This window comes from Ostrinia nubilalis, chromosome 26, assembly GCF_963855985.1.
Source record: "Ostrinia nubilalis chromosome 26, ilOstNubi1.1, whole genome shotgun sequence".
Classification (NCBI taxonomy): domain Eukaryota; kingdom Metazoa; phylum Arthropoda; class Insecta; order Lepidoptera; family Crambidae; genus Ostrinia; species Ostrinia nubilalis.
Genome location: NC_087113.1, coordinates 8,892,221 through 10,017,688, shown reverse-complemented (window position 1 = coordinate 10,017,688; position 1,125,468 = coordinate 8,892,221). Strand labels below are relative to the sequence as shown.

The 1,125,468-nt window shown below is 37.1% G+C and overlaps 25 protein-coding genes, 3 long non-coding RNA genes and 2 other non-coding genes across 41 annotated transcripts in view; 17 read left to right on the top strand and 13 right to left on the bottom strand.

Moving 5' to 3' along the window:
* LOC135084645 (SR-related and CTD-associated factor 4-like) overlaps nucleotides 1-15,637 on the bottom strand; it is a 42,637-nt gene extending 27,000 nt beyond the window's left edge. The window contains exons 1-2 of one of the 2 annotated variants that reach the window (XM_063979421.1): nucleotides 15,575-15,637; nucleotides 6,408-6,447 (exon numbers count right to left, since the gene is read on the bottom strand). In XM_063979421.1, the coding sequence (XP_063835491.1) occupies nucleotides 6,408-6,425 (18 nt within the window). In that variant the 5' untranslated portion in view covers nucleotides 6,426-6,447; nucleotides 15,575-15,637. Of the gene's footprint in view, nucleotides 1-6,407; nucleotides 6,448-15,558 lie in introns of both variants that reach the window. The other variant, XM_063979422.1, reaches the window with a different exon arrangement.
* A 46,949-nt stretch (nucleotides 15,638-62,586) lies between these two features.
* LOC135084625 (uncharacterized) lies at nucleotides 62,587-63,502 on the top strand. Its single transcript, XR_010259908.1, has 2 exons — nucleotides 62,587-63,086; nucleotides 63,350-63,502. It is a non-coding gene; the product is annotated as an uncharacterized LOC135084625 (long non-coding RNA).
* Nucleotides 63,503-85,137: 21,635 nt separating this feature from the next.
* Nucleotides 85,138-85,767, top strand: LOC135084648 (uncharacterized). The gene is made up of 2 exons (XR_010259916.1): nucleotides 85,138-85,473; nucleotides 85,628-85,767. It is a non-coding gene; the product is annotated as an uncharacterized LOC135084648 (long non-coding RNA).
* Nucleotides 85,768-113,735: 27,968 nt separating this feature from the next.
* On the bottom strand, nucleotides 113,736-121,913 carry LOC135084667 (neural/ectodermal development factor IMP-L2-like). Its single transcript, XM_063979441.1, has 7 exons — nucleotides 121,856-121,913; nucleotides 119,743-119,902; nucleotides 117,744-117,913; nucleotides 116,963-117,125; nucleotides 116,232-116,431; nucleotides 115,431-115,559; nucleotides 113,736-114,884 (listed from the first exon to the last, which is right to left on the bottom strand). Exons 2-7 carry the CDS (start codon nucleotides 119,858-119,860, stop codon nucleotides 114,882-114,884), a joined length of 783 nt encoding a protein of 260 aa, XP_063835511.1. The 5' UTR covers nucleotides 119,861-119,902; nucleotides 121,856-121,913; the 3' UTR covers nucleotides 113,736-114,881.
* Nucleotides 121,914-154,994: 33,081 nt separating this feature from the next.
* LOC135084644 (neural/ectodermal development factor IMP-L2-like) lies at nucleotides 154,995-253,153 on the top strand. Of its 7 annotated transcripts, none has more exons than XM_063979414.1 (7): nucleotides 154,995-155,207; nucleotides 245,151-245,310; nucleotides 248,017-248,183; nucleotides 249,503-249,668; nucleotides 250,442-250,638; nucleotides 251,747-251,873; nucleotides 252,433-253,153. In XM_063979414.1, exons 2-7 carry the CDS (start codon nucleotides 245,193-245,195, stop codon nucleotides 252,480-252,482), a joined length of 825 nt encoding a protein of 274 aa, XP_063835484.1. In that variant the 5' UTR covers nucleotides 154,995-155,207; nucleotides 245,151-245,192; the 3' UTR covers nucleotides 252,483-253,153. The 7 variants fall into 7 exon arrangements, with proteins under 7 accessions (XP_063835484.1, XP_063835486.1, XP_063835488.1 ...); XM_063979416.1 differs by lacking the exon at nucleotides 154,995-155,207 and adding an exon at nucleotides 192,040-192,109; XM_063979418.1 differs by lacking the exon at nucleotides 154,995-155,207 and adding an exon at nucleotides 192,146-192,168.
* LOC135084688 (uncharacterized) lies at nucleotides 221,871-226,155 on the top strand. Its single transcript, XM_063979460.1, has 4 exons — nucleotides 221,871-222,477; nucleotides 222,589-222,725; nucleotides 222,810-222,908; nucleotides 225,969-226,155. Exons 1-4 carry the CDS (start codon nucleotides 222,439-222,441, stop codon nucleotides 226,153-226,155), a joined length of 462 nt encoding a protein of 153 aa, XP_063835530.1. The 5' UTR covers nucleotides 221,871-222,438.
* A 30,549-nt stretch (nucleotides 253,154-283,702) lies between the features above and the next one.
* Nucleotides 283,703-292,680, top strand: LOC135084445 (pro-resilin-like). Its single transcript, XM_063979228.1, has 7 exons — nucleotides 283,703-283,819; nucleotides 284,366-284,424; nucleotides 284,901-285,017; nucleotides 285,833-286,407; nucleotides 290,408-290,532; nucleotides 291,023-291,157; nucleotides 291,670-292,680. Exons 1-7 carry the CDS (start codon nucleotides 283,814-283,816, stop codon nucleotides 291,802-291,804), a joined length of 1,152 nt encoding a protein of 383 aa, XP_063835298.1. The 5' UTR covers nucleotides 283,703-283,813; the 3' UTR covers nucleotides 291,805-292,680.
* Nucleotides 292,681-292,817: 137 nt separating this feature from the next.
* LOC135084444 (uncharacterized) lies at nucleotides 292,818-331,621 on the bottom strand. Its single transcript, XM_063979226.1, has 17 exons — nucleotides 331,409-331,621; nucleotides 329,280-329,419; nucleotides 322,060-322,131; nucleotides 316,454-316,468; nucleotides 315,403-315,556; nucleotides 314,129-314,322; nucleotides 312,238-312,435; nucleotides 309,169-309,324; nucleotides 307,572-307,761; nucleotides 306,640-306,815; nucleotides 305,576-305,828; nucleotides 304,663-304,854; nucleotides 302,218-302,369; nucleotides 301,210-301,294; nucleotides 300,342-300,416; nucleotides 299,048-299,151; nucleotides 292,818-297,780 (listed from the first exon to the last, which is right to left on the bottom strand). The coding sequence occupies exons 2-17, from the start codon at nucleotides 329,417-329,419 to the stop codon at nucleotides 297,693-297,695; spliced, it is 2,244 nt and encodes a 747-aa protein (XP_063835296.1). The 5' UTR covers nucleotides 331,409-331,621; the 3' UTR covers nucleotides 292,818-297,692.
* Nucleotides 331,622-341,823: 10,202 nt separating this feature from the next.
* On the top strand, nucleotides 341,824-343,338 carry LOC135084670 (ommochrome-binding protein-like). The gene is made up of 2 exons (XM_063979444.1): nucleotides 341,824-341,932; nucleotides 342,396-343,338. The coding sequence occupies exon 2, from the start codon at nucleotides 342,401-342,403 to the stop codon at nucleotides 343,217-343,219; it is 819 nt and encodes a 272-aa protein (XP_063835514.1). The 5' UTR covers nucleotides 341,824-341,932; nucleotides 342,396-342,400; the 3' UTR covers nucleotides 343,220-343,338.
* A 172-nt stretch (nucleotides 343,339-343,510) lies between these two features.
* On the bottom strand, nucleotides 343,511-369,279 carry LOC135084501 (pro-resilin-like). The gene is made up of 6 exons (XM_063979280.1): nucleotides 369,230-369,279; nucleotides 355,810-355,942; nucleotides 353,956-354,128; nucleotides 345,533-345,668; nucleotides 344,813-344,911; nucleotides 343,511-344,506 (listed from the first exon to the last, which is right to left on the bottom strand). The coding sequence occupies exons 1-6, from the start codon at nucleotides 369,242-369,244 to the stop codon at nucleotides 344,385-344,387; spliced, it is 678 nt and encodes a 225-aa protein (XP_063835350.1). The 5' UTR covers nucleotides 369,245-369,279; the 3' UTR covers nucleotides 343,511-344,384.
* On the top strand, nucleotides 347,145-348,695 carry LOC135084695 (ommochrome-binding protein-like). Its single transcript, XM_063979465.1, has 2 exons — nucleotides 347,145-347,213; nucleotides 347,721-348,695. Exon 2 carries the CDS (start codon nucleotides 347,727-347,729, stop codon nucleotides 348,567-348,569), a length of 843 nt encoding a protein of 280 aa, XP_063835535.1. The 5' UTR covers nucleotides 347,145-347,213; nucleotides 347,721-347,726; the 3' UTR covers nucleotides 348,570-348,695.
* A 30,371-nt stretch (nucleotides 369,280-399,650) lies between the features above and the next one.
* On the top strand, nucleotides 399,651-401,625 carry LOC135084556 (uncharacterized). The gene is made up of 3 exons (XM_063979318.1): nucleotides 399,651-399,816; nucleotides 400,059-400,851; nucleotides 401,227-401,625. The coding sequence occupies exons 1-3, from the start codon at nucleotides 399,744-399,746 to the stop codon at nucleotides 401,333-401,335; spliced, it is 975 nt and encodes a 324-aa protein (XP_063835388.1). The 5' UTR covers nucleotides 399,651-399,743; the 3' UTR covers nucleotides 401,336-401,625.
* Nucleotides 401,626-409,280: 7,655 nt separating this feature from the next.
* LOC135084641 (damage-control phosphatase ARMT1-like) lies at nucleotides 409,281-427,625 on the top strand. 3 transcript variants are annotated; one of them, XM_063979411.1, is made up of 15 exons: nucleotides 409,281-409,459; nucleotides 411,361-411,466; nucleotides 412,066-412,283; nucleotides 414,993-415,149; nucleotides 417,099-417,266; nucleotides 418,026-418,103; nucleotides 418,618-418,692; nucleotides 420,159-420,285; nucleotides 422,527-422,612; nucleotides 424,093-424,154; nucleotides 424,239-424,303; nucleotides 425,316-425,437; nucleotides 426,531-426,708; nucleotides 427,130-427,256; nucleotides 427,514-427,625. In XM_063979411.1, the coding sequence occupies exons 1-15, from the start codon at nucleotides 409,365-409,367 to the stop codon at nucleotides 427,623-427,625; spliced, it is 1,776 nt and encodes a 591-aa protein (XP_063835481.1). In that variant the 5' UTR covers nucleotides 409,281-409,364. The 3 variants fall into 3 exon arrangements, with proteins under 3 accessions (XP_063835481.1, XP_063835479.1, XP_063835480.1); XM_063979409.1 differs by lacking the exon at nucleotides 409,281-409,459 and adding an exon at nucleotides 409,830-410,120; XM_063979410.1 differs by lacking the exons at nucleotides 409,281-409,459; nucleotides 418,618-418,692 and adding an exon at nucleotides 409,830-410,120.
* Trnak-uuu (transfer RNA lysine (anticodon UUU)) lies at nucleotides 411,198-411,270 on the top strand. The gene has a single exon. It is a non-coding gene; the product is annotated as a tRNA-Lys (tRNA).
* Nucleotides 427,626-429,876: 2,251 nt separating the features above from the next.
* LOC135084611 (adrenodoxin-like protein 1, mitochondrial) lies at nucleotides 429,877-431,731 on the top strand. Of its 2 annotated transcripts, none has more exons than XM_063979380.1 (5): nucleotides 429,877-430,073; nucleotides 430,143-430,194; nucleotides 430,268-430,374; nucleotides 430,470-430,610; nucleotides 431,098-431,731. In XM_063979380.1, the coding sequence occupies exons 1-5, from the start codon at nucleotides 429,974-429,976 to the stop codon at nucleotides 431,199-431,201; spliced, it is 504 nt and encodes a 167-aa protein (XP_063835450.1). In that variant the 5' UTR covers nucleotides 429,877-429,973; the 3' UTR covers nucleotides 431,202-431,731. The 2 variants fall into 2 exon arrangements, with proteins under 2 accessions (XP_063835450.1, XP_063835451.1); XM_063979381.1 differs by having other exon boundaries at nucleotides 430,132-430,194.
* Nucleotides 431,732-431,743: 12 nt separating this feature from the next.
* Nucleotides 431,744-433,382, bottom strand: LOC135084610 (zinc finger protein 431-like). The gene is made up of 4 exons (XM_063979379.1): nucleotides 433,192-433,382; nucleotides 432,710-432,850; nucleotides 432,562-432,624; nucleotides 431,744-432,485 (listed from the first exon to the last, which is right to left on the bottom strand). Exons 1-4 carry the CDS (start codon nucleotides 433,279-433,281, stop codon nucleotides 431,751-431,753), a joined length of 1,029 nt encoding a protein of 342 aa, XP_063835449.1. The 5' UTR covers nucleotides 433,282-433,382; the 3' UTR covers nucleotides 431,744-431,750.
* A 300-nt stretch (nucleotides 433,383-433,682) lies between these two features.
* LOC135084642 (heterogeneous nuclear ribonucleoprotein L) lies at nucleotides 433,683-950,864 on the top strand. The gene is made up of 16 exons (XM_063979412.1): nucleotides 433,683-433,867; nucleotides 591,196-591,309; nucleotides 838,593-838,678; nucleotides 850,902-850,998; nucleotides 874,833-874,884; nucleotides 907,993-908,079; nucleotides 929,899-929,991; nucleotides 931,660-931,739; nucleotides 935,076-935,171; nucleotides 938,775-938,885; nucleotides 941,114-941,235; nucleotides 942,132-942,282; nucleotides 944,475-944,593; nucleotides 946,713-946,801; nucleotides 947,330-947,453; nucleotides 949,989-950,864. The coding sequence occupies exons 1-16, from the start codon at nucleotides 433,799-433,801 to the stop codon at nucleotides 949,990-949,992; spliced, it is 1,494 nt and encodes a 497-aa protein (XP_063835482.1). The 5' UTR covers nucleotides 433,683-433,798; the 3' UTR covers nucleotides 949,993-950,864.
* On the top strand, nucleotides 560,032-561,808 carry LOC135084526 (uncharacterized). Its single transcript, XR_010259875.1, has 4 exons — nucleotides 560,032-560,260; nucleotides 560,343-560,528; nucleotides 560,612-560,710; nucleotides 561,548-561,808. It is a non-coding gene; the product is annotated as an uncharacterized LOC135084526 (long non-coding RNA).
* LOC135084378 (uncharacterized) lies at nucleotides 587,383-588,919 on the bottom strand. The gene is made up of 4 exons (XM_063979152.1): nucleotides 588,458-588,919; nucleotides 588,273-588,359; nucleotides 587,984-588,103; nucleotides 587,383-587,687 (listed from the first exon to the last, which is right to left on the bottom strand). Exons 1-4 carry the CDS (start codon nucleotides 588,852-588,854, stop codon nucleotides 587,383-587,385), a joined length of 909 nt encoding a protein of 302 aa, XP_063835222.1. The 5' UTR covers nucleotides 588,855-588,919.
* On the bottom strand, nucleotides 728,706-730,221 carry LOC135084353 (3-oxoacyl-[acyl-carrier-protein] reductase FabG-like). Its single transcript, XM_063979131.1, has one exon. It carries the CDS (start codon nucleotides 730,189-730,191, stop codon nucleotides 729,433-729,435), a length of 759 nt encoding a protein of 252 aa, XP_063835201.1. The 5' UTR covers nucleotides 730,192-730,221; the 3' UTR covers nucleotides 728,706-729,432.
* A 4,118-nt stretch (nucleotides 950,865-954,982) lies between the features above and the next one.
* On the top strand, nucleotides 954,983-991,641 carry LOC135084628 (zinc finger protein 543-like). 2 transcript variants are annotated; one of them, XM_063979396.1, is made up of 24 exons: nucleotides 954,983-955,111; nucleotides 955,841-955,925; nucleotides 956,092-956,234; nucleotides 956,600-956,843; nucleotides 958,342-958,708; nucleotides 960,362-960,426; nucleotides 961,677-961,821; nucleotides 962,742-962,873; nucleotides 963,337-963,423; nucleotides 964,265-964,350; nucleotides 965,213-965,285; nucleotides 966,046-966,171; nucleotides 967,055-967,257; nucleotides 968,164-968,281; nucleotides 970,122-970,259; nucleotides 978,974-979,112; nucleotides 982,589-982,730; nucleotides 984,261-984,401; nucleotides 985,418-985,477; nucleotides 985,836-985,901; nucleotides 988,311-988,371; nucleotides 989,063-989,116; nucleotides 989,910-989,956; nucleotides 990,762-991,641. In XM_063979396.1, exons 2-24 carry the CDS (start codon nucleotides 955,842-955,844, stop codon nucleotides 990,852-990,854), a joined length of 2,814 nt encoding a protein of 937 aa, XP_063835466.1. In that variant the 5' UTR covers nucleotides 954,983-955,111; nucleotide 955,841; the 3' UTR covers nucleotides 990,855-991,641. The 2 variants fall into 2 exon arrangements, with proteins under 2 accessions (XP_063835466.1, XP_063835467.1); XM_063979397.1 differs by lacking the exon at nucleotides 985,836-985,901.
* Nucleotides 991,642-992,438: 797 nt separating this feature from the next.
* LOC135084562 (zinc finger protein 569-like) lies at nucleotides 992,439-996,734 on the top strand. The gene is made up of 3 exons (XM_063979325.1): nucleotides 992,439-992,634; nucleotides 993,199-993,517; nucleotides 994,636-996,734. Exons 2-3 carry the CDS (start codon nucleotides 993,212-993,214, stop codon nucleotides 996,661-996,663), a joined length of 2,334 nt encoding a protein of 777 aa, XP_063835395.1. The 5' UTR covers nucleotides 992,439-992,634; nucleotides 993,199-993,211; the 3' UTR covers nucleotides 996,664-996,734.
* A 507-nt stretch (nucleotides 996,735-997,241) lies between these two features.
* Nucleotides 997,242-1,010,417, top strand: LOC135084567 (F-box only protein 28). The gene is made up of 9 exons (XM_063979331.1): nucleotides 997,242-997,571; nucleotides 998,925-999,052; nucleotides 1,000,729-1,000,849; nucleotides 1,001,769-1,001,961; nucleotides 1,003,196-1,003,314; nucleotides 1,005,027-1,005,114; nucleotides 1,006,000-1,006,089; nucleotides 1,006,886-1,007,002; nucleotides 1,008,545-1,010,417. Exons 1-9 carry the CDS (start codon nucleotides 997,464-997,466, stop codon nucleotides 1,008,823-1,008,825), a joined length of 1,245 nt encoding a protein of 414 aa, XP_063835401.1. The 5' UTR covers nucleotides 997,242-997,463; the 3' UTR covers nucleotides 1,008,826-1,010,417.
* Nucleotides 1,010,418-1,019,738: 9,321 nt separating this feature from the next.
* On the bottom strand, nucleotides 1,019,739-1,043,605 carry LOC135084443 (uncharacterized). Its single transcript, XM_063979225.1, has 3 exons — nucleotides 1,043,440-1,043,605; nucleotides 1,024,220-1,026,427; nucleotides 1,019,739-1,019,963 (listed from the first exon to the last, which is right to left on the bottom strand). Exons 1-3 carry the CDS (start codon nucleotides 1,043,441-1,043,443, stop codon nucleotides 1,019,752-1,019,754), a joined length of 2,424 nt encoding a protein of 807 aa, XP_063835295.1. The 5' UTR covers nucleotides 1,043,444-1,043,605; the 3' UTR covers nucleotides 1,019,739-1,019,751.
* Nucleotides 1,043,606-1,048,199: 4,594 nt separating this feature from the next.
* Trnap-agg (transfer RNA proline (anticodon AGG)) lies at nucleotides 1,048,200-1,048,271 on the top strand. Its single transcript has one exon. It is a non-coding gene; the product is annotated as a tRNA-Pro (tRNA).
* Nucleotides 1,048,272-1,048,712: 441 nt separating this feature from the next.
* Nucleotides 1,048,713-1,050,473, bottom strand: LOC135084525 (uncharacterized). Its single transcript, XM_063979294.1, has 2 exons — nucleotides 1,050,168-1,050,473; nucleotides 1,048,713-1,049,698 (listed from the first exon to the last, which is right to left on the bottom strand). The coding sequence occupies exon 2, from the start codon at nucleotides 1,049,670-1,049,672 to the stop codon at nucleotides 1,048,776-1,048,778; it is 897 nt and encodes a 298-aa protein (XP_063835364.1). The 5' UTR covers nucleotides 1,049,673-1,049,698; nucleotides 1,050,168-1,050,473; the 3' UTR covers nucleotides 1,048,713-1,048,775.
* Nucleotides 1,050,474-1,055,245: 4,772 nt separating this feature from the next.
* Nucleotides 1,055,246-1,058,940, bottom strand: LOC135084675 (uncharacterized). The gene is made up of 2 exons (XM_063979448.1): nucleotides 1,058,729-1,058,940; nucleotides 1,055,246-1,056,110 (listed from the first exon to the last, which is right to left on the bottom strand). Exon 2 carries the CDS (start codon nucleotides 1,056,099-1,056,101, stop codon nucleotides 1,055,274-1,055,276), a length of 828 nt encoding a protein of 275 aa, XP_063835518.1. The 5' UTR covers nucleotides 1,056,102-1,056,110; nucleotides 1,058,729-1,058,940; the 3' UTR covers nucleotides 1,055,246-1,055,273.
* Nucleotides 1,058,941-1,063,387: 4,447 nt separating this feature from the next.
* On the bottom strand, nucleotides 1,063,388-1,066,882 carry LOC135084573 (uncharacterized). Its single transcript, XM_063979344.1, has 2 exons — nucleotides 1,066,773-1,066,882; nucleotides 1,063,388-1,064,435 (listed from the first exon to the last, which is right to left on the bottom strand). The coding sequence occupies exon 2, from the start codon at nucleotides 1,064,428-1,064,430 to the stop codon at nucleotides 1,063,429-1,063,431; it is 1,002 nt and encodes a 333-aa protein (XP_063835414.1). The 5' UTR covers nucleotides 1,064,431-1,064,435; nucleotides 1,066,773-1,066,882; the 3' UTR covers nucleotides 1,063,388-1,063,428.
* Nucleotides 1,066,883-1,088,419: 21,537 nt separating this feature from the next.
* Nucleotides 1,088,420-1,090,791, bottom strand: LOC135084574 (uncharacterized). Its single transcript, XM_063979345.1, has 2 exons — nucleotides 1,090,695-1,090,791; nucleotides 1,088,420-1,089,486 (listed from the first exon to the last, which is right to left on the bottom strand). The coding sequence occupies exon 2, from the start codon at nucleotides 1,089,479-1,089,481 to the stop codon at nucleotides 1,088,480-1,088,482; it is 1,002 nt and encodes a 333-aa protein (XP_063835415.1). The 5' UTR covers nucleotides 1,089,482-1,089,486; nucleotides 1,090,695-1,090,791; the 3' UTR covers nucleotides 1,088,420-1,088,479.
* Nucleotides 1,090,792-1,091,887: 1,096 nt separating this feature from the next.
* Nucleotides 1,091,888-1,094,173, bottom strand: LOC135084497 (uncharacterized). Its single transcript, XM_063979277.1, has 2 exons — nucleotides 1,094,109-1,094,173; nucleotides 1,091,888-1,092,970 (listed from the first exon to the last, which is right to left on the bottom strand). The coding sequence occupies exon 2, from the start codon at nucleotides 1,092,963-1,092,965 to the stop codon at nucleotides 1,092,381-1,092,383; it is 585 nt and encodes a 194-aa protein (XP_063835347.1). The 5' UTR covers nucleotides 1,092,966-1,092,970; nucleotides 1,094,109-1,094,173; the 3' UTR covers nucleotides 1,091,888-1,092,380.
* Between the last annotated feature and the right edge of the window lie 31,295 nt (nucleotides 1,094,174-1,125,468).

Genomic DNA, 1,125,468 nt, shown 5'->3' with positions numbered 1-1,125,468 from the left:
ATTACCGCTCCGAACCGGTTCCCGATTGGTCCGTAATTATCGTGTCACCTGTCACTATCTGGCCGATTTATGGAATGGTAATCTTTAGGAAGTGTTTGTAATTAAGTCCATTGAATCAGTTTATAAGGCTATCTCTTTAACCTTAATTGAGACGGGTTTTTAGGTAGGAGTAAAGATTTTTGCGTGGAAGTTCTGGATTAGCTAGTGAAAGGTTCTCAGGTTATAAGGTTTTTGTATAGTTAAGTGATAGCTTCAGTTATTTGGTGGGTTAGCTGTCTGTCTAATCAAGGCATGTCCTGATGTCTTTAGTGGCTTTAGTTTGACACCGCGCATAAAATCGTTTATTTGTTTTTAGGGCTGACTTTTAAATTTATAGAAAATCTTAAAGATTTTCAGAAAGCGGCCCAAAAATATTTTGAAGGATGAAGTCTAAACCTATATTATTTGTCGTTTACATTACCCATATCAATCTGCATCCGACTTAAGTCACGTGCAAAGAGTAATAACTTCAAAAACTTCAATGTTAAGTCCAAAACCCCCAAAGACACATCTTCTAATATCTTAATTGTACAATTTTTATTTGTCAACTTACCTTGACCGTTTTTTCTCGCGTACACTACGCGCACACGCATTAGTAGTTTTTTGCTTTAAATTGAGTTTTTGTTAACAAAATTACTTATTGTAAGATGTGGGAACGAATAATAGAATCGATATGTGGTTACCAAATGGGCATTCGAGTTGTGACACGTGAGATATGGGAATAATGACTTTGACATTAGTGCTGGAAACAAACGTTACTATGCAGCTATGTGATGAAAGAATTAGGAAATTCGGATTTGAAGCAATCTTCTTCAATGCAAAAGTTTTGCAAATAACAAGAAAGATTTGGAAGACCTTTATTTAGAATCTGCGAATTTTATTGTAGAGTTTGGTTGAGTAAATTGACATCTCCGATCAATTGATGATTTTTTAATAACTTATCAGAATTATTTCATTTCAGCGATTCTTTCGTAGACTTTATAACAATAGGAAACTGTTTGGACACATTAGGCGAAACCGAATTGACTGATTTCAAAACTTAGATTTATTTATAATATTATTCGATTCCTATGGCTGAAATGAAGTATTTTTTTGTATGATTTGTGTCTGATACTATGATAATACTTACCACAGATTTAGAATAGTTTATTAAATGGCAGTTGAAGATGCCAACTAGGTCTGTCTTGGACGCTGGGAGTATAAAACTCAGTGCTTAACAGTTGAAATGTTTGTACAACTTTAAATGTAGGTTTATAAACTTCAATAAAGAAATAATTAACCAATAAGTACATAAAAAATCTCATTATTCCGAATCTTTTATAATGTATCCTTATTTGTTTCAAAATAATCAGTGAAACAAGTCTTACAAATGATTGCCTTATGAAATAATTAGTGCAGCAAAAAAATAAACCCAAATCAAAAAAAGATAAGCTTTAAATTTTATTGTTTTACATTCAATTAAGTTGGATAACACCCACTAAGACGTTCGTTTACAACTGGTCCATTCCCTTTATAATTCAGAGCGTTTTTACACAAAAATACCTAATTTCGACCTTAAGTCAAGGGAGTAAAGTCTATAATACAAGACTTGCGCAGGCGCAGCTATGTGATAAAGTTGCGTTTTTATTAACACACGCGTAATCCGGTGGTTCGTGTAAATGAGTAAATTAACATTGACGCTATAATCGTAAAACATTAAACCTTTAATTGGTTTAAATTAATTGTATTTGTGAAAAGTAAAAGTCTTGTATTGTGGTGCAATTGATGGAATTTACGATTTTAGGTTTAAGTATTGTGTTTGTAATAAAGTGTTATGTGATTCGTTAATTAAATATCTAAATAAGCTTTATCTACCTACATTATGTAACGGGTACCAATTTTTAGATTATGAGTATTTTGTAGTGATGTTACAATTATCGATATTTTTATCGGTAAATGAATAATGTTTTTTTAATTTGCGGATATTATAAGAATAGAATCTTCAAACTGAAATTAAATAAAAGGTTCGTGTTATTTTATAAACGGCTTAAATTTTCAAACCATTGAATTACCTTTACAATTTTTTTTAGTCAAACTGTAACTTTATTCCGTATTTTTATAAGTGAAAAAAGGACATTATATTCGCTTGACGCTCATTACTTAGGCTCAATAAAAATAATTAACAATACTTTCATTGATATCCACGCAAGCCCTAATTCTGTATTCGACTTTCGATTAATGTATGGATCCAGTTTATCGTTCGCGCAATCGATTATTTATCGAGTTTATCGATTATTGAGACGTTCACTGATCTTATCTCGGTACTTATGTGATTACTTAATATTGATTAAGCCTTTAATGGACTTTGTAAAGATTAAATTTGACATTATTTTTGGCCTTAAGACAAGGTAATAAGGCCCAAAATGTGTTGCAACTATCTACCTAGTAAAGGGACTACCTATAAACTTTCAAATGTTTATGTCAAATCGATTTGACTTTTTGACATTATTTTAATGAAGCACGTGATTTCTTAAGATGCGTACATTGTATAAATGTTAAATGTAACAGCTTACAATAGAATTTTGATGAAAATAAGTTTTTACGATCGTCATATTCGCTCGCGAGCCGAACATTGCGGGCGTGCGTTCGCTGCTCTCGTAATTTCATTCGTACGCGCGTCATTTATCCGTCGTGCGAGTTAAATATCCGTCATTATTTAATCAAAAAATGCATTGACCTTTAAAATTGTTTTGATCAATAAATCATATTTACATTGAAAACTATTTTTATGTGTTTTTAAAAGGTGCAATTTTGAAACTTTGATGTGCCTGTTATTATACGAACACAAGTTGTAGGTAATTTTTTCTCAACTTTAAATCATGAATAACTATAGTTTACTAAATGTTTAGTGTTTTATAGGTACGTAAAGGTCAATACGAATTATAGGTCTCTACTATTATAAAGATCTTTGCCAATATTTTCAATTTACACTTGATGCGTTTTTGAATATCAAAATCATTATATTTCGTTCAGATACATTGTACGGACGACTGCACATCAAGTTTAACACAGTTGCGTCTTTATATCATTGTAATACTGGTGGTTTTGCAACAAAAATGGCAAGTATGATGTGCCTGTCTCAATTTCAATACTCTCGCAAACATAACACCGGCAATGTTCACTATGACTCTGAGGTCACAGCTTCCATTCCTTATGATGCCATTATAACACCACTATAGAACAAGCGTCAATAAATCGACTGTTATAGGACTTTGAACCGTATAGATAGGAAATTAAGGATATCTATTGAGATGAAAGTGCACAAAATATTGATGTTCAGTTGGTTGCGAATGGAGTTTAGTTGATACAGAGATGAAAGTTTTGTTTTTATCTTTCTCATTCTTCAATGGTCTTGCCCTATAAACTTTGTAGATGTACTATACAGCCGCCAGCAGATCATACTCTTCGAGTACCTACGTCATATTTTTTGCAAAATCGTACATAATACGAGTAAATAAGATGCCACAAACAGTGTTTAGCTCAACCTGTCATCGTCCATACTCTGCATCTACGATATTATTTGTTTCCAGGAGATTAGTTGGTACCTAATCTTTGCATCCACTAGACCAATTTTACAAATTCTTTCAGCTGTAGAAAGTAAGAGCCTACTTATTGAACTTCTACAGAACTTCAAAGAAATTTGACGAACCGAAATCCACACTAATAGCGGCTGAAGCTATTAAATTAATAAAATGCAAAATCGTACCAAAAATAAATCTATCACTGCACTAACGCGTTACAGAATCAAAATCGCATCCATATTGTCTAGCGAGTGAGAAAATCACGACGTTACTACACAGACAGACAAAATTACTGTTACGGCCATAACGTAATAGTAATCATCCGTCTTGCCGCCAGTGATGGGAGAGGTCTCTACTTTCTTTATCGATAAAAGTAGATGTATTTTATCGTATTTCAAAAAACATTCTAATCGAAATAAAAATTTATGTTGATATTGATCTTTTGGCAAAAAATAAAATACGATGGGAGATTTAAGTAAAATAAAAAATGATTTAAACTAATAACAATGTAGGTTACGTGATTGAATGCTCATCATAAGCCTTTTTAATTAATTATTTTGTATTTTGATCCATAATTCATTCTGCAGCAAGAAAATAGAAAATAAATGTTACACATGGTCTCGCTCGCGGAAATCAGATCTCATTGCATATTTTACATTTAAGACAAAAAACATCGATATAACAAACAACGATCTGGTTACATCACTAGTAATGTCAAGACAAATGTTATTGTGATGTACGACCGGTCATTATTTCGTTATTTCTCTGTGATTCATTGTTTTGCCAAATGTTCTGCTACTTGCCACCCAATTTGATATTGTAACACCATAACTTTAGTGTTGTGACGAAAGAAACTTATCTAAGTAAATCTTCTTCTATGAGAGGATCAAAAGTCGAAAATGATATAAATACTTGCTATTTTGTCTACACTGTTATATGAGACAGTATAAAAAAGATATTATAATTTCACACTTTGGAATCAATACTTTTTAGTATAGGTGTTTAGAGTTGATTTTTTTGTTAAAATTAATTATCTCAATTTTCTTTTCACTAAATCCAGTATCTAAAGCAAGTGATGCTTCGAAAAAACGTGGAAATAAGCTTAATTTAGTAGTTCCTGGAAATTTCAACACTTCCAAACAATTATCTATGCGTCGCTAATGTGAGATTTTACTACCAGATCAAAAACTGTTCCTAATTGAAATGGAAATTTGCTTTTTGTGCCAAAAAATCGCTGTTTTCTCTACAATCATTCGCTACTCTACACAATTGACATTGCCTCCGAATTCTTCACACGTATTTAAGTTTTTTGTTTTATTCAATGGTTAATTGATGAATTGTTAGGCACGAATAGACAATTAAGTTATTGGTTGTATTGTTACTTTGTATGTTTTGTCTTTGACGCCTCTTGTCAGCTTGATGGGCTAATCGTAGGGAATTTGGTTTTAGCCATTGAGATATGCGAGCTATTCAACCTTCAATTTTACATTTAGAAAATTTAGTCGATTATGATGCGGATAGTGATTGCTTCGAAAATATAGGGTCTGTGCTACACGAAGCACAGTCAACGTTATTCGCTTCAACGAGAAAAGGCAATAAAAACTGATAGGACAATACCTACGTGAAAACGATATTAAATTCTAACTAGTTTTCTTTTTACAAAAATAACTAGCTCTATCACATCTGACTTAAAAAAATTGCCTGTCGTACAAAGATATTGTTGGCACTTGGTCCAATGGAAAAAAAACCTTTAAAAGAATGAAAGACATTTTCAAATATTCCTTTTAGAGGTTAGCCCTTTATCAATCTTTCTTTAAAACAGTGTTTTAAAGTGACGTTTAGTATGGAAACGTCATTTTAAAACAGTGTTCAACAAGTGTGTAACTTTTTATTAGTGAGGGGGATAGATAATATCATAAAAAATGTACAAAATAATGCATGTTTTTTTCGTCATCATAAAATTTCAACACAGCTCAATTGACATGGCAAAGTTATGCAATTTAATACAATTAGACTGCACACAGGTTTTACAGGTTTAGATGAATCTTGATACTTGCATGTATAAAATTAACAAAGTAGAAAGCCGACTTGAGTCGTGTTATCAAATATGCAGTTAATTGTTTGAGCTTTCGCTTTTGCAGTGGTTTTTATGAAATAACTAAATTGCAATTTTAAAAGATTAGGATTTCGGTTTTTTGTGTTGCCACGTAACCAAGAGTTAAGCCATGTATTCATTAGGCAACATTTGTTGATAAACTGTTTATGACTAGTGTGAAACAAGTTTACCATAAACACAGGTTTCTGAAACTTGGCCGTCCACACTTGCTCTCCACTCATAACGGGGAACACGGCAACATGTATCATAAACAATGTTTAATCACATATTTTTATGGACTAATTATAAACTGTTTACAGAGATGATGAAACATTGTTTATGAACAGTTTATCAACAAATGTTTCCTAATTAATACATGGCTTTACTGATAAGGTGCAGTTAAGGCTTTGTTGTAACAACTACTTACTTAGAAAAGTGTAACAAATTAATTTCATATGGATTGATGTTGTCTGTTTATTAATTAACTATTTACAAAATAAATTACTCAGTACCTAAATTAAACTAATTGTGTTAATTAATTGCGATTGGAGGACTTCTAATAAAAAATATTTCCAAAATGCAGTGAAAATGTTTTGGTTCTTAGTTTTTATCTTTGTTAGTCTCGAGATATTTTAAGCAATATCAGTTATTTTAAATATTATTTAGATTTCGCTAAACACTAAAAAGCGCTGGTAAACTTAAAAAAACCTTACCTTTCTGCTTGAAGTCATGTTGATTATCCTAATTCTGTACCTGTAAATTAAGAATTTACATTTTAACTTTTGATTTAAATTTTATTTAAATATCATTCTCTCTGTCAGTATCTCATCTATAATCACAGTTCATAACACTTAGGAATAATTATTTTTCAAAATATTCAAAATCATTTGATCATTCATAATAATCATTCGTTTATAAATTATTCGATACCAAATAAAACATATTATTTAACTTATTTATGTGTGTGTATGAATATACATTATTTATTATTTTGTGTATGTAATTTTTTGGTACTCAATCGTTATTATTTTCTTTAAAGCGATTATAATTTCCAATCAGTGAATAATACTCATATTTGAGGAAATAAATCGTTTTGTTCCGGTCTTTAAAATATAATGACAAGGAATTAATTATTATTTTTGCAATTTTCCGGCACACGTTAAAAACAGGCCATTAATCTTCTTCATTTACTGTAGAAAGTGCATTTTACAAATAAGCAGAAAACATTATGTCAGATTTTATTAAGGCCTAGTTTTTCCTGAGGCTTTGTTCACGAGAATTTGGGTTTGTTGCAATGTTAATAATTACTACACGAGTTTTAAATTTAAAACACTGTCTACTAATTAACATTGCAAACATGTGAAATAATCAATTTTTCATACAAAACTAGCTTTCCGCCCGCGGCTTCGCCCGCGTGCAATTTTGTCTGTCACAGAAAAGCTTTATCGCGCGGCTATAAACCTCACGGAGCCCGAGTCCTTTCCAACGAATCCAAAACCGTGGAAATCGGTTCGTGCGTTCTGGAGTTATAGCGTCAGGAAGGAAAACTTATTTTTATAGAGTAGATTTCACCCTCAATTTTAATTTCTTTCAAGTTTTATAATCGTGACAAAAACAAGTATCCTTCATTCACTAAGGTCAACGTACATAACTATACGATAGTAAGAGCAAACTGATAGCACTTCAACGAAAAAAATAACTTTAAGTACCTACATACTAATATTAAAAAAATGTTTCTGTAGCTTAGGCATGAAAAGGTAACAAACACACATACCATAGATACTGTCGCATTTATTTATAGACTAGTTTTCCGCCCGCGGCTTCGCCCGCGTGGAATTTTGTCTGTCACAGAAAAACGTTATCGCGCGCGTTCTTGTTTCAAAAACCGGGATAAAAACTATCCTATGTCCTTTCTCGGGACTCAAACTATATCTATGCCAAATTTCATCAAAATTGGTTCAGTGGTTTAGGCGTGAAAGCGAGACAGACAGACAGACAGAGTTACTTTCGCATTTATAATATTAGTAAGTATAGATAAGTTTAATTTCTTGAAATAAATAATTTATTATATTATTGCTATTTATTTATTTCAAAGTAGGTATGTACTTTTAGTTTTAGTTGCACGAAGTTTTATTTTAACTGACGTGTATTTTACTACCAATCTATTTCATCTAAACTGACATTAAACCTTCACTTTCTGACGTTTGGCAGTCCTACAAAGGCAAATGCCAGACGAATTAATGTTTTGACACATAACATATTGAATTATTGCCTGTAATGTCAATATACACACAGCAATGCGTTTGTAATGTACTATAGGACTAGCATTTAACTCAGTGTGTGAGGTATGGAAGCGGCACGGGAGGGGTGATATCAGGGATGTTATGGACATGAAGTTTCGGCTATGGATACGGTTACGGATATTAAAATAATATTATATGAAATAATTTCGGATTATCCGAAACTTTCGGATAATTTCCGGTTACGGATATTAGAAGTTTAAAAATGTAAAATTAAAACAGCAAGATGCTGCGCGACCAACATAGTCGCTTTATGTACTATGACGACACCTATGATAAAGGTAAAACAGGCGGGATATTATGGCTATTAGATGGTGCCAGGTACTGCCAGACATGTAACAAATATTAAAAAATATAAGATTTAGACTCCGCCTTTATCCGACACTATCCGAAACTTTTGAATCGGTTACGGTCACGGATATTTTTTTATTTCTGATATCCGATAGTTTCGGTTACGGTTACGGATAGCCATAACATCCCTAGGTGATATTGACATAAATGACGTGACAGAGCATACAAATCTGAAGTATAGATGACCCACGCTGAACTGTCCCACCAAACTCAATGACAGGGGGGCGCTACCATCGTTCAACTATATGGTTTCCAACATGGCAAACATCGGAACCAGCGATCCGGTATTGACGGTGGCGCCCCGCTGTCAATGTCATCGACAGGACAGTCCAGTATTCTGGAACTATATATTTGAAGTCTCGCTGACGTTTTTGACGTCCTAAAACACCCTCCCGTGCCGCTCCCATACATCACTCACTGACGAGTTAAGTGCTAGATCTATAAATAGCTCATCAAGGTACTGTGGCGTCTTATGTAGATGTAATAGGGTCGATTTTGCAATAAAAACGTGTAGTCTGATGTGCTGTCATTTGTATCTAAATCACAAGAACTGTAACTTTTTAATATAACCACACTAAGTTATACCTACTGTGTGGAATATCATGTACTTGTAATGAGAGATTTTTCGCAACGAATATGTGTTATCTGATTAGGTATATCATTTAATCTTTTATCTCCAAATTTTTATATGACTGAGTGTGTTGCGACGCTTCTTTTCAGCACTTGCCAAAAGTTGGTCTCAAAGCGCTGTAGGGCAAAAAGATTATGAGACATGTGAAGGCTCCGTAAAAGCAAAACTTTAACTTTTTTTTATTAGTCTAATTATTTTTGAAAATTTAATATTTTACGATTTGTAAGCACTATTTTTAATAGTCCATGCAAATAAAGGAATTTTGACTTTGACTTTGACATGCATAAAAGTTTTCAAATAAAGACATTCTGAGAATATACATCATTATCTACTCGTATGTACAGCGGACAGCACATACCTACATAAATATTTATTGCAAAATCGACCCTATTACGGGTACATTAGATATCTTACTACACAAGAGGTCAGTTAATCAATATTTAATATTAATTAATCGATACGACATCGTAAAATGGTACAGTCGGGCTTGTGATTATGTGGACATATTTAAAGTTAACGTACCTAGCGGAATATAGCAACAAAGAAATGAGTGAGCGAGATGTCACTAACAGCAACACTGTGTGATAAAAAGATGCGTGATGCCGTCGCCGTCGCGTCAAACAGAAGCGTTTTTTGCAACTATTTGACAGTTTGGAGGCACTTATTGGCACGCTGAAAATTTTTGGGGTATTTTCAGATTTTCGTGAGTGAAATCGTAGATGTTTATGAGAAATAGTGCTTCAGAAACGTGGTGACTGGTTCAGTGATTGATTTTTTGTACAAAACAGTGAAATAATGCTGACACTGACACACAAATGATATCCAGTGTCATCTAAAATCAGTTTCGTTAAAAAACTCGTGGTTGTTCTATTCCGAATGCAATAAAGTAGAGCCTAATATTTTTTTGAATCAAACATGTTTTCGGCGTCGACTGTACTAGTAAAATTAAATTTACGGAACTATAAATGGTGATTTATGTTAAATTTACCATGTTCAGAGGGGTATATGGAAAAGTATTGCCAGAGACAAGATAGATGTTTTGAAATAGCCACTGCCTACTGGGAAATGCAGTTATTGGATATTTATTACTACATGTATCTGTAATCTATGTTTTTATTTAAAGGTAATGCATTGAGATATCTTGGTGGTTAAAATCAGGACGTTAATTCAATTCAGACTTAGGCCCAGAACAGACGGTGAAATGCAACTGCAACGAAACTGCAACTGCTAGTTACTTTTGAGTTGCATCTAAGTTTCTGCCATAGCGTCCTTTGAGAGACCACAAATGACGCGACCAGATTGAAACTTTCAGCTTCAGTTTCATTCATCAGAATCATCGGAAAGTTGCAGTTTCGTTGCAGTTGCGTTTCACCGTCTGTTCTGGGCCATAGAGTTATAAAGGATAGAGAAGCTAACGCAAGCCAAATTCTTGCTCCAATTTGGAAAGAATTAATACTAAAGTTCGCTGCAGCTGCTGCATATAAGTTTAAAGTAAAAATAGTAGAGTCAATTCAGAAAATTAAGAAAAGATGCAATTCTACAAGATACTCATTCACATACCTAAATTCAATTTAAGGAAAGTTAAATTACAACTAGTCCTATTTATAGCAATAAATAAACCTTAATCTCTACTATCTATACTAATATTATAAATGCGAAAGTAACTCGATCTGTCTGTCGGTTTGTGTCGCTTTCACGCCTAAACCACTGAACCGATTTTGATGAAATTTGGCATAGAGATAGTTTAAGTCCCGGGAAAGGACATAGGATAGTTTTATTCCGGTTTTTGAAACAGGGACGCGCGCTATAATGTTTTTCGGCTGTCACAGATAAAATTCCACGCGAAACCGCGGGCGGTAAGCTAGTACTACATATGATAAAATTGATAATATATCAAATTTCGTGCTCATTATATTAACTCTACGACATCAAAAAACTACTCAGTGATAACGTAGTCAGTATCAATAGTTCTTGACACCCAAATTGGCCAAAAAGTTGACAACACTTATTTCAATTATCGTCGTCGTTTCAGCCAAATGACGTCCACTGCTGGACAAAGGCCTCCCCCAAGGTTTTCCACAATGAACGGTCCTGCGCTGCCCGCATCCAGGCTCTTCCCGCGACCTTTACCAGATCGTCGGTCCACCTAGTAGTTGGCCTGCCCACGTTACGTCTTCCAGCCCGTGGTCGCCACTCGAGAACTTTCTTGCCCCAACGGCCATCGTCTCTACGAGCTATGTGCCCCGCCCACTGCCACTTGATTTTAGCAATTCTGCGAGCTATGTCGGTTACTTTGGTTCTCCTGCGGATCTCCTCATTTCTGATTCGATCACGCAGGGAGACTCCGAGCATAGCCCGCTCCACCGCCCTTTGGGTGACCTTGAGCCTTCTTATGAGGCCCATAGTAAGCGACCACGTCTCAGATCCGTATACCATCACTGGCAACACGCATTGGTCAAATACTTTCGACTTGAGACACTGCGGTATTTATTTCAATTATAACAAACACGAATTGCGGACTTATTAGCTACTTTGGGTGTCACGAACTATTTGACGTTGACTGTACCACTCTTGAAGAACTCTATATTGAGTAGGTACAAAAATTCCAACTTTTCAAACAAATCTCGAAAATTGTCACAACTCACTCACTCACTCTTGCCTAAAATCAGAATTTTCTTTGCAAGCTGAATGCAAGGAGTGTCGATACTTCCAGCATCGGACCATAACTTACTCTTATGTATTTAAATGTACATAATGAGTCAAGACCTAACCTTCCCACTGTAAGAGCTAGATTTACGTTTCGCCTACAATTCTATCCAGCCATTGAAGGCATCCCACGCTACATTGTATTTGGATTCGTCTAATCACTTTATTGTGGTTTCAAGAATGCAGGGTTTCTGCAAAATTGTTAGAGTTTTAATAATATCTTTTTTCAAAATCGTACTGTAATTTTCAAAAAGTGTAAAGTATTTACACGTTTGACAATAAGCGGGTCAAATAGTGTGGGCCAGTGCTGAAAAGTAGGCAACCTTATTATTTTCAGCTTCTTTCATAATTGTACAATATTATGTAATATATTTTCTACTTTTCGTTCAACAATATTATTTGCAATAAATATGTCACCATACTTACGCTTTTTTAGAAATGATCTAATTTAAGCCCTGAAGCAGTGAAGATGGGCAAAAGCAGAAACAGTGAAAAGCGCTTTTACGCTTTTTAAAAGCCTGATTGAAATGACTTTATGTGATTTATGTAACGTAATATCCATTGGATCGTAAAAGAACAAAAAATAACTTAATTTTAGGGCCTAAAATAGCTAACCATGACTTTTGCAGTAAGTCCTATTGCACAGAGAGCACATTACCCTGATTTTTTCAATCTCTACTATAGTTTTAGAAATAAATTTTACAAGTAGTTTATTTGCTACTTAGCAAAACAATCATTAATGTTGTTATTTGTGACAAAGGACATTGTCAGAAACCGCCTTAGATTCCTGGGCACAGCAGTAAAGTATCAAAATTAATCTCTTACTTTTTGAATACTTAAATATTAATTAGATTGTAACGGACACTTGAGGATTAAAAAATGAAATAATAAAAGTATTTTATATGTATTCCATAATACTATGACGATATCCGGACATTTTAGGGCGTGGCCTGCTCCATATCCTATGAAGTTCCATAATTTGTGTCGATAAAATCTATGTAAAATCGGCACAAGGCAATGCCGTACTTCATTGTTAGGAATCCATGTAATAGTGATGTTGACTGCGGTCATCATAGACAATAAGATACCGATCTTGTAAATAAAATAAATCGTCCAAATTGCTACAGTATGACTAGATTTTAATTAAAAGTTAAAAATATATTGCACGATACTACAAGAAGCTATCTAATGTGTCCAACTGGTCGAAGGTCATGAATAAAATAAAAAGAATTGTGATCATAACACTGATATAGACAATGACAACAATATGGGATCATCTTTAATATATCTGTTACAGTTTCAAAATTCGATGAAAAATCCAATGCCGCTTAAAGTGAGAGAAATGTCTAAAGTTCTAATAGAATTGAAAGTTTTATTCGCTCAAAATGCTTATAACAATAATTGGTAATACATTTCAAATATTAAGTACCTTTATAATGTATCGATAGAACCAAAATGATATCCTCTCAGCTTGGAAAGGGAAAACCCAGGATTGGGGGAGCGCTCCAGGCAATTTTTAGAACATTTCATTTATTTTATTATTAAAATTGAATATTTTGATATTGATAAAATTGAATATATCTTTCGATTCAAATACCGAATATTTTTCAATCGATAATAATTATCGAGAATTGTTAATAATATTCAATTAAAAGTTGTTCAATCCCTAGTCATGCATAGACTAAGACGGTAACCATGGAGATAGTTAGTTTGGTAAGTCACGTGTTAAATGTCAAGAGTGGAAAGTAAACATAGGATTCATGTTATTTATTTACGTGCAAAATGTAAGTAAGTAAATCATAAAAGTGGAACGCCGAGCTATTTCCAAAACCCGTCCAATATTATAATACAATTTGGCTGCGACAACTACAATACAGAACATCTCCCAAATCGATGTGCATAAAATAATATAATACAATACTAGTAAGTAAGAGGTTATGATAACAATATTGCTATCAATAAGTTTATAGAATTGGTCCGCCAGGAATAATTGTTCTTACATAAAGATTTGTGTCATTTAGAACGTAGAAAGTATTATTTCGGCACTGTTGATCTAACGGCGAACAATGTATGGAGAACGAACATTGTCCTTTGATTAGCTTCTATAACGAATGTAACACTGTCTACAAGCACTAGCATAGACATGATTTCAGAGTAAACCTAACCTTAACTTTTCAAATCTCATCAGACCACATTCTGTAGCAAAATATCACCTATTTCCACTGCATAGGCACTATTTTTCGCTTGATCAGCCGTCATAGTTATCATAATTAATAGTGACATTCGTTCAAAACGCATTTATTGTGCGTGAATGCAAATTCTGTTTATTACTGCCTCCAGTCATTGTAGACACGTCTGTGGATCCATTTGTTTAGATTTATCGATACGTTTGACACCATTAAAATAATAATAATATAATATATAATAACAAATATTGCAGCTAATTAAGCTTTTTTTGCCATCGATTTCAATTTAATTTATAAGCCGTATGATATTTTAATGGCGTTACAGGATAGGTATTGGATTCTCATTTATGTCTGGTCTTCCTGCTTTCATAAAGCAGTAGTCTTTAAAACACTGAATGATGAATAATTAGCTTTTGCCCCCGGCTTTGCCCGCGTTAAATTCAGTTTGTCAGAGATCGTTATAAATTATAACTAAAGCTCATTTTATTTTTGCAAATAGGCTTTTAAGAAGCACTTTATACGTCTCAGTGTTAACCCTATCACTGCTTCGGGACAAAAAATTGTCCTATATGCAATTCTCTGAAGTGTCAAAGAAAAAAAATGCACTGAAAGTTAAAAAAAAAAAGTCATACATCCTCTTCAGATTTATAATATTGGTAGGATTATCAGGTCATTTAGTCTCCACTGCAGGAGCACTACCCACTATAATTTACCAGAGGCAAATGGAGGATTTGGCATACACTCCACTCGCTAGCCAAGCGAGACTTTGTGACCGAGTTTCTTGATTTACTTATTTATGATAAGGAGGATAAATATACTAATAAAAATAAGGAGACATGTAAAGTGCCCTTAAGGGCTACATTTTTTTTACTGTATTTTGACTTTCATAAGTGCCACTAGTGGTCAAAATTAAATAAAATATTTTTGATTTTGTTTTTAATTCTAAAACGATGCTTCTTTTCAACACTGCCCTTTTATTGTCCCGAAGCAGTGGTAGGGTTAAAGTAATACTGAAACTAATAGCGCTTTTTAAAAGCCTATTTGCGGAAAATTACTTGATGTTCACATATTTTTTCTTAGTCGCCTTTTACGATATTAGGGTGACTTATTTAGCGATGTAGTCGTGAACTTAGCTACGCCAGAGGTCGCGGGTTCGGTCTCCGCACAGTCAAATGTTTGTAAATGATAATGTTTATCATTTGAAAATTATTTAAAATAACTTATAAAATGGAACTGCTTAAGTTTATCATTAAAATAAGTTATTTTTCTGCGTGTAATAAGCTAATAAGTGTAATAATTTATGGTTTTGATTATTATAACTTCAACTATTAACTTTAACTATTTGTTAACTGGCAGAAATTGGCTTATGGCATTAAGTTCGCCTCATATGCTAATTTAATATAGCATTAAATATTGCTTATTTTAAATGTAATAAAATATAATAAATTAGTTACTTTGAGAATACTTAAATTCTAATTCATTTATAATTTTTTTTATTAAATAAGTTTTAATTAATTTATAGCAAAGCTTTTCAGTTAATTCAAAATTGCACACAAACTCAGTTTTTAATTTTTTTGACAAATTAACCCTCAAAAATCCAAAACACAAAAACAAATTCAACCCAAAAAAATTCATCCCGCAATCCGTAACATCCCAAACGTTTTCCCATCACAGATAATAAAACACAAACCGCTGGTCCTACGTACTTTTGTTTTCAATGCACTGCACTTCACACACACACCGACGTTCACTTTACTTGTAGGTCAACTGAGACTGCGGCCGAGCGAAGATGGGAACTCTTATATAGTTGAACTTGGCAACTCGAGGGGGGGTTTCCGGGTTGAAGGAATTCGGAATTGGAGTGACGGGATGAAATGGGATGAACTGGTTTAGGGTTGGACCTTGACTGTCAGATGACGCATTTATGAGAGCAATTTAATATTTTCGGAATACGTGATAGATAATTTATATAAGGCATTATTGTAATACTTGATTGGATTATTTTACTTATTAGTATTTAGTGACTGAGTTTCTTGCGCTGCTTCTTCTCAGCACTGGCCCATTTATTGTCCCAAAGCTGTGGTAGGGTTAATACTGGGACGTGTAAGTTTTTAAAATCCACTTGCAAAAATAGAGTTTTGAGTTTTATTTTTTGAAACATTTTTCTTCTTAAATTAGGGTAGTTTTTTGTGGTTTTTCGTTGTGAAAATATCTCGACAGTGAGACGTTCATAAAACGTCTTTAAATAAGCTTATAAGTTCTTGGAAATTGGATCATCGTGGAGGAAAAATTGTAGAGTGGTTTGTCCTCGTGAAAATACCTCGACAGTGAGACTTTCATAGAACGTCTTTAATAAGCTTGTAGGTTTTTGGAAATTGGATCATCGTCAAGGAAAAAGAGTAGTAGGTGTGAGATGATTGTATGAAAATCTGTTGTGAAAATTATACCAAACGAATTGAGAACATCTATCTTCTGTTGAAGTCGGTTAAAATGGATTAAGGTTCTAAAAATGCTCTGAGTATTTTAAATACATTTTAATCTTTAAGTACATTTTAATCATAGATAGAACCAACAAATGAATGTAAAATTTTAATGTTTCTTGAGAATGTTATGTAATGTGTTAAATTGTTTAACATTTGGTTTTAGTCTTTCGCAGGCCTTAATTTAATTGTACCTATAGAACTACACGACTAACAACTTTTTAGATGTATTTGAGAGTATCCGGTTTTTATTATTGCATCAATTTTCATAGATTATTAGTGTAGTACCTACTTATTTATTGGTTCTCAGACCTTGAGGTCCTAGATTCGATGCCAGTTTTATTTCTTCAAATATCATAGCAATTAGGTAAGATTCAAACTAAACAGTAAACAGTGCTCTATGCTATAACGGTTGGTATAAGAGTGATTTTGTGGTAATATGAGTGTGATACAAAAATGTATAATATTGTGTTTGATAATATATTATTTTAAACTTACATGGTAATGATCCGTGATCATGGCGCTTGCAACAGTGCCGAAATATCGGAAACTCGAAATTAAGGTATATGGTAGCATTCCCGTCAATAATATAAATAATTATTCAATGTGTTGATTAAGTTGATTTGTCGTCATCTCTGAGTACTATTTTGATGTTACTTCCATTGTAATTGTTAACTTAACGTTACTTACTTTTAGTTAAATACTGAGTTTTAACCATAGGATAGCCGTTAAGGTGCTCTAGTTCGAGCCAAAGGTCACGGGTTCGTTGCTCGCGGAGGGCAAAAGGTGAAAATGTTCTAGTCGGGAACTGAGTGAACTATATGCAACTACATTTAGGCTTGATAGGTGACTGGTAGATAATGCGTTCAGTGTTACGTGTTATAAATATAGATTTTTATAGTTTAGTGCGGTGTAGAGTTTACGCTGTATATTTTAAATTTTATAATTGTAGTGTTTTAACATAAAAGGTTTAATTTCTCTTAAAATTAGCGTTGATAACTTAAATTCGAAAAAAAATATTTCTACAATTACCCCATACTTAATTATAAACGAAAGTTTAAAAGTTATTTTGCAAAAAGCTCAATAGAAGTCTCTATTTACAGAAATAAATGAGTTTCAATGAGTTTTGAGAGTTTTTAATGAGCTATAATCTACAATTTAAATCAATCGCAAATTACGAATTATTAAAAGTTCATAATACATTCTTAGTTAATAAAACTTACATCTCATTTAATTACAATAGAAATCAAAAACAATCACCCATTGCTACTCGTTTATTTGCACAAGCCATCAAGATTTGCAAACCACTCAGCCCGTCACACTGACGTTTGACAGTGACAAATGACGTTTCAGATGTCAATCGGTGTTGACGTGCGACTCGCGCGCAATGTATCGTTTGGTCGGCTGGTTTTTAAGCGCCTGTTTAAGATTAGTGTCCATCAAGTAAGTACTCAGGCAGAAGAAGAATTCGCTGCCTGCTGCTGTCTTTCCCGAATAGTATAATACGGGCCTTTTCAATGCGAGAGTGAATAGGCACTTACAAGGCAGATAATGTACCTACCATCCTTAACTGCATCTCACTTAACATCAGGTGCGATTGCAGTCCAAGAACTGCCTTGTTCTGCATAAAAAAAGTTCTTGAGTAGCGACCACGGGACAAACTTGACCTTCACTGGTTGGGTTTTTATTGGCGGTCAAGCTGTAGATCCTGGCTACACAGGAGTTGCAGCGGTGGGAACGAGGTGGGAATAGTCCCGGAGCGACCACGAGTGGATGACGTAGTGTAGGTAAGTCAGCCGTACTCGGTGGACCGATGACCTGGTGAAGGTCGCGGGTAGCATCTGGATTCGGATAGTGCAGGACCGGTCCTTTGTGGAAGCTTTTTGAAGCTCTTATTGCAGGCTGTGGATGGCTTAGTTTTACTAAAATTTTATCATCGTTTAAGAAGAGTCCACTGCTGACATAATGAAACTCAAAACACCTGCCATTTTACCCTGTCTTCAGCTTGTCTCATAATTTAATATACATAAACGGTAACTCTATGCTTTTTAGAACTAAACCTTTGGCAGTAATCAGATATCTACTTTAAAATAGTAAAATATGCAATTACGCCAAATTAATTTAATGTAAATTTTATTTCCAATACGCATTTTATTACGTTTTTCACACTTAATAGAACATACCGACGCCATTTGGAAGTTAATAGATAATAAATATCTGTTTAATTTTATAGTGATGTGGGCAGTGTTTTAAGGTGATTAAATGTTTAATGGTTAATATAAATGCACCAGAAGGTTAATTGTTGTGATTTGGCGCCAGAATATTGGAATTATTTTATTTGTATATGAATTTGTTCAGGTATAGCGCATAACTGTACCTATAGGGGGCGTCCATTAATAACGTGATACAATTTTGTAAATTTTCAAGCCCCCCCTTGGTGAGATTTTTCCAGACCCCCCTCCCTCCCTCACATTTTACATTTCTTAAAATGCGTATTTACAATGTAAATGTAAATGTATGCTTGGATTACGATTTAATACAAAAAAAACTTCTAATTTTTTAATGTTTAGACGGTTTAGAATAAAAATTAGAATAATATCATTAGGCATATTTTTTATTTAAAATAACCCACTTTTCTCGCAATTGTACCTACCTTGTGTCTTGCTGAAAAAAATACGTGATATTTGTCGAGACTCCTCCTCTCCCCTACGTGAGATTCAGTGAGATTTTTCTTGACCCCCTCCCCCATAACATCTCACGTAATTAATGGACACCCCCATAGGCTCCTGCGATAGTGGAATAGCTTGGGAAGGGTGACATGTGACGTACTTAACAGATTGTGACAGAGCTGTAACATACATGACGCCGGTATATCTGAAGTTTCGCTGACGTGTTGACGTAATTATGTGCTAATTGACAAAAGCGTAGCATTATTGACATGCTACTTACTTTCCCACCTCTCGTTCCCACCGCTGCAACTCCTGTGTAGCCAGGATCTACAGCTTGCCCGGCAATAACCCAACCAGTGAAGGTCAAGTTTGTCCCGGGGGAAAGTTAATCTGTCATTGGACTGATTATTTTAACAACTAGTAGACAGTGAGCCTTACATTACGTTATCAATATTGGCTCTAAGCTGTCGATCGATATTGCAGGTTGACAGTTGTTGACAGTTTTATCTATATCGATACAGCTTCACGCGCCGCGATGCTATCGGGGGTTTTGCGCCATCGTCTGACTAATTGGGGTCTAGATAAATAGATGTAAATAACAAAATCGTGTTGGCTTATGTTTGTTAACATCGCTAAGAACATAATCTGTCGTTTGTTTTTGCAGTTATGCCATAACTTAAAAGTGTGCCTCTTTTTAAGAGTAATTTACCAACTAATTCTCGCATAAAAGATAGTCTCGGTGCCAAGTAACTGTGGGTCACATGACTTTTAGTCTGAGCTGCACCATTTTACTTTAACCTGTTACCTTTTTGTGAGTTTGACAAATTTTTGACGTTATAGAGGGTGCTACGCAGCCTTAAATTAAACCAAGATAGCCGAACGGTGAAGGGCTCGGACTGGCCGACTCGTGATCCGGGGAACGCGGGTTCGCTCCCCGCCGCCGCTCGACTATTGTGGTGAGCTCACTCGTGACACAAGCATATTTAGCTTACTACGAGGGGCTACCGGGAGTATTATTACCTAGTTTATGCGATAACAAATTACTATTAATATTTAAAAAAAAAAAGTGCAAATGGAGTTGTGAAAATCACAGATTGATATTTTTAGAGCTTGTCTATTTGCGTGCGTGTTTTTGTGCCCCATATATTATATTGGACATGGGTGTGTACTTTCGGTTATCTTATCCGGTAGTAGAATAAAAACTATGAGAAAATATTTGTAATGGTGAAATTTGTCGCCACCACAAAAACCCCCGTGGGAATCCGGTTGGTACATTCTACTATTTGTTGGTGTAATTGCCGTTTAAATAATTGCCGGCGACAGTAGTGGAGAAGTTAAGCAATTTATATGGTCGTTTGCTGGAGATCGAGCAATCTGTCGCCTAAGTCTGTCGCCATAACAACAATGTTAACAGCATTGTTGTGTTCCGGCAGTTAGAGGTAAGATAGCCAGTTCCTCCGTGGTTGAGGATTCCGGGTTAAGCTCGCTTCCACCTTCGGCCTGATCGTCACTTACCATCAGGTGAGATACAGGCCAAGAGCTTCCTCGTTGTGGATAAAAAAAATCTATAGTAATCTTTTATTGTATTACATGTGAAGACAAAAGTGGCGTTTTTTTGGCAGTAATCTGTAGATGAATTCCAGAATGTGCATGAATCAGCGATTTGAAGTATTCTGAAATTATGAAAAGATACGCAACTTTTCAAAACATGTCTAAAATATGCAAAAATGAACTCGAAAAGTAAAGATAAATTAAAATAAACTTTTTTCTCCATCCAAATTGTAACAGCTGATTTTCGACCGGAAGGCGTCTAGTGTTTGCAGTGTTTGATTGTTTTTGAAAGTTCACCATACAAAAGTTCTTGTAAAGCACTAACTTGTAATGCACTCCCTTGTGTAGGTATCATTAATTTGTTCGTGTGTAAGGAGATTAAAATATGTAGGTCATTGTAGGTACAAAAAAAATTAAAGATACAATCTGGGCAAGAGCTTTTTTTGACGTAGGATTTTTATGTATGGATTGAACTAATGACGATACTTCTTGGTAACTCAATAAACACACATCATCGCTAATGATTATGAAATGAAGGAGAACACAAAACAAAGCTTGATTGCAAATTAACATAAAAACGATTAGGTATAGCATAAAAACGCCAAAAACGGCATCCACTATCTATACCATAATCTTTTCGGTACAATTAAACGTAATAATAATAGAATCTATAGTTAAGAAAACCATCAAAATTAAGGAACCTTGACACAGAGTTGAGCCATCACAGTATGATGGTGTATTATGGTATTTGGCTGTATACAGGGCGTAAAGCACCGTGGAAAATTGTAATTATAATCGCCCACTATGTACACCTATACGAGCACCGTTAGCAGACAAGCCTAAGCCTACGGCTTTGCCTGTTGTTTTTCCCTGGTGATAGTAAAACAATAATCATTTTTAAAATCTTATTAGAGACCGCGACCTGGTAAGCGTAGTGTAAGAAGACCTCCAACTAGGCGACTAAAAACTTGCGAAAGTTTACTACTGGCAGAAGCTGGATGCGACAAGTCGAAGACGGTAACATGGCGCATATAGAAGGCTTAATATGTCCAGCTGGAGACTGCTATTAGCTGATGATGATAAATACCATCTCTCATTCTCACCCTGATAAGGAATTACCAACTGTCGTTTCCACTACTGCAACTCTTGTATCTTCTTCTAAATACACTCGACATCAAATAAATCGCACCTCCTGCGACAAGCATTTTCAAACGTATGCATCCCCACTTCCGACCAATATTGGCACCATTTAAAAGCCTAGTTCTAACCTTCATTTCATTAAAGGAAAGGTTTTTACTCCAAAAATGTGTCTTTATAAGGATCCAGAGTCACTTCTTCAAAAAATAGGTAGTTACGCTAAAGCCAACCTTTATGGCTATAAAACTGTTAAGTTGGGATTGATCGCTATCCATCTGTTAAAGAGGACACGTGAGATCATTATTTGGTTTTATAACCATAAAAATTGGTCTAATTGATCCCATAGGTGGGCCCAAAGTGAGGTATTTTTTCAAGTCACATTTATGGTATATGTTAATCATTTATTAAGAAATTAAATGTGTTTTTCTTTAAGGATATTTATTGGGCTTTCAAATAACACCAATATTGTTGGGGCACCATGATTGTGTCAGAAGAAAATAGTTAAAGTTCGCGTCGCGGAAGGTGCGGTTTATTTGATGTTGAGTATATATAAAAGGAGAAACTGACTGACTTAGTGACATATCAACGCACAGCCTAAACGGCTAAACGTAGGCACTTGAAATTTGGAAGGGACGTAGCTTAGGTACCGTAGAGGTGTACTAAGAAAGGAATTCCCGAAATTCCCACGGGAACGGGAGTTAGCGGGAAAAAACATTTGTATGAAAAATTCTAAACCGCGTAAGATAGATGAAGGGGGTAAAACAGGATCCACGCGTACGAAGTCGCGGGCGGCCGCTAGTAGTCAAATATAAGGCTTAGCTGTCAATTAAGGTCGAGTAGTCCTGATCAATAGGGTTTCTCGTTTGATTTTGATCATGAAGATAGAAAAATTCTCAGTAGGTAAGTTTAATATCGACTTCCATTTGCTGGAAAGAGGGTAAAATCATTCAAGCTAACAGCGTTTTATGGGACGTCAGACCCATAAAAATTATATCTATTGACTGATGTTGTCCGTTTCGTTGTAACAAACATTATTATTTATTAGTAGATAACATAACCCACTACTGACACCTATACCGACATCGCTTATGTCTACACCCATAATGGTGGTGTGATCACGATCTCCATCGATACTTCTATGTTATACGATCGCCATGCTGATGGTAGTTCGAAATGTTATGTTATACGTTACTTTTATGTTATTAGGTGTTACGCATAAAATCGTAAGTCAAAATCTGTCTTTGCATAACTTTTTTGGCATAATAATCGTTTCGCGCAACTTTATTGGATGTGTCATATAATTTGAGTACCTACAACAGCTGTCTAGGCTTTATTTCATTGTATGTGCAAACGTCAAGAAAAAAAAATCTTGAGATTGTAAGCTTTTCTCTTCAGGATTGTATTTAGGAAAATCCGTTCCAGAAAATACTGTAGATACAGATACAGATATTACCTATGGATAATTATAATCTATCATTGACGATACAATCCATATAAAGTTTAACTAACACTACTTACCCTCTTTATTTCATAACAATACTTACCCTCGTTTATATTGCAATAGATGGTCTAGAATCTATACTCTAGACGGTCGGTCAATATTTTTATGCCTTCCTTGATAAATGGGCTATATAAGTGGGCAACACTAAAAGAAATTCAAAATAGACCAGTTACTTCCTGAAATGACTATAAAATTAGTAGAGATAAGCTACAAGATGCCAATGTATTTAGCTTCAAGTGCTGTACTCCGTGTCTACTTGAAAAATTATACCAATATCTCGATAGCTCAATGGACGAGTAGACAGCAAAAGGTCGTGGGTTCGAATGCAATCATCTCTGATTTAATAGCATTGTGAGTTGTGAGTGCAAAAAATTCCAAGCAAATATTCCTTCTCGGTTTGATCATGTACTATTTTGGTTTACCGATAAAAGCATAACCGATTATACAGGCTGTCCCTGAAATTAGTTGCTTGAATCTTTGAAATTAGATGCTTATATGCATTTTTGGATGATCTCAAAATCATGGAAACTGCTACGATCGCTTGCCTATCTGATTGTCATAATCAAGGTACTTGTTCTTAGCAAAGTGTACGCAATTCGAGTTGAAATAAGTATCTATTACAGACTCTAAAGTGCAATCCTTGAATTCTGTTCTAAAAAATCAGACTTCTAAGTGGACGTAAACCGTATTTTTGATACTCGCAAGGGAACCTATCCTATTGGGACAGATGATGACAATTTCTTGTGAAGAACTGCTATCTCGATAAACACTGTGGCATCTCATGCATTTGTAACAGGCGCTACTTTTGCAACAAATGGACTGTCACTTATAACTACACCCTGTATAAAAGGCGAACGTGCGCGGGCGCAGCATGGCCGTGCGAAATTCGTAATGCGCGGATAATTGTAGAAATTGTTATTATCTGGTGTGGAGGCTGAAGATTTGTTATGTTTGAATTGATAGGTAATATTCTAGAATCAATAATAATTTAAATTCAAGTAGGCTTATAAAAAGCTCTTTTACACGTCCCAGTATTAACCCTACCACTGCTTCGGGGCAACAAATGGGCCAGTGCTGAGAAGAAGCGGCGCAAGAAACTCAGTCACTCTATTTTAAAATGTCTTTTTGGTTCAATCGTTACAACCAAAAACTACAGTAAAACTACTGGAAAAAGGCCTCTCCCAAAGATTTCCACGAAGATGGAACCACTATTTTTCCATTCGATAACTTTTCTGCCCCAGTTTTGTTCGGTTTTGATGCCAAAAAGAATTTTCGTGTTAAAAATGGGTAACACAAAGTTCGATACAAAGGAGTATAAAATAAATAAAGCTAAAGACCAATGTTGTCTATAACGAAAGTAGATTAGGTTTTAAGGCTACAAGAAGTTGCAGTGAAAAATATGTATAACTTCACTCAAAACTTATAAAACTCATTTCAAGCACTTTTACACGTCCCAGTATTAACCCTACCACTGCTTCAGGACAATAAATGGGCCAGTGCTGAGAAGAAGCAGCGCAAGAAACTCAGTCAATATTGTCAGCCTCTTTTTCAAGGGTTTACAGACTTTAAACTATACATAGTTATAAATCTTTATGCGAGCTAGGCATTTAAGCATCTCAAACATTTTTATCTTTTAAATAAAACTTTAGAAACCTAGGTGCTTAGAAAGCTCAGTTAGCTTTAGAGGTCTTTGACCGTCAAATGATTGGTTCGATATGATATGCGATATTTTTATTCACCTTTTCATGATTGAGCTACTCGTATCGAATAGAAAGAAAGTTCTTGCTGGTTTTGTGGTTTTCGAATCATTTAAAAGTGAAATACAAGAAATGGAATCAGTAGAGGGTGGTGGTTTCACTTAGCTTTTAGTGGTACAAATCCTGTACAGAGGAAGACCACGGTTAATATTATTTTACCTATTCATATTTTGACACAGTGATTTTGTAACATCTTTGAAACCTTACTTATTTTAGAATTGAACGTAGGACGTTCAAGTCGAGAGAAATAAAATTTCACTACTAAGCATCTTCCTTCTTCTTTCCATATGTAGAAAAAGAAAGAAGAGAAGTCTTAAAACGGTAGCGGGAAATTGATACTGATAAAATGATTTAAGAGAAAAGAGGTAAAAGACACTAAATGATTCTAAATATAGAATTTGAAAGATATCACGTAAGTCAATGAAGATGATCAGCGTATTGATGATGTATAGACTACAGATGATACCAGACACATGACTCCTACACACTAACCTCATTGCGTCTGGGCAAAAACACATAAACCTCCTTCTGGCGCAGTCGGGCAAAAACTCGCGAAACGCACCGTGCGTTTTTGCGGCAGGTCGGGGCCTTGCGGTCATCGGTGGATGGGTTTATGACAAAGAGCGCAATTCTCGCAAAATAAACTTAGCTATCGAATCCAACTCGGCTGGGCAGCGTTCGGGAAACTACGCAACATCTTTTCGTCCAAAATACCCCAGTGCCTGAAGACGAAAGTCTACAACCAATGTGTGTTACCTGTGATGACTTATGGCTCGGAAACGTGGCCCCTCACTATAGGCCTTATACAGAAGCTCAAAGTTGCACAGCGTGCTATGGAGAGGGCTATGCTCGGTGTTTCTTTACGAGATCGAATCAGAAATGAGGAGATCCGTAAACGAACTAAAGTCGCTGACATAGCCCGACGGATCAGCAAGCTGAAGTGGCAGTGGGCAGGGCACATAGTACGCAGAACTGACGGCCGATGGGGCAGCAAGGTTCTGGAATGGAGGCCACGTACCGGAAAACGCAGCGTGGGACGTCCACCCACAAGGTGGACCGACGACCTGATAAAGGTAGCGGGAAGGCGCTGGATGCAGGCCGCTACCAACCGTGCGATGTGGAAGTCATTGGGGGAGGCCACAAATGTAACAAATAAATGACATAGAGTCATATTTTTTGCTGTAGCGACTGACTTGGTATGACGGTGGCAGTTACGGGACTATTTCCACCTCTCGTTCCCACCTCTGCAACTCCTGTGTAGCCAGGATCTTAAAACTTAGCCACCAATAAGAACCCACCTAGTGAAATACAAGTTTGTCCCTGGGGAAAGTTAAACTGTCTTTGGATCCGATACGTAATTAATCAGAGGAGGCAATTAATAGTCAGGCGGACTTAGATCAAGTACTACAACCAATTAATCAAAATATACTTTTGCTTCACTCTCGCACACGCCCGTCCGATTGCCCGCACCGTCCGTGTCATAATATTAAATTAAATAACAATTTGTCATAGTTCCACTATTACATTATGTCATACCATCATTAGAGGCAAGGTTTCGTGTACGTAGTTGTAACGTCCTGTGCTTGGGAAAGGTTATGGCTTTTTGTAGATATGCCTAATGTAGACAAATGGGGTTTATTTCAATCTTAATTTCCGATTAGCCCATAGAGTACTTGTGAAAAGTTGAAGTTTAAGCTTAGTACTAATTAGTCGAAAGGATTATGCGCAAATTGTCATGCGTTTGCAATCTTCCAAATTCGCAAATTGCCAAATTCGCAAAATGTCATATGCGCAAATTGTCAAATTCGCAACGTGCCATGTTTTTGTCTGACATAAATTTCTTCCTAGTGATTAGACTGCCAAAATTGTGCCCAATTTATCTCTATTATATTTCGTATAATTGTTAATTTTGTGTTGTGAGTAACTTTTTCGCTCCGCACATAGAAATGGAACCTAAAACTTTCAGCTAAAAGCCTTACCACGAGTTCACATAAATCCATGGAGATTTTAGTTCTTGAAATTAACCACTGGCTATACATTTTATTTTTATTTTTTATAAATAAATAAATATCCTTGGACATTTACACTGCGCTTCTAGTCCCAAACTAAGCAAAGCTTGTACTATAGGTACTAGACAACGGATATAAACATACTTAAATACTTTTTTTTTGTAAATCATCATCGTCATCATCATTTCAGCCATAGGACGTCCACTGCTGAACATAGGCCTCATTTTTAGGGTTCCGTTCCTCATAAGGAAAAAACGGAACCCTTATAGGATCACTTTGTTGTCCGTCCGTCCGTCTGTCAAGACCCTTTATCTCAAGAACGCGTGAACGTATCAAGCTGAAATTCACATGAAATACTCAGGTCTATTGTCCCTTTAAGCTGTGAAAATATCAAACTTCTAAGCCAAGCCAATCAAAAGATACAGCCGTGTGGTATGTTAAGCGAAAGACATGCGTAGGGTTTGAATGTCCAATCTTTAATAATTCGAAAAGTACAAATTTACTTAAAACTAAAATATAGCTAACTCAACACATTGAATGTGACACCATGTTGCAGTCACTAATTAAAATATAAATGTTACAGTACAACTAATAAATCAATATACTTCACCTCCCCGAAAAGTACATATTACACCCCCGCTATTAAAAGAAAAAAAAAGTAATGCAATGGAATTAATTACTTTTTTTTGTCTAAGCAACAAGGTATACCAAAATACTAACCAAAACACTTAACGATACACAAATGACAGATGTAACACTTAGCACTAACAATATAGAGCTAAACATACAACACCTCACAACTGCTCTAACGAAAAGCTACGTAGAGTCATGCCCAGAAGTTACTCCCAAAGTTGCGAACAAAGGTTCCTGGTGGGGGCCGGAACTTGAACGCCTTCGGAAAAAACTCAGGACACTTTTCAACCGAGCGAAAAACACCAGAACCAATGAAGACTGGAACAAATACAAAGAAGCACAGAAGCACTACAAGAAGCGGATCAGATTCCGTAGTAGAGAACACTGGCGCAATTTCTGTAGTAGCATAAACTCAACAAGCCAGGCTGCTAGGATTAAGAAAATCCTATCAAAAGGTGATCTCAATCTACTGGGCTTCCTAAAGAAGGAAGACGGCACCTACACGAACACGGAAGATGAAACAAGCACAATGCTGCTAAAAACACACTTTCCGGGTTGTAAGCTCACATCGATCGCAAGGTGGCAGGATGAACAACAAAGCACACCGACAAACGAAGAGTGGAAAATCGCCAATAGTATAGCAACAGCGGATAAAGTAAAATGGGCGCTAAATAGCTTTCAACCCTTTAAATCCGCAGGACTGGACGGAATCTTCCCAGCGCTATTACAATGGCAAACAGCCCAAATACTCAAGTACCTAGTACAGATATACCGGGCATGCATAGCTTTCAAATACATACCCAAGCCATGGAGGGAAGCAAAAGTAATCTTCTTACCGAAACCGGGAAAAGAAGACTACACACAGGCAAAATCCTTCAGACCAATTAGTCTAACATCGTTCCTACTAAAAGGACTAGAAAGATTGGTAGACCGACATCTCAGGGATGGCGTGCTGAAAAGCAAACCACTACACCCCCAACAACACGCCTACAGGAAAGGCAGATCAACAGAGTCGGCTCTACACATGGTAGTACATAAAATAGAGTCGGCCATCACAAACAAAGCGTCAACTCTTGCTGTCTTCATAGACATAGAAGGAGCGTTTGATAAAACTATGCACAACAGCATAAACCACGCCCTGGAACAATTCAACGTAGAACCAGCCGTAAGAAGCTGGGTCACTGAACTAGTTAGTAAAAGGGCAGTTCAGGTGGTGGCGAACACGACTACCAGAGCAGAGGTTGTCAGAGGATGCCCTCAAGGAGGCGTCCTATCGCCACTACTATGGAACATGGTAGTGGACAGTCTGTTAAGGAAACTAAATGACAGAGGGTACACGGCCATTGGATATGCAGATGACATCACCATACTGTTAAACGGAGGGGCTGAAAACGTGCTATGTGAAATAATGCGTTCAGCCCTGAACATTGTTGAAAACTGGTGCAGCGACCACCAGTTGTCAGTAAACCCAAACAAAACTGAACTAATCCTTTTCACTAACAAAAGGAAACTACCAGAGCTCCAGCTACCAGAACTCTTTAAAACAAAACTCTCCCTCTCAACACAAGTGAAGTATCTGGGCATCACCTTTGACCACAAATTGAACTGGGCGAGTCACATTGAAAACAAGACAAAGAAAGCCTGTATAGCATTTTATCAGTGTAAAAGACTCATTGGTAGCAGATGGGGTCTTAACCCAAAGATAACACTTTGGCTCTACACATCAGTTATCAGGCCCTCTGTCACTTACGGATCAGTTGTCTGGTGGCCCAGAACAAAACTATCCACAGTAAGATCAAAACTCCAAAGCCTGCAACGTCTAGCAAGCATAGCGGCCACCGGTTGCATGAGAACCACACCATCGGCATCACTTGAGTACCTTCTGAATCTTAGACCCTTAGATCTCATCATTCAGGAGGAAGCGCAAGCAGCCGCTCTAAGACTTAAAGGAAACGGCCTATGGAAGCAAAACAAGGAGACAGGACACTCTGCGATCCTGCAGAAAACCATAAAAGAAATACCTCTCACTGAGGCACCAATCGATAGGATACCCTGTGAACACATTTTCGACCGAAGATATGATATCCAACTTACAGCGGAGACGCGAGATTACTCTGGAATCAATGAAGTTAGGATATACACGGACGGCTCCAAAACTCAAACGGGTACAGGAGCTGGTGTCTTCTCGAATGATCTTAATATAAGAATATCAACAACTTTAGATAAACACAATACAATTTTCCAAGCAGAATGCATTGGAATCACCAAAGCAGCACAGGCGGTAACAGCCAGAGACATCCGAGGTCTAAATATAAGAATTATCTCGGATAGTGCATCCGTACTGCAAGCGCTACAAAGCAACACAATAACAACGGCCCTTATATTGGAATGCCATGAAGCGCTCCAAGACATTGCAGCTGTAAATGGAGTTACCCTACAATGGATCAAAGGGCACAGTAACTCTTTAGGCAACGACGCAGCGGATGAACTGGCAAAAAGAGGTTCGGACACAACAGTATTTGGCCCGGAACCAATACTGCCGATACCACAAGCACAGATCAGGAACTGGCTGCGTTCCAAAACAGAAGAAAAACACCACACAGAATGGAAAAATAGCGAAGGATGCAGGCAAACAAAAGATGCGGTTCCGGACGTATCGAAAAAGTTCTCCCGCAGCCTCATCAGACTAAACAGGGACAGCATCCGCAAGGTTTTAAGTGTCATAACAGGACACTGTATGCTAAACAAGCACCTATACAACATAGGTGTCACAGACAGCCCACTGTGCAGGGGGTGCATGGAGGCAGAGGAAACACCGCAGCATGTGCTCATGGAGTGCAGTAGCGTGGAAGAACAACGGGCTCAATTTCTTCGATCACCGTCGTCGCTACAGGAAGCTTGCAGCAGCCTGGACGGGCTGCTCGCCTTCTGGGGGGATCTGGGGTGGTTGGAGTAGGAAGATAAACCACAAATCGCGCACAATGGCCCTATCATGAGGCTAAGTGCGGTATTCGATTGCCCTGCAAAACTAACTAACTAACTAACTTGTCTAAGCAATATGAAATTAAAATACATTACAGTTTTTTATGTATAAAACATTTTTGTATTATTTTTATGTGTTATAAATTCTTTATTATTTTTTAATATTATGACATTAGGTGAAATGTCCTTGATTACAACATATGGACCACTGTAAACATTATCAAGTTTATTTCCCACTTGATTTTTTAACAATATCAAATCTCCTTTCTTATAACTAATGGAATTACAATTCTTATCATAATACATTTTTCTTGTTTCCTTACTAACTAAAAGATTTTGCTTAGCTTCCATTTGTGCTCTCTGTAAACGGTACTTCATTTGTAAAGGGTAATCATCATAGTTATACAAGGGTTCAATAGGTAAATTGAAATTACTAGGTAATGAACATAATTTTCCAAATACTAGTTCGTATGGTGTGTACTTCGTTTCAGTGTGTACGGTGGTATTGAATGCAAAGCACCAGTAGGGTAACCATGCACTCCAGTCTTGTTTATTGGACTCGCACTGAATTCTGAGAAAAGCTCCTAAATTTTTATGTGTGTTCTCTAATGCACCTATTGTTTCGTGATGGTATGCAGTTGACTGTAGTTTATTTATTTTTAGAATTCTGCAAATATTGGTCATTATTGATGAAGTAAATTCTGTTCCTTGGTCTGTAATAATTGAATGTGGTAAGCCAAATCTTAAGATAAAATTATCTACAAAACTCTTAGCAACACTTTCAGCATCCTTTCTCTGCAATGGATAAGCTTCAACAAATTTTGTTAAATTACATTGAAGCGTCAATGCATACTTATGGTTAAAATTATCTACATCTAAAGGTCCTATTAAATCTAAACTTACAACTTCAAAAGCGGTGTTAGCCGTTGTCGTAATGACCATGGGCTCCTTAATTTGTTTATTAGTAAACTTATTAATTTGACATTGTTTACATTTTTTTACATAGTCAATGACGTCATTTGTTAATCCTGTCCAAAAATAATACTTTTTAATATTATTTATCATTCTGTTAACGCCTGCGTGGCCACTCGTAGGTAACAGATGAAAGTCGTTCAAAATTAATATTTTATCTTCTCTATTAGTAACACGTAATACATCTTTAATTACGACGATACGTGGCATCTCCACAGTATCCATTTCTTTCAATAAAAATTGAATATATTTTTCATTGTCTTTACTTTTCACAATAACGAGCTCGTGAATATTAAATTGTTTACATAATAACACTAATTCTCTCGTCAGCACTTTGAAAGTAGATGACGATCGAGAAAATAGGTAAATACAACATTTAGAGGTCACATAAATACAATTGCCTGATTGGCTTTTAATTATACTATCATCATTTTTAAAATTCATCAAATCTAACTCATTTTTTGTTGAACAAATAATAAGTTCTATTCCATTAGAAGGTTTTTTCAGAATTTCTACAATTTTAGGTTGATCAGGCCTTGAAATCGTAGAGTTCTGGTTTGTCAGATCCGTGATATTTTTATTTTTATTAATTTGTCGCTGTTGTGCTCTAGTAATGACCGATACGATATTACAATTTAATTGCTTTAATTCTGTACAAGTCATCGGTAAACGGCTTAATGCGTCTGCAGCAGCATTATCCTTTCCCGGAACATGTTCAATGACAAAATCGTACTCTTCCAAATATAAACGAAATTTTGTTAATCTACTTGACGGGTCGGTCATGCTAAAAAGATAAATAAGAGGTTTATGGTCGGTCAAAATTTTAAACTTTTTACCATATAAATAAGGTCTAAAATGTCTTATAGCCCATACTATTGCAAGCAATTCCAATTCAATTACGGGATATCTTGTTTCAGCAGGGTTCAAGTTGCGGCTAGCGTATGAAACAACTGTTCCATTTTTATTTGATAAGATAGCGCCTAAGCCAGTTTTTGAAGCATCTGTTTGTAATACAAATGTATTACTCTCAGAGAAATCGGGATATTGTAGTACAGGTGGGTTACAAAGCGCCTGTTTTAAAGTGTGAAAGGCTGTTTCGCACTCGGGTGACCAAATAAATGGTACATTTTTCTTACAAAGTTTATTTAATGGATATGCTATACTAGCGAAACGTGGGATAAATCTTCTATAATAATTTGCAAAGGCGACAAATCGCTTTACGTCGTCGGTGTTTAAGGGCATGGGATAATTGTGTAAAACCTCAATTTTTGATGGATCGGGAAAAATGCCTTTAGAAGTTATTTTATGGCCTAAATACATAATTTCATTACGTAAGAATTCACACTTGAGTGGATTAAGTTTCAAGTTGACTTTGCGAAATCGTTCTAGGACGCTAATTAGGTTTTTGTTGTGACATTCTAATGAATTTCCAATTATTATGCAGTCATCTAAGTAAACAAATGCCTGCTTATAATTTAACCCTGACATGGCTATTGTCATAAGTCTGGAAAATACGCTAGGACTGGTTTTCAATCCCATAGGACATCTTTTCATCTGATAAGTCTTATCTGTTGTAAAAGCTGTCATTTTCCTTGATTCTTTATCTAGTGAAAGTTGGTACATTTTATCGACTGTGAAAGCTGTGTATTTTCTGCTATTTTCATCTAAGGATAATTGATAGTAAGATTGTGATAAGTCTAATTTTGAAAAGTAAACACTACCTGAAAGAGAATCTAGGATTTCAGTAATATTTGGTAATGGAAATTTGTCGTCTTGAATAACATTATTTAACTGTCGATAATCAATCACTAGTCGCCATTTTTTCTCACCGGTTTTATCAGATTTTTTGGGAACAAGTAGAACGGGGCTAGACCATTCAGATGTCGATTCCTCAATAATGTCGTTATCTAACATGTCTTGTATTTGTCTTTGTAGTTCTGACTTAAGAGCGTGTGGTATTCTGTATGGCTTTTTATAAATGGGAGTGGTATTATCCTTTAATTTAATAGAATGTTCCATCAAATTGGTAACTGATAGTTTATCGCCTGGTAATTGAAACACATCGGCGTACTTCGCACAAATGTTTTCAATACTGATTTGCTCCTCTTTATTTAAATATGAACTCAAATCAAGTAATTCAAACAATGTTTTAACTCGTTTAACAGATAAGTTGTTTTCACTAAAGTTACACATCTCAAAAGAATTCAAACTGTGCACTTCTAAATATGAAAAGTCAATAAGTTGTTCTTTATCGGTCGTATTTAAGATACGTATTGCAATTTTACCATTTTTTGGTTTTGCAATAATTCCCGCTATGAATATTCCGGGATGCGAAGGGATTTCGCTTGCTAACACTACACAATCACTACAGTAGTTAGTAGGAATGTATTTAATAATCTCGCAACGCGGCGGTATAGTGTGAACATAACCATTATTACCAATAATCTCGGTTGTGATTGAACACCCTTTATATGATAAAGTTAAGGTGCAATCTTTATAGTTCACTACTGCGTCATATTTTAAGAAAAAATCTTGGCCTAATATTCCGTCGGCCGAACATGACATATTTTCAAAAATATAGAATTTTTGAGTAAATACTTTCCCATCAAAATATAAATCTAGAAAAATGTATCCTATTGAAACTAAATTACCACTTATGCCTTTAATGGTTATTCTATCTCTAATTATTTTATCTACTATATTCGGATAGTGTTTAATCCATTCATACTTAATTACACAAAGACTGGCGCCAGTATCTACTAGTAACTTAACTTGTATATCCTTATCTATTAAGGTTGAGATTACGCTATTATTATTGTAACTCAAAATGAAATTACTTTTTTCATTGGCCTCGAAAAAACTCTATGTTATTGGAAACGGTTTCGGGTTCATTTCCATCCGAAGACTGCTGAGCGAGGAGCACGCGCGGCGCGCCTTGCGATCGTGCGTCATCATAGCCACGACCGCGGCCGGCGTTCATGCTTTGATTCGAATTACCTAAAGTGTTCCGCCAATTGTTATTCACATATTGACGATTATAGTTATTTGATCGGTTGAAATTATTACGAAAGTTTGAGTTGTTGTTGTAATTGTAATTCTGCGAATTAAAATTATTTGTGCGTACATTCGAATTTTGCCTATTATAATTATTTTGATAAGAATTTCGGCTATTACCTCTATTGAAATTACCACGATTTCCACGATATCCGCGATTTGAATTTTGAAAATGTCTAACTTTCATGACCTCGTGTTCGGTTGACATTGAATTTTCGTCAATAGCTGTAGTTATTGCTTCTGACAGTGACGAAAATTGTCGGGATGCTATAATTGTACTAAGTCGAGAGTCTGACAGACCGTCCGAAAATCTTTTTATGGCAATTTTTTCGTTAATTGGACGTAATATTTTGAACTTACTGTCATCGCCTTCGGCTTGTGCTAACGTCAATTTCACAAATAAATTCTCTAACTCCCTACCAAATGATTCGATAGACCTTTGGCCTTGTTTCGAATGCAGCAATTGGCTTTGGATAGCAACAGATGAGAGTTTCGGCAGTAATTTTAACTTCATATCTTTCACTAAATCAGATACATTGTCATAACTAGAGTCCATGCGTAATTTAGCGCTTTGGGACAGTCTAGTTTTTTGTACAAATGTAATTAATTGCAATTTTGACTGTTCACTTATCATAGTACTGTAAAGTTCAATGCCATCTATTAGTTGTTTAGTTACTGACTCCTGTCCCGTCATCACAGGTAACAAGGATATGGCTGTTTTAATGTCAAAATTAGGTAATTGTTCATTCGCCATTTTTGAAAGATTTGTATCTTGTACACTGACTAATGAAACAATTTTATTATAATATTCATTAATTTCCTCTACTAATTGGTTAATAAAAACAGTGCCTTTAGAACTAATCTCTGAACTTTCTATTTGCTGACACACTTGAGACAAAATACACCCCAATTTATTATACTCAACTTTTACTTCATATAACTTTTTCAAGGCTAGGTCTGATTTCCTTCTTTCAGGACCTAGTTTGATCAAATACTCTTTATAATACTTCAACGTATCTCGCAATCTAATTAAATCATCACTCATAATAATTAAGTAATTATTTCCGTACAAAGAGCACTTACAATGAGTGTATTTTTATACATTTATGTCACGAAAATAAAATAAAGAAACAATATTTAAAAATAGCACTTACTTAATAACATCTTAAACGCAAGGAATACGATAGCTGGCCGTTGTGGTCATCGTAGCTGGCGGGCTGGCTGACTTGGCTGGCTCGCTGCAGGACGGGTAGGCTGGCGCTCGAAGACCTTGGCAGCAGTGATGGGTGGGCCGGGCTATACCCTGGACTCCGTGGGCCGGGATTTCCCTGGACTCCGCTCGAACATGGGCCGGGCTATACCCTGGACTCCGTGGGCCGGGATATCCCTGGACTCCGCTCCTTCAATTCTTCTTTAAGGTGTGGCCGTTAGATCAAGAGTTGACGTGGCATTGTTGGCCAAATTAAGACGTGTCAACTCACGGCGCAATGCTTTCATAGCTTGGTGACGGCATTTTTTGAAGAGGTAGTATGCGAGTGAAACCACCAAAATGATGAGTACTGCGATCACCAGAATTTCAGCAAGTTGTAGACCCGAAGTTTTTTGCGTGTGTGCGTCGCCGCTGGCAGTTTGGGCGATGATAACTTCTTCTTTGCTTTGCTTGTGTCCCATTTTGAAATGCAGCTAATAATGTTCTTCAATAGTTTGTTCAATTTTCTTGTAGTTTCTAGAGTCTTGCCGGTTGATTTTCGCCAGTTGTTCTTGAATCTTCAGTTTCTTTAGGCAGGGTCGCCATGTGGTATGTTAAGCGAAAGACATGCGTAGGGTTTGAATGTCCAATCTTTAATAATTCGAAAAGTACAAATTTACTTAAAACTAAAATATAGCTAACTCAACACATTGGGAGTCACTAATTAAAATATAAATGTTACAGTACAACTAATAAATCAATATACTTCAGCCGATTATGTCGATATTTTCAACAAATTTTCGACACTCGCAAAGGAATCAAAACCTACAGGATACTTCCCGTAAACTCAGAATCTTGAAATTTGGCATAAAGCATTGTCATATAATGCAAATATAGGAAAAATTGCGAAAATTACATTATTTCTCACGAACGAATAAAGGTATCAAATTGAAATTTATACCAAATACCTAGATCTATTGTCCCTTTAAGAAGTAAAAAAATCAAACTTCTAAGTTAACGCGATCAAAAGATACAGCAGTTTATACCGACACCTTAGACGAATTTCCGTCACACGCTAGGGAATCAAAACCTACAAGGTACTTCCTGTGAACTCAGAATCTTGAAATTCGGCACGAAGCAACGTTATATAGTACAGATAAAGGAAAAATTGCGAAAATGATAAATTTGAAGTTATATAAAATTTAAAATATTATTTTTGCTTACATGACATAAAATATTTTTTTAATAATTATAAACTTACTACCTACCCTTTTTCACATGAACGCGTAGAGATATTAAAGTTGAAATTCATATCAAACACTTCTTAAATCTAATTGCCTCTAAACTGTGAGAAATTCTAAATCAACGCAAAAATTCAAAACGCTGAGGTAGGTACCTACCTATAATGCAAATATAGGAAAAATAAATAAATAAGGAATAATCATACCGCATATTTTGAAATTCGCCACTACTCGCAACGGAATCAAGTAAGTAATTTGATTTAATACGTCATAAATTGTAAACCCGCTACGTTTGTACGGCGGAACCCTCGGTGTGCGAGCCCGACTCGCACTTGGCCGGTTTTTTTTTGTAAATACATACTTATTATACATATGTAATGAAACACTCTTGTAGGTTGTTCTAACTTGTATTTCAGCACCACTGATTTACACAATTCCGACATTATGACGTCATCTTAATAGTACCTCTTGCTTTGAACGCTCAAATCGAACTGACTGTCCAGCGGCATGCCAGCGATAAGGTAACTTCCCCTTCCATCAGTGAAAGTCAACCGGTTCAAAACGACTTATCGACGGCATGCTCCGGAACTAGTCAAATGCAATACTTATTTCATAATTAGCTGTTTTCTTAATTTTTAAAATACTAAAATGTATTCAATAAAAATCTAAAATAATTAAATTAAATAATAAATATGAAATAATTGGATTTAATACAAAATAAATTCTAAAATCATTCTAATGTCTGCAAAATGCCTAGGAAGTAATCAAATAAAGTATTTTAATTTAATAATGGGTTTTTGGGTTCTTCTAAAATACAATACAAATACTAAAATTGTTGCAATAACTATTTAAAAGTAACCAATAATCGTATAAAATACAATATGAATTCTAAAATCATTACATTCGGCCATCCGACACCGTGATGCCTCCCGGCATTCACGTCTAATAAGGATTTATTCTAAAATCATTAATATTACTTTTCAAACAATATTACAATATGAAGCATATATAGTAGAATGATAAACAATTCTATGACAACTTGTTAACAAGTGTTTTAACATTAATAATGCATTTTAGAAACTATATTCTTCATATTAAACCAGTAACAAATGTTAAGAAAGGGAGAAAAATCTTGTAGGCACTTATACACACTATACATTTTCACCTAATCTATATTATTCGTAATGACTTATTTTATAACCAATAACGGATATTTGCATGAAATTCAGATATTAATCGTTTTACTTTATAATTTTCTCAAAACTACCATATCGAATATATTGGAAACTACTCTTTTTAAATCCAAATTTTTATTTCACATAAATACACGTCCATTAGATGTTAGTACATAATCAATTTAATTACAGTGTATCTTGCCATGACTGCCATGTGAAAGTTTAAGAACATGTCAAAACGTTAATATTATATCCAATTATATCCATTTGTAACCGTAATCTGGCAAATAATGAATTATGGTCACGATTTATGATTAACACTAAAGGTACTTTCGTCAGAATTATGTATTTCTAAGGCCTTAACATAATTTTCTTCTTTACAAATTTTCCAAGTGTTTGAAACCAATAGGTACAATTACAGTGTCCTTATATTATGTGTTTCTGAATGTCTGTGATGCTCGATTTCATCACGATAAGCGCAACATATTTGCCATCTAGCTGTACGTGGGACCACTAAAAATAATTCGATATCAACCTTACTGTATCTGCTATTTGAAGAGATTACGATGTTTGGATGGGTTGTCGTCAGATTCTATGACTAAATTTTGGTATTTGGACTATTCGCGGAACTAAATTTCTTCTTTTTTTAACGTGGTTCTTAAGGCAGCATAACCAGTAGAAACTTTTAAGTCTTAAAAGATATACCTTTTTTTTTAGCACACACACCACAGCTAGTGTCTCTAACTCATAGAAGTTGTCTTTCATTGAAGATGTCTTTCCTCAGGGGTCGCCTGTCTGTGGGTCGACTAAAGTAATTGACTGCTACAGAACTTTGAAGACTTTTCTCTTTATCATCAAGATCTGACTTAAATATGATTTAGAGTCCTGAATAATATTGATAATCATAGCATTGGATCAAGTTAGTCATCTATGGTTTTCTGAACCCTTTTCCCTTTTGTAATGAGATAAGTGGTAATGGTGGTATTTGCACATTATTTTTCATCCTGACATCAAAGACTGCACGTGTACGTCCTATCTCAGTCAGATTTATAGCAATACAATCGCGATAATTTCACAAAAGAGTATAAAGCTTATCTAACTAACCAGAACATGTCGGAACTAAGTCCGGGCTTAGTCATAATATCAGCTCTATCGAGAGTATCCATAGCTGAGGGGTCTTTTACAATTCGATTTACATGACATATTGGACATGCTCCAAAAAGCATTGAAGTAGCTATTAAAATATTTGCTTTAAGTGTTATTGGACTAGGCGACAAATTACCAAAAACGATTTCACCTTTGCCGTTGTGAATTAAAAAGGCTCTTAAACATCCGGTACTTGGCCCCTGTTTAATTTACATACATAACATACAAAACAAACAACTGTGACAAAAAAAAATCCACGCGGAAGAACCCTCGGCGGAAAGCTATTCGCATTATAAAATATCACTTGAAAATATAGAACCGCCTAAGGCGGGAATCGAACCCACGGCCTTAAGCTCGCCAGGTGTCAAGTTATTTTAAAATTTTAAATCGAAAGGCAACTGTAAATGCCAGAAACTATCCTCTGTAAAACTAGAAATTTATGTTAACTGGTATTTACTTGTGTCCGTCATTTTCGTGGCTCTCGAAAATATTCTGACCAGGAATTTTATAGAATGTCAGTATTCAAAACCGTGAGAAATTGCAGTTGCGTGAAGTTTTGACCAATAGACGTGTTGACACCGCCAGTCAATTGACGTACTTTTAAAAACTGTTAAATCAAACTCCCATAGATTTCGTATGGCACGACAAGCAAGTGACGTCGCTATTTTGTGAATTTAATCAAACTACTTTTCTTAATTACAATCCGACCAAAAATGGTAATTTACAGGTCATTTCAGATTAATTAAGCTTTCAAGATTAGAATGTCTTTAATAAATTGTAATATCGAATCAATATCGGTGTCAAATCGTCCATTGTCAGTGAAGTCTGCTATACATCATCAATCACTAACACTTCTATAACGGCGTCAATCTCATCAACATTTTTGTTTATATTAGCTCTATAGAGGTATGACTGATGATTGACCACAACTTTTACAATTGGAATTGATATTGAAATGATCCGCCAAACTATACTTAGTTTCAGCATCGGTTTTGCGTCAACAAGTGCACTCACTACCAACACTTAAAAGGATTTTTCATTTACCAAAACAGTCTCATAGATTTTTTTTGTCATAAAAATAATTACGTAAACTGTTCATCCTTTCAAGTAGCAGGATTCAAAATTTCCTCTAACAGACGTCCGTAGTTCCTTTAGCTAAGCCAATTAACTTTTGCAATGTCTAAGTCAAAGACAAAATTCTCTTACTTGCATTAGCTATTATAATAGCGCTCACAAAATTGTCAAAAATAAAAGACTACTAAAAGAAAAACTTTAAACTTCTGCTCATTATGGAACCTTGACGTTTCATATTCGAAATATATTTTTACAGTGGAATTATAGATCTATAGACAAGATATTGTACTTGGCAAAAGAACCTACCGAAAGTCCGAACCGAGGACAATTTTAAAATAAACGAATCATTAATTAATTCACTTTACTTGTGTAAAAATATTTTAAAAAAATATTTTTTTTTTTCACATTTACTTTAACGTTAATTTAAACGTTATAATCGAATACTTTATTATTACCTTTAATTATTACTATTAAAGATTTACTACATAAGCTAATATTCCCATTTTACTGTAGGTATGCGTAATATTTCATAATGTGTGCGCAATAAATAAAACTACCAATAAAAAAATAGGCACTTTTCTTCACTAGAGTCTACCAGAAATTTTACGAACCTCATGTGGCACTGCTCTTTCAGTAGAGCTGGAAGAAGATGAGCTCCTTCGCGTATTTTTCTTCAACCTTGGCCCCATAGAAGACGATCGTGGTGGCGCCTTCTTACTGGACGACGACGACAACTTCGTTCGCTTAGCACGCTTATTTCATCGTCAGCTGACGGGTGTCCCTGGCGGTATACGAGCTCCATTTTCAGTAGTCGTTGTACTCAACTGTGAAATAAAGTACTCGACGAAATAAACTGTGTCTGACCAGCATCAACTCAACATCATATGGAAGCTATGTTCATGTTATATTAAGCAAAAGTTTGATTTATGTCTTTTCCAAAAATCTAAATCTCAAAAAATAAATCTAAAAATCTTTTGTTTGACAAATAATATTATGCTCCCTGAGCAAAGTGTAGTAAAATACCATTGTGACATGTTTCTATTATACTTATGCATCACAAATAAAGATTTTGTATTTATATTTGTATTTTATTCAGTACGACCTACACACACAACTCATGTGACAATTGGACGGCTTCCTTGTTATGTCAGCAATAGAAGGCTTTTTATTCTAGAGACATCCTAACCAATGGGGCCCTTAAGGCGCATCTAGCTTGATAAACTGGAGGCACGTCTAGCCTCGTCATACTAAGTCATAGTCATAGTCCAAGGCACATCTAGCCTATTAAACTGGAGGCGCGTCTAGCCTCGTTATATTTAGTCATATTCAAAAGCGCATCTATCCTGATAAACTGGAGGAGTGTCTAGCCTCATACTAAGTCATAGTCATAGTCACAGTCATAGTTATAGTCAAAGCCAAAAGTCAAAATATCTTTATTCGTTTAGACTAATTAATAGTACTTACAAATGGTCGAATATTTTGTTCTTAAGGAGCCTCTACATCTCATACTTAGTCATAGTCTAAGGCGCATCTAGCCTAATAAACTGGAGGAGCATCTAGCCTCGATATACTAAGTCAGTCATAGTCATAGTCATGGTCATGGTCATGGTCATAGTCATAGTCTAAGGCGCATCTAGCCTTGTTATACTTAGTCGTAGTCAAAGGCGCATCTAGCCTTGTTATACTTAGTCATAGTCAAAGGCGCATCTAGCCTTATAAACTGGAGGCGCGTCTAGCCTCTATATACTAAGTCAGTCACAGTCATAGTCATGGTCATAGTGATAGTCATAGTCAAAGGCGCATCTAGCCTTGTTATACTTAGTCATAGTCAAGGCGCATCTAGCCTTATACTTAAGTCATAGTCACAGGCGCATCTAGCCTCGTTATACTTAGTCGTAGTCAAAGGCGCATCTAGCCTTGTAATACTTAGTCATAGTCAAAGGCGCATCTAGCCTTGTTATACTTAGTCATAGTCAAAGGCGCATCTAGCCTTATAAACTGGAGGCGCGTCTAGCCTCGATATACTAAGTCAGTCACAGTCATAGTCATAGTCAAAGGCGCATCTAGCCTTGTTTTACTTAGTCATAGTCAAAGGCGCATCTAGCCTTGTTATACTTAAGTCATAGTCACAGGCGCATCTAGCCTTGTTATACTTAGTCGTAGTCAAAGGCGCATCTAGCCTTGTTATACTTAGTCATAGTCAAAGGCGCATCTAGCCTTGTTATACTTAGTCATAGTCAAAGTCATAGTCATAGTCTAAGGCGCATCTAGCCTATTATACTGGAGGCGCGTCTAGCCTCGTTATACTAAGTCTTAGTCATGGTCAAAGTCATAGTCATAGTCTAAGGCGCATCTAGCCTATCAAACTGGAGGCGCGTCTAGCCTCGTACTGAGTCATAGTCAAAGGCGCATCTAGCCTTGTAATACTTAGTCATAGTCAAAGGCGCATCTAGCCTTGTTATACTTAGTATAGTCAAAGGCGCATCTAGCCTTGTTATACTAAGTCTTAGTCATGGTCAAAGTCATAGTCATAGTCATAGTCTAAGGCGCATCTAGCCTATCAAACTGGAGGCGCGTCTAGCCTCGTTGTACTGAGTCATAGTCAAAGGCGCATCTAGCCTTGTTATACTTAGTCATAGTCAAAGGCGCATCTAGCCTTGATATACTTAGTCATAGTCAAAAGCGCATCCAGCCTGATAAACCAGAGGTGCGTCTAACATCGTTATACTAAGTCTTAGTCATGGTCATAGTCATGGTCATAGTCATAGTCTTAGTCATAGTCTAAGGCGCATCTAGCCTGATAAACTGGAGGCGCGTCTAGCCTCGTTTTAAAAATAACTATTTCATGCATTAAACGAAATATTCATACGTTTTTCTACTTGAACTTTTAAAATCAATTACTTTTTAACCAAATAAATAAAAACGTACCTTATGAGCTGTAGATCACATCCCACTTCTGAGTTGTAATGAAACACTCTTGTAGGTTGTTCTAACTTGTATTTCAGCACCACTGATTTACACAATTCCGACATTATGACGTCATCTTAATAGTACCTCTTGCTTTGAACGCTCAAATCGAACTGACTGTCCAGCGGCATGCCAGCGATAAGGTAACTTCCCCTTCCATCAGTGAAAGTCAACCGGTTCAAAACGACTTATCGACGGCATGCTCCGGAACTAGTCAAATGCAATACTTATTTCATAATTAGCTGTTTTCTTAATTTTTAAAATACTAAAATGTATTCAATAAAAATCTAAAATAATTAAATTAAATAATAAATATGAAATAATTGGATTTAATACAAAATAAATTCTAAAATCATTCTAATGTCTGCAAAATGCCTAGGAAGTAATCAAATAAAGTATTTTAATTTAATAATGGGTTTTTGGGTTCTTCTAAAATACAATACAAATACTAAAATTGTTGCAATAACTATTTAAAAGTAACCAATAATCGTATAAAATACAATATGAATTCTAAAATCATTACACATAGAAAACACCCAGTCCAATACAAACAAATATGTTCAAGCACACAAATGTTTGTACTGTGCGGGAATCGAACCTGCTACCTCCGGAATAGTAGTCCATTTCGAACCACTACACCAAACGGCCGACTGGCCGACTTTACCAATATGTCCTACATGATTTTTTTTTTACGCAGTCAGTAGCGAGCACTCTAGCAAGCACTAACACTCGAGCACTCATGGTAAGCAGACTCGCTAACCTCTAGGTCAGGGGTTCCCTAACTTATTTGAGACGCGCCCCCTTTCGACCATACAAAAAATTACGCGCCTCCCTCCTCCAGTCAAGATTATTTATTGGTCGTATCGAGCAGTCTGGAATGCATTCTCTCAGCGGTCGCAGGTTTTTTGTACTTAAGTACACAGATGGCCCGCGCCCCCCTTTAAAGGTCTTTGCCCCTCCCCAGGGTACGCGCCCCCCACTTTGAGAACCAATGCTCTACTAGGTAATCTATGAACGCACATCATGATGTGCGTTGCCAACCTTTGAGTTAAAATTCTTCGACATAAAAAAATAATTTTGAAAAATATTCTAACACTTCCATTCTCACATAAATCATCATTAAGTCTAGATTCGGCCTTTTAGAGCTGCGCAGTCTGGGAACCGAACCCGCGACCTCACATCACGCGCTTGTAATGACTGTTCTGTTATGGTTATTCATCAAAATCATCATTAGCCTTTGTTATTAAAAGTTTATAGGTTAATGCGTACATAATGTAAGTAAATACAGTGAGGTCTAATGTTAACACCCACCATGTGGAATAAGATTTGGACTTGCTCAATCCAGAGCCCTTGGATTTGAATCCCAGATGGGACACACAAATTGGGAATCACTCTTTGTAATTCTTTAAAGTGTGTAGTGACGTCGTCACTATCACTAATCACTTAATATTATAAAACAGTCGCTTTTCTGTCTGTCCCTATGTATGCTTAGATCTTTAAAACTACGCAACGGATTTTGATGCGGTTTTTTTTAATAGATAGATTGATTCAAGAGGAATGTTTTTAACTATAATACCTTTGCGAAGCAGGGGCGGGTCGCTTTTTATTTATAAGGCAATCAGTATTTGAAGTAGGTACGAATATAGTTCTATGGTATGGTAATAATTTTAATACCTGTATGAAAAACAAAACAGCGCTGCAGCGCCACTACATTTCTGTAATGAATACGATTACCTACTACGCGAATATAAGTCATTTGTGCTTAGGGCACTGGTTAACAATGTCCTAAACATCGCAACATAATTTTCACCACTTTTCGTGCTTCACCTAGAAATACCACCACATGTATTCCAATCACAGACTGAAACTACTGTATCCTACTCTGTAATTTAACTACTCTAGGCAGTTTCTATCTTTGCTTGATACGAACGTAATTCTAATTTCAATTAGTAGAATTTACCAACATTTTTTTATGTTTTACGTTACACATAGATAGCTACATAGGCATTATTGCAATGTGACTTACAAAAATGGGCCTTTATTGCAAGCGAAAATGGTTAATGTTGATTAGAAGTGTAGCGAATGGATGAAAAAAATGGGAGATGGTGCATTGCGTTCTTTGGGAGGCTTAGGCCCAACAGTGGACTACCATAAGTAGTTCAAACGATGAAGTGTGTAGATAAACAGGCCTGAAAACGTTTTGTTCAAATATTACCATATTGTACCTAGCTTGGGAATTATGCGGTGTACATAAGTATGTAACAGCAGGATGCCATAGAAATGTCAAATTCATAAAATATAAAATAAAGTGAGGCGCCTTTTAACCCATTCAATGACGTTGGCGCGTAATCTCAGAAACTACTGGTACGTAGTACTTATTATTATTCGGTGCTACTGGTACGATTTAAAAAATTATTTATGTGTTGGATAGTCCATTTATCGAGGAAGGCTTTAGGCTATTTAAAACATCACTCTACTGCCAATAGGGGCGGAGCAATAAGAAAAGTGTTGCAAAAACGGAAAATATTATTCAAACTATTTTCACGCGTACGAATTCGCGGGATCAGCTAGTTTTGTCATAAAGAATAACCATTGTAGGTATGTAATCCACATGACTTTATATCTATAAGTTATAACATAATTACGTGTTTTAGAAGCTCATATGCAATAAAACAATAGGTCAGTTGCCAAAATGATCAGATCAAAAGTGAAAGTGATAAGTCCACGGTTCGTAAAGCACGCGAGGTGTGCGTTTAACCGTAATTATAACTAGGAGATGTTTGATGAACATTACACAGTTCAGGGGTCGACAACTTTTGTTATTCTGACAGATCTTGAACTACAAAACTTTTATTTAAAGTGATAGAAATGGTGACTGATTTCCTCGATTTTGACAAAGACATCAGGGGGCGTAGTATGAGCTTACGTCAAACGCATTCGATGTCGATTGCGTAAAAAAGTGACATTAAATGTATGACAGATTGTACAGCGCCCCTAGCGGAAACTTTGAAGCACTAAATTCTTCATATATATTTTTAACGCGCTCGCTACTGACGATGTTTGATGTAATAGAGACATACAAAGCCGTGAACCTCTGATATACTATTCACGTACCTATACAGGGTGTCCCAAAGTTAACACAGAAGGTAGATGGGGCTAAGACGCATCAAACAAAACTCAAATCTCATCTAATTTTCTATGGACATATTAGGCCTATACCCAAGAATTTTCACAAAGACCGGTCCTGCGCCGCCCGCATCCAGGCGCCTCCCGTTTTATCAGTACAAATTCATGATAATAAATAATAAATAAATATCATTGGACATTTAACACTGCTCCGCTAGTCCCAAACTAAGCAAAGCTTGTACTATGGGTACTAGACAACGGATATAAACATACTCAAAAACTTTTTTTTTTATAAATACATACTTAATATGGAAAACACCCAGCCCCATCACTGAAATTAAAATTCATCATTTCTGCCCGGCCGGGAATCGAACCCGGGACCTCTCGGTATAGTAGTCCGTTCTGAACCACTACAAGTAATCATAGTAGGTACGATTATAAGTACAAATTCATAAACATAGATTCGACGCAAAGGTTTTTAATCCCTGCACGAACTCATTTTATGTTAAGTAAGACAAGTTTAATTCAGAGCAATCATTGTATAATGATGTGATGTACATGCCTGTTAAGAGATTGATGTACTTGAGCCTTGTACTTATCTAATGTAAATATCTTTACAATATTTTAGTTAAAATTGTATAACACAAGTTGTCTCTACATTTTTGTATAAAAAAAGATTATTAGTAATTTGTTATTAGGACTGATTACTAAAAGTCCCTTTAGCCCCTCGTACTTTGTAATGGGACTAGTTGATATTACAACCTATGTCGCTAATAACCTGAGTTTCTTCCGCCACTTCTTCTCAGCACCAGCCCATATGTTGCCCCGAAGTGGTGGTAGGGCAAGCTATATTTGGGACGTGTACAAGCGCTCTAGAAAGGGCACATGTACTTAATAATTGATTTGATTTGACTCAACTAACTTTTGAAAATATTGAAGCAGATTTATTAATCTAATTTTCCAGTTAATTGAAGAGTAATTAATTAAATTGAAGAAGTTCAGAGCTTCTCTATATTTCATTAATTTACGTAGTGCTTTGGTGTCAAATAAATATGATTAAATATATAAAATAAATTGCAAATTAATATGATTATGATATTAGTAAATCTGTACCAACAAACATCAAAAAACTATGACAGTGTAAAAAGTGAACTAAATTACGATTAGTCTATAAGTAATGTTGGTAATGTGGGGTCGATATGATTCTGTAACTTTATATTGAATCATTAGGTTTAATGAAGTAAAGGAGAAAGGCATAGAGGCGGCTGGTTCGCAATCATACTAAAGACTTGATTTTTAGACTTATGCCCGTTTTCACCATCAATCCCCAATTTTTAGATGACCCCTATGGTAACACATAACATGAATTTTGTTGTCAAAGGGGTCACTCAAACATTAGGGATTGATGGTGAAAACGGGCATAAATTGGTTATATCATGACTCTATGATTGTGACTAATAAGGTATGTAGCTAATAGGACTATTTCCACCTTTTGTTCCCACCGTTACAACTCTTGTGTAGCCAGGATCTACAGCTTGAGCGCCAATAAAAACCCAACCAGTGAAGGTCAAGTTTGTCCCGGGGAAAGTGTAGCTAGGTGACATTTATATTTTCCTTTGATTCATAGGATTCATAGTCCTGAGCTGGGCCCTTAGGTAAAGAATTTGGAAAGCGGTAGGTAGAACTAACTTTGAACTCTGGCGTTATAGTATATCTGTGACATTCCATCTTGCTTTACCGGAAGATGTTATTTTCAGAAAAATAATGCATAAACTCTCACCTGTGGCAGATATTTTTTATGCACCGGATGCCAGTGTTACGTAAGATATTTTTTAAATTACGAGTCACTGTTGGTCAAGTTTGGTCGCTGTTAAAAACGATCAAGTGGACTGTAATTATTAGATTGGTAATAGGCCTGCTGGTAATTATGCAGAAGCTAGTGAGGAAAAACTCCAGTTTTGGGCCAAACAGTGTATTTGCAAGATAGACAGTATAAAAATAACTTCAAAAACAAATAAATAAAGTAAAAAAAAACAAAAAGTATTGCTGGCAAAACAACGCAAGCAACAGTCGCTTCTATGTTAAGTTCTTTCACCGTACAAAATCGAATCATTAGGTTCAGGGGTTCTTTTCATTGACGCTCTAATGAGCGGTATTCGTATCGGTATAAAGTAAAGGTGAGTTTCGCCATAATTTTTGTGAGCAATGTGCTTTGACTCGAATAGCTATGGTTCAGCGAGTGTGATGTTGTGATGGGGAATTCGGTCATTAGAGCGTGGTTTTAGGGATCAGTTTTGCTTGATTCTAATTGTTGAGCCAGATTTTTGATGTAAACATAAAACGAACGAAGCAAACGCCCCTGGGTCTGTGGGTGTATATGGACGACGGTAATCACTTACCATCAGGTGGTCCGTTTGCTCGTTTGTCTCCTGTCACATAAAAAAAAAAACAGCTAAACAGTGCTTTTAATTAAAGTAAAACTTTCATCGTCATCATCATTTCAGCCACAGGACGTCCACAGCTGAATATAGGCCTCCCCCAATGATTTTCAGATTAACTGGTTGGTAGCGGCCTGCATCCAGCGCTTTCCTGCTACCTTAATACCGGTTGCAGACCAAGAGCTAAGTTAAGTTAGTTTCGTTTAGCTCGCATAGCTGACGCAGTTTCCAATAGTCGTGTGTAGACTGAAAACTATGCCAATTCTATGGGAAACTGCGTCAGCTATGCGAGCTAAACGAAACTAACTTAGCTTAGCTCTTGGTCTGCAACCGGCATTATGAGGTCGTCATATTCTCACACGGAACCAAATACCATAAAAGTAAAATAGCAGTCATGATGCTGATAAGTCGTGATATACAGACGAATCTCGGTCCAATAACTAAATGAGTTTATTAACACGTATCACGATACAATTATTTTATTTTACGCCTATGATTATATTAGATAATATAATCTAATGCTTTCAATATTGAAAAGTATTAATGCATCTGACAACTGAAGGAATGGATGCTAATTGATATGTGTGGGGTCTCATTAGGCTTTTAGCTTGATCAGTTTCAAATTTAAATTAATTCATATTTTGGGTTTTTGTCCGCTGCAAACCATTTCTTTTTTATATATTTTATTTATTTATTTAGTACAGCACAGCAGCGGACTTAATGCCAGGTGGCATTCTCTGCTAGTAAACCACAGGTCAAGTAGAGAAACTAAGGCGGTGCGAAAAATATGACGGTTTAAAATTTCTTTGTTGTAATTTATAATAGAGCACCGGAATCTTTCCCTGACGTATTGGAAATCATTTTTACAATGCTGCTTAAACTAAAATTTTATTAATAAAATAAATAGTATAAAGTGATTCCTGGACTTTTTCTTTTCTCACACAAAAGCTTCCATATGTTATGTTATCGTCTTTCTAGCCAAATGACGTCCACTGCTGGACAAAGGCCTCCCCCAAAGATTTTCATAACGATCGGCCCTGCGCCGCTTGCATCCAGGTACTTCTCGCGATATGTAGGCCTAGTATGCGTGCCGTGATAAGCTTTTATCGCGCCATTTTATCGATTTTACGCGATAGCGCGATATAAAATCGTCGATAAGATTTTATCACGGCGTGATCAGATGATGAGGCGGCAGATCGTGATTCACCTAGTAATTCTTGGACTTTATTTCCCTTTCGGTAGAAACCTCTCACAAAAGCTTCCAACATCTGATATTACATGCTTTTATTTTCCAAAGCTCTACCTAAATCCTACAATCGTGAGCTTTTCGCATACCTCCAGCTGTGCACGTGAAAATTGCGACGTTCCAATGATTTACGTTTCACTGTGGAAATACCCTTACAAAGGTCACACATTGAATAGCGTCGTGTAAGGCGCTGCCCACACTGGTGCACTTGATGTTGTGATAACAAAGTTCAGTCGTGTGAAATTGTGTTAAGTAACAGTTATTATTAAAGGTCCATAAATCGTGATTTCGGCACTTGCTAAATGTTTGTCTCTAATCAACATCATCAGGTCATTTAGTCTCCACTGCAGGAGCACGACCCTCTAATTTACCAGGATAGGGGGATTTGGCCTACACTCCCCATGCTGGCCAGACGGGTTGGGTTGTCTCTAATAATGGAACTGGACTATTCCTACCTCTCTTTCCCACCACTGCAACTCCTGTGTAGCCAGGATCTACAGCTTGACCGCCAATAAAAACCCAACCAGTGAAGATCAAGTTTGTCCCGAGGGAAAGTTAAACTGCCATTGGACCCGCAACGAAATTAATCAGAAGAATATAGGAGGAGTTCAAAGTTAAGGTTCGACTTCCCTCCGTTGCAAAGCGGATGGCAGGTGACAAACAAAGGTTTAGTAACCTTTATGTAAAAGATATGCACCACGGACAATAAACATTAATTAAGGGGGCCTATCTTATGAGCTATTAGCTACCTGCCAATAATAATTTACCATATTTATTATACCTGCTAATAATGGAAGGAAAAAAGTATTATAGTAAGTATAGTAGACATGTAAAGTTCTTAAGTGGCGATCACGGACCGAAAAATGAATTTAGGCAAGTCTCCCATTCGGTGGACCGACGATCTAGTGTAGTTCGCGGGAGGCACCTGGATGCGGGAAAGGCAGAGGAAATCTTTGTCCAGCAGTGAACGGCATTAGGTTGAAATGACAAAACTCCTGGAACTTTTAATTTTATTTGAAAAATTAATTTATTACAACTTAATTATTTTTAAGCTCTTACGTAATAGTTTGCATAACAAGATATTAACAGCAGCTTATTTATTGAAACACGAAACATGAATTTTATATTCGAAAAAGGATTTGCATAAAGATAATTATTATGATCTAGAGAGGACAATAAACGAATTAGTTGCAATCATCACCGTCTGTTTCTGAAAAGTATCAATCAAATTATTTGATTTTAAAATTTTATGTTCGACTTATTCTATAGAAAGACACAAATATAGAAACATTGGTTTCGAAATTAATTGGCTAATAGCGTTCACCTTCTTTATACTCTTAATGTATCAATATTTATTGATTTGACACAAGAGTTCGCTACTGTCCCCACTTCTCTTCTCTACCGTTGAAAAAAAATGGAGAATTTGAATCAATTTAAAGATTTTTCATTCATTTTTGTTATAGAATGTTCCCGCCAGATTATGAAATTCACTTTTGGTGATAGTCGGTCATAGTCGTTAAGAAGTAATTTGCAAGAATATCAAGGTAAGTTCTTAATTTATTGTTAAACAAATACCTTTTTAACAGGTAACTAATTCCTGGGAAAAAGTTCGGCATAATTTTATAAACGGTATACTAACAATTACCCACATACATGAGTCTGTCTGTCTCAATCAATATCATCAGAAAATTATTGATGGATTGGCTTGAAATTTGGCACTAGAATGTATTTGACCTTTGAATTAATGGTGAGGGGTCAATTATTGGCAATTTGATTTTTTTACTCTAAAATTATCCTCTGATTTAGGCATCAAATAACTTATAATGGAGATTCAAAATGTTGTTTTGTTTGTATCCTGAAGGGACCAAATTTTCAGAAGTGATTCTGAGGTGGAATTGTGTATAGATGACCCACGCTGAACTCTCCCACCAAACTCAATGACAGGGGGGCGCTACCATCGTTCAACTATATGGTTTCCAACATGGCAAAAATCGGAACCAGCGATCCGGTATTGACGGTGGCGCCCCGCTGTCAATGTCATGGATAGGACAGTTCATAGTCCAGTCATTATAGTAAGTTCACCTCGGAATTCGAGATACCCAGCTGTAAGTCTGTAAATACGTGTATATTGACACCCTAAAAGTTGTCTCAAAACCTACATATGGTAGGGTGTAAGCAACTATTAAATTTCAAGGTCAACGGTCACAAAAATCGGCTTTTTGCGCTTTTTTTAGAAATATCTCATTTCCTATGGATTTTTTGCTATTTGTATTTATTATAAATATTGTAGAATACTAAATTCTCTACAAATTTTGTTTAAAAAATTTTTTTATACGGTGAACCGTTTTCGAGATAGAGAGCGGAGAGCGCGCGGTCACTGCATCACTTCAGGTCAACTTAAGCGGTTTAGATTTTTCATACAAAAGGATTTTCCCGCTAATTCCCGTGGGAATTTCGGGAATTCCTTGTTGTTTACTTTTACTAAGGTACCTACATGACAAATTTCAAGCGTCTAACTTCCGTTAAGCGTTTAGATTTTTCATACAAAAGGATTTTCCCGCTAATTTCTGTTCCCGTGGGAATTCCTAAGTATACTATAACCTGCCCAGGAGTATGAAGAATAATTGTACCAAGTTTCGTTAAAATCCGTCGAGTAGTTTTTGTTTCTATAAGGAACATACAGACGGACAGACAGACAGACAAAAATTTTACTGATTGCATTTTTGGCATCAATATCGATCACTAATCACCCCCTGATAGTTATTTTGAAAATATATTTCATGTACAGAATTGACCTCTACAGATTTATTATAAGTACTAGCGGCCGCCCTCTACCGCGAAAACGGTTCACCGTATAAAAAAAAATTTTGAACAAAATTTGTAGAGAATTTTGTATTCTACAATATTGATAATAAACACAAATAGCAAAAAACCCATAGGAAATGAGATATTTCCAAAAAAAGCGATTTTTGTGACCTTTGACCTTAAAATTTAATAGTTGCTTACACCCTACCATATGTAGGTTTTGAGACAACTTTTAGGGTGTCAATATACAAGTATTTACAGACATACAGCTGGGTATCTTGAATTCCGAGATTCTTACCTAATTTAAGCTTAAATGACTGGACTATCAGTATTTTGGAACTATAAAGCAATCGTTATCATTTGACAGTTCATAACGTACGATTATTCTGTCAAACGCTTTGTATAACTGACTTTATCGTACGTTATGAACTGTCAAATGATTACGATTACTTTACACAATTCCACCTCAGAATCCATTCAGTACAGAAAAAAGCCCCAAATTATTTTAGAAAAAAGTACTTTCTTCAAAAAAGCTTTGCCTCTACTGGCGGAAATTCACTTCCAGCAGTAAACGGAAATCCTGATAATAATGACGAAGCGTTTTGCTACAAATAAGTATACTAAAAAGCCTTAGGCAAAAGCTCGTTATTGCCTTAACAACACTTATATTAAACTTGATTACACTCATGATCAATGAGAATGCTATTCCACCAGTAATTAGTAAACAATACACACAATCATTCAATAAATACTCATTGCACAATGACCTCATACTATTCACTAATTATACACTTGATATAGCCTGCGGGTTCGTCTGTGTACTTTAATTTGGCTTGATCGTCTTCACGGTTATGATCTCAAGGTCTTTTTGGTTGTTTTGTCTTCGATGTATTATTATAAGGCGTGAAATGTCAGTTTATTAAATATAGTATTTTTCTAGGTATACATAAAACGATGTATTCGACAGAGGCGATTAAAAACATATAAGATATCAATCATGAACTTCTGTAGTCAGTACATGCAAAAAAAATCTTAGAAAAGTCGGTTCAAATACTTACAAAGTGTATTTTTAATAACTTGTAAAAATCTCATTGCTTTAAGTGGAAATTGAACCTTAGGAAATTAGAATTTTAAAATTATTAAAAATTTTAAACAAATTGCACCTCAAGCAAATTTTTGAACGGAAAAATATTTTAATGAAAAAGTGTAATGTTTTCATATTTTTTATCTTAAAAAATTACATATTATTATTTGTTACTTTGAGGACCAGAAAATACCTGCAACATAATAATATTATTTTCCCTATACCGATATGTTTTATACATAACTACATGATGATACATAATACATTATGATTATGGAATCTTGACATTTACAACGTGATAATTTTCATTTATTGTTATTAAACAGTTAAACATTAGAAATATTCTAGATAATTTTATTACGATGGTATTTATTGATTAGTTGTTTTATAAAATAAACAATCTATACCGCTGTGCACTCCTCAAGATACATAGCTATGTGTAATTAAATAAATTATGTGAAGAATACCATACCATGCCATTTTAGTGCGCTGGAGTTAATATAGGAACAGAAAAAATGTAGAGTGTAGTTATGTTTAGACGCTGCGCGAATGAAAAATACATAAATACTTCCATTAAAAACATAAAATTTAAAAGGTTTTATGCATTTAGGCAGACGCTGTCTAGCAAACGATGGATTCCATGAAAATCAGTAGTTTAATATTTAATAATTACGTACTTAGGACCTAATGCCCGTTTTCACCATCAATCCCTAATTTTTAAGTGACTCCTATAAAAACAAAATTCATACAATTTGTTACCATAGGGGTCACTTAAAAATTAGGGATTGATGGTGAAAAAGGGCATAATTATACCTAACGCCACAAACTTTTTATTTCAAAACATATTAAAAAAAAATGCATTGTTTTTTGTCTTTCTTTGAAAAAAATACATACTTATCGAAATGTAATGAAAAAAAAAACTACTGCCTTCATTTTAACGAATCGTTCGTCTAAACACCCATGCGTTTTCGGCGACCATCACCAAATTTCCATAAATATTGTGGTTTGCGGTTTTGTTCGTGAAATTCGATCCTGTCTATCCTTACAAAGGTCTATGGACTATCAATAGATAGGTTTAGGTATAGGTGTTCCGTCGGCCATCTTGGAAATGGCGTGAAGATAATAGCAGGAATGCGCGTGCACTTCTCAGCTTATTATGAGTGTTGGCCTTAGGCTGGGTGCACATTAAAGGGCTTAGGAGCTTGTCATAAAAAATTGGAATTTAATTAAAATTAAATTAACGCCTAAAACTTACTGACGGAATATGTACACGTTATTGACTGGGAGAGAATGCCGTCTGGCCTTAAGTTCGCAATTGCAACTTCCATTTTTAATGTGCAATTTTTTGTAATGTTATTTACCGACGTAAAAGTATTAGAAATACTGCCTCAGATGGCACTTAATCTCATCTTAATCAATATTTATCTTGGTGGCACAAAGGCAGGATTATTTGTAGATAAATCTGGTTTTATTTTATACCGGACATCCGTATTAGTGTACACCTGCCCTAACATACTTAGTATAAAAAGTAAAGCGCGAAGGCATGTCTCCGTCTCAATCCCTCGACAGTTAAGGATCATTTCAGATGACTGGCTCTAGATCTATATCATACTTAATAATTAGTTCCGTCTCACTGAAGGTGTAGAATGTGTTACACAATCTATTATTTAATGATTAAGTGGGTAGATTATGAACTTGTGGACTGAATCTGAATGCTTGAATTTCATCATGATGTTGTAAGGTATTACTAGTGTAGTACTACGGGACTATTCCCACCTCTCGTTCCCACCACTGCATCTCCTGTGTAGCCAGGATCTACAGCTTGACCGCCATAAAAACCCAACCAGTGAAGGTCACTTTGTCCCGGGGGAAAGTTAAACTGTCATTGTACCCGCAACGAAATTAATCAGAAGAACATAGGAGGAGTTGTGGACTGATTTCTGAAAGCTTGAATTTCATCATGATGTAAGGTATTACTAGTGTAGTACTACGGGACTATTCCCACCTCTCGTTCCCACCGCTGCAACTCCTGTGTAGCCAGGATCTACAGCTTGACCGCCATAAAAACCCAACCAGTGAAGGTCAGTTTGTCCCAGGGAAAGTTAAACTATCATTGGACCCGCAACGAAATTAATCAGAAGAACATAGGAGGAGTTCTAAATTAAGTTAGTGTAGTAGTGTATAGTAGTTCTAACCCCCATTTTATGGGTGGAGTCTCGTAAAATCTGTTTTTAGCGGATGTCTACACTCTATAAGGAAGGCCAAATTTCAAGTTTGTAGGTGTTAAAGTTTTTGAGATTTCTTTCTTGATTAATCATCATCATCATCATCTCAGCCATAGGACTTCCACTGCTGAACATAGGCCTCCCCCAATGCTTTCCCGGTTATCCGGTTGTCTTGATTAATCAGTGAATGGTATTTCGCTTTTACTTATATTTTCTAATTTTCTGTAAAATCGTCACATTTTAGAACAACTATTTTTGAATATTTTCTAATCATCTAACAGAATGCTCTATGGTTTTGTAATTCTGCTTCCTTCTACACGTGTTACATTTATGTGTAAGTATAATGTACCTACATTAAAATGTTTACTTGCATAAATAAATGTGCACTATTGTTGATAATAAACATACAAATTACTCTTTATAACATGTAGGTATTACTCGTTATTCTCACTGTTATAAAATATTTCCAATTTAAGTAAATATGTAATTGAGATTATTCTATACTTAATATTATAAATGCGAGAGTAACTCTGTCTGTATGTCTCGCTTTTACGCCTAAACCACTGAACCGATTTTGATGAAATTTAGCATAGAGATAGTTTGAGTCCCGGGGAAGGACATAGGATAGTTTTTATCCCGGTTTTTAAACAGGGACGCTCGCGATAGGTTTTTCTGTGACAGACAAAATTTCACGCGGGCGAAGCCGCGGGCGGAAAGCTAGTCTAATAAAAACAATGTTATTTTGTATCATATTGCACTTACACTATGTTATTATGATTGTGAAACACTACATTAGCCGTCTAACGAGATGACAGAAGTATCTCAGTAGCTCGGACCCGTATTACTAAACCAGGCTTATTTTAGTCACAGTACAGACATTGATGTTAGATTTTAAACTTTCGCGTTCCATTTCAACTAAAATAGTAAGACACGAGTCACGGAAGCAGTCTGCTTGTGACCACGGCTGCAGCATCGCAGCCGAAACGTCAAGCCGTGAGTCCATTATTTAACTCATTAATAAACGTCGCGTTAAGACCCGTGTCTTACTATTTTAGGCATTCATGTTGCCCACACGATTGGAGAAAAATCATTTTGTATTGTCATATTAAATTGTTAGCACCTAGTCTTTACCCTGATTGCAGTGCAATTGGTACACAATTTTCCGTGTGCGATCCTGCAAACGCTCGGCTGATATACTGATTAAAACTAATTTGAAAGAGCCCTTACACTTGATACTAAATCTCTTAATTTTCAAGATTCAATCTGAAGGTCTAGGCACTGGGGGAGGCCTATGTTCAACAGTGGACGTCCTATGGCTGAAATGATGATGATGATGATGAATCTGAAGGTCCGAAAATAAAAGGGCTCGCGAGTGAAGCTTTGATTGGATAGGTAAGTAGAGCCTACTTGGGTGATAGTAAAAAGATAGTTAATGGACTTGGTTAACCATAATTTTGAGGTAGGGACTCTCCTTATGTTAGGAGAAGTCTGGTCTTACAAATTATAAATTTTCGACTTCGAGCCCCATCAGTCATCACTCGTGTTAAATCAAAGTAATTTCAATAAAATTGTTACCTTAATTTCGCGTCAAGTTGCAGCTCATCACCAAATCAGAGTTCTGTTCATAAATACGGGTGTTGCCTGAGATAGAATCTGCGGGTAGTAAATGAGAAATAAATGGGACGCGAATTACTTGCTGATGACTTTCGTTGATTAACGTTGCTACAGAGTCGTGACTAGGTGTTAAGTTTCAATTAATTTCGACTCGGGCGGTTTGAGTAACGTAAAAAATGTAAGGGTTCTTCAAAATTAGACATTTTGACCCGGATGTCAGTCGTGCATTTGCAAGATCGAACACTAGCTGTTGGTATTGACCACAAATCACAGAAACTAAAGGGAGATGTGACAAGGGGGCGGGGCCGGTGTCGCAGCAATATGCCCAAAAACAGAACACATTGCTCATTCTCATGACAGCAATGATGACAGCTGCGACGTCATAATGTGGGAACAGTTTACATTGCTTGCGTAGTACTAGAGATAATTCGAACGTTGAGTACTGATACCGCAGTGGATAATGAACACATAGGTATTTTGATTACTTTGTGTGTGTGAATTTCTAATGCGACACTGAGTCTTAAATATGAAAGAACCCTAGTTGACGCATAGGCTGTTTTCACACGGTGACTACGACACACTATTTAGGTACATGATCCTTATTGGACCATCATAATTTTAGCCATAGGACATTCACTGCTGAACATAGGCCTCCCCCAATGTCTTCCATGATGACCGGTTGGCAACGGCCTGCATCCAGCGCCTTCCTGCTACCTTATCGGATGGATACCTATAGCTTTTTATATTTATATTTAACTACTAGCTGACCCGGCGAACTTCGTACCGCCTTAGCGTAGAGATTTTCTTAATATTTTTTTCCGTAAGAACCATCCTTGGAGTTCCACAAACATTTAAAAAAAAGAATTATCGAAATCGGTTCAGCCGTTCACACGTGATGCCGTGACAACGCGAAACGGGTTTCATTTTTATATATATAGATGTATTTTGACACCTTTTGGTTTTCCAATTTGACTTAGTTTTTTTAAGCTATCAGCTCCATTTTTAACAGACCTATAGTTTTTTATCGCGTTTATAGTACCTATATTTAAACAAAACTATACTTACGAGCACAAGTATGGAATCACCCCTTTGTGTTTCGAGCGGTCTTAAGAATTGAATGACTATGTATTGTATGTATCTTTGGTATCAATTTAAAGTTTATAATAATACCTTTAAAATGGTGCCATTTTTATTGATCTTCTATTAGTCATTTAGTTCTTATGATCGCTCGGAATAAATAGGGTGATTCCATATTTTTGCTCGCGAGTGTAGTACAGTGTGTATGTTAAACTCAATTGACACGACTAGGAATTAAATTTGACCGCCTGTACATTCAAGGCATCACACCACTGCGCTTTCAAAATATGTATCATAATATAATACATCCGGTATCATCACTAATATAGAGCAGTTATTAATATTGATTCTTGCAATACTTAGCTACCTTCCATCACCCACATCATCTAAATGATTACAACCATCAGTCTTCTTCATAACAACAGTACAGACCTGGTGGAGTCGATGACGCTTCTACAATCAGATGTAATTTGTACGGACGCCTTTTGTGTGGGGACGGGTTTATGCCACAGAGAGGCAGCCGTATGTATCTATACTGTATAACTACCAGTTATACACAAAAGTGTATATTGAACCTCAGGGGTTGATTGCGATCTCCAAGAAATGTAAACAAAGTGAAAATTTAATATTGGTTTTTAAGAATAAAATTTTACCTACACCATGGAAGATACTGTTTTTTTTTTGGAATAGAAAAGGCATTTTACCTGTTGTCGCTTAAAAAACTCAAACGGGGGACATGAAAAGGTTTAGTTAATCAGTTTTAATGTCATCATGATTTCAGCTTAAGGTTAATTTTTTTTAGGTAAAATTAGAAACAAAATGTTTTGATTGCTGATTTTGCCCTATTGCCATAATATCACCTGCATAATAATTATGTATAATGTAAATAATACTTGTTTTATAGAGTCAATTTTATTGTAAACCACTAGGTTTATGCATAGCAATAAAAATATAATGCATTTTATATGATGATTCCAATCAGCATCTTTATTGACGTTATCATGTATATTTACCGTCAAACGGAATGCATATCGAATCAAATATGATTGATTTGAATCAACAAATATAATTAAACAGCAATTAAAACGTATCTTAATATAGATCTTGAATTATAACATACTTTAATCAACTATAAGGTTGTAAGATGTGCGCGGTCATTACTTTGTCACGATCGAAATAAACCATTAGTTAATCATGCGTATGAGCAAATAGTTATAATACAGAATAGTTAATAATACGGTAGGTAATTAACTATTAGGTCTTTAACAATGAAATGAATTTAACGAATATTCATTTAAACATTTCTGCAATTTTAAGGAGCCACGCTCTCTTCCACTTCTGTAGAGGAACACTATAATCTGTGGTCGCGATCGTCATCAGTGAGGGTCCGAAGAAGAAGAAGGAGCCACAAATCAAAATTTAATGAGATTTCGCCAAATTGAAGGACTATAGGAAAAATAATATACTTACATAGATTTAAACAAATATTGATAAGTATCTGTAAAAAAACGTTATTGGACGCTACATAGGACCTGCTGTTTTTTTTTAGATCTGAAGGCACTTGTAAATTAAATATTTAAATTTGAAAAATAATTAACTTTAAATATGGTGGAGGTTTATTTAATATGATACTACTCAGTATATTTTTACTGTGGCTCTGATAGACAATACTGCGCTTCCGTGATGATACAAATGATAATCATTTTATGAAGCTGCCAGCTATGCGGCTGTGACCATAAACTCATGTGGTTTTGACAAAAAATATTAAGGTAATTGGTTTTTGATGCGTACTGTGTGTACTACTACTACGACAAGCTATTATAAAAGTGCTTTACTTTATAATTAAGTACATGCCATTAATATTGACTAAAAATATCTTAAGCCTTTGTCCAGAACTGAAGACTTTCCTAGGCTAAAATGATGATTAACGATGATTAAAAAATTATTTCCCAAATATTATGTCTATGAAATTGATAAGAATTTTCTTATGCATTCATGACTTAAAAAGGTTTAAATCTACATTATTTTCAAGGTCTTAAATCTTAATATCTCAGTTTTGAAATACCCCTACGCGGTGTGTACTAACTATCCCATGTGGAGTCTTCCGTCGATATGAGCTAAGTTAAAAGTGATTCCAGCTGACGAAAGACTCTCAAGTGAAATGCAAATAAAAAAATCAACTTTTGATTTTAAAAACCAATCTACGATTGAAAACATGAATGAATATCATTACTTGTTCCCTCTCGCATAAAACATCACTCATTCATTATACCGCTGATTGGTACTTACAATACCTATGATACGCAGACGTATGATAGATGCTTCTATTGTTGGCCAGCATTATTAAAACACATACGTTTGTTCGAGCTTTTTTAGGGATCGTTGTGAAATCTTCGGGTTTCGTAACTGGCACACATGTTGTTGCTATTGTTTGTACTTAAATTAGTAGTGAAGTCTGAAAAATATGAATTCTGATAATGATACAGTACTCAACTTACTATAAGTTAAGAAAGTCTTGAAAAAATTAAGTAAGCAGGTTAAAAAGATACGGTACAAATTCTATAGGTAGTAAAAAAGATACGATTATTTAGATGACACCACCGGTCAGTTGTCACAATTTTCGGATTCTTATGAACTGTCAATACCCGAATCTCTAACAAATGTGTATTGATCCTATGACACTACTTGTACCATTAATTGACTATTTATTGACCACAGTTATTTCAATATGTGTAGTAACGAAAAAGCTCTGAAACCCGATCTGATAATCATCATCATCATTTCAGCCACAGGACGTCCACTGCTGAACATAGGCCTCCCCCAATGACTTCCACATCGCACGGTTGGTAGCGGCCTGCATCCAGCGCCTTCCTGCTACCTTTATCAGGTCGTCGGTCCACCTTGTGGGTGGACGTCCCACGCTGCGTTTTCCGGTACGTGGCCTCCATTCCAGAACCTTGCTGCCCCATCGGCCGTCAGTTCTGCGTACTATGTGCCCTGCCCACTGCCACTTCAGCTTGCTGATCCGTCGGGCTATGTCAGCGACTTTAGTTCGTTTACGGATCTCCTCATTTCTGATTCGATCTCGTAAAGAAACACCGAGCATAGCCCTCTTCATAACACGCTGTGCAACTTTGAGCTTCTGTATAAGGCCTATAGTGAGGGGCCACGTTTCCACGTTCTGATAATATTATCTACTAATAGTAAATCCTTGGGGGAGACCGGAGGCCTTCCAGCAGTGGACATCATTTGACTGAAACGAACGAAACATTGTACAGTACAAGAGTTGTAATTGATTGCTAAAAACATGAATATGAATAAATTAAAGCTTTTTAAAATTCATTTTGATCTTAAACACCAGCCATAATAATTATGGAACCAATACTTAATCTTAAACTGAACTTCCCGATACAAATTGGCAAGTTAAAACTTTTTATCGTATTTACAGGTCGTTGTACTTCATTAATTGATACTTTGTAGTCTTATCCGGGCATTTCTCCACTAAATGGAAAATCGCTGTCCCAAGCTAAATTTATGTAGTAAACCTTAAAATTTCTCAGGTTATTGTATCAATACCGACATAGAATTAGGTATTCTTAGCATGACATAGCATATTTAGTAATTTAATCATGGAATATTCGAATAAATAACCTCAAACGTCTCAAATCACAGTCCCCTGGTACGTCCCTTTTCCAGAATTACACATATTGTTACAAATGTTTATTATATTGCTGTTGATATTTGAATAAAAAATATCCAAATACATTAACAATAACAGTTAGCATCTTAATACATCACAAACAATGTTTACAATATGATTTTAATCAAAATATCCTTCTGAGAATGCTGTCCTCAAATTATTAAAACATTCCCCTGTTAAAATTTTAAAACCGGTTTAAAGTCATATTTAGTTTTGGCACAAAGCACTTAGATCGCAAAACGGAACGCAATAGGTGTTAAGGTTGTTCAGTTGTGTAGCTAGTGGGCAGCCGCTATTTTGTTTAATACTACTACTGCGTCATCTGGTGAACCACGCGTCTCGGCCGTCAGTGAAAACATTCCCCTGGTGAGCCTTTTTTTTACTATTTTAAGAGTTTCAATAACGACAATTTGTTTAAATTAATTAATCTTCTAGTATGTAGCCACATAAGTTGCGTTTATTTTAATGTTTTTAAATGATATTGTTTTATGAAGTATTCACGTAAAAATAACATTCCCCTGGCGAACATTCCCCTGTCATTTCATAGCACAGGGTACTGTTCATACCACAGGGGACTGTTCATACTACTGTTTTCCTAGGTTTTGACCACTAAAATAACGTCTTTTTAGTAGGTATTATCTCAAAATTTCACCGAAAAAGAAGCTACGCGAAACATGAGAAGAATTTCTAGAAAAAAAACGTATAGCTGTGCAATTATGATATCATCGACTTGAAACATTACCCTAAAAGAAAAATTGAAAAAAAGAAGAAAAAAGAAAAACTTTAAATAAAAACAGTTAAAGATATGAGTTGTCGTGAGCATAAGGCTGTAAAAAAGGTTTGGAGGGAGAACTGTGCTAAGTTTCGTGCAAAAAAGAAAGTCATGAAGACATAACAAATAATTTGTGTTTCTTTACGAGATCGAATCAGAAATGAGGAGATCCGTAAACGAACTAAAGTCGGTGACATAGCCCGATGGATTAGCAAGCTGAAGTGGCAATAGGAAGGCACATAGTACGCAGAACTGATGGCCCATCGGCAGCAAGGTTCTGTAGTGGAGGCCGCGTGGACGTCCCACGCTGCGTTTTACGGTACACAAGGTGGACCGATGACATTATAAAGGTAGAAGGAAGGCGCTGGACGCAGGCCGCTACGAATCGATCAACATGGAAGTCTTTGAGGGAGGCCTATGTTCAGCAGTGGACGTCCTATGGCTGAAATGATGACGATGATAATGAACAAATAATTTCGGAAGGGAAAATACCTACATCTGATTCAGAAGATTTCGCAGAAGAACATCAGGCGCCTTTAAGATCATCTGAACCAACACGAAATAACAAGAATAGCGTTTCAATATTACATTCACCAGAAACGGGGTCAAAAAACTAAAATTAGCAGTAATAATGTTTTTTGTTTATTACTTTTTGTATTTTTTTGATTCTGTTTTAAAAGGCAGGATACTACATTTTTGATTATTATAAAGACTGACTTTAGTGTCATACAATTTAAGTCTTAAAACTTAATTGTTCGTTAAGTTTAATGCTACTGTTATTAGGCTTAAGAAAAGTCATTATAAACTAGTAATATTTGTTTTAATAATAATATTTTTTGTTTCAAAAACTTACATATTTTTATAATAGCAAAGAAAAATAAAGAGTTTGTTTATTCAAAGAAAAATACTAATTGTTTTTGTCCATAATACATTCCCCTGGGTGGTTGCAACATTCCCCTGTCGCAATTTTGCGAAAAATCGCCAATAACTCAAAAACTAAGGGGAAAATGTGTGGGCTTTTTTTAGATATGTATTTAAATTACTATTGCCCTGAATTTCGTTAACAAAATTTCTCAACATTTAATAAAATTACTTCAGGACAGTCTTGTATGGACGATTTTCCAAATAGCAGAGAAACACCCATCCATCAAAAAAGGTTTAATAAATGGTCAGGTAAGTAATAAAAATGCTTATCAGGCTTTACTTTTTTTTTGCAAAATAGTACCTATTTTAACTACATAAGATGCCACAGTGCTTACCTTGTTTTGCTTTCGTTTGTACAGTCAGCGTCAAATAGTTCGTGACACCCAAAGTAGCCAAAAAGTCCGCAACACGTCGCAACAATAACGACATTTATGCAAATGGTGTAATTTTTCTGGGGAAGCATTTGAACATTTAACAGCCTTTTTTTTACGGGGAAAAAATCAACATCCTATTGGAACGTACAGTTCTCCACGACTAAACAAATAAAATGATAATAAATTATTAACTAAAACTTTGAACTGCATTTTAAAGTAAAACCATTACAAATTACTATAAAAAAAATTCCTGATACTTACTCAATTCAATTTTGACAAAAATGCATAAGTGACGATATTGTACCGTATGTGCGACGTCTTTATCTCAATTGGACTAAGGGTGTTTTTAATGTTATGCGGATTTCGCCACGCGCGCACGTGGGATTGTCCTAAATCCATGACACCCGCAAGTGTCCTTTTCATACAAATAATTATTATTTTAATGCGTGGAATACACATACCTTCACATGCCCCCGGTATGTGAAATCCGCACAATGTTAAAACCTCCATTGGCGTATCTAGGGTTCTTTTTGCCATATCATTATATTGATTAGTATCATAGCACATGAGTTAGATCTCTATAGAGTCAGAATCATCTTCAAATCGGCAGCCCAACATCCTGGGAGGGTCATCAGACCATTTTATGGCGTGCCACGGCCCCCCGCTATACATATTATACACGCATGTCCTCAGGTTATGTAGTCTTTGTTCCTTTTTGGCCACTTTGGGTATCACCACAGAATAATAATAAGTACTACGTACAGAAGTTTTACTTCGCGAAGGTATTTAAAAAAATTTATGCTCAATGTCATTAACAATATTATGCCTGTCTCAAGAGTCAAGCACCATTTTGTTGACAAACGTCAGTGATCGGCACTGCGCCGAAGCTATAGGACTGACTTCGGTAAAATGATGTGACGTGAGGTGCCAAACTGCGGAAAATGGCGGAGGAAATACATGATTTAGCATGAATTATCATGATTAATATTAACTACTTATTTACCTCTCAGTGTCTTGAGGTAACTTAAAAAAGTACATTCTGTGTTTTTATTATTATTTAGGCAGTTAAATACTGCACAGTATTTAGTACACCATTTTCTTTATTTTCTTCCATCATACTTATGAATACGCGTGCGTGAGTCAATGTTCGCTCGTATGTGAGGCCTTGTCGAATAGTATCCTGTAGGTGGGCAATCGTGCGTGTTTTGTTTTCGATGTAAACTCGCGGAGATGAACAGGCCTGGTATCACGAACTATGTATTTGACTCTGACTGTACCAACTACCAATATTATCTTCCTGAATGACAAGGTTGTAGTTTAATAAGAATTTAAGGCATCGCTTAATGATCCATTTAAACACGCATCTTAATTTAGTTGTAATTGGTGCTATGATTGCGAGTAATTACTTGTGTATATTTTATGTCGTAATGGAAGAGTACATAGTTGGTTCATTTGTAACTAAAAAAAACTTGAATTGCAGTTTTCGTCGTCATCATTTCAGTCACAGGACGTCCACTGCTGAACAAAAGCCTCCCCCAATGACTTCCATATCGCCCGGTTGGTAGCGGCCTGCATCCAGCGCCTTCTTGCTACCTTTATGAGGTCGTCGGTCCATCTTCGGTTTCACCTCGAGGTGCAGTCCTATTGAATAGTAAAGTCGATCTTAATGTAGGTTTAATAAAGTTTTTACATAAAGAACAATATAGTTTTTATAGAAAGACAATAGGGTCAGATGCTAAGTTCGTTCGTTCGTTTCAGCCAAATGACGTCCACTGCTGGACAAAGGCCTCCTCCAAGGTTTTCCACAATGCAGATGCTAAGTAGAGTTAACAAAATGAAAGCTCAATTGTTTTGACTATGAACATCATCATCATCGAAAAGAAGACTTTTTGTTAATATTTGTACCTATTAGCACAGAATAATAATAAGTAGGTACTACGTACAGAAGTTTTACTTCGCGAAGGTATTTAAAAAATGTATGCTCAATGTCATTAACAATATGGTGTAATTTAGCCTGTCTCAAGAGTCAAGCACCATTTTGTTGACAAACGTCAGTGATCGGCACTGCGCCGAAGCTATAGGGCTGACTTCGGTAAAATGATGTGACGTGAGGTGCCAAACTGCGGAAAATGGCGGAGGAAATACTTGATTTAGCATGAATTATTATGAATAATATTAACTACTTATTTACCTCTCAGTATCTTGAGGCAACTTCTGTGTTTTTATTATTATTTAGGCAGTTAAATATTGCACAGTATTTAGTACACCATTTTCTTTATTTCCTTCCATCATACACAAGAATACGCGTGCGTGAGTCAATGTTCGCTCGTATGTGAGGCCTTGTCGAATAGTATCCTGTAGGTCGTGTGTGCGTGTTTTGTTTTCGATGTAAACTCGCGGAGATGAACAGGCCTGCTATTAGTACTACTGGTATATTTGTACTTTTTAGTTTCTAAAAAATATTCCTCCTAACTCCATTATGCATCACTGAGTAAACATTCCCTGAAGGTTAAAAATTCCATCTAAAGTGTAATTATTTTAATCATAATTAAGTACTAATACACATTATAATTTGATGTTATAAAAACAGGATATTACAACGAAATGACGAGTTTCTATAAATTAATGTAATTTTGTGATTATACCTTTGGTAAAAGGTTAAAATGAAATAAGGAAAGGTAGATTTTATGTGTACATTAAAAACACGCATAATTAATCACAGGTTTTCCTAAATACCTTAGACTTATACCAGACTAGCTTTCCGCCCGCGGCTTCGCCCGCGTGGAATTTTTCGGTTTTTTATATAACCTATGACACTCAGCAATAATGTGGCTTTATATTGGTGAAAGAAATTTTAAAATCGATTTAGTTAGGGTAATCTTGGGATCTACGAGATTACCCCTTACAATTTAACAAATATACAAACACACAAACTTTACCTCTTAATAAATTAGTATAGAGTATAGATTAGAACTGGCCTTGCCCATATATCACATAATTAGGTGAGTCACGGAATTAGATCTATTCAAAAAAGAGGAAAATCCGTTTCAGATCCTCAGGTTATATGCCCTATGATTCTTGTCTTAAGATCAAAAATTCTTATTTCTCCTTTTGCCATTTTTGGAAATGTTCTGTTAAAAAGTGCTAAATGCTATTGGTAGATAAAGGTTGTGTAGAGATTATTTCGATTTCATGACTACATGATTAGGGACTATTCCCACCTCTTGTTCCCACCGCTGCAACTCCTGTGTAGCCAGGATCTACAGCTTGACCGCCAATGAAAACCCAACCAGTGAAGGTCAAGTTTGTCCCGGGGGAAAGTTAAGTGTCATTGTTCCCGCAACGATAAATTAATCAGAAGAATATAGATGGAATTCGACTTCCCTCCATTGCAAAGCGGATAACAGGTGAAAAGTTTTAGTAACTTTTAAGAAAAGATATGCACCACGGGCAATAAATATCAATGAAGGGGACCTATCAAATGAGCTATTAGTATTACATGACTAGTGAAGGACTAGCCCTTTTTGAACAAGACTAGAATCTGCAACTTCTGGCTTTCTATTCCGAAACTCATTTCTACTAGTGGTAGCCAAACCAGGCGGATGTCGTTGGTACAATATTTTGATTAGATTCCCATTTGCGCACCTTGCCCTATTGCATCACAGCAATTACTGGTAATTGAGTCCATCCATAAACAATTTTACTGCTCCTAAACTACATGGACGATATAAATCGAGTTATACGTCCTGAACTCAGATAAATTAGTTAGATAGATGTCACGTTTAAATAGTAAGTTATCTGAATAGTGGACAGCATATCTAAGTACAATTTTGTAAAATGGCACCTATTATGACTGAATAAATAGCCTCGGTATTTTTAAGAACCTTGGACCTTCATTGATCTTCACTGTAGGAGCATGACCCTCTAATTTACCAGAGACACGTGGTGAATTATGATTACACTCCCCACAGTCTCCACGTTGGTGAGACATGTTCCCCAGAGGTTTGATGTTCACTCACATATTTGTCCCTAAGGCGACATTCACGACATCCAGGGAAAGAGTGAGTGTGGTCCTATGGTTGGGCTATTGTCACAGAAGAAGTTTAGCTCTTAATTAGGCAAAGACGATATGGTTCCCATTATACTATGAATCTTAATTGCGTTAGGTTCCAAAAATCTAAGAACAATTTGAAATTTTGAACTTACTATCCCTGTTAAGGTGTGGTTGCATAAGTGGTTGATCCACGTTCAGCTCTGGATGACGCAGTCTAGTTGCAGCCAAATAACATCCGCTGCTGGACAAAGGCCTCCCCCAAGGGTTTCCACAACGACCGGTCCTGCGCTGCCCGCATCCAGGTACTTCCCGCGACCTTCACGAGATCGTCGGTCCACCTAGTGGGAGGTCTGCCCACACTACGTCTTCCGTCTTTCTGCCCCAGCAGTTATCAGCTCTGCAAACTATGTGCCACGCCGACTGCCACTAAAAAGTTTGGCAATTTTGCACGCTATTGACGACGCAGTCTATTTAGGTGATTTGTCTGTGCCATACAAGCTAGTATTTGACACATCAATTGGCAATTGATAATGCAAATTGGGCTGGCCGCGTACAAATCAGATGCAAGACATCATTTGAATAACGATGTTGCAGTCGGTTTACATATTCAATAATAGACACTGCCGGCTTTGCTTGCAAGTAAAAGAAAAAATGCTTACATACGACCAATAAATCACCATCATCATTATTATTAAGTTATCAATTAGTCTAAGCTAGACCCTCTCTAATTAACCAGAGGATGGTTTCGAATCAACTCCCCATACTTACTGGCCACATGGGAGAGGCCGGATTTTCACGAATTTGTCCCTTAGTGTGCAAATAAACAATTTGAATTTGAATTAGTGTCCCTTATGATATCAACGGGAAAAGGGGGCCTGGTCCTATTCTACTTTGCAGCAATCACACATCTATTAATTTACAAATTCGGTTTTAAGAATCTTTATTCTCATAAGAACATGTAGTTCACTTACATGAGATTATAACAATTTACAAAAAAATTTGTCTTGTGACGAAGTATGCGGAAAGCTTAAGTACAAATAAAAATAATGTTGCTACATAAATAACTGTTAACAATTTCGAGTAGTTTTGGGCTGACACTGTGTAGGTTTGTTGTCGACACGAAAAGAAGAAGATTTCGAGTAGGTAATGTAAACATCTGTAATTCGTTGACACAGAAATATGGCTCTCAAACTATTTATCATTTACTCCGAACTAGGAATGACAAATTCATACAGGTAAAGCTGCGGTCAGAAGCTAGTAATAAATACATAAGCTCAATGTTCAAACATGTAAGCCTACATCAAGTTACGTCGCATCGTTTTTGTAAGACCCAATTAGGTCTAAAGCGTTGCCTTTCTAGGGTCCTCCACTTTTATGGACAAAATGAGCTCCAAATCTAAAATTGACCAATAAAAAACTAAATGGACGCAAGATGCGTACGTTTAAAATGCCATCGGGTGTGTTTGAATGTGTTTGGAGATATTTTAATGCTTATAGATGAAGCGCAAATTGCTGTAGTTTTTATTGAAGACTACCTGTGCCCGCGCCGCTACTTCGTACGCGTGGAAATCAAATCTTAATGTTTCCCGTGTTTTCTCACCTTTTATACTGTCCCTGGATTACAACAATAATTTCAAAATCAAAAACAGCAAAATCGGTCCAGCCATCCTCGAGTTTTATTTAGCGAAACTAACGAACAGGAATTCGTTATTATTATTTTAAGGAAAGAAATTCCATATTATGTACAGTTGACAGTATAGAAAAATATACATTTTTGTTACATTTTGCGCCTATTACAGCTAAATAAGATGCCACTGTGTATATGTACCTATTGCTTGACGTGCTATTGTTTGTACTACTTGCCAAATACATAATGTAAAAAACTCGGTCTGTATGCTACGTTTTAAACGCTGTAAAAAAACTAAACTATTTGCGCGAAGAATCCAAACACTCCACTCTACTCGTCTAAACGCAAACAAAGCCACGGGCAACCTCAAGCTGTCGATATTTTGTCACAGACCTATGAACTATCTCACAGAGTGAGATCTCCATCGCTGAAATTGAGTTATCACCACACAATGATGAATGATGGGAACTGTCATAACGACCGTTGCCCAATGTGTAACTAGGAATTTACCCACAAAAATCTGTTATGTAGACTTGAAGAATAAAGTTAGTTGTGTGTTAACACATTTTATCAAATAGGATATCTGTAATGAGATGTTTCCTTAATATTTTTATGTGGCAATAATATTTTATTAATATTTTTATCAGTGTCGGATTGCCGATTAAATGCAGGTCGGTGATAAATGTGTCGTCCGCTGGAGTAATCCTAACACAAGCATGTAGTTATTTAGGTTAGCTAGCTGTGAAGGGGTAAATGAAAAATAAAATGTATAAAAAATATGTATTTGTAGTAAATGCACAAAAAAGTAAATAAAAAAAAAATATGGCCAATGCTGAGAAGAAACGCCCATTACACTACGATATTTCAACTAAAGTACGGCCAACTAGCAACGATACAAAAGGTCGATACAATTGTCGAGTTGACAATATATGCTGTCTCTTCCCATCTTGTGTATTTGTCGTAATGTCTCGTTCTCCCGCCAAAATATGTCAAAGTCAGACGGGTTCACCCATGACATTGGGTTTGTTTACATTTGGTATCGCTTCTCGCTGGCCGTACTTTACGTACATTTATTGACAAAGGTGACTCGAGTTTCTTCCGCCACTTCTTTTCAGCACCAGCCCAGAAAATATGTTGTCCCGACGTGGTGGTAGCGCAAGCTATATTTGAGATATTTGTGTATAAGTGCCTATGTACAGTCGCGGAATGAAAAGGTTCGTCACCTTAGTGTCGGTTTTCGCTTGCACTAGGTACTGTAAGAGTCAAACCTGCCAACATACCAGTGCAAGAAACAGTGCTGCTAACATTTAAATAAATGTGACATTTGCTAACGAAGAAGGTTTTGCTTATTTTTCTGTCCCATCAGTGCAATGTTACAAAATGTATTTTTTTTATTTAATAGAAATAATAATGGCAGGTTGAACCAACAAGAAGGTTTTAGTTTATCAATCATAAAAATTTTCTTGACAAGATAAATGTCAAACAACTTTAATCTGAATAATTTTGAACTTTACTGACTAACAGTTAAAGATTATTTTGTCTATCTCGAGATTATTCTGTAACATAGTTTCAAAAGGTAATATGTGCTCGCGATTCGTTGAAGGAATCAATTTGAAAACTGACGAACCTTTTCATTCCGCGACTGTACTGAATAAACTATTTGAATTTGACTGTTAGGAGGCCATATACAGAACCCCAACCTCAATCCGCCTCACTCTACCCATTTTCGCCCATCGGAAGTGCACAAAGGTTAACCGAAGTGTTTAAAGCTTTATATTGTTAACCAAATTACTATGAACTCAGTAATTATTGTTAAGGCCACAATACCTCGATTAACTGCATTGATGAAGCCTAGTGATGATTCGCTACCGCATATTTTAAGTATAACAGCCCGTTGAAAATACTTGTTTGTAAAGTTAGCTTTTGTCTGCAACTTCGTTTGCAAAAAGTATCCAATTATTGAGTTGATGATCTTTATAAACTATTGTTATCAGAAATAACATACCATTCTAATGGTGAAAGAATTCTCAAATAGGCTCTAGGTATGCCATTTTGGTGAAGGTATAAACAATTATACTGCAAAGTTTCAACGAAATCCGTTCAGTAGTATTTGCGTGAAAAAGTATTAAAAGTCTTCCTTCTTTCTCCATCCATACTTACGTCCATTCAAGCTCATGAACTCTCTTTAATATTAAAGTAGGATTATACATATACAGTGTGTATAGTAATCCAGACTTTAGACATTTTTACTACATACTCGTAGATAAGTCTTTTAGCTTGGTCCACGAGCCAAGTCGCTGGATTGAATTTTTAAATATTCTTTACTCTAGTAACTGGGCCCACTCTAAGATTCTAGAGTAGATTTTCGTTGATTTTGTCTTTAATTTATTAATAAAACACATTTAAGGTAGGCTCAGTTACTGGAAGACTCCATAGATTACTACACGTTGTTTAACTTGACGAGCAATTCTTTGTACATTTACGCACTTTTCTTTGTATGTAATGTTTTGTATTTATGATTAAACCCATAGAACTTCATTTCTGCTCTTTTATGTAATATTGCTGTTTACTCACCATAAATCGACCGTTATAATATAAACATATATTCTGAGTTATGTACAGTATCGCTGTCGTGTCAGCGAGCAATAAATATGTACGTTTGTTCATATAAATTAACATACAACTTTGTACTATAACATTTTGTCATCATGTTTGAGTAATTTATATACATACTATATTATTATAGACCCGTTCACAGCTGGTATGTAATAAAAAGAGCATAACATAGTATAAAGAGGCAACCATTAACAAAACCAATTTCAAATAGAGCTGAAGGGCTGCTATAATGAACTACACGAATAACTATTAATTATCCCAATAAGGCAGCAATATATTCATCATCCGCACAATTAGATTGACTTTAAGTTAAATTAAACCGAAATCCTTGATGCTTTGGAAATTTTCTAATCGCTATTTTGAACCATAACACTATTATAATAAGGGTTAGATGTCAGGAGATCATTGGTCGTAGAGTTACGATGGTGTTTGGCCTACATTACATAAACGTTGACGGTGGATTCTGAAAATTCACTTTATATTGTCTAAGATAGAACGTGCCTTTTGTCTCTAGAATTCTGTTAAAATTTACCACTCGCCATTGCCGCCAAAAGAAATTAATTTTATGAACAAGTTACGTATCTAAACAAAATGGAAATAATTACCTAGATTACAAAGAATTATTATGTACTATCTGTGTCTCATCAGGAAATCGAACCCAGAACCTTCGAGTAAAGACATACTAACTGTTTTACCACTGAACGACACAGGCCATGGAGAAGGAAACTAAACAATTTCCCTTCATTTCGTTCAATAGTCGTCACATTTCCGAACCAAATACCTGAGTATTACAGCTGTAGTTCCTCAATAACCCATAAATCGAGGCGGAGGAATCCGCAGACGTATTCCATATTCATGCGTAGACCCTGCGCCTGCGACGGATGCGAGCGTTCATTAATATTGCAACGAATGCGTCTAGTGCTGCCGTCGTGGATTGGCGGTTTCAAAGGTTTTTACCATCAGGCTTTTAAAATGCACTTCTCAGTTATGATTCTTCGGGGGACAATAAGCCAGTGATAAAAAGAAGCAACTCAGTCACTATTGTCAAAGATTAAGAGCGATGAGCATTTATGATGTTACCTCTTTATCAGGTTTGGATTCCGGATCTGATCTACACTCCAAGCGCTGCAGCTGGTGAGACGGATGGGGAGGCCTGATGTTCGTAATTCATACATTTTATCCCTTGGTGGCCCCATTAAGTATATTCTACCGTAATCACATGGCCTAGAACAAAATGTATCTTAAACTGCTTCACATTGGACTTGAAAATAAGGTTAAAAGGGAGCGAGGCTACAAGTTCGATTCAATTTCAACCATATATTGAGAAAAGCTTTACCAATGTAAACGCATTGGTTAAGAATCATCTTTTTTTTAAATTCTAAAGTCACTATAGGACATAATCTATGACTAAGGTTAAATGATTAATTATGACTTTTAATAATTGAAAAATAGTTCGTACTCAACGCCAAATGCTTGTTTTATAACACAGACTTTAGACTTTTAATATTTTCAATTTAATTCGCCTGAGACACACAAAAATTTTCCTAGTTCAGGCACATGTAAAATTTTACCTTTTATAGCATAAGATTAGCCTAGAGTTTAAACAGGCTGTCAAATAAGTTATTTAATAAAGATTTTATTTATTTATTATTTATAATACTTGAAAAATAGTTCCTACTCAAAGTCCAATGCTCTACCCACTATAGAGCGCGACCTCGTCTCTTCACTAGAGCGCAAGTCAATAAGGTGCGCTTGCGCAGAAAATCGTTATTACATTTTAAACGCGCGGCAAAAAACGAAACCACTTTGATGTTCACAAAACTGAAGTTAGACGACTCTTTGAATTGCTTTTTATTGAAATTAAAATTACATTTGCTGGAATTTAATGCTAGGAAAATGTGACTGGTGTATAATCATGTTTAGGCTATTACTGAAATCATAGAACTGTTTAGTTACGTCAAGATTAATTTCAAAATAAACATTGCAATGGCTTTCTAATGCTCCGTAGATATTTTCGATGATATTTTTTATTTATTTATTTTTGGGAAACATACAGTTACAATATAATTTAACTTAGGTGCAGTAAGAAAACACATAAACCAATTAAGTAATTTATGGTGATTTGTGTTAGATTATCTTGGTTTAACAGATTGGTTTTGTAAATTAGGCGTAGCTTTCAGTCAGTCGTATAGTTTAGCAACTGTAGTCGTAGGATTCGTAATCGTTCATGACAATTTGAAAAAAAAATTGCATTCATTTAGGATGCAGTTGGCCTTGTAAAAATGCTCTACAACTGGAATAAATAACTAATTCTATAAAAAAATACTGTTTTACGACTAGAACTGTGTACTGTCTGTACATCATCTTCAGGCCATTTAGTCTCCACTGCAGAAGAATGACTCTCTAAGTAATTTACCAGAAGCAAAAGAAAGCACTGCTTCCGTGGATGTTGTAAGAAGCGACTAATGAGAGAAATATGCGTGTTACTTTTTTTGAAGGATCCAATTACAATAATGCAGAACACCTTTTTTTACACTAGTCTTCTTTAGTCTCGTCATTCACTCTTGTAAATAGATATACGGTTTCTGTCTCCGATTGTATGTCCGTGCGCAGTGGATCTCACATTCAGCAAACTGGGTTGGTGGCGAACGGCGTGGGACCACTTCTATTAGGAATCCATTTGTTTTACAGCTCCGACCGACGGTAAATTATAAGGGACATGTTAGGGCTTGAGCAAGAACGCAGGTAGTAGACTTTTAGTGCGGCTCTCGTTATTTATGTTTACTTCTTAGAATATAATGTTAGGGGTATTTGATGATTTTACCGATACACTTCAGTTTAAAGCTCACGTGTGTTGGATCTTCAAGAAAAAACATAAGCTTCAAACCACTAAAATAGCTGGCTGTCAAATAGGAAAAATTGGAAAAATCATTCGGAATAGTTTTCCTACTTAAATCTCTTGCTATACAAAACCAGGTGGACCGACGACATCATAAAGGTAGCAGGAAGGCGCTGGACGCAGGCCGCTACCAACCGGATTGGATTGGAGCATGGAAAGCATTGGGGTAGGCCTATACTCAGCATTATGGACGTCCTATGGCTGAGATGATGATGATGACAAAACCAGGGCTTTCTAAACCATCTGGCCAGAGCGTGGGGAGTACAGACCAAACCTCCTTTTAACTTTTAAAGACATAACTACTGCTAATCGACAGAGGAATCGTTTTGACAGCTTTCAAAAGTATCTTGTCTTTTTTTGTGGTGTGTTGAAAAATGTCAACTCCCCACCATGCAGTGCTTTAACTTCAGGAATTGCAACTCTACAATAGAACAAGCTACAGTATGTGTCATCATCATCATCATCATCATTTCAGCCATAGGACGTCCACTGCTGAACATAGGCCTCCCCCAATGCTTTCCATGTTGATCGATTGGCAGCGGTCTGCGTCCGTATGTGTACTTTGGTTTATTTATACGGAACATTGCAAATTCCAAATTACAGTTTTACAACATTTTCGGGCCATCTATATTTCGCACGAAACTAATTAACGCACCGTCCGTCCGTGTGTCAAGGTCATCCGAAATGTATTGTCTCGTTTTCGAAACTGCCGAAAGACAATACACACGTTTGCTTCTTTGTTTTGTAACGGTCCAGATGTGGTTAATTGTTACTCTCTTTGTGAATTGGATAAGGAGCTTTTTATTTCGGTGTGGCAACACTGGTCATTGATTGAGGAGTGGCCTTAACCTGGTAAAGGAACATAACTACCTAGAAGTTCAAGTCACAGATCCAGAGGTCCTAGGTTCGATACCCAGTAGGGCCATTTTCTGATCGGCTTGGCTGGTAGTAGAGCTTGCTCTAAATCCACCACTATGTCACCTAAGTTTTTCATCATAACAACAATGTTAACAGCATTGTAGTAGGTTTTGATAGGTGAAGATTTCGAGTGAAGCTCTGATGATCATCACCTTCTATCAGAAGAGATGCAGGCCAAGAGCTTAAGTAGCTATCTACTGGCGAAAATTATTTATTTTCATTTGTCACTTCTCTCTTTACATGAGCATATTCCCAGCAGGGTTCGAATCGGCAACTACAGCATGCGTGTACCCTTGTTAGCAGCCACATACTTGACTTATTATTTGACTTAGGTTAAGGTCCTATGCCCCCTAGATGGGGCAGAGGGCGTCCACAACAGTTCTCCATCGCGTTTGGTCTTGAGCTTCGCGTTTGATCTCGCTCCAAGTCTTGCCGATTTTCTTCGCCTCGTCTGCTACAGTGTGCCATCAAGTTTGTTTGGGGCGACCACGAGCCACATGAAATGCCTAGTATTCTATTCAACACTCATACAGATCATCGTAAAATTTAGCACAACTCATTCATGTATTACGAAAATGCATTAAAACAAAATCGTGACTTGTATATGAATGCATTGAGCATTCCGGTGCAATCCACCAAACGAGTGACCCTAATTGCGGGGGATTATGGTTCATTTTATAACGAGGTGGCGCAGTTCGGTAGTAAATTCATCAGACGAATCGCAATGTGGACGTAGCTTAAATTGAAAAGCCAGGATTTAAGAAAATGGTCTCTGTCGCACTGCCGATTCGAACTGCTATAGTTCGCTCCCCGTTGACCGCTAGACTATACTGGTGAACAAACTAATAACATAAGCATGCCTTTATTTTGCCTAGTTGGAAGGAACAAGTACCTTTTTATGTAGAAAAAGGCAAGTTGACCACAATATTATTAGTGCACCACTAATTACGAGTATTTCGTTAATTTTTATGGTTCAAATATTGACCTAATTACAAGCCCCTTGATACATATCCCATAAATTAATTATTTAAGTTCAAATCATTATCATTCAGCAATTACCCATAGGACGTCCACTTCTGAACATAGGCCTCCCTCAATAATTTCCAAATTAGGCATTTGGTAGCGACCTGCATCTGGATTAACCTTCGTGACGTTATCTGTCCACCTCTATTCCAGAGCCTTGTTGCCCCATCGGCCAGTTAATCACATTAACCTGGCGGTTCTCTTCTTGACTGTCTTAACCGACTTGTGAAAAGAGGTGCGATGAGATAGGTTCGTGATATGTAAACGCGAATGGCCGTTTGATGGCACTCGTGATCCATTACTAATGGTGTTTGCAACCATTGTTTATGGTTTGCTTAATGTTCCGATAACTGCAGTATATGGGTTTTGGTTTTTGGGTGAAGTGAAGGTGAATTATGAAATCATCGACACACAAGTTTTTATTTTATAGATAGGGTGCGATTCTACAACTTAAACGTATTAGTATACGTACTCGTAGATAAGAGTCGTTTAATACTAGTATGATTTCGAGTAATTTTTGCCTGCATCTCACCTGATGGAAAATGATTGATGATCAGGCCAAAGCAGTTCCGGCAGTTAGAAATAAATTTTAAATAAACAACTTGAAAAAATCGAATTGCCTAAGGCGGGAATCGAACCCACGACCTTTCGTTTGCCGGGCGACTGCTCGTAAACGCGGCTGCAACAGCGTATTACACTTGAAAACTATGGGTTCATCCAGTGTCTAAATAGCTCAGGTGGAATAGCAGTCGCCATAATAAAGTTAGAAGTAAGATAGCCAGTTCCTCTTTGGTTGAGGATTCCGGGTGAAGCTCGTTTCTACCTTCGGCCTGATCATCATTTTCCATCAGGTGAGATACAGGGCACGAGCTTCTTCGTTGTAGATTTAAACAAATCTCTACATAGCTGTCATTGGTATGGTTGTTAAAGCAATAATTTTAAATTGGGTCGTTTTAAAGTAAATTCCAACAACGGACCTCGTAAGATAGTATCTACATAAAAAATTAAGAGCATGTAAATGTTTCTCACTATAACATTAATTATTGTGAGAGAATGTAACTTAAGATCTACATGAGATACTTCTGTACGTTTCAACATTTTTGATTGGACCTAGTTTTTGTAAGAATACTTAATTAAATCAACATCTTCAACTTCATAATGAGATTACAAAAAGCTGGTTTAATTCTACTTATGTACAGTATTATGATGTGTTACTACAACACAAGGAAGTTCGCAATGAGATGTGGTCACAAGCTGTGTTTTAGTTGTGACATAGGTTCGTAATGCCTCATAGCCTACAAACAAAATTTTCCTCGACACGTTTTGCTCCTGCAGCAAGGAATACTTTCGTTCCCACTGCTGCAACTCCTATAAAAATCTAAATAGAGAAGGCCAATAATATACATGTTGTTAATGTCGTACGACATTTCCCGACGTATCATAAAATACCTTATAATAAAGGCATATTGATATGTAGTCCTGCTGATGTCGTTGAAACTATCTTTGTCGTTGTAGTAAAAAAGAGTAAAATACGTGCAATTTGTGACTCACTGCGCAGTATTCAATTTCGCAGTATAAATATACGTAAGTAGGATATAAAAGTGACTCTCATTATTATCATACTAGTAAAGTCCGATTATAATATTCAGTCCAATCACAAGCCTGAATCCATTAGATTGATTCGTACTTGAGTATCCTTTCATAACACAGACCATCCAGTACCAATTACCTAGATGTCATTCGATATTCCGAAGGTGAAACGTAAAGGAGCATCCAATCTAATTATATTGACTTAGTGTCCTTTAGTAATATGCTCCAAAGCGAAGAGACGGGCAACTCTTGTTCGGTGTAATGACAGCAATTTGGAAGCCATAAATCGGTGCCTGAACATTCGAACCGTGTAATAGCGATGGTGATATCATAGTGATAGAGCAGTAGGGTCGCTACCAACACAACTAAAACTTATAAAGCACTAAAATACATCGAGGTAAGTTAATGAAATAATGTCGATAAGTTTAGACGACAAATGTATGAGCTTATCACGCAAAATCGATAAAATGACGCTGTAAAAGCTTATCGCGGCGCGCATTCTGAGCCTCTATCTAGGCTTCACCGCAGAAGCATTGTTTCTGAGAGTGCATGCTTACGTTCGTTTCAGCCAAATGACGTCCACTGCTGGATAAAGGCCTTCCCTAAGGATTTCCATAACGACTGGTTCTGCGCTGCCTTCATCCAGATATTTCCCGCGACCTTCACCAGATCGTTGATCCATCTAGTAAGTCTCTCCAATTTACCAGAGGTAAATGGAGGATTAGTCCTACATTGAACCAAATAAATATTTTTCGTTTCTTTTCGTATATTGGTCCTGTACTGCTCCTGTCAACCACAGTGGCCAAGGAAAAAGTTTGCGAATCTCAGACCTCGCCCCATCCCATCTGGCCAGGGTGGGGAGTGTAGACCAAATCTTGCATTTCCCTCTGCTAAATTAGAGAGAATCGCTAAAATCAAGTGGCAGTGAGCGGGGCACATAGCTCGTAGAGCTGATGGCCGCTGGGGCAGGAAAGTTCTTGAGTGGCGACCACGAGCCGGAAGACGTAGCGTGGGCAGAAGGGTGGAGCGAAAATTTTTTTTTCACATTTGCGTTTGTGAATACCTCTTAAAAGTTGCATCTTGTTGCAACGGTTACGAGAAAAATAAATAAAAAAATATTGCGACCATTTTTTAGCCATCTACTGGCTTTTGAATATTTCATAAAAATGAAAAAATAGGACTTTATTGCAAAAATCATTAATTACCTTAGAATAGGTTTTATTTGATAAATAATATATTTTTGTAACTTTAAATATAATATACATCGTAAAAAATATTTGTAAATCATTATAAGCTTGTCATAAACTTAAAACAATACATTATTAAAAGCGCCGATTATAAGCAAAACTCACAGTCAGCGCGTAACTTTGTAACTTGAACTGTTGACATCAGAATTAGTCCAGTTACCTATTTTATTCTTTCTATCTTTGTCTTATGTCTTTATCTTTAGTTGACTGATATGAATCAAGTAGATAGTTCGTAATTGCGTTGTCTAATTTTATTCTTCCAAAGTCAAAATACAATCGAAATTAATCACTCGTAGGGACCTATTTTAGGATTTCCTTATTTGTTTTGTACCTTAATCAGTGTTACCACTCACACCTGTTTTTTTTTTAAATTAGATAGTGATTCAAGAGGAAGATTTTTAAGTATAATACATTACGTTGTACCTACCTATGCGAAGCAGGGGCGAGTTGCTAAACGGAAATAATAAAAAAAGGTAAACATCCCGTTGTATTTCTCAAATTTTAGTCGAAACTAATAGGAAAACTTCTTAGCCTGTTGTTATGTTACGATACAACGAATAAAACAATTGTTAAAGTGTTGTTCTAATAAGTATTCACATTTCATTCGCTTTCCATAACCAAAACAATCAGATAACTTCAACGCTAAACTACAGCAATGTAAAAAATGCACACAAGAACTATTAGATAGTTTTCTTATAAATCTAGTAATTTGAGCACTTGTAATTGTCCAAAAGATGAGAAATAACATTATTAGAAAGAGCATTTTCACTAGATCAGAAAAATTTAGAAAAATAGCAACAGGAAGTTTAAATCAGATCAAGCAAAGCAAGACTGAAATTGATTACATTATTAAAGTCTTTGTAATCAAATGTTAAGAAAATTACTTTAATTAATTAAACGAGCTATTCAAAGAGTCACGTTTTTTGCACACCCTAAGCATCTTTTGTTAGCTTTGATGTACTATAAAAAACAATTATGTATATCAGAGAGCTTGAGACAAATAATGGCAGCAAGAAAAGACAACAAAGTACCAGGAGTATCAGAGCATTCAAAAATCGGAAGTTAACCTTTCATTGATATGAATTAATTTTAAAATAGTGAATGTTTCTAAAGCAAAAGATGGATTTGGAAACAACTGAACTAGCAATATAATGGCATTTTTCAATACCAATTGAATTGCAATGTTCTAAATAAAAATTACGAAAAATCTAAATTATGTGATTTTTCCATATATTTTTTAATTACACACACACTCTGAACTTATACGAAGAGCTAATTGGGAGTCCTGGTGGACGTGCAGTGCTACCAGACTTAAATGTATCTTGCGACACTAAATCATTTGAGAACGTTAGTCGGCCATTGACTTTTTCTAGTAGAAATAAATTAAAAAAGTATGTTAAAATTAATAGGTTTATTTCTAAAACAAAAAAATTAATAAAAGGGCAAGAACAGTTTCACAAAAGTATTCTGTTAAGGAAAAAGAATCTAGATTTGGTTGACAGTCTAGAAATTTACCACAGTAAACTAGTAGAGAGTAGGTCCACTCATAACTTGGACGTTGAAAGGTTGCAGGCTGAAATCACAAACTTGCATGACTCGCTTGCATCCATAACAGCTAAATATAATTCAGCCAGGGAACAAATTAACGAACATATCCTGGCAGCAAACAATCTCTTAGATCTAGGCAATCCTACTACGGATTTTAAATCTCTGCCAAACATAACAATGCAAAGTCAGCAACAAACTGATGGCGACTTGCGGCCTTCAATGTCTTCAAAAACGGGACTGTTGAATGAACATAAATCAAGCAATGTAGTGTTGTTCTCAGATAGGCTAGGAGTTGGTTATGGCCCCATATTAAATAAAAAATTAGATTGTAAAATAATAAATAACTGTATGCCAGACGCATCTTATTGTCAATTAATGAATGGCATAAAAAATTGTAAACAATTACACAGTAATTCTATTTTAATTATAATGTTAGGAAACAGTCAGAATATAAATAGGAAAAATATTCTACATAATTTTTCCATGCTGGCCAGCCTTAATATTCATAAAATAATTATGTGTACCCTGCCATACTGTAAAAATGGCTCCTCTGAAACTAATGAAAGTATTCACTTACTGAATACTTTATTATTTAATTTGACTGTTCGTCATAGCGACAAATTTGTCTATTTTGACACTAATAAATTTATTAATAATAAGTTCATAATGACAGGCAGCTCTTTACACCTGCCTCAAAGCATAAAATTAAAACTTGCTACATTGTTAGCTTATAATATTAACTGTGTTATTAACACAAAACAAGTAAATTCCACTTTTGATATTATTAGTAGAAATACTAATACTAATATTTCTGTGACGACCTCTGATTTAAACTGAGAGGGACGACAACAGACAGGTCTATTAAAGGATTTAATATTGTTCATCAAAATTTACAAGGCCTGGCTGGCAAAGAATTAGAACTAGAATTGTTTTTAAAAAAATACGATGTTCATGTATTATGTTTAACCGAACATTGGCTTAAAAATTATGAATTGATGTTTCATATAGGAAATTATAAAGTTTGTAGTTCGTTCACCAGGGAGTCTGCTATTAGAGGGGGGTCACTCATATTATTAAATAATCAATTTTGTTGATGAGCACCTTCATGCTGTATAACGTAGAGCTGGCTAGCTGGAACCGCTATGATAGAACTGTCATTTATATTCAAATGTGATGTTGTCTTTAGCTGTGTAATGGCTGTGCCGAACTCTCTATTGTAAATATTCTACGTGTGCTTTGATACCAATATATTTATTATGTTACTACCAACCACTGTGTTTATTGCTCTGTAGCGGACTTAATATATCCCTAACAAGGGTTATGGGCCCAGAGCCCCAGAGCAAAGTAACATTTTAAAATAGTTTGTCGTGAAAATAATTTCGTATAAAGTGACGTGAACAGAATGTCGAATGTACGTATTGAGTTATTGAGAAAAGACAACTATGATAGTTGGAAAGTGCAAGTAGAAGCCCTATTGATCAGAAATGATTTTTGGGAATATGTAAGTGGAGAAAAATCAAAACCCACGGATGAGACATTATCAACAGCATGGGATTTTGCTGACAGAAAGGCAAGATCGGAGTTGATTTTGTCATTGGATCCGAGTGTTGTTCATCATGTGAAAAGATTGAAGACTGCACGAGAGGTTTGGCTGAAATTAGAGAGTCTGTTCGTATCACGTGGACCTGCGAAAAAAGCGACCCTGATGAAAAGGCTCATGCTACACAAGATGAGTGAGGATCAGAACGTATGCGAACATCTTGATTTATTTTTTGAAGCTGTCGATAAGTTAGAAGAAATGGACATCGTGATCCATGATGATCTTTTAGCGATTATGTTGCTGTATAGTTTACCAGCAAGCTATGAGAACTTCAGATGCGCCATTGAAAGTAGAGACGAGCTGCCAAAGCCTGAACAACTTAGGGTGAAAATTATCGAAGAATACAGTTCGAGAGGCAATACCCAAGTTGAGAGGATAGAAGGAGCTATGTATATAAATAAACATCAGAAGAAGAATGGGACTGGACCTGAAACAAAATTTAAGTATAAATGTTTCAAATGTCATAACTTTGGACATAAGGCATCCGATTGCAAGAAAAAGAAGTCTTCTCAGGCTTCAGAACAGAAACCTTCAGAATCTAGTTGCGTTGAGTCGTGTTCGACTGTAGAACATGAAGCTTTAACTGTGTATCATGTTTCAGATAACTGTTTAGCTATTGATTCCAAGCGTCTTCATCAGGAATGGTTGTTTGATAGCGGTTGCAGCTCGCACATGTGTAACAACGCAAGCAGGTTTGATAAAATATTGCCAAGTAACCAACAATTGAAATTAGCCACTGATTCTTTGACAACCGTGCAAGGTAAGGGTACTGTCAAGATATTAGCATGTAACGATGGTATTACGCGAAAAATCCAATTTGAAGATACGTTGTTAGTTCCTGATCTACGTAGTAACTTAATTTCGATTTCTAAACTTACTGATCGAGGTTGTATAGTCACTTTTAAACGTGATGTAGCATATGCAACTAAGGATGGTGAAGTTAAGTTGACTGCTGATCGTAGAGGTAATTTGTATTACCTGAGAGAGCAGGATGCTTCGGCATCTGTAGTATCAGATAAGGATGTGGATTTGTGTAGATGGCATGAGCGTATGGGACATTTGAATGCTAGGGATCTTATGAAAGTACTGAAGAAATCGGGTATAGACGCCACCAAGTCTGATACTGAATTGCGCGATTGTGATGTGTGTGCTAAGGGAAAGATGGTTGCGTTGCCTTTTGTGAAGTCCAGTCAGCCATGTGACGAAAAGTTAAAAATTATTTATTCTGATGTGGTAGGCCCAATGAGAGTTCAATCAAATGCGGGAAACAAATATTTTGTTACATTTATTGATGATTGTACTCGTTGGTGTGAAGTTTTTATGTTGAAAAATAAAAGTGACGTCTTGTCAAAGTTTAAAATATTTAAATGTCAGATCGAAAATTTGACAGGTAAACAAATAAAATATTTCCATTCCGATAATGGCAAGGAATTTGTGAATAGTGATTTTTCGAAATTTTTACAAGAAAATGGAATAAAAAGGAGGTTGACTACGCCGTATTCACCGCAGAGTAATGGAATTGCAGAACGGATGAATCGCACCTTACTGGAGAAGGCAAGATGTATGTTATTATCCTCTGGTCTATCAGCAAGTTTTTGGGCGGAAGCTATTGCAACCGCGTGTTATTTGCGTAACAGATGTCCGACTAGCAGCTTGAATGGAGAAATTCCATATGAAAAATTGTTTAATAAACCTGTAAATATTGGTTATTTCAGAACATTCGGTGCGAAAGTTCATGTTTTGGAAAAGGAGCCAGGAAAGGATAAGTTCGCAGCACGAAGTTCTCCCGGCATTTTTGTGGGCTACCCGGCTGAATCTGGTGGCTATAGGGTGTGGATATCCGAGAAAAGAAAAATAGTGGTGTCAAGAGACGTCAAGTTTCAGGAAGATAAGAAAACTGAAAGTGAAGTTTTGAAAGAACCATCTATTGAGCTGCAATGTGAACAAGATAGTGTTGATAAAAGGAAGACTATCGAGTTTGAATTGTCCAACAGACAATGTAGTTCACACTTTAGTGATCAACCTTCGAATATTCAGGTTCCAATAGATCGATCTCAAGATGTACCGTTCAGAAACGAACTAAACACAGAAGATACGGAAGTTACTAGTACTACTGATAGAAATGAGACATTTGACTGGAATATCACTTTGAAAAGAGGCCCTGGAAGACCTAGGATTGAGAGAGGACACGTTGGGCGCCCCCGAAAAATCTTTAATATGGTTGAAGTTAGAGAAACAGAGAATAGTGACAGTGAGTCACAGGAAGAAGAATATGGTGACTGTGATGATTTTGCTGGAGCTATTGAGACAACTTTGAAGGAAGCTTTGGGAAGTGATGAAAAAGTCAAATGGGAAGAAGCAATTTTATCAGAGTTAAGAAGTTTAGTGAAGAATGATACATGGAAAATAGTAAAGAAACCACCTGATCGAAATGTCATTAGATGTCGATATGTGTTAACAACGAAGGTAAATGTTGATTTAACAGAAAAGAAGAAGGCCAGGCTTGTCGCGAAAGGATATAGTCAACAACATGGTCTGGATTACTTCAAGACATTCGCCCCAGTTGCTAGGATAGCAACGGTTCGTCTATTGATTGCTTTAGCAGCTGAAATGGGCATGGACATAGATCAGATAGATATAAATACTGCTTATTTAAATGGAGATCTTAATGAGAATATTTATATGAGAATTCCAGAACTGCTGAAAGAAAGTTTAGAAAAGCTGATAAGCTTGGATGGCAGAAAAAGCGAAATAGGCAAAAGAGCTGTGAAAATGCTTGAGAATATGAAAGCAGGGGGTGACACCTGTCTTTTGAAGAAGTCGTTATATGGTCTCAAGCAAGCTGGAAGACAGTGGAATATGAAGCTGGACATGAAACTTAGAGAAATGGGTTTGAGACCAACAGTGAGTGAACCTTGTATGTATCATAAATGTGACAATAATGGAGCAGACCTATTTGTCGTTATCTATGTTGATGATATATTAATTGCTTCACGCAAGAGAGAAACCATAAATAAATTCAAGCAGGAACTGGCAAAGAGGTTTGAACTAAAGGACTTTGGCCAAGCAACCTTTTGTCTAGGGATCGACATAAAGAAAAATGGTAATGAATATCACATGTCACAGGAGAGATATGTAAAGACCATTTTGAAGAGATTTAACATGGAGGACTGTAATCCTGTACAAACTCCAATGGAGATGGGAAAGATAGCTATGAGTGGCAAAGAGAAGGATAAAGGAGGAAAGTCTTTTCCGTTCCGAGAACTCATAGGGGCACTTATGTTCTTGAGCGTAGCGACTAGACCAGATATCGCGAACGCGACGGCAAAACTCGCACAATTTTCAGAGAATCCTCAGGAAACTCATTGGAGAGCTGCAAAGCGGATCCTTAGGTACCTAAAAGGTACGATTACTCAGGGTTTAACATTTAAACCGATGGGCAAGTGCATTCAAGGTTATGCGGATGCAGATTGGGGTAACTGTGAAACAGATAGACGATCTTTTACCGGCTATGTTTTCATTTTAGGCGGAGCAGGTATCTCATGGGCATCACAAAAGCAACGCATCGTTGCGACGTCGACTTGTGAGGCTGAATTTGTAAGTTTAGCGGAAGCTATGAAAGAAGCAGTGTATTTGAATGGCTTACTGAAGGAACTTGGTCTTCACCATTGGTCTAAGGTAAGCATGCATGCTGATAACTTGGCTGCTATCTGTCTAGCTGAAGATCACGGTGTTTATCACGCGAAAAGTAAGCACATCGACATTAGGCATTTCTTTATAAGGGATGTGCTGCGTGACAATAAGTCGATAACTTTAGAACATTTGGCAACTGAAAATATGCTGGCAGATATTTTCACCAAACCTTTGCCTCGTATAAGGCATCACTTGCTGAGTAAAGGGTTAGGGTTGCGCGTACTCTAGTGCCTTGTATAAAGCATGAGTTGAGGGGGTGTGTTGATGAGCACCTTCATGCTGTATAACGTAGAGCTGGCTAGCTGGAACCGCTATGATAGAACTGTCATTTATATTCAAATGTGATGTTGTCTTTAGCTGTGTAATGGCTGTGCCGAACTCTCTATTATAAATATTCTACGTGTGCTTTGATACCAATATATTTATTATGTTACTACCAACCACTGTGTTTATTGCTCTGTAGCGGACTTAATATATCCCTAACAAATTTAAATACAAGGAAAGAAAAGACATTGTCTCACTCTCAGTCGAACGAACTATAGAACTTGCGTGTGCAGAGCTAGAGCAGTATATAATTGTAAGTGTGTACAAGCCCCCATCTGCAAATTACCAATTATTCGAATCCACTATGGAGGAGGTCTTAAAAAAGGTATTTAAATCAAATAAGAGAGTAGTTGTATGTGGAGATTTTAATATAGATTTATTAGATAATACTCAATATAAAATAAGATTCTTAAACCTTTTTAAATCTTTTAATTTATCACATCTTTTCAATGAGCCTACTAGAATCACTCCAACATCAGCTACTTGCTTAGATAACATTTTTTGTAACTGTGATATTCAAAGTAAATCAATAATTAATTGCCTTAGTTCAGATCATAGTGGACAATTGGCCACATTTGAACACCATCATGTCCCTAGTACAGTGGATGTTGTTTGTAGGCCAATAACAACTAACCGAATTGACAAATTTAAGAAAAATATTTGTGATGGTATTGATAAACTTATATTAGATGACAATAATGTCGATCAAATTTATGAGGATCTATTCAGTGTTGTGAGTGAGGAATTCAAAACCACATTCCCACAGAAAAAGATCCGAATAAATGCTGTTAAATGTAAATTTGATGACTGGGCTACAACTGGCATTCACAAGAGTAGAAATAAAATGTATGAATTATATAGCCTTAAAGCCGATACGCAAGATCTGAGTCTTATAGAATATGTTAAAAATTACTCAAAAATATTTAAAAAGGTTTGTTTGGCTGCTAAATCAAATCATCTTCGAAATCTGATTTTAAATTCTAATAATAAAGCTAAGGCTACGTGGAACATAATAAATAAACAAACATGTAAAAATAAATCGAAGGATAACACTTTTTCACTGAAAATCGGAAACAAAATTATAAATTCCGATACAGAAGTTGCAACCACATTTGAGACATTCTTCTCCAATATTGCGTCTGAAACAACTAAAGAACTGAATTCATCACCAGTTCTTGCAGAGTCTCTTTTAAAATCTAATGTCACCGAGTGCCAGTGTCTGCTCCAGTTCAGGCATATAGATTGTAATACAATAATTAAAACCTTTAGAGAATTAAATATGAAAAAAACTGAGGACCTTTGGGGAATCTCCGTCAGTATAATTGTAACAATTATTGACACCATAGCTCCTCACCTTGCATTCATTTTTAATACATGTATTGATCAAGGTTGCTTTCCTAGCTTAATGAAGTTAAGTAAAATAATTCCATTGTTCAAGGCTGGTGACAAATGTGACCCCTCTAATTTTCGACCGATTTCTATTCTACCAGTACTTAGCAAAATTTTCGAGAAAATTATTTTCCACCAACTTCTATCTCACTTCATTTTTAACAAATTATTACACAATAAGCAATTTGGTTTTACCAAAGGTAGAAGTACTACTGACGCTGGGGTAGCACTATTGAAACACGTCTTTGATGCTTGGGAGAGTAAAAAGGACGCTGTTGGTATTTTCTGTGATCTTTCAAAAGCGTTTGATTGTGTAGACCACCAAACCTTACTAAACAAATTGCGACATTATGTTGTTTCGAATAAGTCACTTGATCTGCTGAACTCGTATCTCACAGGCAGAAAACAAAAAGTTTGTATTAACGGAACTGAGTCTTCTGGAGCACCTCTTACTATGGGTGTGCCGCAGGGATCAATATTGGGACCTTTGCTATTTCTTATTTACATTAATGACCTTCCTTACTTTGTAAAAGATCTGTGTGATATTGTGTTATTTGCTGATGACACATCTCTCATTTTCAAAGTTGATAGAGGTAAAGTAAATTTTGACGATATTAATAACACACTCTCACAGGTGCTACATTGGTTCACTGTTAACAACTTATTGTTAAATGCAAACAAAACTAAGTGCATTAAATTTACCTTACCTAATGTGAGGCAGGTTTCCACGCAATTAATGGTGAAGAATGAACCATTAAATAGCATAAATTCCACAACATTCCTGGGAATCACTTTAGATGCTAAACTTCAATGGGGTTCCTCATATTGAAACTTTGTCAAAAAGGCTCAGTTCGGCTGCTTTTGCAGTGAGAAAGATAAGGCAATTAACTGACATTGAAACGGCAAGGCTAGTATATTTTAGCTATTTTCATAGTATAATGTCATACGGCATATTGTTGTGGGGCTCAGCCGCGGACATTGAAACTGTGTTTGTTCTGCAGAAGAGAGCAGTGCGGGCCATTTATAACCTTGGACCCCGATTTTCCTTGAAAGATTTTTTTAAGGAAATAAACATACTGACAGTAGCTTCACAGTTCATTTATGAAAACCTTTTATATGTCCGCAAAAATATAGAGCAATTCACGAAAAAGAGCGATTTGCATAACTTTGTAATACAATACAAGAAACAAAAATAAACTTGCCGTTCCAAATTTCAGATTGCATAAGATTGGTAATTCATTTATGGGAAAATGTATTAAATTCTTTAATAAATTACCACAAACTGTTGTAGAACTACCCATTCATAAATTCAAAGCACATATTAAAAGTACCTTAATGAAAAAGGGCTACTATAAAGTCGATGATTATTTAAAAGATAAAAATGTTTGGGATACGTTACTGCCTAGCTCGCATAAATATTTATAACATTGTACATTTTAAAGCATGTAAACCTTTGAAAAAGAGGCTGACAATAGTGACTGAGTTTCTTGCGCTGCTTCTTCTCAGCACTGGCCCATTTATTGTCCTGAAGCAGTGGTAGGGTTAATACTGGGACGTGTAAAAGTGCTTTTTTTTAAGCCTATTTACAGAAATAAATGAGTTTTAATGAGTTTTTTTTTAGTTTTTAGTTTTATTTCTAATAGTGTTTTTTCGAATAAAACTTTTTAATTCACAAAATTTATTTTTTATTTACAAAACACATTTAAATTAATTCTATTTTCATTATTCTGTTTAATAATAGGCAGATTTTAGAAAATTGCCATACAATAAAAAATAATTATAAAAATATCCTTGTTATTATCTTGCTCTCATGCAACTTTTAGCAGGTATTCAAGTTCGTTTACGTAACTTTTTTTTTTAACCATACAATGACGCTCCACCCTAGTGGGCAGGCCTCCCACTAGGTGGACCGACGATCTGGTGAGGGTCGCGGGAGGTGCCTGGATGCAAGCGGCGCAGGACCGGTCTTTGTGGAAATCCTTGGGGGAGGCCTTTGTCCAGCAGTGGACGTCTTTCGGCTGAAAAACGAAATAAGAGAGAGTCGCGCCTGCAGTGGAGACTAAATGATCTGATGATGATTTTTTTTCCAATTTACATAGTAAATGCATATTCTTCTCATATTTAAATCTTCATAGCTATTACTGAGTATATTTCTATTGTAATGCTCACCCGACCCCACATTAAGGACGATAACTTGTAGTACATACTTTAATGTGCCTTCATTCGCCGATAATACACTAAAGTGGTAATGATTAGCCTAAAACTAAAGGCTAAATCACATCTTGGACCTAAGTACCTACTTACTGTTGAATGTAATACCTTTTCAGTATCTCTTAACTTTGTAACGAAAAGAATACGATATTTTACTACGAACTCCTCTTATAATCAACGCACAGCCCAAACCACTGGACGGATCGGGCTGAAATATTGCATGCAGGTAGATGTTACGACGTAGGCATCCGCTAAGAAAGGATTTAACGAAACTCCACCCCAAAGGGGGTAAAACGGGATCCACGCGTACGAAGTCGCGGGCGGCCGCTAGTCTTATAATAAATTCGTTGTGTGTTCCAAAATAATCAGCAGTACCCTGGGACTAAGTACTCAAACTTTAAAAGCCTAAATTTTTATGGCTTCACTGGTAGAGTTTCATTGGCATACAAACTGTAGAGCTTGAATAAATAAATAGAAGTTGCAGTGGTCGGAACGAGAGGTATTAGTCCCATACTCTCTAATGCTCGATGACAATGAAATGTATAGTTTTATAACAACATCGTATTTCATCTTTGAACAAAATCCAAAAGCTTTTTTTACTTGGGTAGCCCTTGGCTTCTTTCGCTGAATGTACATTTATTTTAATAAAGTACAACTTGAAAAAATAATTCTTCCAAACGAATTGGGCTTAATTTATTATTTTGTTCTTGTAGAACTGGCATAACTAATTAATTACATACAATCAAACAAACCTAACACATTTAAAAGGTAAATTATTAATCGCCCATTATTTATTGCGTATTGGCCAAAAATTAGAAGCGAATCCGTTAATTAATTAACTAATTAATAACACACCTACATGCATCCTAACATAAACATAATAAATCATACTTCAAGATCAGTTCTCAATGTAGCAAATGTAAAATGGTTATTAATTTAAATCGTAAATGTGTAGGTATGAGTAATAGAGGAAACGCCTCTGGGTCTGCTTGTTTTGGTAAAGATTAGTAATTTAGCACCTCTGGTAATATTAATATAATTATGTTCGCTGCATAGGCGGTGTATCAAGCTAAATATGTGGCATTTTATGTAGGGTGTTAGGTAAATGGGGTTTTAAGCCGACACTAGCCCATGTTAACACATGCATGTAAATGGTATGGTTAAGTCAGAAATTTGATAACATCATTTTTTTTATATTCATAAGAAATAAAATTTATAAAATCAGATTTGTATGAAAATTAAAAGAATTAAAATAATGATATCCATTTTCTGACTTCACCATACCATTTATTGACTGAAATGAATTGATTTATTACTGAGTAGATACTCAGTCACCATTTTCAGCCTCTTTTTCAGTCAATTTGTGTTGTCTGAAACATATATTATGTTCTTTGGTAATTAACAAACATACAGACCAATACACCTTAAAGTTCAAATCATTATAATTATCAACATTAATTAAAGCATTTTGTAACCATAATGCGTGTTCAGTATTACCATTAGCAAGTTATCTAAAATGACATTATCCGACTCTTTAGCATTATTTATGGACGCACAGAAAGTGATTTAATGGTGTAGATGATTACACGCATGTTTACTTGGGTAATTTGTTGCCCGACTGCAGAAAAGAGGACATTATGTACCTTAACTTAGTAAGTCCTCCTATGTGCTTCTGATTAATTTCGTTGCAGGTCCAATGACAGTTTAACTTTCCCCGGGACAAACTTTACCTTCACTGGTTGGGTTTTTATTGGTGGTCTAGCTGTAGATCCTGGCTACACAGGAGTTGCAGCGGTGGGAACGAGAGGTGGGAATAGTCCCGTGCTATGTGCCGTGCCATGTTCATTCACATGGAATTTTTTAGTATTTTAATTGAAGGTGCGTGTGGTACTAATTAATGCGAAAAGATATTTGCCTATGTAATCTGTTAGCTTTTCATGCCTAATCTATTAATACTAATTTTAGCTATTTGTCACGAAAATAAAACTTTAAGGAGGTGAAAACGGACATTAAAGTTTGCATGAGAAGTTTGTCAATTTCCCAAGTACCTAGGTAAGTAGGTTATACAGTGTGAGTCACGTTAAAGTGTACATATGAAAATAAATAAAACTAGACCTATTTTTATCGACAAAAAAGAGGTCAAAAATTTTTTGAGATTTTTTTTTAATTTTTTATAGATTATTTTTTCTTCCAATTACTTATTGTAAAGAAAACGTAATAACTTTTAAACTAAGCGGTGTATCCTGATAAAATAAAAACAGTAATAATGCTAAATAACAGGCGATACTAATAAAATACATAAAATACAAAACAAAGGCCAAAAAATAAAAAAAAATTATACTTTTTGAAAAAAAACTGCTTTTAAATTCGTGTTTATTTGGTTATTTGATAAATTTCTCCAAAAAATGCCCCTATAACAGGTGGTTTTTATTACTTTGTATTATTCTCTATCGTATTATCTTTGTAAAACCAAAAATCGCATGTCTCTATCCCTATCACAACATTTGCTATGATCGTTTGAACAAAGGCCTGCCACAACATTATTCTCCGCTACAGGTAGAGACGATTTTAATTTTTACTAAAATGCTTATTTTACTTCGAAATCTGTCGTTTTTATTTGAAATCTAAATTGTCTTAATCAAAATTACAAATCTAGAGCCATTTTCAGTTTCGTTGTTAACGAAGCGTTGAATGGCGCCCCGGGAGAGGCTTACTTCAAACGATCATTGCAAACGTTGTGATAGGGATAGAGACATGCGATTTTTGGTTTTACGAAGGTAATACGATAGAGAATAATACAAAGTAATAAAAACCACCGGTTATAGGGGCATTTTTTGGAGAAATTTATCAAATAACCAAAAAAATACGAATTTAAAAGAAGATTTTTTTCAAAAAGTATCATTTTTTATTATTTGTTGGCCTTTTTTGTGTATTTTATTAGTATCGCCTGTTATTTAACATTATTACTGTTTTTATTTTATCAGAATATACCGCTTAGTTTAAAAGTTATTACGTTTTCTTTACAATAAGTAATTGGAAGAAAAAATAATCTATAAAAAATTAAAAAAAAATCTCAAAAAATTTTTGACCTCTTTTTTGTCGATAAAAATAGGTCTAGTTTCATCTATTTTCATATGTACACTTTAACGTGACTCACACTGTATTTTTATTTGATAAAAAATACTTAAACCAGAATGGAACATCAGAGGTCAGTACCTAATAAAAAGTCTGACCAATTTCGCTGTTATTGTACTTATTAGGAGTTCATTATAACTGTAATTTAGTTATTTACTTTGAATCAAATAACGCATTTATCTCCGACATTGAAACACCAACCTATAGTTTAAACAGAATTAAATTTCCCACAAGTAAATATAAGTAAATAAGTACTAAATGGAAAACCGTGACCTATCAGAAAAAATGTAATTTGAACAGCGACCTTATAGCAAATTATATGGTAGCGTGCCAATCGGGGTTCAAGGTTCGGAGCCCGAACTGAGCGTTGAGGCGGCTAAATTATGTGCTACATATGGTTTTGTTAGTGTTAGATAGATAGCAGGTAGAAATCTGTGTGAATTTGGGGAATTAGCAACTTCAGTTTTATATGGAGACAGCCTATCTTAAACTGTCGATAGCACATCAAGTTAAATACTATAGCAACTTAGGTAGTGATAGTTGCCATTTAGAACACAAAAATGTAATAGTCCTACATGCGGTTGCTGTATTTACAAAAATGAAGAGCGTCGGAGAATTAATATTTCTTACAAAAACTTAATGGGTTGATAGGGGAGGAAAATATGTGTTGAGAAATCATAACTTCACGTTAAGAATGGTTATTTACAGCAATGCTCAACTTAAAAAATATGAAGACAACTATACAAAATTATAAATAATAAACAACTTGAAAAAGTCGAACTGCCTATGGCGGGAATAGAACCCACGACCTTTCACTTGCTGGGCGACTGCTCTTCCATCTGAGCTACTTAGACACAATTTATTTATTTATTTAAACTTTAATGCCAAAATAAATTTGTACATAAGGCGAACTTAATGCACTAAAGCATTCTCGACAGTGAGAAGCTACTATCGCTAAGAAATTTTAATAATTATACAAAAATAAAGCAATTCTTTGAGACTTTTTAGAGACTATAAGTCTTAATAAACCTATTTTAACTATTGCACTGTTTTGTCAGTTTCTATCAAATGATGACAGCGCCAAGTAGGAACGATATAAAAACAGTGCAATTAAGCTAACTAAAAAGTTATAAAGCTGTTTGCATTATTATGAATAAGGGTATTAAGTTAGTGTTCACAATAATTTGTAACTTATTCCATGAGATGCATCCTCAAAAGAGGCTTTATCTAAAATCCGGGTTTGCTCGTGCCCCGCCGAGGGAAAACCCGGCTGTCGTGACCCCGGACCCGGGCGAAGGTTGGCTAAATTGTCCTTACCTTCATGTAAAATTATCAAATTGCTTAAAAACTTAGTGTGGATATGTTTACGCTTGTGTGAATCAAAATTTCCAGCAGTAGGTATTTGTTTCTTGAAAATAAATTGTTGTAGTGTTTTTTTTACATTATTATCTACTTCGAATAATTTTCGGGTAATATGAAATCAAATCAAATCAAAAACATTTATTTCGTAGAAAGTGGTAACAAGATATTAAATAAGAACGGGTTCAGCACCTTCTGCCACTTATGTATATGTAAACGAACCAAAGTTGCTGACATAGCCCGACAGATTAGCAAGCTGAAGTGGCAATGGGCAGGGCACATAGTACGCAGAACTGACGGCCGATGGGGCAGAAAGGTTCTGGACTGGAGGCCACGTACCGGAAATCGCAGCGTGGGACGTCCACCTATAAGGAGGACCGACGACATCGTAAAGGAAGCAGGGAAGCGCTGGACGCAAGCCGCTACCAATCGATCACCATGGAAAGCATTGGGGGAGGCCTATGTACAGCAGTGGACGTCCTATGGCTGAGATGATGATGATGATGAATAGGTATAGACTCACAAGCATTGAGTATACCCAAAGCAACAGAAGTTAAAAGTATATTAAGGTTACATACCTATGTATTTAAATCCTTTAGCAGTTACCTAGTTACTGAAAAGTTTAGTTTAGGTCTAGCTAGAGCTTCAGTAATTGCTTATAGTAAACATAATATTAAAATTACCAGATAATCAAACCCATGTTTCCTTTTGCACTAATCAATTAAATAGTTCAAATCACCGTCTGAGCCTTCAATTAAGTTTTTTTGTTTATCGAATTAACAAATGCATAACGCATAAAATCAAGTCGTGACCTAAGAGCCTTGCAATAGCGCTAGTGTATTCGAAACAGTCATTTGTTTGATGAACACTAAATAAAACAATAGAATAGTTTGATTAACATTAGGGTACCGTAGTAAAATTGATTTTTGATTAGTTCATTCTATCGGTGATTTATATGAAATGAAATGAAATTATTTATTTGCAGAATGTGGTTTGCAGAATGCAAACATTAGATGTTACATAATGAAATGAAGCAGAACACATTCGCCAGATAAGAACCAGCATGCAAATGTTTTATACAAGTAAATTTATTATTAATTAAAATTTAAATAACATCTTATATCTTGGTTGAAACGTCAAAGTAATGGCGATAGCCAAAATTAGAAATTTTAAAACCGATGAAAAGTGGAGTAGGGTGTCTTGAGTGGAAACAAACGTAGTATAGAGGAGGCTACGTTTGTTCACGTCTCTACTTCAGGTTGCTTAGAAAAACAACATTTGTGATAGTTTTCTTTTTCACGGAGAAGAATAACCACGTACGAAAAAACGTCGAAGAGAAGCAGTTTCGCATTTTTTTGAGGGGGGCAAAGAACATAAGTTTCTTGCACGTGTTCTTCACGCGCTCATGGAGTGCAACAGCGTAGCAGAACAACGGGCTCAATTTCTCCGATCACCATCGTCGCTGCAGGAGGCCTGTAGCAGCCTAGACGGGCTGCTTGCCTTCTGGGGGATCTGGGGTGGTTGGAGTAGGAAGATAAACCACAAATCGCGCACAATGGCCCAATCATGAGGCTAAGTGCGGTTTCGATTGCCCTGCAAAACAAAACCAAGCTTCTTGTACTGACCACGATAAATAATATCTACATTGACACCACCCGTCAACACTGCCCAAATCATCCAATATCTCTCATCAGTGAACTATTAACATCATAATGTATAATTAATTCACCGATGCGCCGCGTTACGACGCGATGACTCGACGGTCGTGATAGGCCAGGCCTTGCCGCACTTGTCAAATTTGGATCGCTACGTGTGGGTAGGAGGATATGCGGACGATTGTGGTGCGAGCTTTTGAGCTTTCGAAGCTTTTACATGGTGATGGCAATTGTGATAACATAAGGTTCGAAAACAATGGAAAAAAAAATTTTTTATACCCGTTAAAGGGTTAGGTTCAGAGGCATTTCTTAAAAAAACTTAAAATAAATCTAGACAAATATTTTTTGTACGAAATGTTTCATTTGTTCTGAATCCATCCATACTAAGTATCTTTTACCATTTTACGTTCAAACCATTGCCATTGAAGTGAGGTCCAGGAATCAGATAGAAATCCACGCGGGCGATGCCGCGGTTAAAAGCTAGTTTAAAATATTTCAAAAGTGTAATTACCAACAAAAGACATCAACGAGCTAGAATTTTTACATTTGCATGATATTCAATTAATAATGATACTACTTTTTAATATTAAAAACATAATCGTATTTTTTGTAATATTTGCACATCTTATGTACGATAGAATGTGTTGGAAACTTCTCTTTTTATAACCATTTGTAACCGTATTCTGGCAAATAAATGATTTATTATTTATTATTATTATTACTTTTCAATTTTTTTTTAAATTTATAGATTTTTTGGTTACAAAATGCAATGAAAAACTATATTAGATGACACAGTCATTTACTTTAATGTATTGTACTGTATATTTTGTATGTAGAAGAAGAAACGTTACTGAAAACTAATTTATTTTGATAGTACATGCTTCACATTTTTGTTAGTTGTTGGAATATAAAGACCGCACCTCAATTTAGCGCGCGTGCAACGTTCATCTTTTTCTATCAGTTGATTCATTTTTAACATCGTTCGGAGCATTATAGTTCAAGTACAATGTTAAGTGTAACACGTAACAAATCCTTGGCAACACAATGGATTAGGGTTGTTATGGATATGTAGTTTCGGTTATGGATACGGTTACGGATATAGGAATAATGTTATACCGGTTTCGGTTACGGTTATTTTTTTATTTCGGATATCCGAAAGTTTCGGTTACGGTTACGGATATCTGTGCATTAGAATGCAATTTGCAACAGTTGTTCAACACGGTTATTTCATGGACGCACACTTTACATCAAATAAAAAGTAATAAAAAAGTAAAAATTGATACTAGATGGCATTATAAAGGTAAATGAGGCTGTTATGCCTTTACATATAATGCTATACAAAAAACAATTAACTGCCTATATCCGAAACTATCCGAAACTTTTGAATCGGTCACGATTACGGTTTCGGATATTTTTATTTAGGATATCCGAAAGTTTCGGTTACGGTTACGGATATCCAAAACATCCCTGCAATGGATGGTTGTACCATTTCCCGAAGAATTCGAATGATGAAACCGTTACATTCTTATTTGGGTCTTGATGAGAATTACTTCGCGAATTCTTCGCTTGAAATTCAGTAAATATCAAGGCAAAATATGAAATGGGATTTTATCAATTCGTTTTAGATGTACATGTACCTAATGTTTTACAAATAACTTGTGTATGAATTGATGAAGTGTAACGCCCGTATTCACAAACATTACTATGAGGTCTCACAGTGAGCGTGGACGCACAGGGTCACACACGAACCAATCACAGAGCTCTATTCAACGCTTTTGATTTGCTGCTTCACTTAAGCAAGCATCGTTTGTGAATACGCACAGAGTGCTGTGTGTGCACGCGCACTGTGAGTCCTCATAGTAATGTTTGTGAATACGTTAGTATCAATATTGCGATTGCGGACGCGATTTTTAAGAATCTTTTGACGTCATTTATTTTGGCTCCCACCATGTCTTAGTAGGTATTTACAACGATTCAGGATGTTCGAACAAGATCTATTTCGTGATAAGGCTGTGCCAACACCGGAGGTTAGGCACATCACGCGGGCCACGCCCAAGGCTGGGAAACATGTGGTTCTGGTGTTATTTTGATGGTAGAGCCTCCTTTGACCTTATTATGAATACGTCATTTAACATACCTGTAAAAATAGTGCACGTTAAAAATTTTTTGTATGGATGACAAGGCATGTAGGGTAAACCAGAGAGTGATTGCCCACTGGTAGTGATTTCCCGCTTTAAGAATAATATTGTCAGGTGCTGACTTTGAATCACTCTAGTTAGATTTGAATTTGCTAAGTAGATGGCTCCGAGATCAATGTACAGTAGATTTAAAATTTACAATAGGAAACACTAAAAAAAAACAGTTATGGCGGATTTTGTCAAGACGGGTGAAAATGTTACTCAAATAGGTAAAGACTTTAACAATTTTACTAAGGAATTACTTGCTTAGAGGTTAAATTTTTTTTGCAAGTTATTTAATATTCAACTAAAGGTGTAAAGTAATGATGAAATTATAAGTGTTTTCTCCATTATCAATGAAAATAACTGATAAAATTTGATTTCTAACGGTCATTTTAACGGTGGGTAATCACTGCACGTAAATCTGTATATTTTTAGTTATTGCCCACCGTCATTTCAGTTATTGCCATATGTTAATGTATAGTTATTGCCCAGGGAAATTATTATTAGAGTGTTGCCACCATGCAGAAGCAGTGTTTAAGTTGCTCATTGCTAGACTTGTTTTGCAATTTACAGGTATAAATATTGAAATGGCTTTTAATGTTTCATTTTCAGTATGCCAAAGACTCCAAAAGTTCAATATAGCATAGAAAATTTGCAAAAAGCTGTACAAGATGTATCCAACAATTTATCTACAAGATAAATTGCTGAAAAAATGGTTTGGCTTGAAAAAATTGATAAAAATTCAAACGAAAATACAAAAAATGAAAATCCTACGTTAAATCTACTAGTGAAAATGTTAATTGTAAGGAAATAAATACAACTTTAGGGAAGAATAACCAACAGCTAATTGAACATTCTGAGCAACCACTTAAACTGATATCAAAGAAGATAAAAAAATAAATACTTATAAAATTCAAATTTTTGCGTCATCTATGTTTTGAAGTAAATGATTCTGTCTCTACCGATTCTGACTCATCAACACCAGTTCAAGAAATATTTGATAATATGTTAATAAGGCCAAACGCAATTTATTTTGAAATTTTGAAGACTGTACTACTAGAATTTAAGTTTAATGTTTTGTTTTATTTCTTTACAGCCTATTTTGTCATTTTAAAATTGATTATTTTGTTTTAAGATACTGGGCAATTACTGTGCTTTGATGTGGGCAATTAGTGTAAGTAATGGGCAATGACTGTACTTTTTGGAGGATTTTAAATTTATTGCAATATTTTCTAAGTTACGTAAGTTTTAACTAAAAACTGTTAATATTATGTTTAACAGTTTATTGAGTTATAAGAAAAAAGTCATAAATGGTCGATAATTAAAATACTTTCTTTAATTTTTCATCTCAATGAGTTTGAAATCTTTAAGTGGGCAATAGCTATACGGTTTATTTGACCGCAATCGCACCTGGTGTTAAGTGAGATGCAGTCTAATATGGTCGGACTCAAAAGGAGAAATGTGGTTATGGTGTTATTTTGATGGTAGCTAAGCCTCCTTTGACCTTATTATGGGTTATGAATACGTCATGTCAGATGACATACCCATAATTATTGTGGAAGTTAAACAAAAACAACAAGGAGAAATCAAAGACATGGCTCGTGGTAACAAATTCCCCACATAATTTATGTTTACAGATGTATGTTCTGAGTTCTACCCTGGAGCATAACACATGCAGAATTAAAAAATGCCATTTCGGTAAAAAAATCATAACATTATCTGTATGCCTATCTGTGTGTTGAAAATTTTGAAGTAATAAACTGTTTCTTTCTTTCTTTTCTACATTATAAATTACATAACATCTATGAAATGTGACGAAAATTTTAAATTTGTACGATGCAAAAAGTCACAGTATTTTAGGTCAAGCCTCCCTTTTTTTTAGGGGAAAAAATGCATTGAATTGCATACCTACCCTGTGGGGTATGTGGGCTCACCAAGTCAGAAGGACAAAGGTATACCCACTAAAATACCCCGGTGCTCCGTCATTCGCCTTAAGTGGGAAGGAACTGTGGGATTCCGGACAAAGCCTTCACTACCACAGTCCCTCCCGACGATTGCCCGCCTACACGGCGGGCCCTACAGGCCCCCCAGGACGGGGGGCGACGGGAGCAGCTAGGAGCACACAGCTGTTCCCGTCCGACGGTAGTGGTGGCCTGTGCAATGCTGGCGAGGGCGCCCCCACGGTCCCGGCAAGCCTCCCCTAACCAGCGCGTGAGGAATGTAGATCAAATCCTCAATTTGCCTCTGGTAAATTACAGGGTTGAGCTGTAGCTCAACTTTGTGATGTGAACTTTGTCTGGGGGAAAGGTCGTCCGTCTATCCCGTTTTAGCTCAAATCGCGGTGCTTCAAAGCTCGAATTGCCCAATGAAAGATTCGTGGGAGGCGACATCCATAGTTTATTATGAAAGGTTACGTTTAGACAATACCGTGTCTAAGTCACAGTCGCAATCGTAATTCTATCCCTTATAAGAAATGTTTTAGATGATGAAATAATAATAGGGGGCTGGTGGGTTGCTATTATTGTGAACAATACTAATAATACGGTTTTAAAAGATTGCGTTTTGTTTTACAAAATAGCGCATCGTCAACACTTTGTCTGCTGATTTTGTTCCGAAGTGGTGATGGGTCAACTTATCTTTGGTTTTTAGTGTTCAACAAGGGTTATAGACTAGGTATCTCTTCATAGTGAAATATACGCTTGACAAAAATGATAAAATTAATAGAGCGTTTTAGACCTTGCTGTCTTATTTAGGTTTAGAAACCTTCGTCATCATCATTATCATTTCAGGCATAGGACGTCCACTACTGAACACAGGCCTCCCCCAATGATTTTCATGTTGATCTATTGGTAGCGGCCTGCATCCAGAGCCTTATTTAAAGTTAGAAGCCTAATGCCTGTTTTCACCATCAAATCCCTAATTTAAGTGACCCCTATGGTAACACATAACAGGAATTTTGTTTTCACAGGGGTCACTTAAAAATTAGGGATTGATGGTGAAAACGGACATTAGTTTTGATCAACTGCACAAGGATTCATTGTAATTAATTAGTTACCTACAGGATGTTTTCAGTCGAGATTCTTGTGTAATAATACCTCTTTACGACATATTATATTCTTTTGATTTACAATTGTTAAACTCCCTAGCCCTGAATTTTTTGCTGTCAGCTCATCGCATACCAAAAGTATTTCATAACAAGACGCGCTATTGTTAAAATTGACCTACTATAATGCTGCCCTATGCTATAGTAATACGCAGTGATCCATGCCGACAGTCTGTCTGTCTGTCACTCAGTAGCCGTACAGGTTGCAATCAACCTTTTGTAATTGTAGGTATACATAATAGCATATTAGGCATATCGACCTTGTGGCGTTACTATAACTTTAACTGGTGTTTTTGTATGGATTTTGACAGACTTTTGACGTTTGTTACGGTTAAAGTTAAGGTGGTGCAACTTAGCCTAAGATCAAGGTATGCACTATGCAGGTATCAAACTTATGTTTACTCAAATTATTACTTTATCGATAAATGAATTGAAATAAGGATTTTGCCATATGTTTGTCTCGAAGCGCTGGTAGGGCCCAAAAGATAAGGAGACATGTAAAGTGCCCCATAAGAGCTACCTTTTCTTTTTTTATTATTTACTATATTTTGACGTTCATAAGTGCCACTTGTGGTCTAAACTGAATAAATATTTTTGTTTTTGGATAGCTGCTGGCATTGGCAAATATGCTCACACAACCAGTGTCTCAAAAAGAACGTATTTCTTGGTTAACTGCCGACTAGGGCCTTAATTAGGCCTTAATCTTTTGCAAAAATACCACAGTCTAAACAGATATTAGCAATATTGCCGATTGTGCCATTTCACCATAGCACGGACATACATTCTTTAGCCAAGGCGCAGACCACCGACTATTACGGGACTATTCACACCTCTCGTTCCCACCGCTGCAACTCCTGTGTAGCCAGGATCTACAGCTTGACCGCCACAAAAACCCACTACCACCGACTTTTACTTGGCCGTTAGTTGGCTTGGACCTGATTCTAATTTGTATGAAGAATCTTCTTCTTTTTATTCGTTACGCTCTTGGCAGAGCGGTCGTGGTCACGTTGAGGCGTTGTTCACATCGGTTGTAGAGGCGGATACAACTCTCCGCACGATCTCCCTCCATCTCTCTCTATTGGCAGACTGTCTGGTGCAGTCAAATAAGCCGTCTCCCACTGCTGCTTTCACTTGGTCGGTCTAGCGCCATGAAGAATCGGCCGATACCAAATCGGTGTAATGTGCGCACTTTCATACATCCCCATACTGATCAACAGCCCAACCCAACTATCGGCCAACTAAAATAGGTGGTCTGCGCCTAGGTTTAGAATTAATTTTGTAAACACTTTCACGTGTAATATAATTTTACCTCGAAACAACATTATTTACGAGTTTATGTAAACTGTAACCTTTGTAAACGAAGCCGCGCGCAAATACTATAGATCTAGCGCTAAACTCAGTCCGTGCCTGAGGTATGGGAGTGGCACGGGAGTGGTGATATTGACATAAAATATGATGTGACAGACCATACAAATCTGAAGTATACAGGTGCAGGGTAGAAACGATATGTGATCTCACTTGATTAGTCAAAGTCAAAGTCAAAGTCAAAATTTCTTTATTTGTTTAGACTAATAAATAGTTCTTACAAATCGTCATATGCTCTTAAGGAGCCTCTACATGTCTCATAATCTTTTTACCCTACCAGCGCTTCGAGACCAACATTTGGCAAGTGCTGAGAAGAAGCGCCGCAACAAACTCAGTCACCACTGTCTGCCGGTTAATATAAATAAAGAGAAATAGTAGTAGTAGGTACATTCGATTCAGGAGCAGTTCACTGAATTTACCATGCATTCTTGTATGGTGTATCATAAGAATGGGTACCTACACAAGATTGTGTGGTATATTAAACAAAGTAGTGACGTGCTAATATCTAGACTTACATATTAAGGTACTAGTAGAAATGACTCGCATACATAAATTTGAATAACTTGGATTGACCTTGGATTATTTCTAAACCATACAACATATCCAAAACTTGGTTACTGATCCTGGAAGTGCTTCACAAGCTCTATCCAACAGTACCAATAGTAGGATACAAAATAAACTGGACCTATCCGAAAATGCAATGTTTCCAGCTTTCATACATTTGGTAAAACCACATAATATTAAAAACTATACAAGTTATTAAAAAACTGGTTACTGATCATGAAAGTGCCGCACGAGCTCTATCTAATGGTACCAATAGTAGGTTACAACATAATTGGATCCATTCAATTTTTCATACATTCAGTACAGCCACAGTCATGGCACTCATGTTTTGATAATATTATAGCAAGTGAAGCCTAAAAGTGAAGTTTTCCATAAATAATTTTAAATAAGAATACAATTTACGAGTTCATTTTAAGAGTTTATTATTTTACTAAGCGGCCGCCCGCGACTTCGTGCGCGTGGATCTCGTTTTACCCCCCCTTCATCTATCTTACGCGGTTCAGATTTTTTCATACAAATGTTTTTTCCCGCTAACTCCCGTTCCCGTGAGAATTTTGCAATATCCTGTTGCAAATAAGCTTTAAGTTTACTATGGTACCTGTATGCCAAATTTCAAGAGTCTATCTTACGCGGTTTAGATTTTTTCATACACATGTTTTTTCCCGCTAACTCCCGTTCCCGTGGGAATTTTGCAATATCCTATTGCAAATAAGCTTTAAGTTTACTAAGGTACCTGCATGCCAAATTTCAAGAGTCTATCTTACGCGGTTTAGATTTTTTCATACACATGTTTTTTCCCGCTAACTCCCGTTCCCGTGGGAATTTTGCAATATCCTGTTGCAAATAAGCTTTAAGTTTACTAAGGTACCTGCATGCCAAATTTCAAGCGTCTAACTTAAGCGGTTTAGATTTTTCGTACAAAAGGATTTTCCCGCTAATTCCCGTTCCCGTGGGGATTCCTAAGTATCCTATAACCTGCCCAGGAGTATGAAGAATAATTGTACCAAGTTTCGTTAAAATCCGTCAAGTGGTTTTTGTTTCTATAAGGAACATACAGACAGACAGACAGACTGACAGACAGACAGACAGACAAAAATTTTACTGATTGCATTTTTGGCATCAGTATCGATCACTAATCACCCCCTGATAGTTATTTTGAAAATATATTTCATGTACAGAATTGACCTCTCTACAGATTTATTATAAGTATAGATAAAAAAAAACTTCTAATATTGTGTGGCTGGCATACATTTAGTATGGAGGCTGAAAACACTGAATTTTTGGATAGATCCAGTTAATATTGGATCCTATTACTGATACCATTTGAAAGAGCTCGTGAAGCACTTTCAGGTTCAGTAATCAGTTTTTCGATATCTTTTATAGTTAAGAAATAATCGAGTGAGATCACTTATGGTTTCCATCCTGTATATCTGAAGTCTTGCTAATGTTTGACGTCTCAGGAACACCCTTCCATACCTTGGGCACTAAGTTAAGTACTAGACCTGTAGTTGCCAACGACATACGGCAATGTTCGCACATCCACCAGGTATTTAGTCCTAAATAACGGTCGTAAATAATATCCTCAGTGCTAATCGCGGTTGCCATCTTGTGTCGTGATCGTTGTGCGAACGACTCATGCAAGACGAAATTATTGAGATTGTCCGCTTATACAGGGTGTTGAAATAAAATGAGACATCTTCTTGCTGTCTTATTCTTTCATTGGTAAAATATTTGAGCTACCCAAAGGAGAAAAGATTCTGGGGCAGAAAAGTTACAGAGTGGCGTTCCCCCACTAGATGTCCTTCAGGGCAACTAAGGGACACTTATGGAACCATCAGGTCTTACCAGGTTTTACGACTAACATGTTGACATCAAAACAGCTTCTATAGTGTTGGTGTTCAGAATCCTGTACCATCTTACTACGAGTATTTACCAACTGTCAAACCACACAAGAAATACAAATAAATGATTTGAATTAAATTACATAATACAGTTACACTGAAAAATACGAATTCTTTGAAGCTTTTTTATTGTTTTTAGATATCATCATCATCACCCTGTATATGAAAATGTAATTGTAGATTAAAACAAAAATAAATCTGATAATAATTTTATTGGTGATTAGAGTAGGCGCACACCGTTGATTTTTAGTTGGCCGATAGTTGTGCCCGATTTTAAATTGTATGAAGAACTACCAAATCGAATCGGCGTAGTGTGCGCACTCCCATACATGCCCATACTGATCAACAGCCCGACTAAACTATCGGCCGACGAAAAATCAACGGTGTGCGCCTACTCTTAGTCGTCAAACTCGGACTGAAAGCGCAAGCCCATGAGATAGGAATCAAATTATAGCACTGATTCATTAGCAATTAAGTTTTATGTAATATCTAAATGTTTAGGCTTATGTAAGATCTAGATGACCATTTAGATGTCTCTGGGAACGGAGTGATTCCCACCGTCTAACTTTCATATGGCCAGAATATACGGTTTTTATCGATTCTATCTGTGAGGGTCGGAAGAACATTGGACTTTTTATAATTGAAGCAAAATAGCACCAACTACAACGACAAAAGATGCCTTTTTGTTTGCTTCCCTGTGACCACCCATCACCAACTAAGGTGCCCTAAACCTCCACCATAAACTTCTGTTAAGGCTCTTCATGCAAGATCAAACTTACAGCTTCTCGTGACTTCCTTTCTTTTCCAAAAATCTGGTTGTTTGAAGCCTGTGGCATTCTACTACCGAAAGTCTCACAAGACATAATCTCTCGCTCTTTACATCGAGCAACTGCAAGCTATCTTCTTAAGGTTTCCAGTCCATCTAGTAGGGCAGTACATAGTACAATTAAATTTGGAAACACGTCACGTAGCGAAAAAACGTCCTAAACTATGCTCTTCAATTGAGAACCCCTTTTTTCCGATTTCGATTGATTCTGCCACAGATATGGTTCACCATTGCAAAATTGCTACATTGGAAGAGACATACGTGAAGGTATCACCCATTTGCTCTAATTGTAAATAGTCATATGGCACCCCGCTGACAAACGAGAGGATGACATTCAGGAGTAAAGGAACTACAGATGCGTGTAATTTAACCTGATTAGTGATTACATTCCTGGAGATGGAAGTACGGTCGGAACTTAGGAAGAAAGGCGCGCCCAGCGACACATCTCGCTCCAAGGCGACGCTCACATTCTGCGCTTGCTACGGATCGAGAACAGAGAGGCGAGTGGAGTCGCCAGTGCACTGTTTTTTCAAAGTATTTTTTTTTTACTTGTGAATATTTTTATAAATAGTACCACACATAGTAGTCACATTCTGCGCTTGCTACGGATCGAGAACAGAGAAATGAGTGGAGTCGCAAGTGCACTGTTTGTTCAAAGTATTTTTTTTATTTGTGACTATTTAAATAGTTCGTTCGTCCGTTTCAGCCAAATGACGTCCACTGCTGGACATTTAAATAGTACCTAGTTACAAATCTTCAAATATACCTACATGTGGCGAACGATCCTCCTTTATACTCTTTCGACCTATAGATTTGTAAAATCCAAATTTTCTGTGTCATTGTCATTTTTTGTAAATTTTGACTGGTTGTTTAAAAATTAAGCTCGTGATTATATTTCTGTTCGATCTCGCATCTTCGTCCACAACATAAGGAAAAATAAAATAAAAGACTAATAACAAAAAAAATAAAGTTTTGTTCGTTCGTTTGTTTCAGCCAAATGGTGTCCACTGCTGGACAAATGCTTCCCACTAGCGACCGGTCCCGCGCTGCCCGCATCCAGGTATTTACTGTGACCTATTTGTATAATTAAATAATAACAACAGCTTGGACTTGGAATTTGAGCAAATAGGCATTTACAGGGCAGGTATACTGTACCATCTTAAACTGCATGTCACCCAAAATCAAGTGAGATTGCGGTAAAAATGTAATAACTGCCTTAGTACTTTTAAGTGCATTTTTTTTCTATTTATTTGGCACAAAAACAGTCATTACAAATATCACTTCTAAACAAAGACATTTTTGATTTATTAACCCTCCTCTGCATTATAATATTATTATGTCACTTATTTTTAAAGCAATACCCATTCTGACCCCTTCATAACTTATCTGAGCTTTAACTGAGCTTTATAAACTTTAGGCATGACGACTCCACAGCTTTTTCTATGCTCAAAGCTCGTGGCCCGCGCCTGACCGGGTAACATTTGCCAAAGGTTAAGTTTAACTACGGTTAGCGAACACGAATACGTCGCGTTTGTTTCATTTATTGATAACTAGTTGGCCCGGCGAACTTCGTACCGCCCTGGCTGTCATTGAGATGACACATACTACATCGGGGACTACCCGCTTATTCGATACACTAAAATAATTACCCTCCTTTATTGGGTAGTCGAAGGGATACAATCTACCGTCAATCATAATTTTATCAAAAACTGTCTAGCCATTTTTGAGTTTTAAATGGTGTTAGGTACTAACCCAACTTTTTTCTCTTTTTATAGAAAACTAGCTGTATCCACGACTTTGTACGCATAATAAACGTTTGAATATTTTTTCTCATTTTCGCAACATTTTTATTGATACTCTGCTCCCATTGGTCATATCGTGATGCTATATTAAAGCCTTCGTTGATTAATGGACTATACAACACAAAAACAAATTTCAAATAGGACCAGTTGTTGCTAAGAATAGCGCGTCAACTAAATAAACTCTTTAGCTTTAAAATATTAGTATAACATAAATATTTTACCAATAGAGTTAGTTTCGGTGACAGGTGAGTAGGACGGATGGAATCCAAGATATTCGCGCTTTCGAGATTTATATCTGAGAGGATTTAAGTTTACTGATTCGGCCTCGGCTGCTTAAATGCACACGACTAAAACGGCAGGCGAAGCTTCTGTTAGTAATTGATGGCCGATCGGCGCATCAAGGTTCGTTCAGTTAGTTTAAATGAGCGTTAAATTCACTCCTTTTACCTGTAAAGGACTCTGATACAGATAATTTTGCTTTCGATTTCTGTGCGCTTACCATGAGTTTACGTTATGTGTGCTCGCTAAACTACGTAAAATATACATTAAATGTATGACAGATTGAAGAAATACCGAAGACTATAATCCGGGCCTTTTCAAGGCGAGAGTGAATAGGCACTTACAGGGCAGATATGTACCATCCTAGTCTGCATCCCACTTAACATCAGGTGCGATTGTGGTCAAATACCTGCCTTGTTATGCATAAGAAAAATCTTCATAGATTTTTTTGACGCAATCGTTAGCGAGCACACCTAACGTAAACTCATGGTAAGCACACTATTGTCAACTCTTTTTTTCATTAAGGAAATATGAGATTGATTAGTATCTGTAGTTAAGTGGGTTTACTCACTAAAATAACCCTGTATTTCTGTCAGTTATCGTAAATGGGAGAAGCCTTGGGGATGAATCGAAAGACTCTTCTCTATTGCAGATTCACCGAATTCACTGAAAATAGGATCTAAAGACCCCCAAAACGGGAACACTTCTTAAACTTCACACATTTCTTTTGTATATTTCCTTATGTTCGTTAAATTTGATAATTTATTGATGTATTTTACGATAATATTAGAATTATATTAAGCTTGGCTAAACTCTAGATTCGCTACAAAATGCTCTGAAGTGTTTTTAATTAGCACAAAATTAAATAAGTGACGTTAAACATTTAATCAGTATTTTGGAGCTTTTCTCACGAAATGCAAATGGGGTCTTAGAGACTTATCAGGAGCCATAGAGTTCCCACGTCTGTTAGGACAGCTTGCCGTTCATAAGCGGAGGCGACTAGCGATTTTATACATGAAGCAATAACAATAATGACATTGAATTTATTTTTTAATTAATTTATTACTTTATTGTTATTATTAACAGATTCTAATTTTGTTAAATTTGCATGCCTATCCCAGACAAAACATGTTGAACTTAACATTTTCTATCGACCATTTTGTTACCATGTTTCTGAGAAATTATATGATTTATTTATTTATTTAATATTTCCGTAACTTAGTTGTCAGAGAGTATGCCAATATTCTCTTCTCAATATTTTTGTTTTGACGTTTCATAAATTTTTCATACGTATTTGATATATTCATACAAACTGTCACTGTCATTATCGCTGGCATCTCGTTCGCATGAGAGATATAGAGACATTCGGAAATTCCAGATTATATTGATAGGAGTAGCCTTGCTGATCTAGGCTCTTTCGAATTAGATCTTGCGAACGAACAGTGATTTTGCAAACTGACGTCTAACGTTGGTCCCATTCACAAAATGGTCACACTCATATAAAAGCGAAAGCCTACATTTTTGAAATATTAGTTCAACTTGTAGTTGAAAATGTTAAACATCTTTTATCTGAGCATTTTGCGAATGAAACAAAACGAATGGCCATTTTTGAATCCGTGACGAAATAGGACGGTCTGCGTCAAACCCCTTAAGGTTCAGCCAAACCAACGCGATCACACGCGATCAGCCGGCTTGCAGCGATGGCGATCAATGCATTTAAGTCTGGTCGCCATCGCTACACGCCGGCTGATCGCGTGTGATCGCGTTGGTTTGGCCGAACCTTTAAAACGTCTTTAAAAGATTAATTTTCGCTATTTTCGCTACCGCCTATGTAAGGCTGAGCCGCGCATTCGCCGCTACGATTCGGTGTCGACGCGACATTTACTACGCCGAGTGGCCCTTTACTTATGTTATTCATTAAATCAACATAATAACCTTTGCTAAGCTCTCACTTCTAGAGTTATTTCGCGATGAGTGGCTGAATTAGATTAAGATACGAAGAATAATGTGTGTTCAAGTTAACTAAAATATTTCAATTTATAACTGAAATCTGATTTATACACTAATTTTAAACTTTCATGGTCACTAACATGGTAGCAATCCCGTCTGTAATAATAATTAAACTGATTTAGTTTTCAATAAATTGTAAAATTGGATGATGTCGTTACTTTGCTGAAAATACTAATAAATTATTTGGTGGAGCTGGTGTCAGCACTGTCAGTTACTCCATTAATATAATGTATGTCTTTATGTTGAGTTTCTGACTTTTCAAATAGTAATGAAAAAAAAATGGTACAACTTTAACTAAGTAGTTGCCGGTAACTTCATAACTACCAAAACCTGTAAAACATAATAAAATATCTGCCAGAAAAGTACACTTACAAGGCAGAATACCATCCTAGACTGGATCCCACTTAACACCAGGTGCGATTGCGGTCAAATACCTGCCTTGCCATGCATAAAAAAGTTTTTAATAGACTATCAGGGAATTTATCAGCAATGTAATGCAGGCCCTTAAACCTATTACCACACAAGACACAACCAAGTTGAAAATTTGACCTAACAGATTAGGATTTATACTTATTCACATTTTATGGCATATAAAAATGACAACATTATTATTAAATGTGTGAAATAACCAAGGATTTTCCCTCGATTATGGGATTTATATTTTATATAGACAATTAAAATAAGTCTGGGAGCAAATTGTCCTTTACTTAGTACCTTTTAAAGGCAATGTTTGTACTTGACCTCATTTTAGTTTGACCTAGAAATATACAGGGTGGAAACGATAAGTGATCTCACTCGATTATTTCTAAACTATACAAGATATCAATAAACTAGTTACTGATCCTGGAAGTGCTTCATGAGTTCTATCAAACGGTATTAATAATAGGTTACAGAATAAACTGGATCTATCCGAAAATTCAATGTTTCCAGCTTCCATACATTTGGTAAAGTAACATTATTTTAAAAACTACACATGATAACGTAAAACTGATTACTGAATCTAAAAGTGCTTCACAAGCTCTATCCAATGGTATCAATAATAGGTTACAGAATAAACTGGATCTATCCAAAAATGCAATGTTTCCTTCTTCCATACATTTTGTACTACCACATTCAAGACACTCATCTCTTGACAATATTATTATAGCAAGTAAAGCCTAATACCAATGTTTTCCATGAATAATTTAAAATAAGAATACAATTTACGAGTTTATTTTAAGAGATTATTATTAAATAAAAAAAAATACACTTCAAATATTGTGTGTCTGGCATACATTTAGTATGGAAGCTGGAAACATAGAATTTTCAGATAGATCCAGTTTATTTTGTAACATATTATTAGTACCGTTTGAAAGAGCTCTTGAAGCACTTTCAGGGTCAGTAACCAGTTTTTCAATATCTTGTTCGTTGAACTGCGACAGGTAGCTCACAGCATGAGCTATGTCGGGCCTAGAACACACAGCAATGTACTATAGTTTAGAAATAATCGAGAGAGATCACTTAACGTTTCCACCCTGTATAGTATATCTCATTCAGAGTGAAATAAAAACCTATAGTTGTCCACAATTGGCATAAATTGATAATGACAACGCTACTGTAGTAGCGGAGTTTTGGACTGGCACTGTATAGCATTGGTTCCCAAAGTGGGGGGCGCAAAGACCTTTAAAGGGGGGCGCGGGCCATCTGTGTACTTAAGTATAAAAAACCTGCGACCGCTGAGAGAATGCATTCCAGACTGCTCGATACTGGAAGAGAGAGGCGCGGAATTTTTTGTATGGTCGAAAGGGGCCGCGTCTCAAAAAACTTTAGGAACCAATGCCTTGGAAATGACTTATGTGCTATTCATTAGTCAGCCAAAGTTTCATTAAAATCCATGGAGTAATTTCAAGGTTTGATAGTTAATTGTAACTCTTTATTTAGATTTATTTCTAGATGGAAATTTATTGAGAATATGTTTCTTGTATAATGTGTTTTATTTTGAAATTAAAATGCGTATATATCAAGACTTCTATAATAAAACATTTATTATTTCAAATCACAGTAGACCATGTAATATGGATACAACATTCACACACATATAATTTTCATTTAATAAAAAATATAACTTAATAATTCAATGCGTAATAAATTAAAATAAATTCTTAAATCATTATTTAAGTACAACAGTATACGAAATTAACTTACAATAAATTAAAATTAAATGCATTGTGATAGTAATTTTCATCTATTATTAAATTATTATATAAAGCCAAAAGAAAAAATATACACAACTCTCATAGGCTTTTTTTGTCTAAGGAATATGCCAATATTATGTTTGCAACAAACTTATAACTAAGTATCTGTAAAAAGCAAGATTTAATAATACAAATAATAATGAAACAGTTTGAAATTCATAATCACTAGAGATCATAACGTCATGATATATTGATGTATGAGTCCAACCAATATTGATATTATTATAATAATTAAATGAATTATGATGATTTAAAAAAACTAGCTGTGCCCGCGACTTCGTATGCGTGAAAATGATTTGAAAAATATGAAACATTTTTCTTTACTGCTCCGCCCCTGTTCGCTGTAAGGTGATGTTTGATTTGTGACAAACTAAATTTCACGCGGGTAAAGCCGCGGGCAAAAGCTAGTATTAGTATAACTATTGGCACAGTGTCGGCGGTTTCTTAAAATAAAATGTACAACTTAAGTACTATAATATAAATAAATAAAATACAGTGGTTTCCAGTCGGATAGGTAAGTACATTGAATTATATTGTAAACGTGCGAGAACTTTTCTACGACAGATGGCGCTAGCGGTAGTAGCTGCTAGAGTCACATTGAAGCAACTTAAATATTATGATTTTTCGTTTTTGTGGTCTCAAATATTAAGACTTTTCACTTTCGTGGTTGATACAACATTGTTTCTAAAATAAATTATTGACAAACTGTACAATTCAGCTGTTACTTTAATATTCTGTGTTTAGGAAAACTGATTTTTCTTTATAATATAACAAACGTATAGTACTTCTTGGTACTTTGTGCAGCTACAATATAATTCAACGGTGAATAACTTAAGCCTAACAATAATTTAAGTTGTGGTTAAGTTAAGGTACTCTTAAGTATAGGAACATCAATTGTCACATCGGCGGGTAACTTCGTAGTAGACGTTATTTAGGCGCTTACTGAAAAATAAGAAAAAACATGTTTTAATCTAAAAAATCTGTTAAGTAGCTATTGAGTCGTATATTGGACACTAAACTGTTGTTTGAAAAAGCTAACCCTAAATTGTATATCTGTAACAGTTGATAAAATGTAATATCATCCTCATCAATCATTCGAAGTCCATTGCTGGATATAATATCTCCACAGCAAGCAAAGGTATTCATAAGACTTAGCGTCCACATTAATTGTCAATATAAAACGGGACTATTCCCACCTCTCGTTCCCACCGCTGCGATTCCTGTGTAGCCAGGATCTACAGCTTGACCACCAGTAAAAACCCAACCAGTGAAGGTCAGTTTCTCCCGGTGGAAAGTTAAACTGTCATTAGACCCGCAACTAAATTGTCAGAAGAACATGAAGATTTCGAAATTAAGGTTCGACTTCTCTCCAGTGCAAAGCGGATGACATGTGGCAAAACAAAGGATAAGTAACCTAAGAAAGGGACCTATCTTGTGAGCTATTAGCTACCTGCCAATAATATTTTGTCAATATCAAAGCAAACTTACTTGTTTCTTAGCAGGATAAAGGAAGGTCGCCACCGTGTCTTTCCCGTGCTTGTTTTTGACGGTACAAGTGTAGTTGCCCATGTCCTCCCACCTGATGTTAGTGACCAGAAGATCGCCGGTTGGGAGCACCTGCAATAGAAGAAAACATGTTTAAAATACGCAGTATAACAGATGCCCTGCGTGCCCAAACAACTGCATGCGAAGATTTAATTAATGCTACTGACAACCCACTCTTGTAGCGGAGTTTTGGGCTGACACTGTATTGGTTTGTTGTCGAGTAACGGATGATCCTATTAAGATAGGAGTCAAGTTTTTTGATCCATCTTCGAAGTAATTGAGTTTCTTGCGCCGCTTCTTCTCAGCACTGGCCTATTTATTGTCCGGAAGCAGTGGTAGGGTTTAAATAATACTAAGAGCTTTTTAAAAACCTACTTGCAAAATAAATGAATATGTCAAAGAAGGATCTTAGGCAGTTTGGCAGAAATGCTGATAATAAGCTCAACTTTTACCTAATTACTGTTTGCAAGAAATCTAGAGTTGTTTGATGCATTTGAAGGGGTTATGGAATTATTTTGCATAATTAAAGAAAATTGCGAGAAGTATCTGAATGCGGGCAGCTCAGGACCGGCCCTTGTGGAAATCCTTGGCGAAGCCTTTGTCCAGCAGTGGACGTCATTTGGTTGAAACGAATGAACAAACCTGGATGCGGGCTGTACAGGACTGGTCGTAGTGAAAATCCTTGGGGGAAGCCTTTGTCCAGCAGTGGACGTCATTTCGCTGAAAGTAATGAACGAATCATACCCGGATCCTCGAGTTGCCATAGATCAGCTCGTCCCTGCTGTCCAACCAGTAGACCTGAGCCTTGCTGCCGCTGTAGTACCGGCAGGGTAATACAGCACTGCTGCCGATATCCTGGAAGATCTCGTTGTAATACTCCGTGATGACCGGTTTGGTGGGTTTGCGGAAGAGCGCTTCTAAGGTAAAGATGTTGGCTTCATCATCTGAGAATAGAATTTAACTTGGTTATTGTGGATTTTTTAGAAGATGGTGAGAACTATCTTAGATGCTATAAAGTGACAAATCTATGCAGATTAAAAAGTTGTTTCTTGGTAGGATAAAGCAAATGTAGGCAAAAGGTGAGTAAATATTAATAGTTTAGATGATTTCTTGGTGTAGGATTCGTTTCTATCTTTTTTCTGGTGTTTATATTAAAGGTATTGTTGTTACTATGGCTACAGTTTAGCGTCCAATATTGAGCTATTCTTATGACACTACAAGAATATTGTTTTATTTTGTTCCATTTAAATTGCATTGAGATTTGAGATACATGCGGTACCAGGAGAACATTTTTGTTAAAAACGCCTACAAAAATATTTGCGGCATTATCACTCTGCTGAAAATTGGTGAAAATTTTTCAGCTAGGCTTTACAAGATTAATCCCATCTCTAGTTACCACCTCTAATGCTTGCAATAAGTGTGATTTTGCGACAGAAATGTATATTCTATCGGCTGTAAAATAAGTTTCAAATTACCATCAACAGTATACACAGTAGAGGTAGCCATCTGCTGCTTGAGACCGGCAGTGGCGACGCAGGTATACTCGTCTCCATTGGCTGCTGAGGACACCACCACTTTGGTGGTCATCCTGGCCAGGCTCGAAGGGTGGATGCTGAAGATCTCGTTCACTTCATCGTACTGGAAAAGTAAAAATATTATCAGTTATTGGTCGTAATTTCATTTTAAAAATAGTTTAATTCTGGATTGACAACTTCTGGCTTTAAAACTTTCTTAGTCTTGATGGAGTACTTTTTCTGAGTTGAGGGTGGTTTTCAAACACGTCATTATAGCATGTTCCTATAATATTTTCACACAGCGACCTCTCTTGGTGAGTAGTGTAAAAAAGGCTAGACTTTTTTGTTTTACAAAGACAGCCTGCAATGTGTGCTGCCCCCATCCAGTTGCTTCCCGCGACTTTCACTGGATTAATGGTCTACTGAGGCAGAAGCTGTGTGCCCAGCTCACTGCCACTTAAGTTTGACAATGCTGCCGTCGACTGGGATTGAACTAACTGTACTGTGTGTAATGAAGACTAACTCTGCTCATATAGCCTAGTGATTGTCCGTTTTTCAGCCACTGAGACCACGGGACTATTCCCACCTCTTGTCCATACCGCTGCAAGTCCTGTGTAACCAGGATCTACAGTTCAAAAACCCAACTGTGAAGGCCAAGTTTGTCCTCCGGAACATCGCAGACCAGCTGCGTATTATCCAGAAAATATTGTAAGGAATTATAATGAAGAGTAACTCTACTCACATCTCCCAAAGGCTGCCCATTCTTCAGCCACTGCGCATGAGGCGCCGGTTTCCCTATCACCTCGCAGACCAGCTCCGTCCGAGTGCCAGGCGCCACCCTCACCGACTTCGGAGGCGGGTCCGATATGTTCACGAAGGGACGGAGGATGCGGCGTTTTGGTGGTGGTGCTACTGGAACAGAGGATGTCTCAAGTTATTTCAAAGATCTCAAGAAATTAATGAAGTTATTTCAAATCAAAAAATCTATCTAATCCTGGAGTTCTAACCCTAGACAAAGTTCCAAAAGTAATCCGTTTATCATTTCAAAATCTCTTCACTGAGCTGAAAAAAAGTAAATGTTACAAAAAAAAATTGCCAGGACGAACAATTTCAGAATTACTACTGACACGTTTGTAACTTTTTCTAGGTCCCTTGTTGACTCATTCGTGATGACATTGATTTGATTTGATTTTCTTATTAGTAGATGGGTTTATGATGCCTTTAGCCGGCGATATGATCAACCATCACAGCATATTGGCTAGCCAATTTCGTTTAATGTATCCTATATCCATTTCTATTTATTCAAACTCTACATAAATAAGTGTAAGTTATACATTTTTATACAGGAAGTCGGAATGATATAATGCCACATTACCCTTTACAATGTCGAGCATATAAAAAGAAGTTTTTGTCGCGGAATAAATTGAATAATTCGATACACGAGTTAGGAGCCAGGAATGATCGATTTGACTTTATAATCGATGTCCCCTCGATTGACGATTTGTAAGTCAATCGGTACAGACATCTGGTCTATAATACAACTTATATGTGGAAATTTGAATGGATAATCTGTATTGTAAATGGAAATATTTTCTTGCGAACGTTATCAATTCTTTACGACTATTTTTTTACTAAGAACGGGCAGCATCGCCCTCTGAAAAACATCAATATTTTAAACTGCGATCTCCAACCCGCTTGCCAAGCGTGGAGATTATGGCAAAACCCTCCACTATAGTGGAGGAGGCTCACAGTCCAGCAGTGGACTGTAAAGGGCTGTTGATGATGATGATGATGATGATGTTTTTTTTTTACTTGAATGAAGGGTTTGGACTCAGTTTTTCAATGGGTTTATTAAATTAACAATTTTTATAATAAATCCAAATACTTTTTTGCAAATACTAATCTTAGTCAAGTCTTTGTGACTATTTTTACCATTGCGTAAGTAAATGAATGGAGGGTTTTCAATTGGTTAATTATGTAGGTAAATACTTTTTTTGCGAAAACTAATATAGGTACACACGGCCACACTGTTAACTATCCATTTCCGTTTTTGCTCTCGCTCTAATCAAATGGCGATTCTTTGCGATAGAACGAGATGACATGACTGGCAATGGGCAGTTAACACTGTTGCCGATAGTACATAAGTTGAGGACTTGGTGAATAATTTTAACTGGGATGAATGACAGAAGGGATTTGGTTTTCAATGGTTTTAGTAAATTAACAATTTAGATCGTAAATGGAAATATTGTTTTTGCGAAATCTAATATAAATTGTTAAATCTTTGTGAGCATTCTTAACTTGGATGAATGAATGAAAGGTTTTGCTTTTCAATGAGTAATTATAAGTTATTTGATGACTTTTACAATTTATATAACTATTCAATGATACACTGTTAACACATGGTTAACACAATTAAGTTAAACATCATCATTATCATCATCATCGTAAAATAGGCCAGATTGCAACCGGTCAATCAGCGGTTTTAATTTAGTAATCTATACTAATATTATAAATGCGAAAGTAATTCTGTCTGTCTGTCTCTCTTTCACGCCTAAACCACTGAACGGATTTTGATGAAATTTAGCATAGAGATAGTTTGAGTCCCGGGAAAGGACATAGGATAGTTTTTATCCCGGTTTTTGAAATAGGGACACGCGCGATAAAGTTTTTCTGTGACAGACAAAATTCCACGCGGGCGAAGCCGCGGGCGGAAAGCTAGTGATAATATATAATTAACTCACCATTGGGCTGTAAGTTGTTATCTAAGTCATTCTTCCCCTCTATCTGTGCGTGGGCTTCGAACCCGCATTGCAGCGACACCAGCGCCGCGGCGACGAGTAGCGACACTAAGTTGATCATGCTGTCTGCCGATAGATGTCGTTGGTTGCACGAAATAGTATTCTGTAAATGAGAGAGATATTTTTTGTAGTTGTTTATTTATTTATTTATACTTCAATGCCAAAAATATTAACAATTTGTTAAATAAATTTTGCAGTTAATTTGTTAGTTGTTGTATAAATTAAATAGTTTGAAGAATTTGAAAACAGAGTTTTATTAATAGGGTGTTGTTTTTAAAAATATAATAAAGTAAAATTAATTAATATGTGATTAAAAGTAGGCACATGAGTTTTGTCTTTAAAAAGTTGGTTGGTTTCAGTTGGACAAAATAATATCTAGGGTAAAAAGTTATTTCTTTAATGAAATGGGTATTTTTTAAAATCAATATTATTATTGTCTATTAATAACATGTTTCTATTTTATAATGTTCGATATAAATACTACAAGACACTATTTAAATTAAAAGGTATTGATGTAATTTTGAATCCAAGCCTAGTAATTAATGCATGACCTAATTTTCCAAAATCAACAAATATAATAAATATTTTAGCGAATGTGATATTTTACCTGTCTAAGTCAACAATTAAAAATAATTATGAGAGTTGATAAAGTTTTTCCAATTTCTAATTGACTCGAATCACGACGTATGATTATGATTATGTATGACATTTCCTTGTCAAATTTGTCAAATTCAAATTCAAATTATATTATTCCTTGTCGATCAATCTATAAATATCATCATGAAAAAAGAACTTTGTAAAACACACTTCCGCTTTCCCGGAAGCTTCCAAAGCTCAAAACTTACTAAGCTAGTTCAAAGCTTCTGATCGCGGAGCTTATCATGCTACCGGAAAGCCACCTGTTAAAGTTTATCAGTCACGTGGTATGGATTTCGAAGCTTTTGCTTGAGCTTTTGAGGATGAAAGTACTTATTTAGTAAGAAACTTTTATGGAAGCACTGTTTTTGTCGGTCGCATCAATGAGTACTTTTGCTAATGTTCTTTTTAATAGAGACATATTATCATAGAATATACTTAGTATCTACTTTATTTTATTTTATGTTGAATTTTCGTAAACTTAGATTTATACTGATCTGTTATCAAACTTCCAAATACAAGAATGACAAGTTACTGTATATTTTACTAAATTGTCACGTATTTCCAGAATTATGTAAATAGTTACTATAAAATAGCGACACATTAAACACCGTGAGGTCTTATGCAGTCGCAATAGATACTACTTTTGAACAAAAATTCATAGCACAAACTAGTTTAAAATTTTCTTTCTCAAACGCTAATTTCCACGTTAGATAATCTAACTTTTGTTTAAGTTATACAAAGTGTTTATATTAGAAGTAACGTTTAGTAAAATAATGAAACTACCAAAATGTTCCGTAATGAAAAGAAAAGTTGGAAAAGCTGAATTTTAGCAATTGTATTTGAAATAATGTGTCAGTATTTTAACGTAAGTGCAATGAAAAATAAAATCGAAAATATAAACACTGAAAATTAATCAGTAGATAAAATTTAATGGAATATTGATTTGTTTCGCTTATACAATCGATAAAATTGTTGCATCAGATAATATTAGCAGTTTATCGAACCAATTAACTCGTGGAGAAAAGTAATTGACAATAAAAAAGAATGTGCATACTAAACCACTTACTAATGTTCGTTTATTATCGGCCAAGGCCAAAAAGTTATAAAAAGTTTAACTAAAATATCGGCACAAAACAAAACGGAAAAAACCATGCACTTAATTCAAATATCTGTCTCTTTTTTACACAAAAACCAACAAAAAAATTGTCGAAAAATATTTCATAACTGAACCACTTGCTAAAATGTTAAACTATCAATCAAGACCAAATAAAGTTTAATTGAAAAACTGGATAAAACCAAATGAACATCTTGCACTTATTTCAAAAAATGTGTGACATTTCACACAAAAAATTCACCACCAAAAAAAACTCTCGCTTTCCTATCACACTCACAAAAAACGACCACTTAAAAAACTCACCTTGTCAAAGTAAGATCGAGCTATCACTTCACACACTGGCACGTCTATCCCGGTTCGCGTCTCAGACCTGAGTGCTCTCGTTAGGGTGGACCGGCCTTTTATAGTCGGCCATTAATTCCCAGTTGCCTCTGTGTGCGTGGATCCTTTAGATTAGTTATTAGTTTAGGGATGATAGGCTAGTATAATAATCTTTAAGTGTTCTGAGGGCGAAAATTAGGACTTTAAAGTTCGGGATACGTATCGTCGATTGAGAGTCTCTGTGTTATCTATTAACGTCTTATGGTAACACTAGCTTTCCGCCCGCGGCTTCGCCCGCGTGGAATTTTGTCTGTCACAGAAAAACTTTATCGCGCGCGTCCCTGTTTCAAAACCGGGATAAAAACTATCCTATGTTCTTTCCCGGGACTCAAACTATCTCTATGCCAAATTTCATCAAAATCGGTTGCGAGGTTTAAGCGGGAAAGCGTAACAGACAGACAGACAGACAGACAGACAGACAGACAGAGTTACTTTCGCATTTATAATATTAGTTGGGATTGTTTAAGAATTTAAACATTATATTGTATGTTTAACTGTTCTATTATGTTACATTTTTCTTTTGGGTCTTGCAACTTTATGTAATTGGTAAATTGTTTAAACTGGGTTCCTGATGTCCATTGTAAAATGCTTTCTTATTTACATTAGAAATATTGTTTCGCCTTGCGTTTTTGAATGAAAATTGTTTTATTTTCAACTAAGTGTGGCATATTATTTAAGTGACGCAAACTGTATTGTAATAATTGTATCAGTACTTTGAAAAGGCATATTTATTTCATTTAAAACACCTTAATTTTTACTTATTTAATCGTTGAAAATACTTCGATAGACTTAAGCCTGTTTTCACCATCAATCCCCAAGTTTTAAGTAACCCCTATGGTAACACATAACAGGAATTTTGTTTTCCTAGGTGTCACTAAAAAATTAGGGATTGATGGTGAAAACGGGCATTACTTTATTTTATTCAGGGCAGAAGGGCATTCTTTTCTTCAAACTTTCATACAAGACATATGTAAATAGAGGAATTTTGGTATTAAAAAAATCATTCTTCAAATCAATTCAATTCAAATCATCATCTCTATAGCTATCATTTCTCTATCAACACTTAAGCCGTCCTACGCGATGTTAGCCACGGGGTCCGACCAATTAAGTTATTCGTATTAATTGCCGATGGGTCTCTAATGGTTAATGGTCAATGACGTAGGTTAAAATGTAGCTGCTAATTGTTTAGAGTAAATGAGTCATTGGGTACAGTTATGTAGAATTTGAATTGAACTTTCTCTAAACTTGAATTATAAGGATTATATTATAACGACCGTTTGGCTTATGCTAGTTTTCTAATTCAATCTTAATCGAAATCTGTCCGCCAACTGTCAAATTCCAATATGTTTTGGTCAAAATATCTACGATTTTCGATGTTTTTACATTTACATATTATTTTAAACAATATTAAAGCGTAATCGCATCAAAAATTCGAAAACAGATTCAAATTTTACAATTGATATCCGAATTTGGACAAGGATTGGACATGAGAATATGATGGTTGCGGGTTTGATTCAAATGTACCTAGTCATGTATTTTACCAATCTGGTAAAACCAGCGAATCATTAGGAGAGGCATATTTTCAGTTTCAGTTAATGTCTTGTAGCTGAAATAATGATGATGTTTAGGTATTATTAATTTTCATTTATTCATAATGTGCTACTGAAGTATTTTACGCGTTGCTTAGTCTGGGTCAAATTGTTTGTGTGAGTATTGGAAAAAAATATTTGATTTGAGAAAATTAACGACACTGCAAAAATAGGCTATTAGTCCAGTCAATAAAGCATTATAGATGGAAAACTGTAGAACACAATTTCTGACTTCAGGACTTTATTTAGACTAGTTAGGAGGTGAACATAGCAAAAGTCCCCGCCCTTAGCCCTTGAGCCGGCGGGGAGAGGGGGGTTTAAAGGTGCCACTTTTCGGTTTTTCGCTTAATCCTCGGAAACTATGCGTCCTAGTGACATGACTACTTTGAACCAAAAAAACCATATTCAATTTGCTACAGGTGAGATAGACAAGTTTTTCTATAAATTGTATAGTTTTCGCGGCATCTGCTCTAGAAGGTCTGTAATATTGGAAATTTTATTTTTGTCTTACATGTTCTCATCAGGAGAAAATTGACTAAATCAACATTGAGCAATCATTCTAGACATGCGGGAGCATGTTAAGCCTAGTTCCTGCGAGGGGACTACACCGTGCGTATATTTAGACGAATCACTTTGAGCCACTTTTGACTCCTCATCACTCAAAAAGTACTGTGCATTAACACTTCAAATTTGGCTCATGTGTTGAGACTTGCAAGATATACATCAGTTTCAAATTTCATAAATATGCCTCAAACGGTTCTTTAGATATTGACGTCCAAAAATCTACATGTCTGACCTATAGACCAAATTCTAACCACTTCCAGATGACCTCGAAGGTTCAAATTTGGCATCCAGAAAGGTCGTTATGTAAATACAAAGGAACAAATAAAAAACCAGTAAATTTTAACATTTCACATGTGATAGATAGATTTTAGTGCTCTAAATATCGATTTTTGAACGTCAATACCTAAATATCCGTTTGAGGTATATTTACGAAATTTGAAGCTGATGTATATCTTGCAAGTCTCAATACATGAACCAAATTTGAAGTGTTAATGCACAGTAGTTTTTGAATGATGAGGAGTCAAAAGTGGCTCTAATTGTTTCGTCTAAATATACGCACGGTGCAGTCCCCTCCATGGAACTAGGCTTAACATGCTCCCGCATGTCTATAGTGTTTGCTCAATGTTGATTTAGTCGATTTTCTCCTGAAAGGAACATGTAAGACAACAATAAAATTTCCAATTTTACAGACCTTCTAATAAGCTTTTTTTGGTTCATAGTAGTCATGTCACTAGGACGCATAGTTTCCGAGGATTAAGCGAAAAACCGAAAAGTGGTACAGTAGAACGCCGACTATCCGAATTAATTGGGACCGGGGCCGATTCGGATAATCGAAAATTCGGATAATCGAACATAGACAGGTAATAGAGAAAAACGAACTGTCACACATAGAATAAACTTTAATAAGTTTAAAAAACAAATATATTTCGACTGAGCGTTAATGTAGAACTGCTACAATAACGTTCAGTTGAAATATATCAGAGTTCCATCAAAACAAATCAAAAATTACCTGGTTTTAATTTTTATTTTACGCTTAGGACCGATTCGGATAATTGGCGATTCGGTTAATCGGCGTTCGGATAATCGGCGTTCTACTGTACCTTTAAACCCCCCTCTCCCCGCCGGCTCAAGGGCTAAGGGCGGGGACTTTTGCTATGTTTACCACCTAACTAGGCTAAATAAAGTCCCGAGGTCAGAAATTGTGTTCCACGGATTTCTCTCTACACCGTCGTTAAGGCATTCATTGACTGGACTATATCCACAGTTTAAGTGTTATGAAAACGACGCTCAAAGTTGATTTAATTTTAAGCATAGATCGGATCTTTCAATTAAATATCAATATTTAATCACACATAATCTTTTGAGATGGGATCTAATTTTAAAAGTTTTGTAATATAAAGACGGCGAGACTTCAACTCAAACAAAAAGAGAGATTAAGGCCTGTAAATCAAATCAAATAAAATAAAATAAAATAAACTAGTTCAGTTTCAGTAGGTAAATGAATTTAACACAGATTTCACTCTAATCTTGAGTAGATTCATACGAGTGTCATTCAACAATGTAGTCCTTAGTAACTGATAAGGAAGCAGATTCATTGACTAATATATCAACATGCGTTCACACATACTAGCTTATGCCCGTGACTTCGCCCGCGTAAATTTCGGTTTTTCAAAAAAAGGCTTTAATCGCTCTCTCCTTTCATCCCCTTTTCAAAAACCGGGATAAAAACTGTCCTATTTTCACTGGTTGGGTTTTTATTGGCAGTCAAGCTGTAGATCCTGGCTACACAGGAGTTGCAGCGGTGGGAACGAGAGGTGGGAATAGTCCCTTATCCGACGTTTATCCCTAGATCTAAAAACTATATCTAAACCTTTCATCAAAATCGGTCAAGTGGTTTAAAGGAAGGTAACAGACAGACAGAGCTACTTTCGCTATATTAGGAAGAATATTCACGGTCAATTCCGAGAACACAATATCTAATCTAAAAATAGTGGCGCCAGTGACACACTGGTGTTGTAACATAAAATATTCGTTTTATTCATTCATAATCTACACAGGTGAATAACGAGTCGTTCTTTTTATCTGAACAGATTTTGATAATGTTTTTTCACTTGAAAGAACCGAGTGCGTCAGGGATAGATATTCAGAATCTTTTCATAGAAATGGGGGATAAAGACTATTTATAGATATTGATATTCTATTAAAATCATACGCTATTGTAGCAAGAAACGTATATCGTCATACTTTTGAGGTCCATGAAAGTCATAGAATTTCCTCATCTGTCTCTATGTTCCACCTGGAAATTGAAACCAGAACCTTAGAATCGAGATATCAAAGCCCTATTTCTTAATTAATCTGTTTAGTCTCACTTAGAAATTAACATTTGTTCAGGTGGGGATTCTTGGATGGCTCAAACTTGGAGTGCAGTGCTTTGTTCCCCAGTCGACGAAGCACATGATGTCGTGCCCTGCGTGCCCAAACAACTGCACGCAGCAAGATTTAATGAAGGCTACTGACAACGCCACTCTTGTGGCGGAGTTTGGGCTGACACTGTGTAGGTTTCTTGTCGACACGACAAGAAGAAGACCTAGGAATTGAATCCAGGAGAGTCCATAGAAACATATTAGCGAATCGTTAACGCTAAAAGTATAGTCTATCCAATATAGCTTGATTAGAATGACAGCTGCCATCAAAAGTAACGACATAACTTTGTAGTAGCGATCAATGAGAGCTAAATATTGGCGGACAAGAAATAATTAACGTCTGACCTACAAACAATATTTTCGACGACAGTGCTTCCAATAAAAATGTTAATTTCGTGTAAATGCAGCGTTAAATTACACCAATAAATAGTAATTCGAAATTATAAAAATCAAGCTAGAGTATTAACGACGTCTCTACAAGGTTATCTCGAGTTACAAAAATGTTAGTGTTGGGACATATCGACAAATGTCATATTAAATTAAAACTAATTTTTTAACATATTTAACCTATTTTTTTTCTAACTAATTTTTTAACATATTTAAGTCAAGTTATACGTTTTGCTAAATGTTCACTATTAAAAACCAAAAAACATTTCATTCTTAAATAATCAAACATCGGAAATCAATCACTGGTAATATTTTGGGTATTCATAGCACTGTTGCTCTAGAAGAGATGCCCACCGCCCTCTAGCGAGAGGAAAAAACCACTGAAGAACACTGATGATAATGACTACGAATTAGGTTGTACACCCTTGACATGAATTTTAAATTTTACTGTCTTTCAATTTAAATCATAATTGTCATTTTTATGAATAAAGATATGAAGAAAAATTGGGTGCATTTTTTTATATCATTTTTTCCAAAACTTATCGATACATCTATGTGAACCGTACGAAACATACCCAGCACTAGTCACATTCGTTTGACAGCCGTCATTCTAATCAAGCTATATTGGATAGACTATAGTTCAGTTTACTCTTCTGGATAAATCGCTAATAAGTTTTGCATATTACGACAAATAAGTATGCATAATATAATTGAGTTACATTAATCACATTGCATAATGCTTATTAATATCTACTTAGTACACATTAAAGTGACTCATCCAATCGGTATTTTCGTAGTAAGTAGGTAACGATTTGTATTTCATTCAACACTCCTTACGTTGTAGAAATGTGATAAAAATCGATTGAATGAAAAAACTTGTTTTGAGAAATCGCGTGTCTATATCTACTGAATTTATGTACGAATATATCTACTTTACTATGGTACGGGTGTGGTTGCTATGTCAATATACCTTTTATGATGCTCAATAAAATTATTATGTAACAGATTTTTTCGAAGAGTCATCATCATCAGATCATGTAGTCTCCACTGTAGAAGCTCAATTCATCTATATTTTTAATTTTTTTTTTATCTACAACGAGGAAGCTCTTGGCCTGTATCTCACCTGATGGTAAGTGATGATCTGGCCGAAGGTGGAAGCGAGCTACCAGAGTGGGATACCAGAGGCAAATGGAGGATTAAACACTCGATTAGGCTTACACTCCCCACGCTAATTCGAAAGTATTATTAAATTCGTATTGTATCTTAATCATCATCATCATCATCATTTCAGCCATAGGACGTCTGAACATAGGCCTCTCCCAATGATTTCCACAATGGTCGGTTGGGGGCGGCCTGCATCCAGCGCCTTCCTGCTACCTTTATGTGGTCGTCGGTCCACCTTGTGGGTGCTTAACCTAATACCTACTCATATACATAGACATTATACAAGGCATACAAACATTTATTACATGCGGGAATCAAACATACGACCGCAGGTGCTTGACATTTGAATCACCGGTCATGGCTTTCGCTCCTACAACAAATTGTTTAAAACCCATTCCCATTCACAGCGATTAACATGGTCAAATCTTATCAATGTGAAGCGCCCGCGAACCGCCATGCCATAGACGTTCATTACCAAGACATTTGTTGGTGCACGTGTGTGTATACTATAGAACGGTACAGTGGGTTTTCTTTGCGCAAATGCATCGTAACTAATGAATTCCGTCAGATTAGCTATATATTTTTGGTGCTTATACCTATGTGATAATATGATATTTGATTTGTACGTTCCGAATAGTTTGATACTCATATTGCTTAAATTTTTGTTTTTTAGAACATTATATTTTTATAAGAGCCGTCATCAACATTTTAGCCTAGGACATCCACTACGGAACTTAGGTAGGTACTCCAGAATGGAATGCTATTTGTTTTGTACATCATGAGTGTTATGCAATTTTTATTAATGAACTTTTAGAATTTATCACATCACACAATCAGCCATGTTTTATAAAATATTTCATCTCTCATTTATGAGTTTGGTGAGAAATGTTTTTTAAAGAGTACTAAAATTAGTGATTCGAACAATTAACAATAATTTAGTCTAGGGGATTGAAATATTGACACTATCGATTAGCCATCCGCTGCAGACACCGTTGATTCAAGCAAAGGAACTGGCTAGCCAGCGCCGAGTGTAATATTACACGAACCATTTGGTGCCATAATTCTTTCTGCACCTTTCTGCACTATGCCCCTAATGCTAACTGGTTATCACCCGGAGGCGTGGCCGCGCGTCATCCGACATCGCCGCTTCTAAACGATAACGATGTCGAAACAGTGACGAAAGCAGTCGAAGTTCAACCAGGAATTGGGCGGTTGACAAATAAATTGCATGGCGTGATGTTTATTAAAAGTATCTCTATAATTTTCGGGTTGAAGTTTGTTGGTGTGTAAAATTTTCAAGACGGTTAGTCTTGGAGAAGAACTTACGCTGCTGCATTTTTCATACTGATTTCGTACAAAATAAACTGCATCTAATACTTAAAACATCGAGTAAGGTTTAAGTAAAAGTAATACAAACATCTTTGAACAGTTAAAATTTATTAAGATCGCGGGACGCGCGTTAATAACTTTTTAGGATACTCGTATCTACAAAAAATTGGCAGGCGAAGCTGAGCTATAAATATACACCCGTACGGTATAAACTAGAGATGAAACGGATAGTTGTTTGGCCGGATACCGGATACCGGATATCCGGCCAGCTGATAGGCCGGATAGCCGGATATCCGGCGGCCGGATAGTTGGCCAATTGTCTCGTTGCATGTCGTGACGAGTTTAGCGCCGTACAGGTGCTTTGAACGCGAGCAGTGGATCACTACTAATAGTAGTCACACTTTTCAAAAATCGAATCCGTCCGAATAGAATGACAGATTTTGCCACTTGTCTAGGGGGTAGATCAATTCGGGCGATTTCGGTTGCCATCGTGAGTGTGTGATTGAATAGCGAAAATTAAATTAGTTTACTTGCTGCGTAATCTGACTGAATTCAATGTCATCAGATCATCAGTGAAAAAAACATAACCCTCCTTCTGGCGCAGTCGGGTAAAAAGATCGCCTATTTTATTTGGCAATATTTCGACATTAACAGATATTTACTATTTATGTATTCGTCATTAGAGTGAATAGCCCAGAAAAAGAAATTAGTTTTTTGAAAGGCTTTAATATGGCTTTTTTGTAACTTTTTGGACTTTATATAAAAGCTGTCATTATTATAAGCCATTTTATTGACATTTACCTCAAGGATTAATGCATTTCATTTTATTAATAGGAAATTGTCGTAGTTTTTTAATATCCGGTATCCGGCCGGATAGTGAGTTACTATCCGGTATCCGGCCGGATAGTAAATCTAGGCCGGATATCCGGCCTACCGGATAGTTACCGGATATCCGTTTCATCTCTAGTATAAACCCGTTTTCGCAACATTTTTTATTTTTGCTCTGCACCTATTACTCGTAGCGTGATGGTATACGAGTATAGCCTATAGCCTTCCTCAATAAATAGGCTATCTAACACTTCAAGAATTTTTCAAATCGGACCGGTAGTTCCTGAGATTAGCGCGTTCAAGTAAACAAACAAACAAACTCTTCAGCTTTATAATATTACTTAGTATAAAAGTATAAAAAGCTGTGAGAAGCCACTTTTCTTTTGGGGGTCCTTTAAAAGATTTGGAAACTGTAAGCTCTACATAAAAAATAATATTCTAAAAAAAAATCTATATTCTATAAGTTTTATAGTGAAATAGATCATATCAATCAATTTAAGTGTTATTTCTTTTATTATTTAAGATTAAAAAACATTGCATATTATTTAAGTATTTCGTATCTAATTTAAGGGCGATATAGATACTTTAGTGTTCAAAACTTAAAAAATAAGAAGCTCTATTAAACCTTAGTTTATTTTTGGTTTCAAGGGAAACCTCCAGTACTCTTACAAAGCCTTTAGCTTCAATGTAGCTGAACTGACCTCTCGCGGACCGTGCTATGTGTCAGGTAGCACCAACTTCACGACTTGAAAGGAAGTGGCGTACGTGCCTAGATAAGCATAGGCCGTTTTTAAAACTTTAAAAACTCTCATTTTACATCTATACTAGCGGCCGCGCGCGACTTCGTACGCGTGGATCCCGTTTTACCCCCTTAGGGTTGAGTTTTGTTAAATCTGGGAATAAATGATTAAAATTCAACTCATAAGGGGATGAAAAGGCGGTGCAAAATTTAAACAGAAACGAAGCTGCGAACAAAAGCTAGTACTTAGTTTATAATTAATATATGTAAAAATGTTCTCTGAAAGCAAACTACCTGATAATTTAAATAATTTTACGATGGTAAACAAATAACCAGGTTAACTCATTCATAAAATGTAACTTTCATTTTGTTTTCATTTTAACCAAATTGGATTGCCAAAGATCTTTGCAGTAAAAATAACACTTCCATACTCATTACAAGGTCTTGAAATCTTCAGTTTAGGATCGTATGTTGCTATCTAACGAATGGTAGATTAACCGATGTTACTTTTTACGAAATTCACCGAGGGAATATCTAAATAAAATAACTCAAAGGTGACTGACTGACATAGTGATCTATTAACACACAGCCCAAACCACTGGACGGATCGGGCTGAAAGGCATGCAGGTAGATGTTATGACGTAGGCATCCGCTAAGAAGGGATTTTACGAAGCTCCACCCCTAAGGGGGTAAAACGGGATCCACGCGTACGTAGTCGCGGGCGGCCGCTAGTCAGATTATAAAGCTGAAGAGTTTGTTTGTTTGAACACGCTAATCTCAGGAACTACTGGTCCGATTTTATTTTTGTGTTGGATAGCCCATTTATCGAGGAAGGCTGTATTAACAACACTCATCAGCCAATTGGAGCAGAATGTAAAAACGGAAATATTATTCAAACTACTAATGCATGTTGTTTTCACCTTTAATTAAGTTTGAATTTAACATGTCATTGTGTCGTTTTTGTAAGTTTTTCTTGTGAATGCAATGTAACCTTGTTGGTATCAAATAATTAAATAAACTATTTTCAAACGTACGAAGTCGCAGGCGGCCGTTATACAATAAATATATCCGTTATCTGGTAGCCATAATACAACCTTTGCTCTACATTACGAATAATGACCAAGGATATTTATTTATTCATAGATTATTCTCAGACATGTCAATTCCTAGAATCGAATATTGCCCAACGCGAAACAAATTCAAGTTTTTTATTGTTACTAGTACCTACTAGTTTTTTTCCTCTAACAAGAATATTCCCAGTGATATTTTAGTTCACAGTTATTTATTGATAAATTGCCTGTACCTATCATTTAAGTAATTAAAGAGGCCCATTAAATCGAATGAGTAATATTCTTTGAACCTCCGTACAGATACAGGAAAATGAGAATATTTTACCGCCTGGATTGTTAGTTGTATCGAAATACAAAGTTGCGGATTCGAGTCTCGTTGGGGACAAAATTAGTTTTATAGGAGAGCATAAGCGTTTTTAAGATTAGCTTTTTACCCATGACATTCATTGTTGTGGAATATTTAAAAGAATAAAATTCTCAGTACATAAAATATCATTTTTCAAGTTTTGTAATAAAATAATATCTATTATAGATTTATCATTATGCGACAGTTGGACTAAATATTTTTTTATTTCAAAATGAGAAAGTATTTGATTAAACATACGGGTGATGTCATATCAAACTGAAAACTATGTAACAGCGATGTCAAGCCTAAACACAATGTTAATGAATGAAATTGACTCTAACCTCTGCAAATGTCATGTAATTTTCAGTATTACCCATTCAACTAGAAAGCATAATAAATAAGATCTGAAATTCGATGGAAATGCAAAACCTAAAAAAGCTCCAAGCGTTTTAAAATCCCAGACGTTTCAATTCAAATTAGTTTTACTGAATTTAAAATGATCCCTTTTAATATTTAGATTCTATCGCCATCTGAGGTTGACACGGTTTGGGCAAGATTTGGACATGTATATCTATATCTTTACTAGCTGACCCGGCGAACTTTGTTCCGCCTTAATGGCAATAAATAAGCAGACTTTTTTTATTTCGAACGGGATAAAAAGTATCCTATGTCCTTCTCCTGGCTCTAAACTACCTCCCTGACAATTTTCAGCTAAATCGGTTCAGCCGTTCTTGAGTTATAAGTGGTGTAACTAACACGACTTTCTTTTATATATATAGATGTTATTATATATATTATCAAGTAATTATGATGACCTAGGACAAGGTGGATAGACGACCTCATAAAAGAGGCACGGGACTATCCCCAACTCTAGGTCCCACCGCTGCAACTCATGTGTAGCCAGGATCTACAGCTTGACCGCCAATAAAAACCCAACCAGTGAAGGTCAAATTGGTCTCATTGGACCCGCAACGAAATTCATGAAAGAGGCAGAAAGGTGCTGGATGCAAGCAGCTAACAAGCGGCCAATCTGGAAACCATTGGGCCTATATTCAGCAGTGGACGCCCTGTGGCTGAAATGATGATGATGTTGATGTTAATGACATTTACAGTGTGTTTGGGATAGGGCTAGCGATAATTTAAGGCGATGTTGTGATGTCAATTTTATCGACAAAAATGCCTCCATACGTGGGCTCACCCCCTCCTCTTGGAATGGGGGGGCTTAATTTTTAAAATTTATTTTTATGTGACTCTACATAAAAAAATGTTTGTATTTCTACCCAGGGTAGGCCTACATATGGGGGCATTTTTGTCGATAAAATTGACATAATAACATCTCCTTAAATTATCTCTAGCCCTATTCCAAACACACTGTACCTATAAATGTTACAGCTTGGCAGCATAGAGGTCTCAGGTTCAACCCTCGATTGGGTCTTGGTGTGCTGATAGTCAAAAAAGCTGCTGTAAGATATTTAAAGTTTTTTTTATGCATAACAAGGCAGGTATTTGACCGCAATCGCACCTGGTGTTAAGTGGGATGCAGTCTAGGATGGTACATAATATCTGCCCTGTAAGTGCCTATTCACTCTTGAAAAGGCGAACTAAAAAATGTTTCCTTTACATTCAGTGTTTATTTATTTACTCAGTAAGATACATAAATTCAATGTCATTTTTAAAAAGCAATACCTGTCAATCACATACGTACTTAGTTACCTACTTTTGCTTTTTAAAAGAAGTTTTCCTTAAAAATCTTCAATGTATGGATAATACTGCAAGATTTTTCAAGGCATATTCCTGGACACACAAAGTTTTTTAAGATACAGGAAAATGCAAAAAGTTTAACAGGAAAAGAAGTTTGCATACATTTTTTTGTGCATTAGCGGCCGCCCGCGACTTCGTACGCGTGGATCCCGTTTTACCCCCTTCATCTATCTTACGCGGTTTAGATTTTTTCATACAAATGTTTTTTCCCGCTAACTCCCGTTCTCGTGGGAATTTTGCAATATCCTGTTGTAACTAAGCTTTAAGTTTACTAAGGTACCTGCATGCCAAATTTCAAGCGGTTTAGATTTTTCATACAAAAGGATTTTCCCGCTAATTCCCGTTCCCGTGGGAATTCCTAAGTATACTATAACCTGCCCAGAAGTATGAAGAATAATTTTACCAAGTTTCGTTAAAATCCGTCGAGTAGTTTTTGTTTCTATAAGGAACATACAGACAGACAGACAGACAAAAATGTTACTGATTGCATTTTTGGCATCAGTGTCGATCACTAATCACCCCCTGATAGTTATTTTGAAAATATATTTCATGTACAGAATTGACCTCTCTACAGATTTATTATAAGTATAGATGTACGTTTTGGTGTACCTATTACGTTTTTTCCATATGAAATGTATGAAATGGTTTACATTAAGATTTAAATAGATAGGTACCTAAGGAATATTAATACCTCTATTTTTTGCCAAGCATGGTAACAAATTGATTTTATTATTATTATTGTTGTACACTGTTGATTTATAAATTATGTAAATGTAACCTATTTTGAGACAAATATGTAAATTTACATATTTGTTACATTAACCTATTTTGAGACAAATATGTAAATTTACATATTTGTCTCAAAATAGGTTACATTTACATAATTTATAAATCAACAGTGTACAACAATAATAATAATAAAATCAATTTGTTACCATGCTTGGCAAAAATACTTTCTATTTTGCTATTTTCTGAAATACAATAGTATTTCATATCTGAAACAGGTAAGGCTTTTAAAAGCACTTTAGACTTTTTTTTACGTTATACGTACTCTAATGTCAACCATTTTGGATATCTTAGCGCCTGTTGTATCACAAATGATATAATATACAGCGTCTTCAACGCATTTATCCCATGTTTTATTCAGTATCTTTATGTCATTAGATACAATACAAAGGTTTGTTTTGTCACATCACTATCTTTTAGCAACTGATTTTATTATTACCAGTGTGTGACATTATATTTTTAGACTGAAAATAGGTAGAACACAGTATTGGTATAGTAGATGGACCGACGATCTGGTGAAGGACGCGAGAGGTGCCTGGATGCGGGCGCAGGAGCGGTCGTTATGGAAATCCTTGAGGAAGGCCTTTGTCCAGCAGTGGACGTCAATTGGCTGAAACGAATGGTATTGGTATACCATGTAGCTTCGTGACATGACAACTTAATCTTTTTACTACAGACTACAGGAAGACAAGGTCTCTAATTTCATCATCATCATTTCAGCCATAGGACGTTCACTGCTGAACATAGGCCTCCCCCAATGATTTCCATAGTGGCCGGTTGGTGGCGGCCTGCATCCAGCGCCTTCCCGCTACCTTTATGAGGTCGTCGGTCCACCTTGTGGGAGGACGTCCTACGCTGCACTTTCCGGTACCACTCCAGAACCTTGCTGCCCCATCGGCCGTCAGTTCTGCGTACTATGAGCTGGATTTTCAGTATTTTTGACATTCCTTTTTTTCTGATTCGTTTCTGAGGCAGTATCTGATATATGGAAGAGGCATGGGGAGGTATTTTTAGGCGTCAAACGTCAGCGAGACTTCAGATATGCTTAATTGTATGCTTAATCACGTCAACTGTTGTAGAACTACCTTAATGAAAAAGGGCTACTATAAAGTCGATGATTATTAAAAGATAAAAATGTTTGGGATGCGTAACTGCCTAGCTCGCATAAATATTTATAACTATGTATTTTGAAAACCTGTAAACCTTTGAAAAAGAGGCTGACAATAGTGTCTAAGTTTCTTGCGCTGCTTCTTCTCAGCACTGGCCCATTTATTGTCCTGAAGCAGTGGTAGGGTTAATACTGGGACGTGTAAAAGTGCTTTTTTAAAGCCTACTTACAGAAATAAATGAGTTTTACTGAGTTTTTACATTATGTCAATGTCACCCCTCCCGTGCCGCTTCCATGCCTCAGGCACTAACTGAGCTAAGCGCTAGAACTATGTATAGTTATTACCTACAAGTACTATAGTAATCTAGATCACATTGCATAGTTTCGGTGTCTATTGCATCATTTTAACTATGGCATACCTCTTATGATTCATACCAAATGACATTCTTTAAAACGTGCGTACGGGAGTTCCAAGAAAATGTATCTATAAATAAAATTGGCTTGTCTGTCCGTCTGATGAACTTTGTAATGTGTTAAACGTTTTCCGCTTGACTCTATAGATAGTTTATGAAGTTATTGAAAGGGCTTGTAAAGCTTAACTGGCTTTTATTTAGTTGTTATAAGTTTTATTTCGCAATATAAATGCGTTTGATGTGCTATCGATTTTTCACAGCTTATACAAAAAAATAGAGTTTTCTTAACTTTTAATAAGCTACGTAATAATATCTCTACGTAACCAATACCTACTTCTTTAAATATTTCACGAGGCAATTTTGGTAAGTGCTCTTACAAACTACATACTATACTTTCTTACCTATTACTACAAAAAATGTACTGATTCTTCGTCTATAAGTAGGTACTCACTTTATTTTTATTTTCAGGCTTCTTAATTTTGACATCTTCAAATATGTTTTTTTAATAAAGGTTCTGCCCTTCTCTCTCTCTTCTTCTACTGGCGTCATAGAGGCTTTACACTATCAATCCCTAATTTTTAAGTGTCCCCTATATTTAACACTTAACAGGAATTTTATTGTCATAGAGGTCACTTAAAAATTGGGGATTGATGGTGAAAACGGGCATAAAATACTTAAGTATTTTTTTAACCTGGCACTCTTCATAAGCACGCAAAAGTTAAAACGCAAACAGAGTCGCGGGCGGAGGTAGTCTAAACAAAATGAGAATATCCCTTGGTTGCTTGGTTGTTTTTACATACGTTTCATTCATAAAATAAACACATGGTAATTTTCGATATCTATTTTTAACCATTCGCAATTTTTTAAATTCGTTTCGCCATTCAGCAGTTAGTTCTAAAAATTTAATTAATTTTATAAAGTGTTTTAGTATTTGACCGTATGTGTATTTTGAAGCATATTTACATATCTTTGAAGTATTTTAGTCTTATTTTAGAGATATTTGTTTATTTAGAGAATTAAAAGCATACTTATTTAATTTTGTAAGAGTATTTTTGGAATGTAGCTAAACTATTTGAAGCAGATTCATTTTCTGGATTTTTATTTGCTGTCCCAAAGCAGTGGTGTAGTTAAGTAATACTGGAACGTGTCAAAGAGCTTTTTAAAGCCTACTTATTTGCAAAATAAATGGATTTTAATTGTTACAGTGATTATAAGGATAACTTTTAAGATCGCTATTCTACTATCGCGAACTGTACCTACGACTTATCCTAGGCGCAGACCACCGATTTTTAGTTGGCCGATAGTTGGGCCCGATTCTAATTTGTATGAAGAATCGGCCGATACCAAATCGGTGTAATGTGCGCACTTTCATACATCTCCATACTGATCAACAGCTGCCACGACCCAACTATCGGACAACTAAAATCGGTCTGTACCTAGGCTTAGTGCCGCTATTCTATACATCTTTCTGTCACAGTTAAACGACAAATCATATTTAAACTGGTTTGTTTAAACCGAATCAAACTTATCATTGCCTGGCCCGTTGAGGGCTGCCTTAATCTGGACCATTTCCAGATCTGTTTGATAATTTCCTATTCGAACATAATTCGTATGATTATTTACGATTGCTTCAGATACTTAAGCATAAAGTAGCATCAATATATGAACCAATCTTTCGAAGTTTTTATTACTCTGAAAAAGTTATTGAACTTTTACAATGATTAGGTTTTTTAGATATCTTTCAAAAATAAAGATTAGCAAGCTGAAGTGGCAATGAGCAGGGCATATAGTACGCAGTACTGACGGCCGATGGGGCAGCAAGGTTCTGGAATGGAGGCCACGTACTGGAAAGCGCAGCTTAGGACGGCGTCCCACAAGGTAGACCGACGACCTCATAAAGGTAGCGGGATGGCGCTGGATGCAGACCGCCACCAACCGGCCATTGTGGAAATCATTGGGGGAGGCTTATGTTCAGCAGTGGACGTATTATGGCTGAAATGATGATGATGATGATGTAGTCATCATCACAATTGTTTTCTTCTTACCAAAAGAATTGTTACAAAATTCTTCGCGTGTCGCCTTTTAATGTGTATAACAATCGCGGCATACTGATTTCGATCTACATCAATGCATGACGTCACTAACGTGCTACTGTCAAGGACAATAATCGGGGTCACATCTGGTGACGACTGACGTTGTGGTCATACCAATTAACCGTTGACGTAAGTAGACGGCTCATTTCCGCCCTGTCATCATACGTCAGCAACGCGACGGCACGATACACCACGCTACGCGACGCGACAGCACGCTACAAAAACGACTGCTTATGCGAATGCGAAACTAGCTATAGGTCTAGTACTTTTTATTTTTTTAAAATCTTACGTGGTTGATAAGAACAATCGATTGCGACTACAGTATAGATCGTTTCATCCACGATGACGCGCCCCACCATTCTTCCGCTAATGTTTGAGTGTTATCAGTACACGCTGAATCCATGAGTGCACACGCACACTTACAATAATGATGCTCGGAGCAAACTCCCCGCACCCTCGACCAAAAACTGGTGGGGCGTCTTCGTGAATGAAACGGTCTATAGCTCGATTTGCTATGTGCTTAAGAAAAATCGATTCATTTGACCTCTTCATGCATTAATTAAATTATAATCTGTATATTAATCAGTTGTCAGTTAGATTTCGAAGATAATACTTAGCTTGGTAATTCTCAAATTGTACCAACATTTTTAGCGAAATAATATGTAATTAAATGCCTCAATAAAATTCTAAATAGCAAAAGTAGGAAAATTCTATCGAATCTAATACATATTACCTCCCTACCTCACTCTAGTTGGCACGACACATTGTCTAGTTCAAACTGACGTTCATAGTGCGTTAGTTGCATCATCTACTTGGGATATGGCGTGATGTATAATATAATGCAGTAGGGCGATATGGCGTGATATCTCACAAATGGTAGGGCATGGTGTGGACTTGACAATAGCATGGGTACGGAATTGTGGACAGCTGTGGGCATAGGTATGCAGATGAGGGTCGATTTTATGAATTACTAGCTTTCCGCCCGCGGCTTCGCCCGCGTGGAATTTTGTCTGTCACAGAAAAACTTTATCGCGCGCGTCCCTGTTTCAAAAACCGGGATAAAAACTATCCTATGTTCTTTCCCGGGACTCAAACTATCTCTATGCCAAATTTCATCAAAATCGGTTGCGAGGTTTAAGCGGGAAAGCGTAACAGACAGACAGACAGACAGACAGAGTTACTTTCGCATTTATAATATTAGTTGGGATTACCTGCATAGACAGACTTTGTCTTTTTTGAAAATTATAAATAACTTGAAAAAATCGAACTGCCTAAGGCGGGAATTGAACTCACGATCTTCCGTCTGCCGGGCGACTGCTCTTCCAACTGAGCTACTTAGACACTGAATGAACCCGTCGTAATTTTCAAGTGTAATTTCAAGTTATTATTTATAATTTTCAAATTAGTTTGAGATGCGAGTGATGCGACTCTTAACGCTTAAAAATTAAATAACTAGACTTTGTCTTGTCCAAATTAATTTCAGAACATAGGAAGGAGTTTATAATAGTTATCTAGACGGTAACAATACCGCAAATAACTATTCTAATGATAGTGTAATGTGTGCGTACACACTACATTAGCGACCACGAAAATATAAAACAATAAAGTTCAGTTGTTTTTTAATTTCAAATTTTTGCGTGAAACTTTTGTCCAGTTTTCTATGTTAACCTTTTTTTTGGCAATCACGAACGCAAAAAACGTAACCTCCTTCTGACGCAGTCGGGTAAAAAAAGAATGACTTTATTCGATCAAGCTGTTCTCGAATCTTAGCAAGACTAACGATTAAATTAGCAATTCATTCAAAAAAATATAATATGATTCAGTCTAAACTGTGACGTTTAGTTTAATATTTTTTGCGACGCCCACCATCTGGCCAAAAAGTACTTACTATCAGCTTTAGTTCTGACAACAATTCCAGTCAAATATGGACAGACAATTTATTCGGAGAATTCTCGTGTGATTATAAACCAAAATTCAGGAAAAAAAATCCACGTTTCAGGAAATTTAAATATGAAGATTTTCAACAAACATCTACTCCTAGTGACGCAGTTTAGTTTCTTGTTTATTGTAAACATCTGGACAAACATCATTATGCATTTCACGTCAAATTCATGTAACGACAGCAATTTGTAAGGTTTTCCTTATTAATGGTGTTGATCCAAGACTCGCCTAACGTATGGGACCCCATGACGTATAATGGCACCTATTTATTTGCTGCACATCTGCTTTGAGGATGAATGGATGATGTATTCAATAAATATTTGTGCTCATTTTGTTTTTTAAACCGTTTAAAAGTGGTTGGTTCCGTGCTAGAACAAGATGCCAGCGAGAAGGTTAAGTGGCAGAGACAGTTTGGTGGCAACAAAAGTGACAAAAGAAATTAACACAAAATTTAAAGCATTAATGAGGGTTTTCGCGAATGAAAAATCCGCCAGATGGCAATACGTAGACGCGAGGTCCAAATGCTGCATGATTGGTTATTTTTGACATGACATTGACAGATATGTCAAAATCCACCAATCACGCAGCAGTCAGACCCCACATCCACGTCCCGCCATCTAAAGGATCTTTCATTCGCGAAAATCCTCATTAAATTGAACGTTTATTTATTTTTTCAATCATCAGAGTGAAACTTAAATCATTGGCATTAATATAAGACTACTCATGATACATAGTACTCTCCCTAAACATGAGAGAAATGCAGTGAGTTTAAATTGCAATAATTAGAATCTGGCCAATGTGGGGAGTGTAATTCCCTCTTTTTGTGCCTGGTAAATTAGAGATGGTCTTCCTCCTACAGTGGAGGCTAAATGACTCGATAATGAACATAATTATCTACTTTCCAGTTTAGTATTAGAATTAGTAAATTCCAGTACACGGATCTCTGAAGATGACACTCGAATACATAGTCATCGCTTTTTTACCGGAATCTGGACTTATGTCTAGACACTGAATACACTAAAGGAAATTACAATTTAAAATGAAACCGATCGGATTTTCAAGCAGAATGGAAATGGCGTCGTTTTTTCAAGAACGTTTAAAACTGGCCTCATGGCGCAGTTACACTATGATGGAAATTAACGCGAATACGCACACCGAAGTATTGGAACCTACGGCGAAACTAACCGAAGTGCGTGTTTACACTATAAGGCTGAGTTGCACCACCTAACTTTGACCGTAACTATGACGATAACCGGTGCTTTTTGTATGGAGTTTGACAGATTTTTGACGTTTGTCAAAGTTAAAGTAAGATGGTGCAACCCAGCCTAAGTCTCGATCAATTTTCCGTATAGTGTAACTGCGCCATAAGATTGTTCGTGAAGCATATTATGTATGTTGCAAAAATTAAAATTGATATTCAGATTTGTATTGCTAAAAGGTGTTTTAGGATACTGGGAATCGAGCTAAGACCATTTGCTTAGCTGGCGACTGCTTAGTATTTAACTACTAGTATCATAGTATAGAGATGGGTTTCTTTATCGAAAACCTGGGCTTTTCTAATTTTAATGTTAAGTAGTAGAGTACCACATTACAAAACAAATTTAATGGTCACCCAGGTAACCTTAATAATCAAAATATTTAAATTGAAGATTGAAAAATTGAAAATTACACTGACACCTAAAGTAGTCAAGAAGTTCGTGACACGTCTTTGTTATAATTAGATTAAGGTTGTGTGTCTGCTATTTGTCGCTAAAGCCTGATTTCCACCAAAGTGGAGTATCAGATTTCATTATTTCTACATTATCTTCTCCGCTCCGCACAGCTCCGCTAAGTGTCAAATTCTATAGAAAAAATTGATAGCCCGAAACTCTCCGCTCCGCCTTAGTGGTACAATATTTTTAGACGAAAAATTTCCAAACTACACAACAGAACAAATATCATTTTTCCCAATGCGTGGGTAGATGGAGGTTTTCCACTTTATATTAAAGACTTATTGATAGAATTGCTTCAAACGATCCCCACAGTTTGTCCAATGATAAGTAATTAAGGCTATCATCCCTTGTAGGGGGTAATATAAGTAATTGATGCGCCATTGATAGAGTTAAGTGGTGTTTGGACTAAAGATATATTTATTAGTACTTGATCTCATAACTGTGCACTAATATTACTATTTATGTATGTTTATCTAGACAATTTTATGCAGCTTACTATTTTATTTATTTTACCAATGGTCCGTGACCCTCACTCGGCATGGGGCACACTGAAAACCAGCGCCGTGGCCTTCGTTACCGTGGGCCACGGCATATGCAGAGTGGGGTCCCGTTGCAATGGGCATCTTGTTGGTGAATGGGTGGCACTGCTCAGTTTAGTCTTGTTTTTATTTTTTCTTCTTCCATTATTATGTGCCACTGTCATGTCTATGTAATTGCCTGTATTTGTGTGATGTCCATTGTAATAAATGTATCTTTCTTTCTTTCATAACTAAATGTGCGAATACGGGTAAGGAAAGACGTGGAAACTGGCAAATATTGATATCGTTAGGTAGGTCAATAAATTGTTCCAGTGACTTGGCCCACTTAGAGCTTGGCCCACTTTAAGCTTGGTCCACTTTTGAATTTTCAACATTTTTTTCTTCCGGCAACTGGGCCCACTCTTAAGATTCTAGAGTAGATTTTTGTTGATTTGGTGTTTAATTTATTAATATGCACATGAGCAAAAGTGGGCAAGTTGCTGGAAGACTCAGTCAATCTTCCATCCTTCCGTCCATTCTAAACGTTTTGTTTTTTCACTTTTCACATTGCTTTCGTGTATAGCTTCTTTCAGTGCTTAGTTTTGTATGGCACAAGAATTAATTTAGGTATCTACTAGCTGACTCAGTGAACTTCGTACCGTTTGAACTTCCCCTGAACTAACGCCCGTATTCACAAACGATGCTTGCCTAAGTGAAGCAGCAAATCGAACGCACAGCGTTGAATAGAGCTCTGTGATTGGTTCGTGTGTCACCCTGTGCGTCCACGCGCACTGTGAGACCTCATAATAATATTTATGAATACGGGCGTAAGACAATTATATCAAAAAAGCACTCGAATTGAGAAAGAAAGAAAGAAAGAAAAATATTTATTCGACGCAAGTAGGTACACAGCAAGATAATAACTAAAACTAGACAACAGAACGTCTACAAACACCAAAATGGCATCAGCTCAGTATACGCCGTGACGCGATGACGGCAGAGAGCGCATCACGACCACTGGTATTCTGCGGATGCCAGTTGAGGTAAAGGGCGCAGCTCGCCCAGGAACAATCGGTTAACGTAACAAGTAATTTTAAACATATATAGCCTAGACAGATTATTTAATTACATTACTTACGTATAGCTAAGATTCTAATAATAATTAATATAAATTAATAACTACAACCATGAACAAACAACTCATGCACAGAAATTAGTTCTTACGATTTTCTTTTTATGATATGAATGGTATTTCTATAATGCTATTATGTGTGCTTTTGAAGGTTTAAAAGATACTTTTTGTAATTTAATTTAAAAGAATTTAACGTGTGACAATTTTTAAAAGAACCTCCTCCTTTTTTTTAAGTTGGTTAAAAACTAGAATAGTTTCATATTACAGGCCTCCTTTTATACTAAAATTTAAATTGTTTACTTTAAAAGTCATGTTAATCGAACTAACGCAAATTAGTTCTTTACGAACTAAAATAAGAATAAAGCTTGGGATACACTGGGGTCTAATAGAGAAACATTCTGTGGCCCAGTTACTCACGTAAAAACAATATTTTACTGACTAGTGGATTACTAGCATAAGGTCTATCCAACCTCTAAAAAATTCCCCGACATTCCACCAGCTCGCACTAAGCGTTTCGTTAACTCTTAAAATGCGAACAATTAGGGACTGGAATTCGCTACCTGCTGCTGTCTTTCCTGAACACTATAATCAGGGCTTTTTTAAGGCAAGAGTGAATAGGCACTTACAGGGCAGATTATATACCATCCTAGACAGCATCTCACTTAACACCAGGTGCGATTGCGGTCAGATACCTTCTTGGCTTGTCATATATAAAAAAACTTAACACCAGGTGCGATTGCGGTCAAATACATACTTGTCTTGTCATACATAAAAAAAAATCGAACATGGATAAGAGTTGAAGGCTTGAAGACTTTGATTTATGCATATTAATACGTAAAAATCATAAAATTGATTATCTACTAGTCAACTAGTCCCAGGATAAGTTTGGAGCGGCATCAGCTGACTAAAGAGCCCAAAGACGTCCACTGCTGGACAAAGGCCTTTTGGCCCAAGTCTTCTTCTTGTCGTATCGACAACAAACCTACACAGTGTCAGCCCAAAACTCCGCCACAAGAGTGGCGTTGTCAGTAGCCTTCATTAAATCTTCCTGCATGTAGTTGTTTGGGCACGCAGGGTACGACATCATGTGCTTCGTAGACTGGGGAACAATACCAATCGGGCCCAAAACGGCCCCAAGTGTACCCGAGGCTTAATATTCAAACACTTCGACTAATTTGAATAATAAAACTGTGAAATTGTTTTCAGGGGCACGATGTAAAAGTTACTTTTAATCTGAAGCCCGCCCTTCGGCTAATTTTGGCTAATTCATGAATATTCAATACAATGTCCATTCATAAAGTTGACTCGTAATAATGAATGAAAAAGTGTTTTTAATAAGTACGCGAGATAAAAACATTTGTGATTGTTCATCACTTGCGGAATCCCGTGCCTCTTGTATGGAGAAACACGAGTCTTACCGCGATATTTTTATATGAGTTACATATTATTATGTACTCACGGCTTGACGTTTCGGCTGCAATAATATGATACTCATATAAAAATGTCGCGATGAGACCCGTGTTTCTTTATTAGGTAACTAAAGAAATATTTGGTTCACTTTACAGGTTAAGAATAAATCCCCTATTCCAGCACTTTATACGAGAGAAAGAGAGATAGTTTTTGTGAAAGCAGTAGTAGTCCATGAGCTTTTCCTAAAATAGCACCTAAATCTATCTAATAGGTACTATAAAATACATCAAAATTGGTTAATTTCTCATTAATAATTTTAATATGGATAACATTATATCTAAAGTATAGACCGTTTCATCCACGAAGACGCGCCCCACCATTCTCCCGCTAATGTTTGAGTGTTATCGGTACACGCTAAATTATCCATGAGTGCACACGCATACTACAATAATGACGCTCGTATTGCTCGGATCAAACTCCCCGCACCCCGCGTTTCCCTTGATCAAAAATTTGTGGGGCGCGTCTTCGTAGATGAAACGATCTATACTACGCACAATTTTCCTATAGGTTACGAGTTTTCCCCGATTATGGATTTATGACGTTAACAAAATAAGTTAAAATTAACCAATAACTGAAACATCAAACAGTTGATCCGTAGTGCCAAAATTAGCGAATACCATAGCAATGCTAAAATCCTAAACGTTGAATTAGCACTTATCTTTGACATCTTTTCAGTACCGGATCTTGGGTAGTGTTAGTTAAGTTAAATTATTTAGTTTGTAACTAAATAAGTTTTATGTTTTTTTGTACAGGAAACTATCCTACTAATATTATAAATGCGAAAGTTTGGATGCCTGGATGTCAAATAGAAAATTGCATTGTATGGCAGTGGTACCTACTCCTGAAATATTTTTTCAGTTTATTATTTTATTTTCTTTAGTTTAATCATATTTTACTTTAAACACATTTTGGACCAATAGACATACATTATTTGTATTTCGTTCACCCACAAGGTGGACCGACGACATCGTAAAGGTAGGAGGAAGGCGCTGGACGCAGGCCGTTACCAACCATACCAACCGGGCAACATGGAAAGCATTGGGGGAGGCCTATGTTCAGCAGTGGACGTCCTATGGCTGAGATGATGATGATTTATGTTTCGGGGATCGAAACCTCAAACTCTGCTTTAGTACCTATACAGTCATAATGCAAAATTTTGCAAACGACCAGGCCAGACAGCCTTGAGCTGGCCGTTCTATTCGGTCTGTGGCGATACCACGTGGCGGTAACGTACCCGTACGTTACTCATCGGTAATTGATGATTGACAGCCGGAACCGCGCGTTACCAAGCGCGTGTAGTCGATGATAAAAAAGATAAAGATAATCTATAGACTGATTTTATACAAAAAAGTCTGCCATATTTGAGACTGGATTTATTGTTCGTTCGTTCGTTTCAGCCAGATGACGTCCACTGCTGGACCAAGGATTTCCACAACGAACGATCCTGCGGTGTTTCCCGCGATATTGATTTTTACATTTAACAATTTGCCATTAGTCCAGTCAATAAAGCATTATAGATGGAAAACTGTAGAACACAATTTCTGACTTCAGGACTTTATTTAGACTAGTTAGGAGGTGAACATAGCAAAAGTCCCCGCCCTTAGCCCTTGAGCCGGCGGGGAGAGGGGGGTTTAAAGGTGCCACTTTTCGGTTTTTCGCTTAATCCTCGGAAACTATGCGTCCTAGTAACATGACTACTTTGAAATTATCACTTCACGGGATTTATTGCAACAATATCTATTTTAACGGGTCATGGTCGCGGGCAGACTGAAGAGATGCGGCGTCGTCTGCTCCGGCGCATCGCATCTCTTCAGTCTGCCCGCGACCATGACTCGTGCAACCGAGCCGAAACGTCGGGAGGGTAAATATTATTTACCGTTAAAATAGATATTGTTGCAATAAATCCCGTGAAGTGATAATTTTATAGTAAAAAATGCAACATAATAGTTTAAAATATTATATGACTACTTTGAACCAAAAAAAGCATATTCAATTTGCTACAGGTGAGATAGACAAGTTTTTCTATAAATTGTATAGTTTTCGCGGCATCTGCTCTAGAAGGTCTGTAATATTGGAAATTTTATTTTTGTCTTACATGTTCCCATCAGGAGAAAATCGACTAAATCAACATTGAGCAATCATTCTAGACATGCGGGAGCATGTTAAGCCTAGTTCCAGCGAGGGGACTACACCGTGCGTATATTTAGACGAATCACTTTGAGCCACTTTTGACTCCTCATCACTCAAAAACTACTGTGCATTAACACTTCAAATTTGGCTTATGTGTTGAGACTTGCAAGATATACATCAGTTTCAAATTTCATAAATATGCCTCAAACGGTTCTTTAGATATTGACGTCCAAAAATCTACATATCTGACCTATAGACCAAATTCTAACCACTTCCAGATGACCTCGAAGGTTCAAATTTGGCATCCAGAAAGGTAGTTATGTAAATACAAAGGAACAAATAAAAAACCAGTAAATTTTAACATTTCACATGTGATAGATAGATTTTAGTGCTCTAAATATCGATTTTTGAACGTTAATACCTAAATAACCGTTTGAGGTATATTTATGAAATTTGAAGCTGATGTATATCTTGCAAGTCTTAATACATGAGCCAAATTTGAAGTGTTAATGCACAGTAGTTTTTGAATGATGAGGAGTCAAAAGTGGCTCTAATTGGTTCGTCTAAATATACGCATGGTGCAGTCCCCTCCATGGAACTAGGCTTAACATGCTCCCACATGTCTATAGTGTTTGCTCAATGTTGATTTAGTCGATTTTCTCCTGAAAAGAACATGTAAGACAACAATAAAATTTCCAATTTTACAGACCTTCTAGAGCAGATGCCGCAAAAACTATACAAGATATAGAAAAACTTGACGGTCTCACCTATAGCAAATTGAATAAGCTTTTTTTGGTTCATAGTAGTCATGTCACTAGGACGCATAGTTTCCGAGGATTAAGCGAAAAACCGAAAAGTGGTACCTTTAAACCCCCCTCTCCCCGCCGGCTCAAGGGCTAAGGGCGGGGACTTTTGCTATGTTCACCACCTAACTAGGCTAAATAAAGTCCCGAGGTCAGAAATTGTGTTCCACGGATTTCTCTCTACACCGTCGTTAAGGCATTCATTGACTGGACTACATACCTAATTAGTAGTAAGTGATTTACGCTCGTATTCACAAACATTACTATGAGGTGTCACAGTTCGCATGGACGCACAGAGTAACACACTAACCAATCACAGAGCTCTATTCAACGCTGTGCGTGCGATTTGCTGCTTCACTTAAGCAAGCATCGTTTGTGAATACGGGCGTTAATACTCGTATTTGTATTGTAGTTACATATTTATTTTATTAAACTAGTTTATTCAAAAAAGAAAAACTCAAGATCACTTTATTAATACCTCTTATTCTTATTATTTATTTATCGTTATACTTACTAACTCTTTGAAAGGAAATAAAATTATAAAAAATATTCTAGGAAAATGCATATTGTTTTTCCCATCTTCTCCCGAAGTCACAATCGTGGGAATATTGCACGGAATTTGTAGGGGGAACATGGGAATACCCCGATAAAAAAAATTAACCGTATTAAAAATTTTAATCACTTTGGACTTGGGAAAATATTTCGATCTAAGTGAGAGTGTGATAATAATGTTAATAATCCTACTAATATTATAAATGCGAAAGTTTGTATAGATGTCTGGATGTTTGTTACTCTTTCACACAAAAACTACTGAACGGATTTTGATGAAACTTTACAGTATTATTTTTTATAACCCAGAATAACATATAGGCTATAATTTATGACGATCTGTGACAAACGAAATTTCACGCGGGTGAAGCCGCGGGCAAAAGCATGCGATAATTTTGTAATTGTGTAATTGGTATTTACGCACATTTGTATATGTAGGTAATTTTACAGATTGATGTTAAATAAAAACCCCAAGTTTAGCGTATGCCTACGTATGGCGTAAAAATGTCGTTTATTTAATAGTATTATTTCAATACCTAGTTTGTTCATCATCACATCTTTCGGTATTTAACTTTTATTCGAACTGTGTTTATAGAGCTTGAATCACTTTTTAAAGCATCAACTATCTGCCAAGATCAAGATCGATTAAGCTTAGTAAAAAAATTGCTAAAATCAGTAAAAATAATTGTCATATGTTTTAACATTTGTTTGCCGAATTGCCGACAAGGCTGATCACGGCTTGAACACAACTTTTGCTTGTACACCATATGACCATACTCCTTACCTATGAATCACAAATAAATAATTTGTAGGTATTTGTATCAGGCATGATTTTTATTCGAGTTATGAGCATTTGATCAGATTTTTAACCAACTATTAAAATACGGCTGATTTGTCATAATTTCTAACATTCATTGTTACAGCCCACGAGTACGATTTAATTCGCCAGATCAAGATTGAAGACCACATTGGATGTCTCAGCGTTATTGCAGAATGTGCAGACTGTTCAATTTTAGCTGCGCCACGTGTCAGGTACGTTAGTGATGACTAACAAAGTCACCGGCAGTTGCTGATCGTTTGTGGACGTGGGAAGTCACCATCATCATTGAGGTATACTTCCAAGTGGAGATCTCTTATCGTGTATGTAGTTCGAAAGTAAGGTTCTAATGAGCCTTTCTTAAAGGGAGAACCGCCTCTGTGGTCTAGTGGTAAGACCACCTGCTTCAGACGAGGTCCTGGGTTCGATTCCCAATGGGGGCAGATTTTTCTGTTCGGTTTGGTTGGTGGTAGGGCTTGTTCTAAGTCCGCCTGGCCAGCTACCACTATCTTACCTAAGTCTGTCGCCATAACAATAATGTTCACAGCATTGTTGTGTTCCGGCAGTTAGAGGTAAGATAGCCAGTTCCTCCGTGGTTGAGGATTCCGGGTGAAGCTCGCTTCCACCTTCGGCCTGATCATCACTTACCATCAGGTGAGATACAGGCCAAGAGCTTTCTCGTTGTGTATAAAAAAACCTTTTTTAACCCAAGAAAATTACCAGTCTTTACCTAGCACCACTAAGAACCTGGAGTGTTCCCTCTGCCGGCTAGTTATCAGTAGCCTTATACTAAAGTACGGCCAACGAGAAGCGATACCAAATGTAAACAAACCCAATGTCATAGTCATTTGGAATAGTAGGGGTGGGTTGCATCACTATCTTTAACGGTAACTATGACGATAACCGGTGCTTTTTGTATGGAAATTGACAGATTATTGACGTTTGTCAAAGTTAAAGTAAGATGCAACCCAGCCTAAGGGTTTGACTTTGACATATTTTGGCGGGAGAACGAGACATTACGACAAATACACAAGATGGGAAGAGACAGAATAGATTGTCAGTTCGACAGTCGAATCGACCTTTTGTATCGCTGCTAGTTGGCCGTACTTTAAAGTACTGTACTTATTCTGTTGTACTAGACACGACTGAAATACCGTGGTATTTTTAATAACCCTGGTGGGTTCACGACTTCGAGGATATTCATTAGTTTCGACTAAAAGACGTCCACCGCTGGACAAACGTTTCCCCCAAGTATTTCCACAACGTGCCCGTGCACAAGCCGTGTGGTGACGGCAGAGTAGAATACATTTGTCACCAACCCCTACTCTTCCCGCGGGTGTCGTAAGAGGCGACTTAGGGACTACACATCAAACAGAGAATGGGCAGCAGCGCTCTCTGAAAATCATCAACCTTTTAAACTGCGATCTCCAACCCGCCTGCCTAGCGTGGAGATTATGGCAAAACCCTCCACTATAGTGGAGGAGGCTCATAGTCCAGCAGTGGACTGTAAAGGGCTGTTGATGATGATGATGATGATGATTTCCACAACAACCGGTACTGCGCTGCCCGCATCTAAGCGCTTCCCGCGACCTTCACCAGATCGTCGGTCCACACTACGTCTTCCGGTCAATATTTATGATATTGATTATTGGCAATTTCTGATATTCTGTTCCAACGAACCAGGATAGTTCTACAACTTTGCGCTCCGCCCACTTCCGTTTACTTTTGGCAATAAGTAAAGTAGTAGATACTTTTTATCAGCTTCTAAACGGTTTCCCCATAATTTTTATGGATCCACATTTGACGTCACTTGTTCAATGAAACAGTGCAAAGCTTAGAATCTGACCATCAGCTTCAAAAATCCAAAGTCCATACGAATATTAATATAAGTATAAATACCTAATTGTAATTTATTGTCATCTAAAGATAACATTTGGTGTGTAGACACGCCTTCACATGCACGTCACTATAGTGATGTGCATTTTAAAACGTTATGGTCAAAATCAAAATAAGAGGTAGGTCAAAAATAATTTGTGTAGAGCAATGAGGGTTTTCGCGTATGAAAGATCCGCTAGATGGCGGGACGTGGATGTGGGGTCTGACTGCTGCGTGATTGGTGGATTTTGACATATCTGTCAATGTCATGTCAAAAATAACCAATCATGCAGCATTTGGACCTCGCGTCTACGTATTGCCATCTGGCGGATTTTTCATACGCGAAAACCCTCATTGAAAGAAAAACGAAATGTCAGGATACACAGAGGGATGAAGGTTCTGACAGAGTTCAGGGATGAGTGGAAGTGGCTGGGCCGACATTTTTTAAATGCATGAAAATGAACTTCAAAACATTTTATTGACTTCTTCTTGTCAAAATATTGACTACTTTCCAAAATCCAAATCATCGTCATCATTATCACATTAAGTAATTTTATCTCCCCAAAAACCTCTCCAGTTTACCAAAGAATAATGGAGGATCTGGCCTACACTCCCTAAGCTGGCAAGACGAGTTGGAGTGTCTTGTCTTGATGTTCATAATTATAATATTTCTTACTTAATCGTCTGTCCTCAGTTGCTGTAACATTTTCTAGCTTAAACCACAGCTTAAACGCTAACCCAATTTTGATGAACGTTCGAAGTCGAATTCTAAGAAAGTCTCTTTTAATCTCAAAACTCCTTGTATTTAATTTCCCATTTTTCCGTTTATAATTAAAACTAGTTGTGCCCTGTGTTCATCGTAGCGTGATGGTGTATGTATAGCCTATAGCCTTCCTCGATAAATGTGCTATCTAACACTGAAATAATTTTTCAAATCGGACCAGTAGTTCCGGAGATTACCGCGTTCAAGTAAACAAACAAACTCATCAGCTTTATAATATTAGTACAGATTATTATTTAGTTATCGTACATTGCATAACTTCTAGTATTGATTTGAAAATTCATTCATGATAGTTTATTTATACAGTTCAGTTTTCATTAAATAGGAAATGTCAAAGATTATCGTCTTGACAGTGACACTGAACTGAGTGGGTAATAACCGGTAATAATCATTTACCTTATGACTGATCATCATAATTAGAACAATAGTTTATGTGGGAAATATCTTCCGCGTCAGATGTCATTCATTAAATATACTGTTCGCGGACACTTAATGGAAATTGTAGATAACAAATAAATATCCTTGGACCTAACCGCCTCTGTGTTCTAGTGGTAAGACCACCTGCTTCAGACGCAGAGGTCCCGGGTTCGATTCCCAGTGGGGGCAGATTTTTCTGTTCGGTTTGGTTGGTGGTAGGGCTTGTTCTAAGTCCGCCTGGCTAGCTACCACCATCTTACCTAAGTCAGTCGCTATAACAACAATGTTAATAGCATTATTGTGTTCCGGCAGTTAGAGGTAAGATGGCCAGTTCCTCCGTGGTTGAGGATTCCGGGTGAAGCTCGCTTCCACCTTCGGCCTGATCGTCACTTACCATCAGGTGAGATACAGGCCAAGAGCTTCCTCGTTATGGATAAAAAAACATTTTACACTGCGCCTCTAGTCCCAAACTGAACAAAGCTTGTGCTATGGGTACTAGACAAGCGCTAAAAACGTATAAATACTTGTTTTTTTTTTTGTAAATACGTACCTAAATATTTTGTACATAGAAAACACCCAGTCCAATACAAACATATAATGTTTATGCACACAAATGTTTGTACTGAGCGGCAATCGAACCCGAGACCTCTGGCATAGGAGTCCGTTACGAACCACTACACCAAATGACACTTACGCCCTTATTCACAAACGATGCTTGCTTAAGTGAAGCAGCAAATCGAACGCACAGCGTTGAATAGAGCTCTGTGATTGATTCGTATGTCACCTTGTGCGTCCATGCGCACTGTGAGACCTCATAGTAATTTTTGTGAATACGCGCGTAAACGCCTTTGCAGTCTTGAAGTTAGTTGGGTTTCCTTGAGTTCGTTCGTTTTAACCCAAATGACGTCCACTGCTGGACAAAGGCCTTCCCTAAGTATTTCCACAACGCCCGGTCCTGCGCTGCCCTCAACCAAGTACTTCCCAATCGTCGGTCCACCTAGTGGGAGGCTTTACCTGCAGTTTTCTTGAGAAAGGAATAGAAATCGAATTTTAGGTTTGAATTGAATAGAAACATCTTGCTTTATGCATTTGTTAGATTAGTAAGGATATTAGGATGATTTATCTCAACCCAACACACCTAATTTGTAACTTGAAGATTATAGCGAATAAATGTTAATTATTTATTTATCTTGACTCTTCGTCGTCATCATCATTTCAGCCATAGGACGTCCACTGCTGAACATAGGCCTCCCCCAATTATTTCCATGTTGATTGGTCTTGACTCTTACTATGCGAAATTGGGAAGATTAAAATTTCCGATTTATTTTGAATACCATTACATATTTTTTTACTTAATAAAGACTAGCTTTCCGCCCGCGGCTTCGCCCGCGTCGATTTTTGCCTGTCACAGAAAAACTTTATCGCGCGCGTCCCTGTTTTAAAAACCGGGATAAAAACTATCTTATGTCCTTTCCCGGGACTCAAACTATCTCTATGCCAAATTTCATCAAAATCGGGTCAGTGGTTTAGGCGTGAAAGCAAGACAGACAGACAGACAGAGCTACTTTCGCATTTATAATATTAGTATAAATAATATGATTTACCTATTTGTGGAAAATTTCTTGGAATCAGATATTTTATTTCGTTCTTTTTATAAGCTTATTTGGGATCGTATTTATACTCCTAGTTACAAATAAATTTTCCTCTACTAATAAATTTATTTATCGTTCACGATCAAAGGTAATTTGAAATCTTATTTAGGGTTTTAGCAAATAAATTCGATTGAAAAGAAATATTCCTGTGTAATATTTTATTTTTATGGACCAAAATACAGCTATAAATAAGTAGGTATTACCTTCTTCACTGAGTGGTTCAAATTGAATATTGGCATTATTTTCTCGAAAAACAAGACAGAAGAAAATTATTTACAAATGTTGAAGATTGCCTAAAATACCTAATTGTCTATACCACATTTTACCTAAATAATTAATTAAACACATCTTAACTTATCACGACTTAATTGGTTTTTCTAAATTATTGCGTTATCTCCTAATAAAATAATTTAAAATTGATTGTAATCATCAATTAAAACTAGATTCGTTTTAAAATACTTACACTACTTACAATTTTTTATACACAATTTGACATTACATTTGCGCAGTCATCTAGAAACAGTTCAATGACCGGCACATCACGCGATTTCTACGAGAAACGCTCGATCATTAAAATCGATACCTAGCACATCACTACGTTGTGGACACAACAGTCTTGCGACCACTGATAAAGTTACCTAGAAATCGCCATTCCACACCGTGCCCCCGCGAAAAATAGACGTACGATCCAACGTTTATCGATAAGAAAAACGGACGCTACAAACATCCCTATTACACTGTGTTCTTTTCTAATGCGACGAGTGTGAGTGAGACAAAACCGGTTTTTGATTTTGCAAAATGTTAAATGTGTTTCATAGCATACAATATTATATGTATTTTGCTATAAAGTAACAGTGAACGATTTCGAGTGATTACGGTAAGTGATTTTATTTATTGCACTAGAATTAAGCACGGTTATGGCAAATTGCTTCCGTTGGGATTGTGAACCTTACGCGTATGGTCATAAGGTCTGTCGGTGAATTATGTTACCACGTGTTTGAAATGAGATTCATTGAATTATTATAAGACGTAATTAGTTATCAATGGAATATATTGACTTGGTTATGGTATAATTAGTAAGAATATAAGTACAACATAATTTTACAACTAGACTCGTGCGTTTGCGCATTTGAAAAGTGTTTTATCCGAATTACTAGAATATCAGAAAAACTAACAGTACTAACTACTAAATACTACACATTTCATTATAGCGAAATATTTGCTAGAAAATGTCTAAGAAAACGTAAGTAATACACCATTTTTTTATGAAAGCAGGAGGATTCTTTAGATAGAACAGTATATTCATTCATCTCTCACGGAAAATTAATGTACCAGAAAATAGGGGTAAACTTTAGTTTGTAATGTCTCACGTAACAACGCGACGTATTGGGTAATGCGTAATTCGATCAAGTTGACAAACATCGCCTGTAAAGAGTTATCTTCAAAGCTACTGGACCCCAATTTCTGGAAATATTATCACATTTCTACAAAAAATATATGGGAATAATCATGGTGATCTCACTTAATCTCACTTAACACCAGGTGCGATTGCGGTCAAATACACCTGCCTTGTCATGAATAAAAAAATATTTCAAAATCTACTTGATGTTTACTATTCAGGGGATTCCCCTTAATGTCAATTTTTTTCTTGATCAATAAAGACAAAACTGTGGTGACGAGGTTGACTCCCTTGGCCATCACGGACTATAATGCAGCAGAAGTGCCGGGATATACCCGTCACGCCAGCCTCATTGACATCATACGCAGGGCTCTTACTAGCGCTTCCATACCGGCTATTCTTGAACCAAATGGCCTGGTTCGAAGTGATGGAAAGAGACTTGGTGGTTTGAATTTGGTTCCATGGAAGATGGGACGGCCACTTGTGTGGGATGCAACCTGCGTAGACACATGAAAGAACGGAAGATTTATCGTCTCTACTCGGCTATATTGGTATCCAGTGAAACATGGTCCAGTATCTATTCTAAGAATAGGTACTTATCTATTTGAAACTGCGCCTTAAAACTGCCGGAAGACCATGTATTTCATTATGAGGGAAGTGATCATCAATCAAGTCAAGGCCTTAGGTACCATAGACATTTATAGAGGGATTGTTACTTCTTCTTTCATCAGCCAAACTAGCTCTTCTGTTAACCTACTTTATCATTTGGACCAAAAGATCTTTAGTACCTCTAACAGGCACTCTTCTTCTTTCTTCAGACAAACTAGGCCTTCTGTTATCTTCTATAACATAATGGACAGGAAAACTTTAATGTCACCCTTCTTGAGTCCAATCATTTGATATCACTCAATCGAACTGACGTGCCTTACCTGTCCTCCAAAGCACGGAGATTTTTCTTATCAGCTTCCCAATTGTGTAGCTCAGCATCTATCGTTATCTCTTTTAGTTTAATGTACTTTATGTACCTATAGCTCTTCAGACCAGATGATCTGATGACTTCAGAGATGTGTCGTATCATTAAAAGTATAGTATAGATCACGGATATGGATCATTGGCGTTTAAACCCATCCCTAGGGGTGAGGCTGGAGGAATTCTAGTCCATAAAGATTAAAGGTACAGTAGAACGCCGATTATCCGAATTAATTGGGACCGGGGTCGATTCGGATAATCGAAAATTCGGAATAGAATTTTTTTATTGCTTTTTCTGTGTACAGTTTGCAGTTGTTTGGGCATAAAATTCGTTACAACAGATTGCTCATACTGAGCATGCAATATTAAATTGTACAGACGATGCCACATCGAGACAAAACTTATTTCGACGTAGTACTGGCGACTTTGCAACAAACACGTACCTATAGTCTGATGTGCTACCGACCGCACTTATAATAATTTTCTTAGTACCTATGTAACTTAGAATATAAATTATACAATAACTTTTTATAAATTATACATGCTTTATACTAAAATATTCACTTAGGTTATAGAACACATTTTTCATCAGCCAAGACTTCAACTTTGATTTAAATTTAGGCATTTCCATAGCTTTGATTTCTGTAGGCAGATTATTGTAAATTGTTATGCCCGTAGCTAGCGTTGCGGATAATCGGACATAGACTGGTAATAGAGAAAAATGAACTGTGTCTGTCACACATAGAATAAACTTTAATAAGTTTAACAAACAGATCTATTTCTACTGAAGTTGAAATATGTCTGAGTTCCAACAAAACAAATCAAAAATTACTTGGTTTTAATTTTTTATATGTATTACGGTGAGGACCGATTCGGATAATTGGCGATTCTGATAATCGGCGTTCGGATAATCGGCGTTCTACTGTATGTCCAGTGGTGTGCGTGACATACAGGCTTGAAATTATTATTTAAATCGACATCACATAAAACTAATCGTTGCCTAGTAACTGACCATTTCTAGGAAATGAGTCAAAAACTATGACAAATCTAATTCCACGCCGCAAAAATAGCTGAACCAATTTCTGAGTATTCTGACACAGATTAACGAAGACGCTGTCAGTAGGAAATAAATAAAAATAAAGTTACATAATGAAAACAAAAAATATTAGAAATAATTTTAAGAAATATAATGGTAACATTGAAACCAGTTGTCCTTACAGCACATCTTATTTTAGTAAATTAGGTGCCATTTTTTCGCATTAAATGGACTGTTTGACTTCTTTTATTTTCTCGGTCACAGGTTTTTAAGGTGTGTCTTCAATGTTACCTTCAAATGACATAACCAATTTGACTTGTTGATTTACGGCAGAGCACTGAACCCGTACCCACTGCACTATTAAGCAATTCATCTCTAGGCCAAACGTATCTATGCAAGGTTGCTGCATCGAGTTCGTTGGACGCGAGTTCACGGTGAAAACCTTGAGGTCAATTTGATAGATCATTTGAGTGACTGCAAAAAGTAAGGTGTTCGTTTTGCTAAATTTTCACTGTATTTTAAAACTTGATTATCACTAGTGTAATTATTATCATTATTTTTTTGGATAACATTGTCTAAGTTTTTAATTTTCGTTTTATATTTTGATACTTCAATCGTTTTAGGCTTATTGTCTTGTTATTTGATTTAGTCAGGAATTTTTACGATTATTTTTACAGGTGTTCAAATTCGTCTGTGCACATAGCTGGCACATTCCTCCCACCTACGTCATACTTCTCACAAAACATTAATTATCATTCCAGTAGACATAGGTCTCCCTAACAGGCCCTATTTTACTCTGTTTTCGGCTTATCACAAAAACTTAAACCAAAATATCATATCGGAAAACCCATAACTTAAATATCATTATAAAATATCTGTGATAGATAATGAAATACAATTTTAACTGATTGAGATATTTCTACTTATCGTTCAATAGACTTTTAATTATATTATAAGCAGACAATGATTTAGTCTTGTCTTATCGCTGAAAACAAAATGATCCTTCTAAAACCGTTTGTAAAATCATTTATCTAGCCTATTCTTGAACTACTATACTAGACCGACAATTTTTAACAACTTTGAATTTAATATTTAGCCTTAATGTCTGACATTTAAACTGCCTTTGATGGGTATTCCGGAATCGGGCTATTGACACCTTAAAATATTGACGAAAAAATTGCGCCTTTTTTCTTTACGAGTAGCATATGTTAATAAACTACCTTGTTGAACATGAGTGCTTCATGTTTAGTATGAATTAAGTTTTTTTTTGTATGTACCTCTTAAAGGCGTGACATGGGTATATCGAAGTGACTGATATTAAACAGGTGTTCCCAAGGGCACATTATTGGGTCTCACTTTATTCCTTATAAATAAACTAAGTTTCCAAGAAGACTTGCTAATGATTACACATTCAAAAACTTGCACAATTATCATACCGAGAAAGAAAACAAATCATTCTGTCTTTATAATCGCTGTAGCAGCAATATTGTGTTCGAGTCGTACGACTATTGCTCTCATTAAATATATCTAAATCGACACATTGACACGTGATTGTATTACGATAGCCTTTCGTAGGAATTCCAGTTACAATGCAGATTGGACGAGTTATTACAAACGTAGTAAGAAGTGCGCAGACACATGTTTTATGAATGGGGCTTCCTATTGTCAACTCATTGATATTTAATAACTAGGTCGGTGTAGTTAGTTACGCGCATTAAATTTTCCAACTAATATTATAAATGTGAAAGTTTGTGAGGGTGCATGAATGTTTGTTACCTACTTTCACGCAAAAAGTAAAGGTCGGATTTTGATGAAACTTTAGAATCAGAATAACTAGGCTATAATGTATAAGGATAGTCAGTGAATTTGCCAAATAAGTAGGTCTTTGTGTGACAATCTTTCACATAGGCAAAGACTCGGGAAAAAGCTGGTCATTTATTATTTTTAAACTATAACTTTTTTGCAATTTTGCTTAGTTCGCGTATCTGAAAGACGTTCGGGGATGTGTTATGCAATTTTAAATGGGTCTTGAGTAATACCTATTTATTTAAATCCTATTAGCAAGATGAAGTGGCAGTGGGCAGGGCACATAGTACGCAGAACTGACGGCCGATGGGGCAGCAAGGTTCTGGAATGGAGGCCGCGTACCGGAAAACGCAGCGTGGGACGTCCACCCACAAGGTGGACCGACGACCTGATAAAGGTAGCAGGAAGGCGCTGGATGCAGGCCGCTACCAACCGTGCAATGTGGAAGTCATTGGGGGAGGCCTATGTTCAGCAGTGGACGTCCTATGGCTGAGATGATGATGATGATTATTTAAATCGTATGTAAGATACATAGGCCAATAATCTTATCGTTGAACTTTAGAATCACGGATATAAAGGCGTGATCATATCGTGGTAATATATTTTAGATGTATGAAAAAGGTAAATAGTTTGTTCTAATTCGTTCTATCCGTCATTATCTAGTTCTTAAGCAGAGCTTATCCAGTTGACAGCTTATCAAACTATATATTATTGAAGCAAAATAAGTACCTTATTATAAAATACTTAACATTTAACTTAATTAGATAACGTATCTTTAAGTTATTGTCATGGCACTAATATTTATTTCCAGTGGTATTGGAATCTGTTAGTCAAAAATATTTCAACATTCCTTTTATATGTGTACCTAGTCCATATAACCAGCCAACTGTGTAGCTGAGAGAAACTTATTATTCTACAGAAATATTTTTACAGTTTTCATAATGTGTATTCTTATGTAGGTAGTTATTAAATTTTTAGCGTTAAGAGTCGCATCTCAAACTGACAGTTAAATATTTGCAACAATACTTCTGTTAGATGTAGGGTAGGTATACTTAACATTGATGAAACAAACGCTGGCTGTAACAGCGTATTACACTTGAAAATTTCTACAGGTTCATCCAGTGTCTAAGTAGCTCAGTTGAAAGAGCAGTCGCCCGGCAAGCGGAAGGTCGTGGGTTCAATTCCCGCCTTAGGCAGTTCGGTTTTTTCAAGTTATTTATAATTTTCAAATTGTAATTTTCAAAATGTTATTATATACAAGCAGTTGCCTGTTCACTAATTTATCTGGGGGCACGGCAGTGCCCCCACCAAGTCGAGCAAAAAAGCGGCACGGCCGTACCATCCTTTTCTCGAAGCAATTCAGGCCATTTTCGACTGCCTGTAACTTCGTTGTGGATAAAACTAGAAGGCTGAATTTTCATTAGCTATGCAGGCATTGTAAAGACACGGTATATTTAAAATTTCATTCAATTTGAACCAGTAGTTTAAGAATTATAACGGGTCAAAGTTACTTAATTTTGTCACTCACTGACTCACTGACTGACTCACCGATCATCAAAACTCTAAGGCACTTCTAGCAGATCTAGAAGCTTCAAATTTGGAATATAAGTAGTGTTTGGTGTATGAATCAAGGAAAAACTAAAATATTTGGGGGCACGGTAGTGCAACCGCCAAGTCGAGTAAAATTTTTCAATTTCGGTCCAGTTTTCTAGATACATAACTGCTGTCTACAAAATACAAAAAGAAATGAGATTTGGGGGCACGGTAGTGCAACCGCCAAGTCGAGTAAAATTTTTCAATTTCGGTCCAGTTTTCTAGATACATAACTGCTGTCTACAAAATACAAAAAGAAATGAGATCCCATCAAAAACAATACTTGTCAAAAAAACCAAGTCTCGCAACTCAGTTGTTCTACGGTAAAAAGTTGTGAGATCCATGTAATACCAAGTCCAGGCCAGGAAATCTTTAACGTTTTACATAAATATATTGACTTGGCCATCGCATGAAAACACGTGTAAATTAAATTATTTAGTGCGATGGCCAAGTCAATAATTTATGTAAAACGTTAAAGATTTCCTGGCCTGGACTTGGTATTACATGGATCTCACAACTTTTTACCGTAGAACAACTGAGTTGCGAGACTTGGTTTTTTTGACAAGTATTGTTTTTGATGGGATTTATCTTACTTTGCTCTCACTAATTATTTGTTTTGCTTACTTGTATACCTTTATGTCAAATAAAAGAATTCTATTTTATAATTTTTATATCTTAACGTTTAAAACATTGGCCGCGAAGGTGTATTTATTATTCTCGTATTATCAAGCTAATCGCCGTGGTTTATTCGTTAAAAATAGGTATTATTTTCCAAAAAATGTCTGTTACAATGTTACATCCGGTATTAACTACAGTACAAAATTGACTGAAGAAATAATGACAGACGTTTTAATGTATTTTAAAACATAATGATGAGTCTTAACAATGTAGCCATAAATGCTAGATAGCCACATTCACAAATTGCCAATGTCTTTCTATTTTGTTACGCTGTTATTTTGATCACGCGAAGTGAAGTTAAGGAGAGTTATATTTAGTTATTTTATTTATTTATTAATACATAAATTTACCCGTTACATTTTTCATTAAATAGTTTTGTATTATACAACTAGCGGGTGCCCGCGACTTCGTGCGCATTGATCTTGTTTTACCTCCCTATGGAGGTAAAATTCAGCCCCTATGGGTTGAAAAATCCCGTCTTAGTGAGCACCTACGTTTTAAAAGGAACCCCTTTACAAAATTTGAGAGTGAGTGAGTCAGTCAGTGACCTTTCGCTTTTATAGGTATAGATTTACACGGCGCCTCTAGTCCCAATCTAAGCAAATATTAAGCTTGTACTATGGGTACTAGACAACTGATATAAACATACTTAAATACTTTTATTGTTCTTATTGTGTTGATTACATTAGAAAGTCACCTACGCTGCTTAGATTATAATAGCGTATTATAATTTAGCCAGCGGCTAACTTGGGCCAAATTGGTAAATTCATGGAATTCAATCTTTAGCAACCTAACAATAAAATTAATACATTATGGAAACCAAGCATAAATATCTCCATACTACATGGAAATTCCCAATTATAGCGTCTCAAGAATATTACTTAGATGATAAACATCTGTTAAAATCGTGACTTTTATTTGGTTTGTACTCAACAACAACTATTGTGACAAATGTCCTATGGTCTAACGAATCAGCGAGAAATAATATGAAACATTGTTTTTATTTAGACGCATCCAGACGCAGGTTAGCATACCATCCCTATGTTGTTGTCATTTTTTATATTGTTGACAGTTTTCTTACTGCACCTAAGTTAAATTATATTGTAACTGTATGTTTCCCAAAAATAAATAAATAAATAAATTCCACCAGCTCGCACTAAGCTTTTCGATGACTCTTATAATGCGAACAGCTAGGGACTGGAATTCGCTGCCTGCTGCTGTCTTTCCTGAAGACTATAATCCTGGTCTTTTCAAGGCGAGTGTGAATAGGCACTTACAGGGCAGATATGTACCATCCTAGACTGCATCCCACTTAACATCAGGTGCGATTGTGGTCAAATACCTGCCTTGTTATGCATAAAAAAAATTGGGTAGTACAATTTCATAACGATAAGTCCGCCTAAATCGAATTTCAAAATCAATAGAATCGGACTCATTCACTCTTAAGCTAAATTTTAAATACTAACTTGAAAATTTTCAATACGTCGATTTCAAGTGTAATACCGTAATACGCTGACACTCACCCTCTCTTAAAACCTTTTTAGGAAAAAATTTTTCTTATTTCTCTTCCTCTTTTCATGTTCGTTTCTATTTCATAATCGGCTTCCTTCCACACAACGTCATAAGCTTGGCCTTAACGCAACAATGTATGCGCCGACGGCGGAAGCGGTGGCGTGATCCTGCACGTGGTCGTCGGACCGCCTAGTCGAGTCCCGGCAGGAACGGAATGTACTACACTCAACATTAAATAAACCGCACATTCCGCGACGCGAACTTTAAAGATTTTCTTCTGACACAATCATGGTGCCCCAACAATATTGGTGTTATTTGAAAGCCCAATAAATATCCTTACAGTAAAACACATTTAATTTCTAAATAAATTATTAACATATACCATAAATGTGACTTGAAAACAGACCTCACTTTGGGCTCACCTCTGGGATCAATTAGACCAATTTTTATGGTTTATAAAACCAAATAATGATCTCACGTGTCCTTTTTTACAGATGGATAACGATTAATCCCAACTTAACAGTTTTATAGCCATAAAAGTTGGCTCAAGCGTAACTACCTATTTTTTGAAGAAGTGACTCTGGATCCTTCTACAGACACATTTTTGGGGTAAAAACCTTTCCTTTTATGAAATGAAGTTTAGAACTAGGCTTTTAAATGGTGCCAATATTGTTGGGAAGTGGGGATGCATACGTTTGAGAAGTGCTTGTTGCGGGAGGTGCGATCTATTTGATGCCGAGTGTATATCCTATGTACTACGCCTGGGAATATTTCGTGTTCGCTAAATGTTTTGGGACACGTGGGGGTAGGGATGTTGGGAGGTTTTACGTCATATATCGATAGGGTGCCGATAGTATTCATCGGTAAATATAGCGGTGTTATCGATTTTTTATTCATGACAGTTTATTCTTTACTATTTGGTTTGACCTGCCTATTTCATTTCCACTTTTCTTTTCTTCTTCTTTCAGATTCTTCTTTTCAAAGAAAGCTGTCCAAATCATTATTATTGATTCCCAAGTCCCAAGTAAAAAATTGTGTGGAATTGCTCATTATTTATTATTTTTGTATATCTTTTCCGTTCCTTGTTTTAGTAGGCTATTTGAAACAATCAATCAATCGACGACAACATCCTCTTTTATGTAGAATTTGAATTATTGAGAAATCCTGTCATATACCCAACTAGTGCTTTTTAAAGTTCTATCTTTTATACTGTATCCTTTATCGATAAGAGTATCAAGCCGCAGCACTTGTATATGTGTGAAAAAAGTGCCTCTTAGTCGTCCCACCGTGCCAGGTTCGATCAATCAAAGGCCGGATGCCTTGCTAGGAACCAGGGTAAGCAGGTCAGCTCATTGCCGTGAGATCTTAAGGGAGACGAGATCCGTCCGAGTCGGATATGATACGTTCAATAAAAATCCTGGCTTGACTACTAGAGATATGACGCTTTGGCTGTCATACTGTAGTTTTTAATTTAGGATCGCTTGACTCAAGAAACTAAAAAAAAACTTGCATATTCAAATTGTAACTGCTGGTCGATTAATCAGATTTCTTTTAGATTTCGATGTTGGTCCGATACCTAAAACAATGTACCTATTTGATGACCAGAATCATCACCTTTTCGGACAGATTCTTTTTTAACCGCATTAGGCCCTGACAGTCCTTATTCAATACTCAAGAGTGCATTTGTATTTGTGTGTACCCCATAATGGAGTTAAAATACAAATTATTAAGATCATTATGGCGTCTGGAGGGAATTTGCCATGTCTTATTACAACTTATTAGGCTAGTTTTCTAAAAAATAAGTTTTGGTCCGTCAATTATATCATTAAAAAACATTGAACACAAATATTTCTTTTTGTCAATCAAATAAGTTACGAAGTTATGGTGCGTTGAAGTTCCGTGTGACATAAGAAAGTTCTACATTTCTAAGCACTTCTTGACGTCACGGGCCCTTCTTTTGAATTTTGACGCGCTTTATCTCTTTCAAGTTTTATTAATTTGAAAAAGTGAAAAATACGTGTCCAGTATTTTTTGATAAGTTAACTGACGGACTAATTCACTCTTGCTTTTTGCCCAGAAAACATCCCTATTCTGTTTTCTGAGAGAATTCAGGAAGAAGAGGAGGCAATCAAAAGATCTCTATGACGTTCAAGTTTGATCCATTTCGTCTAGGCCGTCACGTGACGTCAAAACTATAGTATACTACGCATCAAACGGACCCAAACAGGATCTAGTTATTGACATATTTACGACTGTGATTCATTGTGTATCTATTTGGATGTTTTGGTTTCATCTAGTCGTCTGACGAGAGAATTCCTTACATTTCTAGCTTGTATTGTAGTTTCGCACTACGTAGTTAAATCCGCAGTACTCAGAACTATTTGTGTGGTAGTTTACGCACTAGATCCGATTTTATCAAAGCCACGATGACCCAAACTTCATGATGCACCCACGTTCTTACCTATGTTGGGAGTATGTGCTGACAAACTTTCAACTTTTATAAAACAACTAGCGGTCGCCCGCGACTTCGTACGCGTGGATCCCGTTTTACCCCCTAAGGGGTGGAGTTTCTTAAAATCCTTTCTTAGGGGATGCCTACGTCATAACATCTACCTGCATGCCAAATTTCAGCCCGATCCGTCCAGTGGTTCGGGCTGTGCGTTGATAGATCACTATGTCAGTCAATCAGTTAATCAGTCAGTGAGTCAGTCAGTTAGTCAGTCAGTCAGTCGCCTTTGAGTTATATTTAGATACGTAAGTCCAGCGTTCACTAGCTCTTAGTCTTATAATGATTACTTCTAAAATCCTACTAGTGTTGCAAAAAATGTCTTCCTGAACCCTTAAGGCCTTGTCATTTTAGTGTGGCTATGAAACCAGCGTACGAACTTAAAATCGCTTAAACGATCATAGATTAGTCAAATGAAGTTTAACTTAAAAATACCTAAACTATTTTGATTAATCACAAAGAGATTGACACGTTAAAAACGATTTAGGAAAAAAATTTTTGATTCCATGGATTTTGCGAGCAGTTACTTAACTTCAAATTATTAACACTAATAGGTACCTTTTCAGGGTATTTAGCTACACGTTCCAAATATAATTCGCTCTACCGTCCACTTCAATTATATCTTTCGGTCGGAGATTTACTATGAGATCTAGACATCAGTGTGCTTACCCATTAGTTCACGTTAGGTATGCTCGCTAGCGAGCGACAGTCGAGCGACTGACCTTCGAAATAGGTATCAAATAAAGTACTGTGTGCCTACCATGAGTTTACGTTAGGTGTGCTCGCTAGCGACTGCGTAAAAAAATTACATTTAAATGTATGACATATTGTGCTGCGCCCCTAGTGGCTACTTTCAAGAAATAAAATCTTCATAGAATTTCTTGACGTATTCGCTAGCGAGCTCACCTAACGTAAACTCATGGTAGGCACACAGTACGGCTAGCACGAAAAACTTTCGAGTTCGAATCGTTTGTATTCGAATCGCCATCAAAAGATTTATAGTACGAAAACTGCAACAGCGCCCTTGCGAACGTATCGTAAAGTGAACTTAGTATGAGAAATGGTTGCACAAAACTTATTTTGATAATCAAAATTGTCACGTTATCGTTAAATTCGAAGGTTGAGTATCGAATTCTGTCGAATACACAAACGATTCTAAGACGAAAGTTGTTCATGCTAGAGGTACTTACCTACTGGCTCCAATAAAAAGGTATTTATCTTTATTTCATCATCATCATCATCATCATCATCATGTCAGCCATAGGACGTCCACTGCTGAACATAGGCCTCCCCTAATGCTTTCCACATTGATCGATTGGTAGCGGCCTGCATCCAGCGCTTCCCTGCTACCTTCACGATGTCGTCGTCGTCTTTATTTCAATCACGAATATTTATGATTAACAGTAACCGCTCGTTTTATGGCTCTACACTAGTAACGGAAGTCGCTATACTTTATTGCGCTTTAGTAGGTATAATTTGTTTCTATTTCCTATACAAGGAATGCGCCCCGTCGTGTCATACAAGTTACAATGCAAATGAAGTCATAATACATTATAATTATCATTATATTACGCGATAATTTTATTTAAAATTCATAGCCTTTATGTGCCTGGAAACACTGTAGGTATTGTAATTAATCTAAACTCTACCATTGTTCTTAAAATTTATGTATTAAACAACTTTGTCTTATTTCCTAGTTAATAGATACTCATTTTAGTTATAGAGGTTTCTAATAGGAACAGGGGGTCCAAAATAATTTAAAGTACTTCCCAGGACTCCTATAGCGGTTCCGTAAATTTAACATCAAACTTGAAACCTTAACCCTTAATATGGCTATGGGAATATAGTTCCCACTTTAAATTCAACCTTACACTCTTGTCTTATCTTAAAAAATATCAATTTTATAACCCCCACGCTAGAAGAAAAATAGTCAGCCTAACATTTCTAACGACCAAGTATGATCCTTTACATTCCTTGTTCGTTAACAGAAACAATACATTTAATCAGAAAATTTATGCTCTTCAAAGCTATCATTATTTGCAAAATATCTCCCTTTCCCTACAAACAACTATGTGTGGGCGAACCTAATTTGCTATCAATATGCTATGTAACATAATGACAATGATAATAATATGTATTTGTATTAGAAATCCATTATTCCTGATGACTGTGTCTAATCCTCAAGCAAAGAGATTATCTTTACTAACCTTATTATGTGAGCCTTCAGTTCCATATTTGCTTTTATTATTCGTGTATCATGTTCCTCCAGATTAGAATTCTGGAAATCGCTGCCTGCTGCTGTCTTTCCTGAACACTATAATCCGGGCCTTTTCAAGGCGAGAGTGAATAGGCACTTACAGATGATATGTACCACCCTAGACTGCATCTCACTTAACACCAGGTGCGATTGCGGTCAAATACCTTCCTTGTTATGCATAAAAAACAGAATAAGAACTCCACTCTTAGATGTTGTAAGAGGCGTCCAAGGTCCTGGCTAGCTACCACCATCCTAAGTCTGCCATAACAACAATGTTAACAGTTTTGTTGTGTTCCGACAGTTAGATGTAAGATAGCCAGTTCTTCTCCAAAACATTATGATGACGATGAATCGGTGTAGGCCCTGTTCTTCAACTATTTCAGTTCGCTTTATATCATGGTCAGAGCTCCAATTTTTACATCCAACAGTCACAGAAATCGAGTTATTACAAGATTAAATTAACTAACAGTTAAGAGTTGACTGCCAATTGTCAGATCGTTGTAGAAATTGCTTGGAGCGGAATCTTTCGGTTATATCTAGACTCGTAACCTGATTTTATGTCACAAGGTTTAGTTTAGTTCATTGTTAGTACCGTTGACAGCACATCAAACTTGAAAAGCTATTGGATTCAGATAGTTTCGCTCTCAATCAGTTATCTTTGCGTTTCATCTTCGCGAGAAAGATAAGTAGAACCAATTTGTCTGGGAGAAAAATGCGTAGGTCTAGCGCTTAAAACTGAGTCAATCTCTGAAGTATGGGAGCGGCACGGGAGGGGTGACATTGACATATTATGATGTGACAGAGCATACAAATCTGAAGTTTCGCTTCTTCTTGAAAAGAGCCTATTATTCAACACTGACCTAGTACACTGTACCTAATGTATTGTCCTCACTTTTACAAAAATCCAATGATTCTTTAAAATTACATACTTATTTGACACTAGCGGCCGCCCGCGACTTCGTACGCGTGGATCCCGTTTTACCCCCTTAGGGGTGGAGTTTCGTAAAATCCTTTCTTAGCGGATACCTACGTCATAACATCTACCTGCATGCCAAATTTCAGCCAGATCCATCCAGTGGTTTTGGCTGTGCGTTGATAGATCACTATGTCAGTCAGTCAGTCAGTCAGTCAACTTTAAGTTATATACAATTTAGATTTAGATGTCATTAGTGTTCCTTTTACAATAAATACTAACCGAATTGAGAACCTCCTCCTTTTGTTGTAGTCGGTTAAAAATAGGTCGTCTTTCATATCCAATACTTGTCGTGTCCATTGGTGAATTTGACACCAAATTTACTACGCAGTTAAATACAATGAAATTAACAATAAATTATTTGAATCAACGATTTCTTCGATACGTATTAAGAATAGGGTCATCTTACCCGTTTGCGTCCACCTGTTTATTTTTGTTCACTCGAAGAATTACTTTTAAAACAGAGAAAAAGTAAATTGTACCAGGACACTAAGAAAACCGAAAAAAATAATAATACCTGGATATATGACAGGTGATACTGCTAAGTATTTTCCACTTCTATTAAAAGTGATTCGTCGTTTGGACGTGAACTGGAGACATGACCCTACATACCTACTACGCATATAGATATAGTTGTTATCTAAATGTATTCACTGCACTTAAGTGGGACTATCAGTTATCAAGTTAGAGTATCTGTTTAAGGAAATACATTTTTTTTTGCGTAACAATAAAATCTTAAATATATTTTAATCACAATTTTTTTTTGTTTGAAATAAATGAACTAATAGCCTATTCCAAAGAAAACTATACATTGTCTTATGTCCGGGAGAATACCTTCTATGGGTTTCTTTCAGTTTTATGTACTATTGCAAGAGTAGTAGGTAAATGAAATTGGAAAAATTCTACAAGAATCCAAAACTTTTTGCCAAATCATGTTATTTGAAATCTTGAATCTAAAACTTCTCTTACTTTGTTGGGCTCGCAACATTGTAAGGTTATAGAACTAAAACACTAATACAAACTTGTAATATTTTTTTACGGGAAGAAAAAGTCTCTTACTCTACCAAACTAGATTTACTAGATTTATTAGAAACTAGATTTTGCCGATTGCAAAGGGACAAATATACGGACATTAGGCTTCGCCGCCTAACCTAAGCCAAATGACGTCCACTGCTGGACAAAGGCCTCACTACGACAGTTCCTGCGCTACCCGCATCCAAATACTTCTTGCCACCTTCACCAGATCGTCGGTCTACCTAGTGGGCGGCCTGCCCACACTACGTGGTCGCCACTTGACTACCCTAACGTATTCTATTATTCTAAATTAGAAAGAGTTTCCAGCTCGTGGTCGTCACTCGAGGACTTTTGCCTCAACGCCATCATTTGTCTCTGGTAGCGGGAAAATTAAAGAGGGCCGTGCTCCTGCAGCAGAGACCAGGGATTTTATGGATATCCGTAACCGTGACCGAAAGTTTCGGTTATCCGAAATAAAAAAATCGTAACCGATTCAAAAGTTTCGGATAGTTTCGGATGTAGGCAGTTTAAATAGTTTATTGTATAGCATTATTATGTAAAGGCATAACAGCCTGATTTACCGTTTAATGCCATCTACTATCAATTTTTATTTTTTTATTACTTTTTATTCGATGTTAAGTGTGCGGCCATGAATGAACCGTGTTGGACAACTATTGCAAATTGCATTCTAAAGCACAAATATCCGTAACCGTAACCGAAAGTTTCGGATATCCGAAATAAAAAAATATCAGAAACCGTAACCGAAACCGGTATATTATTCCTATATCAGTAACCGTATCCATAACCGAAACTCCATATCCATAACATCGCTAGGAGACTAAATGACCTGTTGATGATGATGATTCACTCCTTTGTCAAAACTACAATTAGGTTAACCAAACTGCGTTTTTACCGGAATTTAAAATCGTAACGTTTGCTAATATTGAACTTACGTAGCAATGACGTGAATTGACGTGCCATATGACCTCGACACACATAGTATATTATATGATTGAATATACAACGAGACGGCGATAAATTATTAATTATTTCGTATGTAACAATAATAAAATCAGTATCAAGATATTATCGGGAGTGTCAACTTGAGACGTAATTAAATTGTCAGTAAGTACCTACTCAATTTATTAATGTACTTTTTAACTGACTTTATAAAAGGAAGAAGTTATGTTTTTTTTTACCTATCTCAATATCTGTATCTGTATTTTTTCTCTATGTATGTTTATTCGCTAACTCTATTATTTATCAATTTCTACGTAAATTACAACTCTAAGCCTAAGTTGCACCTTACCTTAACCATAACTATAACCATAACCGGTGATTTTTTGTGTGAAGTTTGAAAGACTTCTGTTATAGTCAATGTAAGATGCTGCTGCCCAGCTTACAGTGATTATTCAACCTATACAGTAGGTAGAAGAAAGGTTTTTTGAAAATAGCATAAGATAAATAAATAAGTACAAAATAAATAACCATTTATGTAATCGTTCACCCGGCATATAGCTCGTAGAGACGATGGCCGTTGGGGCAGAAAAGTTCTCGAGTGGCGACCACGGGCTGGAAGACGTAGCGTGGGCAGGCCTCCCACTAGGTGGACCGACGATCTGGTGAAGGTCGCGGGAAGAGACTAGATGCGGGCAGCGCAGGGCCGGTCGTTATAGAAATCCTTAGGGAATACCTTTGTCCAGCAGTGGACATCATTTGGCTGAAACGAACGAATCGTTTTCGATTTCTTCAAACTGGTGAGCAATTCCAAGACCTATATTTCTGTTCCTAACCAGTTCACTGGTACAATTGTTAAGCAAAAATACGGGAAATGTCCATCGGGCAGCGGATTGATTGCAAACCCGTCTTCCCCTACTTTGTGTCCACCTTCAGTCTCCTTGAGGGACGTATTCATAAGAAAAGCTTTTGTTTTTTTGCAATTCACAATTTACGTCATCTTACTTTCACAAACGTCAAAAGTCTGTCAAGCTCCATACAAAAAATACCGGTTATCTTTATAGTTACCGTTAAAGTCAACTTACTTTAACCTTACTTTGTACAATCCTAGACAGAATCTCACTTTATATTGTTTTAAACTTTCATAGTCACTAACATAAATGGTTTCTTTAGTTACTCCTTGACCATGGCGCTTGCAACAGTGCCCAAATATCGGAAACTCAAAATTAAGGTACATGGTAGCAATCCCGTCAGTAAGAATAAAATTAAATAATAATCATCTCACTTAACATGAAATGCAATAAAGTTACTTATTCAGTAACATCAGCTGCGATTGCGCTCAAATACCTGGTTCTGCATAAAAAAAGTTAAAAACATCTAACTTCAGATAACATATAAATCATCGTGCTTTTTTCAACGGAAATCTAATCTTTTTTTTATTTTTTCCCTGTTACTATTTTACAATATCCATTATACTTACACGGCAAACCTGAGGATATCCTGTGACAAATTGAACACACAGCGGACGATGCCGCGGGCGAAACCTTGTATGCTAAAAGAGCAAATCAAAACCGAGACTGGTTTATAATTAAGGACCGTAGTTCCACCACTGTTTCTACCCAACTGCTAAGGCTGACCGCACGCTATATTTTAAATTTAGATTACCTACTTAATTTTGCACAAAACCCTGTAAGTAGGGATATAGCGTTTTATAAATCGTTCGTTCGTTTCAGCCAAATGACGTCCACTGCTGTACAAAAGCCTCCCCCAAGAATTTCCATAACGACCGGTCAAGCGCTGCCCGCATCCAGGTTCTTCCAGCGACCTTCACCAGATCGTCGGTCCACCTAGTAGACGCCTGCCCGTGGTCGCCACTCGAGAACTTTTCCGCCCCAACGGCCATCAGCTCTACGAGCTATGTGCGCCGCCCCAGTGGCAGTCCACTTTATTTTAGCAATTCTGCGGGCTAAGTCGGTCACTTTGGTTTTCCTGCGGATCTCCTCATTTCTGATAATATTCCTCCAAAAAGTTAATAGAAAAAGAAACAATATTTATTATTACACAAGCCCCAGAAGATTATAATATTCTTAGAACCGGGTAATAAGCAAATAGGCTTTTAATATTATCCTTTGGCTTATACACAAACGATATTGATTAGAATTCAAAGAAAACCGCAAAATCCTATCAGTTAGACATCAAAGGCATTACAGAAATTGTTGACATTGTTACTTCAGCCACAAAATAGAAAGAAGCAGTAGACTTGGAGATCCATTTCTTTCAGTTTCATGAGCCACAATTTTGCCTACACAATAATTTTGCAGGTATTTACCAATCCCTTTAGAATGTAGAGTTTATAACAGAAATAATGGCTGATGGCCTAATGGTTACAATTTTTCCTTTGTAGTTTTCATTTCTATACCAAAACTAGCGGCCACCCGCGATTTCGTACGCGTGGATCCTGTTTTACCCCCTTAGGGATGAAGTTTCGTAGAATCCTTTCTTAGCGGATGCCTACGTCATAAAATCTACCTGCATGCCAAATTTCGGCCCGATACGTCAAGGGGTTTGAGCTGTGCGTTGATAGATCACTATGTCAGTCAGTTAGTCGTCAGTCACCTTTGAGTTATATAAGTATATTTAAATTTAAAATTAAAATTGATTCAGCAGTTTTAAGGCGTTATACGCTACAGTTAGGCAGATAGAGTTGTTTTTTTAAACACACAGCAGTCATAAATTTTATCTTGATCTCTAGATTTGCAGTCCACAGCACATCAGCCTGTACATTTATGTTGCAAAACAGCCCCTTTTACAATGACAAAAGATATCATAGTGTTTATGTTATTCTTGTATACCAGGACCCAGGTGTTTCCAGTCTCCGGTCTCTACCATCTAGTGAACCGCCTTTTTACACTAAAAGTAGGTCTTCTCCACACATTTATATTGTAACAGCCCTTGACTACTTCAAGATCCTAAAATTAGCTTCGCCTTTAAATAGAATACATTTTGATCAAACGGTTATCGGGTTATCTCTTCATAAATTGCCGGTTTTACAGCTAATCCGCAGACTGAGACCATTTCAGAATCCATTTTAGTGTTATAATTAACGATAAAGTAAGCACGATAAAACTACAGCTTAAGTGAGTTGTCACATTGGGGAATAACAAGCGTTTTCAAAGCGGAGCGGCCACGCAGCGATCACGACGTGTTCGCTGCGTGGCCGCGATATACTCGAGTGTATCGTACACCGCTCACTCGAGGCGGAAACGTTGCGTATCCGCGGCGTGTTCGCTGCGTGACCGCTCCGCTTTGAAAACGCTTGTAGTCCGCCAGTGTGACAGCTCACTAACAGTCAGTAGCAGTGTGACTCGTTGGGACAAAACATTTTAAAGAGATGTCCCATCGAGTAACGGTGTAACTGGATGGGATTTTATTTTTATCCACAACGAGGAAGCTCTTGGCCTGTATCTCACCTGATGGTAAGTGACGATCAGGCCGAAGGTGGAAGCGAGCTTCACCCGGAATCCTCAACCACGGAGGAACTGGCTATCTTACCTCTAACTGCCGGAACACAGCAATGCTGTTAACATTGTTGTTATGGCGACAGACAGTAAGATGGTGGTAGCTAGCCAGGCGGACTTAGAACAAGCCCTACCACCAACCAAACCGAACAGTAAAATCTGCCCCCGTTGGGAATCGAACCCGGGACCTCTGCGTCTGAAGCAGGTGGTCTTACCACTAGACCACGGAGGCAGTTTTGTTAATTTTATTTCCCAACGAGTAACAGGGTTAATGAGGATTTTTCAACAAAACAGTATATTGAACAATCGAATTAACTATGTGTAAGTTTTTTCTGTCTAGGAACACAAAGATAAAAATTGTAGCATCTTTCATAGTCATCATAGATGCTATTGCAACAAAACCGTTCAGTCTATTACAATGTCGACTCTACATCCCCACTAATGAGCAAACCACTCATTAATAACCTCGTTAATTGGCACAGTCGCACAGTCGCACGTGTTCAGCCGGCCTGCTGTCAAAGTCCATCAGCTGATTGCTGCAGTCGCCGTGCAGTCTAACTTGCATCCAGGGCTGGCAAAACAAAAAATAAAGCCAAGGTTTGAAATAAAAAGATGAAACGCGTTTTGAGAAAGATGAGTCATTGTGTAATTTGGTAACTTAGACGCGTATCAGGCAGTAAGACTCGAAACTGGATTCAATATCAAGTATGTACCTTTTGAAGCTTTTTATAAAATGACTACAATGTACATTAAAAAAATGAAAATTATTTGCAGAATGTGGTACATTAGAACCGTTGATTCGTTTTGTGAGAAAGTTTCAAATAGTTTGGTATTTAACGTTCATTTATTATGTAAATAAGATGGTTACTAAATGACTCTATTGGTTAATAAGGTGACTGACTGACTGGCATCACTATGCCAGTCACTCTAGATCACTATCTATCAACGCACAGCCCAAACCACTGGACGGATCGAGCTGATATTTGGCATGCAGGTAGATGTTATGACGTAGGCATCCGCTAAGAAAGGATTTTACGAAACTCCACCCCTAATGGGGTAAAACAGGATCCACGCGTACGAAGTCGCGGGCGGCCGCTAGTGTAATATAAATTTCGTAATTATTGCAACTATTAACGCGAAAGTTTAAAATTTATTTATTTATTTAGGACAACCAACAAGACAGACACAAGTACAAGCAGAGGGGTTAACATATTTTTTCTTAGGACTAGGTGCTATCTTAATTAAATTGTACTAAATTAACTATTAACCAGTAAAAAGTTGGTGCTTTTAGATAGATAAACCGAGCAAATAGTTTTGTTATGTGATACCCGTTAAACTTAAAGTTAGAGAAGATAACATTAGAATATGCACAGTAACAAAAACAATTCGAAAAGTTCGCAATGCACGTGCTTCCCACAAAAAAAAAACGGAAAACATGTGCCCTTCATTCGAGAAATATCGAACAATCAATAAATTAAGGTTATTTCGCCTCGATTTGATCACTCTTATTTAATTGCTATAAATAGAAAATACCTTGTCGCCCTTGACTGGACTTTTTGCGGCGCAGTTTTGGTAAGTTTAGGTTTTTGTTTTGGTCTGACTTATAAATAAAGTAAGACGCACTGTCTCGCCCTTATAACCTACCGATCGGGTTACGTCAGGATTAAAAAAATAAAAAGAAAGAAAGAAAGAGAATCAATGTTAAAAGTATTTTTTATTCTTTGGAAGTCCGGGCCTTTTTAAGGCGAGAGGGAATAGGCACTTACAGTGTAGATATTGTGCCATCCTAGACTGCATCTCACTTAACACCAGGTGCGATTGCTGTCAAATATCTGTCTTGTCTTATATAAAAAAAAAAGATCTGCTGTATGGTTCCAGTCTAGCAGTATAATAGGACTCTGCGTGGATGTCGTAAGAGGTGACTAAGTAAGAAATATGCGAACATCAAGTATTATTCCTCTCGCGGGCACATAGCTCGTAGAGCTGATGGCCGCTGGGGCAGGAAAGTTCTTGAGTGGCGACCACGAGCCGGAAGACGTAGCGTGGGCAGGTGGATCGACGATCTGGTGAAGGTCACGGGAGGTGCCTGGATGCGAGCGGCGCAGGACCGGTCTTTGTGGAAATCCTTGGGGGAGGCCTTTGTCCAGCAGTGGACGTCTTTCGGCTGAAACGAACGAAGTATTCCTAACCTGTCTGGCCAGCATGAGGAGTGTAGACCAAATCCTTTATTTGCCTCTGGCAAATTAGAAAGGGTCTTGCTCCTGTGGTGGTAACTTAATGACCTGATTATGATGATTTGACCAAGTTATTGTTTACACTCATCGAACTATCTGGAGCGTCTTTCTGCATTTCTCACTTTTCTTCAATGTTCTTCTATACTATTGTCAATAACTACTCCATCACACAGTCACAATTATTATTGTAGAACTTACTCAAAAAACTGAAAAACAACCGTGGGCCACGCGCTGGTCTGAAAAAACTGTTGAAAATATTAACTTTGACAAAGGTTTCATTTTAGATCTTCTGTACACCTCAAAGACAAATTAATATTTCAATTTCGAATTGTTAACCTCCTCATCGTTTTTTTGAAGTCTGGAAAAAACTCCTTGTTTTACCCTTTTTTTGTTTTTTTGCCACGTTGGCGGCCCTGGCGGTGTCCAATTGATCTCACGCCTGACACCAGCGATTGCCCGCGCGCATCTCGTGGCTGTTGCCAACCGAACGATTGATTTGTCTCCGCAAGTGCATTGATGCTATGTATGCTTCTATATCTGGTAGAAGGTCAGTTAATGCGCTAAGCGGTGAGCTCAGCTATGCATTGGAGATTTTACGTGTTTTTTCAAAGGCTTTAAAATGTTTTGCCATTATTTTTTTATTTGTTTTATATGTGGTGTGCAATAAACATTAAATTTTATCTATATATGGAAAATTAATTCAATAGTTTCCTTAGAATCTCAGATCCTTTATGATTTCTTGGAATTTATTTTAAGATTCTTTACGATTTGATCGGTTTTTCTTAAAAAAGTTACGTTAAACTTCAGTATTATCTTTAAAAAAAAGACAGACACATCTATGGAGATTAAATTCAATTTATCGTTTCCTTAGAATCAGCTCCTTTAATATGATTTCTTCGAATTTATTTCAAGACTCTTTAGCATTGGATCGGTTTTTCCATAAAAAGATACATTAACGTTCAGTATTATCTTTAAAAAACAAACACATCTTATAATATTAACTTCTAAGTATTACGGGTCGCAGAATAAAATATTTTATGTCGCCACGTGTATTACTTTAGTTTTGCATCTCACCTTTTAATATTCTTTATTTTTTTATGTTTTACTTTGGCCTTCCTAGTAATTCGTTTCTTTTTTTTTTACACAATTTTGGCATTAATTTTCCTTTTTTTTTTCATTTTTGCTTCAATAAATTTACATTTTCCTTTTTTATTGTTATTCCTTTTTTTATTTAATGGCGAATTGATAAAGGCTGGGTGGCCAGTAACAGCTCGTTATATTCTGCACATTGTCGCTAACTAAAATGCAATTGCAGCCCGTTGCATCTCATTGATCCCTGACATCGGCGATTGGTTCTGCGCACGCACCGCGGGAGGTCCACGCTTATTGGTTATTGACTTGTGCCCGCGTGATGATGAATGATGATGTCACAATTGGAAAAGATTTCCATGGAGTTCTGGAGTAAAAGAGTCGGTTTTGGCGGCGATATTTTGATATGTTGTATCGAGATTGATCGATTCGATCTTGCATTAGCAAGTACGGTTTGAATCGACATCAGAATGACTGAGAAGTTACTATAAATTCTAATTTCTGTTTACTTTTTTGACTTGCTGGGCACTTACCGCTGCACTTCACAGACACTGGTTAACCTATCAAAAAATTATTAGTTTTTTTTTTTTTTTTCAAATATAAAACCATATTAATTGCCATGGGCCTCATAAGAAGGCTCAAGGTCATCCAAAGGGCGATGAAGCGGGCTATGCTCGGAGTTTCCCTGCGTGATCGAATCAGGAGAACCAAAGTAACCGAAATAGCTCCCAGAATTGCTAAAATCAAGTGGCAGTGGGCGGGGTACATAGCTCGTAGAGACGATAGCCGTTGCGGCAGAAAATTTCTCGAGTTGCAACCACGGGACGGAAGACGTAGCGTGGGCAGGCTTCCTACTAGATGGACTGATGATCTGGTAAAAGTCGCAGGAAAAGCCTGGATGCGGGCGGCGCAGGACCGGTCGTTATGGAAAACTTCGGGGGAGGCCTTTGTCCAGCAGTGGACGTCATTTGGCTGAAACAAACGATTAATTATTTAGATAACATAATCTTGTAACATGATGCAGTTCATGTTTAAGTAAAATAGTGCGTAATTTAAAGATTTTACATCCTTGAATAAATCAATAAGTACTTTAAAGGTCAAAGGATATTTTAAGGACAAAAATAAGTAGCTACAAAAACATGTCTGTCATCTAAATCATTACTTATTTGACACAACCTTATTCGAAAATAAGTTAATTAATTATGAGTACTTAAAAAAAGAATAAGCCACACCTTCCGCCATTGATAAAAAAGTCGACAGCAACTTTTTTTTATGAAAAAAGATGCCATATTAGCTTGATGTATTCACAATGACAGTGTGACCTTATTTCTGTTTACGTATTTTAGTTACGTAACTTGTAGGTAAAGTGACCCTTGAAAAAAGCTTTTTTCTTGTGAACTGTTACTGTGTCTCTAAAAAATACGTTATACTTACGCTGGCTTGCACCATCTTACTTTGACTTTAACAAACGTCAAAAATCTGTCAAATTCCATACAAAATACACCGGTTATCGTTAAAGTTACGGTCAAAGTTAGGTGGTACAACTCAGCCTTAAACTATTTTGTTTCCAAGCTTTTATTTAAAAAATACAAGGCTTTTTTGTACTTTGTTGCTAATGTAACTATTTTATTATTATCTCTATACATTAAAATAATAACATCGGGCTAACTTAAACTCATAACATAAAATTTTATTAAAACCAACTCAATAAAACCGTATCTACAACAGGCCTCCATAATGCCTAATACCCACGAAATAATCTGAAGGGCTATATTCCAAATTTATGTTAACTCAAAGGCTAAAATCTATGTTAATAGTTAATTAAAACCTGAAAACGGATCGTTAAATTCCAAAATGCTAACTAACTAGATTTTACTGCGTAGTAATTTTTTTCGTGTGGCTTAAGATAGAAGATAGAGCGTTTTTTATCTATTTGTATTTATACAATAGTTTTAAATTTTTAGAGATTTAGAATTACACTCAAACTCCTTTTTAAATTTCATTTTTTCTTCTGGTATTTATTTTGGTATAAAATCTCTTCCAAAAAGTCATCTCCTATTTAAAAGAAACTGAAATAATCTGCTGCTAACTTTATTAAGCTTAACAGCAATATTATCTAAAGTAATCAATAAAATTTATATGTATCAACCGGCATATACGTTAAAAGTTACAAAGGAACAGTGATAGGTGTATATCATCTACACTAATATTATATAGAGGAAAACTTTGTTTGTTTGGTTGTAATGAATAGGCTCAAAAACTAATGAACCGTTTTTAAAAATTCTTTCACCATTCGAAAGCTACATTATCCACGAGTAACATAGGCTAAATTTTATTTTGGAAAAAAATAGGGTTCAGGGGTCCACGCGCGCGAAGCCGCGGGCGGAAAGCTAGTTCATTATAAATAAATAAATAAATAAATAAATAAATAAAAATCATTTATTGTTTCCCACAACCATTATAAGTTTCTTCTTTTCGTATTGCAATTTGCAAACCTACCTAACCTAAAACTATGCGACCATTATTCAATACCAAGAAACCTATAATGACCCTATTCCCATCAATCGACCAACCTATACAAAGTACATCAATATAATTTGCCCACTCATCAAATCCATTTCCCACAATGTCTCGCAACTTGACCCACGCCGCCCCAGGTGTTAAGTATCTGATAAACGGATACATTTGACGGCTTCGTTTTGTATGTTTACCGGCGGGTCAACGACCTGTGTGCAGCGTAAACAGAAAAGCCAGTTCAAAATGAATCAATAGGTAGTTGTTGTTGAACGGACGTTGAAAAAAAAATGTTTTTTTTTTGTTGTCAGATTTAAATAATAACAAATAACATAGTAGTGTCAGGGGAGGCCGAAGTGAGTTGTAACAGAGGAGAGTTGTGACGTTGTCGATTTTTTGTAACTTATTAACTATGTAGGTACGTCTTGTACGTATTTTAGTCCAATTTTCGAGCTAACAAATGCGCTGTTGCGAGCTCATCATCATCATCATCATTTCAGCCATAGGACGTCCACTGCTGAACATAGGCCTCCCCCAATGCTTTCCATGTTAATCGATTGGTAAGCGGCTTGCGAGCTCGCTGATAGTTAATAGGTTTCCAAAAATCGACAATGTCACTCACAACTCTCCCTGTTACAACTCACCTCGGTCTCCCCTACTACAAGTGCTCTTTTTATTTTTTATTTGGAAACTCGAGCTTGTATTTCAAGCTTTGTATTTGTTGTGTGAATGTTTGTAATCTGTAAGGTCCTTAATGGTGTGAGGTATTATATAACCATGATATCAGACGTCGGCATCCGCATAAGTATTCGTGCGATCATCGTCTAAAGTTGTGTCCGAAAAGTTCGGAGTTTAGAACCGGTTTCCATTTCAAAAGATTTCTGTAAGTACTTAGTCTTATTATTTTCATTTTTATGTTTTTTGTTTGTTTATAAATTGATGCTGCAGTCTTACTTTATCGCAATCATCATAAATAGGTATTTTAAAACAATATTTTTTTGTTAATATTCAATATTTTTTAAATAATTAATTTTAAACTGACGTTGCATAATTTATTTATTTTTAATATTTTTTAAAATTACCTAATTAAAAAAACGCACTTGTAAAATAATGAAGCTTTCATTATAAGTTAATGTTTTGAGAATCATCAACAGAATAAAACCTAACGATCCCGAGTTAAACAACTATTTAAAAAAATATAAAAGACAATAATTAGAAAAAAGTTTTTCTTTAGTTTTTTAATTAAATCAAAGGATAATACTTTTCTTTCTGGGTTTACTTACATAGATCGCTGAAGCCGTTAACATTTTTGTACTTCTTGTAATTATAGATTTTTATTTTTATGAGTGAGGTGTGCTCTATAGATTATAAATATCTATCTACTGCCTATCGAAATAAATCTATCGCCCGCCGATGCGACTGCATCTATGATACAAGAGCGAAGTGAACTGGCTTTTCTATTCTGTCTGTGATTGTAATCTATTCGAATTCTAGGCATCTTTTTTGACTTAATATAAATAACTAGTCTTATGAAAAGGCAAAAATCTAAGCTTTGAAATGAACGGAAAATTACCTGTATTCGTAGACTTGCTTTATATGGAAACAATTTCTTTGAAATTTCGTCAAAACTAAATAAGGAATATCGCGAAATGATTTTCTTTGAGAGATAAAATATATTATGTAAAGGAAAAGTAATATAAGTTATATTTAGTTTCCTTTCACGTTTTGAGTGAATAGATAAATAGGTTTAGACACGTTTTTATGAAAGGACTCAAAATGAGATTATATTCGAATAAGATTTAAGCCTGTCTGTATTATGACCCATCACAGTCTTAGGCCAGGTTTCCACCAAAACCGAGAGGAGAAAATATGTTTTTGAATAATCAAAAAGATTTCGAACCGAAGTTAAACGGAGAATACATAGTGAAAATATCGAAATCTAAGGCCCGTTTTTCACCAACAAAGACGAGGACTATTTATAATATTATATATTTATAATATTCCAATATAATTTTGATTTTTTCACGAATCCTCTCCGCTCCTCTTCAGTGGAAAATATTGAGCAGAGCGAATAAAATGCAAATGTATACAAAGTGCAATTTATTTATTCCTTGGTACTAAATAATAGGATCAAATAATCAGAGAGGCTTTTGTCCAGCAGTGGACGTCATTCGGCTGAAACGAACGAACGAACTAAATAATATTTTTTTCTTTCTTTCTTGCAATACTGAGTGGACGAGAAGAAAGAAAAAATCTCCTCATATCTCCGCTCCGCTCTGCTTTGATGGAACAAGACCCTAAAAAGAATCTATTTTTGGCTGTTTATTAACACTTAAGCATTTCCATAACGGACCAGAGTTATTAGATTTGCTTTTCTTCAAACGTTCTATCTTCTATCTTATCTGTAGTTATTCAGTAGTGTCTGAAAACTAGACAAATTTTATTGCCTCCTTTATACGGTTTTGATTGTATGTCAGACTAGCGGCCGCCCGCGACTTCGTACGCGTGGATCAGGTTTTACTTGAATTGAAATTTGCAAAATCCCGTCTTAGTGAGCATCTACGTTCTAAAAGGACCCATGCAAAAGTTGAGACAGAAATTGAACCATGTGATTATGAAACATATTGTGTAACACCAATCAATAATGTAGCTTTGAAGTTATTTTTTATGCATAACAAGGCAGCTGTTTGACCGCAATCGCACCTGGTGTTAAGTGAGATGCAGTCTAGGATGGCACATAAAATATCTGCCCTGTAAGTGCTTAATCACTCTCGCTTTGAAAAGGCCCGGATTAAAGTATTCGGGAAACAGCAGCAGGCAGCGAATTCCAGTCCCTAGCTGTTCGCATTGTAAAAGAGTGCGAAACGCTTAGTGCGAGCTGGTGGAATGTTGATAATGTAGGGATGGTACGCTAACCTGCATCTGGTTCCCCGGTGATATATGACTAGACAATAGTGACTGAGTTTCTTGCGCTGCTTCTTCTCAGCACTGGCCCATTTATTGTCCCGAAGCAGTGGTAGGGTTAATATTGGGACGTGTAAAAGTGCTTTTTAAAAGCCTATTTGCAATAAAAATAAAAAATACTCGCACATGGTTACTAGAAGAAAAAATAAGTTTTCTAAATTAACCTGAGGAATCGAACCGGGAACGATTTGCATTCATCACACAACTGCCGTCACGATTGCATCACCTCCAGGAATATGGTATGAAGGAATAAAATCTTAATAACTCGGTCAGTATTGTCTAACGTCACAAGTAAATGTTAATTCAATGAAGTGCGCACGCGCATTGATCAACCTGCCTCAACAGAAATAGCATAACGGACCCTTTACGTATTAATGCATTATAATGCCAGTTAGAATGGGTAAACTTTAAAGTAATCGACATAATACAATTTATCTGACTATTCTGAGTAGTAAAGAGTATTTTTCTGGCAGATTTCTCTATGCTCGTTTGCCTACTGTCCCGTAGTATCATTTAGTACCAAATAAACATTTTTTCTTTCTTTCTTAATAAATATGCTTGGATCTGTGCAAGCAAAAGTTGTTGTTCGCCTGACAGATACATAGGTTACTAGGCTTCCAGGGTCTTATTATCAGCAAATAAGTAGTAAAACAGATACTAGATATGAAACATTCCATAATAGCCCTCAAGTATAAATTCAGTCCGTTGTATGGCGATTGAAACAGAATTAACTGTATCAGTCATCTTTCCAACTACAAAAACTCATCATGAATTTTCAGTACCGCTACCTACTTACTTATTGTAAGCGTACCACAAGCGACACAAACCTTAATTTTTGAAAAAATACCATTCATAATCAAACTGGAAACAAACTCAAAAGTGATTTTTATTTGTGAATATCAACTGAGAATCCATCCAGATTGAGGGAATCCTTACTCTCTAAACCTCTATCTCTAATATCAATAACTCTCAAGTCACTTCAGAACGAAATTTTACCCCACTTCGACCCAACTCCACAATCTAGTGGCTGCACCAAACAGACAGTGGAACAAAAATTTCACCAAGTGATATCCATTCAAATTGAGAGTTCCCCTAATCTTGGTCTGTAATAGTCTCTCAATAACCTCAAGTCACTTCAGAACGAAGTTTTATCCCACTTCGACCCAACTCCACAATCTAGTGGCTGCACCTTTATGCTTAAGAGGTTTCACCACGTGAGGGCGATGACGTAAATGCAAAGAGCCTCTTGAAGTGCAGTCGCTAGCCGACCCAGTTAGTTCCCGAGGGAATGAACAAGTTGCAACAAGAAACCTTAAGCAATCAAATTAAAAGGCTGTTCTGGGAATAACTTTCAATTATGGAAGCTATGATTGGGTTTGCTGTAAAAGGTGATGTGACTGTAAAAGGTGACTTAGATGTGTTACAGAACGAAGCTCAAAAGTGTAATTCGTTGTATTTTCTAGTGAATTTGTTCAAATTATTTATTTAGGAATAGGGATGTTTTCTGGATAAAAAAACAAGGTTGAATTAGTCCGTCGCGTCGGTTAACTTATCAAAAAATATTCGACACATATTTTTCAATTTTTCAAACTAATGAAAATTGAAAGATATGAAATGCGTCAAAGTTCAAAATAAGAGACCCGTGACGTCCAGACGTGCTTAAAAGTGTAGCACTTTGTGACGTCACACTTCAACTTCAATGCATCATAACTTCGTAATTACTTGTTTGATTGACATATAAAAATATACGTGTCCAATATTTTTTGATAATGTAATTGACTGACTAAAAGTTATTTTTTAGGAAACTAGCCTATTGATGTCAATTTTTATGAATTTTGAATGAGATTGAAGTTGATTTTTTGGAAGATTTGAACTCCCTTTTCTTGGAAAAGTGGTTGCTTTTGAGCCATTCGATTACTAGTCATTCGATTTGAATTTTTTGCTTGTCGTGTCGACAACAAACCAACATAGTGTCAGCCTAAAAGCATAGCCAAAACTCCGCTACAAGAGTATTATTTACTAAGATGACTAAATTGTTTGTCTTTCTTCGGTCATTCTTTCACAATCTTATTAGTTTCAGTAGAAACTACTGTCTCTATCATCTTAAACCTAAAATCCATGCCAATATCTTACAGCTGCAGTCTACAGTCATCTGTGTAAATCTTTCTTCAAGATGACATCACCACAATGCAAATGCTGTCCTGGATTTCAGACACTGCATTCGCATTTGCTTTTTTTAGTGTGCATAATAAAGCTATTATCGTATTTCCATACATCAGTAAGGATTTATTGCTTTGATCTAAGATAATATTTAGCCGTCTATGTATTGTATTCTGATTCTTGAGAATAATTCAGGCGTACTTAACTAGTTTAAGTTAGAAGTATGTTTTAAGGGACACCTTTCAATTTAAGACCTAATAAGTAGAGTCTACTTACTAAGCAAGCTCTTTCTTAGGTAAATACAAAATTAGCATTAAATAGGTATTAACTTTTCTTTTTATTATAAGCATGACAAAATGATATTTGAATACTACACACTGGTCTTTGTCAAAACTTTACTAACTTTACTGCAATAAATAATTTTAATTTGAATTTTTTCGCTTCAAAGAATTTGATTTTTTTTATTTCCAAAAAAGTATGTTAGTATTTTTTTATATTTTCTGTTACCAATATTTTCAATAACGCACGTTTTAATAATAATTGTAGTTATAAAGTAATTTTAACCCTGCCACTGCAATGGGGCAATAATTACCAGACCTGTTTATTTCCTACATTTATTTAAAACGAGTCCTTCACTAATTCAATAAGAGTTTTCAACAACGTCAAAAGCCCAGCATTTACTCAATCAAAAGATAATCCTACAATTACTTATACCTATACTGTCAAATCAGTTTTTTGCGATGTCACAAAAGTAACTTTTTGCCCGAGTCATGTTACGGCAAAAAGTGAAAGAGGTCATTGCCAAGGTTGTAATACTAAGCTGTGCTCCAGGGTTTGTTTGCGTTATGCAATATTTATTTGTTTACTCTTTGTGTAATAAAAAAAATAAGTTACTAAAAAGGCCAATGCCTGAGTGTCATGTTAAAAAGGACATGCGTCCGTTTTGATTGATAAGTTTAAGTTTTTCTATTTTTAACGAATTAATTGAAATTTGCTCATTTCGGCTTGCGTTTATTTGTAACCGACTTTCACAAAAGGAGAAGGTTCCCAATTCGGTTGTATTTTTTTAATCTATAATAAATCTGTAGAGAGGTCAATTCTGTACATGAAATATATTTTCAAAATAACTATCAGGGGGTGATTAGTGATCGATACTGATCCCAAAAATGCAATCAGTAAAATTTTTGTCTGTCTGTCTGTCTGTATGTTCCTTATAGAAACAAAAACTACTCGACGGATTTTAACGAAACTTGGTACAAATATTCTTCATACTCCTGGGCAGGTATACTTAGGAATTCCCACGGGAACGGGAATTAGCGGAAAAATCCTTTTGTATGAAAAATCTAAACCACTTAAGTAAGACGCTTTAAATTTGGCATGCAGGTACTTTAGTAAACTTAAAGCTTAGTTACAACAGGATATTGCAAAATTCCCACGGGAACGGGAGTTAGCGGGAAAAAACATTTGTATGAAAAATCTTAACTGCGTAAGATAGATGAAGGGGGTAAAACGGGATCCACGCGTACGAAGTCGCGGGCGGCCGCTAGTTATCAAATAAGTTTATTCATTTTTATTTCAATCAATATTTTGCTTTATCCGGCTTATCTGGATAACTCATCCAGATAAAACTAGTTCTGGTTTCTGGCGGTAAAACCCATAATTTGTAAGATATAGTAAATGGAAATAAAATGTATACTCAAATACTTACACGTGTATTGATAAAACTCTTATTTTTTTAGATTGCAGTAGGCTTTTTGAGATTAAATACCCATTTCAAATAATCCAAGGCTGATTAATGCAATAAAATGCTCAATAACATGAAGAAACTTGAAAATTTTGTTTTTTAAATCTTTAATATTTTTTATTAGGTTTGAAAAACTTTTGTAGGCCCTTTTCAGTGCACATAAATACACGTCAAACAATAAGGGTAATGAAATCTAAATTCTATTTAGTCCGTCAGACAGATAATGAATATGAAAAAAACCGAGGACCTTTGGGGAATCTCTGTCAGTATTATTGGGACAATTATTGACACCATAGCTCCTCACCTTGCATTCATTTTTAACACATGCATTGATCAAGGTTGCTTTCCTAGTTTAATGAAATTAAGTAAAATAATCCCATTGTTTAAGGCTGGTGATAAATGTGACCCCTCTAATTTTCGGCCGATTTCTATTTTACCAGTACTTAGCAAAATTTTTGAAAAAATTATATTTAATCAACTTCTTTCTCATTTTATTTTCAACAAATTACTTCACAATAAACAATTTGGTTTTACCAAAGGTAGAAGTACTACTGACGCTGGAGTAGCACTACTGAAACACGTCTTTGATGCTTGAGAGAGTAAAAAAGACGCTGTTGGTATTTTTTGTGACCTTTCAAAAGCGTTTGATTGTGTAGACCACCAAACCTTACTAAAAAAATTGCGACATTATGGTGTTTCGGATGAGGCACTTGATCTGTTGAACTCGTATCTCACAGGCAGAAAGCAAAAAGTTTGTATTAATGGAACTGAGTCTTCTGGAGCACCTCTTACCATGGGTGTGCCGCAGGGATCGATATTGGGACCTTTGCTATTTCTTATTTATATTAATGACCTTCCCTACTTTGTAAAAGATCTATGTGATATTGTGTTATTTGCTGATGACACATCTCTCATTTTCAAAGTTGATAGAGGTAAAGTAAACCTTGATGATATAAATGACACACTCTCACAGGTTTTGCATTGGTTTACTGTTAACAACTTATTGTTAAATGCAAACAAAACTAAGTGCATTAAATTTACCTTACCTAATGTGAGGCAGGTTCCCACACAATTGATGGTGAAGAATGAACCATTAAATAGCATAAGTTCCACAACATTCTTGGGAATCACTTTAGACTCTAAACTTCAGTGGGGTCCTCATATTGAAACCTTGTCAGCAAGGCTCAGTTCAGCTGCTTTTGCAGTGAGAAAGATAAGGCAATTAACTGACATTGAAACGGCAAGGCTAGTTTATTTTAGCTATTTTCATAGTATAATGTCATACGGCATATTGTTGTGGGGCTCAGCTGCGGACATTGAAACTGTGTTCGTTCTGCAGAAGAGAGCAGTGCGGGCCATTTATAACCTTGGACCCCGATTTTCCTTGAGAGAATTCTTTAAGGAGATTAATATACTGACAGTAGCTTCACAGTTCATTTATGAAAACCTTTTATATGTTCGCAAAAATATAGAGCAATTTACTAGAAAGAGTGATTTACACAAGTTCAATACAAGAAACAAAAATAAACTTGCCGTTCCAAATTTCAGACTGCACAAGATTGGTAATTCATTTATGGGGAAATGTATTAAACTTTTCAATAAATTACCACAAACTGTTGTAGAATTGCCCATTCATAAATTTAAAGCACATATCAAAAGCACCTTAATGAAAAAGGGCTACTATAAAGTTGATGATTATATAAAGGATAAAAATGTTTGGAATGTTTAACTACCTAGCTCGCATTAATACTTATGACTATAATTTGTATATTTTAAAGACTGTAAAACCTTGAAAAGGAGGCTGACAATAGTGACTGAGTTTCTTGCGCTGCTTCTTCTCAGCACTGGCCCATTTATTGTCCCGAAGCAGTGGTAGGGTTAATATTGGGACGTGTAAAAGCGCTTTTTTAAAGCCTATTTGCAAATAAATGAATTTTATTTTTATTTTAATTAAAAAATATTGGACACTTATTTTCATTTTTTTTCTTAATCGAATAATTGCAGATTAATATTTAGTTGAAATGTCGCATGACGTTATTTCTAAGTAAAAATTCTACATAGGCGTGACGTGACGCGCCATTTCAACTCGATGTAGCACTGTTATTATTTAATTATGAAAGAAAATAAAAAATACGAGTGTAATGTATCTGTCTGACGGATAAATACTTAAAATTTTGTCATTTAGCCTACTGTCGGTATCTGAGCTGATTTTAATTTAATTTATAGACTGAATATACCTAATATAAATGGATTTTTTTAATCTTTTTGAGACAAACGCACTAACTGACAAACTTTTCAAAACCGCGCTGCAACCGGTTAAGGAGATGCTTTCGTCATTTTTAGTTTTTGCTGTCTGCTAGTGCGCAGTTGTAAAGAAATTCCGTACCATTTGTTTTTATTGCACTTTTTGCCAGATACTTACTAGTTGCCTTTGGTTCCTTATGTTACAGTTAAGGAAATCTTGTAAAGATTAACTTCGCTTCACTTTTCACGCTCTTCATAAGACTTGACAACACACATGATTCTCGGCTGTTGATATTTGTAGCCAACTTTGAACCTTAAACATAATCTAATCTTTTAAACCATTGACAAAGGGCATAAATATGTAAGTATGCGGAATTTGAAATAATTATGTACAAATGTTTAAAAAAATCTTCTCTAGCTCTTTTATTTAATGTTTATCAATCAGACTTTACTGTGTTGTTGTGATAACTTGGTTGTCAGACTTTAAGAGATGTCTGGAGTCTGACGTTGCTCTGTCTCATCTCGAAATGAACCCAGAACCCTTGAGAGTCAATATTACTCAATATAGTTCAAAGATTTCTACTCTATAGGAACCTATAACAAATTATGCCAAGCTAAGTGTAAAGTTTCGAATACAAACGAGGGATTTACAGTTTTGAGCAGAATTTAAACAACATTACACAAATTACTCTTTACCTGAGATTTGCTTAAGTTACAACTAATATCATTTTAATAGCTTCTGGAAACTGTACAGTAATGCCTTTAGTAAGTATAGTCTGAAGATCTTTTAGGTATTATTTGATACCTAAATCATGTACTACTTAGTTAAAATATAACTACTATGTATAAGATCATAACTATTTATGTAAATGTTAGTTTAGAAATAATTGGGTATTATGTAAATGCCTACAATATTGTAGTAAGTGCAAAATGCCAAAACAGGTGACTGACTACTGCTGAAATTGTGTGATGACATCAAGAATATCATAGAAATTATATTTGAGGTCATTCAGAGATAAATAAGAATGAAATAATTGATTCTCGTTAACTAGCTTTTCTTAATTAATAAAGTAGATTGGAACCTCCATTTAAGCAATCGCTTTTCTGAGATCGGGACGGAAATCGCTTTTCTCTCCCAAATTCCCTATGCCATGAATTTCTTGGAAATCTTCTCATAATCTTCTCACATTTTTTCAACCCATTTGGGGATGTAATTCAAAAATATCTCCCTAAAAAACTCTACAAGATTTTATCTAAAAACATCCCTTGCATCACCAGCACTGTCTTGGCTTTATCTAAGGATCACTCATAAAAAAACTCATAAAAAAAACTCATTTATTTATGCAAGTAGGCTTTTAAAAAGCACTTTTACACGTCCCAGTATTAACCCTACCACTGCTTCAGGACAATAAATGGGCCAGTGCTAAGAAGTAGCAGCGCAAGAAAGTTAGCCCAGTTAGTATGCCACTCCTTTAAAATCTAGATTTAAATATTTTTAGCTAGCAACAAAGATGGAAATTTTCAGACATATCAAATGTTCTATTTTCAGCTAAGTTCGAATTTCACTCAGAAAATAGAATAAGAAATGAGATTGTGTTACCAATAACTAAATCTCTAGCAGAAAATAATAAAGTAAATTGGAATGGCTGTGCTCATAGATTGGATACTTATTATTTTATACAGGGTGTTAGGTAAATGGGTATATGAGCCGACACTAGCCCATGTCAACATGGGCATATAAATGGTACGGTGAAGTCAGAAATTTGATATCATCATTTTATTTTTGTAATTTTCATTCAAAATAAATTTAATAAAATCCGATTTGTATGAAAATTAAAATAATTAAAATGAAGATATCAATTTTCTGACTTCACCATACCATTTATATGCCCATGTTAACATGGGCTAGTGTCGGCTCATATACCCATTTACCTAACACCCTGTATTATGGAAACTTATTGTAATAATAAGCGATGAGCTACATAAAAAGGGAATTTTAAAAAATATACTAAGTAGTTTTTGTCGACGGATTTACCGGCGTGGGTTTAAATTAACGTTATAAACAGGCATATATATATTTTATATGCACATGCACAGTTTCATCAAAATCCGTTCAGTAGATTTCACATGAGAGTTCACTTAGAGAATAAGAAAGAACCATCCATCCATCCGTTAAAATTCAATTATAGTCATTTACTTTCTACAAATAGGCTTTTTAAAATCGCTTTTATTAATTTTATTGCGTTATTATAACCTCTTTCCTTTTGGTGTGGTGTGGACAGTGGGCATGTACCTAATGCACATACAAACAAATAAACTAAAGGTTTTTAATTTGTAAGTATAATATTGATATGAAATTAATTCTAATATCCACGGATCTCTAACATCTCGAAAACCACAAGTAGGTACTTTCATCGCTGTCCTTCAACACACCTGCTGTTTCGCGCGCTTTTTCGTCGGCCATCTTTTTTTTCTTTTTTTTCACGTCTCCGCTCTGAGTCATTTTATCCGGGGCTTTCTTGTGGATATTACGTAACCAAACCAGTTCGGTGGCTTAATATTAGTTCGAAGAAATTGTTAAATAATACTTTTCCTTGTTTGGTGTTTTCAAGGTTGGTGTATTTTTAGCCGTGCATTTTGTTTTTGTGAGGTGCCTTTGTGATTTATTTTGGTGAGTCATTGAATGCAATTCTGAAGGTTATTATTGATGATATTAGTTTCGTCATTCATGAAAGTTGACAATGCCACGATATGTGACTGTTTTTTTGTTACAAAATAACACCTATAGCAAGTTAAGATGCTACAGTATTAACTTTGATGTACCGTTGATGTAAGAGGTACAATAACATACTTCTAAGAACATTGTTACTACCCTACTAATATAGTCTCTAAGATCAAATTGTTACCAACCAAAATATGGACTGCTTTGTCTGAAAATAAATGGTTCTTTTTTATAATAACTTGATATCTACCTAAACCGTAAAACGATGACAAGATTACATGGGCTTTACCTGCCTAGCTAACACTTAGGAAATCAGAGACTGACAATGTCAAAATAAAAAGGTTATAGGAAATATACTTAAATATTCTCCAGTTAAAAATATCTGACGATTGAAAAATCAGCCCTAAGAATTTTAATTTAACTTACACATGGTATTTTGTGACTGATCGTAAGCCAAACTTTTTGCGCGTGTCATTTCTTCGCGCGTTTTTTGTTTGACAGATGACGGGTTGTCATTTCTTCATTTTTTGTCTGTGCGATGAATCATGTGGGTATTACAGGCTTTCTATTACGCAATCCCATTGAATATTAGTGAGGTAATATTACTTGTGTTGAATTCGAAGGTTGCTGGCATTGGCAAAAAGTGTTCAACACAAAAAACTTACGATGTAGACACTATGACGCCTTCTCGGACCCGTATTCAGAAATGATTTTTTTTTCATTGAGTCTGTGCTTAAGTTTTAATGTAGTATTCATAAGAAGGAAGCTCAATTAATCTCAATTCAATTTATAACACTGACTAGCTTTTGCCCGCGGCTTCGCCCGCGTGTAATTTTGTCTGTCACAGAAAAACTATCGCGGGCGTCCCTATTTCAAAAATCGGGATACAAACTATCCTATGTTATTTCCCTGGACTTAAAACTATCACTATGCCTATGCCTATGGTTTAGACGTGACATACAGAGTTACTTTCGCATTTATAATATTAGTAGGGATCTAGTAAATCGAGACCAATCAATTAGTATAGTAACCATGACTTGAGATTGAATTGAACTTTGAGTCTTGTATAGTAATACGGGCTATTTTTTTTACTGGTTTTGGACCTCAAGACAAGTTCGAAATAAGGATACATGAAGTGATTCGATATCTTTTGACTACAAACGATTCGAAAACATCTTTTTTTATTTGATAAATAATGTGAAGTAACTTTACAACACAAAATGTAAGTATAGGACCTAGGTACTTAAATTAATTTGAAAATATCAAGTTTAATATACAGGATGTCCCGTAAATCAAGGACAACCTTACTACCACACACTTCACACATAACCGTGAAAAATGTTGTTCTATGATTTTAGCAAATTCACATAAAAATAACTCGTCTTCCCATACAAAGTTATCAAACAGAATAATATGAAAAGGCATACTATTTTAACATACAATTTATACGTACTATTATTAATAAAAATAGACTAGTTTCTTAAAAAAAATTTTTTATTCCGTCAATTTTAGTATAAAAAACTATTGCACATGTATATCAAACAAATAATTACAAAGTTATAGTGCGTTGAAGTTCCGCGCGACGTCACAGCAATTTTACGCACTCACTGACGTCACGGGCCTTTTCTTTAGAATTTTGGTACGCTTTATCCCTTTACATTTTCATTAGTTTTAAAAAGTGAAAAATATGTGTTAAGTAGTTTTTTTATAAGTTAACTGACGGACTAATTAAAAATCTTGCTTCTTTACCCAGGAAACATCCCTATTTAAAAGTACAATAATGTAAAAAAATGCACGGAACCCTCTGCATTAGTGTAACTCACACTCGCCCAGATTCTTAACGATACTATAGTGGTATAGTGCTTCTGCAATCTCACTTATCGTACAATTTCAATCTGATAGCCTGGCTACCAGTTTGCTTCCGAATTACAACGGCAACTGTGGTCGCGGGTTTGAGTCCCGATGATAGCAAATGTAAGTGTAATGGGCATATTTCTAATCTTTATAAAAGCGATTAATCACGAAATCTCAGAAACTATAACACCTACAAACTTGAAACTTGGCCTGTAGGTTTCATACAGGGTGTAAATATCTGCTAAGAACGGATTTTACGAAACTCCACCCCTAAGAGGGTAAAACGGAGTCCACGCATCGAAGTCGCAGGCGGCCGCTAGTCTTTTATATTGACTAATTTTTGTCCATCGAAGCCTTTCTGAGTATGAAACTAGGTAATATAATTTAACATGTCTATGATGTCCAGAAAAATATTTCATTTTTATTAATACTAACTATGTAACCAAATGACTCTATAACATTTTTTAAATAGGGAGACAGGTGAAGAAAAAACGCTTTAAAAAAAACACAACTCATCATCTTTTATCATCACAAAAAATTATACTTATGTCAGAAACGCGGATACAAAACCTCAGCAGCATATCAGGCATACCTACTCATACATTTTTTGCTCGCCTTTGCTTCCGCTACACGCTACTCGTGAGTCCTCATGCTCATTTTTAACCTTGAACTAATAACGGTTTTCGTTGCCATGGCAACGGCTGACGCATTCAATTACAAGGATTACACATTATTCTACAAGATTTATTGCTTAATGACCATGAATTATCACAGTTTCATTTGCCAGTGCATAATTATTTGATTTACGACCAAAAAACTGATAGGTGTATTAGAAAAATAATTTCAGTAATTGCTAAGCAACGATACCGATTATAGTGATGTGGTTGTGTCGGATTTCGGTTTATAATTTTTGAATTGAAAAATCGATGAAATTAAATTAGTTTTGCTAAATTTTATAAAGTTTATAAAGTATTTCATCAAAATATAAGCTTTGTGTCGCTGAATAAAACGTTTATAATTTTAATACCGATGGAAGTAGTTATTTTAGTTAGAAAAACTTAAATGCATTTTAAGAAGTAGTCAGTAAAACATCACTAAGTTTAAATTGAAAATTCGCACGTAATCGCCAACTAAATTACGTTTTAAGTTACAATGTCTGATTCCGTTCGGTATTACCAAAAATTGAGATATAAATCTTAATAACCAAAAAAAATATATGCCAAAAATCGACTCTATCTCCCGGACTATAAACTTCAAAATGGGTTATCGGATGTACGTCGTAAATAACATTAGGATAGTTTTTATTATTATAATGACAGCAGCGAAGTTTGGAGTGATTTAAGATGTCCGTTTTTTGCTGGGTGCGATCGTAGGCAACTATTGAACACCTGTATATTAATTTTAGGACGACGAATGTCAAACTTTTGGTAGTTTGTAATTTATTATATTTTGATTTAAAAAATACCTTATTAATCGACCCTAAATGTGGACTTACGGTACTAAAAATATTTTTAAATAAACAAAAAGTTTTTGACTTATCCGTCAAACAAAAGTAACGAAATTTCTTGCTCTGCTTTTTCTCAGCACTACTAGCCTACATTTGTCCTATAGAAGTGGTAGGGTTTAAATCTGAGATTAAGCAAAACTTGGAAAGTATTTTTTTAATTATTCTTTTGTTTAATATTTGATTGATGATTGGTAAGCACTATTTTTAATAGTCCATGCAAATAAAGAAATTTTGTCTTTGACTTTGATAGCACTTTTTAAGCCAAATGTATGTTTAATGATTTTTTTTTTCTCTTTTATTTGTTCATTAATTAATTTCTTTTATATGTCAAATAAAAGTTTTTCTATTTCAAAAAATAAATGACAATTTTTCATTAAAGCATGCTAAAAATCTAAATTCAGAAACGGGGTGCTTGACTCCAGTAAATGTCAATTTTGACGTACGATCCGCATCCGAATTACCGCTCATCTTGCCCTCATTATCTACTTAGGCCCGACCCTTCGAGTTCACGGTGAAGGCTGACGATCTAAGGCACGTTAATTCATCCGGCTATTTGTCAAATTATACCATTAATGTTTGTACTTTTTTAACTTCTTTTTACTGGTTTAAAGTTTACACTTTTTTATTTATCTCGTGTAATAAAGAAATTTTTTAAATTTAATTTTTAGTGGATTTTTTTTTAATTTTTAGTCAAAAATAAAAATGGTCAGGTCAGTCTACTTCTAGTTATTATAAATGCGAAAGTAATTCTATCTGTCTGTCTGTCTCTCTTTCACGCCTAAACCACTGAACCGATTTTGATGAAATTTGGCATAATAGAGATAGTTTGAGTCCCGGAAAAGGACATAGGATAGTTTTTATCCCGGTTTTTGAAACAGGGACGTGACAGACAAAATTCCACGCGGGCGAAGCCGCGGGCGGAAAGCTAGTTTATTATATTTTTTAATTTAAAATATGATTATTTTTGAAATTTTATTGTAGAGCTAAGGATTATCCACGTTTTTAGTTTATATAGCAGATCTATGCAAAAAGGGTCCTCAAGTATCAACAAGAAACTGGTTAAAAATAAAGGAAAATATGCAATAGAACACACAGTGTTCAATCTTGTACGGAACCCACTATTATTTGTCGCTCTCGCACTTAACCGCTTTTTATTTATTTAATCAAAAAACTGCATCGGCCATCAAACAGCATTACGACTGACATAAAATCGCGGGAATGCAACCGTATGTCAATAATCGTCAGTTTCTCCAGCTGCGTGTTTTGAACAAATCCGTTTATTTGCTGTGTGTGGTGTAAGCTACAAGCAGTAGACTTTATTGGCAGGTAGTTGCTAATTGCTCATAAGATTTTTAATCGATATTTATTGTCCGTGGTGCATAATCTTTTCTTAAAGTTTTTAAACCTTTGTTTGTCACCTGTCATCAACTTTGCAATGGAGGGAAGTCGAACCTTCATTTCGGACTCCTGCTATGTTCTTCTGATTAATTTCGTTGCGGGTCCAATGACCGTTTAACTTTCCCCCGGGACAAACTTGACCTTCATTGGTTGGGTTTTTATGGCGGTCAAGCTGTAGATCCTGGCTACACAGGAGTTGCAGTGGTGGGAACGAGAGGTGGGAATAGTCCCGTTTACAAGCAGGGACTGCTGTCTGATGGCTTAGTGTGAGTTTACATCAATCGTCGTCACTGGCGAGCGCGTAAAAAATGACATTATATGTACGGATTGTACAGCGCCCCTTACGGAAACTATCAAGAACTAAATTTTTTATTTATTTTGATGTAAACTCATAGATGTGCTATAATCGTCATGTTCCAACTAAAGCTTCCTCGTTGTGGGTTAAAAAATCTGCTTGCATCCAACTCCTTCGTCATATTTTATATCCACCTTGTGGACTTATCATTCACCATTTAGGTGTTTAAATAATTACAAAAATTAAACTAAATAATGGTACCTATTATCATATCGGAAAAGTATTTTTTTTAAATCTTACATTTTTTTTATCCGCATATTTTTACTTCTTTAGGTACGAGTACCTATTTATTCCGTTGACTGGAATTATTTTTGAAAAAAAAAAACCTTAAAAGAATTCTTACAAAACACTGGCTACGCTTGCAAGCCTTATACGAAAAAAACAAACAAATGACAATCTTATGCCCGTTTTCACCATAAATCCCTAATTTTAAGTGACCCCTATGGTAACACATAACAGGAATTTTGTTTTCAAAGGGGTCACTTAAAAATTAGGGATTGATGGTGAAAACGGGCATAAGCGTCCGAAAATCTTGCACCGCTTTCGCTCATGACTCGCGTCAAAAATCCAAACCCGTTATAAAAGTTTGAGCAGCGGAGACATGAGTCACTCTGAGCGAAGTATAAAAGAAAAAGGTATAACTTAACATCATGTTGAAGTACGTGCTAGTGATTGACTTGTGAGTGAATGTTAGGTGTAGTGTAGTGTGGATCGCTGTGGCACGGACTCTGTAAGTACTACGGAATAAGTACTAGTACTTAATACTCAGTGGCGTTGAATGAAGTTTATGTATTTAAAATAAAGAAAAATGGGAAGAAAGAAAAGATATTTATTGAGCACCTTAGTATTTGCTAGTTTTAGCAATTGTAAGTGCCCTGAAAAGGGCCCAACATTTTGATTTGATTTGAATACTCAGTAGTGGCAGTTGAATGAAGTTTACGTTAGTATTAGACTGGTCGAGTTAAAAAAATAAGAAAGAATAAAGGTACTCTAATAAGTATTTACTCAACAGTTAGTGACATGAAGTTCATATTATTAGTTCTGAATCTAAAATTATAAAAAATACATTAAAAAGAAAAAAATTAAAAAAATAATAAAGTCATGGTGATAAACCGTAGAGCTCAATGGTTGCAACAACATATAAATTGTAATGTGACATGCAATAAACGTTTGAATTTGATAAACGTTTGAATTTTAATTTGAATTTGTCTTCTTTACAAATATGAAATATTACATGTATTTAACATGTAATATTTCATATTATCCGACTACAATTATATAAAAACAAATAGGACATTAAGAGATAAAACCTAAATTATATAATTCTTACGTGATAATCGCACACTTATTGGAAAATCCTTTCTAATTGACGCACCTTATCAGTGACAGATTGAAACGCATAATTAAAATTATTATTAATTAGTCCAGAAAATTATAAAATATTTGATAAAGATCTTAATTTGAAGCTAATGATTTCTGACATAAGTTTTACAGGGTTGATGAAATTAATGGTGTTTTAGATTCTTAATTGGCAAATAAGCATTGCATACATGGTAAATGACGTAAATGACACATTTTATTTAATCGTTTAGTACTATTCTATAAGGTATCTATAACACCAGGTGCGATTGCAATACCTGCCTTGTCATGCATAAAAAAACAGGGAATCTGGATTAATTAATTTAATTTCTATTTTGCAAAGGCGACTTTCTTCATATTTTATGATGTTCAAAATTCAATGGTGCTCAAATCACTTTTACACGTCCATATTGACGTACTTACCGCATTTACGGGTTACCTTAACCCTAGAGGGCATCTTTGGCTCAAAAGAAAATTCATTGCAATGTTGATAAACGAAATAATTCGACAGGGTAATGTTAGATTTTTAGTTGCTTACAAGATGCTCAGTTGAGCCAAAGTTGTCTTTTTTGTTGAGCCAAAGTTGCCCTTAAAATTAAAGTAACCCGCGAATGTGGTAGTATAATTTTTCGCCGCACTCTTGCTTGCGCGAATGCAATAGGGGAGACCTAGGAGAGTTGTGACAATTTTTACTTTAGGCGCCATATCTCGGTCAAAAAACATTCCACAGCTATGAATCATACAAATTAATGAAGCGCCGTTCCTTCTGTTTTCAAAACAATCACCAAAGTTAACTAAAGTATAAGGGTTTCTAAGAAAATCACCAAAATCTTAGACCACTCCCTCTGTCACAACTCTCCTAGCACCGAGGTAAGTTGTGACAGGTACCGAGGTGAGTTGTGACAATATTGTATTTCATCTATTAGATATAAAAATACCATAATACTTAATCAAATATGATTTTTAGCAAAAAAGTACTATAATCATCCTTCAGTACCTTAAAACAAATAGTTATAGGATGTCGTTACACAGATTAAGCCACATTTCTCCAGCTTTCATTTTTCTCCCACGACACTGGATTTTTTTATTATATTTTTTAGCTAATTATAGTCACTTAATATATTTTCTTCCTTTTCTGTAAAAATAAAATAGTCGCGGTGGTATTGATATTGGTGAATGGTATCGGTGGTCCATAGACGGAGATTTGCCTTCTGGGTTTACTTGATAAGCCTCTTTCTTCTTAATATATCTTGACAAGTTTAGATTGTAAGAGGTTGCAGCATATCTTAAACTTTAACCCTTTAATCTAATCACTTCATAAGCCAGGTCCTAATAGATTTCAACACTAGCAAGCAGTTCCTCTATATGGTTTTCAAGTATAGTTATTAGGCATTCTGGATCAAAAAAAGGAGCAGCATGCAATTATACAAATTATGAACCTACTAACACACAAAAAAAACATCTGAAAACATCGTGGAAATGGCCCATCAGAAAAATTAAGTAAGCTAGGAGAGTTGTGACAGGCTGTAACAACTCTCCTAGGTGTTTAAAATGACGACTTGGTTCGAATAATATTTTTTATTTTCTAAACACGATGCGCACACAAAAGATCAGTGCTACATTTTGAGACCTGAATAACCATGCAACTTGAGAAAAAATAACACAACAGTGCACATTTACTAAAACATGATATAAATTGAAATACAATTTTGAAGAAAAACTTACTTTTCGCATTTTTTTGTACACAGACGTCATATTTACGTAACCGTGACTCGTGCCCCGCCCGCAGGTACTTAGTCAAGAAGAGCGTCTTAAAAGCGACAATCAAGCATTTTTACCAGCTTCCTAACTATATAAAGTAAGGAGAAATCGTCCTTGTCACAACTCACCTCTGTCACAACTCTCCTAGGTCTCCCCTAGTTTAATCAGACTGTTCTCCAGCTGCGCTTAGACCAACTAAGTATGTACTACCTAGACCGTGTCACAACGAAGGTTTTTTCTAACCACCCAGTCTATATTCTAGATTATTCGTTCAGACCTAACATTGCGTCAGAACAAGAGAAAGGCGCCTGGAAGGTTATCGTTTATTGAAATTAATTTAATTGGTCCATGTGGGGCGTGTATTGAGTGTTACAAATTGCTTACATTTTGACGTAAAGGGAAAAGTGTTTAAGGAAATTAAGGCTCTGTGAGACAGCGGGCGCAGGGACGTAGCGTTTGTGTGATGTAAAACCCATAAAAATATTTATAGGGCGCGTGTATTGAGTTCGTGATTGAGTGTTACAAATTGCTTACATTTTGACGTAAAGGGAAAAGTGTTTAAGGAAATTAAGGCTCTGTGAGACAGCGAGCGCAGGGATGTAGGGTTCGTGTGATGTAAAACCCAAAAAAATATTTATGTGGCGCGTGTATTGAGTTCGTGATTGAGTGTTACAAACTGCTTATATTTTGACGTAAAGGGAAAAGTGTTTAAGGAAATTAAGGTTCTGTGAGACAGCGAGCGCAGGGACGTAGCGTTTGTGTGAGTATGTCAGTGTGGTGTAAAACCCAAAAAAATATTTATGTGGCGCGTGTATTGAAACCGTGACGTAAAAGTGTAAGGCACTACTAAACTTTAGTTCCTTCCCTTTAGTTGTAAAGGCACTGTGAAACTGCAAGCTTAAAATTCTTTCACCATTGGAATCCAATTTTTTTTCTGATGAATAGGCTTTTTTTTTATTAGTTGGTTTAATACCCGCTAGTTTATTTTATATAAGCGTTATATTATTATGTCAGTTATTATAACAAGTGGAACCGGCCCTTGTATCTCAAGTGTAACATACATAGTATCTCGCGTACTGATAAGCAGGTCATTAAACTATCGCTCCATTCATGGCGGCTCCTCAGATCTGATACGCGGTTCAAGGTTTGATCTTATTAAATGTGTTAACTATAGTCTTTTTCACCTAAGATGATCCGTATGACGTTTCGAGTTTGAAAGATTTAGAGATGTCACATAACTAAACCATAGCGATTCATCTATCGATTTTTTTCGAAGAGTTAGTAAAACCTACTTTTAGATAAATAATTTGTGTAGGTGTTATTTAACAAAAAACATGTTTTTTTTAATTACAAATATTATTGTAACAATTTTTTATTGATAATATTCAAATTTCATGGTTCGTGTTCAAAAAAACGATTCCTAAAAAGTACTGGTTCTGTTTCTTTAAATTAAAAACTATTAATTTATTTTCAATGTGTTTATTAAAGTCAATAATCGAAAAATACAGTTGATTTTTGTGATGTTTTTAATGACTAAGTATTCACTGCAATCGATTAATGAACCGCGGAAATAATCGATTTTATTGTACAAGAAATACCCCAGCACTAAATCTATTCCGTTTCACACATTGCGTACATTAAATAAAAAATATTTTTACATCGTATTTAATTAAAATATAATAAATAGACTCAGATTTTACTATATATTTCAAGACAAGTAGTTAATTTATTTTTATTATATTGCTAATAAAATACAAATATTTTTTCAAAAATATTCTGCATATGTAGTATGCGTAATATGGATAACCTTGAAGTGTCATACGGATCATCTTACGTGAAAAAGACTATAGCTGGTTAATTATAAATCTTTGTTGTTAAAATTGAAATTTTATAACTCCGTTTGCGTGGTAAACTATAGATCGTTTCATCCACGAAGACGCGCCCCACCATTCTTCCGCTAATGTTTGAGTGTTATCGGTACACGCTAAAATATCCATGAGTGCACACGCACACTACAATAATGACGCTCGGATTGCTCGGATCAAACTCCCCGCACCCCGCGCTTCCCTCGACCAAAAATTGGTGGGGCGCGTCTTCGTGGATGAAACGATCTATAAACATTAATTGTCTAAATTATTAATACAGGGTGTCCCGTAAATTGGAGATAACCTTCCTGTTACATATTCGATACATCGCACTATGAACCAAAAGCCCAATCTAGCTGGACAAAAAGGGTCATCGCATATCGTTCATTCGTTTAGCAAAAACGATAGCTTAATAACCAGAGGTAACGATTCAGTCATTATTTTTAGCAACTATCCTCTGATAATTTAGTAATTGTAAGACAAACTTGAACAAGTGAGTATTTTTCGATCAAATTATTCACTTTCTTGAGGTTGATATATCAGTGTCTCCTGATTAATTCTAATACAATTGTGAAATGTTTTGTTATGGATCGTGAAGTAGAAGGTACGTATTATATATTAACCAAAAAAATATTCCTAAAGCCTATTAATTAATTAAGATACATGTAGAAATAAAATGAAAATTCGTATTTTTTCACGTTTTTCTGTATTTGCGAGACCAGGAACTACATGTCCCCTCATGTCCCCGGGCTGGATTATTGAAAAACAAAAGTCATACAACAAACGTTTTTCATCGTGATGTATGTAGTAGTAAGGTTGTCCAGTTGTCCTTGATTTACGGGACACCCTGTATACTGGGAGATTTACGCCCGTATTCACAAACGACACTTGCTAAAGTGAACTGATTGGTTCGTGTGTCACCCTGTGCGACCACGTGCACTGTGAGACCTCATAGAAATGTTTGTGAATACGGGTGATACCTATTGTTTCACATTGTGATTTCACATTTAATTTTGTGGCACGTATCATCTATTCCAAATTTGTTACGAATATTCCCGTTTTTTTATTCTTTTTATTTAACCCCTCTAAGTCTTAACCCTTTCAGTACCAGCGGATCGAGACACAGTAGAAATTAATTGTAACCGCGGTCTCATGCGACCACTATGGTTCCACCAGTTAGATAATCGTGTAGCTTTCTATCTAACAAAAAATACTAAATCTTAGAGAGATTACTAAATTACATTTAAACACTTTAACCTCTTGTTTTGATGAGGCCAGAGTTCAACGACTGACAGTTAATTTGACTGTTAAAAATTGTAATAGAATGTTAATTATTTCTTTTTCTAGCCTTGGTCACTATTTTTGAACAAAAATACGGTTCAAACTCTCAATTGGTTAATGAATTATATTTAATTAAAAGACTTAAAAACTTGTAATTTTTAAATTTTAATACGGAGTTCAAATGTAGGTGTCGTGTGTTTTGCTTGTGTACCTTTAATCTTATAAAAATATTTTATTCTAATCCATTCTAAATGTAGCAGCACTACAACGGAATCCTTAAAAAATCTAAAGCCGTAGTTCGGGTGTTAATTTGGGTCAAATCAGGAACACGAGTCACAAATGACCCAAATGGTACATGCCCACTTCAAACTGGTGACAAATTGACTCATACGTCACCAATAAAACTATTTGTCATAAAAACTAGATCCCACAGGAAGGACGGAAGAATTACATTATCTTATCTATCAGTCGCGCCACTTTAAATACCTAACGACATAAACACCGCATTTGGAACCCTATTCCGTCTGCTTAAGGTCCCCCAAGGCTGTCCAGCTCTGATACTCGATTTCAAACCTTACAGTGATGAGAATAAGAATCAATAGATCGAAAGATGCGCGTGCGTTTCTCGGAAGGTGAGTGGACGCCATTCTTACACACGCTCATGAATGGTCTGGCAGTGACCATGGGTTTGAAGAAATTAGGATAATTCGGGACTTGAAAATATTTTTGTGCAAATCCAAACTTTTGGTTGGAATTTAATTGATTGATAACGCTTTATTTCATTTATGATTTTTTTTAATGATTGACATTTTTAAATTTTGTATTTTTTTTGGAAATGTGATTTTTTTATGCATGACAATGACAAGGCAGGTATTTGACAATCGCACCTGGTGTTAATTTTTTTACATTAGCTACAAACAAAACCACTCTTTTATAGGCAAGTAATATGGCTAGTTATGCTAACACCACTTATTATAAGTATTCTTGTAATTGTTATTATTTGCGAAAAAAAATTATACTCTTAGGTATAATAATGTACTGTCGAGGTACATTGACCCAAAGTTCATTATTGCGCCGCAGCTCTTCTATATTCACAATTACATCAGCTCTGACATTCTAATTCCATTCTTATGATAAGACTTATTCTAATTAAAGTTATCTTAAACAAACCGACGTTATCTTGCACAAATCATAGCGTTTCAACATGATTTAACTGTTAAAACGGAGTGGGGAAGGCGTGATCATGATAAGGTGGCACACCCACTATTATAATATCATAAATAAATAATAAAAGTCAGATAGTTAAGTTATTGTACACGGTTACACTTTGAATGATTGTGTGATTAAATATTTGACATACTTTATGCATCGTGGGTTTAATTTAACTAGGTACGTGAACGTGATACTGCAATGTTGTAGATTTAGGTTTTTAATTTAATATAAGATATGTTTTGTAAGCCTGTTAATACAGTCGACAATACGTATACATTTTTTTGCAAAGTAGTAGTTACTTAAATAGAAAGACACGGGTCAAAACGCGACATTTATGACTGAGTTACATTATGTACTCACGGCTTGACGATTCTTTTGATTTTAGTTGAAATGGAACGCGAAAATTAAAATCTTATTACAAATACATAATGATGCTACAGTTTTCACCTACCTACCTAGATTTCAGCCATTGGTACTCAATCATGTATTCTGAAATATTATTAAAAATCTGTTAAAATTCAAGTAGAGTTTCTTTGGTTGGTAAAATGTCTATTGAATTATACCAATTTTATTTTCTCTTATTTTATTATAGAGTTTTATTCAAATGTGTCTTTTTTTCATTTTACTTAGATGTGCCGCCTATTTGATATCGATCACTCTTAACACACTTCATTATCAGACAAAAATTTGCACTCAAAATATTTTTTACAGTCTTTCAAGCCGATAGCGATCGTACGATAAAATAAGAAATTATCATATAATTTTCATAAATAATCAGGTTAAGTTGCATCCATAATTATAATTACTTGGCGATAGTCACCAGCAGCGCTGATTTATTGCATTGACGCAGTTAAGTTATCATTAATGATTTTGAATTGAAGGTTGGTATCTTGAATCGATGGGAGTATTGACTTATAGGCTGTGATAATTGTTACAGTTTAGTAATTAATGGAAGTTTCTGCTCAATGATTACACATTTGTGATATTAACTGTTACTTCATTGACCTCATGAGTGATAGATAGGAAAAATTGGTTTGAGGCAAATTATGAAAAAAAAAAACTTTATTCTGTATTCGGGCACATTTCTAATCAGTTTAGTGTAAGTGTAAATGTTATTCTCAAAATAAATCGTCAGTTTTGACATTATTATTTCCCATACTGAAACTGTCAATATGTCAGTTATACCAGGAGTTATTCTCGGATAAAAGTTTGGTCGAAGCGGGCCTTAAAGTGGTATTATCTCAGGAATAGGTTCGAATTTAAAAAATATTTTTGTGTTGGATAGGCATTTATAAAACCACGCTGCAACCAGTAAGAGCGGAGCATCAATGAAACACGTTGCAAAAATAGTCTGAATTAGTAAAAAATTATATCTGAATTTGAATGTAAATACAATTTACTATTAGTATCAGCCAAAACTAAAACGAATCCGTTATTTTCACTTGAGTAAAATAAAAGCGTATTACAAATTAATTTGTTATCGTGCACGTGCCAAGTCAAGACCTGACCTGAGGCGTATCTTGCATTTATTTTGTAGGGTAACTCGATTACTACACTCATAACTCAACGCACTTGAGGACAGAAAAGTCATTTTCGTTATCATTATTGTAGCCGATAGTGTTATTGCCTTGAGTGGAAAGAGACCTGATTTTAATAATATATTGCAAAGATTATTGTAATGCGGCCATTTTTGCTACCAGGGTGGCGCCACTGTGACGCGGGATAATCATATCATATCATATCATAATAAAGTGCTATCTTGACAAATCACTTGTATTAATTTTAAGTACCTACCTACTTGATGATAAGGGGGTATTGTAAGGTGGGAGATTATTTAACAGACAGATATGTGGGGATTGATAATACCCGTTTATCTTTTATTTATGGTGCATAGGCTTGGTCTTGATACCAATATTGAAGTAAAAAAAAATGAGTAAGTTCTTTTTGCGCTGATACTCTCTTCATAGTCCCAATCCCAAAGCAGGGGCAGAATTTAAACTTAATACATTTTCCATGTTAAAAAATAGTAAAAAGGCTTAAAATAAATATTTTTATTAATATTTGTCTTCGCACAGATAGACAAACAATATCATTAGCTTCTTAAAAAAAAGTTTTATAAAATTGGAAGAAGAATACAAGTATTATTATTCTTTGTCCATTTGTATTTTCGTGTCAAATAAAGATTTTCTATTTCTATTAGCGAGCATTATAATGATCCTATTGTTAAAGATATCGTGAATCTAAGATTTGTATGCTTGAGGTTTAACAAAAACAAAAGATAGGTTTTGGACTTTTTGTGCGGAAAAACCTTTCTCACTAGACGAAGATGATACTTAAGAGTAATTCAAACGAAATGAACATTTAATATTCGTGATAAGTGAAAGTATTGTACATGTGCTTCACACGAGGCCTTTATCACCGCGATATCCCCTATCAGGCCATAATTCAGGTTCGTTATCATGACAGTTGGCTTGTCAAGTCAATGACAGACGGAATCATAGGCGGCTGTCCGGATATTGATTTATACACTGACGTATTAAGTAGTAGCACAACTTTATCACGACTCCATCAATATTTTAAGTACAATCAGTTTATAATTTACTTAAAAAACATAAGTTTTACAGGTGTAACACACACGTAATCCCGAGAAAAAAAATATGTGTAAAGGGCACGAAAATATTCATGTTTGTTCTTTTTGCCAAATCTAACTAACAGCTTTACATTATTTGATATGATTTTCCAAATCATATTTTTTCGCCTCTTTTAATTAAGTATTATTATATCATGAAAAAATAACAAAGGGTAATTTTTCATTCAGAGCAAGTGAACTCTGATTGTAATACTTGCAATAGTATTGTAAAAGAAGGCCCTTGAATAAGGTCAATCAAATGCAATGTCCATTAAACTACATCACTTTAGATCCATTGAAAAAAGGATAAAAAATATTACATTTCTTCGCGACCTTTTATCAAAAGAAAATAAAATTGAAATATTGTATTGTAGTAGCGAACCAATGAATGAACTGATAAGAATGAACGAAGATTATACATGTTCTAGGTATTTTACTCGTAAGTTACAACAATGTTAGATTGAAGTAAAAAACATTATGACAAGACCAAAAAGTGACATGTTAATATGAATGAATTTTAAAGCAATGGATATACAGGGTGGAAACGATAAGTGATCTCACGCGATTAATTCTAAACTATACAAGATATCGAAAAACTGATTACTGATCCTGAAAGTGCTTCACGAGCTCTTTCAAACGATATCAGTAATAGGTTACATAATTAACTAGATCTATCCGAAAATTCAATGTTTCCAGCTTCCATTTCCATACTAAATGTATGCCACTATGCCAGCCACACAATATTAGAAGTGTTAATTTTTTTTATTTTAAATAATAAACACTTAAAATTAACTCGTAAATTGTATTCTAATTTGAAATTATTCATGGAAGACATTGGTTTTAGGCTTTACTTGCTATAATAATATCAAGACATGCGTGCCATGACTGTGGCAGTACTAAATGCATGGAAGCTGGGAACATTGAATTTTCGGATAGATCCAGTTTTTTTTTAACTTATTATTGGTACCGTTGGATAGAGCTCGTGGAGCACTTTCAGGATCAGTTACCAGTTTTTGGATATCTTGTATAGTTTTTAATATTATGTGGTTTTACTAAATGTATGGAAGCTGGAAACATTGAATTTTCGGATTGATCCAGTATATTCTGTAACCTATTATTGGTACCGTTTGAAAGAGCTTGTGAAGCACTTTCAGAATCAGTAATGAGTTTTTCGATATCTTGTATAGTTTAGAAATAATCGAGTGAGATCACTTAACGTTTCCACCCTGTAGACTGCAACACACATATAATTTTACAGCATGTTTCAACTAAAAATAAACAATTTCAGTTCTAAATGAGAGGCACCCGCTGAAAACCAGCGTCGGGGCACGCGTGCCTTGATTAATGCTGAGCGGGCCAGGCGCCTTTTTGGCACAAAAATAGTATATTGTTTTATTTTCCTTTGAAAAAGAGGCTGACAATAGTGTCTGAGTTTCTTGCGCTGCTTCTTCTCAGCACTGGCCCATTTATTGTCCTGAAGCAGTGGTAGGGTTAATACTGGGACGTGTAAAAGTGCTTTTTTAAAGCCTACTTACAGAAATAAATGAGTTTTACTGAGAGAGTTTCTTTTTACTCTTTTTGTTCGTAACATTGTTATTTTTTGTGCCAAATAAAGATTTTTCTATTTCTATTCTATTCTAAAATCTCAAAAACATCCTCAAAAAGTTAAAAACAATGCAAACCATGGTCACCCTACTGGAAACCACGTGGTGGACGTAACGCATAATCCACATGACGCAATACTACTGCGTACTGTCGCAGGTAGGAGTTTTCGGTTACAACCAGAACTGTGCGATTGTCGACCTTATGTCCACTGGTTAAGGAGAGATGCATCGAGTTTGTGCTGTGAAAAATTCCATTCGACATGATGGAGTCATCTCTGGGGGTGTGTCTAAAGTGTGACGTGTACAGTTTATTTGGATGGATGGATTGTTTTTGTGTTGAATTAAAGGTGACTTGTTTGCAAATGAGAATTGGGTATTTGCCACTCGTTCGTTCGTTCGTTCGTTTCAGCCAAATGACGTCCACTGCTGGACAAAGGCCTCCTCCAAGGTTTTACACAATGCACGGTCCTGCGCTGCCCGCATCCAGGCTCTTCCTTTACCAAATCGTCGGTCCACCTAGTAGGAGGCCTGGCCACGCTACGTCTTCCAGCCCGTGGTCGCCACTCGAGAACTTTTCTGCCCCAACGACCATCGTCTCTACGAGCTATGTGCCCCGCCCACTGCCACTTGATTTTAGAAATTCTGCGAGCTATGTCGGTCACTTTGGTTCTCCTGCGGATCTCCTCATTTCTGATTCGATCACGCATTTGCCACTACTCCCCTATAATTGTAAAGCACAACTTTTTCAAAAGACACTTCATTCTGGTCTTAAAAACGTAATTAATTTTAAATTACCTGTGAAGTAAGATTTTTGGTTGCATTGTAATTGAAAAAAGTAGTTTAATTGAGTTGACACAATAGTGACGTCACTGGCTAGTATTGCCATACAAAATCTATGGGGGAGTCTCGTTTTGACAGTTTTAAAAAGTACGTCAATTGACTGGTGGTGGCAAATACCCTATTTATCCATAGCTAAGTTGTGACTAAGGGGTTGGTGAAAGATCTTTTGTTCAGTTCCCGAGAATGAAATTTAGTTAAGAAAGAGGACGTAAGGTGATAATTATGGTTTATTTAGAACTTTCTATTGAGTTCTCTATAAAAGTAGTTGTGTGTTAAAATAGCTGGTTATTGGTATTGATACCAACTATCTAATACAAGTTTTCCAGTTATCAAGTAAACAACAGTATTGTATTGGAGTTGGAATTGGACATTTTACACTGCGCCATCTAGGTGTACTATACAAAACAATTTTTTTTAATAAGTTCTATTAAATTAAATATTTTTTTAACAAAAATAAATAGAAAACACCTAGCTAAGTCAATACAAATTTAGATTTATGACAAATTTTTGTATCGTGCAGGATTCGAATCCACAGCCTCTGACTCTAGCATGTGAACCACTAAGCCAATGGGTTAAGAATTACATTACTTCATATTTTTGGTAGAAAATCTTATAATAAGGATAATCCCCTACTATGTGACTTGTTCCCAGAAGTAATAATCATTTAACTGACTATGACATAATTTCCCACCAGTGGGGTTAAGCCTTCTCTACATTATAAAACAAAGTCGCTCCCGCTTTCAGTAAGTTTATAATGCAACGGATTTTAATGCAGTTTATCAGCAATTGATAGGGTGATTCAAGAGGAAAGTTTCTATACATTTATAAAAGCGAAAGGTCACTGATGGACTGACTGACTCACTCACTCATCACGAAATCTCAGAAACTACAAGTGCTTGGAGTCTCAAATTTTGCCTGGGGGTTCCTTTTAGAACGTAGGTGCTCACTAAGACGGGATTTTGCAAAATTCATCCCCTAAGAGGGTAAAAGGGATCCTTGCGTACGAAGTCGCGGGCGGCCACTAGTGTTCGTATAATAGGCTAGTTTCCTAAAAAAATGTTTTTAGTCCGTCATGTTTAATATCAAAACATATTGGACACATATATTTTTATATCTCAATCTAACAAATAATTACATAGTTATGGTGCGTTGAAGTTCCGCGCGACGTCACAAAGTGCGGCACTTTTATGCACTCATTGACGTCATGGGCCTCTTCTTATGAACTTTGGCGCGCTTTATCTCTTTAAATTTTCATTAGTTTGAAAAAGTGAAAAATACGTGTAGAATATTTTTTGATAAATTAACTGACGGACTAATTAATACTCTTGCTTTTTGACCCAGGAAACATCCCTATTAACGTACGAAGCCGGGGTGGGTCGCTAGTTTCGTATATAATTACTACAAAATGACTCAGTCCTCCGGTCACCTTTGCGCTTGCAGCAATTGTAAGGGAAATTCCTTGCCCGAGCAATTGGTTTGATGGACATTGAGAAAGCAACCTTAAGTGTTGGGTGTAGAGTCGGGTATTGCACGTGGGGGAGATATTATATGGTAATTGGACCGACGTCGGTCCGTCTGAGCGTGAGCCAGGTCACGTCGTATCTAGAGAGTGAGTGTTTCCATTTGACGGACGGGAATTTAACGAATGAGAACAATTTGCCGTGTGTTTCTGGCAAAGTAGAATTGGACCACTCCCACTCTACTCGTGGATATCTTTTATGGCAAATAAAGGTTATGCGAACACCTGGCTTTTCCATCCCGTCTGGTCGGTGTGAGGAATGTAGGCCACATCTTCCATTTTCCTTTAATAACAATTAGTCTTCAATTAGTCTACGCTACTAAAAGCTTTTTCTTGGAACACTTTTATTTAAACGTAAAGATAAAAGTTTCTTAACCAAGTGTACAGAAGCACACGTTGCTATAAAACATTAGGTACACTTTAAAAACAAAAGTGAGTCATTAAAAAATATTTACGTAAATTCATAAAAATGTTCATGGCATAATCATGCAAAAGTCTGCTATGTTAGGCGATCTGCACGCGTTGGTGTAGTTGAAGCATTACACATAAACCAGTGAATTTGTTATACCTAGAGATAGGTAGTTTGAGCCTGGAAAAGGTTAAAGGATACTTTAATCCCGGTTTTTGAAACTGGGACGTACTCGATTAAGTTTTTTCTATGACAGACAAAATGTCACGCGGGCAAAGTCATGGGCTAAAAAAACTAGAAATATTATACGAGAACTTCTTGTACCATTTAAAATCAAAAACTCAGTCGACTTTGTAATCTAAAGCGTGAAACTGCGTACTTACCGCATTTGATGATGATGAATGATAAATTAATTTAATGTCGTTGTTAAATATTAAATTCACACAAATATCATAAAAATCAAACTGTTTTTTTTATCCACAACGAGGTAGCTCTTGGCCTGTATCTCACCTGATGATAAGAGACGATCAGGCCGAAGGTGGAAGCGAGCTTCACCCGGAATCCTCAACCACGGAGGAACTGGCTATCTTACCTCTAACTGTCGGAAGACAACAATGCTGTTAACATTGTTGTTATGGCGACAGACGTAAGATGGTAGTAGCTAGCCAGGCGGACTTAGAACAAGCTCTACCACCAACCAAACCGAACTGAAAAATCTTCCCCCACTGGGAATCGAACCCGGGACCTCTGCGTCTGAAGCAGGTGGTCTTACCACTAGACCACAGAGGCGGTTCTAATACAGTATGGTCCTAAAACTCGTCCGTTATTTTCCCGTCCGTTCCCTGTTTCTATGGCACAGTGGACCCACGCCTGTTCCTATGTGGTCCCTCACTTTTTCCTCTACTGCTCCAGGAAGGCCACCTTCCAGATAAGAGATAAGCTGTTGCTAAGCCGGTTAAATTGAAAGGACAAGGGAAGAGGACTCAGAAGGGTCAATTAACAATTTTTTGTCCTTGGGATGAATGATGTTCTAAAGCAGTGGTTCTTAACCTTTAAGTCACGAGGGACCATTTTACCAAATTTCTTTTTTTTTCTTCAGGGGCGTAACGCACTTAGTACCGCCATTAGTAGATAATAATATAATCTTTGACACTCACAAATAATGTGGCTTTCTATTGGTAAAAGTTTCAAAGTCGGTTCAGTAGATCCAGATATTATCCCCTACAACTTCACAGATTTTACCTTTTTTAATATTAATTTAAATAAAGTTCGTTATGAGACTGCTTACGTCACTTCTATTAGACGTAAAGTCACGTAGGAACCATGTTTGTGTCAAATTATGAGACACTCCTCCGTGACCATATTTAAAGGCTCCTCGAGAATGCATTGTATATTATACGACCCGCCCCGATAACTACATACAAGTAGATATAAGATAGATACAAGTAAAACTTTCCTCTTGATCTATTAATTAAAAAAACAGCATCAAAATCTGTTGCGTAGTATAAATTAAAGATTTAGCATACATAGGGACAGACAGAAAAGCCATTTTTTTGTAGTGATATTATCAAGGTATATCAAGAATTGTTTATTACAGTAGGCCTAAGATGCGCGCCGTGATAACTTTTATCGAAGTCAAAATGTATGGGGAAAATCGATAAAATGGCGTGATAACCGCTTATCGCGGCGCGCATCTTAAGCCTATTGGAAATAGTTATAAATATCACGAGAAGTCAACTATAAACAAAAAACTTAACGTCATCAATTTTTCGGCTGAAATAATGATCATGACAGACAGTTTCTAGCTGTTTTACCAAAAATATTTATAACTAGCTGTGCCCCAACGTAGCCTATGTGTTAATCCAGGGTGTCAGCTAACTCCATACCAAAAGACAATGCCGGAAATTGGCGTCTTTTTTTTTTCGCGCGGCCATCGACCAAACCTTGTTTTTTTATTACAAAATAGTGTAATAAACCAAACTTACTATGACATGTATACCTCTAAACTCAGTCTGAACTGAGTTACGAGCATCAGAAGTTTGATGATTTTCATAGTAGATTTGCTGTTTGCGCGCAAGCAAAAGTTTGGTCGATGGCCGCGCGAAAAAAAAAAGACGCCACCTTCCATACAAAATCTGGCATTGCCATTTCATTAAAATCGCTCCAGCCGTTTAGACGTGAAGAAGTACCTAACAAACATACGTCATACACACACACTCACAAACTTAGTATTATATTAGTGTGATTTACTGAAATTAAATGTTACTACATACATTAAGCATATAAAATCTTACTAATATTTTAAATGCGAAAGTTTGTATGGATGTCTGGATGTTAACATGTTTGTTACTCTTTCACGCAAAAACTACTGAACGGATTTTGATGAAACTTTACAGTATTATTCTTTATAACCCAGAATAACAAATAGACTATTTTTATGACGATCTGTGACAAACTAAATTTCACGCGGGTGAAGCCGCGGGAAAAAGCTAGTTCATCAATAAAAAGTTTGAAAATTGGCACCTGTAAAATATTATATTTTTGCATGGAAACGGATTCAAACACCTTGAGCTCTTTTTCTACGAATTACATTATTTCTTTATAATTGTTATTATATTCTATTAAATAATGACGTCATCAACTTTCTCACTGTCAAATCGACCTCTAGAGATTTCTCTACATATGTACAGTCATCAAGCTAACATTGTAGGATCTTATTCAGTCGTAATAAAAGCTAGTTTACAATAAATGTGTACGGTACAGTTTTAATTCTTGAAGATTACAGTGATTATTTGTAATAACGATTGCCTAAATTGCGAGTAATTTAAAGTTCTTCCATTCGGTATTGGAAAGCTACATATATTCACTAAACGTCTTAATTGTTGTATGTGATGCTTTGTTATTAAGAATTGATTAGATAGAGGGTTCAAATCCATAGTTATACCTATGTATAGACATAGCGCTTAAATGAGTCACGTCATACAAATATGAAGAAAGTTTACAAATGTTTCAATAAGCCTGAAAGAATTTTTCCATCGCTAAATGTGTGCAAATCCTAAAAATAGCCTCAAACAAACCTAACGCTTAGAATGTTGGAATTCCGAATATTTCCAAAACAATCGAATATAGATCGAATTCGACCGATTTAGATCGATTTATCGATTTCCAGTGAAATGAGGCAACAGTGTTGAGTGTGGAATCGTTCGTAGTAACTTAATTCATTGCTTAATAATAGAATTTTACGCATACTTACGTCCATCAGCCCGAAAGTTCTGGGTTTGTTTCCTATATGGAGCACACAAACTGAAAAACCACTGTCTAATTTGTTCTTGAGTTTTTCTGCACGTTGGATAATAAAACCAACCTGATTTTTTGAAAAGAAATATCATTATTTACGTGCTACGGAGAGCGATTGATTAAAAAAAAGTTTTTTTCAATAATTTCGTCATCCAACTATCATATGCTTTCTTTTTAACGTCATCAGTAATTTGAAAAGCTCCACTATTCACTAATTTCTATACCTGTCAAATAATACCAAAACTAATTTTTGTATAGATCAACACCAAAAACTAAGAAAATTCTACTTATTGACACTAATTGACAATTTCTATGGAGAAGAGTCAGCTGATTACCAATATTTGTTAAAGTCAAGGTTTATAAGCGTTATGAAAAGAGAAAATTGCTTTAAGATTCAGAGAAAAAACCAAATTGACCATCCTTTTTTATTGGACCTGGGTTTCTAATCAAATATTTAATTATAGGATGATAAATTGTATTTTTCATCAAACAAAACATTGAAGATCCGCTTGAAAGTTCAAACTCCTTTCTCTGTACAAATTTTCAGGTAATAGACAACAAAATAAACAGTAAGATACATCGCAGAGCTGTTAACGCCGCACACCTATTTTGCGCGAGAAAATAAACAACTCTCTCGACTGGGCGAAAATACGCAAACCCCGTTGAAAGATGTGTAAATATTTTATGTAATTAATGAGGTATATAGATTTTTAAATTAACTGCACCCACACTGTTGGGAATTTGCTGTTAGGTGGGTTCCACTTGCGTCCTGTTGTTCGTTCATTTCAGCCGAATGACGTCCACTGCTGGACAAAGGCCTTCCCTAAGGATTTCCACTATGACCGGTCCTGCGCCGCCCGCATCCAGGCACCTCCCGCGACCTTCACCAGATCGTCGGTCGGCTCGTGGTCGCCACTCGAGGACTATTCTGCTCTAGCGGCCATCAGCTCTGCGAGCTATATGCCCCGCCTATGTCACTTGATTCTCTTTGTTCTATTCGTTAACCTTTTTTTATTTACGTTATTTAATAATTACCAAATCAATGTGGTCGTGTGCTTTGCGTCTTGTGTTAAGAACGTTTGACAGATTTTACCCGAAGGTCTCAATTTCTGTTTATAGTTCATTCAACTTATGATGGTGATTTAAACAGATAAAACGTTTCGTTTTATGATTCTAACTTTCTACGAATAAAAATATTGAGTTGTAAAAATCAATTACTTTTGTGTGTTTTCATCCTTCCAAAATATCAATCACTAATCTTTCTCAATTAAACTAAACAAGAATTTCTATTTATTTATTAGTTTATTATTTAGAAAAAATTGTGAAAAAATATTAAATGAATTGCTTCTGCGTTAGTCGGATCTTTTGCTCATAGGGATGGGACATAAACAATCGCAATAAATCAGTAATCGGCATGGTGGTCATCTTACCATCGAATCACGATTATTATCTCAGGCAGGTCAAAGCTAAGTCAGTACGTGTGCGTTTGCCTTTGATGACGGTTTTGTTTTATGCGATTTCTCCACGTATGGTTCGTTATTGTTATTTTGATGTTTTATTGAATAAAATGCATATATTTAATTCTTTGTGATTTATTTTGTACCACTAAGAATATTCACGTTTATTCCATTTCCAGATAGTTCAAATTCATAGATATAATTTTGATCAAGATTAAAAATCAAACAAATAAAAGGCGATTAGATTTCTATAGAAAATATTCTCGATTCTAAAAAATATCGATTAGGTTTATAAGGAACGCCTCACTAAATAGAACTGTCATAATCACCATCTTACGCTGAATGGACTATAAATTAAGGTCTTAAAAGGCGGCTAAATCAATTACATATTTGTTTCATGATTGATTACCAGTTTCTTCTTTTCAGCACTAACAAAGTTTTTTTTTTTTTGAAGCTCTGGCTTGTTATTACGACCGTTTTAACAAGTGTTGGTGCCGTTAATGTTTTGTAATAAAAACTTTTTTTTACTTAAAATTTAATCGATTTGCGAGTGCTTCAATTAAAATATTTTAAAGTATAGAAAAGCATTTTGACTTTAAATAGAACATTCTTTTTATAATTGGGTCACTCGTGTTTTAATTAAGTATTTGTAAAGTAAAGAATGTAAAGTATATATTTATTATTTTTTATTATTTATTATTTTATTTATTGAGCAATTACATATTTGTGTCATATTAAGTCATAACTGTAAAAAGTTCTATTTTGGGATTCGACCCCAAATCTTTAAATTCACGAAAGAGAGTTGATTTATCCCAGTTTATAGAGCTAAGTAGAACAAACCTCTGGCACGTGTAGAGCATTCTCTTTACATTTTTATTAGAAGTATACTTCGCTATTAATACCGTAACTGGCTGAAAAACGAACATGTCAAGTCCAGTCCAGACTGGCATTAAATAAACTCTCCGAATGTTTATCTAAAGCACGTATTCACAAACATTACTATGAGGCCTCACAGTGCGCGTGGACGTACAGGGTCACACACGAACTAATCATAGAGCTCTATTCAACGCTGTGCGTTCGATTTGCTGCTTCACGTATGCAAGCATCGTTTGTGAATACGGGCATAAGGATATTTTTACACATCTTTTGATAGCTGTTAGTTTTTTTAATAGATATAGTGATTCGACGGGAAGGTTTTATATGTATACTTAGCATCCGTGTGAAGCCAGGGCGGGTCGCTAGTTTAAAAATATAATAACTACTAAACGAAGGAATATTCCATTACCAACTAATTAAACATTAAAATAGCACAGAACTTACCTACAAAATTAATTCTAAAACGTCCATTACCCTTCCTTTTTAACGTAGCAACTATTTTAATTTTATAATAATTAGTTTCAAACTTTGCTAGCGATAACAGTATTCTGGGAACAATCCTTAAAGTAATTATGCTGAGGCAACGAACGAAACAATCATAGAAGCAGCTTATTTTACATTTTAGTCGGTTGTCAACCTTTTTTTTATTTCCAAAACGTATTGACATATTTTGACAGTCCTTATTTGACATGATTCTATCGCCCATATTCACAAACGATGCTTGCTTAAGTAATGTTTGTGAATACGGGCGTATAAATACTGCAACAGATTATTACAATTATGAACTCGCATCACGACTTTAGGACTTCGTTTTGTCTCTTCCACTTTCACACCCTCATCATGATCTCCTGCTCCTGATAGATATAAGCCTTCCAAAGAGCGTAAGTGTGCAAAACTTTAGGTAGGTAGCTTAATTCTTCACTAGAAACTGGTAAAAAAATCATTCAAGAATTGCATTCACCTGAACACAATCAGTCGGAAAGTCCTTGTTTTCTGTGGCCAACGCGGGTGCGTTTATTAATACAACCCTGAATTTGCAGTGGCAGCCAAAAAAATTGGGGTTTAAAATGCTTAGAAACCCATCATATTCTCTAGGTCTGACTCTCAGCTACATTAATAGCTCTTTTTCCTATTTAAAAAGTAGGATAGGGACCTGAGTCGAGGCAGTGTCCTATTAGGTCTTTTTGGAGAGTCAAGAAAACATCTGACTGGTCGTGTTCAGGTGAGGAGTGTAATTCTTAAATGCAATGGTGAATGATTTTTTTTTACCAGTTAATCTAATGAAGAATTAAGCTACCTACCCATTTTTTTTAGATTTTTGTGTCTTATTCTCATTACTTTTGAACACCCCTCGTATTTAAAATATTTTTACTCTACTTTCTACGCTTTCCTCTTTCACTCAACAAAGTCAAACTTTTCTAGTTCAATTTAATTTTCTTAGAAAAACGTTGGAATAGTCAAATTGTATTCCTTTGGCAAGTTTAAAGAGGTTAACTACGTTTAAAGTGTTCTTTGAAATTTGAGTTTTGATATCCTTAGAAGGGCGCTGATATTGCCTACATAACCTGTTGGAATATTGGCTTTAGAATATTCTATTCGTCGCTAAGCAATGTTAAAGTTTGTAATTACTTCAGATTTCAATATTTCTTAAATTAATCTGTATAGTACAAATTTCTTGGAAATTTACTCAGCAATTGAAACAGACATACAAAATTTACTTTCTTTTATTATTAGAGAGGTGGTCTTAATATTAAAAAGATAAGAAATAATACTTTTAATATATTTGTACTTTACGAATACTGAATCTTCCGATTGTTTTTTGAAGTTGCAAAAATAACATGAAAAGAAAAGTTTATGCTGAAGCGAAAAATAGTATAAAAATCAAAAACCATAATATTTCATTACCGACATTTTTATATTTTCAAACAATTGCGCAGTTACTTGAATCCACGTGTAAAAAAATTATGTAATATTGCAGACAAATAAAAAAATGCTATTTGCTCATTGTAAGTCAATTGCGCAATAAATTTCTTTTAGAATTTCAAATCGCAGCGGTTTCAAGAGTACGGTACATACAAACACTACAACCTTGACATATGTGTATGTAAAACGCTTCAAAATCATGCTAAGTTATGAAAAAATCAAGGTTTTGGACAATTGAATTTGAAAGTTTTACGGTTTTTGTAAGACAAAAAAATAAGTGGAAATACTGAAAATATAGACCTTTTCATCCACGAAGACGCGCTCCACCATTCTTCCACTAATGTTTGAGTGTTATCATAATTATCATAAGCCATAGGGCTGACTTCGGTAAAATGATGTGTGACGTGAGGTGCCAAACTGCGGAAAATGGCGGAGGAAATACATGAATAAGCATGAATTATATTTTGTGTTTCTATTATTATTCAGGCAGTTAAAATACTGCACAGTATTAATTACACCACCGTTTTTACATATACATAGTTTATTGTCTTTACAATGCAAAAGGGTGAAGAATACACGTGCGTTCGTCAATACTCGCTCGTGATTGTCCTGTCGATTAGATTTCTAGGGAGGAAAGAATCGCCTTGTCTGTATGAAATGAAATGACTCAATATTTTATCTCGTGTCTCGTTACAATAAAGTTATAGTAGGAGTCATTTCCTTGATGAAATTGCTAGAGTTTACTACCATGGCCATATATTATTATGGACGTGCACTGAGACAAAAATAAAGTACAAAAATGTATCCCTCCCTTGATACAGTAGGAATAGTTGAATGTTCATCATCATCATTTCAGCCGTAGGTGATAGGACGTCCACTGCTGAACATAGGCCTCCCCAATTTCCATGCTGATCGATTGGTTGCGGCCTGCATCCAGCACCTTTCTGCTACCTTTATGATGTTAAATGTTTACCTATGATAAACAAATATAAATATGTGAACTGTTTGTTTTCCTACAAGAAAATAAGCATTCTAAACCATGAAAATCTCATTTCAAAAATTTACATGGATCCAATCACAACAAGTAACACAGATGTTTTGTACAAAAACTAATTTTCCAAATACTTGTACAAAAAAGTACTTTAATTTTGACCTCATGACTTTTTTCCTTCAATAAATAATTTATTAGCCGTAAGAAAGTTTAAAAACCAGTACTTACAATGCCAATGCTGAAAGTAAAAATAATGGTAATACAGTATTAAATTTTAAAAGGCTCACGTGTCTTCTCTGAAGAAAACCTAAGTTTTAGACCGGGACACTGGAGATAAAATATGCTAGTTAAAAACAAGATAATTAAATGTCACATGTTGTCACACATTGCATGATGCTATAGGAGTGTGGATTTCCTGGCACAACTGTTCTCTTCGGGAATAATCAACACCTGCTATTGTCCAACACTTTTGATACATTACTCATCAACACGGATTTTAATTTTCATTGAAAAATCTCCCTTATCGAGTGAATTTGTTCTATAAAAATGCAATGCAATACTTTGTCATAAAGCTCAAAATAGCATCATGCATTGTTTAGTTGTTACAGAGCTCTCCAAATCAAAAAAATAATATGGTGACTTTTATACCTTGTTGATTAATACATACTCCACCAAGGGCCTACCTACTTAGACTACTTTTTCTGGTCCATGGTCGCCACTCGACAACTTTTCAGCCTTATCGGCATTGATCAACTGATGATTTGGTAAAGGTCGCGGAAAGCATCTTGGTGCGGGTAGTACGAGACCAGTCGTTGTAGAATTCCTTCGAGGAGGCATTTGTGCAGTAGAAGTCATTTGACTGAAACAAATGAATACACTTTGTTTTTTTTGTGAGTGTAAGTTCTGCGTGGAAATTGATAAAGTAACATTTTGAGACTTGCCACCTGGACTACATTTGTCACGCATTCTTTGTGTCACGTTTTAGGTGAAATGACCACATCGGCCAGTATCTACTTATGAATAAGTCCATTTTTTTATTTTTGTCCTAAATCGCCGTTCGGGACACGTGATCCTTAGAAAATGTTTGCAAAATTTTATTCATATATGCGCGTTGAAATTAAACGCACTTTTTTGGTCGGTTTAGATTTTCCATCTTAAAAACTAACTTAGAGTCCAAAGTATAAATTAATTAAGGTAAATATGCCACCAGAGGGTGCTAAAGAGCCTCATGGAGTTTAACGAATATTTCAGTCGGCTAATATAAAAATGCATAGACAACCACCCTTTACCGTACCAATAAAATAGTGATTATCACGGTAATTACAATAATAATAATAATAATAATAAAATGTTTTATTTGACAAAAAGGGCGACATCACATTAAAATTTACACAAATTACAAAAAGAAAAACATGCCCTGCTGTCAAATAGGGGCCCGCTCAGCATTAATCGGGGCACGCCGTGGGAATGCCTCGACACTGATTTTCAGCGGGTCCCTTGACGTTGATGCGCCCAACCGCCGAAGGAGAAGCACTCCGTAAAGTGCCTGTCCGTCGGCGGGAACACGCAAATAGGAGGGCAGCAAAGGGGGCATACAGGCAGTCAATATTAATGAACATAATAATATAAAACAACACAAAATTAAAAAAAAATAATAACAATTAATCTTACCAGCACTAAAGCTGAGATAAAAAATATACGATAATAACAATAAAAACAACAATAATTTTGCAATCCACGATATATAAGTGTGGCCATGACCATAAGTACCGTGAACGGATCCGATCACGACACGACACCACCCTTGCGTTGCAAAGTCCATTGCCGTCAAAGAAAAAGAAAGGAAAGGAAAAAAAAAAAAAAGTCATAAGATGGTGATTTTTAGAGCACCGTCATTTTAAATAAATAAATTGCAATATTTCTTTGACCGTCGTCAGCCATAACTTCCCTCATACACGTTTTTGTTTTGTGCCACGTAATCACTGTAAATACCAACAAGCAACAATCAAACAGAGGAGGGACGTACTTGTCATGAGGATACTATGGGTGTGGGTTTTGTGGTTGTGATTTCGCTGCGACAAGATGCCGCTTTGGCAGTTCGAAAGATCAGCGACTTTGATGGTAAGCCACGCTCATTTCTCTTTCTCTCTCCACTCCACATTTCACATTTAGCCTCCCTCTAGTCCGTGCGTAAATGGCATGTGTAAGATGAAATGATGCATTGTGCTTTAGTCCTCCAGGTGCAATGATGATTATTATGAGGAAGCAACCACTGTAGCACCAACACACCAAAGCAAGATGGGTCGCCAGGCACCTATGCCGGGACGAGATCAGCCAACCCGCGTACGTGTTACGTGCATACACTGTTGGTAGGTAAACTTCCAGATTTAGATTCTCTGAAGATCCAAAAAATGTTTTTTGACGTGTGTTTTAAATGTGGTTTTCACTTTCAGGGCGCGAATCGGCGGGGGGAGATCGTTCCAGCAACGCGTCGCAGCGAACCTGAAGGAGCCACGGAATGCGACTGTTCGATGCCTAGGTGTGGAGAAAATGTGGGTGCATGCTCGTTTCGAATATTTTCTATGATCATCAGCCCACTCCAACTTATTGTACAGATACTTAGGCTTTGCTGTCAATATAATGCCGAACAACATAGTGGCCAGATGTAACTTCCTGCGCGCCTCCATTTTCATAAGGCCAGCAGCGTTTAAAAAGGGGGTAATATGTGTGCGAGGTGGCACAGTAAAACAGAAACGCGCACATGCATTCTGAACTCTTTGAAGAAGTTTTGCTGACCTGGCCAGTAGACATGGGCCATACACTGTATCACAGTAGTTCAATTTGGACAGTACAAGAGATTCACACAGTAATATTCTGAGTTTCTCACTAATATATGGTCTAAGCCTGTACAGCACTTTCAGCCGATAAAAGCAGCTCCTAACACACTCACTGATATGGCTCTCGAAACGAAGGTGGCTGTCAAAAACTATGCCCAGGTTCCTTGCTTCCACCACTCTCTCAATGGGTTCTCCATTTATAACAACATCGAGGGCTATGTTACTTAGTTTTTTTATATTTTTAGCAGTTCCAAAAAGCATAAGTTTTGATTTTTTGGGATTTATCACCAGGCAGTTGTTCCTGCACCACTCTGAGATGCTCCGCAAGTCGTTGTTCACCCTGGTCACTGCATCGGCATGGTCCGACGGTGGAAATGGCAAGTACAACTGCAAGTCATCTGCATATAAGTGATGATGGCAGTGTCTTATGAACCCCGTTATATCTGCACTGTATAAAATGTATAAGATAGGGCCCAATATCGATCCTTGAGGGACTCCGCGAGTTACCGGCTTCAGTGCTGATTCTAACGTAGTACCATCCCTCTGCTTAAGCTGAACATACTGATGCCTTTGTGTGAGGTAACTGTGGAACCATTTTACTGCAGTGATATGAAGACCATAATAACTCATCTTCGAGAGAAGAAGAGGTATGCTGATCGTGTCAAAGGCGCGCGAGAAGTCGAGCAACAACATCAAGGATGCTTGGCCCCTGTCCTGGGCAGCCAAGAGATTGTCAACCACATCAGCTAGTGCGGTTGCAGTTCCATGCCCTCTCCGGAAGCCAGACTGATAGTGTGGGAGAATGTCTTGTTCCTCAAGGTATTTGGTAAGTTGACCACACACGATTCTTTCCAACACCTTCGAAAGGCACGGGAGCAAGCTGATAGGTCGAAGTTCCTGCACTGTGGCTGGTTGGTTGGTTTTTGGCAGTGGTTTGACAAGCGCTATCTTCCAGCTCTCAGGAAATATACACTCCTCGATTGACTTGTTGATCATCAAAGTAATAGCCTCCAGTGAGTGAGGCAAGGTCAACAGCAGCATATCCAATGATATGCCATCATCTCCCTGAGCATTGGATTTAAGTGATCTGATGGTTTTCAAAATTACGTCTTCGCTGACCTTTTGGATAACAAATGGGGCACCACGGTTGTGTCTATGTAGCTCAAAGTATGTTAGTTGTGATATTGATATTCTATTCTCACCGGGTACATTTAGCAAGTGCGTGTTTATTAAGTTTGGATCACTTAAAGATGGTGGCAAATCAGCAGACTCCTTTTTGTTAGTTAATACAGAGTTCTTGAGATTTTTCCATAGCTTTCTTGGGTTACTGAGGTTGCCACTTATATGAGTGCTAAAGAAAGTCTCTTTCTCCCGCTCGATTGCTTCTAGCACTATTCGCCTCATTGCAATGTAGCTGTCCTTGGATACAGACGTTTTGTGTAATTTGTATTTTTTGTGGTAGGAATCTCTCAGCTGAATCATTTGTTTAATAGTGTCAGTTATCCAAGGGTGGGGAGGGTGCTTGAATTTACGCTTTTTGACGGGGGCATGGAGATCCATTAGTCCTACCACACAATCAGTGAAGGCAGCAACCAGATTGTTCACCCCATCAATTCTTCTAAAATTACACCAATTGATTGCTTTCAAGTCAGCATTAATTTGTTCGTGGAGTATGTCTTTAAGCGGTCTGTATGTCACCCAGCATGGTTTTGGTTTATCCTTCCTTACCTTGAGCTCTGCCAACAACATAGCATGGGCACCTAGGTCAGGAGAATGCCTCGTTGTCACCTGAAGAGCCCGAATGTCAGTGCATATTAGGTCTATCAGTGTACTGCTGTGGTCGGTGTGATGTGTAGGTTCCAACACTATTTGCTCAAGACCTAGGGTATGAATGAAGCGTGTAAACTCCCTGAATTTGCAATTGTTTCCGTCCAGGAGATTTATATTAAAGTCACCCACTAACACCAGCCCATCGCATTTAGGAAAAGATGTAATGGATTCGGAAATTGCATCAAAAAATGTGCTTACATCCTGCCATGGTGGTCTGTAGGCGGTGCCGACTATCACGACCTGGTTGCGAAGGCGTAAGGATATCCACATCTGCTCAACAGACACATCAGTGCCAGGGTGAGGGCACGGCCTTACATTAAGACCTCTCCGTATATAAAATCCTATACCACCTCCGCGTCCCCCTCGAATGTGAGTTGGTCTGGGGGTGTGTTTCAGCCGATAGCCACTCAGTTTCGGAGCCACATCATCCTCCCCCGCTCTAAGCCACGTTTCGTTTATGGCCATAATGTCAGGAGCAAGTTCTTCAATCGCAATCATAAATTCCTCATGTCGAGTATTCAATGACCCCGCATTAAATAGACCCACAAGTAAATTTTTCTTTAACCCAAGGCCTGTTGATTAAGTAGGTTATGTAAAAGCTGGCCAATAGTCAAGCGATAAAGCAAACAATCATATTTGTAGTAATAAATAGTAGCAATGGTGTCTGCAACATCAATGTAAATACATTTATGTTCTTTGTACTCACTAAATACTGGCATTAAACAATAATCACAATGTATTTGATTCTTATTTCTGTCATATAACAGTCTGTTGATGCAATTTAAAACCAAATTTGGAGCAAGCTGATAAAAAACTAATATCGTTAAAGAAATAGGGAACATTGACAATACAGAGGTAAGCAATCCATTCAGCAGAATAACATTGAGATGTTTAATTATTACACATAGGGCAGACCTTATAACAGTATTAAATTTGCATTTACAGGGACCCGCGACTGTTAGTCATATGTTTGGCAGACCGAAAACCCTGCCAAGGTCGACCAGAGTGCGAATTTGGTACACCTGCGCACCATCACCCTTACGAGCAAATATGCGACCCCGTCTCGTCCAAGAATATCTCCACTGAAGCCGATGACACTCCTCGCGCACCCGGTAGAACAGCTGGCGATTGAAGCGAGTCAGGCGCTCGTTGATGTACACCCGGCCGCCGCCCTCGCCCGTAGAGCCGCGACGCACGCGCGCGGCCCGCAGCAGGTCGTCGCGCAGCTGGCGGCGCGCCAGGCGCACCACCACGCGGCGCGGGCGGGCCCCGCCGGTCTCGGCCGGGGGCGCACCTACGCGCTCCGCGAACACGACGTCCCGCTCCTCCAGGGTCACCCCGAGGCGGCCGGCGAGCACGGCGACGTCGTGAAAGACGTTCCCGCCCTTCTCGTCCGGGAGGCCGCCGATCTCCAGGTCCGCGAGGAGCGCGTCCTGGTCGCGGTCGTTGAGCTCCAGCTTCAGCTCGGCGACGGTCCGCTCCAGCGCCGCGACGACTCCCGACCCGGCGCCGGTGCCGGCCTCCGTCTGCACGCGCCCCACCGCCTCCAGCCTCTTCTCGACCTCGTCCAGGCGCTCCGCGTTCGCGTGCCCGACGCCCGTGAGGCAGACCTCGATGGTGTCCATCCGCTTGTCCAGTGCGCTCGTGCGGCTCTCGCAGCGGTCCAATCTGCCGGACAGCGCCGACACCTCATCTTTGAGCGCGCCCATCTGCTCCCTCAACGCCTGGAGCTCGGAAGTGAAGACCTCTCTGAAGTGCCTGATCTCCAGAGTGAGCGCCTGGATGTCCGACACCTCGACGGTCATGTTAAGCGCGGTGTCATTTTGGTCACCGTGCCCCTGCTCCGGCAAGGTGGTGTCCAGCTGCATGGGGCTGAGCTCAGAGGCGCCGCGTCGCTGCGTGATGTACTCGGGCGAAGCTCGGACCGGCGTGTTTGTATTGTCCGTCTTGGGCTGACGACTCTTACATGAGACGCACTTCCAACTGGCCCGGTGGTCCCCGGTCAGCGTGTTGTAGAAGCGCTGCTCGGAAACTCCAGCGCATTCTAAATCGTAGGAGTCCCGGCACAAACTGCATACCAGGAACCTACGGTCCTCAATCTTCTTAAAGCAGCCACTGCAGTTCTTATTGCTTTTCTTTCCCTTTGGCGACATTTTGTTGTATTAAATAATGGGATTTAAAAACAAAACAAAAAATAAAAACAAAAAAAGAAACAAAAAAATATTTAAGTTGTGAGGTTTGAACCCACAGTCCCTGCGTCTATTAGTGTTCGCTAGTCCCACGGCTACCCAACCGCGCTACCGTGTCACTTATGTAGCGGGCGAAATTTGACACCTATGTAGACAGTGGCACGGACGGTCGTTGAACCGATCAGCTGTGAGTTCAATGTACCCGCCACAACACATATGATAATTGTTTGCACCGATCACTGTCAATCCATTTAATGTCTCACAGTCGCAATTTCCCTGCACTTCAAGTGTTGCTTCTATGCGTGACGCGACCACAACACCCCGGGGAATGCACTGACACACAGTTTGGGCGATAACTTGCGTTTTTTATTTTTAAAAGGCAAAATACAGCGGAGCTAACGTAAACGCGGCCGTCACGGATACCGCCCCCCGCGCACCTCCCTACAAAAAGCTTAGTTGAAATATTTTGCAAAATAATGTCGAATATTTCGTAACGGATACCTTACATTAGTCCAGTCAATAAAGCATTATAAATGGAAATCCTTGGAACACAATTTCTGACTTCGGGACTTTATTTAGACTAGTTAGGAGGTGAACATAGCAAAAGTCCCCGCCCTTAGCACGAAAAAAAAATCATCATCATCAATTCAGCAATAGGACGTCCACTGCTGAACATAGGCCTCCCTCAATTATTTCCATACTGGCCGGTTGATAGTGGCCTGCATCCAGCGCCTTCCTGATACCTTTATGAGGTCGTCTGTCCATCTTGATAGACATCCCAAGCTGCATGTTCCAGCACGTGAGTTCCACTCCAGGAGGTGACTGACTGACTGACTGACTGACATAGTGATCTATCAACGCACAGCCCCAACCACTGGACGGATCGGACTGAAATTTGGCATGCAGGTAGATGTTACGACGTAGGCATCCTCTAAGAAGGCATATTACGAAACTCCACCCCTAAGGGGGTAAAACGGGATCCACGCGTACGAAGTCGCGGGCGGCCGCTAGTTGAATAATATAATATACCGCAATATTGCATTCAGACATATATAACCGTAACAAAGTTGCTCTACCCTCACAATCAATCAGGTTCCGACCGGCGCAATCCGATGTCATTCCAAAATCAATTAGCACCACCAATCAGCTGCGCCTGCGTTCATTGATCGCCATTCATGACAACTTTATCAATAACGCTGCGCTCGCGCATGGAAATTGGCAATAAAGTGATGAATGACTGCTTAAAGGCTCTGTTACTGAGAGATATAAAGCTCTAACTCACAATGTGTGGTCTTTACCCTTTTTTTTTTTGAGTGAAATTGGTTCCATACTTTATGATCATTTTTAAAAATCAACAACGAGGAAGCTCTTGACCTGCATCTCACCTGATGGAAAGTGATGATCATGCCGAAGGTGCAAGCGAGCTTCACAAGGAATCCTCAACCACAGATGGACTGACTAACAAACATCTGACACCTAATAATTTAAAGTATCTATTAAAACATAAGCTAGTTTCAGGGGACCGATACACGTCCCAAATATAACCCTATTTCCCACTTCAGGAGCATTTGGGCTGGTGCTGAGAAGTGGTAAAAAAAAGTCGGTAACCTTTTCCAATCTCATAATTATAAAATAAAATAATATAAAAAAAAATGTTTATTTGGCACAACACATTAAAATTACAAATTAAACCTTAAAACTAAAAATAAAATTGTACCAAACAGGTCCTCGCTCAGCATATGCCAAGGCACGAAGTACCTCGACGCTGATATTCTGCGAGCACCGTTTAAAGAGAGGGCGTCCAGCCAGCCTTACAAAATACAATGAAAAGACAAACTTTATAAAATTAAAAAATAAACACAGAACAGAATACGTAAAAAACACACTCATATCGGTTTGCTCCAACATGCCATTGTTTCTTTTTATTTAAGGCGATTAGTGTCCTCAATCCGCGTGAAATGGTCATTTTGTAAAGCCTACTCCTCTTTTACTGCTGGACAGAAATAGTTAAAAAAAATATATGTTATACAACAGTTCAAGGACTACATTTGACACGTTTGAATTTTTTCTACGTCTCTTTGTTGTGGATTAAAAAAATAAATACGGGACATCGATTTTTTACTTCAATTCCCTACTCCTCCCAAACGGCTATGTTAATTTTAAAGATTTTTGCACGAATAGATTAAGAATTCTTTAATCTTTAAATGACACGTTGCGTTTTTCAATCGAACATTACTTTCATTCATAAATTTTACTTTTGATAAATTCCGAACGTTTTGCTGTTGAGGGGGCCTTCGCGGGGTGCGGGCGGCAGTCGGCCGCTGGCCTTCAGACGGGGAGGTTGTGTTACTCGCTGCAAACTGACATTAGCGATCAAAATGAATTTCTTCTTTGGCTGAGTTGCACCACCTGACGTGACCTAACTTTGACCGTAGCTTTGGCGATAACCGGTGTTTTTTTGTATGGAGTTTGACAGATATTTGACTTTTGTCAAATTTAAAATAAGATGGTGCAACCCAGCCTTTGTTTGACAATATATTTTATGTCAGAGTTGTTCATAGAGTACGTTCAGTCAGACGATACGATTGAATTAAGGCATGCTTGGACGCTATTATCTACCTAAATAGAATCTATTAGTGTAAAAAAATCGACTCCAAAACAAACTGCACTAGATAAGTAAAAGTAGAAAATATATTCCGTTATTTATTTACTAGGTCAAATTTATACCATGATTTATATTTCGGCGGCAGCACTGGCAGCCTACGGTTTGGTAATTTATGTTTTGGAGTTGGTTTTAATTATTAGTGAACATTAATTTATTTCATGCTTTTGTTGTTGTTGACCCTGTTATTGCTACTGAAAGTCGACATTGAGACCATATTTTTTATGTTAAGTGCTGTTATCTATACATATGAAAAAAAGGGTCTTGACAGACAGACGGACGAATAACAGAGTAATCCTATAAGGGTTAAATAATTAGTTGTTTCCTTTTGAGGTTCGAAACCCAAAAATATATGCGCGTTGACTTAGGAACCTAATCTGTTTTTTCGTTGGTTACTATGAACCTTATTTTTATAGTTATTTTATGATTTTTGAATGCATCGAAACTTTTAAATGGAGAATAAAATTGGCCTATTGACAGTCTCCGTATGGGAAATATTTTGTCAAAATGACAATTTTATTCTTGAGATAAAAGCTCAGATAAAAGATTATAAGTATGCAATAATACGTAATTCAAAGTCTTTATTTCGCGCATATACCGACATAAATAACGACATCTGATTGAGTTTATGAAAATGCCTCGAAAAAATGGTTCGATGAAATATGCGGCCATGAGAGCTTTGAAAATGAATGCAGTGATAAGTATCTATCTAACATTCCTTCACTAATTTGGAACGTGTCTTTTTCAATTATATACCTAGATTCTGTCCTTACGCAATTTATCTGACTAAAAGCTTGTTACGAGATTTAGGTAAGTTCTTGTAGATGTACCTATTATTTACCTATCCGTGTTTTTTTTGAGATTTACTTTAAAATTAAGTTACGGTATGAATGTATTTTTGTTTACACAAGTAAATCTCGCGACGAGCTTTTAGTCATATAAATTGAGTAATGATAGAATCTTTATTTTTTATTCTATTCTTTTTAGAGCATACAAAACCTTGTTTTTTAAAGAATGTTTTTCTTTTAATTTTAATTTAAGCATTTTAGTATTTATGATGCGGAATTTACTACGGCGTAGTAGCATCGTTTTTCTCTAATGTAGCTCGTAATAATTCGAAGAATTCTTATGGCCACATTCCAGCTCCATCATCAGACCCTGTTTACATATAGAATTGAAGTAGGTACTCGTGATTTGTAAAGTAGTTTACCGTAACTTTACATAGTTAGTACCCTAATGTAAATAAATAAATACAAATCAAACGAGTCTCAACTCGATGGAGTCGTTTTATTCCGGAGTTCCTATGGGGTCACTGACTTTCCAGCTCTATCATCAGATCAGCTCCATGTCATCATAATATTGTAGGTATTGTCATCCGAATTGCATGTGTATCCGAAATTTTAACTCAATCGGTTGTCGTCAGGAAATCGGTCTAACTAATTCATAGTTTACACACAACATACATTGTAAGCTAAATAAAATAAAATAAAAAATATTATCCCATACAAAATGTTCATGGATTTGTAATTTTTGTTAAATATAAATACCTTACTATACGGTGCGCTAGTTTAGAACATTTCGGGCCATCACTTGCGCCTGTGTAGAATGACATCGACATCAAGGTTCATCAATTCAAGTTTAAAAGAATAGGCAGTAATGTATGAAGAAAGAGACTTCTATTCTGTACCTACCTAATGCCCGTGTAATTTTGATCGGTGTCAAATCGGAGTTTTCGTGCGGGGTGCGCGGGTGTTGTGCGAAGCGTGAAGGTCAAACGCTCAAGGTCATTGAGGACTCTAATCGCCTTAATAATATATTCAACAAATAATATAACTACTATATTAAATAACCTTATAATTTATACTATATTAAAGGAACATATTTTCTAATTATTTATTATCAGTCCCTGTGCTATGACATATTATCACATAATTATAATTGCACAATATTATATACCAAATAAATACATAAATACCTAATTATTTTATTCGGATTTGCATCGATGATGCTTGCACGTATTCAAGTTTCAGCTAGTTGAAGAGTTTTGTCTTTGTGTGATGTCCATAGCAATAAATGTTTTTCACACATTTGTATGTTACTAGCACACTTCGTAGGCGTGGATCCCGTTTTACCTTAGGGGTTGAATTTTGCAAAATACCGTCTTAGTGAGCACCTACGTTCTAAAAGGAACCCCCATGCATAATTTGAGACTGAGATTTCGTGATGAGAGAGTGAGTCAGTCAATCAGTCAGTGACCTTTCGCTTTTATAGATATAGATTTCCGACTTCTCCTGTGAAGATCTAGAACTTGTCTAAAACCTTCAAAAGGAGACAAGTCATTGGTTCATTTCATCCAAATGACGTCCACTGCTGGACAAAGGCCTCCCCCAAGGTTTTCCGCAATGAACGTCCTGCGCTGCCCACATCCAGGCTCTTCCCGCGACCTTTACCAGATCGTCGGTCCACCTAGTAGGAGGCCTGCCCACGCTACGTCTTCCAGCCCGTGGTCGCCACTCGAGAAGTCATTGGTATACTAAGATTAATGGATCTCTGAAACGGCTTCAGTCAATTCTGCTGAATTTGCATACATTATACAACGCGGCATCTGCCTCGGTTTTATTCGGACCGAGGCCTCCTGGGTGATTTTAGGCTAAAATCAATTCATTAGAATGTTAGAGATCGTTGTGAGAAATCAATCATGAGTTGCAGTTTTATTGGTTCGGCTGACAATAGTGACTGAGTTTCTTGCGCTGCTTCTTCTCAGCACTGGCCTATTTATTGTCCTGTAGCAGTGGTAGGATTTATACTGGGACGTGTAAAGGTGCTTTTTAAAAGCCTACTTGCATAAATAAATGAGTTTTAAGAGTTTTTTATGAGCTTTATTGAAAATCATTCTTTCCTGTTTGTTGACGTAACCACAGAATAATAATCTCACTTCATTCGATCGTTCGTTTCAGCCAAATGACGTCCACTGTTGGACAAAGGCGCCCAAGGCTTTCAATAACGACCTTCATCAGATCGTCGGTCCACCTAGTAAGAGGCCTGCCCACGCTACGTCTTCCGGTCCGTGGTTGCCACTCGTACATTTACTCACATACAGTAGTAAATTTTTTCATGCTCACTAAAATGTCTCTGGGGTAGTGGCGTGTGAGGCGGGTCGTTACATTCCCTATAATATGGTTGAGTGAAGCGATGGCTGGTTCACACGTCATGTCTGTGAACAGGCGCTGCCTTCGGGGACTGGTCAAGGAAAGATATACCTGACATACAATATATATGTATCAAAACGCAACAATTAACCTAGAAATTAGCACGGCACTAAATAAATAATTATATTCAAAACTGCCACGCGGTCTCGTGCTAGATGGGCGTCTTAAAGGCCACCTTCTATCAACGGGAGCGCGTGGTAAGTAACTTGCTTCTGAATGTATTGTAACTTCCTACCTTTTTATATTTTTAAACCGGCAGACAGTGGTGACTGAGTTTGTTGCGGCGCTTCTTCTCAGCACTTGCCAAATGTTTGTCTCGAAGCGCTGGTAGGGCAAAAAAAGAATGAGACATGTATAGGCTCCTTAAGAGCATTTGACGATTTGCAAGAACTAATTTAATTAGTTTAAACAAATAAAGAAAATTTTGATTTTGATTTGATTTTGACTCGTATTATTACCTAAGTTCATAAACTGAAGAAAACCCAACGCTTTACCGAATTACAGATCGAAATTCATAAACAGTGCTCTTAGCACGAAAATATATCGTTCAAACTATGAAAACAGTGCTGCTACGGTTTTGTGTATAAAAAATACGATTACGAGAGTTATTCGTGCTTAGGATACAGTTTCGTGGGTGACATCATTTTATTATACCTACAAAAACTGAGCTTCACACCTGGGCTTCCTTATCGCCCAAAAATGAACTCTAACAGTAAAGGAAAGTCTAATGAGGCCACAAACCAGGTCAGTCTTATGGTTGTGTTCTACTATTGTGAGAGTATCCTTTAGTTCGGTAGCTGCTAGAACTGAATAAAAACGAAAATTGTTCAAAATAATATTTACTCACACCCGTATTCACAAACATTACTATGAAGTCTCACAGTGCGCACACGAACTAATCACAGAGCTCTATTCAACGCTATGCGTTCGATTTGCTGCTTCACTTAAGTAAGCATTGTTTGTGAATGTCTTTAGGGATGAATTCTATAAGATTTAATAGAGAGAAAAGTTTTTTTTTGGGAATTTTATGGCTTTGGAAAGAATACGGTTTTTAAAAAATACTGAACAGTTTCAGTAGTTTTTGCGTGAAAGAGTAACAAGTCTTTCACATTTGTAATACTTAGAATTAGCAGAATCTTATTTATTTTATTTAATCCTTTCATAAATTGTGTTGGTGCCCGTTTTCTTCATTTTTCGTATTTAAGAAAGTCAAGAAATTAAAACTGTCACAAATGTTAGGCACTTGGTTTATACAGTTTTTAAAATACTGTAAAGTTTCATTATTTTTGCTAACAAATATCCATCTATCCCCACAATCTTTCATGTTTATAAATAGGTAGATATTAGTAGAATTTTATTTATTAAATTTTTTCATAGTGTGTATGGTGCCCATTTCCTTCATTTTTCGTATCTATTTATCACGAAATTAACGCTGTCATCGTAATGTAATGACATCGTAAAGGTAGCAGGGAAGCGCTTGACGCAGGCCGCTACCAATCGATTAACATGGAAAGCATTAGCCTATGTTAAGCAGTGGACGTCCTATGGCTGAAATGATGAACGCTGTCACTAATGTTACTTTTTCTAAGTCCTTAAAAAAACTTATTTCAAGTCTACATATCGCTTTCTCTTTCCAGCAGCAATACGACTGAAAGAGATCGACAGATGAATAATGAAACGTCTTCAGGGATACAAACCACATGCAGATTTTATAATCTTACATTAAAATCACCGAAGATTTTTCTCGAACTCCGGGACATTTTTCGATACAGCTACTTAAAATTTAAGGTCGCCCATCCCTTTCGACTGATGTGTTATTCAGATTTCAGACGTGTTTTACATATGGGTCAGTCACTTCACACAGTCAAAAATACCTATTAATAGGTATTATTTGTATTCTTATTTTAGGATATTGACTGACGCCCGTATTCACAAACACAAACGATGCTTGCTTAAGTGCAAATCGAACGCACAGCGTTGAATAGAGCTCTGTGATTGGTTCGTGTGTCACCCTGTGCGACCACGCGCACTGTGAGACCTCATAGTAATCTTGGTGAATACGGGCGTAACAGTCGGTTTCTGAAATTGAGATTTTACGCTTGAAAATGATTATTTACCACTTAATTATAAACTTATGCCTATAAATTCAGAAGTACTTTTGCATACCATAGTCTCGTTATTATTCTTACTACGAGTATAATATTATCCAATTTGATTGGTTAAGACCTATGCGTATCATCTTTTGACACGGGGTTCCTATGTATTTCTCGACCTTTTTATGTCACCTAAAATTTTCGACACTGCTAATTTTGCATTGCGTGTCTACATAAGCTAACTCAAAATTCCCATTGCAACTCTTTAAGTACGTATTTATTTCAAAACTTCACTCGTCGTTCGTTTTCAGGATTTCTCACGAAAATCTTTCTATTCAGGACAATGCACCGTCCAGTGTTCTCGGTATAGCATCAGTTCTGAGAACAAAGGGCCTGCATCAGACCCTCTTGAAACAGTATAGACTCAACTCTAGTGCGTGCGGTTTTTAATCTATTTGAATTTCATGAAAGTTCGTACGAAGTGGCGCAGGCAGGGACTCAGGGATATTGAGATTTTGCGATGGGCCCCTCATGATGTGTATGTGTTACTTTAAAAGCCTATAAACCAGTAATTCTTAAGGTTTATCAGTAAATCTTAGATTTACCAACATGAGTTGATAAATATAAGAAATGAGACGGTTTTTATGCATGGGTTTGTGATATATCTCTTGCCGATAAAAAGCATCATAGCACACAATATAAGGACCAATTAATGACAATTGTTTTACCAGGGAGCCATATGTTAATTAGAAATTGAGGGCTGTAACTTTATAGTTAACACCTTTAGATTGAATCTGTTACTAAATATACAAAATCTCTCGAAGTGGGTAATGTAAACTAGGTATAGTATAAAACAATAGTTTATTTCTGCAGATCTCCATTGCGTTTTTACTGTCATGTACAGAGCATTTTCAGCAAAATCTTTACTTCAATAAGCCAATGTCTCTGGATAGTTATATGTATGTAGTAAACTGTTGTAATATGTACAAGTAGGAATGGGCAACAACACATTCCCCCTTATTAATAAAAAGTTACACCTAGGAAGAACTCTTGATTAAAATGTCATTTTCATACTAAATTAAGGGGGATAAAGTTTAACACCATCTTTTGTAGTTAAAATGAGTGTAATTTTGCAATGATAGTATTTGAATACAGTCTGGTATATTGTCGTCTGTGTAGTATACTGTAGATCTAGACTAGGCTATGTTTATAAGAATTGCGTGTTATTCAAATGCATTTATTGCATCGTATAACATTCTTATCTATACCTTCTGTCTGTACGATTTGAGTTCCGACTTTCTACGCATCAAACAGAAAAAACAATATACAACAGTATCAGCATAGTCTTAGAGATGCATTTAAAGAAAAACTTGGTCACTGGTTTATTTTGTAAGATGACTTCATCCAAAAGTGCAATAAAATTGTTTTCAGATAGCAATATTCAAGGTCTAACAGAAAGCGTGTGTCTTATCTCAAAACGGGCACTTGGTCTCGCGTTTTAAATGAAAAAAAAATCAGGGGCCCCGACCACCGTGCCCTAGGTAGGGCCCTGGCTACCCGTCAATATAAAACAGTCGTTTTTACATTGGCCTGACCATTTCGTTCTGGACTTTGTACGTGCCCGTAGGAACTCTCAAACACAAAATTCATTCTGTGATCTTCATTCTCCAGTGACAGTTTTGATTTTAATTTATCTTCTTTGTGTTGAACAAAATCAAAGTGACTTGAGACAGGGGCGTAATTAAAGGTATAGATTTTTATTATTATTTATTTTTAATTATTAATCTTCTCTTATTTTACGGTAATTTATTTTTAAAATAATTACGTATTTTTTGGATTATTAAAAAATGTTCAAGGAAAAAGTCTAACTTTAAAATGTATTTCTTGGGCCCGTAATGACTATTTATTTTCAATCGTTTTTTTTTGTTTTTGTAGATTCCGATTTTTTAATACTTACCTACAATTTATTTCATTTAAAAAATAACAATTTCGGTTTGACGAAATTCCAATAAAGCGTCTTTCTCATACATCAACTTTTCTGTTGATAAAAGTTATCAAGCAGATCTGGCTCTATAATAATTGAAAACAATAATAGTAAAATGATTAAAAATTATATTTATTCGTGTTTTACAAAGAATGTACCAAGATTGCGGTTATGTGAATGTTGCACGTATTATTGATTGATAACGGCACATAAGTTATGTAATTGATAAATAATTTAAGTTCAACATACCGTAATAATAGATGTTAGTGTAGGGTTGTGCTTTTGAGAATATGTATTTTTTATTACCGTTATTTGTTTTATTTTATTTTCAATGGTAATCCTATGTACCTAATAGTCTAGATTTTAAAAGTAGAGTCGCCATATGTCTTTGGCATTTTATAATAAAATAAAGTGGTAAAAAAAAGTAAAAATAATAAAAAAATATTTAGTTAAAACTTTACACATAATATCAAAGCACGGAAGGCGAACTTAAAGCTTCCGTCAGTCCATAAGGCATTCTCTTTCAGTCAACTTTTGGACCAAACAGAAAATGCGTAAATGGTTATGCTCATCAATCTAGAATTATTGCCTTCGGCAGGATATTTTTATTTTTCTTTTATGTTGCAAAAATAAAAACATACTTTAAATCCCTATTCATTCAATATTCCTTGCATTTTTTAAATTATTCATTAATGCCAAAAAATCGGTAATAAACGCCGAAATTTGAAACGCCTAAAAATAGTCAAACTATTATTAGTTTTTAAAATTAAATATTGATATTTTTGGTGCCAACCTTAATCCGTAGGTATGTTGTAGGTACATTTCCACAAATATCTAGAATTCTTTGGACATTGCGTAAGCCTAGAATAAGTGAAATAATTTATTTAATATTATTGCAAGTTGAAGTTCATGATTGTAAATGTACTGTTGTGTTATTTGTGTTAGTAAAATCAATAAAAAAACTCCTTTATTTAAAATGGAAAAAGTAAGTTGATCTCAAAATGTGCTTGGTTATCATAAATAGAATGCAAAGAAATTTAATAAATAACTAGCGGCCGCCCGCGACTTCGTACGCGTGGATCCCGTTTTACCCTCATAAGGGTGGAGTTTCGTAAAATCCGTTCTTAGTGAGCACCTACGTTCTAAAAGGAACCCCCACGAAAAATTTGAGACTCCTAGCACTTGTAGTTTCTGAGATTTCGTGATGAGCGAGTGAGTCAGTCAGTCAGTCAATCATTGACCTTTCGCTTTTATAAATAGATAGATAATAAAACCAACTAAAAGTATTGCTATAATGTTGCAATGTTGTTTTAAAGATAACAACTATTATTATTTATTGTAGTCCTCAAATAAAATAATATATTTTATGTTTGTAACACAATATTCCAGCGCTCGGCGGGGATCGAACTAGCAACCCCCAAATCTCTGATCGGCAATTCCTACACCATTGGGCTATTACCGCCTCTAATATTTTTTTAGTTTAAAAAAAGCCTCCTCCTTTCTTTTAAATCAGTTAAAATATGTCAGCCTTTTTTGTATAACTGCACAGAAACTTTTTTATAGCAATAATTATGATCAAATAAATTATTGACTTGCTTTTCTTTGAATTTGATCAAATTCAAATTCATTTTCATCAATAATAACTACTCTATTTTTTTTTTTAATTTAGCCAACGACTGTGAAACATTATAAAATTTTTGTGCCAAGTTGGACTCTTTATTGGGCACTTAATTTTTATTGCAACCCCATAAAGATAAAGTAAGGAGCTAAGGGATGGTTTTTACACCCTTAAAAATTCTTCCAGAGTGTAGAGGTTTTACCTTCCAATAAAACCGCCATTGTGCTCCGAGCCTTGTCCGGGGGAATGGGTGAGAGAGCTATTGCTGATTTCATCGTTTTAACAGGTTTTTTCGTCTGGCAACACTGGTTTCCCGCCCTTTTTCCTGCAACATAGACTACAAACCGCGCGAATCATCCCCTCCACCAAGTGTGGGCGCCCATCATGGCGGCCGTCCATCGCTCATTGCTCTCACCAGGGGCAATAAAATGCCCGGACAAGGCTCGGAGCACAATGGCGGTTTTATTGGAAGGTAAAACCTCTACATTGTGCTTCCTCGCCTTGTCCGGGGGAATGGGTGAGAAATGTCTGTTAACACCTGGTGAGGGATAGGTGATTAGCGCCTTGACCATAACGGTACACATATATGTAAATTAATTTAGTTTAAGGTACAAAATTATAACACATTAAATAAAGAAAACTAAACTTTATTTCAACTCTTCATAAAAAAGCAAATATTCATATATTATGGTTATTAGTTAATAACATTATCTAATCATCTAAAGGTAAAAATAAATTTGACATGTTGATAAATTGATTACTCCTAGTATTTCTAATTTCCCTACAATAATGTTTAAGAAAGGTCGAAGCCTGATTCCAATTACCTTTTTTAAGAATTTTGTCAATTGGAACATTGCAAAGCCAATTGAGCGATGCAACAGCTGATCTACTGCTTCCTGGGCTAGCATCAATACCTGCGGCCTTAAAAATAGTTCTTACCCAATTAGCAATTACTGTCCTGGAAGCAGGCTTCGCCTTACCTTGGGTTGTAATAAAAAGTTGCTGAAGTGAGCCTCTTCTCGTAGCTGATAATTCGATGACCTTATGTATCCAATACACTGGGTCCAACATTTGATTTTCGTGGGGGATCAGCTTCCACCCCGATTGCTGATGCCGGGTGGTGTCAGTCTTCGAGCCAAAAGTTGGCCATAGTATAATATTGGAGCCGTCATGCTCCAAATGATCAGAAGACACGTTTAAAAGTGTCAAATCATGAATACGTCTACCTGACACAAGCAATAAAATCGTTGCACAGCGTCGGTTTGCCTCGAATAAAGAGACAACTTCTGGATTATTGTCTTTAAGCCACTGGACTACAAGCTGCGGATCCCAAATTGGCACTTTTTTAACTCTTGGTCGTGTAAGTGTAATAGATTTTAGTACCTGTCTTACGAAGATGTCCTCGCTTAATTTTTTGCCTACATGAGGTTCGCATATAGTCGATATTACCGACTTGTGCAAATGAATTGTAGCAGGCGCCAATTTCTCTGTCAAATGAAGATGTGCTAGAAACTTTGCCAGGTCTTTAGCCAAGGGAGTTGACACTGTGACATTATTCTCCGCGCACCATTTCACCCAGCGGTTCCACGCCGGTTTATATGATAACGTCGTAGACTTACGCCAACCATTAAGCAGCAGAGCCTTTTCTTCTACAGTCCAACTCTGGAGGAGAGAGTCCCAGCTCCAATCAACCATGCTTCCAGAATAAGGTCCTCTACCCTTGGAAGTGAGTAACCTGTGGTCATGTCCACTAACGTCTCGCTCAGGTTCTGAATTTGAACTGGCCCGCTGAGGGCTCTGTTCTGGAGGTCTGGTCTCCAAAACGATTTCGGCCATTTTGGTGCTATCACTATGTATAGGCCGCTGCAACTGTTCAGATGAATTAATACTCGTGGTATGAGAGACGGGGGTGGAAACACCCACCCTAGATTGTAATTCCACTGCCGGCTGAAGGCATTGTGAAACTCCGCTCTCTTGTCCCACGGGTCCATCGACACGTAGCGCTGAACTACGTGCGCTCGAACAGATGCGAAAAGGTCTATCTGTGGAACACCAAATGTCCGAAATAGTTCCGAAGTTACCTCTGACAGGAGATGCCATTCCGGGATTGGTTTTCCTCGAGACATGCGGTCCGCGATGCCGTTGAAGCATCCCGGTAGGTGTTGACATATGACTACCATCTGTAAGTCCTGGATGAGTTGACATACCTCTCGAGTCTGTGCCATTAGCATTGGAGATCTCGTCCCACCCTGGTTGCGTAAGTAGGCCATCGCCGTCGTATTGTCCGATTGGATCAAAAGACAGGCACCGTGAAGGTCGTGTGCACAGGCTGCTATTGCCTTCTGGATGGCAACCAATTCCTTGATGTTGCTGTGCCAGCGCTGTTGATGAGGAGCCCACTGACCCGACAGGTGAGTGTCGTTCAGTAGGGCACCCCAGCCCTGATCTGATGCATCGGTTACAAGGTGATGTGTGACCTGAGGTAAGTGAATTAATGAGTGTTCGCTCACCGATCGACGCCACCATTGCAGCTCCTCTATTACTTCCTTGGGTAGGCTGTGTCGTTGCTTTGGATGTCCCTGGCGTAGGATTCGTAGGTGACTCTGAAACAAGCGGCAGTGTAAACGACCTTGAGGGACTACATAATTTGCGAAGTTCAACCTTCCTAGTATCGATTGGGCTTCCCTCAATGAGCATGTTTTCCTCGTTAAGAGTCGCTGAAACTCCACACGAAGTTTTAGTACCTTCTGCTGAGGAAGGTATTTTCGATTTGAGGCTGTGTCCCATCGAATCCCTAAGAACTCTAGGTCCTGCGTGGGGCACAATATAGATTTTTCGAAATTTAGGATCCAACCTAGTACTTGAAGTAAGTGTACTGCAGCCGAGGTCTGCTGCTGAAGTAGACTTCGGCTCTGGTTCACAATAAAAAAATCGTCCAAATATACTACTACCCTCATTCCCACTTCTCTTAGCTTTTGGGCTAAAAAATTTGTTATCATTGCGAAACATCTTGGTGCGCATGCTATACCGAATGGAAGACATGTCATCTGGTATAGTTTTTGCCTGAAAATCAATCTTAGGAAGCGTCGATGACTTTGAGCTACATTCACGTGAAAGTAAGCTTGTGACATGTCGATTTTTGTCAACCAATCGCCTGGTTGAAGGAATTTGGGTATCTCGAAGTGCGACACAAGATAAAATTTCTTTACCGAAATATAATGGTTTAGGCATTTTAAATTGAAAATTGGTCGATATGATTGATCCGTCTTCTCTATTAGGAACAACGGTGAAACAAAACTGGGACTCACCTGAGCTGGTTCGATTATGTTCGAATCGATCATTTTTTGCACTTCTATACACATTTGTGGGGTATCCGGAGTCTGATAATAATTTAGATTTGGAATAATCAGCGGGGGCTTTTTTACGAATGGTATTCGAAAATTTGAAATCATATTCAAAATCACCTTTGGAGTTTTTAGAGCTACCCACCTCTCGAGAAAATGTTTCAAGCGCCCTGCTTGAAACACTCTCGAGTCAATCATAACGACGTCTTTTGGAATCTCCGCCGTGACGTCGTCCACTAGATTTTTTATTTGAGTCATAAGAGTACTTTCGTTTTCCTCGTGATGACAAGTCTTGTTTTGAACTCTGAACTGATGGTCCGTTAGTATTTCCTCGAAAGGAGGTTAAATATTGATTCTTTGGAGCAAATTTTGGAGGTTGTCCTTTAAAGGAAACATTAGTAGTTTTTGCAAGTTGGGGTTTTTGAAAAACTTTTGTAGGACCACCCTCTTTTTCTAGCAAAGAATTAAATTGATCCGGCTGAAATAAAAATTCCGGAGATGGTGGGATCTTTTTGAATTTATCAGCCGTGAAGTTATTTGAAACCGATTTCAAAAGTTCAGTTCGTCGATTGTTAATGATTGAAGCTCGTTTTCCGCAAATAATTTGCATAATATTGTTAGAAATTTCATTGTAATCCTTATCCTCACAAAATAATTCCTTGATTTTAGCACTAAATTCATCATAGGAGACGGACTGCAAGTCCTTCACCCAAGTCAACAATTGAGTAACATTATTTTGCAACATTCCTCTTTGTAAAAGTATGGCATTTGATAAAGCCGCGAACGTGCGTTCACATGAGGGTAGAAATTTATTTTTATCGTATGGTTTCAAATCGTCGTTCGTTTCCAACTCGACAAAACCAGGTTTAGATAAATAAGATTTTTGTGTATCAATGAAATTAATGTTCAACCAATCAGGTGACCCAAATAGTTGCAATGAGTTAATGATGTCAAATCGATCCTGGTCAGTTTTACCAAAACCAGATTCTTTTAATGTTGTTTGCAAGGATTTTAAACAAAACTCTTTACTACCCTCATTTTGCAATTCTGTTTCTAAGGTGGCCGTGGGTGTACTATCTGTAGCACCCGGCAAAATTGATTGACTTGGGATTTCGTTGTTTTGAACAATATTATGCATAAAATTCGTTAATACTTCAACTTGGTTACACAAATTTTCTAATAAAGTATCGGAATTGTGGTACTTAGCTCTTTTTGCAGAATGCCGCCAATTAGCCCGTTCTATCGAGCTACTTGAAGAAGAGGAACTTGTTGATGGTGCCCTCCGTCTTCTTCGCCTCTTCCGGCTCCTTTCAGCATCACCAGACGATGAGGCGTCCATGTTGAATATTTTTTCTGAATAAACTGACAGGACTTCCTCTTAACCTTGTTAATCCTGCGAAGTTCAGCAACGCAATGAGCGATGGACGGCCGCCATGATGGGCGCCCACACTTGGTGGAGGGGATGATTCGCGCGGTTTGTAGTCTATGTTGCAGGAAAAAGGGCGGGAAACCAGTGTTGCCAGACGAAAAAACCTGTTAAAACGATGAAATCAGCAATAGCTCTCTCACCCATTCCCCCGGACAAGGCGAGGAAGCACAATGAATCACCATCACTTTAATAAAAAAACGGTGTCGTAGGTAGCACATTCCTTGTTCGTTAAAAGTTTTTTTAACTTTCTCCTAAGAAGTGTCGATAAAAATCTTTGACGGTGTTTTGTAACTTGAAAAATAAATGTCTCAGTTGGGAATAGAACCCGCGAGCTTTCGGTGACAGCAGTGACTTAATAAAAATGTTTTCAATCAGATACTTGGTAATTAATTATCATCTTACAGCTAAAAATGCCCACGAATATTACTTATTGAATATTGTTATTAAAATATTGCTAAGTAATAAAACATAACAAGTACTTACCTACATGGTTTCAAAATCAAAAATTAAAATTATTTATTCAGTTTAGACCACAAGTGGCACTTATGAACGTCAAATATAAAAAAGAAAAGGTAGCCCTTATGGGGCACTTTACATGTCTCCTTATCTTTTGGGCCCTACCAGCATCATTTTTGAATCATTTGAAAAATCGAATTGTCTAAGGCTACTCACCACCTTACTTTAACCGTAACTATAACGATAACCGGTGTTTTTGTATAAAGTTTGACAGATTTTTGAAGTTTGTTATAGTAAAGTAAGATCACAATGGTGCAACCCAGCCTTAGATAGAAATACCCTTCACTTGCCTTCAGAGCATCTAAACTACATAGACATTGGGTTATAGATCGTTTCATCCACAAAGACGCGCCCCACCAATTTTTGGTCTCGGTCGCGCGGGGTGCGGGGAGTTTGATCCGAGCAATCCGAGCGTCATTATTGTAGTGTGCGTGTGCACTCATGGCTAATTTAGCGTGTACCGATAACACTCAAACATTTGCAGAAGAATGGTGGGGCGCGTCTTCGTGGATGAAACGATCTATAAAGCTGGTTAAAGTTATTTTATTTTAGTTTAGTTTAGTTATTACTAGCGGCCGCCCGCGACTTCGTACGCGTGGATCCCGTTTTACCCCCTTCATCTATCTTATGCGGTTAAGATTTTTTCATACAAATGATTTTTCCCGCTAACTCCCGTTCCCGTGGGAATTTTGCAATATCCTGTTGTAACTAAGCTTTAAGTTTACTAAGGTACCTGCATGCCAAATTTCAAGCGTTTAACTTAAGCGGTTTAGATTTTTCATACAAAAAGATTTTCCCGCTAATTCCCGTTCCTGTGGGAATTCCTAAGTATACTATAACCTGCCCAGGAGTATGAAGAATAATTGTACCAAGTTTCGTTAAAATCCGTCGAGTAATTTTTGTTTCTATAAGGAACATACAGACAGACAAAAATTTTACTGATTGCATTTTTGGCATCAGTATCGATCACTAATCACCCCCTGATAGTTATTTTGAAAACATGTTTCATGTACAGAATTGACCTCTCTACAGATTTATTATAAGTATAGATAGATTATTAACAGTTCCCTTTGTTTGTTCCAGAGCCCCATCTTGACGAATCTCAACAGTATTATTAGCACCAGAATGTATCACATAGTCCTTTGTTTCGCCGCGGCGCTAGTGTGCTCGAGTTGTCGCGCCGCCAGCGTCAACAAACACCTGAAATTATTACCTGAACTGGAGAATAGTATAGAAGGCAATGGTAAGTTTCATTTATCATCTACATTATTTTAGCCATAGGATAAGTGGACTTACTTATCTCATGCTAAACATAGGCCTCGCCCAAAAAATTTCTCAAAAAACGGTTCTGCGCTGCCCGCATCCAAGTGCTTCGCGGCCTTCACTAGATCGTCGATCCACCGAGTGAGGGGCCTGCCTTTAATATAACTTCCAGTCCGTAGTTGCTCTTGCTACTCGGAAACTTTTCTTGGCAAACGGACAGATTTATGATATAATATACATGCGGATGATGCAGCGAGCAAAAGCTAGTTCCTTGATAAATGTATGTATTTATGAAATTCACATCCCTTGATGAAATCGACAGCAATCCAATCCAAAAATTTATCAATTTTCGAATATACCTTCCACCCTTTATTATTAATTCTTCAGGTCTAGCCAAAGCACCTGAACAATAGTGGTCAAACATAGTGGAAAGACCTCAGGTTTTTAGTGGGTTTGAGCCCCACTTAACCTGGAGATATGGGCGGTCTATTTTCCTGAGTACATCATAAAGGTAGCAGGGAAGCGCTGGACGCAGGCCGCTACCAATCGATCAATAAGGAAAACATTGGGGGAGGCCTATTAGTCCAGTCAAATTAGACATGAACCCTGCAATAATTCGCATACAGCTGAAAATTGGTACGAATGTTCGGAGCACCATTATGAATTAACTGTGAAAAGTCCCCATCGATCCGACGTGTGCTAAAAAAAAAATTCAAGGTCAAACTTAAAAAATACGGGTTTTTGAGATTTTCAGCCAAACGGTAAGTTTTATCACAAAAATATGTATGACAAGGTTTAAGACCATACAAATATCTATCAAAATTGTCTATACACTTTCTCCTAAGAGTCAGCGTTTCTGAGATTCGATGATCCGAAGAGTCAAAAAAGTGTTTTCTTCATAACGGTCTTACACATAAATCCAATGTGATATCGCCTCGTGCCACGACTCAGCATTGTATCGTGATGTGTTGTCGACGTCGAATATAAAATAATCAACCTCAATGTCGTCTGTCATCTATAATTATCGAAAAATGGGTGCAACTTTGACGAAGGACTGCACCGTAAGTTTCTAAGATACGAAGTTTTCGTGTCTATTATGTTTAAGAGCTCTTATATGCACACGTCACTACTCTACTTGTAACTCTATGGTCACTCTTTTAGCCCGACCAAGTTAGACAGTCCAGGTTATAATAATTCACATAGAGCTGAAAATTTGTGTGAATGTTAAGAACACCATCCTGAATGAAATGTCAAAAGTCCCCGACGATCTGTCATTTTAAAAAAAAGTTTTCGAAGACCCAAGTTTTTTGCATTTTTTGGCCAAGTAGTAAATTTACCATAAAAATAGATAAGAAAAAATAGTAGATCATAAAATTATCTATTAAAATTGTCTTTACCCCTTTTTCCTAAGAGTCACCGATTATGAGGTAGAACGATTCAAAAAGTTAGTTTTGATGTTCTCGTTATATGCACATGTTTCCACAACACCTATGAGGGTTATTTGGCGTATTTTTTTTACCAGGTTTCCCCAGTAGGCCTTTTTTAAGATGCATTTGTTATCCTGTTCAATTCAAAACTATTTTAATAGAGTTGAAGTTGTGGACTTTTGGAGTAGTTAACAGAATGCGAATTCTCCAACTTTTTGCATCGTTACCACATAAACGGTGACTCTTAGGAAAAAGGGGCAAAGACAATTTTAATAGATAATTTTATGATCTACTACTATTTCTTGTCATTTCTTATGATAAGTTTACTGTTTGGCGGAAAAATGCAAAAAACTTGGACTTCATAAATTTTTTTTTCAAATGACGGATCGCTGGGGACTTTTGACATTTCATTAAGGATGGTGTTCTCAACAATCACACAAATTTTCAGCTCTATGTGAATTATTATAACCTGGACTGTCTAACTTGGTCGGGCTAAAAGAGTGACCATAGAGTTACAAGTAGAGTAGTGACGTGTGCATATAAGAGCTCTTAAACATAATAGACACGAAAACTTCGTATCTTAGAAACTTACGGTGCAGTCCTTCGTCAAAGTTGCACCCATTTTTCGATAATTATAGATGACAGACGACATTGAGGTTGATTATTTTATATTCGACGTCGACAACACATCACGATACAATGCTGAGTCGTGGCACGAGGCGATATCACATTGGATTTATGTGTAAGACCGTTATGAAGAAAACACTTTTTTGACTCTTCGGATCATCGAATCTCAGAAACGCTGACTCTTAGGAGAAAGTGTATAGACAATTTTGATAGATAATTGTATGGTCTTAAACCTTGTCATACATGTTTTTGTGATAAAACTAACCGTTTGGCTGAAAATCTCAAAAACCCGTATTTTTTAAGTTTGACCTTGAATTTTTTTTTTAGCACACGTCGGATCGATGGGGACTTTTCACAGTTAATTCATAATGGTGCTCCGAACATTCGTACAAATTTTCAGCTGTATGCGAATTATTGCAGGGTTCATGACTAATTTGACTGGACTATATGTTCAGCAGTGGACGTCCTATGGCTGATATGATAATGATGATGATGATGATTTTTCTGGGTCAAAAATGTTTTCCAACCTTGTCACGTTGTCTGGTACTCATAGTACAAGCTTTGCTTAGTTTGGAAGTAGATAACGCAGTGTAAAATATCCAAGGATATTTATTTATTTTTCTGATCCCCAGGTCTCCCGACCAAGCACTCTCCCGCGCGCCGCTTCTTGTCGCTCACTAAGCGGCCGCACGCGACTCATGCGCACGCGCCGGGCGCGCTACTCACGCTGACGTGCGAGGCTCTGGGCGCGCCCGCGCCTTCTGTGCGCTGGTTCAAGAACGACGCGCCCGTCTATGAGGTACGTCGAGCTATATAATTGAACAGGTTTGAGTCTATAATAAGATGAGGGAGGCTTGTTTAGCAGTGGACGTCCTATGAGGTACGTTGTGATCATTTCAGCCAGTCACTACGAGGAAGATCTTGGCCTGCATCTCACCTGATGGAAGGTGATGATCAGGCCGAAACCTGGAATGAGCTTCATCCGGGATGCTCAAAAACAGAGGAACTAACTATCTTGCCTTCAACTGCTGGGACACAACAATGCTGCTTCATTGCATATGAGGTACATCATCGACTCCAACTCGGCTGGGCAGCATTCGGGAAGCTTCGCGACATACTCACGTCCAGAATACTGCAGTGTCTCAAGAGTATTTGATCAGTGTGTGTCGAAAAACACAGGAAAACCAAACCAATAGAGCCCGCGGAATTGCCAAACTTAAACTTAAATAGCAGTGGGCGGAGCACTCAGCTCACAGAGCTGATGGCCGCTAGAGCAGGAAAGATCTCGAATAGTCTCCTGTCTCTCACTAAGCGGCCGCACGCGACTCACGCGCACGCGCCGGGCGCGCTTCTCTCGCTCACGTGCGAGGCTTTGGGCGCGCCCGCGCCTGCTGTGCGCTGGTTCAAGAACGACGCGCCTGTCTATGAGGTATGTTATTAATTTCAGCTAAAACGGAACTATTCCCACCTCTCGTTCCCACCGCTGCAACTCCTGTGTAGCCAGGATCTACAGCTTGACCGCCAATAATAACCCAACCAGTGACGGTGAATGATCAGGCGAAGGTGGAAGCAAGCTTCACCCGGAATCCTAAACCATGGAGAAACTGCTGGGACACAACAAAGCTGGTTCAAGAATGACGCACTGGTTTATGAGGTACGTTAGTTTCAGCCAAATGACGTCCACTGCTGGACAAAGGCCTCCTCCAAGACCCAAAGGCCTCTGTGCTGCCCGCATCCAGGTTCTTCCCGCGACCTTCACCAGATCATCGATACATCTAAGTCCTCCGGCTCGTGGTCGCCACTCGAGAACTTTTCTGCCCCAATGACCATCAGCTCTACGTGCTATGAGCCCCGTATGAGGTACGTCGAGTTAAATCATCATCATATCTGCTGGTATATGAGGTAAGTTAAGTTATATGATCATCATTTCAGCCGATATAATATGTTTACTTGCTTGAATGATAAAATCATCATTTGAGCCAATGGCAGTTCAATGCTGGACTTAATATCCCCTAAGAAAAGCCACAAAGCAGGATCTCCCTATATTTTCATCCAAAATCTATACCATTAACCTTTACTTAAGAAGTCAAGCTAAAAGCATCTCTATTTCCATTCCAGCACGACACAGAGTCAATAGAGCAGATCGACATCAACCCCACGTCTCTTGCGCGTGTCTCTTCCACGCTGCTAGTGACAAGGACGGAAGACACCGACGAGTATACCTGTCTCGCCTCATCAGGGAAGAAGGTGGTCCGAGCTAGCACGATCGTTTACAGCACTGCAGGTGAGCATTACCCACATTTTTGTTTTTGTTTATTACTTATTATTTAACCACAGCAACGAGGATATGTCGTGCCCACAGATCACAGAAACTAAAGCGAGATGTGACAAGGGGGCGTGGTCGGTGTCGCAGCAATATGCCCAAAAACAGAACACATTGCTCGCGATAGCAATGATGACAGCAGCTACGTCATAATGTAAACAGTTTACATTGATTGCGTACTAAAGATTATTCGAACGTTGAGTACTGATACCGCAGTGGATAATGAGCACATATTTTGATTACTTTGTCAAAGTCAAAGTCAAAGTCAAAATTTCTTTATTTGTTTAGACTAATAAATAGTTCTTACAAATCGTCATATGCTCTTAAGGAGCCTCTACATGTCTCATAATCTTTTTACCCTACCAGCGCTTCGAGACCAACATTTGGCAAGTGCTGAGAAGAAGCGCCGCAACAAACTCAGTCACCACTGTCTGCCGGTTAATATAAATAAATAGAAATAGTAGTAGTAGGTACATTCGATTCAGGAGCAGTTCACTGAATTTACCATGCATTCTTGTATGGTGTATCATAAGAATGGGTATACAAGATTGCGTGGTATATTAAACAAGGTAGTGACGTGCTAATATCTTTGTGTGTGTGTATTTCTTATGTGACACTGAGTTTCGAACTCAGAGCATTAGCTGGCATCTCTCTATATCTCTATGGTCGTGACCCACGATTGACGAAATCACGACCCACGGTGACCCAGTTTAACAATCCACCTCAAATTCCAGGAGTAACCCCAGACAAGACCGAGCGCTCCAAGCTCCAGCCTTTCGCCCCTCGGATCCTGGTCACGTACAAAGCCTTCGTGGACACCATAGGCAACTCCATAGTCCTGCCCTGCAAGGCTAAGGGTCACCCGCGACCCCGGGTCACTTGGAAGGACAACAATGGGACCTTTGTGACCAGGGATACTAAGAGGATGAAGGTAATTCTATATTTTCATCATCATCATCATTTCAGCCAAAGGACTTCATTCTATATTTTACGGTTTTGAAATGTTGCTGCTTCTCAGTAAAACAAGCTGTGTGACTATTTTAAGAGCTTTCGAAAAGTCCATGCTATGTTGAAACCACGAATCTTTCTAATTCTTTTTACTTCGAATAGTTTGAATACTCACTAAATTCATACAAAATAATTAATGGTTCCAATTATGTTTTCTATTAGCACTAAAAAAAGCGCAGACACTATTTTCCGCTACGTTTTCAGTTACATATATAAAACCATGTAAAATGATTGTTTCCTTCAAAAATGAGTTCAGCAACATTTCTCTTCGAAATGATTTTGCTCAGTAAAATTTATGAGGATCATTCAGAACTTAGAGATAAGAAGATATTCTTATTCGACAAAAAAAGGGTCACAAAATATGTAAAGTAGACAACACACGTTTTGCAAAATATAACCTACTAGCTTTCCGCCCGCGGCTTCGCACGCGTGAAATTTCGTTTGTCACAGATCGTCATAAATTATAGCCTATATGTTATTCTGGATTATGCACAATAATACTGTAAAGTTTCATCAAAATCCGTTCAGTGGTTTTTGAGCCTATTCATTACAAACATACAAAAATAGGTACAAATCTTTCCTCTTTATAATATTAGTATACAGGGTGTTAGGTAAATGGGTATATGAGCCGACACTAGCCCATGTTAACATGGGCATATAAATGGTATGGTGAACTCAGAAAATTGATATCTCCATTTTAATTATTTTAATTTTCATACAAATCAGATTTTATAAAATTTATTTAGAATGAAAATCAAAAAAATTTTAATGATGATATCAAATTTTTGACTTCACCATACCATTTATATGCCCATGTTAACATGGGCTAGTGTCGGCTCATATACCCATTTACCTAACACCCTGTAGATTTAAACTCCGTAAAATGTATCAAACTATAAAAAAAATTGTAGCAAAATAGCGGCTAATTCAACTACTAACATGCCACAGTATTCAACTTAAAGTCTCATATCACTCAGTATTCACTGGCCCAAAAAAACGCCGCGTTTTTTTAACCGCGCGAAATCTTTCAGGTGCTAAGATCGGGCGAGCTGGTGATATCGTCGCTTCTGTGGAGCGATATGGGCGAATGGACGTGCCAAGCAGCAAATATCTTCGGCACAAAAACCGCCTCTACGTTCTTGTATCCTGCTTTAGTGAGTATGTTTTGTGAATTTACTTTCTATTGTTATTTATTTACTTATTCTGTAATGACATAAAGATTGGTAAATAAGGCGAACTTAGCAAAATGAAAATCAAAAATATTTTATTCAATTTTGACCACTGGTAGCACTTATGAACGACAAATACAGTATAAAAGGTAGCCCTTAAGGGGCACTTTACATGTCTCCTTATCTTTTGGACGTAACATTATTAAGCGTCTATTGCCAGTTAACCTCCCGGTTAAATAATGCGAAATGGATTGGATTAAAATAACTGATTTAAATAAGTAAATTTTGTACAAATTTTAAAATATTAGTACAAATTTTGTTATGATTGATGAGGACATTTTAGGCTCGGATTTATTAAACTTTCTTAAGAAGTAAAACCTACTTTGGACTAGCCATTGGTCTAATAAGCGATGGAACACGCCTATTGGCTTATTTAAATTCAAATAGTAATAATTCTAGCTGTGATAGAAAATCTAGTCTAATCTACTTTCCACGCATGAAAGCTATTTCACTGCATTATTTATTCATTTACTTATTTTTGTTTTCAGGCCGGATGAAACAGCCCGCCACAGAAATTCAATCAAGCGTAAATACTTAACCTGTATGTTCCTGTTAATATAAGTTTCTATTGTTATAAGTTGTTCACACTGACTCGATAAAACGCTGTAGTTTTAATCGCTTTTTTACTTTATTTTCTCAAGAACACGAAACTTTTCTTAAGCTTTGTTGTTTGGTTGTGTTTAATTGTTTATGATTTATTTTTTATTTTACCACTTTTTCTTAAATAAGTGCTAAATATTAACCAGTTTAAATAAGCAATTATTTTTAAATTAACTACCTACATAATAACTTAAAAAATATTCATTTAAGTACAGAGAAGTACAAAATGTTGTAATTCATGATTTATATTATTATTTTATTTGATTTGTATTATTTTATGTTGCATTTTTATATTCTAACTTTGATTATTATAGAGCACACTATCAAAACGAACGTTGTATCTTGCCGTTAAAAAAACGCAGCGTTTTCAAACACAAGTGTGGAAGCCCTATATCGAGTCTGCCTATTTTATTTTATTTGTTATAATATTAAATTATATAGAAACACTATTATGGGTTTTAAAGCCGAATAACACTGTATTATTACGATTACAAATTGAAATAATTATTGTGATCATAATGAATGAAATAAATAATTCTTATTAATAATTATTTTGTAGACTGTGATTGAATAGATGGATACGAGAAATAAATTGAAACGACAATACAATGTATATTTTATTTTAGTATTAATAATGTTTGGGTTTCTAGCAGTTGACTGTACCTACTTATTACTGTTTCTTACAAATTCAGAAAAAAATATACCCTCTTATCTGCAGTCGGCTACTTCAACATTCACATAAAAGGAGTGTCTGTAATTATAAGTTAAGTCATCTGTAAGGACACTCAATTAAATTGATCATACATAAAAATAAAAAGCCCTAGCGGACAGACTGAAGCATAAAATAATTATAATAATGTACCTATTTGATTCTAAAGCACATGTCATTTTCTTTACATTTGACGTTTCACCTTCCCGCTAAATAGTCTGCCATATTGTACACAGATTTAAAAAAAAAATACATGTAAAAGAGGAATTTGCACCACACGCTAAAGCAACACATTTGCATTTTGAAACCTTAAAAAAAATATTTAGCAAATAAAAAAAGCACCACATTTTCTTTACTTTATGACGTTTCACTTTCCCGCCAAGAAGTCTGTCATATTGTACTCAGATTAAAAAACATGCTGGCTATTGAAAAAGAGGAGTTGACACCACTATGACTCTCGTAATATTCCTTAAAGAACCGTACATTAAAAATACCGTAAAAATAAAACTATTAATACCATACTATAACAATAACGTTAACGATATTTATTTTTTTCAAGCTTCCAGTATTGAGCTGTCAAAACGTGATTTCCTCTATTTATTTTGTGTGGCAACACTTCACTGAATAAAAATTTGTGGAGGGTAGCAGTTAAAAAAATTCAAAGTCGAACTGCTACAGCCGCTTCAATTTCTTATTTAGTTTACTTTTATACAATGGGCGATATTTTTCATTTAAACTGGATAATATTTTGTGTTCTAAAGTGCAGTGAAGTGATAAAGATACAAAAATATGGAAACTCTTTGAATGACAAAGTGCGTTGAGTGGTTGACTTGTCGTCAGAACGCTTGCTTGACCATGGCTTGACCCAACCCAATGGCGTCTTGAAACCTGCTTTAAGAAGACTTTATTTCTTACTACGCGACCCATGAAAAGGTAGGTAAGAGAGAATTTTTATGGATTTAACTTGTAATCAATATCAATGTATCACTCGACGTTGAACTCAATTTAGTCCCTTTTGTCTACCGTAAATCATTGGTAGGAGAATTAAATACATTTACAGCGAACTGATAAGACCATTCACAACTTAGACGAGTATAATAATATGAAGGTATGATTATTTACTTATTATTTTGTCATTGTTTCAGCCAATGGCAGTCTACTGGTCACAATTACAAAGACGGACATCCGGCTGTAAGAGAAAAAGTAAGTACCTACCACATACCTACCTACCTTGCAAATCAGTTTACCTACAGTATTTCGATAACAGAGGGCGTTGTACGCTTTTAGGTCGCGATATGCAATTTTATGTGACTTCGCAGACACGATGGTGTATAGTTCCAAAATATTGAACTGTCCTATCCATGACATTGACAGTGGGGCGCCACCGTCAATACCAGATCGCTGGTTCCGATTTTTGCCATGTTGGAAACCATACAGTTGAACGATGGTAGCGCCCCCCTGTCATTGAGTTTGGTGGGACAGTTCAGCGTGGGTCATCTATAAATAAAATACTGATAGTGTAGGAGAAAATTATTAAACAAATCCTTTAGATAGATAGATAGAACACACTTTATTATACACCACATAAGACAAGAAAAGAAAAAGAAAATATACAAAAGATACGGCACAATGTAGGCGGTCTTATCGCTGTATAGAGATCTCTTCCAGTCAACCTAGAGGACAGTTGATATTTAAAAAGGTTTCTACTACTTTTTGCAAACCAATTTTTCAATTCCCAAACTAACGCCCGTATTCACAAACGATGCTTGCTTAAGTCAAGCAGCAAATCGAACGCACAGCGTTGAATAGAGCTCTGTGATTGGTTTATGTGTCACCCTGTGCGTCCTTGCGCACTGAGTCCTCATAGTAATGGTCCTGAATACGGGCGTTAGTCAAGTATTCACCGTTCGACAGCTGACACTGTGTAGGTTTGTTGTCGACACGAAAAGAAGAAGAAGCACATCAACCTATACATTTTTGTTCAAAAATCGCATTTATTACAAAGTTAAAAGATACCAGTGTTGAGCTCTACTTGGTAACCGATTTACGCTGATGATTTATCACACTGTTACCTCCGTAACCTATTGACCTGTATAAATATAATTTATATAATGTCCGTCGCATCACGAATCTAGAGTTGTAATGATCGAAATGGTGTAAAGGATTGATGGAAATATTGATTCCAATACAAAATAGTATTGCGATAATCATTTATGGGTAATTTTGGAAAAATCAAACATTTTTATGAAAGCTACATTAGAAACAAAACATCAAACTTATTATAGTATTTTACTGATTTATCCAGCTAAGTTACATTTAAAAAAAAACTTCGCAAATGTTGTTCTTAATTGATTAGTCTTGGATTCTAGTGCTTAAAGCATTATAATTTAACTGTAGGGAATATCAGTTTTTCACTGATTGTTATAAATTATTATCTCAAAATATGTTATTTTGACGTATAAACAGTAATACTCACTGTAAAGTTTCATCAAAATCCTATATTTTTGCGTGTAACAAACATAATAGGTACATTCATGCCCTCACATACATAACACAGTATATATATATGAGCTAATATCCTAATGAACTTTCGCATTTATAATATTAATAAAATCTGGGATCTAGGTACGCATGTATAAATAAGCCTTCTGGCCCAATCGACCATGCCTATCGTTAGGTATTTTTTGCTGCCAAACTAAAGTTTAATTAATTTCGCAAGCTAGTTAACAAATTAAAACAAGAGATATGAGCTGTATGTCAATCGTCTTGACAGCCTAACGATATTATACCTACCAAATTGCTTGCTCACATAACCTCCCAATTAGTATGTTGAAATGGTGATTAAATATATTATCTTATTATTCCTATGATACCTCCGCATCGTGGGGTTTAACTACCAAGTTAAGAGAAATTTCATGGGTCCTGGGTTTCATTTTCAGATTTAACGTTGGTAATTTATGCAAACCGCGATGATTTTTAGCACATCTACTTCTTCTGATCATCATCATCATCAGTTCATTTGGTTTCCAATACATCAGCAAGACATTGTCCAATTTACCAGAGGCAAATGGAGAATTTTAAGAAATCAAATTTTTCAGAAGGTAACAAACATTTTTGCATTTACGAACGAACGAACGAACCCATCATCAGATGATTTAGTTTCCACTGTTATGTAGGAGCACGACCCTCTCCAATTTACCAGAGGTGGTGATGGTGGATTTGGACTACACTCCCCATACTTTTTTTTTTTTTTTTTTTAGTCTGGTAGTTTATTACCAGATAATTAGAGATAAGTGTAGATGTTGACTTTCTTAAATAGGTTTTTTTTTTTTTTTTTTTTTTTGAGAGAGTGGAATAGTTTCTCGCTATTTTGTACGAGCAAACTGTAAAAGTACGCGAGTCAATAATATTTACAAAAATGATGATGATGATGATAGTTATATACAATGTTTTTTTTTTTTTTATACATTTTTGTTTTTATATTTTTTTTTGTTTTTAATGTTATATATGTATTTTTTTTTTTTTGTTATTTTTCTTTATTTTTTTTTTTTTTTTTTTTTTATTATTTTTTTTTTTCGTTTTAATTTTTTTTTTTTTTTTTTTTTTTTTCCTTTTTTCCCCTTCAATATTAACTTATTATTAACTAAGTACCATTATATTCCTTCAGACTATTTACAATGTATTTACAATATTCCACGAAAGACTTAATAGCTAATTCCCTGGTTGTCATTTCAGGTATGTCAAATGGAGACACATCTAAATGGTTACACAAGGCTGGCCTGCTGCCCAGTAGGGTTGTGGTAACGACTTTAAAATTTATAAATTTCAGGAGAGCTGAGGTATTTAAACGACCTTAAATAAAATGTTTGTGTTCTTTCTATTAAGCATGTATTTTATCGCTCGTATTCACAAACATTACTATGAGATCTCATAGTACGTCTATTCAACGCTGTGAGTTCGATTTGCTTTTGTGAATAGCGGCGTATGTCACTATTAAAAATGTCTACAAAATACATCAACCATTTTAATACGATTAATTTTACCAGTGACGTTTGACAGTCTCACGACTCGTGCGTTAACTCTAAGTTAACTTGCGCCACAGTTATATCGCTCGTGTTACTATTTATTATTATTAACATACTTCAGAGCAGTTTAGCTACATTGTAAGGATCGTGATTTGGACAACACCATGATGGGTGGGTGTCATGCGAATTTGCGAAATTGTCTGCTCTCCAATTACCTACTAAAATATGAAACGGACGTCAATATCTTTATGTCTGTTACATACAGAGGTAAAATACTCATATTTTTACACATAATTTTTGAGGGAGGCCCTTTACCGGCAATGGGCGACATTTGACTGAAACGAAAGAACAGAAACTGTAATCGGTGACTATTCTCATAATACGAATTAGTAGAACTAGTTAATTAATTACTCACCAAGCCTCCCCAACCCGTCTGGCCAGCATCGAAAAGTAAAAGAATAGTGATTTGTAAAAGCCTGCTAGCAAATGCGAAAAGTGCTTTTCCTACTTCCTATCCTATCCTATCCTACTAATATACTAATACTAATATACTTACTAATACTAATATACTAATTACTAATAATATTATAAATGCGAAAGTTTGGATGTCATGATGTCTGGATGTTTGGATGTCTGGATGTCTGGATGTTTGTTACTCTTTCACGCAAAACTACTGAACGGATTTTGTTGAAACTTTACAGTATTACTGTTTATAACCCAGATTAACATATAGGCTATAATTTATGACGATCTGTGACATACTAAATTTCACGCGGGTGAAACCGCGGGCAAAAGCTAGTTAAAAATAAAAGAGTGTTCTATGAGTACCTACATGGAGTGTGGGCCAAATCCTTCATCTACCTATTGTAAATTAGAGAAGGCCTTCCTCCTGAAGTGGAGACGAAATGACCTGATGATGAAGATTTGTACTGGAAGGCAATTTTATTCGTTTTACGAATTAGATTTTAAACCCACAACCGCAGTAAGCTTCGTACAATCCGCTAGGCCACAAGGTCCTTAAAACATTATAATTTAGATATCAACTCTTTAATTAAATTCATCAAGATTTCAATTGCTGTGTCCGCAGGCTTCAAATTGCTTGTTCAGCCTTAGATTTGCACGTGAACAAAACCGCGGGCGATGTTAGTGGTAGCCATAAAACAAACATTATTTTCGGATGATTTCAAAGCAATCATTACCATAGACAGTGGTTCTCAACTAAGAGTCCAATGAGCCTTAAATTAATTGTGGCAAAAATCATATTATGTCATCAATTTACATACGTTTTCACTAGTGTTTGATTTTTTCAGCTGTCCGAAAATGTAAGCCAGTGGTCTAGTTTCAAGTGCCTTGCTTTTTTCGCATACTCGATTTCTAGGTTTTATGAGAAATTATGATTTTTTTAAGGGAATAAAAAGAGATTCTCTATCATCCTACCAATAGCGTACACCTAGAGGCTTAAGTGGTGTAGTTGGCGCATGGGGCTGATTCCCACTCATCAAGGTATCCCAAAGAAACTTAGAATGAAATACAAAAAATAGAGTTAGTTAGAAAGGCACGAGTAAGAGTATTTTCGCTAGGAAGTTGCGGCGCTTCTTCTCAGCACTTGCCAAATGTTTGTCTCGAAGCGCTGGTAGGGCAAAAAAAGAATGAGACATGTATAGGCTCCTTAAGAGCATTTGACGATTTGCAAGAACTAATTTAATTAGTCTAAACAAATAAAGATAATTTTGATTTTGATTTTGATTTTGAAGTATCTTGCAGACAACCATTGGTTAGGACAACTTATTAAAAAAAACATAGAAAACTTTATCATATTAAGTTGACCCGAAGTGATAGCTATAGCTACAATAAGGTATATAACAGTATTTAAATACTTACCTGGAATAGGGCTTAATAAAGAATTTGAATGTATAGTGGCTTACAGGAATGGAATTGGTACAGAAACTCTGCCCACTGTTATAAAGTTTGATAACCACTGCATAGAGTAATTTGCGGGTGTCGAAATAAAAACACTTTGCTTTCCGTTCGTGATCCGAGCTAAATGAGCTACATTTCGCCTCGGGGTGAGCATGTGTGAGCTATTTGCAAAATATATAGTTCTGTTTGAGTCCTATGGTTAAAATGTAACTCAGATCAGGGGCAGGGGAATAAGATATGGTAAAAATCTGCTGTAACAGAAACTGATTACTGACAAAAGTGACTGACGCCCGTATTCACAAACAAGTGAAGCAGCAAATCGAACGCCAACGTGTCACCCTGTGCATCCACGCGCACTGTGAGACCTCATAGTAATGTTTGTGAATACGGGGGTTAGTTTCTTCCGCCACTTCTTCTCAGCACCAGCCCATATGTTGTCCCGAAGTGGTGGTAGGGCAAGCTATAATATAATAAATATATTTATTTCTCTCCACAAACAGATTCTTAAAAATAGTCTTAAATTTAGTTTGGTACATTTGTCTTTGGGAGACTGGTGTCTAAACTAGGCAGTAACCTGCCTGTATCTTAGAGCACCAGGCCTCCAACCCAAGATACATAATTTCTAGGTTAGTAGGTACATCTTACAATTTGTAATTATTAATTTAAAGGTGTTGTGGAGATTTACTATAAATATGTTTTATGACGTGTGACTATGTATGCATGTGTGGTGTGTATATGTGGTGTGTATGTGTTTGTTATTATTTATTTAATAATTTTTTCCGTTTCTTCATAGTTCTGGCTCAAAAGCCATTTAGTAATTAACTTTTTAACTTCCGATTTAGATTTAGAATAAATGTTCAAAATTTTATTTGCTTGGTTGTATAACTTTTTGCCCAGATAACAAAAAAATCTCTTAGCAAAGACTGTTCGAAATGATTCTAATGTAACTATGTTCAAACGTCTTCGAGTATTCACTACTTGGCTATTATAATAAGTGAGGGAATGCTGTCTCATTAAGCTCAAAAGAATAAGTAATTGCCTTACAGTCAAAACTTCTGCTTCATGATACAGAGCAGTGGTAGGGTAAAGTCTAGGTTTAAATAAACTTACTTTCAAAATAAGTCTTTGTGCTCTCTCTAGTTCAATTAGCTTCGTCTTGGCTGCTCCACCCCATGAGGCTATGCAATAAGACAGCACAGATTGAACCAAAGACTCATAAACACATTTCATAACACTTCTATCTGCAATGGTTACCTACGCCATATCGAATGACAAATGATCGAAAATCAAAATATCGAATACGTTTCATCGAACGATCAAAATATCGAACGTTCAGAATATCGAACGATCAAAATATCGAACGGTCAAAATATCGAACGATCAAAATATCGAAAGTCGATAGACGTTTTTATTAAATTTCATCATGCATCATTTCTTCGAGTTTATAAATTTTGAGAATAATGTCCGTGGGGACCTATTATAAGCCTAGCCTGTCCCAAAAAGGAAAGTTCAGAAATGATGCGTGATGAAATTTAATAAAAACGTCTATATCGACTTTCGATATTTTGATCGTTCGATATTTTGATCGTTCGATATTCTGAACGTTCGATATTTTAAGCATTCGATATTTTGATCGTTCGATGAAACGTATTCGATATTTTGATTTTCGATCATTTGTCATTCGATATGGCGTAGGTAACCCATCTGCAATATGCCTAAGCTGCTTAAATACAAATACCAGTTTTCTAACCCTTTGCGATATTTTATGGATATGCTCTGCAAATGTAAGATTTTGGTCTATAATCACCCCTAAGTATCTAATACTATTTGTATTATAAATTTGTGGACAGTTACATGAATTTTGTGGTGTCGCGGAGCATTTGTGAGCATATAATTTAAAATTTTGATAATTTTTCAGGGCAGAATTGTTTATAGAAAAACATACATATTTCGTCTTTTCTGCATTTAATGTAAGACTATTTTCCGCTAGCCAACATGATACTCTATCAAAACCTTCTTGTGCTAACGCAAACAACTTATCCCAGCTTTCAGCAACAAACGTCAAGGCTGTATCATCCGCGTATGAGGTGATATTACAGTTTTTAATATCTAATTGCACAGTTCATTAATGTAGCATAAAAACAACGTAGGTCCAGTTATACTGCCCTGTGGAATACCAAAGGTAATGGTTGTTCATCACTGATCATATTGCCAATTTTGACCTGTTGGAAGCGATTATCCAAATAATCCTCAAAAAGGCTAAGCTGCGCTCCACGTATACCGAATTTTTGGAGTTTATTTATGAGGATGGAATGCGAAACCGTGTCGAACGCCTTTTTAAGATCTAGAAATATAGTAAGGCATTTCATGTTACTATCCAAGTTCCTTACCGCAAAATCCACGAATTTATTAACAGCATCGTCAGTAGACTTGCCTTTGCGGAACCCAAATTGTGAATCCGATAACAGCTTGTTTGATTCGAGATAGTCCGTTAGTCTATTGTTCATAGCGCGTTCGAAAACCTTTGATAGTGATGTTAGAATGGATATGGGACGGTAATTATTTACGCAGTCTTTCTTGCCGGATTTGTGGATAGGGTGTAGAATTGATTTTTTTAGTGCTGAGGGAAAAACTCCTGCATTGAAGCATCGGTTTATTAGATCTGTCAATGGGGGAACAATAATTTTCGTATTGTTTCTCAAAACTTTTAGCTATATTTGGGACGTGTATAAGTGCCCTGGAAAGGGCCTATGTACTGAATGAATCGGTTGTGGAAATCCTTGGGGGAGGCCTTTGTCCAGCAGTGGACGTGTTTCGGCTGAAACGAACGAACGAACTGAATAAAAGCTTTGACTTTGATTTTGATCAGTCTGACTGACCGATCTCTACATTATGTGATTTTATTATAAATAAATTGGTTTGCAATATGGCCACTTTCTATTGGAATAACTTTTATTAGATTTTCGTTTTAAACAAGCATACGGTATAGGATCAGGTAAGAGGTAAGGATATTGAGGATATTTTATCTCAATGAGGCTTTCGTCCAATATATCCTTTGATTGGTATTGCTATGCAACAGGATTTTTTTAATTTACTTCTTACATAATTTAGAATTTCCGAAAATAAAAAATTCAGCTAGATTTAAAGGCGGGTCTACAAAAAAAAACCTACTTAATTATTAATTTTGCAAACCAATCAGGTGTGTGCACGAGAACTCATGTATTAAAATTGCAAAAATGTTAATTTCGTAACGATCGCACTATCATTAGGATGAAATGAGATAGTTCACGACAACAGACTCGTGCGCAGCGAGATTATCCGGCGACTGGCGCGGGAGTGTGGTCCAAGCCATAAAATCATCACCACTTCGGCCTGATCATCACTTACCATCAGTTGAGATACAGGCCAAGAGCTTCCTCGTTGTGGATAAAAAAAATATCAGAGACAAAGAATTTTCAAGAAACATCGCCATAACAACAATGTTAACAGCATTGTTGTGTTCCGGCAGTTAGAGGTAAGATAGCCAGTTCCTCCGTGGTTGAGGATTCCGGGTGAAGCTCGCTTCCTTTCGCCTGATCGTCACTTACAATCAAGTGAGATACAGGCTAAGAGCTTCCTCGTTGTGGATAAAAAAGTAAAGAGTTTAGGTTTAGATTAACAAAGTCTAGGGGGCCGTCCATAAATTACGTCATCGATTTTTTCAGATTTTAGACCCCCCCCCCCCCTACAATCATCCTAGCGTCATTTCTTAATGACCCCCCCCCCCCTTCTCCCAAAATTGACGTCATTACCAGTTTGACAAAATTAAAACACTTGTAGAATCACCTTTTTTTTTTTTTTTTTAATAGATAGAGTGATTCTTAAGGAAGGTTTATATGTATAATACACGTAAGTACCACGGGCGAAGCCGGGGCGGGCAGCTAGTATTATATGTAATCAGTAGCGGCGGAAGGGGGGGGGGGGGGCGGTCCGCCCCGGGTGCCAAGCATCAGGGGGTGACACAAGTCGCGCAGATTAGTACTCCCTGGCACATCTGCATGGCAAATCTGCGGTCTATGTCATGATACGGGGGGGTGGGGGGTGCGATTGTCTTTCAATCGGTAGGAAACCCCAAAAATCCTGGGGGGGTACCAGGGGGTGCCATAGGACTTGTGACGGGGGGGGGGGGGGGAGGGATCGCCCCGGGTGCCAACCCATGCTACGCCGCCACTGTATGTAATATTATTGTTAGAGTATTTTATCTGTAGTTATTATCTATGTTGCATTATGTATGTTTATTATGAGTTTTTTTTAGTATTGTACGCGCCTCAGCCGCCTCTCACATTTGCAGTCTCACTTACTAGGTGTGCTGGAAGAAATTTCTTTTTAGAAATAATCATTTTGTAGGTGAACAATAAACTATAAATAAATAAATAAGAATGACGTCAATTTCGAAACACCCCCCCCCCCCCCCATCTATCATTTACCGTCATCCGCAGACCAACCCCCCCCCCCCCCCTAATTTAGAATGACGTAATATATGGACGGCCCCTAGGGTGGAAAGTTCGTATGGCTGTGCTACATTCCTAATTAGATACTTACTCACAAAACAGTACTGTAAGTGTAAGAAATAGATGTAAGATTTCGTCAAGAGACCCAGGCTACAAGTTACGGGACTATTCCCACCTCTCGTTCCCACCGCTGCAACTCCTGTGTAGCCAGGATCTACAGCTTGACCGCCAATAAAAACCCAACCAGTGAAGGTCAAGTTTGTCCCGGGGGAAAGTTTAATTGTCATTTAAATGACCCGCAACGAAATTAATCAGAAGAACGAGGAATTTGAAATTAGGCTTCAACTTCCCTCCAGGCTACAAAGACATTATTATCCCTATAAAGGATTTTTTCTAGGTAACAAAGCAATTGTTTGAATTACTTATCATAAAATACCCGACAAGAATTTTGCGTTTTACCAAATCAATAAAAATCGACATAGTTAAAACGCCCAAAGCTCAAAAGTAAGGACGTGACGTCACTAGGTTGCAGCAAGTTTAGCACGGAGTGACGTCATGCGGAACTTCAACGCACCATAACTTAGTAATTACTAGTTTGATTGACAAATACTTGTGTCCAATACTTTTTGTAATATAATTAACGGATTACGATTTTTTTTAAAGTAGCCTAGTTTGTCCTTAAGTAGTTACAAAGTCGCTACAGCTCTCAACTAAGCCCACCAAATAAACTAATCGATGCGTTGTCTAAACACCGCCCGTGCACGAAAATCCTCAGGTTTCGACACACACTGACAGAGAAATGATTGGAGAAGGAGGAAGCGAACAAGTGTGCACTAACTCTACTAACCCACATATTTATCGCCGTGATAGACAAGTCATTACTGAGAAATTATAGTTCAGAAGTCAGACGATTTTGGAAGCTCGTGAGCAAGCAGACATGCTTGTTTGAAAGCAAGGAAATCACTTAGACTTTTGAGTTTGCGAGAAGGTACAAGTAGATCGTGAAAATTGCTAAATTAGCTGCGGTTCTGTCAAAATATAATAGAAGGGTTTCATGTCATGGATTGTCGATTAAGGGTTGATGATAATGCGAACATAAAGCCTTCTTCAACTTGTCTGACCATTCGTGGTGATCCTAGTTACATCCCCATTTGCCTCACGAAAATTGGTGAGGGTCGTCACGTCATGCTCCTACAGTGGAAACTATATGATGACCATGATGGTGGTGATCATCGGAATATAGTACGATTTAAGTCATTCTCATATACCTTATATTTTATGCAAATATAACCTTCATGAGTGGTCCCAATATACACCCTTGTATTATTCCAAGTGTAACTTTTAATTAGTAAGGTGGTTAATGATATTTAATTATTGGGTTCAGTTCCCGGATGAATTACTGCAGACTAGACCTAATTATCTAAAGATTCTTGCAGAAATTCATAAAGTCTGAACTGTTACTTCAGTCATTACAAACCACACAATATTATAGGTTAATAAATATGCAATAACATCACTAAGAAACCTACATTTAAACAAAGACAAATAAACAAAATAAGACCAAACTTAAGGTCGTTCATCAATAAACAACAATAATATTATTGCTTCACTCAAAACACTACTTTAAATCAGACCGTAATAAAAGTACCAAAGATCCATTAGTTAAAGATCTAATGATACGAATCAAGATAACAACGATCGACGAATGATAAGCGTTGCAAAACTCACGTTACTTCAATTGGGCTATAGGAATCTTGTGTTGCCTTCAATATTAGAAATTAGGTTAAGTTAGTTTTGTAGTTCTTACAATTTCTAATAAAAAAAAAATATTAAACGTGTTTTTCTTTCTTTCAATGTATTTGCATTCTTCTTACACTTACATTCTTCTTAAACTGAAATTCCTATTATTTTGTTAAAAATATTTAGAGCTGTTAAGAAAGAAAGAATAGATAAGAATTCAATCTCATTCAATGTAGGCTATCTTTATTGTTTTCTTTCTTGCTTTCGTGTTGGTGAAAAGCAATTAATTTTTCATCTAGATTTTTATTACCTACACTATTTTTTCAAAACTATGTTCGCATGTGATTCTAATTTGATCTATTTTTTTATAAATCCTCTACTATCTTATTGTACTTCTCATCTTTTCAACCGACTTCAAAAAAAGGAGGAGGTTCTCAATTCGCCCCGTATGTTTTTTTTTCTATGTTTGTTACGCGATAACTCCGCCAATTATGAACCGATTTGAACAAATCTTTTTTCGGCGTAAAGGTAATACCTCAAGGGTGGTCCCATTTAAATTTAATAATAAAAAAAACAACCCCCAAGGGTGGAAAATTGGGGATGAACTTTTTTATACGCAATATCTCCGCCGATTATAAACCAATTTGAACGATTATTTTTTTGTTGAATAGGTATTATCAAAAGGGTGGTTTCATGCGAATTTAAAGAAAATATTTCACCCACAAGGGTGGAAAATTGGGGATGAACTTTTTTATACGCAATATCTCCGCCGATTATGAACCAATTTGAACGATTATTTTTTTGTTGAATAGGTATTATTTGTGTTCACGCATTTGAAGTCGGTTTTTTTTTTTTTAAAGTTATTGGCAATTTTGTTCAATGAACTAATTTCGTTTTACCGGCAACATGGATCATAAGCTAATATTCAGAATCCTTTTGTAAGACATTACATCAAGGCTATTCTTATGTGTATCAATTGAGATGTACGAGTGAAAGGGCAAGTATTGGTTTCTAATGATGATCATTGATCAAGATAATTCGACTTGTAATAATTGGTAATAAATAATCATGACTCTGTAACACGGATATTATCCTAATTGATTGGCTATGCAAGAAGCTTTTCTTGAAATGTGAGAATCAAACCCTAATTTAGCACGAGTTTTATGAGCTTTTTCTCCATCTATAAACTTGATATGGTTGACCTATAGTGGCCATGATTGACGTCACCTTGTACGAGTAGGTTTTGTTTTTCAAAGATCCTGCTAAAATTGAGAGTCAACGCAGACTGCACTTTTTATCGGCTGATAGTTTAATAAATAAAAAAGGGCTGTTAATCAGTATGGACATGGGTGGAAGTACTCACATTAGACCGATTTGGTATCGGCCGATTCATCATACGAATTAGAGCCGAGCAAACTATCGGCCGACAAAAATTTGTAGTCCTTTTGTGATATTTTTTTACCCTTTATGTGAATTGGTTCAAGAATTTATTTAAGAATAGTGTCTAATCCTCATTATTCAAAGCATCCAGGAATGCAACGTGTCCTTGCTCTGCTTCGATCGGCCATCATATCGTGCGCGGGAGTGTCGAAACGCTTGATTTATTACGGAGATTGTTGATGCGCGTAGGGATTGAATAAGTGTTGGGATGGTTTTGCAAATTGTTTGTGTTCGCTATACTGTTTATGTTCAATTATGTAGGACATATGTAAGTGTCAAAAAAGGCTTTAAAAAAACTTTTACACGTCCCAGCATTAACTCTACCACTGCTTCAGGACAATACATGGGCCAGTGTGCTAAGTTCTTCGCAGGGCAAGTAACTCAAGTCACTATTGTCAGCCACTTTCTCTGTTTTTCAAGATGTTTCGGGACTATTTCCACCTTTCATTTGTATCGATTCAACTCCTTTGTAGTCCTGTGTATCGGATCACAGCTTGACCGCCAATAAAAACCCAACCAGTGAACATACAGGGTGGCCCAGAAGAAAGTTCACTTTTGAAAATTCAAGGAAACGAAAACTGTACATTTTTGTAGAACTTTAACTATTGCAATTTAAAGGAAATTTAGTGCAATTTATTTTGAAATTTACTTTCTTTTATAAATTTTATCGTACATGTGATTCCCTTGACGTTTACAACATTCGGTCAACACAACATACATCAAAATTTTGGAAAACTTTTGTTAGAATTACCTCGAAATGGATTCAGGGTGGATGAATGCTGCAGAGTTTTTGGATTATTAGAGTATACACTGCTCATAAGGTAACCCCACAAAAAGAAGTCTTCTGGAATGAGATTAGCGCTTCTTAGAGGCAGTGAGATTTCACCCCTGCTTAATTGGTTTGTTGCATTGAAAGGATGATTAATTTTTGAGAGCGCTATACTGGTAGGCTGAAAAGCTTTTTGTTTTCAAAGCTGCACGATTCGCAAGGCTATGACCGGAGCACTTGGTTTCATCAAGATGGGGCTACGTGTCACACTTCAAATGAGAGCATTTAGATGGTAAGAGAGTTAAGAGACATGTTCTCACAAAAAAATAATTTCAGGCAGGGGTGACATCTCCTGGCCACCAGGAAGCCCTGATCTCACTCTAGAAAATTCTTTTTTGTGGTGTTACATTAAGAATAGAGTATACTTTTATAATTCAACAACCGTGCAGCAACTGAAGCCGAGCATTCGGCAAAAAATTGAAAATAGGTTTCGAGGTAATTTTAACGAACGCATTTCAAGATTTTGATACATGTTGATCGAATGTTGTAAGCGTCAAGGGAATCTCCTGGGCGATGTAAATTAATAAAGGTAAATTTAAAAATAAATTGCATTAAATTTCCTTTAAATTGCAATAGTTACAGTTCTATAAAAATGTACAGTTTTCGTTTCCTTGAATTTTCAAAAGTGAACTTTCTTCTGGGCCACCCTGTATAACCAAATCAAATGTTTTGAAAAGTTTTTTGTACAATTTTTGCAAAGATAGTGCGCATTTGAAGAACAATTAGGTGACCTTCTCACTAAAAAGCAAGCGACCACTTTCAGATAACCCTGAATGAGGAGGACAGTCGTTTAAAGTTATAAAAGTCATTTACGTGACCACCTGCTTCAGACACAGAGGTCCCGGGTTCGATTCCCAGTGCGGGCAGATTTTTCTGTTCGGTTTGGTTGGTGGTAGGGCTTGTTCTAAGTCCGCCTGGCTAGCTACCACCATCTTACCTAAGTCTGTCGCCATAACAACAATGTTAACAGCATTGTTATGTTCCGGCAGTTAGAGGTAGATAGCCAGTTCCTCCGTGGTTGAGGATTCCGGGTGAAGCTCGTTTCCACCTTCGGCCTGATCATCACTTACCATCAGGTGAGATACAGGCCAAGAGCTTCCTCGTTGTGGATAAAAAAAATGTTCTGCAATAGGCTTTTAAAAAGCGCTTTTACACGTCCCAGTATTACTGTAACCCTATCACTGTTTCGGGACAATAAATGGGCCAGCTGGTTGAAAGAGTTGCCAATTTAGTACCAAATTAGTCTGTTTTTTTCATCATATCATAAAGCCCTAGTTATAGGTAGTTAACATACCGACGCCTATTTCACGCGTTTTAACAAAATATCGTGAGAACGTCAATAATCCGAATTAATGGCGGACGATCGAAGATTCCGCAATTCGTACATTAATTCAATAAGTGCAGCTTCATTCACCGTGCACTGGATTGGAATGGACAATTTGTATGCAATGCCAGTGTTCCACCAAAAATATACTATGTTATTTGACAAATATCCCCCCCCCCCCCCATCACGAGTCCTAAGGCACCCCCTGCTACCCCCCAGGATTTTGGGGTTACCTTACCGATTCCAAGACCCCCCCCCCCCCCCCCCCCGTATCATGACAGACCGCAGATTTGCCATGCAAATGTACCAGTGAGTACTAAACTGCGCGACTTGTGTCACCCCTTGATGCTTGGCACCCGGGGCGGACCGCCCCCACCGCTCCCCCCTTACGCCGCTACTGTTGACACCACAACCTTATTCTAATTGTGACAAAGACGTTTTGCGAACTTTTTAACTACTTTTGGGTGTCACGAACTACTTGACGCTGACCGTAGGTACAAAAAAATGTATCTACCTAGGAACACAAAACAAAAAATAAGAATAAATATGAGGTCATTATTTTAGTCTCCATTGCAGGAGCACGAGTCTCTCTAATTAACCAAAAGCAAATGAAGGATTTGTCCTACACTCCCCACGCTGGCCAGACGGGTTGGGGAGGCCTAACGTTAGCATATTTGGCCCTTAGTTGCCTTTTCTACGGAAAAGTGAGGGTGGTTCTATTCTACTCTACTGAAATCATGGGCTTACTTAAAACACAGACAAGTCATTTTAGAAGATTGATCCACTAATATGCTTTAAGCAAAATAATGGAAAACTTTGGGGGAGGCCTATGTCCAGCAATGGACATACTGTGGCTGAAATAAAGATGATGATGAAAATAAAGGAAATTTCTTACTGAAGTTTATATTTTGTGTGTCACAGGACTAACTAAATAATGAATATGCACCGTCCAATATTTTGTGCAAGTAAATAATTAAACACTTTATGGGTTTTAAGGAATCCGGTGTGGACGTCTGCTTCACGACTCGATGCACTGCTAAATTAGTTTGGGGTGACCATCATTTAAGTCCTTCGTTCGTTTCAGCCGAAAGACGTCCACTGCTGGACAAAGGCCTCCCCCAAGGATTTCCACAAAGACCGGTCCTGCGCCGCTCGCATCCAGGCACCTCCCGCGACCTTCACCAGATCGTCGGTCCACCTAGTGGGAGGCCTGCCCACGCTACGTCTTCCGGCTCGTGGTCGCCACTCAAGAACTTTCCTGCCCCGGCGACCATCAGCTCTTCGAGCTATGTGCCCCGCCCACTGCCACTTGATTTTAGCGATTCTGCGGGCTATGTCAGTCACTCTGGTTCTCCTACGGATCTCCTCATTTCTGATTCGATCACTAATAAGTCCTAAATTATCGCAAATTAAATTAAATGTTATACTCGTGAAGATATGACAGCAAAAATACGACTCTCCAATTTACCAGATGTAAACGGAGGATTTTCCACGATGACTAGCATATTTCTCCCTTTATCGCCTCTTTTTAACATTCACGAGAAGAGTGGGGATGATCATTTTATACCTACTCTGATGAAACCACACTGAAACAAATATAATATTTTCAGTAAAAATTAACTTACTAAATTAAAGTTCTTGAGTGGCGACCACGAGCCGGAAGACGTAGCGTGGGCAGGCCTCCCACTAGGTGGACCGACGATCTGGGCGCAGGACCGGTCTTTGTGGAAATCCTTGGGGGAGACCTTTGTCCAGCAGTGGACGTCTTTCGGCTGAAACGAACGAACGAACGATCGAAAAAATTAACTATTACAACTAACAAAAGAATTTTTAAGCTTTACGTGAACTCAATCACGCCAAAAATGATCTGTGGTCTGAATCCTTCTTCTTTCTGCTTCTCTTTTGTTTGAATGATATCCAGTATTGTCAAAAATCTTGGTCGTCCTACCTACAGGTGCATGTCACACATCAGTGTCAGCTTGAGATCGGATTCTGAACCGTCTATTAACTGGATCCCAACCAATTTGGCATTAATTAATATGTGGTAACCTGGTAACTGACTTAGATTCGGTTCAAAACGTGACTTGAGAAAAATTTGGGCGCTTGAACTGTTGTAGATATTGTGGTATCTGTCTTGTAATAGGTGATACTTTACCACAAAATGTCTGTGAAATAGGCTGATGTACCTACTGTACCTAAATGTTTATTGAAAAGACGTAAAGTACTTGTCTTAAATAGGGATGATGACTGGGTAATTAAATCGAAATTCTATTTAGTCCGTCAGACAGATAATTAGAAAATATTAGACTCATTTTTTTTAATTTTTTCCATAATCCAATATTACAGTATTATATTGAGTTGAAATGTCGCGTGACGTCACTTTTGAGTAAAAATTCTACTTAAGCGTAACGTATCGCGCCATTTCAACTCGATGTAGCACTGTTATTATTTATTTATGAAATAAAATAAAAAATATGAGTCTAATATTTTCTAATTATCTGACTGACGGACAAATAATTGAAATTTTGTCATCTAACAGTACCTACGTCCCATATAATTATCTACCTGTACCTAGAAAACGTAGCAATCTATTTCAATTCACTTCACATATCCTAAAGTTACGTATCTACCTACAAAATAGAAAATTTATGAGATTTTAGTGAACTGAAATCTACTTAAATGTTGAAGCTTTAGAAATATAAGTTCTGCGCGTGTAGGTACTATTCCTCCTCTTCCTCATGTTTCATCCTCTATTTCAACCCATCAATTTTGTCTTGGAAAAAAATTATCATTATTGAATTCTCCGAAAAACTTTGCGACTATCATCTAGACTAATACAAACTTTCAACTATAACAAAAAAGTTTGTATGTCAAGCTTTTGACGAGCTTTAGATCGAAAGCTTCAACCAACAAGCAATATACCACGAGTCGTGACTGCCACCCATGCTGCTACTGAATAACTTGCAGGTCAACCTATTTACTATGCCTTTACATAACAAGAAATAGTTTGAAAACGTGACCCGACTGATTAAACTTGAAAATACATGTTATAGAACATGTAGGTTTTTGAAAGACTAAATTGAACTTCTATTAATATTTCATCATATGTAGATCGTTTCATCCACGAAGACGCGCCCCACCATTCTTCCGCTAATGTTTGAGTGTTATCGGTAAACGCTAAATCATTCATGAGTGCACACGCATACTACAATAATGACGCTCGAATTGCTCGGATCAAACTCCCTGCACCCCGCGCTTCCCTCGATTAAAAAATTGGTGGGGCGCGTCTTCGTGGATGAAACGATCTACTTATATCATCATCATTATTTCAGCCATATAACGTCCAATGCTGAACACATGCCTCCTCCGATGATTTCCAGACTGTAAGCAATGTTGCATCGAAGAAATTCTTTTTCTTTCTTTCTTTTCGTATAATTTTGCTCGACCGAATCATTGGCATCATAGAGTCATGATGCCTGTCTACTAGACAAAAAACGGCAGTCTACATTTTTTGATTAGAGAAATGGGCTACATGTAAAAAACCTGAAGGAAGAGGGAGATGATATAGAAAGGACATCATCCATTTTGGTCCAAAATCAAAAGTGCCGGCCAAAAAATAAAAGTGCTGTATTCTGATAGAATACGTCCGCCTTAGCATTTATTACTATGGCACCAAAGCTGTAGCACCACTGTGCATCGTAGTATTTGAGTTCTAAAAATATATGAAACGATTGACTTTGATCTCAAATACTACGACGCACAGTGGTGCTACAGCTTTAGTGTCATAGTAACAAATGCTAAGGCGGACGTATTCTGTCAGAATACAGCACTTTTTTTTTATTGGCCGACATTTTTGATTTTGAACAAAAAATGTATGAATCGTCGATGAATTTTAGATCTCAAATACTCGACGCACAGTGGTGCTACAGCTTTGGTGCCATAGTAACAAATGCTAAGGCGGATGTATTCTGTCAGAAGACAGCACTTTTTTTTATTGGCCGACACTTTTGATTTTGAACAAAAAATGTATGAATCGTCGATGAATTTTAGATCTCAAATACTCGACGCATAGTGGTGCTACAGCTTTGGTGCCATAGTAACAAATGCTAAGGCGGACGTATTCTGTCAGAAGACAGCACTTTTTTATTTATTGGCCGACACTTTTGATTTTGAACAAAAAATGTATGAATAGTCGATGACTTTTAGATCTCAAATACTCGACGCACAGTGGAGCTACGGCTTTGGTGCCATAGTAACAAATGCTAAGGCAGACGTATTCTGTCAGAATACAGCACTTTTTTTTGTTGGCCGGCACTTTTGATTTTGGACCAAAAATATATGAAACGTGGATGATGTCCTTTAACCCAGATACTCCTGAAACTTTTTATACTTGTCAATTTTTATAAAATTTTAGTATGTTTCTTAATAGAGGTCAAGTGTCCACAGAAAAATTTTAGAAAAATTATTGGTCAACTGGAAAAGCCGGAAAATGGGTGGTGTTTTAACACCTGGTCGGAGAATGGACTACTACTATGAGCAAAAACCATACTATGATTTTGTTAGGTTTAAGAGTTAAAAACGAGTTGTAAGTTACTCATTTATTAAAAAAATACCAAAATCTTGTTCAGAGGTATGGTAGGTATATGCTAAGACATAAATCATAGCCTAGGAAGCTCTAGTACGTGGCGCATATTTTACACCAAATTGATCTTTTCTTGCGAATTTTACATGTCAGTTGCGTGTAGTACTCGTAAGTAAAGTAGGAAGTACATAGGCATGTAAGCTCCGTGGACCCTGGTTGTGGCGCCATTCATCATAAATATGGTTTCGGAGTATGACTTTGGCACAGAACTTTCACAGAAGGTAGGTACCTACCTGCACTATATTGAATTGCATTGTTGTAATTGTGATTGTGGTAGGTACTTTCATGGCAGAAGAACTAACTGCATTGGAGGCATCATTAGATTCATTTCGTCTCACTTTAAAAAAATCAGAGATCGGGATGTTATCATCTTTATCTGAAGAAGACTTGTCGTACTGTACTTCTGCCTCGGCTCTAAGTTGAGAACCTGGAGTTCAAGAAAAATAGAAATAGAAAACTTACACGCTATAAGTAGTAATGCAGAACCAACGGATGAATATTCTGGTGAAGAAGACCACGTTACCTTACAAAATCTTCCAGGTTATTATAGTTGATAAACGGAACCAGGCTAACCTGGAAGATTTTGTAAGGTAACGTGGTCTTCTTCACCAGAATATTCATCCGTTGGTTCTGTATTAGCATTTTCTGGTGGTAAAATTGCTATGTAATTCGATATCTGAGCATCGTCGTCAATGTTTTCTAATACGTCCATAATTTCGTGAAGTCTCAGCGGTCTTTTATATCGTGGCCTAAACTTTTAATAAATATACAGGTTAGACGTCGATTATGCGACCAGGTGTTAAAACACCGATGGTAATTTTGTCATAAAAAGTCTCAAAAATGTAAAGCTTTTCAAAAACATATGTTTATAGTTTTGTAGCTAACAGTAGTACATAAAATAATAACTAGTATAATCTGAGGTATTACTAGCAAGTTTATGAAATATCTTACCTTTTATTAGACGTTTTTGCACAAAACTAAATTCCAGAATTCAAAATAATAAAAAACTAACAAAATAAAGCAAATATGCGATATCGAACATACTCAATTACAGCTTGATTCGTAATGAAGAGAAAATACAAGGAACAGTAAACAAATTCTCGATATTTTTATAATTTATCTGAGGATATTCCGAACTACTTTGTAGCGGTGTTATAACGCCTGGTAGGAGTAAGTGGGTTAAATCGTTGGCAGCCTTTTCATTCTCCAAATATGAGACAAATCCAATCAGTAATCAATACCAATACCAGCTCGCACTAAGCGTTTCGATGACTCTTTTATTATTCGAACAGCTAGGGACTGGAATTCGCTGCTTGCTGCTGTCTTTCCCGAAGACTATAATCCGGGCCTTTTCAAAGCCAGAGTGAAAAGGCACTAACAGGGCAGACATACCATCCTAGACTGCATCCCATTTAACACTAGGTGCGATTGTGGTCAAATACCTGTCTTTTGTGCATAAAAAAGATTAAAACCTTGTACAAACGACAGTACATCGAGCAACACTATGCGTCCATTTTCGATCCACATAGGCTTGCTATGGCACCAAATATGTAGCAAACATACTATAATCGTGACCCGCGGCCAGAACCGCCAATTCATAGCGCCCATGGATTAAAGAGTAAAATTGCATGACCTCGTGATCATAACCTTGATTACTTAATTATTTGGATTACATACGGCTTTATCAATAACATAATTGGATGCTTTCAACTGCGCATCGTAAAGGTGCTGTTTAACTTGAGCATTTGGAGCGAACGTATCTAATACGTGGATGCCGTAAAAAACATGGCGCGGGTGAAAATCGCGCCGTAAGTTCTTAGCCTAAGGGAGAAATATGCGAACATCAGGCCTCCCCAACCCGTCTAGATAGCGTGGGAAGTGTAGGAGACTTAATGATGACCAGATAATACTAGTCAATTATTTTTAAATAAAATGTGAATGCAGATTTGACAGATGGATGACATTAGTCAGACTTATGAAGTTTTCAATAAAATTAATGCAGATTGTGGCTACGTAGTTCATTTTTGAATAAAATGACATGACAACCATCATACATCATACTAATATATCATAAAATACAATACTGCCGCACAATTTATAAACGCAGTAAGTACCACTTACTGCATTTATGATTGTTTTGAATATTCTGAATCCTGACATCGCGATCTATAAGAATCAAAGACCCGTTTTTTTCTATCTATCTTAGAGCGGAAGATACATAGTATCATAAACGCAGTAAAGAGCATATTTTAGGTTTCTTCACATACTATGTTAGCAGTAAGAGCACATAATAACTTAATATTACGTGAATACTCGCGCTTACTTAATTTGCTACACAGTAATAGTGCAGTATGTGCCAATTACATCATTCTTATTATGTTTCTACAATTGTTAAGTTCACCTTGCACATAGTATATGTGCAGTAATTCCACTTAAACACACACTGATTCCGCGCAGGACCGTTCATTGTGGAAAACCTTGGGGGAGGCCTTTGTCCAGAATAAGTTATAGGAAACATTATTCTTACTTTTTGACCTCTTTCAATAAGGTAGCATACCTCAGAGATATGCCACACTCTATAACCCAGTGAATGGTCAGGTTTATTTCTATCATAAAGATTCTCCAAAGATCCTCAGGTCATAATTAGTAGGTAGTTAAACATTCTGCAATCGCAAACGAAATTATAACATTTAAATTATTGGATCATCTCATGGACGCTATGGATTAGTAGTAATAATTTACAATAAAGTAGTTCGATAGGTACCTTGTTAGGGTAATGAATTGATGAATTTGTAGTACAAAATGAAATGTGTAAATAAATTGCTAATAAGTAATTTACCTAAAACCTATCAATGTAGAGTTGTGTTAATTTTTAAGCATATCTTTCTCTATCAACCTGAAAATTATTAGGGGAGGCCTATGTTCAGCAGTGGACGTCCTATGGCTAAAATACATAGACCTATCCTGCTAAAATTATAAAAGTTTGTGATGATGCAAGAGATAGATGGTGACTTGTATGCCACTCTTTCACGCTTAAACCACTGAACAGATTCAAATGAAATTTAGAATAGAAATAGTTTAAGATCCAGGGAAAAACATGGGATTTTTATCCCGGTTTTTAGAGGAGAACACGCGATTATATCGTGTTTTCGTAACGTATGTTCAAGCGGGTGAAACCGCGGGTAAAAACTAGTAGGTATATAAAGATTTAGTTTAGCCAGTGTTTTTCAACCTGTGGGTCGCGACCCCCCAGGGCCTCTTTAGGGGTGTCGCGAGAGCTCGTAAAAACTACCTCAGTAAAAAATCAGATAAGTTTTCAAGCTAGATTTATTCGAAATCTAATTATGCAAATGCATAAATGTTGTATAGATTGAAGAATTCGGTCCCTACATCATCTTTGTAAAAGACATGAAAAAAAAGCGAACGGTCGGGGGGTCGCAAAAAATTTTTTTAGGGGGGTCGCGTCATGAAAAAGGTTGAAAAACACTGGTCTAACTCAATCAAACTATGTAATTCAAACTAAACCAGACCTTGGCCTTGCCTTTCAACACTTTTGTTAAAGCATAATAGCCGACTGGAGGCTGCGTGGAGTCCTCAAGACAGACAACTCATTTATTTATTGTTACGAGTACATTGAAGAAAGTCGTGCTCTAGCAATATTTGTTTACTAAGATGGCTGTAGAGTCAATGGTTGATCAAATTTTGGCGGCCGCCGGACTTTTGTCATAGTGAAAGAACTGTATTTACCAATAGAGGTCCTGAGATTTCCAAATTGTCCATTTCTCCATCTTATTCCTAACCAATGTATAAGAATTTGGTCGCTTATTACGGGCCTCATAAGAAGGCTCAAAGTCACTCAAAGGGCGATGGAGCGGGCTTAGCTCGGAGTTTCCATGTGTGATTCTCTCATTTCTGAGGACATCTGCATAAAAATCAGAGTGACTGAATAGCCCGCAGTTCCTAAAATAAAGTGGCAGTGGGCGGGGCACATAACTCGTAGAGCTGTTGGCCATTGGGGCTGAAAAGTTCTCGAGTGGCGACCACGGGTATAGCGTGGGCAGGGTGGACCTACACTAGGTGAACCGACGATCTGGTGAAGATCGCTAGAAGAACCTGGATACGGGCAGCGCAGGGCCGGACGTTATAGAAATCCTTGGGGAAGGCCTTTGTCCAGCAGTGGACGTCATTTGGCTGAAACAAACGAACGTATAGAATTTGACTATTGATTAATTTTAGCATCAAGTCTTGTCCTTTCTACGTTGATTCATGTGACAATTAGTGCGTTGTCTGCTTCCAATTTGTTAGTACATCACATCATACTCGTACTATTCTTATACATTGTTGATGCAATTTCGCTTCTATTCCGACCACATAAGGTGCTTGTTTAACTTGATATAAATTATCCTGTAGTTGGATTTATAGTAAGGCCTGGTTTCCACCAAAGCGGAGCTGGGAAGTGTTTTGAATAACCAATGAAATTTCATTATTTTCACATCTCCACTCCGCCCGCTCCGTGCTGCCAACGCTGTCAAATTCTATAGAAAAAATTGATGGCCCGACACTTCTCTGCTCCGGATTCCACTTAAAGGCTCAGGTGTGGTGACGAGAAGGTTTACGGGTATTTCTTCGGAGGCAAAATTTTAGATGTCTTTGGGTACCTATAGTTCTGTAACCAACTAACAAAATGGCATGCAATATTTTTTTTCGTATAGCTTAACTATAGCCCTATCTGGCGCAAATTAAATTTTTGACATAATTGCTGTCTTTATACAAAATAAAAATATTTGAAGTGTGATTCTCTGATTCATATGGTGTGTCCGTTAGCCATTTTCCGGAACAAAATGGTTGATGTAGCATTTTCCTTTTGATATATCAATATAATTTAAAATTATTTCGAAAGCCAATGAGTTGTCCTTCTCCAAAAAAAATGCGTCATAATTTTAATTAAGTTAGTTTGTTTGCAAAAAAATAAATGAGCAGTGTCCGGCATAAAATACTGATTCATATGGCGTGAGCTGTTCTTGACCATAACTGGTCAGGTTTTAATCATGAGAGTCTGGTTTCTGGCGTGGAGGCAAGCCCATCTTGCAACGGATGAGCTAGAAGGCAGACGTGGAGCTAGTTGACTTAGAACCCGGTGTAACGAAGGCAAATACTTGATTCATCTGTGCTTGGTTCAGGTGGCATGCTGATTACAATGCCTACTTTATAAAATTATATTATTGCATTAAAAATCTAATCTGTCTTTCATGTGATGCTTTTGTGTTATAGATTCATGTAGAAAAATGACAACACTGTAGTCTGTATGTATGACGAGTTTTGATCGATTTTAGGCAAAAAACTGATTCATCTGTGCGTGATTCATATGGTCAGGGCCCAATATGAATCATAAAATAAATTAGTTTTTGATCTATCAAGCACCAAAAAAGTGTTTATTAGCTAAAAATGATATCCCAGATTGCATCTCACTTAAGACTAGGTGCGATTGCGGTCTTGTTATGAATAAAAAAAATTATCATCATTTTTATACTATGAATAATGTATGTGTTTAAACAGTAAATAAGTAGTATATCCGTTAAGCTAGCAACCATAACACAAGCATATTTGTTGCTTATTTTGTGGCTAAATGGCGCTGTATGAAATTGCCCAACGATTATTTATTTTTATTATATTTCAGCTACACTTATGGCGTCCATAGCACATAATAATATACTGCTGAGCATAGGCCTCCAATGATTTCGAGATTAACTGATTGCCATTGCCACAACCTCTATAAGCTCATCTCACCTTCTTCACCTTGTGGGTGGACATCTTAACAACGATGGCTTGGATAAGTGATACAGCTGAGTAGAGTCATCTAAAATACCTTAGTGCCATAAGATGAAAGTCTACATCCAGTGTGTGTTATTAGTGATGACATATTGTACTGAAAAGCGGCTTCTCACTACTATGCAGTGGACTATGCTTGGTTTTTTTATGCAATCGAATCTGAAATGAGGAGATCCATAAACTATCTAAAGTCGCATGGTGGCATAGTCCGATGTTTTAGCAAGCTGAAGTGTTAATGGGCAGGACACAGTATGCAGAACTGATGGCCGATGGGATAGCAAGTGTCTGGAGTGGAAGCCACGTGCCGGAAAGCTCAGTGCAGAACGTTCATTCACAGGAAGGCGCTGGATGCAGGCCGCTACCAACCGGTCATTATGGAAATTATTGCGGGAGGCTTATGTTCAGTAGTGGATCCTATGGTTGAAATGATTATGATGATGACAAAATATTATGGATGTATACTAAAGTTTCAAAAAATGTTTTTCATGAATTTTGTGGAATTCGTTGCATTTTTTCTCGTAATATTTTGATGACTGATATTTTTTTCATAACAACAGATCATTGTTTTTGTTATAATGTGATTATTTTCTTAATATAGAGCCAATTGTACATAAAGATTTTAAATTTTATTTCTATTTTTGATTAATATGTAACAAATTCTGATTCATATGGGCACAAAATATTTGAACGTCGATATCTTGAAAACTACTTTACAAAAACGAGTCCCTCATCCAAATATATGTTATTGGGTGTACCTATTTTCATACGAGTCTATGTTACAGACCCAAAATTGAATTTGAAATTTGTCCATATGAATCAGCCGAAGAATGCAATTTCGAAGAAGTGCCCTTACCCACGGCGGCTTTTTTTACGGCGTTTCGTAAACGCACGACAGCTACTACTTAACGCGCATAATCGCATTTACAACGCACTACAGTACCTCTGGCATGCATGAACAACTTTCGTCTTCGAATCGTGTGCGTATTTCACAAAATTCAATACTCAACCTTCGAATTAAACGATAACGTGACAATTTTGATCCTCAAAATAAGTTTGGTGCATCCATTTCTCATACGAAGTTCACTTTACGACACGTTCACAAGGGCGCTGTTGTAGTTTTCGTACTAAACCTTTTAATGTCGATTCGAATTCGCAAACGATTCGAACTCGCAAGTTTTTCGTGCTAGTTGTACTGAAGTGATGCCAACTCGCTACTAACACACTACAGCAGCGCGACTGCATCGCTACGAAAAGTCGCCGTGGGCAAAGGCCCTAATACGCGCGTGCGCAGGCTGCGTGTAGATTGTGATGGTGGATGCTCTACTTTGGATCCTTTCTAGTATCACGGATTAAATACTACATTATGTATACAAGATAGGTGACAGGTTGATGGACGTTTGATTTTGCGTGTACCTTTAAATATGGTGGAAGATGCTAATCTTGAGAAAATTGTTTTGTATTACTTAACACTGTAAATATTACTCTGTTATGTTCGTTCGTTCGTTTCAGCCAAATGACGTCAAAGGCCTCCTCCAAGGTTTTCCACAATGCACGGTCCTGCGCTGCCCGCATCCAGGCTCTTCCCGCGACCTTCGCCAGATCGATGTACCTACCTATGTATAGAGTTCGACAGTTTCCAAAAATAAATTACTTTTCACAACATTTATTTAGAACTTCTTCGTACGTATGGATCCCGTTTTACCACCTTAAGAGTAGAGTTTCGTAAAATCAGTTCTTAGTGCACATACGTTCTAAAAGGAACCCCCATACAAAATTTGAGACTCCTAGCACTTGTAGTTTCTGAGTTTCGTGATAAGTGAGTGAGTCAGTTAGTGACATAGTTTAAAGAGTAAATACCTTGAGTTCTATGGAGTTAATTTTTATAACTTGCGTCTTTTTTTTATTATCCTCCATTTGCCTTCGGGTCATGCTCTTGTAGTAAAGAAAGAAAGAAAGAAAGAAAGAAAAATATTTATTCGATGCAAGTAGGTACACAGCAAGATAATAACTAAAACTAGACAACAGAACGTCTACAAGCACCAAAATGGCATCAGCTCAGTATACGCCGTGACGGCAGAGACTAAATGATGATGATGATGAAATTCAAATTTATAAAATTGCGAAAAACTTTCAGAATACATATATTTGACAATGTACTATTTATTTACCTATATCTGTTCATATTAATAGAAGGGTGACTCAACAGTAGCATTTGTGGTTTTAGCAAACCCAATTTATTTTACTGTCATTTTAATTGCTTTTGATTTGTGTATTAATTTGTTTATTTATTTAATGGCGCCGCCTTTCATTTGCCTACAATAGATTAGCGCCATCAATTAACTTATACGAGTATTAGTCATCAACTCTAATTATATTGTAAAGATTTACGGAGTAGTAAACAGTTACAAAATGCGTCTTTACTGAATCCTATCCTCTTCTATTATTACTACTACTACAGAAATAATATGATTGTGAGAATGGATACGGGACTATTCCCACCGCTGCAACTCCTGTGTAGCCAGGATCTACAGCTTGCCCGCCAATAACCCAACCAGTGAAATTGTAACACTTTTACCGAAAATCTTTGCATCTAAGTAGCCGAATTTAATCGTGACTCAGTCGCCCATTACTCACATATTTTAATACGGATTATCGAAACCACCAATTACTAATAAATTAGTGTTATCAATGAAAGGAAAGAGGGCAAAAACTGCAACGGACTACGATTAGTCTAAAGATTTTTTACTATCCCAAACATTACAGCCAGTTCTGGGCAATAAAATAGGTTGAGCATAAATACGTAACTATAGCAACTACGTGTAACGAATTATAATACTAGCTTTCCGCCCGCTGCTTCGCCCGCGTGGAATTTTGTCTGTCACAGAAAAACATTATCGCGCGCGTCCCTGTTTCAAAAACCGGGATAAAAACTATCCTATGTCCTTTCTCGGGACTCAAACTATCTCTATGCCAAATTTTATCAAAATCGGTTCAGTGGTTTAAGCGTGAAAGAGAGACAGACAGACAGACAGAGTTACTTTCGCATTTATAATCTACTATATAAAAATAAGTCGGGTTTTCCTCCCTGACGCTATAACTCCAGAACGCACAAACCGATTTCCACGGTTTTGCATTCGTTGGAAAGGTCTCGGGCTCCGTGAGGTTTATAGCAAAGAAAATTTAACAAACTAAATTCCACGCGGGCGAAGCCGCGGGCGGAAAGCTAGTATTAGTATAGATTCGGATATTAATTTTCGAATTCAGTTTATTCTGTAATCTATTCAAATCATACAAATCGCATTTTATAAAATTTATTTGGTATGTAAATTAAAAAAATTAAAATGATGATATCAAATTTCTGACTTCACCATACCATTTGTATGCCCATGTTAACATGGGCTAGTGTCGGCTCATATACCCATTTACCTAACACCTGTATAGGTTCATAAAGACGAGCCAGAAGATTTATAGGTATAAAACATGCATATTATAGAAGAGAAAAGCCGCTAGTTTATAAAAAAAAAACAAATACATAAGTAGATTTCTTGTTAGATTCTAAAAAGGTTTATTCATATCTTTTTAGCCCTCAGCAGGGCAGAAGCCCTATTTAGTAAACACGGGTATTAGTTTTGACTTAGCAAATTCAACAAACTTGATATTGTATATCTTATTATAATATCATATAAATCGTGTTTCATCCCATAAATCGATTTGTCACAAACCAAACACCTCACGAGCGATTCGCCCCATGCTCCTTTCCCAAGGTAGTAACTCTACGAGGATGAGCCAATACTGCACTACATACACACACAGACAGACCGTTAATCGTTCAGCTATATAAAGTAAGGGCAATGGGAACTCATCACAGTCGAAACATCTTCTTTGGAGATAGGTCTTGTAAATAAGGTACACGTGCGAATTTTAGCGCTACAATTTAAATATTTATTTTAAGACGAAAGTAAATTAAAAATATGACATTTAGTGATAGACATATTCTAAAAATAAGATGTAAACATTGTTTCAGAATTTCATAGTTTTCAAAAGTTTTTATTAACTGTCCTCTCCCTAAGTTTCTGGATAAATCGCTTCCTGGCGATAAAACCGCCTAAATTGTGCCGTTTTGTTAATAAATGTTTGTTTTGTGTGGTTTACAATAAAGTATCTACGAGTACTTATCCAAGTTAAATCTCTAAATTTTTTAAATCTCAAAATTGTGTCAAAATCTTAAGTGACTTAATTTAAATTAGAACATTTCGATAAAGTTAATAAGTGAGTGGTTATTTACAGGTATAAAATAATTTAACAAGAAAAACACATCACAATGAAGGTAAGAATTTAATTGTATAATTTAAGTAAAAAAGTCAACTTGCAAATTCTCAAGAATTTTGAATCTATAGTAAAAATCCGAACCCTGGGACCACGAACTTTACATACATAGCGTAAATGATTTTATTAAAAGAGCTATTAACTACACGAATTATAACTTCAATAACCACAAAAGATAGACTTAGTGCCCTGTGGCAGTCTCTACCAGGCAACATCGTCCAACTAAAGACAATACAGTTCTTTTACATCAGTCGTTCCCAAACTTATTTAGTCTACTGCCCACTTTGAGAATAAATTATTTTTTAGCGCCCCCCATTTTTGTAGTCAAGAGTCGAGCTCAGTCGGTGTCTAAGAGTCCTCCTAGTAGATGACGCCTCCCAAGCCTCTACACAACGTCCCAATTTTTTTTCTGGGTCTCTTACCACCCCCCTTTAAGCCTGCAGCGCCCACAAGGGGGCGTTATCGCCCACTTTGGGAAAGACTGTTTTACATCATTCTTTAAATTGAAAACGTAGTTTTTCTCAAGTTTTTCATATTGTATTTTCAGATCCTCATACTATGCACGGCGGTGATCGCAGCGCTAGCAGAGCCTCCCGTAAATAACAGGTAGGTACATAAAAACACACTGGCTTCTTATACATATAGTTTTTTACCCGACTTCAAAAAAGGGAGGAGGTTCTCTTCGAGTGTATGTTTGTTTAAATATTACGTAGTTCTGTCAGCTGTAGTACTTACTTAAATGCGATGATTTTGCAAAAAAATGTGTAGTCTGCTATATTATGTGTGTATTAATGTTTCTGTCATTCTGTGTGTAGTACTTACAAGAGTATGGTTCAGTTTTTTAAGAGGTCTAACATATTTCACACAAACTGTTTACTCTCTACTTCTTTTGGATAGATTTTAGCTATAAAACCCGTGTCTATAATTCTAGAATGGCTTTTTAACCTCTCAGGCCGACATGGTAATGACCAAATCCTCCATTTTCATCTGGTACATAAATTGGAGAGTCATGTTCCAGCAGGTTCCAGCACAAACAAAATAACCTTGATGACTGATTAAATCTATTAATTTGTCCTTTTCAGATACCTACCTCCGCAGCAAGGGTTTGGAGGGAACGGGTTTGGGGCACCCTCCAATACGTATGGACCCCCAGGGGGCTCAGGGTTTGGACCTCAGAGGCAGACTGATGCGGTCTTTACGTGAGTTGGAAACCACTTTCAGTACTTAAGAAAAATTAAAATAAATAGATGTTAGTTACACCAATTTTATTAAAACCAAAAATTTTTCCGATCTACGGCATACTAAATTACATTAAAGATCTGAAATAACGAATTTTCTGAAACCACAGGATTAAACGTCAAAAAATGTCTAAGGCTGAGTTGTTTGCACTACCACCTAACTTTAACCGTAACCGTAAGCCTAGGCGCAAACCGCCGATTTTTAATCGGCCGATAGTTGGGCCGATTCTAATTTGTACGAAGAATCAATCGGTGTAATGTGCGCACTTCCATACGTGCCCATACTGATTAACCGCCCGACTAAACTATCGGCCGATAAAAAATCGGTGGTTTGCGCCTAGGCTAAATATAACAGTTGGTAACCGATGCTTTTGTTCGGAGTTTGACAGATTTTTGACGTTTGTTAGAGTAGGCGCACACCGTTGATTTTTAGTTGGCCGATAGTTGTGCCCGATTTTAAATTGTCAAATCGAATCGGCGTAGTGTGCGCACTCCCATACATGCCCATACTGATTAACTGCCCGACTTAACTATCGGCCGATAAAAAATCGGTGGTTTGCGCCTAGGCTAAATAATAACAGTAGGTAACCGATGCTTTTGTTCGGAGTTTGACAGATTTTTGACGTTTGTCAAAGTTAAAGTAAGATGCAAGTCAGCCTTAGGTTTACCAAAACAGAATAGCTGTCGGCACAACCGCCACGGTTCTCTGAAAGTATAATTTTGTTGCAAGCCCATTGTTTTTAATATCAAGGTCTAATATTCAAACGTCTTTTCAGAAGCCGTCCATCCTCCTCCTACGGGGCCCCCTCATTCTCTGGAAGCAGCCGCCCCTCGTCCCAATACGGGGCTCCCAACGCCTTCAGAGCCCAAACTCCCTCTTCCCAATACCTCCCCGCTAACCAAGGCCAGGGCAGGCTTGGTGCCCCTTCCTCTCAGTATGGCGCCCCAGCACAGACCCGAATTAACGCCCCATCAACCCAATATGGCGCCCCTGGTGCTCAAGGTCTTAACGCTCCATCGTCCCAGTACGGCGCCCCTGGTGCCCAAAACCTTAATGCTCCATCATCTCAATACGGCGCGCCTAATTCTCAATCTGGATTCGGTGCCCCGTCTTCTCAGTACGGCGCTCCAAATGCTCAAGGTCTTAACGCCCCATCATCTCGTTACGGCGCGCCCGGTGCCCAGAACGCCCCATCGACCCAATATGGCGCCCCTGGAGCCCAAGGTGGGTTTGGCGCCCCTGGAGCCCAGGGTGGTTTTGGCGCCCCGTCGACGCAGTACGGCGCCCCTAATGGATTCGCTCGTCAGCCTTCTCAGCAGTATGGAGCTCCAGGATTTGGTGGTCTTGGAGGTGAGTGAATGAGTTTTATAAAAGTTGAAAATTAACGCCCGTATTCACAAACGATGCTTGCTTAAGTGAAGCAGCAAATCGAAGGCACAGCGTTGAATAGAACTCTGTGATTGGTTCGTGTGTCACCCTGTGCGTCCACCTCATAGTAATGTTAGGGCATTCAATTAAAGAATGCCCAAAGCAACAAGAACCTGCCAATTGCGCTACGTGTCGGCGATACAACAAACCGAGCCAACATAAAACAGGAGATGAACAATGTCCCGCTCGGAAAACTGCTGAGGCTCGATATCTGAATTCCATAGACTATGGAGGCGCCTAGAGCGCCACACTACCAGTTCTACAAGCACAGGGATGGGTAATGTATCACCTGATTTTATTAAGGACATAGACTCTTCTTACGAATTTGAATCAATAGTATGTGACCCACATTCATGCTCGTCCTATTTATCTAATAATAATATTAAAAGTAGTCTTAACATTTTCATGCAGAATATTCGTAGCATCAATTGTAACTTTAATGGAATGTTAGCGATACTTAGCCAAATTAATGTGGAAATAGACATGTTAGTCTTAACTGAATGCTGGCTCACCTCTTCCCCTCCAATTCCTCAGCTACTAGGGTATGATTCGTACGTAACTAACAAAACTAATATTTTACAAAACGACGGCGTAACTCTGTACATTAAAAGTAATTTGAGCAAGGTCACTGTGGAGGAACCCGACATAGTGGATGCAAATTGTCTCATAGCAAAGATAGGGACAGATACGGCAATTGTAGCTATATATCGTTCACCATCATATCATAATATTACCAATTTCCTACAGTCATTGAATCAAATTTTACAACAAGTATCAAACTTTAAAAATGTATTCATTATGGGCGATATAAATATCGACATCAAACTCGGCAATATCGAAAGTAGGTCACAGGAATACCTGACCTTTGCAGCTTATCTAGGTTTCCTACCTACTCATCTCCATCCCACTAGGTCGGGTAACTGCTTAGACCATATATTAGCAAAAAGTATCATCCCACTACAAACTTTAGTACTAACTTCTTCATTGACCGACCACAATTCCTTGCTGTTGTGCTTAGAAAAGCGCTACCAAAAATCTTACAGTATGCCGAAACGATCAACTATGTGTGCTCAATCAGCGCTCCATGACCTTGAAAACTTAGATTTAACGCCTTTCTACAGTTCAGATGACGTCAATAGATCGGCCAATTATCTTATAAATTCACTAAAAAAGATAATTGTACAAAATACACGGACTGTATATTCAACCAGTAGTTCCAAAATTAAGAAACCATGGATAACTCCAGGTCTTCTGCGCTGCATAAGACATCGAGACAAACTTCATAAAAAATACACAAGAACACCAGACAGTGAAACTCATAAAATAATTTATTTTAGGTATAGAAATTTCTGTAATAATCTTTTAAAAAAATTAAAGCGTCAGTATGAACGTGACGAAATTCATAAAGCAGGTCATGACAAAAAGAAATTGTGGAAAGTCATCAAAAATATCACCTACACTACTAACACCAAATCTTCCGCTCGGCAACTAATCACGAATTCCGCCTCGGCTGCACAATCCGTAAATTGTGTAAACAAGTTCTTTACTAATATAGGCAAAAATCTCGCTGAAAAAGCTAAACTAAATTGCACGCAACTTTTTCCCTCTATGCAAAACCCTTCCAAATCACAAACATTACACTCGTTTGCCCTATTTAACACTGACGAGGCCGAAGTTGAACAAATTATCATGACGCTGAAGAATGACTGTGCGTCAGGAATTGACAAAATCCCCTGCTCTTTTATTAAACAATTCAAAAAACAACTTACTCCTCCGCTCACACATCTTTTCAATCAATGCATGTCGAAAGGAATTTTTCCCAACGTACTAAAGAAAGCAATAATACGACCCATACATAAAAGTGGAGATAAAACCTGTATGAATAACTACCGCCCAATAGCTTTACTGCCATCCATTTCCAAGATCCTTGAAAGGCTTATTTATAACAGACTCTTAAATTATTTAGAAAAAAATAAACTTTTGGCAGACACTCAATTCGGTTTCAGACCGAATAGGTCTACTGATGACGCAGTACATGAGCTCACCAATTACATTGCGAGACAACTAGACTTAGGTAATAAATGCTTAGTCATCTTCCTTGATCTTGCAAAAGCTTTCGATACAATTTCGATACCAATGCTTCTAAAGAAATTATACGACCTCGGTATTAGAGGAATTCCTCATACTCTAATCAAGGATTATCTTTCGGAAAGAACTCAACGTGTAATTATAGATGATGAAGTGAGTGAAGAGTTAACTGTCGAATATGGGGTTCCACAGGGTAGCATACTGGGGCCGCTGTTATTTCTCACGTATATCAATGACCTATGCCTACTTCCACTTCCCGACAACAAAGGGAAAATAATATCGTACGCCGATGATACAGCTCTAATGTTTAGCGCAAACACCTGGAGTGACGCGTTCGCACAAGCTCAACTCGGTTTCGACTCTGTCAATCAGTGGCTTAAAAACAACTTACTAACCCTTAATGTAGATAAAACTAAGTTCATAACATTCTCCTACAATGCTTTCTCGCAGCCTACCTCAAACTTATACTCCATTAAAGCCCACTCCTGCACTAATTCTCAACAAGCATGTGCATGCCCTTATTTAAATAGTACTGATAATATGAAATACTTAGGTCTAATCATTGACAAACACCTGAACTTTAAAGCTCACGTCGAAGCTCTCACATCTAGAGTCAGAAAATTGATATTTGCCTTCAAAAATCTGAGACACGTGGCTAAGGGTCCTCTTCTCAAAACTGTCTACCTCACGCTATGTCAGTCATTAATTACTTACTGTATTACATCCTGGGGAGGCACGCATAAAACTACACTAATACGCTTAGAAATAGCTCAAAGAGCTGTTCTGAAAGTAAGCACTTTCCGACCAACACGCTTCCCTACAGTAGAGCTTCTTACGAAATGCGACGTTCTATCAGTACGTCAACTTTTCGTATTACTAACAATCCTCAAAAAACACTCACTAACTCCCTTTAATCCCGACCTCAAAGCCAACAAAAGGCGCGCCGACATCGTATGTCCCTCTGAGCGATTTAACAGACAGCATACCCACAAATTCTTTTGTTTTCTAGGAAGCTTTTTGTACAACAGTATAAACAAGTATCTCTGTATATACCCAATGAACAGCAAAGAATGTAAATATGCACTGCAGAAATGGCTCAAGGGTAAAACATATGATGACACAGAAAACCTGTTAATAGTTATTAGTTAAATTACTTACTTTAGGTATGTTAGCTATAAATAAACATTCTGTCAGCAAAATTTTATTTATGTAACAAAATTGTCAACCTTTACCTTTATCAACATTGTTTTGGTGTAATTATTTATAATATCTGTTTAATAAGCACTAACTTACATAATAAGTATGGATACCTAAAACACAGGCAAACATTTTTGCTTAGTTTAGGTATACTACCTTAATTAACATATTGTTACTAACCAAATAATTTCATAGTCCCATTTAAGTTTCTTGTATTTAGGCTAAGTTTTTATTCAATAAATTTATCTTATCTATCTTATCTAAATGTTTGTGAATACGGACGTAAATAAAGCCGTTTTCTGTAGCCCTTCTGAATGCAGTTCTTTTGGTTCCGAAAAGACTTTTTGTCAAGAATTTTCCTTATGTTTAGTTAATGTTTGACTGCCTGCCAATATTAGGAAGATCAAGCTTTCAACGAATAGCATCAAGTAGGTAAATGAACAATCAAACCACTTACAAGTTCCCTACAAAAATAATTAACTTGAAGTTAGGTACTGTAATGTAGGAAAAGTCCAGCTTCTACTGCGTAGACTGGAACGTGACTATTTTTATTCGCGATCCACCTAAAGATCCTGACTGCACAAGAGTTACAGCTGCGACGTAGTATTTGACGGATCAACAATTCCCATTTTTTCAGGTGGTCAGCAATACTCCCAGAACGGTTTCAACTCCAACGGCTTCAGGGGTGTGCAGAGCAGGCAGTACCTTCCCCCAGGCGGCAGAGGCGCTGGAGGATACAATGGAGATGATGGTAGCAATGGAGTGAGTACTGTTCCTACTTCTCATTTCAGAAATCTACTTACCTTATGGTAGTTTTCCAAGATCTTGTGTAGCATACCAGGACAAACATGGCTTTCACTTGTTGAGTTTTTATTGGCGGTTAAGCTGTAGATCATGGCTACACAGGAGTTGCAGCGGTGGGAACAAGAGACCGGTTTAGCTTACCGTATATCAAAGCTTAGTGTAAATTGGTAGACTAAAAATAGGATGAAGAGGTCATTGCTTCAGTAATATTCTTCTCTGACCCACACACTGATAAGCACGACCGTCTCTAAGTAACCAGATGTGAATGGAGCTGGCCAGACTGGCCTGTTAGCCTAGGATGCGGGTCATTTCAACGTTTAACTGAGGCATTTTATCTATTTTAGACGATAAACATAGTCGTTTAAAATCATCGATAAAATTATATCGTGGCGTGTATCCTAGGCCAGCTAATGATGCCGAAGCTATATGTATTCTAATTTTTTTACAGGAGCCAGCGAACTACAGCTTCGAATACATGGTGAAGGATGAGCCTTCTGGCAACGACTTCGGGCACCGCGAGTCGAGGCAAGGCGACCGCGCTGAAGGCCAGTACTACGTGCTGTTGCCTGATGGTAGGAAACAGGTGAGAATACCTACTGGTAGTAGGTAGTACATGACAATGTACTACTGCTAACCCACTCCCATATCTTCGGGAACTTCTGGAAAATCTAAGAAAACACCAACTGGCAGTTTCCCCGTTTTCACTTGCTCCTACTCTGTTCTCCTACTGGTAGGAGTACGAGGACCAATATGTCTTTATGCTCCTATCGGAACCTTATATGCAATAGTACACTTAATAAAAAATGTTGTACAATCAAAATTTTATATACCTAATTAATAATTACCTTAGTATTTCCAAACAATTACCTACAGTGATTTCACCGTGTATAAGCGACATTTGGGTATTCGTTATTAAAGTATCAGTTACGAGGTCCTCTCGACGCCGTTTTATCGGAATACCTTTGTTGGCTGTAGCATTTCGAAGAACGTTCAGCACACGAAGCAAAGTAACATTTCTTTGGACTTTTTTGTTCAGGGCTGAGCTCCAGCTTTCGGAAACGTTGTTGGTTATTTAAATATTAATATCCCTTTCAGACCGTGGAATACGAAGCCGACCAAGACGGCTACAAGCCCAGGATATCCTACGAAGACACCGGCCTCGGCCTCGGAGGCTACGACAGAAACGGCCAAGGCCAAGGCCAAGGCTACAACCAGAGCGGGCCTTACTAGACGACTGACAAACTGACAAAAGCCTGGTGTGTTCAAGTCAACGGATTGGTTCAGCAATTGCTTGTAATTCATTGTTTAGAGACTTTTCAGTAAGTTAATCAAAGGCTGAGTTTCTTCCGCCACTTCTACATTTGCCCAAGTACTCGAAGGCAATTAAGTTCACAACTTTTCAAGCCAGCTAAGGAAGACTCAGGAGTGCCGGGACAGTAGGTCGAAGATCCGATGAGTCCTCTTTACTAGTTTGCTATCGCGTTTTTCGCATCCCGCATTCCCATTTTATGGTCCTTCGAGCCGGATGTTCTGTCGAACTGGTGGTAGATCAAGCTATATTGGGACGTGTCTAAGTGCCCTGAAAAGGGTCTACTAAATAAATAATTGTAATGAATTTTGATCTGTATTTGAGAACTGAACACGGCAGATAGAGGCTATTTTTCTATGTCACTACAAGCGTTTGTTGAATTGATATGTTTTATGTAATTTTGTATTGTAAATTATTTTAAGGTGTTTCAAACGACGACATACAGCAGTATCAAGGATTTTGGCCATATATTATGTATTTAGCAACTGTAACGCTTATTTAGTTAAATATTTCCATATTTAAGGTCTATCTGTCAAGTTTATACTTAAATAATTACTACTATAATATCTTAGAAATGATGATGATGACCTATATCTATTTTTTATCTAATTATTCTTATGTACCATATTTATTATATTACTCGTATATTTCATGTCACACAACCCACCTATTAATAGTGTAAGGTGTGATGCTATATTATTATTAATTATTATTTTATTGCATTATTTTTGTATTACAACTCTCATTTATTTTTAGTTAGGTCAAAAATTGTAAATAAAGGACTTTTTTATGAAATAGGTAATTCTTATTTTACTAAAGACAAAGACTAAAATATTTCAGATTTATAAGTTTCATGGGTTCTCAAATAATCGTATTATACAAAAAATAATACTCTAAAGATAATAATTATGATTTAAAGAAATGAAAAACAGAATTATTCTTTACAATATTATTTATTTTAATATCACGCACCAAACTTATCATATACGGACAAATAACTCTGCTTCATTCAAACGTATCTTATAACAAAAACAAAAGTATACTCGCTAGCTTATCAACCTACCACAAATAGGGAACTTCAACTTTAAACCTTAAACCAAACACATAACGTTAAAAGTCCATGGAACTATTTGTGGCTAGTTAAATGTGCTAGGTACAGTCAGGGTTAAATAAGTTCGTGACACCCAAAGTAACCAAAAAGGTCGCAACACGTCTTTGTTACAATTGGAATAAGGTTGTGTTACAATTTTTTGGCCACTTTGGGTGTCACGAATTATTTGACGCCGACTGTACTGACCATATTAAAAATAAAGTCCTTAAATTAATAAATAAACATAAAATGTCGAGCACACAAGAGATTCGTCAATATAAAAATAAAAAATCAACACCTACAATTTAAGCCAATAATTGACAAATAAAAAATTGTAAGGATATTTTTAAGGAATGCAATTCTTTTACTTTTTTAATTTAACAGTACAAGAAACATAACTATAGCAAATAAGTATTAAGTAATTTAAAAATAACTTTTTAGTCGCAAGTGGACCCAAATCAGTTTTCAATATTTATTAGAAAGCATATTATTATTATTACCATCTCTTTCTATCTTAACTCGACAGAAAGAGAAAAGTATGTCATTTAACGAAATATAACATCTATTACATATTTATTTATTTTAACTAGAATTTGGAGTAACTTATTTACACATTTGTTGTACCTTTAAAATAGCTAATGACTGTTTAAATATATGAAATAAACATAAAACCTCAACTGATACCGAAATACTACACATCAACTTTTAAATGACTTGTCTGTTTACACAATAACTAATCCTTCGATGGAAAAGTTAGATTTTCTATAATATCTGGACCTTAAGACGATGGAATGAGGTAAAAAAATATGGTGGCAAAAATATTACCTCTACCTTATAAAAGGTTTAAATTAAAATTGACTGATAGACGGCCCACATTTTCTCTTTAAGTACCAAAATTTGGCAAACAGTTTAGTAAATATTACAAAGAGGTATTCTATCTTATTAATTTGTATAGGCTACTAAAGCCTGGTCCGTGAGCACGTCGAATTTTGTCCAATGACCCCAAGCTACCCATCCTTATCGCTCGCGCGTAATTATATTGCTGTCGCGACTGTGCGACGGGCGCCCGCAGTGAGTGTGCGAGCGCGACAGCAACATAATTACGGGCGAGCGATAAGGATGGGTAGCTTGGGGTCAAAATTCTACGTGCTCACGGACCAGGCTTTACAAGAATTTAGAAAAGAATATTTCTGTAATATAAATCAAGGCAAACTTAAAAAAAGTACAAAATTAAATTTATTTTATGCAGTCACTAAAAGTCGATTTTATTTTTCTTTAGCGATTTTAAAATATAAATAATACATATTTTATATTTATCTACTAAGTATCATAGAAGACTTCTTTGTGCGTCATATTAAGTACAGTATATTTATTAAAATGTATTTGTATGTAAGTATACGAGTATAATATTAACAGAACCGGATTCTATGCACCATCAACTATTCTTTTTATTAGTTTTACTTACATTATCAAACGTAAGAGATCATAAATTCCCTACATCAACAAAAATACTTAATACACATTATAATTACAAAGTAATTAGCATGGAATATGAAAATATATATTATTATCTCCACAACATACAATTGTACCTAACCTATTTGAATTATAAATAAAATATTTACATATTTAGTTATAGTATTTAATTAATATTAAATAATATAACCTTTAGTTATGTAATAACTTATAACAATAAAAATGCTATGGTTTAAGGTATTTCTATAGGGTATTTCTAAATTTGATCATTTGAATACAGCAAAGATAGCTCAACGTATTTTTTAAAGTACGTTTATTTTTTATCGTCTATAGATAAAAACTGCTTGTATTAAAAACTTTACTAGGATAAGTAATTTTCATATTATGTATTCACTGGAATTCCATAAATGCTTTAACTTTATTATAATAACGCAAAACCTAAAATACTTTTACAGAATCATGAGTATAATCGATTACAATATTAGTAGCTACTACTTTAATACTAAATAATATAGCTTTTTGCCGAAAATATATTATTATATCATGCCAAGTTATATGAAGCGCTCAGCGCAAAGCAGAAAATACACATTCGCTTACATAAAATGAATGAACTACTAATCTATGACAATAGACACGAAAATAAATAAGATATTATATCTTTAACGATCATATGGCTCTTTCAAATAAGACGTTTTGAGCCGTAAGTTAGTCGTCCGTTTGGACCGCACGCTGAATACTGTGACAACTGCGTTTTAATAAAAAAAAATCAATTACTAATTAATAGTAATTGCAAACACAAAACCTCTAATTTCAAAGAGCACGTAATCTAATCTAATATAATACAAATTATTTAGGGGATCGAGTTTTTGAATGCAAAAAATATCAATTAAAATTTGTAACGTTAACATTATTTTAGATCTATTGGAATAAATAAACTTACCATACATTGTGAGTGTATCTAATATGAGGTTTTGGAATTGACTATCACCGAATGTTAGTTGCTAGACTTTAAAGCCCTTTACACTTTTAAAACTAGAGAAGAAATGTCTTATCCACCATAAATTAAAAATATAAAATGCCCTTTTTACCAAGAAGCCACGAAATAAACGGGATCGTAACCACGATCGTTGTAAGCCGGTCGTAACTGCTATTAAAAGTCAACATATCTATTAAGCACTGTCGTGCAATTTGTTGTCTGCAAAACCATATTAGACTTTATTATCTATAATGCAAATAAAACATCAGTTTCAACCAACATTTTCTTTGGTCATTCTCTTCCCTTCCTTTCCAATATTTTTCAGTCAATCAAATCTTACTCCCTTTTCTTATCACCTCTTAATCCCATTGTAAGATAATTAGGATTTTAGTTACCACTTTTTGAGTATTTTTATAATTTTGAGTTGTTGCATTATTACATTAAAAGTGTAACTTTTACCAGCACAAACACAATATGGCAGATAAAAATAAATTTTGTGATGAGTGAGTATTGAACTTTAGTGTTTACATCATTCATTTTGACGATGTAATTTTAATAAAGTAATAATATGGCTATTAACCATTTTGCTGACCACAGTAAAATTAGCGTCACGAATCACATGTGACTCATTTTTTTTCTCCATAAAATCCTTTCATTCACAATATACAAGACTTTGGAAACATTTAAATGCTATACGTAAGACTGGGATGAACGTGTATTCAAAAATACAATTTAGCACTAAGTGGAAACCACTTACCATAACGTCTCAAAATCTTTATAAATTGTTTTTCTTACGTCATTTTAATCGTTTGACAAATAGTTTTGGTAAATTTTATGATGTAGGAAACCATTTATGTAATAATATTTAATGCTGGTGCCTGGTTCAAACTTGACCTTCTGTAGATCCTGGCTACACAGGAGTTGCAGCGGTGGGAACGAGAGGTGGGAATAGTCCCGTTTTAGTGCCTGGTTGGATGACACAAACCACTAAAATCTACTTTTACAAGTCACCTTTAAAAAGGTCAATTCAATTCTAGATCTCTTCAAAAAAGAGATCTTTCGAGATTAAATCCCCGCTATTTGAGAAATCCTCAAAAATTTCACGTCGAAAATAATAAAGGACAGTGCCAATCCATGTATGGAAGTTGGACCAAGTGCTGCCCAGAATGAAACTATAGTGCATTTTGTTCCTCAGGCAAATACTAATTTGTAAACCGAAGCGCACTGAAATATATCCCTGGAGTTAAGAGAAAAAAAGAGTTTTGTTTTGAATTATTTACATACAAAATATCATCGATGTATACGTACTACGCATAAGATTTCGCGATTGTGACATTAAATAACACTCGCTATGTTGAACTTAACCATACTGCATCCGTACACCTTACTTTAGTACGACTTCGACATTCTTTTTATGCGATCAAGCGCTGTTGCAGTAGTTTGGTTACTTGACAGAAATTAATTATTTCCAAAATGGAGCAAGAAGTTTAAGCTTACAATAACTTCAATAATCGATTGTAATACACCAATAAATTGTTTTTTTGCAAGGATAGAGAACTAAAACTTCTTTCTTCATTTTGGAAATAATTAATTTCTGTCAACTTACCAAACAATTAAAACAGCGCTAGATCGTTTATAAAGAATATCTAAATCGCACTAAAGTAACGTGTACGGATGCAGTATGGTTAAGTTCAACATAGCGAGTGTTATTTAATTCCACAATCGCGAAATCTTATGCGTAGTACGTATACATCGATGATATTTTGTATGTAAATAATTCAAAACAAAACTCTTTTTTTCTCTTAACTCCAGGGATAGATTTCAGTGAGATTCGGTTTACACATTAGTATAGGCCTAAGGAACAAAATGCACTATGGGTTGATTATGGGCAACACTTGGTCCAGACCCTGGCACTATCCTTTTGGAGGCAACAATATTGTTATCTAAAGCCCGGTCTGTGAGCACGTAGACTTTTGTCCAATGACCCCAAGCTACCCATCCTTATCGCTCGCGCGTAATTATGTTGCTGTCGCGCTTGCACACTCACTGCGGGAGCGCGTCGCACAGTCGCGACAGCAATATAATTACGCGCGAGCGATAAGGATGGGTAGCTTGGGGTCATTGGACCAAATACTACGTGCTTACAGACCAGACTTTACTTACAACAAATATCTTCGCTTGGAGACTGCTATAAATTGCTCCAACATTGTATCCACTTAAAACACATATTATCTTCATTTTGCTTTGAATTAATTGCACGATGAAAGTTAATGGCTTTTCACTTGATTCTTGCAATAACAGAACATATTGAGATGTGGATGTGTGAGGTGTATGCAGTCGGGCTCGTGGTGATACCTGAAAGTAACAGTGAAATATGTTGTTAGTAACTAAGGATGTTATGGATATGTAGTTTCGGTTATGGATACGGTTACGGATATAGGAATAATATTATACCGGTTACGGTTACGGATATTTTTTTATTTCGGATATCCGAAAGTTTCGGTTACGGTTACGGATATCTGTGCTTTAGAATGCAATTTGCAATAGTTGTCCAACACGGTTCATTCATGGCCGAACACTTTACATCGAATAAAAAGTAATGAAAAAATAATTTATACTAGATTGCGTTACAAAGGTAAATCTGAGGTGGAATTGTGTAAAGCAATTGTAATCATTTGACAGTTCATAACGTACGATAAAGTCAGTTAAACAAAGCGTTTGACATACGTTATGAACTGTCAAATGATAACGATTGCTTTACACAATTTTCGGTTTAGTTGATGGTAGGGCTTGTTCCAAGTCCGCCTGGCTAGCTACCACCATCTTACCTTACTGTCGCCATAACAACAATGTTAACAGCATTGCTGTTCCGGCAGTTAGAGGTAAGATAGCCAGTTCCGCCGTGGTTGAGGATTCCGGGTGAAGCTCGCTTCCACCTTCGGCCTGATCGTCACTTACCATCAGGTGAGATACAGGCCAAGAGCTACCTCGTTGTGGATATAAAAAAAGATTTGTATGCTCTGTCACGTCATAAATATGTCAAAATCACCCCTCCCGTGCCGCTTCCATACCTCCAGCACTGATTGAGTTAAGCACTAGACTACCTATAAGTACTCAATTGCATTCCTGAATTATACAGGGTAGAATTTTGTAATGTCACCTGAAGGGAAAGTACTCTTAATACTGTAGATAGAAAATTTTACTCAAAGAAAACATTCCTTTATTTTTGAAAAGAAATAGAACTGCATTCAAAGATTTCCAAAAATTTGCTTGCTAAACCCGGGAATCGAACCCACTAAAATGTGGTAAAAAAAATACACCCTGTATTTTTATAGCATCGATCGTTAGGGTTAAGTATAAGGATGAAATCTCTCAAACAAATTTGATAAATCAAATGAAAGGAAAACCATGAAATCTTAAATTATTGTAATTATTATTATTTACAGAAAATTGTATGGAATGGTGGTAAATTTTCGAAAATTGGAAAATCTTTGAATGCAGTTCTCTTTCTTTTAAAAAATAAAGGAATGTTTTCTTTAAGTAAAATTTTCTACCTACAGTATTATGGGTACTTTCTCTCCAGGTGGCATTACAAAATTCCACCCTGTATTTTTGTACTTACATATTAGTTCTGGATATATCCCGAACGTCAACAGTAAACTTTTCCTCAGCCGTTCTATGTGTCAGCGTGGCTTCATATACACCTGTTCCAGGGCCCACTGTTATCTGTAATCGAGGAAACAATCATCAATATAAGAGGTGGAATTGTGTAAAGCGATCGTAATCATTTGACAGTTCATAACGTACGATATACGTCAGTTAAACAAAGCATTTGACAGAATAATCGTACGTTATGAACTGTCAAATGATAACGATTGCTTTACACAATTCCACCTCAGGTCATTTTCTACATAACATAGTGTTACAGCCCAAGGCTCGGAACCGGTTTGAAAAATACCGTTATTATTATGTTCTTTAACGGTTTTTGCATAAAGGACAATGACCAAAAGTGGTCCAAATGTCCACCACCAATGAGACCTATATTGGCTTATAGTCCATTAAATAGAAATTAACTTTCAGTATGGGACGAAAAAAAAATAAGCTGTCAGTAAAAAGTTATGACTGTTTGAAAAAATGTAGTAGTTTACGCGCTAATCTCAGGAACTACTGGTTCGATTTGAAAAATTCTTTTTGTTATGGATAGCCCATTTATCAAGGATGGTTTTAAGATAAATAACATCACCCAACAACCAATAGGGGCTGAGCAGTAAAGACAAATGTTGTAAAAATGGGAAACATTATTCTAACAATTCTCACGCGTACAAAGTCGTAGGCACAGCTAGTATAATATTTAATAAAGTTCGTCTATAACCCCGCGCCACATGCGACATGACATAACATGTGTAGATTAGTCCAAAATGTGCAATGGATAGAATGATATCAAGAACATTTTTCGGATGAAAAGGTAAAAAACATACTTTTCATTCAGTCATAACTTTTTACTGACAGCATATTTTTGATTGCGGCTTAGTTATAATGAATCAGTATTTAGTAGACTATTTTACTACATAGGTCTCGTTAGTGGTGGACATTTGGACCACACTCCATACATTTTTGGTCATTGTCCTTTATTTCCGGGCAAAAACGATATTCATTTCATTCTTTAACCGAAAAAAAAGTTAATTGTGGTAAAGAACAAAAACGTAAGGGAAAACTTGGTTCTGAAAAATAACGTTATGAATACCGGTTTCGAGTCACCGGGAGATGTTTTTGATTTTTTTTAAATGCCTATTATTTTGAAAATATGTCACATAGATTTTTTTTTTTTTGTGATAACCAACACAACTTGCCTCAACACCCAGTTTCGGCTTGACGTTGATTTACGGGACACCCTGTATAAACCTCTTCACACTCACCTTGACTTGGTAATTCTCCGTTATTGGTTTTATCGAAGGCCCAAATGCACCTACGTAGCCATCGGCATCTTTCGACTGGAACGAAATAAAAAAAATATTGACTTTAGTTATTAACTAGCAAATCCTTACTTTTTTATTGAATATGATTCTTTTTGCTTTTTTTTTAGTAAAATAATCCACCGTATTTGATTTTTTAGCAAAATGACCATGGTTTTTAGTAAAATATTGTTTGAGTCATAATATTATACATATATGATTCATGGCGCCGTAAAAAAACATCAATAATAAATAAAATAAATATATAAATCATTTATTTGCTCAGAAACATGGTAACAAAATGGTCGATAGAAAATGTCAAGTCAATACTCAATATGTTTATTGCTTCCTTAATAGTACAAGAGTACTTATTATTATTCTGTGGTACAAGTCCAACATGTTTTGTCCGGGATAGGCATGCCACAAACAATGACACAAAATTTGAATCTATTAATAACAATAATAAATTAATTAAGAAATAAAATCAATGTCATTATAGGTACATAAATCAATCAGTCAGAAATTCTTTGACAGTATAAAAACATTTGTCAACTAGCCATTCATAAAAACATTTTTTAAATTGGTTTACATGCAAGTCAGTGATAGAGTCTGGAATTTTATTAAATACTTTAATGGCCATTATAAAACAGTTCTTACTGTAAAAAGTAGACTTTATAGCCGGCAATTTAAGCCTGTTAGGATGTCTTCTACTATACTAGTTATTATGTCTATATGTCGTGAAAAATAGGAATATTTTTACACAAATAATCTCAATTCATAAATGTATAGGCATGGCAAAGTTAAAAGTTTCAGCTTTCTGATTTCAATTTACCTCTTTAAACTCCATGACGCCCTTGTTAGGTTGTTGCTTCATAACCCACGATATGCTCGTCAAAGTTCGAGGAACGCATTGATCTCTGAAATTAATCAATCATTTAAATTAAATAAATATAAATAAAAGAGATAAATCAATCAACAAACTAAATTAGTGGTGAAACAAAGCTAAAGCCCGGTTTCTGAGCACGTAGGATTTTGTTCAATGACCCCAAGCTACCCATCCTTATCGCTCGCGCGTAATTATATTGCTGTCGCGACTGTGCGACGCGCGCCCGCAGTGAGTGTGCGAGCGGACGAAGGATGGGTAGCTTGGGGTCATTGGACAAAATTCTACGTGCTCCGCGACCAGACTATAGTACAGGTAGGTATCCAAGTACACCAATAATAATTCAACTTTCCCCTAGTATAAGCTTGGCCTTCACTGGTTGGGTTTTTATTGGCGGTCAAGCTGTAGATCCTGGCTACACAGGAGTTACAGCGGTGGGAATTTTTTTCGTAAAGCAGGACAAAAAGAAGAGGAATTTAAGAAAAGGAAAAGCAAAAGAAAGAGAAAAAGAAAAAGAAAAAGAAAAAGAAAAAGAAAAAGAAAAAGAAAAAGAAAAAGAAAAAGAAAAAGAAAAAGAAAAAGAAAAAGAAAAAGAAAAAGAAAAAGAAAAAGAAAAAGAAAAAGAAAAAGAAAAAGAAAAAGAAAAAGAAAAAGAAAAAGAAAATAATCTTTAAATAATCTTTGGACAATTTCACACAGCGCCAGCTAGCCCCAAAGTAAGCAACTTAATGCTTGTGTTATGGGTGCTAGCTTAACGGATATACTACTTATATACTTTTTTTTTTAAATACATAAATATTATACATAGTCACACCCAGACCCGTCACAGAAATTAAAATTCATCATTTCAAGAGGCCGGGCAGAAATGCCCGGCCGGGAATCGAACCCGGGACCTCTCGGCATAGTAGTCCGTTCTGAACCACTACACCAAACGGCCGACAAAAAGATTTATAATACCTGACTGGCTGAGTGAGTTCATTGATAAAGTCGACCAACGCGTTGGCCACTCGGTCGTGCATGGGGTCGCCGACGGTCACGTTTTTCCACGAGACGCACGCGCACCAGTGCGGTTCAATACCTGCCTCGCTGCAGGAACGGTTCTTGGGTATCTGGAACAGAGAGATAGTTCAATAAATATTTATAGGTCTAGTCCAGTCTTTCCCAAAGTGGGCGATAACGCCCCCTTGTGGGCGCTGCAGGATTAAAGGGGGGCGGTAAGAGACCCAGAAAATAACATCGGGACGTTGTGTAGAGGCTTGGGAGGCGTCTTACTAGGAGGACTCTTAGGCACCGACTGAGCACTCGACACTCGACTACAAATGGGGGCGCTAAAAAGAATTTATTCTCAAAGTAGGCAGTAGACAAAATAAGTTTGGGAACCGCTGGTCTAGCACATAGAGATAAAGAGGAACTATGGGGCACAGCCTCACATTCCAACATCGAAATTGTACAGAGATTTCAGAACAAAATGATAGCTGAGAATGATAACCAATGTCAACCCCTTGGCGAGACCTCTGATGGACGAAACCCAGACACATCGTAGACTGAAACGAAAAACTCCACACAACACACTTAAAACCCAATAAAGTGAAGTAGGATGTGGCACAGGCCACATACCGAGCAAGACATGAAATATCTCAACAAACACACTACTCAATGTTCCAGCACGGCAACAGATTGTAGTGAAAAAGAGAATAATAAAAAAATATTTATAGGTCTAGATAAAGAGAAATGCCAACTAATGCGCTGAGTTCGAAACTCAGTGTCGCATTAGAAATTCACACACACAAAGTAATCAAAATCCACTGTACTTAACGTTCGAATAATCTTTGGTACTACGCAAGCAATGTAAGCTGTTTACATTATGACGTCGCTGCTGTCATCATTGCTGTCGCGAGCAATGTGTTCTGTTTTTGGGCATATTGCTGCGACACCGGCCCCGCCCCCTTGTCACATCTCCCTTTAGTTTCTGTGATCTGTGGTTTAGCCCTAAACTCAGTCAATGCCTGAGGTATGAGAGCAGCACGGGAGGGGTGACATTGACATACGATGTGACAGATACGATAATAGTTTATAAAGAGTTATTTTCATTTTTGGGCCTGTTCATCTCCGCGAGTTTACATCGAAAACAAAACACGTACGATGGCCCACCTACAGGATACTATTCGACAAGGCCTCACATACGAGCGAACATTGACTGACGCACGCGTATTCTTGTGTATGAAGGAAGAAAATAAAGAAAATTGTGTATTAAATACTGTGCAGTATTTAACTGCCTAAATAATAATAAAAACACAGAATGTACTTTTTTAAGTTGCCTCAAGACACTGAGAGGTAAATAAGTAGTTAATATTATTTATGATAATTCATGTATTTCCTCCGCCATTTTCCGCAGTTTGGCACCTCACGTCACATCATTTTACCGAAGTCAGCCCTATAGCTTCGGCGCAGTGCCGATCACTGACGTTTGTCAACAAAATGGTGCTTGACTCTTGAGACAGGCTAAATTACACCATATTGTTAATGACATTTAATTTTGAGGATACATTTTTTTAAATACCTTCGCGAAGTAAAACTTCTGTACGTAGTACTTATTATTATTATTCTGTGGCACTACTAACTCTTTAATTTATCAATATTATTCGATCGCCCAGACGGGCGCTCACTATAGATAGCTCACTGAAAATAGACATTTTCAGGTCGACAATCCACCTAACAGGGGGTCTTGATTGTAACTAATCAGTTAATTTAAGTGCTACTTAAACCGCTACTTTATCAGTCAATCGAGTAAGCATCATTATGAGTGAGTGGCCACTCGCAGTTCAATGATACATTAACAATAATCTAGATAAGATTCTACTTCCTTCCTGCTAATATTCTACTAATGATATAAATGTAAACGTTGTAGGAATGGATGGATATTTGTTACTCTTTCACGCAAAAACTACTAAACGGATTTTGGTGAAACTAATCCCGAAGTAGTGGCAGGGTAAGCCATATTTGGGACTGAAATGGGCCTACATAATAAATGAGTGCGTGATGAGTGAGTGATTGATGAGTGAGTGAGTGAATGATGACTGTGCAAGTGAGTGAAAAAGTGATGAATGGGTGAGTGATTGAGTGATGAATAAGTGAGTGATGAGTGCATGAGTGGATGAGTGAGTGAAGTGATGAGTGACTGAGTGTTAATGAGTGAGTGAGTGAGGAGTGATTGATGAATGAGTGAGGAGTGATTGAGTGATGAATGAGTGAGTGAATGATGAGTGAGTGAAGAGTAAGTGATGAGTGAGTGAATGAGTAAGTGAGTGATGTTTTCGTGCGTGTATGGGACGGTGTTTTTGTGACAGTCAAACTTCACTGAAACTTCAGATACCTATAATGAAACAAATCCTATCTTCTCACCGGCTCCAGCAGCGACATGGCCCGCGGCAAGTCCGCGCCCGCCACTCTATAGTCGCGCGTCTGCTCGCTCAGCCCCAAAGCGTCCAGGATCATGGCGTGCACGTCGTGCGGGGTCGTCAGTACACCAGCGTTGTGTTCCAAGGCTTTCGAAGCTGACGGCCGCTTCTTAACTACGTTCTCAGCGCAGAAAGCCTTGTAGTGAGGTGAGTGAGTGGCAAGTGAGTGAATGATGAAAGAGTGAATGACGAATAGGGAGTGATAAGTGAGTGACGAGTGAGTGAGTGAGTGAGTGAAGAGTGAGTGAGTGAGTGAAGAGTGAGTGAATGAGAGAAGAGAGAGTGAGTGAAGAGTGAGTGAGTGAAGAGTGAGTGAATGAGAGAAGAGAGAGTAAGTGAGTGAAGAGTGAGTGAGTGAGTGAAGAGTGAGTGAATGAGAGAAGAGAGAGTGAGTGAGTGAAGAGTGAGTGAGTGAAGAGTGAGTGAATGAGAGAAGAGAGAGTAAGTGAGTGAAGAGTGAGTGAGTGAGTGAAGAGTGAGTGAATGAGAGAAGAGAGAGTGAGTGAGTGAAGAGTGAGTGAGTGAAGAGTGAGTGAATGAGAGAAGAGAGAGTAAGTGAGTGAAGAGTGAGTGAGTGAGTGAAGAGTGAGTGAATGAGAGAAGAGAGAGTGAGTGAGTGAAGAGTGAGTGAGTGAAGAGTGAGTGAATGAGAGAAGAGAGAGTGAGTGAGTGAGTGAAGAGTGAGTGAGTAAAGAGTGAGTGAGTGTGTAAAGTAAAGTGAGTGAATGAATGATGAGGGAGTGATTAGTGAGTGAGTCAGTGAATGAGTGATGACTGAATGAGTGACGAGTGAGTGAATGAGTGATGAGTCAGTGAAGCTTCAGATCCCTATAATGAAACAAATCCTATCTTCTCACCGGCTCCAGCAGCGACATGGCCCGCGGCAAGTCCGCGCCCGCCACTCTATAGTCGCGCGTCTGCTCGCTCAGCCCCAAAGCGTCCAGGATCATGGCGTGCACGTCGTGCGGGGTCGTCAGTACACCAGCGTTGTGTTCCAAGGCTTTCGAAGCTGACGGCCGCTTCTTAACTAAGTTCTCTGGGAGTAGGATGGCCATGACTGGTAACCGTTCTTCTAGACGACCTTGGAGCGTCTTTCTGACGTTGGCGTATCTGCGAAAGAATTATCAGTAAGTTTTGGGTAACCAGGCGTTTTTAGATGAGACCAGTTAGATTTGAACGCTTTAAAAATTTTGGTATTAACAAAGAATCTTAGCTGACATCAATTGCAAAGATGACGGTATACACTGGCAACGATTAAGTGATCTTGCACCATTATTTCTGAACTACAAAAAATATCGAAAAACTGGTTGTTGATCCTGAAAGTGCTTCACGAGTTCTATCAAACGCTTCGATAAATAGGTACTAATCAATGTTTCCAGATCATACATGAAGGAAGCCCACATCGAACGATATTAAAGCCAGGTCCAGACGGGTTTTATGTGTAATGCAACCTAACGTGTACTGTAACAAAAATTCTACGTGTGGACACTACGAGGCTAATGAGTTAGTGAGTTATTGAATGAGTGAGTGATGAGTGAGTGTTTAGTGTGTTATTGAATCAGTGAGTGAGTGTTATCTCACCTAGTCCCGTAGTTACCTATGACAAATAACGTGATGATGGTTGCGTGAGTAAGAGAGTGTTATCTCACCTGAACTATAACATGAACAATAACATTCTTTTGAAGTTGGTTAAAAAATCATATGACGGCCCATTCTTCGGAAGTTAGTTAAGAAGTCCACAGCTCAGGATATGTTGATGTTTTGATGCGTGATGTGTGTACAGTGAGTTAGTGAGAGTGAGTTAGTGAGTGATGAGTGAGTAAGTTAGTGAGTGAGTGAGTGGATGAGTGATCAGTGCGCGAGTGAATTATGAGTGAGTGGTCAGTGACTTGACTGACAGTGAGTGAGTGAGTTTTCTCACCTAGTCCCGTGGTCTCCCATGAACAATAACAGCGTGTCCTTATGACGGCCCATTCTTTTGAAGTTGGTTAAGAAGTCCACAGTCGCGTCATCGGCCCAGGATATCATATTGATGTTGTCATGCGTGACGTCAGCAATGAACGTGAATATGAACTTCGGATCCGGTTGGTGAAGAAACTGGAAGAAAACGGGTTAATTTATTTATTTCTTGAGCAGATACAGTACGGGAGACCGAGGTAAATTGTAACAGAGGAGAGTTGTGACATTGACGATTTCTGGAGACTTATTAAAAACTATTTAGCTCGCAACAGCGCGTATTTGTTAGCTCGAGACTTTTAACTAAAAAACGCGCTCTGTTACGAACTCGCTAGTCGTCGTCGTCGTCGTTTCAGCCGAAAGACGTCCACTGCTGGACAAAGGCCTCCCCCATGGATTTCCACAAAGACCGGTCCTGCGCCGCTTGCATCCAGGTACTTCCCGCGACCTTCACCAGATCGTCGGTCCACCTAGTGGGAGGCCTGCCCACGCTACGTCTTCCAGCTCGTGGTCGCCACTCAAGAACTTTCCTTCCCCAGCGGCCATCAGCTCTTCGAGCTAAGTGAACTCGCTAGTAGTTCAAAAAAATCGACAATGTCACAACTCTCCTCTGTTACAATTCACCTCGTTCTCCCAATAAACACACCATAAAAATCTAACTATCCTGTTCTTATACAATCGTTTATCCACAATTTCAAACCCTTTTATTAGATAGATAGACTAAATAACCCGGCGAACTTCGCACCACCTATGTTCATCAGAAAGAAATAATGTAAGATTCTAATGGAGAATGAGTTTTTCAAATCGATCCTAGTTTCAGAGCCCTTGGTGTAGAACAAAAAGAAAATGAAATAATGAAAGAAAAGACAACAAAGTTAATTTTAAGACCATAAATACCTGTTCAGTAATGTTCATCATTATTCTGTGCCTCGGCGTGTCCCCCACACAGTACGTCTGAAATGACGTCTTAGCGTCCTCCTGGAAGAACGCGCGGAGATAATGATCCGCCGGCTGCCCGTTGAAGCCGTTGAAACGGTACTGAAACGTGCCGATCCAGGGACTGTCCTCGTAGTAGGCTGTGCGGTAACTGTAATGAAATGGTTTATATACAGGGTGTAAGATAGTATAATACTAGCTAATTCGAGTTACTTGTTGAATGATTATTATACAGCGTGATTTGTAATAAGTAAACATTCAACAACAACAAAGTGACCGACATAACTCGCAGAATTGATAAAATCTAGTGGCAGTGGACGGGGCACGACAGACAAAATTCCACGCGGGCGAAGCCGCGGGCGGAAAAGTATCTATTAGGAGCATACGCTGACAAAATTTCAACTTTTATAAAATGACGTAGGTCTGGCGTTTACTAGCTCTTAGTCTATGACCTTCTGTCACGTCATACACACATATCTGAAGCACACTGAAATCTCGCTGACGTCACAAAAACACTCCCGTGCCGCCCAGGCTCTGGCTTAGTTAAGCGCTAGACATATCGTCTGTTCATTTCAGCTAAATGACGTCCACTGCTGGACAAAGGCTTCCCCCAAGGATTTCCACAACGACTGGTTCTGCGCCGCTCGCATCCAGGCACCTCCCGCGACCTTTACCAGATCGTTGATCCACCTAGTGGGGAGGCCCCCCACACTACGTCTTCCGGTCCGTGGTCGCCAATCGAGAACTTTTCTGCCCCATTGGCCATCATCTCTGCGAGCTATGTGCCCCTATGTGAGTATCGTTCGTTCGTTTCAGCCGAAAGACGTCCACTGCTGGACAAAGGCCTCCCCCAAGGATTTCCACAAAGACCGGTCCTGCGCCGCTTGCATCCAGGTACCTCCCGCGACCTTCACCAGATCGTCGGTCCACCTAGTGGGAGGCCTGCCCACGCTACGTCTTCCAGCTCGTGGTCGCCACTCAAGAACTTTCCTGCCCCAGCGGCCATCAGCTCTTCGAGCTATGTGCCCCGCCCACTGCCACTTGATTTTAGCGATTCTGCGGGCTATGTCAGTCACTCTGGTTCTCCTACGGATCTCCTCATTTCTGATTCGATCACGCAGGGAAACTCCGAGCATAGCACGCTCCATCGCTCTTTGGGTGACCTTGAGCCTTCTTATGAGGCCCATAGTAAGCGACCACGTCTCAGATCCGTACACCATCACTGGCAACACACACTGGTCAAATACTTTTGACTTGAGACACTGCGGTATTTCGGACGTGAGAATTTCGCGAAGCTTCCCGAACGCTGCCCAGCCGAGTTGGATTCGACAATTAACCTCTTTCTCGAAGTTGGACCTACCTAACTGGACTGTTTGTCCCAGGTATACATAATTGTCAACAACTTCGAGTGTAGTGTCTCCAACCTTCAGAGGAGTGGGTACAACACGGGCATTTGACATAATTTTTGTCTTGTCCATGTTCATTTTAAGACCCACTTGTTGAGAGGCTCTACTGTGCTATGTGAGTATAAATAATTTGAATAAAAAGAACTTCTCACCCATGCTGCTTCACTCTCTGGAAAATAAACTTTTTGATGTCCAAGGTATGGTTGTTGTTCTTCACCTTCTTCCTTACATCTGGCATTTCCAGCTCCGTATAACCACTGAGAATTGGGAAGAGTGCTGCCGGGGTACCGTCTCCTACGATGTTATAGCTGATGAAGGAAAACACTTGTTAGTGTGATATTTTTAAGCATTGTAACCACAGATCACAGATACTAAAGGCTTCCACAGACCAAACGCGGGGCAGTAGCAGCGCAGTTTGAATGCGGGCCCGCGCAAGTTGTAATACAAGAAACTCTTTGAAGTGTGTCACACCAAATTTGAACGCGGGCCCGCGCTCCAACCGCGCCGCACTGCAACTGCCGAACGACAAACGAGGCGGCGCGGGAGCGGGACAGAAGCGGCGCGAGCGCGGGCCCGCGCTGTTGTATTACTATGGCGGCCATATTAGCATGACACACTGGACGCAGGGCGGTAGCAGCGCGTTGAAAGCGGTTTTCGAATATTTACATTTTTGACAACCGCCCGCGTGTGCCCAGTGTGCCTCAGCCGCGCTGCAACTGACCCGCACTGCTTCTGACCCGCGTTTGGTCTGTGGAAGCCTTAAAGGGAGATGTGACAAGAGGGCGGGACCAGTGTCGCAGCAATATGCTCAAAAAAAGAACACATTGCTCGTAACAGCAATGATGACAGCAGCGACGTCATACAGGGTGATAGGTAAATGGGTATATGAGCCGACACTAGCCCATGTTAACTTATGCATATAAATGGTATGGTGAAGTCAGAAAACTGATATCATCATTTTATTATTTTATTTTTCATACATATCTGATTTTATAAATTTTATTTTTCTCTAGATCTGTATATTGACGGATTCGTTAATTGCCCTAAAATTTAAAGTTATCCATTTTGACCGAAGGTAAATCCCATAACAAAGTTTTTACCAACTTGTAACCTACATTATCCTCTCATGTTTAATACATTTGTATACAAATACTCGAATATTTGCGTATAGAATTACGATTATTATGATTCACCAAATAATAATTTCCTGTGGTAATACTTCTGATAACAGTAAATTAACGGATTTGGTACTTGATTGATATTAAAGAATAGATACTAGTCATATCAGTTTGACAAGATTAACTGGTTAAATTGAATTGTGTCGTAATCTTTGTGATAAGGAATTGGTGTATCTATTCTACTAATATTATTTAAGGCAAAAGTTTGGCTGTCTGGATGTTTGTTGTTACTCTTTCACGCAAAAACCACTGAACGGATTTTATTAAAACTTTACAGTATTATTGTTTATAACCCAGATTAACATATAGGCTATAATTTATGACGATATGTGACAAATAAACTTCAATAAATAAAAAAGAAGTGTCTAAAAAGCGCCATCTATCGTCATTGGTTAAAAATTACAGCGCTGGACAAACTACTGTTTTTGACGTTCGTAAATGTTCATGTGGGGGAAGCCGTGAAACGCCATCTATCAACATGATATCTAACGGGGGTAAAACGAGGTCCACGCGTACGAAGTCGCGGGCAACCGCTAGTACCTACTAATATAGTAGGTACCTTTTTCCTGTAACTGATATTTTTGTTTTTATTTATTTGTTTCCGAAATTTGATCTAAAAACTGCTTAATTTTTTTTCTTGCATGTTTTCAACAGTTTTTTTTTTTATTTGGCATTAATAGATAGATAATGATTAGATAGCTAGTTACGAGCCGCGAAAGTTTAACAAATCACAATAAAAATTCAACTTAGAATTCGATTTTAAAAAAATAGTGGTGATAGTGGATTGCCAGTGATCTTAAAAACATCTATAGCTACTCATTTTCCCAATGATATATCACGTATAGTCTGACCAGGAACATAAAAACCCTGGCATAGAGGCGCGTCAATTGCATTTGATAGTGCAACACTGAGTACAGTCGTACCTGTGTTAAATTAATAGGCTAACTTTATGTATCAGGATTCAGGATTACGGGCTGATTTGATATTTTCATAAATTAACGAAAAAATATTATTATAGGTAACCTGATTTAAATAAATTAAATGAAACCATCAATCGAGCTAGTAGAATTTATTTTATTATTCATCAATAATCAAATTCAGAACTTGAATATTCAACTGCAATGTCTGCTCATGAACGCTTCAAATGTTAGGATATAGAATTTTAACATGAGATGATTTGTTGGTATAATGTTGCTGGCAGTTTTTATTTAAAAGTAAACAGCAATAGAATCAATTTTGAAAATATGACAGGTGAAGAAAAGCTAGAAAATGTGACATTGTATTATTGGATTTCGATAGACTTAGTTGAAAAATGTTTTAATATTTAATATTATGTAATAGATTTTGATAATGTTTTAAACAATAATAAAGTGTGAGTATTGAAGTGTTGTTATGATTGAAGAATAACCTCCTAGGGTTGGGGCAAGAGTTCCCAGGAGTTATGTAAAGAGAGGCACACTCTCGAACATCAAACTCGGTACTTCTTTCCCAATCCCATAAAATTCAACACTTAGAAAGTGACAAAAAATTTTAAAATAGGTAGTTGAAACAAACCACAGCTAATTTTCATAGTGGACTGTACTATACGATAAACATGTCAGTCAAGTTGACAACCTTTGTCGGAAACATTATTCAATGAAAATATTGTCCGAACCCTTAGTATTTCTCTTCGACAAATACTTTAACACATTGTGAACCACTTTTCTTTCACGACTAAAAAATATTTTAGCAATTTAATTCATAAAACCAATTGCGCACATTTAAAATAAAGTTTGTTTACACTTTGACAGCAATAGACTGACATGCAAGGTGACATGTCAATGAAGTTTTCAGTTACTGTTGCCATTAAAAGAAATTAGTACCCTTAGTTTTCCGCAACATGGCGAGGGTTTTTATGTTCCTGGTCAGGCTATAGTAATGAGATATTGAAATTCGTCAAAAATTCAAAGTTTAGAGAACAAAAGGGAATAATAATACAAAAATTATCTTTTCTAGATTAATGGTCCTTCGAGCCGGATAACATTGAAGAAAATGATGACTTACCCGTGCAATATCGTAGCCTCCATCTGCTCCACGATATACTTGTGTGTCTTCGGCATTCGACGAATGAACCCGTTCTTCGACAACGAATCGTAGCCGAAGATCAGCACACTTATGGGATCTGGATTCTTTGGAGGCGGGATGGGAGGGAGGTCTTTCCTGTAACCCACTGCGACTCCGTTCCATTTTGAGGGTAGTATTCTGAGAAAAAAAAATCAACTACACTCGGCATCAAATAAATCGCACCTCCCGCGACAAGCACTTATCAAACGTATGCATCCCCACTTCCCACCAACATTGGTACCATTTGAAAGCCTAGTTCTAAACTTCATTTCATTAAAGGAACGGTTTTTACCCCAAAAATGTGTCTTTACAAGTATCCAGAGTCACTTCTTCAAAAAATAGGTAGTTACGCTATAGCCATTTTTTATGACTATAAAACTGTTAAGTTGGGGTTAATCGCTATCCATCTGTTAAAGAGGACACGTGAGATCTTTATTTGGTTTTATAACCATTAAAATTGGTCTAATTGATCCCAGAGGTGAGCCTAAAGTGGGGTCTATTTTCAAGTTACATTTATGGTAAATGTTAATCATTTATTTAGAAATGAATTGTATTTTTCTTTGAGGAGATTTATTGGGCTTTCAAATAACACCAATATTGTTGGGGTACCATGATTGTGTCAGAAGAAAATCTTTAAAGTTCGCGTCGCGGCAGGTGCGGTTTATTTGATGTTGAGTGTATACTTCTAACAGGACTTTCTGGTAGAAAAAAGTATTGTGAGTAGGTACATTGAGAAAGTTTGTGAGGATGGATATTTATTTATCCATTTATTTATATGGACCACCATACATTTGTATGGTGCTCTTTCAGGGAATATGCATTGGACGGATTTCGATGAGACTTGACAATGTTGTAGCTCATACATCGAAATTATACAGGGTGGAATTTTGTAATGCCACCTGGAGGGAAAGTACTCTTAATACTGTTACTGTTAAGTATAAGAATGAAATCTCTCTAACAAACTGGATAAATCAAACGAAAGGAAAACCATGAAATCTTAAATTATTGTAATTATTTTCAAAAAAATATATGGTATGATGGTAGACATTTCGAAAAAAAATCTAAAATCTTTGAATGCAGTTTTCTTTCTTTTAAAAAATAAAGAAATGTTTTCTTTGACAAAATTTTTTGTCAAAGAATTGCGAATTGGACCAATCGCGCCTAAACGGCAAAAAAGGTGTAAAAACGGTATATGTAGTGTGAATACTTTCATGCGACTGTCAGTTTATCGAACTTACGGAGACCGATGAGCTACTGTGTCCTTTTTATCAGTAGATAAGATAAATATGATAGTAATTCACGGAATCCACGATTCTTTTATCGTTATCAATGTTCCAATGTTTCTTTCGTCTTTTTCAATCTTTATTGTAGGTAGGCCTCACACTCGGTGGACCGACGACCTGATTGAAGGTCGCGGGAAGCGCCTGGATGGGGAAGCGTAGAATCGGCTTGTGGAAATCCTTAGAGAAAGTTTTTGTCCCAATTTAACCAACTCGGGTTTTCCTCTCAAAGGGGGTAAAAATAAGTGGGTTGGGATTTTTCTCCCAATCAAGGGGTAAATAAGTAGGATGAGATTTTTTTTGGAAAAATCTTTCAGCAAGGGACATCTTTTAGGCTGGTTTTAGTGTCACGCGAACTGTCAGTGCGGATCGCTCCGCACAGCCGATCTGTATGAACTGCTAGGGAGCGAGCGGTTCCTCCGGACCGCATTACTCTAAAACGCTCCCTAGAAGTTCATATAGATCGGCCGTGCGGAGCGGGTCCGCACCGGACGGTCCGCGTGACACTAAAACCAGCCTTAGTTGGAAAGGATAATATAAAATACACTTACGAGTTCAAATGTGTGCCCACACACTTGATCTTGACATGGTCACTCTTGGTCAGGGTGTATGGATCGGTCATATACACGTCGACTGGAGAACCCAAGTAGTACTTCTGATCGCTCTCATATATTATGTCCCTGTACGTGCACACTATATCTCGCGTCGTGTCCAAGATTTCTTGCACTACCCTGCATTCTGAGAACTGAAAAAAAAATACGAATTTTTAATTTGATGTGCTCTGGTTGCAAGCCCTTTTAACGCCCGTTTCCCATATTCAATCCTTGTCTAAATCCGGATTTCAACTACATACCTACTGCCCTGGATTATAAATAGCATGCCACCCGACTTCGTGAAAGAAATCACTGAGAATCCCAATGTAAACGTCTCTTTTTTAGTTGTTAAAATAAATTAAAAAAACTGTCAATTTTAATTCAGTTTTAGATGGAATATCCACAATTTTCGATGCGTTTCATGCAATATTGTTTGAATAGTCTTAATATAAACATTATGAAAATGTATAAACATCGTAAACCGCAGATATTTTGACCAACAATATTTAACCAGATATTTGTCACAGATAAAGAATTAATTATTTAGGGAAAGTACCTACTATCAGTTGCGTTTTCACGATGAAACCGCAAAAAATGTAGATAATCTTTGGACTCAGAAGATTAATATTTTCCTATTAAATAATTTAATCTTGACATGTAGATAATTGATTATGAATTGACTAGATAATTGATGATTACTCATACCCTTAGATAAGTCATTGGAATCTTTTTTTAGAACTAGCTTTCCGCCCGCGGCTTCGACCGCGTGGAATTTTGTCTGTCACAGTAAAACTTTATCGCGCGCGTCCCTGTTTCAAAAACCGGGATAAAAACTATCCTATATCCTTTCCCGGGACTCAAACTATCTCTGTGAAGCACCAAATCGAACGCACAGCGTTGAATAGAGCTCTGTGATTGGTTCGTGTGTCACCCTGTGCGTCCGCGCGCACTGGGAGACCTCATAGTAATGTTAGACAGTGACGCTACTGTGGCACACCAGTAGTGCCAACTGTTAGTATAAAAATGATAATCATTTTTTGGGCTGGAAGACGTAGCGTGGGCAGACCTCCTACTAGGTGGACCGACGATCTGGTGAAGGTCGCGGGAAGAGCCTGGATGCGGGCAGCGCAGGACCGTTCATTGTGGAAAACCTTGGAGGAGGCCTTTGTCCAGCAGTGGACGTCATTTGGCTGAAACGAACGAACGAACGAATCATTTTTTATCAGACTTACATAGCATTTCACCCAATCTTGGCCTTTGCATGTCACCTTCTTTGGTTCCTTAAGGAACTGGGTCACCTCCTTGTTGAAAGGGTCTAGAACTGGTATCTCACACCCCGTGCCTTTATCGTACTTTAATGCCTCTTGTAGTTTCTTTTCTATGAACCTGTCACCAAAAAAATAATAATTTAGGTATACCTTATTTTAATAATAAAAAAAGTTTATATAAAAAGTAGTGTTTTTAACATGCGTTTCAAAATTATAGCTAGGTAAATATATAAGCGATTAACAATCAAAATGGTCGATTCACACATATCAGAGAAGCCACAGTTCCGTCCAACATGTTCGATCAGTTCAAATGGGACCATTCCCACCTCTCGTTCCCACCGCTGGAACTCCTGTGTAGCCAGGATCTACAGCTTGACCGCTAATAATTTTTGCATGTCTTGTAGACGAAACATGTTGAACCTGATTGTTTTTATCTGACATCTGTATTGTACCATGTTCCTGTGCAAATAAATGAATTTGAATTTAAAGAAAAATACATTTATTTTTTTTATAAGCACTTAACAGGTACCATAAATGTGACTTGAAAAATGGCCTCACTTGGGGCTCACCTCTGGGAACAATTAGACCAATTTTTGTGGTTATAAAACCAAATAATAATATTACGTGTCCTTTTTAACAGATGGATAGCGTTATTAACAGTTTTACACCGCTGGAACTCCTGTGAAGCCAGGATCTACAGCTTGACCGCTAATAACCCAACCAGTGAAGGTCGTTTCTTCCGGAGTTTTAGTGCTTTTAGTTTTACCTTTAGTGTTGCATCAGTGATTCGCATTTGCGTACTACTGACACACAGTTCACGGAGCTTCAGTGATACGTCCGTGATTGCCGATGCCTGAAGTGACACTCAGAGCATTGTGTCGTCACTGACACTGTTGTGAATGGAATGTATGAAAGAATTAAAAAAATATTTCGCATTGTGCCAGATACCAGAACTGAGACTTTACGGAATATGTGAATCGACCCTAAAAACTAATAAAGTATCAAGACTACTTACTCAACAATAGAACTTCTGCAATAAAAAAAGCAAAAAATACTTTAATTTCATTCAACATGCTTAAATCAATCAACACAAAAAAACAATCAGAAAAAAATATGCAAGAAAAATTAAAAATTAATTGCCAAAAATATAGAATACCCTAAATACAGATTTTTAACTGGGTAGCCAGCTAAATAATTTTATGCGTACATACATACTATAGATTTAGATAGATAATAATGGTACTTAATTAACATAAGACAATAATTATTAATAATAAAACTATCTAACTACTACCACCGCCACTACTACTTCTAATTACACTACTACTACTAATGTAAATTAAATTTTAATGGCAAAAAAATAATTTTATTTTACGATCTGAAAAATATATAGTTGCCAAGCAAGCGAAAGGATTCAAAGCCTTGAAAAAAACCTTGCTAGGCATACAATACCATAGAATAGATAGACAATCGAACTAGAAGGGCTATAAATGGGTTAATTATTTTTCATGTACAGAAACCCTAAAAATGGAATCTTAAAACTTTTAAGTGTAATTTTTTCTCGGCAATAAAATTAGCAATAAAGTATTTAATTAAGAAGAATCATTAAATGTTTATGGGCTCTTAGTTAATTAAATCTCACTACTGTAAACTTTATCAACCGTTAAATGAACTATAGGGTTTAAAAAAAATGCATTAAAACCGAAGGATAGGCTGTAAAATCAAATACGTTGTGAAGTTGAATCATTTTTTTATTCGGTCATCTATATTAAATGACTATAATTATAACATAACTCCATGCTTATTTTAGAAACATTAAAACTTATTTTTATGCAAAATTATTTAAAAAAATGTAGTTCGAAAAAGGTTGCAAAAAAAAGGAGAAGAAAATTTTCTATCACAGATTTCTAGAAGCTTTAGGCTTTCAGAGCACTTATAAACGCTATACATATACAGGGTGTTAGGTAAATGGGTATATGAGCCGACAAAAGCCCATGTTAACATGGTCATATAAATGGTATGGTGAAGTCAGAAATTTGATATCATCATTTTTTTTTTATTTCCATACAAAATAAATTTTATAAAATCCAATTCGTATGAAAATTAAAATAATTAAAATGAAGATATCAATTTTCTGACTTCACCATACCATTTATATGACCATGTTAACATGGGCTAGTGTCGGCTCATATACCCATTTACCTAACACCCTGTATAACGCGCAAAATACAGTTCACTCTACGCAATTTTTATAAAACATTCGCTACTGTTTAAATGGTTATAAAATAATTGCTAGCAATATGCAATCAGTGGGTACTATAACCGTATTCCTGTTCAGTTTACGATATGATAACGCGTTACAACTGCTAAAAGGCTATAAATACTCTTATCAGAGCAAAATACAACGTTATAGGGCTTTCCTCATTTGTAATGCAGAATCTCTAGCATGATTTTTAAGTTCTGAATCATATTTTAAAAAACATCTTTCCCTGCAGCCACTCTTTTTTCTTCTTCAGTCATTCTGAGAATAAATAGTGTATGAATTTATTAAAAAAATGCGCTCGTAAAAATAAACTGTATTCGACGTTTTCTAACGTGTATTTCCGCACTTGCGTCTAGTGGTGGGCGTTAATCAACATAGATAGTTATAAAACCTACATACTAGTTATCTAGAGTCAAAATATTTAACCATTTTCTAAGCTTTATACGACTAGCGATGGATAACTTAACAACAATGAGCAACCAAAAACATAAAGCAACATTCGCAATCAGAATTTCTTATGAAAGAATATGACAAATGTATGTACTGTTGATAATTATCCGATAATTATCATGAAGCGTAATTATCTTGATAATTTCAAACCCTGCTTTCTATTCATCTTGACCTATGTTACTGCCTCCTGAAGTACGAGACCTGTAAGATTGCTTTTTCAGAATAAATTGGAATATTTTTTTATGATCTATATTCCCATTAATACAACCCCTATACAGGCAGTCTACTATTTTCCGAATAATAATATCTAGCTAAGACTAAATAATACTTTAGAATTAATACGAGTTACAATACTCTTGACGAAGACTGAAGTTAATTATCTAACTTCATTTGTTGATACATTAGAAATGTTTAATAAACTAACGCGCTATATGAAATCATAAAGTATCAACAACAATAAACTTCTGCATTTACAGCTGCGTATGACAATACTAATGCAGCAAAAGACCTCGAAACTCCATTAAACTAACACAATAATTAATTAAATCTTTTGGTATACAGAATGTAGTGTTATATTGACCATTACATCAAGGTTAAAAGCCTACAAGGATTTAGCGACAGATATAGCAAAGGAGTGCTACAAGGATCAATACTGGGTCCACTACTATTTAATATGGTAGAATTTAATAATAAGCTTGATATTATTATGAAACTTGGAAAAAAAGTATGACGGCATATAAAGTAAAAGCCCCACAGAGTAAAGAAAGAGGATGAATGTTATATAGCCTACAAGTCAGGTGGTGGCGAACACGACTACCAGAGCAGAGGTTGTCAGAGGATGCCCTCAAGGAGGCGTCCTATCGCCACTACTATGGAACATGGTAGTGGACAGTCTGTTAAGGAAACTAAATGACAGAGGGTACACGGCCATTGGATATGCAGATGACATCACCATACTGTTAAACGGAGGGGCTGAAAACGTGCTATGTGAAATAATGCGTTCAGCCCTACACATTGTTGAAAACTGGTGCAACGACCACCAGCTGTCAGTAAACCCAAACAAAACTGAACTAATCCTTTTCACTAACAAAAGGAAACTACCAGAGCTCCAGCTACCAGAACTCTTTAAAACAAAACTCTCCCTCTCAACACAAGTGAAGTATCTGGGCATCACCTTTGACCACAAATTGAACTGGGCGAGTCATATTGAAAACAAGACAAAGAAGGCCTGTATAGCATTTTATCAGTGTAAAAGACTCATTGGTAGCAGATGGGGTCTTAACCCTAAGATAACACTTTGGCTCTACACATCAGTTATCAGGCCCTCTATCACTTATGGATCAGTTGTCTGGTGGCCCAGAACAAAACTATCCACAGTAAGATCAAAACTCCAAAGCCTGCAACGTCTAGCAAGCATAGCGGCCACTGGTTGCATGAGAACCACACCATCGGCATCACTCGAGTACCTTCTGAATCTTAGACCCTTAGATCTCATCATTCAGGAGGAAGCGCAAGCAGCCGCTCTAAGACTTAAAGGAAACGGCCTATGGAGGCAAAACAAGGAGACAGGACACTCTGCGATCCTGCAGAAAACCATAAAAGAAATACCTCTCACTGAGGCACCCATCGACAGGATACCCTGTGAACACATTTTCGACCGAAGATATAATATCCAACTTACAGCGGAGACGCGAGATTACTCTGGAATCAATGAAGTTAGGATATACACGGACGGCTCCAAAACTCAAACGGGTACAGGAGCTGGTGTCTTCTCGAATGATCTTAATATAAGAATATCAACAACATTAGATAAACACAATACAATTTTCCAAGCAGAATGCATTGGAATTACCAAAGCAGCACAGGCGGTAACAGCCAGAGACATCCGAGGTCTAAACATAAGAATTATCTCGGATAGTGCATCCGTACTGCAAGCGCTAAAAAGCAACACAATAACAACGGCCCTTATATTGGAATGCCATGAAGCGCTCCAAGACATTGCAGCTGTAAATGGAGTTACCCTGCAATGGATCAAAGGGCACAGTAACTCTTTAGGCAACGACGCAGCGGATGAACTGGCAAAAAGAGGTTCGGACACAACAGTATTTGGCCCGGAACCAATACTGCCGATACCACAAGCACAGATCAGGAACTGGCTGCGATCCAAAACAGAAGAAAAACACCACACAGAATGGAAAAATAGCGAAGGATGCAGGCAAACAAAAGATGCGGTTCCGGACGTATCGAAAAAGTTCTCCCGCAGCCTCATCAGACTAAACAGGGACAGCATCCGCAAGGTCTTAAGTGTCATAACCGGACACTGTATGCTAAACAAGCACCTATACAATATAGGTGTCACAGACAGCCCACTATGCAGGGGGTGCATGGAGGCGGAGGAAACACCGCAGCATGTGCTCATGGAGTGCAGTAGCGTGGAAGAACAACGGGCTCAATTTCTTCGATCACCGTCGTCGCTACAGGAAGCCTGCAGCAGCCTGGACGGGCTGCTCGCCTTCTGGGGGGATCTGGGGTGGTTGGAGTAGGAAGATAAACCACAAATCGCGCACAATGGCCCTATCATGAGGCTAAGTGCGGTATTCGATTGCCCTGCTAAACTAACATATAGCCTACAATTCATTAATATTATCAACTTCCAACCAAAAAAGTAAACACGTTAAGTGTTAGTAGGTTAGTCTCAAGGTGATAGTGATTCTGAAACACTCCGACTCTGTGACTAATTTAATTTGCGTGTAGAGTGTGACGCTTTGTTCAACAAAACGTACTAGTCGGAGTTCATAGCTTGCTTTTTTCAACCGATGAACTAAAATGGCTTATGGACGAATAGTCGCCTACAATATTTTTATAGTGGGGTATTTGACGAACTTTGGATGAACTGTCAAAACGAAACTCCCATAGATTTTTACGAAGCCGATGACGTCACTATTTTACTAACTCAATTGACTAACTTTTAACAATTAAAAAGCAACCATCTTCATTTACAGTTAATTTAAAATTAATTAAGGCCAGAATTAAGTATTTAAAAAAAGTTGTGCTTTAGAATTACTGTTGAATGGTGTTAAATAAATACCAAATTGAAATGTCTAACTCAAATCCATCTTAAGTTAGTATTAAAACTTGATAAAAAGTAAAAAAATGAAAAAATACCGATATAACAAAATATAAATAACCACGCGATCGCCTGACGGTAAACAATGAACAAATATCGATCGTGGGCATAGTCTGCATTTTAATTAATTAATTTGCTTGTTACTAGCTAGAATCATCTATGGTATATAAATAAATGGCTTTTGTTCCATATACATTTTGGGACAAATAAATCGAACCACTGTGTTCTCTACTTTTTTAAATCCATTCAATAATTTTTGATCTTATCGCGTATAAAAAACAGACAGACGCTACAAAGGACTTTTTTATTTAATAACGGGACTATTTCCACCTCTCGTTCCCACCACTGCAACTCCTGTGTAGCCAGGATCTACAGCTTGACCGCCAATAAAAACCCAACCAGTGAAGGTCAAGTTTGTCCCGGGGGAAAGTTAAACTGTCATTGGACCCACAACAAATTTAATCAGAAGACCATAGGAGGAGTTGGAAGTTAAGGTTCGACTTATTTAATAATGTTTTGTAAAATAATAGTTGCGTTAGACTAAATGTATCTTAGGCTCGAACAGACGGTGAAACGCAACTGCAACGAAACTGCAACTTCTAGTTACTTTTGAGTTGCATCTAAGTTTGAAAGTTTCAAACTGGTCGCGTCATGTGTGGTCTCTCAACGGACGTTATGGCAGAAACTTAGATGCAACTCAAAAGTAACTAGAAGTTGCAGTTTCGTTGCAGTTGCGTTTCACCGTCTGTTCCGGGCCTTAAAGTTATTAATAATCCATTACCTTTTTAAGCCAGCCAAAACCACAGTGCCATTGTAGTCGGCAACTATTCTACCATGAAACTTCTCTACGGTACTAAAAACAAAAGGTGCGAGTGAAGGAGACAGCACAAGTCCTTGTTATTGAAGAGTTCTTGGCATATCCATGCATGAAAGCCAGGCGTTCATGCAAAATCAAATATTGCATGATCATGCAAACATAAATACATTCGCAAACAAAATACATCTTCTGCAAATAGGTTTCAAAAAGCGCGTACGAGTGTACGCAAAGGTGCCAACACATTATAGCATTTACTTGTAACAGAACATCGAATCGCGTTTTAAAGGTAGACGTAAAAAGTCCTGTGTTAAAGATTCATTGGTATTAATTTGAGTTCTCAAGCTGTTTGTGTGGGACCAGCACTGAAATCTCAAAAAATTCCGTCTGATCGGACTAAGAAGTACTTTTTTTTTGGCCCTATACAAAAGTTATTGAGCTTTAGGAACAGACCTTTATACAGCTTATAAAAGTTTTAAAATAACATCAGTTTGTACAGAGAACCTGTTTATTTTGATGTTGATAACACTAATCCTGTAATTAATTATTACATTTGTCATAAAGTACCGAATTTTTTGCAAAATTGATAAGCAGATAAGTATAACCCCCGGATAATAACGGTGCTTCGGTGCATTATTATCGTTATGTTTGATTATTTAAAGTGTGACACTTTTGGGACTTTAACAGAAAAAAGTATGCGGATAACATATTATAAACATCTATCTATATATACAGTGTGAGTCACGTTAAAGTGTACATATGAAAATAAATGAAACTAGACCTATTTTTATCGACAAAAAAGAGGTCAAAAAATTTTTGAGATTTTTTTTTAATTTTTTATAGAATTTTTTTTGTTCCAATTACTTATTGTAAAGAAAACGTAGTAACTTTTAAACTAAGCGGTATATCCTGATAAAATAAAAACAGTAATAATGCTAAATAACAGGCAATACTACAAAAATACATAAAATACACAAAAAATGCCAACAAATAATAAAAAATGATACTTTTTGAAAAAAATCTGCTTTTAAATTCGTGTTTTTTTGGTTATTTGATAAATTTCTCCAAAAAATGCCCCTATAACAGGTGGTTTTTATTATTTTGTATTATTTTCTATCGTATTATCTTTGTATAACCAAAAATCGCATGTCTCTATCCCTAACACAACATTTGCTATGATCGTTTGAACAAAGGCCTGCCACAACATTATCCTCCGATACAGGTAGAGACAATTTTAATTTTAACTAAAATGCTTATTTTACATCGTAATCTTTTGTTTTTATTTGAAATCTAACTTGTCTTTATCAAAATTACAAATCTAGAGCCATTTTCAGTTTCGTTGTTAACGAAGCGTTGAATGGCGCACCCGGAGAGGCTTAGTTCAAACGATCATTGCAAACGTTGTGATAGGGATAGAGACATGCGATTTTTGGTTTTACGAAGGTAATACGATAGAGAATAATACAAAGTAATAAAAACCACCTGTTATAGGGGCATTTTTTGGAGAAATTTATCAAATAACCAAAAAAACACGAATTTAAAAGCAGATTTTTTTCAAAAAGTATCATTTTTGTTTGTTTGTTGGCCTTTTTTGTGTATTTTATGTATTTTTTTAGTATCGCCTGTTATTTAGCATTATTACTGTTTTTATTTTATCAGGATATACCGCTTAGTTTAAAAGTTATTACGTTTTCTTTACAATACGTAATTGGAAGAAAAAAAATTCTATAATTTTTTTTAAAAAAAACTCCAAAAATTTTTGACCTCTTTTTTGTCGATAAAAATAGGTCTAGTTTCATCTATTTTCATATGTACACTTTAACGTGACTCACACTGTATAAAAGAAAGTCGTGTTAGTTACACCACTTATAACTCAAGAACGGCTAAACAGATTTAGCTGAAAATTGTCAGGGAGGTAGTTTAGAGCCAGGAGAAGGACATAGGATACTTTTTATCCCGTTAGAAATAAAAAAAAAGTCTGCTTATTTATTGCCATTAAGGCGGAACAAAGTTCGCCGGGTCAGCTAGTAATAGATAAAGACCTACATTTTATCTGAGAGTGAACGTTGTATCCGTTAACTGATTTTAACGGAATTTGATTTTGATATTAAATAATCAATTTACCCAAGCTTGTACAGATAACAGACAGCTAAAGTACGGCCAACGAGAAGCGATACCAAATGTAAACAAACCCAATATCATGGTCATTTGAAATAGCAGGGGTGCATAACTTTTTAATAGTTAGATTACATATTTTTGTAGACAATATGGTTTTAAAAAATATCTATCAAACCATAAAAATAGATGTTTTATCGAATTTTCATTTTGTCATAATTTGAATTATTGTATAATGTAGATTTAAATTAAATAACAAGAATAATAATAACATTTCTGCCTCACAATGTGGCCGGTGTATGGCAACAGGCCTACCCCTTTTTCATAGAGACTTAAATATATCGGAATAATAAAATAAGAACCGACAAGTAACAGTTTCGCCCTCGTGAATTGCAACAACTATGTATACTAAAATGGAAGTCCGAATGTTGACGAACCCGTCTAACTTTGACATATTTTGGCGGGAGAACGAGACATTACGACAAATACACAAGATTGGAAGAGACAGAATAGATTGTCAATTCGAAAGTCGAATCGACCTTTTGTATCGCTTCTCGTTGGCCGTACTTTAGGAGTCGAACTGTTCGCCAGTAATCGGCCGTAATCGGTCGGATTTTTCATTATCATTATCATCACAGACGATAGCAATAACATTATATACAGTGTGAGTCACGTTAAAGTGTACATATGAAAATAGACGAAACTAGACCTATTTTTATCGACAAAAAAGAGGTCAAAATTTTTTTGAGATTTTTTTTTAATTTTTTATAGAATTTTTTTTCTTCCAATTACTTATTGTAAAGAAAACCTAATAACTTTTAAACTAAGCGGTATATCCTGATAAAATAAAAACAGTAATAATGCTAAATAACAGGCAATAATAAATAAAAATATACATAAAATACATAAAAAAGGCCAACAAATAATAAAAAATGATACTTTTTGAAAAAAAACTGCTTTTAAATTCGTGTTTTTTTGGTTATTTGATAAATTTCTCCAAAAAATGCCCCTATAACCGGTGGTTTTTATTACTTTGTATTATTCTCTATCGTATTACCTTCGTAAAACCAAAAATCGCATGTCTCTATCCCTATCACAACGTTTGCAATGATCGTTTGAACTAAGCCTCTCCGGGCGCGCCATTCAACGCTTCGTTAACAACGAAACTGAAAATGGCTCTAGATTTGTTATTTTGATAAAGACAAGTTAGATTTCAAATAAAAACAAAAGATTTCGAAGTAAAATAAGCATTTTAGTTAAAATTAAAATTGTCTCTAACTGTAGCGGAGAATAATGTTGTGGCAGGCCTTTGTTCAAACGATCATAGCAAATGTTGTGATAGGGATAGAGACATGCGATTTTTGGTTTTACAAAGTTAATACGATAGAGAATAATACAAAGTAATAAAAACCACCTGTTATAGGGGCATTTTTTGGAGAAATTTATCAAATAACCAAAAAAACACGAATTTTAAAGCAGATTTTTTTCAAAAAGTATCATTTTTTATTATTTGTTGGCCTTTTTTGTGTATTTTATGTATTTTTTTAGTATTTCCTGTTATTAAGCATTATTACTGTTTTTATTTTATCAGGATATACCGCTTAGTTTAAAAGTTATTACGTTTTCTTTACAATAAGTAATTGGAAGAAAAAAAATTCTATAAATTTTTTTAAAAAAATCTCAAAAAATTTTTGACCTCTTTTTTGTCGATAAAAATAGGTCTAGTTTCATCTATTTTCATATGTACACTTTAACGTGACTCACACTGTATTTTTGTTCCAAAATCGGCCTTATCAGAAGAACATAAGATAGTACGGTGATAAACGGATAAACAAACTTAACGTTTAAACTAATTGATCTCTTAAGCTAGTCATCATTACGCTAATATTTGTCTCTGGAGAGATTCGAATGCGCTTTAGACGTAGTAATCGTGGTCTGTATTAAATTATTAACGGGGCGTGCGACATTCCCATACAAAAATGACACGCCCCGTGCACGCCCCGTAGTTGTGTGAATGCACCTTTAAATGTTGAAAAGGGTACTGTTTTAATGTTGCTAGAATTCATTATGATTATAATGCTGTCCAAAAACGTGTTGTTTGGTACAGCAAACAAGGATTCCCATTGTTATTATACGAACCTTGAAATGTATGCAAACACGTTGATATTATGATTATGAAAGAATTTCGTCAGTGTGAAGTTTGACGAAGTTGTTCGTAAAGTTACGTATTTTTAAAACACTATGGGCCTATTACAAAAAGTTGAACGCGCGTTGAACTAAAAAAACTCAGTAAAACTCATTTATTTCTGTAAATAGGCTTAAAAAAAGCACTTTTACACGTCCCAGTATTAACCCTACCACTGCTTCAGGACAATAAATAAATGGGCCAGTGCTGAGAAGAAGCAGCGCAAGAAACTCAGTCACTATTGTCAGCCTCTTTTTCAAAGGTTTACAGGCTTTCAAAGTTATAAATATTTATGCGAGCTAGGCAGTAACGCATCCCAAACATTTTTATCTTTTAAATAATCATCGACTTTATAGTAGCCCTATTTCATTAAGGTACTTTTAATTGTCCAGCAGTGGACGTCTTTCGGCTGAAACGAACGAACGAACGAACTTTTAATATGTGCTTTGAATTTATGAATGGGTAGTTCTACACTTGTTTAAATTGAGCTTTAGTATGAAAGTGTCATTTCACTGTCACTAAGACAGTGGCGCCGACTGTGACCGCTGAACCATATTTGCAATCAGCAGTTTGGCGCCATTTTATGAGGGCTGTCGACAAGGGAGGATATTGTAATACTGTAATAATAGAGTGGGCCAACTGTTTACTGGCAATTAGTGGTGACTGAGTTTGTTCCGGCGTTTCTTCTCAGCACTTGCCATATGTTTGTCTCGAAGCGCTGGTAGGGCCCAAAAGATAAGGAGACATGTAAAGTGCCCCATAAGGGCTATCTTTTCTTTTTTATTGTTAACTATATTTTGACGTTCATAAGTGCCACTTGTGGTCTAAACTAAATAAATATTTTTGATTTTGATTTTTAAAACTAGATAGATGCGAGCCATCGAAGGAGCGCCAAAGAGCCTCCTACCGCCACGTACGTTGTAACGTTTGTACGTCAGAAATGATATGAACACACTTTATCATAATTAAAATAGCCATGAAGTTAACGGCGTTATGGCAGCAAGGCCAGTTATTAAATGGATGCCTACACCAATTCAATTGACTTTAAATTGAATTAATTTCGTTGCGAATTAGGTACCGACCAAATGAACATAATAATATATGTGAAAGCAAAATAGTGTTGTTTTGATCGCCATTAATTAACGAATAGTGTATAAAAACGATAAAATAAAATTATGAAAGCAAACTTAAAGGCTTTGTACTATACTGTACTATTCGCTCTCATGCGGCATTTTCATAGACATGCGAGCATTCACAAACGCTTTAAAATCCATTAAAAAATAAACATGCTGGCTGTACAGTCACAGATTTTGATACAGCAGGAATAAAGCTCAAGTCAACATCCTCCTTTACACTAAAGCCTTGTATTCACTAGGACAAATGTCCCGCAGTGTCACGAAAGATACGCAAGAAAGAAGAAAGGACGTCCATTAATTACGTGAGACAATTTTGACAATTTATCAACCCCCCAGCCCCCCTTGGTGAGATTTTTCCAATTTTTCTCGTAATTTTACCCAGTTTTTTGCTGAAAAAAATTACGTGATATTTGTCGAGATTTAGTTAGGTTTTTCTTGACCCCCTCTCCCCCCTACGTCTCGCGTAGTAATTAATGGACGCCCCCAAAATGACTAGCGGCGAATCGCCCGTCTTTGCTTGACATTCTGAACGACACATGTGCAGGATGTTTGTCTCTTATTGAATATCTTAACTTCTTTTTTATAACAGTCAGCATTTTAAACTTGATTCCCTAACCATTTGCATACAATTTTTAGCCATAATATCTTGGCATAATTTAATTACGCATAATAATAGTTACGCATAATATTTTGTATTTAAAAAAATAATATACCACCGCTTAGGGATGGCCCTAGACACCTTAGCCTATTTGTCACTATATCAACAGAGTTACCTATATCAGTTAATTTAATATTATGCGAAAAAAAATGCCAGTCTTTATGCCACAGTATAGTTGTAAAAACATGCGAATGGAAGGGATCCCTTAAAGCTTGACTTGTAGGCTTTACCAGGGGTTCCCAAAGGGAAGGCTCCCAGAGGGGGCCGCGGGCCATCTGTGTAGAATACATTCTAGACTGCTCGATACGACCAATAAATAATCTGGACTGGATGATGGGGGCGCGGATAGGGTTGCCAGGTGTCCAGCTATAGCCGGACATGTTTGGCTTTTTACGGTTTTGTCCGGCAAAATATTGGCTTGTCCGGCTTTTGTTAGGCTTTTATGTGGCTGCCGCGCCAGGCGAAAATCGAGCTACAGAATAATATCAAGCTCACGCATCAGGATGTTAGGCAACCAATGATAGTAGATATGATATAGTTGATAACCGATGATAGTAGGTAGATAGTACTCACTAATTGCACAGGGGGCCCCCGTGACATGTCCGGCTTTTTGGGTAAATAAATCTTTGGACAATCTTTGGACAATTTCACACAGCGCCAGCTAGCCCCAAAGTAAGCAACTTAATGCTTGTGTTATGGGTGCTAGCTTAACGGATATACTACTTATATACTTTTTTAATTTTTTAAAATACATAAATATTATACATAGTCACACCCAGACCCGTCACAGAAATTAAAATTCATCATTTCAATTTCTGCCCGGCCGGGAATCGAACCCGGGACCTCTCGGCATAGTAGTCCGTTCTGAATCACTACACCAAATGTCCGGTCAAATGATGCACAGAGTTTTTGGACCTGGCAACCCTAGGCGCAGATTGCTTTGTATGTTCGAAAGGGGGTGCGTATCAAATACGTTTGGGAACCCCTGCTTTAAACAAACGCTTTTGGAATTTAGCCAAAGAAGTTTTTAAAATATAGAGAGTAAAAACAACATAAAAGGCACAAAAACATAATCAAAATCTGCTTAACTTACCTTCTTGTGAGATCAAGGTTTGGTTCCTGGGGCAGACTGTTGCTGATCATTACGTAGTAAATCAAACAACCCATGAGTATGATGAACATCACGACTTGGTTTCTCCGTGAACGATACCATCGTTTAATCATCACTGTCATCTACAAATATTAAAAAGGATTAGAATAGAATGGGTTTATGACACAATAAAAGAGACACAATACAGAAAAAAACAACAAAAAACACATATATATGTATGTAGGCTATTAAAACAAAGAGGTAAAGGTGAGAAAAAACTGTGCCAATAGGCACCCACTCAGCATTTATCGTGACATGCTCAAAATTAAAGGGCAAGTCACGAAGCTGGTCTTCCGCGGACGCCCTTGATTACTGCTAAATTCAAAACTATATGTAACCTATTTTAGGAAATTGTTGGAGAGACAACTGTAGTGGAGTGTGTAATAAGTTTTTCTTAAATGATAGGTATTATTTTAGAATCAGAACTGTAGTGTTTTTTCTTTGAAAAATCTTTCTTTTGAGGAGTGTAGAGTGCCAAATTGTAATCTTGACTAAAAATATTTCATGCATTATTCTTTACAATAATATTTTTATATCCATTATCAATTACAAAATAGATAATACTGCAAGAAACCTGGGCTATCAAATTATGCAAATATACCTACTGCATGTTAAAAAAAACATATTATCTGCTGATTCTTCATTAGGTACATGTGCTTAATTAATGAAAGTTTTATTTGCTGATACTATGTCGATACAAATTTTTATGATATTCATAATGAACATAATAATATCTGGACTCAAACAGGAACTGGGCTGATAGTATTCGCCATAGAAAATTATACTCTATTGCAAATACTTTTAAATAAAGGGTCATTGATAAATAATGAACGATAAAGCTAGAACTAGTGGATTGTTAAACTCTTATTTCAAATAGTAACTACAATAAATACATTCAAATTGGGACAGGCAGTATTAACATAACATAACACAGTTAAATATTAAGTTATTGGTGCATTAAGATACCGTTTATTGAGTTACAGTTAGTCGTAGCTGAGCTGTTCGATTTCAACAGAGGTTCACATTTACAAAATGTTCTCGTTGTATTCGGAAAAACTGGTCACTGTTTACGAGCCTACAGCTACTTGAGTAAATGTTGTAATCTTATCAAGTACGTCTACATCTCTCTCGTGCATATCTTATGCTCACAAACCTTAGTTTGTTTACGCAATGATTCTGTTAGCTATATTGAACGTACATAGCTACTGCTAAAAGTAGGTCTATATGAGCAATAAATTTTGTAGGAGGAAAACTACTATTTCTTTACTAATGAGAGTTTTCGCGAATAAAAGATCCGCTAGATGGCGGGACGTGGATGTGGGGTCTGACTGCTGCGTGATTAGTGGATTTTGACATATCTGTCAATGTCATGTCAAAAATAACCAATCATGCAGCATTTGGACCTCGTGTCTACGTATTGCCATCTGGCGGACTTTTCATTCGCGAAAACCCTCATTAAAATACTGTTATGTCTAAAAACCCAAGATTACGTTCATTTTGCCTACTTCTCTCTGTTATAATACATGTTTAATTTCAAATTATAAGTCCTAAAGGAATACAATGATTGTAATGTAATGTTAATAATATGTAATGTGACTGTGAGAAAATAATTAATTTTATTCTAGGCTTAGATTTCTTAGTGAGCAAAATAATGACTGTTGACTGTTGCTATATCTGAATACATGAATGCAATTAAAATTAATATTATTTAATTTTCTGACTGTATAAACTCCGATCCACTTACAATTTTATAAAAATAAAAAGGCAGCAACTTTAAAATTGCGAGTAGCTCCATATTTAAGGAAAAATAACACCAATCACAAATAAATATTAGTATTTTTTCACAAGTAGACTGCTGCATTATTCTGTAAACCATGTTATAATAATAATATTACGAAACGATCAAATCTCGCACCAGTTATTGCATAAAGATTACGCCTAAACAATTTATGAAAACTAGTTTTACACCACGGTTTTTATGCAAATTATTTATATATTTTTTTTCCTTTTATAGTAGAATCTGTAATTATATTTATTAGGCTAAATATGGACAATTATAAGATAAAACTTACCGGTAAATTAGCTAAACAGGAAAATCACTGGACAAATCTGCACCAGTGATATTTTTGCAAAAAGTATCGATTTTTTACGAACCAGTGCGCTACGAAAAGTTCACGAGCTTCACACAAAACACACGAGCACTCCTACGCCCACTAACGCCTAATAATACACTCAAAATGATAATAATGCGATAAAAACTGATAAAAACACGAAAATCATCTGCTCACTTGCAGGCTGACAGACAGTTTGACACATAGAGAAAAGTAATACATAGGAAATAGAGAACCCTCTCTGTCAAATTTTTGAGCCTACTAATTGACAGCCTGGTGTTAAATTCCCTGTACTTAACCTACGTACGTAACGCTCACATACATACATAGTACACGCACACATACATACATAAAGTCCACGCACACATACACACAGTTCACGCACACATAGGCCCTCATAACCTTCAAAGAATTATTGTTTTTATGATGTACAATGTAGAATTTTTTCAAATCCATTATTTTGAAAATATTTATCTTTATGGTGTACGTATTGTATTATTTTCAAAACAATGGATTTGGAAAAATTCTACATTGCACATGGAAATGCAAATAAGTAAACAAAAACTTTTGAATTTAATAATTTTACTTTATTTATGAACACACATAATATTATACACCAAAAGCGTCTTTTCGCAAAGTTTTCAACAACACTAAAAAAGCATTTGCACATTGAGAAAACTCAGATCACTTGTGAACATAACAGAAAGTTTCTTCGCGATTCACGAAGGAACGAACAAAACTCCGATGAACCAGAACAGCAGCAGGTACGAAGGAATGAACTTGAATTTGACTCGACGACTCTTCAATACTTTAATAGGGCCACAGAAAACTTAAATGATGGCTAAGAAAACAAGAATGCATTTAACATAACAAAAACAACACCGGCCATTTTGGAGGAAAAACAATGTTGCCATATGTTAAATAGTAATTTCTACTACTCTTTTATGTAAATTATAACAAAAATGTCAATGTTCAGTTTTAAATTAAAACAAATTAATTTCATTTAAAAAAAGTTTTCACATTGTAATTAACAATATTCTCAAATATATTTTAATTAAGAAAAAAATGAAAATATGAAGGAAACAGGAGCAGCGACATCTAGAGCGTTTTAGGGTAGTTAAAAAGTATTTGAATTTATTCACCGATGTCGCTGTTTGGAAGCAAGTTTCACTTCGATGACCGTTGTATGGAAGTTTCCACACCCTGGTTTGACAAATGACATTAATGACAAATGAAATGAACAGTGCATAGTTCACGGGTAAATCCGCGAAACAGTAAAAAACATATGTTCCGATCGATAAAAAAAAAACTGTTGTAGTTCTGGTAAATTAAACTTCTGAATAACGATTCATACAAGTTTCCACATAAGGCGCCATGATCCATATTGATTAAATACTTCAAGTTATTTCGATAATCAAGAAAACACGCACTAAACGTCATTACCATCACAGTAAAAATACTGACCTTTGCCGTTGTCTTTTAATTTTTTTTACTTTACCTATACACAGACCAGATTTTGATTATAAATTTAAAATGTACATATTTACCGTGACAAAATAACAAAATTATATTGAAATCGTATTAGCCAATAAAATGGAATCATGAATTGAAATATTGTCACGAGAAATCGTCATAGCCATCGCGGCAGCATCAAAGGTTCTTTAATGTGGCCGCGACGCGACTTATCCCCGCTTGTGTCCGCGCGTCCCACTCTTCAATTCGTTGCTCGTAACAGAACAGAATGCACGTAAAATTTACGCAGCTCCGAGACTTTTTAAACTCCGAAAACGAGAGACACTCGCAGTTTGTCATCGGCTCGCGTCATTCCCATTTTGTGCGATTTGGTAAGTTTTATATATCGATATTTTTCTAATAATTAGCACTTTGTAGCATGTGATTACAATAAAAAAATGGCGATATTGAGGTGTCCCAATAGTGGTGACAATTATTTTTATATAATTTTAAAATCGTTTTCGTCATTACCATTAACATCATTACCATATCATTTAGGCTTATGGTGATGACACTTTGTATATGGTAATGATGACTATGAATGGTTTCCTAAAAGAACAATGGGACAAAACGTCCCCAGAACTGTAGCACTTTAATACCTACCTTATAATATGATAGTAGGGTCAGGGAGGCAACAGTGACTCACTTTTTTTTCGAAGCTTAATAAAAATAGATATCGCTTTAATATTGGCCTAAAATTTGCTCACATTTTAGATACACTATTGAACTGTAACTGAGCACTCATGATTCTACATTATTTACTACTTATGTCAAAGTAGGAACCTAAAACAAAAAAATGATAATTGAGCCACTGTGGACTACTAGGTGTACACACTGACTCACTACCGTGGTACACAGTATTAACGTGGTACGGCAGTATTTATATGAAAAGAAAATGCCCATTCCGCGTAGTTTTTTATTAGATAATAACAAAACTGCACAAGCTATTCTTATTATAATCAACAATTCAACACGACTCTTAGTACTTTTATTGCTACCTATAAGATCTTAAGTCATCTCAATCTCTTCGTTATTTATTTCTTCCCTATTTTTCTGTCGGTTTTTTTCCGTGGCATTCTGTAAATAAAAAACAAAATTCGATTTAAAGTTATAAAAATATTGAATTCGTATAAAGTATTAAAATTGAGTCACTGTGTACTTCTACGCCATTTTGTAAATATTTGATCAAAAAAACCAAGATGTAAAACAAATTAGTCAAAATTCGGATTAAAGACAATTGATACAAGACCTACTATCCGATAAATATAACGGCTATTACCTATAGCAACAAACAAAGATATGAAAACAATCGAAACTCACCTTAGAATGTAATTTAGTGGGCGCGAAAACAAAAAACATTCCCTCACCCTTCCGCACGGCACTTGACCGGCGAGCAAACTGGTTTAAACGTGTTCGGGTACCAAGACCTTTGAATCGGTAAAAGAGACAAATATATATTCCTATGCCTTCAGGTCGAAACATGACTGAGCCACTGTAGCCGACCGAGTCACTGTTGCCTCCTTGACCCTACATGATAATACTATAATTTTATGATAATATGACAGCTCAAGTGTGACATGCATGTCTCAGAAAAAAGTTATATCTAAAATAAGAATCCATAAGCAACCCTGAAAAAATACATACAAAATCACTTTTGACCGACTTCAATGGGTATCACGACAGCTTGACCCCGGGACAATTCGACTCCTGTGACAACTCGACCCCTGCGACAACTCAAACCCTGCGACAACTTGATTTTTTTCAACACTCAACACTTTTGACTTACTTTAAATGGTTTCACGACTGCTGGACCATACGACAGCTGAACCCTACGACCACTCGAACCCTCCGACAACTTGACCCCTGCGACAACTCGATTAAATTACTTTTGACCTACTTCAAACGGTATCACGACTGCTTGAGCGTTAAGAAAACTCGACCTGGACACCTCGATCCTTGCGACAAGTCGATCTCTATTACAACTCGACCCCTGTGACAAGTCGAACACTGCGACACGTCAACCCCTGCGACTACTCTGAGCATTTATTCTAGATTCTGTTCAGGCATTGATTGATGGAGCTAAATGGTTTACAATAAGTATCATAGTTGTCATCGGGGTCGAACTGTCGTAGGTTCCCTACGACAGTTCGACAACTGGACCCCTGTGACAACTCGACCCCTGCGATAACAAGATTAAATTAATTTTAACCTACTTTAAACGAAGCTCGACCCTACAAAAACTTGACCCGGACAACTCGACCCCTACGACAAGTCCAAAATATTCAACTATGATACTTATTGGAAACCATTTAGCTCCATCAATCAATGCCTGAACTGTATCTACAATAAATGCTCAGAGTAGTCGCAGGGGTTGACGTGTCACAGTGTTCGACTTGTCACAGGGTCACAAGTACAAGTTGTCGGAGGGTTCGAGTGGTCGTAGGGTTAAGCAGTCGTAGGGTCCAGCCACTAGCGGCGTAAGGGGGGGGCGGTCCGCCCCGGGTGCCACTCATCAGGGGGTGACAAAAGTCACGCAGATTAGTACTCACTGGCGCTAGTATAACGAGGATATGCCATGATTGGGGGGGGGGGGGGGGGGTGTTGCGATTAGTATCATATAGCTCATTCGAACTAACACCTTTCATTCATTCAATCGGTAACCCAAAAGAGGGGGTGCACCAGACCATTTTGGGGTGTCTTACCTCCCCACTATATGTATACCCAACTTACTTACATTAAGGACTTATGACGGGGGATGCTGTGCTGTGCTATGCCCCGGGTGCCAACCCATGCTACGCCGCCACTGTCCAGCAGTCGTGAAACCATTATTTTGAAGTAAGTTAAAAGTGTTGAGTGTTGAAAAAAATCAAGTTGTCGCAGGGTTTGAGTTGTAGCAGGGGTCGAGTTGTCACAGTTGTCAAGCTGTCGTGCCCTTTGAAGTTGGTCAAAAGTGATTTTGTATGTATTTTTTCAGGGTTGCTTATGAATTTTTATTTTTGATATAACTTTTCTGAGACATGTCACACTTGAGCTGTCATATAATAAAATTATAGTATTCAATTCAATTTATTCATTTAAAGATAACAATGATCCACATGGTTAGTAAATGGGTGCCTTATACAACTATGTTAGTAATTTACTTATTATAACATACCACTAATTATCCAACCCGTTCGGTAAGAAGTAGCCGAAGGAAATGACGGATAATAGGAGAGTCGTACCTCTCCGCCACGGTCTTCAGGATACTGTTGGGGCTCGCCCGTATCCTACTGAGCAACGAGGCAGTCTTCTTGCATAGGACAGCAAAGAAGCCGTCAGTATGCGACTGAGCAAACATTTCCGAAGCACTGCAGAAGCGAGGCAAGCCCAACAGCACCCTGAAACCGTTGTTATATTGGACCCGAAGGACGCCAAGCGATTTCTGCGAGTACGTGGTCCATAGGTTTCCCGTGTGACTCTGACAGTATGCTTTAAACAGAGTGATCTTGACATGGTCATTACATCGGGCAAACCTGCGAGCCAACATATTACACCTTACTGCCAGCGCCCTTCGTTCCCTCTCGATATCAACATGATCTTTAAGGTCATCAGTAACGTAGTGTCCGAGATATTTAAATTTAGTGACTCTGTTTAACTTTACCCCATTCAGCAAGAGGTCGGGTACCACGTTTGGACATTTACTGGCGGCCTTAAATACCATGTATTCGCTCTTCTTCACATTATACAAATAAGCCATGGCATTTAGCATACGCTTCACACACACCCACCATCTTTCTGAGAGCCCCCATTGTTGGCGCCAGCAGTACCATATCATCAGCGTAGCTTATGTTGTTGATACAAACACCATCTACCCAGCATCCGATACGCATACTGCTAAGGGCAACAATGAGGTCATTTACGTATAGGTTGAAAAGCCTGGGAGACGTCAGCCCACCCTGTCTCACCCCGCACTGCAACCCATACTCCTCAGAAAAAACGTTAGCCCATCTTACGCTGTTAATCTGGTTAGCATACTAATAATGGAATATTTGTGATACTTCTGACGGGACGCCCTGCCTCCTCATCTTATCCCAAAGGATGTCATAAGACACAAGATCGAACGCCTTGGAGAGGTCGAGGAAGCATGCGTAAATGGAAGTCCCCTGATCCGTGTAGTACCTGACAGTGTGCTTAAGACTAAGGATGGCGCTCTCGGTCGACAGTCCAGGCTTAAACCCGAATTGAGCATTATGTGATTTTAAATATTTATCTAGTAGAGAGTCAAGCACACTGTCAAGGACCTTTGCCGTGATTGTAGCTAGAGAGATCGGTCGGGTATTAGCATGGTCTATCATACAAGGTAGGTATTAAAGTGCTACAGTTCTGGGGACGTTTTGTCCCATTGTTCTTTAAGCTTTGTTTTTAAATGAGAAGGTTTTTTATTAGTTTACGAAAAGACGTTTTTTTATTCATTTCTTGTATGTTGACTATTGTGTAAGTCTAAGTAAGAGTACCTAGGCATATTTTTCAATCAAAATCCTCATTGGTGTAAATATATATTTTTTCTGATTCTGAATAATATTAGGAACGTAAAAAAAATTTTACTAATGTCCGTATAGTTCCAAATTTAATAAATTCATTAAAATATTGAATACATTTATTTTTATTTCCAACCCATTATTTAATAGGTACGTGCTTAGCTAGGAAAATAACATAGATAAAATTGGTGTTTAGCTAAACAATTATATTTAAATTTTAGTTTTTAAGTAATTTTAATTTAATGTATTACTATAAAATTATATTTCGTCATCACCATTAACATAAGATCATTACCATTTTAATAAAATCATTACCATTAGGAAAACGTCATTACCATTTTGTGAAAAAATATTTGGACGCTTGTTACTTCTAAAATCACGATTGAATCTAAGGGCCTCACACTGATCTAAAAAGCTTATTGCTTAACCTTTCAGTTTAAGCTAGTTTGCACGCATCCCTGTTAAGTTTTTCAAAAAACGTAAAATAAATCCCGCGGAATAAAATCGGCGGATCTACCCTCACTCATTCAGTCGTTCTTTTCGTGTGCTTACCTAAAAAAAAACTGAATAACGTTAGTTATTATTAATAACATTTCGTCCCTTAGCTAACAACACCGCTTAAGTCGATTTTTGGCGGTTTTGACATTTTAATGCCATTGGATAGATCTGCTCATCGCGCATCTAACCATTGGTCACATGTTATAGATTTCAGCCAATAAGAAACCGTAATTTGAATTTTAGTGACACCGCGCAAGTCGGTTTGCCTCGCAACACCGCTCAAGTCGTTAGTCTGCCATACATTTCTCGTAAAGTTCCTTCGCGCTCCATAATTTTTATATTTTTAAGTGAGTTTTATCGCGAAAAGGTCTATGAAAGAAGTTTTAATAGACGATTAAGAGGTAAGCTATATAATAATGTATTTTTTAATGATTTACGCGTATTAATATAAAAGGAAATGATAATAGAAAATATCTTCATTTACTTAAGCGGTGTTTACAATTTTTTTTTTCAAACTTAGGCGGTGTTTCAAACTGTATTTTAATTATTTTAGGAAGCTATACAAGTGAAATACACTATTGATGGAGAAGGAATTGATTCTTGAAGTATTCCATGTTCAGGTGATGAATTTTTATGTGCACAATCACAAGAAGCAGGACATAACCGGTGTAAACAACTGCCCAGGTTTCAATCGAATCGAAGGCTTTCTCATAATCCACAAACGCCAGACAAAGTGGCTGATTATACTCCTCGGTCTTCTGTATAATCTGCCGCAGCGTATGTATTTGTGATCTAAGACACTAAAGCCTGCCAGCCAGCCTGGAAACCAGCTTGATCAGGAGACTGGAAGGCGTCGAGTCGGCGAGCTAGACCATTCATAATTACTCGAAAACAGCTTGTAGACATGGTTCAGAAGTTAGATGGGTCTATAATTCTTCAACAAGGTTTTATCGCTGTTTTTTTAAGAAGAGTATCTATCACCACACTTCTGTGCCGTGCCGTAGGAGTTTTTCCCTCGAGGATGACGGAATAGAACAGCTTCCAAAGAGCCTTTAGCATCGACATTTCACCTGCTTTCAAAAGCTGAGCCGTAATTCTATCATCACCCAGGGCCTTGTTGTTTATCAGCTGTTCCAGAGCTATTCCAAGCTCGTGTAGACTGGCGTTCGAGATATCTTAAGTATTGTGTCGGGTCAATCTAGCTGTTGGGTCTTCGGCTAGATTTGTAACAGGTGTGAACACAGTCCGTAGAACTTCTCAAGCTCTTTCAATATCTCAGGCCCCGACGCTATTCTCGGTCTTCAGCTTGGTCAGTTGGCTTTGGCCAACAGACAGACTGATCTCTTACGAACACCTTAGAGCCCTTGTTATGCTCAATCGTCTGTATTATATGCGTAGGTCGCGAGTCAAAAGACTTATAGATCTATCTGTTAAGACGCCGATACTGAGTAGCATCTTCAGATGACTGCAGATCCATGTTTCGTCTCTCTTCTATAAGGTTATTGATGAGATCAGAGATCTTTTTTGTTTATCTTAAACAACGGGTTTTAAAAACCTTAGACCCAGTCATTTGGACAATTCCCAAGAACCTGCTATTGTACTCTTCCACATTTTTGCAATGTCCTGGCATTGGAAACGATTTTGCAACTCGAGTTGAGCTTTCGGGGTTGGATGGACGCTGGGCGGAGTGTAGACTTTATCAGTCGACATCTATCGAGATTCAGACTTATATTTAATGTGCCTCTTACCATTTGGTGATTGCTTCCTGTTTTGACCAAATTGACCATACAGACAACATGCTTCTACGTCGACAAGATGAAGCTGATCTCATATTTTATAGCGTCATTGGGATGCAGCGAAATCTACTTTCGCTGTTTTGGCTTTCTGAAGAAGGAGTTCATCATCCCTCTCCATAAAGCCAGCCAGCAGTTAGCCACGTGCGTTCCTCCCTCCTTACCCAAATTGCCCCACTTCCAGCTCATTGTCGTTTCGTTTGCCCAGCTTCGCGTTGAAGGCCCCCCATCACAATATTTGATTTACACACTGTGATTCTTAAGGTTTAGGTTAAAAATACATAGGTTATAATGATTGTTTAATTATTTTTTAAATTATTCTTAATACAATTTTCTTTGTAAATCATCTATTAATACCTTATTCCTTTACATTTCGGCAAACAACACCACCTAACTCTACAAAAATATCAGTCAATACCGCTCAAGTCATAAAATATAGGTTAAAATAAAGTAAATCGTCAAATTAAGTATAAATAATTATTTCTTAACCGCTAAATAAAGTATTAATTTAATAATTAACAATAGGAAAAATCCACCGATTTTTAAAAATAAACAGTTTTTTTCGTCTCCTGTAAAGTTGATAAAAATGACTTACGCGGTGTTGTTAGCTAAGGGACGATTTGAAAATATTGATTAATTTTTTATCATTATGCTAAAGATAACGACGCAACGGGTGTCTGTTTATATGCCATGTGTTTCAATCATGCGTCCTGCTATCAAACTTTTTTTCTCTAACTTATTTATTTACGCCACATAAAGCTTGGTCGAAAAGAATAAAATAACATAATCTACTGTGTAATCGTTACAAAGTAGGTAATGCAGGGGAAACCCCCTTTTTAAACTAATAAAGGTCAAAAATTGAGAACAAAGTAGTTTATTTATGATAACTGTAAATATTCTTAAAGCTTACCAAGCGATCTCTTTGTTTGTCGACGATGGATTTGTAACAGCTGCGAGTAGCGGGTGGAGTCCCAGGTTCTGGGTCAGATCAATTTAATAATATTATTATATTAATTATACTTACCTACTTTACTGATGAGAGGCTGGGAACTTTATTGTAACATCAGAATGTATTTTTATTTCAAGATTATGCATGGCAATTGACGTGCATTTAGTCTCAGTAAACCCATACCTTGTTCCTTGTACCTAGAGCAAACTATTTTAGATATCTATCTACAACTAAAAGTAAGTCTCGAAAAGTAGATTCGTTGCAAAGTTTCATCAATACTGCCATGACGACGGTAACGCGAAACAGCTGTCTCTAAATTTAGTTCAATTTGATTCATTTTTTAATCGATCTCGGTCACAACTGGATTTGATTTTAAGGTATGTACTAGTTTGTTTTATTTATGCACTTAAGCCCATCGTACGCTCATTTTTTTGTATTAAATATTATTTTACGGTTGGAAATGCTTGGTTCTGTTTGCTTTAACCATATTAAGCACCTAGGTGAGTTTAGCGACATAGTTATCTCCATAAGTAAGTATTTACAGTGTCCGCGTTTGTGTTTGGAATGATGGTCATCATCATTATCAGTCTTAGTCTTAGAACGTCCATTGCCTAATCATAGACTTCCAGTTTGACTGGTTCCTAGTGAACAGTCTATTAAAGTAATTAACGTCTCGTTTGATACAAAGAACTTAATGTAGACAGTCCAGAGTAAAATAAAATGGGAAGACTATGTCCAGCAGTGAACTTCTAGAGTTCTCCCGATGATACCGAACTTTAGGGCTACATTTTTGCTTAAAATAGAACAAGCCCAGCCAATGAAAATGCTTCACTTTCACTCATGTGTGCTCTAACTCCGTCTGTAGTTAGAAGGGGGGCATGACCGCAAATTAAGCTTCTTCGGCTAACTAACGCGTTAAACTTTATCAAAATACAAATATGGGCCAAATCAGACACATCTTTGAAGACCAGGATTGTGGTCCAGAAACAAATGACGACAAAAACACTATGACCGAATAACCGCCATTCCTCAAATGTTTCGCAACTCGAAAGTCACGTCACTACCTCCATACTAATCACTATGAGATAACTATTGTATAATAAACCAGTACCCTTCACTGACTCACCGGTGAACGATGTGTTGTGGCTGTGTATTATTGATTCACAAAATAAACACGCAGTTGTTTGTGAAAACATTGCCAAAGTGGTAGACTATGGTGAGTCTTTTATTTAGTTTTAAGAAAAGTAATTCATCATTAAATGTCTGTTAATTATCCATTCAATCATTAAGTAGGTGCTTTTTGTGAATCGGGAATGTTTACCAAAGTAATCATTATACTGGGTACCTAACCTTGAATTGAACTATGAGTACACTGCTTCCTGCTCAACAAAAAATATGTTTACTTCTCGAATGAAAACTTCTAAAAATAAACGCTGTGCTTTATAAGTATAAATCCTTGAGATTATCTATTTAAAGTAGTTATTCTGGGATACTAGGGACTTTACACCTACTAAATTCATAGCATGACTGTAGCTCTTAGATAATTAATATCGTTTAAATAAAGTATATAAAGCATTGTAACTATTTTGAGAAACTATTCAAATCCCTAATCCTTATGTCCTTAGTTTCCTTCAGTATTGCCAGTGCCAATAACATAATATTTCTTTTTTTAATTCCAGAAAAAATGAAGCTGCTATACCCTTTTCTGCTCTCCATCATACTCACCCTATCAACTGCCGATAGAAGATGTCGAGGAGTGAACTTCAATGGCAAATACTATGATATAGAGATGATAAAAGAAGGAATCAACAAAATCCACCAAATGGCTCTGAACCGAAACGATAATACTGTCTACTTCACTTACGATCAACTCACAGACGTTCCTATGAGAAGCCTAGGGTATGTCAAGTTGGATACGCGAGAGGCTGGTCTCATCGGTGGTATAAGAAATGCTTCAGGTGTAGCCATAGACCATGTGAGGAATAAAGTCTACGTCGGCGGAATGGATGGTCTATACGTCCTCAACAAGGAAGGTATGCCTGAGAAGTATCCAGTATATGACAGCATAGAGAAGCTGTTCTTTAAAGATGTACTGTTCTTTGTCAACTCCAAAAAGGAGGCCCACGTTTTCGATAACGGTATTTTGAAACCGATGATTGAGTTGCAGCATGAGGATGTCGATGATCTGATCATTGATGATGATGACAACGTGTTCTTCTTACAAAATGGTACACTATTCCGAGTTCGCCTAGGTACCAGAGCTATCAATATACATGAAAGGTATAAAGTTAATGTGCTCTCTGTAGACCCATATTATAGGGCATTTATAGGCACAAGTGAAGGTGTATTTGTGTATAATAAGTATAAGTTTGCTTTGGACAAAGTGTCAAATATAAGAGACTTGAGATCACTCACGTTCAACAAAAATCTCGAACCAGTGTACGCAGTTGTAGACGTATTAATAAAACTTAATGTAAATCCATTGAAATGTGTAGAGTTTTAATCGTTTCTAATTAATGTGATGTAAAGTAGTAATTTATTTTTTATTGTTAGTAATTCTCTGGCTGTTTATTATTGTGTTTAAAACAAGTGGAAGATAACAAGTAAATTGTGTTTTATTGACACCTTATTTACTTTATTTATCTGACCTTCTAGCAATTAAGAACTGGCCAGTGCATACAAAACTGATTTAATTAAAAATACACTTTCGATTATTTAATTAAGTAGGTGGATTTTTCAGAGTCAAAGTTAATTAAGATTACATTATTAACATTGCTATAAAAAAACAACATCGTCATTCAATGATACTTTTATTTAGTAAAAAATAATAATACTGGTAAAAAACTTACAACTAAACAGTTAACTTAGCATTAAGTTTTTACATTTCGGTAACTTCTTAACAAAAAATAATCTCTATTTATCATGACCTGCTTTCCTTTGATCAATATCAACAATGGTAACCTTTCCTTTTTTATATGTATACTAAGTCATAGGTTATTAAATACAAAAAAGTCGTGTGAAATCACGAAACTTCTTAAATTAAAACGTTGTACATAAAAAGTAAAAAATCTTTTCGTTCTGACGGTTACATACAGTTAATGAATTTATTTTTGTCAATTAATATTTCAAATTCAAAAAACATTGGATCTCAAAAAATAGAGATCAACCAAAACTATTTGCACATCAACCTTTAGAAGCACCCCTATTTTATAGTGCATTAGCGCCATCTAGAATCAAGTTTCTGTACTAAAAATATCGTAGAATTAACAACGCCATCTATATTTTAGAATTTGAAAAAGGTTTATAATAGTTTAGGAGCGAAATTCAATTATTTACAGAGATGGATGTTAAATATTAAGCTAATATTGTTGCAACTTATAAATTATATGATCATAAAATAATGTTAGACCGTGTATTTACTTTGTTAATACAAAAAATGTACATAATAACCGTAATAATTTGCTATAGGTAGGTGTAGTAGTAGGTGGAAGGTAACAAATGCGCACGTAAGATAGAGTAGCGAGTAAAAATATTAATACAAATTGTAATTAGTAAATAAAGCATTCGGCAATACCTATTTTAAAATATTACAGCGTTGGCTACAATCATCAGGGTATTTCTTTCTAAAGGTTGATGTAGGTATCTTTAACTACCATCAATGGAATGCTTCAGTGGTATCCAGGGGGTCCGTAGGCAGTCGAGGGTTTGTATCCTGAATTCCTGTTGCCATGGAAACCAGTAAGGGACCCTTGGAAGTCGTTGGAAGATGGAGCATTGTAGTTGTAACCGCCTGGAAGAATGGTATTATGATTTATGAGGTTGTGAGAATTTGCTATTATTTTCTTGCAGGGGCAAATTAAAAGACAAAAACACCCTTTCTTGACTTGCACGGCCAGACATAGAACTCCACCCTACTCTTCCCATGGTTATCATTAGAGATGACATAGGGAGAAATATGCGAACATCAGGCATCATTAACCCGTTTGGCCAGCTTGGGGAGTAGGTCAAATCCTCCAATTTTCTCTGGTAAATTAGAGTGGGTTGTGCTCCTGCAGTGGAGACTAAATGACCTGATAATGAAATTAAAGAACGTTACCTTGCTGGTGCACATTCTGGGTAGGCTCAGGGTATCTCGCTTCGCCTTCGTACCTCACGTCAGCATGGAAACCGGTCTTCCAGTCAGCGTGGTAAGTCACTGAAAGAAAATAAGTAGGTAAGTGCATCTTCATCTATATGACATAGCCATAGCTTACACAACTAACACTGTATTATTGTTATAATATGTAAAGTTATATGTCGTTGGTGTATCTTTTTCAATAAATAAATAAATAGCTTGAGAGGAAGAGGTGTGCTGTACCCCAGTTCCTAATGATGAAGGTATTGTCTTTTTTATATTAACAGTTGGCACCACTGGATTGATATCCCCATACTATACAATGTCACCATACTGCTAAGTGTAGTGCAAATGGGATAGTCCTCCTACTGCTTCAGCGCTCACCAACTGACGCTACTGTCTCCGCCACTAGTTAGGTGACAGTGATCTTACTCTATATGAGCGCTAAAACGATAACCTTCATAATAACAGAAAATACCATAATTGCAAATGACACATTTTACCATTGTTTCTTTAGTTTTTACTAAGATTTCATATCTGTAGATAAATGACATCACAAAACAACACCAAGAGCTAATGAATGATGAAGCGAGGGACAGATCGTACTTCATGACTTTTCTATAAAGCAGTGGACCCATAGGCTTAAATGAGACGATGATAATGATTTCCAACAATAAAATTATCAATAAGATAGATTCTTACCGATCTGTGTGCGTCCATCGGGAAGCTGTACCCTGTATTCTCCCCTCACCACGTTGCCATCCGAAGTCTCTCGCCTGTCGTAGTCGTTGCCAGATTCAGCATCCTTCACTGCGTATCCGAACTCGTACGACTTGGGCTGTTGGAAGAGAATACACACATAAATATTACTTTAGATACATCACAGTAGATTACCAAAATGAAGTAGCAGAAAACCTGTACCCAGTGTTGGAACAGAAACCTTATTTAAATAAAAGAAATCTAAAAATTATAACTCAAAGGTGACTGACTGACTGACATAGTAATCTATCAACGCACAGCCCAAACCACTGGACGGATCGGGCTGAAATTTGGCATGCATGCAGGTAGATGTTATGACGTAGGCATCAGCTAAGAAAGGATTTTACGAAACTCCACCCCTAAGGGGTGCACCCCGCGTACGAAGTCGCGGGCGGCCGCTAGTTACACAGTATATATGAGCTAACGATTTATCTACTGTGCTAGTTACTTTTAATATTAGCCATGCTAGGTACAGAATCATTTGAGTTTAGATATAAAAGTACCTACAAGATTTGAATGTCAACACTGAAATTGCACTTCGAAGAGAAATTGCGTTTCACTTTCAGTCCGGCGCTAACAACACTATGAATCGAAAATGTTTGAATATTCCAGTTCATTTGAGAAGAACTAGCAAAAAAGACTTTATATTTAAATATATTTTAACTACATTTAGTGTCTTTTTTGATAAAATGAAGAGTTCAGGACAAGTTCGCTTTATAAAATCTTGAAAATTTAAAACCCGGAATCTAACACACAAGGATAAATCCACACATATTTTTTTACTTAATATCAAATCTGTTACTATAATTAACATTGAATTATTGTTTTAATAAAACATCTTCTCGTGATACGAGATAACCCGCGACCTGACATTGCATAATCAGTGGAACAGGGACTGCTAGGAGTCGACTTTGAAGGTCTCCTTCAAGGCAATTTAAAATGGATTAGATGGTGAAATTCATCATCATCATCTTCATCATCATTTCAGCCATAGGACGTCTGCTGCTGAACCGACCGAGGCCTCCCCCAATGATTTCCATGTTGATCGATTGGTAGCGGCCTGCATCCAGCGCCTTCCTGCCACCTTTATAATGTCGTCGGTACACCTTGTGGGTGGACGTCCTACGTCCATTCCAGACCTTGCTGCCCCATGGGCCGTCAGTTCTGCGTACTATGTGCCCTGCCCATTGCCACTTCAGCGTGCTAATCCTTCGGGCTATGTCAGCGACTTGATCGTTTACGGATCTCCTCATTTCTGATTCGATCTCGTAAAGAAACACCTAGCATAGCCCTCTCCATAGCACGCGGTGCAATTTAAGCTTATTTAGGTATAAGGCCTATATTGAGAGGCCATGTTTCCGAGCCGTATATCATCCCTGAAAACACACACTGATGGACAAATTGTAATAGAAGAATCACCCATTTCCAGAAAATTATGATTATAGTACATGTAAGTACGTTTTCTTAAGACATATAAAGGAGATTCAATTAAACATCTTTTCGGGATTATAAATAAAATTTATTGTTTTGCGACTCTACAGTTTTTTAGTCTGAAAAATATTATAAACATCTCGCCTAAGGTTTGTTCGTTTCGCCAGTTATCTGTGGGCTATCAGTAGACTCGGTGAGCGAATTATTTATTTAATTACACTAATTTAATTCTAGAAAACAAGTAAAAACTCTGCTAAGTTACCTATCCCTGTTTAAAAATAAAATATTTATAGTGCAATTTAACTGGTGAAGTGTCTTCAATTAGGTACCTACTCTGCTGTCAGAATGTTAACTAAACTTATATAAAAAAAAACCCGTTATTCAGAGTAGGTACCTAATTAATGTGACGTTAACATTTCGCGCTTTAAATCGAATTTTGATAAGAGAGGTTAACTAATATGACATTTTTTACACGTGTATTAGGCTGAGTGATCTATCTAAGTTTAACCGTAACTATAACGATAACCGGTGTGTTTTGTATGAAGTTTGAGTTATGACGTTTGTTATAGTTAAGATAAGATGGTGCAACCCAGCCTTATTCTAAACACTACTCATAATGATTATAATTTACTAAGCCAGTAGCTTTATATCGCAAAATCATGGTTCCTGCCATGCTAAAGTCGTACCTTTTATTTTCCAGATCAGCATGAAACTGGCACTAGTTCTAGCCATACTAACCATCGCAAAAGCCGGAGTCATCAAAGAAGAAACCACAGAAAAACCATGCGATGGTGTTCTGGTCAACGGTGTTTACCATGAAAAAGACGTCATCAAGGAAGACCTGGATAGACCCTACATGCTGGCTATAGACAACAAAACCGGTACTCTGTACTTCAGTTACAGTGTAAAAGAAAACGACGATGTTTTCAGATCCGCAAGAATCAACCTTGAAACCAAAGAATTTAACGATATAGACATTGTCAACGGGTTTGCCCAGACCATAGATGCAGCGAATCACATTGTTTACATTGGCTCTAACAATGGCATATACCAGTACAATCCCAACACAGACACAGCTGAGTATTTTGGACAGAGAGGAGCTGATATTTGGGCAATATATTTCAAAGACGCTTTATACTTCTCGGAGTTCCCATCGCAGTTTTTGTACACTTTCATCAACGGAACTGCTGTAAGATTTAGAGATTTAGAAGACACTAAAGTGGACCACTTCATTATAGATAAAGATGATGATATGTTCTACACGAATGCTACAGGATTGTATGCTCAGAAAAAAGGGACCAAAGATGCTGTGTTATATGAAGAATTTCCTCACGTTGGGCCTAGAGGCGTAGCAACAGATGTGAATGGAAATGTCTATGTTTGTTTACGTGACGGCATTTTTGCTGTAGATAAGACAGAACACAGTTTGAAGAAAGCTGTTGATGTGCACGAATGTTTTGGAATCGCTTTCGATGTTGACAATAACATAGTTTACGCCGATTATAGAAGCATTGTCAGACTGAAACCTAATAAAGATAAATCTTGTTGATGTGGTCTTGTAATGGTTGCTAGTCAATTCTTTGCGTTTTTTTGTAAACTGCATGAAACTTATTAGAAAGGCGCGAGCTGAGGTTTGGTGGTTTGACCTGATTATTATAGTGTTTAAATTTTAAAACTGTCTTTTTTATCCCTCTTTATTTTTATTCTGATTCGTAATAGCTGCTCTAATGTCTAATGCTTCCAGTTGTTTATATTTTATACGTTTATCTTCAAAGTAATTTATACAAGGTTATTTTTAGTATACAGGGTGTTAGGTAAATGGGTATATGAGCCGACACTAGCCCATGTTAACATGGGCATATAAATGGTATGGTGAAGTCAGAAATTTGATATCATTTTTTTTTTTTTTTTCATACAAAATAAATTTGATTAAATCAGATTTGTATGAAAAATAAAATAATTAAAATGAAGATATCCATTTTCTGACTTCACCATACCATTTATATGACCATGTTAACATGGGCTAGTGTCGGCTCATATAGGGGAGAGTTCGGTATATTGTACCGCCGGGTAAATTGTACCACCCTCATATTTCGTAAAGTATTTATTGAATGTCTGTAATTGCAACACTCGGCGATACACAAATAAATTCAATTAATATCGGCCATGTGGTTTTTGCCGTGACAATTAACACGTGTGTTTTATTTTGAAAAGTATTTTTTCATTGTTTTCAAGTAACTTTTGACAATGCATGTTTAGTTTGTAATTTTGTTAAATTTAATCACAGGGTGTTTCTAATATATTATTTAGAAGCGTAAATTAGTGTGGATTACAATTATTTGAAAGATTTTTCGGTATTTATAAGCTATATTTTTTACCGATTTTTTAATAGCATTATCACCTAGTCGGCTAAATTGTACCACATCAAGTTGTATGGAACTTTACCAAAGGATTTTGAAATTTTTTTTTAGTAAATCATATTTTGAAGTTTTATTTGCGTAGTTATGTTTACTCAAACGAAGAATTTTTAAGATTCCAGTCCCAACGGTTCGAACTGCTTTTGCTAAACGCCACTCCTGCTTCCTTCTGCCTCATCTTTATAATAAAGTCTGTCGTAATATAAACATAAAAACGCTTACAACACCAGGTGCAAAACGCGAACTCGAGTCATGGCTGCTAGGCCTTGATTATCTGGACACTGAAGCTTTACTTCCGCGCTGAGCCTCCATATAAATAGCCTTAAACACACTACATAACATCACAGTACATCACGCACACATTACCACGCACAACACACACACACACACACACACACACACACACACACACACACACACACATTACACCCACTACCTTAGTTACTTTTTGTTTAGTTTTGTTTAGTCTAAGTAAAAAAAAAAAATATTATTCTAGTTATCTTAAAGAGTTTAATAACTGCTAGTTGCCATGTACCGTGTGTCCTCACTATATTTTATCAACATTGTTAACCTGTGTTACTTAAGGCTGCCGCGACACAAGCACAGCTTAGTGCAGCAGCCGCTAGATAAACAAACTGTAATTCTTTTGTTGGCAAATAAAATACTTTTTACTTTACTTACTTTTTTTAACAATAAATGAAAGCAAAAAACTGGCAAAGTAGGTTAGGTACAAGTGTGCGTTACGATAATTGGAATTACAAAACTTTTACTCAAAATCGTGAAAACGTGTAAAACAATATCGATTGTGTATGTTATTAACTACTGTTCTTTTTCGTTACCTAATTTGTTAAGAATGTATCATATAATATTTTGCCATAGATTTTTATAGGCTTGAAATTTATTGAAATCCAATTTAGTAACCCTGTGGTACAAATTATCGAACCGGTCGGCTAAATTGGACCGAAGCTCTGAACTCGTATTTTGTTGATTTGTGCTAAATATACAACAATTATGTTGATTAATACCTATGAAATAGTAAGTTGAATAATTTCTCTATAATTATACACCATGAACATTAGAAAAAACAAAAGAAAACTATGTGTAAAATGGGATTGAAAAAAACTGGTCCAAATTAGCGGACTCTCCCTTACCCATTTACCTAACACCCTGTATACGAAACCTTAAACTATTTGTTCAGAATCAGTAATAGAATCCATCGCAATATTTTTTATATCATGTTATATTTTGACTTAATAATAATATTTACAAATCCATAATTTACGGACACCTTACTAAAATGTTCTGCGCGTATGGAAAATGTTGTCAAAGCATAACAAACATTGCGTTGTCAACAACGAAAGTGCCGCGCGCTGTACGATGTCTACACTCGCGTGCGGATAATGTGACAACAAATAAAGCTTGGAACTTCGTTAGTTTTTAAGGTATCATTTTTTTTATACTGATTCTAAAGATTAAAATACGTGACACGTGTTTCGGCTTTCGTATATACAAAAAATAACCTTGTAGATTTGGTAAAGTACCTTTTAAATTAAAAAGGGTTATAAGGTTACATCAACACAAAACATTTGTGTAGATTAAACGGAGCTTATCAACAAATAGCAGTTTATGGAAACCCTTGTTTCGTATAACGACGCGCACTAAACGACCTTTGAAGCTATTTATTACAATTTCTCGTTAGTCAGTCTCATTCCCAGCGTTTTAGTGAATCAACGCGAGTTGCATCCTATTACGAGCAGAGTTTAACCTCTAATCCCAGATAATACGGTGCAAAGTGCAACAATAACACCAAATGTGCCTGAAAAAAACAAAATTGTAGAGATAAACGATCAAAACATTGACAATAATAAAAAAGCCAACAGTTTAAAGAGTGCAACAGTGCGAAACGGACGCTTCTTAGGAAATATGACGAATTACATAAAATACATTGTATTTCTGTTGATCAGTGTCAAAGCGGAGTTACGGATATACATTTCTGATTCTCCGATACAACGGATAGGCGCCAGGATTTATAAGAAAGAACTGCTAACCGATAAATATTCGAGCACCAAAGAATTGGCGTACGATTCGTCCAGCAGAAATCTCTTCTTCATGTACATGGATGATCTCTTACAAGACTCTGGAAGAGCTTATGTGAATGTAGTAACAAAACAGACAGGAAAAATCAAACGCATTACTAAGAATAAAGCGACAGCAGTCGACCCAGATTCTGGTGATGTGTACTTCGGATCTGAAGATGGCCTTTACAAGTATGATGCAATTAATAAAGAAGCTAACAGCATTGGGCTATATAACTTAAATATAATGAAACTTGTTGTGAAAAACAACGAAATGTATCTCCTAGATGGGAATGACCATATGATTTACAAAGTCTTCAATCAAGGGACGACCGCAGTTAAGATTGGAGGTGTGACAACAGTGATGGAGTTCGATGTAGATTATCAAAGAAATGTTCATTTTGTGACCATGTGTGGACTGTTTTGTGCGGTAAAGGGACAAGAAGTTGTTAAGAACACTGTTTTATCATTGGTTTATAATTTCATTATAGATGAGGGGAAGACTTTTGGCTTGAACGATGAGGGGCTACATGAAATTAATTGTGTGAATGGAACAGCTAGAAAGGTAGCTGAATTGGATTTTGTGCCTCGAAGCATTGTTTTTGGTGATTATGGAGACATATTTTACGCAGTTGACGATAGTATCTATAGGTTAAGGCCAGTACACTCTTATCAAGTGTACAAGTTACATCGAAAAACAACGTAACTGTGATTTTAGTGCTATTTAAATTCAAAACAAAAGCTAAGCGGTGTTGCCCTTGTGGAATGTGTAGTGTGATTATTGTATCAGGGTTGTCAAGCGTCCGGATCAACTAAACCTGGAATTATATCTCCAAATGGTTTTAAATAATAAACAGAAATTTTTAAAACTAACGCAAACTTAACTCTAAAAATAAATAGTTTATTATTTCAATCTGTTACCTCTGTTTTCATCGTTGTTTCGATTAGATTTTTCCAATTAATAGAAATCCTTTTGATATAACTTCTTTCCAAAATACAATTAGTTTCATCTAAATTCCCAAAGATAGGGATTTGGCTATTGGAAAAGTTACCAGGTTTACTCCAAAGACGTTGTCGATCCAGTAAAAAAGAAGATGTGGAACTGGGTTCGTGGGTTCAATTCCCGCCTTAGGCAGTTCGATTTTTTCAAGTTATTTATAATTTTCAAAAAAAGATGTGGAACTATTTTTAATAAATTTACGCATTTTATCTAGCTGTCAGACTCTACAGATTCTGATAATGCCTTCGATTACCGAGGTGTATAACTAAAGAGCGATATTTTTTATGTGAATTAGATTGGCCAGAATACTAGAGGAATGATTTTAATAAACGTTTTTCCATTATTATATTGTTTTCAAGTATTTAATTCCATATAAACATCAGCTTCTTACAATCCTGTTGCTCATTAAGCTATCGCAAATATCTAGATTCGTAATTCAGCTCTAACCACAGACCACACGGAGACATTTATGAAGATTATAATCTCATAATCTCAGCGTCCGGACCGGACATAGCGTGTCCGGGAACGTCGACAACCCTAATTACAATTGAGACCAATTTCGTTCTAATGAAGTATAATGAGAAGTTATGAGACCCTGTTGCTGTCTTACTGACGCATGCGCGTGGATTTTCCTTACTTTTTGAACCATTCACAGTCAACATGAAAGAGAGCGCGGTTTTATTAAATGAAAACTTAACTTTATTTAGTTCCAGGATTTAAAATAATATTTTCACTATACATACCGGATAACTATCTCAGAGACTCAGACTATAAATCAAGTAGTAAAGAGAGTAGAGATTTAATATAGCTCTATTTAAATACAGAAAGATAATAAAAAAGTCTTATTATTAGTAGAGGTTCGTTAGCTTAGCCTCACGATATACATAGATTTTTGACCACTACATAATCCCGAAGGTGAACCTGCACCTGGCTATCAAACATAATGTCCCTCTGGATTTTCTGGAAGCGGTCGCCTAAGTTTCATGTGTTTAGTTCAATAAAGAGTTGATTAATTTTATCTTAATATTAGCGGCAGCCCGCGACTTCGTACGCGTGGATCCCATTTTACCCCCTTCATCTATCTTACGCGGTTTAGATTTTTTCATACAAATGTTTTTTTCCGCTAACTCCCGTTCCCGTTGGAATTTCGCAATATCCTGTTGTAACTAAGCTTTAAGTTTACTAAGGTACCTGCATGCCAAATTTCAAGCGTCTAACTTAAGCGGTTTCGATTTTTCATACAAAAGGAATTTTCCGCTAATTCCCGTTCCCGTGGGAATTTTGGAAATTCCTTTCTTAGTGCACCTCAACGGTACCTAAGCTACGTCCCTTCCAAATTTCAAGTGCCTACGTTTAGCTGTTTAGGCTGTGCGTTGATATGTCACTAAGTCAGTCAGTTTCTTCTTTTATATATTTAGATTATGCAAATTATTCGAGACTCACCACTTCATGCTCATCCCCATGGCCATGGCCATGACCATGACCATCGTCATGACCATGATCATGACCTCCAGAGTACCCAGAGCCGGAGTAGCCAGTTCCAGCGTAGTTCGACCCTGAAGAGTAGGAGCCGAAGTTCGAGGGAGGCAGGTAGTTGTTGCTGGGTGCTGTGTAGCCTGGAATTAGGTTTAAAACAATGTTTTAGGGTGAGTGTTACACCTTGTAATATTTGACTTGACCCAGACTCATGCTAGACTACATAGTACATACATATACCCCACATTCTGATTGTCATAATGTCAAATCTACGACCAACCATCCGAAGTTTCACAAGTCACAACAACGCCCTAAGAGTAAAAGTAAACAATAATAGCAAACAAGTCATTTTGAAAGAAACTAAACATCTACATATTTAATTCAAATTCGATTAAACGTGCGGGACAGTTTTAATTTCGAAAATCACTTTACACATAGAAAACTTCTATGTGTTAAGCGATTTCAAATTATTTCAAATTTAACTTACGTAAAATAACGCCAACGGTACTTTGTCTAGGCACAAAATATAACAGAAGGTAAACTCATGTATGTACCTCGCTTTGCATACCTCTCTCGCTCGCACGCTCGGCCGTCGTGCTAGGCTTGTCTTGTCAGGTGTTGCGTTTATTTCGTTATGATAGAAAAATGTTACTCTTAATACTATGCAAGAAAGACAATAACAGATATCCACGTATACTTATTTATATTTAGTACGTTATTTTATTTTTCTTTGTATGTACTATTATCAAAACGAATAAGGGAGGATTCGATCAAACAAGAATAAAATTAATCCCAGAATTAGGAGATTAAGAATAATACAAATAATTAACCGTACGTTATTATAGTAATAGTTTGCAAACAAATACACTAGAAGGAAGTAGTATTTAGTTGAGTGGTTGACACTATTATCCAACTAATATTATAAATGCGAAAGTTTGGATGTCTGGATGTTTGTTGCTCTTTCACGCAAAAACTACTGAACGGATTTTGATGTAACTTTACAGTATTATTGTTTATAACCCAGAATAACATATAGGCTATAATTTATGACGATCTGTGACAAAGTGAATTTCACGCGGGCAAAAGCTAGTTATCCAATAATTCATAAAACCTCTCTAAAACAATTCGATATTCCTAATAATTGAGTTGGCATTCAATTTCAATTGAAATTCAAATAAATAACTTACTTACCTCCCCGAATCAACTGGTAATTTAAAAAATGAAAATTCGGTATTTAATGATGAGTTTAAGCAACCAAATACCGAACAATTATAATACGACTTTTTCTGTTCACTCATTTTCGTCAATTTCGCAAAACAAAATAATATCACAGGCGGTTGACCGGCGCGTGACTCAAGCGAACCACAGCGAACGTGTGGCGAACGTCTGTCGCGCTCGCGCCACGTCGCGCTCGCATTCGTCCAAGACAGTCTTGCTAGAGCGGTGTCTATGTGTGCGTGGCTCGAGCGCGTTTAGTATGGAGTTTGGCTTCTGTTATATTTTGTGGTCTAGGGGAGCTGATGAAGTCAATGTAGGTACTTTCTCTCAGAATAGTTCCAAATCGAAAGTCTATTAATGTTAATAAAATCCCTCCCCCTGTTTCTTCACAATAATTCTATGTAGGAACGCGAAGATACTGAAAAACTAGTGGACCCCACCACAACACATCAATTTTTGAGAGCTCCACACCCAATACATGTCTTTTTTCTGTATACGTTCTGTCCTTAACTAAGTGATTTTCATCGTAATAAATGTTTCTTTCTTTGTTTGTTTCTTTCTTTCCTTTTTTTTATTTCTTTCTAAATAAACTTAAATATTCACCTGTGCTAGGAGGTAGGTAGCTATTGCTAGCAGCGTTGTAGTTGTTGTAGTTATTCCTAGGGGCCTGGTAGTTGTAGCCGGGCGCTGGCGGCTCGCAGCTGGCGAAGGCAGCTAGCAGCGTGATGGAGAGGACCTGGAATGAAGACAGTGGTTTATATTTATAAACTAGCGGTCGCCCGCGACTTCGTACGCGTGGATCCCGTTTTACCCCCTTCATCTATCTTACGCGGCTTAGGTTTTTCATACAAATCAAATCAAATTAATTTATTTGCACAGGAACATGTTACTAATGTTTTTTCCCGCTAACTCCCGTTCCCGTGGGAATTTTGCAATATCCTGTTGTGACTAAGCTTTAAGTTAACTAAGGTACCTACCTACCTGCATACCAAATTTCAAGCGTCTAACTTAACCGGTTTAGATTTTTCATACAAAAAAAGGATTTTCCCGCTAATTCCCGTTCCCGTAGAAATTACGAGAATTCCTTGTTTTAACTAAGCTTTAAGTTTACTAAGGTACCTACATGCCAAATTTCAAGCGTCGAACTTAAGCGGTTTAGATTTTTCATACAAAAGGATTTTCCCGCTAATTCCTGTTCCCGTGGGAATTCCTAAGTATACTATAACCTGCCCAGGAGTCTGAAGAATAATTGTACCAAGTTTCGTTAAAATCCGTCGAGTAGTTTTTGTTTCTATAAGGAACATACAGACGGACAGACAGACAGACAGACAGACAGACAGACAGACAGACAGACAAAAATTTTACTGATTGCATTTTTGGCATCAGTATCGATCACTAATCACCCCCTGATAGTTATTTTGAAAATATATTTCATCTACAGAATTGACCTCTCTACAGATTTATTATAAGTATAGATAAAGATTAAACAACATGTTAGGGGATGACCGTTTCTAAGAGTAGAATTTTACCAGAGTAGAGTCTCAAGGGAGGCTAGACCTAGACTCCCCATATTGGCCAGACGGGTTAAGGTGGCCTCCTACGACATCCATGGAGAAAGTGGGAATGGTCGTACATGTAAGTACTATAATATACAGTGTGAGTCACGATAAAGCGCACATATGAAATTGGGTGAAACTATTATTTGGGTTAACCTATTTTTATCGACAAAAAAGAGGTCAAAATTTTTTTGAGATTCTTTTTTAATTTTTTATAGAATTTGTTTTCCTCCAATTACTTATTGTAAAGAAAATGTAATAACTTTTAAACTAAGAGGTATATCCTGATAAAATAAAAACAGTGAAAATGCTAAATAACAGACGATACTAAAAATATACATAAAATACTCAAAAAATTCCACTAAATGATACAAAATGATACTTTTTGAAAAAAATCTGCTTTTAAATTCGTGTTTTTTTTTGTTATTTGATAAATTTCTCCAAAAAATGCCCCTATAACAGGTGGTTTTTATTGCTTTGTATTATTCTCTATCGTATTACCTTATCAACAGGAAAACAAATTAACAGGAAATTAGACAAAGTGAAGTAAATCAAAATTAGTTTTTTTAATTGCTGTCAAATTAGATCCTTCAGGAGTTTAATGGTATTAATGGTAGAAAGTACCTACTGCTGTAATTTACTCAAAAGAGACTCATACGACATACGTCCACACTCTAACCCATTATTTCCTTATCTACGACAATCTAGACCTCATTGCGACAGTCCAGCCTATATGGCCTACCGTGTGAACGGCTATACACGTACCGACTTCAGAACAAGAGTTTTAAAACTGTTCTTTAAATCTATCAGCTTAGAGACTAAAAAAGGCTAGTTTATTGCTGATGACGTGCGTACAGTCAGCAGAAAAAGTTGTGCAAAGGTAAATCTCTATGTAAATTATTATAGAGACTAAAATTGCATCTTATTCTGAGTCCGAGATTGCATCAAAATAAATCTATTAACGTAGATGGTAATGGATGTTAGTAATTTAGATCTATTGTGCGATTAAAATATCGTTTTCACATAGAAAAATCTATGGGTTTTTATTGCCTTTGAATTATTATTCCCACACACAAATCCACCAATGCCTCTGGCATTATGATTACATAGAAAATCTGAGTATGAAGAATCTCACATAGCATTGGTCCGTTGGTCCATTACACTACCGTCACATGGGCGTATGGTAAAAACTTGTTCCATGTTCCTTACAAAATAGTTCTTGTACTCGTAGTAATGAAACGCTCCAGAACCTTGCTGCCCCATCGGCCGTAGGAAAGACTGGATGCAGACCGCTACCACAGAATACATAATAGTAGCAACAGAAATTGCACTCCTTTGTGTAGGATCAGATGCCGACATTTTAACGGTAATAATAATAATGCAAAATATCCAACGCACATGGTGCATTCGAAATCGCACCTTACTACTACGCTCACAAGAGCGCATTTTTTTTGTGTTTAGAATTGATCTACGTCACCGCTCAAGCGTCAGGGTTGTATGAGCAAAGTAAAATAAATAAAAACTTAATTTTAAGAAGCATTTATTGTATTTACGATTAGAAAACTTTAATCTAGTGGAGTTTGTATAATCGTACCATCTCTAAAGTACCTATTAATAAACTTCAGTGTTGCGATAATTCGAAATTAAACAAACAGTTTTAAAAGGTGTAGTGTCGGAAAATAGACACGGTGAAGTAAAGTTAATGTTTTATTAGCTAAAATAATTTTTTTGCTATAGTTTTTTGTCATAAGTATTTCAAAATAATTTATTATTTAAAAAGTGTAGTTTTTTTTTATTATTTAAATCACTACAGTTAATTATTATTCCTAAATATTACAATTTTTCATTAAAGAAGAATAACAATGCTGTTGGAACAATAAACCTTAATTGCAACGATGATCGACCGAGCGTGTATAGAAATACGCGTAAGCAAACAGGCGCGTGGCGGCCCGGACTGATTTGCAACTTGAAGTTGTCGCGCGCTGTATAGGTAATTATCTCGGCCGGCATAGGCGAGTGACGGAGGCCTGCCGCTACTAACCGGGCAACTTGGAAAGCATTGGGGGAGGCCTATGTTCAGCAGTGGACGTCCTATGGCTGAGATGATGATGATGATGTATAGAGTTTGTGAGGTTAGGCCTTCAAGAGTTAGAGCGAGTAGCTCAGATCATAGAAGGGAATAGATGTGAAACGGGGGCGTGGCGCGTGTCTCCGCGATATGCCCAGAAACGAACATCGCCCGCGACGCCAGGTTAGTCGCGATTCAGTCGTACTGAGGAAATGTTCTCCGATATTGTTGGATAATGCGTCGTAACGTGCAATAACATAAGTGAAACGAAGAACTACAGGAACAATGAAGTCATTTACCACATGTAAGTATTGCAAATCCATTGGTATTTTGCTTATAAATAAAAAAAACTAAACATTTTTACGAACGAATTCAGTGCCGTGACATTTACTGCGATATCGAAATTAGTGGTGATAAAAATTCAAACACGTTGTACATTGACGATTTAGTTAGCAACCACTTTATGTCATGCGTAACTACTGCGCAATGTATTTTATTTCTTCCGATATCCACTGACGCGTGAAAATACACAGTACGGCCGCATGTGCCGGTCGTAACATAGTGCAGGGCTCGTGTTCTAATACGGTTTCCTATTATCGATAAATAGAAGTAAATTATTATTTTCTATTTTCGAATTTTGAATGAAAAAATCATGAGTTGCTTGCGATTTTTAAGTTTTTACAAAAACAATAACAATAGTAGAAGGGATTAGTAACTGTCAACTATGTAATTACTATAAGAGCTAGTTGAAAGCCTAATATAGGCATTATTTTTGATAAACATAGGCGGTACGAATTTCGCCATAATTAAAAAGTTAATGCGCGATAGTAGTTAATAATAATTACAGTGATCCTGTTACTATTATTAAAGTAAATAATAATATATTACCAATATTGTAAATACTGGTAAAAATCGCAAGTACCTACTTAACCCATGACTTTTCATACAAACTTTGTCAGTCTATAACTTCTATACTCCATCGATAACGACATTGAGCTTTGGTTGGGGTAAATTAATATAAGGTAACTTCATTTAGTCCCAATAATTGATTCTGAGTTTTTCGTCCATACAAAATGGAACTGACTCCTTTATGCAAAAATCGTTAAAGAACATAATAATAACGTATAATAATAAAAAGGTTTTCATACAAGTATTTTTTTAACCAATTTCGAGCCTTGCCCCCAGGATTTAAAGTATCGATATCTTATCGACTCCATTTTATCTTTCTTCTCTCTAATTGCTTTTTTCAAAGTGTGCGTCACGTCACGCGGCCATTGATTGGCCATAAGGCACGCCTTCTGGCCAATCACAGCACTTTTAAGCCGGTTGCACATGTTGTCGTAGACTCTCAGTCGCTTTGTTTTTACACAGTTGAATGTGTGTGTGGGAGCTGTGGTGGGGGAAATGTGGGGACACTGGTTCTCGTTGTAGTTACGCGCGACTTCATATCTATTCTCTTTCTATGATCTGAGGCGAGTAGAGACCTGAGAATAACTTTTTAACATTTCTAGCCAAATGATCTCATTTTTTGGCAACATTTTTCATGAGAAAACCTTTTTCGTGAGAGTCACAATAAATTCGAACTGTCTTCGAAATTTGAATTTGAATTTGAATCGTTTGCGTATTCGATAAAAATCGATATTCAGCCTTTGAATTCAACGATAACGTAACAATTTTGACTGTCAAAATTAGTTTCATGCTACCATTTCTCGTACTGAGTTCACTTTACGTCATTTTCTGATGGGCTCTGTTTTAGTATTCATAGTTAATCTTTTGATGGCGATTCGAATACGCAAACGATTCGAAGTCAAAAGTTTTTCGTCCTAGAGGCACTGAACTAAACTACGGCCAACGAGAAGCGATACCAAATGTAAACAAACCCAATGTCATGGGTGAACCCGTCTGACTTTGACATATTTTGGTGGGAGAACGAGACATTACGACAAATACACAAGATGGGAAGAGACAGAATATATTGTCAACTCGACAGTCATGTCGACCTTTTGTATCGCTGCTAGTTGGCCGTACTTTAGGTAGGAACGAGGAAGGAAGAACTTTTTCTTCCGACTGTACTCAATTAAAATTCAGCCAATTTATTTTAAAGCATTATCTAAAACAAATAAAATTAACTTTCACTTATTTTAATTGTTACCCGCAGCTTTGTTCATGCTCACGCACAGTGATCATAGTTTAATTCAATTAATGTATCTTTTGTATTCCCATTTGGTAATGCCTTTTATTATGGTAATTTGTGTAATAGATTTAGGCATCCGTTTCCGTGGTTATTATGAAATCATAAAGGTATTTCACATAACTCTATGGTACAGTAAAATTTTAGCAATAATGTTATCATGACAGTTTAAGTTTCCCCCGGGACAAATTTGACCTTCATCGGTTGGGTTTTTATTGGCGGTCAAGCTGTAGATCAGATACACAGGAGTTGCAGCGCTGGGAACAAGAGGTGGGAATAGTCCCGTTTAATAATGTTATTATCACAGTCGCTTTCCGCTGTGTGTCCCTATCCCAATGTATGCTTATATCTTTAAAACTACGTAACGGATTTTGATGCGGTTTTTTAATTAGATAAAGTGATTGAAGAGGAAGGTTTTTAAGTACATTGGTTACATTATAATGCTATTCTTTCATAATACAGCGTTGAATTCTGAGTTGTACCTTAGAGAAGAAAACACACGCTAGCAAATGGTTGACATTTTAGTTCTAACGCTAGTGATATTTTTTCCTAAATATTTTACAAAACTGTGCGATTATGTACCAAATAAACAAATTTTCTTTATTTCTATATTTTTGATACAAGCACGAACTTAATTTAATCGTTCGTTACAGCCAAATGATAATTCATCTAATTTAATATTTAATTGAATCACAAATAAGTAATTTACTATTTAACGTAACGTGTTCTAACGTTTTATTGTACAAAAAGTACTAACTTTAGAACTTCCCAAATTTTTAAGTGACCTAAGAAATGCCTGTTAAGTGTTACCACTTCAAAATTAAGGATTAATGGTGAAAACGGGCGTTAAAGCGTTGTAATGAAGTAAGTAAATATTTCCCATTTAAGGGTAGTCCCTTATCTATAAGGGCCCTTATCTTTTGCAATATTAAATTAAAAGACATTTATAGTAAAGCCGACCTTGACTACAATGAGATGCTGTGGTTGATGGTTGACAAACAATTACTCTTGGTTGTGGTTTAGGGACTTTTACCTTGACTTGACCATAGTTTGAAAGGGTTACAGAACTAGTAGTATAGAAAAATTTCGTTGCAATAAATCCCGTGAAGTGATAATTTTATAGTAGTATGAGATTACTAGTTAGTAGTATGAGTTTTCGAAGGAGTCGATTCGCACGCGATTTAAATAAATCCGGGCAAAACGCCTACTAAAAAAATATTATTATTGAGAGGGGGGGACGTTTCACACATTCGTGCGAACGAATTTCGTGCGAAACGACTACGTTTGAAAAAGTCTTTCGACTCTACATTGACACAATGATTTTTTAAATGTTATTTTTTATTAATAGTAACAAATTACACCCTGTATAAACTAGCTCGTCTAGAACGCGGAATCATTATGTATTCTGTGAAATTACGATATTATAGTAATTAAGGCTAACTCGTTATACGATAGAGATGGATCAAGCCGGTCTGGTTGATAGAGGCATTAGAAATCTAAAATGTTTTCAATAGAGTAAGAAGTTTTAATCATACGGAAGATGGCCACTTTCTTCTCATCTCATTACTAAATGCAGGTAGAGCATGGTGATACCTTATTTTTGTTAGGAATGCTAGGATAAGCATATACAATACATTTCATCATCAGCTCATTTACACCCGTATTCTCGCTTAAGTGAAGCAGTAAATCGAACGCACAGTGTTGAAAAGAGCTCTGTGATTGGTTCGTGTGTGACCCAGTGCGTCCACGCGTACTGTGAGACATCCGAGTGAATACGGGCGTTAATATCCCCTGTAGGAGCCCAATCCTCTATAATTTACCAGAGGTAGGTAACTAAATGGAAAATTTGGCCTACACTCCCCACGCTGACGAGACCTGATTTTCTCCTACTTATTTGCCCCCTAGTCGCCTCGGGAAGAGTGGGATCCTATTCTACTCTTTCGGAACCAGAGGCTTTTAACCTTAAGAGGCTCTATTACGTTATACAAACAATAAGAATTAAGGAAAACATTAATAAATATGTAATTGATTTTATTATGTGATGAATTATTTTTGACAGTTCGCATTTTATTGAAAGGCCTTTGATGGGTTTCCATCTGACCAACGTGGAGTGTAGATAAACCCTCTATTTGGCTCGGGTTTATCTGTCAAACTCCATACAAAATAAAATAAAATAACTATTATTATTACAACTTTAACATTAAATTACATTGCATTGTACATAATAATCGATTGGTAGCGGCCTGCGTCCAGCGCTTCCCCGCTACCTTTACGATGTCGTCGGTCCACCTTGTAGGTGGACGTCCCACACTGCGTTTTCCGGTACGCGGCCTCCATTCCAGAACCTTTCTGCCCCATCGGCCGTCAGTTCTGCGCAGGCTACCAATCGATCAACATGGAAAGCATTGGGGGAGGCCTATGTTCAGCAGTGGACGTCCTATGGCTGAAATGATGATGATGATGTACATAATAATATATTTCTTTACTTAAAAAAGTATTGGTTATCGTTATAGTTACCGTTAAAGTTAGGTGGTACAACCTGATTATTTTATTTTATTTTACATTGACATTTTCTTAATTATTTGACATTTATATTATTGAATCCTGTAATTTTTGCACGTCTGCGAGCAGACTAAACACATGATCCTATTTTAATATTGTCACACTGTATTACTATGTTTTTGGCAAATAAACGTTTTGAATTTGAATTTGAAGATGATAATTTAAAGTGACACCCTATTGGTATGCAAGTAGGGATTGCAATCCAGCGCCGTTTTCAATCCAGCTGGATTCTTGCTGGATTGACCTGAATCCAGCTGGATCCAGCGCGGATCCAGCAAAAAGTGGAACGAAAATAAAAAGACGACATTTTTAAGTCTTTTTTTAAATTAAGTAACTAGCTCTCCGCCCACGACTTCACCTGCGTGAAATAGGGCTGTGTTTAGGGTTTTCTTGGAAATTATTCGAATTTTTCTCGCCGTAAAAACGATCCTTGGACTTCAACGAACATTTAAAAAAAATGGTCCAGGCGTTGTTGTTGAGTTATGCGCTTACCAACACATTTTGCGATTCATTTTTATATTATAATTTGTACTTCTTACGATAATCTATGAAATACGGCTCAGTAACTAATAATCAGTAGGAAACAGTCTTACAAATTCTTTTAAAATTAATTACGAAAAGGCCCGTAATTTAATCTGCAATCTATTTTATGTATCAATAGAAGTTACGAATCCGAAAAAAATAATCTTCTGCGAAAATTAGGCAGTTTATAATCTGACGACAGGAGATTGACCATTTCTTTTTTCAATCCTCTGGAAGTAGGACAAATTTTATCTATAGTCTAACCTCCCAACCGCACAGAACTGCATATTATGTAGCCGGCTGCTGAGAATGCCCTTTCGGCCTCTACACTAGTCGGTTTAGTAGGGTCAGTAAATAGTCATATACCATAGATAAATGTTCACCTAGCACTCCTTTGGTCTCATGTTTATAAGTTTATAGCGCTCATTTCTTTTTTCAGGTCCTTTTCGTAATCTAATTGACCACTTGGCTTTGGCTTTTGTTTATTATAGTTATCCTTCTCACTTTTAAGTTCCATCTCAAGCTCTTGCTCTAAAGTCATTTTCACAGGTTCTGCGTCATCATTTAGTAAGACTATTCTCTTCTAACTCCATGTTATCTTCATTTTCTTGCACCGGCTCTACAATATTTTGTTTATTTAGGGCTGATTTTACGATCGTCGGATAACTTTTAACTGAAGAATAAATTTGGCACATTGTTTCAGTATGGGAAATATGACAAAATGACAAGTTTATTCTTCAGTTAGAAGTTATCTGACGATGGTAAAATCAGCCCTTACTCGTTTTAACAAAGTTTTCATCTCCGACCGCACCGCATTCTTTTTTTGGCAAAGTAAATTATAGACAGATTTTTTTATTGATTCTTCATACTTTTTTGGATTTATCAAGCACACAAACGTACCAGTAACTTCAGAGAGGCGCCGTTCAACGCACACAACAACAGAACGGCAACGTCACCGTGCCGTTTTGGAAATGGCGGCAATTAGAAACTAAGCAACAGAAATTTATACGTTTGCGGATCCGCATCGCTGGATCCAGCACTGTATGCTGGATCCAGCATGTTTAAAAAGGCGCTGGATCCAGCTGGATTGCTGGATGCTGGATCCAGCAATTGCAATCCCTATATGCAAGTACGCAAACCCTATCCATTTGTTACACACGTGAGAAGTCTGACACCAAGGTAGTAATTAGGCACCCTAGCGCCCTAGTTATGAAGCAACAAATTTACATACACACGGACAATTGTATTTTAATGTAACCATACATAACCACAGCATAGAGTTGTTCTCAGTAGGTTTGCAAAGCACACTGTGAAACTATGATTTGTATAGTAGCAAATAGAAGACGTAGCGTGGGCTTGCCTCTCACTAGGTGGACCGACGACCTGGTGAAGGTCGCGGGAAGAGCCTAAATGAGGGGAGGCCTTTGTCCAGCAGTGGATGTCATTTGATTGAAACGAACGAACGAAATTGTTTATAGAGCCAATGCCTTTATTAAGAACCGGCCAGTATACGACTTGTTGTACTTGGGAACCTTCTGATTAATTTATATTTGCGGATCCGATGACGGTTTATATCTTCTTCTTATAAAGGCAAACTTTGATTTCAAGAAAGTTCAATTTAAAAGAAAGAAAGAAAAATATTGATTTGGTACTAAATGATACACATTGACACTTTCACTGCTGGATTTTATATTTGCGGTCAAGCTGTAGATCCTGGCTACATAAGAGTGAAACTAGCGGGCGTATAGTCCATTCAGCATTTATCCAATCCAACACACAAAAGTGTTACCTTTCAACACTTCTTACTTCATAGCACCTTTCAACACTTCTTGTTGATTTGGAACGTATTAGTCCACTTATAGCACCCGCCTTAGTCCCAGCCCCAGGGCTGTTCGTAGACTCGACCAGGTGCTATTCGTGCAGGTGCTCTAGGTGGTCTACATCTTTTGTTTGGAATCGATCTACCATTTGTGTGTGCTCATTTGCATACCTCCTTCCAACACTTATATGAGACCTAGTCCACTTATAGTACCCGCCCTAGTCCAGTCACAGGTGCTATTCATGGACTAGTCTAGGCCAGGTGCGTTTCGTGCAGGTGCTATTCGGGTGCTAGGTGGTCTACATCTTTTGTTTGGAGTTGATCTACCGCTAGTGTGTACACTGTGCCATTCATAAACGTACATCAAGGGGCATTGTGTGTTGTCACAGATGAGCAGGCAAGGGGTTATGCTTCTATGACCACTGTGGATATGTGGGCCATCTACCATCGGAGGTCATGTGGATTAATTAGAGAAATCATTAATGGTGGCAATAAGAAGTCATAGTCGGGAGACGATCTTAAAGGTGGTTAAGATTTAAAGTGAGTTTTCTGCTTATATTTTTCTACAACTCATTCGTCGTTAGATTAAGTCCTCCATTTTATTTTCGGTGTCATTTTTAAAAGACCTTAGATTTTTTTCTCGTATTTTATACTTCAACTCAACAATTAACTGCCTCTGTGGTCTAGTGGTAAGACCACCTGCTTCAGACGCAGAGGTCCCGGGTTCGATTCCCAGAGGGGGTAGATTTTTCTGTTCGGTTTGGTTGGTCGTAGGGCTTGTTTTAAGTCCGCCTGCCTAGCTACCACCATCTTACCTAAGTCTGTCGCCATAACAACAATGTTAACAGCATTATTGTGTTCCGGTAGTTAAGAGGTAAGATAGCCAGTTCCTCCGTGGTTGAGGATTCCGGGTGAAGCTCGCTTCCACCTTCGGCCTGATCGTCACTTACCATCAGGTGAGATACAGGCCAAGAGCTTCCTCGTTGTGGATAAAAAAAAAATAAAAAAAAAACAATGGTAGAATCGAGAGGTAGTGAATAGTCGATCATCTATCGTCGTCAAATCATTCATTATTTGTAGACAACAGATAGCTGACTAATATTATAGTTATTGGACAGATTTGAAAAATTCTTTCACCATTACAATCCTACATTATTTCTAATGAACATAGGCGGTACGAAGTTCGCCGGGTCAGCTAGTATTTAGAAAAAATATAACAATATTTGACACTGGCTATGCACGTATTATGAAAATCACACAAAGCCACAGTAAAAATGTGGTACTTGGCTCCAAAATAAAAAAAAAACGCATTCCTTTCGAATATTGCATGGTGTATCAAAGTTCCTATGTGTCACATGACATTGATAGTATTACCCAACTATTACAAGCCATCATTATTATGTTGGTACACATATAATTGGATGTTGGTAGAAATGGGAGCAGTTGGGTAATAAAATACCACCGATTTTGGATTTGATACGGTAATCAGCTCTTTATTTATGGTATTATGTAGCAAAATAGCCACATAAAAAAGATTAACTTTAGCAGCAAAGTTTCAAGTCCTAGATTTAAAAGTAAATACGAATTTTCTTCATAAATTCAAGCTTTTTAACACGCTTTTATTAGGTCGTCGTGTATGTAACTAACTATGTAATGGAACTAAGAATCTGAATTACACGCACTTTTTTTTATCATCATGAAACTTGGCAATTTTAATTATGTAGATTAGATGACAATACAATATTATGGTACGATAGAGCTGGTCTGATGATAGAGTCGGGTGGTGGCAACAGGAGGAACTCCTAAACGAAACGACGGAAACTCATCGAGTTTGGGTTCGTGCGTTCGAGCCTTTTAGTGCAGTAATTAAAAGCGTGTTTTTAAGTTTTTAAACTATACATTTTTTCATCTCTTTTCTCTCTTACATGTTTTTCTTTCTAATTTTTCTCCATCAACAACATAAAGCGACGACACACGACAAATAAGGAGACCGTTATTGTCGAAAAGAATTAGGTATTTTACGAAGTGGATATTAAGAACTGCATTAGAACAGATGTTCTAGATAAGTTAGAAGATGCCCTTTACTTCCAACTTGGTTATGTTCAAGTTATATACAAAGCATATTCGTAAAATATGCCCATTAAGGCAAGTAACAAATTAGGAGTGTTTTAGGTTCAAGTTACCTTCAAAGTAAATTAAAGTATCCCTTGGTTATTTAATGACTAAAATGACCAAATAATTTTCAAATTAGACCCTCTGCACATAAATTACAGTGTATGTTACTATTTGCTCTAATGTTTCTCTGTAGGTATCAATTATTTACCTTGTTGTTACCATTACGAGTAAATATACAGGGTGACTTTATAATCAGTATCTAAACTTTTAGGAATGACTCAGAATCAGTAACTTCATCGATTTACGTATAGAAAACATATTTTGTTTTCATATTAAATTATTTTTATCCGCTACGCGCGGTTCTAAAATTGGCACACTTGGATAATTAGCTTTGTTCATAGAAAAATACGTACACAGTTAGCTACAAAGCTTAATAGACATAATGGTACGCGAAAATAAGCCTTAACCGTTAAAAATTAAAATATGGAAATTCGATTTTAAACATTTTTTCGTGAAAAATACATCGACTAAAAACAATTTAGATAAAGTTGTATTGTTAAATTGTTCTATAGAGCTCATTAAAAAAACTTGGAATAAAATCACCCTGTATAGTAACTAACTGTTGTTAACAGACAATTTGTCAGTATTTTATGTAATTCTATTATTTCTTAACATGTCTCAATTTGTACCACATTAACTGTCATCAAATACGAATCTTTTTCAAATAAGACTCTTTACTGGACCGAGACCAATGATTTTGTAGTCATCAATTTTGTTGCAAGATAGCTCATATTAAAACTGAATACATAATAGTGTTTAGCTAGATGTGCAGTCGTCATTAGAATTTATGTGAACTTTTTGAATATTACGTTAAAAGCAGTAACAACGTTTTTATAAATATTTATTAGTGGCGACTCTTAACGCTAGATTGTTTAAAATAACTAACGTTCTTAATATTAAGGAATTTTCTATTTCACTACGAAGAAAATTGAAAACTAAGTGATAAGTAAAAAAAAGTAACTACTAATTTTAGTAAGCATTGGGGTCCTTTAGAAATAAGTATAATTCAATTGTTTCTTGCAATTCAACCCTGTATATTTTAATGAAGGACGAAGGAACGAAATCAGTAAATCTCTAATAGGCCTAAATCTATTAAATATATATAAACTTTAGGCATGCATTTTATTTACCTTATAGTGCGACATTATTTTGTGTTGATAGACAGCTAACTAGATAACCTGTAACAAAAAGAAAAAGTGTTTTAGTAAGATGAGTAAAGTCATCAAGTCGATTTATGACATAATGTATATGTATTTTATTGTTTTTACCCGCTTTTGCCCGCGGCTTCACCCGCGTGAAATTTAGTTTGTGAAAGAGTAACAAACATCCAGACATCCAGACATCCAAACTTTCGTATTTATAATATTAGTAGGATTTTTGGTTGAAGAGAGCTTTATTCTTGCTATAAACACCAAAAATTTTTCTTTGAAAATTAGCAATAAAAGTAATTTATTTTCTCCAAAATAAGCTTTTTAAAAGCGCTTTTACACGTGTATTACTTTAAATAACTCTACCACTGCTTCGGGCAATAACTGAGCCAGTGCCTAGAAGAAGTAGTAAAATGTAGATTCTAGAGATTTAAAACATCTAAAACTAGATTACGAACAATCCTAAACACGGAAAAGCCGTTATCTATGTCCACATCTTTGGTCTACAATGACCATAGAGCTTCCCACGAGAGGAAAGTAAGATAGCATCTGTGTTGCAAGATAGGAAAATTATGCGATACATTTAATTAATTTGTTGAATTTTCATGGGTAATTTACTAACGTTTTATGGATTACGTGTAGGTGAATAAAACTGGCAAATGACTTTGTGTAATTGAATGAGATGTTATAAAATTGAAATAAGGACATAAAACTAGTTGTTAGATTTTCCTCCAGGTTTGATTTCAAAAGCCTGTAACGTATTTATTTTCAAGGAGTATCTCTATACGTTTATTTTGAGCGCAATCATGTATTTAATTATTCTAAATTAGGTGTTTTCGATTTTCTAGTGACTTTATTTATGAACACTTACATATGTATAATTAGATATTTTCTTTATTATTCAGCTTCAGAAAGCTGTTTTTAATAGGAACTAGAAACATTACTAAAAATATGCGAACTCAGTAACTGTAAACTTAAAAAAAAAATTAAATATTTCAAAATGTTAATTAAATACAATTATAGTTCAATGCAAAAAAAATAATATTTTTAAATCTTAATAAAACGAAAAACTTTTTAGTCTAAACTAATTTAAAAACAAATCCACATATACCAACCTCCTTCTTGAAAAATCACTCAAAACAGAAAAAAAAACAAAAAAACGCACTGTCAAAACTGACGTAAGTTTTGGCGCGCAAACTCCGTTCAGAAACGTACGCACTGCTCTAGTTTTCGTGACGCACTGTGTTACAATTTAGAGAAATGATGTTTTTATACCGCAATCATGTGGGGCTTCTTCTATCGGCTTTGTTGATTTTTAAGCCGATAGTGACCTTAGCTTACAAAATGTTTTTAGCTTTTTATGCTTAATGACCTGTAGGATCATAGCTTAATAATACGTTTTTTACGGATTACAAATTGGAGGTCTAATTTAAACTAATCACGCAATCTTTGACCGCGTATGAAAGAAAAAGAAAATGGATCGTTGAAATGAGATTTTTTCGCATTCTTACTTACTTAGGTATATTTTGGTTTAATTTTTCAAAATCAAAATCAAAATTCTCTTTATTTGTTTAGACTAATTAAATTAGTACTTGCAAATCGTCAAATGCTCTTAAGGAGCCTATACATGTCTCATTCTTTTTTTGCCCTACCAGCGCTTCGAGACCAACATTTGGCAAGTGCTGAGAAGAAGCGCCGCAACAAACTCAGTCACCACTGTCTGCCGGTCACATAACAATATGGTTATTGATTATATTATTATTATTATAAAATAAAACAAAGTCGCTTTCCTGTCTGTCTGTCCCTGTATGCTTAGATCTTTAAAACTACGTAACGGATTTTGATGCGGTTTTTTTAATAGATAGAGTGTGCCTGTGCGAAGCAGGGTCGCTTTATCAAATAAATCAGATTATAAAATACATAATTATCATTATAAAATACATAATTGTACCTTGTGTGTTCCTTTTCTTCTGTTATGTTATTTGTTTGGTGTGCAATAAAGTGTATTTATTATTATTATTATTAATTATCACTAGAAAGAAAATGACTATGTACCTATCTCGAAAATTGACTGAAACTACTAAACAAGACTGAAGATACAGTGGTGGAGTTGAACGCAGCCAGTCTTGGGTTTGTTTCTCGGTAGAGTCAATACTGATTTTTTATGAGTTTTCATAATTTTCTTGTGAATGAATTTTTTTGGGGGAAGCCTTTATCCAGCATGGACGTCATATTTTGGCTGAAACGAATGAGTTTTCTATATGTTATTGCATTTATTGGTTTTGCTTAAAAATAACTAGTAACTTTGTGTACTAATATTAATGCTTTCCATAGTAACTAGAAATTTTAAAATTGAATTGACTGTGTTCGGTTCATAATAATAATGTAGGCACGCAAGTTAGAATACCAATTTTTTTAATGTGCACATTAGCCGTAGCATTTTTTCTTTAATCTAATAAAATCTTAAAGTAATCTAATGTTAAAATAAATAAAAAAATATCGAAATTTTATATTGCCCTTAAAAAGATTTCAACGCGCTTGAAACAGGAGCATTCGAAAATTTTCGTACGAAGTCGCGGGCCCAGCTAGAACTATTCCCACCTCTCGTTCCCACCGCTGCAACTCCTGTGTAGCCAGGATCTACAGCTTGACCGCCACAAAAACCCAACCAATGAAGGTCAAGTTTGTCCCGGGGGAAAGTTAAACTGTCATTGGACCCGCAACGAAAATAATCAGAAGAACATAGGAGGAGTTCGAAATTAAGGTTCGACTTCCCTCCATTGCAAATCTCGCGGGCTAGCTAGTATTCAAGTTGTAAGATATTTATAACGAGAGCTTCCCTCTATTTTAAGAAATTCAGCTTTTAGAAGATAGTAAGTTAGTATAGGCTGAGTTGCACCACCTATCTTTAACCGTAGCTATAACGATAACCGGTGTGTTTTGTAAGTTTGACAGATTTCCGACGTTTGTTAAAGTTAAAGTAAGATGGTGCAACCCAGCCTAAGTTTCAACCTAATCAACCTCATAAAGGAAAAACACTCTTTTTCCTTTAAAAAACCTACACTTGTTACAGCTAACAAACAGTGTCATATCATCAGTACAATGACCTTAAACTTCTCAAAAGCAATTACATAAGCATTGTCACGTTATGTTCACTGTCATGAGGTTATTGTCTCCGGGTCATAACATGATGGATCCAGTTTGCATCCGTATTTTGAAGACTTCCTTTGAAGACAGGTATTCAGATATAATGAGTTCACTATACCGCAATCTAGGGATCCGTAGGCATCACTGGTAAAAGTGTTGTTTCGACAGTTGGAGGTAAGATAGCCAGTTTGAAGTTTCTCTGTGGTTGAGGATTCCGGATGAAGATTTCTATCGAAAGTGATGATCAGGCCGAAGACGGAACAAATTCTGCTGATGAGCAGGCCAAGAATTTCGCTGTTGTTGCCTATTTATCAGTGGTAGAAGAATATTCTAATAATGTGAGTAGAATACAAAAAAAATGTGACTTTCTGACATTGAGATATTATAAATTTACTCTTATACATATTATTACTTCAATGCTTTCTGACTGTGTTTTTGATGAACGAACAATAAAGATATGTCAATAATTAATTTATTTTTAAAGAATATTAGTAATTAATCCGTAAATACGTTTACCAAAATAGTCTAGCGGGCCTAGCGGCCGACGGGGTTCTAATTCTAACCCGACTTCCTCGGAACTCAATTCGGTCATTCCGATACCGATACCTTTGTTGTTTCACAAGAGCAAATCCGTGGGCAAAGCTAGTACCTATACCAATATACAACTTTACATTGGCTCAATCAAATCATTCTCATGCTTCATACTCCAATTAAACTGTATTAAACTGTGAGATATTGAAAAGACTGATTGCTATAACCTTCGAATACACACAAGGACGTAAAGACCTATTGTACAGGTGATAAATTGATATAAATGCTCGTTTTTACCATCATTAGCAAGATAAAATTAAATATATTATTAGTGAATTACTTTTGTGTATAGCCTGACCAGGAACATAAAAACCCTGGCATAGAGGCGCGTCAATTGCATTTGATAGTGCAACACTGAGTACAGTCGTACCTGTGTTAAATTAATAGGCTAACTTTATGTATCAGGATTCAGGATTACGGGCTAATTTGATATATTCATGAATTAACGAAAAAATATTATTATAGGTAACCTGGTTTATATAAATTAAATGAAAACATCAATCGATCTAGTAGGATTTATTTTATTATTCATCAATAATCAAATTCAGAACTTGAATATTCAACTGCAATGTCTGCTCATGAACGCTTCAAACTCGGTACTTCTTTCCGAATTCCATAAAATTCAACACTTAGAAAGTGACAAAAAACTTTAAAATAGGTAGTTGAAACAAACCACAGCTAATTTTCATAGTGGACTGTACTATACGATAAACATATCAGTCAATTTGACACCCTTGTCGGAAAAATTATTTATTGAAAATATTGTCCGAACCCTTAGTATTTCTCTTCGACAAATACTTTAACACATGGTGAACCACTTTTCTTTCACGACTATGAAAAGATTTTAGCAATTTAATTCACAAAATCAATTGCGCACATTTAAAATAAAGTTTGTTTACACTTTGACAGCAATAGACTGACATGCAAGGTGACATGACAATGAAGTTTTCAGTTACTGTTGCCATTAAAAGAAATTAGTACCATTAGTTTTCCGCAACTGGCGAGGGTTTTTATGTTCCTGGTCAGGCTATAGTTAACCTATGTTTAGAAATAATCGTATTATTTACAATTTAGTTCAGTAGAGTTTCATTCGTTTCAGTCAAATGACGTCCACTGCTGGACAAAGGCCTCCCCCGAGGATTTCCTCAACGACCGATCCTGCGCTGCCCGCATCCAGGTACTTCTCGCGACCTTCACCAGATCGTCGGTCCACCTAGTGGGGTCCCAATTTTCATGACCAAAACACCTAAAAGCCTCAACTTAGGTGCCAACTAACTAACGCGACCTTTTGCAATGATTTTCTCAATAAAAATCAGTACTTTTAGATTTGACCCGATCAGGAATCGAGCTTGAAACCCTACGTTGATTGCATTACTTTGCATCAAAGCACGATAAACTGAAAGAAGTGTATTGTTTATTAGAACGTGCTAGATAAGCTTTTTGTAAATCTAAACTAACCGAAATATCGTTGTTTATCAGTATATTCATGTGACTATACATTTTTATGCATTACAAGGCCGATATTTGACCACAATCGCACCTGATGTTAAGTGGGATGCAGTCTGGATGGTACATATCTGCCCTTTAAGTTGGGCCACAGTTCCAGCTACCCATTTCCGATTTTTCTCTCGCTCTCTCTCTTTGAGATAGAACGAGACGACATGACCAGAAATGGGTTGGTAGTTACATTTTATTTCAAAATTATCGCGTAACCCTAATCTTGATTTCAAGTTCAAAAACAATTACAAATAGAGCTAATGCTTTTTGTGCTTTTTTGTGTTATCTTCACGGTAAGATGGGACGTTGGTAAATTGGTTTCATCCATTAATTCTGCAAAGATAAATGGATCCGATGTTAATCACGTTGTGAAAAATGATAGAGATGTAAAAAAGGTTTATGTAGTTTGTAATCAATAGTGGGATTGCTCTAATTAAGGAATTACAAGTCTTTATAAAAAAGCATAGTTACACCTCAAAAAGGCAGTTAAAAGAACAGTTCTTCTGGTGCACGATTACTATCAGACGGCCTCATCATTTCGGCCATTAAATGTCCACTGGTGAACATAGGCCTCCCCCAATGATTTCCACAATGGCCGATTGGTGGCGGCCTGCATCCAGCGCCTTCCTGCTACCTTTATGGGGTCGTCGGTCCACCTTGTGGGTGAACGTCCTACGCTGCGTTTACTATTTAACTAATTTGGGTTTCAATGTGTCACATAAAGTCCTCCATAAAGTAGCATTTGTTAAGAAGTAAGTATATTTTTTACTGAAAAAAAAAACATTGTTCGCTCTTCATTTTGAGCTGAGCTGAAGAGAACTCAAGTGAGCATATTATACGAGTAATTATGATAATTCATTCCAATCTCAAGCAAAATCGTGATTAGTATACTAAACGCATTCTCACTAACATCAGACTTTTATAATAATAAACTTGATAATGAACGAATAATTGTAATTTTATAATTTGCATACTACGGAAGGAACAACGATAGACTTCCACTGAGCGTGTTCATACTTTTGGTATGGTAACCTAAAAAAGCGCTGGACCGTATTCGATGTAACTCATCTCGTTCTTATGTCACATAAATGATATTGTATGAAAAGGCCTCATTGTTTAGCTGATGTAAAACCATTTAACGAATTTAAGTTAGGCGATATAAATATTTTTCTAAATAAAGATAGCAAGAAGGCGCTGGATGCAGGCCGCTACCAACCGGTCATTATGGAAATCATTGGGGGAGGCCTATGTTCAGCAGAGGACGTCCTATGGCTTTCCTGCCCCATACAACCAAACTGTGGAATGGACTGTCGTCTGTGATGTTTCCGGACCCATACGACCTGCAAGCTTTCAAGAAGAGAGCGTATCTTCACCTTAAATGCCTCCTGCCACCTAAAAAAAAGATAATGATGATGACACATTTAGTGCTTTCGATGGTACGTGAATCTATATCAGAACAACCGTAGAGTGACAACATAAAACCTAAACTGTAGAGAATAGATTACCTATGAGGGCGAGTTAACCTTAAATCTACCACGACCTTAATCAAAATCTGAAACTTTTACCAGCCCGGTTCTTAACAATCAATTAGGCAACAATAAAAACAGTTAGCGAGAATTTATGCGCTAGTTAAAGTTAAACTACGGTTAGTTTAACGGCGTTTAGGGCGTATTGCACGTGAGAGCGGCCTTCATGCTTTCGTTTTCTATACAATTTGCATACACCATGGTGTGTATAGTGAAAATTGGAGCAGTATGTTATATTGGTAGAATACAGTCATGTCTTATGCTAAAGATTTTTCATAAAATTTATAAAAAATACAAGTCTATATCGGGTTAGAGGCAAAACCGAATATTTTGTCAAAAAAGTTGTATTACTACATTACATGGTAAAAGTGAAAAACAAAAAAAATATAGATCCTAGTCGGTTTTTCCGCTAACCAAATCAAAGTTATTAAATAAATAATGTTTTCATTTTTAAACGGCTTACATTGCTTGATGTTTAAATGTATTTAAGACTTGCTCATCCCTTTTTTTCAGGAGTTTTCAAATAGATTTAGATTCAGAAGAAGACCAAGTTTTTATTTAAGTTTTCAATTTGTAACTTATGGCGGTTATCACACTGCGCCGCGCTCCGCCGCGGAGCGCGTGATTTTCATATAAAAAATCACGCGCGCGGACGCGTTGTCAGTGTGAAGTGCCGCGCGTGTTTTCTATACAAACTGAGGTACTTGTATACAATGATTAAATCTGTCAGTGCTGTTGCTGTCTGCGCAGTGTGATAACCGCCTAAACATGTACTGTTTTCATCCTGCACTGTGTCAAATTTTGTAATTTTTAAATGCAACTTGGCCTATTGTGGGAACCCGAATAATACTTGTGTTAACAGCTTGATGAAGCTTTTAATTGCTTTATTATTGTGCTTATTAAGTTCAGATGACTTTATTACCTGTCTAGGAAGAAAAATGAGGGTCATAGACAATGGAAGTTTTGTTTCTTAATTATTTTAACAAGTGCATTGTTTTGTACTGTTAAAGCACATCAAAGTTGTATATTTTTGTCGCAAAATCAACACTATTACAACTGCATAAGATACAATAACGTTTATCTTGATGTGCCTTCGTCCGTTAAATATTGTAAGTATTGATAATAAAATCAATGTCATTTGTTCAAAATATAAATAATGAAATTCAATAAATATGAAAACTTTGATTGACGAAATGGCGTTAAATTTTTGTGAATTTTGTGAGTTAAATAAAGTATTTTGACAATCATTAACCACAAAACAACCAAACTATACGTTTCTTAAATAATGAGAATAAGGATTTTGGAGTCTGGCCGCTTGTTATTTTAAAAAGAAAATTCGGCAAAAAGGTCGTAAACTCGACAAATAATGTTGCCATAGTTTTCAAAGTTCCCAAATCAATCAATACCATAGCCAAAACGCAACAAAAAAAGCAAATCATCCATCATTACTCGAATTTCGAAATTTCGAACGCATTCGCCAGCCATTGTTCGAAATTCAAACTCGTGTCTCACTAGTCCTTGGCGGCAAACGGCCAGTACTTCGCTTTGTTCTCGATTGCCGTGTAAGGAAATGTGATGATAATAAAAAAACCTTTTCGAACCAGTATAGATTGAACTCCTTCGCCTCATCTTTTTTAATCTGTTACTTTATTTTACCAGCTGTTTCATGCGCGGGAAAAAAGTTTGTGTAACATTTTTCTTTACTGCTCCGCTCCATAACTGCCTAAAGCAGTGTTTTTCAACAATTTAAACCTTTTTCATGACACCTCAAGTATGAAAAAATATTTAGCGACCCCCCGCCCGGCGCGGTTCGCTTTTTTTCATGCATTTTATAATGTTAGAAAGATGTTGTTATTATTAGCCGTGTGGTGACGGCAGAGTAGAATACATTTGTCACCAACCCCTACTCTTCCCGCGGGTGTCGTAAGAGGCGACTTAGGGACTACACATCAAACAGAGAATGGGCAGCAGCGCTCTCTGAAAAACATCAATCTTTTAAACTGCGATCTCCAACCCGCCTGCCAAGCGTGGAGATTATGGCAAAACCCTCCACTATAGTGGAGGAGGCTCATAGTCCAGCAGTGGACTGTAAAGGGCTGTTGATGATGATGATGTTATTATTAGTAGTATTAACTGAGGTATTTTGAAAATTGGACCAACAGTTCCTGAGATTAGCGCGTTAAAACAAACTCTTCAGCTTTTTATTATTAGTAAAGATTTGTTTGGGGTCCAACTATATTGGCCATGCGGTCAAAATAAAAAAGATGCATAGTTTTCATTGCTCTAATTGGGGCAAATTAATGAGAGATTTGAACTACAGTGGTTTGGATGGTTAAATTGTTATAGTTTAAATTTTAATAGTAGAAGATTACACGTTGCGGCTTCCTTGCGTAATTGAAATTACACAATGAGATGAGCATTAACGAGCTAGTTTGAGATTCTAGGTCATCATTGAAGGGCTTTTCGATTTTTATTACAATTACGTTTTCACCATCAATCCCTAATTTTAAGTGACCCCTATGAAAACTAAATTCCTGTTATGTGTTACTATAAGGGTCACTTAAACATTAGGGATTGATGGTGAAAACGGGCATTAAACAACCTAATTTGATGGAGTGTAGTTGAATAAAGATCAAATAATTATTTTGAACAATAAATTAAGTTTTAGGTATAATGAAGAATGTTCACTAATTTTGTTTTTTAGCTTTCTGTATTCTCTGTTAAAAATAAAAAATACACGTGAAAGAATTATTTCGATACGTCAATTAGTTTCCAAGATATTGAATTTTAAAAGTGCGGGCGGCGGCCGGCCCGCCATTTTATGCGCGTGACGTCATATTACAACGACTGGCTCATATTTGTATGGGTGGAATCTTGCAAACTGAATTAAGACACACTTCCAGGCAACCGATTAAGCTGAAATTTCGCAAACACATGTGATTTGGATGACCATGCAATATTATGATGACATGGAGCTGATCTGATGATGGAGCTGGAAGGTGGCCATAGGAACTCTATAATAAAACGACTTAAATGCATCGAGTTTGGGCTCGTTCGTTTTGTATTGATGAGTATTTTAATTCTATATAGTAATCAGGGTCTAATGATGGAGCTGGAAGGTAATTCGCAATAAAACGACACAATCGCGTCAAGTTTGGGTTTGGTTCAATTTTAATTTATGTGATGGGTCTGGGTGTTAATATGTATAACAAGTTTGTATTTACAAAAAAAAAAATATTTAAGTATGTTTATATCCGTTTTCTAGTGAGCGGACGCTGTGAATGTACGTCACACGGGGTCACGTGACCGTCGGCGGGACTCAATATTTAAGCGAACTTTGAATGCCTATATAATCATAACTACTGGGTATTTTTGAATGAAATAAAAACTAATGTATTTGTAAATGTAAAAGCTTAACTGTAACATAGGTTTCAAGTGATTTTGCATACCTAGTAACATTCTCAATTAGAGTCAAGGACAGGAATTAAAAAGAAATTAAAAAACAAAATAAATATGTCAGACAGAGTTTCGAACAAACGCAAAACGGCTTTTTATTTATGCTCTCTTCGTAACTATGAATCAATTAGGTACTCTACTCGTAGACGCTGATTGACCCAGTAAGGACAAACATAAAATAGTTACATACAAAGGTGAAAAATGAAACTGTATACGTTAAGTCGTCAAGGGTAGATTCCTCATAAAGGCTCTCTCGGGTCAGAGATTCTAAGTTCAATTCCTATCTGGGACACAAAAACAATTTAACTAAAATACGTGTTACCACCGTGCGATGTGGAAGTCATTGGGGGAGGCCTATCAATCTTGCGCAATCTTGTATACCCATTCTTATGATACACCATACAAGAATGCATGGTAAATTCAGTGAACTGCTCCTGAATCGAATGTACCTACTACTACTATTTCTATTTAGGTATTTATATTAACCGGCAGACAGTGGTGACTGAGTTTGTTGCGGCGCTTCTTCTCAGCACTTGCCAAATGTTGGTCTCGAAGCGCTGGTAGGGTAAAAAGATTATGAGACATGTAGAGGCTCCTTAAGAGCAAAATGACGATTTGTAAGAACTATTTATTAGTCTAAACAAATAAAGAAATTTTGACTTTGACTTATGTTCAGCAGTGGACGTCCTGTGGCTGAAATGATGATGATGATGATGAACGTGTTACCAATTTGATTACGCGATTGAATCTAATGGGGAAGCTCTTGGCCTGCATCTCACTCCTCACCTGAAAATGATGATCAGGCCGAAAGGTGGCAATTAGAGCTGCTACACCCGGATTCTTCAACCACAAAGAAACTGGCCAACAAAGGTAAGATTTCAGCTTTTTCGGCAATCAAAGGTCCAATACCGTACGAACTTATCGGAAAACACAGCGACGTACAAGGTGGACAAACGACCTCATAAAGGTAGCAGGAAGGCGCTGGATGAAGACCGCTATCAACCGAGCTATGTGGAAATCATTGGTGGAGGCCTATATTCAGCAGCGGACGTCCTGTGGCTGAAATTATGATGATGAAAGATCCAATGTACGAGTATGATCTCAGATGCTACAACCTACACGATTGATAATAAAGCAATATTGGATCATAAAGCCAACTGTCAAAAGTATAACCCACACAGATTATTAAGGTCATCTGTGTTATAATAACCTAGATTTCTTACTCAAAATAGTATCAAAAAAGAACGTCGCGGTCAAATCTTTTTTATCCATAGACTAGCTGTGCCTGCGACTTCGTACGAGTGAAAATAGTTTGAATAATATTTCCCGTCGATGCAACATTTTTCTTTACTGCTCCGCCCCTATTGACTGTAGGATTCGTTCGTTCGTTCGTTTCAGCCAAATGACGTCCACTGCTGGACAAAGGCCTCCTCCAAGGTTTTCCACAATGCACTGTAGGGTGATGTTATAATATAGCCTAAAGCCTTCCTCGATAAATTAGGCTATCCAACACAAAATCGGACCAGTACTAGTTCCTGAGAATGATTAGCGCGTCCAAGCAAACAAACAAACATACTCTTCAGCTTTTTATTATTAGTATTAGTATAGATGATGATGATGACGTAACGAAAAAGGTTCTAACACGATCATGTTACGTAGAGCGGTTTAATTAATTTATTAGTAGGTAATAAACACTGGTCTTAATACCGCAGTTAATGTACTGGATCTTATTAAATTAGGTGATTATTTTACGGTGAATATGTTAATTATTGTGATACTTAGTGAATAGGTCTCATAGCTTTGTTCCTGAAAATGCAGCGTGGGACCGACGACATCATAAAGGTAGCAGGAAAGCGTTGGACGCAGGCCGCTACCAATCGATCAACATGGAAAGCATTGGGGTAGGTCTATGTTCAGCAGTGGACGTCCTATAGCTAAAATGATGATGATGATGAGCTTTGTTCCTGAAAGTTTCAGATAGAAATATCATTAACGTCTAACAAATAGACGTTGCTATTTTCGGTGCCTGATTTATTTATTAAGCCTTATCTACAATAATATCTCTATCAATCGCTAAAAAGGAGAGTAACCGCGGAAGCCAAGAAACAAAAAAGTTGAGTTGAGGCAGTAAAGTGCTTTTTAAAAGTCTACTTGAAAAAATTAATGTTTTTTTTTTAATTTCATGTCAATTTTTTATCAGGAACTTTGCCAAAAGTGGTGAAATATCAGTTTTCGTTTGGCTGTAAAACTTAATCGGTGTAGTTTTAATCAATAAAGAAATAGACAAGTTTATTAAGTTCGTGAACAAGTGATAAAGGTAATTTTTATTTACGTTATCTAACACATATCGCTTTGAATTTCTATTAATTCCCACGACTTTATTATTTCCTCCCAATAGAAGTACTCGTAAGTACATAGTTAAACTATTATACAATAAGTACTTAACATAACAGTTAAACCAATTTCGCCACTGAGGAGTTAATGGCGTTGCAATAGCAATAATTTGTATTAATCGTGAGTTTTATTAGTGCGTCGATTGAACATCGTCTTGCGCGTGAGTGCGTTTGGGTGTTGCGTAGTTTTTGGGTTTCATCTATGGTTTCATTACCATTGATTGACAGATATTTGACCGCAATCGCACCTGATGTTTAAGAGAGATGCAGTCTAGGATGGTACATACCTGCCCAGTAAATGCCTATTCACTCTCGCCTTTAAGAGGCCTGGATTATAGAGTTCGGGGAGGCAACAGAAGGCAGCGAATTCTGTTCCTTGGCTTGGTTCTCAAAAAAGATTATTCTGTTTCATGGTGTGGGGAAAAATGACAGGTCAACGGCATAGTAGACGTGTGACATGGCCTAATCGGCGGCTAAGCCATCAAATTCCTTTCAAATTCAAATTCCTAATTAGTATACGTGGTATAAGTACATGTATTTTTCAGGGCACTTATACATATACAATTTATATATTCCATCATTACTACTATCATCAGGTCATTTATTTCGCCTCTTTAGTATAGTGCCAACAAAGAATTTGACCTACCCTCAGCATCCCCACGCTGCATGACCATTGCATTGGCTCAGCAGGCCTGATTTTTGGATATTTATCCCACAACCGCCTCTTACGACATCCGCTGGAAGAGTATCTTAGAGTGTCTCTATCAACACCACTCTGATTGGACCACAAAGCTGAAAAACGGATCAAAAGCTTCAACCGAACAAGTCGCAGCCATTCACCAATTTCTTTGATTACATCCTTACAATGCAACGACATGGTTCAGACAAATACAGCTATCTACTACGCAATAGTCCTTGGGTTTAAAAGGAAGCGTGCTTTATTTCTGACCACAGCAAGACGATTAAGGCTTAATGGATACTTGCAGATGGAGATAGCACATTAAAGATGGCCGATGAGATGAGATAGCGAGCGAGATTGCAGTAATGTTTAACTCTGACTACGTAAAAAGCGAGATAGGATGCTAAATACAACATTGAGGGCGGCAGATCCAAAAAAAGGTGCATAAATCTTTCGTTCTAAAAAAAAATACATACAGTCGAACCTCCACCTTTTTTTAGTGGGTTTTAAACGCGACCACTGCTTGACAAAGGCCTCTCCCAACAAGGATTTTCTCAATGACCGGTCCTGCGCTGCCACTTCCAGGGTGCTTCCCATGCCTTTCAGCAGATCGTTGGTGCACCTAGTGGGAGACCTGCTACTATAGTTTTATAAATAAGTCGTCTGCTGGACAAACGCCTCCCCAAGGATTTCTTCAAAGACCGGTCCTGCGCTACCCGTATCCAGGTGCTTCCCGTGCCTTTCAGCAGACCGTTGATGCACCGAGTGAGAACTGCCTAGAATACGTCTTTCGTGGTCGCCACTCGAGAACTTTTTCGCCCCAACGGCCATCAGTTATTTGAGCTATGTGCCACTAAACTTTGGCAATTCGCTAGACTATCACTTTGGATCATGTGCATCAGTCAATCTAATTAATAAATTAACAATGCGTTTCCTCTAACCTTAGACCTGTCCCTTTGTAACCGTCTTAAGGCTTGGTATTTCTGCTAAAGTAGGTATTTCGCGCTGTCAAAATCTGCGCGCGCAATACTTCGCCGAAGACAGCGCGCCAAAGAGCTCTCGCGGCTACACAGTATAGAAATACGCAGTTTAGAAATACGCAGTTGGTTAGGTTAGGTTGACTTCCTTCCATTCAAGCGTCACACTCACAGCACTTTCTAATACAAATCATATCCAAGTGATACAATTTAGAACAACTTTCAAAATTTTTGGGAATATATTTTAGAATCGAATAAATTTAGAATATAACTGCCAAAGTAAACACGGTTCAAAGAGGCGTGGCGTCACCCGACCTTCCGGAAGTTCCGCGCCGGCTAAAAGAATTTCAAGATTACGTCACCTGACCTATCGGTAGATCCTCGGGAGCTTGAGCGATTGGAAATACATTTTATGATCAGTTACTCGTAGTAGCGATTATTTAGAGCTTGGATAATAAATTATAGTTGTTTCAATTCACGAAACTTTGCATGAGGTTAATTACATTAATCAGTACACGCATCAATTTTGTTCAGTCTTTTTGTTTATTAATTAAATAAAAATATCATACTAAAATTGCATACATATTTGTTTGTATTGGTCTGGGTGTTTTCTTTCCATAATTTATGTATAACGTATGTACGGGGCTCTGTATCGAAAATCACTATGAGCAATGAGCATCACACACGGTTACCTGGAGTGCATTACTGCAGCAAAACTTTTATAAATGTTGTGCTTTAGAGAGTCGAGAGTATAACAGATAATTAGTCCATCGTGAGCAGAAATTTGTCCACTAATAGCAAAATTCGTTCAAATTATAGTTTTAAAGTTATTAGGAACAGATTTTGCTGGGGTAACGTTTCAAACATTACCATGGCAAATTTTTTTTTTTGAAAGTCGTTCTATCCCGGAACCAAATACATGGATAGATAGCTCTTGTTGCGTAGTAATTTGTCCACGAATAGCAAAATTTGTTCGTGTTCCGGTTCTCAAGTTATTTAGAATTTTGCTGGGGTAATGTTTTGTGATGTCCCAGATCTCGTAAATGGCTCAACGCAGAAGTTTGAAAAAAATACCAATGATAGACCTTGATATTATGTCCAAATTAGTTCAAACATTAGTCATTGATTTGAATGATAAACACCAGTGTAATTATAGATTTCAAAAATCAGATAACTAAAACGGATTTGTGAGTAAACCAGTACTCTTACAATCGAATAAAAAGGTGTAGCATGTACCCTTGGTACACCTTTATAACCACAGTAAATATAAATGATGTGGCTTTGCGCAAAAGAGAGATTTCAAGAAATCTAATTTATTTTAACAGTCTTACTTTCGTGGCCGAATACGCGATTCCGTTATAACAAGGGAACATGGCATACAATGGACAAATTAAAATGTTCCTTGAATAAGCTATCCTGTTAATTTCAGCTTTATATTACGACTTATAAGTTATCGAACTGCAAAAAAATATCAGGAATTCTTCTATAAGCCGACCAAATTATAAAGGTTACAAAAAAGCGACCGTTCCATACATCAACTCCAGTTTTAAATCCGTTGACATCTGCTGCATCTGCCATCTTTTTGGTTAGAAGATTCTTCCATCTTGCAGCGTAGACCTTTAGCTACAGACCTTAGACAGTATTTTTGTGAAAATTCTTACGCATGGTGGAGGAAGGGACGCTCTAGACACTCAAGTCTACATGGAGTCACATGAACTCCGTTTTTAAATCCGTTGACATCTGCTGCATCTGCCATCTTTTTGGCTAGAAGATTCTTCTATCTTGCAGCTTAGACCTTTAGCTACAGACCTTAGACAGTATTTTTGAAACATTCTTACGCATGGTGGAGGAAGGGACGCTCTAGAGACTCAAGTCTACAAGGAGTCATATGAACTCCAGTTTTAAATCCGTTGACATCTGCTGCATCTGCCATCTTTTTGGCTAGAAGATTCTTCTATCTTACAGCTTAGACTTTTAGCTACAGACCTTAGACAGTATTTTTTTTTATTTATTTGTGTCAGTGTGCTCTTCTAAAGAGTGTAAGACGATTGTATGTAGGTACTATTAAAATGTAATTTTAACTCATTGGTTTTGTCTCATATTTGAGGAATGTACTATGTATCATGAGTAGAGTCTTCGTTTAAAAGGATGCGAACGATTTAAATTTCAATAGGTAGACAAAATTGATAATTCTTAATTATCAAAAATTTAAGCTTTCTCCAGTAACACTGATATTATTATACTGTGACTCATCAAAGTCATCATTGTCAAAAATATTGACAAATCGCGAACTGTCACGGCCAAAAAACTGACACGCGTCCGTCCTCCGTAAGCGCCACCGCGCGACTGATTGAGATTGTCCAAGCCGTCATGGACGATTTTTTCCACATTTTTTAACATAGTAACTAAATAAGACGCAATATAAAAATTTCATCCGTTAAAAGCCCTCAAGTTATTTCTGAACTTTAGTTTAGTAAAAGATTTAGAATCTTAAATCGCTTATTTTAAAAATAAAACCATAAATAGAAAACGAATAGAGGTAACTTTGGGAATTTATTCTATCGAGTCAACTTCATCAAATCGTGTTTCCATCCGTTAATAGCCCTAGAAAATATCCTCAACTATGCCCAATAAAAATCTTAGACTTTAATTTTACTGTTTAGTACCTCAAAAATGAAAAATGAAAACCTCATTTTCGCCATTTTCTCTGCTACCCGGCCTTAAGTCTTGCTGCAGCCTTGGTGTAAGAATAACCCACATGTTGGTTCATCAAACGGACGATAAAAACAATAAACAAAACCTTTTTGTATGTTTTTTAATATCGGCGTGGGATAAGATAGAAACTTAGAGCGGTTTTCAATTTAATTAATTTATTCTCGTGCATAACTTGTGAAATTATAAACACATACATGTGTAAATATTAATAATTTACAAAGTAATTTATTAAATCTAAATCATATTAAACTGACATAAATATGGCCTTATCATCTACAAAACATAGCCTAACTAGCTGTAGCAGAGAAAATTCAACTTCAAAATTTCTAAGGCAAAAAAGGCAAACTTAATGGCCGGTATGAATAAAACCTAAACAATTAGGTTCCTTCAGGTTCAGAATGTCCAATTCCCAAAATGTCCAACGGTTTCAAAATGTCCAATTCCCAGAATGTCCAATTCCCAAAATGTCCAATTCCCGAAATGTCCGATTCCCGAAATGTCCAATTCCTGAAATGTCCAGTTCCCGAAACGTCCAATTCCCAATATGTCCAATCTAGTATTATGATGGGTTTTTAAAATAAGTCCTCATAGGCTTTCTTAATTTTTTTTATTAAATAACCATACTTAAATTTAAATAATCATTTATTTATTTACAAATTATTCTTTCCTTTTTAGGTCAATAGAAAAAAATATAAATGACTATACCTTGATTTTTTAGAATCCAGCAGAGATGTAAACAAACACTTTCATACACAATTACACCATAATCACTTACGTGTTCATAATATCATACACATTATTTAACAAGCCCATGAAACCAACTTTATTTTCACGTTTACCTATACAAGTTTGAAATCAATCTTTGAAACAAATTATTTTAGCAAAATACGTGGACGATGAGAATTTGTGAGACTTGTCAAATTGACTTGACGTTTAAAATCATGTGTTATCTCCATATTGTCTATGACTTGTCTCTGACACATCAGTGCCGTAACCTGTGAGTCATAGACAATAATCTGTAAATTTAATCGATATTATTTTAAGTATTCACTTATTCCGATTACTGATTAATTTTAAATAAAAAATATACGATACTTTGTTTAGTTTTCCAGCGATAACTTCGACAATATTGGAGATAACGTAAATTTATTTTTCTACTTTTAGTGTTTACTTTTTCGGAGTCAGTTTAATTTTTAGTCGGTTTTATTTAAACGAAATTATTTTACTTTTTTATGCAATTAATGCTTACGTATTGTTTTTGTTCCATTGTTTATTTTTAAGAAAATAAAAAACTTCTTTCAATGAGGGTTTTCGCGATTGAAAAATATACGTAGACGCGAGGTCCAAATGCTGCATGATTGGTTATTTTTGACATGACATTGACAGATATGTCAAAATCCACCAATCACGCAGCAAGCAACAGCAAGCAACAGAAGTTTAATAACTTTACGGATATCATTGATTGTTTTACTGTCCAGTGTGTTTTTTGATTACATCTGTGCAAACAGTTTGTTTCCTGTTCTCGAAAATTTCATAATCAGTTCACATTCAATGTTGCGACTTTGTTGCATATTTTTAGTATTTTGACGATCACCCGGCGATGATACGCAAGTACTACAACATTTCACTTCGCGATTAACGAGAGGTTTTGTCGCATCACTAGTTCACAGACTAAAAATATTTTTATGTCAGTTGGCCATATTTGATGACATTTCTGCTGATTTCTAAAAAATTAGATTTTATACATACTTGTACGAGTATAAAGTGCAGTAGCTTCAAATATTTTCTACGTACTTTTTGCAAATAATACAAATTTTCTATGTTTATAAGCCGATTTTGCAAAAACTAAAGGCATTCGTACAGAAATATATTAATTACTAATTTTTAAGAAAGGCTATGAGGACTTATTTAACAAACCCATCATAATACTAGATTGGACATTTTGGGAATTGGACGTTTCGGGAACTGGACATTTCAGGAATTGGACATTTCGGGAATTGGACATTTTGGGAATTGGACATTCTGGGAATTGGACATTCTGGGAATTGGACATTTTGAAACCGTTGGTAATTTTGGGAATTGGACATTCTGAACCTGAATCTTATAATCTATCGCCATAACAACAATGTTAATAAATCCAACTGCCGATTGTGTTCCGGTAAGATAGCCAGTCCCTCTGTGATTGAGGATTCTGTGTGAGGCTCGCTTCCCTTCGGCCTGATCATCCCTTTCAATCAGGTGAGCTCTTGGCCGCAGCCAGCTTTCTCGTTGTAAGGCTGGTTTTAGTGTCACGCGGACCGTCCGGTGCGGACCCGCTCCGCACGGCCAATCTGTATGAACTTCTACGGAGCGTTTTAGAGTAATGCGGTCCGGAGGAACCGCTCCGCTCCCTAGCAGTCCATACAGATCGACTGTGCGGAGCGGTCCGCACTGACAGGCTGCGTGACACTAAAACCAGCCTAAATAAAAAATGCTGTATTTCTTACAACTTGCGCCATCGCGCCAGTCCGGATGATCTCCGGCACAATCGGCTTATAATTGCAGCGACCTTGCTCTACATCTGGACCGATGGCATATGGGTGCCATAGACTACATTGTTGTAGACAGGTCGCTTTGTTTATTGAACTGAACGACTTAGGCCCAGAACAGACGGTGAAACGCAACTGCAACGAAACTGCAACTGCTAGTTACTTTTGAGTAGAGTTTTGAGAAGTTTCAAACTGGTCGCGTCATGTGTGGTCTCTCAACGGACGCTATGGCAGAAACTTATATGCAACTCAAAAGTAACTAGCAGTTGCAGTTTCGTTGCAGTTGCGTTTCACCGTCTGTTCTGGGCCTTACTGGTACAGAATACAACACACGGTAATAAGTTCGCCTTTTTTACCTCAATTTGTGTTTTAAAAGATTTTAAATACTTTTAAAATGTAGTTTTTAGTAGAGCCTTTATTAAATTAAGAGCTAAACTGTATAACACTTACACATTATTGCCAACTCTGTTCTTCTATTCAATAAATAAAAACAAAACTCAATATTTACTCTACAAAACTTTAAACGGTATGGGTGAATATCAACAAACTCGTTTTTTGCCTAATTCCGGTGGCGAATTTTAATTTCCACTTTCCAAAACATTTTTGTGGCAGAAATAATAGTAAATAACTTGTATTATTCAATGATATGGTAGAGATCAAAATATTATTAATACTTCTCGAGATATGTCAATTTGAAATTATCAAGAGCCACCGAAATTGTATTTGAGCCACCGGAATTAAGAACCAATCCACCGAAATTTATTTATACAGCGGACTTCGGAATGTTACGGATGATTGTCTCAAATTACTTATTTATTTGTAATCAATTAAGTATTATTATCCAGTAAAGATGTTTATAATTAAAAACAATATTCAGGCCTGTGTTGTGACCCTAAAAAAGCATCAAATCTTCCCACGTGAGTCGTAATAGCCGACTAAGGAATCAAAATACTGGAGGGTGGGCTGCAGCATCTTTCCGGGTATTATACTACCATACTGGAACTACCAACCAGCCTGCTAAGCATGGTGATAACGGCAAAATCCCTCCATAGAGAACAAATCCAAAACTTTCTGGCTCTAGCCGCCAACAGCCCCGTTATTCTAGAGTCATCACAAAGACATCATACATGACCCTCAAACCCAGAAACCAACTCTAGTCCCGGGAGGGCGACCAACTGCCCCAGGTTGGTGTTAGGTTTATCTTCCATAAGTAAAAATATTGGTCCAGGCTAGCCAAGTTTTCATGATGGTATCATACCTATCCTATACTCAGAATTACGCAACTAATTATTCGCTAAAGACCATGCGAACTGGAGATTAAGTATGAAGATATTTCTAGATCTATACCAGCTACTGAACTAACACATTACATATTTGTGACAGGGTAATTTAACGGAAAACTATGCAAACCTAGCGACAGTGAGCTAGATGAAAGTAGTACAATTAAGAAACGGAGGACTAAATCCAGCCAGCCTCATAGAGAAGGCCTAGCAAAAGATGCCAGAACTGTAAAAGCGTACTGAGCTGCACCCTAATAGTACTGCAAAAATCAAAATGTAGTAATCATTTTTAGACGAACAGGCAATTTAATCACATTTGCATTCTCCGATCACCACACAGCTTATGACCGAAGTCTATGAAGGAACACTATCTGCGGTTGCGATCCTCATCAGTGAGGGACCGAGGAAGAAGAAGAAGTCATCACCGAAATAGAAGAATGCCGAATAAAAGATGCTCAAAAGCTGTCGACTGATGAAGCCTAAGCCACGACCAGTGCCAATCCAGCTCCAAAGCCCCACGAATTTTCATCTCGAGTGGCAGAATAGATTGCAACCTACGAGACTAGGGAAATTTTAGCTGTTTCAGGACTATTCTCATCTGTTTTTAAGATTCTGCTTAGTATCGATGTATAAATAGCTATCCAAGTCCTCACGCTGATACAAAGTGTATTATAGAGACGATTTTTTTGTAATAAATCGAAAGTATGTATTTGCGAGGACCAAATTGAATATACCAACATGAATAACGAGGATAGTAGAACCATTTTGGTAAATGCCTAAGCTGCTAGGAGAGATTAAGAAGCACTACTAGTAATTAGGCTGAAGATCGAGATTATTCCGACACTTTAGCGGAGATATCCTAGACTTTAGCTTGAGTGAGATTAGAATGCCCTATTAAAAACAACAAGGTATGTACCAGGAGATAATGAAATCACAACTGAGCTTATGAAATCAGATAGAATGCTAGTACTAAAGTTCTCTTAAATACCACCATGTTTATTGGTCGATAAACCAAAAAATAAGACATGGTGGTGGTGCTAGAGACTGGAATGGAATGGACGTTGGCGATGGTCCAGAGTCAGGTGAGGCAGCTTTTTCCTGAAACATCCAGTCTCCCAGACAACCTCATTTTCGAAAAGACGTTTGTAATACTACGTACATATTTAATGCTGCGTCAAATTATGCAGAAGACTGAGGACTATAATCAGTCATTATTATTGGCCTTTTTGTACCTTCTTCGATTCGGTCAAGACCTGGGCTGTGCTACAGTCTCTTTAATGGCGTCAAATTGACTGTCGATACATGCAACTTCTGAAGTATTTGTATGAAAACTTCATCATATCAGCCCTCCCCCAAGATCAGAACTCGAAACTTATCTGATTGCTGTGAGGGTTCAGAGTTGGAGACACCATAATCTCTTAAAGTCTTCACTACCTCCCACTTAGAGGTTTTCAAGCTTCTGAGCTAGACCGAGCTCAGTATCAAGATACGGCGAGTACATCACACAACTTCGATTCACTGACGATATTGTAGTTATGACTGAGACCTTAGTAGACCTAGGTACAATGCTCCAGAGCCAAAAAGACCAATTCCGGCAATAGATTCGCCACCGGAGCCACCGAAATTGCGCCACCGGAATTGAAAAACTGTTACAAAATTCAAATTATAAAGAAAAATATAATTCTGATCAATAATTTCTGTATGCAGATACAACAAAACACCAAACTTTAATCATGTTAAAGAATCGTTTAGCATCTAAGTAAGTAGCTTTCACTCATACACTTGCCAGCGAAATTGAAAAATTTTGTATTCCTGTGCCGCTGAAACTAATATTTACGGGTCTGCTGGAAAAACAATACCACAAGTCGCAAGTCTTTATAGCCCGATCAGGAGGACACAGTTGAGTGATGCAGGGAAGAAGAACTCTACGTCTCTCAAAGCTTCTTTGGAGAAGTAAGAGAGTGTCGAAATTGAGCCACTGTAATTGCTTTTTTTCGTGGGACAGTTTTGAAAGGCTATTTAAAACACTTAAAATATGAAATATCACATTTCTTTCATATCATTTGGAAGTCTTATTTAATGTATTTTATGGCTATACTATTTTTAAATTACTAGAATCCCCGAGAAAGAAGGAATAACACAATTTATGAGTAGAAATAGAGTTAGGACGCGCCACCGCTATTAGATTTTGGGTCTTTGAAAATTTTTTTAGTATATAAAATAACTACCTATTGTCCTGAAGACTTTGCTATCGTGTAAAACGCTGTATAAACTATATACAGAAAAAAAATCATCGCTCTAGTTACATTTCTCCCATCGATTCTCAGCTCCGCCGCGTAAAAAACGTGTTTGGGATATTCACCCGTATATAATATTTTAAACTATTATGTTGCATTTTTTTACTATAAAATTATCACTTCACGGGATTTATTGCAACAATATCTATTTTAACGGTAAATAAACGTCGGGAGGGTAAATATTTTATTTACCGTTAAAATAGATATTGTTGCAATAAATCCCGTGAAGTGATAATTTTAAACGGTATAGCCTCGCAAAACACACTGACGTGAACGTTTCTTTTCACACAAAAATCGAAAGTTTGTAAAATCATAAGGAACTTGTAAGCTCATATTGAGGCAAGTTCCTCTGCTTTCCATTTCCTTGGCTTTTGCATATAAATAACGCAAAATCTATAAGCAACATATCCAGTAATAATTAGAATTAAACTTGTCTATCCAGAAGGTCTGATCGTTGAACCTAGAAAAGGAATGGACGGAAACGTGGCTGGTTTCTCTTTTATTGAATCAAAACTTGTATTTGTGATGTATCAACGAACTCTATGGGGTTTTTACTCTAACGCAGTTTTCTTATTTCTGTTCTCTTTTGCTCAAAGTGTGTGGCGATTCGGATGAGAGAGACAGACGCGAAAAATAGAGTGATGGGTGGTAGAGTTGCTTCCCCTAGTATTTCCATCATTTTATTCAACCAACGTCAAACCAATTTTGATGAATTTTTACATAAACATAGATGGACCTTCATTGCAGAAGGCAGAATATCTACCAAAGCCAATTGACAAATTTCTGGAATTGGATGAAAAACTTAGTAGCTCTTAAGTTAGGTTCTAGAAGTTATTTGAAAATAAAAAGCTTTTTAGAATAGTTAACTACTTGGAAAATTATACTATGGTATATGCAATAGCATAGTCGACATTTTCTACAACCATATACGAGTACTTACTAAGAAGATTACTATGATAACAAAAACAAAGAACAACAAATATGTAGGTAGGTATATGTCGGTCTACATTTTTATCAGATGCCATTATAAAACTTGCTCTCAATAAGCGACAACATTTGATCGATGTTATAATGTTATAGCTTATAGCAATAAAGATGTAGTTAATTTTTTAAATAAATGTTAGGGTTCCGTAGAACGTGTTTAACTGAAATAATAATCAAGTTACCTAGGAGGTAGTACCTATGTAGAACTTCATCAGATTCGCGAATCGCGAAGGTCGCGCCTCGCGGGAAGAGTCTGGATGCGGGCAGCGCAGGCGCAGGACCGATCGTTACGGAAATCCTTGGGGGAGGCCTTTGTCCAGCAGTGGACGTCATTTGGCTGAAACCAACGAAGTAGAAACTAGTGTATTTAAATGTCTGGAATATCTGAAAACGATTGATACCAAGTAGGTATCAAAAATTTTACAGAGTTACCCTTTTATCAATGTTTTGTTAAAGTGAATGGTAAGTACCAATTGAAAATTGACAACTTGAGGAACCCTAAAAATTGACCCCACTACTTCATAACACCATAAACCTCAAGTTCAATTAAGATGATGAAATAGAATACGATGAGCACATAAAACACTTAAGTAAGTATTGTTACTCGAGTAAAAGGCTAATAACTTAATTTGAGAGTTTGAAAACAAAATCACTGTTATTTCGGACCTAATAACATTAATTTCAAATCAAAAACGTAACAACATTTGAACCAGTCGTTAGATGTGTCAACATGTTGTGTTTGTTACAATATTATCAACTAGGTTTTGCCTCTAGCTCTACTTTATTTAGCAAGAAATATTATTACATGGTTCTGGCAAAGTAAAGGGACTACGAGTATTCCCATCTCTCGTTCCCACCGCTGCAACTCATGTTAGCCAGGATCTACAGCTTGACCGCCAATAAAAACCCTTCCACCAGTCTTCTTCTGCAGTTCTTCTTAGTTTGCAGCCCGACTACAAAATTAAAGGCTGATTTACACGTATTAAATAGTTAAGTAGGTAGCTTGTCACTTGACACGATTTGACAAGCAGTTTCATAGTAAAGAAGAGCTTGACTACTTAAATACGTTTGGACATAGACTTGAAATTAAGTTGAAATCTAGTTACCTACTTAAATACTTAATATGTATATGTAAATTATAAAGCTGGAGAGTTTGTTTGTTTGTTTGTTTACTTGAACGCGCTAATCTCAGGAACTACCGGTCCGATTTGAAAAATTCTTTCAGTGTTAGATAGCCCATTTATCGAGGAAGGCTATAGGCTGTATACCATCACGCTACGAGTAATAGGTGCAGAGCAAAAATGATTTTCACACGTACGAAGTCGCGGGCACTACTAGTACTTAATATGTGTAAATCAGCCTTAAGATACTGACAGCTTAAGCAATTTGGTGCACAAGAAAACCAGAGGAAATTGCGAAAGCCATGATAGATATCGCGTCCCATGGGAATAAAGAGTTAAACGTTAGCAAATCCTCATCTCTTCCGTGTTAGCTAGTTCTTAACGTAATTAAAAGATTGTGTTTTCATTGTTGAATGTAGAGCTAAGTAGGTTAATTTCTAGTAAGTAAGTACCTACCTAAATCTAATACATTTCAACTTAATATGAAGTCCACAGCTGGTCCACAAAGGCTTCCCCCAAGGATTTTCACAACGTCCGGTCCTATACTGCCCGCACCAAGGTACTTACTTGCCGCACTCTTCACCAGATCGTCCGTTCACCTAGTGGGAGTAGACCCACTCCTTTTTTTGTCGCGGAGGAAATGCTTTGCGCACCGTCACCACTGCCGGGGGACAGGGCGGTGTGTGGGCCTCCCGGCGCCCTGAAAAGGGCGCTGCTCCGTCCTGAAAAGGACGGGGTATAAGTACCCACTAAAACCTCCGCGGCGTTCCGTCATCGCCCGAGTGGCATCGCCGGGCCCTAGTATTATATTATTTGTGGCCGGGCCGTAGCCTGAGACTTCCTTTTGCTTTTGCCACAAGTCGACCCACTCCTAAGCAAGCCTATTTAGGAACTTAATATACCTAAGTGTTTATATCATCAATGGTACCATTCAAAGTCAAAGTCAAAATTTCTTTATTTGTTTAGACTAATAAATAGTTCTTACAAATCGTCATTTTGCTCTTAAGGAGCCTCTACATGTCTCATAATCTTTTTACCCTACCAGCGCTTCGAGACCAACATTTGGCAAGTGCTGAGAAGAAGCGCCGCAACAAACTCAGTCACCACTGTCTGCCGGTTAATATAAATAAATAGAAATAGCAGTAGTATTCGATTCAGGAGCAGTTCACTGAATTTACCATGCATTCTTGTATAGTGTATTATGGGTATACAAAATTGCGTGGTATATTAAACAAGGTAGTGACGTGCTAATATCTAGACTTACAGATTACATACTTAAATAAATAGTAGAAATGACTCGCATACATAAATTGGAATAACTTGGATTGACCAGTCCCCGAAAGCAGCGCCTGTTCACAGACATGACGAGTGAACCAGCCATCGCTTCACTCGACCATATTAGAGGGAATGTAACGACGTGCATTTGCCCTCTCATCCAGAAAATCAAATCCATTTGTGCCATCTTCACCGTAACTGGCGTAATACCAAGCAATCGAGGCTACAACTTAACATATTATTTAACCCAACAATGGACACTGAGATCTTATCACACTTGCATAAACCGCATTGTGGTGGGATCTGTAACATGTGTTCTGTTATCTTATGGTGATGGCTTTGTAAGATGTCTGAATATGCATAATGTTAGGTGCTTCGAGGTACCTAGGTACCATGTAAGAAACACACATAAGAGGCACCTTCAAAGTGAGACCTCCACCTAGGGTTGCCAGTGGTCCGGCTTAGTCGGACATGTTTGGCTTTTTACGGCCTTGTCCGGCCAAATATTGTCTTGTCCGGCTTTTGTTAGGCTTTTTATTTGGCTGCCGCATCAGGCGAAAGTCGGAAGTAGAGCCACAGAATAATATGAAGCGCACGCATTAGGATGATGGGCGATGATAGTACCTACTCATCTATGACACGTCACACGGACATGTATGGCTTTTAGGGTAAAATGTCCGGTCAAATGAAGCACATAGTCCGGCTTTTGTGTTTTTGGATGGAAACCCTACCTTCAGCTAAACTGCAGGAGAGCCGTCTGCAGTGGTAAGGACACGTTAGGAGGCGACCACCCGTCCATATGACCAGAAAAGTGCTAGATATCCAAAGTAAACCCCGACTCACATGGATGTCCGTTGTAAAACGGACCTTAAAGAGGCCCAAGTCAACAGTGAGGCGACTCAGGCAGGACCGAGCCGCCTGGAGACGCAAGTTGGAGGGCCGACCCCAAATAAAATGGGAACGGGCCAGGCAAAGTAGAGGTGCTTCTAGGAACACCATCCTGCATCATCATAATAGTAAGTTGCTTAGATTAATAAAGCCGTAAGTAGCATCAAATTACTGAAAAATTAGTTTATCAACTTCAATTATTTACATGGGAACCACCGCACCGTAAAAAATATTATAATATTTATAAATATTAAATATTTATTTTTATAATATTTAATCATAATATATCTCAATCTGTAAGGCCCTGACCTAGGGCATAGCTCATGCTGAGTGGCTGCTATTTTAGTTCAAATTTAACTACATAATAAGTAAGTAATTATGTTGAAGTCTAAGGATGTGTGGACTAAATAAAAATATTTTTCTTTCTTTCTTTCTTTCTTCAATCAAATGCAATTAATATTTATTTACAAACATTCTAAGATCAAAACTTGTTTTTAGCGAAAAGATTTTAAACTTGTCCATTCTTTAAAAACGCTTAGCGCCATCTACGGACCTAAGTTTCCTTTTTACTCCTGTAATTTTTTCTTACCCCTAGTGACATCTGTTTTTTCTTTAACACCTTTGCTGCGGCAGTAACTTTCTAATACTTTCCATTCCTTCGGTACAAGGTCAGTAAACCTGGTATTAAAACTTACATTGTGGCGGCACAAGGCTTAAAGACCTTGTAATATTTAAGATATATTAATTTTATTTTTGGCTTCATGTTAATAGATATTGTGTTTTTTTTCTTTGAATATTAATAATAATGCATTTATTGACATACACCTGAAGGCGTTCGTGAATAACTTGTTTAGTATAAAAATTATAGCTATATTCAAAATACAAGGCTTATGCACCCTGTGCCGCACTGAAGTAGGGAAGTCTGGTGGGTATTCTAGGGATGTGAAATACAAATATCGATAGTTTAAATTAAGTTTTAATTTTTTTTTTTAAAAGTAACAAACAAAGATGTTTTAATAATTTAGTCTAAATATTTTACAAATAAGACATACGTGCATAAATACTTAAATAAGCTATATTTAAAGAAAACATATTATTTAATAACATTTAGTTACAACTTCAAATGTTTGTCACGAAAAACATTATTTAAATTAGCAATAAATCTTGTAGCAAATTAAATTATAATCAATTTGCAGTTTTGATTTTGTTTGTTTCTCTTGACGCCATGTCGACATGTGCGTTTCTTACGAATGCGAGGCAACACTGGCTGCACGAAGCTAGCGTGGGGTGCGGTACCAGGTGCGCAGGGTACAAGGTGCTTCGACCTGGTTTCGCATTGTGAAGACATTTTATTACTTCCGTGCGGTACCAGGTCTAAAAACCTGGTATTAAGGTAGGTACATCATTGGATTCTATTTTAAGAATACATCATAGATATATATTCATCACTTTCCTACACCGGACCCAATTGAAGTTATGCCTTTCGCACGACAAGGAAGACTATAATTTTCTTAGCCGCACGGTAAGCGAGACGTACACAAGGTCTATAGACCTGGTTTCGCACTCAACGTGTTAAGAACAACGCGTACAATCATATTATTGAAAATTCTACAAAATTAAAGCTTTTTGAAACAACTTCATTTAATAAAGATTCAATTCACTTTTTGAGATTTTTAACATAGTATTATTACAAATTTCATTAAAACTGATTATTTCGTTTTGTGTTTTAATATAACGCCATCTAGTGTAGAATAGAAACATCAGAAGCACGTCATCAAGCCACAATAAAACACCTACTTTAGACTAGCAACGCCATCTATCGGCGAGTAGCGGACTCATTCTGACACGTGCCGCGGCTTCCTTTGACAAAGTGCGAAAGGAGCGGCTTTCTCTTTCACTTATTTAGTAGCTTCACTTATTTATTTTTTCATAAATATTATTATTTTGATGTTAGTTTCTATTAATTAACTATTTTTATTCCCTTAATCATACAAAGAAAGTTTTAATAAACGATCATTTATTAATTTGCAAGTTATGTTTCTAGATCTAGAAAGTTAAATTAACACTACTTTACCTACTTGAATTATTCATTAAACTAAATTTCAAAATCTAAAAAATTTGAATTAATGGTACTTTATGAAGATTGAACTGTCCCATAAAATGAAAAGATTATAAAATATTATATTCTTTTCATCACAATACTTATAAACGGGTCTCTAAAAATTTAAACTGGGTAATAAAAGTAGTGCTTCCCTTTTCTAATAAGCCGTTATAATAATAAATAAGTCAACAAAAAATAATCTCCACAATCTTATCGGTTAAAATTGAAACAAAATAAAAAAAAAACGCAATACTTACTTCACCGATGACACAGCCGATGATCTGTATAAAAACCCTGGTCCGAAATCGAACTTGGTTCCCCTTAATGACCAACCACTCATCTATTTGGTAGCGCGGCGCGGCATCACAAGACAAGGCGGCACCCTTTGATCCTGCCGAAAGCAAAAAACCAAAACAAATTTTTGTTTTAGTTCGCCGCGAGTTATTGGAGGGAGAGGTTGTGCTAGTGCTACGTCCGCGTACGAAATTTGCCGTTGTTATTGGTAAGCTATTGTAATTTTAATTGTAAATAATTTAAAAAGGGACGTAACGCACATAATTATAAAGGTGTTTCTTAAAAAACAGTTGTAACTTTTCAATTGTGGTACAAATCTTAGCCAATTGGGATTTCAAATCTAAAATGATGACGTGTTTCCAACAATATCAATGTGTAAGTTGTTGAAAAGCATTATTGAAGGGATCATGAACTTCAAAATTACCGCTGTACATGGCTGTTTAGGTACTTCTTCTGTTTTCTTTTGTTTGTATTATTTATTAATTGTAAACCAGCTATTGTGATTTTTTAAAATACTTTATTTAATTTAACATAAACAAAATAATTGAAACAATTGAAAACTACCTACTAAGCTGTGGTAAATTAGATTTTCAAAAGTCACTCAAATGAAACTTACTGAATTTTCATTTCCGGCAAAACTTTGACCATAATGACGTCGTAAACTCGTGAAAAATATTCCAATGAAATTGTAAATAGATCCGATTTTATGTTTTATCAATGAAATTACACTGATATTTCAGGTTGAAAATGTTCCCGTCCAGAAACATGCTTGATTACATGACAGAATTGAATAGACTGTTCCCCAGATCCACGGAAAATGGTAAGTTGTAATGATTCTTCTCTCAATCTCCATTTTACATTAGTTTTAAAACAAAATCTAACTTATTTTCAATGATAATGATCATGACATTCTTCTGTTTTCTTAACAGTAGCTAAGTAGAAAACAAAATGTTTGTTGTCAAACTAAACTAGTAATGACATTCAGATAGATCTTGCGATTTCCACAACCAAATTTTTGCCCCAAGTTCAATGAAACTCATATTTATTTCGTACATCTTCCAGATCTACAGTTGCCAAGCATGTACACTCCAAACTTCATGCAGTCTCCATTCAACGTATCGGCGGCTAACAGGTCATCCAGTTCCGCCGATTCCACGTCACCGGAATCGTTTCCTGACATTCCACCACAGTTCAGGCCTAGATGCAGACCTGTCCTTGAACATCCAATCGTAGATACCCCTCCGATTAGACGACAGCGCCCAATAATGGGAAGAAAACTCATGGACACCCCAGAACACACAGTTCCAAATTACTTCCCACCCCCGCAAATCTCACCTCTTAAAAGTTTCGAGTCCGACATAGAACTGAAAGCGCTCTGGCAAGACCATTCCTACCCTCACACTCCACCGAAGCCAACCAGATTCTCTATGGAACAGAGTTATTCGCCAAACACCTACGAGCTCTTCCCTGCTGAAAGCAGAGGCTACGAGTTCCGAACCCCAGTCAAGAATATGTCCCTATCTCAAACGTCTGGGTTCAATTCGAATGTGTCTCCAAGATCGACTGTGAGTGTGTCGCCAATTTCGCCTATGCGTCAGCGATTCACCACTCCACCACCTCCGTTCCGAAGAAGCTTCCATGCAAATATGCCTTCACCATCACAGTCAAGCGAGGACAGTCGTATTCAAGCTGGAAAAGTATGTTCCTTCTGCCGTAAGAATGGGGAAACACCAATGGTGTATATGACACATACAGTGAGGGAGATGAGAAACAACAAGCAAGTGGTGACGTGCCCGATATTGAGGTCCCATGTGTGCTCCACATGTGGCTCTACAGGAGATAATGCTCATACAATGTGAGTAACTAAAAACACCTTTTTATAAATGTAGTTTTTTTGCTAATTTCATTATTTATACTGAGCCACAAAAATTAGTACACACGGCGAACTTAATGCCATTGGGCATTCTCTACCAGTTAATGCTGTTATTCTAATGTAACTATTTTTTACATGTCTGCCTAGATTTCTATAAAAAGTAGCCTCAACTTTTTTTAAATAATATCCTCAGAAACTAATAGAAATTATGTAATTTCTGAGGAATAGTAAATGTTTTGAAACTTTAGTGTTTCATGTTAATGCTTATTCATTTTTCTTTTGTAAGAAATAATTAAATATCTTGTTGATCTAATGTGGAGATGACAAGTTGTAAATAGTATTTTTTATCATTTTCAGAACCTACTGCCCGATCCTGCGAATCAATAACAATGGTAGACCACTTCAATCTACGACCATCACACTAAAAAACACCAGGGTCAAGAGCAACGGTAGAAAGAGATATTAATTTTTACAATTACGGTATATTTTTTATATTTTTACTTAGTTTTAAGGACTGACCAAATTATGAAGGAATGCTTTTTGACTGAAATTATTTTTATAACTTGACCATTGAAAATATTGTGTGACTTTTATATTGTACATTTTTTACTTGATTTTGAACCTGAAAGCTACTCTACAATTATTTTTCATAATATTTTTATCAGTCAAAAAATTATTCATAGAGTCAATTTATAGAGTAGCCATTCAGTTCACTGATTCCTATTACTCTGTGAACTCTAGAACTTGAAATGAATGCATGCATGTTATAATAATAAGTATTTTTTAGAACCTACAGTTTGAAAATAGAAACTCACTGTTTGAGTAAACATTCATTTTTGTGTTCAGTTAGTTTAAAATTGCGCTTAGAACACAATACATAAATGTATGTAGATCTTTATTTAAATGTAATTGTATAATTGATCTCTACTGCCAAAGGCATAATAATTTATGAAAGAAATACGTAAGGTAGGCTCAAGTAGGTATTCATTTTTAATGTTTTTACATGATGTTTGACATCTTTTATTTGCAATTATGGTTTTAAAGTAACAAATTGAATGTCAAAAAGAACAAATTCAATTGATTTGACGAAGTATTAAGTATCATGACTGATTTATAAAAACTAATGTTTTTGTTTTCATAAAAATTCATGATTTAAAATTTTGACCACCAGCAATTTATTTAAAAAATTTCTTTGTCCAGTATTTCAAAAATGTTTTGGTTTAGATAATATTAAATACAAAAGTATTAAAAATATTGATGATGTATGGTTACCATAATAATATTATGATCTCTTTGAACAAAGCTCAAATGTAGTCTTTTGAAGACATAGAATAGAATAATGTTTATTCTATTCTATTGACTGACATGTGACTCATCTAGATTTAAGATTTTTAATATGACAATGTGTTGGTCTTCATTTTAATTCTAGTGTTTTTAAAACTCAATAGATAATATACTCAAAAGAATTGTGACTAATAATGTTAAATGACATAAAGATTGATCTCATTTAATTTATAAGTACACACAGCAGCAAATCGTCATGTTGATTTTGTTATCACCTTTATTCTTGGAGAAATAAGAGCTACTATTAGTATGCTGTTGAGTACGATATTTTGACATGTATGTTTTTATCATTATTCATTCTTAGTTTTACAATACTACCTACATATCTGTTAGTTTCTAGACTAAAGTAAGATATTATTCTAGACACTAGAAAATGTAAGTATCATTGCAATAATGACTCAAAATGTTTGTAAATTTTTCATTATTATAATCATGTTTTTAATTCTGTGCTTCTGTTTCCAATTTTTACTGAAACTACTTTTCTATATTTTTGACTGCCAAGTGCATTTTTACACATTTTTATCTGTATTTGACGGAACGAAAAGTATGCATAATAATTACATTTTGTAGTAATATTTCAATAATTTTATATATTTTTACATTATTTACTGTTTTGACCTGTGGTTTTGACAATAATTTCCTTGACTTGTAGCAATCGTGTACTTAGTGATCTCTATATTTAGTTGTTTTCTCATTTCTTGACTAAAAATTATCTGTGTTCCTGACTAAAATTCTAAAAAAAACACTAAGTTCGTGTTTTTCTTATAATAATTGTGTGTACTGTACTTATTTTGATGATTTTTGCTGTAAATAATATTTTTACATGGCATGTATGTACAAATTTCAAATTAATTATGTTAGCTTTCTTGCATGAGATGCATGATGATATTTTTAAATTACGACATTGTCAACAAAATTAACTGAAAATACAACAGTTGAAAAGTTCTTTGAATTTGTAATTTTATGTTTTTTAATAAAAAAATGTATGAGTTCGGAAAATAGTGCTGTAACCCATGCCATGTATAAAGTTTGTATGAATGAAATGATTATTATGAATGCTTTTTATGAAATGTGCCATAGATAGTAATTAATATAACGTACTGTGGGTACTTATATTCTTAGACTAAGGTTGATTTTGTTGAATGACTAATTAAATTTGAGAATTTATGTTTTGTTTGCAGCAATGTGTTAATTTTATAGAGTTCGTATTTATACGACCCAAATGTACACTGAGTACTTGTTTATAATGTTTTAATTCGTGTAACGAATTTTAGAATTTTTAATATACGTAAGGTATGATTTTCTTAAAACTTTCTTTTATTATTTACTCTTCTCCCTCATTGTACAGGCAACAGCACATTCTTTCAATTTTGCTTGATTTGAGTTTGAATTATTTAGCTTGATTATGCTTATGTCAGTACATATTGATAGCTTATTACACTAGTCAACAAAAAAACAACTTTTGCATGTAACATGAAAACTTTTGTCTGGTTATGATTAGGACAAGGATAAGGATACCAGAAATACAATTGAAATGTTTTAAATACGAATAGATTTTTTGTTATACTATTTTATAACATTTTAGAAATTTTGAATTTTTATCAACAAAAAGAAGTTATTTCGATTTATTGCAACATTAATATGAATTTCCTTTTATGATTTTCGTCTGTATGTTGCTTCAGGAATGTCTTGTTTTAATGTCCAACAGTAATTCGCTAACATTCGTGGGCTCCACTTGCTTTGATATCGTTTTTCTATGATAGAAGTCTTGATAGAATCGTTCACCATGTTCATCGCTGATGGCGCCCAAATTTTCAGCGAAGAAGTCTAAATGTGAATGAAGAAAATATATTTTCAATGACATAGTACAGGCCAAAGCCTTATAAGTAGATAATAGCTCCGCAATAATACATTTATGGTCACTTGGTCGGTGATTTCCTAGAAAATTGGAAGTTACTTTTATGAAAGATTCCCAAGCTGATTTTTCTAAATTACTAAGCTTTTCTTTAATAAATATTCATCTTTCATCAATTGCCAGATTTGAGGCCAACAAATATGCCCTCAAAGTCAGGATCCAATGTGTCTTTTCGATTTTTGGCGTAACGGCCGGATCGCTAGTTTGAGGTGGTTCTGGTAGCGGACTACCGGTAGATCTTCACTATGAGGGATGGTCTTTTAGCTGAAGGCAGGTCAGGATACTTAATTTTACTTTTTGTTTTAATTGTAATACCTTTTTTTGTATCAGTAAGAAAAAAATAACAATCAGATGAGTGGTTCGTTGGTTCCGCCCAAATCATAGGGATTGCAAAAGGCATAGTAGTAGGGAATTTAGTGCAAGAACCCCTCCACTTTGGTATAGAAGGCTCATTTTTGCAACAGTGGTTCTTTGGGTGCTCCTGAGTGGATTTCCGTCGGTAGACATCGGGAGCCCCCCCTGTATTAGCAGGGGGAGGGGGGGCAAGTTTCCTTCCGCCGCGCTTCACTTTAAGGCCCATATCTTCAAAACTATGGGTATTAGGGCAAGTGTGGTATCATTTTCGGATAATTAAAGGATGGCGAATTCATTTCTAGAACAAACTTTTTGCCTTTTCGTACAAAAAATTAGAAATATTGAGTAAAATTCACAAAAACCAAAAAGTATTTTTTTAAATAAACGTCGTTTACTTTTAAACCACTGGAGATAATCTAATAAAAAAAATATGACCTGAAAGCTACATTTATCAGGATTATAAAAATATAACATTGTATGGTACTTTTTTCGCAAAAAGTAGGTGAAAAAAATTTTTTCTTCAGGACACAGCGGGCGAATTTTATTGCGCATCGGAAAAAAAATATTTATTTTATCCATGAATTCATACTATTTGGTTCATAAGCAAGCAAGGATTATTATTTTAGAATTTATTTAGAGTTGCTGGCACATCAATCTACCATAATTTGTATTTTTTCGTCAATTGATTTTGAACTCTATGTGTGAGACATAAGGTTGAAAATAGTTTAAATACATTTTAATATTGAAAATATCATAAGAAGAAAGCACTAAATAAAGAACTTTAATTTGTCTAAACGTCTTAATGATTATTATTATTTTAATTAACACTTATTTCAACATACTATTGTACCAGTGATTTAACGGAAAGGTAAGTGTGAGGAAAATGAGGTTTCACAATCATAGTGCGGGAGATATTTTTAGCACAAAGGTTACGGCTGTGACCTTTTTAGTTGTTTTTTTCAGACAGCACCAGCTTCTGCACTACTTCTTGCACTTACATCTCACCATTTCCAGGCAAGCCTCGGGAACTACGGGCAAACCGGTCTATGTAGGCTCCATCTTGCTATCGGCTCTGGTCCACCTCCAACCAGTCGGGTAAAGGGAAGACTAAGTCGGTTGCTTGTAACTAATCCTATACGCGAACCCCTTGGATTGATCTAATAAGTAAGTGGATAGATCTTGAACAAGGGACGACTAGAAAAGAGGACCAAAATCCCAATAGAACAGCCTAATCTGGTTTACTGACAGCTCAAAGATGCAGTAGCGGCGTAGGGGGCCGGGGGCGGGCCGCCCCGGGTGCCAAGCATCAGAGGGTGACACATGTCGCACAGATTAGTACTCACTGGCGCATCTGCATAGCAAGTCTGCGGTCTATGTCAATGTCTTCAATCTTGGAATCGGTAGGTAACCCCAAAATCGTGGGGGTTACCAGGGGGTGCCTTAGGACTTACGCCGCCACTGCAAAGATGGCCTTGGGAACGGGAACAGGCGTCTACTGTAAACACTTCGAACATAGTGAACGCTTAAGGAGGTTTGCTACAGTGTTTCAAGCAGAATTCTACGCTATAATATGTGTGCACTAAAGTACAGGGGTGTAAAAAACGCAATATTTACATCCTGATCCACAGCCAGGCAGCACTCAAACAAAAAGCCATCGCCTCAGTGAAGGTTGAGTCTAGAATTATTCTAGATGCAATCGTAAAGATGAACAAACTCGGAAGGCATGAAAGTGTCCCTGATGTGGGATATCTGGACATACACGGATCAAATGCAATGGGAGAGCCGACAGTCTAGCGAAACTAGGGTCAGAGGCGATACCTATTGGGTCAGAACTGATACTTACCTTTATTTAACGGCATACCTCATGGCCATAATATGGTCATATCCAAGAAGCACAGTGCTGAATGGGAAAGCTCCAACGATATAAGATAAGCATCTCCAAATCATTCCTAAAGGGAAACACAGGGTCATGGAGAAAACTCATTAAGCGGAAATAAAAGGTACCTAAGCCCAAGCAATTACTGGTACGTAAACTGGGCATTATGGAACGAACCACATGTCCCACAAAATGGGCCTAACAACAGAAGACAGCTCTCGAGCATGTGGAATACATGTGGGGTCCATGAATCAATACTGTAAGGATGGGTCTGCTTGGGTCAGCATATCCGGCATCAGAAGACTTAGAAGGCTTTTACTCAGACGCTTGATTCACCTAATGAATAGGATTTTTTTGGATGATAGGGAATAAAAAAATGGAGCATAAAGATCCTAATGGGTCGCTGTGGACTACGCTTAGACCTAGCTTAGCTTAGCTTAGCTTAGGCCCTACATAAGATAACCCAGACAGCAGCAGCAGCTTTGTATCAGCCTTGGCTACTGGCAGTATATCAAGGGATTCGCGTATAGGATCAGGTGCAAGCAACCGACTCGAGTCTTTCCTTTACCCGACTGGTTGGGGGTGGACCAGAGTCGATAGCAAGATGGAGCCTACATGGACCGGTTTGCCCGTAGCTGCCGCGGCTTGCCTGGAAATAGTGAGATGTAAGTGCAAGAAGTAGTGCAGAAGCTGGTGCTGTCTGAAAAAAACAACTAAAAAGGTCACAGCCGTAACCTTTGTGCTAAAAATATCTCCCGCACTATGATTGTGAAACCTCATTTTCCTCACACTTACCTTTCCGTTAAATCACTGGTACAATAGTATGTTGAAATAAGTGTTAATTAAAATAATAATAATCATTAAGACGTTTAGACAAATTGAAGTTCTTTATTTAGTGCTTTCTTCTTATGATATTTTCAATATTAAAATGTATTTAAACTATTTTCAACCTTATGTCTCACACATAGAGTTCAAAATCAATTGACGAAAAAATACAAATTATGGTAGATTGATGTGCCAGCAACTCTAAATAAATTCTAAAATAATAATCCTTGCTTGCTTATGAACCAAATAGTATGAATTCATGGATAAAATAAATATTTTTTTCCGATGCGCAATAAAATTCGCCCGCTGTGTCCTGAAGAAAAAATTTTTTTCACCTACTTTTTGCGAAAAAAGTACCATACAATGTTATATTTTTATAATCCTGATAAATGTAGCTTTCAGGTCATATTTTTTTTATTAGATTATCTCCAGTGGTTTAAAAGTAAACGACGTTTATTTAAAAAAATACTTTTTGGTTTTTGTGAATTTTACTCAATATTTCTAATTTTTTGTATGAAAAGTCAAAAAGTTTGTTCTAGAAATGAATTCGCCATCCTTTAATTATCCGAAAATGATACCACACTTGCCCTAATACCCATAGTTTTGAAGATATGGGCCTTAAAGTGAAGCGCGGCGGAAGGAAACTTGCCCCCCCTCCCCCTGCTACCATAGGGGGGGCTCCCGATGTCTACCGACGGAAATCCACTCAGGAGCACCCAAAGAACCACTGTTGCAAAAATGAGCCTTCTATACCAAAGTGGAGGGGTCTCCATACAAATCATTGCACTAAATTCCCTACTATAGATCAAGATCTTTTCGTCCATCCAGTGAAAAGACCCACACATGTAACACAACAGATGTGTGGAACCCTCACTATGTCTTGTTGTCCGATGGAAAAGCCAAAATGCTGTTCATATAACTGATATAACTTAGTTACTGACGGTGTCAAATTCTTTCACTGAGTTTTGAAAGTAATGTCACCACAAATGTAAAAAAACTTGTCAGGATCATTTTTGCACTTTCTTGACATTATTTAAGAATCACTTTACTCTAAAAACAGAACAAAACACTACGCTCTTCAAATAAACAAATTCTTTGAATGCGAAAGTGAAACAAAATCGGTTAATTTTTAATTTTGTGGGTAGTAGCTGTAACACGAAAACTAGACCTGATGGAATCAAAATAAATATGGGAATAAATTGAGGGTAGGTAGGTAATTTAAAATTAGCAAGCACCTTTCTTGTTACGAAATTTTGTTGACCAGTGTTATCAGAACTAGCTCAATACAACGATTTAAGCCACAGAGTTTAGCTAGCTAGCTTTAGTGCTATCGTCTGTATAGATCGTTCTATCCACAAAGACGCGCTCCACCAATTTATGGTCGAGAGGGAAGCGCGTTCGGGTTTGGGGAGTTTGATCCGAGCAATCCGAGCGTCATTGTCGTGTGCGTGTGCACTCATGGATTTATTTAGCGTGTACCGATAACACTCAAACATAGAGGAAAATAGTAGGGCGCGTCTTCGTGGACGATACGATTTTTACGTTATGTTCCTGTCGTTTTCTACTAGTCGAAATAGGCTTCCACTAAAGTGGAGACGAGAGTAGTGCATTTTGAATAACCAATCAGTTTTCGTTATTTCCACATTCTATCTCGAAATTGAAGATTTCCGAGCCGTAGCTGAGCGAAGAGTTGTGTGAAGATTTCTCTCTCTTATTATCTCCTTCGTTATTCATCAGCTCAGCTTTGGTGGAAACCAGGCCTAATTCAGAAAGAGAATTTCTCTTTACCTACTCGTACAGCAGTGCCATGCATTGCCTGCATGGAAAGATTTATGTATTATTATGGCCCACATCAATGATTGGAATAATCTTCGCATGCAGCAGGCAGAGTCACAGGCTTTGATTAGTCTAGCTAGACACCTGACTAATAGCACTGCTCATTGTTAATTGACATGTGTGTTATTAATCAGAAAGGTGTTATATACAATTTACTATTTCGGAAGCTAACAGAAATTGGGTCGTGTCTTTTTCTATAATTAGACCTAACTCATGGTCATCGCAACAGACGCAGATTCAGTTTGTGAAAATCATTCGTCTAACTACGCCGTTCTTTGTTCAGTGCTGGAATAAATATTTTGGACAGTCAGTACAGCAGGAGGCACAGAGGCTTGAAAAGTCAAAATGGCGGCCTACGATTGGCCTGTGGATACCGAAAATCTGCCTGTAATGCGAATAGTGACACCAAGAAATGTAATAATGTGTGGGATATATGGCATGTGAGTACCTTTATTAACCTAACTTTTGTTAACATTAATTATTGCGTGGTTAGTTCGGCAGGTATTCCTTTGTTTTAATTTTAATTTATTTCAAGTAAACCATGAAATTCCATGAACGATTTGAAATTTTGAATTTTCCCGGTACAATAGATTTACAGGGGTAGTTAAAATAAAACTAATTTCATTTTTGTTATTTTTTTGATACTAGTTTTTCTACAACATATTTTTCACGTTTAAAAACAATAAAACACTGATTGAAAGTGTCGAATGAAACTCGAATCTCATATTTCTCAAATAAAACACTAATCTAGCAATCAAGCTACAAAAATGGAACTTGCTTCGTAAATGTATCGAAATGTCAATAAATGCTTCAATGTCAATTTAATGTCATGTCAATTCAAAAAAACTAAAAAAACACCAAAAATGTTTTGAATTCCGGCAAAATTTCTATGTACATACTGTAAATAAATAAATAATTCAAACAAAAAATGAGTAAGATATCAGTCAAGGGCGGTAGTGAAACAGAGGTGAAAAGTTTCGAAGACGACTCTACGACACCGGATTTTATTTATGGGGGGCCTTTTGTGAAGTTGGAGAAGGCATGCCCACTGCTGGACACGGCTACTCCCATAAATTTGCAGTTACAAGGCACCTTTAAAAAGTACGTATCATATTTATTTAATTTAAAAACTTAGGTTACCTACTGCTACAAGAATCTTGCTAGATTCCAATAAGATTTTAATAAATAATGTTTTTAATTTAATTCCTCTGACCACAGAGGGTAGTTTTAGTGTTTTATCTTTTAGTCTATACACTGTTAATTCCTTAGAAAATTACTAAAAAGGCACCCAAATATTCTGTAAAAGTTATAGGGTCGCAGACATTAATGTTATAAACCTTTATAAGTTATGTAACTTCTGGCCTCTGCATGCTTATTTAAACTAACTATTATAGGTACTTAATGCCTTTTATAGCTACCAGAAGTAAACATATTTAGGGATAAATTTACTTGTTGTATAAAAATAACACCTGTTTATAAACCCAGAACCTGAATCACCACTTGGTGGTGAATCACCACCAGGAATACAAATATTTTGGCCAGGAGGCAGGAAGATATCCATATGCAACTTTGTATTAACCCATCAAACCCCAATCGGATGTATATTATGTCCACATAACAATTGATTTCTATTGTCTTGATTTGAAGGGTTAAACTAGCTTCCTCATGATTCATGAATATACGTATTGGTGAAAACCTTATGAAAAGATAAATAAGACAACTTAAGCACAAAATGACGAACAAGTGAAAAATTATAAATCACAAAAAGTACAAAACTCGACTGCATCTCACTCAACTGTGATTGCAGTGAAATAAAATAACTTTGTTCTGCTTTAAAAACAATAATTTAATAACTCATTTTTTTTTCAGTTGTAAGATTTCTTTTTTAATATTATTTATGACATTCCTTCTACATTATTTTTTTCATAATGATTGAATTATTTTAATTTACAACAAACCAAAAAAAATAGATCTAACAAAAACCAACTTTATCTCCTAAGTAATACAGCCTATTCTTTTTCAATTTCATCCAATTTGATTAAAATTTCTTATTACTATGTTGTTAAAGTTCATTTTGGGCTAACCAAAATCGGGCGTGAGTTTAGCAGTCGCCGTGATTACGTCACCGAAAAATGACTGCTAAAGTAAATGTACGATAATTTCGGCCGACCTTTCGAAGCCCGGATAGCTCAGTCGGTAGAGCATTGGACTTTTAATCCAAGGGTCCAGGGTTCAAGTCCCTGTTCGGGCGGCCATCTTTTTTATTTTATTTTTTGTTTTTCTAAATCATTTCTTCGTTTTTTTTTCAAATTACTTAATTTTTCTTGTTTTTTTTTTACAGGAGTTTCGCGTATTATTCTCTGAAGGAAAGATTGCCGATTATCTTGACGAAAGTCATAGATTATTGCTCGAGGGAAGGACAGAAAATCCGCTCTGCGAATAGTGCCGTAAGTAAAAGATGTTTTATTTCATTAAATTGCGTAAATAATTTTGAAGTCTTTAGGTAAATAGAAGATTTTTTTTTGTAAATACTGAAAACGCGGTGAATGACGCGTAGTCCACACAAATAATTTAGTATTGTTAATGTAGTATTCTGTAAAATTAGACATTTTTATTTGATTCTAGCTATTCTAGCTTTGGCCCGCGGTTTCGCCCGCATAAATCAGCGCAAGAAAAATATATCGCGCGCTTCCCTCTTTCAAAAATCGTAATAATACCATCAACCTCTTGAATCAAATTGCAAAAAAAAAGCACTGTGAGACCTCATAGTAATGTTTGTGAATACGAAATCCTTTCTGTGGTTTTTGAGTTCATCGTATCGTGAACCGTCGTGAACTGACAGACAGATGTAGAAGAATCTGTTTCATATTATACTAGCATAGGCGCGCTATAAATGGGCTATCTAACACAGAAAGAATTTTTAAAATCGGACCGGTATAGTTCCTGAGATTAGCGCGTTCAAGTAAACAAACAAACTCTTCAGCTTAATAATATTAGTATAGATTATTGTGCGTATATTATTATGACATGATACTGCCAATTTCAGTCAGACGAAGACGTCCGAAACTTTATCCAGTACGTAACCAAGCTGAAAAACGACCTAATGACCAACAAGAAGTATGACCTCCTCACAGTTGACACGCCTGAAGCTAAGCGCTGGAACGAATGGATACTAAACGCTGATAATTCGTACTACTTCACTAATACTTGGGTGTTCACTGAATGCTATGTGTACCGGAGGCTAAGGGAAGGATGTGAGCTACAGTAAGTACATTTTTTATGCATAACAAGCAAGGTGGAAAAAAATCATGACTTTTTTATTTTAATCAAATTTTTTTTGATTTTTTTTAGGTTTTGCGATCATTTCTTTAATTTTTCTTACGGAAAACATTTTTATTTACGTAGAATTGATGTATAGAGCTGGCAACACCGCCAAAAAGAAATAAATTATGTCTAAGAAATCGCAAATATGTTTGGAAAAAATAAATATTTCAGATTTTCCATACAAAACTACAATTTAATACATTAAAATTAACACATAATATTAACATTGTTTTCGAACATTATAGTTGATTAATATAAACTCCCAGCCTTTCATTAATTCCATTTTCGGTCATTGATTTAAATAAGTGATTTTTATTTAAAAAAATGATGCTATAAGTATAATTCGTGATTTAAATCATAACAAGGCAGGTATTTGACCGCAATCGCACCGTGCTAAGTATGCAATCTAGAATGGTACCTATCTGCTCTGTAAGTGCCTATTCACTCTCGCTCTCGCCACCGCTGCAACTCCTGTGTAGCCAGGATCTACAGCTTGACCGCCAATAACCCAACCAGTGAAGGTCAAGTTTGTCCAGGGGAAAGTTAAACTGTCAATTGACCTGCAACGAAATTACGTAATTAATCAGAAGAATTTATATAGGAGGAGTCACATCATCATTTCAGCCACAGGACGTCCACTGCTGAACATAGGCCTCCCCAATGATTTCCAGATTGGCAGCCTGCATCCAGCGCCTTCCTGGCACCTTTATGAGAGTGACACAAGGTTCATTCCATCGTTTCGGGTGTTACGTTCGTACACACATATTCAACAATTTCATGTATTTTGAAATAGTATTTTAATAATGTTAGTGCCTTAATCTGTCCGTTTTTAGTTGTTTTATTTAAATAATAAAGTTTGTACAGCTTAGAATGTAGGATAACGAAAATATGAGTCGAAAAGTGTGCGTTTCGGGCGTTACGAGATTTTGCCTCTATGTTCTGACTGTTGCTGCATTTACTCGAGATTTAGCGAATTTTCTTAAGGAATCATACCTAAAACTTACAGGACTTCTAAAGTATGAAATTTACAAACCATGTAACATACAATCACTGTTAAATAAAACGTTTTACTATTTTTTTATAAATTTTTTCTTTGTTTCGGGTGTTACAATGGTTTTGTTTCGGGTGTTACGAGTACGAAAATTCAACGCGTTTTATCGATAAAATCGGTGTTTGATTAGTATCTAGGTACTACAAAATAAAAAGTACAACAAATAAACACAATTAGAGCGAATTCTGGTTTGAAATTACGAAGCAGCTTTTTTTAAAAAATATACAAAGTTCAAGTTTAATTTTTCCTCAGAATATAGCTTTTTCCATTGTTTTTGGCTTAAAATAGCATTACTTTAATTTCTAATTACGATATTTATTGGAAATGCCAAACATCGACACTTTTTAGCAATACTTTAATTTTAGTGTTATGTCGACATTTCAAAAAAGTCTTAAATTGAGAAATATGACTCCTTTTCCGATTCCAGCGCTAGTGGGAGGTCAAAGGACCCTCACAGTAATACTTTTTCACTTCTCCAAGCAATATACACACAATATCGACACATAAATAAAAATGTACTACCCGAAACGTTTCGGGTGTTACAGTTTTTAATCATGAAAGAAACATACTAAATTAGTATCATGCTCAGATATTAGTTAGTATTTGAAATCATTACTACCATGACCTTACTTTTACCAAATATTGTTTACCTTATCCATGTGTAAGGTACAATAATAAAACAAATACCTGTTTTTCTGTTTCGGGTGTTACATCGCCGAAGTAACAAGAAAACTCACTTAAAACTTGATGATTATCAATTTTTTTGGGACTATGACGTTATCTACCAATACTATGATAAATACCCTCGAATCATATAGTGGCAAAACGTTTCACAGATTGATAGTTTTTTTTTAATCGTATTACTAATAATTAGAGAGAAAATGATCATTCAGACAGTTGACTTAAGTATAGACTTTGAAGACTAATAACTTAAAAATCACTTGTTTCTTTCAGGTTTTTTTTGTTGCACATTATAATTTGGAATGTATACTTTCAAAATTCATCAGATTTAATGCGAAAAGAACATATTTAGTTTTTCACCCTCGGTAACATTTGTCATGGAATGACCCACAATTCATGGGCGAAATCTTCCCCTAGGAGAAAGTTTTTCCTGAATTCTTTTACCATCATACTTTCGACGACCTCATAAAGGTAGCAGGAAGGCGCTGGATGCAGGCCGCTACCAACCGTGCGATGTGGAAGTCATTGGGGGAGGCCTATGCTCAGCGGTGGACGTCCTATGGCTGAAATGATGATGATGATGATACTTATTTATACAGGCTGGAATTTTGAAATGCCACCTGGAGGAAAAGTACTCTTAATACTGTAGATAGAAAACTTTACTCAAAGAAAACATTCCTTTATTTAAAAAAAAAATAGAACTGCATTCAAAGATTTCCAAATATATAATTGCCACACCCGGGATTCGAACCAACTAAAATCCTGTGACTGTGACTGTGTGTAAAAACTTAAACCTGTGGTTGACTGGCAGATAATGCCACCTGGCCATAAGTCCGCCACTGTACAGTTGTATGTGCAAAAGTGTAAATAAATAAATAAAATCTGTTAAAAATTCCACCCTGTATTTCTTCTTACAGGAAGGGTCTCCAGAACTTCGATCCCTTCGACGAGCAGAAGGAAAAGGCTTTCGCTGGAGGAATGGAACCCATGTGCATAGTGGCCGAGAAACTGGTCACCATGCTGCCTGAGAGCGACAAGGACAAAAGGAAGGCTGACTTCATCACGCTGCTCAAGGTATGCTGTATAGGAGACACAAACTATAAAGGTCATAGCACACTTATCAACCCGGAAACGGGTCAATCTCCTTTCGCCGTTACGGTTACGGTGGGGATAAATGTGCGGAGTTTCATATTATAAAGAATATTGACCGCCTCGAGTTGATACGGATACGATCCCTTTCCAGGTTGATAAGTGCGCTTCGTCCTTTAGAGTCCGTCCCCACGGCAATCCAGTTTCAGGGTTCCAGTAAAGAAGGATCACGCAAAACTGTCTGTCGTATGAACATACAAGTGTGCCTGACATCCGGATATAAAAGGCCCACCTTCCACCTTCAGCCTGATCACTTACCATCAGGTGAGACACAGGCCAAGTTTCCTCGTCGCGGTGGATAATAAAAAAAAAATTCAAACTCGGACTCTGTAAACGGGATGTTCGTGTGAATGCTAACATAAAAACACGTATGCTATTAAATGGGTTCCCGAAAAAAACAGTACCTGCAAAAAATGGGATGTCACCGTGGGAACATGCCCTAATATTTTATGTATGTTCTTGCATTTTTGTTGGGCCCTATGAGTCCGTGCAAAATAAGTAAACAAGGTGCGTGGAGGCCGCGTACCGGAAAACGCAGTGAGGGACGTCCACCCACAAGGTGGACCGACGACATCATAAAGGTAGCCAGGGAAGCGCTGGACGCAGGCCGCTACCAACCGGGCAACATGGAAAGCATTGGGGGAGGCCTATGTTCAGCAGTGGACGTCCTATGGCTGAGATGATGATGATGAAACAAGGTGTGCAAAGTGCGGGAACCCATGTGCATAGTGGCTGAGAAACTGGTCACCATGCTGCCTGAGAGCGACAAGGATAAGAGGAAGGCTGACTTCATCACGCTGCTCAAGGTATGCTGTATAGGAGACTGACTGACTGACATAGTGATCTATCAACGCACAGCCCAAACCACTGGACGATTCGGGCTGTAATTTGGCATGCAGGTAGATGTTATGACGTAGGCATCCGCTAAGAAAGGATTTTACGATACTCCACCCCTAAGGGGGTAAAACGGGGTCCACGCGTACGAAGTCGCGGGCAGCCGCTATAGTAATGGATAAAGTTATAGATATAGAGAGATGCCAACTAATGCGCTGAGTTCGAAACTCAGTGTCGCATTAGAAATTCACACACACAAAGTAATCAATATGTGCCCATTATCCACTGCGGTATCAGTACTCAACGTTCGAATAATCTTTAGTACTACACGAGCAATGTAAACGGTTTACATTATGACACTGACACACACATCATTGCTGTCACAAGCAATGTGTTCTGTTTTTGGGCATATTGATGCGACACCGGCCCCGCCCCCTTTTCACATCTCCCTTTAGTTTTTGTGATCTGTGAGTACAAACGACAGCACGTTTTTAAAGCTATCTAAATGTAATTGTCTCAATGTAACTGTCTTTAAGTTGTTAAATAAATTAAAAAAAAAAAAAACGTAATCATCATCATCATCTCAGTCACAGGACGTCCACTGCTGAACATAGGTCTCCCCACAGATAAGTAATTCTAGTGCTCCCCCAATGATTTCCATATTGACTGGTTGGTAACAGCATACCAAACTACACATTTTGTTGCAAAATAGCTGTGTTACAAAGAGATAAGACGCCACTGTGTTTAGTTTGATGTGCTGTTGTTTTTACATCACACCACAAGGCCAGTGGCCTAATTCACGTATTTTGACAGTCAAGATCTCGCTGACGTTCAGAAGTCGTCCCATTGAAAAACAGTTCTAAATCCGTATTCAGAAGTGCCATTTCTATAGAACGATTACACGATAGAATCGCAACTCGGCGATTTGTTGTCGTTGAAGTTTTGTTACGTGAATAAGGCTACAGATGTACTTCTTCTCTTTCTTCAAAACACTGATATCCTTGTTTTTGAAAAATTCTCAAAATTTGTTTTGTCTCCAGATTTGTCTATGGGCGAACAAGTGCGACCTCTCGTTGTCTATGGGCGAGCAAGTCAACCTGAAAGGCGAGGCCAAGACCGAAGCCGGTAGCCCTGACAAGTCTAAAACGTCTGTGGTCGATACCGCTGTGATGGATCCGTTCCAGATGATCATAGACTATAAGGATAAGGTGAGAGAAGTTTTTTATAAGTCCTGTATGCCTAAGATGCGCGCCGTGATAACTTTTATCGACGTCAAAATGTATGGGCAAAATCGATATAATGGCGTGATAACCGCTTATCGCGGCGCGCATCTTAGGCCTACTGGTGGTAAATTATGCAGACGCTATTTATAAAGAAACTCAAAGCCAAAAACAGAGTATAATGGCACAAGACAGTACTTCAAAAGTAAAAAAAAAACACTCAATAAAAAAGTTAAAAAAAAACATAAAATAGATATCAAAAAGGATTGTGCTGGCAAAACTGCCAGCTACACATGATTTATTTTATTTTTTGTCTTTTATTGATTGACAGTCCTTCGAAATATCCTATTCATATGTTATCTATCAAGGTTTTATTCCGTTAAAAATATTTCTGACTCTTGCACAGTCAGCGTCAAATAGTTCGTGACCCCCAAAGTGGCCAAAAAGTTGACAACGCAACCTTATTCCAAGTAACAAAGACGTGTTGCGAACTTTTTGGCTACTTTGGGTGTCACGAACTATTTGACGCTGACTGTACCAAATCCACTACTTATGAACTTATTTATTACATTAGGATTGTGCCTTAGTAATGACAGACATTTTATTTAGTCCGTCAGGCAGATAATTAAAATATTATGTACCAGTTATCATTACCACATTTACCACAATTTTAAGCTGTTCTGTTCTATTCTAAAATATTGAAGACGTATTTTTTGTATTTTAAACGTTATTCTTGAATAATTTCAGATATTGGTGGATGATTCTGGCAAAGCAGTCGACCAAGTGATAGCAAAGGCAGAGGCTATCGCAAAAGCAATTGAAGGGGTAAGAGAACATATAATCAATTTCAAAATAACTTGCTTTAATAATATTTTGCAGAAATTACTGAGACTGGACCTTTTTTTTTAACCACAACTGGATAGCTCTTGGTCTGCATCTCATCTGATAGAAAGTTATGATCAGGCCGCATCTTCAACATGCAACAATGAGGCCTATCGTTTTTATACTTAACAGTTGGCACCCCTGGGCGATTGACAGGACCTTACTCTACAGTGGCGCCATCTTGATGAGTGCAAATGCGATATTCCTCCTACCACTTTAGCGCTCACAAGTTGGTGCCACTGTCTTCGCTACAAGCAAGTGACAGGACCTCACTCTACAGTGGCGCCAACTGGTGAGCGCTAAAACGATAGCCCTCATTAAGATGCAACAATTAAAATGTAATGCAACAATTAAAATGTAGGGGGTTACAATCCCATCTTTTCCCCGTAAAAGGGAAAAATGCATTTGGCAAAGTATTTTATAAATTCAACAATCATATAATTTAAAATTATTGCAGAACACAACATTCAAATTCCAATGCAGTTGTCACAGGCTGGCCACTTTGTACGGCATGCCGCTGTGCAAAGAAGAGGTTAATGTTTTTGCAATAAAGTAGAATTATTTAGCCAAAAGAAGTAGAAATTTTGACAGTATTGATAAATGCAGTATGTATACAAGTTTTCATACTAAGTAGTATAGTCATAGACAAGTATAGTAATTAGTGAATAGTATTGTTAAAAAAATCATAGTATAAAAGAAGTAGCTAGCGGAAAGTTAGAGTTCATAATTCAAATACTAAAAATATTTTGGAGTATTGAAATAAATTGAGAAATATAACTGTATTTCTGTGTTTGTTTCCAAGTAGTATCGGGATTCGAACTACCGACTAATAAATTGGCAGTTCGACACACGATATTTTTCAAAATGTATAAACTTTACTGTACTTACAATCTTACAAGCAATTGAAGTTTATTTTTGACGGTAAACCCTAAAGTAGAGAAGTGACACATGCGACATCTAGTGTGTTTTATGTGAATTTTGAATACTGTCTTTTAGCCATTTAAAAATATTTATAAAATAGACCTGTGGGTCTAGACAAAGTGTAAATTATAATTGCAAACCAGTCGAAAAGTGGTCGTAAAGCCCCTTTTTTGTATGGAGTTTTGACGGATTCGATTTTCGATTCGATCAAAAAGTGCGTTTAGTCTAGGGGGGATGTTTTACTTAAAAATCTACTTTTGTCAACGTGACTGCTGTGTGTCAAAGAGACAGATATAGTTCCAAAATACTGAACTGTCCTATGCATGACATTGACAGTGGGGCGCCACCGTCAATACCGGATCGCTGGTTCCGATTTTTGCCATGTTGGAAACCATATAGTTGAACGATGGTAGCGCCCCCCTGTCATTGAGTTTGGTGGGACAGTTCAGCGTGGGTCATCTATAATGTACTGTCGCGGTAACGAAAAGTCAGCCGGGCATGCCTAGCCTAAGTATAATACAATATATACTCAACATCAAATAAACCGCACCTTCCGCGACGCGAACTTTAACGATTTTCTTCTGACACAATCATGGTGCCCCAACAATATTGGTGTTATTTGAAAGCCCAATAAATACCCTTAAAGAAAAACACATTTAATTTCTTAATAAATGATTAACATATACCATAAATGTGACTTGAAAAAATACCTCCCTTTGGGTCCACCTATGGGATCAATTAGACCAATTTTTATGGTTATAAAACCAAATAATGATCTCACGTGTCCTCTTTAACAGATGAATAGCGATTAATCCCAACTTAACAGTTTTATAGCCATAAAAGTTGGCTCTAGCGTAACTACCTATTTTTTGAAGAAGTGTCTCTGGATCCTTCTAAAGACACATTTTTGGGGTAAAAACTTTTCCTTTAATGAAATGAAGGTTAGAACTAGGCTTTCAAATGGTGCCAATATTGGTGGGAAGTGGGGAAACATACGTTTGAAAATGCTTGTCGCGGGAGGTGCGATTTATTTGATGTCGAGTGTACTTACTTATAATTTTCCTATCCATTCTTCAGCCCAAGCCAGCTGAAGCGTCCCCGTCCAAAGCGGCCGTGGCGCCGCCGCCGGGGCCCGAGGGCGAAGACGAAGCCCCGAAGATACCCTGCCCCGCCAAGATGGTCATACCGCAGTCGGTTATGTTTGGTGAGTAAGAGCGCTTTCACTTTTAGGCGACTTTTAGGCGCGCAACAGACGCGCTGCCGATAATTTCATACTATTTTTCTGTACTCAAGTGATTATTATATTTTTATTCGCGGGTAGTGTGGTTGGGTATTTGTGCTGGCATCACTAAGCGGCAAATGATAGCGGATAATATGCCTGCCTTCACATGATAAAAACGCTGCTGTCGCGCTTCTCACGCTCTAATGTGAAATCAATCTTACGCCCGCATTCACAAATATTACTATGAGGTCTCACAGTGCGTGTGGACGCACAGGGTGACATATGAACCAATCACAGAGCTCTATTCAACTTTGTGCGTTCAATTTGCTGCTTCACTTAAGCAAGCATCGTTTGTGAATACGGGCGTTAGACTGACGGCACTGTGACGTCATTTCAGCCTAATGCCCACAGCTGGATAAAGGACACCACCTTTGGATGTCTTAGCGGCCATGAACTATGCTATGGTGCCCCGCCCACTACCACTTGAGTTTTATAAATCAAAATCAAAAATCAATAATTATTTCGACAGCTAGACAAAGGCTACTTCCAAGGATCTAAAGCATCCTGGTGCATCCCGCCTTCAACAGATCATCAGTCCACCGAGTGGGAGTTCCCCTATGGATTTCCTCATTTCACTCACGTCCACGGATGGACAAAGGCTTAAGGATTCCCACAATGCCCATTCTTGCGCCGACTTTTAGTAAATCATCGGTCCAAGTAGTGGAAGGCTAGGAGGAAGTGTCCATTGCTACTACAGCGATTCTGCGGGCTATGTGGTACTTTGATTTTCCTTGGAAGCCTCGAAGGTGCCTTGTCCTGCCAAGATGGTCATACCGCAGTCGGTTATGTTCGGTGAGCTTGACTGACACACAACACTATGACGTCTACTGCTGGACATAGGTTTCCCCCAAAGACTTCTACAACCAGCCCTGAGCTGCCAAAGTCCGGTCGCCGAGCAGATAAAATTTCGTCCAATGACCCCAGGCTACCCATCCTTATCGCTCGCGCGTAATTATATTGCTGTCGCGACTGTATGACGGGCGCCCGCAGTGAGTGTGTACCGCGAAAGGCCAGTCCGAAGACTTAGAGCATGCATCCAGGTCGTCACCTTCACCGGATCGTCGGTCCACCGAATGGGAAGCGGGTTCTCCTATTGTATCTATGGCACGGTATCTTCTCATCTCACGCACGGCCACTGCTGGACAAAGGGATAAAAGTGCCTGGTCGCTGACCGGTCGTCGGTCCACCTAGTGGAAGGTCTGTCCATTTCTACTGAAGTTTGGCAGGCTATGTCGGTTACTTTGATTTTCCTTGGAAGCCTGGAAGGTGCCTTGTCCTGCCAAGCTGGTCGTGTCGCAGTCTGCTATGTTCGGTGAGCTTGACTGATACTGTGACGTCATTTCAGCATAGTTCCCAAAGCTAGACAAAAGCCAGCCCGAAGACCTAGAGCATGCATCCAGGTCGTCACCTTCACCAGATCGTCGGTCCACCGAATGGGAAGCGGGTTCTCCTATTGTATCTATGGTATCTTCTCATCTCACGCACGGCCACTGCTGGACAAAGGCCTAAAAGTGCCTGCTCCTGCGCTGATCGGTCGTCGGTCCACCTAGTGGAAGGTCTGTCCATTTCTACTGAAGTTTGGCGGGCTATGTCGGTTACTTTGATTTTCCTTGGAAGCCTCGAAGGTGCCTTGTCTTGCCAAGATGGGCATACCGCAGTCGGTTATGTTCGGTGAGCTTGACTGATACTGTGACGTCATTTCAGCCTAGTGCCCACTGCTGGACAAAGGCCACCAAGTTACCCAAGGATTTGGGGCGTCTAGGTTCTTCCCGCCACCTTCACCAGATCGTCGGTCCATCTAGTGGGAGTTCTCCTACGGATCTCCTCATTTCACGCACGTCTACTGATGGACAAAGGTTCAAGGATTTTCCATAATGCCCAGTCCTGCACTGACTTTCAGTAGATCATCGGTCCACGTAGTCCACACTACGTCTTCCGGCCCATGGTCGCCATTCGATAACTAGAACAGTTCTCGAATGGCGACCATGCATGCCCATTTAATAGCCCATAATCATAGGCATGCGAAAATAAGCCTTACCCTTTACAACGTAAAGTATAGGCACCCTCACATTACTTTTTAAAGTAAATAATTAATAAAGACATATTGTTACATTTTTCTTATATGGCAACACCTTGCAATATCACCCGTTATTTTTCTTTCAGATATCGTCTGTGACAACGCTGGGTACGAGTTATTTGCAGATCTATGCCTGGCGCACTTTTTGGTGTCGCAGAAAATAGTTCAGAAGGTAATGTCCTTTACATTTTTTTTTTCAAGTTCCTGAAAGTCGTATGATTTTTTTTTACCATACAATATTAAATCTTCTATACAGTGTGAGTCACATTAAAGTGTACATATGAAAATAGATGAAACTAGAACTATTTTTATCGACAAAAAAGAGGTCAAAAAATTTTTGAGATTTTTTTTAAATTTTTTATAGATTTTTTTTTCTTCCAATTACTTATTGTAAAGAAAATGTAATAACTTCTAAACTAAGCGGTATATCCTGATAAAATAAAAACAGTAATAATGCAAAATAATAGGCGATACTAAAAAAATACATAAAATACACAAAAAATGCCAACAAATAATAAAAAATGATACTTTTTGAAAAAAATCTGCTTTTAAATTCGTGTTTTTTTGGTTATTTGATAAATTTTTCCAAAAAATGTCCCTATAACAGGTGGTTTTTATTGCTTTGTATTATTCTCTATCGTATTATCTTTGTAAAACCAAAAATTGTATGTCTCTATCCCTATCACAACATTTGCTATGATCGTTTGAACAAAGGCCTGCCACAACATTATTCTCCGGTACAGGTAGAGACAATTTTAATTTTTAACTAAAATGCTTATTTTTCTTCGAAATCTTTTGTTTTTATTTGAAATCTAACTTGTCTTTATCAAAATTACAAATCTAGAGCCATTTTCAGTTTCGTTGTTAACGAAGCGTTGAATGACGCGCCCGGAGAGGTTTAGTTCAAACGATCATTGCAAACGTTGTGATAGGGATAGAGACATGCGATTTTTGGTTTTACGAAGGTAATACGATAGAGAATAATATAAAGTAATAAAGACCACCGGTTATAGGAGCATTTTTTGGAGAAATTTATCAAATAACCAAAAAACCACGAATTTAAAAGCAATTTTTTTTTCAAAAAGTATAATTTTTTATTATTTGTTGGCCTTTTTTGTGTATTTTATGTATTTTTTTAGTATTGCCTGTTATTTAGCATTATTACTGTTTTTATTTTATCAGGATATACCGCTTAGTTTAAAAGTTATTACGTTTTCTTTACAATAAGTAATTCGAAGAAAAAAAATTCTATAAAAAATTAAAAAAAAGTCTCAAAAAATTTTTGACCTCTTTTTTGTCGATAAAAATAGGTCCAGTTTCATCTATTTTCATATGTACACTTTAACGTGACTCACACTGTTATAAAAGAAAGTCGTGTTAGTTACACCACTTATAACTCAAGAACGGCTGAACCGATTTAGCTGAAAATTGTCAGGGAGGTAGTTTAGAGCCAGGAGAAGGACATATGATACTTTTTATCCCGTTCGAAATTAAAAAAAAAAGTCTGCTTATTTATTGCCATTAAGGCGGAACAAAGTTCGCCGGGTCAGCTAGTTGTTTATAAAGATTACATACAAATAGAAGTAGAAAACTACTGGTAAGGTTTAGTAAAACTGATAATTTTCATATATTTTTGATATTTCTTTTTTCAGGTCCGATTCCACGTCAAAAAAATACCTTGGTTCGTCTCTGACGTCACTCCAAGAGATTTCAAGTAAGTGTTTGTATTTGTTATGGTTTTAACATCATTCATGATAAAAGTTTCTGTTCCCGATATTCAAATGTTTTTTTATTACAGGAACACCATAGAGAAATGTAGATCGGCTAGTTATAAAAGAGAAGTGCAACAGGAAACAAAAGCAGGTTAGTTATTTATAATTCCTACACAATGAGGGTTTTCGCGATTGAAAAATCCGCCAGATGGCGGGACGTGGATGTGGGGTCTGACTGCTGCATGATTGGTGGATTTTGACATATCTGTCAATGTCATGTCAAAAATAGCCAATCATGCAGCATTTGGACCTCGCATCTACGTATTGCCATCTGGCGGATTTTTCAATCGCGAAAACCCTCATTATTTGATATTTTTTTTAATTATTTTTCAGAAATTCAAAGAAAGTTGTAGTAATGTCCCGAAAGACAACTTAACCTTAATTTTAAAAGTTAATCTTTCATAAGTAAGTCATGCTGACGCTGGTTTTATTTTAAACTAGTTTTTGTCCACTTGATGTTCACTTTATCAATTAGATTATTCGGTAAACCGGAGTTGAATCTATCCTTTGCTTTTATTATCTGGCTTTCAAAGTATCTCATAACAAATTTTGTATAAATCGCTTCAGTATTTTAGCTGTGCGTTATGAAAAGGTAACAGTACTACACTCCGGTCTGCGAGCACGTAGAATTTTGTCCAATGACCCCAAGCTACCCATCCTTATCGCTCGCGCGTAATTATACAGGGTGTTAGGTAAATGGGTATATGAGCCGACACTAGCCCATGTTAACATGGTCATATAAATGGTATGGCGAAGTCAGAAAATTGATATCTTCATTTTAATTATTTTATTTTTCATACAAATCGGATTTTATAAAATTTATTTTTTATGAAAATTTAAAAAATTAAAATGATGATATCAAATTTCTGACTTCACCATACCATTTATATGCCCATGTTAACATGGGCTAGTGTCGGCTCATATACCCATTTACCTAACACCCTGTATTGCTGTCGCGACTGAGCGACGGGCGCCCGCAGTGAGTGTGCGAGCGCGACAGCAACATAATTACGTGCAAGCGATAAGGATGGGTATTTGGACAAAATTCTACGTGCTCAGAGACCGGTCTTTAGTACGGATTTGATCATTTCATTTGTACGCAGAACCAACGGCAGAGGGCGAAGCCCCGCCGCCGGAGCCTCCGCGGGTCATAGCGGCCGACAGCCTTCACACCATAGCTGACCAGTGGGCGGCGTACGTCGACGACGGGACTTTTGTCGTCTTGGTGAGTGACTTATTGCTTCTACAGATCGCTTCATCCACGAAGACGCGCCCCACCATTCTTCCGCTAATGTTTGAATGTTATCGGTACACGCTAAATCATCCATGAGTGCACACGCACACTACGATAATGCCTTACGGATTGCTCGGATCAAATCTCCGCACCCCGCGCGACCGAGACCAAAAATTGGTGGGGCGCGTCTTCGTGGATGAAACGATCAACAGTCATTAGATATTAATTTAATAGTTACAAATTTAATACTTGGCTGTTTGATACAATGACTTAGCCTTTTCCTACTAAAAAAAAAATTAACCAAAAAGAAAGATACAATACCGTTAATAGTTATTTTTTTCATTTAATATTTAATTATTTATTACCTATGCTTGCGTCCTCGTACGCGTGAAAACCGTTTTAGATATGTTTTTCATTTATGTCTGCTAAATTTACATTCATCAGACGTACGAAGTTCAAAATAGCCGTTAAGTTTCCTGAAATGATTTAATTTTCTGTGATTTTTTTTTATATCCTTAAGAACTTTCTCCACTCCTTCTTTTCCCATGGAGGTCGTACCCTAAGGGAGAGACAAATAAATAAATATCCTTGGACATTTTACACTGCGCTTCTAGTCCCAAACTAAGCAAAGCTTGCTATGGGTACAGACAACGGATATAAACATACTTAAATACTTTTTTTTTTCTGTAAATACATACATACTTATTATACATAGAAAACACCCAGTCCAGTACAAACAAATATGTTCATGCACACAAATGTTTGTACTGTGCGGGAATCGAACCCGCTACCTCCAGAATAGTAGTCCGTTTCGAACCACTACACCAAACGGCCGACACCGCGAACATCAGGCCTCCTCAATCCGTCTGGCCTATGTGATGAGTGAAAGCCAAATGACCTGAATCTGATGTTGATGATGATGTATGAGGGCTATCGCATTTGCACTCACCAAGATAGCGCCACTGTAGAGTAAGATATTGGCCCTCGCCAGTACGTGCCAACTGTCAAGTACAAAAACGATAGCCCTAATTAAATAGGAATATACTATCTTCATTTTTTAAAATACTACATTATTTCTCTCTAGAGTGACGACTTCTGGACATCTCCTCACACGTACAAAGACATGAAAAAGTACGACTACAACTTGTACCGGAAGCTGCAGTATGCGGCGGCCATTTTGTTCAAAGGCGACCTCAACTACCGGAAGTTACTGGGCGAGAGGAACTGCAACCCAGTGCTGGGATTCGAACCTTCGTTGCAAGGTAATTTTCTTATTAATTTTGGATCGTATACTCTATTGAATGAAGTTCAAAATCCATTGGAAAAGTTTTACATTTAGCTGTGCAACACTTCAGTGTCCCAGATATGACATTGACAGGATGGCTCTACTATCATACTGGGTTATCAGTTCCGATTTTTGCCACGTTGGACAACACTGAAGTGTCACATATACGGGAGGGCGCTACTAACAATATTAGTTCCGATTTTTGCCACTTGACGTTTCAATATCTTTGGTATTTATGATGTTTTTTTTTTAATTTTTGATCTAATCTGATAAATAAAAGTTTATTTTATGTTATGTTATTATATGTTATAATATGCTGTATGTATTTTTTAATAAAAAAATAAATTATTTTTTTAAAACGTTCTAACCTAAATGAATACAACAAATATTTCTTGCAGGCTTCATCCCAGCGCCAATCATAGCTGTGCGCACAGTGAAAGCGGACCTCATCTGTGGCCTGCCCAAAGGCAGGTGGGAGCAGCTCAACAAGATCGACGAGCAGTGGATGCAGAAAGGCGATTACGGGTCAGTGTTGCTAGACGTAAAAACTTACGGTTCATTAAAAAACATTTTCATGGTTCAGTGCTGCTAGATGTAAAAACTAATGATTATGACGTGTAGGTAGAAAGAAAATCTATTATGATTTATGTTATACAAACGACAGCACATAAAGTTACCTATACACTGTGAGATCTTACATAGGTGTTTCGTAATTGTTATAAGAGCGATTTTGCAATAAAAAAGTCATTTCTTATTTTATATCCCCTGCTTTTTTCTTTCAGTGTGATCCAATTCTGCGCGAAGGCTGAACCTCTAAAGGTGGCCGACAGACCGTGTCTCGACTACGGAGAAGTTTGCTTCGGCGCCGGCTGCCCGGTCCACACTGATCTATGATCATAGACAAAGTACCCAGCCATAGACAAGAATTATAAACACGGATTTATAATCATAGATAATGTTACAAGGACTGAAAGCCATAGACTAGATTTATTCATCGCGGACAGCCGAGCCAAAAGTGTTTCGCAACCTGCTATCATAGACAACCAGCTGCCTGCTTCTCATTCATCTATGATTGCCTACTAACAACGTACAAACGACCAAAGAACAATGTAAGTCTTCGTCACCCCCATAACAGCCATAGACTACAGTCATATGCCGCCGGTTGCCCAGACAACGCGGATCTATGATAATAGATAATACAAAACGTTCGTAGAACACTATTCATTATAAGTACGACGCCATTCTTGTCATAGTCAATTTAGATAGAATAATGTTTTTTAAAGATTTCACACTATTGCCTTGTGATTTGAAATTCACATTAAAACTGCATTTTCTATTTGTAATTTATGCTAATATTGGTGTATACGGCGGTTTTCTTACAATTTAGGGTTTGTGCAATCCTTAAAGGTATTCAACTTTACTTCCCATAGGTCCTAAGTATACCTTTATTCCGTTGATTGAAGTCATAAAGTTGGAAATAAGTCAAATTACTGAATTTAAACCATAGTTGTGATAAGATATAGTTACCCTAATTATAGCCTGACCAGGAACATAAAAACCCTGGCATAGAGGCGCGTCAATTGCATTTGATAGTGCAACACTGGGTACTGTCGTATCTGTATTGAATTAATAGGCTAACTTTATGTATCAGGATTCAGGATTATAGGCTAATTCAATGTTTTCATAAATTAACAAAAAAATATTACATTAAAGGTAAACTGGTTTAAATAAATTAAATGAAACCATCAATCGAGCAAGTAGGATTTTATTATTATTCATCAATACATAATAACATTCTGAACTTGAATATTCAACTACAATGTCTGCTCATGAACGCTTCAAACTCGGTACTTCTTTCCAACACTTACAAAGTGACAAAAAACTTTAAAATAGGTAGTTGAAACAAACAACAGCTAATTTTCATAGTTGACTGTACTATACGATAAACATGTCAGTCAATTTGACAACCTTTGTCGGAAACATTATTTAATGAAAATATTGTCTGAACCCTTAGTATTTCTCTTCGACAAATACTTTAACACATGGTGAACCACTTTTCTTTCACGACTATAAAAAGTTTTTAGCAATTTAATTCAGAAAATCAATTGCACACATTTAAAATAAAGTTTGTTTACACTTTGACAGCAATATACTGACATGCAAGGTGACATATCAATGAAGTTTTCAGTTACTGTTGCCATTAAAAGAAATTAGTACCATTAATTTTCCGCAACATGGCGAGGGTTTTTATGTTCCTGGTCAGGCTATACTTACTCATTTTTTGTTATGAATTTTTAAACGAACGTTAACTATTTCTTGATAAAAAATGAAAGCAACTGCGTTTGCACAATCAATCCATAGTTTATACAAATCTAACCCATACCATTTTTTTTACTGTTACGCAATAAAGTTTTCAAAATAAGTCGTCTTTCTCTTTGCCTATTTTCGTTATTATTTGTAAAAAAAACAAGTTGACCAAAACTCATGCACTAAAATAAATATTTTTTCTTTCTTTCTTTCAAAGAAAACTGTCTTGAAGCAAATCTCAAACTAAAGTACAGTAGAATCCCGATTATCCGGATCAATTAAAACCAGGGATGTTCCGGATAATCGATTTCAAAGTAAAATCAAACAATAATTAGCTTTTTACGATAGAAAGGGTTTTCAATACATCATTTAGAGTCTAAAAATCTAAATTTTAGACCATTGGATGAATCCATTTCTTTTAACAATGAACTAAGACGAAGTTCATACCGTGTTACGGTGGCGGCGCCTTCGATTTTTATGGGTCCTAGACTCTAAATCGGTAATTAGAAACTGTGAAGAATGAGTCCGGATAATCGGATATCCGGATAATCGAAGTCCGGATAATCGAGATTCTACTGTAAAAGTACTAAACTAGACTTCCTTGATTCATATTGAGATTTTGGAAAGGTCATTATGGTGAGTGGAAATACAATAGGATAGTCTTCCTACCACTTCAGCTGACTTCAGCGCTCACCAGTTAGCGCCACTGTCTTCGCCGCTAGCAAGTAACGTTATTTTTATAGACGAGTATTGCCAGGAACAAAAAAAGACGATAACGTTATTTTTATAATAGTAATCTGTGGAATCATGTGTCACAATGACAGAATTGACTTTGACATTGACAACCAGAGGTTCGGTATTTTGTTGCTCGTAATTTCCTAACCAAACAATTGGTTTTTCATGTTATTTCATGGACAAATACATATAGTTACACAATGTTTCCCTCCGCCTTGCGATGTGTTTCCACATTACACAATTTGAGGCGTATCAAATCGTTAATTCCAACAAAAATACGGACTATCCACACAACTGCAGGTTAGAAACTTTTGCCGATATTTATTTGTGTTTGTACTTCAATTTAAGGCTAATTTAGTATAATTTTAGGCTTACGGCATGGAGAATACGAGTGGCAGGATCCCAAGTCAGAAGATGAGGTGTAAGTTATAATATTAACCTAAAACTTTGATCCAAAAAACTTCGCTACATTTCGTCATACATTTTATTTACAGTGTAAATATTATATACGTGGATAAAGAAGGGAACAAAACTAAAGTAAGAGGCAAAGTTGGAGACAATGTCTTGTATTTGGCTCATAGATATGGAGTTACTATGGAAGGTCAGTATTATAATTCTAATTTTGACCTTTACTTTTTATAGTTTGTTGTTGTCAATTTAGATGATAAAATAATATGGCTATTTTCTTAATAACAGGAGCGTGTGAAGCTTCATTAGCATGTACAACATGTCATGTATATGTGGATCATAGTTATTTTGATAAGTTACCTCCGTCAGAAGAAAAGGAAGACGATTTGTTGGACATGGCACCTTTTTTAAAAGAAAACTCTAGATTAGGTGAGTGAAAAATACACTGAGTGATGTTATTTGATTGAAAAGATGATATAAAATATATGAATGAAGTCAATATTAAAAATGTAAAGTCTATTTATGTTATATTCTAAAATTAGACCACATTTTATGTCATACCATTTTATAAAACACAAATTCAGGAATTTTAACCTAAGGTGATGCAATGCAACCAAGACTTATATTATCATAACTGAATCAGTTTATTTATGTTGTAAATATTATCAGATAAAAATATGAAACTATTCCAAGATTGTAACATTGTCTTATGCCAGTTGCAAACCAAGATCTAAGCTAAGTTAGTTTAACTTGCATAGCTGATACAGTTTTCCATAGTTGTAGACAGCAAACTATACAATCACCATGGGAAACATCAGCTATATGAGCAAAGCTAAACTAACTTAGCTTAGTTCTTGGTCTGCAACCCACATTAACCCTTAAGGGTTAAGTTATAGTTGTAACGTTTTACTTTCAGGTTGCCAAATAGTGCTAACCAAAGAACTCGAAGGGATGGAGCTAAGACTACCCAAGGCTACTAGGAATTTCTATGTTGACGGACACACACCTACACCACATTAATAGTGTTAAGAGTTAATTAGATAACAGGAGGTAGCGATTTCTCACTTCGTTGTAACTTCAAGCAAAAATATACTTTGGTATATTGCACTAGATGTGACTTTGTAAATTCTTCATTGAAGCAGCCACCCTAGACACGTTGCACTTTTTGATAGAATCGAAAAGCAGATCTGTCAAAACTCCATACAAAGAAAAGCCTTTCGACCATTTTTCGACTGGTTTGCGATTATAATGTGCACTTTGTCCAGACCCACAGGTCACTTTGAAGTCTAGCTATCTTATTTTCATCACAAATAAAAAATCTTTTATCCAGTGAATAAGTAAAATAAATTTTATTTTATAAATCTTATCAAAATTTTGAGTAGTGCTTAGATATAAATTATTACTGAAGAGAATATAAATAGATTAAGGTAAATCAAAGAAGTTAAAGCAGTTGTAAATATTGTATATTAATTGATATTGTTAATACAATAGGTGCTGTAGAGTTGTATAGATTGATTACAATAAATGGCAGTTTTTCTGTAAGAAGAAAATCATAATTGTTTGATTTTTCTATATTTCATCCGGATTTCTTATAAATGTAGTTTTTATGGTATCCCTAGCATGAGAATCTAAGTGTTTCGTCATTGATTGCTTATAGACAGTCTTATAGGTACATTTATCACAGTATATAAAATTATCCTCCTTATTATGTATTAATTTATGTGTATATAATGCTGATAGAGATGCCGTAGAATATCTGCAGGACTCGTGTTCGCATTTGTACGGTTTATTAGATTTTTCATGAATCCGTTTATGTATTTTGAAGTTGGACGCGTTGTTAGTAGCATAACTACACAATTCACATTTATGCATTTTGATTTCCGAATGATTCTTTTGGTGTTGATTATAATGAGATAGTTTATGAGTCTTGTAACCACACATCAAACAAGAGTAGAGTTTGGAACCGACCAATTTGTGTACAATCTTCAAATGCTGCACTAAACTTTCGTTGTCAACAAACACTACTCGACATTTGTGGCAGAATGTATTCTCCTCAATGAGATGATTAGTTTTCATGTGACGGTGTAATTCTTCTAATGTTCCGAATGCATTTTGGCAGATGTAACATTTTTGGAAAGAGTGATTCGTTTTTGCTAATTTCTCTTTCAATTCTTTACCTTCAGCGGGGTGTTTGTTTTGAACATGGTATCTGAGAGTTGTAACAGTTGAATATGACTGGTTACAGAATTTACACACATATTTCCCTGAACTGTCAATTGATTTGTACCAGTATTCTTTTTCTACCTGAAATAGAATAATTGACATTAAATTATATCAATACATCTAAAGTATTATAACTGTCATTTTAGTATTTACTAACCACTTTGGTATTATTAGTTATATCAACACTGGAGCTTATGATATGGAATTCATTTAGTTCAATCTGTAAGTAAATAAGAAACCTTTTATTAGTCATCATTCAAAATACAAAATAGACTCAAACAAAAATGCATTTTAAGCGAACTTACTAAAGTTCGATTTCCATGCTTATTAGGAACACTTTCTACATTATCTGTAATTTCCGCACTCTCATTGGCAATGTAATTATCACCACTGACTATGTAATTATCCCCACTGATTGCGATTAAACTTGGTTCTTTACGAGTGACCTGTAAGGAAATATTATAATCTTAGTTATTAACATTTAGAACTAGTTTTTTTTATTGTTTAATCCAGTGACTCCTAACCAGGTGGGTAATCTGGATGTTTATGAGACACTCATTTCATATGTTTCTGCTTAGAAATGTTAGAGAAAACGTATTCAAAAACTAATCTGAAAAATCTCAACTGAGTTCGCAATGTAGTTTGGACGACTCCAATGGATGGACTGGATGGTTATTGGGTGTGAATTAAGAAGTTATTGGAGAATCTAAATCTGTTAAGTAGATGTATCACTTTTGATTTATTTATTTACTAAACAACTCGTATAATGTAAACAAACCACTCTTACCTTATTGATTACAATTTGTGAATTGGCTTCCTGAGATAATGGGTCCTGTTCCTCAATTTCATAGTATTCTATTTTTATTTCTTCTTCCATTCTGTACAAAAACTAATAAAATACATACTTAATTATTCAGTATTTTTAAGATTTTTCTGTTAAATTATTCTCCGAAATCCGAAGATCTCAACAAAATTCAATAACTAACACTGACAGTGACACATTTAATGGGTAGTTTTTCGTTACGTATTTTTTTCGGTATAATGGGTATAATGGTTGATTAATTTTGAAAGAAACAATAACTACACGGTTAACAGTTTTAAATTGATTTCGCAAAATCAACATCGAAAATCTAACTTATAAAATAGAGAACCAAGAAATAAAGCACATTTTATTTGTTCCAAATATATTCAGTAAAGCTACTAAACAACATTTTTTTTATAATGGTAACACTAAATAACCGCGCATCATTCCGTTCATTCGTTCAGTGCCCAAATCACAATCAATCGGTTTCATTCAGTCAGTCTGATCGTGGCCGTTGAGGGAGGTGGTACATCATTTCTGTTCCCCTACAAACGCGTTTCGGAGTGATTTGTGTTTTGTTTTGTGGTGCACCATGGCTTACAACGGTAATAGTGGCAAGAGACTGTGTACAGGGACTGACCTCGACGTAAAACTCGATAGGGTGAGTGTAATAATCCTAAGTGCGGCTGTGTGACATCTACCTATCTAGACTACATGAAAATGGCCGTGTTTTGGACCTTTCCTCGCTCATGTTTTGTGTTATTCGCTGGGAACGGTCATGCTATCAGCCATGTAAAGTGTGCCTGCCCGTAGATTGCTATCTGGCAATCATTGTTGTGATAATCCATTGTTTTGATGAACACGGTAAAGTGTTGATTACGCCAATTTTGAGGTTACTTTTTGTTGACACAGCCGATAAATATTGCAATTTTTATTGCTAAATTGGTTGTGGCGAGTGTCGTTTGCCGTTGAGTGAGACGGCGAGGGAGTTTTTTTGAGACGGCTAAAATAGGGGAACGTCCGACTGTCAATTATTCTGATTGACAGCATTCGGTCATTAGGATGGGTCGTCGAGACGGCCCCGGCGGGAAATTATGCCGCTTGGCCACACGCTCAGTCCTGTTACCTAGTTTTTTACCATGTGTAATATATCGGGTTGCCTACATGGGGTAGACGATGAAATAAGCAATTTTTCAATTACAAAAACACCTGTGTAAATAATGTCCAAAATTCTTTACTATCGTACTTATTCTTATCAGAAAAAGTTGAAATGTTTACATTATTACATTGGCGAAAAGTAAACATTGATTTGCATTATTTTGAGAACTGCATTTTATTAATAATACCTACTAAAGTAATACATTTTCTAATAAAAAACCTCTTCATTTGATTAGCAGATAGAAAAGAAATCAAGAAATCAAATCAAAAGAATAGAAGAGCTAAAACATGCACCTGCAGAGTCCTCCAAAACTAATTCAGAAGCTGCCAAGGTCATAACAAGCAAATTACAATAAAACACATTTTTTATTAGAAACATCCACCATGCCATCAATTTCCCCAAACATACTTTTACAGTACTGCCCTAAAATACAAATGATCATCTTTAAATTATGTAATTATTCAACATCTGCTGTAATAAATTACATTCATTGCCATTTAAAAAAATGTACTTGCAGATTGTTCCCTAAATTATTTTGTGTCATTTCTTTCTTCTTCTTTTATTGTAAACTATTAAAAAGTGGTTTATGACTCATAAAATTTATGTGGTTATATTCCAATGAATATAAAATGAAAAAAATGTTCTATCATATAGGAAAAATGTATAAAATAACAGCTTATTAAATAAACAAAACAATGAAATGTGAACAGTAAGCTCTATGCATTAATTTATTGACTGAATTCTCATTAAAATTATCACAAAATAACTAACTTTTTTTAAATTCATAGACAAAGCCAATAGTTTTATTTTTTAATCCTCTAATTCATCATAGACAATGACAATAGCATTGTTAATCCTCTTTGGAGCTGTGACATGATTTATTGAAACATGTGATTGCTCTTTCAGAGTTTATTACAGAGTTTTAATTTGGTTTATGTCTAGCAAGTGTGCGCTTAATGATATGTTTTAATATTAATGTAACATCAAAGCGCTCAATTATACTTTGAAGATCCGAAATTAGTTTTTGATGTGTTACCGATCAATTAGTAAAATTTGTTGTGCTGAGAAATAGGATATTCTAAGAAATCTAATGTTAACTGCTCAGGAATTTCTGGTTTGATATCAAACCAAAAGATAAAATCAAAAGATTTTCTTGGTAATATACTATTTTGATTTTAGTAACTTAATGCAGTCCTAGTTTGGCAAAATTGTGTAAAAATGCAGCAATAACTTTTCTAAATAAATTTTTGCTTTAATAGCTTTCAATTTATTTTATTTGCTAATTGAATGCCTGTCACCAGCTGAGATAGGAAATTAACTCAGGTAACTCATTAATTGTATATTTTATTCATTTTAAAACAGATTTTTTATCCTATTTACTTGTTACAATAAAAATAAACCTTAATACTCTATTGTCTAAGTCTAATTTAAATTGATTGTCTGCCAATCAAAGTCAAAGAGTAAAAAAAGTGCAGACAGTGCAAAACTTTGAACGAGGTTTACGTAAGATTTAATGCCTTTCGCCATGGAAGTCGGAATCGGAAGCAAGAAATGCAAGCCGCGTCGGAGGAGTTTGAATCGTATTCATTACGTGTACCATCTGTGCGGCTGTAGGGTTACCATGGGTTTTGAGAGTCCAGGAATTAGTTTAATCCATTATAAAATTAAAAATAATATTTCTTACATAATAGAGTAGGTAGTTTTTATCTTGCATACCTGAGTCATTTGTAATCGTTGCAAAAAAATCTAAAAAACATGCAACAAAAGTGTTTCCTGATATTGTGCTGACTGCAAATGAACGGCGTAATCTACGTGGATGAATTCGCTTGGGTGATCGTAGGATTTTAATTGATTAAAACATGACTAGATTGACTAGATAGACAGGTTTGAAATACTATTGTACACCACACTAAATAAGGAAACAACGCACAAAAGTGACGGCAAAATTACTACAACCTTATTTTAATTACAAAGACTTAAGCCAAGCCTGTGAAACTTCAATATTTGGTCCAATTACAGGCGTCAATCGATGCTTGAGGTGAATCTAATTTTGAGCACCATTCGTCAAAGTTAATTAGTGTGCCTCGATATTATTACTTCAGAAATGGATGACAACTTTGCCCTTTCCCTTATTACTGCTTTTTCCTGCGATACTATTGAAAATCCAAAATCCAATTTGATACGCATCAAATTGGATTTGTGATTGTGATAGGTAATTAAGAGTGTTCTTTAAAAAAAATCACATCTAATGGTTAAAACGTCACATAAATGCCAACTGTTTTGTCTATTTCAATTAGTTTTCGTAGTAATTGATTCACAATTATACTCGTGCTTCGTCCTCGAGATTAGTATAACATAGATTATATAACACAATGTAGTTTCGCATAGTCACTCCACTTTTGCACTGTTGTTTAAAGAAAAAAATAAAAAATAAAACATTTTGAGGGTAAGCCTGAAAATGTTTTTCTCTCCTCTACCGCCGATATTTCCTATGGCGGGCTCACTCCACTGGCGTCATTCGCAGTTTAGTGCTCGACCACTTCGCACGTAAACCAAAATGCCGAAACGACGTAGTGAAAGTACCGTCGAATTTTTATCAAAAAAATTGAAGAAATTGGAAAGTGAAATTAAACGTTGTCGTCGGCCGCGTCGCCGCCGGCTACCATCCAGTGCATCCTCGTCGACCAGCTCGTCGCGCTCAAGCTCATCGAGTTCATCGCGCTCCCGGAGCGGGCCCCGCGCGCGCTCGACGTCACGGGACTCAACGCCTTCGGAAAAACATTACGGTTAGTGTTCACTGTTAATTATTACGCGACTTCAGGACGTATGCAATCAGAATAGTCTGCGGGACTACTTCGCTGCATTTTCCCTGTTGTAAAATGTCGCAAAATATATGCAATCAGAATAGTCTGCGGGACTACTTCGCTGCATATTTTCATTATATGGTTGTGGCTCTGTAAATAAATGCACTCAGAGCAATCTGTGGGATTGTCTCGACGCATAAAAGTTCGTTATTACTCAGAATTGTCTGTGGGACTTTTTCGCCAATAACGAACCGATTTTGGTCGGATTTCAGACCGACATGCAACAGAGCCCACGTCGCCTGCGACGCCACGAGAAACTGCCGCCGCCCAAGAACCGCCCTGCGCCGCCTCGCCGCCCGCCCAAGCTGCTCCTGTTGCACCAGCGACGCCACACATCGCCACTGCCGACGTCGTGCCGCCACCTGTGCTGGCTACGGAGCAAGCAGATCCGCCGTTAGATCCTGAGATTCTGGATATCTTGGGCGATGACCCGACCGCTGTGCAAAAGTTTGGTGCTAACATTAACAAAGACCGGTTTAATCATATAACCACTGCGGGTTTGGACAAGGAAGGTCGGAAATTACTGATCGAAAAATATCTTATCCCGGCGAATTGTTCAAAGATAGCCGCTCCTCGGCTCAACCCGGAGATAAAAGCGGCGGTCCCAGACAGCGTTGTGAGACGCGATAAAGCGATTGAAGCTCGACAGACGGAGATCGCTGCCGCTATTTCGTGTCTAAGTCAAGCGATATCGAATCAACTCGCCGAAAAACATACAAATCATGAATTGTTAAAACGACTCATGGATTCGGCGCGCCTCATGTGTGACATCCAGTACAGTGAATCTATATCAAGAAGAAACTTCACTTTGTACTCTCTGAAAAGAGATATTAAGGAACAATTGACGAACGCCAAAATTGATACGTTATTGTTCGGCGAAGATCTACCCGAGACTATAAAAACGGCGAAGGCCGTCACAAAATCCAGCTCCGACCTCAAAATGGACGTTCCTAAGAAAACGAACACTCAAAAATATCCTTCGAGGACTTTAAACTGGAAGACGGGGTCCGGCAACCGCAAGGCGGCGGCGGCGGGCCCCAGTCGCCGCCAGCCGCCGGCAGCAGCGAGCAGCCGGCCGCCCGCCAGCTCGTCGCGCAGCTCGTCGCAGCCACAGCGGAGCCGGCCGCCGCGCCGCCACTAGCAGCGCCGCACGCATCACAACAACCGGTACGCCTTGCTGGCAGACTTAGCCTTTTTTACGACCAATGGTCGCTCATCACCCGTGACCAAACGTTATTATCGTGGATAAAGGGATACGTTATAAAATTTAATAGTCCTGTACACCAGTCTGCTTCTCCTGTCACAAAAATATACACGGAATCTGAAAGAGCCCATTATGATGATGCTATTAGTCAGTTATTGTCTATAGGCGCAATTTCTGAGTGTGAACCTGTCCCTGGACAGTTTGTGTCACGTGTATTTTTGATCCCAAAACCGACTGGCGATATGCGATTTATATTAAATCTAAAAGCCTTAAACAAGTTTATAGACACGCAACACTTTAAATTAGAGGATCTTCGTACTGCTCTTAAGCTTATAAGTAAAGATTGCTTCACTGCCACTATAGATTTGAAAGATGCGTATTTTTTGGTTAACATACACCCGGATTGTAGAAAATACCTGAGGTTTATTTTAATGTATAATGATGACCCAAATACCAGTAAAATGTTTGAATTCAACGTTCTTCCATTTGGACTGTGTACAGCTCCCTTTATTTTCACAAAAATAATGAAACCTGTCATTAAACTGTTACGCTCATGTGGCTTCTTATCGTCTATTTATTTAGACGATCTATATTTAGTAGGTACATCCTACTATGAATGTCAAGAAAATATTGAAGTTACTCAGGCATTATTAAGAGCTCTCGGTTTTATTATTAATGAACAAAAAAGTAGCATGATTCCTTCTCAATGTTGCAAGTACCTCGGCTATATGATAGATACCCATGAGTGGCATGTACGGTTACCTTCAGTAAAACGAGACCGAATAAAAAAGGAACTTCAGTCTTTTCAACTTTTGAAACGTTGCACTATTAGGAAATTTGCGCAGCTGGTAGGACTTCTTGTATCGGCCTGTCCCGCTGTAGAGTACGGGTGGTTGTACGTAAAGGAATTAGAGAGGTGCAAGTACCTTAACCTGCTAGGTAACGATGACTATGACCGAATCATGACCATCCCAGATAATCTATTAGGGGACTTAGCTTGGTGGGTTAACGCCATTGATGATTCTGTACACAGAATCAGAAACGATGAATTTGTCCTGGAAATTTTTTCTGACGCTTCAACTACGGGATGGGGGGCTGTGTGTGAAGGGCAGACAGCTAACGGCCAGTGGTCTCCTGCCGAAATGACTTTGCATATAAATCATCTCGAACTCTTAGCAGCTTATTTTGCTATTAAAATTTTTGCAAAAGATTACCGTAACTGCTGTATACTTGTAAGAGTAGATAACACCACCGCAGTAAGCTACATAAACCGCATGGGCGGGATTCAATTTCCTCACCTTAATAAGGTTACTAAGCAAATTTGGCAGTGGTGTGAGTCTCGTAGAATACTCGTCTCAGCATCTTATATTAAGTCATCTGAAAATATAATCGCGGACAAAGAATCGAGACGTTCTCATCCAGACGTGGAATGGGAATTGTCTGAGACCGGCTTTAGACACGTGACAAAGGTGTTTGGTTACCCACAAATCGACCTTTTTGCTAGCCGTATAAATAACAAATGTGCTAAGTATGCTTCATGGCACCGAGACCCTAACGCATTCGTGATAGATGCGTTTACGATAAACTGGTCGAATTTTTATTTCTACGCCTTTCCCCCTGTAGCAGTCATTTTAAAGGCGCTAAGAAAAATTATTTCAGAACAAGCAGAAGGCATCATGATTGTGCCAGCCTGGCCATCTCAGCCATGGTACCCTCTGTTTAGCCGCCTAGTCTCATCTACTGTGATTACATTCAGCCCAAGTGATGTCATGTTTCCCCATTCCAGCAACCGGAACCTCAACATTACCCTGGTGGGCGCAGTATTGTCCGGACGGCGTTATTGCGAAGAGACACACCCGCATCAGCCATCGACATAACGTTGGCCTCCTTGTCCGACAACACTATGAAACAATACGATGGTTGTTTCAAGAAATGGTTCACATACTGCACCAATAACAAAATTGACATGTTTCAACCGTCTATTCCTGTCATAATAGAGTTCCTTGCCGAGGTGTTTAATAGCGGTAGCCAGTACGGCACAGTAAACTGCTACAGATCCGCTATATCGTTGCTAGTAGGCCCGATAGCTCAGGATGAACGACTCACGCGATTCTTTAAGGGCGTGTTTAGGTTACGACCACCCCTACCTCGCTATAATATAACATGGGACACCAGCTTACTCCTAGACTATTTAGCAACGCTGTATCCCAATGAAACGTTGACTTTTGAGCAACTGTCAAAAAAGTGCAGTACCTTACTCGCTATTGTAACAGCTCATCGGGTACAGACCCTCTCTAAGATCAGTATCCTTAACATAAATGTTTCTGCTGATCAAATCGTAATAAAAATTCCCGAATTAATAAAAACGTCAAAATTAGGCCGTCCCCAACCAGTTTTATACTTACCATATTTCACCGATAGACCAGAAATATGTCCCGCTAACACCTTGAATTCTTATATGGAGAAATCTAAAGAATTTCGCAAGAGTGAGCAACTGTTTATTGGAGTTAGAAAACCCTATAATCGTGTAACATCCCAAACGATAAGTCGATGGATAAAATCAACGCTCAAAGATAGTGGAATTGACGTTTCAGTATTTTCTGCCCATAGCACCCGGCACGCCGCTACATCCAAGGCGTTCAAGCAGGGTGTCAGCTTAGACCTGATATTTAAAACCGCAGGCTGGAGCGGCAATTCCTCTACCTTTGCCCGTTTTTATAATAGACCCATCGCTAATAGCAATGATGACTTGTCTGTCCTGGCTAGAACTATATGTTCATCTGCAAATTAATGTCAAAGCTTGTGTAATTTCACAATTAATTTAGAATTTAATTTTGTTTAAATTATAATAAGAATACAAAAAGTGATTGATTATTTATTTCTTTTGTAATTGATTAATAAAACATTGATACACAATAGTTGAAATTTAATTGTTCAAACAATTGTTCTATGATATTTCCTAATCTCTCAACATCTACATTGTGTTATATAATCTATGTTATACTAATCTCGAGGACGAAGCACGAGTATAATTAATGATTAAACGAACTTACCTGTACGTGAAGTTCAATCATAATTATACGAAGTGCTTCGTCCGAAGAGATTAGTATGTATCACCCTCCCACCCATGATCTATTTCTTTGGTAGAAATAATCCCTAAAGACTACGGAAATATCATACACCTACTCATCTAGCTCTAAACTAAATGACGCCAGTGGAGTGAGCCCGCCATAGGAAATATCGGCGGTAGAGGAGAGAAAAACATTTTCAGGCTTACCCTCAAAATGTTTTATTTTTTATTTTTTTCTTTAAACAACAGTGCAAAAGTGGAGTGACTATGCGAAACTACATTGTGTTATATAATCTATGTTATACTAATCTCTTCGGACGAAGCACTTCGTATAATTATGATTGAACTTCACGTACAGGTAAGTTCGTTTAATCATTAATTTTGTCCGGTTCAGGAATGTAATATTGGTCAACCTACAAAGAACTCGCATCTGTGCCTATTCGACGCAAATTAGTCTTAGATTGCTCCGTTAATTACTGATTCGATTAATTTCAAAGAGAAAAGGGATCTTTAGGGATCCCGCGTTAGGCACCGTGTGGACATAACTTTGAACAAGCATAATTCATAGATTATTTGACACCATTCCCCAATAATTCGAAATCACAACTTTTTTAAAAAGCCACTTCTTTCTGGTCTTAAAAACTTTGTTAATATTTAATTTAGATTTTGGTTGCATTGTAATTGAAAAAAGTGCGTCTAGTTTGAGTTCACAAAATAGTGACGTCACTTGCTTGTATTGCCATATATAAATCTATGGGAGAGTCTCGTTTTGACAGTTTTAAAAAGTACGTCAATTGATCGGTGGTATCGGACGGAATCTGTATCGGATCGGACCCGTTCGCCCCGTAAGTTTTGCTATTAGTGCTAATGAAGCTATTCGCAGTATATTTTTAGGCAAAAGGGCGAAAGATACGAACGGGTGTGAGACCCAAAAATTTAGCAAGCAAAAACCAAGCGCAGCGTAAGATTTCCACAAGGTGGATAGATAACCTCATAAAGGTAACAAGAAGTCGCTGGATGCAGGCAATGATATAGTAGATAATTATTGACAAAGTAAATACTTGAAGTATCATTATCAATTAATCAAAACTTTCTATCTAATAATGATAAGATATCGTTGTTAAAATTGATTACACAAATGAGGTGTGCCATTCTATTCCAAGTGCTGTATCAATACCTAAAATCACAATAATAGATCAAGACCTCTACTCCTCTAATGGTTTCAGGATTGGCCAGTCGGAAGCACACAACACAAAAACAAACAAAAAAATATTAGGCAATATATTGCAAGACTAGGCAGGTATTTGACCGCAATCCCACTTGGTGTTAAGTGAGATGTAGTCTAGGGTGGTACATATCTGCCCTCCAAGTGCCGATTCACTCTCGCCTTGAAAATGCCCGGATTATAGTGTTCAGGAAATATAAATAAATAGTCGCATTTTTCGAAAATTTACCAATTGATAGTAATGTTACTATTTTTATTTAACTGTTTTTGCATGACTCTTACACATCTGTTCCTCAAATCATAGTAAGCCCGAGTAATAAACGTAAAAATGTCTGGCTCGCTATTTTTGAATCCTAGACCTAAAGACGAATGTTAGGTAAATTGCGAACTCACACGTGTTCGGCGCACGCGCCGGCCGGCGTTGACAATTGCTAGGGTTACCAGCTAAAGAAATTTAGTAATACTGGCATAACAATTGATTATTACACGCTATTTAGTGACTGGACTAAGCTACCTAACGTCTATTATCATCAGGAATCTATCTCAGAATAGAATATCACATAGGTTTATGTAAACATAACGCGTGTCAATAACCTATCTATAAGTTTAATTGTAAAACACCAGCAACCTCGTAGGTATAATTATTGTTTTAGCCAAATGACGTCCGCTGCTGGACAAAGGCCTCCCCCAAGGATTTCCACAAAGACCGGTCCAGCCTGCGCTGCCCGCATCTCTCGACCATCATCATCTTCACCATTTCAGCCACAGGACGTCCACTGCTGAACATAGTCCTCCCCCAATCGCTAGATAGCTGACATTATAAATAAGCAACAACATATTTTATCGTGTAGCTTTGAAACTTACATACAATAAAAGTACACAAGTTCAAAAGTTGTATTTGCTGTAACGCAAGACATAGGAGAGTCGTGTTTTGACAGCTCGGGCTTAAATGCAATCGTTACAAGAAAGAGGAAGTCACCCTAAATAAAGCGTGTCAATTGTCAACCCTACGCCGGTGACTCACGCGCACGGTCGCACGCCAAGGGGCGTGTCCACGGCGCACGCACACGATCCTGCTATTGGCAGATAGACCCATCTGTCAGAAACGCCCTTATGCCTTGTCCAGTTCATACGTCATGGGTTGACGTATGAAATTCTGGGAAATGCCATGACTGTCATACAGTTTTTGAAAAGGTGCGCTACTGAGCTTTTGACCTGGGAGCGATGTTTTGTTTTTATTTTTGCGGTTACAGATTTAGATTGGTCTGGGGAATAAGCGAAACGGCATATTTTTGGAAGACGCGTTTAACTCGAAGTTAATTTAGTCAACATGTTTGTTTTTAACTTTTTCTTGTCACTGCTGTACTTATCGGCCCCTTTTCGTTCGTTTCATCCAAATGACGTCCACTGTTGGACAAAGGCGTCCCCCAAGGATTATGGGACTTTTTCCCACAGCTGCAACTGCAACTCCTGTGTAGCCAGGATCTGCAGCTTCGACTCGGATCTAAACCCAACCAGTGAAGGTCAAGTTTGTCCCAGGGAAAAGTTTCCCAAGGATTATTTAAAGTTTTTTCCTGCATTATATGTCCTAGTTTCTAATACTATCGCGTGAATGAGTCAGAATAAAATACCTACCACAATAGGCTGCCAAACGTTTTATTTTTGTTGTTTCTCCAAAAAAATCTTTCCGCCATCACACGTCTTTCATTTCTGTCACAATAAACGAATCCCGACACAGTGGCAAAGGCCAAATCTGAATTAGTCACGGGTTTGACAAAAAATGACGCATTTTTGTGTAATTGCCAGCGCGGGCTGTCGCAGCTTGGCTTTAAACAAAGGTCAGTGTCGCACTGGGACGCTATAGTCTATTAACTAGTGGTCTGACTTGGCCTATATCGATATGTATTACAACTTTACAACTTACATCTCTATCATCAAATAGTTTTTTTTTAAACAAATTTTTTAAACAGATTTCCATTGTTCTTTGATTAATTACAGCCCCCAGGAACTCCCTGCGACCCATTAGTACGTCACAAAAAAAACTTTTCCTATTGTCTCGTTTTACAGCTACTTGACAGGTCTATAATTCAACTATTTGATGATGTTTTTGTCACACTATCAATAAATGGTCGAATATTCCCATCCCTATGTATTCAATATTATATCAGGTAAACGGCACCAAAAATTCGATACTGTCTCGTAATTCTGTCCGGTTTTGGTCTAAATCTTGAAATTCAACCTGAAACCTTGAAATTCTGGCTAGCGTGGGAAGTGCAGGTCAAAATTAAATCCTCCATTTGCCGTTGGTAAATTAGCGAACATCGTGCTCCTGCAGTGGAGAATAAATGATGATGATGATAGAAGAAAGAAAGAAACATCCTATCAAAAACCCAAACATTTGCTTAAAATTGTCGTTCTGCAATACGCACCTGAGTGAGACAGCGCCATATTGCGAAATGAGCACTCAACACTACGTAATTAATGATCCTTATAATTGTTTTGATGAGAGCTGTGAATGTTCAATTCAAATAATAATATTAGTAAATATTCTCTATGATATTATGGTATGCGGAATGCGGATCCAGTTGATTTTTATGATCTGGGGTAGTAAAGGCCCACTTTAATATGCGTATTTTAAGTCCCAGTATAGTCATATGCCTTTGATTTATTTTTTTTATTTTTTGATAGATTCTATTTTCGATTCGTTTTAAAAAGTGCATTTTGTCTAGGAGGGCTGGCGTCATGAGTCGCCTCCAGTGTTGTACACTATTGTAACTTCATAACATAATTTAATTTCTTTTTTTTCTCCTTGTTGTAATTATTGTGCGGTGAGATAGTGGCGCCCTCTTTGTCAATGTTCTTTTTTTTTTTTAATTTAAAATGTTGGTTGGAGAGGCGCCCGCGCCCGCTGAAAACCAGCGTCGTGGCACGCGTGCATGCACGCGTGGCTCGATTAATGCTGAGCGGGCGCCTTTTTGGCACAAAATATGCGTGTATAGTTTTAAGTCCCTTTGTTCTGTTTTTTCTTTTTTTCTTTTTGTGTCAAATAAAGGTTTTCTTATTCTTATTTGTCAGGTCATTCATCAGATTGTGTTATGAAAGCTTTCATGTATTTATATCATCATGGAGTCATTTAGTCTCCACTGCAGGAGCACGACCCCTACTTGAAGTAGCAAATGGAGGATTCATAAAGGTCCATAACCGGCCATTGTGGAAATCATTGGGGGAGGTCTTTGTCCAGCAGTGGACGTCATTTGGATGAAACGATGAAAATAACCTTTATAATTCCATCCATAGTTCATAATTAAAGTCATAGTTAGAACAAAGCTTAGACAATATTAATCTGTCATACCAAAGCGCTGTATGGAATTTAATATGGTCTAATATCAAATTAATTACCGACGACAATCGAAAATTCTCCTGCTACCTAATACCGGTTTGAACCCACTTTGGGTATTTCCCCCGATACCTCAGTGTTGGATGCTAATTGATCAGTGCCTGGAATTCGAGGCCGAATGCGGTTCATCTCGAACTGCAGATCACGGATGAACGTTCGGGAACAAATATATCCCGAATTCGGTACAACTAGGGTTGATAGTAGTAGCGTGCGTTAGTATAATTCTCAGGTAGGCTGGTAATTGGTACTTTTTTAATTTTAAAAATCCAGCGAAAGTGAGAAAGTCTGATATGTGCTGTCTAAAATAGATGTTCAAGGCTAAAAAATGCCATATGAAACAACCTCTTCGGTAAATCTTCAGGTACTATGTATTCGATTGACTATAAAATATGATCCGTGCTCTTCTGTGAAACAAAGAATTGGTGAATATTTTCTTCTCACTTCAAAAGCATGAATTTCTCCGCCTCGGCCAATTTTGTAATACCTACATTTAATTGTTGTATTCTTTTCATATAATCACCATAGTGTCAGAAACGACTCCACAAAAAAGATTGGAATTTCAATTTGTAACAGTTATTTAGGCCCGGTTTTTTGATTCGTAGTTAAAATAACCAATGGTCAAATTTGACAGATGTCAAATGACAAGTGGTTAAATATCAGAAAAAAATGTTTTTCGAACAATGGTTAGCTTGACTTTTAGTACATTTTTTAACTATTAGATAACATTTTGTTAATATTTAACCATTAGTAGCAAAATTTAACAATTTGTTATTTTAACTATGAATAAAAAAACTGGGCCTTAGTGATTCAAAGAAAATGACACATTCCTTCTATGTAAAATTTTGCAATTCCCCATTCGTTATGAGATTTTCTGGGAATTTAAAAGTAGTCGAGAAGTTGGGAGTATTCAAAACTTACCTGGCAACCCTGCAATGAGTCCCGTGATCGCTCAATAACTCATTGCGTCATGCTTTAATCTCTGATATTTGATGCAATCCAGAATCGGTTAGGGCTGCACGGGAATAGATCTTAGGCATTCGGGAGTACGTTACTGATAAGTCATAATGTATCTTCAGAAGATTACGGTTACTATCGGAGAGGCCAGTGGCCGAAACGTGGTAGCTGCGGCACGACCTCATACGAGCGGAGGCCATTTTTGTGCTGTCTTAATATTTTTACAAGCTTTATATTGACTTCACTTGTTAGTATGTGTGGGACAAATCTTGCAACTGAATTTAAGACCACTTCTCCTCAACCGATTGAGCTGAAATTTGGTATACTTATGTAAGTACGATGACAATGCAATGTTATGATACCATTGAGCTGATCTGATGATGGAGTCAGGAGATGGCCATAGGAACTCCTGAACGAAACGCAGGGCCGCGCCAACCGCCGGCAGCGCCTGTGTGCGGAACCTATGAAGCGCCTCTTTTCTAATGAATCGTCATAAAAAAACGAATTTAAATTATTTTTAACGAATATTTAAATTGTTAATTTTGACTAAAATAAATGTTCTTCAGTTTTACAGTAGGTACTTAGATAATATTATCATAAGTGTATTAAAACTGAAAACCACTTAGGAATTAGGATACTAAATAGGTAAATCCCGTTCGTTCTGCTTGCCAATTACTACGAAAAAGAAAACTCGAACTAAATTTTTACATGCTTAATACAAAGAATTGTATATTTAAATATTAATAACAATGAAGCTTACTTGTTTCTAATCATAATAATACTAATATGACTAGGACCTATGCTATGTAAAAACAGCAAGAGTCTTAATATTTTTTTTTTATATTAGTGCTACTGAAATGCACTTGCAACTGGTGCTAACAAGAATATTTTAATCATACTTAAATTATAATACAGGGTGTTTGGCGGAAGATTAGACATACTTCGTGGGTGTATAGGTAAGGTCATTTTAAGAATACAAGTTCGCCCATTTTACCCTAAGTGGGCTATTTTTTTAAATTTATATTTTTGTTTTAATTTATTTTTTTCCGAAATTTGACCTAAAAACTGCTTTTTTTTTCTCGCGTGTTTTCAATCGCTTTTATTATTTCAAATTAATATCGAATATGTCTTTAGTCAAGTAAAATAAATTTCAGATCCAGATAATGATTGGATAGCTAGTTACGAGCCGCCAAAGTTTAACAAAAGTACGAACCATGATAAAAAAAACTACTTGGAATTCTATTAAAAAAAAATTAAAGATGATAGTGAATTGCCAATGATCTTAAAAACATCTCTAGCTTCTCTTCTTTCCAATGATATTGTCACATGTAGCCTAATTAGATGTTGAAATTCGTCAAAAATTCAAAGTTTAGGAAGAAAATGGAACAGTAATACAAAAGTTATCCATGCAAAGTAAATTTAGAATTTTTTTACTGTTTTTTCTTCATAATGTGGTTATTATTTTTAAATTGATTTTGAAATAAAACACAAAAAAAGTAATGAAAATGAGTATAGCCGAAAATATAACGATGTTGGAAGAAGCTTTGTATGGATAACTTTTGTATTATTGTTCCATAGTAACGGCAAGTTTATTTTTGTTTAAAATAAATTTGCCGTTCCAAAGTAAAGTTATGCAAATCGCTCTTTTTCGTTAATTTATTATTGCGAACATAACTATTTACTTACTTCAGTAGTTACTTACTTACTTAGTAGCTCACTGGGTAAAATGGGCGAACTTGTATTCTTATAATGACCTTACCTATATGTATACCCACGAAGTTTGTCTTACCTTCCGCCAAACACCCTGTATACTGTGGTTTTGGCTTGGCTATCTCGTTCGTTAAAATCCCCGTGTCGGGGAATCCCCGGGACCCCATCCCGTTTGTGTCGCAACTCGCACGCATCGCATCGGGTTGCGTTCATAAACTCATAGTCATAAAAAAATTGTATTACAAACTCGGCGCCTCTACGGTTCAAAATATGTAACTACTAGTACTTTATGGTTCAAAAGAACTGCCGCCATTTTAACGTTGAGCTCGTAAGTACCTAATCTATACTTATAATAAATCTGTAGAGAGGTCAATTCTGTACATGAAATATATTTTCAAAATAACTACCAGGGGGTGATTAGTGATCGATACTGATGCCAAAAATGCAATCAGTAAAATTTTTGTCTGTCTGTCTGTATGTTCCTTATAGAAACAAAAACTACTCGACGGATTTTAACGAACTTTGGTACAATTATTCTTCATACTCCTGGGCAGGTTATAGTATACTTAGGAATTCCCACGGAAACGGGAATTAGCGGGAAAATCCTTTTGTATAAAAAATCAAAAGGGAAAATCCTTTTGTATAAAAAATCAAAACCGCTTAAGTTACACGCTTTTTGGCATGCAGGTACCTTAGTAAACTTAAAGCTTAGTTACAACAGGATATTGCAAAATTCCCACGGGAACGGGAGTTAGCGGGGAAAAACATATGTATGAAAAAATCTAAACTGCGTAAGATAGATGAAGGGGGTAAAACGGGATCCACGCGTACGAAGTCGCGGGCGGCCGCTAGTGTAAACTAAACTAAAACCCTAAGCGTAAAATGAAACCATAAACGTGAATCATAATAAACATATAAATATTGAGAGACTTGTTTAATAAGCGTAATATTTGTTTTGTTGTGTACAAGGCCTATGTTGCGCTTGCGCATACTATACCTACTTACTTATCGATATGTACTCCATTTAAAAAAAAAATAGGTGGCAGTAGCGGCGCGGCGCCCCTATTGTCTTGGCGCCTGTGTGCGCCGCACACATCGCACACAGGGGCGGCGCGGCCCTGACGAAACGGCGGAATCGCATCGAGTGTCGGTTCGTTGGATTTGTCTTTTTGAGCAGTTTAGTGCTAGATGATGTCTAGGGTCCTGATGATGGATTAGGGAGGTGGCCATAGGAACTCCTAAACGAAACGGCAGAAACTCATCGAGTTTGGGTTCGTTGGATTTTTCTTTTCGAGCAATTTAGTGCTAGATGATGTCCAGGGTCTTGATGATGGAGTCAGGAGGTGGCCATAGGAACTCCTAAACGAAACGGCAGAAACTCATCGAGTTTGGGTTCGTTGGATTTGTCTTTTCGAGCAGTTTAGTGCTAGATGATTTCCAGGGTCCTGATGATGGATTTGGAAGGTGGCCATAGGAAATCCTAAACGAAAAGGCAGAAACTCATCGAGTTTGGGTTCGTTGGATTTGTCTTTTCAAGCAGTTTAGTGCTAGATGATTTGAAGGGACGCGCGCTCGTCGCAGACCGACGTTCGCGATCGGGCAGTATCGAGCGCATAAAGCGCCCGATCAGTGGCGAACCCAACTAGAGGGTTGCCCACCGCGGTGTTGGACCAAAGTCCAGCCTACGGTGGGCTCACTCTAGTGGGCCCGATCGAGGGGGACTACGGACGCGGCCTGAGAGCGCCACGGTAGGCTCGGACCTCGGCTCAGGCCGTGTCCGGGGGACGGATTGGGGAGAACCGGCCCGGTACATGTCTGTACCGTCTGAAATGGAAGGCAGGGCCTCGTACTCGCCGGCGAGTACGGTGTAACGAGCTACTGTGTTGTGGATGTCTGTGTTCAGAAATTCGGTAATAGGATCGTCCGGGTCGTCTAGGACATGCCTAGGTTGTCGGTATTGGGCAGCGACATCTTTCTGGGGTGTGTACGTGGCGGCGCTAACGATAAGAGGGTTCTTGTGGTTGATCGCTTTATCAAAGTAGCGGCGAGAGGATTCTTTCATAAAGTGATCAATCGATGGGATCTCGAAATCTCTATGGAGATTCGTGTTACGTACGAACCACGGGGCATCCGCGGCTTGGCGTAAGAATTTGTTTTGGAGGGTCTGGAATTTCTTAAGGACTGTGCAGGACGTGTGAGCAAACACCGGACTGGGCGTAAGTCAACACTGGACGGATGCAGGTTTTGTAAATTGTCAACTTATTCCTAAGTGACAATTTACTTTTCCTTCCAACTAGGTGGTAGAGTCGGTGGGTGTAGTGGTTCGCATGGCTCAAGACACGTCTGAGGTGCGGAGCGAACGATAATCTCTGGTCGAGGGTGACACCTAAGTACTTGGCCTCACTCTTCCAAATAATAATTTGTTCAAATAAGGTGAGATGGGTGGGGACATTAGGACGAGTGCGAACCGGAGGACGTTTCGCAGACAAAGCCCTAGAAAACTACACTGCTGCACTTTTTTCGGGATTTACCTCGATACGCCACTTCCTGAACCATTCGCCTAATTGTGTGACTGCGCGTTGGAGCGCCAAGATGACGTAATTCCGATTACGTCCGGACTTGTAGAGTGCGGTGTCGTCCGCAAAGAGGGCTAAATCCGTATTCGGATATTTGGGGATGTCATTGACGTACAATGAAAAAAGAATGGGTGCTAGATGATGTCCAGGGTCCTGATGATGGAGTCAGGAGGTGGCCATAGGAACTCCTAAACGAAACGGCGGAATCTTATCGAGTTTGGGTTCGTTGGATTCGACTTCTCGAGCACTTTGGTGCTAAATAATGACCCAGAGATTGAGATACAACTAAAAAGTGTAAAATAAAATTATAATAAAAAAAACTTTTTTAAAAACAAGCTTTATCCTGAAATGCAGTTGTACTAAAACGAAAAAAATAATTGTATGCTTGGTTCAAAGAATTTCGAAAGCTTGTAGCGCAAACAGAAAAAAAGAGGAATAAATTCCATGCGCGATACAAGCTTTCGAAATTCTTTGAACCAAGCATACAATTATTTTTTTCGTTTTAGTACAACTGCATTTCAGGATAAAGCTTGTTTTTAAAAAAGTTTTTTTTATTATAATTTTATTTTAAAGAGTCGCTCGACATTGTGGTGGACCCGAAGTTTGAATCCGCGTTACTCGGATCTCATTTCGGCCTGTCCGACAGCGACATCATTATTCTCTCTCATTATTTTATAAAGTTTGGTTTTTAACATTCAATGTACTGTCATTATCAGGTTATTTATGCCCGTTTTCACCATAAATCCCTAATTTTTAAGTGACCCCTATCTAAACAAAATTCCTGTTAATTGATACCATAGGGGTCACTTAAAACTTAGGGATTGATGGTGAAAACGGGCATTAGTCTGTTCCGCTTCAAAAAAACAACTCCATTTACCAGAGGCTACTGGATTTGGCTTACACCACAAAACAGGTGTTCTTTGCCTACAATCCCCCTTTGGCTAGAGGGGTAATAATAAAATCAATTTTCATTACACGTCATTTCAACATACCTATAGCACTAAATATGGAAAGGAAAATTGATTTAATTATTCGTTAAAGAGTTTAGGCGGGTTTTACAATCGCGCTGACCGCTCGCTGATCGTCGGCGCTGACAGTTCAATATGTATGTAATTGAACGGAACGTTCCTGTGTGGCGCTGATCGCTCGGCGCCGACGCTTCGGCTCATACATTTCGGCTGTCAGCGCTGATGGTCAGTCAGCGTGCGTCAGCGTGACTCTAAAACCAGCCATAATAAAGAATCGTTCTATATTGTTGAAACAGCTGAAACGTATCGTGTCATTATAAGATTGCGCACAAGTGGCAATGACAGCAATTACATGAAAGAAATCATACGAAAATACACATTACGCACGCATCTTAAGTAGTTGTTTGATCAAGTGTAAGATTTTTCTTTATGAATTTTTAAATTATTGGTTAATTTCTTAATAGTAAACCAAAGTAAACTGTAATAATAACCCTCTGGCGCAATCGGTTAAAAAGAGAATTTTTATCACAATTGAAGTAGATCGAACGAACATAATAATGACTTTTATTTATTATGTGTTGCCAGATGTATTAATGTATTTTCTCCCATAATCATCTATGCATTTTGCATCTTTTACCTGATTGCACAAGGAGGGTTATTTAAAAACAAATTAAAATATTTGCTTCTTATAAAGTTTTAGTTCGATAATTTTAAAAAACATACCAACCGCATTGAAAATCTCCTCCTTTTTGAAGTCGGTCAAAAATACTTAATTACAAAAAAAACATTACTAAATGAACAATGTATGAGCTCACCACAAATAAATTTTCTTAAAAAATTATTATCATCTATAAACCTACACATAAATTTTTGAAATAGCAAAACAATAAAACATTTTGATATAATTTATACTGTTATGTGATATCACTGACTGGTTTCACTTTACTACTAGTATTCAGTTACATTTGACTGAAAATCAAAAAAGAATAAATTCAATACTGAAATAAATTTAGTTCAGCCATTTTCTCTTATAAGAAGCTGATATTTATATTCAAGAGGTGTCAAGTGAAAGTGAAATTCAACTCAAGTGTGAAGATATTTTCAATAATTCGTTCGTTCTTATTTTCTAAATCAGATAACGCCTTTTTGCTTCAAACAAATGTCTACTTGGCGATTTTTAAATGAGATTGTATTCTAGCGATAAGTCCGGCTGATTTTTTTTTTTTATGCATAACAAGGCAGGTATTTGACCACAATCGCACCTGATGTTAAGTGAGATGCAGTCCAGGATGGTACATATCTGCCCTGTAAGTGCCTATTCACTCTCGCCTTGAAGAGGCCCGGATTATAGTTTTCGGGAAAGACAGCAGCAGGCAACGAATTCCAGTCCCTAGCAGTTCGCATTATAAAAGAGTCATCGAAACGCTTAGTGAATTGAACCTTACTGACTTGTTAGATTTTAGAATTGAATTTTGTGTGGTGTGTCTTGGGTGTTCCCTATTAAGTGTTTACATTATGTGTAAATTAGTTTCAGTCATCCAGTAAGTAGCTTTGCTGAGTTTGGGACTAGATGGCGCACAAAAAAAAATCTTATTTTATTTTATTAATTTTTCTGTGAGTAGCTATAACATGTTGGGTGTTTGTGTTTGTATGATGCCGCTGTGTTCTTCCTTATATCGAAAAAGAAGTCATTATACAGGGTGTCCCGTAATGTAACGTCAAGCCGGAACTGGGTGTTGAGGCAGGTTGTGCTGGTTATCAGAAAAATATAAAAAAAAATCTATGTGGCATATTTTAAAAATATTAGGCATTTAAAAAAAAATCATAAAATTCTACTCCAGGTGACGGTCCTTTTGCTCGTGTTGCCACAAATCTTCACTTTTTCCAAATTTTTTTTTTGTTATGTAACCCTGAATAATGCTTCTCTAAATTGTTATCAAAATTACAAAACCAGCTGCTCCAGCTTGGATGAAAAAAATACATTATTCTCAAAAAAAATTTCAAAATAAAAATTTTGCCTAGTTTAAACTGACTGTACTGAAAAAAAAATGTACTACGCGAGTGTGGCAAGTGACGTGATAATTTGGCGCATTTAGTAAGGATTCCAAAATGGTATAACACTTGGTAAATTTTTGCTGTAATTGTCGACAATTTTTGGTTTTTTGGAAATAGTCCCGTTTTTAACTTTAACTACCTTGGTTAAAAATTATTATTCTAATGTGCCCAAAATTCAAGTTTCTGTGAGTCACAGAAACTTTTGTCACCATGACAGTAATTAGTAGTTGACATACTGTTACAAAAGTCACCCGTGCGCGCGCGCCTTTACTACCTGCTCTGCCTGCACTTGTACTTGGTAACAGGGATAATAAGGATATGAAGTTTCGGTTATGGATACGGTTACGGATATTAGAATAATATTATACCGGTTTCGGTTACGGTCACGGATATGAAATCATTTCAGATTATCCGAAAGTCTCGGATAATTTCGGTTACGGAATTATTAGAATTTCAAAAATGTAGATATAATACAAATAGCAAGATGCTGCGTGAGCGTGACCCACATAGCTACTTTATGTACAAACTAAGACGACACCTATGTATGATAAAGGTAAAACAGGCTGGCATATTAGATGGTGCCAGCGAATGCCAGACAAGTTGGTAACAAATATTAAGATTTAAGGTACAATTCCAAGACGGGCCGCAGACCGCAAACTGCAACCGCAAACTGCAAAACTATGAAATCGGCAGCGCGGCATTGCAGCTGCGGCGTGTATACTGCAAATTTCATAGAGTTTTGCAGTTTGGCCTTTATCCGAAACTATCCGTAACTTTTGAATCAGTTTCGGTTACGGTTACGGATATCCATAACATCCCTGCTTGGTAAGATGGCCCTCTCCGTCCCGCTCATACCTTTTAAAATTGCTTCTCCACCTCACTTAAGCCAGAAACTTAAATTTTGGGCACATTAGAATAATATTTTTAACCAAGGTAGATAAAGTTAAAAACGGGATTATTTCCAATAAACAAATATTGTCGACAATGACAGCAAGATTTTACAAAGTGTTATACCATTTTGGAATCCTTACTAAATGCGCCAAATTATGACGTCACTTGCCACACTCGCGTAGTACAATTTTTTTTCAGTACAGTCAGTTTAAACTAGGCAAAATTTTTATTTTGATATTTTTTTTGGGAATAATGTATTTTTTTCATCCAAGTTGGAGCAGCTGGTTTTGTAATTTTGATAACAATTTAGAGAAGCATTATTCAGGGTTACATAACAAAAAAAAAAATTTGGAAAAAGTGAAGATTTGTGGCAACACGAGTAAAAGGACCGTCACCTGGAGTATAATTTTTTTATTTTTTTTAAATGCCTATTATTTTTAAAATATGCCACATAGATTTTTTTTTATATTTTTCTGATAACCAGCACAACTTGCCTCAACACCCAGTTCCGGCTTGACGTTACATTACGGGACACCCTGTATACACAACAGTAGGTACAGGACAAAGACATTAGTAAGTAATGCTGTCAACAGGCCAGCATTTATCATGACATGTTAGAAAGGGCATGTCAAGAAGCTGGTCTTCCGCGGATGCCTTTGTTGGTATTGCGCATCGTTGAAGAAATCGAAATTAGTATGAAAATTCCAAAGCACTTACAATACCCGGCGATAAATATTGCACATCGACCTTAAGAAAGAGAAATCTGCTAATTTCGGTTTCGTAGAGCGTTATCACTGTCGCACTTGAACAACGACTGACATAATGACGTTTTGTCAAAGTGTAAACAAACTTTATTTTAAATTTGTGCAATTGATTTTGTGAATTAAATTGCTAAAAACTTTTATAGTCGTGAAAGAAAAGTGGTTCACAATATGTTAAAGTATTTGTCGAAGAGAAATACTAAGGGTTCGGACAATATTTTCATTGAATAATGTTTTGTCAATCGTATAGGTAGTGTGCGACAGAGATAACGCTCTACAAGCCGAAATTAACCGATTGTCTCTTTCCAAAGGTCGATGTGCAATATTTATTGCCGGTTATTGTATGTGGACTACGTTCAAAACCCGACTGTCCACTACTCGTATTTTCACACCATACTTGCTTGCCTTAATGCATGTCAAGTGTCAACCCTATACTCTCCACCCGGGCCATTGTAAAGCGTCCCTTATTAGTTAACGTGCGCTTTGTCCCGGATCGGCCCGGTTTGACGCCACGGCCGGATCTGAACCTATTGTTACTTTGACATGAAGTTGTAATCATCGGTTTGATGCCACTTAATTTTGAAGGATATTGCTAATATGAGTTTCATTTCAATAAAACTGTCTTTTTTTTATCCTCATCGAGGAAGCTCTTGGCCTGTATCTCACCTGATGGTAAGTGATGATCTGGCCGAAGGTGGAAGCGAGCTTCACCCGGAATCCTCAACCACGGAGGAACTGGCTATCTTACCTCTAACTGCTGGAACACAACGATGCTGTTAACATAGTTGTTATGGCGACAGACTTAGGTCTTGAGACTTGAACCTAGGACCTTTTGATTGCCAGACGACTGCTCTGACTACTGAGCTATTGAGAGAAGCATAGCTCAAACTAAGGTCTGAAACGATAATTTTCTACAAAGAAGCTGTGAACAGAAGGTCAGGCACTGTCAGACTGTGAGCCGCCATAGTTTTCTAATAAATGTTAACTCGTAAGAATAAAGAAGCCTCTACGTGACCACGACCGCTCTGCCAAGAGCGTAACGAATCAGAAGAAGAAGAATAGAGCCGATTTAATTCACAAAGTCCCTGTGTTAGCCTATTAGAAACATACATCTCTCAGATTAACTACAATTTTGTTTACAGGTCTCGGATAGGGATATCTGACAGATAATGTCACTGGTGAGATAATACCTACACATAATGTTAAGCAATGTTCATATGTTAAAAGCGTTATATGGCAGATAAAAATCCAACAACAAAGTCGAAAACTGAAAATGCAGAAACAAAATCTACTTATATGCAGTCTTTACATTCAATGCATCCGACGCTGCTCAGTTTTATTAAAATAAACTCGCGATACAATACAAAGAGCAAATAAAATGCTATGAAACCCGACTCGGTACAGACTGACAGTTTGACAGTGCTTATGTAAAACGCGGACATATTATACAGGTTGTTCTCGATTCGGTAGACTGCAAATTTAAAAATATTTTAGGTGGCATAATACCTATAATATTACTTATATTTTATGTGAATTCGTTTTGTGTAGGTAGTTAATTAAGCAATGTTTTAGCTTTTGAGTCGCCATTTTCTGTGAAAAGTTTATATTTTTTTTACTGAAAAGAGAAATTAATAGTTTTATACGACTGTGTTAGTTTTTAATTTACTTTCAAGACATCTGTCTTCTACAATTGTACCCTAAAAATATCCTTTCTGAATTTCTGAAGTGAGTAATTTAGGTAATTTAGATTAGATATTCAAGCTCTTTACGAAAATGTAACTTTCCTAATTAACCAAAGTGGTAAATTAAGTTATTTCTATACGTGTACTCTAACTGGCAATCAAACCCAGTAAGTCCCATTTCAAATTATCCAGTACAGTTGCTTTTCGCTTAGAAGCAGATAACATTTAAATTCCATTTTACTAATCTGATATTATTTATGTCACCTTGAAGCAACACAACACCCTGTATGAAAATAAAACGCATACTATATTAGATTATGCTAAACCAGCCAAGATATCCGATTCAACAAGAAAGAAACTCGATTTCGTTGTTTCTCCACAGATGTCTTTGGAAAGGGCTGTTTGTTACTGAGATAATCGAGTAATACTGCTGTTTATTCGAATACAATCGAATAATATTGTTCTGTTTATTCGAATAACAATCGTTATTTCGTTCCCGCGATATCGAATGTCGATTGGTTAATTCTTTGCGTCGGTGATACGATGGTATCGATTTTTTATGATTTTTACTGCTGTTTTTTCTCCACGATGACATTATGTATTGTAATTGTAACATTTTATCAAAATGTTATGAATCATAATAACTGGGCAGGCCTCCCACTCGATGGACCGACGTTCAAGGAAAGGTCTCGGGAAGCACCTGGATGTGAGAAGTGAAAGATTGTTGTGGAAGGCCTTTGACCAGCAGTGGACGTCATTAATTAATGGCGTCCACTGCTGGTAAAACACACGAATGAATTTAAGTACAAGATTTATTTGGGGAGCGAAAGATTGCTTTGGCCAGCAGTAGACGTCATTTGGCTTCAGGAACTTGTAATTACAAGATTTATTATAATGCACGGCCCTGACCTTGCAACTTTAGCAGTATTTGAATTGCAATCGATTTGTTTTTTTATTCATAGGAATAAATCTACGATCGATAGTTCTTCGGGCACTTCGCTTCACTATCACCTTCACCTGCTAGCGATATTCAGTTTCATGCAATGTGTAGATTCTTTTACGTCACTTTATGATCTCCTATTACTTTTTTCATGATGAATTATTAACTAGCTTTTGTCTGCGGCTTTGCCTGCATGTATTTCGGTGTTTCACATATACCTAACCTAACCTAATCGCACTGATAGGGGGACCTTTCAAAAACCGGGATAAAAACTATCCCATATTTATCTCAGGGTGAAAAGGTAACGTACTTTATTTGAGCCTTAATGTCATTGGTACGTAAGGCAAACTGAATACCACTGGGCATTCTTTGCCAGTTAACATTTGAGATAAACAGAAAAATTTGTTTGACAGTGAATTATATCAACACTTTCGCATTTATAAATATTACGGATCTCAACTAAAATATAAATCTATACTAATATTATAAATGCGAAAGTAACTCTGTCTGTTTGTCTTGCTTTCACGCCTAAACCACTGAACCGATTTTGATGAATTTGGCACAGGGATAGTTTGAGTCCCGGGAAAGGACATAGGATAGTTTTTATCCCGGTTTTTGAAACAGGGACGCGCGCGATAACGTTTTTCTATGACAGACAAAATTCCACGCGGGCGAAGCCGCGGGCGGAAAGCTAGTAAAGAAATAAGTCCTACTATCTTACTAATATTATAAATGCGAAAGTTTGTAATGGATGTCTGGATGTTAACATGTTTGTTACTCTTTCACGCAAAAACTACTGAACGGATTTTGATGAAACTTTACAGTATTGTTGTTTATGATCCAGAATAACATATAAGCTATAATTTATGATGATCTGCGACAAATTAATTTTACGCAAGTAAAGCTGCCGACAGAATCTAGTAATAAATAAAATGGAACGCGAAAGTTTAAAATCTTTTACGGATTTTCTCTGAAAGACAAAAGACATACGTCTGTCGTAAATTTTAAGCCAAAACTTGTTATCAACCATCGTCCAATTATCTCAGAACTCAAACGAGTGAATTGACAAGAGCTTTTGAAGTTTTTATCGGATCAAACATCGGGCTTGTAGATTGAGAATTATGAAGAAACTTGGGGTATTCCCTGTAAAATGATATCGACAAGTTTTGACTCTGGGGTCTTAGTTTTGGAGTCATAAATTCTAGTGCAGGTTTCGCGGAAAATCAACCTAAAACGAATTGATGTACGTACGACACCCTAAAAAGAATTAAAATATCTCCTAAAAATTATCATCAGGTCATTTAGTCTCCACTGCAGGAGCACGACCCTCTAATTTACCAGAGGCAAACGGACGATCTTGCCTACACTTCACACCCTGGCATTTCCTAATGATCGTTCGTTCGTCCACTGCTGGACAAAAGCCTCCCCCAACGCCATACATAAGACCCCCAAGGCTAAGGAGGTGCACATAGCTCGTAGAGCTGATGGCCGCTCGGGCAGAAAAGTTCTCGAGTGGCGACCACGGGCCAGCAGATGTAGTGTATTCCTATCCTAATATTAATTGTATTAAATGCCTATCTTTACTCATAAAGCGAACTAAGGCCCAGAACAGATAACCCATGGTGAAACGCAACTGCAACGAAACTGCAAATGCTAGTTACTTTGGAGTTGCATCTAAGTTTCTGCCATAGGTAGCGTCGCGTCTTTCCATTCTATACATAGCCAGAACGCAAGGGTGTGAAACTAATCGAGTATAGTTTGGATGTGACTTTTTTTACTAAGCTCCTCCAAACTATACACGACCAGTACGCATACGCTGCGTACTGCTCGCGTATACTTTGTAGTGACTTAGGTCAATTATCTTACTCCAAAATATACATCGTCAGTACGCATACGGACTAATCATGTATGTATTGTAATAAGTTCGCGATTACAATGTATACGCGAGTACTTAGTTGCATGCTCGTCATTTTGACTTATTTACCTCTCTTTCTATTGCATATTAATTCATAACTGCGTGTCTACTTTAAACATTGAATCAATTTCGACACGTGCCATTGTTTTGATAAAGAGCTTTTTGGTGTTTCATATTCTGCCATAGAAAAGATATTTGTTTTGGGGCTGAATAACTCTGAAATTAAGAATTATGTATGTGAAAATGATTTTTGTTCTTGAGATAAAAGCTTATAAATAAAAATGAATATCCCTGGACATTTTACACTGCGCTTCTAGTCCCAAACTAAGCAAAGCTTGTACTATGGGTACTAGATAACGGATATAAACATACTTAAATACTTTTTTTGTAAATACATACTTATTATACATAGAAGACACCCAGTCCAATACAAACAAATATCAAAATATGTTCATGCACACAAATTAATGTTTGTACTGTGCGGGAATCGAACCCGCTACCTCCGGAACAGTTATCCGTTTCGAACCACTACACCGAACGGTCGACAATTTTAGTTAATAATGCACGTTTAACTTTATTCATTCACTCTCACTAATAAATAATTGTTATTTAATTTGAAATCTACCTAATCAATTTAATTTCAGAAACCACTTACATTAGTGTTATAAATCTAGATTTATTATAATAATATGTAGATTCAGTAAAATAATAATATTTTATGTAAAAATTAATGAATTTAAAAATGGCATCACCGTACGTGATCTACATAGGTAGTTCTTATTTCTAATCTCGAGGACAAAGCACGAGCATAATATCTAATAAATGTAATAATTTTAAATATAATTCCATACTTTATTAAATCAAATACTTAATTATTAAATAAAAAACTAAACACACTCTAGTCAACAGCTGTAAGTGGTGTAGTATAGTTTGGAGCGAAGACGGAATCCATCCACGACACATACACGATCAGTACGCAAAATTCGTGTATAGTTTGTAGTGACCGACTTACAAAGAGACACTCCAAAATATACACGAGCAGTTTCCTATGGGTGCGTTCTGGCCATGTATAGAACGGAAAGACGCGGTAGCGTCCGTTGAGAGACCACATATGACGCGACCAGTTTGAAAGTTTCAGTTTCAGTTTCATTCATAAGAATCATCAGAAAGTTGCAGTTTCGTTGCAGTTGCGTTTCACCGTCTGTTCTGGGCCTAACATAACTTAAAGTCTATTTTCCAAAACGGAACTTAAAAGCATTAGCGTTCGTTAATCTTGTAAATGTACCAATATTATTATTCCTCAGATACGTTAACATAGTGCCCATTTGTAAATGGTTTATTAATACCCCGTTTGAAGTTTTGATTACATTTGCTTTGAACTAAATATGTTATTCTATCTTAATGCAATCAGACTGTTTTGCTTGGTTATTTGGGTACTGATAAGTTTAAATCCTTTATTTGTATAGGCCTATTTCAGGGCACGTATAAAAGCCCCAAATAAAGCTTGCCCTGCTTAAAGTTTTGTACTAAAATATCAACTGGTGATGAGGAGTAGGCCACAGGCGCTACTGTTACTTGTAATTACAGGAAATGTTATTTCATCATCATCATCATTTCAGCCATAGGACGTCCACTGCTGAACATAGGCCTCCCCCAATGCTTTCCATGTTAATCGATTAGTAGCGGCCTGACTTTCGTTAATTTGCTCAAACCAATGAGCTACAAAGACAATATTAAGTAACCCACGTCAAACAGAGACAATTAAATAATTTTTGAGTCTATCAAATGATTTGATGACCAAGAGCTATATATTTTGACTAGGTCTCTTTCGCGTGGATTTTGATAGCATAATTGCTATTCCAAAGTATATTGCAGTAACATCTTAGTTTCATAAAAATCCGTCGAGTAGTTTTTGCATGTAGCAGTAACAAAACATCAATTTATCTTCACCAACATTTGCTTTTAATTAGTAGAAGTTATCAGTAATTTCCTAGATGTACTAGGTTATAAATCCCTACAGCCTAGTATCTACAATACTTTAAGCAACATTACGCCTAAACACCATAGACATAAACCGCATTTTACCATGCCTATCCGTCTACCCTCAATATTCTAATTAATAATGCGGTCTAAACGTTACCTGCCCCGCAATCGGATCGGACCAATCGATACACGTATCTGGGCTGTATCGTGAACGAGAATCGTAAACTGAAAGATACCGATTATTTACGACATCCCGCGAGTTTTGCGAGCGATTGACACAGTCAAAATTGGGGTAGTAAGACTGCTGAAAACGTAGGGTAGTAGTAAAATTTATGCCGAAGAAACGTAGGTAACTTTTAAAAATATTCATCTAATTTTTGTTGCAATTCGTTGCAACCCTAGACAGAAATTGTAGCGGTGGGAATATTCCCGTAATACTAATTGATAACTAGCTTTCCGCCCGCGGCTTCGCCCGCTTGGAATTTTGTGTCACAGAAAAACTTTATCTCGCGCGTCCCTGTTTCAAAAACCGAGATAAAAACTATCCTATGTCCTTTCCCGGGACTCAAACTATCTCTATGCCAAATTTCATCAAAATCGGTTCAGTGGTTTAGGCGTGAAAGCAAGACAGACAGAGTTACTTTCGCATTTATAATATTAGTATAATAGATGTTTAATATTGTGACGTTTATTATTGTTTTGTGTAGTTTCACCCTCTGCATCTCGCTGCGTTGTGGTCTCACGCTTACCTTTCGAATATCTATTGCGCCAAGAATATTTTATTTATTGCGATTCGTTGATGTTCAAATTAATGTTAGGTATGCGATGTAAACCAGGATTAACTTGTGTACCGTTAAACCTGGCTTATTTTGTGCTTAGCTTTTTGGTGAAAGGTAAAAGATAAATAATTTTAGATGGTGCCCGAGGACGACCCAAAATGACGAAAACTTACTCTGAAAGTAATTTCAAATCCAAGGTAGAATGAGACAGATCGATCGTTGATCAAGAACACACAACTAACGTATAATATTTAGCTTCCTTGAGAGGGTAAATAATGGTACTTTTCATCACAAAATTAAACTTTAAAAGAAAATAATAATACAACCAAGTAATAAATCAGTTTAAAGTTAGAATCGATCGAGTTGTGAGTGTAATTTTAGCAGAATTAGCTTTCAATAGCTCATACAGACGACGGCACATCAACCCAAACACCTTAATTATTTAAAATGTCTGTTGCAAAATTAAATAGTACAGCAACAAGAATCTATAGTCTTTACTAATATACTTTTGTACGTAGACCGCTAGTAAACTCTGTCAGTGTATGTGTGTGTGAGACCCGCTTAGCGACGAAGTGCACCGCAAAATTAACGAGATCATTAAATCTGAATCCAGGTTGAGATTAGTTGCTATAGTTCAAGGTTCTACAAACGAGTTGCGAGTCTTATTAGAACGAGGAACAGAAGGTTCGGTGAGGCAACTAACTTTTACTTTTTTAAACCTTCAATTTTCGTCGGAGGAGGTTCGATCAAGTCTTCATTATCAGTCATTTTTTGGTCACCACTGCAGGAGCACGACCCTCTCTAATTTACCAAAGGCAAATGGATTATTTGGCCTAGACTACTCAATCAAGTGTTAGTGAGGTCAGCATTGCCTACAAAATGCCAAGAAGCCCTCTGCTGTGTTAAGTAGTGGAACACCGATGTAGCAGAACCCCGGCCAGTCCGCGTCATCCACGTCCTGGGGGGGAAGCCGGGGCATGGTCTTGGTGGTAATCGCTGACGTAGTGAGGTCAGCATTGCCTACAAAATGCCAAGAAGCCCTCTGCTGTGTTAAGTAGTGGAACACCGATGTAGCAGAACCCCGGCCAGTCCGCGTCATCCACGTCCTGGGGGGGAAGCCGGGGCATGGTCTTGGTGGTAATCGCTGACGTAGTGAGGTCAGCATTGCCTACAAAATGCCAAGAAGCCCTCTGCTGTGTTAAGTAGTGGAACACCGATGTAGCAGAACCCCGGCCAGTCCGCGTCATCCACGTCCTCGTCGTCCACCCTGGGACCTGCTGCAGCCACGCTCTGCATGCCCACTACCTAGACTTGCAGCTGAGCTGAGGATGCAGGGCGAAAGGCGAGTATTCTGCGCCTGAAAACAGAATCTCATCACTAGGGAGGATACCCGAAAAAAACCGAGCTAGTCCAGAAGCTCTGAGGTGGCAGCCCCACCACCGGACTAGGGTACAGCGGGTTAATCACCCACTTGCCCGAAAATACTCGATTACCGAAACGTACTCAATCAAGTAATTAATTGCTTCTGTTTTTAATCTTCTCATCATTGTTAGCCCGCGATATTCCACTGCTGACAAACTGTTTCAGTTAACAATAATTTCATAAATGCATCCGATATGCCTGTTGTAAACAAATCTTATAATTTGGCGTTAAAATGATTCAACTAAACTTTGACCCACTTTCCAACTTCTTTGTAAACTAGAGGCTCTGAAAAATTTCCAGCTATCCACAATCTATTACTAAAAGTAGGTCGTTATTCTACAAGGTTCTTCTGGACTGACGAAGCTGGAAGAAGGCTAACGTGATTCTTGTTGTCGAAGTTCGCAGAGAAGACGACAAAGACGAGATAATATGTCGGTCTGTGACAGAAGAATACTGATCGCATCGAGTTGATACGGTTACAATCAGTTTCCGGGTTGATAAGCCTGCCCACACTACGTCTTCCGGCCCGTGGTGATCGTGATCGCCACTCGAGAACTTTTCTGCCCCAACGGCCCTACGAGATTATGTGCCCCGCCCACTACCACTTAATTAAGCAGTTCGGTCACTTTGGTTTTCCTGTGGATCTCCTCATTCACCTGTGGAACTGTATTACTGTGTCCAATTACACTGTAGACCACTCTTGCACATAACTCGAGCTAATGCATCGGTATGCGACTATAAATATCGAATGCATCTGTTTTGTTTCCAAACCTCAGTACGCGGCCTCCATTGAAGTAACCCTTGTGTTTGGCAATGGGTTATAATGGACAATCAGGTCTTGGTCGAAAGCAATCTGGGGTATTATTACGACCAACAAGTAAAGCACGTATTGCACGTAACTAAAGTAAACAGATAATAAAGCTTAAAAGTATACTCAGAATTTAATGTGGGGTTTTGCGGTCAAGCTGTAGATCCTGGCTTCCCAGAAATTGCAGTGGTGGCAACGAGAGAGGCAAGAACAATTGCCTCTGTCGTTGTCATATCGATGGCTCCTACGTATAAAGGCGAAACTGCCGCTTACGCCTTTTTCCAATTATTTAAGCAATGATTTCATTTTGCTCTAATCTATAACGTCAGTAAGAAAAAAAAAATTTTTTTTCCATTAGATACAAAATAAAATTTTAGGCAAATAGGCGTATGTGCAAAACTACGCCACGTATAAAGCCCAATCATACGATTCGTCAATCTATACGAGTAGTTGCTTACATAAATATATATTTTTTATAATCCAAATCTTAAATAAAGCCATGTAAATATTTAGCAAATTGTTTTATTTATAAATTATGACACATTATATAGTTATTTAATTTTTAGCGTTAAGAGTCGCATCTCAAACTAATTTGAAAATTATAAATAACTTGAAAAAATTGAACTGCCTAAGGCATCGTGGGTTCAATTCCCGCCTTAGGCAGTTCGATTTTTTCAAGTTATTTATAATTTTAAAAAATATGACACATTATGTTAAAAGACCTAACTAAATCTCGAGCACAGTATATGGGCGTATTTGCGTTAAAACGTAATAACGATACATTAAACAACTTTTTCTAACTGATTTATTATTGATATAGCACATGATAACAATTAAAATAATTACATGCATAAATAAAGAGAGTAATCGCTTAAAATATTTTATTTACGTTGTCATTTAAGTCCCTTTACGTTGAACAATATACATGAAATTATAGAAATGTGACGACGTAAAAGGGCAATGCGTAAAATCTCAAAATATATAAGAAAAATATAAAAATTGATAACAGCAGTAGCAAAAGCATTACATGTTAAGGCTAAATGTGAAATTTCATTAAATTCGTTTTAGTAGGTCAGAAGATATGACCCAAACATATGGTTCTGACCACTAAAATGGCTCTCCTGTAAAATTTCCTTTTTTCACTTACGCCAGTATACGTAGGAGCCATCGATATATTGTCTGTCAAATTCAATGCTCCATATCTTTTGTCTGTATTAACAGCCAGTGTCTAGATTTGCAGCTAACCTACCCAGCTCTCTTTGAGGTAAAGTTTAGGAGGTAAGTTGAAGGTAATTTAATTGCATAGCACATTACTTCCTGGAGCAAATATTTTCTGTGCAATAATATACAGCTCTACAACTCAAATATTGACAAAGCAGCAATGTTGAAAGGAACAGTGTGATTTCAAATCAAATATCGTGACATAATTCACCAAAGTACTTTGATAGAACAATTGGAAGTTACAATGCTTTTGCAACGAGCCCTACCGAAGAACACTTTATTGTTCCCTATGTAAATTCCAAAGTGAATCCTGCTCTACAAACAAGTCGAGTTCATCCGGTCAACAAGCAACGTTCTGTTGATCCGAATCGACTCTAAGTCAGTCTAATGGGATGCTCAATTATGCAGCCGCTTGCATCTTTCATTGCAACAACGGTAGCGACTGCCGATGCATCTAGCTGGAGAGTCAAGAACGGCCAGCCCACTTGACTTGCTAATATTTTTAACGCCAAAACAATGTCCGGACTTTTATGCTGGAAAAGTAACTTATTTGGTCGCCTACTTTCAACTCTACTTCCACCTCACGTTCTCACCGCTGCAACTCCTGTGTAATAATGCTGCAATAATACCCCCAGTGAAATTCAAGTTTGTCCCGGGGGAAAGTTAAAACTATCATTGGATCCGTAACGAAATTAATCAGAAGAACACAGGAGAAGTTAAACTCCGACTTCCCTCCAGTGCTAAGTGGATGACAGGAGAAAAAACAAAGGTTTAAGTATAAGGCATTAAGCTCGTCTGTTGTATGATTGTATCACTGTTTTTTATGTGTGCAATAAATTTTAAATAAATAAATATATGCAAAGTGGAAGACAGTAAGCGTCAAATCAAATCGCGCTCTCTGCCGTCACGGCGCATACTGAGCTGATGCCATTTTGGTGCTTGTACCCGTTCTGTTGTTTAGTTTTATTTATTATCTTGCTGTGTACTTGCATCAAATAAATTTCTTTCTTTCTTTCAAATAATTCTCTAATGGATGTCGTCGATATACGAGTAGATTTCTTTGCCATGTATGTAATCCATTGATTTTATCCTACCCTTTAAGTTCCTTAACCCTCTTTCTTCCAAACCACCTACCTATCAAACATATTACCTATCGCTTTTCGTTTCCATGGTAATCCAACTTTAGCTTTGTGATCTGGCTGTTCTATATTCGATGTGGCTTCCGAAGAAGCGACTGAAATAGGGTTAGACTGAAAGGGACTGCTGAAGTGTTTTCTTCAGGATTACACCGGGCCCCGGATTTGTTTGGTACGGCAGCGATGTTGTTTTAAAGTTTTATGGGCGCCTTTAAGTGATGGAAATGTCCCTGTAGCATGGAACATTGGATTATGGCCCTTAAACATTGGATTAAAATTAGCCCGGTATAGAGGTGGGCGCCGATATAGAAATAGCCGGCGGCGGCGCGCCGACTTTTTGGCTTCGGCGGCGGCGGCGTCGGCGGCGTGACCTTGACCTTTGACCTTGACTCATTATTTCTTTAAAAAAATCTGTTTACAGTCATCTAGACTATAATCAGGTAATCGCATCTTGTTCAGGGCCGCGCATGAGCGCAGGCACGTCGACCCTTTGGGATCTTTTGTGCGCCCCCATACCTTTATTCCCCTCTCATCCGTAAAAGCCTATCCATAAAGCGAATCAAGTGCTTGGGTGAGAGCGACTATTTCTGGTGCCGGATATGCCGACCCCAAGAGACCAATTCTAGTTCTCGCTGGCGCATCGCATTCGCACAGTAGTTATTTCATGGACTCTGCATGTTCTCCACATGCTCGACAGCTGTCGTTATGCCCATCTTGTGGAGCATGTGGTTCGTAGTGTAGTGTCCTGTTAACGCACCCGTGATCACACGGGCTTGCCTTATATTTCCATTGAATATGAGTTTTTCCCATGATCTTGAGTTTCCCTTTAGGAATAATTTGGAGTGACTCATACCGTTGGAGCTTACTCATTCAGCTCTATGCCTCCTAGTTATTATGCCTCATGGCCATGAGTGCGGTGCTTATAGATAAGGGCACTATCGGCTCTGGACCAATAGGTGTCGCCTCTGACCCTTGTCTCGCCAGACTGTCGGCCTTCGATTCCCGTATGTCCAGGTATCCACATTAGGGTCACCCTGTTATGCCTTCCAAGTTTCTTTAGTACCAATATTGCCCTCAGAACGAGTCTAGATCCAACCCTCACTGAGGCAATGGCTTTGAGTGCTGCCTGACTGTCACGTAAGATGTAAATGTCGCGCTTTTTATGCACCTGTTCTATATTCCTTAGTGCACACATGATTATAGCATAGGTTACAGCTTGAAATACTGTTGCAAACCTCCCTAAGCTTTTACTGTGCTCGGATCGTTTGGAGTAGACGCCCGCTCCCGATCCTGAGTCCATATTGGAGCCGTCAGTATACCTGATCAGGTTGTCCTGTTGATCTCAACAGTCTTTTCCAGACTTCCCTTGTTGTATAGACACTTTAAAATATTTGCTAAACATGTACCTAGGCTGCATTGTATCACATCCTTGTGTGTTTGGTGCAAGTTTTGTATGTACTCCAGAGTCCCGCATCCTTCAGTCAGTGCAGCGCCTTTCTTGCGTCCACTTCTAGCGCCAAGTACAGTGGAAGCAGTCCCAGAATAATTTCCAATGCTTAGTTGGCGTAGCCCTAAACGCACTCGTTATTTCTAGGCATGCAGTTCTTTGCAATTTTCCGAATACCGTTCTGCATGTCTGTAGCCTAGTTCTAGGCCACCAGACAATGCTGTCATAAAGACGTATATCTTGATCATACTTTGATATTTGGATAGCAGGTTTGAGTAAACTTTTTACTACGCCTATTTCCAGGTTCTCGTGGATTTCTCAAATGTAATTGTACCAATGCGCCGATGAAAGTACCCTTAGCAGATATTTTGGAGTTCTTGGGAGGCAAATAGTTAATGTTGGATTAGCTGGTTTTCGACCACATTTAGGTAGATGCCATAATATTATGTCCAGATCGGTTTATAGTTTTTAGGGTTCCGTAGTCCTGACAAGGAACCCTTATAGTTTCGATATGTCTGGCTGTCTGTCTGTCCGAGGTTTTGCTTGGAAACTACTAGCACTAGAGAGCTGTAATTTTGTTGAGGTATGTATATTGATCACGCTGACAAAACGGTTTGGCCGGAGTATAACTTTCATGTCCTAAATGTGTTATGGTGAGACTTCGGAGTTTGCTTTTATGCGCTAGTGGGTCAGCTAAGCATTAGTCACATCTAGCTGAGTTTGCAACAGTCTATTATAGTGGCTTTAAGATCACTGTTCACATCTGAGGAAGGCCACAGTTGTTTCTGGTGACTGAGCTACTTTACTAGTAAATATTATTGATATTATGTTGTAGAGGACCGGACCAATTACGGAGTACTGGGATACTCAAAATCTGCAGCTAAAAAAAATCTTGTCACAGAGTTTGACTTGAAACTATGTTATAAATTGATGGTCGATTACTACATGGGCCATACTTAAGCAAGGGGATAAACGTCCAAGGACGGTCTTTTCCCACAATTTTGACAATACAAAAGTCAGGTTAATAGAGCGATAGGATGAAACTTTGTTAGGCGGCTTTCCAGCCTTATGGATAATTTACCAAAGCAAAGGAACTTGCGTTGTGAGGCTCTCACTCAGTATGTTGGCCGTTTGGTGTAGTGGTACGTTCGTAATCTATGCTGGAGGTCGCGGATTCGATTCCCGCACAATAGAAACATTTGTAAAAAAAAACAAATAGTCAGTGCAGGCAGTATAGGAGTCGGCGCGCCGACAGCCGATCGTCGGCGGCGGCGGCGTGAAAAATTTCGCGGCGGCGCGGCGGCGCGCCGGCGTGGCGCCCACCTCTAGCCCGGTATATGATTTTTTTTTATCCACAACGAGGAAGCTCTTTGCCTGTATCTCACCTGATGGTAAGTGATGATCAGGCCGAAGGTAGAAGCGAACTTCACCCAGAATCCTCAACCACAGAGGAACTGGCTATCTTACTAGATGTGTATGAATTTATCGAGTTCAGTGATAATCAACAATGGTATTTATTTTTCTTCCTTCATTGGGATTGGTAAAACTGAGAATCTCAGTCTAACGTCTGTCTGATCAATCAATTGAACCGATTAATGTGTCTTCTGATTCATCATCAACATATTTTCGGACTGGGAACAAATTGCAATGAATTGATGGAGTTATTGTTTAGATAGATGACCATAATGTGCCACGAGGTCACTGGTGCTTTTGTAATAATAAAAAAATGAAATCCTTTTTCAAAATGACCTGGAACGTTTTCGTCATCATCAGCAGCATCGTAATAATGTGCTATTTTCTTAAGGTCGTCTGTCCATCGAGTCAGGTGAATGCACTACACAGATAAGTACACTAGCAAATGATCCATGAGAAAATCTCACCTTTATTGCTTTCTAGTGGGTGGAGCTATAAATTCTACCAAACACAAAGGTCTGTTAGTAAAATGTCCAAATACCTTTGCTTGGCTATCCACGACAATTTGAATCGTATGCCTTCATAAATAAGCGGTACATTTACCTGCAATAAACGTCAAAATAAGTGGGTGAAGTACTATAAATATTGAACACACCTAAATGTGTCTGGACACTTGGTTTAATAATTTGTTACGAACGCACGTTGCATGTTTACTTTGGGCGAGCATCGCGAGCTATTTGACGGTATTTGTATAATGGATAAATGATTCAGTAGGTCTTTGAGTGACGCCTAATTCGTTCGTTCGTTCGTTCTATCGTGTCAGCCAAATGACGTCCACTGCTGGACAAAGGACTTCCCCAAGGTTTTCCACAATGAACGGTCTTGCGCTGCCCGCATCCAGGCTCTTCCCGCGACTTTCACCAGATCGTCGGTCCACTTAGTAGGAGGCCTGCCCACGCTAATTACAAACTCCTAATTACAAAGATGTTATTTTGCAGTCTCCTGCAGGAGTACAACCTTCTTTAGCAGAAGCAAATAAAGGGTTTGGCCAAACGGTTTGGAAAGGCATGATTTTTGCATAATACAGGGAAAGACTGGTAGTATCTACTTCATTAGGGTTACGGATAAACGTAAGTATAGTTATTTCAATTTACGAAGGCGATTAAGCTTTACTTGTGTGTGTACGTGTACATGCACATAACGATAGTGTAATGTCTATCAAAACTTTTAAAAACGAACATTAGCTAGCCACTACACATGTAAAACTCACTCGGCTTCGTAAATTGCAACAACTAACTATACCTACTTAATAGACTCATACTAATATAATCATAATAGTTACTTCTAATGTCAATGATTGTATAAGTCACTTATAAGTGTTCGTGATAAACGCACTAACTTTTACCCCTGGCGGGATTAGATCCCGCAAACGGAGCAGTCTAGTATGCGAATATGTGAATCAACTATGCTAGACGGGCCGTCCAAATAATCTCTTTATTTGAAATTATTTGCTCTTACTGCTTACTACTTGCACTGTTGTAACACCCCAACAAAAACAGATGTGAGCCCTCAAAATCAACTGTCAAGATGACACTTCCGTCACTAATTTGATGTATGCAGTATTAAATCGTGAAATTTTGTGATTTCACACTGAATTTGAGTTAATAATAATGTTTAGAAGTTATTTACGATACTGTGATTCAGTACTTATGCCCGAGCCCGACGCGTTTTAAGTTCACATTCGTATACCGGTCTCGGTTTTATTGTTTTATGCGCTCTATTTTTAACTTTTAGTTGTTAGTCATTTTATTGACATTATTTTTGTAGCTCACTTTGCGCATTGTTTTTTATTTTGATACGTGAATGGTTGCGGTTTGGCACAAAGACGGTTACTTTTGATTTCTCTGTGGAAAATTACACAAGAGGCACAATATTAGATTTCTTTCTCATAACTATATTTGTGTTTACATATATGATTTTATACAATAATAATTAATAGGCACAATCAAAACTGCGTTATTTGACAGGTTATGTCATAATAAATTAATTAAAATGGCACTAATTTTACAAACAAGTAGGTAGCTGTATCGTCCATGTTAGGAGTGAATACAGTTTTGAGAATTACTTCAGTGTTAGTTTCTAATAGAATCAAGTTCTTCAATACATATTGTACGTACTATAGTTGTCTTCTTTGTGGATTTTCTATATCTAAGATCGGTATATAACTACGAGCGCAAGATGATTTGCCGTCCAACCGGCACGCGGAGCCAAAATATCTCGGGGATTTCGTGACTAATTGAAAGGCAAATACACTAACGTGGATCTTGTGTCGACTTGGACAGTGACAATGCACTCGTCTGTCTACTACAGTCAGCGTCAAATAATTCGTGAAACCCAAATTGGCCAAAAAGTTTCACGAACTATTGTGACCCTGCCCACTCTACGTCCTCCGGCCCGTGGTCGAGATATTTTCTGCCCCAGCGGCCATCAGCTCCTCGAGATATGTGCCCCGCCCACTGCCACTTGATTTTAGCAATAGACGTGTTGACACCACCAATCAATTGACATACTTAAACTGTCAAAACGAAACTCTCCCATAGATTTTGTATGGCACTACATGGTGCTATAGATGACCCACGCTGAACTGTCCCACCAAACTCAATGACAGGGGGGCGCTACCATCGTTCAACTATATGGTTTCCAACATGGCAAAAATCGGAACCAGCGATCCGGTATAGACGGTGGCGCCCCACTGTCAATGTCATCGATAGGACAGTCCAGTATTTTGGAACTATACAAGCAAGTGACGTCACTATTTTGTCAACTCAAATAAACTACTTTTTTCAATTACAATGCGACCAAAAATCGTAATTTACAGGTAATTTAAAATTATTAAGTTTTTAAGACCAGAATGAAGTGTCTTTTTAGAAAAGTTTTGATTTGGAATTATTGGGGAATGGTGTCATATTGTCTATTAAAATGTAACTCTCATTGCTGTAAAAAAACTGTTCCAGTTAACACAGCAAGCAAAAGGTTCCGTAGTTTTTAAACTGCAGAGTTTTCATTCCGCTTTCGTTAAACAATTGAAAAGCGTTTTACAACGGCGCGTGTGTGCAGGTCGAGCTTGCGCCAGAATCGGTTTTAAATCGCTTAACAATACCTCTAATCGAAGTACAGTCAGCAGCATATCAGGCTATACATTTTTGTCGCAATAAAACTGCATTACAATGAGATGATGTGGATTTTGACATATTATCTGTCAATGTCATGTCAAAAATAACCAATCATGCAGCATTTGGACACCGCGTCTACGTATTGCCATCTGGCGGATTTTTCAATCGCGAAAACCCTCATTATATCGAACTCCTATGTTCTTCTGATGAAATTCGTTGCGGGTCCAATGACAGCTTAACTTTCCCCCGGGACAAACTTGACCTGTGTGAACCTGTGGCTTCTTTACAAGCCGAAGCCGACTGTACAAGCCAAGTGGCAAGCGATTGGGTAGCAATCGTACATTTACTACCTACAGAAACGAATAATATCTTTGTTCGATTCACAAGAGGCCATAAATATTTATCGCACGTGCCATTCGGATGGAGGAGTAATTGAAAATTCAGATTTTTCTCTTTTGTCATTAGGGGAAATTAAAATTTATCGACGCATGTGGAATACGTATTGTATGCCTTATTTTAACACTAGCGGCCGCCCGCGACTTCGTACGCGTAGATCCCGTTATACCCCATTAGAGGTGGAGTTTCGTAAAATCCTTTCTTTGCGGATGCCTACGTCATAACATCTACCTGCATGCCAAAAGACAATGCCGGAAATTGGCGTCTTTTTTTTTTCGCGCGGCCATCGACCAAACTTTGTTTTTTGATTACAAAATAGTGTAATAAATCAAACTTACTATGGCATGTATACCTCTAAACTCAGTCTGAACTGAGTTACGAGCATTAGAAGTTTGATGATTTTCATACTAGATTTGCTTTTTGCGCGCAAAGTTTTGTAAGAAATTGCAACAAAATAGTGAGATTGTATGTGTAAACAAACAATACCATCCATTAAAAGCTCCAGACATCAGTATGGAGCAGAATCAGCGCAATAAAAAAATAGCGCAATATTTTGTTGCAATTTCTTACAAAACTTGCGCACAAAAAGCAAATCTTGTATGAAAATCATCAAACTTCTAATGCTCGTAACTCAGTTCAGACTGAGTTTAGAGGTATACATGCCATAGTAAGTTTGGTTTATTACTCTATTTTGTAATAAAAAAACAAAGTTTGGTCGATGGCCGCGCGAAAAAAAAAAGACGCCACTTTCCATACAAAATCTGGCATTGCCATTTCAGCCCGATCCGTCCAGTGGTTTGGGCTGTGCGTTGATAGATTACTATGTCAGTCAGTCAGTCACCTTTGAGTTTTTAGATTACGTAAGTATACATACTCAAAGATTTATTGCAAGTCTAGCCCTAAACTCAGTCATTGCCTGAGGTATAGGAGCGGAACGGGAGGGGAGAGGTGACATTGACATTTCTGACGTGACAGAGCATACAAATCAGTAGGCCTAAGATGCGCTCCGTGATAACTTTTATCGACGTCAAAATGTATGGGCAAAATCGATAAAAATGGCGTGATAACCGCTTATCGCGGCGCGCATCTTAGGCCTACTGAAGCATATCTGAAGTCTCGCGACGTTTGACCTATGGTTTGTTGACTTTTCAAAAACACCTTCCCGTGCCGCTCCCATACCTCAGGGACTGATTGAATTATGCCCGTTTTCACCATCAATCCCTAATTTTTAAGTGACCCCCTATGGTAACACATAACAGGCATTTTGTTTTCATAGGGGTCACTTAAAAATTAGGAATTGATGGTGAAAACGGGCATTAAGCTATACACATATACACGCGTACCTATGTGGAACCTGAAGAGTATATGTAGGTATATAGGTGTCAACGTGAAATTGTGAACTCTGTCAGTTTATAATATAACGCGTTAGATTGTAAACTAACAGTGGGTTAGGTTAGGTTCGATTGTAATTTAACTACGTCAGATTATAATCTGACGGAATTCACAATTTTACGGTGACATAGGTAACCTAACTATGCACTGGATGAGCCTAACGTAGAGCAATGAAACACACGTCTTTCTTACTATTGCGGCTTGTATTCGAGAATGAACGACCATACAAAAGTAGTTACACGGCACAGTTGTAAAACTAAACTTAGGACTACCTCCCACTAGAACAATAAATTTAATATGTAAATCTACCCATACATTACAGAACCTTTGAGTACATCTGAGTTTAGAATCTAACCTTTAGACTAGATAGTCTACTTTCATACTTATATCGAACGTTGAGAAGAAATCAGAAGCTGTGCCAAGTTCAAATTAAAAGCCCACAAAAGTATTTCTTTTGAGAGCAGTCTAATGAAAGATGGAAAAAGTCAGAGTGAAATTCTTTAACGGGAAATAACGGGACAAAAAAGCCTAAGGCTGGGTTTTACCATCTTACTTTAACTTTAACAAACGTCAAAATCCTGTCAAAGTGCCTAGGCTTACTCGTAGTACATAAATCTAAATATATAACACTCAAAAGTGACTGACTGACATAGTGATCTATCAACGCACAGCCCAAACCACTGGACGGATCGGGCTGAAATTTGGCATGCAGGTAGATGTTGACGTAGGCATCCGCTAAGAAAGGATTTTACGAAACTCTACCCCTAAGGGGGTAAGACGGGATCCACGCGTACGAAGTCGCGGGCGGCCGTAAGCTTATTATCATACACAGTTATAGTGGCTTTTAAAGCCTTTTCCCTGAATACTAATAAGTTTGCTGTAATTGAGAATATCACCCGTCCTATATTTGTTTAATTAATCCACGTAACGGAGGTTTATCTTATTATAAACCGGCTAAGCAAATGTAGGCGCGTTTGTCGCGGGAAATAGGCCATTAGTGGCGAAGCCCTGTTCACACTAGTCGAGTTATTTGTATAGTCACTCGCCTTTACAACCCAGTCGAGTTATCTGCGCACATGGCAGCCGTGACGTCACATCGACGCTGTGGTACGGACGAGGCGCGCAGCTTAATCGGGTTGTAGTTACTTAACTACTTGCTACTGACTTCTTCTTCTTCTTTTCGTGTCGACAACAAACCTACACAGTGTCAGCCCAAAACTCCGCCACAAGAGTGGCGTTGTCAGTAGCACTAATCAAATCCTCCTGAGTGCAGTTGCTTGGGCACTCAGGGCACGACATCAGGTGCTTCGTCGACTGGGGAACAAAACCGCACCTGCACTCCATGTTTGCTACTGACTAAAAACCGTTCACACTTTGGTCGAGTACAAACAGGACTTATCCAACCACACTTTCCCACCGCTGCAACTCTTGTGTAGCCAGGATCAACAGCTTGACCGCCAATAACCCAATCAGTGAAGGTCAAGTTTGTCGATGTCAACGATATTAATCAGAAGAATATAGGAGACAACAAAGGTCTAAGTAACCTTTAAGAAAAGATATACGCCATGGACAGTAAAGATCAATTATGGGGACCTATATTGTGAACTATTAGCTAAAGCCTGGTCCGTGAGCACGTAGAATCCCGTCCAATGAACCCAAGCTGCCCATCCTTGTCGCTCGCACGTAATTATGTTGCTGTCGCGCTTGCACACTCACTGCCGGCGCGCGTCGCACAGTCGCGACAGCAATATAATTACGCGCGAGCGATAAGGATGGGTAGCTTGGGGTCATTGGACGGGATTCTACGTGCTCACGGACCAGGCTTTACCTGCCAATAGTATTTTTAAATAATTATGAGTAATTCAGTAAAGAAAGGCCCTGTTTCCACCAAAGCGATGGAGGAGATGTGCGGAAAAGCTGGCAGGTTATTTTTTGATGTTCGGACACGTTTAGCTACTAAATTACGCCACTCGACTAATAACTCGACTAGTGCGAACAAGGCTTAAGATCCAGTCACGCCACAGAAATGGGCTGGGTTGAATACGATGGGAATGAAACGGATATAATCATTTAGGTATGACCTACTTGGATGCTAAGAGTTATGTTATTAGGTTATAAAAAACACCGTAAAAATCACAGTGACATATAAGCTACTTGTCCTTGTGGCTTTATTTAAAAAAGCTAGCAAGTACATGATTGATGCACTGACTTACAACTCCTCCTATGTTCTTCTGATTAAATTCGTCGCGGGTCCAATGCAGTTTAACTTTCCTCCGGGACAAACTTGATCTTCACTGGTTGGGTTTTTACTGGCGGTCAAGCTGTAGATCCTGGCTACACAGGAGTTGCAGCGGTAAGTACCTCACAAGATGCACTGACACTTAAAAATGCGAAAGTAATGCCCGTTCACTATCAATCCTAATTTTTAAGTGACCCCTATGGTAACTTAAAACAGGCATTTTGTTTTCATAGGGGTCACTTAAAAATTAGGAATTGAAGGTGAAAACGGGCATTACTCTTGTCTGTCTGTTACCTTTTCGCTTGAATCACTGAAATCTTAATATCCAGAGGAAAATATGTCATAGTTTCTATCCTATTTTATGAAAAGGTTACACGTGCATATTATTATTATTCTTATGATTTCTGTGTTTGACAAATGAATATTTTCGATTTCTGGTTTTAATTTTAACAAATGCATTTTTTTTCGGTGCCTTAGCAGCCAGCCAGTGACAAAATATGGAATGGAACTAACATATTTTTAAAGTGTAAAATCAGCAGATTCACCAAAGGTTTACGACCCCTCATATTATAAACTGTCTCAATTGTTACTCTCTTCTGTCCCCGGGGAAATCTGAGCCATCTAAGAAACCTGTTAAAGGAAGAGGTGGCCAGTTATAAGAATGTAATAGCAATGTATGGCCGCCATTTTGTTTTATGTACTCTTCTGACTGTTAGAAAATAAGTGCATCCTTTTGGGATGTGAGGTGTAAACAAATTTGACCCTAGTGTCATTATTGACCGCTATATTATGAAGAGGAAAGATTTGATTGTTTGTATTGAATAGGCTCCGGAACTACTGGACCGATTTTGAAAAAATCTTTCACTATCCAATCCTATTATTATTTCTGCTAGGTAGGGGTACGAAGTTCGCCGGGTCAGATAGTGTCTGATATCAATCGGATCAAAATGGCTTAGGATCGGTTTCCACGGAGAAATGTTTTGAATAACCAAACAGATTTCATTCTGTCAATTTCATTCAATTTGAATGAAATCTGAATGGATATTCAAAACATTTCTCCGGAGCGCCTTGGTGAAAACCGGACCTCAACGTTACATCCAAAATAGGAAAATCATCTAGAAGTAGAAACAAAAAAGATTAGCCTGTTTTCAAAATCAAAATCAAAATCAAAAAAATCTAAATCAAAAATATTTATTCAGTTTAGACCACAAGTGGCACTTATGAACGTCAAGTATAAAAAAAAGAAAAGGTAGCCCTTATGGGGCACTTTACATGTCTCCTTATCTTTTGGGCCCTACCAGCGCTTCGAGACAAACATATGGCAAGTGCTGAGAAGAAAACCATTTTCACCATCAATCCCTAATAAGTGAGAAACAAAATTCCTGTTACCTGTTACTATAGGGGTCACTTAAAAATTAGGGATTGATGGTGAAAACGGATATAAGACAACTAATGGCTGATAGGGGTCACTTAAAAATAAGGGATTGATGGTGAAAACGGACATAAGACAACTAATGGCTGACATCAGGAATGTGACCATTATGAGAATGTGTGTTAAATACACAGACTTGGGAATCGAATCTGGGATGACTCCGAGATTGTAAAATTTCGGCTTAAACCATTACACTTAATTCTGGTTATAGCTATAATTCTACTATAAATTCAGCAAATAAAGTAATTCCACTTAATGAATATGAATCGCCTGCGTTTGGCACAAATATGGCATTTCCGAACTAGAACTAAGAGGTATTCTTTAATTCAGGCAATAAATTAGCTAAAGGATGCCTTGCCAATATTGCGAATGGTTTTTTATATGAGCTTGTTCACTGAGTTGAAATGTCTCAATAAATCTACATTTTTTATTTAACGTTTTGATAGATTTTCATTATCTTGTTTTAAACTTTCATGGTCACTAACATAATTATTTTTGCTTTTCATTATCATCATCTCAGCCATAGGACGTCCACTGTTGAACATAGCCCTCCCCCAATGCTTTGATAGCTTTTGCTCTGGTCTATTTCTAAAGACTTAAGTATTCCTACCTATCAATGATATTACAACATTTTACAACTCCTGGGTTCATTGCGTTCGTCCGTTCTTTCGTTTCAGCCGAAAGACGTCCACTGCTGGACAAAGGCCTCCCCAAGGATTTCCACAAATACCGGTCCTGCGCCGCTTGCATCCAGGCATCTCCCGCGACCATCACCAGATCGTCGGTCCACCTAGTGGGAGGCCTGCCCACGCTACGTCTTCTAGCTCGTGGTCCTGGGTTGCCAGGGTCTATCTATTGCTTGACCACCAATAAGAACCCAACTGGTGAAGGCTATCATCATCAACAGCCCTTTACAGTCCACTGCTGGACTATGAGCCTCCTCCACTATAGTGGAGGGTTTTGCCATAATCTCCACGCTAGGCAGGCGGGTTGGAGATCGCAGTTTAAAAGATTGATGTTTTTCAGAGAGCGCTGCTGCCCATTCTCTGTTTGATGTGTAGTCCCTAAGTCGCCTCTTACGACACCCGCGGGAAGAGTAGGGGTTGGTGACAAATGTATTCTACTCTGCCGTCACGAAGGCTATAGTCCAAGGGAAAAGTTAAAACTCTCATTCATTCTCCTTGGATCCGCTACAAAATCTATGTATGGTTGTGTTGTGCGTTTTCGTATTACATTTGCAGATGCAGAATTAATTAGCGACTATCAATTCAAACGAAAACGACTATCAAAACAGATGAGAATATTTATAGTGAGACCTGTGTAGGCAATCGTGTGGTTTGCGTTTTTATACAAAAACGATTACGACGACTTTCATACGATACGTTTGCGATGCTGACTTACTTCGTTACAATCAAATCAAACGAAAAACATCTCAAGCAATGTTTGACAGAAACTTCACCGTGTAGTTTGCGATGCAGACTTACTCTCGCGACTATCAAATTAAGTGAATTTTTCAACTGGAGTTTCAGTAAATAACTCGTTTTGTGATGATGTAACGCGAATTTTATCAATTTATCAAATGGTCCGTCGCTGTCGTCAACAGATGTTTTCTACTTAGAGTTTAGAGCGCTCACAGACGAGCGACATTGTGTCGGCGACTGCTTGCGATAGAGGTAGGCGACGGTCAGCGATTGTCGGCGACAGTCTCCGACTCGTGCCTTTCGCTGTCATGAAATGTTGACACTGATTATACGTTAGTGACACTGCCCGTCCTCGAGACGCGATGCATCGGCGACTGTCGGCGGCCATCGGCGGTATTCGCGATGCGTCGGTGACAGTCGTTTTATTTTCAACCGACTTCAAAAAAGGAGGAGGTTCTCAATTCGACCCGTATGTTTTTGAATATAACTGTCGCCAACTTAGTCGCAAGCAGTCGCCGATATACTGTCGCTCGTCTGTGAGCTCCTTAACCATTTTTACGCCGTTGCTCATCTTGGACGTTATTAAGGATGGATTATGTAGATTATGGCTAAGATTACGGATTTGCGATAATCCTTCTTACTAAAAAACTTGCCTAATACTTGACGTCTTTCAATAGCCAGATATTATTGGATTAATATTTTCTTAATTTTTGTTTATCCAAAATTGTTCAATGTTTTTTTACAGCAAAACCATCTAGTTTTTGAGACCATCTAGAATTTACTTTAATTGCCTGTCATTTGTCATATACATACATACCTCCATATTGCAGAAAGAGATGTAACAAAAATAAAAACTTATACCAATATTGGAATAACTAATTTTGTCGTGAAAATGACCTCCAATCAAAATAGTTATTTCCCGAAACAAAAATATCATCAGATTTTTTTTCTGGAAAAGTTTTAGAATTTTGGTTGCAGTCTTGGGTATGAGAAAATTGTACTTCCAAAATGCGTTCAGTATGTGTAATTATTTTATGAAATGAAAGAGAGGTACCTACCTATATAGGAAAGGGCGATGAAATTTCACACGAAAAGCCGGACTATTTTGTAATTTAAAAGCAACAATCGTGCAACAACAGCTACTCGAAGCACAAGCCAATGTTGTGAATAATAAAATACAAGATGGCCGCCGCTTTCCTTCAATCGCTGCCGATTTGAAGTAATTGGCTGCAAATTGCAGACTACTGCAGCGGAGTTTATGAAATATTGAATATCTGGACACTAGCGGTCGGTCATTACTGGAAATGTAAAAATAGTAACCGATTGAGTATTGATTTTTGTCGACACAAAAGGGTGGAATGGAAGTACTTGGTATGACAAAGGTGACTGAGTTTCTTCCGCCACTTCTTCTCAGCACCAGCCCATATGTTGTCCCGAAGTGGTGGTAGGGCAAGCTATATTTGGGACGTGTATAAGTGCCCTGGAAAAGGCCTATGTACTGAATAGAATATTTGAATTTGAATATGTACTACTGCAACTGTCAAGATGATACTGAGTGGGTGACCTCTTTGACAATATTTTTTTCTTTTCTGTCCATTGTTTTGATGTGTTTTGTATTAGTTGTTTTACTTTCTTTATTTCTTACTAGACTGAATAACGCCCAGTTTCTTGTTCCGTAGTTAAAATTCTGTCCAAGTTTACTACAACAGATTGGTCTTATTGTCCCATACCTCATCCCTAGACATCATATGTCTAGCATATTCAACATGCCCCATTCTAGAACCAACCTGGGTAGTTGTGCTCCGCTGTACCGGTGTATACGCACTTACAATAATATTAATACTGCTGACATCGATATCTTTGATGAATCGGAGCGCCGCTTCAAGAGGAAGTGTGTGGAATTAATGTTATGTACCTAATATTTATTGTTTCTTTTCTTAATTTTGTCTTTAATTAATGTCCTACTTTAAACTCGAGTCAACGTTCGAAAATAGGAAATGATGTATCCACCTGTAAAGGCATATATTTTAATATTGTACCTACTCAACACTGTATTATTGTTATATGTAAAGTTATATGTCGTTGGTGTATCTTTTTCAATAAATAAATAAATAAATAAAATTACCAATTGTCAATTAAGTATGTTAAATGACATACAAAATGCGTATTTCGAACGATGGCTAACTTGATCGTTGGACCCTGTATACCTCCTGTCAGATAAAAAAAAAATCTTTTATGTGCAGAATAGTTGGGCAAAATTTCTGTATGGGTAGTGTGTCAAAATATCAATTTTATTCTTTAGTAGTAATTTATATGCTTTAACGAATTGATTTATATCAGTTAAATTGAATTGTCCAATTAATTTCAATGATCATAAACCAATCAATAAACCACCTAAACGATCTCACAATAAAGTAGAATTTTCAACGAATAATTAAAAGAACTAAATCCCGCGCAGTCTAGCATTTTTTCACGCCATTTCCTAGTAATAAATTTAATATGGAATGTGAAAGAATCGTTAAAATATACTATTTATAGTTCTGTTATTCATAATTCCAAATATGACGGTAATAATTATTTATTTCAAAGAATTACGTTTTTCCTTTAGATTGTTAACGTTGGTAGAACTATCGACATAGTGGACATTTTATGAGGTTTGTAGTCCTTAATTTTACGACGAAAAGAATTATGGCGAATGTTGATTATTGTTAACTTAACCAACGTTACTTGCACTCGCGTACAAACTATGTAATAGACATAGAAAAACCTTTATTTACAAGAAAATACAAATGTGTAAGATTTCGGTGGCATACAAACATCGCACGAAACAACGCTAAAAATCTGTCGTACATAGATTCTGTCTTGTGATAGTTTTCAATATTTAAATTCAACATAATCCCTCAATTTATGCTTGAAATCAAATCGAGTTTTGAACGTTCTGTTACTTACACCAAAGTTTCATTTATTTTTACTTTTATTTGCGTATATTGACATTAACTATGAAGTAATCAGTTGAGTTTTGATGCAACCAAATCACACACAAAAAAATAGAAGTTCTCTCGAAGACTTTCGCCAGAAAACTATTACTTCTAAGAACATTTCGCGCCAAAGTTGGTAACACCAATGCTTTACCGTCTAGAGCAGGGATGGCGAACCTTAACGTATCAACGCCCCACTTTTCTAAAAAAAATGTCTGATGCAATCATAGACGTGCTATCAAATAATGATATCAATGAGGTGTACAAGTGGCGCCACTGGCGATTGATAGAACCTCACTCTACGTTGGCACTAACTTATTTTAGCTAACTAGATTATTTGTCTTTAGTTCGCCATCCCTGGTCTAGAGCTGGACTTCCCCGAAGCCATATCGTCTGGTAAATACGAAACTTACTGCAAAAGCCAAGTTAATTTCGGAACTCCACAAATGGATATGTTTAGGTTTCTTCTGAAAGAATCGAAAATTCGATTGAGAACTCTATTCGTTTTGTTTACAGCTTGGACAGATTCCTTTATACGGACTCTTGAAGTTACAATCAAGTTAAAGTTGCCGAATTCTGTTTCTGAAACTAGCCTTTCTAAGCTCTGCAATGGTATACAATCAGCATAAATCGCAGTGTCTGTCAATTTGACATGTCTGTCCATAGCTTAGCTTCTGACCACGGTTTCGTCCACGTGGATTTAGACTAGTCATGTTTTTCTCAGCTTAATGTTTTTTTGACAGAATCCAAATTAAAAAACCTTATAAATCGTTAATCTGCCATTTTGTATAGCCAGGCCTTCTCTTTCATATTTAATTTGAATTTAATGAAAAGAAATAAACATACCTACATTAAATGCAAAATACGAGTCATACCTACATACCGGTCAAAATCATAACCCTTCTTTTGCTTCACCGTAATCCGGTTCTGTCAGTTTAACAACTCAAAGTGACAGTTCGGTTACTATGTATATTAAACTGTAACTGAAACGTACACCAAGAATGTCACCACAAATTCCAATATGTAACTAACATTTCTCTCTCATTTCTCATGCGATATGCTCGGACGTCACCTGCAGTCAAATGCAGCGCCAAAAATAAACTACGCCTACGCGATTTATAAATACCAAGTTATTTGCAACAAAATGTCATATTTGAAGTTTTAATACGAAGAGATGACAGAGATCTCCTTTGATGCTGATAAATCATATTTTAGTGGAGTTTTATTGGCGATTTCTTTTTATAATTGAGGAAAGGGTTGTTTTTTTGTTTTTGTCTTGACTGCTGCCAAATTTTTGTCTCGTGCTTTTGAGCCAGAAAATTATGGGAAAGTAAGATTATTTTAAGCAGTCTTTTGTTTTTATTTATAAGTTTTATATATTCGTAATTTTTATATTCGTACCCACTGGACAAACTTTGCTTAGCTTGGGACTAAGGGGGTGTGTCCAAGGTACCTTTATTTGTTTTTTTTTGTTGTGTTTATTTTGTTCCTATATTAAATACAGGAGACGTATTTAAAATTACATCGTATGTGGTTGTGATTGAATTGAAAATTGTATTTCTGATGTCTTATCACTGTACTATGATCTCGTCTGAATTATTCTCTTTAATTTTTTAATCATAATTGGGGCTTGCTCTTGATAATAAAATTTACATCTTGAGCTGAACATGCTTACTTCTTCAAGAAGTCTAATGTATCATCGGAAGTAAATAATCATCACCATGATGATTCATCATACCTACAACGTCTAGGAGAAAATTCAGATTCTCGCGATTCTCTTACGCAAGGAAACCCTCAAATAAACTAGAAAAGAATGCCGAATTTTAATGACAAAAAAACTGGCGAGTGACAATTTCAACAGTAATAAATCAACCGTTGACAGCTCAAAACGTCAGAATGACTGATGTTACTTTTTGGAATAGAAATAAAACGCTCCTATGGCACATATAATTAGGCTAAAAATAACACTCATTGTCTGCTTACTTATTAATAAATGGGTATATTTGTCTCAATGGTACTGGTCTTTCATCTTATCTCTCTCTCACTCTGAAGAAAGACCAGCTGTCTTTCTTGAGAGTGAGAGAGAGAGAAGAAAGAAAAGCATTATGGCAAGCCTTTGAGGGCTTTGGTTTGACAGATGCTATCATTTTATAAGTGGAAAATCGCAAAATTCCTATCTATGTTCATCCTTCATAAGTGCCACCAGTCAAAATTGAATAAAATGTTTTTGATTTGATTTCTCTGTCAGCGAATGAATTCTCAGAAAGCAGCTGTATGTTTTCGAATGGAGACAGCACACCCAGTGTGACGCCCACCTGCTAGATGGACATACGACCTCAATAGCTAGTCCGTCCTTTTTTATTTCTTGGTCTTGAGGTCCTCCAACAGTTGTTCGTGCGTTGCAAGTGGTATTTCCGTATTTACTACCACTTACTTAATTTTGTCGCTTAAATGAACGGTTTTTTCTAAATTATTCGGTTTTTCTCAGCACAATTTCAAGATGGTAACCCTAATTACCTGTGTGTCTAGTCGCTAATACAAACCCCAAATAACAATGCCAAAAATGTGTCACATGACAGACAAAGCACATATTTTATTATTTTCCCGTCACACTGTATTATATTCGTCTTTGTAACTGACCTAGAACAAGAAATAGTCGGCCAGGTAACTAGGTAACCGTGGGTTACATGATATTTCCTATGACGTGTTTCTAAATGTAACCAACAATTATTTTGTTTCCGTTGTCTTATAATTAGAGCAGATGAAATTTTATCTTAGATATATGATAGAAACCTATTGTTTTTTGTGTGGGATTCAAGGATTTTCAGTGTATATTTAGGATCAAACTAGCTAGGTTTAATAGAGATGACTTCGTCCCACGCTGCGCTTTCCGGTACGTGGCTTCTACTCCAGAACCTTGCTGCCCCATCGGCCAAAAGTTCAGCTTCTAAGGTTCTATAAAACGAATTTAGAATTTATCATAAAAACTTCTTACACCTAAGAAAATCCTGCAAAAATTTATATTAAAAACTTCAGATTCCAGACGATTTACATGACTGACTTGACTGGCATTTTCTGAAATATTTCAAGTTCAAAATAGAAAAATAATGCTACAATATCTTGTTTCTGGAACTAGAATCCGCCATTTTGATGCGCACAACATTTTGTTGTTACTTATTGCATCTGCATTATTCAGAGTGCGATCTTTTTAGGAAATAAATCCTCGTTTCAGAACAAGAAACACCACTCGTGGCTGGAATCCACAATCGCATTAGAGCTAGAAATTTATAACACACTTAGAATTGCCTGTGATACTGTGTCTGTTTTATGTTAATGGTTGGTTTTGTAAGTGGATGCTTAAATTCTGACGACGTACCTAGTTAGGTATGTGTAGGTGTTCTGTTGTATAGCATGTTTTCTGAGTTTCTTCTGTCACTTCTTCTCAGCATCAGCCCATATGGCGTGGGCGGGGCACATAGCTCGAAGGGCTGAAGGCCGCTGGGGCACGAAAGTTCTTGAGTGGCGACCACGAGCCGGAAGGCGTAGCGTGGGCAGGCCTCTCACTTGGTGGCCCGACGATCTGGTGAAGGTCGCGGAAGGCGCCTGGATGCGAGCGGCGCAGGACCGGTCTTTGTGGAAATCCTTGGGGGAGGCCTTTGTCCAGCAGTGGACGTCTTTTGGCTGAAACGAACGAACGAACGAACAGCCCATATGTTGACCCGAAGTGATGGTAGGGCAAGCTATATTTGGGACACGTATAAGCGTCCTGAAAAAGGCCTAAATACTGAATAAATGATTTGATTTGATGTAAATATTTATGACGTCAAATCCTTCAGGCCTATTTTAGTTAAGCAATAAACATCTTACAGCTGAAAAGATGATGATGATGGGGAAACATTTCCAAGATTTGCGTGAAAAGGCATCTTGGCCAAAAATTTAAGATTTCAAGCAATCAAGTGAAAAAAAGGCTGACAATAGTGTCGGAGTTTCTTGCACTACTTCTTGGCCCTTTATTGTCCTGAAGCAGTGGTAAGGATTAGGGTTAACAGTATAAATAGGACCTTTATGTAGTAAATAAATCAAATTACTTGTACTGAAGTAATCTTTACATCACGTGAGATTACTTCTAATCTGCTTAGAGAATACGTCTTAGTCATTGTGAAAATCTTATCAAAACCCAGAGCTTTAAAGCTTTAAAACTCAGTCAGACCACAATCCGAAGTTTAATTTACAAACGTGACGTTATACACTCGAGCCTGATACTAAGTTAGATCACAAAATAGAAGGGAGCAGAAGACAAACTACATAGAAAGTGTGTTCGGGCAACGCACACATAGACCAAAGTCAATAATCGCAAACCAGTCTAAATCAGATTCTTTACGAGGTCGAATCAGAAATGAGGAGATCCGTAAACGAACTAAAGTCACTGACATACCCCGACAGATTCGCAAGCTGAAATGGCAATGGACAGGGCACATAGTACGCAGAACTGACGGCCGATGGGGCAGCAAGGTAGCAGGAAGGAGCTGGATGCAGGTTGCTACCAACCGTGCGATGTGGAAGTCATTGGGGGACGCCTATGTTCAGCAGAGGACGCCCTGTGGCTGAAATGATGACGAGTCTAAACCAGTGCGAGCGCGAATTCCGGCCGCTTGAGACGCGTCAGTTGTATGCAAAATGTAGTATAGACGAACTACACTGAACTGTCCTTTATTTGACACTGTCAGGGGGCCACCGTCAATAGCGGATCGCTGGTTCCGACTTTTGCCACGGTGGAAACCATGTAGTTGAACGAGAAGATGGTGGCGCCCTTCTGTCAATGTCGTCGCTGGGACATTTCAGTGTAGTTCATTTATTGTCTTCTGTTTCTATCTACTTTGTGGTTAGACTTAAAGATGTATCCCAGATCTAATATAATGTCTTATCTTAACAAGATAAGCTGGGCTATCCACAGGCGAGGTTCGGGCCGCAGACGGAGTTATTCATTGCTTTTGTCAGCGCTCTATTAACGCAGACAATGTGCCAGTGTAGAGACCGATTCAGGCTCTTACAAGAACATCTGACTAAGAATTTCGAACTCCTACTATGTTCTTCTGATTAATTTCGTTGCGGGTCCAATGACAGTTTAACTTTCCCACGGGACAAACTTGACCTTCATTGGTTGGGTTTTTATGGCGGTCAAGCTGTAGATCCTGGCTACACAGGAGTTGCAGTGGTGGGAACGAGAGGTGGGATTAGTCCCGTAAGAACATCTGACTAATTTTCAGTTTGTTTAATTGGTGGTTTTCTGGCTTGAATTTGTTTATTTATTAGTTATTATTACGACTGTTTTAATGGTTAGGTACTTGTGGCGCTTGCGTTCGACATTTTTCATTTGATACTTATTAATAACGCCTGGTTTGGGCCGTAGACAGACTTATTCATTGTTTTGTCAGCGCTCTCTTAACGCAGACGATGTGACAGTGTAGCGACCGCTGTATTTGGATTACGTTTGAGTGACGTCAAATTTAGTGCTAAATTCAGGCTTTTAGAAGAACATCTGGTTCATTTTCAGTGTGTGATTAGTGGTTTTCTGGTTTTAATTTGTTTTGTTTATTAAGAGTTTAATAATGTCTATTTTACTGTTTAGTTGTTTTGCTTCTTCTTGGCTTTGTTAAAGTCTAACTTACACACATAACGCCTAATAGGAACTTATCTGTCAGATAACTATCTGAAACTTTTTCTGAAAATTAAGCTGATCTATAAGGTCTAATTCTAATAAGAGTTATAATTAATGTTATTTTTTATTCTTTTTCAGGTATGTATCTGAGATTCGCAAAGCAACGGCCAGAACATCTTGAGGTTTGAAATAAACTTAGCACAACCTAGTGATAGTAGATTATCTTAAAAACATTAGAGCGGCATTTGATTCAGGTCAAATAAAGGAGCTTAATTGGCCTGCCTTTTATACCTTCTCAGACTTCGATAGGTAATTAAATAAAGATTCATTGGCTCCCCAAACTTTTTCTATGACGTGACAAAATTACTGCGTGCAATGCCAATGCAGAAGCTACTTTAAGCTTTATAAAGCAGAAGTTCTATTAAACCAACTTGTCTATGTCCCAGTATAATTATAACGACGCGTTCGACTGAGATTTGGAAAATCGTCTCGAGTAATTTAAACGTTAGTACAGAGAACACATTAAGCTTTACACTGTGGAATCTTAACTAGTTGTAACAGAAGCTATTTTCCAACAAAACTGTATAGTCTCATGTGCTTACTGTATGTACCATGCTATACAAATTAATATTAGTTGTAAGATTGGGAGAGATTTCTCACTTGCTTTTGTGCTAAAGCAAATTGTGTTTGAAGATTAATTAATACGGTTTGGTGTACCATTTGATTTGAATTACATTTTTGCTTAATTACTTATTGATCTAAGTATATTTATAGTATTTATTTCTTGTACTTGTCCCTTTAAAAAACTGGAATAAATATGTTTGTTTGGATTTCTGATGTTTTTACCAAGGTCACCGTATCATATTTCATCTAAATTATTGATTGTTCATACCCATTCACTTTTTATCCTCTTAAATGATGATTTCTCGGATAAAAACTATTCTATGTCCTTTCCCGGGACTTTAAACCAAATTCCACCTAAATCGGTTCAGCAATTTAAGCGTGAAGGAAGAAGTAACCGACAGACACTTATTCACATTTATAACATTAGTATGAATTTATTAAACTTAAAATTATCTCACTAAAGATAATTAAATAATAATAATAAATAATAAAAACCTTTATTCAACCAAGTTAACAACTTAGACAACATTGCCAGTGGTCCCCAAACTAGGTAACACCTGTCTCTTGGGGACTGGAGTACGAGGCTTGAAGTTAAATGGCGTTAAAATTAAATAATTACCCCCAGCGGGAGTCGAATCCACAACCGCAATTACTTGCATACACGAACCACAGTCAACAAAATCCTCACAGTCTGTATAAAAAACTATGAAAACTTCCCTCTTTTAAAACAATACGTATAAATTAAAAACGAACCAAATTAATATTGTCTCATTAATTTCAGCCGCTAATTGACTTTGCTGCATCCAAGCTGCGGTAATTCCCCGAATGTTTCGCATATCTGTCGAAAAGTTTTTACTACCCTCGAAAAGAGCGCAGAGTCGCCTTTACACCGTTTTGGGAATGCTGCTGAAAATCGGGCTGTGTAAATCCACCGTTAAGTTTAAGTCACAGAATGGTGGTTTCATCATCATCATCATTTCAGCCATAGGCCGTCCACTGCTGAACATAGGCCTCCCCCAATAATTTCCACAATGGCCGGTTGGTAGCGGCCTGCATCCAGCGCCTTCCTGGCTACCTTTATGAGGTCGTCGGTCCAATTTTAATTTTAAATCACTTCTATTGACATTATTCTCTTCGCTGTCCGTCACTCATTAAATACCTGGTATTCGATACACGCGACGGACAGGCACGCGATTTCCAACAATCGTCGGACGTCGACATATACTGTGCTTCTTATGTACGTTGCAATAGGAGCGATTTTTGAACAAAAATCTATAGTCTGATGTGTTGTCGACTGTAATATATCTGATAATAATAATAAAACATGATCATTTTTGTACAGTGTCAGCGTTCATTAGCATTGTCGATTTGTCTGTGATTTCACTTGTAGTTTATTCGTTTCAGTAAAATATCTACATTTTCAATAAGATGGAATCGCCTAACGCCGCGCTGTTAGGAAATTCGACTTTTTCAAGTTAATTAAAATTTAGTTTTAGATCTGACTAACGCTAGAAGATTTTAATAACTATTTAAAACTCCTATGACTTTTAAATGACTATTATAAATGTTTTCAACTAAATTAAATAAGCCTTTTAAACCCTCTAAAGCTTAGCTAAATAATATGCTTGTTTTAGTAGGTTCACCATAATGACACTCATTCATCACATCTTGTTGCCCCACGTTTAGTTTAGCAAGCAACTCGCATAATTAAAATCTGGACGCAGTCCGGACGTGGCCGAAAAATTCCGGACAGTGTCCGTAGCTGCATACCACTGTATTATGTGGCACGTTTGGTTTTGTAAATCAAAATCCGGACACACACCGGACGTGTCCGAAAATTCCGGACAGTGTCCGTAGCTGCATACCAGAGCGTGCACTATATTATGTGGCACGTGGTTTTGTACAACAGGGGTTTTCGCAACAGCGATCCTGTTTAGACTGTCCGGATTTAAAGTTATGTCGCGTCCGTCATATAATGACGCCCCTACAACTAGTGTTGTTGAACTATCGATTAGATTTAATTGTTTTCAAAGTTGTTTCAGTTAATTGTAGAACTCTGGTTTTCATTAAATAAATAATTGAGAGTGTTACGCCCGTATTCACAAATATTACTATGAGGTCTCAGTGCGCGTAGACGCACAGGGTGACACACGAACCAATCACAGAGCTCTATTCAACGCTGTGCGTTTGATTTGCTGCTTCACTTAAGCAAGCATCGTTTGTGAATATGGGCGTTAATCTTCCACTTTTCAATTGTTGGACAAAGTTTAATCTTCATTTATCCCTAGTTTAGGTAAGTTAATAAGCCGTCAATCCGGCGCGCAAACTTAGATTCAATTTTAGACAGGACCTGTGGATTGTTAGGTGTTTAAATTCCAAATTAAGAACAATAACAATCACAGTTCATAATTGAGTTACTTTTACGAGAAAAATACTTTAGTGCCAGTAAAAAGTACAAAAATGTTTTCGTTATAAGTCTATTTATCGATAATACTAAATCTGCAACACTACCAGCTACGCACTCATTTGCAATGTTCACGTAAAATCACGTCGCGATTGTTTGACCAGGGTCGGTTTACAGGGCACGGGGTCGCGACGGGCGATCATTAATCTCCCGTCTGACAGTGTAAACGGACTTAATTTGGTTTGAGTGAGGCTTTGCTTGTTTTTGAATTAACTAAGTGAGTACCTATTATGTTATTAGTTTGAAAGCCATACAATTATTTTTGTCCTTACTTTAATAAAATACAAAAGTCTGTTTGTTTCGTTTTCATTGCAGTTGAATAGAATCAATTCTCTTTATTTGATCCACTTATAAGGTGGACCGACGACCTCATAAAGGTAGCAGAAAGGCGCTGGATGCAGGCCGCTACCAACCGGGCGATGTGGAAATCATTGGGGGAGGCTCATGTTCAGCAGTGGACGTCCTGTGGCTGAAATGATGATGATGATGAGACACCCTGTATAGTCTGTACATTGTGGTATATCCGTAAGTCAGCCATATTGTAATAGCGTTGTCTGTCAGACATCAAAGGCCCAAATCAAAGCGACCGAAGCCGTGTAGTCTAATGACTGGGCTATTAATACGGGACCCTCGATAATAGGTATTGATGGGCAGGGACGCACTTAGGGACAGTAATGGGGCCCATCAGGTTAGAACGGCAGGGGCCCATTAAGTTTGCATGATGGCAACTAATCAAATAAATAACAAATATTAAGAGTTACGTTATTAGGTTATAAAAAAAACACCGTAAAAAGTACATAATCAAAGTGATATAAAGCTACTTTATTAAAAAAGCTAGTAAGTACATGATGCACTGACTTAGTACTCCTCCTATGTTCTTCTGATTAATTTCGTTGCGAGTCAAATGACAGTTTAACTTTCCCCGGGGCAAACTTGACCTTCACTGGTTGGGTTTTTATTGGCGATCAAGCTGTAGATCCTGGCTACACTTGAGTTGCAGCGGTGGGAACGAGAGGTGGGAATAGTCCCGTCAGGTAGAAGAAAGACGAGCAGTGGTTTTACTTTTTTTTCTTTTTTACATTTACAGTTTTCATCAAGAAAAGTATCCTAGCTAGGAAAATTATAACGAGAAGACGCAGTGCATCTTTTCACAAACCTTCACTTCGATAACAGACAGATAATATCTATAATAATAAAATATACATCTAAACAGTCCATTTTAGTGCTCTAACGGTGCTTGCTCCGTCTAGAAAAGGTGAAACCAATAAATATTCTAAAATACTAGTTTGGCATACAGATGTAGATAACAGTACATTTAAATTATTGCTCGTCCGCCATCTGTATGGCGATCAATTGATAATGGAATGTTTGTTCGTATATTTTAACTGTGAATGTATTTTCAATTCGTGCAAGCATATTCTTATTCAAAAATAGTCTTTCATTATTGAAAAGTTATCAGACCATATCATTCTAAGTACATATTTCTAAGGCCCACGGTCTTCCGTTGTATTAAATTGTACGTAAAATCGCAAACAATTAGTCAGGAATTGACTGAGGTGAGAGAGATAACAAACAAATAAAATTAGGTGATAAATTCTTAATTGGTATTGATTGGGTGAATAGACTAACATTTAAACAATTATTTAATGTTGTTGATAAAGAGACTAACACAAGGCTAAAACTATAAAACCATTCATAATAGCCTTCCTACTTCTTTGACAAAAAAATGCAATAAAAACCAGCAAAAAGTGTTACATTTTTATTTCTTTACAGTTAGCACGTCCTATAGTTGCAAAATCAGTCTTATTGCAACTGCATAGATACCACAGTGTTTTACTTGATATGCTGTCGTCTGTGTCCAAAACAGTTGTAGATAATTCACATGCATAGTAATGGATGCGCATAATTCGCTCGTTAGCTTTCAATTATTAATTGAATTTATTACTCAATCATGTGATAACCAATTTGCAATAACAATAGCACATTCTGTTTCAATTTAACGGTAATATGGGTACACTTTTCTAATAAATACAACGTGAATCTGAATAATGCACTATACAGGGTGTTAGGTAAGTGGGTATATGAGCCGACACTAGCCCATGTTAACATGGGCATATAAAATATATGGTGAAGTCAGAAAATTGATATCTTCATTTTAATTATTTTAATTTTCATACAAATCGGATTTTATAAAATTTATTTTGTATGAAAATTTAAAAAATTAAAATGATAATATCAAAGGACATCATCCACGTTTCATATATTTTTGGTCCAAAATCAAAAGTGCCGGCCAACAAAAAAAAGTGCTGTATTCTGACAGAATACGTCTGCCTTAGCATTTGTTACTATGGCACCAAAGCCGTAGCTCCACTGTGCGTCGAGTATTTGAGATCTAAAAGTCATCGACTATTCATACATTTTTTGTTCAAAATCAAAAGTGTCGGTCAATAAAATAAAAAGAGCTGTATTCTGACAGAATACGTCCGCCTTAGCATTTGTTACTATGGCACCAAAGCTGTAGCACCACTGTGCGTCGAGTATTTGAGATCTAAAATTCATCGACGATTCATACATTTTTTGTTCAAAATCAAAAATGTCGGCCAATAAAAAAAAAAGTGCTGTATTCTGATAGAATACGTCCGCCTTAGCATTTGTTACTATGACACCAAAGCTGTAGCACCACTGTGCGTCGTAGTATTTGAGATCAAAGTCAGTCGTTTCATATATTTTTAGAACTCAAATACTACGATGCACAGTGGTGCTACAGCTTTGGTGCCATAGTAATAAATGCTAAGGCGGACGTATTCTATCAGAATACAGCACTTTTATTTTTTGGCCGGCACTTTTGATTTTGGACCAAAATGGATGATGTCCTTTCTGACTTCACCATACCATTTATATGCCCATGTTAACATGGGCTAGTATCGGCTCATATACCCATTTACCTAACACCCTGTAGAGAATCGTTTTGAATTTTAATTTTTACTTTTAGCTGTTGTATTAAAAAAAAGAAGGGTTACCCCTCGTGGTAAGCTAAGTTTGCTTGTATTAATTAAGGTTTCGGTGTCGGTTAAAATTTTAGACTTAAATTCCAAGTGCCAAGGTTAAACATCGATCCTTCTGTCCTAGACCCTAATTCAAGAATACGCTATCTTTTACTTGGTCATCCCTTGCGTCCATTTTGAATTAGCCATTAGGTTTTAGATTAGGGTACATTCTACAAACGTGGATGGCCCATTTCCAGCTTAGCTCTACCGCCTTCACACCTTAACTTACGACAGTTTAACATTCTCTTGGGACTGTGGCCCAGTATTATTTACCAAAATTTGACCATAAGACGAACTTAATTCCATAAGGCATTCTCGACCAGTTTACCTTCGGGTTATGCAGAAAAATTAGTATGCTACTTGAAAACTCTTTACTGTATTTTTTCTTGTTAATTATTGATATAAAATTTATTTATGAGCCCCACAAGTAAACTTTGAGTTCCTCGAGTATTTTGGGGGCCCTCAAAGTGCCCTTAGTCTAGCCCTGGGAAGGTTTATAGGTAACAAAAGCCCTGAGGTGTTTAATGAATTGCGACTCATGAAACTTTGTCCATTCGGCGTTCTGATTAAGCCCTTGATGGATGCTATGTTACTTATAACTTGAATGGTAAATATGTGTGTGAATGTGTGTTTAGTTTGGTAAATTGGTGAAGTTACGTGTTATTTAGGAGGTTATTAAGACTTTAAGTCCGCGTGGAACTAGATTTTGTGATTATGTGTTGTTGATGTCACAATTACGGTTTCCTTCTCCAACAAAAGAGATTTACAGTGACAGCTTTTAGCTTGATCCACGGGCCAAGTCGGTGGATTTAATTTTTAAATATTTTTTTCTTCCTTTTACTGGGTCCGTCTTCAATGTTTTTATTAATAAATTAAACACTAAACCAACAAAAATCTACTCTAGAATCATAGAGTGGGCCCAGTCGCCGAAAGTATTTCAATATTTTTTCTCGCGGTCGTCGCAGAAAAAATATTTGAAAATTCTATTCAGCGACTTGGCCCGTGGACCAAGCTAAAAGCCAAGTCACTGGAAGACTCCAACAAAGTAGAGCGGAGATGCGATGTGGCAATAACGAACTCTTCTTCTCCCCGCTTCGGTGGAAACCTTAAACAGAGTGACCTAGTAGGAAATATTTTCTACGCAGATTCCGTTCACAATGGGTTCATTGTTTAAATAAATTTGAATGATAGTAGCTACTCTTCTTAGGCCCAGACCCTCAGTTCACCCCTGTACAGCTAACAATGAAGATTATCTCAAATCTATATCTGATCTTAACTATTACAACTACATTGATTTACTTCCTAGAGCACGACACATGCTGAGGCTGAGCAGTTGACATTTTTGGTTCTGTCCTATCTCCTTCTAATCAAACTGTGTAATTTTGGTTTTCCGTTCGAACTAAATAAATAGTTTCCTTTCTTCTTCTTCTTGTCTTGTCGACAGCAAACTTACAGTGTCAGCCCAAAACTCCGCTACAAGAGTGGCGTTGTCAGTAGCATTCATTAAAACTTCCTGCGTGCAGTTGTTTGGGCACTCAGGGCACGACATCATGTGCTTCGTCGACTGGGGAACACAACCACACTTGCACTCCAAGTTTGAGCCACCCAAGAAACCCCCCACCTGAACAGATTTTCCTTACTACGGCCGACCTGCGTCCAAAGTCTATTTAAAGACTTCCAGGTAAGCCAGGGGAGCTCATGTCCAGGCGGAGGACTCTCAGACATAGGGACAAAAGGGCATGGAAGATCAGCTCTCTCAAGCCATAACCTGCACCTCCCTTTTGACCGATCGTCACCAGAGGGGACACACTTACTACAAAATTTCTTCGGCTTTTCAGCCTTTGCAGCAGACCCTGTCGTGAATAAAAAGTCTTTCATTCTTACTAGGGACTTGTCAATATGTAGTACTAGCTTTCCGCCCGCCGCGGTTTCGCCCCAGTGGAATTTTGTCTGTCACAGAAAAACTTTATCGCGCGCGTCCCTGTTTCAAAAACCGGGATAAAAACTATCCTATGTCCTTTCCCGGGACTCAAACTATCTCTATGCCAAATGTCATCAAAATCGGTTCCATGGTTTAGGCGTGAAAGCAAGACAGACAGATAGAGTTACTTTCGTATTTATAATGTTAGTATAGATATAGATAAGTAAACGTGTTTCGATAATTTGGTATGACCTTGCCGTTGTGAACCACTTTCTATCAATGAAAAATGTTTCCGAACCATTTTTTGGCTTTTCCATTTCACATACAAAAAGTTTTATCCTTACATCGTAACTGACGGGTATTTATGAAAAGCTTCATTTTTATCTACTATCTACGTGTCACGTGCGATGGTGACAGGTAGAGATGCCGGAGTATCGATAGTTTTATTATCGATAAAAAAACAGTATCGATTCAATTCATAGTGTAACCATAATAATAGAGAGACTATTTATTTATTGACAAAGATCTTACAACAACACATCATTACAAACAAGTAATGCATGTTGCAAGACTAGTCGAGAGATAGAACTAGTCAAGTGGAGACTTTGTTGTACACCACATATTGTATAACTTTTATTAGAAGAAGAAGAAGAAGATCATCCATCATCATCATCAGGTCATTTAGTCTACTGCAGCAGGACGACTCACTTTAAATTACCGGGGGCAAATGGAAGATTTGGTCTATTCTCCTCGCTGCCCGCTGGCTAGATGTGGGATGATCAATAAGTCTATCGATAATATAATATTATATCGAGTAGCATCTCTATTGACGATAGAGGCAAAAATACATACAGACATAATGTAAACACTGTGCGATCTTCTGTGGTTGTAATAAATGCTATTTTAGAACAAACGTGTATAATCTGATGTACTTATAGTACGCCACTGTCCCTATGACGGTCAATCAATAACGCTTTGATACGGTTTTTGTCGGCGTTTGTTTTCAGCTGGATATAAAAAAACTGGGCAAGTTTGAGCTGTGCTCGTGTGTAGAGGATTCCGTATTTTTTCATCGTATCGGCATTTGACATAAAAAAAATCATCCCTATTATAGATTGTTTCATCCACGAAGACGCGCCCCATCAATTTTTGCTCGAGGGAAGCGCGGGGTGCGAGGAGTTTGATCCAAGCAATCCGAGCGTCATTATTGTAGTGTGCGTGTGCACTCTTGGATAATTTAGCGTGTACCGATAACACTCAAACATTAGCGGAAGATTGGTGGGGCGCGTCTTCGTGGATGGCACGATCTATATCAGATGTTCTGTACGAAAATACCTATTACTATAATATACTGAAGGACTCCAAAGTAGATACACGTGTACAATAGATTTCAGTCGAAAATTCTGAACGATCTGACCGCGAATAACTTAATGCCAAAACACCATGACACTTCCAAATCCTCCAATATACTGTTCAAAGGCGATCATCACAAGCCAATGTCATCCCTATTTCAAACGTCATAAGGGTTCCAATTGCCGTCCACGGATTCTGTATTCATTTCCGCAAACAAATTAATATGAATCCTATGCGTATGGGTATAAGGACGAGATTAAATGGAGTGCGTACACGCACATTTGTGATCATTTGTCTCGTGTAATAGCCGGTCTCTTGATATCTGTCAGTCTCGCGTCGGAGAAAATTGTGTGGCCATAAAAGTGGCGGTTTTTGAAGTCTGAAAAGAATTAATTATTTAATAGAAATCTGTTTCAAATCTAAGTCTTGCGGAAGGTAATCTTAGGCTAGTACGACACTCAAGTACGTATCTTCACACAATTTCTTTCCACGTTATCAAAGATACGATTTTAATGAAATTCTTTCTTTCACACTTTTCAGTCGTTACAGGCGAAAATAAAGCAATATTTATTAATGTAAGTATATTTATGTTTAATATTTTGTCACAAACTATATTACAATTGCCTATAAAAGTTGAAAAAGAAACCAATAAACGTAATAGACATTATTGAGTTGCTAGTATTCTGTAAGTCAATTTCAAGTTTTGAGGAGGATTGATTTATTGAAGAAATACTACCTCTCATATCGTCACTATTTCGCCAACTTGATGGACCTATAATTTCCATAGCAGCTAAAAATCTAAAAATACAGTTATGTAATTGAAAACGTTTTAGTTTTTAAGGCTAGAAAAAGCTTGTGTAAATCTCTTCCTTAGAATTCATCACAGAATAAATGCTAAAAATTAGGGCAGGCCCCCCATTAGGTAGACCGACGATTTAGTGAAGGTCGCTGGAAGAACCTGGGTGGGGGCAGCGCAGGACCGGCCGTTATGGAAATCCTTGGAGGATGCCTTTCCAGCAGTGGACGTCATTTGGCTGAAACGAACGAACGAACGAACTATGCTAAAAAATAATGAGATAAGAAATAGCGGGGTTGCCCCCTTGTTTCGTAGCCCCACGTGTCCGCTCAGCTGTTTCCAACTATATTAGCGCGCAGTATTCTCGGTTCCTCCTCGGTGACACGTGGGCTTAGATCACGCGTGGGGTGTGGGCTTACCGAATCACTGACCGTGAAGCGAGTCTAGTTTATTAGGGGATAGATGGGGGTCAGGGAGAAATGTTGGCGAGTTAGCGTTTTATCTGCATGGAGTTGTTGATAGATGTAGTGTGGTGGTTTAGGAGTTGGATTATGGATTTGGAGGTCCTGGGGTTGGGTTTCCCGTAGGGGCAGATTTTTTTAATAAAAACAATCCTCATGATGAAGAGTCTTTATTTTGGCTGTCATGTAGTTCTTAACCATTATCAGACTTGAAGAGCCGCTAGGATCTGGTAGTTGATGGTCACTGGTATAATACACATAGGTCTATGTAGCTCAGTTGAAAGAGCAGTCGCCCGGCAAGCGAAATGTCGTGGGTTCGGTTCCCGCCTTAGGCAGTTCGATTATTTCAAGTTGTTTATATAAACATGCACGTATAGGTGTTTGTTTAATACTAGTAGTTGTGGTGGTGATTTGTTGGACCCACTAGATGGACCGACGAATGACGATCTGGTGAAGGTCGCGGGAAGAACCTGGATGCGGACAGCGCAGGACTCGTCATTATGGAAATCTTTGGGGGAGGCCTTTGTCCAGCAGTGGACGTCATTTGGCTGAAACGAACGAACGTTAGTGATTTGGTTGTATCCAATAAGGAACTGTGTAATAAAATGTCAATTTAAATAGTTATGCTATTTTTTGTTGAAAAGAAAAAAGGTCTTATGTTACTTTTATTGTCCGACGACAAGGTCAAAGTTGCAATAAAAACTAGTTGGTATTAAAAATACTTCATAGTAAATCAACCGCAGTCTTATTTCTTGTATAATAAACTATGTATTTTATTAAAATAGATTACAGAGCAGTGTTTTGTTTGCGAAATCGATTCATCATTCGTCTTCAAACGGACGGATTTAATCGATTGCTGCTGTTAAATCGAGTTTGTTTTCAGTGTGATAAGGAAGGTTGATGACCTTTCATGATCAGAAATAAATTGGATTACGGATTAACTTTTTTATTTGTTAGTTCTTGTCAGACTTCTTGGACTAAAGGCTTTTGTACACTACACATTATGGGTCTATCGAGTCAAGTCTGTCTCCATAACAACAATGTTAACAGCATTGTTGTGTTCCGGCAGTTACAGGTAAGATAGCCAGTTCCTCTGTGGTTGAGGATTCGGGGTGAAGCTCGCTTCCACCATCGGCCTGATCATCACTTACCATCTGGTGAGATAGAAGCCAAGAGCTTCGTCGTTGTGGATATTTTTTTTAACTCATCAAGGCATCATATTTTATGTAGTTTTAACAAGTGTGTTATTACCTCTATTAATGTGAATATCTCGTTAACTCCTGTGTAACTAGAATCTACAGCTTGACCGCCAATAAAACCCAACCAGTGAAAATCAAGTTTGCCCCGGGGGAAAGTTAAACTGTCAATCCGCAACGAAATTAATCAGAAGAACAAAGACCATTCTGACAATAATTCAGGGGAATTAAAATTTCAAACCACGGTTAAAATAACTCTGAAACTAACCTTAAAATGGACTGTGACCTCTTTAAAGTTAGGTCCATCGTCTAGACTAGGTGTGGTACGAGAATGAATTTCCAAAAACAGTCGGTTTAAAAATACATAACTTGTTACATCTAGTCCCATTTAAATAAGGCAAATCTGTTTAGGATGCATTAGTTTTAGAACGGTGTTAGGTACCTACTACATTGCGTCGTTGTCATTATACTAATACACACTAAAGTTTGTGATGGATGGATGTTTGTTACTTCTTCACGCAAGAATTACGGGATTGATTTTAATATAAGCTTTCAATGTTCTAGATCTAGATTGTACATTAGAATATTGTCTAAATAATCAAAAAAGTTAGGTAATGAAGTGGAAATAAAACGCTACAATGATAATTACAAAAAATTCTCGTTTCATCCAAAAGACGTCTAACGCTGGCCAAAGGCGGGAAGGGAAAATAATATTTCCACAACTACCAAAAAGGATATTGTATGTTTAAATACAATTCATAGCATTTAAAGACCTTCCTCCTTTTTTGAAGTCGGTTAAAAAGTAAATGAATAGAAAGTTCAGGGGTTATTCTAGGGTTAAGTGTGAAGTTCTATCCAGAACATTTTGTCACAACTCCAGACACATCCCAAAATGGACTGTGCCCTAGTCCAGTCTCTTTATAGAGCACGTCTGGACAAATGCAGGTCTGTCTAATACGTCCAAGTCTGTAGTTCCGGCTGGCAGTAGTGTTGTCCAACTAGATGTCGATATATCAAAAAATAAGTTAGGCGAGGCAATCAATGTCGAATTTATATCGATAGTGCGAATAAAGGAAGATGAAGACTAATGTCTATTACGAAAAAACGCTCAAAACTCAATTAAATCTCAGAGATTTTATTCTGTCATTGGTCTAAATAAGTATTTAATTTCTTCAACTATAAATCAAACAAAACAACTATAAGACACTACAGTGTAAAGGTTATGATGTGCCGTTGCCCATACAGAAATTGAAGCAATAATTGCCACAGTATCAGATTCCCTATTGAAAATGGTTCTATCGCTGTGTTATTAAATTATTCAAAATCTACTTGATCTATCGATACTTTAGCTTGTCAAAACCATTGGTTTTCCCTTCACTATCGATATCGACTGACCGGCAACACTGGCTTACAGTTCAGTTCGTGAATAATAGATTCGGACGGATATAGACTTGAACCAAGGTATCTGGTGCAGTGGACTACGTTTTTGTAGTAAAATAGCTTCTATTTACAGCTACATAAGAGTTTAGTGTTTAGCTGGATATGCTCTTGTCTGTTCTTTAAAGCTTCTTAAAGAAACATGAGACTTCAAAGAGATCTAATATAAGGTGGCAAAGGCTGATGAAAAAAGGGAGATGGTGTTTTTAAGGAGACTTACACTTTGCTCTGGATATTAAAATACAGGGTGAAAATAATAACATTCTTAAAATTTTTAGGAGTTTTTCAGAATCAATAAAGAAGAATAAGTAATGTTAAAAAATTAAAAGTTCCGTTTATTTTAATTTAAAAAAAAAAACTGACTTACATGATTAGACTACGTATACTATACTATATTTTTGGAGTTTTACAAGCTTATTTTTTTTACAAAGGTGAAAAATGGCATTAATAATGCGTTTATGTATATTTATTGTTTTGTGTCTTTTGTTTCAGGTATGTACAAATATGATAATAGCTTCAACTACGTCGGTTCATCAAGAACCGCGAGCCGCAAGTCTATTTGTAACAACACAGCCTAAAAAGCGTCAAGCTGTAAGTACCTAGTTCTCATTATCATCATCATCATCATTTCAGCCATAGGACGTCCATTGCTGAACATAGGCCTCCCCCAATGCTTTCCATGTTGATCGATTGTCGAGCGGCCTGCGTCCAGCGCTTCCCTGCTACCTTTACGATGTCGTCGGTCCTCCAGGACCTACCGAAAATAAAACAGATTTTATTAATTTTCTTTCCATGACAGATATTTAGGTACTAGCGGCCGCCCGCGACTTTGTACCCGCTTTGCCCTCGTGGATCCCGTTTTGCCCCCTTAGGGGTTGAATTTTGCGAAATCTCGTCTTAGTGAGCACCTCGTTCTAAAAGGAACCCCCATGGTAAATTTGAGACTCCTAGCTCTTGTAGAGTCTGAGATTTCGTGATGAGTTAGTCAGTGACTTTTCGCTCGTATACATACATATGTATAGATTTCGTGTTTTAGTAAGGTTTTATTGACAGATAAGTCCACATAGGCAAAGCCACGAAAAAAGGCTAGTCTTCCATACAAAGTCTGCCAAATCGTTAGAATGGGGCATGAATCATCCGAATCCTTTAATGCCAGCTGTTCACCTTCACGCGTGACATTTCGCCCATCCTTTTGCACCATTTAAGTTATTTATCGTCAGTCCAGTTGCTGTTGCGGTTTGTTTTGCAGTTTAATTTTATGACCATAACTGATGGGTATTTATTTGTGGGTGGACTTGGTTTTGATCGTGTTGTACACATTTTTTATTGTCAAAGGATTTTTATTGGGCGTCCCGCGACGTGACATCTAAACTATTATTTTTCTTTTGCATGAATTATCATTTCATTTCAAGTCAGTTTGTTCCGGCGTTTCTTCTCAGCACTTGCCATATGTTTGTCTCGAAGCGCTGGTAGGGCCCAAAAGATAAGGAGACATGTAAAGTGCCCCATAAGGGCTACCTTTTTTTTGCCACTAGTGGTCTAAATTGAATAAAAATATTTTTGATTTGATTTTAGACGTCATACGCTGCGCTTTCCGGTATATAATTATATAATACTTTAGAAACGACAGACAGGTTTCCTAATAATTCAACGTCTCGCTTCGCACCTTCCAACAAGCGCAGGTCCAATCTAATTAATTGATTCTAATTTAAAAGCTTTGTGCGAAATGTAACAGACAGATAATGTTAATATTAGCATGACTTTGACTTTGACCCATTTCGACCCATTAGATTCGAGTAAACACAAATAGTAACACCCTATATATCTTACGCCAAGTGCAATTCAATTACTCTAACCACCTCATTCAGTGTTTGAGTAAACTCGTAAAAACCGTAATAAATAACGTAAAAGTCAGCCATTGAGTGCTCGGGCGGGCGGTATGATTCAACACTTGCGTATTTACATAGTGCGCCACAGTGCATAGGGGAGCAGTAGGTCGTTAGCGTTTTGACATTCTGTTATTGCCAACAAATCATTTAATTTGATATTCGTGTTCCTACTGATTTGTATAAGCGAAGTCTGTAATTGGCTAATGTTATAAATATGTTATTAAAATTTTCATAGCGATTAGAGTCGCTTCTCAAACTAAATTTTAAATAAGCAACTTCAAAAAATCTAACTGCCTAAGGCGGCGCCTGTTTATTTAAAGAATGAATTAATTATACCTGCATCCTTGCCTGTAACATTTGAATTGGTAACAAAGCTGTTTAAACAAATAATGCTAATTACCACCTTTCTCCTCCACCTTCCTTTAAAATTATTTCCGTTGCCGTCCGTCCGTTTGCCTCAAAGTTATTAAACATTTCTGTTTGGCACAATAGTTTACTAGAAAAGAATACCGTGTGCAAGATGCCAGATCGCCTTTTGTGGAAAAAAGGTACTTTTGTATAAAGAAAATCTTAAAAGCTCTTATAAGACCAGTTAAATATGATTCTCCTGAAATATTATTCATGATCCGAATGAATTTACTGCCAAATAGTTTCCCGATTAAAGCGAGTGAGCAGTTGAACGCACACCGTTTAAAATTCCCCCGGAATCCTGAGTATCCGTATAAATTACCACCAAACGCATACCACACTTCATGCACTCGTATCCATAAAGCGGTAGCATGTTGCCAAAATGATTGTTTTATGTCTATGAAAACGTAGATCTTGAAGGCAGTTTATTACATGAGTTACTGCATCTTCATTGCGGTATGCGCGAGTTTGATGGAGAATGCTGGCTGGTGGCCAAGAACGATTTTTCTATGCGAATCCAAAACAAACAGGTATTTTGACAACGGGCTTGTTGGTACAATTGTTGCACGTGCAGCTTGTAACGTCTATTATAGAGATGTGCACGCACAACTAATAAATGAAATCCATTGTTGAGTTTATATGTATTGTACATTATACAAGAAAATACATTTGAATTGAGTTGACGTGCCGGCCAGCACGTTCGGTGGTTGATAGGCGTGAGACTGAAAGGGATACCTACAGTGAATGGAAGAGTGAACGCGCGCGGACCGAATGATCGAATGGTAGTGATGTGTGGACTACCTGTCATAGACAAGAGATATAGATTCAAATACAAATTCTTTATTACTAAGTGCTTCAGCAGATCGTCGGTCCACCGAATGGAAGGTTTGCCCATATTTCGCATTACCAATTGTTGTGGAAATCCTTGGGGAAAGCTTTGTACAGCTGAGGACTTCCTTTGGCTGAAATTGTATACAGGCGCTTTTACATGCTTGTCATTTTTCAATGAAATTTGCCGTACCATCACTGATTTTTTTATTAAATCAGTGTAACCAAGCTATGGCGTATAAAGCTTCGTCGATTTAAAGGTCAAGTACCTAGCCCTTTTTAAATAAACATTTAATATTAATAAATGATGTTTTTGAATTAAAAAGGATTTTTCTTCAATTATTTCACCTAAAAAAATTTACATGTGACTGTAATTTTTTTTAATTCAGTTATCATTTACGAGTGGTCCCAGTTGCCGGAAGAATATTATTTAATTTTTAAGGATCCGGCGACTGGGACCGCGGTCCCAGTTAATTGCGGTCCCAGTCGCCGGAAGCCTCCAATTTTCGAGACAACATATCGGCTGGTGCTGAGAAGCGGCAGAAAAAACTCAGTCACCTTTTTCAGTATTTTGATTTTTACAGGAAAGCTACTCGGCCTAAACTATATCCTGAAAATAGTTATTGCTTACGGCTTCGTCACAAACAAAATATCGCCAACGCAACGCAACTCATTAAGGGCTGAATTACCTTACCAAATGATTTAATCAAGATCAGCGTTAAAAGCGTGTAAACAGACAGACGTAGAAAACTTTCACGGATTCTCTCACGACGCAATATTCCAAAAAACTAAATTTTACGCAGCAACGGAATCTGAAAAAAATCTACGATCAAATCGTAGAAGGTACGTCTTTAATAATAATGAACTCAAAGCTGTAGCTTTGTCTAAAAGCCAATGAACATTTAGTTTTTTGTATGCGATCCCGCACGCGAGACGAGATGTTATTTATTGCTGTTTTTTAAGACTAACAACAAAAATAGGTGCAGTAAGACCACTAATAAAAATATGGACTATTTACACTTCTTATTCCCACCGCTGCAACTCCTGTGTAGCCAGAATCTACAGCTTGACCGCCAATAAAAAGTCGACCAGTGAAGGTCAAGTTTGTCCCGGGGGAAAGTTCAGCTATTATAACCTCCTCCTTTTTTGAAGTCGGTTAAAAAGTAATATATTTTCTGCAAAAAGGTTTTAAAGTGATTTTACACCTGGTATTACTTTAACCCTACCATTGTTCGGGACAAAAAATGGGCCAGTGCTGAGAAGAAGCAACGCAAGTGCTTCTTTATTTTATTTAATCACTGAGTCCACCAGGACAACTGTCCATTTTCAAGTCTTTTCAAATGATCTACTAAGTTCAAAATTGTTTGTTAAGGTAAGGAAGGATAGAATTCATATTAGGAAGTCGTTATCGCTTTACCTTGAAAAAATATAGTTAATTAAATGTACTTATTTATGTGAGAGTTCTCAACCAATCTACACTGTGACTGAGTCATGGCCACTGTTTCAAAGATTCGTGAAAAAATAATTCTTAATTCAACGTCACAAGGTCTGTAATCCAATTAGCAATTCTCCGAGACTAGGTGCATCAGTGCAGCACTGAGTCACGCGGTCAAGAAAAATAGAATTCAGCGTTTGAATATTTTTGCATCCAACCGTCGTTTTAGTGACGCTAAGAATAGCGCGGCTAATTTGTGAGGAGGTATGCTTTGTGATGATTTTATTTGCGAGTGCTAAAGGATTCGCCACACTGGATGCGTACCGGAAAACGCAGCGTGGGACGTCCACCAACAAGGTTGGCCGACGACATCATAAAGGTAGCAGGAAGGCGCTGGACGCAGGCTGCTACCAATCGATCAACAGGGAAATCATTGGGGGAGGCATATTTCAGCCATAGGACGTCCACATAGCACGACGCTGAACATAGCAGTGGACGTCCTATGGCTGAAATTATGATGATGATGATGATGCGTTCTGCGGGCAGCGATCACGTCAAAGTGAACGCAGCCCGCATTATGTATGAACAACATTATCGGTTTTACGGTCAGCTGTCTGGGAAAGACAATCTGTCTATAGTCTGCTGTCGCCCGTTGCACAGTCGCGACAGCAATATAATTACGCGCGAGCGATAAGGATGGGTACGGGTAGCTTGGGTCATTGGACAAAATTCTACGTGCTCACAGACCGGGCTTTACCCCAGAGCATGACTTAAGTTGTGCGGTTGCCATTGTTGGTTCTAACCGTCGTATCTACTGAAAGACTGAGTTTCTTGCGCTGCTTCTTCTCAGCACTGGCCCATTTATTGTCCCGAAGCAGTGGTAGGGTTAATACTGGGACGTGTAAAAGTGCTTTTAAAAGCCTACTTGCATAAATAAATGAGTTTTATGGGTTTTTTACTTTTAATCTGTGTCGTTTTATGCACGTACTAGCTTTCCGCCCGCGGCTTCGCCCGCGTGGAATTTTGTCTGTCACAGAAAAACTTTATCGCGCGCGTCCCTGTTTCAAAAACCGGGATAAAAACTATCCTATGTTCTTTCCCGGGACTCAAACTATCTCTATGCCAAATTTCATCAAAATCGGTTGCGAGGTTTAAGCGGGAAAGCGTAACAGACAGACAGACAGACAGAGTTACTTTCGCATTTATAATAATTAGTTGGGATGGGATTTTAGCCAAATAAATGTTTTTCTTTCTTTCTTTCAACGATCGCTACTGTAAAGACCTGTACTGTACTGTAATGTTGTTCATTCATAATGCGGGCTGCGTTCACTTTAAACTGAACGCAGCCCGCAGAACGGATCCAGTGTGGCAAATCTTTAAAAGTGAGTCAGTCAACCTCTTTGTAGAGCTTTAGTGTACAAATCATGCTGATTTTTATTGCGTGCGACATTTTCTTGGATTTGAACGGGTAAAATTAGTGTTTTGCTTACACCCACCGATATTTGGCCTCCGTATACAGGGCGATGAACGTTTTTCTTACTAAATTTAAATGCAACTGACATTCTTTTTGCTTCTGAATGGAGTGAAACGTGGGTGGAAACTTGTATCTCGCATTTCTCAAATTGACTAAGGCTGAGTTGCAACAACTAACTTTAACGGTAACTATAACGATAACCGGTGATTTTTGTATGGAGTTTGACAGATTTTTTTGACGTTTGTCAAAGTCAAATTAAGATGGTGCAACCTAGCCTAAGACTCAATATCGAAGTTATTATTTACTTGTGCTTGTACTAAAGTATAAGCTAGTCTTTCTGTGACAGACCAAATTTCCCTGTAGTTAAAAGAAAGAAAAATATTCCATTGAAATGTGACAAAATGCTGAAATTAGTTAAATGAATAAATAAAATTATTTATTTCTTTTTCTTTTACAAGGTTTGTTAAGTTAAAGTAGATTGGAACCTCCATTTAAGCAAAAAATGCCTGTGTTTGGAGGGTCCACTCTTCCATGTTGTTGAAGTTGTATGAACCATTGCATGTGCATGCATATGGTGGAATCCAGGACAATACCGGTAAAATAACCGGTTTTACATTAACAATTTTGTCCTCAACCGGTAATAACACACAATAGTGTAAGCCGCATGTGACTGACGTCCCATTAAATTATGGGGTGGCCAGTGCCATAATTACAGAATCGATATGTCGTATTGACAGCTATATTAGTCGGTTTGAAGTATCGATTGTGGGAACGTATAATTTGAGCAACATTGTAATAGACGAGCTTATTGTTTTTAAGTTAAGCTTTTAGTTATTAGAAAAATTTCAGGAACAATAAAATAAAAATGTTGAGGAAAATTTGTACCAAGACCCAGTTCTTTGATCCTTAGTTAAAATATACAAACTGTAAAATTGTATGACTCATTGGTTAAATATGAATGAACGATGATTAGCTTGTAGTGCAATTGGAGATCAGTTCCCGTAAAAAATACGACTTTTTGAACCTTATAAGGATTACAATAATAATGTTTGATTAACAAACTAAGCATTTTTGAATGAAGCACAATAGTAGTAGATAGGTAGTTCAAGGAAGATACAATAGGATAAACATTACAAAAATAAAAATCACTTATTTCAAAGGAGTACCTACGTATCTCACCCTATATTATTTCAAAAGTGGCTGTATCGAGTTCATGATATTGTTTTGAATCTGTAAAAGACAGACTGAAAGCTTGCAAGCCCTAAGTTAAATTCGTAATCCTTCGTAAATTCGGGTGTATATTTTGAGTTTCAAATCTTTTAAACCCTAGTAGAATACGTGAAGGAATAGTTACTATAACTGTTGCAAATAAATCAAACTAAGTAAACTCTCTATTGATAGTTACGCGGATTTACAACGATCCCATCGGAATATCGAAGGAAGATATTCGCGAGCGATTCTATAATTGTATCATCCACAGAACTGCGTGTTTTGGCGGACCAATAAACGTCTAGAAATCTGACATTTAGTGCCACAGACAAAATAAATTGTCCGATGCGTGTGAGCACTCAAAATCAGCTCTAATTCCTCGAATCAAAGTCTATTTTCGGATAATCCTGATGCAGTACTGTGCACATTTTAGATAGGTACATTACATTGCGAATAAAACAATTTGGTATCCGATTAGATCAAAGAAGAAAGGAGCGTGTTTAACAAAATTGAATCTTGATGCTTACAGTTAAAGTAGGTTTTGTTTAAGGTGAGTTTTTGATAAATCAGAAACGCAAGCGCAAACATGTGTTTTAGTGCTTTTTGATTGTGCTGAAATTAATTTTGATGTGTATTTAAACAATTGTATTCTCGTACCAGATAAATGGGGTGTTTTGATATTATTATAACCGATTTTTATGAAATGACAATTAGTTCACATTTATTTACTAAACAGACGTATTCACCAACGATGCTTGCTTAAGTGAAGCAGCAAATTGAACGCACAGCGTGAATAGAGCTCTGTGATTGGTTCGTGTGTCACCCTGTGCGTCCACGCGCACTGTGAGACCTCACCTCATAGTGATATTTATGAATATGGGCGTCAATTTAAACTCAATATTAACTTCAATTATTGTCACTTACTGTGAACAATATTAACCAATAGTTATTTAGTGGTTTCGCTTTCCCGAAATGAGAAGTAATTTTCGAATAGCTATGAAATGAATTTTCTCGGAACAATCGAGTCTGCAGCGAGTAGCGAGAATTCGCTTCGATTGTCGATTCTGGGAACACAAAACTTGTAAGGTATAGGTATTTGATTGCATTATTGATGATTGAAAAATCAGGGTACTTAATAAGGGCAATTTTACTAAAGTGATTTTCCTTCACTGGTTGAGTTTTAATTGGCGGTCAAGCTGATACTGGCTACACAGGAGTTGCAGCGGTGGGAACGAGAAGTGAGAATAGTCCCGTGAAAGAAAATCGAAGACAACCTAAATAAGGTCCAAATCTGTATAGTTTTATTTTTGTAGAGTTCAGTGACATTTGAAAACCTAGTTGACACCATCTACAACTTGACATGTTTTTGTGAGCTGTCAAAAAACGCAGCTTTCCCTGTCATGTTAATTAGCAAGAGAAATCTGTGATTTGTTTTTTTTAAACGACATGGGCGACGGCAATTGCTTACCATCAGGTGATCCGTCTGCTCGTTTGCCTCCTATCACATAAAAAAAAAAAAAAAAAAAACTTATTGTGTTAATTTTTCAGAGAACTTGTGCTTTGGAAATATTTTTAGTGACCTATTACTAGTTAATCCGAAATATTGCTTAATCTTTGAATATGACTGTCATCTTTACTATCAATTTAATTTGGTAATTTAGACGTGCGCGCCGCCGCGGCGCGCCGCCGCCATAAGGAGTCAGCGCGCCGCCGCCGCCGCCGGTTGTTTAAAATTCGCGCCGAGACAAAACCCGCAAGAGAGTACAAGTTTAAAATCAATCTAATGTGAAGCGGGCAACGGAGCTGGCAGATATTGACAACCATCTTTCGTTTTACTCAAGGGAATAACGCCAGAGGCATGGAACAGAAGCGTGGTGGTGCTTTTCTTCAAGAAAGGAGATAACACCTTACTGAAGAACTCGCTTCTGAGCCATGTTTACAAGCTGTTTTCGAGAGTCATCACGAATCGTCTCGCACGTAGGTTCGATGACTTCCAGCCTCCCGAACAAGCCGGTTTCCGGAAAGGTTATAGTACCATAGACCACATCCATACGCTGCGGCAGGTTATACAGAAGACTGAGGAGTATAATTTGCCACTATGCTTGGCGTTCGTGGACTATGAGAAGACCTTTGATTCGATTGAGACGTGGGCAATGCTGCAGTCTCTCCAGCGGTGCCGTGTCGACTATCGGTACATCGAGGTACTAAAGTGCTTGTACAAAAACGCCACCATGTCGGTCCGAGTACAGGAGCAAAGCACGAGGGCGATTCCTCTACAGCGAGGCGTAAGACAGGGAGATGTTATATCTCCGAAACTCTTCACCGCGGCATTGGAAGACGCTTTCAAACTCCTGGAATGGAAAGGATACGGCATAAACGTTAACGGCGAGTACATCACTCACCTTCGGTTTGCCGACGATATCGTGGTCATGGCAGAATCGCTGGAGGACCTCGGCACCATGCTCGAAGACCTTAATCGAGTTTCCCAACAGGTAGGCCTTCGGATGAACATGGACAAAACGAAGCTTATGTCGAACGTCCATGTTGCGCCCTCGGCCCTACCCGGTGTCGGTTGGGAGCTCGATTCTTGAGATTGTTGACAAGTATGTCTACCTCGGACAAACGATTCAGCTAGGTAGGTCCAACTTCGAGAAGGAGGTTAATCGTCGAATCCAACTCGGCTGGGCAGCTTTCGGGAAACTACGCAACATCTTTTCGTCCAAAATACCCCAGTGCCTGAAGACGAAAGTCTACAACCAATGTGTGTTACCTGTGATGACTTATGGCTCGGAAACGTGGCCCCTCACTATAGGCCTTATACAGAAGCTCAAAGTTGCATAGCGTGCTATGGAGAGGGCTATGCTCGGTGTCTCTTTACGAGATCGAATCAGAAATGAGGAGATCCGTAAACGAACTAAAGTCGCTGACATAGCCCGACGGATCAGCAAGCTGAAGTGGCAGTGGGCAGGGCAAATAGTACGCAGAACTGACGGCCGATGGGGCAGCAAGGTTCTGGAATGGAGGCCACGTACCGGAAAACGCAGCGTGGGACGTCCACCCACAAGGTGGACCGACGACCTGATAAAGGTAGCAGGAAGGCGCTGGATGCAGGCCGCTACCAACCGTGCGATGTGGAAGTCAATGGGGGAGGCCTATGTTCAGCAGTGGACGTCCTGTGGCTGAAATGATGATGATGATGATCTTTGCCTAGGGCACGCTCTCCATAACTTAGTTACGGTTGATAGAATAAAAAAACACCCGAAGTTTTAAGTCTGGTGACGAAATGCAAGAAAATAGGAAAAACAGTCAGGTATCGTTTGCCAGAATTGGAGAAAGAGGCAGAAAATGAACAAAAGTTTTTAAGGTCTTTGGAGACTGTTTCTCAAGTGATAGAGGAAGATAAAGACGATCATGGATGCATTATTAGACTGTAGATTTATGAAGCTTGGAGAAGTTGACCTCTATCTGTCTGCTAACGAATGAACTCATGCTGGTTTCTTAGCAGAATATACCAAAGAATTAATCCCTTACTACGAACATAATCAACCATTATTACACCAGGAGGGTCACCAGGAAGAAGCGAGTACAAGTTCGTTCGTTCGTTCGTTTCAGCCGAAAGACGTCCACAGCTGGACAAAGGCCTCCCCAGTCCTGCGCCACTCGCATCCAGGCACTTCCCGCGACCTTCACCAGACCGTCGGTCCACCTAGTGGGAGGCCTGCCCACGTCACGTCTTCCGGCTCGTGGTCGCCACTCAAGAACTTTCCTGCCCCAGCGGCCATCAGCTCTTCGAGCTATGTGCCCCGCCCACTGCCACTTGATTTTAGCGATTCTGCGGGCTATGTCAGTCACTCTGGTTCTCCTGCGGATCTCCTCATTTCTGATTCGATCACGCAGGGAAACTCCGAGCATAGTACGCTCCATCGTTCTTTGGGTGACCTTGAGCCTTCTTATGAGGCCCATAGTAAGCGACCACGTCTCAGATCCGTATACTATCACTGGCAACACACACTGGTCAGACGTTTGACTTGAGACACTGCGGTATTTCGGACGTCAGAATATTGCGAAGCTTCCCGAACGCTGCCCAGCCGAGCCAGAAAACAAGTAAAGTTTTAATACTTTCCCAACTCTTGCGCAAATACAGCATGCAACACAGTTCTCATGGTTCCGGCTTCGATGATGCTGTTGACCAGCTTGAAAATACCTAGCTACTGCTAATCCTGCGAAACTTGAAGACGGGGATATCTTGTCCTACTGGCAAACCAGACAATCTGCCTACCCGCGTTTATCGTCATTAGCACAAGAGCGAAAGAGTGTTTTCGGTTGCTGGATTGCTTTTAACAGCCAAAAGGTCCCGGCCCGAGTCCATTTAGGGTGAATAAAATAATTTTTGTGCACGACAACTATAAAATTTGCTAAAAAAAATTTTCCTGTGAAGAAAAGTGATTAGTCATCTTATTAGTTTACTTAATAAAGTTCTTTCGTTTAAGGGTGGTTTTTCATTATACGTCTTAATATGCAAATTTGAAAAATCCCACGCCGCCGGCGTTACGCCGCCGCCGTGGATTTTTTCATGGCGCGCCGCCGCCCGATTTTTTTTGACCGGCGCGCACGTCTATTTGGTATAAAGTCGACCGGCTTTTCCAAAATAACAGCCCAATCACTTTGGACAGTGTAAACACTAAAGAAAATTAATATTTTGCCCTACTACGAGTACGAGGTGGAAATTAATTTGTTTCCACTTTTAGTTGATTTCAATCTAAGTCAAAATATTTGATGTCCCTAAGGCTGACATCACACGGACTGCACCACAACAACTGCACGCAGTCGCTATATTCAACTGCATGCAGTTGTCTGCTGACATTCTCAAAGAGACAAGGTTCAAAATACAAAATCTATCATGAACTTCTTGATATCATGACTGCACGAAGTCGAACGTACAACTGCATGCAGTTAAATATATCGACCACGCGCGGTAGCTGCGATGCAGTCCGTGTGATGTCAGCCTTAATAGTCAAGTGAAAGTTCACTGTACTGTAGTTCTATGAAATGTTTGTGTTGCTGTATATTTTATATTACGTAATTTATGTAGTTTTATGCAGGTTTAACTGGTTAATTTCGGGAAGACAGACGTTAGGCACCAAAATTGCCCCTACTATAAATAGATTGAATCAATCTGACTTTCTAATGATAAATAGGTACTTATGATTCAATGAGGGGGCTATCGTTTTAGCGCTCACCAGTTAGCGCCACTGTAGAGTAAGGTCCTGTCACTTGCTAGTAGCGAAGACAGTGGCACCAACTGGTGAGCGCTAAAGCGGTAGGAGGACTATCGCATTTGCACTCATCAAGATGGCGCCACTGTAGAGTAAGGTCCTGTCAATCGCCAGGGGTGCCAACTGTTAAGTATAAAAACGATAGCCCTCATTGTAGAGACCACATCAAGTTTTAACATATTATGTATTACAAAGAGTAAGCTAAAAGAGTATTTTTCTCAAAATTACTTCACAAAACATGACAAAATAACAATAGTCCATAACTTCTCCATAAGTACTACAATTTTAATTCTCTCGCACGGACATCGAATTTATGACCTCGCCGGGACTCGAACGTAAACAAGACCTATATAGTAATACCACTGCACTCTAGAGGGCACTGATTTCAGATTTAGTGGCAGCTGGTTTTACACCCCCTTTTATATGGCCCCGTTAAATTGGGGGTAGTATTGAAAAGGGTAGAGCTTTTTACAGTTCATAATTATGAATTTTGAAATTGTTTATGAAACAGCATTTTTTGCTATAAAATGTTTAATATACTTCACACAGAAATGTGGTGGCCACCAGGCCTAGTGGTTGGCGCGCCGGTTTACAATCGCGTCAGTTCGCGGGTTCGATCCCCGGTAAATACAAACATTGAACATGATTCTTCTTGTTTGGATTAGTCTGGGTGTTTTCTATGTGAGTGTAAAATAAATGTCTAAGTTGACTGTCAGATATTTATTTTTTTAGGAATAATTCTAAAAAACAACATTTTTTATGCATAACAAGGCAAGTATTTGACCGCAATCGCACCTGTGTGCTTACCATGAGTTTACGTTAGGTGCAGGGTTGCCAACTCTACGTATTTTTACGTAGATCTACGTATTTTAAGCCTTCCTTGCAAACCTACGAACTTCAGTCCTAGAATCTACGTATTTTCTATCAAATTTGCAAAATAGGCTGAATGGGCATCATTTCCTTTACTTTCGCGAAAAAGTTAATAAACTAGTGATGGTCAACTCGAGTAAGTAACTCGAGTTAACTCGAGTTGGGCGTAACTCGAACCCACTCGAGTTAAATTCTCTCTAACTCGAGTCGAGTTCGTGAACCGAATGGAACCGACATAGAGCGAATTTTGCCGATCATTTGAGTGAGACTATGTTCGTTTATTCAATAATTCATAACAAACATTCATCGCAGTCACTGGTATCGACAACCACATTGGATGTTGAGCCTCCTTAAAAAAGGTTAAGGTCTTTTGTAAAAAAAATATCGCAAAATTCTGGTGATAACGCTTTAATTAATCTGATAGTCAAAGATTTGCAGCCATTTCAGATAGTGGAAAATGCAGATCCAATTTTTTGAACTATTAATGCGAAGCTGAGGGAATAAACTAGTAAAAATTAAAAAAAAAATATTTGTCCATCCAGTTAACTCGAGTTACGTAACTCGAGTTCAACCCGAGTTATGTGGATTTTACTCGGGTTAAATCGAGTTTTGTTTTTTCCGAGTTGGCCCATCACTATAATAAACGTTCCGTTTCATACTAACGCACACCACTCACCTCGCCACTCAACACATCGCGCCAAAGCAGATGACTCATATCACATGGGTTATTAGTCCGCTCACGGATAATTGAGAATGTTACTAGGTATGCAAAATCACTTGAAACCTATGTTACAGTTAAGCTTTTACATTTACAAATACATTAGTTTTTATTTCATTCAAAAATACCCAGTAGTTATGATTTTATAGGCATTCAAAGTTCGCTTAAATATTGAGTCCCGCCGACGGTCACGTGACCCCGTGTGACGTACATTCACAGCGTCCGCTCACTAGAAAACGGATATAAACATACTTAAATATTTTTTTTGTAAATACAAACTTATTATACATATTAACACCCAGACCCATCACAGAAATTAAAATTGAACCAAACCCAAACTTGATGCGATTGTGTCGTTTTATTGCGAATTACCTTCCAGCTCCATCATTAGACCCCGATTACTATATAGAATTAAAATACTCATCAATACAAAACGAACGAGCCCAAACTCGATGCATTTAAGTCGTTTTATTATAGAGTTCCTATGGCCACCTTCCAGCTCCATCATCAGATCAGCTCCATGTCATCATAATATTGCATGGTCATCCAAATCACATGTGTTTGCGAAATTTCAGCTTAATCGGTTGCCTGGAAGTGGGTCTTAATTCAGTTTGCAAGATTCCACCCATACAAATATGAGCCAGTCGTTGTAATATGACGTCACGCGCATAAAATGGCGGGCCGGCCGCCGCCCGCACTTTTAAAATTCAATATCTTGGAAACTAATTAACGTATCGAAATAATTCTTTCACGTGTATTTTTTATTTTTAACAGAGAATACAGAAAGCTAAAAAACAAAATTAGTGAACATTCTTCATTGGCATGTGGCAAAAGTCGAAACTAATGTTATTTTAACATTTCCCCATTGAAAAAATGCTGTGAGCGCCTGTCTGAAAACATTTCTGATAATGATACACAATAAAAGTGTACTTTACTACTTTTAGGGTAATATAAATTGTCGTTTTACTACTTTTACCTACCCCTATATTCTCTTCATTTCATTCAGAAAAAAAAGTACGTAGATCTACGTATTTTCTATATGGAAATTGTACCATTTCTACGTAATTTTCTAATCTGTCCTACGACTTTTTCAAAATCCGAGTTGGCAACACTGGTTAGGTGTGCTCGCTAGCGACTGCGTAAAAAAATGACATTAAATGTAATGACATATTGTGCAACGCCCCTAGCGGCTACTTTCAAGAAGTAAAATCTCCATAGATTTTTTTGACGTACTCGCTAGCGAGCACACCTAACGTAAACTCATGGTAAGCACACTGGCGTTAAGTGAGATGCAGTCTAGGATGGTACATATTATAACAACTGTTACTATAACTGTAACAATAGTAAATGTGTGTGTATGTAAATAAATAAATAAATAAATAAATAAATAAATATTATTATCTGCCCTGTAAGTGCCTATTCACTCTCGCCTTGAAAAAGCCCGGATACTAACATTAACATTGATTTTTATGGAAAATCAATCAAATACTAGTTTATTTGTATTAGCCTCTAAAACTCCACGCTAAGTCCGCTAATATTTTACTATGCACTAAGTCTTCACTTTATTACTTCTCAAAGAGAGTCGTAAAGAAACCTCGACCAAATACAAGTATCTGAATCATAAAGTATTCTATACAAGTATCTGAAACATAAAATTTAAGGATCTGCCCCCGACGTATTGGCCGAATAATTTATACAGGGTGATATAATCCGACACGTTACGAATAAAAAGCTTAATGATAGCTTTAAGTTTGCTGCGTGTTTAAAGCTGTATAAAATCGAAGCGGTGTTCTGGAAATTTATATTCTCTGTTTATGTCAATTTTAACTATTTTTATTTTATACTCTGTTCTGAAACAAAATTTCTATTTGAAAACACATTGAAATAAACTATGGGACTATTCCCAACTCTCGTTCCCACCGCTGCAACTCCTGTGTAGCCAGTGAAGGTCAAGTTCGCCTCGGAAGAAAGTTAAACTGTCAATGGACCTGCAACGAAAGTAAGCCTGGTCTCCAACTCAACTCGATGGACCGACGATCGGGAACAGGTTGCGAAACCGGTCGTTGAGGAAATCCTTGGGGGAAGCCTATGTCCAGCAGTGGATGTCTTTTCCTCTGAAAGAACTCAATGGACTTGTATTAGCAGAAGCGTGTTTTGGTTTTCTTTAGTTTCGAGATTCATCATTATCATCCTCATCATTTCCATCTGAATAACCCATCTTAACCCATTAGTCCATTGAGGCGTTACATAATCTATGTAAGTCATAAATAAACATTATAATGCACGATGCTTCCCACCCAACCCATTAATAATTTCATACACATCCTGTATATCTCTAGCATTTCTACGTACAGCACATCAGACTTTACATTTCTGTTGCAAACTCAACTCTATTATAAGTACATAAGACCCCATAATCTTAAGCTCGATGTTGCATCGGTACACAGCACACACGACTAGTCACATACAAAGACATCAAGAAAAAATACGACGTCATAAATTTTTGCGAAGGAAATCCTCCGCAAACAATGCATATGAATATTTTTGTATGAAATAAGAATATAATATTGTGATATAAGGCTCCGTTAAGCTAATTCGTTCTGTATTCAAGTTAGTTTATTACTTGACCTCTATCTAAGAGGTAGCATAAAACAATATTTAAAATAAAATAAAATAAAATAATAAAATTCAGTCACTTTCAGTTAGGTGGCTTTTAGCCTAGGCGCAGATCACCGACTTTTAGTCGGCCGATAGTTGGGCCCGATTCTAATTTGTATGAAGAATCGCCCGATACCAAATCGGTGTAATGTGCGCACTTTCATACATCTCCATACTGATCAACAGCACGACCCAACTTTCGGCCAACTAAAAGTAGGTGGTATGCGCCTTGGCTTAAAGAGCATCTCTCAATGGATAGAGATAGTAGGAAAGTTATTTATCTTACCATAACATTCTGAAACTAATCTGAAAACTGGTAAAAAGGTAGGAAGGCGCTGGATGCAGGCCGCTACCAACCGGCCTATGTGGAAATCATTGGGGGCTATGTTCAGCAGTGGACGTCCTGTGGCTGAAATGATGATGATAGCAAGGACTTTCAAAGCCTCCGTAGACAAATGGTTTAAGATCCTTTATACGAAGGTCTTGTGATCAAGGAAAACGCAAACGTGGTCGCCCCAAGCAAACTTGGCGGCGCACTGTGGTACACGAGGCGAAGAAGATCGGCAAGACTTGGAGCGAGATCAAACGCGAAGCTCAAGACCGAACGCGATGGAGGACTGTTGTGGACGCCCTCTGCCCCATCTAGGGGACATAGGAGTCAAGTCAAGTCTTTCGGAGGTCTTAGGTTCAATGTCCAGGAATGTAAAAAATGATAATTTTATACGTAATTCTAATTTTATTCCCTTTTTTAAAAGCGTCAGTATTTTATAAATAGCGACTCTACTGGCGTCAAGTTAAACACTGGCTTTTAGGTAGTCGTAATAGATGCTTTTTTACAACTGAAATGTATTTCTGATGTACACAAATGTACGCTGTACCAAAGGGCTTTTGTAGATAAGAAGTTGCGACGTGAATAAAACATGTATGTAAACTGTAAACATATATTCAACGAACACCAAGTTGGGAGCAAAGCGTGAATCTAAAGTGCTGACGACATCGGGGTATACATTTTTGTAGCAGAAAATATATTTTTTATCCACAACGAGGAAGCTCTTGGCCTGTATCTCACCTGATGGTAAGTGATGATCAGGCCAAAGGTGGAAGCGAGCTTCACCCGGAGTCCTCAACCACGGAGGAACTGGCTATCTTACCTCTAACTGCCGGAACACGACAATGCTGTTAACATTATTGTTATGGCGACAGACTTAGGTAAGATGGTGGTAGCTACTAGTAGGTTAGTGGTAGGTGGTAGATAGTTATTACAAATGTACCTGTGGCCTAATTCACGTATTTTGACAGTCAAGATCTCGCTGACGTTCAGAAGTCGTCCCATTGAAAAACAGTTCTAAATCCGTATCCACAAGGGTCATTTTGATAAAACGATTACTCGATAGGATCGCAACTCAGTGTTTTGTTGTCGTTGAAGTTTTGTTACGTGAATAAGGCTACCGTTATAAAACATCCTTTCAAACCAGCCAGAAGATTTTAAAATCATTTAATGTGAGTATGACATTCACATCCAAAACTTCACATTTTGTACTAAATTTTTTGTCTGCACTAATATTATAAAGAGGAAATACTTATTACATTGTTTGTTTGTATTGAATTCTTTCACCATTAGAATCCTACATTGTTTCTGATGATCAAAGGCGGTACGAAGTTCGCCGGGTCAGCTAGTATGCAATGAAACTATAAATAAATCTCTCGTCGATTAATCCTTTCCTATTATTCTCAGCTGTTTAAAGATTTAAAACATTAACTTTATGAGATAATGCGAGCAACGCAACGGGCAAAAGTTATACCATATTATCGCTGATAAACGCGCGATTAGTACTGCGTTAAAGCGTCCGCTTTAACGCTCATGAACGCGAGATTGAGACTGCGCTTCGAGTTTTACAACCTCGTAAAACTTTCTTGGACAAGTTGAGAGCGTTTATGTATTCTATCTAGTTGAGTAATATAAAATGTTGTATTAAATTTGAGTATCAATTTGTATAAGTATTCATAAAGTTTTGATTAACGGGTACACTCTAATAGCAATTATGTCAAGCTTTGTTTATATTATGAAAAGAAAATATGAGGATTGATGGATGAATGTTTGTACTTCTTTACGTAAATGGATGGTGGCTCAGATCGGAATAGAATTTAGGCTATAAGTTATTGACATGTTATAGGTACGCAAACGAAGACACGGCTAAATGAAATGATTTTTTTTATTCAGCGACACAAAACAACATCAAGAAAATTAAACAAAACTAAATAAAATAATGTAGGCAATGTTATAAATAAAAAATAAAAATGTGCGTGTCACCGAAAAGCATAAATGTTAGTGAGACATTTATTATTGATTCTTCAGGTTTATTACGAACGAATTTTTTACGTTTTTTTTACGAATGACAGAACCCCCCCCCCATTTAGCAAAAGCATTGGGGAGGCCTATGGCTGAGATGGTGATGAAACGCGATGCAACACTTTAACCACTAGATTTCAGAGACAATGATTCTGTGACGTCATTTAAATAAGGTAATAAAAAAAAGACTTAAAAAAATCAGACTTAACTTTTTCTAGGACGTCTATTTTTCATAGACACCCTGTATTTTTCACTAGTTAGTTACCAAAACAAACTGATTGAAAACACATTTCACTTAGCGTTCTTTACGAGCGCTCCATTACATCGAAAATTATTAGCGGACTGTATTAAGCTTTTAAATAGTGCAAAAAATAAACGAAAACTCTGGAAAAGTAATCACCAATAATGTCGATTTAACTGGCGTTAACTTAAACGGATGAGTTTGGAGCTTCGTGTGTAGGGTGTGCATGAGTTGGGTGGGAAATGAGACAACAGGACTGTCCTTCATACAACCCATGATTAGCCAGGACCATTTTTGGCACAACTTAGTTTTCTTTGGTTACTTGTCATTTATTATCTCTTGTGTGCCAAATAAAAATATATTTTTTTTAATTAAAAATATCCCTGAAAGATTTTCTATCCCAAAAAATTGTTGTCTCGAGTGAGACTTGTACCCTCGACCTTTCACTTGCCAGTCGACTACACCAAGCTACAAGGACAATGGTTTACTTACATGTCAAAAATCTCTGGAGGCAGTCGATTTTTTCAGGTTAAAAATAATTAATGCGCAGTTTGAGAGGTATTAAGATAAAAATACCAGGTAAATTCTTTTGGTGCTGTTTCTTGGGTTTCTATATTTGTATATTGCTATATTTATTTATGTCCCACTTAACATTTTGTTATTTACTCAACAGAATATAAACATTTTCATCTCAGTAATTGCATTCAAAGTCTCCAGTCTGCTGTTTTCATTGTTTTAGCAAAACTTTAGCTGGGCGATGTAATTCGAAAGTTTGCAGCACTTATAATTTGATTAGTCCCGACAAAGTTGGCACAAAGCGTGGTCGCCCTACAACTTTGCAATTGAGTATTTTAGTATTTGTGTTATCTAACTTTGAAGGCCCCAGCAGACCGTTTGAAAGATTATTAAGATGAAATTTTCACTCAATACGGGTGTGAGTGCCCCTTAACAAGATTCAAGGCTCGTTTTATGGGTTTATTTACGATGAGTTTTATATGTGTTAATACTAGCTTTTGCCCGCGGCTTCGGCCGCGTGGAATTTTGTCTGTCACAGGAAAATGTTATCGCGCGCGTTCCTGTTTCAAAAACCGGGATAAAAACTATCCTATGTCCTTTCCCGGGACTCAAACTATCTCTATGCCTAATTTCATCAAAATCGGTTTAGTGGTTTAGGCGTGAAAGCAAGACAGACAGACAGTTACTTTCGCATTTATAATATTAGTATAGAAGTATATGTAGATATAGATGTCTATTATTTGGACAGTAAAGTGAACGGTCTTGTTTCAGTCTACCCAAAGTTTTTTTACTCTTAACAGCTAGGGACTGGAATTCGCTGCCTGCTGCTGTCTTTCCTGAACCTTATGATCCAAGCTTTTAAAGTGGAGAGTGAATAGGCACTTACAGGGCAGATATGTACCATCCTAGACTCTCACTTAACATCAGGTGCGATTGCGGTTGTTTTGTAAAAAATAATAACGTCTCATTTTTAAGCAGTACCAAAAAATGAATATACGGTCAAAGACTTACGATAGCATTTTGTAGAATACACAGAAAATACCCAGTTTAATAGTAAGCTATGTATGCGGGAATCAAACCTTGCAACCTCTAGTGTAGTAGCTCAGTGTACACACTAGCACATTGGTTCCCAAACTTATTTGAGACGCGCCCCCTTTCGTACATACAAAAAATTCGTATCGAGCAGTATGGAATGCATTCTCTCAGCGGTTGCAGGTTTTTTATACTTAAGTACACAGATGGTCCGCGCCCCCCTTTAAAGGTCTTTGCGCCTCCCCTGGGGGGAGCGCCCCCCACTTTGGGAACCAATGCACTAGCAGGACCTGCGTTATTAGATAGGCATTCATATTGCAAACGTCTTTCCTCAAATATTCGGTTAAACAAAACTATTATGTTTCCGTGTACACCAAGCTGAACACTGGCATCTTATCCACTTGTGATACGGGTCATTTTGAATCAAAAATGTGTATGTACACTCGGCCACATACACCCCGCAATTTTAAGCCGCCGCCGCCTATATTTCACCGGCGGAATTTAATATCGACCGCCATGTTTTCGTGTTTACGACCTTTATCTATTGCAGCGTTGAAATAGTGGTCTTCAGAGATTTTTTGTGGGACTTGCCCTGTGTATCGGCGATAGCGGCAAAGTTTATGCTTTGTGGACACAGGACTATAATTTAGATGTGAAATATCGCCGAGGTAACGCGAACTGAGGCGGTGTTTTTTATCATCCTCGGTGCTTTATCAGCTTTTCATTCGTGCTTGGAAGTGAGAGCGGGGAAATTGTTGCATGCAAATGCAAATAGCATTTTTTAAGCTTTTTCAATGGTTCTTTTTGATGGTTTTTTTTAGGTTTATTAGACAAATAATATAGTAGACTTGAATTGAGGTCCGTGCTTATATTCAATTCACTGTTGCGAGCGTGTTATCAAATGATTATTCAAATTCAAATTCAAATTGTATTTATTGTGATTACATTTAGTTATTTTTGCACACCTCGGGGGGCAAGTAACTCATACAAGAAAACGCATTCACTTGACAAATTAGCATAAATAAGCGCCTTAAACATCACGTTCAAGTAATTGAACACCTGCAAATAAAAAAAAACATGAAAAGTTTTTTTTTAAATCTTGTCCAGTTTTTAACAGAACGAATGGTTACCCTAACACTGCCCGCCGAATTTTAGCCGAGAATTTAGGAAGGTTCGCGATGCATTTAAAATGTTCCACTCCAGGCTCTCGTCACATTTTTATCGGCTGAACTGTACATTTTTAAGTTCACCCGTTTGAATATTTTAAAAGCGTTTTATTTTTTGGTTTGAGCTTCTGTTGGTTTGTGAAGGTTAGAAACGCAAAAATTTGTACATTTATACGTAAAGAAACTACTTACTGAATGTTTGTAACTCTTTCAAGCAAAAACTACTGAACAGATTTTGATAAAACTATACAGTATTATTGTTTATAACCCAGAATAAATTATAGGCTATAATTTATGACGATCAGTCAACAACAAACTAAATTTCACGCGGGTGAAGCCGCGGGCAAAAACTAGTGCTGAATAATAATCGTTGGGTACTTTACTGGTTCTTCGAAAAGAACAGACGCTGCGTTTTGTCGAAGCAATTTCACCCATCAAATAAGGCTTATGAAAATGTATCCCTTTTGTAACAAATAAGAATGGTAGTGTCAGCATTTTTCAAAACTCGCGATTGCGGTCAAATATCTGCCTTGTCTAGCATAAAAAAAAAACTTATTCCTAAAGACTGTACAATAGGGTATGATTTCAATTATGACTAGCTGGCCCGGCGAACTTTGTTTCGCCTATTTTCATCGGAAATAATGTTGGATTCTAATGGTGAAAGAATTTTTCAAATCGGTCCAGTAGTTTCAGAGCCTAATCAATACAAACAAACAAAATATATATCCTCTATAATATGTATTCATCATCATCATCTCAGGTATAGGACGTCCACTGCTGAACATAGGCCTCCCCAAATTCTTTCCAAGTTGCCCGGTTGGTAGCGGCCTGTGTCCAGCGCCTTCTTGCTACCTTGCTACCGTGCTATGGAGAGGACTATGCTCGGTGTATCTTTACGAGACCGAATCAGAAATGAGGAGATCCGTAAACGAACTAAAGTCGCTGACATAGCCCGACGGATTAGCAAGCTGAAGTGGCAATGGGCAGGGCACATAGTACGCAGAACTGACGGCCGATGGGGCAGCAAGGTTCTGGAGTGGAGGCCACGTACCGGAAAATGCAGCGTGGGAGTTGGGACGTCCACCCACAAAGTGGACCGATGACATAATATGTATTAGATAAATTACTTACATCTACGTCAGTGTAGAGCAAACATAATAATTAATTCCATGTTTTCTTAAACCAAAGTCAACATTATTTACCATATTTTGGGCAATTTCCTAATTTCATTTGGCAACACGGAAACGTCGACAAATACGTAGGAAATGGGGATCTGATTGACTTGACGGAGCAACCTGGTAATTTAAATGAATTTCTGAAATTTTGTTATATTCGTTGGAGTCATAATTTTTGGGGTGGTAAATTAGGGAAATGATAAGGGAAATTGACGTCTTTCAGTCTTACGGGACTATTCCCACCTCTCGTTCCCACCGCTGCAACTCCTGTGTAGCCAGGATCTACAGCTTGACCGCCAATAAAAACCCAACCAGCGAAGGCCAAGTTTGTTCCGCGGGTCTTTGTCATTTAGTCTGTCTATTTATCAAAAAAAAATACATGTAGAGCTAAATGTGCGGAACTAATTCAGCATTTTTTATTTATTTTTTCGTTAAGTAAAGTCCAAGAAACCAAAAATGTATTACGTTTTTCCGTGAAAATTGTTTACTGGTCTCTACTAATTGTCTATCTACCTACAGTATTAAGAGTACTTTCCCTTCAGATGGCATCACAAAATTCCACCCTCTATATTATCATTGTGTTGTGCAGTCGGCTGTACCAACATAACAATAATAAACTGTGCAGAATTTTAAATTCCACTGGAATATCTCGATGCCGTAAATAAACTTACAGAATAAAATCTCTGCATCTCTATAAAGTATTAAAATTAAAACAAAAACAACACAACAAAACTCCACACACGCTTAATATCGCGAAGCTTTCAATTTTCGCGAAACAAAAATATTATTCCGTTGAACTTATTAATTAATTCGTTGCGAGCAATGACATATCATATAAATAGACACGTTATGCGCCTACATTATTGTATTTTAAAATGGCGCAAGTAGTCCTATTTTATGACAGCTATTCATTTTGACATTTTGCACAGAAAAGGAGAATGGGGTAGAGTGAACCTCACAAATATAGATAACCTAAATTGTATTTTCGAATGAACTATCAAACTAATATTTAAACAAAAGCAAGACAAAACGTAACTTATTATTTTCCCTTAAATCAACTTGAGTCTTATGCCTTTTTTGTCTTTTATAATGAGTTTTCAAATCCGGATTATTTTTATGTGCAAAATTTATGAGGTTGTACCCTGAGATTAAAAGTGGAATATTCTCTAGCTAGCTACAGACAGACAGACAAACATGACGAACCTATAAGGGTTCCGTTTTTGCAATTTGGCTACGGAACCCTAAAAAGACATTAAAATTCGATTATTTATACAAATTGCAATCTTTTTGGGATCGGGAAGTAGCATTTCTGACTGTAGGCTTTGAAATATAATCCTCGATAGGAAAACATAGTCCGCCCATATTTTTCAGATTAACCACAGTTTTGATTTAGCAGACTGTAAATTTATACAGGTACATCAATTTGTTTGGGACTAGAAGCGTATTGTAAAAATGTCCAAGGATAAATAATAATAATAAATAATTATTATTATTCGTTTCTGCTATAATTTTTGTTCCTCGAGTAAGTCTTTTTCGTTTGATCATATATCATTATAATCATACAGTAATAATAGCCATAGCATTGATTTTATCGATTTCGGATGAATACGTGTCAACACAGGAATACATAATTATAATAATATTCTTTTCTAGAGAAAAACAATTCCGTGAGTTAAATGCAGAGTTCTTAAGTGATAGATATTCGCCCCAACTTCCCCTGGCAGTGGTCTCTAGATTTTAGCTCACATGTCAAATTCAACCGTCAACCCTTGTCAAATTGAATAAAAATAAAAATTTAATTTTTTACTAATTTAACTGTATTTACGAATGAAATGACACATTTTTCTGGTTCATAATAGTGGCAGTGTAATTTGTACATCAACTAAAAACACACGAAGGCATATTATCAATCAATCAGGAAGGCAATCGGGAAGTGCATTCGTGGCTGTTCGCGGCAACCGATCATGACCGACTGAATGCAAGAGGTCCAATTGTATCTCTTTTGCATTGCCATTCTTGAGCGGGTATAACGTATCTATACTATAAAAACATCTTAGGTTGCGAGTGGTTCCCTAGAGTTCCATTGTTGACGTTTCACACATCGGGCTGTTTTTTGTTGCAAAATCAACCCTATTACAACTGTACAAGATTGATTCTGTATGGCTTGTTGTGCCGTGAAAATGTTGGCATTTATGAAGTATAGGCCCCGTGAGGTTTAAAGATGATACTTTTTGAATCTGTGAATTTTTATTGAAATCGACGACATCGTAATGGTAGCAGGAAAGCGCTGGACGCAAGCCGCTACCAACCGGGTAACATGGAAAGCATTGTGTTGGGGGAGGCCTATGTTCAGCAGTGGACGTCCTATGGCTGAGATGATGATGATGATGAATTTTTATCGAGTGCTTTGCCCGAGGTGAAATGGGACATCGTGAAAATCACTCGAAATTTTCGACAGAGGGGTAATCAATGTCGATGACGAAAGTAGAGATGTCGAAATATCGATAAATAATGATATCGAAAGGACTATCGGTAGTATCAATATTGATTGACGATGGTAAATAAAATGGTCACTATTGACTACTTGTCGCTAGGATTGTGGCGTGAGCTATTGATGCTATCTTCTTTCCTAAACAGTTTAAGAGTTAACAATTTTTTTGTTGTTGCAAATGCTGTTGACATTGTTGTTATGGCGACAGGTTTAGGTAAGTTGGTGATAGCTAGCCAGGCGGACTTAAAACAAGCCCGACCAGTTACCGCCAACCAAACCGAGCAGAACATGTTGTCCTCACTGGGAATGGAACCTGGGACTCTGGGCCTGAAGCAGGTGTTCTTGCACTAGACCACAGAGGCGGTTAAATATAGTTGGGAGGTTCTTTGCTCTTTGGGTCAACGAACCTCAGATCTAACAGTAACTGAATGAAAGAAAAAGCCTTTTTTTGCCTGTTTTTGTCATTTTCACAGTAAATAGTACAATTTAATCAGCACTTTATTCCATGTGCGAAAGCACATAAAATTAAACAATTCGCCCATTTATTTGCGGAGTCGCTTTAGCGCGATGAGTACATTATCAGTTTGTGGTAGGGTGACCAGGTGGAAACACCTAGCGAGACTTTCCTGTGGGCAATTCACGTATTTTGAATGTCAAGATCTCGCTGACGATGACGTTCAGAAGTCGTCCCATTGAAAAACAGTTCTAAATCTGTATTCACTAGGGTCATTTTCGATAGAACGATTACTCGATAGGATCGCAACTCAGTGTTTTGTTGTCGTTGAAGTTTTGTTACGTGAGTAAGGCCACTGGTCCGTTTTCAACCGGTTCCATCCACTTTTGGACAAGGGTCTCCCCTATGGATTGGACAACGACCGGTCCTAGATTGCCCGCATCCAGGTGCTTCCCGGAACCATCAACAGGTCGCCAGCCCAGTTTACCTAATTTCCCCGGACCGTGGTCGTCACTCCAGAACTTTTCTGGTACTCTGTGAAACTATGCAGACTTCCTTCCTTGTTTCGATTAGTTTTCACGACGCACTCTAGAAAATCGGCAAGACCTGGAGCGAGATCAAACGCGAAGCTCAAGACTGAACGCGATGGAGGACTGTTGTGGACGCCCTCTGCCCTATCTAGGGCACATAGGACGTTAAGTCAAGTCTAGAGTACTCTGTGAATTCTTTAGTTCGTTTGGTGTCACACTTTGTAAGGGTTTTGGCGCAGAATATGCACTTTACAAAAAGGACATTCGACTCAAAATATGAATTTTTTTCACAAGCGACATTTCTCATGACCATATTGCAAAATTCTTGGTGTAGCTTGCTTCAGTCTTTGGCCTCATCTCATTATGACTTTCTTTCAGGCGATGCAGATAAACAAGAGCTTCTCCGTTATGAAAAAAAGTAGGTATGATAATTTAGTGATATCCTGAAAAAAATGTAAACGTATAGTATCCCTAGCTGAATTTGGTGTGCATGGTAAATAAGCAATTACGAACGAATTGTCAACAATAAAACGTAATTAGCGCCGGTTAACGGAGTTGTAACGATTTTAAATACAAAACCGGTTTTGTCGGTTAAATTGACGGTGAATGCGCTTTTAGTGACAGTTGTCAATACCTGCTTTACTCTAGGTCATTTGGGGTCAGCGCGGTGTAAATTTGCGTTTTAGATGCGCGAATCTAATTCTGAACCTCTTTAATTCTGCTAGTGCACACACAAATAGATTGTTTTAGATCGTTTTATCCACGAAGACGCGCCCATAATTCTTCCGCGAATGTTTGGGTACACGCTAAATTATCAATGAATGCTCACGCACTCTACAATAATGACGCTCGGATTGCTCGGATCAAACTCCCAGCACCCCGCGCTATCCTCGACCAAACATTGGTGGAGCGCGTCTTCGTGGATGACACGATCTATAATTATTATTACATAGCAATGTATATCCCGTCTAATAAAAAGACTAACAAAAAAAAGTATTTAATTTAAAAAAAAAATTGAGACAAAATGCTTTCATGTTCTACGAAAAAAAAAAAAACTATAGTTACAAGTATATCAGCATCTGTCCACGCACTGTCAAGGAACATTCCGTCTTACCGTCCACCCTATATTTATACATCTACAATACAGTTGTAAAAGATCTTACGAGCGATATTTCTGTGTCCATGTCCACTATGGTCCCGCCCGCCCCAACCGTGTAGAAGCGCTTTATGGGTCGAAGCCGCCGAAGAAAATAAATTGGATTCATGCCATCACAAAGATGTATGGCTACTGGACACGGGAAGACTATTCCCACCTTCCCACCCTTGCAAATTCTTACGTGTGGAATTTACAGATTAACGGCCAATTTCGAATGCAATTTATACATAGATGGTTGAAGAAGCTGAATTTATAATACAACAACGACTTAAAAAACTCATAAAACTCATTTATTTTTGCAAATAGGCTTATAAAAAGCACTTTTATACGTTCCAATATTAACCCTACCACTGCTTCGGGACAATAAATGGGCCAGTGCTGAGAAGAAGCAGCGCAAGAAACTCAGTCGGCCTCCTTTAATGATTTGAATTAATTGAAATGAATGAATTAAATCTTTTCATTCATTCATTTCAATAAAATACACTGCCTAAAAATAAGATTTGCTGGCCACGCCACGGCCTGAAAAATAAGCTGGGTACGCCGATTTTCATCATCATCAACAGTCTGCAGCAGTCCACTGCTGAACCACATACCGTGGCTGAACCCTGTCTTCGGCTTTTGGATCCATGATTCTGTCAGCGACTTTCACAAGTCGTCAATATACTTAGATTTTTGAAATGAAAACGCAATTCTGAAAACTGAAAAATATTGCCACTGCTACCTATTTTCGTCAAAAAAATCTTCTTCTGTCTTTGTCTATCGCAAGAGTAGATTAAAATTGCAGAACGTAGATATGATAATAAGCTTAATTAAAGATTCGTCTTTAAAGTAAAAGCTGTGGTATTTCCGGATCGAAAAATAAAGTGTCTTTTCCAGCATTTCTGACGTCCGTATACAAACACGCTCGAAGCAAAACGCATTACATAAAAACTGTGAGTTGTGGGGTTTTTGACGTCGGTCGCGGAAGCGCGTAAACTGATTTCACGTGTCTAGTGTACGTCAGCCCACTGCTGGGATGAAAGTGGGTCAAAAAGCTTTTTTGTCTTTTGTAAGAAGAAAATTAGTGATTGCTGCAATTTTGTTAACCCCTCGAGCTATGTTAAATAAATGCTTGTTTTTAAGAGTCGGTTTTCTATTGTTAAGTTGAAATAATTTATTTTGCGTATGCAGTCGCTATAGCACGTATGGAGATTGAAGGTGCATCAAGGTATAAACTCTTACCATAAGTATGCAATAAGTGCACCTTATTTACTTCTGATATGCCCTATTTTGTGTGAGGCTATGTGGTTGATATGACAGTTGCATCTAAACCTTAATAACTAGATACATAATTATCTGAAACGTATTTCTTTGCCTAAAACGCATTTCTTTAAGGAAACTAAATATTCAGTAAACCTGACTCCGACGCTGTCTTTGTTCAGTTGACAGCACATTCAAACTATACATTTTATTGCAAAATAGCCCATAATACAACTAAATACAGATGACATATTCGATTTATGTCTGTACAAATAAAATGGCCGATGTCACGCGCCATTTCACGGGAAATTTATTTGACATAAAGTTTTTCACCGTTATGTCGGTGAACAGAGAATTATTTATATTTGATTCCTTACATTAATTTTGAAGAATTTTTATTGTTATAAACGCTTTGAAAGTGAAATGAAGTTTAAGATTTTATTATTACTTTAGGTTTTTGAAGGTATTTGCGCCTAGAGATTGTTTTCAGAGTGCCTTATTATTTGATTTGTATTCATAAAATTAATTGGACTTGGCTTTGCAAGAGATCCTATAAGTTACGTCAATGTGGACATTTCTATTCTAACTGTGGAAAAAAGTGTTTTGATGGCATTATTAAGCGACAATAGCTGGCCGATGAAGGCGTCGGACTGATGGACTCAAAATCCGAGGAGCGATAGTTCGAAACCCGCCGCTGGACTATTGTTGTGAACCCACTCGTAAACACAAGCATATTAGCTTAGCACGAGGAGTTAACGGGACTATTATCAATTTTGTAGTCCATTTGTTTCCTATTCTAACTTCATCATCATCATTTCAGCTACAAGACGTCCACTGCTGAACATAGGCCTCCCCCAATGATTTCCACAAAGGCTGGTTGGTACCGGCTTGCATCCAGCGCCTTCCTGCTACCTTTATGAGGTCGTCAGTCCACCTTGTGGGTGGTATTCTAACTTATTTTACCAAAATTCTATTACGAGGTAACATCAGCCTCGTACATCAGTGGTCGAAATCATGCTAATGTATATTGTGCAACACAAACGGTGATTGCCTACATAATGCGTTGTACATGAATGTGTAATTGAGGCCGAGTGTACAGCGATACACTAAGTGCCTCGCGTGCCGACGTTACTCGTAGGGTGACTATGATATAAGGTATATAGTGGACAGTATAGTATTTATTCTAGTTAACTAGCTGGTCCCAAGTTAAACTAACTTAGATCTTTGTCTGGAACCCGCATTAAACTACCTGTGGAATTTTATATTTCCAGAAAATTGCGTAATGAACTAAATTATAAATAACTTGAAAAAGTCGAACTGCCTAAAGCGGGAATCAAACCCACGTCCTTTCGCTTGCCGGGAGACTGTTCCATCTGAGCTACTTAGACACTGGATGAACCCGTCAAAATTTTCAAGTGTAATACTTTGTTAAGGTAAGAATTTTTTGTTTCATCAATGTCATAAACTCCAGAAGTTTAGAAGAAGAAGAAAAAGTTATTTACTCAAAATAAATTTCTAAATATTTGTCCCGGTATTTTCCTAAACCAAGGCCACCCCGCCGCCACGGCGTCTGGTTGCCGCACTAGGCTTGCCAAACGTTCGCGTTAATTGGGGACAGCCTGATAATTGAATGCCATTCGTTAATTTGGCTAATGGATGTCGCGCATTAGCGTATCGGGTTTCGGAGAATGCATATGTTTGAAATCATAGCTCAGACCATAGACAAAGATTACCAAGAAGACCATAGAAGCTGGCCGATGCATTATTACAAAATAATTGGAGCCAAAAAGAGATGGGTTGATGCAAGTTTCCACACAAGTGAAAGAGGAAGAGCTGCTAAACTGTCTGCTTTTCTTCTTATCCTTTATTTTTGTATTTTTGTTTTGTGGTTTCCAGTGTGACCTCAATTATTTATTTAATTAAAAAAATTAAGTAAAGTAACCTAAGTTGAACGCGACTATACCATATGTATGGGAAAAAGAATTTACTGAAAATTGTAAACTATCACGGTTTTAGGGCTAAAATCAAGTATTTTTTAAAGAATTTGTCTTTGAATTATTAGTTACTAGCTTGCCACCCGCAGCTTCGCCCGCTTGAAATTTTGTCTGTCACAGAAAAACTTCATCGCGCGCTCCCTGTTTCAAAAAACCGGGATAAAAACTATTCTATGTCCTTTCTCGGGACTCAAACTATCTTTATGCCAAATTTCATTAAAATCGGTTCAGAAGTTTAGGCGTGAAAGCAAGACAGAGATACAGAGTTACTTTCGCATAATATTAGTATAGATTGGTGTTAACTATCCAATTATAATTTAATATTTATTTTAACGATAGAAACAATGTTAAAAATGTGGCTTCCAGCTTACGAATTTTCATTAACCATTAAAATAGGCCGATTTATAGCTGTTTTTATGTCCCCTGACATTATGGCTGCCTGGTCTTGGCCGTTTGATGGGGATTGTTAATTTTATTGATAATTCTATCGCTAACTGTGGGTTAAGGAGCAGGGGATCTATTGGAGTGACGTTGGGAATCTATTAGTGATATTGAAGAGTGCTTAAGATCATAATAGAGCCATAAGCTGATACCTTGTACTTGTTACAGATATAGAGCTTAACTTTGAACTCGTATGTTCTTCTGATCAATTTCGTTGCGGGTCCAATGACAGTTTAACTTTCCCCCGGGACAAACTTGTCCTTCACTGGTTGGGTTATTGGCGGTCAAGCTGTAGATCCTGGCTACACAGGAGTTGCTGCGGTGGGAACGAGAGGTGGGAATAGTCCCTTAGTGTTATGATTACGTCAGATATCTGATAACAGAAGTCAAAGTCAATGTCAAAATTTCTTTATTTGTTTTGACTAATAAATAGTTCTTACAAATCGTCATTTTGCTCTTAAGGAGCCTCTACATGTCTCATAATCTTTTTACCCTACCAGTGCTTCGAGACCAACATTTGGCAAGTGCTGAGAAGAAGCGCCGCAATAAACTCAGTCACCACTGTGTGCCGGTTAATATAAATAAATAAATACCAGAACCAGGTTTTAATTTTCCAAGCCATATTTTAAGCTTTATTTTATGGTTTCAGTTTCTGGGACAGAAGCTTTAATAGCACTTAAATCGTTATTAACAAGTTAGGAAGTTGTTCTCTAGGCCAGATGGTCGTAAAAATGACTCGCGTAGTACCTATACTCGTACTAGGGTTGTATACCTACTATAGTATCGTATGAGAAGCTTCGGTTTTCACATAGGGGGATATTTTCACTTAGGATAATTTCGGTTTTTTTCGAATCCGTTTCAAATTCTCATATCCCATCAATGTCATATGTCCAAAGTTGGTCAAAGTTGCTTGTTTCACCATACATACATACACACACTCGAAAGACATAACCCTCCTTCTGGCGCAGTCGGGTAAAAAGCCAAATGTTATTGGTTGATGTACATTGTGTAGAGGTTTTTTTGATTTACTGAAAGTTTGTTTAATATGAAAATAGCCCTTGAACAGACACAGCAGAACAGTTTCTGCTGTATTATGTCAGTTTATGTCATATTATGACACTTATGACACCCCTCAACTGACATTGACCATCTCATCCGAGATTTACAGGAAAAATAACTACTAAATAATAATATTATGTGTCCATCGATGTGATAAAAGAAAGACATCCCTAAACTGACATCTGTTTTCGTGTCACGCGCGCGAGCGCTTATTTACAGGTGTTATTGAATCTGCGCGCGTGAACAGCTGCCCTCCAGGTGTTTAGTATTTCACGAGTATTTCACATGCTTTCTAGTATTTCCAGCACATTCTGGAAATAGGGTAGGGACGAGCGTGTATTGTTGTTACTTTAATATTTATACAGCGAGATACGAGGTTATTGTGAAGGTCTTATAAAGTGCTGCAGTTTGAGTGCATAGCCATAATAGTATTTTGTGTCGGTGCTAATAGAGTCTGAGAATTTGCCGAATAAAATTGACATCTATGTTTCTAGCGCCGCTTTTTCTTAGCACTGGGGTACTTATTTTCTCGAAGCAGTAGAAGGGCTTAAATAACGCTGAGAAACTAAAGTATCTTAATACATTATATCAGTTGAATGACATCTATGGCACCCCTAAACTTATTTACAGGTGTTATTGAATCTGCGCGCGTAAACAGCTGCCCTCCAGGTGTATAGTATTTCACATGCTTTCTAGAATTTCCAGCACATTCTTGAATAAGGGAAATGTTGTATAGGTCTTATAAAATGCTGCAGTTATAGTAAAAAAGTCCTGATTAGCCATATCCGTGCCAAAACTGAAAATTCGTCCAGTAACATTGACACCTGGGTTTCTTGTGCTTATTCTTCTTAGCTAGGCCAGTGCTCGCCAGGTGTTTTGTATTTCACTTGAATTTTGGACTTGGGAAGGGAGGATGTATTGTTGGGATATTTACACACCAGTAGTAGTTCTTAGATGGTAATATCTCGGGACATATAAAACTCATATCACTCATTTATTTTATGAGTTTTATATGTCCCGAGATATTACTATCTAAGAACACAACTGGTGTGTAAAAAATATATTATTGTGCTTGAGATAAAAGTGCTTTCACTTAACATTAGGTACTCTTAACATAAAACTCGTCCCATTTATAAAAGCCAAAATGGAAGTCCTCGGTCCCCAATAATTAGGGTTTCTGCTCGAGCTTTCTCGAACTCGAGAAAACTCGAGAAATTTGGCTTCATTCGAGACGAGAAAAAAATTACCGGAGCTCGAGAATTCTCGAGTTTCGATTTTGAAGCTTTAATATTCTTGAAAGCCTATTTTCTTAGACAAAAGTAAGTTTTTAATTATTTAATAGGTTAACGTTGCGTTTAGACTGGCCTAGTCTTTCCTTTTTTTAACTAATTTGATTTGCAAGTAATGATCTTAACCGAAACTAATAATGTTCACCTACGATGCTATATTTTATTATGTTTGTATAACTGACTGATTTAAAGACTGAAACTTTTTTGTTAACTATCTGTTAGTTTAGGTACTCGTAAATACGTTTATTCAAGTCGTTATCTTTAAGTTTAAAAATTTATTTAAAAGTTTTTTTTGTTTGTAAATGTAGGTTTATTATCGTAATTTTTCAATTAATTTGGACTTGTGTTCTTTGGAAAACAAGTGATTCAATTGGAGCTCCAGATATTTATGGTTATTAATCCTTAAAGTACACGCGACTTTATGACTTTTGTTCCTTTAGTTAATTACTAAGTTATAATTATTCTACTAATATTATAAATGCGAAAGTTTGTGTGGATGTCTGGATGTTTGTTACTCTTTCACGCAAAAACTACTGAACGGATTTTGTTGAAACTTTACAGTATTATTGATTATAACTAGAGTTGCCGCGAATAGTGGTTATAGCGAATAGTCGAATACCGATTAATCGCCATTCACTTTGGCGAATAGTCGAATAACTCGACATTACTATTCGGCATAAAACATTAAAATTATTTTTAATTTCTTCTAAGGTTGTGAGAAAAGAAAACAATAAAGTTAAAGAAATCTGTTTCATGTTATACATACCTACATATACATATGTAGGTAGGTATGTAGTAAATTTTGGGCATGTTTTGAAGAATCATCTACAGAGCAACCTACTGAAGAGCACCCCAAGAATGCCACTGCTGAAGAAATCGCCCACTACATCGCATTAGCAAAGGCTGACAGAAAAATAAACCCATATGAATGGTGGACTTTGAGTACCAATAAGAATAGATTTCCTATATTAAGTAAGCTTGCTAAACGATACTTAATCACACCAGCAAGCTCTGTTTATTCAGAAAGACTATTTTCCGAGGCAGGTTTAATTTACGAGGAAAAACGAAACCTACTTGCCCCCGAACGTGCAGAAAAAAATGTTTTTTTGCACCACAATCTGCCTCTGTTGGATTTTAAATATTAATTAAAAAGCCTAACTAATTTAATTTCATGAATATGATAGGCACAGATACATATTACAAATAACAATTGATATTGTGTATTGTTTTATTAGGGAAAATAATAAAAATATGATTATTTTTCACTCATTAGTTTTTTTGTTCACTAAAAGTTTATTTTAGACGACTATTCGCCGAATGCCGAATAATACTAGCTATTATTCGGTATTCGACGAATATCAAAAAAATGTCGAGTAATGCCGAATACCGAATAATAGCGAGTATTCGCGGCAACTGTAATTATAACCCAGACACATTATAACATAAATAAAAACCCGTGTTTTTATTAAATTTCAACCAATGTCAACAGTTTTAATTAAAAGACTCGAGACCCGAGAAAACTCGAGACTTTGGCCTCGAGAATTCCCGAAACTCGAGAAAAAAAATAAGTCGAGAAATCAGAAACCCTACCAATAATTCTATTACAAAACTTCTTAACCCGTAATTCGCCCGCTAAAAGGGACAGTACTGTTCCGTCCCAGAAAAACAAAACGAAAATGGCGGCCTAAGATAATATGGCCGACTATTACGGGTACAAATATACACATTTGGTTTTATTAGTGTTGTGAGGTTGGTATTACGAAGATTTATTAAGGCAAGAATTCTTGTAGATGTAGGTATTGTATAAATATTTTTTCGTACACGTGCCTCGGTTTGCCTTTATGTAGTGTTAATTTATAAAAATCTAAAACGTTAAATAACGGTATCTTTGTGGCCAATGCGCTGTTGTCATAGTGTGACATTGACAATACGTCAATGTCATACTAGGATCAAACGTCAGAAGAGAGGGACGCGCGGCCGCGGGGACGACTCCGCGCGCTTTGTGTGCTAAGTAATTAAAATAAGGCAATATAATGGCCATAATTTGACAGGTCCACTGGAAATTATTTAAGTTAAACAAATGAATGTTAAGCGACGAAGCGGCAATAACCCAACGGTGAAGGTGTCGGACTGGCCGACTCGAGATCCGAGGAACGCCGGTTCGAACCTCGCCGCCGATGGACGATTGTGGTGAACCCACTCGTAACACAAGCATATTTAGCTTACCACGAGCACGAGGGGTTAACGGGACTATAGTTATTTGTATTACACAAATTACTTTTGTCAAGGACAGAATTTAAAAGTAAATTAGAAAAAAGAATAAAGACGTCACTTTCAAATAAACGCAGAAAAATATGGTTTTTCATTTTGCTCTCTTCTTAAAATTACAAAATATTATGTAGAGAATCAACTTTGATAATACAATTGCATTGGGAACTGTTTATTCATTTATTATTACTTGATAGTCACTAAGACCAAGAAACCCATTTAATAATTTATTTATAAATTATTGTTTGTTTCAGGTATGTTTCGAGAAATAACCACGTTTACGAGCGAATAGGTTTGAAAAACAATCTATTTACTGTAAGATTTGAAACTAACAAGATTTATTTCGGTTAACTTATCTAACAGTGTGTGAAACAACACGTGTTTGTATTCGTTGGTTAAGTAATTATTATTCTGCTGGGCAAAGGTTGAAATCATATTATTATTACAGTAGTACAAACAACCCAGTAAAAAACTGCTGAATTTGCCATCTATATTCTTTCATTTAAGGTACAAAATCAATTGAGAATATTGCTGAATTTGATCATGATCATCATTTCAGACACAGGACGTCCACTGCTGAACATAGGCCTCCCCCAATGATTTCCACATCGCCCGGTTGGTAGCGGCCTGCATCCAGCGCTTCCTGCTACCTTTATGGTTGACTGTACCTACCCAGTTACTCATAAAGGTAGCAGGAAGGCGCTGGATGCGGGCCACTACCAACTGGCCATTAAGGAAATCATTGGGGGAGGCCTATGTTCAGCAGTGGACGTCCTATGCCTGAAATTATAATGATGATAGGTACCTACCCAGAAATAAAACTAAAGCTCGCCATTGATAGACTTTTAACTTATTGCTTCAAACAAGCAGATCGATCAATATCAATCATTTTATCTTATTCAATATTGAAACTAGATTAAAATACCAAAGAGTAAATAATGTTCAGAAGATCCCATTGATGCTATTTATGCCAGATATTGGCTGTTCAATATTAATCCTCAGATTTGTTTATCAATCGGTCTGTTGTATGATTACAGTTAGGTGTGATTTACACCGAACGATTTTAGTCGGAAGATTTTTATTGGGCACTTTGAAGTGTAACGAACGAATGCCTAAAAATATCAATGCGTTATTTTCCAATGTACTGTGCATTAATATACACGTAATATAAAAGGTTTTGCAAGAAAATGCGCATTACTGCACTTTTATATTGTGAGTGTAAGTTAATTTTCTTTTTACTCTTTAGGTAATTCATTGAAAACAGAATAATTATTGACGGGATTGCTACCATGTACCTTAATTTCGAATTTCCGATTCGGCACTGTTGCAAGCATCATGACCAGTATCAAAGAAAACAATCAACAGATCCGATCTATTACATGGCAAATATGTATTTTTTTCTTCCTCATTTTTTTTTCGTCCAAAATATTGAAGAGTTTCGTAGATCGAACTTGTATGATTCTATTTACTTATTTCCATAAATGTTTATGTCATGATTCAGCATCAAATATTTACTTGGCATCAGCTCAGAAAAACTTTCTCGTACGAGTAATTCCTCGTACGGTGTAAATCGCGTTTAATAGATGTTTTGACAGACGGTACACTACGCCTGAGTAATATCGGATGGACAGACAAACCTACGCACTTTAGATAGTAAGCTAATTCTGTATCTTGAGTGCTCTTTGAGAATTTTAAGTGGCAAATAAGATTGACGTCTTCATTTAAATGATTGTACATTGTGCAGAATGGTTTGCTTTTAATAGCATGCGTGTTGTTTGATAAAAAGTTTCTGTTTTTGGAAACTAGATGGCGCTGTCTTGAAGTTAGATCGCGGTAATTAAGTATATTAATAAATTTAGTCGAGTTTAGTTCTTGGAGAGTTGAGAAAGCTTTTTAGCTGTCTGTCTAGTGCTTTTAATGGTACCTTTCAATATTATCTTGTGAAATATTTCAATATTATGCTTTAAACTTTAGATTACTTAGTTTTACAATCTATCGCTTGAAGAAAAGAGCACTTAACAGTCCATTCATTAGGTTGAGTTTCGAACAAACAATGACACAATGGAGGCACGTTGAGGTCTCTTAAATGTACTTAAGTCTAGGTGGCTTACAGAAGTACAACTAGTTAGGTGTTTTTACTATGTACTTAATTGTATTGTCAGTTTTGGAAGGAAGAAGAAGAATAAAAGCTTTTATGTCACGGAAGTTCACTTTAACGTGATTTTAGGGGTTTTTCCTTGTTTATCTTGTTTTTGATACAACCACAATATTTTTTTTGTCAGATTTAAAAAATCTTGAGGCTGCGTATTAGATGCTCCAATTGTCCCAATAGAGAGCTTATTTTACTGAAAACTTATAACATTAGACTTAATTTAAACAGTTGAATTCATCATCATCTGGTAATTTAGTTTTCAATGCAGGAACACTATTTTCTTCCATTTACCATATGATAGGCAATGAAAGATTTGTCCTACACTCCCCACTCTGGCATGACGAGTTAGGGAGCCCTGTAGGCGTAGGATGCGCGCCGCGATCAGCTTTTATCGCGCCATTTTATCGATTTTACGCGATAAGCTCATACATTTATCGTCTAAAATTATTGATAAGATTTTGTCACCGTGCGCGTCCCTAGCTCGGGAGATGTAATAAGATAAAGCGATGATGAAGACAATACAACTACTTATCTATACTAATATTATAAATGGGAAAGTAACTGTCTGTCTGTCTTGCTTTCACGCCTAAATCATTGAACCGATTTTGATGAAATTTGGCATAGAGATAGTTTGAGTCGCGGGAAAGGACACAGGCTAGTTTTTATCCCGGTTTTTGAAACAGGGACGCGCGCGATAAAGTTTTTCTGTGACAGACAAAATCCCACGCGGGCGAAGCCGCGGGCGGAAAGCTAGTCAAAAATAAGATTCCACAATCCAAAACTTTGACAAACTATGCCGTCTCCGATCATTCGCCCCTCTGAATCCTCGCCAAGTACTATTAATTTGTTTGGCCAATAATGTCGTCCCGTTGAATAAAGCTCTCAAAAGCTCTCGGAATATTCGAACAGCTTCCAATAAACTTCCTCGATGAATTTATTCAAGAAACAAGCCATTTATTGGCGATTACGCTCTAGATGTTGCTCGCATTTCTGTTATGTTAAATAGAGGGTAATTTAGAAAATACATGAGTACACCCATTTGACCCATTATGTTTTCATACATGGTTCTGTTTTAATCATCAAGCTAATACGAGTATACCTAGCGGAATAGAGCAACAAATAACTGAGAGAAATAGTGCTTGGGAAACTTGGTGCCTGGTTTAGTGATTGATTATTTACTGGTACAAAACAGTGAAATCATCCTGGCTGACACTGACACAAATGACTTCCAGTGTCCTCCAAAATCAGTTTCGTTTGACAGCTCGTGGTTGTTGCTCTATTCCGAAGGAATTTTAACTTTATGGTTTTGATCTAATGACGAGCAATTTTTAAAGAATATTAGTCATTTTTACTGTAAATACAAATTAGTCCCGGGTTCACCACAATAATCCAGCGGCGGAGCTCGAACCCGCGTTCCTCGGATCAGCCGGCCAGTCCGACACCTTCACCGTTCGGCTAACTATATATGTATTTTTAAGTTATCATTCATTTAGGGGACTTAAGTCACATCAAATTATCATTATCAATAAGCCAAGTGCAGGCCGCTACCAATCGATCAACGTGGAAAGAATTGGGGGAGGCCTATGTTCAGCAGTGGACGTCCTATGGCTGAAATGATGATGATGATGAATAAGCCCTTTAGTTACCACTAAAGGAGCAAGACTTTCTTTGAGAATGGAGCATTTAGCTTATACTCAGGCTGAGGTGCACTACCTAACTTTAACGATAACCGGTGTTTTTGTATGGAGTTTGACAGACTTTTGTTTGTCATAGTAAGATGGTGCAACCGAGCCTTAAATTCTTTGTCACAAACGGGAAACTGTAGTTTTATCATTTCATTCTTCTTTATGGGATATGACTTTACTATTCCATTTTATATTTTAAAGAGCTTACCTGTTTCAAATATAAAGTAAAATACTAAAATCATAAATCCCTTCCGTGTCTATTGTCATGGTCTTGAAGCTATCCTCTTTATACAATAGTAGTTGTATACTTGTATACAAAGACCTTTGAACCTCCATTTTCTTGACCTTTCTAAGAATACAATCTTACTGAAGCTCCTAATATTTATAGACATTTCTGAGAACTGAAGTTTTCTCGGTAATTAAGGTTATTGGAAATATGAAACGTTAGGAAAATGGCACGGTTGACCTATTATATGTGTATTAGGATTATTTCGTTGAATCCGAAGGATATTTTGATAATATTGATGTAATAAGAAAAGCGAGATATAACAGGTATTTCGTGTTAGACTTACTAAGAAACATAAATACATATTTGTAATTTGGACCAACGTGACATGTATTTTATTTTAAACTAGCGACCCGCCCCTGCTTCGCCCAGGTACTTAAAAACCTTCTTGAATCACTCTATCTAAAACCATATGTATCGAAAAATAACGGACTTAAACAATTTTATTTAAACAACACACACTTCGTATTTTGGGTATTTTTCGTTCCAACTTTAAAAATAAAACAATGAACTTTTAAGACATGACAACATCACTGAATTAATCCGCCACTGTACATTATTTCTATGTGCAAAAGTTTAAATAATAAACACTACCCTTTCGAGCATGCATAGCTTAAACATAGATTAAGATATACAGGGTGTTAGGTAAATGGGTATATGAGCCGACACTAGCCCATGTTAACATGGTCATATAAATGGTATGGTGAAGTCAGAAAATTGATATCTTAATTTTAATTATTTTAATTTTCATACAAATCGGATTTTATAAAATTTATTTTGTATGAAAATTAAAAAAATTAAAATGATGATATCAAATTTTTTACTTCACCATAACATTTATATGACCATGTTAACATGGGCTAGTGTCGGCTCATATACTCATTTACCTAACACCCTGTATATGGCTTATTTCCCTATCGCAAAAAGTACACCAAACTTGCTTGCTTTCTTTTAACGTTTTATTCGCAAGTTCTTATCATAGTGAACGTAAGATTTGTGAAAGAACAAAAGTATTTCTCGAGAATCCCGTGACATTCTTGGGGGTAATATAACGAATATTTGAGAACCGACACAATATTACTTACGTATATCCGCATATTAGGCTTTACATTTTTATTGAAAACTAGCCTTTATTATAATAGGTATAAGACCCCCAGTGTAAAGCTTGACGTGCAGTATGTAACCCTTTGTCATATGTGTTACAGCCCGCGCGTACTTACTGTGGGAATTTAATATAACACGAGAGTTATACAGGGTGTAAGAATAGTTACTGCTTTTTTAACTTCAGAATCATCATCAGTTTAGCATCATGATAAGCGCTACATTATTACAGTTGATTTGACATTGTGATGTTATTTTGAACAACTGTTAAATTGTATACTTTCGGCGCCTCTTAATTAATTGATACACTAGCTCTGGTCCTGGGTAACCAGCCGGGGCAGGATGCGCGCCGTGGCGTCTTTCCATTCTATACATAGCCAGAACGCAAGGGTGTGAAACTAATCGAGTATAGTTTGGATATGACTTTTTTTACTAAGCTCCTCCAAACTATACACGACCAGTACGCATACGCTGCGTACTGCTCGCGTATACTTTGTAGTGACTTAGGTCAATTAACTTCCTCCAAAATATACATCGTCAGTACGCATACGCACTAATCATGTATGTATTGTAATAAGTTTGCGATTACAATATATATATACGCGAGTACTTAGTTGCATGCTCGTCATTTTGACTTATTTACCTCTCTTTCTATTACATATTAATTCATAACTGAGTTTTTTGGTGTTTGTATTCTGCCATAGAAAATATATTTGTTTTGGGGCTGATATTTTATCAATTCTCCAATAACTCTAAAATTAAGAATTATGTATGTCAAAATGATTTTGTTCTTGAGATAAAAGCTTATAAATAAAAATAAATATCCCTGGACATTTTACACTGCGCTTCTAGTCCCAAACTAAGCAAAGCTTGTACTATGGGTACTAGATAACGGATATAAACATACTTAAATACTTTTTTTGTAAATACATAACTACTTATTATACATAGAAGACACCCAGTCCAATACAAACAAATATGTTCATGCACACAAATTAATGTTTGTACTGTGCGGGAATCGAACCCGCTACCTCCGGAACAGTAATCCGTTTCGAACCACTACACCAAACGGTCGACAATTTTAGTTAATAATGCACGTTTAACTTTCTTCATTCACTCTCTCTCATTTTAAATGAATTTATGATGACACTAATAAATAATTGTTATTTAATTTGAAATCTACCTAATCAATTTAATTTCAGAAACCACTTGTTTACATTAGTGTTATAAATCTAAATTTATTATATGTAGATTCAGTAAAATAATAATATTTTATGTAATAATTAATTAATTTAAAAATGGCATCACCGTACGTGATACTACATACTACATAGGTAGTTCTTATTTCTAATCTCGAGGACAAAGCACGAGCATAATATCTAATAAAAGTAATAATTCCATATTTTACTAAATCAAATCAACAGAACTAAACACACTCTAGTCAACTGTAAGTGGTGTAGTATAGTTTGGAGCGAAGACGGAATCCATCCACGATACAAACTATACGATCAGTACGCAAAATTCGTGTATAGTTTGTTGTGACCGATTTACAAAGGGACATTCCAAAATATACACGAGCAGTTTCCTATGGGTGCGTTCTGGCCATGTATAGAACGGAAAGACGCCGCGCCGTGATAAAATCTTATCGACGATTTCAAATGACAAATATATGGACTTATCGCGCAAAATCGATAAAATGGCGCGATAAACGATTATCGTGGGCGCGCAACCTAGGGCTACTGGGTTGCACCATTTTACTTTCACTATAACAAACATCAAAATTCTATCAAACTCCGTACAAAAACACAGTTACGGTTAAGGTAATATAACTCGGCCTAAGCCTAGGTTTGAATAGTGACTAGTTTCGGTGTTTTGCGATGTTCTCTTCAAACATCTGGAAACTCTTTAAAACTACCAAACAATTTGAAACCAACTTACTCTTTAAAACTAGAAAATTTTTGAACCTTAACCCTGAAATATCAAGATTAAGTGCGTTCATTGAATAGTGAACAAAGTAATAAATTACTCGTATATTGTCATCTGACTCAGGATCTTGGAGCCTAATGTATACGTACACAATAACACCCTGTATACTACTTGAAAATGTCTATGTATCTCTCTCGCTTACTCTTAGCAACAACTCTTTAAGTGCGACAGAGATGAAGCTATGTAATGAAATCGAATAAGCCACAAGATTAGCTTTGTTGGAGCGTGCTTTCGTAGATTAATGCCTGTGATATGAAAATGGTGAAGGGTGAAGCTACAAGATATTATTATGTAATTAGATCATATTATTTTTTTATTGTGTTCTGTAACATGTGTAGTGTAATTAATTCTAGATAAGGGTCTTTTTCAGTATTTACAATTTACATGCCTCATAATCTTTTTCCTACAATTACTCACTGGACCTATTCGCATTAACGTTTAAACAGAGCGTTTTCAAAACTCGATAAATTAATCGATTATGACGTATTGATTAATTAATAATGACCCCCTTCCCTTCTTGAATACAGTATCTATTAAAATTTTATAGATCATGTCATTGTAGGGTAGACTGGTTCATACAGCCTTACTTGTCTAGTGGACTCCAGTTAAATTATTATTTTAGTGTCCTTTGATCACCTATAAATAAATTATACCTCTGAATAGTCACATACATGTCCAATTTGTTTGTTGCGGTTTTTAGAAAATATCAAAAATGTTATAAAACAAAATATGTAAGTATAACAATTAGACATTTGACTATTCAGAGGAGGTGTGATTTGTATGTAGGTGATCAAAGGACACTAAAATAATAATTTAACTGGAGTTCACTTTGATCACCCAGGGCATAGTATCCGTGGGTGATCAAAGGACACTAAATTGTCGCTGGAAGTGGACTTTGATCACCTGGGTCATCAAAGTGGAATAGACCACCTAGTCTACCCTACTATCGAATGAATCGTTACCTAAATCATTCACGTCACTTTTCATTCACCTTCTATGTTCTACGCTTTATTTTACAGTCGGCAACATTAATAATTTTATTAGCAAAATCAATCTTATTACAACTTCACAAGATGCCACAGATGCTTTATGTGCCCTTTATGTTCTACGATTTTCAGTTTCCCATACAAGTCCCGCTTGAACCCCTTACGACTTCTTACCGTCCTTGCGACCGCTATAAAGGAAGACCGTCTTTGTTTCGCTTCTACCAGAGATTATGCTGCTTTGATGTAATACAGCTTATATGAAAGGCTTATGTCGACAGGTTTTGTTTGCTATGTGGAGGTAGATATAGTCTTTATTGTACAGTTGATAGCATGTGAGATTATAGATTTTTTAGGGTTCCGTAGTCCTGACAAGGAACCCTTATGGTTCCGATATGTCTGTCAGTGTGTCCGAGGTTTTGCTTGGAACCTATTGGCACTAGAGAGCTGTAATTTTGTGGAGGTATGTAATTATGTATACAGTGTGAGTCACGTTAAAGTGTACATTTGAAAATAAATGAAACTAGACCTGTTTTTATTTTATCAGGATATACCGCTTAGTTTAAAAGTTATTAAGTTTTCTTTACAATAAGTAATTGGAAGAAAAAAAATTATATAATTTTTTTTTTTAAATCTTAAAAATTTTTGACCTCATTTTTGTCGATAAAAATAGGTCTAGTTTCATCTATTTTCATATGTACACTTTAACGTGACTCACACTGTATTAATCACGCCGAAAAAACGGTAAAAAAAATTGAAAAAAAAAAAAAATTAGGGTAGCTCCTCTACGATTGACTATGATTATGATTTGTTTACGAATATAATCTTTTTTAATCTTCTACCCCATCGTGTGGGGTATCGTTGGATAGGTCTTTTAAGACTATTTTTCGATTTAGGGATCCGTTTTGTTTGAGTAGAGCGTCCCCCATCTAAAAACTAAACTGTTTGCTTGAAAAATCTGGAAAATTGATAATAATACTGCTTTTCATGAACCTAAAACAACCTGAGTTGTCTGAACTCTTCACCTACTATTTTCATCACCAAATTGTTTACACAGGCAGTGCAGTGTAATGTTCACTGCAACGTTAAACCCAACACTAATTGTTCATACATAAACGACGCTGTATATAGCTTCGCACGCAACATACAAAGAGATATTACACCGCAAATTAAATGGACCATAATACTCTCATTTTATCACCAGTATCAAAACGGTAGGGTTGCCATTGTCAGAAAACTCCTAGGAATATACATTTTAAACAAATTGACACTAATTTTCCGGTACGCGGCCTCCACTCCGGAACCTTGCTACCCTATCGGCCGTCAGTTCTGCGTACTATGTGCCCTGCCCATTGCCACTTCAGCTTGCTAATCCGTCGGGCTATGTCAGCGACTTAATGATGCTCGTGCTCATTACATCATCAATCAATTCGAATTTAGTTCGTTTACGGATCTCCTCATTTCTGATTCGATCTCGTAAAGAAACACCAAGCATAGCTCTCTGTGCAACTTTGACTCCACCCACAAGGTGGACCGACGACAACATAAAGGTAGAAGAAGGCACTGGACGCAGGCCGCTACCAACCGGGCAACATGGAAAGCATTAGGGGAGGCCTATGTTCAGCAGTGGACGTTCTATGGCTGAGATGATGATGATGATGATGATGATGAAGTATACTGGGACTTATAAAAGCGCTTTCAGCAGTGGTAACGTCAAGATTATACTAGGACCTTTAAAAGCGGTTTAAGTAATGGTAAGGTTAAAACATAACTAGACGCGTAAAAGCGCTTTTTAAAACCCTGGGTTGTAGAAGATTATAATGACTATTTTCTTTTACTGAATTGCACACAACCCTAAATGTTACTGCCGTGCCGCGGCCGCGTCGTGACGTCACGCCGGTGACGTCACAGCCGTCGATCCTGTAGGAATGTGGGTAGGTGGAGCTATTTATGGCGCGATGTTTTGGTCGTTAATTTTCACGTTCTGCTGTGAGTGATGTGGATTGTGATTAGTATACGAAGTTGCGATTTAATTAAAATGTGTGACGTCTATGATGTACAGGCAAGCAATGGTGTTTTATTTACTTAACTAGCTTTCCGCCCGCGGCTTCGCCGCGTGAAATTTTGTCTGTCACAGAAAACGTTTATCGCACGCGTCCCTGTTTCAAAAACCTGGATAAAAACTATCCTATGTCCTTTCCCGGGACTCAAACTATCTCTATGCCAAATTTGATCAAAATCGATTCAGTGGTTTAGGCGTGAAAGCAAGACAGACAGACAGAGTTACTTTCGCATTTATAATATGTATAAGTAAGATTTTATTTCTAAAACCTACAGTGAAAAAACAACAGACAAAATAACAACTGCTTAAGAAACTATTGCAAAATTATGACCAGAAAAGGCTAGACATAAAAACTAATCCCAGAGGTCGAGGAAGACCCCGAATCACATGGATGTCCGTAGTAAATAATGACCTTAAAGAGGCGCAAGTCAACAAGGAGACGACCCAGGACCGAGCCGCCTGGCGACGCGTGATACGGAGGGGCCGACCCCAAATAAAATGGGAATGGGCCAGGCAAAGAATAAAGAAGAAGAGTTATCGCAAGATTAATGCTTCAACCACACCAATCACGGCGCGATCATAGGCCAATGACAGGTCGCGCGACCTATGACAGTCCGCGCGACCCGTCATTAGCCTATGATCGCGCCGGCGATGGCGATCTGCACGTGTTGAGGTTTTACACTGCATTTTTTTGGCGATTAACGCATTTAAGTCTGGTCGCCATCGCTGCACGCCGGCTGATCGCGTGTGATCGCGGTGTTTTGGCCGAACCTTTAGTGTGGTTGAAGCTTAAATCTTCAGCGTTATACGCTTAACTATGAAGTCGCATTGCACATTTCTGTCACACACTTCCCAACTTCCAGTTCTCGGCAAACTTGCCGCGATAAGATTGCGGCACGCCTCGGCCGGAGGTGCAAATCTTCTTAACTAGTAATTTTACCAACTTACCGGGGCTTATTACCGAAATTTGCGGGCAGAATTTTAGAAGCGAATGCTGGAAATTTTAAATTTTACAGTTGTAAAGCTGTGAGTGCAATATTTTTATCTTTTAGAGATAAAACAGTAATAACACAGTAAAACAGTATAGCAAGCAATTTTAATTACTATATTAAAATATGGACTAATTAATCTACTCTATCGCATTGGGGTAACCTGTAATGTTAGAGCTAAGATTGTTAATAAATAAAAAATAAAAAAAAATGTACCGAAAATCGTTTTTAAATTGAAGATTGATGAATGGCCGCTGGAGCAGAAAAGTTCTCGACCACAGGTCAGAAGACATAGTATCACAGAATAATAATAAGTACTACGTACAGAAGTTTTTCTTCGCGAAGGTATTCAAAAAAATGTATGCTCAATGTCATCAACAATATGGTGTAATTTAGCTTGTCTTAAGAAAAAAAGTACATTGTGTGTTTTTATTATTATTTAGGCAGTAAAATACTGCACAGTATTTTTTACACAGTATTTTTTTATTTTTTTCCATAATACAAGAGTACGCGTGCGTGTGTCAATGCTCGCTCGTATCTCGTATGTGACGCCTTGTCGAATCGCCTCCTGTAGGTGGGCTATCGTGCGTGTTTTGTTTTCGATGTGAACTCGCGGAGATGAACAGGCCTGATAGTATGGGCACTGGGCAGGCCTTCCACTAGGTGGACCGACGATCTGGTGAAGGTCGCGCTAAGCACCTGGATGCGGGCAGTGAAGGACCGGTTGTAGCGGAAATCCTTGGAAAGACATTTTTCCAGCAATGGACATAATTTAACTGAAAAGTACTAACTAAGCCAATCTTTACCAACTCGATACAGCGAAAGCACAGCGTTTTCCGGTCGGAACTCCGAACTTCCCTGCCCTAACGGCCATCAGTTCTACGAGCTATTAAACCTGCATCATTTAAATAAAACCGAAAATAATTTTCAACAGAATATCCAGTTCCTATTAATAAAGTTATTAATTAAACTATAACAACGAGCTCGCTTTCGATTTAATTACGGAACCGCGATTCTTACGAAGTTGGAAACTTCTGGATAAGATTGCAACTTGCAACTTGCGAGTGCAGGTGTTGGGGACTTTAACTGATTGCGTTTAAAATTAGTATCATGTTTGAAAGTTTAGGTTTTTATACTGATTCTCCTCTTGTATTCTTCTGATAAAGGATTCCGAGATAGTTGAGTCTCCACTGGGACCCCTATAACTTATCATAACTTGTTGGGTTTCTTTGGTTATGTTCTATGTTCACTGTTAAATATAGATAGATCTCTTCTATTTATTGACTTCTTATTAGCATTATCATTATCATTATCATCAGGTCATATGGTCTCCACTGCATGAGCATGACCATCTAATTTAACGGAGGCAAATGGACATTTTGCCTACACTCTCCACGCTGCACGCTGGCCAGACGGGCTGGGTAGGCTTGATGTTCTCATAATTGTCCCTTAATGACATCGACGGGTAAGCCGTGTGGTGACGGCAGAGTAGAATACATTTGTCACCAACCCCTACTCTTCCCGCGGGTGTCGTAAGAGGACTACACATCAAACAGAGAACGGGCAGCAGCGCTCTCTGAAAAACATCAATCTTTTAAACTGCGATCTCCAACCCGCCTGCCAAGCGTGGGGATTATGGAAAAACCCTCCACTATAGTGGAGGAGGCTCATAGTCCAGCAGTGGACTGTAAAGGGCTGTTGATGATGATGATGATGATGATATCGACGGGAAGACTGCAAGCGGGCTTCTTCACTATTCTGCGCTGCCGGAATACCACACGGCTAACTCTACGTACCTATCCTATCATAACGATATTCATTATCATCATCAAGAGACTCAGAGAGTTGGAGGATAACAATTAATATAAATGTAAGGAAAACTAATCTTACATCATTTTGAACTTTTGAAGACAATTTTCTTTCAAAATCTCACATTTTAGTGTCACAATACATCATCAGCGTACAATAACTCTTAGTAAATAATAATACCTATGGCATGGTTTCACCTTCAAGAATCCATTAAGATTGGAAACATGCTATTGTTTTAAGCATTAAGTAATTGCTTTTCCTTATAATTATGCCAATTTTATGGTTGAATTTCTAATTGATTATCTTTTGTTGAAGAAAATTTAAAGTGTATTGTAATCAAGCTAACCCGGCGAACTTCGTACCGCCTATGTTCATCGGAAATAATGTAGGATTCTAATAGTGAAAGAATTTTTCAAATCGGTCCACAAATCTTTTAGTGCAGACTGTGTCATCATCATCATCATCTCAGCCATAGGACGTCCACTGCTGAACATAGGCCTCCGCTTTCCATGTTGCCCGGTAGCGGCCTGCGTCCACCCACAAGGTGGACTGACGACGTCATAAAGGTAACAGGAAGGCGATGGACGCAGACTATGTATTTGGTACAAATTATTGGTTTAGATGATGGCACATCTCTAGTTGTAATTATAATAATGTATTTTATTTACTGTATAAATAACCCTGAAAAGTTAATTAATAAGCAATAATTTCACTACAAAGTAGTTTTGATATGTTATCTTACCTTGGTAAAGATTTAAAATCCTCATTATAACAAGTTTATTTCCTTGTAAGAAGCAATTTAGTCATAGTAAACATACAAATAATAATAATTTACTGTTTATTGGTACAATAAATGTAATTAACATCTCTATACAAAGTAATAGTTTAAACGCTGCCAAATTGGCAGAGTTCGCCAAACATTGTATGAATTTGTATGGGTGTAGGTGGGTTTTGTAAACATAGGGATTATGTGGATTAATGCAAAATGCATGAAACGGGGTAATCGACTTACAAAGGGCGGACGTTGAGGGCAATGTACTGGTGACAGCTCGTCAAGGTACAACAAAATTGAGTTCTATCATCATCATCATCATTAATTTCAGCCACTGCTGAATATAGTCGAACCCTAACTTCGAACTCCTCCTATGTTCTTCTGATTAATTTCGTTGCGTGCCCAATGACAGTTTAACTTTCCCCGGGACAAACTTGACTTTCACTGGTTGGGTTTTTATTGGCGGTCAAGCTGTAGATCCTGGCTACACAGGAGTTGCAGCGGTGGGAACGAGAGGTGGGAATAGTCCCGTGATGAATATAATTTCCATATTGACCGGTTGGTAGTGGTCTACATTCAGCGCCTTTCTGCTACCTTTATGAGGTCTTCGGTCTACCTTATGGGTGGATGTCCCACGCTGCGCTTTCCAGTACGTTGCCTCCACTCCACTTTAAGTTCTGTCCTGAAGGAATAAAATTCAAAATCCATTAAGAAACAAAAAAGTGAGTTCACATTCAAATATAACTATTGCCTTTGTTTTTTGTTTCACCCTTAAATTAAACAAAAGTTGTCTTCTTTCCCTATACCTACTGCGAGATATAATAACTTTCTGGTATTAGTCTATAAGACTCATTTTCCCTTGACACACATTTTTTAACACTTTAAAGATGGACGTCCATTAATCATTAACAAATGGTCGCTCCTCTTTTCTTGGCCAAGCAAATAAAATTAGAGCGCCAGTAATTATATTGAGCGCCCTTACTGTACGTGTCCTAGTTGTTAAGTCTCAGAACCTCTGGAAGGATCGATGACAATTTACTACAGAATTGAATATATTGTTTATAGACAGACTTCCCACTAGATGGACGGACGATCTGGCGAAGGTCGCGGGAAGCGCCTGGATACGGGCAGCGCAGGACCGGTCGTGGTGGAAATCCTTGGGGGAGGCCTTTGTCCAGCAGTGGACGTTATTTGGCTGAAACAAACAACGAACGAACGATGTTTAAAAATAGAACTACTCCCATTCTTTCCGTGGATGTCATATAAAAAGGCGACTAATGCCCGTTTTCACCATAAATCCCTAATTTTTAAGTGACCCCTATGAAAACAAAATTTAGGGATACACCACATAACACTTGAAAATTAGGGATTTATGGTGAAAACGGGAATAAAAGAGCTTTTGTGATCTGCAGTGGGAAAATAGTAATATAATCTTGAACATTTTATACCATGCCATCTAGTCACAAACTATGCAAAACTATAGTCTGGTCCGTGAGCACGTAGAATTTTGTCCAATGACCCCTAGCTACCCATCCTTATCGCTCGCGCGTAATTATGTTGCTATCGCGCTCGCACACTCACTGCGGGTGCCAGAGTCGCACAGTCGCGACAGCAATATAATTACGCGCGAGCGATAAGGATGGGTAGCTAGGGGTCATTGGACAAAATTCTACGTGCTCACGGACCAGGCTTTAGTCCTATTGGTACTAGACAACACTTAAATACTTTTTATAGACTTATACGCCCGTATTCACAAACGATGCTTGCTTAAGTGAAGCAGTAAATCGAAAGCACAGCGTTGAATAGAGCTCTGTGATTGGTTCGTTTGTGACCTTGTGCGTCCACGCGCACTGTGAGATCTCATAGTAATGTTTGTGAATAGGGGCGATATTTGCTTTGATACGATAAGTCAGTGGCAGTAACTTTACACTTCGTAATATGATGAAAATACCAGTGTTGTTTTTAGAATTATTGAATTAATAACAAAACTTTTCCGACTTTACTGCTGTTTGGGATTTTGCTAGTAATTTACTGGAACTAATTTGAAAGAATATTCAACAGTGTCCATAAAACGAAACGACCTATTCTACTCGTAGATTATTCGATGTTATTGGCTGTATGTGTTGTAATAATCCGTCTTTGTAATATTATAAAGAGCTGTGGTTTCTGAATAAATACAGGGTGTCCCAAAAGCCTAAAACGTATCTAACAAGTCTATCAAGTCAGTCATATTTCAAGTCATCAAACTTTTCTATGGACATTAATAACTAAAATTGGTCATGTCTCAAAACTTCCAGTGTCAGTGTGACGTGCAAATTTTGGGACATCCTATACAGTGTGGAAACGATTAGTGAGTATTTGTAAACTATACAAGATATCGACACACTGGTTTCTGATCCTAAAAGTACCAATAAAAGCGCTATCAAACGGTATCAATAAATGGTTGCAGAATAAAACTTTTTGCTTTAAAAGTGGGTTCAGCAGACATTCAAAAATATTTCAATACTTAATTTCCATTTGTCTTTCAAACCTGTGCATCTAGAATTTGAACAAAGGATTAGAGGGTAGCTCCACATACCTAGATTCTGTGTCCAACTCAGTGTGACACAGAGCGTCTAATTAAGCCTCAAAGCTGATTGGAAGCAGGCCTGGCTCACTCCGCGCGGTACATCCGATAATTACCTACAGCGAAGCGCCCCGCCGGCGGGTATTATATCAGTCGAGTGTCACGCGCGCGCCCGTCAGGACGCTGGCGTGCGTTGTAGTAGGTACCTAATTCTATGATAGAAGTATTATTTAAAAATGGACATAAAAAGAAAGAAATATTGTGCGGCGTTCGGGTGTTTAAATTCGAAAAGAAATCTACCGGATTTATCTTTTTTTTCGCTTCCCAAAGATGCTGAAAGGTATGTTTGCCATGTAGGTAATCAATAATTATTAGGATAGTATAGGAACCTAACCTACCATGACTACTGCTCAGAATGCGTTCGTTCGTTTCAGCCAAATGACGTCCACTGCTGGACAAAGGCCTTTCCCAAGGTTTTCCATAATGAATGCGTACTTACCTACATATATACCTCATTCTCAGATCATAGAAGGGAATAGATGTGAAACGGGGGCGTGGCGCGTGTCTCCGCGATATGCCCAGAAACGAACATCGGCCGCGTAGCTAGGTTAGTCGCGATTCAGTCGTACTGAGGAAATGTTCTCCGATATTGTTGGATAATGCGTCGTAACGTGCAATAACATAAGTGAAACGAAGAACTACAGGAACAATGAAGTCATTTACCACATGTAAGTATTGCAAATCCATTGGTATTTTGCTTATAAATAAAAAAAACTAAACATTTTTACGAACGAATTCAGTGCCGTGACATTTACTGCGATATCGAAATTAGTGGTGATAAAAACTCAAACACGTTGTACATTGACGATTTAGTTAGCAACCACTTTATGTCATGCGTAACTACTGCGCAATGTATTTTATTTCTTCCGATATCCACTGACGCGTGAAAATACACAGTACGGCCGCATGTGCCGGTCGTAACATAGTGCAGGGCTCGTGTTCTAATACGGTTTCCTATTATCGATAAATAGAAGTAAATTATTATTTTCTATTTTCTAATTTTGAATGAAAAAATCATGAGTTGCTTGCGATTTTTAAGTTTTTACAAAAACAATAACAATAGTAGAAGGGATAAGTAACTGTCAACTATGTAATTACTATAAGAGCTAGTTGAAAGCCTAATATAGGCATTATTTTTGATAAACATAGGCGGTACGAATTTCGCCATAATTAAAAAGTTAATGCGCGATAGTAGTTAATAATAATTACAGTGATACTGTTATTATTATTAAAGTAAATAATAATATTATTATATTACCAATATTGTAAATACTGGTAAAAATCGCAAGTACCTACTTAACTCATGACTTTTCATACAAACTTTGTCAGTCTATAACTTCTATACTCCATCGATAACGACATTGAGCTTTGGTTGGGGTAAATTAATATAAGGTAACTTCATTTAGTCCCAATAATTGATTCTGAGTTTTTCGTCCATACAAAATGGAACTGACTCCTTTATGCAAAAATCGTTAAAGAACATAATAATAACGTATAATAATAAAAAGGTTTTCATACAAGCATTTTTTAAACCAATTTCGAGCCTTGCCCCCAGGATTTAAAGTATCGATATCTTATCGACTCCATTTTATCTTTCTTCTCTCTAATTGCTTTTTTCAAAGTGTGCGTCACGTCACGCGGCCATTGATTGGCCATAAGGCACGCCTTCTGGCCAATCACAGCACTTTTAAGCCGGTTGCACATGTTGTCGTAGACTCTCAGTCGCTTTGTTTTTACACAGTTGAATGTGTGTGTGGGAGCTGTGGTGGGGGAAATGTGGGGACACTGGTTCTCGTTGTAGTTACGCGCGACTTCATATCTATTCTCTTTCTATGATCTGAGACCTCATTACATATAAGTAGATTAATTATTTTTTCACTAGACAGCAACCCTAACAGCGTAAGAAGAGTTCAGAGGCACGCGATAGAAAGAGACAAAACTTGTAGGTGAATAAAATTGTAGGTACGTAGTGCTGTGCGAGCTGAATTCCACTGTATCGCGTCGTAGCAAGACTCGCATTTATTTAAATCGTCTTGCGGAGTAATCCTTCTGTACCTGTACTATTACTTATTCTGTGTTGGAAGGCTCTCGGTGCTTGTTAATGCTGTCTTAAGGACACGTCACACTGGATGCGGTCTGCGGTCAGTGGCCTAATCCACGTATTTTGAAACAGTCAAAATGTAGTTGACGTAGAAGTCGTCCTATTGAAAGTCCTAAATCCGTATTCGCGTGTCATTTCGATTGAACGATTACTCGATAGGATCGCAACTTAGCGATTTGTCTTTATTTTTTATGCATAACAAAGCAGGCAAATATTTGACCAAAACACCTGATGTTAAGTGGGATGCAGTCTAGGATGGTACATATCTGCCCTGTAAGTGCTTATTCACTCTCGCCTTGAAAACGCCCGGATTATAGTCTTCGGGAAAGACAGCAGCAGGCAACGAATTCCAGTCCCTAGCTGTTCGCATTATAAAAGAGTCATCGAAACGCTTAGTGCGAGCTGGTGGAATGTCAATAATATAGGGATGGTACGCTAACCTGCGTCTGGTTCCTCGATGATGGAAGGGGGCTGGTGGAATTTGACGTTTGACCACTGTCATCCGATTAAACCAGGCATTATATTACTGAACGGACTGGAATCTGGTGAAGGTCGCGGGAGGTGCCTGGATGCGGGCGGCGCAGGACCGGTCGTTGTGGAAATCCTTGGGGGAGGCCTTTGTCCAGCAGTGGACGTCATTGGGCAGAAACGAACTGCTAAACAGGATCCTGCAAAAAACGGGATATCTCCATGGCAAAGAGCTCTAAATGCCCTCGCCCACGGCGCGGCGTATCGTAAACGAACGACAGCATCGCTACTAACGCGCGTTAGTCGCATTTGCAACGCACTACAAAAGTGATGCCAACGCGCTATTAACGCGCTACAGCAGCAGCGCGACTGCATCAAAAAGTCGCCGTGTGCGAGGGCCCTAAATCTACGCGATTCTCAGAATGTATTAAGTCGAATAAAATATTAACTAGTGACCCGTGTTACTGTTATCAAAGATATTTCTAGAACCTTACTCGTAAATTACTGTGAAAATCTGAATCCGTACTTTCTCAGATAAGGCTTGAGACGGATAAGACGATGCGGGTGATTCTTGTAATTTATACAGGGTGGAATTTTGTAATGTCACCTGGAGGGAAAGTACTCTTAATATTGTAGATAGAATTTTTTTCTCAAAGAAAACATTCCTTTATTTTTGAAAAGAAATAGAACTGCATTCAAAGATTTCCAAAAATAAGCTTGCCACACCCGGGAATCGAACCAACAAAAATCTGTCAAAAATTACACCTTGTATTTTTATTACATCGATCGTTAGGGTTAAGGATGTATAAGGATGAAATCTCTCTAACAAACTTGATAAATCAAATGAAAGGAAAACCATGAAGTCTTAAATTATGCACAGAAAATTGTATGGCATGGTAGGCAATTTTCGAAAAATTTTCGAAATGCGGGTCCAATGACAGTTTAACTTTCCCCCGGGACAAACTTGACCTTCATTGGTTGGGTTTTATGGCGGTCAAGCTGTAGATCCTGGCTACACAGGAGTTGCAGTGGTGGGAACGAGAGGTGGGAATAGTTCCGTGTCAATGGTATTTCTATTCACAATCTCTATAAACCATAGATCGTTTAATCCACGAAGACGCGCCCCACCATTCTTCCGCGAATGTTTGAGTGTCATCGGTACTTTAAATAAATGGCAATGCCAGATTTTGTATGGAAAGTGGCGTCTTTTTTTTTTCGCGCGGCCATCGACCAAACTTTGTTTTTTGATTACAAAATAGTGTAATAAACCAAACTTACTATCACATGTATACCTCTAAACTCAGTCTGAACTGAGATACGAGCATTAGAAGTTTGATTATTTTCATACTAGATTTAAGAATAGAATAAGAATAAGAATAAGAAAAACTTTATTTGACACAAAAAAGGAAAAAAATAAAAAACAGAACAAAGGGACTTAAAACTATACACGCATATTTTTGTGCCAAAAAGGCGCCCGCTCAGCATTAATCGAGCCACGCGTGCATGCACGCGTGCCCCGACGCTGGTTTTCAGCGGGCGCCTCTCCAACCAACATTATAAATAAAAAAAAAAAAAATAACATTAAAAACAAAACAAAACAAAAACAGAACATTGACAAAGACTAAACATTGACAAAGAGGGCGCCACTAGTACTATTTAGCACAATGGAATAAATAACGATCATTACTTTGATAAATGCACAATAAAAATATTATTTGCAAATTAATAAGAAAATCAAGAATGACGTTTACCGCTACAAAATTATTTCGATCCACATTCCGACTAGCTATAAATTTATCAAAATATCAGTTTTATCGGAATTAATTAATTATCGAATCGAGTCACACGACATCACTCGATTACTTTGCGATTGCAGTACGATGATACGATTATTTACGTTTCGACAATCACTAAAATTCGCTAAAATGACACTAATGACGTTTAAACTTCATACAAATTTTTTCACATGCTGCATCTATCAATATCTGTGACAATAAGCTATTTTTAAAAATAAAATAAAAAAAAAATAAGAACAAAACTCTAATCTGTGCATTGAAGCACACATTGAAGACCGCGTGCTGCCACGCAATAAAAACGTGATTTCATCTTTGGAGTTGGATTTCACCATTTTGATTCCTGATTTTGATTGAAAAAAGTGATTTAGTATAGCCACACATCACAAAGGTCAAGCCAGAGAACAATAAAGTAAAGCAGGCCCAAGACGACGCTAAACGGAGTGCTTGGCGTTTTGATTCCCACCCATTGCCTTGGTTTTTTGGCATGAAGTGCAAGTAACTTGGTGAGAAAGTTATCCATTTACTGTTTAGTTCGATACATTATACAATTTAATAAAGATAAATACTACTTTACTTTCCCTATAGGATGCACTCATGCGCAGGGAGGGCCCCGAGAATGAAAATGGGGAATTGGAATGGGAATGGGAACGGTGGCAACTTTGTATGAACCCAGCGCTTCATGATCATGGCCTCCGTCCATCATTTTACTGCGGCATACCGGTGCCAGGAAGCCCCGATAGGTCTCCTACGCTTGCCGCGCATGACCCGCTGGTAAGTAACCCATCATTGTCAGTCTTTTGCAATTCTATTAAATATTTTCTTAGGTGATGTTTAAAAGTAAATTTTGTTTTCAGGGCGCGCAGAGGGGGAGGCAGGTCGTTCCAGCACCGGGACGCCGCAAATCTGAATGACCCGCGAAAAGCTGCTGTGCGATGTTTGGGTGTAGCAAATATGTGAGTGCATAGCCTCTTTGGATATCTACTCTGAGCTTGGGCCCATTCCAGTTTGCTGAACAGATACTTAGGCCTCGCACTATCCAGTATGCCAAACAACATGGTGGCCAGGTGCAATCTTCGCCGAGCAGCCATCTTTAACATGTTTGATGAGTTCAGGAATGGCGTGATGTGTGATCTCGGAGGCACAGTAAAACAAAAACGGGCGCATGCGTTTTGTACCCTTTGAATGAGACGTGACGATTTACCCAGCAAGCACGGGCCATACACTGTATCACAGTAGTTAAGTTTGCTTAATACAAGTGATTCACATAAAGATATTCTAAGGCTTTCGCTTAAATAGGGCCTCAAGTTGTATAGAATCTTTAAGCGGTAAAAACAGTTCTTAGTGCACTCGAGTATATGGCTTTCGAACTTGAGGTTTCCATCAATGACCATTCCCAGGTTTCTCGCCTCAGCCACTCTTTCTAAAGGTTCTCCATTTATTTCAACGTTGAGTTGTATGCTTTTAAGAGTTTCCAAGCCTCTACGTGTTCCGGTTAGCATGAACTTTGATTTTCTTGGGTTGAGAACAAGGCAATTGGCAGTACACCAGTCAAAAATTCTGCCTAGTTGGTTGTTGATCTTCATTATTGCATTTTCATGATCAGATGGAGGAAATGATGTATATAATTGTAGATCATCGGCATATAGGTGGTATTGACAGTCCTTGATACAGTTGATTATGTCAGCACTGTACAAAATGTACAGTATTGGACCCAATATGGATCCCTGAGGAACTCCGCGAGTTACTGGTTTTTGTTCTGACAATAATGCCGACCCATCCACCCCTTTCAGCTCCACGTACTGCTGTCTCAGAGAGAGATAGCTATGAAACCATCGTATGGAGGAATCATCAAGACCATAATAACGCAACTTGGAGAGAAGCAGAGGAATATTAATGGAGTCGAAGGCGCGCGAGAAGTCCAGCAGCACCAGCGTCGAAACCAAGCCCCCATCCTGAGCAGCCAGAAGGTCATCAATCACATCCGAAAGAGCAGTAGCCGTCCCAAAACCCTTGCGGAATCCCGATTGACGGCGCGGAAGCAGTCCCTGCTCCTCAAGGTATTTAGTTAATTGATCACAAACTATACGCTCGAGGATTTTGGACAAACATGGTAGGATGCTGATAGGCCTCAAGTCCTGAACTGAAGCAGGATGACCAGTTTTTGGTAGTGGCCTTACGACTGCCACCTTCCAACAGTCTGGAAAGATCCCTTGCAGTATAGAACCGTTCACTATGTCGGTGAGTGCTTTGAGTGAGTAAGGCAATGTGAGCATCAGCATATCCAGTGTGATGCCGTCACTTCCCTGAGCATTCGATTTGAGCGCTGTGATGGTTCTTAAGACAACGTCTGAGCTAACAGTATGGAGTGAGAATGATATAAGGTTCCTATGTCTGTGATATTCGTAATAGGTTAATTGAGAGATCGTCACATTGTTTCCCCCAGGCACGTTGAGAAAATGATGATTAATTGAATTAGGGTTGTTAAACATTGGAGGAAGCTCACAAGCGCCTTTCTTGTTCGGTAACACTGTACTTTTCAGGTTTTTCCAAAGCTGCTTAGGATTTTTTGAGTTACTATTGATGTGGTTTTTGAAGAAGCAGGTTTTTTCCCTCTCAATTGCGTCAACCACCATCTTCTTCATCATTTTGTAACTATCTCTAAGAGCAGTGGTTGCATTCTTCTTATACTGCTTGTGATAGTCGTCCCTGACGTGTATCATTTCCCTGATGGTATCTGTTATCCAGGGGTGAGGAGGATGTTTAAATCTACGTGTCTTGATCGGGGCATGCAGGGCTATTTTTTTATTGCGCTGATTCTGCTCCATACTGATGTCTGGTGCCTTTAATGGATGATATTGTTTGTTTACACATACAATCTCACTATTTTGTTGCAATTTCTTACAAAACTTTGCGCGCAAAAAGCAAATCTAGTATGAAAATCATCAAACTTCTAATGCTCGTAACTCAGTTCAGACTGAGTTAAGAGGTATACATGCCATAGTAAGTTTGGTTTATTACACTATTTTGTAATCAAAAAACAAAGATTGGTCGATGGCCGCGCGAAAAAAAAAAGACGCCAATTTCCGGCATTGTCTTTTATCCATGAGTGCTCACGCACACTACAATAATGACGCTCGGATTGCTCGGATCAAACTCCCCGCACCCCGCGCTTCCCTCGACCAAAAAGTGGTGGGGCGCGTCTTCGTGGATGAAACGATCTATAGCTCTCCGCAGTTAGACCTTATTTGATCGTATAAAATTGTATTTGTTATCATAAAGTCTTTATTATTTATTTATTTATTTATTTATACTTCAGCACACAAAGTAACAAATGCACTGTGGCGGACTTAATGCCGGATGGCATTCTCTGCCAGTCAACCACGGGTCATGCAGAAAGAGTAAGGCGGTGCAAAAAATTAACATTTTTGATAATAAACCTACTTACATAAGATTACATAAAATAAATAACATAATACAAATAAATATAATAGACATACACATAAATACATAAACATAATAATATTATAGATGTACACATCACTCATGTCTGAGATAGCGAGAAAATTGAGAAAAAAAGGTCATTCCTTGAAATGTTTGCGCAGTGCCTTTTTGAAAGTAAATTTGGAAGAAGGTTTGCGTAATTTGGCCGGAAGGCCGTTCCAGAGCCGTACAGCGGAGACTAAGAAAGAGTTGGACATGAAGCCAGTGCTATGATGAGGGGTGGCAAGCTGAAGAGACTGACTAGAGCGAAGATTTCTATTGTGAGTGGAGTGGAGGTACTGAAATTTATCTTTTAAATAAGATGGAGAGTCAGGATTGAAAAGAATTGAATGAAGCATACAAAGTGAACGAAGATATCTACGCTGTCTGATGGGAAGCCAACCAAGCTGCGAGCGAAAAGGTGAGATGTGATCAAACTTGCGGAGACCGAAGATAAATCTGATGCAGTTGTTCAAGAGGCGGTCCAGCTTGTTTAAAAGTTCCTGTGAGATGTCCGTACAGCATACATCACCATAGTCGAGGATAGGCAGGATCAGAGACTGAGCAAGTAAGGTCTTAGTGCTGGAAGGGAGGAAATTTTTAAAGCGGTAGAGTGCCCGCATTGAGCCGATCACCTTCCTACTGACTTCCCTGACATGCTGGGACCAACTCAGAGTGCTGTCAATGAAGAGTCCGAGATTTTTTACGTATGGAGAGAAGTTAACGACAACTCCGTCAAAGACAACACTAGGGACCGATCCCAGATCCAGTTTAGCCAGTTGCCTGGAGCTCCCCAGCACTATCGCCTGACACTTGCCAGGATTGACCTTCACACCGAACTTCCCGGACCAATCGGCGATATTGTGTAGATCAGCATTTAACCGCGAAACCGCATCAGATATCTCAGAAGGGTCAGCCTGCACGTAGAGTTGGAGGTCGTCAGCGTAGAGATGAAAGGATGAAGAAAGGTGAGAAGTAAGAATGTTGATGAAGACGGAAAAAAGGATAGGTGAGAGTATGCCCCCTTGAGGTACGCCGGTAGCAAGGTCCTTCCACTCCGAGTATGCTCGACCGAATCGCACCGCCTGTCTCCGACCGCGTAGATAGGATGAGAACCATTCCGCGGCCGGTGATGAGACTCCGAGGTGGAGTAGAATGGCAAGAAGGATGTCATGGTCGACCGTGTTGAAGGCGTTAGAGAAATCGATCAATACAAGAACGGTAACGCGTGACTCCTCCATGCCGGCTCTGACGTCATCAACAATTTTCAAGAGTGCAGTGGTAGTGCTGTGTCCCGGGCGGAAGCCAGACTGGAATTGGCTGAGGAGATGGTTTTCTAGAACAAATTTAGAGAATTGCTTGTGAGCAGCAGCTTCGAGGACTTTAGAGAGAAAGGGTAAAATGGAGATAGGACGAAATTGGTTTAATGCGGTAGGGTTGGAGAGTTTGGGTAAAGGGATGACATGGGCGAGTCGCCAAGTGGAAGGGAAACACCCGCGATCAAATGAGGAGTTGATGATATGGGTGATAACAGGAAGTAAGTCGTCCAGGATAATGAGTATCATCGCTCTACTAACCTCATCCGGGCCAACAGCTGTTGATTTTATAGAGAGGATGAACTTTTTGGTCTCATCGACGGTGACAGGGGAGAATGAAAAGGAGCTTGGAGAAGAAATAGGAAGAGAATTTAAGTAAGAGATCGTAGAGAGTTTGGTAGTGTCATCCAAGAGAGTGGCCGAAGAGAAGTGTAAGTTGAGTTCGTTGGGAGTGAAGGATGAGGAAGGGGCATTACTACAAGAAGCCTTACCAAGACCCAGTGATTTTAAGAATTTCCAGACGTCGGAGCTAGAAGAAGATAGCACACTATCATGAAAGTGACGGCGCTTCGCAGCTCTGGTCAAGTTGTTACAACGGTTCCTGGCGTGTTTGTACGCGTTCCACTTGTCAATAGAACGGTCACCCTTGAAGTTGCGGAATGCCCGGTCGCGCTTTGCCATAGCCGCACGAACCGTACTGGTAATCCAGGGGGCCGGCGGGCGTTTAACGCGAACGGATCGAAGCGGGGCATGCTCGTCAAAAAGCTGCAGTATAAGACTATTGAGCAAGCTGACCTGTGTGTCGACACAATCCGCGTGAGCGATCGCACCCCAATCGAGTGAAGATACGTCAGAGCGGAGTCTCTCGTGATTTATCCTGGCAAAGTTCCTAAGGAGTACTGTTTCAGGTTTATGTTTGGGCGTACGGAGCTTATAACAGAGGAAGATCAGGTCGTGGCGAGAAAAACCCGGAGCGAGCAACTGCCCATGCTTGGATGCGAGCTCCGGACAAGAGACAAGAATTAGGTCTAACCAGGTGTCATCAGTGTCGATGTTGTGATGAGTGGGATCCAGTGGTAGGTTAGACAGATTGACAGAATCCAGGATGGACAGAAGCCTGGCAGCCTGGGAAGACTGCTTGAGCAAATCAGTGTTGAAATCCCCCATGACTATGAGATGCGCGTATTCTGAACATATTGATTCCAATACGGATTCCAGCTTGGAGAAGTAGTTGACAGAAGGCGGACAGTATACGACTCCGAGAACAGCCTTAGTGCCCCTTACGAGCACCTCGAGAAACATATATTCGATGGAATTAGAATAATCCCCCGGTGTAGAATATATGATTTTGAAAGGTATATCGCTTCGAAGATAGATGGCGACACCGCCACCTCTTTTACCAAGCCTGTCGTTCCGGATCAGTATTGGTGAATTGATGTGTGAATTACTCTTATAAGTATTGGTGAATCTATTTCAATAAATAAAATAAAATAAAATCTTATTTGCTCTTCCTTGAAATGGTATAGTTTTTAGAGATGGGTTATAACTAGGTAAATTTGATACTAGGTGCACCTGTTCCTAGTATTTATTAATACTCGATCCAAATACCTATTCCACCTAGTACGTAGTAATTTAGCATACTTGACGCGACTAGTGCGGACTAATCCACGTAATATGACTTTAAAATACAATTTTCTTTGAAAAGATACAACCGTAGTATGAATAGTGCAATTTGAAATTGAATAATAATTCCTCCCTTTATACTTCAACAGGCTTAGGACTGTCAACTTAAAAGTTGGCGTATTTAAAAGATATCAATTTCATAAAAATATTTACATTTTTTTTTCTTTTTTACATGAATATGGTTTGACTACGTTTGTGTGCGTTTGCTTCGTCGCGCTCAAAGAAGAACGGTCATTTGTGACCCAGGCCCGACAGAAACGAGACATATCTCAGTTTTTTTGTCATGTCTTAATTAGTTAAATTATATATTTTTTATATACGAAATCTATGTATAACACCAAAATATTACCCTTTGTTTTTGTTCAGGCGTTATACAAAAACTAATACAAAATGCCTATTTATCACCAAAATTGGTAAATGTATATGTACCTTAATGTCTATTACAGGTGCTATGGAATGTATCTAGGTGACCTGGAGATATACAGCCATAAGCACATAAGCTTAGCGAGAAATACTAGGTGCGCGTAATACACGACTACGGATTACGCAATAATAACCTCTATTACTTTGACCGTAGGGTCGTAAATCGTTTAATTTATAAAATACTAGGTGGATCAAGTATTTGAAAAATTGGAATAGGTGCCGCCTAGTATTGTAAAATACCTAGTGTGTGGATCTGTTCTAGTAAATACGTCTCATCTCTAATAGTTTTCTACAAATTGGAATAATTTCAGCGTTATCTAGTCCAAAACGAAGCAGTACTGGACAACGGAAATTAACATACATTAAAAAATGGTTGTTGTCGACTGGCCTCCATATCTTCTCAGTAAAAAAAGATTAATGTATATTCGACACTTCATATTTTTTGTTTTTATATTTTTCTTTATATTTTTATATTTTCGGATAAAAAAAATTAACACGATCTTATTCTATCGTTTATGACGAGTTTTCTATGTGCTTGCCATGACTTCATATTATCCCTGTAAGGCCCGATTAGACCAAACTTTTATCCGAGAACAACTCCTGGTATAACTGGCACATTGACAGTTTCAGTATGGGAAATATGTCAAAATGTCGAATAACTGACGATTTATTCTGAGATTAATATTTACTCTTGTTTGGTCCAATCCACCCTTAGCCTGATTTTAACCATTTCATTGTACGTGAGTGTAACTAACAATACTGTACAGTGTCACGTGCGAACAACGACGTCCATTACAAAGGGCACAGATGTGATCTAATTGAGTGCAGGTTCGGTTCCCGTCCTGGCCCTGCCCGTATTGTCTTACAGAATAAACTCATTAGTGGCCCAATAAGTCCACGCTGGCCCGATTAAGGGTCGTTCGCTTTTTGTGAAAATTATCCTTTGTTTTGACCGACTTAGAAAAAGGAGGACTTTGTTACGAAAAAAAAATGTTAGTGAAATATTATTTCATCATCATCATCATTATTCGCCTCAAGAGGTCCCTCTCTAGATAAAAGATAGTTTATGCATTAACAATAAATTTACCACTAATAATAATCTCTTTGAAATCTTCCATTTTGTGAAAAATCTGTTATTGAAAACGTTATGTATAGTTTTTTTTGTCTTTTTTGGTTCCATGTTATCTTCACGTGTGACAAGTTTTACAAATTGTTTTTCTATTTTGTTTTCTCTTTTTTACGCATTTTTCCATTTTATTTGTTACTAATCCATGTTTTCTACTTCTTTTCAGGTATGTTTCCAACGTGGTTCGTGATTACGTAAGCATTATAAAGTTAGCAGAAGTAGTAGATAAAGGTTTGACGTTTGAAAGGTTTTGTTGATTAAACTGTTTTTCTTCCTGAGTCTTAGTGATTGAGTTTCTTCCGCCACTTCTTCTCAGCACCAGCCAATATGTTGTCCCGAAGTGGTGATAGAATAAGCCTTGGGACGTATATAAGTGCCCTGAAAACCTACATACCTATTAATAAAGAATTTTAATAAAACATACTTACTTTTTACCCGACTGCGCCAGAAGGAGGGTTATGTTTTTCGAGTGTATGTATGTATATTTCTTTGGCACGGCCTACAGCCTAAACGGCTTGACTGATTTTAGCGTGAGAGGTGTCGTTAGATTCGTCTTAATCTTGAGAGTGACACTGGCTATATTAAAATTGGAAAAAAAAAACAAAATGGCGGATTTTAGGCGACATGTCTGCAAAAAAAAATTTTTTTCTCAAAACCTATCTAGTGGGGTATCAAAATAAAGGGGTTTTAAGTAGCTTACAACAATGTATGTTATTGAAGTTATTCGTTTAAAAGTTCTAGTTTCTCTCCCTTAATATTCCGCACATGCTTACATCCGAAAAAAAGTCCGTATTTTCCTTACAAAAATCCCGCTAGCCTTGATTTGTATAATGTCAATACCACATATCCGACATACGCTAAGCACACAATCTGTTCATACTTCCTTGTCTCGCGAATGCTTGTACAGGCGGCACATCAAGTGAAAAACTGGTAACTTGTGTAGTTGTATTAAGAGCTATTTTGCTGCAAAATTGTGCTGTCGATTGTACAATGGAAATATTTCTCATAACGGTAAGTGCCTTTTTCTTGTGAATCGGATGAAGTTGTGATGCGGATTTCAGCACGCGCGCGGATTTATTCCGCATGCGGGCTACCCACGTTTCATTATTACCCGACTGCGCCAGAAGGAGGGTTATGTTTTTCGAGTGTATGTATGTATGTATGTGTATTTCTTTGGCACGGCCTATAGCCTAAACGGCTTGGCCGATTTTAGCGTGAGAGGCGTCGCCGCGTCGTTAGATTCGTCTTAATCGTGAGAAAGACACTGGCTATATTAAAATTGGAAAAAATCAAAATGGACGCCACAATGTGTTAAACAAAAAAATAGAGAGGGTCAAGTCAAAGAAAGGGTCGTGAACTCGTGATCGCTGGATGCTGGCCGCTACCAACCGGCAATCATTGGGGGAGGCCTATGTTCAGCAGTGGACGTCCTGTGACTGCAATGATGATGAATGATGAAGTGTCTAAACTAAAGTGTGAAAATAAATAAACCACTTTATACAAACAGTGTCGCTTCTGCACATCTTATCAACTCTTTGCCAAAGGACAGTGGTAACGCGACCCCCAATAAATTGGCGGATAACATCGCCGTAACGTATTAAATTCCTTGTCTAAAATGTTTATAAGACAATAACGCCGCGTTAAGCCCGCCTTTTGGGGTTTAGGAGTGGGGGTAAGCTCGGGCTGAAATATGACGCGGGATTTGGATATTGAGGGAATTTGGAGCTGTTGTTTAAATACTGTTTTACTCGTAATATGCTGTATACTGTGTGATTTTTACATCGATGTCAGACTTTGTAAGCCGTCATAGGTGATTGACATGGAATTTTTGTTACTGACACTGAATATCATGGATATCTTTAAAAAATAAATTTGATTTAAGTCTTAATTTTTTGCTCATTTTAAATTTTTGTTAATAAGTTTTTTTTTGTAACTAAAAATTATGTTAACGAACTAACGAAAAAAATATTATTATTAAAAGTTACATATTGCATCCCAATTTGAAAATTATTTGGAAGATTTCAAACCTCCAATTAAAATGTGTGTGAATAAGTGAAGTGTACAATAATTTCGCAAAAATATTAACAAGCATAAATCTGAAATATAAATTTTTTGTTTTATTAAATAAAACTAGGATTTTAAATCAAACGTGTCGATTCTTTTGTAAAAGGAAATTGATCAATCCGAGTAATAGGGTTGGCACTAATATTTAAGCGCAACTAACCAGTTCATTACAAAGACATAAATCTCTACGTACATTATGAAGATGACCACTAAAGTCTGATACCAGATTGCAACTGGCTACAAAGAAGAAAAAGAGACACGTTTTAATGTTTCGTACGGATTATTGCGCATGAATAACTGTGCATATTTAGGGAAAACTAATTGGGTTACCTCGAGTGAAAATGTGGTGGTGTATTTGGTATTAATGGTGTCATCTATAGAGATATAGAGAGATGCCAACTAATGCGCTAAGTTCGAAACTCAGTGTCGCATTAGAAATTTATAGACTAAGTAGAAATCAAATGTATGTGCTCATTGTCCACTGCGGTATCAGTACTCAACGTTCGAATAATCTATAGTACTACGCAATCAATGTAAGACATGGGATATCCCTGGACACCTCTGGAACTGGGCCGGGCTATACCCTGGACTCCATCCTTGCTCCCGTACGCTTCTGTCTTCTTTTATAATAACTTCGTCTTTTGTTGTGTGATTTGGTCTTGCTTTTCTTTCAATGGTGCTATTTATGGTGGTTTTCTTCTTTGCTTGGTTTTCTGTATTTATTTGTGGTGGTTTCAGACGTCCAAAGGCTCCAAACTGGTATGGGTCGCCATGTAGTAACGGGATCGAATAGGTGAATGAAAGATGTTGTCTCAATGATAGTCGTGTAATAAATTGGATTCAAAAGTGCATTACAAAATATTATATTCTAACTTAAACTACGTCACACGCTGAGGTCGCGTATGTCATCGACCTAGATACGCTCATGCGGTGTACACTAAACTATGATATTAAAATATTCTTATAATTACTTACATACTATACTACAGCTGTTTACATTATGACGTTGCTGCTGTCATTATTGCTGTCGCGAGCAATGTGTTCTGTATTTGGGCATATTGCTGCGACACCGGCCCCGCCCCCTTGTCACATCTCCCTTTAGTTTCTGTGATCTGTGGTGTCATCTATTTAATACGCCTAAGGAGTATTCCCTCAGTTGACAACCCTACAGCCCAAACCGCTATTTCACCACAAAAATCAGTCCACTATATGCTGACCGGATGATTCTGATGCCGACACGCGCACGCCCCGATCGTCCAACGATAAATCTAGTTCTTTTTGGTTTTGCCCAGTTCAATCTGGTTTTACCCGGTTTTTGCACGCTCTGCGTTAGTCTGTGCGAGATGAAAAGGGCGGTTTTAGTGGACAGTGGGACCTGTTCTGGCAGAGGGGACCGAAAGTAGTAATGTAGGGTAGTTTATTATAGGGTACTGTAGGGTAGGTAGAGAGGAAATCAGTTTTGCTCCAATAAAAATTGAGAATCTTAGAAACAAAGTCGAAAATCTCTACACGATTTACCGACAATTTTAAAAGTGGATGAAATGGAATTGATGAATAGATTCTACTCTATGAGATCGTATTGGTTACTTTCATTGCATCTGAGATTGGTAAGAAAGTCTGATTTGGGGACTTTTTTCTCATTTTTCTTTTGAATTTTTTATATCCTACTATTTTAGTTATGCGAGCGGCGCAGTACTTACCGACCGTTATGAAAATTCTTGAAGGAAGCCTTTGTCCAGAAGTGGACATCATTTGGCTGAAACAAACTGTTTTAGATGTCAAATTGTCATGTAAAAATATTTGTATCTAAGTAGTCAAGTGACTAGAAGAAGTCTGAGTTATCGATGATATTTTGAGGCGTTTCTTCTGCATTATCTTTTTGCTTATAAAACTTAGTTTTTACATTTATCACTACATCCAAATCAAGCATTCTGGGAATGGGTAGTCAATGCGAATAATCGCTCAACGGTTGGAATGTGCAGGTGTCAAAATGTCCATACGGACCGGCTGTTAGTGTGGCAAAAAGTATAAACGTCGAAATGAGCAATGGTTAAAATGATCTGAAGTTAAAATGTCTTCGGGTTTATTCAAACAAGCGTCTTATTGTATAATAGCTAACGTGAACACGTGTTTAAATGCATCAAGGTAAAAATATCCAAAAAACTCTTTATTGACTGGACTACAAGAACATTGAACATTTTGACATTTAATTTTATTAATTTAATCATGAGCACAATATATCAGTTGATCATTTTATCTATCACACCTTTTGTTGGTCTTGTATTTTGTGATTTGTACCATTTGTCACTAAACCATTGTAACCATGGTGATAATGTACATTTTGACACTGGGACTTTTTGACGTTCATACTTTTTGCCACATTAACAGCCGGTCCCTATGGACATTTTGACACCTGCACATTCCAACCGTTGAGCGATTATTCGCATTGACTACCCACTCCCAGAATGAAATCAAGGCCTTGACTCTCAACCAACTAAGTTTAATTTGCCATAACAATCCAGATAATCAAACGTCGGCAAAGTGCCAAAGTGAGTTGTATCAAAATGTAAGGCAATCTGCTGTGACTGATTGACATGGCAAATTAAAGAGCCCGACCCGAGAGGAAAAATGCTCCCCCATTTAGTAAATCCAACTTTCGTTAATAAAGACAGATTCACACAGATTTGGTTAATGACGATGTAATTTATACTCATGCTGTAGGGAGAGTGTGAGATAGTTTATACGGCACCATCTTGTGCTAAACTAAGCAGTTTGTACAAAGAAATGCTTATTATAAATTATATGCATAAGAAATACCCAGAAAACACTTATTAAATGTGTAAGGAATTCATGTCAAATTCATTCAGAGTATTAATTCCATAAAATTATTATTATGTAATCTTAATTATATTATTTATGGACAAGACTTGGGAGTGATTTCGAATAATCAAAGCCGTGTGTTTCTCACCGTTTTCAATAACTACACCATTTGCTCTGTAATTTCAGTCAAACTGTCGCTAACACGTTGACTTTTTCGTGTTTGAGAGCCCTCTGGCGCTCATTGCCCGAATACCATTTATCAGAAAGTCCAAGAAAAGTTAAATTCTGGTTGCTTAGTGTGAATTCACCCTAACGCTTATTTTTAACGCGTTTTCTGGCGTCTTCAGAACTTGGCCATTTAATTCAAACACTTCAAGCTCTGCTCTTAACAGCTGCAATACAGTTCTTTCTGGTTCTGATTGTTGTATTCTTGCAGCTTAGTGTTGCGATTACTGAGTAAATGTATTGTATGTATTTTATTGTTTTCTAACGAGCTGCTTGCTTGATGCTTTTATGCAAAACTTAATATGCGATGAGTTAATGTGCTCGTATTTAGTTTAAATCGTGCCGTTTTACAACTAAAATCTGTAACTTTGTATTTTTCTAGTATTTATTTATTTGTATTTTTGTAGTTGTCTAGTACCCATAGTACAAGCTTTGCTTAGTTTGGGACTAGAAGCGCAGTGTAAAATGTCCAAGGATATTTATTATTATTTATTATTATTCTATACTAATACAATAATCGCGAAAGTTGCTGAGTGTGGAAAGATGTTGTGTGGATGTTGGTTACGCCTTCGCGCAAAAACTACTCAGTTAACGATTTTGATGAAATATAACATGTCTTAACTTAGGGTACATGAGATCATTTAATTTTAGACTACTTTTGTACAAAATCTACATAGAAAAGTCTCAATTTCATCATTATAGTTGCTTATTTTTGCTGTAAAAGATACGACTCAAAATACATACTAGTACATTAAATCGAATTACATCATTAAGTTTTGCGTTATAGTTGCTTTTACCAGGTCTTTTGACACGACCTAGTAACTTAACCCTACCACTGTTTCTGGACTATAAGTACGCCAGTCCTGAGAAGAAGCAGTTTTCTGTCAGTTATTTCTATTCTTTGAAACTTCTGTTACCAAGGTTGTAGTTTATATGACAGATGATAAGTTACCTATAACTGGGCTTTATGAAGAAAGAAAAAAGTAGCTTACTTTTCGCCGTTGTTGTTTGATTAAACAACAAATAAACAATAATCTGAGCACTCTTAAATGTATTATATCCCCATGCACCCCTCGTTTCAAATAATGACCTATTTTTTGGCTCGGAAACTTTTCATTTTGCCAAATCAACCCCCGATTGTTTGGAGGGCCTTTGTTAAATCTCATTTTCATTGAACTTTATGAGGCTAAAAAGTTAACCGTTGTAAAAGATTCGATCCGTAATATAATTGGGAGGTCTTTTGTCTGAAATTATGATGCTTACCACTTTCTCAAATAAGGTAAGTTAATTCATTTGGTTGATGTATTTTATAATGACTTTGCTTGAACTTTATTATTGGTCTAGTTCTAACTTACTATTTACTGAACCTATCCCTAACCACGATTGTCAGCCGTCTAAATAAATAAATTATCTAACATAAGTGGTGGTGGGCGGAACAAATAGCTAAACTACGGCCAACAAGAAGTGAAAACCAATGTCATGGGTCAACCCGTCTGACTTTGACATATTTTGACGGGAGAACGAGACATTACGACAAATACACAACATGGGAAGAGACAGAATATATTGTCAACTCGACAGTGGACGTCATTTGGCTGAAACGAATTAGCGAGATACTGTAGTCTGTACACTTGTATTGTAACTGATGATTTTACATAAATGTTAAAAAGATAAAATCTTAAAAAATGAAACTCGCTGAAAACTTTTCACCCTTATCTCGTACAATTTCCTGAAACTTATCATAGCGTTGAATAACGTTCATTACGTGTTGCTCGGAGCTTGAAAGGATGGGAAATTGGGTCTTCCTACATGCTACTTTAAAAGAGTGTTTACTGACTAAAGAAACTGACATTAGATAGCTGTTTAGATTAAGGTAAAAATGTATTGCACTTTGCGTAATAGCACAGAATAATAATAAGTACTACGTACAGAAGTTTTACTTCGCGAAGGTATTTAAAAAAATGTATGCTTATGTCAATAACAATATGGTGTAATTTAGCCTGTCTCAAGAGTCAAGCACCATTTTGTTGACAAACGTCAGTGATCGGCACTGCGCCGAAGCTATAGGGCTGACTTCGGTAAAATGATGGGCAGATATGTACCATCCTAGACTGCATCCCACTTAACATCAGGTGCGATTGTGGTCAAATACCTGCCTTGTTATGCATAAAAAAAAAATGATGTGACATGAGGTGCCAAAGTGCGGAAAATGGCGAAGGAAATATACATGATTTAGCAAGAATCATCATGAATGATATTAACTACTTATTTACCTCTCAGTGTCTTGAGGCAACTTAAAAAAGTGCATTCTGCGTTTTTATTATTATTTAGGCAGTTAAATTCTGTACAGTATTTAGTACACCATTTTCTTTATTTTCTTCCATCATACACAAGAATACGCGTGCGTGAGTCAATGTTCGTTCGTATGTGAGGCCTTGTCGAATAGTATCCTGTAGGTGGGCCATCGTGCATGTTTTGTTTTCGATGTAAACTCGCGGAGATTAATAGGCCTGGTAATAGTGCCACGCCTTGGGAACTAACAGTTCCAATTTTCATTCATAGATGGCGTTGACCGTAATTGACTCGCGCTAACATAATTTGATTTTTTCGGGCTTTATAATTATGTAGTTATAGGGTGTTTTGCGTGGTTAATAAAGTTCATCAGCCTACAGAAATTGTCTTATTTACGAGTATGATTTGAATGTGTTGTGAACAATAGCTGTGAATTTAAAGAAAGAAAGAAAGAAAGAAAGAAAAAATATTTATTTGCTGAAAGTTTGTATTCTACTTATCACATCGTTTAACGACTTACGGAGATGAAATTAATATTTATGACTTTGAGTCAGAAGTCACGTTTTTAAAAGAAATTGTTATGAGCGTTTTTATCTTTCGTTTCTCGCAGTTTCTTGTAAACTATTTGATGATTTCTGTCATCTTACAACCAATAAGGTATTTTTGGGAACTGAGTGAACACTAAACTTGCAATGATCGATTGACAAATGTAGTGCAGTGCATAGCTGGTGATGTCATTTAGTAATTCATCTAGCACCTACCTTGAAACACACATTGAAATCAAAGTCAATGTCAAAGTCAAAATTTCTTTATTTGTTTGGACTAATAAATAGTTCTTACAAATCGTCATTTTGCTCTTAAGGAGCCTCTACATGTCTCATAATCTTTTTACCCTACCAGCGCTTCGAGACCAACATTTGGCAAGTGCTGAGAAGAAGCGCCGCAACAAACTCAGTCACCACTGTCTGCCGGTTAATATAAATAAATAGAAATAGTAGTAGTAGGTACATTCGATTCAGGAGCAGTTCACTGAATTTACCATGCATTCTTGTATGGTGTATCTTATAATAATGGGTATACAAGATTGCGTGGTATATTAAACAAGGTAGTGACGTGCTAATATCTAGACTTACATATTAAGATACTAGTAGAAATGACTCGCATACATAAATTTGAATAACTTGGATTGACCAGTCCCCGAAAGCAGCGCCTGTTCACAGACATGACGAGTGAACCAGCCATCGCTTCACTCGACCATATTAGAGAGAATGTAACGACCCGCCTCACTACGCCACCACCCCAGAGACATTTTAGTGAGAATGACAATTCCAAGTTATCTCTTTAAAAAAAAAACTAATAATAAAGCTAAGTAACAGTCCAGATTGAGAAGCATGACACTATAACATTTGAGAAATTATTATGAGTTTATACATTACTTTTCATTTTAATTCTTTTTAGTGCGAGCATGAGAGGACCATAATCACTCCCAGGATGACTTATCATTCATCAATCAATCAATCATCATCATATCAGCCACAAGTCGTCCACTGCTGATCATAGGCCAATGATTTCCATATTGGCCAGTCGGTTGCGTCCTGCATCCAGCGCCTTGCTACCTCTATAATAATATGAGGTTGTCAGTCCGCCTTGTGAAATGAATGCTGAAAATAAATCAAAGCTTGTAAAATACTGATCAGCCATTAAATACTTTACCTTGTTACCAAAAAACAACCACTCAGCCCGTTCCCTCTAATGTACTTATCATCCCGAAAGTACAAATCAGTGCACGTAAAAGGGAAGCAAATTACTCCCGACAGTGGTATAGTTAAAAAGATAAAAGCGACCTGACTCCCGGTCCCGGGTTCAAACGCCGGGGAGCCAAATGAAGTCCACTCTAGTGTAGGGGCACCAAATATTTGAAGGTTTTGGGACAAAAACTAAAAAATTTTCGTTAAGATGCCTTTGGTACTGACATTTTTTGATGTGCAAGACAGTTCTAAATAAAATATTTTTTATTTCCTTTAGAATATGACTAAATATAAGTTGTAGAAATATGCGAACATCGCGAATGTTGCGGGATGTGCCTGGATGCGAGCAGAGCAGGACCGGTTGTTTTGGAGATTCTTGGGGGAGGCCTTTGTCCAGCAGTGGACGTCATTTGGCTGAAACGAACGAGCGATGCGAAAATCGGGCTTCCCCAACTCGTCTGGCCAGCTAGGGAGTGTAGGCAAAGTCCTCCATTTGCCTCTGTCAAATTGGAGAGTTTCTGCTTGACTTGACTTGACTTATGGTCCTATGTCCCCTAGATGGGGCAGTGGGCGTCCACAACAGTCCTCCATCGCGTTCGGTCTTGAGCTATGTGTTTGATCTCGCTCCAAGTCTTGCCGATCTTCTTCGCCTCGTCTGCCACAGTGCGCCGCCAAGTTTGCTTGGGGCGACCACGTTTGCGTTTTCCTTGGGGGTTCCAATCCAGAGCCTGCTTGGGGATGTGATCGGGATCCCTTCGGAGAGTTTCTGCAGTGGGTACTAAAAGACCTGATGATTATGTTTTTTTAAAAAGCACGTAGTTAAGAGTTGAGAAGTGATGATGTTATAGGTATTAATAAATAACCAATGTTAGTAACTCAATTTAGCATGTAAACAAGTGTTGAACATGTGCTGGTTTTAAAACAACAAATCAGCGAGGATGGAATGTTTAAACATGACCGAAACACACTTAAAACAATATCATGTTACTAAAACATCACTGATGTGAAATAATAATAAATTGGTTGTGCCAAATGCCACACAAATTGTAGGGCTACCAAAAGCTTGAACTAGGTCGATCAGGAAATATTATGAATATTAACAAATAGGCAAAATAAAGCTTAATATTCTGAGCTTAAATAATTTCTGTTGTAGAAGTTTGTGATCTCGCACTCATATTTGATCCCAGTGGTAAGGTCTAACCTTATAATTCACTAGCATTGTAGATAAGTTCCTTTCAACCTAATATTGTCCACTGCTGGTCAAAGGCTCCCAAGAATTTCCTCAACAACCGGTCTAGTGCTGCCCGCATCCAGGTGCTTCTCCCGACCTTCACCAACTTATGTACTTACTTAAAGTTTTCATCATCATCATCATCATCATCATCATCATCATTTCAGCCACAGGACGTCCACTGCTGAACATAGGCCTCCCCCAATAATTTCCATATAACCCGATTGGTAGCGGCATGTATCCAGCGCCTTCCTGCTACCTATGTATCGCTATATTTGTCATGTTAACAACCGCACGGATTTTTCATAGTTTTAAAGTAAAATAAACTAATGCATTTAAAACAAAACATTGGCTCATTCAGTCCGTTAAACGTCCTTTACATTTGATTTAACACTCATTAATAAAAGCTAAAAAGCGGCGAGAGAGCAAAATATGAACCCTTCTTCGGTCCAAAGGATACGTCTGAAGAGCGACGCAATAAAAATAATGAAGTGGCGCAGATATTAGCATAGTATAGCTGAAGAAGTAGTAGTCCCGCTCCAAGTAAAAGGGACTATTCCCACCTCTCGTTCCCACGCTGCAACTCCTGTGTAGCCAGGATCTATAGATTCACCGCCAATAAAAACCGAACCAGTGAAGGCCAAGTTTGTCTCGAACCAAGTAAAGTGTAATGCGTTTCTGAACACAAACTACCAACAATGAAATGTTATTAATAACCTGTAAGCCGCTGGATGCAGGCCGCTACCAACCGGTTAATCTGCAAATCATTAGCGGAGGCCATTGTTCATCTGATCTGGACGTCCTGTGGTAGAAATCATGATGATGAACATGTAAATTAACCGCCTCTATGGTCTAGTGGTAAGACACTGTTCCCTGTTCTGATTCCCAGAAGAGGCAAAATTTTCTGATCGGTTTTGTCCGCCTGGCTAGCAACCTGCTTACTTCTTCTCTAGTCTATCGCGATGACCATAATGTTAACAGCATTTTTGTGTTTCGGCAGTTGAAGGTAGCCTGTTCCTCTGTCGTTGAGGATTTCGGGTAAAGCTCACTTCTACGCACGCCCTGATCTCTTTCCATCAAGAAAGAAAGAAAGATACATTTATTACAATGGACATCACACAAATACAGGCAATGACATAGACATGACAGTGGCACATAATAATAAAAGAAGAAAAAATAAAAACAAGAGTAAACTGAGCAGTGCCACCCATTCACCAACAAGATGCCCACTGCAACGGGACCCCACTCAGCATATGCCGTGGCCCACGGTGACGAAGGCCACGGCGCTGGTCATCAGATGAGATTCTAGCCAAGAGCTTCTCCGTTGTGGAAAAAATGTGCTACTAAAGAGTATTGCGTTTGTTATGTCACATTGTGAGGAACTAGGCCACTGTCCTTGCCTGCATTGTGGCTTTATCCTATCTTGGCAAGTTGTATACTTTATAATGACATATTTTTGTCGCCAGCATATTTTTTTGTTGGGGTTGTGTTGCCAGAGGCTTGTCAAGGAAATGGGGTATCCTTTGTTTTACATAAAATGTTTAATTGTTCTAAGATTCATAAGTCGAATTTGTGTTAGGGAGTTGTTTTAATTTTTTAGAGCAGAATTCTACACAAATACCTACATCAGTGCAGAGTGGTTTGGTGGAGGATTTATTTGGTTTCCGAACAACAATGTTGATTGGAGCCTGGAAGATCCTGTACAAACTGGGAACCATTTCTAAGCAATTTCTTCACTTATTTTGTGTGCTCTCCTGGGAATAGAACCCGGAACCTCTGACCAGAGAGCCCAATTTACTAAAAACTACAGCAATAAAGATCAATCAACGGTCAGTTCGCTGAACGTTTATTAGGTTACGCAAAGTTTCGTCCCAACTTTTGGTGTCCCTATCCGGCATCGATCCCGGGCGGGTCCGGACCCCGTAATCCGTCTTCGGGCCCTACATTCTGACGGGATTACTGACGCCTAACTCGATTTAGTGTTGCGATACTTGTACGTTTTCGCTGACCCTCCATTTTGCACTTACGTTTTTGGTCCTTCGAGCCGGATTTTCGGAGTAAAGTGTTTTATGTTCATTGTCATATTCTTTACATAATTAAAATGTTAACATTCAAAAATAAGAACCATAAATTTCACGATGTCCTCGTGTGGTACTTATAAGAAGTAGACTGCAGTCTCCAATGCTTGTAATTAAACTAGGCACAAATCCAGGTCCAGATTTAGCCAAGCAGATAGACTAACCGCGTGTTGCCGGTCAGTTTACGGCGCCATGGACATAGTTATGCGCTCGTTTGTATCAGTAATGTGCTGTAATGCGCACTTTGTAATGTTTATGAGTTTGTTAGTACTCTTGCGCAGACCTTGCGATATTTAGGTAATTAAGAAGTGTCGGTCTGGTCAAACGATGATTCGTTGAAGAAAGTCAATGTATTCAAATTATTGAAACCTACATCATAAAAGGCTACGTGGTGAATTGGTGATATGATAGAGTAAGTTTTTATACCGGCAAATGTCGGAAAATAAATTAATAACCAACTGGCTTCTAGTGAATCAGCTGGATCTATTTGTCCTATAATAGTGTCAGCCATAACAGAATTTGATCGCTGCAAGTTGCAACTTAAAGAAAAGTAACTATAGTGAGAGCGCATTCGTTATGTATTTGATTCCCACTACAAATATCGGTGTGTATTCTTCTTGCTAAAAAAAAAAAAACAAATTCACAGAATTAATAAGTTTTTTTTTATCCACAACGAGGAAGCTCTTGGCCTGTATCTCTCCTGATGGTAAGTGACGATCAGGCCGAAGGTGGAAGCGAGCTTCACCCGGAATCCTCAACCACGGAGGAACTGGCTATCTTACCTCTAACTGCCGGATCACAACAATGCTGTTAAGATTGTTGTTATGGCGACAGACTTAGGTAAGATTGTGGTAGCGGACTTAGAACAAGCCCTACCACGAACCAAACCGAACAGAAAAATCTGCCCCCACTGGGAATCGAACCCGGGACCTCTGCGTCTGAAGCAGGTGGTCTTACCACTAGACCACAGAGGCGGTTTCAAATGTTATTTAAACCAGGTAGGTTCAGTTCAGTTCCTTGAAAGCATTACCATGAAGAAATAAACCAGGAAAGGCTTCTAAAGCTTTTATTCTTGTAAAATTATTTTCCAGAAGCTGTCGGCAACAAAGAGACTGTAAGCTATCGGACGTCTGAAGTGACTGATTAGCATTCAGCGAGAAGTGAATTCACTTAACTTCATTTTAAAATACAATGCAGCTGTGTTTATTGTGGAAGAGAAACATTTGATGATTAAATTATTAGATTTTCTTAGTATAACGCCCGTATTGACAAACATTACTATGAGGTTTCACAGTGCACGTAGACGCACAGGGTGACACGAAGCAATCACAGAGCTCTATTCAACGCTGTGCGTTCGATTTGCTGCTTCACTTAAGCAATCATCGTTTGTGAATACGGGCGTAAGTGAAATTGAGCTGGTTTGAACCCTGCCACCACTGGACTTTTGGGTTATCCACTCGTAGCCCAAGCATATTTTAGCTTAGTAGGAGTTAAAGGGGCACAAATTACTAATATTCTTTTAAAAATATTTTTTACCTTATGGGTGGAACTTGGAAGTCCCACCCTGCATTACGCTACGTTTACTTACCTAATAGATAATAATAAGTCATTATTGATCACTTCCCGTAGAGAGTTTATGGCGTAAAACACGTGAAACCTGACCCGATATCCCATTAAATTCCTGAGGGAAGCCTCGCCATCCCTTCGCTGTGTTACCGAATCATAACAAACATTTTAATCCCATCCCCAAAACGGTGGCGCCGAAATACAAAAAGGGTTTAAGAGATATAAAAATTAGGCGTGAGTTGTAAATTTTTTCGCTAACGACCTACCGCTCTTGTGAGGTAATTGTGTAGGGCGACTCGTTGGTTTCCATCGCTTAGTTACTTCTATTAAGATGGGTGAAATGTACCTGAAGTTTGTATTAATTTATTCACTAAAATCTAGACTAAAATTAGACAAAAGCCTTTAAATGCTGTCTATTCTATTAATCATGTTTGAGACAAATAAATAACTCATAGGCTTGTGTAAGACTTATTATTTTTATTCTACATGTATCATAATTTAAGCTGTATGTTTTCCTAATAAAGAAAATAAATAAATAAATACTTTCTATCTGTCTTCGGTAATTCACAGAATAACGTGTGAACCAGCCAGATATTACTTCAAGCTACTGTGTTTCAATTTCACCTGTTTTATAAATATTTTAATCACATTAACATGTCCTATCAACATAAGTAACAAACTGATAATAGAGCCAACAACATTGTTTTTAATTCATAATTCGTCACACATCTGATCAGACCTATTACTATCTTGTGAGTCAGTGTGACAAATCGACATTTTGGCGAATTTGACAATTTTTTAATGACTTGAAAAATATTCTCTCGCACACACGACGCGATATGATTCAAGTAGTCCATTAACAACCAAATTAATGTCGGAATATATCGCCCGGATCACACGGTGCGTGGTGCGACATTGTTTTGTATGTTGTCATTTTTCACGTTTTTTTTCATGTTTTTTTCTTTTTCTCTTTGTTTCATTAACATCCTCCGGCGTTCCGTAGTCAAGTGGGATGTTAATCTATTGCTTTTTAGGGTCATATTTCAAAATGTCGGTGTGTTTTTTTTTGTGTTTATAAAATATGTTTTGTTTTCATAAAATGGAGGTTTAATTTTTGTACATCGGTTGTTTGGCTGGCTTCTAGGCTCCGTATTAATAACGATTGTTTTCGTATTATAAGTGCCCTGAAAAGGCTTTTTTACACATTTGATTTTGAATTATTTGACAATTAAGACTGATGGCATTCTTTACCTTCTTATTTGGCATATTTTTTATTAATTAGGCAATTGAAAATTACACATGAAAATATGATTCTAATAGTCGTAATGTGGGATGTGGGTAAAAGTGATCTTATCGCTTTAAGGTAATTTCTTCCAGACAACGCAAGGAGAGGTCAGTTCTAAGTAGAACACGAGAGCTATCACTAAAAGCCACAAATGTCAAGTCCCGTCAAAATAATGACGTCTTCTGTCATAAACGTCACACACTTGTTAACTAGCAGGAATCGCGTAAAACGATCAACATTGTTTACAGTTTGTTTACGATAGTATCAAGAATGATAAATATCTGCAAGTGGAGTGTAGATTTTGATTTGATTTTGAACCTTAAGTTAAGTCACTAAAGTTCTAAATATCGTGGCATCAATTCTAACTACACGCTTGAACGTAAACGGTCTGCGAGCAGACGAACTAAATTATTCTATATTTGAATTCTAATTAAACTCATAATAACATTCAATTTTGAACTCTATTTCTAAATTCAAATTCAAATTCAAATTATTTATTTGCTCAAAAAATAGGGTAAATACATAAGTGGTGTTGGAATTTTATTAAAAGTGCATTCCTATTTGGCTAATGTCAGTTAGCATGCAAATTACAATTGATCATAAAATAATGTCGATTGATTACATAATATTATATTTATATTGATTCAAATAAAATTCATTAGCATATTTTTTCAGTCAAAAACTCAGTTATCGAATAATAGCATTTGTCAATTAAATATTCCTTAAGCTTTAATTTAAATATGTTAAAGTCATTTATGTCTCGTATGGATTAAAATGTTTTCAGTCGAGTTTGGCATGGGTGAGTGAGTTAATTTTATAATTGAGGGGAGGTTCCAAAACCCGAATCTTGTAATAGGCAAAACATTTTATACGAATACGGCCAGAAATTAAAAAAATATACTTAATACAATATTATAAATGCGAAAGTAACTGACTAACGAAAGTCTGTCTGTCTTGCTTTCACGCCTAAACCACTGATCCGATTTTGATGAAATTTGGCATAGAGATAGTTTGAGTCCCGGGAAAGGACATAGAATAGTTTTTATCCCGGTTTTTGAAACGGGGACGCGCGTGACAAAGTTTTTCTGTGACAGACAAAATTCCACGGAAACGGGCGGAAAGCTAGTAGCTAATATGGTAAGTATTACTAATTAATAATCATAATTGTAAATGATTCTAAACACAGAGGTTGAATTTTCACTTTGATTGCAATCCCACAACTGAGATGCTTTTACTCTAACATGCTGTATACAGGGTGTTTAACTGTTTACTTGTCTTATAAAGTACTTGTTAGTGAACGCTTGTGTTTATTAAGTCTCGCAGACGCTATACTAATCCTCCGATTAACTTATTCGAGAACTCGCGCACTGAAACCTCCCCTCTTCATAATATTAATAATCCCACCTAATAACGTCGATTCTGAACTTTATTGCATTCGTTATAAAGTTGATATTATTATATCAAAATTACCATTGTAAAACATGTCGTAACCCAATTGATGTAGAGTCGATATTGCAATGACAAGCGTACAAGATTGGCGCGAGACGCCATCCGCGCGCGAAATTCAAATAAGGAACAGTTTAAGACTGTTAAGGGGGAGTTTTAAGGGATTACTGTAGAATTAAAAGTATGTAAATACAGGGTGTACATTTTATTGTAAAAACGGCACTTAGTACAACTAGATAAGATGCCACAGCGTTTATTTACCTTGATATGCTGTTGTCTGTACAATAAAGGGGGACTTGAAATTACGCAATTTGATTCTATAAAATGTCCCAAAGTCTTGTAAAACAGGATACAAATAAAGGGTACGCGTGCGTTTGGGCTGTTCGTTCATTCGTTTCAGCCAAATGACGTCCACTGCTGGACAAAGGCTCCCCAAGGCTGCCTGCCTGCATCCAGGTAATTCCCGCGACCTTTACCAAGTCGTCGTTCCACCTAGTGGGGGGCCTGCCCAAGTGCCCACACTACATCATCCGGCCCGTTGTTACCACTGGCCATACCGACCTCTCTTGCGCTGCCTGCATCCAGGTACTTCCCGCGACCTTCACCAAATCGTCGGTCCACCTAGTGGGGGGCCTGCCCACACTACGTCTTCCGGCCCGTTGTTGCCACTCGAGAACTTCTGCGGCTCGGCTCGGCTTTACGAGCTATGTCCTCTGCCTAAATTTTAGAAATTCGGCGGGCTATGTTACTTTGGTTTTCCTACGGATCTCCTCATTTCTGATTCAGTCACGCAGGGAAACTCCGATCATAGCATCATTGTGTTCCAGAAATTATAAAAGTTGATTATAAGTGATTCCCCTTAAGAAGAAGAGCATTATTTGCTCTTAATAATAATCCAATTTACATAATTCATTTGGCAACAATTTCTGTTTAATAAATTGACCTCGTTTTGCCTCCTTCAAGCGATTATTAGACCTATTTTTGGAGTATTTAGAGTTCACAATCGTATACTTTGAACATGATTTTGATTATTTATATTTTTAAAATGCTATTTTTGTTAATTAAAGAAAAATACCAATAATAATATCATAATCAATCCCCCACAGGACGTCCACTGCTGAACATAGGCCTCCCCCAATGATTTCCATATCGCCCGGTTGGTAGCGGCCTGCATCCAGCGCCTTCCTGCTACCTTTATGTGAGGACGTCGGTCCACTTTTAGGGTGGACGTCCTACGCTACTATAATAATTTATTTTTTTAAGGGCCGATTTTTCAATCTTCAGATAAACAGTCAGATAGTGTTTATTTGACAGATAACAAAATATTGCATTTTTCAATCGTCAAATAGGCTCTATTTGACGAATAACGACCGTATCTGAGGAATAAATGTATTTGCCTCTTTGATGGCCAGATAAACGTTTATTCATTAGATAAGTCAAGGTTTCATTGACGTTTAAGGTTATTTTTTGTTATTAAACTGTTATCAATATAATGGATATTTTCGACACTATTGACGACCTGGCAATTGAAGAAGAGGCTATTTATTATGAATATTTAAACCCTCCTGAAAGAAAAACACGAGTTGTCAGACCAAGGCCCGATCACTTTACTATGTGGGATTCCAAAGAATTTCATCGTCGATTCAGGCTTTTAAAAGAAACCGTAATTTATTTGCTTTCCCTGGTAAACGATAAAATCAAACACGAAACAGAAAGGTAAGTTGTAGATAGTTTTTACAATAAATACTTATAAATTATGTACCTACCTACCTAGGTCCCAATGTAATATCATACATACTAATGACTTAATTTATTTTTCAGGAATCAGTGTATATCACCCATGATGCAACTACTTATTTCGCTACGATTTTATGCCACTGGGAGTTTCTATATCACTGTTGGAGATTTTGGTGGCATTCATAGCTCCACTATGTGCCATATAATAAAAAAAGTTACACAAGCTATAGCAACTTTGAGGCCAACATTCATTCAATTGCCAAGAGGCAGTGAAGCAATAAGAAAAACCCAGGAAGAATTTTATAAAATAGCTAGATTCCCTAGAGTGATTTCAGCCATAGATGGCACCCACATTAGGATTCAATCGCCTGGTGGAAACACAGCAGAGGTATTTAGAAATAGGAAAGGCTTTTTCTCATTTAATGTCCAAGCAATGTGTTCGTCAGATTTGATATTTCAAGACATAGTAGCTCGTTGGCCTGGCTCGAGCCATGACAGTATGATATTTGCAAATTCATCGGCAAAATTCCATTTTGAGAATGGTGAATTTGGCAATGGCATTGTACTTGGTGATAGTGGTTATGAACAAACCAATTACCTATTGATTCCTTTTCAAAACCCAAATACGCCAGCTCAGAGTTTGTATAATGAATCACAAATAAGAACAAGGAATATAATAGAGAGATGTTTTGGTGTATGGAAGCGACGCTTCCCAGTGTTAAGCATTGGATTAAGATGTAAGTTGCCACTTGCTCAAGATGTAATTGTAGCCTGTGCAATATTGCACAACTTAGCAAGAATGAAAAATGAAGAGGAACCACCAAACGATCCAGAAGTACACATTCCACCACCACCAATATTTGACCCCATCATTGCCAATCCCACTGGACAAGAAAGGTACTTAACTAGAAATATAGTGTTAGAATATTTTAGTTCCTTGAATAATAGTAATAATTAAATAAAAACATTTTTACTTTAAACAATTTTTTATTTCTTCTTTAATAATGAATATTTTTATTTTAATAATAATTATAATTAGGTAGGAACCTAAACCGTACAGAAATATGCAATATTATAATGACTGTCTAGGTAAGCATGGGTATCCCTATACCATGTCATTTAAAACGGGTCCGCTACTGTTATTTTTTAATTGTAGTACAAGCAATTCATGAATTTTTTGCTTTCTTGCCTCATCATTAGCAAGATGCAACATTTTCAGTCTATGTTCATCTTCTGTGAACTGATGTTGCTGCCTTGTTGTTTCGATTTGCAGCTGTACGAGTTCCAATCGGGCTGCACTTAACTTATCCAGTCTGCCAGTTACACTCGCTTTGGAGACTTTGTCTATTTTTATAACATTTGACATCTTTGTTTTGAGATCCTTTGGATGCCAATTTACCCATTTGTTTTCTGAAAGCAAAAGTTTTAAAACATCAAACTACACATTAAATAATATTATGTTATTTATTTATTTATCAATATCACATTAATGACCTTTGGGTCTTGCGGCTTTGGACTCTGTCTGCTCTATAAGGGATTAAGACATGATAATGTATGTATGTAATAGTATGTATGTACAAGTCTATTATTTACTTCCTACAGAGACTATTGTCTGTTAGGCTGTTATTAGCAAAATTATGAACTAGTGTCCATAATTTTGCTAAAAACAGCTTAATGTTTATTTAAAAAAATTAAACAGTAATTACCTTTTTGAGATTCATTGTCTTCTTCTTTATTTATTTCTAGGATAACTGAGTGGTCCATTATATCGTTTATAAATTCATTGCCCTCTACATTTCTTTTCGGGGTCAATGACTGGTCCATATCTAAAATGATAAAAAGTATAATATGAATTAGTTACTTGCAATCATTAATGTGTACCTGTTATTGACAGCTTTATTGTAGATTTTATGTATATTATAAAAACACTGTCCATCCGACTGTCACTAAGCACAACCAGCTCAACTGGAATACTGGATGGTATACCGTACATACCTGGTATTTTGTTAACATTCTCTACATCATTTTGATTTTCACAGTTCATCTCCGTTGCGTCCACACTTTCATCATAGGTTATAGGTACTGAAAAATGTAAGAGACGATAACAGGCATTAATACATTAGGAATTATTCTTATATTTTTTCAAGTCTCGGTCAGAGATTATCTCAACTAATACCTACTCATAATAGTATCACTGTCGTGACGTGCTTCCAACCCTGTGATATTGGTGCAAATACTAAGCACCTTTTCCTCAACGTCGTTGAAATCGGGAGCATTTGATGGTCCTCCTCCAGTTCGGTACATTTCCTGCCGTTGCAGTGAAGACTTTTTCTTGGTAACTTTTTTTATACCTTCATATTTTAATTTTAATGTTTTCCATGTGCGGATACTCGTTGATATACCACACGAATTGAAGGAAGTTTCAATTTTTTTCCATACCGCATCTTTGTCTTTGTTAGTCACTGCATCAGTCTTCTTGTTCTCAATAACTTGTTTGTGTTTGTCTACTAAACTTACAAGCAACTGCACTTCAGCATTATTAAAATTTGCTGCACGTTCTCTCTTTTTTGATTCCATTGCGAATATTGCAATAAAGAGTCAATAATAAAATTTGAAAACCCAACAACAAACAAAATCACGAAAGAAAATACCACGAATGACGAACGTCAATCAAATCACAGATCGTCAAATAAACAAATGTCAAGTCATTTCTGTCTTCTTCTAACACACGTAACAACGTATAAGTGCTTCTCGCTTCGCAGAGGATTGAAGTGAACTTAGCAACTTAAATCCCAGATACCTGCCGGACCGTTACCTGACCATTGAAAAATACAACTAATGTTATTCGTCCGATAAACAGTCAGATATTTTTATTCGCTAGTTAGTTATTTGTCAAGTTATTCAATGATTGAAAAATCGGCCCTAATTAAAACACTTAAATCAGGCTGATTTATCTGAATATCCCAATATTGTTTCCTAGACCTTACAATGCAAATAAATTCCAACATCGCCGTTCGGAAAATGTATTCAGTATTAAAATTCCATAAGCGAGTGGAACTAATTCCGAATCTAACTGAATTAGACTTGCGACTGAATAACGTTCGGCATTTCCTGGCCGTGTTATCAGTTTCAGGAGTGATCCAAGTGATGAACTAACTATACTATTTCGTAGACTAAGGGCCCCTTCCCACGGCAGTCCAGTTTGGCGGGAACAAATGATGCAGGATGCAGCAAAAACGGACTGTCGTGTGAACACACAAGTGTATTTGAAATTGGATTTCCAAATTAGGACGGATCTGTTTTTTGCCGGACACTGGCCCATGGGATGTTCGTTTTCAAATGTCCCGTTCACAGAATCTAAGAAAATAATGATAAAAATAGCCTCTTTTATGCCCGTTTTCACCATCAATCCCTAATTTTTAAGTGACCCCTATGGTAAAAAATAACAGGAGTTTTGTTTTCATAGGGTTTACTTAAAATTAGGGATTAGTGGTGAACATGGGCATTAGCCTCTTAGCCAACCCCGCATAGTTAATGCTATTTTACCACAAAAAATTTACTTGTCTGATGATGTGTTAGTATATGTTTATCTTAAAAAAAAATAGAGTTAAAACCTCCACACTAAAAACTTACAAACTCCGCTCTTTTTTCTCCTACTTTATATTTAATTGATTTAATGAGGGCTATCGTTTTAGCGCTCACCAGTTAGCGCCACTGTAGAGTAAGGTCCTGTCAATCGCCAGGGGTGCCAACTGTTAAGTATAAAAACGATAGCCCTCATTGAATCGCTTCATTTCCCATTTTAAACCACCTTCCACTCCGTGTCTTCCGTTCGGTCGTAGTGATGAATATTCATACAAACGTCTTATTAGATTTGTTTTGTATTACACGAACTTGTTTGCTTGTCAACTCCGCGCGTTCGCCCTTGGAGGGTGATGTGTTGAAGGCTTTACATTCGGCACGGATCAGATATGTCGGTCAATAGAGCGGGTGGATTCTGAAATAGTTTGCATTTTTGTTTGAGGATAAGAGAAAAATCAATGAGCGATAAAAAAACCTGTTATAAAATAATTTTGTAAACGATAACCGGTGATTTTGTATGGAGTTTGTCAGATTTTTGACTTTGGTTAAAGTTACAGTAAAATGGTGCAACTGAGTCTTCAAGTTAAAATAAATCAGTATAGCGTATTCTACTACCAAAAGCGTACTTTCGAAATCAAAATAAATTTTAACCAGGGTTGCAACATCTTACCTACTTTCGGTTATTGTTAAATTCACGGTTAAAAGCAGATGGTGCAACTCAACGTTAGTATGCCTATTATTATCTTTAAATCATGAATACGGAATGACCACAGGACACCCTGTATTTGCGTCCAGTTAGCCGCTGTCACGGCGTTGGCTTACACGTCATCCGATCGCCATAAATCACGGACGTGACGCTAAATGCAATTACACGTCATGTGTCACGGCGCATAAATCACATTAGCGCACTCCGGAGGTGAGGGTAGGCTGGCATTGGCCTATATGTACTAGGAATAGGTGTCGTCTGTCTCAAATCTAGTTCTAGAGGCATGTTATGGATATGTAGTTTCGGTTATGGATACGGTTACGGATACAGAAAAGTTCTTAGTGGCGACCACGGGCCGGAAGACGCTGTGTGGGCGAAGTACCTGGATACGGCTAACCCAGGACCGGTCGTTGCGAAAATCCTTGGAGAAAGCCATTGTCCAATAGTGGACGTCATTTGGCTGAAACGAACGAAGGAACATAGAAATTATTCTTCTCTTCTTCTTTATCGCGATAAGACCGCCGAAATTGTGCCGTCTCCTTTGTGTATTTTTTTCTTGTGGGTTACAGGTACAATAAAATCTGTTTTATCTAAATACATATTCTAATCTCCTTTTTCTCTTGTTTCCAGAGCAATGGCAATAACTACATGTCGAGCGAGCCGCGGCGCAAGCGCGAGTTACCAGCGCGACCCAACCACATCCTGCTGTACACCATCATCAACCCGGCATATCCCATCACTGTGGTGAGTACACATTATCATGACCACGAATACTTGTTACGGGACTATTCCCACCGCTGCAACTCCTGTGTAGCCAGGATCTACAGCTTGACCGCCAGTAAAAACCCAACCAGTAAAGGTCAAGTTTGTCCCGGCTATATGTGGAAAAGCATATGAAGGCAACCCTTTTTAATGGGATATACGTTTTATGATCCTTGTCCACGCAGACCAAGTCGATTTTAAAATTGATTAATCCGACCCATTTCGGCCACGTGGCGACCACTTCGACTCCTGTCTGGGTGCGCCTCTATCTGGTGAAATTTTAAAATAATCAAATTAATACGTGGCTATGGAATCCATCCTTATGCGATCCATCCATATAAACTACTCAACTGTCGTATTTCTATAGATCATTTTTGGTAAAGTACAAAAATGAGATCAAATAGTGAGCTCGAAGATTTTTCTTTCATGCTAAAGAAGTAATTCTCTCACCAATGTTTCTTCTAATTATTGATTGCATTTGGCAAAAAAATTATATGCCCTTCCTAGGTTCGAAATCTTGTCATGTTTAAGGTGTTGTCAGCTGAATAGCTCAACTCATGCTATAAGCAGAATTGAATGACACTTCCATAACTCGGAGAAGCACTAGTGGACAACTCGGCGTTTTAAGTCGAAATATCTCCAAATAAACAAGTAAAGTCCAACTTGTTGCGTCCAATCTCCCCTGCGCATCACGCGTCATTGCGTCTGGAGATTGGTTCCACCAGGACTCTGACTTTTAAGGGACTTTCGTCCTTATTGTATTGAAGTAGTATTGAATGATATTCGTTGAGAACTTTCCAAGATGTTTGATGGCGAAAGTTTGAGGGTAGAATGGTGTGTATTGGACGTGTGATAATATGATTGATGGTGCTTACTTATGGATCAATTCGGTCGCGCCCACTATATTTGGTGTGTCATCTTTTGGGGCCAACACACATAGTTTGGGTCAAATATTTGGCTCACAGCGTCTACTTGAAAGTTTTCATAGGTAAGCCGATGTATGGGATCATTGGCTAACCAAGAGAATCTTTGAAGTATGCTCAATGGTAAAGTTAGCATGGCAACTTCTGGTGAAGTTTGGTGGTTGAACAGAAATTTTAGTTATAATGTCAAATCCTGTAGCAATGCATGTAAATAAAGTTAAAATATCCTTAGATAATATTTAAACACTGCACTATTTGATCACATGTTTTGCTAAACTTATATGAAAATACTGAAATACTTTTATGTTGTCAATTCATAGAAAACACCTAGTTCCCTCTCAATGTTTGTTTGAGTCCTAGTAAACCTCCATCGGCACCAGACCTTTGTTTACACACGCTGTGTTTACATCAACAGGTTGTAATTTGGCAAGCGACCTGGGTTTGAACTGTGCTGTTTTGCTTATGAAATGTAAGGATTGAATTTATATTAGATTCCTGGAATAGAGGCTGCAGACTGTCCCATGGGGGTATGTCCAGTTTTCGGCTCTTGAAGAATATTTGAATTGAACTTGACAAGAAGCTTAGGTCTTCTTGCGTTGCATTCAGGTCAGATCTTCACCAGATCGTTATGTGTGATAAAAGTGTTGATGACGAATGTTTAATGTATAGTTTGTGTTATTGTAATAGATGTGGTCTTAATAAAATGCAGGTGACTGATGTCCTGGAGCTGTCTGCCTACTTTCACTGAAGGCGTATTTTTTAAGTAATTATTATTACTGACGGGATTGCTACCATGTAGCTTAATTTTGAGTTTCCGATATTTCGGCACTGTTGCAAGTTATGTTAGTGACCATGAAAGTTTAAAACAATATATTTTGGAAGTGTTAGAGTTACCCTTCGCATACGATATCTAAAGCTAAACCTATACTGACTAACTGTGGAAACTTTGCTGATTTCTGTCCTATTTTTTGTGTGATTATTTGTCTGTATATCAAAAATTTTTGTTTCTCTAATATAAATAAATAAATACTGTCAAGGAGTAATTCCCTACCATTCTCTGTAATCCCGAATGCAGCTCTATGGTCTTGAAGGCAAATAGACATCTTCAAGCTCAATCAACCGTAGATTGCATCTGCACTCTTCTTGATAAAAATTGTTATCAAGTAGTCTAACTACTACATTAAAACTAGTCCATAGTAATGGACTAAATTTAAATGAACTGAAACTGAGTTAAAAAATCTCGAGAAGTGTGCAGTGTGCACTATTACCTTATCCAAGACTAAATATTAAGCCATATAAAACTTATGGTGCAATTGAGTCGGCTGACTATCGCTCCCGATCATTTTTGTCAAGCACCGAAGTCGGGAAAGCTGAATCGGTCCGCAAGTTGCTGGAAGTGCGATAGTGTGGTTGGTGTGCGGTGGGGACATAGGAGCAGCGATTTGCGGTCTCATTAAATTAAGTCAAAAGCAACTGACAAAATGAGGCTTCCGGCGACTGGGACCGCAATTACCGCGGTCCCAATCGCCGGATCCGTAAAAATTAAATAATTTTCTTCCGGCGACTGGGACTCATGAATTTTAGTACTGTACCGATTTTGGCTTGAATAATATTTTCTTAAGTTATCTATGAGTGGTCCCAGTCGCCGGAAGAAAATTATTTAATTTTTACGGATCCGGCGATTGGGACCGCGGTCCTAGTTAATTGCGGTCCCAGTCGACGGAATCCTCACAAAATGCTGTTGAGAAAGTCTGGTGTTTTGTTTTCCAGGGCCCCGATTGCGCTAATTTGTAATGTCGCCAATTCATTCGCGTTTCAACTTTAGCCACACTTCAGTTACACTTTATTTTCATTCCAGCTGAAGTGCAATTTGGTATTGCAGTGAAGTTTACTCCGAAAAAAAAAAACGGATTTATGCACTTTCCATTAAAGGTCCGAACGCCTTATTTTTTTCACTAAAACAGTAAATGTTTGTGAAGCGTTACTGAGAAAGTTAGTATGAGAAAAATTAGCTTTCAGTTAGCTTTTACATACAGATGCAGTTGCATTCCGTTTACATTACAGCATCGTTTGAACTAGCTGTCAAAGCGACACAGCGATACGAATTTGGACAAACAGCTGATTTTCGTGCGTCGTCCAGTCGCGTTGCAGTTGAAAATATTTAGCGCAATCGGGGCACAGTGTTAGTCCGTACAACTACTATTTTTCGCATCATAATCTAACCGCTCCGCTCTCCGCTCCGCCTCTGAACATGCACCCACACCGACCAAACTTTTATTGCCGACTCGGCCAAGTTTCATAGCGCGTGAAATTCGTGATGAACGGACGCCCCCTATGCGAAGTTCGAATTGTTTTCGACTGTACTGTATTCGAAGTCTAACTTTGGACAGTCTGCCGGCATGAGGGGAATACCCGGATTGATGGAACGGGATAGTCTGGGAATTTGACTCAGACAGGGATAGAATGTGGAATTTTGTTGGAATATGTGTTGAAAGAAGGGTTAAATTGATAGAAGAAGAAACAGATAGAAATAATAATCTTGCGTCCAATACTTAGGTATATTTTATCTGACAAATCTTTGAAGATATAAGATAGTAAATGAGACTAGTATAAAATTACAATGCATTAATTGTCGTTTCCAGAAAAAATACAGGTTCTGAATTTAACTATTTTTTTCCACACTCGGAACAACAAACTGAAGCATACATTCTGACTTGTGACTTGTCGAAAATAAATGAAACTATTACAGAACGAAGTTAAAAACTCCAAGGCTACAAGGCTTTTGATTGGTTAAATTTCAATATTTAAACAAAACACATAACATAATCTGGCTAATGAAAAGTTAGAAATGTTCTGCTGCTTTCTTTCCCAAACACTATAATCCGGGCCTCTTCATGGTGAGTCTTCATGGTTCAGATTATGTACCATTCTAGACTGCATCTTAATGCGATTGCTGCCTTGTTCTGCATAAAAAAATGTTTTAGACGTAGTTTAGAAAGATGGGTCTAAGATTCCAATCAGGGTTCTTTTTAATTTCCTATATTTAATGGCCTAACATTTATCCACACCCTGTATAAAAACGTTCAGTATCAGCCTGTTGGTTTAATAACGGGAAAGCACTTAGCTGTGTCATCGTAGAAATAATCTGTCCGTTTCAAAGATTTACTTTTGCACTGTTTCAAACTTAGAGGAAAGTTATCCGCTTTGGTAGGGTGACCATGTTTGTGCTAGACGCTTAGGACTGCTGGCTTACGGGATTATTATTATAATCCAGTAAGTCAATTAAATTTTAAAATAAGAAATTTAAAAAATGGGAAGATAAATTGTTATTTTTAACTAAACACAGTTTATCTTATGTAGCTAAAATTGGTTTTAATTTGCAATAAAATGTAGTCTGATGTGCTGTTGACGTTTATTAAGATTAAAAGATGTGAAAGTAGATTAAAAATTGAAAAAATATTTTTAACTCTTCTAACAACAGCTGGATTATTCTTGCCAGTAAAACCTGTTATCTAAAGATAAATGTGATTCCTTCATAGCGAATTAAGTCAGATTAATTAACCTATGGCAAACTGTTTAAGGTTTTTAAAGAATATTATGTCTATCACAATCACAAGCCTCAGACGTAAGCTTAGTGTGGGCAAGCTCCCCATTAGATGAACCGATGATATGGTGATGAAAGTCGCGTTTTTGGTAACCTTTGTGGTGGTGGATGTCATTTGGGTGAAGCGAACTGTTACGAGCCTCTGAGGATTTGGGTTTTTAATAAAATGAAATACGAGTATTTTAGGTTAAGACCCATCTAGCTCGGATGGTGGATAGAGACTGATGTCGAGGAGTGAGGGATCGCAGGCTATGGGTGGAGTGATGAGTCGGAAAAAGGCGAATGGCGAGTAAGCAATATAGGGTGCTAGGGCTATCTGTAACAGAACGAAGCCTTATGTCATAATCCGTGAGGTGCTTGAAATATAAGTAGAGATGAAACGGATATCCGGCAACTATCCGGTAGGCCGGATATCCGGCCTAAATTTACTATCCGGCCGGATACCGGATATTAACTCACTATCCGGCCGGATACCGGATATTAAAAAACTACGACAATTTCCTATTAATATAATGAAATACATTAGTCTTTGAGGTAAACATGAATAAAATGGCATAAAATAATGACGGCTTTTATTTAAAGTCCAAAAAGTTACAGAAAGCCATATTGAGGCCTTTAAAAAAACTTTTTTTTTTTTCTGGGCTACACTAATGACGAATACATAAATAGTAAATATCTGTTAAGTCGAAATATTGCCAAATAAAATAGGCAAAGATCGCCTATTTTATTTGATCACTGATGGTCTGATGTTATGATGCAGTTCAGTCAGATTATGCAGCAAGTAAACTAATTTAATTTTCGCTATTCAATCACACACTCACGAAAGGCAACCGAAATCGCCCGAATTGATCTGCCCCACTAGACAAGTGGCAAAATCTGACATTCTATTCAGACTGATTCGATTTTCGAAAAGTGTGACTAGTCTAGTCTACTAATAGACCCACTGATCGCGTTCGGAGCACCTGTGCGGGGCGCTAAACTCGTCACGACATGCAACGAGACAATGGGCCAACTATCCGGCCGCCGGATATCCGGCTATCCGGCCTAGCAGCTGGCCGGATATCCGGTATCCGGTATCCGGCCAAACAACTATCCGTTTCATCTCTAAATATAAGTCCTTAATTGACACTGAAAACCTGAACCATGGTCACCCTACCGAACAGTGGATCGCAAGTTGCCATCTAGCGATACGGCACGCGTGCGCATTTCTATTTAAACACGCATTACCGGTTATGTGAGTTCTTTCGCTTTTATACGACGAGCTTATTGAAATGGCGATAAAATTAGCTTTTAAAGCTGTTTGAAGAGCTTTCGGCTTTACGACAGTTTGGGATGGAAATCATATCAAGTCGCTGTAGGATCTTCGAGTCTAGAATATGAAGTATTTGCTTCAATGTGACGATTTTGATAAATCTTAGATGCTAGGAGTGTTTGTAACTTTGTGGATATGTTTTTATGAAGTTATCTCTGGAACTACTGAAATGATTTTGAAAATTTTTCTCCATTATAACGCTTAATTCTTCCTGAATGAACCTTTCTGTAGTAGACCGAAATTACCTGGACAAAACCGTGGGAAAAAGCCAGTTATTAAATAAAGCCACCTTTATTTATGTTAGAAAGACTGTGAACTTTAATAATTTTTTGAATCCATCGAAGTATATCAATTTTGTCGATACAAATTTTATTGTTATGAATTTGGCAGTATATCAGCTTACAGCTATAACTTTACTATCATAAAACTAAACTCATATCTAATACAGCAGCCAATTTCACTGAAATATTCAAGATTACCATAAAGCCGTATCTGATGCTTTAAATAGCGATCCTAATAAGGCTTTTCCCAAAATAGCCGAGTTTCAGCGTTTGCCAAATGCTTGTATAAACAATAATGGGCTTAGAAGCAGTAGGCTTGCTTTAAACTCTACATTGGATCCTTAACTTCGATCTCCTCCTATGTCCTTCTGATTGATTTCGTTGTGGAACCAATGGCAGTTTGACTTACCCCCGGGACAAACTTGATCTTCACTGATTGGGGTTTTTGTTGGCTATCAAGCTATCCTGGCTACACAGGAGTTGCAGCGGTGGAACGAGATATGGGAATAGTCCCGTACTCTGCATTGGATTGTTTAAGGTCTAAGATTCACCAATTCGAAAGTCATAATGTTACGAAGGTACGTAGCAGCAAGCGCAGCGTGGGACGTCCACCCACAAGGTGGTAGTACGTCATAAAGGTAGCACTAAGGCGCTGGATGCAGGCCTCTATCAACTGGCCAATCGTAAATCATTAATTAATATTTGACAACAATCTCTCATCAACACAGATGAAAGTAGTTCAGGATCGTAATGATAAATTCCTGAATCCTGCTGTGCAAGTGCCTATTCACTCTCACCTAGAAGGGGCTCGGATTATAAGTGTAGTGATTTAAGAAAGACAGCAGCAGGCAGCAAATTCAGTCCAGCTATTTGCCACCCTTGGCAAAACGCGACATAAGCATCGAGGCTACTGTACTTTGCCCAGTTGTGTACCAACACATGACAGCAAAGGCAAGCCAGGCCTGATTAAACAGTACTAACCACAACGTTCACAATTAATATCTCGGTCTTTCAAGATTATAATAATCGACTTGGCGAGCTGAGCCTTCATACAGGGTGTCCCAAAAACAATGGATAATCCTACAACAATCTAAAGGCCTCCTCATGACTTACTTGACTTAAGGCCCTATGTCCCCTAGATGGGGCAGAGGGCGCCCACAACAGTCCTCCATCGCGTTCGGTCTTGAGCTTTGCGTCTGATCTCGCTCCAAGACTTGCCGATTTTCTTCGCCTCGTCTGCTACAGTACGCCGCCAAGTTTGCTTGCGGCGACCACGTTTGCGTTTTCCTTGGGGATTCCAATCCAGTTCCACTTTTGGCGCTTGATCTGCTGGTCGATCCTGCAGGCCTCCTCATGATCTCTCTAATTGATCAAATATCATATTCAAGTATTCAAGATTTTTTATTTATTTTTAAAATAGTAAACAAAAAGGAACATTTAATTCGTAACCTCGTATCGCAATCGCAGGTGGTAATTTTCTAAAAAAAAAAAAAACAAAGATCTCGAAAACCGTGATTTTTTACTTGGTCAAATTTTTAAGTTAAAGAGACCATAGTGAGGATTGTTGTCGATAGTTACGAGGTTATTTTGTTTTTATATTAGTACTAGCTTTCCGCCCGCGGCTTCGCCCGCGTGGAATTTTGTCTGTCACAGAAAAACTTTATCGCGCGCGTCCCTGTTTCAAAAACCGGGATAAAAACTATCCTATGTTCTTTCCCGGGACTCAAACTATCTCTATGCCAAATTTCATCAAAATCGGTTGCGAGGTTTAAGCGGGAAAGCGTAACAGACAGACAGACAGACAGAGTTACTTTCGCATTTATAATATTAGTTGGGATTAGTTGGGATACCCTGTATAATATTAGAGCTGCCGCAGAGCTGATGGTATGGCTGGTTTAAAATGCAAATGGTTGAAGGAAGGCACATTGAGCTAAACATAGCTTTTTATATAGTTGCAATAGGGGCGACTTTGCAACAGTTTGGGATGTGCTGTTAACTGTATTGTATTATTATTTGGTTATGTATTGTATGGGTACTTATTTTTATCAGATAATGGAAGGGAATAGTCGTAGAAAGAAATCCTTAGGGGACGCCTTGGTCCAACGGTGGACATCATTTGGCTGTTTGGGGTGTTTTTGTTTTTTGTATTCGAATATCGTTGACGAATTTATATAATCGAGATGTGAAATTGTGATTTCCCTCAATCAACATCGTCTTAGGAAAACTACTACTACTTTCGTGTTTTTTCTTACATAAAGTAAATATTCCTTCGGAATTGAGCAACAACCACGAGCTGTCAAACGAAACCGATTTTGGATGACACTGCATGTCATTTGTGTGTCAGTGTCAAGATTATTTCACTGTTTTGTGCAATAAATCAATCACTGAACCAGTCACCACGTTCCTGAAGCACCTGGTTGCTTATAAGGAATCTATGGAAAATTAAAGTTCTGAATTTCTGTAGATGTAGAAGTTCTAAAGTAAGTGTAGTAGTTCTGAAGTTCTGTAATCGGCTTAAGTTTCAATATTAATTAAACTAAGTTGTTAATAAAGCTGTTGAGTTTCTCAATCACACTATACTTAATCACACTTAATATTATAAAGGCGAAAGTTTGTGAGTGTATGTTTGTTACTTCTTCACGTCTAAACGGCTGGCGCGATTTTAGTAAAATTTGGTATGGAGTTAGCTGACATCCTGGATTAACACATAGGCTACGTTTCACCGTGGGTGAAACCGCAGGGCACAGATACTAAATAAATAATTATTAAATTGGGCGTTAAACGCCTGTATGAAATAATACATTAAAAAACTTTTATCAAATCGTCTTTTTCTACAAACTTATTACTTCATTCAGAAGAGTACTCCCGAATTTCTGATAAACACCTATCAATCAACTAAAATACAGTGAGTAACGCCCGTATTCACAAACGATGCTTGCTTAAGTGAAGCAGCAAATCGAACGCACAGCGTTGAACAGATCTCTGTGATTGGTTCGTGTGTCATCCTGTGCGTCCACGTGCACTGTGAGACCTCATAGTAATGTTTGTGAATACGGGCGTAAGACGTTTGATGTGTAATGAATGAGCTTACTAGCTGTGCCCCGCGGTGTTACCCGCGGTAAAACGTAGCCTATGTGTTAATCCAGGGTGTCAGCTAACTCCATACCAAATTTTATAAAAATCGCTCCAGCCGTTTAGATGTGAAGAAGTAACAAACATACACACTCACAAACTTTCGCCTTTATAACGTTAAGTGTGATACACGTATATGGAGCTGACTGTACACTTGTCACTAAGCGTTAGGTAGTTAAAGTTTAGACCTGACTGTCAGTAAATTGCACATCGCAGCAGGAACGGTGATCGATTAGCGTGTTTAGTGTGGCCACACGTTTGGATATTGAGGGAAATGTCCTGAACGCGTTTTTGATGAAAGTTAAATAAATATCCTAATAAATAGATTTTGTAATTTTGAGTTATCCATTACTGTGGTGTGGTTTGACTGGATAAATCCTACCGCTCATTTCTACCACTGCGACTCCTCTTTAGTCAGGTTCTTACAGTAATGTTCAAGCAAAACAGCTCTTCTTAAGGCTGATTTACACGTGTTAAGTAGATAATTAGGTAACTAAATTTTAACTTAATTTTAAGTAATTAATTGCGTGTTACATGTTAAATCAGCCTTAACAGCTAAACCTTCTCTTGTGCGTTTTTTTTACTATTTAAAAGTTGCTCATAAGCTTTTAAAAAAGCTAAATCTTAATTGTAAGTCAGCTATGTCTGGGGTAGCTCGATTCAGACTAGTTTACAGTCTAGTTTCTACTCAAGCAATAAAATAACAATATCAGTTATGGGGATTTACAGAAGGTCATTGAGGTCAAGAGACGCTAAACGGAGTTTAATAAATAAAGCGGCCATGTTCAATATAGGATAGTTTTTATCCCAGATTTTAGAAGGAGGCTTTATTTATTTGTCCCATCAATCAGGACGTATCCCACTTAGTTTAAATTGAGACCCAAGGAAAAACCAATAATAGTTATCCCAGCTTTTAGAAAAAGGTTTTATTTATTTGTCCCATCAATCAGGACTTATCCCACTTAGTTTGAAATTGAGACTCCACGAAAAACAAGGAATAGTTTTTAGAATAATCATGACTTATCCCACTTTTCCTTAACTCTTAGAAGCCCTACACAAAGCCATTAAGATTAGGAAAAAATAGGATAGTTGTTATCCCGTTTTTTTATCAAGACTTGTCCCACATTTCCCTAACTGCTGGTCGCCCTACATAAAGCCATTATGCTAGTAAAAAAAAGGTTATTTTTCCCGATTTTTTTGATTCAACAGGATTTGTCCCACATTTCACCACCTCTTGGTCGCCCTACACAAAGCCATTAAGATACGTGACACACCAACTTTCGCAGCTCATAGCCGATGACAAATTGTCGGCGGAACATAAACAGCAGAAAAACTAACGATTAGTCTGCCAGAGTGAGGTGGTGATGGACTGGGTCTGAGGATTGGGAAGGAAATGTGTGTAGAGGTAGGAAATGATGTGATTGTAGAGACATAACATAGACACTCTGATTTTTTCACGAGATCGGAGCAGAAATGATGCTAAGGGTGGATTTTAACAAACAAGAGAAAATATTATAAATTTGGAAGTCTGGATGTTTGTTACTCTTTCACGCAAAAATTATTGAACGGATTTTGTTGAAACTTTAGAGTATTATTGTTAATAACCCAGAAAACAAAAAACACTAAATTTCACGCGGGTGAAACCGCGGGCAAAAGCTAGTCGAATATACAAAGTAGTAGGCATATATTCGCTACGGATTATAAATTAAATTAGAATTTTAAATCCAATGATATTCTGCAATCGTATATCAAATATCAATATTCTCGTTTCAAAGTTTAGCAAAATAGTAAACAATTTGAATACAAAATGTCTTTCAGAAAACTAGTCTGTCTACTTTTTATTTCATCACTGACAACTTCAGGGCTTTTTTTTTAATCCACAACGAGGAAGCTCTTGGCCTGTATCTCACCTGATGGTAAGTGACGATCAGGCCGAAGGTGGAAGCGAGCTTCACCCGGAATCCTCAACCACGGAGGAACTGGATATCTTACCTCTAACTGCCGGAACACAATAAATACTTTATCACCATTTACGTGGAACAAGAATAAATATTGTTGTAGAAGTTTTTCCGAGTAAGCATTTACTTCAAATGTCCAAGTTCTAACTAACAATAACTACATTCCGAGAACTTCAGGAATTGGCGCTTGTTAAATTTTCATTCATGACTGGGTGTCGCCATAGTTTAGGAATATGTAGTAAGACGACGTCAAATTGTTAAATTGTTCAGAGTTTAATAAGGGCTTTATGAGAACGCTCAAAAACCAGGGATGTTATGGATATCCGTAACCGTAACCGAAACTTTCGGATATCCGAATTAAAAAAATATCCGAAACCGTAACCGAAACCGGTATAATATTATTCCTATATCCGTAACCGTATCCATAACCGAAACTACATATCCATAACATCCCTATCAAAAACATCTTAAGACAATGAAGTATAAATGCACAAAAAAATCTATGATTGCAGTTTCTCTACTTACGTGGTCAATCTTATATGAAGAGATCCATAGCAGAATCAGAGTAGCCGGTATAGCTCACAGAACTGGTAGAAGCTTAAGAAAAGTTTTCTAGCGACCACAAACTGGAAGACATAAGTGTACGTACTTACTACTCGGTGGACCGACGATCTTGTGAAAGTTGTGGTATACATACACCTGGAGTAGCTATCTACCTGACCGCCAATAAAAACACAACCAGTGAAGGTCAAGTTTGTCCCGGGGGAAAGTGAAACTGTCATGTTACTCTTTTTTTCTGGCTCTAAGAGTCAAGAGTTAAGTAAGTTCAGTCGCCCGACAAGCGAAAGGTCGTGAGTTCGATTCCCACCTTAGGTAGTTCGATTTTTCAAGTTATTTTAAAAATGTTACTGTATTTATGATAAACTTTTCTGCCTTATTGCTATACTGTAACCAAACCTGCTGTAACTGTGACTATGATTCCGTGAAGCGATCGAGTCTCGAACGCCGTCAATAATGCTCTTAAATACGAGTAAATATACATAAAGTCATTCAAGTGAAGTGTATGTAATGCCAACATACATGTTGACACTGTATTTGAATGAGTATAAAGCGAATTCAACGTTTGGGAACAAAATTTGGGCTAACCGGAAAAAAGTTATTTGTCAATAATCACCATGATTACGCATTAATACTAATCTTAATTTAATTAATAAAGCAAAACTAATTACTTATTCTTTCTTTACTTATTTAAAAACACAAACAAAAATGAGGCATCAAGGGCCTTTTCACATGGATATCGTTTCATTAAAACATGTGTATTATAAACGGGATCCTGCATAAAACAGTTCCTGCAAAAAACGGAATGTCTCCGTGGGAAAAAGCCCTTAAACCTCCGTTCGTTCAAGTCGATTTTATCCTACTACAGGAATATTTACCTACTAAGTTTTTTTTATTATTATACTTTTATTCGTTGATCGATTGGAAAGCATTAGGGGAGGCCTATGTTCAGCAGTGGACGTCCTGTGGCTGACATGATGATGATGATGCTACTTTTATTCATATTTTATTGGTTTTTTGCTTCATTTGCGCCAGCTCGACCAGGTTTGATCTATTGTGTCAACTTTAGAGTTCACTGCTTAGTCCCGTTGAGTCAATAAATTTCCAGATTCTTTGGAGTGTGATATCTGCTATCTCATCCGGGTGCATGATGTGTCGCCCGAGATGGATACTTCTTTAGCTCATAAGCGGGTCGTATGAGCAGAGAATATGAATGGCCATTGGCTTTCTTCTTCTGTAAGACAGAATCTGCAGAGAGTTACCCACTAAGTTACTGTGTAGTTGTGTTTCTTACGGACAGAAACTTCACTCCCAATCCCATGTAAGTATTGTCCATTGGAGTGAGTTCAGTATTTCTCTGCCAACTTGGACGAAGCAGTTTAGGCGTACATTGAGTCAAATCGCTCTCGGGCAGACAAAGTTTGCAGTTTTATTACACGTGCCTGCTGCGAGGCCGATTTATACAACACGACTAGAAATAAAAATCCCATCAAAAACAATACTTGTCAAAAAAACCAAGTCTCGCAACTCAGTTGTTCTACGGTAAAAAGTTGTGAGATCCATGTAATACCAAGTCCAGGCCAGGAAATCTTTAACGTTTTACATAAATATATTGACTTGGCCATCGCACTAAATAATTTAATTTACACGTGTTTTCATGCGATGGCCAAGTCAATATATTTATGTAAAACGTTAAAGATTTCCTGGCCTGGACTTGGTATTACATGGATCTCACAACTTTTTACCGTAGAACAACTGAGTTGCGAGACTTGGTTTTTTTTGACAAGTATTGTTTTTGATGGGATCTCATTTCTTTTTGTATTTTGTAGACAGCAGTTATGTATCTAGAAAACTGGACCGAAATTGAAAAATTTTACTCGACTTGGCGGTTGCACTTCCGTGCCCCCAAATCTCATTTCTTTTTGTATTTTGTAGACAGCAGTTATGTATCTAGAAAACTGGACCGAAATTGAAAAATTTTGATGATCGGTGAGTCAGTCAGTGAGTCAGTGAGTCAGTGAGTCAGTGAGTGACAAAATTAAGTAACTTTGACCCGTTACAATTCCTAAACTACTGGTTCAAATTGAATGAAATTTTAAATATACCGTGACTTTACAATGCCTGCATAGCTAATGAAAATTCAGCCTTCTAGTTTTATCCACAACGAAGTTACAGGCAGTCGAAAATGGCCTGAATTGCTTCGAGAAAAGGATGGTACGGCCGTGCCGCTTTTTTGCTCGACTTGGTGGGGGCACTGCCGTGCCCCCAGATACGTAATCCCTATTTATGTGGATTGATTGAATCAGTACTTACAAAACGTAATGTCTTGCTCTTAAGAAGCCTTAACATGTCTCGTGGTTATTTGTTCTTTAAGAGCTTCAAGGCATACATTTGGCAAGTGCTGAGAAAAAGCGCTGTTGCATCCGACTTAACATCAGGTGCGATTGTGGTCAAATACCTGCCTTGTTATGCATAAAAAAAAAACTTAGTGACTGAAGTGGAGGTCGAAGTCAGTGTGTGAAGTACTATGTATAAAGATTTTTGATCTTCTAAGGTGCAATATTTTGTACACTAGAATAATTAAATTAGGTGAAGGATTAGGTTAGATGACAATGTGGTATTTTGTCTAAAAGCTTAGGCAGTAGATGTAAGTACACAATTTGATGGAATCAAAATCGTTGACGATCATAGTCAGTCAGTGTAAACGCCATCCAAACCTATTTATGTAATTCGCTCCACGTGAGATACGTGTGCGAAAGTTGGGCAATTTGGCATTTTTATCATTGCTGTAAGGGCCAAGATTTTGATCGACGATGTTGTACTTCAGAAAGTGTTGAAAGTTACGGCAGAAAAGTTCAGAAGTCAGAAGTTGTGACGTTAAGTTTACTTTGTTTTATGTTGGCATTTATTTTTTCCATACTTAATAAATGGACAAATATCCCTGTATTGAAAAAGTGGCTGACAAAGGTGACTGAGTTTCTTCCGCCACTTCTTCTCAGCACCAGCCCATATGTTGTCCCGAAGTGGTGGTAGGGCAAGCTATAAGGGACGTGTATAAGCATCCTAGAAAGGTCATAAGTACTGAATAAAGAACTTTGACTTTGCATTACTAACTTTTGACTGGCTTCGCCTGTATGAATTTCCGTTTCCTTAATGCTAACCTAAGATAAATTATTGATTTCCCATTTAAAGTTCCTCACCCCTTTTCACCCCATAGTGAGACGAGTTTCGGGATAAAAACTACTTTGTGTTCTTACCAGGATCTCAAACTATTTCTATACCAAACTTCATCTAAATCGGTTCAGCAGTTTAAGCGCGAAAAGGTCACAGACAGAGTTACTTTCACTTTTATTTAAGCACTAGCAGCCGCCCGCGACTTCGTACGCGTGGATCACCCCTTTAGGAGTTAAATTTTGCGAAATCCCGTCGTAGTGAGCACCTACGTTCTACTAAAAGGAACCCCCATGCAAAATTTGAGACTCCTAGCACTTGTAGTTTCTGAGATTTCGTGATGAGTGAGTCAGTCAATCAGTGACTTTTCGCTTTTATAAAATTAAATGTATATACCAAAATTCATATAAATCGGTTTCACTAATTTAAAAGTGAAAAGGTAACAGACAGACCGAGTTACTTTAACTTTAACGAGTAAAATATAATCATGAAAATATGAAAGCATGGCTACATCTGTTGCTACTTCGATCAAGACAAAAGACGTCTCCAACTTCTTTGAGTACCGAACTTTTTACAAACTACGGCATATCGAGCTATACTGTGGCATCTTATTTACTTGAAATAAGTGCTATTTCGCATCAAAAATGCACAGTCTGATGTACACTGTACAGTCAACGGATTATACTTTTGATGAAAAATAGCTTCTGTTACAACGACATAAGATTACAGTTTTTAGCTTAATGTACTGTCGTCTGTGTTCATCAGAAATTCAAAGTTTCCATCATTACAAGCTTTATTTTATCGCACTCGACAAAACATCCCCCACAATCGCCCGAGTTATGTTTATGGTCGCAATGTGTTAATAGAGACGCCCTTTAAATGATTTTTTTATCGATATATCGACTCGACTATCGACGTCCGACGACGAAAAGTGATTGCTAAGTTAATGAAAATAAAATTATATTTAACTTCAGTGTATAACCTTCAATTAGAATATGACCTACCTACCTACAGAGATGCGTTTAATATTTTGTGTCCGATTAAAATGCAAGTGACAACGACGAAAAAATCTTAAAACTTTCCTTATTCTGGTTTTTAGATACATAACGGTATTTTACCATTTATGTGGTAGGTAATTAATTAAGTCTGTTCCCAAGACCAATGTTCCGAGTCGCAAGTTTTACGTCCCTAAAGTTTATTTGAAGTTTCCACTTCCCTGTACTTTTCTTGTACGGTCGACAGCACGTCAACGTAAACACTGCGGTATCTTACGTAGTTGCGATAGGGGCGAGTTTGCACCGAAAATGTATAGCTTGATGTGCTGTCGACTGTACTTTTCACTTTACTTTTATCTAATTTTTTTTTAGTTTCTTATCCAATATATCTATTCCATATTCATATTTTTCACATCCCAATAACTCGATAACAGTCACAGTTTTTTTAACAACAGTAACACAACTTCTTAGAATTTGCACACTGGATGCGGTCTGCGGTCAGTTCAAAGTAATCGTGCATTATGCGGACTGCATTTAACTTGACCTGACCGCAGATTGCATCCAGACAAATCCTTTTATTTATTCATTAGAAATATCGATAATGCAATACATCGATAGACCGGCCGCCTCTATTTCATAGCAGTAGTCAGAGGAAATATTGGTGTGCTCCTTACGAAGCGTTCGGGACCTTTGTCTTGTTCGTCGAAAATATGTTTATATTGGAGTTTTATTGCTCTAATGTTGAGGGAATAACTATAGGGAGAATTTACCTTAAGGTTACTAACCCTTGAAAACTGCAAAATAATACTAAATTCAACCGAAATAAATTTGGACCGACGACCTCATATAGGTAGCGGGAAGGCGCTGGTTGCAGGCCGCCACCAACCAGCCATTGTGGAAATCATTGGGGAGGTCTATGTTCAGCAGTGGACGTCCTATGGCTGAAATGATGATGATGATGATCAAATTAACAATGTGGCAGGCCCCCCACTAGGTGGACCGACGATCAGGTGAAGGTCACGGGAGGTGCCTGGAAGCGGGCGGCGCAGGACCGGTCGCTGTGGAAATCTTTGGGGGAGTCCTTTGTCCAGCAGTGGACGTCAGTTGACTGAAATGCTGAAGTTCGATTCTGGTCGCGGTAAAGTTAGAAACCAATCTTTTGTTACTCAAATCTATAAAAGTTAGTCTTAAAATTTTATAAACATATTTCTGAACCGAAATTTTAGAACAAAAATTAATTAATGGTTTCCTTTTTTTCAGGTAAGTGTGCCTTATGGATAGACTTAACGAGTACTATTTGGTAAGTGCAACAGCATGTTGAAAGACTACATATTTTCATGGCAACCATCGTCCATAAGTGAACTTAAACAACCAACTTTTAAAGGTGAGAGTGAACAGGCACTTGCAGGGCAGATATGTACCATCCTAGACTGCATCTCACTTAACACCAGGTGCGATTCGGTCAAATACCTGCCTTGTTCTGTTACGTTTGACATGTGAATCACAGAATAATAATAATATCAAATACCTACTACTGAACCAGTTATGACGAATTTTGGTATACTATAAATTAGGCTGGCTATAGGCAGTTGTAACAACAGTGTGCACACGTGCTATTAATTGCACTGTGCTTGCCTGGATGTTTCTAAAATGGCCGCCAATTCGAATCGCGTAAATACGACTGTTGTGAAAATATGTATGTAGTAAGGGTTCTGTTAAAAGCTTACGGAATAGTCCGACCTCGTTCCCACCGCTGCAACTCCTGTGTTGCCAGGATCTACCTACAGCGTGACCGCCAATAAAATCAACTAGTGAAGGTCAAAGTCCCGGGGAAAGTTAAACTGTCATTGGACCTGCAACGAAATTAATCAGAAGAACATAGGAGGAGTTTGAAGTTAAGGTTCGACTTCCCTCCAGAGCAAAAATGACAGGTGACAAGTTTGCTAGTAAAATGTATTAATGTGAGATGCTGTCTGTAAACGTCAAATAGTTCGTGACAGCCAAAATGGTCAAAAAGTTCACAACCTTATTCCATGTGTAACAAAGACGTGTTGCGTACTTTTTGGCTACTTCGGGTGTCACTATTTGACGCTGACTGTACATATCCTCAAATTGCTCGACGCGTTATCGTTTTACGACGTGTTATGACGTCACTAATGACGTAATCATCGCCGCCTTCGGGATCAGCCGGACGTCCGATGATAAGCCGGCGGAGACGCGCACGAGTCGCGATAAGAGAGGCTAATGTCAGGAAAATATCGGCGAAGGATATACTGTATCTTGAGAGGTTGATGTGTTACAGAACGAAGTATCAGTACGGTAGATCTGTTCCGTTTAGTCACATACTCTTATATGATACGGCCATAGTTGTTACGATACGGTACGAAGCCTGTTCGTTCACGAAGTAGCCTTATTCATGTAACAAAACTTCAGCGACAACAAAACACTGAGTTGCGATCCTATCGAGTAATCGTTCTATCAAAATGACCCTTGTGAATACGGATTTAGAACTGTTTTTTAATGGGACGACTTCTGAACGTCAGCGAGATCTTGACTGTCAAAATACGTGAATTCAATTTTGAAGTTGCTATGATGAATGTAGTTGTCAAGCAACAATAGTATTGCTTGATTTATGCCCGTTTTCACCATCAATCTATATTTTTTTAAGTGACCCCTATGGCAACACATACCTAACAGGCATTTCGTTTTCATAGGGGTCACTTAAAAATTAGGGATAAATGGTAAAAACGGCCATTAGAAATCTAACATCAGTGGACAGCTTGATGAGCTCCCCTGGCTTACCTGGAAGTCGTTAAATAGACTTTAGCCGTAGTAGGGACAATCTGGTCAGGTGGGGATTCTTGGATGGCTTGAACATGGAGTGCAGGTGCGGTTTTGTTTCCCAGTCGATGAAACACCTGATGTCGTGCCCTGAGTGCCCAAGCAACTGCACTCAAGAGGATTTGATGAGTGCTTCTGACAACGCCACTCTTGTGGCGGAGTTTTGGGCTGACACTGTGTAGGTTTGATGTCGACACGAAAGGAAGAAGAAGTGGACAGCTATACTGGTGAAAGACACTATAAGCTGGTCATTGTAAAAATCCTTGAACGCGCTTTTTTCCATAATAGAAGTCCTTTATGCTCTTTATTTCATCCATAAAAGTGTGTTGGAAAAGAGCACAGTTGTTTGAATTCAGAGGGTAAGTAAACCGACAAGTTTTTAGTATGTCGTTTGTCCTGGTGTCTCAAGTATCAATATTAACGGTCGCGCTACACGATCTAGGCGCCGGATGTCCGCTCTTAGTGATGTAACGGTAACATTGAGGATCTGTTATCGACATTTGAATAGTTTTCCCAAAACTCCGCCACGAGAGTGGCGTTGTCAGTAGTAGTAGTTGAATACAGTCGATAAGGTAGTACGATTTAAAAACTAAGCATAATGTTTTGTGTCCCCAGAAGATACCTGTTGATCGTTTTCGCAGTTTTTATTGTGTTGAAAAATTATTAAATTATTTTCAATAGGTTATGTCTTCTGGTAATGATTGCTTTGTTGTGTCAACACTGCATAACATAGGCCTCCCCCAATTATTTCTGTATTGACTGGTTGGTAGCACCTTTATGAGGTCGTCGGACCACCTTGTGTGTGGGAATCCCGCGCTGCGCTTTTCAGTACGTGGCCTCCATCCCAGAACCTTGCTGCCCCATTATTATTATCATCATCATTTCAGCCACAGGACGTCCACTGCTAAACATAGGCCTCCCCCAATGACTTCCACATCGCACGGTTGGTAGCGGCGGCGGATTTTTATTGTCGATATTTCTGTCTACAATGTAAACAACTGGCATCCCTATTTCCCACTTATCTTGTAACCTCTTAAGCTTTATGGAGTCTGGATTAGGTTTCCAGCCTTTGTGGTCTGTGCTGCTTATGTATAGTGGGTATATAAAAACGCTCTGTAGATAACGCTTGAGATCATTGAGCGGAAAAGCGCTTTTTCAGATACAGCTGTTGAAATGGTACAGTACGTGGTTTCTTTGACTTTTTTTAAAGACTAATTCCGTTAGCCCCTGTAGGTTAGCTAAATGGCCTTAATCGGCCACTCTGGAAATTATTGGGGTGGCCTAAGTTCAGCAGTGAACATCCTGTGGCTAAAATACTAAAATAGAAAGACACGGCCTGACACGGCTCTTAGGCTGCGTTTCCACCAGAGATGTGCGAGGAAAAGAACCAATAGAATCGCTTCATTAACCGAGGCGAAGTAAATGAAGCGATTCTATTGGTTCTTTGTTGCAAACACATCCCTCGCTACGCATCCTTGCACATCTCTGGTGGAAACGCAGCCGGGCAACAAGGCTGCGTTTATAAACGTCAATCTTGACGTTTCGGCTGTTATGCTGCAGCCGTGGTCACAAGCAGACTGGGCGGCTCGCGGCGTCGCGTCCGAAAATAATATTAGATACTAGGATATTGTATATCTTACAGAGGCAATGCACCTCTAATATAGCTCCAGGTCTATATTAGCTCATCAATCTCGGTCTAGGCAAACGGAACTTAGCTCATTTGTCTTGCTAGGGCCCCTGCAGACTTGCAGCGTAGTTACCAACTTTGGACGGTGCGGTGTAGTTGCAAATTGATGGTAAATAGTATCTAAAGTTTAATACAATTTTTGAAAAGCATGTCATGGTCATATTAGTTAGAAATAGGTCGGTTCAGTTTTTTCCTAATTTGATTTTTTTAATACAAAAAAATTAAATCGACCAAACCGAATGTTAAGGGGAGTATAGATTAGAGCAGTGTTTTTATAGGGGGGTCGCGAGAGGTCGTAAAAACTACCTCCTTCTTATAAAGACAGATTAATCCGAAATCTAATTATGCAAATGGCGTATGGATTGAAGTATTCGGTCCCTACAAATATCTTTGCGACATTATAAAATGCATGAAAAAAAAAACGTGAACGGTCGGGGGGTCGCCAAAAATGTTTTCATATTAGGGGAGTCGTGTCATGAAATAGGTTGAAAAACATTGGATTAGAGCATTTACTTGTAACAGAACAAAGAGTCGCACTATAAAATGTTTTAGTCAGTGACATCTTTTCACGAACCAAACATCGGACATTTAACCATTCGTAAGAACGAAAGAGCCTTTAGCAAGCTATATTCACCTTAAGCAAGATTTTAACGATTGATATAGGTAGGTATAGGGGATAATGTTTTATCTTATTTAAGTTTTACTTAGACGGAAAACTCTTCCAATTGAAAAATTATCCATGAAAATAATAATATAGTTCCAGAAAAATACGGAAAATGAAAATAACGTTCCAGAAATATTTCTACATTAAATATTTCACTTTAGCAAGGGGAAGCAATAATATTTTTATAAAGACACGGCCCCGAGGTGTGGTCTTGACGGTGACACGTTTGCCGATAAGCGCCTTCTATCGGGGTATATCTCAAGCGTTTTCATTTAAAAATTTCTCCACAATTTATCAGATTTTTGACGCTTTTAAAAATAACTTTTCTGTTTGAAAAAAAAAGCTGTCACATCAAGGGGAATCAAGTAATGTTCTAATATTTTATTCATAATCTTCTATTTTAGTATTATGGGTTCTCATAGTTAAGAGTTACTTACTTACATTACAAATGATCAAAAGATTCGATGAGAAAGAAGTTAAAACCATGCTTAGACTTCGATTGTAACTTGTTTTTTGAGCCAAATAAAGTTTATTTTTTTAATTTGTAGTATACAGGGTGTTAGGTAAATGGGTATATGAGCCGACACTAGCCCATATTAACATGGGCATATAAATGGTATGGTGAAGTCAGAAATTTGATATCATCATTTTAATTTTTTTAATTTTCATACAAAATAAATTTTATAAAATCCGATTTGTATGAAAAATAAAATAATTAAAATGAAGATATCAATTTTCTTACTTACATAGACTAAATATTTACAAATGAAAAATAGTAAATAAATAAATTACTTCTATGAGTGCTCTACGATACACAGTGACTAAAGGAAAATTGCTTTATGAAAGTTAAAAACTCTGAAAGTAAATAAAATTATGAACGAAAACACCGCACATATTAAATTTAACGCCACTCAAACGTAACGACGGGAAATCATAAAGATGTCGTTTGAAATTATTTTTATTTAACGACTTTTTAACATGTCATTAAATTTATCGCGGCTTATTAATCATTTCAGTTGACACAGCCGTAAATAGGTGTCATTTTGTCAAAAATATTTAAACGGTTTAGTAGAGTCTCGTATGTGAAAATTATAGACTTATATTGTCCGTTACATATAGGACAATATTTTGTAGGTAGTTGTTTTTGTTTAAAATAGTAAGACACGGGTCTTAACGCGACGCTTATTAATGAGTTACATTATGTACTCACGGCTTGACGTTTCGGCTGCGATGCTGCAGCCGTGGTCACAAGCAGACTGGCGGTACGCGGCGTCGTCCGTTCTTTGGTGTCCCGAAAGGAATGCTCATAAAATTTTATGCTTATTGGCATGCTTAAAACAAGCGTGCTCGTACAATTTGTAATGAGTATGCTTATTATTAGCAATGTTTACACTTAGGCTAAGTTGCACCACCTTATTTTAACCGTATCAATTACAATAACCGGTGCTTTTTGTATGGAGTTTGACAGACGTTTGTCAAAGTTCTCAGCCTTAGCAGCAATAGTTCAATAGTGGCATGCATTCGTGCTAGTAATGAGCATGTGTATTGTAATTTATGCTGTGGGGTTTATAGTTCTCTACCCACCTACGATTATGTAAAATAAAGTTATTTCCTACATAGATACTTACAAATGTTTAAGATCACTGATTTTCAGCAATAAAACTCCTTAATAACCCGCCGTGGAGGCACTATATAATTTATTTTAATTTGCAAGCCACTGGTGTTAATTGGTCAAGATATGCCTTGACGCATTCAAAACGTCCCCTTTAATTGACCCGACAGCAGCATATCAAGCCCCAACACCTGCATTGAAATCCACACGCCTGACAATCAGGCCAACTGATGGCTCGTTTCTGGCTAAGCAATGGCTCATATCTGACACACAAATGGCTGATATCTTGCGCATAGAGGCCGTATCGGACGGATAAGCCGCCGTTGTGAGAGCCGGCAATTTACGCGCCTGCATCGGCTAGATACAGCCACAGGGTAAATAGAACCAGTAGGACTAGCTTCCAAACTTATAGACTTCCAAACTATCCCACTTAGGTCCGATTCGACCAAACTTTCGTCCGAGAATTACTCCTGGTTTAACTGGCACATTGACAGTTTCAGTATGGGAAATATGTTAAAATGTCGAATAACTGACGATTTATTCTGAGATTAGTATTTATTCTTCTTTAGTCGAATCCACCCTAAGCTCTCTGTTACAAGGTTACAAGGGAGAAATGGAGACATTTATTGTGTTTAGGTCTATAAAGGACTTTCTAGACCCTTCAGTAATGAAGAAATAATGACTTAAGAAAGAAAGAAAAATAATGATTTTTTTTACTCTTTTATAAAGATTTAGAATATTAATTTGACAAATGACTAACGGGAAAAAATACGGTATTTTGCTTTTTAAGTTGATTGTACTTATTGTTTAATTTTTTGGTACCAAATAAATGTTTTTTCTTTCTTTCTTTCTTTTCTTTCTTTCTTTCTTTCAAATTAAGTAGTTTCGATTTTCAATTGTTTTTTGGCCATTACTTATTTCATCTTATGAAAATTCATACAATTATTTAGTAGGTGTGAATAAAAAGTGGCGGAAACAAAGGACTTTCAAACAAATCCGAGTATGTCTTTAATGTGAAATATTTACCAAGAAATCTATCACCATGTGTCGCCTCGCCTTTTTTTCTTCGGATTTCATACTTCTTCTCAGCACTGGCCCATTTATTGTCCTGAAGCAATGGTAGGGTTAATACTGGGACGTGTAAAAGTGCTTTTTAAAAGCCTACTTGCATAAATAAATGAGTTTTATGAGTTTCATAACACATGACCAGATGGTTGTTTGTAGATCACCTACTGTATATTATTTGACTGTGACACGACGAGCGTGCGTTAGGGGATTGAATACGATGAGGTGTTCTGATAAGGTGTCATTACGCTGAAACCTTTATTAAGGCTCGGTGTACGGACGATCGCACGTCAAGGCAAACAATGGCATCTTATGTAGTTGAGATAGAGGCGATTTTAGAACTAAAATATTTAGTCTGATGAACTTTTAATAGTGATAGAAACTGTATGAAACCTAATGTATCCCATTTCTTCGAATAACTGAAGAATTGTGCGTGTAGGTGGATAAATCAAAATCTAAAAATAGGTAGCTAAAATAAAAGTCAAATTAATGTGTTTATTATTATAATTCCTAAGAATTTAGAGTCGCTTCTTAAACTAAAAATAACTTGAAAAAATCGAATTGCCTAAGGCAAGCGAAAGCGATTCCCGCCTCAGGCATTTCTACTTTTTCAAGTTATTTACATATTATAATTTATTTATTACCTACAAATCTTTTAATTAAATTAAGATCTAAAAAAGACTATAAAAGATTCTCAAAGGAGTAATTTTAAATGTGAAAATAGTTTGTAAAAGATTAGCTTGTTAAAGACTGTAAGAACAGTATTATAATTCAAGCCAAATATTGACTTTACCTAATTTGAAAGCTAGTTTCTGAGGCTGATGAACGAGAAGTTTCGTGACCCGGCGAGCTTCGTACCGCCAATTAAAGTTTTCTTAATTCATCTATCTATAGCCTATGTTCATAAGAAATAATGTAGAATTCTAATGGTGAAAGAATTTTTCAAATCGGTTTAGAAGTTTCGGAGCCATACAAACAAGCATTCTTTCCACTTTATAATATTATTGTAGACTAGCTCTCTGCCCACGGCTTCGCCCTCGTGAAATGTTGAAACGACGTGTAAAAGCCCATTCTAAAAAATAAATTAGTTTTATGAGTTTATCAGAAAGTGCACTGAAAATGGCTTACATAGAAGAATTTTCACCACTTACCATCAAAATTTATGTGTAAATAACTAGTTACGCAACATAATGCTGCCGGACTTATGGTCTCCTTTCTCCTCTTGCATCTCCGTCAGCAGGGGTACGCCGTGACAAAAGAGGGCCCCCGCTGAAAATCAGTTTCAAGACAAGCCCTGGCGGTCTTGATGTACGCTGAGCGGGTGCCTTTTTGTCAGAGGGGCACAAGCAGTTAACTGTCCACTTGTATATTTATCTCTGTTTGTATCTATGTCTTGCCAGCTTGTATACCTTTATTTCAAATAAAAAGTTTTCTATTCTATAAAATAATTCGTTACCATTTACCTGGCTTTTCTCTACCGCCTACATTTGATTCGGCGCGTCCTCTCTCAATTCATTAAGGCACGATTTTATCGGATTTTGAGGTGAAAATATTCGTCCGATTCATGTCCATAATCCGTACATGCAAAATCCCTTTTTATGTTATTATTTGCAATAACAATTAACTCGGATTTTGTGTTGTGAATTCGTAGAGTAGAGCATTCACTGATAGCAATTGATATTTGTTTTATTTTGAGGCAGGCAGTACAAATCAAATATAATAAATGCCCGCGACTTCGTACGCGAGAAAACCTGTTTTCGCAACATTTTTCATTGTTGCTCTGCTCCTATTGATCGTCGCGTGATGTTGTATAGCCTATAGCCTTCCTCCATAAATGGGCTATCTAACACTGAAATAATTTTTTAGTAGTTCCGGAGATTAGCGTGTTCAAGTAAACAAACAAACAAACTCTTCAGCTTTATAATATTAGTAATATAGATTATAAATTCTTAAACATAGGTAAAAATGGTGACAATATTTGTTATTAGATTGACAGTGGGCTCTATGCTTAATCTATTCAAGTTACATGAATTATTTTCTGACAATAAATTTAAATACATAAAGTATTCACGAATTTCAAACCAGCAATTTTATTTTTCAGGTAAATTGTTCCGTACCGTACACACACGTCTAACGAGTTCATAATAACTAGAGATGCACTTGGGTATTCTATTATCGATATTAGTAGACAAGTTGATAGTTATTTACACCTTTGAACAATTTAATATTTTATGTTCATAGTAACAGTATTTTTTTGTGTTCAATAGCGCATGAAAATGTGCTAAAATATTTACCTTGTTTGACGTGAAATCAGTAAGTCTTTCTAGTAATATTACCTGTATTTAGTGAACTCAGAAAATAGTTTATCAATTTCTATTCGTTTTGTTGCAAAATATTGCATATTATTAGATGAGTACAGATATTTTCGCAGGCCAAGAGCTTCCTCATTGAGAATTAAAAAAATTGAGGAAATCTATCGACATTCACACTATCGAGCATCGTACAGCACTGTTAATAACATCATCAACATAATCGCTTCACAAACTGCAGCGTAGCAAAATAAAAACAATTCGGATGCAAGTCTCGCGACGGTTGCTTAATTTTGAAGCTAAAACAATTACGCTTGTTCCCCAAACGGCGCCGGCAGTAAATTTTACAACAAGAATAATAGCAGAAATGTATTTAATTAAAACCTAGTATAAAACGGGGTAGGACAAGAAAACCACGGATCGTCTGTTGAAGGTAACGGAATAATGGAGCTGGTGCAATTTGGAGACGGGAGCTGGTACAGTCAAACAACAATGGGTTCTAATTAAGGCTCATGGAAAAAATTGGACATAGAATATAAAGCAAGTTCCCAGTGGCACGGGACTATTCCCACCTCTCGGTCCCACCACTGCAACTCCTGTGAAGCCAGGATCTACAGCTTGACCGCCACAAAAACCCAACCAATGAAGGTCAAGTTTGTCTCGGGGAAAGTTAAACTGTCATTGGACCCGCAATGAAATCAATCAGAAGAACATAGGAGGAGTTCGAAATTAAGGTTCGACTTCCCTCCATTGCAAAGCGGATGACGGGTGACAAACAAAGGTTTAAAACTTTTAAGAAAAGATTAAGTTCCCAGTGTCAGTGAGAGAGCCACCTGACGGTCAACCGACTAAAGGTGAAGTAAACAGATTTATAGAATGGAGAAGACTTCTGGGCAAATATAGTATGGCCACTGCTCGATGGACTGACGACTTATCCTGTCGAAAAAACTAAATTTAACGGGACTTAACTAATTTTAAAAGGCGACAAAGGAACATAATATTATGACAGTGAAGACATATCGGATAAAAACTTGATTTTATTGCCAAGGGGTTTTATACAAACGTATACGATACTTTATTCCATGGGTGCACCTCAGGGAAGTATTCGCAGACCAAAACTATTTAATATCCTTGCGAATCAAGCATGAATGTTTTTTTGACATCAGAGTTTTCTTACAACGCTTCCTTCGATCCCCGAAGCCATCCACCAACCATTATCAGGCTTAAATTGGAAGAAAGCAATTAGTTACCAACGGGCCCCTACAAATAACCGGAGACTGAAACGAATTAAACCGTCGGAAAACTCAGGTGCCATTGATTAAACCCCGCTGGTAATCGGCGGAGTTACGCAAACGACACTTTAACTGTAAGGCCCGGTTTTCACCAAAGCGGAGCGGAGAAGAAAAGTGTAAATCTATACTAATATTATAAACCTGAAGAGTTTGTTTGCTTGAACGCGCTAATCTTAGGAAGCTAAACTAAACTGGTCCAAAATGAAAAAATATTTTTGTGCTGGATAGCCCATTTATCGAGTAAGGCTAGGCCATATCACATCCCTATAGCCGTGTAGCCATCCCTATAGGGGTGGAGCAGTAAAGAAAATGTTGCAAAAATGGGAAATATTTTTTTTTCAGCGTACGAAGTCGCGGGCACAGCTATAATTAAATATGATTGGTTATTCAAAACTTTTCTCCGCTCCGCTCTGCTCCGCCTTGGTGGAAACTGAGTTTAACTGTTTCCCTGTGGTAATTTTTACTTGTGTTTCTTCATGTTTCTCGTATTTGTCTTCGCTGTTTCTTTTACAGTCGACCCTACATCAGACTTATACATTTTTGTAGCAAAATGGCACCTATTATGAAGTTCATAAGATCAGAATGTTTAGATCAATGTGCTGTCGTCTGTACATCATCATCATCATCTCAGCCTTAGGCGTCCACTGCTGAACATAGGCCTCCCCCAATGATTACCATGTTGGTCGATTGGTAGCGGCCTGCGTCCAGCGCTTTCCCGCTACCTTTACGATGTCGTCGGTCCACCTTGTGGGTGGACGTCCTACGCTGTACCGTCGTCTGTACCTTAATGGATATTAACTTCTTAGAGATATCATGTTTTGTGACTCTATGACGTTGTAAGCAGATTTCTCGCTTCATTTGTTGTTCGATTTACTTTGCTTAATTTAATTTGATTATTGTTTTTTTGTAGATCGTTCAAAACGTCTCTATTTTATACTGATGTTTAGTGAAAATAACCTACTATCAAGTCAATCTAGCCCTGTATTAAGTAGAGCTAGATAACGGGTATAATAATAAGAAACTTAGGCTTAGTTGCACCACCTAACTTTGACCGTAACTATAACGATAACCGGCGTTTTTTTGTATGGAGCTTGACAGATTTTTGACGTTGGTCAAAGTTAAAGTAAGATGGTGCAACCCAGCCTTAATTATTTATTCCGGAAAAATGCGTGTGCTCACATATTAAATTTTGCTTCCAGTTGGGCACATACTTACAGGCCATCGGCTGATAAATTAAACGTTTTAACTCTCTCCCTCTCTATTTTGCGTCTTAGTATGATAATGATAAGAATAAATATCAAAAAACAAGTCTGCCACATCAAAACCAAGTGCCCGTTATAAAACCATTGACGTCCCCATCACAACGACAGCCTAAATGGTTGTTTAAGAAGCAGCTTACAAAAGAAATCTGGCGTGAAGTAATGCTGAGTGGTTCCCTTGGCTCAGTGGTTCCCAACATTTTCAGAACGAAGGACCATTTTGATTTCTTTATAGGACCATTTAAAAAAAACTAAATAATGTGACAGTAAAAGTGAGCTGATAGCCGATGGGGCAGAAAAGTTCTCCAGTGGCGAACACGGGCCGGAAAACTTAGTTAGGGAGTTTGCAACAAAAATGGGTAGCCTGCACATCTATGCTAGTCAAAATTATTTTATATTAATTAAATTTTGAACTTGCATTCTTTTATACAAGTTCTGTAATCCTAGGTCTACACGCGAAAATCTATCATCCATCATCATCATTTCAGCCACAGGACGTCCACTGCTGAACATAGACGTCCCCCAATGACTTCCACATTACACGGTTGGTAGCGGCCTGCATCCAGCGCTTCCCTGCTACATTTATCAGGTCGTCGGTCCACCTTGCGGGTGGACGTCCCACGCTGCGGTTTCCGGTACGTGGACTCTACTCCAGAAAAAAAGCGTTCGCGGATCATATTTTAACTCCTGCGGACCACATGTTGGGAACCCCTGCCTTAGCTCGTGTTCCCTTCATCCGTTGGAGTGGGGATGTAATGTCGAATAATCCCCCCCACCCCCTCTTAGTCAGGTAGATGAGGGTAGTTGGTAATTTGCACATGGTTTATTGTGGGGCCGGGAAATATCGTGGCTTAATCTTTTGTTGAAGCATAGCGAGATTAATCTACGTTTGGTTTTTGTGATAATGTTTTGAACTGGTTTGAAAACTATTGTCAATTCTCACAATCTATGACAGGGCTTTTGCGCAATTTTAGAACTTATCTAGAAACATCAAAGCCTGGGATACAATATCTGTTATATTTTTTCTGTACATTAGTTTTATTAGTCGATTTTTGATACACCTTATTAAAAGACTCAAGTAAGACAATACACTTTAAACGCATTAAAAACTTTTTAATTTGGAAGTTTTCAGAGCACTTGTACAACTCTTTCAGGTCTACGGTTGTTGATTGTGTACTAAACAAAGTGTGTAATTTGATTCCGGCTTTAGGCATTCCAAACGATAGTTTAAAAACAATTTTCTAATTCCCAAAAACGTTCTACCTCTAGGTTTCTTATCAGATCATGATAAGGCATCATTGTTACGGTTTAATTGATATTTCCCGCCGTTTTCGTGGCCCCACTCGGAAATCCTTCGCGTGTAATGACAGTTTAATAGTCCGGCGACAGCTTCGCGTTAAAATAACGTTATTAATAACGGTATTATTAACGCAACGGTATTGTGTAACGTGTTGATAAGTGGGAGAGTTTCTAGTTAGTGGGTTGTGAGTTTTGAAGGCTTTTCGATTGAGATGTCACTGCCCAACTTTATGTAAATTTTACTATGTTGTGAATATTATGACTAAGTACTATCAAATTCTATACTAGTATGTAGGCGTTTTTCACCTCAGTGCCTGAAGACAAGATTGTACAACCAATGTGTGTTACCAGTGATGACTTATGGTTCGGAAACGTGGCCTCTCACTATAGGCCTTATACAGAAGCTCAAAGTTGCACAGCGTGCTATGGAGAGGGCTATGCTCGGTGTTTCTTTACGAGATCGAATCAGAAATGAGGAGATCCGTAAACGAACTAAAGTCGCTGACATAGCCCGACGGATTAGCAAGCTGAAGTGGCAATGGGCAGGGCACATAGTACGCAGAACTGACGGCCGATGGGGCAGCAAGGTTCTGGAATGGAGGCCGCGTACCGGAAAACGCAGCGTGAGACGTCCACCCACATGGTGGACCGACGACATCATAAAGGTAGCAGGAAAGCGCTGGACGCAGGCCGCTACCAACCGGGTAACATGGAAAGCATTGGGGGAGGCCTATGTTCAGCAGTGGACGTCCTATGGCTGAGATGATGAGGCGCTTTTCAGGGCAGTTATACACGTCCCGAATATAGCTTGCCCTAAGTACCACCACTTCGGGACAACATGTTTTGTTGTTGTTGTTGGTGATGAGAAGTAACGGAAGAAACTCAGTAGCAGAATTTAGAATTTTGTTTGGGCATCTTTTAAAATAACCAGTACTTACTTATGTACAAAGGTTTGCATGGTAAAGTTGAGAAACAAAAAATAACTGGTGAGCTTATCTCCGTGACGAGATTTCTTCCAGACAATAATGAATAAAAAGGTTATTAGCTACATTTAATAATAAAGGTCATAGCACACTTCTCAACCCGGAAAATGCTGATAAGTGTGTGTTGCAGTATGGAGTTTCATACAAATAATACTGACCGCCTCGAGTTGATACGGTTACGATCCGTTTCCGGGTTGATAAATGTCGTCCTTTTACCTCCAAGTTAATTTATTAACTCAGCAAACTATCTTCTTTCACACCCACCTCTGCCTTTGCGTAGGGGTTAAATCGAGTGACTCGTTAACCCGTTGGAACTCGTTGTCATAACTAAGTTACTTGAACGTAGTCGCACCTTAATCCAAAAGTAAGGCGTAGTGTACATGTGAGTGATTGATCATATGACTCATGAACTTGAAAAAATCAAAATCAAAAATATTTTATTCAATTAAGACTGTGTGGTGTGGCACTTATGAACGTCAAAATATATAGTAATTAAAAAAAAGGTAGCCCTTATGGGGCACTTTACATGTCTCCTTATCTTTTGGGCCCTACCAGAAAAGAAAGAAAATTTTGAAGATTTGTTGTATGTTGGCATTAATGTTATTTCGAGGTATTTCCAATCACAGATATTGTTATTTTTTGTCATAGTATCTTAAAGAAAAAGAAACTTGAAAAATTTACTACCTCAGGTGAAAATTGAACCCACAACTGATATTGATCGATAAAACACTTTTTTTCCAAAAACTTAATATCTACCTATTTGCACCACACGCCCCTTTATTGCTTTAGATTATGAACTACATAAAATAAGATTTTCTGTGGCATTTAATTAAAAACTAGCAATTATTTAGATTAGTGATTTTATTTCTTTGCAAGTAAGGCCCAGTTTTTTGATTCGTTGTTAAAATAACCAATAGTCAAATTTGATAGATGTCAAATCATCAAATGACAAGTGGTTAAATGTCAGAAAAAAACGTTTTTCGAATAATGGTTAGCTTGACTTTTAGTACATTTTTAACTAATTGTTTACGTTTTGTTAATATTTAACCATTAGTAGCAAAATTTAACCATTAGTCAATTTATTAACTTGTTAACTATGAATCAAAAAACTGGCCCTAAGTCACAATAAATGCTGAAATTTTCCTTCCTCTGTGGTAAAATTCAATACTTTTTCTACGATTTAAATGAACCAAACTCATTAGTGAGCTCAGCTACCTTAGTTAATACCTATCCCTTAATTAAGCCCTTTTTTGTTGAATACTCTGTAATGTGCGGCTACGGGGATTATGTGGGGCTTCCAACCTCGTAATCAGTGAAGCTTGGCTATGACAGAGGACATTATATTAGTGGGGAGTTTATAAATTATAGTATAGGTGATAAGATTTAATATTTTTACCTATTCAATCCGTCTGGCCAGAGTGGGGAGTGTAGGCGAAATCCTCCGTTTTTGGTTATGGCAAATTAGAGAGGGTCGTGCTCCTAAAATGGATAGAGGTTTTTTTTTATAACTTAGGCAGGAACGTTCTTGAGTAGCTAGCAGGTAGGTATTTCTCTCAGCGGCCAAGCGCTAGTAAAAGTAACGTGAAATTCCTTGGGGAGGCTTTTTAGGGTTCCGTAGCCAAATGGCAAAAAACGGAACCCTTATAGATTCGTCATGTCTGTCCGTCCGTCTGTCCGTCCGTATGTCACAGCCATTTTTTTCCGAAACTATAAGAGCTATACTGTTGAAACTTGGTAAGTACAGTAGAATCTCGATTATCCGGACTTCGATTATCCGGATATCCGATTATCCGGACTCGTTCTTCACAGTTTCTAATTACCGATTTAGGGTCTGAACCCATAAAAACGGAAGGCGCCGCCACCGTAACACGGTATGGACTTCGTCTTAGTTCATTGTTAAAAGAAATGGATTCATCCAATGGTCTAAACTTTAGATTTTTAGACTCTAAATGATGTATTAAAAACTCTTTCTATCGTATAAAGTTAATTATTGTTTGATATTACTTTGAAATCGATTATCCGGATTTTCGATTATCCGGAACACCCTTGGTTTTAATTGATCCGGATAATCGGGATTCTACTGTAGATGTATTCTGTGAACCGCATTAAGATTTTGATGCAAAAATAAAAAAATAATAATAAATATTGGGGGCTCCCCATACTTAGAACTGAAACTAAAAAAAAATTTTTTCATCAAACACATACGTGTGGGGTATCTATGGATAGGTCTTCAAAAATGATATCGAGGTTTCTAAAACATTTTTTTTCTAAGCCGAATAGTTTGCGTGACAGACGCTTCCAAAGTGGAAAAAAGTTGGTCCCCCCCCCTCTAACTTCTAAAATAAGAAAATTAAAAATCTAAAAAAACATATGATGTACTTTACTATACAAACTACCAACGAAAATTGTTTTGAACGAGATCTAGTAGTTAAGTAGTTTTTTTTTAATACCTCGTAAATCGTAAACCGCTTATTACCGCGTAATCTTTCATACTAATAACTTAAATAAAAAATAATAATTTTAATTTCATAAATCAATGGTACGGAACCCTCAGTGCGCGAGTCCGACTCGCACTTGGCCGGTTTTTTTCTCGAAGTGGACGTCTATTTGAAGAATAAATAATCCCATCAAAAACAATACTTGTCAAAAAAACCAAGTCTCGCAACTAAGTTGTTCTACGGTAAAAAGTTGTGAGATCCATGTAATACCAAGTCCAGGCCAGGAAATCTTTAACGTTTTACATAAATATATTGACTTGGCCATCGCATGAAAACACGTGTAAATTAAATTATTTAGTGCGATGGCCAAGTCAATAATTTATGTAAAACGTTAAAGATTTCCTGGCCTGGACTTGGTATTACATGGATCTCACAACTTTTTACCGTAGAACAACTTAGTTGCGAGACTTGGTTTTTTTGACAAGTATTGTTTTTGATGGGATCTCATTTCTTTTTGTATTTTGTAGACAGCAGTTATGTATCTAGAAAACTGGACCGAAATTGAAAAATTTTACTCGACTTGGCGGTTGCACTACCGTGCCCCCAAATATCATTTCTTTTTGTATTTTGTAGACAGCAGTTATGTATCTAGAAAACTGGACCGAAATTGAAAAATTTTATTCGACTTGGCGGTTGCACTACCGTGCCCCCAAATATTTTAGTTTTTCCTTGATTTATACACCAAACACTACTTATATTCCAAAGGACATCATCCACGTTTCATATATTTTTGGTCCAAAATCAAAAGTGCCGGCCAACAAAAAAAAGTGCTGTATTCTGACAGAATACGTCTGCCTTAGCATTTGTTACTATGGCACCAAAGCCGTAGCTCCACTGTGCGTCGAGTATTTGAGATCTAAATTCATCGACTATTCATACATTTTTTGTTCAAAATCAAAAGTGTCGGCCAATAAATAAAAAAGTGCTGTGTTCTGACAGAATACGTCCGCCTCAGCATTTGTTACTATGACACCAAAGCTGTAGCACCACTATGCGTCGAGTATTTGAGATCTAAAATGCATCGACGATTCATACATATTTTGTTCAAAATCAAAAGTGTCGGCCAATAAAAAAAAGTGCTGTCTTCTGACAGAATACGTCCGCCTTAGCATTTTTTACTATGGCACCAAAGCTGTAGCACCACTGTGCGTCGAGTATTTGAGATCTAAAATTCATCGACGATTCATACATTTTTTGTTCAAAATCAAAAATGTCGGCCAATAAAATAAAAAGTGTTGTATTCTGACAGAATACGTCCGCCTTAGCATTTGTTACTATGACACCAAAGCTGTAGCACCACTGTGCGTCGTAGTATTTGAGATCAAAGTCAGTCGTTTCATATATTTTTAGAACTCAAATACTACGATGCACAGTGGTGCTACAGCTTTGGTGCCATAGTAATAAATGCTAAGGCGGACGTATTCTATTAGAATATAGCACTTTTATTTTTTGGCCGGCACTTTTGATTTTGGACCAAAATGGATGATGTCCTTTGAAGCTTCTAGGTCTGCTAGAAGTGCCTTAGAGTTTTGATGATCGGTGAGTCAGTGAGTCAGTGAGTGACAAAATTAAGTAACTTTGACCCGTTATAATTCTTAAACTACTGGTTCAAATTGAATGAAATTTTAAATATACCGTGTCTTTACAATGCCTGCATAGCTAATGAAAATTCAGCCTTCTAGTTTTATCCACAACGAAGTTACAGGCGGTCGAAAATGGCCTGAATTGCTTCGAGAAAAGGATGGTACGGCCGTGCTGCTTTTTTGCTCGAGTTGGTGGGGGCACTGCCGTGCCCCCAGATACATTTCCATTCAATCACCTGTTTCAGAACCTTCGTTGCTACAATTTACTTAATAAAAGAAGTAGACGTTGCAAATGCAAATTATAGTTAATCTCTAAGTGCAAGGTTGCGATTTATTCCTTAGTTTATTCACCAAGGATATTATCCAGAATTCCAGACTCCAGAGGCCGTGTAGACGCAGCCTAACATCTGCGTTTGAACCTAGCTTAGTTGAGTTAAAAGCTCGACACGTATAGGCTAAAGACTGACCTATATTTGTAGTATTGGAAGTTGTGGTAAAGTTAATTAATGTTCAAAGGCTTCCCTGCCTTGTATGGGTTGGTTATTAAATAGAACATTATACAGGTGGAGGTTTTAAATGGGTCACTATAGTCCTTTACCTGTTGAAGTTAGAGAAGTTCGTAAATATTTTTCAAAGTTTAATTAAAACACTAGCGCCCGCCCGCGACTTCGTACGCATGGATCCCGTTTTACCCCCTTCATCTATCTTACGCGGTTTAGATTTTTTCATACAAATGTTTTTTCCCGCTAACTCCCGTTCCCGTGGGAATTTTGCAATATCCTGTGGTAACTAAGCTTTAAGTTTACTAAGGTACCTGCATGCCAAATTTCAAGCGTCTAACTTAAGCGGTTAAAATTTTTCATACAAAAGGATTTTCCCGCAAATTTCCGTTTCCGTGGGAATTTCGGAAATTCCTTAGTACACCTCTACGGTACCTAAGCTACGTCCCTTCCAAATTTCAAGTGCCTACGTTTAGCCGTTTAGGCTGTGCGTTGATATGTCAGTCAGTCAGTCAGTTTCTCCTTTTATACATATACATATTTAGATTTTAGAATGCTTTTATACATTTTAAGCGGCCTGCATCCAGCGCCCATCTTGCAACCTTTATGGGGTCGCCTGTCCGCTTCGTGGGTGGACTTCTTTCGCTGGCCAATCCGAAAATCATTGGGAGAGGCCTTATCATGTTCAGCAATTGACGTCCTGTGACTGAAATGATGATGATGATTATATTTTAAGAATAATTTGCCAGCAGGCAAAGATCATGTATAGATGTATGTATGTATAATCTATTTCTAAGTTTTATTAATTTCATATTTTTTGTTACAGGTAAGTCGATATTGTTCTTCTGATCGTCTAAGTATACGGAATATTGTAAGTGATTTGGCGATTTCTCCTAAAATCTCTGATTGAAGTTAGATTTTAGGTTATGGTTTTGCTCAGCTTTAAATTTCGCATGTCCTAGAACAATACAAAATATCTTTTTAAGTGTCTGCTTTTATGAACTACAAAACACTAAAATGTAACTTGTTTATCTTTTGAAGTGGAAAAATAATATACGAATGTGCAAAATAACTTAATAACCCCAAAATTAACTGCACCAAACAGTCCCAGTGGAAAGTAGTTTGAAGTTAAAAACTTGAGTTTTGCAGAACGTTTAAGCCAAATTAGTGTCGCTTATGCGACTTTTTAGGTGTTCGTTGGGAAAATTCAAGTTTTGCTTTTTGTTACTTAGTTTTTAGCTGATAAGCCAAGGTTTCTCTTAAATTATACTAATTTTACAGAAAGACTATCGATGTTTTTTTCCGTGACAAATTCTAACTCAAGCTTTATTACGAATCACCATATTTATTGGTGAACAGGAACACTGTAGGAAAATCTCAATCGGATCGGAAAGAAATCGCGAGCGTGTATACTTCTTTCGAAACTGCAAAATATGTCTTGTCTGATGTTTCTTATTAAGACTTACTTATTCTCTGTATTAAAAGGACTCTATAACGGGTTTTAGTATAGTTTATTCGTCATTGTTCGTTCGTTTCAGCCAAATGACGTCCACTGCTGGACAAAGGCCTCCCCAAGGATTTCCACAACGACCTGTCCTGCGCCGCCCGCGTCCAGGCACCTCCCGCGACCTTCACCAGATCGTCGGTTGTCATTGTTCATCATCATCATCATCATTTCAGCCATAGGACGTCCACTGCTGAACATAAGCCTCCCCGAATGCTTTTCACGTTAATCGATTGGTAGCGGCCTGCGTCCAGCGCTTCCCTGCTACCCTTACGATGTCGTCGGTCCACCTTGTAGTTGGACGTCCCACGCTTCGTTTTCCGGTACGCGGCCTCCATTCCAGAACCTTGCTGCCCCATCGGTCGTCAGTTCTGCGTACTATATGCCCTGCCCATTGCCACTTCAGCTTGTTAATCCGTCGGGCTTATGTCAGCGTGTCATTATTATAAAGCGTAAATTAGGTACCAACCAATTATAAAACATGTAGAGTTACATGTACCATCTCTCTCACTCCCACAAGAATCTCAGACGTGTGAAAGAGATAAAGAATCGAGTGCTTTCTTACACAATATCGTTTCGCTCTGCAGCCATAGACAAATGCCGTGGTCTCGGTAACAAACGGTTCCTTTGTCTCTGTTTAATAACTGTGATGTGGCGTTTAAGTCTACATAGCGCTGTCTTGTACATTTGCTGAGGTAATTTGAACCTTAATTATTTGTAATAAGGTCGAAAATTGGTTTTTCAAGATGTGTCCTATAGAGAGTTAAGACGTAAGGCGGTGACTATGCATGCGGAGCTTGGCGGATGTGTAGCAGGACTTCTAGCTCTATTTTCTTGTGATTAGTTAAGTTCAATCCAATGACAGTTTAAACTTCCCCCGGGATAAATAAGGGCTTCACTGTTGGGGTTTTATTGGCGGCCAAGCGAAACTATGGCTACATAGGAGTTGCAGCGGTGGAGGTAACCCATGACACGTAACATGAATGAAAGTGTTTCTTAAAAAACCCGGTTTTGAGCTACGCGCTAGCTGCGCATGTGTATGACCGTAGCCTTATTCCTTGCACTAGCGGACGTCCTTGTTTTTTTTCGCAATTGTGGTGTCGTTTGTACAAATAATAGCCGTGAGTTCCGACTTCCGCACCAGCTCCGCATTATGTCTGACCGTGGCCTTAGTTCTTACGTAGCGTCAATTCCGCTTACTCTCAACTTGTGCTAATAGGTCCCGTGCTTCCTATTTATATTTGCCGGAACGAGTATGACAGCCGTTTAGTTCCCTTTAGCCTGCACTTAGATTCTTTTAACTGTTATTTTTACTGCGGTAACTGTTAATGATTTTGTGGAAAATTAACCTATTTGTAACAGTTCTATATGTAAGAGAGAGAAGAAGCTTTCGGTCTATAGAAGCAATTGGCCAGTCTTATTTTTATGTAGATACTAGCTGTGCTTCGCGGTGTTACCCGCGGTAAAACGTAGTCTATGTGTTAATCCAGGGTGTCAGCTAACTCCATACCAAATATGATTAAAATCGCTCCAGCTGTTTAGACGTGAAGAAGTAACAAACATCAGGGTTCGAGGATATACTCGTATATCAAGGGATATATATCAAGATATATATCGGATATATATCCGATATATATCAAGCCGGTTTTGATGATATACAACGTGTCCCAAAATTCAAGGATAAGCCGACGCCACAGGATGGACATAGTCATGACTACTTTAGGAAAAATAAGGAAACAAATATATCTCAATTATTTTTTAACTTACACAATAAATTATGAAATTCGACGAAAATTGACACCCCTTATGATATTTTACATTACCACATCCACAATTTTTCAAATATTACTGTTTTTCTGTTTATATCGGCAACTTAAGTAGTGCTGCTATCCACCCCAACTCTTAAAACTAGTGATGGGCCGACTATGGTCTTTGCCGACTAACCGACTAGCCGACTAATCGGTTTTCAAATTGCCGACTAGTCGGCCGACTAATCGGCATTGCCGATCATTCTAATACCTACTTACTTGTGAAGAATAATATCTAGATTTCTCAAAGAAATAAGAATATCTAGATTTCATAAGAGAAATAAAACTTCTTGAGAAATAAGATTTCTTTAATATGAGAAAAAATAAAAAGCAACATAACAATCACCATCAGTACCTAAGGTAGCTCAGGGCGGGAGGTCAGGGCTCCTGCTGGTCTAGGATGCGCGCCGTAATATTCTTATCCACGTCAAACTGTATGGGAAAAATTGATAAAATGGCGTGATAACCGCTTATCGTGACGCGCATCCTAGGCCCACTGATTCCTCTCCACCCTCCACGGTGATGGTCAGCAATCTGATTGCGTGGGGGTACCCCTGCCTGCATAGCACGGACTACCACTACCGTCGGATAGGCAGGGCCCACCATACAGGTGGGCATATATTATGCCGGGACGGACTGTGATAGTTGATGGCTTTGTCCCGATTCCCATAGTTCTTCACACTAAGGCGATCGACGGAGCTCAGGGGTTATTTATGTGGGTATTCCTCATCCTTCCAATGAGAGGAGCCCCACATAATCTACCACTATTGGTATGCAATTCCATGCATTATTTCCTCGAAAAAAAAAGTGTCATAATTTTTATATATGGACAAATTGCATAAACTTTACATAATATTTGTGATGATTTCCTGGTATTTTTAACTAATCTTAACTTTGTATGAATTTAGACTGATTGCCAAAATTTTAAATAAGGTGAATCCACTTTTGACTGTTTTTTGCAGTCAAAAGTGGTTTAGATAAACGCCCTTGGTCCACCTCATAATCATCTTGGTGATTATGAGTTTTATTTCATTCACATATTTAATTTTGTAATGCGCCGATTATAATCGGCATATTTTGCCGAATAGTCGTCACTAGTCGGCCGACTACAAATGATGCCGAATAGTCGGCTTTCCCGACTAGTCGGCGACTAGTCGGCCCATCTCTAGTTAAAACCCCCAGAATCCTTGCAGTTTTTACACAAAAGTTAATCAAAATATGTTATTTCCTTAAAATTTTGAACGATTTTTACTTTCACTCCACTTTGACTCATCGTTTTGTAAAAAAAAAGTATAAACACTACTGCGGCAAGTTTTTTATAAAGTTGACGCAACTATCCAAGAATCCAAAATGGTATAATACTCTAAGAAACCTAGTCGCAAAAAAGATATGCGTACCATTTTTACAAGCACTTCGCTTGTTAGTTAGTATGGGATAAATCTTGCAACTGAATTTAAAACCAGTTCTCCTTAACCAATTGAGATGAAATTTAGTATACTTGTGTAAGTACGATGACAATGCAATATTATTGTACCATTGAGCTGGATGGAGTCTGGAGGTGGCCATAGGAACTCTTAACGAAACGGCGGAATTGCATCTAGTTTGCGTTCGTTGGACTTGTCTTTTCGAGCACTTTAGTGCTAGATGATGTCCAGGGTCCTGATGATGAAGTCAAGAGGTGACAGGAGCTGGCCATAGGAACTCCTAAACGAAACGGCGGAAGCTTATCGAGTTTGGGTTCGTTGGATTTGTCTTCCCGAGCACTTGGGCCATGAGATTGAGAAACAACTAAAAAGTTTAAAATAAAGTTGTAATAAAAAAAAACTTTTTCAAAAACAAGCTTGACTTCGTTTGAAAATTATAATTGACTTCATCATCAGAACCCTGGACATCATCTAGCACTAAAGTGCTCGAAAAGACAAATCCAACGAACCCAAACTAGATGCAATTCCGCCGTTTCGTTTAGTAGTAGTTCCTGTGGCCACCTCCAGGCTCCATTCAGCTCAATGGTACCATAATATTGCATTTGCATCGTACTTACGTAAGTATATTAAATTTCAGTTCAATCGGTTGAGGAGAACTGGTTTTAAATTCAGTTGCAAGATTTATCCCATTCTAACTAACAAGCGAAGTGCTTGTAAAAATTGGTACGCATATCTTTTTTGCGACTAGGTTTCTTAGAGTATTATACCATTTTGGAATCTTGGATAGTTGCGTCAACTTTATAAAAAACTTGCCGCAGTAGTGTTCATACTTTTTTTTTACAAAACGATGAGTCAAAGTATAGTGAAAGTAAAAATCGTTCAAAATTTTTAAGAAATAACATATTTTGATTAACTTTTGTGTAAAAACTGGAAGGATTCTGGGGGTTTTAAGAGTTGGGGTGGACAGCAGCACTACTTAAGTTGCCGATATAAACAGAAAAACAGTAATATTTGAAAAATTGTGGATGTGGTAATGTAAAATATCATAAGGGGTGTCAATTTTCGTCGAATTTCATAATTTATTGTGTAAGTTAAAAAATAATTGAGATATATTTTTTTCCTTATTTTTCCTAAAGTAGTCATGACTATGTCCATCCTGCGGCGCCGGCTTATCCTTGAATTTTGGGACACGTTGTATATCAACTTTTAAAATTTGTTACTGTATTTGTACTTTTTGACATAAGATTTTAATTTTTTCAGTTGATTTTGCCGTATTTCAAAGATATTTTATGTTTTTGCTTTATTTGTCTGATTTTAAGTTTTAAAAACATTAAAAACATGTTTATGTAACACATATGCAATAGTATTCATGAATAATACAATAAAATAATACTATGGCTTTCATACAAATTTGATATATATCAAAGTTGATATATATCGGATATATATCATAAATATCCGATATTTTGATATTTATAATAAATATCGGATATTTTCGAACCCTGACAAACATACACATTCACAAACTTTCGCCTTTATATTATTAGTGTGATGAGGATTTTAGTGGTGGAACTAAGAATTAGCACTACAATAGCTATAAACAGTACAGTATACAAAGCAATGAAATATTCACCAAAAAATACCCTAATACTTAATTATAAATGACCTATAAATCTAATAAGAAAATGCAATCTAATAATAGTAATGACTTCAATCAGTCAAAACATATTTAATTTAGCGACAAAAGACAGTCCATCAGTTTTCATTCGTATATTTCCGTATATTTAATGAAATTCCTTGTGTGAAAAATGGGATGTGTTTTGTAAGTCTGGAAGTCAGACAGATATTTCTTCCTATGCTAGATTTTTTATTTAAAATAAAGTTTATTGCACTGGAGACTGGATGCGACGGTGACTTTTGACATCGGCGAGGTATGCTGATATTGCTATATTGCTGAACTGGTCTTTGCATGCGGTTCTGTCGCCTGTAGACTTCAGAGAGAGACTAGAGTATTTCTCAGTTCTTTTTGAAGCTTTTTGTGCATAACAAGGCAGGTATTTGGCCACAATCGCACCTGGTGTTAAGTGGGATGCAGTCTAGGATGGTATATCTGCCCTGGAAGTGCCTATTCGTCTTGAAAAGGCCCGGATTATAGTCTTCGGGAAAGACAGCAGCAGGCAGCGAATTCCAGTCCCTAGCTGTTCGCATTATAAGACTGATAAATTCAAAGCCAAATAAAAAACTAAAGAAACGATAGCCCTATGGAGGTGTCGGACTGGCCGACTTGAGGTCCGAGAAACGCCGGTTCGAACCTCGCCGTTGCTCGATTAATTATTGTCGTGAACCCACTCGTAACACAAGCATGTTTATTAGCTTTGCACAAAGGTTTACACGGGACTATTCCCACCTCTCGTTCCCACCGCTGCAACTCCTGTGTAGCCAGGATCTATAGCTTGACCACCAATAAAAACTCAACCAGTGAAGGTCATGTTTGTCCCGAGGGAAAGTTAACTGTCCGAACTGGACCCACAACGAATTTAATCGAAAGAATATTAGAAGTTCGAGGTTAAGGTTACTTTAGTAACTTGTGCAAATCCCAAAAGCTAAATTCCTCTATATGTCTGTAAGTAAAGTAGAGGTCGTGCTCCTACTGATGATGATGCTGACAATTCCAATTTTCTTTATCGTATGTATCACGAAGCAACGTTAATCTTCTCCAGCGCCGTACACGTTGAATATTAATAAAAGTCCTTTAATAAAACACACTCCGCGACATTATTTATTACGGCGCGTGTACTAATTAAAATTATCCTTCTTCGCGGAGAAATTTAATTTTAAACCCCATGGTAAAGCAACTGGTACGGGTACACACGGGCCTGGAGTTTGGCGAGCAGCGTTGTTTTTTCGCAACGATTTTTCTTGTGCGTTTTCAGAGATAGATGTAAGTCACTAAAATAAGTAACTTTATTTGCCTAGCTCGCACTTAAAACACATTTTGTTAATTGTATTTCTTGAGCCTGACAAAGGTGTCTGTTTCTTCTACCACTTTTTTCATTCAGTACCAGCTCATAAATGTTATCAAACTAAACATTTAAAATAGAGATGGACTCTTTCTTGTGAGTGCTATGGCAACAAGAAGTGTGTATTTTAGTTCTTAGTGTTATTTCAATACAGTTATGTGAAACGTTCAGTCAATTTTCTATTAAATGTAGTAGCCTGCTTCCTCTTCGTCCATTTTCCATCGTTTTCAGCACCTACATCATAAGGAGTGCAAGGGGAAGGACAATTTCGAAGGAATAAATATTCTTTCCTCCAGAAAAACATGGTTCCCAAAAAATTATATGCTCGCCAAACTAACTGCCAGTGTGTCCCCTCGGATAAAACATGAGTTTCTTTGCGCCAGCACGCGGACGAAACTCTAAACTTTTATTAGTTTACATCGCGATGTTACCGCTTTTCAGACACGACAGCTTCGAGCAAGCGCCATTTTGGAAATAAACGTGTTACGGATGATACAGACGATGTTACATCAAGCTATACATTGTGGAATCCTCATCATCATCATATCAGCCATAGGACGTCCACTGTTGAACATATGCCTCCCCCAAGGATTTCCATGATCGGTTGGTAGCGGCCTGCGTCCAGCGTCTTCTTGCTATCTTTATGAGTCTGTCTATCTTATGGATGGACGTCCCACGCTGCGTTTACTGGTATGTGGCCTCCAATCCAGAATCTTGCTGCCCCATCGGCCGTCAGTTCTGCGTACTATGTGCCCTGCCCATTGCCACTTCGGCTTGCTAATCCGTCGGGCTATGTCAGCGACATAAGTTCGTTAACGGATCTTCTCATTTCTGATTCGATCGGATCGATTGGATCAGCCTATAGTTTTTTGCGGCGCTTCTTCTCAGCACTTGTCAAATGTTTATCTTGAAGCGCTGCTGTACTGGTTGGGCGCAATAACATGAGATCTAAAGGCTCAATAAGAGCAGAATTTGTCAATTTGGAAGTACATTTACTAAGTTTCATTTGAGTTAGTTTCAGGCGTTGTTTTGAAATGAGGACTGATCTAATTTTTTATTTCAGTTCTATAAATATCATGCTGAGTAATTCTTTTTCAATGGGTAACATTCAAGAACAATGTGCCCAATATACAGACCAGCCGTCACCGGACGCACGCATCGCGTCAAAATGACGCGCGTGTCAAATTTGACGCGCCGACTTTTATTTTTGAATTCGTTGATGTAGGGCTGACGAGGCGACTAAAAAGAAAATACGTAAATATTTGATTATTTCACATTTAGCTATTCATCGAATCTTCGATAGCCGAACGGTGAAGAGGTCGGACTTGCCGGCTCGTGATCCGAGGAACGCGGGTTCGAATCCCGCCGCCGCTCGACTATTGTGGTGAGCCCACACGTGACACAAGCATATTTAGATTAATACGAGGGGCTAACGGGACTATTAGTAATTTGTGCAATACAAATTGCTTATAATCTTCAAAAAAATAATTAATCATAGCTTATCGCGAGAAAGTATGGTGGCAAACATGTCCCAAAAATCATGGGTCTCTGATATACATCTGGCGGCAGAAACACAGTCTTTTGCGGCCTTTTTGTTGTTTTAGGAAATACCATTTGCACGATTATGCGTAAAATACGAGCAAAAAAATAAATTCCTTGCACTCTAGTAACTTTTTTTACATTTAAGCTTCCATTGATTGTTCCAAAATGTTTTTAAAATTTTTCAACAATCAATTGTTTGTGCCAACCCTGCCACGCATAATCGCGGTATATTTTCAACTGGACCATGTCGAAAACTGTCTATTCGTTAGCGAATCGCGTCGACAAAAACATGTCAGTATCAGTTTTCGTATTTTTCCATTCGAATTGATCTCGCGCAATGATTGCTCGCTTCCGTTTTAGTGCGAAATTCACAGTTTGGTTTCTAGCACAACCTTTTATTTAATTCTAGCTTTTGCCCGCGACTTCACTCGCGTTAAACTTTAATCCCGTTTCATCCCATTAAGGGGGTACATTTTGGTACCCCCTTACACAAAACAAACCCTAGTACACAAAACAATCCTTGCCGAAATACTGAATCATATTTTATTAATGGGACTTTTCCCACCTCTCTTTCACACCACTGCAACTTCTGTATAGCTGAAGATATAGGTAGCTATGTATGCCAATGTCAGCCAATGAAGACAACCAGTGAAGGTTTAAACTTAGAGGGAACGTTCAACTATTATTTAAAACACAACAACATTAATCAGGTGAAAACTTTAAATTACAAAAGGTCTTGCTCCTGCAATGGAGATCTAAATGGCCTCATGATGATGATGACATAAACCTATATCATCTACTTCATACACAATTTTTGTTTAGTGCGAGGAGCGAACTCGCAACCTCTGGTATAATATTCTAATACGAGACTCACTAGGCTAAAAGGCCATCCTAATTCTATTCCACAACTCGATACTACATCGACATCGCAACCGTTTGAGATGCGAGACCAAGTGTCAGCCATTACGTACCGTTCGCGTTGTGACACACGTGTCACGCGGGTTACGGTCATTTTGCGTTGCAAATGACGTGACGGTGGTGTCCCGTCGCTGTCAGGATGACGGAGCTTAATTGGAAACCCGTCAGAACTGTAGTCAGGTGGAGCGGTGGTATTTTTGGACTATGTGTGGCTTCGTGTTGGTTATATTGAGTAGTTTAGATTAGAGTATTTGTCTATTAAAATATGTCAAATTCCAAGCGGTCTTGAAGGGTTAAAACACCTATAGTTATTGGTCCAACACTTACCCCTATCTGTCTTTTCTTACGCCCGTATTCACAAACATTACTATGAGGTCTCACAGAGCTGTATTCAACGCTGTGCGTTCGATTTACTGCGTCACTTAAGCAAGCATTGTTTGTGAATACGGGCGTAACACCCGTATTCACAAACATTACTATGAGGTCTCACAGTGCACGTGGACGCACAGGGTCACACACGAACCAATCACAGAGCTCTATTCAACGCTGTGCGTTCGATTTACTGCGTCTAAGCAAGCATTGTTTGTGAATAAGGGCGTAAGTCTTTTCTGATAAGAAACAAAATATTGACTGATTTAGAAAAGTTCATTCGTGTCAGCCAATGAGGGTTTTCGCGATTGAAAAATCCGCCAGATGGCAATACGTAGACGCGAGGTCCAAATGCTGCATGATTGGTTATTTTTGACATGACATTGACAGATACGTCAAAATCCACCAATCATGCAGCATTTGGACCTCGCGTTTACGTATTGCCATCTGGCGGATTTTTCAATCGCGAAAACCCTCATTGACGTCCACTGCTGGACAAAGGTCACTAAAGATTTTCACAACGACGGTTCTGCGCTGCCCGTATCCAGGTGCCTCCCGCGACTCTCACCTTAGAAAAAGCCCTAAAAAATCTTTACATTTTTTTACATAATCTGCCCTGCCAACTTCGATAAAAATTCTCGTTCGACCAGTCATAGAAGATCCCAACTACCAACTTGACCTTGACTGGTTGGGGTTTTTATTGGCGGTCAAACTGTAGATCCTGGCTACACAGAAGTTGCAGCGGTGGAAACGAGGCGACCACCACGGGACAACATATCGGCTGGTGTTGAAGAGTACTTCAAAACATTAATAAATGTCCCTTCTTATGTAGTATCTTTCTCCACCCTGATCTATATCTCTTTTTTTATTTGCACTATTCTATTGCCCCAATTCGGATTTCCGTTCAATATTTGTTCAAGACCGACAACTCTCTAGGCGAGTTTACGGTCGCCACAACATAAACATATTGAGCAAGCGTTCTTCTTAATAGTAAAAGTAAAGCTATTGTTGGCCATAAAAAAGAAACGGTGTTTCTAAATAAACATTCATTATCATCATCATCATCCTTTCAGCCATGATTTCCACAATGGCCGGTACTAACTAAACAAACACTACTTTTTTTTTAATTCACAATGAGGAAGCTCTTGGCCTGCATTCTTACCGGATGGAAAGTGATGATCAGACTGAATGCGGAAGAAAGCTTCACTCGAAATCCTCAACCACAGAGAAACTGTCTATCTAACCTCCAACTGCCGAAACAGAACGAAAATGCTGTTAACACATTAGTAGTGTTTTTCCACGTAACGATGCCAGGAGATCTGTAGGAGAACTAAAGTACGCACAATACCCTAAGTGACAGGGTAACACATAGTATAAAAGTGACAAGGTTACTGCATCAACTTTCGACTGTGGAAAAACGGCCTGGTTCGTATCAATCGAATAATCGAACGCCCGATGCCCGTCCCAAGTATCGAACCGCGAACCACGTGCTAAGGTCTCCTCGGACTAAATGTACATTGGAGAGTTCCGTACTAGGGTTCACATCAAGGTTAACACTGTGGCATCTTAAGTACTTGTAATAGGGGTGAGATTGCTACAAAATGTATAGCCTGATGTGCTATCGTCTGTACATTGAAGTGTTCCGTTCTAGGAAAGATTCAGGAACGGGAACGGGAGGTACCGGGTTCGATCCCCAGTAGGAGCAAATTTTCTGCTCGATAGGGTTGGTTGATATGTTTTAAGTCCGCCTGACTAGCTGCCATCATCTTACATTGTAGTGTTCCGGCAGTTGGAGGTAAGATAGCCAGTTCCTCTGTGGTTGAGGATTCCGGGTGAATCCACCTTCGGCCTTAACATCTCCTTCTATCAGATGAGATTCATCAGGCCAGAGGCTGCTCCCTTGAGGTTTACATAAGTTTTTTTTTGTATATTTTAAAGACTGTAAAACCTTGAAAAGGATGCTGACAATAGTGACTGAGTTTCTTGCGCTTCTTCTTCTCAGCATTGGCCCATTTATTGTCCCGAAGCAGTGGTAGGGTTAATATTGGGACGTGTAAAAGCGCTTTTTTAAAGCCTATTTGCAAAAATAAATGAATTTTATGAATTTTTATGAATTTTGAAACGATATGATCATAGTAATTTTGATCAATTAATGGATTAAATATCACATGTTCTGAGAAGTGAAAAAAACTCTTTAATTCTCGGTAATTTTTCAATCTGCGAAAAATAAACTCTACTCCCTTCTTTCTCACTCTTACTACCAACTCTAAATGAGTGAGAGAGATAGCTAGTATATCGTTTAGCTAAGTTTCCCTCAGGGTCGGATTAAAGAGTAACATTTACCGTTGGTTTAATTTTCTTAATTGGTTTACTCTGTTTTTGGGGAATTTGGGATGTTTTGATAATCAGATGGACGTGTTAAGTTTCTCTTTATTTGTTTTAATTTAGAGATTAGGTACTGCTGTTTTTCGTATACCTCCATGTTTAAGTGGTTAGGTAGTTGGACGTTCTCGACTCGGAGGTTCTGAGTTTGATTCCTGGTTCACAATTCAATTTTGAATGAGGTCTAGGGCTAGGGCGTGTAGAGTTAGAAACTTGACTCTACATGAGATCTTCGGATCGTCTTGGCAATATTTTACTTGAAAATGTTTTTACAAAACACGTTACAGCCAAAATATGAATTTCAGATACATATTGAATTAATGGAATAAGTAGGTTGTTAGAGCGCTTTCACATTAGGGCGTTAGTAGTGCGACTGCAGCCCGGCAGCGGCTTTTTTATAATGTGAAGGCATGCACCCGCTGTCACATAGTATGAAATTTTCGGCAGCGCGTCAGTCGCGCTTTTGTCGCGCTGCTAAATCGCCTAAATGTGAAAGCGCTCTTACCCTTATTATCAAAAAATCTTATCAAAAAACAAAAGAGCAGATATTTAGTTTTTTGATGTAGCCGCAACACTGTACCTACTCTAGCTCTAACAGTTTTGGCCCGTACTTTAAATAAACATGTTTATAAGTATGACCACTCAAACAATTACCCTTCCATCAATCACAAATCAACCTCATTTGTAGGGTATCCAAAAGTTATCCAAAACACCCTATAGGAGTGGTGGGCGGCGTCCAGACTGTTTGCGGATCACTCTAAGCGTAAACTTGTAAATATTTTCGGCGATTAGGACTCCAGGGATTTTAGGGTGACCATGGTGTATGTTTTGGTGGGACAATATTTTTAGGGTTTCGATCCCTGAAGCAAAGATTTGTGAGCATCATCATATTTTTTTTTACTTGCCTGGGTGTTTTCTATGTAGGTATTATATCAAAAATATTTACGAAAATAAAATATTTTTATACACTGCCCGGAACCAAAAGTTTTAACTTTTCTAAATTTTGAACTTAGTGCTCTAATGCTTATGCTTGATTGTACCACATGAAGCAATATTATTATTATGAATGTCTTTGTTAAATGCGTCTCATTAGTTGGAAAATAATTGTAACTTTAATGTGCTATTCGAGATTTGAGTGTCCGTAGTTCGATCCCCATTCACCAGGTGGTAGGGCAAGCTATATTTGAGACGTGTAAGCGCTCTGAAAAAGGGCCTAAGTACTGAATAAAATCTCTGACATTGGATGCCCAGGTAATAATCCTTACTATACTACATATATTTTGACGTTCATAAGTGCCACTGGGACACGCAGCGTGGGACGTCCACCCACAAGGTGGACCGACGACCTGATAAAGGTAGCAGGAAGGCACTGGATGCAGGCCGCTACCAACCGTGCGATGTGGAAGTCATTGGGGGAGGCCTATGTTCAGCAGTGGACGTCCTGTGGCTGAAATGATGAAGTGCCACTTGTGGTATAAATTGAATAAATATTTTTGATTTTGATTTTTGATTTTTGATTTTCTAAAACAACTTATGGACACCCTAAAAGTGCTTACGTTGTTTGTATTTTTTCGCATTAAGGAGACTGTAAACACGATGACTCGGGGATCTCGGTTATTAACTTAGCGGATTGACGGACTACGCAGTTGGTTCGAGGGCTTGGCCCAATATTGGTCAGGCACCGACCAAATGTTTGACCAACATTGTCACCTCACAATTTTCATCCAATTTATTGTCACAAGTCAGAATAGTTTTCCGACGACTTTTTGGATTCTAGTGCTGGATTTTAGCGATATGCGAGAATTTTTCTTCGAATTTATTTTTTATTTTGTGATATTCTTACCTTTTTGCGAATATTATGATAAACTATGTAAATTGTTAATGCGGGGTGATATTGCATCAATTATGCCAGGAATCCATTTTTGGATTACTTACAATCCAGACCAAAAATGATGTTTATGATTGCTCATATAACTCTGTATTTTTGTACTCTGTAATGTGATTTTTTTTTTACTCTGTAGGTACCTATGTGATAAAAAATTATAATAAAAAATTAAAATTTATAAAATTCGATGAGAATATCTTCTTTTTTTTAATTGCCACTAGAGATGTTGGATCAAACGTTGGTCGTTTTCATTTTGGACCCAAATTCCAATGTTTGAGCTCTCTAAAAGATTGGGTTCCTCCCTTATTACCTTTTGGCTTTCCTGTGCCTTCGGAATGGATTAAGGATTGTGAAAACCTGCCCTGAGTGGTTTCAGGATGGTTGTTTTTGAGATCAGGAGAGCTTTTTCAGAGTGCTTACAGAGTTCAGGTGGATGTCGTTAAGTCGAAAGCTTTGTTGATTTTCGTTTAGTTTACTAAAACATTTTTTTTTATTGAAAAAATCTTACATTCTTTTTTTTTACGTCAATTATTAAATAATACGCAGTGAAGGAAGGCAACAGTGACATAACACAAAAATGTAAGTAACTACTTATGTATGTACTTATTTTACAATAATAGACAAAAAAAGTTGTTCATAATCACGATTAGAACATTTCCTCAAAAACGTTTATATTTTTTTAAATCAGTTGCTTAGTTTACTGTGTAATTAATATTTGTGTCGTCGCATGTTTATTAATCCGGTATTAAAAACTGCATGGTCATCCTATTTTCGTATTTTTTTAGCTTTCAATCTTGTAGCGCCTTAATTTGGCTCTAACGACTTGTTAATAATTTTTGATGAAAAAAATTTTCTTTCAGGGTTCCGTTTAACCCTTTATAGGTATCATCATCTCAGCCATAGGACGTCCACTGCTTTATAGATATAGCGAAAAATAGTTTTTTTTGGTATCTAAAGTTCAAAATATGGTTGCATTAATTCTACTATCACCAGAGAAGGTTTAATTATTTTTTTGTGAATTTTATAGACTACAGCACAAAGCTAAACACTAATACCATCATTCATAATAACGCAAACAGCTTAATAAACCTATTTTAACTATTGCACTGTTTTATCTCGTTCCTACTTGGTGCTGTCATAATTTTATAGAAAGTGACAAAACAGTGCAATAGTTAAAATAGGTTTATTATGCTGTTTCTTTATTATGAATAAGGGTATAAAGCGTCTTGTGTCGTTGTAATAGACTCCACTTTGCAACAAAAATAGTCTGATGTACTTTCGACTGTACAAAAAAACATTATCAATCTACAATTAAAATAAAACACGTTACTTTTTAACAGCAATACTCAAAGTAATTGTGAAAGTGATATTCTTCAGTATTTACTGCCAATTAGTCTAGCTGCAAACTGGGCCTGCGCATGCAGACTTACGTAATTATAATGTGCAATCGGAAATAAAATTTAAAGTAAGAGTCAGTAGGTTCACTTTTGTGATAGACTTTTCGACTAGAAGAGCATTCAGATTGCGAAGCGAGCATTCGTTCGTTTCAGCCAAAAGACATCCACTGCTGATCAACTTCCTATTACATATCAAATAGTGTCTGACACCCGTATTCACAAACGATGCTTGCTTTCACTTAAACAACGCTATGCGAAGATGAACGCACAGCGTTGAATAGAGCTCTGTGATTTGTTCGTGTTTGTCACTTTGCCACTCAAGTATTGGCTATGAATAGGTTTTTGGGACCCTGTGAGTCCACGCGTCCTGTGAAACATCATAGTAATGTTTTAGAATACGGGTGTGAGTCTACTGAATAATATACTTTTATTGTGCGGAAATCGCGTGCCAATAAATGTAAAGATTCACGCTCCACCCGCTTGAGGGAAAGTGAACGGAAGGCGATGCTGTGTTGATGTCTGTCTGTAATGCAATAAATTTGACTGAAATATTACTATTGTTATGTTAAAAAATCAAAATAAATGATCAAAATTCATTTATTTTCGGTAAGGCGAGAGTTGATAGGCAAGTGCCTATAAGTACAGGGCAGACATGTACCATCCTAGACTGCATCTCACTTAACATCAGGTGCGATTGCGGTCAAATACCTGACTTGTCTTGCATAAAAAAGTAGGCTTTAATGAGTACTATTACTTGACAAAAAAATGTTTTGGAGTAGGTAACCCTAATACTACTGTTTCCGTACCATATTGTGAGCCAATAGGTAAAAAAAATCAGCGCAAGAAACTCAGTAGCCTTTTCCAAAAATTTGCAAGATGAGTATTTTTTTTGTTTATACAAAAGGTAATAATACTGTTTTGCCTGACTTTTTGGTTAGCTGGAAGAGAATGCCACATGGCATTAAGCTCGCCTGTTGTACCGATATTTAGTATGTGTGTGTGTACTATAAAAATTTTAAATAAATAAAAATAATAAAACGTTCGAATTTTAGTCGCTGTAAGACTAAATAAAGTCCGGCTTAAAATGTCTAATTTGAAAGACCCCTAAGACCATCTTCATAAATAAACATTGACTTTATATTTTGTGTGAAAGCAACTTTATTATAATACCTCATTAAATTACACCGTTGCTTCTGAAAATAACCTTTTGAGACAATTTCACCCTCGCCGTGATCTTTTATAGAACAAAACGTGCATCAATAAAGACCGCTTAATATCTCAAAAAGCAATATCCATCCGTCCCGTTTCCTCTCAAGTGCGAGAAGGTTCCGTCTCACTCGCACATCCCTAGTAAGAGAGGGATGGCTAATATTTACCCAGCTATGAGCTAAAGCTTATTAAATGGGGTATAGATCGCAATCGGTAACTGCAAACAGCGCGGTTGGTTGGCGTAAACGGCTGGGTGGGGTGACCGTCTCGCGGTTTTTCGTAGGACTTTTTGAGGACTTAGTTAGCTGTAAAATTTGATAAACAAAATACTGTGTCACAAAAAAACTGTCGGAAACTAACGGATATTTGGATAGTCTATGCACCTTATTAAAAAGAGTGTGTGTAAAAACAATAATGAAACATTTTAAATTATTAACACTTTCATGGACAGTGAATGAACTGTTATAGCATACATAACAAACTTCTATTGTGTCTAGGTTACTGTCCGTGAAAGACATTTTTGTGAATGCTATAAGTAAGCTTGTGATCAAACAAATAAATCTTACCATTAAATTCACACCACATCTAATTGACCTAATTGGGGTCTTCTTCAACTTGTATTAGGAAAAAACGTACGAATTTCCATTTCACATCTCGCACTTTTTTATAATAAACTGCATTATTTAAAAAATGTAGGTACTTATGAAAAAACAAAGCGTGGTCACCCCAACGTATCGGAGCGATATGTTTACACGGTGCCTTGTGAATCGTTTTGTTTAGATTTTCAAATTACACATCGAAAGAAGAAAAACATTTGGACGAGATAATATAAACAACATTATCGTATAAATATTCGCTTGTATTCCAATATCGACGTAAGACTCCATTATGGGTGCTTTTATTGGAATTTTGGTTGTAAAAATGAATTACCTTTACGTATTAACATTATGTTTAGAGTAGGCGCACACCGTTGATTTTTCGTCGGCCGACAGTTTAGTCGGGCAGTTGATCAGTATGGGCATGTATGGGAGTGCGCACACTACGCCGATTCGATTTGGCCGATTCTTCATACAATTTAAAATCAGGCACAATTATCGCCCAACTAAAAATCAACGGTGTGCGCCTACTCTTAGTTTACACTGTTGTTTCTTGCGCTGCTTGTTGTCAGCACTGGCCCATTTATTGTCCCGAAGCAGTGGTAGGGTTATACTGGGACGTGTAAAAGTGCTTTTTAAAAGCCAATTTGCGAAAATAAATGAGTTTTTTTTCTGACTGCTTATGATTTAAGGTCATGTCGCCTATTCTCGTCCACCTACTAATTCAATAATTTATTTTTTTGAAATCTAAGATCTCACTTCGTTGTTTACTATTATATTGTAATCGTAACGTGAATAAAATCTACTAAAAATTTGGATTTGAATTCTTGATTAAGATTTAAATCCCGATTTTAAAATTACTGATTTTATTTGAACTGCAATAAAAATGTTTCAAAATGTAATAACCTGACTTTTCCAATGCAGAATAGGTCTTTGTGGAAATCTTTGGGGGAGGCCTTCGTCCAGCAGTGGACGTCTTTCGGCTGAAACGAACGAACGAATGGACGAAAGGAGGTCATAAAGAACTTATATGGTTTTCTCTCCACCTCGTGATGAAACAATTGCTATAATAAATAAATCTTCACGGCACCCCCATGGATCGGTGAGATAAAACCGATAAACGAACCCGAATGTAGTAGATAAAAGTGAGTCAGTGAAAAAGGGCCCAGATATATCCGTCTAGAATAAAGTTAAAATAACGACCCAATACAAAAAGGGACGGTACTTGCGTTTCGATCGTTCATTTCAGCCAAATGACGTCCACTGCTGGACAAAGGCCTTCTCTAAGGAAAAAGAATAAAGAATAAGAATGTCTTTATTCAGCACAATTTAAGGTATACTAAGCAAGAGAAAACATAAAAATTAAATAAAAACATATGCTGAATAGGCGCCCGCTCAGCAAAAATCGCGACATGACACAAACGTCATGCCGAGAAGCAGGTTTTCAGCGGGAACCAATGCGTGATGAGGATTGCGCGCCCTTCTGGTCGAGACGGTTTGATCTTTGGTTTGATCAGACAGTGTCAGACCGGTTATCTTATAGGCGAGTTACAGTCTGATATCACAGTGAGCTACGTCAGTCTACTGGCCATAAGGCTTTCCGTAACGCTGTTGCTGCGCTCTTTGCATCCAGATACTTACAGCGACCTTTATCAGGATTGTCGGTGTACCTAGTGTGGGCCTGCCCACACAAAGTCTTTCGGCCCTTGCTCTAACCGAGCAAGATTTTTAGGGACTTCAAAACAATTGTTTTCCATCGTTAAATGTGTCGGACTGGCCGACTCAAGATCCAAGGAACGCTGGTTCGCACCCCGCCGCTGATCTATTGTGGTGAACCCACTTCTAACACAAGCATACCTAGGTATTTAGCTTACCACGATTCTGTTAAAAAGGAGTTTTTCAAAAAATGCCTTTTTAGCCAGACGATAGTATTCCATTTACAGGATTTTTCTGTCAAAATATCAGACAAATAGCAACTTTAATTTGGTTTATGATAAAATACGGGACTATTCCCACCTCTCGTTCCCACCACTGCAACTCCTGTGTAGCCAGGATCTACAGCTTGACCGCCACAAAAACCCAACCAATGAAGGTCAAGTTTGTCCCGGGGGAAAGTTAAACTGTCATTGGACCCGCAACGAAATTAATCAGAAGAACATAGGAGGAGTTCGAAATTAAGGTTCGACTTCCCTCCATTGCAAAGCGGATGACAGGTGACAAACAAAGGTTTAAAAACCTTTAAGAAAAAGATTATGCACCACGGACAATAAATTAAATTATGATAAGTGGAATGAGTGGACATACGCTGGAGTAGGGGATAATTTTGAAAATTCTTCCGTCTACTTAAGTTAACTACTGAACTACTGAGAGTCTGAGCTCGCTTTTCTTTCTCTCCGTGATCCAGAAAGGGAATTCGATATTGGTAGTATATACAACTATACAATGTTCATGCCTCCTAGTATTTAGTAAATACCAGATTTCATCATATACATCTTCTGACCCCAAAAGGATTCGAACTTGCTACCACACCTGGCGTAAACCACCAAGCCTGTAGATCGAAGCTACTCCATCCTCAGCAACTATGCAGCCTTTACGACTCAGCGCCCATCAAATCACCGCGTTGGTATAAAACAAGAGTTCAAAAACACCTCTTTTATAGGTGGGTTAGCCGTTTTATAGTTGGCCGTTTCCGAAGTTCCGCATGTGTGTGATTCGGCATACGTCACAGAGAACAGCCACTTGTCTTGTCAAACATGTCAGAAACTGACTGACTGACTGACTGACATATCAACGCACAGCCTAAACGACTAAATGTAGGCACTTGAAATTTGGAAGGGACGTAGCTTAGGTACCGTAGAGGTGCACTAAGAAAGGAATTCCCGAAATTCCCACGGAAACGGGAATTAGCGGGAAAATCCTTTTGTATGAAAAATCTAAACCGCTTAAGTTAGACGCTTGAAATGGCAATGCCAGATTTAGTATGGAAGGTGGCGTAAAAAAAAAGACGCCAATTTCCGGCATTGTCGTTTGGCATGCAGGCCTTACAAAACTTAAAGCTTAGTAAATTTAAAGCTTAGTTACAACAGGATATTGTAAAATTCCCACGGGAACGGGAGTTAGCGGGAAAAAGCATTTGTACGAAAAAATCTAAACCGCGTAAGATAGATGAAGGGGGTAAAACGGGATCCACGCGTACGAAGTCGCGGGCGGCCGCTAGTTTGTCTCTGAAAGACATTTGAAACGGTAATAATACGTAAATTGAGTTGATTAAATGATACACTGTAAAATAGTATTGTCTTGATAGCAAAAAACTTTGTATCTGACAATTGATAGGTTGTCACTTTCACCGGCAGACAGGTAGGTAATTGTATTTCTGAATTGTCGGGAAATTTTCCATTTGCATGTAGCGCTAGCGGCCAAATTCTCCAAAATATGTATCTTTTAATTGATAACATCGTTGCATAAGAGTGAGACAATTTTTATTAATTGTGCATTGTATTTCTTATTGACAGGACATGTAAATTATGAGCTAGCTAGCTGTTCTATTACACCTATGCTTCTATTGCGATCTAAAGAACTTAGCAAAATTGAATGCTAGGATTGCTTAGTAACGTCTATAGTGTGGTTATTATTCAAAATATAGAATGCCATGATTCTCAATCAATATCCACAGCATGATGACTTGCTAATTTACCAGAGGTAAATGGCGGATTTGACCTACACTCCCTATGCTGCTGGCCAGACTGGTTGGGGAGTCCTGATGTTCACATAATATTTCTCTCTTAGTCGCCTCTTACGACATTTATGAAAAGATAGATAGGGTCCTATAGGGTTCTACTATTCTATTCTACCAGAATCACACAGTAAATGTTTTAGATTTTAATTAATAGACAAACTTATTTAAAACTGGCTTGAAATTTATTAAATCTTCTATCCCGAACACAATATTTAAGCCTAAGTGGTTCCACAAGCTATTTTCATTCAATTTGCTAATCCCTCTTAGAGGTACGAGTGAAAAAACATACCCTCTCAATAAATCAGGCGCTGTTATCGGGAAGCGATATTGCGTACTTATTGGCTTTCCTAAAGAATGTAATTTGCCGAAAAAGCAGGTGAATACCTGAAGGGAACGTGTTAAAATTTCTATTAGCGTTAACGCTTTGGGCTAGTGACGTACCCAGTCGGGTCTGATGCAAAATTAGCACTTTTCTAAGTGCTCATTTTGCGAAGTACACATTCTGCGTCATATTCCGTATTCACAAACATTCTATGAAGTCTCACAGGGCGCGTGGACGCACAGGGTGACACACGAACCAATCACAGAGCTCTGTTCAACGCTGTGCGTATTTGCTGCTTCACTTAAGCAAGCATCGTTTGTGAATACGGGTGCTGCAGTCAACAGTACGAGTGGTTAAGATTTATCTTTGTTCCAAAATACCAGTTCAAACCGATCAGTTTTTTGCGGGACACAGCAAACGGGATGTTCGTGTGAACCTTAATATAATAACACGTATACTACTAAACGGATCCTGCAAAAAACGGGGTATCCGTGGGAACAAGCCCTTAGCACCTCACAGGTAAAACGTTGATATCGTCACCAAAAGACCATTATTCCCTAAACGCTTCCATCACAACACTGTAAAGGTTAACACGCCCATCTTTATTCCAGTCACGGCCTGTTTGCGGGACACGTACGAAATCTTCCTTAATACAACGTTTAAAATTTCACCCCGTGTGAGCGCGGTCATAAAACCCCGAGACGACGCGCCGTCTCGCTCTTAAGTAGGCTGTTAGGTGAGACGGGTTTATTTATTGGACGGTATATTAATTTACAGTGGTGACAATTTTGCTGCAGTCTCTCTTATGAATCTTGATACTTCTGAAGCTATAAAAGGGAAATAAACAACTTAATATTTCATAATGCGGGCAATACTGGACTGATAGTTATGAAAATCCTTGGGGGAGGCCTTTGTCCAGCATTGGACGTCATTTGGCTGAAACGAACGAACGAAGTTAAAATATTGCGCTTTAGGTACGATGCCCTTTGACCGGCGTCGTAATTGTTTACAACTGATTAACTGACATTTCAATCTGGACGAACATGAATGACAGAAATGTCACTTAATCAGCTGTAAGCAATTACGACTCTAAGAACTGTTAATAAAATACTATTTTCTTTACGGCCGTGTAAGTGTGCTCCGACGCGCGCCGGTCAATGGGCATCGTACCTTAGATCATCGAAATATCGATGGTTTCAATTCAACTAAAAGACGCCCACCGCTGGACAAAGGCATCCCACATTTATATCGCTAGGTCCAGCGCTGCCTTTTTCCAGGTGCTTTTCGTGACCTTCACCAGATCATCGGTCCACCTAGAGGGGGATTGCCTACACCACATCTTCCGGCCCGTGGCCGCCACTCGAAAACTTTTCTTCCACAATGGCCATCAGTTTTACGAGCTATGTGCCCCGCCACTTAAATTTGACAATTCAAATAAAAAAAATACACTGAATATTTTAAAATTGTAGAATTATACAAGGATGAACAAAGAAATCCCTTGAAATAAAGACTCAACCCCAAAATAAAGGACCAAATGCGCAATCTTCATTCCACACCTGTGACAGACAAATCCCTAATATTAATATTATGAACTAGATGGAGCGGTCTAAAATACTTTTACACCTGTGGCGTGTACAGTCTACGTCAATAAAAGCAATCTTAAAATTGAAGAATTGATTGAGTCTACTTTTTTTTTATTCACAACGAGGAAGCTCTTGGCCTGTATCTCATCTGATGGTAAGTGACGATCAGGCCGAAGGTGGAAGCGAGCTTCACCCGGAATCCTCAACCACAGAGGAACTGGCTATCTTACCTCTAACTGCCGGAACACAATAATGCTGTTAACATTGTTGTTATGGCGACAGACTTAGGTAAGATGGTGAACTTCGATTTCTCTGATCCATATGCCTGTATTCTCAAACGTTACTTGCTAAAGCGAACGCACAGCGTTTAATAGAGCTCTGTGATTGGTTCGTGTGTCACCCTGTGCGTCCACGCGCACTGTGAGACCTCGCAGTAATGTTTGTGAATATGGACGTTAAAACTTGTTGTCGGACTTTTGTGACTAATTAATTACTTATGAAAGTACTAATTTATCATATGCACCGCGAAATTCACAAGGAGAAGGACAGATATTGAAAAGTTTTAGAAGCTGCTATAATCATCCGACTTTATAAACCCAATCTTTAACGAATCCAAATAGGAAATCATATTTTATTTCAGGTTCATTGCACAGTTTTTCAGGCATTTTGAGTGTTATATCCTCCTGACCATACAGAATTACAGACCTACTAAGGATTGTGAGGTAAAAAAAAATCCATAATGTCCCGTCCGGGAATCAACCTTGTAAACACCACTATATTGTAATTTGAAAAAAAGTTCACTTTGCTATCATCACGATATTTTAAACTAGAGACATAGACGACATCGTAAAGATAGCAGGGAAGCGCTGGACGCAGGCCGCTACCAATCGATCGACATGGAAAGCATTGGGGGAGGCCTATGTTCAGCAGTGGACGTCCTATGGCTGAAATGATAATGATGATCCTGATCATATAGACCTACTAAGGACAGGTATTTTTTTTCCATCATGTCCCGTCCGGGAATCAACCTCCTCTATAAAGAAACCAAACACCCACCTCTATATAGAGGGACCCACCTTCTGGCAGAGCTATGTAATTTGAAAAATAGTTCACTTTGCTTTCATAACGATATTTTTAACTACAGACATAGACAGTTGTAAATTTTTCACGCCACTAGGGACATAAACAGGTATCTCTTGTTGTTGAACTGTACAACTCACAAAAGGCTTCATTCATTTCATTTAAAACGTTAAAAAGACTATATTTTCAGTCCGACTATACACGTGTGGCCAACTTCTGGTGGACGCACACAAGTCCTGAACAAACACTACAAAAGTAAATTAAAATATCAAATACAGTCATGAAAGGAGTTTGTTTGGAACTTTTATTATTATTTTATTCTGTGGTTTGTTTACTTTGACTTTGCAAGGATGCAAGATAAATAATTAAATTAAAAACCGTTTAAAATTAAAATTTAATTTTAAACACCCTGGATTATAGAAGATATCAATATCATCATCATTTCAGCCACAGGACGTCCACTGCTGAATATAGGCCTCCCCCAATGATTTCTACAATGGCCGGTTGGTAGCGGCCTGCATCAAATCAAATCAAATCAAATCAAAATCATTTATTTACATTTTTCCAGCGCCTTTCTGCTACCTTTATGAGTTCATCTGTCCACCTCGTGGGTGGACGTCCCACCAGAGGTGGAATTGTGAAAAGCAATCGTAATCATTTGACAGTTCATAACGTACGATAAAGTCAGTTAAACAATGCGTTTGACAGAATAATCGTACGTTATGAACTGTCAAATGATAACGATTGCTTTACACAATTCCACCTCAGATATATTTTAGCCATTTTATGTCAATTCAATTGACATTGAAATGTTAGAATGTCGATACAAGAACTCAGACACCTGTCATTGTAAATTCTCTCGTGAGAGGATCTGTAATAAATATGGACATGTCCCGGGTTCGAATCCCGGCAGTGTCCTCATATCGACGCCCTCGGTCCTACATAAACTGAATTGACAAGGGTCACACTGACAACGAAATAAGGTATATACAGGGTGTGCTTTAATTCGATACGAGCTAGGTCCAGAATTGAGTGTACGTGAAAACGTATGGATTTTTATTAAGTCTGCGTATTCTATTGAGTTTTTTCGAGGGTTTCTAATCAAATGGTGAACGTATGGGTTGCGTAAAAACGTTGCATTATTACTACATGCAACAATACGATAGGTAGTGTATTCTTTCTCTTATAAATTAGAAAGAAAGAGAGATACATATATTACAAGATATATTATATAATTCCGCAGGAAATTGAAATAATAATTGCACTATGAGTGTGTTACCAGTGATGTTATGCGGCTGGTAAACGTGGCCTCTCAATATAAGCCTTATAAATAAGCTCAAAATTGCACAGCGTGCTATGGACATGGCTATGCTCGGTGTTTCTTTACGAGATCGAATCGGAAATGAGGAGATCCGTAAACGAACTAAAGCCGCTGACATAGCCCAACGGATTAGCAAGCTGAAGTGGCAATGGGCAGGGCATATAGTACGCAGAACTGGCGGCCGATGGGGCAGCAAGTTTCTGGAGTGGAGGCCACGTATCGGAAAGCGCAAAGTAGGACGTCCGACCACCTCATAAAGGTTGCAGGAAGGCGCAGGATGCAGGCCACTACCAACCGGGCGACGTGGAAATCATTGGGGGAGGCCTATGTTCAGCAGTGGACGTCCTATGGCTGAAATGATGATGAATGTTGACTTGTACTGTCTATGACTAGACGGCAACGGGTCTGGTGTGTAGACTGCATTAAAATAACAACACTGTATTCTCAAACCAATAATACATATTGATGCTGATTCTTATCCAACAAGAATAGAATGGGGATATTTATCTGTAGTCCAGAACCCTTCTTGCCGGGGCAAAGTGAACCGTATTGACAGGGGTCGTGGTAGAGATTTGATTGGCTGCCAATGTGTGGGGGGGATAAGTATTGTGGTTTTTGCGGACATACTCTTTGGGACTTTATCGTTGTACAGAACAAGAAAAGAAAAACACAAAAGGAACAGCACTATTTAGGTGGTGTTATTGCTATGAAGGGATCTCTTGAAAACGACCTAGAGGTTAAAAAAGTATAATCAGCCACTTTGTCTGGCAAATGAAATCTTCAAAAAATCGAAGTGTGTCAGATATTGCGTTATTAACTTATTAGTGTTCTTCGAAGATACTAGCTTTTGCGCGCGGCTTCACCCGCGCGAAATTTAGTTTATCACAGATCACAGATCGTCATAAATTATGGCCTATAATATGTTATTCTGAGATAAACAATAATACTGTCAAGTTTCATGAAAATCCGTTCAGTAGTTTTTGCGTGAAAGAGTAACAAACATCCAGACATCCATACAAACTCTCGCATTTATAATATTAGTAGGATAATAGGATTTATTATACAATACAGAGATAAAAGGTGCTTTGTACGTTGAGGGTTGATGACAGATTTTTTTCTGCCGCTTTTCAGCATCATCATATTGCTATCCTGAAGTGATGGAAGGCAAGCTATAGAGTGTGCGTTAGCGCTTTGAAATGATCCTATGTTCTCAAGCTTATTCAAAGAGTTTTAGAGATGATTTTTTTTTAATTCATGGTTCGCGTCTGGGAATTGAACTCATCATCATCATTTCAGCCATAGGACGTCCACTGCTGAACATAGGTCTCCCCCAATAATTTCCACAATGGCCGGTTGGTGGCGGCCTGCATCCAGCGCCTTCCCGCTACCTTTATGAGGTCGTCGGTCCACCTTATGGGTGGGCGTCCTACGCTGCGGTTTCCGGTACGTCCGGAATTGAACTCATGAGCTCCAAATTGAGATGATTTATACAAAGAAATCCAAGTTGAAACTTGGTATTTTTTTTATAAAATTATGGGCTATGTCCTATAAGTTTCGATTGTGTGTTCCCTCTACACATTGGGACTTTTTATTACCTGCGCACGTGTCCTTACCTTCAGGGAGGTTGACGTTTAATTTGATTCCCCGAAGATTTTAATATCCGCCTGAGAATGATGTCTTTTGTAGGATATAATAATTGTAGTAAGTGATATATGGATGTAAACGTTTGACGTGGGAAGACTAGTGTTGTCTTACGACTTTGTCTGGTAACATGATGCTAGCTGACCCGCGAACTTCGTACCGAATATGTTAATAAAAATCTAATGGCGAAAGAATTTTTCAAATCGGTCCAGTTGTTTCAGAGCATTTTATTTACGATACGATAATAAAAACAATCAAATATTTCCTCGAGTATTAGTGTACTCGTAGACAATAAGTTCTTAATAAATATCGGACAAAAAATCTCGTAAGAAGCCTTTTGACAGGTCGCTCTTCGCCAAAACAAGAAAATTTCCTCGCTATGTCACTCTATGTATTCTTTCAAATTCAAATTCAAATTCAAATTGTGTTCATTGTGAAATCACAGGTACATAAGTCAGGTCATTTTTGTATGATAGATCAGCTGTGTTCCGCCGCATGGGCATACAATAATGGTAAGATACAATTGATAGCTAGTAAAAATCTATGACACAATAAATGATACAATTCAAATACAAGTCAATTATTAATAATTATAAGTTAATTAAGTCATACAGAAAATGTCAGCAGAATACAATATTATGTCAGTCGGAGAGAAAAAAAAACCATTTCATTAATAAATACTTAGGTACTCAAACTGTCACACAAATCATTATAAATTGTCAGAAAGATATTCATTTACAGAGTAGTAACCTTTTTTTAACAAAAGGTCCTTTAGCTTAGCTTTAAATACAAGTATACATGTAGTTTCAATTATATCTTTTGGTAGATGGTTGTATATTCGAGGCGCCATACAGAAAACGCTCTGATTGAAGAGTGCTGATTTATTTGGAGGCAATGATATTATAGAACTATAGATATGTTACGTTCATAGATATTACGATTTTAATCCGTGCCGAGCTATTCCAAATTGCACAGATTGACAAATGTAACTGATAAGTGAAACAAAAGATACGAAATAGCACGCAAATGAAAGAGATAGCTATAGTTTTAACGATTCTGCACTAACTATAGTCTATCCAATATAGCTTGATTAGAATGACAGCTGCCATCAAAAGTAACCACATAACTTTGTAGTAGCGATCAATGAGAGATAAATATTGGCGGACAAGTAATAATTCACGTCTGACCTACAAACAATATTTTCGACGACAGTGCTTCCAATAAAAATGTTAATTTCGTGTAAATGCAGCGTTAAATTACACCAATAAGTAGTAATTCGAAATTATAAAAATCAAGCTAGAGTATTAACGACGTCTCTACAAGGTTATTTCGAGTTACAAAAATGTTAGTGTTGGGACATATCGACAAATGTCATATTACATTAAAACAAATTTTTTTTCTAACTATTTTTTTAACATATTTAAGTCTAGTTATACGTTTTTCTAAATGTTCACTATTAAAAACCAAAAAACATTTCATTCTTAAATAATCAAAAATCGGAAAACAATCACCGGTAATTTTTTGGGTATTCATAGCACCGTTGCTCTAGAAGAGATGCCCACCACCCTCTAGCGAGAGGAAAAACCCACTGAAGAACACTGATGATAATGACTACGACTTAGGTTGTACACCCTTGACATGAATTTTAACTTTTACTGTCTTTAAATTTAAATCATAATTGTAATTTTTATGAATAAAGATATGAAGAAAAATTGGGTGCATTTTTTTATATCATTTTTTCGAAAACTTATCGATACATCTATGTGAACCGTACGAAACATACCCAGCACTAGTCACATTCGTTTGACAGCCGTCATTCTAATCAAGCTATATTGGATAGACTATAATCTATGTCCGCAGCGCACGCGTCCTTATCGCTCTAACGTCAAAACAAGATCGCTTTCTCTTTCATAACTTGAACATGGCGCATGGCGTCTTGATTGTTTGCATAAATAATTGAAAATATAAATACTAAATAATTTTGCATAATGTGGTAAGAGATCCCTTGTATTTTGTTTACTTTAAAGTCATAATTGGTACACTTTCGAAACACACACGATGGCATTTTTTATTTATTTTGGTAAGAACACAGGAACTTACGGTGTGCACACACGCGATTGCGCACGACGCAGGCCACACGAAGACTAAACACAAGACGTCCCAATTGGGACGTATTTGAGTATTCACAGCGCGAGCGGTTATAACATACTAGCTTTCCGCCCGCGGCTTCGCCCGCGTGGAATTTTGTCTGTCACAGAAAAACTTTATCGCGCGCGTCCCTGTTTCAAAAACCGGGATAAAAACTATCCTATGTTCTTTCCCGGGACTCAAACTATCTCTATGCCAAATTTCATCAAAATCGGTTGCGAGGTTTAAGCGGGAAAGCGTAACAGACAGACAGACAGACAGACAGACAGACAGACAGACAGACAGAGTTACTTTCGCATTTATAATATTAGTTGGGATTAGTTGGGATCTGCTTTTGTTTTTATATAATATCATTGTTTGGAGGTATACAAATTTTCAATTTATGTCTTTTACTATTTAAAGTTACAAACTGATCCAAATTATTTTTAACAAACATTGACACTTCAAGTATGTAAATACAGGTTAAAGTCATAATCCTTAGATTTAAGAAGTACGGTTTACAGCTTTCAGTCTGTTTTATTTTGCACATTGCCCTTATGCATTTCTTTTGTGCTCTAAACACACAACCTTTATTTACTGAGTTGCCCCAGAACATAACACCATACTTTAAAAGGGGAGCAACATATCCATGGTATGCTGTTAGGATAGCAGACATATTTACTGTCCTTTTAAGCATATACAGTGCGTAAGAATATTGGCTTAATTTTGTACATAGTGTGTCAGTGTGTGACTTCCAACCTAAGCCATTGTCTATGTTGAGACCTAAAAACTTTGTTAAATTTACTTGTTCAATATTTTGATCTAAATAATGTATTTTTATGTTATCAACTCTATCAAGTCTATTTTTAAATGTCATTACTTTGGTTTTGTCAAGATTTATTTTTAAGTTATTCAATGTCAACCAGTGTATAATATTAGATAAAGTATTATTAATGTCAAGTTCCATTTGCATTTTGTCATTACCTGTAAATACCACAGTGCTATCATCTGCAAACAATATGGTTTGATAGTGAGTTAATTTAGGCAGATCATTTATGTAAATAATAAAAAATAAAGGACCTAACACACTCCCCTGCGGTACTCCAAATGTAACATCTTTGAATTTTGATCTGTAATTAACAATCTTTTTAGTCTTTGGGCATAATTTTGAAATTTGTGTACATTGCTTTCGATTACTAAGATATGATTTGACAAGATCGAGCACATTTCCTCTTATCCCATATGCATATAACTTTTCTAATAATAGGCTGTGCCTCACATAGTCAAACGCCTTAGTTAAATCCATATACAGAGCACAGGCATGGTTTTTAGTATCTATAGTATTCATGACTACATTTAAAAACTTGAAAATTGCCATATTTATAGATTTATTTTTTCTGAATCCAACTTGTTCAGAAGCAAAAAGGTTTTTACTTTCAAAGAAGTTACTTATGGTATTATGAATAACCTTTTCAAATATTTTAGAGATAACAGGCACAAGTGCTATTGGTCTGTAACAGTTCATGTCATGTTTATCATTTTTCTTAAACAGTGGTTTAACTACAGTAAGCTTTAATTTGTCAGGAAAAACACCGTTCGATATACACAAATTTATAATAAAGCTTAAAATAAAAGCTACCTTCAGAGACACATGTTTTAGAACACTTGTAGATATGTCATCGTAACCAGTACTGCTAGTTGTTTTTAAATTCATGATAATTCTGTGGACATCTTCGGATATAGTCGGATTCATAAAAAGTGAAAAAGGTTCATTTGGGAAATTAATATGGTTTTGACTATAATTTGGATTCAGTATCGTGATTTGATCAATAAAGAAATTATTAAAGGACTCTGCTACTTCTGCGGGGTCACTGATAACATTTCCACCGACATTTATGTTATGTATTTGATCTTTGGGAGTATTTAATTTGTTACTATTTATTATGGCCCATGTAGCTTTCGACTTGTTAGATGCCTTGTTTATAAAATAATTGTTTTGACATTTTTGAGTAGATTTGATTATTTGATTTAATCGTGACGACAGAGCTACAAATTTGTTTCGATTTTGTTTAGTACGTTTTTTCCTATATTGCCATAACAGTTGCCGCTTGCGCTTACAACATTGCCTTATTCCCTTTGTTATCCATTTCGGTCTAGCCCTTACCTGTATTTTAGTAACAATCAAGGGAAAACACAAATCGTAAAACAAACAGAACAATTCATGAAACTCGTTAAAGGCAATGTTTGGGTCTTCGCTGTTAAAGACAGTTTTTAAATTTTGCGATATTTTCTTTGCAGTAGTCTCGTTTTTCGACGTACCAGTGTTTTAAAGTGCAAGTAGCTTTAACTGGACACGTAAGTAATTGCGCCGTATGGTCCGAAAGAGCGAATTCAATAACATCAGCGATACAGCCCCTAAGATTGAATACGAAGTTATCAATACATGTTCCACTTACAGGTCTTGTAGGCTTATTGATCCCAATTTTTAAATTGTAACTCTTTAAGATTTGTACAAATTCGTTGGATTCGTTACTATCACTGAGAAGATTAATATTAAAATCACCGCATATGATTTTTTTTTTTCCATAACAAAAACGACTAAGTAGAGAGTTCAGTGTCGAAAAAAACTTGTCCAATACATCTGCACCAGGCTTTGGAGGCCTGTAAATACAAATTACATAAATATTCTGATTTATCAATTCTACGCCTGAGCATTCTATGATATTTTCTATGCAGTATTTACTAATTTCATTAATAGGAGAAAATTGAATTGAGTTATGCATTAATATACAAGAACCACCGCGGCGCTTTTTACGGCAGAAAATGGAACCAATTTTGAAGTTAGACATTTTGAAACAATTTTTGTCTTCACTTATCATGTTATGTTCAGTTATACATATAATACTAACAGATTTCATCTCTGATTCTAATGAATCAAGAGCCAAGTATAGTAGATCTAGTTTAGATACTAAGCCATTTATGTTTTGGTGAAGTATATTAATTTTGTTATACACGAAAAAAATCATCATCTTTATCTGGGGCTGTCACATCAATAAAGTATTTTTCCTCTGTTTGAGTACACTGATTAATTGTTAAAGTTATGTGGTTATGCTCTGGTTTGTCACATTTAGTTTTACAATATTCATCATATTTTATTTTATAGTCAATATGCAAAATTTCTCTCAACAATAACTGGCTTCTATAGAGTGGAAAAAAGTTACGATTAAGTCCAGTTTTTGTTGCAAAGATTCATCAATTAACCTCAATTTAGCCAGAAAGAAATTGGTAAGTAAGTATAATAATGTACAAAGAAAGTAGTGTAGTAACCTATTAATTATCGTCTGTCAGATCATCTATCATCACCAAATGAAATTGGCGTGTCACCGTCAATCATCACTATTACTCTTCAGAAACTTCTACAGATTTAATTAAGAACAATTTATTATTATCTGTATATTGGTTGTGCTAGTTCTTTTGAGTTTCCCTTGATGTCAGGAAAAATATTGTTTTTGGACGTCATATTCTTTAGACCACCTGGATCACCCTATATGTGTTATAAGCTACTAGCGGCCGCCCGCGACTTCGTACGCGTGGATCCCGTTTTACCCCCTTAGGGGTGGAGTTTCGTAAAATCCGTTGTTAGTGACCAGCACCTATGTTCTAAAAGGAGCCCCCATGCAAAATTTGAGACTCCTAGCACTTGTAGTTTCTGAGATTTCGTGATGAGTGTGTGAGTCAGTCAGTCAGTGACCTTTCGCATTTATAGATATAGATTATACTTATTAAATCGTCACATATTTTAAATTTAAATCTCTTGCTGTTAGTCTGACGTCGTACATATTTATACTCATAAAATCAAGAGAAGAAAGTTTTTACCCGACTGCGCCAGAAGGAGAGCTATGTTTTTACGAAACACTACCGTATCTCAGACACTTCCTAATACTAATTTCCTACTGCTGCTTCAAGACATCACAATTTGTGTCTCACCACAAAAGAACAGACCCCCCTCGTATAATTTAAACAATTTCATAAATTGTAGTTTAGTCTCATAACTGCTGTTGGTAGTTTGCGGAAATAACTCGAAACCTCCGCGATTTAAACCACGACGCAATAGAAATGTAAACAGTAGAGAAATGTATGATTGCTTTGACTTGGGGGCCTTATTCAACTTACTTTAGGGTCATATCACCTGTTCTCATCCACCGCCCTATTCGTTTCCAAACAACGGATCATTCTTACAACACGTATTAAGTAGATAAGTAGGTAACTAAATTTTAACTTAATTTTTTGCGTAAGATGGTGGGCGGGGCTTGTCACTTGACACTTTCTGACAAGCAGTTTCATAGTTAACAAGAGCTTGACATTTAGACATAGACTTAAAATTAAGTTAAAAGTTACGATGCAATTTGATCACTTAAAATTAAGTTAAATATTTGTTACCTACTTAACTACTTAATATGTGTAAATCAGCCTTTAGCGATGCTTGTGACGGTTGCAGACCAGTACTTAACTAACGCAGTTTTCCATAGTGTTTGCATAGTTTGCTGTTTGCACACATACCTAACTATGGAAAACTGCGTCAGGTATGAGAGTAAAGCTAAAAGTCTTATGTCACATATTTCCAGCAAATAGGTTTTTGAAAGCGCTTTTACTTGTCCCTTCGCCGAAAACTCGCCGTCTTTTTTTTCCATCGGGAAATGCTTTGCGCCAATTCCCAAAGAAACGGAGCCGCGAGTTATTGCCCTAGATCGGACATTCGTCCGCAGCTCCGCCTCAGGATAGAGGCCTCTCCGGCTTCGAGGGAATCCCCAAACCCCTCCTCCAGTAGTTTTTATAGAGGTTTTCTCGTCGTGGGCCTGGTACACGCCAGGTCTGAACTGTACCTTACTGAGTCTTCTGATTATTATATCAGTTGTGGTGTCGCGATTGCGGTCGCTCGGCTAATTACTTGGAGATTACCATCTAATTTAACACTAGTTTGCGCCCCCCGGTTTGTTTGCGTGAATAAATTAATGTAAAGTAGCAGAGGCATCTGTATAGCGAGTTGATTTCAATTTGTTTATACTGTTACAACAATTTCTCGTTAATTCGGAATTTATGGAAGTCTCGGATACGATTCCCGTTCGGGACTACTGTTAATTTAGAAATAGTGACCATTGGTCGTTTGTCTCACCTTAAAATTATTCGTTAGTTCGTTCGTTTCAGCCGAAAGACGTCCACTGCTGGACAAAGCCCTCCCCCAAGGATTTCCACAAAGACCGTTACGTTACCGTTAAAATTATTGCTTCATCGGGGGGAAACCAAATACTTTTTTTTTATAACCATCGCCATTCTGACTAATGTGAGATCGAATAAAATATCTAATTTAAAATTTTTATGCTTCCGAATTTAACGCCACTAAGAGTACAGAAAAGTTATCAAGCCGTCCGAACATCTGTAGTCTTAGGGGTAAAGTTGAAATCCGTGTACTCAAATTTTCTATTTAGCACAAAGGTCAACTGGTAGAAAATGCCATACGGTTTTAAGTTCGCGTTATGCACTGATTTTTTTTCTACAATATTATAAATCCATAAAAAATCTAACTTGCTGGGTAAATGAATTTCCGAAGTGGGAAGTATCGACCCTCATCTGACTATGCATTCGCCAACTAGCTAGAATCTTGTTAGGAAGTTCGTAGTTTTAATGCTCTATAAACTATGCTATTAATGCGGAATGTATTTAAGTGGTCTGGAAGTTTGAACTTTGGTTGGACGAAATAGAAGTAGAGTTGATTGGAAATTCAGCCAAAACGGTGTATGAAAAACGTACTACCTTAGAGTCAGTCTGAGATAGTATAGGAATTTGGGCTTTGTTTCCTGATCATCATCATCATTTCAGCCACAGGACGACCGCTGTTGAAAATAGGTCTCCCAATGATATTCTGAGTAAGTATCCTGCTTCAGGTTGGATTTTGTCTGTAAATTTTCTTACATATTTAACAAGCATGGACGATGCTACCTATTATAGGATAAGGCGAACTTCAGGCCATGTAATAATATGGCATTCTCTTTCAGTTAAGTTTAATTTCAAGCATATCTTATGTCATTTGATTTGTTAATCTCCATAATACACTAATCTCATAACAAAAACTACTGAATGACTGAGATTGAATCGAGTTTTAAACAGAGTTCTGTCATCAAAACCTTCCTTTAACGTGCCAATAAGCTATTCAGCTCAAGACAATATTGTCAAGAATTTCCCAATAACTTTCCTCCGCTTCAGCAAACTTTCATCTGAAACTCCTTTACATTCGAATAACAAGATTCTCAACAATATTAAGCCGTCAAAAGAAAACCGGTTTGCATTGCAGTCGCATTCGAATTGCATTTGCGCTTCTTTCGAGAAGATTCGTGTCAAAAACTTCGATTGTACGCTCTGTTTGAGACTTATCGAGTTTGTTGAATCGACTGCGCTGAGAAAAGAAAGATGGAAGAATATTGGCTTTGAAGGTTGCCAACGATACTGTGTAAATTGTGTTATATTATACTTACAGTCTGCTATTACAAAATCCTACTAATCCTACTAATATTATAAATGCAAAAGTTTGGATGTCTGGATGTTTGTTACTCTTTCACGCATAAACTACTGAACGGATTTTGATGAAACTTTACAGTATTATTGTTTATAACCCTGAATAACATATAGGCTATAATTTATGACGATCTGTGACAAACTAAATTTCATTCTGGGACTGGGTAGTCAATGCGAAAAAACGCTCAACGGTTGGAATGTGCAGGTGTCAAAATGTCCATACGGACCGGTTGTTAGTGTGGCAGAAAGTATGAACGTCAAAAAGTCCCAGTGCCAAAATGTACATTGTTACCATGGTTACAATGGTTTAGTGACAAATGGTACACATCACAAAATACAAGTACAACAAAAGGTGTGATAGATAAAATGATCAACTGATATATTGTGCTCATGAATAAATTAATAAAATTAAATGTCAAAATGTTCAATGTTCTTGTAGTCTAGTCAATAAAGTTTTTTTGGACATTTTTACCTTGATGCATTTAAACACGTGTTCACGTTAGCTATTATACAATAAGACGCTTGTTCAAATAAACCCGAAGACATTTTAACTTCAGATCATTTTAACCATTGCTCATTTCGACGTTCATACTTTTTGCCACACTAACAGCCGGTCCGTATGGACATTTTGACACCTGCACATTCCAACCGTTGAGCGTTTTTTCGCATTGACTACCCAGTCCCAGAATGCTAAATTTCACGCAGGTGAAGCCTCGGGCAAAAGCTAGTACTTATTGCATAAATAGACTGTCCCAAAATTAACGCAAGATTTGAATTAAACAGCTAGGGACTGGAATTCGCTGCCTGCTGCTGTCTCTCTCGAAGAGTACCTAATAATAATCCGGGTCAGGGAAGATATGTACCATCCTAGACTGCATAACATTTAACACCAGGCGCGAGTGTGGTCAAAATCTGCCTTGTTATGAGAAAAAATAATAGAAAAACAGTTTTTAGTCTATTGATTGTAATTTTTTATTGAATCATAAAGTACATAGAAAAGGGTTATTTCCCGTGACCTTTACTAGATCATCGTTCCACCAAGAGGGAGTCACTAAAACTTATATGCATAGTAATTTCGTCATAAGTGCCACCAGCGGTCAAAATTGAATAAAATATTTTTGATTTTTATTTATGACCAGACCCCTAGACAAAATGCACTTTTTGATCGAATCGAAAATCGAATCCGTCAAAACTCCATACAAAAAAAGGCCTTTCGTTCGACCTCTTTTCGAATGGTTTGCGATTATAATGTGCACTTTGTCTAGACCCACAGGTAAAGAGGATTCCGTCAACTGGGACCGCAATTAACTGGGACCGCGGTCCCAGTCGCCGGATGCGTAAAAATTAAATAATTTTCTTCCGGCGACTGGGACCACTCATGGATTTTAGTACTGTACCGATTTTGGATTGAATAATATTTTCTTTAAAGTTATCTATGAGTGGTCCCAGTCGCCGGAAGAAAATTATTTAATTTTTACGCATCCGGCGACTGGGACTGCGGTCCCAGTTAATTGCGGTCCCAGTCGCCGGAAGCCTCCAGGTAAATACAACTGATTAATTACAAAGATATGCTGTCCTTTTGATTAACTAACTAATTTAAACACCTATCCAACTGAATCAGCGGAACTAACACCTTTAATCGTTAACAGCTCGAGCAGTTAATAATCAACAAGTTAACTCTAACTCACCCTAAGAGATTAATTCCCGCGATAACCGGCAAGTTTGTACAATTGAGCTGTTTCGGCCAGTTGGCTAAAGATTTGGGCAGTGATAAGGTTTGGCTAAATAATACCTGATGACCAATTCTAAAGCTGTGTTCAGGCACAAGCTCAGAGTGGGATGTAAAGTGCAATTCGTTCCAGTGTTGCCAACACAAATAAATACATTATTTTGAATTTGATTTGGTTATATCTGCGATCTTCTTCTTTTCGTGTCGACAACAACCTACACAGTGTCAGTCCAAAACTCCGCCACAAGAGTGGCGTTGTCAGCAGCAATCATCAAATCCTCCTGAGTGCTGTTGCTTGGGCACCCAAGGCACGACATCAGGTGCTTCATCGACTGGGGAACAAAACCGCACCTGCACTCCATGTTTAAGCCATCCAAGAATCCCCACCTGACCTGCGATAATAGACCTAGACAAGTATGATTTATCAGTATTTTACCTGAAGTTTAAACTAAAATTGTAGACAAAACTCAATAAAGAGTCTTTCGTTCGTCGACTGACCCCGCTTCGAACTGGAACAATCCAGCGGCTGAAACCGTCGTTTTTCACTTTAGCACCCGCCCAAATAGCACCTGCACGAATAGCACCTGACCTATTCCACTTAGAGCACCTATCGATATTTTGGGCAGGTGCTATTCGTGGAATTTTTATGTTGACAGTGCTCTAAGTGGAATAGACCAGGTGCTATTCGTGCAGGTGCTATTTGGGCGGGTGCTGAAAGTGGAATACGTCCTGGAACCGCGGGTCCAGAAAAGTGGGGTCAGACGACGGAAGACTGAAAAAAAATGTTCATAAGAGAAAAAACTTACTGAACACATGTCAAAAAGCAAACGTAATATTTTTACGTTTTCAGCAGAAATATAAAAGGTTTTTCCTTGGAACTGATAACAAATGATACGCACCTTTAGTTATCCTTTAGGGCACAAGAAATATGGACCCTTGAGGAGTGTTCACACTGTTGTAAGCTAGACCGATGTCCTGTAAATCTAAATGGATGACATTACGTCCTTTAACGTCACTGCTATCCTATGTTATGTAAATCATAGACATCGATGAGTCAAATATCTGCTTTTTCTGCATGATATAAAAAAAATTGATAAAAGGAATTTCCTTTAGAATTTTTCAGCAGCTTATTAAGATGTTTAAGTTTGAATATTTCTTAAACTTTTTCTAATAATAGATTACTTACTTAAACTTAACTAAAAACATCAAAACGTTAATTCGAGACTTGTTTTTTCTAGCTCTAGTAAATTTGACTTAATTTCGAATTCGACTTATTGTTAATTATTTTTTTAATTAGTTTGTCAATAAAGAAATACATTAAAAAAGTACAGATTTGTTGGTAAAAATTCTTTAATACTTAAATCAAATCAAATCATATATTTTGCGAAAATGGGTAAATCATAAATCTTACTCAATATAATGTAGACCAGTGTTTCTTAACCTTTAAGTCATGAGGGACCATTTTACCAAATTTCTGTCTTGTCAGGGACCATGTCATAATCATAATCGGTCAAAAGTAAACCAGTTTGACTGCAAAAATCAGTTTAAAGTGGTTTTGACCAAGGTGTGCAAGTGAACTTCGTGGACCACTTGGAATGCCTCCAGGGACCACCGGTTAAGAACCACTGATGTAGACGCAGCTTTAGAATTCGCTAATAAAAGAACATACCATTACATAGTCACTCACTCGATTTGATGTAAAATTTATTACTCCCCTAGGGTACGAAATGTACGAATTATTGTAGAATTTCTTAAAATATCTACGAGAAATCCAAATATAATTTTTCGTCCTTTCTTACTTTATAACACCAGTATTATTTAGAACTAGAATAATGTTGTTTTTGTGTATTTAAATGATAAGTAAAAACTGCTATTCCCACCTCTCGTTCCCACCGCGCTGCAACTCCTGTGTAACCAAGATCTACAGCTTGACCGCCAATAAAAAACACAACCTAAATGATAAGTAGGTATTAAGCACATTACGTATTTTGTTACTACAAACATTGTATATTTCATGTTAACAACTAAGTAACATGTTTTGGGAAAGTCGAGGCTCAAAGAAAAGTTAGTCTTCATCTATTTTTATACTAAGAGCTTATGAAAAAGTTATTTACATTCTGCAAATAAGCCTTTAAAAGCCGCTTCTGTATGTCCCAAATAACAAGACGGTATTACTAAAGTCTAAAACAAGTATTATTCACATGGAACATGTCGTAACATGTCCCGACGCGTCTCAGACGTATCAAAGGATCTCACTAGTCCGGACGTATTCCAATTTGAGCACACGCCCAAATAGCACCCACACGAATAGCACCTGGCCTATTCCACTTAGAGCACCTATCGATGTAAAAAATCCACGCTCAGGCGGAATCAGGGAAGCACATGATGTCGTGCCCTGAGTGCCCGAACAACGGCACGAAGGAGGATTTAATGAATGCTTCTGACAACGCCACTCTTGTAGCGGAGTTTTGGGCTGACACTGTGTAGGTTTGTTGTCGACACGGTAAGAAGAAGATATCGATAGGTGCTCTAAGTGGAATAGGCCAGGTGCTATTCGTGCGGATGCTATTCGTACTGGTGCTATTCGTGCGGGTGCTATTTGGGCGGGTGCTCAAATTGGAATACGTCACCCGGCGCCGCTTGCCAGCACGCGCTCTTACTTGTTGAATACGTAATTGTAGAGTGACTGTGGGTTGTGAGAACTTGGGACATAGTTTTAAATGTATAGTTTGCTAACAGTTCGGAGGATATACAGGGTTTTAATTATTCTTATTGTCTGCTAAGTACCTACTAGGTGTCCCGATATTTATGGTACTAGTGCCGATTTACCGGAATATTTCATAATCCAATAAATGTTTTATACCACGAAATGGACCCAATACGAAGCAAATAAAGTAAGTAAAAAATTGTTTACTAGCAAAAAAGTGATAATTTTCATCTCAGTCTTAAAGGGTGACAAGCGTAAAATATTCCTGTAATAGACCTGAATAATATTCACGCGCACTGAGCTGGCTTTTGTCGAACCTAATACCTACTAATTAACAGACCAAAATTAACGTGAGAAAAGCCAGCAACTTAATGTAACTCCATCATCTAGTTAGAGCAAAGATACACAAACCACGGTCCGCATGTGGTCCCTTGTACATGTAAAAATAGCGAATAACCTTTATCCATTTATTTTTATTTTCTGCGGCTCGCTTTTAGCTTATAATCTGCCTGAGTGGCCCCTGCCGGATCATTTTCCGCCTGTTAAATAAAACAGGCGGTGTATTTTATAAAAAAAAAATGATTTATTGAAACCAATTTATAAATGCACACAATATGGCTGCGCTGCGCTCCAAAATAGAAGAGAGAGCATAGAGTAAAGACCAATCTAATCATAGACAATACTTTTTACTTTTTTAATTTTTATGTTCCGTATTGAACATAAGCTGGAGTCTTACGTTCTCATCAAGCACAGTCACCCTACGAACGCGTGAGGGCTCTCGCAGCCGAATCCAACCCCCCAGTCGCGTGTGACCCCGCCACGGGTCACTTTTTATTGTCCCCGGGCTTAGTTATTGCCCAAATATAACAGCCAGCTAATATACTAGGGTCTTTCTTCCTGGTACTGTGGACCCGCGCTGTCGGATTGTCGAATTTGTTTGAAAATAGAGTACTCGTATTTGCTTAAAAACTCTTATGAGGTTGGTGACTTATTCTTCACTATAAAGTTATTGAAATAATCAACACATTATTTTTATTTTGGATTTAAAAAATAAGGTTTTCGTCTACAAATGTTTAAGTTGTAAACAATAATGTCTGTTTCGACCTCGATTCGTTAGCGAAAATTTAAAGACGCATGTACGGAACTTACAGAAGACAGCACATGGGACTATACATTTTCTTTCGTAGCAAAATCGTACATATTACAACGATATAAGATGATAACCGAAAACAGGAAAACGTAGCAGGAAGGCTGGGTGCGAGCAACCGATCGATTTGAAAATCATTGGGGGAGACCTATGTTCAGCAGTGGACGTCCTGTGGCTGTGGCTGAAATGATGATGAAGATGATGATACAGTGTTTCGTTTGATCTATAGTCTGGTCTGCGAGCACGTAGAATTTTGCCAATGACCCCAAGCTACCCATCCTTATCACTCGCGCGTAATTATGTTGCTGTCGCGCTCGCACACTCACTGCGGGCGCCCGTCGCAGTCACGATGGGTAGCTTGGGGTCATTGGACAAAATTCTACGTGCCCACAGACCGGGCTTTACCGTCGTGTGTACTGTCTGCTCTCGTCCGCCCGCCCTGTATTCTAATTCCGCCCCAAGGGCCACGGCCGTTGCTAATGAAAGGGAAGTACTTGTTGATTCTTGGCCCAACACGCCATGTTTGTTGAGGGCCCAGGAAAACAACGTTTCGGGGCAAGAAATTGCGATGGACTGGTTGTTTGGCCTTTCAGACCCTTGTTGGTATTTATTTATTGTCCATGGACTCCGTGGTGCATATGTTTTCTTAAAGGTTATTAATATTAAACCTTTGTTTGTCACCTGTCATCCGCTTTGCAATGGAGAAGTCGAACTTAATTTCGAACTCCTCCTATGTTCTTCTGATTAATTTCGTTGCGGGTCCAATGACAGTTTAACTTTTCCCCGGGGACAAACTTGACCTTCACTGGTTGGGTTTATTGGCGGTCAAGCTGTAGATCCTGACTACACAGGAGTTGCAGCGGTGGGAACAAGAGGTGGGAATAGTCCCGAGGCCCTTGTTGGTCTTGATCCCTGTACGAAAAAACAGATTTGGTGCTTATTAACTCAGTAGAACAGGGACTGGATTCGCTGGCCGCTGCTGTCTTTCCCGAACATTATAATCCGGGCATTTTAAAGGCGTGAGTGAATAGGCACTTACAAGGCAGATATGACTGCAACTGCATTTCACTAACACCCAGCCTTGTTCTGCATAAAAATAAAAAACAAAACATTTCTTATTGGGATTTGGAACGGAAAAGACATACCATGACGTCACTTTTTCTTTCAATTAACTAATTTTGTAATTTTATTTGACTGATATACTGGTAATAGTGTCAATTACCCAAGTAACATTAAAAGCTGTCAAAACGCAAATTATTCCATAGATTTTGGATAGCAAACCGTCACTATTTCTCCAAATAAATTCTTTCTACGATTTAATTTTAGTACATTAACAATTGGTAACCGTTCGGAATTTACCTAAACAATTACTTATTTTCCAAACATCGTATCGCTTTCATCAAAATGCTCACTAATTAGTCTAATTAAGGCTGAAATAGACTAAACAAAACAAACATCGGTGTAATGTTGCCGTGGATTAACGTGTACGGGATTAAGTTGCAGCTTGCTCACGTAATTTGGCGTATTGATTTTCTAATTCAGTAATTATAGCTGTGATTATAGTGTCTAAATTTATACTTAACTAGCTGTGCCCGCGACAAAATAGTTTGAATAATGGACTAGGTGGACCGACGATCTGGTGAAGGTCGCGGGAGGCGCCTGGATGCGAGCGGCGCAGGACCGGTCTATGTGGAAATCCTTGGGGGAGGCCTTTGTCCAGCAGTGGACGTCTTTCGGCTGAAACGAACGAACGAATATTTCCCGTTGTTGCAACATTTTTCTTCACTGCTCCGCCCCTATTGGCTGTTGGGGGATGTATTTTCAAAATTCAAATTCTAACCTAAATTCGAAGATGTGAGGTTAGATTTATTTAGTTATGTAATTTTATTTACTAATGATAAATTTACTTGTTTCAGGTATGTATGCTGATATTATCTACAAAACGTAAAGGTGATACTGTAAGTGATTCATAATATAGATTTATTTAACCTCCCGTTCCCACCGCTGCGGCTCCTGTGCAGCCAGGATCTACAGCTTGACCGCCAATAAAAACCCAACCAGTGACGGTCAAGTTTGTCCCGCGACTTTGCTTTGTTCCCAAAATTACTCTGCGCTCTTTTTAATTTTCCCATACTTGACCTAGAAGTTTACATATTCCACTTTTAACATGTTCCTCAAAGCGTACGTCAGAAACGCGACGGTGAAGTAACCCCAAGGCATATAAGATGCACATTTTTGTCTGATGATGAGGCTGTACAAAGAAACTCTCAGAGCGGGGAATCACCGCGAGATATACTGGGAAGGGTGGGTCCTCAGTGCTGACGGATAATACTGATGAATTTGCTGGGCAACTATTAAATAAATTGCCCAATTCCAGTTTTTGTATTTCTTGCAGTTATAATATAATAACGTTAAAAGTTGTTTATTTATTTAGCATTGCCTAATGCTTTTTGTGGGTTTTGGTGTAATATCACAAGAAGAGTTTATGGCGAGGCACGTGATCAAAACCACTCGATTTCCGATCAAAATTGTCGGTGCTCATTTTCAGATTACTTACTGGAGAAATGATAACGTACAAACATTACCTACTATCTTATTTCATCTATGTATTCTTAACTTAAACTAAGAAAAAGACTTCTTAGCAAAAATATGTTAAAAAACACTACCTTGTAGGTATTAATAGGTTCCTTTTGGTTTAGTAGATAATTGATTGTTTAACTGTAAATAAATTTCAGCAGCTCTATTTTATTTTACTGCTATTCATTATTTTAAATATAACGTATAGCGTTATTATCTAGCTCGTTAGTCGCTACAAGTGAAGCCCCAACCTTACCATTTACCGCGAAGTCAAAAGCTTGCTACCCAAACAAAGATGGTTCCCACTTCCCACTTTTCGGCGGAGAAGGCGCCTGGAGGCACGCAGTTCGCGTTAACACTAGCATCTTACGTGCTTGTAATAGGGTGTATTTTTCAACAAACGGATGTGCGGTTGGGTGTACGTATCGCAAACGTTTGCCCCGTGTTTGTGGTAAAAGTTGCGGGCGATCTTTTTTCATTTTAAGCGGAATCCTTTGAAGATAGGTTGGTTCTTCTTTGTTTTTAATTTCTGCGATGTTTTAGCAAGTTGTGTGTGTGAAGATTTATTAAGCAAATGTAGTGTATTGCTTCATTGTAACTTATTACAAATTTCATAATTATTTATCAATCATGAATACATTAAGCGCGCAGAAAAACCAAAGTGCTTACAAGATTTTGTTATGACGATCTGTGACAAACTAAATTTCACGCGGGTGACGCCGCGGGCGAAAGCTATTTTTAATAAAAAAATATTTTTTCAAATTAATTGCGAGGCTTTTACGTTGCGGATAAGTGTATGTTCCAGTATAGAGTTTCATACAAACAATACTGACCGCCTCGAGTTGATACGGTTACGATCCGTTTCTGGGTTAATAAATGTGCTATGTCCTTTAATGTTAACCTACTATCAATATCAATAAAAAATGAGTCTGTCAACACAGCTATTAGAGCCATACCAAACATTTACTCTAGGTCGTTAAGTAAATGATAAGATCATTTATTAAACGGGAATAAATTATCTTACTGGGTAATGAGCACAATGGAGTAATGCTCAGTTGGTTTGCTTGACAGCGAGCAAAATATTGCAATTGATAAAAATTAGGTATTATGTTGCCCTAATACTTTTTTATTCATCTTAGTAAACAAAGTAAAAAAAGATATTTATCAATTTGTCTAACCCGCCAGTGTGGGGAGTAATCGTGGTAATATGCCTAATCCTCTATTTGCCTCTGGTAAATTAGAGAGGGTCGTGATCCTTCAGAGACTTTCACTTAATGACTTGATGATGATGATGAATTGGCTCTAACTAGGTACGTGTAAGATCACACGTGACAATAGGCTAGTTTCCTAAAAAAATTTGTTTAGTCCGTCTTGTTTAATATCAAAAAATATTGGACACATATATTTTTATTTGTCAATGTAACAAATAATTACATAGTTATGGTGCGTTGAAGTTCCGCACGACGTCACAACGTGCGGCACTTTTATGCAAGCATTGACGTCACGAGCCTCTTCTTATGAACTTTGGCGCGCTTTTTCTCTTTAAACTTTCATTAGTTTGAAAAAGTGAAAAATACGTGTAGAGTATTTTTTGATAAGTTAACTGACGGACTAATTAAAACTCTTGCTTTTTGACCCAGGAAACATCCCAATTTCTTTAGTTTACGTCATTTGACTCTCGCAATTTTGTAAATAAAATAATGATTCAAATCGACTCAAAAAGACTTTGATATTTTATACGTAATAAAAAAATCATATTGCAATCAAACGCGGGGAAATTTCCAATTTCTTTAGGATAGCTTGACCTTATGTGCACCTAGTACAAACAGCTGTTAAGTGTATTTTTATTTTATTTTTGTTTATTTTAAGTGTAGATCATTCATTATACAAATACATATAATGTGCAATACCTTAACTGGGTTACTAAGTTTTTTTAAGCACTTGTTATATTAGTGATAACACCTTTAGGTACGATTAGTAGGCAAATAAATTGAAATTAAAATTGACTTTTTCCAGACCATAGTTTGGGTCATTGGAGTTAACCTTTCTGCCCACAACTCCACTGTTCCAATAGCGTGACAGCCAAAATATTCGTTTTCGTATGCCCTCGTGACAAAGGAAAATAAGCGCAACAGTCTCGGCGTAAAAGAAAGCAGGCTGTTTTCATTAATATCCGCCCGGGGTATTGTTCGTAACGTCGTTATACAGGGTGTGTTCTCATTATACCACGGTAAAAGTTGGGATTTGGAAGAAGTCTTCCAGCGATTTGGCCCACTTTTAGCTTGGTCCACAGGCCAAGTAGCTGGCTTGAATTATTAAATATTTTTTCTTCCAGCAACATTCAATGTTTTATTAATAAATAAAACACCAAATATGTACACATAAATCTACTAGAATTGAATCTTAGAGTGGGCCCAGTTGCCGGAAGGAAAAACATTAAAAAATATAATCCAACGACTTGGCCCGTGGATCAAGCCAAAAGTGGGTCAAGTCGCCGGAAGAATCGAATGGAGGAATTCGCGTAGGTATCCTTTGTTTCTCTTTACTCTTTCTAATTTAGATTTAGCGAGGCCAATAAATAATTTGAAAGTACAGGCCCAGTTGTCGAAAGAAACAATATTTAAAAATTCAATCCGAAAACTTGGCCCGTGGGTCAAGCTTAAAGTGCCAAGTCGCTAGAAGACTCCATTTAGAGACGTCAATTTTGACGTACCTCAACAATGGAAACAAAGCCCAAGCAGATTTTTATCGCAACCGTTTTCTCCCTCTAACTTTTTTTAGTTATCACCCAATTACAGATGTTGCTAATTACCCAAAGCGCAGAAGGGAAGATGTCGTGATAAAAAAGGATTTTTGGAGACAAAAAACTCGGCTGAAGAATTTTTAAGGCTAGTCTGCTTGTAAAATAACGTTAATTGAGGCAAGAGGGTTCTGGAAGCAATTACAGACGTAGTTTATGATAACATAATTCTAGAAAATTATCCACACTACCTGTCAAAAACAGTCTAGTCGTTTCGGATAGTCGGCGTAAAATTAAACGGGAAGATAGGAAAATGTTTCCAGTAGGTTTTGTATTTTTTATTAAGTCAAAATTTCTTTATTTGTATTGACCTTTTAAATAGTATGTAATCGTCAAATATTTTTCTCTTTAGGAACCTCTACATTTCTTATAATCTTTTTACCGTCAGCGCTTCGTACTGAGAAGAAACGCCGCAACAAACTCAGTCACCACTGTCTGCCGATTCATATAAATAAATAGAAATAGCAGTAGTAGGTACATATTATTAGAACTGATGGCCTTTGGGGCAGAAAGTTTTCGAGTGATGACCATGGGCCGGAAGGCGTAGTGTGAGCAGGCCTCCCACTAGGTGGACCGACGATCTGGTAAAGGACATCTTTTTCTTGTATCATACCAAAGTTTATAAGTAAATTAAGACAGCGAGAAATGCCTAGCGCATTTCAAATTGTTCAAAGTGCAATCAAACAATTGTTTGGGACTTGTTTGGAGTGCAAGCGAACTGGGAAACTGCTTAGCCTTCAAGTGGGAAGTCAAAACAGTTTACTACTGACTAGTGTTGTTTGTTTGTCGATAGTCTAAGTACCGATAATATCGATAGACTGTAGTATCGATATTATTCATGTGATGGTGTAGTAAAGTGATTTTAGTTTGTATTTACAAAAGATCATGGATTATCAAAATTTTCCGTCGATGCAAACTTTTTCCTTGCAATTAAGATATAATTTGTCAATTGCTCATAAGAAGTTTTTGAATGTCAATTTTTTTTGTTTAAGTCCATTAAATGTTACATTTGACTATTTATATTGCCACTTGGTGTTCTATTTTTGTCATTTTTATGTAAACAGAAATGATAAACATTTCTCAGACTCCACATAGGTATTTATTTATTGAAAGAAACATACAGTTCTGATATATCATAGGTACATGATAAATTGACTATGTTACTGCTTTTTCACGACAGATGTGGTGTCAAAATGTCGATGTTTGCGCAACCCTAGAACTAAGTCAGTAATTGTTTAGACATACATTTGCAAGTAGTACTAGATGTTTAGGAGGATGGCCTAGTTATCTTGAACATGCACTTCTTGAGTTTATACCAGCTGGACTCTGTTTCTTAGTTCAATTCCAATATAGGACAAGACTGTATTTATCTAGAGATCTATAATCATAGCAATCATCATTATCATTTCAGCCACAGGACGTCCACCGTCGAACTATAGGCCTCCCCCAATGATTTCCAAATAGGGCGATCCAAGCGGCTTGCATCCAGTGCCTTCCTGCAACTTTAATAATCCTTATTTCCTGTAATCTTAGGTCCATAATATAAACACAGAATATTCAGTAACTGTTGATATTAGTACATAAATAGATTTCAATCCCTTCCTAAATGAATTCAAACTAGGCTTTTGTGATGCCGGTCACGTGGTGAGGCTCGTGGCACTTAACCCATAAAGCGCCGGTGATTTAATGGACGGCCCGAAGATACCACACCGGCACTGAATTACAAATTTGGCAACGATTCCGATATAATACAGCGGTTTCTGAAGCCTTTTTGACCGTTTTGATAATAATTACACGCACAATAGCTCGATGAATGTGAAACGTCAAGTTTATTTGTTAGCTCAGATGATTACGAACCAATTAAAAGAATAGAACGATTTGTTAAGAGTCCGGTTTTTTAGTATAGAGCACAATAACTCTCAACTTTTTTCCAAGATTTTCGTCAAAACCTAATTGGTTTTTGCTCATCGTACTCTTTAACGTTATTTAAATAATAATCTCTTTTCGTAAATAGCACAATTTTATAAACGATTTCTTACGTGTACTCAGAAAAATGTTGATAATTTTTTTTAAAGAATTTAAAAATCCTTGATAAAATTGCAACTTTTCTAGAGATATATTTGAATTTTAATAGCTAATATAAACCATGAGTACAGTTATCTCCCTATTATACGAATCAGACCACGCCCTGTATAATCCAATCAGTTAAGCCTAAACAATACCCGATCAGAGATTACGTAAACGTGACTGAAATAACAAAGAATTGAATAAATTAACGGGAAATCTGACTTAAAATAGAAGATAATGTTCTGAAGGGTGCCTCAAGAGGATTTTACAATTAAGCCCTTTGATTTTATAAGGAGGACTGACGACCTCACAAAAGTAGCAGGAAGGCGTTGGATGCAGGCCGCCGCGGCGCCGCTACCAACAAATCATTATGGAAATTACAGGGGGGGCCTATGTTCAGCAGTGGACGTCCTATGGCTGAAATGCTGATGATGATTCTTTGGCAGTGTTATGCTCTGTACAATATAATACCACCATAATTTGAACCTTATTGATTTAACATAAGGTCGAAAGTCAATAAAAAATGTTATGCGCTGTAAAGGGTTAACAGCTTTTTGACTCTCGTGGGCAGTGTTTACAGTGCACGTAAAGCTTAACACTGTAGTCTTATGTGATGTAAATAAGTGCTATTTTGAAAGAAAAACGTATAATCTGATGTGCTGTTGACTGTACAAGAGATTATTTTTTATTTACGTTGAGTTAATCCGATTTGAAAGATTATAACAAAAAAATCCTTAATACTACCAATTTTAACATTTTTATTTAAATTCATTTCTTCTCCGTGAAAAATTTTCTAAATAAAGTTAATATCTGTACATTTACCTAGGAGTTTTTTAATTGAAGGGCATTGTACCTGAATATTATTAAACATTATTTTACACTTTGTGTACGTGTCTAAAATAAGTTACCTATTTAATTCTTATATCGTAAAATAATGTAAATTCTTACAGAAATATTGTTTTACAAAAAAGTTAGTCTTGACATGACAGTTTAATGTCTGCCTTATGTCAATAGTGTGTAGTTCTCAACGTACTGTCCTAAATTCAATTTGACAATCTAATTCGTCAGCACCATGTCGTGTAGAATTCCAAAAAATACGTTCTAACAATTCGTTATCTACCTACCCGCTATAGGGATGTCGGCGTCGACATTACCGGAAAATATCGATATCGGTTTACGTAAAGAAAATGTTGTTTTTTTTTTATGTGACAGGAGGCAAACGAGCAGACGGATCACCTGATGGTAAGTGATTACCGTCGCCCATTTGAAAATACCTTACGGACACAAATTAATACCATACGGACACAAATTACATGGTGAATTTTTCAGACATTTACATTCTCAATTAGTCATCATCATTTCAGTTGAAAGGGCGTCTATTTTTGGACAAAGACCTCCCCTAAGGATTTTTTCTCAACTATCGGTTCTGCTCTGACCTCATCCAGGTGCTAGTAGGTAGATAGTCATAAATAAGGGATTACTAATGAAAGTCATTTCACTACTTGATATTCATCATCATCATCATCATCATTTCAGCCATAGGACGTCCACTGCTGAACATAGGAACTTGATATTAGAGAGAGACAAGTTGACAGATGACTGCTTGTGCCCCTCTGACAAAAAGGCACCCGCTCAGCATACATCAAGAACGCGAGGGCTTGTCTCGAAACTAATTTTCAGCGGGTGTAGGGCAGCCTTTTTGTGGAAAAATTATATCGATACCTTTTTCAACAAAAGGCTGCCCTACGCGCATTTTTACCGGCGACCGTTTATTTCCCAAGGGTTCCTTCGCACCGGGCCATAATTTAAAATTTTAGTTAACATCGCCCCGCGCATTCTTCTTGACATGTTACCGCGGGCCTCGAGGGGTTAAGTTCTGTACATATTACGTATTCTGAATTGGGGTTGTGTATTCATGAATGTGTACGAATTCTTGCTTTTAGAATATATTAAAGTTCTTTCTTCGTAGTTGTTCTATTATCCGTTTATCTTTATATTCTTGCAAAATTACTTTTTGAAAGCGATGGGAATATATTTCCCACCATATTTTTAAACTTAATCGCTTGGCTAGCTTCAAAGACAATCGATAATTTGAACATGAGATGTTATTAAAAGGATAAACAATCTTCCTGCATAAGTAGCTTCTAAGGGGACTCCCAAATAATTCCTACCTTTCCAAATAATCAAAATAATTCCAACAGCTGGGGGTTAGAACGTATAATTTACCTTAAAAATTCAAAAGGTTCAAATCCTAATTGTCCTCCACATTATATGTCTCATCAGGAACTCGAACCCACTAACAGCGGGAAAGTAAATCATTCTGACCGCTACGCCACAGTTTCCGGAGCGTTTCATTCACTGAGCATCTCCAGATTAAACGGAGCCCGACTTTTACCCCTTTCAGACCCGGCTTAAATAAGCGTGCGCATCGACTTAAAATAAAAATTTGCTTGGCAAAATTTTGTTTTTCGGAACGAAATCGGTACGCGGCGATCGTGCGTATTATGATACTTTTAATAAAAAATATAGGACCCTCTTGCGGGCAGTTGGTCGCCGGATAGCGATTGTGAAAGTTGTCAGAATTTTTCGGCGCGAACTCCCGGAGAGGTACGTAAACAAAAAAATAGTATTTTGCTAGTATTTTTGTTAAAATGTTATTAATTATAAAGTAAACATTGTATTCTAATAAATAAATGAAAAACCATTAAAATAATTTATAGTATTGCTTACTTAAAACTAACTTAAATGTAATACGCACTATCGTAGCAGTTCGGTTTAATTTCATTTTTAAAGGGATAAAACGGCACGCTCGTGCGTATTGTTTTTTTGGATATTTAATTAAAATAATAGTCATTTTTTAATTTAACTCTTTAATGCAGCAGTTTAATTATCAGAAAACATTATCTTATGCTTATTAGGTGATGAAAATGACTCAGACAAAAAAAAATCCATACGAAAGGTACCTTCTGCACCATTTAGAACAAAAGAAGGAAGTAGTATGAAATGAAGTTATTTTATGCCAGCAATCCATTGATTTGGCTAGATCTGAGCCTGCAGAGCCATCAGGGAGTACCAGTAGTGCTCAAACCTCCGTAAAAATAACTTTACCATGTATTACGCCAATAGAAGAGAGAAAAGGGCTAGGATATGGAGGCAAAGGGCATATCTGTAAAATAAATGAAAGATATTGATAGATAATCAATATATTCGACTGTACAGACTCCAATGAAGTACTTTGGAAACTTCCTTGGCCATAATTTTATAGACTAGGAGCCAAATGCTTCAATAACTACTACTTGAGAAAAACTGGGCGAGCCGTTAATACCTCCGTTGATGAAATGTGTGGTATGCTTTCATACATGGATTTTTTCTTTCCCCAATTGCATCTGTTCTGGTGACTAAATATACGATAAGTAGTCATAGGTGACATTCTGAAGACGTTAGGATTCGCAACTTTGCAAAGCGTATTGAATTTTGTTCCCTATGATCATCCTACTTCTCTAGAGGACATACCTTTTGTGGAAAGTACAGCCTTCAAAGTCTTGCAAGCTTGTCAGAAAATGGATAGAGTGTCTAAAAGTTACTAAATAGATGAGTAACTGTTATATAATGAGTATATGTTACTGACAGATGCAGGTTGTAAGAAATGAACCTTGCTCTGTTTGGCTTTTAACAGCTGGAAGACTGATGCTTGATTTCAGTATTTATTTGGATGCAAGTACAGCTTTTGCTGAGCAAGTGCAGGGTATTGGTGCACTAGTAATTATGTATACATAAGCGGTTCCTCCACACAGATTTATATACATCGACAGTTATTTCAACAGCGTCCGTCATGTTATTAGAAATTTGACAGTGATTGCCTTTATATGGAACTAGCACCATTATCATGAATGGTATTATTCAACGAAAAACGGTAAATTTCATGTCTGACCATAAGATGAAAAGAGGAGAGTCAGAATAATTCGTGTTTGATGACTTGGGTCTCTTAAAATGGAAATACAACACATTTGTTATGACAATCTCCAATTGTTTCACCAGGAGCTCATAACACTTCAATGGTCATGAGTTGGAATGGTTTTATTCAAGTAAAAGCTGATTATTATTAATTTTTAACAATAATATCCAAAAAAGTGAGTCTTTTCTTATGGATTTCCTCTAATTTATTAATTATGCACGAGCGTGCGTATAGTGCACTTAGTCCTAACACGCACGATAGTGCGGGTACTTTTCTGAAAAATTGGAAAGTCGGAAAATTTTTATATTATTTTTCTTGGCTTCCTTATGGACCAAATGTTACATAAAATCCGAAAAAACATAAATTTTGTGGAAAAAAAATTTCAGGTCTGAAAGGGTTAAAAACAACCAACACGGACGTTGTAAATATTGACCTCAAAACGTATTGAGAATCCGAACAATAATACGTAAGTGGGAAAATTTACAGCGTTTAAGGGTCTTTAAAGTTTGTCTCGAATGTCATTCCAAATGTTTGTCTCGAAGCCGCGCTGGTAGGGAAAAAAAAGAATGAGACATGTATTAGGCTCCTTAAGGGCATTTGACGATTTGTAAGTACTTTAATAAGTCTACACGAATAAAGATAATTTTGATTTTTAAAGAAGTTGTAGCATGATAGTTCTGGCTATGGAAGCTGAGAATAAATAGCCTTTTTAAACGTGCAAGTAAGTTATGTTTAATTGCAATTTTATGACGTAACTTTAAAAGCCTTGGGAATATATTTCCCACTACATTTTTAAACTTGACAATGATCAATTTGAACATGCAACATTGCGTTTCTCCAGATTAAATGGAGCCCGAGTTCTACAAACAAACGACACGGACGTTGTAAATATTGACCTGGAAGTATTAGAAACCCAGCAAAATAGACCAGCGTTTGTGTCTCTTTAAAGTATTTGTAACAAGATAGTTCTGGATATGGACAGTATAGGCTGTGATATGAAGACGTCATAAAATATAAACTCAACTTAATTTACTAGTTGTAGTGTGTTTAATAAAAGGATATGTCACTTAATTTATGAAACTACCTGTTAACCCCTTTATGTAATCGAATTAGAGTTCCTCGAATACTGAATCGTTAACCCGAACCCCACTATCGCAAGATTTTTAATCTTCCGATAGTTTAGTCGGCTTCCAATAATTGTGTACTGCTTCTCTTGTATTTAGTAAAAGCTTTATCATTTGCAAAGTTAATGCGTATCTTCAAGAACGCGGTGTATTGTCTAATCACACTTAACCTCTCAACTGCCAAAGAATACATTTTACAGTTCCCCCGTTAAGAAAATAAACAATCTTATTTCTTTCACGTCTAAGGGAGGCCACCCCTAATCATTATCCGGGCTTCCCGCCCCGGGCGAGACTGGAAAAAACCGGATATTTCTGGCTTTCAAAGTTCGAGGCGTAAAACCGGGTAAGTGCGAATTAAAGTATTATGAAGTTAATTGACGTGTCGACGGGAATGTTTCGAGTTTGGTCGAGTTTTGAAATTAGGGATGTGTTTCTAATGTTCTTCGAATTGTGGGGTTGCTTAGGTACTTTCGTTTGGTTTTATCTAGCAGTTTAATGAGGCTAACCTGCACTACTTTTTTGTTTAGCCAAAGTACCTTTTGACCCCAGAAAATTGAGGAAACTATCTTTTGTCTTATTATACAAGTAGTACAGAACTACAGACAACAACATATATTATTATACATTTTTGTTGCAAATAACACTTACAGTGACATAAGAGACCTTAGTATTTAGCTATTTTCTGTACATCCCTCCTAACTATCCAGATTTAAGAAAAACTTTTTTTCTATCTTTTTCCGACCATTTTTTGTCATTCATCATCATCATCTCAGCCATAGGACGTCCACTGCTGAACATAGGACTCCCCCAATGCTTTCCATGTTACCCGGTTAGTAGCCGGTACGCGGCCTCCACTCCAGAACCTTGCTGCCCCATCGGCCGTCAGTTCTGCGTACTATGTGCCCTGCCCACTGCCACTTCAGCTTGCTAATCCGTAGGACTCCCCCAATGCTTTCCATGTTACCCGGTTAGTAGCCGGTACGCGGCCTCCACTCCAGAACCTTGCTGCCCCATCGGCCGTCAGTTCTGCGTACTATGTGCCCTGCCCATTGCCACTTCAGCTTGCTAATCCGTCGGGCTATGTCAGCGACTTTAGTTCGTTTACGGATCTCCTCATTTCCGATTCGATCTCGTAAAGAAACACCGAGTCGAGTTTTTTGTCATTACAAGTTTCAATCCCAGAGGAATAATAAACTACACTTTTAAGCTAGATACCTAAAGATTGGTCGATATGGTTTAATTATCTTGATTGAATTCGAACTAGAGAATTGAAAATTTTTGACTTATCCACTTTCATCACTCAGCCTGCCCCCAGGCTGTATCCTCTGATAACGGAACTGGACGCTAAATGAAACGTCCGATATTGATTTATCACCACTCGAGCTTGGCACGGATCATTATGGTATTGGATGTGTCTTTCCTATGGCATTGCTAATTAGTAGGCTATGAAAATTATATGGTTGACGGCTTTCGTTTGTCGTAGATCGTCATAAATTATAGCCTAATGTTATTCTGGGTTATGGGTTATGAACAATAATACTGTAAAGTTTCATCAAAATCCGTTCAGTTGTTTTTGCGTGAAAGAATAACAAACATCCAGACATCCAAACTCTCGCATTTATAATCAAGGTTCTGGAGTGGAGCCCTCGTTTTCATACATATTAGTGTCTTTTCAGTTGCCTTTAAAATACAATCGCACCTTCGAGACCTTGCTCACAGATCAATAGGTATTTTTATAACACCAATAAAAACATTGAACGAAAGCGTTTTACAAGTCATCTCCATTCCTTCTTACACAGGATTTCCCCCCCTTTTCTGTAACGACGAATATAACCGCAAACCGGCCATTGTGTCAGACGACCGGTTTTTTTTATTGTCGCGACATACACTTAACGTCGTGTCTCGTGCAGATATGACGTCATTTAGTGTAAATGGGGACAAGGAATTGGGAACGCCTGAAAATATTTATGGCAAATCATAAAAATTCTGTAAAGATTTTAGTGATGTTTTGAATAAGCAATTTTTCAGAGCTAGAGACGATTGAAATGCCAATATTGCACAGACAAAACCGTGCAATATCCGAACTGTATATTAAGAGGCTTATCTTTCCTTTTTTCATTGGACTTTTGTAGCATATAACTATTCTAAATCTTTTTCCAATAGTTGTTCACCTTCATCCAATATTTGTCAGCTCATGTATTTTCTGCTTTTTTCATTATTCTCTCTCTATTTTAATCTACATTTTACGACTACCCCGAAATTTACGTTCGTGAAAAGTCACAATAAACCATAATTATTAATGATGTCCCCGAATAAAAGTGTCATTTAGTACGTCAATAAATTAATTTATTAGACAACGAGACGCAAAGGGGCGGTTTATTGAGCTATAACCTTCGGATGGTCCATCAGTAACGTAGTAAAGTGTAAGTATTTGGCAACAGAGACATACAATGGAGATTTTAGAGATTCACTTCTTAAAGAGTGTTAAAAATATCATTTTAGTACAATATTTTATCTATCCGATGCAGAAGTAAATCTGAAATTCCTTGGTAAGAATCTGTCCGTTTTATAATTTTAGATTATGGTCTCCTCTGCAGAAGCGCGATGCGCGACCCTTTTTGACAAGAGACGAGAGGAAGATTTGCTCTAAATTTTCCACGCTGACCGAACTGGTTTGGGAAACCCGGTGTACACATATTTGTCCCTTAGTCGCCTCTTGCAACATCTACGGAAATAGTGAATATGGCCCTACTCTGCTCTGTCGGAAGTTCGGAACCACAGTTCTAATTATAGTGGATCGTAAACGTAACCGCGTTGGAATCCGCTTTGTTAGTAAACAAACAGAGCGCAATATAAACAGTGCACACTCGAAGAAGCAGTAACACGATTTAATAACACAAGGAAGCCAACTGCATAATCAAAATACGCATCCATAAAAACTAACAGCCGAATACACGGTAACATGTCCCGGTCAGCGACGCGCCGACGTTATACGTCATAACGGCAGCGTTATTAACGGCGTAAAACGTAACGGCGCAGTAACGTTACCGCGTTATTGCTGCGCCCTTGCCGTTGTCTCGCAGTGTAATGGCATCGTATTGTGGTTATTTGCAAAGGTTTTCTTGCGTAATAAGGTTACGTTTGGATTATTAGGAGCGTTTCTGGGATTCCAGTTTTGTTTTTGTGCATTGATTTTCTGTTATGAGGCTTATTTAAGGCTCAATTTTGTACCGCATCTCCCTGATGCTAATTTGTATGAAATTTAAGAAAATGAAATCTTATAGTGAGAGTTGTAGAGATCAAGGTTGCTTACTTCATTAGCCTATAGAGAGAGGCTCACACCGCAAGGGGTGTGCACGTATTATTTTGTGTATGAATGGGTTTCTTCATTTCGGATTACGAAATCTCTGCATGTATGATGACTATTTTGCATAATTGAATTAACACACAGAATTAGCTTATATTGTATGTCGTTGATTAATAGACTTGGAACTAAAAGGAGATGGATGTTTATTTGGACTTTCAGTATTCTATTAATGTAAAGAAAAAATGGTCCAGTGATTTGCAATTAACTCAGCCAGTGTCTGAGGTATGGGACCGGCACACAAGGCGTAGTCACACATTACATATACCTATACTCTGATTTTTAATTCGACGGAATTTTGACATTTCAGAAGTGTTGCTAACATTGAAACATTCCCACTAAGAATGGAGAGCATTTTCACAAATTAAAAAATAATCCTTTCTTGAATTTAAGGTTCCACTTGAAAAACTAAGGCTTAAAAATGTACTGATCATTTCAAAATGGTTATTTGAATTTTTATTATCATATTTTTGAAGTTACAAAAAAAATTGGGAAATTATTTTTCTATTTCTGGACTCCCTGGCCAATAATCCATGGGTTACAAACCTTTTTTATGAAAATCCTTTTGTTAATAAAATCTTAGCTTCATAAAATAACCAATTTAACAAGATGCCAATTTTATAATCCATGTTGATTATGATGACGATAATGATGGTTGATGATCAATACATATTTTCGTTTCTGATAATATGTTGTTTTACTGTGTTAAAAACACGTTTTTTTCTATTTAATCTCTAAAATGTACATAATAATTAGTGTACATTGATTTCACAAAACAAACAATAGTTCATTCTTGTAAGTTGTACTTGATGAAATTTCATTTCATATTATTTATTAATAATTCAAAGCAAAAAAGGCTTATTACCTCTGAATTGTCAAAAAATGACAGCTGTCAGAATTCCGTCGAATTGAAAATCGGACTATACCTACCGTAGCACTTTGACAACGTGTGACTGCGGTTTTCCAAACATGAAAATTACTAAGCAACTACATTAGCAACTTTGTTCAGTTCAGTATTCTGAAAATCTTGTTTTATACTTTTTCAGCGTCGTTTTTTGACGTAGTTGGGTTTTAGTTTTTTTATGAGACGTCAAACGTCAACGGGATTTCAGATTTGTATGCTCTGTCACGTCATAATATGTCAATGTCACCCCTCTACCTCAGGCTCTAAAATCAAAAAATCAAAATCAAAAAATTTTTATTCAGTTTAGACCACAAGTGGCACTTATGAACGTCAATAGAAAATAATAAAAAAAGAAAAGGTAGCCCTTATGGGGCACTTTACATGTCTCCTTATCTTTTGGGCCCTACCAGCGCTTCGAGACAAACATATGGCAAGTGCTGACCGACTTAGTTCAGCGCTTGACCTATAATTATAATTGTTAGTTCAATTTTGTCTTCGTCATCGTGAAACTGTTTCAATATTTCGATACAATTTTCACAATAATTATGTAAATACATCATACATCCTTATCTCCATCTGTCTAAATATCGATAAATAACCGAAATTGTATCATATCGACATGTCGCCCCCTCCCCACGTCGCGTGACCCACGCGATCGTGTCTGGTCGTGCTAAGCGCTGTGTCTTTTGGGCCAGTGGTGCTCAAATTGTAGGCCCTGGAACCCCAGTTTGAATCCCAACTTTGCGGTATAAAGTGGTAAAGAATATCACTTAACTAACGCCCGTATTCACAAACGATGATTACTTAAGTGAAGCAGAAAATCGAACGCACAGCATTGATTAGAGCTCTGTGATTGGTTCGTGTGTCAGCCTGTGCGTCCACACGCACTGGGAGACTTCATAGTAGTGTTTGCAAATACGGGCGTTAGTCAGTAAATGCTAATTGAACATTCCCTGCTGACCTTTACTGAGCCAGTATTATTAACGTTGTCATCTTCACACCATACTTATAACTTCCGCTGCAGCATGACTCTTTCGTTACCAGGGTAAAATGAAGGATTTGGCCAACACTCCACGCGCTCTGGTCAGAGAGCTATGTCCAAAGAACGATGAGTTTGTTCCGGCGTTTCTTCTCAGCACTTGCAATATTTTTGTCTCGAAGCGCTGGTAGGGCCCAAAAGATAAGGAGACATGTAAAGTGCCCCATAAGGGCTACCTTTTTTTTACTGTATTTTGACGTTCATAAGTGCCACCAGTGGTCTCAATTGAATAAAATATTTTTGATTTGATTTGAACGTTTACGTGCTGCAATAAAATAACACAAACTTACACGATGGTAACATAAAGAATTGGTATTTTGCTTGTTTGTACATTTATAGTCACTTTGTTTGATATTTTTTATCTCTGAGGCACTCAGAATGTTTCCGAATAATTCCAAAACTCCAACTAGAGGTTGAGTCACAAAAAAGTTTGAGAACCTCTGCCTCACTCAATCTATACGACAAAAGCGACTGTAAAGTTTTATGCTAAAAAAAGTGGAAAATATGTTATTTTACGCGAACTTCAGGAGGTTGATGGCTCCGGTTTTAGAAGCAGGGGAGACCGAGGAGAGTTGTGAGTGTGACATAGTCGATTTTTGGAAACATATTAACTTATCAGCTATCTCCGATGGGGCGGTAAGGTTCTGGAGTGGAGGCCACGTACCGGAAAGCGCAGCGTAGGACGTCTATCCATAAACGGTAGACTAACGACCTCATAAAGGTAGCAGGAAGGCGCTGGAATCCGCTGGATGCAGGCCGCTACCAACCGGCTATTGTGGAAATCATTGGGGGAGGCCTATGCTCAGCAGTGGACGTCCTATGATTGAAATGATGATGATGATGAGCTCGCAACAGCGCGTATTTGTTAGCTCGAGACTTGAACTAAAAAACGCGCACTGTTACGAGCTCGCTGGTAGTTAATATGTTCCAAAAATCGTCAACGTTACAACTCTCCTCTGATGCAATTCACCTCGGTTTCCCCTAGAAATGTTGAGGTGGAAATTTCAAACTCCTGAAAGTTTCATGTTTTGTATTTAGTTTATTTTTAAGTAAGTTTCGCTGACGCCCTCTCGACACACGATGTAGAATTATGGCACTGTAAAAACGGATGCTTAAATAATATTCTAAAATACGTTATAAATTCTGAAAATACGGTTAAAGATTTTGTGTATCTTCGGGAGACTTTTACCAGAAATCAAAAATCGTCGATCTATTGTGCCTTAAGCCTCTAACTGTACATATTTACAAGTACCTATACATTTCTTTTTGTTTGATAGGATAGTATAAAATTAATTAATTAGTTACTTTCGTGAACTGCTTTGTCACCGTACTCCATGTATAAGTTAACCCGTAAAAGCGACGCGGGTCCAAATGGGCCACGCATTCGATAACCTCATTACCGCCCCCTAGCGGCCGAACGGTTTTAGTGTTGTGTAATTAATTACATCCACTAATTACCTGTAGTCCTGCGGGTGCAATAATTAAGATGAATCTGCCTCGCGACGGTTTTGTAATTGGCAAACGCCATTTTGGTCATTGTGGTTGTGTTTGTAAAACAGTTTAATTTGTGGTAATTGAAGCGATGATTGGTTTTGGTTGATAATTAAATATTTCAATAGATTTTGTATCATGAAAATTAATTCTAGGATAGCTATCCTAAACCTAGCTAGGTCCTTTGTATTTTTTTCATTCCAGATTACGCTCGATTCGGCTCATAAAAAAAACTCATAAAACTCATTTATTTTTTGCAAATAGGCTTTTAAAAAGCACTTTTACACGTCCCAATATTAACCCTACCACTGCTTCGGGACAATAAATGGGCCAGTGCTGAGAAGAAGCAGCGCAAGAAACTCAATATAATCATCACTGTACATACATGAGGTGTACCGTGTAAGCCAAAAGCTTTCTCTTCGTAGATAAACAAAAATATACTTATTTACTAAAATTATACAGGTATCTTCTACCAACCTCATGTATTTATTGATGCTTAGGTAGTAGGCTTATGTAGAATTTTTGATATTTTTCACAAGTTAATATTATGAAGGAAACCTAAGTACTTTTATATTTTCCTTTCATCTTTCTTACATTGCTTGATGACAAGGGACTTCCTGTTTTATTATCAAGTTATTAAATAATATAAGTATTAAGTACCCATATTTTTAGTAGATATTTTCCTTCTTTTCTCTTTCTCAAGGGGAAATATATTTGGAAATAGAACAAAAGGAACGTTTCTCCGTTACATCCCACGTATATTTGATAGGGTATTTTGCTTTTCGTCCGCTCTGTCAGAAGTCAAGACGCGCAGTGGACCCGACCGACCCGGTTGCCCAGTGTACCGTGACATCGGCTGGGCTAGTGTTGCAAGAATAAAATATCGGTAGAGTATCGAAACTATTGTAAACAAAAACAATAACAAGACCGTATCGATACTATTGAATTTAGAGTTACGTTCTGTGGCTGAAACGATGATGATGATCTAAATACCAAAATTACTATCGATAGTAGTTTTGATAACTCTTATAATAATGCGAACAGCTAGGGACTGGAATTCACAACCTGCTGCTGTCTTTCCCGAATACTATAATCCGGGCCTTTTCAAGGCGAGAGTGAATAGGCATTTACAGGGCAGATATCTACCATCCTAGACTGCATACTTAACACCAGGTGCGATTGCGGTCAAATACCTGCCTTTATGCATATAAAAAATCAGATAAGAAGCTTCGATAAAAAATTGTATCGATATCATCGATAGTTTTACCTTTCATCCGTATTACAGACATTAGCTATGGGTCGTATCAATTGTACCGACACTATCTATAATCCCATCGATATCGCGACTGTTTTTCGACCAAACTACCGATAGTGTCACAACACTAGTGCGAGCCGATCATCCGGACGGCTGGTATCTTTGCCGCGCGTATATAATAGTTTTTCTATTGATGCCGGGCCTCGTTAGTTTTTCCGGCCGACTTGACGCGTGGGTGGATTAATAAACAAATAGCGTACGCTGGTAATGAACTAGAATTCTGCAGGGTGTCGCGCATTAAATGAAATCGTTCTTTCGTTCATTTCAGCCAAATGACGTCCACTGCTGGACAAAGGCCTCCCCCAAGGATTTCCACAACGACCGGTCCTGTGTCGCCCGGCACCTCCTGCGAACTTCACAAAATCATCGGTTCACCTAGAGGGGGGCCTGTCCACGCTACGTCTTCTATCTTCTTCGCATGTAAATAGATATTACTGGTACTGGTACTGTTGAGAAACCAGTTATAAATTTTCGAAAATTTTGATATATTTTACGAAACAGCATCAATCTAACCGATTGTTCGTTTCATAATTGTCCAAGTGCTAATTAATAAATATTTTTAATTCAGTCACTATTTATTTTAATATCAAAATTAGTTCGCCCAATAAAAAACGCGGTAGTGTCAGTTCAAATGTCAATCCATTCAATAGTACATTGGTTTTTTTGCAAACCTTTAGTTAAAACCTCAAAAAAATATCCCCCGCCAATCCATTTAATCTAAACTAGAATGGGTTTAAATAAATCGCCGTTTAACCGTTAACACTAACGGTGGGTATAAATGAACTTTTCCAATTCCATCCGGGTCGATTGGGCCCGAGACAAAACGATCGCAGCGGAGGGTTAGAGTGAATTGCTCCGGTTTGAACGCAACGAGCCTGAAAAATGCAGGGTTAGGTGAGTTTTAGGGTTCAATTACGGATGGTTTTTAAATTTAAATAAGAGAAGTAATTGAAAATCTTTTATTAAGACTTAACTGACCATTTGTCTGTTTGTATCAAATCTTGGTAAATGATTTTGACTCGTTAACCTGAACTACCTTCTGATAGATAAAGCTGAAATTTCGTATATTTTTTGTTATTTCCCCAACATAGTACTATCATTTATGGTCAGATGATAAGGGCAACATAATGTAGTTAAAACCAATCTTTTTGTTAACATACTTCCAGTAAAAACCTTTTAAGTGTTATTATCAGGAGGAAGATAAAATTAAAACTGCGTGCTGTAAAATAAGATTGACCGAAATGCATAAAATGCATAAATATGAGAAAAAAAATGCATTCCTGAGGTTTTCACTCTAAGCTCTAAGGCGACCATTTACTCGTCCAAATATGTATAGTTTACTCTTCCATTTCCCTGCCTCATTTCAAGTGAAGAAATTATCTAATTATTTATGACTAGCGTTTTTTGTTCCAAAATTTACCTTACCCTTTTTATCCGACTTCAAAAAAGGAGGAGGTTCCCGTATCCAAATATCGCCAGCCCTATCTAATTTGAAGTGAGGTTCTAATGGACCCTCGACTTCGGCGTATCAAAGCCGGCTATAAGTGGCAGTGCCAGGAGACGGGACGAGTGGCAGTGCCACTCTTGTTATCAAGGAACGGCAAAACTGGCCGTGTTTGAAGGATAAGAAAGGTTCCGTACCATTGTACAGGATTAAGCTCAAGGCACTTATGGTGTCTATTACAAGTTCGTTTATCAAATGAAAACAAAAACGCAAGAATTTCAGCCACAGGACGTCCACTGCTGAATATAGGCCTCCCCTAATTGTTTGTTACTAACTAGCTTTTGCCCGCGGCTTCACCCGCGTGAAATTTAGTTTGTCACATAATTATCGTCATAAAGTATAGCCTATGTGTTATTCTGGGTTATAAACAATAATACTGTAAAGTTTCATCAAAATCCGTTAGTAGTTTTTGCGTGAAAGAGTAACAAACATCCAGACATCCAAACTTTCGCAATTTGTATAATTTAATTTATGCATTATTTATTTGTTTTCTAACACCTCTCAAGCCTGGTGAAATTTCTATTTAAACTAGCGGCCGCCCGCGACTTCGTACGCGTGGATCCTGTTTTACCCCCTTTTCCCGAATTTTCTTTGCTATAAACCTCACGGAGCCCGAGACCTTTCCAACGAATGCAAAACCGTGGAAATCGGTTCGTGCGTTCTGGAGTTATAGCGTCAGGGAGGAAAACCCGACTTATTTTTATACAGTGTGAGTCACGTTAAAGTGTACATATGAAAATAGATGAAACTAGACCTATTTTTATCGACAAAAAAGAGGTCAAATTTTTTTTGAGATTTTTTTTTTAATTTTTTATTGAATTTTTTTTCTTCCAATTACTTATTGTAAAGAAAACGTAATAACTTTTAAACTAAGCGGTATATCCTGATAAAATAAAAACAGTAATAATGCTAAATAACAGGCAATACTAAAAAAATACATAAAATACACAAAAAATGCCAACGAATAATAAAAAAATGATACTTTTTGAAAAAAATCTGCTTTTAAATTCGTCTTTTTTTGGTTATTTGATATTTTTTTCCAAAAAATGCCCCTATAACAAGTGGTTTTTATTACTTTGTATTATTTTCTACCGTATTACCTTTGTAAAACCAAAAATCGCATGTCTCTATCCCTATCACAACATTTGCTATGATCGTTTGAACAAAGGCCTGCCACAACATTATTCTCCGCTACAGGTAGAGACAATTTAAATTTTAACTTAAATGCTTATTTTACTTCGAAATCTTTTGTTTTTATTTGAAATCTAACTTTTCTTTATCAAAATTACAAATCTAGAGCTATTTTCAGTTTCGTTGTTAACGAAGCGTTGAATGGCGCGCTCGGAGAGGCTTAGTTCAAACGATCATTGCAAACGTTGTGATAGGAATAGAGACATGCGATTTTTGGTTTTACAAAGGTAATACGGTAGAGAATAATACAAAGTAATAAAAACCACTTGTTATCGGGGCATTTTTTGGAAAAAATTATCAAATAACCAAAAAAAGACGAATTTAAAAGCAGATTTTTTTCAAAAAGTATCATTTTTTTATTATTTGTTGGCATTTTTTGTGTATTTTATGTATTTTTTTAGTATTGCCTGTTATTTAGCATTATTACTGTTTTTATTTTATCAAGATATACCGCTTAGTTTAAAAGTTATTACGTTTTCTTTACAATAAGTAATTGGAAGAAAAAAAATTCAATAAATTTTTTTAAAAAAATCTCAAAAAATTTTTGACCTCTTTTTTGTCGATAAAAATAGGTCTAATTTCATCTATTTTCATATGTACACTTTAACGTGACTCACACTGTATAGTAGATATTATGTTTGTTTTCATTCATATTCTAGCACATCCTCTGTTCTACAGGTATTTCTAATTAATTAATTATATTTTTCTATTCAAACAAGTACAAAAAAAAGCAATATAATTTTAGCTCTATACATTAATTGATATCAGCATTAAGTAATCACACTTACCGTCATAAAAACATATCCCATAATAAATATCTATTTCGCTCTTCAAGTTAACGCAATATTGAATTTTATTGCATCAAGATAAGGTTGATCCTCGCTGAAAGTGATGTCTTGTGGATTTTAATGAAATACGTGGGAAGACGAACGGAGTGAAAGTTTTGCAGTTTGCGGAAAAACCGCACGTTTGACGCCCGGTGCAAGTCACGAGATGACGAGACTAAGACCTTGCTTCCACCAAAGCGGAGAGCACAAGGCGGAGAGGAGATGTGTTTTGATCAGATTTCTTTATTTCCAACATTTTGTAATCGCTACTTCTTCTTCTTGTCGTATCGACAACAAACCTACACAGTGTCAGCCCAAAACTCCGCTACAAGAGTGGCGTTGTATCTTTCTGCGTGCAGTTTTTTGGGCACGCAGGGCACGACATCATGTGCTTCGTCGACTGGGGAACAACACCACACTCCAAGTTTGAGCCATCCAAGAATCCCCACCTGAATATATTGATCGCTATATCTTAAGACTTGATCAGCAGATTTCTCTTGCCCAACGCTTGAGTGTGCGAACTGTTTTTGCAGCAAATTACGTACGCTGATTGTAACTATGCTAATGCGATCGGTTTTTCTTGCCACTAATGACATAAGCTTTAATTACTATCTAGGCATAGATCTAGTAAGTACAGGAAGATACGTTTTTGTTCTAAAATAGAGCTTGTTACAATTGCATAAGGTGCAAAGGGTTTAGTTTTGTTTTGTCGTTGTTATTACGTTAATGTGTGACGTAATTGGAATTTACTAATTCTATGGATCAATCGTATCGTAATCGTAGAGTCAGGTATGATGCAGTCAAAACTCATAACCATTCAAAACCACATTTGACTGCAAAAATCAGGCAAAACCACTTCTGACTGCAAAAATTAGGAAAAAAATCCTTTTTTCCCCACTGCTCAACTAGACTGCTCAACTGCGCAACTGCTCAACTAACTGCTCATTTGACTGATTTTTGCATTCAAAACTGTTTTTGAATAAGGAAATCGGTGAAAATTACTTTTGACTGACATAATGAATCTACACGAATGTAACATAAAATTAACTTAACCAAGAACTTTGCCATAGTTTGATTGTTTTCCCAATATATCAATACAGTTATTTGTCTAATTGTATCCACGTGCCAAATAACTACACTCGGCGACAAATAAATCGCACCTCCCGCGACAATAACTTTAAAGATTTTCTTCTGACACAATCATGGTGCCCCACCAATATTGGTGTTATTTGAAAGCCCAATAAATAAACTTAAAGAAAAACTCATCTTTTTTAAATAATTAACAGGTACCACAAATGCAGCTTACTATTTTATTTATTTTACCAATGGTCGGTGACCCTCACTCGGCATGGGGCATATGCTGAGTGGGGTCCCGTTGTTGTGGGCATCTTGTTGGTGAATGGGTGGCACTGCTCAGTTTACTCTTGTTTTTATTTTTTCTTCTTCTCCCATTATTATGTGCTACTGTCATGTATTTGTGTGATGTCCATTGTAATATGTGTATCTTTCTTTCTTTCTAAATGTGACTTGAAAAAAAAAACAATGTTAGGGCTCGCCACTGGGGCCAATCAGACCGATTTTTGTGGTTATAAATCAAATAATGATATCATGTGTCCTCTTTAACAGATGAATAGCGATTAATCCCAATTTAACAGTTTAATAGCCATATTTGGCACAAGTGTATTAACCTGTCACTTTGGCACTGGATCCTTCTAAAGACACATTTTTGGGGTAAAAACCTTTCCTTTAATGAAATGAAGTTTATAACTAAGTTTTCAAATGGTACCAATATTGCAGAGAAGTGGGGATGCATACGTTTGAAAGTGATTGTTGCGGGAGGTGCATTTTCTTTGACGCCGAGTGTAATACTGAAACTATGCTGTTTGTAACTTCGTAGGTATCAAGGGTCTTGGAACAGAAGCCTATTAACTTCTAATTAATTCAAGATGGAAGTTCCTTACTAATGTACGGATATACACGTAAATGTTACGTAAGAGGAAGCCCGATTGGTACGATATTGTGATTTGTGATACCTGTATTTTGCAAGGGCTATTTTTTTGAAAAATAAAATGACATCAGTTTTAGCCAACTGGCTGAATAGAACAATTGAAATTATTTATTAGTATGTAAGCCCTTGTAAGCATTTATAAACTCGTACGTCCCAGATATAGCTTGTGCTACCACCAATTCGGGACAACATATCGGCTGACGCAGTGAAGAAGTGGCGGTCAAACTCAGTCACCTTTAAGGGTTTTCCAAACAGATGCGTTCAGCGGGCAGCGGTCAGGTCAAAGTGAACGCAGACCACATTGTCGGTCTCTACATTTTGTATTGATGCGATCTGTCCGTGCGGGCACGAGCCAAGAACGCAAGCTCAGCGCGAATAGATGTATTGCTTGGACCGCTGGCCGTTGCATTGCATTCCCTGAAAATGTTGTTCATACATGATGCGGACTGCGTTCACTTTAACAGAACGCATCCAATGTAACAAATCATTTAATGTAGAAAGTAGGTTTTTAAAGCGTTAATTCGTTTAGTGTATTCCGAACTTTAGAACGGTCATATCTACTATTTAAGTATATTATATGAGTATGTACATCTGTTCCACGGTAGCCTATTAGCAAACATTAATTAATTCAGGGCACGCGCAAGTTCCGGTGATAAATTAAGTTTCTCGCGAATGGCAAATAAAAGTTTGCTGCTAATAATTTAGCTTAAGGAAACGTTATGGCGTTTTGCTTCAAGTTGTTTATGAATTGGGTATGGGTACCATATTAAATATGGAATACGTTATTCATATTAAATCTGAATAAATGGTGTAGTCGTTTCAGCCAAATGACGTCCACTGCTGGACAAAGGCCTCCCCCAAGGTTTTCCACAAATCAAGTGGCAGTGGGCGGGGCACATAGCTCGTAGAGACGATGGCCGTTGGGGCAGGAAAGTTCTCGAGTGGCGACCACGGGCTGGAAAACGTAGCGTGGACAGGCCTCCTACTAGGTGGACCGACGATCTGGTAAAGGTCGCGGGAAATGGTGTAGGCATAATAATAAATTGTGAATGAAGGTCGTGGGTAGCACCTGGATATGGACCAGCGCAGGACGGGTCATTGTGGAAGGCTTTTGTCCAGCAGTGGAAGATATTGCTATAATGTGAAATTACAACTTGAAAATGTTGGTTTGACAATCTCTTCGTGGCTCAGCGGTCAGAGTAGTCGCCTGGCAAATGGAAGTTTTTGGTTTTATATTCATACTAAGACAGTTGATTATAATGAAGTGTAAGCTTATACTGACCGTGTGGAGCAGCAGCATAAGTTAAAAGTGATAGTGAAGTAAAATCTTTGAAAAATTTATATTCATACATTTTAATATGACTGCGGTGAAAATACCCGTGATCATTACTCCATTTGTCCCCAGCGAGATTTGAACCCGCATCTGTAGCCAGTTCTATTGCTCTAAAGTTTTAACAGCTTTTGCTCTAATAACTTAAACTTTTCTCAAACTGAACTCTCACAATCTCGTCTAATTTTATCAAATCTAAACTAAAATATGCACACTTTAACACTATTCATTTCCCCGTCAAGCGTCAAGAGCTTACCCTTATCTCGCGCGACCGGGGAGTTGAAAAATCTACTACCCTCTGACGGGGAGTGTTTACCTGGCTTAAGATAGGATGAAGGGTTGAACTCGATGAATCAGCTGTTCTGAATAGGTTGATTTGGGTCGATTTAGTCTATGGTTTGGTAATAGGATGTCAATTTTGAATGTAATCGATTCGCTGTGGCACACTGAAAACCAGCGCCGTGGCCTTCGTCACCGTGGGCCACGGCATATGCTGAGTGGGGTCCCGTTGCAGTGGGCATCTTGTTGGTGAATGGGTGGCACTGCTCAGTTTACTCTTGTTTTATTTTTTCTTCTTTTATTATTATGTGCCTCTGTCATGTCTATGTAATTGCCTGTATTTGTGTAATGTCCATTGTAATAAATGTATCTTTCTTTCTTTCTTTCGTAACGTAACGTAACGTAGGCTGCCGGGACTAGCTCATAGAGCATACTTAACTTTTTATTTTGATGTCTGTCACCTTATAGATACAAAATTAAAATGATCTATGACTTTGACTTTGACAAATGTCAATAGACTGTTAAACTTCATACAAAAACACCGGTTATCGCGGCGGAAGCGGCGGCGGCGCGGGAGCGGTGCCGGCAACGCAGACCCGTTCTCGAAACAAGCGGGCAGCTCGCGCGGCGCTTTAGCGGCGAAGTGTTGTGTTCGGGGTTGTGTTGTCGAGATATTTGTTTTTATTCGCAAACGAAATGTCTGAACAACGGCGACAATTTTATTTCGATTCAAATTTATTCCTAACGCTCGATTTATTGTGGGCAAAAGAAGGAATGCGCTGCCCGCTCGTTGCCCGCTCCCGCGCCGCTGTTTTCGAGAACCGGTCTATTTGATTTTACGCATAAGATCCTGCCGCTCCCGCGCCGCCGCCGCTCCCGCCCCGCTGCCCGCTAAACTCGAGGCTGAGGCTTTAAAGTTAGGTGGTGCAACAGCCTAAGAATACTCTAAACGTAGTTAATGCTCATTATTTTAATATAATAAGCCTCCAGCTGGCATCAAACCCGCTACTCGTAGATATCTAAGACACAAACCACCAGCCAAAAGGTCACATTTTCCTCGATTCTTGCAAATAAACCCCAAAATTTCCTTGTTGTTTTACACTCCCCGTAGATTTGTTAAAAGTGTTCGAGCCAAAAAAATCCACTTACATTTTATGTTACATCTGTTTTGTCTTTAATTTTGTTAAACCGAGTGTTTTTCTTTTTCCAGGTAAGTTGTAATGAAGATGTATTTCGACAGTTAAGTGGCGAGTAACTTTAGCTGTAACATTGTGAGTAAAGTAAGTGATATTGTACATTTATTTGGGTATTAGTTTGTATAATGAAGTGCCTAGAGTTTTATAGTAAAGAATTTAGATCTGATAAATAGGATTTTTGCTCAATGTTTTCGTAATAGGCGTTACTTAGCGCCTTTGTGGTCTAGTTCCAGATTAGGTCCCGGGTTTGATTCCCAGTGGGGGCAGAACAAAGATTTTTGAGGTATTCCTCGAAGCGCACCTATGTTTACTAATATAAAGATTTTTAACTTTATTTCGATGAATAAGTTTCATTAGAGCGCTTTAAAATGGGTGCGCTTCATTAGGTGCGCTTCAAAATGGGTGCGTTTCATTAGGTGCGCTTCATTAAGTGCGCTTTAAAATGGGTGCGCTTCATTAGGTGCGCTTTAAAATGGGTGCGTTTCATTAGGTGCGCTTGAAAATGGGTGCGCTTCATGGAATATCTCAAATTTTTGCAGTCCAAATCTGATGTGGAAAAACAGACACTCTCAATCAGCGTGAGTGCTGCCGGATGGAGGGCACTATCAATATTGAGCGCGAAAAAGATATTAATCTGCACATTGTTTTCTATTTCCCGCGCACTCTTTAATGAGAGGGCTCAATGGAGGAGAGACAGCGGGATTGGGTTAGTTTTTAAATTTAGGATTCCGGGTGAAGCTCGCTTCCACCTTCGGCCTGATCGTCACTTACCATCAGGTGAGATACAGGCCAAGAGCTTCCTCGTTGTAGATTGGGGATTCCGATTGAAGCTCGTTTCCACCTTCGGCCTGATCATCACTTACCATCAGGTGAGATACAGGCCAAGAGCTTCCTCGTTGTAGATTGGGGATTCCGATTGAAGCTCGTTTCCACCTTCGGCCTGATCGTCACTTACCATCAGGTGAGATACAGGCCAAGAGCTTCCTCGTTGTAGATAAAAGATTTACTTGATGTAGTACAGTTCATGTCAAATAGTTCGTGACACCCCAAATGGCCACAAAGTTGACTACACAACTGTTAAAAGTCGCATATCTGGCTGATCTAGTTTGCACTTAGCACTAATACTATAGGTGAGTAAATAAAACCACCGTAGTACTTGGGCTATTGAACCATATTGATCTATAGATTGATCTACATACATATTACACGGTTTAGACCATATAGGATCAGTAAAAAACTTTAATACCGCCGGCTAAAGTACTACAACGCCATCTATTGAGAATCTTAATAACTACATTACAAACGTATGCGTCCTTGTAGACTCAGGAAAATACTTCATCATCGCGATGTAAAGTAGTACAGCGCCATCTAGTGACGTTGTTTTGAAATTAATATTATAATTGTATCAGAATAAAGTATAAACGTTAACAACAACCTTATTTCAGTTGCAACAAGACGTGCTGCGAACTTATTGACTACTTTGGGTGTCACGACTTATTTGACGCGCACTGTCACCACACCACCATGTAAATGTCTAAAGAACTTTTAAAGGTTAAATAGCTACAGGTCTATCGCGTAACTTGAGTCAGTGCCCGAGGTAAGGGAGCGGCATGGGAGAGTGTTTTTGTAACTTCAAACGTCAGAACGACTTTAGACGTGCTTCAGACCTATATGCCTCTGCTGGAACCCTGATATGATCAATAAAATTGTCCATAGATCACGCTCATAAAGTTTCGATTAGTTTTTCCTTGGACACATTGTGTACCTAGATATCTAAATATTTATTCATCAAAGACAAACAGAGTTACTTTCACATTGATATTAATAAGAAATGATTCAAAAACATAACCTCCTTCTGGCGCAGTCGGGTAAAAACGCCTACGTCAATTCCTTAAACCAGTAATTTTCATGGATTCGAAAACCGTTAGCTAAGAAACAAGAATTAAATTGAAAAAGGAAAATAATGGAGAATTTCCTCGTACACCACACACCATCGACACAATACACACAGTGGCAAACAAAAGGGAACGTTCAATCCAACTAATGGTGCGGAGATAGCGCGCGGCTAATATGCCCGTGATGATGTGTTCCTTTTCCCATGCATTAAGTGTAACCAGCTGATATAGTGAAAGAGAAAGGCACAATTTTCTAGTTCAAAACTGTGTTATTTAAAAAAACTTATTTTGAGTTGTCTCAACTTAAATATTGGAAGTGATTGTTACCTAATTGTATTTTTTAATGATACACATAAAAGTACAAATTCTGGATGACATGTATTTCAGTGGCGACAGCGTTTCCATAAAAATCTATTTACAACAGTAAACGTATTGAGAATAAGAATACTTTATTCAGCATATTGTACATAACATTTTTTTTTTTAAGATTACTAGCAATTTTTATTGCCCAAATTACTAATAGTCCCATTAGCCCCTCGTGTTTAGCTAAATAAGCTTGTGTTACGAGTGGGCTCACCACAATAGTCGAGCGGCGGTGGGATTCGAACCCGCGTTCCTCGGATCTCGAGTCGGCCATTCCGACCCCTTCACCGTTCGGCTATCGTGGCTATAATATTAACTAGAAGCTATGCTGAAGAAGCGCCCGCTATTAAATTAAGACAACGTCAAACGACACTACAAGAAGAAGATACAAGAAGGTGCTCTATCAAAGATAACTCTAACTTGTAATCCATAACCTAACTCAATAAAGACGTTATCTTTCTGGAATAATGGTTGTAACATCACTGCACCGAGTAAATGTTATTTGTATGAAAGCTTATCATGGAAATAACATTTCTTATCACGCTTTATCTTCCAGATATGATATTTTATATACTAAACGCGAAAACAGAGTTAGTGTACCCATATTTGCCACGTCGTAAGGACGCGATGGATTTCACGGGGAAAGTAGTGTTACTAACTGGTGCTAGTTCGGGTATAGGGGCCACCTCAGCCAAAGAATTGGCAGGATTCAACGCCACTTTAGCCCTAGTCGGTAGGAACGTTGAAAGATTGAATGCTGTCGCCAAATGCTGTCAAGAACGCAATGGCTTAGAACCATTGACAATCAACCTCGACTTGACAGAAGAAGGCAACTGTGAAGAAGCCATAAAAAGGACGATAAACAAATTTGGAAAATTAAACGTGCTGATCAATTGTGCAGGAAAACTCGTCCTCAATTCTCTGTTTGATGAGAACATACTATCGTTTGATGATCTTTACAAAATCAATCTGCGAGTGCCGTATCAGTTGATGCATCTGGCTTTGCCGCATTTGACGAAGACTAAAGGCAATGTGATCTTAGTAGCAGCCGGACAATCTGACGTTTGTCTACCTGGTTTCCTTGGATATTCAATCTTCAACACTGCAGTGGAAAGACTGGTCAAAGCAGCGGCAGTGGATATGAGCACTGTTGGCGTTAAAGTTAATGCTATAAGCGTTTCGCTGGTCAAAACGAATGCTCTTCAGAATTTGAATTTTAGTAATGAAGAATCAGAAATGGTGTACAGTGAGTTGGAACAACAGCGATTGATCAAAGCGTTAGATCCTTATGATGTTGCAAAAATGATTGTATTTGTTGCTAGTGGTGTGTTCCCGAGTATCAATGGATCTAACATTTATGTTAATAATAGTGCTACTTTTATGATGTGAACAAAAACTAGTATTTGAGTGATTGTGTGTGAGATATAATATTTTTTTATTATAATAGCTTTTGTAATTTTAATTTTTTTTTATTGCAAGGACATATCACAGTTATGTAAATAATACCTCACGCTTGGCGTACAATATAAAATAATCACTTAATTGTTTCTGTGTATCGTAAAATAACAAACAAAATTAAAAACAGATTAGTTTTACCTTATAAGTGTTTGGGTTTTCTTCAATAATCTTCTTATCAATTTCCTATTTTTTATTATGAACAATTAGGTTTGGCGATGTTATCTAAATACATGTGTGTATCTTATCAATAAGTGGCAAAAAATGTCGGCCAAATATTACTGTTACATAACAGCCATTGAAAAGTATCGTAAAGAAGATTTTAATCAAAATATACAAGATTATAGCGATCGCTAAATAGACGTAACATAAACGATATTTCTTTTTCATAATGTTTTATGACAATTCTCATCTTCTCATACTACGAAATGAAGTTATAATTGGTTCTCAGGATGTATCTGTTTAAAAAATGTAGTTTGAATATATTCGCTGAATAATTTGCTAAATGTAATTACAATATAATTTCGTTCTACCCATTCTTTAAAGATAAATACGGTTAGAATTACACTTTTTTAAAATTCATATGAAACGAGGTAACAACTTTCCGTTATTAAATTAAATACATACTTCATATTCGTTCGAAATTTAACAAATACATTTTTGTGGGAAGTTTTAATTTCAATATGTACCTACGAGTAATTATTTCTCATGTTATACTTGATTTGTATGCCAATATATTTGTTTGTGGTGTAATAAAGTAATTGGCAATTTAATAAAAACAAAATTAAATCTGTTTTTGTTCAATTTATTTGACAGTCTAATTTTTATAAAAATAAGTCGTCCATGTAAATCAAGTCAACAAAAATAGCTAAATTTGAATCCCCACTTCGAGCGACAGCCACTACTATGATTGGCGCATCGTGTACGTCAAATCGCTTCGAATGTGTCCACTCGTCACTGTCAGAATTACCATTTCAGGTACTAACTGGAGATCGTCTGTGGAACTTTCATTTGCATGAAAGCCGTGTGAAGAATTTTTGGAACAATCCCACAAATGCACATACGAATTGCCTACTAATTAAGAGTTTTGGGTTTTATTATTAAAATCAATAACAAGACAGTGTTATCGATAAATATAGACTGTCAGGAAATTACTGTCACATTTTTTCTATCAAATTAATAAAATTCAGACGCAAAATCTTTTATATGAAAGTAACTAATAATGTTTACATTTTCTTAAATAATAAGTACCTATTTTGTCTTCACCTTTTCGGACATTAACAGTTAAAATATAATTAAAGAAAACATGTATCAGCAAACTTCAAACAAAGCAATTTTGTAGCAAAAATCATAGCTCTATTTTTAACGTTCAATATCATCTTTTCACGACTAAAAATAGCTCATCAACGTCCAATAGAATTCGCTCGCACCCTCGTAGTCGTAGCGTGTAGACGGAAGCGGAAATAGCCCGAATCGATAGCCGGACCGTAGCGCTGTCGTTACGATTGTCGTAGCGGCTAATTGCTCACGTGACACGCTGTGTTATTATATTCATGTGTTTGTTAATAGTAGTGATGCAACTAGGGTTGCCAGGTATCCGGCTTTAGCCGGACATGTTTGGCTTTTTACGGTCTTGTCCGGCCAAATATTGGCATGTCCGGCCTGTCCGGATTTTGTTAGGCTTTTTTATTTGGCTGCCGTGCCAGGCGAAAGTCGAGCCACAGAATAATATGAAGCGCACGCATTATGATGTTGGGCAACCGATGATGATAGTACTCACTCGTGAGCTATGACACTAATTGCACATGTCACATGTCCGGCTTTTAGGGTTAAATGTCCGGCCAAATGAAGCACAGAGTCCGGCTTTTGTGGTTTTGGACCTGGCAACCCTAGATGCAACGAATACTACTTTTACGAATACGAATATTAAATCTACTATTCGGCGAATACGAATATCTCTACATAGTCATGAAATACTCATAAATTAAACTCTTTTTATCATGGTTAATGTTTTAGTAATTATTTACAAATGGCATTTTTTTGGTATTGTATCACTTTAGTTTGTAACTAATCATAAAACAAAATAATACTTGTACAATCGACCTGCTATTGACTGTCAAATTCCAGAAGAGATCTTGCTTACTACTATGTTACATACTTACCGTGGGTTTCCCGTCATGTGGTTGTGGCTATAGTGTTCGGAGACACACACGTGTGAGACAAAATTTAAAAAAACCGGCCCACTCGCGCACCGAAGGTTCCGTACCATTGATTTATGAAATTAAAATTATTCTTTTTTATTTAAGTTATTAGTATGAAAGATTACGCGGTAATAAGCGGTTTACGATTTACGAGGTATTAAAAAAAAAACTACTTACTAGATCTCGTTCAAAACAATTTTCGTTGGTAGTTTTCATAGTAATGTACATCATATGTTTTTTTTAGATTTTTCATTTTCTTATAGAAGTTAAAGGGGGGGGGGGGGGACCAACTTTTTTTCCACTTTGGAAGCGTCTGTCACGCAAACTATTCGGTTTAGAAAAAAAATATTTTAGAAACCTCGATATCATTTTTGAAGACCTATCCATAGATACCCTACAAGTATGTGTTTGATGAAAAAAAATTTTTTGAGTTTCAGTTCTAAGTATGGGGAGCCCCCAATATTTATTATTATTTTTTTATTTTTGCATCAAAATCTTAATGCGGTTCACAGAATACATCTACTTACCAAGTTTCAACAGTATAGCTCTTATAGTTTCGGAAAAAAATGGCTGTGACATACGGACGGACAGACGGACGGACAGACAGACAGACATGACGAATCTATAAGGGTTCCGTTTTTTGCCATTTGGCTACGGAACCCTAAAAAGTAGGTATTCGTAATTATTATTTCACCGAATACGAATATTCGGTAAATGTCTACTATTCGACGAATACGAATATTCGTATTCGTTGCATCACTAGTCAATAGGCGTTACGTAGGGGCGTATTGTGGGGTGGGGTAAAGTAACAGGGGTGTTTATAAGAATGTTAGAATTTTAACAAATAGAACAATTTATGGTTGTTGATTGTTGCTTGTAACTTTAAATACAGTTGCTAAAACTGGAGTAAATAGGTCTTAATTTAGAAGGTCTGATTTAGGATTTATTCGTTATTTGTTAGTATTGAGATTGAGGTCAAACGTGTGAGACCTGCATAGAAGGGGTGACATTGACAATTGACATAATTATGACGTGACATAACATAAATCTGCCCCCCTAGACAAAACGCACTTTTTAATCGAATCAAAAATCGAATCCGTCAAAACTCCATACAAAAAAGGGGCTTTTCGACCACTTTTCGACTGGTTTGCGATTATAATTTGCACTTTGTCTTGACCCACTGAAGTCTCGCTGACGTTTGACGTTACAAAAACACCCCCACCCCCCGTGCCGCTCCCATACGTCAGGTATTGACTGAGTTAGGCGCTAGACTAAGAGTAGGCGCACACCGTTGATTTTTCGTCGGCCGATAGTTTAGTCGGGCAGTTGATCAGTACATTCTGGGAGTTGGTAGTCAATGCGAAAAATCGCTCAACGGTTGGAATGTGCAGGTGTCAAAATGTCCATACGGACCGGCTGTTAGTGTGCCAAAAAGTATGAACTTCAAAAAGTCCCAGTGTCAAAATGTACATTATCACCATGGTTACAATGGTTTAGTGACAAATGGTACACATCACAAAATACAAGTACAACAAAAGGTGTGATAGATAAAATGATCATCTGATATATTGTGCTCATGATTAAATTAATAAAATTAAATATCAAAATGCTCAATGTTCTTGTAGTCCAGTCAATAAAGAGGTTTTTTGGACATTTTTATCTTGATGCATTTAAACACGTGTTCACGTTAGCTATTATACAATAAGACGCTTGTTTTAATAAACCCGAAGACATTTTAACTTCAGATCATTTTAACCATTGCTCATTTCGACGTTCATACTTATTGCCACACTAACAGCCGGTCCTTATGGACATTTTGACACCTGCACATTCCAACCGCTGAGCGATTTTTCGCATTGACTACCCACTCCCAGAATGTGATCAGTATGGGCATGTATGGGAGTGCGCACACTACGCCGATTCGATTTGGCCGATTCTTCATACAATTTAAAATCGGGCACAACTATCGGTCAACTTAAAATCAACGGTGTGCGCCTACTCTTATAGTTCATATCTTGTTGGGCCAACAGATTGGCCCAACATATACCCAATGTGTAGAGATGGCTTAATCATTTGTCATAAGTGTGACTTTATCAGCCCACGCTGTGCTCTAAATAATTATTATGTATTTACCCACGATTACTTACTAAATTGCTTTCACAAACATGTACAGACAACACATCAAGCTTAAACACTGTTATTTGGTGGTAATAAGAACTATTTTACAACAAAGTACTCTGATTTGCTGTTGATTTTGTGTACATGTTACAGGAAATTTATGAAATCCATCATTGTATATAATTCCTAGGAATTGTATAGAATTCCTAAAATCACCCGGAAATGTGTGATGTAGATTATATATTACACAAATTTCCTAGGAAATTTAAACATTTCCTAAATAATCGGAAATGTAATATACCTATTTAAGATTTCAATGAATACGCGTGGACATGCGGTGCGTTGGGAGCGAGAAAAAGAGTATTGCATCATTCGATTAAAGAATTAATAAATATTTAATTTATTATGCTATTCATTATATGTATTATACCGTATGTTTGTAACTCGTTAGTCTCAATGAGAGCCTAAATAAAACTCTGATTCTTCATTTATACACGTGTTTTACTTATTTTATTCACACATAGCATTCGTTTTATACATTTCCTAATACGATATTAGAATTCTATAAAATCTCTGAATCAATATTTTACACATTTCCTAAATAGCTTAAGAATCGTATACATTTCCTAGGAGTTCTATACAATTCCTAGAATTCATACTTTTCCTGTAACATACACACATAACAGAAGTAATAATCGCAACAGATTCCGCAAAGTGCTTCGTACAGTTAACCGCACATCACCCTAACATATTTAGTACAAACTCACTCTTATAACAAGTACTTAAGATCACAATGTTTACGTTGATGTCTGTACAGAACTAACAACGTTAATAACTTTAACTAATCGAGTTTAGAATGAGAGACGCATCTGGATTAAATTTTACGCGGCAAGTTTGCTGAGTTACTGTTATGTATCCCTTAGTTGGGGTACAGTGACTGTGGCTTGGAGACTTTTGGAGACCAGGTGGGGGTAAATACAAATAACTTTATTGACACAGTAATAACATTTACTACAGTAGGTACAGGACAGACCCAAAGAAAGGTAGGTTTTGTAGAAGTAAATAATATTGCTGTAAAATTCCGTTTCATTTGTCTATTTATTTATATTTGCTAACTATGTACACACGGCCACACTGTTAACTATCCATTTCCGTTTTTGCTCTCGCTCTCATCAAATGGTGATTCTTTGCGATAGAACGAGATGACATGACAGGCAATGGTAGGATAGTTAACACTGTTGCCGATGGTACCTTGGTAAGCTTAATGTTTGCATATTTTTTCCTAAAAAGGGACCCCTTTTACAACATCTACAAGCAAAGTAGGAGTGATCCTAATTTACCAAGCTGAACCCAGACATTAAGCGGTAGCGGCGAAATCTTCCTTATGCCTTTGGTAAAGTTAGAGAGTTGCGCTCCTGCAGTGAAAACTAAATGACTTGACGAAGTGAAAGCTAAAAAACGACGAATTATGCTTAGGTGAAGAGTTGGTCCACTATTAGTCTAGCGGTCGACGGGGATCGAACTAGTGACCCTTAAACCAGCTGCATTTTGAAATTATATATTACTAGCTTTCCGCCCGCGGCTTCGCCCGCGTGGAATTTTGTCTGTCACAGAAAAACTTTATCGCGCGCGTCCCTGTTTCAAAAACCGGGATAAAAAACTATCCTATGTCCTTTCCCGGGACTCAAACTATGTTCCTGCCAAATTTCATCAAAATCGGTTCAGTGGTTTAGGCGTGAAAGAGAGACAGACAGAGTTACTTTCGCTCCTGCAGTGAAAACTAAATGACTTGACGATTATCTAATAATATGCTTAGGTGAAGAGTTGGTCCACTACATAGCCTAGCGGTCTACAGGGATCGAACTAGTGACCCTTGAATCGGCATTCCAATGCCGACACAGTTGGTCTATTAATTTAGTAATTAGTAGGAATCGTTAGGTATTGAATTTTGAAATAACATCAGGACTGGTCCTAACGTCATTAGCGATCGATGGTCACCCCACACTTTACGAGTGAATTTCAAAGGGATCCCCAATTACAGTAATAGAGATAGACAAATATCCCTCCCCCCTACCCCCCTAAAGACGTGACTGCCTATAATAAGACCAATTTTACACCGCCTTCAGGTTTTAGGTCGAATTCTTGCATTGTGAGGTATTCTGCGAACAATTTTGATTTTAATTACGTTAATCAATTTCGCACCAACTTTGATGTTGTATAAGTATTGCTCAATAATTCGAGTCGTGTACGAAATTTTGGCTGTTTAGAAATACTGAATCTATTTAGAGATAGTGATTTTAGATATTTATGTCACATGTATGGGCTAAGAATAGAATGTTCGCATACAAATAGCTTTGGGAGAAGAGATTTTGTGAAAGGAATATTTGGTATGAAAATTACTAAAAGAGAGACTGATTGGTTTTTGGACAAAGATTGTATTGATTGTTGACGTGAAAGCAAAAGGCACTTTACTCAAGAAGGCATATGAAACTCGTCATCATTATGCTTTGGGTAAGATATAAAGCCTCACACGGAAATTAGTGATGAAATGCGAGTAGAAAATAGTAACAAATATATTATTCATAAAATGAATTTATAACATTCATCACATGATGCGATACCACAGAATAATAATAAGTACTACGTACAGAAGGTTTACTTCGCGGAGGTATTTAAAAAAATGTATGCTCAATGTCATTAACAATATTGTGTAATTTAGATTGTCTCAAGAGTCAAGCACCATTTTGTTGACAAACGTCAGTGATCGGTACTACGCCGAAGCCATAGGGCTGACTTCGGTAAAATGATGTGTGACGTGAGGTGCCAAACTGCAAAAAATGGCGGAGGAAATACGTCATGATTAAGCATGAAAAAGCATAGGTAATATTATTTTTTTCCATCATACACAAGAATACGCGTGCGTGAGTCAATGCTCGCTCGTATGTGAGGCCTTGTCGAATAGTAATCCTGTTGGGTGCCATCGTGCTTGTTTTGTTTTCGATGTAAACTCGCGGAGATGAACAGGCCTGGCGATACGCACAAAGCTCAGTTCTGATAATGAGATAATTCGAGTGAAATCTTTATTACCAAGCTATTTAGTAAATCATCCCGCTAATAGTCATAAATAATTTTATAATCACAATCACTCAGTCCACACCTCATCCAATTTGCTCGTTTCGATCTCGCCTCAAAACCGTTTCAATATCGTCGCGTCCGCATCATAAACGTGTCGCGAGCTATCAAATACCAATAACTCCTGCACAGCTGACAGCGGCTGATCGATATACAACGTTATTACAATTGTAATACGCTCTTGTATAGCATAACATGCTTCCGCGATCAGACGCTTGTCTTTTGTTGGCAGCCGGCCAGCATTTTCCGCCAATATATCCTGAGCTGCCGCGCGTCATATGCTTGACGTTTAATAGAACATTGATTGGTCGGCCGGAGTGATTGGAGGGGTCAATTGAAAATGGTCGAAATTTGAATTCGGAGTACGTTTATTAGGCCAGTTGCTAATCGCCGTGCAATTTGTTTCCCGAACGTGATTCTGTGTTCGTGTAAACTCGGCGTTAATGCGTGTAAACTTGTCGTTGACTAAATACTACACGGTTTTTTTCTCGTCGGTTCTAAAATAACTCTGATAGTTATTTCGGTGAAGGGTCATTGATCTTGCGGGCGTATATCTCGATTCTCGAACCTTGATCTTTTTTCTGGTTCTTTTTAAAATAGATCAATAGAACTCATACATTATGTATAATATTTAACACGCGTTTCAATTATGACGTCTACATTATATTGTTAATAATTAATTGTGCGTCATCGTTTATAAATTCGGACGACGTATCTAATTTTAGTTTTTTTTTAATTATTTTACGTCATTATCATACCAAATTGGTATAGCTAAGTAGGCATATTATTATCTTCTTACGTAAACAAACGTCAAACCTCTTAAATGATTTACGTTACGCATAAAAACGTTTCAATTATTCCGTTAAAATGATTCGTCATCGCAACTTTATAATTCTTTTTATTTTTCATCCAGCAAATGAAATACGTATTTTATTATATTAGAATTTACGACAGAGTTATGTTCTCTGACGATTGAAAGATAGTTCTAAGTTGATTCATATAAGATTAGTCTACAAATTATGCTCAAAAACAAAAATAAAATAAAAAATCTATTGAGCTGAGCAATCATTGGCGAATTTATCAAACGTTTCTCGAAGATCAAAAACAAAGAGTTTTCTTTATTAAAACTATAATATTTTAGAACGAAATGCGATGTTATTTACGAGCTTTTTTTAGAGATTTGTGCCAAAAATATAAAAGCTTTGAAGCGTGGAGAATGCCAGAGGCATGAGCGTAGATATTACTGAAATGTTTTGTGTGAGTCAGACTTTCGTGAATGAGGCAACGTGGTGGTCTGACCTTGGGAAGAACGGGTGTACGGACGACCAGCATGTTAAGCTAAACATTGAGTACGGGACTATTCCCACCTCTCGTTTCCACCGCCGCAACTCCTGTGTAGCCAGGATCTACAGCTTGACCGCCAATGAAAACCCAACCAGTGAAGGTCAAGTTTGTCCCGGGGGAAAGTTAAGCTGTCATTGGACCCGCAACGAAATTAATCAGAAGAAGATAGGAGTTCGAAGTTAGGGTTCGACTTCCCTCCATTGCAAAGCGGATGACAGGTGACAAACAAAGGTATAACCTTTAAGAAAATATTTTATCATCACAAACATGTCTAGTCTGACGTATGCTATCGAAGTTTTAATTGTAAAAAAGAGAAAAACTACTTAATGATATGTTTTTAATGTTTGTCCCTGTCCCATCAGTAGACGTTTTTTAGTTAAGCATCCAAGAAACGGGATACGAGTAAAATTTTCATAATAATATGTAAGGCTGTAAGGCATCAATATTCAAATTAAGGTTAACGTGAACTGTCTAGGACCCTCTGTGTAGGTATCTCATATCCCTTTACACAGACGAAACCCTTTATTCGCAGAATGCCAGAAGTTTTATTTCCATCCCAATTTTCATCCCTAGCACTCAAAAGATAATATATTATTTAATTTCCAACTTGCTAAATTAAACCGAATATACCTCCGTCCGTACTCAACTGATACGGTACCAATTTCAGTTTCATATCAAGATCCTGCCTGACGTTAAGTACATTAACGTTCCGAGCGAGTAGTGGGGGTAAAAGTTTTAAATTTCCGCCCCTGCCCCCCGCCCCCCTCTCGAGTCAGAAGCGATGCGACCCTCGCGGCGACCGGACGTGCTAGTGAGAGAGGAAATTAAATTATTGCACGATAATATCGATATTGGCGACGACTTTTAATAATGCTACTACAGACGCTATTCTTAAGAGTTGATAGTAACGGTTCATGTTGGTAGAATAGTGATTCAAAGGAGATGATAATGAAATTTCTTTATTCATTTTGATAAAAATAATCAAGTCTTTTCTAACATTATGTACACATCATCATCATCATCATCATCTCAGCCATAGGACGTCCATTCTTTTTTTTTCATCTTTCATCATTTCAGCCTACTGAACATAAGCCTCCCTCAATGCTTTCCATGTTGCCCGGTTGGTAGCGGCCTGCGTCCAGCGCCTTCCTGCTATATTATAGGCCTTATACAGAAGCTCAAAGTTGCACAGCGTGCTATGGAGAGGGCTATGCTCGGTGTATCTTTACGAGATCGAATCAGAAATGAGGAGATCCGTAAACGAACATTATGTACACATTATAGGGATATTAAGTTTTTCAGAGTTTCTAACGGTTCATACTGGTAAAATAGATGAGTTTTAGAGGAGCTGTTAATGAAATTTCTTTGATAATTTTGACAAAAGTAACAAAAATCTTTTCAAACTTTCAAGATATTAAGTTTTCACAGAAATAGAACACAATTCCGTTTGTTACATACAATGTACTTATTATTTTCTTAACAATAGACTTCTAATAAAAAGAAAGCCAACAAAGTGAGACGATTTACATTTTTTACGCTGTTGTAATATGAGGGTACATTTTTATTTATTTTTCTGACAATATTTTTGTTCTCATTCATCATGATTTTATTAAATATTTTTTAAACATGATTTTAGACGGAGTTATATTTTTTTATTGCTCGCTTAGAATCCCATTTAATACTTTTTATTACAATCTCAGCTTTTATTGTTGTTCAGTCAGTTTAACATTTTGGAACTAAAGTAAACGTTTATTGTTTGCGGCTTAAAATTTTGTCATCTATTTACACTTAAAAAGAGGAAATTATATATGTTTGTTTGGATTGAACAAGATCCGAAACTCTTGACCAATTTGATAAATTCTATCACCATTAAAATCCTACATACATCCTTGTCAGCCATAAAATAAACTGCATTAATAGTGTGTATGGAATAGTATGGATAGGTAAGTAGGATCTTAGGAAATTGTGTCTTCATCATTGTGTCCCCATTTGCATTTCTAATTCGGCCAAAACAAAAATAAACTTCTTAACATCCCGTGCCCATCACTGAAAACCAGCGTCGTGGCCTTCCTCACCGGGGGCCACGGCATATGCTGAGTGAGGTCCCATTGCCATGGGCATCGCTGTGCGACAGGGTGGCACTGCTCAGTTTACTTTCTCTTCTATTGTATGTTTTATGTCACCTCTGTCTTATTTGCTTTTTTTTTATTTACATCTTTTGACTTTTGTGATGTCCATGGCAATAAATGTTTCTTTCTTTCTTTCCGTGCCCTATTCTAATTGCAATCCCTAATTAAACCCATTAGGTTTGATAACCTCAGTGGAATCTTGAGATCAATTGTCCATACGTTATTAAGCCGCTGGCACCGACCGCGGTCTCAGAATAACGGAGACAATAGCTTGTGTCTACAGTGTAGAAAATAACTGTTAAGGCGAATACTGAGGCAGAATTTCTGCCTTCGGAAGATCTGCAAAAGGAAATTTTGTAACTGGTTAACTAGATTTTAGAACACCCCACCGTGTACCTCGTCAGCGCAACCACGACCACTGACAAGAGTGCCCGTTCATTCGTTCGTTCGTTTCAGCCGAAAGACGTCCACTGCTGGACAAAGGCCTCCCCCAAGGATTTCCACAAAGACCGGTCCTGCGCCGCTCTCATCCAGGCACCTCCCGCGACCTTCACCAGATCGTCTGTCCACCTAGTGCCCGACTAAGAAAAAAAAGAACTGGATTTTGCAGGCGGATGCGCCCGTATTAATTCCGTTGTACTTACTACAGCTTATGTTAGTTACTCAGTGATGAATAAAGAATTTTTGAAATCGGTCTAGTAGTTTTTGAGTTAGTTGTATGATGTAGCGCCATTTTGTTGTTGTGTAACTGTGACATTTTGCATTTTTGACCCAGAAAATTCTTGTGAATTACTCTAACTGTAGTCAATTATATTATGCTCTAATAGATTCAAAACTAAGCTCCCTTTGTCTCTTTTGCAAAAAAAATTCTTATCCGACGTTTTCTCCTTATAAACAATCCAAACGTCAAGTAGTTTCCAAGATCTCGTGTATCATCAGTGATCAAGAGCTTATAATAGTCCCTAGTGTTATTTTAACACAATATTCTGGTGAAATTTATCTTAAATCTTTGTTGACATTTCGTTCTGATGCTGTACCGTGTTAATTTAGATTGCCACGATGGAAGCAAACGAAGAAAATAAACGGCAGAAACTTTGTAGTTTGCGCCTTAACGCCGTCACATATCATCTAGTGGAGCGGCCATAAAATTAATAATATCAAAACGGTTGTGACGAATTTACGATGGCATTTCACTGTGCTTTAAATAATAAAGATCATAAGGAATAGACCAGCCGATGGTTATATCGGTTTAAATGGATACTGGGTAGGTGTTTTGGTGGAGATGCAGTTTGTAGTCTAAGCTTAAAATAATTCAAATTTATTTGGCATTAAAGTTTAAATGAATAAATAAATAGCTGCAAGGAAACTATTCTAAACTAGATATTTACTTGATCTAGTTTAGCATAGTTCTATTATATTAGTTATTTGTTAACTAAATGTACACGGGAATGTGCGGAAGAAGTTAAATCGCTGAAACAATTTTATTTTGATTAGACCAAGATGGATCGTAACTGGGTGAAAGGGATATTACGGACACATTTTGAGGAACCCATAATTACCCATAATTTCTCATAATGAGTATGGAATCCACATAAAATATGCTTTTGCTAAGAAATATTTTTATTATTAATTAATAGCTATATCAGGCTGATTGAAGAACGAATTATATCATCTATTTTATCAAACAATTGATAGTCTGATGAACCTCGGGTTTCCAAGCCACTGCAAATGTCACCAAGAGTAAGTATCCTTCTGAGAATCGAACTTAGGACAAGACTTTCTAACCACTAATCAGAGAAAAAGATTAAAAGAAGCGCAATTAACACAGTGTTGCCAAGCGAAGGCGTGTGCGCAGGCAATGCGGCTGCGTTTTATTTAGTGGCGATATTTGTCCGCTGCCAAACTAACTGGAGCGGAATGTTTGTCATCAGTGGTGGGTGGTGCAAGCGACAGGATACACCGGATGTGTGTTGGTGCCTAATGCCCGGGATAGGTTATAGTGATTACCCGGCTCGAAGGATCAAAACTAGAAATAAGGAGGGATAGGATTTTGTGTACTGATATTTAATTTAAATTTTTAATATAATAAATAGAGTTGTTGGGGAGACCTTTGTCCAGTAGTGAATGGAATTCATTCGGCTGAAACGAACGAACGAAATAGAGAGTTAGTATCCTTTCTTGGAAAAAGTAGATATTATGTATTACAGAATTCAGAAGCGATGGTAGGAAAAGGCAATGATATAGAAAAGCGTTTTAGTTATTTATTAATAATTAAATTCATTGATAAATACCAAAGAGGCCGTCCTTAAGAGTTAAGACCTGGTTTCTGTCAAATTCAAAAATTTTTTTTTGGACCAGCAGCTTCTAGTCCCGTACAAAACAAGCTTCAGACAGAAAACACTCTTTTAACCATACAGAATGACCTTCTATATTTCAAACACCATTTTATCACCAGGGTCAGGCCCCTCTTTCCCATTGGGCACTTTGGGCACGTGCCCAGGGCACCGCGACCGAGGGGGGCGCCCATCTGCTTAAAATACCTTTATCCAGATGATAAGGGCCCCCTTAATCCTTAAGTGCCCAGGGCTTATAATAGGTTAAAGACGGCCCTGACCAGGGTATAAAAAATATTTTTTTACTGCGTCATTAATATTATGTCATTGGTTTATTCTGTGTCACCACACTTCAATACAGAGGTGTGAACACAAGCACAACCCCTGCCACATTGAGGTAGGCAACGTAAACGAGTGACGTCATAAATGTCACATCACAGAGCGCGTTTGTTCGCACGTTGTTTAGTCATTTACGCCCCTATTCTCAAACAATGCTTGCTTAAGTGAAGCAGCAAATCGAACGCACAGCGTTGAATAGAGCCCTGCGATTGGTTCGTGTGTCACCCTGTGCGTCCACGCGCACTGCGAGACCTCATAGTAATGTTTGTGAATACGGGGTCAACCCCTGCCACATTGAGGTAGGCAATGTGTAAACAAGTGACGTAAGTGATGTCATAATAATAATGTCACATCACAGAGCGCGTTTGTTCGCACGTTGTTTAGTTAGAAATTTTGTCATTTCCTGCGCGAGACCAGTTGACATTTGGCACTTATTTGGTCTAGATTTTAGGACTGTGACGGTGGTTCTCAGAAAAAAAAAATTGCGGAAAGGTGAAAATGTGTAGGCTATAAATGAATGGGGTCAAATATTTTGGCAGAAGACTAAAATACAGGATTTTATAGTCTAAAATTGTGACACTTGTGACATAATTTTCACCCGAAATTTAAGTGAGAAAGTGAGTGCGTTTATTAGTTGGGATCGGCTAACATAATGACTACCTCAAGAATATGTCTAGTGAAGAAAAAAGCGGGTGATTGTGCACTAAAGACATTGTTGGCTTGGAAATTGTTCACTTGTCCAGCAATAAACTGCAATTGGTTGGATGCTGACGACGATGAAGAAGAATCTGATTTCCTTCTCATAAAATAAAACAAGGCAATACAAATATTTACTAAATATCACTTCTTTGATATTTGGTTTCATTTGTTTGCCAGTCATGACTCTTAAGAACGGTTTAGTAGGTAGTTTAATTTTGAATGTAAAAGTATTGCGAACTGTAATGCGGCGATAAGGTGCATTTTATGATGAAGGTAGTGCACTGCTTTTGTAGGCAATAAACAGGACAATCTAAACACCGCAACTTCTGTACATTATCCATTCTGCGGTGTGCTAGTCCAGAAATTGGGTACAACATCAAAACTAAGTCTATTCTGTGGTTACAGTTTAGTCAGTAAAGTTGAAACAACATCAAAAATAAGTGTAGCCAATTCTCTTCTCATCCAGAATCATGAATAAGTAACACCTTGTAAATAACGGCCTCGCCGGCCCCGACTCGGATTCAGATTTACTTATTAATACGGGCCCTAGTCCGCAGGTATTTTTCCACGTTTTCTCCCAAAACTTGGTTTCGGCTGTAGCTACATCAAAAGCTAGGATATAGCAAATCATTTGTTGTTGTGAACGTAATTCCTATCAAAAACGGATTTTTGTCTAAATTAATAACCAAACATGTTGAAAAAAATATTGAGAAAACTAATCTTCATAAGTTCGTCATGGATTTTGTCAACACTGTTAAATAGTTGGTCATCACGACTCTCTCCAATTTATCAGACCCAAATTGAAGAATTCGGATGAACTCATCTCTTAGTCACCTCTTACGCCAGTGACACCCATGGGAAGAGTTGGGAGGTCCTGTTCTACTCTTCCGATACGGGAACTACATGGATAACTTAATACTTAGTTTGGGACTAGATGGCGTAGTGTAAAATGTCCAAGGTGCAAGGATATTTATTAATTACTAGCGGCCGCCCGCGACTTCGTACGCGTGGATCCCGTTTTACCCCCTTCATCTATCTTACGCGGTTTAGATTTTTTCATACAAATGTTTTTTCCCGCTAACTCCCGTTCCCGTAGGAATGTTGCAATATCCTGTTGTAACTAAGCTTTAAGTTTACTAAGGTACCTGCATGCCAAATTTCAAGCGTCTAACTTAAGCGGTTTAGATTTATCATACAAAAGGATTTTCCCGCTAATTCCCGTTCTCGTGGGAATTACGGGAATTCCTTTCTTAGTGCACCTCTACGGTACCTAAGCTACGTCCCTTCCAAATTTCAAGTGTTTAGCCGTTTAGGCTGTGCGTTGATATATCAGTCAGTCAGTTTCTCCTTTTATATATTTAGAAGATTATTAATTTATTTAAGACTAGCTTTTGCCCGCGGTTTCACCCGCGTGAAATTTAGTGTGTCACAGATCGTCATAAATTATAGCCTATATGTTAATCTGGGTTATAAACAGTAATACTGTAAAGTTTCAACAAAATCCGTTCAGTAGTTTTTGCGTGAAAGAGTAACAAACATCCAGACATCCAGACCACAATCCAGACATCCAAACATCCAGACATCATGACATCCAAACTTTCGCATTTATAATATTAGTAGGATTTGCCACTCTTGCCGGAACCATTTGACAAAAATTTTACCACCGCAAAATTCCGTAGGTATGTCTCAATAACTTTATAGCTTATCTTCTACTGTAAACCAACTTATACTCCCTATGTAACGGTTAATTCCCCCCCTTATTTTATTCATGTTTTGTTCCAGGTAAGAACATCGGCCATCAAATATGCACGTGCCCGGTAATCAGGTGGACCTACACAATGAGGCTGGGATTTCGCGTTGAGGAAAAATAAGGGAAAGGCATTTATTGTCAATGAAATGCTCATAAATAACGCTCTAAATGTCTAAATTTGGTTATTCTTACCGTTAGATAATTCATGGCAATTAGTGGTGACTGAGTTTGTTCCGGCGTTTCTTCTCAGCACTTGCCATATGTTTGTCTCGAAGCGCTTGTAGGGCCTAAAAGATAAGGAGACATGTAAAGTGCCCCATAAGGGCTACCTTTTCTTTTTTTATATTTACTATATTTTGACGTTCATAAGTGCCACTTGTGGTCTAAACTGAATAAATATTTTTGATTTGATTTGATTTGATTGCGTTTTAAATTGTTTCCTTAGACGAAAATTTCGCTTAAGAATACAAAATTAAACAAATCAGTTTACAGGGCCAGTATTATGCCACCTCATTACTCATTAGAGTTCTAATCTGTGGTTATATTCAGGTTCATTATGACACTCGTTCACCTGAAATTTCGGCACAAATTCCGTTCCGGGCTCATCCCCACTCCCCCCCATGAATAAGACAGACGACAAGCGGGAATCGTGGTTATAAATCATACGCGGTCATAGTGTAGTGTGAGGGTAGTAGGTTAACATTGTTGTTAACACTTCTTCATACACTTCTTTTTTTTAATGACCTATTAAAATCTGCTTAATAAGTTTTGTAAAATGGATATGTGTCAGAATGACAATTTAATTTTTCAGGCAGAATTCGATGTAGTAGTCTAATTGGGGTTAATTTATCCGATGAGCTGAAAAATTAACCCTAATTATAGTACTAAATTCTTTGACCAGTAGAAATTTAAATTATTCCTGAGAGACTACTTGTACAGTCGCAGAATGAAAAGGTTCGTCACCTTAGTGTCGGTTTTCGCTTGCACTAGGTACTGTAAGAGTCAAACCTGCCAACATAACAGTGCAAGAAACAGTGCTGCTAACATTTAAATAAATATGACGTTTGCTAACGAATAAGGTTTTGCTTGTTTATTTTTCTATCCCATCAGTGCAATGCAATGATGACATTGACCAATTGACAATAGTTTTTTTCATTTTATAAGAAATAATAATGGCAGGTTGAACCAACAAGAAGGTTTTAGTTTATCAATCATAATAATCTTCTTGACAAGATAAATCGTCAAACAACTTTGATCTGAATAATTTTGAACTTTACTGACGAACAGTTAAAGATTATTTTCTCTAACTCGAGATTATTCTGTAACATAGTTTCAAAGGGTAATATGTGCTCGCGATTCGTTGAAGGAATCAATTTGAAAACTGACGAACCTTTTCATTCCGTGACTGTACATTCTGGCGGGGCACGCAGAAAAGCTAGTTTTCTATAGTAGACATGGACAAAATATCAATATGAAAGCCAAATTTTATGCCATTTATTTAAAAGAAAAAACTATAATACGAATGATTGGCACTAGAAGCTAGTTTTTTTTCTAACTAAACACAAGTTTATTTTTATTACATCCTTCCATTTTATTTATTATCCTTTCATTTATTTGTTTAGACTAATAAATAGTACTTACAAATCGTCAAACATTTTGCTCTTAAGGAGCCTTTACATGTCTTTACCCTACCAGCGCTTCGAGACCAACATTTGTCAAGTGCTGAGAAGGGTATACTGCTTTTACTTTTACACTGTGTCCCCCACTAAAGCTCTGATATATCATTACCCCCAAAACATGAAGACAAATAGACTATTTACTTACTAATTCCGAAAGAAGCTTACCCCCCACCCCCCACCCATGGCTTAGGGGCGGTTTTTATTATGATTTATGTAGTTTCAGTGAGATGTTTTCATTTTCAGGCCCATTTGAACCCAAATTGAAGCTAAAATGCATAATAAGTTTGTTTTTGAAAGTTTTGGGGAAGTTTCGTTTTGTGTAATGAGTGTTAGAGGTTTTTATTTAGATTGGGCTTTAACTGTTTTCACTTTAAGGTTAGGAATACTCGTAATATGAACAAATAGTAAAGTAGGAAATCATACTGAATGTCTAGAATAATATATTATTGTAAGTACTTCCTTGCCCCAACAGAACTGGGCAATTTTGCCAATCAATTACATGACCTAATAATTGGTACAGTCAGCGTCAAATAGTTCGTGACAAAGTATCAAAAAGTCTTTGTTAAGCCTTGAACACACGTACCGAGTAAACGGGCGAGACAGTAAAATGTTTACTCGGTCGAGACAGTTGGGTGAGCGAGTTACATACTCGAGCGCTCGGCCGAGCACTCGGCGTAATGTTCATACACACCGAGTACTCGGCAGAGAGCACTGTCTCGTCCGTTTGCTCGGTACGTGTGATCAAGGCTTTACATTATAAATTTTTGGCCACTTTGAGTGTCAGGAACTATTTGACTGACTATACCTAGTATTTTGAGTAAAAGCCTAATAGTAGTATAGTAGTATTCTGACTAAAAGTCTCTGTAACAATCATCATCATCAGGTCATTCAGTCTCCACTGCAGGAGCACGACCCTCTCTAATTTACCAGAGGAAAATGGACGATTTGAGCCTTGAATTTAATGTATTATAGTAACAATATAACTGATTAAATACATAATCAAGAAAGACAGGAACATTTTAATCAATAACTTATCCTTGCAATCACACTCCAAACAATTTTAAACCTTACCCAAAAGGTATAAGGTCGAAGATCCTTGGCCTAGAAACAGATGTGTACTACATTGCAGTTCAAGATTAGTATTTATCGGTACAAATGTACAGTGTGTGTTTGTACTAATAACGTACACTTGGCGCTATAATCATTAGAGAATTATTTGATTATGGCTAAGTTTAACTGCCATTTTGAAGGTAAGGCGCTAGTTTATGTCACTAATGTATTACCGAGTTTAGTTTTAGTATAGTTGTTTATTTCTTCTACTAATTTATTTTACCTAGTAATTATTTCGACAAGAAATTTCCAACATGATTCAACTTTTCCAAATTTTTTTTTCTCTTCTGCAATGGCAATGAGGCAAATACACAAACAACAAAATTTGTAACAAAAGCGTGTATTTACAAACATACAATCAGTAAACATTACATTTTACATTAATTTTATATTAAATAAAATTAAAATCAGACGCAAAACTATTTCTATACACATACATTATTATAATACAATTTTGGAAAGAGTGTACGTGTACGTACACGTACAGATATTATGTAAAAAGGATTCAAAATATTGGACCTACTTCAGTTCAGGTTTAAAATTGCTAAGTGAATTTATGTTCCATTAACATTGTTTGATTTTTTCTGATGCATATTTTGACCCCACAATCGTACGTGAAAAGTATAGGTTAGTCGAATGATTGTTAGGAGTATAATACCAGTTCTTATTATTGAAAAATTTAAACACTCAGTCCATTTATCAACCAACAATCCATTACTAATAAATAAATAAATAAATACTATTCCTTGTCTTTGAATTTATTTTGGTTGGGGAAGCATCCATCCCTTACTTATCTATTCTGTCGTACTACCTGTCACCTGTCTAGTGTTGTTAGATAAACCTTCCTAAATTAAAGACGAAGCGCCATCTATGACTAAATTCCCCCCGTTCATATGGGGGAACACGTCACTTGCCACCAGACAAATATACGCTGCCACCTCCTTCGGTTCCAGAACCTTTCCCTGTGGCAATATGGATTCCAGCTTCTCGTAAATGATCTGATGAGCTGGATTATCTATTTTCATTCCAGAGAGAATATTAGTCCTGGTGATACCAGGTGAAACGCAGTTAATCCTGACCCCTTCTATTCCAAGCTCTGGGGCTGCTTGCTTCGCGAACCTCTCTAGAGCAATCTTTGCCATGTTGTGCACCAGAAACCCTGGCCTGAACCTCGTCATCATTGAAAAGGACACATTCACTATATTCCCTTTCGTCTTCATCAGGTGCGGCACAGCTAGCTGCGTCAAATAGAAAGGTACTCTTAGATTGATCGCCATTATGTCGTCGAAGATTTCTATGGATTTGTCAAAAACGGATGACATAGAATTAACACCAGCACAGTTCACTAAAACGTCAATTTTTCCGTACACTTCTACAGTTTTCGAAATCACAGCTTCACAGCTCCCTTTATGAGTTAGGTCGAGAAGGAGGCATACAGGAATCTTTTGTTTTTCTTCTTCGCATATCCGGGACGTGTTCAGTAGTCGGTCTTCGTTTCGACCGACCAAAGTCAGTCTGGCTCCGAATTTGGCGAAGTACTTAGCCGCTTCGGCGCCAATTCCCGAACTGGCGCCTGTCACTATGACCACTTTGTCATTGTAGTTCACGAAAGGTTCCATAGCCGACATATTTATGTTTTTTTTGACGTTGTCACAGAAATTATTATTCGCATCGCTCGGTGTGTGTACTCGCGGTGATATTTTAACGTGGACTGATTTGTTATCAGTTTATCAACACCTGCCCAATGATATCGTTTTGTATTACTATCGTCAAACATTTAAATCTGTATACAATCGTCACCATAAAACTACATTTTTGTTGCATAATCGCACCTGTTACAACCATGTAAAGTGCATTTTTGTTTGATATGTCATCGTCATATACTAACTAAGATTATGGTTAGGTAAATGTAAAATCAGCATGACGTGGAACTTTTAAAAAAAGGGTGTGCGTTACATTTGCCAAATCATTTTGAACAAAAACATGTTTTTTATTAAAAACAATGATTACACTGCACTGTGTTGTCCATCCGGTTTATAATGATATGATAAAATTTATAGTTGTCTTAGAGCGATGAGTAATTTGTGTAGGTAATCAATTAGTATTATTGACTTAATTAATAAAAAAATATAAGTGCATGTGGCTTAAAATTTTCTCTTTGATAAGCAATGTTGTCATCATTTAAAAATAGACTGACGAATGCAAGTAAGTTATAAGTTGCATAAGAAGGCTCAAGGTTACCCAAAGGGCGATAGAGCGTGCTATGCTCGAAGTTTCCCTGCGTGATCGAATCAGAAGTGAGGAGATCCGCAAGAGAACCAAAGTGACTGACATAGCCCGCAGAATTGCTAAAATCAAGTGGCAGTGGGCGGGGCACATAGCTCGCAGAGTGGATGGCCGCTGGGGTAGAAAAGTTTTCAAGTGGCGACCACGAGCCGGAAGACGTAGTGTGAGCAGGCCTCCCACTAAGTGGACCGACGATCTGGTGAAGGTCGCGGAAGGTGCCTAGATGCGGGCGGCGCAGGACCGGTCTTTGTGGAAATCCTTAGAGGAGGCCTTTGTCAAGCAGTAGACGTCATTTGACTGAAACGAACGAACGAATGAAAAGTTGCATAATTTCTTGATAAATCAGTTGTCAAACTACAGTACGGATAGGTGTCCAGAGTTCAACGTAACTTTATTTATATTGAAGACTATTTTCGAACGAATTTCTACTTACAGCTTTGTTTGCGTGGACTTTGGTCTATCATTGATAAACTATTTCGCGACTCCCTCGCTTTACTCATGCCCTAATTAAACATTTTTATCGCTATCATAAGAAATGATAAACTTTCGCCATTTATAGGATGTTATTTTTGCGATAAAGGTAGCCCAAGCCCTACCTTACTCTAATATCAAAGTTCATCGAATTGGTTTAGTAGTTTAATTGTGAAATCATAACAGAGTTAGAGCTTCTTCGGAACGGTTATCTAGTTTTGCGGGATGCAGTAATGCTGGATCCTACAAAACTGGACTGTGGTGTGATTCAAGTGTGTTTGAAATTCGAATTACAAATTGGAACGGATCAGTTATTTTCGGGACACTGCTAAACAGGATGTTCGTGTGAACGTTAATATTAAACGTACCTATACTACGAAACGGGATCCTACAAAAAACGAGATGTCTTCGTGGGAACGAGCCCTATTTTGTCATTAGAACAAGCCCTAACTGACAATAGTGACGAGAGTTTCTTGCGCTGCTTCTTCTCAGCACTGGCCTATTGATTGTCCTGATTCCTGAAGCAGTGGTAGGGGAACTGGGACATGTAAGAGTGCTTTTTAAAAGCCTACTTGCATAAATAAATTAGTTTTTTATTTATAATGTGCTGTTATAAAATGTCATTGCTCACATTAGCTTTCTAACACCAAGTATAATATTTCAAATGTCATTAAAACTAAACATCAAACTAAAATTTCAACAACACAAAACACAATTGCTAAAAAGAACTTCCAGTCACGCAGCTTCCAAATTTGTGCAAAAGCTCCGTGATGAGATGTACGCAAGCGTGAATAACATTCCGTAAACAATAGAAGCTCTCATTACAGCTTTCACAGAGCTTTGGCTTTTATTAAAAACTATAGGTACGAAATAATGAAAAGTGCCAAAGACATGGTACACTAAAGATTTAATTTTCAATGAGAATTGGATTTTCAAGGACGAGTGTGGGGTCCTACATTTTCTAATTAATTACGAATGAGAATTTTGGAATGCCAAATGAAGAGTCACGTGAAAAATGCAATAATAAGGAGCCAATATGGTAGATTTTAAAGGATTCTTTTAATATCTGCTTCCTTCTATTGCTAAGGCTGTTGAAGCTAAGGTGAAAATCCTAGTGTCAAGCCCTTAGCGTGGTTAAAACGACACAAACATTTGACATGACTCAATCGGGCTAATAGTTTAATCTTCGAAAACATCGTTTTATAAGGACAATCAAGGTGATTCCAGGTCTTATATTTTTATATTCGTCCGTTCGTTACAGCCAGAAGACGGCTTCTAGACAAAATATTTTCATATTGAATTAAATTATAGGGCTTCCACAAGGTACTATTTTCGGACCGCTTTTAAACTTAATGAAAGCAAAATAAATTTTAAATGAATGCTACAATACAAAACTCGTGATCTGAATAAAGTCGGGGAAATCATGCCGATGATTTACGTTCGCAATCGACGTTAATTATATGGAATTACATTTAATTGTCATCACTATTGCCACAGTGTTGCTGATGAGATTTTCCTTTGCATTTTCATTTGTATTTTATAATCGAAATACTATTTGCAGTAAATGGCTTGTCACTAGTATCATGATGACCTTGATCTCGCCTCTATCCACATACTTACCTATTAAAGACAGATCACGTGCTTGTTACAATTATTTTTTTAAATTCTGTCCTTAGGGTCTCAATATAATCTTATTATTAAAGAGGTTAAATACCTTTTTAGTAATTTAAGATTTCTTTACGATAGGTATGTGAGATAATAGGGTCTCGAGATTACACCCTTTGGGTACGGGTACCCTAAAAAGTAAGAACGCCAAAGAAAATGTATTTAATAGTACAAATCTTTACGATACCAGCTAAATGCAATAACCTCGTATTTTGATTGGGCTAAAACTATCAGAGTTATCTAAATTAAAATTTAAATAGGTACATGTACAAATAATGTTCATACGGTAACTTAGAAAATATTCATTAGGAAATTCGAATTGTAACAAGATTAGAAACAGTTCAATTCGAATTTAAATTTTTAAATTAATTCTAAACAGCATTGACTTTCATATAACACCATCACCAATACTTTTATTCATAAAAATTCTGAAACATTTGTAACAACATTTTCTTACAATAACTCAATTGAAACATTATCTTAACCTAATTTTATACCAACATTTTATTGGTAACTTATTAAAATGAGCGGTAACATTTTAAAACTTATTTTTGTATTTAAAATAAACTTTCTTAACAAAAAAAATAATTCGGACCAATTTTTATTAACTTCTTCAGAACAGTGTGATTTTCATTTTGACAGTTCTGTATAAAAATACCACAAAGTTCTTTATTTGAACTAATAAATGGTGTCAACTATCCTATTTTACATAATTGTGGTCTTCTATAACTTAAGTAAATCTTAAAATAATCTGAGGTAGGCTTATCTTTTAAATGGATGCTTCCAAATAAATCACATAATGTCACATCACGCCTACTTCTAATCGCTACACAAAACAAATTATTCAAACTAACAATGACGTCCGATTTATTTAGACCGAAGTTCAAACTAATTTTTATTCAAACGCAAAAAATTTGCAAACTCGAGTCCAAAGGTGCGAATACATCGTGCGTGTACAATTACCATGGTCCAAAGTTGATCCGGTTTGTGGGCCAAAGTCTAAAATCCACTTTTATAATGGCGATTCCCATGAATCGATTATGGGTTTCTGCATATTAATAGTTGGACTTTGATAGGTGATCTTATAGGACTTTGGTCACTGATCCAAGATCGAATTTTATGTGCAAAAACCCATAATTTGAAAAATACATGCTTAATATTTTTACACGCGCAAGAAATTACAATCAGCCTTAAAAATATTTATACCGAGTACATTTTAAACACGATTTACTGTATTTATCTGAGTTTCATTATTTAAGTTAAATCTTACACCCTGTTTATTTGTTTATTTTTTAAAACAACAATACCAGAAATGACCGTACAAAAATACACTTTTAACTCTTAATCTACATCAATAGACAATTTGACACGATTTCTCAATACCTAATTCGAATACAAAACTTTTATAAAAGGACACTTCATTCTGGGCTTAAAAACTTAATTAATGTTAAATTGCCTGTAAATTACGATTTTTGGTCGCATTGTAATTGAAAAAAGTAGTTTAATTGAGTTGACAAAATAGTGACGTCACTTGCTTGTAGTGCGATACAAAATCTATGGGAGAGTTTCGTTTTGACAGTTTTAAAAAGTACGTCAATTGATTGGTGGTGTCAACATGTCTATTGTCGACATCCTTGTTTTTCCATTATGATGTTTTTAACAATATGTTACATTTGTAGATACCAAAATCTCGTGCGTATATACGTAGGCCGTTTAATTGCGTGAGCATCACGCCCATTGTGTATAGCTAACATTGACGTATATACTACGTCATAATCAAATAAGTGCCGTTTATAAATAGCCATCTATATTTAGGCGACACGTGAGTCATTTATATGTGATTAAGATGCGTATATATATATATATGCGTGGATAGTTGTAAACCTCTATTCAAGGCTCTAAACATTTTGCCACTTCCCTGCCTATATATATTGGAAATTTCGATTTTTGTTAAAAGATACATTCATCTCTTCGATAAAAACAAAGACTTTGATAGGTACAGAGGCAGGAAAACTGAAAATTTGAGAATTCCTCCACAAAGATTGACCCTCTACTCAAGGAATGTGTATTGTATGGCAATAAAAATATTTAATAAATTACCCGAAGATATTAAAACATTGACATTTACTAAATTTAGAAATAATTTATTAGAATTCTTAAAACAAAAGATGTATTACACAGTCAATGAATTCCTGACAGAAAAATCTTTTTGACATTTTGTACTTGACATCTAAAAATTTCTTAAAATATGACATTGTGTATCATTAACATTGTATGAATCTAATGTAATAATATGCTTGTGCTATTTCAATAATTCATAATCATTTTCTGACATTTGCATGACATTCAATTAATAATGATACTACTTTTTAATATTAAAAACATAACCGTATTTTTTGTAATATTTGCACATCGTATGTACGATAGAATATGTTGGAAACTTCTCTTTTTATAACCATTTGTAACCGTATTCTGGCAAATAAATGATTTATTATTATTATTATACGCATGTATTATAGCTATTTGTAGTTACACGGACAGAAATAAAGCTAAAAATGGTTAGTCCAATGTCAAAGTTTAAATAATTACCAGTCTAAAAATACTTTTGTAGTGATTTGAATTTTTTCAGTTAAGTGATATTTTTAAATGAGGAAAGAAGAGTCGTAGAGTTGGCTAAAGCGTTGTGTAGCGTCGAACAATCTTAATTCAACTGTATTGTGATATTCAGTACCTATGAGAGAAAAATATATCAGTTAGAATTATGAATAACAATTCAAATTAGAAGAAATATGGATAATAAGAAGAACAAAATAAGAGGCTATCCTTGAAATGCTACAGTTTGACAACCCAACAAAAAATATGTATGCGATTTTACACACGAATTTGAATGCAAACATTTGCACAAAAAATATCATTTACAATGATTTTAACTGGAGAACTAAGAGGCTTTAAACAATCGAGTGTATTAAAATAATGCTTGGCGTAACGTAGAGCGCAACTATAACAATCTATGTACAAACTATAGCACATCAGTCTATACATTGTCGTTGCAAAATCGCTCCTATTACCACTACTTTAGATCTCACAGTGTTAAGCTTGACATGCTGTTGTCTGTACAATGTTCCAAAAGGCTCTATTATAAGGCCTACATTATAAGCATATCAAGATGTAAGGGTGTTAAATGGTACGTACCTATCTCTACATACTACGGGTTTAATGGAAGGTCGATCGCAACATAGTGACATTAACGCCCATATTCACAAACATTACTATGAGGTCTCACAGTGCGCGTGGACGCACAGGGTGACACACGAACCAATCAAAGAGCTGTATTCAACGCTGTGCGTTCGATTTTCTGCTTCACGCAAGCATCGCTTGTGAATACGGGCGTTAATAAATATAATTTAGTGAAGCTTTTTGATCAATAGGCTCTAACGCAAACGTCACTAATTACGTCTAATTTAGTGATAAAAATATGAAAATGTAAATGCCGATTTTATTCTTACAAACTTGTTCGTCTAAAATTAAGTAATGCCAATAATTTAAAATGTTATCTATGAAAACAGCCCGTAGACAGCCTGAATGACGGTATCTTAATATTCTTAATCTCTCTAATTCACTTTACAACTGATAACTGATAAACATTTTATGTCATATAATATACTACTGCTATTATTGTAATTATTTAAAATATACATAACACTTATGGAAACGGTACATTGTATATCACATCATTGAGCGTTCTCAAAACTGAGATATTTTATATGGAAAAATACTCATATACAGAGTGGAAATTTGTAATGCCACCTGGAGGGAAATTACTCTTAATATTGTAGATACAACATTTTTTCTCAAAGAAAACATCCCTTTGTTTTTGAAAAGAAATAGAACTGCATTCAAAGATTTACAAAAATTTGCTTGCCTCAAAAATAAAGGAATGTTTTCTTTCAGTAAAATTTTCTATCTACAGTATTAAGAGTACTTTCCCTCCAGGTGGCATTACAAAATTCCACCCTGTATACAGAATCTATTGGCCTTGGTTAGGGCAAGTTCATTTTATAATCTAACTAGATTCAATGTAATTGATTTCCGCATCAATGGTTTACTCAGTGATCTGATAAAAGTCAATATAATCTGATAAAAGTAAATATTAGATATCTGTCTAGATGTTTTTCATCAAATAATATCAAAATCTCTGTGTGCAGGCAGGTCAGTTCTCAGATATGAAACTAAAAACTCGAATAGGCCTAAATGTGTGAATAAATTATTTGATTTCAACAAAATTTAAACTGTAAACATTTTCATAAGCTGTAAGTTAAAAAAAACACCTACAATTAATAAATTCTTCATAAATCATTCTGCAAAATCCAAAAAAAGTTTCTAATTTTACCAGCTGTGTTATACCATAATACTGAATTATAACTTACATACATCCAAAATTTCAGCTCAAATGCACCTCGGCATTTAAATTCCACTAAGATTCGATTACACAGGGCAGGCAGAAAGGTGAATGAAGCTAAGTGAGATACGAGCCAATTAAATTAAGTAGCAACTTTGTAAACTCCAACAAAAACATTTAATTATCAGATCACTGTACTAAACTTATTCGAATATAATTCACATTAAGACCACGACGCCGCGCCGTCTACCACAAGATTAGCAGCGTTCAAATTGGGGCAAATGTCACTCGAAGTAAACAGTATCATCCGAGCTATCTCCTCCGGTTCTATGATCTTTTCTGTTGGCACCACTTGGGATATCACCTCGTAGACTTGGTCCATGACATCCTCGGAAATGTTGAAGTTTGACAAGAAATTCGTCCTGGTTATTCCCGGTCTTACAGCATTCATACGGACTCCAACTGGAGCTATTTCCAAGCCTCCGAACTTAGTGAATCTCTCCAAAGCATCTCGTATCATGCAGAAAGGTGTGAACCCTGGTCTGGACCTCATTGGAGCACCGAAAACGTTGACAATATTCCCTTTACTAGTGGTCAAGTGTGGCAGACATAACTGGGTCAACCTGTACGGTACACGCAGATTTATCGCTATGATTTCGTCCAGTCCATCCATGTCGTTGTCAAACAGAGTCGAAAGAACCACTTTGCCTGCACAGTTGATTAATACATCCAATTTTTTGTAAGTTTCCACTGTCTTCCTGACCACTTCTTCGCAGCTGTTATTCTGGGTTAAGTCCAGGAGTAGGCTGATGGGTTTGTTTCCTTTAGCCTGTTCACAGGCTTCGGCCACTCTGAGCAGTCTCTCTTCGTTTCTGCCGACCAATGTTAGCAGGGCACCATATGAAGCGAAGAGTTTGGCAGTGGCTGCCCCAATTCCCGAGCTGGCACCGGTAACAATCACGACTTTGCCGGTAAAATCCATGGTCAGAGTAACGTGCGCACGCGGCGGTGAGCAAACAGACACTGATTTCGACTTCAAGGTGATAGGACAGTCGTTTTGATACCGGTTTTCTTGTTTGTTGTGTGCGGACAATGTTTGACATAATACAGACGGGTTAAGTAGGTTTAATCACGTGTTGGTTGCGGTGGTAGTGGGTAAAGTGGAAATAATGTATCGGAGTGTATTTAATTTTGGCTAATAGTGACGTATAATCTACGTCAATTTGACCTTGAGATATTTTGTTAAATTTTTCGGAGTCTTTTCCTCTGATTGGTTTAAAAACTGTGATTCAAACTCTTGAATTTTAATGTAATTGGAAACATCATGCCAAATAAATAGCTAAAGGTGTTCAAATATGTTCTTATTTATTTATGTACTTGAATTAAACTTGATTATGATTCAATGAGTCAACTCAATGTATGTAACACTATAAATAGAACTCAGTGATAACGCACAGGAAAACTTATCGAAATAATATAAATAATACGAATTGTGTTGCTAAAACTAACACTCGGATATATTTCACCTAATTAATTAATTTAACCGTATTTCCCTGTAAAAAAAATCTCAAAATCTAAAAAAATTAACCCTACCGCGAATTCGTTTCAGTATGTCAATAAAAAGACGAAAGATAAGATAATGTATCACCGGTATGAACATAGTAGCGCGTCGCCCATAGTAGACCTACTCGTATATGTTTTTTACTGTATACTAATGATAATATACGCGGCCTTCACCCTGTGAATCATATAGTATGCTCGCTCAATGGATGCAAGTGTAACACTGTTGTGTTTAACTGTACATACCAACTAAGTACTTGTTGTTCGTATATTTATGTTTATAAACAATTATAGTGGAATCGGTTAATTATGTTGTATTGTATTCTAATCAGTGAGCTAAGGTCAGTTGTTTTAACAGTGCAGATGACGTGGAAATTTTAGTTTTATTTTTTTACTAGCTTTCCGCCCGCGGCTTCGCCTGCGTGGAATTTGGTCTGTCACAGAAAGACTTTATCGCGCGCGTCCCTGTTTCAAAAACCGGGACATAAACTATCCTATATCCTTTCCCGGGACTCAAACTATCTCTATGCCAAATGACATTGGGAACTTTTTGCCCCACTTTTCGAAAAGTAGCGGACACAAACGAAACCTATCACAGATGATACATACTAATATCCAATGAATGTCCGTGCATTTTTTTTTCTCTCTTATATGGGAATATTGAGAAAATGAAGTTTTAATATTTTATTTTATTTTACAATTAGGTAACATTTTTGACGACCTCCGTGGCGGAGAGGCGCACACACCGGTTTTCAAGGTGTGCCGGGCCAATCCTGAGGTCCCGGGTTCGATTCCCGGCCGGGACAATATAGAAAACGATCTTTTCACATTGTCTCTGGTTTGGGTGTGTTGTGGTTCGTCGTTCCCGATTTCCATAACACAAATGCCTTAGCTACTTATTTTGGGTTGGAGTAATATATGAGATGTTGTCTAATATTAATTAAAGTATTTATAATATTTTATTTATTTATATTATTTTATTTATATTTTTTATTTATTTATATTATTTTATTTACTTTTATTGGTTACTCTGCAATGCCAAACAACATAACATGTAAAAATATCAAATCATTTTAGACAAATATATTTTCAACTTAGACTCGTCATATCTCAGAATTCCCATATCTCACAACATAGCGCTTTAAGTGAATATACCTACAAGTATAAAGCTTTGAAATAAAATACGTTTCATCTTTGTCCGCCGTGGGGCATTTTCTCATATTAAAGTTCCCAATGTCCTTTCATCAAAATCGGTTCAGTGGTTTAGGCGTGAAAGCAAGACAGATAGACAGACAGAGTTACGTTCCCATTTATAATATTAGTAGGTACAGATTTGTATTTGGAGAATGTATAATTTATTAGTTGTTTTGTCAAAACTATTTACGCACTTTTTATGAGCTGTCAAAATTTGTATTCTCTATTTAACTAGAAGAGGTACAGGTGCTATGACGTCACTATTTTGCCAACTTTACTCTATTTCATAGCAACTACACATCATTATAATGACCTGTTATAGCCCTGAAAGCCTAACATAAATAAGTAATTATGTAGAGAATTTCTTACTTAGAATGAGGAATGAAAATCAATTAGTAATTTGCTAATAATGACATATGTTAATAAGATTTAAATTGTAGTTAATCATCATTGGACAATCGAAGTAATAATTACCAAAACACGTTCAATTTACTACCTCAAATCCCAAGATAAGTCAAATCGATAAAACGTTTGTTTTTTTCATAGTTACCAGTACATTAGTATACAACCTGGTAGAGTTAGCTGCGCACCTGGTAGCCGTGACGTCACATTGACGCTCTGGTACGGATAGGCCGAACGCGGGGAGGTGTGGGACTGGGAGAGTCGCATACCAGTGTGGTGCGCAGTTAGCTCGATCGTGTTGTAGCTTGATGTGCAGTTAAGGTTGCCAGGTGTCCGGCTTTAGCAACACATGTTTGGCTTTTTAGTCCTTGTCCGGCCAAAAATTCTCCTGTCCGGCCTGTCCTTTTGTTTTGTTAGGCTTGAATGTTGGGCTACCGATTCCAAGATAATAGTTAATAGTACTCACCTATGAGCTATGATACTAATTGCCCCCCCCCCCCCTCGTGACATGGAAAAAAAGGCGTGTCCGGCTTTTAGCATAAAATGTCCGGCCACATTAGCACCGAGTCCGGCTTTTGTACCTGGCAACCCTATGTGCAGTTAGACTTACAGGGCAGATATGTACCATCCTAGAATGCATCCCACTTAACACTAGGTGCGATTGTGGTCAAAATACCTGCCTTGTTATGCATAAAAAAAAAGTTAGCCGCACCTATCACATGATTAGCAATTTTTATCAACGCGTCATAATATTACCTAACATTAATTTTACCGTTATAAGTAATTACGTAATTGTAATTAGATTACAAATTAGTTATTTACTTCTTTCTATAAATATCTTAAGTATAAGCCGTCTCGGGGCAGGGCACCGACGAGATGGTCGGACGCGGTGAGGAAGGCGGTGGGCGGGAGTTTGCATCGTGCGGTTCACACTAGAGATGAGACGTATTTACTAGAACAGATCCACACACTAGGTATTTTACAGTACTAGGCGGCACCTATTCCAATTTTTAAAATACTTGATCCACCTAGTATTTTATAAATTACACGATTTCCGACCCTACTGTCAAAGTAATAGAGGTTATTATTGCGTAATCCGTAGTCGTGTATTACGCGCACCTAGTATTTCTCGCTAAGCTTATGTGTGAATGTAGAGATTCACTCCGTCTCTGTCTGACCAAACAAATTTGAGCGCGAAGCAAACGCACACAAACGTAGTCAAACCATATTCATGTAAATAAGTAAAAATATGTAAATATTTTTATGAAATTGACATCTTTTAAATACGCCAACTTTTAAGTTGACAGTCCTAAGCCTGTTGAAGTATGAAGGGAGGAATTATTATTTAATTTCAAATTGCATTATTCATATCGGTTGTATCTTTTCAAAGAAAATTGTATTTTAAAGTCATATTACGTGGATTAGTCCGCACTAGTCGCGTCAAGTATGCTAAATTACTACGTACTAGGTGGAACAGGTATTTGGATCGAGTATTAATAAATACTAGGAATAGGTGCACCTAGTATCAAATTTACCTAGTATAACCCATCTCTAGTCCACACAGCTTATGACCGCAGTCTGTGGAGGAACACTATCTGTGGTCGCGATCCTCATCAGTGAGGGACCGAGGAAGAAGAAGAATAAGCCGTCTTAGATGTCTGACATAACTGATTAGGCCTATGTTGATGATGATGATGATGATGATGATACGTTAAGTTAGGTGATTAGCAGTTGATTCAAGGCACAGGTGTAGTAGGTACCCTATTACACAGTTTGTCACGTTTTTAGGAACGACAAATCGTATGAATATTTGCGCGTAAAGCCTGGTCCGTGAGCACGTAGAATTTTGATCAATGACCCCAAGCTACCCATCCTTATCGCTCGCGCGTAATTATATTGCTGTCGCCACTGTACGACGCGCGCCCGCAGTGAGTGTGCGAGCGCGACAGCAATATAATTACGTGCAAGCGATAAGGATGGGTAGCTTGGGGTCATTGGACAAAATTCTACGTGCTCACGGACCAGGCTTTAGACTGGGACAAAGTAATAAAAATATAGTATGCAAAAACATTTCAAAATTGGCATCTGTTAAAAATGACATATTTTGTCACGGAAACAGACGTCATTTAAAACGACCTATTTTAGAAGATTAAATTTTCATTTCAAAGAGTTGTAATGCCATTATATTACTGGAATTTGATCTCATGAATATTAAAGAAAACATCGGTAATTTACCTGCTAAAGAAATTCATTGTTATGATCTTCATTAATTCTTTCATTACGTCACAGTTTCGCGCCAAACTTTGACAGGTGGCTTAATGGCGCCTTTTGTTCTATTTTCGCCATTTTCCAATGCAATGGCCGGCAGATCACTTTATCGCGCGCTTGCAGAGTGAGGCAATAAATAACTTTTTTCGATTGGGTATTCGTTCTGCTTTTAAATCGAATTTTACAATAATGAAATGGTAAAATTGAAAATATTACAAGTTTAGAAATAGACTGGCTGACAATAGTGACTGAGTTTCTTGCGCTGCTTCTTCTCAGCACTGGCCCATTTATTGTCCCGAAGCAGTGGTAGGGTTAATAATACTGAGACGTGTAAAAGATGATTTTATGAGTTTTTTTTTATTGACTTTTCATCACATCAGACAATGAAAGAAAGTATTGCTGCTGGACATAGGCCTCCCCCAAGGACTTGCACAACGACGGGTCCTACGCTACGAGCATCCAGGGGTTGCCCTCGACCATCACCAGATCGTCGGTCCATTAAGTGGGAGGCCTGCATACACTACGCCTTTCGATCCGTGGTCGCCACTCGAGAAACTTTCTGCTCTGATTGCCATCAGTTCTAAGAGCTATGTGCCCTACCTTTTTTTTTTTCGTCAGGAAATGCATGAAATTGCATACCCACTGGCCCGGGGGAACCAGTGGGTTATGTAAGGCTCTCCCTACCAGATGGCAGGGCCTACTCACTAAAACCTGACGGTGTCCTCCCGAAGTCTTTGGGACGGTGCTGCGAGTTATTGTCCGAGCTAGACGGCCTAGACATTCTTTCGCGGCTCCGCCCCAGACTGTGGCTCGCTCTGTTTGAGCAAGCGGCGACTGGCTTCAGGGGAGTAGTACCTCCCCTGGTCTTCGCTAACGGTGCCCTACCTACTGCAACTAAGTTTAACCATTTTCATGGGGCCCAAAAGTTAAGGAGACATGTAAAGAGCATTGAAAGGGCTACCTTTAAAAAAAATTTAAGCTCCTAGTTTTGGTCTAAACCATTTAAAATATATTTTATTTCAACATTCCTTTCAAAACAGAAAATAATACCGTTAAAAGTAGTACAATTTGTAATTAAGAACAATAGACCACTCAGCTGCGAATAAATACTCATTTAACCGAAGTGATTCTATTGGCATGCAGTTTTTACCGAATACAAGTACCAAAAGAACAGCCAGTTCATGCTTTAAATATTTGTAAGTAAAAATATTTACTCGATCGATTGAATGATTATTTGCTGTCAAAGTTAAGTTACAATACGGTCCTAAGATCACCTGAATTTTCGACTTTTGCTAAAATATTTTTTATACCAACAACAACACACATTGATTACTCAGACAATACCTACATAAAATTACTGAAGTTTAAGTACCTATTTAAATATGTTCTAAATCTGTCAGTCAACAAGAAAAAAATCAATCACAAGTAGTAATACGGGACTATTCCCACCTCACGTTCCCACCGCTGCAACTCCTGTGTAGCCAGGATCAACAGCTTGACCACCAATAAAACCCCTACCAGTGAAGGTCAATCACGAGCATTATAGCCAAGTTATATGTTGACTGGTTAAAGCGTTTTCATCAATTTGCTCTTTGAATATACGAGTCAAATCTTCTATATTTATAAAAACGAAAGGTCACTGATTGACTCACTCACCCATCACGAAATCTCAGAAAGTTCAAGTGCTAGAAGTCTCAAATTTTGCATGGGGGTTCTTTTAGAACGTAGGTGCTCACTAAGACGGGATTTTGCGAAATTCAACCCCTAAGGGTTTAAAAACGGGATCCACGCGTATGAAGTCGCGGTTGGCCGCTAGTTCGTTTACAAAAACGTATTATGTAGGTACCTGCAATTTCTGAAATATTTTTGTTCAAGTTGAGCTGTCCGCTCTCCCCGCCCTGTGGCGTCCGGTTCATTAGTTTCGCCGTAATCCGTCCGGACGGGCGCGGACATCCCCTAATAGGATTTCCGGTTTTTATCGAGAGCTCAAAGCGAATCGGTTTTTAACTGTTACCGGTTTTTTTGTTTCAGGTAAGTGCTGAATTTGTTGCGCGGTTTTTGGTTCGGTAAGTTTTTGTACTTGTTTTGTGATGGAGAGCTGGATAATTTAGGTCTGGGTTTTGTGCCCTAAAAGAAAATTAGATTGGAGAGTCGTTATGCAAGTTGTGATTTCATGAAAACATCCTAGGATATTATTTTTATACAGTGCCATCCAGTCCCAAACTAACGCCGGTATTCACAGCATTACTATGAGGTCTCACAGTGCGCGTGGACGCACAGGGTGACACAAGAGCCAACCACAGAGCTCTATTCAACGCTGTGCGTTGGATTCGCTGCTTCACTTAAGTAAGTATCGTTTGTGAATACGGGCGTAAGTTAAATAGTTCGTGACACCCAAAGTGGCAGTGGGCGGGGCACATAGCTCGTAGTGACGATGGCCGTTGGGGCAGGAAAGTTCTCGAGTGGCGACCACGGGCTGGAAGACGTAGCGTGGGCAGGCCTCCTACTAGGTGGACCGACGATCTGGTAAAGGTCGCGGGAAGAGCCTGGATGCGGGCAGCGCAGGACCGTTCATTGTGGAAAACCTTGGGGGAGGCCTTTGTCCAGCAGTGGACGTCATTTGGCTGAAACGAACGAACGAACCCAAAGTGGCCAAATTACTCGTAGTTGATTTTTATGCCGACAAGGCTGATCACGGCTTGAACACATCTTTTGTTTGTACATCATACTCCTTACCTGTGTTTCACAAATAAATTATTTGAATTTGAATAAATTATTTGAATTTGAATTTGATAACACAACCTTATTCCAATTGTAACAAAGACGTGTTGCGCACTTTTTGGCTACTTTGAATTTCACAAACTATTTGGAGTTGACTGTACCAGTACCAGATAATGGAAAGACAGCACCGAAACAAAATTTTTGTATCGTGAGGCGATCGAATCGAACCCGCGACCCTTGGACGCCTGTAGCACACCTCCGCCACGAAACCATGACAGCGAAAGGATTTCAATATACACCTCTGTGTTTTCTTGGCCACATTGCTAATGTGTAGATGTTATAGCAGAGATGTATACTGAAATCGTTTCACTGTCGTGGTTTCGTGGCGGAGGTGTGCTACAGGCAGGAATGATAGTTCCGTTGTGACGTAGTAGTAAGACAATATAAAAGCAATGTATCTAATATTTGAGAGATCAGTATAACCAATATGGTGCCCTATATGATGTTTGTCAACGAAACATTTTGGTGTAGCTGTTGGATGTCGGCGCTATTACTGCCGCCTGCCGCGTTTTGCGCAATAACCACCTCTTCTTTTGTCGACGAAGAACCCATTTTAAAGTTTTAAAAAGTTTTTAGGATGCAACTTGTAGTTACCACTATCGGCGATAAAATGTTCGTCCGTCATTTTTGCACTTAATCACGCGCGTACTAAAAAGTCCGAACCCGACAGGATCCTGGCAGGGTCGCCATGTAAGGACGGGACGAGGCTAATTAAAGATGTTACTCGTATTGAATATGATTTATTACTGATCTCTCAAATATTAGATACATTGCTTTATATATTGTCTTACTACTACGTCATACACACACGCAAACCACTAGCCCAAACGGCCTTAAAATGTATAAGTTTCAGTACGAGTCAAAAGAATCTTAAGTAAGGTAAAAAAAAATACAGTCGAACATAGAACCTCTTCTTTGAAGTCGGTTAAAAAGCCATAAATTCTCGGAAAATATATTTTCCATTACCATTCCCCAGATCCGTCTGCGGAATAATAAATTAAAGATCACAAAACCTTCTATTTAAGCACAAAAGCTCAAAAACTAGACGCCGCCTCTGAATTAGTTCGCTTTCAGCGGAACCGGATGCGGCTTAAAGCTCGCACTGCAGAGATAGCGAGGATGTTAATATTTGAAGCTATATTTTTTGGTTCTATGCTAATCGTTTAATCTATCTATCTATATAAATAAAAATGAATTGATGTTCGTTAGTCTGACTAAAACTCGAGAACGGCTGGGCCGATTGAGCTGATTTTGATTTTAAAATGTTTGTCGTAGTCCAGGGTAGGTCTAAACGGTGAGCAAATACGCGCGCGATATTGTTTTTCTGTGACAGACAAAATTCCACGCGGGCGAAGCCGCGGGCGGAAAGCTAGTTTGGAAATGAAACTGCATTCTTATAATAAGTCATGTTCACTTTGCGTGACGATAAGGTTACACCCTATTTTATTACGCAAATTACTTATTTTCGGGTTTTTTGCTCATACTCTTACTGTAGGTATCTCAGACTGGCATCACGCTTTGCGTAAGAGATTTTTTTTATCCACAACGAGAAAACTCTTAGCCTGTATCTTACCTATATTGCGGATGTATAGAATATTGAATAGATGATGATGAATAGCCCTACAGATTCAATTATCTGATCGTTTTACGGAGTAACTACACTCGCGAGCAAAAGTATGGAATCACTTACATGAAGTTGTTTCCACGCGATCTTGTGTACTAACGAATTTGTTAGTAACAAAAAAGTGAGACCATTTTAAAGATCAAACTTTTAACATTAAATTGATACCAAATTCATTTAAATCACACCAGTATTTAAAAAGATATCGCGGTTGATGTGAAGAAGTAAGGAAAAAGACATGTATCAACTGATTGATACGTCGCGAGTTGCGGCCTATTTACCCCTTATTTAAAAGCACGTGTTTTCGGATTTTTGCTTTCACACGTTAATCCATACATCTCCGCTCCTTTTGACACTTTACCTGGGATTCTACACCTTCAGAAGCAGCACAAATCGTTGCAATATTGCAAGAAGGGCTCAACCAGCGGGCTGTCGCACGTCAGCTCCACATAAGCCAGTCCTGGGTTTCGAAAGTTTTAAGACGCTTTCGGGAGACTGGTGGCTTTATCCCGAGACCAAGTTCTGAACAGCGCCGGTGCACATCGCAGAGGGATGACCGTTTTATCATGTCAACCTCTCTATGAAATCGTCATTTGACTGATATCGAAGTCCAGCAAGAGCTCAAAAATGTTCGTAGGATAGCTGTTAGCAAGTGGACAGTTCGTCTAAGATATAAGTAATAGAATTTGACTCAAAAAAGGCCTGCCACAGGCTCGAAACTGACGGCAGGTCACCGACAAACACGCCTTTAATTTGCTCGCGCACATTTTGATGGGAAGGCGAGTAATGGAGTTCTTTTTTTTAACTTAAAATGACAAAAATGTTAATTGGATTAAATATTGATGACAAAAAACTTTGGCTAACTATTTTTACTTTACTTTTTTGATTCGAGGCTGAAGTAAGTAGAATGTAAAATGCCCGAAGATTATTATTTATTTACATAATGTTTCTTTAGTCATTACTCCGCTCCGATAAGTCGTTTCGTTTCTGATTTGGACTGATCACAAACCTACCAACAATTTTAACTTGTTGCACTATATTTTTCTCGCTTCTCTATCGCTCCAGCTGTGGAACACCACCCTAAAATCCTATAATGCGTTTTAAACATCAAGTTTCGGGCATTAGCATAAAATCGTGCCTTTGTGAGAGCTTAATGCATTGAGGCCGTTTTTGTGTAACAGAGAAGGGGGGGTGGGAGGATGTCTTTATGCCTCTCACTAAACTCTTCCACGGGATTTTGAGACTTAGTGTTTCATTTTTACTTTTTGAAGAATTTTTCTTTCGAATGAGAGAGGAAGGTATGGTTAGGCATATTTTAAGTGGTTCGTAACTTTATTAATGAGAAGCGGTGAGGAAGACGGTAGACGGAAGTTTGCATCGTACGGTCCACACAGCTTATGACCGCAGTCTGTGGAGGAACATATCTGTGGTCGCGATCCTCATCAGTGAGGGACCGAGGAAGAAGAACTTTATTAGTTTGTTTGCAACCAACGAAGGTGTGAATCGCGATGGGGACAGTGTGGTGTTTTTTTTTTATCCACAACGAGGAGGCTCTTGGCCTGTATCTATACTAAAATAGAAAGACACGGGTTACGTTAAGAAGACTCTTAACGCGACATTTATGAATGAGTTACATAATGTACTCACGGCTTGACGTTTCGGCTGCGATGTGCAGTCGTGGTCATAAGCAGACTGGCGGCTCGCGGCGTCCTCCGTTCGGGCGGGCTTGAAAATTTATTTGCATCTATTTGACTGATAGATTTACGTGTGTTTAGTCCATATTATCTATGTATTTATGTTTGTTTTTAGTGGTCATATGTAGTACAAACCCAGCTAGTAGTTTGGGGCTAGATGATTGGTTTCAGCTAAAACAGTTAAAAGATTATTTGTTTATCAAAATTGAAACAGCTGATTTTGAAATATAAAATTGAACCCGACTGAATATTTTTAAACTAGAATACTACTGACAACATGTTAACCTGTAAAATGAGAATCCGACCTAAATCAAAAAACTTTTTGAAGAGTTTTTATTTACATACCTAATTAGTTTTGCCATTGTTAATTTGGGAATAAATCAATAATGATTAGGATAATGTAAATTCCTACAAAATCAAGGTATTCGCGCACTTAGTACGCACACACGCGCACTTACGTAACAGGGTTGTTTCCTGGGTAAAAAAAACAAGAGTTTGAATTAGTCCGTCGGTTAACTTGCCAAAAAATTCTCGACACGTATTTTTCACTTTTTCAAACTACATAATGAAAATTGAAAGAGATAAAACGCACCAAAGTCTAAAAGAAAAGCCAGTGACGTCAAGGCGTGCTTAAAAGTGTACCACTTTGTGACATCACGCGGAACTTCAACGCATTATAACTTCGTAATTACAACTTGTTTGATTGACAAATAAAAATCTTCTTCTTCTTCTTCCTCGGTCCCTCATTGATGAGGATCGCGACCACAGATAGTGTTCCTCCACAGACTGCGGTCATAAGCTGTGTGGACCGCACGATGCAAACTCCCGCCCACCGTCTTCCTCACCGCGTCCGACCATCTCGTCAATAAAAATATACGGGTCCAATATTTTTTTGATAATCTAATTGACGGACTAAATGTTTTTTCAGGAAACTAGATAGTTTCCTAAGATAAGATAAGATTATCTTAGTGTACTTAAATGTCTCGTTACTTATTCCAAACCAAACTGAACCTCAGAACAATCTGTAATCCCTATCTTAATAACGACAGCAACGATAAATTCCAGTAATAAAGTCAACAAACAAACACTAATTAGTATAAATCATCAGTTTATTGCCAGGAGGCCGTTAAAACCCCCCGTTTAGTGAACACCCCTTTTACTTGGAGCAGGGGTGGGCGAACTTTTTGTCTGGGGCCCAAAAGGGGCCAAAAATGGGTCCAGTCAAAATGTTTGGGGCACGTTCACAAAAAAATGACATTTCGAAAGTATTATTAGTATTAGTTTATTATACAGTGTGAGTCACGTTAAAGTGTACATATGAAAATAGATGAAACTAGACCTATTTTTATCGACAAAAAAGAGGTAAAAAAATTTTTGAGATTTTTTTTTATTTTTTTATAGAATTTTTTTTCTTCCAATTACTTATTGTAAAGAAAACGTAATAACTTTTAAACTAGGCGGTATATCCTGATAAAATAAAAACAGTAATAATGCTAAATAACAGGCGATACTAAAAAAATACATAAAATACACAAAAAAGGCCAACAAATAATAAAAAATTATACTTTTTGAAAAAAATCTGCTTTTAAATTCGTGTTTTTTTGGTTATTTGATAAATTTCTCCAAAAAATGTCCCTATAACAGGTGGTTTTTATTACTTTGTATTATTTTCTATCGTATTATCTTTGTAAAACCAAAAATCGCATGTCTCTATCCCTATCACAACGTTTGCAATGATCGTTTGAACTAAGCCTCGCCGGGCGCGCGATTCAACGCTTCGTTAACAACGAAACTGAAAATGGCTCTAGATTTGTCATTTTGATAAAGACAAGTTAGATTTCAAATAAAAACAAAAGATTTCGAAGTAAAATAAGCATTTTAGTTAAAATTAAAATTGTCTCTACCTGTAGCGGAGAAAATGAAAATGTATAATAATATACAGTGTGAGTCACGTTAAAGTGTACATATGAAAATAGATGAAACTAGACCCATTTTTATCGACAAAAAAGAGGTCAAAATTTTTTTGAGATTTTTTTTTAATTTTTTCATAAAAAACGATCATAGCAAATGTTGTGATAGGGATAGAGACATGCGATTTTAGATTTTACGAAGGTAATACGATAGAAAATAATACAAAGTAATAAAAACCACCGGTTATAGGGGCATTTTTTGGAGAAATTTATCAAATAACCATAAAAACACGAATTTAAAAGCAGATTTTTTTCAAAAAGTATAATTATTTATTATTTGTTGGCCTTTTTTGTATATTTTATGTATTTTTTTAGTATCGCCTGTTATTTAGCATTATTACTGTTTTTAATTTATCAGGATATGCCGCTTAGTTTAAGAGTTATTACGTTTTCTTTACAATAAGTAATTGGAAGAAAAAAAAATCTATAAAAAATTAAAAAAAAATCTCAAAAAATTTTTGACCTCTTTTTTGTCGATAAAAATGGGTCTAGTTTCATCTATTTTCATATGTACACTTTAACGTGACTCACACTGTATATTATTATACATTTTCATTTTCTCCGCTACAGGTAGAGACAATTTTAATTTTAACTTAAATGCTTATTTTACTTCGAAATCTTTTGTTTTTATTTAAAATCTAATTTGTCTTTATCAAAATTACAAATCTAGAGTCACTTTCAGTTCCGTTGTTAACGAAGCGTTGAATGGCGCGCCCGGAGAGGCTTAGTTCAAACGATCATTGCAAACGTTGTGATAGGGATAGAGACATGCGATTTTTGGTTTTACAAAAGTAATACGATAGAGAATAATAAAAAGTAATAAAAACCACCTGTTATAGGGGCATTTTTTGGAGAAATTTATCAAATTACCAAAAAAATACGAATTTTTAAGCAGATTTTTTTCGAAAAGTATCATTTTTTATTATTTTTTTGGCATTTTCTAGGTATTTTATGTATTTTTTTAGTATTGCCTGTTATTTAGCATTATTACTGTTTTTGTTTTATCAGGATATACCGCTTAGTTTAAAAGTTATTACGTTTTCTTTACAATAAGTAATTAGAAGAAAAAAAAATTCATTAAAAATTAAAAAAAAATCTCAAAAATTTTTTGACCTCTTTTTTATCGATAAAAATAGGTATAGTTTCATATATTTCCATATGTACACTTTAACGTGACTCACACTGTATAAGTAGTATTAAGAAACATAGCTATGTTTCTTACTAAAAATTTTAATGCAACGATAATAAAAGTGAGCGTGACAAACGAGAAAATAATTTTGAATAGTGAAAATGTCTTAGGGATTTTTTAGTCGTCAGATAACTTATCTGAAGAATAAACTTGTGATTGTGACATATTTCCCATACTGTCAGTGTGCTAAAGTTATTCTTCAAATAAAAGTTATCTGACGATTAAAAAAACAGCCCTTAGTTATATTGAAATATTTGGGGGCTAAACTAAACCACTTCGGGGGCCCTTCTATGGCCCCCATACTTTGCCCACCCCTGTCTTAGATAAATTAAAATAACAGATGGTGTACTCACTGGTGATTAAATTTTCGTGTTACTGAACAAGAAAATTTACTAATCCTTTAGGATTCTTAAGGAAGTATTTTGATTATGTTCCTACAGCTCTGTAAATACAAAAAGACATACAAAGTTGACTGAGTTTCTTGGGCTGCTTCTTCTAAGCACTGCAGCACTGCCCTATTTATTGTCCCGAAGCGTTGGTACGGTTAATGTACTTATTACTGACTGGGATGTCTATAAGTGCTTTTTAAAAGCCTATTTACAGAAATAAAATGACCCTTATGACTTTTATTACATCTTGAGGTTGTTCATATTATCTATAGGTACTTACCTCTGTGTCCGTTGTGTCACCAAACTAGACTTCTGTCATCAATTTTGAAAACATGACACTCCTCCGCGCAATCAAGCAAGATCACTCGCCGTTTTTTCCTCTCGTCCCGTCACTCGAATATTGAAAACAAACTGAAACATCATTAAAATCTTGATCGATGTTCCATTGTGCCCCCCGATGCTGAGTAGTACTAGTGATGTACAGAGCTCGAGGACTCCGGACTCCGGATTGCCCGTGTGAAGCCAGAGCGGGCCGTTGCGTTAGTTTAAAGGACATTGTCAGAAACCGCCTTAGATTCCTGGGCACAGCAGTAAAGTATCAAAATTAATCTCTTACTTTTTGAATACTTAAATATTAATTAGATTGTAACGGACACTTGAGGATTAAAAAATGAAATAATAAAAGTATTTTATATGTATTCCATAATACTATGACGACATCCGGACATTTTAGGGCGTGGCCTGCTCCATATCCTATGAAGTTCCATAATTTGTGTCGATAAAATCTATGTAAAATCGGCACAAGGCAATGCCGTACTTCATTGTTAGGAATCCATGTAATAGTGATGTTGACTGCGGTCATCATAGACAATAAGATACCGATCTTGTAAATAAAATAAATCGTCCAAATTGCTACAGTATGACTAGATTTTAATTAAAAGTTAAAAATATATTGCACGATACTACAAGAAGCTATCTAATGTGTCCAACTGGTCGAAGGTCATGAATAAAATAAAAAGAATTGTGATCATAACACTGATATAGAAAATGACAACAATATGGGATCATCTTTAATATATCTGTTACAGTTTCAAAATTCGATGAAAAATCCAATGCCGCTTAAAGTGAGAGAAATGTCTAAAGTTCTAATAGAATTGAAAGTTTTATTCGCTCAAAATGCTTATAACAATAATTGGTAATACATTTCAAATATTAAGTACCTTTATAATGTATCGATAGAACCAAAATGATATCCTCTCAGCTTGGAAAGGGAAAACCCAGGATTGGGGGAGCGCTCCAGGCAATTTTTAGAACATTTCATAGGTGGTAGTAAATAATATTTATTTTATTATTAAAATTGAATATTTTGATATTGATAAAATTGAATATATCTTTCGATTCAAATACCGAATATTTTTCAATCGATAATAATTATCGAGAATTGTTAATAATATTCAATTAAAAGTTGTTCAATCCCTAGTCATGCATAGACTAAGACGGTAACCATGGAGATAGTTAGTTTGGTAAGTCACGTGTTAAATGTCAAGAGTGGAAAGTAAACATAGGATTCATGTTATTTATTTACGTGCAAAATGTAAGTAAGTAAATCATAAAAGTGGAACGCCGAGCTATTTCCAAAACCCGTCCAATATTATAATACAATTTGGCTGCGACAACTACAATACAGAACATCTCCCAAATCGATGTGCATAAAATAATATAATACAATACTAGTAAGTAAGAGGTTATGATAACAATATTGCTATCAATAAGTTTATAGAATTGGTCCGCCAGGAATAATTGTTCTTACATAAAGATTTGTGTCATTTAGAACCTAGAAAGTATTATTTCGGCACTGTTGATCTAACGGCGAACAATGTATGGAGAACGAACATTGTCCTTTAATGCCAATGTTTATGGCATCTAATGTTGCCGCTCTTTCCAATGGCTTTACAGAATACCAGCTTGTTCTGGGTTACCTCAGATGCTGAGCGGTTGCCATTTTGGTTTTTATAGGTTCAAACTCTTTAGAAGCCTAGAGGAGCACTCACGCCCGTATTCACAACCGATGCTTGCTTAAGTGAAGCAGAAAATCGAACGCATTTCTGTGGTTGGCTCTTGTGTCACCCTGTGCGTCCACGCGCACTGTGAGACCTCATAGTAATGTTTGTGGATACGAACGTCAGTCCGCCCACAATTTTGTCTTTTGTCTTGTCCATTATTTGAAAATCTTTTCAAATGTTGGTTCTAGTCGCTGCGGAGAAATAAAGCCTTAAGGTGTTCAAGCGTCAACTTTGTTGATGGTACATCACTAGTGCTGAGTACCTCTCACCTCTTATCTGCGTTCCCGCACTCCTCGCCCTCCTGCAGATTGAATCTGAGAAATACCCAAGAGTACTTCTGAAAGCTCTTCCGAGCTTTATTATAAAGCTGTTTAACTAAAGAATATATAGGGTGGTTCGGACTTATGTATTGATATTAATATACAGGACGTCCCATTGATGGGTGACCAAAAAAAAGGATAGGTTCTACGGATCATATGCAACAATTTTTCCCAAGAGAAAGAAGTTCAAAATCTTCAAACAAAACTTAACCGTTTCATACAAATTGTCGTCAGTAAACAACCAATTAGGATGGGAACTCCAATATTTTTGAGAATTTTGATATTGTTCCTTTAGGAATCACCTAACAATGGGTCACTGCGTATAAATATGGAAGTAAGTTTGTCTGTGTGTTATTTTTTGACGCCTAAAATGCTACAAAATTGCACGTGTTGTAACAGTCAATACACTTAATATGCAATAAAAATTTTGAATTTGAATTTTACATAGTATTGTTTTATTTTTTCCTGTTAAAGTTTAAACCTACAACGGCTGAGGTATTTTAAACCGTTCTATTTATTAAATAACTCAATTTCAAACTCACCCTGTATTAAGCAGTTAATGAGTGTTAGTCCCATACTATCCTGTACCATAACATCATATATTTAGTGCACATCACATCAAACTACACATTTTTGTTGGAAAACAGCTCCAATTACAACTACATAGGACACATTTCAAACCCGCGTGCCTGGTGACACAATCTCACCAGCCATTTGAGCTAATTATCTACTAATATATCAAAACGTACGTCCGTCCGCGGTTGTGGAGAATACGCGTAAATTTCGCCCGCACATCTATTGGGGTAAAGCTGAGTGCACAGTGGCAATCTAAAATTTAATTTTGGCTGAGTTATTACAGTTATTAACACATAAAATGTAATTATTAATTACTAAAATAACTAACTCCTAAATAATTATCCTTATCTAATAATTACCTTATATGGGTCATTCCACAAAAATATGTCAACTCTTAGTCCGCGTCACATTTCACATGAAATATTTGTTAATATTTTATTCCAAAATTGTTAAATAACAGCTCGCAATGTGCTTTATTCATCACCCATTTATATTTTTTGAAACTATTTTTAAAACATCTTAAATCCCTTTTGAATGACCCAAAACGTCATTCCCTAGGCATGTCCATACTCCAAAAGTTTGTGTTTTGGGACCCACATTTATAAACACATCAACTTTATCCTTTATTTTAATTACCGAATAATCTATTTGAATGTATATTACACCAAATTCTATTAATATTTTGCGGTTTCAATAAACAATAGTCAAAGTCAAAGTCAAAATTTCTTTATTTGTTTAGACTAATAAATAGTTCTTACAAATCGTCATTTTGCTCTTAAGGAGCCTCTACATGTCTCATAATCTTTTTACCCTACCAGCGCTTCGAGACCAACATTTGGCAAGTGCTGAGAAGAAGCGCCGCAACAAACTCAGTCACCACTGTCTGCCGGTTAATATAAATAAATAGAAATAGCAGGTACATTCGATTCAGGAGCAGTTCACTGAATTTACCATGCATTCTTGTATAGTGTATCTTATAAGAATGGGTATACAAAATTGCGTGGCATATTAAACAAGGTAGTGACGTGCTAATATCTAGACTTACAGATTACATACTCAAATACTAGTAGAAATGACTCGCATACATAAGTTGGAATAACTTGGATTGACCAGTCCCCGAAAGCAGCGCCTGTTCACAGACATGACGAGTGAACCAGCCATCGCTTCACTCGACCATATTAGAGGGAATGTAACGACCCGCCTCACTACGCCACCACCCCAGAGACATTTTAGTGAGAATGACAATACCAAGTTATCTCTTAGAGAAAAAAAAAAACTAATAATAAAGCTAAGTAACAGTCCAGATTGAGAAGCATGACACTATAACATTTTAGAAAATTAGATTAGTTTATACATTACTTTTCATAGCACGATTTTAATTATTTTTAGTGCGAGCATGAGAGGACCATAATCCTACTCCCAGGATGACTTATCATTAAGAAAATCTCGAGTTGTATAATAGGCTTTTTTAAGCATGTGATCTTTAACTATACCTTTAAATTTATTGTACGGTAGCTCTTTATATTTATCAGGGACTTTGTTATAAAAATGGATACCTTGTCCCATAAAGGTGGCAAACACTTTATTAAGTCTAAAAGCGGGTATAGCCAATTTATTTTTATTTCTAGTATTGATTTGGTGAATATCACTTTTCTTTTTGAATTCATTAATATTTTGTTGAATAAATAGAATACAGTTTAAGATGTATTGTGAAGCGGCCGTGAGAATGCCAATTTCTTTAAACAATTCTCTAAGGGACGCTCTTGCTTTCATTTTATACACGTATCTTATGGCACGTTTTTGCAGAATAAATATTGTTTCAAAATCTGCAGCTTTGCCCCATAGCATGATTCCATATGACATTAGGCTATGAAAGTAGCTAAAGTAGACTAAGCGAGCTGTTGAAACATCGGTTAATGACCGTATCCTTTTTATTGCAAAAGCCGCTGAGCTGAGCTTTCCCGCCAGAGTTTCTATATGGGAGCCCCACTGGAGTTTTGAATCCAGGGTAATTCCCAGAAATACAGTAGATTCTACCAGATCGATTGCATTATTATTAAGTTCTATTTGGGTACTAACTGTTTTTACGTTAGGCAAAGAGAATTTTATACATTTTGTTTTCTTTGCATTCAGTTGTAGATTATTTGTAGTGAACCAACTTAAAACTCTTGTTAGTGCATTATTTACATCGTCAAAGTTATTTTTACTTCTATCAATATTAAAAATCAAAGATGTGTCATCAGCAAATAACACGATTTCGCAAGAGTCTTTAACAAAATATGGTAGATCATTAATGTATATAAGAAACAAGAATGGACCCAGAATGGACCCCTGCGGAACTCCCATTTTCACAGGTGACCCAGAAGACAAAACACCATTTATGTCGACTTTTTGAACTCTAAAGTTTAAATAGGATTGTATTAAATCCAAAGCCGAGTCCTTTACCCCATAATAGTGCAGTTTGCGAATTAGCGTTTGATGTTCTACGCAGTCAAAAGCTTTTGAGAGATCACAGAAGACCCCTAGTGCATTTTGAGAATTTTCCCAAGCCTCGAAGATATGTTTAAGTAGTGCAACCCCGGCATCGGTGGTGGAACGACCCTTGGTAAAACCATATTGTTCACTATGAAATAGTTTATTAGAGCCAAAGTGAATCATAAGTTGCTCCTGTATGATTTTTTCAAAAATCTTGCTCAAAGCGGGCAAGATAGAAATGGGTCTATAATTGCCAGGGTCGGTTTTGCTACCAGACTTAAATAATGGCATTAGTCTACTGTGTTTCATGAGGTCGGGGAAGATTCCCTTCTCTATGCAATTATTGAATATTATCGCTAACTGTGGGGAAATTATATCAATAATGTGTTTGACTATCTTGACAGAGATGCCCCAGATATCAGTTGTACTCTTTACATTTAAAAGATTAAAAGTTTTAGTGATATCTAATGGAGTAATATGTTTAAAAGAGAAGTGCGAGTCACAGGGTGTCACGTGGGTTTTCAATATTTCTTCAGCCTCGGAGGGAGATGACTTTAAGTTGGCAGTTGTTGCTGAAGCTATATTAACAAAAAATTTGTTAAAAGCTTCTGCTACATCTTTATCTGCAGATATCAAATTATCGTGAACTTTGAGAGAAAAGTCATTATCTCTTGGTTTTAGTTTACCAGTCTCTCGGTTGATAACATTCCAAGTTTCTTTTATTTTATTACTGGCGTTTCCTATCTTGTCCCGAATATAAAAAGACTTAGCCATGAAGCAAACTTTCTTAAAAAATTTTGAATACTTTTTCACATGCTCAAGAAAAGATATACTATTATTATACTTTTTCATGCCATAAAGCTCATATAACGTATTTCGACTTTTGTATATTCCCTTAGTAGCCCAGTCACTAAACTTAGATTTGGTATTTGGTTTTAATGGCTTTACAGTAAAAACTTTGTCATGTTCGGTTTTAATACATTCGAAAAGGTTATTGTAAAGAGCATCTGGGTCTCCCTGCACGTACGGCACTAAATGCAATTTATTTCCAAGATTATTCTTAAAACGTTCTAGACGACTAATGGTTACAGGTCTACATACGGCATTTTTGTTACTTGTATTATTAGAATTATTAAAAATAAATTCTACTTTAATACCACAGTGATCTGACGTAAGATTGTGTATGACAGCTTTTTTGTCAGGGACACAGCTAGAGAAAATATTATCTAGACAAGTAGCTGTGGTTTCCGTAATTCTAGTTGGCTCCTTAAATTGACTAAACAAATTAAATGACTTAAAAAGGGAAAGTAGTCTTACAGAATATGATGATGAGCTATCTAGTAAGTTGACGTTAAAATCTCCACAAACTAAGACCTTTTTGTTGCTGTTACAAGTTTTATTAAGAGCATCCTCAATAGCCGCTTCAAATAATTTGATTTTCTTTAGTTGAAAAAGAGTCTACAGCTTTTAGCGTCATTCCCTCGCCACGCACTGATTTTATAATTTTGCGCTTTAATATGTATTTAGAGTGAATGACATTTAGTTGAGTTTAAAGTACGATACGAAGTTATCCTCAGACCATACTGGCTTTGCGGTAGCCGTTTTTTGAATTAGTGCAAACGTGCCAGTTGTTGCGGAAACATGTGTTAATCCAGTCACTTCGTCAGTCCCTAGTTGAGTAGCTTTATTGATTACAATAAGAAATTGTATTAATTTAATTAGTATTTACGTGTGGTTTTTTGGCTATTTTCGGCACATCGTATTAAGCATCTTATAATATAAAGTTAATCTGCATTTGTGTTAAGTTTTACTCCAAATCGTCAGTCCCTAGAGCGTCAGGCCCTAGCTTTAAACGGCACTTGGGACTAAATTACTAGTTAGGGAATGATGTTTTTTATATAGTGATACTAACAAAACAACTACATTATGTATATTAAACTTATCTATAAATGTTAAGGTTATAAGTTTTATACTTTATTAGAAGTCATATAGGAGTAATGTAGTATGAAAAAATTGAAAATTATAATTTCTCCTAAAATAAAGCATTAAGTGACTGGCCCTTTTAGACATAACATAATTAATTAATAAACTATAATTTACACTAATAAAGTATTCAAAAGCATCTTAAAAAAGTTACGGACAAAATGACGTCGAAAATATACAGATTTTTATGGAATGACCCATATAAATAAATATCCTTATCACTACATAATATAAAACAAAGTCGCTTCGTTTGTATGCTTAGATCTTCAAAACTACGCAACGGATTTTGATGCGTTTTTTTTAAATAGATAGAGTGATTCATGAGGAAGGTTTATAAATGTACCTATACTTAGCACCCGTGCGAAGCCGGGGCGGATCGCTAGTTAATATTATAAAAAGCACCCAGATGAATACAAAAAAAAATGTTCATGCACACAAATTGTGTTCCCGCACAGTGCAAGCATTGTGTGACACAATGCTTGCACTGTGCGGGAATCGAACCCGCTACCTTTGGCATAGAAGTCCGTTACGACACTACTCGAAACGACTGACACATTCATTAACCCAAAAACTCAGAAATCTCAAGAAACAGATGTTTAATTATAATTTACGCAATAAATTAGTATTATTTGTACATATTAGTACATTCACGTTTTACGAATTCAATTATACTTCGTATAATAAGCGAACTGGATGCCCGTGGGAGGGATTGTTTTGTAACGTTTCATAGGTACATTTTACTGAAAGAAAAGCCGGTCAAGTGCGAGTGGAACCCTCTTATAGGTTCAGTATCCTCACATAGAATTTTCCTCGTCTACGTCCCTTAGAAAATATTGTATTTATTTACTAAGTCCATTGAGTATTGTATTAATATGTCTGAAGGAAAAACAAACCTTCACAGTGTCTTGCTTTTTTACCCACAGTGGGGAAACTCTTGAAATAGCATCTCATTTTTAGAAGGTGATGATTAGCCTGAAGGTGGAAGCAGAGGCTTTATTCTTCCTCCAGAATTTCTCTATTCTAGGCCATAGAAAAGTACCGTTTTAATTCCCTTGCGAGTGTCAAAATATGTGGCATAAACGGTCGTATCTTTAGGTTGCATTGTCCAGAGAAGTTCTATTTTTTCACAGCAACATGGGACTGTAAAATACAAAATACAGTAGGTATTTAGTATCATTTCAACACAACGTAGAAGACGTAGTGTGGGCAGGTCACACGATCTAGTGAACCTGGGTGACAAGTCGGTCTTTGTGGAAAACCTTGGCTGAAACGAAAACCTCCACATTATGTCTTAGTAACGGGACTATTCCTACCTCTCTTTCCCACCGCTGCAACTCCTGTGTAGCCAGGATCTACAGCTTGATGTACCTAAGTAAGTGGGTATTGTCAAACTTGTTCCTGTTTTTCCTTTCAAGCTACGGAACCCACAGATCACAGAAACTAAAGGGAGATGTGACAAGGGGGCGTGGCGGGTGTCGCAGCGATATGCCCAAAAACAGAAAACATTGCTCATGTAAGCAATGATGACAGCAGCGACGTCATAATGTAAACAGTTTACATTGCTTGCGTAGTGCTAAAGATAATTCGAACGTTGAGTACTGATACCGCAGTGGATAATGAGCACATATTTTGATTACTTTGTGTGTGTTCTCTCTACATCTCTATGACGGAACCCTAAAACTCGTAATTCAGCGAATAACACAATTTCTTAACCAACCTTGTTGTCGGTCGTCTATTTTCGTCAGAATGCAATTGGATATTCTCTTTGTCAAACATATCAATTGCCAGACGTTTCTATTCTAGGAGCTTTCAAAGCCTTATAAATAAAATTGTTTACCGTAGAATAAGCATCCAATATTTATTCACTGAGATGAGATATGATTTTCACTTTTAATATGCGAATATGTGTCTATTTGCAATATAGGCCAGTAGAATTAAACACAAAAATTGATTAAATCGGAAATAATTCCTACAAAAGATTTTTTTGCTTTAATGGCTTCATTGGTTGCCCATTAAGACTCTCCTAAGTTTTCGACTTCGACGGAGTTGTGCTTAAGTGGTGGGGGCCCCCGAAAGGGGCGTTTTTTCGGTTTTCCGGTTATACCGCGTAAAGGACTTGCCCTATCGAAAAGTGGTCTTCATAACGGTTGAAGGGCACTTAATTCTGCATTGAATAAGACCAAATTCATATGTTTTGGACAAACCGTTCGCGCGCTAAAGTTCGGCAAAGTAGAAAATATACGTATAATTAATGACCCTCTCCACGTCCAATGGCTTGTTACCCACATGCTTCCAAGCCTTGTAAAGGGTCGCCTTAACCAGTGTAACCCTAACAAGGCTCACGAGTTTGATTCGCTTATCCTTGTTCGTCCCAGCCGTTCCTTAACTGCGGTTGCTGCACCTCTTCCTGGCACTCTCCTGAATGACTCTGTGTTACCTAATGTGGCTGCCCCTCTTCCTTGTACCCTCCTGTACGATTTCATTGCTTAGCCATATGCCTGGTCCAAGGTTCGACGCCACAAAATCAACTTCGTACGAGTGAAAATAGTTTAAATACTATTTCCCGTGCTTGCAACATTTTTCTTTACTGCTTCGCCTCTATTAGTCGTAGAGTGATTGTATATATCCTATAGCCTTCCTCAATGTATGAGCTATTCAACACAAAAATAATGATTTCAATCAAACTAGTAATTCTTAAGATTAGCGCGTTCAAACAAACAAACAAAAAACTCTTCAGCGTTTTAATATGAACTTGTTGTTGTTGATTTTTGGCGTCGAACCTTAGACCAGGCATACGGCTAGGCAACGTAGTCATGCAGGAGGACACAAGGAAGAGGGGCAGCCACAGTAGGTAACACAGAGTCGTTCAGGTGAGTGCCAGGAAGAGGTGCAGCAACCGCAGTTAAGGAACGGCTGGGACGAACAAGGATAGGCGCATCAAGCTCGTAAGCCTTGATAGGGTTACACTGGTTGAGGTGGCCCTTTTCAAGACTGGGAAGCCTGTGGGTAACAAACCATTGGACGTGGAGAGGGTCATTAATTATACGTATATTTTCTACTTTGCCGAACTTTAGCGCGAGAACGGTTTATCCAAAACATATGAATTTGGTCTTATTCAATGCAGGATTAAGTGCCCTTCAACCGTCATGAAGACCACTTTTTGATAGGGTAAGTCCTTTACGCGGTATAACCGGAAAACCGAAAAAATGCCCCTTTCGGGGGCCCCCACCACTTAAGCACAACTTCGTCGAAGTCGAAAACTTAGGAGAGTCTTAATGGGCAACCAATGAAGCCATTAAAACAATAAAATCTTTTGTAGGAATTATTTCCGATTTAAAAGCTAATTCTACTGGACTAATATTACGAGGTTTTATGGATTGTAAGCTCGCTCAAGCGTGATAAAGCTAAATGAAGTGAACTTACATAAAGTAAGTAATTTCTTATAAGAACTAGTTTCTGCCCGCTTATTCTCTTGCCTTTTTTTTTTTTTTTTTTTTGCGGGGAAACAATGCGTTGAATCGCATACCTACCCTGCGGGGACAGGGTAGGTTATGTGGGGCTCACCAAGTCAGATTCTCTTGCCTACCTAGTTTAAGGTTTTTCTCTTGCCTACCTAGTTTAAGGTTTGAGAATATATTGAGTGGTCCAATATAATATTCTCAAATCTTAAACCTAATACTGAAAACACACTATTTACTCGCTTGTAATAAAGCATTTTTATTATGACTTCGATTAATGATAATATTGATGATGATGTAGCCCATGTTTTTCTCTAAGGTCCAATCTATCTCTATGAAACATAAACAAAGTTATTTCAGTGGTTTAAGTACCTAACTAAACCCAAAATGTATGGAGTCACCATCATATATCTTCAAGATTATTGGCAATTTGTAGAGCATGTTTCTCGTTAACTTGTGCTTGTGTTAAGTTAGGAGAGGTTTACTCAAATAAAGCCTGGTCCGTGAGCACGTAGAATTTTGTCCAATGACCCCAAGCTACCCATCCTTATCGCTCGCGCGTGATTATGTTGCTGTCGCGCTCGCACACTCACTGCGGGCACCCGTCGCACAGTTGCAATGGCAATATAATTACGCGCGAGCGATAAGGATGGGTAGCTTGGGGTCATTGGACAAAATTCTACGTGCTCACGGACCAGGCTTTAGTCAAGAATATATTTATTTCCTTGAGTATTTCTCCATGAAGGAACACCAGTATTTCCTAAATCCCATTCACCCAGTGTGCACCCAGCCCTCGCTTAACATCTAAGCACCGCTTTGAGATTTATTAGCGCGTTAATATCTACTGCATTATGTATGCCGTGTATGGGTGTGTATGGAACATCCTCCCATTAAATGGGAAGCTCTGGGATATCAAGTTGTCAGCGTCTAATGAGTTTAGTAATTAATTCTGTCTTACTATACGCTTTCGAACTTCTCTTATGTTCTTCTGATTAATTTCTTTGCGGGCCCAATGACAGTTTAACTTTCTCCATGGGCCAATCTGTAAATTCTGGCTACACAGGAGTTGCAGTGGTGGGAACGAGAGGTGGGAATAGTCCCGTTTCCCCACGGGTCAAAATTGACCTTCACTGGTTGGGTTTTTATTGGCGGTCAAGCTGTAGATCCTGGCTACACAGGAGTTGCAGCGGTGGGAACGAGAGATGGGAATAGGCCTGTAGTACGCTTTAGGCATTAAATTTTATCGTTGGTTCGCTTCAGCCAAATGAAGTCCACTACTGGACAAAAGCTTCCCCCAAAGATTTCCACAACCGGTCCTACGCTGCCCGCATCGAGGTGCGTCTCGCAACCATCACCAGATCGTCGGTCCTACTAGTGGTAAGAGTATAAAATGATAGATATATGTGTATAGGTTATGAAAGTTTTCAAGACATAAAAAATTATAGAACTACCTATTCAAAGTACAGGTTAAGAAAATCCTTATAAAAAAAGGATACTATAAAGTAAACGATTATTTAAATGACAAGAGTGCGTGGATTTTACCTGCCTAGCTCGCACTTATTGCGTGTCATGTAAACTATAAATTACTGTATTTTATTGAAAAAGAGGCTGACAAAGGTGACTGAGTTTCTTCCGCCACTTCTTCTCAGCACCAGCCCATATGTTGCCCCAAAGTGGTGGTAGGGCTAGCTGTAAGGGACGTGTTTAAGTGCCCTGGAAAGGGCCTATGTACTGAATAAAATATTTGAATTTGAATTTGATAAACATCTAAACAACCGGAAAATCTCTTTCTGTAGTAATTTCCCTGACACACGCTTTTCATTAAGTCGGGCCTTGAATAAACTATTCACAAGTTGATTAGATCTCTTATAACGTTAATCCTGTTTAATCTGTCCGGGCCGGACGGGTCGCCGGACACTAATGTCCGTGCGGTTGATTTATTAGCAGATAATCACAGTTACTAAGTGGCATGTTGTGAATAGGAGAGTTGTAACAGAGTAAAGTTGTGACAATGTCGATTTTTCTTAACGTATGACTACTAGCGAGCTCGACACTGTGCGCGTTTTTAGGTAAAGTTTTTTCATCATACAGGAATCACTATGTTCTTCTTTTTCGACTGTGTGTCAATTAATTTATCATCCACCCTAAACAGTCCACCGCTGAGCGTAGACTTCCTCCAATATGCGCCATTTTATCCTGTCTTCGGCTTGTAACACCTACAACCCGATCGAGCTAAGTGTGCACCACGCTGAATGCGACTCTCCCACGCACTAACCCGCACACCTCCCTGCGTTTGCCCCGTCCGTACCAGAGCGTCGAACGTCTCGTCTGCCAGCGACTTATCGCTAGTCGTCACTCCACTTAGTTTCTTTCTTAATGCCTTTTAATGACGGCTATAGTGCGACATGGCTTTATATTCTTCTCAGCACTTGCCATAATTATGTTTGTCTCGAAGCGCTGATAGGGTCCAAAAGACAAGGAGACATGTAAAGTGCCCCATAAGGGCTACCATATGGAAGTGAAGGACGTTCATAAGTGCCACCAGTGTAGTGTTCTAAATTGAATAAAATATTTTTGATTTTGATTATGTCACATACTTAATCAAAATTTATGTGGCGATATTTACAATGTCATTATTATCGTAGGAAGGAATGACATTGTAAATATCGCGTAAGGAGGAATTTTTTGTCCACAACGAGGAAGCTCTTGGATGGTAAGTGACGATCAGGCCAAAGGTGGAAGCGAGCTTCACCCGGAATCCTCAACCACGGAGGAACTGGCTATCTTACCTCTAACTGCCGGAACACAATAACGCTGTTAACATTGTTGTTATGGCGACAGACTTATAAATTGCTAAATGATTCTACCAAATCCGAACTGCCTCAAAGTGACTCTCAAAGAGGTCTTGCTTTTATCGCAGCTGTTTATTCCCTCACTTCTCGCTATGGGGATACAAATAAATGCGCCCGTAAACTTTTTACTACCTACAGGTAAAGTTTTAATAAGGTACGCAAAACAAGTTTTTTTCGCTTTAAGCAACTTTGCAAAGGCCCTTTGGGTTTAAAGAAAGTCTGAAGCTTATTTGCTGTCTTTTAATGTTGTTTTGGATGGTGGAGTTTGATAGATGTTGTGACGTAGGTCAGGAAGGCCACATGGCTTGGTGGTTAGCGCGACACTTGGGATAAAGGTGAAAATATGCAGTTCATAAAAGTCTGGGTATTTTTACGTACAAGTATGTATTTCTATGTAATATTATAAAAAAGAATGATTTCAATAAGTACTTGTTCGAATTAAATAAGCTCCGAAATACTGGACCGATTAAACATAAGCTTTTGCTTACCTGTAAACATAGGCTTTTGTATCCCTGCCATTTTCCGCAATTTACACCTTATGTCACATGATTTCACTGGGTGGTAGGTATTTTTCTTTTCATACCATCACTTATCTTGGTGGATTTAATTAAAAAAAAAATCAAAACATCAAAATAAAATCCAGCCGTTCCCGACTTTTGCGCTTACACCAACACATTCAACAATTCATTCATTCATTCATTAATTTCGATCTATTCGTTCGTTCGTTCGTTTCAGCCAAATGACGTCCACTGCTGGACAAAGGCCTCCTCCAAGGTTTTCCACAATGCACGGTCCTGCGCTGCCCGCATCCAGGCTCTTCCCGCGACCTTTACGAGATCGTCGGTCCACCTAGTAGGAGGCCTGCCCACGCTACGTCTTCCAGCCCGTGGTCGCCACTCGAGAACTTTTCTGCCCCAACGGCCATCGTCTCTACGAGCTATGTGCCCCGCCCACTGCCACTTGGTTTTTGCTTCGATCTATTACTAACTGATAATAGTGATTTAACAAGCTATTGCTTAACAGAATCCAACCAAAGTAGCGGTTAGCAAATACACGTTAACTGGACACACCCATTGATTGTGGCTGGAACAATGGGGTTTGGATTAACTGTCCATTGTCCAATCGGCGGCATGTCAAGCTATCCTATTTCGTTGGAAAATAGTCCTTATTTCAACAGTGTTAAGGTAGGCTTTGTGCGCGTTAGCGGCCTAAATGATGGTGTCTGCCTTCATTTGTTCGAAATTGTGGGTAATTTCGAATTCAATCCTGAATGGCTTTAATGGAAAGCTACAGTGTTCATAATGTGTGTGTTAGTTATTGCAAATGTGTTTCAATTAATAGAAAGAGAAACAAAAAATGTTTAGCTTTTGTTATTTTTTTATACTTACTTATCTATACTAATATTATAAATGCGAAAGTAACTCTGTCTGTCTTGCTTTTACGCCACTGAACCGATTTTGACGAAATTTGGCATAGAGATAGTTTGAGTCCCGGGAAAGGACATAGGATAGTTTTTATCCCGGTTTTTGATACAGGGACGCGCGTGATAAAGTTTTTCTGTGACAAACAAAATTCCACGCGGGCGAAGCCGCGGGCGGAATGCTAGTATATTATAAGGAGGAATTTTTTTTATGCATAACAAGGCAGGTATTTGACCGCATTCGCACCTCATGTTAAGTGAGATGCAGTCTAGGATGGTAATGGTACATATCTGCCCTGTAAGTGCCTATTCACTCTCGCCTTGAAAATTGGTATGTTTGTAAAGAGTAAACCTGAAAAATACCGGCCCGATTTTAAAAATTCTCTCACAATTAGAATGCTACATTATCCCTCAGTAACACAGGTTAATTTACAACGACCTGTGACAAACTGAATTTCACACGAGTGAAGTCTCGGGCAAAAGCTAGTTTTTTCCTCTTTCACGTTGAGTGTGTAATGAATACAAATGAAACATTTTGTCAAAAGTATACAGGAACGTAAAACATAGAAAATATCTTATTCCAAAAGATAAAGCTAGGCGAAGCTTAATTATTTTATGATGACTGTTTAAACAACAATCTATCAACCGCATCGAGCGAAGCAAAAACTCTGTCAATACCGGAAATACCACACTTGAGACGAACGAAAAATTCATAGAAGGTCCCTACAGTCGTACAAGTACGAGTTTATAGCGCTCAGAAATTAGTTTATCGTCTCATTTTTTGCGAATAGTAGGTACTTTAAAAAGCGCATTTACATCCTTGTATTATTTTAATACCTTTATTTAGCATTTTTTATATTTTTTAAGGAGATGAAGAGCCGAAGATACGATAGCCGAACGGTGAAGGGGTCGGACTGGCCGACTCGTGATCCGGAGAACGCGGGTTCGAACTTCGAACCCCGCTGCCGCTCGACTATTGTGGTGAGCCCACTCGTGACACAAGCCTATTTAGCTTAGTACGAGGGCTAACGGGACTATTAGTAATTTGTGCAATACAAATTACTAATATTCTTTAAAAAAAAGTTATTTTGCAGGGGTTTTCCATTCCCTTTATTATCTTGCCTTTTAATAGATGCTTCTATGTTTCTGTTCACTAGCACTGGGTTGCACTGATCCCCCATTCAAGCATGATGAATCGGTTGCGAGGAAAGGTGAAGCTATAGGGTGAAAGTGTAATGTGTATGGGGGTGTTTGAACCCGAATGGTTGAGTTATCGATGACGACGACTTTGACGGAATTAAGCTTAGTGTTATCTAATAGAAGGTATCTCCATTTCCATATTTATGGTTTTTTTAGACATTTATTTTTCTAAAAGAATACAATTTTTATTAGAAAAAACCGGCCAAGTGCGAGTCGGACTCGCGCACCGAGGGTTCCGTACCATTGATTTATGAAATTAAAATTATTATTTTTTATTTAAGTTATTAGTATGAAAGATTACGCGGTAATAAGCGGTTTATGATTTACGAGGTATAAAAAAAATACTACTTACTAGATCTCGTTCAAAACAATTTTCGTTGGTAGTTTTTATAGTAATGTACATCATATGTTTTTTTTAGATTTTTCATTTTCTTATTTTAGAAGTTAGAGGGGGGGGGGGGGACCAACTTTTTTCCACTTTGGAAGCGTCTGTCACGCAAACTATTCGGTTTAGAAAAAAAGTATTTTAGAAACCTCGATATCATTTTTGAAGACCTATCCATAGATACCCCACACGTATGTTTGACGAAAAGAAAAATTTTGAGTTTCAGTTCTAAGTATGGGAGCCCCCAATATTTGTTATTATTTTTGCATCAAAATCTTAATGCGGTTCACAGAATACATCTACTTACCAAGTTTCAACAGTATAGCTCTTATAGTTTCGGAAAAAAATGGCTGTGACATACGGACGGACAGACAGACGGACGGACGGACGGACGGACAGACAGACATGACGAATCTATAAGGGTTCCGTTTTTTGCCATTTGGCTACGGAACCCTAAAAAAACAGAATACACTTACGCTCGTATTCACAAACGATGCTTGCTTAAGTGAAGCAGCAAATCGAACGTACAGCGTTGAATAGAGCTCTGTGATTGGTTCGTGTTATCACCCTGTGCGTCCACGCGCACTGTGAGACCTCACAGTAATGTTTGTGAATACGAGCGTTAATACTTAATAAATAAGCAGCAAGTGCACACAAAAAACAAGTTAGTTCATACTAATGAATCTACAGAAAATAAATAAGTCAAATTAAGATATTTCACCCAGATGTCAGATCATAAGAGCTTAAAACTGTTTTTTTATCATCACAAACAATATTCATAGCATTGTCGCTACCGCCAACAAATTCTTGTCTATGCCAACGCCAATAGACAATTGATCGTTCATAGCGAGCAATTCGTCAAAGCTATGGACAGTTTGATGGTTCCTATTTTCTTTTTGTCTTTGGGAGGAAATGTTTTGGTTTTGTCTTTGTCACATTTATTTGGGCGAAATATTGAGTTAAATATGAGTTTTGATTTCTAAAAGGAAGGTTGAAATAAGAATATTGGTCTTGATACGTGTAAAATACAATTATTTTACATTTTTGTGGATTAATAAATTCTAAATTCATCAAAACTGAGCTCAAGTAAACTTCTTTTCGAACAAGGTAACAAAATAATTTAAATTCTGGCTTTATCTTTTTAAATAGATTGTGAAAACTATTAATAGAGCACTGAGCAACGATGCAAGTAAAGATTGAAGAAAATGTCTACATACAGTAAATTGAATTGAAAAATTCGCCTAACAAGTGAGCTGTCAGTTAAATAAACCAGAACTGTTACTAAATCACAATCCAAAACATTAATCTCCAATCAGAACACAAAACCGTTAGAACAATCGGCATAATTTCCCATAAAAGCCAACAGCTGTGGGTTACGGCTCCAAACAGCCGCCATGATGGTTGAAACGTCACTTTTGGCGGAAAACTTTTGACGCCACTTCCGGTAAATGAAATAGGCGCAGAAGTTCCACACTTAAGCACATCATTTGGTTTTCCTCTCTCTAAAATAACTACCCAACTCAACAAGATTTTTTTTGTTCGTTCGTTCGTTTCAGCCGAAAGACGTCCACTGCTGGACAAAGGCCTCCCCCAAGGATTTCCACAAAGACCAGTCCTGCGCCGCTCGCATCCAGGCACCTCCCGCGACCTTCACCAGATCGTCGGTCCACCTAGTGGGACATATTTTTTTTTTGTAAAAATAAGTATTTTTAATGGGAAAAGTTTACTTGTGTTATGTTTATACTTCGCAAACATTTAAAATTTGATATCAACAATAAAGACTGGCAATGGGAACAGGAAAGCATTGTTATTTCTAGTTCCCACTGCTGGAAACACTGTAGCCAGGATCAACAGCTAGACCGCTTATAAAAATCCAACCAATGAAAGCCAAATTTGGGGGCGTCCATAAATTACGTGAGACAATTTTGGCCATTTTTTAACCCCCCCGCCCCCCTTGGTGAGATTTGGTGAGATTTTGCCTGACCCCCTCCCCCACCCCCCTAATCTCACGTGATATTTAAGCCAATAAAAATGCCTATTTTGCAATGTCTTTGCTTCGAGTCTATTAGATTTATATGAAAAAATCAGTAACCCAGTGTCATGCCACGCGCAGTGCAGGGTTCCGTAGCTTCCCGTCGTTTAGTAAGACAAGCAATTGCTTCAACCTAAGACCAGTTTTTTGATTAATAGTTAAAATAACTAATTGTTAAATTTTGCTACTAATGGTTAAATGTTAATAAAATGTAAACTAATAGTTAAAAAATGTACTAAAAGTCAAGTTAAACATTGTTATAAAAACATTTTTTTCTGTTATTTAACCACTTGTCATTTAAACCCTTATCTATAGTTTCAAAATGTCTGTCTGTCTGTCCGAGGTTTCGCTTGGAAACTATTGGCACTGGGGAGCTGTAATTTTGTGAAGGTATGTACCTATATTAATCACGCCGACAAAACGGAAAATAAAATTTTGAAAAAAAAATTTTTTTCTGCGGTAGCTCCCCTGCATGTAAAGTGGGGATGAATTTTTTCAAGGAAAACTACAACGGTTAAGAGAAATTACCTTAGTTTAAGAGTAATAGTTATTTGACTCATGTATTATACAAATTCTTAACCAGTAAAAATTCCTTAGAAGAAAGTATGAAAAGTGACTTTAGATGAAGTAATTGCTTGCTTCTGAAATATATTGTGGTAACGACAGACAACTACGGAACCCTACTCTGCGCGTGGCACGACACGCACTTGGCCAATATTTTACGCAGTAGGATGCCGATGACGTTTTTTTTTTATTTCGAATTTTCTTAATTTAGACATTTATTCTGCATCTTTAGTGTTCACAAATGCAGATGGAGGCATTTTTTTTTAATTTGATTAGACGGTTTGGAATAAATTGTCATTATCATCATAAAAAAATCATTTTTTTTACTTCAATAACCCAGTTTTCTGACAATTTTACTCTATTTCTTGCGGGAAAAATTACGTGATATTTTCCGAGACCCCCCCTCTCCCCCACGTGAGATTTAGTGAGGTTTTCGTTGACCCCCTCCCCCCCCTAAAAGTCTCACGTAATTTATGGACGCCCCCTTTCTGAATTATTATATTATTCTATCTAGTCACATACGAATTCAATACTTATTATTATTATCACTTTATTTAATCTCCACCATACGACCCTCTAATTTACCAAGGAAGGATTTCGAATTCACATTGGCTATAGATCAAATTCCGCACTTTTCCAAAACTTTATCCAAAAGCTTAGCATTTCCTACATAAAGCACTGACATGATTTTGTATATTCCTAACATGACAGATGATTCCTCATAAAAGTCACTCCATAATGCGGTATAAGCCTACTCCCTCCCACTCTAATTGTCACCCCAGCCACTTCCGGTGTTGCCAGCCTAGCGAAACTTATTGAATAGCCAAGATTGCCCATTGTGGTACTAAGAATCTTTTAAAGCTCTTTGAATTTAATTTAATGTTTTTTTCTCATTATTGTCACGGTTAAGGAGATGTGAAAGAACTTTACACTCTGATTTGGAAGTTGAAATACGGAATGAAATACATTTTAATTTTAACTAAGTTACAATAAAATTAAATGCTCAATTGCTAAAGAAATCCATTATTATTCTCGTCTTGATATATTTAGTTTCATTTCAGCCAAATGATGTCCACTGCTAGACAAAGGCCTCCCCCAAGGTTTTCCAAAATGAACGGTCCTGTGCTGCCCGCATCCAGACTCTTCCCACGACCTTTACCAGATTGTCGGTCCACCTAGTAGGAGGCCTGCCCACGCTACGTCTTCCAGCCCGTGGTCGCCACTCTAGGACTTTTCTGCCCCATCTCTCCCATGATATAAGTTTACTAATCTACAAGAAAGTTACATTAGACGGTGATGTATTAATAGATTACACGGATTTTATTAAATACGGATGTAGAGTAAAGCTTCAACCACACCAACGCGTGCAGACCGCCATCTCTGGCGCGATCAAAGACCAATGACAGGTCGTGCGACCCATGACAGTCCGCGTGACCTGTCATTGGCCTATGATCGCGCCGGCGCGACGGCGATCTGCAAGCGTTGGTGTGGTTGAAGCATAAGTGGATTTAACACAGAGATCTACAAAACGGTGGTCCAGTCTTTGGTCGCTACCAATCACACCGATCAGTTTCCATCAATATTACTTTAGCCGAATAAAGCCACAATAGCCGAAACGGTGAATGGATCGGATTGGCAGACTCGTGGTTCGAAGAACGCATGTTCGAACCACGCCGCTGCTCGACTATTGTAAAGTAACCTTTGTTTGTCACTCATCCGCTTTGCAATGGAGGGAAATCGAACCTTAACTTCGAACTCCTATGTTCTTCTGATTAATTTCGATGCGGGTCCAATGACAGTTTAACTTTCCTTCTCGGGACGAACTTGACCTTCACTGGTTGGGTTTTTATTGGCGGTCAAGCTGTAGATCCTGGCTTCACAGGAGTTGCAGCGGTGGGAACGAGAGGTGGGAATAGTCCCATGCTCAACTATTGCGGTGAGCCCACTCGAATAGCATTATAGCTTACCATGAGGATCCCCTAACCATGATGATAAGGATAACGGGATTTGTAAATACTCCTTACTAATATTCTTTTATAAAAAAAACTGTTATAAAAGGAAAGAATTAAAGTTTAGAAACCAGTGTGCCAAAACAAACAGTAACTTAACTGCTATTAAAGCGTTATTTACGCGGGTACAAGTTTGACCACAGCTGGGCTCATGAGCGTACCCTGCGCGACCCCGCTCAGGATTTGCGGCGACGGATTTAGGATAAGTGGAGTTAACTGTATATTTATGTGGTTAAGATTCAATTTGCATTATCAGTTGAAGTGGGTAAAGTTAAATGAAAGGTTAGCGTTGTTTGTAGTGTTTTTATCGTTTATGTATTATTAATAATTACGTATGCTTAGTAATAATTACGTATTTCAGTAATTAAAAGTTCTCACGTATATACAGGATGAAATTTAAATCATTGGTATCCTTAAGACTCTACTCAGAGTCGTCGTAGTTAAGTCGAGTACAAATTATCGATACAATCTAATTAGGTATCGATGTACATACTACATATCTTTGATTTTGAAATAACAAGCAACACTACATAAACATATAAACGTTCTTCCACTTATACTTAGTAAAAACTGTATAGAAATTATACTGCTCTACATGTAGACAACTTAATAAATAAATTAAAAAGTCGCCAAAAAAGTCCCTTTCGCGGGCATTTCCAAAAAACAAAGTTAGATCACCCTAAGTTGCTAAAAGCCTAAAAGCAAGGGCCGAGCTGTGACCGGACCTTTTTTGCGTCTGTCGAATTAGGTTATAAAGCCATCGGGTATTAAAAGTTCGGCCAACTTTGGAACGGCCTAGTGATGTGACACACTTGTCGATGTTTACGATAATATGTAACTTTTTCGTGATAGCTGATTTTATGTGTGACTTAATTTAAGGGCACCGAAGTTGACAATCTGCTTGAGCTATCTGGTGCACTGTTAAAATGTAGTCTAGTCTAGCCTTTGCAATGATTTCCATGCTTCAATTGCCAGTGTTAACTATTGAAAAGTATTTAAGTATTTAAGTATGTTTATATCCGTTGTCTAGTATCCATAGTACAAGATTTGCTTAGTTTGGGACTAGAAGCGCAGTGTAAAATGTCCAAGGATATTTATGTATTTATTTAATATTTCATTTATCATACTTACCTTTTGTAAGCTCGTTTGTTGAATTTTTTTGGAACGGATTTTGAAAATTCTTAGCAGTAGAAATAAAATGTCACTGCCACGTGCCGTAGTGTGTTCCGTATTGAGAAAAAGTTTTTATCGATAATCTGTTTTAAAAATCGCATCACTTCACTAAAACGTAAATGAAGTTACCAACTCGACTGTTTCGAACGAAAATAAAGGAAACAGTGGCGAATGTGATGGTATCTGATGCAGATGTTCGGAAACTTTTTTATTTTTTATTTTGACAGTTATTTTGTTGAAATATTTTTTTATATATCTTAATGACGTTAACCCCCCGTGGTAAGATAAATATGCTCGTGTTACGAACTTACTAGTGGGCTCACTAATATTAAAGGAAGGAAGAAAGGAAGCTCACTAATATTAGAAGAAGAAAAAAAGAAGAAGCTTCGAGACAAACAAAATATAGTAAATGTTTAAAGGAAGCCCTCAGATCAAACTCAATTACCACTAGAACCTAGAGAGAGGACAGTTGTTAAAATTCAATAAGTAATTAAAATCAATAATAAGTGATTATTTCATTGGTTGAAAGACATGCAGTTACAAGAACAATAAACAGCTGTATCTAATTCAATTTTAGAGTTGGCTGGGTAGTCCATAAACTTATAAACCCTAGAATTGAGGCAACCGATGATTGTCGTGACGACAGATCTTTAATAAAAAAAACCCATAAAATGAGGGAAAGAAAGGATTGACAGATTCATAAATTACTAAACGTCTACATTAAAAATGCTACAAAACATTTTTTATCGCGTTCATACTCTAACCATAATAATCAGAGTAAGTGTAACCATAGCTTTAACTTCATAATACACCGAAGCGAAGCCAGATCGGTAGTTGATTTTATAAAATACCGGCTTAAAGCCGACACAAAGGTTCAAAAATAAATATTCTCGCGAACATTTCCCGTTCAAAGAGGAAATTACACAATCATTTTGCGTACCGCGCCATATTCAAATTGCCTCGTGTGTTGGCTTTTATCTTTTTTTGTTTCGATGGTGATATTTTTACATGGACTTTTGACTTCGGCCGATTGGTTACGTCGCTTCGTAATTAATAATAATCTTTTTGATATAAAAAAAGTCAGTTCTGTTCGAACACTTACAACTCGAGAACCGCTGGACCGATTTTCATGGTATTTGGCTTGCTGTATTTGTCTCCGTCCCGAATAGAAGAATAACTGTTAAAATGTTTGTAAAATTGACGGAAAAATAAAATGAGATGATTGCATCTTCAGAATCAAAATGTTCATTCATGGTTTTCGTATTTTTTTTGTTATTCGTTAATTCTGGCTTGATTGGGTTGGTTATTTATATTATAAATTAAACAGAATTTGGGTACCACATAAAACCTATGCCATTTGTGACGAAAACTGAGTTATTTTATAAAACAGCAGTCATGTTTAGAAAAGCTATTATAGCATTAGTGCAAGTTTCCTGCGTTTGTGAAACTCTACACTTCCATTTGCCATTGCATTAGTGTACACTATACACTGTATAATATACAATGTACATTATACGCACGTTTCCCGACACAAAGCGGCACAAATCACAATGCTATTGTATTACGGAAGACTGTTGTGACGACTTTGTGACGAGACAAATGAGACGGACGAATCTAGAACAGTTCTCTTTCAGAGTTTAAGCTAATGGACTGTAATAATTATAGTTGAATGTTTTATGAACACGGCACTTAACAAATTACTGTCTCCCGTATTCACAAACGATGCTTGCTTAAGTGAAGCGTTGAATAGAGCTCTGTGATTGGTTCGTGTGTCACCCTGTGCGTCCACGCGCACTGCGAGACCTCATAGTAATACTTGAGATCACGAGCGTTAATGTAGTTGAGTTTATTTAAATTACCTAGGTGGACCGACGATCTGGTGAAGGTCGCGGGAAGCACCTGTATGAGGGCAGCGGAGGGTCGGTCATTATGGATATCCTTGGGGGAGGCCTTTGTCCAGTAGTGGACGGCATTTGGCTGAAACGAACGAACATAGTATCAGTAGGTCACATAATCTTTAGACATTGAAAGGGAGCGAGAACAAAAAAAAATGTTTACTTAGTTCAAAATATGTAGTTAATTTTAATATAATTAATTTGGCAAAAAATGAGCTAACAAAAGTGACTGAGTTTCTCCCGCTACTTCTTCTCAGCACCAACCGATATGTTCACCCGAAGTGGTGGTAGGGCATATTGTGACGTGTATAAGTGCCCCAAAAGGGGTCTACCATACTAATAAGAATATGAATTTGACCTAAGCTTTGCTAGCTTGCTTCAGACTATTAGTTAAAACTATACAAGCATTTAGCAAAATTAATATACCCGCAGAAATACGGTATATCCAGCAATTCCACCTCGTCACGTTTCCCGCCATGACGTCACGTCGTGCTGACGTGCCCGACCAAACGCTATGACGTGCCACGTCACCGGCGGCGGGATACGGCAGTGTTCCTGACGCATTTCCGGAATATTCTGTTGGATATACCAGGATTGGGAGTGACATGTGTGGTTTGCATTATACAGGGCGATTAATATATTTGATCAAACAAAAAGTTTTACTAAGAGACCGAAGTTCAAATACTTAAAAAAACTTTTCCATACAATTTGTCATCAGCAATCAGCCATTCAGTATGGGGATTGGGGATGTCAATTTTTTTGAGAGTCTGATATTTCTCCTGTAGGAAAGTTTGAAAGTATAAAACACAAAACACTGTATTTTCCTTCATATTTATGAGATAAGATTATTCAGTTAGGAATAACAAAAGAAATTTTAACTTAACATGATCCGCACTCAAAAATTCACTTAACTCTATAGAATAACCAGTTCTCGTTCTCTATTACAACGCATCAAGATCTAAAATGGCACTAGCCTTTTTTCACTTTACCTACCTACCTTCAAATACCGTATGGTAATGTATGCATTTAATGTTGTACCTCTAAAACGTCGATAAAACGGTTACAACGAAAACCGATATTCAAATGAACGCACGGAATAGTGCGGGTAAGATATTCCGGCAGGGTTGTCGCAAAGTTATTTTCATTCGTAACGAGGAACTCGAGGAAGACCGAATGGGGAAGCGAGCTTCACCCGGAATCCTCAACTATAGAGGAATTCCTCTATGATAGCCAATTGGCTATCTTACCTCTAGCTGCCGAAACACAGTAATGCTGTTAACATTGTTGTTATGACGACAAATATAGGTAATAAGGTGGTGGTAGCTAGCCAGGCGGACTTAGAACAAGTCTTATCACCAACCAAATCGAACAGAAAAATTTACCCCCACTGGGAATCGAACCCGAAACCTCTGGGTCTGAATCTTATCACTAAACTACAGAGGCGCTCTAGCTCTAGTCCTCAATCAACTAGAAAAAATATTTTTGCCATCCCTGCGCCGTGTGGTCGTGATCTCCAACGGTTGTAGGGTATAGGTACATAACTACGTACGTTCGGCGCGATTTAAATTTGGAACACAATCCGAACGGATTCGCATCGCTCGCGTTCGATTAGTTCGATCAGCGGTGGTTGCGTTCGAATTTCGAATTCGGTTCGTTTTATCCGGTTAAAATTAGGGTTGTACATCAATTACTGTGACATCGATTGACTTGAATCGATGGAATTGGTTTCCTGGTATCGCATTACAGCTACGTTAGTGATGTTATTGGGGCGAAGCGACATTTAGGAATAAAATCTTGGTTATTTTCTAATATCAAGCAGTAATGTGAAAAAGGTGATTAACTTTTGTCACATTATATTCATAGTATAAATAGCCTAACAGATGTAAGATATAATTAATCGCACAAGTTTATAAAATATGCTCCAGGTGGGAATCGAAATCAGGACCTCTAAAGTCCAAATCTCTCGACACACCTCTCGAATATTGATTCACAAATTACTTGAAACAGCTTTGAAACTTTCAATCAATACCATTTTCATTTAAGTAAGTCAGTTCATTTATAAGTCTACATTGCAAGTTTTCTAGTACTGGTTATAAATGAGAAGCTTTGGTAAAAAAGGTAAAATATCTTTCACTACTTTATTCAGGCTTCAAAACATTTTTCACTGCAGCAACTTTATTTTTCACGCTGGAAACCTTCGCTTCATTATTTATATTTCCACAAAAAAACACTAGGTATACACTTCATTTTTCTCGTTAGCCGATACATCAGCGTGTCACAGGCAATTAAAACAAAATATGACCCCGAATAACAAAATGGCCGCCGAAACAATTCGCGCGCGCTGCGACCGGTGACGTTTCATTATGGCGCGAGATGAATTGGCGCCAAAACGCTGAATGCCACGCCACAGAGTATGAAAAGGGTAGAAGGACTGTATTATTGAATATACATACTCGTACATCCTTAAAAATGTGTTTGGAGGCTTCGTTCTCATCATCATTTCAGCTTTATAGGACGTCCACTGCTGAATATACCCAATGATTTCCATATTACTCTGCTACCTTTATGAAGTTGTCTTTCCACCTTGTGGATAGAAGTCCCATGCTGCGTTTTACGTGGCCTCCACTCCAGAACCTTGGTGACCCATCGGCTTTTGTTTGGAGGTTTGCTCTACCAGAAACTTGTTAACAAGCGAGTATTTAATATCTACAGGATGAAGGGTGATTGCAGCAGAATATGACCACCTCCATTCTTCCCATGAATGTCGTAAGAGGCGATTAAGGGACAAATATGCGCCAATACGGTAGATTTACCAGATCATCGATCATTAATCAAGGAGGTCTTTGTCCAGCAGTGGACGTCATTTGGCTGAAACGAGTATGCGCCAGGCCTCCCCAACCCGTCTGGCCAACGTGGGGAGTGTAGGCTAAAATTTGGCATAAACCTGCATTTGGTCGCTCTTCCATTTGCTTCAAGTAAATTGGAGAAGGTAGCGATACCATACACCATTATACTTATGAATGGGAGAAGACATAATTTAACCTTGTTTATGCTTAATAAAAACCGTACCCACTGCTCCTATTTGTGTCAAATACTAAAGGAAACGACAGCAAAGGTGTCAAATAACATTTCGCGGCGCGTGACATTCAATTATCTAAAAGATAAATCGCCCGTTTATCTGGACGATAGCGAATTTTGGCCGAGCATCGGTTAATTGCATCTGAATTGACCATTAATTAATAATTAACTGCACATCACGTCGCCGTTGCACACGAGAATAAATGGTTTCAATTTAAATAGTTTGGCTGATAATGGCCTCTTTCTGAAAAAAATATACTATTTTGATTAGGAGGAAACAAGGTTCCCTATCCATTTGCATACAATTTTTAGTTAAATCCAAGTTAAATCGGTTAATTACGGAAAAATGTTATGCGAAAAAAAATAGGCCAGTATTTATGCCAAAGTATAGGTAATAGTAGTGCACCCACAAGGTGGACCGACGACCTGATAATGGTAGCAGGAAGGTGCTGGATCCAGGCCGCTATCCGGTTCTCATAGGGCTATGTTCAGCAGTTGTCCTGTCCTGTGGCTGAAATGATGATGATGATGATGATGATTCCACAAATTGCTAATAGTCCCGTTAGCCGCTCGTACTAAGCTAAATATGCTTGAGTGACAATAGTCAACATTATGTGGATAGAAGAGATCCCGGCTGCCGGTGATTGATATTTTTATTCCAACACTGCTGTCATACAATTCTCCGTTTGCGGTCAAACGGACTACAAACATGTGGCTCAAAACGTCTTATTTGGAGCCCCAAGATATTTTCCAAGAATCCGAACTCGATTATATACCGTATGCGCATACACACAAGTGCCACTCAGTGTAATCGGATCACGAAGCTGCGAGTGCGCTGAGACGCTCTTAGCATATTCCGTTTGATCCATTGTGTAGATCTGATGTACTAACTGTGCTTGTATTGAGGATGGAACAAAGCTCAAAATCTGTCTTCCTTTGGTCTGGATAGGGTTGCCAGGTCCAAAATCACAAAAGCCGGACTTTGTGCTTCATTTGGCCGGACATTTTACCCTAAAAACCGGACATGTGCAATTAGTGTCAGCTCATGAGTGAGTACTATCATCATGCTTCATATGATTCTGTGGCTCGACTTTCGCCTGGCGCGGCAATCGAATAAAAAGCCTAACAAAAGCCGGACAAGTCCCTAAAAAACATGTCCGGCTAAAGCCGGACGCCTGGCAACCCTAGGTCTGAAAGGATGAAGCAAGGCTCAAAACTCTAAAGATTCAAGTCTCAAGTTCAAATTCTGTTTAGTTAATAGCCAGCTTGATTTTTTCTTTAATTCTGAATCGACTTTTAGCTATGAAGCTCAAACTATTTAAATTATTGTGATATATTTTTGTGTGACGAAAAGTTTATTGCAAAATTCCTGAAAGATTTAAGAAAGGTCCAGTAAAATTAATAACCAGAAAACTTAGGGAATGGCTGACCACTTTCTGCTTTTATAGTGTTCAGGAATTCCCGGACAAAAATTCGCATGATGTATTTTATCTACAAAACTAACTGTAATAACCTTTTCTTTGCAATCAAATGTCTTTGTCTTTTCTTTGAAGATACTTATAAATCTGTAACTTAATCTACTATACAGGGTGACTGGAACTGAACCCGCCATAGCTAATACGCGTATAGAGGAGGTCATTTGCTAATATGAACCTTACTTTCTATGACTAAAGTTTCATAGTTTAGGAGATATGTCAATTTTCATACTTTTTCCGAAATTTGACCTAAAAACTGCTTAATTTTTTTTTCTCGCATGATTTTAACCGATTTTTTTATTTGATACTAATATCGAATAAACCTTTAGTCAAATAAAATAAATTTCAGATCCAGATAATGATTGAATAACTAGTTACGAGCCGCCAAAGTTTAACAAAAGTACAAACCACGATAAAAAATTCAAGTTCGAATTCGATTTATAAAAAAACGAATGGTGATAATGGATTGCCAATGATCTTAAAAATATCTTTACCTTCTCTTCTTTCCAATGATATATCACACGTAGTAATTAGATATTGAAATTTATTAAAAATTGAAAGTTTATGGAAGAAAATGGAGTAATAATACGAAAATTATCCATACAAAGTTTCTTAAAACATCTCATATTTTCTGCTATACTCCTTTTCATAACTATTTTTGTGGGTTTTTTTAAAAATTAATTTAAAATAATAATCACATTATGAAGAAAAGATTTAAAAAAAATTCAAAATCAACTTTGTATGTATAATTTTTGTATTATTACTCCATTTTCTTCCATAAACTTTAAATTTTTGACAAATTTCAATATCTAATTACAACGTGTGATATATCATTGGAAAGAAGAGAAGCTAGAGATATTTTTAAGATTATTGGCAATCCATTATCACCATTAGTTTTTTTTTTTATCGAATTCTAAGTACAATTTTTTTTCGTGGTTTGTACTTTTGTTAGACTTTGGCGGCTCGTAACTAGCTATTCAATCATTATCTGGATCAGAAATCTATTTTATTTGAATAAAGACATATTCGATATTAATATCTAATTAAAAAAACTGTTGAAATTACGCGAGAAATAAAAATTAAGCAGTTTTTAGGTCAAATTTCGGAAAAATCTGAAAAAAGTATAAAAATTGACATATCTCCTAAACTATAAAACTTTAGACATAGAAAGTAAGGTTCAATAATTAGCAAATGACCTCCTCTATATGCGTATTAGCTATGGCGGGTTGAGTTCCAGTCACCCTGTATAAAAATAGGTCGGGTTTTCCTCCCTGACGCTATAACTCCAGAACGCACGAACCGATTTCCACGGTTTTGCATTCGTTGGAAAGGTCTCGGGCTCCGTGAGGTTTGTAGCAAAGAAAATTCGGGAAAAGGGGGTAAAACGGGATCCACGCGTACGAAGTCGCGGGCGGCCGCTAGTTAGATATAATTATGTTCATTTTGTAATTAACTGCTTTCATTTGTTCATTAAAGACGACGTAGTTATTTACCCTTCTGTGAAGGTCATCTAAGCCAACCTAGGGCTTCTTTTCGGTCTAGACATTTAATCAGACCAAAGGCTTAATCTTAAGACTCCCAATCCATGCCTTTGTTCTTTAACTGATTTATGTTTAAAACAATTTAACTGAAATAGTGTTTTTTACAACTTTTTTGTTAATAATTTATTTTTTCATTTCAGGTAAGCTCGCGTTTCAAATTGTCAACCATAGCAAAAACGTAAGTAGGTTTTTTTTAAGCTGATGATAGGTACACTCTCAAATCTTCATCAGCCATAAGGAAAGTCTACCGGTCTGTAGGGTTCCGTACCCAAAAGGTAAAAACGGGACCCAAATTTTTAAGACTTCGCTGTCTCTGTCTTCAGGCTGTAACTCATGAACCGTGATAACTTGACAGTTGATGTATTTCTGTTGCCGCTATAAAAACAAATAAATATGGAACTGGAGCTCTCATACTACAAACGTGAGTTTTTTGCACTAAAATCTTAATTTCAGGAACAAACTACATACCTACAAGTTTGTACGGAAGCCTCTATGCGGGAGGCCGACTCGCACTTTTCCGGTTTTTAACTCTGATACAAGGGAGACACAACCTCACCATCCCTTAGGTGTGTGATAACCAATTTTCCCTTTTTTACTACGCCCGCAACTTTTACAGTGCATCGTCTAATCAAGTGTATCACCCCGGCGACATAAAGCTTATATCACACTAGCTGGATCCCGTATAAAGCTGATTGCACACCCGCCCGTATCGCGTCCGAACACTGCGTCAATTTGCGTTTATTCGTACGGCGCGCGGCGTGCGTTGGGTGCACACGGGGTGTTTTTTAAATTTTTTAGGAATGTGATGTTTATGCGCTGCGACTTCTTTTTTTGAATCGGAGTTTTTTGCGCTGCTTCTTCTCAGCACTGGCCCATTTATTGTCCCGAAGCAGTGGTAGGGCTAAAGTAATACTGGGACGTGTAAAAGCGCTTTTGAAAAGCCCTTTTGCCGAAAATAAATTACTATAAATGACTTTTTATGACTAGCTTAACTGGCCTGAGGTTTCGTCCGCCTGAATTTTGGTCTATCAAAGAATGTATTTTTTTTATTTTATATTATTTGTGGCAACCAAACCTCTCTGGGAGGTTTATTTCTGCCAATGTCGAGTGAAAAATATTGACATAGTTATCAATAGAACGTGGGTGTTTCAGTTCTATTGATTTTTCATGGATTCCGTGGAGTTAAGTATGCCCGTAAGCAGGTTTCGAGACGCCACCGGGTCCAAAGCGGGTTGTTCATACGACAACCCACTCGACACTCGATGCGCGCTCAAATTCGAAGTATTTCAATGTTTTTTATAATTTATCACTTCACTGCACTTTAGAACACAAAATAACACCAAATTTGTACACTAAAGTCCATTAAATAATAAATTGAAACCATTAAAACAGATCGACCATGCTTCCCGTTCAACTACCCTTATTGCGTGTGTAGGGAACACGTCAAAAACCGGGATAAAAACTACCTTAATCTATTAACTGCGTTAAGGACTTTTACCATATTATATTTGTCTCGAAGCGCTGGTAGGGCCCAAAAGATAAGGGGATACGTGAAAACCCCATACTGGGTTGCCTTTATTTATTTTTATGTGCCAAATCTTAGTCAAAATTGAATAAAGACACTATATTTTCATTCTATTCAGAGGACGAAAACAAGCATGACCTAAAAATACTTAATTTACAATTCTTACGTTTGCGAAATATAAATAGATTTCGTTAAAAAGAAGCTCGTATTTCACTGCAATTTAAAAGACTGCACCCGACGATTTAACCTCTAAACCAATTTTTACACTTTAAATTCCATCCGCAAACCGACAAACGATAACAAACTGGGGTAAATAATGCCTTTTGAAAGCGCTGCCGATTTTGTCGATGCTGCTAAATGAAGATTTATTGTACGAAAGCACCCCGTGTGACGCGCTCGCGCGGTGTTCGGACACATGGCAAATTAAAACGAACGATCGTGAACATCCCGCTTTGGTGGGTACGGTGTGTGCAAGCTTTATTTGGGTCAGAGGACATTAATTGAGTGTTAAGTGGTTGTGCTTTACTTTTTGAAAAACTTGAGAATAGAGGTTATTTATGTAACTGGCCGAGAGACGATTGTGTAATACATTTTCTGCAATATCCAGTAACTCTTTCAAAACCTGAAAGAACACTGAAGTACTTAGTCAAGTCAGGTTCTTGTTGTTATTTAAAAAAGGATTGCAAATAGCTCCTCCGAGACTTTTGAGATCTTCAGCAGTTTGATTATTTTATTCGCGGTATAACTGTAGGTTCTTTTTTGTTTTGCCCATACCCACTGACTAATGGGGGCGATCAGTGGGTTATGTGGGACTCTCCCAGCCAGAAGGGTGGGGCCTGCCGATTAAATCCCGACGGTGTCCTCCGGGGCCATTGCCGCGAGTTATTATCCTAAATTGGACATTCGTCCGCGGCTCAATAACTCTAGGTCCTGGGTAAACATTATTGCGATGGTGTCAAAATTATGAAGTTTGGGTCACCGTGGCTTTGGCAGCTACCCTAAAAAAACTGTCTGACAAGGAGTTGGAACTGTTAGACTGTTGTTAGGGTAGCTGCCAAAGCCATGATGACCCAAACTTCATAATTCACCAACATTATATCCTATATTGGGAGCATACGCTGACAAACTTTAAGCTTTTATAAAATGACGTAGGTCTGGCGTTCACTAGCTCTTAGTCAACTCCACCCTGTCCGGGAAAATCTCCCTTTCTCCCAAACCATGGCCGCCCTAAGTCATCGCGAGTCGGCTATAAGGGCGCACTCCAACTTTATCGCAGCGATAATCTGCAACCACCCTTTGTTTACGTTGTGGGCCTTGTTATGGGCCAGTTTCCAGCTGAGGAGATAGCGGGATGGACGGTTGCAGGTGCGATACCCGTTGGGGGCAAGTTTAAGTATAATGAGTACCTGCGGCTCTGCTCGCAAAAAATATGGATTTCTTTAGGGATTCTTTTCTCATTATCATCAGATCATTTTCGCCCGTATTCACAAACATTACTATGAGGTCTCACAGTGCGCGTGGGCGCACAGAGTGACACACGAACCAATCACAGAGCTCTATTCAACACTGTGTGTTCGATTTTCTACTCATTATCATCAGGTCATTCACGCCCGCATTCACAAGCATTACTATGAGGTCTCACAGTGCGCGTGGACGCACAGGGTGACACACTAATCAATCACAGAGCTCTATTCAATGCTGTGCGTTCGATTTGCAGCTTCACTTAAGCAAGCATCGTTTGTGAATACGGGCGTAAGTCTGTAGTTTGCGGGTAGTATGTTTACATTTTGTTTGCTTAAAACCTTCATCATTTCAAATTACCTCCCAAAAAGATTATAGTGAATTAATAAAATGTGGGAAAATACTTCCCTCAATTTATCACCGGCCCCCATTTATAATCCGAGGTGTCAAACCGTTTGACAGGCGGTTATTAATTTGGACGAATATTTGGTGATCTGGCCGTAATAATTATCTGTAGAGAAAACGTGTAACTTTGCCCGCTGCTTCGCTCGCGTTAAATTCGTCAGTCCTAAGAAAGACATTTTTCGCGCTCGTGTGTCTCACTATAAACAGGTTAAAACTATTCTATGTTTTTTCCTGGTCATATCTCTTTACCAAACATCAAAATCCGTCCAGCCAGGATGCGCGCCATGACAAACTCTTATCGACAATTTTGGACGACAAAATGTATGGAGCGTATCATGCAATCGATAAAAAGTTATTCATGGCGCTTACTTATCCTTCCTCTTCTTCTTATTCGTTACGCTCTTGGCAGAGCGGTCGTGGTCACGTTGAGGCGTTGTTCACATCGGTTGTAGAGGCGGATACAACTCTCCGCACGATCTCCCTCCATCTCTCTCTATTGGCAGACTGTCTGGTGCAGTCACATAAGCCGTCTCCCACTGCTGCTTTCACTTGGTCGGTCCAGCGCATTGGTGACCTGCCACGCGATCGGGTTCCTAGGCCTACGGTAATATTTGCGTGAAAGGGTATAAAAAACATCTATCCATCTATCCAAACTTTTACATTTCATGTAATGTGAAGTAGTCTGTCTGAATCCAAGACATTTTGCCAAATGTCCAGACCATATTATGTACTATTTTTATTACAGCATTTATAAATATGATACATCTCGTTCGCGGTCATATTTTATGTTTCATTAAAATTATGACCGCATTTTATGTGCCCATAAAAAGTTGTTAATTTTACTCTTATAAAGCAAAAAATATATTTCTGTCGATCCTATGTTTTATTTAGGGAATTTTGCTAAAGCTTATGGTTTAACGACCAAATGCACCATAAAAATGGATTTTAATCCCATTGAAAACCGTTGTTTTCACTAAGCATAATTTGATTAAAAAGGAAATAAAGCATGAAAACAATTTAATATTAACACAGGCATTAAAATTTTGCTGGAATATTTTTTAATCTGAACTAGTTAAATGATTGTTATATGAAAAGCTTACAAAATGTTCACTAGCGTATATTATTTTATGCCAAGTAGGCGCAACATATTGTATTTTATATTTGTAAAACATCTATGTCCAACAAAAAAAAAATACATTGAAACTTTTGAATTTAGTTTTGTTTAAAATTATTTTATTGCATTTCGCATTTTTTTCGAGCAAGAGACATACCCTTTAACTTTAAACGAACGTCAAAAGTCAATCAAACTTCGTCTAAAAACACCGGTTCAAGTTATAGTTACGATTAAAGTTAAATGGTGCAACTCAGCCTTAGTGTCAAATCGGTCCCCACAAGGATCACATTATTCCTGTCTTCAAAGCTGTATATCATCTGTAATCACGACCGCTATAGCACCTCTATATCTCCAGTGATTTGCGGGATGAGCCAGCATGACTGGACAGGGTTCCCGAGGGTATAAGCGCTACAAATCTGTGTATTATGAGGGTGTGATGGAAATTTGAAGGATGTACAATTGATGGATATTTTTCTAAAGGCTCTTAAGTTAGGCCCTACCTTTTGGGGTCAAATATCGGCTGGAAGAGGTAAAGAAATCTAGTCAGCTATGACAGCCTGTTTTATATTATGGAAAATACCTACTATCTAAAAGAATTGTGTGTAATAAATTCAAGGCAGATAAAGACCACGCAAGAGTTGCTTTAGGTTTAGAGTAATTATACAACTTTGACAATATTAACTATTGCTCCAAACGAGGAGTACTATCCAAGTATCCACCTATACCATTTCAGATCAGGCAAATCAGAAATAGGTTTTTTAATAAGAAATAGATTACATTTTGTAATAAAACCTTTCAGTTCCCTCCTTCCTTCATATTTGTTTTAAGTAATCCGCCTTCCCATACACATTTAAGTAACTGTCCTCTCCATAGGTTGTCTGGAAGAGATCGCATTATAGCGATAAGACCGCGCGTTGTACCTTGTGTGTTTCTTTTTCTTTCTGTTATGTTCTTTGGTGTGCAATAAAGAGTATTTTATTATTATTAAATGAAGAGTTTATGTTTCTCATTTATGACCTAAATAATCCTAAAGACAACTTGTTCTATACTTAAAGAACTTTTACAAGACCATTGACACATTTAAGTAGTAATCAAACAGTCGAACGATCTTGTCTTTATTCAGAACTATTGAGCAAGCTCTGAAAGTGGATTCTTTCGGACTAATTAGTTTGCTTATTAAGGAAAACTTGACGGAACTTCTAAGGAATAGTATTGGACTTCGACGCTGTTTAAGAGTCTCACGTAGACATGAATGGCTGCTTAAATCTCTAGTACGAAGCGCTTTGCACATCCTTTTATAGTACAGAGCCAAAAATGCATTCTTCTTGCAAAAAAATTAAAGTGGTTCCGATGTATTTGGACGATATTTATAATCTTTTAATATTAGGATTTCATCATCATCATCAACAGCCCTTTACAATCCACTGCTGGACTATGAGCCAGGCATATAGTGGAGGGTTTTGCCATAATCTCCACGCTTGGCAGGCGGGTTGGAGATCGCAGTTTAAAAGATTGATATATTTCAGAGAGCGCTGCTGCCCGTTCTCTGTTTGATGTGTAGTAGATGTGTAGATATTAGGATTTAGATGTTTAAAATTATTGTCCTTGAAACCGTTTAACCAATTTTCATTTTATAGTTTCTAGACTAGAAAGCATGACATCTGCTGCTTTTAGTTCTCCCCTGTAAAAAATACTACAGTGAACGACTCTGGACCGCCTGCAACCTTAAACCAGCGCATCATGTATTATTTTACTAGCTTTCCGCACGCAGCTTCGCCCGCGTGGAATTTTGTCTGTCACAGAAAAACTTTATCGCGCGCGTCCCTATTTAAAAAAACCGGGATAAAAACTATCATATGTCCTTTCCCAGGACTCAAACTATCTCTATGCCAAATTTCATCAAAATCGGTTCAGTGGTTTAGGCGTGAAAGCAAGACAGACAGAGTTACTTTCGCATTTATATTATTAGTATAGATTATCGAATTAATTATTTCTTAGACTTATTAAAACTCTTTCTAAATTGTCACATTGTCAAAATACATGACATTGGCAATGGTACAGGCATCCTTCGATTATCCAGGTATCTCTACGGGCGACCCTTAACGAATTTTATCAGAACTCTATTGAGCTCGAGGAAAGAATTTAAAACTACGGTCTCCAGGAGTGAGTCCTCAGGCTGAGCATTCTTGAGGATGCTATCGAGGACGAATGGAAGACACAGCGTGGATATAACAGCCAGCTTTAAATGAAATAAAGAAAGAAATATTTTTTTATTTAAGCTTTAACTACACCAAATTATGCAATCATGGCGCGATCATAGGTCGCGCGGACTGACTTGGGTCGCGCGACCTGTCATTGGCCTGTGATCGCGCCGGCGATGGCGATCTGCACGCGTTGGTGTGGTTGAAGCTTTAGTGCGAAGTAAAAAAAAAAATATTTTTAATACAAAAAAAATGCAGGGACATTTTGACGTCGCGAAAAGTACCCGGATGCGACCGGCGTTGTGGAAATCCTTGGGGGGCCCTTTGTTCAGCAGTGGACGTCATTTGGCTGAAACAAACGAAGGTCACCCTAACGCCCGTATTCACAAACATTACTATGAGGTCTCACAGTGCGCGTGGACGCACAGGGTGACATACGAACCAAACACAGCTCTATTCACACCTGTGCGTTCGATTTGCTGCTTCACTTAAGCAAGCATCGTTTGTGAATACGGATGTATGTGTTCTGTCCCACGTAGACATTCCGTTTTTTGCAGGAACTGTTTTTTGCAAGAACCCATTTTAGTACTTTGTGTTGTAATAATATTTACAGGGACCCTGCAAACGGGATGGTCGTGTAAATATTATTACAAAAAACCGAATTGTTCGAATTTGGAATTCAAAAACACACTTGTGTGTTCTCACGTTAGTCCAATTTTGCGGGATTCTGTATTACTGGATCCTGGATCCTACAAAACTGGATTGTCGTCGAAAAGGGCCTTAATTAGAGTTAATGAGCTAACATACCACAATCGGAAACGACATGCCTACCCTCATAAGCTGCCGCGCCCCGATCTATCACTTAGAACGTAGCGTTTCAACTATTACTAATTCAAAAATTGCCCTACAAACAACACGTGGATCGCGTGCAGGTGGGGTGACCATGTGTTAATGATTGCTCAATTTTTTTGAGGACTTTGAAAGGGTGACGTGTTTTTTTGAAACATTTCTGAGTGTTAATTTTACTGAGCGATTCCGAAAGAGGAGTACAGAACCTTCTCACTTTTCTCTTGGATTTCATGGAGGCGATTAAGGAAGAAATATGCGAACATCAGGTCTCTCCAGAACTGTCTTTTCAGTGTGAAGATTCATTTTCTTTTCATTTGCCTCTGGTAAACTAAAGAGGCGTTTCTGCAGTGGAAACATTGGAGACTAAATGTTATGATGATGACCCCAAAATGTGCCACATATTTTTGATTTACTCGAAAGTAAAATAAATCAACATCTGCTTTTTTTTATACATCATAATAAGAAAAATGCCTTAAGTTTTACTGTCAATAATAAATATCACGTCAAAAATGGGCCATGATACCATTGCATTAAGTGACAAATGGGGTCGTTTGCCCTCCTAAAAAACAGCTGTTACGATCCACTTAATAGCTGTTAAACGTCGCGTGCGCTTACATCTGGGTGACCATCTGTTTCATTTTGACGACACTTTTTGAGGATTTCTCGTGTTTTTTTTTGTTAATCCAAACATAAGATCTATTAGGCTGTTAGATTTATTACTTATGTTTTTTTGTCTCTTAAAAGGTCACGTGTTTTGACTGTATTATGATTTATTATGGTCGTAAATCAATTTTAAGATTGTGTTGCGCTCTGTTTGAAATTAAGATGAGCTTTGGGTTCATGCTGTGATGTTAGTTTTTATGTATTTGACATTATGCATTATCATTTATTATTCACAATGTTATACACATCTATTGCTTTTGGATTTTCCAAATTGAGTAATGATGATGTTTGTTTGTTATGACTATCAGTTAATTATTATTATTACGAACAAAAGCGATACTTAATAGATATATTGTTATAGGTATTAAGCGAATGTTAAAAAAAACAGTATCTTCGTTTTATCTCATCAGCCATTCTTCTCTCATTACAATCACTTGAAATAGTTGAAGTACGTGAGTTGCACCACCTAAATTTAACGGTAACTATAACGATAACCGGTGCTTTTTGTATGTAGTTCGACAGATTTTTGACGTTTGTTAAAGTTGAAGTAAGATGGTGCAACCCAGCCTAAAACATTATAATAGACTTTAAATGACTAAATCAGCTATACATAAAAAATGTATCTCCTTTCGTCATATTCGTATGGTTTAAGTGGAAAATTTGCCCTATTTTTTTCTTTTGTCCTAAGATTGGTCACCCTACCCCATTGCCTTATTGATTTTGCATATTGAAGAAGGCATGTAAAATTCAAACCCCTAGTCCTAGTAGACAATTACTGTGTCCAAACTTACGGTTTATATTTTTGTTGCAAAATGACATCTATTACAAAGGTATAAAACACATTTTTTAGCTTAATATGTTGTCAGTATAGCATTAAATTACTCGTAATAACAAAGTATTAGCTTTAGATCTAGAAAATTATAGATAATATGCGGTTAAGTGAATTAATATGGAATTACAATGATAGACGTATTATTAAATTAATAATTTAGTTATTGAGTTGCGTTTGCTACAAGACCTTATAGTTTCTAACTACCTACTAAATTGTCTTTTTGTATAAAAATATTCTGCATGATAAAAGTTGTTAGAACGAAAAGGTTTCAGTCCTTTTTTTAATACAGTCAAATTTTATTACGGTTGAAATGTAAAGTAAAACTTTTATTTGACGTGGTAAATAACAAGACAAATGGTAAATCTAAAAAATATTTCACATTCATACAGCTGTCTAGCATAGACAGCAGTTTGAAATAGAATGAAATACAAATTCTCACTTAGGGAGGTATACTCAACCTTTACTGTTTGGGTTTCATTGGAGGCCAAGCTGTAGATCCTGGCCATACAGGAGTTATACTGGTAGGAAAGTGTGGTGGGATAAGTCTTTATTGGGTAGGTATATCTTTCGTTCGTTCGTTTGTTCGTTCGTTTCAGCCAAATGACGTCCACTGCTGGACAAAGGACTCCTCCAAGGCTTTCCATAATGAACAGTCCTGCGCTGACCGCATCCAGGCTCTTCCCACGACCTTTACCAGATCGTCGGTCCACCTAGTAGGCTTGCCTGCCTGGAGGTATATCTTCATACGTCTCAAAAACATATAACGAAATTCTCGATTTAAAGCGTTTAGGCTCGATTGGTCCAATCGTGAAAAATTAAGAAATTCGCGATTAGTCCAATACGCGATTGGTCCAATTCGCTATTGGTCCAATTTGCTATTGGGCCAATTCGCTATTGGTCCAATTCGTAAGTAGTCCAAAATAAAAGGATATTCAAAATGGAAAAAATAAGGAGGTTATTCAACTTTTACTACCCAAAAAGCTAAGAAATACAATATTGCCAGCATTATCGCAGCTTCTAAAATAAAGTAAGAAAACCTCCACAGAACGTGTGGAGTCCACACATTGTATTTCTGGCAGCCATAAATGAAAAGACAAAAGATAATCATATCTAACCCAGTTATTTCTAACTATACGACAACTAACTGCCACTAGCTCCGAACGTTGCCAACTCCCGAAACCTATATCCATTTGAAACGTCTTTATTTTGTGCCCGTATTGGGAAATAGAGTAATTCCGTAATGGTGATACGTCATTGCATAGTGATGGGGAATGTGACGTATCTTTTGGTACGCAATGTGTGTATCCGAACGTATCTTAATGCGTAGGTTTGAAGCAATCTGACTGTGAGTCTTTTAGCTAGATCAACAGGCGAAGTCGCTGGGTTAATTTTTTTTTCCGGCAACTGGCCCACACTAAGTTTCTAGAGTAGATTTTTATTGATTTGTTGTATAATTTATTAAAGAACATTAAGGTGAGCCCAGTTCCCGGAAGAAAAAATATTTAAAAAAATTTACACCGATGACTTGGCCCGTGGACCAAGCTAAAAGTGGGCCAAGTAGCTGGAAGATTCTTTTGACACGCAATGTCCAATTCCGGACGTATCGTAGGTTTGATTAAGCAATCGTTATAATTTGACAGTTTATAACGTACGATTATTCTGTCAAACGCTTTGTTTAACTGACTTTATCGTACGTTATGAACTGTCAAATGATTACGATTGCTTTACACAATTCCACCTCTGATTGTGCGAAAAGTGATACGATTTAAAATTAAATTATGATTGCACAAATTACTAATTGTCCCGGTAACCCCCCGGCTAAGCTAAATATAATTAAGCTTTTGTTATGAATGTGTTTATCTTATTTTGAGATGTTGTAAATTCAATTTGTTGAGGACAAAGCAACAATGTTATACAGACGAAGGGATGCCAAATCTTCTGCTCTGTTAATTAAATAAACTTTTTTTTAAATAAAAATTGCATTATGACGTGTGCTTTGATAATAAAGAAATTCCTAAGTTTTAAAAATATTAAGATGATATTACGTGGTTTTTTAAGGATTATATATTTTTTTACTTAAATCTAATCTATTCGTAGTGTATTTTCGGATAACACACGTTACATCCCTATATCAAAGCTCCTCAGACTTTGGCAGAAGCTTTAGCCAAAGCTCTGTACGTGCACAAAGCAATGAAGAAACGTGTAATTTACAGGATATGGCATTAGTTAGATTAACCATGGATTTGAATGATTGGAGACTAGACACCACTAGTCAAGTGAAATACTTTTTTTAAATTTGGAAATATCCACGCTTGACGTAACTTGTTATTCCATTTTTTTTAAGTCAACTAAACAAATTATTTTTGGAAAATTTAATAGTGTTAAAATAAAGTGTAAAAAACCTTATATTTATGTATATTATTCTAGTGGTTATCTACAATACTATCGCGCCAATATAAGACATTCTCAATTTAATCCCACACATCCAAACCTGTACAGTGTACAGTCCGCCCGAAATAACCTGCATCAATCAACGGGACAGCGCAAAACAACGACCGACTGTACTGTAGTTAGAAAATATTCACGCCGCAATAAAACACGTACGAGAGGCGATAAATATCAGTAATGTCAACGGCCGTATGTCGCGGATGATGCCTAATGGCGGACGGAAGATAAACGGGGTACAAACAAACCTGTGGAGTCTTCTTCTGTCGTTTGGGCTGTAAAAAGTGAAACGTCAGGTAAAACAGACACGTCATGTAAAACGAGACATCAGGTAAAACGTCAGGTAATCGCCCAGCCGCATGTCGCGTCTAATAGGTACTTGTGATAAATCCTGGGGGGCACCAGACCATTCTGGGGTGCCTTAGTCCCCCGCTATATGTAATATGTATAAGTTACAATTTAAAAATGACTGACCCTCTTACTAATAAAACTTACACGCTCGTTGAACAGTGTTAGTTTTCTTCTTTAGACGTACGAAACAGCTTCTTTGTTTTATTATGTCCTGGTACTGTTGTAAAGTATGTAAAAGTAGAATAGGCTTAATATTACAGTGACGTTTAGTATGGAAATGTCATTTTAAAACAGTGATCAACAACTGTGTAACTTTTTATTAGTAAGAGGGTAAGTCTCTAAGTTCGAACACTATCGAAACTTCTAATCGCCTACATTGCAGTTTCCATAGTGTTCGTAGCGGCAGTATTTGCGCTGCTTCTTCTCAGCACTGTGCCATTTATTGTCCCGAAGCAGTGGTAGGGTTAAAGTAGTACTGGGACGTACAAAAAGCGCCTTCTGAAAAGCCTTTTTGCAGACAATATAATTTTTGGCGGAAATAATAAACATAAAAATTAAATTAAAAACCACTCTTGTGGCGGAGTTTTGGGCTGACACTGTGTAGGTTTGTTGTCGACACGAAAAGAAGAAGAAGAAATTAAAAACCTAAAATTTTTTAAGTGTTTTTTAAAAACCTATTTGCAAAAATAAATAAATGAGTTTAAACCGACTTTTAAAAGAATAATTACATGTATTCTATGTAGGGTAAAGTTGCCTATATTGTACCAGTTAACGAACTTTACAAGCTGTCACAAAAACTATGTAACTTAAGAGCATTATATTACTAGAAATCAAAAGTTTGTTCTATTGGTGTTCATTTTTTATTACAAGAAAATGAGAAAATGTAATATGAAAAACGATAATTAAAGTTTTTAAAAAAGTCTGAAAAAGTACAATTTAGGAAACCGGTTTCCTTAATTGTACCATAGGTATCCTAAATTGTACTTCATGACCGAAATGAGGTTCAAGTGCCCTTTATACACTGAAATCAGTCTTACTAATATATCTTTATAAAAATATTATTTTTAACGGGTTGAATATTAATAATGTAACTAATTAAAATAATCTAATCAACAACAAAACACAATGTAATAGAACTTTTATATAAAACTATTAAAGGGTTCTCTTATTCTACTTGAATCTTAATCAGTCTTAATAAAATCTTAACAGTTGGCCTGCCCTTAGAAATGGTTAGGTTTTTTGCATATTTGTTTGAATTCTATAAATGTCTCTTTAAGGTGGGTTTAGGTACGTTAAAAAATACGTGAACACTCGTTAATTCCCATGGATTTCTTTTCCAAACAATCTAAGGCTTTTTCTAGGTCATCTTGCGTCCATTTATAATATTTTTTATCCCTTCCAGACATCTGAAAACATTTCAATATAGTTAACAATCACGTTGAAGAACCACCATACACCTAAATTGTACCGGTACATATTAGGCGTACCCTACCTGGTACAAATTAGGCAACCTTAAGTTTTATTTTTATGTGAGCAGGTGCCATAACTTCAAAATGCTAAATATCAAAACTATTTTCTCTGAAAAGTACACTAATATGCCTACTTTCCAAAAACATATATAACAGTTGCAGTGTACTTACCGTTGCCACAAGAAATCCTTAGGTAAACAACCATAAAATAAGATCAGGTCGCCGCAATAATTATTTTTATTTACTACACTTCACTCGTTGTGACATCGAATCCAAAATAGCACCGATTGCGTCATATTGGTAGCCTTAGATTTTAGTGTTGTCAATTTAAAACTAAACATTACGGTTTGGTAGATTTTGAAGTGGTACAATTTACGAACCGGTACAATTTGAGCAACTCCACCCTATATTCTTTGATATGATTATAACCAGTGTTATGAAGTTGTTTTTTTACAAAAATAAGATATCGCACACTTCCAATAACAAGTCAGCGACAATATTGTTGTGCTCTATAGTGTTATCCTACGTGTTTGCCCGCGCAGTAATTGACTTGCCCAGGCGACAGTCGCGGGTCACGTAGCTCATACGGCGCGTGAGGAGCAGGATTGTAGTGTAACCATTTTAGAGGCTACAGGGTCTTTTAGACCATAAGAAAATCACTCTACAATTTTTAAGAAGCTCGTTTCAGCCAAATGCCGTCCACTGCTGGACAAAGACCTCCGCCAAAGAATGCCACAACACCGGTCTTGCGCTGCTCGATCCACCTAATAGTTTTAAGAGTATTTTTTTTAATTTTCTTGTCCAGATATTGGCAAGCAAAATAAATTTGTATTTGACAATTATTTGAATCTCTGTCCTTATTAATACTTAGTTAATTCAAAGTGCTGCAGTGATCAAAACCTTGTTTTGATTCACATACGTGAAAGACTATGTCGAGAAAATGGTACAGTTTCCATGTCCTACAAAAAGCTTATTAGAAATACGTAGAAATAGATCTTGAAAATACATTATTTTAGGAGGTCCCATTCAATCAAGAAATAAATATGAGTTGGTCCCTTAGATCACAAGCTAACATTTTAGGGTTAACATCGTCAGTGCCACCCAGGAAATTGACTCCATGCAGTCGGTTTTCGGTGTTTCCTCCATTTTTGAACAAGTTTTCTGCTGAAAATTCAAAATTAAAAATATTTTTCAGCTGTAGTTTCATTTTCATGTTTTGTGTATTTTGGAATTTGGTCTGTGACAGAAGAACTTTATCGTGCGCGTCCCTGTTTCAAAACGGGATAAAAACTATCCTATGTCCTTTCCCGGGACTCACATTATCTCTATGCCAAATTCAATTAAAATCGGTTCTGTGGTTTAGGCGTGAAAGCGACACAGACCGACAGACAGTGACTTTCGCATTTATATTAGTACTAGCTTTCCGCCCGCGGCTTCGCCCGCGTGGAATTTTGTCTGTCACAGAAAAACTTTATCGCGCGCGTCCCTGTTTCAAAAACCGGGATAAAAACTATCCTATGTTCTTTCCCGGGACTCAAACTATCTCTATGCCAAATTTCATCAAAATCGGTTGCGAGGTTTAAGCGGGAAAGCGTAACAGACAGACAGACAGACAGAGTTACTTTCGCATTTATAATATTAGTTGGGATAGATTTTTAGCACAAGATCCCAAGTTGCCTTAAATTCAACTCCAGTCCTTTTTCATAACCTGAAATAGAAAAGCGTCTGACAGTTAGTTTTCCGCTCCACAATTTCCATTCTATGAATAATATCTCCTAAAGTATTCATTTCTATTTAAATCTTCATAATTTATTCACAAATTGAAAACCATTCATTCTGAATCGAGATTTGATATAATGAGGTTTTAAATCAGATTTGAAGACAAAAGGATCTTATCTTTTTTAGAATGAGGACATTAATTTAACCAATTCCAATAAAAGAGGAGTTTCTTTTTAGTAATTTTTTTAGAAATTCTAACGAATTATGCTAGAAAACTAAAAAAGTCTAATGAAAGGTGAAGAATTGAGTTTTTGTGTTACAAACTTTGTACAATTGCATAGTTACCAGAGAAAATTGCCTTCTGAGTTATTTTCTTAATTACCTTAACTGTCTTACTGCTGGCAATTTGTTGGTTTTCAGGAGACATTTGTAGACTACTTGGAGACGAAAAAAGACAATTTCAGTGCAATTTTTTATAGAAACAATAGGTTTTACTTTACGTTGGATTGACAAACGCAGCTGGACTCGCGCAACTTATTTGCATGAACTTTATTATCAAAATCAAAATATTCTGTATTTGTTCAGGCGCAGTTTCACCAATACCAACAACTAATTGGTGTTGTTATTATGTACTTTAACAAATGTTGACGTTCGTTAAAATTAAAGTAAGATGGTGCAACTTAGCCTTATTTTACGATTGTAACCAAACATACAGTTACTATTCTATTGTACCTACTCGACTATCTATTCGATTACATTTCGAAGTGATGGACGATCATCTCGATGCATTACGGAAATCGATTCGTGCAAGTTGATGCGATTTTGAAATGACTTACTGTTAGGGCTATATTTCACCGGGACACCATGGCGGCGCAATCAGTCGCCGCTACCAACAAAATGTATACAGCTCTATACAGAGTTACTCACCTGGTGTTCGTTTGGTTGCGCAAAGCTGTATACATTTTGTTGGTAGCGGCGACTGGTTGCGCCGCCATGGTGTCCCGGTGAAATATAGCCCTTAGAGAGAGAGAGAGATCACGCGAAGACCTTAAACTATTTGCACCACCGATAAAACTATTCGAATGGCGAATTCATCGAGAGCAAATGTCACATTTTCCAAACTCAGCAGAAAGAAACAAAACGAAAAATCCAACTAATATAAACGATTGAAGATCACGAATCCCAGAATCGAACTCGCTCAGCACATTATAGATGGCTGACTTGGTGCTTGGTGCTAATCCATCATTCTTCATGTGGGCGTTCGAAGATTGATCGCTCCATTTAGATGTTACAATTTAATTGTAATGTGGGGAAAACGTGCAATCGGTCAAGTGGGAATGTAAATAGTAAGTGTTGATGAATTGATACTCATTCATAAATAAACACTTGAAACAGAAAGAGAAAAGCTTTTAAATTTTGTAGAGCAGTGTGACGTCACTTTACACGCGGCCATACTGTGTGATAGGTAGGTATGTGACGTCAAGAGACTACAATCTTAGGAATTTAGAGATTTTTTAAAAAGAAAAGCGCTGGTTTCTGTAAGGCAAGGGTAATGAAATGTGAATTATTAAAAAAATAAAAAATAAAAATAAAAGGTATTTATTTCAGGCATAGCCCATAAAAGTGTTAGTAACAAACATACATATTCCTCATTATCTTACTAGCAAGATTAATTTAATGAATGATACCAGTTGTGTTTGTAGAATTGTAGAGTGTGCCCTACACCAAACAAAACCTTCATTTACCTCTGGTAAATTACTAAAAAAGGTCGTGCTCCTGCAATAGGTATCCATCATGAGTATTGATGATGAAGTGGACATTTACTACGGGACTATTCCCACCTCTCGTTCCCACCGCTGCAACTCCTGTGTAGCCAGGCTCTACAGCTTGATCGCCAATAACAACTCAACCAATGAAGGCTAAATTTCTCCCAGGGGAAAGTTCTGTCATTAGATCCACAACGAAATTAATCAAATCATCATCATCATCATCATCATCATCATCTCAGTTGTAGGACGTCCACTGCTGAATATAGGCCTCCCCCAATGCTTTCCATGTTGTCCGGTTGGTAGCGGCCTGCGTCCAGCGCCTTCCTGCTACCTTTATGATGTCGTCGGTCCACCTTGTGTCAATTAATCACATATAATAGATATTATTAGCCTTTTTAAAGCCAATGTGAGCTAGTTTTGTTTACAAGAATGTCAATTCGATCGCAAACAATGAGCCCGGCCAATAAACAAGCATCGGTGCAGCGAGTGTCGCGGAGTGTTGGCAGCGCCCCGGGTACAGTGCCCAGGCGATGCACTTTGTGTGGGACAAGTCACAAGAACTATTCACTTTATTCACTTTACAATTAATTATAAAGCTATTCATACTTATGTGTTTGGTTGAACGCCCTAATCTTGGAAACTACTGGTCCCATTTGAAAAAAAAAAAAATTCTCAGATATCGAGGATAACTATATGCCGTCACGCCACAACCAATAGGAGCAGAGCATCAAGGAAAAATGTTGTTTATTAATCAAAATAACATAGCAGGCTATAATTTATAACGATAATAATATCGCTACGCTTGTGATGTCGCAGGCAAAAGCATCATATAGACAGAGTATAAGATTAACGAACAACCATCTACTCTAGAAAACTTTCACACTTGTGATATTAGTAGCTACAATAGGCTAGATGACAAAATTTCAATTATTTGTCTGTCAGACAGATAATTAATAGACTCGTATTTTTATTTAGGTACTTTCCTAATTTTAAGATTATGAAAAAAAAATTAAAAATACGTGTCCAATATTTATATTTATCATCTGTCTGACGGACTAAATAGAATTTCGATTTCATTACCCAGTCATCATCCCAATTTGAGCTAAAAAGCTTAAAGCTCATGCCTCACACCACACATTCCTCGCGTCTGTTTCTTGTCGCCCGCAAAAATAGCGGGCGCAGTATAATCGGACTATTTCCGTGCGCGCGCGCCGATCGATCGATGTTTTACGAGGCACCGTTTGAAGTATCGGATTTACAGCTGGGCCGTCTGCGCTGAAATAGCGCTGAAACGACATGTCACGGCAAAAAATTCTTTTTTTTTTTTTTTTTTTTTTTTTTTTTATGTGATAGGAGGCAAACGAGCAGACGGATTTCTTTCATCATTTCAGCCATAGGACGTCCACTGCTGAACACAGGTCTCCCCCAATGCTTTCCATGTTGATCGATTGGTAGCGGCCTGCGTCCAGCGCTTCCCTGCTACCTTTATGATGTCGTCGGTCCACCTTGTCCCGGACGTCCCACGCTGCTTTTTCCGGTACGCGGCCTCCATTCCAGAACCTTGCTGAGTTGCTGCCCCATCGGCCGTCAGTTCTGCGTACTAGTGCCCTACCCATTGCCACTTCAGCTTAAAAAATTCTTAATTTGTTTAAATTACTAGCTGTGCCCGCGAATTCGTACGCGTGAAAACTGTTTGAATAATTTTCCCGTTTTCCTACTTTTTTCATTAATACTCCGCTCATACTGGTCGTAGCGTAATTAGTCCAGTAGAATTAGCTTTTAAATCGGAAATAATTCCTACAAAAGATTTTATTGTTTTAATGGCTTCATTGGTTGCCCATTAAGACTCTCCTAAGTTTTCGACTTCGACGGAGTTGTGCTTAAGTGGTGGGGGCCCCCGAAAGGGGCATTTTTTCGGTTTTCCGGTTATACCGCGTAAAGGACTTACCCTATCAAAAAGTGGCCTTCATGACGGTTGAAGGGCACTTAATCCTGCATTGAATAAGTCCAAATTCATATGTTTTGGACAAACCGTTCTCGCGCTAAAGTTCGGCAAAGTAGAAAATATACGTATAATTAATGACCCTCTCCATGTCCAATGGTTTGTTACCCACAGGCTTCCAAGTCTTGAAAAGGGCCACCTCAACCAGTGTAACCCTATCAAGGCTTACGAGCTTGATGCGCCTATCCTTGTTCGTCCCAGCCGTTCCTTAACTGCGGTTGCTGCACCTCTTCCTGGCACTCACCTGAACGACTCTGTGTTACCTACTGTGGCTGCCCCTCTTCCTTGTATCCTCCTGCATGACTACTTTGCCTAGCCGTATGCCTGGTCTAAGGTTCGACGCCAAAAATCAACAACAACAAGTTCATATTAAAACGCTGAAGAGTTTTTTGTTTGTTTGTTTGAACGCGCTGATCTTAAGAATTACTAGTTTGATTGAAATCATTATTTTTGTGTTGAATAGCTCATACATTGAGGAAGGCTATAGGATATATACAATCACTCTACGACTAATAGAGGCGAAGCTGTAAAGAAAAATGTTGCAAGCACGGGAAATAGTATTTACACTATTTTCACTCGTACGAAGTTGATTTTGTGGCGTCGACCTTGGACCAGGCATATGGCTAAGCAATGAAATCGTACAGGAGGGTACAAGGAAGAGGGGCAGCCACATTAGGTAACACAGAGTCGTTCAGGAGAGTGCCAGGAAGAGGTGCAGCAACCGCAGTTAAGGAACGGCTGGGACGAACAAGGATAAGCGAATCAAACTCGTGAGCCTTGTTAGGGTTACACTGGTTAAGGCGACCCTTTACAAGGCTTGGAAGCATGTGGGTAACAAGCCATTGGACGTGGAGAGGGTCATTAATTATACGTATATTTTCTACTTCGCCGAACTTTAGCGCGAGAACGGTTTGTCCAAAACATATGAATTTGGTCTTATTCAATGCAGGATTAAGTGCCCTTTAACCGTCATTAAGACCACTTTTCGATAGGGTAAGTCCTTTACGCGGTATAACCGGAAAACCGAAAAAACGCCCCTTTCGGGGGCCCCCACCACTTAAGCACAACTCCGTCGAAGTCGAAAACTTAGGAGAGTCTTAATGGGCAACCAATGAAGCCATTAAAGCAAAAAAATCTTTTGTAGGAATTATTTCCGATTTAATCAATTTTTGTGTTTAATTCTACTGGCCTAAATGGTATATTGCCTATAGCCTTCCTCGATAAATGGGCTGTCCAACACGAGAATATTTTTCAAATCAGACCGGCAGCTTCCAAGATAAGAGCGTTCAACCAAACTCTTTAACTTATATTAGGATAGATACTCGTTATTACTTCGTTTTCGTTTGTGTCCCGTTGCTTTCATAAAGTTTTCTCTAATGTACTCAATTCCAAGATTCTGTCTGGAAGGATAGAAGTAGTTGATGTTCAGAATTTAATAAAGAATCAGCGTCATCATCAAAATTATCTTTGACAAATGTATTTTGTCAACGATCATGGGAATTTTTAGACTGTATGAAATATGAATTAGTCACCCAAAGGTATAAATGAGTCATCCCAACCATCAGACACTTAAAATACCTGACCCTGAAACTAAATGCAATCCAAAAAAACTATTTTCGCAAAAATAACGTAAAAATCTATTGAAATTTTCTGAATGAACGCATGAATGAAATGAAAAATGTTTCCAACATCATTATAGCTATTTTTATGGCTCACCTCGGACACCGGCGCGGGCGCAGCTGATAAATTGCGTTTTTCACGCTGACTCAGGGTTGCCAACAACAAATAATATTTATTGTGCCAAACCGTGTGATATCTTTTCGGGTTTACAAAGAATTTTCCATGAAAAAGCCGTCAATTTGAATTTTTTTACAGAGAAAATGTTTTTTAAGTTCATCATCATCATTTCAGCCTTAGGACGTCCACTGCGGAACATAGGCCTCCCTCAATGATTTCCATACCGCTGCAAGTCCTGTGTAACCAGGATCTATGCTTGACGGCCAATAAAATGCCAACAAAATCATAAGCTTTAAGTTATTTAACCCTTTCTTTCATCGTTAATTAAATTTGCATTTAACAAGTGTCGTTTTTGTAAGTTTTTCTTGTGAAAGCTACAATGTAACCTTGTTGGTGATCAAATAATTAAATAAGATTTATTTAAAATATTTTGGCAACCCTAGCTTCACCACATCTTAATCTTAAACAGAAACAAACTATCAAAGATTTATTTTCCTAGATCTTAGAATAATTTACGTAAATGCACACGAATGAGAGATCTGTTATATTTAATTTATACTGCTTGTATCTTTTGGCATTTCTACAAAACATTATTTGTTAAAATGTTTGCAAAGATAACATCTTTGCCAAAAAGCAAATAATTTAACTGACTGACATAGTGATCTATCAACGCACAGCCCAAACCACTGGACGGATCGGGCTGAAATTTGGCATGCAGGTAGATGTTATGATGATGTAGGCTATAGGGTATGTAAAAAGTAATCAAGTAATATCACTATTACCAAAATTTGAATTTTAATGAGTGTAAGATGTGTTGTGTATTGATGCAAAGTTGCAACACCTTAGTTTAACCGCAACTATAACTGGTGTTTTTGTATGGAGTTTGGACAGACTTTTGACGTTGGTAGTTAAGTAAGATCTCCCATGCTATAAAACCATTTTCGTTCTGATTGCACACCACACAACACGACTGACTATTAGAAATTTGCCCAAACAACTGCACGCAGGAAGATTTAATGAAGGCTACTGACAACGCCACTCTTGTAGCGGAGTTTTGGGCTGACGCTGTGTAGGTTTGTTGTCGACACGACAAGAAGTAGAATTTGGGAGGATGGTGTTATAAAAAATACCATGAAACCACTCAAGCTTCCCATATTAAATCGCGTGCATCCCAATTCTGCAGCTCGACAGCAGTCCCATATGGACCGGCGCTAGATAGGTGCCGAGACTCGCTCCGTTCGGTGCCGTTTGGTGCAAGTCATGAGCGCTTTAGTTTGTAGTTAAATATTTATAGAATATCCTCTTCTCCTCATTATACTCTTCTTCAAAGTCAAAGTCTCATAATCTTTTTACCCTACCAGCGCTTCGAGACTAACATTTGGCGAGTGGTGAGAAGAAGCGCCGCAAACTCAGTCACCACTGTCTGCCGGTTAATATAAATAATTTAATCAGGAGTAGTTCTCCGAATTTACCACGCATTCTTGTATCGTGTATCTTATAAGAATGGGTATACAAAATTGCGTGGTATAATAAACAAGGTAGTGACGTGCTAATAACTAGACTTACAGATAAAGATACTTATACTTCTTCTTTGTTCTAGCTCTTTTTCCCATTATTTGGAGTCGGTTCTCCTCGTTCTAAGACGCCAGAACAGTCTGTCCTGTTTTGACGAAATATTTAATTAGCCACACTCTCAAGTTCTTGGCCACCATGGACCGCCAGGTGGTCAGTGAGTGACCTCTACCTTTCCTATTATTTGGCGGTGCTAAGGCGAAGATTTTTTATGCAAACCAAAGCAAGCATTTGACTGCAATCACACGTGATGTCAAGTGAGATGCAGTCCAGGATTGTCCAATATTAGCTCAGACACAAAAAAACTTGAAAACGCTCATCGCTTCTATTTTGTACCACAGTTGTATCCTTTCGTCGCACATTGTGCTGGGAATCGACATAAGAATGGGATTTTCACGCGTGGAATATCCACTATTCCAGAATTTTGCTACTGGAAATATCCTGGAAGTTTTGCTTTTTGGAATATTCGCGTGGAGACCGGCGCTGACGCTTTATTCTTTGACTTTTTAGATAAACTGAAATGGTGTTTTGTGATGTTTTTACTGGCCCACTTTCAAAACTGTTTGTTCTTTTCAAACAAAAGACGCTCACTGCTGGACAAAGGCCTCCCCCAAGGATTTCGACTACGACCGGCTCTGCGATACACACATCCAGGTGTTTGTCGAATTTCACCAGATTATCTTACAGTATTGTACCTACCTTAGCTAGGAAACAGCAATGTGTACTTTAGAATTAGATTATTTGGGAGAACTCCTTTACTTATTTTAACGCTACATACCTACGGACTACGGAAGCTTTTAAAGAACGAATTTACACAGCGCCATTCCGGCACTAGGCTAAGCTTTTACTATTGGTACCAAACAACGGATATAAACGTAACTTAAATGTATTTTTTTTGTAAAAACATTTTTGTATAAGACACCCAGACCAACACAAATATTTTTTTATTTTTTATCATTATGTTCATGCACATAATTTTTTGATCTGTGCGGGAATCGAACTCGCGATTTCTGGAACAGTAGTCCGTTACGAACCACCACACCAAAAGGCCAACTATACAATAGGTGCAAAAATATGTAGCTTACTGAACTGTAAATATCTAAATCGACACTGTATGTCGCAGTAAACATAAACAGAACAAAACAAATCGCATCAGACATAAAAGAACAAAGGCCCAGATCGACGTCGGTGATCCGTCCTTCTAATTTTGCGCGCTTTATTAATAGGGCGAAATGTATTAATTAGTGATGTACCGATACACGGTCGGATATCCGTTGATTTGATTGCGAAAAACTGGGGCGACTGGAGGGTGGATTACATGCAATGTGGAAGCTATATTTTTTACGTAGATAATATAATCTAATGTAGATTCCAAGGCATGTCAGATATAGGTCTCAGTTATCAACATCTGGTCATTTGATGTCCACTGCAGCACGACCTTATTTTATTGTAGAGTTGAATGAAGGGTCTTCTACACTGACAACACTGGCCAGACTGGCTGGTATGGTCTGAGTATTTGATAATAATAATTTCAACGTGACACATCCGCGAGTTCCTAAGAAAAATAAATGTATTTCGTCACTTAGTGCTCCTATATTGTGACGGATCCTTAATCCTTTTCCTTTTAAGTTACAAAACCTTGAACCCTGCTTCTTGTCACTAGACCACATTGTCCTGAAGCAATAGTACGCTTTACCGGGAAGTGTAAAAGCGCTTTTGAAAAGCCTAATTCTTCTTCTTCTGCCTTGCCTTATCCCGTTACGCGGGTCGGCTTGCCCAATCACGCGCCGCCATTTATTTCTATCTCATGTCTGTAGAGTCCTAATACTTTCATGTCCTTTTGGACAATCTTCATTCTTCATATTATTATAAATTGTTGATAAAGTTATATTGCAAAAAAAAATGCATATTTCGCATTCGTATATTCCCGTTTACACGAGCACATCACTAGCCCACTACGCAAGAGTGACAATAGAGTCGTCCGCCGCTTTCATCTCGTTAACGACAATCGGCAATCGATCCATCAAGTGCTTAATTACAACGACGACTCTATTGAGAGGCTTTTTCACTCTCAGATCGTAGTGGATGATGTTTTTTGTTACTCAAGAACGTGGTTTTTCAAAGTAAAGGTCAAAACTTAATGCAATCGTGGGTTCTGTCCTATGATTGGTCTAACTTTTGGACATTCAAACTAAGGTGACTAACGCCGGTATTTACAAACATTACTGTGAGGTCTCACAGTGCGCGTGGACCCACAGGGTGACAGACGAACCAATCACAGGAATTTTGACATTCAAATAAAGGTGACTAACGCCCATATTCACAAACATTACTATGAGGTCTCACAGTGCACGTGGACGCACAGGGTGACACACGAATCAATCACGGAGCTCTTTTCAACGCTGTGCGTTCGATTTGCTGCTTCGTTTAAGCAAGCATCGTTTGTGAATACGGGCGTCAGAGTCGGCAGTCCAATACTGACACCGTTGGGTATTGTAGCTACATTCATCATGAACTTTTTTAAAGAAAACATTTTAGTCTAAGCTAAGAAATACTATAATTGATTATGCAGCATCAAAGTTCACGTAATTTATCAATGAAATCTCTGATAGTAGAACACAAAACGAATTAATAGCTTGGACATTTGCCAAAAAGAATAAACATTGTAAAAGTCATTTATCAATTTGTAAAAGCGAAATAAACAAATTCTCAGTTTTGGGTAATAAATCTTTTGACTTGCAGCGATTTAGAAAATAAGATATCATTTTAAAATTATTGAGTTATGTGATTTGAGGTTTGGAATTGTAATTCGCTGCATAAATAATTGGTCAACGGGAGAATAAACAAAAACCCGATTTAATAATGTTAACGCACACCTAGATAAATAATAGCATCATCATCATTTTAGCCATAGGACGTCCATTGCTGAACATTGGCCTCCCCCAATTATTTCCACAATGGCCGGTTGGTGGCGGCCTGCATCCAATAGTTAGCACACAATAGAAGCATAACTCAAAATAAACCAAAATCCAGTTATTGCGATTACCAGAATCTACGTCAAAAACTACGTGAAATACTTGTTGTTCTTGTAAAAAAATATGTTTACCTATTTATCGATACCACGACACGTTATTTAATTTCAATTTATGATGTGACTCCTTTCTTCTTAACGCTATAGTTATTAATATTTTTTGAGTTGTATTACTCTTAACCTAGGTGTGTTATATAATATGTCGTTCGCAGGGACATTTCTGTCTGTGATAATCCCATTGTAGGTAGACACCCCAATATTCCCATTCAATGGGTCCATTCTGTTGGTACTTCCGGTAGCTTCCCGGAACGGTAGCACTTCCGTTGGCGTAACTTTAATGTTGTGTGTGTGAAAATGCATCTCAAAATTTAATGTTATTGTTCATTTAATTTCAAACTGCCGCCACCAACCGGCCATTGTGGAAATCATTGGGGGAGGCAGTGGACGTCCTATGGCTGAAATGACCATGATGATGAATTTAAAACTAATAACAACGTGACTTTTTAGGTTTAAAAATACACTTATTGGTAAATTGTGGCGCTGGATGCAGGCCTTCACAATGATTTATACATTGGGAAGGCCTATGTTTAACATTGGACGTCCTGTGACTGATATGATGATGATGATGATGATGATGACGTGTGAACTGTGAATTGACATGGAAAGTCACACGTACATCGCGCTGACTTACGCCCTTATTCACAAACGATGCTTGCTTAAGTGAAGCAGCAAATCGAACGCACAGCACAGAGCTCTGTGATTGGTTCGTGTGTCACCCTGTGCGTCCACGCGCACTGTGAGACCTCAAAGTAATGTTTGTGGATACAGGCGTAAGTTATGATGACAAGTACCTACTCAAATTCGTAAATAAAACAGAAAATCAACGCACAACTCCTCAATGACGTAATCAATTCGTGTATCAATTTACTGTTACATTCAATTTTGTGTATTGTACAGCGATCGGCTCCAAAACGACCGTAGTTTGGTTGGAATACTAATTAAATTTTGGAATTTGCCCAATTTTATATGGAGTTTACGTCCGCAGAGTTTCGGAGTTTCATGGATTTCCCAATTAATCTGTTAGATTCTGTTTAACAAATGAATACTAACGAACGAAGTATAAATATGAATAGTGTAAAGGTGTTTTATAAATTGAAACATACGCACATTACAATAACATTGATATTCAGCTCACGCACATTCATTGCATGTACACTTCTTTCTAAATAATACTTGCATGTGTAGACATTAGATCACCTATCTTATTAATCTGGTCACTAATTCCCTTGGAGGTGGGAGTTCTGGAGACCCGTAATACGGGTTTCTTCGGAAACCTATCTCAGGCTCCAGTCTCTCACACACAATGTAGCATAATTAAAGATTAATTAATTAAATATATTAAATATTGTGTAACATCTTAAATGTAAATATCAATGTAATTGATGTTATGTGTGTAAGAGATAAATAAAAAAATTATTTATTTATTTCATATTTAACTGTATGTATTGAATGTTTTGTTATTGTTTATAGTACTATAGTTAGTTTATAGATACCGTATTATTTATTTAACAGTATATTTAGAACTAGCTTTCCGCCCGCGGCTTCGCCCGAATGGAATTTTGTCTGTCACAGAAAGACTTTATCGCGCGCGTTCCTGTTTCAAAAACCGGGATAAAAACTATCCTATGTCCTTTCCCAGGACTCAAACTATCTCTATGCCAAATTTCATCAAAATCGGTTCAGTGGTTTAGGCGTGAAAGCAAGACAGACAGACAGAGTTACTTTCGCATTTATAATATTAGTTGGGATTAGTTGGGATAGTTGGGATGTTATCTCAATACTAATGAATCTTTTCTTTTGTTTCAGGTACGTTTCAAAGGATATGAAAATATACCCAAGGCTTTTTAACGACCTACTCAATATAGAAAAAGCTGTAGCTTGGGTGGTTAGAGCTATACAAAAGAAATAAGTATGAGCTACAATTTAAAAAAACCTAAAAAAAAATTGTGCAATTGCATTTTTTTAGATAATATACAAAGTAAACAATTTTACTATAGGAGTAGCGAAAATATTTAGTTGCAAGTGTGTTGCATTGTTACTTACACAAAAATCTGCATATTTTGGTACCTTTTCGAACTTTTCGTATCAAAATTAAAATCTTCTTAATATTAATCACACTAGTCCCTATTCGTAATCCCATCCTTATTACATGAATGACATTAAATATTCACGGCCACTTAAAAATGTGGGAAGCGTAATGGACGGAGCCCACCGAATGGGAAAGTATTTCCCGGGAACGGAGATACCTCGTCAATAATGCACGACATTGTAGCGGGTGTGAGGCCGGCCTAAATCCGGATATTTGGTGCGCTAATTAATTTCTTACTTAACTCCGGTTATTAAAAATGGCTCGGGTGTTGACTTACATACACTGGTGAAAGGAAGAAGGAATAATAATAAAAAAATGCATTGTTCTTTAAAATTTTCTTTTTTATGCAGAACAAGGCAGTTATTTGACCGCAATCACACCTGATGTTATGTGAGATGCAGTGTAGGGTGGTGAGTTAAGCAATAACTTCAGATAAACTTGGTAAATGGAATATCATGTTTGGCAGGTGGCAGTTCACATAAAAAAAATCTTTCTCTATTTGGCCTTCATAGGTAATTATTCACTTGTTGATGGTCTCTGGTAATTCTGCAAAATTGTCTGATAAACTGCAATTTTTTTCATGTTTGCTTTGAATTATCAAGCAGAAAAAGTCTCGGTTAGCAACTAGCAGTCTCTATTTCTACGATAGAGTTATTTATAAGATAGATAACTATCCGAAATCATAACAAAGACCGGCAAAATTGACCTATACTTACTTATTCTTACAAATTAACTAACCAAGGTACCCCATCTTAATATACATAATGTACGTCCAAAAATCGCCCTTATACCTCCAACCTTAACCCTTAACTTACCTACCAGGGGTCTCTTAGACTCCGGAATTTGTTTCTTGTCGTAACTAACTGCATCGTAACTAGTCGCATGCGCTGTAAGAGATTTAGGCTTTTTTGACAAATGTGTTAGATTGTTTACGCCTTGATATTTTATATTGTTTTGAAATAAAGCACTGTAAAAATTACATATTTTAAATTATTTTACCTTTTGACAACTCAGTTTTTTGTTAAAAGTCCCGAGAAAAGAGGAGTCTGAGAGACCCCAGGCAGGTGGTTATATGACTGAAACAAGAGGTAGGTTGTTGAGGGTTAAACGAAGATCCGGTGCGCTAAAAAATTCAGCGTTCGCCCGGCCTATCCGGCTGGCCGCACCGGACTGGTTTATTCATACGGCCCGTAACAAACGATTTTGTTGGAAAAACACATTTATAATTTAAATTTGCATTTTCTTTGACCGGTAATTTATAACTTATGCCCATTTCGAGGTAGCCGGTGTTAATAAAATGCCGTTTTTGTAAATATTTTAGTTTTCAAAATTAAATTATCTATTTGACATTCCTATCAAAATATACTTACACTAGGCCTTTGTCCAGCAGTGGACGTCTTTCGGATGAAACGAACGAACGATACTTACACTTAGGTACGTTATGAGAGCCATAAAAAGTTTTGTATCAATTTTAATGGGCCTTATTTTATTGCAAGATTGCCAAATTCTCGTTTTTTTTTAATTTGTTTATTTATGTAACTGGACCACAAGGAAAATGGGTCGGTTAGGAAATCTTCTATACCTTCAAAAGTACCTGACTGACTAGACTAGTTTTATGAAACAAAACATAGTGGAAAACTAAACATTTTTATTCATTTTAAATTTCATAAAGCTGCTTCCTTTAAGCAACCTTTACATGTCTTACGCCCGTATTCACAAACATTAATATAAGTTCTCATAGTGCACGTGGACGCACAGGGTCACACACGGACCAATCACAGAGCTCTATTCAACGTTGTGCGTTCGATTTGCTGCTTCACTTAAGCAAGTATTGTTTGTGAATACGGGCGTGTAACAGACTTTTCGATCAAAAATAGACTTCTCACTTAAATGTTTAACCTACAAAAAAAGTCTTAATAAACTAGATTGGCAAATGGTAAGCAATCTTTATTTCTGTTAATTAATAATACTTTCAAATAAATAAATTTAAAAAGACTAATAAATATAGCCTAACTGTTGTTCTTATGGAGTCTTTACATGTCTTACGCCCGTTTTCACCATCACCTAATTTTAAGTGACCCTTATGGTAACACATAACAGACATTTTGTTTTCATAGGGGTCACTTAAAAATTAGGGATAGATGGTGAAAACGGGCGCTATAATCTTTTCACCATATTATTACCTTACCATACCTTATTGTAGCAGACTATAGGTACCTCTACAACTACATAGGCCGGCCGCGCACCGCCGACTTACTTATTCACGAAGACCCGCGGAGGCGTCCGCTAGTGAAATATGCCCCTAATTTATTTATTGCCGATTTGTTCTTACAAAGGGGAGGTGCGTTTACATGGGACGACTTGATAACGATCAGATGAAAATTCATCCACCAAGTTTTGTATTTAAATGTGAAATTTGTCTTGTATAAAATAAGTTTGTATCCGTTGTCTAGTACCTATAGTACAAGCTTTGCTTAGTTTGGGACTAGAAGCGCAGTGTTACAATGTCCAAGGATATTTATTTATTTATTAAGTTTTTTGTGTATAGGTTGACCACATTGCTTAAGACTCTGAACGTTTTGCCTGCGTGAAAGTTACCTAACTAATTTCAACTACGTAAAGTTGTTGACATCAATAGTTTTTGTTTAACATATCTTAAATCTTCCGGGACGCTATACTTAAACTAATTATAGAATAGAATACCTTTATTCAGCACTAGCTTTCCGCCCGCGGCTTCGCCCGCGTGGAATTTTGTCTGTCACAGAAAAACTTTATCGCGCGCGTCCCTGTTTCAAAAACCGGGATAAAAACTATCCTATGTTCTTTCCCGGGACTCAAACTATCTCTATGCCAAATTTCATCAAAATCGGTTGCGAGGTTTAAGCGGGAAAGCGTAACAGACAGACAGACAGACAGACAGACAGAGTTACTTTCGCATTTATAATATTAGTTGGGATTAGTTGGGATTAACATTTATGTGCATACATGTACAGAGGTTAAATTACTGAGCCATGCTGAAAAGGCGCCCGCTCAGGGAAAATCGTGACATGACACACACAAGTCGTCAAGTCACGAAGCTGGTTTTCAGCGGCAGCATTATGTGACGGTACTGATTAAGCACCTGGATCGGGGCAGCGCAGTACCGTTGTGGAAATCCTTGTGGGATTGTCCAGCAGTAGACGACCCTTGGTTGAAATGGCAGGTGTTTCCGTATTTGAGATTATTTGTTTATAATAGAACATACTTACTAAAAAAGTACAGCTTCGTCAGTCGTGCCGTGTAAACGCCAGCCGTGCGCGTGAATTGGCCGTGAATAATATATGCCGTTCATTTGGATCCGCCTGCTAATAATGCAGGCCTGTGGAGGAGCAGCTCTGTGCGTTAGAATAAACCTGGAGATATGTGCTTCATTTTACCTGAGATTCGTTTGTTTATTTTAGATTGGGATCGAAATTACTTTTTCATTTTACCTAACTACATTTGTGGAGAAATATGTGATCTTCAGGCCTCCTCAACTCCACTGGGTAGATTCAAATCCACTATTTGGCTCTGTTAATTTATTCGTTCGTTTCAGCCGAATGACGTCCACTGCTGGACAAAGGCCTCCCCCAAGGATTTCCACAAAGACCGGTCCTGCGCCGCTCGCATCCAGGCACCTCCCGCGACCTTCACCAGATCGTCGGTCCACAGTGGAAGGCCTGCCCACACTACGTCTTCCGGCTCGTGGTCGCCACTCGACAATTTTTCCGCCCCAGCAGCCATCGGCTCTGCGAGCTATGTGTCCCGCTCACTGCCACTTGATTTTAGCGATTCTACGGGCTATGTCAGTCACTTTGGGTCGCTGCCGCTTCATCTCCCTACAGAGCTACACTGTTTTGTATGTAAGCTGCAAGCAGGCGTATAATGATGAATACACGTTTTACTAAAAGTGTTCATCATGCCCTTTTTTTTCGTCAGTAAATGCATGAAATTGCATACCCACTGGCCTGGGGGAACCAGTGGGTTATGTGAGGCTCTCCCTGCCGGATGGGAAGGGCCTACTCACTAAAACCTGACGGTGTCCTCCCAAAGTTTGGGATGGAACTGCGAGTTATTGTCCGAGCTGGACGGCCTAGACATTTTTTCGCGGCTCCGCCCCAGACGGTGGCTCGCTCTGTTTGAGCAAGTGATGACTGGCTTCAGGGGAGTAGTACCACCTTCCCTGTTCTTCGCTAACGGTGCGCGTGTTATACACTGGTCCTCCTTTAGTCATCATCATGCCCTGCCCTCAATCATCATCAGGTCAATAAGCGTCTAGACGTACTCGTGTAGACGATTAATGATGTGATGATGATGATACATTTTATTAATCAACTTTACATCGGAAGTCCCTGCACAGTGGCTTTCTTCTGACCGCCAGTGGCTGCAATGGCTCAGTTTACAGCGACGTTCAATAAATACTATCTCGTTTACACGCGCCATTTACTCCTGTTTTAGTCTAAGACAATAAAAAACCACTGAACACGTCTGAAGCGGTCCGTGTCTGGTAGGGTTACCATTCGTCCGGGTCGCCACTCCGGTTTTGGCGATCCGGTTATGTGGCTCTTAAATTATTAACCGGATCTTTCGTTAAATAGATAAATAATGCCCGTTTTCACCTTCAATCCCTAATTTTTAGGTGACCCCTATGAAAACAAAATTCCTGTTATGTGTTACCATATAAATTAGGGATTGATGGTAAAAACGGACATAAGTCAATTTAAAAATTACTTACTCCAAAGTGTAGAAAAAATATTTATTTGAACAAACAAAAAATTGTGACATGCAATAAATTATTTGAAATACTTACATTGTTTGATATTTTCAGAGTTGATGACAGTGTGCCAAGTGCCAAGGTTAGGTAGTATACACTACATTTACCGGCACATACGACCGAGTCGAGCCTCCTTTTTTGAAGTTGCTAAAAAAATTTGCACTTCCAGATGCTGTTTTAAAAACAAGCGTAACTTTTTTCAGGTGTTTTTGTTATAAGCATTTTGGACGGAACGTTCTAAAATATCACAATGGCAACCCTAGCCTCAAACGATTAAGCTCGCTCGCTTTTTTCGCTCCGCATGGCTTCACGTCACGTGGTCATCTTTTGTTTTTTATTTTAAAACCCTAGCTTAGGAGAGTGGGACTCGGCCGGTCTTTGATACAGTTTCTTTTGTGTCTGTCTGTTGAATGTAGCGTAGTCTAAAGGAGAGAAAACAGCAACTTTTGAATATTAAACTCGTATTTAGTCCATCCATATTACTTACTATTGTTTTTTTTATATTACTACCTACTAATGGCTTATTATCACTATCACAGTCCAAAACATTTACACTACTGCATTATGATGTTTCTACCTTACGTAGTTTTATCAACCTTATTATTTATTCTTCTTCTTTTCGTGTCGACAACAAACCTACACAGTGTCAGCCCAAAACTCCGCCACAAGAGTGGCGTTGTCAGCAGCACTCATCAAATCCTCCTGCGTGCAGTTGCCCTCAGGGCACGACATCAAGTGCTTCATCGACTGGGGAACAAGACCGCACCTGCACTCCATGTTTAAGCCATCCAAGAACCCCCACCATACCAGATTGTCCTTACTACGGCCCACCTGCGTCCGAAGTCTATTTAAAGACTTCCAGGTAAGCCAGGGGAGCTCATGTCCAGGTGGAGGACTCTTATTATTATGTTAGTCTGAACTTTTTTTTCTATTATGTATTAATTGAGAACCTTGGTAACCTAATGTAAAGTCGTATGTTATTGCTCAATGATCCGATATTGAATCTTATTTTTTTAGGTTTAGGTTTAAAGAACTTTATTCTCATAAGAAATTTACATTTCACTTATAATGAGATACTAAAATATTTAATAAATAAGTTACAAATTAGCCACTGGTACTAGTAGCTGCTAGCCTGCTATGTGTATCTTAAGTTTCTTTTTAAAAATATGTAAACTTTCACAATCCTTCAAGTCGTCAGGCAAACTGTTGAATAGCTGTGCTCCCTCAAACAGTACAGTTTTTGTTCCGTAATTGGTCCTTGGTGTTATTGTTTTGAGTTTAAATTTATTTCTTAAGTTATGTGTATTACTCTTTATGTTTATTTCTATAGTAGTTTTAATAGTGTCAGTTATAATTTTTTTAATCAAAATGCATGTATTATATCTGTATAGCTGTGATAAATTAAATAATTTTTTCAGACATGCAGCTTTATTCAAGTCTGTAAAGTCCTTCCAAACTGAAAACAAAACATACGACATTTTACTCGTAAGTTTGCCCCATCTGAGAATTGAACCCGAAACCTCTGATACTCAAAAGCCTATCTCTAGTAGAGAATTCTAGTAGTAAAGTCAGTGGGTAGAGATTCTCTACCCACTGACTTACGAAGTCTCTACATTAGTATTCCGCGTCAGTAGTTTGTCAGTATACCCAACTTTCGTAATATCATCTCCTTGATTGAAATCACAGTTCGTCAAACAAAGATTATCCTGGATTCGGGAACTGAGTGTGTTCCTGGCATGAAAAGTTGACTGGGACTGGAGAAAAGAACTTTCTATTAAGGTAATTCCAAACCATGGTCGGAAATTGATACCATATTTTGGGATCGATTCCGTAGGATGAGCAAAATCATTTTGTTTACGTTTCGTTACGTTTCTCTCTTTTTGTCCCTCCCTCTCTCTCTCAAAAACACAATTCCAGACAATATTGTCGACAATAACGATTGTGCAATTATAGAAACTTTGGATTTTTGCCAAACATGGCTTTCTTCCTCGCCCGCCCTTTTTGAAAAAAAAAGGACCTGTTATAACTCCCAATTGGCATAGAATTCAATAATTTAACAATGTGGAATATTCAGAAGCCACGACATGGACAAACCTTATAAAGATAGCAGGAAGGCGCTGGATGTAGGCCGCTACCAACCGGTCAATCTTGGAAATCATTAGACGTCGTGTGGGTGAAAATCACGATGATGAGAAGTCGTCGTCTATTTTGGATTTTGCTGAACAATTTTTGCTTTTATTATGGCCCGTAAAATACCTTTGGATTTAAAAGACTAGACGTTAATGGGATTAACCTAGAAAGAACGAGCTAACCCTTTGTCACGGGTAGTTAAAAATTTCAATCCTAGCTCACTGCATAGTTTTTAATCCCGGTCCAGTCCCACTTATTTATCCCGGCTAAACGGGGATAAATCTCGGGGAACGCGAAAAAAGCGATGATCGCCTCACAGTCGATAATCGCTAGCGATTTATATGGCCAGTGGTTCTCAAAGAGTTGGTGATCCCCACATTATTAACGCCCGTATTCACAAACATTACTATGATATGAGGTCTCACAGTGCGCGTGGTCGCACAGGGTGATACACGAACCAATCACAGAGCTCTATTCAACGCTGTGCGTTCGATTTCCTGCTTCACATTAAGCAAGCATCGTTTGTGAATACGGGCGTAAAGTACACAATAACAGGTGCTCAAGTTATTCAGCTTAAGCACCTGTATCGTTGTCCCCATGATGGGGATAATGGTAATTGAATTAAAATTATTTATTCGGGAAGGAAATTTCTGACGTTCTCTTGTCCTATAGCAGAAATGTTACATTCTTAGGAGACCTGAGTTCTTCAGTTTTTTTAAACTAATATTAGAAATTAAAATACGTAATATTAGCGAATTTTTTAAAGAAAATTAGCAATTTGTAAATACAAATTAATAATAATCCCATTAACCGCTCGTGGTAAGCTAAATATGCTTGTGTTACGAGTGAGAAGCAGAATAGTCGAGCAGCCGCGAGGATTTGCTTAGTTTGGGACTAGAAGCGCAGTGTAAAATGTCCAAGGATATTTATTATTATTTATTTATTATTTTATCTAACCCACGTTCCTCGGATCGAGTCGGCCAGTGCGACACCTTCACCGTTCGGCTTTCGTCACCTCATCAGCCCAACTTGGCAATGTGAGCGCTTTGGATCTATCGGTAAGCTCACTTGCATTTTAATTAAATAAATAAATAAATAAACTGTTGAGAACCAGTGGCTCATAAGGGTGGACTGCACCCCACACAGGATTAACCTGTAAAAGGCCACGAGATAGATCTCCGCAGTGATACCCGACCGATAGGATATCGCTCTTTGAACTGGCGAGTGAAGGGTTAAATTATTTCCATTTCAGTGGATTGATAGTTTTTGCTATGTTAGTTTACTTGGACGGACTTCAATGATTGAAAGTAGGTATTTTATTTGATGTTTGAGGGTGATTTTACCCGACTGAGCCAGAATAAGAGTTATTTTTTTACATAGTTTTTTTTTATCCACAACTAGGAAGCTCTTGGCCTGTATCTCACCTGATGGTAAGTGATGATCAGGCCGAAAGTGGAAGCGAGCTTTACCCAGAATCCTCAACCACGGAGGAACTGGCTATCTTACCTCTAACTGCCGGAACACAACAATGCTGTTAACATTGTTGTTATGGCGACAGACTATTTAAGTTATTATGACTGATACAAAGGTATGATAGCGTATTGATCCATTCCCAGTTAAGATAATTTAAAGCTATTGATATTTCGTTTTGATAATTGACCTAAAGGTCGCCCGGAAGATATGTTTTAATTAAGCGATGTGCCCTATAAATGATTCCATGAATATGTTATTATGTTATGGTTAGTAACCACAAAGCAGCTATCAAACATGACATACCAATTACCAAAAGATATGTTTTCATAAAGGTTACTAAACCTTTGTTTGTCACCTGTCATCCGCTTTGCAACGGAGGGAAGTCGAACCTTAACTTCGAACTCCTCCTCTGTTCTTCTGATTAATTTTCGTAGCGGGTCCAATGACAGTTTAACTTTCCCCCGGGACAAACTTGACCTCCACTGGTTGGGTTTTTATTGGCGGTCAAGCTGTAGATCCTGGCTGTACAGAAGTTGCAGCGGTGGGAACGGGAGGTGGGAATAGTCCCGTTAATCAGTACCAAATTAGTTAAACATTCTGACAGAAGTATCAGTTTCCAATAGAATAAAATTCAACTTACTTTTGTTGTAAAACACTTTAGAAACAAAATTCCTTTCTTAAAATCTCTATTTTGTAATATTTATTCCCCTTTCAACCTTATTCCCAGCAGTAATAGATTCAATTTCATCTGGACACTTCACCGTGAGATCGCAGTATTGCCATTCGATTAAGGAATCTGAAAAATCTGGACTGGGGAATACAGGACTGTGTGATGGGAACTCAGAGTAGTCGCTATCAAGTATTAAGTTTTTTAGTATTTTTCCAAGGGTTGCTTTAAATCTTTTGGTACATTACAGTAAGATTTTTGAACTGCAGAAATTTTATCGTAAGTGCAATAAAAAAAATTCCGAAGAATTAAATTATCCGGCTTATTATAATTCCATCCTGGAAAAAGTTCTTCATTTGGTCCTAAACGCGTGTATCAATCTTTTGCGCAATCCCAGGAAATGTTTTGGGAGCCAGGTTACTGTGTTTGCTCTTCTCTGGTGGTGTTTATCCTACTGGGACTTACCATAAAAGTGCCCGCTCTGTATCAATCGACATAAATATTAGGCGGCCATTTTAAAGCGACCAGTCGCCTTCACCTCACGTAATACCCCGCCGAATACACTCGAGCGCCAGGAGTGCATCGCGTCGCGAATAGCAAAAATGTACATTAAAAATACACCACTCAGATGTGACGCGGTTAAAATGGAACGTCACCACTGTGATGGTGCGGTCTTAGTGAGGGAGATTTAGCGGTTCCATATGCGGTAGCGGATACTCTCATTTGAATAAAGGACGTCCACTGCTGGACAAAAGATTTAATTTCACCACTGTGACGGTGCGGTTATGGTGTAGGTGATATAGCGAGCCCATAGGCAACAGCGGGGTACTCTCATTTTAATCAGAGGACGTCCACTGCTGGATAAAAGATATCCAGCAGTGGACGCTAGTCACCGCTGTGACGGTGCGGTCATAGTGAGGGTGAAATAGCGGGTTTATAAACTGTAGTAACTGTGTATTCTACTTTGTGTCAACCAAAGTACCTATGTCCACTGATGAACAAAGGCCTCACTTAAGGGATGTCCACAATGCCTGGTCCTGCCTTGCTGAATACAGAGGTGCTTTCCGCGACCTTCACTAGTCAGTCAGGCAGAGATTAAAGAAGTAGTTACAGGTGATATCAATAGCAAAATTAAATACGCAAATGCACCTTTATGATGAGTAACATAAGCCCTATTCCCTATCCCATCAAATTAAATTATTATTTTGCACGTTGTTAGAGTTAGTGTAAAGTTCGTTCATTGTCCTATCACTAGATGGCACCACATGCTATGTTTGTGTTTAAGTTTACATAGTTTTACCAATAGATGACACTTGTATTTTATGTGCAAAATATTAGCCCGCGGTGTCCAGATTTTTTGCCCGGCCTTTAAATATAACCGGGACGCAATAAAGCATTGAATTCAGTTGACCTCAAGACAGTGTTTCATTCACTAGTAGTTAGTAGTACCCAGTCAGTGGTAGGTAGGAGTGAGTGATAGCGCCTAGGAGGTGCGCAGGGTGAGGGAATTCCACCCTCCTCTATGGGAGGGTTAAACAAGGTCCTTCGAGCCGGATGCTGTGAGGAGGTACTAGCATCCTAAGGAGTGGATCCCTCCTCCACGCGAGCAGTGGACTGCTGCTGTGGGGCACCTCAGAGGTCCAGAGGAGGGCCTCAGACGGCGCTGAGCTTAGCTTGCGTGCGTCAGGAACCGGTGCCATTGGAGGAAGGGGGAAGGTCCAAGGGCAGTCCTCAGAGGCTGCAGGAGGTGAAGGTCTACTTTACCTAAGAGGTCCTGAGGAGGATCTCGACGGCGCTTGGCTTGATCGGCGCACGTCAGGTTGAGGACGGAGTGACGTCCGCGGAGCAGCCCTCTTACCAGAGGTTGCAGGAGGTTCGGCAAGGATTGGCAGAAGCTCCGCTTCCCACTAAGAGGCACGATGGTGTGTAATGCGTTCTACGCATCATCAGGACAACAAGCCGGAGGATACCCTCCTTCGGCGCTGGAGGCAGGGGCATTATGCCCTCTCCAGATCGGGTGAGACCGTGTGTCGGTCTAGTCAGTGAAGGGCCGTGGATGTGTGCTGATGGCGCTGACCCGTGGCCCCGAACTCATGGCTCCCGAGAACGCCGCTGGTTTTTAGTGGGTATGCCCCAATTGGGGAGAGTCTCACATAACCTACTGCCCCCCCCCCGAGGGCGGTAGGTATGCGCAAAGCATTTTCCAGCGAAAAAAAAAAAAAAAAAAAAAAAAAAAAAAGGATTGGCAGAAGCGAGACTTCAAACTTCGGCATAATTCGTGAGAAATGTCACTGTGAGTAACTTTTTGATTGACTGTCAGTGTCAGTGCGGGTTTTAATTTTGACAGTCGATTTACTTTTTAGAAGACTTATAAATTTTTGATTTTTCGGTGATAGGTTTTGTATTTTGTTTATTCTGTTTTGTCAAATTCATAAAATGGCGAAACGTAAAGAATGTAAAATAGAGATGGAAAATATTATTAGATTTCAATACGATATTTTTAAACGTTTTAACAAAAATAAAGTTAATTTCAACAAACTTTCGGAAAGTCAAATAACTAAACAGTATGTAGAAGGTAAATTGGAACTGTTGGAACAGCTGTGGGTAGAGTTTTCTTCAGGACACAAAGAGTTGATGCGTAGTGCATGTCCTGAGGAACTAGCTGATTCCTTGTATGTTAAAGAGGACTTATGTGATCAAGTAGAGGAATTGTACACTTGGTTCAAATGTGATCTCAAAACCTGTTTGTTGAAGTTGACTTCCAACATCGATCAAGATAGTACTTCGCAAGTTGTTCAGGGGAAAATTAGTCAACTTGAATTGCCCAAAATTCTTATTCCATCATTTTCGGGGAAATATTCTGAATGGCCCACATTTTGCGATTTATTTAGTTCTTTGGTGCATTTCAATGAGGATTTGACAAAGGTACAGAAGTTCCATTATCTAAAGAGCTACCTTACAGGAGAAGCAGAACAACTTGTGAAGCACATATCTATAGCGGAATGTAATTATGATAGGTGTTGGCAATTATTAGAGGAGCGTTATAATAATAAGAAATTCATTTGCCAACAAACATTAAATCGGTTATTTAGTCAGAAAAACATTGTAAATGAGTCGGCACATGCGCTGAAGGAATTAATTGATACAACTAATGATTGTTTGGCTAATTTGATCAATATTGGTGTAAATGTAGATAGCTGGGATGTAGTTCTTGTTCATATTTTGACATCGAAGTTGGATACTGAATCTAGACGTCAGTGGGAGTTCATGATTTCGGAAACTCATACATCGGATGAACTGCCTACTTATGATCATTTTAAAGACTTTCTAACTAATCGTTACAGGGCATTGGAGTTTTTAGATTCAAAATCCACTTCGGTAAATGTAAATAATGTACATAATAGAACTACTAAGTCTATGCATATTGTAAAAAATGTGCAATGTCCGTTTTGTACGGAAGGAGGGCATAAACTTAGGTATTGCAAAGAATTTGCAAGGGAGGCGGTGGAGTCTCGTCGGGAATTTGTTTTAAATAACAATGTATGTTTTAATTGTTTAGGACTCAATCATTCTGCCAAATTCTGTAAATATGTAACTAAATGCCGAATCTGCAAACGCAGACATCATTATCTTTTGCACCCTCGAGGTAATGTCCATAGAGGTGTAGGAAATAAAAGTTCTGGGTCTTGTTTGTCGACAGGAAATAATAATCAAGTTTTACTGCCGACTGCGGTAGTCAAAGCTATGTCGACCAAGAAGGAGAGTATAGAGATTAGAGCATTATTTGATCAGGCCTCGGAGTCGTCTTTCGTAACTGAAGAAACAGTACGAAGACTTGGGTTGAAAAAGACTCCAATTAAAGAGCGCTTGTCAGGAGTAGGTGGGGATAGTTTAGTATCCGAGGCTGTTGTTGACTTGAATATTAGTTCAAAGATTCATCCAGGGGAGAATTTAGGGGTGAGAGCTTATGTTTTAAAGTCAATAACTTCTCTATTACCATCCCATAAAATAAAATCTGTGCAAGGGGCTGAAAGTATGAATTTGCCGTTGGCAGATCCTGGCTATCACACGCCAAATCGTATCGATTTGTTATTGGGAGTAGATGTGTTTAGTCAAGTCTTGCTAGAGGGAGTTAGGAAAGGTCCAAGCGGTACCCCTGTTGCACAAGAGACATTGTTTGGGTGGATTTTATCGGGAAATTGTACAAAGTCAACAAACAGAAATTTTAGGGCTAAGGTTAGATATAAGGATAGTAGTAAGGTTAGAAGGCAGACTGATTGAAGTAATATAAAATGTTTAAAATGTCAGGGTTATCTTTCAAAATTATTATGCCTTCTTTCTTGAGTTTTAAGTGTTCATAATGGGCGATTGTCATGGTGGGCGATGTAGTGAAGGACGAAGCTTAGCTCGTCCTTGGTGGGCGATTATGTTAGAGTTAGTGTAAAGTTCGTTCATTGTCCTATCACTAGATGGCACCACATGCTATGTTTGTGTTTAAGTTTACATAGTTTTACCAATAGATGACACTTGTATTTTATGTGCAAAATATTAGCCCGCGGTGTCCAGATTTTTTGCCCGGCCTTTAAATATAACCGGGACGCAATAAAGCATTGAATTCAGTTGACCTCAAGACAGTGTTTCATTCACTAGTAGTTAGTAGTACCCAGTCAGTGGTAGGTAGGAGTGAGTGATAGCGCCTAGGAGGTGCGCAGGGTGAGGGAATTCCACCCTCCTCTATGGGAGGGTTAAACACACGTTTAAAATCGCTTAAACGAAGTTACACTGTCCGCACCCTAACAAGCCTGGTTAAAGCGATCCCCAAAGCTGTGAATGTTTGAAATATTTCACATTCCCGGTGTCAGACGTGAGAGATTCCTTCTGTTGATAGCTGATTTTTCAATGTGTATCATCATCAAGTCATTTAGTCTCCACTGCAGGAGCACGATTACTAATTTCATCATCATCATCAACAGCCCTTTACAGTTCACTGCTGGACTATGAGCCTCCTCCAATAGTTTCTGTCTAGTCTGTCAAAACTGGAGTCCAGTTTGATCACCCAGGTTTATTATCCGTGGGTGATCAAAGGACACTAAATTGTCGCTGGAAGTCCACTTTGATCACCCAGGTGATCAAAGTAGAATAGACCCTCCAATATAGTGGAGGAACTGGCTATCTTACCTCCAACTGCCGGGACACAACAATGCTGTTAACATTGTTGTTATGGCGAAAGACTCAGGTAATTGGTATAAGCCAAATCCTCCATTTTCATCTGGTAAATTAGAGATTATCGTGCAGTGAGACTAACGCCCGTATTCATAAACATACACACCAACATTTTAACCTCTTTTAGTAAATAGTTAAACAGAATCACACCTGAGTAAGTCTACAAACCTATTACAACCCAAACATTGTTCTCCATACTCCGCATCTACAGCGATAAATTATTGGCTACAAATACGTGTGTCCGTCTGTCGCCGCAAATAGACGACGAGACGGGAATAGTCGGCGGTTGACTGAGTCACGCGGGAATGTCGTAGTGAAGGGACACGTCGATGTTTATGGCGTGTCGATGTCGATAAAAGATTGAAGCTGCACTTTGACAAAGGTAATATTTATGACAGATTTAATTTCTGAGTCGCTTTACGTAATAAAAATCGTCGTAATGAAGCAATTTCTGAGTTACCTTTGTAACTTTGTCGAGCCTAGGTGTCTAGGGAATTGCTATTATGTTATAGGAATAATACCGTATTAAAAATCTTCCAAACAGTTGTAGTATGCGTAAAATGTAAACAATATTTAAGTACCTTTAACCGTACATTAAAACCAACTTATTATTTTATACTAAGTATTATTCATATAAATTACCCTAAATAAATTATTGTTAGTCGACTTATTTAAAATGCACAAAACAGTGCAATTTCAAATACAGTTCAGCAAATATTTCCCTGCGATTAAGTTTTTCCCACACAAAATGATGTGCCCCATCGCTATAAATGGACGACAGGACACAAATAGTTTGCGGTGGGCTGAGTCACGTGTCCTAGCCGTGTGATAGTCGGCGGTAGGTACTTTTGATAGCGTAACAACAATAGGGCTTTTGCTACTTTGCTTGAATAGGGCTTAAGCTAAAAAAAGGCTAGGTCTCACATAACTTTATTTTTTAAACCAAATCTTCAAGTTTGTTATGTCATTATTTTGGGTTTATATTATGTAAATATCAATAGGATATTGGACATTGAATCGTGAGTTTAGTGTCCCCAACCCCAATGCTTTGCTTCAATTATTTTGATACTTTTCTAAATAAATAGGTACCTACTTATTTATTAACCAATCATTCATCCCACCAAACATTATCGATATTCTGTTGCCATCACTATTACTCATATTTTTATACAGACTGTAAATTTTCACACAAATCTCTCACAATATTATTTTCCTTAAAACTTTTATAAAAACATAGTACCTACTAGATTTAAATTCGATCCTCAATAACTTTGCAAGGCAATTCATTTAAAAAATCTACGAGTACAATGGATACTCCCCGATCGTGCCAAGTTAAACTTTACTTAGTGACGACACTTGGCTAAGTGAATTCATTATTCAGTGAGCAGTAACAATATTAATATTTTCCGAAACTTTGTAGAACTTGGCACGCATTTACATTTCTTGGTGTCCGTACAAAAAACTCTTTGTTCGTTGCGACAGATCGGTTGGGCACAAAAACCCATTTTTATTTCTTTTGGTTTGTTTTGAATGTTTTAATAAGCCGTATGGTACCGGCAGAGTAGAATAAGTCGTCCGGCGACTTGGCCCACTTTTAGCTTGGTCCGTGGACCAAGAGAACCACTCCCACTCTTCCCGTGGGTGTCGCAAAAGAAGACATAACTAAAAGATGAAAGATAATTTAAATTTCAGCCACACTGCTGACGTCCACTGCTGAACATATGCCTCCCCCAATGATGTCCAGATTGGCAGCGGCCTGCATCCTGTGGCTGAAATGATGATGACGAAGGTTTACTGACGGCAGTGTTGAGCAAGATTTTAAATTTTCGTGTTCCATGACATTTAGACGCGTGATTCTTTAATAATGTTGTGTTCCGGAAGTTTGATGTATGCCAGTTCCTCTATGGTTGAGGATTCCGGGTGTAGCTCGCTTCCACCCTCGGCTTGATCATCACTATCCATCAGGTGAGATGCAAGCCAAGGTCTATCCTGATGTTGTATTATTAAAATGGCAGCTATAATAACAGTAATAAATAGGAAACATATTTTTTGTCTCAAAATAGGTAACAAAATTATACTTGTTTGAAACACTTCTAAATACGTTAAGCAATTAGAGTCAAACTTGTTTTAGTAATTCTATATTTGCAACATCACTACTGAAAGCTAAACTTTGTAGACGACAGATGTCTCACTAATTAGTATGTAATTGAAATAGTTTAAACATTCTAGCTGCTTCAATTTAACGTCTCCAGTGAAAATGAACTTACGAAAGCACCAGTTTTCTTCTATTTTATGCGTATAGCAACTGACAAATAAAGGTTCATAGGCTACCATGGTATAAGATAATTTTCAACAAAAATTTTACAAAAACTTTGTACAAAACACCCTATTATAAAGTTTACATTCCATTGTTCTAATAACGACCAAATCGAATCCAAAAACTTCCGTACGCAACATCTTTTGTCTAACTTAAGCGCCAGCCGGAACTTCGCCGTTACGGACAAAAGCTCCCAATAGCTTTTGAGAAAGCTTCCTGAAATGTGCTTAAGCTCTCATACGCCAAAACAAAGAACTTGGCTGGTTTAAAACATAATTAAACTGACACAATAATAATAATACTTAGCTAATCGACTATCATGTTCATTCGTTCGTTCGTTTCAGCCAAATGACGTCCACTGCTGGACAAAGGCCTCCCCCAAGGACTTCCATAACGACCGGTCGTGCGCTGCCTGCATCCAGGTTCTTGCAGGCACCTTCACCAGACCGTCGGTTCACCTAGTGGGTGACCACGGGCTCTCAGCTTCCTTGTTGTATTCGCAAATAAAAAAGACCGTATAGTATACCAAAGTTGGTTGTCAAAAGGCAATTTTATTGGTTATACTTTTAACCTTTAACCTATGCAGTAGCCCTGTAAACTTTCTCCATCCGCCTACAGCGTCATCTATAGAACTAATGTGAACACCGGAAGTTCGCCCCGGTCAGGGCTCACTTCCGGTCGGCTCTCAATGGGTTATGCGAGCTGGCTAGACTTTCTCTGTGCCTAGGTATTTTTGTAGTAGGTACAAAATACAAATTTTTTTATTGTGAATCATAGGTGAAATGGTGACATGTTAGTATTAGTACAGCCAGCGTCAAATATTAGTTCGTAACACGTCTTTAATACAATTGGAATTTTGGAATTGGAACGGTTGTGTTGTTAATTTTTTGACCCTTTGTAATTTAAGTATACTCTCCACGCTGGCCAGGTAGGAGGTTGGTGGGTAAACAGATATAAAAGACTAGCTTTCCGCCCGCGTGGAATTTTGTCTGTCACAGGAAAACTTAATCGCGCGCGTCCCTCTTTCAAAAACCGGGATAAAAACTATTCAAACTATCTCTATGCCAAATTTAATTAAAATCGGTTCAGTGGTTTAGGCGTGAAAGCAAGACAGACAAACAGTTACTTACTTTCGAATTTATAAAATAGTATAGATAGATTGTAAAAGCGCGTCTCAAAATACATATACACCCACGTCTTCGACGCGATGCTTCACAAGAACACACCGGAATGAGTCCGCGCGATCTGTTCATCCAAGCGCGAACCGTAACGCGCGTGTAAGTAAGCTCGTGTAAGATCGTATATCAAAATGCGCAGAAAAAGGGATAATCTGAAACATTCCTTAATTACAACCCCCGTTAGGGGAGACCGAGGAGAGTTGTAACCGAGAATTTGTGAAATTGACTATTCTTTGGAATGTTTTTATTAACTACTAGTGACTGCCCGCGACTTCGTACACGTGGATCCCTTTTACCCCCTTAGGGGTGGAGTTCCGTAAAATCCCGTCTTAGTGAGCACCTACGTTCTAAAATGAACCCCCATGCAAAATTTGAGACTCCTAGCACTTTTAGTCCTTTTAGTGCCCAAGCAACTGCACTCATGAGGATTTGATGAGTGCTGCTGACAACGCCACTCTTGTGGCGGAGTTTTGGGCTGACACTGTGTAGGTTTGTTGTCGACACGAAAAGAAGAAGTCTCCGAGATTTCGTGATGAGTGAGTGAGTCAGTAACCTTTCGTGCGCGTTTTTTATTAGAGTTCCGTAGCCAAATGGCAAAAAACGGAACCCTTATATGTAGATTCGTCATATCTGTCTGTTTTTTAGTACAAGTCTTGCCAAAAATCGACAGTGTCACAACTGTCCTCAGTCTCCCCTACGTCACATTATGTAATTAACGGGAAAAATCAGCGAACAACAATGAAACACACTTCTATGAACTATGAATCCGTACTAAGTACGAAACTCCCTTACTCACATAACCAAGAAACTTTCATTTTATGAAAATTCTCTGTACTTATACTGTCGCGTGTATTTAAACTTTAAAGACTTCTTATAAGTTCTTAGAAAACAAGTCGCGTAATAAGTACTTCTCGAAATATCCTTACAAAGTTGCAACATTTAAAAATCCCTTCCCAGTAAGTTTCGGAGGACTTTAAGTTTCTAAAAATAAACATTTAGGGCCTGAAAGTGTACTTAGGTGGAATAGTAGAACACAATAGACCTAAATAAATCTAGAATATTGTTCTGCCATGGTTCGGTAATTTCTTCACTGCCTTTATTTTGTAAAGATTATATTATTTTTATTCATTACTAGCTTTTCCCGCGGCTTCACCCGCGTGAAATTTAGTTTGTCACAGATCGTCATAAGTTATAGCCTATATGTTATTCTGGGTTATAAAAAATAATACTGTAAAGTTTCATCAAAATCCGTTCAGTAGTTTTTGCGTGAAAGAGTAGCATACATCCATCCAGACATCCAAACTTTCGCATTTATAATATTAGTAGAATCTTTCCAATCAATTTTTAATAAAACAAATTGGAAAGACATTCGTGGCTGTGAGTGGTTTTGCCAATATTTCTCTCTCAAAGAGCGTCTTGTAGTAAATTAATTATTACAAAAAATAATAGGTATACCTTTGCAGAAGCCCGATTTATAACAAAAACGAATTCCTACAAATTTCTACATGCTTTTACAATAAACATTAAACATATTAGCCCGGTGTAACCAGATGTTTCGTGGGTCTGACATATTGTGACATCGGTGTGCACGTGTTTGTCAAACACGTAGACTGAAGAATTAATAGACTTACACAGCGCCTGTCCAGATGACGCGTTCATACATTCTGTCCACATGCAATCGCGCGTTTCGTCTAAGAATCTCAAATCTCAACGAGTAAAAACGCGCCATCTGGACACGGCCTGCTTGCGAGTTGTGGCGCAAAAAATAAATAAATGAGTTAACCCTCTGTCTCCGTATGAGTAAAAGATGTTGTACGTGATTTTTTGAAGAAAAAAAATAGACTACTTACGAAGTAGAATCAATCACTTTTTTATCCGTAAATAAAAATCCTTGAAGTCGAAAAAATCAACATAAGAAGAGCAATTTGAATTATTAACTTATGCATGAGTAAATACGGCGATAGCATGGGTGTAAGTAAAGAAAACCTGTTTATGTATATTGTCGTGTTTTAATTCCTTTTTTCTCCATTTTTTTTAAAAACAACAGCTGCCTAACATTTTACTGACAGGTGTACTGATGTCAAGTCTATTATATTTTGTGTCTATGGTTTCACACTTCTACGAATGCGGAACATGATGGATATTAGTATGTTTTGACGTCACAATCAACTGGTTAGCAACGACATTGGTAGTAATTTGTAGTTCGGGATTTTGGGGGATTTAGTTTGTCATTTGTTCAGTTTGTTTTTTTTGTAGTCTTGAGTTATGTTGTTTAAATAGCTATGGATTTGTGGCCGCTTAGTATAGTGGTTAGGTCGCAGGTTTCATTCCCACATATTTTTTTTTGTGTAATTATTAGTAGGCTTATAATACTCAGGTACTCGTAATGCAATGAGACGTTTTCTTGTTCTTGTATTCTAAATAGGAAAATGAGTTTCTTTGTAATGTCATTGAAGCGATTTTGAAAATTCTTTCACCAGTAGAAAGCCTCATTATTTCAGAATATATTTTTACGTGACAGACCGAATTTCTAAACATTTCAACACATCTGCCTGCTGCTGTAATTCCTGAACACTATAATCCGGGCGTTTTCAAGGCGAGAGTGAATAGGCACTTACAGGGCAGATATGTACCATCCTTGACTGCATTTCACTTAACTCCAGGTGCGATTGCGGTCAAATACCTGCCTTGTCTTGCATAAAAAAAAACCTATTTTCTCAGCTACAATTTTTAACCGACTTCTAAAAAAGGAGGAGGTTCTCAATTCGGTTGGTTATATTTTTTTAAGTAAACAATCCCATACAAAGTTCATTTCCTGCACCAGTAAAGGTCCATACAAATCGCCATACAATACAAAGGTGATGGGGTATGTTTGAAATTTAATGTCCATTCACCCCTCGTTTGTTGTCGCTAGGGCTGTACAAACTTGTTCGGGGTGAATTTGATTGAATTGAAATGTATTTTGGATGGGTATTTAAATGAGTGTGAGTTTTAGGGAGTACTAAGGGTAATAATAACTTGTATTGATGAAACGCAGCCTTGAGTAAAAAATATTTAACAGTAATTAGAATTGAGAAATCCTCTGGAAGTACTTAGTATTTTTTTCGAGAAAAAGTTTTTTAAAGTTAGGTAGTTAAAAAAATATTTATTACACTTCTTGGGCGTTAGTGAGAATGTAGGTTGGAACTGACACAATTTATAGCACCTGTTGAGTAATGTTTTAAATACTTAAATATTAACATTAAAGATTTTATAACTACTCTTACCTCTTAATTTAATAGATGATCATAATTCAAGACTTTTCGAACAAACTGAGTTCCCTTTCTCAAGATTTTAATAACTTGTCACATTACTTATGCATAACTAATGTAAATAACAAAAACATCTGACATTATTTCCCTGGAGGCAACCCTAACGCAAGGGGTGGCACCGCCCAAGACACGCGTCTCTTAATTATTAACGCTGATTCGCCCGGAGTGCGAGCCCTAGCGGTAGGGATGGCAGCTGAAAAGTTAATAAAATGAATGCTACAACACGTACAGTTCTGTACAGGTAAATATTCAATTGTACAGGTGAATATTCTTTGTTTTTTTTTTAAATAATTAAATTCTGAATTAGTGCGGAGAATGTCAGTAGGTACCTACTCTCTACATCAGTAAATTAAAAATTAAAAACAGAATGAATAATTTAATAATTGTTTGTTTTAATTACAAACAAGTAGAAACCCATCTTCACCCAAATCTTCGTAACTGTCATGACAAAATATTATTTCGAGTAAGGTTATGCATCACGGGATTTGGAAATATCCTTACAAATAAAATTATATCCAAATTGGATAGCCTTTTTAGGTTTTTTGAAGCATATTACTGTAAAGTTTTAACAAAATCTGTACTTATTGCGTGAAAGAGCAACAAACGTCAAATTATCCTTAAATTATTATTTAAATTATTTTAAATCGCCGCTTTAATCTGACTGTACTTAATAATTATTTTCACGAAATTAGGTCAAGCGTGAGAGGTTCCACCCCGGGCTCGTGTGCTTCTGTTTTCGGGAACATTTGTATGGTAATAGCTTCAGTAATTGTTTCTAAAAAGCATAATTAAGTTTTATTGATTAAAATTACCGCTGGCAGTACTTTGTGCTAACAAATAATAATAATTTAAACGTCATAATAGCTCACCTAAATAAATATGGCGAGGATTGAAATCAACACCCTGTACAAGTAGATATCCGATCTTTCAGAGGCTCATTTAAAGCTATTAATAAAACTGCGACCTTCTTAATTCAACCAAACGAGTCAATTTGTCTGAACCCTCAAGCATTAATATTCTAACATGATTTCGAGTAACACATAGTATTAGTAAACTAACTCCCAAATATCTCATTAGAAGCAAGATTATCCGCTCGTCATTTAACCCGACAACGGTTGTAATGTTGGTTAGTGATGTGCCTGAACCTTTGTGGTTAGTATATCGATAATTTACAAATCTTTTTCCTTAGTCGAGATCGTTGTAGTAACAGTTAAACGATTCAACATTTGGGGAATGCAAAATTCATAACATGACAAGTCATTTTTTTTATGTGACAGGAAGCAAACGAGCAGACGGATCAGCCATGCAATGTAATTAATTGTAAATTGTAATCCATTAAAATATCAAATCTACCTAATCAGTTTCAAGTATGCCTGTGGCAGTCTCGATAAAATATGCTGCATTATTTCGATTTTTCTAGACTATTTGCAAATTTTTTGTCTTATCTCGATTTAATGCTAAGATATAATCTTCATCATGCTAATCATTTAAGCAAACTATTTTTTCTGCATAACCCGAAGGTAAACTGGATGAGAATGCCTTATGGCATTAAGTTCGCCTAATGTTAAAATTTTGGCATTGAAGTATAATTAAATAAATAAAGGGCATTCCTAGACGTCCAAATTTCATCGATATAAAAAGCATCGATATATGTCCCACCACTAGCGCATAATCCGCGAGATCCCGCACACGCCCGGGCCCCAAATACCCGGAAACCCCCGGTGATATTTACCTGTAACAAGTGAGGGTTAACGTCAGCAGGTGTAATGGAGTTTTGAACTTCAAGCAGCGAGATTTGAACATATTTGGGAGTTTATTATTATATTAAATTTGAACTTTAATTATGTTGGCTCGCGACCCGGCAATAGAGGGGTCAATTCCCGGGTCGGAATATGAGGGTCGGAATAGAAATTGCTGGCATTTGAAATTAAATAATCATCACCTTTTTAGTCGGCTACCTACCCCTGAATAGATTTTGACATTCGTCCGACCCGGTTTAAGATTGGATTCCAAGCAAAATAATTGAAGTTCAAAAAACACACTAGGCTTTATGGTAGAACAGCTTTCGTTTCTATCGAGCGAGCTTAAAGCTTTTTTGAGCGAGTTTTCATGCCAGAATCAAACCTACTTATCTCCGGATTTTGAGGTATTTCAATTCAATCACAAGATCACCATATAATTATAGAACCTACGATATAAATTATAACATCTTTTTAGCATTACGTATGTTCTATCTGTGAATTGAATCCAGTACCTATACATCATATTTATTTACCCTTTTTAACCATGGTGCATTCACGTATTTGATATTGAAACAAAATCAGCCACATGATATCACCATTCAGGTCATTTAGTCTGCAGGAGCACGACCCTCTCTAATTTACCAGAGGCAAATCGAGAATTCGGACTCCTCTCTACTGCAGTGGACTGGTTCCCAAAGTTGTCTGGGCTACGACTCATCTAATACAAGTGCCCAAACTCGGACACTATACGGGACTATTCCCACCTCTCGTTCCCACCACTGCAACTCCTGTGTAGCCAGGATCTACAGCTTGACCGCCACAAAAACCCAACCAATGAAGGTCAAGTTTGTCCCGGGGGAAAGTTAAACTGTCATTGGACCCGCAACGAAATTAATCAGAAGAACATAGGAGGAGTTCGAAATTAAGGTTCGACTTCCCTCCATTGCAAAGCGGATGACAGGTGACAAACAAAGGTTTAAAACCTTTAAAAGATTATGCACCACGGACAATAAATTAAATTAAGGGGGCCTATCTTATGAGCAATTAGCAACTACCTGCCAATAATTTTTTTTTTTCACGAAATCGCTTAAAAGCACGGAAATTTTTCCTTGTAGCGACAAGATCGGTGTAATAAATTGCGGAAACAGATGTATGTTGTAATGAATTAAGCATTATATCACGTTCATGTTTCCAAAGATCACACTCCCACAAGATATGATGGGCAGACTGCTCATGACTGACATCATCAGAGACACTCGGACACTATAGGAAATTTCGCGCGCTGCCCAGCGGTTGGATCGGTAGGGTGGTGTGTCGTTCTACAGGCAGGGCCCACTCAATGTTCGCTCGCCACCCACCACTGGGTCGCGACCCATAGTTTGGGAAACAATGCTCTACTGTGTTTTTCCGACAGAACAGAAAAAGCCGCACGATACAAATCAGCCCAATTAAAATGCATGTATTTTTATTTAATATGCCTAATCACTTGTTATCTTAACAAATTCAAATGTTGTCTTTTTAAATAGCTTTCGTTGAAAATGTAAAAACATTTCTCAATTGATTCAATTTGGCATCGGTGAACGGTAACCTGTGGATTCGTTTTGTATGGATGACAAAAAAGTTGTTGATTAAAAATATTAAAATATTTAATTTTAGACTTTTACAGTCAGCGTCAAATAGTTCGTGACACCCAAAGTGACCAAAAAGTTGACAACACAACCTTATTCCAATTGTAACAAAGACTTTTAACTTATTTATTTATATTACTTTGGGTATCACGAACGCTGCCTATATTTGACGCTGACTGGCATTGCCTTGCCAAAAAGGCAGGCATACGCGAAAATTCTTGAATATTTTAAAAATGTTTCACATCATTCTATTTCTAAAAAGTTTAGGGTATTTTCCCCGAAAAACAACCGCGAGTATAATATTCATAAGTTGATAAAAATATCTTCTTCTTTAACCTTAAAGTTTTCAGTGATTGCTGTTCTGTTTTGCCTGATCAGAAAACCAAATACACACATACGGTAATATAAATTGGCAAAAGATTATCAAAGCTTTGTTAAATAAAAGAAAAAGGTTACTTTGTTAGGCTTTCTATTTTACATCGAGGGCACACCGAAGTGCAATACCAAAAAATTTTCCGCACAAAAATGTCGTTTCTTTTTTCGCAGCACTTTTTTTGTTGCCAGTACTGTACAACATTAGCCGACTGTCGCTTCCCTTTGATCTGCCCCATGTTTTTGGCGAAATATTTTTTTATTTGTTTTTTTAAAAGCCTTTTTGTGAGCGAACTCAAAAGAAGCCGGCGACTGTGTCTCGCTGGAAAATGGTTAAGGCAATGTCCGTGGTTCGTTAGTTTATTATCTTTTTTATGTTATCATTGTAGAGGAAGAAATGATACCTAAATAAATGTAATATTAAATATCCTTGAGTATATTTTACTTGTTATCATCTAGTCCTTATCAAATAAAAACTTATAATGGGTACCCGAAAACTGATTAAACGAAAAACACTATTATTTCAATTCTTACACGGCGAAAAAACTTTACTCACAAATGTGTGAAGTGTGTGTGGAATTCGAGACCAATTTGTACGATTTTTTATATTACACACAATATTACGTGTTTTCTATCATAAGTATTAACAAAAAAGTATTTAAGTGTGTTCATATCCGTTGTATTGTACCCATAGTACAAACTGTGCTTAGTTTGGGACTAGATGGCGCAGCTCAGTGTAAAATGTCCAATGTCCAGTGTAATTAAATTAAAACTACATAGTTTTTCTCCTGTGGATCTCCTCATTTCTGATTCGATCACGTAGGGAAGCACGCGCCGAGCGTAGCACGCTCCATCGCCCTTTGGGTGACATTGAGCCTTCTTATGAGGCCCATAGTAAGCAGCATAGCATGGGCAGACCTTCCACTAGGTGGACCGACGATCTGGTGAAAGTCGCGGGAGGTGCCTGGATGCGAGCGGCGCAGGATCGGTCTTCGTGGAAATCCTTGGGGGAGGCCTTTGTCCAGCAGTGGACGTCTTTCGGCTGAAACGAACGAACGAACGAACATCGTTTTTCAGGGCTCGGATAATTGAAATTTTTTATTGGTGTTCAGTACCATACCAAATTACTTGTGAGAATTTTAATTAACCAACTTGATAGTTTAAGCTCTATCATTGACAAATACCTCCCCAGCGTAACTGCAGTTGCGTCTAACCATTCAGTTAACGTCGCGAACTTAACTATGCTAAACTAACTTCGCCCCGCGGGTGCTCCGCTCGATTCGCTATTAGCATATCGATGGAAAATTACACTCGATTCTAGTTCAGAACGCTTGGGAATATATCCATATTGGTCTATTTGCATTTAAATTTATACGGTGGAATTGCTTGAATGTTGAGGCACTATACTTAACGCAAAGACTCGTGGCAGGCACCCATAAGTAATTTTTGAATAGAGATGCAATTACTAGCGGCCGCCCGCGACTTCATACGCGTGGATCCCGTTTTACCCCCTTCATCTATCTTACGCGGTTTAGATTTTTAATACAAAAGGATTTTCCCGCTAATTCCCGTTCCCGTGGGAATTCCTAAGTATACTATAACCTGCCCAGGAGTACGAAGAATAATTGTACCAACTTTCGTTAAAATCCGTCGAGTAGTTTTTGTTTCTATAAGGAACATACAGACAGACAAAAATTTTACTGATTGCATTTTTGGCATCAGTATCGATCACTAATCACCCCCTGATAGTTATTTTGAAAATATATTTCATGTACAGAATTGACCTCTCTACAGATTTATTATAAGTATAGATTACGTAATATAGACAATGCTATGCCTGCCTCTGTGTACCGTCACTCACACTGGTTATGAGTGACGTAGTTTAGTCGGGCTGTTGATCAGTATGGACATGTATCGAAGTCGCACATTACACCGATTTAATTTGGCCGATTGTTCTTACAAATTAAAATCGGGCACAACTATCGGCCAACTAAAAATCGGTGGTCCGCGCCTAGTCTTAATAGTCAATAAATCAATAATTTCACTTTGAAATGGTCTGGCTGCTCTCGCTATACCATGACCCAGTTGGTGTGAACTCATATTGCTTCAATCTCGTCTGGATTTCGTTTTAGTTTTCAAGTGAACTCCAGACCTGCATAGTACAGCACATCAAGTTACTAGCACTTTATGTAGTTGGATTAAGGGTGTTTTTGCAACAAAAATGTCATCATCATCATCATCATCATCTCAGTCATAGGACGTCCATTGCTGAACATAGGCCTCCCCCAATGCTTTCCATGTTACCCGGTTGGTAGCGGCCTGCGTCCAGCGCTTTCCTGCTACCTTTATGATGTCGTCGGTCCACCTTGTGGGTGGACGTCCCACGCTGCGTTTTCCGGTACGCGGCCTCCATTCCAGAACCTTGCTGCCCCATCGGCCGTCATTTCTGCGTACTATGTGCCCTGCCCATTGCCACTTCAGCTTGCTACAAAAATGTATAACTTGATATCTCTTGGGGTCACGTGCCTAGTACGTACAGTCAGCGCCAAATAGGTCGTGACACCCAAAGTAGCCAAAAAGTTCGCAACACGTCTTTGTCACAATAGGCTAGATGACAAAATTTCAATTATTTGTCCGTCAGGCAGATAATTAGAAAATATTAGACTCATATTTTTATTTTCTTTCATAATTAAACAAAAACAGTGCTACATCGACTTAAAATGGCGCGTTACGTCACGCTTAAGTAGATTTTTTACTCAAAAGTGACGTCACGCGACATTTCAACTCAATATAATACCACAGAATAATAATAAGTACTACGTACAGAAGTTTTACTTCGCGAAGATATTTAAAAAAAATGTATGCTCAATGTCATTAACAATATGGTGTAATTTAGCCTGTCTCAAGAGTCAAGCACCATTTTGTTGACAAACGTCAGTGATCGGCACTGCGCCGAAGCTATAGGGCTGACTTCGGTAAAATGATGTGACGTGAGGTGCCAAACTGCGGAAAATGGCGGAGGAAATACATGAATTATCATGAATAATATTAACCACTTATTTACCTCTCAGTGTCTTCAGGCAACTTAAAAAAAGTACATTCTACGTTTTTATTATTATTTAGGCAGTTAAATACTGCACAGTATTTAGTACACCGTTTTTTTTTTCATCATACACAAGAATACTTACGCGTGTGTGAGTCAATGCTCGCTCGTATGTGAGGCCTTGTCGAATAGTATCATGTAGGTGGGCCATCGTGCGTGTTTTGTTTGCGTTGCAAACTCGCGGAGATGAACAGGCCTGATAATACTGTAATTATTCGATTATGAAAAAAAAAAATTTTTTTTATTATCTGTCTGACGGACTAAATAGAATTTCTATTTCATTACCCAGTCATCATCCCTATTGGAATAAGGTTGTGTTGTCAGCTTTTGGCCACTTTGGGTGTCACGAACTATTTGACGCTGACTGTACGTACCCTTGGGGTCACGTGCCTAGGGGTATGTATAAGGGTTAAATTGGAGTGCCAATCTTAATAAGTTAAGTTTTGGGACGCTGTTTAAGGTTTACGGCAAGAAAATGGTTTAGTCGTAACTCTATTACCCACGATAAGGTAATAGAATAACGCGTAGGTACCTACGGTTTGTAGGGGCTCAGTGTTACGTATAAATTCAATATAATTATTTACTAATATGTATAACTTTTACAACGTTTAAATGTGAAAAAATGCTACAACAAAACTTTAAAAACTTGAATACCTAATATTACTAGATTATGCCCGTGACTTTACCCGTGTGAATTTCGGTCTATCACATAAAATGCCTTTCAAAAACCGAGATAAAATCTATCCTATGTTTTTTCCTGGGTCTCAAACTGTCTCTACATAATATCAAATTTCATCAAAATCGGTTTATTGGTTTAAGTGTGAATAGGTAACAAACATAAGATTATTAGAATTTCACAGTTAGGGTAGACCGGGGACAATAGTACCATTTTTTGGAAATTGTTCAATATTGAGAAATCTAATGAAATGTAACTTATTCTGTTAGGATGCTGTAAAAACTAGACTCTTAAGCTACAAATTTAAGCATGCAGAGTTGAACTATTATTTCGAATACTTAATGAAAAACGAATTTGAACTGTACGATGTCTCATGTTACAATTGACCCCTACAACGGGTCAATTGTACCAATAATATATGAGGCAATAAAAGTAGTTATGTTTATCTAATCATCACCTTTATTGGTATTCTGTTCTCTTAATCTCCTACAATCATCAGTCTTTATTAATTGAGATCGAAAATATTTAGGAACAAGTATGAAAAATCAACACTTAAGTTTAAAAACAACACAATAACTTTTCTTCCATAAAAACGAAAAAACTAACTGTTTCTAAATAATATGCCATCTATTTGGCTCGGATATTGCTTCTGAAACAACAATAAGCATAATAACAATGATAGAAATATCAAAACTGAAAAATCTATTTTTGTATGAGGGTACAATTGACCCCTGGTACAATTGACCCTGATTATTTATACCTACTACTGCTTCGACCTTTTAAGATTTTTTCATAAGCCTGTTCATAAAGGAATAGATCCGTTGATCCGCGATCCGTACTTTTGACTCTACGCCGAGGCATCTAAAACAAAATGTTCAAATACTTAGTTACTTACTGAATTAAGCTAAAATGTACATATTCAGAAGGGTTTTAGAAACCTATATTAAAACATTTTAAGTAGGCATTTAGGTACTTATATCACCTTTTTATCTACTTATTTAATAAAACACATTAAGTATGTATCTAATTAATGCTTAATGCATGCAACTATGAATGAGCCTAGACTATATTTTCAGTAGGTAGGTATGCCTGTAATTGTAAAAATGTAAAATAACCACGTGAATGTTTTATAATAACTTATCTTATTATAAGTATAGGTGTACTTTAAAACCAATTTAAAATATTATGTAGTAAGTATAAAATAAGGTTCCGGGGGTTAATTGTTCCACGGGGTTGATTGTACCGCTACAATTGACCCCATGGAGACTGGTACAATTGTTCCAAGTAGGTAGTCAAGAGAACTTCACCTAAAATTCAGTCATTTTCACAGTGAATGCCAATAATTCGCTGTCGATACAAAGTTTAGAGCCTGGATAAACTATTGACAACAATACTTTGGTAACAAATAGCATATTAGGCAACTTATGGGCTCATATATTTGACATAAAAACTTACTGCGGCTGGGCAAAAAACAAAAATCCTTCCTGTACACCTTCGTTTCTCAGCAAAAGCGCCGCCGACTGGTGAGCGGATGGAAACACAAAAAGCGCATATTCTGACGCTATGCACACAATCTAACGTCGCTTGTATGAAGAAATATCGCCGATGGTACTATTGACCCGTGGTACTATTGTACCCGGTCTCCCCTACATATAGGTACCTACCTACATATTAAAGTTTTTCCACGTAAATAGATATCAAGGTGCTCTTTCCTTGTCCTTCATAACACTTGGAAGGTCCTCGAATTTTTATTAATAAAACTCTTGTAAAGTCTGCTCAGATATTACGGCTGCGAACGATTCCAATTCCAACAAGTGGCCTGTACCGATATTGCGAACGCACGTGTACTGACTTACAGTGCCGTGCAAGGAAAGTGTCTTAAATTTTTTACCTGTTCGTTTATATTTTTTGTTCGCCGTCCAAAACATGGAAATGAAAAGTCATTTTAAATAGTTTATCAAATTCACGAGAACGTCATTAATATCCTATGTAAAATAATAAAAAGGATTAAAAAAATTGTTTGTGTACCTAAAATAGATATAAAGGCAGTTATAGTAACTGCTATGTAGTTTAAATGTCAGGTCTGAACTACTATGCTTAGTATGTACTTACGAGGTTATAAGGGTGGCGTTGACATGACCAATTAATTGACGTATTTTTTGTAAGATGTCAATACTAAATTCCTCCATAGAGTTCAGAACTAAAGAAATAACTAATGAGGTTTTATTGTTAAATATATTGATTTGGAATTATTGTTCATTTACTTTATGGACTGAAAAGTCATCTACTAAATATTTAAAAACAATATTTCTCTCTCAAATACTTTTTCAAATAATAGTTCCATAGCAATTACGCCGCTACTACATCCAAACTTTACAATGTAGTTCACTGGCAAGTGCGCGCTCAAGTTTTGCAAATTTTAATTTGCTCTCTCAAATGTTTTTACGAGATCCCTTGAAAATTGTTTAATTAAACGACATTGTTGTTCCCGACTGGACCGGGGTGATTCAATTGCGAATGTCAAATTGCTTTTGGAATTTTCTGATGTAAATTCTTGATTGACTAATGTTGGGGGTTTTCGAAGTTTGCTTTGTAAATAAATGTTGATTTTAATGCTCGCTCAAGTGTATTTTGCTTGTGACAGTTTGAATCTTGGAAACAACTCCTTTATTTGATATTATTTAATTATTTACTTATGATAAGAAGGGGTTAGGTATTCTGGGAATGTTTTGAATAGCTTTTAATTAATCATAAAGCTTGTATTCGTATACTTATCCAATAAAACTCAGGTAATTACAATTCTAGGTATTGGTTAAATTCTTTTAATAAAATTGTTCTAAAACTTTCCTTATTTGTTCACTAGGAATAAGATTATTTGTTCGTATTACGTACTCAAATTTAATGTCTCTTTAATAAGACAACGTTGCGTAATATTTAATTTTAATTTCAATAGTATCCTTAAAATGTGTTTCCTATTTTTTATATTTAGACTAGCGACCCGCCCCGGTTTCACCCGGGAGCTAAGTATACTTAAAACCTTCCTTTTGAATTACTCTATCTCTTAAAAAAACCGCATAAAAATTCGTTGTGTAGGTAGTTTTAAAGATCTAAGCATACATAGGAACAGACAGCGGCAAGCGACTGTATTTTAGGTATATTATGTATTGATGTTTTTTTTATTTCTGTTCAAACAATTTGTCCGCAAGTGTACGGTTTATTCCACTGTCGATATAAATGCATATTATCCACATCCTACACATGTAAGCGCCGGGTGGCCATTATCTTTTGTGCCATTTTATTAAATGTCTTATCGGTACTATGTAGAATTTCTTGGTTATTTGTTTATCATTGGAATGATTAATAGTTTAATCCGTACTAATATTATAAATGGAAGTATATTATTCCAATGACAATTAAATACATTAGCAAAACTGAATTTCACAGTGTCTCCTAGCTACACTAAAATCTCAAACAATTTAACTTTGGACCTTAACGCCCGTGTTCACAAACATTACTATGAGGTCTCACAGTGTGCGTGGACGCACAGGGTGGCACACGAACCAATCATAGAGCTCTGTGCGTTCGATTTGCTGCTTGACTTAAGCAAGCATCGTTTGTGAATAGGTACGCGTAAGTTTTGGCAACCAGTCCCTTAGGTACAGCCTATGTAGAGTATGTTAAAATGTAGGTACTGGATTTTTAATAGTAGGCATTTTTTATTTTAATGCTGAAGATTTTTTGGATTCACCACAATACTCCAGCGGTCAAAAAGAATCGAACTTGCGACCTCTCGACTCTCGAATAGCATCAAAACCATTGGTCTACTGTCGCCTGGATTAGTACCCACTAGTTTGGTAGTTCCCAGTTTGTACTGTCCTGTCCAAAAGCCGATCTTAAGCTCCAACTAACTGTAGCAGTTAAATCTCTAACTCCAGACAGATGCAGTTTCAAGCGGCACAAGTTTGTTTTGGATGGCTCAAAACTAACTAAAAGGCAAGTTTTAGTATATCTGTTTAGTCTTTAACGAGATATAGATGATGGTTACTAAACCTTAGTGTCTCATCTGTCATCCGCATTTCAATGGTGGGAAGTCGAACCTTACCTTCGAACTCCTCCTATGTTCTTCTGATTAATTTCGTTGCGGGTCCAATGACAGTTTAACTTTCCCCCGGTACAAACTTGACCTCCACTGGTTGGATTTTTATTGACCGTCAAGCTGTAGATCTTGGCTACACAAGAGTTGAAGCGGTGGGAACGAGAGGTGGGAATAGTCCCTTTAATGAGATGTAGATACTATTTTCATCATTCTATCACCCATACAGGGTGACTTGCAACGAGTGAACATCCTTGTATGTAAAGGATTATATACAGGTCAAATGTAACTCATTTAGTTTTACCCATATGGCGAAAGTCAACCATTTATAAGAAAGGCATAGGCATATTATAGCCTTTCTCGATATCCAACACAATGAATTTGGACCAGTAGTTCCTGAAATAAGCGCTTTGAATCAAACGAAGAAACTCTTCAGCTTTATAATATTAGTATAGTATAGATTGTTATATTAAAAATACTAGTTATGATTTATGACCAGTAAACCAAGTGTATGTCGCGCGCAGTGTAGGGTTCCGTAGTTGCCCGTCTTAACCACAATATATTTCAGAAGCAAGCAATTACTTCATCTAAAGTCACTTTTAATAAACCAAGGGAAACTCTTTTTACTGAAAAGCATAAACTATGCACAAAGCTCCTTTCTTTACCGGGTAATTATCTTAAAATATCCTTTTCTTAACTTCATAAAGTATATAAAAGGCAATCCAGGCACACAGGCGCCGCCTGGTGGCACTATATAGCAATTAGTGCTGCCATAAACCAGTATTAAGTAAGAAAAGTGCGCTCTTCATGTAATAAGTAAGGCTGGAAGAAGTCTCCATTTAGAAAAGTAAGATGGGACAATTACAATTGCAAGAGACTTTTAGCTTTAGGGAACTAAAAAGGTTTTAACTGTTTTGAGGAATGAAAGTTACTTCCAAATACATACTTCTAACTACTTAAAGCATTTGTCACTGTGTCACAGGCACACTTTGCGTTCTGCGGTCTACAGTCAGGTCAAAGTGAACGCATCCCGCACCTGTCAGGTTGAGTTCTTTGCTCGGGCACTGTCAAATTTAGCCTAAGCGCAGACAACCGATTTTTGTCGGCCGATAGTTTAGTCGGGAAGTTAATCAGTATGGGCATGTTTGGAAGTGCGCACATTACACCGATTGATTCTTCATACAAATTAGAATCAGGCCCAACCATTGGCCGACTAAAAAGCGGTGGTCTGCGCATAGGCTTATACAAAATGCACGCACGCACCATTGCAACGACCTCTCGATTCACACGACTACGACCGTTGTGGGTTCGATTCCCGCCTTGGGCAGTTCGATTTTTCAAGTTATTTATAACTAGCTTTCCGCCCGCGGCTTCGCCCGCGTGGAATTTTGTCTGTCACAGAAAAACTTTATCGCGCGCGTCCCTGTTTCAAAAACCGGGATAAAAACTATCCTATGTCCTTTCTCCGGACTCCAACTATCTCTATGCCAAATTTCATCAAAATCGGTTCAGTGGTTTAGGCGTGAAAGTGAGACAGACAGACAGAGTTACTTTCGCATTTACAATATTAGAATAGAATATTAGTTTAGATTTAGTTTGAGATCCAACTCTTAATGCTAGATTTAATAACTGATTTAACTGAATATTTTAGGCATTCTTATCTCTAGTCAATATTCCAGATTCCAGGAAAAATAATGTCATTTCATTTCTTCTCTCACTAAATGACTTCTCTACTTTCTGTTTAGCAAAAGTGTCGTCATTCTGCACCGGGGCTGGAATACAAACAGACGCATTTCATTTATTACAATCACAATAAAAATGCGAAGAGTAGGCTTGAGGCCGTAGAAGTTTATAGCTCTACATTGGCATATTTCATTTTCAAATTCAGCCCGCCAATTTCTACTTCTTGTACTCACTATTGCAACTCCTTGGTTAAAATCTACACCCTGGCCTTCAGTAAAGCATAAATCAATGGAGGATTTTGAAGAGATGTTAGTCCCGGGACCCAGAGATTCAAACTGTTATTGTTCCCAGCACAAATAACCAACTTAAATAAGTCACGCAGCTCCAAAATTATACTTTTCCAAATCGAATTTCCAAGTTATTTATTATACAAGCCTTAAGCCTTATGACATCAGTCTGTATAAGACTTAGGCCCGATTTCCACTAAAGCGGAGCGGAGAATAGAAGTATGTTGAAGTATATTGTTGTATCAATATGATTTCATTATTTCCACTTCTCCGCCGCCGCTGTCAAGTTCTATAGAAAAATATGACAGCCCGACAATTCACCGCTCAACTCCGTTTTGGTGAAAACTGGGTCTTACTCAATCCGCCTTCTTTATACTACAATCTCGAAGACGAGTCGCTTATTACAATTATTGCCTTCTTTGACGAAGAATTTTTTGCTGGAATTGTCTTAAACAAACGGCACAGCCTTATTGGTCCGAATGGCTCTATAATAAAATGTTATTAGTTTCTTTTTTAATGGAGAGCTTATTGGGTTCTGCTATTTATAATGCTATATTTCTTATTTATGTTTAGGTATCCGTCTAATCTATGTCAAATTGTCGTCTATTTTTCAACCGACTTCAAAAAAAGGAGGAGGTTCTCAATTCGACCCGTATGTTTTTTTTTTTTTTTTTCTATGTTTGTTACGCGATAACTCCGCCAGTTATGAACCGATTTGAACAAATCTTTTTTCAGCGTATAGGTAATACTTCAAGGGTGGTCCCATTTAAATTTAATAATAAAAAAAAACAACCCCCAAGGGTGGAAAATTGGGGATGAACTTTTTTATACGCAATATCTCCGCCGATTATAAACCAATTAGAACGATTATTTTATTGTTGAATAGATATTATCAAAAGGGTGGTTTCATGCGAATTTGAAGAAAATATTTCACCCCCAAGGGTGGAAAATTGGGGATGAACTTTTTTTATAATATACATTAAGAATATGGTCTCAATGTACTGCCTACCTTCAGTGGTAACATCAAGGTAATAATTAGTTAACTAAAAAGCAAGAAATAAGTAAAATTTAATAAAAAAAATAAAACCGACTCCAAAAAACCTACACTAAAAAGTAGAAAAATAATTACTAATTACCTACTTATTTATTAGGACGAATTATTAATATTTATGTAGGTATACCATGATTGATACTTTTGGAGTCGGTGCAGGCAAACTTTACATGTTTCATAATCTTGGCACCGACTCCAGAAGTATCAATCATGGTATACCTACATAAATATTAATAATTCGTCCTAATAAATAAGTAGGTAATTAGTAATTATTTTTCTACTTTTTAGTGTAGGTTTTTTGGAGTCGGTTTTATTTTTTTTTATTAAATTTTACTTATCATAATATCTAGATGCAAAACTGTCCTATCGCTAAATTGTCAAATTATTATAACGGGTGAGATGAATGTTATTAAGCCCATCGTCGCTGTCAGTTAAAAACGATGTATGTTATACCAGTAGGTTTTCAGGAGACACAAAAAACTGTATAATTTTTAAGTTTATATTTGACATACGTCCTTTTGAGCTGACAGCAACGCCATAGAATATTGCTGCACTAAAATACAGGCTATATTTCTCTAGTCCAGACACCAGTCTCTCACTGTCTTATAGGAACTAAATATCTTTATACTCATACAAATAATTTAAGATTATTAGATTACTGAAAATGTTTTAATTAATAAGTACTGCATTTATAATCTTTTTTTTGCCCATAGCTCTGAAGGTTATTCAGACTTGCCCCATATGTTTTAAGGCTAATATTTTTATGTAACTAACACAATGTTTTTCCTTGTTACAGGACGTCATACACACAATCAGCACACCCCACGGGCAAGTACAGAGGATCGTGGTATTCAAGAAAAATGGCGTCCAGGCGATGGTTGAATATCCTTTTCAATGGTGTTATAATAATAGTTATTTAAGAATTAAAAAGTTTATTTGAGGGTACTATTTAGGTACTAAAAAGGTACTAAATTTTAGGGCTGTATTTTTTTCAATAATGTTTATTTTCTATGGTAAGAGGTGAAGCTAATGATTTGTTCAGATAATATAATTCGTTCTGGGTATTTGTAGTACGAAGAATTAGGTTTTATTTTAATAATATAAGAACTTACATATTTTATTTATTTCGTTCGCCGCGGCGCCGTCTGCTACATTAGCAGTAATATGATTTTCTAAAATATAGTTTTAAATTACTCAAATAGGACCGTTATTAAAATTAATAAAAACCTTTTTGTGACGCTGATAAATCGCCTGCCTTAAACACTTGTTTACATAATACGATTTGCACAAAATATAAAATCAAATTGGCCTGATATTACGCCTGTAAATATTAATATTTTCGCAAAGTTCTTTACAAAGTGAAAAGTACTTTTTTAGTACAATTTATTCCATTTTTCTTTATCACATACAAACGACGGTACATGAAACTAACACTGGAACATCTTATTTTCTTGCAATATGTGCTATTTTTCAACAAAAATGTGATGTGTTGATGACTGTACTTTGTATTTTGTTTCGCCTAAATAAAGTAGCACTCAAGAACAAGTAGCCCAATTACTTGTCACCAGCGTACGCTTAGAAAAACACCTAAAATGAACCTTATGTCGTTGCCAGTAGAGTGCTAATACTAATTCAGTGGCAATGAAAAATAGAGCAATATTTATGAAAACCCCTTAAAGAAAATAGAGCAGGCCATAAAAATGAAGTTGTGTGTTTTTTCACGTCGTCAGAAGGTTGGGCCACACAAATAGCGGTTTAAAACCGCTTTGAATGAATACTGAAATTTGAATTCTGCGTTAAAAATTAATTTCAGCTTGGATGTTCCAAATATAGCAATCGGGCAGCTTCTTTTCGTTTTATTACTAATTTTTATTGCACAGTAGCATAACTATGTGTTCTACAGGTGAAATGATTAAAATATATTTTTAACAATAGCTCGAAGTTTTTTGCAAACAAATTAAGGAAGAAAACATATAATTAAGATACAGATAATGATAAATAAGCAAAAACCAATAAATAAATTAATGACTTTTACTAAAATATAACCCTCATTCGGTCGCAGAGGGGTAAGAGCCGTAAGGCATTAAGTCCGCCTTATGTACACCGTTCTATGTGCATATAAGTTTTAAATAAATAAATAAAAATTATAGTGTGCTGAAACTTAACAGTTATATTTTGCAGTTCAGTTACTGGAATCTAATTGGAACGATTTAGGTAATGTGGCTCGATACTACCTTCATTCAGTTCTTAATTGGACTTAAGCACAATTATTTTGCTCTTTTTCCACTCTCCGCTAATTTCGTGGCGGCACCCGCTCCAGTTCACTGGCCATTAAATAAAAACGCCCGTAAATAAACACGCACTCTAGGGCCACACCCGTTCACAGACAACGGTGGTATGGTCGGGTTTTATTACTTTATATTTCACAGTTATTAACGATTTGCCGTTGACAGAGTTGTGTAGAAGAGTTATTTTTGTTTCTAAGTGGATATGCGTGGCGGTAGAAATAAGTATAATGAAACACAACCATTTATTATGCAGAAAAAGGCCCTTTAGACAGACTTTCTTATTTTCTTAATTTGTCGGCCGTTTGGTGTAGTGGTTCAGAGCGGACTACTATGCCGAGAGGTCCCGGGTTCGATTCCCGGCCGGGCAGAAATTGAAATGATGAATTTTAATTTCTGTGACGGGTCTGGTATGTATAATATGTATGTATTTAAAAATAAAAAAGTATATAAGTAGTATATCCGTTAAGCTAGCACCCATAACACAAGCATTAAGTTGCTTACTTTGGGACTAGCTGGCGCTGTGTGAAATTGTCCAAAAGATTTATTATTATATTATTATTATATTTGTGTTCCATATGTAAACTGGTAATACTGTAACAACTGTAAACTACACATATGCTATGCAATAAATTTTTGAGTATTGAAAATTACTGATTTGTATTGCACAAATTACTAATAGTCCCATTAGCCCCTCGTGTTAAGCTAAATAAGCTTGTGTTACGAGTGGGCTCACCACAATAATCGATTAGAATAATAATAGTCAATATTTACTAAACTCTGATTTTTAATTCGACGGAATTTTGACATTTCAGAAGTGTTGTCAACATTGAAACATTCCCATTATGAATGGAGAGCATTTTCACAAATTAAAAAATAATCCTTTCTTGAATTTAAGGTTTCACTTGAAAAACTAAGGCTTAAAAATGTACTGATCATTTCAAAATGGTTATTTGAATTTTTATTATCATATTTTTGAAGTTACAAAAAAAGTTGGGAAATTATTTTTCTATTACTGGACTCCCTGGTCAATAAATCCATGGGTTACAAACCTTTTTTATGAAAATCTGTTTGTTAATAAAATCTTAGCTTCATAAAATAACCAATTTAACAAGATGCCAATTTTATAATCCAAGTTGATTATGACGACGATAATGATTATTGATGATCAATTCATATTTTCGTTTATGATAATATGTTGTTTTACTGAGTTAAAACATGTTTTTTTCTATTTAATCTCTAAAATGTACATAATAATTAGTGTACATTCAATTGACAAAACAAACAATAGTTCATTCTTGTAAGTTGTACTTGATGAAATTTCATTTCATATTATTTATTAATAATTCAAAGCAAAAAAGGCTTATCACATCTGAATTGTCAAAAAATGACAGCTGTCAGAATTCCGTCGAATTAAAAATCGGACTATAATAACAAACGTCAAAAGTCAGTCAAACTCCATATGAAAACACCGATCTTGGTTATGGTTACGGTTAAAATTAAGGTGGTGCAATTAGCCTAAGAAATTGTTTGTTTAAAATTAACGTAGACTAAAAAATGCTAATGCACGTTACAGATTGCATAAAACTGCGAGTATATTATTTAAATTGTAGAGAGTTCAAAAATCTAACTCAGCTAGTAAATTTTGTAAACAATTATTTTCAAAAAGACAAAATTTATAGAAATATGTCTAACACTAAATTGAATTGGGTACGTACCAACTTTCATCAGCAAGTTTTTTACCGCCGCACTTACTTTTACGATTGTTAATTAAAACCTCATTTATTTTGGTTTTCGGTAATTAGTTTTGATTACAAAAAACAAGCTATAAAACATTTTACGATCGCACCCACGGCTTAAACGGGATCGTAAAAAGTCGCGTACTACGATTTTAATACGACGTCTTTTATGAGAAACGAGTAAATTTTTTACCCGACTGCGCGAGGGTTATGTTTTTTTTTTACTGAAAACCTTCTGGTGTAAAAGGGAGTTAATCATAAGTAATCATCCATTTGCCTCAAGGTCACCTGAAGAGCGATGAAGCGTGCTATGCTCGGAGTTTCCCTGCGTGATCGAATCAGAAATGAGGAGATCCGTAGGAGAACCAGATGTGACTGACATAGCCCGCAGAATCGCTAAAATCAAGTGGCAGTGGGCGAGACACATAGCTCGAAGAGCTGATGGCCGCTGTGGCAGGAAAGTTCTTGAGTGGCGACCACGAGCCAGAAGACGTAGCGTGGGCAGGCCTCCCACTAGGTGGACCGACGATCTGGTGAAGGTCGCGGGAGGTGCCTGGATGCGAGCGGCCCAGGACCGGTCTTTGTGGAAATCCTTGGGGGAGGCCTTTGTCCAGCAGTGGACGTCTTTTGCTGAAACGAACGTGTTCCGGTGGAGTAGAATGGGACTATCCCACTCTTCCCGTAGATGGCGTAAGAGGCGACTAGGGTTGATGTCGTAAGGGACAAATATGGGAACATCAGAGGGCTTAGTGTGAGTTTACATCAAAACGTCCTCACCAGTGAGCGAGCGCGTTAAAAAATATATGAAAATTTTAGTTCTTGAAAGTTTCCGCTAGGGTCGTCCGTCCGTCTAACATTTATTATGTCATTTTTTTACGCGCTCACTAGTGACGACGTTTGATGTAAACTCACTCTAAGCCCTCAGGCCCAGGGTTTGCCAGGTCCAAAAACACAAAAGCTGGACTCTGTGCTTCATTTGGCCTTACATTTTACCCTAAAAGCCAGACATTAGTGTCATAACTCACGAGTGAGTACTATCATCATCAGTTGCCTAGCATCCTGATGCGTGCGCTTGATATTCTCGACTTTAGCTTGGCGCAGCAGCCACATAAAAAGCCTAACAAAAGCCGGACAGGCCGGACAAGCCAATATTTGGCCGGACAAGACCGTACTGGTTTATGTTCCTGTGATAGGGATTATACGACCTGATGATGATTTATTTATTTATTTATTATTCATTATTGAGCAACTACATATTTGATTTAAATAGTATCTTAAATCCTCTTTGGTTTGTCTAGACACTATTGTTCTCTATGCAAATAAAAACAAACGTTTTAGTATAAGCATTCACAACACTTTCAGAATATACAAAATATTATTTCAGCGAGTGCGCACTACGATGACGAAAGACTCGACGTTCGATCGTGATCGCAGACCGGTTGGGTACGCATTGTCGTTGTGTGCGTAGATAATACACAAAGCCCCGTCCAGTCGTCCGCCACACGCATCTGCGCTTGCGCCCGCCTTTATAGGATGTTCCAATATTCCAATGATTAATGAATAATTTAGTCCAATCACAGGACTGAAGTTATGACTGAGATTTAATCTACACTCGCGAGCAAAAATATGGAATCACCCCATTTATTCCGAGCGATCATAAGAACTAAATGACTAATAGAAGTTCAATAAAAATGGTACCATTTTACAGGTGATATTATAAGCTTAAAATTGATACCATAGATACATTACAATACGTAGTCATTCAGTTCTTAAGACCGCTCGGAACACAAAGGGGTGATTCCATACTTTTGCTCGTAAGTATAGTTTTGATCGATGTTTTTTGTACAAACCTAAAATCATCAATTATTATCTGAAGCGAAAGGTTAAAGATGTAAAACAAGCTACATTTTTCTCATATTTAAACAATAAATCGCACACATTTGCCATCCAAAACCGTAAAATAGGATTTTACATCAAAACATCGAAAACGAAATAAAATCGTTTACCGAATCGAATTTTCTCAATATTCTCGATCCGCCATTAAAAATAAAACGCATTTGTTTGCACAAGCCCGTAACGCGATCGGTATGAATGTAGGCGATGAATGTGAAACGTATCGGTTGTGAGATGTCCCGATATACTTGGGACGTCCCGATAAGATGAAAGGCAGTTAATAAATAAAATAAATAAATAAAATATGTTAATAAAATAAAAAAATAAATAAATAAAATAAAATAGTTTATTCAGTACATAGGTAGGCATGTACATACTTTCTAGGGCACTTATACATGTTCCAAATATGGCTTGCCCTACCACCACTTCGGGACAACCTCAGATCATAGAAAGAGAATAGATATGAAGTCGCGCGTAACTACAACGAGAACCAGTGTCCCCACATTTCCCCCACCACAGCTCCCACACACACATTCAACTGTGTAAAAACAAAGCGACTGAGAGTCTACGACAACATGTGCAACCGGCTTAAAAGTGCTGTGATTGGCCAGAAGGCGTGCCTTATGGCCAATCAATGGCCGCGTGACGTGACGCACACTTTGAAAAAAGCAATTAGAGAGAAGAAAGATAAAATGGAGTCGATTAGATATCGATACTTTAAATCCTGGGGGCAAGGCTCGAAATTGGTTTAAAAATGCTTGTATGAAAACCTTTTTATTATTATACGTTATTATTATGTTCTTTAACGATTTTTGCATAAAGGAGTCAGTTCCATTTTGTATGGACGAAAAACTCAGAATCAATTATTGGGACTAAATGAAGTTACCTTATATTAATTTACCCCAACCAAAGCTCAATGTCGTTATCGATGGAGTATAGAAGTTATAGACTGACAAAGTTTGTATGAAAAGTCATGGGCTTAACCCATGACTTTTAGGTACTTGCGATTTTTACCAGTATTTACAATATTGGTAATATAATTATTATTTACTTTAATAATAATAACAGGATCACTGTAATTATTATTAACTACTATCGCGCATTAACTTTTTAATTATGGCGAAATTCGTACCGCCTATGTTTATCAAAAATAATGCCTATATTAGGCTTTCAACTAGCTCTTATAGTAATTACATAGTTGACAGTTACTAATCCCTTCTACTATTGTTATTGTTTTTGTAAAAACTTAAAAATCGCAAGCAACTCATGATTTTTTCATTCAAAATTAGAAAATAGAAAATAATAATTTACTTCTATTTATCGATAATAGGAAACCGTATTAGAACACGAGCCCTGCGGCCTGCACTATGTTACGACCGGCACATGCGGCCGTACTGTGTATTTTCACGCGTCAGTGGATATCGGAAGAAATAAAATACATTGCGCAGTAGTTACGCATGACATAAAGTGGTTGCTAACTAAATCGTCAATGTACAACGTGTTTGAATTTTTATCACCACTAATTTCGATATCGCAGTAAATGTCACGGCACTGAATTCGTTCGTAAAAATGTTTAGTTTTCTTTATTTATAAGCAAAATACCAATGGATTTGCAATACTTACATGTGGTAAATGACTTCATTGTTCCTGTAGTTCTTCGTTTCACTTATGTTATTGCACGTTACGACGCATTATTCAACAATATCGGAGAACATTTCCTCAGTACGACTGAATCGCGACTAACCTGGCGTCGCGGGTGATGTTCGTTTCTGGGCATATCGCGGAGACACGCGCCACGCCCCTGTTTCACATCTATTCCCTTCTATGATCTGAGGGGACAACATAATATGGGCTGATGCTGAGAAGAAGTATAAAATATGACTCGAATCTCATGTATTATGTGATTCTACTATTTACTATGAATTAAATGTAAATGTAATCCTAGTATCCAGACTTTTAAATATGATTCAGATACAAAAATCTCAAATGAGGATCATTTCGATTTTTAGCTGTGAATGCAGATTTATAGGGCTAAGAAATCCTTAATATACAGTCCAAAAATTTTTGTTCTACGACAAAAATTGACGAAGTTATGGCCAAATTACTAAAAAAGTTCACTGACCGCCCGGCGCGGGAACGATGACGTCACTATATCCGATCCGAACGCTGCCGGCGTACTGCGTGGATAGAAAAAATTTTTTTCTAGCCAAACTATCAGTTTTAGAGAAAAATTTGTAATGACATTTATTCATCAGAATAAAGTAAGCTATCGATAGGTAATTTTTAAAAATAGAAATTGTGAAAAATATCGCGAAAAATCCATATGCTCATACGATTCAATGGAACGCGGAGACGCGATTGGGGTCTCAGGGTGGTATATTTGGCGATTTACTCGGCCAGAAGTTGGGTATGATTTACCCCCCCTTCCAGGCCAGAAACTGGGTATGACTTTGACTTGACTCCCCCCCCTCCCCCAGGCCAGAAGCTTGGTAAGGCTAGCCCCTCCCCCCAGCCCATAAGCATAAGCTGGGTATGACTTACCCCCCCACCCAGGCCAGAACCAGAAACTGGTTATGACTTGATCCCCCCCTCCCCTCAGGCCAAAAGCTGGGTAAGGCTAGCCCCTCCCCCCAGTCCATAAGCTCTAGATATGACCCCCTCGGCCAGAAGCTGGGTATGACTTAACCCCCCCCCCCCCCCCCCCCCAAGGCCAGAAACTGGGTATGACTTGCCTCTCCCCCCTCCCACCAAGGCCAGAAGCTGGGTAAGGCTTGCCCCTCCCCCAGGGGGGTATTACTTAGCCCCCCCCTAGCCCCCCCCCCTAGGCCAGAAACTGGTTATTAGCACTCATATTATGTATTATTATGTTCAATACAAACAATCATTAAGTTACACTCACCCCAACCGCGTCTCCGCATTCCATCGAATCCTATGAAAATGTGGTCTTTGGACATAGCGATACTTATTTTTCACAATTTTTATTTTTAAAAATTACTGGTCGATGGGTTACTTTATTTTGAAGAATAAATGTTATTAAAAGTTTTTTTCTAAAACTGATAGTTTAGCTGGAAAAAAATATTTTCCATCCCAATAGTACGCCGGCTGCGCTCGATTCGGATATAATGACGTCACGCGGCCCTGCGTACGTTGACTTTTAGCGGCAAAAACGGCCTATATTTATTACTTAATATCTTCGTAAGTAGTGGTCCGATTTGGATAATTCAAAAAGATATATCTTTCTTATGTCTTAAAGATTAACGTAGATACTAGTTTTATTGCATTTTCTACAACAGTACTGATCCTCATTACAACTTGAACAAATGCTTATTTAATTATTTGAAATTGATTTCGCTTGATAGTCCGGTGTAAAATGTGCAAAATTGAAAAGTCAAATCACACACTTACTTATCCCTAATTATTTGCACAGTCAAATAACATAAATCGAATTATATAACGTTCTTTACTTAAGCATGTGCCAAATAGTGGGACAGTTCGAGTTGTTAAATCTGTCCCGAAAATATTTATTAAATTGTTACACAACACTATCGAAGCGAGTGGTACAAACAAATAATATTTCAATTAGAAAACTGCGAAGATTTATGTCTTATATAAAGAAAATATATGGCTATTGTGGGCACTTAGTTATTTGTTATAAATATTATTTACACCGGCATGTAAGATATTATTTTATTCTCCACTGCAGGAGCAGGGCCTTTTCCACTTTCGTTAGTTCGTTCGTTTCTGCCGAAAGACGGCCACTGCTGGACAATGGCCTTTTCTACTTTACCAGAGGCAAATAGAGGGTTTGGCCTACACTCCCCACGCTGGCCAGACGGGTTGGGGAGGTTTTTTTATGGACAGGAACAAACGATAATGTTCGCATATTAAAATTTGTCCCATACTGCCTCTTACGACATCCACGGGAAAAGTGGGAAAGGGAGTGCTCCTATTATACTCTACCGGCATTACACGGCTACTTATACATATTAAGAATTTTAAAACGTGGTCCAAAACATTTTCTTTACTGATGTATAAAGTTGTCAAAATGTACGTTTATACTTGATACCGAGATTAGAGATACAGTAGCCCTTATACTGTCTGTATAAAACTCCAAATGAAATGTGTGATTGAAAAGGCTACATGTGAGCGCTCTATTCAATTAAAAAGTAAATATTAACAAATCAATAAATATCGAACTCTACATACGGTTTGTTTACATACTTATTTGTTTCCACGTGAATACACAGACTTCTGAATACTAGAAAATGAGGTTATTGTTATTCAGTTACGCGACGGTGTGAGTGCGTGCCATTGAAACGTCTGAAACTCCCAAGGTCAGTAGATCATTGACCGTTAGTGTACCGGCTGAAACGCGTTTCGCGCAAGGTAGGGTTGCCTGCGAAAAACTATTGTAGATGTTTGTCCATGCAGTGTCACCATAAAATGTCATTCGAAGTAAATAAATATTGAAATCACAGATCACAGAAACTAAAAGGGGATGTGAAAAGGGGGCGGGGCCGGTGTCTCAGAAATATGCTCAAAAACAGAACACATTGCTCGCGACAGCAATGATGATAGCAGTGACATCGTATACATGTCAAAAAGTTTACATTGCTTGCGTAGCACTAAAGATTTATTCGAAGGTTGAGTACTGATACCGCAGTGGATAATGAGCACATTCACACTAACATAATTCATTCAATCGCACGTATAGTGGCACTGAATGCAATGTGTGCATGATGACACACACTCTTCTCGACATATTGTTTTTATTTTGACTACTTTGTGTGTGTGAATTTCTAATGCGACACTGAGTTTAGAACTCAGCGCATTAGTTGGCATCTCTCTAGATCTCTATGATTGAAATGAAAGTTCGAAGTTAGTGATAATAAAAATTAAGAAATCTAGGAGTAGCTAAACGGTGTCAGTGTTGGAATACCGACTGCTATACAAAATATTGTTTTTAAACATTGTTTTTTTCGATTTTATTCAAATTTTTACAAAATTATGGAACCTTTAGCGGCCACATGAGACCGCGGTAACAATTGATTAATATTGTGTCTTGATTCGCTGGTATTTGAAGGACTACGACAGTTATTATGCCACGCAAAAACTAACTTAAAAATAAACTAATAGAACCGTTTATTAAATAACGAACAGTTTGACAGTGTCCAATAAAGATTTTCAATCTAATACATCATTTACACTAGTAAATACATTTGTCAATTGGACAGCCCTGAGCCCATAAATAAGTCATCCTGCGCTCGCGCATCTTTGATTTAAAACCGCCGATTTGTCGCCCGTTTCGCGCACGTTTGATTTATACCTTTTAGTGGTAACGGCTGAAATTTCAAATACATTTTGAACTTTAAAAGAGACGAAATAAGATTTAAAATATGTTTTTGGAGACCATTAAAAGAGCTAAGACTCATTTGTCCTTTCTATGAAATACAATTATTTATAGCCAGTTCCATGTCACTTTCTGTTCTTTGAAAACGTTTGCACTGGGTAAAATGACAGTTGCATTCTAAAATGATGTTCTAGAGTCGACTCACAGTTAGCCGTAGAGTTAAGGTGAATGTGATCATTTCGATATTTGTCATAGAGTTCAAAGATACACAAAACTATTTAATTTCTTTTTGCACTATGCTTTATATTCCCAAACTATGAAAGGCTTGTCCATACTAAACGAAGAATATGTGATACGTGAAATACAAAACCAAGCGGTTGTCAAATAGAAGAAAAAACAAAAAAATATACGCAACAAAATTTAAGGAAAATAATTTTAAACGTGTTTTTGTAATTTTTATTAAGATTAGAAAGAAAAAAAAGATACCAACTGAATTGAGAACCTCCTCCTTTTGTTGAAGTCGGTTAAAAAATTAAGAATACTTAATGAAATAAATTAATTCTCTTAAAATAAACCATAAAAAGATTACTCATCAAATAGTATCTGCAAACATAAAAAACTTTACGATATGACAGCAACTTCCCCCCATTAATATTCCCCCGATTTCCCGTTATTTAATTGGAAATGTTTCCAAAAGGAATTTTTTTCCGGGATCTTTTTTAATAAAAAAACAAGTAAGGTTGCCGTTCCTAATTACGGTTTTACATATTTTGTTGGGTTCTGATCTGACCTTTTATTTAAATTACTTGAGTTTTGAAACTGTAATGCGAGACTGAGATTGTAGGCAGAGGTTACAGTGATAACATCTATTTTTAAACAATTAGAGAGCATATCAAGCTGTACATTTTAATGGAAAATGTCCAGTAATTGGCTTACTGTGCCGTTGATCATATTTAATATCTTCTATAATAATTATTTTCAAATCTCAAGATTGTGACGCTCTTCATTAAGGTAAAAGGGTGTATTTAAGGACTAGTGATGTACAAAAATATAGTTTTCTATTTTTTTTCCATGTATGGGTTGAATACCAATTGTGTTAACATTTTTGATTGATTTTTATTTTTTAATAGTAAATTGGGGGAGGTCTATGTTCAGCAGTGAACGTCCTATAGCGGAAATGATGATGATGGTGATCTAATAGTAAATAGCACATTTGTATTAAAATTCTTACATAGGATCTCAAAGTTAGTGCTAAGTTTAAAAAAAATCGAAGGCGAAAAAAACCCAAAATCGCTAATCTACGCTCACTCACTGCATCCTTAGACGTTATCCTATAGAATGAAGTGGCGCGCCCCCTAGCGTGGTAATCTCGTCTCCAACGACGCAATAACACTTTGACGCCAGCGCCATCTGCGATCGAGGGTCCTCTTGATTGGTGTGACGTCACGAATCTTCTTCATTTTTACGTCACTTATATCATCGAAAAATTTCTTTGATGTTACGCGATATTGAATATAGCGTGTAGAGAAAATATAATATTTTTGAAAGTTTTTTATTTCCAATAAAAAAAGACATAAGTAATGTTTTGTTTTTAGCGTTGTTTCTTCTACAAATACCCAGAACTTCTTACTTCTACCACTTACTTTCAAATTGTGTACCAACCAATGGACAATGGACATATTTTCAGTTTAAATTATCTCTAATCTTTGTACATTTATTACTTTTATGTAATAACATTTTTATTTACAAAATCCACTCCCAGTGTTTCTCTGTTCATAAGTTAAATATTGTTCTAACAAACTTGCCAAACGAATATGATCCTTAACCCGTCGCCACAAGTTCGAGAGTGTGGAGTCGGCGACGCGAGCGAAAGAGGCGCTTCACGGCTGCGACATATACTCAGGATGCTGCACGCTTAAAATTGAATTCGCAAAGGTGAGTTACTTTATTTCACTTTATTATTAAAGATATTGATTTTTTGTAGTTTTATATGTTTTAGTATAAATTATAGTCTGCTCAAATAGAAAATGATTTTTTTTTTCAAAATTATTATTGACACCAAGCTCTCTACGTAGCTACTTAGGTACTTAGTGATTTGAGTTTTTTTTATTCCAATGCAAAGTTGAGTAGACTGAGACAGCTTACAGTTAACTCTCTGAGTGACAGTTTCTCTTTGTGCGACTATTATTCAAAATATTGAGATCAATAAGTATACGTGTGTCTTGATGATTATTTTTATGTGCTACCTATTATAATTTATCTATGGCTCGACCACGATGGGAATGAGATATTTGCGATCGCCTGTAGTTGTTCCTTATACGACGACCTTAGAGATATTGTACAAAAAAAAGGAACAAGAGCGGGCATAAACTGCCAAAATTATCATCATATTTAGTCAGGTGGACAGTTTAAAAACTACATGAAAAGGTTTGTTATCATTAGCTTATTTACTGTAACTGTATGAAATTCAACTCTGTTTCAACATTCACAAAGAATGTAACCAAATTGTCCGCGCATAAAACACTGCGGACTGACGAGCGCCCTTTTGTTACTGTTAACTACTCAAAACTTTTGTGCTAGCTGGCATTTTAGTGTATGAATGTTATTAAATTGAAAACGAAATTTTAATACTGTAACGTTATTAGGAGAGGAATACATTTTAAGTGTCAATCTATTCGTGAACAGTTTGTTAGTAGGCGTATTTCAGTTGTGATAATTTTGCATTTCAAAAATTTTTTGGATTTCAAAAAAAGGAAAACCTCATTTGGTTTTCAAAAAATAATCCCAACTAATATTATAAATGCGAAAGTAACTCTGTCTGTCTGTCTGTCTGTTACGCTTTCCCGCTTAAACCTCGCAACCGATTTTGATGAAATTTGGCATAGAGATAGTTTGAGTCCCGGGAAAGAACATAGGATAGTTTTTATCCCGGTTTTTGAAACAGGGACGCGCGCGATAAAGTTTTTCTGTGACAGACAAAATTCCACGCGGGCGAAGCCGCGGGCGGAAAGCTAGTTTAATATAAGACTAAATACTAGACAGGATATTTCGACAAATTAACTTCAACTCCGTAACTTATGGCGAAAGTAGCTGCGTGGCAACTGAAAGGAAATGGATCCAGTATATTTTTTTCTAGTTTTAAAATTCGTTTGAGCCACTACTAGCAAATTAGCCATACGTCCAACTTCACGTCCAGTCAGAATTTTCCAAAAGAGTTGACACGCAAAAGTCCGTCCAAAGTGGGCCCTGTAAAGCGACACCACTCGCGCACGTCAAACACTGCGCTAAGTGACTGAAACACGAACGCGCGCACTTAGACGAGAATAGGGTTACTTACCTTACGCCTCGTTCGCACTGAGTGATCTTTGGAACGTGATATTATACTTCATTCATTCAATCTAGTGACCGCATATTTTGACGTTATTTTAATTAATCGATGTTTTCCCAGCAAATAATATCTTTCTTTACTAAAAAATACTGTAAATAGCTTACTTCAGTACCTAATCGAGAAGACGGGGTAATAAATGTTCACTTTCAGTTGCTCAAAATGCTTCCCCTATTATTCTGGTTGTTTTCGATAATAAATTAGTTTCCATTGAGATGAAAACAAAGTTGTGATTGATACACCTATTATACTACTACTAGCTTTTGCCCGCGGCTTCACCCGCGTGAAATTTAGTTTGTCATAGATCGTTATAAATTATAGCCTATATGTAAATCTCGGTTATAAACAATAATACTGTAAAGTTTAATCTAAATCCGTTCAGTAGTTTTTGCGTGAAAGAGTAACAAACACCCAGAAATCCAGACATCCAAACTTTCGCATTTATAATGTTAAGTAAGTAGGATACAGCTTATTCGTAAATTATGGCTGCCGAAATTTCTAGAAATGCAATTGTGCCTTAGTGTGAACGTGCCTTTACAGAGCTGATAGATGGACCTGTCCTTTGGACGTAGGTACAGTGTTATAGCTTACCTACAATATGACACCGACGATTGAATAAACTACATGAAGTAATCTATACTAATATTATAAAGCTGAAGTTTGTTTAATTGGTTGGATGAACGCGCTAATCTCAGGAACTACTGGTCCGATTCGAGAAAATATTTTTGTGTTAGATAGCCCATTTATCGAGGAATGCTTTAGGTTATATACCATCACCCTACAGCCAATAGGGTCGGAGCAGTAAAGAAAAATGTTACAAAAACAGGACATATTATTCAAACTATTTTTACGTCCTACGAAGTCGCGGGAACAGCGACTTCGTACGCGTGGCTCCCGTTTTACCCCCTTAGGGGTGGAGTTTCGTAAAATCCTTTCTTAGCGGATGCCTACGTCATAACATCTACCTGCATGTCTTTCAGCCCGATCCGTCCAGTGGTTTGGGATGTGCGTTGATAGATCACTATGTCAGTCAGTCAGTCACTCAGTCACCTTTGATTTATATATTTTTAGACTAGCTTATAGTCTATGGATTGCTATTGTTATACTAATAGGTAATCCAATCAAAACAAAATTTCGTAGCAGATAAAACTCAAACGAGCTTATTAGAACTCAACAAAAGAAACATGTTGCTTCATCATCATCGTCTTTTCTTAGCCAAATCTCCGGTTTTATTAACAAAAATTAATGTCAGCAATATGCCAAAAAACCGGCATTGTGCCCGGAAGTAAACGCCCATTGTGTTACGGTACGAGTGAAAAGAGCGAAAAAGCGAAAAGAGCTAAAAAAGCGAAAAGAGCCAAAAAAGCGATATTCCGCTCCGCTCAGCTCAGATTAATCACGGCCTTCACTATGTTACGGATATGCTATTGTGATAGCTAAACGGGTTTGAATGCTGTGAGTTTGAACTTGAGTAAAAAATGAATATTTTATTGTTGTAATGATGATGACATTGGTGGAACAGTATTTTCACTGTGGCCGTGGGAAAAAAACCATTCGCAATCTATACTAATATTATAAATGCGAAAGTAACTCTGTCTGTCTGTCTGTCTTGCTTTCACGTCTAAACCACTCAACCGATTTTGATGAAATTTGGCATAGAGATAGTTTGAGTCCCAGGAAAGGACATAGGATAGTTTTTATCCCGGTTATTGAAACGACGCGCGCGATTAAGTTTTTACCGTCAGGTTTTAGTGAGTAGGCCCTGCCCATCTGGCAGGGAGAGCCTCACATAACTATTGATGTGCCGTTCCCGAGAACGCTCTCTCAGCTGAGAATATTCTCGGGAGCGTTCCCGGGAGCTTTCTCCTAAGTGAGAAAGGTTGAGAATCATGTTTATAAAATGGAAATAAACAAACTTTCTTAAGTAAAATAGTATTAAATTAAGTCAACAGATAAGTGTATATTAAACAATACACTCTATTTGCAGTGAAAGGCTATATTCTCAGTGTTCCCGAGAATATTCTCGGGAACTTTCTCGGCAATATTCTTGGCAACTGCAACTTTATTATATTTTATTTTTTTTCGTCGTGAAATGTCGTTTTAATGATATGAAAGATGACAGAAATTTTGTTTTTACACGTAATTATATAATGTAACTGTCAATTTTTTCGTTTTTAACACGCTCTTATTAGGTCGTCGTGTATGTAACTAACTATGTAATGGAATCTTAGAATCTGAATTAGACGCACTTCTAAGTCTTATATCATTATGAAACTTGGCAATTATATGTACATTAGAAATGACAATACAATATTGTGGTACCAGCTGGTCTAATGGGACTGGAAGGCGGCCAAAAGAAGTCCTAAACGAAACGGCAGAATCACATCGAGTTTGGGTTCATTGGATGTCTTTTCGAGATCTTTAAGTACTAGATAATATCCAGGGTCCTAATGATGGAGTCAGGAGGTAGCCATAGGAACTCCTAAAAAAAACGGCGGAAACTCATCGAGTTTGGGTTCGTTGGATTTGTCTTTACGAGCACTTTAATGCTAGATGATGTCCAAGGTCCTGATGATTTTTGACTTTTTAGTGTTGTTAGTAGTTAAAAGCGTGTTTTAAGTTTTTTAAACTATTCTTATTTGACATTAAGGGCATAGTTCACAATCGCTTAGTAAGGGCCTGTTTCGCTACTTCTGGATAAGTTGTGGATAGCCTGTCAGACGGATCATTTGACACATTTTTATAGAAAATACGTGCTAGCTAGATTGATCCGACACTTAACGAATATATCCCGTACATTAGTCTGCACGAGATTAGAATGGTTCTCAAACAGCTGAAAAACAACAAGGCACCGTAATCACATCTGAGCTTCTGAAAGCAGGCGGAACGCCGGTACTACCTAAACCTTGTTGAAGAATTATAGACCCATTTCGCTTCTGAGCCATGTCTACAAGCTGTTTTCGATAGTCATTACGAATTGTCACGCTAGCAGGCTCGACGACTTTCAGACCCCCGAATAAGCCGGTTTTCGAAAAGGCTTTAGTACCACATACCATAATAAATACGCTACGGCAGATTATACAGAAGATCAAGGAGTATAATCAGCCACTTTGCGTTTGTGAACTATGAGAAAGCCTTCGATTCGATTGAGACATGGGCAGTGCTTCAGTCTCTTCGACTGTGCCAAATTGACTATTGATACATTAAAGTGTTGAAAGGCTCGTAAAAACACGCCACAGTGACAGTCCGTTTTAAGATCAGGACCCGAAACCTATCCAGTTGCAGAGAGGGGTGAGACAGGGAGACGTCATCACCACCGCCCTGGACGATGTTTTCAAGCTTCTGGGCTGGAGCGGATTCAGCATACATATCAACGGCGAGTACATAACCCAGACAGCAGACGATATCGTAGTCATGGCTGAGATCATGGAAGATCTAGGCACAATGCTCGATGGTCTCAATAGTCTCTCAACAAGTGGGTCTCAAAATGAACATGGACAAGATTTAAAAATCATGTCTAAAAACCGTGTTGCACCCTCCCCTCTAAAAGTTGGAGACTTATACTCGAAGTTGTTGAATATAATGTGTACCTGGGGCAAACAGTCCAGTTAGGTAGGTCCAACTTCGAAAAAAAGGTCAATCATCGAATCCAGCTCGGCTGGGCAGCCTTCGGGAAGCTTCACGATATTTTCACGCGGCTTCTCCGTCGCGTCGCCTCTCCGCTTTAAATCCACTTTGAATCCGCTTTAAATCCGCTTGCAATCCGCCAGGGTGGCAAGGGCCTTAAAACTCAGAGGCACACTGATGTTCAACAAATACCGTAGCCGAGTCCTAAAGCCGCGGCACGCGTTCGTCACGAAAAGAGTGAGCAAGACTGCAATATCTCACTCACACGTTATGCCTTGTTTATAACGACTAGTCTTAACGCCCAGTTAATAAAAGATCGAAACATTACAAATAATATCACATATAAACAACAAAATTTAAATTAAAACTAAATGTATTCTGTCGAGAACACTGAGAATATTCCCGGGAGCGTTCTCGGTTCTCGAGAATATTCTCACTGGGAATATTGCCGGGAACGAGAACTTTCTCAGCGGCACATCTCTACACATAACCCACTAGTTCCCCCGGGCCAGTATTTATGCATTTCATGCATTACCTGACGAAATAAACAGTAGGTATGTGTTTAATATTCGTTCAATCTTTTATAAACATTGTTTTGCTATGGGCAGGTAATTAAAAACTAAAAGGACAAAAAAAAACAAAAAAAAAATTTTCTTATGTTCTAAGCAATCTTTAAAAAATATGTATTTTTTTCTCAAGTCCACACTTTCAGCGATTCCATGTAACCTGTTGTAGCAGGTTTGTAAAGGTCCTTACGGGGGTTCGATACCCGCCCCGGACATTTAATGAGACCCTTCGTACTTGTCGTCCAGTTAATGCTAATTTACATTTACATTTTTTAAAGAGCTATGATAATAATAATAATAATAAATACACTTTATTGCACACCAAACAAATAACATAACAGAAAGAAAAGGAGCACACAAGGTACAATTGATGGTATAGGTATGATGCTATTGGTAAAAATGATCCAACTATATTTTTTAAACAAGTACGGGTTTTTTTTGCTAAAATTTCTAGCGTCGTAGATTGAATTACCACTTGAAATAGAATATTTTTTAACCTGGAGCTGTCAAAGTTAAAAAAAAATACCTTTAAATTCACATATGTTTCTATCGTCTTACAAAAATCGTGCCTATAGCACAGGCTTCATATTTTAAGCTTGGCTTACAACAACATGACGTTACAACACTTCTTCCAGCTCATAACTAGCAACTGTCAGTTTTTTTTAACTTTTTCATTCCATTTTCGCAGCTTATGGAAATGCTTATGGAAGCGTTAATGTATTTTTATATAGCATCTCTACCACCGTGTAGAAGCCTTATAACTTCCCCATGGAGATCACGCTATCGGTCGTTATTATGGCCCCCTAACAAGGATATTCAATAGCCCGACGATTTTATATTCATTTTGCAACTCTACAATAGTGATGTCTTTTTGACATTAACATTTTTCGGATATAAAAAAAATACAAAAGTGTGCACACAAGTTTTTGAGAGAAAATACGATCAGGATACGTCCTGATAATAAATTTAATTAAAAGCATTCATTTATGTGACATGTAAGTATTTAAAAAAATGCGTAGATTAGATGAAGGATTTAAAATTTAAACATAGAACTCATAACGTTCCCAAGGACGAAATAACACTCCGACAGATTTAAATCACAACACCTACCTATTTATATTTAAAAAAAACCCGACAAAGCGATCACAAGATTCAATCTGCCATTGGGTCGAACCCAGGACTTTTCGCTTACTAGGCTCCAACCACTCAGCTACGGATACACTACCGTATCCGAAACATCGTACATCCCTCAAGCTGTCACGAAGGGTTTATTTTTCGAAGAAAATATTTTTTTCCCGCTAGCAACAAAAGATGTTTCGGAAAAATTGTCCCGTTGCTAGGGTAATTTGTACTGTACTCGTATTATTTTGTAGGTATTTAACGGAAATATAATAATGATTGGACTCATAGTAACTGATAAGTGATTGTGAAAAATGAGTATCATATTTTTCCATTCTTTTTTTTGCTTTGAGAAAAATAAATATGTTTTGATCCGATCTTTACTTTGACAGACCTTTAATACATAATAATAAAATAGTAGAAAATATTGTTATCTTAACCAATATGGTGTAAATACACAAAACATACGGGACGTTACTTAGAATAAATACGTACATACATACATACACTCGTAAAACAAAAAATATAATGCAGTGTCAAGCAGAATCCAGTTACATAAACTAGTTATACATTTATTTACGCTTTTAACCCTTTATATGGCAGTGGGAATATAGTTCCCACCACATTTCGATGTTTATTCCCTTTATTCCAAAAACAATGAAAAATGTGGACTTTGCCCGTTAATGGTTTAATTTAGGCTTTATTTTGTATATCAATGTATGTAGGTACTAAGTACATCCTAGGATAGACCTTGACATGTCAGTCCATTTGCTGGACACAATTCCATACATGGAAGATCTAACTAATATAGTTTAATTGGACAGCAATTTTTTATGCAAATACTTTCGCAGTATTTTCGCAAATCCTGTTTCAAACCCATTTTTGCAAACTAAGTCCTAACTGCAAAAAAATGTCTCCAACGAGAATCGAACCGCGACTAAGCGCCGTTTAAAAGCGGTCTAAAAGTAATTTACAGCTGCATTCGGTTGATAATCCTGCCAGTTGGCTTAACATGCGATTTACTGTGCAAAAACTACGACAGGTGACTTCCCTTGCAATGCAGTATACATCTTTATTGCTTTTTGATTTTAAATGGAAATTAGCTCTTAAATCGTTCCGGTAAAGTTTAATTTTGAATGTACTTTTGGTGCTCGCAAGTGTAATGGTTAAGCGATTTTTAAAATGGACAGATTCGAAATGTGTGCTTTTTGTAGGATCTTCAGTTTTAAAAAGAGGTAGTAAGTGGTTGAACGTTAAATATTCACATAGAAGTTCGGTTAAGGGTGGATTCGACCAAACAAGAGTAAATATTAATCTCAGAATAAATCGTAAGTTACCCGACATTTTGACATATTTCCCATACTGAAACTGTCAATGTGCCAGTTATACCAGGAGTTATTCTCGGATAAAAGTAACGAAGCGGGCCTAATGCCCGTTTTCACCATCGATCCCTAAATTTTAAGTGACCCCTATGGTAACACATAACAGGAATTTTGTTTTCATATGGGTCACTTAAAAATTAGAGATTGATGGTGAAAACGGGCATAAGGCACATAATCTACAGTAATATTATAAAAATGAAAGATTTGATTGTCTCTTTGTATTGAACAGCTTAGTTTGGGGCTAGATGGCCCTGTATACATTATCCAATAATTAAATTACTAAAAAAATTACGCTCAAAGTAATAAAACCTCGTTAAAAAAGTGAACAAAGTTAACAGTAAGACAACCCAGGACCGAGCCGCCTGGAGTCGCATGATACGGAGGGCCGACCCCAAATAAAATGGGAATGGGAATGGGCCAGGCAAAGAAGAAGTTAAAAAAGCAAGCAAACCCGCGTTCTCAGACTATACAATTCCGTTTTCTCAATACATAATTTGGCGTATTACTCAAGCCTTTGATGTGAAGTAAAACAAACATCATCAGCAAACACAAGCTCAAATCGATCTGTAGAACAAATATTTGTGTATCGACTCGCTCGATTTGTTTTCGAATCGATTAAGAGTTTCGTGTGCGGGTCTTCTCCGATTTCGCTTTCGATTAGAAATTATTTTGGATATGTATGCCTATTTATTTGTACATTATCCTTATAAAACTTTAAGTGGGTTTCGATAGAGATGTTATGGATATGTAGTTTCAGTTATGGATATGGTTACGGATATAGGAATAATATTATACCGGTTTCGGTTACGGTTACGGATATTTTTTATTTTGGATATCCGAAAGTTTCGGTTACGGTTACGGATATCTGTGCTTTAGAATGCAATTTGCAATAGTTGTCCAACACGGTTCATTCATGGCCGCACACTACATCGAATAAAGTAATAAAAAAAAATGACACTAGATGGCATTATAAAGGTAAATCAGGCTGTTATGCCTTTACATATAATGCTATACAAAAACAATTTAAACTGCCTACATCCGAAACTATCCGAAACTTTTGAATCAGTTACGGTTACGGTTTCGGATATTTTTTATTTCGGATATCCGAAAGTTTCGGTTATGGTTACGGATATCCATAACATCCCTGGTTTCGATCGATCACAAAAGGTACGGTCGTAGTATTTACTAAACTATGAGCTGAAGTAGATATTGTTCTAAACTAACCCATAAAGATTATAATAATAAAAAAAATAGTGACTTGGTTTGATCCCTGCCGCTGGACTATTATGGTGAACCCACTCGTAACACAAGCAAAAATAACTTATCACGGGTTAACGGAATATTCGTTAAAAACTGTTTTAAAATTATATCTTACTCCTGCAACTGTAAAATGTATTTTTCTCATTACATTAACGAAGTCTGCAAACCTTTTTACATTATTCTGTAAAATACCATTCCAAATGTATCTTATCTACTCTCACAATAAAATTTAATTTCAAATTAGAATTGTAAATGAACAATTAGACAGAAAATGTAATAATAGAGTCGGGAAACTATTTCAATAAAATTTTACACCCACTCTATGGCTTTTCTGTTCGCTATGCTCTGGGCCAATAAAAATTTATTCTTTCAAAAAGATTTTGTTATATCAAAGAGCAGTTATAACGAGATAATGATGTTATTTTGAAGCAATTTCATATTATTCTGTTATAAATAATAAATAAATATCCTTGGACATTTACACTGCGCTTCTAGTCCCAAACTAAGCAAAGCTTGTATTATGGGTACTAGACAACGGTTATAAACATACTTAAATACTTTTTTTTTGTAAATACATACTTATTATACATAGAAAACACCCAGTCCAATACAAACAAATATGTTTATGCACACAAATGTTTGTACTGTGCGGGAATCGAACCCGCTACCTCCGGAATAGTAGTCCGTTTCGAACCACTACACCAAACGGCCGACGAAACTGTTGAAAGCAAACTTTTATAAGTGGCTCATAAAAAATGGGTATTGAACCAAATACTTACCTCCGTATTAGCACATAGCTCGTAGAGCTGATGGCCGTTGGAGCAGAGCTCTCAAGTGGCGACCACTGACTGGCTGGAAGACGTAGTGTGGGCAGGCCTCCCACTAGGAGGACCGACGATCTGGTGAAGGTCGCGGGAAGTGCCTGGATGCGGGTAGTGCAGGACCGGTCGTTGTGGAAATCCTTGGGGGAGGCCTTTGTCCAGCAGTGGACGTCATTTCGACATCAACCTACCTTCATATCGAGAGACGCCAACTCTCCAATCACAGGAATACTAAAATACAAGCTTTGCTCAGTGTGGGACTAGATGGCGAAGTGTAAAAAGTCCAAGGATCATCATCATCATCATTTCAGCCATAGGACGTCCACTGCTGAACATAGGCCTCCCCCAATGCTTTCCATGTTGATCGATTGGTAGCGGCCTGCGAAAAGTCTTAGGATATTGAACAGTAACTAAAACACAAGTTCATTGGCGCTAAAACCTTTTTATTGTAGCAGACTTAAAATGCTTTGTAAAGAAGTTAAGGAAACAAAGGCTTGGCTGTCTAGTTCTTCTTCTTCTTCTTCTTCTTCTTATTATTTTCCTGTCGACAACACCTACACAGTGTCAGCCCAAAACTCCGCCACAAGAGTGGCGTTGTCAGCAGCACTCATCAAATCCTCCTGAGTGCAGTTGCTTGGGCACTCAGGACACGACATCAGGTGCTTCATCGACTGAGGAACAAAACCGCACCTTAAAGCCGGACTTAAGCTTATCGCCGAGATCTCACATCCGAAATATGGTAACGCAGTGTTTGCTGCTCCCGGCGTAAGCATTATTTCCACCTCGTGCTCGTCACAAAATGACATTGAAGTTGGCTGTCTAGTTAATGTAACTATTATCTCGTTGAGTACTAAGATATTGTAATAGTTAAGAGCCATTTCACAAAAATATTCCGCGCGAATTTAGGTAAAAGCTGTCAACGCAACGTCAAAAGAGTAAAAAGAACGCTGAAATGGACAAAAAAATCTTGAGCCGTGACCGTATTAAGACTTGATTTAAGTTATTAATTTTAAGGTAGAATGAGGTATTCAAACTTGATAAATTAATTTAAATTTTTAATAGAGTTTATTAAGTCTTTTATATTTCGATTCATAATGAAACACGAATAGGTATAATATGTAAAATATATATTAAGTACAAAATAAAGACAGTCACATAGTGAAAAAAAAATCTGCCCCCTTACAGCTCCATCATCGGACCCTGGATACGAATAATGAAACACGAATAGGTATAATATGTAAAATATATATTAAGTACAAAATAAAGACAGTCACATAGTGAAAAAAAAATCTGCCCCCTTACAGCTCCATCATCGGACCCTGGATACGAACTATTCGTCAAGGCGAATCACACAAGCCCAAACTCCATAGGGTTCTATTGTTTTGTTACGGAGGTGGCCATTGCATCTCCTCCAGATCCATTATCAGACAGAGCTAAGAAATAAATAAATAAATATTATTATAAGTAAACAAATAACTAAAATAATTCATCTTACTATCTTACTTCTTACGTCTTACTAATATTATAAATACGAAAGTTTGTGTGGATGTCTGGGTGTTTGTAACACTTTCACGGAAAAACTACTGAACAGATTTTGATGAAACTTTACAGTACAGTACAGCAGTACTAGGCAGTCTGTGTTCAACTATCACTCGTGTCGGACGTTCCTATCGCAAGACCTTTGGTTCACTCAGTTCCGATACGACTCTAGTGCTGTGTGTAATCATTTTCGTGAATACACTGAGTTTATTAATTTCTACGAGTGGATTTCATTTTGACTAAGACCTACGCCATGAACCCTGAACCAGAAGACCCTGTCGCCAGCGACAGCGACGCTCATCCATCCCTGGCGTCGACCAGAATAACAATGTATAGGCTATAATTTATGACGATCTGTGACAAACTAAATTTCAAGCGGGTGAAGCCGCGGGCAATACTACATATTTCATACTAGCTTTTTGCCCGCGACTTCTGCTGCGATGAAGTGGAAAATGGTTCTAATAGAATTAAAATATTCTAAGAAAATTAATTTTGTTAAATGATTATATTTTTTGATATAAAATCTACAAATTATTATGTTTAAATATTTAAATACTTACAAAATTATGAGATCTTTCTAAAACAAAATTAAAACACTACACCTGCCGCAGATTTCTTTGTAAACAATGTTTTTTTGTTTTTCCTTCAGGTGCTAAAATCACCAGGCTATTGTGTGCGCATACTCTGGAGTATTCCACATACAACTGGTCGTCGGAGAAGCATAGATTTCCATTAAGTCTACTCCCGCTAATAGAACTCCGCTAAAACTCGTGAGGGCGCCAACACTTACTTTTGTATCGAAAATTTGTATGAGCAGCTGCGCACGCGGTTGCCCGTTGCAGGCTCTATGTAACTACACTATTTTAAACCGTGGTCCATAAGCATGAGATGGGAAACTGCACTCTCTTGAATTCTCTTGAATTTGATGGTGTTAGGGGAATCCTAGGAATAAATACAGACTTTCCAATGGAATCTCCTCATCAATATTGCGAAATTGCGAGTTGCAATGCAATGTTACGTTTTCACTTGTTATTTTATTGTTATCTGACCTTGATTTTTCAAACACGTGTCAAAATAAAAAAAAAATAATTTAAATCAAAAGTACTAAGGAATATTTCATTGATATCAACTTAGAAACAAGCACAGATCACAGAAACTAAAGGGAAATGTGACAAGGGACAAATTGGAACATATTGCTTGTGAAAGCAATGATGACAGTAGCGACGTCATTATGTAAACAGTTTATATTGCTTGCATAGTACTAAAGATTATTCGAACGTTGAATACTGATACCGCAGTGGATAATGAGCACATAATTTGATTTCTTTGTGTGTGTGAATTTGTGAGTTTCGAACTCAGCGCATTACTTAGCATCTCTCTATATTTCTATGGAACCAAGTTATCTCCAAAATAACATTCCACACCTTTTTAACCTAGTCAGGTAATAATTTTAATAAAATACGAAGCACGTCATCTATCAATAGGATATTTCCACACCTTTTTAACCTAGTCAGGTAATAATTTTAATAAAATACGAAGCACGTCATCTATCAATAGGATATATGTATGTATATTTTAGAAGTTAATAAATTATGCATAAAATATAAACACTTAAGAAGTTTAGTTAAATCGTAGAATTTCTGAAAAACAAGTAGGTACTAAAATCGTACTGAAAAAAAAAAGTATTAATAATATGTTATCTAATTTATTTATTAAACGTCGAATTTTATCAAAGATTTTGGACTAAAGTTTTTGAAAATATTTTATAGCCTACATAGAAAAAAATTAGGATTCTAAATCGTGAAATAATTTTTTTTCGGAGCCTATTGCCTCCAAACAAACAAACAAACAATTAAATCTTTCCTCTTTTATTAGTATAGATTTAACAACAAAACTCTCGAAACAAAACGCTTCTTTTTCTTCTTCACGAAACAAAACTCATTGCGGATAAATAAATAAACAAATCTTTGGACAATTTCACAGCGCCATCTAGTCCAAAAGTAGGCAACCAATATGCTTGTGTTAAGGGTGCTAGCATAATGGATATACTTTTTATAATTTATTTATTAAATTAAATACATGGTACCTACATATTATACATAGTTATACCCAGATCCGTCAAATAAATTAAAATTCATCATTTCAATTTCTGCTCGGCCGGCCGACTCGAAACAGCCTCTCGGCATAGTATCAAATGCATTTGGTCGCCGTACAAATCACCGCTTCACGACACGAACGCACGTAAACGTCACGGCGGGAAAAATGACACAGGTCCTGCCTTGACGGGCGCTCGCGCCATACTAATCGATGTCGGCTTGCGTATTGTAATTTATACTGATATTCACATCAATATTTTGACAAAGTGGTTACTAATATTTAAACAATAACTGTAGAAATCAATTCTACAATGAATATTCTTTATTTTGGGATACTTTTATTGCAGTTATTTCTGTATTTTTAAACCAAAAACCACGATCAAAATGTGACGTTAATCTTCAAATTTGCCAAATTATTTTTAGATTTTACTCAATAATGGTAATGAAATTCAAGAATCTATTTCATTAATGGACTACAAGAATATATGTCCGATGATTACTACATATTTTTAAGCTTATTATATGAGCATAAATAATAGATACAGGACTTTGAAAATGAGTCTGCGGCAATTTTTCCGTAAAATGGTTGTGGGAGATGGGGCACTGTGAATTAAGCAAAAGAGTTTTAGTAAATCCGTTTCATTAATGGTCAACACCAAGGATTGACCTATCTTTCGCAGTTATTAAATAATCTCTGGGTGTTGCTTAAGATAGTAATTCATGCTTCCAAAATCTTAGAAATTCGCACGAAAATGTAAAATGGCTCTTAATATGATCCTTACTTTCAAGACAAAGTGCGCAGACAATCGCGCTCGTCTCAACAACTCTCAGGCGGAGTGGTGCCACTTTGTGACACAGTAAAGTGCCAGGTACGAGTGCCGACTAGTTTCCCCTCTGTACCTCTAGCACGAAAAGCTTTCGTCTTCGAATCGTTGCGTTTTCGACAAAATTTGATAGGTACCGAGCTTTCGAATTCAACGACGAAGTGACTGTTGGCGACAGATCTGGTAACACCGATGCTAGGCCATGGTCTATGGACTGCAGCCTAGCAACGGTGTTAGCCATCTTGTTTTCGCTATAATTCTGTTACTTTGCTTTTTATGTGATCTGAAATAAAGTTTTGTATTTAAAGTTAAGCATATTTTCATTTTTGCAGCTAACATTCTGTTAAGGTCAAAAATCTGTCAAACTCCATACAAAAAACACCGGTTATGGTTATAGTTTGTTGGTACAACTCAGCCTAAGTTCACTTTACGTCACATTCACAGAGGCGCAAAATCTTTTGATGGCGAATCGAATACGCAAACGATTCGAAATCAAAAGTTTTCGTGCTAGAGGTACTGGTATCGGTCTCAAATGCGCTTCGCTTTTAACGCCAGTGTTGAGAGAGTAAGGGGTTCTAGGTTTGATTCCCAATGTAGGAAAAATAAGCATAAAACAGCACATGGTAAATCACTTTTTGTATTTATTACCAGTTTGGTTAGGATAAGCGTGTTATAAACATTTTAAAAGTTTATTCGTGTATAGCCAAATACGCATCCCTACTAAGTTCATACTATAGTCCGGTCGCCGAGCACGTAGAATTTCGTCCAATGACTACAAATCTATGAATTACGCGCGAGCGATAAGGATAGGTAGCTTGGGGTCATTGGACGAAATTCTACGTACTCGGCGACGAGACTTAAATAAAATTTCCAACACTACTGCCGCACACTAAATTGTTCGGTTTATTCAGCCTAACTGATCTTCATTTCCCTGTAACAAAAAACATTATAATTGAATGCTCAACTGCATTGGATTAGGTGTTCAAAATAAGGTGTTAGGATCATAAAAAACTCTTTTAAACAGTTTACAGTTAGAAATACAAAACAAAAGACAGAACTATACGACCGCGATCGCAATGCAAATAGCAAACCGTGCGAATAAACAAACTAAAGCTTAGGAAGCTTAAAACGGATAAATAAAGCTCGTAACCACAGGCTAGGGGTGAGCTTACGTGGGTAACATATTGCTAGGATTGTAGAATTAACAAACTACCACTCAATTAAAAAGATATACAGGGTGTTAGGTAAATGGGTATATGAGCCGACACTAGCCCATGTTATCATGGTCATATAAATGGTATGGTGAAGTCAGAAAATTTATGTCTTCATTTTAATTATTTAAATTTTCATACAAATCGGATTTTATAAATCTTATTTTGTATGAAAATTAAAAAAAATAAAATCATGAATAAATCAATCATCAATCATCATCATCATCATCAAATTTCTAACTTCACCATACCATTTATATAACCATGTTAACATGGGCTAGTGTCGGCTCATATACCCATTTACCTAACACCCTGTATAAGTGAAAACAATTAGTGTAAATCCTTGCTAAAGTCTCATCAGCTACAATTTTTTTTTTACTTTGGTTAATTTTGTGAATGGAAATCGGTGTAATGTGCGCACTTCCATACATGCCCGTACTGATTAACTGCCCGACTAAACTATCGGCCGACAAAAAATCGGTGGTCTGCGCCTAGGCTAAGTGTTTCCAGTTTTTAAGGTAAATAATAAAAACCTTGCTTTTGCTCGCGTTAGTTTCGGTTTGCCAGAGTTGTTATTAATCGCCCCCCTTCTAAAAACTGGGATAAAAACTTTTAAGCACTGGTCCAAATGGTCCGAAGTAGGTAGGGTTAAACTGGGACGTGTAAAAGTTATTTTTAAAAGCGTAATAGCAAAATTGGTTATTTAGTACTCGGTACAAAATATTTTTTCTCTCAAAAAATAAATAGTCATAAAAGTGCTTAAAATAACTGTTAACTGGTTCATAGATTTGTCAGTGATTTGTAGCTGTATTTTTTTTTACTAAATAAGTAGTATTCTATAGTCTGGCCTCCGAGCACGTAGAATTTTGTCCAATGACCCCAAGCTACCCATCCTTATCGCTCGCGCGTAATTATATTGCTGTCGCGACAAAATTCTACGTGCTCACAGACCGGGCTTTAATATGTGTTGTAACTGTACCTATTAATAAATAAATAATAAATATGTTAGCCGGCAACCCTATCCGACTGTACATGTAAACCCGGGATTAGAGCCGCAACTCGATTTATTGTTGTTATCGACTGTACGTAATAAGCCGACAAAAGACATTACTATGCGTACGATCAAAATTAGCCGGTTATTTAGTTAGGCTTAATTTAATAGTTCAGACTGTATTTAGGATCTAAAATTGAAATGTGTTGGTGGTCAGGATGCTAGGAATTTGGTCCATTGTCTAATAGATTTTCTGGGTTATTTTAGGAAATTCGAATCAATTTCAAATGTTACGGGACTATTCCCACCTCTTTCCCACCGCTGCAACCCCTGTGTAGCCAGGATCTACAGCTTGACCGCCAATAAAAACCTAACCAGTGAAGGTCAAGTTTGTCCCGGGGGAAAGTTAAACTGTCATTGGACCCGCAACGAAATTAATCAGAAGAACATAGGAAGAGTTGGAAGTTAAGATTCGACTTCCCATTCCCATTGCAAAGCGGATGATTTCAAATGTTAGACTACCCATATTAAAGCGATACTCAATACCTTATTGCATACCATAACATGTGTAGATAAATAGTTGTTACAGGTATTTGACAGTTTACATATGGAGGGTCCATAATAATAATATGTAAACTAAAGGGCATTGCAATTGCTTTAGGCAAACTTAAAAACAATTTATTTATTTCCTTACTGTCTGATACCTTAAGATGTCGTCAGTCCACCTTGTGGGTGGACGTCCCACACTGCGTTTTCTGGTACGCGGCCCCCACTCCAGAACCTTGCTGCCCCATAGGCCGTCAGTTTTGCGTACTATATGCCCTGCTGATTCATTTTACTTTTCATAAATAGAAAGGCCTTTTCTTAAGAAGTTCTTCTACCAATAGGCAGTTTTCTACACCCTGATTTGCAATATGTACTGTACGTGGTTAGCAAGTTTTAAGTATATTGCCAGCAACAAATAAAAACATCAGCCATCCGAATACAATATATTACAGTCTTCTACTTCCTTTGTGCGGCTAAGAACTGCATTTCGTAATGCAAGCCTTCGCCTTTGGGACTAAAGCGTACTGATTTATTGGATACATACGTTTTCTTAAATTATGTATCGGGAAGGAGCTGGAGTTTCAGAAAAATACAAGCTTTCCTGTGGTCATCAGGCTAGGTATTAGAAGAGAAAAGATAAAACTTAATTTGACTCAAAAATACAAAAGGAAAATAGAGACAGAGAATAATTTATGGGACTATTTCCACCTCTCGTTCCTACCGCTGCAACTCCTGTGTAGCCAGGATCTACAGCTTGACCGCCAATAAAAACCTGTTATTAAGAATAGAATAGAAAAAAAAATGTGTCATAAAAATACAAAAGGAAAATAGAGACAAAAACATAGAGACATTCGTGTCCATGGCCCAAAAAGCAACATGCAAAGAACATATCTCTGAGCTCAAGTCCAAAAAACTAAGGCTCTAACCAAACTATAACAAACTATTGCTATTAACGTCGAAGAAATGGGTGAAAAGTTCATAAAGACTTTTTGTATGATTTGAAAAAAGCTTTATTAAAGAGTTATAATAGCCGTTGTTCTATACCACATTGAATGCGATTCTATATCATAACACCAAGTTGGGCGCCAAATTCATTCAAACCCTTGGCAAATGTAGCGGCTGTTTGGCGCCACTGGCGATTTATGGTCCTTTGAGCCGGATTTGAAACTTCATAAGTTTTAAATTGAATGTGCCGTTGAATCGTCAATCATTTAAAAAGCATCTTCGTCTTCATTTTAGTCTACATCTCCTCTAAAATAGTTCTGTCCTAGAACAAAGTATTTTTTTACTCGATTATTCGATTATAAGTTGTAATTTTTGCAGTACTTTTCTAAAACAGAGAATACCTCCTACTTACTCTTTGATATAATGCTTAAAGAGATGAACTCTGAAAATTTGCCTAAACTAGGGGACGGGACTAGAAGTAAGAACGGGCTCAAAACTGAATTCCCACAAACTTTATTTCGACATTACGTTACTCTGAAACTACTGAAAGGAAAGTGTCGAAGTAAAGTCATGTCGATATTCAGAAGTGTCGGAGTAACGCAATGTCGTCAACGTTTGTCAGAGTTTACTTAGGTAGCCGTAAGAACGTCCCGTTCCCATCAATACAACTCCTGTGTAGCCAAGATTTACAATTTAGTGAGTTAGTAGTTTGCAGTTCTGATTTATTAAATATGATTCTGTATTTTGAGTTCATTAATCTCTATCCACTGACACTAACAATGATTGCTCTAAATCAGCGTTTCATAGTACTATTTTTGCAAGCCACCTGCACATAAATACTTGTCGGACGGCGGACGGCGTCGGACGGTCGTGATGTATTTAGCGGTCGCCGGACGGTTCGGTTATTCGGTTATACACTAATCTGGACATAAGGGGCAGACCACACTGGGCTACATCGAATAGTTTTGACTACCTATGCAATTTTTTTAGGTTCTTTCGCCAATTTCGCCTTTGAATTAAATTGAGACAGACAAGTACGCATACTGTATTTTTGGATTTATCTAAACTGAGAAAATGATGGACTTGACGCATTGAGTTATAATGTACTACGTACTAGAGAAGACATGTCAACTAGATTGTTTCTGGCACGCAATGTGGTCCATGGACCGATCTTCAATTAGTATGTGCCTAGCGGTTGCTGTGACAACACGCTTGGGTGCAGTTTTGTTTTTTGAAAATATGCCATCCTATACACGAAAATACTGTTCAAATAACTCCAGAAACATATTAAGTAAAAATCAAGGAATGACTTTTTACCATTAAGTTGTACATTTATGCACTTTAAAACACTAATTTAATTTTAATTTGTCAATTACAATTCGTGACCGCGGCGGCAGCCATTTTACGAAAATTTCAAAGAATAAAAATCGCAGACTTGACACTGACGCATAAATTAGTATACGAAAGGAAGGTTAAATAAAGCAATAAAAAGATTTTTTTAATGATAATTAGCAATTTGTATTGCACAAATTACTAATAGTCCCATCCAGCCCCTCGTGTTAAGCTAAATAAGCTTGGGTTATGAGTGGGCTCACACAATAGTCGTGCGGCATCATGGATCAAACCACGATCGAATCCACAGGAATCTCACTGCTGTTGTTCGTATGCGACTGGTTAGTTAGTAAATCACCCTAATTATTGACACCTAGTTCACGAGATAGGCTAAAATTATAATAATTATACAGTGTGTCTGGTCACCAGTGTCCGACCCGTTAGGGCACAGTAATAATTATGATCAATTTTATCGACAAATCCACTGATAAAACATTTTATCCCTACTATTAAAAAATTACAGCTATTTTAATTTTTATAGTTTCTGAGTCCGGATGGATTCATTTATTTAGCAAAATCTACCGATATACAGGACCTATAAGTATAAAAGTGAATTCGTTCAACAGCTGAAAAGTAAGTAATACGTTGTCATCAAAAAGTTTACCAAAAGCTCCCATTTAAATTTTTTAGGAACACTTGAACGTTAAAAAAATGATGCTCCTTTTTAGAGATTTCAATGTTACAAAAAAACTAGAAAGTGAACTTACCTTTTTTCCATTTTTGGATGCACTAAGTCATTATCTAAAAACTGATAAAATACCTTGGCTTTAAATCAACTAATCTAGGTGCTAGCTACACAGGAGATGCAGCGGTGGAAAGGAGAGGTGGGAATAGTCCCGTAACTTCTACCTCACTTTGTATAGAATTGAGGTACAGCTATTATACGAGTACTCAACCGCTGAGATAGTTAACAATAGTGACAATAAAATAACTGAAAGTCAGAAAGGTTCTGGTCATCATCCCTAGCTTTGTCCCTACCGTGACGAGTGGGAATTTTTCTAATATCTCAAGATGGACTGACTAAAGATAGCAGGAAGTCGCTGAGTGCAGGCCACTATCAACTGGGCGATGTGGAAATCATTGGAGGCGGTCTTTGTTCAGCAGTGGACGTCCAGTAGCTAAAATGATGATGACGATGTTTCCTTACAGTATCCAATTCAATAGGCAGAAACTAAACGTAAACGAAGTGTCGCCTCTGTAATGGTATCATTATCTATAACTCATAATATTTCGTGCGCTGTTGGATGACAGTTTTAAACTAGAGATGGGTCATTTTTTTATCGAATTAGAAAATACCAGTTAACGATTCTCAAGGCGATTATCGATTACATTAGATTTTAATCGGGAAGAAAAATAATTAACGGCTTAAGCATCAGTATGAAGCCCATACGCACTTGTAGCACAAGTAACACGATTAGCCACAGTCCCCTCAGTTGTGAATTCGGAATCGCCAGTTGTAATTTTAAAATCGCATCACAGAGTGAAGTAACTAACACCAAAAAACGGCAGAGCGAAGTGATTTCGAATGTTTCAACTGCCACGTTTTGTCACTTGTCTTAGTCTAAGGGAGGGGCGCTTAGATTACCTACATTACAGGAAACGCACAATATAATAAAAGAAAATAATGTAAGTAGCTGAACGTTTTTGCTATTGAGCACCATGTAAAATTATAAATAAAACAATTTAGTCGATTTGTTTATTTTCACAATCGATTCATAATGTCTATGATGAGGCGACCGCAGGAACGTCACTATTCGCGCAATCCTAGCAATGAAGTACGACATTTTCTGGTGCAGATTTTATCGCCATAAATTATGAAACTTGATAGTCATGGATTTGACTGACAGCTGTCCGTCAAATTCCCGCCCCGCACCCCGCACTGCACATATTTTGTTCGCGATGTCTGTTCTATACGTAGTAATATTACTTCAATGACTTGACGTCGGGAAATATATAAATGCTCTTAAAAGGGCCTACATACTTTCTTTATCGGGTAATTGCGCATATACCTATGTATTTTACGAGATTTTAAAGAGTGGACGCTCAAAGAAGAGTTAATTTTAATCTCAGAATAAATCGTCAATTAATCGACATTTTGACATATTTCCCATACTGAAACTGTCAATGTGCCAGTTATATCAGGAGTTATTCTCTTATAAAACTTTTGTCGAATCGGCCCTTGTAGGTAAGTGCTTGTATGAACTTGTTAAGCCACAGTACCAGCTACCCATTTCGGTTTTTTCTCTCGCTCTCATCAAATGGCAATTCTTTGCGACAGAACGAGACGACATGACTAGAAAAGGGTAGCTGGAATGTTATAAATCTGCCCATAGTACAATGTTATAAATCTGATGAATCCTGGCTGTAGTGTGAAGTTTCCCTTACAGCCCCAAAGCGTACCACACCTACAGAGCCTGCACCGGACAGCGCGTTATCAATTCGTGCCAATTTGCCGCCGCGCCCGATCGGATCCGTCACGGAACCGTTGCGGAGCCGTTACGGATGCGTTCCGGTACTGCTACGCTGGAGTATTGTGATTTCGTATCGGCACAGTAGATATATGAGCTAAAGCAGTACGGAAACTTAGCCCTTTCGGCGAGTTAAATACCTACACTTCGACTGAGTGTTAGGGTTGGCACTCTTAATCATTATAAAATTAATAAGGTTCTGACTTACTTATTTATTAAAACGTTTATTTAGGTTTTTTAATTATCAAATACTTAATGGAATAAATTAATTGACTAAGTAGTTAACAAAAAAATAAAACGTTAATGAGGCTCTATAAAAATCGAATACATAATCGAATAAATTGATTAAAAGTACTATTAGAGGCCGGTAGAAGATATTCTATTCTCATAAATAAAATACCGGATACTTACTTTCACATAGCTATTGCCTCATTTTAAATACAGTTCATCACTTAGTACAAAAGCGTGCGGAGCAAATTACTTTATCAAATAGAACACATAAATTGTTAAAAAGCGTAATTACGTAATTTAAAAAGAACTATTACTAAATGAGATGTAAGCACTTTATTTAAAAAGTAATATTTAATAATTTTTACAATTCAGAATTATTACGAAGTTTAAAAAATGAAAGTTTTGGTTTTGAAGATGCCGAGTTCAAGCAGCCTGCAGCCGTATACTACGCAATACACTCGTGGCATGTTTTTAAAAATACAGCGGACAGTGCTTGCAATAAAATTATTATTAAAAACACAACGACGCGCGCGACACTCGCGACGGATGGACTGCGAGGTTCGCTTAGAGCTCGTGTAAAGCGTGCGTCTGTGTGCGTGAGTCTGATTTCGAGCGTTTGTATGAAGCTTCCGTACTGTTTGATTTATCTACTGTGGTATCGGGCAATCGGTTTGATTCAAGCCGGCAATGAAAATATGTTTGCGCTTATGAATTTATCTTTTCATGTCTCTCACACAGAATTTATTTTCTTAGCGTTAGCTCTTCTTAGATTTCGGCTGAGTAGGTACCTGTTACCAGAGGCAAATAGAGGATTTGGTTGGTTGGGCCTACACTCCCCACGCTTGCCAACAGACGGGTTTGGAAGGCAGAGTAGAATAGGACCACCCATTCTTTCCATTCATAATATCGTAAAAGATGACTAAGGAACAAATATGCCAGGGGTGGTCGATCGCGACTATTAGTCCAGTCGATCGTGGCAAGGCAAAAAATACTTCATGATTGTGTACTAAACTATGCTGTTTCATTTAAGTTCAAGAAGTAGGTATGTAAGTGGTAGATCGCCCAGGGTTTCGTTAGCAAACAGTACATCTTATGTCTAATCAAGTTGGCCACCCCTGAAATATGCGAACATCGAGCTGCCCCAACCCGTCTGGCCTGCATAGGGAGTGTAGGTCAAATCCTTCATTTGTCTCTGGTAAACTATAGGGATTGTCCCGTAGTGGAGACTGAATGATATGATGATGATTGGCCACCCTAAATCCACACTAAATAAATTATCATCAAGACCCGAGTCAAAACGATACACACAAAAATGCTTCGTCCTTACGTTTAACAGTTTAATAACATTTCTTTTTTGTTGTTTCAGCCCGAGAGATTGAACGTATTCAAAAATGACCAAGACAGTTGGGATTATACAGGTGAGTCTCTTTTATTAATATTTCTATTTTAAGAATAAATCTAAATAAACCATCGACATTTATATTTAAAAAGAATCAGCTCCGTATTACAGAACGTAGCTTAAAACTAAATTCAATCTCATGCATAGATTAAGGTCTATTATTAATAAGGAATTTATATTTTAACTTAATCACAGCACTGATTTTATAATTAAAATTGATTGGAGTTTTGAGTTATTTGTATATGGCCCTTAATCCTTGGCCATATGTCAAAGCTTTTTAAAAAAGCTTGCTGACAAAAAAGCTTAATTGGGTAGTTGACATTTTGACCATTAATCAATTGACAAACTTTTTGGGAGCTGTCAAAACGGAATCCCCATAGATTTTTTAGCCCATTTATTGTCCCGAAGCAGTGGTAGGGGTTAATACTGGGACGTGTAAAAGTGCATTTTAAAAGCCTACTTGCAAAAATTAATGAGTTTTATTTTGTATAGCAATAGCACCTTTTGACGTCATCTTTACGAAAGGATGAATTAAAATCTAATAATTAAAAATTAATAGGGTTTTCAGGGCTGCTATGGATTATTATTGGTTATTGATGTCAACTTTCTAATTAAAAATGAGTCATTGATTTTTTTGAAGCCAAAAATAATTTTTGATGTCAAATTCTTTATTAAAAATATGTCGGTGGTTTACTTTTAAAGCCGGTATACAATTTTATTCGCTTTAAAATTCGTTATTTAAAAACATTCTTTATAACTTTCATTACTTGTGAATATTTTTGTACTGGCTTAAATTAAATGAAAATTATTCGTATCAAAGAGAAAAAGATGAAAGAGTTTATTAATTTTCGCTTCTTTGAAATAATCACTGATAGTTATTAATAATATCATGGTTAACGTTTCATAAATAATTTTCTGCGTGTTTTATTAATATTTTGTGTTTGTAATATTTTTAAGTGATTATTTCAAAGACGTTTTATGATAAAGTTAGTTTTAAGGTCGAAAAATGTAAACAATTAATTAATCATTTTTGTCAACTGTTATTAAGAAAGTTTTTTGTCCTTGTTTACTAAAAGTTAAGTCTTTAATTAAATAAATCCTTTCAAAGTTCATTCGCTTTGAGAAATGTTTATTATTATTTCAATAATTAATGATTTGACAATTGTTTGGATAACCGACAGTGCTTAATTTAGTATTTTAAAAAAGGTAATATTATAGATACAAATTGTTTACATTTTCGATATCTCATTTGAAAGCAGACGTGTGTCAGTATATTAGTGCATGAATAGATGTTAAATATATATTTATAATTTAACATAAACGTACACTTCACTTCTCTTCACTTCACCTTATCAACTACGCTGCATCAACTCTACAATAACCACTTCATTCAAAAATTACATACGGAAAAACGTAATTTTCAGAAAAGTACTAGATGCCAAGCTTGGAGTATAAGATGATAGAATATATTATTTAAAAACTGTATTCAGGGTGACCTTCTTACCAACTATCACAATATTCACGTATAATAAGTCCGCCTGGACATGAGCTCCCCTGGCTTACCTGGAAGTCTTTAAATAGACTTCGGACGCAGGTCGGCCGTAGTAAGGACAATCTGTTCAGGTGGGGATTCTTGGATCGCTCAAACTTGGAGTGCAAGTGTGGTTGTGTTCCCCAGTCGATGAAGCACACTGAAGATTTAATGAAGGCTACTGACAACGCCACTCTTGTGGCGGAGTTTTGGGCTGACATTGTATAGGTTTAAACCAACGTCTTAGTGTGCGTATATGGTTTCACAACAATACTTTATAATTCATAGTCCTGACTTACCGGGAACGTTTAAAAAACAAGGAAGAAGGGTGCAAAAAGTACATTTTGCTTAATACTTCTTTAATTGTTAGAAATAGAAAACGTTCGTAAATTGCTTCGAATTATACTATTTCGTTGTAACAAAATCACCAACACTATTTTCCCCTTGAATTTTGTAATAATTCCAGTAAAAGACAAAGACCAGAATGAACCTGCCCTCATTAACTACTAAGATTGAACTACAAGTCCGCGGTGGAGCCACAAAGTAATCCTTGAGATTTGCAATTTCCTCCCCCGGAAGTACCAGCGCCACCGGAAGCAGTGGCGATTGAGGGAAGTGGTTTTTCGAGTTACGGGCTCGGCGATGACATAATTACTGCGATAAAAGGCAAATGGGGAGAGGTTTTTTCTATGTAACGTTATAGGTCAATATACATAACCTTTGAACACTCGACACAAGAATTAATAGGCATTTTCTACTTTCTAGGCAGAATTAATATTCCACCATAAACTGCACTACGATCCTTCCGGCGACTTGGCCCACTTTTAGCTTGGTTCACGGACCAAGAAAAGATTGTTCCAGTGTGCATTTTTTTAGACGCTTTATTTTTATTATTATGCATTAACCCTCACGTTATGAAAATCCTTGGGGGAGGCCTTTGTCCAGCAGTGGATGTCATTTGTCTCTATCTTTTTTAATACAATCTAATACTAACATAATTATCACACCCTGGATTCCAGTCCTAACATTTAATATTACTACCAAATGAATTACCATTTTCTCGGCATTCAAAAAGAACAAAACCAACTAATTCATTTTGCATTTTAACGCGACAGTTACAGTTGTTTACCACACAGTCGTTATTCAAGTCACGTGACAGGGAAGTATTAGCGTATCAAGGAACAAAGAAATGAGTGGAGTCGAAATTGCGTAGGGTTCCGTAGACGATTTGAAATAATCCCTACTTCCTTACTAATATTATAAACTAGCGGCCGCCCGCGACATCGTACGCGTGGATCCCGTTTTACCCTCTTATGGGTGGAATTTCGTAAAATCTGTTCTAAGTCAGCACCTACGTTCTAAAAGAAACCCCCATGCAAAATTTGAGAATCCTAGTACTTGTAGTTTATGAGATTTCGTGATGAATGAGTGAGTCAGTCTTCAGTGACCTTTCGCTTTTATAAATAAAGATGTGAAAATAACTGTCTGTCTGTTACGCTTTCCACCAACCAAACCACTGAACAGATTTTGATTAAAGGTATGGAATAGTTTGAGTCCCGGTAAAGGACAATTCGGGTATTTTCAGGACGAGAGTGAATAGGCACTTACAGGGCAGATATGTACCATCCTAAACTGCATCCCACTTAACACCAGTTACGATTGTGGTCAAATAACTGCCTTGTTATGCATAAAAAAAAAACACAAAAGTGACACCTATACCGTTTTTACTTCGTTCACTTTTCTCACGGACCCCTGAAAGCAAAACAGAGCGCTTAATTCGCTACATTGTGAGCCCATTAAGCCGCTGCGCGCGCGTCGAAAAAACGCCCGTTGCCTGCCAAACGCTGATGCACTCAGCATATATTTGCAATTTTTAATACCTGCCACGAATATGAATCGGCTATGACCAGTTTGCGCTGGTCTGTGGGTGTCGCTTCTGTAGCAGAACTCAAATTTATACGGTTAAAAAAACGTTTTTTGTTAGATTGAAAGATTTAAGTTGAATTGCATCACCTTAACGTGAACCGTAACGAGTTTGGCACTCTTGATGTTGTTATAGTTAAAGTACCCAGGGTTAGTTTATTTAGGTACTTAACTTTTTTTACTATGACGACATCGGGACTATTCCTACCTCTCGTTCCCACCACTGCAACTCCTGTGTAGCCAGGATCTACAGCTTGACCGCCACAAAAACCCAACCAATGAAGGTCAAGTTTGTCCCGGGGGAAAGTTAAACTGTCATTGTACCCGCAACGAAATTAATCAGAAGAACATAGGAGAAGTTCGAAATTAAGGTTCGACTTCCCTCCATTGCAAAGCGGATGACAGGTGACAAACAAAGGTTTAAAACCTTTAAGAAAACTTTACTATGACGACATATAAAGTAGGAGTCAATTAACTAGATGACTTAGAGCGCTTCGTCTTGCATTTTACCTGTATTGTATTTTTCGTAAGAACGTTACTCATAACATAGATATGGTCTAACTTCTACTCACCGTATACCGTAATTTGAACCAATAAAATACCCTCAACCAGGTAGGCACTGCATTAATTCACAGACCAACATAGACTGGCCAATTGCATTCTTTTGAGCCAATAATTTATGCATTTCGCGAATGCAGCGACAAAGGATTCTGACTGACAGACAACTGATTGGTTAATTGTTAAATGGTTAATTGGTTTGTTATTTATGGTTGGTTTGGGATTTAAATTATCAACGTTAATATCATAAAGGAGATAGTTTGTGAAGACGTATATTTGTCAAAAACTACTCGAAGGATTTTGTTGAAACTGTTATAGTTGTTGCTTTTTTATGCAGCATAGAGTAGGTATTGGACTGCAATCGCACCTGATGTTAAGTGAGTGCAGTCTAGGATGGTACATGCCTGCCCTGTCAGTGGCTACTTACGCAACTATTCCCACCTCTCGTTCCCACCGCTGCAACTACTGTGTAGCCAGGATCTACAGCTTGACCGCCAATAAACCCAACCAGTGAAGGTCAAGTTTGTCCCAGAAAGTTAAACTGTCATTGGACCCGCAACGAAATTAATCAGAAGAACATAGGAGTTCGATGCTAAGGTTAGGTGTGCCTAATTATTGACTCGCTTTGAAGAACTTAAACATTAGAATAGTGTATTTTTATAAGCTTTAATCCACTATCCACTGGACAATAGGAAAAAAGCCAGAGGCAAAAGCTATAGTTACAATACAAACAAAACTTGCATAAGCCAGATCTCGTGAACAAAATTGGAATATTTTCAAACAAAACTAAACCAATCCGATATGCAATGTAAGTCATCCAGGAAAACTGAAACTCCCCCCCACCCCCCATAAAAGTATAAAAGCTACTTTAACTTTACAATCCGCAGTCCGAAGATTTACCTGTCTGGGTGAAATCTGTGTAAATAGGGACGCGACTGGTCGATGATTTTTGTCGATGGTAGTGGCCAACGAAATGTCGTAGGTTCGATTTCTAATTGATGCTAGCTGAAGGCCGATTCATTTGAAAATTACTAGCCTTTATGTTAAGTAGGCTTTTTTTAATAATAATAATAAATCTTTGGACAATCTCACACAGCGCCATCTAGCCCCAAAGTAAGCAATTAATATGCTTGTGTTATGGGTGCTAGCTTAACGGATATACTACTTACATACTTTTTTTTTTAAATACATACATATTATACATAGTAACACCCAGACCCGTCACAGAAATTAAAATTCATCATTTCAATTTCTGCCCGGCCGGGAATCGAACCCGGGACCTCTCGGCATAGTAGTCCGTTCTGAACCACTACACCAAACGGCCGACTAATTTTTTTAAATACTGGTTTCCCTGTAACTTCTTCATGTAACGTCTTGTGGGTTCACCACAATAGTCCAGCGGTCAACGGGAACTAACGCCCTTCGGTGGCAATCCGATCCCTAAACCGTTGGGGTTTTGTCTCCTCGTTCAGTTGTTCGTTTTGTCAGATAATGTCCACGGTTGTACAAAGGCCGCCCCCAAGGATTACCATAATGACCTGTCCTGCGCTTCGTCTTGCATTAATTTGAATATTACACATAGGAATTAACGCATCTGTATTATCTTAATGCAAGGTATTAAGTTCATTTGCCTTCTGTAATTATTGTGATACCTTGGATATAGAACTGTCCCAGCTATGATACTGATAGGAACTCGGACAGCACGTAAAGTGTCCCATATAATTATTACATTTACAGGAGGGCGCCACTATTAATCATCAGTCCTGATTTTTGTCACTGACGATTCACTATAATACTGACTATGTCGATAATTGAAGTGCCACATCACTAGCCCAGTAGCCAAAGCAGTCATTTCAGTAGAACAGTTACATAACAGTTCGGATCGACATAAATAAACTTCCAGCCGATGCAGTCGAAACTTGTAGATTATATTTTTACGACATCCAAACTTGGCGCCCAACGTGGTGCAAGCAATTGGACAAACTGATTTATTATTTTATTAGTTTATGGCCGTGACTTTACGTCATAGATAAACTTTATCATATTTTCGATGAAATTCCCTTCCTTATACAAGGTGTCCCAAAATTAGCACGTCACATTTTTGAAGCCACGATAACCGAACGGTGAAGGGATTGGACTGACCGAATCGACATCCGAGGAACGCGGGTTCGAACCCCGCCACTTGACTATTGTGGTGAGCCCACTTGTAACACAAGCATATTTAGCATGCCACGAGGGGCTAACGGGACTATTAGTAATTTGTGCAATAAAAAATTACTAATATTCTTTAAAAATATATTGACACCTGAGCTAGATGAGCCTAAGACGCATAGAACAAGTCTATCAAGTCAATTTTTAAAAATAACTAATATCAGTCATTTCAAAACCCATCAAACTTTTCTATTGACATTAAAAACTATCATCATCATCATCATTTCAGCCACAGAACATCCACTGCTGAACATAGGCCTCCCCTTATGACTTCCACATCGCACGGTTGGTAGCGGCCTGCATCCAGCGCCTTCCTGTTACCTTTAAAAACTATAATATAATTAATTGGTCATTCTTAAAACTTATTAAACTTTTCTATGGAAATTAGAAGACTACTAAGGCCTTGTATGAGTTTCTAAACTAGGAAATATATTAAACTAGCTTTTGCCCGCGGCTTCACCCGCGTGAAATTTAGTTTGTCACAGATCGTCATAAATTATAGCCTAATGTAATTCTGGGTTATAAACAATAATACTGTTAAGTTTCATCAAAATCCGTCCAGTAGTTTTTGCGTGAAAGAGTAACACATGTTAACATCTAGACATCCATACAAACTTTCACATTTATAATATTAGTAAGATTTCCGTTATTTCAACGTGTCCCAAAGTTAGTGATTCCAAAGCACGTCATAACATCGAAACGACTTTCATTCGCTTCCAAGTTGAAAACTTAATATAACTCTTAATATTCATTCACTGCAAGGTAGACCATTTGGCGGCCATCTTAACGGGCATTCTTCGACTACCCTCAAGTTGGAATGCAGACCAATGACGTGAATAGACGCTGCAGTGCAAGATTGCTATGTTAAATTGATAAAGGCCTAAAATCTGAGCAATTAAATTAAAATAAGTAAAAGATGATGATATTATAACGGGCCTTTTCAAGGCGAGATGGAATAGGCACTAAGGCAGATATGTACCATCGTAGACTGCATCACACTTTATATCAGGTGCGATTGCGGTCAAATACCTGCCTTGTTCTGTTTAAAAAATGCAGAAAGTATTAAGTTTTTAATTGGACTACAACTTGACCACGCATTTATGTAAAAAAAAAACGAATTTGTCTAGTCTATTAGAGTTTATATCTACATCAATATTTTTTAACAATACTTTTATGGTGCTAAATAACCTCTTTTTTGTTGTTTTTTATAGAGAAATTTTTTTTTTATAAAAACTAAGTTCATGTCGCTTTTTACCTGCAAAGTCTATAAACAAACTTGTCTATGGAAAGAAACCTCTGGAATAATTCCAAAGACAGTAGAAACGACCGGGGTGGTTATTATCCGTTGTTTATGGTATTTCGGCTTTTGTGAACTTATGCAAAGCATACTGAGATTATCTGTTGTAGTTTTGGTGTGCTTAAAGCTTTGAAAGCTTATTCTAGCATGCCGTCACACAACGATAATAACAATGATGGTGATAGAAGTTGCTTGCTAAATTGATGACGAGTATACTGTGGAATACTAAAACACAAAAACGACTGGACAATTTGTTGGATTCTTCTTCACCCCAAGTACCCAGGAAATACAGTAAAATATCACAGAATTTTTGATACAATTAATTTTGGAATTTTGCCCTCTTCCATAATTGACAGCTGACGTCATGAGTTGTCTGTTCTAAGTAAAATAAACTAAAGCCTGGTCTGTGAGCACGTAGAATTTTGTCCAATGACCCCAAGCTACCCATCCTTATCGCTCGCGCGTAATTATATTGCTGTCGCGACTGTGCGACGCGCGCCTGCAGTGAGTGTGCGAGCGCGACAGCAACATAATGAGGGCTATCGTTTTAGCGCTCACCAGTTAGCGCCACTGTAGAGTAAGGTCCTGTCACTTGCTAGTAGCGAAGACAGTGGCGCCAACTTGTGAGCGCTAAAGTGGTAGGAGGACTATCGCATTTGCACTCATCAAGATGGCGCCACTGTAGAGTAAGGTCCTGTCAATCGCCAGGGGTGCCAACTGTTAAGTATAAAAACGATAGCCCTCATTACGCGCGAGCGATAAGGATAGGTTGCTTGGGGTCATTGGACAAAATTCTACGTGATCACGGACCAGGCTTTATACATAATGTTTTTGTTACACGACATTCATTTACTGGCGGTACTAAGTTCGCTGAGCTAGTTAGTTTTGAATATTTAAAGCCTACTTTTACTCGTTTATTACGACTTTTACTGGAAATCATCAGCCCATTAAATGTAATGCTAAAGGCCAATTGTGTACGACAAGAATCGAACTCAAGTACTAATTAGGACTATATCCCCCCCCCCCCCCCCCCTAATACTCCCCTCGACTCATTATCTAGTTTGCCGATACGCATTACCATGACAATAGTGATGTCCCGGTGGGACACAATGCGCTGGGACGCCAAACGGTGAGTGCAATTTCCCCCCTAGGTAGGTTAGGGTTGCCAGTTTGACGCTGAAATAGGGGTAATAAAAAGCTGTTACCTGACATGCAGCGAACTTGAATCGAAATACTCAACCATAGAGGATTTCACAAAATAGTTGCCATATTTGATTTGAAGTCCCTTTTTTGATGTTGTAAAGTGCGGAACGATGACATGGACATATTGGACATCGTCTTATAAGGTATACTACTTTTCACATAGCGCCATAATAATCCTAAACTCCTTAACTATGTAAAGTCTGTTCAAGACTCAAGACAATAGATATTGACTGACTGACTGACTCACTCATCACGAAATCTCAGAAACTACAAGTGCTAGGAGTCTCAAATTTTGCATGGGGGTTCCTTTTAGAAAGTAGGTTCTCACTAAGAACGGATTTTAAGAAACTCTACCCCTAAGGGGGTAAAACGGGATCCACGCGTACGAAGTCGCGGGCGGCCGCTAGTACCTACATTATATTTTTTACACTAAAAGTCAACGAAATTCTTGTGTTAAGAAAAGGTTCCTACTACTAGTCTAACGGTCGATGAGGATTGGTTTGTTGTCCAAATACGAGTACATGATCGTTTACACAAATACTTGTGGTGCTTAGGATGGATTCTGCGACCGGATTTTAAAAAAAAGTATTTAAGTATGTTTATATCCGTTGTCTAGTGCCCATACTGCCCATAGTACAAAGCTTTGCTTAGTTTGGGACTAGAAGCGTAGTGTAAAAAATGTCCAATGATATTTATTTAAAAAAGCATATAAAAATCATACATTTTCTAACTTTCTAACTGTGCCATCCCTGCCCCATTAGAGATCGCGAACTAAGGACATTGTCAGGGCAGTTACGGACTTTTAGCGAAGCTCGTTTGAGCTGAAGGTAGGAAGCTTTCGGGTAAAAAGCTCAAAATTCTGTAACGGGAGCTTTTACTGCGTCCGTAAGATTACTATCTGGTTACTTTTAACTGAAAATGACATTTTAAAATGGAATATAGGAGAGGCGAAACTCTTAAGGCTGGGTTGCACCATCTTAATTTAACTTTCACAAACGTAAAAAATTCTGTCAAACTCCATACAATGAACACCGGTTATCATTATAGTTACGGTTAAAGTTAGGTGGTGCAACTCAGCCTAAATTAGGAGTATGTAACCTGTTGTTTACGTCTTCATTTACATTTACGGGTGGTATTATTATTGTACGCACTATGCACATTTTATAGCGGTAATATGTAATTTTGCAGGAAAAAATTACAGATCCTTGTTCGTCAAAATACATTAATTTTAATTTTGTCATGTACATTTAATTTATTTACTTTCAAATAATAAAACGAAACAAGTATTAGTATAGATATTTTTTTCAAGTTTGTTGTCTCTTGTCTCTCACAGCTGAAAGAAAATCATTACATTTATTTTTGTTTCTTTACAACCTGCTCGCCAAACTTTCCAGCCGTGTGTATCGCAATTTAAAATGCATAGCGACCAGTGCACCGTGACGTAAACGGTGCGCTATCAAGCCATATTTTAGCTTCTTGGGTAAAGTTTATGAATTTGCTTGAACGTGTGTATAATTATGTTTGGTTTACGAACAGGGGTAAGCCGAAATTAGTTTGGTAATTGGGTGACAAAATCTTGCACCTGGGGCTAGCGTTAGGGTACACTTTAATAGCTTTTAAGTAATTGTTGGCGTATAAAATCTTAATGCTATCTATGGCCAAAGTTCTTCTTCTTTAACAAAGGCAATCAAACCTCTGGGGTTTATTCTGTTCAGTTACAGTTAATCAACTTGATTATTCATTTAAGATTTTCTTTTTTTTCTCTTCAGCTACGAAGTGATTCAAAAGACATTGCTAAAACACTTATTACAGTAATGCTGAACTTACAAAAAAAAACATTTTTTTTAATATTAAATTGCAAGAATAATAAAGAAGGCTATACTCGTATGTATTAAAAACCAAAAAAAGGAAATACTAAGGGACTGATTTGAAATTGAGACAGTGCTATAGGAATTCCATTATTTTTAAAAGGTCATTAAATATTAATTTTACCATAATATTGTTCATAACCTACTTTACCATTGCACAACATTTTATAGTATTTTAAACACTTTATTTAATAAAATGTTGGCCGTCATGTTCGTCGTCCTTAACGACCGTGTGTAGCGTGTTTTAGTATTCATGGCACCGCCACTGAAAGGCGTCGGGCGTATTGACTCCACCGGTCTTGTCTACTGCCCAGATATTTTGTCTATGCTTTTTTTGCTCTATGTAAATGCTCGTTGAATATTAGCTCGTAAAGAGCTGGAAATGTATGCTTTTGACGTGTACTTTGCTGAGTGAAATATGGGTTAATAAATGGAATATTTATGCCTGACAGTGAATTGATAGAACAACAAACAAATGTAGCATTTACAATAATGTCAGTGCTTAATCGAATGCATATGTCTTAGAGTTACCTGCACACGAGTATATTATATGAGCGTTAGAGTGATTTCACTACTGATTGAACGAATTCTATTTATTAACATTACTAGCTTTCCGCCCGCGGCTTCGCTAGCGTTGAATTTTGTCTGTCACAGAAAAACCTTATCGCGCGCGTCCCTGTTTCAAAAACCGGGATAAAAACTATCCTATGTCCTTTCCCTGTAGGCCTAAGATGCGCGCATCGACAATGACATGATATGATAAGACAATATTCGATCACGTAGATAATTTTATCGTTTTCCCTAACATGCGACCATCGCAGGACTCAAACTATCTCTATGCCAAATTTCTGCAAATTCGGTTCTGTGGTTTAGGCGTGAAAGCAAGACAGACAGACTTACTTTCGCATTTATAATTGTATAGCTTTCCGCCCGCGGCTTCGCCCGCGTGGAATTTTGTCTGTCACAGAAAAACTTTATCGCGCGCGTCCCTGTTTCAAAAACCGGGATAAAAACTATCCTATGTTCTTTCCCGGGACTCAAACTATCTCTATGCCAAATTTCATCAAAATCGGTTGCGAGGTTTAAGCGGGAAAGCGTAACAGACAGACAGACAGACAGAGTTACTTTCGCATTTATAATATTAGTTGGGATTGGGATAGTTGGGATTGAGTTAGTATAGAAGTATAGATTATAGCATTTCATTATTTCAATTTTTATGTTATTTGGCCTTTTTAAATCATGGACATTTTTTTTTAAGAATATTAGCAATTTGTAAATGCAAATTAAAAATGTTTATTTACATTTTGAAACTGTCAAAAAATAAGTACGGAAGCGTTTTAGACACTACTAAGAGGCACTTCCATTTCTCGTAGACGCGTAGACCGTAGCTCGTAGCAGCCCGTAGACCGTAGACGCGAGTCTACGGAGCTGACGCGTAGTCGATGAACTACGGTTCGTAACTCGCTCGTAGTCTCGTAGTATAGCCTCGTTTTGGGAATTATTTTACTAGCGACATAAAATATTGTTTATTATGAAACGTTGCATAGAATTTTAAACATCTTTAATTCAATTAAGTTTTGATTAATTAATGAAAACAAAGTTCACTTTGGCTTATTTCTTTGAGTTTGGATTTTTTTTCTTTTTTTGCCTTTGATAGTTGGAGAGTTTAAATAGTCGTGCTATTTTATTGGAAACCAAATGACCTCATGCTGATGATGATTTTACTTGAAATTTACATTCTTAAATATTGAAAATAGTTGATCCTGACCTCTAAAAAAATCATAATAAGATAGTGACTCAATGAAATACGAGTACAATGAGAATAAATAAGAGACCAAATAATCAGTTTTTAGCCAATGGGAAAACCAATGTTGAAACTAGTCGCTCTTCTTCTTTAATCCACTGAGAAGTACCTATCATGGTTATAAAGAACTAGCGGCCGCCCGCGACTTCGTACGCGTGGATCCCGTTTTACCCCCTTCATCTATTTTACGCGATTTAGATTCTTTCATACAATTGTTTTTTCCCGCTAACTCCCGTTCCCGTGGGAATTTTGCAATATGCTGTTGTAACTAAGCTTTAAGTTTACTTAGGTACCTGCATGCCTTTCAAGCGTCTAACTTAAGCGGTTTAGATTTTTCATACAAAAGGATTTTCCCGCTTATTCCCGTTCTCGTGGGAATTTCCGGAATTCCTTTCTTAGTGCACCTCTACGGTATCTAAGCTACGTCCCTTTCAAATTTCAAGTGCCTACGTTTAGCCGTTTAGGCTGTGCGTTGATATTTCAGTCAGACAGATGTGCGATTTTTTCAATTTCAGCCAACAACGCTCGTCATCCTTCCCGACCGTGTGTCCGCTCATTAGTATTCATAGTGAGAAGCGCCGCTTGGTATTGAGTACGGAGCCCGCGATATATTATTCAATTATATGTAAAAACCCTTGTTCTGTCGTGGCCTTAGGCCTTTGGGCTCGGGCGATTGCTGGCCAATCTTTTGACCTCTGATTTGAACGTGTATGAAGGCGCATGTTACTTTTGAATGGGAGTAAACTATATTAGAATGAAATATTTATTTTTGGGTTCATTGTTTATTAAATCTTTATCTGGTGATGGCAGAGTTTATGCCACCATATTTTGAATATTAGTCAGATAATATAAAGCTCGAAAGCTATGAAAAATATACCAGTTGAAGGGTACAAGTTTTAATCGTCACTTTTTTCTGTTCATTTCACAAATGACTACAATCATTTATTAGAATCTAGAATTATGTACGTATACATTGCGTGATTTGAATTTATTGTGTCATAAGAAAAAAAATCATAGCATTTAACAGTTGTATCTCAAAGTAAAACTTACTTAAAAAAATTAACGCGCACTCCCCTCACACGTGACTAACCGTGCAATTATAATCATAGACGAAATAAGGTCAGAGGGTATACATTCTATATTCTGCCTACAGGTCATGGCGACAGGCTTTGTTCCCATCAAAACTTTTAATGAGCTTGCTCGTCGCGATGCCCAAGCTTTTTAGAGATCCACGCCACTTTTAATAGGCAGAAAAAGTTTTGTACGCGTTAATTACCTATCTGTGCTAATTAAAAAGCTCTTTGTTTATTATTTTTATAATTTTCCCTGTGCAATCTATACTAATATTATAAATGGGAATGTAACTCTGTCTGTTTGTCTTGCTTTCACGTCTAAACCACTGAACCGATTTTGATGAAATTTGGCATAGAGATAGTTTGAGTTCCGGGAAAGGACATATGATAGTTTTTGTCCCGGTTTTTGAAAACAGGGACACGCTCGATAAAGTTTTTCTGTGACAGACAAAATTCCACGCGGGCGAAGCCGCGGGCGGAAAGCTAGTTATTAATATTTACTGAATAATGATGTAGGGTAACAATTACTTGAAAAAGTTGAGAAATAGCAATTTTTCCATTATCTGCAGTACGAATGGATCATCAATTATTGATTTTTTGTAAAGTAATTAATCTACATTAAAAATGTCCCAAAAGGAGAGGAACAAATTCATCAATTTATTTTTTGAAATAATACATACTGAAGCCCGAAAAAGGTTTCTACTATAAGCTGAACCAATAATAATTATGTAGTCTCACAGTTCACTTAATAATATTATGTGATAATAATATATAGCTGCTGTATCTAAAATCTATCTATCTGTATCTAAATGAACTGGGTGTTTTGTATGTATAATATGTATGTATTTACAAAAAAAAAGTATTTAAGTATGTTTATATCCGTTGTCTAGTACCCATAGTACAAGCTTTGCTTAGTTTGGGACTAGAAGCGCAGTGTAAAATGTCCAAGGATATTTATTTATTTATTTATTTATCTGTCATTTTACAAACCCAAACAACAAACAAAAATGGTCCAACAGGTATAAAGCAAAGATTTTTGTTTTTTGTAAAACCGCCAAAAATCCCCGCACTGACCGCTATATCAAATTTCACAAAGAATCTCGCAAAATGAAATAAATTTTTTGTACGGAACCCACAACAATCATGGCCCTCTGACCCGGTTACCGGCGGTCCCTTTGAACCAAACTCTGCTTTGTTTAAGCACATTTAATTATCTGACCGGGGTTCATTTGGGACTCTAATAAATAGAAATAAATAAATAAGAAGCTGAGTGGAGGCAAAAACAAACGACAGTCGTGACTATACTCACTTTTAATACGCTTGTGGTCGTCCTATAATCCAGTCAGTCAAAATTTATTAAACAAAAAACTTAAATTTTGCCTTTAAGGAGCCTTTACATGTCTCATAATCTTTTTACCCTACCAGCGCTTCGAGACCAACATTTCGCAAGTGCTGAGAATGCCGCAAAAAACTCAGTCACCACTATTAGTCTTTTTCTTGACATGTCGACAACAAACCTACACAGTGTTAGCCCAAAACTCCACTACAAGAGTGGCGTCGTCAGTAGCCTTCATTATATCTTCCTGCGTGCAGTTGTTTGGGCACGCAGGGCACGACATCATGTGCTTGAACTGTTAGTCTTAACTTTACCATATTGAGGTGAGTACTTTCGTGCTAAAAAGGTGCCCTTAAAATTTAGTTGAAGATTAAAACCTGTTATTTGTTAGATTAACTGTCTGAAACTTCAGCAACCACTGAAAATTGCTCCTAACCACACCGCCTGGGGATTCTTGCCATGTCATTCCGGTCCTGTCAGTGTTGCTACACTGCAAATACATTTATTGCGTATTGCTTTCACTCGTCGTGACTTGTCAACGCATGTAGATTGTAGAGGTACCATGAGCTTTGGTTCTTATTTGGGACACATTTACTCGAACAAAATATTGAAGTAAGACTGGAATGTGTAAGAATAAGAAAGAATCAATTGAGATCACAGTGATACTAGGAATCCATTGAACTAGAACAGCTGAAAACACATAAAAAAAGGTTTTCCCACGAGCTTATAAAAAAATATAAAATATAAATATCTTTGGACAATCTCACACAGCGCCATCTAGCCCCAAAGTAAGCAATTAATATGCTTGTGTTATGGGTGCTAGCTTAACGGATATACTACTTATATACTTTTTTTTTAAATACATACATATTATACATAGTAACACCCAGACCCGTCACAGAAATTAAAATTCATCATTTCAATTTCTGCCCGGCCGGGAATCGAACCCGGGACCTCTCGGCATAGTAGTCCGTTCTGAACCACTACACCAAACGGCCGTCTGAACGGCTTATGACGATAATAATTTGTGTATTTAGTCAGCTTTGTTTTGAATCATCAAGAACCAACGCAAAATATGATAATTTAAATGAAGTTTTGCAGCATTTTTGACGATATGTCTATAACTTCATTAATTTAATTTATTATGACATTTAATCAAACAACATACTTAATAATCACTCCTGTCGTTTGCTAGACAATCAAACTGTAACACCTACTGTCACCACTGTAACGCCTGTGTCACCGATGTATCACCACTGTATCACCTAAGTCACTAACTGTAACGCCTATGTATCACCGATGGAGCACCTGTGTGGCAGCTATGTAGTATGTGTGTTATATCTGTGTCTATGGATGTTACTTGACTACCAGAAGGTTTACTGAATGAAAGTCCGAAGGTCACTGTAGAAATACATTCTTGATCTCACAATGGGCAATACAATTACAATAGTGGCTTGGTAGCGGGCTTACTTAGGGAACTACTGGCGAGTGCCACAAAATGCGACTCGCTTGAAATATTGCAAACTCAACATAATACTATGTGTCCCTACAAAACATTGGTTATCGATTGATTCTGTCAACACTACGACGCTTCACTCGTCACATTTCCTTACTATTCTTATCTTGCCCACTATTTTCTAAAACCCACACACCTATCAGCCCCTCAACCACCCTTCCCGATCTTATCTTAAAAATAAAACTTACCCGCGGTCATCCCACATCGTGGCCACCCTCAAGTGTGACACATGATGCGGCGAAAATAAATCGTATCAGATGTGAAACGAAGTGTTCGTATCACTCGTATCACCCCGGGCGATGGGAACGAATCGGATTTTTCTTTATTCGTAATTTCGGATATGAGGGCGGTTAAGTGTCATGTCCTGTTAGGCTGACGGGCTCGTAGGTGGATTTATAAGATAATAATAATACAAGAGTTTTGGGAAATGATTTTCCGAGCCGAGATTCGGAAAAAAATATTTAGGAATAATAACAAAGTGCTGGACGCAGGCCGCTACCAACCGGGCAACATGGAAAGCATTGGGGGAGGCCTATGTTCAGCAGTGGACGTCCTGTGGCTGAGATGATGATGATGATGAACAAAAAATATTATACAGTCTGATGTACTGATGACTGTAAAAGGTTTCCTTAATTTGGAACTTGATGACACTATGTAAAAAAAATATGGGATTTAATGACAACTATTGAGAACTCCCTTCGTTTCTTGAAATTGGTTAATAATGAACCAAGCATATTATTGTTACCACACAGTCATAATGATTATCACCAAAAATCAAACATCGGTAACTCGATGCGTACGAGTAATGGCGTCCAATAAACGCTACTCGTTAGCCCATTCCACTCGATTTGCGACATCGATATCCAACATCGAGACTATCGAGACGGTGGGTTGATCGCCATCACTCAAAGTAGTTGAAATAAATCAGTATAACCAAAAATGGGGCACACTGAAAACCAGCGCCGTGGCCTTCGTCACCGTGGGCCACAGCATATGCTGAGTGGGGTCCCGTTGCAGTGGGTATCTTGTTGGTGAATGGGTGGCACTGCTCAGTTTACTCTTGTTTTTATTTTTTTTTCTTCCATTATTATGTGCCACTGTCATTTCTATGTAATTGCCTGTATTTGTGTGATGTTCTTTGTAATAAATGTATCTTTCTTTCAAATATCACAAAATTTTGACAGCAAAAATTTGCTGATATTTTTAGAAGCAGCTTCATCGTCATTATCATTTCAGCCATAGGACTTCCACTGCTGAACTGCCTCCCCTAATGATTTCCACAAAGGCCAGATGGTAGCGGCCTGCATCCAGCGCCTTCCTGTTACCTTTATGAGGTCGTCAGTCCACCTGCAAGGTTCTGGATAGTGCAGCATAGAACCAGTTTACTAACTAATAAAATAAATGTAAAACGCAAAGGTGTAAATAATCTTCAATATGAACCTTTAACGGTGAATAAAAATAAAAGCCATTTTAGAAGCAAATGTGTTGATAAATAAATTATTTCGCTCGTTTTCAGACATTTCCTCAACTAAAGTGAATTTTATGACGTCGATTATGGAGTCTTTTACATCTTTCATCCCCTATTTCATCCCATTCAAGTTTTATTAATCTATATGTCACCGTAAAATTGTGAATTCCGTCAGATTATAATTTGACGTAGTTAAATTACAATCTAACCTAACCTAACCCACTGTTAGTTTACAATTTAACGCGTTATATTATAAACTGACAGAGTTCACAATTTCACGTTGACATATACAAGGTGGAAACGATAAGTGATCTCACTCGATTATTTATAAACTATACATGATATCGAAATACTTACTGGTTACTGATCCTGAAAGTGCTTCACGATCCCTATCAAACGGTATGAATAATAGTTTACAGAATGAACCGGATCTGTCCAAAAATTCAATGTTTCCAGCTTCCATGCATTTTGTACAGCCCACTCCCCAACCCGTCTGGCCAGCGTGGGGAGTGTAGACCAAATCCTCCATTTGCCTCTGGTAGTTAAGAGGATCGTGCTCCTGCTGTGCAGTGCCGTAACTAGCCTTTTATGCGCCCGGTGCGAGCTTTCAAAACTGCGCCCTTGAAAAATGCTCTAACCAGTCTGACAATAAAGTGGACAAAATGTGCATAAAAAAATGTAACCTTTTTGAATAAAAAGTAACCTTCTACGGGGGCGGGGGGGGGGGGGGGGGGGGGGGGGGGCGGGGGGGCGTGCGGAGCGATTGTGTAAGGTTGTTCATGGATGGAAAATGAATACAATTGATCATCAATCATTTACCTAAATTCGAAATTTTGACCATTCCATGAAGACCGAAAAGTGACCGATCGTATAAAAACGTTTCATGGATTTGCGTTTCACTATCGAAAAACATTGGCTAAAACTCATTTTTTATAACAAATAATAAATCAAATTCATGTTTAAATGCAGTTTATGACATAACTTTTAAAATTCCCACTATTAATATTTTTTACTGAATAACCTGTAAAAGTTAATTCTACAATTTCTGAAAAATCACCTAAAAGTAACCTTTTCATTAGTGTAACCTAAAAGTAACCAATGCAGTTCAAAAGTAACCTAAAAGGTTACAAAAGTAACCTTCTCGCAACACTGCGGCTATCTGAATGCGTGATTCTCGATGTATCGGGGAATCCCCGAACATTGGGTGGGACGTCGTGGCAGAATGGAACGTTTGTGAATCGTTTAGTTTTGTAAGTCATCCTTTTCACTCTTGTCGAACGATGAATTTTCTATCTATCTCTCGCACGCTAGTGCGTCAGTAACGCCGCAAGTAGATAATGAATAAAATCAAAGATAAAGGGAGGACCAATGAATGTGGCTGACAGCAATGACAGCGTAACGTGAACTATATGTACATATCCTCAGCTAGATTGACAGATTTGCTTAGAACTTCTAAGTTAGAAGTGGCGCCCTCCAAATGAATATAGACAGAAATTGTCTCATAGTTACGGTGTACTTTTGTTTGTGTATGTAATATTGCGAGCAAGACAAGGTGGATTTATATTTGTCTGATGTGTCGTGACGTGACGCGTCAGAACTGTATCGGTTCCATACATAAGCCATCACAACACAACACGTTACGCACTAGTGTGAACGTTACCATCCTACTAATATTATAAACGCGAAAGTTTGTATGGATGATGGATGGATGTTTGTTACTACACACAATTTATAAACATATTGTTCGAAATACTAATCCTGCGCAGACGAAGTCGCGGGCACCAGCTAGTACTAAATGTATGAAACCGATACCGTTCTGACGCGTCGTCACGTCACGACACATCAGACAAATATAAAACCACCTTTACAAGTGTTGTTGTTTCAAGATCGCTTGAAAAATGCCATATAGATATAGATAGTACAGAGGGCGCGTCTACACCATATTCGCAATAAAACAAAATGTACCTACTAACTACCATGCATGAAACAAAACTAGATACTGGTCTGGTCATTTCTGCGCCCCTCCAGGGTCTGCGCCCTGTGCCTGGGCACCGCTGGCACCGCCCTAGTTACGGCACTGCTGCTGTGGAGACTAAAGCTTCAACCACACCAACGCGTGCAGATCGCCATCGCCGGCGCGATCATAATCATGATCAGGCCGAAGGTGGAAGCGAGCTTCACCCGGAATCTTCAACCACAGAGGAACTGGCTATCTTACCTCTAACTGCCGGAACACAACAATGCTGTTAACATTGTTGTTATGGCGACATACTTAGGTAAGATGGTGGTAGCTAGCCAGGCGGACTTGGAACAAGCCCTACCACCAACCAAACCGAACAGAAAATTCTGCCCCCACTGGCAATCGAACCCGGGACCTCTGCGTCTGAAGCAGGTGGTCTAACCACTAGACCACAGAGGCGGTTAATATGACCTGATGATGATTATGATGACGTTTTTTGGACTGTTCTCTCTTGGCTACGTTGTAGACTCACAATCGACCGGCTCCAATATAAGAAATGCGGTAATTCGACACGTATGAGAGGGGGTTCCCCACGTTGTTATATTGTATGTTTTGTGTGATAGATGAAGATGTATGAGAGGGACGCTTTTTCATACGTGGGTGGACGCCGTCTTGGATTACTTTTTTGGGGGACTTTTGATGGAGTTCAATACTCAATATCTATACTCAACCTTCACTGGCTGGCTCGTTCCCACCGCTGCAACTCATTTGTGGCCAGGATCTACAGCTAGACCGCCAATAAAAACCCAACCAGTGAAGGTCAAGTTTGTCCCGGGGGAAAGTTAAACCGTCATTGGACCCGCAACGAAATTAATCAGAAGAACATAAGAGGAGTTCGAAGTTAAGGTTACTGCAGCTAGCTTACGCTGTTAACCTATGGTAAGATGGCCATCTTAGAGACTAGATCTTAAATTATTAAGACTCCCCGCAGACTATAGACTTACTTTAGTTGGCCGATAGTTGGGCCCGATTTTAATTTGAATGAAGAATCGGCCGACACCAAACCGGTGTAATGTGCACACTTTCATACATGTCCAAACTAATTAAGAGCCTGACCCAAATAACGGCCGACAAAAAGTCTGCGTTCTGCGGATTGACTAAGTATTAAGCTATCCTCATTCTAACCAACATTGTCAAATTACCCTTAATTATTCCCAAATCGAATGGCTCTATCAGCAACCGATCCTGGGCTCGGTAAACCACTATCCTTAACCCTCCCCCCATCGATATCTTATCCAGTCCCCTGGGACTGATCCCTCGGACATCCGATAGCATCCCTGTGGGTAACCACTAGCCATTTTGTAGGGAAAATAAATTGGCGACAACCCTTTTGGTTAAACGATGAAATAGACCATATGCGTGTAAGAAATCTTTTTTCCCCATAAAAATCGTAGACCCCTGGTTGACCCCCTTAGGGGGTGAATTGTGTAATAATACTTGTAGCTGAATAATGAATATACGTTTACCATATGCATATTGTAAGAAAATCTTGTTTCCCCATAAAAATTGTAGACCCCTAATTGGGCCATTTAGGGGGGGTGAGTTTTGAAATAATACTCGTGTAAGAAAATCTTTTTTTCCCATAAAAAAATTGCACCCCTGGTTGACCCACTTAGGGGGTTTTTGAAATAATTTAATAGATCTTATGTTTACTGGTATTTGTTGCGGAGAAGAATCCAACAAGAAAAAAATCATTAAAATCGGTCCGATTGGTGTAACTACCCTACTTAGTTTTATGTACTTAAGCAAGGAAGGTAAGCTAGCGAATCTTCGGGCTCTTTCAAATTCTAATTTAAAACAGCCCTTTATTTAAGTCATTAGACAAATAACATTGTTTGTATGTGTGATCTGATGATGACAGCGAATCTCTTATATTGATGACAGAATAGCTTATTGATGATGATGAAGGGTAAACCAAAATATATTTTATATCATTATATTGAATCTTTGCCTGAAGCAAATCCTTGACATATAATATAATAATAAATAACGCTTTCGCTATTATGAATCCATCACGCTAAGCTCTCTAGTGAGGGGAAACAATTTATCGATAAAAATACATTGGCATTGTTCTAAACGCGTCTGAAATATTTAAAAATCTATTGAAAGATTTCTCCATTAAACCGGTGGTATTTCTTCCCGGAAAATTCAAGTTTCCTGTCGCTATTTTTAAATGCATTTTTATAGAAAATTCCGACGAAGAACAAGAGAATACGTCCTACTTTAGGTAAAAGGGCATTATTGTTGATGAACTCATGAACTAAGAAATGTAGAAAAATTACTATGTCACTACAAAAAACTATGGAACTTTGTGTTACGTTATCTTGTGTTACAAATACGAATGTCTGAAGCTTAGCGGACTTTATGGATAGAGATCAAGTTAAATACTTCGACCTTATTATAGTTGTAACAGGTGCTAAAATGTCTTGTCAAACATAGACTGTGCTTTTAAGGAAAATCTTATCTCCGAATAAACGTACCCCAATAAACAACTCTGTTATAGAACCTACTTATCCTTTACGATGTTATTTTGATGCTCTTACCACCTTTCATTCATACTTATTGTATTGGATCGGTCTTTTGCTAGAATTAATGACCCATTTCTTTATATTACCTGTTTATTATCTACCTTTATCTCCATTTTCTCAGGTAACAGTATCGTAACATCGTTATGTGCCACATCACTAATTCTATTAACCGTGTCCATATCAAACGAGGGTTTTATCTCAATTTATCGATATTGACGATAATTCTCGGCCCCTGAACAATTCAATTTGATTTTATGCAGTGTTTTACTTTCATCTTAATTTATCGATATGATGCTCTATCATGGAACATCACTATCTCATTTCCATAAATCCAATGGCGTACGTTATTAAAGTGTCTATAAGAAGCACTATCAGATCCAATATTTGAAATATTATGACGTAAAGTAAGCGGAGTTTTATAAAAATGCTTTTTACGAGAGGAGAGGCAACGTCTTGATAAGCACTAGGGATGGGGCATTTGCATTTAAATATCGATGTTTCGTAAACACGGTATCTTTGAATAATATTAGTTAATACTTCAAGCTATATAATAATATTAGTTAATGTTTCAAGCTATACTCGTATAAGTCTAAATTGAACTATGTTAATCAATTTTTATAGAGACTTAACTATATTTTGCTCTCGGTTTGCCCGCATGTCATAGTAGGGTTTTACCGCGCGTGTCTCGTTCTAAAAATGGGGAATGTTCAAAAAAACTTCTAACTTCTTTTTTACTCCCTGAACTCTCTCTATATCAAAATTTCATCTAAATCAGGTTAGTATTTTAAACCAGAAAAGGTCCATAATGGCCTAAGCAGTTTTAGCCCACATAATAATTAGAAACAAAAGTTATTTCTTCTTTGTTCTAAGAGTATATCATTAGCATTCCAAAAACATTTACTAAGGCTGGGTTGCACCACTTAACTTTAACGTTAACTATGACGATAACCGGTGCTTCTTGTATGGAGTTTGACAGATTTTTGACGTTTCAAAGTTAAGGTAACATGGTGAAACCTAGCCTAAGTGAAATCGAAAATTGGCAGCAATCCAACATAAACTTAGTCAAAAACAAAAGTAAACCTAAGCACATACGGAATAGTAATTAGTTTGGCGTAAACTAAGTTATCACTTACGAACCGAGTACTAACGCGCTTGCTCTAGCTTATTTGCAACTTGAGGAGCGTTTACACGACACGACTTTGTCAAAAAATACACTCGCGAGCAAAAGTATGGAATCACCATACTTGTTCCGAACGATCGTAAGAACTAAATGACTAATAGATAATTAAAAATGGTACCATTTTAAAGGTAATGTTTTACACTTTAAATTGATACTATAAATACATACATAAATTATTCAGTTCTTAAGATGGCTCGGAACCAAACACATCGGCGTGATTCCATACTTTTGCTCGTAAGTATATTAAGAAGTTTTATGTTATCCATTTTTTTGGAAAGAGGTAACGTGCGTGATATATCGCAATTTACGTGGGGAGAGCCTACGGGCTAAAATTAAAAATTAGTGATTTAATATTGCTAGACCACACAAGGTGGACCGACGACCTCATAAAAGTAGCAGAAAGACGCTGTATATAGGATGCTACCAACCGGGCGATGAGGAAATCATTGGGGGAGGCATATGTTCGGCAATGGACGTCCTGTGGCTGAAATAATGATGATGATGAAATAATGCTAGTAATACGCATCCAGTTTCTTACTTTTAAAGTATTTTATCAAATTTAAAACTAGCTTTCCGCCCGCGGCTTCGCCCGCGTGGAATTGTGTCTGTCACAGAAAACCTTTATCGCGCGCGTCCCTATTTCAAAAACCGGGATAAAAACTATCCTATGTCCTTTCCCGGGACTCATACTATCTCTATGCCAAATTTCATCAAAATCGGTTCAGTTAGGCGTGAAAGCGACACAGACAGACAGTTACTTTTGCATTTTTATTATTAGTGGGGATTGAAAATCGTGCTTTGTAAACCCAACGTTAAAGTAGAAGTCTATTTGGCTGCTTTAACTTTGTAGCTAAGTTTTTAGCAAAGCACTTTTATTGCCCTCCGTAAAGTTTCACAGAAATGTGTTTAGTTGAGCACGCGGAGAAGTGGAATAGGGTAATGTTGCCTGTTTGCGTCGACGACGACGACGGATCACTCTCTAAAACCGTGAAGTCATATGTAATAAGGCAAGGGTGCAAAAACAGTAAAAAGTTAAGTGTTTTGATTTTTTTAAATAAGTGTTTTAATAAATTCTGCTTTACCCTACTACACTGCTTTGGGATAATTATGTGGGCTAGTGAAAATATTTAGAAATGTCTGTGTCTATAAGGCTACGCTATAAAGGTTTTGTTAATGGCAGTATGGTAATTTCCCACTGTTTTTTAGAGTTCCGTAGGCCTTACAAGGAATTTTTATTTTTAACCTAACATGAACGTGAATAAGGATTTTTTTATATGATAGGTGAACGCAAACTGGTGACGTGAACCTACGATTTGAAGTTTATGTCCATAACAATGTATGGTTTATGGTTTATGAACTGAGCTGTTATTTTGAATACATCGTTTAACTGAAATAAGTTTACATTCGTGATAGAATGTAAGTGCATTCGTCGTAATACGAATATAAGAGTTGGACTTTAAAACTAGCTTCCGCCTACGGCTTTGCCTGTGTTTTTTCAGTTAGTACTAGTAGAAAGTTTTGTGTCTTGTCGTCTTGCTATCAGAACAGTTAGATTATAAAAATGAAAACTATTCTAAAAATTAGATCCTTTTAACAAATAAGCGACTCTATCTGTCAGATATCTCTATAAAAGACCAAAAATTATTTTATCTGACGGATAAGTTCCTTATAAACCATCAGAGACTTTATCAGCAGTGTTGAACTGTTTAATAAGGTCCCAGACAATGACTGACACAAAAATCGGATAAAAACTTAAGGTTAAGGATACAAAATCAAATGTATATTTATTTATAGAATAACTTTTTACTTCGCTACTCCACATGTCGAACTAAATCTGTATTTTTCCGGGAAAAAGGAAAACGTGACCTTTATCAGGTTATTTTCTCACCTTCACATTGGCCTTTAGGTGAGAAAATTTATTTTCTTACTTTCATATTACTTATGTTTTGGATCTCGACTTTAGGTAATAAACTCGGGTTTTGTAGATAGTTTTCCTAATGGGACCCTACATGCTATATTTCACTATGTATCAGAATGTCCGATTTGCAAAAATATCAAGTCTCAAAATGACCAATTTGCGCAATGTCCAAATCACAAAATGACCAAGTCGCAAAATGTCCAAGTCTCAAAATGACCAATTTGCGAAATGTCCAAGTCTCAAAAGTTCAAAGTTTCTACTGCGACTTGGACATTTTGAGACATGGACATTTCGCAACTTGGTCATTTTGCAACTTGGTCATTTTGAGACTTGGACATTTTGCAAATTTGAAATTTTGCAAATTTGACATTCTGAGACTAAACCTATGTTTCTCATGTGTGTAAAATAAAATAAACATTTCGACCACTTAATTACTAGAGAAAAACCGTAGTTGCAAAACGAAAAAGTTCTTAAAAAAATATATTTTAAATAGATACCGAATCTTATACCTTTCATCATCATTTTTATCTACACGCACTAACTTAAAAATAGGGTCATAAAACACAAGACTTTACTTCAAACTGACATTAATAATATTTATTTTATTTAAAACATTACAGCACAGTCATACAACAGTATTATTATATTACTAACATGTATTTTTCGCAGGGAAAAGTCTTCTATCAGATAATATTATTATAATTATATTATATTATGCTAAATATGGTATTTACTATTTTCCCTGAGAAAACTACGAAAATACATTCATAACAGGAATACAAGCAAGCTTCAGCAACTAATAACTGGTATGTATTATGCTTACGAATTACAATAAATCGTAATTACAATTTTGTACACTACTGAAAATTGTAATCTCGAAATTACAAAATTCAATCGTAACTATGAAGTATTTTTTAAATATTTGTAATCGTAATTTGAAACTAGAAATTGCAAATATTTTTTTCATAGTTTGTTTAAAAAAAAACAATTTAATTTAAAAGTTACAATTGAATTTAAATTAAACGCTTTTTCGTAATGCAATTTTAATTTACAGCTTCACCATTTTACCTTTTTAGTTAGCTTTACATAGCTTAATGCATCCACTACAGAGGTTTAACTATTAACATACAAATGTACACCAGATGAAGAACGAAGCTCGCCATTATTTCAACTAGTGAAAAATTGTAACAACTACTAGAAATTGCAATTTTCATTTTTGTAATTTTCAAATGCGAGCTTCGTTTTTCTTTGTACTCCAATTATAAATAAGTATTGTTATATTATAAATTTTCCATGCACATATAAAACTTGGTACAAACACACTCTTTTATGGTATATTTGAAGACATAAAGTCAGTTCAAGGGAAAGAAACATGCAAGATGTTGGAACAAATAAAAGCACAGACAAGCAAACAAATTATACAAGACAAAAAAACACAGACACAATGTCTCTAAACACGACAATCTATATATGAGAAGATTGGAATATATTATTTTGGTTGTTTATAATATTTTTGTAGCTTTCATACGATTGGCATGCACCGCTATGCGAGGTGACAGAGATAGAGAATATGAAGGGTAACAAGTTAAAAAGAGATGATAAGAGTGTGTTTGAATTTTATATGTGCAGGGAAGAGACGTGGGCCATGACGTCATGACGTCGAACGAAGAGTACCGTCCACGGGACAATGACGGTAAGTGTTTGAAAATAATAGTGATAAGTTTGCCCATAGTGTGTAAAGCAAATAGTGCAAAAATATACGAAGCTACCTAATTGACTATAAAGGAAGTAGCACACTTATCAACGCGGAAAGGGATCATAACCGTATCAACTCGAGACGGTCAGTACTTACATAATCTCTCCGGGTTGATAAGTGTGCTATAACCTTTAAGCAGCTTTATTTATTTTTGCCTTCACCCCTATTCGTCTGGCCAGCCAAAACCTCCAACTGCCTCTACTAAATTAGAAAGAGTCGTGCTCCTGCAGTGGAAACCAAAATAACTGGATGAAGCAGCTTTTTTATAGCGTCAATGATGGTTTTTAGTTTTTTTTAACGAAAATGGCAAAAAGTTTTTGATCTCTAGTCTAGTATATTAAATAATCCAATTTGTATGATGAAACAAGAAATTTCAGCATTGGAGTAATGTTTGTTCGTCGAGTAATATTCCAGACACTTCGCAATTCTATACTACCTACGTCTAATCTAATATTCAGAAAGTATTTTACTGGGAAAGTTTATTTTAGTATGTAGCTACAAAGTTGTCAATGATTATTAATGGAAATAAGATTTGACAAAAATGTTTCTGCCGTTTCTTGTAGAAATCACATTTTTTGAAGTTAGTATCATTACAGTTATCAAAATCATGCATAAGCACATACTTTCAACAGCATGCAAACTTTAGCATGAATATACTAAGTTCTGTTTCCATTTACAAATAAGTTAATAGGTAATTAGCTTATTGGTTCGACATATTTAGCATGTTTAGGGTTACTGCTTACCTAGTTCATTTATTTCCAAATACTTTTTATCTTTTTTTGTGACATCATACATGTTCTGTACAAGTACGAGTACAAAAATGATAAAACTACTTAATTTATTCAGCTGAATAAAGCTTTAAATTACAATAAAAATGTACTTTGTTTTGTATATTTTTGCCTGTGGCTATAAGTGTGCCTTTAAGCTACCTTTTTTGTTATTTTTGACGTTCATATGTACCTAATTACTGTCAAATTGAATTAATATTTTTGATTTGATTTGATTTATACCTACATCAAATTAATTGCATCCAGATCGTAGCAAATCTGTAACTAACCACTGAGTCCTAACATCAGCATCTCTAATGAGGACTAATTGCCTACAAATAGCTCTTAATTACAATTACTAGCGTAGTCGTTTGTGGTTGTCAAGCGAACTGATATAGACAGTAATTGAGCTGACTAAGAATTAAAGATTAGGAATAGATCAAGTTTAGTATAGCTCAAGACGATGAAAACTATTCTTTTCAAACAAATACTTTAAGGCCCGATTCGACCAAAATTATATCCGAGAATAACTCCTGGTACAACTGGCACATTGACAGTTTCAGTATGAGAAATATGTCAAAATGTCAAATAACTGACGATTTATTCTGAAATTAATATTTACTCTTGTTTAGTCTAATCCACCCTAAGGCCCGATTCGACCAAACTTTTATCCGAGAATAACTCCTGGTATAACTGGCACATTGACAGTTTCAGTATGGGAAATATGTCAAAACTGACGATCTATTCTGAGATTAATACTTACTCTTGTTTGGTCGAATCCACCCTGAGTCAAATAACATTGACACCGACCGATCAACTATCCTTATTGATGATTAACTTATCTCTCTTTGTAAAATTAAGTTTTATCATAATTGTCAGTTTTGTTGCGTACTAATTTAGTAAAGTACCAGCTTCAGCCAAGGCCATAAAATATTATGAAATTACAAAAATATAAAAATATGTTTATTTTAAAAACTTAAATTTTAATATTAAGTATTTTTGATACTCTTTTTAACCTTAAGTAGTAAGTAGCCACAACCGGTACTTTTACCCTATTTTTATATCCTGTAATCAAACTGCGACTAGCATTGATTTAACAATGTCGGCCGTTTTGTGTAGTGATTCTAAAACGGACTACTATGCCGAGAGGTCCCGTTTTCGATTCCCGGCCGGGCGGAAAAAAATTATGAATTTTAATTTCTGTGACGGGTCTGGATGTTACTATGTATAATATGTATGTATTTAAAAAGTATATAATATGTAGTATATCCGTTAAGCTAGCACCCATAACACAAGCATATTAATTGCTTACCTGGGGCTAGATAGCGTTGTGTGAAATTGTCCAAAGATATTTATTTATATTTATTTAACCATTTTAGTTACCTATATGCCGTATCTGAATAAAAAACAAACAAACAAATTGCCTATTAAATTGGATTGCGAATGTCAAACAGATGAAATACGATCTACATTTTTATTGCAAAATTCGCAATGAATACGAGTATACCAATATCGCAAACTTAATTGAAAACTTGGAAATATGAAACTTTTGTTTATTTTCAACCGACTTCAAAAAAGGAGGAGGTTCTCAATTCGACCCGTATGTTTTTTTTTTTCTATGTTTGTTACGCGATAACTCCGCCAATTATGAACCGATTTGAACAAATCTTTTTTCGGCGTATAGGTAATACCTCAAGGGTGGTCCCATTTAAATTTAATAATAGAAAAAACAACCCCCAAGGGTGGAAAATTGGGGATGAACTTTTTTATACGCAATATTTTTAATTTTTAGTTTTTTTTTGTGTTCACGCATTTGAAGTCGGTTTTATTTTTTTTTAAAGTTATTATTATCAAAATGATCAATGTTATTTGGTCATATTACAAAGTCTGTCAAATAGTGGTAGAGAGAGAGAATGAGAAATAGGACAGATGTAGCAATATTTTTTAAAATATCTCTACTTCTATACTAGTACTAGCTTTTCGCCCGCGTGGAATTTTGTCTGTCACAGAAAAACAATATCGCGCGCGTATTTGCTCACCGTTTAGACCTACCCTGGACTACGACAAACATTTTAAAACCAAAATCAGCTCAATCGGCCCAGCCGTTCTCGAGTTTTAATCAGACTAACGAACATCAATTCATTTTTATATAGATTACTAGCGGCCGCCCGCGACTTCGTACGCGTGGATCCCGTTTTACCCCCTTTTCCCGAATTTTCTTTGCTATAAACCTCACGGAGCCCGAGACCTTTCCAACGAATGCAAAACCGTGGAAATCGGTTCGTGCGTTCGGGAGTTATAGCGTCAGGGAGGAAAACCCGACTTATTTTTATATAGTAGATTATAAATGCGAAAGTAACCTTGTCTGTCTGTCTTGCTTTCACGCCTAAACCACTAAACCGATTTTGATGAAATTTGGCATAGAGATAGTTTGAGTCTCGGGAAAGGACATAGGATAGTTTATATCCCGGTTTTTGAAACAGGGACGCGCGCAATAAAGTTTTTCTGTGACAGAAAAAAATCCACGCGGGCGAAGCCGCGAGCGGAAAGCTAGTCTAACTATAATTTAAACTAACAACGTCCAAGATTAAATAGAATAAATAAATGATATCATCACACCCTTGCTACCCAGGGGATCCGAACTTGTAATTGACCTACTCTACCAACCAGGTAACCATTGAAAACAAATTTTTATTTTTCGTTAAAACGTGTTCATGTTTCACTCTTTCTAATTTTCGTGACAAGTTACTACTCTGCTATACGGGACTATTCCCACCTCTCGTTCCCACCGTTTCAACTCCTGTGTAGCCAGGATCTACAGCTTGACAATCTTAGGCCGGGTTGCACCATCTTTCTTTTAACTTTACAAACGTCAAAAATTTGTCAAACTCCATACAAAAAGCACCGGTTATTGCCATAGTTACTGCTAAAGTTAGGCGGTGCAACACAGCCTAAATTTGTCAATTAGTCAGTAATTGGAATATCTAATTAAATACTGAATCATTACTGATCACTTGAGATGCTCATTCAATTAATTATTACAGCACTTATGACCAATTACGTAACCCGGTACAGCTGGATAAACACTTTGCGACGTCATACCCCCAACCCGTCTGGCCAGCGTGGGGAGTGTAGGACAAATCCTCCATTTGCGTCTGGTAATTTAGAGGGTCGTGGTCCTGCAGTGGAGACTTACGCCCGTATACAAATCAAATCAAATTTTATTTGCATTACATTCACAAACATTACTATGAGGTCTCACAGTGCGCGTGGACGCACAGGGTGACACACGAACCAATCACAGAGCTTATTCAACGGTGTGCGTTCGATTTGCTGCTTCACTTAAGCAAGCATCGTTTGTGAATACGGGCGTGAGTGACCTGATAAATGATTATAATAGTAGATTTTTTTCTTACGTGTGCACATTACGTCTGCATTGTTTGCCATCGTTTTTTGCATTTTTGCCATTGTTTGGGAGTATATATGTTACGGTTAATGTGATAAATTGAAAATTATTAATAATAACCGGTTATTATGAATAATTACCGACAGTCGCGGTAAAAGTGATAAATTAATCACATTTAACAGTGATTATTTAATAATTCAACCTTAGTACTAACAAATTTCATAAAAGAGAACAACATCTTGTGTACGTGCTCGTGTACAGCCAAACTTTTGAACGTTTTGATATCATATATTAATATAATTTGGCATAATGAGTTTGGAATGTTTATTGCATAATATTACTTTTCCATGATGCCTATAACATAATGTTTTGATTTAAAGTGAAAAATAGGTTAAGGTGCGGCGGGGGTGGCCCTTGGGCCACCCCTAAGCCGCCTATTTAGTTTTATACACACATAAATGACCTCATATTAATCACATTTACCAAATCAAGCGGTAATTATTCATAATAACCGGCGATTATTCATAATTTTCACATTTATCACTTTGACCGTAACATATACGTCTGCATTACAGAAAATTCAAACGTAGCTAAAATCTTCGTTCTTCGTTATAAATAAAAGAAGAATCAATCACTTTTTGATCTCTCCCTATCAAAAGCTGGAAACATTTAATTTTCGGATAGATCCAGTTTATTTTGTTACCTGTTATTAGTACCGTTTGAAAGAGTTCGTAAAGCACTTTCAGGTTCAGTAACCAGTTTTTCGAAATCTTGTATACTGTTTATAAATAACTAGCGGCCGCCCGCGACTTCGTATGCGCGGATCCCGTTTTATCCCCTTTAAATTTTTCCTGAATTTTCTTTGCTACAAACCTCACGGAGCCCGAGACCTTTCCAACGAATGCAAAACCGTGGAAATCGGTTCGTGCGTTCTGGAGTTATAGCGTCAGGAAGGAAAACCCGACTTATTTTTATATAGTAGATGGAGTGAGATTACTTATCGGTTCCACCCTGTATACTAACAAAATATCTCAACCTAGCTTATCTACAATAGGCACTTGAAACGCGTTAAACAGAACAATCAGCGATCTAATTGCCTCCCTAATGCACCTCGGATATACGTGATTACATTCCATTAGTCCCGTCTTCTATGACCGTAATTACATGTCAGTATTAATTAGTTGAATATTATTGCAAGTAGAATATCACAACACAACTTGATTCTCTTGAATCTCCACTGTATGAGCCTTGGTTTTTATTTACCAGAGGCAAATGGAAGAATTGGCCTTCTCTATCAACGCTGGGTTGCGGAGGCTTGATGTTTGGATATTTGTCCCTTAAACTGGATATTCACGCTCAGTTAAACTGATCAGTTGAATTTGCGTACTTCCAAGAAACTGACAATGTACAGTACAGTGAATTTCAACTTAAGATTTCACGGTCAGTTTTTGGATGTTACGTCAGTACTACGTAAGTACCAGGAGCAGAGCGGAGCGGAGAAGTGTTTTGAATTACCAATCAGATTTCATTATTTCTACTGAGAGAGAGATTTCCGCGCCGCACAGCCGCCGCTGTCAAATTCTATGGAAAATTTTAACGGCCAGACACTTCTCCACGGGCGAAGCCGGGCCTAACTGACTGAATAATTGATAGCTTAAGTCACCTTTTCGACTTCCATGGAAAAAAGTGAAATTCTATGATAATGTTACGTAATTAAAATTAAACAACTTTCTTTCATTCTTAATACCGTTTCTGTTGTTACAGTGCCAGACGACGTGCAGCAACCAGTGCAGAGGTCAGCTCCTCTGCTGCAGTCGCCCCAGTACACCGGCGGCAGGCCCCAGCCTTACAGTGAGTACATGCATTTACATAGCTTTAATATAATTATGTATAGATGTACCTACGAGTACATAGGTAGGTTATGTGTAAACACATACGAGTATCAACAATTCTACATACAAAAGAACACGCCTAGGTTAGATACAAATATTTACTCGACTAAACACGAACTTATTATTATAAAAACTGGCCCAGACGCGTTTTTACTCGCGCGTTTCGAATCGCGCGATATTGGGCGGATGCTCAAATGGAATACGTCGATATTGTTGAGATACTAGAGGTTCATATTTATATTCTGTCATCAGGCAGTCTCGCGTTTTGCCTATAAAAACGCCAGCCCAGTGGGTCTAGTCAAAACGCACTTTAAAATCGCAAACCCATCGCAAACCAGTCGCAAACAAATAAACAAATCGCAAAAGAGGTCGATAACAAAAAAGGCTTAGTCAAACGGCAAAAAATCGAATCGCAAAACCAGGTAGGGTTTTGTATCGATAATCGAAAGACTGGATTGAAATTTCCCATACAAAGGCTTAGCCAACATGCATTTAAAACTCAATCAAAATCGAATCGAATCGCAACACCCGCCATTTTCTTTGCGATTACTAAAACCCCGGTGATAAGCTTGGATTCGATCGAAAACCAATAGGGTGAGTTGCACCACCTAACTTTAAACGTAACTAAGACGTTAACCGGTGTTTTTTGTATGGAGTTTGACAGATTTTAGACGTTTGTCAAAGTTAAACTAAGATGGTGCAACCCATCCTAAGGCTGTTTTGGCAAATCCGTATCGCGATGTCGTTTTGACAGCTAGTTTGATAGCGAAGCATAGACGTAAACAGAGAGCAGAAAGAAGGAAGAAACTAATTTAAAAAAAAAAGCTAGAAAAAGTAAAAAGAATCGCAAAGTCATAGACATTTTTTAACTTTTATTCGATTTTTAATGAACTTTTATATCGCCGCGTCGTTGGTGGTTCAATGTGCATTTTGGCTGCCATTTTCGAATCGAATCACTGGTGACGCGGCGACTGACATTAGTGAAAACTTCCCATTGGTTTGCGATGGCATTTTGACTAGACCCACAGATCTAACCATGTATTGTGTGGAAGTAAAAAAATGGTTCACTATAAATTCTTCTTGTAGGTGGTCGTTGTTTCATCCTCCTACTCTATGTTTGCCAAGACGTGGTCGAAATCTATACTAATATTATAAATGCGAAAGTAACTCTGTCTGTCTGTGTTGCTTTCACGTCTAAACCACTGAACCGATTTTGATGAAATTTGGCATAGAGATAGTTTGAGTCCCGAGAAAGGACATAGGATAGTTTTTATCCCGATTTTTGAAACAGGGCGATAAAGTTTTTCTGTGACAGACAAAGTTCCACGCGGGCGAAGCCGCGGGCGGAAAGCTAGTGTACGATAAACTCAATTCATCACACTTTTCTACGTTCCAAACACTGAAGGTTAATTCTTCACAAACTATATGCTAATTTTTTATTTAAATAGATTTTACACATGCCTTATTCTGTGACATATCGACATACTATGATCCATATGAAATTACTTGCTATAGTTAATTGGATAACGTGTTGCAGACTTGCAGACGTGTGTCTACGTCGTGTTCAAACTTCTCTAATCTAGCCTGTTCAGACAAGTTTAGCGTTGTTAGGTGTCCCGATTTATGTGGGACGTCCCGATTTTCAGGGCTCTAGTGCCATGACCCGATTTACCCTTGATTAGCATAGTATAGCATATGCTATGTCCAGGTTTTTCGCTAACCTCTGTGTAAAAGGCCACAGTGTTAACTATCCATTTCCGTTTTTGCTCTCACTCTCATTAAATGGTGATTCTTTGCGATAGAACGAGACGACATGACCGGCAATGGGCAGTTAACACTGTTGTCGATAGAACATACATAATGTTCAAACTGATAAATAAATAAAATATCTCTGCACTCATTGAAAAGCAAGAAAAAGAGCAAAAGTGCAAATACAACGACATTTAGGAATCAATTTTGAAAAAGTGATCATAGATCGCTTCAAAAAACATATTGTCCCATTTTGAAAATATCCCAGTTTCTACCTTCCGTCCCGATATTTAGCTGGAACTGGCAACACTAGTCTAGTTTCGTACTAGGTAAATAAAAATATCTCTGCACTCATTGAAAAGCAAGAAAAATAGCGAATATATAATATATAATAATAATAATATAAGTGCAAATACAACGACATTTAGGAATCAATTTTGAAAAAGTGATCATAGAACGGTTCAAAAACATATTGTCCCATTTTAAAAATGTCCCAGTTTCTACCTTCCGTCCCGATACTTAGCTGGTACTGGCAACACTAGTCTAGTTTCGTACTAGGTTTAGAACATGCGTGGTATGAGTTCTGCCTACGTATTGCGCTATTAATCGAACCGACTTCCGACATAATTATGGAACTTGTTACATACTTGTACTTAAGTCTTTAATACCAAACTCATGCACAATTGCCAAACTGATGTGATAGTAAACGGGGCACATAGCTCATAGAACTGCCGTCGGAGCAGAAAAGTTCTCGAGTGGCGATCACGGGTCTGAAGACGTAGTATGAACTCCCGCAAGGTGGACCAACGATCTGTTAAAGGTCGCGGGAAGCACTTGGATGCGGGGAGCACAGGACCGGTCATTGTGGAAATCCTTGGGGAAGGCATTTGTCCCGTAGTGGAGGTTTTTTAGCTGCAACCAACATATAAAGTGCTCATTTATTGTCCCGAAGCAGTGGTAGGGTTAATACTGGGACATTTAAAAGTGATTTTTAAAAGCCTGCTTGCAAAAATACATGAGTGCTTGTAAAATATTACAATCTCTTGTAGCAGTATATTTCTTAACTTAATGACAATAAAATTAAATATGATATCCTTCACTGCAAATCTTTAAACAACTATCGGTACAATTAAAATGCTAAATACCTTAAACAGTCGAAAGCTTTCAAAAGCTCTAAACTACGTCTAAACTAGAAACAATTAAAGTCCACACAACCGTGAAATATCTAGGAACAGGCGAGTCGGAGAGCTGTTCAGGTCGCCCCTTAGAAGGGATGCAGTCCGACGCGGAAATCCCGTATCCTGGACAAGGATCAAGAGGTTTAGTTGCACCGCCAGGGCTGGCAAAGTGGCTATTTGAAAATATACTAGCTTTTGCCCACGGCTTCGTCCGCATTAATTCGGTATGTTAAAGAAAGTTCGTCTATTTTCTAAAAATTATAAATGTGAAAGTTTGTATCGATGTCTGGATGTCAACATGTTTGTTACCATTTCACGCAAAAACTACTGAACGGATTTTGGTTTAACTTTACAGTATTATTGTTTATAACCCAGAATAACATATAGGCTATGATTTATGACGATCTGAGCCGCGGGCAAAAGCTAGTATTTAATATTTTTCCTTGGATTCGAAGTATACGAGGGGCGGCTGAAAATTTCGCGGCCTAAGGTACTTAGCGATGAGTAATTAGCTTGTTACTCATATCACTAGTTGCGACACTCAGTAGTATTATAAAAAGCAATCACTAATTAAGTTTGCACTGATAGTTCAATTTCTATCGAACAAATGACATCACCATGTCCGCCGAATCTGGAGATTTGCGGAATTTCGACACCTCGCGCCGCGGACATAATTCCTCGTAAAGAAGGAAAATAGACCGAAAGACATTTTTGAAGAGATGTCATTGGTTCTTCAGGATTCTGGACCTTCATATACTATGGTTAAAAAATGGGCCCGACTATTTCAACACGGACGAGAGACCTGTGAAAACGACCCCCGCCCTGTCACGATACTGAGTGAAGGAAACGTTCAAAAGTCGAAAAAATCGTTCCGGCTGACCAAAGAATTAAATCGTGGCAGATAGCTGAAGAATATTTCTTTATGTTCGCGAGGCTATTGTACAGAAATGACGGGGGAAACTGACACGCGGATTGCTCTTTCCGCAAGACAACGCGCCCGTTCACGCCGCACGTGTTGCGAGGCCAAGCCCTGAAAGACACCGGGTTCTCAGAGATTGACCACCCACCATATAGCCAAGACCTATTACCTAGCGATATTTTCCTGTTTTTCGATTTGAAAAAGGACTTACGGGGCCGGAGATATGCAGATGACAACGAAATTAAAGCTGCGGTTGGTCGTCATTTTGAAAAAAAATTTTTGGGTGGGTAAAAGGCATTGTATGCGAGATTTAAGAAATGTATTTCTTTTGAGGGAGATTATATTACAAAATAAAAAATAGAAACCATTTATTTTATTTCATTAAGTACCTTAGGCCGCGAAATTATCAGCCGGCCCTCGTACGTATACCAAGTTTCAAAGAAATCTGTTCAGTTGTTTAAATGTGAAAGAGTAACAGACATTCATTCATCTAGCTTCGTTTATAACATTAGTAGGATATAAGGGAACTCATAGGACTAATTCCAACACTGCAACTCCTGCTTGGCTGCGCGAACACAATACGAAACTCCTGCGTGCAACCAGCAGCGTGATTGTACACGCACTCCGTCCAGATTAGCGATGGGCGATTATTACTAAATTAATCGAATTATTCGAATATTCTCTATAATCGAATGTATTCGATACGCAATCGCAGTTATTTGATTAATCGACGCGCGCCGTATTACTAACGAATAACATGATTCGTTCGCTGCGGTCCTGTGAGCCCGCGCCGCACGGTACTATGACGAATGAATCGTCGCGTGAAGACAGGTAAATAGATTTATCATTCGATTGTCGATTATTATTCGATTTTTTTTTTCGAATTACTAAATTGACAATCGAAAGTTCGATTGGTCGATTGTCGATTCATTCGATTATTTTTTTTCGAACAATCGCCCATCGCTAGTCCTGATACGTTTGTCACGCGTGCCAAGATCCGCATCACAAGAAAAGGGCACTAACGAGTTAGGCCAGTAGAATTAGATTTTAAATCGGAAATAATTCCTACAAAAGATTTTATTGCTTTAATGGCTTCATTGGTTGGCTTGGCTGCCCATTAAGACTCTCCTAGGTTTTCGACTTCGACGGAGTTGTGCTTAAGTGGTGGGGGCCCCCGAAAGGGGCGCTTTTTCGGTTTTCCGGTTATACCGCGTAAAGAACTTATCCTATCGAAAAGTATAACCGGAAAACCGAAAAAGCGCCCCTTTCGGGGGCCCCCACCACTTAAGCACAACTCCGTCGAAGTCGAAAACCTAGGAGAGTCTTTATGGGCAACTAATGAAGCCATTAAAGTACTCAAATCTTTAGTAGGAATTATTTTCGATTTAATTCATTTTTGTGTTTAATTCTACTGGACTAAGTAGATTCCTACTTTTTCGACAACCCTGTCTAAGTCCGACAATCGATGCCGAACTTTCCCCGTCTCTGGTCATAGCCAACTCTTACCGCGTCCGGTGTTTCGGCCGTCGATTCTCGAGTGCAAAGTTGATACTTTGTTTGTATGCATATGCCTTAGTTTTAGGAGTGGGGACTTCACAATTGGGGCATTTATCGGACTTAAAGTTGCATAACTATTGTACGAAGTATGGAACATCAAGTTACAACGTATATAATTGTAATAAAGTCACATAGAGGCAATTTTGCAACAAAAATGAATGTACGAAACATTATTGTATGAACGCACTGGACCATTAGTTTGGCTTGCTTTAATTTCAAGCTTTTATTTTCAACATCAACGAAAATGAACGTAGAGTAGGTACCCATAAATAGTTTACGTTGGATTATAATATTATCAGTGCCTACAAGAGCCATAAAATTCTATGTAGGTAAACATTATAGTCTTGTTCTGAATTATTCACTGGTTGTATGGAAAAAATATAAAATGGTAATAGTCTCGTAACTGCCACTTTTTGTTTTTTACTATAAACTGCAACTCAAATACACAGATTTCAGTCAAACGAATCTAATTCATTTCAAACTGGCAGCGAACTAACGTCCTCTCAACTTTGCCCGCTCAACTTTCACCGTGACGCGGACGTTTCGCGAAACGCCCGGCTGCTCACGGCTGGGTTAACAAGCGTAGATTTGAATGGGAAATTCGCGAATTTGTCAGTTAAAATTCATTTTAAATCGGTCATGGAAATAAAAGTATGTGACATGTAAAACTATCTCTCAGCTAAACGGTCTTAAATCTTAGGCTGAGTTGCACCACCAAACTTTGACCGTAACTATAACGATAACCGCTGTTTTTTGTATGGAGTTTGACAGATTTTTGACGTTTGTCAAAGTTAAAGTAAGATGGTGCAACCCAGCCTTAGTGTTTAGCAATGTTGTCAATAAAATAAATTCGACAATGTGTAAAACAATTGTGTCCAAAATTAATAAACGCACCTACTTTCTCCTTTCCTCACTAAAATCAGAGTCCTAATTTGGCTGGAAATTATTGTCTCGTATTTTGATAATATTCTACGAGTATGTATTTTTTTTTTCGAATCCAAATATTCCTTTAGTGTCTTTGAGTATTTCTTTAAATTAAATAAAAATGTAAACAAAAATGAGGAAATAACGCGCTACGGAAATTTTTGATCACATTTAGGTAAATAATTAAAGAATCTTCAATCTTGCTCTATAAAACAGAAACCTTTGTTATTCCGACTCGGACTTAGTTCTTTTTTGCAATACTCACTACTTATCAAGCGGAGGTAAAACCTTACTTTTTTACCACATTCAAGGCAGCATTTTCCGATATTCTCAGTCCATTTGGAATACGTACAGCGCATTACCTCACTCTATAACGTTTTAAATCCGCAATTTGATTTAAATGTGCTCAATTTTATTTAAATCGTTGTGCCACTGCTCATTTGTAGCGTCTCTCACAACTGAAATAGATTACGTAGCATCTCTTTTATTTGTACTAATATTATAAATGTGTAAGTTACTCTGTATGTTTCGTTTTTACTTGTAAACTGCTGTATCGTCTTCATTTAAGAATGGTAGAGTTCGTGTGTGTTACTCCGCCACTCAAGTATTGTCTATGAATAGGTTTTTGGAATCCTGTGCGTCCACGCGCACTTTGAGTGCTCATAGTAATGTTTGTGAATTCATTCACAACAGGTGTGATTGCGGTCGAATTATTGTGCATTTAAAAAAGTCACCTTTTACGGCATCCACAAGAAAAGTTTTAAAAAAGGTAGCAAGAAGGCGCTGGGTGCAGGCCGCTATCAACCAGTCATTATGGAAATCATTAGGGGAGGCCTATGTTCAGCAGTGGACATCCTATGGCTGAAATGATGGTTATGACGACAAGAAAATTTTAGGTGCTTTCACCATCAATCCCTAATTTTTAAGTGACTCTTATGTAAACAAAATTCCTGTTATGAGTTACCACAGGGGTCACTTAAAAATTAGGGAATGATGGTGAAAACGGGCATTATTCTGCCGAAACCACACGATCAACTTTGAACGACTTCCTTCGATCCAACTGGATATACTTTATTTGTGACAGGCCGATCGTATGGAGGACATCTTTTATGCATGCAATCTTCGCTTAGCTGGAAAAGTTATGGGTTCCGTCTTATGTGGATAGTTGGACTATTTCTCACATTTTGGGAGTCTCGAGATTAAACCATTAAACGCGAGGGGATGGGAGTCCCTCCCATAGCTTTCCTCCTGTTCTCCCAAGCCTTAAGACTGAAGTAAATAGGTATTTATTATAGGCCAGTAGAATTAAACACAAAAATGAATTAAATCGGAAATAATTCCTACTAAAGATTTTAGTGCTTTAATGGCTTCATTAGTTGCCCATAAAGACTCTCCTAGGTTTTCGACTTCGACGGAGTTGTGCTTAAGTGGTGGGGCCCCCGAAAGGGGCGCTTTTTCGGTTTTCCGGTTATACCGCGTAAAGGACTTACCCTATCGAAAAGTGGTCTTCCTGACGGTTGAAGGGCATTTAATCCTGCATTAAATAAGACCAAATTCATATGTTTTGAACAAACCGTTCTCGTGCAAATGTTCGGCAAAGTAGAAAATATGTGTATAATTAATTACCCTCTCCACGTCCAATGGCTCGTTACCCACAGGCTTCCAAGTCTTGAAAAGGAGCGCCTCAACCAGTGTAACCCTATCAAGGCTTACGAGCTGGATGCGCCTATCCTTGTTCGTCCCAGCCGTTCCTTAACTGCGGTTGCTGCACCTCTTCCTGGCACTCACCTGAACGACTCTGTGTTACCTACTGTGGCTACCCCTCTTCCTTGTATCCTCCTGCACGACTACGTTGCCTAGCCGTATGCCTGGTCTAAGGTTCGACGCCAAAAATCAACAACAACAAGTTCATATTAAAACGCTGAAGAGTTTTTTGTTTGTTTGTTTGAACGCGCTAATCTCAAGAATTACTAGTTTGATTGAAATAATTATTTTTGTGTTGAATAGCTCATAAATTGAAGAAGGCTATAGGATATATACAATCACTCTACGACTAATAGAGGCGAAGCAGTAAAGAAAAATGTCGCAAGCACGGAAAATAGTATTTAAACTATTTTCACGCGTACGAAGTTGATTTTGTGGCGTCGAACCTTGGACCAAGCATATAGCTAAGCAATGCAATCGTGCAGGAGGGTACAAGGAAGAGGGGCAGCCACAGTAGGTAACACAGAGTCGTTCAGGAGAGTGCCAGGAAGAGGTGCTGCAACCGCAGTTAAGGAACGGCTGGAATGAACAAGGATAAGCGAATCCAACTCGTGAGCCTAGACAGGGATACGCTGGTTAAGGCGACCCTTTACAAGGCTTGGGAGCCTACGGGTGACGAGCTATTGGACGTGGAGAGGGTCATTAATTATACACATATTTTCTACTTTGCCGAACATTTGCACGAGAACGGTTTGTCCAAAAAATATGAATTTGGTCTTATTTAATGCAGGATCAAATGCCCTTCAACCGTCAGGAAGACCACTTTTCGATAGGGTAAGTCCTTTACGCGATATAATCGGAAAACCAAAAAAGCGCCCCTTTCGGGGGCCCCCACCACTTAAGCACAACTCCGTCGAAGTCGAAAACCTAGGAGAGTCTTAATGGGTAACCAATGAAGGAATTAAAGCAATAAAATCTTTTGTAGGAATTATTTCCGATTTAAAAGCTAATTCTACTGGACTATTAAGCAAGCATGCTGTATTTTAGCTTTATGTTATTATTTTATTTTATCAGGATAACAAACAATTCTACATATAATTCAGATAGTCCAGACGGATGTAATGTGTAATGTAATTTATAGTGTAATGTAATGGAAATAGTATGGGCAGCACTTTACATGTATTGCTCGTAGTGCCGTCCACACGTAGAATTCTTATTACATTACACGTAATCTTACATTACACATTACACTCGGCTTAGATGTTTGACATTGGTATTACCACAGAATAAGTAATAGTACAGGTACAGAAGGATTACTCCGCAAGACGATTTAAATAAATGCGAGTCTTGCTACGACGCGATACAGTGGAATTCAGCTCGCACAGCACTACGTACCTACAATTTTATTCACCTACAAGTTTTGTCTCTTTCTATCGCGTGCCTCTGAACTCTTCTTACGCTGTTAGGGTTGCTGTCTAGTAGTGTCTAGTAAAAAAATAATTAATCTACTTATTTGTAATGAGGTACGTATGTAGGTAAGTACGCATTCATTATGGAAAACCTTGGGAGAGGCCTTTGTCCAGCAGTGGACGTCATTTTTGGCTAAAACGAACGAACGCATTCTGAGCAGTAGTCATGGTAGGTTAGGTTCCTATACTATCCTAAGAATTATTGATTACCTACATGGCCAACATACCTTTCAGCATCTTTGGGAAGCGAAAAAAAAGATAAATCCGGTAGATTTATTTTCGAATTTAAACACCCGAACGCCGCACAATAATATTTCTTTCTCTTTATGTCCATTTTTAAATAATACTTCGATCATAGAATTAGGTATTACAACGCACGCCAGCGTCCTGACGGGCGCGCGCGTGACACTCGACTGATATAATACCCGCCGGCGGGGCGCTTCGCTGTAGGTAATTATCGGATGTACCGCGCGGAGTGAGCCAGGCCTGGTATTACTTAACCCTATCTTACTAGTACCATTATCCCTATCTTAAAAAAAAAGGTTTTGCCTCTTTGTACTAATTACTAACTAGTGATCTATGGAAATATACAGATGAATCCGTGGAACCCACAGATTGCTCTATTCATTAGGTACATATTACCTCTTTATATTGAGCCGGATCCTGTCGGGTGTAACGCGTAATGGAATGTGTCGTTTAATGTAACGAAAATAGTATGGGCAGCGCTTTACATGTAATGCTCGTAGTGCCGTCCACACGTAGGATTTCTGTTACATTACACGTAATCTTACATAACACATTACACCCCTCCGGACCATAAAAAGGTCTTAAAACGAAACTTGTTTTAATGAATAACACTTTATTTATTACAGATTTAGTTCGAGGCTTCGATTGTGAGATTTTTGGTATGTCACAGAAATTCTTTACCACGGGCGTGTCCCGTTTATAAAACCGGGATAAAACGATCTTATCCTTTTTAATAGTTTTTCCCTGGGCCTTGAACTAAGTATTTACCCAGCAAATTTCATCAAAATCGGTTCAGCAGTTTTTATTCTAAATACACAGATGATTGCGAACATATTGGAAGGAAATAACTTTAGGTTCGTGGTGCGCTGCGTGCCCAAACAACTGCACGCAGAAAGATTTAATGAATGCGCTACTGACAACGCCACTCTTGTAGCGGAGTTTTGGGCTGACACTGTGTAGGTTTGTTGTCGACACGACAAGAAGAAGATGATATGATACGTTAAAAGCCTGGTTTATTAGGTAGAGCACAATAACTAAGAAATCTCACAAAATGTTACGAAGGTTTTTGTTTGTTATTAAAAAAATATTTTAAATGTTCAAATTTTATCACTTTCAAAATGAGGTCGCTTTCGTGTATGGGGACTACATATCGTTATCAGTGATACCTTAAGGGCGTAGTTTCTAATCTGTCGTTTCAATAGTTAAGCCAAGAGCAACAAAACTTGCTCTTTTCATTCGTAGGGCCCTCGTAAACGGTTTGCGGTACCCGCAGGCTGGGTGTGGAGCATAGGGGAAGACGAAGCGATTTTAGAATTAAATAGGTTTATGAACAAATCTTTTTTGTGTTTAGTGTGGGATGACAATGTCACCCTATAGGGTGCAGAACTGCAAACTGCGTGCAATCCTCGGGTGAAATGAGGATATGATCTTGGTAGAAGTAGCCTGTCTAGCCTATCAAAGTCCGCTTATCTAGCCTTGTCTGTTCAGGCTAGAGGCTTCCCTAGCGGATTCTTAAGGCGTTTATCACACTGCGCCGCGCTCCGCCGCGGAGCGCGGGACGACAGATTTAATCATTGTATGCAAGTACCTCAGTTTGTATAGAAAACACGCGCGGCACTTCACACTGACAACGCGTCCGCGCGCGGGTTTTTTTTTTTTGAAATCACGCGCTCCGCGGCGGAGCGCGGCGCAGTGTGATAACCGCCTAAACCCTATAGGGTTGTATCATGATCTTGCAATGCCTTAAAAATCGCTTTTCTGTCTTCACAGCAATTACGGTCCTGGATTCGTCCATATGGGACATATACCTATCCCTTTGTCCCAGCAACTGTAGTCTTTTTAAAAAACTTTTTTTTATTAGTACTTAGGCGCTTTTTAGGGCACTTATGCACGTCCCAATATCGGCTAGTGCTGGGAAGAAGTGATCTCAAAAATCGCGTTTCTACCCTCACAGCAGCCGCACCGATGGGTGCGATGGCTTATTCACAGCGCGTGTGTCTTTCTCGAGTCTGTTTCTCAAGTCTTGTTTCTCGAGTCTGTTTCTCGAGTCTGTTTCTCGAGTCTGTTTCTCGAGTCTGTTTCTCGAGTCTGTTTCTCGTGCCTGTTTCTCGAGTCTGTTTCTCGAGTCTGTTTCTCGAGTCTGTTTCTCGAGTCTGTTTTTCGAGTCTGTTTCTCGAGTCACTTTCTCGACTCTCTTTCTCGAGTGTCTTGAACGATAGTCTATCCAAACTTATATAGTGATCCTCTTATCATTTGTAAATCGCGTTTCTACCCTCACAGCAGCCGCACCGCTGGGTGCGAGCTCATCACAGCGGATAGTTTATTCACACCCGTATCTCTTTCTTGATTCCTTTTCTCGAGTCTCTTTCTCGAGTCACTTTCTCGAGTCTCTTTCTCGAGTGTCTTGAACGATAGTCTATCCAAACTTATGTAGTGATCCTCTTATCATTTGTAAATCGCGTTTCTACCCTCACAGCAGCCGCACCGCTGGGTGCGAGCTCATCACAGCGGATAGTTTATTCACACTAGTGATCCTCTTATCATTTGTAAATCGCGTTTCTACCCTCACAGCAGCCGCACCGCTGGGTGCGAGCTCATCACAGCGGATAGTTTATTCACACCCGTATCTCTTTCTTGATTCCTTTTCTCGAGTCTCTTTCTCGAGTCACTTTCTTGAACGATAGTCTATCTGAACTTAAGTAATGCTCCTCTTAAATCGCGTTTCTACCTTCACAACAGCTACAGTCATGGATGCTACCTTAGCGGGCATCAAGTACCTATTTCAGAGTCCAGAAACTGTCTCAAGTTTTTTAACATATTATTAGTAAGCATTGCAAAAAATACTAATAGCCCCGTTAGCCCCTCGTAGTAAGCTAAATATGCTTGTGTCACGAGTGGGCTCACCACAATAGTCGAGCGGCGCGTCGTACCCGCGGTCTTCGAATAACGAGTCGGCTAGTCCGACCTCTTCACCGTTCGGCTATCGTAGCTTCAAATGATGGTATTATTGTCATCTAGGTCTTTATCTTATTACTCGCCATCCTACAAGGGTTTGTAAATCGCGTTTCTACCCTCACAGCAGCCGCACCGCTGCACTGTGATTCACGCTCCGTACTAAGGCGGCCATAAATACTTAACTTCAAAATAAAGTGGTTTTCTTTATTTTATACGTTGAAACATGTTAGAATAAACACAAATAATTAAAATTTCAACATAATTATGACATTTCGCAACACAAATGTCTACTTTCAGGTGAAAAAATGTCTCATAGTAATTTTGTTTTACACAAAAAAATCTAAAACATTTAATACTGCGACTTTTAATGTTAGAATGTTGTGATTAGGTTATTTATATGAATAGTTAACTATAAAGGTATAAAATAAAATTGCAAGAATACATAGAATTAATTTTAAATACATAACAATTCCAATTTTTAACACAAAAAATAATATTTTAAATACATAACAAATCCAGTGCACATTTTGATAGGGCATCTTTTTTTAACTCTTAACTTACGTAGACTTGATAAGAGCCCCCTCTGAATGAAGAAGAAGCTTGTTGACCAAATCTGTATTGGTCAAGATGCGGCTCAATTTTCGTGTGTAATTGCGTCTAAATGATTTAATGTGCTTGTTCTTCAGACAACTTCCCGATTGCCAATAAAGCGTGATCTATAACATAAGTACCATGAACTAGTACTTTGTGAACGGAAGCAGGCATATTATACCAAGGATACTTGGCAACTAATTGTCGAGCTGTCTCTAAAGCGAACTCTACGAATTTCGTCTTATTAATGTTATATCTTGAATTTAGACACTGAAGTATGGTCCAGCACCGATCTAGATATTTCTTGATACAAGTAATTTCAGTTGAAATTTCAGAGTTCAAGAAAAACCGCCTAGCGTCATCGTGATGAGGTAAACGAAAATCAGTTAGCTCAACATCAATATTTTCGACATAATTCAACCAATTAGAGTCTTTTTCTATTAATTTAGATTTAGTTCGAATTACTTTTGCCCATAAAAAGTAAATTCGTGTACATACATACTTAATTTTACCACTTAAAGTCTCTAAATCAATATTTTCAACGTTATCCGCTAGGCACGAAATTTCGATCAAATTGTTAAGAATATGATCATTTTTTCCTTTGAACTACCCTATATAGAGTGCCAAAGGTCAATATCATCATCCTCGAAACGAAACATTTGAAAATTTTACTTAAAACAACATAAAAGTAATATTTAAAAAATGTTTTATTTTTAATACTACCGAAAATTATACTTTGATACCCTATAACTTAAAAAGAGGCAAAAAGCGGCAGATGAAACGTATATGCCCTTATTAGGGACAGTCTCTTCTATTTAAAAAAAAATAATTCATGGCATTACAAGGCATTTCAAAAGTTATAAGTCTAATTGAAATAGAAGTTAAGGATTTTTTTTTTCGAAAAAAGTGTGTCTCTAAAAAAATTAAATAAAAATAAACCGAGCATTATAAAAAATAAAAATGGTTGATAATAAAAGTATATAGCCTTGTTCTTGAACCTCCATATGATCACCACACTTAAACATTTCATTTGGCACAGTAATACTCAATAACATAGTGATTAACTTTCGACGACTTACATGTCGCGGTAATTAGACTCGAGATGCCCTCACTTCCGATGCACAAAAGTGAATGAAACCTTGACCTTATTACATTACTATTTATAGTTTTTGATAGCTTGGTTACTAGTGAATAACCTAGGGACATCATCGAACCGGGATTAGACAGTGACATTTTTGGATTTTTGGCCTATGGGTGAATCACCGTGCGCTGGGTGCGAGCTCATCACAGCGGATGGCTTATTCACAGCGCGTTTTGAAGGCGCCGTTTGTGGGCCACGACCCAGTTGCGATGTCTTTCGAGTGGCATCCATTACGGTTTCTGAGGCCTTTTTTAAGACAAGGTCACTTGCATTGGGTTGGTGTTTATTTATCCTGCAATATTTATTTATGTTGTTACATAAATAAAACTTCGTAGATGGCCACAAAAGTGCGATCTGCACCTGCCCAAGTATCAATTCGTTTCAGCCAAATGACGTCCACTGCTGGACAAAGGCCTTCCCCAAGGATTTCCACAACGACCGATCTTGCGCCGCCCGCATCTAATAGAAGTATCAGTTACACCAGAATTGCCAACACATCCCGTTCCCGTCTGGTCAGCGTGGGGAGTGTATTCCAAATCCTCCTTTTCATCATCATCATCATCATTTCAGCCATAGGACGTCCACTTCTGAACAGAGGCCTCCCCCAATGATTTCCATGTTAATCGATTGGTAGAAGCCTGCGTTCAGCGCCTTTCTGCTACTTTTATGATGTCGTCGGTCCACCTTGTGGTTGGACGTCCCACACCTCCTCCTTTTATGGTAAATTCGAGAGGATCATTCTAAATGATCTGGTGATAATAATGATATCCGATTTTTTTTCTTCGATTCCCTTGCAAGTCATACAGACGTGCAAAGACAGGCTCCTTCACCTTTTTTCCTTTGCTTTTATCTAAGGATCCCTGAAATGTAATTGATTTTCTACAACTACACTCACTTACTCGTACTGCCAATGTTGCCATCCTAAATATTCTCGTATAGCAATGTTGCCAAGCTAAGTAAATAATTCATACAGCGCTCGCGTACTGCTTACGAGTCGGTTTAAGTATTCCACTAATATGGTAATGTTGTGTAGATTTTTAGTTGAAAGCAAACAGCATTTCTGCAAGTTGGTTCCATAATGTACTCGCTCCAATAGTAACTGCCAGTCTTGCAAATAATATATCGTTTCAGCCAAATGACGTCCACTGCTGGACAAAGGCCTCCCCCAAGGATTCTGTCCTGCGCTGCCCGCATCCAGGCTCTTCCCGCGACCTTCACCAGATCGTCGGTCCACCTAGTGGGGGCCCACGCTACGTATTCCGGCCCGTGGTCGCTACTCGAGAACTTTTCTACCCCAACGGCCATCATCTATCAAATAATGTATACTGTAATGTGTTGCATAAAAACTTGACTCAATTTCAGAAAAACATTTTTAGCCTTTTTTTATCGCATAAAAATAACTGACAATTAATCACTTTTATTCGAAACTCACGTAATATTTTCACAGCATATAAATTTAAATTCACACAGTTAAATGACGCGCTCGTGAAAACGTATAAAGCGGCAACACCTGGCAAAATGGCCGAGGGTGACGTCACCGGGTGTCACCGCGGTGTTGTCAGCGCTAAATAATTCAGAGCTGCGGCCACGATTTAGAATTTTTAAACGCACAGTTTTTGTAGGTCCTCTCGGAAATATAGACTTAAAAAGTAGATTTCAGTTTTACGGGGTTAGTTGGTATTTTTATTACACCATTGTTGCGTAATTTTGACTTCAAATTAGGTTACCAACCATATAAACGCCCGTATACACAAACATTACTTTGAGACTTTGAGGTCTCACAGTGTGCGTGGGCGCACAGGGTGACACACGAATAAATCACAGAGCTCTATTCAACGCTGCTTCACTTAAGCAAGCATCATTTGTGAATACGGGCGAAATACTCGTACTATACAACAACACGACAAAAATTATATAATTTTGACTACAAAATGTCGGTCAAAATCTGACTCCTTTTCCTTTAGCTAGAGCTTATTTATGTACATAACTAAATCTATTTTTGTTAGATTAAACCTCGAATTAAACCTAGAAGGATATAAACATCTTATAAATATGCTAAATAAAAGAGCAAATAAGTATTCATTATTTTAATGTTTAAAAATTTAAATAAGTTCTGCAGGTAAAAGGTAAGACAAATTAATTAATGTTGCCTAACAAAAGTAACAAAGCGAGCTAAAAATAGCTCAAAGAAATTTTTAAAAGCTCACCAATTAATAAATGCACTCTAAAGAGCTATTATTTAAAATTAACATAATGGTTTCCATTATAATTATCTTTTTTAAATTGCAATTTTGCAAATTTAAATAAATCCGAATTTTCATATTTTATTCATTCTTAGAACCATAATAAAACTCTACTAAATAAGACTTTATTATTTAATATTGAATGGTTTTCATTATTCAAAACCGTTTAATGAATGGTTAATTGAGCCGTGTTAATTACCCTAAAGGTACTTAAAACTTTGGCCTTTTAAAGTTCGTATGAAACAGCTTAATCGTTCATGAATTTTAGAACTATTATTTTAGTAAACTAATTTTTGCCCGTGGCTTTCCTCGCGTGAAATTCGATTTGTCACAGAAATTAAAAAGCCTGTGTGTTATTTTGTCTGATGTATGAACAATAATACCACATGCTATAAAGTTTCATCAAATCTTTAATCGAATTCCCTAAGGTGGGATTTGAACCCACGACCTTTTGCTTGTCGGGCGTCTGCTTTGATTTCTGAGCTACTTAGGCTGAGTTGCGCCACCTTATTTTAACCGTAACAATGACATTAACCGGTGCTTTTTATATGGAGTTGAAAGATTTTTGACGTATGTCAAAGTTAAATTAAGATGGTGCAACTCAGCCTTACACATAGGGTAAATCCGTCAAAGCTGTTTTACGTGAAAGAAATATCCAGTCTTCCTCACAAACTTTCACGTTTATAATATCAGTAGAATTATTCACCGTCAAAAAACTGTTTGTTGGTTTAATAGTTCCCAGTTTCACACACCCGTGTCCGAATAGAAAATAATAAAACTGGATTGCTTTTTATTTCGATGCAACTCTATTGCACCTGCAGTGTATTCCATGTCACTGGACATTTTAAAAATATGTTTGCTTTTATAAAAGCATTTTGTTTACTTTGTTATGGGGTTTTTAAATTTTCTAGCGCTAATAGTCGCATCTCAAACTAAATTTTAAATAACTTGGAAAAATCGAATGGCCTTACTAACTTGGAAAAATACTGAAGAAGACTGACTTTCAAGTTATGAGTTTTTCATGAAATCCATATCCCACTGCTGAACATAGGCCTCCCCCAATGATTTCCATAGTGACCGGTTGGTAACGTGGTGGTTAGTCCACCCACATGGTGGACCGACGACCTCAAAAAGGTAGCAGGAAGGCGCTGGATGCAGGCCGCTACCAGCCTGTCAAAATAAAACAATTAAAAAAATTAACCTTACGCACATGTGACGGTTTTTTTTTGCAGTCTTTTTCTGAACTTGGTTGATTGAAACGAAAAATATTCAGTATAAGTGCGCGAACTGTCGCAAAATCTATCTAAAATGCATTTCTGATCGTTTTGTCTATGACATTGTTATACGTATATCATTCCTTTGGCTAGAATTGCGTTTTTTTTCCCTGTAATCAAAATGGCAACACTCGTACGTGCCGCTCGAAGCGTCGGCCCAAAATGGGAAATAATAAAAGCAGTTTTTCAACGCAGCCCCACCTGGTCTGTAAGGCTAGCCACACACGGACAGCTTGAAGCTGCGACTGCGTAGCAAACTACAGTATTTATGTACACACATACTCGGCTGCTCGATTTTTCGGCACGGCTATTGTCGAATCAGAAATTAGGAGATAGCTCGTAGAGACGATGGCCGTTGGGGCAGAAAAGTTCTCGAGTGGCGACCACGGGCTGGAAGACGTAGGTAGGCCTTCTAATAGGTGAACCGACGATCTTGTAAAGGTCGCGGGAAGAGCCTGGATGCGGGCAGCGCAGGACCGTTCATTGTGGAAAACCTGGGGGGAGGCCTTTGTTCAGCAGTGGACGTCATTTGGCTGAAACCGCTCGTTGCAGAGCAGTAGTAACCGCTCGTTGTGCGGCCGAGCATTCGCCAGGCATACACTGACTGCTCGAGTTGTCGACTCCTCTCGCCCAGTTACCTCAGCCCGCGTTCATCATTCCATGCTTGACTTGTTGAGCAGTTAATACCAACTGCTTCAGCAGTCCATAGCAGCTTCAAGCTGTTAACTATGACTGATTAGGGCCGTTCTTAGTCCGTATATGTTGACCACTAGCTAACTGTCCGTGTATAGCAGGCTTTACGTTGAATTTTTTATAAAAACCGCTCTTCCCAGCTCGAGTACGGTAAACAACGGAATTTTAGAACTGAATAATTGAGGTGTATACCTCACGGCGAGGTACGGTTAGCAGAGACACGCTGTAAAGAAATTAAAAAGAAATGGTCACAAAAGAATTCTTTTTTAAAGGAAAGTGTTCAGAAAAAAAACCTTTTTGAGTTTGGAGAGAACTGGAGACTCGCACAAAATGAAAGAAAATATGTTTCTTTAATAACATTGCGGACTTGCATCAATACGAGTTGTTCTTCTACCTTTAAACATTTATAGTTATAGCAAGTTAAAATATTTCATTGTTTTTGAGCCTTAAGAGTAAGCGCACACCGTTGATTTTTCGTCGGCCGATAGTTTAGTCGGGCAGTTGATCAGTATGGGCATGTATGGGAGTGCGCACACTACGCCGATTCAATTTGGCCGATTCTTCATACAATTTAAAATCGGGCACAACTATCGGCCAACTAAAAATCAACGGTGTGCGCCTACTCTAGAACAAGTTTAAAAATAAGGTGGAACTACAGATTGTGTTTTACAAAACCACACCTGTATATTCCCTCCACTTTATTGAGTTGAAAAAGGGAAAATACCTATACCTAAGAAAAGATAGCGTACGGAAGTAAAACAGTTAGGTACAACTCCAATATTCAACTGATATTAATTACATGTAACATTTTATGAATATTTTTTTGCTGACGGTACACGCAAATATGGACATAGCCCGGCGTTATTCAAATAGTAAAATAAAAGTTTGATTGTGAGCGAAATCCCTCGGAAGATTTTATATATTCATTGTTTTACTTTTTAATTTTGAATGCCATCAGGCTTTCAAAGAAACAGTTAGTACCTACCTATTTCTGGAAAAGCGAATCTTTAGACACCGCTAAATACACTTTGAATAATGAAAAAAAACTTCTATGTTAAGAAAGTATTAATAAGATACTATTTATTGTAAGCCCTTGAAAAAGAGGCTGACATAGGTGACTAATTTTTACCATCAATCCCTAATTGTTAAGTGACCCCTATGAAAACAAAATGCCTGTAATGTGTTACCATAGGGGTCACTTAAAAATTAGGGATTAATGGTGAAAACTGCCATAAGTTTCATGTACTGCTTCTTCTCAGCACTGGCCTATTTATGGTCCTAAAATAAAAAAATCAAAATCAAAAATATTTATTCAGTTTAGACCACAAGTGGCACTTATGAACGTCAAAATATAGTAAATAATAAAAAAGAAAAGGTAGCCCTTATCGGGCACTTTACATGTCTCCTTATCTTTTGGGCCCTACCAGCCCTACTCCCGAAGCAGTGGTAGGGTTAAAGTAATACTAGGATGTAAAAGAGCTTTTAAAAAGTCTATTTGCAGACAGCAAATGACGTTAAAGACCACACATTACACATAATAAACACTGTAAGATCTTGTATAGTAGAAATAGGCGAGAGTGAATAGGCACTTACAGGGCAAATATGTACCATCCTAGACTGCATCTCACTTAACACCAGGTGCGATTGCGGTCAAATACCTGCCTTGTTATGCATAAAAAAGATGTTATTGTGTAAAAAAATATCTAGTCTAATGTAATTTAGACTGTACTGAAAAGTACCTAAATGAAACCTAAAGACGGGACGAAGAGGCAACGCAACTGGCTGCCTTCCAAACTTGTCCTAACTCGTTTATGCCTTAACTTTGAATATTAATTGTTTTACGAAGCTTTCAAGGTGCAATTGAATATTAGCTCTTTAATAGTATAAATGCTCTAGATTCTGTTTTACTGTCTCAAGAGTTAAACTAAGTTTCTCTGTTCATTAAGGTAATTGTTAATAATTCTAAAAGTCATAGCTTTAAGATCATTTGAAGTTGTTTCAGTTTAACACCAGTAATTGGTACCTTGTTTTCAAGATAACCGTCATCTAGTTTGAAAATATTACATTGCCCATACATTAAGGGCACTTAATATAAATAAAGGATTTTATTAATTTACAATAAAAACTCCACTAAAGAGTACATGATCCAATTAATTGCTTGAAAGGGATACAGTTTATGACTCATACAGGGGCAAATTGTTTAAAAGCATACTCATGCTTTCAAACAATTACAGGAGCAAATACCATAGATTGGAGTAGAGGGCCACTACTTGTCTCACTTAAGGGAGGCATTATTGAATAAAAAAATCATTTCAAAGTGATACTTTTTGAAAAAGTAAGGTGAATAGATAGTATTCACTAGAAACAAAAGAATACATTGCTTAAATTTCAGCGATAATTTCTTTTTAAGTAAGGTATAAAAAGCATAACACGTAGGTTTATGTATTTACTTGCTTATTAGATATCTCATACTTGTATCTACCTAGTTAAGATTCTTTCGTGTTCTTTTACTGATGGCTAGAAGGCAACACATTTTTTATTTACTTATCATCATCAAATACTAAACAAATACGAACGGGAATTCTGTACTTAAATATTATCCAGTATGACTAAAAATCTTCCACCGCGCCACGTTTTAAAATGTAACGGTTAAAATGCATTACCGGCATGAAAATTGAGGCTTTTAGTAAATAACATTGGCGTCTGACGTGAAAGAGCGTTTGACCACCACATAATAGCTTTTAAGCTGGAAATCCAAACAGGCAACCGTAAATACAGCGGTTAGTGCATTTTGAGAGAACATAAAGTGAACACCAACATCAATACTAATATTACATGTGAATTTCTGACAAGTATTGCAAGAGAACCACTTGTTTTTTCATTTGGATTTTATCCTTAAATATTCAATGTATATTGTTCAAGATTCATGACGAAATAGAAACAAATACACGAACACAAACACACAATAAACAGAAGACGTAAAAGAGCACATCGGAATTTCCTGAAGGCATTTAATATTGAAGACATACATAAACACAGAATGCTGCCAACACGACATCAAACGATATAGATTTGGGGAATCAACGATTTTCGTTTGTCTAAAGTTTCTGGATTGATCCGTCGACTGATCGGCAGATCCGACAAGCCAACCGGTGACTACTACCAGGTCGTGCAGCGAAGACTCTTGCAGCCAACACAGTCAGCATTCATGTGACCAATCGCAGAACGGTGTGTATTAACTCCAAATGGAATATAAAGTGTGCCACTTAATACAAAAGCAATCCCCTATGAATGTGCCCTAGTAATATTGGCTATAGAAGTCATTTTATATCTAGATGATAGCATGGTTTAATGTCGTTTGTAAGAATGCTAGTGAGCAACTAATGTGTTTTGTGTTAGTACTAACCTAGTGTGTATTGTCTCCTTAACGGACATATCTAGAAGTACAGCATGTTGTTGAAAGGATTCGCTTTCAATTTTGTTTTAATTAAACTCTAGCTACGTCCGATGTTGTCGTTACACTTAAAATGTTTGCTATCTTACCGTGTTTAAATATGTACTTACTTACATAGTGTTGAATAAACCCTTACAATGTTACATACACCTGGGATCCTCGTTACTAGCGCCTTAGTACTCACATTATACGACAATGTTACATTTACGATTATAATACTCACATTTCATTTAAATTGTACCCGTTTTTAAATTATACTTAATCATTTTAATAACATTTAAGAATCACTTTTTACCTAAGTCGATTTTACTAAACATATTATATCTTCAACAATTAAATCTAATAGTATCTAACAAACTACATACTAATTACTATTTTTAAGATTATTACATAAATATTATATCTGTCTATACATTATTATGTATCACGAACATACATTATACAATAAACAATTTATTTCAACAAAGACTTTCATTTCTACCTACTAAAAAACTTCCTGCATGTACAATTTTATTTTCAACTATCATTAAAATTAGCACATGAGTGTATGTATTTGAATAATTATATCATAGACGTATAACTTATGATTAGAATAAACAATAAGTATTAATTATGCATACCTACATATTTATGTGACGTGTGTTTTTTTTTATTTCTTATACAAATATTTTGTAACATTTATTTTTAGCACTCAGCTCCTAATGACTGCACTTCGTTCACTTTCAATAATTGTAAAGAACTAATTATTGTCTTTAATGTGCATAAAATAAGAAATGAATATTTAGCAAGAAACATTTACAAAGTTACATGCTAATGCAGTTCAATAAAACTGAAATGAAACGTTTAACGTATTTTCTACTAAAAACTAGGTTAATACTGCAAATTGCATTTCGATTCTGTGTCATGGTCTCTGTAATTCCATTGAGAGTGCTATTGCCATTTTAATTATGCAGAAGGGACGAATTGGCGTAAATTACGCCTTGTTTTTTATTTATAACCAGCTTATAAATATTTTCGAAAAATTCGTGAATATTGCACATTGTTTTATTTTTATTTCTGTCGTTCGCCTTATCTCGTAATACACGCTTTTTTTGTGATAAACTATAAAAACTAATTAAAATAAAGCACTATAGTATTTTAAAGATGAAGGAAAAACTAATGTAACTCGTTGAGGTGTTAAAAAATGACTTTCTACTTTAACTACCCGGATAATAGATGTTCAAAGATTCCGGGACATTAATCTGTCTAATCAAGTTTATGCCAATTGCCTCTTAGGCCCAGAACACACGGTGAAACGCAACTGCAACGAAACTGCAATTTCTAGTTACTTTTGAGTTGTATCTAAGTTTCTGCCATAGATTCCGTTGAGAGGCCACACTTTATTTAAATTTTTTGAAACGTTATTAAAAAAGTATTAATGGATGTCTTTCTCGTTCTTTCAGACATGGACTATGGTAGTGGTGGACCACCACCGCCGGGCATGATGAAAGAGAGACACGGTCCGCCGCCACCACATCACCCTGTAAGTATAGATCTAAAAGATAACCCAACTACGACAAAAGAAAAATAATGACTTTGAAAAATAATGAATGATATATATATATATATTCAAAATGTACAAGTAAAGCGCTTTCAAATGATACCAAACACGGCATATTTATCTTAACTTTATTTTTTTACTCTGTATGTTTTGTCCGCTAGAGGGCGCCACATTAGATTTTGTGAAACCCCATATAGCCTATAACCAGCGGACAAATAAGACGCTTCTAATGATATGTCATTTGTCGAATTCTGCTAAGTAGTTTAGAAGTTACGAGGGAACCGATGATGAACATACATACATACATAGCCTGTCAAAATCATAACCCTCCTTTTGCTATGCCGTAGTCGGGTAATAATGTTTCTTCTTCTTCTATCGTAAATCGTGACGTCACAATTCTGATGTAGAGACATCAGGGGGACATCATCTTTCTATCGTGTGGGTCTGAATAAATGACGTCACAATTCTGACGTCAAAACCATGTGGTTCAATGGAACCAGAGTAAATACAAATGAGTAGGTCATCTTCATAGAAACGCACCGAGCGCGGTTTGTATGTGAGCGCGCGCCAATACGTATTGGCGCGCTCACGTACAAATCGCGCTCGGGCGTTTCTATGAAGATGACCTACTCATTTGTATTTACTCTGATGGAACTGACGACTTAGGCTCGGTTTCCACCAGGGCGGAACGTTTGTCGTTGATGAAATGTTTTGTACTCAAAACAAAGAGCTCAGTGCCCTGACAAAAATGTTTTTGTTTTTAACGTTAATTTTGTCTTTGAGGGGGAAAAGAAAATACAATGACGATGCTCAATGATGAATAATTTAATTACTTTTTTGATTAAAAAAAAAGGAGGATGATTTTTAGGTATCAATTGACTGACACGAATCATTTTAAAATAATAAGCAGTTTTTGGAGCAGATCTACATATTTCATATAGGTGTCCAATTTAAAGGCGCAAACCAGTAAATACTCCGGGATAACATATCGGGTTTTGATACGAGCACGAAGCTATGCCCAAAATTCTTTTATTATCAGAAATAAATTCTAGCTACAAATGTGATGTAACTTTTAACGATCCTACTATGATTAAGTAACTTCTCCTATCCTCATAGGGGTCGAAGTTAGTCGCAAGACCTTTTGGGTTTTGGGTCGAACTTAAATAACTTTTATATTACTTGTAACGTCACTTTCTGGTTCGAAATACATATTTATATTTATATTATCTACGTCGTGACCTTATCCCAGTTTTGCTAAATCGAAAGCTGAAGTAATTGTTTTATTAGGTCGTAAAATGCCAAGTTAATTTAAAGCAAAATCTAGTTCTCGTGTTCTTTGTGAATTGGAATTATTTTTAACTTGTGATAAATTGAAATTATAAATAGACTTTCATGTTTTCTTTGTGCTTGGATAAAATTTTGTGTTACGTTATTAATTTTTTTTTTTGCTCCTTTTAATGTTGATCGACTCTTTATTAGTTAAAGCTTTAGTTTTTTACAAACTCGTACTACAAAATTCATGCTTATTCATGTATTTCCTCCGCCATTTTCCGCAGTTTGGCACCTCACGTCACAAATCACTTTACCGATATCAGCCCTATTGGCCCTATGGCTTCGGCGCAGTACCGATCACTGGCGTTTGTCAACAAAATGGTGCTCGACTCTTAAGACAAGCTAAATTACACCATATTGTTAGCGACATTGAGCATATTTTTTTAAATACCTTCGCGAAGAAAACCTTCTGTACGTAGTTATTATTATTATTCTGTGATATTACTCCTTATCCAAGTCATAATAGAATCAAACGTTTTACACAAGAGGCGTCAAGATTTTCCTCCGCCATTTTCCCCGAATTATGTCATACAAAAGCCCCCGAATTCAGTTAATTATAATTATCAGCCGTTTGAAAGGACGAAGCAAAAATAAATTAACCATAAGAAGAACGTGTCCCGGCGAAGCGAAGGCTAATTTAGTCCAATTAAATAATAATTAGGAAAATTATTTCTAAAGGCCGCTGTAGACGTGCTACTTGGATTTGTGACGTGTATTTTTTTCAATGTTTACGTACATAGTACATACAGAAAAGTCGATAGCATTTTTGTTGTTGAAAAGCATCTACACTCGGCATCAAATAAATCGCACCTCCCGCGACAAGCACTTATCAAACGTATGCATCCCCACTTCCCACCAACATTGGTACCATTTGAAAGCCTAGTTCTAAACTTCATTTCATTAAAGGAAAGGTTTTTACCCCAAAAATTTGTCTTTACAAGGATCCAGAGTCACTTCTTCAAAAAATAGGTAGTTACGCTATAGCCATTTTTTATGACTATAAAACTGTTAAGTTGGGATTAATCGCTATCCATCTGTTAAAGAGGACACGTGAGATCTTTATTTGGTTTTATAACCATAAAAATTGGTCTAATTGATCCCAGAGGTGAGCCCAAAGTGAGGTCTATTTTCAAGTCACATTTATGGTATATGTTAATCATTTATTTAGAAATGAAATGTATTTTTCTTTAAGGATATTTATTGGGCTTTCAAATAACACCAATATTGTTGGGGTACCATGATTGTGTCAGAAGAAAATCTTTAAAGTTCGCGTCGCGGAAGGTGCGGTTTATTTGATGTTGAGTGTATTACCTTCATCTTACTTATGATGATGCCACAATGTTTAGTAGTTTTTTGACAGTTTTATTGGTTTTTACACTCGACTACGTTAGCTACGTTTGGAGATTCGAATGCTACTGGTGGAGATGTATACGCATTATCATACCCAGAATTTTACCCTATTATAGCCCAAAATTTAATTTTGGGGTTCAGTTCAAAAATTATATATGTATTTCGTTTCTTCAGCGACTTAATTTAATCGCCGGTGCTAAAGTAGCAAGTCTGCGCTAGCCCTAAAATCTGAAAAGCGTGTTGAGCTGTGTGAAATCTCATAATGCAATTGTTGCTTTGTAATTTAAAACTGATTACTCGTACTATTTAATGAATGATTTATTATTGCCTTACTCGTATAATTGAGATTATTCAGATATCTACGTTATATATTCTATAAATGCTTCTTTTTATTTAAAGATATAATTCAATATCTTTTTTCAAATCATTACGAGCAGAGCATCATCAAAAATATTGCAAAAACGGGACAAAATATTCAAACTATTTTCAGGCGTACGAAGTCGCAGGCTCAGGCAGACAAACTTCGACGGCACATTAATAATGTGACATGCTTTGTATTTGGCATCTTTATATTCTGTTATTTCTGATTCTTCTCATTGAAACCCCATTTTATGTAGTATGTTCTTTTGCCCACAGCGCGACGGTCGCGGATACGGCCCAGAGGGTTACGGTGGTGAGGGGTTCGTGCCGCCGCCCCCTATGCACCACCCCCCCATGCCCCCACAAAACCAGGTCAGTATATCAGGATGTGACCCTTAAATAGGGAATGAAACCCCTATAAGGGGGACTAAGGCCACAAAATATAACAGAAGGTAAACTCATGTATGTACTTCGCATACCTCGCTCGCTCGCATGTGTTGCGTTTTCGTTATGATAGAAAAATGTAACTCTTAATACTATGAGAGAAAGACAATAACAGATATCCACGTATAATTATGTAGTTATGTTTAGTACGTTATTATAGTAATCGTTTGCAAACAAATACACGAGAAGGAAGTAGTACCTATGTAGTTGAGTGGTTGACACTTTTATCCAATAATTCCTAAAACTTCTTTAAAAAACAATTCGATATTCCTAATAATTGAGTTGGCTTTCAATTTGTCAACGTTTAAAATGAACTATTGAAATACAAATAAATACCTTACTTACCTCCCGGAATCAACTGGTAGTTTAAAAACCGAAAATTTAGTTTTTAATGTTCAGTGTAAGCAACCGTCTACTTAACAAATGTTATAATACCCCTTTTTTGTTGTTCACTAATTTTCGCACTTACAAAATAATTTCACAAACGCGTGAGCAGCGTCACTCAAGAGAACGCAGTCGCGCCTCGCATTCGTCCAAGACAGTCTTGATAACGCGTACGTGAGCGGTGTCTATGTGTGCGTGGCTCGAGCGCGCTTAGTATGGAGTTTACCTTCTGTTATATTTTGTGCTAAGGCCCAGAACACACGGGTTTGAAACCGGTTTGAAATGGTCGAGTCATGTGTGGTCTCTTCAACGGAATCTATGGCAGAAACTTAGATGCAACTCAAAAGTAACTAGAAGCACACTAGAAGTTTCAGTTTCGTTGCAATTGCGTTTCACCGTGTGTTCTGGGAATAAGAGTTGAGGCACTAACCACAGTGCTCTAAAAAAATATTTCGCTTTTTGCAATTACGGTCGACTGTCTTTCGTTGTCTAGGCTAGTTAAATCCACGATAGCCGAACGGTGAATGGTCAGACTGACCGACTCGAGATCCGCGGAACGCGGGTTCGAATCCCACCGCCACTCGACTATTATGGTGAACCCACTCGTAACACGAGGGGCTGATGGGTTTATTAGTAATCTTAAAAAAATATATATTTTTCTTCTTCTACTGAAAAAGATAATACTCGTATGGATTCAGCAGATAGTTCATCTGAATACGACTAAAATAGTGTAAAATAAATAATTACAAATGTTTGCCAACCCCTTGCTTCGATTTTACATATCTGTCCATCTCGTTTCATTCCACAATTTCGTTTATTCGGTTCTTCATCCAGAAGTCCATTGCTGGACAAAGGTGTCCCCTAAGGATTTCCACAATTTTAATGACACCAGGTCCAACCAAGATTTTATTCTTAACTACAGTGGTTCAGCACCGGTCGTTGTGGAGATCCAGCTACGTCCAAAGTCTGGTCGCCGAGCACGTAGAATTTCGTCCAATGACCCCAAGCTACCTATCCTTATCACTCGCGCATAATTATATTGCTGTCGCGACGCGACTGTGCTACAGCCAATGATATTATATAATAACAAAAGCAGATATGTTATAAGCGCTCGCGCTGTGAATACTCAAATACGTCCCAATTGGGACGTCTTGTGTTTAGTCTTCGTGTGGCCTGCGTCGTGCGCAATCGCGTGCGTACCACACCGTAAGTTCCTGTGTTCTTACCAAAATAAATAAAAAATGCCATCGTGTGTGTTTCGAAAGTGTACCAATTATGACTCTAAAGTAAACAAAATACAAGGGATCTCTTACCACATGTGATTATGCAAAATTATTTAGTATTTATATTTTCAATTATTTATGCAAACAATCAAGACGCCATGCGCCATGTTCAAGTTAAGAAAGAGAAAGCGATCTTGTTTTGACGTTAGAGCGATAAGGATGCGTGCGCTGCGGACATAGATTAGTTAGTTCAGAATCGTTAAAACTATAGCTATCTCTTTCATTTGCGTGCTATTTCGTATGTTTTGTTTCACTTATCAGTTTACATTTGTCAATGTGTGCAATTTGGAATAGCTCGGCACGGATTAAAATCGTAATTTCTATGAACGTAACATATCTATAGTTCTGTAATATCATTGGCTACAGCAGTAAGTGTGCGAGCGCGACAGCAATATAATTACGTGTTCGGCGACCAGACTAATACCTACTAAGTAGGGGAAAGTAGTACGAGATGATCCCCTTAAGCGGGAATCGCTGTAAAATACATATTTTTCAAGGAAAACCAAAAATAAAGACGATTACTACTAGTATATTTATCTATCCAACTTTCCTTATACTCAAAACCAGAAATTAATTGAGGTTTCATTAAAATATTTCATTTTTTGAAAAACCTTACAAAGTGATCATCTTGTACACCCCTGTGGGTAAGATGATCCCCCAGGTAGGGGTAAGATGATCCCTATGATTCTATTCTATGATCTATTCTTTTCTGGTTGTAATCCTTTCGGAGTACCTAATTATGCGAACAAATCGTTAAAAAGTTAGAAAAGAAAAACATTTACGAATTAAATAACGAAAATAATCTATTCTTTCTTGGTACCTGCTAAAAAGCGTTTAAATAATTTAAACGCTTTTTGGCTGGAGCTGTGTTGCATATATCACAAATAAATTCACCTGCTTCATCACCCTCTACCCCAGCACATGCTTTATGGCCCCATTTTCCACATGCATAACATTTTATCCATCCTTCACCCTTGGTATCGCTTGAAAACTTTTCTGTTCAGTACAGCCACTCAGTATCATCTTCTTCAGAGTCAGGTGAGTTATATGAAGTTCTCTTTCTTTTATTTCGCTTCCCTTTACCTACTCCATTGACTTTTTGTTTTAATTCCCAGGGATCATCTCGTACATATAGGAAGGGATCATCTTGACCCAAGTCCCACTTTTTGTTAAATATTTGCTACAATAATCTACAAGTACGCAGCCACGTTTTTATGGCCAAAATATTAAAATTAAACCTAATAGAAAGCCTAAAGACAACAGTAATTACATTTAACATTGTTTGAATAAAAGTAACATAAGCTCAAAGTCATGCCTATTTTAGATCAGAAGTACACAATTTTTCTTTTTTCTCGTCAAATTCGATGTATCGCTCACGCCACCATTACGATTTGACTGAAGCGGGGAGGTGCCTAGAGCTATGTTTTACCAGTGAAAGAAACTAAATGACGTTAGTGGTTTCAGCACAATCGCAAAAGATCATCTTACCCCAGGGGATCAACTCGTACTACTTTCCCCTACATCTTTTGGTTGAAAAGAAACGAAGTTTAATAATATTTTGACTTAATGTGACTGAAATGTGAAAAATATTTTGCCAAATCGTCATTGTCTACTCACGGACATTGCCCGCGGGCGGCGTGCGAGCAACGAGCAATGTTCGGTTCGCGAGCGAACATCGATAAAGACGATCCTGACGCACTCTCTTCAACGACTTTGCACTAAACGGTCTCGATATTATTGTAAAATACCGAATAGACAATTAATCTTATACAGTCCACTCTTTTCATTTATTAACTTCCACTACACTCACTATCGAAGTAACAGTCATATTGCCACATAGTGTACAAATCCCCCCTGTTTCCAGGGCGGGCCGCCTCAGCAGGGTGCGGTGATGATGGTGTATGGGCTGGACCCCAGCACCGTCAACTCCGACCGGCTGTTCAACCTGTGCTGTTTATACGGGAATGTTGTTAGGGTAAGTTGTTACGTAATTTTTTGGCTTAGAGTAGGCGCACACCGTTGATTTTTAGTTGGCCGATAGTTGTGCCCGATTTTCAACCGACTTCAAAAAAAGGAGGAGGTTCTCAATTCGACCCGTATGTTTTTTTTTTTTTTTTTTTTTTTCTATGTTTGTTACGCGATAACTCCGCCAATTATGAACCGATTTGAACAAATCTTTTTTCAGCGTATAGGTAATACCTCAAGGGTGGTCCCATTTAAATTTAATAATAAAAAAACAACCCCCAAGGGTGGAAAATTGGGGATGAACTTTTTTATACGCAATATCTCCGCCGATTATGAACCAATTTGAACGATTATTTTTTTGTTGAATAGGTATTATCAAAAGGGTGGTTTCATGCGAATTTGAAGAAAATATTTCACCCCCAAGGGTGGAAAATTGGGGATGAACTTTTTTATAATATACATTAAGAATATGGTCTCAATGTACTGCCTACCTTCAGTGGTAACATCAAGGTAATAATTAGTTAACTAAAAAGCAAGAAATAAGTAAAATTTTATAAAAAAAAAAAAAACCGACTCCAAAAAACCTACACTAAAAAAGTAGAAAAATAATTACTAATTACCTACTTACTTATTAGGACGAATTATTAATATTTATGTAGGTATACCATGATTGATACTTTTGGAGTCGGTGCAGGCAAACTTTACATGTTTCATAATCTTGGCACCGACTCCAGAAGTATCAATCATGGTATACCTACATAAATATTAATAATTCGTCCTAATAAGTAAGTAGGTAATTAGTAATTATTTTTCTACTTTTTTAGTGTAGGTTTTTTGGAGTCGGTTTTTTTTTTTTTTATAAAATTTTATAAATTGTATGAAGAATCGGCCAAATCGAATCGGCGTAGTGTGCGCACTCCCATACATGCCCATACTGATCAACTGCCCGACTAAACTATCGGCCGACGAAAAATCAACGGTGTGCGCCTACTCTTAGTCATCAAAATGACAACCGGGATGCAAAATGTCCACTTCTCGAAATTACAACTTCTTAAAATGTGAACTTCGCTAAAAGACAACTTCTCATAATAATGTCTATTTCGGATATTTCGATTATTTGTGGACATTTTGCGTCCCGGTTGTCATTTTGAGAAGTTGTCATTTTGATGACTAATCCAATTTTTTTACTTACTTACTCCTATGGCTCAGCGAGCGACCGAAAGCGTGTCTATCGGGCTTCAATAGAAGATTTCGCCATTCACTTTAGCTTCAACCACACCAACGCGTGCAGATCGCCTTTGCCGGCACGATTAAAAGCCAAAAGACAGGTCGCGTGAACTGTCATAGGTCGCGCGACCTGTCATTGGCCTTTGATCGCGTCGGTGATGGCGATCTGCACGCGTTGGTGTGGTTAAAGCTTTTGTCATGTCACCCCAGCAATATCGAGGCAGACCCACTGAACTTTTTTTTAAATTAGTGGATTCAATAACCAGTGGATTTTTAACAAAAATAACACGTTTACCATCAAGACTAAAGCTTCAACCACACCAACGCGTGCAGATCGCCATCGCCAAGGCCAATGACAGGTCGCGCGACCCATGAGGCCTCAGCCTCGGGCAACGAGCGGGCAGCGGCGCGGGAGCGGGCAGCGCACTCCTTCTTTTGCCCACAATAAATCGAGTGTTAGGAATAAATTTGAATCGAAATAAAATTGTCGCCGTTGTTCAGACATTTCGTTTACGAATAAAAACAAATATCTCGACAACACAACCCCGAACACAACACTTCCCTGAAGTTCGCTGCTAAAACGCCGCGCGAGCTGCCCGCTTGTTTCGAGAACGGGTCTGCGTTTCCCGCCCCGCTCCCGCGCCGCTGCCCGCTAAATTCGAGGCTGAGGCCTGACAGTTCACGCGACCTGTCATTTCCCCACGATCGCGCAGTGATCGCGCCGGCGCGATGGCGACCTGCACGCGTTGGTGTGGTTAAATCATTAGAACGTGAGTTGCTGCCTTCATTTTCTTTTAACTGGCAGGTCACTGGTATTTTGAAGAACCTGCTGAGCTTACATACTACCATTAGATGTGTTTACTTGAAGGTTACATAACTACTAAGTCGTGTGGTTCCAGCAAAGTAGAATAAGACCACCTCGACTCTTTCCTCTCTCTCTATCTCGTAAAAGGCGAATAAGGGACAAATATGCGAACATCGGAAGAATAATTTTATCATTTTAACTTCCAGATAAAGTTTCTGAAGACCAAAGAAGGCACAGCGATGGTGCAGATGGGCGACCCGGTGTCTGTGGAGCGATGCGTGCAGAACCTTAACAATGTCACCGTTGGCGATTACACGTTGACCCTTGCGTAAGTAGGATATTTTACAAGCTTTTATTTTTAGTAATTAATTTTATTAACTCTTTTTAACCCCTTAACCCCTTTAGCTAAGATAAATTGTATTATACTTATGATAAAGGTCATCCATTAATTGCGTCACTTTACGAAAACCCAACTCACAGAAAATCTAACAATACGAAAACCTAACTATCTGAAAACCTAACTATTCGAAAACCTAGCTAATCAAAAACCTAACAACCCAGTTTTTGGAATACCCAACACCCAAGTAATAGGGATGTTTCCTGGGTCAAAAAGCAAGAGTTTTAATTAGTCCGTCAGTTAACTTATCAAAAAATACTCTACACGTATTTTTCACTTTTTCAAACTAATGAAAATTTAAAGAGATAAAGCGCGCCAAAGTTCATAAGAAGAGGCCCGTGACGTCAATGCTTGCATAAAAGTGCCGCACGTTGTGACGTCGTGCGGAACTTCAACGCACCTTGACTATGTAATTATTTGTTACATTGACAAAAAAATATATGTGTCCAATATTTTTTGATATTAAACATGACGGACTAAAAAATTTTTTTTAGGAAACTAGCCTATTATTCGAAAACCTAACTTTCGCAAAAAATACTTTGACATATGACCTCACCCTTTAGACCACTAAATTCAGTCAATTTTCTAATACTAAAGCCCGGTCTGTGAGCACGTAGAATTTTGTCCAATGACCCCAAGCTACCCATCCTTATCGCTCGCGCGTTATTATATTGCTGTCGCGACTGTGCGACGGGCGCCCGCAGTGAGTGTGCGAGCGCGATAGCAACATAATTACACGCGAGCGATAAGGATGGGTAGCTTGGGGTCATTGGACAAAATTCTACGTGCTCACAGACCAGACTATAGCTATATTTTTTTCTCTACAGGTTCTCAAAGCAAGCGTACCTATCAGAGGTGATGAACCCGTACCCTCTAGCAGACAAGAGTCCCTCGTTCAAGGACTACGTCGGGAACAAGAACAACCGCTTCCTCACGCCCGCTTCCATACACAAGAACAGGATACAGCCCCCCTCGAAGGTAACAGGACATAGTCATAGGACGTAGTCATAGGGCGTTGTCATAGGACATTGTCATAGGATAGGGCATAGTCAAAGGACAAAGTCATAGGACAGGATTCACAGGATCATAGGGCATTATCATGGGACAGTGTCAGAGGCCATTGTCATGGAACAGTGTCAGAGGCCATTGTCATGGGACAGTGTCATGGGGCATTGTCATAAGACATTGTCATCCCTATGTAACCCGTACCCCCTAGCAGACAAGAGCCCCTCGTTCAAGGACTACGTCGGGAACAAGAACAACCGCTTCCTCACGCCCGCTTCCATACACAAGAACAGGATACAGCCCCCCTCGAGGGTAACAGGACATAGTCATAGGACGTAGTCATAGGGCGTTGTCATAGGACATTGTCATAGGGCATAGTCAAAGGACAAAGTCATAGGATAGGACCATAGGGCATTGTTATGGGAAAATGTCATAGGGCAGTGTCATGGGGTAGCCATAAGACAGTGTCATCCCTAGGTAAGCCCTACCCCCTAGCAGACAAAAGCCCCTCGTTCAAGGACTACGTCGGGAACAAGAACAACCGCTTCCTCATGCCTGCCTCCATACACAAGAACAGAATACAGCCCCCTTCGAAGGTAACAGGACATTGCGATAGGACATAGTCGTAGGATGTTGTCATAGGACATTGTCATAGGGAATAGTCAAAGGACAAAGTCATAGGATAGGACCATAGAGCATTGTCATGGGTCATAGGACAGTGTCATGGGGCATTGTCATAAGATATTGTCATCCCTATGTAAGCCCTACCCCCTAGCAGACAAGAGCCCCTCGTTCAAGGACTACGTCGGGAACAAGAACAACCGCTTCCTCACGCCCGCCTCCATACACAAGAACAGGATACAGCCTCCCTCGAAGGTAACAGGACATAGTCATAGGACGTAGTCATAGGGCGTTGTCATAGGACATTGTCATAGGGCAGCGGTTCCCAAACTTATTTAGTCTACTGCCCACTTTGAGAATAAATTATTTTTAGCGCCCCCCATTTTTGTAGTCAAGCTCAGTCGGTGTCTAAGAGTCCTCTTAGTAGATGACGCCTCCCAAGCCTCTACACAACGTCCCGATTTTTTTTCTGGGTCTCTTACCGCCCCATTTTAAGCCTGCAGCGCCCACAAGGGGGCGTTATCGCCCACTTTGGGAAAGACTGTCATAGGGCATAGTCAAAGGACAAAGTCATAGTATAGGACCATAGGGCATTGTCATGGGTCATAGGACAGTGTCATGGGGCATTGGCATAAAATAGTGTCATCCATATGTAAGCCCTACCCCCTAGCAGACAAGAGCCCCTCGTTCAAGGACTACGTCGGGAACAAAAACAACCGCTTCCTCACGCCCGCCTCCATACACAAGAACAGGATACAGCCCCCCTCGAAGGTAACAGGTCATAGCGATAGGACATTGTCATAGGACATAGTCATAGGACGTAGTCATAGGGCGTTGTCATAGGACATTGTCATAGGACACAGTCATAGAGCGTTGTCATAGGACATTGTCATAGGGCATAGTCAAAGGACAAAGTCATAGGACACTATTATGGGAAAATGTCATAAGGCGGTGAATGGGGCAATGTCATAAGACAGTGTCATCCCTATGCAACCCATACCCCCTAGCATAGATACAGCTCCCCTCGAAGGTAACAGAACATAGCCGTGAGATAGTCACAGGGCATGGTCAAAGGACAAAGTCATAGGATAGGGCCATTATAGGGCATTATCATGAGACGGTGTCATTGCACATTGTTTGTTAATAACAATCTATCCATAATGTCCTCTATTAATTTGTTTTAGGATGGTGTCATAAGGCACTGTCATAGGACAGTATCATAGGGTATGGTCATAGGGCACTGTCATAGGACAGTGTCATAGGCCATTGTCATATAGTTCCAATATACTGAACTGTCCTATCCATGACATTGACAGCGGGGCGCCACCGTCAGTACCGGATCGCTGGTTCCGATTTTTGCCATGTTGGAAACCATATAGTTGAACGATGGTAGCGCCCCCCTGTCATTGAGTTTGGTGGGACAGTTCAGCGTGGGTCATCTATAGAATAGTGTCACAGGACAGTCCCAAAAGGCATTGTCATAGGTCTTATTAGATTTCACACCTTACTATAATGCAATAAAGTTCAAAATCCATCGTCTCCAGGTGCTGCATTTCTTCAACACGCCGCCTGACGTGTCGGATGACCAGCTTCTTCAAGTGTTCAAGGACTACGGGGTTGCGCCGCCGCATACCATCTCTAAGTTCCCACTCAAGAGCGAGAGGTGAGTCGTCTGTCCATCGGGTATTATAGGAAACTTGTAGACCACTAACGACATCTATTGGCATGATTTGACAGCTCAACTGACAGTCGCGAGTCCATCGACATCGCGAGACGTTTCGTTTCGCCGCTTACAAAAAGTAAATAGAAGACCTCGCAGTTTGCTTTGCCTCTATTTTTCCCTTGTACGAACTATCTTGGAATATAATTCATCAGTTTGGTCTCCATTCTATGCAGTTCACACCAACCTAATCGAAAGTATCCAGAAGAGATTCTTGAGCATCCTTTGTTATCGGCTTGGACTTAGTAGAAGCTTACCAAAATACAGCGATAGACTGATGAAATTTAACGTCGTGACCCTCGAGACTCGACGTAAGTGTCACGACATGGTGCAGCTTTTTAAAATTATAAACTCACGCACAGACTCCCCTAGTCTTCTCTCCTCTATCAATTTGAATATTAAACCCAGATCTCGTTGTCCATTCTCAAACACCTTCACTCTTCAGATTTACCAAAACAACACTTCTTATTTCAATCCTATTGTAAGAATGTGTCGCCTGTACAACGAAATCACAGTTTCTAATCACAATAAAATAGATATATTTAATGATAATTTACCTCGATTCAAAAAGTCAACAATTAGCATCCTTTTAGAAAATGTTAACTGACTGTAACATTAATTTAACTATATTTTTAATAAAATTGTAATAGTTTTAGGCTTAGATTCATTTGCATGATTTTTACAACAACTGCTTGGCAATATTCCATGTTGTGTATATGTTACGGTTAATGTGATAAATTGAAAATTATTAATAATAACCGGTTATTATGAATAATTACCGACAGTCGCGGTAAAAGTGATAAATTAATCACATTTAACAGTGATTATTTAATAATTCAACCTTAGTACTAACAAATTTCATAAAAGAGAACAACATCTTGTGTATATGCTCATGTACAGCCAAACTTTTGAACGTTTTGATATCATATATTAATATAATTTGGCATAATGAGTTTGGAATGTTTCTTGCATAATATTACTTTTCCATGATGCCTATAACATAATGTTTTGATTTAAAGTGAAAAATAGGTTAAGGTGCGGCGGGGGTGGCCCTTGGGCCACCCCTAAGCCGCCTATTTAGTTTTATACACACATAAATGACCTCATATTAATCACATTTACCAAATCATGCGGTAATTATTCATAATAACCGGCGATTATTCATAATTTTCACATTTATCACTTTGACCGTAACATATACATGCTTTGGGATAATGTCTGGTTTTGCTTTTTATTTCATATTGTCATTGTATTGCTTAGGACATTGTCCTGTTTTGTATACGTAATAAAATAAATAAAATAAATAAAAAATACTAATAAAAACCATGATGAAAACAATTTCCAGAACACTGAAAATATTCTATTTAAAAAATAGAATAATCAATATAAAAACATTAGGAAATGTTTCATTAAAATATATTTTAATTGACTGAGCAAAAAGCGCCATCTATTGCAAACCACTTCCAAATCACGCCAATGGATGTCATTAGTGGTATCCTAAATCCAAATATCGAGTAAGAAAATCAATTTGTGAAAAACAGCTAAGCCGCAACGGTACAAGAGCGAAATATGGGAAAAAGAGCCTTGAAGCCGTACATACGTGCCTGCATCCAGCGCCTTTCCGCTACCTTTATGAGATCGTCGGTCCACCTTGTGGGTGGACGTCCTACGCTGTGCTTTCGGGTACGAGGCCTCCACTCCAGAACCTTGCTGCCCCATCGGCCGTCAGTTCTGCGTACTATGCGCCCTGCCGATTGCTACTTCAGCTTGCTAATCCGTTGGGCTATGTCAGCGACTTTAGATTCGTTCGTTAGTTTCAGCTAAAAGACGTCCACTGCTGGACAAAGGTCTCCCCCAATGTTTCCACAACTACCGGTCTTGCGCTGCTCGTATCCAGGTATTTCCCACGACCAGACCAGATCGTCTGTCCACCAAGTGGAAGATCTACGCACACCACATCTACTCGAGATTGTTTTCTTCCACAACGGCCATGAGTCTACGTGGTATAAGTATCAATAAAAAAATTAAGGGATATTAAAAATACCAAAACTTTATTTTCCAGATCATCGTCGGGCCTGATGGAGTTCCAGAATATATCGCAATCGGTGATGGCCATCATGGCGTGCAACCACGCCACCATACAACACCCAGGTGATTATATTTAACTTAGATTTCCATAATTATCAAATTCTTTTATATCTTTACTAGCTTTCCGCCCGCGGCTTCGCCCGCGTGGCGTTTTGTCTGCCACAGAAAAACTTTATCTCGCGCGTTCCTGTTTCAAAAACCGGGATAAAAACTATCCTATGTCCTTTCCCGGGACTCAAACTATCTGTATGACAATTTTAATCAAAATCGGTTCAGTGGTTTAGGCGTGAATGCAAGAAAGACAGAGTTACTTTCGCATTTTTAATATTACTTAGTATAGATTAGTATTCCCTTCGCCCTTTTCAAGGCACTTATACACATCCACTACTTCCGGAGAATAAAACACCCAGCTTTATGCTGGAGTCAAGATGTAGTGGAAGAAACCATGTTGGTTCCATGCCTTCTATGGTATATGGAGTTCAGGATTAAAAAACCTGATAATAAAGTAATCATGCAACTTGGGTCATGTACAAACGAGCCTAAGTAGTTTTTGGAAAAACAAAACATCATAATCTTTACGACTTCTTCCAGGCGCCAAGTTTCCCTTCATAATGAAGCTGTGCTTCTCTTCATCGCGGCAGATCGGCCAAGGGAAGGGCCAAGGCAAGAGCCCAGGCCCTACCGGACAGAACAACGGCGTTGATCACGAATACTAGTAAGAAATTAGCATAATCTCCTATGTATAAATACGCAAGTGGTATAAAAGACATGTAAATTGACTTAGGGACGTTGGACCAATGTTAAGACGGATTTTATTAGGTTGGCAACGCTGGAGGACTTCGATGTTGCCAGTTTCGTATTGCGTTGTTAATAGTAGTTTTTAGTATTCTGTTGTGTCGTAGTAGTTTTTTTGTTATACGGCTGGTTCATGTTTTACCTTGCACAAATTGTAGTTTAAGTCATTGTAATAATTTAGTGATGTTGACGTTTTCATACACCAATGTTTTAACGGCCTATGAGTTGGGGCTGTAAATAATCAAAATAAAATATCCGTGATTGATTTATTGTTGAACTTGCCCATTGAACTGCCGTGCACTTAGAGTGTGCAATATTAGATGTAGTGTAACCTAGTTCTCATTATCTCTCATTGCTATAAATTAGTTTGTACTTTTTCGGACCTTTTCTAGTCAAAATTTTATTGCATAATGAAATGTTGTTACCAAAAGTTTATTTAAAAACGGACTAAATATTTCGTGTTTTCATCAAATATAATAATATATTTTAACTCTTGTACAGTAGGGACCATAGAATTATTATGACTATCTCTATATTTGCTTGAAAATACTTTGATGAGGTGATATTTTTGGTCGTTTTAAACTGTTTTTCCTAAATCTTGTAACTGGGAAATTATTATGTTGTTTCTATGGAAATTTTATTAAAATACATACCTACTATTAAACTATTTCCCTGCCACATTTTAAAATGTACATTCGCGTTTTATGTAATACATAAAGTACTATATTTTTCCATCGACTTTTAAAATTCGCGTCATTTTACACTATGGGAAATAACCATCAGTTTATACAAGCTGGCAACACTTTATTAACTGTCGAATAAAATTTGTTTGTTGCCACTCCTTCCTGATAAAATCTACAGCCAATTTTTTGGTTCGATTGTAGTATGTAAACGTTTAAAAAGTGGCTCTAATTTTACCTCTATAAAAGTACCTATTTTAAGGTTTCTGAAGTTTATTACCAGACAAGTTTTTTTGAAGTTTTATTTATTTCAAGCCTTCGGACGTTGGCGGTCTTACGCGTTGGTGTGGTTGAAGCTTCATTCATTCAAAACAGTGTTATGTGTGTTGCCAGCTTTGAAACTGCAAAAAAAACCTAATACGTATTTTACGTAGAATAGATTTATCCGTTAGTCTATAGGCCTGCAAATTCTAAAACTTTTCTAATATATATCGTGATTTGCTAGACGAATTTGAACAAGCAAATATAAGATGTCTGCTTTTATATAATATACCTTCTTTGTTATATACGAAATATTATCTATTCTTGTAAAGATGACTTGTACACAAAACTTTCTTAAAAACTTTCATTTTTTAGAAAAATAAACTCTGACACTGGAGCATTTGAATAATATAAACGAAATTGTACCTTGAACCCGCGTTTTAAAGTAGTTTTTAAATGGAAATCAAAATTACATATTGCTTTCTTTTCTTCTCTGCCTCGTCTAAGCCAAATAATACGCCAAAGTTTTTAAAAGATGTTAGATTGTAATATACATATTATATAAATAGAGAGAATTAAAAAGAAATATGTACATAATATGCTGTTAAAAAAATGTTAATTTGCGTCAATAGATTTTTAAAGTACAATCAAGTACTCAAGTGTCATGTTCAATATAAAAAAAATATTTAAAAATATATAAAAACGCAATTTTTGTGTGTAATAATGTAAAATTTTATCAGACTAGTTTAATGGACTCAATAGTAAGGTTTAATGTATAAATAAATGTGAGGAATGACATATCTTTGTGACAATCTCGTTGGATTGGTATGACTAGAATGTCAATTTAAATATCTGCTAAAAAGAGCATGTAGATTTATGTAAAGTGTATATTGTATCTGTACACTCGATGTACACTCGTGCACAACTGTGTTAAATATATTTTGTGAAAAAATCACCTTAACGCTTTATGCTTGATATTTAGATTTGTACTTAAATGCTGAGCTAGGGAGTCGTAGTGTATAAAATTAAATTATATAGGATTGTACAGTTGTGCACGGGTGTACATCAGCTTGCCCTGTCAAGAAATAATGTCAATTTGTACATTTTATTTTAGCAAATACATGTCGATATATGCTTCGAAATAATTACATATCACGGAGACAAATAATTCTACTATAATCATAAATAATGTGTATTTAACGTCTATTAGTACATGTCTTTCTCGAATATTCGATCACTCACATGTGACTAATTTTGCTCAATCCCCCTATGATTTTCGTTTCCTTCTACATTTTTTGGTTTTCTTTTTTTTTGTCTTTTCTTACTCATTCGGAATTTTTTACATACATCTTTACGATACCTAACAATCCGTACTTACATTTTCACGTTTTGAACGAATATGGGTTTTTTTTTAAAGAAAAAAAAACTGTTTAAAAAATAAACCTATCCCCATATTCGCCTCAAAAAATTCAGTTTCCGTAACAGCAAACTCACATTAACGTATTTGCTTCTAGCTAACGGCGACGAGCGGCGCACACACACAAACACATATCAAGAAGGACGGCAACACACTGACACACACAGCCACACCACGACTGCGGGGGGAGGGGGTTGCCATTGCACGACACGAAAAATCTACCCTGCCTTTAAAAACGATTCCTTAGACACGCTTTCGCGTCCTATTTAAAAAAAAAGACAAATGTCACTGGAGTCGCGCCAATTTAATCCCGGGCAGATTTTTCGCAATGACAACGTCTTAATAATTCCTTATATTTACATTTTTGTGATTTAGATCACTTCTATAAAGACATTAACAGTTAGTTTTTTTAATATATGAATAGACACAGTAACATTTTTGTTTTTTCATTTATATTTTATAACACATATTACATTTCCATATTATTATTTTTCTTTTTTTTTGTTCTTTTTTGTTGTTACAGGGCCTCGCCCTATTGGATGCGTTGTGCATTTTCTTTATCAAATCTAGCGGCTTAGATAGCTTTTAAGTGATATTCCCATTTTATTTGTGTAATATTAGAATTTATTAGTTATTCGTTCCCAGTGCCATTTTCAAACACTCTACGATGTACATTTTATGGCTTACGCAATTTTCGACTTTATCTCTAGGAAAAAAGAGTTTAGTTTCAATAGAGTTTTGAGGATGGTACTGCAATTTCCCATTTTAGTGAGTTATAGTGATTGATATTAATTTGTGAGTTTGTTTAAGACAATTGTTATAATATTTCGGTTTGTATTCCCTTTTTGTGCGTTCGTCGACTGAAAATGACTTTCGACGCACGAGTTATAATTTTGAAAATTTGGTTGTTTTGTAAACTTGACAGTTGTGAAATATGTACAAGAAATAAAGATACTGTGGTATAAGGTAGACACATTTGAGTTTCATTTTGATTTCAGTCTTAGCACCGAGCTAAGTGTGCATGTTTCTTTTTTATTTTTGCATGATTTCAAAAACTTGAAAAGTAGTAGTCATCGATTCTTTTGACCATTTTTAATAAACTGTGTAAGAACCAAAAAAATATCTAAATGTAAGAAATAGTTTAGCACTCTTTAGGATAGTAGTAAGCGTCATTGCAATGTCAATTATATTCGATTAGTGAAAAAATATGACAGTATGGATTTTCTATAAATTTTTCTTAAATATAAAAAAAAACAAATTTAGCGACTACTCGAAAATGAGTGAAAAGCCTGCACAAGGATAATTTAGAATTAGGTCCAGGTCAATAAATGTGAAACACCATGATTGCGCTATTATCTATTTATATATTTTTGTTCTCGTGTCTAAGATTAATGTTTGTATCGTGTGATTCTTGTGGTAGATCGTCTATATTACTGTTTATGGAATGGCGCTCGGTCCAAGGCCCTTAGGTGAACGATCTCTTTCTAAACTACCTACATTGTACTTCAATCACTGACACAGACACTAAAATACTAAATGTACAGTGAAAAACTAAGAACCGTTCTTCAAACATTGACACGTCAAAAGTCAGCCAATCACAGCAAGCCGAAAGAGTCAAATCACAGAGTCAAATTATACTTTACAACTGTCAAAATACAGTCCTGCCAACATAAAAATTAAAAATGTCATTCCCAAAATGTACTAATGTTGTTGTATCGAAGTAGACTAGTGTAATGAAAAATATTTTGATAGATGTTTGAAGAACTGGGTCTAAATAGAAAAAGACATTACTTCATGACATAAACAGTGAGTAGTCACCAATTAAATAGTTCCATAAATAGCTGATTTAAAATTATTAACATTAAAATTCAATGTTATCAGGTAAATAGAAGCATATCTTTTTCTCTAGAACTATTTTCGAATGAAAAATAAATGTTTTAGTACTAGGACATGGATGTCGTGATAGCTTACTTCTGTTTGTGTTAAATGTACAGAGATTATATTATTAATTGTTTTAAATTCAACAATAATTTTATCGTAGTTCAGCGTAGTATTTAAATTATAATATTTTTTACGAACAGACATTTCGACACTAATTTACTCATAGTACATTAACATGTTATTAGTTTGCAAAACTGGAAGAGTTTTTACTTTATAAATAAAAAAACATCAAGTTATAACTTTCCAATTTTGCAGGCTAAAATCACATACTACAACAAAATATTTGAAGCATAGCTAAAAAGATTATCAAAAATAACACAAGAAACAGCACTACAATAACAATAAACATAAGATGTATTTTTTTTTAGTTCCAGTTTTTATTTCAAAGTATTTTAGCTTACCTTTCATTGGATTTAGGTACTTGTAGTTACATGTTAAACATTAAATACATGTCAACACAACAAATTATTCTTTCATTTCGACACAACCACTTCAAAACATGACTGCGTGACCTTTACAGTAAGTTAAATCTTTACAGAGTTTTTAAAGCCTCAGCTAAAAGCAACAACCAATAAAAATTGCTCAATGAGGACTATAGTTGTAGCACTCACCAGTTGGCGCCACTGTAGAGTAAGGTCCTGTCACTCGTCAGTGGTGCCAACTGTTGAGCACAAAAAGCCCTTTTATTGTTTATTTTTTGGTAAATATGCAATTTTACTTCTTCAAAAACTCGCTGGCCATGAGACCTCAATCAAGATACCTATACAAGCATAATATTATCTCGAGGCAAGAGCTACTTATGTGCCTTTAGAGTGAAAAAATAGATCCGCGCTAGTCCCACTTAGATTACATTCAGTGGGACGTTTTTCGCTCGGAAATGCTCGCTTTTGGTGATTTGCAGAATTTTTTTTTTCTGCAAAATCGCCAAAAGCAAGCATCCAAAAGCTGCAGAAAATATGCATCAATAATAGCAAGCAGTTGTCGTTACTATTAATTAAATAAAAAAAAAACTAAAAGCCTCACGATCACAACTTTTGACAAATAAAAACATCTCACCACTTCTCCTCACAACAACAGTATTTTTTATTCATACAAGAAGATAAAAATGCTATTAAAGAGTTATATTACAAGAAAAATCCTCGCTTCGTCAACAGCTTTGTCTACAACTAAGCTAAGGTAATTAAATTTTCAATTTCCAAAAACCAAAGATTTCACTTTTGAGCTCGAATGTACCTACTACTAGCGACATCTAGTTTGCTCCTCCAACAACGTCCTACTATTTTTCTGAAGCGCAATTTTGGCGGGAAAAAAGGCGACTTGCTGCTTTGTACGAATATTTTATTGTATCACTTCACTTGTTAGTTAAAAACACTGCAAATTATTAATTATGCACAAAATAAAGAATAGTGAATACAACTGAAATTCTAAAGTGGTGCGTGTTGTAAGTTATGTAAATATTGAATGTTTTCTTGTTCTGTAATTTATTACTGTAGGTCTCCATTTTAGTGAGTTGGTTTTAAGATTTGCGGGGGGCAAAACGAGTGGGTCTAATCCCTCTTACACTGAATGGACATGAATGGACTCTTACATGAAAACTGGCTCAATAAACTGGTAGACCTATTTCACTAGTTTAATTGTAAATTTAGGTAAATGCTGCACTCGAACCGCGGGAATGTATATTGTATAGAAATAAAAATGTTTTTGGAATAGCTCTGTGTGATTTTTCTTCGCCTTATGCCAATTGAAGCCGTAATATGGTTAAATAAACAGATTGGTTTGCGTCAGCTTGTGTTAATCCCAAATTCCCAACTTCTTTTGGCGTGTTTTAAAGAGTATTATCTCAAGCACCAACCAGTCTTCCTATCCGTAGTTGATCCTCAAGCAGAAATACATATCCTAATCTATCAATTACCCATTTTTTTGCAAAATACTTAATGTCTGTCTATACTTACATAACTATAAATCCAAGTTCCAAGCCATAGAAGTTGATACGAGGTTACTTTTCTATTCAGAAATTCTTTAAATTATGAGCAATGTGATTCAATTCCGCAAATAGTTTCTGAAAATGCATTACAGTAACTGTTCATCTCTGTCATCAGCTTGCAACTTGTGGTAAGTGAGAGATGCTGAAAGACGTACTTACCTGAAGGAAAATGATTAATACACTCGTCGTCAAATAAATCGCACCTCGCGCGACAAGCACTTTCAAACGTATGCATCCCCACTTCCCACCAATATTGGCACTATTTAAAAGCCTAGTTCTAAACTTGATTTCACTATGGGAAAGGTTTTTACCATAAAAATGTGTCTTTAGAAGGATCCAGAGTCACTTCTTGAAAAAATAGGTAGTTACGCTTGAGCCAACTTTTATGGGTATAAAACTGTTAAGTTGAGATTAATCGCTATCCATCTGTTAAAGAGGACACGTGAGATCATTATTTGGTTATATAACCATAAAAAATGGTCTAATTGATCCCAGAGGTGAGCCCAAAGTGAGGTATTTTTTCAAGTCACATTTATGGTATATGTTAATCATTGATTAATAAATTGAATGTGTTTTTCTTTAACGATATTTATTGGGCTTTCAAATAACACCAATATTGTTGGGGCACCATGATTATGTCAGAAGAAAATCTTTAAAGTCCGCGTCGCGGAAGGTGCGATTTATTTGATGTTGAGTATAGTTTATAGCTCTTGTGGTATTCATTCGTAAGGAAAGAAAGAGTGGTAAAAAGCCTCTCGGGTCACAGAATGTACTAATCAGTAGTGAGTCAAAAGGATTGAGTTTGAGTAAAAAAAGAATATTCAACGTATTCAACAAAGACTACGAATATTAAAATAATTTCTGTTCAAAACTCATTTTCAAATTTTGAACCACCCGCCCCATAGACACACCCGCCACTGATAACGTAACACGATAACGGTAAAAATAACGACCATAAACAATATAATCTAACAAAAAAAGTTTTACTTGTTCTTCTTTTAATATTTTTGATTACTTGCTGATTGTTTTCCAGACAATTTTACGATCATTTATATTAATTATAAACACCAATTTATTATTTAATGTAAATTAGAATTACATTATAAATTAAACCTAAACGTCAAACTGACAACCCGTTTGTTAGTTTGTCACTTGTCTATGGAAATTATTAAAATCGTAATGGTGGCTATTCGTGCTCGTGGAAATCATTGCATTGCTGACAACATATTTTAGAAAAAAGGATTGGGAAACCTTCAAAAATTAATAATTAATGGATTTCGGCTGAAATAACTCAGGTAAAGCGATATTTTATGTTATTCTTTCCACATTTATTCTGTTTTATATATGCTTTTGCCAAATGATATCAAAATGGCTGCCGTTTTCTATAGAAAGTAATGAAAAACCGGAGTGAAAAAATCGCACAAATTCGTGTAGTTATGGTGGCAACAGTTTTGAAATCACTGCAGATAAGAATCGAACTGATAACAATAAAAACAAACAAAACACGGGTGCTATTGCTCAATTAATTAATTGCATCTTCATACACATAATGGGGATATTTTTTACACAATAAGTAGCAATTTTTTTATTGCTTTCAGATTCATACATCCTAGTTTTTTCCCCGTAATTTACATAACTTTAAGTTAAGTAAGTAGGTAGTCATGAAGGACTGCATTACATGCATTTTATATCCCCTCGCATTATCATTTCTGGAATTCTTTCCTACCTTTTAACTTTTATGCATGTAAACTTCCTTCCTTTGAAAATTAAACTTGAATTAGAGACAAATTAAACCTAAATTAATTAATTAAATAAATAAAAACATGCTATCTTCAGGGATAACTTACAGGAAAATCAGCTGTTTATCACTAAAGCCTTGTTTACACTAACTTAATATCTAACTTAGTAGTGTATCCATCAAGCTAGCACCCATAACACAAGCATTAAGTTGCTTACTTTGGGGCTAGCTGGCGCTGTGTGAAATTGTCCGAAGATTTATTTATTTATTTATTTATTGTTTTCAGGATGGAACGAGTACAGTATTGTTTCATCTGTAACGTCACAGTTGGAACATCGACAAGGCATTGTGTTCATGTTTTCGATGATGACGTATGTATATCTTATTTCTGTTAAAACTTTACTGACAGAATAGAAAATTATATGAAAATAAATCACATTTCTTGTATTTTTTAAAACCTCATTCTATAACATTTTCTTAAAATATTGCACAGGCTTATCATTCTAACATTATCATCAATATTATTTTCTCCAACAGACTACATTTCAAACGGATAAAAAACTACCAGAAATAATCGAAGAGATCATTGGAAAGAGCCTGGAAGCGTCTTCATTGATATCGCAAGTTATCTGCAAAAAATGTCTCAGGACGCTGGTCGAGTACGATGGCATTACAAAACGGTGAGTAGTAGAATAATGTTCGTCATTATCTGGTATTCAGTCTATGCTACAGGAGGATTACACTCTTTAACTTATCAGAAACAAATGTAGGATTTGGTTTACAATTCTGACGCTCCTGATCCAAATGCTGACGTCAGACTAGGAAAGACTGATGTTTGTTATTATTTCTCTTTTATTTATACAGTATTTATTCACCCTTTCCGTCATCCTCAAAAAGATACGTGTGGTTCTATTACTCTTTTAGAACCATAGGACATAGAATAATGTTATTATGCGATTAAAATAATATGATTAGACCATGACAGAAGTTAAATGGTTGTTGTTTTGTATTATCATTTACCTCTATTTTATTATTCATGTTCCAGGCTCGAAGTGTTAAAAAAGGAAGTACAAGAGAACATGTCAAAGACAGCACAGATTCAAGCTTCTAAAAAGAATGTTGTGACCATCAAGAAGCATCCAAAACAAATTGTGTTGTCGAAGTCTAAGCTTCAGCCGTTACCGGCTAACTTTGTTTTGAACATGAAAAATGTACCAACACTCACCAAGACTCAACTTGTTAATAATGATTCAGATTCTGCAACGGCAGTGCCACAAAACGTGTTCAAGGTGAGTTATATGGTTATTTGTTAGCAATAATTAATCAATGAAAATCTAAAGCCCGGTCCGTGAGCAAGTAGAATTTTGTCCAATGACCCCAAGCTACCCATCTTTATCGCTTGCGCGTAATTATACAGGGTGGAAAGTCATCTCACTCTATTTTATTATTTCTAAACTATACAAGATTTCCAAAACCTGGTTACTGATCCAGTGGCGGCGTAGCATAGGTTGGCACCCGGGGCGGCACCCCCCCCCCCCCCCCCCCCCGTCATAATATAAATTATAGCCTAAGGCACCCCAGAATGGCACCCCCCTGTCATGACATCACAACCGTCCTTGCCATGCAGATGCGTCAGTGAGTACTAATCTGCGCGACTTTTGTCACCCCCTGATGCTTGGCACCCGGGGCGGACCGCCCCCAGCGCCCCCCCCTTACGCCGCTACTGTACTGATCCTGAAAGTGCTTCACGAGCTCTATCCAACGGTACTAATAATAGGTTACAAAATAAACTGGATCTATCCGAAAATTCAATGTTTCCAGCTTCCATACATTTAGTAAAACCACATAATATTAAAAATTATACAAGTTATCCAAAAACTGGTTATTGATCCTGAAAGTGCTTCACGAGCTCTATCCAACGGTACCAATAAGTTACAAAATAAACTGGAGCTATCCGAAAATTCAATGTTTCCAGCTTCCATACATTTAGTACTACCACAGTCATGGCACTCATGTCTTGATAATATTATAGGAAATAAAGCCTGAAACCAATGTTTTTCATGAATAATTTTTAATAAAAATGCATTTTAAGTGTTTATTATTTAATAAAAACATTTAACACTTCTAATATTGTGTGGCTGGCATACATTTAGTATGGAGGTTGAAAACATTGAATTTTCAGCTAGATCCAGTTAATTCTGTAAACTATTACTGATGCCGTTTGAAAGAGCTCGTGAAGCACTTTCAGGATCAGTAACCAGTATTTCGATATCTTGTATAGTTTAGAAATAATCGAGTGAGATCACTTATCGTTTCCACCCTGTATTGCTGTTGCGACAGTGCGACGGGCGCCCGCAGTGAGTGTGCGAGCGCGATAGCAACATAATTACGCGCGGGATGGGAAGCTTGGGGTCATTGGTCAAAATTCTACGTGCTCACGGACCAGACTATAGAAAATTCTTATTCACGTCTATTAGAGTATAATATTTTTTTCTTTTAGTTATCCAGACAATGTTAAAGAATTATCATGAATGAGTATGAATTCTGGTAGACTTGGTTTTGAATGCAATTTTCAATAGAATATAACGAAACAAACTAATAAATAATGCATTTCATGTAACACTTTAGTGGTGTTTTAGTAATGTTTTGTAAGAAAAAGTGTAGGTATATTTGAAATGCATGTGCAATTTGTTTGTGATTTATTTATATTTACTGTACCTATTACCTCTAGTATTTCACTTAAGTACTTTCAGATGTACTTATTTCAAACGTTTATAAATATTACAGATGACAGAGCCAACAATAAGCCTTAAAGCAACTATTGGCTCCACCGTCTTCACTCACACTCTAAAATCAACGATGAAAATGGAACCAGACCCGTTAAGTATCACACCGTCAGATATGAACTTGATCATGACACCGAGTAAAGCAAGCGTTAATAAAAAGACTGCAGTCAAGTCATCACAGAATTCAGTAGCAAAGTCAACGAAGAATCCAATATTGAGTTTCAATGTGGATGCGTTGCCAAAAGAGTTTTTCTCAACTACCGAGAGAGAGACTTCGTTGAGGAATGAACAAGTTGACCTTGATGATGATAGCGATGATAATGATAGTACGGAGAATAACGATGAACAGGAAATGGAGATTGATGAAGGTATGTGGTTTTTAGTTAAATAAGTTAGCAAAAACATTCTAGTGGATAGGTACTACCAATCAGTAAGGCCCAGAAACGTAACTACAACGAAACTGCAACTTTGTGATGATTCTGATGAATGAAACTGAAACTGAAAGTTTCAAACTGGTCGCGTCATGTGTGGTCTCTCAACGGACGCTATGGCAGAAACTTAGATGCAACTCCAAAGTAACTAGCAGTTGCAGTTTCGTTGCAGTTGCGTTTCACCGTCTGTTCTGGGCCTTAGTTTTCAATTTCCATAACGAACAGTCCTGCGCTGCCTGCATCCAGGTATTTCTCATGACTTTAACCAGGTCGTCGGTCCACTAAGTTTTCCGACCCGTGGTCGCCACTCGAGAACTTTTCTGCCTCAGCGGCCATCGTCTCTACGAGCTATGTGCCCCGCCCACTGCCACTTGGTTTTAGCAATGAAGAATGTTCACGAATTTTGTTATTAAGCTTTCTGTATTCTCTGTTAAAAATAAAAAATACACGTGAAAGAATTATTTCGATACGTCAATTAGTTTCCAAGATATTGAATTTTAAAAGTGAGGGCGGCAGCCAGCCCGCCATTTTATGCGCGTGACGTCATATTACAGTGACTGTCTCATATTTGTATGGGTGGAATCTTGCAAGCTGAATTAAGAACCACTTCCAGGCAACCGATTAAGCTGAAATTTCGCAAACACATGTGATTTGGATGACTATACAATATTATGATGACATGGAGCTGATCTGATGATGGAGCTAGAAGGTGGCCATAGGAACTCTATAATAAAACGACTTAAATCCATCGAGTTTGGGCTCGTTCGTTTTGTATTGATGAGTACTTTAATTCTAGTAATCAGGGTCTAATGATGGAGCTGGAAGGTAATTCACAATAAAACGACACAATCGCATCAAGTTTGGGTTTGGTTCAATTTTAATTTCTGTGATGGGTCTGGGTGTTAATATGTATAATAAGTTTGTATTTACAAAAAAAAAAATATTTAAGTATGTTTATATCCGTTTTCTAGTGAGCGGACACTGTGAATGTACGTCACGCGGGGTCACGTGACCGTCGGCGGGACTCAATATTTAAGCGAACTTTGAATGCCTATAAAATCATAACTACTGGGTATTTTTGAATGAAATAAAAACTAATGTATTTGTAAATGTAAAAGCCTAACTGTAACATAGGTTTCAAGTGATTTTGCATACCTAGTAACATTCTCAATTCTGCGAGCTATGTCGGTCACTTTGGTTCTCCTGCGGATCTCCTCATTTCTGATTCGATCACGCAGATTTCTGATTTTTCCGAAACTCCGATTCGAAACGCAGATTTTTTCATACAAATGTTTTTTCCCGCTAAATCCTGTTGTAACTAAGCTTTAAGTTTACTAAGGTACCTGCATGCCAAATTTCAAGCGTCTAACTTAAGCGGTTTAGATTTTTCATACAAAAGGATTTTCCTGCTAATTCCCGTTCCCGTGGGAATTTCGGGAATTCATTTCTTAGTGCACCTCTACTGTACCTAAGCTACGTCCCTTCCAAATTTCAAGTGCCTACGTTTAGCCGTTTAGGCTGTGCGTTGATATGTCACTAAGTCAGTCAGTTTCTCCTTTTATATATTTAGATAATTTAATTCTTTTCCAGATTGTTCGCTGGCCGTGGTGCCTGTCACCACAGATGACAGCGGAAAGTTAATCTTTGACGTTGATGTATGTATCTGAACCCAAATGGTTTATTTATATTTTTTCATAAATATTTAAGCTGAATATAAATCAGTGTTGAGTAATACAAATTGAGGTCGACTCTTTCTTCTTTTTATGAATTCTTGCGGTTTCAATGAAAACAATGATTTTGTTATAAAATTTTTTGACATTTTAAATAAATATTTGAGTCTATGACACCCTTACAGATTTCTTATGATGGCGTGTATTTAATTTTATTGGTAAACTAGCTGTGCCCGCGACTTTGTACGCGTGAAAACCCGTTTTCGCAACATTTTTCATTATTGCTCTGCTCCTATTGATCGTAGCGTGATGTTGTATAGCCTATAGCCTTCCTCAATAAATGGGCTATCTAACACTGAAAGAATTTTTCAAATCCGACCAGTAGTTCCGGAGATTAGCGCGTTCAAGTAAACAAACAAACAAACTCTTCAGCTTTATAATATTAGTATAGATGGCTATTTCAATTTCTATGGCCTACCACAGAAACGAAATTAGGTTTCTCCAAAACTATCTAGACTTTATGCGCCTGCTAGACAAGTCTCGCCTATTGGTTTTTATCTGTATTTTGACTCTGAAATTAATTTGCATATAGTGTCTGCATTGCTAATTGCTCATAAGATAGGCCCCCTTTATTTAATTTATTGTCCGTGGTGCATAATCTTTTCTTAAAGGTTTTAAACCTTTGTTTGTCACCTGTCATCCGCTTTGCAATGGAGGGAAGTCGAACCTTAATTTCGAACTCCTATGTTCTTCTGATTAATTTCGTTGCGGGTCCAATGACAGTTTAACTTTCCCCCGGGACAAACTTGACCTTCATTGGTTGGGTTTTTGTGGCGGTCAAGCTGTAGATCCTGGCTACACAGGAGTTGCAGTGGTGGGAACGAGAGGTGGGAATAGTCCCGTATATAGTGTCTGCATACGACGACTAAACGTATAAAACTATGTGGTCTCTTATTTAGTTGTAAAATACGCTATTTCGCTACAACAATATGAAGCCTGTTGTGCTACCAACTGTAAAACATTTAAACAATATCCATAAACAATTCCATTATGTCATTTATTGTATGTAATCTTATGTAAGTAGGTATATTATTCTAAATGTAAATTTTTTGCACCGCCTTACTCTTTCTGCATGACCCGTGGTTGACTGGCAGAGAATGCCATCCGGCATTAAGTCCGCCACAGTGCATTTTTTCTATGTGTGCTAAAGTTTAAATAAATAAAATAAATTCCAGGGCAAACAATCCAAAACAAACAATTTGTTCGACATGGGTTTGCTTCTGTCGTCCGATAGCCAGGAACAAAACAACGACGCTCAAAGTAAATACATTCTGGACAAGCTGCAGATACTTGCCGACGATGATGATGATGGTGATGAACGTAAGTGATTTTATAGTGGGATAAAAACTATCCCTAAATTGTTTTATTGGGATAAAAGTTATCCTTGACTTGTTTTATACTGGGATAAAAATTATCCCTGAATTGTTTTATACTGGGATAAAAATTATCCCTAAATTGTTTTATACTGGGATAAAAATTATCCCTGAATTGTTTTATACTGGGATAACAATTATCCCTGAATTATTGTTTACTGGGATAAGTGTTTTAGTGAAGTACAGAGCGAAGCGAAAAGCTGGATAAATTGCAGATAGTCGCCTACTATCACTATTTTGTTGCAATTTCTTACAAAACTTGCGCGCAAAAAGCAAATCTAGTATGTAAAATCTTCAAACTTCTAATGCTCGTAATTCAGTTCAGACTGAGTTTAGAGGTATACATGTTGTAGTAAGTTTGGTTTATTACACTATTTTGTAACCAAAAAGCAAGGTTAGGTCGATGGCCGCGAAAAAAAAGACGCCAATTTCCGGCATTGTCTTTACAACTAAGTTAGTCCAACGGCCTTAGTCTAGCTAAGACAGCCGCCTCTGTGGTCTAGTGGTAAGACCACCTGCTTCCCGACGCAGAGGTCCCGGGTTCGATTACCAGTGGGGGCAGATTTTTCTGTTCGGTTTGGTTGGTGGTAGGGCTTGTTCTAAGTCCGCCTGGCTAGCTACCACCATCTTACCTAAGTCTGTCGCCATAACAACAATGTTAACAGCATTGTTGTGTTCCGGCAGTTAGAGGTAAGATAGCCAGTTCCTCCGTGGTTGAGGATTCCGGGTGAAGCTCGCTTCCACCTTCGGCCTGATCGTCACTTACCATCAGGTGAGATACAGGCCAAGAGCTTCCTCGTTGTGGATAAAAAAATAACTTTTTCATTCGATTTGCTTGTTTCTCACAAAACTGTTTATCATTTCCAGAGACAATAGTGATGAAGAACAGCGATGGCACCACCATAATTAAAATGGGGGCTGGACAGAAGGTGGTGTATGATGGTGAAAACTTCTCGTTTGTGCCATGCGGGCAAACAACGGAAAACAACGATAGCCAAGGTCAGAACATCAGGTCATTCACGCCCGTATTCACCATTAGTCACTATTTTTTAAGTGACCCCTAGTAACACATAACAGGAATTTTGTTTTTATAGGGCTCACTTAAAAATTAGGGATCGATTTTGAAAATGGGCATTAGTAAGTCCCCATTGCAGGAGCACGACCCTCTTGAATGTACCATAGAAAGATTTATCCGAAACTTTCCAGCTTTTTTATCATGTACTAGCATTCCGACCGCGGCTTCGCCCGCGTGGAATTATGTCTGTCACAGAAAAACTTTATCGCGCGCGTCCTTGTTTCAAAAACTGGGATAAAAACTATCCTATGTCCTTTCCCGGGACTCAAACTATCTCTATGCCAAATTTCATCACTAATCGGTTCAGTAGTTTACGCGTGAAAGCAAGACAGTTACTTTCGCATTTATAATATTAGCATAGATTTATTTTGTTATGTTTACTTACAGATTCTAACGAGGAGTCCCAAATCGAGTTGCAAGTGTCTGGCGACGAAGAAACCGCCAACGCGATCATAGCCGCCGCCCAAGAGCAAGGTAATATACCGGGTGTTAGGTAAATGGGTATATGAGCCGACACTAGCCCATGTTAACATGGTCATATAAATGGTATGGTGAAGTCAGAAAATTGATATCTTCATTTTAATTATTTTAATTTTCATACAAATCGGATTTAAAAATAATATTTTTGTATGAAAATTAAAAAAAATAAAATGGTGATATCAAATTACTGACTTCACCATACCATTTATATGACCATGTTAACATGGGTTAGTGTCGGCTCATTTACACATTTACCTAACACCCTGTATATTTTTTAATAATTACAATAAAATTGTGTTCCCGGGATAAAAAGTATCCCATCTTGGGATACTTACTTGGGATTACTTTGGGGCTAGATGGCGCTATTTGAAAAAATTGTCCAAAGATATTTAGGTAATTATCTAAATCTTGGGTTTGAATCCCAGATGCAACAAACAAAAAGTGAGAAAATCTGTTTTAGTATTTGATATAAATAATCGCAAAGTTGACTCCAGTCGTAACCCCAGTGCCAATGTTTTGACAAAAATTGCATTTAAATTATACAGGGTGTTAGGTAAATGGGTATATGAGCCGACATTAGCCCATGTTAACATATGCATATAAATGGTATGGTGAAGTCAGAAATATTATATCATCATTTTAATTTTTTAAATGTTCATACAAAATAAAATTTATAAAATCAGATTTGCATGAAAATTAAAATAATTAGAATGATGATATCAATTTTCTGACTTCACCATACCATTTATATGCATATGTTAACATGGGCTAGTGTCGGCTCATATACCCATTTACCTAACACCCTGTATAAGTTGTATTATTTGTTTTGTTGTAGGAGGAGCATTTATAAAGGTGGAGTCCGGGGAAATGTATAAGGTCAAGTCTGTGCAAAGCAAAAACGATGACGAAGAAGCTTTGCATGTAAGTACATCGATTTAAATGATTTTATTTACACATACAATGTACGAACATTTTCTAATTTCTATTGGTTCAACCAAAATTATTAATCCTATAGTAAAATTGTTCCCAATCTTGAGTTAACTTCCTATAAATACTTCTGTTCCTATAAATATCTGAAAGTGTTGTGAATGCTTATACTAAAACGTTTGTTTTTATTTGTATAGAGAACAATAGTGTCTAGACAAACCTAAAGAGGATTTAGGACGCTATTTGGATCAAATATGTTATTGCTCAATAATGAATAATAAATAAATAAATAAATAAATTCTGTGGGCGGGGCACATAGCTCGTAGAGCTGATGGCCGCTGGGGCAGGAAAGTTCTTGAATGGCGACCACAAGCCGGAAGACGTAGCGTGGGCAGGCCTCCCACTAGGTGGACCGACGATCTGGTGAAGGTCGCGGGAGGTGCCTGGATGCGAGCGGCACAGAACCGGTCTTTGTGGAAATCCTTGGGGGAGGCCTTTGTCCAGCAGTGGACGTCTTTCGGCTGAAACGAACGAACGAACGAACTTCTGCTTAAATAGTAACCATGTTTAAAATACATTTTGAGAGCCACGAAAAAACAGGATTGATTTATCCCAGTTTTTGAAAGGGGGATGTGTGCGATATTGTTTCTTTGATAGACATATAAATAACCCTTGAAAAAGAGGCTAACAATAGTGACCGAGTTTCTTGCGCTGCTTTTTCTCAGCATTTATTGTCCCGAAGCAGTGGTAGGGTTAATACTGGGACGTTTAAAAGTGCGAAATAAAAAGAGTTTTATTCACATGGGCAGAGCCATATGCAAAAACTAGTTTTAATTATTTTTTTATTGCGTTTCAGATCCAAAGCATTGTTGAATGTGAAAATGGCCAATACACTTGCCAACTGTGTAAGCAACAAGACAGCACCAAAGGTATGTTGTGTTATGATTATTACGGATTCCTATGGCAGAGTATCACAATTTGATATACAGGGTGTTAGTCAAATGGGTATATGAGCCGACACTAGCCCATGTTAACATAGGCATATAAATGGTATGGTGAAATCAGAAATTTGATATCATCATTTTATTATTTTTAATTTTCATACAAAATAAATTTTATAAAATCGGACTTGTATGAAAATTAAAATAATTAAAATCAAGATATAATTTTTCTGACTTCACCATACCATTTATATGCCCATGTTAACATGGGCTAGTGTCAGCTCATATACCCATTTACCTAACACCCTGTATTTTAGATCGTCTATATCGTATTTTAGATGTTTGGTTTCGTTAAAAATCAATTCCTGTAATTAAAATTGGCTTTATTCCCGTTGTCCCCCACTGGTTGACATCGGGACAAATAGTGGGGAAAATGGGAATACACGACAAAATTCGTGTATTTGCTAGAAACAGGTAACACTGATGGTCAGATTATTATTTTATTCTAAAATAATTTATAATTTTGAGTAAAATAAAAAGCACTTCAGCTTTTAACAAAAAAAAAATCAACTGCATACAGAATTACCAGTGGCATAATTCGTTTTTCTTTTTTTCCTAATTTTATTTGTCTACTTTACCTTAACATTTATTTTCCTTAGTAATTAATCATTTTGGACTTTTAATTTCATTTGTGATGTTGACAATAATAGTTGCTTGTTTATTAATTTTTATTTAACAACATCTTCAGATCCGTTCGTCGGGGAGTCGGACAAAATGATGCTGCACCTGAAGAAAGTTCATAACGCGCGAGTATACATCTGCCAGATTTGTGGTTTAGTACTGAGGAAGCGCACGGAATACACCAATCATATAGGTAAGGTATTAAGCTACTGTATAAAGGTTTTAAATTAAAATTCGTTATTTGTGAGACATTTTAGGGCATTTTTATGTTCTAAACGCAAGCAGAACACCACTTTAATACAGGTGAGATTTTAAGTTATTATACTTAGTCCAAAATGTTCCACCAACTCGCACTAAGCGTTCGATGACTCTTTTATAATGCGAAAAGCTAGGGACTGGAATTCGTTGCCTGCTGCTGTCTTTCCCGAAAACTATAACCCGGGCCTTTTCAAGGCGAGAGTGAATAGGCACTTACAGGGCAGATATGTACCATCCTAGACCGCATCCCACTTAACATCAGGTGCGATTGTGGTCAAATACCTGCCTTGTTATGCATTAAAAAAAAAGTTTTTTTTGTTAGGTAAAATATGTTCTGCTGGTGATGACTCGGATACGGCACATTAGTTCCACACTTCGAAATAGATTTGAACAAAATCGGGATTCTAAAAATAATACAATTCAAAGTTGGTTAATTAAGTGTAACGCCCCATTGACGGGGGCTATTGGCAATCTTGAAAATTATAAATAACTTGAGAAAATCGAACTGCCTAAGGCGGGAATTGAACCCACGACCTTCCGCTTGCCGGGCGACTGCTCTTCCAACTGAGCTACTTAGACACTGGATGAACCTGTCGAAATTTTCAAGTGTAATACGCTGTTACGGCCAGCGTTTTTTTCAGGTTATTTATAATAGTAGTCGCATCTCAAACTAATTTTCAAATTAGTTTGAGATGCGACTCTTAACGCTAAAAATTAAATAACTATTGGGAATCTTTTTGTTTTAAATTCCCAACCGCCCCCCTGTGGGGGCAACTGGGAAAAATTTTTATCTAACAACAATTCGCTGATATTTTCAGAGGAGCACGCAGAAAAGTCTCGCTCTACCATCAACAAGTCCAAACTGCACGCGTGCAACCTCTGCTCGCGCAAGTTCACGTCGCGTGCGCTGCTCGCCGCGCATCATAATTCGCATTCCGGCGCGCGCCCGCACTCGTGTCGTCGCTGCCATAAGGCCTTCGCTTCTAAGTACACGCTGCAGGCTCATGAGAAGACGCATTTGGTAAAGGCTTGGTTTAAGGTCAAGGTCATAATATCTTAAACTCACTACTCTATCTACATACAGGTTCTGCTAAATCTTTATGTATACGAAACCTTCGTTTTCCACAGTGGCCTCTCGAAGGGAACGCACATGCCACAAGGCCTTCACGTCTCAATACACGCTACGGGCGCATGAAAAACTCATTTGGTGAATCTCTAAAGAAATGCATAATAATATGGAGCACCATACACCGAACCGAACCTAAAAATAATTTAAAAAAATGGATTGAGAATGTCCTTTACGTCTCCAATGTGTCTTCACAACCCTACTAATAGTTTAAGCAAAAGAAAAACAATAAAAATTGTATTTCCCAATTGCCCCCACTGGGGACAAATGGGAATTTATTTACAACTAGCTTTCCGCCCGCGGCGTCGCGCGCGTTGACTACATTATCTACATATTTTACGGGACCCTATTTTTTTCCAAAATAAAATTTAGCCTATGTTACTCGTGGATAATGTAGCTTTCGAATGGTGAAAGAATTTTTAAAAACGGTCCAGTAGTTTTTGAGCCTATTCATTACAACCAAACAAACAAACAAAGTTTTCCTCTTTATAATGTTAGTGTAGAAAAATGTCTCAAATCGTATTCTAATTTAACAAATACGATTCAATGCTGTTGAAACATTAAATAATGAGGGCTATCGTTTTTATACTTAACAGTTGGCACCCCTGGCGATTGACAGGACCTTACTCTACAGTGGCGCCATCTTGACGAGTGCAAATGCGATAGTCCTCCTACCACTTTAGCGCTCACCAGTTGGCGCCACTGTCTTCGCTACTAGCAAGTGACAGGACCTTACTCTACAGTGGCGCCAACTGGTGAGCGCTAAAACGATAGCCCTCATTAAAACAACGTGTATTTCAGGAGCGGCCGCGGCCCCACAAATGTCCGTCTTGCGGCAAAGCGTTCTTGACGCTGCAGAATCTAGCGCAGCATGAGAAAACGCATTCTAGTGTCAAAGAGTTCGTCTGCAAGGTCTGCGGTGAGTGACCACTTCATTAACCACTTTTGTTGGCCGTTTGGTGTAAAGCCTGGTCCGTGATCACGTAGAATTTTGTCCAATGACCCCAAGCTACCCATCCTTATCGCTCGCGCGTTATTATATTGCTGTCGCGCTCGCACACTCACTGCGGGCGCCCGTCGCACAGTCGCGACAGCAATATAATTACGCGCGAGCGATAAGGATGGGTAGCTTGGGGTCATTGGACAAAATTCTTCGTGCTCACGGACCAGGCTTTAGTGGTTCAGAACGGACTACTATGCCGAGAAGTCCCGGGTTCGATTACGGTCGGGCAGAAACTGAAATGATGAATTTTAGTTTCTGTGACGGGTCTGGGTGTTTACTATGTATAATATGTATGTATTTACAAAAAAAAATGTATTTAAGTATGTTTATATTCGTTGTCTAGTACCCATAGTACAAGCTTTGCTTAGTTTGGGAGGGACTAGAAGCGCAGTGTAAAATGTCCAAGGATATTTATTTATTATAAAAAAAGAAAAAAAAAGACTTTACTGACAGGCTAGATGACAAAATTTCAATTATTTGTCCGTCAGACAAATAATTAGAAAATATTAGACTTATATTTTTTATTTTCTTTCATAATTAAATAATAACAGTGCTACATCGAGTTAAAATTGCGCGTTACGTCACGCTTGAGTAGATTTTTTACTCAAAAGTGACGTCACGTGACATTTCAACTCAATATAATACTGTAATTATTCGATTATGGAAAAAATTAAAAAAATATGAGTAATATTTTCTTATTCTCTGTCACAGACTAAATATAATTTCGATTTCATTACCCAGTCATCATCCCTATTCCTAAGCATCCTTACCTATTTTTAAGGGCAAGGGATATACAGGGTGTTAGGTAAATGGGTATATGAGCCGACACTAGCCCATGTTAACATGGGCAGATAAATGGTATGGTGAAGTCAGAAAATTGATATATTCATTTTAATTATTTTAATTTTCATACAAATCGGATTTTATAACATTTATTTTGTATGAAAATTAAAAAAAAAATCATGATATCAAATTTCTGACTTCACCATACCATTTATATGACCATGTTAACATGGGCTAGTGTCTGCTCATATACCCATTTACCTAACACCCTGTATACCCAAGAAATACTAGATTTCCAAGCAGACTTGTAATAATTTTTTCCCCAAAAACCTCGCTATACAAAAAAAGCTGCTACAGTATGTGCATAAAAATTTATAATAAAATCCCAGAGGTATTTAAGACAGGGTCAACTAATGCAATGATACGAAATCTCAAAAATTGGCTGATAGATTGCTGTATCTACAACATTAATGACTTTTTTAATGACCATTTTGCATGCTAAAAATGTTAGCAGAATAGTAAGCAGTGTAAATTATATTATAAGACCTCATATGAAGACCACACGGGAAAAACAATGAATGTCACCTTTTTTGTGAAACTTACTTTTTAATGCCATCTGTTAGCTTTTTAGGGAAACATTCTATTTCAAAAACATCGTGGTCAACTGTAATAGTTCAATTTGTGTTTGTTTGTCCATGGCAAGAAACGGTTATATTATGGACCATAACTTAAAACTTATTTAAACAAATCGAGTTTTAGAAGTACAGGCAAAGCATATGTTAACACAGTAATAAGTTGTTTCAATATCTCACATAAAAGAGTCTAAATTGAAAGAAATATAGATTTTCAAAGTACCTTTAAAAACTGTTTTTCTCTTAATTGTAGTTTTTTGACATTGTTTGTTTTTCCCGTGTGGTCTTCATTATGTAAAATACCTATTCTATGCAATAAATGTTTGAATTTGAATTTCCAGAGAAAGCGTTTTCAACACAGCACAACCTGGAAGTCCACGGCGTTATCCACTCGGGCCGGAAGCCGTTCTTCTGCTCCGTCTGCAGCAAGGCCTTCGCCAGGAAGCCCGAGGTCAAGGACCACATGAGGACGCACACGGGTATGTGAAGAAACCATAAAGTTAACTTAAAGCCTGGTCCGTGAGCACGTAGAATTTTGTCCAATGACCCCAAGCTACCCATCCTTATCGCTCGCGCGTAATTATATTGCTGTCGCGACTGTGCGACGGGCGCCCGCAGTGAGTGTGCGAGCGCGACAGCAACATAATTACTCGCGAGCGATAAGGATTGGTAGCTTGGCGTTAGAGATGAGACGTATTTACTAGAACAGATCCACACACTAGGTATTTTACAGTACTAGGCGGCACCTATTCCAATTTTTAAAATACTTGATCCACCTAGTATTTTATAAATTACACGATTTCCGACCCTACCGTCAAAATAATAGAGGTTATTATTGCGTAATCCGTAGTCGTGTATTACGCGCACCTAGTATTTCTCGCTAAGCTTATGTGCGAACGTAGAGATTCGCTCCGTCTCTGTCTGACCAAACAAATTTAAGCGCGACGAAGCAAACGCACACAAACGTAGTCAAACCATATTCATATAAATAAGAAAAAATATGTAAATATTTTTATGAACCAAATTGATATCTTTTAAATACACCACTTTTTAAGTTGACAGTCCTAAGCCTGTTGAAGTATGAAGGGAGGAATTATTATTCAATTTCAAATTGCATTATTCATACTACGGTTGTATCTTAAAAAAAACAAGTATTTTAAAGTCATATTACGTGGATTAGTCCGCACTAGTCGCGTCAAGTATGCTAAATTACTACCTACTAGGTGGAATAGGTATTTGGATCGAGTATAAATAAATACTAGGAATAGGTGCACCTAGTATCCAATTTACCTAGTATAACCCATCTCTACTTGGGGTCATTGGACAAAATTCTACGTGCTCACGGACCAGGCTTTAGTTTAATCAATTCATTAGCAACGGCCATCAAATCGACCGTTGCCATACAAAAATTCTTACTATTTTTTGATCAAAACAAATATGACTGTGAACTGTACTGAGACCAATTGAAGAAATGGAAAAAATCAAATGTTAGCGCGATTTAAAGTCTAACATCGCCATCTGTTGCACCCCATCGGAAAACTTTCCCAAACAGAAGCCACGATAGCCGAACGGTGAAGGGGTCGGACTGGCCGACTCGTGATCCGGGGAACGCGGGTTCGGTCCCCGCCGCCGCTCGACTATTGTGGTGACACAAGCATATTTAGCTTAGTACGAGGGGCTAACGGGAGTATTAGTAATTTGTGTAACAACAAATTACTAATAATCTTTAAAAAAAAAATTCTACTTGTACTGTACCGTATTTTTGACTAATTTTATTTTTTTATCGTCCCTTTGGTTTTAATTTTAGGCCGTTTAATAAGGAGACAGAAATTGGGTATTTGCCAACATTCGTCAATAATTCTAAAACACAACTTTTTTTTAAAAAAAAGGCACTACATTCTGTTCTTAAAAACTTAATTTTTAAATTACCTACCTGTAAATTAAGATTTTTGGTTGCATTGTAATTGTAAAAAGTAGTAATTGATTTGACAAAATAGTGACGTCACTGGCTAGTAATTCCATACATAATCTATGAGTCTCGTTTTGACAGTTTCAAAAAGTACGTCAATTTGATTGGTGGTGGCAAATACCCTATTAGAATATTCAGGCTGAGTTGCTTTAACCGTAACTATAACAGTAACCGGTGTTTTTTGTATGGAGTTTGACATATTTCTGATGTTTGTTAAAGTAAGATGGTTCAAACTTCAAATTAGCCTTAAAATTCTGTATGCCACTTGCTAGTTAAAGCATGAGCTTTTCAAGTAAAATGTTTTCGGACGTGGCGCCAACAGATGGCGCTGTACGATATTCAATCGCGCTAACATTTGATTTTTTCCATTCTTTCAATAAATCGGTTGGTAGTCTCTTTGTTCAATCAATAATTCTTCAAATTTTTGTATGGCAACGGTTGATTTTGTTGACGTTGCTAACGAATTATACTATGATTAATATTTATACATATAATTATTTTATAGGGTGGAATTTTGTAATGCCACCTGGAGGGAAGTACTCTGAATATTGTAGATATATTTTTTTTCTCAAAGAAAAGATTCCTTTAAATTTTTAAAGATTTAGAACTGCATTCAAATATTTCCAAAAATTTGCTTGCCACACCCGGGAATCGAACCAACTAAAACCTGTTAAAAATTACACGCTGTATTTTTATTGCATCGATCGTTAAATAAAGGAATATTTTATTTCAGTAAAATTTTCTATATACAGTATTAAGAGTACTTTCCCTCCAGGTGGCCTTACAATATTTCACCCTGTATATTGCCCTCTTATGACAAAAAATGAAAAAATAATACACTTGTTGATCGACGTAAGTAAAGGCTTAAAATGCAATGTGAAAGTTTGTGTAAATGTAATGTAATGTTTGGTACATTTCACGCTAAAACCACTGCATAGATTTGGATGAATGAAGTATTATTTTATAGTATTATAATTGTCCATATTATAGGCTATAATTTATTGTTCCTTTATTTCATTTTAAAAACATAATTTTAGAAAACTTTCTAAATTATCATTTTTACAAAATAAAAAAAGATTACAAAAAAAATTGGATACCACCGGTTTCGGGGCAAATATGTGACAAACTAAATTTTACGCGGGCAAAGTCGCGGGCAAAACCTAGTACAACAAAACCAGTCGTGCACGTGCTATCCGTTGGCTGCTTTTTGCAGCTTGCCTTAGCACCTTAGTAAATGTTGTCGCACGTGGCTCAACAGATGGCGTTGTACGTATTTAAATCGCGCTAACATTTATTTTTTTCCATTTCTTCATATACCAATCTAGTAAAATAATTAATATTGAATGAATAGCTAAAATTTTCAAGAATTTTTGAATGGCAATGGTTATTTTTGACGTTGCCTACGAAATTATATCATAGAATCACAGAATAAGTAATAGTACAGCCCCCCTAGACAAAACGCACTTTTTGATCGAATCGAAAATCGAATCCGTCAAAACTCCATACAAAAAAGGGGCTTTTCGACCACTTTTCGACTGGTTTGCGATTATAATTTGCACTTTGTCTAGACCCACAGGTACAGAAGGATTACTCCGCAAGACGATTTAAATAAATGCGAGTCTTGCTACGACGCGATACAGTGGAATTCAGCTCGCACAGCACTACGTACCTACAATTTTATTCACCTACAAGCTTAGATTAATAAAACCTAGATAGATAGTCAGTGCACGAAAGGTGAGGCAGTTTTTAGGGAGCGGGCACGGCTCACCCGTAAACGTCACATGAACTGTCAAAGTGAAAAATTGGTAAACACGTCCGACGAATTTTAATTAATTAAAACGGTTTGTGCTGCTGTGTAAGGGTGTCTAAAATACATCAGAAAAACGAAAGAAAGTGACCAGTGTTACATTTCATAAGTAAGTACTACAATTCGACGCGTATTTTGCTTGAATTTGGCTTTCAAAAATTAAATACGGGAATGATACCAGTAACAAGAAAATTTATTTCCCAATTGTTCGCCGTACAAATACACTTCCTTTTTTATGAAATCGAGACTTTTAAGTCGATTTATCTTATTGTTATTAGGTAGGTACTTTGAATTCAATAAATAAGTAAGTACATGATGCGTTTTGTTTATGTTAATTATAAAATAATTAAAAACGTATTAAAAATTTCCCTACTTTCGGGAAAATCGCCTTCACTGTCTACACTCCCCAACAAAATTGACACTAATGACATAAGATTTTTGCCTCACTCTTGACGAAGCGTTTGTATGAAGACTATCCATCTAGGTTTTATTAATCTAAGCCTACAAGTTTTGTAAAAGCGCTTTTTTAAAGCCTATTTGCAAAAATAAATGAATTTTATGAATTTATTTTTTATGTCTCTTTCTATCGCGTGCCTCTGAACTCTTCTTACGTTGTTAGGGTTGCTGTCTAGTGAAAAATTAATTAATCTACTTATATGTAATGAGGTACGTATGTAGGTAAGTACGCATTCATTATGGAAAACCTTGGGAGAGGCCTTTGTCCAGCAGTGGACGTCATTTGGCTGTAACGAACGAACGCATTCTGAGCACTAGTCATGGTAGGTTAGGTTCCTATACTATCCTAAGAATTATTGATTACCTACATGGCCAACATACCTTTCAGCATCTTTGGGAAGCGAAAAAAAAATATAAATCCGGTGTAGATTTCTTTTCGAATTTAAACACCCGAACGCCGCACAATATTTCTTTCTCTTTATGTCCATTTTTGGGGGAGGCCTTTGTCCAGCAGTGGACGTCATTTGGCTGAAAAGAAGAAGAAGAAGAAGATGTCCATTTTTAAATAATACTTCGATCATAGAATTAGGTACTTAGTACTTAGGGCGCTTCGCTGTAGGTAATTATCGGATGTACCGCGCGGAGTGAGCCAGGCCTGACGCGACTTCGTCCGCGTGGAATAATGACTTTGGATCAGGCATTTTTAATAATTTAGTCTAATTATTTTACAAATAGCTTTTGCCCGCGACTTCGTCCGCGTAGAAGTCGAAAACGTTCTCATAGGATTTTAAATGATTTTTATCGTTATTTTCTAAATGTTTGAATACTTATATAATTTTATACCACCGGTTTCGGGGCAGGGTCCCACAAGCAACCAGTGGTCGGGGTCATAGCCACCGGTGGTCAGGGTCATTAAAAATGTACAATATGCAAAATTAATGCCTTATGGCATTCTATCCCAGTCCACCATTGGGCCAAGCAGTACTATACCCGGCGATAAATATTGCACATCGACCTTTAGAAAGAGACAATCGGCTAATTTCGGTTTCGTAGAGCGTTATCACTGTCGCACTTGAACAACGACTGACAATGACGTTCTGTCAAAGTGTAAACAAACTTTATTTTAAATGTGTGCAATTGATTTTGTGAATTAAATTTCTAAAAACTTTATAGTCGTGAAAGAAAAGTGGTTTACAATGTGTTAAAGTATTTGTCGAAGGGAAATACTAAGAGTTCGGACAATATTTTCATTGAATAATGTTTTGTCAATGACGTTTTGTCAATCGTATAGGTAGTGTGCGACAGAGATAACGCTCTACAAGCCGAAATTAACCGATTCTCTTTCCAAAGGTCGATGTGCAATATTTATTGCCGGGTACTGTAAATTTGAGTTTGCGGTGCAAAACTAATTAAAATGTGTACTTTACAGTAAGATAGAATTTATAAGGATATGTGACGCGGGCAAAGTCGCGGGAAAAACCTAGTACAACAAAACCATTCCGTGCTATCGGTTGGCTGCTTTTTGCAGCTTGCCTTAGCACCTTAGTAAATGTTGTCGCACGCGGCTCAACAGATGGCGTTGTACGTATTTAAATCGCGCTAACATTTATTTTTTTCCATTTCTTCATATACCAATCTAATATGAAGCTGGGTTGCGACGGAAGTGAATGAGCTAAAATTCTCAAGAATTTTTGAATGGCAACGGTTATTTTTGACGTTGCCTACGAAATTATATCACAGATGACAGAATGCAGTTAAGGTAGGTACTAACTACGTACAGAAAGTTTTCTTTGCGAATTTATTTTAAAAAATGTGTACTGATCGTCGTCATCAATATGGTGTAATTTATCGAGCGGCAGCCGGTGCAATAGGGCTGACTGCTACAGAAGCTACTATTTTTTCTTTTTTCCAAAATGAATATTTTTTTACAATAGGTGAAGATTACTCGCGCATTCTTCACCCATTTAAAAAAACACTGGAAATAAAAAAAATACGCTTAGGGTGCGCTAGATAGCAACACAGTAGCTTCTTGTTGTAACAGTCAGCCCAGCACTGTGCACAGTACCGATCACTGACATAAGTCAAACGAAACGGTGCTCGAATCTTGTAGAAAACTTTCTATGCGTAGTACTTATTATTATTGTGTCGTGGTTTAATTATAAATCCGTCAGTCTTGTTGATTGTCCTCATTTTTTTTTAAAGATTATTAGCAATTTGTATTGCACAAATTACTAATAGTCCCGTTAGCCCCTCATGTTAAACTAAATAAGCTTGTGTTACGAGTGGGCCCACCACAATAGTCGAGCGGCGGTGGGATTCGAACCCGCGTTCCTCGGATCTCGAGTCGGCCAGTCCGACCCACTCACCGTTGGGCTATCGTGGCCAATTTTTAGGGTTCCGTAGCCAAATGGCAAAAATGGAGCCCTTATAGATTCGTCATGTCTGTCTGTCTGTCCGTCCGTCCGTCCGTCTGTCCGTCCGTATGTCACAGCTATTTTTTTCCGAAACTATAAGAGCTATACTGTTGAAACTTGGTAAGTAGATGTATTCTGTGAACCGCATTAAGATTTTGATGCAAAAATAAATAAATAATAATAAATATTGGGGGCTCCCCATACTTAGTTAGAACTGAAACTCAAAAATTTTTTTATCGTCAAACACATACGTGTGGGGTATCTATGGATAGGTCTTCAAAAATGATATCGAGGTTTCTAAAATACTTTTTTTCTAAACCGAATAGTTTGCGTGACAGACGCTTCCAAAGTGGAAAAAAGTTGGTCCCCCCCCCTCTAACTTCTAAAATAAGAAAATGAAAAATCTAAAAAAAACATATGATGTACCTACATTACTATAAAAACTACCAACGAAAATTGTTTTGAACGAGATCTAGTAAGTAGTTTTTTTTTTAATACCTCGTAAATCGTAAACCGCTTATTACCGCGTAATCTTTCATACTAATAACTTAAATAAAAAATAATAATTTTGATTTCATAAATCAATGGTACGGAACCCTCGGTGCGCGAGTCCGACTCGCACTTGGCCGGTTTTTTATAAGTCTATATATACAACGTGTCCCAAAATTCAAGGATAAGCCGGCGCCGCAGGATGGACATAATCATGACTACTTTATGAAAAATAAGGAAAAAAATCTATCTCAATTATTTTTAAAGTTACACAATAAATTACGAAATTCTTCGAAAATTGACACCCCTTATGATATTTTACATTACCACGACCACCATTTTTCAAATATTTCTGTTTTTTTGTTTGTATCGGCAACTTAAGTAGTGCTGCTGTCCACCCCAACTCTTAAAACCCCCAGAATCCTTGCAGTTTTTACACAAAAGTTAATCAAAATATGTTATTTCCTTAAAATTTTGAACGATTTTTACTTTCACTCCACTTTGACTCATCGTTTTGTAAAAAATAAGTATGAACACTACTGCGGCAAGTTTTTTATAAAGTTGACGCAACTATCCAAGATTCCAAAATGGTATAATACTCTAAGAAACCTAGTCGCAAAAAAGATATGCGTACTATTTTTACAAGCACTTCGCTTGTTAGTTAGTATGGGATAAATCTTGCAACTGAATTTAAAACCAGTTCTCCTTAACCGATTGAGCTGAAATTTGGTATACTTGTGTAGGTACGATGACAATGCAATATTATGGTACCATTGAGTTGGATGGAGTCTGGAAGTGGCCATAGGAACTCTTAACGAAACGGCGGAATTGCATCTAGTTTGGGTTCGTTGGACTTGTCTTTTCGAGCACTTTAGTGCTAGATGATGTCCAGGGTCCTGATGATGAAGTCAATTACAATTTTCAAACGAAGTCAAGCTCGTTTTTAAAAAAGTTTTTTTTATTACAACTTTATTAAACTTTTTAGTTGTTTCTCAATCTCATGGCCCAAGTGCTCGGGAAGACAAATCCAACGAACCCAAACTCGATAAGCTTCCGCCGTTTCGTTTAGGAGTTCCTATGGCCAGCTCCTGCCACCTCTTGACTTCATCATCAGGACCCTGGACATCATCTAGCACTAAAGTGCTCGAAAAGACAAGTCCAACGAACCCAAACTAGATGCAATTCCGCCGTTTCGTTAAGAGTTCCTATGGCCACTTCCAGACTCCATCCAACTCAATGGTACCATAATATTGCATTGTCATCGTACCTACACAAGTATACCAAATTTCAGCTCAATTGGTTAAGGAGAACTGGTTTTAAATTCAGTTGCAAGATTTATCCCATACTAACTAACAAGCGAAGTGCTTGTAAAAATAGTACGCATATCTTTTTTGCGACTAGGTTTCTTAGAGTATTATACCATTTTGGAATCTTGGATAGTTGCGTCAACTTTCTAAACAACTTGCCGCAGTAGTATTCATACTTTTTTTTTACGAAACGATGAGTCAAAGTGGAGTGAAAGTAAAAATCGTTGAAAATTTTAAGGAAATAACATATTTTGATTAACTTTTGTGTAAAAACTGCAAGGATTCTGGGGGTTATAAGAGTTGGGGTGGACAGCAGCACTACTTAAGTTGCCGATATAAACAGAAAAACAGGGATATTTGAAAAATTGTGGTCGTGGTAATGTAAAATATCATTAGGGGTGTCAATTTTCGTCGAATTTCATAATTTATTGTGTAAGTTAAAAAATAATTGAGATAGATTTTTTTCCTTATTTTTCCTAAAATAGTCATGACTATGTCCATCCTGTGGCGTCGGCTTATCCTTGAATTTTGGGACACGTTGTATAAAAGAAAGTCGTGTTAGTTACTCCACTTACAACTCAAGAACGGCTGAACCGATTTAGCTGAAAATTGTCAGGGAGGTAGTTTAGAGCCAGGAGAAGGACATAGGATACTTTTTATCCCGTTCGAAATAAAAAAAGTCTGCTTATTTATTGCCATTAAGGCGGAACAAAGTTCGCCGGGTCAGCTAGTATTCTATAAATGTTTACAGGGGAGCGTCCCTTCGCGTGCGATATCTGCGGAGCAACATTCTCACAGCGCTCCAATCTGTTGTCTCACAAGCGCGCTACGCATCTAGACGACAAGCGATACCACTGCCAGCTGTGCCCCAAGAAGTTCAAACGGCGACGGTAAGACTTACTTTTACTTTTTTGATCCCCAAGGAACAAAAAACTGACTAAAGCCTGGTCCGTGAGCACGTAGAATCCCGTCCAATGACCCCAAGCTACCCATCCTTATCGCTCGCGCGTAATTATATTGCTGTCGCGACTGTGCGACGCGCGCCCGCAGTGAGTGTGCGAGCGCGACAGCAACATAATTACGTGCGAGCGACAAGGATGGGCAGCTTGGGGTCATTGGACGGGATTCTACGTGCTCACGGACCAGGCTTTAGTACCCTCTCCCCCCAATTTAGAAATAAATAAATAAATATCCCTGGACATTTTACACTGCGCTTCTAGTCCCAAACTAAGCAAAGCTTGTACTATGGGTACTAGACAACGGATATAAACATACTTTAATACTTTCATTTTTTTTTTGTAAATACATACATATCATACATAGTAACAAACGCCCAGCTCCATCGCAGAAATTAAAATACATCATTTCGATTGCTGCCCGGCCGGGAATCGAACCCGGGACTTCTCGGTATAGTAGTTCCTTCCGAACCACTACACCAAACGGCCGACGAAATAAGAGCCTGACTTGATCCCTTCTCCCCCCCTCCATTATTTAAAAAGCTGAAACCTGCTTCCCCATAAAAAAACAGACCCTCATCTCCCACTTAAAACAGGTATCCCCACTCAGATTTGACTTGATCCCCCTCCCCTATTAAGAAATAAAATCAAAATCAAAAAATCAAAATCAAAAGTATTTATTCAGTTTAGACCACAAGTGGCACTTATGAACATCAAAATTATTATAGAAAATAATAAAAAAGAAAAGTTAGCCCTTATGGGGCACTTTACATGTCTCCTTATCTTTTGGGATAGATAAATGCCCAATTTAGCCTAAAAAGTCTCACAAGCGCGCTATGAATCTTGATGACAAGCGATACCACTGCCAGCTGTGCCCCAAGAAGTTCAAACGGTGACGGTGAGACTTATGCCTGTTTTCACTATCAGTCCCTAATTTTTAAGTGACCCCTATGGTAGCAAATAACAGGAATTTTGTTTACATAGGGGACACTTAAAAATTAGGGATTGATGATGAAAACGGGCATTACTTTTACTTTTTTGATCCCCAAGGAATAAAAAACTGACCCCCTTTTCAACTCAATATAGGTAATACTGTAATTATAAGATTATGAAAAAAATTTATATGAGTCCAAACTTTTTTATTATCTGTCTGACGGATTAAATAGAATTTCGACTTCATTACCCAATCATCATTCCTATTCAGACACATGCAACAATAATTGGCCAAGAGCGTGTCGTGCCATGCGCAGTGTAGGGTTCCGTAGTTGTCCGTCGTTAACGCAATATATTTCAGAAGAAGCAATTACTTCATCTAAAGTCACTTTTAATATTTTCTTCTAAGGAATTTTTACTTAGTTAAGTAATTTTCTTATGAGGCCCATAGTAAGCGACCACGTCTCAGCTCCGTATACCATCACTGGCAACACACATTGGTCGAATACTTTCGACTTGAGACACTGCGGTATTTCGGACGTGAGTATATGGCGAAGCTTCCCGAACGCTGCCCATCCGAGTTGGATTCGACGATTGACCTCTTTCTCGAAGTTGAACCTACCTAACTGGACTGTTTGTCCCAGGTATACATAATTGTCAACAACTTCGAGTGTAGAGTCTCCAACCTTCAGAGGAGTGGGTGCAACACGGACATTAGACATGATTTTTGTCTTGTCCATGTTCATTCTGAGGCCCACTTGTTGAGAGGCTCTACTGAGGCCATCGAGCATTGTGCCTAGATCCTTCAAGGTCTCAGCCATGACTACGATATCGTCCGCGAATCGAAGGTGGGTGATGTACTCGCCGTTGATATTTATGCCAAATCCGTTCCAGTCCAGAAGCTTGAAGACATCTTCCAGGCTCAAGGTCACCCAAAGGGCGATGGAACGGGCTATGCTCGGAGTTTCCCTGCGTGATCGAATCAGAAATGAGGAGATCCGCAGGAGAACCAAAGTAACCGACATAGCTCGCAGAATTGCTAAAATCAAGTGGCAGTGGGCGGGGCACATAGCTCGTAGAGACGATGGCCGTTGGGGCAGGAAAGTTCTCGAGTGGCGACCACGGGCTGGAAGACGTAGCGTGGGCAGGCCTCCTACTAGGTGGACCGACGATCTGGTGAAGGTCGCGGGAAGAGCCTGGATGCGGGCAGCGCAGGACCGTTCATTGTGGAAAACCTTGGGGGAGGCCTTTGTCCAGCAGTGGACGTCATTTGGCTGAAAACGAAAGTAATTTTATAATACATGAGTTATATGACTATTACTCTTAAACTAACTGATGAATCTTAATCGTTATAGTTTTCCTGGGAAGTTCATAAAATTGGCACTTTAAACTTAAATATTTTGCAAACCGATCCCTAAATCTAAAAATAGTCTTAGATAGGTACCCCTAAGTCATTTAAAAAGACCTATTCAACGATACCCCACTTGATCGTGTAAAGATTAAAAAAAAATTCATCCCCCCTTTACATGTAGGAAAGCTCTAAAAAAATTTTTTTTTTTTTTTTCAAAATATTATTCTACCGTTTTGTCGGCGTTATCAGTATACATACTTCCACAAAATTACAGCTTTCTAATGCTAGTAGTTTCCAAGCAAAACCTCGGACAGACAGACAGTCAGACATATCGAAACTATAAGGTAGAGATGAAACGGATAGTTGTTTGGCCGGATACCGGATATCCGGCCAGCTGCTAGGCCGGATAGCCGGATATCTAGCAGCGGCCGGATAGTTGGCCCATTGTCTTGTTGCATGTTGTGACGAGTTTAGCGCCGCACAGGTGCTTCGAACGCGATCAGTGGGTCTATTAATAGACTAGACTAGTCACACTTTTCGAAAATCGAATAGAATGTCAGATTTTGCCACTTGTCTAGGGGGCAGATCAATTCGGGTGATTTCGGTGTGTGATTGAATAGCGAAAATTAAATTAGTCTACTTGCTGCGTAATCTGATTGAACTGCATGCATCATGTCACTAGACTATCAGTGAAAAATAGATCGCCTTTTTTTGGCAATATTTCGACATTAACAGATGTTTAGGTTAAAAAAAGTCCAAAAAGTTACAAAAAAACCATATTAAGGCCTTTCAAAAACTTTTTTTTTTCTAGGTTAATCACACTAATGACGAATACATAAATAGACCTACTATTATACACAATTATAAGCCATTTCATTGATATTCACCTTAAAGATTAACGTGTTTCATTTTATGAATAGGAAAATGTCGTAGTTTTTTAATATCCGGTATCCGGCCGGATAGCGAGTTACTATCCGGTATCCGGCCGGATAGTAAATTTAGGCCAGATATCCGGCCTACCGGATAGTTACCGGATATCCGTTTCATCTCTACTATAAGGGTTCCTTGTCAGGACTACGCGACGGAACCCTAAAAATGTGATTTGATTTTGTATGATATATTCCAGGTTACTGGACTACCACACCAAAGCGGCTCACACGGGCGAACGTCCGCTCAACTGCTCGGTGTGTCGCGCCACATTCGTGTATCCCGAGCACTATAAAAAACATCTCAAGATACACAACGGGGAGAAACCTTACGCTTGCGAGGTAACTAACTATAGTCTGGTCCGTGAGCACGTAGAATTTTGTCCAATGACCCCAAGCTACCCATCCTTGTCGCTCGCGAGTAATTATATTGCTGTCGCGACTGTGCGACGGGCGCCCGCAGTGAGTGTGCGAGCGCGACAGCAACATTATTACGCGCGAGCGATAAGGATAGGTAGCTTGGGGTCACTGGACAAAATTCTACGTGCTCACGGACCGGGCTTTAGCAGGGATGTTATGGATATCCGTAACCGTAACCGAAACTTTCGGATGTCCGAATTAAAAAAATATCCGAAACCGTATCCGATTCAAAAGTTTCGGATGTAGGCAGTTTTAATTGTTTTTGTATAGCATTATATGTAAAGGCATAACAGCCTGATTTACCTTCATAATGCCATGTATAGTCTGGTCCGGGAGCACGTAGAATTTTGTCCAATGATCCCAAGCTACCCATCCTTATCGCTCACGCGTAATAATGTTGCTGTCACGCTCGCACACTCACTGCGGGCGCCCGTCGCACAGTCGCGACAGCAATATAATTACGCGGGAGCGATAAGGATGGGTAGCTTGGGGTCATTGGACAAAATTCTACGTGCTCCCGGACTAGACTATAGTGTCAATTTTTATTTTTTATTACTTTTTATTAGATGTAAAGTGTGCGGCCATGAATGAATGAATGAATGATAATTACGATTACGAATACCTACTTTTTTAAATTTTGTCACGCACGTGTGTGTCTCCGAACACTACAACTTTTAAAACAATGTAAGCCGCAGGACCCTCGGAATCCATTCATTTTTTGAAATAAATACGCACAAGTATCACAAATCGTTCTCGGTTCGAATTGCAAGGCCGCTGTATAGCCACAACGACACGACGGGAAAACCCCGGTCAATATTATAACAAAGTAGTAAGTAACTTCTGTTTTGGAATTTGACAGCAGGTCGATTGTACAAGTGTTATTTTGTTTTGTGATTAGTTACAAAGTAAAGTGATACAATAACAAAAAAAAATCCATTTGTAAATTTTAATTACTAAAACATTAACCATGATAAAAATAGTATTTCATGACTGTGTAGAGATATTCGTATTCGCCGAATAGTAGATTTAATTTTCGTATTCGTAAAAGTAGTATTCGTTGCTTCACTAGTTATTTATTTATTTATTTTATTTATTTTAAACTTTACCACACATAGAGACAATGCACTGTGGCGGACTTAATGACTTTTTAATAAAGAAAGAAAGAAAGAAAAAACATTGTTGCGGCCCTACTCGCGCCTCGTCATATTCTAATAGCAAAATCTACTTCTAATGTAAATGTCACATAACTTTTGTCAGTCAATACTTTATATTGAGAACCATTGTATAAAATCACTTCTCCTTTGGATTCCGATCGAACAACATCAAAATTGTAACGTCTCAAGAATACAACGAAATAAGCAGTTTCCGAGTTTTATTTATAAAATTGCATCTGCAAGGCGCGAACAAACATTTATTTGGTACCAAAAAAATAAGACGTGTTGGTTTTTACAGGTGTGCGGCAAAACGTTCACCTCGCGCGACAATCGCAACACTCACCGCTTCGTCCATAGCGACAAGAAGCCCTACGAGTGTCTCTCCTGCGGCGCCGGGTACATGCGCAAACAGCTGCTTTATGCGCACATGCACACTACGGTAACACTTCCCCCTTATCATAGTAACCAAACTGTGGAATGGACTGTCGTCTGCGGTGTTTTCGGACGGATACGACCTGCAAGCTTTCAAGAGGAGAGCGTATCTTTACCTTAAAGGCCGGCAACGCACCTGTAACGCCCCTGGGTCTGCGGGTGGCTATGGGCGACGGTAATCACTTACCATCAGGTGATCCGTCTGCTCGTTTGCCTCCTGTCACGTAAAAAAATAATAATAACATGTCCACCTTGCCGTGGTAACAAGTCCCCCTTGCTATGGTAACAAGTCACCTTGTCATGGTAATAAGTTCCCCTTACCATGGTAACAAGTCCCCCTTGCCATAGTAACATAACTTGGTATGGTAACATCCTCTTATTAAGGTAAAACTACCTCCACACTATGGTAACACGCGCCCATTTAATATGGTTACAAGTCCCCCTTGCCATAGTAACAAGTACACCTTGTCATGGTAATAAGTTCCCCTTACTATAGTAACAATTCCCTCTTGCACATAGTAACAAGTACACCTTGTCATGGTAATAAGTTCCCCTTACTATAGTAACAATTCCCTCTTGCACATAGTAACAAGTACACCTTGTCATGGTAATAAGTTCCTCTTACCATGGTAACACGCTCCCCTAGCTGTGGTAATAAATCCTCTTACCATGCTAAAACTACCACGACAGCATGGTAACAGGTCCCCCTTACCACGGTAACACAACTCCAACGTCACGGTAACACGTTCTCTACACCATAGTAACACAACCCCCACACCACGTTAACACGCCCAAACTTTGGTAACACGCTCTCCACACTACGATAAGACGACCTCCACACCATGGTAACGAGTCTTCCTTACCACTGTATCACCCCCAACACATCATCAGAAGTTATAATAGTGCCTAGATACGACACTACTTTAAAAGCGTTTTTATTAAATTATTTCTGTTAGTTGTATTCTCAATTAATTAAAATAGATGAAAAGACACAAACCATTAATTGATATTATGTCATTACAGGGTCACGTCGCGGAATCTATAGTAGTAAATCAACCGAGAGTTATCAAGGCAACAGAAAATGTAAGTTATTCCACATGTTTCTATCAAAAAGATATCCAAATGCTTTTATGTATATTTAAAAATCTGTTTTGTCTGTAATTTCTTCCTACATCACAGTGGATATTAGATAAAAAAAATATATAACTTTGTACATTTTAAAGCCTGTAAACCTTTGAAAAAGAGGCTGACAATTATAGTGACAGAGTTTCTTGCGCTGCTTCTTCTCAGCACTGGCCCATTTATTGTCCTGAAGCAGTGGTAGGGTTAATACTGGGACGTGTAAAAGTGCTTTTTTTAAAAGCCTATTTACTGAAATAAAAGTTTTATGAGTTTTTTATTCAAATGAAATGTATTCGTCAACAAATACATTTTGTTTTAGGGTATCGTAACACCGTTGATGGACGTGAACGGTGTAGAAATTAAAACAGACAAAATGGCGAACGCTGTGAGTTGGTCGCGTTTTCAAATAAGACGTTTTGAACCGGACGTCCGGTTGCAGACCACATAGAGAAAATGACAACTGCTTTGGAATAAAAATGACAATAGGTAGTGCTTATAGATGACCCACGCTGAACTGTCCCACTAAACTCAATGACAGGGGGGCGCTACCATCGTTCAACTATATGGTTTCCAACATGGCAAAAATCGGAACCAGCGATCCGGTATTGACGGTGGCGCCCCACTGTCAATGTCATGCATAGGACAGTTCAGTATTTTGGAACTATAACTCAGTTAGTGCCTGAGCGCACTGACATTGACATATTATGACGTGACATTGACATATTATGACGTGACATTGACATATGGTGACGTGACATTGACATATTATGACGTGACATTGACATATTATTACGTGACATTGACATATTGTGACGTGACATTGACATATTATGACGTGACATTGACATATTATGACGTGACTTTGTCATATTATGACATGACATTGACATATTGTGACGTGACATTGACATATTATGACGTGACATTGACATATTGTGACGTGTCATTGACATATTATGACGTGACATTGACATATTGTGACGTGACATTGACATATTGTGATGTGACATTTACATATTATGACGTGACATTGACATATTGTGACGTGACATTGACATATTATGACGTGACATTGGCATATTATGACGTGACATTGACATATTATGACGTGAAATTTACATATTATAGTTGACCCACGCTGAACTGTCCCACCAAACTCAATGACAGGGGGGCGCTACCATCGTTCAACTATATGGTTTCCAACATGGCAAAAATCGGAACCAGCGATCCGGTATTGACGGTGGCGCCCCACTGTCAATGTCATGCATAGGACAGTTCAGTATTTTGGAACTATATGACGTGATATTGACATATTTTGACGTGAGATTGGCATATTATGACGTGACAGAACATAGAAATCTGAAACATTGGCGAACGTAGAAACAATAGCCATAGAGGAGAAGAAGAAGAAACATATTTGATGTCTCGCTGACGTTTGACATCTCAAAAACACCCTCCCGTGCCGCTATCATACCTCAGGCACTGACTGATTTAAGTGCTAAAGCCCGGTCTGTGAGCACGTAGAATTTTGTCCAATGACCCCTATCTACCCATCCTTATCGCTCGCGCGTAATTATATTGCTGTCGCGACTGTGCGACGCGCGCCCGCAGTGAGTGTGCGAGCGCGACAGCAACATAATTACGCGCGAGCGATAAGGATGGGTAGCTTGGGGAAATTCTACAGACCAGACTATATAGACTAAGAGCTGGTGAACGCCAGACCTACGTCATTTTATAAAAGCTGAAAGTTTGTCAGCGTATGCTCCCAATATAGGATATAATGTTGGTGAATTATGAAGTTTGGGTCATGGTGGCTTTGGGAGCTACCCTAAAAAAACTGTCTGGCAAGGAGTTGGAACTGTCAAAACCGTCTGGCTGTTGGGGAAAATACTTCTAATTATTGCCCAAATATTATACATAAAAATCAGATTTTATAGTATAACGTAAGTCTAACTTTTACGGTGGCTTTTTCTGTATATTCAATAGACTGTAATTCTACTTACGTTATACCATTAAATCTGATTTTTATGTATAATATTTGGACAATTATTTGAAGTATTTTCCCCAACAGCCAGACAGTTTTGACAGTTCCAACTCCTTGAAAGACAGTTTTTTTAGGGTAGCTCCCAAAGCCACCACGACCCAAACTTCATAATTCACCAACATTATATCCTATATTGGGAGCATACGCTGACAAACTTTCAGCTTTTATAAAATGACGTAGGTCTGGCGTTCACTAGCTCTTAGTCTAATAGACCTATGTGTAATGCGGTCTTGAAAACGCATAACAGACGTTCGGCTCAAAATGTCTTATTTGAAAGAGCCCTTAAGCACTTAGATAACTAGTAGCTACTATTAGAGTCCGGTAGATCTATTATCATCATAATAAATAAAACACTGGATACTTAACTTTCACATTAAATTGTCTCATTTTAAATACAATTCATTACAAACATAGCACAAAAGCGCGCGGAGTTGTCTAATTTGACGTTTCTAGTATGATATTGACATTACGTCAATGTTACTATTACAGCAGCTCAATGGTTATAACGATAACCATTATTTTAACGTTATAGATTTTTCACAATTAACATTTTGTTATTGGTAACATTCCCCGAAACAATTTAAGCCATCATACGTCCCACTGTTGGGCCCAGGCCCAGTCAAAATGTACCTGTATACAAAACTATAATAACCTGATACTGACCTGTCCTATTTTCTTTTAAAGTTTCTAGTTACTAAACAGCCGTGTACTGAAATAAGAAATGTTATATTATAATAATTTTCTTTCCAGATATTTGAAACAACACAGGAGCTGGAAATGAATCAAACTGATGCCGATGCCAATACAGTGGGTTAGTATCATCATATAATTTTAAAATAAATAATATCTATGTAAATTTTATACAAGCGAAAAGTCACTAATTAACTGACTGACTGACTCACTCATCACGAAATCTCAGAAACTACAAATGCTAGGAGTTTCAAATTTTGCATGGGGGTTCCTTTTAGAACGTAGGTGCTCACTACGACGAGATTTTGCAAAATTCAACTCCTAAGAGGGTAAAACGGATTCACGCGTACGAAGTCGCGGGCGGCCGCTAGTTTTAGTATAAAATTATGAAAATTGAGAAGATTAAAGGGTAATCAATTAAAAAATAAAAATAAAATATTTACTGCTAATCAATTTAAATACATACGGGACTATTCCCACCTCTCGTTCCCACTGCTGCAACTCCTGTGTAGCCAGCAGGCTAATTCAAAATAAATGCATTTGTCGATCGTAGAAATCGCCTGTCAAATAAATTTTTAGTAATCAATTTTTAACTGATTGTCAAAGTAATACAGTTGAAAATTGAATATCAAAGCCAGGAGGTTCCTACTGTCATTCTGCCGATAGTAGATGTCAAATTTCCAATATCGCGTACGAAGACGGAGACCTCAGGATCTACAGCTTGACAGCCAATAACCCAACCAGTGAAGGTCAAGTGTGGCCCGGGGTTAAATACATCAGAGCACAGTAATAAAATTATTTCGTCTTTTCAGAAACCACTATGAGTCTAGTCCAAGCGAGCAATGAAGCCACATTCTACACCATAGGTCAGTATTCTTTTAAAAATATTAAGTTTAGGGCAGATATGTACCATCCTAGACTGCATCCCACTTAACATCAGGTGCGATTGTGGTCAAATACCTGCCTTGTTATGCATAAAAAAAAAGTTAAGGCTGGGTCGCACCACCAAACTCCATAATCACTGGTTTTAGTTAAGATGGTGCAACTGAGGTTAACAATTAATTTGTTAATCATCATCATCATCATCATTTCAGCCACAGGACGTCCGCTGCTGAACATAGGCCTCCCCCAATGACTTCCACATCGCACGGTTGGTAGCGACCTGCATCCAGCGCCTTCCTGCTACCTTTATCAGGTCGTCGGTCCACCTTGTGGGTGGACGTCCCACGCTGCGTATTCCGGTACGCGGCCTCCACTCCAGAACCTTGCTGCCCCATCGGCCGTCAGTTCTGCGTACTATGTGCCCTGCCCACTGCCACTTCAGCTTGCTAATCCGTCGGGCTATGTCAGCGACTTTAGTTCTTTGTTTAGTTAGTAATTTGTTAATAGTGTCCGATCATTTATTTAGTTTTTGCGATGTAACGTAATTATAAGCCAAATTGGCTATACGACAAGACATTTCCCAAAAAATCCTGTTGAATAGGCAATTTGTAAGCACATGTTTCATCATCATCATCATTTCAGCCATAGGACGTCCACCATTATTAATTTAATGTTGAGTCAACATGTGATATCTCTTATAATTGTGTAAAAAATAAATATATTATAAAATTATTGTTTATTAAATATTATTACACTGTGTAAATCTTTTTGTTTCAGAAAATTTAGAGGGATTAATAGAAAACAGCTCGGAGGACCAAAGAGAAGTAAGAATCTTAACAGAGTAAATACAAATGAGTAGGTCATCTTCATAGAAACACACAGGCGCGGTTTGTATGTGAGCGCGCCAATACGTATGTGGCGCGCACGCACACACTGACAAAATTTAGCGGGGATTAGCGGGGAGTTGCGCACATACAAACCGCGCTCGGTGCGTTTCTATGAAGATGACCTACTCATTTGTATTTACTCTGATCTTAATTGAACTGATGAATGTACACTTGAAACTGTATTTCTCACACTTAACGCTACTGTTAAACAGCGCCATCTACCGAGACTATTAAAACAAAACCGCTAACATGACGCTTCAGATTCCCGTCAAGAAGTCCGATGGCTTTTTTATTATCACAATTTATTTATCATAGTGCTTGCAAGTAGTAACTCTGGTCACAGTAATAAACCGAGTAGGGACGTTATGGATATGTAGTTTCGACTTATTGATACGGTTACGGATATCTGTGCTTTAGAATGCAATTTCCAATAGTTGTCCAACACGGTTCATTCATGGCCGTTCACTTTACATCGAATAAAAAGTAATTTAAAAAATTGATACTAGATGGCATTATAAAGGTAAATCAGGCTGTTATGCCTTTACATAATTTAAATGCTATACAAAAAACAATTTAAACTGCCTACATCCAAAACTATCCGAAACTTTTGAATCGGTTACGGTTTTGGTTTCGGATATTTTTTTATTTCGGATATCTGAAAGTTTCGGTTACAGTTACGGATATCCATAACATCCCTGAAACCAAGTACACCATAAATTAAACTTTTTTTTTTAATTTTCAGATTTTAACCACAGATGCCAAAGGAGACATAATGAGACTGATACAAGTGCAGTTGCCAGACGGAAAAACTGGTTGGGTTGCCATAGACCAATGAAAAAAGTGCTCATTATCTATAAAAGTTTTTATCAGATTAGAAATCTGTAATATTAGGTTTAAAGTTGTCTCCTAAATCAGAGCTGTGTTAGTTTTTAATAATAACTAAAGTTAAGCAACTTATATTGTGGTTAAAAATGGATGGTTCACCATTTGACATTTATATTATACTTAACTATGTATGAAAATATTTGTGTTATGATTACAATAACACTGCTGGAAACGAACCCGCAAACTTGGCTGGTGTTTCGTAGTTCAGCATCGAGCCACTAGGTAATTAGTATTTTATTTTGTAGGTTGCCATCTTTAAATACATTAATAGCACAAAATTATTTTAAGTCGCCGAAGTCATTTTTTTAAAAATAAAATAAGCCTAAGGTTATGATAATTTAAGCAATACTACTCGACTGAACTCGTTTTCATTGTTTATAATATGTAGCTTAAATTAGTATTGTACTTTTTACTGCCTGGATGTATTTTAAAATACCTTATTTACATTGTTTTATTATAGATGTCTTTAGAGTGATGAAATCAGTTTTTTTATTATTTCTACTATTCTCCACACTTATTTACATAAACGATAAACGATTTTATATAATTATTATTCTGTGATTTTACTTCTTCTTAATAAAACATAACTGCTATTAACATCACAACTACAATAAGTACGTAACATGCTTTCGAATAAAATTAAGGTAAGAATAATTACTTATGTAAATTTTATAAGTTGTCTGTACATTGTGTAAATATACACTGTATTAATATAAAAATATACTTTTCATGAACTATTTAATGGCTTTCCTGTGTTTTTATTTTTATAGCATAGTCATATATAGGAAATTATATTCAAACTAGCTTTTGACCACGGCTTCGCCCCCGTGAGTAAAGGATAAATCAAATTGAATCGCCACTCAGTGGTGGTGACACCACAATCGCCACTTGCAAATGGTAGATGGTGTGATTCAAAACCATACGATGATTTCAAGTCTTGGACCTGCCTGTAACAAGGGAAGAAGAAGGGAGACAGAAAGCACTTGTCGCGTTGATCGCCTCAACTGAACTCTCGCTGCTCGACTTTTTTTTTTTTATCCACAACGAGGAAGCTCTTGGCCTGTATCTCACCTGATGGTAAGTGACGATCAGTCCGAAGGTGGAAGCGAGCTTCACCCGGTATCCTCAACCACAGAGGAACTGGCTATCTTACCTCTAACTGCCGGAACACAACAATGCTGTAAAACTTTATACAACTTATGAAAAAACTCGCCAAGTGCAAGTCGGATTCGCGTACATACATAGGGTTCCGTAGGACAATTTGATTGTTGTATGAGAGCCCCCCTTTTTAGGGGGTTTATTTGACTTGAATTTCATTATTTATTTTGAAGTAAATATACAGTTAAATGTATGTTCTGTGACTTGAAATATTTTCTCATTAATATTTGGGTACGGAACCCTAAAAATTGGTTTCACATTGGACTTTTGGTATGTTCTAAAAATAACGTTATTCGTTATTTTACCCCATGGCAACATTGATGCGTAATGTCAAATTTTTATGACATGCGTCACTGTCACAGTCAGCTGTCAGCCGAATCCGCAAATAGGCCATTTTGATCATTCCAGTTTTTCCAAGATGAATTTTATTATAAATATTGATTTTTAGCACAAAGACTTCACGTTATACGTGGAGATATTGGTATCTGAGAGAGCACGCTATCTAACAAATATGTAATTAATAACTTTTTGTTGTAATTTGTGGTGATAAAAACAATTTTAGTGATAAGTCGGTAAGTTTTATCGTAAAAATGACGTATTATTTTGTAATAGCGCTCGTAAAAGCGCGATTAACCTTCAGCCTTCACCGCCAAGTCAGCTTTGATAGGTAAATAAGTTATTGTAATGTAATCCAACATTTTGTTATTGATGTGATTGCGATACTTCGAAACGTTATTTACTACTTACGATTTATGTACGTGCATAAAGTAACTGTAAATTGAATTTCTATTCGTGTGTACGGTTTATCGTTCATCTGTATGAAAATGTATGGAATTCGTATACTTATAGAAAGTAACACAAGTTTTAAGCTTGTAATTTAATAAACTTCTTTCCTGGGTTGAGTGGGTTCAATAGCCCTTAGAATATTTCTTAATAATTATAGTTTATTAATAATGGATATTCAAGATCGAAAAGAAGATAAAAATCACTAATTACGGTACCTACCTTGGTTACATTTTGTTATTATTTGTTTCGTATTATGCAAGCTGCAATGTTTTCTTAATGTATCTAAAATCCATATAAAAGATTTTAATTCCCGGAATTTTATATTAAAATAAAATGTATTCAACTTTCAGCTTACAATACAAAATGGTGTCCGTAAAAGAAGAGGTCGATGTAAAAATGAAGATGGAATATGATCAAGACCAATCTGGATGGAAAGTAAAAGAAGAATTTGAGAGAAAAGACCCAACATCATTTCTGCCCGAGGAGCCAATGTCGTATGAAATCAAAGAAAAGAAAAAAAAGAAGAAAAAGAAAAAACAAGAAGACCCCTTCAAAGATATAGAACAGAAGCAACAAGACGTCTTCACAGAACCATCGTTGGAATTGAAATTAGATCCAGAAGTAAATATTAAAGTTGAAAACATTGAAGTCGAACTGGATTTTAATGATGTGAGTATGTTATTATAGTCAACTAGCGGCCGCTAGCTACTTCGTACGCGTGGATCCCGTTTTACCCCCTTAGGGGTGGAGTTTCGTAAAATCCTTTCTTAGCGGATGCCTACGTCATAACATCTACCTGCATGCCAAATTTCAGCCTGATTCGTCCAGTTGTTTGAGCTTTGCGTTGGTCAGTCAGTCACCTTTGAGTAATAATATATTTAGATTCCATATTAGACTATGCATTTCTGTAAAAATGGCACCTATTCCAGCATAAAATATCACAAACAAAAAAAAGTTGGAAATCTATTGTTATTTTAAACAATAATAAAATTATGGCTATTGAAAAATGATAACCAAAATACTATATGCATTTTAATAAGCTGTATTGTTAATCTAAAAAGTTACAATAAGATCCACTGTACAAAAGAATGTGTTTAAATTAATTCTTTGTCAATAATGAATTCTAATGTATGTAGGTATCTTATGACCCATTGTACAGAAAGGAAATGATAAAATGTTATCTAAATTGTATGTAGTTGATAAAAAATTGATTTTACTGACTTCCAAATAATATCATAAGTTAATGCATTGTTTGCAGTAATTCTAAGAGGATTTGTATTTAAAATTAATTAATCTTAGGGCTTGATAAAACAAAACAATCGAGATCCACCATACATATTCGGTCTGTTAGTAAGCAGTAAGTTCAACACTGATATTTTATGCAGTTACATAGGTGCTACTTTTCAACATAAATGTATAATTCGTTGTATATTGATTGACAACTTTAGTAAAACTGATTTTATCGGATCACTTAGACTAGGCGCAGACCACCGATTTTTAGTTGGCCGATAGTTGGGCCCGATTTTAATTTGTATGAAGAATCGGCCCAATCAAATCGGTGTAATGTGCGCACTTCCATACATGCCCATACTGATCAACTACCCGACTAAACTATCGGCCGACGAAAAATTGATGGTCTGCGCCTAGGCTTAACTGAAAAATAAGTTTGGCAGTATCAGTATGACAAGTTTATTCTTCAGTTAAAAGAGTTAAATATCAGCCCTTAGATGCATGTTAATGTACTCATGTTTATTTTGTATTCAACTTTATAATCTTTCAACTTTCAGTTTGACAATGGCAGTGGGTTAACTGACGCCCTGCCCGACGATACCCAGGAGCCAGTTGTGAAACTCGAGCAAAACCAGCATGCGTTGCTACTAACTTTTGAGAGTGTCATTAACGAACACTCTGTACTCGGATTAAACAAAGAGAATAATGAAGTTGAATCTGAACACGAGGAAAACGTCAAAATTGCGCCTACATACTTGTGCAAAGTCTGCCACCTAGTTTTCAAGTCCACGAAAACTCTAAGAATGCATCAGAAAAGGAAGCACAAAGTGTACAGACGGTCGTTCAAACACATCTGTGACTATTGTGGCATGTCGTACGAGACTAAAAACAGTCTTATTGCACATATTAGAAGAAAACATGGCCCTGATTCAACGCCTGAAGATAAGGAGGAACGGACTTGCGAAATATGCGCGTTAGTCTTCAAGGGCATGGCTAGATTACGGATGCATATGCAGAGGAAGCATGGATCGTTCGTAGAGTCATTTAAACACGAATGCAGCGAATGCGGGCTCACTTATGACAAATACAGAAGTCTCATGGTGCATTTTCAACGCAAACACAGTGGTGCTAAGAAACCTATAGAGAACCAATGGTACAATTGTCCGTTTTGTCCCAAAATCTTTACTAGAAGAGAGACGTACGCGCGTCATATGCAGAGAAAGCATAAAGTGTCTGAGGAAGACGCTCCAAACGAAGCTACGCCTAATTATTTAGAGAATTGCAAGAATGAGCAAACTGGAGAAATTACTTGTAAAGAATGCCCTCTAGTTTTCTCTTCCATCGGCTATTTGAAGTTGCATATGCGAAGAAAACATAATGCTTTGAAGGAATACTTCAGATTGAAGTGCAGTTTTTGCAATTTGTCTTACGATAAAGTAGAAAGCCTTAAAAGGCACGTTAGAAGGAAACACGACCAGGGTTCACACTGTGAGGTGTGCAATAAACAATTCGACACGAGAGAATCCTATTTAAATCATTCACACATAAGGGCAATTAAGGAATGCTCGCTTTGCGGACTAATTTTCGCGTCGCAAGGTGGTTTGGCAAAGCATATTAGGTGCACGCACAAAATCGACTCCCCTAAAGTAGCCTATTGCAATATCTGCAACGAAGGATTCCACGACAGACGTCTGCTCAAACCACATCTACTAAAAGTGCATTTAAAAGTGTCTTACACGTGTAAATACTGCAAGAAAATCTTCAAAGCCAAGGAGAGTTACAGGCGGCATGTGCTAATAAAACACTTCGCGAATAATCCTTTAAATGTACAGAAGGAGCAATGCGACCAATGCCCTGAAGCGTTTAACGGTGAATTCGAGCTGTGCAAGCACATAAATCTCGCTCACGGTAAATGTAGCGTTGTGAAACCAGACGTAGAAGTGAAAACGGAGGATGCAGACATGAAGAACAACTACCAATGCACAAAATGTCCGGAAATCTATCCTAACTTCGAGCAGTTAAAGCTGCATTTCGAACAAAACCACACCTTTTCAACGGAGACTCAGTGTCAAATGTGCGGTGAAATGGTCCCTGGTTCAGACTTACAGAAGCATATTAAAAGTGCTCACACAGAGACCACAGTTCAGTGTAAATACTGTGAGTTTAATACAACAAATAAAAATAGTATGACACAGCATTTATTAAGGCACAAAAATGCCACAACGTTGCACTGTGAGTTTGCCGGTTGTAGATACAAAAGTTATTATGAAGGTGCTATGATGAAGCACAAGCAAAAGCATAAAGAGTTAGGTGTTAAGTTTCAATGTTCCAAGTGTCCCTTTCAGTCGATGAATAAATACATTTTGAGATACCACGAGGAAGCGCATATGACTGGAAAGAAAAGGTATACATGTGATCAATGTGACTATGCTACCATTTTGCCAGCGAACCTTGTTCAGCATAAATACAAGCATTCTACGGAGAAAAGGTTTAAATGTGAGGTGTGTCCGTTTGCAACGAAATACAACACATCCTTGCGTTTTCACGTTAAAAAGAAACACTGTGATCTACCAAGTTTCAGTTGAGTTTAAATGTTAGTATTTTGTTTTATTTTTACATTATTGATAATTAAATATTAAAGTATTTGGTGTTATGATGTATTGGATTTAATTTAAAATAACTTTTCCAACATTTCCCAGCAACAATTCTGGTGTTCAATCAACATTCAAAATTTTAATAATAGGGGACGACTTATTATTCCCGCGTAAAAATAATGCAGTGTGCAAAACTGCGTACATAGATAACCATTTATGTACGTACTTTTCGATGCATATTTAAGCCAAATGCAAGATGCTTCTAAACAAAAGTACTTTAAATATTTGGTGTATTAATAATATTAGTTTGAGACATTGAAAAAAAAATCCATTTTATGAAATCTAAAAGTTGCAAAAAGTGCCATCTATATTAGTAAAATAAAACTAGTTGTAAAGCTGAACGCCGCAAAAAGTGCTTCAAAGCGCTATCTCTTGGCTTTTGCCCAAACTAAGTTTTCATTCGTAATCTAACGAAAAAAAGTTCCGCTCTCTAAAATGGCACGAGGCAGAGGTCGTTATTAAGTATCGCGTCGATGACATTTTCGTTCGGTTTTCCGATGACTAACTCGAATATTTTTCTTCCTTCTTTGTCTTGCCACAGTAATTTGCCTAAGAAGGATAGAGAAAACCGCGATCTACTAGAAGCTGCGAATGACAGATACAGAAACGTCGCGAAGCGAAGAAGAAAGAACTTGCTTCCATTGCATTTGATAAAAAGTGTAAACATTAGTGCATTTATCGTTGCAATAAGAAATTAATGGCATAAAATAGTGAGTGATAGTGCTATAAACATGGATATCATATCGTCAGGGGATTTTAATCTCATCAATCTTCCTGTGGTGGTGTTAGAAAAAATATTTTCATACCTTACGTATGATGATATCGCAAAGAATAGATTGGTAAGTTAAATTACTTTAATTAAAGACATGATCGCATTAAATGCTAATTAGTGTATTACAAAAGTAATGTGCATTTGAAAGAATCACGTAAGTAATTTAATTGTAAGACCCTGTTCAAACTAGCAATTCAAAGTGTTTTAATTCGTTTTGTTCTTCACTGTTCTGTTACCTATTTTATTTATAGCATTACTGATTAATCGGAAAATTACTCTACCGGAGCTATTATTGATATGTGTCTGCAAATGTAGTAGGCACTTAAACAGCTACCTATCTTTCTTACAAGATTTTGGCACAGAAGTGTTAGCATATAAAATATGTACTATGAAATTGGTAGTTATCTTACATCATATTTATTAAATTGAATGCTATGCAAAACTGCATTTTAATAATATTCGGTCAGAGGGTATCTCTTCCAGTTAACATTGAACTGAATTCAGACTAGAGTCTAGCTAGATGATGCACAATTCATTGTTGATTTGTTCGATGATGATGATGATGATCAATTACATTTGAAATATTATCATAAAATAATATATTTGGGTAAGTAATTATGATTTTTCTAGTTTAAATCATACCTTCAATGCATCAGTTCTAAGGCATGTCTAAGGCATGCTAATAAATTGATTATTTTTTGATTGCCAGGAATCTAGATCTATACCAATATTATAAATGCGAAAGTAACTCTGTCTGTCTGTCTTGCTTTCACACCTAAACCACTGGACCCATTTTGAAGAAATTTGGCATAGAGATAGTTTTAGTCCCAGGAAAGGCCAGTATAGTTTTTATCCCAGTTTTTGAAACAGGGACGCTTGCGATAAAGTTTTTCTGTGACAGACAAAATTCCACACGGGCAAAACCACTGGCGGAAAGCTAGTGTAATATAAACTATTGTTAGAGCAGGGTTATCAATTTTTTTTTGCCAAGGAACCCTAATTGATTATACTTTTCCTAGCGGAACCCCCATACTACTCCGCCCGCACGCCCTGCCCCTCCCTTGTGCGTAAACAAGTCGGTGCGAGCGAACAACATTGGTCACGAAACGTGGGATAATATTTTTTACGGAACCCTTGCGGCCTTTCCACGGAACCCCAGGGTTCCGCGGACCACCATTCGGGAACCGCTGTGTTAGAGGCTCATAGATGGTTTTCACATTTAATTTCGACTTTTTGTCAAATGACTGTTTTTAAATCCATACCAGTTACATGCCAAAAGTAACTGCTGTCTGTAGTGTCCGTCTACTCATAAAGTAACATTATCACACTTAAACTGCTTTTTGATTTAGATCTGTCTACTCTACTGATATCAATCATTTCACTCTTAAACTGCTAAACTAATAAAAATTAAATTTTCCAGGTATCGCAGACCTTCAACGAGATGGGCATGCGGTTACTAAACCGTGGCTTCGTGCTCATCGAGCGACGTCATGCGCTCGCGCTCAAGGCGGTGAAAGCACAACTGCCTCGCAGGGAGTCCGAACGCAGGTACAGTAGTCACTCAGACTCTACACTCAAGTCACTCAGGATCTGCTAAACTAGTCACTCAGATTCTACTGGTCACTAAGGCCCAGAACTGACGGTGAAACGCAACTGCAACGAAACTGCAACTGCTAGTTACTTTTGAGTTGCATCTAAGTTTCTGCCATAGCGTCCGTTGAGAGACCACACATGACGCGACCAGTTCGAAACTTTCAGTTTCAGTTTCATTCATAAGAATCATCAGAAAGTTGCAGTTTCGTTGCAGTTGCATTTCACCATCTGTTCTGGGCTTAAGACTTCGATGCCCGTTTTCACCATCAATCCCAAATTTTTAAGTGACCCCTATGAAAACAAAATTCCTTAAAAATTAGGGATTGATGGTGAAAACGGGCACTAGACACTCATGGTCTACTAGTCACTCAGAATTCACTAGTCACTAAGATCACTAGTTACTACTCTTCTAGTCATATAGACTGAGGCTTCGTGCTCATCGAGCGACGTCATGCGCTCGCCCTCAAGGCTGTGAAAGCACAACTGCCTCGCAGAGAGTCCGAACGCAGGTACAGTAAAGCCCGGTCTGTGAGCACGTAGAATTTTGTCCAATGACCCCAAGCTACCCATCCTTATCGCTCGCGTATAATTATATTGCTGTCGCGACTGTGCGACGGGCGCCCGCAGTGAGTGTGCGAGCGTGACAGCAATATAGTTACGCGCGAGCGATAAGGATGGGTAGCTTGGGGTCATTGGGACAAAATTCTACGTGCTCACGGACCAGGCTTTAGTCCCTAAAACTTCTAGACACTCATGCTCTTCTAGTCACTCAGTCTTCACTAGTCACTAAGTAAGACCACTTAGTTACTATACTCTTCTATAATTAAACTTTCGCGTTCCATTTCAAGTAAAATAAAAAGATACGGGTCTTAACGCGACGTTTATTGATGAAATTCATAAATTCATAAAACACATAGACTGAGGGTTTGCTCATCGAGCGGCGTCATGCGCTCGCGCTCAAGGCGGTGAAAGCACAACTGCCTCGTAGGGAGTCAGAGCGCAGGTACCTCACTCATACACTCATTTATGCATCAGACATTAAAGCCTTGGGCAGACCAAACGCGGGGCAGTAGCAGCGCAGTTTGAATGCGGGCCCGCGCAAGTTGTAATACAAGAAACTCTTTGAAGTGTGTCACACCAAATTTGAACACGGGCCCGCTCCAACCGCGCCGCAATGCAACTGCCGAATTACAAACGAGGCGGCGCGGGAGCGGGACAGAAGCGGCGCGAGCGCGGGCCCGCGCTGTTGTATTACTATGGCGGCCATATTAGCATGACACACCGGACGCAGGGCGGTAGCAGTGGGTGCCTTTTATGCAGCGTTATACAACAAAAAGAAGAAAAAAAAAATTCAATAAATTAATCAATTTAAAATAAAATTAGAATTAAATAATAACGAAATACATCTTCTATGTAAATAAAAATGAATTGATGTTCGTTAGTCTGATTAAAACTCGAGAACGGCTGGGCCGATTGAGTTGATTTTGGTTTTAAAATGTTTGTCGTAGTCCAGGGTAGGTCTAAACGGCGAGCAAATACGCGCGCGATATTGTTTTTCTGTGACAGACAAAATTCCACGCGGGCGGAAAGCTAGTAATTAATAAAATTAAAACATAACAATGCCGTTTCAGATACCACCCGCTAGCCCGGCACAGCGACATTCTGACTTCCTTAGAAACTCGCATATCGATGCTCAACATGACATACACAAAGTTCATAGACAACGGCATCTGCTGCTTCATACCGGGCAAGGTGAGATATATTTTAATGTTATCTGGTATAGTCTGGTCCGTGAGCACGTAGAATTTTGTCCAATGACCCCAAGCTGCCCATCCTTATCGCTCGCGCGTAATTATGTTGCTGTCGCGCTCGCACACTCACTGCGGGCGCCCGTCGCACAGTCGCGTAGCTTGGGGTCATTGGACAAAATTATACGTGCTCCCGGACCAGACTATAGTTTGTTACCAGAGATAATTAAAGTTATAAGTGGATTTTGACTTGCATAGATTGTTTTTGAGAGAGTGGAATAGTTTGTGTTTGAAAGATATTGTAAATTTAGTGTGGGATTGTGAAACGGAACGCAAGGGAGTGAGTGAAAGATGTGATTGGGACAAGGCAGAACAGAAGACGGTTGAATCAGGGTTTCCGCGTATGAAAAATCCGCCAGATGGCAATACGTAGACGCGAGGTCCAAATGCTGCATGATTGGTTATTTTTGACATGACATTGACAGATGTGTCAAAATCCACCAATCACGCAGCAGTCAGACCCCACATCCACGTCCCGCCATCTAGCGGATCTTTCGTACACGAAAACCCTCATTGACGGAGCGATTCCTTTTCTTGTGGTTTTATCCCGGAAAAATACAAATAAAGCTGGAGAAATACACACTGCTTTTCAATGAGGGCTATCGTTTTTATACTTAACAGTTGGCTTGGCACCCCTGGCGATTGACAGGACCTTACTCTACAGTGGCGCCATCTTGATGAGTGCAAATGCGATAGTCCTCCTACCACTTTAGCGCTCACCAGTTGGTGCCACTGTCTTCGCTACTAGCAAGTGACAGGACCTTACTCTACAGTGGCGCTAACTGGTGAGCGCTAAAACGATAGCCCTCATTCCTACAGCTTGGGGGCACTAAATGACCTGATATTATTTAAACAATTCCCAGGTGATAGACGAAATGCGCCGCGTTCTCTCCATAGTGGAAACGACCAAAACGCCGCCGCGAGCGCACGAAGTATTGCAAGAGTTGCGCGACATATCCAGCATGGCCATAGAGCATTTCGATGACAAGATATCGCCAGCCTTTAGGAAAATGCTGCAGGAATCAGTACCGCAACCAGTGGCCAAGCCTTCGCATTGTAAGTTGAACTTTAATATAAGGTAAAGTCCGGTCGCCGAACAGATAGAATTTCGTTCAATGACCCCAGGCTACCCATCCTTATCGCTCGCGCGTAATTATATTGCTGTCGCGACTGTGCGACTGGCGGCAGTAGTGAGTGTGCGAGCGCGATGGCCTTATACAGAAGCTCAAAGTTGCACAGCGTGCTATGGAGAGGGCTATGCTCGGTGTTTCTTTACGAGATCGAATCAGAAATGAGGAGATCTGTAAACGAACTAAAGTCGCTGACATAGCCCGACGGATTAGCAAGCTGAAGTGGCAATGGGCAGGGCACATAGTACGCAGAACTGACGGCCGATGGGGCAGCAAGGTTCTGGAGTGGAGGCCGCGTACCGGAAAACCCAGCATGGGAGCCACCCACAAGGTGGACCGACGACATCATAAAGGTAGCAGGAAGGCGCTGGATGCAGGCCGGTACCAACCGGGCAGGATGGAAAGCATTGGGGGAGGCCTATGTTCAGCAGTGGACATCGCAACCAGTGGCGAATCCTTCGCATTGTAAGTTGGACTTTAATAGAAAGCGCTATGGTTCAGGATGACGGCAAATTATTTAGCTTCGTCCAGCATTGGGCTATTCCCACATTGCGTTCCGACATACACACGGACAGACACACTCATTAATTTTGCACTTACCTCAAATTCTATTTAATTGGGTATTTGCCAGCGCTCCGCAATAATTCTAAAGCACTACTGTTTTTAAAATGGGCACTTAAGATTAAAGAGAAGAAGAAGAATTAAGATTTATGGTTGAATTGTAATTGAAAAAGTAGTTTAATTGAGTTGACAAAATAGTGACTTCACCGGCTTGTATTTTCATACAAAATCTATGGGAGAGTCTCGTTTTGACTGTTTTAAAAAGTACGTAGGGATGTTTCGTGGGTAAAAAAGCAAGAGTCTTAATTAGTCCGTCAGTTAGCTTATCAAAAACTACTCAACACTTATTTTTCACTTTTTAAAACTAATGAAAATGTAAAGAGATTAAGCGTACCAAAGTTCTAAAGAAAAGGCCCGTGACGTCAGTGAGTGCGTAAAACTTTGTGACGTCGCGCGGAACTTCAACGCACTATAACTTTGTAATTATTTGTTTGATTGACAATTAAAAATATACGTGTCCAATAGTTTTTATATTAAAATTGACGGACTAAAAAATTTTTTAGGAAACTAGCCTATTGGTGGTACATTTTATTTCCCAGCAGCAGTGTTGGGTCCGCTGGTGCTCCGCAATGAAATCATAGCGCTGCGCAAGCGATCCGTCCTCAACGCAAAGCTGTCTCTCTACCTCGCGGCACACTACAACAAGGTGTTTAAGAAGGTAAAGTAAAGTAAAGTAAAGTAAAGTAAAGTAAAGTAAAGTAAAGTAAAGTAAAGTAAAGTAAAGTAAAGTAAAGTAAAGTAAAGTAAAGTAAAGTAAAGTAAAGTAAAGTAAAGTAAAGTAAAGTAAAGTAAAGTAAAGTAAAGTAAAGTAAAGTAAAGTAAAGTAAAGTAAAGTAAAGTAAAGTAAAGTAAAGTAAAGTAAAGTAAAGTAAAGTAAAGTAAAGTAAAGTAAAGTAAAGTAAAGTAAAGTAAAGTAAAGTAAAGTAAAGTAAAGTAAAGTAAAGTAAAGTAAAGTAAAGTAAAGTAAAGTAAAGTAAAGTAAAGTAAAGTAAAGTAAAGTAAAGTAAAGTAAAGTAAAGTAAAGTAAAGTAAAGTAAAGTAAAGTAAAGTAAAGTAAAGTAAAGTAAAGTAAAGTAAAGTAAAGTAAAGTAAAGTAAAGTAAAGTAAAGTAAAGTAAAGTAAAGTAAAGTAAAGTAAAGTAAAGTAAAGTAAAGTAAAGTAAAGTAAAGTAAAGTAAAGTAAAGTAAAGTAAAGTAAAGTAAAGTAAAGTAAAGTAAAGTAAAGTAAAGTAATGTTTATTTCTCACCAACATAACAGGTAATATTATGATAACAAACAATCAGTGAAAACAAAGTAAGAATATTGGTGGGTTGATACCTGAACTAGGAAGATTCCTGTGTCTCAGGTTACCAACCCTCCACCGCATACAATGGTCTATGTTATAAATAAATAGATTATATTAACATTTAAGAAAATAACAATTAAAAAAGTATGAGAATTTTTAAGGTAGAAAAAAACAAAATTTCGACACATTATTAAAAGTACCTATTAAAAATATTATGCGGGTAGTATGCAAAAACTTACACATGTATGGCAGCAGCTACTTCGCCCGGGTAAAAAAGTATTGCTTGTGGTATGTCCGTTCCAGCCATAGAGACATAGAAGGTGTCCCAAAAACAATGACCTTATAACTGTCGATAGGCCTCCTCAAGTACTCTATAATATCAAAATTTTGACCTCAGTAAAAATATCTAGATTTAAAGATTTTTATTTTTAGGAAATTGCCATCTGTTATTAGTTTTTCTCATGAAATTCAACAAACTACTTTCAAAGTATTTAAAAAATAAATAAAAAAGAACAAAAGGAAATTTTAATGCGCAATCTCGCATCGCAATCGCAGGTAAAAATTTTCTAAAAATACAAAGAAACTTAAAAATCTCGAAAACCGTGATATTTTTACCTGGTCAAATTTTTTTATTAGATAGTCCATAGTGAGTGAGGCTTATCGATAGTTACAAGGCTATCCATTGTTTTTGGGACACCCTGTATAGAGAGATGCCAGCCAACTAATACGCTGAGTTCGAATCTCAGTGTCGCATTATAAATTCACACACACAAAGATCAGAATAAGTGCTCATTATCCACTGCGGTATCAGTACTCAACGTTCGAATAATCTTTAGTACTACGCAAGCAATGTAAACTGTTTGCATTGCATTATGACGTCGCTGCTATCATTGCTGTCCTTAAAAATACCCCTAAAAATTTTAGACCCCTAAAAATCCCATCTCACTTATTTACCCCCTAAATCTAGGGGAAAACTACTCAAAAGACCTTTCTCCAGATGATATGGGCCCCCCTTGATCTTTAAGTGCCCGGGGCCCCTAATAGGTTAAAGACGGCCCTGCTTATTGTATGGTTTGTGTTTGCAGATGGAGGAATACAAGAAAGTAGCGGTGAGGCAGCGCAAGGTCATCAGGTATCTCACGAGGAAGAGCCGGGACCACGAGGGGGCCATCGGTAAGGAACCCCTACACTTATACAGGCGACATATCAAGCTCACACTGGGGAATCATACGTTTTGTATGGTAACCGTTTAAACCAGATTGGTTGTCGTGACCCGTCAGAACTGAATTAGTTTCAAGCATTTAGTATACGACACAGTCATCAGAATCATCATCAGTATGGCTAGCACGAAAAACTTTCGAGTTCGAATCGTTTGCGTATGCGAATCGCCATCAAAAGATTTAGTACGAAAACTACAACAGCGCCCTTGTGAACGTGTCGTAAAGTGAACTTAGTATGAGGGATGGTTGCACGAAACTTATTTTGAGAATCAAAATTGACACGTTATCGTTTAATTCAAAGGATGAATATCGAATTTTGTCGAATACGCAAACGATTCGAAGACGAAAGTTGTTCATGCTAGAGGTACATACACATCCTAGACTGCATCTCACTTAACACCCAGGTGCGATTGCGGTCAAATACCTGCCTTGTCATGCATAAAAAAAAGAAGAACAGATGCTTAAAAAAACTGCCCTCTGGGTTGTCTGAGAAAGATTGCCTCCTAAAGTCCGTCGCCGAGCAGATTGAATTTCGTCCAATGACCCCAAGCTACCATCCTTGTCGCTCGCACGTAATTATATTGCTGTCGCGCTCGCACACTCACTGCGGCCTCCCGTCGCACAGTCGCGACAGCACTAAAATTATGTGCGAGTGATAAGGATATAGCTTGGGGTCATTGGACGAAATTCTATCTGCTGGGCGACCGCAATTTAGCGATCATATCAATGACCGTTAAAATTGTGCCGTTTCGATTTCGTATTTCTTTTATGTGGCTACGTTAATGTCCAAATTGCATTATTTAATTTTGTGGAAGTAAACACAGTGTATTTGTTTCAGCTGAGCTAAAAAAGCGGATTGAAGAATGTGATATAAAGTACAGTGAGCTCACTCATACGAATCAAGCAGTGGGAGGGAAAGCTATCGCTGGTAAGTTAATTCATCATCATAATCATCACCAGGTTATTTAATCTCTCATTCATCATCATCATCTTCATAATTTCAGCTACAGGACGTCCACTGCTAAACATAGGCCTCTCCCAATGATTCCAAATTGGTCGCTTAACTCTCTCTTTACCCAGATTTGTCCTAAACCATGATGTAAAATATCCAAGAGTAATAATGTTTATTTATTATATTTAAAAAAGTTCCATCATCATCATCAACAGCCCTTTACAGTCCACTGCTGGACTATGAGCCTCCTCCACTATAGTGGAGGGTTTTGCCATAATCCCCACGCTTGGCAGGCGGGTTGGAGATCGCAGTTTGAAAGATTGATTTTTTATGTATAACAAGGCAGGTATTTGACCACAATCGCACCTGATGTTAAATGGGATGCAGTCTAGGATGGTACATATCTGCCCTGTAAGTGCCTATTCACTCTCGCCTTGAAAAGGCCCAGGTTATAGTCTTCGGGAAAGACAGCAGCAGGCAACGAATTCCAGTCCCTAGCTGTTCGCATTATAAAAGAGTCATCGAAACGCTTAGTGCGAGCTGGTGGAATGTCAACAATATAGATGTTTTTCAGAGAGCGCTGCTGCCCGTTCTCTATGATATGTAGTCCCTAAGTCGCCTCTTACGACACCCGCGGGAAGAGTAAGGGTTGGTGACAAATGTATTCTACTCTGCCGTCACCACACGGCAAAAAGTTTACTGTTACCTTTTATCTTATCTATTTATTGTTTAAAATGTTATGTAACTATAATATTGCCATTGTCATTTACAGGCACATCGGCAGACGTCGCATCAACATCGGCGCAGCCGCTGCGGCACTTCGGCAGCCAGATCAAGCTGGACCTCTCCGTCCTGCCCATCGGGACTTCCAAACGGAGTCAGGCCAAAAGTAAGTATGATTCTTCTTCTTGTCTTGTCAACAACAAACCTACATAGTGTCAGCCCAAAACTTCATAAGAGTGGCGTTGTCAGTAGCCTTCATTAAATCTTCCTGCGTGCAGTCGTTTAGGCACTCAGGGCACGACATAATGTGCTTCGTCGACTGGGGAACAAAACCACACTTGCACTCCAAGTTTCAGCCATCCAAGAATCCCTACTTGAACAGATTGTCCTTACTACGGCCGACCTGCGTCCGAAGTCTATTTAAAGTATGATAATAAACTCACAGGAGATAGTAGGCACAGTAGATAAATCAAACAGTACGGAAGCTTCATACAAACGCTCGAAATCAGACTCACGCACACAGACGCACGCTTTACACGAGCTCTAAGCGAACCTCGCAGTCCATCCGTCGCGGGTGTCGCGCGCGTTGTGTTTTTAATAATAATTTTATTGCATGCACTGTCCGCTGTATTTTTAAAAAACATGCCACGAGTGTATTGCGTAGTATATGGCTGCTTGAACTCGGCATCTTCAAAACCAGAACTTTCATTTTTTAAACTTCGTAATAATTCTGAATTGTAAAAATGATTAAATATTAGGTACTTTTTAAATAAAGTGCTTACATATAATTTTGCAAAAGTTCTTTTTAAATTACGTAATTACGCTTTTTAACAATTTATGTGTTCTATTTGATAAAGTAATTTGTTCCGCGCGCTTTTGTACTAAGTGATGAACTGTATTTAAAATGAGGCAATAGCTATGTGAAAGTAAGTATCCGGTATTTTATTTATGAGAATAGAATATCTTCTACCGGCCTCTAATAGTACTTAATCAATTTATTCGATTATGTATTCGATCATTATAGAACCTAATTAACGTTTTATTTTTTTGTTAACTACTTAGTCAATGAATTTATTCCATTAGGTATTTGATAATTAAAAAACCTAAATAAACGTTTTAATAAATAAGTAAGTCAGAACCTTATTAATTTTATAAAGATTAAGAGTGCCAACCCTAACACTCAGTTGAAGTGTAGGTATTTAACTCGCCGAAAGGGCTAAGTTTCCGTACTGCTTTAGCTCATTTATCTACTGTGTAGTAGGTAGCTATTTTTATATTGAACGTTCAGATTTTTGACATTTATACTAATCATCATCATCATCTCAGCCATAGGTCGTCCACTGCTGAGCATAGGCCTCCCCCAATGACTTCCACATCGCACGGTTGGTAGCGGCCTGCATCCAGCGCCTTCCTGCTACCTTTATGAGGTCGTCGGTCCACCTTATGGGTGGACGTCTCACGCTGCATTTTGCGATACGTGGCCTCCACTCGGCTCAGCTGTTTAAACCACATAAATTCATAAAAAAAAAATCATTAAGTCAATATTGAAAATAAGTTGCTTCGTAGCGATTCAAACATCAAAAGGAAACCTCTCATTAATAAAACATAAAATCTATCCATCTAGTAATTTGTATTTACGAATTATTCCTTACAAAAATCTATGTCATAAATAAATGTTGCCATATTACAAAAATATCTTCCATTCCAGTGTTGCCAAACATCAAACCGCGTAAGCCTCTCATCAAACTGCCGAGCCTATCCGAAGAGGATTCCGAACCGCCCCCGAAGAAATCCAAAATGGACGACAATCCAGACCCACCAACATCCATTAACAAAAAAAACCAGTGCACAATGGCCAAAATACGGGGCATCACAAAAGAAATACGGAATTTAAGTAACCTCAACATTGAAACGAAGTTGAAACGTCCAGTTAGTTTAACTGCGTTGGATTTGTTTGAGATTGAGTGCAAGAAACAGAAGCTGGATTAGTTTTAAAACCCATTTTCATGTATTAGTCCAGTCAATAAAGCAATATAGATGGAAATCCGTGGAACACAATTTCTGACTTCGGGACTTTATTTAGATTAGTTAGGAGGTGAACATAGCAAAAGTCCCCGCCCTTAGCCCTTGAGCCGGCGGGGAGAGGGGGGGTTAAAGGTGCCACTTTTCGGTTTTTCGCTTAATCCTCGGAAACTGTGCGTCCTAGTGACATGACTACTATGAACCAACTCACGAGATAAACAAAGATAAAGATAAACATCAGCTTCAAATTTCATTAATATACCTCAAACGGTTCTTTAGGCCATCACCTCCTAACTAGTCTAAATAAAGTCCCGAGGTCAGAAATTGTGTTCCACGGATTTCTCTCTACACCGTCGTTAAGGCATTCATTGACTGGACTATATGGCATCGTACACTTTTATGAAAAGTGTGTAACAAAGTCGGTATAAAAAAGGAAATACGGAATTTGAGTAATCTACAGTGAAACGAAAATGAAACACCCATTAAGGCCCAGAACGGACGGTGAAACGCAACTGCAACGAAACTGCAACTGTGATGATTCTGATGAATGAAACTGAAACTGAAAGTTTCAAACTGGTCGCGTCATGTGTGGTCTCTCAACGGACGCGATGGCAGAAACTTAGATGCGACTCAAAAGTAACTAGCAGTTGCAGTTTCGTTGCAGTTGCGTTTCACCGTCTGTTCTGGGCCTATGTTTAACTGCGTTGGATTTGTTTGAAATTGAGTGCAAGAAACAAAAGCTAGTTTTTAAATATCTACTACTGCTTTTACAAATGTATGGCATCATACACTTTTGTGACAAGTCTGGAAGTAATTTCTACTAAAAAATAATAAACTTATTGGTTATTTGTTATTGGTAAATTAATTATAATTGGTTAGTTGACACCAATAATTCCAACAAACAACATAAATGAACATCTGGAATTGTATGGGACTTTGTGTATGGTGATTACTATTACAACAAATAATGGGTAAAATGCCATAAAGTTGAGTTACGATACAGTATCGGGTGGTATTGGATGAGATTGTAATACAGGGTGAAAACGATAAGTGATCTCACTCGATTATTTCTAAACTGTACAAGATATCGAAAAACTGGTTACTGATCCTGAAAGTGCTTCACGAGGTCTTTCAAACGGTTACAGAATAAACGGAATCTATCCGACAATTCAATGTTTCCAGCTTACATAATAAGGTATAAATAGTTTTTCGATATCTTGTATAGTTTAGAAATAATCGAGTGAGATCACTTATCGTTTCCACCCTGTATATCTTGTTTTTATATAAATACTCGTATTTATACACAACCAGGGAAAAATATTGCTTTTATAAATCGTTTGACCCCCAATGTTATAAAAGTTAGTTTGTGATGCAACTTATATTATGCTAAAAAATATAAATACACTCAGCGTTAAATAAATCGCACCTCCCGCGACAAACACTCAAACGTATGCATCCCCACTTCCCACCAATATTGGCACCATTTAAAAGCCTAGTTCTAAACTTCATTTCATTAAAGGAAAGGTTTTTACCTCAAAAATGTGTCTTTAGAAGGATCCAGTGTCTCTTCTTAAAGCGACAGGTAGTTACGCTTGATCCAACTGGGATTAATCGCTATCCATCTGTTAAAGAGGACACGTGAGATAATTATTTGGTTTTATAACCAAAAAAAATGGTCCCAGAGGTGAGGCGCAACATTGGCTTTTTTGAAATCATATTTATAATCGAAATTAAATGTGTTTTTTCTTTAAGTTGATTTATTGGACTTTCAAATAACACCAATATTGATGGAGAACCATGTTTGTGTTAGAATAAAATAAAAGTAAATGTCGCGGGAGGTGCGATTTATTTGATGCCGAGTGTATTTCTTTGTTTCATTAAAACACTGTTTGATGCGTTTTACTGGATTATTTTTATTATAGTTTTTATTGGAGTACATACATTAGTTTTTAATTGTGCTAACACACTCATTAAATGCAATTTGTAATTTATTATATTGGATGGTTTATAATTATAAATACTATTTAGTTAATAATTATCATAAAATACATAGTGTTCTCATAAAAATTCTGAATAAACAGGGAACAGTTTTTTCATAGGTGTAAAATAAAGGGCCTGATAAATGTCCCTGATAATATCTTTTAGGAACTTATCTGTCAGATAAACTACAAGTTTTCCTTGCATACGTCTCTAATATTAAATAGCTTTATTATGTTTATTTTTGGTCCTTAATATAAAGTACTAAGGTTCACAATGTAGTGGCAAGTTGCAAAGAATTAAGTATTTCAAAAAATAATTTATTGGGGAAGGAATATGATAAAAATTAAGTAGATTTCGAGTCTTTCATGTTCCGCCTATAACCGCTATTTTGTAAATTTAAGCTTAGCCAGCAGACCACAGACTTTTTTTTGGCCGATAGTTGGGTCGGGTTTTTTGCAGGGATGTTATGGATATCCGTAACCGTAACCGAAACTTTCGGATATCCGAAATAAAAAAACATCCGTAACCGATTCAAAAGTTTCGGATAAAGGCAGAGTCTAAATCTTAATATTTTTTAATATTTGTTACTTGTCTGGCATACCCTGGCACCATCTAAACAGGCGGGGAGCCTGTTTTAACCTTATCTTGAACATAAAGACTTGACTGCGGGTGTCTATGGGCCACGGTAATCACTTACCATCAGGTGATCCGTCTGCTCGTTTGCCTCCTGTCACATAAAAAAAAAGTGGCTATGTGGGTCGCGCAGCATCTTGCTATTTGAATGTTACATTTAAAAAAAAAATATATCCGTAACCGAAATTATCCGAAAGTTTCGGATAGTCCGAAATGATTTCATAACCGTATCCATAACCGAAACTTCATATCCTTAACATCCCTGGTTTTTTGGTCAGTATGAACATTGTTGTATGGAAGTCCGCATATTACACTAATTTGGTATCGGCCGATTCTTCATACAAATTATAAATCGACCCAATTATCGCCCGACTAAAAGTCTAGTGTGCGGGATATCTAAAACTAAATTGTTTTATTTAAATTAAGGTCATATTATTGAGTGCTTAGGGTAAACGCATTTGCAAAAGATATTGTGACTTGTTTCGTAAGAAATAAGGTTGTAATTTGTAACTGGAAATTAAATTTTAAGGGCGTTTTTAACACGAAATACTCGTACGTACGATATTTGTAATATCTTTTAAGATTAACTGATAAATTATAATTATATGTACGAAATGGTTGTAATTATGCAATAAGTATAAAGGCTCGTTCCAGTTTTGCGGGATGCAGTAATGCAGGATTCGAAAAACTGGGCCCGATTGCGCTAATTTGTAATGTCTCCAATTCAATTGCGTTCCAACTCCAGTCGCATGCGACTAGCGCTCCAATTTCATTCCAGCTAAAGTGCAATTCAATTTCAAGGTAAAGTTCACGCGCTATCAAAGATGAAACAATAGATTTAAGCACTTTCCATTAAAACTAAGAACACCTTATTTTTTTAAACTAAAATTACTAAAACAAAAATCTACAGCAAATGTTTGTGAAGCGTTTGACTTGCGTTTGAGATAAGATAGCTTTCTGACAGCTTTTACGTAAAGGCACAGTTGCGCTCCGTTTACGTTTCAACTTTGTTTTAACTAGCTGTCAAAACGACACCGCGATACGGATTTGCAAAACAGCTGATGTTCGTGCGTAGTCCAGTTGTATTGCAGTTGAAATTTTTTAGCGCAATCGGGGCCCTTGACTTTCATGTTTGACACATTATGTGTGTCTGAAATTTGTTTTTTTTTGCGGGAAACTGTAAACGGGATGTTCGTGTGAATGTTAATGTTAAAACACGTAGTACTAAACGGAATCCACCAAAAAACAGTTCCTGCAAAAAACGGGAACAAGACCTAATTCACAATTTTAGTACGGATTATACTGTGTCAAAGATTAAGCTAAAAATCGTATTGTATGTGTTTACCCTATATTTAACTGTATATCTTATATCTTACTATATTATAGTTATTATATTATATTCGAGTATAAAATGCACTTGACTAAGTATTAGTTATAGTTTTAGATATAAAAGATAAAAAGATTTCGTTCAAATGATGCGATGTGACGCCATATTATATTTTATTTGAATGTAAAAATCGCAATATTTTATTTAATACATTTTTCACCCACTATTCTCATACAGGGAGTTAATTGTCTTCTAAATGTTTTTAACCGAATTCAAAATAGGAGGTTCTCAATTGTATGTTTTAATTATGTTCATCTAAGTTGTCATACCAACATGTAAAATAGACTAAGAAACTGAATAACATCACTTTTACTCGTAAAAATTATGGTTTTATTCACAAATTGGTGGATTTCGGTCTATTAATAAACATAGATATTCTTTATTTTCGTGACAAAAAATAACTATGTCCTTAGGTCCAGTCTATTTGGGATACCAATATCCTATCTTAATTGGATTAATACAGTTTACATTTGGTCTGCTTGCTAGCGACTGCGTAAAAAATTACATGGAATGTATGACAGATTGCACGGCGCCCCTAGTGGATACTTTCAAGAACTAAAATCTTCATAGATTTTTTTGACGCACTCGCTAGCGATGACGTTTATCATTAAACTCATGATTAGGGTCCATTTTTATTATTCGTCTACTTAGATTAAGTCGGATCTTGCGCGTGTTTTGCCCTACACATTCAACAAAATTGTCTAAAAATAAGATTGTTTCACTACACATTTTTGCTTGCATCAACAATGTTTTTGCTTTCCATGCCAGATGGAAAACACGTATGTAGCGAAACAATGTTTAGTGTAGACAATTTTGTTAAATGTTGACATGTTTCGGTTGTGTAGGGCAAAACGTGCTGGAGACCCGGCTTTGGCTTTATTATGAACTTCTACTAAAGCCCGGTCGGGGTCATTGGACGAAATTCTACGTGCTCGGCGAACGGACTATACAAACATCTTTGGGGGTAGATTAAAACAACAAAAAAGATTATGAAACGTTATTTTATTCACAGGTATCTCAAATTCTCGTAAAATATTGCACATTACCCTTACTGTTGGTATAAATACAATACAAACTTACACACTACTGTCACTAGTTTGAACAATTTTGAATCAACAATTTAAATTTTATTGGACTAGCAAAACTCGCCGAAAATATTTATTACATTGAAAATATAAAGTTAGTAAATTAAAACATAGTTACATTCTTAAATTAGGTTTTAGTTAAGTCCGTATTACAAAACAACGCTGAAATCTCGATTCAATCTCAATTGATTCAATAGAATCAGAATTACAATTATTATTAATTTTAACACTAGAGTACACGCGCGGACTACTATAGTAGACCAGGGTAACATTTTACGCTGTAACTTTTTAAAAACTTGCGCCAGAGAGCTGGCATTCCAGGAAAGCCTCGTTTACTAAATTTGTCAGTAAGCCAGTAAAGCTTGGGTCGCTCGAGTCTGCGCACTTTTCCAAAATTGGCCGTCAAAACTGCGGGTCTACTCAAAAGCCCGAAATCACTCGACAAAAAAATTATGAAAGACTTGCAACAAATGGATTTACACCATGTACCAGGCCATAGAAAGTCATGAATACTATGACAGATAAAAAACTAATCATATTTTTTCAGTAATTTTTTTTTTAACATTGGTCTCAGAGTGCAATTTTGGTCCAAAAAATTTACAACTTTTAAATCTGTTTATAATGTTTGATCCCAAATAGTTATATAAAGAAACTTTGATAATAAAATAACTATAATAAACACTTTTATCATTTACATAATTATTCTATTCATATATTGCTTACAAACTGATTTACAGTGATTTTAAATTGGCTTACCAGAGTAGGCCGCGCGTGTATTCGTGTAAAAAAAGGGGCGCGTGTACTGCAGTGTTAAGACTGTGGTCGAAATATCAAAATTGAACCAATAAATCTAATTTAGGTTTCAAATTGAATAGGGTTTTTAGCTTCATTCTGTAATACGCACTTTAGTCTGTATTCTAAAACGATGCAAAACTCAAGCAAAGATTCTAGGCTGTATAATTTCAATACTTTGACCACTTCACAGACTCCATAAAAAAATAAAATTAGTACGCTACCACGCCACGAAGAGGGCGCTGCTCGTATCCGATCTACGAAAACACGCGGGTAGAATTACTTGATCAGTGGCGGGTAGTTCTGTGATTACGACCAGTCGGGCTCGCAATGGCGCGCGCGTGCGAGTGTAAAACTGCAATAACAGTGTAAAACCCCGTTGTGATCAAGTGTTATTGTGTTTTGTGTGTGTTGTGAATTGTGTGTTGTGATTGTGAGTGCAGCAAGAGTTACAGCTTTTGGATAACCCGGCCGGGCGATGTCAAAACCCAGGACTGTGCAAGCGTCGAATGGCAGCGTTGGTAAGTCCTAAAACTTCCTTACAATTCTTAAGAATTTTCTACCTTTAGCGAGCCAGTCAATCTAGAAACTCTCTCAGGTTAAATTTTTCTTCAACTGGTTTAAATTTCTATTGACATTTAGTATGGAAATGACAATTTAAACACGTGTTTAACGACTCAAAAAAATTCATTGGTTTTCAACCGTATCTTCACAGCATAAAGTCCAAATTGACCCACGTTTATGGCCACCAGAGCCTGGTTAAGATTTTTGTAAAAAACCAACAATTTTTGACCATTACAATAAGTAACCCTACCCTCTAACCGAAAAATATTCACGGCTATTTTACAAAGTGAAAAATGATAGCAACTTTGCCATTTCAAATCGGTAGGTATGTTTTTTTCTTTCACATTTCAGTGTTGTAGGTAAGTAAAAATATTGTCCTCACACATACGGAAACTATTTTTAGAGTCATTTGTTTGACTCTTAAAGATTGTACGTTAACTTTATTTGAATTTATTAGCTTATTTTAGTTATTCACAATTAGTAACCTATATCGTGCTTTTTAGAACCTTGAGCAAACAACTTTTCGTGTTCAATAAGTACCTACCTAAATAATTTTAATTTGTTAATTTGCAATTCGTGAGATCGTTTTCGTACGTGTAACGTCTCAATTAATCGATCATTATAATCATTGGTAATCGAGCATTCCCCAAAAACTATTTATTCAACTATTTATCTTATTTCATATCAATACAGTGTTGTTCACAGCATCTTTTGGAAGTTTACCTCCAAAAAGTTACTTTTCTAAAGCCGGTTTCTGAATTGCGATTTTAAGCTTGAGAAAGCTCATTTTCTACTTAAGTCCCAACTTAAGCCTATTTTCTTTTCTGAATTGACTGGAGATTATTCAATTTGAAGTCTCAAAGTTGATTTATTTGTCGGCGTAAATAGTGTGTGACACCCAAAATGGCCAAAAGCTGACAACACCACCTTATTCCATTGTAACAAAGACGTGTTGGGAACTTTTTGGCTACTTTGGGTGTCATGAACTATTTGACGCTAATGCCTTGATCACAAGTACCGAGCAAACGGGCGAGACAGTGCTCTCGGCCGAGTACTCGGTGTGTGTGAACATTACGCCGAGTGCTCGGCCGAGCGCTCGAGTATGTGACTCGCTCACCCAACTGTCTCGGCCGAGTAAACATTTTACTGTCTCGTCATCGGTACGTGTGATCAAGGCTTCACTGTCGAAAATAGACTTTATAGTTACGTAGACAATGATCACGCACGACCGAGATAAAAATCTCCAATTCAGAAACCAGGTATTTAAACAATAAATCATCAACATTTTGTAATTAATTATCAGTTGTCATCAATAATCATCATTTGGATCTAGCATGATGACCATGATGACATATAAAATTATTATTATTCTGTAATAGGTCATTGTAACTTTAAAAATCTCTCGGAGAAAGTTTAACTTTTAATTATAATTTTGTATTAGACTGTACTTGTAAATAATTAATGGTTTTAGCTTAACAATTTAAAATTTTGACGTTTACAATTAGATTTTTCTGTAATAAATCATTATAATTAAGTATTTTAATTGTTTTTTATCGGCAATGATAAAAAAATAGTAATTGATGCGTGTGTGCCATTTTTTTTTACTTTTTAGAAATTGAAAATATCGTACATTCGTACTTGAAGGTTACGTAAGTAGGTACTTAAGCTATAATGAATAATTGCGAATGAACTTTTATCCAATTATCTAAAAGAAACCTCAACTTTGTCTTGAAAATGTCAAAATTTCGTAGATTTGGCCGATACGATGCGAATTCTTGATAAAGAAATTATTATGTAGGTATTTTAATAAGTTTCGAAAGTTTTACGTATCAGATTTTTGTCTCTACCAAAAGTTTTATGTCCAAAAGTTCGTTTTTAGTGAAATATTGTGACTGTTGTATGCAAACCAAAACCAACTTTGTAAGTTTAAAACAGATAAATTAACTTTCTTTTGAATAGTATTCTGTAGTTCTAAAGCACTTAACTTTCTCAGTAGGTAGATAGATTTTACCTATTGCTAACTAAATTGTAAGCTTAACCGGCTTTGCATTTAAGTTTAGGTAAATGTTTGTTTACATGCTTCACCATTTCCATACAAATAATATAAACTCTGTAGACTTAAAAAAAAAACTATTTATTTTTCAACAAACCTCTTACGAAATCGATAGACGTTCCATTCTTATTCTATAATGACATTGACAAAGATTTATTATCTGTGCCTTTGTTGACCTCAGAATGGCGCGAAACTTTCGGAAATGTCAAAAGTAGGTATCACTTTTTGACAAACTTTCATCGATTATGCAATGGTTGTGCAGAAACAAATTGCAACTTAACTTGGAAACGTATGGGAAGTAGTAAAGCGATGACATTGCTTATTCCAATAGTTTAGTGCTAATTTGTAGAGACGCGAACAGTTTTTGATAGCTAATGCCATTCAAATTACATGCATAACCTAACCTAACCTACATTTTACATAATGTTACTTTCAGTTAATTTATTTATAGGATACCTACATGTATTTTTCAGCAAACAAGTCAAAGTATTTTTCAACAATTAAGTTAAAGATTTTAAGACAAAAGATTTTTTATCTAAAAAACTGAATTTGTCTGGTTAAAATACATTGTTTTTTTATTAATTTATTTATTAGACTTCACAAAATGACTAAAGACTCCAACTCAAGAAACTTAGTTTAAAAAACACGACTGAACTTCGTCTAGGACTACATTCATTAGCATGACTGTTTTCATTGATGTAGCTTTGTAGAAAATTAGCATTCATTCGAACTTGATTCGTGTACAATCGTTCATTCATAAAATAGTCAATTTGTGCATTTTGCTGATCTGTTTGATTTACAATTTCAGTTTGATGAAGTTTTCAAACATCAACAGACGTTCTTAGATATAAAAAGTTACAGAAGGGACAATTTAATAAATATCTTTAGCATTTTTTGAGCCCATAAGGCCAGAAACAACTTTATTTGATAACTTTTTGACTCATAAATAAACCCAGGGCCAAGAACATTGTTTAATGTAATTAACTGTCTGTTTATTAACATGTGAAAGTTATATTAGTACCTACATATTGCTCTAGAAAACATATTAATAACAACAGAAATTATCTTTTAATGGCGTTGCTTTCAGTTTTCACTTTCCGTAATGATCGTTGCGTTTGGGCGGGAAACGTATTTATATGGTGGCCATTTTCTTTGGCGCCATTTCTAAAGTGGACTCCGCTGTCGTCGAGTGTGCGTTCGGATTTTGAAAATTGTTTTCTTTTTTGCATTTTTTATTTACGGCCAGTGACTTTTAATCTGTGGTGTTCACGTGTCACGTGCTCTGTTGTCAGTGGTAATGACAATTTAACCTTTTTTGTGCAAAATCAGTACTTTTTGCTCGTAGAGTAAGCTTTAGAAATAATAGTGTTCGTTCTTCGCTGATATTCGTGATGTAACATAGTTTTTTTACTACATTCATCAATGAAACGTGAAAAACTACTTTCATTTTTCAATCTTTTTCATAACTTCATAGGCACATAGTTTACCAACTTATAAATAAATTATGGTATTGATTTTAGTTTTATTTGTACCTGAATGAGTCTGCTTTCTTATACTTAACTAACTAAATATAAACTATACTAAACAAATCACAATAGTAATATACAAATAAATAGTTTACACTTTACACATATCCACTAGGATATCTCTGGAACAATTTTAAATAGGTTTTAGTTACAGAATCCTTTGTAATACAAAAAATTCCTGCAGATTACACACTTTTTGTCGGCCGATAGTTTAACCGGGGTGTTAATTAGTAAACATAATATGGAAGTACGCACATTACACCGATTTGATATCGGCCGATTCTTCATACAAATTAGAAACCGACCAAACTATTGGCCGGTAAAAAGTCTGTAGTCTGTGGTACTCAAAATCTGTGGGAGCTATTTGACAGCTCTAAAAAAGTTTGTCAATTGACTAGGGTACACTACCCTATTGCCAGTCTGTGGTCGCCTTCAACTCATTTTAAAATCCACTTCATTTATTGCAAGTTGACTTCAACAAGTTACTTAAAATCCTAGATTAATAACACCTAGAGGGATATTCTTCATACAAGCGCTTCATCTAAACTTTTAAAGTGAGGCAAAAATCACAAATGTCATCCAATGTCACCAAACACAAGTTTTCACTAGCGTTTGACTTTGTCATCTGTCAGAATGATTCGAAATATTAGCCAGTGGTCTTATAGGTCTACGTTTACTCAGTCAGTGCCTGAGATATGGCACGGGAGACATTGACATAATTATTGACGTGACAGAGCAATTTTTAATCTGAAGCACATTAGAAGATTCGCTGACGTTTGACGCCCCAAAAACACGCTATAGTTTGAATTGCCTCATTTTTCTTGCGATTACTACCCATCTAGGTTTTATTAATCTAAGCTTACAAACCAACCTCTATTGCAAATGGTCGTAGGATATATCCGCGTGGAATCCCTCGGGTCCGGCCGAGTATTGCACCTTCTGCATCCTCCCGTCGGGTAAAAGCACGTGGTATCGTCCATTCGTGCTGTCTCCGTGTTTCGCTTCTTGGTGGCCGAAGTCGTTGCCGCTGTGTGCGTCGCGCACACGGTAACCGAATTCGTAGTTGGCGGCATAGTGGAGCTGGAATAGAATAGAAATATTAAGGTAAAGTATTTTCTAGCTAGACTTACATAATGCCAGAATAAAGGTAAAAAACTTTTTAGACTCGGGTATTCTTAGAATATACGCCCCATTCTTATTCTGTCCTACCCATAAATGTAGGTAGGTACAGCGTAGAGAGTGTGGGCAAAAACTTCTCGGTAGATAGTCGAAATCGGTTAGTTAGATGATTGTCGGAATTTTATATTGAGTAGGTTCCTACGGTGCCTGTCTACTATGCTAAGAGTCAACGGGACATTGCTGGCTGCCATTGTCTATCTAAGAATGTGATTATTGGTAATTACCTATAAATAATTAATTTTGGAGGGCACGAGGCATGTCAGAAAAATTATGGTGGTTGGTGGTCCATAAAGTTTGACATCGTGATACATAATGTTACCAACCTTAAGATAGTTAGGTAAAAGGATCCATAATATTGACGTAAAAAACAAAATTTTTCAATACCCCAATAAATTACTTTGCCAGTAATTACTTCTTCATTGAGTAATTAACCTAAAATTTGTACTAGCACAATAGCGGAACAATTATTTTTAATTAACTACTACGTTACAAACTAGTTTGGTAATCATAATTCTTTCAAATCGATTTCCTTGCATATCCATAGGCAATATTAATATATCGATGAATGAAGACACATTCAATATTTTTACCATTGTTTTTTTATTTTATTTTGTAAAACAACAGATTAACGTAGGTACAACATGAATTAAGATTAGGTACCCTATTTTGTCAAAAAACCGCTCAAAAGTATGTACTCGAATTTAAGACAAGATTGGAGCTTATTTAAGATTGCTTTTTTTAAGTATTTTTTTCTATTTCTGCGCCCCATGTGGGAATGGACTCTATCGTTATTCGAACAAAGAATGGAATAGAATAGAAAACGTTTTATTTGAAAGAAAGGTAGGTATTGCCAAAGAGGTTGTCACCTTCAGTCAGTTTAGGTATTTACTTTAGGTAAGTTCTAATTTAATTGAATCAGAATTTGATTTACCGTAGCATTAGTGTAGAGCGAAAAACTATAAATTCACCATACTCTATCATTATGTTCTGTTACTTACATAATAATAAAAAAATTGCGAGTCTCATCATACGTTTCTGTTTTTGACCCAAAAGCTATTTTACAAACTTTCATTTCTGTAGATGACATAAAACATGTCAAATCGGTGTTAAACTTGAAGTGTTGTCCATATACTACATTGTTTACCCTATTATTTATAATTTATATATTTACATTGTAATTTATATATTTACATTGTAAACTCTTTAACGTTACTCGATTTAACGACACACTGTATAACGTCGAAAACTTTGTTGGTTTACCTTGTTTTCTATTCGCTTTACCATGTCTCCATTTGACGAGGTCTATTTCACTTTGATTACATGAATTTGATCACGATTATCAAATTGGACTCCAGGCGACACTTTGGTGTCTTGATCACCCATGGATAAGACCATCTAGGTGATCAAAGTGGTCTTATCCATGGGTGATCAAATGACACCAAAGTATTGCTTGGTGTCCACTTTGATCACCTTGGTGATCAAATATACCACAATATGCTCAGTTTCTTGAGTGTCGTTAAATAGAGTTATTACATTTTAATATTTATTGGGTATTGTGACTTGAATCAAAGAACACCGATGCAAATTAAGAATTATAGCGGCTGCCCGCGAATTCGTACGCGTGGATCCCGTTTTACCCTCTGAGGGGTTGAATTTTGCAAAATCCCGTCTTGGTAAACACCTACGTTCTAAAAGGAACCCCCATACAAAATTTGAGACTCCTAGCACTTGTAGTTTCTGAGATTTCATGATGAGTGAGTCAGTGACCGTTCGATTTTATATTATTTATTACGTAAAGAAAGTTTATATCCATATCAAGATACAATCAAAACAGAACGGAAGTATATAATTAATTAATTATATAATAATTAATTTGAACCATAAGTTAATGCAAATTATAAAGTTAGTTTACATAACATGGGCAATCAACGCGTTAAGTAATATTATGTTGAACTAAATGGTTTTGACAGGTAGAGTGCCATTATGTTATAATTATATAAATTAAATAGGTTATAATGGTGTTTACTACTTATTTATAAATAGGTTAACTATCCATGTACATGAAAGTTATAAGATCAATTTGTTTATATAAATAAATTGTTTAATGTGAAAAACTGTAAATGAAACCTGTTTTGAGACAAATAAATACTTTCTATTCTATTCTATTCTAATAAATTACATGGTGTCTATTGGTCTCCATAAAAGATAATAATTTAACTTAGATAAACTCTAATTAAGCAATTTATAAACAACCACAAAAACCTGCATTTGATTATTAAGTAGGTACCTACCTAGTTTGAAATAAAGCTTGCGTACCTAGTTGTTTTGAATTTAATATATTATTTTGATTAAAAAAGTAGGAGAGATACAATACAATTCAAAAGAAATAGATTTTCATCAAAATGGTAGCTACCTAATTCTTATTACCACATAGGTACAAGTAACAATCCAGCATTAAATATGCCTTGATTTTACTCTGTCCTCGCAATCTCACGACTATTTTTTATCAAAAAATTAGTTTTTACATCTTAAAACAATAAGTATCATTTACAACATTCTCAGCCTTGTTAATAAAAATAATGCGACTGTTACAGAATGGTTTTGTTTCGGTTAATTAAATAAGGCTACAGCATAATAAGATTTACATTTTTGTTGAAAAATAACATAGACTAAGAGCTAGTGAACGCCAGACTACGTCATTTTATAAAAGCTGAAAGTTTGTTAGCGTATGCTCACATTATAGGATAGAATGTTGGTGAATAGTAAGTATAGTATTTGGGCAATAATTAGAAGTTGTTTCCACATCAGTCAGATAGTTTTGACAGTTCCTACTCCTTGCCAGACAGTTTTTTTTAGGGTAGCTGCCAAAGCCACGATGACCCAAACTTCATGATTCACCAACATTCTATCCTATATTGGGAGCATACGCTGATAAACATTCAGCTTTTATAAAATGACGTCGGTCTGGCGTTCACCAGCTCTTATAAGAAGAGGCCATATTTTTAGCTTGACGTTCTGTTCGTTCGTATGATGATGGCTAACCTTGCAGTTACAAAACAATGCTTTTTATGAGGGCTGCCACACGAGTTACATCAAAATAATAATATCATATTACAACACTAGTAACACTACGGTAATATAGTAATACGGTATCATTTTAATGGTGCTATAAAGTTCAAAACACGTTTTTTCAAGCAAAGCTGGAAACATTTTGATTGGTTGAATGACACATTTATTTAGAGCAACAAACAAACAACAAAATTTTGGATGAAAAAATTGTAGAGACTTGAAAACTTGAAATTATGTTATTAATACCTACTATAATATCACTGACACCTCTGTGACTAGAGGGAGAGCATTTAATTGTTTTACAAAAATATTACATTTCATGTAAGTTGGTATTATTAATGTAACAAACATTTAAAAGATTGTAGAAGCTATAAATTTAAGTGTCACTAAATAAACTTTTTTTTAAAGACTTTGAGCTATGGCAAATTGGCAACCCTATCCGCAAGTTACGCATACATTTGTCTATGTTTTAATTTGCAATCCTTCTCTGTATCTAGTCATAAAATGAGCCGGTTTAATAAATTTTGATTAGTTAATAGATACATTATTTTAACGAGTATGTTTTTATTCGTAATTAAGTGAGAAAGTTATTGCTTACTTTATTTTTTACAAATTACTTAGGTAATGTATATTCAGTTATGTATACTATAAAATTATGTATAAAGTGTAACGGAATCCATTTTTTTTCAATTACATAACTTCTAATGTTAAATAAATTCTTAACTAAGTTTAAATTATTTTTATTACATAATAAATAAATAAATGCCTCTCACAAAGACTTTACCCTTAACCGTACATTATTATTATTTAAATTATAAATACTTAAATCATCTAAAAAATGCAAAAACAATACTAACATGTTTTGATCGTAAGTTCTACTGAAAATCAAGAGCTTTGCAAAAGTTCATTAATAAAAAAAAGTCCTGTAGACAATACAGGGTGTCCCTGTAAGTGTGGATCACACAAAAATATTGATTTAACATCTCAAAAGCAAGAAATATCCAAGAAGAGAGATTTACACTATTTTATGCACAGTAAAAATCTTTTTTGTACAGAAATTAGGGAATGTCGCCCTGTATTGTTCACAAAATATTTAATTTATGCAACTTATGAAGGTGATTTTTAGTATTCCTTGGCCTGTAAGGATACCGCTTCTTCGGCTTTGGCCTAGAATATTTCTGGTAAGGATATGTCTGAAATATATCTAAGTGTTGAATGTTCAAATTATTTTGACCTACAAGGTTCTTCAGTTGGGACTCCGTTAACATGTACACTGGCTCTATAACGTGGTTCAAGTTTTGGACATTTGGCACCCCGTATCTTGGAACCCCGTAGCTAGCTGAGCCTACGAGAGGTTGATCATAGAGTTGAGGCACCCCATAGCTTGTGGATGGAGGTTGATACCCCCTGAATGATTGGCCATACAAACCCCTGAAATTGTTGGAAAACTGCGGGTAACGCTTAATTTGAGGTAGCTTATGAGAATAACTAGAAGTTAAATCTAAATTATGGTTATAAGTCATAGCAGGGGCGTAATTGTGTCTAGGTCTGTTGAAATATAAAGAGGTTTGCTTCAAATTTGGGGTACCAAAATCGTAGTCAGGTGAACTAAAGTCGTCACCATATTCTTTGTATTCATCATCATCGTAAAATTCGACTTTACCATGCTGTGACCTTATTTTTTGACGAGGAGCCTCATCGTAGTCGTAGTTTAAATCAGTCGCGACACCTATCGGGAAATTCGGGGTCGTCAGAAAAGTTTCTATTTGTTTATTATAAAAAGGTCTGAGTCTTATTAAAGGCTCAGCTTTGGGGGTATTATTTTTCATTGCAGGCTTCTCAGTCAAAGGAATTAGTTTCTCTATGCCAGGCGATCTTTTATCTCTGGTTTTCATACTTACATTGTCATCACCGAAAGCTGAGGTCCCTGTGCCGTCCTCAGAAAGATGCTGAACTCCATGGTGTTCAGAGTTGTGATGCAAATATCTTTGGCTTGAATCTCCTTCGGTTTTCGGACCTTTTTTGAGATAGTACACTAGAGGTTGACTGTGTGGTGAAGACTCTTTTGCTTCTTCAGGAATAAAAGGCTTGACGTCATGAGGCCTGTACCCTGAGCTGATGATTTGACTTGCAACTTCGACTTTGTAGTAGTTATTACTTTTAGTGGTTGTAGTTTCGGCTTCAGGAACTTGAGGAGTTAGGATTGTTTGTTTGCCAATCGGTTTGATTTTAGGCTCTTTATCAGGGTTTTCGATGTCGTCTACTTCTTCTGTAATAGGCGTGTAATCTTTGACCCCTGGCATGTACGCGCTAGCATACGTTGGAGGTATCTGAGCGTATTGGTCATCGTAATAATTGGAGTGTGATTCTGCTGAAGGGTTTTTCGCGTAGAAATACAAGTCGATTGGAGTGTCTAGGACATCTTTAGGTTCTGTTGCTCCTGGACTTAGCAGAGCGTTTAATTCTGACACTTGAACTTGTGGATTCTTGTTCAATAACGAGTTTAAAGCTTCAATATCTTTCGCTGACTCGTAGTGCTGCATTTGACTGTATTGTTTCGGGTAGACATATCGAGTTTTACTCGGGATCGCTTCTGTAAACAATTTAGGTTCTTCCGGCGATGGTTTGAAGGACGCTAATCCTATGTTTCCATTTGGTTTAATCGTCACTCCTTGGTCGTACGTCGGTCCTGGGGACACATATACAGACTTATACGCTTTAGGCTCCAAATATTGGTGATATTCAACGGAACCATGAGACCTATGGTTTCTGTTTTTTTCTTTTATATCTTTATTCATTTTGACTGCTTCTGGGATGACTTTGACTCCTCGTTTTAGAGTTTGAGTTCTGGTAACAGTGACTCTAGGTTTAGTTGCTGGTTTAGCATCAGGATTCGCGACTTTTTTGTCTCTTAAATTGGCCTGCTGCTGTTCTAGAGCGAGTTGATGGCTTTCTTGAGATTCCTGATAGGCTCTCATGTAGCTATCGACTTGAGGAGGTGCCTTCGTCCATCTTTGGAGTTGTGCTCTGTGTTGTCTCACTCTTTCAGCGTTGAACATCGCTTGTTGGTTCGCCGCGTGTAGTCTGGCGTTCTTCAGGGAGTTCCCAGCTAAGGGATTCCCGTAGGGTAAAGTCCCGGGGGTACCGAACCGGGTTTTGTCGTCGCTTCGGGCTTGTTCGTTGATGATCTCATGGACAGGCCGAGCGTTGGTCTTCGCGGGCTCCGAGGTGCTGATGTGGATGAGGATTAGGAGCAGGAGCCCTGTGATCTTGATCTGCGTGAGATGGGATGTCATGGTACCTGGAAAGGATAAAAAGGAACAATTAGTAATATGGCCTAGTCCAGCGGTTCCCAAACTTATTTAGTCTACTGCCCACTTTGAGAATAATTTATTTTTAGCGCCCCCCATTTTTGTAGTCAAGAGTCGAGCTCAGTCGGTGTCTAAGAGATGAAGCCTCTACACAACGTCCCGATTTTTTTTTCTGGGTCTCTTACCGCCCCCTTTGAGCCTGCAGCGCCCACAAGGGGGCGTTATCGCCCACTTTGGGAAAGACTGGCCTAGTCACTTATAAGATATTTCTAACGCCCATATTCACAAACGATGCTTGCTTAAGTAAAACCTTATACTTAGTAATGTTTGTGAATACGGGCTTAAGACGATCTTAAAGATATACGTTCCTTGGATATACGAATATGCTCTCATCTCAGCAAACAATCAATCAATAAAGCATTAATTGTGTCAGTTATAATGTTTAAGTCTTGAAATGGTATTACAGGAAGTTATGGGTATAAGAGACGTGTTTAACACGCTCACTGCGTTATGAGGTCTAAAAAGCCACATGCAGAACTTATCGCAGGTGCGGCAGTCATAATCGCGTTCTCTCACTCTGTGCGGGGGGCGACTATTTTAACATTTCTATGAGTACAACAGAGACAAATATATCAAATTGCTTCTCTTACGAAGCCTAGCATAATGACGTAGACAATATTGTATGAGGTCGATTAGGTCCCATACGCACTGGATAGAAATTAATCACGTTCAGTGCGCCGTGAGGTCTGAACTGCCTCAAAAATTGCAGGCCCCATAACCGCACAGGGTGAGGCGCGGGCGCCGCGCATTTAAAGTAGTGATGTGATAAGTTTCGATACGGATGCACGCTGTTAGTCGGTGACACATTAACACTGACTTTTTAACTAAAAATGGCATTTATATACACTTAACGCACGTATGTATTTCAGGTATTCCTAGTGGCAGATAATAATAATAATAATAATCTCAGCCTGTGACCCTGACCACCGGTAGCTTGGGCCCTGCTCCGCTGCCAGCGGGTTAACTATTTTTAAGATTTTATTTTTTATAATGTATTTTTATTTTTTGATAATTAGGTACATTGTAAAAAGAAAAAATTAAAAATAAGAAAGAAAATTGAATAAAGAAATAATAATAATAATACATATTTTTGGACATTTTACACTGCGCTTCTAGTCCCAACTAAGCAAAGCTTGTACTATGGGTACTAGACAACGGATATAAACAAACATACGTAAATACTTTTTTTTTTGTAAATACATACATATTATTATACATAGAAAACACCCAGTCCAATACAAAGAAATAATCGGGAATCGAACACGCAACCTCCGGAATAGTAGTCCGTTTCGAACCACTACACCAAACGGCCGACAATGATGTGCTGAACATTCGCTTAAAAAAGGTGGTCAACGAAAGCGCTGCGTAGGTTGCTACGACAGATTAAGACTAACACTAAATAGCACTCAGGCTGCAAAAAAAAAACTAAAAAAACTGTAACTTTTTGTGTTCTGTGTGACAAATCCTACTGTTTGCCCTGTTTTAATGAAAAACACTTTAATTAAAAACAAATATTGTAATTTTATGGTAACTGAAATTTTGTTTTATTCCCATCCCTAGTCGAGACACAAATTGGACTTTCTTTCAGTGCGAAATGAGGCAGAAAAGATGTCATATATTTTTTTTTAATTTATTCAATACCAAAATGTCATAACTGCGGGCGAAGCTAGTTTAAGGTTAAACATCTATTTAAGTTTATAATAGAAAAGTTTCAAGCCAATATTGTCTTTTCTGAGCTATATTTAAAGTATTTTTAGAAACAATATTTTGTGAGGCAGAAAAGGTCTCATACGCACTGTAAAGAAGTTCATATTGATTCGAAAAGACCTCATACGCACTGGCTGAAAGTCTACGAAAAATGGTTTCGCAGTGAGCGTCGAGCGTGTTAAAAAATACCCTGAAAAACGTCTGAAACCAACATAGGTACTAATAAAGAATATCAATTTTAAATATTCTCTATGACTTTTATTATTAGAACTAGAGATCGCCCGCGACGTCGTACGTGTGGACCCCGTTTTACCCTCTTAAGGGTGGATTTCACAATATAGTATGCTTAAAATTGGTTTGATGCTAATCGATCCTTAGTCTTCTAGATAATATATCTTATTAAGCATATCATTATCAACCAACCTTCACCTCATAAAACCACGTAAGTGTAATAATCAAAACAATCCACGCGTCATACGAACGTAACAAAAAATTACCATATCTAACCATAGAGCACGACTTCCCATTGTCTAAACTGTAATTTAAAGTTCCTAATTTTAGTAATTAACACATAAATGATGTAATCCTTGTAATTTCACCGTTATGCATGCGCAAAGAGGATGGGAGACTTGACTTTCCCTTTTAAAACAGCTGTTTATAAGCGGAAGCGGTAGCGGGAAGCGATTATGTACGTTGCCAATTAGGGTAACTTGTTTTGAATAAATTGTTTAAGTAATAGGTGAATGGGTGACATGTTTAAAGCAGAAGTGACTCGCGTAACACGCACGCACAACACTGTCGAGTTAACTGCGTACCTGGCGGCCGTGACGTCACCTCGACGCTCTGGTATGAACGTATTTTGACAGTCAAGATCTCACTGACGTTCAGAAGTCGTCCCATTGAAAAACAGTTCTAAATCCGTATTTACGAGGGTCATTTTGATAGAACGATTACTCGATAGGGTCGCAACTCAGTGTTTTGTTGTCGTTGAAGTTTTGTTACGTGAATAAGTCTACAGGGCGAATGCGGGGAGATGTGCGGGAGAGTGCGCGGGAGACTCGCATTCCAGCGAGGTGACTTGGTTTTATCTATAGGCTACAGCAGAAATAGCATCAGTTGCTTGGGTCATTTTATCAGAGGAAAAAAATACCTTAAACACTTTTATGTATCTGTATAACTATGACGTTTATTATTTTGAAAAAGTACGACACATATTAAGATACATTCACTAAATGGGCTTAAAATCTACAAAAAATGTCTTTTTATTTATGCCAAATAATTCGGAGAAAAGTAGTTATTTAAAACGTTTTTTTGTTTTAGAATGTAGTTTACTATGTAGTTATTTTTTTAGGTTTTATTTTTACAATGAGAAACGCTAAATATTTATAATCCAGTTTACTCAAAAACTGTGTATGAATTAATGATTGTAAATCGCTACCGCTCGTAAACAGTCAAACTAAAAACAAATCATAAAGCTTTTAAGTGTTTTCATGTTAATTATCGACATTATACCTAAGTATACGACAGTGCGGTAACATCGCTTCATTAATTATGTAGGTAAATCTAATTAATTTATGCATATGCATATGCCGGTCGTTTGGGGTCAATTTGTTATGAGCTGGTATCTACATGTACATCTGATACTAACTTAATTAAGTAACTAAGTTAAGTTTTATTTGTTAACAGCTACGTTATAAAGTTCTCTGCCTAGGGTGATCCACCAATATGCCCTACGAAGTTTAAAGAAATGGTGGTTGACTGCACGAATTTATTTATTTATTGCATGCACCCAAACACAAATAAGTACTTTATTTGCTATATTAGCTTTTGCCCGCGGCTTCACCCACGTGAAATTTAGTTTGACACAGATCGTCATAAATTATAGCCTATATGTTATTATGGTTTAAAAAGAACTAGCTTTCAGCCCGCAGCTTCGCGCGCGTGGACCACATTATCTACATATTTTACGGAACCCTATTTTTTTCCAAAATAAAATTTAGCCTATGTTACTCGTGGATAATTTAGCTTTCGAATGGTGAAAGAATTTTTAAAAACGGTCCAGTTTTTGAGCCTATTCATTACAACCAGACAAACAAACAAACAAAGTTTTCCTCTTTATAACATTAGTATAGATAATATACAGGGTGTTAGGTAAATGGGTATATGAGCCGACATTAGCCCATGTTAACATGGTCATATAAATGGTATGGTGAAGTCAGAAAATTGATATCTTAATTTTAATTATTTTAATTTTCATACAAATCGGATTTTATAAAAAATATTTTGTATGAAAAATAAAATAATTAAAATGAAGATATCAATTTTCTGACTTCACCATACCATTTATATGACCATGTTAACATGGGCTAGTGTCGGCTCATATACCCATTTACCTAACACCCTGTATACTGTAAAGTTTCATCAAAATCCGTTCAGTAGTTTTTGCGTGAAAGAGTAACAAACATCTATCCAGACATCCAAACTTTCGCATTTATAATATTAGTAGGATTGTTGGTACCTAATAACCCTATTTTACCTAATTAATATATTTATTTGGGTACCTACAAATACCTACCTAGAATGTGATGGTATTTTATCATAAAAGCAATCCTCTTTAGTCATAGCAATTTAGTCAATTATACTCGTATTATACACTAGGTACACAAATGTCAATTGAAAGAAAACTGCACCAAACTTTCGCAATCTTTTGTAGATAACAGAGAAAGATTACAAAATCTTTTGCAAAGATATGAAATCCTGAAATGCACTGCCTTTCAAAACTAGTTTTACTAAAGCCTTGGCCGAAATAAGGTTGAAAGGTAAGCTCCTCACATTTAGCTTTTAATGCCATAAAACTGCGAGCCAATTATGTTTATAGTTACTTGTTGGGCAATACATAATTTGAAATCTTTGGTCGTTTTGATAACAATTTAAACCCATTTATACAGGGTGTGATTTTGTAAAACAACGCCCATTTCAGGGATGATAGTAGGTACACATGAAAGTAATTGCAAGAAAAATGTAAATAAAATTTTAACTATTACTTTATTAGATATAAACCTTGTTCAAACATCTCCTAAAACTTTCGAGTCGGCGCGTGTTACCGCCCGCACCACCCCCGCGTTCCCCGCTACACAATATTCTATCATTTTTTTTCATCCACAACGAGGACGCTCTTGGCCTGTATCTCACCTGATGGTAAAGTGACGATCAGGCCGAAGGTGGATGCGAGCTTCACCCGGAATCCTCCACCACGGAGGAACTGGCTATCTTAACTCTAACTGCCGGAACACAATAATGCTGTTAACATTGTTGTTATGGCGACAGACTTAGGTAAGATGGTGGTAGCTAGCCAGGCGGACTTAGAACAAGCTCTACCACCAACCAAACCGAACAGAAAAATCTGCCTCCACTGGGAATCGAACCTGGGACCTCTGCACCTGCTGCAGACCACAGAGGTGGTTATTACAAAAAGACATTTCCGTACTAAATGTTAATAAACTATGGTTCTACTAGAGTTGAACGTTTTGTAATAAGGGCACCCCCCCTTATTTATTACAAAAAGTTATTACCTTAATATTATTATACCCCCCTATACACTACTTCCTTAACTAGTTATAAATCAAAAACTTTATGGGCATTACTAAAGGTTATTTTTGCATTTGTTTCAGGTAAGTTTGCATGATTATTGTTCAGAAAATGGGCGTTGCTAAAGGTAACTATCATTTAGAGTTTAGTAAGTTTGAACTATTATGTTTTAGACTAAGGTAAAAATGTATTGCACTTTGCGTAATGGCGCCACGCCTACGCGCCTTGGGAATGTTAGTTCCACTTTTCACTCATAGATGGCGTTAACCGGATTTGTTTTTTCGGGCTTTACAGGATGTTGTTTTGATTAACTGGTTGATAAAGTTTTTATCAGCCTACGGAAGTTTTCTTATTTACGCGTGTGTTGTGAGTGTGTTGACAAAAACATTGAACTAAAAGAAGATGACAGAAGCTGGATGGATGGATGCTGAAGATGAAGACAAGGTAAGTTTGTTCTCACGAATACATCCCGTTTTTTACAGGAACATTTTTTTTCAGGATTCCGTTAAGTAGTTTTTTATAACGTTCACATTTCACACGAAGCGCTTTGCAGTGTCCCAAAAAACCAATCCGTTTTGAATTTGTATTTTGAATTTCAAACACACATTACACGACAATACCGTTTTGCGGGATCTAATAATGCAGGATTGCCGTGGGAACGAGCCCAAACAGGTATTGCCTTTGTCCAGCGGTGGGCTGCTATAGACTGCTGCTGACGATGATAATGTCTATTTCATTCAACTCACATACAACTTGAATGGAATACATACTGAATCATCATCATCATCATTTTAGCCATAGGACGTCCACTGCTGAACATAAGCCTCCCCCAATGATTTCCACAATGGCCGGTTGATGGCGGCCTGCATCCAGCGCCTTCCCACTACCTTTATGACATCGTCAGTCCACCTTGTGGGTGGATGTCCTACGCTGCGCTTTCCGGTACGTGGCCTCCACTCCAGAACCTTGCTGCCCCATCGGCCGTCAGTTCTGCGTACTATGTGCCATGCCCATTGCCACTTCAGCTTGCTAATCCGTCGGGCTATGTCAGCGACTTTAGTTCGTTTATCTCCTCATTTCTGATTCGATCTCGTAAAGAAACCCCAGCATAGCCCTCTCCATAGCACGCTGTGCAATTTGAGCTTATTTATAAGGCCGCGTTTCCGAGCCGTATATCATAGCTGGTAACACACACTGAATAGAACCTAATAAATAAAAACAACGATGTTCCGCTACTCTTACTTTCAATGGAACCGTTTTACCATAAGCTCAATGACCATGGTACTTTCACTCTCGTACACTGTGTATGTATACGTAAATGTATACACAACCGGTCCGTGTCCGTTCGTCCGTGCCGTGAACTCTTGAGTAATTGCCGTTACGTTAGAGAAAACATACAGGGTTTTAGAAACAAAACCAAACTTTTTTAATCGAATAAAAAGGATCCATTCGGCAGTACTTTTTTAAAATGTCATTTTTATTGGATAATACACTAGACGACACTTGACTAGTCTTTGACCAGTGTGTGTTTGTGTGTTGCCAGTGATGGTATACAGATCTGAGACGTGGTCGCTTACTATGGGCCTCATAAGAAGGCTCAAGGTCACCCAAAGGGCGATGGAGCGTGCTATGCTCGGAGTTTCCCTGCGTGATCGAATCAGAAATGAGGAGATCCGCAGGAGAACCAAAGTGACTGACGGAGTCCGCAGAATCGCTAATATCAAGTGGTAGTGGGCGGGGCACATAGCTCGCAGTGCTGATGGCCGCTGAGGCGGGGCCAGGGTTAATAGGGTTCCATAAACTCTATTTAGTTACGGAACCCTCAAAATCATCAAGGTATCTACTATAAGGCTGAACTCAGTCAGTGCCAGAGGTATGGGAGCGGCACGGGAGGGGTGACATTGACATATTATGACGTGACAGCTGACAGAGCATACAAATATGAAGGAAATCTGAAGTCTCACTGACGTTTGACGTTACAAAAACAGCCTCCCAACCTTTGTTTGTCACCTGTCATCCGCTTTGCAATGGAGGGAAGTCGAACCTTAATTTCGAACTCCTCCTATGTTCTTCTGATTAATTTCGTTGCGGGTCCAATGACAGTTTAACTTTCCCCCGGGACAAACTTGACCTTCATTGGTTGGGTTTTTGTGGCGGTCAAGCTGTAGATCCTGGCTACACAGGAGTTGCATTGGTGGGAACGAGAGGTGGGAAGGGAATAGTCCCGTTTTAAAACAGCCTCCCGTGCCGCTCCCTCACCTCAGGCACGGACTGATTTATCCACTAGACCTACAGGTGTACTTATTGTATTATCACTCACTATCACCTGAACCTTGCGTTTAACAATTAAACCCAAGGTCAAAGTCTCGTAAAAGCGAACGAAGAACGGAGTAGTTCACACGCTGCACTTTCGTTTGGTATGTTTTTGCTCACTAGTATGAGAGCACACGGCAAGATATTTGGAAAGAAAACGCTATGATAAATATAAATAAAACGTATCTATTTACTATGTTTATATCTGGTACTCATAGTACCTACAAGTTTTGCTTATTTTGGGACTAGATGGTGTTTATTTATTTATTTATTTTAAGGACAGCCAACAAAGCATACACCTTATCTAATATAACCTTAATACATCAAACATTATGTGGTGTTGCCTTACTTAAAGGCTGCTACGGCATGCAAATAAGTGTATTACTACTAATAGAAGGCAAACACAATTTCAATTTTCTTTTCTCTTTTACATAAATCATGTTTAGAGTAAGTAAGAGTGTTGTGTACTAGATGACCAAGAATATTAATATTTATAAAAGTTTTCAACTTTTTCTGCGAGCCCTGCTTTAGATATCCAAGTTGCAGTTGCACATACGAGTGAGACTGATTTTATTTTGAGTTTGGTTATTTTACTTCTAAGATATTTATATTAATTACGTGTTGTCTGATGTTATTTTTACGAGTAGGTAATATTAGTGTTTATGAATTTCCAAAAAGTTATTTCAATACATGTATAGTTTTTTCAATACATGGAATAAGGATCTATGTATGTGCTTACTTAGAACTAAAAACTGACTTTGAAAATGTAGAGCAAAATTAGAATTAGAACTGGCTGTGAAAACTTAATGTTAATGTAAACGTAGTTTTACTTGTAGTTTGAAATCGCAGCAGACGCGTCTCTAATAAACGCACGTGTGTTTTCACTATCATAGAATGAACGACAATCGAGTTACGTGCGGTTACCGATTATTACGATAATCGATTACCTGATGAGTGTGGGTCGTGGGAAAGTTGGAGATTACTAAAATTAGACAAGCTTGAGCAGGTAACTTATTATTTGTACTAATTATGGTGGTTTATTGAGCTACGCTACAATGTATTCAATGTTTATAGATTTAAAAATTATCAGCAGGTAAGATTTTCAGCGGGGTGCAATGCTGCAATCTGGGAATGCAAAAGTTGCAGTGGTTTTCTATATTTTCTAAAGCAATTTAAATCACAAAAAAGTCTACAAGACTTTTTATATAAAATCTAATGCATTTTTTAGAAAAATTGGAGTATTTAACCTTTTGTACCATATTTAAAGCAAATAAATGATAATTTGATTTTGATTTTGGTGCAAATAGACCACCTTGCATTTGGTTCCAGGTGCTCTGTTTTATTTGTTTTGGTTTTTATACATTTGATACACAAACACTAATAAATATCGTGCCCAACAAAGCTCTACATTATCAAATACATAGTTCACATTCGTTCGTTCGTTCGTTTCAGCCAAATCACGTCCACTGCTGGACAAAGGCCTCCCCCAAGGTTTTCCACAATGAACGTTCACATTAACAGAAAATAATTTATTAAAGGATAAACTTCTCAACTGGTTACTCATAGACCTTCATTAACATGTTAATAGTAAGGGAAACCCCAGTCCAATTTTTAAGAACACATCGTCACCACAATGACCGATCAGGAAGACAAAGATTTTTTCGCAGAATCGTATTTGTGAAAGGAGGATGGAGTGTTTTAGAAAAACCAATGAAGTTTGTTACAGGAAAAGGTTGATTTAACTTTTTCTGACTATTTTTTAGTTCTGCCAATTTGTCTTCCATTGAATGGGGTACAAATGGGACAGAAAAAAGAATAGAGCCTACCCCAATTTTCCTGATGTCGTAGGAGGCGACTAAGGGACAAATATGCGAACATCAAGCCAGTGGCGGCGTAGCATAGGTCGGCACCCGGGGCGGCACCCCCCCCCCCCCCCCCCGTCAATATAAATTATAGCCTAAGGCACCCCAGAATGGCACCCCCCTGTCATGACATCACGACCATCCTTGCCATGCAGATGCGTCAGTGAGTACTAATCTGCGCGACTTTGTCACCCCCTGATGATTGGCACCCGGGGCGGACCGCCCCCACCGCCCCCCCCTTACGCCGCTACTGCATCAAGCCTTCCCAACCCGTCTGGCCAGTGTGGGGAGTGTATACCAAATTTTCAATTTGCAAGTGATTTTTAGTGATTGTGAGTACCTAGATACCTATCAACCTATCCATCCATCAATAGTAGTAACTACTTAAGGACTCCAGTTGATTATGTAGAATAATAATTATGTAATTCATCATCAACAGCCCTTTACAGTCCACTGCTGGACTATGAGCCTCCTCCACTATAGTGGAGGGTTTTGCCATAATCCCCACGCTTGGCAGGCGGGTTGGAGATCGCAGTTTAAAAGATTGATGTTTGTCAGAGAGCGCTGCTGCCCGTTCTCTGTTTGATGTGTAGTCCCTAAGTCGCCTCTTACGACACAAACTTGGTTGGTGACAAATGTATTCTACTCTGCCATCACCACACGGTTTATGCTAATTATGTAATAATTACCTACTTTAAATACGTTAGATCATAAACCCGTGAAATCAATAAAGAAAAAAATATTGAACTCTTTGTCTCTGGTATTTCAAGGTTTTTAAGTACCTTTTTAAATTACACGGAATATAAATAAATAACTACATATTATAATAAATATTCATGACAATGTCAAGCTTCATTAGCATTAGCTTTGCGAAGTGAACGTATTCCACGACCGACTCTACTAATCCCAACTTCCCAACTAATATTATAAATGCGAAAGTAACTCTGTCTGTCTGTCTGTCTGTCTGTCTGTCTGTTACGCTTTCCCGCTTAAACCTCGCAACCGATTTTGATGAAATTTGGCATAGAGATAGTTTGAGTCCCGGGAAAGAACATAGGATAGTTTTTATCCCGGTTTTTGAAACAGGGACGCGTGCGATAAAGTTTTTCTGTGACAGACAAAATTCCACGCGGGCGAAGCCGCGGGCGGAAAGCTAGTGTTCAAATAAATTGTTTCATAGTCAATGGTATTTGCTATTGTTAGCTTTGTGAGGTTATTGTATTCGTCCTTAATTCTGTTCTAATGTAGCTACTGTAATAACAATTCATATAAAAAAATGCCAGTAAAAATGGAGCGTTTTTTAATCGGCCAGAGCGCCATGAAAAGCACGTTTTCCCAGCTTTTCAGGAATTTTGGGTTTACTATAGAAGAAATAAGTAAGCACTTAAACAATTTTCAAATATCATAAGCCAAGATGCAATAAGTATAACCCATATTATTTTATAGGTAAATAACTCATTAGTTTAATTATTTGGTAATAAAGAAGTTATTCTCACACATCAACGTGTCGTTAAATACAATATGTAATTAATTAGTTTGTTTCACATGGATTTATAAAAAAGATATCTTTATTCACACATTAACTGCTTCGTGATAATTCTATTAATATTATTAAGTTATACCTATGACTGGTTAACTTTTTATTTAACATTTTTCTTGCAAAAGTTGATTAAAGTTTGATCTAAATCAAAGAATACTCGAAACTCTATTCTTACAACTTGATATGTTTATTATCATGTTACATACCTACTTAGGTTTTTCTTATTTTATTTACTAAGTTACCTACTTGCCACCTACGTCAAATTAACAATAATCCTGGCTATAAAGGTAAAATAGAAAATAAAGAAGGTTTTCTAGAAAAATATGTCAAAAGAACCATATTTTATACTTACTTAATGTAAAGAAAAAGCATAAGTATAACGTAAGTATTTATAGAATAAAATATTGTCTTTGTTTCAGTTGAGATAACAGCTAGCAGCTGTAGCTGCTATTTATTTATTTATAGTTATTTGTTTTTTATTGTCTGTAATAATATTCAGGTTAGCGAATATATGTCTGATATCGATATATTGATATACTAATTTTTCTGCACTTGCGTAGATATAGGCCGTTGACTTAGGCTGAGTTACGCTATCTTACTTTGACTTTAACAAACGTCAAAAAACGGTCAAATTCCAAACAAAAACACTGGTTATTGTTATAGTTACTGCTATAGTAAGATGGTGCAATCCAGCCTTAAAAATATAATGGTATCTCTATTATTTCAAGTTATTTCAGTTGTTTTTCTTATAAATAACGAGTTATTTTTCTACAAATGTGAAAACAATTCGCCTTGCAAACGAAAAAGCGATAATTTATCTCAGTGTCATACCAAGTATTATGGTTAGTTACCTGTCTAATGATTAAATTTTTTGCCCTAACTTATTAATATGAATTCGCCAAGCCTCAACCATAACAAAAAATAATCTACCTTATTAGTATTAGTGACTAGGAAATGACAAAGCAATTATGTCCGTATTGTGTTACACACAATAAGATCTGAGATATACTGTGTTACATTAATCTTCCGTGTCACAAAGTTATGGTCATGGTTCTGTAACCGACCATAATGTTTATTATTAGTAAAAAAAATCTTGCTAACAAGCATTATAGTTAAAATTACTTATCTACTTAGACTCATAATACTTTTATTACAGTTAGGTCTATTACAAACTACAAGCATATATTATTATGATATAATATGTAATATCCGCTATTTCGTATTTGTATGGAAATATAGTAGAAAGTTTAAGTTATACCCAATATAAAATGCCAATTGAAATAAAATTTATTCACTTACCTACTTCAGATTTTAATTTAAATAGGTAATGTATTACAAATTCAAATTATTTATTAGTATGTAGTTGTAGGCTCTTTTCAGGGCACATACACGTCCTAAATCAACAGATTTGGAGTTCCCAAAAAGTCTTTAAAACTTTTTTAAAATTTTACGAAAATAATGCTTTTCAGTAAGAAGTTTTCACGTTCATAAAATAGAGAGTATTTTTTATAACTTGATACTACTTGGTAGTAGTAAATATTTTATGTAAATCCATGATGATGTTACATATTATTATGATACTTGGCATTTATAGCGTTCTCATAGTCATTAACCCAGAATCATAATTTATGACCCCACGTAACCCAATGTCCGACTTATTTCCCGTTCCGTTTTACTGCTTCGTATTGAGATGACACGCAGAATTACATATTACGCAACAAAATTGTGTAACGGAACGCAGAGGTGATTTTGGCGCGCTTCCGCTTGCCATAGATTAAAAATGACTCGCATTTTTGGCGGCATGCATAATAATAAGGTCAATTGACGTATACTTATTTATTGATCTGTGATTGTAATAATGTAAGTAATTTAAAGATAACTGATCCGGAATTGTGTTGATTGTGTGTTCATAGAAAGAGCGAATCATTATTACTAGTGCGTGACTTGGTAAAAACATATGATAAATCTTTGAATTGAGCACTAGAAACTTCAATGACTGCAAATTCTATGGTACAGGTTTAATATTGATTGTACTGAACTTTTTCAGAAGACTCTGAACTGATATACGCCCGTTTCCTATAATCAATCCTTGTCCAAATCCGGATTACAACTGTCACATTGAATTCAGTTTTAGATTATATTTCCAAATTGTTCGATGCATTTACAAATTAATATTGTTTAAATAGTCTTATAAACAATATCAAAATGTAAAAACATCAAAAACCGCAGATATTTTGGCCAAAAACATATTAAAATTTGGCAGTTGACAATCCAAATCCGTCCAATTTGGATTAGGATTGAATATAGAAATCCAGCAATAGACTATCACTTCTGTAGGAGTAGAAACAATACAGTACCCTCTCCAATTTACCAGAGGCAAATGGAGTTTTTAAAGCCTGGTCAGAGTGATGCTACCTAAACTTACACGATTTAAAAGCTTTATTTTTACAAAGCTGTGTTTTGTGATGTTGCTCTACCTATTCCTTAAAATCACTCGGTTGAAGCCTATGTACTCTACATTAATTATTTTTACTTCAATGCTTTTAATTATTGTAAACGTAGGTATTCTTCAGTAATCAATAATTCCAAGATACAACTTTTTTAAAAACACTCCAGTCTCGCCCTAAAATATACTGAAAAAGCTCATTTATAAAAAGTATGTCAATATTGACTGTGCAGCTGTGCTGTGGTGTAAATAAATTCCCAATTCGCAAAAAGTTTTTTTTTCTGACACGCACGGGGCAAAAATTTTTTTTTCCTAAACAAGCTACTTGTCAACTCGCCTGTCATCACCTGCAAGCGTTGACACCTGACAGCTGTCATAATCTGACGTTTATGTGGTGAATGTGCGTGCGCAAGGATGTTTCGTCGCGGCGTATGAAAGTTGAGCGCCTTGGGGACCGCCTCCGCGTGGCGGGTAGACAGTAGAATCGGGTAATTTGAGAAACTTGTGAAATGCGTCTCTTGTTAACTAATATACAAGCATTTTTCACAAAAGTGAGGGATCTATTTACGAGTAAGTCCCACTTAGTCATTTTTCGCAACAAGTGAGATGGTTTTCAAGCTCTACATACTCTACTATCTGGGATATTAAAAGCGCTTTTTTAAATCCTAATATTACAATTGACTTATAGTGAAAAAAGTTTCACAATAACTAGTTAATTTTACGGTCTACTTTTGAATGTGGGACGAGCGTCACACATTTTTTTATGCGGGTCAAGCAAGACTTGGGGGTAGGCAAGTTCTTGATAGCAAATTATTAGTTCTCATAGAAAATATACTGCAATATTATAAATAAATGCATTGTTGTATTTTGACAGTCAAAGTTAAGATAATTATTCTCCTGTGGTTGAGGAATCCGGGTAAAGTTTGCCTCCATTTTTGTCCTAATTAATTTTCCATCACGAGAGTGAGATGCAGGCCAAGAGCTTTCATTTGAAAAACCATTGTAGTTATTGAAAAAAATATTCAAAGGACGAGTTTTTAGATCCTTCACCCTGCCTGCAACATATATTTCGCAAGCTTTATCCGCGTACACTTTAGATTCACAACACTCGATCGTGTTAATTAAATGCGTAGAATTAATTGCAAATTAGCATCGAGCTTTAAACTAAGATACATGATTATGACAGGCTTGATAGATATTTTGATACAAAGTAATAGATATCGGTTATAAAACGTCGTGTATGTACTCGTAATTAGATTTAGGAATTCACTAGTTGACTTTAATTGATATGTTTTGACAGCTTATAAAAATAAGCTGTCGATTGTGATTGTGTTAGAAAAAAACATTTATCTTGAAGGAACTAAAAAAACCAACCGAATTAAGAACCTCCTTCTTTTGTTATAGTCGGTTAATAAATTTTCAACTTTTCTGAACAAAGCTTTAAAAAATAAAAAGTTCTGTAAGGCTTTTTCAAGACGAGAGTGAATAGGCACTAATAGAGTAGAATGTACCATCCTAGACTGCATCTCACTTAAAACACCAGGTGCGAATGCGGTCAAAATTAAATACCTGCCTTGTCCTACATAAAAAATAGGAAGTTGTGCTTTATGTTTGTTTGGTTAATGTGTCAATAAATTATAGCATAGTTTTTTTTTAATCCTAAACTACTTTTACATTTGATCTTTATTGAAATACTTTATGGAATTACTCTTGCCATTGTTACCTAATTCTTTGCCTTGATTACGCAATGTTTAGGAAGTGAACTATTTACATGCGTACGCGCACCGTAAGTACAACTAATATGCCTCGTCCTGGTGTGTGATGTGACTTTAAAATGGTATTTAACATACAGAAAGTTTTCTAAGTTACTATTGGATTCCGGAAATTGTTAGAAAACTGCTAAATATAGGCAGTGATTTAGGGCAATTAAGATGTAGGATGTATTAAAAATGTTTGTTGGATCGGAAACCACGACAGTTTTATATTATTGCATCATAAACTTATAATATTTAAATACAATGAAAGGAAGAATTTTAGTAAACTGACAAAAGTAGTAATTTTATGTCTTTCTTTGTTTCCTTGCCTTTCTTTCCTTGCTTTCTTTGTTTATTTACCTGCTTATTTAGGTAGGTACGAAATAAAATTATTACCGAAGTATTTTTAGGCAAAATTCATCAATATCGCTAAGCATCTCAGGAAGGGCAAAACTTCAAATTGATTCACAAATTGCTAATTTATTACTGAAAAATCTGAAAATCTGTATGTTAATGTAAAAACTTCAAATGTTACTTTGAATGACTTGGCCTAAAGCAGTTTGGCCAGCCTTTGGACATTGACTTTAAAACTTTTTCTATCCCATAAAGTTGAAACCGCTTTTTTGCATCCGGCCAGTGCAGTACCTAGGCACACCGCCTTAAATGCCTTTGATACATTCGTAACTATTTAAAAACTGGCCAAGTGCGAGTCGGAACGCGTACCGAGGATTCCGTACAGACTATTATGTAAATATGTAGTTTGTTCATGAAATAAAGGAACACATTCACATTTTTTATAAGGAAGCCCCACTTAAGTATTTACTTTATTCTGTTTTAGTTATTTGGTGTTAAAGCGGCAATAGAAATACATCATCTGTGAAATTCAACTGTCTATCTATCACAGGGAAGTCGAACCTTAACTTCGAACTCCTATGTTCTTCTGATTAATTTCGTTGCGGGTCCAATGACAGCTTAATTTTCCCCCGGGACAAACTTGGTTTTCCCTGGTTGGGTTATTATTGGCGGTCAAACTGTAGATCCTGGCTATACAGGAGTTGCAGCGGTGGGAACGAGAGGTGGGAATAGTCCCGTTATCAAGCTATCATGGTTCATGGGATATAGCCTGGTGACAGACAGACAGTGGAGTCTTATTAATAGGGTCCCGTTTTTAGGGTTTTACTTTGGGTACGGAACCCTGAAATCCGGTTTCAAGTGAAAATCAAATGCGTAAGGTCAACAACTCTTGGTTTTGTAATTTCTCCATCTGAAAGGATTATTTACATACAAACTTGTTCAGTATTTCCTTGAGATTGTGACCTAAGTACTGGGCAAAGCATATTGAACCTTAATTTATTGAGATTTTAGAATTTAAGGTTGTTTTTATTACCCAAACAATTTAAAATGATATTGTCCCGATTCTTTTTTACCAAATAAATGGGTTAACTAATAAGCAATGCAATTTAACTACCATTCTTAGTTATTGAAATGTTGTAAATGTATTACCAAACCCTTCAGTGATTAGGAACTGTTTAGAATAAATTCCCTAGTATTTACCCTACATAGGAGTCATAGAAAAAACATTTACACTAAGGAGTCCTTAGTTTTGGACTCTATGGTCCCTATTGAATAAATTCTACAAAATTGTCTTCCCATTATGATGCTTACTTGTGTTTATATTAAATAAGTTGTGTGTTTTTTACATAAATAAACAATAATCAAAACAAAAGCTCACCCATTTTGCAAATCCAATGCTCTTAAAAAACTAAAACGAATAAAAACTCTTTAGTCTGCAAACGTCAGACACCACATTGACACAAAAAAGTTTTTAATTTCATTAAAAAAGTTTTACACCATCTAACCTCCGCGGTGTTTAAAAAAGAAAGTGACATAGACTGCACGCGGCAATTTTAAAAATGGTACTGGCTGGAGGCGCCGCGCAGTTTTCATTATAAACTACTTTGGTTAAGAGGTGGACGAAGGTAACGCTAATTCAAACGCTTCCTTCACATCCATTGAGGAGTACATTGTAGTGTGAGAAACTAGACGCCTTTGAGAAGCGGTAATGTATAGAGTAGACATGATTTGAAATGCGTTTTTGAGCAGCAGTTTGCGTGGTGAAGGGTCAAAGGTGTACGCGTGATACGAGCGACTCTTCTTCGGGTGACATTGTGAATTTTGAGTTAGTTTTAAAGTAAAGAGCTTTAGTTTTTACAAAATTATGAAAATGCACTATTACACCTATTGCTAGACTCATCTTGCCCTTCCTGAATTTAGTAGAGCACGTACTTGATCTAAAACGGATCAATATAAAATCAGGAAAACGCCATGTCAAAATTCTTTTATTTTTAGGCATTTGTCCCAAATATAGAGCCTAGCTTTCTCTATCATCATTTCGGCGCAAATACGAGTACCTATTACTCGTGGCTGTTGCTGAGAATAAGTAAGTGGTGGTAGAAACTGTTCCATACGTTTTGGTGGAATAAGTTAGAAAAGTTTTGAAAAGCTATTCTCTCCGAATCCTTTTATCATCATTGATCCCATTGTGAAAGTTTGTTATACTCGTAATCATAATTCAAACCAAGTTTGTTATAATCATAAGTCGAACAATGTAAAGCATCATCCATGTGGTTTTCTGAATAAAGAAAAATATAAATAAAATAAATAAATAATCCATCGTCATCATTTCATCATCATTTCCCTCAATGATTTCCATTATCGCCCGGTTGGTAGCGGCCTGCATCCATCGCCTTCCTGCTACCTTTATGAGGTCGTCAGTCCATCTTGTATAACCCTTAACACTTCCTAAGTAGGCTACTTTTTTAAAAATAGCCCTGTATTATGTTAAGAAGAGAACATCTTATTAAAGTTCCGAATTGTAACTTTGCAAGTCACGATTTATGTATTAGGATCGAGAACGCGGTAAATGAATGCAAATATTGTGTAATGTTCACTTTGCGACCGTTATGACAGTGTTTCCCAAACAGTGGAGCGTAGAGCAAGACTCTTCCCATCTCTCGTTCATCCCAGTGGGGGCAGATTTTTCTGTTCGGTTTGGTTGGTGGTAGGGCTTGTTCTAAGTCCGCCTGGCTAGCTACCACCATCTTACCTAAGTCTGTCGCCATAACAATAATGTTAACAGCATTGTTGTGTTCCGGCAGTTAGAGATAAGATAGCCAGTTCCTCGGTGGTTGAGGATTCCGGGTGAAGCTCGCTTCCACCTTCGGCCTGATCATCACTTACCATCAGGTGAGATACAGGACAAGAGCTTCCTCGTTGTGGATAAAAAAAAAAAATATTGGGTGGGCTTCTGTTGAAGGTCGCGGAAAGATTCTGGATGTGGGCAGCGCTGGATGGGGAAATCCTTGCGACGACACGACAGATACAACGAAATTGTCACTAATCCAGAAAAGGTTGAGAAACACTTGATTATAACAAGTTAGAAGTGGACGTTTCCGTTTTATCGATATTGAATCGATTAATAGTCGCATAGATAATTTTATCGGCCTACTTCGTGTTTTTGAATTTTAAGTGTTGATTTTTGTATCAAGTACAGGTATCACATGAGGCTATACATTGAATCTTGCGCAGTTGAAATAAGTTATATTTTGCATCAAATAAGTATAGTCTGATGTACTGACGAGGTACATAGTGGAAATTAGGTAAGATATAAAAATATTTTGTAGGTGATTACATAAAAAATGTTAAGTAAATGCGAAAGTAGATGGAATAAGTATTTGCTACTTTTTACGCATGAACTATCGGAAAGCTTTATTACATCCTAGTAGGCTTTCTATTTATCAAAATTCACGCATTAAATATTACCTAAATTCAATGAATTTTCGGTCGGGATTATTCCCACCTCTCGTTCCCACCGCCGCAACTCCTGTGTAGCCAGGATCTACAGCTTGACCGCCAATAAAAACACAACTAGTGAAGGTCAAGTTTGTCCCGGGGGAAATTATAGGGGGAAGTGAGTTTTAGGTTATTCCAACCCAACTTGAGACTCTGAGAACAAACCGATAAGACGTGCATGCGCACCTTATCATCCTTTAGTCTCCAAAGCAAGAGCATGACCCTCTCTAATTTACCAGAGGCAATTGGAGGATTTCTATTCTATTCTGTGATCTTGACGAGGAGGCAGCAAAGTTCTGGAATGGAGGACACGTACCGGCAAACGCAGCATCAAAGGACGTCCACTCCACAAATCCAGAGGACAAACGACCTCTTAGAGGTAGCAGGAAGGCGCTGGATGCAGGCCGCCACCAACCGGCCAATTTGGCAATCATTGAGGCGGCCTATGTTCAGCAGTGGACATCTTGTGGCTGAAATGATGATGATGATGAATCTATCTTTATTAAGGCGTAATAATCCACCAAACCTGCTTCTAAGTTACTTTCTGATTTCATATTATATCGAAGTACCTACCTTCTTATTAATATACCTATCCACAATGGCCGGTTGGTGTCGGTGGTGAAAGGTAGCAGGAAGGCGCTGGATTCCTCTCCTCCTCTACCAGAGGTCTTCAGTCATTGTGCAGGAAATCATTGGAGGAGGCCTATGTTCAGCAGTGGGGACGTCCTATGGCTGAAATGATGATGATGATAATATATACCTATCAACACCAAAGGCAGAGTCACTGACTCACCGTTGTCGGTCGGTGGACGTCCAGTGACTTAAATGATGATGATTATGATGATGAAGATGCACAGCATAAAGGTTAGACATTCTGTGCTACAGGTGACATAACGTCTCTCACACTTTGCACCAGCATCAACCATGTAGATCGCAATCTATATTTTTTGCGTGAGAGCTAAAATTTCACTCCGACAATGAGTTTGGGCTGCCCGTGGGATCTATTGTTCATTATCTATTCGTTTAATTATGTAATTGGTCACATCTAGTGATGCAATACGAATACGTTATTCGTCTTGTCGTTAATATGCGCGAATGTAGACGAATAAATCTGCGATATTTATGTGTTTTGGAAACATTAAAATGGTATTAGAGCAGTTATATTCCATTTAAGTAGATGTTGTATAAGAAAGCTAATTAAACTTTGACGTTAATCTTAGTGAAATACAATAAAATTGACATAAAAAAAGGAGAAGTAATTCGGCGTAGTATTATCAAAAGCCACGAAAGTTGTTCATACGAGTACTTAGGTAGAGCCTGATAATTATAGCTATTTAAGCGTCCATTGTCTTTATTTTGTGTTAAACATTCTATATGGTTGTAAGAAGCTTCATTAGGTACGTATGTTTCGAGCGAGAAAAGACTATCAGACTCATCATGAGCCAATATAGATGAGTGTTTTTTTTTAATTTACCCAACCCGCAGTTGAATTTGGTGGACCTACTGTACGCAGGTGCAACGTCAAAGCATATTTTGTCATATTCGTATACGAATTCGTAAAACATTCACCAATCACATCACTAGTCCTATTGTTTTAGTGAATTGACCTCAATAAGATGTACGATAAAATAATATTTACAATGTGCATGTCAGAACGGATGTGGTTCCTTGTAACATTTTATATTATTTTTAATTCAATTAAATTGTTTTGCATTGCCGTGTGGTGACGGCAGAGTAGAATATATTTGTCACCAACCCCTACTCTTCCCGCGGGTGTCGTAAGAGGCGACTTAGGGACTACACATCAAACAGAGAACGGGCAGCAGCGCTCTCTGAAAATCAATCTTTTAAACTGCGATCTCCAACCTGCCTGCCAAGCGTGGGGATTATGGAAAAACCCTCCACTATAGTGGAGGAGGCTCATAGTCCAGCAGTGGACTGTAAAGGGCTGTTGATGATGATAATGATGTAATTGTTTTACTGTAATTACTTACAGTTAAAATCACTATGTGCCCTGCCCATTGCCATTTCAGCTTGCCTATCCGTCGGGCTATGTCAGCGACTATAGTTCGTTTACGGATCTCCTTATCTCTGATTCGATCTCGTAAAGAAACACCGAGAATAGCCTATTTTATAATTTTTTTTTAAAAAGATACTTAATTATTGTTAAAAATTTAGGAAAAACTTTTTTATCATCTTTTTATTAAAGTTGTAAATAAAACAACAACACCCAATAAACAGTAGTAACATGTAATTTCGTTTAATAAGGTAGTTTATCGAGTTAGAAGTAATTTTATTTACAATAAAGTTTATTTTATTAAAATGCTCATTTATTATTTTTTATATTATTTATAATCTAACTATTGGAACATTAGTACTGCTAATTACTTATTAAGTTATTGTTTATTTATACAAAAGGCTAGATAGAGTATTGATCAATCACAAATTGATATTTATTTTCTTGTTTCAAGTTATCATATATTGCGATAACTCACCTTATTATTGCATAAGCCATACAATATATTACCTTACGCCCATAAACTTATGGTTTAAAAGTACATTAGCAGTATTCCAATTACAAACAACATAAAATAGCACACTAGTGACGTTTGGTCAATAATTTCGGACATCTGTTCAACCGGCTCGTTGGTCTAGGGGTATGATTTTCGCTTAGGGTGCGAGAGGTCCCGGGTTCAAATCCCGGACGAGCCCACTCCCTTTTTGCATTTTTATTTTTTTATCAAGTACCTACGTAGGTATATTTTTTCTTGATTATGTTGTGTTATCATATTTTTATCATTTATGGTAGTTTAAAAATATTTTTCTTTGAGAAAAGTATTGATAATATGCAAGTTATCTTTAAAATATGTAGTAGAGAATTAAGAATTCATATTGTGTTCATGATAATTATTTATTAAATTCTTATTTGGTATTGTTTTAGGTCTATCATTTATTGTATCAAAAAGTAATTATTTATTAAATTAGTATTTCAATGAATTTAGAAGTTGAATGGTAAAAAATCCATTTGGCCACTTAACGCCATCTATTGGTGCTCCAAGGAACTAACACGTCGTGAATGATCTATCTATATTGACAAACCTTCACGTTGCTTTATACAGCAATATTAGGGATTTTCAGTGAAATAAAACGCCATTTAGTAAAAAAATATATTACACTTAGTCACAAACGTCACAAAATCATAAAATATAATGTAATTTAGATGCTAGACATGAAATAATCATCTGGGGGGCACGGATCGTTGTTATCAACAGGTTTATATCTATAAATCTTGCCTTTAGTTCCAATAACTATGTTATTTTTAGTGTCAAACGCCATGCCGGTGATTTTAAAACCCAGTTGTCCTATTTTAACTGGCAGAATGCTTTTCGTGAATAATCTAAAGAGGGAGCCCTTCACAGCAACTATTGCTTCATCGTTGTTATTCAGCTGCAAAATATACTTCAGTTCTCTAGTAAAACCTTTGTATTGGATAGGCTCGTAGAAATCAATAGAGAAGAAGTACAATCTTCCGTCTACATACTCGTAAAAAGCGTTTCCTTTGCTATCTAAAACGAAACTGTACGCCTTGGGAATCTTCTCGTACCTTTTAACCGCTGCAGAGCCGTTCATAAATCTAAAAATTTCGTGGTTTGATCCAGTAGCAATGTACATTTGATTGTCAGTTTTTTCAATGAATATCCCTCTGACATCATCGTCACCTATAGGCCTTTCTGCTGTGATTTCTGTTCTAGAATAATCATAAGTGATGAGTCCCTGATTTGTGCCTATATAGATGACGTTGTTCGCCACATCTATGCCCACACATTGGCCGTTGATGTCATCAGAAACTGGCAGTTCTTTGATTCCCAAAGATCCATGCTTTAGTAGATGTATGCCTTTCGTGTAGTTTCTTTTATGAAGGATGAAAAATATGTGCTCAGTTCTGGGATCTATGACAATTCCTGTAGGATAGCCATCGATGGTAGCTATGAGCTGTCGTTTGTAGTATTCGTTGCCGATCTTCGTCTTCTCACATTTTTCCGTCTTATTCTGTTGTATGAGCAGGAAAAGGATGGGTAGTATACCAGTGATAGCTGCCTTTAATGTGTGCATACTGGGCACATGTCAGTTTTGCTTTGCTGGAAAATAAATAGATAATTAGTTAACTGTTTACTTAAAGAAATGTTTTATAAGGAATTACGTCAATTTTCTAGCTAAAGGCACTGGTTAACGTTCAGTCTTTATTTATTTATTATTATTAATCTACTAAATGCTGGAAAAAAAACGAAAATTTGATGATAAATAATTCAAAGACTAAACAAAAACTTCGATAAAAAGTTACTGAATAGTTTTCATCAATAACTGTACCTACACTTATAATATGCCTAGTTTTTTCCCTGACTGGTTCCTATATATTTACCAAAATCTTACTAATTTCTAAATAGGTACGGGACTGTTCCCACCGCTGCAACTACTGTGTAGCCAGGATCTACAGCTTGACCGCCAATAAAAACCCAAGAAGGTCAAGTTTGTCCCGGGGGAAAGTTAAACTGTCATTGGGCCCGCAACGAACATAATCTATTTCTAAATAGTTAAAAGGAACTGTACCTTATAAAGGTCTGCGTCCACCACAGTCGGGATTCGTAATAAGTTTGGCCAATGTCTCATAAGGCAGGCTTGGCTTTATAAAACATCACCACCATTGTGTCATCTGTCCATCTGTAAACATAGTGTGGGATTGTAAACATGAACTAATGCAGTTCACAGGGTGTTCAATTTTCAGGTTTATTGGTGCTAGAGAAAGTTTTGAAATCTTACTTAAAAAATGAAGTCGATGGAGCACATGATGTCGTGCCCTGCGTGCCCAAACAACTGCACGCAGGAAAATTTAATGAAAGCTACTGACAACGCTACTCTTGTGGCGGAGTTTTGGGCTGACACTGTGTAGGTTTGTTGTCGACACGACAAGAAGAAGATACTTAAAATAATATGTTTTTAGAACAATTCAAATGTCACAACAGAATAGACAATTTATAGAAGTAATATTTAAGGAAGGTGACGTCATACTTAAACGACCAGACAAGTAAATAATACATCCGTAGAAAAGAAATATGAGTAAACAGTAATATGTATACTTTTAAAGGCCATTAGTCTATGAATTAGTATTCGTGTTCTACAAACTGACATTATTCTGTCCCCTACAAGATTCGAACAGGCAATCATCCGACGTTGTAATCTACAATGTGAAGTAAAAGTCCAGGCGGCCTTTCGTTGGGGCAAACATGTCTCCAAAGCGCAATTACCTAATTGGTTTTATTGTGCGGGTATCGAACCCGCAACCTCGGCCATAGTACCTAGTCCGGGATGCGAACTTAAAGGATCAGGCGACCATAAAAGATAAATTGTTTAAATACTTCATCATCATCATCTCAGCCATAGGACGTCCACTGCTGAACATAGGCTTCCCCCTAATGCTTTCCATGTTGCCCGGTTGGTAGCGGCCTGCGTCCAGCGCCTTCCTGCTACCTTTGTGATGTCGTCGGTCCACCTTGGTTTAAATACTTACTTGATGAAATCAAATTACGAGTAATCTTTTTTAACTGTTGTCTTCTTCTAAAGAATCACCTTCCTTGTTATGTAACTCAGTCGAAATACTGCCTTTTGGTACCACAACTGGGAAGCTCTTGGCCTGTTCTCAATTGGCGGAAAGTGATGATCAATTGAAGTGGAAGCGACCTTCACTCGGAGTCCTCAACCACATAAAACTTATCTTACTTCCAGTTGCCGAAACACAGCATTGCTGGTAACATTTTTGTGATAGCGAAATAATGAAATGAACGGACTTTAATGCTAAAGAATGTTAAAGAAATAATAGGTATAATACACTTGCGAGCAAAAGTATGGAATCACTTACATGAAGTTGTTTCCACGCGATCTTGTGTACTAACCAATTTGTTAGTAACAAAAAAAGTAGCACCATTTTAAAGATTAAACTTTTAACTTTAAATTGATACCAAATTCATTTTAATCACACCAGTATTTAAAAAGATATCCCGGCTGATGTGAAGAAGTAAGGAAAAAGACATGTATCAACTGTTTGATACGTCGCGAGTTGCGGCCTATTTACCCCCCATAAAAGCAAGTGTTTTCGGATTTTTGCTTTCACACGTTGATCCATACACATCTCCGCTTCTTTTGACACTTTACCTGGGATTCTACACCTTCAGAAGCAGCACAAATCGTTGCACTATTGCAAGAAGGGCTCAGCCAGCGGGCTGTCGCACGTCAGCTCCACATAAGCCAATCCTGGGTTTCGAAAGTTTGAAGGCGCTTTCGGGATACCGGTGGCTTTATCCCGAGACCAAGTTCTGAACATTGCCGGTGCACATCGCAGAGGGAAAACCTCAGAAATCAGCAAGAGCTCAGAAATGTTCGTAGGATAGCTGTTAGCAAGTGGACAGTTTGTCTAAGATATAAACAATAGAATTTCACTCCAAAAAGGCCTGCCACAGGCTTGAAACTGACGGCAGGTCACCGATAAGCACGCTTTCAATTTGCTCCTACACATCTCGATGGGAAGTCGAGCAAGCCACCCCCATAAGCCAATGTTTTAGCGAACCAGCACTGCACAAATCGCTCCCCAGGCCGTCTATAGACCCGACCTCTTCGACTGCTGCACTGCAAAAACAGTCTGCATTCATCGGAGAACAAAACTCGCCTCCATTACTCGCCTTCCGAGTGCGACCTAATTGAAAGCGTGCTTGTCGGTGACCTGCCGTCAGTTTCCAGCCTGTGGCAGGCCTTTTTGGAGTCAAATTTTATTGCTCATATCTTAGACGAACTGTCCACTCGCTAACAGCTATCCTACGAACATTTCTGAGCTCTTGCTGGACGTCGATACCAGTCAAATGACGATTTCATAGAGAGGTTGACATGTAAAAACGGTCATCCCTCTGCGATGTGCACCGGCGCTGTTGAGAACTTGGTCTCGGGATAAAGCCACCAGTCTCCCAAAAGCGTCTTAAAACTTTCGAAACCCAGGACTGGCTTATGTGGAGCTGACGTGCGACAGCCCGCTGGCTGAGCCCTTCTTGCAACAGTGCAACGATTTGTGCTGCTTCTGTAGCTGTAGAATCCCAGGTAAAGTGTCAAAAGAAGCCGAGATGTGTATGGATCAACGTGTGAACGCAAAAATCCGAAAACACGTGCTTTTATAGGGAGTAAATAGGTCGCAACTCGCGACGTATCAAACAGTTGGTACATGTCTTTTTTCTTACTTCTTCACATCAGCCGGGATATCTTTTTAAATACTGGTGTGATTTAAATGACTTTGGTATCAATTTAAAGTTAAAAGTTCAATCTTTAAAATGGTGCTACTTTTTTTGTTACTAACAAATTCGTTAGTACACAAGATCGCGTGGAAACAACTTCATGTAAGTGATTCCATACTTTTGCTCGCGAGTGTATAATAATACTAGGTAAGATGGTAAGTAGCTAGCCAAGCGGCCTTCATCATCATCAACAGCCCTTTACTCACTTACTTTGTCCACTGCTGGACTATGAGCCTCCTCCACTATAGTGGAGGGTTTTGCCATAATCTCCACGCTTGGCAGGCGGGTTGGAGATCGCAGTTTAAAATATTGATGTTTTTCAGAGAGCGCTGCTGCCCTTTCTCTGTTTGATGTGTAGTCCCTAAGTCGCCTCCTACGACACCCGCGGGAAGAGTAGGGGTTGGTGACAAATGTATTCTACTCTGCCGTCGCCACACGGCCACAAGCGGCCTTAGAACAAGCCAAAGTAACCAAACCGAGCAGAAATTTTGCTCCAACCATCTGGTTTTGAGACAGACGGTTTTGCTGTTAAGATTGTTCTTGTGAACACCCTGTATAGAACAATTTAGAGTGTCTAGAAAAGTAGTGATGCAATATGTGTAATTTAGGTTCGCGTCACAAATCTAAACACGGTCTAGTTTATTATGAATTTTGATACTGTCCATAGATAGCCCTCGAGTTTGCCAGTCGTTTGTCTGAAGAACCTCTCTAAATAGTCTGGTAAGTATTTTTAAAAACTTACTGATTGTTTTTTATTAATTGCTGTAATAATTGGATAGTTGATACCACCAATCAATGGCCATGTTTTCTGAGTTGATATCATAGGCTTAAAATTCTAATTGATTTAGTAGGTAACGATAATACTGTACGAGTAGGTAGGTAATAGGTAGGAAAACTTAGTTTCAATTAATAAGTATGTGCTGTTAAAATGAGATTCTTTCATAGATTTCTTTTGGTAATTTGATATTTAATAGACGAGCTGATTTCAATTTTGTCATCTAATTTGTCACTATGCTATTATTCTTCCTCTAACACACCACTTGATCAGGGAATCGAACCCAGTGTTGTGTTTGGAACATGACTCTTTAAAACAGTTATCAAGATAGAGTTCGGTAGAAGTACCTATCCCATAATTACCTGCATGTAATCGAAGTTTTTTCCTAAGTTTAGGAGACTTTTCCCACCTCTCGTTCCCACCGCTGCAACTCCTGTGTAGCCAGGATCTACAGCTTGACCGCCAATTAAAACCCAACCAGTGAAGGTCAAGTTTGTCCCTAAGTTTCCCATGGATGTCGTAAGTGGCGACTATAGGAGAATATGCGAACGACAGGCCTCCCCAACCCGTCTGGCCAGCGTGGGGAGTGTATGCCAAATCCTCCATTTGCCTCTGGTAATTTTTTTCTTTTCTTTTCTTTATTTTTAAATTATTAATAAAAAATAAAAATTAGAGAGGGTCGTGCTCCTGCAGTGGAGACTATAATATGACCTGAGTTATTTGAAGTTTCTAATAAATAACAAATTATTTTCTTTATTGAAAAAGTTTTGATTGATTATGGATGACATGGCACTTGATGTGATTGATTGATCGTTAGTGATTATGTGAAAGTTATAGCCGATGACATTTCTTTGATGTTTAATTAATTTTGCATTGGTAAAGGGCTAGAGTTTAAGTCATTTTCTCGTCAACGAACGTATTTTGTTTTTTCTATTATTTTTGTACCAACTGAGGTTACAAATCTAGTGTCAGATATTATGAGGCGCCATTATTTATAGGCGTCTAGGAATTTTCCAAAGCATCTAATCACAAAACTTTTCCTTACAATCAGGTTAATTCAAGCCTGAAATTAAATTGGGTACAAATAAACAAAGTGATTTGACTGCAGTGATTTATGTAGACCACATGGGAATCGAACCTAGACCCGTCAGATCAGGAAAATCTTTATTTATTACCACTAGGCCACGGAGTATCTATGAAAACTTCTTCTCTATCTTAGATAGATAATCTTCATAAAATGCTAATGCGCCTAATGCTAAAATGATGGTAATCTTACATCACTAAACGGGACTATTCCCACCTCTCGTTCTCACCACTGCAACTCCTGTGTAGCATCTACAGCTTGACCGCCACAAAAACCCAACCAATGAAGGTCAAGTTTGTCCCAGGGGAAAGTTAAACTGTCATTGGACCCGCAACGAAATTAATCAGAAGAATCTTACATCACTAGTCTTTTACTTTGTCAAACTGTCAGAATGTGTGGGAAAAACTTAGTCGATGGTATATTATTTGAAGTGCCTCTCATTTCTCGTACTTACCATCCATCTAGAAACACACATGGATAGGTCTTGTAAATAAAATTAGTTTCTAAAATCAGTCTTTATTCGCCTATTCGCACTCATCCGCACTGTACTTATAGATTACCCCATTGCTTGCTAAATACATGTCGTCCCCATCAAACGTTATTCCTGATGGAATAAAGTCCAGATTCATCAGCTTCCTTGGAATCATCGAGTCGGGTCTCAATTGGTATAGCCCATCATTTGCTGCCAAAACTACCCTGTTATTACCATCTACCGTCATCGCTCTAGCTGTGTTTCTTCCAATACCAGCAAATTCAATAGGCTCCTGAAAATCTTTCAACAGAACCTTAACATACTTAGCATTACATTCATAATAAATATTATCATCAGAATCTACAGCTAAAATGAAGGCACAGGGTATATTGTCAATCTTTTTTTTCTCGTTTTTCTTCAAATTGATACTGTACACCTCATTGTCAGGGTAAATGACTGCGTATAGCTCATCATTGTGCTCTGGTTTGTACAGCATGACAATATCTTCGTCTTTGAGGCTCAAGAAGTGTGCCTTATCAGTTTTGTTCAATACATTCAAGCCATCATCGCTAGCTATATAAACCTTGTTGTTTTTAGCGTCTACCGCAGCCGCTTGACCGTGGACATTGTCGATTTTCATGGGCATTCCGTTTCTTAGGAAGTACTGGTCCATTTTGGTCTGCTCATCATCATTGTGGAGAGAATCTAGGTCAATTAGAGTGAAGAATATGTCTTTATTATTTGGGTTGATGGCGAGGTTGGTGGGCAGGCCCTTTATGGTCAAAATGGCGGTCCTCTCGTAGTTTTGGCCGTCGTACACGTAGGCACACGGTTCTGATGCCACTGACGATATTGCGATCAGTAACAGGTATCTCAGCATTGTGGTATTCTGCAATGAATTTCGGTGGTTAGAAAATGGTTTTGACGTTAACTTAATTTTTAATGACTGAACTATAAACTACTGGACCGATTTGGAAAATGATTTTAGCATTAGAATTCAACATTATTTCTTCTGAACATAGGCGGTACAAAGTTTGCCGGGTCAGCTAGTCTATCTAAATATTATGTAACTCAAAGGTGACTGACTGACTGACATAGTGATCTATCAACGCACAGCCCAAACCACTGGACGGATCGGGCTGAAAATTTGGCATGCATGTTATGACGTAGCCATTCGCTAAGAAAGGATTTTACGAAACTCCACCCTTAAGGGGGTAAAACGGGATCCTCGCGTACGAAGTCGCGGGCGGCCGCTAGTATAAAATTATAAACTATATTATTTCGTTTTAATTTTCAATAATTTTGGCAACTTAATAATGTATTAGTACATAAGTACTTAATTACTAGAATAAATGCTACATTCTACAAGTGATAGTATAATTTATTAAAATTAGAGCGATATCCAATAATAAAAATTAATTGCCTCAAATGCAGTTTAAAATCCGCGTGAAGTTAATGATAAGTACAATACTAAATAAACAATAATAATAATTGCAAAAGACAATAATTAATGCTGACCCAGTGATTTATTTATCAAATCAAACAATTATGAGGTACAGTCGACAGTACTTTAACATTATTTAATTCTCTTGCAATTTAGTACTTATTACAGTGTAATAAAGATGTCACAATGGTAAAATTTATGCTTGATATGCCATTTGTACAATTTTTTTTTCTGGTATTGTCAATAAATTAGGCAGTGAAAGTATTAATTAAGCCTCGTATAATAGAGGACAACGTCCTGCGACTAAAAATGTTTTTTTAAAGAAGCATTTAAGGCGAATTTAACTTACTAATATTATAGTAGATGCGAAAGTTTGGATTTCTGGATGTTTGTTACTCTTTCACGCAAAAACTAATGTACGGATTTTTATGAAACTTTACAGTATTATTGTTTATAACCCAGAATAACATATAGGCTATAATTTATGACGATCTGTGACAAACTAAATTTCACGCGGATGAAGCCGCGGGCAAAAGCTAGTATTTTCATAAATTAACTTAAGAGTAATGTCTGGTTTAATCAAAGCGGAGATGAGGCGAAGAGATGAGTGCAGTTCGGTTCTCGGATTGATGATTGATGATGAATGATGAGACACACGACTAGGGTTTCTGCTCGAGCTTTCTCGAACTCGAGAAAACTCGAGAAATTTGGCTTCATTCGAGACGAGAAAAAAATTACCGGAGCTCGAGGATACTCGAGTTTCGATTTTGAAGCTTTAATATTCTTGAAAGCCTATTTTCTTAGACAAAAGTAAGTTTTTAATTATTTAATCGGTCAACGTTGCTTTTAGACTGGCCTAGTCTTTCCTTTTTTAACTGATTTGATGTAAGAAGAAGTAATGATCTCAATCGAAACTAAGTAAAAATGTTCACCAACGAGTATGCTATATTTATTATGTATGTTTAATCGGACTGATTTAAAGACTGAAAAATTTGTTAACTAGACAGTCACCTTACCTAACAGACGTTAGGTTAGGTACTCGTGCCTCCTCGTAAAGTTTATTCAAGTCGTTATCTGTAAAATTTATTAAAAATATTTTTTGTTCATAAAAAAAACTATTTATCGTAATTTTGCTATTTGGACTTGTGTTCTTTAGAAAACAAGTGATTCAAGTGTAGCTCCAGATTTTTATTGTTATTTATCCTTAAAGAACACGCGACTTTATGACTTTTGCTATGATTATTAGTAAAAATTAATTATGAAAGAAGATTTTATTTTTTGTTTATTTCCTTACCAAAATAAGTGGTACTAAATTCTAATATTGATTGTTGTGCATAAAAGTAGGTATATTAGTTTTAAAAAAACCTGTTTTTATTAAATTTCAACCGATTTCAGCAGTTTTCATTAAAATACTCGAGACCCGAGAAAACTCGAGACTTTGGCCTCGAGAATTCTCGAAACTCGAGAAAAAAAATTGGTCGAGAAATCAGAAACCCTACACACGACTGACTATTCTACCCAAAAACGTTTAATTTGTAAAAGCCTTACGCCCGTATTCACAAACATTATTATGAGGTCTCACAGTGCGCGTGAGAGCTCTATTCAACGCTGTGCGTTCGATAAGCAAGTATCGTTTGTGAATACGGGCGCTAGGAGAGATGCCACACACTACTGAACACTAAAGCTGGGTTGCACCCATGGTGAAAAAAACCTGTTAAATTCCATACAAAAAGCACTGGTTATCGTTTTAGTTACGCTCAAAGTAGGTGGTGCAACTCAGCATTAGTTGAAACTAATTTAGATAGGTAATTTTGATTGAACTAATTTTGTTGAAATTCCCACAAAACAGAGATTTTTCAGATTTTAGGAAAATTACAACAAATAATGAAAATCGCACAAAAAATAATTGGTGCTATTGATCCAAATCCCTTAACATTAAAATCAACTTACATGACTTATAATTTTTCTTTCTATGATATGCCCTAATTTTTAAAGCTGACTTATTTCAGGCGTCGATTTTAATGTTTAATTTTTCACATTAATTAAATTAAATTAAAACTCACAAGTTAGGAATCCTTCGGCGACAACACTAGGCCCCAAACTGATTCTGTTTGTACCAGCACAAATAAATAAACCGAAATCTAGCACAGGTCAACGATCCTCTATCAAACAGGGCACTTAAACTGGCGGCATATTGACACGAATATATTCATAAATATGAATATAATGTAATATATTAGATTAACATTAAGTTTGTGTGTTTGTTTGTTTCGTAATGCCCGGTTTACAGTCTGTTAGCCTCTATATATGTGGTAAAAAGGAAGGAAGGAAGAAAATTATGCGCGTGTCCGTTATTCGGACGATTCGTTAAAATATCTTCGTGAATTCTTTTTGAATTGTTGCGATAGTTTGGGAATTTTGGATTGTCGGGGTTTGGAAATATGAGGGATTGCAAAATAATTGCTTAGTTTTGTTTAATGGGTGAAACTAGCTTTAAAATAAATAAATACATAGCAATTAATTTATTTCAGACCATTACACACGATTGCTTACACACATGCTTCGGTTTCACTCGCTTGAATTTCCATCTAATAATGCCTGGTCTTTGTTCTCAATTTTTATAGATGAAGGTAATAAATAAATATGCTTGTGTTCACCTCAATAGGTTCGAACCCGCGTTCCTTAATTTGATCTCGAGTCGGCCAATCCGACACCTCCATCGTTTATCATCATCTTCATTTCAGCCACAGGACGTCCACTGCTGAACATAGGCCTCCTCCAATAACTTCCACATCACCCGGTTAGATTTGATTGCATCCAGCGCCTTCCTGCTTTATGTTACCTTTATGAGGTCGTCGGTCCACCTTGTGGGTGGACATTCCACGCTGCGTTTTCCGGTACGTGGCCTCCACTCCAGAATCTTGCTGCCCCATCAGCCGGCTGTTCTACTTTCAGTTATTAGAAATAGAAAACATGGGTTGACACAGTCACATTGATTACAGTAGTTACAGAAACCAATAACAATGGTAGTTAAACTATGCCTTTAGGCTTTTCATCATTGACATTTTGAAAGGCAATGTCAAGAAGCTGGTCAACCTCGGACGCTATTTTTTTGACATTACAATTCGATCTTTCTTTTTTATCAACAACGAGGAAGCTCTTGGCCTGTATTTTCTCACCTGATGGTAAGTGATGATCAGGCCGAAGGTGGAAGCAAGCTTCACCCGGAATCCTCAACCACGGAGGAACTGGCTATCTTACCTCTAACTGCCGAAACACAACAATGCTGTTAACATAGTTGTAATGGCGACAGACTTAGGTAAGATGGTGGTAGCTAGCCGGACTTAGAACAAGCCCTACCACCAACCAAACCGAACAGAAAAATCTGCCCCCACTGGGAATTGAACCCGAGACCTCTGCGTCTGAAGCAGGTGGTCTTACCACTAGACCACAGAGGCGGTTATACAGGGTGTCCCAGAATGGGTGAATCAAGTATCCCTAAAAAATATGTTAAAAAAATAAAGCCCATAAGGACACAAAAAAAAAAATATTTTGAAAAAGTGAAAATCAGCTTTGCCCAAGTATCTTGCTATAATTGTTGCGTTTGGAGTTTATTTGTACTTTTTTCTTACTAATATTAATTTTACATGATCGCTTCGTTTATCTGTAAACAAACTTTTGAAAATAATGACTAGATTTAGAGTATAGAGCACTTTATTTTAAAAAAAAATCCGGGCTCAAATTTTTTTTCATATTTTTTAGGGATAGTACATTAGTACAGCTACCTCCCCTAGCAGTTTGATTCACCCATTCTGGGACACCCTGTATATAGTTTTTCTATTGTCGCTTGAAATTCGATTCGTCTTCACTTTCTACGCAATGGAAACGCACATTTCACGGTCAAATGGACGCTCGCGTGCGCGTGCGCCGCTGAGCCGATCCTTACAAAATAATGTGAGACGGTTCCGTGTTTTGATGAGGTTTTTTGGTTATATTTTAACTGGTTATGTAATGTTACATAACGTTTAACCAGTTGGTAAGTTAAGATACTATTTGAGCTGATAACAGCCTTTATATGCGCATTAGTTCAGTTCTGTCCACCCTAGCCAATTGATATTGCTATTGTAGCCAAAAAACTTCTACGAGACTATTCCTACCTCTCGTTCCCACCGCTGCAACTCCTGTGTAGCCGCCAGGATCTACAGCTTGACCGCCAGTTAAAACCCGGCCAGTGAAGGTCAAGTTTGTCCCGGGGGAAAGTTAAACTGACATTGGACCGCAACGAACTTAATCAGAAGAACATAGGAGGAGTTCGAAGTTAAGGTTCGACTTCCCTCCATTGCAAAGCGAATGACAAAATAAAGGTTATTCATACTACTAGTATTATTTGTTATCTATGTCCCTATATTATTAGGTACTTATTCTGTGCTATTATGTAAAAATGCTAAAGTAACTCGCTGTCTGTCTGTTATCTTTTTATATTGAGACCTTTGAACCAATGTACATTAATTTTTGTATTGATTAGACAGAGGAGAGAAACAGGCTATTATTTGTCGCGTACCTACTTATAAATTACTAGCTTTCCGCTCGCGGCTTCGCTCGCGTGAAATTTTGTCTCATCATCATCATCTCAGCCATAGGACGTCCACTGCTGAACATAGGCCTCCCCCAATGCTTTCCATGTTGCTGGACGCAGGCCGCTACCAACCGGGCAACATGGAAATTTGGTCTGCAGCAGAAAAACTTTATCGCGCGCGTTCCTGTTTCAAAAACCGGGATAAAAACTATCCTATGTCCTTTCCCGGGAATCAAACTATCTCTATACCTTTCATCACAATAAGTTCAGTGGTTTAGGCGTGAAAGCGACACAGACAGACAGACAGACAGAGTTACTTTCTACTCACTTATCACGAAATCTCAGAAACTACAAGTGCTAGGAGTCCCAAATTTTGCATCGGGGTTCCTTTTAGAACGTAGGTGCTCATAAGACGGGTAAAACGGGATACACGCGTACGAAGTCGCGGGCGGCCGCTAGTATGCTTATAAAAGGAGAATAATATTTTATAATTTGGTCTGTGGACAAAGGTCTCGTTCACAAAACATGGCTATGATAGGTATTTTGTTTAATCAACTCTATGCGGGTATATACTATGTAGGTAAGAACATTACAATAATATGCGATCTTGTCTGGCCAGCGTTGCATGTCGGCCAAATCCTCTATTTGCCTCTAGTAAATAGAAGGTAGATATCCTGCGAGCCTGATGATGATGGTGTCAACTACCCAATTTTTATGAATGTAATTGTTCAAATTAACATGAACACTAGGTTAAAGTAAAAAAAACTAAGCTTGGGTTAATTTATTTTATTACATTATCTTTCAGATAAACAATGTGGCAGACAATAATCGCCGTGTTCTTCATAACCACCATCAACTGCCGCTACTTCATATCGAAGAAGAATACTAGCATGTTCAAGAACGAGCAGATCATATTCGCTTCTGACTTCAACATCACCAAGCTCCTCGTGCCAGCAGATGGCAGCAAGTACATCCAGACGGAATCCTCAGAAATACCCTCTATCTTCTTCGCCATATCCGACTCGAAGCTAGAAGGGGGCAGCTGCATCTATGTGCTAGAAGGATTCGCCGCTTACGAAATCCTAGAAGGAGGGCGTGATGCTACTGCAGATTACAGCTTCAGTAAGACCATATTCTTCGGAGCTAGAGACGGCATTTACAAGTACTACCCAGATTCACTATCAGCGAAAAAGTACGGTCCATTTAGAGATGATATCATACAACTGCAGAAAGCAAACGGCTCTGATGCTATCTTCATATTGACCAGCGATCACAGAATCTACAAAATCGAAAAGAACGGCACTGTGAAGACGAGGGTGCAATCCATACCGTGCGCCTTTGAATTCGTGCTGGATACTTCCAATAACATCTACTACTTGGCGTGTGATGACCACATGCCTCATATAGTCAAATCTGACGGTCGTCCGTTATCGTTCACAGCTAGCGTGATTGAGGATTTCAAAGACATAAAGTTGATACGCCCAGCTTTCATCATGGAGGGCTGTGTGCCGTTCTTTGGAGATGGGCACTTGTATCTGTTATATGCCAATGGTACAAGCGAGAAGAAGGACTTTTATCTGGATGAGAAACCCACTGCTTTCAGTGTCGACGCAGCTTTGTACTTGGTTGCTGCATTAGATGGGAAAATATACGAGTTTAATGTGATGGAAGTTCTTCTAAGATCCATGTTTGGGTTGGCGACAGAGTGGCCGAGAGATGTCACTAAAATTGTAATGTCTATAATAGATTCGGCTAGAGAAAGTATCCATGGGTTTCACAGAGGTTGGAATTATGCTGGTGTGCTATAGTTTCAATTGAGAAACAGTGAACATTTTGTATGATATTACATTAGTATGTATTACGTTTGATTTTTCACTGGAAGTGAAATAATGTGATCAAAATTGTAGTCATGCAATTAATTAATAATAATGGTATCTTCAAATCGACTTTATTGCGATTTGCGAGTAAGTAAACGTGTTAGCTAAGTCAATAAATCTGAATGCATAATAATAATTTTAAGCACAGAACATTTTTGTTTAATTTTGATCCTGTTGTAATTATTTCTGTTAGTAAACTAGTAAACTAAGGATTGGGGTGAAAAGACAAACAAACAATGGTTTCAATATTATGGTTTTTATTATACCTAATTGAAAATATAAACGCATAGAAGATCACCTGACGTGTCAACTAAGCACGAAAACTACTCCTAGATCTGGTCGCAATCGACTGGATGTTCGAGGTTTGGTCAGAGAAGAACGATTTTACTTCTTTCATATCATCTGACAATTCTTCTTTTGCCATTTCGGTCAACACGATAGCAAGCAGGTTGTACTCGTAAATTTTGTCATTATGTCCCGCAAATATTAAAAGAGTCGTCTCAAAAGAGATGGCACTTGGCTTCGTATCTAAAATTATGTCTGCAAATTCAGAGGTGCCATTTGCGTATGCCAAGTACGTTTTCTTACCAGCTACGACTGGAACAGCCTCTTCTACGACGAAAGGTGGCCTCAAAAGCTGAACATCAGAAGGATGCGCTGGTAGGCCTTTAATGCTTTTTACAGTACCGTCTTCGGTAAGTCTAACATAGACGTGTTTCTTATTATCCACGAAGTACAAATTGTTAGCCGAGTCCAACAAAATTTGCTGGGCGTCCTTTACATTGGTTATCTCTTCCTTTCTAGTGCCATCATCCGTGACTTTGTAAACAACATTTTCTGCTGTTAGAATGTAGAAATCGTTGGTGCCGTTAATGACAGCGATGGCAATAGTATTGTCAGTCACTGTACCATATTTTTCGGCTTTTTTCTCCTGTTCGTTGAATCTGTAGATGCCGTCGGAAGCTGCGAAGTATACTTCTTTGCTTTGGTCACTGGACGCGGAGATGTCGTTGCCGTTTTCGAGTAGCTTGGTTGCTTGTTTGTTTTTCAAGACAAAGAGGCCTTTTCCTTCTTCGATGAAGAAGACATAGATGTTTTCATCATCGGAGGTTTCTTCTACATCTTCTTTGTCATCGAAGTTTATGGAGTTGAGTGGGACGACTATTTTGGTGATATCTTTCTCTCCGGTGTAAATGACGAATTCTTCGGGGAATAAATCTTCGACGATGTGCAGGGTGTCGTCATTGGTGGTGGGCTTGGTGGACGCCAGCCCGACCAGAAGCAGTGCCGTAAAGGTGGCCAAGGTATTCATGGTGTCTGAAAAAGAATGAGTGAGTGAGAAAAACTGTTTATTTTAATGACGTGCTGGTAAGTAGAAGTAGAAAGGTGACAAACGTAAGGCCTATATAAAAGGCTATCGCAAAGTGAAACTAAATCCAAATTCCTATTTGTAGATATTCGAAACTTCACTGAGTTGCATTAGTAGTTGTATAACTGCAAGAAGAAAAATTGACAATAAAAATAAATTGAAGTAAAGAGAAAGTCTTTTTTCACTGTAAAATATGTATCTACATTTAGTTACTCTAAATTCACACTGGACTAATTATTAATTATTACAAAGCATAATGTATTAAAGTAGGGAAGACCGAGGAGAGTTGTGACATTGAAAAGCTTAGCTCATAATAGTACGCGGTTTTGAGTTCAAGTTTCGAGCTAAACCAATACGCGCTGTAGCGAGCTCGCCGATAATATCTGCCGATATTCAATACGTTAATACTGACACTCTAGGTTACTGAAATCAGTAAAAAAGGGCCCAGTTGCTGGAAGACAAAATAATACAATCCAACGACTTGGCCCGTGGACCGTGCTAAAAGTGAGCCAAGTAAGACTCTTTTAAGGGAGTCTCTTGTTTGTAAAATGATAGGTATTTTACGCTACTTTTATCTAAGTATGTGAATATGGCAAGGATGCAAAGTAATACCGTGTATACTTATCTATACTTCTATACTCTATGTATACTAAATTATAAATGCGAAAATAACTTTGTTTGTCTGTCTGTCTTGCTTTCACGCCTAAACCACAGAACCGATTTTGATGAAATTTGGCTTAGAGATAGTTTGAGTCCCGGGAAAGGACATAGTATAGTTTTTATCCCGGTTTTTGAAACAGGAACGCGCGCGATAAAGTGTTTCTGTGACAGACAAAATGTCACGCGGACTAAGACGCGGGTGGAAAGCTAGTCTATAAGTACTAAGTAAGTAATAAATGGTAGTTTAAGTTATTAATTAGGTGATAAATAAGTATTCGTTTTAATCGTTGCCTATAAGTAGTTAAGTTAGGTTTATTATCGCAGGGCAAGACAAGTGATATCTCTGTTGACATAAACTCTGTGTCAGTCGGTTATGTAACACTTTAGTTGTTTACAAATCAAATCTAGAACTGTTTAGTCAAATTAACACCATTTGGCAACTGATACAACAAAAATAACTACTGAACGTATTTTGATGCAACGTTTAGGTATACTTTTATACACCAGAATAACATAATAATTCTACTAATTTTATAAATGCGAAAGTTTGTGTTGTTTTCTGGATGTTTGTTACTATTTCACGCAAAAACTACTGAACGGATTTTGATGAAACTTTACAGTATTATTGTTTATAATCCAGAATAACATATTATTATTATAGGCTATCATTTTATACGATTCTCTGTTTGAAGGTAAACTAGAATGGGGGTTACGTTTAAGAAGATTATTGTATTAACATTTTATTTAAATACTAACTGTCGCGAGACGTCTTCATTTCTTAATTTCCGACAGTAAGAAACGCAATAAAATAATTAGGCCAATGAAAGTACGGATTTTTTAAATAATGTGCTCTAAACTCGAAATCTAGTCATTATTTTCAAACGTTTGTTTACAGATAAACGAAGCGATCGTGTACAATTAATATTAGTAAGAAAAAGTACAAATAAACTCCAAACGCAGCAATTATAGCCAGATACTTAGGCAAAGCTGATTTATTTTCACTTTTTCAAATATTTTTTTTGTTTCCTTATGTGCTTTATTTTTTTTCATTTTTTTTTTGGGATAGTACATTAGTAGAGCTACCTCCCCATCAGTTTGATTCACCAATTCTGGGACACCCTGTATAAGTAGATGATTAATCTCCATAATAGTTAACTAAAAAGTGTGAAAAAGTACTCTAAACATCAAATAATTCTCCCTCTTACAGTGCTCAAACATTAAATTCGACTTTTTACATTTACAAATAAATACAAATATTTTATTTAAACATGTTTTTTATACATTTGGTTAGTTTTAAAAACTTATGTTTTTTTTAAATATTGCTATATGTATAATCCCGTTAACCCCTCGCTCGTGGTAAGCTAAATATTATATTTCAGTGGGTTCATCACAATAGTCGATTTAATCAATTAATTCTTACATCACACTCTTAAACATAATTAATATTATAAATGCGAAAGTTTGTGAGTGTGTGTGATTGTTTATCACGTCTAAACGGCTGGAGCTTTAATAAAATTTGGTATGGAGTTAGCTGACACTCTGGATTAACACATACGCTGCGGTAACACAGCGGGGCACAGCTAGTAAATAAATAAATAAATAGGTAGGTATATCAATCGACTCACCTCTCCGGTATATGTCACCAGAATGCCTAATCAAGACTCGACTTAATGTTTATATTTATAATTAAACGTTATCGAGTTAACACTTAAACGTCTTTGTACCTATCTAAAGTCAGGACCTTTTGTTTCGCAAAAATAAGATTACAATAATATATTTGAGTTGCATATTTAGGAAGGAAGACTTTTTACGGTAATTGTAATTAGGGATGTTATGGATATGTAGTTTCGGTTATGGATACGGTTACGGATATAGGAATAATATTATACCGGTTTCGGTTTCGGTTACGGATATTTTTTTATTTCGGATATCCGAAAGTTTCGGTTACGGTTACGGATATTTGTGCTTTAGAATGCAATTTGCAATAGTTTTCCAACACGGTTCATTCATGGCCGCACACTTTACATCGAATAAAAAGTAATAAAAGTAAATCAGGCTGTTATGCCGGTGCATATAATGCCATACAAAAAACAATTTAACCCTTATTCAAATAAAGGTAGATATATTACCACTTCGTTTACTTTTAAAAAAGGATCCTAATTTTCGATATGGTGATACTTAAAGATATCGTGGTCACTTATTTATATTTTTAAATATATTTTTTTACTTATCTATGCCATCTTACAACTTTTCAACGTCATTTGTCACTGTCAGGTAATGTCAAAGTCAATCAAACGGTTTTGGTGTGAAAAATTTCAAGTTTTTAGCGCGCGTTTTTGGTATTTTTGAAACTTTGTTCAACGAAAATTCTGATAAGTGTTTTTTTCGATTCAAAATCCTAAACTATAACATTTATTGTATAGTCTCACTTATAGGCAGCGTCTGCAAATGATATATTCATATAGTTTAGACATTTTAAAGAAGTGGTAAATAGTTTACCACTGTCCGATCCCATCTTGACAAAAGTTTGATGCTATATAAAAATAACTGTTGTTTTTTGTATGTGCACAAATAAAACTAAATAAATATTTGGAGAAATTTTAAGTTATTTTGATAACTGTTTACGTAACGTTTTGACATTACGTAATTAGTGAATTTATTGTTAGTTTCAGACTCAAGGTAAGCATAATAATTGTAAGCATAATGACCAATATTAATAAATATTATTATTATAAAAACAATATTATTTCATTCCCAAAATATTCAATAAAATATAGGTAGAACCAAGAGGAAGTCACTAGTCAAGAACCAAAAATAAACCAAAACGGACAATGGTAACTATTTTACCACCAACATTGAATAATTTGTAGTCATGAATGGATAATGGTAAATTATTTACCACCCAAAAAACTACCCCTTCCCCTATTTTTTAATAAATTTTGATCTAAAATATTAAATAAGTGACCCACAATTACCCAAAATCCACTTCAACTTTTTAAAAAAAATGCATACCAGCTCGCATTTGAATAAGGGTTAAACTGCCTACATCCGAAAATATCCGAAACTTTTGAATCGGTTACGGTTACGGTTTCGGATATTTTTTTATTTCGGATATCCGAATGTTTCGGTTACGGTTACGAATATCCATAAAATCCCTGATTGTAATCATTATGCATTATAAAACGTTCGCCAAATGGGATTCGCATTTGGGAAATAAACTTTCGGCAAAAAAAAGTTAGGCGTAATAAAAAGTTGCTAAACAAAATTCAGGCAAACAATTTTGTATGAAATAATTTTACGCTTAAAGTTTGTGTGCCATAGACAATTTTATCAGGCATAAAAAATCAGGCGATTCGACAGAAACCCGTGAAAAATATTTATTTCGAGAGGCGACTCTTAACGCCAGAAAAAAATTATAACTAGGTATCACTTAATACATCCTACTTCCTACTCCTACTTTAATATTATAAATGCGAAAGTTTGCATGTCTGGATGTTTGGATGTCTGGATGTTTGTTACTCTTTCACGCAAAAACTACTGAACGGATTTTGATGAAACTTTACAGTATTATTGTTTATTACCCAGAATAACATATAGGCTATAATTTATGACTGTTCAGGCCTAACGCCTGATGCTTGAAGCATGGCAACATCGTCTCACGTCAAACAGCGGCGGCGCGAACGCCGCAGTCATCATAGTAAAATCAGTGCGCTTTCAACTACCAAGTGACAAACATTAATTTTCCATAATATTGTAAATTTTAAACTACGAGTAAACCATCATTATCAGCAACTCATTCTGTAGTATCATTTCATCAAAGCCTTCGCGGAACACCGCAGACCGGCGCATTCATATGGTGACCCCGACGTGATTGTGGTTTGATGTGAGACGATGTTGCCATGCTTCAAGCATCAGGCGTTAGGCCTGAACAATGACGATATGTGACAAACGAAATTTCACGCGGGTGAAGCCGCGGGCAAAATCTAGTTAATAAATGAAGGTCAAAATGTATTGCTTTTACTCGTTGCCGGTGGGCTAGCAGGCATCATACAATCCTTAGGAATTTCATACATACCTACTTCACCCGCGTGAAATTTTGTCTGTAGCAGAAAAACTTTATCGCGCGCGTCCTTGTTTAAATACTGGGATAAAAACTATCCTATGTCTTTTCCCGGGTTTCAAACTATTTCTATGCCAAATTTCATCAAAATGATAGGTATTTTGTATAATTAACTCTATATATACCCATGATATGTAGGTAGGTACAGTCGAGTTCATAAATATACTGGCAATGCCAATGTTTCAAAATATTGTTAGCGCTTTAACGATTATAATATTTCAATACTAACTCAAACATCAATAAAATGTAATCATAATTATAAAATGTTCATTAAAATTTTCCTATACTGCGCTGCAATATTTTGAAACTTGTGGCATTGCCAATATATTTAAGAACTCGACTGTACCCTATTATAATATGGGATCTTGTCTGGCCAGCGTTGTATGTTGGCCAAATCCTCTATTTGCCTCTAGTAAATTATCGAAGGTAAATATCCTGCGAGCCTGATGATGATGGTGTCAACTGCCCAATTTTTATGAATGCAATTGTTCAAATTAACATGAACACTAGGTTAAAGTAAAAAAAAACTAAGCTTAGGTTAATTTACATTTTTATTACATTATCTTTCAGATAAACAATGTGGCAGACAATAATCGCCGTGTTCTTCATAACCACCATCAACTGCCGCTAGATACTTCATATCGAAGAAGAATACGGGTGAATATCAACAAACTCGTTTTTTGCCTAATTCCGGTGGCGAATTTGAATTTCCACTTTCCAAAACTTTTTTGTGGCAGAAATAATAGTAAATAACTTGTATTATTCAATGATATGGTAGAGATCAAAATATTATTAATACTTCTCGAGATATGTTAATTTGAAATTATCAAGAGCCACCGAAATTGTATTTGAGCCACCGGAATTAAGAATCAATCCACCGAAATTTATTTATACAGCGGAATTCGGAATGTTATGGATGATTGTCTCAAATTACTTATTTATTTGTAATCAATTAAGTATTATTGTCTAGTAAAGATGTTTATAATTAAAAACAATATTCAGGCCTGTGTTGTGACCCTAAAAAAGCATCAGATCTTCCCATGTGAGTCGTAAGAGCCGACTAAGCAATCAAAATACTGGAGGGTGGGCTAGTAGGTTATAATTGTTCGTTCTAATTCACTTTCTTCTCATTCGCTTCCTTCGTCCGCTCATTCGAAGAAAGTTAATTAGACCGAACAATTATAACAAAAGAGTGAATTAGGATCTAAAACTTGTTTTATGATTCAGTTGAACGCAGTCTTTATAAATTGTTTGATTATGAATTAAACGCTCCCTATCGTACCTACTAATTGCTTTTGCTATTTATTTATGATATTTCTACATTCTACTGTACCTACCTTAAATCAAACGTTTGAGTCCAGTGGGCACGCGACGTATCACTAAAACACTATGCACTAACACCAATGTTCTTTATGTCACAGCGGCCGTTTGCTCAAGGTATAATTTTAGTCCGTTTGATCGTACTAACACTTGGCAACTTTCAGATTTACTGAGCCCACTATGATGTACTTTCTAATTGTTTCCAGAATTTTAGTGGCACCTAGAATCGCTCAGCGACACTAGCCCGTTTGGTCGTACCAACAAATCTGTACTTCGCTTAGAAAACTAATCAAGGCGAACTGTTCGTCTTAATTGTAACTGAATGTTAGCACCTAAAATCAAACCTTTTGAGTCTAATGACCACGCGACGTAAGTAGGTACACTAAAACACTACGCATACAATAACACCAATGCTCTTTATGTCAGCGGCCGTTTGCTCAAGGTATAATTTTAGTCCGTTTGATCGTACTAACACTTGGCAACTTTCAGATTTACTGAGCCCACCATGATGTAGGTACTTTCTAATTGTTTCCAGAGTTTTAGTGGCACCTAGAATCGCTCAGCGACACTAGCCCGTTTGGTCGTACCAATAAATCTGTACTTCGCTTAGAAAAGTTTTCAAGGCGAACTGTTCGTCTTAATTGTAACTAAATGTTAGCACCTAAAATCAAACCTTCACATAACAGTCCAGAGACTATGGCGTACACTTCAGCACTGGCTCGGTTGCGAATCATGTCATACGACAGTCAATTTGAGTACAGTATTTACAACAAAGGTTCCGTATGTAGACATACATAGGTAATTAGAATCAAACATCATCAAAATTATGATATACTGTCTGAACTATTAAATTGTGTTTTTGTAATTATAATCACATCTAATAATTTATTATAAGATTTTGATTTTTAACCGATTAAAAAAGGAGAGGTTCTCATCTCAAATATATTTTTATAGATAACGTGTTAACGTTTAGTGCTCTTATAACATTATTATTGAACAGTAGTTTTTACCCAAAAAGTGTGTTTCACAATCATTACACATTTGAACCTTTGAGTAAAGTTAACATCAAAGATCATGCATTTATTCTGAGTTTTTTTTGCGTCACCTGACATAATATTTTGGAATTTCCATCGACGGATAAATGATTAAATAATTAATTAGTGTATAATAATGTTTTTAAATGTTAACAAAGGCGATAAAATGGTTTCAAATTTTAAGGAACCCTAATCTTATAAAATTATAATGCAAGTATATTGTTACTGCTGAAACCACAGTTTTGAGCATGTAAGTACAGTCAGTAGTAAAAATAACTCTACAAAAATGTTGAAACACTGCATTTATTGCTTATGTTATGCTTATCGTTTCTATAAACAACCAAAGAAAAAAACGAAATAATGCAATTATCGAGATCATACCTCATCACACGATCAGTCAATATGATCACATGTACCTTTACATAGTAAAACAACCTGAGTGGTTAGTGGTCAACAGGCCGCAATACTACGCAAGAAGTCCCGGGTTCGATTCCCGGCTGGGCAGAAATTGAAATGATGAATTTTAATTCCTGTGATGGGTCTGGGTGTTACTATGTATAATGTGTAGGTACCTATGTATTTAAATAGTTTTTAAGTAGTATATCCAATGGATATTATCTATTAAGCTAACACCCATAACACAAGCATTTTAGTTGCTTACTTTGAAACTAGATGGCGCTGAAAGAAAGAAAGAAAGATAGTATGTTTAAGAAATAATCTAAAGTATGTAACAAGAAAAATATCCTAATATGAAAAAAAAATCATCATATATTTTTTACGCCGACTGTACCTACACTGATTATGCGGACGTCTGAGTAAATTGAAACTTTTGTTTTTCACAAATGTTAATGTTAATCAGCAATAACATTTTGTAATTGCTGATTCTATAAAAAATTTTGGCCAGTGATCGTAAACCCTGTGTTTGAAGGTTACTTTTGTAATTATACATTATATTTTACCCGTTAACTAAGCGGTACAAATTGAAAAAATGTTGACTACCTCTTTTGCTGATCTTGCATTATTTTTAGATAAATTATGACCTCCAAATCGATAAAATTTAATAACTCCAGTAGTGCCACATAGTGCTCATCAACCTTCGAGGTTAATGTATTCTTCAGCTTCAAGACCAATTTACAGCAACGAAATAATGTTCGTAAGTTTTTTTAACTTTTTTCCTTGTGTGTTTTATGAGAATAATAATGTGCATAATTATGAACTTAGGCAGTTCGATTTTTTAAAGTTGTTTACTGTATGTTGTTATTGAATGTTCAATACATTATTGTATTGAACATATGTAGTACCTACATCATAATTTCGTCTTATAACTTTTTAACTCTATATTTTACAGGTCGGACTTTGAGTATTACTGCGACAAAAAAGCAGTTGCCAAGCGGCACGGAAATAAACGCGAAGACATAGATTCTGAAGAGGAAACATCTTGTAAAAGGTAAGATTTAATATAGACAAAGTAATATTCCAGTAATAAATCGATTTATTTTTGTTTGAAACAAAATGATTACCGTTTTAAACTAATTTGATCGTTTGTTGGCAGGTTGAAGCAGCAGAGACCGCGAAAAACAGCCAAACATTTATTTGACGACTCTGAAGACGAATCAGTTAATAAACCGTAAGTTTTTAATAACTTTTATAACGTTTGACGTATTTACTTTGCGCTGTAATGTACCTATGTACTTAAATTAAATACGCGGGACTCACTTCTGTTTTGAAACAAATATTTATTAATTTATGCGAGCAAGGACTCATACTTAGAAATTCTGTTTATTACTGTTTTAAACTAATTTGACCGTGTTTGTTGACAGGTTGAAGCAGAAACCTCGAAAAACGGCCAAACATTTATTCGACGACTCTGAAGAGGAATCAGTTAATAAACCGTAAGTTTTTAATCACTTTTATGACGATTGAGGTATTTACTTTGCGTTGTAATGATAATTGTATTTTGAAATAAATATTTATTAATTTTTGCAAGCAAAGACTTTGTATTCCGGTAGGAATTTTATAATTTTACCAGTTATCTCTCATTCCAACTAAAATAATTAAAACTGTTTAAGAATATTTAATTCAAATGTTTGTTTTTTTTTTTTTCAGAACTAAATCATCAGCGAAAAAGTCGTCTACCAAACGCAAGTCAGCAGAGAGCTCGAGTGGAGACAAACGAACTCGAGCCTCAGGGTGGAAGCTGGACTTGGACGACGACGCGGACGTCGAGAGCAGTCGCGCGCGCAGCCAGCCCGGCCGCCTGCAGTCCGTGCTGACGCGCCGAGTGGCCGACGGAGTCCTGCGACGCACCGCCTCTCTGCCTGGGGATCTCTTCGTGGAGTTGCGCCTCTACAACGCGGACGAGATACGAGCTGTGCAGCCGAAAGATCGTTGGGAGAAGGCGGTATTGTCACTCAAATACCAAAGCAGCTCTAACGCCGAACATCTTGACCTACTGCGGCAATTCGTCACGCGTGCGCGAGAGGCATTCGAAGAGGACGGTACTTTTTTCGCTGATAAAAAAAATAGTTCGTAATTTGTTATTAATTAGTTATTTAAGGTAATAAAATAAAATACTTTTTTATATCTTAGTTTTTTCACCCAGTCTATTTAATTTCATTTAAAGTTGTTAGGTAGGTTTTAAACTTTTTTATAATGTCTCAAAGAACGATATATTGCACAGTGTGCGATTTATCAGTTAAAAGTAATAGTTTCTCAGCTCATCTCAAAAGTAATACACATAAAAATAATTCAGCAATAGAATTAGGAGATGGTATAGAAAAAATAAGTAGTGCTTTCCGTAGTCGAATAGCTACATATCGATTGCGCAATAGGGATGAAGGCGTGCAGACGCCAGCCGAGTTCATGCGCAGCATGCGTGCGCGCGTGCGGCAACTCATACAAGCGCGACAACTAGCATTTAACAGCCTTAAAGTCAACTTCGAATTATTTGCAGAATTTTCTCTTAGAACTAATGACTCTAACAAATCTGAGCTAAAATCATTTGCTACAGAGAACTTTACCATACATAAGAACTACGTGTTTGATGAAATATTCTCTCAAGCAATAGCTATTATTTCAACTAAAATTGACGAAATGCAAGAAAGGGACAGCGGTTGGTCTTTTCTCCGTAATTCGCACTTAGAAATTAACATAAACAAATTTAATCCTTTAAAAGCATCCGAATTTATAGATTTACCTAAAGCTTTGAAACTAAAACGAGCTTGTATTAATGTTCGAAACAGTGATAAATTTTGTTTTTTGTGGAGCATAATGGCAGCATTGTTTCCTGCTAAGAGTAATGCTCACCGAACTTCTTCATATCCTCATTTTGAGAACGTTCTCAACACAAAAAAAATGTCATTTCCTGTAAATTTTTCAGATATAAAAACTTTTGAAAAGAATAATCCCAGTATAAGTGTCAATGTTTATGGAATTAAAAACAACACTAATATTGTTGGACCGTTATACCGCACTCAGAACAAGAAAAAAAACCATATAAATTTATTGTTTTTAGAAAAGGGAAATCTAACGCATTATTGTTGGATAAAAAATTTAAGTCGTTTGTTAAGGTCGCAAATAACAAAAAACCACAACAAAATATTTTTTTGTGATGATTGTATGGTATTCTTTAAAAACGAAATTAAATTAAATACTCATATATGCGGTGGCGTTGCTACTGTTTTACCAAAACCCGGCACACTTATACAGTTTAAAAACTATGAAAAAATGCAAGACATGCCGTTCGTTATTTACGCGGATTTCGAGTCGTTATTACAACCAAGTCCAGAGGGACCGACTTCAAATTCTACGAACGTCTTCCAAAAACATGTTCCGGCTGCATTTGCATATTACGTTGTTTGTTCATATGACAGTTCCTTGAATCGGTACGTATCTTATCTTGGAAAAAATTGCGTTGAAATATTTATTGAGAATCTTAAGAAAGACATATCTAAAATATTAAAATTATATAAAAACAAAATACCCATGAAAAAGTTAACAGTAGAAGAATCGGAATCATTTTCTAAATCGAAGCAATGTTATCTTTGCAATCAGTTGTTATTTGACGACAGAGTGAGGGACCACTGTCACTTAACCGGCAGGTACCGCGGTCCCGCACATTCATACTGTAATCTCAAATACCGCTTACCGCAATTCGTACCGGTATTTTTCCATAATTTATCCGGCTACGATAGTCATCTATTTATAAGGCAATTGGGAGAAATATCGGGACCAATAAAAGTTATAGCCAAAAATAAAGAAAATTATATAAGGTGTTATTTTTTGTACTGATCATACTTTACCAACGCATCTAATAAAATCATACAAATACAACCCAAGTGTTTTTAAAAAAAAATTCAGGCTAGTTTTTGTTTTTACTTTTCCTAACAAAAAAAAGATATTATTTTTACAACCATCCTGTCTTCACTCACTGCCTCTCTCTCTTTCTTTACTCATTTCATTCATACGAGTACGAACAATGGCCGCGCGCATTCATTCAACGTTCACACACATAAAGGTTAGATTACACTAAACCTACGTTACCAAAAATTATCACTCGTGAGTATGTACGATGTTACGTCATGTTAATAGGTACTACGCGCTGGGAGAAACAAAATCTAGCTACATAAGTAGGTAAATAAGTGTATTTTCATTAGTGTAATAGCGGGGGACTTTTCCAACGAACCGAGGCGAATCATCCGCGTTAAACTAGAAATTTAAAAAAGGATAGAAATTGGAATTCAATATCTACGGTTTCGTAATGCCTACGCAATTTATTTAGAGACGTAATAAAAAATTGATAGGTACATACCTATTACTACTTCGCTTCGCTTCAGTGGAAATGCACCCTAATATTGAATATGAATAGGTGTTGTAAATAAAACTCACTGATCAATTTTCCTGGTTTTAATTCCTAAATTATGATTTGCCATCACACTTTAGATTCATTGATTTTACTTATTCACACATTTACCTATTTTGAATGTTGTTATTTAAAGTTCCTAGGTTATTATTACACTAATCACAATACATTTTGAACGTCAAGCCTTTGTTGAATGTTCACGTAAACACTGTCTTGCACTGTCTAATCTAGCCACGATCGAATTGAGGTAATGCTTTCGGGCTGCACACTTGCTTGCTGTTCACTAGACACCACGTCGGATGTTGTATTCACAATTCGCGCACTAACTTTTTTACGGAAAAAGTCCCTTTCGCGTAAACAAGCACTCATCTGTCCAAATCACACTGTAGGTATGTACCTAGGTAGACTTCCGCAATAACCATCGATAGAACTAGGTCGCGGTCGTGGCCCTCTGGCAACAACTCCTTGATAAGGCATTCCGTATTTTTACGCAAAAGCCGCCGTCTGCGGCGCTCGCATCTGGGTACCGCCAGCACTGTGCCGGTGATTGAAATTGAAATCCAGAACTTCGTCCTCGAAGCGCACGGAATCTCGTCAAGTCAGGATACGGCTGCGCTCCCTGAAGCGCTGCGCGGCTCCAAACAAGCAAGGTATGAAGGTTTTCGACTCGTCAATGTTTCTCGTCGGCCAGTTAGTGTGCCCGAAACATAATTTCACCTGCGTTTTGTTATTGATCAAGCGCGGCATTGTAATAAATCACACATACACTGCAATACGTTTGGGCGCATTGGACGGACTGGGACGATTATTTATGTTGTTGCGCTCCCGCATGCCGATCGGCGGCTCGGCGCGGGCTGTGGGCGCGGAGCGACTGGCAGCGAGCGATATCAATATGGCCGACTCACGCGGCGCGGCACGTGGCAGTGGTCGTTGCCCTCGGCCGGCTACTACGATAGTGCGTACAAACGAATACTCACCGCGCTCAAAGGATGATTTATTTTTTATTTTTTTCGAAACATTCTTTGTCGTTTTACTCGAAAACTAGCCTGAATTTTTTTTTAAAAACACTTGGGTTGTATTTGTATGATTTTATTAGATGCGTTGGTAAAGTATGATCAGTACAAAAAATAACACCTTATATATCGTTCACTAAGTTTTTTATAACAGATGATAATCATTACATGGCAGTTCGATTTGTTGACTCGTTTAAATTTTTAGGGACAAGCCTTGAAAAACTGGTTTCCAATTTAAATACACAGGATTTTACACATTTATCGAGTTTTTTTTCTGAAAAAAATCAGTTTGAGTTATTAAGGCGCAAAGGTGTATACCCTTATGAATACATGACTAACTGGGAATCGTATAAAGAAAAACAATTACCTTCACGCCATAATTTTTATAGTAGTTTGAATGAGTGTACTATTTCAGAATCTGACTATAAACATGCCGAGCGCGTTTGGAAAACATTTAATTTAAAAAATCTAGGAGAATACACAAAGTTATATTTAAAATCAGACGTACTTTTACTGGCCGATGTATTTGAAAAATTTCGGTATACTTGCAAAACTAATTATAATTTAGATCCATCGTTTTATCTTACCGCTCCAAGTTTAAGCTTCGATGCTATGCTACTTTTGACTAAAGTAAAACTTGAACTAATTGAAGACTTGGAAATAATTCGGTTAATCCAAAAGGGTATCCGCGGTGGTGTTTGTCAAGTTTCCACTAGATATGCGAAGGCAAATAATAAATACTTGCCTGATTACGATCCGTCTTCTCCAGATAATTACTTATTTTATATAGATTGTAACAATTTATACGGTTATGCAATGTGTTCGTTTTTACCTCATTCTGATTTTCACTTATTAAATGTGTCAGAATTTAATGCCAACGAAATTATAAACACGCCCGACGATGCCGAAGAGGGTTATATTTTAGAAATAGATTTAGAATATCCAGAACAGTTGCATGATTTACACAATGAACTCCCTTTTTGTCCCCAAAAATTTACTCCACCTGGCTCTAAAACATCCAAGTTAATACCTAATTTATACCATAAATTTAACTATGTTATTCACTATGTGCATTTAAAAACATGCCTTGATCATGGTTTGAAACTAAAAAAAATCCACAGAGTAATAAAATTCAAACAAAGCCCTTATCTAAAGCAGTACATTGATCTTAACACCGAGTTGCGACAAAAGGCAACGTCTGCATTTGAACAAGATTTTTTTAAACTTTTAAATAATAGCATTTTCGGCAAAACATTAGAAGATCCGGAAAAACGGCTTGATGTAAAATTAGTAAATCAATGGGTTGATACTAGAAATAAAACTAAAAAACAGTACACTGCTCAGCAATTAATAGCAAGACCCAATTATCACAGCTCAACTGTATTTTCTGAGAATTTTGTTGCAGTGCAAATGAAACCGGAGTCAATATTACTGGATAAACCAATTTATATAGGATTTACGGTTTTAGAAATTTCTAAAAGCCATATGTATAAATTTCATTATTCCATAATGAAACCATTCTACGGTAACAATTTACAACTTTGTTACACAGATACGGATAGCTTTTTGTACTCCATACACACCAAGGACGTGTATAAGGATTTGAAACGTCAATTTGAATCTTACTTTGACACTAGCAATTATGATGAAAATAATTTGTTTAACATTAAACGGCAAAATAAAAAAGTACCTGGTTTGTTTAAAGACGAACTAGGTGGAAAACTCATTACTGAATTTGTCGGTTTAAGATCAAAATTATATTGTATTAAAACTGAAAATAAAGAAATAAAAAAAGCCAAAGGAGTAAAAAAACCAGCTGTTAAGCAGTTACTTTTTAAAGATTACAGTAATGTCCTATTGCACAACAAAATTATTAAAAAAACAAATGTAGTATTTAAATCGTTAAAGCATGAAATATTTACTCAATCGGTAAATAAAGTAGCTTTATCATCTAACGATGACAAACGTATAATATTAAAAAATAATATAAATACAGTGGCCTGGGGTCATAAATCCAGCTTCTTTTAATGTTTCTATAGGAACTATAAGAGCCTACTTGTATTATAAATAACATGTTAATATTCTTTTTTGATAAATGTCTTGTACTGTATTAAAATAATAATATTATGGTGATATTAAATAGTCTGGGTTGAAATAATCTTATTTTATGTTTAGATTAGGAAAATATTACTTAGGTACTTTTTACTAACTTTCTACTCTTAAGCCTGCGACTAACACTTATTGTATTTTGTAATACCTACTATTATTATTAAATTAATTAAAAATTATCATTATTATAATTATGTATTTAAGAAATAAGTATTTAATAAATTTTAAACCACCTATGATTTGTTGTTTGAATCATATTACCTATTTAATAAATATTTGTGAAATAATCTTTCTAATAAACTTAATAACCTTATTTCATATTACAATATGCAATTTGCAATATGCTGACTCAAGACATCCGTTCACGTTTGCAAAGTCAACGATTTCGCAATAAAGCAAATCACATGTTTTTTACAATATTTCACCGACAAGCTCATTCACTCCATATCACTGCTCGTCTTCAGACTAGCAACGGATTCATTATTTTGTAAGTATTCAAGTTTGTTATGTTATGACTGTACCTTCTAACAAATTTTTTGAATTTATTATGATCACTAACAATTGTTATTTTTTCTTTTCAGATGATGCAAAACTCCGATATGAACATCATGCTTCCCCCATTCACCTATGATCCCTGGGAGGGATTAACACAAGCAGATGTCCTGGGACACGTTGGTGAGCCTCAAACCTCCCGGGAAAAGAGGGTTAGGCGGAAGACTGAGCAACCGGCAAGAAAGAAGGCACGTAGTACTGCAAAGTCCTACGTCATTTCTAAGGAGCGAACAAAAGGTTTACGGCTTATACAAATAAGAGTGTTGGACCTGACGAGTGAGCCTTCCGCCTCAACGGCATGCGATCCAGATGACAGTGAAAGTGATGATAATGTGATGCTTAGTGCACAGTATGTAGTGACTGAAAATTATGATGAAATAATGGACATGACTGAATCAGTAATTAAGAAAATATCAAAAAAAATGTGTAATGATAATCTTTAGTATTTAGTTTAAATTTAAGAGTTTATAATTAAGTTATTGAATATGAAAAATCTTTAGTGTAATGTTAAAAGTTTATAATAAAGTTTATGAATATGAAAGTGTTATTTTTTATTCCCTTACATATGTAATAATTTAACTCATTATCAAGGATTGTTAAAATAAAAATAATCAGGTTTTTAGAATAAAATTATAATTTATTTATCATATTGCTACATTTTATTCAACACACCATTTCTTTATACACATCACATTTTTTAATGCACAATATTTCTTGTGAGCAAAACAGTTAAATAATGTGGGGTTATCCAAACAATAAAGATTGTAAAGAGTACTTAAATTTGGAGCGCCGAAACAAGTTACATCTAGAACGTCATTTTGATTACATAAATTATGCACCCATTTGATTTTTTCTTCTCCTTTTACTAAAATATATTTACCTTTTAAATAAGGTACGATAAGTCTTTGAAATTCTCTATAGTCAATATATCCTTCATTCCACCGATAGCCTCTGTTTTTTTCGATCCAGCAAACTTGCTTTTTCTCTTCAGCAGTCAATGAAGAGAACGGGTATGGAGGCTTAATCAAAAATATGTGAGTATGCTCTTGGGTAGCTATAGCAAATTCTTTTATTATAAATTCGTTTTTGCTATTTTTAAATCCTTGCAGATCTACGATAATATTGCTATTCATGATATTTTCTTAACGATATTACTCAAAGGTTTGTATTCAAATATACAATCGTTTAGAATCAAGCAATAAGCAGCTGTCTGATCTGGTATCTCTTGGTCTGTTTCAATTTCAACTCTTACGTCGATCGAACCTTTTAAAGTTTCGTGTTGCCTCGAACAGTCGATAACAAATAAGGGAGCTACGTCTCTGAATTCTTTCAAGCTCAACAACGGCTCTGGCCGACGTCCGTGATACGACTGTTGAAATCTTGAATACTGTTCGTATAATAAAGCAATTTTTTCTTCTGAAAAACTGACATTTAGTCCTTCATACGGATAATATGATGAATTTAAAAAGACTCTTACATCTCTTACGTGACAATGATCAAACTCTGCCATTGACAACACAGCGTTATGTTTACGATTGGTTTGTAAGGCAATTACCACAAATCGTGGTTTTTCTATTTGCGATGAAGTTTTTATAGACCAAGTATGTTTACGTGTTTTAGGCAGTAATGGGTATTCATACAGATCCCAATTACGAAATACTAATGGAATAGCTCGATCTTTCTCCAAGTGTTTCAATAGGTTAATCCTCTCACGGTCTGAAACTTTAATGTGTGGAACGCGCCAAATAATTTTATTGATTATAATGTCATCTACAACTTCACCTGCATTTAACTTGACCGCATTAAGGTTAGTATTACTTCTCAGTAACACTAACTCGTGTTTACAGTTAATGATAATTTTTTCATAATCCTCTGCAAATCCTAGTATCCTATTTAATGGTATAGATGCAGAAAATGCTCCACCACTGACATTGTTTGTTCCTGCGGTTGACCAGCCCCAAACTCGACCACATTTGGATTCATTTTCATTTAAGGATAGGTAAGATTTCATTGTTGTAGTAATACCTGCATTCTTAATTTTATCTATTTCAACTCCATTTAGTTCATATCTTATGTCTTGGAAGAGGAATAAGGCTGGATTATTAACGAAGTGTACATTTGATACTTTTTCTTTGGTGGTGCTGTTATACACAACTACATTTCCTTCGATATATAGACTACTAAGTGAAGGTAACACGTACAAGTCTTGTTGGTTGATCGGTATTCGTATTTCATCATTCTTGTTGAAACTTGTCACGTATGGTTTGTATGAATGATACTCGAAACTTTCAATGCTGTTATCGTATGATGTTTGTTGAGATATATTTAAAATATTCATTGTATTAAACCAATTAATTTGAGAAATTCTTTATTGGTCTTGGTTAGCTTCTTTTTTAGTTGAAGCGGTCTGTCTTTGTGGAATGTTCTTTTAGAACTGAGTGGTGTACGCAATGTAGAAGGATTTTTATTGAAGTTAATCATTTTTTTCTGAAATGTAAATACAGTTGTACTTCTTCACCTCGTAAGTTTATCTCTTTGTTTTCAGCGTCCAACAGCCTGATATTTATAGCACTTATAGAACTTTGATTGACAGGAAAATAAATTAAATTTTTAGGTATTTCAATTATTCGATAACCAGGTGGTACATTAGGTACGAATTCATAAATTATATGGCTTGCTTTCCCGTTCACAAATGAACCACTGACTACATCGCATTCGATCCTCACAATGGTTGTTGATAGAATGCTCACAGGATACTTTGATTCAGTACTTATATTTGCATTTATTGTTTCCATTCCAAAACCCAAAATTTTACCAATTGAGCCACTTTTATTAAAATGAACGTCTTTAGAACAATAAATATTTGTTTTCAATGTGTTATTATTGCAAGTAAGTTTTAATGTAGTGTTCTTGATGTTATTTTTTAAATAATCACAAATATCCTGAAGCTCGTAAGACCCTTCAGGAATTTCGATGATCTCATTTTTACCATAGTAAAACTTGTTGTTTCTTTTATCTATGTTGGGAATTGAATTGAAGGTTGAAAAATATAAAAGACCGCATTCGTAGTCGTCTCGAAGCTCCAAGGTCGGTGAATAATTCGTTGTTAAGGAGGCTCCTGTTCCGGTTATAGACACAGTGAAAGACATTATTATACTGACACTTTTATTAATATTTTACATTATATAAATGTTTTTTCCAATAATTCCTTAAAAATTTCAGACACAAATGACCACACTTTATTGTACCAAAAGCTTGATGTCGTACATAATTATAGTTTATAGGTAAGTTGCTAAAATATTTGACTAATTCCAACGGTGGTTTTAAATTACCAAAACTGTCATAATATTCAACGTAATCATTTTGCTTTACAAAGGCTACCCAATGTGTACCAGGATTTTTATTACTATCCAAATTCATGATTGCACATTCTATCTTCTTAGGTTTCGTAGGTAATGTATCTCGCATGAATACACCACGAAAGAAGGGAATATCACAAGCATGTTCTAATATATCCAAGTTAGTGAGCGCACGTCTAGGTAGCCGCTTAATTAGTTTTTTGAGGGATTGAGATATAAACCAGCTCCTTTTTTATGAGGTTTTATATACAGTCCTTTTCCAAGGGCTACCGCTTCCATCATTCTGTTGTGCCTTTCTGATTCCATTAGACTCTTTTGTGCGGCTTTAGAATCATTAACAGCTTTTGCTATACCAGCTGCTCCTCCAGCAAGAGAACCTAAAGCCGATAGCCCCGCAAATATAGGAATAAGTGGTAAAATTCCTCCACATTTTGGAAGAGGAATACATCGAGGTAATCGTATTCCTTTTTTGTTACTGAAAAGTTTTTTTGCAGCTGCATAAGCATATTTTATAGCAGAGTGATTATCTTTAGATTTAAGTTTTTTTAATTCTGATTTTATATTCTTTATCCCTTTCTTAAATGATGTTATGCCTCGGCCAGCTCTGATTTTTGCTTTCATCGCATTTTTAACTATCCATGAAGCAATTTTTTCTCCTTTCCCAACATCTTTTGATTTTAGCCTTTTCTTAGCCATATTTAACAATTCTAAGTCAGCCTTATGTCGAGCACCAGAGTCTTTATTCAAGTAAGCAATATCGTGGTGCATACAAGCCTCGTCCAATTTGTTAATTCCACGGTCGCCTTGAAGTAATCGTTTCTGAAGTTTAGTTCCAGGACCACAAAATTGATACCCAGGTAAATGTAACTCAAACGGTAAATGATCTATTAATGTATTAATTATACCACTGCCTCCCTTCATCGATTATCTTAAAGTGAGTTATAGGGGAATTTATGTTTTATTTATATACCTACACCACACATTCACTTTTGTCAACCCAACTGTTTTCCTTATCACTTAGGCCTAACCATTTAACAAAAAGTTTGTTACCTTTCCTTTTTATAACTTTCTCGATAAGATAAAGATCAGGCAGTTTCGTTTTTTGTAATTCATATCCGTAAAAAGAACCAAGAATAATTTGATTGTGTTTATCTTCAATTTGATACGTTTGAGGATTTGTTTGTTTAATTTTTATGATTCGGAAAATTTCGGTAGACCAATTAGGTGTATAACCTTTATAAAAATCTCCTTTGAATTTACTTATACGAACAAAGTCGCCAACTTGAAAAGTTGATCGTTTACGCGTTTGTGGCTTTTGGCTTCTATTAATATTAGATCTAACGACAGTCTCGTTGGAATCATTAACATTTATTGGTTTGAATTTAGTAACCCGATGAAAAGTGTTATTGTACTGCTGTACAACTGCATCTAAATTATTTTTAAACCATTGATAACGACCGCATAAACTAAATACTTTGTAGAGATGAGATTTTATCGTTCTTATTACTCGTTCTACAATTGCCGCCTTTTTAATCGAGTATGTGGAATAATGATTTATGTTGTAACTTTTTGTTAACTGTTTGAAACAATCGTTATAAAACTCTGTACCCTGATCGGTTTGCAAATTTCTAGGCTTTCGTGTTGATTCGATAAATATACTTAGCATTGCGTTCGTAACACTTTGTTTGGATTTGGACTTCAACGGTCTAACCCATACGTATTTTGAAAAAGCATCAATTACAACTAGAACATATTTATATCCTTTATTAAATGATGAATATTTTTGAAAATCCATAAGGTCAGCTTGCCATAAATCATCTATCCCTATAATAATCGTATGTCGACGGATGAAATTTCTTCTTGCTGCTTTGTGTAGCTCGTTGACTATATCTTGTTTACTCATTCTTGATGGATTTTGCTGCAATCATCAGATCAATTTCTTTTTTTGTGTAATATAATGTAGTTAAATTATTAGTAGTTAATTTTTCCAAATTATTAAGATACTTTTTAATATTACTTTGAATGTTTTTCAATTCATTTTTTAAATCTTGAACACATTTATCCACATACTCTTTATTTACAGCCTCGTCTTCTTTTTCCGGAGTAGGTAGTCCTTTTAATCTCGATGATTTTAAATCAAAGTCTCCTGCATCTGACCTTACTAATGTGTCATCAGTAAGAATATTAGTAAAGTCAGATAGTCGTAAACGCTTATGAACGTGATGACCAAATTTATCTATGTTCATTGCCGTCTGCTCGGCTTCTGTAGTGTAATGGTACTGCCAAACCCTCCTGTTGGGAGCTTTATATATTTTATGTCTTTTATAATACCAGCTTCATTCAATTCCTCTATTATTGCATAAATTTCATTTTGTACTCCAGTGTTACCAGCTGCCCATGATCCAAGTAGTAATTTTAACCTTTCCACTAATTCATTTGGATCATCCCAATAAACCAAATCAGTATCCTTCTTAACTTCTTTCAAAATATCGATGCCTTCGCCTCGTGGGAGACTTTCTACACTACTCGTGTGACTTCTAGAGAACTTAAACAAAGGTTTGATCACGTTCATATATTTAAAACCTTTGTTACTGTTTATTGGTTTTGATGGATCACAGTTTCGTTTGTGTGCATTGGTATCTATAAGTACTAATTTATAATTTTGTAAATCCTCATTTGTAATCATTTTTAAATCTGGAGTTTTTTTGTACAATAATTCTTTTAAGCCTGGAGTTTTTTTTAGGCTACGGTTTCCAATTCTCAAAATGCGGTCATCATCATGAACACGCGTATTGCCGAGCATCAGCTTTCCCTTTACGTTTCTAATACCATAAGGTACATCACTCATCACTTCAGATGACACCGACCATGATAAAGAATCGTTATTGATACTTGGTGATGATTGAAGAGATTTAAATGAGTTTTCATGGACATCGTAATCCACCGAGGGCGATGTAGTAAGGGTTTTGTTAGATGTTTTGCAAACATCTGTATTATCTAAATCCTCTTCATCATCGTCGCGTTCTTCATAATCTTCAGTAGAAGTATTTGATGCTTCACTTTCACTGTATTTAGTTCTTTTAGCTTCTGAGTTTTGCTCCAATCCTTCATTTATAAGACGTTTTTCATCAGTTTGGTTTGTTAGTAGTTTCAGCGGGTTAATGATAGGTTTAAATATCGTGTCCAAAGCCATATCATTTGAATTTTTTACATCTTTAATCATTTCTACTTTTCTTTTTACAGCTGCAGCAGATTTTACTATTTGTTCCTTTAAGTTTCGTTCCATTGTTAAGATTCCTGTTCTGTTTGACTTCTCTAATCAAACTGAGTGATTGCTAACTTAACATCTATACTTATAAAATGTTTAGTCCATTACTATGAATGTATCAAACTTCATTCGATAACAGCCTTTGTTTCGTTCACAATCCTTATTGATGACCACATAACTGTAAGGTTTACTCCATACAGTTGAGCACATTTCACGAAACTGCGACCATGACATGTCAGACCCAACATGTTCATCGTAAACGTGTCTTAGATTTGTATCATCTTGCTTGAACAATATAATAAGATTAGCATTATCTCTTACCAGTTGCTTAGGTATTTTAGTATAAGTTTGATTCATATAAAAACAATCAATGTTTTTATGCCGACCCATGGCAAAATAATCGCGTATATTGTTTTGATTTTCACAAGCAACATCGTCAAATATGATAATCGAGTCAGGCAATGCTTCGTGGGGACTCAAAATTTCACTATTATGATTATACTTGTTATAAGATGTGCCTGCCACCTTGTTCAATACTTTTTCTAAAAATACGTACTTAGGTTGGTATAAAGACTTAGAATACACATATAGGTTACGAAAACGTGGTCCATCCTTATGTAACAATAAACTGATAACTAAATTGGTCTTCCCACAGTTCGATGGACCACACACGATACTACGTATAGTATTTGGCAATAATTTCCCGTGACGCTTAGGCTCGTTCGATGCTTCAGGACAGATGCATTCCAATTTAAGTGATTCTTTTTGTTTCAGAAATTTCATAACAGAATTTTTAAGTCGACTGTCGTGATCTGTGGATTTCAAAGAACTGATGAAAAAGGTTACAAGCAGGGGTTACTTACGTTCGTATTATTGAGCGATTAGATCCTAATTCACTTTTTTGTTATAATTGGTCGTTCTAATTAACTTTCTTCGAATGAGCGGACGAAGGAAGCGAATGAGAAGAAAGTGAATTAGAACGAACAATTATAACCTACTTGGGCTGCAGCATCTTTCCAGGTATTATACTACCATACTGGAACTACCAACCAGCCTGCTAAGATCATGCTAAGATCATGCTAAGATCAAGATCCATATTTGGGTTGGCGACACAGTGGCCGAGAGATGTCACTAAAATTGTAATGTCTATAATAGATTCGGCTAGAGAAAGTATCCATGGGTTTTACAGAGGTTGGAATTATGCTGGTGTGCTATAGTTTCATTTGAGAAACAGTGAACATTTTGTATGATATTACATTAGTATGTATTACGTTTGAATTATAATATTTTAAACTATTATGTTGCATTTTTTACTATAAAATTATCACTATTTTATTTACCGTTAAAATAGATATTGTTGCAATAAATCCCGTGAAGTGATAATTTTATACGTTTGATTTTTCATTGGAAGTGAAATAATGTGATCAAAATTGTAGTCATGCAATTAATTAATAATAATTGTATCTTCAAATCAACTTTAAGTAGTAACAGTAAGTAAACGTGTTAGCTAAGTCAAGAAATCTGAATGCACAATAATAATTTTAAGCACAGAACATTTTTGTTTAGTTTTGATCCTGTTGTAATTATTTCTGTTAGTAAACTAAGGATTCGGTTAGAAAAGACAAACAAACAATGGTTTCAATATTAAGGTTTTAATTGAAAATATAAACATAGGAAAGATCACCAGACGTGTCAACTAAGCACGAAAACTACTCTTGGATCTGGTCGCAATCGACTGGATGTACGAGATTTGGTCAGAGAAGAACGATTTTACTTCTGTCAAATCAACTGACAAGTCTTCTTTTGTTATTTCGGTCAACACGATAGCAAGCAGGTTGTACTCGTAAATTTTGTTATTGTGTCCCGCAAACAATATAAGAGTCGTATCCAAAGAGATGGCACTTGGCTTCGTATCTAAAATTATGTCTGCAAATTCAGAGGTGCCATTTGCGTATGCCAAGTACGTATTCTTACCAGCTATGACTGGAACAGCCTCTTCTACGACGAAAGGTGGCCTCAAAAGCTGAATATCAGAAGGATGCGCTGGTAGTCCTTTGATGCTCTTTACGGTACCATCTTCGGCAAGTCTAACATAGACGTCTTTCTTATTATCCACGAAGTACAAATTCTCAGCCGAGTCCAACACAATTTGTTGGGCGTCCTTTATATTGGTTATCTCTTCCTTTCTAGTGCCATCATCCGTGACTTTGTAAACAACATTTTCTGCTGTTAGAATGTAGAAATCGTTGGTGCCGTTAATGACAGCGATGGCAATGGTATTGTCAGTCACTGTACCATATTTTTCGGCTTTTTTCTCCTGTTCGTTGAATCTGTAGATGCCGTCGGAAGCTGCGAAGTATACTTCTTTGCTTTGGTCACTGGACGCGGAGATGTCGTTGCCGTTTTCGAGTAGCTTGGTTACTTGTTTGTTTTTCATGACAAAGAGGCCTTTTCCTTCTTCGATGAAGAAGACATGGATGTTTTCATCATTGGAGATAACTTCTACATCTTCTGTGTCATCGAAGTTTATGGAGTTGAGTGGGACGACTATTTTGGTGATATCTTTCTCTCCGGTGTAAATGACGAATACTTCGGGGAATAAATCTTCGATGATGTGCAGGGAGTCGTTATTGGTGGTGGGCTTGGTGGACGCCAGCCCGACCAGAAGAAGTGCCGTAAAGGTGGCCAAGGTATTCATGGTGTCTGAAAAAGAATGACTGAATGACAAAAACTGTTTATTTTAATGATGTGCTGGTAGGTAGAAGTAGAACGGTGACAAACGTAAGGCCTATATAAAAGGCTATCGCAAAGTGAAACTAAATCCAAATTCCTATTGTAGATATTCGAAAACTTAATTGAGTTACATTTTAGTAGTTGTAAGAAGTAAAATCGGCCAAGTAAAAGCAGTATTATTACGAATTTTTCCAGATTTTTCAAGCCAACCGTTTAGTTTTTAGAAGGGGGGACGGAACTTAGCTCATAACGTCGCTTGCCCACGCTTGCGTCTCTAACTGACGTATCTGAAATTTTTTTCGAAACTGAGTTATCTACACAATCATAATCAATTTTGCAAGACGAATTGATCTGTCTAATCACCTGAATTTTTTTCAAAATGTCAGATACGTCAGTTAGAGAGGCAAGCGACGATAATAGTGCGCGGTTTTGAGTTCAAGTCTCGAGCTAACAAATACGCGCTGTAGCGAGCTCGCCGATAGTAATAGGTTATTGACACTGATATGATTCTCTGTTTGATGGCCAAATAGAATGGGGGTTACGTTTAAGAAGATTATTGCATTAAAAATGTATTTAAATACTAACAGTCCCGAGACGTCTTCATTTCTTAATTCTCGACAGTAAGAAACGTAACAAAAAATAATTAGGCCTATGAAAATACGAATTCATTTTTAACACGCTTTTTATACAAATAAGTAGATGATTAATCTCCATGACAGTTAACTAAAAAGTGTGAAAAAATACTATAAACATCAAATTCTCAAAGTGCTCAAACATTATATTCGACTTTTTACATTTACAAATACAAATATTTTATTTAACATGTTTTTTTATACATTTGGTTAGTTTTAAAAACTTGTTTTTTAAAAATATTGCTATATGTATAATCCCGTTAACCCCTCGTGGTAAGCTAAATATTATATTTCAGTGGGTTCATCACAATAGTCGATTTAATCAATTAATTCTTACATCACACTCTTAAACATAATTAATATTATAAATGCGAAAGTTTGTGAGTGTGTGTGATTGTTATTTATTCACGTCTAAACGGCTGGAGCTTTAATAAAATTTGGTATGGAGTTAGCTGACACCCTGGATTAACACATACGCTGCGGTAACACAGCGGGGCACAGCTAGTAAATAAATAAATAAATAGGTAGGTATATCAATCGACTCACCTCTCCGGTATATGTCACCAGAATGACTAATCAAAACTCGACTTAATGTTTATATTTATAATTAAACGTTATCGAGTTAACACTTAAACGTCTTTGTACCTATCTAAAGTCAGGACCTTTTGCTTCGCAAAAATAATATTTGAGTTGCATAATATTATTCTAGGAAGGAAGACTTTTTACGGTTATTTAATTACTAGCTTTCCGCCCGCGGCTTCGCCCGCGTGGAATTTTATCTGTCACAGAAAAACGTTATCGCGCGCGTCCCTGTTTCAAAAACCGGCATAAAAACTATCCTATGTCCTTTCCCGGGACTCTAACTATCTCTATGCCAAATTTCATCAAAATTGCTTCAGTGGTTTAGGCGTGAAAGCAAGACAGACAGACAACTGACAGACAGAGTTACTTTCGCATTTATAATATTAGTATAGATTATGCAGTATAAAACGTTCGCCAAATGGGATTCGCATTTGGGAAATTAACTTTCGTCAAAAAAAAGTTAGGCGTAATAAAAAGTTGCTAAACAAAATTCGGCCAAACAATATTGTATAAAAAATTTTACGCTTAAAGTTTGTGTGCCATAGACAATTTATTTTATTGGGCATAAAAATATCAGGCGATTCGATAGAAACAAGGGAAAAATATAATTATTTCGAGAGGCGACTCTTAACGCCAGAAAAAAATTAATAACTAGGTATCACTTACATAAAATGAATAAATAAAGGTCAAAATGTATTTCTTTTACACGGGGGGCTAGCAGGCAAAATACAATCCTGAGGAATTTTATGCATACTTCGCCTTGTGAAGTTTTGTGTGTAGCAGAAAAATTTTATCGCGCGCGTCCCTGTTCAAAAACCGGTATAAAAACTATCCTATGTCTTTTCCCGGGACTCAAATTATTTCTATGCCTTTCATCGAAATTATGGGTATTTTGTTTAAGGCGATTAGAGTCCTCAATGACCTTGGGCGTTTGACCTTCACGCCGCGCGAAACAATGTTTCAAAATATTGTTAGCGCTCAAACGATGATAAAATATAGATATCCGTGATAGAGAAACGTGTTAGCTAAGTCAATAAAAAATCTAAATGCATAATAATAATTTTAAGCACAGAACATTTTTGTTTAATTTTGATCCTGTTGTAATTATTTCTGTTAGTAAACTAAGGATTCGGTTAGAAAAGACAAACAAACAATGGTTTCAATATTACGGTTTTAATTGAAAATATAAACGTATAGAAGATCACCTGACGTGTCAACTAAGCACGAAATCTACTCCTGGATCTGGTCGCAACCGATTGGATGTTCGTGGTTTGGTCAGAGAAGAACGATTTTACTTCTTTCATATTATCTGACAATTCTTCTTTTTCCATTTCGGACAATATGATAGGAAGCAGGTAGTACCTGTAAATTTTATTATTGTGTCCCGCAAACAATACAACAGCCGTCTCCACAGAGATGGCACTTGGCTTCGTATCTAAAATTATGTCTGCAAATTCAGAGGCGCCATTTGCGTATGCCAAGTACGTTTTCTTACCAGCTACGACTGGGACAGCCTCTTCTACCACGAAAGGTGGCCTCAAAAGCTGAACATCAGAAGGATGCGCTGGTAGGCCTTTGATGCTCTTTACAGTACCGTCTTCGGCAAGTCTAACATAGACGTGTTTCTTATTATTCACGAAGTACAAATTGTTAGCCGAGTCCAAAAAAAATTTGCTGGGCGTTCTTTACATTGGTTATCTCTTCCTTTCTAGTGCCATCATTCGTGACTTTGTAAACAACATTTTCTGCTGTTAGAATGTAGAAATCGTTGGTGCCGTTAATTACAGCGATGGCAATAGTATTGTCAGTCACTGTACCATATTTTTCGGCTTTTTTCTTCTGTTCGTTGAATCTGTAGATGCCGTCGGAAGCTGCGAAGTACACTTCTTTGCTTTCGTCACTGGACGCGGAGATGTCGTTGCCGTTTTCGAGTAGCTTGGTTGCTTGTTTGTTTTGCAAGACAAAGAGGCCCTTTCCTTCTTCGATGAAGAAGACATAGATGTCTTCTAAGTTTATTTCATCTAAGTCGATGGGAGCGTCTTCATCTACTGTATAGTCGAAGTTTATGGAGTTGACTGGGACGACTATGTTGGTGATATCTTTCTCTCCGCGATAAATGACAAATGCTTCTGGGAAAAACGCTTCGTTGATGTCCAGGGTGTGGACATTGGTAGTGGGCTTGGTGGACGCCAGCCCGACCAGAAGAAGTGCCGTAAAGGTGGCCAAAGTATTCATGGTGTCTGAAAAAGAAGGACTGAATGAGAAGAACTGTTTATTTTAATAATTGATGTGCTGGTAGGTAGTAGGTAGAAGTAGAATGTTGACAAACGTAAGGCCTATTTAAAAGCTTCTTTGTTCAAGTGGCAGTGGGCCACATAGCTCGAAGTGCTGATGGCCGCTGGGGCAGGAAAGTTCTTGAGTGGCGACCACGAGTCGGAAGACGTAGCGTGGGCAGGCCTCCCACTAGGTGGACCGACGATCTGGTGAAGGTCGCGGGAGGTGCCTGGATGCGAGCGGCGCAGGACCGGTCTTTGTGGAAATCCTTAGGGGAGGCCTTTTTCCAGCAGTGGACGTCTTTCGGCTGAAACGAACGAACGAACGAAAAGCTTCTTTAGGCAAAGTAAAAGTAAACCGATATTACAAGTCGGATTTTATAAAATTTATTTTGTATGAAAATTAAAAAAATAATAATTATGATATCAAATTTCTGACTTCACCATACCATTTATATGACCATGTTAACATGGGCTAGTGTCGGCTCATATACCCATTTACCTAACACCCTGTAAAATAATCACACCTACTACTATAGGTAGGTACTACTTTTAAGAAATCTGGGTATTCGTCAGGTAAAAGATAAGTAGATTATCAATTTGTTATCAAAAGTGGTTTTGACTGCAAAAATCAGTCAAAAGTGGTTTTGACTGATTTTGAGTTTTGACTGTAACCTATAGGTACGTGTCCAATATTTTTTGATATTAATATTGATGGACTAAAAATGGTTTTAGGAAACTTGCTTAAATGAAATAGATAGGTAGGTATATCAGGAGAGGAGGAGATCCGTAAACGAACTAAAGTCGCTGACATAGCCCGACGGATTAGCAAGCTGAAGTGGCAATGGGCAGGGCACATTGTACGCAGAACTGACGGCGGATGGGGCAACAAGGTTCGGGAGTGGAGGCCGCGTGCCGGAAAACGCAGCGTGGGACGTTCCCCTACAAGGTGACCGACGACATCGTAAAGGTAGCGGGAAAGCGCTGGACGCAGGCCGCTACCAACCGGGTAACATGGAAAGCATTGGGGGAGGCCTATGTTCAGCAGTGGACGTCCTACGGCTGAGATGATGATGATGATGATAAGATATATCAATCGACTCACCTCTCCGGTATAATGTCACCAGAATGACTAATTAAGAGTCGACTTAACGTGTTTTTATATAAAACCTTATCGAGTTAGCACTTAAACGTCTTTGTAGGCCTATCTAAAGTCCTGACCTTTTGTTTCGCAAAAATAAGATTAGAAATATTTTTCCTGAGTATTTTAGATGCTTATTCCAGAAAGAAAGACTTAATTACCCATAAATAAAATATAAACGACGTACTGTTTACTTCGTAAAGCTGTTTTTAGAATCGTGCTGACCGCTCGCTGATCGTCGGCGCTGACAAATCAAAATGTATGTAATTAAAGGGAACGTTCCTGAGTGACGCCGATCGCTCGGCGCCGACGCTTCATACATTTCGGCTGTCAGCGCTGACGGTCAGCGTGCGTCAGTGTGATTCTAAAACCAGCCTAAAGTAGGCACAGTCAGCGCCAAATACATAGTTCGTGACACCCAAAGTGGCCAAAAGTTGACAACGCAACCTTTTTTATTTATCACATTGCAGTAGCCTTGGCATTATCAAATAAATCAGTACTTTTAAAAAAAAAAAATCAAAAGATACCTAAGATATACAGGGTGTTACGTAAATGGGCTTATAAGCCGACGCTAGCCCATGTTAACATGTGAATATTTATTTATTTATTTAAGGACCGCTAACAAGACATACCTACCTACATACACAATCAAATGGAAAGAAAACATTAAAATCAATACATGTTTAAAGTGTAGCCTTAATTAAAAGCTAAATATAAATGGTATGGTGGGTGAAGTCATTTTAATTATTTTAATTTTCATACAAATCTGATTTTATAAATTTTATTTTGGTTACGTTACGTTTACGTGATAGGGATAGGTAAAGACATGCGATTTTTGGTTTTATCAAGGTAATACAGTATTAATTAACTGTGGTAATAAATCGGAGAATAACAGAAATTAATAAAAAACACGAATTGAAATGCAAATTTTTCTCATAAAGTATTTTTTTATTATTATTTGTTACTTGTGTATTTATTATTTATGTGTTTTATTAGCCAGTTATTTAACATTATTACTTTTTTTATATTTATTTTATCAGGTAATGCCTCCAAGTTCAAAGGTTATGGCGTTTCTTTTAAGTAATTAAAAGAAAAAATCTTGAAAAAAATTATAAAAAGCCCAGATGTTAGGTAAATGGGTATATGAGCCGACACTACCCAAGTGTATAAATGGTATGGTGAAGTCAGAAAATTGATATCATTATTTTATTTCTTTAAATGTTCATACAAAATAACATTTATAAAATCAGATTTGTATAAAAATTAAAATTATTATTATCAATTTTCTGACTTCACTATACCATTTATATACTTATGTTAACATGGGCTAGTGTCGGCTCATATAATATACCCATTTACCTAACAACCTGTATTTTGTAATTTTTTCCTTCGATAAAAATAGGTCTAGTTTCTTCAACCATTTCCATATGTGCACTTTATCAAGACACACTGTATAGGTACGTCCGACTAAACTGGATCCCGCAAAACACATTTTCTGCAGAAAACGGAATGTTTCCGTGGGACAAGCCCTTAGCCCGAAATCTATACTAATATTATGCGAAAGTAACTCTATCTGTCTTGCTTTCACGCCTAAACCACTGAACCGATTTTGATGAAATTTGGCATAGAGATAGTTTGAGTCCCGGGAAGGGCATACTAGGTTAGTTGTTATCCCGGTTTTTGAAACAGGGACGCGCGCGGTTAAAATTTTCTGTGACAGACAAAATCCCATGTGGGCGAAGCCGCGGGCGGAAAGCTAGTAAAACATATCTGTTGAATTGATTTGTAACATTTGTAAAATTTATATTTCTAACTATTCCGTAATATTGCAAAATTAATTATCAGTCGGCGACAAAGGTCCTGATCTTACTGATAGTACAAACTTAATGATAATATTTTACTAATGACTAATATTATTAATGCGAAAGTTTTTGTCTGGATGTTTGTTAATCTTTCACGCAAAAACTACTGAACGGATTTTGATGAAACTTTACAGTATTATTGTTTATAACCCAGAATAACATATACAAATATGTAGTTACAAATACAAATATTTTATAGGCTATAATTTATGACGATCTGCGACAAACTAAATTTCACGCGGGTAAAGCCGCGGGAAAAAGCTAGTAACAGTATAAGGGAAAGTCGGATGTATCGTACCTAACGGTTTTCAGTTTTTAGGGTTCCGTATCCTGACAAGGAACCCTTATAGTTTCGATATGTCTGTCTGTCCGAGGTTGTGCTTGGAACTATTTGAACTACAGAGCTGTAATTTTGTGGAGGTATGTATGTATGTATATCACGCCGTATGTAAATTAAAATGTATTAAATGAAAAATGTAATAAATACTCGTATGTAAAGTGGGGTTGATTTTTTTTTTCATTTTCTATCCCATCGTGTGGGGTATCATTGGATAGGTCTTTTAAAATGGTTTAGGGGTACACTATTTTTCGATTTAGGGATCTGTTTGCAAATTATTAAAGTTTAAAGTGCCATTTTTTTCGAGTAGGGCGTCCCCCCCCTTTTAAAACTAAACTGTTGGCTTGAAAAATCTGAAAAAAAAAAGTAATAATACTGCTTTTCATGAACTTTTAAGGAAAACTATAACGGTTAAGAAGATACATCAGTTAGTTTAAGAGTAATAGTCATTTAACTCATGTATTATACAGTGTGAGTCACGTTTAAGTGTACATATGAAAATAGATGAAACTAGACCTATTTTTATCGACAAAGAAGAGATCAAATTTTTTTTGAGATTTTTTTAAAAAAAATTATAGAATTTTTTTTCTTCCAATTACTTATTGTATAGCAAACGTTATAAATTTTAAACTAAGCGGTATATCCTGATAAAATAAAAACAGTAATAATTCCAAATAACAGGCGATACTAAAAAAATACATAAAATATAAAAAAAGTTCCAACAAATAATACTTTTTGAAAAAAAATTGTTTTTAAATTCGTGTTTTTTTGGTTTTTTGGTTATTTGATAAATTTATCCAAAAAATGCCCCTATAACCGGTAGTTTTTATTACTTTGTATTATTCTCTATGGTATTACCTTCGTAAAACCAAAAATTGCATGTCTCTATCCCTATCACAACGTTTGCAATGATCGTTTGAACTAAGCCTCTCCGGGCGCGCCATTCAACGCTTCGTTAACAACGAAACTGAAAATGACTCTAGATTTGTAATTTTGATAAAGACAAGTTAGATTTCAAATAAAAACGAAAAAGATTTCGAAGTAAAATAAGCATTTTAGTTAAAATTAAAATTGTCTCTACCTGTAGCGGAGAATAATGTTGTGGCAGCACCTTTGTTCAAACGATCATAGCAAATGTTGTGATAGGGATAGAAACATGCGATTTTTGGTTTTACAAAGATAATACGATAGAAAATAATACAAAGTAATAAAAACCACCTGTTATAAGGGCATTATTTTGAGAAATTTATCAATTAACCAAAAAAACACGAAATTAAAAGCAATTTTTTTTCAAAAACTATTATTTTTTATTTTGTTGGCCTTTTTGTGTATTTTATGTATTTTTTAGTATTGCCTGTTATTTAGCATTATTACTGTTTTTATTTTATCAGGATATACCGCTTAGTTTAAAAGTTATTACGTTTTCTTTACAATAAGTAATTGGAAGATAAAAAATTCTATAAATTTTTTGACCTCTTTTTTGTCGATAAAAATAGGTCTAGTTTCATCTATTTTCATATGTACACTTTAACGTGACTCACACTGTATAACTAGTAATAATTCTTGATCCAGCAATTCCATTAATTAATTACATTACCTAGGTTGTATAATATTTTAAACTATGTATTATGTTGCATTTTTACTATAAAATTATCATTGTGACGGGATTTTTTGTTGCAAAATCCCGTGACAGTGTTAATTTGATTACCAAGGTATTGTATAGAGGGTGCGCCAAAGTTCACCTAAATTTTCAACTCCGAAAATTGGAAGTCCGAAAATGTTCTTCCTAAAATTTTTCATCCTAACAATCACAATTCCTAACTACTCTGTCCCTAATGTTCATAATTCCGAATCATTCAACTTCATAATGTCATTAGCAATAAAAATCTATTATACTTTTATTTGTTCTCCTAGATTTTCTAAACATAACCATATTTTACACTATTATTCAAAGTCATATCTTTTTTGTTTAGATTTCTTTCTTTGACGTTATATTAAAGTTCAAGTTTGTTGGCATTAGCACGTATACTTGAGTCCCGCTCCAGTCATTCAGTCAAGTTCCAGAAACGAATCGGTGCTATTCATAATTATTGGCTTAGGTTAGGTTAGAACTGTGACCATAACGCACGAGCCGAGCGAGCGAAGCCAGAGTCCCGCTCCAGTCATTCAGTCAAGTTCCAGAAACGAATCGGTCCTATTCATAATTATTGGTTTAGGTTAGGTTAGAACTGTGACCATAACGCACGAGCCGAGCGAGCGAAGCCAGAGTCCCGCTCCAGTCATTCAGTCAAGTTCCAGAAACGAATCGGTCCTATTCATAATTATTGGTTTAGGTTAGGTTAGAACTGTGACCATAACGCACGAGCCGAGCGAGCGAAGCCAGAGTCCCGCCCCAGTCATTCAGTTAAGTTCCAGAAACGAATCGGTCCTATTCATAATTATTGGTTTAGGTTAGGTTAGAACTGTGACCATAACGCACGAGCCGAGCGAGCGAAGCCAGAGTCCCGCCCCAGTCATTCAGTTAAGTTCCAGAAACGAATCGGTCCTATTCATAATTATTGGTTTAGGTTAGGTTAGAACTGTGACCATAACGCACGAGCCGAGCGAGCGAAGCCAGAGTCCCGCTCCAGTTATTCAGTCAAGTTCCAGAAACGAATCGGTCTATTCATTATTATTGGTTTAGGTTAGGTTAGAACTGTGGCCTTACGTTTAATTCGCGAAAAACGTACTTATGTACGTAGTATTTATTATTATTCTATGGTATGAGTGAAAATATTATGGTAATGTTTAGGGATAAAAGTGTTATGATAAAAAACAGTAGGAGTTTAAATATATTTACATAAATGATATTATTAATTAAAATTTTCGGAAACATGAGTGTTATGAACATCGCCGGTAGCACTACAAATAGTATGAATGAAAACTTTAGGATGAAAAACTTTAGGAAGAGTGATCATTCGGATTTAAAATCGTTAGGAAGAACAATTTCGGGTAAATAACTTTAGGTGAGCCAATATGGACCCTTGTATAGAATACCTGAATTATACACATTGTCGGTAACATAGTCACCCTTTCGCGCCTAGTCTCATAAAATCAAAAAATTTAGACCACAAGTGGCACTTATGAACGTCAATAGAAAATAATAAAAAAAGAAAAAGGTAGCCCTTATGGGGCACTTTACATGTCTCCTTATCTTTTGGGCCCTACCAGCGATCGAAACGATACGATACGATCATTGCAAACGTTGTGATAGGGATAGAGACATGCCATTTTTCGTTTTACGAAGGTAATACGATAGAGAATAATACAAAGTAATAAAAACTACCGGTTATAGGGGCATTTTTTGGAGAAATTTATCAAATAACCAAAAAAACACGAATTTTTAAGCGGATTTTTTTCAAAAAGTATAATTTTTTTATTATTTGTTGGCCTTTTTTGTGTATTTTATGTATTTTTTTAATATTGCCTGTTATTTAGCATTATTACTGTTTTTATTTTATCAAGATATACCGCTTAGTTTAAAAGTTATTATGTTTTCTTTACAATAAGTAATTGGAAGAAAAAAAATTCTATAAAAAATTAAAAAAAAAATCTCAAAAATTTTTTGACCTCTTTTTTGTCGATAAAAATAGGTCTAGTTTTATCTATTTTCATATGTACACTTTAACGTGACTCACACTGTATATCTGATCGTTACTTGTTGGTCCTCAAAAATAAGAGAAATGAGCACCAAATATTTAATATTGTGATACTTTTTTAAATAATTCGATTTGTATAAATATTTTTTTTGTATAAATGAAATAATCTTCAAAATAATTATGTTATGGTACTTATTTTTATTAAGTTGTAGTCAAAGGATGGAACTATTTAAAGGCACTTGATGTTCAAAGATTTATTTTTTATTAAAAAAGCATACTTAACACGTTCACACTGCTTTATCGGGTCGAATTGACCTTATTATGCGTTGGTGCGGGATGGATATATTCGGTCTTTTCAGTAGTACGAAAGATAAATATTGTTTTGCAATTGTTTCGTCAAGCACAGTAAATATTTGGAAAAAAAAAAACATATCAGGTCCTTACGACCCGATGTCGCACTAAAAGTAAAAAATATCGATTAGGGTCTAATCGACCCGTTGACAGATGACTCTATGTATGGTCTCTGATCACGGTCGTGATCGGTATACTAAGAGAAAAACAACCTCGCGATTTAAAAAAAAAAATAAAGAGGTAAAAATTATGATGTCGGGTTCAGGGATGCCAGAAGTAAGAAATTATTTTACATAGCGCCTCTAGTCCCAAACTAAGCAAAGCTTGTAATTTAAACAAACATGGCAATGTACCATTCTGCTTGCTTATTGGCCGCTAAGCCCTTGGCCAACTCAGTAAACGACCAATGACGGACGATTGTCACCCAACCACAAAGTACCGCGTAAATAAAAAGATATTTTTAATTAAAAATATTAACCTATAATATTTTTAGTTAGATCAAATATATTTTAAAGTTAAGTTATACTTAGATCGAAATGTATTTATTAGGCGATCAATATTAAAAGGCAAACTTGATATAAAAATCATCAAATTAACAAAATTCAAGATCAATAACTAAAAAAGAGGATCAAATATTATTTTTGTTTACTAAATATTTAAAGAGTATGTTAAACATAAATATTATGTTACCTTAAATGAAGATCATTCATAATTTATCCGTTGATCAACTAATATAGACCCAATAATTAATATAAAGATAAAATATAATAAAACACATCATTTATTATTAAAAGTGCACATACAAAAAAGATCAATTAGTTTTTAGAGGATCAAAATAATAATATTGTCCCATTATTAACCCTAACGATCGATGCGATAAAAAACAGGATGTAATTTTGATTAGAAATTCTAGTCGGGTCGATTAGAAAATCGATCGACATAGAAAATTTTATTCAAAGAAAACATTCCTTTATTTTTTAAAATTGAGAACTACTGCGTGGCCTGAGTGATCTTTTTCAAAAACTCATCCAACCACAACCAAATTATAAGAGGATTTAGGAAATAACTGTGAAAACTTCATGGTAAGTTATAAAAGTGAAACCTAAACAAATAAAGTTAGAAGTAATTAACTGGATCACTCAATTTGGACACTAGATGAATAAGCCATAAAGCGTATCGGAGAATACATAATGTATACTAAGTTACCTATGTGTATATAATTTGCATTTGAAATAATTGTGAAGAATCTGTCAAAGCTGCAAAACTTTTCGATTCGTTTTAATGCCACGCTTAAGATTTAGAACGGTTTATTATGGATCACTCAGAATGCACTATGTTCGTTCAGTTGAGTGATATTTTAAAACATCACCTTATACTGAAAAAGTATGAAACATTATCATGTTTATTATAAATTTTACTTCTGGAAAATTTGTGAAACGAAGATCGTGATTGAAATCTTACTGGTTTAAGAGAAAATGAAAATCTTGCTTTTTCTTGATCGTCCCAACTGAGTGATCCTTAGCATAATAAACCTAAACTTATATTTTAAAAGATAACTCATTTGTTACAATCCTAATGTTTACCACATTGAGTGGGGTGACCTGACCATATCGCTTTAAGTACTTGACCTCCCGAGAGTTGTGAGAGATAAAATTAATTTGAAAGATGTACCAAATACAGTTTATGTAATAAACAGATACCTACTACAAATTGTTAGGCGGTTTCATTAAGTCCCGATAATATTGGTAGAGGACATGGTAACAGCAAAGAAGAAGAACCAGTCATTTATTAGGATCACTCAGTCCACACGTACATAAGAGAATATTGTTTTACACTGCTATTTTGTGCTAATTTCCTACTACTTCACCAATTTCCACCTTTTTATGACCTTGATACAATCTAACCTATTTAAACTCATTATTTCCGTTTCACTAATCTTTTTTTTTCTTTCAGGCATAATGAATACTCTTGCCACCATAACGATTCTTCTGCTGGTGGGTTTGCTCACAGCCGAGTGTTTTACAGTCGACAAGAACTGGTTCAATGAAAACTCGGTCGTTTACACCGGCGAGAATGAAATCACGAAGATTTCTGTCCCAATGATATTTAACTCCATGAAAAACGATGGCAGTTTTGACCTCTACGTCTTCTTTATAGAAGCTCAGAAGGGGCTGTGCGTGTTAAAGAATCAGAAAGTCACTAAGCTTTTCGCAAACGGGGCAGATGTCGCCGAATCTTCGAATGGCACCGTCTACTTGGCAGCAACAGACGGCATTTACACCTTCAACGCTGAAAAGAATACAGCAGAGAAGTACGGATCTTTGACAGACAACGTCATCAGCATTGCAGTGGCTAATGGGACACAGGAAATCTACATCTTAACTAAAGATAAAGTCCTCTTTAAAGTCACTGATGAAGGCAACAGTAAAGTAGAAATTACTGAAGTTAAAGACGCGGTTGATATGGTGTTCGATTTGTTCAGCAACCTGTACTTTGTCGACAGCAAAAAGCAGGTATTTGTCAGAAGCCATGATGGCAATGTGACTAAAGTGACGGGGTTGCCAGAGAATCCTTCAGTTGTAAAGTTGTTTAGAGGTAAAAGTTATGCAGCACCTATTTTTGTTGACGACAAAGTGTACGTAGTTAATTTCGATGGAACCACTGAGTTCCATAATACGACCTTCTCTATTTCACCTACTGCTGTATCTTTTGAGACCTGTTTGTTCCACTTAGCTCGCAACAAGAAGATATACAAGTACGGGCGTTGTGGCTAATTAAAAGTTACAGCAAATTAGTTTAATAGTTATTTATACATATTATTATATTGTCAGTGGAAAGGAAAAAATGCTAAAGCGCCATTTTGGCCAAAATGAGTTATATACATTCATCATCATCATCATCATGTCAGCCATAGGACGTCCACTGCTGAACATAGGCCTCCCCTAATGCTTTCCACATTGATCGATTGGTAGCGGCCTGCATCCAGCGCTTCCCTGCTACCTTCACGATGTCGTCGGTCCACCTTGTAGGTGGACGTCCCATATATACATATATATACATTGTTGGATAGGATTTTTTTTTCTGCGTCGATCTATCTAGGTTTCAACTCAATCCGAGAACTTTTTTGGCGCTTTAGCATTTTGAAAATTGTATGTATTCCTAAAATCACCGCCCTTGTCGCTGCTAAAACGACGTATTTTCAGTGTTTTTGCAACAAGTGTCGCGTAAGGTTTTTTTTGCTGGCAAAATATTTTTGCTTTCACAACATTAAGTATTTTTTTTGTTATTTAAGAACTAGAATGACCTGTTACTTTAGTAATTTTATATATTATCTATGTATGTAGCATAATTATTTGTTTTTGTTTTTCTTTCCTGCACTAGAAGTACCGCCAAACAAATTTCTTTTCTGCTCAACCCAAAGGTAAACTGGTCGAGAATGCTTTAGTGTATTAAGTTCGCCTTATGTACAAATTTAGTTTGGCATTAAAGTTTAAATAAATAAATAAAAAATAAATTTGAGCTTTTTGAGTTTTATTGTTGGTATATTAGTAGTTATCCATGGTTGTTGTTCAAAATGATTTGGTGTGTAAGCAAAAGTAAGTGAACAAGATTCGATTAAATTTGGCGCTTTAGCAAAAAGTAGTCTTTTTTTTAATAAGCTTTAAAGTATTTTAGCGAAAATGAGAGCATTTATCAAAGCAAAAACTGTAGTAGTTAAGTATTATTAACAAAGACACCTCAAAAACACTTGTGACTATAAGTACAAATTTCGCATTCGGTTCACTATAGCAATTAGCAAGTGCCTGAAAAGATGCAAGAATATTGCAACTATCCAAATAAATAATTAACTCCCTGAGCACGCATTTATGCCGGTGGATTCAATGTACTCAGTCATTTTAAAAAATGATAGTTCGTTTCAGCCCGAATGATGTCCACTGCTGGACAGGCCTCCAGGTCCAAGGTTTTTCACAAAGACAAGGCCTGCGCCGCTCGCATCCAGGCACCTCCTGTAAACATCACCTCCAGATCGCCCACTGCCACTAGATTTTAGCGATTCTGCGGTCTATGTCAGTCACTTTAGTTCCCTTGCGGATCTCCTCATTTCTGATTCGATCACGCAGGGAAACTCCGAGCATAGCACGCTCCATCGCCCTTTGGGTGACCTTGAGCCTTCTTATGAGGCTTTTATAAGCGACCACGTCTCAGATCTACAAGCCAAGAAAAAGGGTAACAAACACTATTGTATGGGCGCCGCGCCGTCTAATTGGCCTGCCTGCAGTATATGCTCTATCAAGAAAAGTTCCCAAATTAATGGCAAGATAAGTCTCTTCCTGGCTTCTTGAGATTGAAGTGAGCCGTCTTCCATTGTTTGGGGAAATACGCTATAGATAGGCATATGTTTGCAATTTCCATCTTCCGGAGAAAGGGGGATCGTTTGCTGTTTGCTCTTCTAAAAGAAGAACGGTCATCTGTGACCCAGGCCCGACAGAAACGAGACATACCTCAGTTTTTTTGTCATGTCTTAATTAGTTAAATTATATATTTTTTATATTCGAAATCTATGTATAACACCAAAATATTACCCTTTTTTTGTTCAGGCGTTATACAAAAACTAATACAAAATGCCTATTTATCACCAAAATTAGTAAATGTATGTACCTAAATGTCTATTACAGCTGTTATGGGATGTATCTAGGTGACCTGGAGATACAGCCGGATTATACAGGGTGGAAACGATATGTGATCTCACTCGATTATTTCTAAACTATACAAGATATCGAAAAACTAGTTACTGATTCTGAAAGTGCTTCACGAGCTCTTTCAAATGGTACCAAATAATAGGTTACAGATTATGGAAGTTGGTAACATAGTATTGGAATATGAACATAAACCTGCGTGTAAAGAAACAAAACGTCGAAGCGTTTTGTTATTGGACGACTCGCTCGCCTCTAGCGCCCTTTTTATGAACTAATATCTTATGTCACTCTCGATAACGTAAATTCAGTTGATTTGTACTTTTTCCATTTACAATATAAACTAGTAATTACTTTCTAACCTTTGTTTTACTTTTATCAGGTTATGGGCCTATGATACGTTAAAATCAATAATAGTGAAACTCCGTTAGTAAAAAGTTCTAGTTCCGCGAAGTGTTCTCTCTGATTTTTAGGTAGCCATCATTACAAAGCAATTTTTGAATTTGCTCCGACGTAAAATGGCTATGAATAACGTCCAAATAGACAAATTATTGGGGCGAGAGAATTACTGTACATGGAAATTTGCAGTACAGACATTTTTACAACACGAAGAGTTGTGGGAATGCGTTGAACCTGCCGATGGCGTAACGGTAAATCCGAAGCTAGATCTCAAAGCAAAGACCAAGATAATTCTACTTGTGGACCCGGTAAATTATATACACGTCCAAGATGCTCAAACTTCCAAAGAAGTATGGCAAAATCTACGAAACGCTTTTTGTTCCAGTTATATGTTCCACAATTGAGCACTAACTTGTTGTCTGTCAGTCAGTTGGTAAAAAATGGCTGTAAAGTAATATTTCATGAAGCTGGCTGTGAAATATATAATTCAGAAAAAACATTAGTAGCAACGGCTAGGCTGATTAATAATATGTACAAATTGAACACTGTCAAAGGAAATGCATATTTGTCAACTTCACATGAACAGAATATAGATGTATGGCACCGTAGAATGGGACATCTTAACTACAATGATGTTAATAAATTGCCATTGTGTACAGAGGGTGTAAAAATAATGAACACTAATGACAGTAATAATAATAATTGCATTCCATGTTTGAAAGGTACAGGTATCAAGCATCAAACGACCGCACCATATACGCCGGAGCAAAATGGCCTCGCCGAGCGGATGAACCGCACTCTCGTGGAGCGTGCCAGATGCATGTTGTTCGATGCTGGACTCCCGAAACAGTATTGGGCAGAGGCAGTGGAGACAGCTGCTCATATAATTAATCGTTCTCCGACTCGAGTTCTTGACTACGTGACACCACTGGAGAAATTGACAGATACCTGTGCCATTGACGGAAAATATACAGATTCCATCCACTCAAGAAAACTCTACCCCTGTTTGCGATAACCAGACTGGCTCTACATCTAACTCCGACGAGAGTTTTGACTCTACAGTGGAGGTAGCTGAACAAGATACAACCTATGAACCTAGCACTGACTGCTCATTTGACTCTCCGAACCGATTCATAAACTTGAGGCCTCGCCGAAGGCAGCCCATTAGTGAAGAAGAAGACTCAAATCATGCATGTTTGGCGATAAGTCAGGATCCAACAACTGTTGAAGAAGCAATGTCTTGCGCAGAATCTAGTCATTGGAAGAAAGCCATGGAGGATGAGTATAAATCTCTAATGAAAAACAACACTTGGGTTTTATGTGACTTACCTACTGGCAAAAAAGCTATATCCTGTAAATGGGTCTTTAAGACCAAAAGAGATGAGAAAGGAAACATAGCAAAATACAAGGCGAGATTAGTCATAAAAGGATGCGCTCAAAGAAGAGGATTGGATTACAATGAAATATATTCACCGGTAATTAGATATACATCCCTGCGGTATTTGTTCGCATTAGCTGTGAAATATGATTTGGATATTCACCAAATGGACGCCGTGTCTGCCTTTCTGCAGGGTGATGTAGAGGAAACTATTTATATGTCACAACCACCAAGCTTTGAAGAAAATAATACACAAGTATGTTTATTAAAGAAATCGCTTTATGGATTAAAGCAAGCCAGTAGACAGTGGAATAAGAAATTGGATAATACACTAAAAGAAATTGGCTTGACACAGTCATTACTTGATCCCTGTATTTACTATAATATAGAAAAAGAAGACATAACTTTCTTAGCTGTGTATGTGGATGACCTAATTTTATTTACAAGCTCTGTGAAAACTAGAAATCACATAAAAGAAAAGCTACTTTCCAATTATGAAATGAAGGATTTGGGAGAACTAAAATATTGTTTGGGTTTTCATGTGTACAGAAACAGAAAACAAGGAACTCTATGTATAGATCAGAAGCAATACATTCAGAACATACTAACCAAATTTGGAATGTGTAATTGTAAGAGTGTGAAAACACCTATTGATCCAAAAACAAAGTTTAACATGAATGAAGAAGAAAATTCAACGGTTGATACAACTTCATATCAAGAAATAATTGGCTCGTTGTTGTATTTATCGCAAGGGACTCGCCCAGATATATCCTATGCTGTAAACACTCTAAGTAAATTCAACTCAAAACCAGAAATGCAGCATTTGGTGGCGCTGAAACGAGTGTTAAGATACCTGAAATATACAGAAAATTATGCGTTAACTTATAAACAAAACATTGATGAGAAATCAATACATGGTTACTGTGATGCAGATTGGGCCAGCAATGAAGATGACCGAAGATCATGTACTGGCTATGTATTTCTATTTCAAGGTGGAGCAATCACATGGAACTCACACCGACAACAAACTGTTGCGTTATCCACCACCGAAGCCGAATACATGTCACTATCCAGCTGCACTCAAGAGGCTATGTGGCTAAGACAAATGCAAGAAGAGTTTTGGCCTTACTGCTCTACCATACCTGTCTTAATTTTATGTGATAACCAAAGCGCTATTAAACTTGCAGGTACTGAAAATTATCATTCCAGGTCCAAGCATATAGACATACGACACCATTTCGTCCGTAATAAGGTACAATTGAAGAAAATTGACATCAAGTACATTCAGTCAAGCGAGATGGTGGCAGACTCGCTGACTAAAGGGACTCCGCAACTGAAGCTGGACTACTGCTCTACAAAAATGGGTTTATGTCCAAGGGAGGATATTGGAATATGAACATAAACCTGCGTGTAAAGAAACAAAACGTCGAAGCGTTTTGTTATTGGACGACTCGCTCGCCTCTAGCGCCCTTTTTATGAACTAATATCTTATGTCACTCTCGATAACGTAAATTCAGTTGATTTGTACTTTTTCCATTTACAATATAAACTAGTAATTACTTTCTAACCTTTGTTTTACTTATATCACATAGAATTTTTGGATTTTGTAACTTCTCATTTCCACCCTGTATAATCCGGCTGTATCTCCAGGTCACCTAGATACATTCCATAGCAGCTGTAATAGACATTTAGGTACATACATTTACCAATTTTGGTGATAAATAGGCATTTTGTATTAGTTTTTGTATAACGCCTGAACAAAAACAAAGGGTAATATTTTGGTGTTATACATAGATTTCGAATATAAAAAATATATAATTTAACTAATTAAGACATGACAAAAAAACTGAGGTATGTCTCGTTTCTGTCGGGTCTGGGTTTTTTTTGTATGGGGCGTGACCGTTCTTCTTTCCCTCTCTATCAGTTGTCGGAGACGCGTGTGGTGTGGTTTGTCTACTGTCACGGAATCATCTGGATAGAAGGTGTTGGCTAGGTCAGCCGATTGTTCTGGGCAGAGTGTCTTGCCGTTAAAACCATTCAGGAACATGTCCTCTTGTCGTCCTTGAGCTTTCCCGATGATTCCATAGATTCCATCCCACATGTTTTCTCTCTCGTGTGTCGAGCAGAACTCATTCCAACTCTTTGTTTGCGCCTCGCTGGTCTTCTGTGCGTATTCTTGTTGCCGCACTTTCATCCAGACAGAGAGAATAGGTTATGGCGTTGTGGTCTGAAGTGACTAGCGTTCTGTCCACTTTCTTTTTAATCCTATCCAGTAGTGGCTGACTGCACGCTGTCACATCCATTATGCTTGTGCACAATCTGCCCTGTCGATATTTTTTGAAAGAAGGAACTGTAAACTTCACCTAAGCTTTCGGAAACGCTGCCCCACCATTGTTTCTAGGCGGTCACGTTTACATTTAGTTACTGTAAATTCACACTGGAATTATTCTTTATTACAAACCATAGGTATTCATGTAGGGGAGACCGAGGAGAGTTGTGACATTGTAAATTTTTTGGAACTTATTAATTACTAGCGAGCTTGTGCGCGATTCTGATTTCAAGTCTCGAGCATTGTAGCGAGCTCGTTGATATTAAATAAAAATAAATAATAATAAAAATGTTTATTGCCAATAAATCATAATACCTACAGTATAATCTTATAACTAGCGGCTTCTGAACATCTTCTTAAGAGATAAAGCGTGTCAAAGTTCAAAAGAAGAGGCCCGTGACGTCAATAAGCGCTTAGAAGTACCTACAGCACTTTGTGACGTCGTGGCGCGGAACTTCAACGTACCATAACTTTGTAATTATTTCTTTGATTGACAATTGAAAATGTTACTGTCAAAACTCATAATCGGCCAAAACCAATTTTGCCTGCAAAAATCAGTCAAAAGTGGTTTTGACCAAAGGCGCTAGTCGAAATTGCTTTTGAGTGCAAAAAATCACTCGAAAGTGGTTTCGCCTGATTTAAAATTTTACCAATCAGTCAAAATTCATACAGTGTTATGATTAGTGAAAATTACTTGGAGATCATAAAAAATGAGTTACAAAAAAAAACATTTTAATGTGTAACATTTTTATAATTTGTGCATACAAAATAATCACACCTCACACCAAACGTAGGTACTACTTTTAAGAAGTCTGGGTATTCGTCAGGTAAAAGATAAGTAGATTATCAATTTGTTATCAAAAGTGGTTTTGACTGATTTTGAGTTTTGACTGTAACCTATACGTGTCCAATATTTTTTGATATTAATATTGATGGACTAAAAATGGTTTTAGGAAACTTGCTTAAATGAAATAGATAGGTAGGTATATCAGGAGAGGAGGAGATCCGTAAACGAACTAAAGTCGCTGACATAGCCCGACGGATTAGCAAGCTGAAGTGGCAATGGGCAGGGCACATAGTACGCAGAACTGACGGCCGATGGGGCAGCAAGGTTCTGGAGTGGAGGCTGAGTACCGGAAAACGCAGCGTGGTCGTGGTCCCTCACAAGGTGGACCGACGACATCGTAAAGGTAGCGGGAAAGCGCTGGACGCAGGCCGCTACCAACCGGGTAACATGGAAAGCATTGGGGGAGGCCTATGTTCAGCAGTGGACGTCCTATGGCTGAGATGATGATGATGATGATGAGGTATATCAATCGACTCACCTCTCCGGTATAATGTCACCAGAATGACTAATTAAGAGTCGACTTAACGTGTTTTTATATAAAACCTTATCGAGTTAGCACTTAAACGTCTTTGTAGGCCTATCTAAAGTCCTGACCTTTTGGCAAAAATAAGATTAGAATATTTTTCCTGAGTATTTTAGATGCTTATTCCAGAAAGAAAGACTTAATATTACCCATAAATTACTTCGTAAAGCTGTTTTTAGAATCGTGCTGACCGCTCGCTGATCGTCGGCGCTGACAAATCAGAATGTATGTAAATATGTAATTAAAGGGAACGTTCCTGAGTGACGCCGATCGCTCGGCGCCGACGTTTCATACATTTCGGCTGTCAGCGCTGACGGTCAGCGTGCGTCAGCGTGATTCTAAAACCAGCCTAAAGTAGGCACAGTCAGCGCCAAATACATAGTTCGTGACACCCAAAGTGGCCAAAAGTTGACAACGCAACCTTTTTTATTTATCACATTGCAGTAGCCTTGGCATTATCAAACAAATCAGTACTTTTCTTTAAAAAAAAATTCAAAAGATACCTAAGATATACAGGGTGTTACGTAAGCCGACGCTAGCCCATGTTAACATGTGAATATTTATTTATTTATTTAAGGACAGCTAACAAGATATACTTACACAATCAAAATGGAAAGAAAACATTGAAATGAATACATATTTATAGTGTAGCCTTAAAAAGCTAAATACAGGGTGGCCAAAACAGTGAGGTCTAAAAGAAAAATTTAGATTCCTTACCTCAAGGTGTACCTAAATCACCCCCATGTATATTATACGATTGTGCTTAGTTTAGGAGATAGAGTTAATTTTGTGATATTTTAAAATTTTATGACCTAGTAGGCTTTAAACATTTTTATCTTTTTTTTGGGTTGACTTTTTTCAGATTTCTTTTTTTCGACAGATTTCTTATGAATTGCAGATGTTTGAAAAAAATAATCACCTTCCTATCTTTGATTCAAGATACAAAAGTTTTGCTAGAAACATTAAAATCATGCTTTTATCAAAACGCTATCAAATTTTCAACTTAAAAGTTTAAGTAAAAAAAAGAACTTCCATAGGTCCAAAACTATTTTAAAAACTGCGCCGTTTCCTGAACTTTCATAATAATACAAAAAATCATGTACTTAATAGGCCACTATTTCCTGTAATCGGTACACTAAAGTGGTAAGTCGGAGATTTCGTTACATGTTTTTGACTTTCTTAGAGTGAATTAATATTGGGAATCCTCTAAGTTTACATTACGTAGAACAGATTTAAAGCAGTAACTGGACAGAACATATTTTTATTCTCAACGAGGAAGCTCTTGCCCTTCATCACACCTGGTGGAAACTGATGATTAGGCTGAAGGTGGAAGGGAACTTCAACTACAGAGGAACTATGGCTTCCTACCTCCAAATGCCGGAATACAGTAATGCTTTTAACATTATTGTTAAAGTGACAGACTTAGGAAAATAGAGTTGCTAGCCAGGCAGACTTAGATCAAACCCTACCACCAACCAAACCGAGCAGAAAATTTCACCTCCACTGGGAATCAAACCCGGGACCTCTGAAGCTTACCTCTTACCACTTGAAGACAGAGGCAGTTGTTACATTTTACTATTACCCTTGAAATACCTACTACAGTGAGAAGAAGAAGGAGGGATATTTGGTTTATGGTCATCAAAACTTACTTAAAATAACAATGTGTTCCGGAATTTGGAGGTAGGAAGCCATAGTTCCTTTGTAGTTGAAGTTCCCTTCCACCTTCAGCATAATCATCAGTTTCCACCAGGTGTGATGAAGGGCAAGAGCTTCCTCGTTTAGAATAAAAACATGTTCTGTCCAGTTACTGCTCTAAATCTGTTCTACGTAATGTAAACTTAGAGGATTCCCAATATTAATTCACTCTAAGAAAGTCAAAAACATGTAACGGAATCTCCGACTTACCACTTTAGTGGACCGATTACAGGAAATAGTGGCCTATTAAGTAGATCTTTTTTTGTATTATTATGAATGTTCAGGAAACGGCGCAGTTTTTAAAATGGTTTTGGACCTATGGAAGTTCTTTTTTTTACTTAAACTTTTAAGTTGAAAATTTGATAGTGTTCTGATAAAAGCATAATTTTAATGTTTCTAGCAAAACTTTTGTACCTTGAATCAAAGATAGAAAGGTGATTATTTTTTTCAAACATCTGCAATTCATAACAAATCTGTAGAAAAAAAGAAATCTGAAAAAAGTCAACCCAAAAAAAAGATAAAAATGTTTAAAGCCTACTAGGTCATAAAATTTTAAAAAATCACAAAATTAACTCTATCTCCTAAACTAAGCACAATCGTATAATATACATAGGGGTGATTTAGGTACACCTTGATGTAAGGAATCTAAAATTTTCTTTTAGACCTCACTGTTTTGGCCACCCTGTATAAATGGTAGGTATGGTGAAGTCAGAAAATTGATAATTATCATCATTTTAATTTTCATCCAAATCTGATTTTATAAATTTTATTTTGGTTACGTTACGTTTACGTGATAGGAAAATGGAGAATAACAGAAATTAATAAAAAAAACACGAATTAAAATGCAGATTTTTCTCAAAAAGTATTTTATTATTATTATTTGTTACTTGTGTATTTATTATTTATGTGTTTTATTAGCATTACCATTCATTTAAAATTATTACTATTTTTATTTTATCAGGTAATGCCTCCAAGTTCAAAGGTTGTGACGTTTCTTTTAAGTAAAGAAAAAAAATCTTAAAAAAAATAATAAAAAACTCAGATATACAGGGTATTAGGTAAATGGGTATATGAGCCAACACTAGCCCATGTTAACATGCTGTTAGAATATATATATCTACATACCTGATTTATATTAATATTCCATGGTAAATATGTATAATTGGTACACTTTTTAACTTGTTAAACAAACACTACACACACAAAACATTGCACAGCCGCCATATTAACTGACAGATTGAAATTCAGATTTATATAATTCGTAAATTAGAATTTATTGTAAGGTTTTTGGTTTCTTAATAATTCAGAATTTAATTAAGATCTCCGATTCTAAATATGAAAGATAATATTACCCTATTTTTAATATATTGTAAAATGAGAAACTCCAACTTCCGCTTCCGAATAAAAATAGTTTTAAGATCCTGTGCCGTGATTGGTCGACTGTTCTGATTGGTCGTTTTAAGCCGACCAATCGGAGTTGAGTAAAAAGAGGGAGAATTTGTGTATAAATGGATGGAATTTCTCATGGAGAAGTAGTCTGAACGGATCTTTGAGGTGATGCTGATTGCTGACCAAAGTTAAGTATACATTGTTCATTGGTACTATTATTATGCTTGTTGTGTAATTGTATTGTATTATTGTGATATTGTATTAACACGTGGCTATGTGGCTGCGCCAGGCCTATTATATTGACACCTGGCCAATTGATGGTGACATGCCACGGGGTCGGGTCGGTAGTTTGATGACCAGTATAAAGAAGGACAATGCTTATAGTTGCCGGTTATGTTATGGTACAAAACCTAAGTCGTAACCTAACCTAAACCTAAACCTAACCTAACCTAAACCTAAGTCTTAACGTAACCTAACTTAGAACTTGTGTTCTGTGTGTTTGATTATAAATACTGGTTATACAAAATACCGTCAAAATGTTAATAATAAATAAGACGTAATTACTGCTAGATTACTCATTTTTATATAAGTTATAAATTGTAACTGGTTGAAAAAGAGGCTGACAAAGGTGACTGAGTTTCTTCCGCCACTTCTTCTCAGCACCAGCCCATTTTGTCCAGAAGTGGTGGTAGGGCTAGCTATATTTGGGACGTGTATAAGTGCCCTGGAAAAGGGCTTTATACTGAATAAACCATTTGAATTTATAATTGGATTTTTAATTTGGAACTTGCTTATTTATTAAACTACAGTATCTATTATAGTCCTATATATTTCCACGGTATAATACGATATGATAGGAATATAACGTAAAGTATTTTATGCTAGATTTTGCTTATTATTATTCTTCTTTTTGTGGTAACTTTATTAATTAAAGAATCTGCTTTAATACATTAATATTTCCCAATTTACAAATGACTAATGCCCAAAATTCTAACATCAGAAGTGGGATTCGAGCGTTTTTGCTAATACTTCCTTGTCTAAGTTTCAGAATGGCACCTGCTCTCCGGATAGACCTCAAAACCGAATAAGATGCTGTTTTCCCGAATCGAAGACCTGATGAAAACGCGGCGCTGCAAGTCATCGAGTCAACAACCAGCGACAACGGTGCAGAAAGGTGATGAACATCGAAGAACGATCGACGGAGTTTGGATGAAGCAGCTTGGCGACCATCGCGAAGGCCGGTAAGGCCCTTTAGGGCTTTTCTTTAGTATAATTATGTATATTAAGTCGAGAACCTGTAACACCTATCTGAATTGATATCATTGTAGTTCACAGCGAGTTATATCAAACCTAAGATACGTCTCTCAGAGCAAAATTATACTAGTAGTAAATCTTTTTAATAGAAGTCTAATTAGCAGTGTAGAGTATGACAGTGTTGTTTAACTTGCATGGAAGGTCACCATGGTCCTAAATGGGAGGGCTATTTCGCCGGATTGAAAAGACAATGCATAAGACATTTATTTCAATAATCAAAATACATTGTGTAAGAAAGCATAAAAAAAAAATAGTTTTGATATAAATTTTTCACATAGTTACATACTAAATAAATACAATTCAAATTCTAATTCTATTGCAATATTACAATACATTTGAAAAAAAATATTATAACTGATGAAATAGGCTAGTAAAGTAAAATTTCAAATTCAACTCGACAAAAATATTAGCATGATCCACTACGCTATATTTTTTTTTCTTTTTTTTCCGTAAGAACATCTCACCGCCCCTAGGTATTCTTTCTTATTAGTTTTTCCTTTTTGTTGTATTCTATTCGACAAGTCTTTTCTTCTAATCTCTTGGCGTTTTATCCTTTCTCTTCTGTAGTCTGCTGTGTTAACTTTTCATGCCGTTCCGACTCATAAAATCCACGGAAGGTTGTAGACATAATCCTAATTTTGGTTAATGGTTTTCCTAAATTTAGTTTACTTCTACTATTAAAAACACTTGGTTCATTACATGATTACTACCGGTACATCCATCAAGTGGAGCGTAGTATTTGTACTGTCTCTGACACATATCCAACACAATAATTGTAATTAAATGTCAGATTGGCCGAACGTATTATGAAAAATTTAACAATAAAATAACAATACTATTTCAAAGTCTATAGGTTTTTTACAACCTTGTTTGCTAAATTGCAGCATTGAGACAAATATACCATTATACACAATAACCGTTTAATGATGGACATATTCGATAATTATTATACATTGATGCATTAGAAAGGAATAGCAATATAAACAAACACTACTATACACGATTATACCATAATCATTTATGTTCTCTTAATATTTGTATATTCCACAACTTTGTTCCCACATTAACACCAATAGGTAATATATCTTTGAAAACAACCTACCTTAGATAAATATTTTGAATAATGCCAAAATGCAAATCGTAGACAATCTGCCGATTCACTTATTTAAACGGCCCTAATGATAATATAAATAAGGCCATTAATTTTTTTTTCTACTTGTTATTGAATATACCGTATAAAGAAAGGCGTTTCAATTTTCTTTATTTTGATGAGATTATAACGCTCATTTTGAAAAAAAAAATTATACCCTGGAGTCGGTGTAGTTGTACCTTTCAAGGCATTGGTTTAATAATGAAGGAAATGTGTTTATTATTAGTATCGAATTACCTCGGCGATTTTATCGGTACTTGTGTTGATACTATAATTTAATTCATGAGAGGATTTGTCACTGGTACAATTTCACTTCATTTAACCTCATGAGGATTTGTCACTAGTACAATTTTCTTAGTTATTGTCAATAAATATACCATGTCGCATCTTTTTTTAATAATCTTAAATAAATAACCAAAATAAAACAGTTCAACTTTCTTTCTGGGAAAGGAGAAATAAGAATATTTTTGATGGACAAGTACAATCGATTAAAACAAAATGTTATTATATTCAAACCATTTTAAATGTAAGCTACTTAAATGACAATTAATGACTAAACACAAAACAATCGTGTAAAAAAAATATATCTCTTTTTGTCAGTGCCCTGATAGCTGTCGATGATAGCTGATGTTATTGCATTTCGTATTGTTCTTGGACAATCTCTTTCTTGTTAGTAGCTAGAATAGAAATGAAAAAAAAAAGACATGATATTATTAAACAGGAAACATTTTTTCACATTATGATCAGGCTACTAGTTAAGTATAGATTGTTTATCTATAACTTGACCTCCCTTTTTCAAAACTTTTAAATAACTCTGCATACATATTATGATTACTAAATTCGGCACAATTTTTAGTAAGGGTCTGGTAATTTTAAGATATTATTCGATATCATTTTTGTCTCCTTAGATAGGGGTCCAATTGTGTATGAAATGGTTTCAGTTTCCTTTACAAGGCTTTTCGAGACAATATAAACATTGCAAGTAGGTGATTTGGTATACTTACGTGTCCCAAAACCATTGGTGAAAGAAGTTTTAGGTATCTTAAAATTCAAAGGAACTTATTTTATTTTTAATTCAAGTAATAATATTGCATAGAGTCAATATTTATAATATACCTAATTGTTTTGCTCTGAGAGGAATAAAAATTAGTGTTAATTATAGTTTCATAACAAAATTAGCGGTATTGGCCCAAGGAAATGATTGATAGATGTCAGGGCTAACAGAGCGATTGTGGTATTTTATAATTGGTAATTATTATGTATGTGCCAAACGCAAATATAATGTTCAATAAGAAACTCTGCCTGTGGCTGTGCCTGTGGCTGTGCCTGTGGCTGTGCCTGTGGCTGTGCCTGTGGCTGTGCCTGTGGCTGTGCCTGTGGCTGTGCCTGTGGCTGTGCCTGTGGCTGTGCCTGTGGCTGTGCCTGTGGCTGTGCCTGTGGCTGTGCCCGTGGCTGTGCCCGTGGCTAAATACTTGTGCCTGTGGCTAAATACTTGTGCCTGTGGCTAAATACTTGTACCTGTGGCTAAATACTTGTGCCTGTGGCTAAATACTTGTACCTGTGGCTAAATACTTGTGCCTGTGGCTAAATACTTGTGCCTGTGGCTAAATACTTGTGCCTGTAGCTAAATACTTGTGCCTGTGGCTAAATACTTGTGCCAGTGGCTGTGCCGGTGGCTGTGCCTGAGGCTAAATACTTGTGCCTGTGTCTGTGCCTGTGGCTAAATACTTATGACTGTGGCTGTGCCTGGTGGCTGTGCCTGTGGCTAAGTAACTATGACTAAATATTTATGGCTTAATGCCTGTGGCTATTCCTGTAGTTATACATCTGGCTAATTCACATTTGAATAATTATAATGTAAACACTGTATTGTTTTTATAAAATCGAAAAGTACTTCGAGAACGAAGTACATGTCAGTATGGCCGTGTTAGAATATATATATCTACATACCTGATTTATATTAATATTCCATGGTAAATATGTATAATTGGTACACTTTTTAACTTGTTAAACAAACACTACACACACAAAACATTGCACAGCCGCCATATTAACTGACAGATTGAAATTCAGATTTATATAATTCGTAAATTAGAACTTATTGTAAGGTTTTTGGTTTCTTAATAATTCAGAATTTAATTAAGATCTCCGATTCTAAATATGAAAGATAATATTACCCTATTTTTAATATATTGTAAAATGAGAAACTCCAACTTCCGCTTCCGAATAAAAATAGTTTTAAGATCCTGTGCCGTGATTGGTCGACTGTTCTGATTGGTCGTTTTAAGCCGACCAATCGGAGTTGAGTAAAAAGAGGGAGAATTTGTGTATAAATGGATGGAATTTCTCATGGAGAAGTAGTCTGAACGGATCTTTGAGGTGATGCTGATTGCTGACCAAAGTTAAGTATACATTGTTCATTGGTACTATTATTATGCTTGTTGTGTAATTGTATTGTATTATTGTGATATTGTATTAACACGTGGCTATGTGGCTGCGCCAGGCCTATTATATTGACACCTGGCCAATTGATGGTGACATGCCACGGGGTCGGGTCGGTAGTTTGATGACCAGTATAAAGAAGGACAATGCTTATAGTTGCCGGTTATGTTATGGTACAAAACCTAAGTCGTAACCTAACCTAAACCTAAACCTAACCTAACCTAAACCTAAGTCTTAACGTAACCTAACTTAGAACTTGTGTTCTGTGTGTTTGATTATAAATACTGGTTATACAAAATACCGTCAAAATGTTAATAATAAATAAGACGTAATTACTGCTAGATTACTCATTTTTATATAAGTTATAAATTGTAACTGGTTGAAAAAGAGGCTGACAAAGGTGACTGAGTTTCTTCCGCCACTTCTTCTCAGCACCAGCCCATTTTGTCCAGAAGTGGTGGTAGGGCTAGCTATATTTGGGACGTGTATAAGTGCCCTGGAAAAGGGCTTTATACTGAATAAACCATTTGAATTTATAATTGGATTTTTAATTTGGAACTTGCTTATTTATTAAACTACAGTATCTATTATAGTCCTATATATTTCCACGGTATAATACGATATGATAGGAATATAACGTAAAGTATTTTATGCTAGATTTTGCTTATTATTATTCTTCTTTTTGTGGTAACTTTATTAATTAAAGAATCTGCTTTAATACATTAATATTTCCCAATTTACAAATGACTAATGCCCAAAATTCTAACATCAGAAGTGGGATTCGAGCGTTTTTGCTAATACTTCCTTGTCTAAGTTTCAGAATGGCACCTGCTCTCCGGATAGACCTCAAAACCGAATAAGATGCTGTTTTCCCGAATCGAAGACCTGATGAAAACGCGGCGCTGCAAGTCATCGAGTCAACAACCAGCGACAACGGTGCAGAAAGGTGATGAACATCGAAGAACGATCGACGGAGTTTGGATGAAGCAGCTTGGCGACCATCGCGAAGGCCGGTAAGGCCCTTTAGGGCTTTTCTTTAGTATAATTATGTATATTAAGTCGAGAACCTGTAACACCTATCTGAATTGATATCATTGTAGTTCACAGCGAGTTATATCAAACCTAAGATACGTCTCTCAGAGCAAAATTATACTAGTAGTAAATCTTTTTAATAGAAGTCTAATTAGCAGTGTAGAGTATGACAGTGTTGTTTAACTTGCATGGAAGGTCACCATGGTCCTAAATGGGAGGGCTATTTCGCCGGATTGAAAAGACAATGCATAAGACATTTATTTCAATAATCAAAATACATTGTGTAAGAAAGCATAAAAAAAAAATAGTTTTGATATAAATTTTTCACATAGTTACATACTAAATAAATACAATTCAAATTCTAATTCTATTGCAATATTACAATACATTTGAAAAAAAATATTATAACTGATGAAATAGGCTAGTAAAGTAAAATTTCAAATTCAACTCGACAAAAATATTAGCATGATCCACTACGCTATATTTTTTTTTCTTTTTTTTCCGTAAGAACATCTCACCGCCCCTAGGTATTCTTTCTTATTAGTTTTTCCTTTTTGTTGTATTCTATTCGACAAGTCTTTTCTTCTAATCTCTTGGCGTTTTATCCTTTCTCTTCTGTAGTCTGCTGTGTTAACTTTTCATGCCGTTCCGACTCATAAAATCCACGGAAGGTTGTAGACATAATCCTAATTTTGGTTAATGGTTTTCCTAAATTTAGTTTACTTCTACTATTAAAAACACTTGGTTCATTACATGATTACTACCGGTACATCCATCAAGTGGAGCGTAGTATTTGTACTGTCTCTGACACATATCCAACACAATAATTGTAATTAAATGTCAGATTGGCCGAACGTATTATGAAAAATTTAACAATAAAATAACAATACTATTTCAAAGTCTATAGGTTTTTTACAACCTTGTTTGCTAAATTGCAGCATTGAGACAAATATACCATTATACACAATAACCGTTTAATGATGGACATATTCGATAATTATTATACATTGATGCATTAGAAAGGAATAGCAATATAAACAAACACTACTATACACGATTATACCATAATCATTTATGTTCTCTTAATATTTGTATATTCCACAACTTTGTTCCCACATTAACACCAATAGGTAATATATCTTTGAAAACAACCTACCTTAGATAAATATTTTGAATAATGCCAAAATGCAAATCGTAGACAATCTGCCGATTCACTTATTTAAACGGCCCTAATGATAATATAAATAAGGCCATTAATTTTTTTTTCTACTTGTTATTGAATATACCGTATAAAGAAAGGCGTTTCAATTTTCTTTATTTTGATGAGATTATAACGCTCATTTTGAAAAAAAAAATTATACCCTGGAGTCGGTGTAGTTGTACCTTTCAAGGCATTGGTTTAATAATGAAGGAAATGTGTTTATTATTAGTATCGAATTACCTCGGCGATTTTATCGGTACTTGTGTTGATACTATAATTTAATTCATGAGAGGATTTGTCACTGGTACAATTTCACTTCATTTAACCTCATGAGGATTTGTCACTAGTACAATTTTCTTAGTTATTGTCAATAAATATACCATGTCGCATCTTTTTTTAATAATCTTAAATAAATAACCAAAATAAAACAGTTCAACTTTCTTTCTGGGAAAGGAGAAATAAGAATATTTTTGATGGACAAGTACAATCGATTAAAACAAAATGTTATTATATTCAAACCATTTTAAATGTAAGCTACTTAAATGACAATTAATGACTAAACACAAAACAATCGTGTAAAAAAAATATATCTCTTTTTGTCAGTGCCCTGATAGCTGTCGATGATAGCTGATGTTATTGCATTTCGTATTGTTCTTGGACAATCTCTTTCTTGTTAGTAGCTAGAATAGAAATGAAAAAAAAAAAGACATGATATTATTAAACAGGAAACATTTTTTCACATTATGATCAGGCTACTAGTTAAGTATAGATTGTTTATCTATAACTTGACCTCCCTTTTTCAAAACTTTTAAATAACTCTGCATACATATTATGATTACTAAATTCGGCACAATTTTTAGTAAGGGTCTGGTAATTTTAAGATATTATTCGATATCATTTTTGTCTCCTTAGATAGGGGTCCAATTGTGTATGAAATGGTTTCAGTTTCCTTTACAAGGCTTTTCGAGACAATATAAACATTGCAAGTAGGTGATTTGGTATACTTACGTGTCCCAAAACCATTGGTGAAAGAAGTTTTAGGTATCTTAAAATTCAAAGGAACTTATTTTATTTTTAATTCAAGTAATAATATTGCATAGAGTCAATATTTATAATATACCTAATTGTTTTGCTCTGAGAGGAATAAAAATTAGTGTTAATTATAGTTTCATAAGAAAATTAGCGGTATTGGCCCAAGGAAATGATTGATAGATGTCAGGGCTAACAGAGCGATTGTGGTATTTTATAATTGGTAATTATTATGTATGTGCCAAACGCAAATATAATGTTCAATAAGAAACTCTGCCTGTGGCTGTGCCTGTGGCTGTGCCTGTGGCTGTGCCTGTGGCTGTGCCTGTGGCTGTGCCTGTGGCTGTGCCTGTGGCTGTGCCTGTGGCTGTGCCCGTGGCTGTGCCCGTGGCTAAATACTTGTGCCTGTGGCTAAATACTTGTGCCTGTGGCTAAATACTTGTACCTGTGGCTAAATACTTGTGCCTGTGGCTAAATACTTGTACCTGTGGCTAAATACTTGTGCCTGTGGCTAAATACTTGTGCCTGTGGCTAAATACTTGTGCCTGTAGCTAAATACTTGTGCCTGTGGCTAAATACTTGTGCCAGTGGCTGTGCCGGTGGCTGTGCCTGAGGCTAAATACTTGTGCCTGTGTCTGTGCCTGTGGCTAAATACTTATGACTGTGGCTGTGCCTGGTGGCTGTGCCTGTGGCTAAGTAACTATGACTAAATATTTATGGCTTAATGCCTGTGGCTATTCCTGTAGTTATACATCTGGCTAATTCACATTTGAATAATTATAATGTAAACACTGTATTGTTTTTATAAAATCGAAAAGTACTTCGAGAACGAAGTACATGTCAGTATGGCCGTGTTAGAATATATATATCTACATACCTGATTTATATTAATATTCCATGGTAAATATGTATAATTGGTACACTTTTTAACTTGTTAAACAAACACTACACACACAAAACATTGCACAGCCGCCATATTAACTGACAGATTGAAATTCAGATTTATATAATTCGTAAATTAGAATTTATTGTAAGGTTTTTGGTTTCTTAATAATTCAGAATTTAATTAAGATCTCCGATTCTAAATATGAAAGATAATATTACCCTATTTTTAATATATTGTAAAATGAGAAACTCCAACTTCCGCTTCCGAATAAAAATAGTTTTAAGATCCTGTGCCGTGATTGGTCGACTGTTCTGATTGGTCGTTTTAAGCCGACCAATCGGAGTTGAGTAAAAAGAGGGAGAATTTGTGTATAAATGGATGGAATTTCTCATGGAGAAGTAGTCTGAACGGATCTTTGAGGTGATGCTGATTGCTGACCAAAGTTAAGTATACATTGTTCATTGGTACTATTATTATGCTTGTTGTGTAATTGTATTGTATTATTGTGATATTGTATTAACACGTGGCTATGTGGCTGCGCCAGGCCTATTATATTGACACCTGGCCAATTGATGGTGACATGCCACGGGGTCGGGTCGGTAGTTTGATGACCAGTATAAAGAAGGACAATGCTTATAGTTGCCGGTTATGTTATGGTACAAAACCTAAGTCGTAACCTAACCTAAACCTAAACCTAACCTAACCTAAACCTAAGTCTTAACGTAACCTAACTTAGAACTTGTGTTCTGTGTGTTTGATTATAAATACTGGTTATACAAAATACCGTCAAAATGTTAATAATAAATAAGACGTAATTACTGCTAGATTACTCATTTTTATATAAGTTATAAATTGTAACTGGTTGAAAAAGAGGCTGACAAAGGTGACTGAGTTTCTTCCGCCACTTCTTCTCAGCACCAGCCCATTTTGTCCAGAAGTGGTGGTAGGGCTAGCTATATTTGGGACGTGTATAAGTGCCCTGGAAAAGGGCTTTATACTGAATAAACCATTTGAATTTATAATTGGATTTTTAATTTGGAACTTGCTTATTTATTAAACTACAGTATCTATTATAGTCCTATATATTTCCACGGTATAATACGATATGATAGGAATATAACGTAAAGTATTTTATGCTAGATTTTGCTTATTATTATTCTTCTTTTTGTGGTAACTTTATTAATTAAAGAATCTGCTTTAATACATTAATATTTCCCAATTTACAAATGACTAATGCCCAAAATTCTAACACATCGCACCCTTAATAATGAATGGGCACAACTCCAAAATTCAGTTTTTTGGGAAAAGCCAAAAAACCAATCGGCGGAACGCGGTTTTTTACATAATTGGCTCTAAAATCTTTATTTTACCAGCTACAACTTTCAAATTAAGCATACTTCATCACTGGTATCTGTTATATAATTTGACATAAGACATTTTTGAAAATATTGATTATGAGTATTTTAAAAAATTGTTTAAAAAAATATTTCAAAGTTAGGCCTTTATTTTACTATTTCTGTTGTTGTGATTTTGGGTATTACTTGTACTTGTGCCCATCTAATCCTTAGGCTGAATTGTTTTATATGGTATATTCCCTAATATTGCTCTCTAATATTTAAAAATAAGTGTATTATTCGATTTTTATATTGATTTACGCCCAATAACATTGGGGACAGTTATTGTGCGGTATAGTAGCTTATAGCCAATTCAGTATATGAGTAGGGTGCTGAATACTAGAAAATTATTAGATATGTCGAATTAGATTAAAATAAAGACTATTAGTTATTTATCTGAGAAAACCGACATGAAAATGATAATTTTATGCATTCAAAATATTTTTACTTAGATAGATAGGGACTCCTACCCTATAAAAAATATGCTTTTCATCAAATAAAGAAAAAACCTACAAAAACTTTTTCTGTAAGGTTTTCTATTATGGATTTGTTCAGGATAATCACTTATTAAAGTCCAACAGCCAGTACCTTGGTATCTTTTTTCCACTATCCTGCTGTCCTGGTGGAAGGAACCGTTCTCCTTGTCCCTTACTATAATCACCCACATTATGTGGGAATCAGTTCAAATGGCTATTGTAAAAAATACAATTTTATACTCAAATTGGCGTGTGTAATTTTTGAAGGATTTTAGCAACCAAGTTTGAACACAAGAATATCCATTCTGGTATTCTAACACTCCCCAAAAAATATTTTACTACTAAAGCACCTTAGCCATGCTTCAGATTCAATTTGTGTTATATGGTTTACAAATACAGTCTTTTATAAGAGCACGGATTTGCAGTCCATCGAAGATAGCTGCTTTTAATTTTTCCGTACTCATCATCATTTTGCTTTTGATCATTTTAGTGATTAGAAAGCTCAATACATATCTTTGGCCCTCCAAATAGAAGCCCTTTACGTCCTGCTTGACTTCATTATTGCAAAGAGTCTAGGTACACAAGGTTTACGACGATATTGGACACCCAATATTTATTATTTTGTACAATTTTTATCCCAAAGTATGCTTGGTTTGTTATCACAAACTCCGTGATCTTTCTTCTTTGCTTTTGTGTACAATATTTGCCACATATTAATAAAAACTGTTAGTGGTGTTAACACAAGATTTCATTACGAACTCATATTTTTTAAGACAAAAAGCACTTTAGAACTCAAATTTAGACAAACTGAAAATTTCAAGGTCTAATAGCTGATCAGTAAAATTGTAGTAACTTAATACGTGAAAAGATAATTTTAAAATAAATTCGATGTATCAATTTATGTGACCGTAATAAGTTAATGAATAATATAATTAAAAATTATAACACTATCATATTA

Coding starts and splice junctions, on each gene's coding strand:
- LOC135084444 (XM_063979226.1), bottom strand. CDS start 329,419: ATGACAGTGATGATTAAACGATGGTATCGTTCACGGAGAAACCAAGTC. Junction 314,323..315,402: donor AAGATTGGGTGAAATGCTAT/GTAAGTCTGATA, acceptor TTTTTTTTTCAG/TTCTCAGAATGCAGGGTAGT. Junction 312,436..314,128: donor GTGGGCACACATTTGAACTC/GTAAGTGTATTT, acceptor TTTTTTTCTCAG/AATACTACCCTCAAAATGGA.
- LOC135084525 (XM_063979294.1), bottom strand. CDS start 1,049,672: ATGCACACATTAAAGGCAGCTATCACTGGTATACTACCCATCCTTTTC.
- LOC135084573 (XM_063979344.1), bottom strand. CDS start 1,064,430: ATGAATACCTTGGCCACCTTTACGGCACTGCTTCTGGTCGGGCTGGCG.
- LOC135084378 (XM_063979152.1), bottom strand. CDS start 588,854: ATGGAATCAAAAAAGAGAGAACGTGCAGCAAATTTTAATAATGCTGAA. Junction 588,360..588,457: donor CGACAGTGATACTATTATGA/GTAGGTATTAGT, acceptor TACATTTTTCAG/TACCTATAACCTATGATGAA. Junction 587,688..587,983: donor AGACAATGAATCTCAAAAAG/GTAATTACTGTT, acceptor TTTTGCTTTCAG/AAAACAAATGGGTAAATTGG.
- LOC135084567 (XM_063979331.1), top strand. CDS start 997,464: ATGGATATCATATCGTCAGGGGATTTTAATCTCATCAATCTTCCTGTG. Junction 997,572..998,924: donor ATATCGCAAAGAATAGATTG/GTAAGTTAAATT, acceptor TAAATTTTCCAG/GTATCGCAGACCTTCAACGA. Junction 1,003,315..1,005,026: donor ACAACAAGGTGTTTAAGAAG/GTAAAGTAAAGT, acceptor TTGTGTTTGCAG/ATGGAGGAATACAAGAAAGT.
- LOC135084670 (XM_063979444.1), top strand. CDS start 342,401: ATGAAGCTGCTATACCCTTTTCTGCTCTCCATCATACTCACCCTATCA.
- LOC135084556 (XM_063979318.1), top strand. CDS start 399,744: ATGTTCCCGTCCAGAAACATGCTTGATTACATGACAGAATTGAATAGA. Junction 399,817..400,058: donor CCCCAGATCCACGGAAAATG/GTAAGTTGTAAT, acceptor TACATCTTCCAG/ATCTACAGTTGCCAAGCATG. Junction 400,852..401,226: donor GGAGATAATGCTCATACAAT/GTGAGTAACTAA, acceptor TATCATTTTCAG/AACCTACTGCCCGATCCTGC.
- LOC135084611 (XM_063979380.1), top strand. CDS start 429,974: ATGTTTCCCTCCGCCTTGCGATGTGTTTCCACATTACACAATTTGAGG. Junction 430,074..430,142: donor GACTATCCACACAACTGCAG/GTTAGAAACTTT, acceptor GTATAATTTTAG/GCTTACGGCATGGAGAATAC. Junction 430,611..431,097: donor AAAAGAAAACTCTAGATTAG/GTGAGTGAAAAA, acceptor TTTTACTTTCAG/GTTGCCAAATAGTGCTAACC.
- LOC135084445 (XM_063979228.1), top strand. Junction 290,533..291,022: donor GAGATGATGGTAGCAATGGA/GTGAGTACTGTT, acceptor ATTTTTTTACAG/GAGCCAGCGAACTACAGCTT. Junction 291,158..291,669: donor TGCCTGATGGTAGGAAACAG/GTGAGAATACCT, acceptor TATCCCTTTCAG/ACCGTGGAATACGAAGCCGA.
- LOC135084628 (XM_063979396.1), top strand. CDS start 955,842: ATGGAACGAGTACAGTATTGTTTCATCTGTAACGTCACAGTTGGAACA. Junction 965,286..966,045: donor GCAACAAGACAGCACCAAAG/GTATGTTGTGTT, acceptor CAACATCTTCAG/ATCCGTTCGTCGGGGAGTCG. Junction 966,172..967,054: donor GGAATACACCAATCATATAG/GTAAGGTATTAA, acceptor TGATATTTTCAG/AGGAGCACGCAGAAAAGTCT.
- LOC135084667 (XM_063979441.1), bottom strand. CDS start 119,860: ATGATCAACTTAGTGTCGCTACTCGTCGCCGCGGCGCTGGTGTCGCTG. Junction 117,126..117,743: donor ATGGGCAGCCTTTGGGAGAT/GTGAGTAGAGTT, acceptor TTACTTTTCCAG/TACGATGAAGTGAACGAGAT. Junction 116,432..116,962: donor TACTGTGTATACTGTTGATG/GTAATTTGAAAC, acceptor TTCTATTCTCAG/ATGATGAAGCCAACATCTTT.
- LOC135084642 (XM_063979412.1), top strand. CDS start 433,799: ATGGCTTACAACGGTAATAGTGGCAAGAGACTGTGTACAGGGACTGAC. Junction 850,999..874,832: donor TTAAAATTGAATTCGCAAAG/GTGAGTTACTTT, acceptor TTGTTGTTTCAG/CCCGAGAGATTGAACGTATT. Junction 935,172..938,774: donor CCATGCCCCCACAAAACCAG/GTCAGTATATCA, acceptor CCCTGTTTCCAG/GGCGGGCCGCCTCAGCAGGG.
- LOC135084574 (XM_063979345.1), bottom strand. CDS start 1,089,481: ATGAATACCTTGGCCACCTTTACGGCACTTCTTCTGGTCGGGCTGGCG.
- LOC135084641 (XM_063979409.1), top strand. CDS start 409,948: ATGAGTAAGATATCAGTCAAGGGCGGTAGTGAAACAGAGGTGAAAAGT. Junction 418,104..418,617: donor TCGCAAAAGCAATTGAAGGG/GTAAGAGAACAT, acceptor AAATTATTGCAG/AACACAACATTCAAATTCCA. Junction 418,693..420,158: donor TGCCGCTGTGCAAAGAAGAG/GTTAATGTTTTT, acceptor TCCATTCTTCAG/CCCAAGCCAGCTGAAGCGTC.
- LOC135084610 (XM_063979379.1), bottom strand. CDS start 433,281: ATGGAAGAAGAAATAAAAATAGAATACTATGAAATTGAGGAACAGGAC. Junction 432,851..433,191: donor CACAAATTGTAATCAATAAG/GTAAGAGTGGTT, acceptor ATTTCCTTACAG/GTCACTCGTAAAGAACCAAG. Junction 432,625..432,709: donor AGCATGGAAATCGAACTTTA/GTAAGTTCGCTT, acceptor ATTTACTTACAG/ATTGAACTAAATGAATTCCA.
- LOC135084688 (XM_063979460.1), top strand. CDS start 222,439: ATGCCGCTTTGGCAGTTCGAAAGATCAGCGACTTTGATG. Junction 222,726..222,809: donor GTTACGTGCATACACTGTTG/GTAGGTAAACTT, acceptor TTTCACTTTCAG/GGCGCGAATCGGCGGGGGGA. Junction 222,909..225,968: donor TGCCTAGGTGTGGAGAAAAT/GTGGGTGCATGC, acceptor TTGCATTTACAG/GGACCCGCGACTGTTAGTCA.
- LOC135084497 (XM_063979277.1), bottom strand. CDS start 1,092,965: ATGAATACTTTGGCCACCTTTACGGCACTTCTTCTGGTCGGGCTGGCG.
- LOC135084443 (XM_063979225.1), bottom strand. Junction 1,019,964..1,024,219: donor TCATAAGTTGCATAAATTAA/ATATTTTGTGAA, acceptor TTTCTATTCTAT/TCCAGCTCCACTATGCCGCC.
- LOC135084562 (XM_063979325.1), top strand. CDS start 993,212: ATGGTGTCCGTAAAAGAAGAGGTCGATGTAAAAATGAAGATGGAATAT. Junction 993,518..994,635: donor TCGAACTGGATTTTAATGAT/GTGAGTATGTTA, acceptor TTCAACTTTCAG/TTTGACAATGGCAGTGGGTT.
- LOC135084644 (XM_063979414.1), top strand. CDS start 245,193: ATGTATCACATAGTCCTTTGTTTCGCCGCGGCGCTAGTGTGCTCGAGT. Junction 248,184..249,502: donor ACGACGCGCCCGTCTATGAG/GTACGTCGAGCT, acceptor TTTCCATTCCAG/CACGACACAGAGTCAATAGA. Junction 249,669..250,441: donor GATCGTTTACAGCACTGCAG/GTGAGCATTACC, acceptor CTCAAATTCCAG/GAGTAACCCCAGACAAGACC.
- LOC135084695 (XM_063979465.1), top strand. CDS start 347,727: ATGAAACTGGCACTAGTTCTAGCCATACTAACCATCGCAAAAGCCGGA.
- LOC135084501 (XM_063979280.1), bottom strand. Junction 345,669..353,955: donor ATGGGGATGAGCATGAAGTG/GTGAGTCTCGAA, acceptor CTCTTCCAACAG/CCCAAGTCGTACGAGTTCGG. Junction 344,507..344,812: donor CCAGAATGTGCACCAGCAAG/GTAACGTTCTTT, acceptor CCATTCTTCCAG/GCGGTTACAACTACAATGCT.
- LOC135084675 (XM_063979448.1), bottom strand. CDS start 1,056,101: ATGCTGAGATACCTGTTACTGATCGCAATATCGTCAGTGGCATCAGAA.
- LOC135084353 (XM_063979131.1), bottom strand. CDS start 730,191: ATGGATTTTACCGGCAAAGTCGTGATTGTTACCGGTGCCAGCTCGGGA.